Source organism: Apteryx mantelli, chromosome 5 (genome assembly GCF_036417845.1).
Source record: "Apteryx mantelli isolate bAptMan1 chromosome 5, bAptMan1.hap1, whole genome shotgun sequence".
NCBI lineage: Eukaryota > Metazoa > Chordata > Aves > Apterygiformes > Apterygidae > Apteryx > Apteryx mantelli.
In genome coordinates, this window is record NC_089982.1 from 85,565,649 (window position 1) to 86,705,645 (window position 1,139,997).

Genomic DNA, 1,139,997 nt, shown 5'->3' on the forward strand with positions numbered 1-1,139,997 from the left:
ACATTGTTGGCTCCTGGATCCTCCCAGGACAGAGAGGCCACCCAAACCCACCATCACCCTCTACACAGGATGAGCAAGTCATTTGTATCAGTAAGAGATATTGATGCTGGAGCAATGTAATCCCACTTATCTATGTCACCCTGCACCTTCAGTGCAGTCTTTCCCCAGCCCCACAGCTCCCTCAGTCAGCACTGAGTTCTGTTTTTCCTTGTTCAATGGTCCTCCGACCTTCCAGCTCCCTCTCCCTGACCTCCTACATGGACCACCTCATGCATCCCCATCCAACCCAATCCACCTCTCCATGCTGAGTTCCTTATCCCATCGTTCTGTCTCTGTATTGGACACTTATTATTTCAACCCTGTCCAGTAAAGGAACTTAATTGCTTTTGATATTCCTGCAGAAGAAAAAGTGGCTGTGACACCCAGCCATTTCATCACAGCTCAGCCCACAATCCCATCGCCAGCAGAGCAGAAGCTGCTGATGGTCTCTTTAGCAGTAGCTTCATGAACACTTTCAGTCAGCCAAAACCCATTGTGCCACCGATGCGTCCACCCTTCCCTTACCAGGACCAGCATTTGTGTGGAAAAGGGGATATGGGAAGGGAGCCAGACTAAACCTCAAATTATGGGCCTTTTTTTTTTTCTGCATTAATTTTCAGTATAGCAGACAAAGACTGCTGGAAGGCAGGGGAATCTGTTGCACCGAGCAGAGATATTCCCTGCCTCACATCACTCAGGAACTATTGGTAAAACTGGGAATTTAGTTAGCAGTAGTGGTAGAGAGGGGGAGGAGATGCCCAGACCCAGTGTCCCCTCTTCTGCTCATGCACAACATGGCCCATAAAAACATCCAACGTTTAGGTTGCCACGGTTGGAGCATCCTCTCCCAGCCATCTTGGTTGCAGGTGTATTTTTGCTTAGAGCTAAGTCCTTGCATGCTGTCTCTCAGTCACCGTTGCATGGGAAGAGGTTCATTTCCATCTTGACCAGAGCTTGGGCTGGATCTGCTCCTCTGGAGAACTTGGGAGTTCAGGCTAAGTCCACATCTGAGCTCTTCCTAAACAAGGTAGAAGGTGGGAGATCCTGGACTTGAGCTGAGAAGAAGCCCTAAGCATTGCTGGCAGCATGGGTATCAGTGTCATGTACAGCCAGCAAGATGCTGGAAGTTGGCTGGTCCATCTCTCAAGTTTCTGGGTCCGTTACAGTCACCTTGGACCTTCCTCGATGAAGCACATATGGGAATGTCTACTTGGTATCTTACCCATCTGTCAGAGTCCTGTCTCTAGATATTTTGTGCTGTTCGTTGACTGCAAGCCAAGAAGGGGCCTCTGTGATGATTTTACTGAGTCTCTCAAATAGCAAAGGCTGATGAATTCCCCTCTGCATGACCTTTCTCTATGTGGAGTCAATCCCGTGCAAACTAAGCTCTCCACTCATGGTGTTTCAACGCTGAGATTTTTGTCTCGTTTTCCAACAAGTCTCCAAAGCACGAGCATGTCCCAGGGATGCCCAAAGGAAAATTAGGCCCAAGAAATTTTCCCCTTCTAGTGAAAGGAAAACCTGAATTCAGCTGCAAAATTCTGGTAACTTGCTCTATCACCCTACAAACCAGTACGTATTAAACTTAGTCCCAGTGCAGCCGAGAAAGAAGTGGCAGGAGACTGGAAATTTTTATTAGCTGCATTCTCTTGCCATTGCACCATTCATCCACATGCTGACACATGCAACAGCCACCCTTCTACCCAGAAACACGCATGCACAAATCACACAACACAAACCACACATACACCTGCCCACTGCACTGCTAAAGACCTCCACTCTCCCTCCAGAACTAAAACGTCAGTCAGAGCATGGAGACCAAGCAGCAGAGATGGTGGTTCTCATTTTCATTCCAGTTTAGTTCAATATCCTTGAGAAGTAAAGCCACGTACAGGCACTGATAGTGGATTTCATACAAAGTAATCAGAACGCAATAATATTCTCCCCAGTAACCGTCCTGGCAAAAGCCTAGGAGATGTTGACATTATTTGCATCTTTATTGTTCCTGAGCAGTAGAGCAATGATGTTGTCGTGTTTTGACTAAATAGACGAAGAGAGATATTTTGTTGCTTCCTTGAGTGTGGGAAGATTAAGCCCAATTACACATTCGCTCCATCTCCCCCCATTCACACATGCAGATTCCACCTTTGCCGAAATTGCAGAACCGCCCTGCAAGTTATTTAAGGCAGGCATTTAAGGAGAGCAAGTATCGTTTGCGTGAAATGGAGGAGGATGCCACCCATCAAGCTGGATTATTATCATTTCGTCTAGACAGGTCGAGAGTGGTGGTGCAGAGGAGATCCGTGCCTTCCCAGGAGGCTCCACAGTCCCGGTCCCAGCCCTGGACAAGTTCAGCGCGCCAGCATTAGCACATGGCCTACAGGCAGTCTGGTTGTAAAGGGTGCCTCACTGTGTCCTCCTTCATGCTGTTTGAGAAGAGATGACATCCTCCCCTCCCCGGCTCTGTAGGAACACCCAAGCAGACCCTGAAAGCTATCGATGGGCTCCCTGAACCGCTTCCCCGTGGAGATCATGTGAGGGCTGCTGCACCGTTGCAGCTGCAGCATCCCCATGGAGGTTTCAGCAAAAACGGAGGCAGCACTAGTTATTCAGTCAAAGAGGATGAAGCCCCATCTCCAAATCTGCTGCCTTCTAGAGGGAGCCACAATGGAGCATGCACCCTGGGCAGTCCGAACACCCCCCCAAAATTGCAGACAGCTTTACAAATCAGGTCCCATCCTTCCTTCCCCTTTTTTGCTGTGCATGTCCCCAGACAACCCAAACCTCTGCAGTTTCCTTGCCAGGGAGTAAATTACGATGTCACTTTGGCTGTCAGGCTTCTGGCTTGGCATCAGCAAAAGACCAGAGGAGGAGGAGGGCAGGGGGAATGGGGAGGAGGAGTGGGAGGGGGGAGAAGAGGAAGGCAAGCAAAGGTTTGTGCAGTAAAGTGGGCAACACCCGGTGCTGCAAAATATGAATGGCAAAGGGCCAGAGCAAAGGATGGATTTTGCTCTGGCCTTCTCACCTGGAGCTGGGAAAGAAGGAGCCATCGGTTGAGGATCTGGAAGAGAAAATTAAATACCAGGTGGCGAGGCTGACTGAAGGCAAAAGGAAGTCTGGTTTTCCCCAGCTTCCTAAAAAAGCTAATCATCCTTAAAAAGCCTCAAATCTGGTTCTGAGGGTGCTGGGCAGTGAAATTGGCACCTACACGCAGCCTAAAGATGGGGTTGCAGTAGGGTGGGACGGATGGAGTTAGCATGCCCATCCTCAGCCCAGGAGGACAATTCCCACCCTGCACGGTATCTCTCCACCTTTCCCCATTCCTCCAAGTCTGGCATTTGTGCACAAGGGGGCCATGCCCGCAGCGGGCGCCACTGAAGAGCACAGCCCTCACCCGCACACAGAAAACACCGCAGGATAGCGCAAGCCCAGATCTCCTCAAGCCACCCTCTGCAGGGGCTGAGGTCCGCCAGCCGTGCTGAGGACCTGCCCTGCCAGCCTGTTCTCCCGTGTCTCTGCAGACACAGAGCTACTTGACTCGCCGTGTAAACAGCACTCGCCCACCTGCCAGGTGCCCTCGCGCGTCATGGATATCTTTCCCTCTGAGCAAGGCAGAACACAGTCCCATTCCTTTCCGGCCTTTCAGGTGATTTATTTAAGCTCCCTGACATCCCTCTAGGAAAGGGGCTTTGCTAAGGTGCTGGCAGGTTTAATGCATGGCAGCAGCTGCTCCTTTTTCCAGATACATTCTTCCACGAGTCACCCCGCAAGTTCCTCTCCATCCCTCTCTCTCTCCTCCAGAGATTTCCAGCTTACGGATTCCCAAGGGACCTGTGCTTTTCTAAGGAATCTGAACAAGATACCCAAGAAAAGTAGGTTCAGCTGCTCAGGAAGGCCTGCGAGCTTTAGGGATTCATCCTTTCATTGAAAGATACACGAGATTTACAAAGAAAAAGGTTTCAAAACAGGTGTAGATTATTCCTTCTTGTCCTCTTTCATGTGCCTCAAAAAGGCCAGGGCTTCAGTGAAACTTCCTAAACTCTTTGCAGGTATCAGCTCTATTCGCTTGTCCATACAGAGCTTCGCCTCATCCCGCAGGTATCAGCTTGGCCTATCCCAATGCCTCTACCACCATGGTACCCAGGGATGGAGGAAATGGAAGGAAATTCAAGAATGTTCCCCACGCTACTTTCTCTAGAACTTGGTCCTATCTAAATTGCATCCCACCTTTTTTCAAACATGCTGCAGAGCAACAAGAAGCTTTATTTTCTCCAGAGCAGCAGGGTGAGAGCAGGCTTTATTTACTACGGGCAGCATGAGCGCTCTTTGCTTCACCCTGACATGAGGTGCCAAAGACCATTAAGGGTAGTTAACAGTTTCCTGGGCAGAGGAACCACATGCTGCCAGGGCTACATCATTTCTCATTCTCCACCCTGGAGGAACTGAGCTGTTGCCAGTTAATGTGTCTTTTTCCTCACGCTCTTCCCCAATTTCAGCAAGATCAGGAGCAGGAGCAGATACTGTTGGTACTGTTTGCCCCTCCTCCCCCCAAAAAAGAGAGTCTGCTACATCCTCCCAATTACAGCCGCTTCCAGTTCTTAGCGAAGCTGATCTGATTTTCCACAAATGCAACAGAAAGATGGTTAAAACTGGAAAGAGAAGATGACCATCACTTAGCATGAAGGCACAGAGGCAAGCAGCAGCTCTGGTTCTGTAATGTATCTGCCTTTTCATGATAAAAAATAACATCAAGGACATATTTATGGGATGGCCTGGGCTTTGGGCCTCCAAGGGTCTCCATTCATAAAGCAACATATTTCCACATGTGGGAGGTACCCAACATTAAACACAAAGCTGGCATGTGGCCTGAAAATGCAGGAGTGATCGCTTGAAACAGCCCGGCTGGGATGCATGCAAATAAATCTTTCCACAGCAGTTAAGCAAGTCTGGAAGAAGGATGCATTACCCTATAATAACTGACCCTGTAAGATGGGGGAATTTGTAGAACTGATGTATGGTAAGATATCTAAACTGGGCAAGATGTCCTGTTTGACACAAGACCCCTAAAACATCACTGTTTCTAACTTGATTAATCCATTATCTGTTCTCTTCCACCATGTCATGGGACTACTGATCAAGAAGCCCTACCCATCCTCTCTCTGGTTGAAACACACCTCACACCTCATGCAAGGTGAGCAGGGTCCAAGCGGGAATCACTACACGGGTGGCCGCTGGAGGTGATGGTTTTGGTCATGGGATGAAGCATCTTGAGGGTTAACGGCACCTGGCAGTTTTCTTTCTCCGGTTCCATCCCTGAAGGGTGAAAGCTGTGAGCTGAGCAGTCTTCTATGGACAGGAGATTAGATCTAAGAAATGAGCGCTGCATTTTCTGCTCCCATCACCACCTCCTCCAAGGACTCAGGAAGGCTTTCAAACAGCACATTTTGTCATTAGCCACTGAAAAAGAAAGGTTAGTGGCTTCTCTCCCTGGGTTGCTGCCACTTGAAGGCTGCACACTGAGGCAGCAGTCACAAAGCCACCGTCAATGGCAGCTGCTTTCAAGTGCCACTGACGCTCAGTGGAAAACGGGGAATGAGACTCGCTAATTAGGCAGACAGTTAGCTCAAAGCCCCTCTGCAATTCTGCTTTGCCGGGATGGTTTTGTCTGCTCACTTCGAGTGAAACTCACCCCCGGGGTAAGAGCCTGCATAGACCTGTGCACAATTTCAACCTTAATTTGAAGACATAACAAGTGTACCAGCCTTGTGTTGGCATGGATCTTGCTCTGTTACCTCTTCCACCAATTTACCAACCCTCTTCTATGTCACTGGGACCCCTCAGCCCTGCACAACCATTACACCCTATCCAACAGTGAATTTCTACATATCTGTCCCTTTCCACCCAGGGGGCAATGTCATACTGCCACCCAGGAATTATTTGGAGAAATCCAGGCATAAAATTCCCCTACCTTTGACTGGGAGATTTGTGCTGATCCTTGATATCTTTAGGACTGAGAAATGCCAGTATATTTATGAAGGAAGAACATTAGCCTCATCCCCTGATTTCCCCGCTCTTTGCCTCCCAGAGAGGAGCCCAGTGCATGTCCCCATGCAGCCACGTTCTCCTTGGCATGAGGAGACCTCTCACCCTGGTCGTTCGCCTGGCTGGTCCTCCACATCCCGTAGTAATGGAGTGCATATGCCTATTCCATTCTGCTTTCCTCCACGAGCAATTTCGGGGTGAACCTGGAGTTAGAAATGGGTCAACAATGCTTATCTGCTTCTAATATGGGAGGGATGAGACTGTTTCCCAACCCCAGACGCTTGGTTTGAGAGATGCATTTGGATTCACACGTTTGAGATTGGGCATGGGTCCTCTCCTTTTGGAAGAGCTGATCAATGACAACAAAAGCAAGGAGACCAGGGTCATCTCCCCTGTAGTCCCTGCAATCTGTGGTCAAATCCCAGCCATCTCCAAACCAGCAACTCAGCCGGTGCGACAGCTCCCATGGGCAGCCCAGACATCTGCCCAAACACGTGCCTATGGGGGATTACCACCCTGCAATATCCCACGTTATAAGCTACTGGTTTCATACAACTGCTGCAGCACCTACTCGACAGCCAGGATAAAACTGCCCCACTTCAGGTATTGAGTACATCAATACCTCTCCCTAGCTGTCTGGGCTCCTGGGGTCATCAGTAGAAAGCAATCAGCATGATTTAGCTCATGCTTGGGTGGGCTAAAATGAAGGACATGAACCACAGACACGGCTGTTTCTCCCCAGTTAAGGTAAAGGGTGTCTGGACACCTAGATCTGCAAGAGCAAGGTAATACAACCCCCCGCTGGTCTTGGGTGAAGATACCCTGGAAGAAAGCCATCTCCTTGCATTACAGCTCTTCTCCTGGTGCCCAGCGAGACACGGCAATAGGAGAACTCACATGGGCTGACCTTAACACCCCAGGTCATGGCACAATCATATCTGTATCCACCAGACTCCACTGAATCCCAATAGGAGCCCACAGGATTTAGGTGTATTAGAAAAACCAAATCCCTTTTCTTTCTCCCCAAAGTCAGGGGACTTTGGAAGATTTTCTTCTAATTGGCTTTCAATAGCTTGTGCTCCAAAATCCATTGGGCACCCTGGAAAATGGATCCTGAAATGCCAAGCTCTTTCACTGAGTTTGAGTATAGAGCATCTTGCCCCAGGGAACCGACCCTGCTCAGGTCTCTAAAAGCTGCCATAGTCAGCAGTGAAAAGATTAGAAAATCCTTCCCTGCTGAAACAGGGTTTAAATGGCAGCGCTTCTGCGCTTCTCAGTGACACAGAGATGGCGATGGTGGCGTAAGGGGGTGGGAAAAGCTTTGTGATGATGTGATCGAACTGAAGAAAAACATTCTTTTGGACCTATCTGAAAGGTATATTTTTCAATTTTTCTCTGGCAAATCATATGAACAAAATAAGGCTATTCTGTTTACTTGGGAACTTCTTTCCTTTTAAAATAAATACTTTTGTGTTTTAAGTTGACGTGAAGCAATGGAAGAAACATGGTTTGAAAAGGAGATATCAAACTGTTTGAGGAGGAGGGGAATGAATTGAAGCTTTTCAGAAATGTCTGTTTTGTTTATTTGGACCCAAACAATGAACCAAGATTGATATAAAGCCATAGCATGTTGCAGGTGACCTGAAACTGTATCTTTCAGTGTAAAAAGTTTCAGGAGAGAATGATTGATTTAGGAGCCCAATTAGGATTTAAAGCCTGGGCCACATAGTTTAATCCACTTCCCCCAAACCCAGCCAAATCCGCATTGAACACAACCAGGGTGGAGGAGAAGAGGGGTTCAAAGAAATCTGCAAGGAAAATATAAGTGCAGCCTTAGAAGACGCTGGCATCCACTTAACTTGAGAATGAAAAAGAAAGCAATATAAGACCAGGACAATTAGATCCTGAGCAACACAGACCTTTCCAAACATGAAAGACAGCAGGGGGAATTAATGGGCATAAATGCAACCCAGTAATTAACTGATAAATAGCACTAGAGAGTTTTCTAAAGAAGAAGAGTCCAACGTGACTTATCTTTCCAACAGCAGGAGACAATTTCTCTCTTCTTTCACCTTGCAGATAAGGACACAGAACAGGGATCTTTCAGTTTTGAGGCTTAAGAGGGATCAGGAAGCTGAGGACAAAAAAGAAAGGAAAAAATCCCATGCGATAGGAAGGAACGACACAGGCGCCTGTTGAGCACTGAAGCTGTTGTTATTGCCCGAGCTGCCAAAGCTGGAGAACAGCAGGCTGCAGTTATTTACCACCAAATAATACCTCTTGCAAGGGCGGGAGCAAGGTGAGGGGCAATCCTGCTGCAAAGGCAATAGGATTATACCTTGTAGGAGAGAGGGTGACCCAGAGGCCAGCGTGGCCCAGACCTTTCTGGATAGACCCCCTCGCCTTCCGTGCTGGGCAATGGGGCAGGTGTGCAGGTTGGGGCCCCTTCTGTCTGCTGCAGGTACAGCTTCCCAGCTGATCACTCAAGCGTATGCATTGACCCCGTCAGACAAGACAAGGCCCAGCAGCAGGCTCTCAATCTACTCCCTTTGCTGCCTCCACGTCGGCTGTAAGGTCTCATCCACACGTCACCCCTGCCAAGATGCCCACCCAAACCCCCACAGTTAACCTGAGGGGTCCACCATCTCCTGAGACATCCTGTAAGCAGCTCCGTGACCAACGATCCCACAACAGTGCAGCAATGATTTTTTCAAGGATGAATAAGCCCTAAAACTGAGACGCTTCCCCTCTGCGCCACCAGACCTCTATTTTTAACAACCAGACTGAATCCCCGGATGGGACCTACTCCTAACTGGCAGCCTCCTCTGCCATTCCTGCAGGCTCTACTCATACACGGTTCCCTTCTGAACCATGCACAAGGGTTTTCTTTGCTTGGAAAGCAGGGTAGGACCGTGAGGTGGCACAGTGCATGCCCAGGTCTTGTTCCTATACGGACAGTAGGATTTAGCTAGGACACATTTCTGGTCCTGGGATCTAGGAAGACCTTGGCTTCCCTAATCCAGGAACCATCTCTCATCCCGCTACCTTGTGGTAGTGAAGTAAGGTCTATAACTGGAAACCATTATCTGACACCTTCACCCTTTATGGAGCAATTCCTCACTCCCCAGTCCTTTCAGGTACTAGGAAGACAGAACAGTTCAGCGGCTATTCATTCTTGTCATGAAAATAGGTGTAATCTCTGGCCAGTGCACCAAGCCAATTCAGCAAAAACATGAACAATTGCCCTTAGCCGAATCAATAGCCCCCCAGCTTCATTGCTGTAACAGGTCACCCTCTTATCAAGGGAGAGCTGAAATCACTCATAGGATGCTCATAGTTTCTCTGTCCTTGCATTGGCTTTCCTGAACTCTGTCCAAACCAGAGACATGTCATTTAGATTCTATTAAAACAAAGCCTTCCATTAAAGGTACACGTACACATGCGCAGGAAGAAAAGAAAGGAAGAGAAAAGGAGGAGGTAGCTGGGTGTCCTTGAGGTCATGTAATCTAACAAATCACGGAGAAGCCATTAACACCACGAAATGACAGGAGGCAAAACAAGGCAGAACGTTAAGCGTCCGGCGCTACCAAATCCATCAGCTGCCCCCATTATTCTGATGGTGTGTCGGTGCAGTGTATAATCATCAAAATTGGTATTCTGCTGCAAATCATCCGTCTCCTGCTTTCACTCCAGGCTGAGTTTCACTGGTCATTAGGGATCAAGGAGAAAATGCGGAGTCCACCTAGCATCAGTTCTTGCAAAAAGTTTCCCAGGCCCTCCATGAGATGTTTTTTCCCCAAGAGAAGAAGCAAGCAGGGTCCTAAATACAATCACCTGTGTTGTATTTTTGCAAGGAGGGGAAATAACTGAGAAAAAAGCTCAGTGAGCCCCAGAGTCAAGAAGACTGCAAGCATGATTTGCTTTTGGAGATAGATGGTGGCAAAGCTACAAGTGTGCTTGATCTTCAAGGCCTCAGGGCTGGGTCAGTGTTCAGCAGAGTCCTTGTCTCATTTGCAGGCCTGCAGTGCTAAAAAAGTGGGTTGTTTTAGCTTTTATGGTGGTGGCATAACCCACACACATGCATGTACAGCTATCACTTTGGGGAGGGGGACTGGAAAGAAACCTCCAGGTAGCAGAGTCCAGAGCAGATTTAATGTTACTGAGACGATTTCACTCAAAAAGTGCCAGCAGGGCTCAAGGCTCTTTTTGCACCAAACTCTTGCCTGAAAGGTGTTAGAGATCCAGCATATAGCTGACATCCCAAAGAGCAGTTATGCCACTTTTACCTGTGCTCCTCTGTTTTCAAGCCTGGCCACAAGGCATTTCCAATGCACTGCAAAACTTCTAAAAAAGGAGGCATCATCTGGATGTTTGTGATGGCCCAGCCCCAGCTCTGCAAGCCCTGGATAAGAACCTGATCTCCTGCTGAAAATACAGCAGAGCTCTGTTTAGCTACACACAAGATCCTGTTCTCTAACAGGAAGAGAACAGAGAAGAAAAGGAGCAACCATTTCCTGTCCCAGAAAACAATGTTTTTTGAAGCTTAATGGAGAAAGCTCTCCAGCCGATTGTTTTGTGGGCTTTTTTCAACTATTGTTCATGTCACTCAATGCCAAGGATTTCAAAGTGTGTCATCTTTGATTTTCTTTTGCCATTAACTGCCAGGTTTGGGGATTGTTTCAGAGCTGAGCCGGAGGAAGATGGGAGGCAAAGCTGACTTGATTAAGACTATGTTTTGAAATCTTTCTGCATCTTGTTTAAATTGATTTTCTTCTGCTTCTGCTCTAAAAGGGGAAGAAAAAAAAAAAAAAGAACTCCATACAAGGGAAAATCAAAGGGAACTGAGCTATTTTCACTGCTGGTATAAAAACGAAAAACATGCAAAGACCAAACTGCAAGACTGACGCCAATTAAGTGTCCAGGAACAGAGTCCCACAGAGACAGGGCATGAGAACTGATGTTAATACCTTGACTCAGTCCTGAGGGAATGGAGATGCTAGCAATACAAAAGCCTCACACTTGCAAAACCCTCCTGAGAAAACCACTGTTGAGGAGACAGCGTGGGTAAAAATCTTGCCAAGAATGATCTGAGACTCAAAGAATGACTAAACTTTGTCTTGCAGTCACGGGTTTTTTCTGGAAAGGGCAGGCAGGGGAAGAAAACTCTACAGAATGAAACAGAAAAAATTTCAAAAACCCAGCTGCTTTTTTTTAAATGTCCAGAATTAAATTAGACCGTTTATCCAAATTGCGGTTCATGCTGGATCCACTAAGCAAAGCCAGCATAATGTCTCTGCAGGCAGGACTCTGGCCTTCAGACACCTCAAGGACTATTAGGTGTTTGACAGCTGCTTTAGTCCAACAGAAAACAAGTGTCTCCTGTCACAAGCTCGCAAGATAATGCCCGTACCTGCTGTCCTGCATGTGCGTTTGGCCCGATGTGCATTCACAGCTCAGGTCCTGTCCCAACGCTCGCATCTCCCGCTGGAGACCCTTGCACAACGGGAGCAAGTCTTCACGGGGCTGCCGTGGGATAGCAGGTCTCAGGAGCTGGAGGCTCCCTATGCCAGCCTCTCCATGGACAGGTCCTGTCCTGCAGCTGTGTTTCCAAAATCCTGGTCTGTCAGATCACACACACAGGCTGACTGTGATATCTCCAGCTCTGGCTTCCAGGCCCAGCCCGTTCTCCCCACTTGCAGCCTGGGCAAGCAAGCAAAGCCATTCATGAGGTCAGGTCACTGCAAGCTTTGCCTTCCCCGTCCCTTGTGCTTTCTACCCTTCTTCCTTATGTCATGTCCAAGCACAGGCCATAGACGTGCAGCAGGACGAATCACATTAGCAGCATCTTGCTGTAAATCTGGAAGCGTAACTTCACATCTTGCTACAAAATCAGTGCAAAGGCTGCATCTAGTTGATCGAGTTGGGAATCAGAGGGTGGCTATTCAGGAAGGAAAGGGGCCTCGCACTGGTGCTAACATTTTCTTCTTCCTCATATACCACTGGCTGCAGAGTAACTGGCTTCTCATGATGCAGGAGGATATATGGCAGCAGGCAATCCCCATCTAGACATTTAGAGGTACCTCTTAGATCAACCCTTTTGCACTGCTGACACCTAAGATGACTTAGGGACTCTCTTGTGTCTTCACCCATTCCCTACCAACCACAGCTAGAAGCAGGAGAGGGACCAAAATGGACTGTCCTTCGTTAGGAGAGCCACAGAAAGGAAATAAATTCCTTTTCAACCTAGTCACAAAAGCTGTGACTGTACTAGCAAACTGAATAGTGAACTGAAGTCAGTTGTCTGTGCTGCTGAAATATTAGTCATTCCTGGCACACATTTGGACTTAGCATGGTCCTATATGATTCCTGCACAGCTCAGCCACAAGCTTGGCCCAAGGATCATTCCCAATAAGCAGCTTGCTGGTTGCCACCTTGTTTGGGAAAGTAGAATTTAACAACACAGATGAAGACTGCTCTGTGCCATTGGCCTCAGGACCCCCAAAATGTTCCCAAGTACATTTAATCTACCAGCACAGACATGCCCGAAGCTCCCTGGTCTGCAAGCCTAGGGATCACGAAGTGCATCCTTCACAGGAGGCTGCTTTGGACCGTGACTTTGGATAGGAATAGCTTTATTTTTTTAATGCAAACCCAGTAAAGACAAAATGATCCCTTTAGGACAAGAATTTCATCCTTATACCCATTTCTTTATAAAGCACTTTTGGATACCAAAGAAGTGGCAGTATTAGCAATAAACGGCCCTCTGTCCTATTTCATTTTACTATCTAGGGGTTCGTCTTAACTAATTTTAACCAACTAAACATTAAATGTCTAGACTAATCTATTCATCCAGGCTCCATCCACAGTCCATGGAGACAGACTGACACTTTTAAAGCACTTCCGCTTCCCACTCTTGAACACCTGCCACAGGAGGGGAGGAACCACCCTCGGCAGGAGCCCAGCTACATCAGGGTGCACCACAGAGGACTTTGGAGGCTGCTCAGACCAGCTCTGCAGCCTGTGGCAAGTGAGTACTACCCAGAGTCTCTAGTCCTAAACATGACAGCAGAGCAGGACAACCCAACATGGTGTGGAGCTTTGAGAGCAGAAGCTGGAAGAAAATGGGTCACTAATGCCAGAAATGTCACTGCCCAATTGCACAAGGAACAGCGCCTGGGCCACCTCCAAGGTCCAGAACGCTAGACTAAGTTTGGGATGGGGAGAGGCAATGCTGGACCTGTTCAACAGCTACATTGAGCCTTCTCTTCTGTTTCCTTTAACCAGAAAAGAAATCACCCAGGGACCAATGTCCCCCCAGCTTTCCCTGTTCATGTAGGAAAGTTGGTTGAGCAACGTCCTGCCCTTCAGAGCTTGGCTGCAGCTCAGCATGGTGGAGCTGTGGGAGAAAGCCCACGGGCTTGGCAGAGCTGATGGGCAGCTCATGGGCACCATCAGCCCAATTCAATCGCTAGCTAGTCATCACTGTCCTCTGCGAGCAGCTCACAGTATATCATCAGTGGCCACTGCGGGGCAACCCCCTAAACCAGCCCCACTCCCTGCAACTCTTTATTGGCTCCATATTGGAGTCATATTGGCTCCCCTACCTTGAGTCTAACTCCATCTAGGCACTCTCAAAACAGTAATGCATGCCACAGCTCGGGGGACTGAAGGTGGGGAGCACTTAGCTATGACTCTTTGCTACCACATCGGTCCCAGCTGCTGGTAGAGCCATTGGGTCTGTCAGGACTGGGCATGGCAGAGTAGGCTCAGCACAGAGACTGCGAAACTGTCAACAGGGGCTCATTTCAGCTCCCAAGATCTTTATCCTATCCTTGTACGGTCCTTGTAAGGTCTTTGTAGGGTCCTTAAGTCCCAAGGAGTTATCAAGTTTCAGCCTCGCTTTCTTAACAGGATCACTTACACCGGGAATAACGCTTGAGGATGCCCTGGCTAAGACAAGGGCATTGAGATCCCCCTGCAGAATGGAAATCAAGTGCAGCAGAAATAAATCTGCGGTGTAATAGGATCAGCACACCCACTGGGTGAGTCTCTTGTAGGACCCTCACAACCCAAGTCTGGGTTGCAGGTCTCATCCTAGGATCCTAGGCTATGGCACTTAGGTTTCCTGTCATTCTACACACGCTCGTCCCATTTATACCCATTGAGCCAACAGATCACTGGCTGCCAAAGTCTCCTTGGCAACAGGTTCCTTTGGCTCTCTCTCAAAGGCCTAGAAGAAGAAAGGAAAAAAAAACCACATTTTCAGAGACAAAAACTCTTTTCTTCCCACCATCACCCAGAAAGCTGATACCTTCAGTCCTGGGAAGGGCTCCAACGGGGGTCTGCTGATCTGAGAAAGATGGTCCTGTATCCTGAACGTGGGTCAAGCTGTGCGTGCATGTCAGGCACTACAGGGGACCACAGCCCCAGGCCAAGTACGTCACATGAGATAGTAAGCACCACCCAACCCAGAGGCCAGATATGGGGTCCCCACCTCAAAATGTGTGTTTGGATGCACACCACCCACATGGAAGACTTTTGCATGCTGAAAGAGCAGAATATCCTAGTATGGGTTACTTTAATATGACCCAAAAGCTCTGAGAGAAAATAAGGTCTAGTGAAGAGCTGGAAGGAGAGAAAAAAAGCACCAAGAGAGGTGTATTTATCTGGGCAGTAATTCAGTAAGTCTTGCTGAATTAGGCCAGGACATCTCCTCTTTCATTTGTACATCTTATCTGTTGAACTCCTTCCATGAGCTGGCCACCTAGGTCTCATGCAGCAGCTTTTAAGCCACACTGTGGCAGCTTCCCCCCCCCCCCCCATTTCCACATTCTCTGACCTCCCTATTTTACTTCTTTGGAATGGTTTGGTTTGATTATCCAGGACCAAAAGACCTGTTGCACATGTTCTCTGATAACCAGGTACAGCCTTCCCTTTGTTCACAGATGTCTTCAAACCACGGTGGATGGTAGAAGCATTTTCTTTGCATAGAGATGCCATGTCTCCATGAAGCCGTAGAGGTGAATTTGGGCAACAATCCCTCCTCCAACTGAGCAGCAAGATCTTTACTAGCTATCCCATCTCCATCTGGTCAAGAGATGCTTGGACACTCCCCGCATTAACCCTTTGTGGGGACCTTACAGCAGTGGACAGGGGAAATACTTCTCACCAGGTTAGCCTCCTCATCCCCTTCCACAGCTTGCCCCAGGTCAGCCCTGCTTCAGAGAAGGCAGTAAGGCAAATATTCCCCTCATCCTTGTCCATATCTCTCAAGCCCTGCAGGCTCCCAGTCCCCACAGAGACAAGAAAGCCTCCTTAACTTATTCCCCAGCAGCTGCTCCCTGCATATCGGCTTCCCAACAGGTAAATGGAGGGGATCTGCTACGACCAGAGCTTAGTTACCCTGTAAGGACTCTCATGGCATCTGCCACCAACCAAGGACCTGGGCTCTTCTCTCTGTGACAAAATGACAAAGAAGCTCTGAAAACTACCCACTTCCCACCACAACTTTTTTTCCTCCTTCCTAGCAAACAGAGCCAGGACAGTGCAGGGTTTCATCTCAGCTCCAGACATTGCCCAAACTTGCACTAATTTCTTCCATTTATTGCTCCAAGCAAGGATTTAAAACAGAAAGGGAGGTTGGAGATGGGGAGCTGCTTCTTGCTTTGACACTCCTGACACAAAAGTGCTCCATCTCCAAGCTTGTTTTGTACTTCATAGCACTGGGACTTGAAAGACACTCACTTCTCTAAGAAATACTTGGAAATTAGATAAGAGATCAGTTTTAGGCAACACTTCAGTGACAACACTCAACAGGACCCCAGTCTTTAGCATGTATGTATGCATAATATTATAAATTTCTCTCCTTCTCTCTCTCTCTATAGAAACGTTGATGCAGTGAATTAAAATCAAGCTGTGCTTTATACTTTCATTTTTAATGGGACCATTCTTGGCTCTAAGGAGAGAGCTATCAGCCCCCAGAATAGCAGAAACGGGTGGAGAGAGCAATTGTCTTCTGCCAAAGACAAATAAAGTAAAAGGAAAGAAAAGGCGCTAGAAGATGATGAATGGTTCAGCTTCCTCGGCTGCAGAAGCCTCTTCATTAACCGCTTCACTGCCTTTTTTTCTTCCCTCTTTTTTTTTCCCCCTGGCTCTGTGTATGCGCCTATCTGCCTGCAGCTCTGAGTGTCCACGTGTGTGTTGCCTGCCTGCGGCTGTGTGCTCCCACTCCAGGTCTCCTTCCCCTTCCTCTTTCCCACCCTGGGATACATTAAATGAGAAAAATAAGAGGAGGATGGTTTTACACTGGCAAGGGATTTACCTGAGCTGCACTGAGCAGTAGAGGACAGAGCAGGCTTGGTGCTACCTGCAGAAAGCTGTACCTGGAGGTGTAGAGGGACCGTGAGACAGACACCCCGGAATTGCTGGATGCCAGCTGGCTAGCTCAGGTGGTCTGGCAATGTCACCTAGTGCTGCACCCTGGGGGACAGGGCCTGCCCAGTGCCAGGACATGCAAGGACATGCACAGGTCTACCTGCAAACTCAGTGTACCTCTAAACTCAGCGCTCTATCAGCAGGCAGGGAACCCATGGGGACACTGTGGTCCATGCTTCTTGACCCAAGGAGAAGTCCCCAGCTTGCTCCAAAAAAGCCCCCAAATTCTGCAGCTCACTGAAAGCCATTTGAACCCTGCAGACCTTCCCCTGCCCCCTCCATTGCTTTGCCCTTCATCCACGTTCCCACTTACCTGGAAACCCCTGCAGAGCCCAAGGAGGCCAGAAGCCACAGAGAGGGTCAAAGTGTCCCTGCACATCCTGGAGAGCTCAGCCCTTTTCTGGGGGGTCAGGATTTGGCCTCTTGCTGTGGCTTCCACACCTCATGGTAATTGGGCAGGACAGGACATGGGTGGGACAGCAGAAGGATCAATAGCTGCATTTCACAAGTGGGGGACCTAAGACAGAGACACAGATGTGATGATTTGCCCAAGAGCTAGGAGGAAACCTTGGCAGCTTCATCACAAGTGTGATGGGTGACAGCAACCCCCTGAAATGACCAGGGAGGTAAAGTCACGAGTCCCTTTCCCGCTCCCTCTGCAATCCAGGCTTGCTTTCTGCTCCATGGGGAAAAGCAGCTCACCCTAACGAGCCCGTTAACGTGATGGGCCTGCTATTCAGGGGCTATCCATGGTCTCACCACTTTGCTGGAAACAGTGACTTAGGCCAAAACACCTGTTCCAGTGGAGAGAGTAGCCCAACAGCACTGTAACCTCCGAGAAACCACGTTCTCCATTAATGCAGCACGGGCTGCTATGAACAGGCCCAGCTGGCTGGAGGCGAGAACTTGGTTTTATTAAAGCAAACACTAGACACTGAGGTGGCTCCTAGAAAATGCTGGTGAGGAGAAGACAAGTGGCTGCCTCATGCCAGTCTCTTTGGTTTGCCAAATTTACCTTGGAAATGGTTCACCTCCCTGCTTAAGAGGAGGGCGGAAGGGAAGGACTGGTTTCCTCAGAGGAAACCTCTGCTTTGGGGTAAATTCGGAGGGCTTCTGTTAGCAGGCTCCTGGGTCCTCAACACCTTCAGATATCTGAATTGCCTGTGCCTTCCCTGCAGGAGACAGAGCCATTGCATCCTCTTCCCAGTGAGCCACATCAGTCCTGCCTCAAACACAGGGCCTAATCCTGGTGTCCTGGCTAGGTCTGCCTATGACCAGCAAGTTGGTCTCAAGGTGGAAGTAGTAGAAGTTGGCTGTAGCCTCTCCACCACCACCAGAGCAAGCTAGGTACTGCCAGAGCTGTTTCCCTATGGTTAGCTGTTTCACATCTCCTTGGCCATCTCCAGGACCAGAATGGGCCCAAATAAGCCCTCTCACCTCAGCGATATCACCTCAGTGGACTCTTTCTCTTGGGTTCTGGCTGTGCAGTCATATTCCCTGGCTGGTTGGTTCAAAGGAGTCCGTGTTAAAAGAAAGCCTAGGAGATATTAAAACACCCCCACACACACTCCTACACCCCCTAATCAGTCCCAGCAAGAGTGAAAGCATCCAGAAAGCCCAGAGGCCCCTGCTAATTTCATAGTAGGCTGGATCACGAGCTCTGAGTTCTGCTGTTTGCAAAACGCCTGGTGCACTGGGACCTCTTAAAAGTCTTGGAAAGAATGTTAATGGAGATGAGACACCAGCAAGAGAACAGCAGGGAGGCAGAGAAAGAGACACTGCTGGAGATGACTGACTCAAGTTACCCCAGCTTAACTTCTCTTCCATTTCATTTGCATAGGACATGGAGTATCTCGGTGCAGGAGGAAGAGGGAATCCCCATAAATTAGGCAAAAGCTAGAGAGAACATTTGTACTACCGGAAGAAAGGCACATGAAGATGTTTCCTGAATAGGTGTGGGCTCTCCATCACTGGAAGGTTTAAGAACATAAGGGCAATTATAGTGGGACAGAGCAAAGAGCTTAAATGAGTCTCCATTAGGGATCAGGTTGAAATCTGCAAGGAGCTGGGCTTTGCTCCATCTGTCTTACCTTTCTTCTGAAATGTCTGGATCCGGCTGCTGTTGGAAATAGGATATCAGACCAGAGGAACCAAGGGGATGGGCCCATCCTGTCTTTTAAGATGTTACTGGGAATTAAGAGCGTGTAAAGTCATTCAATTTCATGTAGATGCTTTCCCTGAGGGAGCCAGGAGTTTTTTTTGTCTTTCCCACTTTGATCTCACAAACTCTGCTACGTGGCAAGTACAAATACCACTAAATAACAAGAAACATGCATGCTAAAGGACTGGTCAAACCAGCAAGTAAGCATTAGCCTGAGTCTCTCAGCCTCAGCCCTGGCTCAAGAGCTCCCCAGAGGTAGAGGGTTTCAGCACACATCTCCGTAATCGTGGTCCCAGGTTCTCCCTTATGTGACCAGAGGGGAAGCAGCAAGGCCCAATCTACCAGTCAACTAAGCGTTTTGTGGACACTTTCATCCTGACAGGCAGCCAAGCCAATGCTGAAAAATGCAAATGAGTTAAAGCAGATTATCGCAGTCAGTGTACTCTGGTGCTGCTGTCTCCAGCTGCATACCGGGATAGACAAGGTATATGAGTTGGCCTGTCCGTCAGCAAAGCTGGGAAGAGACACCAGAAAAGCTGATGTGATGAAGGCAAAACTGGTATGAACCTCCACCCCAAATCCAGACCTCCAAGCCTTAGGGAGACTCGAAGACATTTAAGCAGCAAATGGGATGCTGCACGTCTCGGTGCCCCCAGGTTTTCAGGGAAATGACTAAGCCAGGACCAACACTGCAGGAGCCCTCCTCTTTCCCCTTCACAGAGCACAGGCTCCATTAACCAGGAAGGTGCCACTGATATTGAGAACATGCTACAGAGAAGGACTATGATTTTTAATTCTCCACCCTGATTTTCCAAAGGTACCCAAACCACAGGACCCCTTTACTAAAGGGAAAACTTCACTTGACCGAACTTCAAGCTCAGCTAGCCATCACAGGAACTCAGCAGTTTTCATGCCCAGCTCACACTTATAATGGGATTGCAGATGCTGAGGCAGACAAGGAAGGAGCAAGAAGAAAAGCTACACTTGAGGATCTGGTCCCTGGAAAATCTCAGCAGCAATTCAGGGGGGGGTAAGGCTGAATACAGGCTTTCATGGTCATCTGCTGCCATCTAGTGTTATCTCAACACTCAAAAGCCTTCCCTGGATTCATGAATTTCACTAACCAGGCCTGAAGTCCTGCCTGACCCACAGACCACAGGCCATGCCAGGATGGATTTCTTTCCCCTGCACTCCCTGAGGCCATCTCAGGCCAGTCCGAGTCAGGAAACAGACAGCTGTGTGCTGTCCCTAAATTACTATCCCTTGTGCCTCTGCTCTGAGACAGGAGCTGGCTTGCAGCTCAAGCCCAGAGGAGCTGGGTTGGTCCATTCACATGCACATGCCCTGGGAGGGCTGTACTCAGCACTAATGATCTACCTGGGGAACAGAGCATGTGACTGGTTATTCCACACCATGGCACAGCTTTTCTGCCTCAAAAAAATCCACTGGTGCATGCAAAGATATCTCCCAGGAAGATAAAGGGTCTTCTCAGAAGGGTGAAACATCATTATTGAGTACTTACTGTGCTACTGGGTAGAGCTCTAGACCTGTATGACCTAGCAGGATCCCTGAGATCAGAAATGGGGGTTTCCACCAATTCCTTTCTAGCCTAAATGGCTAAAAATCTAGCCCACCTAATGTACATGTCCTGGCTCTGCACCACTGGTGAAGGTTGGGTACCTCTAGAGGAAAATTCAAACCCTCTAGGTGGGTAAATCTCTATCTGTCCCCATTCACACAACAGGGGAAGGCAAAGGGGAGCATGATAGTCAGGTACGTGATATCAACAGGCAGGAATCCAACCCAAAGGACATAGCATCTGCTTGATCTGATAATTTAATTGCTGTCCCTAAACGTAGGATGCTTCTTGGCTGTGACATTGTCCTCCCTCACCTTCTTCTCATTAAACGAAATGAATCAACTCCTTGAAAACAGGTTTTCCAGCCCCTTCATCACTGTGACTTCTCCTAATCCTCTCCAACTGTTCAACTCTCTGCTAACACCAATACCAGACAATAGAAGGAAGGACATTCACACACAGGGAGCAGAGTCTCCCTTCTTCAGCAGCTCTGTAGGCTCTTACCCAAGTCTGACCATGCTCAGAAGTCCTTGGGAGGTGACAGAAAAGAATGGGACCCCATAAAGTTTTAGGGACCTGTTCATTTATTCTGTCCTCTGGAAGGCTGCTGAGAAAATTTAAGGAGTCCTCTTTCACCAGCGGAACAGCCTCATCTCCCCATCCCAATTCCTGCTCAACCAGTTAGAGTGACCAGAGTGGTACTTTGCAGGGATTTGAACCCCACCCCAGGCAGTTCCAGAGAAGGTGAGGGCTCTCCCTCCAGCTGGTCTATGACCAGATACCCCTTCTTCCCTGTGTTTAGAGAACAGTGAGTTTCTGAGGCAGAAGTCCAGGAAAGCCATTCAAACATCAGAGCAATTCTTTCCTACAAACAGCATTAGTATCCAACTCTGAACCTAACCAGATTTACGACAAATGCAAACACTGCTGCCCGGTCCTGCTCAGTGGATTCAATGGGAAACATTTGCAGGGCTCTTACAAGCCACCAGCAGTCTTCAAACCACAGTTTGCAGATCCCTGATCCCCTCTGATCCATAGGACACCAGTCACAGCATTGGTCTCCACTGTCCGGTATAGAGCAACATCTATCATGTTTCATAGGCTCATAGGAAACACAAAGGGCTTTCAGGAGACCATCTACCTCCAAGCCAAAAGCAGTATTAGGCCTCCCCAACAGGCTACCAGCTTTCTCTTTAGCCCATTTCTCTTGGAAGAAAACAGACTCTCAGTGCTGTCTGGTAGCCAAAAAAGGGCTACCAGGATTCAGCGGTATATGAATGGGGAATTCTCACCCAGGGATGCAAACTTGTGCATCTTGCATATTTGTTATGAGAGTAACAGGAGCTGCCAGACCCTATATCCCACCTGGATATCCACCTACCAAGAAGGATGTGGAGGCACCAGAGATGCTTCAGGGAAGACCCATTAAGCATGACCAAAGACTTCAAAACCAAACCTTATCATAAAAGATTTAGGACAGCTTAGGTTAAGGTGGAGTTAACCATAGTCTGCAATTAGTAGCACCAGAGAAACAAACCTGCCAGGTGCAGATCCTTAGTCCAGCAGATGAAAGTAGAACAGTATCTTATAGCAGCAAGTGAAGGTAGATAAATTCACCCCAGAATAATGTGCTTATTTTGTAGCATTGAGGATAATGAAACACCAGCGCAGTTTCCTGAGATTCATCCCTGAGCCTATATCACAGTAACCTTACATTGGTTGGATGTGTCTCAGAAAGATTTGTCCTAAGACAAATGGGATCTAACCCAGGGTAGCTGATCTGTTACACACTGTTGGACCAAATGAACCCAGGTTTAAGGGCTAACGGAAGGGACTTCTGGGATGTCTGTTTACACTGGTGTGGTGGAAGACACGGAGTTTTGGGTGTCTAAAGGCTATGGGAACTTCTGAGCAACAAAACAGCTGGAGGAGTCAGAAGACTGTACAAAGCCATTGTTCTCATTTCAGACCCTGACAGAGCCGCATATCAAGTCATAGGAAAGTGGCACGGTATAGTACTGTGCAGGTCAACAGCACCTTTGATCTGAGGATTGTAAAGCCCTTTCAAGATACCAGTTTGTTAAACCTCACAACACTCCTGTGAGGTAGGTATTACCCCCCATTTTACAGATGGGGGAACTGAGGCACAGAGAAATGCAATGGCTTGGTCAAGGCCATTAGGAAAGCCAATGGCACAAGCAGGAGGTCTTCCTGCTCTTGTTCCTGGCTTGTGGCTCCTTCCCCTTTTGGACAGCAGAGTGTTAGCAGCTCACAAAGCCACTGCTGGGCTTGTCCCAGGAGCAGGGGACATGCAATGTTTCTGGAGGGCTCCTGAGCCCCTCAAAAGCACCCTGGTAACCAGCCACCACCAGCACTGCAGACATTAAACCATTTCCCAGATGGGTGCTCCTTGCAGGTACAGTCCCAGGATTGCCACTGTTTTCTTTTTTTTTCAGTCAGAAAGGAGGCAAAAAGGCATCTGAGAACTTGGTCCTTCATGCAAAAGTCCCAGCACTGTCTAGCACAGTTCAAACTGGAAACCACTTCTTTTCTTTCATTGCAAATGGCTCCGGAAACAATGCCCAGCATTGAACTCTGGTGGCAATGGGTGGTGGAGGGTCTCACCAGGACTGAAGGAGAAGGAGGAGGTAGCTAGAAGGATATTACACAGCTTCTGCTGGCACTGTTGTCAGCTTTTTCTTCAGTGTTGGATGCTCACTTGACCCCAAGTCACCCCATCCCAGCTCATGTGCAATGTCGGTAAGAAACCAAGGCTGGAGGATAAATTGGCAGGGAAGCAATGCCAGGAGCGGTGGTGGAGCCTCCATCATGGTAACCCCACCACCAGTCCATCCCAACCCTTAGTTACAACACGGTACCAATTTCCCCTCTCCTCCCCTCCCTAACCCCCCACTACTGTTTTTGTGCTGAATACGCATACTGTCTTATAAAAATAGTCCTCTGGTACCAAAATACAAACATAACAAGAGAGGAATAAAAGACCCCTGTCGCCAGCAGCAGTGCAAATCAGGAGAGCCAGCTCAGGAAGGATGGGCTTAAGGTGTCCTTGGTTTGTCATTTCTTCAAGGGGAATGAGGTTGATTGGACTTTGATGGTTGGGACTGGCCTAGGAGCAAAAAGAGCAAGAAGACAACTCATTATAATGAGGGCAGAGAGACCAAGCATCCACCACCTGCACTACAATCATCCATCCACAGCTCAAGGAGCACAGCCCAACAGCTATCTCTGAGACCAGAGGAGATGCAACCTGGGGCTGTTCCAGGTCACTCCAGCATCATGCAGGCAGCCTACTCAACTTGGATTGCTTTGGTGCTAGGCTTTAAGTCTAAACCTACACTTTCTTACTTCCCTTATTTCCCTTTTCTAGGTAGCAGAAATGAATAACACTGGTCCCAGCCTAGTGTTTAACCAGAGGCCATCCCCCTACAAGCAATCTCGTTCCCAGCAAAGGCACTGTCCTGCGTGGTGTCTGGGACTCACCTTTGAGGAGGCATCGGCCTGTAGGAAGGAAAGACAAACAGCATGTCACAAGCCATCCCTTCACTCATCTGTCCCCAACAACTCGCTGACAGCCCCCTCTGCACTCTGGAGGGGGAGGCCCCATGCATCTGCTGAAATGTGGCACCTCCCTTAAGCCCACTGGACTCCACAAGGCCTGAAGGCCATTACCTGACCTTTGTCACATTACCCCCAGCCCTCTGACATAGGTGATTCCCCCAAAACTGCATGCAAGGACGCCCAAAGCCTTAAAGGCCTTTTTCCCAGCTCTCTCAGACTTGGTAGGCAGTAGGGCACAGACCCACACACCCCAGTGCCCAAATCATTCCGCTTGCTCCTCAGCAGCCCAGCCTGGACGCATTAGCCATGTCAGGGAGGAACAGGAGAAATTCAGGTAACCATGCAGACACCGCAGGGTGAGGGAACAAGGGGCAGACCAGAGCACACCGCACTCTGCATCCAGATGACATTTGGGATGTCCCCCCCAAGATGTGACCCACAACACCCCCCACACTGTCTGCTTGTGGGACCCCAGCCATGGTGGGAGGCAGCTCAGCTCCTCCTCTCTTGACTTACTTGAACGGCCTCGTGGGGTGGCTCATGGTGCTTGTACCTGATGCCTTGAAGTTGGTAGGAGGGACCATGACCAGTAGGGTTCGTCCATGTGCAGGAGACAGCTCTTTAGCCAAGAGCGGACTTCCAGGCAGCGGCCGACGGGGGGGCTGGTGCTTTGGGACAACCTGGGATCAAAAAGCACATGGGGAGAGAGAACATCCTTAGAGAAACATCCGATAACCTCCTACAACCCTCTCTCTCCTGCCACAGAGCTGAAATGCTTCAAAGCATAAAACAACACGTTGCCAATACCCAAACTACCTTAAAACTCTCTCATTATCTAATGGATTTTCTTCACCGTTGCAAGAGACTTGTCTCTTAGGGTGGCATGACAGCTCCTTAATAGTGCCCAGCAACTCCACAGAAGAGCCATAGGTGCCCACATCTCTAAGGTTCCCAGAGGCAAGGCTGGGAGGGGATGCACACTTTCTGTGCGCACACAAGCCCTCAGCACTGTAGGGCCATGAGCCACCAAATGGTGTCATCTAAAAGGATCACATCCAGGACACCTGGAAGGAAAAACTAAGCTTCTGGTGCTGGAGCTAAAACAAAAAAATCACAGACAGGCCAGAGGACCCTCTGCTTTTATGTGGGGTGTCTGAGTACCAAGAGCCAAGCTGTGCTGGCTGGATGTTTAATTGTGCTGAATTTGTGGCAAGCTGTTATTCTGCAGGAACTGGGGGGCAGCCAAAGCCAGGGAATTCTTCTGGGGAAACATGGCCAGCCAGCAAAGCTCACCAGTGGAGTCCTCACAGGACTGCAAGGAAGCGGTTTCTTCGGAGGTGGCAGCTTAGCGTGAGAGACAACCGTTTTGGTGGGGATGGCAGGCGATTTGCTGACTGGGGGAGGTGGCCTAGCAGGCTTGTGGTCTCTTGGAGGCTGAGGGACGGAACGTGGAGTCGGGCGAAGTGGGTGGACGATGTTGATGGGCTGGGAGCCGTTCCGGTGAGCCCTGGGTTTGTGGGGGAATGCAGCCCGCGTTGCCTGCAGGGAAGAGAAACGCAAAAGCACAGAGAAAAACATTAGGTGCTTTTTCCTGAGTGCTGGAAAGCAGAAGTCCCCTCATGGTCTGGGTACTAGGGAGTCACAGGAGGAGGAGAGGGTATTTATTCCACTTCCTGGGACTGACCTTTCACCATCCTGCCCCAAAATGAACACAGAGAGCACACGGAGAGGAGCAAGGTACCAGGGGAGGGCTCAGGAGACCTAGAGCAGGGACAGTTCTGGTCAATCCATCCCAGATTTCCATCAGACTGACCAATTGCTGAGATGGGAGAAATCATCCTTTCTGCCCTGCTCTCAGCCACTGCGGCCATGCTCAAAAAAACATTGCTCTGTCTTCCTAAATTCTGCTCTCTGCATATCTATCCCAAGGCTGCCAGAGCTGTAAAAAACAACAGTAAACCATCTGCCTTCCTGGAGACTCAGTGAAAAGCTTTCAGTGGGATCACAGAGCCCCTGCTAAGCTTTGCCATGGTGACGTGGCAATTTCCTTGCAGAGGGTCTTGGCAGAGGTGAAACCTGGCCTTCACCGGGGTCTTTCTGAGCAAGCAGAGCTCAGAAGATTCCCTTTTGGCAGGGAATGTGCCAGGATGGATACTACGGCCCAAAGGCAGAGCTAAAGGGGACACCGTAAGGGGCTTTGCATTCCATTTGGGAGCGCGCAGGTTTTATTTGTTCTGCATTACAAATGGCTGGGAGCCTTCCATCCACAGGTGGGCAAACTCAGGGTATGGCCACACTGCACATGCCGAGCCATGCTGGGACGTCCACACGGCACATCGCAGCTCAGAGCCAGGAGGCAACGCAGTCGGCATCAATATTGTCCAGATCCTGACTCGGAGAAGTTAGTCGTCCGGGTCCAGCACTGCAACCTACCCAGCAGTGCCACCTCTGAAAGCCATCCTGGGGTCAGGGTTGCCTATGCCAGTTTGTGCCACGTCTCGTTCATACTCAGAGGGCGCAGCAGGAGTGTTTGCACTGGGGAACAAGAGCAAAGCAAATGGTGCACTGCGAACTCATACCTTAACTTAGGGCTACTGACTTTCACCCCCAACCCCGGTGCACTTTCGCTAGACTCAGCCCTGTGTAATGCAAGGCAGAACACACCCCTGCATTCACAGCCCTAAGGAAAACCAGGTGAAAAGTCGTCCTTTGACCAAATGTTGCCCAAACAACTGAATCCTGCACATCATAGGTGAGTACACAGCTGGCTGGGGGTTGGTACCACCATAAAGACACACAGAACTGAGAGACCCTTATCCTCAATCTGCAGCTTCTGAGCCTCAGTCACCCTGAAAGCCACCAGCAAAGCAGCTTTTGTGCCTGAGCTGCAGTCACAGGTGTGGCGACCCTAGGCCACCTGGCCTGAAAGTCTCTTTGCTTGCAGCATAGACACGTGCAAAGCAGCACGGAGTACCAGTTGCTAGCTCAGTTGCTAGAGAGAGATGAGATCACCCACAATTATCAGTCCACAAAAAGGAAAGCAAATCTGGAAGGTGAGTTATCACTTACTTTATTAGTGTGGCTGGAAGTGGAAATGTCCCGTAAGGTGAAAGCAGCTTTGGAACGGCCACTGTTTGCCTTCCGATTGACAGCTTTGTTCCTGCCCAGGATCGCAAACATAAATCACAGATGATAAAATAAAGCAACCATCTTTGCCACAGCTGCCTCCCAAAATAGTGCACATCAGAGATATCATGTCTCCATTAATGGACAGGCAAATGTCTTGCAGTGCTAGGTTAGCGAGAGCTGTAAGTCTGCTTTGAAATAATGAGAGTATGGTGGCATTTCTGAAGTTGCTTGTGATATAAAAAGAGGAAGCTTATTTGTTCCTGAGCTTTTTTCTCAAATACTTGCAGGGTTCTGAGATATATGTGTCTGCACCTGTGCTGGGGAAACAGGGGGTGGGGGGAAGGAAATAATGAGAATATCTAAATGCAGAGCTCATCTACAGCCATTCCAGCTCTTGCAGTCTGCTAGGAACAGATGGCAAGCTGGCTCCTCTGTACCAGGCCACCTTCCTCATTGCTCTCCGGGGTCATGCCGTCCCTGACAGATCATTCCTGTCCTCTGCTCGTGAAGGAGCTGAAAGCTTCAGACCATCCCTGGGAAAAGTTCTTTGGATCTCAAACCACGTCTAAGCTCCTCCATAAACACTCAGGATGTCAGTAAGTGAACCAATGCTGTCAGATTCATTTGTGCTCGGATGTGACCCTATTTCTTCTGTGACAAGGGAACCCAGAAGCAGAACAGGGCAGATTTCACACCAGAGCCTGCAGCTCCAGACACCACAGACACAAGACAGTCTGCATCACGTCCCACAGACCAGGACTCATTACCTGCAAACTTGAAAAGAATGTTTGGAAAGGACTGAACAGCTACAGCCCCTGTAATCTCAAATCCAAGTATGTTGTCCCAATTCACCATTTGCAGGGTACTGAAACATTTGCTTTACAAGTTAACCAGTGGATTAGACCCAGAATGGACACGTATGGCTTGTCAGCACAAGTGCATGAAGCCAGCTGAGACCAGCTGTGCTTCCATTGCAGTTAGACAGCTCAGGGTTCAAGGTAACGTGTCCTGCTATCCTCAAACAGGGTGGGGTCCTTGCACTGTGTTCTTCCATATTTCTGTCCCAGGAGGGCTTTGGAGCTTTGCCATGGCACCATGGGAGTGTAAGTGGACTTCTAACCTGGCCCCAAGGTGACTTGCTTTGGTAATACCTCCTCCGAGGACTGGAACTACCAGAAGCACAGGATCCTCTGACATCTTCCAGAAGCCAGATCTCAACACTGTAAGACCTCGCATTTCTCCCGAGTATCTCATGACCCCAGACAACGGAGAGCTAGCTGCTGTGTCTGTAACTTCCCTGAGTTCATACCAGATTGAAACAGGCCCTGCGCACCCCTTCCATTTCCCCACAACCACTCTCACCAAGCTGCATTCTGCCAGTGGAAAGAAAACAAGGTTTCAGGGTCTCAATGGGTCCTCAAGAGAGGAGGGATTCAGGACGTATCACTCACCTGTATGTCTCATGGCTCCTCCTCATCTCCTTTATCCATTTATTCAGGAGCGAGTTCTCCCGCCGGTACCAAAAGTAGATGCTCATTGCCAAGGCCGGGAGGAAGAGCAGGAAGATGAGCAGAAGGGTTATTAGGATGGCTTCGTGATCTAGCAGAGAAAGCACAAAGATGAGCACAAGGCTGGGAGGGCTGTCAGCCTGAGCGTTTGCCTCAGCACTGGCTAACTTCAGAGCACGGCTCAGCTCTGCAGTGCAGCTCAATGCAAAGAGCAATCCCTTCTGCCTGCTCCTTGCCACCTAGGCTAGAGACATCACTGCCGAGCACACCTTCAAAAAAGGGGAAGTAAACACCTCTGTCCAGTGGCCCCTGGTAGCAATGGGCAGCCACCAAACGACTGGAGCTGCAAGTCTGCCTGATCATGCCAGACCCAGCACATCTGGCAACAAAGCTGTTGACAGCGTTATCTCTTCATCTCCCTGTCTTTGTGGCATTGCTCCAGCCCCACCAGTGTCCCAAGGCACTGGCCGCTCCCCCAACCACCTCAGCCACTTGCATCACGCTGACGAGAAGCCAGGACTCACTGTCACGCTGCACAGGGCCGCTGTCCACACTGCCACCCAAGCCTGGCTTCTCGCAGTACGGGGGAGCCCAGCCGGCATTGCAGTGGCAATTCTTGTTGCTGTTGCAGACCTATGGGAAAAGGATGGTCGGAGACGATGAGGGGCAATGGCACATATGGAAACAATGATCCATACAGCAGGAATGAGATCAGATGGCCAATGGGAGGAATCTGGGCTGGAGACGCAGAAGGAACTTAATCCCTGCCAATATCCATCTCTTGAACATCACTTGGATCACGTCTATGTTGCTTTCAAAGCTGCAATTGCAATGTATGGAGACATTTTTTTGCTGACACATTTATTTCCCTGCTCTTTGCAAAAACCTTTAAAGGCAAGTATCTTGTACCCTCAGTTTTCACACCACCTGACTTAACAAGCCCAACGCCCTTAATACTTCTTGGGAGGCCAGAAGTTTGTTAGACATTGCGTCTTCCCCTTGGAGTCCTTCCCAGTAATCCATACCTTTCATAAAGCAGAGAATACAGACCTGAAGCCTTAACAATGCTGAGCAGGATGCAAGGGTAAATTTGGGTGTCCTGCCTAGGACCTCCTTATATATAATCCCACTGTGATTTTCTGCAGCAGTTTGCTGTTGCCTTATATGACAAAGCCTGAGTTCATGACCTAAGGAATCCTTGTCTGCAGAGGTCAAATCTTTGTAGCCTGTAGGCTTTGGACAATAGTGACTCTTTCTATTCTCTGAATCACTTCCCTGTTTTTCTGCAGTCCCAGTAGTGTTTTCGAGTATTGCTTTGCTCTCAGAAGGAACAGGCACCTGCTCTGAGCTCTGAACGCTCTCCAGTTCAGAGAAAATACTGATTCAAATTTTGCAGATGGTCCTCACATCAAGAACAATCTTCTCCAACTTGGACACAAAGATCTCAGCTCAGTCTCACCACAGCTGACATGAACGTGATAGTTATGAAAAGCAGGTGCCTGCTGCATTGCAAGACTCATCCCTGTGGGAGATGTTTGGTTTTGCTTAAGAATCTGAGCTCATCTCAGGACCCTGCTGTAGGTCTCAGATAGTAACTCACCCCATGGCCGTTGCACTGGGAAACACACTTTTCCAGCTCAAAAAGGGAGGCATTCTGGCACCGGCGATCTTTGCAAACCTGAGAGAGATCCAAGAAGCCAAGGTTAGAGAAAGGCCTGAGAGGGGGAACAGTGATCTTCTGGCTTCACAGATAGGAGTCTTCTGAAATGACACTGTCCGCTGGAAAATGCAGGTTGGTTAAATCATATTATTCCAGATCAATGCATTGATTTCACTCCAATTTTCAGCATAGCCCAGGAAACCTCTGCCATGCTCAGTCCATGCCAGTCCACCAGAACAACAGCCAACACAGCTCCCACCTCCCTCCCCTGACAACCCACCCGGCAGCTCCTGGAGAAGACATTTCCCATCTGCCCCTAACAGGCAGGCAGAAGCCAAAAAAGCCTACTTTGGCTCTTCAAAAATGGGCATCCTTTCTCATGAAAATGTCAATGTTTTGGCCTTTCATCCTAAACTGGGATGAAAATTTCCCAATTAAAGTGCCAAATAGCAAAGACTGTATCTCCCTAGCCAGCTCTGTCTGGCCTGCATCCCTGCTAACATGCCATCTACAAAGCCTCTGCCATTTCTCAGATGAACTGACCCCTCTCTAAAGTATTGAGGGATGCAGGGACTGTAAAAGAGACTAATGCTTAGCTAGCAGCACCTACTTGGAACTATCCTCTTGATTCCTAACACAATTTTCCCTTGGGAAACAGTTTATTCATTGACAAACTGCCTGGAATTTACCAGTAAGTTTATATGCGAGAGGAACATTTTGGACCCAGACTCACAAGCCCACCACAGCTGTAGCATCCCTGTTTACCCCAGCTTAGGTTAGAGCACGCAGCCCAGCTGAGGACACACAGGCCTCTTCTCTGCTTATGGGCACCTCCAACACATCCTCCTGGAGGAAGCATCATCCATCAAGTCCTGAGGCAGGCACTTATCTTGCTGAGGATGCTCTACTTTGCATTAAATAGCTAAATAAGCACTGAGACAAAGGAGGGATTCAGTTGCCCACACATAGGCATCTGGTACTATCTAGAAATGCCTCGGCTGAGAACTCCTCATGAGGGTTCATCTCCCAAGACAGAAGAGGGAATTGAACCTGGGTTCCCACACTCCAGGTGCAGCTCCATTCCCAGGGACCTGCTGCATGCCTCCACCTTTGGGAAACAAGGATGTCATCTCCTTTGCCTTTCCTACCCATGCCCAGTGGGAAATATTCCCAAGAAAACAGTCCAGAAAACAAGATGAAACTCATAGGGAGTTTAATTTCAATTGAAAAGGAAGAAAATTGCTTGGATCCAATCAGGACTGATATTATTTGTAATTATTGTTTCTTGTTTCCCTACTGAACTGGTAAATCAGTGGTTTGTACTGTCATTGCCAAAGACTTTCCCCCAAAACACTTGTCCTCCTACCAGCAGGGACCTCTGATTTGGGGATGTCTGCAAGCGTAGGTAAAACCACCTCCTGTAGCCCTGCTGTCACGCAGTGAAGCTGGAGCTGGGACAAGAGGCTGAGAAGCCGATCTCCCCTGTGCTGCCAGCCCACCCTCAGACCCCAAACCTAGCAAGAGGCACTCACCATCCCATCTCCGCATTTTGTCCCCGTCATCACCAGCCCAGGGTCCGAGAGGTCTTCCTCGTCATCCTTTGCAGTGTACATGTACGTGCCCCGGCACTTCACTTCCCGCCCATTAAATCGGATGGTGGTGTCGATGGAGACGGTGTTGGTCCCCTGGGGTTTCTTGGCCGAGCTCTGGCACTGGATCTTGCCACACATAGCGTCTCTAGGAGGAGAGGCACAGCCGTGAGGGATGGGGCCTGCCTGCTGCATCCTGCCCCTTCCCATGGAGCTGAGGTGAGGGCTGGAGACGTGGTAGGAGATGTGGCTACCGGGCGCACGGAGCTGCGTTTTACAGCAAGGCTCCTGGTATCCCAGCCCTGTCCCAGGTGGCTGACCCCTTGTCTCATACATGCCATATGGCCCCAGGAAAGCCACTCCTGGCTTCACGGCACACCGCTAAGGGGCACTGCACACTCGACACCCTGTTATCCCATGCCCCTGTGCCTGCTGGCTCACTCTCCTCTGAATTTATCGCCGCAGGAGGTTGTGAGGGCAGAGTCTCAGCAGGTTCAGAAAGGGCTTTGACAAACTCATGGACAGCATAGAGAGATGCTGGAGGGAACAGACCGGGATGTCCCCTCTAACATCCCAGTGGATGCTGGGGAGCACAGGGGAAAGGACTGCTGATGCATTCCCTAAATAGCGTCTCCCACTGCCACTGTCCTTGTTGATTTTCCCTTTGGGCCGGGATGGGAGGTGATGCTTGGTGGAACAATCTCCCAGCAGATGAGAACTGAGCCCAGGAAGGACCTGGCAGCTTTCCAGGTTCAAAATGGAGCTGGCCCGAGGCTTGAAGCTGGGACTTTGGGGTACAGTCCTGGCATCCCCGGTGGGGGGGGTGAACATTGGGGAGCTGTGGGTGCAGGAGGAGGAGGAGATGGGGCACCTGCAGGTGTCTGTGTTGCACTCACCTCTTTTCACATTTCACATAGCGCCCTTGGCTATCTTTGCCACAGTTGCCATAGGTGTTGCCAGCCATATTCACGTCCTGGAAACAGGCATCAGGGGCTGGCCAGGCACCTGCAGGGAGGAAAAAAAGATCCAGTGGTCCGGAAAAGTAGCCAGGAGGAAGAGGGTAGAAATACTGAAACCAGGAACAGTGCTCATGCAGAAAACACCGTGCAAGGTCTCCTGGAGCACCACTGCTGTAGGTGTGAGGCTGAAGAACAGCACGATAGGGGTGAACTCCCTTTGCTCTGGGGGCTTGCGGAGGATTTCGGTCCCAGGGGAGACTTTCCCCACCGCTGCCTGCTGCAGCTCTCCTGCAGAGGGGCACAGAGCAGCACTGGCCCCAGAAGGTGGCAGCGTCGCTGCGCAAACGGGGACAGGGAGAGCTGTGCGCGCTGTATGGGGTGGGAGCAGTGAAAGGTGCATGTACGTGGCGCACGAGCAGGGCATCAAGCGCATGTACGTGGGGACTCTGCAGCGTGTACACAAGCCGTACGCAGTATGTGAGCATATGCTGCGTGTGGCCCTATGTAGCATAGGGGCCCTGTGCAGCATGGGACCATAAGCAGGGTGGGGACATATGCAGAGTGGGGGCCATAGGCAGCGTTTGGCTGTACGCAGCGTGGAGGCCATACGCAGCACATGAACCGTATCACCTATGGGCCATATGCAGCATTGGAGCCATATGTAGCACAGGTGCTGTATGCAGCGTGGAGGCCATATGCAGCACGGAAGCAGTATGCAGCGCAGGGGTCATATGCAGCGTGTGGCTGTGTGCAGTGGGGGGGCCATACACAGCATGGAAGGCGTATGAAGTGTAGGGGCTATATGCAGCATATGGGCTGTATGCAGCACGTGGATGGGATGTGCACAGCGCAGGACCGAGCACGTGTGAATGTGCCCACACCATGCCCACACCATGCCCACAACCCTGCCAGCCTCACTGATGCAGACTCCCAGCCCTGGATGGAGACAGCACACACCATCCATCCACCATCCTCCAGCCTTGTGGGCAGGGGACACGGGGACCCCGGTCCTTCCCCAAGCGCAGACACAGCGTTGAGACCCGACGTGGCTCCTGCTCCAGGGAAGGGCCGCGAGGAGGCAGGGTTTGGGGTCTGGCACGCTTACCCGGTCCCCAGAGCTGGACGCATTGCTGGTGGTGGGTCATGCACATGCCGTTGTTGCAGTAAGCCTCACCATAGGCACAGGAGGAGCCGTCCAGCAGGTAGACATTGGCTGGGCAGTAAGGTGAGGCACCCGTGCAGTACTCCGGGAGGTCACAAGATCCTGCTGCTTCCCTGCAGATGGTCCCAGCCACCTTTAGCTACCGGAGGAGGAGAGAGAAGTATCAGTACCGAACGGCAGTAAACATGCTAAGCCAGGACTGACACTGCCTCCCAGCACAGCCCAGGGTCAGAAGCCATGAATATAGTTCCCTATGGGACTAGAAGGGATTCCCAAGGTGGATCCCTATGTAAAGCCAGATTCCTGGGGCTGGACCCCAGCCACAGGAGCAGCCAGCAGAGAATCCCCAGAGAATGCGTGTTCATGGATAAACCTTCCCATTTGGCCCTGGAGGTGTTGAACTCAGGGCCTGAGGAGGCACGTGCACAGCGTGAGTCCCAGGGGGACGGTGGGAGCTGTATTCCCCTCCTCGGTCCCAGGAACCCACACCTCACAGGCGGGAGGACGTGCGGGGAAAGGAGGCGCGAGTTACCCTGCAGCTCTGGCAGCAGTCACCGTGGGCACACTGGGCCCCCATCTTCAGCGTGCAGTTGTGCGCGTTGCAGCATGGGTTGGTGCATTCCTGCGCAGAGAGGAGACACCGCTGCAGTCAGCGAGCCCGTCCCTTCCCCTTCCCCAGCCGAGCCCCACCGCTCCCTCTGGCTCCTTCACCAAAAACAGCATTATTCTCCTCAGTTTGCTAAAGGGGAAACTGAGGCACGGGGGAGTGAGGAAGAAATGAGCACATGGGGCAAAGTCAAGAAGAGAGCCAGGCCCAAGCTAACAGGATTTAGGAATGCAGGACTGGAAAGGGCCCTTGGGATGGAGTCCCCAGTGGGGACTTCCCTAAGGTCCCGTGACCAGTAAACCCATTCTCGTTGGAAATAAGCCTCTCCGCATGGGATGCCCCCCTCCTGCCTGCCTGGCTCCCTGCAAGCAGCTGAGCCAAGCTGCAAAAGCCTCCTTAGAAAAGAGATGCAGTGCCTGGGACCGTACCTCCACCTCCCCACAGTCACAGTCTTCTCCATCTTCCAGAAAGCCATTGCCACATTTCCGGCCAACCACCAAGTCCTTGGTGTCAGGCAAGTTGAAGAGACACATGCCGCCTCCCTTCTGGAAGTAGTTCTCCAGCTGCCTCTTGCTGCAGGAGCTGAACACACGAGGGAAGGGATGTCTGTGCAGGGGAGAGATGGGGAGAGATGGGAACCAGGGCAATCAGGACTAGGAAAAGATGGAAAAATCGCAAACAGAGCTTGGAAATAGGAACACGAGAAAACTAGCACAAATCCTTCCAAATGCCAGAGTAGAAGCCACCATCAGCCAGATGTATTGATGCTGCTAACATCCCCCACCCCAAACCCACACAGCCGAGCATCAGACAGGAACAACCAAGGAAAACTACACCAAATTCAAGCATTTTCCAGAATGGGATTGGCTGGATAAGCAGGGCTGCTATATGCCACCCCACAGAGCATCAGACATCCAGCAGGAAACCTCTTGGAGACCCCCACGGTCTGAAGCCCAAAGGCCTGAAGTTTGGAGCCATTCAAACTGCGGCCACAGGTACAGCCCCGCTCCAAATGTGGCAATACTGGAAAACAGGGCCTTTCCCACGGGAAAAGAACAAATTGCCATGGTTTTCTTTTTCAAAGATTTTTTTTAGTAGGAAAAATATGAGCACATGAAAATTAGCATGTTGGTCTTCCTATAGGCTTAGGTATATAATCTTACGGAAAGCCTTGGGATTATATACCCATAGCTCCGAGGATCTGCGACATGGACCTGGTGTCCCCATGCTGCTGCAGCCCCAAGCCAAAGACAAGCGTACGGCTGCCCTATTCCCAGCTGGGACACGTCGGGGGGGGGACACCCAAGCCTGCAGACCCACACGCAGAGTCTTCGCGGTCTGGATGTGCCCTCCAGGCTCTGCTGGGTCGGTGCAGGGGTTGCTGGTGCAGGCATCACCTCCATGCCTACGCCCGGGATGACGCAGATCCCCTCCACCCTCCACCGGCAAGGTGGGTCTCTCTGTTTCCGTGACTATTTGCCCAGGGTGTCTGCTATATATTGACTTGGTGATGGGAAATACCCATTCGGGACTATTTAAATACCGCCAAGACAGACAAAAATCCTTTCAAAAAAGAAAGAAAAAAGAAAAAGAAACACAAAGAAATGGCTGTATTAAATAATTAACAAGGTTTGAGCAACAATTAAAAAAAATCAGCACACACTACATATACGGCCATTTCTCTAACAGCCCAACCGATCTTTCGTCTAAGCAGTTAGTTGTACAGAAACCAGTGATTTTTTTTTGAGAACAGTTCTTCCTTAATTTTGCATAAGTTTGTGAGGCTTTTTTCATGATGCATTAAAAAAAGGAGGAAGCAGATGGTAAAAATGTATGCGCTGCTCTCTGTTTCAGTGTTGTTTTTGCTTCCTCATATTGCTGAAAAAAAATTTCTTTGAGATTAGGACATCCTATTTCTGACATAAGTCAGAGGATTTTTTCTGAAGTAATTTTGAAGTCTGGGGGAAATCTCTTGAGCTGTAGGAAAAAGGTAGGTGCATACAAGCTATTGGAGAGCGAGCAAGTAAATAAGCCCACAAATTGGTACATGAGCATACAAACAGGGACAGTCTAAAGATAGTTCAAAATGCGTTTCCCACCCTTGTGGGGAAAAAACATTTTAGCAAAATAAATTTTTTAAGAAATATTTGGATTGAAAAGCACATTATCCATTTGAAAATGGAGCCGGGCTGTTCACATGCCACTTCTTTCCCCAGCCAGTCTCTCGGGGCCAGGTGGCATCTCCCATCACCCTGCAGGGTTCATCTTCTCCAGGAGGAGAAGCAAGGCATTGCAGGGAGATGTCTAGCCAGAAAGCTTGGCCTGCAGAGGTGAGCGAAGGCACAGCACAGCTGAACTACAGCATGTGGTATACTGCTTTCTTCCAAGGTATCCAACTCAAATGGATGAGGGCAGGAAAATTTGGGTTTTCCATACTTAAATAAATAAATACACAGCTACATCTTCCTGGAAAGCAGGCGCTTTTCCCCATCAGAAGCCACCTAAACAGAGAATAAACCCTGTTCTAACAGCCATGAGACCCAAATCTGTCACAGAGAACGGATTAGGTACTAATTAGGCTCACTCTGGGGCTGGCCAGGCAGTTCCCTACAGCGAAACAGAATTGTGATTATTGACTGTTATTTATTAACTCACAGACCAGGTGGGTTCAAAGAACAGGGAATAAATCACTGCTCTTCTGCAATGCAGGGAAATTTGGGACAACCAAATCATCAGGAGCCAGAAAACCTGATGGGGGAATGGCCTTGGAAGGGGAAGTGGTGCCAATTAGATAAATTTCATACAGCTCTGAGCTGAATTAAGGGGTAAAAGTAAAGAAAAGCAAACTGGGCGGGAGGGCGGGATGCTGGAGAGCATGAGAGTTAATTACTGCTCATCTGGAGCATCCTGCATCAGGACTCAGTGAGGCTGGCTTGAGGGAACGTGAGCTCATCCCACCTTAGCCCTGCAATGCGGTGCTTCCCCACCACCACAGCCGCATCCTGGCTGGGGACTCCTTCATCCTCCTGGATTACAAGTGAATAATAATTTCACCAGGGTGAAGGTTAGCACAGGAAAAGGCCCTGGCTTCCCCAGCAGTGTCTGCCTGCACAATATCCCACGGTACCAACAGTGAAGCAGCAAAGCAGCACTGCTGGCAAGAAACAGGCCACGTAATGCGCCAACCCGATGAAATCCCTTCGCCTCCGTCCCTGGCTCTTCCTAGGGCTGGGGCTGCTCAAGGAGCGGGCTGGAAACCAAACGCTGCCTTCCTCTGTCCTCCCTGCCTCCCTCGTCCTCTCCTAGCTGCTCTGCTGCCCTTCGGAGACCTCCAGCGTGGTCCATTCCTCCCGAGCAAGGTAGGAGTTCACAGAGATGTTTTCTTTTCTCTGCATGTCTTGCCAGGGAGGGATGAGAATTGCCCGCTCCCCTTGACCTCTGCCTGCTCTGGAGAAGCAGAACATGCAGGGCAAGCAAGGAGGAAGGCAACCAGCCAGCTTCCCCTTTGCGATGTGGAGCCACACCACAAAAGAGCATCTGCAGGACAGGTCCCCCCTCTCTGCTCCCCAGCCTGCACATCCGGAAATGGCATCTGGAATTTGCTCAGGGGCTCGAGGCCACGTTCCCCATGTCCTGTCCCCGCCGTCGCCCCGTCTCTTACCCAGTAGCCGCTGCCATGACACACCCGCCTTGCTCAGGAGTGGCCTCCAAGCAGCAGCCCTGGCTGTCGTGGCTCATGCCGAAATTGTGGCCGATTTCGTGGGCCATAGTGGCGGCTGCTCCGACGGGCTGCTCCGAGTGGTCCTGTGCAGGGATTTGGGGGGGGGGGGGGGGGCTGCGTCAGAAAGGCAGCCAGGTAGCAGAGAGGGGTGACCGCCCCACAGCGGGGACAGGGCTGGGGTGGGAGCGCGAGGCAGAGGGACCATGGCACTCCTGGGTTCACAGGTGGATCCCACAGGAGGGAGGGAGGGAGGGAGGGAGAAAGGCTCACTGCGGAAGCAGGGTTTGGCCCCCCGAAAACCCACATGGAGCTACCCCCGCAAGTGTCAGCAGTTTTGCTCTGTGACCAGCTTGGCAGCAGGAGGGCAGGACCCTGACCAAGCTAGGAACAGGCCTGAAGAGCTCAGAGGACAAAAAAGGAGGCACTGATGGATTTCTGGGAAGATCCACTGCTGGAGCCAACTACTGAAAACCCCGAGGCCTCGGAGGCACATGACCTGGAGACCACAAACCACAGTACTCCACACCACTATCCTGCCCAGGGCCCGCAGGGTCACCAGGGCTGCTGTCACCCCACAAGGGAGCAAGAAGAAAAGCAAAATCAGAGGACACAAGCAGGGAATAAGCAGGGAATGTTCAATATGAGGGTCCAGAAGCAACTTCCAATTCAAGAGATTCAAGAGGACGCTGCTGCTAGCTCAAACTGGAGGGTGTACACGGGTCAAAAGAGCTTTATACTGGCCCTTTCTCACCCTCCTCCCAATTACACGGCCAACATCTGAGAGGGATAAGGGACTACAAGCATCTCTGGTGCAACCCAAGAGGGCTGGTCCTCTATGCCAGCAAACAAGATGGGGTGGTAACGGGGTCCCCAACCCGGGAAGATCAGCAGACTCCCACGTCTCCCTTACCACGCTGACGCCTCCAGAGTTTTCTGGGCTGCACATCCCCTCCAGCGGGGCCATGCCGATGGTCGTCCCCCTGAATGTCTTCCCGCTGTCCAGACGTATACCGGAAAGGAGAGCGGACAGGCAATTAGTGCCTCCGAACAGGGCAGTTAGCACCCCTGGGGGCACTGGGCTCCGCAGAGACCCCGGGCTGGGCTGGAAGCTCCCTGCCCCGCCGACCCCAGGTCCACAAGGGTGCTCACGTCAGCAGCTGGGCGTTGTCATGCTTCTTTCGAGACCTCAGCGTCTTCCTCCACTGCAGGAAGGACCAGAGCGTGGCGTTGGCATCACTGGTCACGGTGCATTGGTCCCGCTCTGTCCACACCTCCAGGCCGATCAGGGCCACCTTGATATTCAGCGACCTGTAAAACTGCAGGAAGGGGACAGGGATGGAAGGGGCAGGGACTGGCATTTATAGCACTTCCTTATGCTCCCCCACCCCACCACAGTGCCCTGGTCTTCAGGATCCAGTGAGCAAAAAGCACTGTTTCAGCTAGTGGATCCCCATGCTTTCCCCGGATGACTCAGGGACACACTTGTCCCAAATCCACCTGCAAACATGAGCTCTACACGCAAAAGTGTGGGCACATTAGCCAGTGATGGCGGCATAGAAAGCTACCACCCATTAGTTGACAACAGCTTACGCACCTCCTGTGCACACCTAAGCCTGTCCCAGCTGTGTGTCGAGGCTGCTGGCTTTAATCATGGTCACTAAGGTTACAGCAGCACGTGTACCTCGGCCAGGCAAAGAGCTGGCACTCACTTCACTGTCACAGCTCAGCTGATGGGTGGCAACCCATTTTCCACCATGCTTATGACCACCATCCTAGCATCAGTGATGTAGGGACAAGCCCTGAGGGTTGCCAAAGGGGTGGCCCTGAGCTCAAGTGTTTTCCCATGCACTGGGAATGACAAAATGGACGGACTGGTCCCTCTCCCCAGCCCTTACCTTGTCCACATAGTTCGCAATCTCCACAATGCGCTGCTTGGTGTGGCCCAGGTTGAGATTCTGGTTCCTGAACTGCAAAGAGATGAGCCCAGGGAAGGGGGTTGCTACCCAAGTTTGATGCTTTCAACCCCGTCTTCCCCCTCACGCCAGGCTGCAGGGGGACTGGTGGTGCAGAGGACAGGATAAGAGGGACTGGCACTGGCAGATGCTGTGCAGTGGGAGAGCTGAAACCACCGAAGACCTGTCATTTCACTAGTGACTTTGCAGTGCTGCTGATGCTGTTAAGCTACAGCAGCATGTCTCACACGTGCGCGATGGAAGCAGGGGGAGGACACCCAGGGCTATCAGCATGTGACAATATGTGATTTCAGGTGACCCTGGGAAAAACAGAGCCTCCAAGTGAGGCCTAGAGGCAAAATGAGCTGGCACATCCACACTGAGTCCTGCCCTGTGCTGGACACGTCCTAGACATGCTGCACCCATGAAGCTTGGAAAGCAGAGCCATTAACAGTGCTGCTGACGGTTATCAGCAACCTGCTGGAGATTGCCAGATGAAGAGCGGAGAGGGAGACAGAGAGGGGTCCTGCCTTATCTGCAAAGGACCGTGTTTCTGCCCCTCTGGAGCTTACCAGTGTGTGATCAGCAACGATGAAGAGCTCCATGTATTTCATGGTCCTCCAGGCATCTCTCTTCACCTGCAAGACAGGCAACAAGGCTCACAGGAGGGAAGCAGCAGGCAGCCTGGGGCCCAGAGGCATGGGCCACTGGGTATCTTAGGTTCCTCAGACATAGCAGTCCTGCCCAGGAAGGATGGTTAAGGGCAGAAACTGAGGCTTGAGAAGACAAGGAAAATTTGGGCAGCTATGGTGCAATTCCCAACCTCATCCCAGGGCCCCAAGGCCAGTTCCCTGGTCAGGATTCACTGAGATGCTGCATTCAAACACGTCTGCTGGCTCTCACCCCATATCATCCAGCACCAGTCCCTCACCCACATCTCCTAGGGGTTCCCGTTTAGATCTCCTGCCCAAGCACAACCCACATGACCTAGTACCACCCAGGGCAGCAGAAGACATTTAGCAGGGACATGGAGGGACCCAATCCCAGCCCTCTGACCCTCCTGCGAGAGAAGGACCCAGGGATTTACCCGGTAATGCACTGGCTTGAAGAAGCGAGCAATATCGGCTATGCTGCTGCCAAAGTCGTCGCCGTGGCCACAGGTCCCACCTTTGATGGGCAAGTGTTCTGCTCGGTAGATGATGTGATGCCCTGGCTCTGGGGTTCCCAGGGGTTTCAGGTAATAGCTGTCATTGCTGTTCACTACAATCAGGCCCCTGGCAACGAAGAGGAGAGCAAGCCCCGAATGGCTCCTGTTGCTCTTTCACTCCTGCTCCCCCAGCCCTCGCTGAGGCCTCACAAACTGACTGCACCTCAGGTTGGTTGGTACCCAGGGTGGCGGCACGGAAAAGAGACAGGTGCCCCCGTGAATGCAACCCTACGAGCTAGCGTACCCTCGGCATTAAAACCTCTGTGCTTGTAAGATCACTTGAATGCGACATTGCCTCTATCAGCTTGGATCGTGGCTGCATCTCTTCTTCTCCATTTCCCCCACTGAGCTGGGAAATGCCGCCCTTGTCCTGCAGCAGGACAGCTGCAGAGCCCTGTGAGTGCAAAGGGGACTTCCGTGGGGTATTTCCAAACCCTTCCTCAGAGAGCGAGTGAGACACCAGCAGGAAAAGAGCCCCTTAGTTTACAGCCCCTGAGTTTACAGCAAAGCTCAGTTCCGAAGCATCCACTGTGGGGTACAGGGTCTCACCACCTCCGGAGCCAGATTACATCGAGCACCCTGCGCACATCCCGTGGAGAAATGCCAGGCAAGCAGCCAGCCAGGGCACCTCCTCTGCATGCTGGAAGCCACAGGACTCCTGGAGCCGTAACTGCAGCTTGTTCAGTGATTAAAACCCTGCAGGTTTCCCTTTTCAGTGACGGGCTCGGTCTTTGGGGATGGGATTTCTAGGCCAAGCCGGGCCACGTGGAAGGAGTTCAAGAGTGCCAGGAGATCGTCTCTGTTCACCTGGCTCACCATCACCCCAAACTTTGTGCAGGGAGACCTCCTTGGAGCCCAAGGGAGGCAACCAGGATTCAGATCCCACTGTTGCTCCTCCATCCTGCACCCAGGGTCAAGGCAAAGAATCAGGGAAGGAAAGCGACAGCAAAATCAGTCACACGAACCATCTAGCGCTCACCGAGTGCTGAGCGGTCCCTGATGCAAGGAAGGGATGAAGTCAGGCTTGTTGGATGTGCTGCCTTCGCTTGAACTTTCAGGACTTTCCTTGCTCCTTTTGGTGCCAGGGGATTTATCAGAAGGGGATAACTGGAAAGAAGGGGGCTGCCGGATCCAGCCCTCCACCTGCCCATGGCCACGCGTTCCCTTCGGCTCGCGAGAACAGCAGCCCAGTAGCCGGGAGCTTCCCACTTGGTGTCACAAGCCTCCCCGTCCCATGCTCGCTCCCTACCTTATTCCTGAGCAGGTGCTGAGGACAACCCAGGAGCTCCGGTACCCCCGGACATGTCCATGGTAGTAGCAATGGTCCTGGGATAAAGGCAATGGAGACTATCCGTTAGAAACCTTCAGGCAGAGCCAAACAGCGTCCGTTCCCTCTGCTCTCCCGAACCAGGGGGCAGAGGCCTCCCTTGCCCCCTCCATAAACGCCTCGCAATACCCTGAGCTGGGCAGAGCCGCACGCCTTGTCCTAAAGGCCACCCGACTCCCATCTCTGAGCATTTTACAGCCAGGCGAGCGGTGTTGTTCTGCACTGGGGAAAGGGAGGGACGGAGCCAGGGTGCTGTCTCCTCCGGCAGTTCAACCCGGGACACGGACAACCCCTTCACCGGGCTGCGCGCGCTGGAAGGGAGACAAATAGCCGGAACGGGGGGGACGGCAGGGAAAGCAAGGGATGCTTGAGGCCTGCTGAGCAACAGGACAGGGCAGGGGAGGCGAGAGCAGCCCCGGCACAGGCGCTGCCCTCCGCGCTCTGTGTTTATTTCCCTAGGTGCTGTATGTCGGCCAAGAGACACAGGCAGCCGCGTGCTGCTCGCATTCCTCCCGCGGCATGTGTCGGGGATGCTGCCAGGGAAAACATGTCACCCCCCCTCCCGGTGAGGTTTTGTCTTCAACCTGGATCGTTTTACAGCGCGGGTTTGACACGCAGCCTCTCCGACGCCACGGAGGGGACAGGGAGTTGCAACACGGCAGGACGGGGCCCCTTTGATTTTGCTTTTGCTGCTGCAGAAAACGTAAGGCGCATCCAGCAGACCTTGATCTACCCATCTCCTTGGCCCGAAAACCTACAGGCAAAGGAGGGCTGAGACACAGGTCTGGAGCGTTCAGCCATCCCTGGTCCCTCTGGCATTCACACCAAGCAGGTTTCTAGACTCTCAACTGTCAGTCCTCCCCCGCAGCCATCACCCGGGGCGGAAGCGAAAGCAAGAGCCTGGCTGCCAGGACACCTGGGCCCCGCTGCTGCTGCTAAACCGGTCCAGGGGTGGCAGACTTTGCACATGCTTTAAGTCTACAGTGATGCTCAAGCGTGGTTTCTGGAGAGGACCTGAGGCGAGCCGAGCTGCCCCATCCTCAGCAAAGGAAGCAGCATATGGTGCTGAGTACCGAGAAGATGGTCTACCTGCAAAAAGCAGCTATAATTACTGCTGATCAGTGGCTTTGGGGGCCAGAGGTAAAACACAGGAAGGGAGATGTATCCCCAGCATCACCTAATATGGCACCTCTCTGGGAAAGAAGCCACCGGGGGACAAGCAAGTTTTCTCCCCTGCTTCCTCCCTGAGGAAGCCGCAGAGCTGCCGCAGGATCCTGCCGCGCCAGCCCGGCCTGGCCCCCTCCTGCCCCACACAGCATCAGCCCTGCAGCTGCAGCACATCTGGGCACCGGCCCACCCCAGGAAACGCGGCGTCTCTGCCTTCCCGGCAAGACCCAGGCTACCCCGGCATGATGCAGAGGTGGGTTATGCTCCAAAAGCCCCAAGAGCCTGCCCAGCCCTGCTGAGCTGGGTCTGAGCCCACACTGGTGCACCGAGCGTGCCCGGGCTCTGCACTGGTAGGGTCTGTTTGGCGCCTGTCAGCCTGGTAACAAACCTGGGCCTCGAGAGAGCTTGGACCTACGTGACTTGCCGGATCAGAGCAGGGGATAAAAGCTGGGCTCCCCAGCGAGACGCCTGCCCTCTCCAAGCACCCTTCTCCCCCATGAGGCAACTCAGCCAGCTTGAAATACCCATGCGATGGAGCTCTGGAGGAAGGAGATGGGGAAGGAGAGGTATAAGTCACCAGACTCGCAGTGATTTTGGTGGAGCTCTTCTGATTTGCGCCTCCTGAGACGACACTCCTAAGCAAACGCCGTCTAGCGCACCAGCTCTCTGACCACTGGGCAATACGACCTCCTCGAGCATCTCTGCCCATCACCAGGGACAAGAGGGGCATCCAAGGCACCCCCAAAAAAACGTTATTTCCCTCCTTCTAAGAATAGGGATATGAGACATGCAGCGGCTTCTGGGCCCCACAGAGGAAGAAGCGGCAAACGCGCTGCAGAGGAAGGAAACGCTTCAACAGGCAGGTTTCAGGAGCAGGGAACAACACATGGGGCGAAGGCAGCCCCGGCCCTGCCTGACACCACCCTCCCCCGGCACCCACCGTGTAGTTAGGAGCGACCGTCACGGGCTGCCCGTCCTCAGCGTAGTGCGTCTCAGTGTAGTCTGGTGACAGCAGCCTGCGGAGAGAGAAAGGAGAAGGGTGAGGACTGCCTGGGCTGCTCCTGGCATCCGGCTGGGGACTGGTGGCTGGGGGACACACGGGGTCAAGCAAGCCTCTGTACCCTGGACCATGAGCAGTGATGCTCCAGGATGGCCCCGTGGTGCCCCAGCGGTCCTGGGGCAACATCTGCATGGACAGATGTGCCAACCTAGGATGCGTCCCAAGGCAGCGTTTGCACCACTCCTCCTGCCAGCGCATCTCTCCCCACCTTCCCCAGCCGCCGCGACGCTGGGCCGGGCCGGATGCACGGTCCCCCTTCGCTGCCCCCCCTCCTTGCAGGCGGTCCTCGCGGACCGCAGAGCTTCCCGGCCAAGCAGGTGCCGAAGCGTCCCTCCTCCGGGAAAGCGGAGCCGGCAGCTCGGCTGCCAGCGCTGCGTCAGCACTGGGCCGCCGACCAGCGGCGCCGCGGCCTGCTCCGAGCCGCGCGCACGGGGCTGGGAGAACAGCCGCCCTGCCAACAGCCCCCTCCCGAAACAGCGTTGCGCCGTTCACGCCGCGTAGCGCAGCGGCGCGCTCGCACCCATGCCAGCCCGCTCCTGCACGGAGGCGGGCATCGAGGCAGGAGGCTGGCCTCAAGGAAAGGGAAACTGAGGCAGGGGAAACCTGCCCTCCACCTTTACTGAGCACAGGGGTACCCAGACCTGGCAGCACCGTGTTGCCCAAATCCTCCCTATGTCGGCACTGTGCATTGCAGCAGGGCTGCAAGATGTAAGAAGGCTGCCAAACCACCTCTTTCTCCTAGTTCCCTCCATTTCCCATGTCCCGACAGGGATAGGGACAGGCTGGCCAGCACGGACTGCAGCCCCGTTGGCTCCTGGGTGACCCTAAATGGAGTAGAGCAGCAAGGAGAACCGGCACTTGGCCCACCGCATGGTCCCAGCGCCCCAGCCTCAAGCAAGGAGACATGCACAGAGGATGAGTCACGACCTCCCACTCCTTTCCAGAGTCCCCTTCGCCTTCTGCACCCCCTCTGTGTGCTGGAGCTCTCTGGCCCGTGCTCAGACAACGCGCCGGAGATGCCAGTGCAGGCCCAGATGTGACGGCAGAGGTCGGGGCATCTGCCACGGAGCAGACAGCCGGGGGAAAAGGGGAGATGCCTCCAGCCGTGGGAAAGGCCGGGCTGGGCCCCCTCTTTGCTTCTCAGCAAGGAAAGGGCTGTCTGGGGTTTCAGCAGCTTCAGGCAGCATTTGGCAAGGATGCCAGGGAGAAGATCCCATGAAGGCCCACCACCGGCCATCAGAGAGCCTGGACACGGCCCAGAGCATGGCGGACACCTTGCCACCACTGAGGACGAGCAGCCAGGGCTGGCAAAGGCTTCTCCGTAAAGGACCAAACCCCCAGTGGGACTAGCCACAAAGACCCTCGGCCCCGCCAAGTCTCCCTCTGCCGCGCCACGAAGCAGTAGCATTTGAACCCAACACCAAGCTGAAGTCCCTAAGGGATGGAGCCCTGCCTGGAGAAGAAAGGGTTGGTCCCGTGGTCAGCACTTCAGCCGAGGGCATGGGAAATTGGGAGTCTCTAACACACCACTCCGTCCAGCCTTGGGCACGTCCCTTAGCCTCGCTCACCACGCAGAGGGGTGCCAGGAGGACAACGCTCCTGGCGCACGCTTCAGCCACAGGGCAGGGGCCCCAAAACCAGAGATCAGACTCAGGCTGCTGCTCGTAGCAAAATCTGCACCCCCCCCCCACCCGAGTCTTGGCCCTGCTCGCCTGAGCCAGGATGGTTTTCCCACAGCTGCAAGCGATCTCTCAGCAAGGCCAGCCCCAGGGCCCTTCCACCGACACAGCTCTGGCCCGGCGCTGATAAATCGCTTCCTGCTGCTGGGATGGGCGATGAAAATCGGGAAGCAAGACAGAGTGCGAAGAAGAGCCAGAGCAGTGTTTGCATCCGGCGAATGTATGTGCACGGGGGCTGAGGGTCCTGGCGAGGAAACAGGGGGGGAATTAGACTGAAATGACCCTGCTGGAGGTGGGAGAGCAGAGAAGAGGCTGCGGTTTTTCCCATGCTGCCTCAAAGTAGGACGCCGAATGCAGCCAAGGCAGTTCCGGCCTGGAGGAATCCACCTCGGGAAGCTCAGCCTGATGCGTGAGCGGCGGGAAGGGGGTTTCGCACCAAAAAACCCCAGCTCGCTCCTGGCAGAGGCCGTGAGACCCTCAGAAGAGACGCAACAAGGATGCTCCTCATGTCCCATGTCCTACCGTGCCCAGATGTCACAGCGATGGGTACCCTGCCATGACCTACAGCTGGGTCCCAGGAGGAGAGCAGAGCATGCATACAGGGGTCTCGGCCGTCCGGAGACACAGCTCTTTGCAGACCCAAGGCCCCCAGTCGTGATCAAGCGGTTAGATCCCACAGAAAGAACAAAACAGGGCTGGGTTTATCCTTGGTGACAGTACAGCCCTCAATACGTGGGTTTTGGCCCCATCCCAGCGATTTTATTCTGCAGCAGAAGAAAATAAACTAAGCACCCGCCCCCAGACTAGCCTCAGTTAGTTGGTTTCTATTTTGCAACCAGTTTGCCCCAAAAATGTCCTTGTGGGCTCCTGCTCAGCTTCCAAGCCCACCAGCGCCTTGCCCGCTCAGCCCCGGGAGCGGGTGCTGACCCAGCCATGGCCTGACACCAGTAACTCCAGTTACCCCAGGGAAATAACACAGGAGCTCAGACTGGGTCCTGGTGGATCCTCTCCCACATCCTGCGTGCCGAGAGCACGCACCAAGCCGCTCTGCCCAGCAGCGGGGCGGCCTAGGCGCAGCTCCAGTTCCGCGCTGTTAAATACAGGAGGTGCCCGGAGCGGAAAGGCTGTCGGCCAACATGCCGAGACAGCCGCCCGGCCAGCGCGGGGGCGGCTGCCCATGCACGATGGGGACATGTCAACCGAGGACAGCGGAGCTGTGAATGTCTCTGGACCGCGGCTGGGAAACAGAGGGAGCAGGGAGGGTTGAGCCGATCCCATAACAGGGGACACGGTGAGTCCCAGCAAGGCTCAGACCACCGGAACGTCTTCTCCAGGGCAGGCAAAGGACCAAGAGCCTCAGGGAAGGAAGGGCAGGGAGGAGATGCAACTCCTACTCCTGCACAAGGCAAAGCCTTGTTAGACACCACCAAGGATGGGTTTTGGATGACAACCATCTCTCCCATTCCCTGGGGAAAGAAGATTTGAGGTCTGTCACTTGCCCATGAGCTAGCAGGGCCAATGCAGCCCTGTTAGCTGGCACAAGACAGCAGTGCAGATGGTCACAGCTGTCTTGGTCTCCCCAGAAGACACAACCGCTATGTATGGACAGTCTTGGGTGCCGTGGATGCTCTCAGGTACTCAGCTCCCATTTGCTGCCACAAAACCCCTCTCACGCTTCCCTCACCCAAGCTCAGCATCCTCCTGCCATGCCCTGCTCAGCCTCCTCACACCCTTCCAGCCCTGCAGAGACACTGCAGACACCGGGCTTTTCGTCAACCCTTTTCTTCACCCCTTACAGCCACACGTCACCCTCTGGGAGGGCGAAGCAGCACCAAGGCCCCTGCTCACGGCTCCCACGTGCACTCCTACATCTCTGGGGTTCACAGGCGTAGTTTTGCTATCAAACACGTGCCTGTTTCCACTCCCTCCAGGGCTCGTCCCTGCTCCCAGTCAGCCCATTTCCTCACCCCAGTTCTCCCGAGTTCAGCACTTTTCAGCGAGCCAAACGCTGTCTCCGTCTGGCCGGGGCTCGGCTCCCCCCGCGCAGCCAGACAGCCGCAAACAGGCTCAGCTTCCAAACATTTATGGCCTGACGATAACGAGAGGTGCACAGGAGGGTCATAAAAGCTGGGAGCGATCTGAGAGATCCAAAGCAAGGCTTTCGGCCCATAAACTAAGCCAGGAGGAAGCCAAGCCTCCATCGCGTACATCTCCCTCTCCCTGCAAACAGCATGGCCTGCAACGCCAAGGGGGAGCTAGGAAGACTGGGGTGCAGCCGTCCTCCATCTCCCAGCCTCACCGACCCTAAACCACCAGATCCCAGTACCAGCAGCTATGCCATCATCCGAGCATCAGCATTTACAAGCAAGGTTGCATGGCTGGTGGAAATCCAGCCGTATCCAGAACTGATACTAAGATCTGGGGTTGCAGAAAATTGTCATCCCATTAAAGAGTTTGCAACTATTAATGGCTTAGATTCTGGGTTAGACCCTCTTGCAGGGCCAGAATTATGGTCGTGAGAAGAAATAAAAATATTTCTGCACTCGGTGCACCAGTTAGAAACAAGGCTGAGCTTTGCACATTAGCTTTTAACCCCCTACCACCTCCCCCATTGCTCACAGTCCTAAAATGAAGCATGTCCCAAATTCTCCTTCCCCACAGATAAGAAGGCCCTCTGCAGGTCTGAGACCTGCTGCCCAGTGGGGCGGTTCATGGGACACTGAGATGGGTGATTGCTACCCCAACCACCAGCAAGAACAGCCCCCCCTCTGCTCCCCAGGACAGTCAGGTTGCATTCGGGAGGCAGATGTGGCCAGATGCAGCGCTGCAGGAGACCCAGCCAGATGTGATATGGCTCAGGCAGGCGTGACACCTAACACGTGTCACGTAAAACGAAGCAAGTTCACATGATGCAAATGAAGCAAGCACCCTGGCTGCCAGACCAGACTGAATCCCCTCTTTGCCCACCAGGATCCCAACAAATCCCTTCCCCAAAGCCTCAGGGGTCTCAGGGAGCAGGGCACTGAGCACAGGGGCAGAAACAGGCGCCAGGCACTGGGAGGGTTGCTCCAGCTCTCAGGCAGCTCTCTCTTCCCCTCCCTGGTTATCCTGGTGAGCGTGTTTCTGTATCAGATCCGGTTTCCGCAAGCAAGTCTACCTTGTGATCGCTTCCTGCCTCGGCCGTGCTCCAAGCTAAATGAGTTTTGTAGCAGGGCTGCTGGCAGCAGGAGGAGATGGGTGCACTCTCCTCTCCTGCCTTTCCTCCCTCTGCTCTGCAGGCTGGGGCCAAGGTCCTAGCACGAGGGGACAGCCAGGCTGGGTAAGTGTCACAGTACACCTGATGGGGGACGATGCTGCTGGCACTAGCAGGTACCCCTGAGCTGAGCCGGGAAAGGAGATCGGAAAGGGAAGAGAGAAGCTATGCAACAAGATGGCCCTTAGCCCTGCTAATGCCAGAGTTCAGCACGGGCAAGTGCACAGCATGACATCAAGCAGGGCTGCCAGGCTTTCCCCAGAAGCAGCTTGCTTTGGATGGGCTGATCCACCAAGAACGGACTACCAGAAGAGCAGCAGAGAGCTTCCCATGCCATGCTGGCCTCTCAGATCCCCTCAACATCAGCAGGAGCAGAATCGGGCCAGCCTGATATCTCCAAAGACCCCGTAGGGTCAGTCCTCTCAACAGGACAACACCACAGGGCTGCTAGCTGGGGAACCAATCGCTCATCCGGCACAAGGGCAGCACAAGAGCGCCTGCCCGTCCCGCTGAGCCTTTGTCCCCACCACCATCTCCATCCCCAAAACACCGAGCACCATCTTCCCCCATACTAGTTCCTGCATAACAGCATTGCCCTGGCCTCCAGCTGTCACCCAGGATCTGGGAGGGTGTTGTCAGTAATTAGGAACAGACTAATCGCCACATCCTAATGTTTCATGGCATAGGTAAGGCAGGGAGATAGAAGAAATAGCAGCCAGTGCTCAAACAAACTAGGCAGCGCAATACCACACAAGAGATGGGACACAGAGGAACCGAGGAGCTGATGCAAAGCCTGTGGCCAAGGCCGTTTCTTGCATGACATCCAGCTGTATCTAACACTGGAGCTGCCCTCCAAAGGAAACGCACCTAAAGAAATTCATCACCCAGATTCCCAAAGGAACAGCCACAGGCCCGAGTCTCGGTGGCCACATGTGGTCTGTGCTCACATGGAGAGGGTCATCGTGTCAGCGCCACTATGCCCACGGTCACCCCAAACTGAGCCAGCCAGGAGGTCAGGGACTTCACTACGGAGCAATGGGCAGGCAGGGGAGTGGGGTGGCTCCTGGGGCAAAGTAGTTCAACCGAGAGATGGGGCAACAACCCTGATACCTGATATCATATAAAGCAAAGGCTGGAATAGAGCTGGCTGGGGGGGGCAGAGGTGGCACAAGCTCTTTACACAGGACACGATGACTCAAAAAAGCTGCCGAGCAGGGAAGAGCTGGTGAGGGACGGGGGAGAGGTGGTTGTGGGCGGTGGAAAAAAGTGAGCATTTCAGCCCTATCTCGGCATGGCAGAGCGCCGCGTTGGCTCCAGCTATCAGGAAGCCACGCCGGGCCGTTACTTCCCCTGCAGGACAGAAGAGCCAGGGCAGGGCCCAGACAGACAGCCAGGATAATATTGATTCAGCCGGCAGCCGTGCTGGGATGCCCAACGTGCCAAAACCTAGTTCTCAGAGCTGAGCTAGCCCCGTGTCCCTTCCCCACCCGCCCCGGGCAACGCCAGCTCTCCCCAGCCCTAAAGCAACCCTCGGACAAGCGCTGGGTGAAGCAGCAGGAACAGGAAGGGAAATGCTGGGAATTCCCTTCCCCATCACACTGCCTGCAAAGGCAGCCCCAGCCCCGACACTTACTGGTTTCTCTCCAGCACCAAGATGAGCTCTCTGCCCTCAGCCATCACGGCCATTTCCCCTCGGGCAGGTGCTGGCACCTAAAAAGAAACCAAAGGAGGAACAGAGTTAGAAAAGAAAGAGCCCAGGCAACTGCCCGTCAGCTACCTGCCACTACTGGTGCTTATCCATATTATTGTAGGACATGTGCCCTGCTGGCAACCAACAAAGCAACACACGCAACGAGTTTTGAGCACAACCCCTGTTTGGGAAAGCGGAAGATGCTTTTCCGATTGCAAAATCATGATGCTGGGACCAGGCCTGGCCTCAGGCACCGGGTGAAACAGCCTGGGGACGCTAGGAACAAACATGCCCAGGGGCAGAGGGCTTGGCATGAGTGAGGAGACAGGGGACCGGGAGCATCCCGGCCCTCCGAGCATCCCCAGCAGCTCTGCACAGGAACATCCCTGCGCTGGAGGCCAGTGGCCAAGACAACTTCACAGGCTCGAACTGCAGCAAGAGGGGGCCTTGGCAGCCTGAGCTGAGTGTTGCCACCTCCTGCCACCCTGGGGTCTCTCCTCACCTCCCCATTGCCAAGCAAAGTCCTAGAGAAACCCGGTAAAAAGCCCAGCCCTCCTCCTGGGGCCCTGCAGCATCTCTGCACAGCTCCTCAGTCAGATATTGATTTCCTTCCCCTCTTCACAGTCCCAGATCTGGGCGCTTTCTCAAGCCTGGCCATCAGCACAAACTCTCACCTCCAAGCAGCTCGGTCTCCCTTGATTTGAGCTGTCTGTGGACCACTGGGTCCAGGCATCCTGCGCTGTTCTCACAGGACACCATCCCCTTCGCCCATCCCTGTCCCCAGCATCTTCCTCTGCTGCCCAGCTCAGGTCACATCAGCCCTTCATCTGTGGATCTGCTCCATCTACTCCATCCCATGCTGTAAACCCAAGGAAGGACAAAAATAAACCCTCCTGCTTAATTTACTGTGAATTTCCACACTAGCAAGAAAAAAAAAAAAAAAGAGAGAAGAAAGCACCTGCCAAGCAGCCAGGATTCACTCCGCAAGGATGGGGGTGAGAAAGCAAATCCAACCTCTGCTAGCTGCTCCCCCCAGGGAAACGCACCACCTCTCCCTAAGGGAGAGCGTATCCGAAAGCCAGACAACCATATCAACCAAAACGACCTGCTTTATGGTAATGTCGTCAGAGATGAGGACCCTGCTGTGCTCACTGGAAGCGGTCCCTGCCCAGGGATGTTTGGGGTGATTGGATTATCTCCTCCCCGATGGGTGGGCAGTGCAGACCCAAATTCAGGAAGACGTAAGAGTTTGGTTTCTGTACGCCTTTCGGCAGTGGGTCTGAAGAGGCTGAGTCACTTCCTGAAGTGCACGTAGCAGAGGAGGGATTTGCATTCGGGTTTTGCGTCCCAGTCCCATTCTGTAACCCCCAAACCAGCTCCCTGCCCTAAAGCTGGTTCCCCACCTTAATTCAAACATCTCCAGGTGCGTGCTGCACCCTTCCGCCTAAAGCTGCACCCTGAGCAGGGTCTCTGCATGCTTCATCCCACCACAGCCCCTGGGCCAGAGGGAAGAGGGCTCTGGTCCCCCACAGAGGCCGATGCCCGGTTGGATAACACCGAAGCACGGTCAGGTTGGCTCCACGGTTGCCTCTCTGCCCCTCCAGCCCAAGCGCCTCCGCACGCCCTGGTCGGGAACCATGCCCTCCCGCTGGGTGACCACACGGCTTGTCATACCAGGGCTATGGAAATATATAGCAACCGCCTCAGCTCCCGGGCAACGGATAAATTCACCGGTAAAAACACCGTTGTGCAGCGAGAGGAAGTAATTGACTCAGCTTCCCCAGGATGCTGGAGGTTTTACTCACTCCCTCGCTTTGGAGAGAGTTAAATGGGAATTAATTCCCTCGCTGCAGGCACCAATTCACACCAGTACAGCTTGTTTGCACATGATGGGATGTACTGGGGCACCTGATGCCCAGAATAGCTGCCCTCCTCTGATGTCCCCAGCATCGCCTCCCCAGCTCCACTACCAGGGACACTAAAAGCATCGCTAGCCCTCACCCAGTGCCTTGCCAATACTCAGTCTTAATGCTCTTACCTGGTGTCTTTTCATCCAGTCCTTTTTTTTGTGTAAAACCACACGCAACACCTGCCCTCACGTACCCCAGTCGCAGCTTCAGCTGAACAGCACACACACGTTTCCCTGCACAGCCCAGGGCAGCGGCACCCACACGTGCCCGTGATTTCACATCCATCCCCTGCCTCGCAATTCCCATGCTTTCAGGCTGTTCCCTCCACGCAGCAAAAGAGCTGTGAAATACCACCCTGCCCAGGTGCTCAAACCACCCCACACCACGGATGTCCCCTAACGCTGGCTTAAAACGACAGGAACTGCAGCTGCCTGCTAGCTCAGGGCAGGGTTTCGCCGGGGCTTTCCGACAACCGCACAACCGCCTGCTCCTGCAAACAGCGGAGATGCTGGAGCACTGCAGGCCGGGCTGCTGCATGAGGGACCCCATCCCTGGGACCACAGCTCGGCTCAGCACCACGAGCGAGCACCACTCTGCACCCAGAGGGATGCTTTTCCCACTCCTCCAGCACTGCATCAGTCTCTCCCCATATCTCCCTCTATCTTCTCGTCTCCGTCTCTGTTTACATCTCGCCGTCTCAACGTCGCTCCCTCCCCATACGTGACGGTGGAGCCTTTCCCTTAAGCTAAGTAAACAAGGCCAAGGCAGGCTGGAGCACACGCTCGCCCAGCTCCAATTTCCCAGCGCGACGGCTGTTATTGCAGCGCCTCCGAACGCAGGGGAGCCCGGCAGGCCGCCAACGCTCAGACCTCTGCACCGGAGTGTGTCCTGGTCGGCTCCAGAAGCCACCGTCAGCAGCCACGGAGCCCCGCACCCTCGTGGCTAGCGGGTGCCCCAGGAAGGAGGGTGCAAGCTGGCAACATGAACCGAGCGTTTTCCCAGCTCCAAAGGGGAGCAAAAGGGAGAGGAAGGAGCCATCTCCAGGGCCTAGCCACACTCTGGCCTCGGCCACTCTTGGTAGCGCGACTTCGTTGCAGAGCAGGTCACTAGGAATGCAACAGGTCGGTGGCGAAGCCAGGTTATTCCCAGCCTGGGCTAAGCTGGAGTGCAAATTCCCTAGCTTTCCTCTCTCATTCCTCCTGGAGACTGATAGCAAAGGATTGCTCCTCACTAGCACCCTGGTGAACACGGACACCCACTGCTCCTCCAGCTCGGCCACCAGCAAAGCCGAGGCTTGGGATAGCCCACGCTCCTGGGCAAGGCACGAAGGTGACACCAGAGGCTCTCGGAGTCACAAAGTGACCTCCAGGCCAGCAGCTCCGAGGCTGCTCTCCTGGAAACCATCACTCTTTTAAGGGAAGGCATCGCGGTAGTACAAGGCATTTGGTACGCAGGTCGACCAAGCACTGCTCCTGGGTCCCAACAAAGAGGGTTTGGGCTCCTGGGACACGCGTTTCCGTGGATCTCCTGCCTCCCACATCCCCGGCAGCCACCTCAAACTGAGCTACGGTGACAGCGGCGCCCACGTTAAGCTGCTCGTATCAGCCATGCGGATGCTTCTGGCCCCAAGCAGAGGTGCGGACCCACAGCCAAGGGTCTCGTCGCCTCACACGGAGAGCTGGCCGGCAGCGAGCTCTCAGCACCCTGCTTGCCCAAAGACAGGAAGGCGCCGGCCGCCCCAGCCCACAGCAGGAGGGGGGGACGCAGTGATGGAGTCGGGCTGGCCAAGGCCCCCCTCCCCCTCCAACACCATCTTTCCAGCTCCAAAAAAGGAGACCAGACACAGCGTTTAAAAAAAAAACAGCAAATAAAGCCGAATCTGACGCCCTGCGAATTCCCAGCAACCCCCTTAGTCATGGCCAAGGCATGGCCACCCGGCTCCCCAGCTCTCGGCGAGGGGCCCTGGGTGATGTATGGAGGAGGAAGCCGGGGCAGAGGGCTCCTCTCCTTTGGCGATGGTGGGAACGGGCTGTATTTTTAGAACATGATCTTATACAAACATCGCTCCCTGGCCAAACATGGTCTGTACATTTTTCTTGCCGTTTCCCTTCTTCCTCCCCATCCCTCCCTTATTTCAAGCTGTTTCCCCCGTCTCTGATCTTCTTAACACCCTCTCCCCGCCGCCCATCTCCTCCTCCCTCCCTCACCCCCCAAGTCCCTGCCGATTCCTTCCTCCCAGGCGCTGGGCGGCTTTAAATTCCCCAGCAATTACACCCTGCCTTGACTTAAGGGCCTTACTGGCAAAACGCTCTTTTCCAGCTGCCGTCTTAAAGGGACACGTGCGCGCGCAGGGTTACCGCTGTCAGATGCTCTCGTCTCCCGCTGCACACGCCGTTCAGCCGCCGAGATGTTCAAAGGCTGCACAACAAACGGGTGCTAAGGGCATCTGCATTCGGCCCCAGTGAGGCGATGCATCCTAAACTCCCCCACCCCCTGCCTCAGTTTCCCCTGTTGCCAAGGGAGAGGCACAGACGCAGCTCCCAGGAAGGCAGAGGGGACCGATCTACTCTCACGGCCCTGAGATTCGGTGGGATTTCCCCTACTATAGAAAGATTTGGAAAGGATGGGGGGGGGGGAGCAGCATGCCAGCTGGACTCTTCTGGGGGAGGAGAAGCCCCTTTAAAATCCTGCTGCCCCAGATGTTCTCAAGCCCAGGGGACCTGCAGAGCCCCCTTGATCCCTTCGGCGGGTCCCTGTGGAGCTGCTCGGAGCTGAGCACGGCTCTGCATCACCCTGCTCATAGTAGCTGAGCGCGTTCCCGGGATGGGCTGAAACCAGCTCAGCCCCTGGAGAAATAAAGAGCAGCAAACAAGGGAGAAGGAGGAGGAGTGAGGGGGCACCACTTACCCCAGCAAGCACAGGGTACCCGGCATCTGGCTTTCACAGGGCAGGAGTCAAACATCCCAGCTCTAAGGCCAGGGGCAGGTGGTTGGGTGCTCCGGAGCTGCTAGGCAAGGCCTCGTGCACCAAGCACGGGCATGGCTTGGCCTGTAGGAACTGCTGCCAGCCACAGCGGGGCTCTAGCATCTTCTTCCCCCCACCAAACATCACCAGCTCCTTTTATCAATCCACAGGAGAGGGATGCACCGGACCCCGCCACGGCCTGCAGGAAGCACCTTGCCTCACCCTGGACTGGAGGCAAACGTGTGGACCCCTCTCCAGGGCGTCCCAAGGAAGCCAGTCCCACCAGACAGGAGCGTGAGTTCCCCAGGGAGGGACGAAGTCCGCACAGGGCTCCCACTTGGGTCCAGGCAGCTCAGCCAAAGCAATAGGGCTAGGAGAAGCGAAGAGCAGCTGGGATGAATCTGCCCTGGCCTGGGCCCAGCCCACGAGGAGCCCAGAAGACCCACTGGGCAGAGCCCAAGTCTATTTTTCTTTTTCAATCTGCTGATCAGAAAAACCACAAGAGATGTTTGTAGAAGAGCTGAGGCCAAACGGTTTGTTCTTCTTTGAGGGGAAAAATGATCTCTGTTTCTCCACAGCTCCCACCCATCTTCCTCGACCAGACTCCCTCCTTCACCATTGCTGGAAAGCTCATGCTGCCTAGCATGAGACCAGCTTGCCTGAGAGACCTGGCTAAGGAAACACTAAACTGCTTGTGAAATCAAGTTAAGCCAAGATCCAGAAGCCGCACTGAAGTCACAGCCCAACCATCTGCCTGGGCAGGTCATAAAAACCCCAATTTTCTAAGCAAGTGCAAGCAAGTCTGAATACAAGAAGGAAGAAAGTAAGACAGGTTCCCATCCCACCACCAGGGATCAAAGTTTACCAGGAAATGCTCTGCACAGAATATCTTGATGGGTTTTGCAGCTCAGTTCCTGGCTGGAGCATCATAGCTGAGCAAGATCTTCCCAAAGCTCAGACCTGAGATGCAAAGCTAAGATTTCAAGAGCTCTGTGGTTAGGTAGCGGTGGATGCAAACCAACTTGCTTTGAAATGACTTGCTGCCTTGGGCCAGTCTGGAGCTGCTCATCACAGGCCACATCTCCTCTTTGTTAGGCTTGCCGGGACAGAGACAGTCTCACACGCGGGAAGTCCATCAGGAGTCCCGCGGTTATTTGGGTCTCGTATGGGTCTGGCAGCTTCTAATAACTGGTAAATACGGGTCTGACAGAGGCACTGCCCTTTGCAGCAGCCATGAACGCTTCTGCCCATTGCACTCAACAGCTCAGACCACAGAGCTCATCAAAAGCCTCAAGGGCAGCCTGAACACCATGTCCTCCCCCTTTCTTATTCTAGCAACTTTTAGAGAGTAATGACTTTCCCTGAGGCCTCCTTCCCCCCACCACCATCACCGCTGTGTAATGATGACCCTCCACCCCCTTTTTACAAAGGTGGGAACTAAGGCACAGGACTGCACCTCACCAGCACTTCGCTTTCCTGGTGCCTAAGGAAAAAAAAAACAAGGTTAAACCTTGCTCCAGTGTGCGACTTCCCAAGATGGACATCAGGGGGGGTTTAGCCATCTCTCACTCCATCTTCCATCCGTTTTGCCACCAGACCAGGTAGGAGATGCATCTGATCCCTAAGCCCCAGGGCCAAGCAAAGAGGGCTGCAGAAGCACCTAACAGAGGTGCGTGCCCTCCAAAGAGCAATTCAGATCCACGATCCCATGGATAAGCCTCTGTCTTGCTCCAGCTGCTCACTGGAAAAGCAAGGAGCTGGGCTGCCCTAACAGGGGAATCCAGGTCTAGGAGATGAAGGCAGGATTTCAGTTGTTTGGAAGCAAATTCAGCTCAATAATTCCGCTGCAGCTTGATCTGCCCTGCCGTATATTGAAGAGGAAAAAGGGCTTCCCTGCAGGAAACAGATTGCAGAAGCACATGTCCTAGGTGGAAAGAGCAAAGCCACCCACACACCTGCTGCTGGGCGGGGGCCCCCAAAAACACGGGGGGGTCTTTCTCCACCCTTCCTCCTCCTGTCATGCCAAGACCGGGGTGGTGACCCCAGCAGCGACTTTGCCGGGTCCCCCGGCCACCAGAAGGCAGGGCAGGGAGGTCCGCGCTCAGCTACAGGAGGGAACACTGAGCAAGGGGGGCTGCCCAGCACCCAGGTCACGGCAAGGCCGGTCAGAGCTGCTGAACACCACATCAGGAAGCCAGCCTTGAACTAGACGCTTCTGGGCTGCAGAAAGCACTGCGAACCTTGGGAATTCCTTCCGGGGTTTAGGGAAGGCCCTGTTAAACAGGGGTTTTACTTTCACTCAAAATCTGCATCCCCAGTAACCAGGGCTCATTGCTCCTCATGAGAAGGCAGTAAAAATCCTGTCCCTCTTAGGCCATGCTTCCCCCAGTCCCACGCGGAAGCAACACTTCCCAGCAAGGGTTCCCAGCACAGGGCCAGAAGAGGCACCGCGTATCACAGCCCTGCCGAGACCGGCAGGGGAGCCCCAAGCACTCGCTGACTCCTCGTATGCCTCAGAGGACCTTGATTCCTTGCCAATCGGGACATGCAACATGCTCAGGCCGGTGGAGCCGCCACGTCCCACCTCTAGGCTCACAGTCCCACGATGAGGGACCCAAACCAGCTGATGGGGTGATTCAGAGACCTGCGAAGCAGCTGAAGGGCAGGCAGGAAGACCTTTAGGACACCCTGACCTATACAGGCAGGGGGGGGGATCAAGGCAGCAAGAAGCCACATTTGGGAAAAAGCAATTACAAAGAAAAAGAAATAAGGCCAAGCCTAGCAAACACCCGAGCCAAACACAGGCGACACAACGCAGCATGATGGGCTCTCCTGCCAGCCAGCCAGGAGTACTGCGCTCCCTGGATAAATCCCCTTCAGATCAGGGACAGGAGACTGAGATATCTCCAGATTTGATACTGGTACAATATTCACTGGATGCTGGTCTGGTGTCAACAACAGAGGAAGCAGAAGAGCTGCAGAGGGTTCAACTAAGTGCTGAAAGAACGACTCCAGGATTGAGAAACGTGCCCTGAAGTTGTGCTCGCGTTCACATGAGAATTAACACAGTAGCAAGTCCAGCACTGTTGGCATCTCCATTAGCCGATCACAACAACGTCCCCTGGCTTCAGGCCACCCCGCCGGGTGCCAGGAGCAAGCCCAACAGTCAGCCTTGGCTTGGCAGAGCGAGATGTGGCCCAGGCCAGGATGCAGGGCATGACCGATCCTTGGACCCTAGCAGTTGGAAAGGCCTATGGGTCAGCTCTGGCACCAGCTGCCTGCCCCATTCCCAATACCCTCTGCTTCCCCTCCTGTTTCCTCTCCCTCCCCGCACAGCACAGCCCTGTGTCAGTGTCAGCCCTGGTACAAGACCACATCAGGGGCTTCCCCAACCTTCACAGCCAGGATCCGAGATGCCCCCAGCCATGGGGAGGATCTAGGATCCCCCCCGGCAGTACATGGGAAGGACACCCGACTGCTGTTCCCCACCTACGTCACACTGCTCCAGGCCACAGCAGCATCCCGCTCTGAGGATCGGACAGGGCCCTGCACAGAGCTCACCAGCCGGATGGAAGATGCCTGCTCAGGCTGGAGGCAGAGTTGGCTCCCAGAGCTGCAAGGACAGAACTCAAGTCCAAGGTTTAAAAGCTCAAAAAACAATGACCAAAAAAAAAAAAACCCCAAACAGAACAGGGCCATGCTGCTTACCTCCACTTACAGAACCCCTCCTGACGTCAAGGACAAGCCAGAGCCTCCCTGCCCCTGGGGCCATGCAACCATAGCACCAGCCTGCAGACACGAGGGAGAAGAGATGTCCCCGCTCAAGGAGCAGGCAGGACAGAGCTAACCAGTCCCACCTTCCTCACTGCTGAATGGCAGCTTGGTGGTTGCTCCCTCCTGCTCATCCCTACAGCAGCCTTCGCTCCATACCCCGAGCGGAGGGAAGGAGTGGGAGGAGGATCCCAGCAACAGCAGGGCAGGACCCTGTCCCAAGCCAGCAAAGAGGAAGCTGTTTGCAATCAGGGTCCCCACGACCTCCTGTCAGCCACGGTCAGAGCCGTGTAAACTTCATCGGCCTCCCTAGGCCCCACTGCCGCAAGTGCTGTGGAGCAGAGGGAGGGAGAGCAGGGAAATCACTTCCATCTGTGCCAGGAGCCATCAAGCCTATAGGGAATTCAGGCCAAACAATATGAAAGAGGAGGGAGAGGGGAAGATGAGGCAGGGTCCAGGCCTGTCGAGCACCATGCCAGGCTGCACACGAGGGGATTACAAGCCACCGTGATCTCCCAGCTCTCTTCCTGCTGGCCTGACCTCCGCTCTGCCACTGGGTTCTTCTGGGAGGAGGACAGCTTTGGCTGGGAGTCTAATCCACCAGGGATCTCTTTGCTGGAAAAGGAGATGTGGTTACATCCCTCAGAAGAGGGCTGCTCCCCAGGACAAGCTAGAAACATCACCAGATGGGCCACCCAGCAGCATCCCACCCTCTGCCACGGCCTGGGTCCACACTGGAGCTAAGGACGGGTAAGGGAGGATAGAAGAGGTTTGTGGCAGGTTGCCTTGTCCTGCAAGGGCAGAGTGAGGCCTCCGAATTAACTAAGCACATGCTCTGCAGAGACAACAGCTGGGAACAAGCCGCCCATGCCGTTGACACCCTCGGTTCTTACCACCCATGTGTCATGTCTGTGCCAAGATCTGTCTGCACCAGGCTTGTAGCCCCAGGGCAGGGCTGCCACTGCCGGATGCAACCCAAACGCTGAACAGAAACCCTGGCACATCACTCCTCTCCCCCAGGACTCAGGAACCTATTTCCCAGCACATGTCAAAGACCGGCTGAGCCTGAACAACTCACTAGCCCTCCCCACGCCCCCAGTTCTCTGCAAGCGATTCTTGGAGCAGGAAACACAGGATGGAGGAAACACAGGGCTGTTGCCACACTGAGCTCAGCATCATTTCACACTTTCAAGCAGCAGATGTTGTTTCCTTGCAAACCCTTTGACATCCAAGCCACAGAGGGACTGACCCACACATCCAACAGCCTAGGAAGATGCTCTGCACAAAGGGATGGCTTATCAACGTAGGATCCCCAAGGATGAACCAACTCTGGGCACAGTCTAGCTGTACTTGCAGCTTCTAGCTTTCATGCCAGCTTTGGTAAGGTCAGGACACACTTGCCTGCACAGGAAATGTGTCCCCGTTCATGGCCAAAGAGGAAGAAGATGCTGTATTAGAAACCAAGTCTTGGCCACAAATGCCCTTCATACTCAGACATATAATCTGCTCACACTGAACTTCTCTTCTCTCACTTCTCAGCCTTTTCCTCTCTCCATGTTGATGTTTCCCCCAACAACAGGACACAAAAATCTGGGATGCCTGTTTGGGGAACCCACCAGAGAGGAGGAGCCGTTCATGGCAGGAGCTTCCCACACTGCATGCCCATGCTTAGCAGAAAGCACCAAGACCTGCCGCTTGTAAGGAACCAGAGAAAGTCAATTCCAAGCATCCACGCAGCCCACCTGGCTGTGCTCAGGGGATGAGGAACAGGAGTTTCTTATGTGACCAAGTAGGTGCGGGCATTCCCAAAGACAATTTCTCCCCTCTCGCCATCTGCCTTTAGCAGCCTGACCACCATCCAGGCCTGCTAAGATAAAGTATCTCTTTTTCCTCTCCATTGCTTCAGGCCATGCACGAGTTTCCACTACTCCCACCCTTGAAAATCAACTGTGCGCAGACACTACAAACAGCAGCATTGTGCACCGGGAAGGCCGGCCAGATGCCTCGCACACGACCTGGGCTGCGCCAGGCCCTGGCAAGCTGGGCTCACGCCAGCCACGGGAACGCGTGGGCTGACAGCAGACATGCAGCTGCGTTTATTTCGAGGATCTCTGCTGGAGGGCAGAAGGAGACAGGGTGGGGATGAGACAGAATAACTTCATCCTAAAAATAAGCGCTCTTCAACATCCGATATCAAGGCAGAAGGCTCAGCACAGATCAAGCAGCTGTAAGCTGCTCTCAGCAAATCCTTCGGGTATCTCTGCAAACAGGGACCCCGCTCTCCCATACCACGTCCTTTGTCTGGTTCCCACAGTCCTTCCCCCGCAAAGCCTCCCCTCTCTCCCACCACCACCAGCACGCACTCTTCCTGGGTTTGACCACCCTTCCTCTCCCCGCCTTTCCCGAGAAACAGGAGCCTCGTTGTTTTGCGCTGTCTGGAGCGAGCTGAGGCAGAACAGATGCCAGGAAATGAACACAGATCTTGCCCACCCACCCCCTTCCCCACCCGAACGGTGGCTGGCGTTTTACCACCGCTGATCATGGGGTTCCTGAGCAACTCGCAAGAAGCCGGGGCCCCCGCACATTTGCGCCATATGATTTGGGCTCTCCCGGCATCCGTGGCTGCCTGATGCAATTCTGGGCAACGGGATGTTCGCAAGAGTATAAATAAACCTCCTGCTGTCCCACATTCCCCATCCCAACTGCCCTCCAGCCTATATATAGACTGGACCACTCTGATCCGGGATTGTCATTTACTTGAAATGGAGGGGACGCTTCTGCAGACTGACCACAGGATCCTCAGTGCGACGGGGCTCTTACGGGCAGGGCACGCTGCAAGCTATTTCAGCTGCTGGAGGGACATGTTTCTCGGCAGCCATCAGCAACGAATGGTACACCAGAGGATTTCCCTGCTTCCCGTTCCCTTAGTAAAAGGCATTACTCAGCCCGTTGAAGGAGGCATGGCATTGCAAACCCCTCTCTGTTTCAGAGACGGGAAATGGAGCTGACTCACCCCTCGGTATCTACTTCTTGGAGCAAGGAGCTGTCACAGACAGTCCAATAGCTCTCACTTAGAGACACGCAGATTGCTTCAAAGCTGGTTCTCAGCTCCTGCTCTGAAGAGATACCACCAAAGGGGCCAAAGAAGGATGATATTCAGCACCGAATCTCCTCAGCAACAAGTCTACTCAGGCCCCAAACAGAAGGTTTTCCTGCAATGATTTGTACCGGTGCTTGTTCTGCTAGAAACCTATTTAATTTGCCTCTAAGACGACCAGAGCTCCCGAGACCCTCCCCAGCTGCTGGGTATAAAGACCAGCTGTTGAGGCCAATGGGCAGCTGCTGAGCCAGTTGACCCCAGAGCTGGGAAAGGTGCCAAATACAGGCAAGGGTCAAAAGCATCTCGTAAAGTGGATTTAGAGATGGCGGGGGCAGAGGGGAGGGTTTGACGACCAGCAGAGCAGCTCTGGGAAGAGACTTTTCCAAGGACACCGGTCTTAAATTCTGCAGCACTTTCCCCTTAGCTAACAGTGTTGGTCTACGTGTCCTGGCCAAACCGTTTCTAGTCAGTCTGATAAGTTACCTCCATTCCCCCTCTATAAACGGCCCAGCTGCCTTCCACTCGCTCCCCTACACAGAGCCTGCAGCTCCTGGCCATCCTTCCAACCACCTGATACTTCAGGCCACGTTTCATTAATTTGCTGCTGAATACTCTGCCTTCCCCAGCCCTGTTTGAGGCCCAAAGCCACACTCGTACACCCTCTCCTCCTGCAGGTGAGACGCGTCAGCCTAGATGCTGATATATGACCAACCCTGCTGACAGCTTCTGCATTCTGGGTTTTCCTACCTGATTTCCATTCTCGCCAGCCTGTTGGAATAAAAATTATGTTTTCCCTTACCAAACAGCCCCCCTCCCCCTGCCCCGTCTTGTTACTGTGCGGGGAAAAAAGAAGGGTCACTCTTTAAGTAGCACAATCCTTGTGCTCCTCACACATCCCTTGGCAGTGGCAGCGCGTAACACCCATGAAACCTGTTGTTTCCCTGAAGATTAGCAGTAAGGACTAATCTAAAAAACCCTCTTGGTGTCACTGTCAATGCCGCTCTGGGCGGTGGCAGCAGCCCTGGACCTGTCTGCCTGCAACATAAGTAGGTGGTTATTTTTGGAACCATAACGGCCAGTGAGTTCATTAAGAGGAAAAACAAACAAACAAACATGCAAAAAAAAAAAACCACTCAGGGCTCAGCTCCTGCAAAAACTCAGCACCTCTGTCTGAGCCTGAACACTGCTTGCAGTGAAGATCTCCCTGTGCAAGATCTGATCCCCCGCTCTGACTGCTTCGTGCAGGGGGGACAGGAAGCGACGTTTCCTTTCATCTCTACGCTCACCTCTTCCTCCAGGCTGACAGCTCGCCTGCTACGCCCTCTGAGGAGCCAGTGCGGGGTGACCAGTTCTCCCTGGGATGGTGGCCCTAGGAAAGAAGAGACCAGGTGAACACATGAAGGAACCAAGGATTTCTCTTTTGAACCGCTGACAGCAAGAGCTCCTCTGCAACCACATCACCAGAGAAAGAGGAACAAGACAAAGCTGACGTCTCTGGCTGACACCCAGGGCCATCTCTTAGGTGTTACTGCGGGACAGAAACTAGCACTGAACCCAAAGCATTTCCCTCTTCCCCATGCCACTGAACCAGTCCTCTTCCCTGAAGTGTCCCAGGGACACCACCACTCTCCCGTTCTGCCGGGACCATGCTCAGGCCCAAAATCTGTGGCCTAAACCCTTGGCCAACACAAAATCTACACTGAGAGCAGCATCGCAGCCCTGGGGAAAGGGGCTGACTGGCTGCATGGGTGGTATCTCCCGGGGCCAGGGCAGCTCTAGGCATGAGATGGCAGAGCTCACCCACCGTGACCCCGTTCTGTCTTCGCCTCTTCCGCCACATTTGCCAACCAAAGCAATATTTGCACTGATAGGGGGTTGCGCAGCGGTTGCTTCCCTTGCTCAAGTCACTGCTAATGATAAAATATCTGCAACAGGAGGGTGTTGAGTTTGTGTGTTTCTTAGCGCCTCCATTACTAGGATCTTTTGGTTACGAAAGATTCTGCTCAAAGGATGGCTGTGGCTAGGCTCAGTTTAAGGTTAAACCGCTCCACTGGGATGCGGTAACTGATAATAAACACTTCTAGCCTGTTACCACCAAACAGGTGGGCCCAGTCTAGCAGAGCCGAGCTGCTAGAGCAAAACACCTCCAACCACCCTAACCAAACCATCCTCCACCATCCGAACACGCTCAGACTCTCTCTTCAAGGTTTGCAACCTCTGGGAAAACAACCATGAACGCAGGGTGGAGGTTCAGAAACCAGCACTCGGCTCTGCATCTCACACACTCTGCCTCTCCCTGGCTTATTTTGAAAGTTTCATGACATCAGATTTAGGCCTTATATCACACAAACAGCTTTTCTTCCCCTCCCCCCCTTCTTCTTCATGCTTTCAACTCCACTGATTCTCATAACTTATGGCATCGGGAAATTTGCTTCAATCACACAGAAATCAAGCAGAAGCAAGCCATAATCTTCTGCTTGTTTCTAGCCAGAGCTGGACTTGAAAATGGAGCAGAGCAGCTAAAATAGCTACAGCACATTACGGGTTTCTCTGAGACATCCCAGCTCCCCAAGGCAAAGCAGTACAAGCAATTCCTTGGCTCGATTAGAGACATGCAGACTTTCTAAGATTTTTTTTTTTTTTCGTAAACAATGTGGCTGTATTTGATTGCAGGAGCACAAGCAGCTACTGATGACTTAAGCCTGGAAACAACAGAAAAAAAAACGTTGCTGCTGAAGACACTGTGAAGAGGGGATAAGGTCTAGCAAGAATGTCAAATGACAGGCCACCTTGCCAAACCAAATGTTGTCAGTGAAAGCTTGGATCTAGTAACCTTCCCCAAGAAAGGGCAAAGTTATTTACTAAGGGAGTGGAAAAATAGGGCTTGTGGCTTCATGATTTTATATGCTTGTTTTGATTCCCCGTGCAACTATCTGGGGAGATTTGGCTTGAAGAAATATTAAAGATGAAGCTATTGAAAAAAGATGAAGTTATTGGTTGGAAACTGCGGACTGAGTGTTTAAAATGATCAAGCTATCCAAAGCATGACTGCGTCCGTCACACAGGGCCCCCAAGGACTCCTTCTGCAATATCACACGGTGGCATTTAATCAGCTTCCATTATATATAGCATTTAATCAGATTCCACGAATAACTGTAGATAAGGTGGTGGCAGGATCCCAGAGTTTCCTTCTCCTCACCTCCTCCAAAAATGTTAATGAGGCCTCCGAGCCCACAGCCATAAATAATTCTTTCGCTGGCAGGGAAACTGAGGCATCGCTGTGAAGTGACTTGCTTTCAACCGCGCAGGGTAGGCAGTGGCAGAGTGGCAGAGTGGAGATGAGATGCACAGAGAGTTGCCCAGCTATGGCGATCACACGTTTATCCACTGGGGTTTTCTGCCTTCTCATTACAGAGAAAGGGAAAACAGAACTTTTTTTTTTTTTTTAACTTGCTCCTGCAGAGCGAGAAGGGCAAATAAAAGCTTTCTCTCCCCACACGCAGACCATCAGGAGGCAGAGGAGATGGCCTTTTGGTCCTGCCTGCCATGGGCTGAATTCAGAGTTTTCAGCTACTTGGGAAAACACCTAAAAAAACCTTACAGATAGCACAGGGGTTGCTCTCTTTCCTTGCTTGCTGCAAAGCCCATCTTTCTCCCACGCTGTCCGGGGAGAAGATGGGATGTGAGGGGCAGCATTTCTGCAGGGATTACTGGGCTGGGCTTCAGGCCACATCATAAAAGCCTCTTGGTTATTATATTAAGCTTCTAGCTGTTTTGATTGTAGCTTTTGCCGGGAATAGGAGAGACTCAGAGCATGAGACAGGGCCTTAAAATCTAAGTCAAATAAACCAAAATGTATCGCAGAGGGGGTTTCCCATCCCTTCCTAATTTTTTCCCCGGAAAACGCAGACACGCATTCCCAGCCCTTTCTGGGAGTGTTTCATCTGGAACAGCGTTGTTTTTGCATTTCAGACGTTCTTACTGCTCCGCCAAAGCAACACCTAGTATTGCCAGCATTTCACCCGGGCGGACCCGTGTTAGGGGACGTATAAGCCCAAACAGAAGCCCCAGAGCACACAGACTCCAGCCGAAGCAAGCAGGCAGCTTTTCCGTCTGCTTCTCCTCTCCCCTTTATCCAAACAGAAATTTCTGGCTCCCATCACATTCCCCATTCCTCTCCCAGATACACACCTCACAAGGGTCTCTCAAGCTTAGAGTTGCTGGCAAACTTATTTTCAGCAGCAACAGAGAATCCAGAGAGGCTCAAAAAATCATGCTTAACAGAGAAAAAACAGTCTCAGCTTCTTGGTGGGGTTGCGGAAGAAAGAAGCGATGGAGAAAAGAGACCACAAGAGACTGAACCCAGCCTGGCAAAACCCCACCAGGCTTTCAACAAACTGACATAAACACAGGTCCGAATTTGAAGGGCGATAAAAATCTTTGGGGAAAACTACTCATTTCCTCAATAACAACAATAAAAATGATAGGTTTCACCTCATCAGCAACAAAAGTCACTCCTAGTTCTGTTTTAAGGCGCCAAGAGCTGGGACAGCTGTCTGGACCTAAAAAAGACTGGTTCCCCTCCAGCCAGCGTGATTTGCCATGGGACGGAGAGGAGAGCGGTATCTCTGCTGTTCAGAGAGGCCTCCAAAGGGATCCGGCGGGGACCCCAGGTGGGACCAGAGGGGTTAGGAGCTGTCTCCCCACCACCACCTCTCAAGGGGGAGGCTGGCTGGTCCCAGCCCTCCGCTCCCAACCAGACCATATAGAGTCATAGCACAGAGCCCAGCCGTCCTGCCCCGGGCAGCGCTGAGACAGGGTTTGCTGGACCAGCCAGGAGAGGAGAGCTGGGGGTACTTCCCCAGCAGGACTGTAGGGTCAAGGGGAGGAATCTGAGGCCATACCTGTCCCCTGGCCAGCTGCTCCATTCAAACCCAGGGATGCCACCCCCCACGCACCCAAGAAGCCATTGCCATTTTCCCCATATAAATCCCGGGGTACCCCAATCCGTACCCCTCTCCCTCCAACCCTGGCCGAAGCTAGGGGTTACCGATCGCTCCCCTCCATCCCCGTGCTCTTACCTCGTGGCCCAGAAGCACCCGCCTGGCTGGGGAAAAGCAGCAGCCCCAGGAGGAAGAAGCGGTCTCCCCAAAGAGCGGCGAAGCACCTCCGGCTACAGGGCTTGCGGGGGGCTCGCTTCGCCATGCCCGCTCTCCCTGGGGTTGTCACTGCCTCTGCTCGCCGCCTTCGGCCCTGCCTTCCCTCTTATGCGCTCGGGTCCCCTCCCCTCCGTCCGGCTTCCCCCCTCCAGCCCCATTCACTCTGCCCGGCCTGCCCCGCTCGCCGGCAGCCGGAGCCCCCGTTCTCAGGCACCCGGCTGCATCCTGGGCTCGGCGGCAGGAGGGGGTGGCTGGAGGGAGGGGGATGGCATTGTTCGCATTTATTTATTGCTGTGTTTCTTGGCCGAGCTGGGCTGACTAATGAAAACCAGACCGGCGGAGCAGGCTGCTCTCAAGCTCCCCCCGCCGGGACATCCCGCAAGAGCCGAGGCGGCAGCCCCCCGCGCGCGTCCCCAGCGCAGCCCCCTGCCCCTGCGGCGAGGCTGGACCCCTTCCCCCCCGACCCCGACACACACACACACCATTTTTCTTCCACAAAACACTGCCCTATTTTTCCCCGCAGCCGCTTCCACTTCCTCCTTGCTCCAAGCAAACAGCTCGTCCACGAGGAGGTACCGACCCGCTCCGCATTGCACAGCGTACACAAGGAGGGCAGGGGAGGAGGAAGAAAAAGCAGTTAAGTAACTCCATCCACCCCGGCAGCGCCCAAAGCTGGGACAAGACAGAGCAGACACCTCCAAGATCCTCAGTACATTATTACAGTTATTATTATTAATATTTCTTCCAGCAGGAGAGGGGTGCCAGCGCCCAGCTGTATAAAGACGAGCAGCGGCACAGCTTACTGCCATGCTCAGGGTGGAGCGAAAGCACACAAAGCTCACAGAAGACATCGGAAAGAGGTGCTGCTTGCTTTCCCTCCAACGCACGCACCGAAAACACACGCCACGGTTTTGCTACGCTGCTTCAGCCTCCTCCATTACTCCAGCCAGCTCGAGTCCCTTCTCAGGGTCACCAACCCTTCCCCATGGGGTTCAGCCAACGTGACTATTCCCAGGATCCAGGACATTATTCTTTTCCTTCACTCCTTCCCTCTCCTTACCAAAACTTCAGCGCGCTCTTCCAGAAAAAGGCTTTGTTCTGCCCTGCTGCCTTTCAGACAAAATGTAACAGCAGCTTCTGGTCAGAGCTGGTCATTAGAGATCCCTCAAGCTTGTGTCTCTCTCTCTAATCATCACTGAGTTAAAAATCAGCCTGTGAGTGCAAATGAGCCTCAGATCAAAAGGGTGTGCAAAAGAGACCCAATAAGTGAACACCAGCTCCAGTTCAAGCCTCAGAGGCGATATTTTAGATAGACCCCTAAGAATTCAAATTATTAGCAACCCTAATAATAGTGATTACGCCTAGTAGTTAATGCTTTCCAACATTTTTTTACTCTCAAGATACATTTTTACTGTCTCCCCCACCTGAAATGGGGGCAAATTGCAAGACGCACTGCTAAGAAAAGTGCTCTAGGAGTCTCTGGGCTCACCTGTCCTAGGTGACATACTTCAGGAGAGATGGGGACGGGGAACATTTCTGGGGCTTCCCAGTGCAAAGGGCAAGTCTAGATGGTGCAGCCCTGGCAGCAGCACTGTCAGAGATTGTCCTGCAATTTAATAGGTTTTTAAGTCCTGTTCAGTAGGTGGTCTCTGAGGTCTGCGTGGAGGCTTTGAAGCAACCCGGCTGCGTCTTCCAGGCCTGTTCAAAGCACAGCACCACGCTGACGCTGCTGCCGGTCTGGTTCGAAGTCAGCTCGTTCAGTGCGAGCACAGGATTTCATCACAGCACAGCTCCCTCTCCCCGCGCAGTCTCGGTAGCTTGCTTCACCCCTGCCCAGACATCCCCCTACCTGTACACTGTCTACAAGTCTTCCCCAGCTCAGCAGGGCTTTAGGAGCCCCAATTAACAGATGATCAAGTGGCCTTGAGATGCAGCATTTTTCAGGTGGGTAAGTACCGTGTAGCAACACCCCGTTCTCACCACAAACATCTCACAAACATCTTTCTCCCTTCTTAGGTTGAGCTCTACAAAGCACTAAGAAAGACTCACTGAAGCTGGAAGATCCCCTGCTAAAACTCACCAAGGAGCAGTTGTGCAGTTCCCATGCTCTTCACAAGAGGACAGGAGGGACAGCAAACACTCTGCAAAAAAACAAAGTCACTCTAAAGGATAAACCTGTGTCATGGGACTGCTCAGAAACAGAGGGCATTACCATCCCATCTCAAACCCAGACAGCTCAATGGAAGTTCAATAGAACAGCCATAAATCAACAGCCTGGCATACAGCTAGGAGAGATTCATACAGATGACACAGCTTCCAGCCATCAGAAAAACATAATCAGCAACGTCCAGAGGGACAAGGCTCTGCAGAGCGCTGTGAATATCCTTCTGAGAAAGGGCAATTTGTGGTCAGAAATGACATGCAGGGGTGAGCCAGGGGTAGAGATCACAAGCCAGAGGGAAACCTTTTTGCAGTTTGGTAGTCAGCGGCTGACAGACTCCAAAAGTCTTCCCACACCAGTTTATCCCACATGCTTCCAAGAGGCAACATGAAGGAAATTAGCCACTTCCAAAGCATCTTGCTGTTAATGCATTTGCCCGCTGAATCACCCCAACAGATGTGCCTTCACCATTACCACACACACGAAATGTCATTTTCTGCTCATTCCTCCACTTTCTCAACCAGTGCAAACTACTGGTTGCATTTCTTAGTTATCCTGTTTAAGTGCTTGGAGCAAGCCTGGGTTTGGTAAAAGCGCCTAAAATTAGTGCAGACTCAGGACTAAGTTAATGCAGGCTATCGCTGCTTCCCACCGTCACAGGGAAACTGAGAGTAGTTGTAGGCCACAGAGAGGTACATGGCACTACAGTCGGCTTGGGACCGCAACAGCTGGTGATTATCCAGAACAGCTTATAAAAGGCCTTTTTGTGAAAAGGAACAGGCGTCCTTAATGCCTGCCTATGGCCTTAATCACTTGATATCCCCGCTGACAAAAGCCTACAGAAGCTATGGCACTGAATGTATTCTACAGCTGGATCACACAGCCAGGCAGCTGTGGCACAGATCAGGGGTTTCTGCATCGCTACCTAAGCCAAGAACAACATGTGCGAGGCAGGGGTGGGAGGATCACTCAACCGTGGAACTGAAAGAGCCCCTTGGTATCTTCTACCCACCTCAGTATGCTCTGGCCTGTCCTCCCCAACACTCACCCTTCCCTGAGTTCTTCATACTCATGAAGGAGGCAACCAGCACATCTGAATGTCGCAAGCACGGGTTGTGCGGTCAGTACGATCCTGGGCACCCACCTTTCGGATCTTCCGCCACTGATTTGTCAACAAAACCACCATGGGTCTTAGCCTGTTACGGCTCATTCTGCAAAGGATAAGGACAGTTGTAGTGCAGTATAAGGGCTCTACACCATTTATAAGAATTTCTGCCTTGATATATAGGCCAACAAATGGTCTCCCTACACCCAGTTTCACAAAATCATCCATTAAAAAGACTATTCAATCTGCACACAATACCACAGAAATTCAGGTCCTCATGCACAGGCCTTCAGGAGCCCAGGAAGCATAGGTGGTGTGTTATGACCTCCAGATCCAATCAGCAAGTCTCAGAAAGTCTAAGAGACTTACCCTTCTCCAGAGGAAGGCCAAGGACTGGTTAGCTCTGTGGATGACTCAAAGAGTCATGGCAGCGACTAGGGACAAGCCCCCTAGGGCAACAGCGATTCATGAGATGCACCAAATTGAATTCAGGCAGAGGAGCCAACATAGCTATGGGAAGATGAGAAGAAAAGAAGTCTGAAGTTTTTGTCACCCTACTTCTGGTAAGGCTAGGAAGTGACAGAGTTGCAGTACTGTCTTTTAGGGCATATGACTACAGTTAGACTGTATTAAAAAACTCTTCTATTAGCGTTCTTATAACTGTCCTCATCACCATGGAATCTGAGTGCCTTCCAGAAATGTATTAATCAACATGGATTTCATTTGTCATGTGGAGGTCATTCAACCTCCCACAGGGTCTAATTTGGCCTGGAGAATTCAGTTTATCTGCTGATGTAGAGAGAAAAATATTAATAAAAGTTTGACTTTCAAACCTTACTCGTGTGAAAGAATCATGCCTTTTTCATTTATAGTGGTTCAGCTCAGTTTGTTGGTCAAGCCTGCAATAAGCGTGTCTAATGACTATGTTACAGCTTAAGCTTTATGGAAGTACAGTTCCCCAGCTGGTGAACTAATAAATGCAACGCAAAAGAACATTATGATATTAGCAATATATTAAAGTTTCATCTGGACTAATGAACAGCCAACCAGGAAGCACCATTCCTTCTTCATTAGGTTCTCATCTCAGAAAAGGAAGTGAATTTTAAAGCAAGATGCTTTTACAGATGGGCAAAAGCAATTAGCTTACCTGGTTCAGCATTGAGCAAATCTTTCTTCAGTTTCCACCACTTCAAAGGCATTCAGCTGCATTCCCCTATAGGCTATCACACAACATCTAATAAAAAATTAGCACGTAAGGAGGCAGAGAGCAGAAGTCCTTCTGGGAAGCAATCCTCCAAGGGTCAACCACTCTGAAACAGGCCATATCTAGAAAGATCTATAGTAACGCTACTATATTCTGTGGGGAACAAAGTTCCTTTCCCAAGGAAGTCACACACTTCAACTTTCCTTTTACATCATTCGTACAATTGGTTTCCATAGTGATCTTTCCAGTTAACGGAGATGAGAACGTGTCCCAGACAGCATCAGCTCAAACTCATCAGTCATTCTCCCGTCACCGCCTGATTAGGCAAACCTCTAACTTGACATTGGTTTTCTGTAGAAAGGACTCTAAAAACATCCATTAAGAACTAGAGGATTCATCAGATTATTACAAGAGGTCCGTCAGGATGGCATTTACAGCGCAAAAGGTAGAACTAATGGAGATCATGACAGAGTCAATGAGAAGCATGTCTGAAAGGTGAATAAGCTTCCTGTTTCAAAAAGGAACCTTTCAAAGCATGAAGTGTCTTTCTACACCCCCTTCTCCACCATTTTCTTGCCTTGTCAACCTGACCACATATCCAGATTCCTACCACAACTCCAATCTGCAGACAGTACATCTACAGGCAGTCCAAAGCCAAATGCCAGTCATTACATTTACTCGGCAATGAACAAGGCGCAAATGAACGATGATAGTACTAGATCAAAGCTGCTTTCAGGTTCTAGAGACGATGCAAGAAAAAAAATGTCAGAACACTGTGCTGCTATTTTTTGGGATAGCAACTACGATAGTCAGCCTCTTGGTGAGATCCACACACACATTTGGCATCTGCACAATAACTGTTGTGGGGGGACATGGCAAACGCAGACCAAAGAGCATTTCTAATTAAATTAGAACAAAAAGCCTACTTCTCTAGGGTCCCACAGAAATACTTCTGTCCTCTTTAAACATTCAAAGATTGGCGGAACTTACCCTCAAAGTCCTTTCACAGCAGTGGATTAAGAAAAGATGACTCCATTCTGGAATCAACACAAGACAAGCATCATTTCCTGAGTTTCTGGAAAGAGGTTTCGCGTGTTGAAACCAATGACTTCAAATTTCAACAGTCTTATTCCACAGAACTATAAACACTGGACGCTTTGCACCCAGCACAAGTTTTATCTGACCTGATGACAACACAGAATTCTAAAGTGGAGTGAATATGAGTCATCTTCACTAGAATCCTTCATGAAGAAATCAAGTGGAGGATAGATGGAAATGCTGTTAGAGTACAGGACTGAGGAGAGCACCTGCCTCTCTTCCTTTACAACCTGGACATAAAGGATCTAATATTCAGAAGCTCCGAAAAGTTGCAGTTCCTCCTGATTTCATCTGGAATTCCAGGTGCTCACTCCTCTGGGGAGAAAAATAAAACAACCTCGCAATGTTCCTCTGCAAGACTTCCCTCCCCCTCCCTGCCTTGTGCAAAGCAAAGGGAATATTCTCTTCATAATACTTCAGAAAGCAAAGCGTAAACTCTTTGTGCAGCTCAAGACCAGTGTAAAACATCCAAACACAATCTTCAGATCACACAGTCTAACATATTAAGTTCAAGCCTACTTGAATTGAAACCACCTCTCCCCTAGCAAAAGGAAAAAAGCTACATTACTATCACCAAATGAGGAATTACGGCTTTAGTTGCTAAAGCTCTCAAGTTGAAACTCTAACAACTTACAGAACAACAGTGACTGCTACATTACTTGGTAAGCTTTTTTTAAAACAAGATTAAACAAAAACTTTTGCAGCAGCTCTTCTTTTGTTCTTAAATGTTTTACAATGCGTAGTTATCTCTACTTAGAGGAGGATGGGAACTCCAACTAGTTTAAATGGATAGCCTCTACCTTTTTTTCAATCTGCATTGTATTTGATTATTGACCTCTACGGTTTTTGTTAGGGAACAACACATAGGCAGTGTGGACACAAATAAAAACAATCATCACATGTATTATCTGAATGTAAAACGACTCTCAGGCATACCCTGAGGCATGAGCAGGGCCCTTAAGTTTTATTAGGAGTGTGTTTTTCATCAGTTGAAAGCTTAAAAGTACATTTAAGAAGCTAACTGGCTTTAAATGAGTACTCAGTAAGACAAGATCTTGTCATACTGACTCCAACACAGCTGAATTTCTTATCACAGGAAAAAAATCTATTCATATGTATATGAGAGGAACTGGCATGACAAACCTCAGTACCAGCAAGCTTTAGCATCTTCTGATTCAGCAACATATAAAACTAGCTTTCTAGCCCCAGAAGAACATTTTAAAGGCATAGCAGCAACTTCCAGCCAAACTGATCCCAAGGAAAATAGTTAGTTGAAGGCGCAAACAAGTAAAAATAGATTTTGAAAAATGGAAAGCTCTAAAGATCTAAGCAAATCTGAAAGCTCATCTATCATAGTCATGTGCTATTGTAACATTTTAACCCACTCTTTTAACTTAAAATTTCTGAGGCCAGACCAGATATGGTCTTCCAACCATTAGATTGTGGTTCTGTATTTTTTTTTTTAAACAATATCCTTTATGCTACTCTGATAAATAGAGTACGCCCAGACACATTGTCACATTTACTTATTTTCTTCTGACTCCGGGGTAATATGTAACAGCTGCTTTAACAGCATGTGCTACCACTAGTACAGGAGAGTTGGAAAAATATTATGTCTCAGGTAATTTAGTGTAGTTCCATTGACTTTCAAGGGAATCACATTATTTCCCATGAACTGAAGATTTGATTCATTACATCCCAATGGAAACGCTTAGGGTAATCAGCAAAGCTGGGACATAGCCACCACCAGATGGCTCAGCCAACGGGCCTGAACAAAAAGTTCCATGAAATTCTTAACAAACACAAGTGGTCAAAATGTCTGCCTTGCCCAATCTGGTGTACCATTAGAGTCATTCTTTGAATTAAAATGTTATGGACATCTTAACCACAGAAGACTTGGTAGTATGAAAACAAGAAAACACTGTTTGCATACACTTAGTTTTGCTCAAGCGTATTTTCCTGTTTATACATCATGTATGTCACTCCACTGTGACAAGCAAATGAAACCATCTTCATGCTTGTATCACCAAAACCCACGATCTTTATCTTTGTATTTCATCTTCTGCCACTGTGATGCTAGTTGAGAGTATAATCAAATATCCTGCAAATATGCAAGTATCTAACGAAGTTAAGGGGACGCCCCCAGGCACAGCTTACAAAACCTGGTGGGCTTAGTTTCCATTATCAATCCATCACCGTTACGGTTAGAGTGGCTAGGAAAATTTTAAAGATACATCTGGCTTACTTCTATTTTGATTCATGAACTTGGAGCTTGAGACATCTTTTGGTGTTTGTGAGCACCAACAAAAGAAAGAGCTCTTAGCCCCTTTGGATCTGCTTTAGGAAGGGAAATCAAATTTCCCAACACAATAAAAAAAGTATTTCCTGATTAGACTCTCCTGGTTAGCACAGAAAGATAGCAAACCATGCAAACAGCAAATGGAATTCATGACTCATCTGCTCTTTCAGGTGCTAATAGCGTCCAACTTTATGGCTCTTCCTAGTTACCTTGCGAGTTCTTATTCTATCCAACAGAGAACTTAAGAGGTGATTACAGCCCAGTTTCTTCAGATGTTGTCTATATGAACAGTGAACATGATTCCTGTAATAGTTGCTACAAACTGATTTGATGTTATTTATTTTTTTTGCAATACAAAACAGTACAAATAGGTTTTCTACATTGAGATAGGAAATAAAAAACATAAAAAAAATCATTGTTAAAAACAATTTATAATAAATATATAAAACAGTTATTCCAATCAGGTAATTATAAATATATTATGAACCAAATACTTCCAAAGGGCATTTGCTTGGAAGTGCACAACAACACTACAAACAACAGCCATTTATTTGAAAGACTTTCATTCACGTTAAATCCCTGATCCTTAAAATACTTTATAAATATGGCTGGATTATATTAGTACAAAAATGACACTATCAAATACCACAAAGCACACATTGCACAAATGTTTACTGCATTATCTGCTTCACAATCTCCTTTACAGAGGAAGACGCTGTAAATTTACTAAGCACAAGACACCTTTGTTTGAACACGAGATCCTTATCAATTCCAAGGCACCTTCCTCCCTAAGATGCGGTTGGTGATTTTCTGTAACATAAAAACGAAAGTGACAGATGTCAGTATCAATCCTCTAAGAATAAAAACATTAAGCATTAAAATATCGTTGATAAGTTTTCTGAACAAGATATCAACAGATAATACAGCAGAAAAATGACTGTTTACACATTCTCGGACTGCTAATGCAGCCCAGTTGTTTCCCCAGTCATCAGTACAAGAAACACCAGGATATTCCTGTACCGGCCACGGTGGAAATGGTTAGAAAATTGGCCCAAAGAATCGTAGCACAACTTGACATTGGTTGACAGACTGTTTCCCCAAGCAACCATGATGCAGGGGTCTCTCCACCTCCCGAATACAAATCCCTGAGCTTCGCCTGAGCCTCTCGTTCCCCATTTTGCAATATATTTGTGAAAGGTACAAGAAAGCTAGGAGAGATACAGAGGAGGGTAACAAGGATGATAGACAATACAGAAAGTGCTTTATACAACGAACGACCGAATAAATCAGGACTCTTCGCCATGGTGGGGGAGCAGGCATGACTGAAGGGGAAGTGATGAAGGGCTACGCAATCATAAATAGCCTGAAGAAGGTGAAAAAGGAGTGTTATTCACCAATGCTTTCAAAAAAATAAATAAATAAATTTTTAAAAAAGGGGTGGGGATCACATAAAACTGGTAACAGTTTCCAGAAAAAAATAAAACCTAAATTCAAAATGAAACCTAAACATGCAAAAAATATCAAAGTTGTCTCAGCCCCTCGGACATAAAGCACACGAGACCCCTGGAGCATTTTAGGAAAGCATCGCTACGCAAGGGCTCCGTTACCACGTTCCTCCCTAGGCACCTGCTCGCATGACCCTTGTCACGACAGGCATTTCAGATCACGAAACATCACATCATCCTGCTAGCTCAACCAGCCGACCACCGCAGTTCTGAAGCACAAAATACATATTACTTGGCTTTTTAGAAGTGTAGTATGAAGCAACAGCATTAGGTAACTCGACTATTATTAATAGCAGAGGCAGTGACATGCCCATTACCCAGGGCGGCCTCTTGCATCACACGGAGGAAGCAGATGAAGACAACATGCAGCTCATATATAGAGACAAATATAGACATATATACGCACACGCATACACAGAGTGTGCAGCATATATATATATATACTCTTTAGCAGATACATACACAAATATATACAAATAAATTAATATTTATATGAATATATATGTTATTTTAAAAAGCAGCTGACACTGATCTCAGTCCAGAAGCCGTCTCCGCGACTCCCACTCACGAAGCCTTCGTGGGATTTCGACATGCCTCATCCCAGGGAGCCTCCGAGCAGCCCTGGGGGCTCACGGGCCGTTTTGCAATCTCAGGAGGGACCCCAGGGAGTGACTAGATGCCACCTCCCCTCCTCCACTCACAGCAACTAGCTATAAAACAAGAGGCCAACATGTTGCTGATGGAGGGGAAAAAAATATATATGGGGGAGGGGGGGGCACAGATTAAAAAAAGCTATTCTAAAGCACCAAAATGCCATTCAGTTTTCTGCCTCCAGAAACACGCGCTTTTCCCTTTGGGCTGGTGACACCTAGTGGTCCCTATCTTGCACACGTTCTCTCAAGGAGATGTCCCATCAAGAATAGTAATGGTAGTAATTTAAAAAGCGTTCACTGTTCCTGAATGCTAGCGCTTTGTTTTTTCTTTACAGGGTAAGGGAAAATACATAAATGTCCCCTTTATGGAGGTTTCTGCCATGCTACCTATTTACAAAAATGGCAAACTAATCACATCCAACGAAAAAGTCTCAGTAACAGAACCGATGTTGCATCTGTTAAAGTCAAAACCTGTTTTAACTTCACTGAGGGTGAAAGAGTTCCTTCCAATTTATGCTGCCATCAGATCCGAAATCTGCCTCGACCGTACAACTTTCAGAATTAAAGGACATGCACCATTCCCTTGTCAGGCTAGTTTAATTTTATGCTCTATTTGAAAACAAAAATATAAAAGCAAAGGAATATTGGGATAGAACAGCCCTACACCCTAGAGCATCCTGTGATAAAAATAACTTTGAGATGGCCAAGTTAAGTATTTAACGATTTGGAAAATTAAGATGTGAAACTCTACCAGCCACCTTTAAGCGTATGAGTTTTGATAGGTTTCCAGTGATACGACCTCCTGTTATTTCCTCCAGAGGATTCTTCCTTACTCAATGAACAGTGCTAAACTGCTATTTCATTCTCTCTTCGACTCACGCCGCATTGCCCCACGCCGCCACTGCAGCACACGAACGCCTCCAAACAAGCCCCGATAGAAGTTCCTTCTCAGGGCTTCCATCCAAGCATTTCGATTTGTACTTTACAAAAGGAAAGTGCATTTTGGTCAAATATATTCATTAACTTTAGGTCTTGCTTTGAGCCACACAAAGTGAGGTTCATCCCACCTCAACCCGCACACTAATTTAAGAAGAGCATCATCCTTGTTTTCCTGTAGTTAATGAAAAGAGATCCTCTGCCTCCAGAGAGCAGCATGCCCCACACAAGAGCCGTTATTGCTCGCGCTGGAAACCAGCAGCTTTGTTTTCTGCTCAAGATACATTTTTAAGCTGCTGATGTTTATTTTTCTTCAGAAGAATTTTGCAGGCTCGTATCAATATGCGGCGATACCTAACATACCTCTAAATACTGGTGCGATAGCTTCACTGGCAAGGTACACTTCAGCAAACTGCGTGTCCACGTTCATGCACAGCCAGACATGAGTGTGTGTGCACACATTTAATTCGCTGCTGCCTCCCGCAGGCATTAAGCATCCTCAGGCTGTGACCCCTCAACGCCGTTCAGAAGCAGCATGCACACCGTACTGCTACCTGACCCCCTCCTCGGAGCCAGTCGTGCTGCGGTTAGCGAGGTATGAGCCTAGTGGGAAGCAGGACAGTCTACGGACAGGCCTTCGGACAGGAAAAGTAGGGATGATTAGAGGACGCTTGCACGGAGAAGTTTCTTGCTGCACCAAAGAAATTACAATTTCTGTAAAATTTCACCTTGCTTCCTTCTTATGTGTCTGTTCCTTTGGTATCGGTGACAGGAATAGAAGCAACCGGTGTCCCAAAGCCACATTACACCATAACCAAGGTGCAACACACTTAGGGTACAAGCGCAGCTCGTTATTGTGACAGGAGTTCAGCCGCAGGTGCTGGGAGAGGAGAATGTGCTCAGATTCTGGTTCACTAAGCAAACTGCTGTGGCCATTTAAGACATCACCACCTTCCCAGCTGTTCTGTTAGCGCTCCTCTGCCAGGCATTAGCATCTGCACAGCAGAAAGCCAGCCAAAATATTAGCGTATGGCTCAAGACACTCCCTCTCCCTGATCAAGCTTTATCTAGATAGATGCCAAACGATTTTGGAAAGAGTTGTCCCCTACTAGGTTTGCGTAAGGTACAACAGAACCCTTCCAGACGACTACAGTTAAAATAAAAGTATGGTCTGCTCTAGCGTACTGATCTACTCTTCTAGATCAGGGGGTCACAAGTTTGCCTTTGCTGAGTAGGACCATCCCCAACAGCAAGATCCGTCCCTGCAAGGCCTGCACACCTGCCCAAACTAGCTTTCAAACTATTAGTGATACTCAGACGACAGTTTGGGTACAGTGCTATAGCTCACTTAAAATGATACAACCCTAAATTACATACGTTATTAACCTAGCTTTGGTCACGGTAACGAAAAAAACATCCTTCTTCGGCTAATACTCTGTGTCATCTCTGGAGCTATTCCACAAAATCTGTAGGTTTTTTGCTTGTACAATCAGATCCACTTAGAAACGGATGCTCTCAAAAACACATCAACAAAATTCTAAACAAAACATCCACTATATCTATAGCTACTCACTACAGCTATTCTGTATCATCAAGGAAGACAACAGAAGATTACAATATTCACTTCGGTGAATCATCATCCCTCTTTGAATCAAAACCACACTTGTATAAAAAACTTCCTATCAGATTCCTCCTCTTCTTCCAGCTGACTATGCTACTTGGAGTCCATGTCTCGAAGCATTCGTTAACTCTCTAAGACCTTACTGCACTGGCACCCGAGATTCTCAGGCTAGGGAAAAAGATTCTGAACGTACCCTGCAAAAGCATAGCATCAAATTCAAGTAATTCTAGCAATAAGTAGCCACAATCAGATTAGGCAGGTATTCTGGATAATATATTGTGCTGCAAGCCTTTAGCTTTAAGATCTGATTATTGCTGTTCCCAACAAGTAACTAAGCCTATTATACCAGCTCTGGTGGGATATCTCAGCCACGAAAGAGCTGCAATGCTAAAACTGAAGTGTAACCTTGAAATCTAGAGGAGGGCGAAAAAAAGAAAGAAAAAAAAAAAATCAGTTTGCATTTTTAATGCATGTCCTTAAAGCACTGATGTCTGTAATGCAGTTTATTACCTCTGTCCAGAGTCCTCTAGAAGGCTATATTTTATGGTATACGGGTTAGTAAAGGAGTGAAAAGCCAGGTTAGAACCTCAGTGTTTGTATTACAAATCATCGTTTCTGATCTTTTATTTTTTATTAAGTCTTAAGAGGAAGCTTAAACATATGGATGCCTAAAACAGCTTAAAAAGGGACTCGTTGGTCAGTCTTGGAGATGGGCAGAAGGGATTAATGAACCTCCTTTATTGTATCGGTACATTTATCACATCACTCGCTGTATATAAATTGAAACTCCTCGTTACGCAGAAATACTAGATAATAAGACACATGCATGGGCAGAGGGGGAAGAACAGAGGAGTCGCTTCCTTGAAACTCAGCATGATTAACCCAGGTGAGTCTCTAGCACAGGGCTCTTCAATCTTCTTGTCAATCATAAAACCTGAACTTAATCAACGGACACAAAGCACATGATACACAAGCCGGATAGCCAGGGAGGAAGAGCAGTGACAGCAGTTCTTAGCTTAACAGGTCCAGCCCTCTCAGCCTTCCCTCATAGGAGAGCTGCTGTAGCCCCTTAACAGTCTTAGTAGCCCTCCGCTGATCTCACTGCAGTAGCTCCATGTCTCTCTTGTACTGGGGAGCCCAGAACTGGACGCAGTACTCCACATGTGGCCTCACCAGGGCTGAGTAGAGGGGGAGAATCACCTCCCTCCACCTGCTGACAACACTCTTCCTGATGCACCCCAGGATACCATTGGCCTTTTCTTGGCCACAAGGGCACATTGCTGGCTTGTGGTTAACTTGGTGTCCACCAGCACTCCCACGTCCTTCTCAGCAGAGCTGCTTTCCAGCAGGTCAATCCCCAACCTGTACTGGTGCCGGGGGTTATTCCTCCCCAGGTGCAGGACCCTGCACTTGCCTTTGTTGAACTTCATGAGGTTCCTCTCCACCCACCTCTCCAGCCTGTCCAAGTCTCTTTGAATGGCAGCACAGCCCTCTGGGGTATCGGCCACTCCTCCCAGTTTTGTATCGTCAGCCAACTTGCTGAGGGTGCACTCTGTCCCTTCATGCAGGTCATTGATGAAGAAGTTGAACAAGACTGGACCCAGGACTGACCCCTGGGGGACACCGCTAGCTACAGGCCTCCAACTAGACTCTGTGCCACTGATCACAACCCTCTGAGCTCTGCCATTCAGATAGTTTTCAATTCACCTCACTGTCTAATCAACCAGAATGTGCAAAATAAATACATAATATTTACTAAATGTTAATTTCATAAGGCTTGTGACCACAAGGAAAAAAAAAAAAACAAATTAACATATTTCAGGGTAAGTAGTTTGCCAGAACACTTGCCGTTTTGTAAAGCTGTGCTTTTAGCCGGTACGAGTTGTATTCTGATTTTCTCTTCTCTTCCTCTCGCTTCTTCTGCACCTCTGGCAGCTGCTCATAGATCCTTAGTGTAAATACAAAAAGTCAAAAATAATGACTTGGAAAAAAGGAATTTATTAATATAAAAACATCCTCTGTTTTATCTTCGCATTCTGTTAAAAGATACTAGCCAACCACATCGTAGAAAAATTTAGTTGGGGGCTTATAAGTGTCACACAGAGAAAATGTGGAATACATAACTATTGTGATACCAGAAATTCCCACATCCCATAATGCCTTTTTCTTGCTGCAGCACCCTTCTAAAAGCAACATTTAGGACATTAAAATGACTATACAGCTGCTATGATTACCTGTCTGCAAAAGGTAAAGATTCAATATCATCAGTACAGAATAGCCTTATCATTTTGAGGGTAAGTTGATTCTGAATAACATGCTTATTCATAAATAGTAGTACCTTTGGCATAAGAATAATCTGACTTAAGTCATCCAGGAATCTTTTATGCCCAAATGTTGCCCTACCTAGGCCAATATTTTGTCTTCTCCACTGCCGAACTACTCCCATGCCAGAGCCAAGCAACAAAAGATGCTTTGAACTCAATAAAAGGTGAGTAGTGCTCGGTCGAGAGTTAGCGCACTACTCTTGCCTGCTTTACATGCTACCACCTGAAGAAGGAAGCAGCTAGCAAGGATGGCAGAGCAGTGCTCACATTGCCTTCCCCATATCCTCTAGAGCCTCCTTTAATATCATAAAGCTTTACTAACTTCATCACAGTCATTGCCAAGAGCCGTGTAGCTTCAAGAAGACTACAGTTTATGGGAAGTGGAAACGAAACACATTCAAAAATTCCAGCCCCAGAATATTTAGAACAAGACACATCATACTTCAGCTCATTTCTTAACATACAGATTTGATATTCAGCAATTAGAGCAAAAATTATTGCAGATACAATACCACAAAGCCATACTCTTTTAAGAGACCGTTTTGTTCTTACGTCAATATAACAACATCCCTTCCATAGTTACCGTTGGCACTTTAAATAGTTTGAACACATCTATGCCATCAACTGGTATTATCTGCAAGTGCTTCAACACTTTCCATTTTGAAAATTGCAAATCAATACAGCCCACCAGCTAGGAGCAGGGAGGGCATCTTTGACAGTCGTCTTGGTGCTAATTCCAGCAGGAAAGTAAGCAGTACTTCGAACTGGCAAGATAAGTGAGGGAGGCAAATGTGTGTCAATTTGCACTGATTTGCTGTTTAGTCAGTACACGAGATAGGTGTCACTCACATGTTTCAAAGGACAGAAGGACTAGAAGTTAGCTGGAAAAGAAAGCAACAGGAAGGAAAAAGATGCACATAACTAAGCAGGCAGAGCTAGCTGCAAGGAATCAAGTCCAAATCTCAACCAGTTTCATCTCCTATTTAATTCCCCAGCATCAACCAGGGAAAGCCATAAACATTTGTAGCTTCTACAGTCCCACGCACAAGTGTGTTTACCAGTCCATCAGACTTCATAGGGGAATTCATGAGCTTTTGTTCTTTAAGAGCAAGCATTTATACCAGGAAACTCTATAGAAGACCACTTAATACTGCACCTATACAGACGATTGCCATTATACCCTAAAAAATGGCAGCTGTACTCTTTTCAGTGACCTACCTTCCTGTGTATCCCTGCTTTCCTACTCTGTCTGCAGCTGCTTTTAGGAGGCCATCTTTTCTAAAAATGTTACTGTCCGCATTACCTCTACAGAAAAGAGGAAATAAATCACATTTTGGAGGTTATTTTACTTCTCTTTTGTTTTGTTGGAAGGCAGCAGAGGGTGCTAGGTCTATAAAAGCTCTAACTGGATGAGGGGGAATACCTCAAAGGGTGTAGGGATAACTCAAAGATTTCAGGGTTTGCTTCACCACCATCCCACCATTCACTAAATGCTTCCACCATTCTGAGGCACCTCTCAGCTAAAGATCAAGATAAACCAACTCACCAATTCATCCCACCATAAAGATGTTTAGAGCTAGAGGCGGACAATGCAGAATGGCATCTAACTTCATTCAAAATTGTTTTTATTAGCTCTAGCTAATTTGCCACGAGAATCTCCATTTATGCACTTACAGAGGAAAAAGAAAAAGCTTCTATATTCATTATAGGTGTGGATTTCAAAAGAATGGTACAGAATAAATTACTTCTCAGCTCCAACTGAGAGCTGGAGTATGACAGCAGCATTAAAAAAAAAGCCACAGAGAGCGACTGCCTGAATCAGTCTCCATAGAAATCCTGCTGACTTCGGTACAGTGAAATCAGAGTTCCTGAAAATACATGAGTTCAGATAACATCGATCATACAATACAAATGACCTGAATCAAAATCTTTCCCTTTCAATTAAAACATGTGGATATGCACTCCACAGGGGATTGGCGTACATCCCACTTCTGTCACCTATTAATGTCCTAAAAACACTTTTAAATGCCAAGTACTACTGAAATCAAACATCCTTTTTGGACTCTCCTACCACATATAACACATTAAAGGGTTTATTTTATATATTACCTATTCTGACACATATTTTGTAGAATCACAGAATAACTTTGGTTGGAAGGGACCTCTGGAGGTCAGCTAGTCCAACCTCCTGCTCAAAGCAGGACTAACTTCAAAACTAGATCAGGTTGCTCAGGCCTCGTCCAGTCGACTTCTGACTATTTCCAAAGATGGAGATTTCACTACTTCCGCCGGCCCCTGTCCAGCATTTAACCGTCCTCTTCACAAGAAGCCAATTTCCCTGTCTCCAGTCAGAATTTTCCCTTACTGTAAGGTGGGAATGCTGCTACTTGTCCCTTCAATAGGCATCTCCATGAAGAGCCTCACTCCGCCTTCCCTAAATCCCCCTTCTGGCAGTGAAACAGGATTGCCAGATCCCTGCCTTCAGCTTTCTCCTCTCCAGGCCAAACAAACCCAGACTTCTCACCCCCTCCTCGCACACCATGTGCTCCAGCTCCCTGACCATCTTGGTGGCCCCCACTACACTCATGCCAGTTTGTTGATCTCTCTCTTGTACTGGCAGCCCGGAACAGGACACAGGACCCAGCTGTGGCCAAGCAGAGGGAATAACCACTTCCCTCCATCTGCCAGCTACACTCTTACTAGCGCGGCCCAACGTGCGGCTGGCCTTCGTTGATGCAAGAGCATACTGCCGGCTCATGTCCATCTTGCTGTCCACCAGGCCCTTTTCTGAAGGGCTGCTCCCTGGGCGGTGTCTCCTCAGCCATTGCCGATGCATGGGGTTGCCCTGTCCCGGGGAGAGGGACTTTGTATTTGTCACTGTCAAGCTTCACGGCCCATTCCTCTTGGCCCATTCCTCAAGCCTGCAGAAATCTTTAGGAACTATCAGGCACGGTACTGTCCCTTTCACATCGCGCAACCCCTTTTCTTCACGCAGCACTTGCATCCCAAGACATCAGTTCGACAAAGCCCTTACGCTTATGCTGAAATCCAAACGTTACACATTCCTTGCCTCTAGGCACACTGCTCCTGGCCTTTTCTGTTGTTTTGACTCTAAATAACTTGCATTACCACTGTATTCTTATGTAACTTTACAAGCCATCAGAGAATTTCAGAAGCCTCCACCTTACTTTTTAGTATTTATGCTGTTTCCGAACTAGCACCCCTCCAAACCACTTCCTCTTGCCTCCTCTACCATTTCATAATCCAGTTGCAATAAATCCCTTTTTTTTATTTTACCTTCACATACTCTCTGTAGCACAGATAAGTCAAATGTTTAATACACTGCTAAGTACGCAGTGCATTTTATATACAATTACTTCAATCAAACACAAGGTTAACACAAGGTAGCTTTCTTCAGGATTAAAAGCCTCCAAATTCCTTTATGGGTAACTGTTTTTTACATAAAGCTACTTTCATTTGGAGAAATGGTACCTCACTTCCAATGCCAATTACCTAGGGTGTTAATGTTCAACACCATACACATGCTCTAGTGGCCTGTATCCTACCTTTCCTCTCCTTTTGGGGTCTACAACTTGGACAGTTAGCTGTAGTGTTTGGATTGCAGATACTGCAGCAAGATATGCAGGTCTACCTACAGAAACCTTTTTTTTTTTTTTTTAAATAGTCTTGTTTCTATGTTTTTCTTAACAGGTGCTTTTTTCCTCTGATAAAACGCCTACCTCTTGCCCTGAAAAAGCTGAGTTATCCCCAATGCCCAATTCTTTACTTGCAACTATGATTCACCCATCTATCCTGCCCATTTACTCAGGTCACTTAACTATCTGAAACAAAATTTTCTTAACCTTACCTTTTGGATCTTTGAACCATTTCACTCTTTGGAATCGTTCTTCTCTTTTGTCTAATCAGATAGCCTAAATGCAAAGTTTTGAGATAAGAAAACAGTGAACAAGTCTACTTCTCGCAAAGAATACTATTGCAACAAACTTACTCCTTTATAAGTTATGGATTCTCATAGACAGTAATGGTAAACAATTCTAATTTTATTAGAAATATACACACCCTTAAGCATAATGCGGAAATTCATTAATTCCTCTAGAATATAAAACAGCATAACCATGAAGTACCTCTTTCAGAGAGCATGCAACTTGCATTCCTGTAGCCCTTTCTTTTCTCAGGAGGATTAAATAGCTGTTCTCGTTCACACTGCAATACACTCTGCATCCTTCTTTCCTCCATTACAAGCTTCAGATGCTTTACACGCTCTCCAGAGCGGGAGATGAAATCAGGGCGACGCAATGCAAGAGCCTCCTAAGACCAGATGATACAAAACAAAGTCTAAAATGGCCAAAACTTCCCTTTAAGGCTGGAAGAGGTTTATCAAAATATCTAACACCATTATCAAAGCATGGGGGGTAATAAAAAAACTTCAAAGCAGCATTCAGTATAAAATACAAAATCTTGCATCCTTAAGGCTGGGTAGATGCTCAGGGATCTTAACATCAAAGTACTTGTCAACAACCTGAAAATTAACTAGTTGGGGGAAAAAAAAAAAAAGAAAAAAAAGAAAAGCAGCTAAAATAATTAGCAAAAGGGACACAAACCTCTTCTCAGAAAAGCACAGTGAAGTTCAGACAAAGCTGGGCACACAGGATAAAAGGTGCAGTAATATATTATAGTCTCCTTTACTGTAAGGCAGTGGCCATGTCAGTACTGGCGCTTCAGTTTGCGGCGGAAGTAGAATTTTTGAAAGCAATCTCCTGATACGCCCGTTTGCCATGCTTCGGTTCCCATCACAGGGCCGTCTCTGAGCATATGAGCAAATATAACTGAACTTAAAGTCCAGAAGTGCACCTAGTGCACTCCAAGCCATTAAAAGGGATTCAATTCATCGAGCAGATTAGGGCTCCAAAACTCCAAAATGTATACAGCACGGATATCCGGTACTCAGCACCAACAGCTTTGCTCTACAGAGCAATTCCTGTTGGGTTACACTATTGCTAACTTAGATTTGACTTGCTGTAGATCTTTTTCAAAAGTGTTTCTGAACACTGCATTTGTATTTTTCCACGGATACTTGGAGTGAGCACACCTAAGCGGGTCTGGAGTGAGTGAGTGAGGGTGCAACACACACACACTTTGCACTATATGAATTAAATCCCATTTTAATCACACACACTATTTACATCACACAGGAATATTCCTGCACAGAAGCAAATATAACTTGAAACTACCTCAGCTGCATTCTCTCTAGTTCCTGAAGCCAGTTGATTTAAGCTCTAAAATATTAGATCAAATCATATATATTATCATACTGTGCACAGCCAGGTTACCATAAGCAAACAGGACTGACAACTTTGTTTTGTTTTTTCTTTTAAACAGGAGCGGTCTCTAACTTGTTGCCTTCCAATGATAACAAAGGTGAAATAAAATAAAAAATAAAAAAAAAAGGATCAAAAAATTGTTTCCACAAGATTCAGCATCATTCCTAAAATCACAGAGCGAACCCAGCAGCCTTACAGCGCAGCATGCCTTTACCTGTAGCGTCAGCTTCACAAACGGCTGCGGGGACCTGTTCCCAGCACCCCTTTCTGGAACCGCTGGCTGAATCACGTTGTTATGCTGCTGCTCTTGCCCGTTCTTCTCCCGGAGAGGCTCCCTCCAGGGCTTTGTGCCAGTCAGTGGTTCAAACCAAGAGGGACCAGGACCAGAAGAGGGATTGGAACAGTTTTCTTTCTTAGATTCAGATTTCGAATCCTCTGCTTGGACAAGCCAGGAAATTCCTAGTAAAGACATCACAGGAGAAAATGAAGATTTGTAGGCAATACATTTTCCTATTTTCCATCCCCATCTATGTCCCTTCATGCTCAAGATCTCGGCTAAATATGATCAGTAGCTTAATACTGCAAAAAAGACTCACTTCAGTAGTTTCACTGATTCCAGTGGGATTCTGTACCAGACACCCCTGGCAGTTTCAAAAGAGTCCCTTTGCCAAGTGTCCGAAAACCAGCAAGTCTTCACCAAACACCACTTTTGGAAAGGCACAAAATGGCTTAGTTTGCAAATTTCTCTCTTTACAGAAAGAATAGTTATTTATCAGCAATAACATACACTTAAGGAATCTTTGTGATGTCCTCAGCTCTGTGACTCTGTATAGATATTTTTGAAGGGCAAATGCTTTACATTTTCCAAGTGTTAAATATGTATACAAGAATCAGATTACTCACAGTTTACATACATATTGGGATTTGAATACATCATCCAGTACTCTGAAAAGATACTCTAAATTTTCTAAATTAAACTGGTACGAGAGAGAATGATTTGTCCCTACAACAATGATGACTAATGAAAACTTTTTAAAACATTTAATTAGTGACTTGGGGGAGTGGGAGGGGAGAGAAAAAACAACAAAAACAACAACAACAAAACACAAAACAGGCAGCAACACTTCATCATCCCAAAAATGCAACCCTAGCTAAAAGAGTGAGACAAGTCTAGTTCTTCTGGTACCACAGTCTTTTCCTCGCTCAAGTACTCCTTAAAGAATACTTGTTCTGTGAGGCCTCAGTACATGAAACAGTAAGTCAAGTTACTGAGTAGCTCTACACTCTAAGTTTAACAGAACCATTCATATATTCACGCAGCAAAACTAAGTATCTACATGATGACTATTTTATTCGTCTTTCTTTGCCTTATTCATTGCCTCCTATTTACCACCTTCACTGGTTAGGTCACATCTAACGACTAGATGGAAAATGCCATCATAAGGGAGAACTAAAAAAATCTCATTTGACATAGTGTTTTTGTTTAAAATTAATTGATTAAAAACAAAATAAAAACTGACTACACTAGTAACAGTAACTTTGTGTTCTAGCTAACCTTGATCATGTATTTTGCTGGCTGCTGTTGAGATATACGACCTTTCCAGTCTATAGAGAAGTGCTTTTTGCACTGACCTTGTGGCAAATGCAGCCTGCTCTTCATCTTTTTCTCCATGAAGAAATTGCCTGGCTGTCCCTTCTGTTTACCCTGGCCTCCTGGTACCTGATGATCTGTGACCACACCATCTGACTCTCCGACAATACCATCAACAGCATGCCAGGGTTCCCATGGCCGTGGATTTGGCTGGCTAGATCTTGGAGTTGGAAAAGTCACACCAACATCTCGAGTGTGTTTTTTAGTTGCACTGTTCACAATCTCCAAGTCTCCTGCAGTTCAAAATGAAGTAGGAACATCTTATTCTAGAGCAGCTGTGACAATATAATATATTACCCCCCCCCCCCCAAAAAAAATCATCCTTCGTCACATTTTTAATCTAAAGGAAAAAGCCCACTGCCATAGTCCTTTATCTCCAACCATGTTCAGTCTTAAACCAGTGCTTTTTACCTTAGGAGACCTGACAAAAATAAAGCATTCCTTGGAAATACTTTAACACCAGCATGTGTGACATGAATAATACAGATGACGACCTTCAATTTTTACTTTAAAATTGAAGGATGTCTTTCAAGGATGGGATACAGAAAGTCAAAATTTTTCATATTCCCACTTCAAATTCAACACAAGTTTACAGTGACCCAAGATAGTTACTATATGATAACCTGAGTAGAACTGAATGGACGTCAACCTGGTCCGCCCCAAGCAAAACAAGCATATGGGGTGGAAAGGAAGATACCAAACTTGAATCAAGTGTGCCCGTGGCTAGGAATCTAGGCAGAGGTCTGAAAAGCTGAGTTCTGACCTGCAGCTGAAAGACAACAGCAAGGTCTGCCATTATACGGCTGCCAGCGTATAGCTGTACAATTTCAACTGTAGGCTTTACTGGGTAGACTGACAGGTCCAGAAACACTCGCCTAAGACTTGGCTTTATCTCCAAAACATTGGTTTGTCCAGGGCATCAAAAATATTCAAAAGAAACATAATGCGATTTTGAAAGCAAATCGTGAAAATACTTTTCTGATGCAACTAACTCGCACGTGATATAACTTTTTTTTTTCTTCAAATGTCTGATGAATAAAACGAAACCATTACTCAACCCTATGATGGCAACTTGAGGTGTAAATGAAAGAAATGGAGTAACTGAATATTGCCATCAGAAGAAAACGACTGAATGCAGGACTGCACTGGTCAAGGATCAGCTCATGTCTTAAGTAGACTATGACATTCAAAATATTTCCAAGAAGAATATAAAACACTGTGACCACAGGCCAGCCTTCTGAAATACAAAACGCCTACAAAATATATTATTTGAGTAACAGATAAACGTCTGGCATGGAAAATAAAACAAAAACAAACAAAAAATATATATATATATTTATATATATAAATAAATAATAAAATATAGTTAGTCCACCTCTACCACTGCAATAGATTAGAAATCTAGGTTAACAAAACTTACAAGCGAGCAAGAAAACTGGCTAGTACTCAAGGAGGCAAAGAAAGGAAAGGCAATGGTTCATTTTAATTACAACGTAACATTACCGTAAAACACATTAGGAAGTGAATTAGAAGAATGCTGAGTATACATACTCATCACTAAAAATATACAACAGACTTTGGAGAAAGGTTTCCAGAGAGATGAAAGGCAGAAGAAAACACATGCAAGTCAGGTCTGGAGCCCAAAACTCACCTGCCTGGATACCTTTGTTTAACATCCGTATCCGTCGCTTGTTACTAAGAGCAGAGCTTGGTCCCCAAGAACTAGTGCTGGTAGAAGCCGAGTCTGAAGAAACGGAAGCTGCCTTCTAGAAAAAACATGAGAAAGAACAGAAATTCCTGAAAATGCAACTGAAATGAGCAAAAAGTGGGTTCCAAACAGCAAGAAAATCAACATCATCGTTCTTTACTTGCAGTACCTTGACTCCAACGTTATTCAGGTATTTAGCACAGGCTGATCGGTATTTCTTACTGATATTCCACACGACAGCCAGCCTTGACTTTGTATCCTCACGCGCCAACTCACTTCCAGCACCCAATCCTAGTAAGAAGAGTGCACGGATTCTGTAGACAAGAGCTACCCTGCGATCAGCTTTTGCGAGGTGCTGAGCATCCCCCACAGTTCATGGGACAATATGGACTGTCAAGACAGACTCTTATAAAAACCCATCGCTGTAGCAAGATCATCTGTTGGCTGCGCTTTTGTGAAAGACTGCGAAGTTTAAAACATCTGTGCTTTCGGAAGAGGGAGAATAAACATCTAACCTAAATCCAGTCTTGCTATCCTCTCAAATCAAAAGCATCTAAAAGGTTGCTGGGTTATCGGAGGGAGAGACCGGCTGGCAGGACTAATGCGTTGCTTTTAGTTCACCACGAACTTGAGTTCTGCGCCATCGGCATGAAAAAACAAAGTCCTTTCAAAACACGCCAAGTTCTCTCACTATTTGTAATCCTCACTACACAAAGTTCACTAGGTAGAGAAAATTAAACTCAATAAAAATGAGAAATAGCAGCCACACGGTAAGAGCACGACTCCGGCAAAATGCTAGTTTCACATCTTCACCTTTCATACAAACCTAAGTTCCCGTTGCAGAGAGTAGACAGCACGACTTTGTTAAATTAAATGTTATGAGATGTAATAACTTTACAGCCACTTAAAATGTAATCTATTCTGTCTGCAAGCGTAATGCATCCAGTCCACCAGCTTTGCTTCTCGGTACAGAGAATGTCAGCACTCCATTAACGGCAATGAACTGCCAGCACTTGCCAGCGCTTCCCCAGGCTTCGAATCAGTGCCACACGGCGCGGCGTAGACCAATTCCTGCAACACCGCCGAACTGCATTTTTAATTACGAAACTGCTTCTCCTCCTCCCATCATAGCAATTAGCATCCTATTAGTAACTCATAAAGCAAGCAATGATGGAAACGAACAGAGGCTTTTTTATTACCTTTTTATCGAGCCTCTGCTATTACCACTTCAACGCGAAACAATCTCATTTCAACATTAAAGAGAGGTAATTTTTATTCTCAAACTTACTGCCATTAACTGTTTTTCAGTTTTATTAAAAAAGTGCAGTGCGCTAGACGGATGTAATAGATATGTATCTTCTATCAGAGGAGAGAAGCAAATTTGAACCCATGCACTCAGGAGAAGGGAAGACGGAAGATAAAGCAAGGAAAAACCAGATAACCCATTTACACGCACATGCATATCAGCAGTCAAACAAAAATAAATATAAGCAGCCATTCGGTACTGAATATTGACAGCATATTTCTATTTGGACTAGAATATTCAGTGCGATGCTTTCACAGCCCTTCAGTAGTTAAATAGCACAACCTTTAGCTTTGTACCTGCTAGCAGATGGCAGTGCGAAGAGTGCTTTCGAAATAACATAAACTGGAATAGATTAAAACCTCTTCTGGGATGGGTCCAGCAGCTATAAATAAAAGCTGTAATCAAGTTTTCTGGAAGCAGAGCTGACAATAGGCTCTCATTAAAAACTGAGCTACAAAATGCAACAGTCCCATAACTTCGGCAGCATGAAGGATTTGCACAGTATTTTCTCTAGGAGCAGAGCTCCTGCTATAAATAAATCCGTCTTTGAACCATAGGTATTTGCAAATAAAAAAAAAATCTGGATTTCTGTTCTCCCAAGCATCACAGAAATTATCAATGTTATGATCTTAAAATGAAGTCTGGCATTTTTGCCACTGACTTTTTCTCATCCATATTTGAGGTGGATGACGTGTCTCTTAACATGTTAAAAAGAAAACAAACAAAAAATCACAGCAGATGAGTACTACTTTCCAAAAGCCATACAGGTTCAAAGCAACGTCTAGCATTAGGAACAGCAAAATTTTATTCCAGTACAAGAAATACTGGGATATGCTGTCTCATAGGTGATTTTAAAAGGCAAAATGACAAGAGGTTGTTTCTCCAAGGCCTAGATAGACATTGCAAGGTTAGCAATAAGTGGAAAAAGGAATAAAATAATCTCCTAAATAATATAATCATGCAAGAAATGTAGGATCCCAATGCCATATTTAGAGGGTCACTGTTTCAATTAGTTGTCCTGATGTTGTAGACAGTGTATGGGTTTGGGGGGGTTTTTTTGTTTTTTTTTTTAAAGTATTAGCCTTGAAAAGGCCTGTTTTTTTCCCCTAGGCAATCATTCACAATCATTCAGTAAGTTGCTTGGCACAAACACTGAATTTTAGTTGTTTCTATAAAAAAAAAAAAACTAACTTGTTTCAGTGAAGTATGAACATCCATTAGTAATGATGGCACTACCACTTCTAGGAAAAACGCCAAAACTTTGTAACTTCTTATTGTGAGCCTCAAATCCATGCCATGGTCCCCTCTTCAGGAAATTAATCTTCATTTACCAGCACCGTCTTCAGGATTGCTAAAAACCAGAACCTTTACGTAACCAGAAGTCAGAGACAGGAGGATCTTGCTTCCCAAGACTACCTCCCCGACAAATAAAGAGGAAAAAAAGACAAATATGAACAAAGGGAAAGGAAGCAGCGTTGATGATGTAAGAGATTTCGATCTCCTCCTTATAGCTGGAAAGGCAAAGAGCCTGGTTTGCTTTTGAGCTACTTGGATCAAAGACATAAGCCTACCATAGAAACAACATTCTCTGGGAAACGTTAATCGTTCTCCGAATAACAAACTCTACTATACACAACTTAAGAGTACCTGTAAAAGATTAGCTGAAGTTGTCTTTTGGTCTAACTGGTCACATACCTGGATCTCTTTCCTTTTCCTCTGTCTCTCAGAAGTCACCTTAGGATATTCTACACCCATCGCTTTGCTGCTCCACTTGTACCACTTTTCAGAGCGATTTTTCTGCTGACTGATGGTACAATAAAGTTGGGACAGTCTTGGCGACACACGCACTCTTTCATGCCCAAAAGCCCTGATCAGCCTGGCAGTGTCAATGGTGGAAATGGAACTGCTCACCTCAGTCTGAGTAGCAGTTTCCATTTCTGTTTGGGTCACCACGTCAGATTCAGAGGTGGTGGAACTGATCACAGTGCCACGATCTTTACTAAGCCTTGTCTCTGAGGAAGCGTCACTAAGAGTTTCCAAGTACTGCTGGTGCTCCAAAATTTTATTCATGTGACAGATAGTCTTCTCTCTTGCCCTATTTTTTCTGAACTCAGCAAGGCTATTTTTATCATGGTTGATATGTGGTCTTTCTTCACCATGTGCTGCATTAGGCTCTAAGATATTTTCACACGTGTTCTCTTCCTGAAGCCTTATTTTCTTCTGCTCTCTTCCCTTAATTTTCTTTTCGAAAATATTCTTTTCAGGTTTTGTAGGCATTAGCGTATGCTTAATGGGATTCTGAAGGACCCTAGCCAACCGATCAAGGCGTTCAACAAGGGATAGCTCACCGTCACTCCTAAAATCATGGCGCTGGTGTCTCTTCTGGCGCTCCAAAAACTTAGTCCAGAGCTCATCTAAGCTACCAGTGGAATGAGTTCTCCGTTTCACCGACAGGTCTGTCTCCAGATTCTCGTTGAAGCCAGTCATTTGGCTGCATGGTAAAGGGTAACTTCTAGCCTCCTTTTGTTCTGCTTCTCTTCTACCATGTAGAAATAGCTCCTTCCCTGAGGTTTCATTCCCCAAAGATGTGCTAATTCTTATATCCTCATTCTTGCTGTAATCTGCTTCTGCAGTTAGTGGAAAGAATTCATTTTCACCACCCTTCCTATGACGAGCAGAGAAAAGACGTTGATCATGATCTGCGTTTTTCCAGCTCTGGAAGAAAGCATTTGAGGAAGGTCTAGCATGTCCAGTGTCAGAATACTCCTCTGATGGCTCACCGTTAGACATGAAGTAGCTGTCATACATAGGCATTGGAGGATGAAGATAGAACTGTGCTGATTTGAAGACGGAATGAGTGGTTTTTACAGGTTTCAAATGTTCTGTGCATTCTAGAAAAAGAAAAAAAAATTTAGTTTTCTGTTCCCTTATATATAAGCAAGTAGCAAACAGCAAATCTTAAACAGGGCAATATTCGTCTTAAGATTCCCCAACCACTTAAATAGATTAAAAACAGGAATCATTTTCCCCTTTCCTGAAATGCAATTATCTTTGGAATGAAGTCTCAGCATTATTAACAGTGCATGAATAATATTTTCCATCATTTGCAACATGCACTCCAAGAAAAGACTGTATCCTACTGGATCTGAAGAAGGAACCCAGATATGCTGTATGTAATTACTCAGGCTAGAATTTGGACAAGGTCTTTGTTTCTATTTATGGAAAGTCAATAACAGGCAGCCACAACTCCATTTGCCTCTCTTCAGACAAATGTCCTGGGAGCACCAATGCCCCTTAGTACTATGCCAGAACGTTACTTGTTAACTAACTCAAAAAAGCACTACATATGTAAGACAACGAATACCATTTCCTGCACAATTCCTAGAAGGATCTCTAATAGCATACTGGCAAGACCCAACCCTGCTTCACTTTTAGGATCAGACGAAACAGCTTAGCTGAAAGTAGCAGTGAAATCCTTCCAGAAAATGCTACTACCTGAAACTACACAAGATGATATACAGAAACCTAATTACAAACTAATTTGTAATAGGCATGCATTAAGTACAAACGTAGCATGTGCTAGCAGGAGTATACTCTAAAATCATTTTATAGAATCATTTACAATATACGTTTCATGTTATGTTCTTTGTATAATGGACTTAATTGTATAAAGATCCATAAATGCTGAAAGTAGAATTATAGCCATTAGCGCCAGAAGGACTTCCCAAGTCTCTATACTTATTGCAAGCTATCCTTCTCCTATGCCATTTTACTCAACAGGTAGTTTAAAGATACATTATAAAATAGTAATAGCCTTAATCTAAATAAAAAAGTGACTACAAAATAGTACAGTCCATTTACTAATGGTAACAACGACTAGGTAATGGGGAGCTGTCAGCAAGTGCCTATCAAGCTCCATTAACGGCATGGATCACATTCAAATCGTTTTTTCCCTAGCTTTGCAACATTCCCCCCATTTTTTTTTTCTTCAAACAGCCTTCTCTTGTTTTGCTCCAAGACTGTGATCTGCTGATAAAGACAGAACTAGCAATCACTTTTTTTTTTTTTTTTTTGAGCTAGCTTTGCCATTGATTCAGCCAAAAGGGTGGTGAGCAAGTCCCACCACCACGCCTCTCCCTGTCCCACCGAGGAAAACCCCTCCCGCCCTCCTCAAGAATCACAGGTGAAGTTGCTATTTATAAAACCTCCAGCTCCCCGTGGGAAAATATGATGCAAGAGAAGCACAAGAAGGGTTGCTATACAATCGTGTCAACTCATTCTGTTAACACCGCTTCATAAAACTTGCTTTTAATTTGTCACTGGTTTTCCTTATATTTTATGCATACCTTCCCTTCCCCGTCTCAACAGGGGCACTTCAGTGTCACGTCAAGATTATGAATAGCACCTCCAGTTCAGAGTTAATGAGACTGGGTCTGGAGGAATTTGTCTTTGCATACAAGGTCAATGTTTATACACCCATGCAAGAAGATTCCTCCACATCCTCCCGACTAATGAGATTGGGCTTGGGAATGCTATGCAGAATTTTTGCTATTTCTGTATTTTAATAAAATTACCAACAAAATGGAAGAAAAGCAAACAGGGAAAAAAAATAAAAATAAGCTTCTATAAAGAAACATTTTTAAAAAAATACATAACTTGCATAATTTTAAGCTCTAGACAAGCTCTGTGGGTAGAGGCAATCTTTTATTAGACCAGCTAAAAATATAGTTGGAGAAGTCAGAGAAGATTTTAGACATGCAAGCCTGGTCTTTCTTCAGAGAGCTTGTTTAACCTTCCAACTATACTGGCTGGTCTAACAAAAGATTATCTCCACTTACAAGTCTTGCCTTCCCTGTGACTTTAGACCATCACAGCTACAGAAGGACATAATTAGATAATTTTATATCAACACTTGTGTTCTTGTTGCATTTTTATCAGGGCATTCAGACAGACAAGTATCTATCAATCTCTACTCCAACGTGGTATTTTGTTTCTTATCCCAGATTCTTGTTTTAAGAGCTCATTTCTATACATGCACTTTCTTTACCTCTACCACGACCCAAACATTCTGTTTTGTTTACCCGCAGCAAATTAAGAAAACCATTTTTATCTTTCTCTTCTTGTTTCTGTACCCTTACATTTTATAAATGTTCACAGAGAATTATTTCTTCTATAAGAAAAACTATGTTAAGACAATATTGTCTTTACTGTTGCACTAATTCAACCATTGATCCCATGTACACTTATTGAAAAAGTAAAACAAAGTAATGTAAAGTTCAGTCTGTCTTATGCAATCAAACATTTTAAATTATCTTCTGGGAATATCCAAAATGTAATCTCTATTCTGAAGAGAAAAGCTTCAAAGAAAATCCCTTCTAAAGTGAAGAACTGAAGTCATCAAAAGGTATCCCTATGGATACATCAGCACAGTTCCACGAAGTGACCTTACCCCGGGCATGTTGAGCTGTCTGCTTAAAAAGGACAACAATAATCACACTGAAGTACTCCACAAAAACCCATTCCATTAAGCATCTTCATACAGCAAGTTTAGGTGATGTTAAGAAAAATAAATGGGCTCCAGAGAAACTGTATATGTGACTGCCTAGAGGAGAATGGGAACTCCTGATTCAGAATCCATTATGCTGTTCGCATTTTTCTGGTCCCATCTCTCATTAATAGCCATAATTACATTACCTCCTTGCAGTTTGCTCACTCTTTGTTCAATATAGCACATATTTCAAAATACTGTACTGCGCAATAAACATCTTTCTAGATGCAGTTATTAATTCCACATGGGAGATGGCAACCACTCAGCAGTTTCCTACTTACAGTTACTTCTGCTCAGGAACAGGACAACGCAATTCTCCCCAACCCTAACAAAAATCCTCGTTCCTGCTCAGATTAAAGGGAGTTTATCAGCCACTCAGAAGTGCAGAATGAGGCTTAAGACTGTCCATCAGAAGTAGTTTCAGCTACACCTTGAGATACAGTGTCAAAATTATCAGCTATCTCAGTATAATTTTATTTTGACAGCAAAAGGCAACATTGCCTTAAAGAAGGCTACTGGCGTAGTAAAACCTGACCTTCACCCCTCAAAAATACCATCCAGCAAGGTTAATGGAGGGGAAGAGATACATCAGTCAAATCAAATGAAGACTCAGGTAAAATATCAACATTACAGAGATACACTGATACCTTGTGATGCCATGTAAGGTATCTGTGGGCAACAACACAAACCCTATCAAATAAATGGAGCCATCCCACCTACTTTCGTTTATCATGAGACTTCTGTCATTTTCTACATTTGCATCATTTTCTACACTTAAAGAAGACTTTGCACTTCACAAACTTAATACTGAGTGCCTCAAAACATCTTACAAAGGCTCTGCTAAGTGTCAGAGTCCCTAGAATGCTAGCAAGTACTAACGCCTAGGTATTTTAGGGTTAGGGGGGAGCAGAAAGGAGGGGAAGAGAGAAAAATAAGAGTCAAATTTAGTATCTTCAGGCAGAGTATCAGCAACATCGTGAGACCATAAGTCGCAGATCCTAAAATCTAGTTTTTCTGCTCTATTTTCTTTCAAGCATATGAAAATGCATGTAAAACTGAACACACACTTTAACTACCTGGGGCAACCTCCAGTGGTATCATTTTCTCCTCAGTCCAGGCTAGCTTGGGCTTGGCCCTCTTACTATAGATTCCTTCTTTATGCTTAGTAGCTGTACTGTCTGGAGGATTATCGTCCCTTAAACCAAGTACATCTGCGGGAAACCTTGGAGGAATAGCATCATTTGATCCTGCAGAAAAAGAAAGCAATAGTTACACGTAAAAAGAGGAAGCAGGAAAGATAGGTACACAAATTTCACAAAGACAGTGTCCGAAAGAAAGCTTAATATTCAACTATTAATAACAGTATATTCACCAACCAACAATCATGATCACTAGTGAGCGATTCTAATGACTAACAGCAGGAGATGCTGACTTTACCTTTTCTACTAATAAGCACAGAAGACAACAATAAAATTAGCATTAGACAAATCAGCTAGGGAGCCAGACACAGGACTCGGAAAGTCCAGACTCCCTTCTGCTCACATTAGAATTCCAGACATTTTCACTGACTGATGTAAATAGCTATTTTCTGAACTCAGAACAGCAATGGAGAAAACTGGGAGACTAGAGCAGATCCGTTTAACCCCTAAACAAGAATTCTAGAGAATAATGGCAGAGCTCCCTCAGCATTATATCTCTGTCTCCTAACGGTTAGAAACCTAAAATGGCACCTAACTGATTTATCATCCTTGTCAACACCGCCTGGTTACATTTAGCAGACTTAACTATCTCCTTCAGCTACTGCTCATGAACTGAGAATCCTAGCTGCAGCAGGGAGTTTAAAAACTAAATTTTTTAGTTCTGCTGTACATTTTCTAGAACCTTGAGCTGTCTCATCCATATATTATATCTTTACATTTGGCACCATATTTCCTGCAAAATGTCACAGACAAATCACATTCATGTCTCTCATTTTAACTGTATTGCAACAGAGAGACTGGAAAAAGGCAATGAGCACAGACACATAAATAATTACAAGCACAATTTGTGGCTCTAACGACTAACCTGTGCACTTCCTGTAACTCTTACATCAACCTACACCCCTGGGGCACATTTGTTAGGAACTGGACATCTCTGTATCATGAGTTTTGTCTACAAATAACTGCGGATGTCAAAAAGCTCTGATTGAAAACAACCTGAAAATAAGACCTATAATGCTTAAGTGATTGAAAGAATCACAGATCATCCTTTCCTCCACTTAATGAGAAAAGCTTTTTATTGGGGAGCGGGGGGGGGGGAGGTTAATGTGTATTTGAAACCGCAGTTACGAATTACATTGTTTAGAGAAAGCAACTTTCTACACTGGAATCACCTAATATGGGGCTGAAATTCAGTACTGAGAAAGCTATTATCTGAAATTCACGTTACATTATGCAAATGCTTCAGAACACACCAAATAAAAAAGCAAGAATGTGGTAGAAAGTAATAGCAAGCAGTGAACTGAAGGGAAGGAGAACTCGCAGGGATATGAAAGAATCCAAACGGAATAGTAATTCCCAGTGAAAAGGTAAAGAATTACCAAGCTGTAAGACATTCTGAGCCTTGCTTTTTTCCCCACTGCCAACAAAATGAGGTACTAAACTCACCTTCATCAAAGAAAGATTCTTAGATCTTCACGTTATAGAGTGGTGTGAACATCAGTGCACTTAATCTAAACTGGTAGGACAGAACAGCTCTGAGCTCAGCTGAGACAATTCTGGATATGAAATGCGTGTATTTAGACATCATTCTGCATTCAAAGAGCGAAGATATCTAAGTACCTGAGTGAGAGCTCTCAACAGTCATTTCTGATGCAACCGGAGACGTTTTGGATCCTGCCTTTGGATAAGGAACATAATACATCTCCGTACTTCCAGAAGGTTTATACGGCAGCAATAATGGTTGACCTGCAGGAATGGAAGGCAAAGCAATTACCAGAAATAAGGCTTTAATCCTTTAATGCAACAGAAGATAAAGGTAACAGATCAGGACCCAAAGAGGCTGCAGATGATGTTCTCTGGGGTAAACCTAGAGAAATACAATTTAATTTTCCTACAGAATATGCTAATTAATAATTATTTAATGAACATTAATATTAATATTATTAATATTAATGAACATTAGAAGGTTGACCACCAATCAGCTAGATAACATAGCCTAACTCACCTATAATTTTCAAAGATCAATATTAGATTTGTAACTAGGGTGACATACACTGACTTAAATTTAGCTCACATGCCTACATAGCTACACAGTTGATCCGTGTTTAATGAAATCATTTTAAATTATCATGAACATCTGTCTCTCAAGTCAATAAATACAGCATGCTGTTATGACAGAACGCCAGTGAATGTTTCTGTTTCCAAAGGAGAAAAGGACCAGAACGTTAGCTGGCTTCTAATAGCGAAGACAACAGGTCATCAGGTAGATGAAATATTTTCACACTCCAATACAACGAAAGAATCTGTTCTCTCAATTCATGCTATTTTAAACACCTCTATAAAACATCAGCATGGGACACAACTGTGCAACACGTGCATTCCTCCGACCAACAGAATTAAAGAGTCCTGTATTTTTAATTTTATTCTAATGATAATACTGATGTGCATATTCGCTCTTAATACTTGAGCAAACAAATTACCTTCACTACAGAGCAAATGAATAATCAGATAAGTCTCTTGGTAGCCCATAAGCAATTAACCAAATCAAATTATCTAGAAATTAGGTCAGAAAATTTTTTTGAACCAGACCTGTACACAACAAATTCAGTCCCATATGAACCTGAATTGAACCACAACCTTTTGGTACAGCTCTCTACCCACAAGACAGTAAAGCCCAAGGCTTTTTTCCTATGAGCAACCTTAAGTATCAATAGGAAAATTATATCAAGAATGTTACTTTTGCAAAAAAACTAAAGAAGACAAACAAACAAAAACCCTTCTCCCCCCCCATAAATATCTCAGAATGAAATAGATGAAAGACTAAATATACATAGAAGATGTTTTAATTTGCTCACCACCCTGCCTTGGAAGAGAAGAAATCCTGTTAAGGGATGAAGTTGTACAACTGGAGACTTCATGTGCTTTCTGGAGAGACGATTGCTGGATAGTATTTTCACTGTCTTGTGAATTAACATAAATTTCTGCTGAAAATGTTGTTTTTTCAGGACTTTCTGTCGTTATCTGAGTGGTAGCATCAGACGTCGTTTTCCCGTTTTTTTCAGAAACTACAGAGTTGAAGTTATGCTTCAGACGACATCCCCCTGAATCCACAACGGTGGCCTGTGGTCCCTCGCAGCTGTGCTGAGGCAGAGGTTTTAGCTCTTGCCCTGCTGTGCTTGGAACAGAGGAAAGCACAAGGCAGGAATCTGCTGAGGAAGATCCTTGATCTGCTGGAATAGGGCCAGTAGTTGATAATTTAGAAGCAGCTAATAAAATTTCTGGAGTTTTTGAAGACACGGGTTGAGTATTAACTTCAAGCTTATTCCCCAATCTCTTCTCATTTTCAGTATTCAAGTCAATGCACAGCTCTGAGCTATTACACTTTGGGGAAAGAGTTATATGGACACAAGACAGTACTTTCTTAGTTGGTGATGAAGGATATACAGACGTAGAGGATAAAACCTGATTTGGAGATGAATGGCAAGACACACTGATTTGCTCTCTAGCAACCTCTTTCTGAATGAGAGAGACTTTATCAGAAGGACTTTTTTTCTCTTTTTCTAACAAATTAACATGGTCCTTCAGCAAATCAGTTTCTACAGAGGGACTCGGTCCTTCTAAATTCTCATAAAATTGTATGCGTCTGGGTGAGCTGCTCTTTCCCTGATAGTAAGAGCTTGCAGAATGGGGTTCATGAAGTCTATTCATATCTTGACTAAATCTTACATCACAGTCTATGCTCAGGAGTCTGGCACTATGTCTGCCTGATTCTGTTGCATCTTGAGGCAGAACCTCCTCAAATTTTTTTGCAGTACAGGTCTGTTCTTCATCACCGTGGATGCTTACAGAGCCCCGATCTGACAGAAAATCGTCTTGATAAGCTCCAGTTCTGCTACTGTCAGCAGAAACATGATGAAACCTGTCTTTGTCAGCAGTAAATGTAATCTCATTAGACAGTGAACCAGCAAGCACTGGATTTGAAGGAGGACAGATCTTAGACCTTTCCCAATGTTTTTTACTATGGCCTTGCTCCTCAGTACTAGCAGAGCCAATCTCCAAAGGCATTATCCTATCAAGATCATCTCCAGTAAGGCTCCTGCTAAGTACCATGGAATTCAACAGTGATTGAGAACGTTTTCGGGATGAAAAGGTGATAGAAGTAATTTGCTTAGTCATTTCTTCAGAAGACTTTTCCACAGACAGCTTCTTCTGAGCTGGAAAATCCATTTCCTCCATCTGTATATCAGAAGCAGCTGGAAATCTCATTTCATGCGTGTCCCATTCTTTCTGCAATGGTGTATGAAGTTCAATGCTGGCATCGGAATGACTAGCTGCAACTGTCTGATACTGGCTGCAGACAGGTGTTCGAACAGTATTCAAAGGTTTAAACTGCGTATTCTTCAGCAGGCAGTAATCAGAAGGATCAGCCCTATAAATTGGCGTGACTTGTTGTAAGCTTGACTCTAAAAGCTCCTTCGTCCTGAAGACTTGTGCACGGCTGTCAACATGAAAAGAATTGTTGCTTGAAGCTCTGGAGCGCTCTATGTCCTGTTCCCGATTATGGCTATACTCGGAAGCAGCTTCCAAGGCACATCCCCTTGGATTCTAAAAAACACAGAAGAATTCTCATAGGTTATGCAGACAGTTTTCTACCTCCATCAAAATCAGATTTTAAGAATTCAGAGACTAACACTGTTAATAATCAGGAGTCTGCCATTACGAATGAGAACACACTTTCTCTGGAACTCATCTGTTAATGCAACTAATTAAAAACTTATCGTCGTAAGTGCCAGCAAATTAGCTAATATGGTTCCGATGCTATAACAAACAGCAGCAGTGACATTTATAATAGAATCTTTTGGTTATGTTTTGTGAGCTATAAAGTGAATAATTCTCCATCAGGTAGGCTGATTAAGATGTAAATACTTCAAAACATTACTCCACTCACAGGAAAACAAGCACAGAACTTTCTACCTTTCCCTCAGTTTGCTTCATACACAGCTGGACCTTGTCATAAACCTCGTTCATGATGTACTAGGAATAATGCCTACCTTTCGAATGCACATATGTCCACTACCTAAGTTCAAAGTGATTCAGACACCCCCCACAGCTTTGTAGCTTCAAAGATAATTTTTTAAATCAAACAGCCAATTAGCCACATACAATCACAGAAACATTTAGGTTGGAAGAGACTTCTGGAGGTCTCTAGTCCAACTTCCTGCTCAGAGCGGGGCTAACTTCAACATTAGAACAGGTTGCTCAGGAGAGTCCTTGCCTCATCAAGTTTCAAATATCTCCAAGGACAGAGATATTATATACAACTTAAATAATGCTTATGATCCTTAAATTACCGGTGAAAGGCATCCTTTCGTAGTTCTACGCAAAAAAGAAAAACATGTTTAAGAAGAAAAGCAAGAAAGCTGTTCTTTAAAAAGCAATGAGAAAACATTTAACTAGAAAAGCTTTAATTCTCCATAATTAATATTTCTTTTTTCACTAAAACAAGTATACCAATGTCCCTCAGGCATGAGCTGCAACAAGTCTTCTTATGGCCACTGCCCACTGCTGACAATAATTAAAATATGAGTGAAAATAATCAAAGCTTTGATTTACTCTTTAAGGCAAACAATAACTTGAAAACATTTCCAATTTTCATGTGCAGTTTATTTTCATTCTCTTAACAAGAGAGATACATTTTTTCCCACAGAAATATTTTTTTGTTTTGGAAGGCTGCTGAAACTGCTGGGTAAGGAAAAGACAGACTGAATTACTAGAAACAGATGAGACTAATCCAAACAAAAGAAGTCCATAAATACACTGCCGATTGTCTTTGTTCACAAAATCTTGGGCTAAGTTATATTTACACCTTCATCTGACCATGAAAATTGTCCCATAATTATATCACACCTCAATACCAGCTATATTTAGGAGCAACTATATTTAGCAATCTATTATTTGACTACCAGTATTTAAGCATCTCCGGCACATATTTTACAGTTGCACAATTGCATAACATGTTGAGTCCTAAATTACTTGTCTATGCGAAACTAACAATTTACTTTAGCACTAACTTCTGCCCTTGTGTCTTTGCTTGATTTTACTGACTGTCGCTGTTCTCAGCATACTTTCCAGTCTTCATTGCTTCATCTTCTCTCCTTACCTCAAGCCCCATCATCACCATCAAAAAAATCCCAACAGCAGCAATCAACAAAAACTTGTCTTAGTAGGTAAACAAAATCAAAGCAACATGTGTTACAGTCCCTCAGCAGAATCGGAAGGAAAAAACCACCCTACTCCCTGAGCAGACACTTCTCATCGGATGGTGTTGCCTTTCAGCTGCCTATTAATGAGGCAGACTACTGACACTGAAGTTAATGGCAAAATTCCCTCTAGGATATGCTCCTCAGTTCCAGTCCCAGCTCTAAAGGAACCTGCACCTTCTTCTGTGGTCTCAGAATGAAATCTGATTTCTCCATGCACCTTTTACAGACAAAGCACTAGATAATCTATACGGAGTTAAAAGGTTTGAAGGGTTCAGCAAACAGCTCTAGCTGCTTGCCAAAACAAAGTAGAAATAAACACATGTCTAAATACATCAGGAAAGCTTTAATATTCCATATCCTCCTTTCCTTTCTCATTACAAACAGCAAAGACTAACAAGAAACATTCATTATGGATTGGGGGTGAATGAGTGCAGAGATTTACTGAGATCGACAAGAAAGACAACCAAAACTTGATCCTCTGTGACCGGCTCACCCCCCTTTTCCCCTACTTTCTGTGCTCGCCTGTGCACGTGGGGGGGTCAAGGGGTGGGCTGCGACCTTTGTTTCCAAGATCTTCCTCATTACAGCAGAAGCTCCAAACACAGAGTTATTCTTTGCAGCATCTTACCTGACTGGTGTAAGAGAAGACAGCCTTGAAGGAAAGAAGTGCAAAGTGCCTCTAGACTAAAGATCACACTGCAAACAACTGAACAAAACATCACGCTCCCAGAAGCATGCAGAAAACCTATTAGTCTAAGAGCAAAGAGATAAAGCCTTGCAAGTACGACTAGAAAAGCTTAAGTTACCATCCCCAGTAATTTGTCACCATCAGCATTGATCAAAAAAATGCGACAGACTTTGCCCTGAAGCAAATTAGGGCAACTACTTACCTGATCTGCTAACACCGCTCATCTGTGGATGGCAACGCCCTCAAGATGAGAGGCAGTAACAAAACGACTGAGACTCCAACTGCTGAAAGCAGCTGAAGCAATTCTAAGTGAACATTTATCCACGCTGAGATCCCCCTCACTTAAGTAGATATGCACTAACTAAAACAGATATCATACTTAGCTCCACTGCTGACACAAAATATCAAATCACATTTCACACAACATGCTAGATAGCAGCTCTTTCTTACATCGTTTCACCCCATCTCTTTTAGACTGGTCGGGTGAGGGCCAGAGGTAGTATCATTGCTAGCAAACGCTGGAACAGACAAGACAAAGACAAATAGTTTCATCAGCATCCAAAATCAGAGTTCATGCTAATGTATGTGAAATTATAGGCCACTAGGCTTCTTCGGAGAGAATTTCACAAGCATGGATATCATTCTATTAGTTTATCAGTATCTGCACTTCCTTACTTTAATTTAGCATCATTAAAAATCACATTTTCTTTGATGTGCAGAGAACATCTGAAATAAATGCACTGCCATGAAAAGGGTCCAGATGAACTTATTGTAATTAAAAAAAAAAAAAAAAAAAAAAACTATGCAGTGTTTTTGGTGTAAACCACATAATAAAAACAAATATTCTGCAAATTAAAAATAAACACTTCATAGATTAAAAATAAATATGCTGCAAAAGTTTTTTCCATCCCTTCTGCATCCAACATGTCATTAGCAGTAAACCATTTCAGCAAGGCTTAGATTTTTCTTCCAAAAGAGAACTCTTCTGTGGCTTTATCTATTTTAAGGAAGTTACTTGGGTTCCTGTATTTCCTACAGCTAAGGTAAATAATAAGGGGCTGTGGAAGTGTGCAAGGAGATGTGGCAGTCCCGTACCAGAGTAGGTGAGCTCCTGAGAGGATCCCTTCCCCAAACCAGGTACCTGTTCCATTGCCCAATAAAATTAGACAGCGACTTCTACAACAGATAGCAAGCACAGAAGCTCATCTTCCCAAGCCTTTCACACGTTTTATTGTGCTCATTATGCGTCGCCTTTCCAAAAAAAGTCCTTTATAGCATATGATCCACAAGAGATGGCAGTGTAACTTTACAGCTACAACTTGGTGAACTTCCTGAAAAAATTACCAAGCATGAGGAGTGGAAGAACACAGCGCTCTGTATACAAAGGGGGAACGCTCCTTGGCAAGTGTAAAGATACCCTGCCTGCGTTCTTACGGATTCCCAGTCGCTAAATGATGCCATAGCACAATAAGGTCTCCAGTTTAGATGGAAAACTGATGCGTTTGAGAAATGTGTTGAAATTTCACTTATGTTCAATAGCAACTAGAAAACCTTCAGTCTTAACTGGGGGACCAAAATAAACACACGTACCCAAACAGCACGGGAAGAAGGCTAATTTTGAAAGACAGCACTCCTGGAACAGAATGTTGTCTAAGCATCTCTTGGCTTCTCCCAGTTTCTTATTCTGGAAATTCTTTTATCTGGAAAGACCCTAACAGTTTAGGCAGAAGAAGAGTAACCAGGCTGACTTCTGAAGACCAAGACTAATGCTTGATATGCTTTTCTTAAAAATCCCAATGAACTTCCTGATGTTCTATTGCTCTTTGTGACTGAAGAGCATCACCCATCCTAGCGTTAAACTTCTCAAGCCCATCGAAAGAATAAGTATTGCCAACTTACCTGCTTAGGTTAAAACCAGACCTCTACAGCCACAGATGCTGAATATTATCCATCAAAAAAGCAACATATTTACAGGCATGTCTTGACAACCGCCTGCCTCCCCTTTACCACAAACAATATTCTAACAGCAAGTTTATAGAAGAGTGCCATCAGCTAATCCTAAATTTCACGAGACTTGTCTCTGGACAATCTGTAATGTAACATTTCTTAGGCCACTTGACATAACATTTGCAAAGTTAATAAATCCATACTCTTTGACTCCTGTTCCTTTGAAATATAACTCAGTTCTATAAGCACTGGCTACATATGATGGCAGTGTATGTGCATTAAAGAATTCAGCCCTATTCAGAAAGAATGCAGTCTGTCCTCCTTGCTTCCTGGGAATCTGAGTTGCTATTAGTTTAGTCTAATTTATTTTTGCCGAGACCAAAATGATACCATTTGCCAAAGGCCTATCTACCAAGAGAGGCAAAAAAGAATACTACTGGGCAATACTCCTCAAGAAGCCCTGCACCTTCCCTTTCCATGAACAGCCAGGCAAGATCTTTAGGAAGGGTCAATATGAAATGGAGGCAATTTAAAAGAAAAAGGTCCAAAGTTCCATATTTGCTATCTATTCCTAAGCATCCCTGCCAAGTTTTAGTGTTTATTACTTAAACAGTTGTGCCTTCATAGAGTATTTCTCATCTTGTGTAATGGAAAAGGTAGAAAATCAGAGGAACCCCACAAATTAAATGTATAGAAAACAGATTCACTGTGCAAACTGTTTGCCAGTTTTACAGAACAGAAAACAAAGAAAATAAAATCCTGATTTTGAGTTATAGTCATAAGCATTACTTGCTATTAGGGGCACGTCTTCAAAATGAGATGCCAATTTCATACTGAAAGTTACTTTTTTGGGGCCACAGTTCAGCCGAGCACTTCAGTAAATGCTTGGAGCGTGATGACGTACATATGTCCCAATCACATTCTTCAGCACTCTGATCAGTTTGAGCTTGAGAAATCGTTATAATGCTTTTTTTTTTTTTTTAATAGAATAACTGTTACTTAACACGTCACAGCTGACTAACAGATACCAAACAACACTCTACTATCCCAAAAGTGAGATGGAGCAATGTTCAGAAGTAAAAGTCAGATCCCTGAGAAGAATTCTCCCAAGCTGTCCTGCTCCTTCACTGCATTTTCTGTTTTATAGAAAAGCCTCACATGTTTCCTGCTGAAAAAAGTAAAATGTCATGGTGGTTCTTGAGTTTTCACCTGTAAAAATGAAAGGCAAAGCCTAAACTTTCTAAAAAGGACATTCATAGTAAGACTGCATCAGAAGCAGTAAATAAAGATGATGTTCTGACGAAAGAATTGTTTGCATGAACACTAAGAACAGTTTGCCTTTGTCAGTTTTTAAAGCTTATAAAAAAAAAAACTACTTTCCTTCTAATCTTTGTTCTGTTTTGGGTGGGTTTTTTTGTTTTTTTAATCAATGTATTGTAAAACTGTTTGGTCCTAGTCTATAACAAATCAGTGTTAGGGACAAAGCTGTAGTCTAACAAAATCTAAATTAAAAAAAAAGAAAGCTTCAGGGCCTCTAATTTGATTAGCAGATTGAAGCAAAGATGTATTTGTGTATTTTTTTTTAAGTGAGAGGAATCCTTTGTCTAAATTTCCCAAAATAAATAACATTGTTAAATTTATTTTTTTTAGGCTCCCCAAATAGAAGATTACATTAATACCTAAATAACTCAGAAGTCTGGTCTGATATTTTTCCAGAACTGATGTCTGAACTAGTGCCTAACGAATTGTAAACACAAATGGGAGTACTTCTAAGACAACTTTTTCTTTTTTCCTAGCTAATGCAAGACTTTTTTTCCTACTGTTTTTGCCAAGAGGCAGCCAATCTACAGAAAAAGCAGAAGATACTGTTAATGCTAAGGTCATTTGTCTGAAACACCAGACTAAGGACAGATTATGACTACATTTTCAAACACAAATTTTCCATACTCTCCTCAGAAACTGCCCCTACCTTAATGTCTGCTTAATTATCAAGTCTCTCTTCTACCACCTCATGGTCCTCTGCCCTGCACAGCATGAATTCATCACCCATCTGTTTCTCATCTTCTCATATAAATATCTCCACATTTCTTCCAGTCTGTGCCTTTTGTTCAAAATATTCTCTATGAAGAGTGCTCTATCCTGGGACACATGGACAGCCACTAAAAAGCATGACATGAGAAGCCTGGACCTCAGACAAATGCAGAAAATGGGTAAAGTCAAGTAATATATTCCAGCTTACACAAATTCCAATCAGGACAAATTAATATATGAACTAGAAGTGTTCCAAGTAACATTCACAAAACATGACAACAGTTCAATGCCAAGTTTTCATAAAAAAATAGGGTTGTAAGAGACAAAGCTCATCTAGCCTATATCCCTGCCCCAACTCACCATTAACTATGCTTACATTATTCTTTACAGATACTCGCCTTACCTGTTCTTAAAAACGTAGTATGATTAACACACCATAATCTTCCTAAGCAGTCTGCTCTCATCATCCTAATTGTTGACGCATTTCTTTTCCAATAGCAACATTCTTTTTTGCCCTTTAAGCCCATTACTTTTAACACCATCAACACAAAGGAGGAACAATCTACTGCCTTCTTCCCAGAAGCATCCTTTTCCATACAAACATCACATCATTTCTTAAACATTTCAGAACACAAGGGAAGTAATACAACAAATACTGCTATCACTTGGACGACTGTATTACCTTGTACAGTATCCTCCTTCACAGGATGAGGAGTTTACAAGACAGTTACCACATGCACAAATGTGTTGTGCAAAGCAGAACTAATTAAGCCTACTGGAACTGTGACCCGTGTGCACCTTCTTGCCATGATAACACTAACTCTCCCATCACATCATCACTGACCACATCTCTCTCCCTCATTCCTTCAGAACATCTTCAGTTCTCCCTCTCCCATCATCTCCCTCCCTTCTACTAACTCCAACTGCTGTCTGGGAAAAAAAAAAAACACAGCATGTGTCACAGCAGGTCCAAAGACACACATAGGAACTTACTATACCAGGCCCAAACACAAAATAAGGGTATGCACTAAATAGAGCTCAGGTTAACTTGCATCTTTCTCCCCTAACTAGCTACCAGTCTTTAAAAATATTGTAGGAATATAATTCTTGGAAACTTCTGGTGCCCTGAAATTGCAACAGGTTCAAACACTGTGGAAAAGGACTGACAGGACTATCACGGAAGCCTCATTTCTTTAGGACAACAAGCAAGATGGTAGCATTTAGCCACCATTTAAAATATTTTTCCCCAAACGGGCTGCTTTGTGCCTTCTGTACCTTGGCTGCTCCAAATTTCTTGGCACTCAGAAGCAGCTCTGCCTTGATCTCCTCTATTCTTCGTCGGTCCTCTTCACTCAGGTCTGACACGGATTCCTGAGATCGGCTGGCCAGTTTTAGCTTCACCCAGGCTACACAGAAAGAGAAAACAAAACAGAAAGCAGTTCTCCTTTCATTTTCTCACATCATGTATGATAACAGTTTTATAACTTAAAACCAAAATTATGCAATGCATTTCCAACTACCATGACTGAGGAAATAAAGACCACTGTCAAATACCAGAACTGGGTGACCAAGAATATGATTTAAAATTGGTCTTTTGAACATTTCTTTGGAAAGATGGATCCAGAACCCATTGCCTGGTTCTGATAGTCATCTTTACAGTCTCTGATTCAGGTCAATACTCTTTCACGCAATCCCCTCCCCAATTTCTTAACCTAGCACATTTTTAACAACTATGTGGACAAATAATATTTTGCACAAAACACCGTTTTTTTCATATCAACATTTGTTATCAACATTAGGCAAAAAAGGTACTCACACTGGAAAAGTACAACAGTTATATTTCACTCTAATATGCTACCTAAGACAACTGAAAGACATTGATCATTTATGCCTTGCAAAATGAAGACTAAGAGATACAACTGTTCTTTTCAAAGATATGAGTAGTGAGGAGGGTGGCAGAGGAGTAACACAAAGATGACAAGAGATATTACCCAAAGAACAACGTTAACAAAGGGACAAATAGGTACAAACTCACTCTGTTGAGAGTGAAAACTAGAAGTGGTTTCTAAGCATCAAGGGTCTGGAATGGCCTCCCCTAAGAAGACTGGAGGGGGAGGGGAAGAGAGCCAGTTATTTTTACTGAGCTCCATTAAAGCTTATCATCAACAACATTATGATACAAATACCTTTAAAATCAGGGGAACAGACTCAAATGACCTGAGATGTCCTTCTACACCCATACTCGTTCACTTAAAGCAATCTCTAAAATGTATATGCAAATCAAGATTTAGCATTTTGATGTAACACTTTGTAAAACACAACTGAAACATTGGATTACCTCGTGCTTTCCTCTCCTCTTCCTCTGCACTTCTTAAAATTTGTTTTGCATGTGTCACAGGCGATCCATTTCTGAGAAGGTTTTTGACATGGGCAGCTAGTGAATCTCCACTGCTACTGTTATCATTCTCTTGAATTCCTCCCTCCTTGCTGCCAGCTACACTAGCTTTAGCCAAGGTGCTCTGGAAGCTTCCCAGGGCCTCACTGATACAGCCTAGAGGCTCTGATGGAGAAGGATTCACGAGCTCTGAAGTCTTCTCACTGCTCAGTTCACTACTTGCACTACTTTGTGCAACAGCCACAAAAGCAGGGGCATTTCTGTCTGTAGTTGCACTACTGCACCCTTCTGGCTCAGACCTTCCTACAGATTTTCCTGCCCTAACCTCTTTGGTCATCTCTTTCATCATCTCCTCAGTGCTATGTAAATTGACACCAAGAGAACTTCCCCATCTCATACTGCCTTGATAAGAATTCAAGGACTTTATTACTGACCCCTCTTCCTGCATACTTCTTCGGGTCATAGCTTCATCCCATGACAATATCCTCCGAAACTCAGGGACGTTGTCTTTCACTACCCTGGAATCTTTGGGGCCACTCTCTTTTTTAATTAGCACTGGAGAAGAGTCAACAGTTTCTCTAGAAGAGGCAGTGGAAGCGACAGGGTCACACCAGCTGCCAGCTATATCCTCTGCCTCTGCTAAAAGCTTACGTATTTCTTTCAATGCATCAGATCCAATCAAGGAACCACTTTCTTGATCCTTATTCCTCTCATTACCAGAAGTACCTACGCTTGAAGGTTGTGATCCTATCTCAACTTCCATTTCTTTTTTAACTCCAGCCAAAGAACCTGCAGGCCATCTCTGCAGGCTGCTATTCGCATCTTTCGACTCATTTTTAGCTACCAGATCTTGAACATCTTTTGCAGCAAGCATGGGACTTTCTCCATCAGAACAGCGGTCAGGTGAGACCGTCTGCAGCTGCTGATTTGGTTCAGCTAGTCTGGAGACAGCTAAATACTCTGCTCTGCTTTCACCATAATGGGAAGCAGTTAGCTTCTGTTGGTGGCATGAAATACTGCACTGACTCACTGGTCTGTCTCCAGAAGATCTTGAGAAGCAAGGAGAGAGCTCACTGGGTAACAGAATATCAGAGCCAACTTCCGAACCCACTGGGATAGACATACTGAGAGCGGAAGCGCCAGAGTTAAAACTTGTTTGTGTAGCGTCAACTGCAGCCAGCAATTCATCTACAAAGAAACAGAAGATTCATTAAGTTTGGGGCTCTGAAAAATATCTGCCTCAATAAAGACTACTTTTCTTGTACTACAGAGCTTGTAAAGGAGGGAAAAAAATTCAAATATTAGAAAGCATTTAGGAAACTGTTTTTAGAATGGGACTTTGAGCTAAAATCTCCAGGGGAATTATATACTGAAAGAAATCCCCTAGACTGTTTTGGAAAAATATTAAAGAAATTACAGAATTTTGCTTTTAAATAACTTGCTTTTAAATAAATGCTTAAAATAAATTTTAAACAAAAGTTCTTAAATATATGACATATTGGTCCCTATATGTCCAAATGAACACGTCGATTATAAAAGTATCCCTGCAAGAAACAGAAGTGCTTTGGGCAGTATTTCCAAAATATTTTTTGGACTAAGGACAGCCGATCGATAATCTTATTTCCTGGTTAGAAAGGTCCAAAAGCAAACAAGATGCATATTTAACAACTGAATATATAAAACATAATTGCTTTACAAAAATGTACTTAAGTGTAAATGCTGTTCTTAAATCCCTACTGGCAGGTACTGACAACATTCAAGAGCTAACTCCCCAGTATGCCTGACAACAGTTATTTTCTGTTTCAAACACAGTTTTGTTTCATGGCCCAACCACTGATATCTTAAGTACATCACACAGACCAGCTGAATAATATCTCTGCTGAGGAAAACTGTGTCCCTGTACTGGTTGCCAAGTTGTCTCCTTTGCCAAGTCTCCCATGATGCTTAAAGAAGGAAAATAATAATAATAATAAATATATATATATTAAAAACACAGGCAAGAAAGCCTGACAGGCATGAGAAAGAGATGCATTTGATCACTGCTGGTCAGAAAGACAGGTCAGCACAGTCTTCTTGAAAAGTCACAGACGTTCAGGGGTAAGACAGGTATTCGTTGTGAAAAGCCTTCAGATTAGCTCTCCTGTGTGAGGTACAAGATGCAAATGACAAAACAAAAGAGGACAAAATCTGCTAAGGAACATACAAAATTTTAAGCATGCTACAATGCACGTTTTAACATATTAATGACTTACTACATAGGCAGGCCACTGAAGCATATCTTAACCCTACCTGAGCACATACTGTTCTTCATATAAAATGACTCAATGCTTGTTAAGGTCGTATCAATATATTTTTATGTTGAGATGGACTGATTCATGAACTGATTTGGTCAGTTATAGAGCATGCATGACTTTTTGTCACACTGAACACACCAAAGAAGTCTCAGAAGGAAAGCAAAACCAAGACTTACTGCTCTCACTAGAGGAGAGAAATGGTAACATTTCCTTAATCTTTAGATTAAAAAAAAAAAATTTGCTTTATAAGAACTCTCCTAAAAAGAGAAGTAAAGAAAAAAAGATAAATTGCCACTGCACTGACTAGAAGAAGCCATGTAACCATGATTCCTTAATGAGGAGGCCTCTTTTCAAAGGTTTCAATGCTTACTTATCCAGTGCTAAATATCTCATGTCGCAGAATGGAGAAGGTTGAATCATATGAGTGAAAGAGAGCACCAAATGAGAAGTACATTTGACACTACCAGGCCAGGAGCAACCTCATGGATGTATCTGTGGTTCCGTATCCTCTAAGGTTTGCACAACACAAGGCCTTCCTTCCCAATACCTTGTGGCCGCGGAGCCGTCTTCCCAAGCGTGTCAGTGGAGTCCTTCAGTGTTCTAAGCTCCGAAGGGGAAAATTCAACTTCCCTGATCGGTCCTCGGGGTAAAAATGGAGTCAGTATAGATCCAGGTGACTGGTCAATGCCAAGGTTGCGAAGATATACCTGACGAGAGGAAAAGAAGAAATATACGGCACTCTTGCAAAGAAACAGAATGTCAGGGGATTCTGAAGTTATAGATGCTCTCCCCATCAGCTTAACACACACACAACTTGTTTTAAAACAACATCTTGAGCCTAAGTCACGTTCAACTTGCACTAACACTTAACATAAAACACTAAAGTAGTCACGTGGCAGACAACACCTCCAACTTATTTCCTGCTTTGAATCACAAGCGACAGGCCTCTTTTCTAGCTAAAATTACTAAAATAGGCCTGACTAACCAGCATCTTACAAGCCACATGCAGCCCATCAGGACAATTCACACATCCTGCAACCTATTCCTCATTATTTTATTTCTGGAAGCAAATCAGAAATAGGCTGCAAGAACTGTTCAGATGGTGATAGCTTGTGCGTGACCAACAGTTTTTCCTTGTGTTTTCATGACTTTTCCCTCATCATGTGCCAAAAACAGCAATTGGTAATGGTCTGCTACAAACAGAACAGTTAATCCAGTGCCCCACTCTTCCCATAGGGCCCTGAAAATAAGGAGAAGGCCAAAGGAGGGCCAGATACCTTGTTCTTGTGACAACAGCCCACTGCTGATAGCCTTTTTACTCATACACATGCTCTGTACATCGCACAAGCAATAATAAACCTGATACTTCAAAGGAGGTTGGAAAGCTTTGGCCTCACCTGCTTAAAATGTCATTTAACAGCTAGAAGTAGAACACAAAGCTTTGGTTTAAAAGCTTTTTCTTCCAGAATGTCAAAGCTGGTAGAAATAAAACAACATTATGAACCAGCTTTCTGTGACACCGCTACAGGGAATAAATCTGTATTGGCCAAGGGATAGAATCAGTCTCCTCTATTTAAACTTCTATAAAGAAACTCAGCTGGTCTAATATAAAATTGCGCACTTGCTCAGTGGACTTGCATGTAAGGAACATATTTCAGCAATATCTCAAAAACTCCCTGGTTATGAAACCATTTCTGGATACAATCAACTGCACTGGTTTAAGTTTATAAATCCTAGGACCCCCAAGTATACAAATTCTATGCTCAGTTAAGACTTAGGCTTACTAGAGCAGCTAAAGCAGTAAATCACTTCATAGTATTAAAAAATAAAATAAAATAAAATAAAATGCATGTCTTTTCTGTAAGACAATAAGTATAGAATAAATGTGCATAAGCACTTTTTGTAATAGTATATAAACATCTATAGTCACTGTCCAGTTATAATTTTTCATTAACATTAAACAAACCAGTTAGTTTAAAGCAGCCAAACAAAAACCATACTCAAACTAAGAATCTGCAAAATACATAGAAAAAAAACATAACGAGGGTGAAACCGTCTCTCTGTGCAACATCCACGAGATTGTTACTTCAGACACAAACAGTATCATTCCCTTCATAACTATATTTTGAAGGCTGGAGCAGAGTCTCTTGGAGGTGAGAGCCCCCTAGGATTCTCCTGAGAAATTACTTTCTCCTCTTTTAACAGAGCATCCAAGTCTGCATACAGACATTGTAAGTGGTTAAGCAAAGCTACCTTGACTTAATCACTTCCAGGGGTGAGTTAGTTTCAACTTGTCTATACTATGTTCTAAACCAACCAAAAAAATGAAATAAATGACCTTAGAGATCTTAGCCAACTCTATTTCCTGTGATTCTATTATAAACCTACATATTAATAGCCATATATGTGACCTAATCTCCTTTATCTTGTCAGTGATTTATGAGAACAAATTTCATTAGAACTAGCGCTGGAGCGCATGTCTAATTGTATTCGTAAAATAAAAGTGGAGGTAACAGTCAACTTTTGTATCTAATGAATTTCGTTTAAGATATCCTCCCTAAAATATTTATATTTGTTTTAATATGTATTTTCAGAGACAACTTATACAGAAGAGTGTTTCTAAAACCGAGTTCCAAAGACCTAATGATTATAAGAGTCATTCTGCAAGAGGAACAGCCACTTATTCTGAATATAATTGCATGTTTATCATTAGCATAAATTTGCATTTAATTTTCTCTAACACTCAATAGTTATTAGTATAGTAACATGGCTGCCACAATCTGCCCTCTATTCTCACACCAACCATCCTAAAATGGGGAAGGGAGAAATGAAATCTCCATTAGCCAAATAAGATGTAATGGAAAAGCTATGCAGAGGATTCTAACATTCTTCATGAGCAACATACAAAGAACCAGGAATTTATGCCTTAGATACTGGAACAAAGTGAACAAGCAAAAAAGAATATTTATAGAAAAAAGAAAAAAAAAAAGGCAATTTGATTTGCCAAGAAGTTCTGTGTTGGTTTTGCTATTATTGAAGATCCGTGGGTGGGTGAAGTTCAGCTCTCTCTCCTGCAGTCTAACATTTCCTTAGTCAGCATTTGAGTCTCAACCTCATGTTTGAGAAATAAGCTGATCATTTGAAAGAGACCAGAAGGTCAGAAATGGCTTATTAATACACTAACAGAACTATAAGCAACTTATTTACAAGTCTTTGTATGAAGAAGATTCCACTTTTATCACTATGTCCTATTCGTTTCTTTTGTCCATTATGCTTTGCCATCATCAGCCACCAATCTTTACATTTCTCTTCATATTCTTCTACTGTGTTATTATCATTTATACCTGGGGGAGGGCAGAAATCTCCACATCCAACCCTTTCTTTGCCTGTATTAAATATTACTACAAAGGGTTCTTTAAGATTTATTAGGCTCCATTACCTTACATAATGCAGGTATATTAGCTGACATCTCTAAAAGATTACCTACTGCATGACAGGCTCCCGACATGACTGGATATCAGAAACGACCTATAAGCACGCTAGTCCTTCAACTCAGAGGACCATTCCTGCTATACTTCCTGCACCTCTGTCCTACTCACTGTAAGGAACACAAGTATACTCCAATCTTTTCATAACCAAAGGTAAAGAACAGTCACAAAAATATGAGAATATAACTTACTGGGATCCTTTCTTCAATATTTAGCTCTTCTTTTTCTGGAGTTTTCAAAGGAGTTGCTCCAAAGGGGATAAAGTTATCCTCTTCTGCGCTGGTGAAGAAGTGCCTAGAAACCACAGAAGAGTACCCTGCAGAGCCCACGTCCACCTGGCTACTTCCCCCAGAACTAGCAAGAAGATTCAAACTATCTGGGGAAATATCACTGAAATTGTCCATAGTAACATGGCCAGGAGTAACATCTAAGTTATGAGGCTGTCTTTGATTTTCAAGACCACCACAACTCTCTTCGTCATCAGCTGGAGAGCTTCCATCCTCTCTAAGGAGCTGATCAACTCTTTCACTAGAAATGAACACATTTGGGTCTGAACTTTGTCCTGTACTGTTACTTTCAACATCTTCGTCATCAGATCCAGTAACAACAAGCTTGGCTGCAAACTTCTGTAACATGGAGCCTACTAAGCTACTACTGCTTTCTTTATTTTCAGACACTCCTAAAATGTCACTCTTTTCTTCTAACGGTCGCACTGCCTGTGTTGAGTTTGCTGGCTGAACAACTTCAGTCAGGGAGGGGTTCCTACTGGCAACACTTACTGAGTCGTCAGACTGAGATCTGGTAAGAGGGCGGACGAGCACTAAGTTTTCATTACGGAAAGGCAAATTTGCCAATGACTCTGTCTCTCTAGAGGAAGCAACAACATAATCCTTGAGGTCTCCATTGCTATTTCGTATCGATAAAATATGGTTTGAAGAATTGGCAATTGCACTGTAGGCTCTCCTTCTAGGAGAAGTTCCACTTGGGTCACATAAAGGCAGTGAACTGGACATCTTCTCTGGCTGGCTCACATTCCAAGCCCCTACCTTCTCCATGAAATTAAGGGATGGGAGAGACTGGATTCTTCCAGTGTGGGGATATTTCAATTTTAAGGGCTCAGAGTGTTCATTATTTTCTTCCCAAGCACACTGGAGTGAATGGTGCTTTTCAACAGAAGAAGTAGGTGTACTGGTAGATGAGTTCCCTAAAGCTTCTTCATTTAGGCGTGAAAGTGAAGCCTGAATATTTGATTTGTTCGGAAGGATTTTACTCAGTTCATCTGCCTTAATGTTTTTGTTTACAAGTATCCCTGGTGTAGATTGATATTTTGGACAAGCTAAGTGTCCAAAGAATGAACCATCACCTATGAGGAGATTAAATGAAGGGGAAACACGTGTAACTTTATGTCCCCTTTCTATGGAAAAATCTGATACAGTTAATTCAGTCCTGCTTACTCCAGGTTCTGCTTCCGCTTGGGCACTCTCTTTCTCACTGCGTGGAGATGGAGCTTTCATGTTGGTCGTAACTAGTTGTTTAGGTACACAGTCACTAGTAGCTGTCACAGTAGGGATAAATTCCTCTTTCTCAAATCTCATTGCAGAAGATGGTTGTTTCCGGTGAGCTAGAAAAACTCCCTGGAGTTCCTTTAACTTCAAGCTTCCGGATTCATTCAAATCTGCATCATGTTCCTTGGACAGTCTGGATATTTCAGAATTCTTTGCAGAAAATATATCCTGTGTATCTGAATTTTTACAATTGTCTTTCCTTAAATCATCAGGTAATGTATTAGAGAAACCAAGCTCAGGAACTTTCCTTTCTTTTTCCAGCTTCTCTATCTGTCTTACCCAACCTTCTGACTCACTCTCAGCCATTTTTACCTTTTCCATTTGCATCTCTGTTTCACAGTTTTCAGAGGTCCTTGTCAATGCCATTTTACAAGAGTTTTCTGAAGATGAGGAGAACTCATCATGCCTCAACAACCTTTCTTCTTTCTCTGGAAGCTCAAAAACAGGAACTGGTATATTGTTGTCCTGAGAGAAACGTTCATCTTTTACAGAAGTATTACAGGTCTGCTTTGCAGGAGAAACTTCAATTTGCTTTGGTCTATTTGCCTTGGTTAGCATCTTATTTGAAGTCGAGTGTGCTAAACTGTCACCTGTTTGGGGAATCAGAGCCTTCTCACTTGTATCACTTTTACAGTCTTCATTTGTGTCCTTGCCCACAAGTAGCTGTCCAGAAAAAGAAGTCTGCTGAGACAAATGACCACTAAAACCGACATCACAAGGATCCGCATTTCTGAATGGAAGAGGATGCTGGGACAAAGTAAGGCAGTCACTGAGTGCATCAGAAGGTATTTCAGTGTCTGTCAGCCACAGAGCTTCATGGATCTGCAAAGGCTTCGAATGCACCTCAGAAGTACTGGAAACATCAGGGATTCCTCTAGAAGAGGCAAGAAAAGTAAGTGAATTTCTGATGATATCTTGAGTTCAACAACCATGTTTTCTGCCTTAGTACAAGGCGCAAAAAAGTAGCACTTTACCCAGACAAATAACTGGGGTGTAACAACATGTACATAAATATATCCCCTAAACAGGCCAAAGTGTATTTAAAGTCTTTAAAGAAAGGCCAAACAATATCAAAAAGTACTACTGTCCTATAAAATAAAGGTCTGAAAAGACTACTCATTTCTTTAGCATTTTATACCATACATAATAGATACTATTCTAGTATATACAAAACTTAATTTTATATATGTACATGTATGTATTTATTAATATAAATGAAAAATCTATCTAATTTTTGTCCCTAAAATTTGATCAAGTTTATTTCAGAGGCTAAGAAAATTAAAAAGATGTCTAGAAGGGTGGAGTTCCTTATCTTCCCTTTTCTTCAGGTACATTACAATGACAAATTCAGACGAGGCCTGTCCCTGTTTTCCCTTGTTCAAATCCTTTTGAAGGCAAAATAAAATGACTAGCAGATCTCTGACAAAGCCTTCTCCCTAAACAACAACAACAACAACACTTTGTCCTATTTCCATGTCCATAAAACTAATTATTTAATTAATCAGTGTAAAAAAAAAAATCATGCTCAGACAGGAAGGAAGTGCGGATTATGTCATGACATAGGTAATTTTATCCCACCTTAAAGGAATAAAATCCACTTCTGACTGCTGGAAAAGTGTATCACCTAAAGTTTTTTGACCTTGTGTTGAATACGTCATCAGCAGTGGAAGACACGGAGAGAATCGACTGTCCTGAATATCTGTTAAAGATAAAAATGCCATTGAGAGGCAATAATACTGTAATCAAAGCTTGCAAGGTAACTCCTCTTTAAATTTGTCCTGCCAACTAATAAAGCCTTCAAAGCTCAAAAACATGCAAAATACAGTCAAAATTATATTATTCCAACATTTAAGTTCTATGCTGAAGCACATTCCCTTACGGATCAAATTCAGCTTTCTTGTTAAGTACCAAATTCAGGTTTTTTGTCATCAGTCTACATGACATTGACATCTCTAACTTAAACTCTGTGTTTAAGCTTCTTTTTGCACACATCCCTCTGCTTGTCCACACTGCTAGTCAGCCCCTTACCTAACGATTTCCACACAGTCTATGCAGCTGGGAGGACATCAACAGGGCTTCTACCCAGAAGGCCATATGGATTTTCTAAGACGCTCTAAACTGCTATACTATTTACTGAACCGAGCTACATGTTATATGAAATGGCTATTTTTTTCTCTCTTCTAAACTGCCAGTCCTTAGACCAAAAACTTTCTGGAGTAGAATCCATCTGATACATTAAAATAATGGGGATGGCATCTGTAACAGGTCAGTAATACCGATGTGGCAGGAAGGGGCTACACACTCAGGGTTAATCTCTTGGGTTTTAGTAGTACAAGTCCTTTTACAAGTACTACAAACAAATCACTGCGGGGGTAGGTTTTACTAGAAAGGTTAATATCCTTTGCCAGGGAGGGAATCAAGTCAGTTACTGGAATTTACTGTTCATTTACTCCTTTAAAAACCAAGAAGCCCTGATGATGCCTTTTCCAATTGCCATTTCCCATAAATTTTGGTTATAGTAAAGGTCGTAAAGATTTTTTCTCTAGGGTTTCAACATGCAAGTAATAATAAAATTTAGTCATCACAATTATACAAGTACCAATATCTATTTCTGTAGCAATAAATTTTAATTTCTATCACATGTTTCTTTGTTCTTTGACCTTTTGGGCACTTCTCTTTTTTTTAATTCATTGCTTATAAAAACAAAAGGTATTGTGTTATACCACAACAATAAGAACAACCATAAGCTTGTAGCTGATAAATGTAAATAGCTACATATATATTTTGATAGATGGAAAAAACTTACTTCCAATACTTTGATAGAAGAACAAATTTTTTAAAAGCAAAAAAGCAATTTCCCATTAAGAGTCTGACTTTCAGAAGCAGAGTTCACATTTGCCTAAACTAGGTTTATTAGTGTCTATAACAAACTAGACTCTGTATCACTTACAGAAGCATAATCACATCAGATAAGACGACCATTACACAAAAAAGGAAAAAATTAAGTTTACATTATGTCAGCTTTAACCTTAGGCTTTCCATAGCCTGGATTACATCACCTCATGAGTGATATCAGACCACAAGCAAAACATTTTTGATTCATTTTTAATTTAATATTGCAAGTTAACAATGGTTTTTTAATTACTTTACCACTCCATTACATATCAAGAGTATGATTACATGGATAGAAGTAACTCTACCTCATACAGTAAAGCTGGCTCAAAATATGGATGCCCCCTCGTCCCACCCCATCAACAGCTACAATAATAATATGATTGCTATACAGATCCAAAAATTTCTTTCTATCTCAACAGCTGTCTCCACCACATGGCAAGCCTAATGTCTCCTAGAGGAAGCCAAATTTATACTTTAGCATCTGTAGTACAGATGGCACAAACATGCTATAGCAACTTAAAAGGGGAGTTTTTGTTTTTCTGGCATCCTGTACCTCCTTAAAGCTCTACTTTCCCCATTACTTAATCAGAAAAAATGCATTACACTAGTCACCACTTCATCTCACTTTGCTCTTGATAAGTACCTGTGATACAAGTATGAAAATTAAAATAAGCTGCCTCCTTTTTTTTTTGTGTGTGTGTGTGTGTGAAAGTTTGTAGGAAAGGAGAAGATTTGTATGTTTAAAAAATAGGTATGAACGGCTCCTTCTGAGCACTTTGACAAGAGGAGGCATTCAGAAGAGGCTTAAATGCAGATTGGTACACATCTGTGCAAAGCGGGGTGAAAACACAACCATAGCGCCTGGGGAAGCGTAGAAAAAGTAGAACAGAAAAAAAAGGAGAGAACTCAACATTGACAGCATAAGCACGGAGGGGGCAGGATCCAAGGAAGCAAGCAGCAAGGTCAGGGATGTCTCATCTATAATATAATAGTGCCTCAGTGCTCCGACCAAGATCGTCGTCTAACATACTAGACTGATTTGTACTTACATTATTTTAATCACAATTTGAATCATGATTTAAAAAAATCAAGAAAAAGGAGACAGTGATTTAATTCACTGCAATCTCTTTAGAGTTTATTTAAAACTTATCTTAAACAAAAGAAGGAGGTTTGTTTTTAGTGGCCGATACTGATTCAGAACTACGTTAAATTTCTTATCCCCAACCAATAACTGGGAGTGGACACAAGATCAACAATGTATTTACTCAAATATTTACTGCGTTTAGTATATGTTTCTCCATTTTTTTTTTATTTTCAATATGCTTGAAAATACTGAAACAGTAGATTAACCATAGCTAGCTTGGAAATAGAATTCCACTGAAGATAAAACATTTATTTTAAGAAACATTAAGCAGGTTAGAAAGCCAAGCTACTTTAGCTGTGTTAGATGCACAGCTTCCCCCCCCCCAAATCTTGTTTTATTTTTAGAACTAATGATATTAGTGAACAAATGAAATAGTAATTGCGGTTATCGAATTAAACTTGTCATTTCACATCATGATATACTTCATGTTTTCAGAACTGGCATCTCATTTTTATTCATACAACAGAAAAGGAAAATAAGTGTTCCTGACTTTCAGATTAAGTTCTTCACTTTGAATGAAACTGTGTTTTCAAGTTAAACTGAGAATCAGGAGCGATTAAAGAAAAAAAAAAAATCTTTTCTACATAATAAAGACTGCGTGCACTAACTTTGTATATGAAGAGACAAAAAAAGACTATGAGAGAGGGAACCAAAAATAATTGAAAAAAGCTGTCAAATACTGATAAAAATACATTCTGACAAATAATTTTATTTTTATATATATACGCATGCATATACATAGATAAAATAAATGTGCGTGTATACACACACACAAATATATATATACACACACAGACAACAGGAATCACAACATTTGGCTGATAAATCAATGTTTCAAAAGGTATATTATAGCAACACAAATTTAAGCACCACATAACACTTATCAAAATGATTCAACACAGCACTCAAACAGATGAGGGGGGGAAAAAAAAAAATGATTTGCCATTCTCCATGTGTGGAATTATAAGCAGGAACTCCTCACAGCATGGGTAGGTACCCAGGCAGGTCCCTCAGCAAGAGCTCTTGTCCCTGCCCTACTTGGGAACCCCTTCAGAAACTCATAAAGTTCTTACGGAGAAGGCCTGCAGAAGGGGAAGGTGTTGGCTGAGCAGTCACTAAGAGCGCAGATCACCGATACAGGGCAATCTGAGTCAACTGGTGTCACAGCAGGACAAACAGTAGGAATTTGAGTATAATCAAAACAGAGTCGTATGTCCTGGGAACAAAGCATGCTGTCTATTCAAACAGAGTCAAGGAGTACCCTGGAAAGCAACTATTCAGATGTGGACTTGGGGTCTTGACAAATAAACAACCAACGTGAGCCCAGTGCAATACCATATTAAAAATATTTTGCCATTTTGGAAATAAATAAAAAAGGAAATTTTGAATAGGAGTAACCAAGTATTTCCATTCTGTTACTAAAACTACTATTGGAATAATATTTGCAGTTCCTGATGATGGTAATTCAGAAGATATTTATACATACGACAGCAGGCTCAGTGAAAACAGCTAGAAGAATAAAGGATTGGAGAAACGTGCCATATCATGAAAGCCTCCAGAAGCTAGATCTGTTTAGTATAAATCAAAGAGAAGATTATAGACAATTTGAAGACATTTGTATGTATATACACGGGACCAAAAATCTGGTAATTAAGACTATTTCAGTTCAGTAGGCAAGATGTAACAAAGTCCAGTGGTCAAACACTGAAGTTTATGCACACTCAGACTACAAATAAGACACTCGAGTGTATCAACATGATACAACAACGCAAGTGGCTTTCGACAAAAGGTGCGAGGCAGTTTAGCTGGATCATTAATTACCCCAGTCATTATTTCAAATGCACAAGTTTTGCTTTGCTTCTCTTTCTCCCTCCTCAGCATCTTACATGTAGTCCCAAACAAGAGCTCTCAAGTTCTCCATCTCCACTTGAAGCAGTTAGGCTACGTTCCAGCAAGAAGGGTCAACCCCAGTCTCTCCACACACACCCCCAAGGATGTGTTTCCCCCTCCTTTTTTGCACTGGCGTCAGCGCTCAGATCCCGCTGAAATTTAACCATCTCCATTTCCAACCTTACCATTAATTTTTCAGCTCACACAGCAAGCTCATCTGACTGCACTAGTGATTCACATAATCACTAGACTTTGCGCAAGCGATGTAGTGGGAACAAGCACGCAGGATAATGTGGGCCCGCTGCTGAATGGGGTGGGTGCCCTGGTGACGAAGGATGCAGAGAAGGCAGAGAGATACTGAATGCCGCCTTTGCTTCAGTCTTTACTGCTAAGAGCAGCCCTCAGGAACCCCAGACCCTGGAGGCAAGAGAGAAAGTCTGGAGAAAGGAAGACTTTCCCTTGGTGAGGAGGATCGGGTTAGAGATCATTTAAGCAAACCTGACACCCACAAATCCATGGGCCCCAGTGGGATGCGCCCACAAGCACTGAGGGAACTGGCAGATGTTATTGCTAGGCCACTCTCCATCATCTTTGAATGATCATGGAGAACAGGAGAGGTGCCTGAAGACTGGAAGAAAGCTAATGTCACCCCAGTCTTCAAAAAGGGCAAGAAGGAGGACCCAGGGAACTAAAGGCCAGTCAGCCTCACCTCCATCCCTGGAAAGGTGATGCAGCAGCTCATCCTGGAGGCCATCTCCAAGCATGTGGAGGAAAAGAAGGTGATCAGGAGTAGTCAGCATGGATTCACCAAGGGGAAATCACGCTTAACCAACCCGATAGCCTTCTATGATGGAATGACTGCCTGGGTAGATGAGAGGAGAGCAGTGGATGTTGTCTACCTTGACTTCAGCAAGGCTTTTGACACTGTCTCCCATAACATCCTCACAGACAAGCTCAGGAAGTGTGGGTTAGATGAGTGGACAGTGAGGTGGATTGAAAACTATCTGAATGGCAGAGCTCAGAGGGTTGTGATCAGTGGTACAAAGTCTAGTTGGAGGCCTGTAGCTAGCGGTGTCCCCCAGGGGTCAGTACTGGGTCCAGTCTTGTTCAACTTCTTCATCAGTGACCTGGATGAAGGCACAGAGTGCACCCTCAGCAAGTTTGCTGATGATACAAAACTGGGAGGAGTGGCTGATACGCCAGAGGGCTGTGCTGCCATTCAGAGAGACCTGGACAGGCTGGAGAGGTGGGCGGAGAGGAACCTCATGAAGTTCAACAAAGGGAAGTGCAGGGTCCTGCACCTGGGGAGGAATAACCCCATGCACCAGTACAGGTTGGGGGTTGACCTGCTGGAAAGCAGCTCTGCTGAGAAGGACCTGGGAGTGCTGGTGGACACCAAGTTAAGCATGAGGCAGCAATGTGCCCTTGTGGCCAAGAAGGCCAATGGTATCCTGGGCTAAATCAGGAAGAGTGTTGCCAGCAGGTCGAGGGAGGTGATCCTGCCCCTCTACTCAACCCTGGTGAGGTCACATCTGGAGTACTGTGTCCAGTTCTGGGCTCCCCAGTACAAGAGGGATGTGGCACTACTGGAGCAAGTCCAGCGAAGGGCTACAAAGATGATTAGGGGACTGAAGCATCTCTCTTAGGAGGAAAGGCTGAGAGAGCTGGGCCTGTTTAGCTTGGAGAAGAGAAGGCTGAGAGGGGATCTTATCAACGTGTACAAGTATCTGAAGGGAGGGTGTCAAGAGGATGGGACCAGACTCTTTTCAGTGGTGCCCAGCGACAGGACGCGAAGCAATGGGCACAAACTGAAACACAGGAAGTTCCATCTGAACATGAGGAAAAACTTCTTCACTGTGAGGGTGACAGAGCACTGGAACAGGTTGCCCAGGGAGGTTGTGGAGTCTCCTTCCTTGGAGATACTCAAAACCCGACCGGACGCGATCCTGTACAGTGTGCTCTAGGTGACCCTGCTTGATCAGGGGGGTTGGACTAGATGATGTCCAGAGGTCCCTTCCAACCTCAACCATTCTGTGATTCTGTGATAAGGAAAAGCCAGACTTCCTTTCAATGGCAGCCAATATATTTAGCAGACTAAATACACTTTAAAACTGCACCCACAAACTGGCCTCCATTTCAGCCACTGTCTGCTCCCCTGACTTCTCCGAAGAGAGCTCTGGTTTTGCCTTGGTAGCAGAAATTTGCCTTAGGCTGGCAGCACCCTACTTTCCCCAAAGGTTTTGAGTTGGAGGAGCAGTGGTGGTGATCAGTGACTTGAAGCAGCACATCAGTGACTAGGTCAGGCAGTCAAGAATAAGGAAAAAGGGAAGGCAAAAAGAGGAGAGAAGAGAATAGTCAAGATTCACTGTGGCTGCACCTTCAGCAGAAACCGTCTCTTCCAGCTTGTCCCCCCTGCAGCAGCCTACAGAGAAGACCTCTAAAAGCATCCTTAAGGAGTTCAATAAATGGTATTTAACAGGTGTTCTAGGGCTACAGAACTCATTTTGTTATAAAATATAACTCCACCTATCTTAAAAAGGTCTTCCTTCTCCAGCTTTTTTGGGAAGCTTTTCTAATCTTATACCACATAAACTGTAATGTTTTCAGTAACTTATTTTCTTCAGGAGGCAGAAAGATCATCACTATCATATTCTGGATGCTTATGATGATTTAGGGGCTCATTATACTCAGACATAGCCCAGGTTTTGCAGGCAGAGAAGCAGGTGCTCAATGCTTAAAGCAGCAAGTGACGTCAGTACGACTCTCTTTGAGCATCTTGTGTCAAAACAGTAATTCTTCCCGCTGTCACTCTGAAGGTCAAAAGCTTCCTCACAGTTGAATTTACTGAGCAAGCAAAGCTGGGCATGCTACTTTATCTTACAGCCTGCTGACAATTCTGAATGCCAGAGTAAAATTGTCATTTGTGGAAGACAAGGGGAAGAAAAAAAAAAGGCAAAACAAAAACAAAACCTTCTTGGCTTTGTCAATCTGTTCCACCATGTAGCAAAAGCAATTTCAGTACAACTGTCATTGTGATTTTTTTCCCCAAAATGAAATTCAAAACACTTTTAGAGGAGAAAAAGGAATAATTAGTATTATAGCTTATGTTTCTCCCTTCCCTCTCACCTTCCCTCCCAAATTTGGAAATTTAAGCACATATGCACAAATACTGTAGTTACTGAGACACACTCTCTAGAGAGCAACAAGTAAAATATTGGAAGTATAAAATATTCTTAGATCTTTAAGTATCATATTAAAAAACCTTCTGTTTCCTCTTTATTTCCAGTTATATTTTAAAACAAATGTTGAAAACTATCAGGAAATTTTTCTTGATGAAATGGTTTCCAGCTGTGCAAATCACATTAATGTGGGCAAAACAGTAGAAAGCATACTAAAAATATAATAAAAATATAATTATATTACCTGGGGGGAGGACATGATCTGTCTAAACTATCACGTTCTTCCACTAACAACTTTAAACTGAAATTTCATACGTGGCAAAACAAAATCTTTTATTTATTCAATATTAACCAGCTCTAATCAGAGAGCAACTCACTGTGATGCACACATAGCTTTTAAGAGTAAAGCTGCCTGTAAACCCAAACACGAGATAGCTAGGTATGCTTGTTACTTCGTAAGGGAGAAAACCTATTTAAGAAAAGAAAAAAAAAAAATAACACTCAGAAGTAGTTCCAAATCCACAGCAGCCAGCAATTAACTTGGCAGCATCAGCCTTTCTGCCTTAATTACCATGCTAGAATAGCACCTCACTTAATGTTGCTAACGTGATGTTAGGCAGGTGGGGGTCAGGGCAGCAAGGGACAGGGATTAGCATTCAGTGTAAGACTAAGAGTGACGTATGAATTGGGACTTGGCAAAAGTCTAAGTCCAGGACTTGCAATAAATTACCTAGAGTTTCCAAGAAACCAAACCAAACGCTGGTCCTTCCCTCTACGCTTTTGTATCACACACAGGATTTTAAAACTTCCTTCAGCAGATGGATTACCTCCATCAAAGCTAACCTTGTCCTAGATTTTACATTTACAGATGGAAGGTATCTTCTGTCTTGAGTTTCCTTACGGAAATCCAGGTATATTCATCACCATAAAGGTAACACAAGAACCCCCTAAAAGCTAGACCAGGTTGAACAACTAAAACGAGATTCAAGCAGAGCAAAGACATTTCTTTAACCAGATTATCTGGGTTGCCAAAAACTAATTCAGTCTTTGAAAAAAGCATTACAGGAGCAGCAAGGGATAGTTGCAGTCTTCAGTGCAAGACCTACACCGGAAGGCATTGAGCCTTGGGACTCAGAGGGATTCAGTTTGAATGAGAACCTCTGGATCCAGACCCACCAGACTATCTGAGAGGTGTCCTCTCTCCCAATGCATGCTTCTTCACAAAGGATGGATCCAAGCATTACCAAAACTATCTCAGAAACTGATAAAAATGAGCAAGGAGAGCACATTGCAATCACAGCTGAACTCATAAAACCTCAAGAGTTGCAGCTTATGATTATCAAGCCATTGCCAAGGTATTTACAACTCCATCCATTTAAGCAGCTTGTTTAACTTAAGAACCAACAAAAACCCAAAAAGGGACCCGCGTACAAGAAAGATTGCACAAGCAGGCACAGGAACAGCAAACTGCAAACAGAACTTGCAGTTACTGGAAGCAACATAGGTTTATTTTAAAATATCGCAAGCAATCATGTTATTCGCCTATAATCATTTTGTTTGTTCATGGAAAAAAAATAGCCCTATGATGTATCGAGTAGATAGAAAAATCAGACCAGCCTTAGAAGCAGCTTTATTCAGCAATTTCAGTTAAATTTTGGAAAAGTGAGTCACAAATATAATAACCTAATGGCTAGGGTAATGCTTTATTTTGCAGAGTGATCCTCTAAGGGATATCAATACAAAGAGAAACACTTCAGGCTTAGTAATAGCTTTCTTAAATTCAAAAATGTGTTTCCAAGGAAGTATATGTGAGTATATGCATAAAAGGAATCTAGGAGGAATGTCATAAAAGTACAGAAAGAAAGGAAAGAAAAACAGGTTTGAAACAGAGGAATTAAGTGCTATCAGTGCATAAGTAGTTAAGAGATGAGATAACAGTGGGTTACAGTATAAATACATGAAGCATGAAAATTAAACAAAGTTTGAGCAGTGAAAATTAGTAATACAATATTCTAACCAAATCGAGACAGAGTTACCTTTGAAAGCCAAAGTAAACCATATAGTGCATGACTGAATTTGATGTTAAAACTAGCATCTCTTTTAAGAGTAAAGGGAAAAGAAAATTGTAGAAATTTACTGCTAAATGTAACAACTGCTAATTTAAGCTAAGGGTTGGAACCAACAGGTAACGAGCATGGCTGGAGGACTGGTGAACAGTTGTTTAACTGGTAACTTGGATGAATAAGAAAGCAGAAATGCAATAAAGTAAAATAATGCTTATAAAGTAAGGCAAATGAGGAAAATGTTCCAACTTGGGTAACAAAAACTGCTCCTAATAGCAGTCTTTGCTAGTTTTGTCTTCCAGGGGTAGCACAGAAGAAAAAGCAAACCATCCCAGCTGCATGGATATTGTTAGCTAAAGGTTGTTTAGTTCTGTTATAGCTGTTTCTGGTTTTATTACATGTGCACGTACAAAAAGGGAAAGATACTTTATAGATTAATTACCATGGTTGAAGGCTGAAGTTAAAAGGTAAGAGGAAAATATGAACAAATAAAGGTAATAAAGAAAAACGGATCCGATAAAAAGTTGCCTTCATCTCCAGGAGAGAACCCTGTTTCTCTTGTCAGGGATAGATGCTTCCCGTTACTGATAGCAATCGTAAAGATAATGAGCGCATCTCCTTCCACCACCTTGAGGATTATTAGCAATTATTACAATAAATCAGTAATACTGTTTGTGTCTTAAGACTTTAAGAATAATTCTGCATTATTAACAGAACTTTTCTGTTTCAGAGATGTACTACGAATGGACTAAAAAGTATATAACCAGAATTGATCAGAATGTTCCAACTGCAAATGGTGGAAAATTAATGTAACCCAAAGTGAATACAGTGAAATATTAAATTTTGGAATTTCTCAACTCAATCTTTACTCGTACTGGGGTGCTAAGATGTGAACAGAAGCAACAGAAATGCTTCTTTTCTAAAGTAGAAGTGTTAGAACAGGAAAATATTACTGACAAGGCTATAAATTGTACCCAAATGCAACTGCTAGCAATTAGGACTACTAATAGAATAGTAAACACTATAAATGGTCTATAGTCACAAAAATATCCATTATCTGAACACACATAGTGGGGAAGACAAAGCATAAAAAAAGGTGTCCAGTTTGGTTTAAGTTCCAGGCATGGAAATGGAATGCAACCATGTCATTAAGGAGAAATTAAAACCAGAATATTGCATGTGAAAAATAAAGATGCCTGCCAAAGAATAAATGCACAATCCCCACCAGCGCTACTGAAAATAATCCATTGTCACTTTGGATACCTAATATGAGAGCTTGATACATCAGTAACGATGTATTAATAGAGATAAAAACGTGTTGTAAAAAAAATGGAGTTTTAACAAACGGGTTTGTCCTATAAGGATACAGCCTGAACAGTGCTGCACTCCTATGAAGCAATAACTGCTCATATGCAATACCAGTTAGCAGTTAATGATTCTCACACGCACGATACCGCAAATGGGTGCACGTGTGTTTTTTACCTGTATCCAGCTTATTGGAATCACATCAGAAAACTGAACAACATGTGGAAAAAATAATGTGTAATGACCTTCATGTATATATACACAGGATGAAACATATGCAGGGTCCACCCATGTAATACATCAACTATAGTATCATCCGAATTATGTAATATGGAAGATCACCATACTGGGATTAGAATATGATCACTAGAAAAAACACTGAATAGCGAATCACAACAAATGGAACAAGAAATTAAAGTATAAAGAAACACCAAGCCAGGAAACCTCATATTATGTTAGAAAACCAACAGCTATTATGATTAAGAAGCGATGCAGAAACCCTAACTATCCACCACCACTACATTATTTTTAAATAATAAAGTCACCTGAAGCCACAGCTGTAGTCCAATTAGCTTTAACACCCTGCAGTTATTTTATTTGCATTGCAAATTGCATTGTTAATAGTAATGCTAGTAATACTGCAAAATACTGTCTCCAGTCCTGCAGTAATACAGTACTTCTAAAATTCCTCAGGTTCTCTCTTTCCTGCAAAGGAATATATACACGACTAACTAAAGAGCAGTAACATTTATAAAGTACTTTTGCAGAGGGCTGTTGAGAACTTTGTCCATTATGGAAATATTTTAAGAAGTAGAGAAATGTAGTAGTCCAAAATAGTTTGAATACATCGGAAAGGGGTGCAAACATGCACATCCTCTTATCAAACAGTTTTTCTCGTTATCAAAAATATATATCTAGTTTACTATTTTGAAATTAGCTAAGGATGATTCATGACCAACAAATGAATGCAGATTTTAAGCTCAGAAAGATTTATCAGATCATCCAGAAAAAATCTTAAGCATTTTTAATGTCACTCAAGTTTACTGTTAATTCTAAAGACAAACAAGACTACAATTTTACTTCAGATGAAATATAACTGGTCCTCCTATTAAAAGATTGAGGAAAGATGCACAAGTTCTCTACCTCAATTTGAAGATGGACTTTGACAATAAAATACACTCGATGTATTTTGTAAATACCAATCGCAGCTATAATAAGTCAAATCCAGGTTGAGGAGTACTTCCGAAGTAAAATTCTAATTGTTTAGTAGTTAACAAAAAATCAGCTTTGAACATACCCAGAAGTAAGCCACGTGCTGCATCTCCAGGACATCGCCTTGTGGATGCTTCTGCTGAAGGCAACACTCCTTCCTCCACCGTAGAGAACTCTGTCAGGTCATTTCTATCACAAGTCAGGCCAAGTTTTGTCTCTGAGGCAGCAGTTAAACGACTGACATCTACTTCTGCTGGAAGCTGATACCATGGCTCCATTCCCTAAAAGCAGGTGAGGAGAAAAATGCTACCAAATGTTCAAACACTTCAACTTCTGCTTACAAAAAACAAACATCAAAACAACTTTCTTACATCACATTAATACTTTTTCAATACATCTAGCCTTCATCTTTAACGTATTAATCAAGTGCCACAATCACAGTAAGTCAGGAAAATTAAAGGTAGCAACAACAGCACACAAATATATAGGCACATTAAAAGTGGATCTTATTTAGATAACTATTTCGATTATGACTCACCAGCATTATGGAATGAAATAGTCTTTGCTTGAATATTATCAAAAGCTATTTAAAAAAAAAAAAAATCTTTCCGTGAAACAATACCCTCCTGGAGCATCAGAGTCTTAACAGGACATCCTAACCCTGCAACTAAGGATTTCAGTGTAAATCTGTTGCTATTTAAACAAAGTTTAAAAAGTCATCGCATTTTTTTCAAAATGAAAAAATACCTCACCAATGAGGCACAATAATCACTGTCTATAAAAGCAAACGTAATGTTAATGATGAAAACCAGGGTTCTCTGTATCCACAGAGTTAGTTTCTCCCCTATGAGTCATAGGGCAGCAAAAGCGTTTTGAAGAGGCTGTCTGCTTCTTCCAGCCCATTACTGAAACGAAGGCACTGAAGGAAGATAGAAGCAGAGGAGGGAGGGAGTCTCACCCAACGTGTTACACAGACACAGAAACCTCTTTCAGCCCCCATTCAGTTTCCAATAGCCTATTTGGCTACAGCTCCCCCGACCAATATAACCCTACAACCTTGTAACACGTACGGAATCACTGCTCTTCAGGTGGTCTTTGGGTTGATGCCCCCAAACAACAGGTTCCCTCTAGCATAGCTTCTACAACAGAAGAGTATTAAAATATTTGGGGTGGAAGGTGAGGCGGGCAGGATCTCAAGCATTAAGAAAAGTTTTTAAGTCATATTTTCGAAGAGAAAAAGACTAAGTTGTGAAAAGTAAAATTATTATCCCAAAGTGCATTTTCAATACAAATACTCTTTTTTTTTAATTTAACAAAAGCATGCTCCACAAAAGAACTGCTAAGTCCACAGTCAGTTCTCACTAGCCTAAATTCTCATCACTTACTATATGTTCACTGGCCTTCTATCACTCATCTGAAACTCAACTCCATCTCCAGATCATCCTACCACAGCAGACGACTTTTCCAAACCAGAAAGGAATCTCTCACTTACAAACAACAAGGATCTTGATGAGGACAAATGCTTTAGCAGGATGCTGGGTCAACAGAGTTCCTGGCACTGCTCAGTGAAGGTTGTTTGCACTGTACAACTGGGGATTAACAAGTACAGCACCTTCTGATTCGCCTTTAAAAGAAGTTTCTAATTATAAGAAATCTGAATTCACACAGATAATGACTGAGAATTTTAACCAGCTCTTGGTATTTTTTTAAGAAAAGACTTTCAGTTCATGTTTAAACCAAAAGGAGCATCTTTAGTTCAAATAATTCATTAAAGAATTTGCACCGGGATTACGAGGGAAGTAATTAAACGGATAAATTTTAATTATGGAAAAGGCACAGACCAGTCTACGATGCAGAGAATTAAGAATATCCATCACTTATAACGCACTACACCATTATTATGAGCATATATAATTTATAATTACAGATATGCTAATATAAAATGAAGAAAGTGTCCCAGAGACTTGGCAGAAGGAAAATAGTATCCCTACTTAACAGTCACAAGCTCTTCTACCTTTTAAAAACACTGGTAAGGTATTAAAAGCTGTTTTTCAAATCAGGATCTTGCTGCATGAACTACATTTGTCTGAGACTCTTATAACCATTAGGAAATAAATTTATGATCAACTCAATCTTTTCAAAAATTTATAGTTCATGCAATTTTAAAAGTAATGAAATATTTGGCTACACATCCAGTAGACAGAACTACTATGACTGCATCATGATACGAATATGATTTTCCTTAATCATATATGGAATACATTTCATTAAAACTAAGGACTAAAAGTAGTCAGATTTCACATGAATAAAAGCATTTCTGTGCTCACATGCTGATCAGATGTTTTGAGGTAGACAGATCTGACAATTTGGAGGCAGTACCAGGATCGGAGTTATAGCAAAGCACAAGCTGAATACAGACCAAAGATGTGCTGTCGCAAAGACGACGACATACTGGAATATACATTTAAGTTTAGAACCAGAAGACAGAACAAAATTCACTCCAATCTCCTCAGCCCAGGTAAGTTCTCAGCTGAACTACTAGGGGCTCAGTTTTGAATTACACATGCCAAAAATGTATGTGCAACTTGGAGCAAGAACAGACTAGATGACTTGTCAGATTCTGTAAAAGTCCTATGTTTCTGCAGTATCAAGATACAGAAACACAGAACTCATTTGCGGGGACCTATATTATACAGAATAAAGCATTTTATATTATTTTAAACCACATAATTAACCTTCAACCAGAAAACAAAACAGACTTCTACTGTTCAGCACTCACAATCAAAAACAAAGCACAGTAGAAATACCTCATTAATGGCAGATTTCTGCCGTATTGCTTCTCCCAGAGAGATACCACTGGTAACTGACACCTGGGTTCCACTGCTGCTCTGGCTTAATAATTCCTCCTTCCAGGTAGGATGTGGTGGAGTTGTGGCAATAGGCTAAAACAAACAAACAAAGCATGTTTTTAAAGCAGATGATAAAGGTCTCTGGATATTTCAACATATAGATACATTTAGGTAACAGACAACAAAATATATAAAATACTCAGACATCCTCAATGCCTAAAATTAGGCCTCTACTTTGATATACTTAGGCGATGACCTATATCCTACCCAGAAACACAACATTTGACTAAAAGGGGCAGATTCATTTGCCATTTTATATCCCAAGATAACAGTAACTATAATTTTCTACACATTAGTCAATCATTTTTTGAGGGCCAAGAAATTTATTTCTCATTCCTTCCTTCCCTCCACCCCCATTTACATGCAGCACTGAGTAAATTGCAAAACACACACCAGAGAGACTCACCATCCTCATCAAAATCAAATCAGTTTCTGGCATTTGTCCTGTCTGGTATATTAACAGCCGTTTAGATTTTTTAATAGTCAGTTATTTTTAGTTACTTTTTAATATTCACGTTTAAAAACAAATAATCTATATCAATGTTGTAAATTCAGTATAAAAAAGACAACTTATGGAAACATCATAAAGCAACTAAAGGTTAATTTCTATATTATAATTTAGCAATATCTGACACACTTTTAGGGTATGAATTACAGGTGAACTGGACACGTGCCTAGAAAAGCAGCTGTAACATCTTTTCCCCACAAGGTACCAGAAGAAGCTATTCTACATTCAAAATGAAATTTCTCTTCTATAATATCCCACGCCTGAGGTCACAGTGACTGCCACAGCCTTCCTCAGACAAGCAAGACAGCCAGCTCCAAACATAACAGCACATACATGTAAAAATAGACACTTCTGGAATATCAGGATTCAGTGAAACCAAAAATGCTCCAGGAAAGATGCTTTTGGGTGTAAAATTAAAAAATAAAAATAAAACAACAAAAAAAAATAAAACAAAGCAAAAAAAAAAAAACCTAAAGATTTCCAGGCACAAAAAGGTGTTATGGTAGTCAACAGTAGCACTGGAGAAAGTCAGCTAATATTAATGCTGCAATTTCACATGAAGCTTCAACCAGAAAAGAGGTCCTACCTCCCCACACATCTTCATCACCCCTCCCTCCCCTCATCCTCTTCCTCACGCCAGCTCCTGTTCCAACTCACTAACAATTGAAAAAGCCTAACCATCCTCAGGATTAGTGTTTAAACCAGCAAACGGCGGGGTATGAAGAACACCACAGCCAGTACAAGCCAGGGAGGAGCGGAAGCTCAGCGGCACTCACTTCTGCGCCCTGAATTCGCGTATCTGCTGTCCAGCAGTACCTGGCTGCCCTAAGAATTACAACGGCCCTTCACGTGCGCAAGTGATGTGTGAAGGGCAGAAGGAAAAAGTCACAGACTGATAAAAGGAGAGGGTCAGCGAGGAAAAAAAGCAAACAATTTCCCGGAAGCCTTCCTTCTACATGAATAATTATAACACTGTTGGATACGTGCCTTAAGTTAAGAAGTCCTCCAGGGACAACTGTTTTCTTTTTATAGGTATTTCCGGAATACTATTCATTTGGAATTTTCCATTCAGTAGCACAGATCTACACGGACTGAATGAGCATACCATTCGCAATCTGTATCAAGAAAAACCAAGCTACAAGAATTTTCCTGAAGACATCGAATACACACTAGGATAGGAGATCAGACACAAACTTAGCCAAAAAGCCCAGAATGCAGATTTGCTTCAATGTAATAATAAGCATTTAAAATTCAGGATGCGGGATTTTTTTCCTACAGAAGTGAATATTACTACAGAATTAGCCAAATTGTCACCTGAATTCTGTTTCATTCTTCTCATGCAGTAAAGAGCTGAAAAGGAGGTGAATAAAAACTTGAATTTTTATTTCATGTATTTATTATTTATGTGACTGATAGCACATATTAGAACTTAAAAGAATGAACTGAATCTTTACTACTTATGTAGCCTCAGTTGAATGTGATTTTTACACAAAACACATTTTAAATCCGTCCATAAAAAATAAAGCTATCACACACGAATCTTTATTTATATGGTACATTCCCAAGAAGCCATTAATTTTGCCACAAAGACAGTGGGTTTACAAAGTTCAGAGATAAGCTATGGAAGAATCTTTCAGTTCAGAGTCACCTGGTCAAGATATACCTCAAATAAACACCATCCAATGGCTGGTTTGTGACCTACATAATGAGAGTTTGGGCCTTCCTTCTAATTCCCATTTACCAGACATCCATTACGGAAAAGCTTCCAGCAAGTGACGTATTTTCATCCTTACCAAGTCAGAGGACACGCAAAGCTGAAGATAGACTAAACTTTTCTTGCCTTTAAAGAGCATTTGTCCAGGGAAATGCCAAAATTCACTGGCAAAACAGCACGTGGACTCGGGTTACCTTCACCTCCTATTTTGCCTCTGAACAAAGGGTGATGTTTAACTCTTCTTCCCTGTAAACTGGGGCCCACTTCACTTTTAAGATGGGGATTCCAGTTTAGGACTGTCTCATTTTTTCACCCGCTAAATGGCCAGTTGCTCCTTTAAAACAAAAAAGCCACTGGTTCAAATGCCTGGTTTCAAACAGAACAACGTCAATGGGGCCACACCTCCGCATCTTTTCAGATGCTGTTAAAAACACAACTCTACGCACTAATCTCACAAATTTTAGCTCTTGGAAGGATAACAATTGTCAAAATTTCAGCACAGTTTGCCATCCTCAACTCTTCCACAAAATAGTATCACTGAAATAAAAACATGACGTAGCTTTCCTTTGCTTCTGAACAACCGTGGGTGTGCAACATAGGGTTGTCTCTGAATATAGCCGTTCCAAAGTTGTTGACTGAAGCCAGTTTAACAGTACATTACTTGCAGAAGGCTTAAAGTGTCATTTTGAAGACCTACACAATGCTACCTACTGCTTCTGTACAGAACAGCGTTCTAAAGAAAATCGTTCTGAATGGCAAGAATATCTTTAACGAAGTTTAAACAAACTTCAGCGCTCAACAGAAAGTTGTTACCATTGATCAGGATTTTCTTTCCACATCAGTGCACCTTTTATGAATGTTTGCAATAAGAAAAGAAATTACTCCACGGCATCACTGTACTGCAGATGAAGTTCCCCATTAACAAAATCATTCAACAGCTCTAACTTTAGAAATAAACCAGACCAAAAAGCAGACACACAGAATGATCCTAAACCCCTCCAGCTCACAGAACATCTGTGATCATTTGTAACCCACACACAGAAAACTAAGACTCAGCCGGATAGAAACTACAAAATGAATGCAGTGGTCACAACCTTCTGCCCACACTGGTGCATAATAACCACGGTTTTCTTTTAGTCCAGACGCAGAAACATCAAGGAACTTGCCCTGCTGCCCCTTAGTTAATAACTCCTAGCTGTCCCATGGAGATGGGGAGGGAGGAGCAGCTGTTCTACGCTCCTCCAAATTAATTCCCTGCACAAAATAAGTCTGTTTGGGCTTTGTGTAGGGGCTAAAGATAATAATGTTAGCCTGTACGCATATATTCAATCACTACTGCATTCCCCCAGTTCTTATTGTTCATACTAATCAAGTCATTAAAAGAAGCAGCACTGAAGCGTATGTGACAATAGCTCTGAATGCAAAACATTCCAGCAGCTATTTGGTAATTTAATTAAGGCCTTTTATTTAAAATTTGGTTTTACAATATACATCTTCAGCAAAGGGCAATTTTATTAATCCAACTGGAAATGAATAGTGTTAGGTAAGGGACCCATACTGTCCTTAGGAAACTAATTCCCCAAAAAATAGGTATTGATTTTATTTAGATATGTTAAGCATAGCTAATTAAGTGGATGTTCTAGAGGATATTAAAACAGATGAGTAATGACAGCATTAAAGATGCAAACAATGAACAAAAGATTAAACAACTGAACTGTGCATGTTATTCTTCATTCTCCCCTTTAAAATGACCTTTCTTAGCCTACGGTGAGCAATTCCTCCCAAAATTATTTTATTATTCATATACCTGCCAGCCACTGAAATAAAATCCTTTTTCTATGTTCAAGCTGTTGCATTGCAGACTTCCCTCATCGTACCCACAGACGAGCCAGGGGAACCATTTTTAACATGAAGAGAATTTTTTAGCTTCCAAAGACTACTTACCGACTTGCTAATTAAAAAAAAGAATTATAACAACCTACAGATAATGAGACCAGGATTGTAATTTCATTAAACCTTATAGCTTAAGTTTGAATTGAATCTTTCTCCATACAGTTTCAACACACCTAGAGTTACATATTCTTTGTCAAAACACCACAAGAAAAATAACACACAAAACATCATCAAAACAGGTTCCAACTTGTAGCTTCATATCTTAGGTTTTTACTGAGGGTTTTTTGTGTTTTTTTTTTTTTACAGAACGAGAAAAAAACAATTCTACAGCAACGGAAATCAACAAGATTCTTCTTTATAGAGATAATTCAACTTGAATAACTCTTGGGCAAATGGGGATAAAATGAGGCTACAGAAGGATAAACCACACCTGAGCTCCCACTTTGTGGAAAATTCTTTCCCAGAAGCACTCCCTCCTCCCAAAGACGCCCTTAGCATCTACAGTTTTCTAAATCCATTCATTTTACATCAGACCTTGGACCAGTCTTATTTGGGGAAAAGAGTCAGGCATGTATTATATGCAGTCTTCTCAAGAAAAAATTAGTGGAGAAATACAAGTGTGATTACTACAGAATAGCAATATATAGCAAGATTCAAGATACCATTACATCCAGAGCTATCAAAGGCAGTAGTCTTAATACGCAGCCAGAAAAGCAAGAAGGAATCAAGAAAACGCTATTGCTAAAAGTGCTTATATGGTGCCTTTCATGCAGAAGCTCAAAAATGTTTCATAAACACTGATTCACAGCACTGCTTCAGAATATACATTATCCTCCTTTTACAAGGCACAGAGAATTTAACGTGTATAACAATACTACAAATCGATGCCAGAGCTGACTGCCTGACTGAGTAGTCTGATCTGACCATAATGCTGCATGCATCTCTTATTTGATACTCTACAACCTGATCTGTCTTTGCCTGTAGGTTATGAGAAGTCAAAAGAAAAGCACTATTGTACCACAAGCCAAGGAGATTAAAGGATGACATAAGAATGAGCAATGAGAGAAAAAAATGCATAGCTTTTGTATGTAGTGTTATAGATAATACTATACCTTTTGCCTATTTTAATATTCCATGCAAGTAACTGCTGTCATTGTCACAGTGATGCCTTATCATGAACATGAAAAGTGGTCTGCACAATGGTTACCGAGAAAAGATACTTATCAAGTCAATTCCTGTTCAAACAGGATTCAAATTAATTTACAGTATGCAGCTCCCTCAGCTACAGAGAAACATTCTTCTCTTTAAGCAAGCAGAAACAAGGGGACAGAAAAGCAAAAAACATTCATTGTTAGCCTCCCAGCTTCATCCCACTTCACTTCACCAATTCTGATCTCCAGTTACATGTTTGTCAATACTTCTCAAAGTGCCTATAAACCACTGATCTTTCCGCAAAGCTATTGTGGGGTGTGATTTCAATTGGAAGAAAAAAAAAAATGAAGCAGAACCACTGAAGAAGGAATACACTTGTAATCAGTCAGGAATTCTCCACAAAAACATGCTCTTCAGAAAACATCCGTAGCGTTCAGTTCAAGAAATCTCATGGGAAAGAAGTAGTTAAGATCAACCACTGATGGGTTCTCCAGGGAGGCAGCCACCCCGAAAAATGAGCCACAAGTTCTACAAGTCAAGAAGCAGTCCCACCATCCCAGCTTCAGAGCAGCCCACCTAGCAAACACTCAGTGAAACCAATGCATCTATCCATTCTGAAACTGCTATTTAAACAGTTTAACTACTGCACATCACTACAAGAACCATGTTCATTTTAATCAAGAGTTATCAGGGGTCTTCTGTTTAAAGTTATAGTAATACATTTTATAAAATCTCCTCCTCCCCCCACCCCAAAAAAAAATTTTTTGGAGTTTGTTCTTTCCAATTTTCTTTCAAAGAAAAAAAATTTGAGGCTTTACACAACTCTGTACGTCCAAACGTTACACCTCTGAAATCAAAAAGAATCAGAAGCCAATCATGCTCAAGATACTGAACCAACAGAAACTTAAGGAAAGATCACTTCCTGAAGTCAATTTACTTCCTGCACAAGTAGAAATTTCCTGGTAGCAACCAAGCCTGATTTGTGTTTTCAGATAAAAAAATGCCACAGCTCAAGGTAGCAGGGCTGTAGGCCCACATACTTATCAGCTGTAGTTTCTCATGCTTGCACACATAAAGCATTAGTATGCATTTAGCATTCCTCTTGAAAAGAACCTGATACAGCATTGACAAAACACCAGAAAGAAAATAATCTCTCCTTTTGAAAGACTAAGTAACTGGAACCTCATGGGCTAGCAGCTGGATGGAAGCAAAAGAAACATGAAACAGGACATTCTGTTTCATTATTTTGTTTTTAATCCTCATACCAAAGAGCAATACTAAAGCAACAGCACAGCGAAGGAGATCTGCCATATATTAGCACTGTGTGTACCAGGGTACAGGGTACATAAAGCAGCTACAAGTAAAAAATAAATTATGATTTACTAAATTAGTATAATCATCTCTGAGGGCTTCCACATACTTAAGTTCAAATGAAGAAAATTTAACATGGCTTTTCCTCCTGAAATTCAGCAAGTCAAACATTAGCCTTCACTGCTAAATACATAATGAGAAGAAAAGATGAGAAAATAAAGCCACACAGCTATGACTACCCCCCACCACAGTACCATTAACTTACATGGTAGGAAGAGTAACTTCTGTTTGGCATTCTTAACTGATGCTATTTTGTAGAACAAGATATGGTAGTATGAAAGTTTGAATATACACACCCATCTCTCCTGACTTTATTCTGACCCACAGATCACTGAAAATACTCTAGTAAAAATATCATATAAATTCTAGTAGAAATATTCAACAGCACAACACAACATCCAGCACAAGAAAAACAACTAAAAAGATACAGGAAAGAGGACTCCCAAGATGAGGAATTCTAACAAACTGATCTTCCCAAAGCATCAGAAATACACTATAATTTCTTCCAAACACTTTATTTCATCTCTTTACTAAACATACACAGTGGTGCATTCAATATTGGAAACAATATACATGTTCCTAATATCCAAGCTAAATTTTTTTGTTGTGATGTAGTCCTATTCCACCCCCCCAACCACTCAGAGAACAACTGTCACACTCCCTTTTAACAATCTTTTGCATATTGGAATGTCCTTTCTTCTTCCCAAATATGGTCTTCACCTTCATTAACTAGAACATAGATGCTCCCCAGTCTTCCCTTACGGAACATATTCTAAATCTCTTAACAGTCCAAGGGGGAGCACAGCAAGTTGTCAGCAAACTGAAGATATTCCTTCTTAATTTACGATCTCCAAAACTGGACAAACTAGTCTCAGTGCAATCTCACAGATTTTAAATACCTACCTCCAAGGCTTCACACACAGCACTCTTCTTAATACACTACCTTGTCATTCATCACAAACTAAATGTTATCCTTTCACCATAATGATGGCTAACAGGTATAATTCATTCCATATCAAGAAATTTGATTTCTTCCTCCTAAAGCTATGGCTACATGGCCAAGTTAATCCAGTATAAATCTGTGTTTCAGTTTCCTTATCCAGATGAACATGCAGCTGCAAAATTACCAGTCCTGCAAAAACAGGCAGTGGAGTTCAGGACCAACTCTTCCAAAACCTGTGAGCATTTATGTCAAATTAAGGTGATCATGTAACAGTGCTAGAGGTAGATACCATTCTGAACTTCCTTCTCTTCATTAGACTTCATCCTGTTACTTTTAGGGCTTTTTTTCCATTTTGTCAAGATCAGTCTTGATTTCAATACCATCTTCCATAGCATTTGTCACTTTTCCCAGCTTAGCATTATCTACTTATTTTCTCTACCATCATTCAGTTTATCAATGAAAATACTGAACAGAAATGAGTCAGGAAAAGACAGAACTGTACCTGAAATGCCCTCTAAATTTGCTACATATTTTCTTAGTTTATCCCAATCAGTATATTCCCAAGATTAAAAAGCCTATTCATGTCAACATACAATTACACCACCTCCCCTTTATCTTCTAGATAAAAACCCTCTCAAAGAGGATAATTAAATGGGTTTGAAATTAACTGTTCTTAACAAAGTCACATTTGGGTATTTTCTTAATTTATTTCAAGTGGTTACAAATAGTGGGTTCTAAATTCTTGCGTTTTTTGTACTTTTATTCACTAGGAGCAGGTGATAAACAAACCTAAAATAGAAGAACATGATTAACAAACATCTCAACAAAACTTCCTATCTCATACGTACATGAATTTGACCATTTGTCTGTATGCGCAATCAGGTTTTTTTAAATACAGATGCAGTAAAGCCCCCATCCTACAAACCCCAGGCACATCTGCCACATAGGTGGATCCAAAGCACGTATGACTGAAATCCTATCACTGGAGGTTTCTTCATAGTTGCACAACTTGTATTACATACTAAAAAATTCTGTTCACATTTGTCCATTTAGTTTGTGTTCAAATTTTATGTCGTAGTAACTTTAAAAAGCTGTAAGTGATAATTTGTCACAAATGATACCTGAATCGAACTTTCAAGACTGTAGCATGGCTTCCACCCCAGTCTGGGAAACCTTCCAAGCAGAAGAAAGCTAAGGTCCAAGCTCTCACGTGTCCTGTAACAACAGTGCAGTGCAAGCCTCATGCCACTTGGAGTCAGCAACCCACTGCTGCAGGACAAGGTCTTTCTGAACTGTGGGGCCCTGCCTGACAAATGAACATAGAAACAAGCACGCGTTTACCTGTAAAAACATGGATTTGATCACTACGTCCCAGAAAATTAGAGAGAGAATTTTGCCAGAATAAACAGAATGTAGGTCACGTTTTGTCTTCTACTTCCCCCGCTCATTTAATGGTATAATTATCAGCTTGTAATGGACACTCAAGCAAAAACAAAGCAACTTTCTTGCAAAAGCACTTCAAAGACTACATACAAACTCAGAACTCCCTTAATGCTACACAAATGTGACTGCATCTCACTTAAACCCAACAATTCAATTTAGCATGCCTTTGCAGTCCATATCAACTCTGCTTGATGTTCAAGAACACAAAGTAAAAAAAAGGATGTTTCATTCAAATACAGAAAAAGTTTTGCATCAGAGTTGGTTTTGGTCAGAAGCCCAAAGTCCCTGCTTACAAGTTTTATTAAAATTGTTAGCATTTAAGTCCAACTCCTGCTAAATTATTAGTAAAGTTTCCATTGTCTGCACACGATCCAGCACTAGAAGATCATCTACGAACAAGCTAATACGTAATTTGGATTTCAAAAACTATTCAAACAAACATAACAAGGATTTTCAGTGATTTGGTGCTGTCAGGTATTAGCAGGTACAGGTTAAATACTTCACATTTGTTTTTTAAATAAGTGCTGATGCCCTAGCAGTTCCTCTTCTTTTTTCCTCATTGCGCAAAGTCTACAGCCAACAAGTAGATTATCCACTATGTAAATTCTGAAATGTTTTCACTGCTTTTATGCAATGCATGTTGGGCTCTTTATTGGTCACAAGGGATCAGAACCAGTGTAACAGATCTCAAATAAACCAACAGAAGATTCGTAACAAAGTAAGTTGTCAGGGCTGTCCTGGATGTGTTTCAGAAATAATCATATACTTACACAATATTCACTGAAATTGCAAAGACTGCTAGAGCATCATTTTGCATCTTTTAAAGATTCTGAACAGCTGTAGCTTCCACAGTCAAGATTATAACACCATTATTATTCCAGCAGAAATAGTTTTATGTAGCGTCCTAAAAGGACAGGCGGAAAATTCATTATTTTTTCACCTGCAATAAGTTTGCTGATTCTTTGCCTAGTTTCCTAGGGACGTAAAGCAGGCAAGGTTGACAGCACACTCTCCCATGCCTCTGTTCACAGTCAAACCTCAACTGTAGCCACTCTACGGCAATCTCAATGCCGATTACTATAATACACCTTAATGCTTGAAGTAGAAGCTTTGTTCATATAATCATACAACAACTTACATAGGAAGGGATCTCTGGAGATCAGCTAGTTCAGCCTCCAGCTCAAAGCAGGACTAACTTTAAAACTAGATCAGGCTGCTCAGGCCTCGTCCAGTCGACTTCTGACTGTTTCCGAGGATGGAGATTCCACCACCTCTGTGGGCCCTGGTCCAGCACTCAACCATCCTCTTTGTGAGAAACTGGCTTCTTTTTTACAGTAACAGGAAATTCTGACTGGAGACACATGATTGCTGCCACTTGTCCTTTCACCATGCACCTCCAAGAAGAGTCTTCCTCTACTTTCTTTACACGCCCCTCTTCTGGTAGGAAAACACTACTGCCAGATCCCTGCCTTCAGCTTTCTCCTCTCCAGGCCAAACAAACCCAGACTTCTCACCCCCTCCTCGCACACCATGTGCTCCAGCTCCCTGACCATCTTGGTGGCCCCCACTACACTCATGCCAGTTTGTTGATCTCTCTCTTGTACTGGCAGCCCAGAACAGGACACAGGACCCAGCTACGGCCAAGTAGAGAGAATAACCACTTCCCTCCACCTGCCGGCTGTGCTCTTATTAGCGCAGCCCAACGTACTGGCCTTCACTGCTGCAAGGACATACTGCTGACTCACATTCATCTTTGTGACCACCAGGCCCTCAGGCTCTTTTCCGAAGGGCTGCTCCATGGGCAGTCCTCCTCAGCCAGTACTGATGCATGGGGTTGTTATCTCTCAGGGAGAAAGACTCTGCTTCTTGCATTGCTAAACTTCATGAGATTTCTCTTGGCCCATTCCTCCAGCTTGTCAAGGTCCCTCTGAATGTTAGCCCTGTCCTCCAGCATATCATTCACTCCATCCAAACTGGTGTCATCCACAAGCTTGACGAGAGTGCATTCAGCTCATCACTTGGGTCATCAGTGATGACGTTACACAGTATCAGCCCAAGCACTGACCCCTGAGGAACACCACCAGTTAGATTTTGAATGGCTGACCACTACTCTTTGAGCCCAACTGGTCAGCCAGTTTTTCCACCACCTTGTGTCCACCTATTCAGTCCCAGTCTCCCCACTGTGGCTACAAGAAAGGGAGATCATGATGAAAATCTTGGTAAACTCAAGGTAAATGACATCCATTGATCTTCTCTTACCTCTGGGACAGTAATTTCATCAAAGAAAACAGGCTGGACAAGCACAGCTTACCCTTGCTAAACCCGTCCTGGCTGTTCCCAGTCACTTCATTGTCCTTCACATGTCTGGAAATGGCTTCCACGATGACTGGCTTTGTAATCTCCCCATGACCTGCAGACAGGCTAACTGGCTGGTAGCTCCTCAGATCCTCCTTCTTGCCCTTCTTGAAAATTGGCGTAACATCAGCCTTTCTCCAGTCATCACAAATATTCCCCAGTCATCACAACCTTACAGAGATGACAGAAAGAAGCCTTTCAATGACACCAGCCAGCTTCCTCACCACCTTCAGAAACACCCACCAACGGGCACAAACTGAAACACAGGAAGTTCCATCTGAACACCCTTTCCAGTCCTATATACTTCTGTATGTCCAGTTTACTTAAGCAGTCACTATCTTGAGCCTCTTCTACCACCTCTCACCTCCAAACTGCTACTATGCACAGAGACCGAGCAAGGAAGATTCACCTGAAACTATGGTCTTATCCCATGTCTTCAGCACTGAACATGGATTGTTTTTTCTCCTAACTCAAAAATAATTATTCTGAATTTCCAGTTATAAGAACACAGTAAATTCCCAATATCTGCTAACACTATTACAATCATTTCAGCAATCTAACAACAGTCTCAAAACTATTAACTTTCCTTCAAGCATCAAACTCTTCTCTACTTATTCCAAACAAAGACAAAAATTACTATAAGCATCTACGTGAGACTTCAGAACAACTTGTTTCACACATAGTAGCTAAGCCACGTTATTTTCATTCCTGTGCAAATATCCTTTAATTGCTTGCTGTCCAAATATTAACTCCAACATGAACATATAATAGTGGCCGGGGGGGGGGGGTACTTTTATGTAATGAGATAGTCATCAACTTCTTTACTTTCTCAGCTTTGGACCACTGAAAAAAAAGCAATGCGTATTCCCAGTTTTTTAATATATATTGTTACTTAGATCATGCTTACAAAAGCTATAATCCGTACCCTACTGTCTGTCCTCTGAATTGTAAGGAAATGTTCATTTCTTTATCTTTTCCACACTAAATTACCATTAAAATAAAAGTTACCTCTGCCAGATGTATATTAGTTTGATGCTGCTACTTAGCTTTAAAAAAGGAGGAAGAAAAATGTCTATTGATGATGGACCTTCTGGAACGTAGCCAACAATTCACAGTGTTATTCTAAGAGTAAGATCCTGTAGGATCATGCTTTTGGTCCTTATCTGTAATACTTACATGCTTAGCTAAATACACAATCAAACACTTTGCAGGAGAGGGCTTAAATCATCCTCATAATCAAAGATATACTAAAAGGGGAAACAGACAAACTATTTTCATTGATAAAAGAAATAAACAGCATAAGTAGTAAACATACTGCTATAGTAAAGTTAGAGAACTTCTTCTGGCTGTTAGAACCTGATGCCATAGTCTCATCATATCTTTAAGCTAGCATAAACTGGTATGGTACTGTGGCTGGAAGATGTAGTCCTAGTCCCGCATCAGTGAGAAAAAAACTTAGAATAAGAGTTAACTGGATGCTTTTTAAACCAACTTTAACTCCCATTCACTAAACAACTGCACTGCTTTTTTTTGTCTGTTGGAACATGTGACAAAACAACACAGAAGTAGCAACAAGTAACCAGGGCACAGCAGAACAGGTCACTACTTTTGGTAGGAGACCTGGTGCTTGCTGGTTTATACAGCACTCCAAACTACAGCCTTCGGTGCTACAACTAAGACAAATACAGGTTTTCAGTGTTATTATCTCTTTGTCAATTGAAACTATGGCCAAAATAATCTCTTGCAAAAAAAATGCATAAGAAAAGCATAACAGCAGCCATACTAGAACAGACAGAAGCTCCACCTGGCCTGCTATCTACACGCACCCGCATCCCCTTGACCCAGAAGGGCAGTAGTATACTGGCAACAAGCTTGGCTCAGCTCCATCTGGTATTCCCAGATCTGTGCTCTGGTTGTCAGAGCAGCAATTAAACCACAGTGCAAAACAAAGGCAGAGAACAAAGCAATGGCACTGTAAAACCAAGAAAAAAGTGAAACCCCAAAAATGGAATATGACAAACCGACCTACGACGAACACCATGAGGATGTGAAGATGAAGGCAAGTTCACCGGTCTGCAACATCGCATACAATTTAGTATCATAAAGTTAACTATGAAACTTGTCTGTGTCCATAAATCAGCATGCTAATGAACTCCACTTCTACATATATATATATATATATATATATAAGAATACACATCCATGAAAGAACCTTCCCTTCTAGTCTATGGCTATTTAGTTGTCTTGAAAACATGTGACAAAGGTCCTTCACCAAAAGGCTTTTGGAAACTGAATTAGACTGATCCATCTGAATCCCCCTAATCACATGTTTGTCGAGGTTGGACTTCCCTTTAACATACCGCATTTATCCATTTGGCTGTTTCTATTCTTTATTATAGCTTTTATTAATTTCTCTGGTAAAATTGAAGCGTGTACCAATCTGTGGTCTTCCCAGGAAACCTTTGTAAAAACTGGTATGATATCTACCACTAGTCACCATTTGCCTGTTGCACCTCTGAGTTCCTTCAGCGCACTAGGGTGAAGTTCTGCAGTGAACGCTACCTGGTCCTTGCAGCTTGTTACTTTTCTTTTTGTTTGGTTCTTCTATACCTTCTTCTATAACTTTCATAATACGCAAATGTGGACGCAACACCCATAAACACCTCCAGATCCACGTTTCCAAAACCACCTATTCACATACCTAGCACAAAGATGGCTCCCATCAGTTTGCAAAAGTCAGGACTTGCACAGGTGCTGCAGGTCCTTTACGCTTCTGGAAACCATCGCATCAACAGTGGGACAGATAAGACCAGGTGCCACAACTTCGCCACACCACAAGAAAGAAGCTTCCCAAAGCTCTCAACAAGGGGCAAGTTCAGGATGGCACCGATCCCCGAACGTGGGGGTGGCAGCCATCGCCACATGAGATGGGACACCCTGACCTCCAGAGAGCTCCTCTTCCCAGTATCCCACCTTCCAACACCAACACAGCGAGGCGTGCGGAGCCATGAATGGGCCCTTCTAGGGCATGAATGACTTCATGGGGCCAGTCCAACTCCAGGGGCTGCGACTTCCCAGGAAGGTCAGTGGTCAAGCCAACGGCACCCCACACCTTTCCAGGGCTGGGGAAGGGGCAGAGGAAACAGGCCAATTACACACACACACCCTCCTCCTTCTAGGGCAGGAAAAGTAGGGGGAATCACGCTACAGAGCAACTTTTTTCAGGGCAGGAGCAGCAGAGGAGAAATCAGGAAAGTCACAATCCCCCTTTCCAGGGCAGGAAAAAGGGAGGAGGGATCAGGCCGGTTACAGCTCCCCTTTTCCTGAGGCAGGAGAAGGGGAGAGGGACCAGGCCAGTTAGAGACCTTCTTTTCCCGGTGCGGGACGATCAGGCCAGTTACATCTTCCCCTCTCCCGGGGCTGGAGAAATGGGGGGAATCAGCCCGATATAGCCCCTTCCTGGGGCCCAAGAAGGGGGGCAATCAGGCCAGTGTCGTCGTCGTCCCCCTTCCCGGGCAAGGGGACACAGGGGGCGAGGAGGGAGGCTCAGGCCAGTTACCCCCCCAGCTCCGTTACGCCGGCCCTAACCCCTCCGCGGAGCCGGCCACCCCCTCCCCGTACTCACAGGGACCCGCTCCTCTTCCTCCTCCTCCGGCTCCATGGGCGGCAGGCAGGCAGCCCCCTTCCCCTCACGGCGGCCGCCTCAGGGCCGCGAGCCCGCCACCGCCGCCGCGCAGGCGCCGCCGCCCCGCCCCGTCGTTAGGGACTCTCTGCCCGCCGCGCACGCGCACGCGCAGGCACCGCCCCCGCCCCGCCCCGCCCCGCCCCGCCCCGCCCCGCCCCTCCGGCGGCGCGAGGGCGCGCGCGCGCGTAGCCGTTGGGGCGCCCCCCCCTCCCTCCCCCCTCAGCGCGCGCCGCGAGCAGCCGTTGGGGCGGGTCCCGCCAGCGCACGCGCCGCGAGTAGCCGTTGAGGGGGCGGGGCACTGGCGCGCGCCGCCGTTTTGGCGCGCGGAGCGGCTGTTGCCCGCCGGCGGCTGCAGAAAGCGCCCGGATGTGGCTGCCGTACGGGGATGTACAACGCGCATAAACGCACAGACATGCTTCCCCAGGGTGGGGGGGGGCCGCCGGAGCGGCTCGCTCTGCACAGCCCCGAAGCCCCAGCCGGGCCCTGAGGCGGCCCTGCCGTTGAGGACGCGTGGCGGCCTGTCCCACCTTGTGTCGGTGCCGCCTGGCGCTGCCCTCACCTCTCGGGGTGACCTCGCGAAGCCACCGTCCCGTCCAAAATCAGCTAGAAATAGGTGTGCGCACAGAAAGGAAATTTCTGGGCAAAGGGTCTGTGTGAGTGGGAAGTTTTTCAAATGACTCTGGCAGCTGTACGTGTTTCCTGTGGCAAGGAACCACTTCCCCCTATTCTGCGTTGATCCATTCATAACGAAGCAATACCTGGTCACAGCAAATTCTGGGACTCGGTGATGAGCATATAGCAAAATCCAGTGGCAGACATTTTGAGCTTAGGTAGGTGTGTAATCAGAGAATAGGATGCCATTTCCCAGGTGTGAAGTCCGTTCAGCTTATTCAAAGAGGTGACCGGGAGAGGTGGTCTGTCCCTGGTGGTCTGCCATAAGCAGTCGTCCCGGTTAGATTAGAGAAAGGACAGGCGCCGAGCTCAGGGGAGAGATACTCTGCAGCCTGAGCGTGCAGAGAAGTCAAGATGAATCCTGACAGTGATCCCTGCGGGCCTTGGTGTCAGGGCGATCCCCCCCGATCGTTCGTGCCCTCCCTCTGTGTGCCACAAAGAAAAGACGAAGCCCCACGGTTCCCCTGAAAGAACCACGGTGCTTTTACTGAGGCATTCAGTACAAGTACACCTGGCTGTAATGACATTTCCTGTTTCAGCTGGTTGTCAGCAAGGACGAGGAAGGAATTTCCCCTTAAAAGCACAACTACCCAGATGTATTTTGAGTTTTATTTATTTCCTCTTCTCTAAAACATCCAGAGCAGGTGACAGTTGAAGCCAGAGCAGCAAAAGATGCAGATCGTTGATCTGACGCAGTGTAGAGAATCCTTCCCCCACGACTTGAAAGGTACAGAGGAGCGAGAGGAGTCTCAAGGGTCATTTAGCGCAGGCTCAAAATCCTTATTTCACAGACAGAACGTCATTTAATCTTTCATAAACTTATTGAGCTCCTTCTCAAAGCAATTAAGCTTTTCTGCTGTTGGTATAAGCAATATATCCAGCTCTCCATTAGAATACAGCTCCAAACTGCCCGCTTCGCTGCATGTAAGACAATAAATAACTGCACCAGTTTTCATTCTCTACTAAGTAAAGGGAAACTAAAGTGGATTAGAAAATGAAGGAGCTTCCATAACATTTTCTGTCTCCTGAGTTATGTATTCTCCTCATAGCAGTTATCTGCCATGTATCCAATGTAACATCTCCCAAAAGGCAGTATATGTTCATTTTTCACTGTGTTGATTCTGCAGTGAATTGGCTGTTATTTTTCAGGACTAGATAAATCAGAACACAAAAACATATAAAGGAAAACATTCCTTAACACAATTATAATGATACGAAATGCTGACAAGAAAATTCATTTTTATATCCAAACCCATCTCCTATTATGAATGCAATTAAATTTGCTGGTCTCAGCCTATCCTAGTCCTTATCTATGCACATCCCCCAAATTATCACCTAATAATTTAGGAGTGAGGCTTAAGAGAATAACATGTACGAGGGTGTGTGCCTAGGGTAACGGGGTGAAGAAGACAAGAGGCCTCAACAAAGAAGTAAATACCTCTGCGAGAAGCAGAGATTCCACACTTACTTACACTGGAAAGTATAAGGAAGAGTCTCTTTGATTTCAGTGCCATTTTCCCCTAATTACAGTGGTATAAAGGAGAGCAGAATTTAGCCCATACGTTGTAGTGCTAATAACAGTTCCAAATGTCATCTGTGAGAAAGCTTGCCATTTGCTTTTCTCTGCTGCAAATGACTGAAGGACTTCTCTTGTCATACAATACAGAAATTCTGTCATACCCTTTATTTTTAGAAGAGCAATTCACAGGGAGAGAGGGGAGGAGGAAGGGTTTTCTGAATGTTTATCACTTACACATCATACAGGAAGCTGTTCAAATTCTTTATTAATTTTCTAACAATATCTAGAGACTTACTCAGTCTGAAATGTAATATGCTAAAATCCTTTCCAATAAAATGCCATTTGAAATGACAATCAGAGAGGAATTAAAAAAACAGGCCATCACTGAGGAAGATTATCAGAGAGAGCCAGGCCTGAACAGCACTACCGGGTTTGGCTTTCCCCAAAACTCTGTAGATTCCAAGGACTTTTAAAGGTGAAGTATTAAGATAAGCAACTGAAGAATATACTAATTCCATGGTAGAATATAAAATATAGGCATCCATCATTACTGCAAATATCTTGTAAGAAGAAATATTTAAAAGTCAGGTCCTGACTTGTGCCAGTGACATATTAATTGCAAAGCTGTTGGCATAGGGATTCTTTATATCTAGTGCAAAAGCACCCAGGCAGACTGAGGACTCTACATCTGACCTCTGGAGAAAAGTATAATAAAAGCAGATATAGAGTACTGTGAATGTTATGACCCATTAATTAAGAGTCTCTGTCCCTTACCACAACTGATGGTACCAGGCAGCCTGAGACAATGAAAAGAAATGTAATCTGTGAATGGTTGTGATATCCTCAGCTATTGCAGTTTTTAACTGACCTCTTGGCACACCAGCAAAATAGGAAACTGATTTTTAAATATTTTGCTGAAGATATAATTGAGTTCACAGGCTGTAGGATTTGGACGCACAGAAGTACGTCGAAACTCAACATTATTGGCAGCTGGTCAACAGGATTCTTCATCTGTCTTTGAAAATCTCAGCTATGATGCTTTTTGGTTTTGTGTATTAGTATTATCAGTGTCAGTTATCCTAAAAGCTTACACCTGACAGAGGCTGTTCCACTCTATCTTTTCCTGGTTTGTGATTTTAAAAATGTATTCGATTTAGTGGGAGAGACTCGTGTAATCTCTATATCTAGTCTTGGTAAAAGAAAAGTGAAGGAAAAATCAGGTGAATGAAGAATGGCAACAGATAAAGAATGTCAGCGCACAAAAGGGTGGGCAGCAACGACAGAGAAAGTGTTCATACTCAAGAAGACTAATTAGATAGGTGATACAATTAGTGAAAGGACAGTGGGAGTGATCAATTAAAAGAAAAGCTGAAATGTGTATATGTTAGTACAAGTGAAGGAGTTCGAATTACTGATGCAGGACATGAAACCAGGTATTATAATAACAATAATAATGAGTTATAACTCATGACTAAAGCACAGGTACCAAAGAATATGTGCTTTTCAGGAAAGATGGAAATAAATGTGTGGATGGGAAGGCTGCATTATGTGCCAGTTGTTTACTAGACTAAAGAAATAGGAACTAGAATGGATGGAGTAGAACTAGAATAGTTCAGAATAATTTGGAGGAGAGCTGATAAAAGAATTTTATTTTTACTGTTTGCAATAGCACTAGCAATTTGCCATAATTACTGAAATACTGCCAGAGAAAGCATGAGGGTTTATTAGCTGATTCTGTCTAGATTAGATTGAGGGATAAACAGAATCTGGATTTAACTGCAGTCTTCAATCTCAAAAGGGCAAACCATGATTAAACTAAGAAGACTACTTAATGAGATCAAATGACGTGAGGAACTTGGGCCCAGTTTCACTCCACCTAACTTCAGGCACCTAAGGGGGATACCTAAGCTGGTACCACAGTTGCTCAGCAGCCCCTAGGGAAGTATGATTCAGCACGCTTAAGATTCCCTCTCTGAAGGTCTGTAGTTCTTTCTAGCGGCCCCAGCAGGTGCCTGGGAAATTAAACACATAAGTTAGGTTCACTGGTAAGATGCTGAAAAATAGGTTAAATAAACCCAAGTTTGGGGTACCTGAATATGGAGAAAGCTTGAAATTTCTCTCTGTCAGTTTTGCATTATCTGTCTGAAATTCGTATTCCATGTACAAGAGGAGGACCTTACAATGAAGGGCTCTGGACCTGGGTGAAAAGCAACCTCAAAAAGAACACTAGGAATAAACAGAGACCCTAAAAGTGTGATCAGGAGGACTCATCATTAAAGAGAGCTATATCTTAGAGATGAAAAAAATTTAGATGCAATTAAAAGTGTGAAGGGGTAAGCTGGGATAAGATCAGGAACCCCACTGCCTTCCTTCCAAAGAATGGGAAAAGCTGAGCCCCTGATTTCAAAGAAAAGGAAAATATATTAGTCAACCTTTCCTCAGTGACCCAAAAGTAGACTATCACTGCTACCAAGCATGCTGTTTATTGACATTCCAACTGACAACAAATAGTGCAACTCCTGCAAGTGTTGCAGTCACAGATTCAAGACTTATGTCTTGACTCACATGTTATGCAATCCTTCTCCTCACCAGGAAGCTAGAAGGAACCTATTAAATCTGCCCACACAACGTCTCTAATGCCTGAGCTGAAGGTGTTAGGAAATTATGATAGATTTATAGAGTCCTTCTCCAGGTTTCAGACAAATCAGGGGAAAGTTCCTTCAGAAAAATGCATGGCTAATTATGGATTTTCCAGCTGAGATAATGTTTGAAGGTCTAATTTTTTTTTTTTTAATTAAATCAGAGGTTTGCAATTGAACGCTAACATTTCTGGTAAGAGTCTGTAGGGAGTAGCCTTTGAATTGGTAAATCAGCTGCCTGAATAAACCAACTTGTCAAGCTAAAACATTACATTCTTTGAGTTATGTGCTAAGTTTAAACAAAAAAAGAAAAAAATAAGTGGATTTAGTGAGAATGAAAAATGACAAACTGACAGTTCTGGAAACTGGAGTACTTCTTTTTACCCACAGAACTAGAATAGCACCTGCAATACACTTTCTGTCTGTGCCATTCCACCAACATGATTTTGCTCTGACAGCGAATGCCCTTAGAATTGTTTGCTCTCCATGACCCATTCAGACCTTGGTTTCTGTGCTGCGTACAACTGCCAAAAAAGACACCAATTTCAGCCAGTTCTGTTGGTGGCTTTTGGATACTTCAAACCGAACTGTGCCAGGGTTACCTAGCTCTTCAAACAAATCTTCCTGATAAAATCTGCAGTAGGCATAAGGGCTCTGAGACTGTGCCCATGGAAGCTGAGGCATCTGTTTTATGCTTGAAATGTTGAGGAGTCTATTTAAGTTTTCAATCTGTCTTCTTCAGTAGCATACTCTAAGTCCATCCACCAAAAGAAACATAGTGTACTGGCATCCAGGGTATCTGAACTAAAGACCAAGGATGTAATTCAGCTGACCGATTAATACACCTAAATTTAAGTGTCTACACAGTGGTTTCTACATATGGATTATGTGTTTAAACCCCACTATAATCAGTGTTAATCCAGGATGGGATCCAGTTGCCTAAACATAGCACCTAGTTCCGACTGAGGTACTTCCACATCTGCCTGGAGCTGGCGAGGGGGAAGGCCCTCACCCTTCTGGAATGACAGCTTTCCATGGACTCCTTGGAGGCATGCAGCTACTCAAATGTAGGTGTTTACTTTAAGGTGAACTGAATTACTCCTACACTTCACTGGGCTAGCTGTTATCCACACAGGCATCTAGTGCCACCTGAGATGTAGCAGAGTACCCAAGACATCCTTGCAGAGCTGGTAAATCTGACACCAGACCTATGGGAGACCTGTGCCCTTACTGAAATGGAGATGTGATACCGCTAAGCATCTCAAATAGCACTAGGCACCTATGTTTAGGCAACAGAACTGATCCTCAGATTTTAATTGACTATAAAGGGAGCTCAGATGCCTAATTCAGATGCAAATGTTCACATTTAAATGTAGGCATCTGAAACAATGAGCTGAATCCTACCCCTCATGCCCCATCTTGAAAGTTAGCTTTACCGTTGTGAATTACTCGGCCGACATTTTTTCTAGATTCTGATCCACCAAAAAAATACCCTTCTCACTAAACCTTTGCAAGACAGTTGCAGTCAGTGGAATTCCATGCAGGTGTAAGGATATGCTTTCAGTGCTCCTGTTTTAGGATCAAAGCCTGTTTCTGAAAGCTCTATGAAGATATAAACTGCAGTAAACCAGTCTTGTACTTGCAGCCCTTATTCAATTTTCATACTCATGAGAGGAGCCACTCACTAAATAGTCTCCGCTTTTTCTCTGATGGCTGTTTCTGAGTCCACCTGCCCTCTTTCAGCATTGACCATTAATCCACAGTCAGTTTTTCCATGATGACCAGTACTGACATATTCTCTTCTGGGCTCAGCGCTCCCTATCTCTCTGCCATTACTATAGTCATTACTTATCTCCACTCTTCACTGTCTTCTACCTTCGACTCTTCTGCCCTGCTTTCCTACTAGAAGGTTGCCTAGTCTTAGCTCATCCCTAATATCAGTTCTCTGCTCCTGTACTCAGACTGCAGAGTGTTTTGGGTGAAAAGACAGCATGGGAGTTATCTAAAGTTATATGCCTACAGTGTAGACTTCTAATCTGAGCTCATGAATGTAAGCTCCCTTTATAATCTGTGGGGAAAAATCATGTTCTTTTAGGGCATGAGTCAGCTGATCTGTTTTAGACATCTATTTTAGGATGAGATGAAGCATATCCTCAAAGTTTTTGTTCTTCTATGTTGACTTCAGAGGGAACCCAGGGTGACTGGCTCAGATGGAGATATCTGTGCTATAAAAGTCTATCTTTGGTCTGATGAATCCCAGCAATAGAGAGCAAGGGTGACTTCATTCACTATATATTCATTCTCTTGAGTGAATTCACTCAAGCTCAAGTTATGCTACCTGTCTAGTATGCTATTATATCTTACACTATTAATTCCTTCAGGTTCCTTTGCCCTTTGCTCCACTTCTCTCTCCACACAGGATCTTGCCTAATATTCCCAAGAGAGCATGGGCAAAATACATTGTGACCCTTCTCTACCTCTGTGCTTCCCTGCCCTCCATTTGCCTTTCATTCTCCACCTCCAAGGTCATTGATACAGGAGTTTCCTGATCTTGCCCACCCTTGCCTCAAAAATCTCATACTATCTCATGATCTCCTTTACACTCACTTTCATCCCTTCCCCTACTCTCTCCTTAAACTCTCATTCTTGACTGGTATTTTCTCCTCACAATACAATCCTGCTTTAGGTTTTACCGTCTTCAAAAACTCCCACTCTGAAATCCACTTGCCACCCCCATTCCTGCCCCACCTTGCTTTCTCTCTCCATCTTTAAGCTCATTGAATGCACTCTTAATAATTGCTATCAGAGAGTCATAGAATAATTTAGTTTGGAAGGGATTTGTGGAAGTCATTTAGTCCAACCTCCTACTCAAAACAGGTTCATCAGGTTGCTCAGGGCCTTGTCCAGTCAAGTTCTGAATGTCTCCAAGGATGGAGATACCAAATCTATCTTGGATTGCTCTTTTCTAGTGTCCACCCCTTTCAATACCTAAAAAGTACCCATTTCACTGTCCCTCGTGACTTTTTAGAGGTAAATCTCAAGACCAGTACTTCATCCTCAATGTCCCTGACCTGTCAGTCAATTCCAAAAGTTACAGTGATCTTCTGGAAGTCTTGTCCTTCTTTGGCACCCTCCTATTTCTTTAATGGACTCTTTAGTATGTACTTTGGAGTATCTTTCTCTTCTCACTCCTAGTGTAGTCTATATGCTGTGCGCTATGGTCTCCTGTTACATCTCCAGAATCTCATAGACAAACACAAATTCAGGTACTGCTTCTGTGGTAACAGCTCACAGATCTAGCCCTTTATTCTGCCTTCCTCAGTCTGGAACAGAAACCCAGCCTGTCTTTGATATCTCCATGCTTTGGATGTCAGTTCAAGCTCTGAACGGCTAAGAGCAGGGCTCTTAACCTTCCTCAAGCCCTTGTCTGCTTTTCTTAGCACAGCACTTTCACTCAGACTTTTAATGCAGGCCTCGCCTTTGACTTGGATCTTCCCCTTGGTCTTTTCACTCAGGATGTCTAAATGTCTCTGATTCTTTCTTCCTGAAGTCTCTGAGATGCAATCATGCACCTCCAGCCATCTCCCATCATAAACGCTACAGTATTCTCTTCTCTGGACTTCACAGTCTAACCCCACCTGTACTATTTGCAGCTGCAAAACCTAACATTTTGTTTTTATTGCCCTGTTCACTGCATCCATCTACTGACTCCCTCCCCTCCGTTTCCTCAAACTGGAAAGTGTGTTCTTCATTTTCAAGGCCCCTTTTGACTTACTCTCATTGCATCCCTCACCTTTCATCAGCATCAAGAAGTCGGCAAGTCAGCTCCTTTTGCCGGCGTTACCAGCCTTCCTTACCTCTGTGTTAGCTTTCACACAGGCACCTTCATGCTCTTTCCCATGCCACTCCCTGCATTTTGCTGTGATTCCGGCGAAAAGCTGCCTAACAGACTACTGGGGTGCTGAGATTACTTCCTGTCATGCTGATTAACATTGTATCATTGTTTCCTTGCATTCCTCCATCTGTCTTTCCATCTGTTATATCTCGCCTTATCCTTAGACTGTAGGCTTTTAGAGACAGAGACTGTATTTTTATTTCTGTGTTTGTACAGCACATGATACGGTGTGGCCCTTGCCTGTGAGCAGGGCTGAGAGACACTTTAATAATAAACATTCAATAAAATACACTCTCGGCGATGGACATCTAACCTTGGATTCTCGCAAGAGAGAAAAGAGGCCCTGAATTTGTACAAGATCTTGCTCTTTAGGAGAAGGGGGATATCACCTCAGTTTTAACTGTCTGATCAACCTTAAATTATTTATCTTATAATTATAAACCTGAAAAATAAGACTAGTAACTGGGAATTGTAGTTCATTTTCAGGCTTGGCTAAGAAAAGGCTGTAACCAGGCTGAGCAATTTTAGTTTAAGCAAATTAAGGGTCTAAATTTAGCTCTGTAACTAAAATCCCACTAATCATAAACCATCACCCCAAGTTAACTGCACGATCATCTACTTCTTATAGTTTGGTATTATATAGAATCCTTGTTATTTGGTTTCTGACCAGTCTAAATTCATCATTACAGCATTAGTCATGCACTGAATGCCTGGAACTTACAATGCTTAACATTTTGTTTCTTTCTTACTTCACAGAAGGTTTTTTTGGATTACTTTTTACTATTAAAGTACAGTACAGTACTATTTTTGGATATAACCCTTTAAAATTAACTGAGTTTTTGTACTTTATAAAAGTAAGAGGCTTTTACATGAGAAACTGTCTATTTAAATGCTCATTTTTCAATTTAATATTGAGTAGCAGAAGCAGTAAATGAATTTGCTCTTAATCACATTAATGAACTTGATTATTTTAGGAATACATTCTGCCAAGCAGGTTATCTATTTTAGTATGTAATAGCATCAAAAATTAAATGGAGCAATTAAAAGAAAACGTGTAGCAAATAACAGATACATGAAAAGTTTTGACAGGGGTGGGGGGGATGTTGGAGGGGAGAACAGTATAAGAGCAACAGAGTCACAAATGTGCGTTTTATAGGATTCGGTTCTCCCAGTTGGTCATTCCCAATATAGTCAAGAAGGAAAAAAGGTTTCCTTGGGCAGAAATTATGATTATGTTATGTTATCAGTAAATGTTTTCTACACGGGCCATTTTTTTCCATTTTTGATATGTATCCCAAAAACTTTGCAAATTCTAGATATAAAATAAAAATCACTCCAGAGAAATCTAGTAATAAAAGGAAATATTTATGTCTCGGCACATTAAAATTTCCCAGTCAGAAACAAGGCCTGTTATACTAGGCACTGTACAAATGCACGATGGAAATATTTACTGTGCTGAAAGGGTTACAGACCAAATGCTTAGACAGAAAATAATTATTGAAACTGCACCATGACTGGGACAGTCAACCCTTTGGGAGCTTTAGCTATTGAAAAATCACCTGGATCTTTGCTTTGTCACTGACTTATTGGAAGGAGATGCCCCCGGAATTCCCATCGTGACAGCAACGGTGAGCTTTTCCTAGCCATCCTGCCAAATGCTTCCTCCAGCTCCTCTTTAAAGTAGGTCATCCGTGTATTGGAAGCAAAAGATTCCTGAGGTGCACAGTAAACACAGACTTTGAGCTTCAGCTATGCTGCTCCCCGTTGTGCTTAAACCTGCCTTGAAAATAAGCACTGATCAGCAGCTTTGGCTTTGACCTCTTTCCTCTTATGTGAGGATATATGTGATAGTGCCATTAACTTCCCAACGTCTCAAGAAGATGAGAAAGAAAATGAGCCTTCACCGTCACAGCAGTTTACCAGTTCTAATGAAGAACAGTTACTGCTGGGGAATAGTAAATGTTTCCCATTGGCAGATTTCCTCTTTTGCAGCCCACAGCTCCCCACGAGGGTGGCAGCCACTTGCTTTGCCTAAGCTCCAAGCCACCTTGGTGACGGAAATGACATTCAGGCCTCAGCTATTGTCAGTTCTAAATCATTCGTGCCCATTTCAACCCACTGACGAATTCTGGTTAGTTTTACAATATGATCTCTTCACTGCCTGGGAACAGCTCGCTTACTCATCCGTGCCGCTGAGAGCTGTCCAATGATGCAACATTCAATACATTGTCCATTTAAGTTGTATTAGGACTGCCAGCCTAGAGCTAAAGGCTGATAAAAGAAATCTGACATAAAATGAAATGAAAGATGATTGATTAAAATATAATTCCACCGATAATTTCATCTGTTGGCTAATAACTCATTCAGTTTTTTTTAATAATAATAACTCGTGCTTACATAACATCTCCTACATGTGGCTTTCTAAGCACTTTGTAACTATTAATTAATCTATAACATACCCAGGAAAGGAGTAGGGTCTCTTCATACACATCCCTGAGTTACAGATAAGCTTCGTTCTCATTACCGTTTGCAACAGTGTTCCTGAGTGGACAAAAAAATGCAACTAGCCCCATCCCTGAGGCGGGCACTGCCAGTGGGAAAAAGTGAGAATGAACTGTAATGAGGGGTAGTGGAAGGGGTCTATTCAATTCCTTAAACAGGGTGCCAGGCCAGCCTGGCCAGTATTTTTATATTTCAGCCAACCTTTCCAAAACTCTCCAGATCAAATCGTTTCACGCTGTGTTCTCACACTGCCCTATGAACTGGCTTGAGCAATCGTTTCTGTGTAACTGCTGTGCATTTGAAGCCAAGTCCTGTAAATCCTCATTTCCAGTCCCTGGACTTCCTATGATGACTGCAAATTCATAATATGTAGTGTTATCTGGATCAAGCCTTTATTTCAGGGGGGAGAGGTGTTAGTTATTATTGTTGATATTGTTTCTTGGGTCCTGGCCATAGTCCAACAAAGAAATGGTTCCCCTTGGGCTGCAAGCTGCAGAAACTCAACTCCGAGGCATTTGATCTTAGCTGAAACAAGAGAGGCACACAAGATGGACCTAATTTTTTCTGTCTCTATGTGGCTCCCCGCTTGTATGGACGGCATCCAACCTCCCATATAATCAGTGGAGATCAGGCAATGGAGTCTAGAGAGTAGTTCATGTCACCTTAAAATGGATGCTTATATTTGCTATGCTCTTCTTTATGCCAACTGAGCAGATTAGGTGCATGAGGCACCATAGAAATACAGCCAATTTATACTAACATAGAACTTCACCTATTTATTTAAAAATATATATTTGTAATTACCCTCTGCAGATTTCTTTGCTGAACCAAATATTTACAATGTGTTTTTCCTCTATTTTTAAGCTGTAATTTTTAGTTGCAAAGACAAAATGAAACCCCATAATGCAGCCTTAGGAGGGGTCACACATCCACTTATATTCCAGAAGGTGATCAGCTCCTCAGTCACACCCCAAAATCCCAGGCACAGAGATTGAGAATAAGCGTGTAGCCCATCCCCACTGAATGACCCACACTTTTGTGGTGAATCATTTTGTCTGTGCTCCTTCAACCTTTTCATGTTCTCCCCCGCTCCTTTCAGTACAGAAACAGATCTAAAATGGTGATTGACTAAAAGTGCACTTTATTCCCGTTCATGACTATTCAGATGTTGCCAGGCTGGTATTTCACACGCACGCATTGTCAAAGCCTATTACCAAGAAAGCATGATGTTGACTTTTGCCTGGCAGGTCACTCCCTGTGTAGGGGTTTATGAATCAACGCTTGAGAAGTGTAAGATGTCCATCCTAATTCCCTGAAGTGTCTCAGAACGTTATGAGCCTGACTTCCTTGGGAACAAGACTGAGCTGGTCGCATCCCAATTTACACAGGCGTCTGTCTGCCTGTCCATTTTACTAATTTTAAAGGAACAAACTAATCATTGGCCAATAGCCATCGGGCAGTTTTAGCCAAATGTTGTGAATGTCCCAAACAAAAGAAGACTTTAGTTAGAGTCTGTGATTTAGAGCTTTACAAGATACCAGGGGACCCAATTATGAGCTACAGCTCAATAGGACCGCAGGCTTCAGTGGTTCTGCTATCGCTGCCCAACTTTTTCTCTTACGTGGTTCATCGTACTTTGTGGGCAAAGTTCACCTCATGTGGAGGCCTCATACTGCTTCAATATTATACACGTGTTAAACCTGAATATGTCAGGTAGGGAAGTCAAGTAATAGTTTATGTCCTGCTGTAGTTCTCCTGCTCCCATCTGCAGCCAGCACACATTTGTGTATGCTGAGTGTTAGGCACGCATCCAGCCCCTCTCCAAGAGGGCCCAAGCACCTCTGCCCCTTTGGGAAGGCCCATACTCCAGTTTATGCTCTCCAAGCAGAGTATGAGGCCAAATAGACAGCCCCCCACCTCCTTAGCAGACACCCCAAGCAAGAATAGGCATTCAGCCCAAGCTGCAGCCTGCAGCAGGAAAGAAGAGGTCAGAAAGCTTGGCACACGTAAGGCTGGTCTTGAGCCTGCTTCAGCACCTCTTGCAGAGAGTTGGAGGACCTACAGTTGCCTGCAGAACTATCCAGTCTAAGAGGTCAGTGCCAGCACATGGCTTTAGATTCAGTAATGCTGGGCTGAGGATGCAGGACAACCCATCTGAGGGCACTGATGCATCGAGCAAGATGCGTTCCTGTTCGCAAGCTTGCCGTTGTTAAAGATTCTCTTCCTCTGAGTTCAAGCACAGTGTACCTTCATGACCTTTCAATGGCCTATATGTATTGACCCTACTCATATGTTCCAGCAGCTTCTTTATATAAGTTACCCCTTCTACTTCCATCCCCTTCTCAGTTTCTTCTCCATTACATTACCCCTTTCCCTATTTGGTTTTCATTTCTCCTTGACTTGCCCACGATATGCCAACACTAACTTCTTGATCTTTCACAGTGACTAACGCTTCCGTTTTGCCAACCATTCTGATTCATTCTGGCTGGTTCAGCACATATCTACAGAGCTGACACACATCATTATTCTTGGACGCAAAGTTATATGAAGGAACTGCATCCCCTCAGGTTGCTTTTCTAGTTGCCATTTTTGGCTACAGGATCACCCGGAATTTGCATGCAAAAATATATGGTAGCCTATGTGTTGTGGGTGTGTTACAGTTTTCAGTAATTTTATCAGCATGATTTTTGTATCTTTCCATCTGTGAAGCAAGATGCCCTTGGCTTATATATTTGTCATCCACTATGCTAAGATTTTAGAAGCTTGGAATTGATCTCCTTTGAAAATCAGTGCAACGCAAGTTCAAGATTTGCTGTTGTGAGACAAAGTCTGCCTTAGCTAACCTCAAATCTCTAGAAGATCCTGAAATCCCGCCTCCTGAAAAAGACGAGACACATGCTTATTAAGACATATGTTCATTCGTTATTGAACCATAGTTCTGTCATACGGGCTGAAATGTACCTGGTTTTGACCTTGGGGCAGTGCAATTATCAGGAAGCAAGAGTGAAGACTCTTCACAGTGCAAAATGTAAAAGGTGTGCTTGTATTTAACATTTTGCCAATGGCAGTCTTGCAGATAAGGAAGCCAAAGGCCTAACTAAAACATAGTTTGCTTCATGCGTGTAAAGCTAACGAAACTGTTGCTGTAGGTAGCAAATACGGTCCCTTTCTGGTTCCTCTTGCTCCAACTGCTCTGTTCCTTAAGACAGCCCAACATTTCCTATTTCCAGGGCCTGATTTCAGTTGCTTAGAACTTTTGCCAAACTGTAATTATTTGGACAAGAATTTTTTCAGGACGAATGTCTCTTTCCAGCTGAGATTTTGTGTAACATTTCAGATGATGAAATAGTTTTGTGATTTTCAGGAATGAGGGGAGGAGAAAAATATGTTGTTTTGCCAGATTAAAAAATGTTTAAAACTTGTAAAATACAGGATGATCATGGAGATGCCTATTCCAGGAAAATCCACCTAAACGTGCTTGGATAAATACCTTTGAAAACTCTGGCTTTTGTTCAATAAATCTTATGGGAACTCTGCAGGCATGTTCTCTGAACATTTTTGCCCTGGATGAGTATAACTCAACCCTCCACAGCTCCTGAATGTGAACAGTGTGTGCTCTGCCTGCTCCTACAGCAAGTGGCACACATTGGGAATATCACTCAGGAGAACTTTCTTGACCAGTGCCAAGAATGATATGAGCAAGAGCTGACATAGTGTCATGTCAGGGTGCCCTGCTTGAGCTCTACCCGCCACTCCAGGAGGCCACAGGGCTTCTGCAGATCATCTGTCACATGTGCAGATGTCGGGACACATCAAATGACTCCTGATGCTGATTTTTGGGCAGCTCAATCCTTCCCTGGGATTGTGCCTGATATGTGAGCCTAGGGGTGCTCTCCAGATCGCCATGGGTGCCTAGGCTATGTCTTGACTCTATAGGAAGGCCAGACTTGCATAGCAAGGTGCCCGTGGGAAATTTAGGTGCATGAGGTGGAGAGGAGTTATGACTCACTGCAGCCTAGCCCCTGCCATGGATCATTTTGGGACCGGGACCACAAGGACTGCTGTACCATGCTCCTGCAGTTTTGATGTAGCCTGGTATCATCCTGCGAAGGACTGCACAGGCAACCTTACCTCCGGCGTTCCCTGTTTGGGGCAATCTGTTCTCCAGCATAGTATTTTATGAATACAGTAGGTAGATACTGTTTGTATTGCTACAGGAAATATCTCTGTGAAAGGTAGACTAATATGTTCAGAAGCACGTAATATACATATCGCGTAATTTGATTCCCGAGTTTTCCTGATCTAACGAGTTGTATGGATAATAATGAAGAGCTAATACAGACATTGGTGCGAAGAGCGCCGTAGGATTTTGAACAACTCCCCACTGGGGGTTACGGCCTCAGCTTTATGTCTTCTCTGGAACATCAGCCAATTTTTATGAGTCAGATCTTCAGTTAGTGTCAATTGGTTAGCTCCAGAGACTTACTTGGCCCTGTGATTCAATGGAAAATGAAATGTAATGCCTGTTTTTCATGAGCTGAAACATGAAAATGGGGAAGTGAAACCTGACAAACGGAAGAAAACATTCCCAGCTCAGTTCAGGCAAGACTGACATTCGCAAAAAAATGTGCGGTATTTTATTTAACACATCAGAGAAGTATCAAATATTATTAATCACCGTATACAGTGACTGCAGGGGAAGCTGGAGCAGTTTACAGTGAGATGTTATAATCACCAAAGAGAATGAGAAGAAAGTGCAGAATGACATTTTCTGATGTAATATATGTTCAAAGCATTGTCTACAGATCATCCTGAGAAGTCACAACAATGCCAACAAAACGTAATCTCTTTTCATGTCCTTGAAAAAACAGACATGTTCCTTGCTCTGAAACTTTTCCATGAAACTCTCAAGCTTCCAGTGCTTTGTGTTTGTTAGACATTTTGCTATTAGTAATTAAATCTGGATTCTTAAAGAAAAAGAGGGGGGAAAAAAGGTGGGGGGGGAAAGGTTGCGTGGAAGTTAGAATAGAGAATATCCTCTTGTTCCACACCAAAGGTGGCTGCATTTCAGACTTAAGACAAAATACCTGTGAACATGCTTAGGCCCTAAAGGCAGCTGGATTACACCTAGAACAATTCAGGAAATAGATGTTTCCTGAGAAATAAACTTTATTTATTTTGTGGGGGGAGGAGGAAAGGGGAATTCAGACTAAACAGTCATGAAACAAGCAGAATTGTGTATGACATAAAATGTCTCTGTGTGCCTAAAGCCCGAGATATGTTAGAAACCTACCAGAAATTTTGGCTCCATTAAAATCAACAGCAAAATTCCCAAAGGAAAGTCCCCACAGCAACCAGATCTCACTCCTCAATTCTTTCAGTTACACCTCTGCAGATGACTGGCTGCATGCACGAGACAGGGCAGAGACTATTCACCTTATAGGGCTTTCTAAAGTACTTCTCAGACATTAATGAATTAAATCTCACAACGTTCCTCTGAAACAGGTCATTAATATAATTGCAAATCAATCCCCAGCCTCAGGGGCCACCTAGCAATCACTCCATCCTCTCTGCGTTACAGTAAGCAGTTACGTTTCCCTACCTGATTTCAAAGGGAGGACAGGGCTGTAGCTCCACTCTCTTCCTCCTGGTTGGTTTTATTAACATAGAAGAAAACAATCAAACAAATCTTCCCTCTAGTTTTGGCTCTTCTTTTAGTTAGCTCAGGTTGGGAGCTGGCACCGGCCAGGAACCATTTCCAGGAGGTGGTTTGCAGGAAGCCCCCCTGGTTTCAAGGGCAGGGGAGTTCACCAGCCATTCAGCCTCCCTGTCCACATTCCCAGGTGTGTTTCATTCCCTAACGTGTGTAATGAAGGATAGGCTTAGACTGCAGGCAGGTGAGTCTCTGGAGTCCCAGAGCCTCTGCCAGCCAGACCAGGTAACCTAATGGTCACGACATGCACCACGTACATCCGTTTCCTCTCTACGGACAACCAGAGCATGGAGGAGAGGGATGGGAGGATGATGTGTAGCCAGGTCTCTTCCCATCATGGAGTCAAGGCATGATCAAGGCACAAAATAAACCTAGTCCAAAACACCGTAAGCCTGGCATGCAGAGGGTGGAAGACTATTGAGCTAGCGAGCTCTGTCGTATTTACAGGGCTCTGTACAGAACGATCCTGCGAGGGAAAGTGGGATTCACCTTGATGAGGAGCTGGGATGCACCCGCAGAGGGGGTGACTCCGTCCTCAGGAGTTCCAGAGTATTTCCTGGTCTCCAGTTAAAATATAACCTCAATTAGGAGCCTAGATACTGTCTAACCTAGATTCTTGGAATCACACCAATTAGACACAAGTGTGAGTACTGCCTCGAGATCCGAAAGCCGAAAGCAAGTTTAAAAAAAGAAATCAGAACTTTTTCTCTATACGGATCTAGCAGTTTGGGGAGTCGCCTTTGTGTTTCCCAAACACTTTGGGTCGGCAGTGCTGACTGCATTCTCATCTCTTGATGTTTTTCCTGGCCATATGGGAAAGGAAGGTTTATTTTTCACAGGAACTCACTGATTTCGTGATGTTTCCTGGGCAGAGCTTTAAGGGGCCGACACTGAGCTGATCTAGCTTTGCAAATGTCTCCACTCAGGAGCATTGCTGGTTACTTTTATTTATCTATTGCCCCACAGTTCCTTGAAGCAGAGTCAGCTCCTTCTGCTGCTTATTTTTAGTTGTGAACCGGAGCAGCGAAGGAGAAATTGGTGAGAGCTGAGCGTGCATCTGTCATCACTTGCTGTCACAACATCAGAGATGAGATGTCCATCCCTGCCCCTGCGCCCGGCGTTGTCTGCAGTGATTACATTCTACTTGCTTTAAAAAAAAAAAAAAGAGAGCTCGGATGAGGAAGTTTACAACACTAACAGGCTACAGGATTATTCCTGCCGTCGTTACATTAGCGTCAGATACTATTGTCAGGTGTTTCTATGGAGACAGCGCGCTGTCCTAGCAGGCAGTTTATGCTTCATGCCAGTTATATTTATTTGTATTTGTCAGCGAGCCAGAGTGGGCCAAACCCTGCTCTGTCAATCCGGAGTGACTCTGGTTTCCCGCTGACTCCTTACGGCAGAGCTTTGGGCACAGAGCAAGGAGGCACACCGTTGCTTTCTGCTAGTGCTCCGTCAGCTCTTGTGGGGTTTATTTAATTCTCTGCAGCTCAGGGCCATTTTCTCCTGCAAAGAAAGAGAGGCGAGTCCTCTTAGCTGGTGAGAGTAAGATGCACGCAGCTAAAAAATGTGAAGGGACAGCCGTGGATGAGGAAATGCCTGCCCATGCAAGGCCTGGAGAACAGACTCAGGGAGCAGGAATCCTGAGCTTGTCTTCCCCTGTGCCGCTGTCTCCATCTAGCAGTTTTGTGAACTTCATGTGCCATCTCCCCATCTTTACAGTGTAAGCGTATCTGATCGCTTTGGGAAATAATTCAGAACAGGGCAGGAGCAGATCACAAACTCCTTCTGGACGCATCTGAGGATTAGAAATCACAGCCACTATCAAGTACATGACGAGATGTACATCCTGCTTGTCCCCAAAATATAGGTGGCTCCTATCAGTTCTTTCCCACACGCCCAGTCATGTGCAATTGCTGTTTATGCCGTGGGATTATGGGACTGGAGTCACTGGGTGCATCTTCCCTTTGCAGCTGGCTGCAAACCTGCACCATAACAGAGCTGCATTTGGTCCTGTGCTGGATGTGCAGGGTTGGGGCTGCAGGACTAAGGGGTGCCACAGAGCAGGCAGCAGGTTGGATGAACTGTTTGAGATGGTTGGATACATCCCATGGACCGCAAGTCAGGTATCGCCCTGCTTTAAGAGGTACTGTATGCTTTATAAATGGTACACTCTGTTAGTGACTGCCTGCAAAACCTCATGTTATATCCTGGTTTTAGATCCCTAGTTGTTTCTCAACTAGCGTGCTTATTTGTAGTTGGATGTAAACTGTATAACTGATGCTAATGGCTCTAGTCGTTAACTGGGGTGGATTTCCACGCAAATGAACTGCCATAAACAAGTCTTAACAGGCAATGATGGGAGTAGGATAAGCACTTGGAAAGGCTTGGGGACCAGGAGAGAGCTGGAATGTGAAGTGAAATCGCTAGCTGAAAGCTAAAGTAGAAGGCTGGGACAACGAAAGACTGTTCGCCATGTGGACATGCAGAGTAAGGTGTGTCCTGGGATCACCATGGAACACTGGACCACTCCATTCTCCGCAGCTTCTTGACAGAGACTGCAGGAATATTTACTAATGTAAATTTATGAGCGCACAGGACTGATAGCTGCTGTCGCCTTCCCTCTCCTTCCATCTCCCCACCCCACTGCTGGCAAAGGCAAAGCCTTTCCAGGTGGGTGGAATAAGCAGGGAATGGAGGCAGAGGTAGATATGAGGCAGTCCAGGATGCAAGTCAACTCCAAGAAGCTCACCATGAAGTCCTCATCCTGCAGACTCCCAAGTGGACAGGACGAGTGCTTGGTGTTGCTGGAATCCCTCTTTGGGCAGATACAAGGGAATGAAAAGTCCCTTCTGTTAACGTCAGAGAGGAGCCGAAATCAAAGGCATGAACACCCTGGGAGTGTTCCTGTGAAACCAACTCTAGATACTTCCTATTTCTCACTCTCTTTCAGACTACATGTAAATACTCTGATGTGAGGCATTATGATGATTCATATGTTTATAGGAAAGTTTCGACCTCTGTCCCTTGCTTTCCAGCTCAGGCTACTGCTTGTATGCTGCTTTCTCACCGCAGTATTTAATGATCTGTTCCCTGCTCGAGCTAATCCCAATAAAAAGGTGATGTATGGCCCTGAAAGCAAGGAGCTGGCCACTGGTATGGCTTTCTTTTCTGTGCTCTGCACCCACAGGTTTCCAGGAGCCTGTTGTTCCGCTGGAAGGAGCTGCTCTGGCCTGCACCCGGTGACGAGCTCTGCTCCCAGGCTCTGACCAAGAGGGGATGCATTTACTTTTTCACATGCTGGGTTCAGGCAGACCCACCTGTGTGTCTGAGCACAAATATAACTGGACATCATGCAGCCAGTTTATTCCCTTGCTACAGGCACTGGTATCCCTGAGCCACAAGGGGTTCCCCAAAGGACAGACCTTGGACTGGAGAATTGTCCTCGCTGCATGAACAAGGAGCGTGGAGAGGACTCAAACACACTGCCAAACTGGATGAGGCACCAAAGTCCAGATGCTGACAGCAGGAGGTGCTGGGGGGTTACGCAGTAACCCCAAAACACAACCTTACTCCCACACCATGGCAAAGGGATCGTTGCCTGAAGCAGGAACATAAGGCTGGTCATTCTGAGTCAAGCCAAAGACCAATCTAGACAGGTAGTTTGTCCCTTGATGATGGCCACTGATGGAGGCTTAGAGGAAGGTACAAGGGGGCATTTATATACAGTCATATTCACCTTGTTATGCCCTTCCAGGTTCTGGCAGTCTGTAGCAATTTGACTCAAAATACAGGTTAAGAAATATTTAAGAGTAGGCAAAAACAGCATTCTCCCATGGTACTTTCCAGTGAGAGAGACCTGGGGTGAAAAATTCCTGTCCACTCTTATATATACATTTGAAAATTACGCTTTTTCAGTTTATGCCTGGGTTGAACAGCCTGCTTCTTGCAGGTGAGATGGCAAATTCTGCTACTCTCACAGCTGAACTGAGGAACTGTATAATAGCTGTAACTTATTTTAATTTACATAGCATACTGTATTTAATGGTTTTCCTAATTATATGCCAAGAGATCAGAGCAGTTAACTTGAAGAGTTCCATGAATTTCCACGCACTTCCAACTTTTGGCATGAATATCATTAACTTTTATTAACATAATTAATACTAATGGCAAAAAAAGACTGCTATCATTTCACTCTTGTATTTTGGATGTGAATGTTGATCACTATACTCTAACCACAAGCAACAAATCAGAACTTGATTGATCGATTTGCCTTCTCTAGCAGCTAACAGCGACAGCCTTTAAATTTACTTGAGAGGAAGAATTGATGGCATAGAAAGCTGACTTTGGAGGCTGATGATTTTATTTCATTGAGAGGAGAGTTAATAAATCATCATGCTGCTCTGATTAATGATTCAGGAGAGCATCTCTCCTGATTCTTGGAAACATTCCTGAAAAGGAATAGTGAGCTGGTCAAGGAAGCAAATAGCGAATGAAAAGCTGTCAGATAAATTCATCTCGGAGCAAGCACCGGGCCAGCCAGGCCCTTCCCTTTGCAATCAGAGGGGTCGTTAATTGAGCACAATTCAAGGGCACAATCTGCAATAGGTGATTCGGCCGACGGTTAGAAAAGTCACATAGGGTGTAAGAAGCACTGCGTTGGTTCCTGCCTCTGCAACAGTCTCTGCACGTCCTCGGCCAATTCGCTTGGGACAAGCTTGCGCCGGTGGGTACAGACACAGCGCTGTTAGCTCCACGTTTGTCTAGGAAGCCCCTTGCCCGTTCCCTCAATCCTCATTGCCCTCAGTAATCCTCATTGGCATTGATAAGCATGGAAAGGATCTCGAAACCTGGCCAGTGCCCAGCGAGAAAGGGATGAGTCGAGACAAAGCCGACGCAGCAAGAGCCTGGAGGCTTGTTCCTTCCCCTGAGCAAGGAAACCGTGGGGAGCACCGCTCCTCCCTCTCCAACCGTCTTACCTTTCTTACGTCTTCTCTCTTTAAAAGGATTTTATTCTAATGGTTTGTTAATGAACTCCGTTATCTGATTTCCAGGCTGCTGTTGACGACGCCGGTGGTGAACAGGCCAATCGCCGCAGCGGTCGGGTCTCGTCCGGGGCACGCGTCCCCAGCACACCTCCGCCGTACCGGTTGCAAAGACGGAGCCCGAGGCTGCTCCGCGCTGTGCTAGCCTCTGCTTGCCATAGCGAAACTTGCCGAGCTCCAGCGGCCTGGAGAAGACAGACAACCGTCTTGTCCGTTTGCGGCGTGGGCAAATGGATGCAGATGCCTTGCAGCCTAGTGAGGATAGAGCCTAACGATGCCTTTTCTGCAAGGGGCTTGTCTCAGGGTCTGAGGTCCTGTCCAAAGGCCTCTGGATCCCCAGGGACTACCGCAGATTCCTGGCCTGTTTCGCTGATTCGCTCAGACGGCTTCGGGCCAACGGAGAACTGCAAAATGCCCGTGCATTTGATGGACTGGGCTAACCAAGCTGAAAAGCCAGCTGCTCTGTATTGCTGGGAGGTCTAGGGGAAATTTTGAAGGCTGTAATTTTCAGCTGAAAACACACTGAAAGAAACTAAAAAAAAAAATAAAGTCCAAAATGTTTTGCTTCAGCCTTTTTCTAAATGAAACAGTCCAATAGCTCGGTTTAAAGAATGTTTTATTAAAAAAATACAGAATTTTTTACAGGTGATTAAGAAGCAGCCTGATAATGAGCGGTGAAAGACCGATTTGGGGTTCAATGAGTCATTTCATTCAAACTGGAAAAAAAGCTTGCTTGGAAGCGTTTGCAACTTTCCAGCCAATAAACCAAACAACCAAGTCGAAAAATTGAGCTGTAGTAAGTCAAAAGACCCCATGCCTGGCAAGGCAGATATATTCTTACCGATGCAATTGTTTAAAAAAAAAATTGTTCCCTCCTGTTTTATTCCTGGGAAACATGCCCAGCGGCTGCCCAACAAAACCACTGTGTTCCTGACAGCCCGGTCCTCAGCCCTGCGCTTAGTCTGAGCCCGATTAATCTTTCTGCCCCTGACCGACGAATACAAAAAGCACCTGCTAAAAATATTGCGGCTGGGAAGCGTGATGAAGGCGAGAATAGAAACACCACTTCTGCTCGCAGCCGGCTTCTCCGAGAGCCGGCGGCATTAAGCGCTTTGCCCGTGTTATTGATTTTGATTTTATTATTGGGTGGGAGCCCCGGAATAGATTTCTGGCTAGCCTATTTTTAGGAGGCGGCACGATGGTGGGCGCTGCAGCGACCTCTCGGCTTTGGCAAGCCGCTCCGCCGTCCTCTCTGGGCGGAGGCAGGAGACGCGGACGCGGCATCGGGGCGATCCGCTTCTCGACCTTCCCGGCGTCTCCCCGCTCTCACGCGCGCGGCCCCCCTCCGCGGCGCCGGGAATAGGTCCGGAGCGGAGCCGGCGCCGCTGGTCGCGTGCCAGTTGCCATGGAAATGCAGAGCGATGTCTTCTAGAAGTTTTTCCTGGAAGGGGGAATTGCCGGAGCGATTGGAGGGGGAGATCTAAGGCAAAGAGATGAAATCGAGGATCTGGGCAGTGACCTGTCAACCGCGTGCTGTCTCCGGTGGCCTTCCCAGGAGGAACCGCTGCTCCGTCGTGTGCCGCCGTCCTCCCTGGTTAGCTAACTCCTTTGCAAGCTTCCACAAGTTTTGGATGCTGCTCCCTTCTCTGCTTCAGGGGTCTGGTCAAGGGACATCTGGGGGTCATTTATAAAGAATCCGGGCTTTGCCGTTGGCTTTGGGCATTTTTTCGGTGGGCGGCGACGTAAAGGAGCCGCTCTGCTTCCGGAAGACGGGGATCGCCGAAGGTAATTCGGCGGTTCGCCTCTTGCACGGGTCAGTGCAAGCAGGGGCACCTTGGGAGCCACCTCTTTGGGTGCCCACCTCCGTCCCTGCCCCTCGCTCCGCGGGCGCTGTGCAGCGGCGCTTCCCGTGGGGCTTCTCAAAAATATCCAGCTGCACCTGCTGCTCGGAGGCGTCTGCCGAGCAAGCCTGAACCACAAGCCGAAAAACCGAGGGATGCTGACTGATGGTAACGGATCCAAATGCTGGGGAGCAAGGAGATGCGGGCGGCACACCTGAGGACCGCACTGCTGCCGCAGCGAGGCAGGGACTGTTTCCTTTTCCCAGGCTTCCGGAATAAAAAGGATTTTGAATCACAAAAGTATCTTCTTGAATATCCAGAATATTTCAGAGTCGACGGAGCCACTTTCTCACCTGTGAGAGAAGCCGCTGGAAGATGTTAGCATTACCGGCAGCGAGTCCTTTTGAAGAATTTTCCGGCTTCACCCATCACCACGGAGAGATTTTGATCACGAGGAGGAAAGAAGCCGTAAGCCGGGAGGCCCCATGTGAGCCGCGTGCAGATTTATCACACGCACACAGATTTGCCTGGAGGCCCTTCCGAAGCTGCAAACTTGGAGGCAAGGGAGAAGTGCTCGTAAAGGCGAGCCCGGAGGGAAGTGCCGGATACCTGCGCTCGATACCGGGGAAGGAAGGAGGGGGAATGCCGGAGGTGCAGCTTCTGGCTTGAAACCCCTCAAATTCCAGCTCCGTGGCTTGGGCCAGCCCCATGCATCCAGCCTTAATGCAACGTGGAGCACCCAACAAACCTGGCAGCTGGCATCTTCCAAGCGAACAGAAAGAGAGATTCCTCCACCAAACACGTAGCTCGTCTCTGAGCTGAGGGTTCAAAAAGCAATTGGGCAAATTGGTGGGGAAATAGATCCGTGAGCCACAAACACCTGGAGCTTGGCAGAACACACCTGGAAATTTTATTCTTTCCCAGATGCCGGCTGTGGGCACACAGACACAAGTTTCGCTGCCAAAAATGTGTCTCCAGCTCTCCCAGCTCTGCGGAGGGGAGGGTGGTCTCGTCTCTGCTGCAGGGTCTTCTGCAAAAGCCGAGCAGAGCTGTCCCCCCCTTCTTCTCCCCTCCCGTATCGCCATTAACCAATTCTCAGCCCATCCCTTTGGAAAAATTAATTCCAGCCTCCAATCAGTGCTGCCTTTGCCTGTCCCTCTTCTCCTCTCTGCCCTTGCTAGCAGCTCCAGGGCTGTCTCCTCTTCCCGAGCCTGCATGTTGTAGTGGGATAGCTGGTCCCAGGCCTTCCTCCAACTCCTTGCTGGCTCATGGCGAGGACAAGGTGGGCAGAGGAGGTTGTTTTGCCTTCTTTCCACCGCAGCTTCCCTGGCTCCTCTCCCCCCACCACTACAGCCACAAATAGAGCAGTTTCTCCCTCAAACAGGGCCGGGAAGCCGAGGAGCATCCAGCCCCCCACCAAAATCCTGCTGGTACCCGAAAGGACTTAGCCAAGCAAGCGTTCGCTCCAGCCCACCCGACTGGCGGAGGCGGGAAACCGCCGGGGGACGGCGCTTCGTGCCAGCCGGTTGCAGATGGCAGGTGACTGGGGGAGTCCCGGGCTGGCAGCCTGCGCGCCGCTTCGGCCTCGGGGTAGCTCGCGGCTGCCGGCGGGCTCACCGACACCTTGCAGGCTCTCGGCATCGCCGGAGGAAAACGGCTCCTTCCTCCGGGGTCCTCGCTGCCACGCAGGTTCCTGGAGCATCGCAAGGACCGGAGAGATTGGACCCGAATCCTGGGGCGAAGTCTGAGCTCTGGTACCTCCCTGGGGTGCCCATGCAAGAAAGAAGGGGGCACCTGGCCCCGTGCACGGATTTCCTCCGCGTATTTTTACGCATTTCGCTGTGGGAAGGCTATCCCGCGCGTTCGTAAGCCAAATGCCCCAGGTGGGAACCGAAGCACTGTGCCGGCCAACTGGCCGCCGAGCTTGGCTTTCATCATCGTCACATTTTTCGTATTAGCTCATGCGCTTTGCAGAAGCCCTTCCTGGCCGTGCAACCTCCACCGGCAGAGCCGATCCGTGGGCCGTGCCCTCGGTGAGGCGGCCACGCGCCTCCAATGGAAATTTCCTGCCGTGCTGAGGGAAGGCATCCGTGAACCCAACTGCGGCGGGTCCACCCTCCGTAAAAGAGGGCCGCTCACCGGTCCCCTGCTGTTAGACGTCGCTGGCGTCCGCTCTCGTTTGCTTGCTGAACTAATCTCTGCTTCAAAGGCACGGAAATAACGGATGCAGAGATGGATGTGAAGCCAGTGAGTCTGCAGTTTACCCAAAAGCTACCTGGGAAAGGCTTTTAACGTAGCTTCAGACATGAATTTAAACCAAACTAGCCATTCCAACGCCTTTAGAGGCTGTTACCCTAATGCAAGTGACCCTTTATTTAAGTTAAACAGAAAATCGTTCATCCCAGAGTAAGAGGATACGACGTGCTGGGACCATACCTGCGTAACTACAGCTGCTCCGGTACAGTCTGGAGCACGTTCCCCAGCAGACAAGGCCTGTCTAGATGACATGATCCTGCTTCTGTCCCTGGCTGAATAACTGAAATGTCTCCGCTGTTTTCAGATCATCTCCGAGAACGGAGAGCGGTTGAACGGGGTCATCCGTGCCGCGCGGCGGTAACAGGGAGCCTTCCCGTGGTGCGCTGCCCGGCTGACACGGACTCTCTTCAGGGCAAAGTCACTCCCCTCGAGCGGCAGTCATCGAAATGTCACGTATTGATTTCCAGTGGAGTCCGTCCCACGGGGTCGCCCCGCTCTCACCGTTACGGCGGTGGGGAGATGGGGAGAGCGCGCCTATTCGGCGCTTCGCGAGCTGCCAGCGCCAGCAAATCGCTAATGCGTCAGAAGCGAACTACGCGGTTGTCCCTTGGTCTTTATTTCTTTTACCCTCTTCTGGCTGGAATCATACAAAAGGTGATACGGGTTTTTCCATCTCCGGAAAAAAAGAAAGTAGCTTTTTCTCTTGAAAGCAGGAGGTACAGCTGCACCAGGGCTATGCCCGGCTGAGGAGCGATCCTGTATCAAGCTGTAAATGCAGCAGGATCTGGACTGCAGCTCCAGCGCCAAGACTAGAAGCCCTACACGTCCATACAAGGTAGAGTCTGAGACCTCACTTAAGATACAGTTTGTCCAAATAACATATGAGCGACCATTCTGGATCTGACCAAGGTCCATCTAACCCAGCCTGGGACAGATGCCTGCAGAAGAGCAAAGACCAGGCCAAGGACACAGTGATCCATCCCTTGGCCATATCCCATCAGTGTCCATTGATTTTCTAAACGGCAGGTTGTGTTTGTGCTTGGTAGCCACAGGTGGGCTATTTTGAGCCTGGTTATAGTTTTGGTCACTGTGACCTCCTGAGGCGGCGAGTTCCCGTCTCATTGAACACTGTGGGACTAGTATTGCTTTCGGTTGGCTTGAAACCTGCTTTCTGGCCATTTCCCTGGGCTCTCCCCCAGCCCAGCTCTGGTGAGATGAGAAGCTATGAATAACTGTGTCCCACTCACCGTTTCCACACGCTGCTAATTTCATGGATCTCCCTCCGGCCCCTCTTCTGTTCCCTGCCTGAACCTTACAGCTCATTCCCTGACGCTTCCTGAATCACCAGCCAAGCTTAACGCTTCTTTGCACCTCTTAGCCAGAGATCTCGGCGCATTTTACACGGGGAACTATTAACGCGCTGCCCCCAAAGTGGGGAAGCACTGCTAGACACGTTCGGAAGCGATTTGCCCGAGGTGCTGCGGTGAGTCACCGCTGGAGCCAGGAATAGCACTCGAGGCAGGGCCCCGTTTCAGCCCCTGCTCCCTCCTTTCTCAAGCGCCGCTCATCCCGAACGGACCCAGCAGGGCTCTGAGCACGGGCGGCGGGTAAAAGGTGCCGGGCAGCGGGTGGCAGGCCGGGCAGCGAGGCCGGGGAAAGGGTCTGCTCCTCGCTTCCTACCTCCCGTGCGGCTTCCTCCTGCCTGCCTTCCCCAGGGTCCGTCGCGCCGCCGGCCCCCGGGATCAGCGAACACCCGGCGTTTGATGACCGTGTCGCTCTCCCCGCGTTCTTCGCTTTGGGGGAAAGGAGGAAAAAAAAACCCACGTGGCTCGGTTCGAACCCTGTTGTGCAGAAAACGCACGTTTCTCAAGGCGGCGGCACTGCGCTCGGAAGCGACGGATTTGTTTCAACACTGCCTGCGAATTTTTTTTTATGGATTGATTTTTGTAGGAGGCTCTGAAACCCAACAGCCCTGTTCCAGATTGCCCAGATAAAACCTTCCCTTCCGGCCAAAGTGGATGTGCTCAATCCCGGCGGCGATCCAACTCCCCGAAACATTGCTGCTTTTCCAGGTTTGGCTCCAAATCAAAGTTCCCCTTGGGAATTTGGAAATCCCCGAGCAATTAAGCAGGAAAAGCAACAACCTCCGCGCTTTCTCCACCGCCCTCTCCCATGTGTGCAACTTCGCTGGAAGCTTCACCCGAACCTGGCGGCCGGGGCAGCCCAGGGAGGAGCTGGGGCGAGGAGGCAGGACGTGGCGGTGGAAAAACGCCACCAGGATCCTTCCGAGCTACTGCTCGCATTCAGTCTATCCCTAAAGCATCCCCCTGTAATGAATCCGCGGGATTTGTGGCGTCAACCTGCCCTCTGCCACCCCGGATGCCTGCGTATCTCCCCCCGGCCTGGGCAGAAGCCATGAACTCGGATGACTGAAAACCCGCGCAGGAGCCGACTGCGATGTTTTCCTTCTCGCTTTGGCTGCTCGCTCGCTCGCATGAGAAGACAGTGCAGCCGGCGCAGTCCGGGATCCACTTTGTGGCTCCAAATCAAAGCAAATGCAAAATGCCAGCAGAAACGGAAAGTATTGCAAAATCAGCCTCGGGAAGGAAGGGGGGGGGGGAATAGCAAACCCGGCACCTTTCACGCTTCTAGAAGGAACAAGAGCAACAAAAGGCATTCACAGGGAAAAAATAGCATAAGGCGAATAAGAGCCTGGGGAGATGTAAATCTGGAATAACAGCAGCCCACGTTGGGAGGGAAGCCAAAGCCGAAGCGCTCGGAGAGCGCATTGCCGTGGCGCAAGGGCCGGATGCTGAGCAGAGCCGAGCGTCCCGCGGGGCCGTGGGAGCTCCGCGCCCGCCCGCGGGTTTGCACGCGCGTATGTGTGTGCACCTGCGGGCCCAGGTGCACGGTGCCGGCTTTTCGGCACGCGTGTGCCCCTGCGTGTGCCCGCGCGCGGGCAGGCGACCTGCCGGGAGATACCGGTGTAGGTGTGTTTATGCGAAAGGTGTGATGGAGGTTGTGCAAGGGGTGCAGGGCTGTGCACACACACACACACACACACACACACACATATATACACATATATACACATATACACAAACACACACACACAGAGCTGCCCGGGGCTCCCCTCGCCCCGGGGGACCGCGGAGCCGGGGCTGCCCGAGCAGCCGCGATTTGTTAAAAATATCGCGATTATTAGTTAAAAAGGGAGAGAAGGGGGGGGAACATTTTTTTTAAAAAAAAAAGGAGAGAAAAAAGGCGGAGGGAGGGCTGGGGGGAGGGAGGGGGCAGCGCGTCACGGGGAGAGATTTCCTTATTGGGACTCCCTAGCCTACATCCTGAGTCCATATATGGGCATTTACGTCACAGCAGCCTCACTGGGGACTCCAGAAATGGATGCGGCGGAAGGTCGGAGCAGCCCCGCTGCAGGTATAAAAGGGGCGGCGGGGAGGGAGAGCCGGGCGTGCGCAGGGTCTGGCGCTGCTGCCGCCGGGCCCCCGGCCTGCCCCCCACCCCCGGCCACCCCGGAGCCCCCCCCCTTCCCCACCCCGGGCACCGCATCCCCCCCTGAATTGCCCCCCCGGGCATCCCACACACACCCCCCGGAGCATCCCCCCCCTTCGGAGCATCCCTCTGCATTGCCCCCCGGGCATCCCTCCCCCCTTCCCGGAGCATCCCCCCCTCCGGAGCATCCCCCCCTCCCCGGAGCATCCCCAGGGCCCCCCCAGCCCAGCGCCCCCGGGGGAGATGCTGAACGTGATGGATTTCTCCTGCCCGGACCCGCTGTATTCCAAGTACGAGGAGCCGTGCGAGATGAAAGCCCCCGGGGAGCTGCAGGGTTTGGGGCAGCCCGAGGAGCAGCAACTCCTGGCCGAAGCCGATTTCCTCGGAGGTAATAAGGGAAGGGGCCAGGCGGGCAGAGATGGGGGGGGGGGGGTTCCCGCTGGGAGCGGCGTATCCAACCGGGAGCCGGGCATCTTCCCCCTCTCCGCTGCCGCCGCAGCCAGCTCCCAGCCCCTGGCTGTGGGTCAGACCGACCCCAGCTAGCTCAGGATGGGGATGCTGGGGGGGTGCTGGGAGCCTTGGGGGTGCTTCGGAAGGGGGGGGGGAAAAAGCCAGGGGCTCCGCCGGCACCTGGCCGGGATGGGGACCAGCGCGGTGACACAACTTGTCAGCCGCCCGCTGCTTCCCCACCCCCCCGGCCCCGCATCCCGCATCCCTCCGGTCCCCTGTGCCTCTCTAACAGTCCTGCTGCCCTTTCCCCCCCCCAGGCGAGTTCATGGGCTCCCCGATGAGCGGCGAGGCGGTGGATTACTTCCTCCTGGGCAGCCAGCCTTCGCCCTCGCTCAGCTACACCGGCAGCTTCTTCATCAAGACGGTGCCAGAGCACCCGCAGGACCAAGAGTCCCTCTTCAACCTGATGTCGGGCATCCTGGGCATCTCTCCTTTCGCCGCCTCCGAGGGCCAGCAAAGACACTTGGATGCTCTTTACTCCTGCCCCGAGGTGACTCAGAACCAGCTGGACCTTTACTCCAACTGCCAGCCCGAAATGAACGTGTCCGTCCAAGCGCCGTTCGCGGAGCAGGGCTACGCCGGCTTCCCCGCGGCGGAGAGCGTGCCTCCCCTCCAGGCGCAACCCGGCGTGGGAAACGCCTCGCAGTGCTTCTTCGAGACCAAGCTCTTGGACAACAAGCAGGACATCAAGCTGCCCTCCGTTTCCCCATCCCTGGACAAATTTAAGGCCTCCTGCTCGCAGTGGGAGCCCGTCACCCAGCATCAGTCCTACCTGCCCGCCGGGTACCATTCGCCCGAGGCCTTCCCCGCTGCCGACAGTAGCCAGGCTATGTTTCATCCCCTGGGCTCCAAGATTGAAAACGTGCTGTCTGTCAGCTGCCAGTCGGAGCTCAACGGCCTCGCTGAGGATCCCGGCTGCTTTGGCAGCAATTTGGGATTTGGTTGCGAGCCGGAAAATTTCCAGGCCCGCAGTGACTTTGGTGACACCAAGATTCACAGCCTCCCTCCCCAGTTAATCCCAGAGTTTGACTCCTCCTTGGCGCAGCCGGAAGTCATGCCGGCTTTGATTAGCTCAAACGAGCTGCTCCATCCTCACCCGTCCCCCTCCGTCCCACCCACGGACTTTTTGGGCCATCCCACCCCTTCCTCCATCGCCTCTCTGCTCCCTGCCAACCCTCCAGCCTTGGCCGAGCCCAAGAAGAAGACCCGCAGGACCAAATGCTCTTCCAAATGCTTCTGCCCCAAGCCTCACGAGAAGGCCTTCGCCTGCCCCGTGGAGAACTGTATCCGGAGCTTCGCCCGCTCGGACGAGCTCAACAGGCACCTCCGGATCCACACGGGCCACAAGCCTTTCCAGTGCCGCATCTGCCTGAGGAACTTCAGCCGCAGCGACCACCTGACCACGCACATCCGCACGCACACCGGCGAGAAACCCTTCTCCTGCGACATCTGCGGCCGCCGGTTCGCCCGCAGCGACGAAAAGAAGCGGCACAGCAAAGTCCACTTGAAGCAGAAAGCCCGGACGGAGGAGAAGCTCAAAGGCTTGGGCTTCTTCTCGGTGGGTCTGTCCTTCGGGGCGCTGTGAGGCCCAGGCCTGAGCGCTGGGAGGTGACGTTTCCCGAGACGGGTCCCCCTGCATCTTGCGGAAGAGTTGGGGTGCAAAGAGCCCCCCACCCCGTGCACAACCCCGGGGTGACCCTGGAGAAGAAGACGGCGAAGAGCGGCCGGCCGGGGGGCCTCCGCTCGGCTCGCTCCGCCGGGAAGGAGACAAGCGCCTGGGATGTACCGACAGGCAGGGGAAGGCGGCGCGGGGACGCCGCGGAGCCGGATCCCGCGCGGCGATGCCCGGCACGGAGGGAGAGACAAGGCGACGGAGGAGAAGGCGACAGCCCTGCGCCAACTCGCGGACCTGGCCGGCCCCGGCCACCCGGAGCGTCTCCACGCTTGCAGGGACTGAGTCATTTTTACGGCTCCTGTTTTGGGGGGGAAAGGAACAAAAAAAACAAACCGGAAAAAAAAAAATGTACAGAAAGAAATCGCCGCCGACCTTTTATACCGAGCGCCACGGGCGGATTCGCTAAGGCTGCGTTTGGACTCAGCTGACTCTGATTTACCCTGCCAGCACTTTGCGTGGACTTCCTGCCCGATCCCGCTTGACATATGGTATCTTCTCAGGCTGCAACTGCACCAGAACTGCCTGATCCTGACTGTTCCTCCAGAAGGAACTAGATGCAATCAGTGACGCCGGACTGAAACGCTGAGAACCGAACGCTGCTGCCGTTGCGGTTCGACAGACTCCGGCTGCGGAGAATTGCGTGTAACGGTCCCTTCGGAAAGGTGATGTCGTTCTTTTTTTTTTTTCTTTCTTTTTTTTTGCTGTTTGTTTAAAAAAAAGAAAAGAATCTCTATCAGGAATATTACAGATGGGTGTCTATTTTTGTAATTAAAGATTTGCTCTAATCTAAAAGCCTGCCGCGGTTGCTCTTTGCCTTGCGAAACCGTAGAGCGGCCAGCGTCGGTAGCGCGCCGGCGGCGCTTCTGACCTTCTGCTGCCGCGTGTTTGGGAGAAATGCCTAAATAATTAGCAGGGAAAGCGCATAAATCAGTGCAACGGAGAGAGCCCACTCCCAAGCCTACCCGAACCCTCGGAGGTGCCGGCTCAGCCCAGGAGCAAGGTCCTACCCGGCCTAAGTGCTGCCTCCAGGCTCCGTCCCCGGCGGCGCTCCGGGAGCATCTTGCAGCCCTGCTGGTGCGGCGCCGGCTCGGGGACATCGCGGGGATGTCTCCAGCGCGGGGACGCGGTGCCACTGCCCCGGGTCCGTCCAGGAGGAGGCACAACCGAAAAGAAAGCGGTGTCCTCGGCGATTGCGCCCGGCCGCCCGCGGGAACCGGCACGGAGAGGACGCGAAGGGCAGAGCTGGTCCCCAAAACTGCCCCTGCCCCGCCGAGGGGCGACGTGCGCCCCCGGCTCCCCGCGCTTCACCGCTGGACACCTTCCCCCCTCCATCATCATCATCACCGCTCCCTTCCCATCCTGCACCCAGCCCTGGGGGGAACCGCGGGATCTGGGGGCTTAGCCGGCGCCCGGCCCTCCGTCCCGCTGCGATTCAGGCTCTCCCGGACCGTGATAGGGACAGGGGTCGCCCCCAGGACTGTCCCCCCCCCCAAAGCCATTCTCAGCCCTGCGGGCCGGGGAGGGCTGGGGTTGCCGTGCTCAGCCCGCCCGGACGGCCCCCGGGCTCTCGGCCCCAGGCGGTGGGGGAAGACGGGCTTATCCGGGCAAGCAGCAGGGATCCGGCCCTCCGCGGACGCGGGAGGAGGCAGCAAAAGCTGCCGGCGATGGGGAGCCGGGTGCTCTCCCGCTCTGGGCGCCGGCTGCAGCCCGATGCCCCAGCAGGACACTCGGGCAAGATGTACGTGCCCTGGGCGAGATGCACGTGCCCCGGGCAAGATATATGTGCCCCGAGCAAGATGTATGTGCCCTGGGTGGGATGCACGTGCCCCAGGCAAGATGAACATGCCCTGGGTGGGATGCACGTGCCCCAGGCGCAATGCACGTGCCCTTGGTGGGGTGCACGTGCCCCGAGTAAGATATATGTGCTGCGAGCAAGATGTATGTGCCCTGGGTGGGATGCACATGCCCCAGGCGAGATGCACGTGCGCTGGGTGGGATGCATGTGCCCCAGGCGGGATGCATGTGCCCCAGGCAAGATGCACGTGCCCCAGGCGAGATGCATGTGCCCTGGGTGGGATGCACGTGCCCCAGGCAAGATGCATGTGCCCCAGGCGGGATGCATGTGCCCCAGGTGAGATGCACGTGCCCCAGGCAAGATGCACGTGCCCCAGGCAAGATGCATGTGCCCTGGGTGGGATGCACGTGCCCCAGGCAAGATGCACGTGCCCCAGGCGGGATGCATGTGCCCCAGGTGAGATGCACGTGCCCCAGGCAAGATGCATGTGCCCCAGGCAAGATGCACGTGCCCCAGGCAAGATGCATGTGCCCCAGGTGAGATGCACGTGCCCCAGGCAAGATGCACATGCCCCGGGCAAGATGCACGTGCCCTGGGCAAGATGCATGTGCCCCGGGCAAGATGCATGTGCCCTGGGTGGGATGCACGTGCCCCAGACGATATGCACGTGCCCCCTGCTGCGTTTCAGGCCCGTTAACACCCAGCTCTCGCCCTCCTTCCACGTGCGCTGCCTGTCTTCCCTCTACGACGGCCGCCGCTTTCGGCAGTTCCCATAACAACCGAACGCTGCTCCCGAGCCCCGCAGGAGCCGCCGGGCTGAGACGGGCGCTGGGAGAAGCAGGATCCATCCCCGGGTCCTGCCTCCCGGCATCCGTCGGGCAGCAGCAGAGCTGCTCCGCACGTGCTTAGGGAAAAAGCAAAGGGGGGGGGGGGGGCGAGTTCCCTGCACCCTGAAGCCCTGGCTCCGATGGTTTATGCCGGGCCCGGGTCGGCAGGACCCGTCGGCATCGGTTCATGCCGCAAGGCACCAGCGCGCTTTGCTTGCTGCCTTTTGTCGGTTTAAGCGGATGATATATGACGTTTCCCTTCATCTGGGACCGGCAAACAGGCAAACGGCTCCAGCAGAAATCTTCTGGGCGACGTTCAGCCCGAAGGACACGGTTGATACCAGAGCCGTCCTCCTCCGGTGGTTAAAAAAAAAATGGGGTGAAACGATGCAGCCCCGAAATCGCGTCCTTATCGCGGGAAACAGCAGAGAAGCGTTTGCAGCAGACCAGGAGGCCACGAAACGCAGCAGCCTCGCGAGCGGCTCGCTCATCCCGCGAGCGCCGTTTCCCGGCTCCAAACCGAGCCACGGCTCTTGCCGATCGCCCCGTCTCGCTGCTGGTTAGTCTCGGCAGGAAAACCCCCTTTTTGCTTGGGGGAGGCCCCGGATGCTGTCGACACCCCCCCCTGCAAGGCCCTGGCACCCAAGCGGGCTTTGGGCAGAGGGTCCCCTCGGGGTGCCGCATCCGGGAGCGGGGCCACAGACGAGCCCCGCTCTCCCCGCGCCGCCGCGCGTGCCTGATGCACGAAGCCCGCGTGAACACCCCTCCGAAAGCCCATCTGGAATTGATGCCGGGCCTGCAAGCTCTGCAAAGCCGCCGGGGCTCCAGCCTTGCTCCTTCCCGCTCCGCTTTCCCAGCTGGTTTCGACTCCCCCCACCCCGGGGCACCTGCACCTGGGAAAGGAGCCAGCGGGTTTAGACCCCGTTCGGAGGCGACGGAGCGGAGGGGGGAGCCGAGCCGGCCGCGGCTCCCGCGGGCAACGGGCAGCACCCTTGCAGCAGAGCGGGATGCCATGAAGCCCCGGGGTGCTGCCACCCTGCCCAGCAAGGCGCTGGGAAGCGGCCGGCTCCTTCGGGGATGCCGCTGGCGGCAGGTCCCTGCTGCAGCAGGCGGCGGTGCTTCGCGCGGGGAATCCCAAAAGCAGCTGGAAATAAAATAATAAATAAATAAAACCCCGCTGGCAATACTACCCAAAGCCGTTTCCGCAGCAGCGCGCTCCCCGCGACCCGAAAACACGCCGGCGCTGGCCGGCTTCGGCCCCGGGGACCCGGCTGAGATGCTCGCGGGCGCGGGGACCACTCGGCCTTGCACCCATGGGTGCAGCCGGGGCTGGGGGGCCGCGACACGGGTGGGGGGCTGCCGCGTGTCGCCAGGCCCCACGGAGGGGCCGCGGCGTTCGTGGCCGAGCAGGCAGAGGGAGCTGTGAAGGAGGAAAGAGGCAGCGCGAAGCAGCCCGGGCTCCGGCTGCGACGGAGGAGGAGGCGGCTGCGAGCGCTCGCCCTCCCTCCCTCCCTCCCTCCTTCCTTCCTTCCCTCCATCCCTCCATCATCCCTCCATCCCTCCCTCCTGCCATCGCCTCGCGCTCCCGCCGCCCCAAGCCGCGCAGCGCCCCGGGGGCCACCCCATCCCCGGAGGGAGGGGGGGGTCCAAACCGCCTCTCCCCCTCTTCCTCCTCCTCCTCCTCCTCCTCCTCCGCCGGCAGCCGCCCCCCCCCCTCCCTGCCCGCCCGGGGCCTGGGCACGGCGGTGCCGGCGGCGCGGAGCCGGCCGCATCCCTGCGCGCCCGCGCAGCGCCGAGCCGCCTCCTTTGTGCACCGGCGCCGGGCTGAGCCGACCCCTCCGTCCGTCCGTCCCTCCGTCCGTCCCTCCGTCCGTCCATCCCCCCGCTTTCCTTCGGCGGGGGCGGGGGGGGGGGGGAGGCCCGCAGCCGGCGGGGGGGGGAGCGATGCCGCCGCAGCACCGCCGCCCCGCAGCTCGGCGGCCGCAAGCAGGTAGGGACCGCGCCGGGGCCGAGGGGGGGGGGGGGGAAGGAAAAGCGGATCGAGGTCCCCCCAAAACCGGGGACAAACCCCCCCCCCGTCCCCCGCCCCCGGGATGGGGCCGGGCAGCGGCGGCAGCGGGCGCCCGGCCGGGAACCGTCCCGTCCCCCCCGCGGCCGCGGGCAGCGGCGCTCGCAGGCTTTGCCGGCTGCCTGCCGCCGATTTAGGGAGCCGGGAGGGATGGGGGGGGGTGGGAAAATCCAAAAAAAAAAAAAGGAAAACCCCCGTGAAACAATGCAAAGAAAGGCTCCATGATGAAGCGCAGGTAGCGGCGGCGGAAGAGCCCCGCGCTGGGCTGCTGCAATCCCGCCGCCGCCCGCCGCCTTTTCGGTGCCTTTTGCTCGCGCCCACTGAAAATGTCCTTAAATCCCAGGCGCCGTTTGGGAGCGGGGAGAGGGGTTTTTTTTTTTTGCGGTCGAGAGGTTGGGATCTGCTGGGATCTGCCCAGGACAGGGACCGGCGTGGCGTGTGCCTTCAAGGCCGGATCCCGCCCGTATTTATATCCCTGTAAATACGGAACAGGGCTGGTCGGAGGCCCCAGGTGTCGAGGGCAGCAATCCTGAAACAAGGGTAGCACGATGCTGTAGCCCTGTCCCTAAAGCTGAAAAGCGCTTTATCATCCCGCCGGCAGCAGAGACGCCGGATTAAAATGAAGTTACAGGCAGTGCTTTGTGTTGGCTGGGTTTCGGCTGCGCTCGTTCCGGCGAGTATTAACGGAGGTGAGGTTCACGTGCAAAGATGCGTTTTATAACCACCCCAAAATACAAAATTAAGCCAGCAGATGGGTTCAAGAACAGCCAGGCAGCTCCATAAACCCTCCCAGCATATATCTATTTTTTTGGCTTGGGCCGCTTTCCCTTACTGATTTTTCACCTACGATCGGTTTCCCAACCCTCGTGGCTTGGGCGTCTCTTCCGAGGGGTTTGCCAAGCCGGGGGGGACGTCGGTGGGTACCCGAATTGGGGCTGGTGAGGGCCTGAGCCGCACGTCCCCCAGCGGTTGCGCCACAGTGGCTCAGGGCCGGGTGAGACAGCAGGCCCCCACGAACCCGGCTACGATCGCAGACGGAGGTTTTTAGGATGATTTAGCGCACTCGACATCCCGGGGTATCCCGTGTTTAGCCAGGCGGAGGATGCAGAGGCAGCAACACCCAAGCTTCGCTGGGTCGCGCGTCGCGGCTCGCGGGGAATCGGTTGTTGACACCGGTGCAGAGGGGCTCGGTGGGGTTTTTTACGGTGGTGCTGGCGCTGGGGACTGTTTTGGAGCGGTTTGGGAGATTTCCCGCCGGATAATGCCGAAACAAGGCAGCGCGGGAAGCAGGGCTGGCCCTGATAGCGCCTCGGCCCGGTGTTGGTGGAGAGGGGAGCCGCTGTGGGAGAGAGGGAAACGGGGCATTTCTGGTGGTTGAATTTCTCCCGGCTTGTCCTGTTTTGCAAGGGGGGGGGGGGTTCTTTCCTTGATGTCTCGGAGGGTTTTGTGAGATGGGGAAAACAAGGTCCATACAGAGACCGTCCGTTGGTCCAGCATGGGAAAACCAGTGGCTTCCCCTACAGCATCACGTGCTGGAGCAGCATGGGCTTGGAGGGCTCCCAGCTCCGTAAGAGGGTTCCCATCTCCTTTCTGCTGCCCACAAAACCTCCAGGAGTCGGAGACCCGGAGCACCAAGGGATGACAGGGCTGCTGACCACCTCACAGAGTAAAACTGGGGGTGGCTTTGCTCCTTCCCCGTTGGGAAGAAACACAGCAGGGGAGGATGGAGGCAGAGAGGGGACCAAGAGGAGGGACCGGGAAGGGACTTTTGGGGCGCAGCTGTCCTTGCATCGCTGATCCCCTCTCTCTTCCAGCTCCCGGCACTGCCCGATGCTGAGCAGGCTCCCTCAGGCTCACCAGACACCCCGCTCCCGTCCCTGGGCTCCAGCCCTCGCCATGCCCCTGCGGAGTTGGGGCCCCGTGTCCCCGGGTGCCGGCGTCCCGACCTGGCCCTCACCCGTCTGTCCCCGCGCCGCCCGGCCCGTGCCATGAGCGGGCTCCTGCGGTTCCCCTCCGGCAGGGCACGTAGCTGAGGAATGGCCTCGCTGGACCTGCCCTACCGGTGTCCGCGGTGCGGGGAGCACAAGCGCTTCCGGAGCCTGTCCTCGCTGCGGGCGCACCTGGAGTACAACCACACCTATGAGACCCTCTACGTCCTCTCCAAGACCAACAGCATCTGCGATGCCGCCGTCTTCCCCCTGGCCGCCGACGCGGCCCTGCTGACGCCGGCCGCCCGGCGGGACTACTTCGAGAGCACCTCCTTCCAAGGCAAGGAGCAGCGCTTCTCCTGTGACCTCGTCCCCGCCGAGGAGCTGGAGCCAGCCCCGTCCTCCTCCCCCTCGCCCCGCTATGTCCACGAGATCGAGATCCCACTGACGGAGATCTTCACCCGCGGCAAAGCCGTGGCGCCGGCCCCCACACCCCCGGCCACTATGGACGCAGCCTACGAGGAAGGCCTGGCCCGCCTGAAGATCCGCGCCTTCGAGAAGCTGGAGGTGGACAAGCGGCTGGAGAAGCTGACAGAGGAGGTAGAGCAGAAGATTGCCTCGCAGGTTGGCCGGCTCCAGGTGGAGCTGGACCGGAAGAGCTCAGAGTTGGAAAAAGCCAAGCAGGAGAGCCTGCGGCTCAGCCGGGAGAAGCAGGAGCTGGAGGACCGGGCGTCCGAGCTGTCCCGCCAGGTGGACGTCAGCGTGGAGATGTTGGCCTCTCTCAAGCAGGACCTTGTGCAGAAGGAGCAGGAGCTGACCCGCAAGCAACAGTGAGTCCTTTCTCTTCTCTCCTTCTTGTGGGGTGGGTGGAAATCATCTCCTTAAGGTGCGTGCATGCTTGTGGTGAGCCCAGAGCAGCCCAACACTGTCAGCAAACCCTTAGACCAAGTGCTAGGGTGCAATCCCTTTTGCAATGCCTCTTAGGATCAGCCCTCTTTAGGGTTTTGCTATACTGGGTTTTGCATGTTCTCTCCCATGTGAAACCCCATGGGCAGGTGCCCACGTTAGACCTGAGCTTTCTCCATATCTGTGACTGAGCTGGTACCTGATGGACTTTGTCCCGCAGCCACCAGTGTCCCCAGTGCATGGCCAAACTGGGGGAGCCCATCGCCATCCCACTGCCCTCCCAAGGAATGGCTGTGTTGCTCCAACCTGTCTCTAGCAGCAAAGGGTGTCTCCCAAAATCAGGGCTGCGTCATCCCCTTTGGCTGTACGGCTGAAATGCCTGGCTCTGTTCAACAAGAGCAATCCCATCAACTTGTCCCATGGTCATAAACATGAGGGGGGCCACCTTGGCCATGCCTAATTCAGGGTTATTCTCGCAGAAGGGGGATGATATATCCCAAGCAATATACCCTCCATTCACTATTAGGACTGTGGCATAGCCGCCTTCTCTTTCATCCCATTATCCCCAATCAAAACCATTCTTCCCACCCTAGTACTGCTCCAGAGTTTCGTCCCAGTCAAATGCTGAGTTATTTTGTCCATCAGTGTAGCTTAAGCAAGCGAGACTCTGTTTCTTGGGAGTTTCTTAGCAAAGCTGAAGGTCATCATGGGGTTCATAAAGTCTGAGGAGCAGGTTAAAGGGGGACTGTAACGGTTGTACTGGACCAAGAGCACTGGTGGGATTCCTCAAGGATTGGTCCTGATCCCCAGCATCTTCAGTACATTTATGAAGGACTTTGGCTCAAAACTAATGACTTTGGCTCAGAAATAAGGCATGTGTTCATGGCATTTGCTGACAACTCAGAGCCAGTGAAGGCTATGGTCCTTGGGCGAAGAGCAGGATGATGCTTGAGGCTGGCATAAGGGGAATAAGATTTGGTTCGGAAAGTGCAGAAGAAGAGCAAGAGGGGACCGTGACGTATAGGGAGACAAAGGGGAGATTTCAGTGTTGCTGTCAGCTATCTTGTGGGTATCATGGGGACATCGGAGTAGAGGGCATCTTGGGAGTGCGCGGTGGCAGGACAAGGGAAAACAGGGTAGCTAAACTCTGGACTGGGGCCCAGAGAGGTGGTGGCACCTCTGTCCGTGAAGATACTCATCTAAACTGGGCTTGCTTTGAGTGCAGGTTTGGACCAGGGACCTGCTGAGGGGAATGAGGGATTGATGGGCCTGGGAAATGGGGAGAGCTTGGCTGATGGAGCCAGACCAACGTGAGGATGCAACCGAAGCCTGCAGAGATGTCGGGGACAGGGACAGACAATGTCAACTAAAGGGCAGTGCTGGCACCGGGAGGAACAGTGGCAAATTGGCCGTGAATAAAACTCAGCCTGGAAATTAAAAGGTCCTGAGCACCAGAGCAACCGGGGTGTGAAACAGCCCTGGCAGGGCTGGCAGAGAGTGACGGATGGGTCAAATGCAACTTGTTCAGTCCATGGGAGGTCCTGGACCAGTCCCTTGCTGCCTAAGGTGACCTGGATTTACATCCCAAAACTGCCTCCTGGATCCACCTTTCCTTAGAGACACCCTCCAGCACCTGAACCGTTCGTGTAGGTCCCCAAACTCCTCCAGCTGAGGCCAGAGACAGTCCGGGAGGGAGCAGCAGGCTGGGGGCACAGCAGAAGCCCCTCTGCAAGGACAGGGCTGCGAGGCGGCAGGGGGACACGCTGCATTCATTGGGCAAGAAGTGGCTACAAAAAAAATGCAGAAAAAAAGGAAACGAAGCACTAAAATCAGTCACGGCCTTTTCAAAAGTTTCACAGAAAACCTGAAAAGTAACAGAAATTTTTCTGATCTGAAACAATTTGGATGGGGGTTGCTAGAAATTAAATAGCTTGGCATCTTCCAGAGCAAGACGTGGAAAAACGCTGATGAAACGAACTGATTTCTCCTGGCTGTGGGGAAATCACTGGAAATCGTTTTCACTGGAAAAGCCGTATTCGCCCTTCCCCCAAGAACAAAACAAGATTATCAGGGACATTTTCCAGCCCTGCTTTCTCAGAAAGGCTGGGAAGCTGCTGGGGATGAGCCTCAGACTCGCCGCGTCCCTTCCCTGCCCAAGGTCTCCTCTGACGGTGATGCTTTACGAGATCATCTTCCCAAGCCCACCTCTGCCCACCGTGGTCATGGCCACACATCTCAAACCCTTCCTGCCGGTCTGGTCCCGGAGAGCCCCGAGCCCGGCAGACCTCCGCAGCCAACACGAAGGTGATGGCCCCCTTCCTCTTCACCCTCCGCGACAGCAGTTTGATTTGCGGATCTCGCCAAGACGACGGCTGCTTCTTCTTCCCCATCATTCATGGGGAGGCTAAATGAGAGCAGACGCTGCCGCCTGCCTTACCCCGCGCTCGCAATTTGCTGCGCTGCCATTTATTATCCTTCCTTGTTTACGGTCTTCCAGCCAATTCTCCATCCACGCGACAGTGTTCAGATCCCCGCCGGCTTGAATTAATTTTTTGAGGAAGGTTTCATGAGCCACGATATGAAAACGGTTTAGCCAAATCTAAATGCATTACATCCGCTGTGCTCCCAATGCCTGCCAGGGGTGTAATGACACCCGAGAGCACGGAGTCATCCGGTGACATTTATTTCCATAGCCATCGGTCCGACATCCAGCCTTGGAGCTACATCCTGGGTGTCGGGAGCCTTTTCGCCTTGTAGGCTCAGCTGGTTTTGCCATGGGTATTTTTTCCATCCTGTCCATAGGAATGAGAGGAGCCGTAGGAGGCGATAAGCATCAGGATCACTTTACATCTGCTGCCTGGGTGTCAGCACCCCATTTGCCTTCCAAATCTCCCAGGCTCTTCTCTGTGAGCCTTCCCAAATGATTGCCACCGGTGAGCTCCCCAGCTTTTCCTGGAAATGCCGGGGTTGGGGGCCGGCAGCGATACAGCATCCCATCGCCCTGGCATTTCCTTCGAGCGCGCTGCGGGAAAGGTCACGGCCAGATTTGCATGCTTGGCTCCAGCATCGCTCATGGGTTAGTAGCTCCAAGTGCCTCCGAGGGGCTTCGCTGTTGCTGGAGCGGGAGTGGAGAACCTTGGGGCCCCTCACCTCCCCATCCGCTCCCTTCTAGCTTTGCATTTCTCTGCCAAGGGAATCGGCTTGTTTTTCCTCCTCTCTGGCTACGCCGCATATCCATGGGTCAGAGACACGGGTTTTGCTGGAGATCCTTGTTGCGTCCCCATGAAAACCTCATCCCCAGCTCTTCAGAGGTGCTCCTTAGCTCGGCAGAGCGTCTGCACAAAGGAGGCCTTGGGTTCAGTAGCATCAAACATTGCTAAAGTGCATAATTAATAATCAGTAAGATTAATCACGTTGGAAAGAGCTGCTCCCTCACCGCTATGCTTTGGTGGTTCCTCCAGGCTACGGCTCGGTGCACACGCATGGCCGGCTGAGCACGTCTGGGTGCGCGCGAGACTGGCTGAAGACGTGTTTGTGTGGCTGTGGGTGCTTGTGCTGCTGAGCGAAGGCGTGAGATCGGCTGTGTGTGTGTGTGTGTGTGCATGTGTGTGTGTAGCACACGTGACTGGCTGCACACGTGCGTTGGAGTATGCGTGTCCGTATTTGTGTTTTCACGGCGTTTACGCGTGCGAGAGTGGCTCCGCGCACGCCCGTGCGTGGTTGTAGGAAGCGCGCCTTTTGCGGGTGGGCGTCACAGGCTCCGTGCGCGCTCCTTGGTGGGAAGCGTGCGCTGGGTGGGTGTACGTACGCATGCATTTATGGAAACTGTGCGTATAAGGTTCGTGGGTGTGCAACGGCTCTGTGTGCGTGCGCGTGCGCTTAGGGCAAGCGCTTGCAGGTGTGGGATGGCTGGGTGTGTCGGGTTGTACACATGTGCATTTAAGGGAAGCGTGTGTTTGCACACGATAGCCCAGCCACTGATTTCCCCAAGACCCCCCTGCCCCGTGCCTCTCCAGTCCCCGTCCCCTCCACCACCCGATATTTTGGGAGCTTTTTCCCCGCTTTCAGGATCGAACCAGTGGTCAGAAGCACATCCCGCCTGCAAGGGACAACTTCAGGGAGATATTTCTGGCTTTGTTTCCTACCCTGTCTTGTAGGGCCTTGGTCCCCTCTCAGCTCCCCCATGAACAACACCTGGAAAACAGTTTCACACCCCCGAAACCACCACTGGCCCCTAAAGCCGTGGGGCTGCCCTGGCAGCAGGGGCAAGGGACCAGCCCGTGATGCCCCAAGCACCCGCAGCAGCGCAGAGCCTGGTGGCCCCAATGCCCCACCTCAGTTCGGGACAGAAAAAGCCCTTGTGCAGGGGCCGGGGCATGGCCAGATCCTGCACTACACCTCAGACAGGGCTAGCCCCGCTCACCACCCCACAGGGACATGCCCGGAGGCTCCCCAGCTCCCTTTAATTAGCACCTTAATGAGGGAGATGGGGCCTCCTTCCTGCACAGCTGGCTGCTTTGTGCTGAGGGCACAAGGGACCAGGAGCTCTCGTCACAGGGCTCTGCAGGCGCCAGGCATTTCCCTAGTGAGAGATGGGGCTGAGCGGGATTTAGGCATTTAAGGCTGCCCTTAATGCTGTTCTGCCCAAATCTGGCCTTCCTGAATGAGGCAGGCTGTGGGTGCCGCTGCCTGTTACCAGTCTCCGTGCCACCTTTCCCCCTCTCCATCAACCCACCTCTCCATCTTCCTTGTATGCTTTCATCCTTCCTCTCCATCTTCCCTCCCTCCATCATCCTCCTTGGCACCTTTCTTCTGTGCCATCAGCCCTCCTCTCCATCGTCCTTCTTCTCCATCATCCTTCTCCATCATCCTTCTCCATCATCCTTCTCCATCATCCTTCTCCATCATCCTTCCTTGCTGTCGTCCCTCCTCACCATTAAGCTTGTGGGCCAGCCACCAGCCCTAGCAGCAAGGGCTCGGGCCAGGACACACGTCGCAAGGGGGCCGTATAACAAAGGTCTTGAGGGTCCATATAGTGAAGGTCTCGTCTCTTCCAAAACAACGTGGCTACACCCCTACTGTAAGCCAGGAGCAATCCATGGACCCTGCTCTGCCCCAAACTGTGTCCAGGAACCATCCAGGTTGTCATGGACCAAAATCATGCTGGCGCTGGACCACTCTGGATGCTTGCTGAGCACCCCAAGCCCACAGCCTGGCTCCCTGGGGGAGACGTAGGGTGAGGAGAGGTGCTGAAATTAGGAGGCTGGGGAAGGATTTGGGTCTCCTGCAGCCTAGAGCGGAGGGAAGATGGACCAAATGCCCCAGGGATGGCCGCAGAGTGAGCTTCGAGGGGTTGGGAGGGAGACGAGGACAAGCGGGACCCCGCACCCGTGGGTGCCAGGAGGACCTGGGTGTCGTGGGGAGGGCGGGAGAGCCCCAACCCCATCACTGCCGCTCGTCCCTCTGCACAGGGAGGTGATGCAGATCGACCAGTTCCTGAAGGAGACGGCCGCCCGCGAGGCCAACGCCAAGGTGCGCCTCCAGCACTTCATCGAGGAGCTGCTGGACCGCGCCGACCGCGCCGAGAAACAGCTCCAGATCATCAGCAGCAGCTGCGGCACCACCCCCAACGGCAGCCTGGGACGGTGCAGCGCGCCCGGCGCCAAGGGCCTCAGCCGACTGGTACCTCTGCCTGCCTCTCCGGGGCCCCGGGGTGCGGGTCCCTCCGCGGGGATGCGGGAACGGCCCGAGGGCCAGCCGTGCCCGATGCATGGGGCAGCCCAGCTCCTTCCAGGAGCGGTGCACGCGACGGCATCGCTGGTTTCCCGTGGATTCGCTCTCCAACGCGCCTGGGTGGGTTCTCTGATGGCTGCAAAGGGTTGAGCTCAGGCGTGCATGGGGCCCCCTCACATCCGTAGGAAACCAACCCAGGAAAAACCCAGTGGGGGGAGGATTTCCCAAAAGGGGAGCCACATTTTCAGTCTTGGTGGTTGCTCCATCCCAAGGCTGCATTCCAGAGGTGAGCAAGGGCAAGGCACTGTACAAATATGGGGCTCCGATGCCAGGGGTGCTGTTGTGCATCCCGGGAATGGCGTTCCCCTGCAATGCCAGTGACACCATCAGCCGTGTCCGGGGATTCGCCCCTCTTTGGCTCACCGCCCGCTCGTCCCGCGGCAAACGGGTTTCACCGCGTTGTCTCCTCTTCTCCCTCCAGAGAGACAGGCACCCCGGGCCGGTGGTGGCCGTGCACGGCCCGTACGCCATTTCCAACCAGCGTTCCTCTTCCAGCACGGGGTGAGCGCTCCCTCTCCTTGTCCGCAGTTTAATTGGAGCATTTTAATGACGGGGATGCGGGAGGAGGAGGTCTGGGGGCGCAGCCTCGGCTGGGAGGACGGGGTGGACTCCTGCTTCCCAGCCTCTCCTTGCCGCTGCGCTTCCCGGGGGCAGTCACGCCCCAGCATCCTTGCATGCACCAACCCTGCAAGGTCTCAGCCTTCCAAGGCGAGCGCTGAGGCCAGCTCTCCCCGTCCCCCAGGGCCTCGAGCCGGGCGAAAGCCGTGTCGCAGAGCTCGGGCTGCTACGACAGCGACAGCGCGGAGCCGTGCCCCACCAACGCCGATGCCGACGGGCACCACTACGGCGGCGGCGGCGGCGGGGTGCCGCGGGGCGCCGAGCGTGACGGCGCCCGGGGCTCGGGGCTGCGCCGGCAGGCCATCCAAAACTGGCACCGCCGGCCCTACCGCAACAGCACCGAGGGCGAGGAGGGCGACATCTCCGACGTGGGCTCCCGCACCACCGAGTCGGAGGCCGAGGGCTGGGAGCCGGAGGCGCCCGGCGCTTCCCGACCCGTGAGCAGCTGCCGGCTGACGGGTGAGAGCCCGGCACGCGGGCGCCGGCGGCGGCAGCTCCCGCGGCTTCGCGGCGGGCACCCGGCGGTGGGGACGCCTGCCCCCTTCTCCTTGAAGCTTCCCATTCCGGTTGGGGTCGGAGGGTGGGTTTGTGCCCGCACTGAGGTTTCCTGCCCACCCTGGCGGGGACGGCAGCAAGCCGGGAGACGGGAAGGGGCTGTTCCTTGGGGTTTCCCCTTATTCCCTTCCCCACCTCGGCAAGGAGCTCCCCATCGCGGGCAGCCCGGGGGCGGTTCGAAGCCCCCAACGTCCCTTGGGAAGGACCGAAACGGGACGGGGGGGGCGGGTTGGGGACTGAGGCCGCGTGTCACACAGCCAGGTCCGAGGGGGCGGTGGGCAAGGCGGGCCGGCTGGAGAAGGGCAGCCCGGGCCACTCCAGCGAGGTGATCAGCCCCGAGATCCTCAAGATGCGGGCAGCGCTTTTCTGCATCTTCACCTACCTGGACACCAAGACGCTGCTGCGGGTGGCCGAGGTGTGCAAGGACTGGAAGTTTGTGGCCCGGCACCCGGCCGTGTGGACGCGAGTGCTGCTGGAGAACGCCAGGGTGTCTTCAAAGGTGACGGCGCGGGGATGGGGAGGGTCCCCACATCCCAATCCGCGGAGGGCTGGGGCATGCAAGGGTTTCATCCTTCCAGGAAGACGAAGCAGGCTGTGCGCGGGCTCGCACGTGTTGCATGCGCACGCGCGCGCTCACATGCGTGTGCACGTGGGTCGCGGCCACGCGGATGGCGATGCACGCAGGCGTGCGCTCGTGCGGAGGTTCTGCATGTTCACGCGTGCATGCTTGCGTGCGCCGGCTCACGTGTGCGTGCGTTTCCACACGGTGGGGTGTTCACGCAGGGCTGGGCGCGCACGCGTGTTACTGCTCATGCGCGTGTGGCTCTGTGCGTGCCACGTGCACGTGCAACCCCGTGTAGAAAGAACGGCTGAGGGCAGGGGTGTACAAACCTGTCCGAGATAGCCAAGGACGGGAGGCACGGGGCAATGCCGAAGGTGTCCCCCCTGCCAACGGACGCCCTCCTTCCTCCCAGTTCCTGGCCATGCTGTCGCAGTGGTGCACCCAGACACACTCCCTCACCCTCCAAAACCTCAAGCCGCGCCAGCGTGGGAAGAAGGAGAGCAAGGAGGATTACATGAAGAGCACACGGTGAGTCTCGGGCACCAGCCAGGTGCTTCCTTCCTTCCTTCCTTCCTCAGCTGGTACCGCTCACTTTTAGCGTCTTGGGTTCGATGCCACAGCGCCACGGGTGCCCAGCATCCCATTTACCACTCCGCCGATAATATCCCAGCTCCTGCTCTGCTACGGCAGCTCTAGCACCGGGGTTTTGGGGACCAGCGTCCCGGAGCCCCGTTCCCAGGCACATGGGACACATCACCTTGTCTGCACGTGGAGGCCCAAAGTGAAGCCCCTCCTTAGCCCACGCATGCACACACGCAGGCTGGCTCCAGCTCAGGGAGTTTGCAGTGGCACGCAGTGATTTGAGGGAACTTCAGCTGTAGGGGACTTGCCACCACGCCGAAGAGGGGCTCAGCTGGTCCTGGGCCAACAGGGCAGCAGAAAGGCCCCTCGCAGTCATGCATTTAGCTGGGCACAGGCCAAAAATAATCCAGGGTGCCTGGGACCTCTCCAAGAAGCTGTGGGGTTTTTTTTGCCCTATCCCCTGAGAATTAGCCCAAATCTGCCTCTGCCTGACCCTGCCTCTGTCCTCGGCAGGGGCTGCCTCGAAGCCGGGCTGGAGTCACTGCTGAAGGCCACGGGCAGCAACCTGCTGATCCTCCGCATCTCCCACTGCCCCAACGTCCTGACAGATCGCTCGCTCTGGCTGGCCAGCTGCTACTGCCGGGCTCTGCAGGCCGTCACGTACCGGTAAGGACGGGCGCCGCGGTCCTGCCGCGCCGGCGGGCAGCAGCGCCGGGAGCCAGGCACAGCGAGAGCTTCCTGGGGACACCGTGACCCCAGTGCCATGTTGCGCCAAGACGGTAGGAAAAGCCCCAGGGCACCGGTTTCGTACTGGGCATCTGGCGATGCTGGTGTCCGTGCGCTGGACCCGGGCATCCGCAGTGGGGGGATCAGCCCAGTTTCTGCTGAAGCTCGTAAGGGACTCGCTCACTAATTTTTGGGCTAATTTAAAGCCAAATGAAGCGAGCACAGCCTGGCATTGAGCAGGATCATCCTGGCGACACATGATTCGGGAAGCAGGCAGCTGACCGACAGTCTCCATGGCAGGGCTGCGGCACCGAACGCTGTAGCTACGGGTGGCAAGGCAGCCCAAGAGCTTGTCTACAGGTTGAGATGGCCGAGCCCTTCCTGGGCAGCGAATGGAGCAAAACCCAACACGAGACCTCGTGGGAGGGGAGGGGGATGTTGGTTTGGCAGGAGGGATCTCAGACACCCCTGCTCTCCCACCCTGTACAGCAACATGCATCCGTGAGGCCTGGCCATCACTTGGGTGCAACACCAAGGACACCAGTGCTGAGTCCTTCCCGTGTCTATTGAGGTCCTCCTGACCGGTGACAACAAAAAGATTTTCAGACAAGTCTTTTATGCCCTTTAGGAGACAAGCAGCTGCTACAGGGGCCCTCTCCAGCTGTCTTTCCTCCTTTGGGGTGCCTATGGCTCCCTGTTGAGAGAGCAGGCCATGGGATGTGCTGGTGCGTCCTCCCGATGCCCAGCCCCAAGCCCTCTTTGCTGTGCCCCTGTCGGACCATTGCCCCTCTGGCTGGGTGCGAAGGACCCACCTCTCCGTGTCTCCAGCTTGGCAGCGGTCCTGGTGTCCCCGGGGAGCGATGGAGGCCATCCTTGCAACCCTCACTCTGCGTTGTTTCTTCTGATGCATTCCCACACAGATGTTTCCCCTCCTACTTCCTTCCCACCATCCTGTTACAGATCTCAGTTACTCACCTTGGCTGGAAGCGTGATTGGGGTCTTGATCTGGGGACACTGTTTTATGTTAAAGAAGGGCAAAAGAAAAGAAGTGCAGCCAACACCAAGGCCTGGAGAAGTCCCACCCAACTGTTGCTGCTTGATGAGGACTCCTGAAGGAGAGCAGAAACCTAAGGGTCCTCTGTCCTGGGTGGGGAAGAATGGGCTCTGCTATGGGGTCGCTCTGCCCATATAAGATCTGATGTGGAGACACCAAGCTCCAGTCACTAGAGGAATGAAGCCTGGCCCAAGAGTGAGGCCATGAGGTCAGTGATGGTGCCCAGGTCCTGGAGGAGATCCAAGATTGCTCCTTGGTCTTGGTCACCTCACGAGAAGGCTCTGCCTCCCATGAGGACAGGTTTTAGCTTTCTTTCCCGCTGTGGTGACCTTCCCAGCTAGAGAAGCAGAGCAAGCCCACCCTGGAGCAGGTACCAGAAGAGACTTGCCAAGAAGGAAGGCTGTGTCGCAGCAGAGGTGGGACAAAGCCGATCCCTAACCACTAGGCTCTCCTTCTTTCTGCTCTCTGTGCTCAGGAAAGACTATCCTTGCTCCACTGTGCCTTGCAGGTGACAGACCACTGCTGCAGACGGGGAAATAGCTCCTGGTGGGAGCTTGCTCATGTTGGGGTTTGACCTGGGCTTCCTCCAGGTGCCAAGCAGAGGAGAGGGCAACACCATGCTGTCACTGCACTGATTGTGCCAGGCGAGAGGGCAGCCCTGGACTCCGGCTTTGCCAGATGGCCGGCACCTTCCCCTCCTTGGTCTTGCCAGCCTGGAGGGTATCTGATGAAGATGTGTTTGCCCAAGCTTTGAACTTGTGCTGGCAAAGCAAACCCTGCCCTGGCCAGGCTCTGCAGGGATGGAGGTAGGAGAGACATGCAGAGGAAGGACAAAACTGAGACCACCAATATGTCCTTCAGTTGCTGAGTTTCCCTCTGCTAAAGGAACAATTTTCCAAGCCAGGGCTGCTCAGCAGGACAGCTTTGGACTTGCTCTCCAGGCAACTCAGCCTCAGTATCCCACTTTCGCCACTACAATCCCCAGAGCGAGCAGCCTGCGTCATCTGGCTTTCTCCATGTCTGGCCCAGAGCGGATAGTCCTTCGGGTGGGAAAGTTTGAGGCCAGAGATGGCCTCACTCCAGGCACACAGTGAGGTCCTCCGTGTCGGATGAAGTGTGCTCAGCCACGGCACCATGATGGGGACCATGAGGCAGGCCTGCACCACTGGGTTTAACCCAGCGACTCGTCCATGTGCCCTTCCAAGGGCTGAGCAAGCCCAAATGCTCCTGGTGCCTCGCTAACCTGTGACTGTGACTCACATGCTCTAATTAACCGGCGCGCTCGTAAGGGGCTCTTGGCAGGCATCTTCGATGGAAATGTGTGAAACGCTCACAATAACACCCGTCACTTATTTTTAGGCTTGCCTGAAGTTTTGAACTAGGTCATTTGGAGTTAGTAAGCATGTCCTCAGTCTTCAGGAGGGAGCCCAGTGTAGCAGAGAGGCCGGGGGCCTCCAGCAGCAGTCCAGTCTGGGCTGGTAGTGTCGGGAAAACATCGCTGTTTGACATCGCTCCTCTGTTAACTTGGTGGGGACAGCTTCGGAGACAGCTCCTCTGAGCCAGTGACACAGCCGGATGTGTTCATGCCCTGTGCCTGACAATAAGCCTCAGTCTCCACCGTGCCATTGCACGAATCCAGTGGCATCCCTTCAGAGTGGCTGTTCAGATATACCTCCAAAAATGCCAAGTGTCCCCTTGCTTCAGGAGGAGCCCACAGTAAAGCCTTGGAGGGACATCATCTGGCCGACAGCTGCCTGTGGATGAGATGGCCCAACCACAGGGCTGATGTAGAGGCCCTGGAGAAGACACTGCCCTTGGCTAGATGTTACCACCCATCAGCTGAAATGTCATTACCGCCTCCCTGCACCTTCCCAGACCAGGCCAGGCAGGTAGAAAGTGAGACCACCCTGGTGGGCCTCACGGGGACGTTATATTCATTTTGCAAGGCAACACAGCCTTGGCAGCCTCAGTTGAATCGCTTGCAGCCATCCAACCCCGTTCTGAGCCATGCGTGGCTGATGTGCCATCTCTGATTCTGGAAGACTCTTCCCTGCCCTCGTCTTCAACCTCATCTTCAACAGCAGTCTCTTCCATTTTTTTTTTTTTTTTGACATTGCATATCTGTAGGCACAGTTCCAGATGGAAATGCCTTTAGCCTTTCTCCTGTGTGGTTCCTCCTGTCTGGTTCACAGGCAGAACACGGGTTATAAATAATGACCAGGTTTGTACCTCCGGGTGCAGAGAGATATGGTGGCATGGAAGCTGCAGACACATCCCCTTGGCACGACACACAGCCGGCAGGGACTACCACGTATCCTCTGTCTCATTGCAGGAGCTCTACAGACCCCGTGGGTCATGAAGTCATCTGGGCCCTTGGAGCAGGTTGCAGAGACATCATCTCTCTCCAGGTCGCACCTCTGCATCCGTGGTAAGAGTCGCGCTCAGCACCTGCCGGGCTAGGAGGGGGCTAGACCGAGCGTGAGAGGCACTGCTGGACTGGAAAGAAATCAGGTGCCAAATCCAGATTTCCTAGTGGGGGTCCTCATAATTGAGCAGCAATCCTGGAGGCCAGTTTGAAGGACTGGAAGCTCGGCCCCCATCCCTCGCTGCAAAGGCTGAAAGCTGTTGAATGTAGCCACATTCCTGCCAAGCTGGGAATGTTTCTGGGGACGCTGCTAACATCAGAGATGAAAGGGGAGCTGTGATCACTCTGCTAGGCAAGTCTGAGCATCAAACGCTTTTCTGAGCTCTTCACCACTTATATAACAGCAGCCCTGAAGAGCCTGGGTGTTTTTAAAAGGGTGTTGAGTTGCTGTTTAGGAGATGACTGCAGTTTCTCTCACTTCGGAAGAGCATTTTGGGCATGAAGACGCTGGAGGTTTCCCCACTCCACAGCATCTCTGAGTGCTAACGAATTCATGGCTTAGGTAACACCATGAAGAGGCTGGCTGAGAAATCAGAGTAGGTCACTCGTCTTCTCACCTCCGTGCCACGGAGCTGCCTCCTGGGCATTTCTTTTTGTCCTGGAAGGTTTGTTGCAATGTCATGTCCTCCTTCAGCCTGCAGGTTCATGGTTAAGAGATGGCATTGCTGGATCAAGGTGTATGGAAGGGCGTATCTCTTAGCAGGAGAAGTTGGATGTTGAGTCACTGGCAGCTTGTTCCCTTCCCCAGAAGAAATGCCAGGCAGCACGTGTAGGGCGTCCATGCTGTGTCCCTCCAGCTGTGAGCGTGTACTTGTGCTGTGTGCTCATACTGCGGTGTGCGAGACAGTCTGTCCAGTGGTCTGGGGTGGGGGGGGTCTTAAAAAAAAGTGTGTGCTCCGGTTGCCTGCCAGTGAGTGGGGGCACGCAGAGAAAGCATGTCCTGGTGTTGCTGTTTGGTGCAGATCAGCCCACAATGCTGGACATCCACACACAGGCGGAGACATCCAAGCTGGAAGTCCACGCTCCTATTACAGCTCTCAGATCTCCAAAAGCAGATGTTTTGGGGTGGGGAGAGGGACTCTGCTGAGTGCACTGACTTGTCCTCCTTCAGCTGTAGCAGAACCCAGCGTAATTGCTCTGGTGGAGACCACTGGTCACATCCCCTTTTAGCGTGATGACCCCCGGGTTGGTGGGGATGGCAGCCCCCATGACAACCGTGAGGAGCTCCATCCTCGCTCCACTCAAAGGAGCGCAGCACGGCACCGAGCCGCGGCAGGAGACAAGCTCATTTGCCAGTTCTCCCCAGCTTTTTCTTCTTCATCTCCCCAGCCAGCAGCCAACGCGTTTCAGCAACCGCTGTCTTCAGATGATTGGCCGATGCTGGCCGCACCTGCGGGCGCTGGGTGTCGGAGGGGCAGGCTGTGGTGTCCAGGGACTGGCATCCTTAGGTAGGTGCAGCCAGGAGCTCTCCTCCGATGGGGCAGAGAGAAAGGGACCTTGCTAGGGGCAGGGTAGATCCCTGGGGGATCCCATGGGGACCTCAAAGGACAAGCCCGCCCCAAAGACCGTGGCAGAGGCCCTTGCCCCTCCACGTGCTGCCACCCCAGCCCTCCCACCACCCTGATCCCATCAGCTCCCCCCATCCCATCCCCACGGGGTGACGCAAACGAGTCTCGTCACCTCCGCAGGGCCGTGTGGGGCGCTGACGGCACATGCTCTGTCTCTCCAGCCCGAAACTGCATGCGGCTGCAGGTCCTGGAGCTGGACCACGTGGCGGAGATCAACCAGGAGGTTGCAGCAGAAGTGTGTAGAGAGGGGCTGAAGGGGCTGGAGATGCTTGTGCTGACCTCCACACCAGTCACCCCCAAAGCCCTGCTGCACTTCAACAGTGAGTAGTAATACCTAGGGGTGACACAGCATCCATGAGAAGGGAGACATTTCCAGTGCGGAGGGTCCTAGGACAGAGGGGAGGGTGACCAAAAGGCCAGCAGGTACCCAGATCCCTGAACCAGACCCTGCCTTCCAGTCCCACCAGAACCCATTGCTGACACTGGGAGTTGATGGGAGGTTGGGAGGTGCTGGGATCTCCGTGGTGGAAGGTTTCTAGGAGCAGATTCAACACACCCCTGCCAGGGATGGGTTAAGAAGAGCTGGTCTTGCCTTGGGACACAGGGATGATGGAGACACTCCCTCTAGGCTTCTCCCAGTCTAACCTACACCATGATGTCTGTGGCATACCCCAGATTCACCTTGGCACATGTGAGTTTGGAGTTTACTGAAGCCATTTTCCAGGACAGGAGCTCCTCAAGCGAAGAGTCTGCAGCCAACGTGAGGGTCTGTTTGAGGTGCCATCCCTGGTGGTTGTGGCACACATGACCGTGATTGGACTTGCTGGGAACCTTCCCCTCTGGGTGGAAGCGTAGTGAAGGGAAGGGGTAGGACAGCTGAATGGGACAGGGCAAGCAGAGACCATTGCATAGACCACCATCCTCCTACAAAGGGCTCAGTCACCAAGAGCGGGTCTCCTCCATCTTCAGGGTGAGGTTTCCCCAAATACCTAAGGCCTTGAGGAGCCCTGCGTGGGCTTTAGGGTTCTGTGCCTCGGTCCTGCTGTCCATCCTGGCTGTGGGGAAGCTGTTCCTCCCCCAGCTATGGCAAGGCCGGGCAATGTCTCTGCCCCCAGGTGTGTGCCGGAGCCTGAAGTCCATCGTCGTGCAGGTGGGCATTGTGGACTACTTCAAGGAGCCCCACAGCCCTGAAGCCAAGAAGATGTTTGAAGAAATGGTGAACAAACTCCAGGTAAGGGATGCCAGTGCCAGGTCACTGTGCCCCCCCCGGGGCTCTGGGGACAAGTTCTTGCCATCTGCCAAACTCGCTCAGTAGAGAACATTTTAGCTTGCCAGAGACATCTTGAAACCTGGCTCTCCTTCAGACATGTATGTCCTGAAGGCTAAACCAAGATCTAACGGGTTGCGATTCCCTCCCATTGCTTTTACCAGGACTGCTTCTCTCATGCCTGTTCCCCATGGATAGAGAAGGGCTGACGCCTCCCTCCCAGGGTAATTTACTTTACTAACATTATAGAGTGATTTAAAGTCCTCCCATGAAAGCCAAAGTTGACTTTAGTTACTTAATGCTAGCTGTGCAGACCTTGCATGGCTTGTGACACTTGGCAGAGGAGTCAGCTCTCCTTGTTCTGGGCAAGGTTTTCAAGACAGATGTCTCCTTGCATGGTCAAGGGGAAAAATAGGTGCCTCCATTTCACTTCAGTCTCCGGCTATCTTCACCCTACAGTCAGTTAGGCTCCCATAAGGGTGCAGATCCATGAGCAAAGGATGTGCAAGAGCCAAGCGATATCTTCCTAGGGACCAGGCCAGAGGTAGCTGGTAGCATGCTCGAGAGTAGGACATCTCCACCGAGCCTTCCTCGGTGAGATCAAGCATGGGTGAGGAAGTCAAATGGGAACGTCCTTCCTTCTCCGTACCCCCCCCCCCCATGCCAGCTGGTCTCTGAGGAAAGAGAAGTTAAGGAGAGAAGGTCTGCCCAAAGTGGGGAGCAGGGTTAAGAGGCTTAAGAAGAAATGCCCTTGAGATACCAAGAAGAAACTGGGGATGGTGGCTCACTAACGCAACCAAATGGCTCACGTAGTTCCCGTCACCGACTTCCTGCCCTCCTACCCCGAGACCTGGCGCTGCAGGAGTGAGGGGCCAGGAGTGAGCCGTGCCCATTTCCAGCCACTGGCTTGAGGTGGCCTGCCGAGAAGAGGAGTTTCGGACGGGCCTTCCCCTCAGGGCCGCCCATCCCTGCTCCGTGCAGGTCTCACCCACCCAGCTCTGCGTACCAACGTCATCAGCCCCAAACTATTACCATCCTCTTGAAACAGTATTTTTGACAGAGCAGAAACCCAATCCAGAGCTGGCTTCAAGGACGCAAGACTAACGGGAGCAGAGCCAGTCCCACGAAGAAGCAGAGTCCCCGGGGACGTGGGTGCTGGGGAGACCAGTATAGACCTCTAACCAACAGTTGGTGGCGTTTCAGGTGTTTTCCTCCCTGCCTCGCTCTCCCCGCGGGGCGGCAGCGCTCCCCAGTCCTGCAATGACCCCACTCTCTGCTCCTCTTCCAGGCCCTGAGGAAAAGACCCGGCTTTTCAAAGATTTTACACATCAAAGTAGAAGGATGCTGTTAGACCTTCAGGGAACCACAAAGCACATTCCCTCTTCCGCCCGACGGAGCCAGCGGCCCAGCGAAACCAAACTGACGGTCCGCCGTTTACCCGTTCCGGACCCGGAGTCGTGGAGACGCCGGCCCATGCACAAAAAAAAAAAAATGGCTCTTGCAGGCCTTAGTGACTGGCAGCCGGTGCTCTTCCGGGGCTGGCTCGCGGACACGTCGCGGGCGAGAAGGTGCTACTTAAGGAAATTTTTAGACTGCCCGAGGTGGGGGAACGCAGCTACGTTCTTTCCCAGGAGGGAGAATGGTTTCGAACCCCATGGCTGCTCATTGCCAAGGATCCCTGTTTGGGCCACGTCTTTTTCTTTGAACTTTATTTTATTTATTTATTTATTTATTTTTTGGGCTGTCTGTTGTTGCGGGAGCCGAGGATGACTCAGCCCCGCAGGCCATCCCCAGGGCTCTCACCGTGACCTCCCACCACGCGGAGCATCTCTAGCATCTCCGCTGCTGTGGAGGAGCCTGCAGATGGTTGAAGGCCGTGAGCCGGTGGCTCTTCGCAGAGGGCGCGCTGGGCTCGGTGCCGGTGTTTCATGGAGCTCCTTACATATCCTTTCGCGGAGTCGTGGCTGGACCAGTCCTGTGCTGTCCATGGGATGGTGGAAGTGGGGTGGGAAGGGGCCATCCCTAAAGAGGAAACAGTACCCAGTGTTCCTGCGGATTTTCCACTAGCTTTCTTTTTATTCACCCGTTTCTTTAGAAGGGGGCACCCAAACGTGGGTGAATACCGCCCAGAAACCAGCAGCCATGACAGCACAACCACAGGCTGCAGACCTCCTTCTTCTCGGGCACTGCAGGAGCCAACTGGCACCAGGAGAGATGGTTGCTCTTCCAGAGGTCTCCAGCCTCACCTCCTCTCCACCCAACCCTTCCCACCAAGGCAATAAACTATCTCCGAAAAACCCATTGTCCACCGGGAAACACGGGTAACGCTTCTGTCTTCGTAAACGTCCACCTTTGGCTCAAACCCCCTCCAGAGTGGATTGTCCCGTGCTGAGAGAGGGACTTGCATGGGCAGAAGAAAGCGCGTGAGAAGGGAGCGTCACTACTCACAACACCGATGTTCAGCCATCTCCTAGACCATCCCGAGCAGCTTGGAGGAGAAATCCTGGCCAAATTGTTCCGAAATCCAAAGCTGCTTCTTTCACCAACCCACCGTGCTGAACAGCAGATCCCTTATCTACAGCCATGGCTTTTTATTAATCCTGTTTTTTTCCCTTCTGGCTACCTTATTCCTGGAGGGAAGCCCCCCTTCCCCACACCCCCTTCTTTTTCCAAAGGAAAAGGCTCTTGACAGGCATCCAGCAGGTTCAAATGTTTCCATCCTCCACCCCATGAAGAAGATGCCAGGAGGTGTCCAGGCCCCAGGGGACCCCCGTCACAGCACTGCCAGCAGCAGGGACACACCGGCCTTAAACACAGCCCCCCGGAAACCCAGTGCTGTTGAAGAGGAGCGAGCGCCTGACCCGACCACACACGCTTGGACCCAGCTGAGAAGAGCCAACCAGGAAAAGCAGATCTGGGGGAATTCGTCCTCCACTCTGGGCTCTCTGGGCCTTTGCCACGTTTTGGTGCCCGTTGGCCAACTGGAGCTGCCCTGCAGCGCATCCGCGGCTGTGAGGAATCAGCCTTTCCTGGGGGCATCTCCTCTTCCTCCAGCCTCCGCGACGCCGTCATGGGGCAACCCCTGGGCTGGAGAGAGCACCCTGGGCAGGAGAGCAGAGCCACAGGCCAACCTGGTAACACCTTCCTCATCCATATCACGAGAGCTGCAGACCTCGGCGCGGGACTCCCCCATGCAGAGCGCCACGGGAACAGACCCAAAGGCCTCCAGTGCCGGTACCCGAAACCAAGGCATCCTGTCCTTGGAGAGCCCCCAGCAGCTCCCATCATGCTGACGGCCCCAACAGAGAAAACACCTAAATCCTCGATCCCGGAGAGCAAGCCGGGCTGCTGGGGGGGCTGGAGGCAGCTCCTGGGTCTCCAGCTGCAGCAGGAATCTCAGAAGACCATTTCACCCACCCCTCATCCTGTCCAAGCTGCCTCCTCCAAAACAGGGTAGGGTTGCACGCGGCTTCTTTGCCGTAACCCGTGATTCGAAGCATCTCCGTATCCCCCCCCCCCCCCCGACTGCAGCTTTCCAGGAGAAGGCTGCTTCCCGTATGCCCAAAATGCAGCCGGTGGGAGCCTGAAAAGCCGCCTCAAAGAAATTCCCATGTCCCACTGCCCCCGAGGGCAGCACCGGGAGGGACCTCACCTCCATGCGTGGAGACCTCGTCCATCACACCACTGGACGCCGATGTCTTACCTCCATCCTGGGGCTGGGAGGGAAGGTGGGACGGGCGCAAATCCACAGGGTAAAGCAAGAAGGGAGCAAAACCCAGCAAAAAGCCGAGCAAAGCTGCAATCCCCGGGAGGAAACCACCCAGCCTCCGAGTGCCACATCTGCCACCTTCCCACGAGAGCAGCCCACGGCCATGAGGGCTACAGCTTGGGGACGTCCCCTTCTGCACCGGCGCAGAGACTTGTGAAATTACCTTAAAAGAAACAAAGTAAGTATTTATTTCCGTAAAGAAAAAAAGAAAAGATTTTAAAGAAAAAAAAAAAATTATATACTCAGCATGTTTATACACTATGCTTAAAGACTATCATGTTGGAGAGCCCCGTCTGAAGACTGAAGGTGTCTGCTCCAGATTTGCTGCTAGTTCAAGGACGTCCCTGTCCCTCCCGCGGCGCCGAGAGCCGGCTGCAGCGCCCATCTCTCCTCCGGGCTGCAGGAAAGATGAGGACGGGGTGGTGGAAATGGGGAAAAAAAAAAAAACATGTTGAGGACTCTTGGAGAAACGTTCGTTGTTGGTCGGCGAGGCCGGAGCGGCTGTTTGTGTCGTCAGTGGAAGTTTCTGCTCGTGATCGCGGTGGCGTGGAGCCGTAGGTGTGTGATTAGTCCATGTGTGACGCCTCCCCTCGTTGTCCCCCCCCCCCCCCACGAGGGTGTTGTAAACCCTGGTGGGACAATGTCACCCGAATTCGGTACTTCGGTGCGTCCCCGCGCCCGCTCCGAAACCGGACCGAGCCGTCCGCCTCCCAGACATTGGCCTTTCGCTCCAAAACAAAGCCAAACCTCCGGCTTAGATAAAAGCAAATTTAATCCATATTTTACAAAAAAAAAAAAAAAAAAATCCAGCACAATGGAATGAGATCCTGAGTGGCTTCCAAGCCTTGAAAATGAAAAGTGGTTTTTTTTTTTCCCCGTTTTGCTCGGTATGAATCATGCGCAGGGCTGCCCGGCGAGGCAGCAGCGGGATGCTGCAACGCTCAGAGCCGGCGTTGCAGAGCAGATCCCTGGTGGTGCCAGACCAAGGCTGGGACCGTTTCGGCTGCTGGCCCGAAAGCACGCTGACACCAGTCCCAAGGGCAGGGAAGCTCACTAAACGAGCAGAAAACATTTTTTTTCCCCCACCCGGGTTATTTTTCTGCTGATTCAGAAAGCCAGCCCGGTTCATGCACCTCCACACCGGCTCCTGGTCCAAGCAAGTCCATCCTTCAACAGACAAAGCCAACATCTCCCCTAGCACCTGGGAAAAGTCCCTCCCCAGCTGAGTGCGGCAGCACTACCAGCCTGGGCTGGTCCCTTCCTCCTCCTCCTCCTCCTCAGCCGGGGATGAAGGTGTCAGTTCAGAAACAGGAGCCTGGGCAGCACACGTGGCTCTGACACAGTGATACGGGCTCAGCGACGTGCAAGTGATGCCGGCGGCAATGAGGGCCCCGCATCTCCCCCGTTCCCCCCTCCCCAGCGCCTCCTAATTGGCCCCGTTGTTAATGGCAACGAGCTCATTAAGGGCGTTGTGTTTCTTCAGCTGAAATGTCGTATTGATCGTTTCCCTGCCAGCTCCCAGGGAGAGCTGGGGCCAGGGTGAGCTACCAGGCGGTTGTCCTTCTCCCGCCAGCGGGAGCCCCTGGATGGCCCCATCCCATCAGGGTGGCCCATGGAAGCCTCCCTAATCCCCAGCTCCGGGTGCTCAGCCAATGCTGCCCCGTATCCGTAGGATTCACTGCTCAGTCCTAGGGTTTCAGCCCAATTTCCTCTGGAAATGAGGGCAACACAGTCATGCTCTGCATGTGGTCTCCTTCCCCAAGAAGTTATAAACCTGCTGGGTGATTTTAGCCAGATTCGATGGTGAGGGAACAGGCACAGAGATATTGAGTCCCCCAGAAGTGACGTGAAATCAAGCAGCTGAAGAGGGTGTCCGTAGGGAAGGTCCTGCTGCAGCTAAGCTCAACCCCATACTAGACACCAGAGAAGCCACACCAGGGATCAGCCATGACAATCCACACTGCCATGCCTGCAAAAATCAGGGCACATCTGCCCAGCCCGGGGGTGAGTGTCCACCAAGAGCTGGTTTGGCTCGTGGTACCTGGCAGCACCCGCTGCTGAAGCCACGAGGAGCTGGGCCCAGTGGTGACACCAATTCCTGCCGGGAACAGCCTTCTAGAGAGGTTTCCGGGACCAGCTCCTGGTGGATATATTTTTCTCTTGAGGTTGCCCAAAGCTTTTCATGGCCAATTTTAGCCGGATTTCCCCATTTCTTGAACATCGGTGCCGGTCAGTGATTTCAAGAGGAACAACACCAGCAAAGCCAGGTTGGTGGCACGAGGCCAAATTCAGCCCAAAGCTTCGTTTCACCATCTGCTTTTCTCAAGACGTGACTTTGCTCTTAATCCATCGCTCGTGAGCCCCGAGGACCCAGGGGCATTTCCTGGGCTCAGGCTGATGTCCTGGACCTTGGGCAGGAGCAGGCATTGGAGAGGCGCTGAAACACAGCTGGTTTTCACATCTTTTGTCCATTTTTCCCCTAACATGTCTGTGGCAGCCTCCCTCTGGGGAGCATCAAATGGAGCAGGTCACGGGTGGAATATCTCAAAGGAAGAAAGAAAGACCCTGGACGGAGCCAGTCCAAGGTGGTTTCAAACAAGGCAGATGGCAAAAAAGAAAAAAAAACCCAAATCTCGTCATGTGTCACAGTCCCAGCTGCCACCCAAGGCATGGCCAAGGCCGGTTCTTACACACCTTGTTGGGCTCCTCCTAAAGGCTCCTAATTAGGTTAAAACAAACCAAAAAAACCCCACAAACAACAAAAAAAAATATTGATAGAGGCCTTTCTCAGCACAGTTATTTGCTCTAAACTCGAAGACGTTAATTTTTCGCCACTCCTAATTTTTCTCCACCGGGACAGGAGTTTATTTCCCGCCTGGTGGTTCCCGACAGGCAACGTCCCTGCCTCTGCGGTGAGAAAAGGATGAGCGGCTTCGCGCCGCTGTGAGCGGAGCCCCGGGACAAGCCGTAACGATGCCGGTACCCACACAACCTGAGCGCATTTCTTCAGCCTGTTATTTTGGGCTGAAATCCTGCAGGTTCAGGTTGGGCGAAACCGTTTGGGAATTCGTGCCAAACAACATTAACAAGGGGCGGACGGAAACGAATCCCTCCCGCCCCCAGGAAAAGGTCTCGAGGATCCTTCCCTATCGCACGGGGATATTCCCGATCCCTTGCAGCTCCTTCCCTATAAGCAAGGAGAGGAAGGAAAAAAAATGCCCCAAAGCGGTAAAACAGGGTTTTTCCAACCCAGCCTAGGGACCAAGCGGGTGCAACGGTCTGGGAGGGTAGGATCGCTTTGAGCAGGCGCGAGGGAGCTCACGGCCGCGGATCCACACTTGCTTAGAGATAATCAGAGGACGCGCTGCCCACAAAGAGATATATAAATATATAAATATATATATATACACCCCGAAATTGCAATCATTTCCCTAAAGCACTTCTTCTTCGCGGCGTTCCCTCCAGCTCCGTCCCGACTCCCGCGGCGCTCTGCACAGCAGCCCCCGGAAGGTCGAAACTTTGCCTTCTAAGTTATTTTTTTAAATCTATATAAATCTAGGTCTATTTTAGTCTTTCGCAGCGACGTGCCAGTGTCTGGAGAACCAAACCTCCCTTTTCCCCCCCCGCCGTCCCGCGGTCGCTCCGGCCCCGACGCTAAGCCAAGGGCCCCGGGGAAGGCGCCGGGCCCCCGCGGGAGCCCCTCATTTTAGCACTTTGGTTGGTACTATCACCTGTAGACGCACTTTGATGTTGTTGCTTTGAACCTTTGCCGAGTGTAAACAATGTGTATTTAAGAATTACAAAAAGAAGAGAAAAAAAAAAAGCGTGCAAAGAGTTATTTTATGATTCGGTGTTGAATAAGACTCCTGAAAGCAAGGGGGGGTTTGGGGCCTCGATGTCTCTCCCTGCCGGTTCGGGCTGGGAGCAGCCCCTGGGATGCGCTAAATCCAGGCCAGGGGGATGGAGCAAGGGCCCAAGCTCCAGGTTCAACCCTGCAGGGTCGGTTGCCCCAAACTGGGCTGGCGGGGGGGAAAAAAAAAAGGGTTTAAAACCCAAAACAGGCTGAGGGAGATGCAAGTTGCCAGGGGCAGGAGCTGGAAAGAGCCGCCCTCCTCCCTAAGTGGCGCCAGGAATTATGCTAAGGATGCAGTGGCTGGATGTAGGTCAGCAGCCGTGGCGGCATCGTCTCCAGGAGCAACCGCCCCGACGGCTTCCTCCGGAGCAATCCTGCCCCCTTGCCCGGGGGAGGCGGATCTTGCAAGGGATGCAAGGATTGCGCCCCCCACAATTCCTGTTTTTATCCCTCCTGGGCTAGGAGCGTTGATGTATTTCATCTCGGCAGCGTTCACGTTTAAATGCCGTGACTAAGAAATCCCAGTACGGTTTTACAGGGAAGCTGGAGCTTCCCCCATTTTTCAGCATCAGCCCTCGCACGCTGCCAAACGCCCTTCGAAGGAGGAAAACAGCCGCGAGAGTTGCGTACGGGAAGCGCCGGGCGCCGTCAGCCTGTAACGGATGCTCTTACAGGCGTTTGCACGGCGGTACTGCATGAACAGAGCAAAGCAACACATTTTGGGGTGTAACGGGCCATCAACCATTAAGCAAAAGCCCAGATTTAAACAACCCGCTAAGCAAAAGCAAGTTAAAAAGAAAAACCTCCCTGAGCAAACAGCTCCAAGAGGTTTTAACAAGCACAAGAAACTTGGCTTTGCTACGAGTCAGTCGCGCTTCCCAGGGCGGTGCCTGCTTTTAAAGGAGCAAAGAACATTTTAAGGATGACTCCGACCAGGACTCAGACACACCGGAAGAAGGGAAGGCAGCAGCAGAGAACACAGAACAGCCGCTTGGCCACTGAAACACTCCATCCTTTTATTGTGTTTGAGCCTGGGTTCAAAACTCCCAGGAAAAAAAGAAAAAAAAAGAAATTATAAATACAACCAAACCCCACGCACGCTCCCTGCACTACCTGCCGGCATTGGAGACGGCTCCATTCAGTGCAGCTTCCGAGGGGAAGGACCAGAGAGGAGCCTCAGGGGATCAGCGCTGCGTAGAAAATGTTGGGACAGGGCATCTCGCAGGAGGTTGCCGCGACCGATGCCAAGACTTGATTCTAATTAAACGAGGCCAGTGGTTGCCCCTAAGCCCTCGAACGACCATATGGTAAACGGCCTCTTAATTAAGCTAGAGATCGATTCTTTTCCAATTCGTACGTTGGAGGAGAGCACCGGCCCCTGTCCCGACACCGACTCGGAGCTCAGTGGTTGTGGGGCCTGCCTCGTCCCCGGCCCCGGCCGCCGGGCGGAGCGTCCACCGTGGAACGGGGATTCTTGATGGTTTCGTCTACAGACACGATGAGGCAGGCGGCCTCAGAGGCCGCCGTCAGCGCGTTGATGCGCACGATGGCCGGCTCCCACACGCAGGCCTCGAAGTTGTCGGCGATGTCCTCGTTGTTCACGTCCACGCCGTACCACATACCGCCCTGGCGAGAGAGAGGAGGGAAGATGTTCGAGTTAGAGGGTGGAAGAGGACCTCGGGGCCCAGCATGCCGGGAGGAAAGGCCGTGCAAGCGCACCAGGAGAAGCCCAGACTGCACCTTAGTGCGTGAAGGAAGAATATTTGAGGGGAACAAAAAGAAGCTTCGGTGGTCTGCAACAGCACCATCCGATCCTTGCAAAAGAGGGGGTTTGCTCCATTTCACAAAGCTGCTGGAGAAGGCTTGAGGATCGACCTCCACCTCACTGTTGTCTCCTCCCCTCATCCGCAGCCGCACGGTTTTGTGACCCAAGATGCAACACTCATTTCAGAGCATCCCCCCCCCCCCCCCAAGAGCTTCAGGGCCAACACTGCTCACACTATCGTCTGCGAGGTGAAACGTGGCAAGCGTCACCCATGACACCGCAGCCACTTCTGACAGGAGAGACCCTAGCAGGAGAGCAGGGTGTAACCTCTAACCGCCTTCACGAGGACTTGGTGTGCGTACACACACAGACTTCACAACACCTGAAACGATCACAAGCGATCAGGAGCTTCAGGCCGCAGCTCATCTGAAAGACACATGGCTCAGCCAACTTTTACACTCCAATTACTTCAGTGTTTAATATAGAAGCCTCCCTCCTGACAAATGATGCGTTTTTAAAAAGCAAATCAAAAAACCCCAGCTCTAAAAAAAAGTCATCTAGCAGCTGTGATCAAAGGGAGAGCAACCACTTCCCTTTTTAGAAGCCTGCAGCGAGCCCACACTGGATCCGAAAACCAAACACAGCATTTAATCAGAGAACACGAGCTTAACATGGCTACGGCTGAATTAAACACCATGTCGGTGAGGCTCCGAAATTACAGGCTCTCAGTTCACCGTAACAGCCCGCTGTCCAAAAGCCGGCACCTACCTGCGCATGCTTGGCTCGGAGCTTGTTCAGTATGTTGGTAGCATCGAAGCCAGCGTTATCGCACAGCTGGCGGGGAATGATCTCCAGGGCTTTAGCGTAAGCACCTATCAGCAGCTGCTGTTTGCCTGGAATGGTCCTGGAATAGTCCCGGAGGTATTTGGAAAGCTCCATCTCTATCGCACCACCACCAGCAACAACCGAGTCGTTCTGAAAGACAAAGGGAAAACAGGCCATTAGCTCTCCCCGTACGGCTGTTGTGCTGGTATCGGCGAAGGGGGAGAGCAGGAAGGTGTCCTTTCCCGTGAGCTTTTATGGATTTGGGCAATACGGACAAGCGAGGCCCAGGAGAGTCTGCAGCGCGGGCCGCTGCCCTCACTAGCGCTGCCTGCCAGCTTTGCCGGGAGTTTCGGAAGCAGGTCAAGAACCTCAAGCAGCCTCTTAGCTCTTTAGGGCTGTGCGCGAGACGGAAAGCAGTGCTCTGGGAACGTTGTATCAGGGAAGCGCTGGCTAGATTTCCCTCGCTTCCCTAAAGCATCCGAAGCTGAAGATAGTTGCAACACCACTTAGCAGCCAAGTTCGGTTACCAGCTATTTTTTCCTCCTTATTTGCTTCAGTGGAGAGATCAGGATGTTCTTACTAAAAGCAAAACAGTTCCCAAAAAAAAGACATTTTTCCCATCCCCTCTGGGCACCCAGCCACAAAGCGCCTTTTACCATGAAATGGCGCGTTAACATGCCTAACGCAGAAATGCCCACAGCATCCGGCACGCAGGATCAGTAACTCCACGAGCGTAACACACGCTCACACGTGGCTAGAGCTCTCTCAGTGCTCCCTGCCCACCCTCAAGAGCAGGGGGACAGTGACCAGCACTTGGACAACTCATCAGGAGAAGGAGCAAGGAGCTTCCTGGGTGCACACAAGGGCGCGAGAAGCTGACACGCACATGAGAGCAACCTTGTTATCCAAAACAACTGAAGATCTACTTGGCACACCCAGAAGATACTGTGACTCTTTAGAATGAGGATGTTTACGGTACACACTACAACCCAGGAAGCGCACATAAGTTACGACTGCACTAAAGACGACAACACCAGGCACATCTGGAGAGCAGCTGGCTTTAAAGAGACAACGCTGCTCTGGCCAAGGAAGAGCACCTGAATTTATCAGTGGGACGCTGCCCTTCTGTGCACTCCACAGGCTGAGAAGCCACGGCGTCTCCAGGAGAAACCTCAGCCAGATACTGATGTGCCATAAGGTTGCTGCGACGAGTTACATCTGCACCATGTCCAACCAAGACCCCCAACAGCTGGCCAATACAGCTGGCCAATACCTCTAGCGGTCCTTACCTTGATAGCTCTCCTGACTATCATGATGGCATCATGCAGGGACCGTTCCGTCTCTTCCATGAACTGCTCAGCACCCCCTCGCAGGATTATCGTGCAAGTCTTCGCCTTTGGGCAGCCTGTGAAGAGGTTGTACCTGCCAACGGCACAACAGAAGAAGGGTCAAGGTGACTGAGAAGCCACGCCGCCTCCGGACACACTCTGCGGCAATAAGAAACGGTATGGGAACAGAGAGATTCTTTCCAAACCAGATGCATGAATGCGGCTGTCTCATCCTGTACAGAGACTCTATCAGATCTTAAGTCAAGGAGGAGCTCAGCCAGGCAAGGTGCAAGGGAAATACAAGTTGACCCAGGAAAAATCAGCTTCTTTCTGCTGATAAGGCTTTACACGAAACCAGTGCTCTCATTTTCACTTAGCAGGAACGCAGCAGATGTTAAGAGATGGCTCCAAAGAGGATTTCTCTTCCAGCAACATGGAAGAACCCCATTATACAGTACCCAGCTTCATTTGCACCGATAATAAGGTTTCACTGCGGGATATTAGACAAATGCCACAGTCAACCCCAAAAGGTGTTGTTTTTAAGTCATGAATGAAGTGCGTTCTACAAGTCACTGGGGAATAAACGTATTAAAGCACACAAGAGAAGTGAGATTTGAACAAAAGCTTGCTTCTGCTTACAAACACGGAGGGCACAGGAGTAACGCTGCAGTCTTGCACAAGCCATCACCTTGAGACGCTCAAAGCTGCTAGCAGGTGACCATTCAAACTAACGTTAAAGTGCTCGCACAGGACTGCAGGTTCACAGCCACGGTGTATTTACCTATCTCCTCCAATCTGAGTCTCCTCAAACACTTCGCATCGGCCCAGCACATCATCCGAGAGGGCATTGACACTAGTCTGAATGGAACCGCCACAGGCCTGCGCGGAAAGAAGATAAAAACAGAGCGTTACCGACGTTGACAAACGAGACAAATTTGCCCAGAAGGCTCCTGTTCCGCAGAGTCGGCCCAGCCTTTTAGCTGATGCAAAACCACACTGCAGGCCAGATTCAGGGGAGGGGGGAGAAGGAAAAAAAAGCACAAAAAACGCAACCCCCCTTGTAACTTCCTCCCATCCCAGGCATCTAGGCAGGCTAGCAACATCAGAAATAATCCTCGAGAGCAAAGTAAGATTATGCCTCTTCTGAGCGCTGACTCAGAGCTCTAGAGTCCAGTGGCTACACAAAAGGAGGCTTACGAAAAAAATCGCCCGAGACAGAACAGGCAAAAACTAGGGAAAATAAGCCAACACAGCGTACAGCCCCCCCCCAATTTACTGCAACATCAGAGAGCCATAAAAGCCGCACGGACGCAATTAGACTTTGATTCCTCATTCCATCAAGGAACAGCTCTGTCAGTATATGGCAACTTAACTGCATTGCCAAAAAAAAAAGAAATTCCCCAAAACCAAAAAGACACATATGTGATTTTACATTTTCATATGTTATGAAATTTTACATTTACATAAGGAACTGTGTGTTCAGACGCTGATTGTTGTCCTGTTTTGGGAACGATCTGACCAGCCTGGTACCATTAAAGATGAGTCTAAAAATCTTTATTCAAAAAACCAAAGCAGCTCACCATCATAGTTCTCTTGAGATCTTCTTCCGGGACGCGGCCAGCGCAAAACATGTCTCTATCTGCAAAGTACTGAGTAGCCACGTCACCAATAGGAAGCTTGGACAGGACGACTTTGGCTCCCGACTTGTGGATTTTGTCGAGTTTGTCATACAAGATGTTCCACTCGGCATCCACAATGGCCTGGTAATCCTAGCGAGGCCGAGAGAGAAAACGTACAACGCGCTCACGTTACAAAGGATTGCAAAGGCCACGCCGCGGCGCCGGCGACGGGAGAGCTCTGCTAAAACAAAGGCAGCGGTGACGTTGCGCCGTGCAGCACTGGCAGACAACTGCTTCCGATACTCGCAGCCAATTTTAGGTCATTCCGTTTTATAACAAAGGAGCGAGTCTGTTAAAATGCTTCCAGCAGCAACCCCGAGCAGATAAAGGGGTTAGATGAACTGACGGAAAGGCAGCGATAGCTCAGGAGAGAGATTATAGGAGAACGAAGAAATGATGCCCGATGTCCGAGAGGACTTTACGGAAACTGTGCATGGATGCTGGGGTGGAGGAACTAACAGCATCTATCACAAAGGAAAAACACAGATACCGAGCGATCTCATGCTTTTCCAGGGTGCTGAAGCCAGTAAGCCGCGCACACAAGCCAGCTGTATTCTAGCTGTCGGTGAAACACAGCCACAGCTGCCTCGGAAAGCTTTCGGTAGCGTACAACAACGCTACGCGATTAACTGCGACAGAAGAAAAGACCATCACGTTCACCAAGGCAGAGTGGAGAACGTCACGGAAACAACTACTGAGATGAGAGCAAGACCCCAAAGCAAAGCACTTGGGGATCTTTAGGCACCGCAGTTACTGCGGGAGCCAAACACGGGCAGCGCTGTGACACCGGGAATTTCAGATTCTCTTCCCTGATGCTACTGAAGCGTTTTGGGCAGCTTCTCAAGAGGGCAGTAGAGAGCTACCACGATTTCAGAAAGGAATTTTAACAAGATGAAAGGAGAATTAGGGTTTGAATGGCTACCTTCTTTGCTTAAATAAGCACAGGACTAACATCTTCTCAGCATTTAAAGCACTGCTCAGTAAGATTTCCCTGGGAGGCCACTTACAGGGCATAAAGAAATCAGCACTTGACCGTCACCATTGATAAATTTATCCTGGCATGATGACAGCGCAGAACCGTGCCCTAAACCTGCTGCACCTGCACTGTAATTCAAGATCTGTTACACTCTTCCCTCAGCCTAAGCAGTATAACCCAGCAGGTAGTTTCAGGAGGGAAGGATGGGCAAACGGGCAATCAGCAGATGGTGACATTTATTCCCCTGGCTCTCAAGCAGCCGTCGCATCTTGTGGGCACAGGGAAGCAGGACGGGCACGGCCTCAGGACACCACTGAAGACCGACAACCAAGACAGGGCAAGGAGGATTCCAGCCAAGGGCAGGTATCACCCCAGAAGACAAGGTGCCGTTTTAGCTCCGAGCTCCCTCCCGACTCTCACCTCCACCGTGTTTACTCTGACTTCGGCGTTGTCCTTCTCGGCTTTGAGCTCCAGCTCCACATTCAGCAGGGCGATCTTGGGAGACTGGTACTTCTTGGGTTGCATTTCAAACCCAGCATAAGAGAACGTCTTCTTAAAGGCAACTCCAGCCACCAGCTGAGAATCCTTGAAAACAGGGATTTGCATTAAGCTCAGCCACCCCAGGTTTCTTCAACAGGGTTAATAACTCCCACGGGAGACTCCCTGGTTCAGAGTCCTCATTTACAAAGCACTGTGCTATTTACACACCAACAGCTGCCTCCTTTGATTAACCCACTTTTGAAGAAAACAAGCAGCGAATAATTTTCTTTCCTCTGTTCACAAAACCAGCCTCTGCCATTTCCTTTCTACCCCTCAAGACACCGCCGTGAAAGATGCCATACGCAATCTCAAGATCAAGGGATGAAGCAATTTGTTCTCTCTCTGATGTCTTTCCCAGTTCTGCCTTTGAAGATGGATACTTCTACTCATCCGCAGCCCAGATTTTTTTGTTGTTTTTTGGTTTTGCCCTGGTTTGTTTTACAGGCTCCATCACCATCCCTGGAAGGCTTTTGCAGACCTGCCGTGCTCAACGCTGCCCCCTAACGCGAACTTCTTGACTTTGCGGCTGGGAGGGAAATCGCATCCAAATCTCCTACCCTCCACGAGTATCTATCGTAAGCCAGCCCTGAAAAGCAGGATGCTAAATTATTTACCCCATCCTGTTAATGCTCTCCAAGGAGTCCTTAGAGCCAAACTCTGTAACTGCTGAAGACTGAATACCAGGACAGAACCACAAGGAGAGCAGCTTTCATCTGGGATGGGAGACACCTCCCTCCACGAGGGACCAATTCCTGCAAGCTTCAAAACACCAGCAGGCCCAGACTCCAAAAAAAAAAAAAAAAACAAAAAAAAAAAAACAAAAAAACAGATGCTGAAACATTCCTAATTCACTAAATCAGTTGTCTGGGCAAGATAATGGCATAATCACAGTGTCTTTTCTCAATGAAAATGCTCATCTGAAGTGTTTACAGATAGCAACAGCCACAGAATAATAATTCTGTGAGATACTACGGCAGCCTTGCTTTTTTAGCAGAAACGTGCCCAGCAATCAGCCAAACCTCCACAGGATCTCGGCAAGAGAGAGAACGGACTCACCAGCTCTAGCACAGCCCAAGAGCAGCTTCCTGCCGAACATCCGCATGCTGTCCTCCGTATGACAGGTATTCTAGTACTACGGCACTTAGTCCATCTGTCCTGCCCACCACCTTAACTCCTTCATAACATGTTCTTTGCAGTTTTCCCAGCCCAGTGCTCAGGTGTAAGACCATATGGTTTTGCTTCCAGAAGCAACAAAGGTTTCCCACCAACTAATACCAAAACTATTTCACTATTTGCAGAGATACAAATGGAAGTTGCACCAGTAACATTCACTCTAGAGGGCAAAGAGATATAGTCTATGTGGCTCAAAAAAATTCCTCTGCCTATAGAAAAGGGAAATCCAGCCCCATCCACTTTTTCCGCTTGTCAAAAGCTTTGTTTTGCCTTGGTAGTTTCCTAACAAACATTATCAAGTTGGGCTGCATTTCCGCTAGGGTCAACCCACCAAAGGAGCTGTAATCATTTCCTCCTATCCCTCCAAAACAGGCTCCGATGAGACTTACTTCCAGAGCACCTCCTTGCACCTTCTTTATTCCAATCATTTTGAGTTGCAGCAAGTCGTCTAACATCATGACAGCATCTACAACCATCTTGGAAAAAAACTCCTTGCTCTGGGATATCAGCTTGGAGCTCAGGGCTGTGGCTGCACACTTCTCCAGCAGGCTTCTCTGCTCACTGCAAAAAGGGAGGAAAAAAACAGCGTCTTGCTCACACACCAATTCTTTCTGCTGGCTCATAAAACACTGTGTACGGTTTGATGTCCCCACTCTCTGACGGGGACAAAGATCAGTTCTGTTCTACCAGGGGGAAAAGCGAGGCACGCAGAAGTCAAACCCCAGACCGTCAGAGCACACGTCCCCATTTTAGAGGCTGAACATCAGACTAGCACTGAGCAGGTCGGTTGGCTTTTAGACATCACAGGCCTGACCAGCACAGCAAGGCTCAGCATCCACATCTTCATTCAAAGGCGATCAGAAGTTTTGAATCCCTCTAATGGTGACATATTCTCCAAAACGTTAACTTAAGTAACGTATGTCATGACAAAGCAGGCGAGAACAAGAACCAGGACAGCTGGGAGCCCTGGATGCCACTCCCAGGCTCCACCACCAGAGTCACTGCCCTGGTTACTGTTACCATGAGAACCACTGTATTTTGCTTTGAAAGACAGTACAAAGCATTTTGGCTCATTTGGGACTGCCACGTGGTTCAACTTGGAGTTTTACTGGAGATATTAGTCAGGTCAGACAAAGAAGAGCTTAAAATGCAGGGAGAAAAATGCTGGTATTCTCATCTCATTCCAACAGATGAGTTCATTATTATTATTATTATTATTAGCTATCTAACTTCATGCACTCAACTGAACAAAGTGATCTGACTTCCTGATCGGATTTTCAGAGGAGTGCTGAGCACTTAACTGATCTCAGCAGAAGCTGCAAGTTCCCCCCACCACTGGAAAAAAAGAAATCAGGCCACTTATTTTGGTACCTCGTTTCCTCCACGTGCATCGGCAAACACCGGCCTACATATTTCACTGCAGTGGCAGCCAAAGTAAGAACACAGCATCTTCCCAGGAGGAGCAACAAATTCCAAAAGTCAAAGAAAAACCCTTGTATGGGGCCACAGCCGCTCTCCCGACCTCGAGTCCTCACCAGAGCCACATCAGAGGTCAGAAACACCTTCACGCCAAAGAAATGAAGCCCATCTACCCACAACCAGGCCATCCAGCCACGGACCCAGAGGGGAACTTACTCTTTATCTTCCTTCTTCACTGCAACAGCGATGTCTTTGATCTTGTTTACAGCCTGTCAAAACACAAGCCAGCAGCTGGATTAATGACTCATGTTTTTAAATTGATCAGATCTCCAACTTTTCATTTTGCATTTTACGTTATCTTTTATTCACAACTTCAAGCGTTTAAGCTATTCCACTGCTTCCAGCACAGTGATTGTAAAAAACACTTCAACAAACACACAAGATTCAGAACAAGGCTCAAAACCCGCTCTGCTGCTTTCTGCAGAGATCTGGGGGACCAGAACTACAAACACACAAGATAACCGGCAGCAGCTGGTACAGTCCGAGCACATTTACATGCAACCACCACCCCCTTTAAAGCAAAAATCCCATGGACTCCAACTGCTACAACGTTTTCTCATTCACATAGCACTACGTTAAGAGGATTCTTCTTTTTCATACCATAAAAAGAAGTATTTTAACAATCTCAGATGGGATTCTGAAGCGTTGCCTTTGCATATTTAAGAGCCTTCTCACCCAGGTCTCGTGTGCAGTCAGGCATTATAATCAAGTCTAAGAAAAAGGCTGTTAAGGGAGTTAACCTCCAGAAGAGGTTCCAGCTTAATGGGACTGATGTGCTTCAGGAGACGTAAGGTTTATCAAGGAGTAACAGAGATCAGTAGAATGGGAAATGAATTTTTCCACTTATTCATTCTTCCTTGGAGAAAAAAAAAAACAGAGAAGGCAATAGCGCTCAGGAGGTACGCTGGTAGTAACAGCTCGCTGACACCAAAGCAGCCAGGTGATGTTTGCAGGAGAACATCATGAGATTGTTACTGCCACCGCTTCCCTCCCACCCTACTTCAGAAACGATTTTCCTGGAAGTCACATTATATTCTCCTCTGCTGGTACAAAACTGCTCCCCTCAGATGTCCTCACGGAGCCCAATACGCCCCGCAACTCCGAAGGGCCAGCAGAGCCCTCTCTCCTCTACGAGCAGCGTTTCCTTACCAGCTGCGTTGCTGTGCGGAAGGCACGGATGATGATTTGAGGATGAAGGCCTTCCTCCACGTAGGGCTTCACCTGTTTCAGGAACTCAGCAGCGAGCAGAGTTACGGACGTGGTACCATCACCAACCTGCACGGACATGAAATACTGTGTCACCGGTACATTGCAAAGGTGCTGGGATAACAGCTTCAAAAACGCGCAAGGGCTTCCATAGGAAAAATCAGATTTCATGACCTTCTCTGCTCACAGGTCTGCAGCTGCATTCTCCAGTGATTAAGAAACGATGGGGTTCATACTACGCCCCTTTCGTCCGTCACCTACATTCACGAAATGTGAACTTCACAGCTTTGAAACTTCCCAACCCCCTTAGCAAATCTAGCTGAAACAGTGTAAAAGATCTGAAAGTTAAAGAAGTGAAAGCACTTAAAACAAACAAAAAAAAACAGGCTAAATGCAGGCACTCTGCAGGGTCTCCCCCCACCACTAGCAGGAAGCGCACACCACCATCAAGGGGAGCGAGGCTGCTGCTGCATTCTGCGCCTCCGAGCACAGCCAGGTTACCCTCCTACCTCTGCGTCTTGGGATTTGGCAATGTCCACTAACGTCTTCGCAGCCGGATGGACAACATCAAGGAGCTTCAGGATAGTGGCGCCGTCATTAGATATAGTGGCTTTGCCTGCGATTGATTTAGAAAAGAAAGTCAAGCTCAGCTGCTCTGAATAAAGCCCTAACCCACCGGAAAAGGGCAACCCCAGTACGCGAGGAAGCTTTCGAGCCTTCAGTGAGATTTCAAATAAACGCAACAAGAATTTCAGACCTGTCAGCCTAACTGTGCTTCGCTGTTTTGCCTTCCAGGTCAAGCGCAGCCCCAAGCTTTTAGGAGGCTAGAACACCTCCCTGATTGAGCCCTGATCCAGCAACCCCACGCGGGGTTTGTCACGCTGCAACAACCACAGGCTCCCATCCCAAACTGCCACGTCGAAGTCTTATTTTCTTCAGCCAAACTAGTGTTTTTCCCTATGTGATTTGGAACGTGATCACTGCGGTATTTTAAACACCTTCCTACATCCAGAAAGATACAAAACTACTAATCAGCTGAAAAGGAAAGTAAAGGGGCATCTCCGTGGAGAGGGGGAGTCCAGAACTGCTGTTTCACAGAAGGTCTCTTCACTGCATATTAACAGTGTCCTTTTATTCCATTTTTGGAGCAGACTGAGTGAAGACTAAGTACAGAACTATTCATACCAGTTAACAGGAGCTTTACGTTCACCCCCTCATTTCTCAATAGCCTCTCCATACAAATTTAAAACAAATAAATAAAAATTAAGAAATCAGATATTTTAGTCTGACACAACAGAAAAACGCTAGAAGTCAACAGGATTAGTCATTAAGGTAAACTAAAAATTCAGTGATCCTTTTTAAAATAAATAATTGCTTTTACAGATAGGACCTGTAATACAAGGACAATTCTAACACAACAGTAACAAAAAGCAAGGAACAGATTAGTCTGGTGACTTAATACAATCCTTTTCAGAGGGGGCTGGGAGCCATCCCCAATTCATACAAAAACAGCAACCCAGGAACCCCCACTGACCTCACACTCAGCCGTACCAAGAGCTGAGTAACTCTACACGTGTTATAAGCCTCATCTTAAAACAAGCCTAGAAAGGAATATCCAAGGACCAGGTTCAAAACACACCATTTCCCAGGTATTACTTCCGAGTCGTGTCTCAACACAGCCGTGAAGGACCGTCACCCAGCGCTTACCTCTGTCGTCCACAATGAGCTTGTCCATGCCCCTGGGCCCAAGGGTGGTGCGCACAGCCTCCGCGATAACCTGGCAGGCGTTGATGTTACTGACGAGCTGCGGAATCCCCTGCGAGGTGTCCGTGCCCTCCTTCAGCAGGATAACCGGTGTTGGCTGAAGAGACAAACCACGGCAGAGCTGTAACTCCGATCTCAACAGTCTACAGACAGCCCAGCCCTAACTCCGCACGCAGTCCAGCAAGTTACCGTCACGCAAAAAGGCATTTTTCCCCTTACGCAAGAAACTAGCTACATAACAGATCTCTCACTTCTAAAACCAAAAACTACAGTCTCCTTAAAGGCCCTGTGGTAAAAACAAAACAAAAAAATCCACAAAAATCCCAATCCCTAATCATCTTGCCTTACTGAGCTTATTGACCGAACTAGAGCTTCAAAGTAAGACTGTGACTACAAAAAGACCTGAGAGACAAGGCCACAGGCTGCCACTGGTGCACAAAAGCTTTTAGAGTATTCAAACAAGAAATTACTATTTCCACATTCTCAAGCATTCCAGGTTTAAGTTTTATTTTGACTGAACTCCTGTAGCTTCAAAGAAGAAATTTATTAGAGCGTTTCCTCAATGAAAGGTTGAAGGTTCACCTTTGCCTAGAAAGCATCATGCACACAATCAAACTGCTTTCTGTCACCCACTGCTCCAAGGCAAAGCTTCACTTGCTGCTATAACATAACTGGAAATTATCCAGCTGCTTCCATTTATATGACCAGGGACCAATTTGTAACTGTCCACAAAACAACCAGGCTTCTTTCCCTATCATATAGCTCAGGGAAGGTCTAATTTCTGTGCTGCGCTGGATCTCTACGCTATAAGGGATAATAGGTACAAGAATTACGGAGACAGCAGGGAACCGCACAAGTGCTACAACCCAGATCAGTTACTTCAGTGCCAACGCAAGTCTCCTAAGAAGTTCAGCGCTCAGATCACAGTCCAAGCTACCCTGAGGACGGCAAGTGCTGCAATGTGCTTGCGCATAAAGGAAACAGGGCAGATGCACTCAAGCGACTACACCTGTCTGCCAGTAAACTGTGTTGGACACAGCTTAGAAATACACGCAGAGCCCAGAAAGTTTCAAAGGCCACAACAAATAGCTTTTCGCTGTGCTCCAAGAGCACACCACCCCTTTTCAGATTTCTAGAAAACAGACCAAACGTGCCTTAAAGACAAAGCTCAAATTCCAAATGAATGCAAAGTCTTTTTTAGGCACTCAGTTTTTAACAGCCATCTGCAAAGAGCAAAACTATATGACGACTGTTGCGCTAAAAAGCGGCAAGCCTGGTGCTGAGGGTCTGCCGGGCGAGCGGAAGATGGGCATGAGCACCACAGTCAGAGCTACCTAAGTCTCGGAAAGAGCTCGAGAAAGTACCAGCTCCTTCCACACGTGTCAGAGCAGCGATCTAAACGGAAAGCAGATGATTGCATCCTGGAGGAAAATCAGGTTAGAGGCAGACGCGCAGCCCTCGTGCTGCCGCCACTCCCCGCACACCCGTGGGGCGGCACCGGTGGGGCAGTAGCAGGACTCCGCAGCACTGGGGCCCAGGGGGGCCCCCACGCGCCCCGCAACAGGGGGCTGAGCCCAGGCCCCGCTCCGGACTACAACCCCCGGCATGAGCCGCTCCGAGGCCCCGGCCCGGCCCGACAGGCTCGGCTCGGGCCGCAAGGCCGGGGATACCACCCCTCCCCACGCGCCGACAGACTACAGCTCCCGGCATGCCCCGCGCGCCCGCTCCCTTTCAGCCGCGGCGCTCGCCGCGCAAGGCCTGACGGGAGCGGTAGTCCCACGCGAGCCCGGCGGGAACCGCGGGCCCGGCTCGTCCCCTCACAGACGCCTGGGGCAGCGGCGGCGGGCCCAGGCGGCAGCGCCGCCCCCGGCCGCCCCCACCAGGGCTGAACCCGCGCCGGCCCCGCTACAGCCCCCGCCAGCGAGGGCCCCCGGAGGCGGCGGAGGCCCAAGAGGCCGCTCCCGGGCAGAGGGGCACGGCGCCGGCGGGGATGGCGGCGGATGGGGCGGGCGCCACTCACCATCATCTCGGCGGCTCTCTTCGCAACGGCTCCCCCGGTACAGGCTGTTCTCGCTCCCACAATGCACCGCGCCCGCCCAGAAGCTTCCCGAGGGCGGGAGGGGAAGAGAGCGTTGCTAGGTAACCGCTTCCGGCCGCACTCTATGGTCGGGCCGTAGACAGAGCCGCCCTAGCGAAGCTCCGTTCCTTCGCGAGGAACCATAGAGAGGCGGTGACGCGCAGCGGCCTGCAGCCGGGCGCTCACTATTTTGCAAGGACGGGAGCGGGCACACAATCTGGCAGGCGCAGGGCCGCGCCATAGAGCTTTATTTGGCAGGGCAGAAAGAAGCGATCGGGCTCACGAAGTGGCGGGGCGCCCGGCTCGGTGCGGGGAGGGGCGGGATTGACGGCGGCGGCGGCCAATGGGCGCGCGCGCCTCGGGGGGCGTTGCGGGGGCGCCGCCAATGGGCGCGGCGCGGGGGCGGGGGCGCGGCGCGGTGCGGTGCGGGGCGCAGCCATGCTCCGCCGCTCGCTCTGGCTCTGCATCTGCCTCTGCTCCTGCCCGGCCCGCGGTGAGTGCGGCCCGCACCGGACCGGCACCGGCACCGGCACCGGGCGCTTCCCCCCGCGCCTCCCGGTCTGGGTGCATTTCCCCCTGGAACACCCCAATCCGGGTGTATTTCCCTTGCCAGCACCCCGATCCGGGTGCATTTCCCCTTGGGGCACCCCAATCTGGGTGCGTTTCCCTTTGAGGCACCCCGATCCGGGTGCATTTCCCCTTGGGGCACCCCAATCTGGGTGCATTTCCCTTTGAGGCACCTCTAACCGGGTGCATTTCCCGTCCGTGCATCCCGGTCCGGGTGCATTTCCCTTCCCAGCACCTCGATTCGGGTGTATTTCCCCTTGGGGCACCCCAATCTGGGTGCATTTCCCCTCCGTGCATCCCGGTCCAGGTGCATTTCCCTTCCCAGCACCTCGATTCGGGTGCATTTCTCCTTGGGGCACCCCAATCTGGGTGCATTTCCCCTCTGTGCATCCCGATCCGGGTGCATTTCCCCTCCGTGCATCTCGATGTGGGTTCATGTCCTCCTGGAACACCCCAATCTGGGTGCATTTCCCCTTGAGGCACCTCGAAACGGGTGCATTTCCCCTCCGTGCATCCTGCTCCGGGTGTGTTTCCCTTCCCAGCACCTCGAAGCGGGTGCATTTCCCCTTGGGGCCCCCCAATCTGGGTGCATTTCCCTTTGAGGCACCTCGATCCCCGTGCATTTCCCCTCCGTGCCTCCTGCTCTGGGTGCATTTCCCTTCCCAGCACCTCCAGTGGGGTACATCCCCCTCCATGCAGCCGGGTTCAGTTCATTATCCCTCCTGGCACCTCGATCCGGGTGCATTTCCCCTCCGCTTTCCCCAATCCGGGTGCATTATACCCCTATCTCCTCCATGATCTGTGTGCATTTTCCCCTTTCCCCTCCGTGCAACCCCGATCCGGGTGCATTTATCCTTGGGGCACCCCAATCTGGGTGCATCTGCCCTTAGGGCGCTTGGGTCCAGGTGCATTTCACCCCTTCCGGCACCGTGATCCAATGCATTTCAGCCCTGTCCCCTGGGAGATCGGGGTGCGTTTCCCCTTTCTGTGCACCCCCGTCTGGCTGCGTTTCCCCCGTCTCCGCTCTGTCCCCCCCCGGCAATGCCCCAGCGCCCGTTTTGCAGGTGTTTGCGGGGCCCCCGGGGGCTGCAGGCCCTGCTGCGCTCGCTGCCCGTCCCCCACCGTTGCATCCTGCCCGGATGTCTCGTTTCTCGCGCATCGGCTGCCCGAACGGCGCGGGAGGTCACGAGCCGTCGGCCGAGCTGCCCCCCCCGGGGAAAGGCCCCGTTTTGCTGCCGACGTTTCGCAAGGGGGCGGAGGGAGGCTTTGTTTTTTTTTTAGCGGAAAACCCTAAATAGGGTTAAAACGGAGGGCGCTTGCCCGGGATGAGCCGCACGTCGAGGCCGCGGCCGCGCGTTCGGCTCGAAATCCCGCGGGAGGAATTTCCCATTGCCTTTTCGTTGCCTCTCATCTCTCCCCGCGCACCCGCAGGTTTACGCGTCCATGAATACTTGTATTTCCAAGTGCTGAGCCCCGGAGACATCCGCTACATCTTCACTGCCACTCCGGCCAAGGATTTTGGGGGAGTGTTTGTAAGTATAAGGACGGGGTTTGTCTCGGAGCCCCCCCCCATTCCCGTGTTTCTCCACTGTGGGGCCTGGTGATTCGAAGCCCCTTGCGAAAGCGGAGCTAACGGCAAGGGCGGCTTTCGGGAGCTTTCCCCTAGGAAGGAGGCGCACGCTGCCTCCCGCCTCGCCAGGCTTTCGGAGCGGCGCTTTCGGCACGCGCTGGAGCCTAGATCAGGCAGCTCCCAAATTTCCGTGACCGGCTTCAACAGGTAGAGATGCTCCCGTTCAATCCGGGCACACTCCCTCCTCCTCCGTGGAGGAGCCAGTCCCAGCCGGGCTCTTGCAAGAGCTTGGAGCATCTCTTCGATCCTGGAGTCCAAGCATCCCAGCGCTCCCGGAGCCCTAAGGACTCCCTGTGTCCTGCCAAGGGGCTGCCCCAGGCCCCGATCCAATCGAGAGCCTCCGCCGCCGTTCCCTGCCTCGCGCGACTCACCGCACGGTGCCGTGCCTCGGTTTCCCCTCCCCTGGCTCACCCTCGCCTGTCTCTTCCTCGGAGAACACAAGGTACGACCAGATCCACCTGGTCCCGGCGGATCCGCCCGAAGCCTGCGGCGAGCTGAACAATGGGGTCTTCATCCAAGACCAGATCGCCTTGGTGGAGCGGGGGTAGGTCCGGCGCCGCGGGACCTCTTTGGGTGGGGGGCACCCGGGACGGGAGCGCAGGAAGGGGCCGCGGCCGCGTTTTACCGTCGCCTCCAGCCGCTTCCCCTTGGTTGCAAAACTATCCCAGGAGAGGACTTAGCGTGTTGGGTCTCTTCGAAAACAACCTACAGCAAGCTAGAAAAAGCCCTATTTTGGGGGAGGTGGTGGCCCACCAGCGGAGTTTGGGCAGTCCTGTTGCTAAAATGCGGTGTCCAAGATCGGAAGGGCTTGGGGAACGCCCGGAGCCGGGGAGGCAGCCCGCGTCTCGGGCATCTCCAGGCGAGCTCTTGGCGCTTGCTGTCTGAGAGGCGCCTGGCTCCCGCGTCCCTAGACAGGTCGCTCTGTGCCCCAGGGGCTGCTCGTTCCTGTCGAAGACGCGGGTGATCCAGGAGCACGGAGGACGGGCGGTGATTATTGCCGATAACGCCTACGATAACGACAGCTTCTATATCGAAATGATCCAGGACAGCACCAGGCGCACGGCGGACATCCCCGCGCTCTTCCTGCTGGGCAGGGATGGGTAGGTACCATGGCTGAGGGACATGTCACGGCCGGCCAGCCGTGAGCCCACCACGGCATCCAGGTGGCCGCGTTAGCTCCACGCAGGTCGCTGCTCTCGGAGGAGGCTGGAGGCATCTGGCTCCCTCTCCAACACTGAGGCTGGTTCTCGGAGCAGATCTGGTTTGGGTGGTGTCATCCTCGCGACCAGGAGGTCTCCGCGTCACCCTGTGTGCCAGGTTCTTACGTGCGGCTGTTTTCTCAGCGTACGTCAGCCCTTCGGGATCTGGTTCTGGTCACCCAATGCTCTGATCTTCCCAAATGTGGAGCGTCTTGTGGGAAGGGCCAAGTGACAGCCTTGTGCCCACAAACCAGAGAGGTCCCAGGGAGCCTCATGTCCCATCTGCGCTTTGTGAGCCAGATTTTTGGTGGATTCAGTCATACTTAATCCACGGAGCTTCTCCTCAAGGTCATTGGGAGTTTGCACTAACCGTGGCCAGGTTCTGCTTGGGAGGCTCACACGCGCCCGTCACTCCTCTGTCCTCCCAGGTACATGATCCGACGCTCCCTGGAACAGCACGGGCTCCCGTGGGCCGTCATCTCCATCCCCGTCAACGTCACCAGCATCCCAACGTACGAAATGATGCAGCCACCCTGGACCTTCTGGTAGCAGCAGGAGGCCACGGAGCGTCGCGGTCTTCTCGGGGGATCCCAGGAGCTCGCCCCGGGGACCAGTTTTGAGGAAAGGGCCTCCACGCGCTCCCGAAATCCCACCGCCCAGCCTTGCTGGATTCCGCAACGGGAAGACCTTCACGCTGCCGCTGGCGTCGGGCCGAACGGCGGCGCCGGCGGTGGGACCTGCACTGTGGCGCTGAAGAACCTTTGCAGGGACTTTCTGGGAGGGAGGTGGTGGCCCAGAGCGGAGAACCGGGCCGGCACTTCCCCGGGAAACGTTTTTACGATGCCGGCGGTAGCTTGTGCCGCCGATTTAGAGTATTACGTGGACGCAGTCTCAGGGGGGCGGGAGGGAGAGCTAGCTCCGGGGTCGGTCTGCACTAGCAGGGCTCGCCCGACGTCTGTATATTTTTGTCCGAGCTAACGAAGTCTAAACAGGTTTTAGAGAAGGGAGAATTTCCTCTTTCTTCAGGGGCTGGGGAACGAAGGGCCAAATCTCGCCCGGCGCCGATGCCGCGCGGGGGACTGCAGCGCGCTCGGCTGCGTCCCTGGTGGCTCGGTCCAACCTCACCGCCGTGGGATGGCATCTCTGCCCTCGTCCCTGCACCCTCCCCAGCCGGATCGCGGCCCCCATCTCTGCACTCACCCCGCTCCGGTTTAACGGTAGGAACGACGCGGCCCCGCTTTTCACCAGTCTCAGTTTATTACGAACACTGAAGGGCGCGAGGGCCCGGGACGCCGCGGGGCTGGGGACAAGCAGCGGGGTGCGGGGACGGCGGGGACGGAGGTGCCCGTCTCCGCTTCCCTGTGGTGTCCCCCTCGTCCCGGCCGCCGCGGGCACCGCGGGAAGCGAAACGGCGGGGCCGAGCCTCGCCGCCCGAGCGTGCTTCCCGCGGTCCCGACGGCGCGGGATGGATGACAACCGCCTGGCTCCGGCGACGTCTCCGCACAGCACCCAGAGTTAGCGCTAACCCCCGTCAGCGTCCTGCCCTTGGGCCTGGCCTGGCCCGGCCGTGACAGCCTGGGGTCTGCAGGCACCGAGTGCCTGGCCCCGTCCCTGGCACCCGACGTCTCGGAGCGGCTGCCAGGATGGCACCCAGCACGGCAGCGAGAGCTGCCAGCCCTCTGGAGCTCGCGGAGCCGCCAGAGCTCGTCGGTCTCCCCCAAAGGCTGCGAAGCCTTTGGTGAGGCAGGGCTCTTCCTCCCCGGCCCCATCCCGCAGCCCTGCAAGAGGACAGATGCTCCCAGCAAGGTCCGATACCCCTCGGTGCCCTCGAGGACACCGGAGCGCTCAAGGATGCCCGGCGGGAGGGAGCCCCGGCCCCTCTCTCCTCGCTGGAGCCCCTACAGCATCTCCGTCCCACCCGCAAAATCGCTTCACCCCTTGCTTGCTGCAAGCCAAGGCGTGAAATGGAGTGTGTATATATATATATATATATATGTATAAGGACCTCAGCTCCTTAGTGTGTAGATAGTGCTAATATAGACATTAAATAGTAACCCTCGTGCGCAACACACACACGCACACACGCACATTCCCCTCATCCCTGCGGGGCAGGAAAGGACCCGCTCCTCCGTACCCGCGGCCAGCACAGACACGGCGGAGCGGCCTCGGAGGCGGCCACGACGCGAGCGCCGCTAGCCCGCGACGTCCCCTGCCCCGGCCCGGGCGTTGGCCGGATCCCGCTTTCCTCTAGCGTCCCCTGCGAGCGCCGGCAGGAACCGGGATGCACCGGAGCACCGCTGGGAAGGCGGCTCCCGGCCTCTCCCCGCGGGGACGCCGGGGACGGCGTCGCACACGCACGCACACACAGAGCACACGACAAGGACGGGCGGGAGCAGGGCCTGCCTCCGGCTCCGCCGCTGCCCCGCGCCGCCGGACAGACCTCGGCGCCCGCCGCCGGCACGCGGCCTCCCACCCCGACCCCACAACACAACCCTGTTTCTAGTATTAAAGCTGCCGCGTCTCGGCGGACTCCCCCTTCCCTGCCTTTCCTCTTTCCTCCGGGCCGCAGGATCAAACGTCGGTCATCTCATCCTCCAGCTCAGCGTCATCCGTCTCCCCTTCGCCCTCCTCCTCCTCGTCCGACGTCACGTCGGCGTCGTCGGCTTGCGCTAGGCACTTCGGACACGAGCAGGTAAACAAGTAGTTCTCCCTGGAGGAGGCGACGGGAAGGGGAGAAAGAGCCAGGGGGCTGCGTAAGGAGGTGGGGGGCAACGGGGATGGAGCAGCCAGGAAAGGGCTAAAGGTGCTGCCCCCCACCCGGAGGGCTCGCGGTTCGGAGACGAGTCCCCCCGCGGTCCGACCGCGGCGCGGAGGAAGCCCGGGAGCCCCTTACGCCACGCGCACGCCTTCCCCGTCGCCGCCGAGCGGCCCCCACCTGAGTATCTTGTGGCGGCTGTGTCTGCTCCGATCCCGCTGGCAGCAGTCCAAGTAACTGATGCAGATTTCCTGCCGGGCAAAAAGAAACGGGCCCGGCTGAGAGCCGGCTCCGACAAACCCGGAGCAGCGCGGTTCGTCCCGCTCCTCGCCCCGGCCTCGGCTCAGCCCCGCTGGCTCACCTCTCCTGCCTCGATATCCTCCAGAGCTGTCAGATGCAGGAGGAAGTTGTTGTCCGGGAAGGATGTCTCGGCGTTGGGGATACAGCTGTGGTTACCTACGGGAAAGATGGGGTTCAGCTGCAAGGACGTCTCCAGAAAAAGGCGAAGGCAGAGGCATCCTGGCATCCTGCATGGGCCATGCGCCAGGCTGGTTTCATCCGCCGGAGCCTGCTCTCCGGGCTAGCGGTGGCCAGGGACACACCAGGAGCCGGTGCCCCCGACAGAGAGGGACGTGCCACCCCATCTGCCCTGGGGACACCAGCGTGACGCTCCCCAGGCCTTGCTCATCCCTACTCTGCCTTTAATGGTTAGGAGTGAAAGAAGGTGGCTCGGGGTGGTAGGACGTCCCATCCTACATCCCTGTGGCCTGGCCAAGGCAGAGGCCTTCCCTTGCATTAACGGTTCACCCGGCTCCGTTTCACTCAGACAAGGCCCGAGATGGTCTCTTTGCCAACGGCACACGCAGCTCCGGAGCCCACATCACGTCCAAGTCTGTTCGAGGCACAACTGACCATCTCATAGCCGGGAAAGGTGCCAGGAGACCCTGAGAGAAGAACCAGGCCCCAGGACAGCATCCATCCCACCCCGTCCCATCCCATCCCATCCCGTCCCACCCAGAGGCTTTTAGGAAAACGCAAGACGGTCTAGCACTGGACATCCCTATCCCCACGACTACTTTTCCTGCCAGTCCTTGTGTTACTCACAGCAGCTCTGGAGAACGTAGAGACCCGATCCCTCGCAGTTGAGGAACTCTCCTGACTCTGCAGCACAGAGAGGGGGGTTAAGGCTTTGCGTGGGCCATTCCGGCTCTTCCACGCATGCGGCTCAGCGCATGCAAGGGGGGACGTCCGCCAGTGCGGACACGTGCATCCAGCCAGCGCTTGCTTAAGGGACCGTATGTTGGAGGGTGGTTTCCAAGTCCACTTCCCTCACCACCAAGAAGCATGGAGGACACGGAGATTCGCACCCCCAGGTCAAGCGGATGCTCCCCTGTCCCTCACACAGCTGCATCAGCAGCTCCTCGAAGGGGCAAGCCTAAGTCAGTCCAAAAAATGGTAAATGGGTCTTTCAGCGCCGCTGCAAGCTGGACTTTCTGCATGGGATCTCTCCAGATCTCCCCTCCAGCCACTCCGACCTGTACACCTGGGCCACGCTGCTCACAAACTCGGACCTGCCCCGTCCAGGTAGCGATGGCGTGAGACGTGGCTCACGTGGACCGGGGGAAATAGGCTCTCCCGATCCCCAGTGGGAACCTCTGCTAGTCCCTGCACACAGGGAGGAGTCCCCAGGAGCAGAAACCCCACCGGGACCTACAAATGGAGCTGCCTGACATCGCCCATGGCCACACCGGGGCCTTACCCTTCTCGATATCCTTGTAGAGCTGGTCGATGAAGGCGTCCAGCTGCTCTCGCTGGGGCATGGGGAGATCCAGCGCATCGCAAGCGTGCACCCACTGGCTCAGAGAGCTATCGGGGAAGCAGAGGGACACCGTGACGGCCCAGTCTGGACCCAGCCATTACCCAGGGCAACACGGATGTACGGACTGTCCATCCCTTCCACGCCACGTCTCTGCCGCCCTGCGAGAAGCGAGCGGGAAGCCCCATTACCTGGTTCCTATGCCTTGGCCATTGGTCCCAACGAGGGCAAAGAGGGACTGAAAGCCTTCAGGAGTGAACCACTGCAGGAGGGAGATGAGAGAGCGGCTGAGCCCCGGCCGGCCCGCAGTGGTACCTCGCTCCACATCCCGCCGCTGCCAGGGGCCAGCGCTGCCCGCCCCGGGGCCCCAGGCCCACACGGATGGGGGCAGAAACGCTCCCATAGGCGCCTGGCCCCGACAAAGCAACGGTCCCCGGAGATGCCTGGAGTGAGACCCGTTGGGGGAAACTGAGGCAGCGAGTCTGCAGCTGTGATTTGATGCTCCGTCATGATTTTCAGGAGGGAGATGCTCACACACACGTGAGGCCAGTCCAGAAACCGGGAGCACTGGGTGTCCCTGAGGAAAGGGACCCCCACCTGCTGTAGGAGCTGCCCTCCCCCTGCGCCCGCACTTTTGATCCGTCACGTGCCGAAGAAGACCCGCTTGCCGACCCAGCTGCACGCTACCCTGCACGCACACATGCACCAACACGTGCCTCAAGTCCCACGGGGAGCTTGGGGGGAAGTGGACTCCCCGGGGAGTCTGGGGCAGACGTGACCTAGAGGGACCAGCACAAAACGCAGGGTCCAGCCGCACTCGCAGGCTAGCGGGGAGGTCGTTCCACTCACCCTGCTGAGATGTTCGTCGTAAAGAGCTTCTGTGAAGAGCAACCGCAGCAGTTCCAGCTGGCCCTGACGGGAAATGGCAACAACATCGGGGGGGGCAGATGCCACCGGGCGTCACACCCGGGCCGACAGATGAGCCCAGCAAGAGCCACAGGGCTCAGGAGTCGGGCTCCTCAGCCTTCACAGCAAGGCTGGAGGCTGCTGCCCTCGGAGCAGCAAAATCCACCCTTTTTAGCAGCAAAAGCCACCCATTCAGCAGCGAAATATCATCCTGTCCCATTCCCAAGGGGAAGCATCTCCATTGCAGAAACTACCAGCTTGTTCTTCTGCATCACCCCAAAGCCCAAAGCCTGCTAAGTGACCCATTCCCTCTCTGTCAGCTCAGCAGAGGCCCCTAACGGGGCTGGGCACCCCACTTCGGGATTTCCAGCATCTCCCATCCCAGCACCAGCTCAACGCATGCTTAACTTCCCAGACCAGGCAGTGGGACCAAGCCAGCCTGCTCATCGCTGCACCCCTGGGTGCTGGGACCTGCTGTATGTGGGTCCGCAACCCCCCCACTGAGAGCCTGTTCCCATCCCAGAGGTAACGGGGCCTCCACATCCGCGGACTCGCACACACGGGCTGGGAGACGGCGAGCTTAGGGGTTCCCAGCACTCAATGCCTCCGAGGGCTGCCCGACTCTTACCTTAAATTTGTCCCCCAGCAGCTTGTGCACAATCTCCTCCTCCTCATTTGCCGTCTTACTGCAGAACTGGGAGAAGACCTTTATCCACCAGTCCTTGTCCTTAGCCTGAAAAAGAAATCAAGCAAATGCACTGCACTAACACCGCTTTCCTCGCCAGCCGGGAGAGAGGCAGGAGGGGACAAGCCCCGCCGAGCTCGGAGGTATCCAGCCTGCTATCAAGGAGCAACAGAAGCGTTCATGCAGCGGTAGTTTACTGTCAGAGTAAAGCTGGGCAAAAGAAACGGAGCCAGAGGAAAGGTTCAGTTCTGAAAAATGTGTGTTAATCTGGTAAGGAGAAAAAGTCCTGCTTGGCTCAGGACATAGGAGCCTTCTCTGCTGCCTGATGTCCCCATGACCAAGGATCACTCAACGCTGCAGCCTCTTGAAGCAGGACCCTGCTTTGCCGACCACTGGAGAAGAGATCGGTCCTTGGGAACAACAGACACAATGGGAAGAGAAAACCGCACACCGGCAGCTGTGGCCCCAAATCGCAGACGTACCTGCTTGACGGTGGCAACCATCCGTGCCATCAGCATGATGCTGGAAGTCTCCGGCGGATAATGCATGTTTCTGCAGGGATAAAAGGGAAGAAGAGAGATGAGCAGATCAGTGCTGGTATGGAAGGAAAAAGCTGGAGGGAGGCAGGAGCAGCCCGTCACATCAACGCCCAGCATCACCGCGTGGGGACCCGGCGCTGCTCCGGGCAAGGAGGAGAAGCCTGCGCCTGCCTGCCTGTACCAAGCATACAAACAGTGGCCAACCATCCTGCTACAATACGGCCTGGGGAATAAATCCTGGTCCCATACAAAGCCCAGGAGTGCAGCAAGAGCTGGGATTTGTGACCGTCTTGGGTCAGGGATGTCGCTTCTCCTCTCTGTGCCCGTTTTGTCATCTGCAAGCGGGGACAGCTTTATGTACCCACAGGGGTGCTGCGAGGCAGATGTCCGGGAGGTTGGAGATGTGCAGACGCACTATAAAATTGCAGGAGTGAGGGATGCGCTGCTCGGGGCTTCGCAGCCCTTTACTGGGAGAAAAACAAGAACTGCTCGGCCCCGTTTCCCAGCTCCTGTGCTGCTGGCACAAAGTCACCTGCCGCCAAGCAGCAGGTAGCCCTGGGCTTCGGAGGGGAGCAGTGTCTCACAGCCACCAGGTCCCACCAGCCACCTCATGCAGGGATGTAAAGCCAGGACTGTCCCCAACAAGTGTCACCTAGACCGGGACAGCCAGCTCCTCTGCCCCCGGAGTGGCGGGTGGGTTGCTCCCCTACCTCCATGCCTCCTGCAGCTTGTTGAGGGGGTGCGTGGGGTCCTCGCGGGACGGGCCGAGGCAGAGGACCTGGTGGTACTGCTCCCAAGCGGACTGCCTGCATTCAGCACTGCAGTACGTCACCTAGAGCGAGGGGCACAGCGCCCGGCGTTAGCTGCAGCGGCAGGCAAAGCGGGTGCTGGGCCCTGACCATGCCCCGTCCGCCCATCGGAGCAGAGCCCAGGCTCTTCAGCCATCGCGAGAGGGAGAAGGGAAGAGCAGACACGGATTTTACACCATGGTAAATCCCTCCCTGGGCCCCAGGAGATGCAAACTCCCCTGAGGAGTTGAGTGAAGCCTGTAGGGATGAACTCATGCAGCATTCGGGGGCAGAAAGCCGGACTAAGTGTTTGGCCAGATGCTATAAGGGATTTAGCAGCCCCACTACGATCGTGCTCCTTCCCGGCAACCCCGTACCTGGCACTGGGGACACTGCTGGTGCAGGTCTTTGCGGATGCTGCACTGCTCCGGGTGAGGCAGCACCTGGGAGCTTCTCCCCAGCAGCCGCTGGGCGTTTTCCTCCGCCGTCTCCAAAGCCCGCAGGCAGTGATCGCAGGCTGCGGGGAGAAAACACAACCGGACGGCGCAGTGAGATGGCAGCCTGCGAAAGGGAAAGGGCCCGGAGCGCGGGATAAACCAGCACAGCCGGTATCGGCAGCACCAGAGCCCACCACCTCTGGTCTGGAGTCACCACCTCCCACCTCTCGCTCCGTTTGAAGGATCGTTCCTGCTGTCATTCAAAATTCCTGCCCTCAGCCCTCATCTGCCATCCTTATAATGCTGGGAAGCATTTAAGGGCCCTGCGATACGCGTGGAAAACGTCATTTTGCTCACGTGCGATGGAGCTCGGCAGAGAGCAACGTCCAGTTAGCACAAGACCCAGCTCGTATCTGATCCCCTGCCCTTGCCTTGATTTCACCCAAGTCGCACAGTATCTTCCTCTCCCTGGGGCCAAGACCGGAGCTTCCCAAAAACCACACCAGCCGCGCAGAGCAGAATAAGCCACAGGCAGCCAGGCGCTATAAAATCCTGCTCTTCTCGTCCTTCTCTTTCATTTCTCACGTCTCTCGAGAACACCGGCGTCTCTGCGGGCTGCGCTCCGTAACGGTGTGACTTGGTTGGCACCTCACACCGCTGAGAAATTGGGGTTCTCGCACCGCCGGTGGCGCCTCTCCTCACCTCTGTAGTTGTACAGGGCATTCCAGAGGAACTGCGAGGCCACCACGGGCCGCTCCACGAAGACGGTGTCCCCTTTGCGGATGCTCTTGGTGGCGAACAGGCCTTTTCCCTGTGAACCGAGACAGGGCAGTCAGCGGGGGGAAGGAAAAGGGGAAAGGGGAAAAAGGGGGGGAAAGGGGGGTAAGGGGGGGAAAGAGGGAAAAGGGGAAAAGGAGAAAAGGGGGAAGGGGGAAAGGGGGAAAGGGGGAAAAGGGAAAGTGAGAAAGGGGGAAGGGGGAAGGGGAAAAGGGAAAGGGGAAAAGGGGAAAAGGGGAAAAGGGGAAAAGGGGAAAAGGGGAAGGGGAAAGGGGGAAAGGGGGAAGGGGGAAAAGGGGAAAAGGGGAAGGGGAAAAGGGGGAAAGGGGGAAGGGGGAAAAGGGGAAAAGGGGAAGGGGAAAAGGGGAAAAGGGGAGAAGGGGAAAAGGGGAAAGGGGGGAAACAGGAAAATGGGAAAAGGGGAAGGGGAAAGGGAAGGGGAAAAGGGAAAAGGAAAGGGGAAAGGGAAAAGGGAAAGGGGAAAGGGAAGCAGAAAAAGGAAACAGAAAAGGGAAAAAGGAAAAGGAAAGGGGAAAAGGAAGGGGGAAAAGGAAAAGGAAAAGGAAAAAGGAAAGGGGAAAAGGAAAAGGAAAAGGGGAAAGGGAAGCAGAAAAAGGAAACAGAAAAAGGAAAAAGGAAAAAGAAAGGGGAAAAGGAAAAGGAAAAGGGACCCGAAACCTAAAGCCCACCCAGAGAGGCCCCCGAAATCTCTCCTTGGATCCCCAGCCAGGGCAAAACCCAGCCCGGAGCGATGGTGGGAATATCCTGCAGGGCGGATCCTGCGTTTCCCCCCCTCCCCAGACGGCTCCTGGAGTATTTCCCGTGGCAAATACGGGGGGTTATTTCACCGAAGGCAGTGGCGGCGCCGGATTGTCCCCCTCCCGGGGATCCACCGCTGCGGCCATGCCGGCGGCGCGGGGAGGAGAAGGGGAAGGGGGAGGCCGGGATGGGATGGGACGGGGACGGGGGCCTCACCTTGGCGCTGCTGATGAAGCGTGCCTCCGCCGCCGCCCCGGCCCCGGCCCCGGCCCGGCCGCCCACCCCGCCGCCACCGCCGCCGCCGCCACCACACGCGTCCCCCGCGGAGGCGGCCATCTTCGGGCGGCGACTTCCCCGCTCTGACCCGCCGGGGGCGGGAAACGCGTCTTCCTCTTCCTCCTCGCCTCGCCGGCGCCCCGCGCGTGAAGATGGCCGACGGCGGCCTCCCCCCGCCGGGGACGGCGCCCGGCCCGCCGGGTGGGCGAGGGCCGGCGTCCATCTTAGCGCGTCGCCCCCCTCCCCGTCCCCATCGCCACCCCCAAAATGGGGCTTCCGCAGCAGCGCCCTTCTCCCCGCTGTGGAAAACCACGCTTTTTTTTTTAATTTCTAACCACCCCCCCACACCCCAATGTTTGGCGAGTCGCCGAAACCAGCCCGCGAAGGCCCCGAAATCGGGGAAAAGGCGGCGGTTATTCGGCGCGGGGCCTGCTCCGGCCTCGCCGCCGGACAGGGGAGAAACGTCCCGTTTTCCAACAAGCGAAGCCGGAGCCTTTCGGACTCGATCGGCCCGGCCAGGAACGCTTCAAATTCGCCTTCCTTTAAAATGCTCGAGTGATCTTTCGCCTGTCTGTGATACAGGGCACCGATTTCCCCCCCCCCCCAAAATCTTTTTTTCTGCACTTTTGTCCAAAATCCTTTGCTTATTGAAGAAGAAAAAAAAACCCTCCGAAACTTCTGGCAAGGGTGAAATTCTTGTTATTTTTTTTTAATTCACTCAAAAATTCACATTGGAAAGAGGTTTTCCTCCCGTTTTCTGACCCTTCCAGCTGATCTGTTCCCAAGTTGTCCCCGCTCACTTTGGGTTTAACCAGAAAACGCACGAGAAAGTGGGGGGGGAAAAACCTGCTTTCGTGTTTCTGTCGGCATGTCAGGAATGAAAACGGGTGAGAAGAAGACACCTTTTCATGACTTCTGCTGTTTGGAAGCAGCTGTTATTTTTTGACAGCTGGGGTCTTACTAGAAGGAGGAAAAGGTGGATTTTTTTTTCCTCTTTTTTTACTCTCTGTATTTCCTATAGTAACAACAAAGAAAGGGAGAGAGGAATAAAAAAGATATAGAGCTTCTTTTTCCCATGAAACATCCCAGAGGAAACAGTACTCCAGCTTGCATTAGCAGCACGCTGCCCTTCGAAACACAGTTCAGCCTATTTTTCAAGCAAAACGCACAGAAATATTGTAAAAGCTGCAAAGAGATAGGCGAGAAATCCCCTCTGCTTGTGCATATCGTATACGCCTGAGAATACTTCTGGAGAGGCTTCATAGCCTGCACAGCGGGGTTGTTTCTCAGAAGCAAATCGGCTGTTGCTATAAACCCCAGGCAGCTCTCTGCGCTTCGGGAGCAGGAGGCCACAGAGGAATTGTCCTCCTAGGACGTCACGCAGCCACCGTGGCAAGCACAGGTGATTTCTGGCACTACTCACACACCTGATCCCCCTTTTAGATCAAGAATTTGCGATCAGGCTGGAGAAAGAGAGGTCCCGAGTCACAGCTGCTCTGAAACGGGCCAAGGGCTGCCTCCTGCAAGATGAGGCAGGAGCATCCCTCAACCACAAAGATGAGGGACCCGCATCAAAGGTCTGAGGCCACGAGGGCGCTAGAGGGAGCCCAGGCAGCTCCCCTGGTACCAGAGACTGGGGACACCACAAAGCCAGGCAAGGGGCAGAGCCTGCTGCGAGTGCCACAGTGAAAACCGAACGCAGCAAAAGGGACGGATAAACCATCCCTGGCAACTGTGGGCCAAGTCCGTGTTTCACCAAGGCTGTTTAGTGACAGTCCCATGAGAAGCCACCCAGGCATCACCACCTGCTCAGAAATCAAAGAGATGCCGAAGCCTGGTTCTCCTCAGACATGCCCATCTCTCTGTTTAAAATACGCTAGATTTTTATTGATACAGAAATAAAGCAAATAAATAAGTGACACCTGTCAAGAAAAAAAAGTTATTTCTATAAATAACAATATAAGAGTAAAGTGAAATACAGTGTTCCAAGTCAGAAAGAGACACAATAAATAATCCTGAGCTCATGCAACATCGTGCCTGGTACCCTGGGCAAACCTAGGAAGGCGAGATGGCAGCCCGAGCACTGACAGCCTGACCCAAGAGCACTTAGCTGCTGCCGGTGCGGACACCAGCCCCTAAGAATTACTAACACACAGGCAGGGAGAGTCTGATACTTAGTCCTGACCCCTCAAAGCCCTTCCACCCACTAAAAATCACAATTACCACCTGCACTGTGCAGTTACAGATGTGCTAGCCAAAAACTCCAGATGCTGCTTCCCATGGCACCTTAATGTATAACGGGGAGAGAACACAGCAACTGTTGTCCGGGCCAGAATCACATCTGGATTAAGGGCAGGGGGTTGTCTGAGGCATCAGAGGTGTCTGAAAGCTGCCTTTTTATAAAAGCCCTGGTCCCCACACCTCAGTGAAGTGGAGTGTCTAAATCCCTGCTGTAGCAGCATACAATCTTGGCCAAGTAAGACAATGCCAGAAGGCAGGGGGACACGCTGGGTTGTCATCTGGGTTTTGGAAGCCAAAACAAAGGCAAAAATACACCAAACGGTGCACAGGACAGGAGAAGGCACTTCTTTTCCAGGCTGCAAGCCGCCACAGCTCTCGGGCAGACTTGCTCCTCAGGCTGCCTTGTTCCCACCTAGGGCCTGATTCTGCAGCCATGTGGGAACCCAGCGCGGCAACTGAGTGGGGCTAAGATCAGGTCAAGGACACAGGAGAGGCAGGACCACAACGTGGGATAAAGCCCCGCTGTCTTGGCAGCGGCAGGCCCTGCAGCTCACTTCTCCTGGTGTTTGCTCAGACCTGGTTCATCTTACTGCAAATGTAATGATAAAGTTTGTGGTTAGGAGCAAGGGACTTTCCGATCTGTTGCAATCTAGGCATTGAACGCGGCAATCAAACTGACCTGGAGAAAACAGTCGGGCTGATTCTCCTCCCAGCACAGGTCTCCCGCCAAGTGACCCTGCGTTCAAATGCCCTCACTCTCACAACAGTCAGGGACACCATCTAATTGTCACCCTGGCCTCTCTACTGAAATGGTTTGTGCTTCCTGGCACATCAATAGCAAGTGAGCGAGATCAGCTGCCTCGCCACAACCAGGGCACCACCAGGCAGAACTGGCCTGGTGATTAAGCCCCAGGAATTGCAGCGCACAGCTATGAAACAGGGGCCTCTATATTTGGAGATTTCCTCCCAACCAGCAGCAGTTTAGTCCTGTAGCTCCAGCTCTCAGAGAGGAGCTTAATGCCTAGCTTGGACCAAAGCAGCACAGGTATGTCTGCATCCCCAGTATCGCCATCGAGCAGACACAGCTGTAAATTGGTTGCAGTTTTTGCTCTGAAACAACAGTGGCAGCTGAATCTCATCAGCTGTTCAAAGCTCAACATCCACAGTGTCCTCCTCATGGTCCTTGATGTCTGTTGAGTCTGCAGTGGCAGGCTGAATCACTCCGAACTGAGTCAGCTTTGCCTTCTTCTGCTCCATGCTCTGCTTCCTCCATTTGATTCTCCGGTTCTGGAACCAGACTTTCACCTAGCAGGAAAACGGCACGACAGCAGGCTGAGCCTCCCCTGACGCTCCACAGCACATCCGGAGTCCCCCAGCTGGGCTAGCAAACAGCAAGTCCAAGTCTCTGGGACCCCATTTCCAAAGGTGGGTACTGCAACATGCTTCTGAGACAGATGTCCCCAAAAGGCAGAGTTCCTTACAGCGGGGGACATGTCCCTTCTCTGCTCAGAGCACAGCGAGCATGAGCAGGAAGAGGCCTCACTATGGAGGACAGAGCGATGCTGGGAGAAAGCACCAGGGGAGATGGGGGATGCAGCTGCACAGGGAAGGCTCTGCCTGGGGGAAGAAGGGAAGGGCTAGAAATAGCCCTCGGATGCCAGGGAGCAAGATGGGACACCCAGCCACCCCTACACCTGCTCTCTGGCTGCTCCCACCTCCCTCTCTCTCCCAGTGCCACTCCATCCCCTTGCTTTGCTCTTCCTTTCCCCCGCAGCTGAATTGCCTACTTGGATCCCACCAGGCAAGATTGCACGGGTCCTCCTTTCCGCAATAACTAAGTGGCTTTCAGTGGGAAGGAAACATGCTCAGAGAAGTAGAAAATGTCATAAAAGGACACTCACTGCACAACCCGTCTCCAGGTGATCTCAATCTACATTAGTCCAACCCAGCTTAACTCCAAAGCAAAAACATCTGTGTGCCTAAATGCTTTTTATTTCACTTCTTAGATAAAAAAACGTTATTTCTCATAAAATGTCTAAACCTATCTTGCATCTCTTCAAACATGTGGTTTCAATGTTATCTCACAGCAGGTCGCTCGGCATCATGTGCTCCTCCAGCTGCTCTTCATGGAGGGGGAATCATCACAGACTGAACCCAGATCCGGGATCTATGCCACCACCCCCAACTCCCCTAATTCCTTACCTGAGTCTCTGTGAGATGCAGAGTTGCAGCCAGGTCTACTCGCTCCGTGCCCACCATGTACTGCTGCTTGAGGAACTCCTGCTCCAGCCGCTCCAGCTGTTCTGGTTTGAAGACCGTGCGGACCCTCTTCATCTTACAGGGCCCCCCAGACCTCCAAGGCACAGGAGGGCCCAGCGAGCCGGCACCTACACAGTGAGACAACTCCAGACCTGCAAGCAAGGAGCAGGAATCAACAAGCGGCAATCAAGGAGGTCTGCACGTCTCCCAGCAAACGCCCCGTGCCCACAGCACACTGGTTGTGGCTGCCCTATCAAGTACCGAGCCCAGCTTACTTCAGCTGACATTGAGGTCCAAGTATGGCTGTGCTACAACATGCAGCACGAAAGTATGTTGGGAGAAAGTAGCAGAAACACACCGAGAAGAGAAGCAGGGATGTCCTAACCGCCGATACAACCTAGGACTCTCCTGGGCACGCAGAGAGACCCAAAGAAGTTGACAACTCAGTAACATGAGCAAGGTTTGACCCCCACCTATACCTGAGCTTTATACCATAATAACAAAATCCATTACAAGCTTTTAAACACTAAGACCCCTCCTCCAGCTCAGGGAGTCCCTAATATCAAGCGTCTAAAGGCTGGCTGTCCGCACAGGCAGCAGCCCTTGCGCAGGTCCTTGTCCCCAGTCCCTTTGGCCTTGGCAGGACGAACTGTGCCTGAAGTTACTCGTGTGCAGAGGCATTCGCAGGACTGACAAGCAGATCTGCTCTCTGTGTCTAGCACAGCCCCCTATTTACTTTAGGCCTGGCGATAAAAATAACTACCTAATTAACATACAGTAAAACATCAGCACTGTCACATGATCCAACTGCACCAGATTAAGAGCAGTGTTGTTTCTCCAGCCCTCATCCTGCCAACAGAGCAGCACAGGCTTCGATTCACACACATCTCGGTGAGCAGGAGCGTGATTGCTTTACCCACGATCACTCCCCGGGAGGCACAGGACTGACTGCCGCCAGCCCCGTCCTCCTGACCGACCTCCACATGAGCCAGATCTCCCTGCTAGAACGGCAGGGCGGAAAGACCACGAGCCCACGCAACGACTGATTAAGGAAAGAGGGCAAGAAAAACTGAATCCAAAATGCTGGTTCTGGAATCGCAACGTGTACACGCAGATTAATTCAGGCTTTGCACATCCAAACGTAAAGCGTTCAAGAGACAGTCGAGGCAGTGCAGCTCGCTGCCAATAAACTGCTGGACCTGGGGACCTCTGCCCCTGCTCTGCGCCCCAGAAAGCCTCCACGCAATGGGACCTGCCTTCCCAGATGAGATGACCGGTCACAGGGCGTCATGAAAGCATCTCTGAGTATCAAAATACGATTGTGTATACGTTAGGAACTCGTTAATACCAGCACTAAGACATTTCTGATGGTAAAACTATTAAGCTGTTAGAATGATGTGTTTCTGTCCTGCAAACACTCAGGCACATGCTTAACTAAGAACTCATTATTTCAGCTAACAGGACCATTCTGGGGTGGAAAGCAGAGCATGTGTTTGCAGGATCAGGAACAGTCAGACTACAGCAGTTCTGAAAAAACAGCCCCCGGGCAACGCGGTCTAGCCCTGACGCTAGGTTTGCTTGCAGCAGGGCGCTGGATCTACCAGCCTGCAGAGGTCCCTTCACCCTAAGTTATTTTACAACACAGCTAGGGTAGAGCAGCAGCACACTGAGACATTCGACTGCTGTAACGTAATCTCGGCAAGCTGAGAGAGTTTCTTTAACTTCCGTAAAAACGCTACGCAAAACAACGCTGATTCACAGCAGCTACTTATCTCCCATTGAACGATTGACGCCGTAACGTTCTCCAGGCAAACGGGCACTTCGCCCTACTTCATCTCATCCGCTGGGTAAAAGTTATGCATGTGATGAAGGATTTGTGTGACAGAGACCTGACAGCTTAACAGCCATAATTGCACTTAAAACTGTTTTCATCACTAAAATAATTTCACTAGCAACATTTTTTTTTCCTATTTTGATACTTGGATAATAGCAAGTGTGATTTCAAATGAGAAATGCTCTGTGGAAATAGGTTTGCAAGCTGTCTAACTATATTTTCATATCTGCATATTTGATATAATACAATAGAATAGCATACATAAACATGCAGATGCTGTCTAGTATAAGAAATAATATATATTAAATAGCTATTCTAAGTAGTTAAAAACAGATTGAAGGTAGCAAATACTTCTGGTATCTGAAGCTGGTAACTACCAGGACCAAATCTGAGTTCCTAATAAAAGGAAAGTAAATAGTAAAGTAAATTCTTGGATGTAGGTTAGAGGTTTTGCCTGGGCAATAACCACAGGATCAGGCTCTCAACACAGAGAGATACTTAATTTCAAGAAAGTTTAAGGTGTCAGCTATTCGGAATTGAGGCACTTCATTAAAATAAGCGAGTAGTTTTTGCTTTTAAAGTATTACTATACAGCTCAATGAAAATACAGAAAAAGCAGTGGACTAGCCTGTATCATCCACCACCACAGTGTAATTCTACCAGTCTTTTTGACTTGGGTTTTCTGGAGCAGGAGCAAAATCAGATTTTTTCTTTAAAGAAAAATAAATTACGCTATATGCAAAGCAGCCCTTAAAATGCAGGTGGAAGGTACACGTGGACGTGAAGAGATCGTCCCATACCCAAAACCTTCTACAAAAAAATCAAGCCTGAAGGAAAGAAATCGTGTCACCAGGGTCTCACTTCACCCAGTCATTTAGCATTGATAATTAGTATTAGCCATTTACAGCCAAGCACTATAAAAGGGAAAAGGGGAAAAATAATTGGGGAAACGCTTTCCTCTCCCTCCCTCGTTTCTACTGCCTCGCCCCAAGTCTTTAAGTCTCTGAGCCCTGGAGTCAGAAGAGAGGCTGAACGCGATGAAATTAAAGTAGTAGAGGGAGGAGGGAAGGAAAAAAAAAAAAAAAGCAAGTTTTTGCCACCCAAAACCCTCCTTTTCGAGTATGAGCAAAGCCAAAGCTGCAAGCAAGTAGCTGGAAGAGTCGTGCCAAAAGAGTGCCCAGGTGGAGGAGCCCTGCGCCCCGACAGTCACGCGCTGCACAGAAACACCCCAGCAGCAGGGCCTGCTGGCCCGAAACACACACACACACACACACACGTATGCTGTGCACCACCTCACGCAGCTCTGCTGGTTCCCTGCCCCCCCCAAATATACACACCATAAAGAGACACACCAATACAGTCCCTGCACATCTCCTTTATTACAAACATACACACTGTGCACCCTCCACAAACGCACACACACGTACAACCGCACTCCTTGCATGGGTATATCTGCAACACCCTCCACAATACACACGCATTGCCTTAGGTGGCATATGCACTCCTCTGTAGATACACACTCTCTTCACAAATACACACACACACTCATCCACACCTTCCAGGCAAAAACTCCTACACCCACACACTTGAACACATACCCACACATACCCGCACACCCCTCCAGAGGCGGAGGGGCACGCTCTTACACACGCACACACTTCGGACACACACAAGCTTGTCTACACACAAGCACACCCTCCCATCCACACACAACCACATAGGTGTACACAGTCCTCCTCCACAAGTTCACCTCACACACACCCTACACACATGCGCATACACATCCACACACCCCACCAGACATGCACTCCTCCACGCTCACCCCCACAGCCCTCTACAAGACACACACAACCCACAACACATTGTCACCCGTACCCAGCACACTCCTGTTCACACACCCAACACACTTCTGCACACACACCCCCATCCACACACCCCCCAGCCACTACCTAACACTCCTACACCCGCTTGCACCCAAACACTTGTCCACACCTGACAGTGTACCTGACCACACACCCTACACAAACTCCTGTCCACACACCCCACACTGACTTACCCACAACCCCTCACCCACACCTGAGGGAAGCACCCCTACACACTCCCCCAAACACACACACAAACTTACCTACACACTCATCTACACCTGACACAAACACCTCCGCACACTCTCATCCACATGCACACACTACACCCCCCCTCCACACAGCCTACCCACAACCCACACCTGAGGGGAAAACTACACACACGCTCCCACCCACGCACAACCCTACCCACACGCACCTGAGAGAAACGCTACCCTGCGCGTGCACACACTCCCCTCACACACACACACCTGTACACCCCCACTCACACGTGGGCACGCACCCCCTCACACACACCTGAGAAAAACACTATCACACGCACCCCTCACGCACACACACACCTCACACACACCTGAAACGCTACCACACGCGCGAGCACCCCCTCACATCTCCCCTCACACACACACCTGAAACGCTACCACGCGCGCGCACACACGCGCCCCCTCACACACACCTGAGAGAAACGCTACCACACGCGCACACACACACGCGCGCAGCCCTCACACACACACACACACCTGAAAGAAACGCTACCACACGCGCGCGCAGCCCTCACACACACACCTCACACACACCTGAGAGAAACGCTACCACACGCACACACACACGCGCGCGCGCGCCCCTCACACCCGCCCCCTCACAGCGCCCCGCCGCCGCTCACCTGCGCCACCGCCGCCGCCGGGCCGCGCGGCCCAGGCGCAGCCCCAGCGCCAAGCGCAGCCCCAGCGCCAACCCCAGGCGCCGCCCGGCGGCGGCCCCAGCGCCAGCGCCGAGCCCGGCGGCGCCGCGGGCCAGCCCGGCGCGGAGGCGGCGGCGGGGCTGGGGGTAGCGGGGGTGGCGGCTGCGGGGCCGCGGCGTGGCGGCGCCTCAGCGAGCAGCGCCTCGATGTGGAAGGGCGGCCGGTGCCGCGGGGTTGTTGGTGGCGGCGGCGGCGGCGGGCCTGGCCGCCCGGGGCTGCGCAGCATGGCCGCGGCGGGCAGCCCGCCCGCGCCCCCGCGCTTATATGGGGCGGCAGCGGGCAGGGCTGGCGCGGCCCGGCCCGGCCGTTCATATGCAAAGCAGCGGCGGGGGCCGGGCCGCGCCGGGGCCGGCTGTGGGGCGGCCCGTCCGGCCGCCGCACCTGCATCCCCCCCCCCCGCCCGGCACCAGCCCCCGTGCTTCCCCCGAACGCCCACAGCGGTACCTGCCTCTTCCCCCCAACACCCGCACCCACAACACACCTTGCCCCCTACACCCACCTTCCCCCAACACCCAGGCCAACACTCGCACCTTCCCCCCGACACCAGTGCGGACCCGTACCTTCCACCCAGCACTAGCATGGACCCACACCTTGCCCCGACACCTGCGCTGACACCAGCACCTTCCCCCTTCGCCCACGTGGACCCCACACCTTCCCCACTGGCACGCGCATTGACACCCGTACCTTCCCCCAACACCTGCACGGATCCATACCTCCCCCCCCCCGACACCCTCATTGACACCCCCACCTTCCCCCTGAGCCCACTGACACCTGTGTGGACTCCACACCTTCCCCACAGGCACCTGCATCGACACCCGCATGTAGACCCACACACTTATCCCCGCCAGTCACCCGCACCAACACCCACATGGACACCCTGGCCCCCAACACCCGCACTGGTCCTGCACAGACACCTGCACTCCCCACAGTCGCACACACATCAGGCCTAAACACAGCCAGCGCTAGGGACGCACCAGCGCAGGGCCCCCGCACCACACCACGTCCTACCACCCGCCCAGGTTGCATCAGGGCAGAAATACCCCCAGACATGCGCCTGTGCACGTCAGGCAGACACGCGCCAGCGAAACCTGTGCGTGCGGGGGCTCACGGGCGAAGCGGAGGTGAGCGGGTCCGCCTGTGCGAGCGTGTGCGCTGCAGGGTGTGCGTGCGTCTGGCACACGGCAAAAACAACACGCGCTTTGGAAATTCAGCTTCGGTTCTGGTGAAATACCGGCGTAATGGCCCAGAACCGAACGCGGAAACGGATCCAGCCCCGCTGCGAAGCCGCGGGCGGCACGGACACCTCGCCGCCGTGCGCACACTGAAAATCCACCCGGTTGTACCAAGCGCAGGGAGATCCCCGTGCCGGAGCCTCCAGGTTAACACGGAGCCCAGCTCCCCTGCTGCTTAATAACCTGCCATTAAATACCTCCGCGTGCACGTGCAAGTTGTCCGTCGCTAGCAAATCCCACCTTAAATAAAGTGGACACCCAGCCTCCCTATTCCTTAAAATTCCTTTTCACTGCTTGAGCCATAAAAATAGGCCTGGTTACAAATCTCTATATAAAATATATTTATATATTATATATATATAAATCTCTCTGTATGCGTTTTTCAGTGATTCGAGCGTTTCGAGGCAAATGGAAAGAATGAGATTGTATTGGCATAATTATCCTGATAGCAAGGAAATACCCTGGTGATGGCTGCCCATATAAGAACTTAAAGGGAAGACGATGCCTGCAGGAGACAAAGGAAACCATCAGGTTTTTCTTTTAAACACTTTTTTTTTTCCTCCCATTTAGCATCCTGTCGTTCCCCCCCCCCAGCAGCTTCAAAATAAGTGAATAAATACAGCTGCCGGTTGATTGCTCCTTATACAAATACACAACCCCAACCCCGCCGGTATTTAAATACGGGCTTTAATTGCAATCACATGTTCAAAGTTAGGCGAGCGCCGAAGCACCTCCGTGAAAAAGCCCCCACCAGTTTAAAAAAAAAAAGAGAGAGAAAAAAAATGCTTCCAAATTCAGCTGAGATTCGCAGCTCCCGGATCCGGTTCCTCCGGGCTGTTTGCACCGAGGTGGTGTGGATTAAAACATGGGTCACGTTATATGTGTTTTAACGGGCACCTTCTCAACCCGCCCGATTGAGGCTCGATTAAATCTCCTGATTATTTTTTCCCCTTTTAATAAGCAGCGGCCACCACCGGAGTTCGGGGGTATTTCCCACGGGGAGAAATGGAGGAGATGCTCCATATTACTGAGCATCGCCATTAGCAGTGGCTGGGAACAGCGTGGGTTCGGCTTGGGATCAGGAGGACGGCCAGGCCGAAGGGGATGCTGGGGGAAAGGCAACCGGCCTGGACGGATGGACAGACAGACGGACAGGCCGCGAGCGGGCCAGACGGACAATGCCCGGGTCTCCCCTACGTTGGAATTAGCCACCTAACGACGCGCTCCGTCTCCCATTAGGCCCGTGCGCTCCGCTAACGCTTTGCGGTCCGGGAGCTGGGAATTTTCACTCTCTGGTAACGACTTGGCAAATGTAGCACCAAGCAGCAAGGAAAACAGGGCGCTGGGGGCCCTGGGAACCGCTCGCCACCCAAACCGTGTCCCCCCCCCACCGCACGGCCGGGCCGCGCCGGCTTCATTTCCAAGCCTGGCGTAAAATCTCCAGCGTGGAGATGAAAGGACGTTCCCTGATCCTCTTTTTTTTTTTTTTTGAGTTTTTTTTTTCTTTAAAGAGTGCAGAAAATAAAACGGGATGGGGGGGGGGAGGTTCTTAGAGGACCTGGAAGAAGAAGAAGAAGAAGAAGAAGAAAAGCCCCCCAAACAAAACAACAGCAAAAAAAAGCCCCCAGCCCTTTGTAAACACCCCCCCTGCGCCAAGGGAAGGGGGTGAAAAGCATTTCCTGATAACTCCATTAAAGAATGAGGCTGCATTAACATTCCAAGTACCTTGACAAGAGATGAAAGTGGGGAACTTGAGCTCAGCCTCTCCTTGCTCCAGATGTTATTATGGGCTCCCTGAAAGGTTTTTTTATTTCTTTTCTGCAAAGAGACAAAGATGTTGCCCACTTCAAACGCTCCTAATTGATGCTAATGACTATCAGATAGAGGGGGGGGGCCCCCTTATCCCCCCCTGGAAAGGGGAAAGAGAGAGCGCATTTTACAATCCCCCCATAGAAAACGCCCCACTCTTCAAACTTCGGGATTTTTGTCCCTTTCTGGCTGCCGCTTTCTCTCCTCCTTCGCTCGCCCCCCACCACCATCCTCCTCCTCCTCCTCGCCGTCCCCCTGCTCCTGGGCACCCTGCAGCTCTCCCTTGTTTGCCCATGAGAAATTTCGCACCTCGCCTCAGTCCGTTGGGGGGGGAGCGAGCCCCCCCCGGCCCGCTCAAGCCGCAAATCTCCCCGGCTGGGCGAGGGACGCGGCGGAAATTTCCGAAAACCCGCAGCAAGCACACGCGAAAACGCGACGGGGGGCTTCGCGCATTGGTGATCCGGGCCGAAAAGCTCCTTGACCGGCAGCGTCCGTTCGGCCGGACCCTGTCAGGGAAAAGAGGGGTCCCGGGGGCTCCTGCCGCCGATTAGACAGGCGCGTGCTGGCGCTCGTTAGGGTAACGAGTCCTGCACCGGCGACCAAAGGAGCTTGAAATCATGAGCTCGGAAACCAAGATTGGCCTAAAAAATGGGCGCTCAACACCCATCAGGCTTTGACGTCTACCCTCATGTCACGTTTTCCCAGCCGTTTCTCCTGCGACAGCACAGGTGGGAACGTCCTGGGAAACCAGGGCTTCGTCTTTACTGCAAAAAAAGGAACATGGGGGATAACTGATGTATGTTAGCTCATTGGTCACAGAGCCTGGAGAAGACCAGCTCCCAAGGCCAACCGTCCTCCTTCGTCGTGGTTTCTCCTCTAGGCGTGCCGGGGTGTCGCGGTGCCTCGGCCGTAGATCAGCCTGCAAGAGCCAGGCACCCAGGGAACGCTTCTCCCGAGACCTCGGTGGTTATTTTTGCCCAGGTTGATCCACCATGGGGCCACTGGAAGGGTGACGGCGCTCTGCACGGGCACGTGGGCACGGACATGAGGGTGGGGGAACGTGTCTCGCCTCTGAGAAAGACGGGCCAAACACTGGCCTGCAGCGGAGGTGGCTGATGGCAAGAGCAATGTCCTGCTGCCCCCCATCCTTCTCCTTTCTCCAGCTCTGGGGCAGTTGGTTTGGTCCATCAGCGCAACGGGAGATGCTTCCTAGGGGCTTCGCTTTCTGCAAGGGGCTGCGAGCAAAGCGGGGTGCTGCCAAGGGGAGACGGTGTCTTGGGAAAGGCAGAGGGCAGCAGCCCCTCTGCCCCCAGCCCCAGACGGCCAATACACAACCCAGCCCCGCTTCAGACACCCGCCCGGGCTCCTTTGTCAGGTTAATTTGGGGTAATGGCCTGCAAAGCACCTCAGCCCCATACAGGTCTCATTAGCACTTGATAATGTCGAGCATCCTGAAGGATTGCGGCTCTTCTCCCCTCCCCCGGGCCCTGCGCCCAGCTGGCCAGGGGACATGGGGACGTGGGGACGTGGGGATGTGGGGATGTGGGGACATGGGGACCTGAGACATGAGGATACGAGACATGGGGATGTGAGGACATGGGGACCTGAGACACGGGGATGTGGGGACACAGGGACGTGGGGACATGGGGATGTGAGGAGATGGGGACATGGGGATGTGGGGATGTGGGGACATGGAGATGTGAGGAGATGGGGATGTGGGGACATGGGGATGTGGGGACACGGGGACGTGGGGATGTGGGGACATGGAGATGTGAGGACATGGGGACCTGAGACATGGGGACGTGGGGACATGGGGATGTGGGACATGAGGATGTGGGACATGGGGGCCTGAGACATGGGGATGTGAGGAGATGGGGACCTGAGACGTGGGGATGTGGGGACACGGGGACGTGGGAACGCTGCTGCATTTCGACTCCCCTTGTCACTCCATCGCCCAGAGCAGGGGGAAAGCACCTCTCTCCCCTGGAGTCTCCGGGCCTTCCCGGGATTTATCACCCGATTTATCTAGTTCGGACTGGACCGAGATCCCCCCCAAAAAAGCCTGGGAGGACGCCCGCGGGTCACGCGCAGGCCCCGAACAGAGGCGCCCTGTTCCCAAGCCTGCCAGCGGGTTGCAGCCGCAGGTATTAAGAGCATCCCGAAACCATGCATTTCAAATTAATTGGGAATTATAAACAAACTAAGCATTGAGGCCGCATGGGTACAGTCAGGAGCGCGCGATCGGCCCCGCTGCTCCCTTCAATTATCTTTTCTCTCCCACATTGTTCTCCCCTAATGAGGAGGCTAATGACCAAAGGATGGTTCATAAGTGGTTCCCAGACTCTCCTTGCCCAGGGCAAACACCGTCCACAATAGGATCACAAATTGTAGGGAGAAGCCCCGGCTGATCACATCAGAAACGGTGCACGGATTTATCTCTCTGCCTTAACAATAACAGTATGGTCTTAATCGCCGCTCCAAAGGGACGGCTAGCAGGGGATCGGCCGGGCCTCATCATTAAAAGCTGGCAGCATCTTTGCTAGCGCTGCCCCTTTGTTCATCTTTCATTATTCCAGCGCCCTGGCCCCGTTAATTCCTCTCCATCTTATTAAATCAATAGACACGGAGTGGGGGAAGGACGGGCCAGAGCAGGGGTCGGATCCAGCCCCGGTCGCGGCAGGGGTGCGCTGACTTCCCGAGCGCGAGGAGAGGGTCGGATCGGAGGCGAGCCAAGGCGACGCCGCGCGCGTTCGCGCCTGACTCGAGTCAAGGCGATATTTCTGCATAGAACCCCCCAAATATCGCCCTGCGGGGTGGTTAAACGCGGCCCTCGACGCCCGGGTCCCGCTGCCAAAGGCAGCTCCATCCGGGGTGACCGTCCCGCCACCGATCCCGGAGCTGCCGCAGGAATAAAAGGAGTTTAAGCTGAGCGTTTTGGGGTGGTGAAGCCACCCGGCTGGTCGCCGGTTCCCCCCCCGTCCCAGGGGAAGCGGGAGTTTTGCACCGTCGGCTGCTGCAGACCCTGAGCTCGGGGTGATTCCCTGCGGAAACGGGCCGTCGGGAGCTTCCCTCGATGGCTCACGGTGGCTTTTTTTATTATTATTTCCGCTCGGGCCAGGCAGCGCGGAGCAGGCAGAGCCGCCCGCCGGCCTGGGGAGGTTTTATTTGATGTTTCAATCGGGAATTCGAGAGCAGAAGGGGGGGGGAAGGTTCCTGAAGCGTTTAACAAGATTACACGAGGGGCCGGAGCCCGGAAAGGCGGGCGGCTGACCCCGCGAGGCTCAGCGCCACGTCTTCAGCCGAGGGTCTCGCCCTCTTGATAAGGCGGCTTAATTCTCACTTCTCGGTGTGATTTAGTCAACCCACCTTCTGCAGGTAGGGAGGGAAAAAAAATCAGCGCCCCTTCTCTAAGAGAGCTGCCGGGATCGGGAAGGGGCTTTGGGATGAGCCATGGCGTCCGGCCCGTTCTCGGCCTCGGAGCCGGGCGCTGGGCTCTTATCATTCCCATTCGGGCAGCGATGGGCAGCTTTGTCCTGCAGATCCGCTCCCTCCCCGCCCTGCGGAGCCGGCAAACAAATTAATCAGCAAATTAATCAGCGCTAGGAGGCCGGCAGGGCTCAGCCTCCCCCCCCCCCCCCCAGCACCATGATGCCCAGTGGCAGGCAGCAGACGGGGCCCAGGTGTCCTGGGTCTCCTCGTCCCCCCCCGGACCAGCCAATCCCCAGGGAACATCAAGCAGGAGGAGAAAAGCCCCCCAACTCCTCATGATAAAAACCACTTTTTGAACTGCTCAAGTCGAGCCCAGCAACGTTAATTAAAGGCATTTCCCCGCCGGATGCCATCCGCATCCGGGTCGGAGACGGGCTGAGCACAGGCAGCACTCGCAGCAGGGATGGGAGGCCGTGCTGTGGCCCGGCACCGCGGGCAAGGCCCAATCCTGCCCGGCGCCAAACGCGGCCGGCTCGCTAGAGGATTAACCGCGTGTCCTGAGAACAACTTAACTCCCTCGAGCGGCTCGGCCCCCGGCCGGGCGGTATTAAAACGCCCCGCGGAAGCCCCGTCGTCTCCGGGCCGGTTGCAATAAACCCGCCGGCGCGGCGGATTAGCGGCCGTAACAAAAGGGCGGCTCCCGTCGCATCATCCCCTTCTCCTCGCTTCCCCCTCCCCCCCAGCTCCTTCATCATCGTCCCCTCCTTCATCACCCCCTTCGCCTTCCTTCCTCCCCCTCTCCTCCATCCTCCCGTTTTCTGGCCGTCGGGGGGATGAATTCCCTAATGCCGCGGGCTGCCTGCCTCGAGGCAGCACCCCGGCATCTCTTAGGGACTATCCCTGGAGAGCGGGATTCAAATTCCAGCAAAGCGGTGCCAGCACCGTCGGCTGCTTCCCAGCTCTGCCGGTGACTTGTGTCGGGAAAGTCACAGCCCTCCTCCTCCTCCTAAGGCAAGGCCGGACAAATCCCAGGTCTTGGGGCAGGGATCGGACTTGCTGAGGTTGCCAGCAGGCAGACACCTCCCTTCCCTGGGAAGGGATGAAGGGAGCCAGGCGAGCCCAACTTCAGCCGTCTGCGAACAGGGGAGAGCTCATCTCTGCAGCCTGTTCTCCAGCTTTGGAGCGAGTGTTATGGGAGGGGGGGGAAAGAAATCCCAATATCTCAGTGTTTGTCCACTGTTTTACCATCTTCCCAGTCTGAGGAGGTTAGTCCTACGCACCGATAACCAGCTTGCTGGATGGGCAAACATCTATCTTAAACCACCTAAAGCCATCCGGAGTGTTATCTGGAGAGGAGTTGGACAAAGTTAAACCAGTGAAGTGTGCGTGTCGGGGGGGGGGGAGGTGAAACCATGTAAGACAATTACTTGAGTGACATTTACAGCTAAATTCCCGATTCCTTGTGGAGGGAAAAGGCAGCTAGGATGGCTTAATACATAGATAGGGAGGAGGGAGCCTTCAGCTTACAGTTTCAAGCTGCTAAATCCTCAGGGAAGCATCAAGAGCTGCTTCACTTTGTGCCCCACGGTTCCCCCCGTCGGAAGAACGGGGGCAGGTGAGCCAAGCGGGAACGACCACGTTCGCTCTGAAGTCTCTCTCTAAACAAAGTTGCATAAATAATTTATTTTCGCACTGCAAAAATAACGGCTGCCCTGTATATATTAGATACGCTCGTTGCCAGCATCATCAATATACATCAATATACATACATCAATATAATACATATGGGAAACGTGGCCCAAAGCAGCAGTTCAGCAGCTCGTTGCAACAGCCTGTCCAGGGGGCTGCGCAGTCACTGTCTCTGAGCACGGGGACGGTGTGGCGTCTTCCCGACTGTCCTCTGCCGGGAAGTCCCTGTCTTCCTCGCCATGGTGACTCTGTGAGTCCGGGCTCCTCTGTGGGGTGGCCAAGCCCATTTTGGCCAGTTTGGCTTGTTGCTGTTCCAGGCTTTGTTTTCTCCACTTGATCCTCCGGTTTTGGAACCAGACTTTCACCTGAGAAAGAGGCAAAGTTTGGCTTTTGAACCCAGCTTCTCCACGGGACCATGAGCTGTTAAACCTCAGAGGCTCAGGCCAGACACTACAAAACCCCTTAATTAGGCTCAGCCTCAGAGATGTTCCCCTGGCTGATCAGGAGGACAGATATCCCCTGTCATGCTCCAGCTCTTCCCACGCACATCCCTAATTCAGGGGCCCGATCCTGCTCCAGCTGAAATTAAACCCTGGCTCAATTTGGGGTTTTGGGGTTGCCTTCAGCAGGCAGCTGAAGTCTCAGTGTTGTGCAGCGCCCGGGAGCGCTCTCTGTCCCCCGGGGGGATGACAAACTGGACAGCTGAACCCAGGGGCTGAACCCGCCGTGATCTGGTGCCTGCCAGCAGCAGGGAAGATCCAGCATTAACTCGGGATCCAAGTTCAACCCCTCCACGCAGCCCCGGCACTGCCGCTTCTGAGACTTGTTTCCCCAGCTGCGAGCCTTTTTATTTAAAGTATTTAGATGCAATTTAGAGGCAAATTTAGAGGATTTAGAGGAATCGCAATTACACTTTAGAGGAAAAGCCCGTTTTCCGAGCACACCTTGAAACAGGAGCCCAGCCCCGCACTGCGAATACTGATGGGATAAAAGGCAGCAAGTATCCCCTCCGGGAGAGCTTCCCATCTCCCGGGACGTGTCCAAGGGCACGGCCAGCGGGACAGGACTTGCTCTTCATACTTCTGTGGAGCAACACCTTGCCCTCCCTCCCATCCCAGAGGAGGGAAAACCCAGCCCCGAGGCAAAGAGCTTGGTGGCCAACAGTGATGGAGCAGCTACCCAGCTCCAGACTCCATCCCAGGTTCCCGCTTGGGACTTTTCTCCCCAAACAAGGGGAGATAATGCCCACGGCATACATAGGATCAGGAACACCCCGCAGAAAGGGGGGACCTTTGGGGTGGCAGGAGACGGCAGGGGCCTTACCTGCTCCTCGGTGAGGTGGAGGGCCGCGGCGAGCAGGCACCGCTCCGCGCCCACCATGTACTGCTGCCGGGCAAACTCCTTCTCCAGCCGGGCCAGCTGCTCGCTGGTGAAGATGGTCCGCACCCGCTTGGCTTTGCCCGCCTTGGCCTTGAAGATGGGGAAGCAGCACTTGGACAGCAGGTAGCCTGGAGAAGAGAAGGGGGGTGAGTCAAGTGGGACGAAGAGGCACCTCGGGATGGGGGTCCCCTACAGATGAGTCTGGAAGGGGGGTATCCCTCTTTGGAGAGCTCCTGAGGGGGGTCCCCTCTGGGGCAGGGGGTGATGGGGAGACCCTCTTTGGAGAGGGCCCCATTTGGAGGGGTCCCCGTGGCAGGTCCCCATGGAGGGTTGCCCTCTCAGGGGAGGTGGCAGGAGGGTCCCTGAGGAGGGTCCCACCTCGGGGAGGTGGCAGGAGGGTCCCCATGGAGGGTCCCCACGGAGTGTCCCCCCTCAGGAGGCAGCAGGAGGATCCCCATGGAAGTTCCCCCCTCAGGAGGCAGCAGGAGGATCCCCATGGAGCTTCCCCCTCTCAGGGCAGGTGGCAGGAAGGTCCCTCATGGCAGGTCCCCTGAGAAGGATCCAAATGGAGGGTCCCCTCTCAGGAGGCAGCAGGAAGGTCCCCATGGAAGGTCCCCTCTCAGGAGAGATGGCAGGAGGGTCTCCCACAGCAGGTCCCCCCTCAGGAGGGTCCCCCATGGCAGGTCCCCTGAGAAGGATCTTCATGGAGGGTTCCCATGGCAGGTCCTCCCTGAGGAGGCAGCAGGAGGGTCCCCCATGGCAGGTCCCCCCCTCAGGAGGCAGCAGGAGGGTCCCCATGGGGGGTCTCCTCTCCAAGGAGGTGGGAGGAGGGTCCCCATGGCAGGTCCCCTGAGGAGGATCTTCATGGAGGGTCCCCCCTCAGGAGGCAGCAGGAGGGTCGCCATGGAGGGTCCCCCTGGCAGGTCCTCCCTGAGGAGGCAGCAGGAGGGTCCCCCATGGCAGGTCCCCCCTGAGGAGGGTCCCCCCGAGGAGGCAGCAGGAAGATCCCCCATAGCAGGTCCCCCCTCAGGAGGGTCCCCATGGCAGGTCCCCATGGCAGGTTCCCCCTGAGGAGGCAGCAGGAGGGTCCCCCATGGCAGGTTCCCCCCGAGGAGGCAGCAGGAGGGTCCCCCATGGCAGGTCCCCCCTGAGGAGGGTCCCCCCGAGGAGGCAGCAGGAAGATCCCCCATAGCAGGTCCCCCCTCAGGAGGGTCCCCATGGCAGGAGGGTCCCCACGGCAGGTTCCCCCTGAGGAGGCAGCAGGAGGGTCCCCCATGGCAGGTTCCCCCCGAGGAGGCAGCAGGAGGGTCCCCCATGGCAGGTTCCCCCCGAGGAGGCAGCAGGAGGGTCCCCCATGGCAGGTCCCCCCTCAGGAGGGTCCCCATGGCAGGAGGGTCCCCATAGCAGGTCCCCCCTGAGGAGGCAGCAGGAGGGTCCCCCATGGCAGGTCCCCCCTGAGGAGGGTCCCCCCGAGGAGGCAGCAGGAAGATCCCCCATAGCAGGTCCCCCCTCAGGAGGGTCCCCATGGCAGGAGGGTCCCCACGGCAGGTTCCCCCTGAGGAGGCAGCAGGAGGGTCCCCCATGGCAGGTTCCCCCCGAGGAGGCAGCAGGAGGGTCCCCCATGGCAGGTCCCCCCTCAGGAGGGTCCCCATGGCAGGAGGGTCCCCATAGCAGGTCCCCCCTGAGGAGGCAGCAGGAGGGTCCCCACGGCAGGTCCCCCCTCAGGAGGCAGCAGGAAGGTCCCCCATAGCAGGTCCCCCCTGAGGAGGATCTGCCCCGAGGAGGCGGCCGGAGGGTCCGGTGCCCCCGAGGAGGCCCCGCCATGTCGTGCCCCCGTACCGGCGGCGCCGAGGCGGCCGGGCCAGGCGAGCGGCCCGCAGCAGGCGGCGCAGAGCGGCCGCGGCGCCGGGGCCGGGGGCGGCGGGGCGGCGATGGCGGCGTTGCCGGGCGCCCCCCAGCGCGGCGGGGCGGCGGCGGCGGCGTTGGCGGGAGGCGGCGGCGGCGAGGCGCGGCCCAGCAGCGCCGCGATGGTGAAGGCCTGGCCGGGCGGCGGCGGCGGCGCCGGGGCCGCCATGGCGGCGGGAGCTGCTCGGGGGCCGCTGCCACCGCCGCCGCCGCCTTTATAGGCCGCCGCGGGGAGGGTCCCGCCGGGCCCCCGGGCCCCGAGGGGCGGGGAGCGGCGCCGGCCCGGCCCCACGCCCGCGGGTGCCCTGCCCTGGCGTGGGCTTCATCCCCCCAACGTGTCCCCTGCCCTCGGCGTGGGGTTGTCCCCCAACGTGTCCCCTGCCCTCGGCGTGGGCTTCATCGCCCCTGTGTCCCCTGCCTTTGGTGTGGGGTCATCACCATGTCCCCTGCCCTCGGCGTGGGCTTCATCGCCCCTGTGTCCCCTGCCCTCGGCATGGGGTGGTCACCATGTCCCCTGCGCTCGGCGTGGGGTTGATCCCCCCTGTGTCCCCTGCCCTCGGCGTGGGCTTCATCCCCCCTGTGTCCCCTGCCCTCGGTGTGGGCTTCATCCTCCCCTGTGCCTGCCCTCGGTGTGGGGTGGGCGGCGGGTCTCCTGCCTTTGGTGTGGAGTTGTCCCCCAACGTGTCCCCTGCCCTTGGTGTGGGGTGGGCGGCGGGTCTCCTGCCCTTGGTGTGGGGTTGTCCCCCAGTGTGTCCTCTGCCCTTGGTGTGGGGTCATCACCATGTCCCCTGCCTTTGGTGTGGGGTTGTCCCCTGATGTGTCGCCTACCCTTGGTGTGGGGTCATCACCGTGTCCCCTGCCTTTGGTGTGGGGTTGACCCCCAGCGTGTCCCCTGCCCTTGGTGTGGGGTGGTCACCATGTCCCCTGCCCTCAGTGTGGGGTGGGCGGCGGGTCTCCTGCCCTTGGTGTGGGGTTGTCCCCCAATGTGTCCCCTGCCCTTGGTGTGGGGTGGTCACCCTGTCCCCTGCCCTTGGTGTGGGGTTGTCACCATGTCCCTTGCCCTCAGTGTGGGGCTGTCCCCCAACGTGTCCCCTGCCTTCAGCGTGGAGTGGGCAGCGGGTCCCCTGCCCTTGGTGTGGGGTGGCCACCGTGTCCCCTGCCCTCGGTGTGAGGCAGGCACCAGTCTCCTGCCTTTGATGTGGGGTTGTCCCCCAGCGTGTCCCTTACCCTTGGTGTGGGGTGGTCACCATGTCCCCTGCCCTCAGTGTGGGGTGGGTGGCGGGTCTCCTGCCCTTGGTGTGGGGTTGTCCCCCGATGTGTCCCCTGCCCTCGGTGCGGGGCTGTCCCCCGTGTCCTCTTTCCCTGCAGGAGGCTCTTATCCCAAAATGGGGCAGGAACGGGGATGCGGGACCAGCCAGCACGGCCGGCGTCACCCCGGGACCCCCACTCAGCCAGCCCGGGGGGACATGGGGCGCAGGGCCTCGCGGTGGCCCTCGGTCCCCTTGAGCCATCCAGCGGGCCCGACCCCTTCGCCGGCCCGGCCGCCCCACGGCTCAGCGGGGCAGAGCCATCGCGGGGCCGGCAAGGCAAAGGGACGTGACCGGGGATGCGCTCGGAGGCGGTGGCAGAGCCCGGGGGCCGAGGCGGGGGGGGTGTCTCCCCGCTCCGTACCCCCGGCAGGACCCTGCTGATGGGATTCAGATGGTCATTAGGTTTGGAGAGTCTTAAAATCGCGCAGCTTTTTCCTAACGAGCTGGGAAAAGTCCCACCTCGGACGCCGGCCCGGCGGGGGAGCGGGGCCCCCGTCGAAAGCCTCCGCCGCGCTTTGCTCTTTTATAGCGGAGGAAACGGGGCGAGGGGGAGCCCGAAAACCGGCGCCCGCAGCTGCAAAGCGTTTCGCCACGCGCAGCCCATATCCCCCCCCCTCCTCCTCGGCTTGGCTTTCACCAGCGCCCGGGGAACCCGCGGGAAAAACTGGGAAAACGGAGCTGGGAAAGCCATCACGCGGCAGCGCCTTTGCCCACCCCGACGCCGAGCTGGCGACGCGTCTCCTCCGCGGGCCGTTCGGGACGGCACGGCTGCATCCAACCCGCCGGGTGCGGGCGGCACCGGGAAAAAGGCCCTAAAAGTTCGGTGGGGGAGCAGCCCGGGCGCCCCAAATCCGCGTTTTGCCGGGATATCGGCCCGCAGCTGCTGCGCGCCGGGGCAAATAGCGGGCCCGGGGGGGGGGGGGGCAGATGAAAGGGCCGCCCCGGCGAGGGGGATTTGTCGTTAGTGCTTCTTAATTACGGTCTTGAAAGGGCCGAGATAAAAAGGCGGGAGGCCCCGCTTCGCCGGGAGGTACTTTCCCTTTTTTATTCCCTTTTTTTTCTTTTTGCCCTCTCCCCGGGTTGCTCGGCAAACATCCCCCCCCCCCGGGAAGGGCTTAAACCCCTTCAAACGCTTGCGGAAGCGCCGGCTCCGAGCTTCCCCCCCCCTCTCCGGTCGCATCCCCTTGGCGAGGGCAAACACAGCCGTGTTTGGGCAGCGTCAACACGGGCGGCTTGGCCGGACGCCGCTGTGCCGGACCCCCCCCCCCCTCCGGCCATGCGGGATCGGCCCCCCCCCGTCCGGCTCTGCCCTTGCTAAACTAACCCCCCCCCCCCGAAAACTGCAGCGCTGATCCCGCCCGCGCTCGTCTCTCCCGGAGGCGGAAGGTGGGTTTCCAACCCCCGGGGGTGTTTTTTGGAAAACTGGACCCCCTGCCTCAGTTTCCTCGCCCTGCATCCCGGGAATCGGGATGTTCCCTGCTTCACCCGGCACCGACGCTTTTGGGTTGATTCCGTGTTTCGCTTCCCCTGTATCCCTCAATTCAGGGACCTGTCCAAGGAGGAGTCCGGCCCCTTTCCTGGCTCCTGGCTCCTGCGGTGCCTTTCGAGGGACGTTCCCGCTGGGATTGCCCCGTGGTGGCACGGCAAGGGTTAAGAGCCAGCAGGACACCTTGGGGACAATGTCCGGTTGTTTCCTCCGAGGTCTGGGAAGGGTCGGTTTGCCCGGAGGTTTTCCTCTGCCTGCTCCGGGATGGGGCTGTCTGGGTGCTTTGGGGATTGCCAGCTGCCCCGGGAGGCTCCGGCTCCATCCCGGGCTCCGTCCGCTGCCTCCCAGGGGCTGGGAAAAGTGGGGAAGGCGTTTGGCGTTTGGCTTTTGGAAGGCCCCGCTTGGTTTTATTCGAACGCCGGGACCGTGCACGTGCTAAATATCCGCTTCTTCTGCTGTTATTAAAGGTCTCCCGGCGGGATTTGGGATGCGGGATCAATCTCTCCCTTAAGCGTTTTAAGATATGCGGCAGCGTTTCGCCGCTCGATAGACTCGACCCGGCGAAGGTGGCTCCGCGCTCGCTGCCACCGCCTCGCGGGGGTCGAAAGGCGGATCGTTCTGCAGGGAAAAAAGGAAAACGCCATTCCCGAAAGCCGGAGCATTGGCCGTGGGGTTAAGAGCTTCGCCGGCGGGGAGGCGCCTCTGCAAATAACAACGTCCTTCACCTTCGCCTGCCTCGCCGGCCCTGTCCCTGCTGCTCCGTTCCCGCTCCACAGCCCTGCTGATTCGGCTCCTCTCCCCTGATCCCAGCGGAGGCAACGCGGAGCGGCTCCCAGCGACGCTTCCCATGCGTCCGGCCTCCAGGACCGATTCCCCAAGGCACCCGAAGGGCTGAGGAGCTCTGAGCCCAGGGCACCCAGGGGCGTCCCAGTTAGCCGGGATCCCAGTTAGCCAGGATCCCAGTTAGCGGGCATCCCAGTGGGAGTCCAGTTAGTGGGTCCCTGTTTGTGGATCCCAGTCAGTTGGTCCCAGTCAGTCGGTCCCTGCTCATGGACCCCAATTAGTGGGTCTCTGCTAGTGGAGACCAGTTAGAAGGTCCCAGCTAGTGGGTCCTAGTTAAGGGGATCCCAGTTAGTGGCTCCCAATTAGCAGATCACTGGTAGCAGGTCGCCTTTAGTGGGTTCACATTATCAGATCCCTGACAGCGGGTCCCCATTAGCAAGTCCCTGTTAGCAGCTTCCCATTAGCAGATCCCCATTAGTGGCTCCTCATTAGCGGATCCCCATCAGTGGGTCCCCTTTGCTGAATCCCTGTTTGCACGATTCCTGTCAGTGGGTGTCCTTTAGCAGATCCCCCTTAGTGGGTCCCAATTAGCAGGTTGCCGTTAGCAGATCCCCATTAGCAGACACCCGTTAGCGGGCCCTTGTTAGCAGATCCTCATTAATGAGTCCCCGTTAGCAGGACCCCATTAGCAGGATCTCCGTTAGCAGGCCCCTGCTAGTGGGTCCCCATTAGCAGATCCCTGTTAATGGGTCCACCCTTGCCGATCCCTCTTAGTAGATCCCCACTGGGGGTCCCCGTTAGCAGCTCCCCGTTAGCAGGATCCCCGTTAGCGGGTGCCCATTAAGGGGGTCCCCGTTAGCAGCTCCCCGTTCGCGGGTGCTGGGTCCCCGCGGGGCCGCGCCGGGCCGGGCAGCGCCCTTCTCCCCATCGCCACCGGGGGCCGCTGCCGCCCGCCGCATCCCGGTCCCGGCCCTGCTGCATCCCCGGTCCTGCTGCATCCCCGGTCCCACCGCATCCCCGGCCCTGCTGCATCCCCGGTCCTGCTGCATCCCCGGTCCTGCTGCATCCCCGGTCCCACCGCATCCCCCGGCCCTGCTGCATCCCCGGTCCCACCGCATCCCCCGGCCCTGCTGCATCCCCGGTCCTGCTGCATCCCCGGCCCTGCTGCATCCTCTGCACCGGCACCGGCCCCACTGCATCCCCGATCCCACTGCATCCCCGGTCCCGCTGCATTGCCCGGTCCCAGTCCCGCCGCATCCCCGGTCCTGGTCCTGCTGCATCCCTGGCCCCGGTCCCACTGCATCCCTGGTACTACTGCATCCCCGGTCCCACTGCATCCCTGGTCCCAGCCCCACCACATCTCCGGCTCTGCTGCATCCCCTGGCCGTTCTGCAATCCCCAGTCTTGGTCCCGGCACTGCCACATTGCTGGTCCCGGCCCCACCGCACTGCACCGGCCCCACCGCATCCCTGGTCCCAGTCCCACCGCATCCCCCAGCCCCGGTCCCGCTGCATCCCCCAGTCCCGGTCCTGCTGCATTCCCCGGTCCCAGTCCTGCTGCATCCCCAGTCCCAGTCCTGCCGCATCCCCTTGTCCCATCCTTGCTGCATCCCCCACACCAGCCTGGCCACCCCCAGCCCGGTCCCACCATATCCCCCAACCCTGCTGCATCCCCTGTCCCATCCCATCCCATCCCATCCCGTCCCGTCCCGTGGCAGGTCACAGCCTCTCCGCAGTGCCGACCCGCTCCCCACGGCCCCCACCCCCCCGCAACACCCCGGGGGACAGGACAACCCCGCCAGGAGCAGCACCGGCCCCGCCGGCCCCTCGGCTTTTCCCGCCGGGAAAGTCACAGCCGTGTCATTGCCAAATCCCGAGGCGCCGGCAGAATTGATGGCGGCGGATTTCCGCGCGCGTTTGTCAGCAAGGGCGGCCGCCCCCGGCCCCGCTAATCCCCCCCCGGCCCGGCCGCGCCGCGCTGTGCAAACAGCTTTGGGGGCCGCGCGGGGGCCTGCATGCGAAATGTGTCATTTAGCGGCGCCGCGGGTAAGCTGCCGGGCGGATCGCGGCATCGCTAACGCCGGATTGAGGCGATTCTGGAAGCAATTGCCCTTCGCTAACCCTAATCCCCGGCCGCCGACGGGGGGGGGGGGGGGGTTTGAAACTCCGGACACGATTCCCGCGTTATTAGCTATCGATTGACTTTTAGAAAAAGGGTAATAACGCGAACAGGCTGCCGCCGCGCCGGCCCGATCGCCCGTCCCGCGAAATCGCCCCGCGACACCGGCAAACCCCCCCCCCCGTCCCGTCCGCTTTGCTTTTCCCCCCGTTATATTTCGGCCTGGGAACGACGTCGCCTCTCCTTAAAGGTCAAACGGTTGCAGAGGGGAGGGGGGAGCCGAGGAGAAGCGGCAGAGCTGCTCTTCCCCCCCCCGCTGCAAAATAATTATAATAATAATAATAATAAAACCATTATTTCTCCTATTTTCCTTCCCGAGATTAGCGATAAACCGTCCATCCCCTAAAAGAAACTGATAACGCCTCGATATTTTACTCCGAGGCCTGGAAATGCCATTTCTACGCAAAGCAGGGCCGGCGGACGCGTCGCCGCTCCGCTCCCGAGCCAGCCTGCAACGGGGGGGGGGGGGGGTTCTTTCCTCGCCTTTTTTTCCCCCCCCCCCACTCCCTCTTTTCGGTTTTAAACTGGAAATGCCCCCGGAGCTACAAACAATGCACAATAAAGCAAAATAATATTTTAGTCAAAATAGGCAGACGGCGCTCGCAGCCAACTTCCAAATTAGCATTTTGAGGGCAAAATATGCAGGCAATTGGAGATAATGAGGCCTGATTATTCAATCCAATGAATGTTAACGAGGGAGCGCGGGCTCCCGCGCCTTATCTCCCCGGCTTGCGATTTATCGCGCTTTCCTTTGCTCCTAATCGGTTCACATCCGAACTCGGCGTTTGTTTGCGCCTCCCCTGCCTCCCTCCCCTGCCCGCCGCGCCGCGCGAATCCTGTCGGGAGCAGGTTTCCCGGGAGCCGTGGGTTCAGATGGCGCTGGGGCGGCCGGCGCCTGAGGCCTGGGAAACTCGTGGCACGCACGGCGCGGGATCCGTGGCGTTCGCAAAAACGCCGGGAAAACTTCATCCCCGGCCCTGGGGGGCCGTTTGCCGAATCGCCGGCGCAGCTGCTCCCGCCGTAAAACAAACACGGGGAACCCGGCGGCCGTAATCCCGGCACCCGCTGCCCCGGCCACGCGGCTGAGCCGCTCCGGCACCCGGCTCGGAGCCGCTCCAGCGCCTGGCCGCCAAATCCCGGCTCAGCGGAGGGCTCGGGAGCTCGGCCCCGTGGAGCCGTGTTAACGCCGGGGCATCGCGCCGGGGGCTCGGAGCGGCGCTTTTGCTCCCGCTCCCTTTTTTCCTTCTTTTTTTTTTTCCCTTTTTCCAAACACAACGCGATCGATCGATCGGAAACTCGGCTGAAACCCAACGCGGTTTTGGGGGTGTGCGAGGGGGTTTCGGGCCGTTCGCGCCGCGGGGCCGTCGGATCCCGGCTTTCCCAGGAACGCGGCGCCGCGGCCCTTCGGCCTCCCTCCTCCTCCCGCTCGCTCCGGCACGGGAGTGATAATCAACCAACCGCAGGGATAATTAAAAACCTCGTTATGCCTAAAACGCGGCGGAGGCAGCGAAATAAAGAGATGAGTAAGCGAGAGCTGGAAACCGGAGCAGAGGGCGAGGAAAGGGAGATGGAGGGGAAAAGAAACGCAATTACCGCGGCAATGGCAGAAAGCGCCAGAGATGCCGAAAGCGCAAAGATAATCCAAGGAGACGGGGGAAAAAAAAAGAGGGAAAACAATCAAAGGCAGGAAAAATAAAAGGCAGATCATGACTAAGGATAAGAGGAGGCAGGCGGGGCCGGGCCGGGCACCGGAACTGCGAGTATAATTGGATTTTGGGCCGCGTCTGCAGCGATAAGAAATTCCCTGTGCCGGTATTTTTTTTCTTCCTCCCCCTGTTTTCGGGGAATATTTTATTGTGAGATTTGAATAGGGCCAAGCGCCGGGGCAGAGCCTCCTTCGGCCCCGCCAAGGGAAAGGGATCCCCGCTTCGTCCCTGGCGTGGGAATCAAACCATCCGCACTTTCGGCAGCGCCTTCCCGGGCTGAGGCCTGACGCGCTCGGCACCGCGCGGGAAGATGCCGCCGCTTCGGCTTCTCCCGCCTGGGCCGGGCAGGGTTTTGCCGCCGGGCGGCCCGGGGGCCCAGGAGTCCTGCACCGCAGCGAGCGCCCCGGAGGTGATATTCCCACCCCCCCCCTAAAAAAAGGGGGGCAGCGCGCACACGCAGAACAACCCGCACCCCAAATGCGTTTGCACCCCCCCCCCCGGGTGCCTTTTCGGGGCTCCCTGCACCTGCAGCCGAGCATCGCCGGGGGGGGGGGGTCTCACCCTGCCCTAAATCCCCTAAATAAGGTGTTTCCCTCCCTCCCCCCCCCCATCCCCAGGTGTTTTCTGGGCGCCGCCGAGCGGAACAAACGGCCTCAAGCCCGGAGGGGGAGGAAGGACGGAGCGAGGGGGAGGAAGGACAGGACGGGGGGGAGGAAGGACGGGGCGGGGAGAGGCGGCGAGCGGCCGAGCGCGGCGCGATGGCCCCGATAGAGCAGAGCGAGCCGAGCCCGGAACGGCCCCGAAATGGCCCGGAACGGCCCCGAAACGACCCCGAAACGACCCTTATCTCGCCCGCATCAGCCGCCGCCGCCCTCGCCCCGCGGCCGCGATCGGCCCGCGATAAAACCCCGCGCCGGCACCGGGCGCCGCCGGAGCGACCTTGCCGCAGGGGCCGGGCTGGGGGGGGGGGGGAACGGGGGGGGGAATTAAAAAAAAAAAGGCTCCATTTGCCCCGGTTATCACCCTCGGCCGAGGCTGCTTCGGGTCCCGGATAAGCGGCGGCGCTGGGAACCGCCGCCTCGCAGGCGAGTTTTTTTTTAATGAGGCTGCTAAAAAGGGAATTAGAGGCGGCTCTTATTATTCTGGACTCGGATTCTTTTATTATTATTATTATTATTATTAATTATTATTGCTCGGCTGCATTTCGGTGGTTTTTATTTATTTACTTTATTACTATTATTATTATTGGAGGGGACCGGCGCGCTGCGGCGGGGACGAGGCCGTCGTGGGAAATCCCACGGAGCGCGGCCGAGGGGCTTTGGCACTAAATACCGCAATAAAACCGCAATAAATCGCCCCCCCCTCACCCCCCCAGCTACCGCCCGTTTCAATTTTAAATTTTAATTAATTAATTTGCCTGCACTTGAGCAAATTGCGGCTCTTCGGACGCCGGGGCCGGGCGAGGCGGCGCCGGCAGATGGTGCTGGCAGCCCGTGTGCGGCGGCGGCGCCGTCCCGGCCGCTGGGGAAAAGGCAGAAAAAGCAGAAATCGTGCAAAAATTCCTGGCCAGAACCGCGGCCCTCCGGCTTCTCGTGGGGGCCGGAGATCAGTTCCTGCAAACTGCCCTCGCAAAGCCCAGCGGCTCGGTCCTGCAGCAGCAAAAGGCGCATGTGCACACGTCCATGCAAGCACATATGCATGCATGCAAGCACATGCATGCATGTACACACATATGCATGCACAGCCATGCACACACATGCAAGCAAGTGCATGCACATCCATGCAAGCACATATGCATGCATGCAAGCACATGCATGCACACACATATACATGCGCGTACACACGTGCATGCACATCCACGCACACACACCTCTTGCAGCAGAGCAATAGAGAAGAGCAAGAGAAAAGCCCTTAAAAGCAACCCAAAGAAATACACCCTGGCTCGGAAGGGGCCAGGGCAGCCTGCTTGCGTCGCATCCCTGCTGCAACGGGCCTCCAGAGTAACGGGGCACCCAGATGTGTCCCCCCTCCTCCCGGCGTGCCGGGCCATGGGCCTGCAGCGATGCCGCGGTGCTCTGCCTGCTCGCAGCCCACTCCGGCCGCTCGCACCTGGGGTTGCGGATTCAAAGGGCCGAGCTGGCGTGTCGCGGCTTTCCGCTGCGTTTGCAAACCAGCCTGCGACGGCTCAGCAGTTGGCGCAAGCAGGGGGCAGTTTGGGGTGGAAAACGAGGCCTCTGGGTCTCCTTGCACATCGCAGGCAGGCCCCGGCCTCCGGAGTCCCGGCACAGACCCCATCCTGCTGCCAGCGCCAGGATGTCCGGAGCCAAAAGCCCTTGCTGGCCCCAGCACGCAGTCCCGGTGCACCGCCCGGTGCATGCCCAGCCCGGTGCAAGCCCAGCCGGGTGCACGCCCCCGGGGCACGCACTGCCCTGCAGTACCGGTGCACCGCCCGGTGCATGCCCAGCCCGGGCGCATCCCCCACCCGGTGCACAGCCCCGGGGCACGCACTGCCCTGCAGTCCCGGTGCACCGCCCGATGCAAGCCCAGCCCGGTGCACAGCCCTGGGACATGCACTGCCCTGCAGTCCCGGTGCACCGCCCGGTGCATGCCCAGCCCGGTGCACAGCGCTGCCCTGCAGTCCCCGAGGAACTACCCGGTGTCTGCACAAGCCGGTGCCCGCCCAGCCCCGGTGCATTGCCCGCCCCGCAGTCCCGGTGCCGCCCCGGTGCCCGCGCTCCCCGCCGCCCCCACCGGTGCCAGGAAGGGGCGTGGCCAAGGAGGGGGCGTGGCCGGCGCCAGGCGGGAGCGAGGCGGGGGCGGGCTCGCGGGGGAGGCCGGAGCTTGGGGGGGGCGGGGCCCAGCGCGGGGGCGGGGCGTGGCCAGCGCGGGCGGGGCGGGGCGGGGCGGGGCAAGGCGGGCGCCCGTGGCGCTCCCGCTGCGGCCGGGCTGCGGCAGCGGCGGCGGCGGCGGCGCAGCAGGTCCCGGAGCGGCGCGGCCCGACCGGAGCCGAGCGGAGCCGAGCGGAGCCGAGTCGCAGCGCGGCGCCGCCATGGCCCTGCTGCGAGCGGCGGCGCTGCCGGCCGAGGGCGGCGCGGCCTGGCTGCCCACGCACGTCCAGGTGACGGTGGTGCGGGCCCGCGGCTTGCGGTGCAAGGGCGGCGGCGGCAAGCCGGGCACCAGCGACGCCTACACCATCATCCAGCTGGGCCGCGAGCGGTACAGCACGTCGGTGGCCGAGAAGAGCCCCGGCGCCGCCGAGTGGCGCGAGGAGTGCTCCTTCGAGCTGCCCGCCGCGCCCGCCGCCTGCCGCCTGCTGCTCACCGTCATGCACCGGGCGCTCGTGGGCATGGACCGCTTCCTGGGCCAGGCCCTGGTGCCGCTGGAGCCCGCCCTGCGCCCGGGCCGCGCGCCCGAGCCCCGGTGAGTGGGGGCCGCGCGGCGCCGGGAAGGGTGGCGTGGGGCGCGGGACGTCCCCGGGTCCCTGTGTGGCCTGGGAAGGGCGGTGTGGGACATAGGACATCCCGGGATCCGTGCGTGTCCCGGGAAGGGTGGCGTGGGGCGCAGGACATCCCCGGGGTCTGTGCGTGGCCTTGGAAGGGTGTCCTGGGACATGGGACATCCCAGGTCCGTGTGTCACCTGGGAAGGGTGGCATGGGACATAGGACATCCCGGGGTCCTTGTGTGTCCCAGGAGGGTGGCGTGGGACATAGGATATCCCGGGGTCCCCGCATGGCCTGGGAAGGGTGTCACGGGACATAGGACATCCCAGGGTCTGTGTGTGGCCTGGGAAGGGTGGCGTGGGACATAGGACATCCCAGGGTCCTTGTGTGTCCCGGGAGGGTGGCGTGGTACATAGGACATCCCGGGGTCCGTGTGTGGCCTGGGAAGGGTGTTGTGGGACATAGGACATCCCAGGGTCTGTTCATGGCCTGGGAAGGGTGGCGTGGGACATAGGACATCCCGGGGTCCGTGCGTGGCCTGGGAAGGTGTTGTGGGATGTGGGATGTCCCGGGGTCCATGCATGTCCTGGGCAGGGCGTCACGGGACATAGAACATCACAGGGTCCATGTGTGGCCTGGGCGGGGTGTCACAGGACACAGGACAGCACCAAGTTCATGCATGTCCTGGCAAGGGTGTCACAGGACATAGGACATCACCAGGTTCATGCATGTCCTGGCAAGGGTGTCACGGGACATAGGACATTACAGGATCCATGTGTGTCCTGGGCGGGGTGTCACAGGACAGCACCAGATCCATGCATGTCCTGGCAAGGGTGTCATGGGGCACAGGACATCCCAGGGTCCATGCGTGTCCTGGGAAGCTTGTCATGGGACATAGGACGTCCCAGGGTCCATGCATGTCCTGGGAAGTGTGTCATGGGTTATAGGACATCCCAGGGTCCATGCGTGTCCTGGGCAGGGACGCACCCTTGTCATGGGGCACAGGGCATCCTGGAGCCCCTCCATGCTTTGGGAAGGGCGTTGCAAGGGACAGGGTATCGTGGGGTCCACGCACGACCTGGGAAGGGCGTCGCTGGGGACAGGCATCGTCGGGCCCGTGCACGTCCCCGGGTGGGTGTCACAGGGGATCGCGGTGTCGCAGGGTCCGTGCATGCCCCCGGGTGGGTGTTGAGGGGGACAGAGGGTCTCAGGGTCCATCCTTCCCCCGGGAAAGGAGTCCCAGGGGATAGGGTGCCGTGGGGTCCATCCGCATCCCGGGAAAGGCGCCCCAGGCTCTGTCCCCCGCCGGTGGCACGAAGGCGCGAGCGGGCGCGTGCCGGAGCCTGCCCTTCCGGTGGCCGCCGCGGCTCCGCAGCCCCCGCCGGCGCTTCGGGACCGGCGGCGTGACCCGCTTTTGCCACGGCGCTGCCGCGGGGGGGCTCTCCCGTTTCGGGGGCGCCGGAGCCGGCGTTGCTCCTCCGCCCCTCGGCCCAGCCGGGCATCGCTGCGGGGCGACTTGCTGTTCTTCCTCCTTCCCCCAGAACGGTTAAAGGGAGGAGGGAAAGGAAAGGAAAAAAAAAGGAAAAAAAAAAAAAAAAGAAGGTTTTCTAGCATTTGCCAGGCAGAGAAATGCAGGAATGTGGATGAAATTCCTTCAGGGAAGAAGTTTGTTGAGGTTTGCTCCGGGGAAGGCCGGGCGCTTGGCAGGAAGCACGGCCCCGCTCCGGGAGAGCGGGATTAACCTGAAAAGGGGCCGGGGAGAACTTTTCCCGCGGATAAACGCGGCGGCGGCTTTGCATCCGCAGCCTTCGGCATGCCCGAAACCGGGCGCGTGGGCACGGAGGAAAAGGGACTAACCCCGGAGTTACCGTCGGAGCGCTCCCCCCCCCCCCCGCTCCGCCGGCGTTTATTTTGCTTTTATTAGCGCTGCCGGGAGAGTGGGTGGCGTCGGAGAAGTTAGGTCTGAATTCTTCGGGCCTAACGCAAAACAGCGTCGTGTGCCGGCTTCGGAGAGGCGGAGAAAGACGGCGGATCCGCGGCCTTTCCGGGGGGGGGGGGGGGCCGCGTCCGGCGGCGGCGCGGGCTGCTTTGGGGGTTGGATACCCCCCCGGTGGGTTTGGGACACCGCCGTGTCCCCGGGGTCGGTTTGCAGCGTGGAGGAGGCCGCGCTCATCCGGAGCGGGGCGAAGGCTTCCCGCGGTGCCGGAACGCGAGCAGCCAGCGGGGTGAGGTTTGGGATGCTGAGGGAGCCCCCGGGGGGGCCGGCGCCGTCGGCCGCCTTTGCGCGAGCTCGGACCCGGCTCCCGACGTCCGGCCGAGTCCCGCCGCTGGCAGCTTTGTTGAGGAGGAAGCTTTAGTCCCGGATAAAAAGGAGCTAAATAAACGCCTTCTCCCTGCCTCCGAGACCGCCCAGCGGAGCGCGCCGGTGTCACCGAGGGCCTGCGCCACGGAGATAACCGCTGGATCCTGGGCGAGGGACCGAAAAACCCGGCTGTGCCGTGCGCCGAAGGTGCCGGAAATGCCACCCATGCACCGGCTCCCAAGAGAGGGCTCGGCACTGCCTCGTCCCTCTGGATTTGCCCGGCTGGAGCGATGCCGTTATCCCCTCAGCGGGTCCCCGGCGCTCCCGTCCCAGTTCCTCCGCGCCCCGCTGGAAGCGTGAACGGGGCCGATCTCACCCGGCGCCGGCGCCTCTCCCACGCGCCGCGTCCTTGCTCTTTTCCGCGGCGTTGGAAGTTGGGAGCTTGCTCTCGCCGTCCCTCCCGTCTCCACCGCGGGCCGGTTTCCGGGACCTCATCCGTAGTCCTTGCTCCTAGGTGTAAAACCGCTGCCGGCCTGAGCGCTCGCAAAAAGGGCTCGGCTGTCGGCGCACTGACCTTGTTCTCGTTTTACTGCTGATTTTTGTTGCGTGGAAACTTTACCGGCAGTTGTCTTCCTCCTCGTTTTCAGCTCAACGGAAAATGTGCCGTCAAACTTGGACTCTTCTCTAGGAACAAGGCCGTCAGCCAGTGTCCGGCGGCGTTTATTAGCTGACTTATTCAGCTGAATCTCACAGTGGTTTCAGTGTTTTGCCTGCGAGAAAAGCAGCTCTCAGATGTTCACAAGAGTGTCGCAGCGCGAGAGGTCCCACGGCCTTTTCGGGCATCCCCGGACATCCCAAGCCGCCCCTGATCTGCTCAGCCATCTCCAAGGCTTGGGGTTGGCGGTGTCACAGCACGCAACATCGGTTCACCCCTTCCCACTTGTGCCATGTAGCGCTTTTATCTCTAACCAATGTCTTTTACTGCCCTGTTGATCAAGATGGCTTTTACCCAGGGCTGTGGTCTGCGTTGACGGTGGTGGGATGGTTTTCTCGGCCATCTATGTTGACGGTGGTGGGATGGCTTTCTCGGCCGTCTGCGTTGACGGTGGTGGGATGGTTTTCTCGGCCGTCTACGTTGACGGTGGTGGGATGGCTTTTTCGGCCATCTATGTTGACGGTGGTGGGATGGCTTTCTCGGCCGTCTGCGTTGACGGTGGTGGGATGGTTTTCTCGGCCGTCTACGTTGACGGTGGTGGGATGGCTTTTTTACTAGCCCTTCAGATTTTTTCCCTTAAGGACTGCCCGTTTTCCGTCATACTTTCTGGGTAGGCCTCTGGTGGGGCTGGCGCCTGGTGGAGAGCTCCCGGGCAGGATGTCCTCTGCTCAGCGAGGGGGGACGTATCTGGGTCACTGTCGCATGTCTCTAGGCAACTGTCCTTTCCCGGTCTGGTGAGGAGCTCATCCTTCTCCGTCGTCCTGAGGCCCGTGCGCCCACGCGGAGGGTTGTGCTACCTTCACATCCGCCCCGTAAAGGGAGCGTCCGGGGAGGGAGGAGATCGTTCCACGACCTCCAGCAGGAGCAGCATGAGAGCTTCCATCCCACGGTCCGATACTGGAGCTCCCCTGCGTCATCTTGGGTTTCCCCAGTCCCCTTCCCGTGTGCGGCCCCCAGAAACGGCTGCGTGGGCTGCCTGGGGTTGGCTGGGGGAAGAAAGTCCTAATTGCCGGGGTCCCTTTGACATCTCCTTTTGGTTTGCTTTCTTCCCTAAAGCTTTACAGCCCCTCGCGAAAGGAAAGGGTTAAAGCCGGGAGCCTTGAAGGGAGCAGCTCAGCTTCGCGTGCAAACACGTGGCTCCCGGAGCCGGGTCTTCATGAAGAGCAACATTTAAGGCTTTACAGCACTGGATCCTGTGGGATAAGGGGAGAGCAAACGTCGGAGAGGAGTCTTGGTTCCTGGCTCTCGGTTTTTCCTGTGGTGACTTGCAACCGCCCGCTGCTTGCTGGCTGCTGCCTTGGACATGGAGCGACGGCGGCAAGCGGCCTTCGGTGCCTCCGCAACAGGAAGCGTCTCGTGCGGAGCCGTTAGCCTTGCGAAATTAGCCCAGGTCTCCAAAGTCCTCCCTGCTGTAGTTCCTCTTACCCCTTCCCCTGCTCTTTCCCTCCTCGGAGGGCTTGGGAAAGGCATTTACCATGTGAGCTGCGGGTTGGGGAGAAGGGCAGCAGGCGGCTCGGGGCCGTCCGGGTGTAGCGGCATCCAGCGGGACAGGCCGAGGGTAGGCGTGTAGGCTCCAAACACCCTCGCCCCGGAGGTGAGGACTTTTTGTGGTGTTACATGTTCTCCTGCAGCCTTGGCATCTCCCCCGGTGGCAGGAATGAGCCGCTCTCAACCGCCGTGGGAGCTGCTCAGGGTTTGGGGACCCGCTGCCTTTTCCTGCCGGGATGGTGGGGTAGGGGCTGGCAAGCTGTTTTGGGCTGATTCAGCCTCTTTGCATCTTCTCTCCCTTCGCGCAGCGCGTCTTCGACGTGTCCTTTGCAGCAGCATCCCTGAAAAGTGCTGAGCGATCCAAAGCGTTTGCTGTGGATCCTTTCTCCTTGCCTGGCCAGAGCCCCCAGACGTGCATCACCCTTCAAAAGGTCCCTCTTGGAAACGGCCCGCGGTCGGGGGCACAAATCCTCACTGCTAAACCTTTCCCCCGGGGGGTGGGGGGGGTTAAACTTCACTAGCGAGAGTCCTTGAGGCGGTCGGCGTTTCCCTGCTGCGTGTCCCAACGGAGCTCAGTTCGGGGCTTGGCAAGTCTTGGAGGCCGGCTGGAGAAAGGAGGGGGGGTTTCTTGGGTTCGGGAGGAAGCTTTTGCAGAGCAAGGCCACGGCGGCTTGCGGAGAAGGTCAGAGAGAGAGAGAGAGAGTTTGTCGTTCCCGTGGCTGCCTGGCGCGTGGGTAGTTTCGGGCAGGGAGGGAGAAGCAGCACAGCCGAAGGGGAAGGAAGGGGCTGAGCAGCTGGAGACCTTGCTCTGACTTCAGGTGGCCACCGAGGAGATCGGTTTTTGCCCGTCACGTCCTCTCCTCGCCGCGGCGAGAGCGGACGGGCGGCGGGCTTTGCACGGCACCATCCTCGCGTCCTCTCCGGCTCCGGACCGCTCTCGGCCCATGGCGTGCTTGTGGCCATCACCACCCTCGTCAAATTAAAATCGGTGGAGGTGATTAGCAGCAGAGCACCCACCTTGGCCGGTGATGTCCTCGTTTTGGGGCAGGCGAGGCAGCTCCGAGGGGTTGCGGGCTCAGTCGAGCCAGGAAACGGCTCGCTGTGTCGAAACGCCCGCTCGAAACCTCCTCCGAGTGAGCCAAGCGTGGGAGGGGAGGGCTGGGGCTGCCCAAAATCGAGCCGAGATGCTCTCTGCCTTGCGGTGGCAGCCGGCGGTGACTCGGGCACGGGGGTCTTGGTGGCCGGTTCGTCCCCGGCAAGGGTCTGCCCCTAGGTGGGAGCCCGCGCGGGGAGCACGGAGGGTGTCGGAGGCTCTGCGGTGAGGCCGGTTTCGAAACGATTTGCCCCAAAAGCGTCACGTGCGCTGGCAAGCAGGTTCCTGGCGTCGATCCCCTGCCCGCAACCTCCGGTGCCGTTCGCTCCCCAACGGCCTCCTCCATCCTGGGGTCCTGGAGGAGACCGGGGCGGCGATGCTCTTATTCTGCTCCCACCTGCCCCGTTACCCTGCTTTTTGCCCCGTTGCCGAGGTCGATTTAAGGAATTTAATGACCTCGCTCAGTTCTGCTAAAACCCAGAACGCTGCGGAAACGGGCTTCGCCATTTTGCAGGAATCCGCAGAGCTCCGAGTGCCTCCAGCTGCGCTTTTCCCTTCGCAGCTGCAGAAAAAAACCCGCAGCCGGCGCCGAAAATGCCTCGAACTTGTTGGTACGAAGCTCCCGACCTGGGTGGAGCTGGTGTCGGGCCAGGAGCGTGCGCCAAGCTCAGCGAGCTGCTCGCTGCCTCCGTTCACCTTTCCCAGGTGGTTCCCTGCCTTCGCTCCAGGGTCTGCCAAAACGTTTCCAGCCCCGTCCCTCCTTTTCCGCTGAGCTTCACGGTTCTGCCTTCCCGCGCGGCGTCTGCACCGTTTCCGAGGCCAAACTTGGGGTTTGGGCAAGGCCAAACTCATGGTGGTGCCGTGCTGGAGAAGTCTGGCAACCTCCGTGCCCTGCAAACCCTGCCTGCCCCCGCGGAGCTGCGTGTTGTGGCGTCCGAACCACGCGCCTGTCGTCTCCCGCTTGTTCCGCGGGGTTGTTTTGGTGGTAAATCGCGCCTTTTGGAAGAGGGGCAGGCGCGTGGGCGCGTGCGCGCGCGTCGCACGAGCTTCTCGGAGACGCTTTCCCCCGTTGCAACGCTCTCGCTTTGGACGCGGCGCTGGCGCCGGCGTGCGTGGCTGCCGCGGCCCGGCCGCTGCGCGGGGGGTTTCTTAACGAAAGGGGTCCAACGGGTACCTTGAATCTTTCCATCTCTTGACGGACGGCGAGGGGAAACCCGGGAAGAGGCTGCCGGCGTGCGCGATGCTCCCGGCGTGCGATGCTCGAGGGTCTCTGCTGGCGAGTTCCCCCCGGGGATGGGAGCGGGCAAAAGGAAGCAATTAGGGCGACTTGCTGCTGGGCTCCGGGATTTGTTCCTTTTTCCATTCTTCTCCCTTTTTTTTGCATGCGTGACTCATGCCTGGGAGCCGGTTGCAGCGTTTGCTGGTGCGATGAATGAACAATCGATACGTGACCTATTGCCAAAGCGGGTTTTTGAGCCGGTATTTTAACTGGTTTCCCTTCCGGAGCAAAGGCGCTGCATCTCTGCCGGCGCGTTTAGCCTCCGGGCGTTAGGTTCTCCGTGCAAAGCCTGCCCTAATGCCCTGCCCTGCTGGAAGCGGGAAAGGCTTTATAGCAAAAACATGCTTTTTTTCCGCCCTTCCCAGGCATTCGTTTTCATCCCCCAGCTCTGCTACGCTTGGGAAATGCTGGCAGCTCAGGTCGTGCAGTGGGCGAACGCGGTGGGTTTTTGTGACTTGCTAGCAATCCGGAGGATGCAAACATTTCGGAGCGTAAGCAGATAAATACGGCTAAAGACATCAGGTTCAGTCTGCTCCATTCGTGAATGTTTCATGCTCCGTCTTAGAGCTGCTTAAATCTTCCCTCCTTTCCCCTTCCTACCTGCCCACCCTGCTCCCGCCTGTCCCCAGACTCACCCACCCTCCTTTAGGGAGGGGAAAAACTCTGGTTTCCAGCCTAAACTGATGCACGGCGAAGTCGCCCGCGTGCGGGGCTGGGGGACGCGTGCCGGGAGCGCGCGGCTCCCGCGCTTCATCTCCACCGTCCCCTATAGCGAACGCTCGCTTGGGCGAGCTGGTCACGTCAAAGCTGGCGTTCGGTCGATGAACGGGGCAGAATCCGCCCCGTTTGCAGCGTGCTGAGTTTTCCGGTGAGCTGCGGGGGGGGGGGGGTTGGGGGGTTTTCGGGTTTGTTTCCGAGCAATTCCCGGAGGAAGGTTTGGAGAGACGAGCCTCTTTCCATCTGACGCTCCCGAGCCCTCTCTTCCCCAGCCATAGGGGAGTCAGCCTGTATTTATTTTCCATCTGTGCTTTTAGCAGCTTTGCAGGGTTCACCTTGCAAAATAGGGCATCCAAAACCAACACGAAACGAACCTACGCTGCAGAAAAGCTTCCCGGCGTCGGCGGGGGAAGCTGCGTTTAAAAATACGAAGCCGGGCGAGCAGCACAAAACTCCCCGGGGCTGGGTCGTTTTCCACGCCGCGCTTCTCGGCGAGGTGAACTTCCTTCTCGTCCTCGGCGCTGCGCGTCCGCCCGCAAGACTCCCGTCTCTCCGAGGCTCCCCTTAGCCGGCGGCCGTGCCCCGTCGAGGGGGGGGATCGCGGTTCCCCTTCCCCTGCATGTGTTCCTTTTTTTATTTCCCCCTTTTCCGGGTCGTCCTTGCCGCGTTCACCTTGCAGCTCCCGCAGCCCCGGGCCGCCCCGGTGTCTCTGCTGCTGCAAGGGCCGAAGTAGTCTCTAATTAAAGACTCGCGGCTCCTTTCATGAGCAGCGCTGACCTTGTTGCAGGGATGATTCAGCAGCAAACGACAGGCTGGCGCGGGAGGAGAAGAGGCTTTGGCTCTGCGTCGGGCTCTGTCTTGCTCGGTAGCTGCGGCTCGGGCTGCTGAGCGTCGCGGGGCAGGAGCCCTTCTGCTCGCTCGGAGGTGAATCTTGGCCTCCCGGTCGACATCGGAACGGCTTTGGGAGGCTATTGGGAAGTGTCCGACTGCAGTGCTCTAGAAATCCTCTGCTTGTGCGTGTCCATGAACGCCACGAGCTGTTAAGTGACTTACCTGCTCCTGAACCAGTAAAGCACTGGGACCAGTCCGGGGGTGAGACTGGAGAACCTCTGCTGAAGGTGTCCGGAGCATGTCAGACGGGTCCATCGGAGCGAGGTAGGTCAGGCTGAGCCTCCTCTGGGTGGCAGGTGGATGGGGATCTCTCGAGGACCTTAACTGGATTGGTGGGAGAGCAAGCGTGGTCCTCCTTGGAAGGACCACGTCCTCCTTGAGAGGTCCGCATCTGCCCTGAAAGGCTGAGCATGACGGCGTGGGCATGGGTGAGCAGGGAAATCCTGGCTCTGCTTTCGGTGCAAGCTCTTCGCTCCAGCTTCTCCGCCGTCGCGGTGGTTAACCCGTCCAGCGCGCGGTGGCCGGCAGGCAGCATGGGACGCGGCCGGGTGATGATACCTGCCGCTGTTCGTGAGGAGCAGCAGGAGTGAGCTGTAGGGCAGGATGGTGCTGAGCACCTGACTCGGGCCCTCCATGTTTTGAAGCTTGGCTCTGGCCCAGCTCTGCGATACCCCTGGGTGTTTGGAGCAGCCACTAGGTGCATCTTCTGGCTTTGTCTTCTCCAGGAGGAGACCGAAGTGTGACAAACGGGAGCCGTGGGGAGCGGTTTAGAGCGCAGCCCGGTCTGAACCGAAGTGCTAAAGGAGCCGCGTCCTACGTGTGGGGCTGGGTCTGCCCAGCCTCTAAAAATCCTGGTGTGGAGGACAGGGCAGCAGCTGATCCCCTTTGGAAAAACGGTGAAGGACGTTGCTAAAGGCTCGTGTATCTTGCGTACTTCTCTTTCACGGCCAAAATCGATGTCTCTGATACCTCATGTTGGATATGCCGCTTCCGAAGTGCTGCGGAGAGACACCAGCTCCAAAGCGGTGCTGTTGGCCTGCTCGGGCTGTGCTGGCACGGCACCGAAGCCGGCCGAGGTGCTGGGCTGGCCGGAGCTGCTCCGTAGCCCTGGGGCTGCTGGGTCTCCGCAGCTATGTGGGGATGCACGTTTTATGGGTGGAAAAGTTGTAGGGGGAAAAGAGGGGGTCGAGGGGGCAAAGGGGGCATCTGGCTAAGGGAAGCCCTTCTGTTAAGGGTTGGCTCCATGTCCCTCTTGTCCCAGCAGCTTGGCTTCCTGTCCTGGAGATGCTGGGACAGCTCAGTGCAGACCAGCTATCTGATAAGCCCAACCAAACCTTCTTACTAATGGAAAAAGCCGTCTGCTCAAACATTTTCCTTCTGGGTGGTCCTGTAATTTGGACACCAGTGTTTCCTGGAGCGCTGCTTTAGTGGGGGATCGCCTATCATGGTGGTCGTTGACCTGTTGAAGAAGTGTTTTCCCAGCCTTGTTCATAGCTCCCTTTGGGACGACAGCTCCTCTGCCCTGGGCCAAGCCTGGCTGGGCCTTTCCCCGCTCCTGCTCCCTTTATGTGCTCCTTGTAGACTAGTTTGGTGGGGGATCTGCCCTCCCAGATTCCCACCTGCACTTGCTCCACCAGCTTCGTGGGCTCTCCTGCCCGCCGGCCACCGACTCGCCCCCATCTGGGGGACTTGCTCGGAGGCGGCAGGAGAAGGGACAGGTAGAGCTCGAGGTCTTGCAGGTTGTCCAAGCCGCCTCCGGACAACCGAGGTGGGGTGTTGAGCATCTCCGTGGCTATCCTTGAAGTGACCTTCCCGTGGTATCCTTTGCCGGGCGGATAGCTGGCTGCCGGGGCGGAAGTGCTGGAGTGCGGCCGCCGGGCTCCCGGCTTCTCCCGGCCTCCCTTATCTCGGTCGCCAGCCCGGAGCGGGAGGACGGAGCGAGGCAGACGCTGCCGCCGGCGCGAAGCTGTGCCGTCAGCATCCTCCGTGGGGTCGCTTCCCCTCGTTAATAAACAGCTCCGACGCGCTCGTGTTTTTTATGCCAAGCTGCTTTTTTTTCCCCTTGGCTCAGCACCACGTGCCGATTGAACGCGGTGACCTACATGAGGGAGGGAGACGTACGTGAAAGCCGCTTCCCGGGAACCATCCGAGAGCTCCGACGGGGCCTCCGGCCGCTTCCCCTTTCCGGGGCTGCGGTTTGCGGGGCCGAAACCCGCCCTGGCCCCGCTCTCGTGACGCCTCCTGGCCGGCTCCGTGCTCAGCCACCTTCCCCCCTTTTGTTTTTTATTTTTTCTTTCATTTTTTTAATTATTTTTTCACAGGGTGACGCAAGACGTCAAAACCGCTCGCGCCGTTTTTTCCCGTTAGCTGAGTCAGCTTGACCCTTTCCCGAGGCTCACTTCCCGCCGAGCGACGGGCTCAGGATGTTTTCCGGGCTTCGGCAGCGGCTCGTGGCGAGCGGCGTTTCCTCCAGCGCTCTGATGGAAAGGCTCTGCCTGACTCACCTGCTCCCGTTTCCCGCACCGCTTCCTGGCCCCGTGTCTCATCCGGCCCTTTGGGCGGCTGGCGGCGGAGAAGGAGCTGGATTGACGCGAGGGGTTTCCGAGGGGCTCAGGTGGATCCCGCGCACCTCGGGCTTTGCATGCTCTAGCTCCGGATCGCCGCTAGAGGTTACGGGGCAATATTGGGCAAGCCTCCCGGGAAGCTTCCCGAGCAGCGGGCTCTCCCATTCCTCCTTTCCTCCGTGATCCGATAACGTCCTTGGCAGGACCGCAAAGCCTTCTCGGGAAGCCGGTTGGTATTTTCTCCTCACCCTGCTGATTTCAGCGTGGTTACACCCATCTCCGGCGCTTCACATTTTCCTTCCCCCTTTTTTTTTTTTTCCGGATGACTTCACCCTCCCGGTGCGCTCTAACAAGCGGGTGCAACATACAGCTGAGATTTCGATTTGGGGTTTTAACAAGTCTGCGGGAAATTGTTCCGTTTACGGGCTTAGAAGTTTCCCCCAACTTCTTTTGCCCCGCGCTTCGCCTCTAAAGCCTGTCCCGGAGAATTGCAGCCTGTCCTGAATTATCAGCGCGCCCCTCCGCGTGTGTCATGGATGCACGCGCTTCCTTTCGACTGGTTAAGGGGAATTTTAATGTTTTGATCCAGGAAGGGTCAGAGCTGTTCCGCTCGCAGTGCGATTTGCAGAGTTAGAGTGGTTATGTACAGCTGTGGCGGAGCGGCAAATTTTTTTGCTTGTCTCGTCAATGGCTTTAACCTTTAAAGATGAATTTGCACTGAAAAGCGAGGGGTGCGTTTGCGGCGCTGCTTCGGCAGGGAGTGGCTGGCTGTTTCAGGCATTAATTCCGGACGCTTGGCAATCCTTCGAGCAAGGCGTCCGTCCGGGTTCTTGCAAGCGGCAGAGTTTGCACCCGGCCTGGGACGAGCAGCCGGAAAAGCACCGGAGGGAGCCGCCCGCGGAGCCGGGAGCGGGAGAGCAGAGCGGGACCGAGGCCAGCAGGAGTGTGGCGGGGCTGGGAGCTGCCCTGGGCAGGAGCTGCTCGCGGAGACGGGCTCTTCCTCGGGCGACAAAGCGAGACGGCAGGAGCCGAAACGCTTTGCAAGGTCCGTGAGCAAACGGCGAAGGGAATAAACGGAGGAAGGTGCAAAGCGGAGGCCGCGGCGGCAGTCGGTCGCGACAGGGCAGCCAGGAGCCTCCCCGCGGCCTTCCTGCAGTCCCCCTAAAGCCTCGGTTATCCTTTAAGGGGCTTCCCGGTGGACAAGGACGCTTTGGGGCACTCTTGGGCATCTTCTTTTAGGGTGAGATGGAGAGGGTCTGGAATAAATTTATTTAAAGGAACGTCGCTCGGTGCCTTTGTCTTTACCGTGCTGACTCTGACCTGAAAGGATTTGTTCTGAGTCACCGACTCGTAAATATTTAAAAAGCAAGCACAAAGCACCTTCTTTTTTTAAACACGGGCTCACGGCAGCGACCTATCAACTGATCGTATAAAAATGTGGCCGCCGCTAACCTCCCCCTGAAGTTGCACGGCGGCATCTGACGTTGGCCGAAGCTAAAGGGTCCGTGCGGGTTCCTCGGAGTGAGCGCCAGTAGGACGGGGCCGGAGGCAGAGCCGCCGCGGTTCGGCGAGAGGTCCGGGCCCGGACGCCGCCTCCGTGCTGGGGGTTTGTGCGTCTCCGTGTCTGCAAGCGGGAGCGGGTGCCGGCTGACTTCAGGCACGCTCGTGCTAGCTCCCACCGGCCTCCTCCGGGCCGTTCGGGTTTGTGGTCCTCGGTGGTAACAGGGGGACCCTTTCTTTTCTTTTCTGTCCGGCTCCAGGTGGCACAAGCTTCACTCCAAGGCTGGCAAGAAGGAGAAGGAGCGTGGCGAGATCCAAGTGAGCATCCAGTTCACGCGCAACAACCTCACGGCCAGCATGTTCGACCTGTCCATGAAGGACAAGCCGCGGTCGCCCTTCGGCAAGCTGAAGGACAAGGTGAAGGGCAAGAAGAAATACGACTTGGAGTCGGCCTCTGCCATCATCCCCAGCAGCGTGGGCGCCCTCGACATGGAGGATGACTATGACATCGGGGGCAAGAAGTCCAAAGTCAAGGGCTTCTTCCTGAAGAACAAGCTTCGCAAGTCTTCCTTGACCCAGTCCAACACCTCCCTGGGATCCGACAGCACCATCTCCTCTGCCAGCCTGGGCATGGCCGTAAATGTTCCCGAGGTAACCAAATCCCCGAGCAGACACAGCAGTCTGTCCACGGAGCGCTCCGGTAAGAGGATAATGGTTTTAATCTCCTCCCTTTTTCTTTCTTTCCTTTGTAACGGGCGGCTAAGGCTTTCCTGCAAATCTGTTCGCTAATTGCTTGCAGTGTCCTGCACAAACCCTCTGAGACCTTCCGCGGGCCAGAACGGGAGGAGACGGCTAAGGTTTTGGTGTTAACGCCGCGCCTGTGCGTGGACACCCTCTCGGCAGTGCCGATTTGCACCGATGCCGCAGCACGCCCCGAGCCTCCTCGCCGCCAGCCCGCCGAGGCGTTGGCTGTGCCCTAGGAGGGTAGTTTAGGACCGGTTCTCCTCGGTCCGTGCAAACGGCTCCGATGGGAGCTTGGTGTCCACGACCAGAGAATTGCCCTCTGCCTCCCAAAAGCAGGTTGCTAATACTCCCCTGCAGGAAGCCTGCGGGAGAGGGCAAAGCGGAGCGGAGCGCTTTGCTGCCGAGCCGTGCTGCCGCCCTGCTCTCTAATGAGACGCCTCCGGCTTGGATGCAAAGTCGAAACAGTGACCGGTTCCCGGTGATTAAAGCAATCTGAGCTCTTGGCTCTCAGACAGCGGTGATTTGCAAACAAAAAGGGCCCTTGTAGTGCATTAATTCTGGCCGTCCCTTGAAAACGAAATATGTAATTAAATGATTTCATTGGCTAGAGACGGCGAGTTCCCGCATTGGGTGGGAGTCACCGGGTACGTGCTGCTTCTCGCCACGTTCGTGAAGCCGCCTGCTTGGTGCCTCTGGGGTGCTGCTGGGTGACGCTCCCGTGCACGGCTGCCTGCCGTGCCGGAGTGCGAACGGAGGCGCTGGTTTGGCCCTGGTTGTCCCCGCACCGTGGTGAAGGAGGCAGAATCTCTCCGATTAGGAGGGGAGATCAGATGTGCATCATCTAATGTCCGGGCAGCTCTTCTAACTGGGCTCTCCAGATGACCATAAAAACCTGCTGAACCTTAGCAGTAGCTACAGAGTCAGGCCGTGGGAAGGCAAGGCAGGCGCAAGAGCAGACTTACGTTATGCAAAGCAGCAACCTACCCTGGTGGAGTGGAGCTTAGAGGCTCATCGTCCTGTATTCAATGCAAAATTTTAAACCCTGCTTAAGCATAAGCCCTTTAAGAAGCTTTTGGATAGTTTCTTGCATTTTCTTGCATTCTCAGATCCTCTCAGACTAGGGTTTTGTCATCTTACGAAGACCGCTGTCTGGATCCTGCAGTGGGAGGCGATATGCTTTGTAGTACCCGTGCCCGTCACCCAGATAGGCTCACGTCTGTTTTGTGTTTTTTTCCCCCCCTTCAGTTAAAGACTACTTGCCGTCTCCAAAATTGACCCACAAGAGAGCGTTCAGTGACGACGTCTCCCAGGTCAGCGCGGAACCGGAGCCGAAAGCAATCCAAAGCCTGAAGCCAAAGAACGATCCTGTGTCCCGGTCCTCTCTCTGCATCAACGGGAGCCACATTTACAGCGACGAGCCTGCCCCAAAGAGCCCCATGTCTGCCCCGCCGAGCTCCGCACCGCTGTCCGTGCCCAGCGTCCCCAGAAGGCCGGAGGAGAGCTTCGGCTTCGCTCCCCTCCATCCCGACTCCCACGAGGTGCCTTGGGGGGTCAGCAACTTCGAGAGGGTGCAGCAGAGAGACGAGCCCAGGTTCATCCCGTCTCCTCCCAGCTTAGCCTTGCAGGAGGAGCTCAAGGTCTCCACTAAAGCCGTAACCCTCAGTAACCATCTGGGCAGAGCCAAGATGGAAGAAAACAGCCGCTTAGAGACCAAACCTACCCAAGTTGCAACACCCATGGTCTTCTCCACGGAGATGACAAAAGAAAAACATCCTGAGGAAATGAGGAAGGAAGACAAGAAAGCTAAGGGCAGCCTCTTCCACCACGGAGGCCACAAGAGCGATGCGGGGAGCAAAGGCCAGGGAGAGAAAGTGGGACCCTCCCACGGCTCATCCGTCCAAGCGGCGGCAGGTGGAGAAGAAAAAATTAAGACCAGTGGCTGGTTTGGTTCAAAGGAGCCCAAAGAGTCTCCTCAGAAACCCAGGTCAGTGAAAGGGGGGTAGGGACGTGTAGGCCATGAACTAGCTGCCCCACCTCCGGTCTTGAATGGTTGTTAAATGCTCTCCAGCATCACTTGGAGGACTGGTCCCCATTGCACCTACGTCAGACTGATTTTTTGGGTCTGCCGAGATAATAGTGGGGGAAATACTTCTTCGGTGTTAAATGTCTCTTCTCCGAGGGACGGGAGGGTGGTTTTTTGGGGTGAAGCACGAACCAGGGAGCCAGGAGATCTGGATCTTCCCCTTGCTGCTTCTACCACAACCCAAGTCCATTCACCATCCTGGGCTGTGTTTCCCGGTCGGTGGTGAAAGGAGGGATCGGCTCCCCGGGGAGCGAGACCCACCTCTGCGCGGGGGTGACGTTCAGCACGGTTGTGCCAAGTGCTTCTGTGGCCTCGAAGTGCGATGGGAAGGCAAAGGAACGTTATCCTTTAATTAGCTAAAACGCTTTCCTGGCATTCGGGGTAGGATGCGGGATGTACTGACATGCAGTCGCAGTTTTTTATTAACGTCCCACGCCCTCCGCATCGCCGATCTGGCCTGGGGTGTGGTAGTTTGGTAACCTGAGACAGCGTTAATATTTCTGAAGTAACTCATCCCAGCCCTGCTCTTTCCTCTTCCCATCCCACCCCGGCCTTCCCTCCTCCCCACGATGAATCCCTGATTGTTCTAGCTCAACGTGATGATTCATCCCTCTAAATCCTCAGCGCCGGGTTCGTGGCGCACAAACCGGGATGGCTCCGTGCCGTTTCCAGGCTGGTTTTCCTTACCCAGCGGCGAGTCCGGTGCCCGGTGCGAGCTTGCGCCGGGGTTAGCAGAGCGCGTCGGCTGCCTCTGAGCTTTGCCCCCTGCGTGCGCCCGAGGGGCTCGGCTTCGGCTCCCGCGGCGGCCGCCCTGCGGCACGCCTGGGTCCAGAGGTTGCCCGAGAGCACGGCATGGTGTCATCAGCGCTCCGCAGAGGGAGAAAACGGGGTGGAAAACCAGCCGGTGAAAAGAACTGGCAGCCTAGAGCTGGTCGAAGCGATCGGGTTGATTTATTATAGGGATTTTCTAAGCTGGGCTGACTTTAACCTAATTTATTAAGCAGGAGGGTTGTAATTCAGTCTAAGCCTGCTCTAATGAGGAGGGCGCTCAGGGTTTATTTAGCCGAACCAGATTCCCGCCTGAGTTAAAAGAAAACTGCTTGCAAAATGCTGCTCAGATGCGAGCGAGGGCACGAGCGCATCAGGCAGAGCAGCAGCCCTGCAGCAAAGGAATCGTCTTTTCGATTCATAAGAAGATCTCGTAGTCGCGGCGTTCTTTAAGGCTGACGGAAAGCGAGAACGCGCTGCGCTCCGGGGAGAGGAGGCGACGGGAGCCGGAAGGGCTGCTGTGGCTCCCGCCGGTTGCGCGGGACTGCGGATGCCTCTGCTGGGATGCGCTTCCTGCATCCGCCGGGCCACGCCGAGGGGTCTGAGAGGCGTTTCCCACCTGCGGACACCCCCTTCTTCTTCAAAGGCTGGAAGATAAGAGGGAACCGCTGTCTGAAACGGGCAAGAAGCGGCTCGCGCGGAGGAGATGACGGGAAGGGCGACGGAGCCGCGGCCACCCAGCCGCTACGCGGAGGAGGGACGGGCCGCCCTCGCAGGGGACGAGGGCTTCCCGAGAAAGATTTCCGTCCTCGAGCTGCTCCGGCAGCAGGAGAGATGAACACGAAGTCCCTGCCTGTAGGATTACGGTGTCGCTGCCCGGTGCGAGCTTTGCTTCTGGGTGAGACTAAGCGACTCTGGTCTCCGCTGCTCTGATTCAGCAAGGACGGACTATTAGCGCTTAGGTTCGTTCTTCCGGCACTTTTTAGTTTTGCATGAATAAACCTGCCGTCCGCCTTAAATTCTAGCAGAAAAGTCACTGTATGAAAAATAAAACCCATAAAAGATCCCAGCATGTCCAAGCACCGACTCCACTGGCTGGCTCGGGCAGGGTGCGAAGCGCCGTGAACCTACAGCAAGCGTGAGGGTGATGGGGAGAAGGTATTTGGCCCTGCGCAGCTCCCTTCGGAGTCTTTTCATTGATAAATCGGTGAGAAACCGGAGGGTTTCTCGTGGCTTTGCAATTTTAGCAAAGCAGGAAATACGGTTCGGAAGCGTAGAAACATGGGCCGTGCATTGAAATCCGACACGTGAGCCGTTCCGGTCGCATCCCTCTGATGGATGCTGCTGCCTCCTAGGCAGGGGTGTCTGATCCGGTTGTAAATCAGCTCCTGAACGCTTGTAGCATCCAGCGCGGCAGATAATCGGAGCCAGTGGAGAAGCACCCGTAAAAACTATCTGTTTCCAACAATCCCGTGTTTTTTTCAAGGCCGGCGGCTGGAACCGTACCTAGGGCCGTTCCCCTCCCGTAGCGTTTTTACTCCGTGTGCTTCTTTTTTTAAGCTACTTCGGCGCTCACAGCTTTGTTTCAAACCAAGCCGGTTTTGCTCAGCGCCTCGGTCTCAGCCCCCCGAAAAGCAATAGAAGGGGCTTTTATTGCAGTTTGCGATTGCAAGGTGGGAAGAAACAAGCTTAAACTGTAGCAAGGGCGACTTAAGTTAGATTTAGGAGAAGTATCTAACGGAGGATGGGAAAATGCTGGAGCTGCCTGGCGGGGAGGGGAGGAATCCCAGCATTTGGGGTTTCTGAGAGCAGGGCAGATGATTTTTGGGGGGAAAACATTATAAGAAGCATTTGTCCTAGCCTAGGGCCCAGGACGGGCTCTGGGAGAGGGTTGCCGAGTCTCGGTCGATGCAAAAATGGGCTTCCCATCATCACAGTGGGACAGATTGCCTTTAGGCTTATTTTCCTGGTCCTTGAATATATATTTTTTAACCATTAATTACAATGTCATTATTTATCTTATTCTAATTATATAACACTTTTATGTTTTTTTATTTTATTCTCCTTCCTCACACTGGTCCGCCTCACGCACCATGCCACCGACTGAAGTCAGAGCTGTTGAAAAATTTATTAGGTCTCGACAGTATCTGCCTTGGCTACAGATTACGCGTACGGTCAGCTGCCCTCCGTAGCTCGATAATAAAATGCATATTGTCTCTAAAGCGTGCGCCTGGAAAGTTAGCAGCGCTGATCTGCGGGCTTTTTATGGAGGCACATCTGCATCTGCAGGAGAAATAAGCCTGCAGCTTTTCAATTGCTGGCGCAACTTGTTCTAGATCTGAAGACGGATTAGCCTTGGCTTTGCGGGGAGGACCGGCCTCCGTATCGAGCAGGTTTTCGCTGCCTTTTTGACTTACCCGTGGAAAGTTTTTTTTTCCCCCTGCCGCTCTCCTGATTCCGGAAACCTTAAATTTTCAGCTCCTGCCAGCTAACGAAGCGGAGTCGTATCAGTTCCCCTTCGCTCGGCGCGGATGGGTCTAGTTTAACCTGCGGCTGAGCGTGGGGAGAGAGTGTCAACAGCAGGCATGTTTGCAAGGCTGCAAAACCCAACCTGCAATTAGTTAAAAAGAGCTGTAATTAGAAAGATTCCTTAGAGTTAAGGTTTAAATTAGCCCGCAGCAAAGACACGCTTGGCATAGCCTGTCCTCAGCTACGCTCTTGCAAAACCACTGCCTTTCTGAAATAAGGAAGCAGCTCACGTCGGGCTGCTCTTAACTTCAGCTTTACGATAAGGCTCTGTTCTGTTACGGGCTTTTTCTTTTGCCGACCGGCCCGGCCTCGCCGGACCTGGCGCTGCTTCGGTCCCGGCTCAAGCGGAAGCGGCGGGGAGATAGCGTTCGCTCTTCGGCGGCTTGAAGAAACGACCGTTCGGGGTTTGTTGTTTTAAGGCTGCGCCGTCGAGAGCTGTAGGCGAGGAAGCAGCTCGGCTGGTTTGTTTGAGTCGAGGCCTGGGGCCGAAACAATCGGTTGAAGCATTTTTGGTGTTTCCTACAGCGTTATCAGAGCTGCGCAGGGGCGGCTTCCTGCGGCGTGAGCCGGGATGATAACGCGCGGCTACATCTCGCGCTGGGCGGTAGGAAAGGAGGAGGAACGGCTCCCTCTCTCTTGCGGAAACCGTCGCGTTAGCGCCGCTCGCGGGCTCTGCTTTTGTGGGAGGAACATGCGAAATCGCCCCCCGCCTCGACCGCGGCGGGGAGCGGAGCAGCCGGCCCCGGCGAGCGAGGACGGAGGATGCGCCGTGCCGGGAGAAATGGCCCCGGCCACCAAAATCCCGTCCGTCGGGAGAGGGGTCGGCGCGGGTGAGAGAGGGAGGCGAGGACGGAGGGGGAAGCAACGCGGTTATGGCGTTATTAATAGCTAAACCCCGTGCTCTGCCCTCCTGAGTTTCCTATTTAAAAGCTCCGTTGGCCCCAAATCTCCACATCCTTCCAGCTGTGGTTCCCACCCTTTGGAAAAATGTCCCGGGCTGCCGTATCGATTCCTCCCCATCCCCTTTCTGCACAAATTCCCGTAGCAGCCTCGGGCCGGCTGGCACTTGCTGGCGGCTGGGAGGAAACTCCTGATTCCCGCAGGGCCCCTAACTCCCCCCGGCCTTCGGCTTTCCCACCCTTCCCCAGGCTCCTCATTCCCGAGCTGTCCTTGCAAATCCTGGCTTGGGCTGACGGCCTGGCTTTCGCTGGCCCTGATGCCTTCATGTGCTCGTGAAAGCGAGCGGCTCGGGCACGGCCCTCCCGCGCGGATCGGCCTCTCCTAGTTCCTGCGCCAGCAGGGATTTTCCGCTCGGCCTTGGCGCGCCGGGGCCGGATTCGAGCCCTGCCTCCCCAAAGTCCTTGCTTTTCCACCACGTAGGTGGTTTTTCCTTGCCTTTACCAGCGCAGCATCAGCCGCCCTCCTGCAAACTGGGCCGCGACCGCCGCGGATGGATGTTTGGGAACTGCAGAGCCGGGATGGCCGTGCGTAGCCTGAAATTCAGGCTGCGATCCGTAGGGAGAACCTCCCTGCATTGGAACAAGCTGTTTCCAATAAACTTTCCATCAGGGGGTTGCTCAGCAGTCGGATTTCTTTTTTTCCTGCTGCTGAGAGGCTAAAACGCGCCTGTGAAGTGATGCCAAACAAATAAATGAGGGCAGAAAGGTATCCGCTATTTATTTTGGCTCGCCGAGCTGTATGTGGGGTACGGGAGGAGGAGGAGGAGGAGGGTGAGTCAGCGTTTCAATGCAGCAAAGAAAAATCTTAAACCAGGCTGCTGCAAGCGGAGGTTTCCCTCTAGAGGCATCCACCGTCCTCAGCACGGGCTCCGCGTTTGGCCGAGCGCTTGCAGCATCCCTCGGCAGAGAGACGGACCCGGATAGTTGTGGCTTCGGAAGGCAGGTCTGCTGCCAAAGCCCGGCTGACAACCATTCGAACAGGAGACTCCTATCCAGGGGGGAAAAAGGCTGAATGCGGACGGTGCAACCGGTGCATTGAAAACCCGGAGGAGAAACGCGGTTTCTGCTGCCAGGAGTTTGCAATCGGGAGCGGTCTTCTGCAAGAGGCACGGAGGCACGTTAGGAAAAGGCAGGAATGGGAACAGGCAATGGAAAGAAAACTTTGGCAGGGGATTTTGGAGGAGAAGGACCAGAATGCCACAAACAGACAGGTAGGGATGGGTGCAATTAGGGCGAGCTGCCCATCATCAGATGTCCCAGGAGGATCCAGCGTGCTGGGGAAGGAAGTTAAACCAACCAGGCCATCGGGCAGCTGCGAAGGTCGTTAGCGGGGAGCACTCATTAGGAGCCTGAAGCTGATTACTGCTCCGTGGCCATTTAGCACTTGAGCCTGGCAGAGCCAGATGGATTGAGCCTTGGTTGCTCTTGCTGCACACGAGGTGCTGCTTCAGCAGAACCATGATGAAGGATCTTAATCTGGACTCAAGCGCTGAAGTGAGCAAGCGTGAGCGGCAGGAGCGAGCGTAGGAGCGAATGGGAAGCTTTGCAGTTACCCTGACCGAGATCGCAGCCTTTCGAGTTGGATCTTGCTGCCTGCCTGCTTCCAAACGGGCAGCAGTATAACTACAGGTGATTAAACTCCCGGCTTGTTACAGCGAAATCGCTGTGAGCGTTGCAGGAAAAGGTGCAGGCAGATGGATGGCGCGGCGCTTTCCTGGGGCCAGCGGCAGGTACGCTGCCCGCGCGCGTAGCGCTGCCGTTCTTGGGTTTACAGGGGAAAACTTGCCGTGTTTTGCCCTGTTCCAGCCAGCCACGTGCTGCAGATAAAAACCCATTCGTGGACAGCGTGGAATCGCCAGGCTGGGCTTTAGGGGCTGCATGGTCAGCTCGCCCTGGGCTGCTGGTCTCAGGCAGGGCTCGGGCTCTCTGTGCCTTGGTTTTTCTTCCCCCTTGCTGAAACGGGTATAAAGGAAGTGATTCCCCGTGATATTGCTCTCGGCTGAGGCAGGAGGATATGCGAGAGCTAGAGGTGGACGCCCCAGGAGCAGGAAGGCAGAGTCTGCAAGCTGGATATCCTCGCTGTATTGTCCATATAATATAAAGGCACTGGCATTTTGGGGTCCTCTTTCCCCCCTGCTTCCCCAGTTTGGTTTGACTAGAGCCGTGTATTGGGGGAAAAACATGGTTTGCAGCAAGTGGCAGTGAACCGGCGCTGGTGCCCTCGCGCGTGTGTTCAGCTGAGGGGTCCAAGGCCACAAAACAGCCCCACCAGCTTGCTTTGTGGCTGCAGGCACTTCTGTCCTCACCGTCCTCTTTCATAAAGCCAGAGGAATCGAGCTGTTCTCTCAATATTAGCAGCATCCTTAAAATGTTGTGGATGGAAAACTCCAAATAGGCGTCGTTTCCCTTGCTGGCTGTTTTACCATTGGCTTTGGGATGATGTGGCTTGTTGGAACAGCGCTGTGCTGGCTGCCCCTGCCAGAGGGGAGTCTTAGCGTTTAGGTCCTGGGGGGAAATGGGAAGGTTTTATCCCCAGGGCACTGAGTTCCCGTCCTACGGTTAAGAAGTTACTGCTGTCACTGCAAGTTTGGCCTTAATGTGTGCAAAAACTTGGACTTTTCTTTTCCGGCCCCGAGCTGTCCCCTGCAGCTTGGAGAACCCAGCCGGGGGCTGCGTGCGACCGGCTGGTGCATCTCGCCCTTGCCGTGGGGAGGTCGTACCGCGCTTTTGCTCTGCTGCGTGCGGGGTCCTGTAGGCAGAAGCAGCGCTGACCCGACGAGCGAGTTGGCCGGTAGCGGCTGTGCGCGTGGTGGAGGCAGATGCTGGCAGCCTGCACAGCTGGCCGCAGTGACCTTTGGAGTGTGAGCAGATGCCTGTGCTATCACCAGCCGTACCATAAAACCCCACTCGGGTATCTGTCAAGCTTCACCGTAAAGCTAGCTGGCTTTTGCACCCATTTCTCCACCTGCAAAAAAAGACATTTGCCAGGCCTGGGTAGAGCAGTTTAGCTGCAGTGACGGAGAATTTGGGAGAGATGGGCTGCCCCATCTGCTCTCCCAAACATTCACGTGCTACACCGCCATGGCCTCGTGGCAATAGCAATAGCGAGGATGCCCTAGGTACAGTCTGAAGTGGGTCTTGTGGTATCTTGGGCATGCTGTGGGCAGGATGCAACCTTGGAGCGCCCCGTCTTTGCACCGTGCCCAGAGAGGTTTGCTCCCAAGCGCAGAGAGGCTGCCGGTCTCCCTGGGGCGATTTGTGCCTAGAGCTGCAGCACCTTCTCCATCAACTTCTCCCATCGCTTCTCCAGGAGGTTTTATTTTCACCGAGGAGCCAGGGCTTAAAATGCAGCGGAAGAAACAGGCCACTTGGAGAGTTAACTTCCATGGAGCTGCGTGCCCAGCTGCCGCGATGGCGTTTTCCACCCCGCTGCATTGATCCCCGTGGAGAGCCAGCAGTGGATGGCTGGGCTGTGCGGGGACAGGACCGGGCCCCGTGCCACAGCCACCACTGCTGCTTTGTGACAGCAGGAGAGGGCACCCACGAGCTGTCTCTGCCCGCAGCACCAAGTGGGTGCTCAGCTGCTGATTTGAGTGGAAGAGGTTTCAGGGCTTCTTTTTGTGCCTGAGCTGCTGGTTTTGCTAAGTGGTATCTGCAGTGCTGTGTGATGTGTGCTGCAGTTGATCTGGTTGCAGGCAAATGCCCTTCAAATACCACCTTTTAGCCCCAAACTGACACCAAATTATATGGTTGGTAACAGATGCCATTTCATGCGTGAAAGCACCCTGGCCCAGGCTTTCCAGCTCTGGTGACAGGGTTAAAAAAATGGTTTAAAAACTGCCCTGTGGTGGGAAGGAGGAGCAGGAGACTCAGGGCTGGAGGCGCAGGAATCGCTCTGCGAGAGCCCGTCACACACGGCAGCAGCAGTGTCACCTGGGGACAGGGGCTCTGTCCTCGAAGACCAAACCTCACGTGCGGGTTTGGTGGGAATTGCCTCTCCTTCCACAGCTGCCTGCTGGATCCCCCCGATCCCCCTGCGAGGGCACGGGGTGACCCAAGGCACCCCGGAGATCAGCCGCTCGCTTGCCTGTGCGTGAGTTACCTACCTGAAAACCAGGCAGGAGGAGGCTTCAGTGGCATTGACTGAATAAATAAGCACCTTTCCAAGGTGCTCTGGTCCTCACATCTTGGTACCCCTCTTAAGCCTCCAGTGGGAAGTTTTGGTACAGAAACCTCATTCTTTGAGGATGGTGAAGGTTCACAAGCCCTAACAGCCTCCTGCCTTTGACAGCAAACCACACCTGGCTCAACCGTTTCGTGTAACTGCAGTGTGAGGGCTTGTAGGGCTTGAAATGGTGAGTTAAAATCAGCTTATTTGGAAGAAATCATGTCAACGCTGCCCTGGTCCCGATTTCTTTTGGCTAGTTGAGGGATTTTTTTTTTTTATTTTTATTTTTTATTTATGTGTGTGTGTGAGGGCTAAGTCAGTATGGGTTGCTCCCAGTGGAAAGTCCTTTTAAGTTTATCAGGGTATTTGGGGGGCTCTGCTACGTGGAGCTTTGGAGCCACCAGAAGAGACGGGAAGTGGGTGCTTCCCTGTTGCCACAGTCCATGCATCCTCCTGCCAGTCCACGCACCACTTGTGGTCAGAGGTGTGCTGCCCGCTCATGGCCCTGCCTGCTCTGGAGACAACTGCTGATGACTGCTCCTTCCCCACGTCACTGACGTTTGCCTCAGGATGGCATTTTTGCACTGTAAAATACTTTCAAGTTTGTTTTTGGTGACAGAGCCACCCCTAAAAGCAGGTGAAAATGGTTGTCCAAGCAACTTTGCCATTTGGTTCCCTTCTGCATCCAGTGTTCACGTGGCTTATTAAGAGCTACTGCATTGGCCATGCATCCGCTTTGCAGAGAGGAGGCTGCCACATCCCGCGCAGCACCCGGGAGCAGGGGCGGTTGCATGGCCACGTGCCATTGTGGAAATGTGCTTTGTGGTTCGCTCGCAACCTCTTGCCGGCCAGTTGCAAGTCACAGACCATGAGGGGGAGATGTTCTCCAGGCTCTCTGATGGTTGAGCTGGTTGTGGTGTTACGGGTTCACGGGGTAAAATGCAGCGCTCCTTTAGCGGAGACAGAACGAAGTTGGAAGAGGAGAAGGGGCTTAGCAAAGGTGAGTCCCGGACGTGGGTCCTGCACGGGGAGAAGCCTGGCTCTCCGTGAAGGCTGAGTCCTCGTGGAGAGCCAGCCCAGGCCCCTTGTGAGGGGTGCGGGAGGACAGGTGGCCTGGGGCTCAAAGGCCACGTGCTGACCGCGGGTGACCTTCTGGTGTTGCTTGTGATCCCTACAAGCAGCTTGGCTGAGGCAGGCTCATACCACAGTGTAGCTCAAGAGCTGGAGATGATGGGGCACACCATGCATATTGGCAAAACAGTGCAATTCTGTCTTTTGCAAGGACTGATGGCTGAAAATAGAGGAGAAAACTGTGTTTTCCCCCTCCGTTAATTCTCCTGTAAGCAGGCACCTCACCTTTTGGCCACATCTAGGTGTGCTGTTGTGGCCAATGCAGAATGAAATAATATCTATAGTTTGTTTTTTTTTCGCTGCCGGTGCTGAGTGCCCCAACCGTGGGGCCGGGATTGGGAGGAAAGGGGGCCTGGGTGGCTTCTGGCAGTGATAAGTCAAGGGGAAGGGGATCAGGAGGAGGAAGCCGACAGTCGGAGCACTGGCAGGGGTGCAGGACGTCCAAGCTGTGTCCTTCATGGTGTGAAAACCTTCAGGACGGCCGACGCTTGCCTGCCTCCCCCAGCCTGGCAAAGCTGTCCTTGGTGGTGGCGAGTACGTTGATAGAGGAGTTTCCAAAAGAACAAAAAGGTAAATTTAGTCCTTTTTCAAAGGCAGCAAAGAACAGGCAGCCTGACTTCAGGCTGAGTGGGAAAATATGTCCACAGAAGGAGATCAACAGTTTGAGTTTAGGATGTGCCAAGATCCTTCCCTCCTCTTGGGGTCCCACGTGGGGGTTCGGGCATCTTGGGCACTCGGGCCAGAAGTGACTTGATGAAGGGCATCCGGGGAGGCTTGACAGAGTCAAGAACGGGGCCGGAGTCCCTTGTGTGCCCATCCCACGTCCTGGCCACACGCTCTGTCTCACTTGGCTCTTATTCCTTGTTCACCGGTCACCACGGTAGCTCTCCCACTTGTGAGAGAGGGAGCACCACTGCCACTGGCTTCCTGATAGGTAGCCAAACAAGTAACGAGACACTGGAGTAAACTGGGAAAGGCTTACTCTTGTGTGCTCTTACTGGCTTAAGCAGACCTTAGCCAAGAGCTCAGCTGGGCTCCTCGTGTGCCATCTGCCCTCGGTCCGCACCAACATCTGGACAAAGAATAAGCCGAGTCCTTGGGCCACGGGAGGTGGAATAAACCTCTCTAGCTCCTGAGTTTTAGGGACTGCTTAAGCAAGAAGGGGTAAATTTAGAAAACTGTTCTAAAACAAGGGCTGCTCTTTCCTTTTTGTAGTGCATGCCCTTTCCATGCATTTACTCCATAATCATTGCTCTGCCTAACAAGAGAGAAGAGTATGTATTTGATCATTGCATTGCTTTGAACTGAAGCGTTTGTAGTGTATGTGGTGTATGCTTACAGCACTGTCACAGCATTAACCAGGAGGACTGTTTTGTCTTCCCTCCACAGCCTGGAAGTGTCTCCTCAGGTAGAAACCAGCTCAGATGCTCCTTCTCATATTTCTCCTTGCTCCCCTGCCCAGTTTCCTCCTGCCGCTGTAGCCCATCTCGCTAGCATGCTTAGCGCTAACCTCTCTCCCGCTATTGGAGAAAGTCAATCTGGATGCTTGTCCCCTACCAATCCATTCCTCAACTCCCTGCAGAGCAATCCTTTCTTTGAGGACCTCCTCGCTGACCAGGTACTAAATTCTCCTTCACCTACTCACTTTTTCTCTAGTTTCCCGTCTGGGCCGCATGCTTCAACAGAGGTCGCTGGGAGCTTTTATTCCTCTGAGGATTGCAGTCCCTCTGCCTCCCTAAGAGTTAAAGATCCAGAGAGGGAATCTCCAGCCAAAAGCATTTGTGTGCCCGTTCCAGAAACTACTCCCCCAGCACAAGGAGACCTTGCTCCTCCAGATGAGAAACCTGCTGTTCCTCCTCCCCTCTCGGAGTGGGACGATACTTTTGATGCCTTTGCTACCAGCAGGCTCAAACCAGAACTGAAGAAAGAAAATTTATTTGCTTCTGTAGCAGTGGAGGGCATGGCTTTCATTGACGATCCAGATGCAGCTAGTCCAACAGAAAGGTCAACAGACCTGGCTGACGAGAATGGGACAAAGGCATTTGAAAAGGCTGATTCCCAAATTATCAATGAAATGCCCACAAGTCTACGGTCCTGGACAAATTTCTCCAGTTTAGATGTGGGGGCGAACTTGGTGAGCACAACCCAGGAAGCAACTGTGATAGAAGATGTGTTGAGCCCTGTGTCTGCAGGATCGATGGGAAGGAGGAAAAGCAGCACGCCTACAGTTTGGACAGCCACTTTTGCATCAGGAAATCCAGGGGAGAAGGAAACTTCAACACAACTAACTGCTGAAAATATTGCCAGGGAGGAACGGGATAGTAATGAGGAAGAACTCACTAGTGCAGGGGAAAACGGATGGATGACCATAGCCACTGAAACGGCTTCTGATCTGTCAGAAAGTGCCCAAAATGCATTTGAGAGGGAGCACAGAGATCAGGAGAGCGTGTTTGGACAACGGCCATTCCTTAATGAAGGCATCTTCAAAGAGAAGAGCAGTTCTCACGCTGCCACGTCCATGCTTCCCAGAAGCAACTTCACCCCCCAGAATCCCTCTGAAATGCCTCCCGGGAGCAACGTCGCCGCCGTGCCCCCACGGGTGCTCGGAGATGTGGCAGCGAAACAGTTCCCCACAGCACCCAAGCCGGAGAAGGCACCCCAGGGTGCTGGTAGTGAAGAGGAAATGTTCGACATACGGACGTCAGTCTACCGGCTCCAGGCTAGCATGCGACTAGAGGCCAGAGAAAGTCGTGCAAAAGTCAGCCCAGATGTTCACGAGGGGCACACGTGCCCCTCTCCATGGACTGGTATCCGAGAGAGGGAAGAGACGGCAGCTGGCTCGGACGTGCCGATGGCTGCACCGCCCCCCAAACCTCCACGGTGGTTCGCGGCTGTGGGCAGCAGAAGGGAAGGTGAGGAGGACGCTCCCAACCTGCAGCTGGGGCCGCAAGGCGGTGAGGACCAGCAGGAAAACGCGGCGGGCCCGAAGGTGGAAGCAGTGCTGCCAAGGGCCTGGCTGAGCCGCGAGCCCTCTGTCCCGGCAGCTCCCAGCCTGCCTGCGCTCGGCACCACGGGAATTGAAGCCGGGAGCAAGTTTCCGGTCACCAAGGATGCCGACTCTGCCGCTGAAGACTTGGTGGCTAATTTGGAGGCAAGAGCTCCCGAGCTGGCAAAACAGGACAACTCTTTGGGGGAAAACCCGTTTGAGAGAAGTGAGACGGATGTGGCTGAGCAGTTTGAGACTTGCCCGTCCAAATTCTCCCTCGATGGATTAGGCCTGTCAGGTGCCGATGGGAGCTCCAGCCAGCCAAGCTTATCTGCTGTAATTGGGGCCGTCCAGCCGCAGCCACTCGCCTCGATACGCTCCTCTGGGCCGGCAGACGGTGCCGAGTGGCCGACGGCCCCAGAGCAGGAGCTGTTCCCCGAGAAGCTCGTTCCCTCGGGACTAACCCCATCTTCCAAACTAGACTCAGGCCAACCGGAAAGCTTCTGGACGGCTCTGGAAGAGCAAGAGCCGGCGGGTTGCCCTCCAGGTCCCAGCCAGGCTGCTCGACCTGAAAGGTTAGCGCGTGGGGAGAGTCCGCCCCAGCCGGAGCCGGAGATGGCGTGGGGAGACGGTGAGGGGCGGTGTGGGCTGGCAGCCGGCCCCGGTGGGCAAGCACGAGGCTGGCCCGAGCCTCGTGGCCCTGAGGTGGTGGCAGGCCCTCCCCGGGAGGCAGAGCAGGGCAGGCATTCGTCTAGCGAGCCCGAGGGGCCGCTGGGGCCGTGGCGTAGGTGGTCAGCAGACTGCAGGATAGACTTCAAGAAGGCCGATTTCTGGAAGCCAGATAGAGCAGAGGAGAGGAGTGAGCAGGATGCTTCAGCCCCAGGCAATCCTTTTGCTCCAGCAGTCAGCCCAAATGCCCCAACGAATCCCTTTGTGGAAAAGCCACCAGACACCCTCCCTGTTCGAGCTGTACTATCCGTAAGGCCTGGTCAGGGAGGCTTCAGCTCCACAGACGTCCACGAGGAAGCTCTTCAGGAAGGCTTCCAGCCCACTAACCTCCCCAGGGACCAGCTAGGCAAGCCTCCTTTCCTGCATGACAGCCAGCCTTTGGCCTTCTCCACCCCTTTCCCCGTGGCTGCAACTAACCCTAAACAGTTTGATTTCCCTTCCCCTGTTGCGTGCCCCGCAAGTAGTGGGGTCCCTGCCGTGACCAGCCACGCAGCAGCCCAGCCCTGCCCTTTGCTGCAGTCCGGTGACACACAAGCTTCAGCGCTCGTGGTTTTGCCCAGGGAGACACAGCCAGCTGAGAAGCCCTTTTTCCAGCAGACGACCAGGTGAGCACTCCGGGGAAGGCGAAGGGTGTGTATTTGGTAGAGGTTAACCCTGTCTCCCTTCTGCTGGGGGGCCACTAAGTGGGCCCCGAGTCAGCGTCAGCGGGTCATAGTTGTGTTGACTCGAAGGAGGCCGCTGCATGTGTTGCTGCGTGTCCTCTCTTCCTGACCTTCCCGTATTGAATGAAAACCTGTGGTCCCAGAGAGTCTTGCCTGAACAGCTTAAACCCTTGGCGCTCTCGGATCAGGATGGAGAATGGCCACTGGTATCCTGTGTTTGCTCTAAACTAGGGTGAGTGGTTTCAAATGCATCCAAGATTTGCCCCAGCTGAAAATTCAGCCACAGCAGAATTGCAGCCGCATTTCACTCGGTGCTATTTTTGGCTCCATCATCTTCCCTGTGCTTGCAAAATAGGTACCTTTTCCATGTCTGCCTGGAGAGCTTCCAGCCATTAATGCTCTCATGAGTTCCTTCATGGCATGTTTGCAGCTATTGCCCCTTCCATTTTCATTAATTCAGCTTTGGTTTCTTTCCTTTTTAAATGACCATCAGGTACTAAAAACTTTCTTCTCTCCATAGCCAAAGCAAAAGTAGTTTCACTGGGGCAGTGGCAAAGTGCCATTCTCCCCTCTCTCCTGCCAAGATGCCTGTTGGTAAAGAAGAAAGTAGGACTTAGCCTTGAGGATAACCGGAAGGGGTGGGGGTACTGTGGCAGTGTATCAGAGGAAAAGAAGGTCTGTTCCTCCTCCCAGATCAGTCTTGAGCTTGTAGAAGTGCTGTGAAGCAGAGGAGGATGCTGAGTGTAAGGCCTCAAGTCTTCTGCTCTAGGTTCTCCAGTTCATCTGATTTCCCTGGTACACCTTCCTCCAGCCTGCTTAGGGCAGGAGAAGATTGTCATGGGATCCATGTACTTGGAGTATCAAGGATCCAGTTGTTTGTATTTGGAAGCTCTTACAGCTTAAGTGGGAACCAGGTGTACCTGCTTCTTCTAGCACTGGTTTGATTTGCCTCACTTCTGTGACAGAAAGCAAAATGGAGCTTCATGGGGACACTGAAATGATAAAATCCCTTCTGGCCTAAAAATGGTAGTGGTCATGTCCCTAGGAAGAGGGAGCCCATGAGAATGGGGTCAGTGGAAGTTAACCTGAGCCATAGTCCTTCTGTATGGAGATCCCTCCTTGGCTTGAGGGTGGGTTTGGTGTGCAAAATGGTCTCAGGAGCAGACACCAACAACAGACTAGTCTGTTAAGTGATTTTGTTTTGTTTTGTTTTTTCCTTTCTTGTTGCCAGAACCTCAAATCCTTCTTAATTGGATTATTTATTCTCCAACAGATAACCTTGTTCAAAATCTGCAGATAGCAAGTATACAGAAACCTCTTGATTTTTGTTAATGGAAAGAGAAGTGTCCTGCAGTCCCAGAGGGTAAAATTAGGTAAAGAGAGGAGTGTAGTCCCAGGACCCTCTCTGTAGATATTACACGCTCACTGTCACCTTAGGACTTGACCATGCATCCATCCAAGGCCTGACAGACCTGTGGGATGAAAGTGGGCTTGGATCCAAGTCATCATATCTGTGCTGGGTTCTGTCATGTTACATGCCTAAGAAGTTCTTTAACCTCTTCTGTGGTTTCTCTACCTGTAAAATGTGGATGTTTTCTTGCTGCTGTAATTCAAGAGTCTTTGAAGAGTTACCTGAGGTCTCTGTGGGAGGCTCTGAGGATATGCACTTCATTACAGAGCTGGGGATATGTGCTTCCCCCCATTTGTCATGGAAGCAAGGCAAGGAGGAAGGGCCCTTCTCCTGGTTCCTGTGATGTGGCTTGCCTTTCCTAGAAGCATCTGCTAATAGGATGGTCAGTGGTAGGTACAAAAAAAAAGAAAAAGGTACAGAAGAGGTGGAAGAAGAAAGAAAAGGCTTCAAACCAAGAGCAGGAATTGAAGGCTTACTGGGAGAAAAGTCTCCCTCTTCCATCAGAGAAAGGAAGAGCTGGTGTCTGGTGTGGGTGATCCAGGGAGTCTCTGATGGAGTGGTGTCGTTTGCCCTTATTGGGGAGGAATGGCAAAATGGGTGTGGGGAGCCATGTCCCCTCCTCAGTGACCAGAGCAGCTCTCTGCTAGTCTCATCTTGTTAGAGATGGCAGATCAAATGGAAAACTCGTATCTGTGACTGATGCTGGTATGGACTGGGCCAGGACTCCCACCTAGACTGGCCAGGGGACTGCCTGGTCACAGCAAGCTGGGAGGTTGTGTCCTCCTGGAACGACTCCTTGTGCACTGTACTTGAAGATGTAGCTGGGGAACCCTGAGTCGAGAAAAGCGCCTGCTCATTGCATTGGCAGAGCATTCCCTGCCCTCCTGCAGCAAGGGAGGGCCCTCATCGCAAAACCCAAGTGATTGGGTAAGGCAGGATCCTCAAAGCATCAGTCACAACAATCAGGTGTACAGAGGCTCCCTGTTCCACCCTTTGGGGAAGGGCAGGAGAGCAGCTTCAGTGCTGGGAAGGCCTCTCTGGTTGCATCCCCCTGTACAGGTGGAACCCAAAGGACAGGCCACGATAGTGATTTGGGAACTCCCCTGGCCTGGAGAAGCTTAGCACTTATGAAGCTTCTTACAAATTGGTCAGGAACTGTGAAATGTGTGACCACTACAGCAGGTTATGGCACTTGCAGGTGATGGGACTGGAAACATCAGTGGTGCTGAGGTTGTATTGCCACATGCCGCTTTGCGCCTTCTGATGTTGACAGCACACCAGAACTGTAACTTCCTGAAAATGAGGTTCCAAGCTAAGTCATAAGCTGGTCTTTGGCATCTGAACTTAATCCTTGTGGAACTCTTGCTGCTTGGAGAACAGTTTGCCACATCCACCACTGCAGCAGTGCCACAGATAGACTTAGGAGGAGAGTTGCTGCTCTCATGTTCAGTCATTCCCTTTCCTCCCATAGACCTTTCTCCAATGAGGTCAGGCCCCCAGGTGCTGTGTGCTGCTTCAGGCACAGCAGATTATCCACTAGAAACTGGGAGACTGACTTGCTTAGATTTGTCCTGTATTGTTGTGTCCTCTGAGAAGCATTTTAATAGGAGATATAGACATTACTTCCAAACTGCTGTAGGGAAGTTCCTCCGGTTCTTCCACTGTGCTCAGCAATAACCTTGGGAGCATCACTGAAAGCCATGCTGCAACACAGGATTTGCTCAGGAGATGGAGAAAGGGAGAGGGGCCAGGGCTTTGCCTCTTGTCTTGAGGTGTTTCATCTTAAACCTGTTAAGATTCATCTTAAACCTCTGAACTTTCAAAGTGTGAGATTGGAAGCACTCTGCCAGTATTAGAGGGACGATCTCCCTTGTCCATAAAAAGCACAGCACTTCCAGGAGTTGGGAGAGGATTCCTTCTCTGTTCCTTTACATTTTTAGGGGGTTCTGTTTCTTACCATATTGGTAACTTAGCTTTATTTTATAGCAAAGTGAATATGACACTCGGATTCTGTATAAGTACATTTTACAAAGGATTCTCCCAGGCAGTTTTCTGAAGTGGTATTGAAAAGTCAGTTTTCATTCTTACCTCTAGTGGCTACTTCCTTTCAAACTTTTGACCTGTCAGTTCATCAGGAAGCCTCCAGGTGCTCTGATGTGCAGTGAAGGCATTCCTGTATCTCTGTCATGAAAAACATAGTAAATCGTGACAGATCTAGGGAAACAAGTGAAGGTTTGAGAGCAGGATTGGAAGCTGCTATCTTGAGCTGTAACCCACTCCTCTCCCCCGCAAAGAGGGCTTATACAGAAATGTCACTCATGTCCCATCCTCCACCTAGAAGGAACAGATCAGAAGGGGCCACTTGGATCACCATGGTTGCTTCTGGACAGCAAGTCAAGGCAGAGGCAGAGCTGGTCACCTGGGTTTCAGTTAGAGTGCGTCTCTGGGAGCTAGAGCTAGAGCCTGTTGGTGATGGAGGAGTCGTGCCCCGAGGCTTTGCCAGTTCCTCATTGCTCCCCTGCCTGCTTGGCGAAAGTGCAAGGCCTCGCGGTTGGATCACTACAGGAGAGTAACAATGAGGAGGATCTGTCGTGACATGCTCGCTTGTGGTCACATGGAGATGTGGTAGTGGATTAGGCAGGTCTTTGGTGTGATCAGTTATTTCTGCTCTCAAATTCACACTCATGCTGGCAGGTTGAAACAGGTCCAGCTTCTCGGCAGATCCATCAGGACTTCAGACGTGGCTGTGAAGCATGAAGCAATCTCTGCTCGCATGGATGTACCCTGGTGCCCGACTCTCCTGGAATGTGACACTGGTGGAGGCATGCCTCTTGCTTTCGGAGCCTCTGAGTGACAAGCCGAGGGGGCAAGCCCCCAGGCTCTGCTCAGCAGGAGCTGTGCACTGCCCTGCAGCCTGCAGCTTCTCCTGCCGTTGGGAAGCAATGGCAAGGAATGAGATCATTATCTTTTTTAAAAAATACCTTTCCTGCTCTGCAGCTGGCAGAGGTTTAAGCAAGCAGCACCAGTACTTCTGTTTCTTAAAGGATTGGCAACAAGCAACTGTTCAGGATCTCCGCAAGGCCTCCATTTCTCACCTTGCTTTATGGCATAACAAAAGGATGTAGCTAACTGCTTGAACGCTTTAGCATAGTGTCACGGTGTTTGCAGCTGTACTGGTGAAGGGTGTTAATTCAGGGTGGATACAGAATGGCGACTTCTCCAACTCCAGACTTTGTCACTGGGTTCCTGCAAAGGCTCACGGGATCATTCTCCATTCTTTCAAGCTGTCTGTGAAACCTGAACTCCATCCCTGGATTTGGACACGTCTGGTACGGAGTGTTAATGCTTTGGCTTCTTGACACTGGTTGGTGGCTATGATTGCTGTCCTCTCCTAGAAAATGGATTACAGGAGTCATTGTCATTGTTGAAGAGAACTTTCTAGATGTGCTCCATCAGCACAATGGAGAGATTGCTTGCTACATCCTGATCCTGTCACCACTGACAAGGCACGGAGACACCGTCCTTGGGAATCGGGCCATCTACATGACCTTCATCTCAGCCTCACTGGTTAGCTCTGAGCTGGAGCAGGGTTGAAACATCATTTCTTCTCCCATCTGAGTCTAACCTTGCCAGATGGGTGGCAAAATCAGAAATGGAAGGGGCAAAGACCCAGTTTTGACTTTTGGTGGTGTGTGAAAGGACCCAAGAACATGTCCAGGAGGATTGTTTTCCTCTCTGCCTGGAGACTTTGGAAGTAGGAGCAGATTCTCCATCCTGTGGCCCGAGCATATTCAGATGGGCTGGTATTCCAAAATCCCATCTGGCCTGAAAACAGCCTTCTGAAAGTAGATGCTGGTCACTGTGATCTTAACATTTGAAAAGGTCCCTCTTCTGCTTGCTCTGTTCCTGTTGTTGCAGCATCCCGCAGCACTGCTAGAGCACAGAAGCTCTATGGGCTGCTGAGAGGACGTTTCCCTTCTCACAAGGGGCAGTTCTTAACTTGTTATGTAGGTATGGCTTTCAGGTAGGACTGCTGACTTCCTTTTAAAAAAAAAAAACAAAAAAAACCCCAAAACCTTTAAGTTACTTGCTCTGCTTTAGAGATGGAAAGAAAGCACAACCTGGTGGTTAGAGCACAAGCTGGACTTGAGGGGTCTGTACCAACCTGGCTGACAGCTCACACTGTGATGGTGGGCATTATTCCTCCTCCTACAACCCAGGACACCGACACCTGAGGTCCCCATCTGTGAATATGGACTGAGCTTTCCTGTCTTGCTTGAGAGGTGAGGCGCTGCGAGCTCCTGGGCTGCAGGATGTTCCCCTTCCCCTGCAGTGCTGTTTGGGTGCACAGTGGGTGCGAATTCCCTTTTCAGGGCAGCCGCTGCACCTGACAAGCACAGAGCCTTTGTGGAGCCCTTGGGTAGATGTTAAGCTCTTATGCCCTGAGTACTGGCACACAGGACTTGCTGATCCTTGCAGGAAAGTAGCGTCAGGTCACTTCTCTTTCCATCACTCTGAAAAATAAACACTCTTTGTTTAAGCCCAGAAGCAATATGAAATGTTTGGATGAACTGAAACAGCTTAACTGTGATGAACAGTGAGGCAAAAATAGATGAAAATAAAATTCCCTCATAGCTGGCAAAGAAGGTGCATTCAGACACGGTGTCCTTACCCTCCGTTTTGGCTAATGTATCTCAGGGCAAATTCTGTGGTACCCGCAAGGCTGGTGGCGTGAGTCCTCATGCCTGCAGCTCAGTGCCTTTGTGCGAGAGGCCAACACGGGATGGTGGGGTGCATCGCTTTGTGCAGCGCATCCAGCTTACGACTGGCCCCTGGTCGTGATCACAGTGGCGCTGTGTCTCGCAGAAGTTTCCCTTTGATGTGAAGTGGAGGAGGAGGGAAAACAATTTTTGCCTTTGTAATCCTGAAGGTCTGACGTAAGGTCAGATAACCGCTGGGAGCTAGCGGTGGCAGTGGGGCCCGCGTGTCGGGGCGGGCAGAGGTTAAAGGCATTAGATAGTGCGGGAACTGGTGGTTATAGTGGTACAGGATCATCAGTGAATCATCAGTGGTAACTCCAGACACAAATCTTGGGGCTCCTACGCAGCCAAATACCCATCTGAGCAATGGCCGTAGCAGCCCCTGATTGCATTGGCCTTGGGTCAGATTTCCCCCAGCTGTGCTGAGACCTGTCAATCAGGACACACAGTGCTCTCGGTGTGGACTGAGCAGTGTAGGTGTGTGAACAGGGCTGGGGCCTGGGTCTGTGTCTTGGCTGAGCACTGTGTCCCGGTGCTCCATATTGGCACAGATCCCATCTCTGCCTGGAGATGGTGCTGGAGAGCTCTCTGGGCTGCCTGCTTTACAGGACTCTGGCTCTTCTCTCTCTCCTCAGAGCAGGTGAGCTTTGAGGAGCATGTGTTTAGAGGATCGAGCTGTGTGGAGCTGACTAAATCTGATAAGTGGGTCCCATCCCCATAAAAAAAAAACCTTAGGGACAGTCAGCAGTGTCACTCCCAGCTGTGCAGGGTGTTAACTGTCCAACCTCCTTGTTCTCCTCAGTCCTCACCCAGTGAAACCCATAAGCACTGCAGTACAAGAGGTCTCCAGTGAGAAGAAGCAGCACAGGTCCAGTCTGACAACCGCTCTGAGCAGTGGCCTGGAGAAGCTGAAAACAGTCACCACGAGCAGCGTCCAGCCCATGACATCATTGTCTCATCCGGAAAAGACGGACCCTAAGAAGTTAAAGGTAGGATCCCACCACCACGTTCTCACCTTCTCGTGATGTTGTTTTGTTGGTGACAAAGAGGAGCAGAAAAATGGTGTTGAAGGATGTTGAACAGGGTCCTGCCACAACATGAGCAGAACTACATCATACTTAGCCACATCGTACTTAATCCTACTTGTACAGCATCCCACCGGCCTCCCTTCCTCCATTACATGGCCACTGATCCTTGTCAGCTCCTCATGCTTCTCCCAATGCTTTCTTTGGTTTGGGTTTTTATAGTACAGTATGTGAGCAAATGGCTGGTTATCTGCAAGACATCAATGTCTGCAAAAAGTCTCTCAAGGTGAAGGATGTGATCGCTGCCTGGTTGGGCCTGACTGAAGGCCTGAAGGGTTTTCTCTCCTACCAGAGGTAGAGGGAAGATGCTTCTTGGAGCCTTATTTAAATGCTGCTTGCCTGGCTGTGTCTCAACTGCTGGTGTGTTGAGGCAAGCAAAACATCTGTGCAATATGTCTGAGGTATAGTCCTATGGGGATGCCTTCTGCTTTTCCCTTTGACTACTGCCACTCCATGTTTGCCTCCCCAGCTGAGCATGTAAAATGCTGCTGCTGGGGTTCACCTGGATGGAAGGACAACTGCATCTCTGCTGTACCCAAAAAGTCCTTTACGGTGCTCTGTGGGCAGTTCAAGTCATAGGTTGCGACCACCTCGTCTTTCCTGGGATGAGATCTGGCTGGGTCCTGCTCCCCTGTGCTACTCCAGCCTGTTGGCCAACCCCAGCTCTGCCAGGAGACCTGACTTCCCTGGGGTTCTTGCCCTCTGGGAACTTCCGAGGGGTCTCTCTGCTCTTGTCTTTATTCTCATCTTCTGCCATCATCTAGATCTGCCTTCAGCTGCAGGGGAAGGAGGAAACCCCAGAGCAAAAGAATAGTTAATGCCAGGCCTCATTATGCCAGGCTAATTTAATCATGCTCTGTTGTGCCTATGTCCTTAGCTTCTAACTGCTGGGGGCAGAGGTTTGAAACAGTCTTTGGGGAAACCCTCTTCACTTTTAAGATGAAGACTGATTCACTGATGGAAGTGCTGTGTGGTAAGTTCTAGCCACATGGAGGACTGCATTGGCTAGATGTCTGTGCAGCTGTCCTGTGTCCAATATTTCTGTGCAATTGTATGGTATGTAGAAAAGCTGCTTTGTAAAGGTATGAAGCGATAGCTGCACACAGGCTCAGGCCTGTTAGGTCAAACTTGGGAAAAAGAAAGATACGCTGTTTGCGTTGGTTGTTGCTGCACCTGCAAACTCTAAAGGGAGCAGTGGTTTTCAGTCAACTCACTGAACGTTTCTCTTGGTTTCTGCCATAGGATCCCACCTTACTGGACCAGTCAGCCAAGTATTATCACTTGACCCATGATGAACTCATCCAGCTCCTGCTGCAGAGGGAGAAGGAACTTAGCAAGAAGGAGGAGCACATCCATGAACTGGAGAATTACATTGACCAGCTGCTGGTGCGCATCATGGAACAGTCTCCCACGCTTCTCCAGATCCCGCTGGGGGAAGGAAAGACCAAGTAACCTCTCTGCAGAGACCAGCATCACTTGCCTAGAGCACTTCTCCAATAAACACGCTACAAACATCCCTGCACTCCCCCCTCCTCTTACAAGAGGGCTCCAGTGGCTTACGTTTGCAGAGTTTAGCAGGAAAGGTTATTTGCTCCTCCCCAGCCCAAGCTTATCCCAGCGCTGGCTCCAGGGAACTGTAGGGTGGTGGGCTGTCCTCCACCCTATGGGGAAGAGCAGAGTCCTCCCCAGGAGGGCAATGCCTCCTTTGGTTCCTGTCATTGTGACCAAGTGGCATCTTCTCAAGCACTCATCCTGCCAGTGCTTTAAGTGGTCCATGGATGTTCGAGAGCCAGAAACTGGCCACCTAGCCCTTGTCTTCGTCCTGCTGCTGCTGCTCTTCCTGCCCACCCTCCTGTTCTCTGAAATGGTGTATCCTGGCTGATGGACAGGGTTAAACTGGTTGATGCCGTATTGAGGATGCTTAAATTCGGTAATGGTTTAGCCGCATGTTACTATCTGCTGAGACTGCTGAGCAGGGCAGCTAGGGGAAGAGACTGTTGCTGGATGCCTCTTTTCCTTCCTGCCCCGTGTGTCATACCCCAAAGTGAAGGGTCTCCATCTGAAGAGCCAGCTCCTCTTTGTAGCTGACCACGTGGGAGATGCTACAGAAAGCAACAGCGCTGGAATTGGAGGCCAAAAAGGACTCAAGCCAGTGTCACTGCCTGATCGTGAGCTGTGTTGGTACCTTCACTGCGTGCATGCAGATTTGCGATGCTGCCTTAGTTACTCAGCTCAAAACTAAATTCATAATCTGGAGGAAGGGTCAGTGATGGTTTATGCAAGGTCGATGCGGTAAGAGCTCTTCTCTAACACCACCCAACCCATCATCAGGCTGGCTGGCACCGCTATGCACCGGGGACTCCCATATGTGTAAACCACAGCTGAATTTTGTACTCAGTATTACACTCCCCTTTCCTGTGTTCACAGGGATTGCTTTTCACTGGCTGCCCCCTCCCCTCCGCCATTGACTTTGTGTTGTCTTTCTTAATGCAACAGGAAAATGCCATAAGGACCGAAGCTAGTGGGAAAGGATGTCTGACTGCCCGGCCATCCATCTCTCTATGCATGACATCCTGTTTAGTCAGACATCTGTCAAAGACGTGCAGATACATTCTGTAAAAACTAGCAATTCAGTAATAGACGTAGACCATCTAAAAGCCAGTATTAATAACACGGCTAGAATTGCATCAACTCTACACACACACCTCAGGCCTCTGATGACTTGGGCCCACCATTAGATGTTCTAGGCCAGCTCTGTCAGGAGTTGGATGCTTCTTGCTACTAACTGTTGAGCAACCATATCAAGCCCTCTGATTTACTTGGTTTAATAACTGCAGGTGATGTTAGTCTGAGGCTGGTGAGTGATGCTCCTGGTCACACAGGAGTACGGCGTAGCTTTTGATTTGGAGATGCTGTTGAAGGGTATGTAAAGGAAGTTGCTCCCTCTCTTGCTCTGTCAGCTTTTGGCTGGAAGAATCAGTTGCTGTAGGACTTGAGCTGTCTTTACATGTAAGGCATCTTCTCTCTCCTATAGATCTTTGAAAGTTACTTGATTTTATTTAAACCTCTATATTCTTTTCTCATTATCTGTTTCAACATATACCATGACTTTGAAAAATTGTGCCTTTTGCAATAGAAAAAGGGGAGTTTTCTACAAAAAAAGGCTCTAAAAATCCAATTCTCTGTTCAATGTAACCCAGCTTGACCAGCTTTCTTTTGTTTCTCTGCTAATTTGAGAGAAGTGAGTTTATTTTTAGAAGCAGTTAGCAAAGCCTTCCCATCTCTAATTGCAGTTTGGTGATTTTGGTCCTTGGCAGGAATGCAAGTGACATGGGAGATACATATATAAAAAGATGAAGCGGGGGGAAGAGCATGGCAAATGTTCCGAGATAAAATACAGCTGGATAAAGACAGTATTGGGTCATGCTCTAAGTGTGAGATTGGAGGGGGCTATTGGAGAAAGGGGTGTCAGTTTAAAAAGAGATTTGGCATTGCTGTCATTGGCAACGTTTGATCATATCTAGTCTGTGGACCATTGTATGAGTAGGAGGATTTGTTACCCTGGAAGATACTGGCCACGAGCCTTGGGTTCCTATCTGCCTTTGTCTCTAACAGGAAAGTAAACGGGGATTTCACACTTCTCTATCTTCATCTTTATGTACTTCCTCCCTCTGTTTGTGTCTCAGGTAGGGGGAGTTACGTTCTGGGGTAAGGGCCTGAGGGAACGTATTTGTCCCTCTTTATATATAGTACCAAGAACTTCTTGTTGCCTATACAATCAGAGGACCCCCTGGCCTGAGAACTGGGTTCCCTTTTTGGGTGCGTATCTCTTGTGGAGAACCCTCCTTTTTACCTAAAACCGGGCAGGGAGGCGTTGTGGACAGCTAGAAAGCAGTACAGCACCAGAATAGCTGTGTGTAGCATGGGAAGGAAGGCTAGGAGAAGGGGCGGCCGCAACAGAAGACAAAGATGCTGAGCTGTACAGGCTTGCGTCAAACGGGCTTTGTTAAGGGGGGAGGTGTAGAGCCGAAATACCATACGAGAGCCAGTTGTCCTCGCTGGCTCTCCGTTCTCTGCAGAACAGCTGCTTCCTTGGACCTCTCCCTCGTGAACCATCAGCAGTGGGGGATGCTCCAGGCCATCTTTTACACTGCTCATCCAACATGCAAAGTAGAAGAAACGCTTTCGAGACCAAATCGGGGTGCCGGCAGCACCCCAGTCCTCTCCCCTTGGACGCCTTTGGGGCCGGTTTGCCTCCTGGCTGCTCTCGTGAGATTTTCGTTGTGGTTATGTCTCCTTCTGAGGATGACTGTGTTGTAGGTGCTCCCCACACACAAGTGCCAACGTTTTTAAGAGCTTGCTGCACCTCCTCCCTGCCTCTCCCCCTCTCTCTCCCTCCTCTCCCATTACATTTAACTGCCTCTGTGAGCCCCTCTTTGCCTTAGTCAGCTCTCTGCCTTTTTTTCCAAAGCTTGAATGTTTTGCACTTTATATATTCAAGTTTATCTCAGAGCTACAGAAGACTGTATCAGGTGTATGACCTTTTCAGCAATATGAGTCTCCTTCCTGTGACCCGCTTTCCATGCGTCACAGCGGAGCGACGTGGTCCCTGGGCTGCCTTGCACCACCGGAATCTGCTCCATGTCGGACGTGGTTAGAAAGCCACGAAGCAAGCGGGGCTGAAATGCTCGCGCCTCCACTTTATAATAGCAGAGCATCCCCAAAGGACGTGGTGGGTCATCTAGCAGTCACGGTGGTGGGCTACAGCGTGGGTACCTTAGCTTCTCACATTAGACATGCTGTGGAAAAAAAAAAAAAGAGTGATGATGACAGCCAAGGCTGCCCTGATGTTTCATGTCTGTCCCAGAGCGTTTAGAAGTCCAGAGGTATCTATGAATGACAACTGTGTTTAGCAAAGGGCATCTTTAAAGATGCTGTTGGCTTTGTTCTCTGTTTCTTCACCCTATTATACTGCAATTTCTTTTTCCTCCAGACAGTTTTTATTTTCTGCATAAGCTTAAGCAAGGCTTGACTACACTGCAGAATAACACTGAAGGCAGAGTCTACCTGTGTAATTTTTTGTTCAAACCTCTAAGTTACCAGAAAAGACTGTTTTTGAGGACCTAGTCGTTTTCTCTTGGAGGGGGAACAAAATAAAGAATTGGGGAAAATGTTCTAAACTTTAATGTTGCTCATGTCCCCAATCCACATCTAGTGATTTATTTGCAAAAACAGGGAGATGAACAGTACTTTTTTTCAAGCTGGAATGCTTTTGCTCTTTGCTGAGTCAAGCAGATGAAATGATTTTAATGAAGCTGCCTGTGCCGGTAGCAGCTTTTCAGTGGTGCCATTTTAAACAAGGCCATTGCAATAACTCTGTATTTTTGTCTTGCATCCCAATTTGTCCTTCACTTTCCACACTCAAACTGTTTCATAGGTTTTCCGCAGGATGCTGTTAGTCATATCTGTGCTCTGCTTTTGTTGTCTGCCCACAATTTTTTTTTTTTGATTTTTTTTTTTTTTTTAAAGAACTCTGGTCAAGTGATTTATTTTTGTCTTTATTGGCCCTTCTGACCCAGAGTTACGCAGAGGGACAGAAGAAAAGCCAAGTTATATCCTTAAACTGGAACAAACCTGAAGGGATATGGATACTGAACAGTGTCATGTAAACCCAGCCTTATGACTTTTCTGTGAAGAAACAGCAGTTTGTTTTGTGTTATAAACGTGGGGTGGAAAAACATCCTGAAAGTGGAGAGAGAAGTGTTGGGGTATTTGGGGTTGTTGGTTTCCCTGCACTTCATGTATGCAGGAAGTGGGTTCTGTGTGTTTCATGTTTTAATAGTTGCAACTAATGTTTATAAAGAGCTTGTTATTTACGTTTTAAGCACTTTAAAAAAATAAAAGTTGTTCAAGCTGTTCCTAGATACTTCTGATTTATTGACAACAGCGTCTGTGCTGATAGCGCTTGGACAGTGAGTGACATTTATCTGCTTGTTTTCCAAAGTAGGATGACGGTGTCTAACTTCTCCAGCAGTTTCTCCATGCTGCAGAAGTATCATTAACGGTCCCAAAGCAGCCACTGCCATGCGGAGGCTCCTGGGGGTGTTGTTGCTGCAGAAACACCCCCTGAATATTGCTCCTGCCTGCGCTGCTTAGTGCATCTCAAAGGGGTTAGCCTGTAAACCCAGTGGGTTGGAGCTCAGGCCGGCTTTTTCTTGAGTCTGCTTTGATGCGAGGGCCCAAGCTAAAGGACTTGGGACCTGATAGCGCCATAATCCTCCTACACCTCGAGTTGACAAGGTTCCCGTTCACGGTGCGGCTCCGCGCGGTGCTTTAATGGAGCAGGCTAAAGCATCGGGCGTTCTCGCACGCGCCTTACAGCCGCGCCGCTGGCTGAAAGGCTGCCGACACTTGGCTTGGGTGGCCTTGCTGCCCTAGGGGATCAGATGTGCCCACAACACCCTCATTGTGCGCTGCTGAGGTTAACCGCACGGAGCGGAAGGGTAGAGGTTATTACTACATTCCTGAGGATTTGTGAAAAATCAGCAGCTGAACTGAGGAGAGAGACCCTAACTGCCCCACGCTGGAGGAGGAGAGGAGAGCTCGGGTTGCATCCTGCTCCCTAGAGAGTTCAGCCTCGGGGGCCTGGTGAGGAAACCCAGGTTCACGAGCCCCGCTGTTCCTGGGAACGCGTTGAAGAAGACCTTTGTGCTTTTGGCAAAATAGGCTAAAGCGCGATAGGTTCCCCTGGAACAAGCATGAGGAGGAAAGGGTAAAATGGTGACTGCAATCCCAAAGGCCCTTTGGGAAAAGGGGGCTGGTCAAATACTGCTCGACTCCATCAGCAGTCAGTCCGTGAGCAGGGGCCAGGGCTCAATGCGAGATCCGGGCAACACCTGCAAAAACAGGATCGCGCTTCTGCACGGCAAGAGACTCGACGGACCTGCGAGGATATCGCCTCTCCCAGGGGTGGCCGTAACGCTTTACGGCGACAAGCCGGTGTGTGCGGGGAGCCCGTACAGACTGATCCCCAGCTGAGACCTTCGCCTCCAGCTTCGCTGTCCTAATCCCACCCACCTGTTTCCCTCATCAGCTGTTTTCCTTCTCAAGGCTTGCTTTTTTCTTAATTCATGCCTTCTCCTTAAAAAAATTAACTCCCCTTAAGCTTTGGTAAATGACTTTGCTGCTCCAACAGAAGAGTGTTTCGTTAGCCATAATCCTGGTTTATTTTTCATCCAGCTGGATTGCAGTCAGTTATCTAGCCCGGCACCTGTCTGGGGGGATCATGTTAGCGCCGAGAGCCCAGATCTGCCGGGGAGGAAATGTTCAGCGCGCTGCTCTCGGGATCAGGGGGGCTGAACTGTGACCCTCTGAAAAGCTATGCTTAAGTAAAGACAGCTTGAAATTATTGGGTTCGTGCGGGTTTCTCCTGGCTGCAGAGGCCCATGGGCTAGAGCAGAGCAGCAGTAATTAGGAGGCTGCAGAACTGGAGTCCTTCATGTCAGAAAAAAGGATTTTAAGGCCATAGTCCTGCTAAAACGGACGTATATGCTTACATATCTCTGCTTGCTTGAAAGCTTCAACGCGGACTCAGGGCCAAGGACTCATGTGAAATTTCTGTTCCTGCAGGGGAAAAAAAGGCTGGGTTTGTTGCTCAAAACCTGAGTTTTGCTGTTGGCTCCAAGTTTTCCTAAAATCTGATTTTACAGATGGAAGCCGACAAGAAATGTTCCTGTTGCTTTCCTCTGGAATGAGCGCTCAGCCCAGTTCTGCGCCCAGCTGTCACGTGCGGGGTCACCACCTGAGACCCTAAAACGTGACTTTGAGTGAGTTTGTCAAGAAGCAATAACTGGGGGCTCTGTTCCTTCCTCCCCACCACCAAAATGGAAAGAAATGTTGATTTAACAGTGGGTGATCTGGGGAAGCAAAACTCCCCCTTCTTCCCCCAACCACTGAAATGTGAGTTGTCAGTCTAAATGCATCTAGTTAGATTGATATCATCCAAAGAGTTGAGTTCTTTCTGGTATTCAACCAAAAAAGTGATAGTCTTATGTCACTCCAAATGTAGTTTAAGATAAACAGATTCTCTCCCCTCTGTTGTTATAAAACATTAAGTGTCTGAACATTAGGGATTGTATCCATTATCTGGCTCTAACCACAGTGGAAGGGAGGGGGATTTCCCTCGTGCATAGACTGAGAGAAGATTTGGGATCTAAACAGCATAATAATATTTACTAGACAGTCCTAACGGTTTTGCTGTGTTTACTTGCGTGAAGTATAGGATGAAACCTGTGGAAAAGGAGGAAGAGTTGCCTCCTAAAGTATTAGTTGTAACAACTTTTTTTCTTTTTTTTTTTGTAACACAGTGTTAGAGCTTCAAGCAGTGTTAGACCCTGCTTAGAAAAAGCAGATCCTAGATTACATGTTCTTCAGGATGAGGACTAAAATCACACTGTAAGTAGAGGGATAAGGAGTAAGGAAGCAGTAGTGTAAACAGAGCTGAAGTGTGGATGTATCCGATCTGAAAGCAGGGTCAGACCCTTGCTCACCTGCACAGTGTGTCGCAAGAAGCCTGCAAGCACCCAAAGCAGAGTCTGCACCACAGCTGTGTTTGATTAAAACAAGCAAACAACTAACTCTAAGGACAGGGTACAAGGACAGCAATGGAGCAGATTGGTGCAGTGCAGGAGGTATTAACATATGTATCAATTATATTGGCTATAAATCAGCTAAAATCTGATTTTTAACCAAACAGTATCTCTAATGGAAAATGAACAAGAAATGAGAAAATGCTATTTTTTTATTTTGGTAGACCTATTGGTTCTATTTGGTCACCTATTGATTTGCAAACATGACAGCACCAAAAAAAAGTTCTTGCTAACTGATTCTACCCTCAGGCAGGAATCCTGCTCTCCAGTGCTTGTAGAAGGCGTAGGTATGTACGCTTTGGCGGTGCTGTCTTGGGCTCTGTATTACAGTTTTGGGGTCCCAAACATCACAAGGTGGGCCCTCCAAAATGACAACCTTTAAATGGTAGATGCAGAAATTTGGTTTGGGGCCCTAAAGGGTCACGGTGTTGCCACCGATCAATGGTGGGTTTCCAGTATGTAGAAAACCTCTTTTTTGTAAGGACCCTGGCATATTTTGGTTGATCTCAGCAGAAGCAAAATCGGTCTATCTCACCATGGTGCTTTTTGAACATTAATTTGGATTTCCCCCTGTCTGTTCATCCCTCTTTTCTTTCATGAACCAGACTCCCGTGGCAGATTAAAGCTCCAGTAAAACGAGGTTTAACTTTGCCCTTCTCATATAACCTGAGCGATGCCGCAGGACTCCCTCAAGAAAATACGACTGCGGGGCTGAGGCTGCAGTGCAGTCTGCGAGCCCAGGCAGAGCGGCAGTAGGATAACATGAAGCCTGGAGGGTGGCACGAGCTCCCGTCCCTGGCTGTGGCTCAGCACAGCCTCTTGCCCACTTCTTGGCCAGCTACGATGGGGCAAACGCTTTGGCAGTGACATGAGGTATCGTGTTTGCAGCAGGCCCTGCGCTGCGCCTCTTTTCTGCCCCTTTTCTGCCTGAAACTGCCTGAAAGATTTGAGATTCAGTGGAGGGGATCAGTGGGGACTTGGCCTAAAAACAGTTGCTGTTGCTGCTAATGGAAAGGGAGCACAAAGCGTTACAACTCCCATGAAGCAGAGCAGCATTCCCACAGCAAAATATTCTGATGTTCATGTTTTTCACTGTATAGCAAAAAAAATAAGGATTTTTTTTTTCTGGTACATTGTTTTACTCCTCCTTAGCTGGAAGGTCCGTTTATAACCTGCTCTATATTCTGTTGCCTTTATTCTGCTGTGCCAAGCCTTCCTCTCATGCCCTGATTACATTCCCTACTTCATCTGCATCCCCAGTGTTATCCTTGGCTCTTTGCTCTTCCTAGGACAATTGATCCTAATCCTCTGAACAATTTTGCAGGCATTTGAAGGGCCAGACATTTCTTATTCCACTAATCTAGAGAACAGAATTCTTCATATGCATCCCTTAGGCTCTCAGTCCCACTCAAATCTTGGCTTTATCTCTACAAATCATAATACTGATGAAGCAGACAAATAGTCTGCATCAAAGTAAACTCATTATTTCCAGGTTTCCCGTTCTTTATATTTAATCGCATATTTTCAAGGTCAAAAGCAATTGTTAGGCTCCCGCCAAAGTAAGAATACACATTTCCACAGAGAAATGATGAATATTTAGTTTATTCAGGACCTCTTGAACTTTCATCTTTCTGTGCATTATTATTTGCTTGAACAGTCTTCAGAGTTAAGGCAAATGTCTGCTATCTGTGTCATGTTCCTGTGCCTCCCAGCAGTCTTATGTCAGCACACATATTTTAGCTGCTGTGTCACTGAAAAAATGGCATTTGAGTACTAAAAATTAAGAACATTTTGGAATGAATCCTTAGTGAATTGGTCAGAAATGCGCACCATGAAGTAGGTGGGCTTTTGGGGAAAGGAAGAACATAATTCTCATCCAGCGGTGGTCCACTGCCAATGAAGTTTCTGTTAGTGCCTAAATGCAACTGCTCTAAGAAAGGAAGAAACTGTCCTAAGAAAGGAAGACACTGCTGTGGGGGAGCCCCTGCTGCACCCAAACCCTTCGCGCCTCTCCGTGTGCCTCGCGCCCCACAGCCATGGCTGCGCAGTGAGGTGGGCAGGAGGAGGCAGGATGGGGCCCAGCCCTGCCACCCCACATGGCGGGGGGAGCTCACACAGCCCCCCCCCCCCCCGAGGAGACCCCCCGCCATGCAGCCCCCAACCCACCTCCCTCTTGGCCCCCTCACAGATTCCCGCCAAACTACACTTCCCGTCGTGCCCCGGGGCGCCGCCCCGCCTCCGGACTCCATCTCCCATGCTGCACCGCGTCTCCAGCGCCCGCCCCATTGGCCGGCCGCGGGGGGGGAAACGCCATTTCCCAGCATCCCCCTCTCTCCCGCCTCCCGCCTCAGTTGGAACTCCATTTCCCGAGAGGCGCCGGGCGGGGCGGTAAACTACATTTCCCGGCGTGCCGCGCGGGAGCTGCGGTGGGCTGCAGCCAATCAGCGCGGCGGCGCGGCGAGGGGCGGGCCCGGCGGCGGGGGAGGCTGTTTAAAGTGGCGCTTGCGGCGCGCGAGAGGAATGGCGGAGCCGGCGGACTATCCGCCTTTCCAGCTGGGGAAGCCCCGCTTCGAGCAGGTACGGCCACCGGGCGAGGGGGCTGGGTGTGGGGGGACGGGCACGGCGGCGGGAGCGGCCCCCGCCGGGCGCGGCGTCGCCCCCTGGACTTCGCCGCTGAGGAGAAGCCCCCCTCGCCCCCCTCGCCGCTTCCCTTCGCCCGCCCTCGCCTACGGACGTGCGCTGATTGGCGCGCAGCCCCCCTCCCATTGGGCCGCCGGGATGTCACTCATAGCCCCTCTGTCGCACCCGCCCCCCGCCCCGTGGTGGCTCCCGCGGCGGGCGGTGATTGGTGCTTCCCGCCGTGCCCCTGTGGCTCAGGGGGTGCGGGACGCCGCGCGGAGCGCGAGGGTCGCCGGTTCGAGCCCCGCTCCTGGAGGCAGGGAGCCGCGAAGTGCCTTTGCGGCTGGTGAAGCGATGATGCCTTTGCACACCAGGGCTCTTGAGTTGTCCCCTGCTTCGGGGGGACACCCAGCGTGCTCCCACCCAGGACAGGGCTTGTGCATGGCGCTTGGCCCTGCTCCTTGCAGGTGGTGATGGGGAGCCCAAGGTTGAATGGAGGTGAAGAGCAGGGCCGGCCCTTGGTGGGGCTGGCGCCCGGGCACCCAGCCTGCGAGGCAGCGGTGACATGTCCCTGACCACCCTCATGGCCCCCGCTGGATGGGCCACCCCATGGTAGCCTATGGGGGCCCTGACCCCGGCGTAGGGCATGATCCCCGGAGCCAGCAGCCCTGGTCCCTGGAGGAACCAAAGGTCCTTCTGGCTCCTCTTCGATGTCACTCACAGAATCACTGAGGTTGGAAGGGACCTCTGGAGATCATCTAGTCCAACCCCCCTGCTCAAGCAGGGTCACCTAGAGCACATTGCACAGGATTGCATCCAGGCGCGTTTTGAATATCTCCAGAGAAGGAGACTCCACCACCTCTCTGGGCAACCTGTTCCAGTGCTCTGTCACCCTCAACAGCAGAAAGTCCATACACCAAGGGCACAGCAGTGCTTCTCCATCACCTCTCCCAGGCTTTGGGAGCCCACAGCTGAGGGACTTCCTCGTCAAACCTGTTAGGTCTTGATGGGTTTCTCTTCTGTGAAATTGTCTGCTTGTTTTAACGGATGGAAGTTTGTTTTGTTTTAATATCGGAGGGGAAACTGGGTTGTCCCGGTACACAAAAACAGGTTTCGTGGCATGTCATAAGATCTGTTTTTAATGCGTAAGACCTACATTGCCGAAAGCGAATACTGGACATGGAGAAAGCCTGCTTGCACGCAAATTTGTATAGAAGGCTGTCATTAACAAAATAGCCGGTTCATTAAAGCAAAAAATTAAAGGATGAAAGCAGTGTAATTTTATGCTGTTTTGTGCTAGAGGGTTTGTTGTTTCTGTTTGTGGTGGTTTAAGGTTCCTGCTTTGTTCCTGCTTGCTTTAGGTTAAAGCAGCACAGAAATACAATGAGTTTTCTTAAGGGATGTTTTGGGAAACTCCAACCTGCGCACAACGGTGAGAGCGTTGGTGTAGATATCTCGCAGACCTTCCTCTCGCTTGTCGCCTCGCTCTGCCTGCAACAGGCCTGGGAAACAGCGTGCTAGAGAAGCTGTTTGCATTTGCATTGCTGGGACTCAGCAACAGTGGGGGGGGGGAAGTGGGGAGGTTTCCTGAAGGAGCTGAGCTGAAGGTGAGGTCCTCAGGTGAGCAAGGCTGCAGGATTTCTGGGTCTGATCCAGGTGGGGCAGAAAGAAAATCTGACCTCACCGTACTGACTGGCTGTAAATGCTCTGGAGAAATGGCTTTGGTCTGTTGACTCACGTGGCCACTTCACGATCTAAGTACCTATTTACATGCTCACGGTTATTGCTTGGCAAGTAGAAGCCTGATATTCATAAAACCACTCTAGATGAAGTATTGCATCTGCACAGCTGACTCTGCAGAAGAGGAAACATGATTTCAGAAGACACTGGAGGTTAGGAAACTGTAGAAATACCCAGCTCCCCATTGATTTGGAAATAACTAGAAAGGCCTGAAACAGGCAGAAACTGGCCTGATAAAGAACACAGAGGTAAGAAAAGCCAGTGCAAGTTCTGGCGTAGTTTGTCTCCGCTATACTCCTTCCACGGATACTGAAGTTTTTGCTCCCCGAGTTACTCCTGGGTTCCCTTCTATAGCTTGGCTGACAAGGGCTGTTCTTCATTTTCATGGAGCGGTATCAGACTTCTGGTGTGGCTAACAAAGTTACTATAATCTGCTTTGGCTTCTGTTGATTTCTTTCTTGAGCTGGATAAGACCGTTTGGAAAAGGAACGAGACGCTGTTTCAGTCTGCTCGTCTGTAGCTACCAACTCGAGAGTGAGTTGCAAGAATCTGCTTGTTAGTAGGGCCTTCTCCCCTCCTACCTCTGACTATTGGGGAAATCTCCAAGGAGACTTTCTTGCCCGTATCCACTTGAAGTCCACAAGGTACAAGCTTGAAGTCCCAAGCGACAAGACCGCTGTTTGCCAGCCATCCGATCTGCTAAATGCAGACCTCAGCTTTGCTTGAGGGAAGCCACCTAGATTGGCTGCGAAGGAGTCTAGTGGCTGGTTTCCCGTGCGGTGCCAACGCTTTAGGAGGCAGCTACGTGCTTCTTCTTTCTATCGGCTTATCTCCGAAGAAAGCTGGCCGCGTGACTGCGGCGCAGGACAGGAGATCAGTCCGCTGGTGGAGGGAGCTTCTTGTAGTAACAAGCCTTCTACACCGAGGGGCTATTTCCCCATACGGAGAATCGGCTTGCCTGCATAAACCAAGGGATGCTCGGGCTGAGGAGACAGAGCTTTTTAATAAGGAGAGGAGGAGGAGGAGACGCTACTCCCTTCTAGACACCACAGATGATTCGAGGCACACTTGGCAGCGTGTCAGGCACAGAATCGGTGCATTCTGTTCATTAAGGAGTGACTGTCACTTGTAGCAACATTTAGAAAATGTTTCGAGGGGTATGGCAGGATGTTAATGATTGCATACGTATTTGAACATAGCTGTCCTCTCTTTTAACTGAAGCTTCTGTGGAACGAGTTGGGTGGAAATCCACCCGTGTCCCAGAGGGCGAGTGCTGCTGTCGGAGGAAGCACCCTTGGAACTGGATGTTTTGGGGGGTGTCTTGCTGGAGGGCCACCCCGAGCTCTGAATTCATTTCCCCTCTCATCTCGCGTCATTATGGTCCCTTCCTGTGAAAATTTTCTGTTTCTGCCGCTAAGCAGTGTGGTGATCCGGTAGCAAGAGCCACGGCGAGAGCTGGAGCGTGGGTCACCTGCTGGTGCCCCATTCTGACTGCTCCAAGCACGTCAAGGTAGGTGAGCGATGGGGACTAGAAACCCATCCATGCAAGAGCTCCCACTGACCTGCTGGTGGGAATCAGCAGGGTCCTGAAGCGTGGGATAGACCCACCCTGGTCAACTGGAGTTGTTTCCAATCAACCTGTGAAGTTTTGCTCGGCAAATGCCATGCTCATGCTGCTGGCGCTTGCCTGGTGCTCCCCTATGGCGCAGCACGACACCCTCTCCCCTGCTCCGTGTATCCGTGTATAAAATGCGGCCGGATGGCCTGATCTGGGATCCGGCAGCTTTGCGGGGTTGTGGAGCAAGAGAGAGGCCGTGGTGCAGCCAGGGGCCGAGGGCACCCGCTCAGCTCCTGCAACCGGAGAGGTCCATTGGAGTCCGGCTGCCCAGCTGCAGTTTGAGGTGCAGGATCCTGGCCCTTCCTTGAGCGCTGGAGTCAGTCAGCCGGATGCTCTCTCCCGTGACATGACCTGGTGCAAGTTTTAAAGTTTTAACTTTAACTCGGAGATGAGACCCTTGATCTTTTACCCTGGCTCAGGGAGAGGAAACCGGTATTTATTTTGTCACCTTGACCATGTTGTTTGTCAGAAAACTGAAGTCTCCGGGGCTGTTGGACGGTGCTGGTGAAGAATGCCCATATTAACGCAGTAGATTAGCGTGAGGGAAGTGCACCTGAAATACGGTGATCCTCTTATAGCATCCGTTCAATGGGTTTTCCCCGACAGCTCGCCGCACAAGTGCCTTCTTTCAAATTCTCCCGGTGGCCTGTTGCAGCATTATATCTGTTTCGAAGGTCTCGGGCTTAAGCCGTCAGTTAACAAAGGACATCTTGCTGCTTTTGTAAAGAGCTAATGGCTCTCGGGGTGGCCGTTCAGATCGTAGAAGTTGTCCTTTATACTGGCATTATCCCCTTCTTCACTGTGGCCCTTTAAGAGGTGACCGGACTAAAACCAGGGCTGCGAGAGATACAGCGGAGCTGCACGAAGCACCTTTGTCCTCGAGGAGGAAAACAAGGGAAAGTTGTGTGCTAGGAACAAAAACCTTGGAGAGAAAACGCGGCTTTCTGGGGATTTGGTTCAGAGGAGACGAGATGGTCTCATTCTCTTTTTCAGTATCCAGAGCCCCGAGAAAGGAACCAAACAGAATTTAGGACAGCTGACGGAAAACATCCGTTCCCCGCAGAACCGTTGGAAATTATTAAATTCCCCTTCTCCTGCTGCTTACTTTCCAGTTCACTTGTTTTTCTTGATCTTTGGACAAGTCACATTGGGTCAAGTCACTTTTTTTGTGTGTGTGTGTGTGTGTGAGAGGTTAAGGCTCTTTCTAGCAGAAGCAGACTATTTTCAGATAAAAGAAGAAATAAGGATGTTAGGCTAGAGAATCTATGTGATAAGGGTTTAATTTCCTGGCAAGTAGCTCCAGTTCATTCAGCATACTCTTCCCTTAGAGGATTTGCCAAGTGCTCCCCCTCCTAGAGCAAAAGCGTTAAATGCGTGTTCCTAATGCTCTGGGGTCCGGCAGCCTTTTTTGGTTGTCCGTGGCCCCCTGCTTTTGCCCGTACCAAGGAAATGCGTTTCCCCTCTATCGGAAGAGATGAAGCCCTTCCTGCAAAGGCGAAGCGAACGCGGGTGAGGGTTGTTTGCCAAATGGTGTTAAGTGCTAGGGAGAGGAGTTCACCCGACGCTCTCCTTATCTCTGCTGGGGTTTAAACTGTCCCGCAAGGTTGTCCAAGCTGTTACAGGGAGGACTGAACTTTGCCCAGAAGAACTGAACAACAAGCGAGCTAACTTTCTTCGCGGCTGACGTTTAACTAATCACCCTTAACACGCCAAACTTGTTAGCCTGCGTTATCCTCCCTGCTAAATAGGAAGACGAGAAGTGACAGATCTTCAAGATCCTTTAGGGGAAGGAGAGGGAAATAGAGGGGAATAAATCCGGAACAGACCTGTAAGCGTCTTTATCCCTTGAGCAGTTCAGTGTGTATGTTCACTGGAAGCTATGTACGGTCATGTAGTCCATCATGTGCTTAGGATGTTTCTTCTGTTGGCCAAACATGTCATTTTTATGACTGCAATATTAACAACATAATTAGAGACACACTGTTGTCAGAGCTTGACCTTGCAGCTATCTTCAGTCTTTGAGCTGAACACATGCTAATCTCGTAGATGTCTTACAAGGACGTTTAGCGCTAAAAATCATTATTTCCTACTCTCTGTATAGTTTAATCTGATAGATTTAACACACAACAGGGTTTATTACCCCATTAACGAAACCACATGGCTCCTGTGTCCAAGATAACCCTTGCAATAACGTGCAGATAAAGAAGCTCTTGATTAGATATGCCTCTCAGGAGCCCGATGGCTTGCTGCTTGCGTAGCGTAATTGCTGAAAACCTCGGTATAGGAGTGGCAGGAGGAATGAGAAGAATAAAACAAACAGCGTAAAGCTAACACAGAAGTCCAGTTTCTGCTCATGCTGCCTTGATCAATGCTATTTTTTTCCATTTGAGAAAGTGAATGAGACTCCTTTCTCCTAGCGGCCCTGGAAGATCATGGTGGAGGAGAGATTTCCTTAAATCTCGCCTCATTTAAAAGCTTTGTGCCATGAGGTCTGTCAGGCTCTTGAGGTGAAGAAAGGATGGTCCCTTCCAGATCCAGCTATGCTGTAGTTACTGGATTTAGAGCTGGTCCATTCAGTTTTGTTTAGGGAACTGAGAAGGTCGCTGGTGGCAACCTGGGAGTAGGAGGCCACTACAGCAGCGAACAGTGGTGAGAAGCTGGGGCTGTTCACCCACATGGCTCGAGATCTACCATCTTTATTTGTCAAGCGATGATGCTTTGAATATTGTTTAAAACAGCTCACAGATGTCTGAAAGGCAAGAAGTATTTGCAATTAATTGAACTTTTGCATGCAACTAGGTCCAGCCCAGTGCTTAAAGCTGCTTGAGATGAGGTTGGCCTACCCTAAATGGTGTTTGCTGTCTCTAAACGTGGCTTTTTCAGCCCTGAAGAGAGGTGCTGACCCTGTTTATCCTATGCAATCTATTGGATTCTGTGAACACATGCTTAAAGATGAGTTGCATGGGAGAAGAGGAAATACAGACACCTTTGGGTTTGATGTTTATCTGTTAACTTCGTATTATCTGCCAAGAAAGCCATCAGTTGGCTTTTTTTACGTCTCTATCAGCCAGGATTGGATTTTTAAACGGAGAATTTGTTTGCTTACGTCTTGTAGTACAAGATGTAACCCCCTGCCCGGAGCTGGGGGAGCAGTTGGTGGTGTTACCAGCATCCCCGCTGTGCACGTACACACACACGTGCACCCTCAAAACGGAGGCTCTGCAGCCTTGTCTTCAGCTCAGTCATCGTAAGCGCTTGTATGGATGCTCCCGCGTGGGGTTGAGCAGCTTACGGTAAGGGTAGGAATCTGTCACTCAAGGGTCAAAACCAACGTGGGGAGAAACTTCGGAGGCCGTGAAGTAGGTCCAGGATCTGCAGTGCCGGGGGAAAAGGCAAGACTCGGGGCCACCATCTCTTTCCGAAGTGGAAGATGAAGGCTTGGTCTCTTCCCTGTGGCTCTGCCAGGGCATTTAAACATTTGCCTGGGAAAGAAAACTTTGTTTTTTGTGTAACACCCTTGCAAGGTTTCCATGCCGTGTTCCAGGTTATCTTCACGTTCCCGAGCAGACCTGTCCCTGCAGGTTCCCGAGCTATCGGCTGCCTGTTGAGATGCAGGACCTGATCCGGAAGAGGCCCTTGGCCCTTTCATACTGTCAAGTCAGAGCCTAAACCATCTTCTTTGCTTTGTAATAGGGCAGACTACAAATGTGCATGCAATTACCACAGCTCTGCTGTCAGGCAGTACCTTGCCAAAGTGCAGTTGCTCAATTGCTTGATTTTTCTTTTTTTTTTTTTTTTTTTCCTTTTCCTAGTTTAGCTTAAATCTCTTCCTAATTAATTTAAAGCAAGCTGACGTAAGCCTGATTTTTGGCTAGAAAAAACAAGTCTATGTGCCTTTTGCTCTGACTTAATTAAATCCTCTTTAAAATCGCGCTGTAATTAAACTGGCAAAATTCTGCGCCGTCTCCTATTACTCCCCTGGGCTGTCCAGTTTCCTAAGCATCTGTTTACGTACAGTTTTGAGGAATGCCCACCTTCTTTAAAGGCAGGTGACAACCGAGCGCTTGCCATTGGTGTTCTACCCATCTCTCGCTGCCCTTCTCTCCAAATTTCTTGAGCCTGCAAGGAGCATTCTCGTTCCTGTGCTACTTATCTTGGAGTCAGCTGGATCCTACATGGCCTGCAGCACAGCGATTTAATTGAACTGGAGCTCTAATGTACTCCCTTGCTCTCTATGAACTGCTGTGCTGGGGAAGGGAATTAATATTCCCAGCCACTTTTCAGAACTTAATCTTGCTTGCAGGCTGGTGAGAACTGGTACCAAAATAGCCGTGATTAATCACAGGAAATTTGTGTTATTCAGTTTTTCTTCCAAATCACCATTTACTACGACAGCTGTTACAAGAATAAAATGGCGAAAAAAAGATGCCGGATGGGTGTTTGGGAGCCAAAGGTCAACCTTTGGGGCGTGCTGGTTCTGGAACGCGGTCCCTTGCATGGAATATGACAGCCAGAACTCGGAGCTACCAGAAATAATCCCAGTAAGTGAAAACTCAGGATGGCTCCCGCTTAAATCTGCACTAGGGTTGCCACTATGATCGTACACGCACCGGTGCCAGGCAGTTCCTGGGCCCAGGAACTTCACGGTCCTCAACGCTAGTCGTTTGTCAGAACTATTGAACATAATGTTGGTTTGCCGGATGACTGCAAAGTTGGTGTATCCAGTTCAAGCCTCGAGGGAGATGGAAATACCTTGCTGCCCCCTTACTAGATGGCAGCGGGTGTAACGTGGGTATGGAGAAAGGAGAGAGGGTCAGAAGTAAGCACAGAAGAAGCGATCCATGGATGATGGAAAGCCAAAGAAGACACGGTGGAAGAGCATATAACGTTATTTGAGAGCACTTGAGCAATGTAACTGAACTGGCATCTAAAAGGCACATAAAATCACATTTTTTTTCCCCTTCTCGGGATTTGTGGTAAATGACCGAACGGCATTCCCAGGCTCACCCTGCACCCTGAGAGTTTGTCGTGGCGCCCTTCATGCGGGTGCTCGAAGCTGTTTGTGTTCCTGCACGAGATAGAACTACCAAAAAGCCCTTTAACTCTCTTAAAAAGGATGCAGTCGTGCCCCAGGAAAGCAAAGGTTTATGGTGGCAATGGTGGAGCTTCAAGCGGTTACAGAAGATGTAATGTGCAGTGAAACTGTCTGGTGTTGGAAATAATTTGGCAGTTGAATATATTTCAAGCTGAAAGGATTTTGTCTCTTTTTTACGTCCAAGTCCTGTAGGACATTGCACTTGTCTCCAGAGCGCTTCCAATGTTTTCTTTTGGATTTTTGGCTGCTTAAGCCATCTGCATAAAGGACTCGCACAGGGGTATTGTTTTTCTTTGTGATGGGAGTATCGCATGTAATTCTGAATAAGAGTGATAGCATGGTTTTGCATCGTTCAGTGAAACCCGAATAGCAAGTAAGCGGTGTAAAACGTCAGGGCATAGCTGAAAGCAGAGAAAGGGAGTTAAGAGGTCTCTGGTTTCAGTCCCCCTAACAGTGGGAAGAAAATTTTTTTGTTTCTGTTAGAGCCAGATAAGAAGTTCTTGAATGCTTTTCTTTTTGGCTGTGGCACTGGCTGCAAAATGGTCTGCTACGTTATGGCTATTTGTTTCTTCCCCGTCCTGCAGAAATTCAGCATTTGCAGGAAAGTATTGAAATATGAATTGGAGAGCAAATTCATAATCGATGCCTGTTTTGGGAGCAGCAGTATTGCAATTAGGTCTGCAAAGGCATGTCGAGATGCCTTTGAGGTGTAGCAGTTGGATCTGATTGAATTAGCCCCTGAATTTCAGCAAGATTAGGATTTTTTTTTAACTCTTCTTTTGCATGTGTTTATGTAAAAACAAATAGTCTTTAAACTAATTTGAAAGGATCTGATGGCTTCTTGTCAGGAGACTAAACCTAAGAAGCAGAAGCTGACCTGAAAGGTAGAAAGGCAACCAACAGTGTCCTGCAGTAAAGCAGCTTTTTGCGAACTCCAGAAGATGGAAAAGGTGGAAGGTCCCATGACCGGACAGCAGCCGCATGGACAACGGAGCTGTTTTGCTCGGGGGCCGTACAGCCTTGGTGAATAGGCTGCTGCCCCGGAGGGCTGCGCAGTCGGAGAGGCAGCGAGCCGTCCGGAGGCAGCCTCGAGAGGAACGCTTCGCTCGGAGTCTGAATTCGGTTTGCTTCTGCGCACTTCTTGTGTGCTAGAAGAGCAAGCGTTGGTGAACTGTGCGGAAAGGGAGCTTTTGCTGTGTTCTCCTGGAGAAAGACGTTCTCAGTCATCAAAAACTTGTTCAAACTCGCATCCCGTTGGTAAAAGACTTTTCTTCTTTTCTTTTTTTTTCTTCCCCCTTTCATGCCATTATCCTCACGCTGGGAAACAAGGCAGGGAGAAGTGAATGACTCTTCCAGAGAGTTTAGATTTAGACCTGAGGAACTCTGGCTATTCCCATTCTTGCACTCGTCTCCCTCTGACTTTGCTGCTTCCTTATCCAAGGCTGCATTTTATTTGCTTTTTCCCCCCCAATTGTTTTGACTGTGAGTGAGCCCAGCTTGAGTGTTCATGTGAGGGGGAGAAGCAGGAGAACGGGGAAGTGCTTTTTTTCACCAGTTACTTTTTTTCCTCCCCCCCTTTTTTTTTTTTTTTTTTTTCAGATGCTTGATTAACAAAGCTGCCCTTTAAAATCTGGGCCTGGACGTGGGAGTAAATGAGGTTTAATGCAGTTGCCGTGTTTGAAGAAACTTGGATTAGAGACAGCAGAGCGAGAAGTTTTGCTAATAGCTCATCTTCTGCAGTGCCACCCTTTAGCGTAATGAGGCACGCAGGTGGGATGTAATTGAAACCAGCCTGTGAGCTTGCAAACCAGGTCAGTTGTGTGTTAAAGAATAACTCGCTGCTGCAAAGCTATGGCTGATCCCGTTTGTTGGGATCTGGAAAACGGAGCAGGAAGGGTTTGGCTGAAATCATTGTAATGGAGATTTAGCCTAGATGTGCCAAAAGCCCTTCTACTGCTAAGGTTAGGTAGGTGTTTGAGCAACGTGCCTATGGCGGGAATGCGATCCCCTTCTTTGGAGGTTTTGGAGAGTGGTTTTCACTTCCAAGGGGCTCATACCAAAAACAACAAAGAAGAACAGGTTTAGATATGTTTTAGAGACCATGGGATAATTCAAAAAGCAAGTGGAAGCCACGAGTGATCAGTCAAGTCTTGCTGCCTGTGTCAGGGTAGGGAGGGAGGATGAGATCTCAGGCCTACCCGCCTGATGTTCCCTGGTGATCAGAAGTTCTTGAGAACCTGCCTTGTGTTTCGGCCTAGGAAAAAAGCACATTTGCCTTCTCATTGCCTCCGCTTTGAAATAGCAGTGGCAAAAGTGTATTTCATAGTTTCTCACATCTTTCAAAAGTGGGGATGAAAGAAGCAAACGCTGAAACCGTCCTGTCCGTCAGCAGAAAAGCGGCTGGTTTTAAGGAACCTAATGTCATGAAGTGCTCTGTGTTTGGGAAAAGGGGTCTTTGCACCATCGCTTCCCAGGCATGTCCATGGCACAATGTCTGCTGCTTGTCATCGGTATTAATTTTCTTGCTTCCTAGTCTATATTTTGAGACTCTTTTCAGGAAGAAGGCTAAGAGGCAAGGGCGCTTTTGCTTCTCGGGGAAAGTCCTCAAAATGCCTCAAAACTGTTTCATGCAGGTCTTAGAAGTTCCACAAAGCTGGAAAACTCCTTCTTCACTTGGTGGGCTGCAGCAGTTCCTGGTTGGTTGTGCACGTGTGCACTTAAAAAGAAAGATATGGTTGTTAGCTGTAAGCATTTGGAAGAATTGCCGACAGCTCGGCATGGCAGTATTAGGTATTTTTCTTGCTCCAAAGCTTAATGTGCAATTCCAGGGTAGCTTGAGTCAGGGCTGTTGTCCTGACCGTAGCAAAATGGTCCTGCCCTTGCCCGGGGGAGCTTCTCTGACCCTGGACTAAACCTGTTGAGGCAACTGCAGTCCCTGAAAACGCATCCCTCGTTTAAGGATCCGTCTTTTGGCACTTCTCGCTCGCCGGCGGGCTCGTCGCGGCAGCAGGGGAGTGCTGGTGCGGACACGGGGAGCGAGAGGAGGCGGGGGCGTGGGAGCAGGATTGCAGCAGGCCTGGCTTGCGGGGCTGGGGGCTGCCTAAACTGAGCAGGACGGGCTAGGACTGCTTTTAAAGGCTCGGCCTTAAGGGATCGGACCGAGACCAGCATCATGCCCGAGCCAAACGGACGCGGCCCCAGGCTGCCGGCCCGGCTTCCTCAGCGCCTCTGTAGCTTTGTGCTTTTACATCCGTAGTTCCAAAATCACATTTACATCATGCGGTATCACACGTTTTAACTCACAAGCACAGGATGGCCTCTTTTTCCCCCCTTCTTTGTGCCTTGTATTGTCATTTACACCTTCATAAAGTGGGTGTAAAATCCTAATGATCTAATCCAGTAGCGTTTAACATCGGCTTCTCGCCGTGAAATGCATACCGCGACGGTATAAGCAGGGAGCCGGTGGGGAAGTCGAGACCACGTGCGTCTAAAAAATCCCCCCCCCCCCCCTCCTCCTGCTGTTCTTGTTGAAGTCACATACTTACCACCGTTCTGAATCCTCATGTTGCTGCTTAGCAAATGCAGAAGGATGGGCAGTGGGAGAACGAAGATATGTGGGAGCGTTCGGGATGAAGCGATGAGCGACCGAGTGAATCACGCATTAGTCACGTCCCTCGCTGCACCGCTGGAAAGCATCAGGCAGCAGCGCTGGGGAGCGCAGCGCCAAAGAGAGAAATCTGGTATTGAAAATAAAAGTAAGGTAGCAAAACGTCGAGCTCTCAAAAGCTAGGAAGTACTGGAATGAGTGTTAATTAAATCAATGTTAATGAAAACCCACTGGGCTTTTTTTTTCTTTTTCTTTTTTTTTTTTTTTCCCTTTTCCCCCGAAATAATTTGAAGCTTGGTTTGTGTTCTTTTTTTTTTTTTTTTTTTTGCTTTTCTAGCGCAGAACACAGAAAACTAACAGCATGTTTTATAAGCAACCGAGACGGGGTCTTGGCACGCAAAGTGGTGGACGGCAATGTGACCGGGAACGCAAGCAGCCTGGCCTCTAAGCGAGGGCGAGCTGGAGGCTCCCGCGCGGCTCTCTGCGCCCTCCGAGCGAGTCTCCGAGCTGAATAAAGGCAAATTGTCCTCTCCGGGAGCGAACTTGGCTCCGGAGGAGTTCCTAGCATTCGTTAGGATTCCCTGTCCCTTTTCCTGGCGTTTATGGAGAGTTTAAGTAACTCAAGTGTTCAAGCTCCTCTCGTTCCCTGTAATGCCGTTTGAGAGCGATTTTTGTCTGAATAAGTATTATCGCTGTTTCTCCGGCAATATTATTGGTATTTTTTATTATTGGTATTTCTCTGCGCTTGAGATTCGGCCGAGGAGAGGCAGCAGGTTTCATCACATCGTGCCAGGCAGTGATTAAACGCCGCTCTGGCTGCTGTAGCCATATCGCTTTCCCTTATTTATAGCACGCTTCCGCGTTACGGGCTCGCGGGAGAGATCGGCCTGCTCGTGTCTGTAGAGCAGAGGTGTCCTGGCCGCTCTTTGCCTCCTGGATTTTGGCCTCGGCCGTGAGATTCAAAGCGGACCCAGGAGCAGGTGGAGTCCCGCGTCCCACGGGTGCGATGGGGTGCGAATTGCTTGGACGAATTCTGCTCGGGAAAAGCCAAGGGGAGACAGCGGCCGCTGGCCTGGCGTGCCACGCGTTTGTGCGGTCTTGCCGACGTCCGGAGCCCTCGGATGAAAGTTTGGGCTGCTGCGCTCTTCCTCGGCAGCTCTGGCGCTTGGCCTGCATCCATCCGCGTGCGCTTGCAGCGGGATGCAAGCGAATCTGGACCTGGGTTTAAATGATGATGCATGTGCATCCTCGGTGCTCCTGAGATGTCAGGACTTCATGATCCAGTATTCTGGGCTTGCCTAAATTCAGATTTTCTTATTTTAAAGCTGCTCCCCCTTACTTTGAAGCTGTCCGTAATCTTTCCGGCCTGTTTCCTAGATGCCTTCCCCTTTGAGACTCCTCCATGTTCTCTGGACCCTTTCGTGGTCCTTCAGCCGGGTTTGCTGCTCCTCGTGCAGGCATCCTCACTGCTGCGGTGCGTGCCGTTATCCGTACGCGAGCACCCATAGGTCCCCCTCCCGCGAAGCTCCGAGGGCCTTCCGACGGCATGTGCGTGCAGTTTGGTGGAAGCGTCTGAAACGCGGCCCCTTCTGTAGGGACTGGATCCTGCATCCTGCCTGGTGACTCTTTCTCTGCTGCGCTGTCGTTGTTTCCCTTGGCCTTCAGTTATTCTTTTCCTTTAGGACTTTGAGCGTGTTGGGGGGGGGTTGTCTGGTTTGGGGGTGAGGGGTTGAATATAGATTTTGGCCAAATTCTGTGAAGTCTTTCCAAGTTATTTTATCCCGTATGCGTTTCAGCGTGGGGTTTCCCATGTTCTAATGCCCTGGAGGTTGACGAAGCGTTTTCCAAACATGCAGCTAGGAACAAGCTCCAACCATGAAGTTATGATTTCCTTTCCATATGTTAAGGCAAGACCATAGTTCCCAGTCCACCTTCTGCTGTGTCTGTATAGCAAATGGCACGATGAGCAGGGGAAGTATTTCTTTCCGGGTGGGGGAAAGCAAAGGGTGTTTTAACAGCTTAATAGTATCGCTTTATTCTGGCATCTCTATTGCTATGGTGAGTATTAACAGGGTCAACGTCCTCATCTTCTCCTTTCAGAGCTCCTGTCGCAAGCAAATTGTGAGTGAATGGCTTTTTGATTATTTCTTTCTAGTTGCTGCTTAGCTCTGCAGTGGAAATAAAATCTCTTTCTGCAGAAGATGAAAAGGCAGTTTCTAACTGAACATGTTTTGTTCTTTTTTTTTTCTCCCTGTCTTCCAGACTTCGTTTTATGGCAGATTCAGGCACTTCTTGGATATCATTGATCCACGCACTCTCTTTGTTACTGAGGTAATGTATATGCTCCTCGTTTTCTGAAAGTACTATGTATTAGACAGGTTTGGGTTAAAAACAATTTGTTCTGTGAACAGTGGAACTAACGAAGCCAGGTTTCCGATTGATTTGTGTCTCGCAGTTGACTGATTCCCTAACCGACCTCTGTTAAACCTGCAGCTGAAACTTGTCCTTTATTAGACATCAGTGAATCCCCACCGAGCTGCCTGCCCATCTCCCGCTAATAATTTGCAATTCCCCTGAGCAATTTTCACTCAAATCTGCCAGAGATGTAGGAATTTTCTATCTGAGGACACTGCAGGTTTTCAGGAGAAACCGGAGCTGCGTAGATGGGAGCGCCCACGTTAAGACCTCGTGGAGGAGGGAAGCTGCAGCACGAGCTCCTTGTTGGACCGTGCACGCCTAAGAGGTGTCACGAGCACCGTAGGTACCGCGAAGATGTCGGTTTGCCCCGTTAGCCGACGGAAAACCCTTCGTTAGCGGCCCTTCTTGCGTGGGCTCTGGTTTTAATCGGAGGTGGGCTCACACCGTGTTTTTTCTGTGGCCACACGCAGGGAGAAGACTTTTTCCAAGTAAGGTGGTGTAATTTTTCCATAGCAATTATCCGGTCTGAAAGGGGCTTTTAAGTCTCCTGACCTATTTGCATTTCATTAGTGTTGTCCAGCGTTACTGCATTTCACCACATTCACAAAATAGCCCACTAATAATTGCGGGGGAGGAAACCCTCGGAAGAAATATTCCTCCTGGTGATCTTAAGTTTTCTGGCCAGCAGACAGAATTTGAGATTTTGCTTTCAGTGAGAGGCAACTGCTTTTCTTCTTTCGTTTTTTTTCTCTTTCTCGGGGGTAGTATAAATTGAAAAAAATACATGCAAACTTCATTCTCAGGACACTGGGAGCTGAGCTGCCAGTTAGTTAGTGATAGACAGAGTCCAGTTCCTTACACGTCGTGACGGAAAAGTACCTGGTACCATTTTAAATGTTCTTTTTTTTTTTTTTTTTTTTTTTTTTTTCTCCAAATCTGTTGGCTTCTTCCAAAAATATAACGCTAAGATGTACCGGGTAGCTCCTTTTGACCACCTCTTGGATGTGTGCCCAAGAGAAACGCAGGCAATAAAGCAGCTGTTTTCACACCATCAAATCGAAGATTATGCTTTCGCTTGTAAAAACACAGGTTCAGGTGAAGGATGAGATCAGTTTTCAAAAGCCGGCGTTGTTGATATGGAGCTCAGTCTGGGGAAGTAACCTGCTAGCAGAAGGACATCGCGATCCCAGGGAGAGATTGTTTGCCATCGGTGTCATGATAAAACGGAATGAAAATCACAGCATTACCTGAGGATCCAGTGCACTTTGCAGATGCCGGAGTTGGTATTTAAAGAGATTGCAAGCGCATATGCCAGAATCGGAAACATTACCGTGCATTAAAGGCTCGGTGCTGCAGTGACCTTAACAGAGATTTAGCGTTAAGTACAACGTAACGCATATTGAAGGAGGGTATGCGATAGCCCGAGGAATCCTCCAGCCGGCATTTGGGGTGATGCAGAGGACTGCTATATATCGCTTGTGAGCTCTCTGTATATATCTTCAAAATTCTTATTGTGAAATTCAAAATCCACAGATTATATTTTGACTGTAGGGGCTAACCTGCTTTCCACGTTGTTTTTATACGGTAATATTGTGTTACCATATTCCACAATGAAGCTTGAACAAGTGGTGGCACAGGGTGGTTTCTAGGTGGAAAAGGAAAAGCCTTTTTAGAGACCCCCACTGGGTGGGAGAACCAGTTTACGCTAGTGAGGTGGTAACGGAGCAAAAGTCGGTTCATGTAAGGGGTCTTCACTACTAAATGATGCTTTCTGGAGTGAAGGAGAAGGTGCTTCACATGTAAAAGGGAATTGGATGTTAGAGAAGAGAGACAGACCATCTTTGACTAATTTTGCAGTGCACTGAGAATGCTAATTAAAAACCTAAAGAACGGTGAGGAAACTGAGGCTCAGACATATCTGGATCGTGACAAGCATTGAAACACCATCAGTAAAACTCTATCTCAGCAGTGTAATACAAGTATTTGCACTAGGAAGCTTTACGGAGTTGGTATTTTATATGTTTCCGTAGACACGCAAGCACGCTGCTTTACAGTCTCGTGCTCCAGGATCTGGCAGAAGCTGTGCTTACGGTGCCAGGATACATTGGGGATGGACGCAGGTCCTGGGGATCCAGGCAGCTGCTCCAGGAGGTCCTGATCTGGTCACCTGGAAGAGAAGAAATCGGGTGCGTGGCCCTGATGCTCGGGAAGGGAAATGCAGCAGGGAAAATTTTGCAGGCCAGCGTCGACTGTCTTGTTTTGTGTGTTTGTGAATCTTGAGTTGAGGAAGACTTGGCTGAACTCCTGTAAGACATTCAAACAGCTACTAGGGCTCTTTGAATCTGTCAGACTTTGTCTCCCTGAAGCCTAGTGCCACAGTGTTCCCGTGTCCAGATATTTCCTTTTTGTCGGTTTTCAGTCTTCTGCCTCTTAGTCTTCTCTGGTTATGTGGTATGACAGAAAAAGCATATGATTCTGCTCACCTTTCTCCAGGCTGTTGGTTTTGTATTCTTCATTACGCCTAGACTTCTTTTCTTTTCTTTTTTTTTTTCTCTTTTTGGAGGAAAATTTGGTTGGGTGCAGATAATTCATCCAGTTCTGTTTAGTTAAAATTTCTCTTCCTTTGGGAATGTTTCCATGTTCTCACAATATTCTTTACCTTTCTCAAAACTCCCTTTAAGTCTGTAGCATGTGTGTGAGAATATACACGGAGCGTGTGTGTGTTGTGTATGTATACACAGGTGAGACGCAGGGAAAAAAAGAGCAAAATCTGAGTGATCCATTTTCATCCTGGTGACAAATACAAAGAACTGAGTGTCTCAAGCAATTCTGGATCCAAAACAAACCTCAACAGTGGAGAGATTTGGTTTCCTTCTATCTGAGCATAGATTTGAAATCCATCTTCAGGAATGATCTTCAGGCTTGGTGGCTCTCCACAGAAGGAGACACCTTGTCCCTTTTCTTTGGGTGTTTGAATTACATTAGAGTGATGCTTTGATAGACCTTCTGCAGCACATTGTGAAGTCTGCATTAGCTCTTTTGCCTGAGATAAGTCTCTTGGCAAAACAGACACTAATACCTGGTGTCATGGGAAGCACTTGTCAGAACATTAAATCTGCTTTGTTGGTTGACCTGCTTGCTGAGCTCTGTGCATCTGATTTTGTGCTTTAAAATACTTTGTGTGTATGTATGTGTAACCAAAAGCTGTTTGGTTTCATTTGATAATTTAAGTGGCAAATTAAAATCTATAAAGGGTTTGAAGGCAAAAAGATGAACAAGCAGCCGGTTACAGAGAGCTCCTTCCCGCTGACAGATGGCTGCAGCTTTTGGGCCCAGGTTCTCGGAGAACAAATAGATTGCTGTTTGTCTTGGAGGAGCTCACCAGCAAATGAAAAAAGTAAATAAATGTGTCTCTAATGAGAATGGAGGTTAATCCCATGGAAAATGCTGGGAAATGTAATAATGTTTTTTTTTTTCCACTTCTTTTTTTAATTGCCGTGCATTACATCATTCCATCTTTCTGGTGGCTGATGATTCCTCTGCGTGAGGGAACCGAGCACAGTGACAGGGAGTATAATTTGAATTTTACCTGATTGACTCTATGGCGTTTTTTATTTTAGTCTCAATGACAATAATCTTACTCATTTATTTTTTTAATAAAGCAAATTCTTAACACAGTTAAAAACTGCCTTGTATTTTAGAGGTTCTTAAGCTGGAATCTTCATGGGATGCGTGGTAAGCATTAGGTTAGGTGTCACTGTACTGAGCAGTCTGTGAACTCCTGAAAAGAAGATATATATTTGTGCAAAGCGTATTGCAGTGGAGGAGTTGAAAGCCAGTTGCCCCAGTTTTATATTAGGAGTGTTCAAGTAGAAAGATTATCTGCATCAAACTTACCTACCAGTTTTACTTGCTTTCTGCGTGCTTTCTTGAAACAAAGCACCAAGCTTATGTCAGTATTGCATGTCATCTTTAAAAAGAGGATTTTCGTGTGTGCTAATTCATGTCATTAGTAGCTCTCTCATGAAATAATATTTGGCTGCAGCAAATTTGCAAACTTTCCCAATAAGCAGAAAAATGTGTCACTTCTCAGGTCAAGCCCAAGAAGTCTTGTCGCTGAGACCATGAGAAACCCCTTAGTGGGCGTAATGTCTATTTTCTGAAATGTGTGAGGTCAAAATGGTTGGAGTAATACTTTTAATTGCTCTGTAATTAAGGTTCCTTGGGAGAAGCAGTAGGGACCAGCAGATATTTTTATAAGGCTTACTCTATCTGACATGAGCCTGGACAGACTGTTAACACACTGTGGGAAGCTCTTCATGGAGGAAGCTGTAGATCTGACAATAATTCAAAGCAAAAGTCAAGTAAGAACTAAGAATTAAACTGTGCTCAGAGGGGCTGCGTGTTATCTGCTTGTACTTTATCTCATTGTTTAAAGCATAAATCTACAGAGCGCTGAGCATCTTGCATTCCCATATTTGGGTTTAAAATGGAAGCAGGATTAGATGTATGTTATTTATATGAACGATACCTTCTTACTCAGCAGATTGACTGTCTGTGTTTATTCAGTGTCACATCTGCTGGCTCTACTTGAACAAAAAGTTTCTGGCTCCTGTTGTCTGTCACTGTAGATCCAATACAATAGGGCCAGCTGGAGTCAAGTCTGCCGTATGTATCATCCCATCGACTGGTGAGAAAAAATTGGAAACTGTTGCATCACTGGAGGCAGAGCACAGCTGGATTTCCGTATCTCGTGTTGAGTTTGCGGTGCCGACGGGCAGAAGTGTCTCGCTTTGGTTTGTGCGCTGAGTAAGTCAGTCCTGGCCTGAGCCTTAGGCCAGGGAAACTCGCAGGAGGCCAGAGCTAAGGCAGCTTCCAGCCCCAGTGAAGCCCCATCCAAGCAGCGTGAGATGCACCCTGTTCAAGCAGGCCCTGTCCCATCTTTTCATTGTAAAAGCCCAGGACTCTAGGACTCAAAACTTGACTCTTTCTCTTGATTCCGTAACAGTAGCGATGTCGTGCTACTGGCACAGTGACTGTTATTCTGGCCTGTATACGCACATATGGTTTTCTGGAGGCAGCTCTAAGCCATGTGTAGGCATCAGTTGAGATCCAAGACAAGAGGAGGCACAGATCTCCAACAGAAACGGTGTGCCCTTGAGCACAGAGGACAAGGTAGAAAATCGGCAGAAGAGCTCACCTGCTGGAAGGGGGTGTTTGGCGCATGTACATTAGTACAGTCATTTATGGGACCCGATGCCGTTGTGTCCTCTGTCCCACCACAGTGCCAAAATGACGGCCACGAGGGACGCTGGGTGCTGGCACTGGATTCCTGGAGGTGGCCATCTGCTCAGTCTGATGTGTGCTACTCTGTCCTGCTGGCACCTTAGATTTTGTTCATTGTTTTCCTTTCCTTGCAGGGCAAAACTAGGCTCCTGATAATGTCATCTTCTAGTCACTCCCTTCTTGCGGTGTGCCATCATGCGTACTGGTGTGAGTAAGGAGTGTCTCTGCAGGGACAGAAGCTTCCTGCCGGAGCAGGTCTGCAAGCGTGCTTCAGGCAAAGAGCAGCTGAGTCCATGCCTGTTGCTCCGGGCCAGGGCAGAGCAGGTTAGATTAGTTCTTTGCACTAAAACCTGTGGGCTGAATCTGAGCCAGTCTAGCCAAACTGAGCCAGGTACTGTTTCTGGGCTCTGCAGGCAACTGGTATGGCTTGTGTCCATGCAGCTGAGCTCTCTTCCTCCCCAAAAGATGCGTGCTGGCAGCTGTCCTGGCCCACATGAACTCCCAAACCATGACCAGGAATCATTTGGGAGAGGGATAGTTGGTCCCAATCAAAACCATGCCAGAGACCATGCTGATAGGTGACCAGTATTGATGTCTGCAGGCTCATGCCCAGGCCCTGGCTGGTCTAACAGCACAGCTGTAGCCATAAAGTTTGGTCACGCAGTTTAACGGGAGCCCGTTGCACCGTTCTCATGGCCTTAGCGACCCGAGATGTAGTCCAAAAGATTCTCTTTCTTAAATTGCGCTCGGCACGAGGCAAAGATTGAACCGTTGTTCAGAGGTTTTTGTTGTTGTTGTTGTTGTCTCGATAGCGTTTCCCAGGTGGATGCTCCTCCGGCTGCTGTGGTGGAGCACTAAACGTTGAGTTTGTGTGCCTCTGCCTTGCTGAGCTCAGTAGATCCCTGGCACTGCTTCTGGTTTTAGGTTTGTAAGAACATTCTCAGGGTACAGATGGTCTGTCTAGCACCCTATTGTGAGAACTGAGACCCCATAATCCACCACTAGAAGTGCTGTGGTTTTTATGAGAAAAGGGGTATGAAAGAAATGTCGCATACTAGTAAAAACTGTAGTTGCAGAGTGGTTTTTTTTTTTTTCCTTTTAAACAGTGCTTTAAAAACTCAAGTGACATTTCTCCCTACAAATAGCTGTATTAAAAAATAAATAAATAAAATCAAGCAACAATAAATATTGAAATGGTAGCGCAACCTCGTAGGCAGTGTGCTTATAGACCTCTCTTATCCCTGTTAAAATGGAAATGCAGTGTAATCTTAGCTGTGAACACATTACCAGCTACCGTAATAATGCTGTGCTGTGCTGAAATGCAGGGAGCGGGGTTGGTTGGCATTCTGAGCTGCTGCACGCTGTAAAGTTATTTCCTGTCTTTTTGGAGGTTCAAGTTGTTAAGAGCTTGCTTGGCATTCTGGAAGGGTACGAGGCAACCACGTATTTTCACTGTTAAAATATTGAGGCTGTGAACGGTTCACTAAAACTACCTGAACACCTCCAAGCCATTTGGAAGATGTCATCTTAACGTGATCCTTGCATTTAACATTCCTGTTTGCTTTCTGCACCACTTCTTGCAAACTGTAGGAACTAGCAGCAATTTTGTCCTAGGACTCTTTTTCTTTGAGAAAGTTTCCTCTCTCTCTCTCTCTCTCTCTCCCCACCGAGCTGAAAGGAAATTCATGAAGACTGCAATTTTAAAAGCAAAATTGGGCCTTTTTGTTTTCTGTTTGTTACCATACTAAACAAGATGGGATCTGGCCAGGGTTGTTATAGTAACTACTAAGATTTCCTCAAGAGAAGGAGAAAAAAATAGAACACAGACCCATTCATCTATTACTTCCAGTTTTTCATTCAGAGTTACATGCTGTTCTGTGTAGATAATTTGCAAGACACACAGTGTAGGTAATCTCAGTGACAAAAAACATACCAATAATGAGCACAAATGGCTCTCCAAAATGTTGTGCTGGCACTACTGGTTTATTTTTTTTTTAGATTTGGAGGCGAGAATGGTCGTCTTCCCTGGATCTGCAGTTATTAGCTATTCAGCTGGCTCTGGCTCTTCACCTCTGGATTTTGGCTTGCAATACCAGACTATCTGAAATGTTACACAATTGTATTTTATTGATATGCAGGGTAGGTAGTAGCTTTTTCCTACCTGAACTAATGTGATGGTTTTTAAGCAAATAACCATGAGACTCATAATGCAAGAAGCCATCAAGAAGAACTAAAAGGGAGTAATGTCCTGTTATAATCTTGTATGATTATTTTTCTTCATGCACTAGAAATGCTCACTTGAAAAAGCTTAAAAGTTGTATTTGTTTTTCAGGGCTGCGGTGGTTTATAGTCTTCCTGTGATCAACCAGTACTCTAACTAGGTCTTTCTCCTAGTCCAAGTTCTTTCACAGTTCATTAATAAACAGGATTGTAAAGAACAAAACTGTCCCTGCAATGAGGAGGCCCAGCATGTTAAACAGGAGAGTAGGTTTGATGCTCTTCCGTGTTTCCGCAGCTTCTACATGGTACGTGGGTTCCTCCTATCTGCTAGGACTATTTGCCTCTTCTGTTGGAGAGGCGAGATGCAAGAAAGGAAGAGGAACCAGAGTGCTTGGCGAAGGAGAGCGCTTCCAGCTGCAGAGCTCTGAGTGTCTAGCAGAAAGCCATGCTGTTCCCCAAGCGCCTGGCCACGCGTTAGTCCGACTGGGTTTCATCCCATTGCCGTATGCTACTTCTCAAGCTCAGCGTTTCTTCCCATACAAGGTCTCAGTCCTCTTCCTAGGAGCAGTGCATCCCAGTACTGCATCACTAGTAATCGTCATCATAACCCATAACTCTTCCTTTTTGTCCAGCGTCAGTAGTGAATAGGAAATTGGCTCAACATCCGTCTCTGAGGATTGTTTCTAGGAGTGAAACTAGTTTTCAGTTCCTTGTCAGTCATCATCTGCCACTTCTGAAAGGGGAAGATCTGTTCGTAGGACACAGCCCTGCCACAGTTACTAGCCTGTGTTCATCCTACTAGGAAAATGTGTAACTTCATGTGTAACTTTGGCTTAAACAATAAGCACTCATTTTTTAAGCCTGTGGGATGCTGGATAGAGGTGGAAAAGTATGGCAAGTGATTAGTCTTATTCCCTTTAGTATCCAGATCAAGCTTATTTATGCTTCTAAAGAAAATAAGGTTCTTCCAAGAAAGGACCTAAATGTTAATGCCATCACTTGCGCAATAAAATGGTTTATTCAGATAAGTTTAAATCTTAAGAGAGACTTAGTGTGTCTGTGCCTAAGGGAAGGGGGGTTAAGACATGTACATTTGTTGCTGACAGTGGATGCTGCCAGCTTGTTGGTGCCAGGGGATGCTGCGCTGGAAGGGAAGTCCACTGAACATTGCTAAATACGGGGAAACCTCATCTGGCTTGGGCCACCCCTGAGCTGCAAGCGGTTGGGAGCTGGGAGAGTTCTTACGGGAAACATCACTTCTGTTTGCCCGGTTCTCGCTTTTCCCTGTGCATCTGCTTATGGGCACCGTTGGAGAAAGTCTGAGCTAGATGGATGTTTTTTCTGAGCCAGTAATGAAAGGTTTTTTTGTTTGTTTTAAATAATTCTCTGATTCTTGCAATGCATGGTGTTTCCACAGCCTGCTTTTAGGTGAAATCGGTGATTGCCCAACCTGTCAAGCAGTGGGGAGATTCTTGTACACACCTTCTTACTCATCTTCAATACTCTGTGAAATTGCTCATAACTGAGAAAAGTAGCTTTCTAATTTTCCTAATTCCCCTATGAAATAGGAATAGAAGAGAGCAAAAGAAAGTTCTCGCACCTATCACTAGGAAATTATCCAGATTTCTGTTAATTATCTTTCTTTTGATATTCTGCATGTTCTTAAAATAACCTAGTCCCGTTCAGGAAGGGGAATGAACAGCGTACCAGCCTAGGGTGATGCCAAACTCCAGGAGTGGATCCAAGTCCAGCTGACAGAGAAATCCAGCCTGCTTCTGGGAAGTCTAGAGCAAGGGTGAGAAGGGCACTGAAGTGCGAGAAGGGCGATCAACGGTCCCCTTCTGCAGGGGCTTGGCAGGCATGCTTCATGGGACAGGCTCAGTCAGAAAGGGAGCCTGAAACGGTTGGGTTAACACTGGAACAGGGCAGAAAACATTTACAACAACATAATGTTTTTAAAAGCCTTGTTGGCTTATGGGTATGTAGTGCTCTGATTCGTAGCAGTCTTTGCTTTGAGAACAGGTTCACGGTCTTCTCGTTTAGCCCCAAAAGGGTCAAAATGTGGCTGCGTCACCTAAATCAGATTTGCTTTAATACAGGCATCTGCATCCCAGGCACCTCCACGGTTTCAGCAGGGGAGAGGTGAGAATTTGTCGCTTGATACATGTGCGTAGTGACACGCTGCAGTGAGCTTCGGTCTAGTAGCACTGACCTCCGCTTTAGCATTCGGAAAGACCAAGCCCGAGCTCTGAGGCCACGTTTCCCCGAGAATATGTGGTTGTTTCCAGAGTTCATTCCTACCTCTGATATTGAGGCTTATTTGGCATCTTTGTACAGACTTTCCGCTTCTGTTGAGTAGCTGCTAATCAGTGCAAGGGAATGAGATACGAAATACCAGGGCAGAAAATACGCGATGCTTGGGATATTAGCGTAGCCCGTGCAAAACCGGTCACGAATCCAACCCCAACACCCTTGCTCTGGTGAGTGAAGGAATTAACACTTCTCCAAATGTCTCGTGCTGCATGTTGTAAAGGCACTAGTCATTCATTAGCTGCCACTCTCAGGTTGGCGTAACTGCTGGCGCTTCCAAGAAAACAAAGTCCCCTTTGATGTTTGCATGAAAGGGAGAAAAGTAGCCTCCCCGCGACTGATCCCGCATACAAGCGGACCTAATGAGCTGGAAGGATACTTGCCTTATTTACGAGACGGTGTGAGACTAGCGCTTGTAATGATCGTGAGGGGCCCTGACACTATTACGGTAAAACCACAGGTCTTTAGATGAGTCATAATCACACTGCATGTTATTTTAGACAAAATATTCTCTATTTGTAAAATGTCCTCGGGCGCTAATATTATAAAAACTGCCGCCACCACAGCTAGTGCAGAAATGTCAAATGAACTCCATGTTATTCATCTGGATGATAGATAACCTGCAGCAATCTTTTTAAAATGTTAATCTGAATGGCTTGTTTGGCTTTGAATATTTGGGAACCATTGCTCAGTTATCTGCTGCTTTCTGCAGGCTTGGATAAGCAGATTTAACCCCACCAAAGCCACCATTTATAACCTGACTTGTTCTTCTGTAGGTGAAATTATTTCAGCAATAATAAATAAGATTAAAAAAAACCCTCTTTGACTGCTTCAACTGCAAAAGATTCTCCTTTTATATGAATAACTGTTCTGGGAGTAAACTGATGATTCTGACAGGCTGGTAGCATGGCTTAATACCCTCGTGATCACTTAAACACATGCAATGTATTTATTTTTCTGTTTTATCACAATGTGAAGAAGATCTTTATTTGCACGTGCAGTTATTTTAATTGCTAGGGTTTTCACATGCATGCTTGTTGATATTCCAGTTCTAATTTTAACTGCACCAATGACTTGATACCAATTCTTGATATTTTTAGAGAGAACATAATTGATTGATAGCAAAAAAAGCAACAAGCAACTCAATGGGTGTGCACCAGGCACCGTAACAAAGCAGCACAAGTTAGCAGTTCTGCATCCTGGTACTTTGAGTTCCATCTGAAGTATACGGAAAATGTCACGGCATTTAAGATAAATTAACCCAACTTGATCTCCGATACGTAGCTACAAAGTGGGGCTATTACGCTGTCTTGCATCCCCTTAAATGCTAGATTTGGTAGAGCTGCCTTTCTTTATACTGCGGTGCTGGAACTCAGGCTCAAATTTGCTGCGCTGTAACTTTTGAGTGGGCATTGAATTCTTGGGGGTGATGGCTTATACCTTACTATACAAGCCTGTACGTGCAGGCTTATGCCTTGCTTCTCCCTTCAGCAATCTGAATGTGTTTGCTGGTGCATTTTAGATGGAGCTCTCCAGGACTTGCATTGGGAGGGGGTGTGGGAGCAAAGTCAACTCTTCAGTCTTTCTCGGAAGTTTCCCTCTCGACATCACTGGGAGATGTTCATCTGAGAGTTTGACACGTGGAGTGAATCAGTTCCTTAGAAATCTGTTCTGCGTTAGGTATAAATGCATCCTTTTTGTCTTAAGCTATTTCCTGTTTTATATCGTGCGTGTAGAAGGACCCATCGCAAGGTGTGCATGAAAGAAGATGTGATTGCATAACTTAAAGGCATTGCCTTAGATAAATCAATTCCGTGCAGAACAAACGTTGCTGACTGTTTTATTTGCAGAGTCGTCTGAAAGAAGCCGTGCAGCTGCTGGAGGATTATAAGCATGGAACTTTACCCCCAGGAGTCACCAACAAAGAGGTAAGAGGAAAAAGCCTAGCTACCTTTCTACTCCTTCATGCCATCCAAAGGGGAATCCGTGTCTCCAGTCAAATGCAGTATTGCTTTACGTTTTTGGTGTTTGTGCTGTCAGCATCTGGTACTGGATGGGTTCGGTTGTATTGCTGACCGTTACAGTGGAGCTGCCGGTCCTTCATAGCTCAGCCGCCAGTATGCTATGGAGAAGTTGGGCTGTTTTGAAATCTCCATGTTACAAATGCTGCTGAACAAAAGCGGTAGCGAGGAGCTTGCAATAAAAAAACGTACAAGGTTTTTATATAGAGTAAGTAGAAAACTTTTTTTTTTCTGCTTGCACAATTACTGATTATCTTTGATCAACGCTAGTGCTCCCCTTTCCCTTGCAAAGTGTGTTTATTATTAAGAATTCCAAAAAAAAAAAAAAAGCAGCTTCCTGTGCTTTGGTGAAGGAGAGCTTGCTGTTGGTTTTGCAGGTTTTTATACCAGCAACCGTGGTTCGGGAGCCCTCTCTCCTGCTGTGCTCCCATTGAAGGTTATAAAAATTACCGTTCCTTCACTGAAATAGAGGGCTGTCATCTGGGCCACAGCTAACCTGGTGGATGTCCTCATGGTGTAGAATATGTTTTCAAAAGTGGTACTTCTTACGAGATAGCATTGCGACTGTTGGGATACCTAAGGATGGAGTAGATTTGCTAAAGGAGGTTGTAAAAACCCTACTGATGGGAAGTTCTTAGCACAGTTTGACTAGAAGAAGGTAGTTTTTGGTAGAACTTGATCCTGCTTTGAGACAGAGGGGTGGACTAGGTGATCTCTCTCATCTATATAAGTACTTAAAACTTGTGAAATCTGAGGCAAGTATTGCAGAGGGGCTAGGCTGCATTTTGAGCCTTTTATGTCCAGATCACTAGCGTTAAAATGAAATAGCTGTGACTTCTTTAGGTGTTCTCTCACTCTTTTTTCCATATTTGCTGGTGTGTGGACACCTTACTGTAACACCAGCACAAGGGCTCTTCTGTGGATTGTGTCTGTACAATACCTAGCGTAAGACACTTCAGTCCTAAGTCATATCATGATATAAAATATTGGTAAAAAGCATAAACAGACTTTGTTGCAAGGCTAGAAATGCAGAACTTCGTTCTCCTGAGTTAGTGCTTTAGTCCTTAGTGCTACCTTAACCTTCGGATTGTCCTGTCTCCCAGCTCTCCATCGCGGCATTTCTACAGTGGTGACGTTCATAAGCGCCCAAGATTAAAAGGGAAAAGTACAGAACAGCGTTTTGTTGGCAGACCTGTTTCGGGAGTTACAAGAAGAGACTGTGACAAAGGACTGGTGCAGCTCTGAAGTAAACAATGACAGAAACGATAGTGTGTTCTTCTCTTAACTCCCTGCAGGTTAAAGGACCTTTTTATTTCTTCTCCTGTACATGTGTGATAGTTGCTTTTCGTGTAAAGAAGCTATAGGATGTAAATGAAGAAAACTGAGGTTTGTGTTCGCTTTAGGAAGAGGCTACTTATGAGGTGGGTGCTGTTTAGGGAAAGAGGCACTGCTCCAACAAAAACTAAGTGGGAATTATCCCCTCCCTGTGTGATTTGCTGTACGGGGCATCGCTCTCGTGGTCATTTGATGTCACTACGTTCTGTCAACCATAATTTGATGGTAAGAAAAAGAAACCAGAGCTCAGGAGAAGAGGAAAGCAAGGAATGATGCAGCAGCAGATGACTCAGTTCCCATCTGCCTTAAGGCAGATGAAGTACAAGTCATTCACTGTGGCAAGCCACGCAGGCTTTTGACCTATATTTCTGGGTTTGCGTAGTGATAAACCTAGGGTATACCCAGAGTTCATTCAGAATTGCATTGAGAGAGAGGAAAAAAAAGTGTCATATGTTACTTGTTTCCCTCAGCCATGACAATATAAGCATGAGGCTGACTTTATTATGCAAACTGGAGGAATTCAAGTGTGAAATAAAGGTATGGGATGGAGGAGGAAAGTGAAAATGAGGCCAAAAATGTCTTTCCTAGAAAAAATGTCAGCACAGCAGTGTAAAAAATAATAAAAATACCGAACAGTTTATCTTGATCACAGTGTAAATTGTGTTAGGGGGTCTTAAGTGGGCTCTGCTGACAGATGGCTTGTTCCTACATTTGACTGTAGGATAAGTAGCTTTCCCAAGGAGCTGGATACCGCTTTCTTCAGTGATCAAATTCCAGAAGCAGCCATGAAGCCTGGGGTGGGAGTTGCAGCATGTACCTGTTATTGTGTTTAAGTATCCTTTGCTGCATTAATTAAACCAAACAGCGGGGAAGGATGAGCTAGTCTTGGGTGGATCCCAGCAGCAGGCTGTGAGACACGAGTGTTCACCTGTGACACTGCAACCTCTGTAGAGAGGGTGACAATGGAAGGGACTTGAAAGCGGATGATAGATCAGCGTGCTCAGGCTACAGCGTGACAGGAGTGACAGACCGTATTTAAGAAGCAGCCGAAACTGGCTCGTTAACCTGGGGAAATGATTTGTGAAGCCAGCAGGCATCAGTCCTTCTTCGCTCCTTGAGTTGGTTGGTTGTAAGGAATGATCAAACTCCTTAACGGTTGAACAGGAGAGGCAGGAACTGCATACCGGGCCATAGGTAAAGGAGGTTGCTACTATGGATGAAAACCGTCAAAAAGGCTGAGTCTTTCTAAGGAGAAAGTGTTTCTTCCCTTTTGTCGCTGTGGTTTGTCCCGACACTCTTGTAAAGTGGCTGGAAACTTAATGACTGCAGAGGCAGCTGTTGTTAATGCTGTCGTTTTTGGAAGTGAAAACTGAGTTACAGCGAAGTGGAACAGTTTTCCACTTAGGTATGCCAATGCCCCTGGTAAAACTGAGAAGAGAATCCAAGTCTCCTGATTTTCAGCCCAGTGTCCTAATCCCAGAGGTTCCCCTTCTTTTGGGAGGGCCAAGGATGGGATCTCCTTCTCCTAGGAAGGAACTGTTGACTTTGCTTACAGAGAGACTGCTTTGATCTGGTCTCCTCCAACAGATCGCATGCATTTCAGTTCCAAAGACTTATGATGAGGATTTTAACGCCCAGATCCCCAAATTAGCACTAGTGTAGGCCACATCTTCTCTTAAGCTTTAAAAGGTTACCAGAAGGCTTGAGATGAGCAGACCAGATGCCTTTGATTCTAAAGAGGATGGAAAATACAATTTTACTTCTAGTTTCTTAAAAGGACTGGGCAAAGCATGTATGGGAGATTGAGGTAGCAGTGTGGGGCAATAGATGTGCCAAATAGGTTTTGATACTTTCATGGTCCCTCTGGGTGTAGGTGAATGGGATCTTCCACCTAGGTTAAGCAAGGAGCTTCCCAGCATGTCGATGGACCAGCCAGCCCTTTGGTTATGACAGTGATGTCCCTTGAGGGATGTCTGAAAGTCTCAAATCCCTTATGTCTGAATATTTTTGCCCTCCTAAGCATGCTCTTGAGTGAACTTGAGTAAACTACCTGGCTGTGTTTGCTTGCAACGAAAGGTGGTGAAAATCTTCAACGTACTATTGTAGATTATAGGTTATGAGAGAATTGTTGTAGCCAAATGGGTGAGATATCTCTATCCTTTAAAGCAGAACCATCAATTTAGAAATAAACTCAGCCGGTAGGAGGGCATTACTTTGCAGTTCTAAGCTGTATAAAGGAAAAACCACAATTAACCATTGCACATGTAGATATTCCTGGGAATGCTCTTTTCTTTGCATGAAAGGTAATCTTTGTAGGCTTTTAGTGGCATTGGTTGTTTCCTTCCCCTGTGGTATTCTCTTGTCATGGAGCTCACTTTGTATTGTTTTTCCCTTGGTTACTGCTGCGCTGCAGTCACAAAATAACGCTGATTTTTTTTTTCTGTTCTTTAACTTCCTTTGTTTTGTCTGTCCTCTTCTTTTTCTCTTACTCAGGCTAGACATTGCCCCCAAATTGTTATGGAAAGCACTGTTCCTTTTCCAAATAACTGTAACTAATTTTCACTTTTCCTGGTGATGGCCCTGTCTACCAAACAACTAATGGCCTAGATGATCTGTAATAAAATGAGGCTTCACCGAATGTTGAGGTTGTGGTGGCATGATGCATTTGGTACTTCTCATGTTGGTCAGTCATAGCCAAATAATCTCTTTCCTTCTTTGAGGCAGAGAGGAAGATCTAACTATACATCTGATGAAAACAGGGCTGTAAACGTTGTCTCTGCTTGGAGGACTTGTGGCCGGCAGCAGCTCTGAACATACGTCATGGAACTTGTTCTCTGAGCATCAGTTGTTGTCTAACTCGGGGGCAGAGGAGAAGCTTGAGGGAGCATGCGGGGAGATCTAGCTAGCTGGCAAGCTTACCGGTACTGAATGACATACGAGCGTGCCAGATATACACAGCTGTAAGCGTCTCATTAATTACAGGGGCATTTGCAGAACATACGATGGGCTGGTTGATTGCTTTGGGGGAAGGGAAGCATCTCCCTTGCATTGATTTCACCCCAGATTTTCCATCGGTGAGCCGAAGAAGTTTGGAGAACACCCTGTTGTTTTGCTTCCCCAGGCTGAGTTGCCGTTTTTATGGTTTCTGCATGCGCCACTCTCTGCAGGATGGACTTTGGCTACAAGGCAGTAAGTTGAGGAGATATTTCCTATCATTTTAGGTGACTCTGCAGTTGTTCTAGTGCTGGTTGGGAAAAGGGACCCAGTGCAGCTCGGATGAGGTGCTTGCTTTGGGGAGAGGGGCTCATGTGCCTGTGTTGATGGTGGAATAAGTGACTGAGCCGTCCGATGTTTTATGTAGCTGGTAACCAAGTATGTCACGTACTCCCCGACGCACTGAGCAAGTTGCCACATGCTGGCAGAAAAACAGCAACCAGGAGGTAATTTGATTTCGACTTATTTTAACCCTGTTTCACTGTGGGCAGAGCTAATCGCTTGAGAGGTTTGTTTGATTTTCTGACTGATCTGCTTCTGTGGTGCACCATGTTTGACAGTGTTCAAACTCTTCCCCCCCCCCCCCCATTCAGAAATTTGTGGTTCTCGTCAAGGATTGCCAGGCAGTAGCTGAAAGCATACCAAAAGCTCAGCTCAATCTATATTGCCTGCTGAAATGATTTCACTGCCTGAAAAATGAAAAGATAAAAGCCTAAAATGACGTCAAATATCTCCTCAACGCTTCTTATCTTCTTGGCAGGCCTTTATAGAGAGAGTGTTTCTTTTCCCTTCCAAAACAGATTTTTCAAAATGAGTTGAAATGGAACAATTATGGACCGTTCTAAAAAAAAAAAACCACTCTCCGGACAGCCGGAGTTGTGCGTTGCTCCTGTTCCCCATGACCATCTCTAAGCCAGATTGCAGGAGAAATGCTGTTTATCTCTAGTTGCTCTCGGTGAGAAGACTTGTGGTCTTCAACGCTCCCAACATCTACATTTTTAATAATGTTCCTTCCACCATCTTTCTGCCCCTCTGTGCATTAGCTCTGCGTTCATCTCTGTGTCAGAGAGAGAGGCTGAAGCATGAGCACTTGTGAAAAGTGGAGAGTTTCCCCCTTTGGGTCTGCCCCTTGCTGGCTCCCTTGGTTGCCACCACGAACTCGTACTTCTCTTTGCATCAGTCACCTCCTGGCTCATCTTTACTGCTCGCAGGTCTCACGCTGATCCAGTAGCTCTTGTACTTGCTCTTGAAGTGGAGTGATCTCACTGCTCGGGAAAATGACCGTTAACTCGAGGTGGTAAAAACCTGTTTCTTGGGCATTATTAGCAAAAATGAAGAATTGATCTTCTAACTGTCAATAGCTGCTAGACTGCTGATAGCTTTTTAATGAGGGAAAGCATGGTATTTTCTACATTGGAAATATGTTTTCAAAACGTGATTTTTCCCATAGCTGGTACATAATTTATGTACTTAGCAAAGCTAAGGATGAATACATGTTTGATTATTGTTTATTCAGTACTTTGTATTTGAGCAAGAAAACATGCTCCAAACTCCTCCCCTCAGCTTAGCTCATTTACCCAACCTTTTCTTCCAGTGTTTGACAGTCACACTTGGTTTTGATTAGATACGAGTGAAGTTGGGTGTTTTCATTCCACTTATTAAAATCCTACCAACCAAAAACATTCTCTGTAGTGAGAATACCCCACACTGTCAGAGGGAGGTTGACCACAGGCTATTATGATTTCAAATTTTTTCTCTGAATAAGATGATGTTCTTAGTAATGCCACCATTCAGGGTTTATTTCTGTCCTTTTGGTTACTTGGGTTAGACACTTTAATGGGATTATGAGAACTGCATAAAACCTACTTGAAGAACAGCCCCTCTGAAGGCTTTGGGGATGTTTGTTCTCCTAATGGGAGTTTTGGGACTGCCACGTGTCTCTGAATTGAATGACTGAATTCCATAAATCTACATGTACTTTGGTGGAAGAAGCAGCAGTTTCTAATACTGGTCTAGAAATAAAAACTCTGTCTTGAAAACTTGAAGAGACCTGGTGAGATTACAAAACTTCCTATTACCTATATTAGTTCTTCTTGGCAGTCAAAATGGAAACGTGGAAATCCCAGTAAATGTTCTACTGATGCCGGTCGCGCAGCTCCTTCTTGCAGAGGATTAGTGCATTTGAAGTGCTGGCATGAAATGGTTTGTCATCCCGTTTCATCTACTGGTCCCGTAGGAGACAAACAAGTAGTAGGATTCTTAGAGGGGGGGAGAAGGAAATGTGTAGGATTCGTGTTGATGGGAGAAACCAATTCGCTTGCAATTTATGTCCCATCTTTTCCAGCTCTGGAGATACTGTTGTATTATTGCTGTTCCATAAGGATTGCTTCGTCTCGCTGGTGTGTTCTTTAGCACTTTATATGCGCTCCTCATTTAAGCCATCTCTCATTACAGTTAAGCAATCTTTTTAGGTTGCATTCCTTACAGCCTGCGACGCAGCGAGAGAGGGATGTGTTAAAAGGCCCGCTGTCGCAAGCCATTTTTAATGAAGGTTTCCACTGGCGGCGTACAGGGCTGGCAGAATCAGGCCCTTAGCACGAAACTCTGGTGGCTGGTGATATCTGAGAGTGGGTAGGTGAAAATGACACACACAAGTGCACTCGGAGCCAATTTGCAGCAGAAGGTATAGACTGTAACATATCCAATTCTAAACAGGGCAGGCAATTCCCCAAACTGCCTCCTGTGGGGAATCTCCACTGGAGTAAAATGGTTTCATTTGAGGGAATACTTTCTCCTGTAAAAACGGTTGTCGCAAAATATCAGCCTGATAAATACGAATCAAGAGACGGCTTCCTTGAAAGTGGACGTTTTCTCTAGGGCTGGAGTACCGGTGCTGAGGTTTAGCCTCGAACCGCAAGGCTGTACCAACTGCAGGCATAACGATGTGGCTTTTGTCCTTTATCCTCAGGCTTCTTTCACTAATTTGTAGCATTGCATCTGTGTCCTCTGTGTGTGTGAGTCCCTTTTCCAACCTGTCCAACAGACCAGCACAGATTGGAGGAACAGATTGGTGCTGGCATGTCAGCAGCGGTAAAAGTTAAGAGAAGCAACACTCAACGGCTATCAGAGAAAGAGAGATTTAAATCATTCCCGTTTTACGGCACAGCTGCTTTTTCCTGTGTGATTGCTGTGCTGCAGAAATGCGCGTTGCAGAACAGCCCTCTCAAAGGCTGGCGAACGTCGGACGTGGACGGCCCTGTTCAGGCACGGCAGCACGCGGGATGAACGTCTGCCATCGAAGGGCTGCAGCAAGACCTCAGCGCTGGGGCGATTTTGTTACAAACTTAACACGGCTCTTTTCTTTCAGCTCTTCCCCTGAAATGCCCGTATTTTTCTTTCCTTTGCTAAAATTCTCTGCAATAGTTCCATGCTTGAACTACGTTGCTGGCAGGTCCAGCAAAACATGTCCGTGTTGTGCATTGAATCCTGAGGTCTCTGTTCGCCTTTGGAATGGAGGTAGGAATAGCTGCTGCTCTAGCATCCAAGAGTCGAAGCTGCTGCTGTTCAGTATTCGTTGTGGCACGAGGCCGTTGGTCCAGCAGGGATCAGAACCCCGATTTGCCCATTTGCAGACTCGTAGCACTCTGTTCTAAAACCCTAGTGTCCAAACAAGACACAGAATACAGTATAAGAAACAGTGATGAAGGTTTTCGTCCTCTTCTACCTCCCATCTGTCCCTTCGCTCTTGATTTGGCGCCCCGGCTCTTCCCTTTGGTCCTGCCAGTAGAGAGAGGTAAAGAGCCACAGAAGAGCAGCGCACCGGCAGGAGCGTCTGAGAGTGCTACGTGCGCGTTGAACAAGGACTCACAAGAGTTAGCGCTGAATGATGCGTTTTCCCTACAAAATTCCTACTTTTTAACACCAGCATGGGACCAAGAAGAGGTTTAAAAACTAATAGAATTAACTAAATGTAACCCTCGCACAGATGCAGCTGTTAGTCTGATGGAAATAGCTATTTCTTTAAATGCGCGCCCGTAAGGAAGATTGTCCTTCTGTCGTTCTCTGCGCTTTATACCTGCACTGATACAAATTTGGTCTGTGTGCAGAATATTGTAAGGGAAAGTGTGATTCCATGACAGCATAAGCTGCTCTAAGTCAGCACTGCCATGTTTCTGCCGTCTCTCCTCCCGGCCATGTGTTCCCACCTCCTTGCTTGCTTGCATTGGCACAGCTGGTTCAGAGAGCTGATCTTAATAAAAAAAACTAAAGCTCCCTTCCCCCACTCCTGAAGCGCTTCGTTTCTTGACTTGAGCAGCTCCCTGAACTTTGTCTGCTCTGCGGGAACATCCGTGCCGGTACGAGGCATGGGAGGGAGTGCGCCGCCAGGATAGGGGAAGGATGGTGGGGCCGTGGGGCCTTAAACGTGTATCTGCTTGAGCTGGTGAGGATGAGAGCAAGTCTGAGGTGGAGGTAGGAGATGAATCCAGGTTTCTTAAGACCAAAACTAAACGTCTTGAGCTCTGGGTCGCCTCCTGGCTAAAATCCTTGTAGCTTTGAAACCCCATATATTTAGATTTTGAGCCATCCAGGACAGGAACCAGATCTTCCTCTGTGTCTGCCATAGGATTGTAGGATGGTCAGGTTGGAGGGGACCTCAGGAGGTCACCTCATCCTAGAGAGTTCCCTAGATTTACTCGCTCTAGCTGCTCATTTGACAAAACATTTATATACGTGCATATGTTACGATGCGTGCTTATCTATTTGTTAGAAATCAAGACAGCAGCGAGGCAGCTCTGTTATCCTATTCCGTCCTGTTACCCTTAGGAGCTCCACCCGGAAAGCTTCAGCCCTTCAGCGCTCGAGGGTGGCTGAAAAAACCTGAATGATCTGTAGTGAGAGGAAAAATGCTGCTTTTTGAAATTGTCCCTTGGAGACAGACACTCGCTCTTCCTCCAGCCAGCCCCTTCCTGTGAGCGTTGGCGGAGCATGAACTGTGGTGTGTCAGTTGTGACTTCTCACTCTTGAGCCTTTCCAAATGCAGTTTTGGCAACTTGCTGTTTTGAAACTGTTTCATTTCTTCCCCATTAGTATCAGTGAAGTGAAAAGAGACTCACCAGCTTAATGGGCATGTATTTATTACTGTGTTCTTCCTTCAATCATGTTAGCAGCGGGAAGAGCCACTCATGCTGTCCCAGACACAGCAGAGAATAATGAATCTATCAGAGTCTAAACAGCATCCCTTTTGGAGAATAATAGCTTTTCTTAACAGTGTTGATGAAGAGCGAAGAGGTCCATTTGCAGTAAACTGTACTTTTTTCCTCTGGTCTCTTGCAGGATACGATAAACCCTAGATATATTGGTTGTCCTGCTGCTTCCCTTTCGTTTTGAGAAAGTAGCCTGTTCGGTGGTCCAAGGATTGCACTTGGACCTAGTGTCTTCTGCAGTCTCAGTGTTCCTCTGCGACACTGTGGCCTGGCCTAAGATGGGTTGAACATTTTAGGCATCATGTCCAGACTATCAGAGGCCAAAAGGCACCTAGGGAGCTTGGGCAGAAGTGGAGGGGCTGCAGATTAATGCACCTTAATAAAAGCACGCTGAATTTGACTGTAGAAGCTTTTACTCAGCAGCAGACTGCCTTAGTTTCATTTAATCATCAGAGGATTGAGAGACTCTCTCTAAATTCACATTTAGGTTACAAATTAGGCTTGATTCACAAGTTCTGTCTGGGCTAAAGTAAGCTGAAACAAATCTGATCATGAGCGAGCTCCTTGCATTAGCAATCGTGGTTTCCAAGGCTGTCTTTAAACCATGTAATGGCATCCAAGTCCTTCTCTGACCCTGGCACAAGAAACGCTTTTCTGTGAGTGCTTCTTAGTCTGTTTAAACCTTTCCAGTAGAATGCTGTGAGGATTAATTAGTTAATGTTTATTGAGCGCTGCGAAGCGGTGAAGTGTTATTTAAGTGCTATCTTTTTTTATCGGTTAGGACTTGATTCTCTTTCCACCTACACTAGTTTTATATCTGTGTAAATCTGTGTGTTTTAGTAGAATTGCTCTCGGTTCACAGTCCGATTCCCAACAATCGGGGCTTGCCTTGCGTCACTGCAGCGCGGACGGGCGCCGCACGTGGTGTCCCCGCATGGCTCCTGCCACCTGCTAGCTGTCCCACGGCCCGCCTGTCTCAGCTGATGCTTCTTAATGGTCAGGTTTTCCTGAGGGCTTTATGGCTCTGCAAGCGTCCAGCAGTCGTGACTTCATGATGCCTAGGATGGAGAGGGTGCCTTTTTGCTGATGCATTTCAGTGTTGGATGGAGGACAGAAAGTGCGTAGGTTCTCTTTGTGGTTTAGCCCATGCATGGGTCATTTGAGCTTTATCTCCTTGGAGCTAAAACCCTCCTAAGGTAAAGGTTGTTAGCACGGTTGGAAAGCGTCCAAGAAGCAAGACTTCTGAGTGAGGAGCAAGTGTAGGCTGTGGGTTATGTTACCTTGTTTTTCCTGTTAGTCATAAAGCCAGACAGCAGATTCCACGTAAATCAGCTGCTAGGGTAGGCACCACAACCAGATTTACAGACGTTTAGGCAATGTTTGATGCACAGCCAAAAGGCAAGCAGTTCCACCATTTTAAGTCTGTAAGTCTTTCTAAAAGTATTTAACCATAACTGAATGCTTTGGTTGGAGCTTGTAGTGTGCATTTGCCTCTATGTTAAATATCACTTTTCAAGAAGTGGGAAATGTGGGTTTTGGGACTCGAGCTGGAGCAGGCAGGAGACAAGTGGGAGAAAGGCACGCGAAGCACGAGTGATCACGCTCCTGGGAAAGAAGAAAGTACAGGGTGGAGAGCAGAGCAGAACGGATTTTTAACAGGCAGCTCCATCAGGCTGCACCAAACTGCCTTGTGATTGGCACCGGTTTCCGGTTTTAGTGAAATACTGAAAATACATGGACACTTATTTCTTTTCCTGTCACCTGCTGACCTTCACAGGGAGTAAGTATTAGAGGTTTTCCAGTATGTTCAACCTCACAGGGACTATAAATATGAGCTAACCCTGTTGACTTTGTACTGAACCTGCTGATGAGTGCTCCTGATTCACGCGGGTGGCCCTGGTGGAGCCAGAGCTGCCAGGAGAGGAAAGTAACAGGCAGGTGAGAGCACTCACCCGCTCACTGCTCAGCTAGACTTGTGTGACGAGCTGTTTGGAAAAAATGCAACACAAGTCTCAATGTTCCAACCTACAAAGCTTCACCTTTCATGAAATTCCCACCAGAATCCAAAAGACTCCAAACAAGCCATGCCGAAGTCGGTATGAGCTGCAGGTGCTTGACACCTTGGGGTGTTCTTGCATCTTGGGCCATGCACAGTTTGAGCCAGAACTAACCATGCAGCATCCTTCTGCAAGTCAACAGAGAGAAACAAGTACTGCTGGTGTGCAAGTCATCTAGCCTGGACCAGTCAGCTAGTCAGGATGAAACAAATTGCCTGTTTTCTGCCCCCTGGCCTAAAGGCAGTCCAGAGAACTCACTGCAGTAGATGCTTGTGTTGTAGATGTCTTGGAGAGGTGAGGCCCATCTCCAGTGTCTTGTTCTGACTGTTTGACTACTAGTTAAGGGATCTAGAAATATGTAAAATTATTAGTATTGCTTAACACTAATGTGATGCCAGATTCCTGCTGTTGATCTGAAGCATGAGCTTTCCAGTGAGCTTTTCCAGCACAGTAAGTTATGGTTTTGGAGCAGATGCTATTTTTCTGGTTTTGTATCCTGTGCACTATTGGGATTGGTGAAAAGAACGTCTGGTTTTGGAGGTTGTCCCCTGAATGGCCACATGGTACGTGAAAGTAGCTTGCTCTTGTATTTGAGAATGAGCTTTGCTGTATCACACGTTCCAGTCCCTACACTGAAATATTTGGAATTCAGTGTGGGATAGATAACCGGAGCTTTGCTTTAATAAACCTTGCAACTCCCGGAGCGTGAAACAACTGGCGCTTTCTGATGGGGTGCAAACTGCAGACTGCTACCTCATTAAAAGCGAGCGTTCCTGGGTGCGGGCAGGATCTTGTGAAAGGGTGAGAGAACCGCCCTGACGGAGCGAGAAGGGGACACGCAAGCTTCGGGGCAGAGCTCTGTCTCCGTTCGACTGGACGGATGGAATAAAGTCGCTAAAACGCTTTGCTCTTCTGCGGATTTCCTCGTCTACCTTGTCTTTACTGCATGCAGAGTTATCCCTGACATGGCCTATTTAGAGCACGTGGTCTAGGATTTAAGACGGCGTGCTTGCGTGTCTGCTCAGCGTAGCGTGCAAGAGCCACAAATCCCGTCTGCCCGTGCAGTCGAGGCGGTAGGAACATCTACTGCAGCTTCCCGATGTGAATCTCACAAATGCGCCTTTGTGTCCCCGTTGACGGTGAAGGGAGGTAGGGTCTGGCAGCGTAAGGGAGGAGGTGGTGCGAATCCGTCGTCGCTCTCTTGGTCTCGGACAGCCGAGTCCCACCGAAGCGGTGCAGTAGGTGGTCTCAGTCCAGCCAGCTGTGCTTGCGTAGCGCCGAGCTGGCCGCTTGCTTGAGCGGCGTTGGAGCTGGTTGCAAACAAGGGTGAACTGTGGCAGCTTGTAAGCACGGTTTGCTAATCTAGGTGAAACTTTATGGGTGTACAGACGAAAAAAAAATGCCGTCTTTGAGCCCAGAACCATGGAATCTTACTGTAGTTAATAGGAGAGAAATTAATCTCTTAGGAATATGTGGTACCCTCTGTACTATCTTTATCGTGGCAGGTGTTAGCTATTAGATTTGGGGTGGATATATTCTTTAAATAAATACTTTTTTGAGAGCTATTTCTAAGCTGCCATTTTACTGCTAAGTAAGGAAGGCTAACTAGGGTCCTGCCAACCAAAAATCATGTATATTCCCCAAGAGTTATTCCAGGCTTTATCTCCTTCCTGCAGCTCTGGGTCTCTTTAGGCTGTGGCAGTGTCTCTGATACCTTTCCTTAAACTTCATAAGTGCATAAAATTTCTGTATAACTGAGTACAGTTCCTGAGTTCAGTTTTTTCAAAGCTATCTGCCGTAGGTCACGAGCAAAGTGGGTGTGAATCTCTTCCTCATAGCATTATGGAAAAATAGAGTCCTGGGAAAGATGGATGGAGATCCCCTCACGGGATTCAGCATCCTGAAACGCTTGTGTAGGGAGCACTGGCAAACGGTCCTGGAGCTGATTCCTCCGCGGTCGTGCAGGACGCCTCTGCAAAGCGGAGGCTGATCTCGCGTTGCAGAAGGTTGCAGTGGCCACAGGCCAAAGCAACTGTCCTGTCGTTGCCTGTTCAGGTTGCTTTGCAGAAAGGGAAATCTGTTCGCTATGGTCTGACTCTCCTTCCCCTCGTCCACAGTGTTTCTTTGGTGTAAATCCACGTATGAGCACGTTTGGTCCTTGCACCCGGATTGGAGCGGTGGCAAACTGCTTGGAGAGGGTGCAGACAGCTAACTGCCTGCTCTACAGCTTGGAGTCACTAATATACAGCCGAGCTGATATAAAGGAAGATGATCTATCAGAGGAGACCCGCTCTGGGTAGACTGACTATATTTAGAGATCGTGGACCGAATTCTAACATAAATTCAGCATGAATCTGGAGTAGTTCCACACGCTCCAGTGAAGATGCTTTGGATTCACGCTCGTGTAAATGAGATCAAAATCTGGCTGCTTCTCTAAGATGGCCAGAGAGGGTGTGAATGAAATCTCTAGCTAAAATAGAGACGTGCTCTCAGAAACGAGCCCCCCAACTGGCAAGACTACTCAGAGCACTGAAGCTATTGAAAAAGGCTGTAGACAGAAAATGAATTAGAGGATAAAAAAGTGAAAATGAGCTGGCAGGATCTGTAGGTGACTCATCAGGTGCATCTTGTAAAGTCTCCTTCTGAGAAGTAATGAAATCTCATGTTCTAACAATATTTGCACTGCAGCAGGAAAATGCATAAATATTGGGATCAATTAATGAAATTAGATATCTTGACCAAAACAGCCGTAGAGCTGGCTCAGAAACCATCCCTCTTCCTTTACACTAGCGTTTGCGCTTGCAGTCGGAGAGGCAGGATGGTCCCGCGTTTCGGTTTCGTGCCTAAGATAGGTGAGACGGGGGCAGCCGCAGGCTTGCTCCGGTTCGTCGCCCGCGGCATCTTCGCCCCGTGGAGGTCCTCCGAGCTGGCATGCGGGCACGACAGCCCGGCCGGACGTGGAAAAGCCCCGTGAGCTGTCTCGGCACGCAGCCTCCCGCCCTTTGGATTTTAGGATTAGCAGATATAGCTTGGCTCGACCCCCCCCGGTAGGTAGATTGCCTTACTGTTTATAAAAGGGTATTTGCCTTATTCCAGCAGTGTTTTCATTGATTTGTGTTTATCTGGGGGAAGCATTGAGCCTCAGGTGAAGCAGAATGGCGGAACTGGGCTTAATTCAGGCCTTAATAACAGCAACACCCGAAACAAAACCTACACCTTGAATGACTGGATGACTGAATACGTGCACCGCGTTTGGGTGGGTATTCTGGTGGATAATCAGAGAAACGTGAGCTCTCCTAAAGCAAAAAGAGCTATCGCTGTCTTTGGATTTATAAACAGCAGAGCGCAAATCATCAGGTTATCCTAGCCTTGATTTGGCACCGGTACGACTGTTGCTGGAATAATTTGTCTGATTCCTGGCATCCTCGATTCAAGAGGATGTTGACAAATTGGAAAGACGCAGAAGAGCCACGAGGGTGGTTAAAAGATTGGCAAACGTGCGTTGCCAGCGAAGCAGCCAGTCCTTTGGCTCCGTTTAGTTTTTCTTGGAGGCTTTTTTTTTTTTTTTTTTTTTGAGCGGAGGTGAAAGGGTGGCTTTAGCAGCGCTGAGTACCTGCGCGAAGAACAGAAATAGGCAGCTCCGAAGGCTGTCAGACAGAGGTGTAACACGAGCCGGTGCCTGGGAGTTGCAGCCAGCCCTTAGCTGGAAAGGTAGAACAGTTTTTTTTTAATAATAAAGGCAATTTAACTGTTCTGACAAGTTACCATAATCCTGGGATTTTTTTTTTTTTTTTTTTGTCTCCGGAAATGCAGACATCAAAATGGGGGATTTTTTCCAAACTCTCCCTTGCATTTAAGCATAATTCTTGAAGGAAAGTCCTCTGGCCTTATTACAGAGCAGACAAGTCACAACTCGGGCTGTGCACTATATTCCAGTATCTCTCGGTCCTGTGCCCCCTACTCATTGCCTCTATCTGTACCCAACGCGTAAAATCCTCTGCTTCTGATATGCTTTTCTCCGTGTTCACAGATCTCTGCTGTCTGCGCCTGATTTGAGGTGTTTTCATGCTGCTAGATTCCAGCAATTAGTAAATAAAAATAGGCACTTGTGAGAGTTTTGAGCGGATTTTTGTCCGCTTTCTGAGTATTTTTCAGTGAGAATGTTCCCCTTCTTCTGAAAAACAAAAAATAGCGGAGACTTCTCGTGCCGAATCTAATTGGCAGGTTTTATCTGAGGAGATATTTGCTTATGTGCCACTGCAATATTTGCTCCACCTTTGTTCCCCGGCAAGCTTTGATTCCCGCAGGAATACGGGAGCTTATTCAAGGAAAGGTTGTGCTAAATTTGCATCGAGATCTATGTGCAACAGAGTTACGAAGATAATTCTTGATTTCTACAGGTTGTAGCATTGTATGAATTCTGTTTTTTTCCCCCCACTGTTGTTGTTATTTCTGATCATTCAAAATAAGAAAGAATGTCATCTCTGCCTGGTAGTCTTTCTGGACACCCGAATTTAAAAGAATTCGGAGTGAATAAAGGACCCTGAAATAGCAGGGTGAGGTCCCGGGAGGATGCAGAGAAGGAGTCTGCCTTAAAGCAGTTCCTCCCGTGCGTTTACTGTGGCAGCGAAAAGGTGAACGTTTGGGGGTTTGAATGAGACTTGGGGCTGTGGAAGCTGTGCTGCTCTTTCCTAAATGTAATGTTCTCTTTTCTTTTTCTAGCTGTGGGGAGCGCAAAAAATAAAGCAGGTAACGTGCCTTTTTTCTGTAACAGGTAATGTGCTTTTTCATATTTCTTTAAAATATTTTGTTTTAAAATATGTTTTAAAATATTGCTTGTTTTTTTCCCCTTTTTGCTAAATGAGGGAAAAGTGCTGTCCTCTTCTGCGGTACTGGATTTCTCCGTTGCTTCTCTGTCTTGCCACAGAAAATACATATGCAAAGAACACTGTTCCTACCTACGATTCCGATTTTTCTTTTTGTATTTACATATTTTGATGTCTTCGTTTTCTCCTTCCTCTCTAGTCAGTAGATTTCTGGTCTCCAGTCTTTCAAAGACGGTTTGACGGTTCTTCAGTGAGGCTTAAAACTAGGACGCACCTTTCTCCTCCGCAGTCCCTGATCACTTAGGGATCGTTTTTTCCTCCCACCCTAAAAGCTTGTGCAGGGGCAGCCTCCCGGGCACGTTGTAAAGTTTGGTTAAAAAATGAGTCGGATCCGGAAGGAAAATCTAAGACTTCTTTTGATTTGGTATGCAGACTTGTATCTGCACATATCTACAAATGGGGGAAACGTTTCCCGTTGTCGTGCGTTATTGATGCATATTCACTGTACTCGGAGGAAGACATGTCGATGGAGTTAGCGGAGGTGATGCTAGAACCCCTCGTTTTTAAAATAAAGTGAAATAGTCTGCCTTCCCAGAATGCACGCTGCCGATTTGCTAATAAGACCGACTCATTTTTACCCTGGAAATGTCGAATAACGCTTTGGAAATCCGTCAGGGCGGTTGCCGAGAACTGATTTTTCCCTCCTCGGGAAACGTTTCGGTTTCTCCCCTGGTCCCCGCGCAGGGAGTTATTCCCACCTCGCGGCAGTCAGAGGTTGCGTGAAATGAATTCGGGCTTAGGACCGTGTTCAGAGCAGCTGCTGCAGGGCGGTAATTTAGCCCTGGCCTCTGCTGCGGCACGCGAGGGGTCGGATCCCCCCACTCCCCTCGTACGGCCGGCAGCGAGCGCTGGCGACGCCTGCGGTACGGGCTCGCGGTGAGAGGGCTCAGGACTCGGTGGCACCAGGGGTTTGAGCTGATCGACACCCTCGTTCCCAGCAGAAGAGGCAACGTTCCTCGTGCCAGAACGAAGGCTCTCCCTTGCTTTGCTCGGGCAGTTTTTCAGCCAGAACAGCAAGCTGCACCTCGGTGGAGCTGCCGAAAACAGCCGGGGACAGAAAATAGATTTCCCTTTCCCCCCTCCTGAAGCTGCGTTTTTCCCTGCTTGGGTTAAGGCACGGCGGTGGGTGGTCTTTGGGGATGTTGTGCTGCCAAGCAAGAGACACTTCTACATCTCGGGCTCTCGTTGTTGTTAGGCGCTTGTACTAAATTATGTCAAGCATCCTTAAAAAGAGACGGGAAAACCAGAAGTAGGAGCAGCTTTTGTGGAGACTGCTGAACAATAGCTGTCTTTGAGCGGAGCTGTAAAGCAACGCGAGCGTGCTGCTGTGCCCGTGACAAGACGTATGAAGTCCCTCTTTACTCTCTAGTCAAACGTGCTATTTGGAGAGGCTGACTGCTTGCTTCATTACGGCTCGCCAACTGTTGCTGTGCCTTCACTATGTCTGTTTGCTGACTGTTTTACAGGCCATCATCCATCCCGACACAAATGAGACCATCTTCATGCCTTTCAGAATGTCAGGTATAGTATGCCCTAATCGGGGAATAACTCATCGCGCTGGAAAGTCATCAGAAATGTGGTTTTTTTCCTCTGCACTTGCATCTTCTAAACATTTAGGCTAAGATCACAGAATAATTCAAATTTCTAACTCCCTTTGAAATCAAGGAGAATTAGGACCTAAATACCTCTGAGAGAGCCAGTGCCTAGTATTTTCCTCTCCGTCGGATATTTTAAAGTGGCCTCAAGCTAATATCCCTTCTGGCATTTTTGAGGTATCCATCACTGTAGTGGTCGTTTTGACTTTGCGGTAAACAAAGAAGCTCGGTGCCCAACGAGCACCTTAGTGCTTTACTGTCCAAGGAAGAAGAAGATAAGCCCTATTTCTCAGTGCGTGGTGGTACGTAATAGTGGTGAGAAGCCTTGGAAGGATCAGCTGCACGTGTCCACGGCTCGGCTGCAGCAACGCTCCTTCCCCTCTGGAGACTGCCTTTTGGTGAGGTGCCTTAGCTAGGCAGAGGGGTTCAAACCATCCCCTTTGCCCCTCTTAGCAGGACCTTTTCCGTGTTTCTCACGTGGGAGTTGTCTTCACGTGATGGAGCAACTTGGGCACATGGGAAAAGTAACAGGGTTGATGGGCTCCGTTCTCCAGTTCTTTGAAGAAGGAGAATTTTAAGGGCGAGGTGCAGGCGAGAAAAGCCAGGACCCACTCCTTTGCTGCCTTGTTTATAACTTAAAAAAAAATCGTTCTTCCTCTCAGGTCTTTGCCCTTTCTGACTGTAAATTGGAGCCATAAGGCTTAATTCAGTAATGTTGGTAAAATGCTCTGAGACCTTCTAGCAGAAGTCATGGAAATGAATTATAAGCAGCATAAGAATTGGCAGCCTTAACGGGGGACAAATGTGAAGCATTTGATTTTTTTTTTTTTTTGTGGCACTCATTAAGATTTTGGGGTAAAGGCTCATCTATTGTAGCAGGCTTTACTAATTTATACTAGTAGGACTAAAATAGTCCCTCTCCCCTCTATTCCTCAGCACGGAGGCAAATATACTTTCTTCAGAGTGCTTATAGCGCATTGCTTTTTCTGCTCACCTGGAAATGAATGAGTTATCCTGGTATAAAGCCACTATTGGAGAGGCTGGTGGAACAAGGGCGGTAGGGGAAGGAGGACTCAGCCGTGGTGACGTGCTCCTGCTCCTTAACTTGCGTGGCCCCTGCGGCTTGTTAGACCGCTCCATGAGTGCCGTCGGCACGCTCACCCGACGGGAGCGGGACCCGGCAAGCCGGGGGAAGGAGCAGAAAGCCGGGTCGTTTTCCTCCCGGGTTAGCGAGGGTAGCTAGCAGGAGGGTCTGACGAGCAGCAGAGCTGGCACCAGGGAGGGAACAGATTGCATGACTGCAAGCGGGGAAGGGGGGCAGGATCTCCCCCTCTCGGTGGCAGCAAGCCATTAGGTCAGTTGGGTTCTGGCAGCGGCAGCCATCCGGCTCCCGCCGCTCGGCGGTGAGCGGCTCCGTGCGGAGCTGCCCTCCCGTCGCTTCTGCTGGCCGGACCTTCTCCTCGCCCCATAGCCCAGTCCGGTAGAACGATGCCCTTTGAAGGACTCGTACGACGTCCTGGCGCACGGTCGGTTTTACTGGATTAACTTTCAGGTCCTTGAGGAGGCCTTGGAAGTTTCGGGGCAACTCTTGGTGTCCAACCCAAGAGAAAAAGAAAGATGGGAAGGCCCTTTGGCCAAACCCGGGAGCCTGTTCCTGCTGGGGCCTCAGGTGTAGCCCCGCGGCAGTCGCCGTGCTCGCGGTGGTAGGAAGCCGGTAGACGTGAGAGCAGCCTGTCTTGCCAGGTGTGGCTTGTACCCTAAACCGGTAGCGGTGTTAGCTTGCTTAGGTGTGATTTCTTTCACCCCGAAACTGTGTGTATTAAAATGCATGCGTGTCTCTCTCTCTTTCTTTCCTTCTTTCCTTTTTTTTTTTTTTCTTTTTTTTTCTTTAATAGGTTACATTCCCTTTGGAACACCCATTGTAAGTATTTCAACATCCCTCCCCGCTTTGTTTGCGCGTAACAGGAAATGCATTTTTTAGCACTCGCATAGAATTCTCCAAATTCCATGTTGCTGTGTTGTGACAAATTCACAAAAGGTTCACACCTTTCCCGTCGCACGTTAGCAATGGTTTCATTGTGTAAAATATGCCCCATGGATTTAGACTGTTGTGCTTGAGGTTTATTTGTCTATTTAACATTATTCACCCAGCCCCCTGCCAATCGCAGCGCATACATGCGCTCCGGCTGTTTTTTCTTTTTTTTTTTTTTTTTTTTTAATATATATAACATCTTCAGCTTTTTATTTCCGTTTTGGAAAGGGAAGACCAAAATGAGCTCCCTGCCTGCAGAATGCAACTTTTGCAACTCTGGGATTAATCCTCAGACTTTTTTTTTTTTTTTTTCCTTTGCCCGTTTTACGAGCCACTTCCCAAATGTGGCAAACCTAGAGAGCCGGAGCGTCGCCAGGCCTCTGTTATGTTTTCTCTTCTTCATTAATTAGAACCGAGAGTGCTTTGTATGGGGTTATTGCTAAGTGCGTTTTTAGCTTGTACTTGTTACTGTCTATGAAATTTATAAGTATTCGGGGGCTGTCTATAGCGAAAGCCAGAGCTGCAATAATTCTGACTGTATTCCTAATGCCGAAGCGCCGGCGGATCTGCAGAAACAGTAACTATTAACGCCGTTTTGTGAACGGGGCACGGGGGCTTGCCCAAAATCACCCGCGTTGGGGCCAGAACGCGGCGTGAAATAAACCCCTGCTCCTTCTAGCCTCCAGCTCTTCGCTCAGCCTATTAGATCATGCGCATTAGAACCGTTAAAGTAGCGAAACCTGCTAAATTAAATCTTCCACAACCCAACGGACTGTGGCGCAGTACTTAGGTAAAGGTAACGATCCTTTCTGAAATGGTGATAACAGGGTTGCTAAAGCCCAAAAGCAGAAATCATCACTGCTGTTACTATTTGTTGTTGTGTGTAACGTTTTGACGGTAACTTTGTATGGGGCATTTTAAAAGAAAAGGTTAAACAAAAATGAGTTAACGATCAAATTGACAATGAAATCGGCCCAAATCCAGAGCTGTCAGAGGAGCCGAGAGCTGTCAGATGAGCCCAATTTCACTAGCTGTAAAGGATAAACTGGAACCTCTTGTCATTTAAAAAAAAAAAAAAAAAAAAACCCAAACGTTTCAAATGTTAAAATTAAAATGTAACATTTATGCCAATCGATCTGTGAAATTTAGTGACAAAATTGGCAGCCTGCTCTAGCATAAAAACAGTTTGAGTCTTACATTTAACATAGGGGGATGGGATTTCCTCAAGAGAGACTTAATGTGCCTGCGGTTAGCTCTAGCTGAACCAACTTAGGCATCTTTACCCTTCAAGCCGTGCTAAGGGCCAACTGTCCCGGCTTCTCGGGGTCACCTAAAACACCCTGAACGCATTTTGCCCGAGACACGAACAGATTACGTATTTAACAGGTTTACCGCGTATCAGCCGGTGCGCGGTCCTGTAGCTTTTCCCTATAGCTAATGCAAAAGAATTTGGTACAATTTAGCTCGTTGCACAAGAGATTAAGGTCGTGCTGACACGGTCGTTTCTTTTTTGGCCTAAGCACCCAATGATGTGGCTGCTTATTCTTGCCCTGCATCGGTCCCTTAAGCGCACCGGTGGCTGGGGCTGTGCGGTGAGCTGGATCCGAGGCGCAGCGATAGTTTGCTCTCCTCGGTCTCCATCCGCTCCGGGATCTTTTCACAGTCCAACCCGGGAAACCATTGCAGCGGCCCGACGGGGACGGCAGCAAACTGCAGGATAAGCTTGTGTAAGTGGCAGGGAAAGTCCGTATTTGCCCTCCTAGGCTTCACGAGGCAGAAAGCGAAGCTGCCCGCGCTCGCCCCCATTCGCTCCGGGCTGCAACGCGCCGGCTGTTATCGCGGTGCTTCCGCTGCCCAGTTTGCGTTTCCAGCCTTGGAAGTGCATTCGGCTAAGGAGGAAGATTTATCGGTGTTTACTTAATTCAGCCCCGCACGCTGAGCGGTGGAGGGGGAGCAGAGGCCGTGCTTCTATTCCCAGCTGTGATCCACGGCTCAGGGTAAACTACTTCTCACGGGCGTTTTTAAAAACGAAGGAGGCTTCCCCGTTTCGCAGGGCTTTGCGAGCTGGGCGGGAAAGCAAGAGCGGTGCTACGAGGTTCGTGCTGTTGGGCTCGGCTCCGAAAGCTCCCGTCCCAGCAGCCGACTGCAAGGATTTTAGTTTAAAACGCACCCGGTAACAAAGGAATAAAACGAATTCCTAGCCTTTGTCCTTTGCGAGCCGGCCTGGGAGTTCGGGAGGCCTCGTTCGGACTCGCGAACGCTCGGAGAGGACCCACGCGTTGGCGTTGGCTCGGCGTCGCGGACGACTCGCTCCGACAAACGAGGCAGGGCTTCAGGTTTGCGGAATGAGAGCTCCTAACGCTGATATGCTAAGAGGCTCTTCAGAGCTGACAGCTGTCCAAGTGGGTTTAACCCTGGCTTTTTGGCCAGGAATGGCCGTTCACACCTAATAGGCAATTAAATTTTGTAGTCGATACTTTTCTGGTGTTTAGAAGCTTTTTTTATTTTGTTTTCCTTCTTAGTTATTTTTTCCCCTGACAGTAATTAAAAGTGAAACTGTACATTTCTTGACAGACTCTTGCACATATGGAGAGTTTGCATTTAAACGTGCCTCTTTCAGTCATACAGATTTTGGGTGCTCTTTTATTTATTTATTTTACTCTTTTATTTTTCTCTGTGCTGAGCTTCAGCTGACAATGTAGTAGCTGCCTGCAGTCTTTCCTCTCCTCCAAAGTCTCATTAGCCCACTGGCTTTTGGGGCTGGAGTCAAACCCGGGGTAAGGAGGTGCATCGCCTATTGAATTAGCTTGGCTGCGACCAGCAAATATGTAATTAATGGCAAGATCCGCATATTGAATGGAAGCAGTAAATTAGTGCAACTTGCACAGATTGGCATTCAGCCAGCGTACAAAGTAGCTGTAACTTCAAGAAAGACTGTAGGAGGAAAAGCTGGAGGAGGAGGAGAAAGGGAAGAAGATGTAAATTAAATCAGGCCTCCCAACCCTTTTACCCTTTTGTTTGTTGTTATTTCTCTTTTACGTCCTTAAGCGTAAAAGTTGCCTCCTCTTCAACTGATGCTGCTGCAGATGTGCAAAGATCACTTTAGCTTATCCCTCTTTGTGGAAGATTCTCTGGGCTGGAACAGGGAAGTTTCCTTTCCTCTCGGCTTTTGCAGGAATAGAGCTAAAGAAGCTGGTCCAGACCAGAGTCTCATACCCTTTCTGCCCAGACGTGCAGGTGCCTCAGGGACATTTCTACTCACATCTTTACCTGAGTGCCCTGGAAAAGAAAACCCTTTTTAGTTAAAAGGGGTTGTTTGACTAGATGATCTCCAGAGGTCCCTTCCAACCTCAACCATTCTGTGATTTGGTCTTTCTTTTTATACTCTTAACAAAGATGCAAGTCATTTTGTTACATGAAGACCATCTTCTTCGGAAACTATCAGAAATGTAAGGAGCTAGAGGGGAGAAAAAGACAGTAATGAAAAGTATCACATCTTACCTGTTCTTACCTGAGAACTCATCCTCTTGGAAACGTGTGTTTGGGTTTATCGTTGGGAGTTCCCGTGCTTGGCATCCCTTTCCTCTTCTTCAGCCTCTCACTTCTTAAGAGGAAAGACTGCCACAAAGTAAGGCAGGAAAGGCTCTGGCATTGCTGTATTGAATATTTGCTGGTGGAAAAGACGTGGGGCCTTTAAAGATTAGAGAGTATGTCTATGTTGCGTTCTGCAACACGTCCCAAGGATGCTCTCAGGACTGTACAGGCAGCGCAGATGTGCACGTGGCCCCAGATGCTGCCAAGGGTGACCTTGCAGAGCCATGATGTCTCGCATCCGCAGGCACCTGCAGCTGGCCGGCAGCTGGCCAAATGTGCGGGACAGGCTGCTTTAAGCCTCTTCGGGAGATACCGATCGTCAGGCTGAGCTCATAACCCAGGCAGGAGTTTTCGCAGCTCTAAGTATGACACATCAACAATTCTCTTATCTTAAAACAGAATTCAAACTCCCAAACAGGAGCACATGTGCTTCCAGGTGGCACTCCTGTCTTCAGATGTTCAAATCTGATTTCTTCCCTGTGCTTGAAACAGTGGATGTGCCAAAGGAAAATACGAAAAACCCCTTCACTGCCAATAGTAACAATTTAGAACTCTTCATTAATGAAACATTTGAGTTATATTCTAGAAATACCAGGATTAAACAATTGGTTGTAGTTTAATATACTAATCTTTGGACAGTATATGTTGCCACGCTCTTCTCAAGGTATGCTGCAAGCAGGAGTTAAAGATGAGAAGTTTTAATGGTCAGCTGCATCGTCCAATTTCACCATTAAAAAATTTAGAGACAGTGGGGTGAAGGGAAGTTCAGAGTTAAAAAAAAATAAAATAAAAAAATGCAGGACTGTGCTCTAAATTTGCAGTTCCTTTTTTTTATTATTTTTTTTTACGATAATCACATTGCTTCATATTGGAATGGGCAGTTTTAGAAGAACTGAAGAGATGGATCTGTTCCCCCACCCTGTTGCTCCTGGTTTGTGCTCTGGCCACTCACCATGAAATAAATCCAGAAATGAAGTTAGTTTAATCATGTCAATAAAAGTAAACTTGCTGTTTTCATGCCTAGAAGAGCACCAAGAGCAAGCCAACAATATATTTGTTAATAAGAACCTCTCTTCTCTTGCAGGTTGTTGGTCTTCTCTTGCCCAACCAGACACTGGCGTCCACCGTTTTTTGGCAGGTAACACTCTTCTGCCACCATGCACTGAATGTGTGGAGAATGTGATGAAAAGGAAAGCTGAATTTGATCTGTATCTACAGGACAAACTAATGCACGTGACTTTTCCTCATCAGCAGTGCTTTAGTTAATGAGAAGATGATGGGGCTGGATATAATCGGGAAAAGGCTTGGTAGGTCGGGTATGTGCTGTAAGCAAGCTATTGGGCCTGCTTTGTGGTGGTGCCCTGCAATTTGTGCCACCATGAACACCTTGTGAGGGAGATGCAAAATAGCACTTGATCTCAAAATTAGCTTTTTAGAGCTTTTTTGTACAGGTGTAAATGATTGCACGGTGTGTACTTCCATGGAAACGTAGGCCCTGACGTTCGCACATCTGCTGTTTTGAAGATGCTCGGTCAAGTAAAGTAGTAGGAATCTACCTTGGAAAATTCCTGTTTGGAAGTACAATTTATCCACAGGGCTGGGGCAGCAGGAGGTCCCCAGTGCTGAGGAATTTCAGGAATAGCTGTAGATCATAAAGGCAAGGAGCTTTGCATTCAGTGCACTAAATAGACTCTGGGAAATAAATGGAGTTTATTGGTGTTATTCCCCAGTAAAATTCTGGGAGTTAAGAGGAAGGGGAGGAAGAGTGTGCGTGAATCAGTTATACCCATAGCAAACACCCCAATTAAGTAGTATTTCAGCAATAGCTGAAATGGCAAAGTAAGTTATTTTCAGACTTAGTTTTAATTGCCAATGTCTTTTTTTATTATCTACTGTGTAAGTTATGATAGAGAATTGTATGGTTAAGGAATATCAAAGCAGGATAGGATCTGCCTAGCATGTTAGAAAGACTGTGCAGAACTGAGAAAATATAAGTATATCCTGGTGGCTTGTGGCTTGGTTTATTTAGACATAAGTTGTGGCCACATGGCTTCAGATGCTGGGAATAGGATTGTGGCTGGAGATGTCTAGAAATGTTTGTAGTTTTAAAGGACAATTTACCTCACCTGTTTTTAGACTTCTCTTCTAAGATAGAAAGAGAAGTCACCCTCAGGTGACCGTTTTGGAGAAGTCACCCTCAAGTGATGAAAGGGTGAGCCAGCCCAAGCAACTGTTTTGGACTAGATGTCTTGTAAATGGCTTAAGTTAGGAGAGCATATTCCACCCGTTGCTGCGTAGTGAGTCTAAATGTAGTCAGTGGAACCTTTCAGCTTTAGAAGGGTGGAATAATCCTTTTGGAACTAGAAAGAATATTTAAAACACAAAATCAAAAACCAACTTCAAGGAGACATTAATTAACAAAATACACAGACTTCAAGTTCCAAGCCAATTTTAGAACAGCGTTGGTTTCACTGGGAGTTAGATGTGCTAGGTAGAACTTGGCAAGGAATATGTAGGAATCGAACTGCTTGACAAACTGTCAGATTTTGTTTATGGCTCCTCAGATATGATCAGATGCAGAACTAGCCCACTAGAGAGAGAGAGGTCGTAGCAGGCAAGTCCAGTAACTGTAGACCCACTGAGAAGCTGCAGTTCGACTAGTGGTTCTCAAACTTTTCCAGGTCATAACCTGCCGGACCCCTCATCAAACCAGATAGCCCCAAATTGGAGTGCTGTTTTGGAGGTCCTACCTTAATTTTTTATTCCTTCTCACTTCAAAAATATAACAAATGTGAAACTCCCCAGACAAAGAACATTCAAACCTCCCCTTCAGTGTTCCTACTTTTACTTTTTCTTCTGTCCTCCCTCACCATCATCTTTCTGATTTTTCTCTCTCTCTTTTCCTGTGCTTTCCCCCTCCTTTTCTGACTCCTTTCCGTTTCTTTTCCCTCTTTTCTCCTCTCAGTCTTGTTTCCCAGGTTCTGAGCAGCAGCTGGAGAAGAGCAGCCCTAAACTACCATGCTTTAACCACAGCACCCTGAGTACCCATGTTGCAGTTCAGGTCATGTCAGGCCCCAGGCCGAGGTAAGCAGTCATCGGAGCAGCAGCGGTGGACTCACGACAGCATTTTGAGTCCTGCTGTTGCTGACCAAGGTGGGCATGCTGGCCGCCCACCCCCTGCTAGTCCTGTATGCCCATAGGAGAGTGAACATTTGCCACCCTTGTCTGAAGAGGGCGAATAGGAAGAGTTGCAGCGTGCAGAGCCATCACCCAAAAAGCCCAGAAGGGTGTCAGGCAGCCAGCCAGGAGGACAGTGGAGTTCAGGAACGGCTAGTGGGGATATTTCCAATGTAGAGATCCCTTAGAGTAGAAAGAATATCTGAGCAGAACATCTAAATCTCTCTCTGCAAATGGGATTCATCTGGATAAGTAGTGTAGGATTTTGGGACTATGCACATGACTGCATTAACAAGCAGTAGGGCCTATAAGAGGACCTGATGCCCATGACAGATGCATTTCAGGTAGCTCTAGCCTGGTCCTATGGACCTGAGTTACTCAGACGTTCTTGAAGTGCCTTAGGTGCACTCCTAGCTTAGCTTGGTCAGAAGAGAATGCAGGACGTGCGTGTTGAGATGCTGTGTTATTTGAAGCAGAGCGTTAGTGGGGACAGGGAGGAGATACGCTTTGAAAGTGGACTCTTGACCTGCTAATGTCAACGTGCTCTGTGACTGCTCTGAAATGGGTCTGCATTCACAGTGAAACCCTGTTTCTACCTGCCTTATGGTCCTACATAGGAGCAGCACCATCTTGGCTCTTTGGGATTCTTCAGTGGAAGTTTTTAGAAAGAGGAGTTTTCTAAAAACCCTCTTGAAAATTGAGACAGATTTCCAGCACATGTTGGCAAGCTGAATTCTTAATTTTTTTTTTGTTGTTGTTCAATTTAAAGAAAACAAACAAAAAAGCAAGCTTTGCTGGGTCAGATGTTCCTCGATAGAAAATTGCGATTGGCAGGGAGAACATACTCTTGGGCTTCGGCTTTGCGATGACTAGGCGATCCCCATGTTATAGTGCCTTGTTTCGCTCCACATCATGACTCTTCTCACTCCCCACTTCTCTTTTCCCTCTCTGCTCTCAGTTTTGACCACAGCTGGAGAGGAATCAAGTTCTATCAATAATCTAAATTGAAAAATATGGTATTTATGGGGTGGAAACCGTTGTTTTCTTTATGTTCCTAATAGTCGCTGTGGATAAAGCCCTTCAGGAGTGTGGCGCTACTCTTCCCTAGCTGCTGACACGCTTCTTCTATACTAAATCCTTCTACAAGAAGTTAGGGACAGAAATACCAATTTAGTGGCATCTGTGTCCCTAAAATGGTGCATTTGGTCAGATGAAGCATCCTATGACCCACTGTTTGAGAACCATGGAGCTTAATAAATGGCTGAAGAACAGGCTGCTGGACTTACTGTTACATATTACAACTGTTTCTAAAGGATTTTCTGGAACAGTGTTTAATATTGAAGTTGTTACCAAGCACAGTCCCCCACTGACACTGCATTAATAAAAGAAAAAAAAGGTTTTAAATAAAGATTTAGCTTTTAGATTGCTTTTGCTCATAGTTTTGAAGTTTAAGTTTAGAACTAGTTGGTTTTTTTCAGGTACCTGTGCTTGCAGTTGTGCGTGTGCTTACGGATGAGTTTAGTGCCGGGACATTAGATCAGATTTGTTGTATGCACAAGCCTTAGAGAAGAAGTGGCAAGTCGTGAGCAGGTATGAAGGGAGATGAGTTTTCCTGTGGTACTCCTGTGTGTATAGATTTATTCTTGTAAAGTTATGTTTATGCCTCCTTCTTTTTTTGTTTCTTTTTTAGTGGTTGAATCAGAGCCACAATGCATGCGTCAACTATGCAAACCGAAATGCGACAAAGGTGAGGAGACCCAGCATATGCAGTGCCTGCAGCAAGGCTGATCTGTTTTGACACAGAAAGATAAATCCTGTCTCTTTGCTGTTAATAGAAACTATGGAGTAGGCACTGTGATGAATTTATAGATTGGCCGTTCTCCTATAGAGGATTCAAATTTAAACTTAGACTGGAAATGACATGAGTGTTTTGCTTTTACTCCAGTCTGTAGATGTACTTTTTTCCAGTCACCAAAACTCCCCAACGCTTGGCACAGATTAGGGGTCGCACTACAGAGTATTGCTGGTCGGAGTGTAGGTGACACTGGCGGGCGTGAAAAAACGCTTGTAAAAATTATCTGTATGCGGTGTATTGCCGGGGCTGCAATGTTCCACAGCCTTTGGTCTGTACCTTCAAGCAACCTTCAGGCACCTGACAGCAGGGCTGGGGTCAGGCTGGACCCAAAGTCTCCTTAGCCTTTGCGCTGGCAGATCTTAGAAGAAGCTTACTTGTGAGCCCTTTTGGTATCCCTGTCCTGCACACCAAATCAGATGCTGTCATTTCCAAGAGCATGTAAATATGAGATTTCTGGGTTACAAAACTCTCTTCTGCATTATGCTTAATACCCACCAAGTTAGGTAAACATCCTAGTTTTTCTTTCAGATCTTGAAATTCCTCAAGGCATAGAAATAATGCTGGCTCAGCAGTAAGTTGCCTTTGAGCTAAACCAATATATCGTTCTAACTAATATGAAATGGTTTAATTTGATATGTAAATGAGCAAAAAGCAAAATGATAGCTATTTGGATTTTCATGTAGCAAAAGAAGGCTCCATGATCATACTTGCATCTTCTAAGGAGTTTATATACTCTACCAGCAATACTCCTGCAAATGGTGCCACAAAAGTGAAGTGTTGCTGTTCCTGTTCTCTTTTCCTCATCACTTTTGTGTTGTTTCATTTCTTCTTGGGATGTTGGAAGCTCAAGACAGGAAGCTGAATTGGAAACCATCCAGCTCATCAAGATAACCTTTTGAAGACGTGTATTTAATTTGGAGAGTTTGAGGTTCATCACTAGTGTATAAGAGTGCTAATATTTTTACTATTTGCTAAATTACATTCACATACTTTCTTTAAGCTGAGAATATTATAATTTTCTGGTGCCAATTAATTTTCCATTACATTTAACCTTGTTCATGAAGCTACAATTTTCCTTGGTTTTGCCACTACTAGATGACAGACCGTGTGTCACAGAACAATATGACAAAATTAAACCTGTCTCTGGCTTAAAAAAACAAAACAAACAGAAAAAATTTGGTTGTATTTTAATAACCAAAAGTTTGTTTATTGAAAATATGTTTGTTTTTCTTTCCAAAGCCTTCTCCGACATCCAAGTTCATCCAGGGCTACTTGGGAGCTGTCATAAGTGCTGTCTCAATAGCAGTGGGTAACGCTTTATATCTATATATTTCACTACTAACTGCTCCCTTGCAGTAGTACTGTAGTGCTTTTGAGATATTTGTTTGAATTGCCAAGCGTGTTTATTTTAATTGACATAAATCAGTCTACATAACGAGAAAATATCTTAACCATGAGGTGTCTCTGTCCATGCATGCCCAAACTTTGCAACAGAAGGAGAGTTCTACCGTTGGTTGCTTACATGTCCTGCACTATGCACTGCTTGGCTCCGTGCACAGGAACTCTGAGCCTGTGTCTTTACTGTTGAGCAAACTCGCTTGCATTAGTATGCAATTAATTATCCATGCTTGCATTAACTTCCGTTGAATTAGCCTAGTCCAAGTTAGTGCCAGATTGAGTGACCTTGAGGCTGCACAGAGCGACTGTGTGACAGCTGACATGCTGAACAGACACGGGCTTTTGGAAATATTCCCCTGGCAGGTCAGCACCTTGGCTTAAAAGAGCAGAAATACTCAAAATGAATCTACCTGGGGGCAACACGCAAACTGGAATCAATGTTCAAGTTGTAGCTGAAGTCTTCTGTAATAAAGAGGAGCTCTTAAAAGCTAAAATCTCTGAAATTATGACTTTGTGGTGTTACCATCAGGCTTAGATTCCCCAGAAGCACAAGTGCTTGTCTTTAACAGGGTCAGCTAATTCCCAAGGAGGTAGATACATTTCTCAGAAGCAATTTATGTGAGTTACTTTTCATGATGGGTTTTCAAATAAGCCCTTAAAATGTATGACAGTGCTTTTTCTGCTGGAACATTAAAGATCCCATGGCAGTTTTGACTTTTTACTTTGGGCAAAACTTCTTCCTCTGTCTCAAGCCATGGACATCCTTTTCCAGACCTTCCTTCTGCAAACAGACTGTGCCATGGGAAGAGGTCACCCCTCAGCCTGCTTACCCCTGCTCTGCTTCTGGGAACCACACAGGTTGCATCCAGGTTCCCTAATTCACCCTGGAGAGAAGTCAGCATGGGCTTGTTTAGATTCCTTTCCAAGGTAAAATTTGTGCCTGGAGCAGGCTTGGGGTTGCTAGCAGAGTTATGGAGACAGGAGCTACTGGATGGGAATTGACAGTGAGCAGTTTGGCTTATTGTGTCCTCAGCAGACAGAAGAAAGTTTGCAGGAAGTGTGTCTGTGTGTAGTTGCTGCCCTCTGCACCTACAGTGACTAGTAAATCCAGTGTTCAGACCTCTAAAGTTACCACTTTCCCCTGATTCAGGGGCACAGAGTTGGTAAAGTACCTTACAGCATGGATTGGAGAGCACTGATTTTATCGGATACCCTTCTGCATAATAGTTTCTTAGCGCTAGCGTTGCTGGCTTACTCATTGCCGTGTTACTCTTCTGTATCGCTGATGTTACATCTTCACTGTGGAACTGACCCAGACTTGTGCACCTCAACTAGCCGTGCATTGGTGCAAATGCCCACCCATCACAACCCCACGTAGATATGTCCACGCTAGCTCCACGCTTATGCAGCCATGGGACGTCTGAGTCCCTGTCCTGCTGTCCTCTACTCTTTGGTTAGCAGCAGTTCTCTGTGGCTTGTTTCTTCACGCACGGTGGGAAAACTTGACTCTCTTTTCTGGTCCTTAGTTCAGAATGTTTCCTTTTTTGTGAATTCAGCAAAGCAAAGCACTCTGGTGTGACGTGCCCGTGCTGCTGCTCGTGGCCTGTGGTTCAGCCCCTAGGAAGGCATGGGTCCAGCCAAGGGACGGTCGCTGACTCCACGTTGCTGGCATTAATGCTGCTCTCCGTTTTGGCAACAGGGGCAGATAGAGGTCAGGAGACACAGAGGAGGTGATGTTGGCAGAGTTTTGTCACCCTGAGATGCTGACAGGCTTTGGTAAGGAAACCACTCGGGCTGCAACAGAAATGGCCGTGCTGGGACAGGTTTCAAAATCTCTGGTTCCTCCTAAGCTGCCTGCAAAAGTGCTGAAGCAGGACCAAAGGTTCAAAGTGCCGTACGGACTTCACATGACCAGCAGTGGCTGTGTGAGAAACACTGGTTCTCTGAAGCACTGCAAAAAATTTGTCCTGGTTCTTGAACATCAAGACTTGTAGATAAAAGAAATTATCACAGGTGGCCTGCTGTTGCTGACTGCGAGGTGGCTGTCAACGCTGGGTGGCTAATCATTTTGCTGTTGGTCAGTCAGCTCTTCATCCTGTGGTGGTCTGTGACTCCATGAGTTTATAGTTCACTTTCTGGAGGTGATGCTGATGTAGTGTACATAGCAAGTAGCTTTGAATCAGCGCGGAAAACCAAACGATGCTGGGATTTATCTGACCACGTGATTTGTGAGTGAGTGTCAGGCAGAAGTGAAAATGCTTGGTCATCTTGCACACCTCAGCTGTCCATCTTGGGGAGATCTTTAAAAGCACCATGAAGAAACATGATGCCACAGTGTTCTGTAATTCCAGCATTTTCAAATTTGTGCAAAAGAAAACGTGTTTTCATTCAGTAGTATGGATGCCACCAGGGTGTTGATGCCTTGCTGTGTAAATGCCATGGTGGGAACACCAAACTGGACTTCCACTTGGATGCCCTTGGTGTGCCCTAAGAAAGGGTCAGCGTGTGCAGTGGGCTCCTGCTTGCTGGCTGTGTGCTGATGTCCCCGTGCCGGCAAGCCCCGAGTCTCCCTGAGAACGCGTGTGCGAGTTACAGCAGAGTAGCCAGGGCACTGCAGATCCATGGTATTGCTTATTGCATGTGAAATTCCCTACGTGGAGAAGCCTGGAGAAAATCCTGCAGGGCAGGGAGTGATTTTTATGTGGTAAGTATCTTGATTAACAACCAGCATCTCCTCAAGCTTTTTTTTTTTTTTTTTTTTTTTGTGATGATGACAAATTATTTAGAAATAGCCTTAAGTTTCATTAGCTTGGGTTCTAAAGCCTCAGACCTCATTAACTGATCTCTGCTGTCAGTTAGCAACAAATCACCTCTCAGTGTGAGCCCATTAGGACCAGATGACCTGAAAACAAGTGCCATTACCTCCAGTGGTCTGCTGAGACCTGGTATTAATTAAAGTGAGCCCCTTCCATGTTTGCAGTTGGCAAGCGACACAGAGAGAAGGCTCATGAAGAGACAGTTCAGTTCACTTGTGATTGTGCTTCCCATAGTCTTAACCCTTCTTGTCTTCATCTAGAGACAGAGACAAGCAAGTTGCTTTCTCACATCTACCCAAAAGCGGATTTTGGCTTTCTGCTTCTTGCAGTTAACTGAAAATCTTAGCAAATCTTTGCAAATAACCTTATTCTTTTCTCATTTTGGAGAAAAAGAGAGATTTTTCCAACACAGAGAAGCAACGCTTTCCTTTTAGAGCTAGTACCACTTCTAAACATCTTTTTCTCTGAGATCGAGATCTGTTGTGCTTGATTTATGTGTTGACCCCATAACTTTCATTAGTAGGTGATCATTTTTTTGTTAGCATTTTTGGTGAGTGTTACTTCCAAGGGACGTTTGGATGTACGACCCTCAATTCACTTTTAATCTGGGACCCTTGATTTGCATCCCTTTGGGATGTGTTTTTGGAGGAATCAATGTTCCTTCTCCCCCGAGGAGGGAAGCCTTGTAGTCTTGTGCCGTTGACGCATACTGGGACGACGTATGTTGGGGAGTTTACGCTGGTAAGTGCTGTCTGCCTCCTCATCCCCTCTCCTCGTTATAGCTACATCCAGCCCCGCTTCGTGCACCCCTTCTGAAGATGTGGGTGCTGCCACCTACTCCCAGCCCTGCCGGATCCACAGTGTGACTTTGGGCAAGGAAAGCTATGCCAGGTCCAGAATTTTATTTCGCTTCCCACCCAGCACTGAGGTGAAACAGCCATTTGAAATGGGGCTAGAAAAGATGTCGGAAGAAATGATGTTAGGATGGGCTGTGGGTAAGAGGAGGTGGCAGAGCTGATTTAACAGATATTCTTCTTAGGCGATCCTTGTGCACCGTTCTGCACGCGCCCTGTCCCTGCAGAGCACGCGTGCTTTCCGTACCCTGGACAGGAGGGATGCGGGGACAGGCAGAGCTCTGGCTGGGTGTATTCTTAGCTCTTCTGAGCACACGCTGAGAACTAGGCTAACCGCTCTGAATGAGCGCGGCACAGCATACGACTTCCAAAAGCGTAGCTCCGAGGAGACAATATGTTTAGAGGATTCTGATTACTGTTAAGTAACCTAGATTTATGTTTCTCCTTCTGTGATTTTAGTTTATTTTTATCATGTTCTCCATATACGAGCCTCCTTCCTGCCTTTTATTTTGATTGCTCTGGCTCTACTGCTTTTCCGAACGCTAAGCAGTAATTGTTATTTTTTTTAACAATTGAGTGGATTCCTGTTATTAGGCCTTATTTTCTCATATCTGGCTGCTGTTCATGATGGTGGTGTTTGAAGCACAATTAATACCAGCTGGTTTTCCTAAGCAAGGCAAACAAAGCCAGAGAGTAGCAATAAGAATTGAGAAAGACCAAGCGTATTTTAAATATTTTTTTCTCAAATATTCTAGCGCCAAGAGCTATACTAATCAGAGTTTGTAATTATACAGAAACTCTTTCCAGCAAATACACATACACACACGCTCTGCTAATTTTGTCAAGCTTTTAAAAGGTTAAAGAAAAGCTACATAACCAAAACATCTTTATTATTAATGATGTTAATAACTTTTTACATATTTCTTAAGTTGGTTTCTTAATTTCTGATCCAAACTAGATTTGCTGTCGTATCACTGATCCTTTTTGCTTCTGACTCAACTATTTAGTATTGGGGCCTTAAAGTGTGACTTCAGTTTCAGGTCAGAAGTGATTCTTGCAGGTGCAATTAAATGTGTGCAAACTAGAGGAGATGGATACCAGAAGTGTCTGTACCGCGCGTGCTGCGCCAGCACTCACCGAGGGTCCGCGGTGTTAATCTTTGGCTTTCTCAGTGCACCCTCCGTGCTGGACAGAGGCATGTTTTGCTTTATCTGGTGCCTTCGTTAACCTGGTAATCAAGAGTGGATTTTCACTGTGCCTCCTCTTCAATGCGAAGGATCCTGAGACTTTTCTCTTCAGATGCTGTATACTCCATCCTCTGTTACCCCAAACTCTGCTGATCTTATTCTAACAGAGGGTTTGATTTGGTTCCTTTCAAAATTGATTTCTTAGTGGAATTATTCCCATTGGTGTCTGGAGTCTTTGGATCAGAGCTTTGTGCATCAGGTTTTCAACTTCCACAGTCGCAGCTTCAGGTTCTGCCAAGGCTGGCTCCAAATCTTGCTCCTTGTGATACTGAAAATCCCGTGTGGATTCCCCAAGAGATTTCTCTCTTCTTACAGTATCGTTTGGCCACGTTTCTGACATCTCCCAGCAAGCAATGTAGTGCTTCTTGGGTTGTTGCCCAGCTCAGTGGCTAGTTGTCCATCTGTTGTCCACTCTGCAGACCCTGGAGGTGCTACAGGCATATGTACTGCTGGTGGTGTCCCATCCTAGTGATTGGATGGTCTGTAATTAGCCCAAAGTAAAGCCGGCATGCATACAGAGTGTGTCATACATATGTATGTGTATGTATAACTTTTAACCAGAACGTGCTTATCATGTCTGCTGGAGACACCTCATTATAGTAGGGGTTCAGTCCTTCCCCGATGAAAGGGGAATGAAAAACAACCAGCCCCAGAAATGCTTTACGCCGAGTTTCTGTTGATCACACTTCTTCTCAGAGCAAAGACTGAATTTCCAGGCAAGACGGAAGTAAATCTAGTCGATAGTTACGGGACTGGGCATATGGTTGTGTGAGATCAGGCTCCTCTTGAATGGAGGGATGTTGGTGTTTTTCTCAATTAAAAAAGTAGCCAGGCTCCCTCGTTCTCCTTTCAAATCTACTGTCGTTTGTAACATCCAAGAAGAAGGATTTTGTTGAATGGCAATTTGTGATTGTTCGTTTGGGTGCTCTTAGGTGCTTGGGTCTTGTCAATATAGAGATAAATAAATACATTGTTATCACTTAGCAACCTGAGCTAGATTCTGCACAGAAGTAGGTGTTCTGTCGTCTTTGGTATGAAAGCTAGAACTACAGCGTAATAAACCTATGATTGGCAGCCAGGCATATTTTGTGTGTTTTGTATTGTTCTATATTCTTAAGATTTACCTGCCTAGGACTTAAATGTTTCCTTTTGTCTCACTTTTTTGGGGTAACCTTTGGTTAAAAATCAGGTGATTAATGCTTTTGGTAGCTTTGGTGTCTAGTGCTGTCAGCTACTAATGACTCACCTCGGAGTCATCTCCAGTCATGGTGCACAGGAAGACGTTTAAAGCATCTCTTCCCATGCAGGTCCAGGTGTTTTCACTGTACTCCTAAAAGTGCTGTTTTATGGACACTTCATTGCTTCCTGACCCTAAATCCTGACTTTTGACAAGCCGGTGGAGGCAGGGAACCTGTGCCTGTATGTTGCGGTCAAGCTGCGTTTTGCTGTAGGACATGCACCCGGTGTTTTAATGAACTATGAAAGTAGACAAAGTTTTAAAAAGTGATGGAGAAGTTAAACTTGAACGTTAGTGTAAGAACAGACTAAGTTAAAACCAGAGGGAAGCGAGGTGATTTGAATGACCTAATCTGATTTACTGAGGCGTCCTGTGATACTTTTTTTTCCCTTGGAAAAATGCAAGAAAAAGAAAGCACTACTGCTAGTTCAGAGTTTTGTACAGGTCATTTTTAGGACACCTGACATGCTCGATCTTGGTTTGCGAGTTTGGACACATTTTCATCCAGCAAATGGCTTCAGCAGGTGCAACTTTCTCCTGTACAGAAGCCTTAGTGATGTTATTTCCAGGAAAACATAACTTGCTTGTTGAGGAAGAAACAGAAAGCAGCTTACTGCAGAGAGATGTCTGCGTGAGGATGCCCTGCCTTCTGTCTGGGCTACGCATCTAAATCTGGAGGCAGGGAAAACCAGAGTGGGTGAATTTAGGGAATTGCTGTGTGCAGTGAACTCTGCAGAGCTTTCATTGCACCTTGAAACACAGTAATTTATCTTAGAGATTTTTGGTCGTGTTTCCACGGGGTCCGTAAATCAGAATTCATGCTAGGAATCTTGGCTGTGATCAGAACTGGTTGAGCACAGAGGTTATACAAAAGTTAGAACTCCTAGATTTTATTTTTTAGCTGTATGAGGAAAAAAACTTGTGCAAGGGTCTAATCTAAAGTTCAGAAAAGGCCAGGGTGAGTCTGAGGGGTCAGATTAAAGCAGAGTCTGCTTCAAGACAAATGGACAGAGCAAAAATGATATTTTTAGACCAAGGTGGTTTTTTTTTTCTTTTTTTCTTTCCCCAAAAGATGTCAACAGCTTGCAAAATCAAAACAGGCTTTGTCTTGGAAAGATCCCTCACAACCTAAGATGTTCTCACGACCACACAGGATTTCAGCAGAAAGTTCTTATTTTTTTTTCCTCCTAAGGAAGTTGAGAGTTGAAGACTATTCAAGCCTGAGCTTATGCCTGTAGAATAACATTAGCATTGTAACAGTCATGTCACAGCCAAGTTTTGGCAATACCTGGCCTTGCAGCCCCAACTCCCACAGCTCAGGAGACTGTGTAGCTGATGCACCTGTACAAAGTACGTTTGCTCCCATGTGCAGGTTTAAAAAACTCCACGGTGTTTGGGGACAGGGTGTCTAACCAAAGCTAGGAGGAGCATCTAAGGCTGTAATTAGATAAATTAGAATTGGACTGGCTTGTTGCATTTAAGGATTTAAAAAAATAAAAAAAATTAAAAGTCTTGAGCAGAGACACCAGGATGGTGTGGCTGGCCGCGAGGCATTCCTCCTCCCCGGCTCTGCGCCCCCTCCCCGCTCCCATCACACACTTAACTTGCGCACGCAGAGACACAATTTTGCACTCTCCTGTCTAGGTGCAGGTGCCCCTGTGGATTTTTCTAATCCCAGCTCCCTCTTCCTGATAATTGTTTGCGAGCCGCGTGGAGCGGCTGCATTGACAGCCTGTGAATTTGGTGTGATGCCCATAATCAGTTTGTGAGACCGCGCAGGAGGCCACCCACTGCCCTTAGGGCTATCTGCCACTTAGTGCGGTAAAGCAACATTTAGAACAAGGAGGAAGTCGGTACAAAGTAGGGCGAGGGACGAGAGGGGAAGGAGCCTGCAGGAAAATCGCAGGGAGAACTGAGGAGCAGGTGATGATAAACTTCTGTTGGCTGCTTAAACTTTTCAGCTAGAGCAGCGCATGGCTCTGTGTTCTGGATACCTGTCCTGGCAAAACCTCAGAAGCTCCTCTTCTTGTTTCATCACCTCTTCTTCTCTAACGATTCACAGATACCAAGTCCAGGAGAGAGGCTGTTGTGATCACCCAGGCTGGAAACCCAGCCCAGAAATTCCTGCGTCAAGCCCGTAAGTCATTGGAGCTGTAGTAGCAATTCCCAAAGGCTCTGCCTTGAGCCTTGTGTACGGACTAAGCTGTGTTGACATGGCGAAGCCAAATCCTGAAGTGTGGTTTGTTCAGGGTAGGCACATAGCGCCTTTCACCCTGCATCTGGACTCAGGAATGTATAGCAATCATAGGATCCTTGCGTACTGCCTTCTTCCAAACTCCTTGGTCTTCTCTGCAGCATTTTTCTCCTGTTGTTTCGCTGGTGTCTTTCTGTTGCTGCAAATTTGGTTTCATCCATGGCTTCTTCTGTCCCAGGCCAGCCTCACAGTACTCAGGTGTGTTGTTTGTACAGGATCCGCTTGCATGGAAAGCTTGATGCAAAAACAACAGCTTCTGTACCTTGAGCATGGGGCTCTGCCATCCTCCTCTTTGAATCCTTCTGTTTATTTTCCATCGTCTATCGAATCAAGCTTGTTTCTTTATCGCTTTTAAGTCCCTCCTTTCCTGCTTATCTCTCTCTCCTGCATTCTCACCATACTCTACCTTACCTTTCGCAAGACCGTGCCATGTTCTTCTATTGAAGCATCCAGCCATTGGGCTGCTCTTAGCCCTTCTGCAGTCCTCTGACTGCTGGTCTGACTCTGCAGCTTCCCTCCTTTCTTTCCTCTTGCCCCTCTTTAATGACCTGAGTGGAGAAGGAAGAAGATTTTGCTTCCCCTTCCCTTACACTCTTCCAGCTTGTTCTGCTTCCCTTGGTACATCTCCAGCTGGTAAAACTTCCCAGTTTTCCATCTCCATCTTCACCTCTCAGCCCTAATGGATGATTTTTTTCTCCTTCCTTCTTCTAATGCTCTTTTCTTTAGATGTGCTGTGTGGGACTCACCAGATCCAATTAGTGCTTTGGTGCTCGATTCAGCAGCCTGGTGATTTGGGGGCTGAAGGCTAATGCTTCTTTAGAGCTAGCCCCTCCTTCCAGATAAACTTTCTACATCACTTGGGGCTTTTAGCTCAAGCTGTAGTACTCATCTTTGCCCAAGTGTTGCTGGAACCTAGGAACGAACAGACTGAGCTAAATTTGTGTGCTGCCCAGCCCGATATCTCACCTCGAACAGCGGCCGTACCGCAGGCTATGGAAGAAAGATGCTGGAAGCTGTGCAGGAGTTAGATGAGAAGATGCGTCTCTGCTCCCCTGCTCTGAGCACCGAGGGGAGTATTGTGATGGTCCAGTGGGGTTCAGACCCTGCCACGATTCAGCTTGTGGATTAAGGTGTCTAAATTTAGGTGTCTATGCGTTGAATCCCCTTAAATCAATGGAGATCTAATCAATGTGGTTAATGGAGTCTAGGGAGCAGCTCAGCTATGTTTAGGTGTCTTAAACTGCAGACTGATGTCTGCCCTGTTGGCTGGACTCTTAATATTCTTTTATTTCATAAAAACTTGCTGTCAAAAACAAGTGTGATAACTTCTTTGTAAGTGAACTGCTGGTGTAGTTACTACATCAGAACTGGTTTACGAGGAGCAGGATTTTCAAATCAAATTTTCTCAAATCACTTAGTAATTACCAACTTCAGACATTCAAAAGTTGGTTGTCAGGCTTCAAAAATAATTGGCATTAAAAAAAGGTAACCTTTTTTCCCCAAAAAAGTGTTTTTTTGGGGGGGAGGGGGGATTTTTGGCTTGTAGTTTCCATGCCTCTTGATTCCTGAAGCCGTGTCTTTGTGGACACAAGGTCAGAATGTTTTTTAGAAGACAGGAAGAAAAAGAAGGAGGTAGAAAGTTTCATTTGTTATTACGTAGTCCATCGACTCTAGAAACTGGGACTGTGCTGACCAGAGGCATAGGAGAGCCCTGAGTAAGGCTGCTTTCCAGCAGACAGCGTAAGGCCCTGGTTTCACGTTACAAGACTTTTGCAGCAGTAGCAGCGTAACATATTCCCAGTGCCCAGTTTGTTGGGATGCTCTGTGGACGGAATTGAGGAAATGCTCCGTAAAAAGAAACATCAAAGAATATGCAACTTTTAAAAGCTGGATCTATTCCCCGAGCTCTGAGCACCTCAGAGAAAGGCTGGACTGAGTGATGGAGGGGCAGAAATACCCTAAACCAGCACTGAACTAAAACCAGCATTGCAGACCCGTGCCCAGAGTTCCCAGACTCAAGGAGGGACCCTTGCCTTGCCTTGGTTTAGATATCATCAGTGCAGGCACCTTCCTTGGAGTTAGGCCCCCAGAACTCCTTTGAAGGTCAGTGGAGACCAACAGCACCTTTGGGGGTGTTTCACATGAGCGCACGTAAGCGTCTGTTTTGGGAGGAGATGAAACATCCTAAAAAATGCCCGTTTCTCTGCCCTGGGCTGCCAAACGAGCCCATGGAGATACCGCCTTTGGTGTGATGAATCCCACCTGACCGTCTCTGTTAGGTGTTTGTACAGAGCTAGCGCGGTAGATCCCTGATCTGTGACTCGGCCCGTAGGCAGGGTTGTCATCGCCATAATCCTCCTGCGGTCATTTCATTAGCTTCGGTGATGAACTCGACTCAATAGTCGATGTTCTTTGGCCGGCCTCTAGGAATTAACCTCGTTAAGCCGTCCTTGCCGCTGTCGTTTCTGCTCACGGTGGTGCGAGATTGAGGAGTACCTGCTCGTTGCTGGACGTTCTCCTCTACCTGTTTGCTGTCGTCCCACTACGTGGGCTGCGGGAAAGAGTTCGCAGATTGGCTAAAATAATTTCAGAACTGTAACAACAAACCCTCATTAGTTTCTTAAGCGTACTCCTCGTGTTGGGAATTTGGGAGATGAGATTTAAATCTATGGCAACATTTAATTTCATATGCACAGCAGGGGAGTTGCTGTAAGTGGAGGAGCGAGTTCATCCGCAGCACCAAATTGAATCTGAAAGTAAAATGCTTTTATTACCGCGAGCCTCACAGCAAGTGTCTCTCCCCGGCTCAGCTGAGTCGTTCTTGTTTCCAGAGCTGCCGCTCTTTCACTTCACGTTCAAATCCTTCAATTCAGCCTCCGAGCAGAGGTTGGGAACCCAACAAAATTTGCCCTCTCCACGATTAAGTCTAGCCAATCTCTAAATACCTGAATCCGTGGGGCAGCACCAGCAAAGCCATAGTTAAGGCTGACTTAGCTTTACTTTTAAAGGAACCCGTTTTAGGCTCATTTACAGTTTCTCAGAGCTTTCAGATTCTGACAATATGTATTCGCAGGACTCGGAAAATTTAAGAAAACAGCATTCAGTCATTTTGGAGAGGGGAGATGAAGACAAAACACCCGGTCTGTCCAGAATAAGGAGCTTCTGAGCAGGGCTAGCGTCAGCGTGGCGGGTGCCAGCGGGACACCTGTGGGTTCAGGGCGCGGTGGAAGACTCGCGGGGCGCTGGGAGCACTCGCCGGCGTTTGCAAACCCGCCCGCGGCCTTGTGCGGGCCTTGCCCAGCAGTTGTGCTGCTCCACGTCTTCCCATCACCCTGCGGAAAGGCAGGATGCGCTGTGGAGGCATGTATAATGCAGCAGCTCGCAAAATATGTTCTCCCGTGGTTTTCATTTCTCTTTTTTTTTCTTTTCTTTTCTTTTCTTTTTAAAGCCCCCCAACCACTATTTGCTGGCAGATTTTTGGCTGAAAATTTTTCTGAGTTTTGCTGCATTTTTTTTGGCTGAAAAACTTTTTGGCCGGGAGTTGTTAAAGACTTCCATTTTCAGCCTAAAATTTCTGCTTTGGGGCTGTTGGGTTTTGTTTGCTTGTCTCTTTTTTTTGGATGAAAAAGAGAAAATATTGGGGGGGGGGGAGGGAAAGTAATTTGAAGACAGAAGCCATTTTCTGCCAATAGGCTTATTAATAACCCCCGTTCTGACCGAAAAAAGGCTCCGATGAAAATCCTCTGTCACTAGTATCTAACCACACTGATGCTGACAAGTCAGGGAGCCTCCTCCCTGCTTTTCGTATTAACATATGCAATGACTTAGATCACTGCAAAGCTGCAGAGAGCTGCATTATTCAAGTGCTGGAGGAGGCAACGGAAAATGAGCTGTAGTTATCATCAATTGCCTGCTCTCTCTTGTTTCTATTAATAAGTTTATTACAGCCCAAACGTTTGCTTTCGAGTGGCGTGGTTGGCAGAGGCGGGGGGAGCAGGGCTGACTTGGGAGCCTGGCTTGGACCAAGCACCCTGCTCCCACCCTGCCATTCGCATCCTGGGCCCGCTGGTTTTGTGCTCGATGGAAGAGCAAAGCGATCAGCTGGGAAAATTTCAGGCAACTGGGCGTAAAACGCAGCTGGGGGCATTTCCACGAGGGGACTGAATGGCGTTGCGGCGTTTTCCAGCCCGGCTCGGCCGGCAAGCACCGCGGCGCGGGGGATTTGGTCCCCAGCCGCGCGGGAAGGCAGAGATGCAAAGGGCTCTGCCGCCGCCTGCGAGCCGCGGCGTCTCTCCTGCTCCTTGTCGCTCAACGTTTCCATTTCTCTGATTTTTTTCTTTTTTTTTCCCTCTGTCCCAAGGTGGGCCTTAATGTGCTGGTTCAGCGAGCGAACAAGTTTACCCCAGCCACCCGTCTGCTGATCCAGAGGTTTGTGCCGTTCCCTGCTGTAGGTAAGAAATGATGCATTCTTTCTATATTCCGAGTGTTTGCTGTAAACCTCACTGGATTAAAGCTGGCAAAGCGTCCAGCTGACTCCTGCCTCTCTGGCTTATGCTGGGTTTTATATTGGCTACGATTTGAACACTCGGTCGTAGCGTTCGCTTTGCAAGGAGCTGCGCCAGCGAAGCCCCAGCGCGGTGTCAAGCAGCAGTTTCCACTTTCAGGCAGCTGAAATAATCAGCGCTGCCTGATCAGAGGCCATCCAAATCCTAGAGCTTTTCATTTTCGAGATACTGGCTGAATCCGTGTCAGATCAAATCCTTGAATCAGCAGTAGCGCCGTTATTATTATTATTTTTTTTTTTTCAATGAAAAAGGAATGAAGTGCTCCTGTTCTGAATACATAAATTTCTCGGAGCCGTGGATCAAACGGGGCTGAAGTGTGTGAATGCGAAGGCTGCTGCTGGCATTTGGGAGCACAAGATAAACGGTTCTGCAGTGGATTATCAGTGAGCCGCTCGGCCTCCGAGCGGGGAAGGCACACACTGCACTCAGCCGGTGACTCTTTCCTGAATCCAGTGGTTACAGCGTTCAGCAAATTAGGAGTTATTTTGGCTGTGAAGAAATCTCCAGTGGTCTCAGTTTTGTTTTGTTTTTAATACATACATATATATATATATATATATATATACACACACATATACACATGCACACACACACACACACACACACACACACACACACATATATATATATATATATATATATATAAAAGCCTGTTTATTTACAAAGTGCAAAGACATTTTTGTCCAAAGCAGGAAGGAAATCAAGCAAGATAGGGTTTTGGTTTTTTTTGCTTGCTGTTGCAGGTCCCTTTTCAAATTTGTTGCTAACTCAAAGCTTTTCTTTAAACTTTTTTCTTTGCTTTTTCAAGGGCCACCTTCTCAGAGCTGCTTCTGAACGCTGTCTCGCAGGGCAGCATCAGCACCCGAAGAGCATCGCTTCCCAGCCTGCTTTCCATGGCCCCGTTTCTAGCTCCCCTAGACAAATCTGATTTCCCCGTGGTTTAGAGGTCTGCTTGCCAGCTAGGAGGCACTGCTGGCCTTCAACAGCTAGCGTAACTCCCCACGCCTAACGGACCTCTAGCCCTGGCTTTTGGGGACCGGCTTCATTTTAAAAGCTTTACCCAGGTGATTCCACTTCACTGCATGGATGCATTAGGTTCTGTGTGAGTTAATTTTATTCATTGGCTCAGGGCACTGTAAAATAAATAGAGGGATGGCTGAGATTTCACGATAGTCTGAGGCTGGAGCGCTCAGATGAGGCAGGCAATGACATCCTTGAACAGGCCACCAAAGCCCTTATACGCACCAGCTGATTACGTGAGATTTACTGGTGCACGCAAATTCTGAGTCTGATCCCCTCTGTATTTCTAAAACTAGATCTTCAGTAGGACGGTCACTAAACTGCCTCTGAATCAGATGCTTCCTGATGCTTCCTTGTCCGCCCGTGCTGGTTTCGAGGATGGTTGTGACGTATGGAGTCGATGCAGTTTCCATGAGTCGGTGGTGGAGCTTGTTGCTCTGAGCCTCCTGCCTTCGGTTCCCAGGATTTGGGGGCTTTTTTTCCACCGGCAAAGCAGCGGCGCGTCCTTTCTGCAGAGCAGGGAGGACCTGGAGTCGTGGTCTGTAGTTTGCACTTGGTGCTCGTTTCCGGCTGCTCGGCTGTCACATAACGCATCTGTGGATGTCGTTACTTCAAAAGTAATGTCAAAGCCAATCCTGGTGTTTGTGCAATCGTTTATTTGCTAATTCCTGTATCCTGGTGTCGCAGATGGGCAGACGGCCGCTGCCGGCCTCTGAGCCCTCTCTCATCTTGGGGGAGACCTTGCGACTCCTTTATGCCCCCATTTTTTCCCGGGCGTAACGGGAATGATGCTCGGTCTCGCCTGCGCTCCCTGACTGAAGCAGCAGTGATTCTCAGAAAAACCTCTCATGTCACAGTTTTGTTGTTCTTCCTGTTTCCGATGTATTTTTAGAGGTTTTCAGCTTTTGATTTTTGTATTCAGGAGGGCACTGGAGGTTAGTACGAGACTCGTGAGGCAGCTCCGAGACCACGTTTGAATCAGAGATGCGTGTGGAAAATCTTTGCCGTCAGATTGTTCTATTTTTGCACCAAGGTGTTAGGAGGAAGAGGTTAGGCTTGTGTCGGAATTGATTGAGGACCCCTAATTAATTTGTTTAGCCCTTAATTAATTCTCTAGTTCTTACTTTATTTGTGTACTGTCGTGCTTAATTATGTGCCAGGACATCAGGAATCGTCCGACTAATTGCTGCTTTGTTGTTTTGAAAGCTGCAAGTTATTGCTTTGCAGACCTGCGCAAACTGTTTAATTAAGATGTGCCTGCCCGTTACTTTTTGAACTGCCAGCCCCCAGGAGAAGGGCAGAATTGCACCTTTCCCACCCAAAAGGGCAGAAGCTGGTGTGAAGCTCTTGCTCTACTGACATACATACAATTAAACAGAGCTTCCCCCTGCTCTTCGTCGTCTCCCTCTCCCTAATCCACCGATCTCCGATGAATTATGGTGGTTTGTATCAGCGGAGAGGCTGGTGGCATGTGTCAAACTTCTTACAGTCTCTCATCCCAAAGGGATGTGAGCGATGGAGACTTGGGGAAGTGCAGCTACTGCTCAGGCGAGAGACAGCCAGGTCCCAGCACGGTTCGAGAGATTTTAGTAAGAGCACGGGGTCACGTGGAGCAGAGATGTCATCGGGGGCGAGGGATGTCCTCACAGCCAAGAAGTAGGTTGCTCTTGCAGTGGCATTAGCTAACCAAGCTGTGCTTTACCGTGGAGATGGCTAATGCTCTGCATATATCGTCAGCCGACTCTATGCAGAAAGGGTTCCTGTTGGGAGCTGGTGTTACGTGCTCGATGTTGGCCACCCCAGCCCGTCACCTAGCTAGTGAAATTGTTTATTGTGAGGGTTTTCGGTGCAGAGAACAAATCTGTAGGGTTCACTGAGAGGAGCATAACGCTGTTGTGTTCTGGAGACTTGGTGTCTCCAAATTTGAACAAGAAGGGGCTTAACCCTTACTCAGAGATGTAGGTAGTAAAGGGTATCTATGCCCGGTATTATTGTGAGAAACACAATTTACCTTCTTCTTCCCAAGCCTTACCCAGCTGAGAGAAGAGCTGACAGGAGATTCGCTACGAGGTAAAGGGCTTTGACGCCTTCCTTTGCCTTCTGGCTTCATGGCGAGGCCAAAAATCGCAACTTTTATCTTTGTCCTGTTCTGTCCCGTTGTTTGCTGGGGCAGAAAGAAGAAATTCCCACCCCATCAAAGAACCATAGATACGTCACTCTGCTAGCAAAATCTTTGACAGGTGAATTTTGCTTCGGAGGGGACATAGAGCAGGAGCCTTTGACCAGGGATAGCTATAATGTTATCGCAGGCGCTGTTACGCTGGAAGATCTAAACTCGGTTGAGCCCACAGACTGCAGTCTCCACGGAGATTTTATGGCAGCTCTACCGGTGAAGCAGAGGTGGATGGTACGAGTTGCCCTGTGGCCTTGCCGTGCCACTCGTGGACAGCTTCAGCCTCTCTTGGTGTCTCAAGCATCAGCAACCGGGAGCTGAATAAACCCTAGTGAGCAAGATGCTGAGTTAACAGATGGGAGTTGCCTTCATCGGATGAACCTTTGCAATCCCCTTTCAATCCCACCCAAAATGGGCAGCTGCCAGTACCAAGATCTTTCAGCCAGCTACAGATCCTGAAATAGGACAGCTTAATTTAAGCCCTCTCAGGCAGTGAATTAATGCTAGCGTCAGTCACCAAACACACTGCGGTATGTAGATGCGTCTTTCTGATATTTTCCAGATAGTGCCATGAATATATGAGATATAATGTGGGCATGAACTGATCATAAATTGCCTGTTTAAACACCAGAGAAGTCTCCAAATTCAGGCCGGGTATACGTAGCTGTAGCTGCGGTAGTGGCAGGGAAACTGAACCCAGTCCCCTCGAGTCTGAATTTGGCGCTTTTATGATTTTTGTCCACACTCTGTGGTTCCTCTCAGTAGCCACCCTGAAGGATTTTTCCAGGGGAAAAGAAAAGGCTGCATGAGACATTGTGATTTTGGGGTACTAAAGAAGGGAAAGGAAATGCAGTTGGAAAAGAGAAGTGTGACAAAACCTCAGCCGCGGAGGCTGGGTTCGCTCCGGACTGAATTCCAGCTCCCACGCTTGAACTCTGCTTTGAGGCCGTTGAGTGGATCATCGGAGCCGCTGGAAGAAGGATTGGGCTATCTCCGGATCTGTGGTCCATGGTTACTATAGTGATAAAAATAGCGTTAATGCTTTTGGTTTCTCCCTCGGCTTCCAAAGTCAGCTCAGCAACCAGAGAAGGAATAGCGGTGCAGTCCTGGTGCTTCCTAACTCACTTGTCTGTTGAGGTATCAAATGAAATACTTGCTTAAGTGTCTTCCAAAGTGAGAATGATCTTAAGCAGGTGCTTAATTGCCTTAATAAACAATTAATCATCTAAATCAGTGCTGCCCAGTGAATGTACTGGGTGTGGGTAGCTGTCACTGGGCCATAATATGAAGATAAGGGATGTCACTAGAGACAGTGTCCTTTATACCGGAGAGGTGTGTCATTAAAAAAAATACAAAAGGAGTGGGGAAAAAAAAAAAAAGCAAATGCTGAATCCCAGGGCCTAATCCAAAGGAGGTTAAAGCTGGTAGAAAGATTCCCATCCACACCAGAGGGCTTCAGCCCCGGGGTCCCAGCTGAGCCTGCGGGGTTGGGGTTCCCCTGGGAAACCCTGATTTAGAATTGATGTATAGAGAATTGGGGTGCTGGGTTGCTTTTGTATCTGCACGCAGTTTCAAATATGTCACTGAATATTTTCAACAAAGCAGTTCACAGGCTATTTTACCACAATTTCCCCCCAAATTCTGAAAGTCTAGTTTTTTACCCATATGCTTATTTCTTATTTTCCATCTCTTGCATTTGAAACCTTCATAAAATCAAATATTACCTGTTATCTGCCATATTTAATGCTGTCCCAGGATTTTACTGAAGCAGAATAGAGGCAGCTAATAGAGTTGTTTGCCTTGGGCAAATGTGCTGGAATCAGGTTAGGAATTTGGGATCTCGGCAATGAATCCTTAAAAGGGTCTAGTGACTTGGAGAAGCATCTAGAGTTCCCGCGTGAACTTCAGATCTGGAAACCCCAAAGAAATTCCCACAAGAGTCCTGTGCCAGTGCTTCTTGCCTTGACCAGACCACGTATACGACAAAAACAGTCTCTTCTGGCACGCTTTTATCCGCTCAGTCTTGACTGAAAGCTAGAAGGATGGGGAGAGGGGGGAAAAGAAAGGGAAAAAGGAAGAGAAGGGGGGCTAAACTTTCTTTAAATGAAACGCCTGCTTTCTTTTTTATCTCGCATTAGTGAGCTGAAGGCCTGGTAACACAGATATTTTGATAGATAGGAAGAGTGGTCTGGTAGTTAGAAGATTAGCGAGAGAGACAGAGTGTGCGTGTGTGTATGTTCCTCTCGTTCGGGAGTGTAAGGAGCATTTGTCACCACAAATCATCTTTGATTGCCGAAAGCTGCGTTCGTATAGGGCTCACCCACCCACCACCCTCAAAAAATTAGACATTTGTTATATGACATGAATTGAGATTAATTAGCGAATATTAACCCATCAAACAGCACAGAAACACATTTTTGGAAGCAGTGGTACTGCAGCAGCAGTGGCTTTGCAATAGTTCTGGTTGGAAAGTTTGCAACAAAACGTTGTGGGTTTTTTTTTTCCCCCTCCTGGAAAATGCCAGTTTGTCAAAAACAAAACTTTTGTAGGGCTTTTCAACTTTTCTTTGGAAAATTGCTCGAAGGATGGGATGGGATCTGCTGGTAGAGCGTCATAGAGGGTAGCCAGTGGGTCAGTAGTCTGGCGCGTGGTCCAGGTCCAAATTCCTCTTTCTCACTTATACCTGGCGCATCCCCTTTATAGGAGGAAAAGGGACTTGAGGGCAGAAAGCTCACGGTCCTTACGTAAGAATAAGTGCACGAGCCGGGGAGGGCAGGGCAGGCCAACTGTGTGTACCAAAACACGAGTCTTTGTCCTCAAACCTCTCTCAGCCTTCAGGACTTCGCGAGCAGTAGTATTACTGGTTCCTGCAGCAGAGTGTATCCCACAGGGATGTAGAAACTTCTGTCTGGGCCCTGGAGGAGAGTTGTACGGGGGAAGGATATTCCTGAACCACAAGCCGTGTATCCCGCATTGTGTTTTCCCAGGTTTACAGCCAGCAAAGGGGCTCCAAAAGAGGTGGCAATGTCCTTTCTCCCCGTTCGTGCCAGCCGTCTCCTGCACACCCACGCTCGTGCTCCTCACGCTCATCCCTGAGCAACTCAGCTCACCAAGTAGGGGAGCTCGGAGTATCTGGAAGTGTTGGTGTCCTTTTTGCCTCAATACGTTTCTGATTGTGGCAGCAAATTCCTTTGCAAGTAACAGGGAATGATCTTGATGTATTATTCTCCTCCTCAAAATCGCATCTCTGTACAGGGGTGAACCCTTGACTTTCAGAAACCTCTTGGCAGACTGATGAAAACGAAGCTGAAGGGGTGTCGTAGAGAACAGAAGCCTGCCGTTTGGTATTGACCGGGGCCGCGTTGCTAATCATCGTGCTTTTCTCATCCTCAGCTAGCGCCAATATCTGCAACGTTGTCCTGATGAGGCACACGGAGCTGGAAGAAGGAATTGACGTTTTGGACAATAACGGAAACATTGTCGGATCTTCCAGAATTGCTGCAAAACACGTATGTACCTGTGATGTTCCTTGCAAGCACTCGACTTAAGCGTGGACACAACTGGCCTTAAGGCTCAACAAATCCCACAGCTGTAGGAATCGATGACTTAGAAGCTAGAAATAGGTCAGAGTAACCGATCATGCAGGAGGAATGCTGCAAAACTGACTGTTTGCTTTGTACCCGCGCTTGCAGTTGGGTATGCGCAGCACTGCCCGTGCTGCTGGACATAGAAATTTAGAGGTGACAAGCTGGGGTATTGCTCTAAGCGTCATTTCTGAGCACATGATCAAGAGCACATTTGTTCAATCGTAGGGGAGAGCAGAGTCTCCCGTCTGAAATATTAGCTGCAGTTCCCGGTACTGCTCAAGGAAGTGAAAAGCAGAGTAGTTTATCTTTGGACCTGTTTGCTTTTGAACGTGACATCCTGGGTTTCCCAAAAGTCCCAAAAGTCAAGGCTAGGTAGCTTCTTCTGAAAAACAGGCTATAGCCTTGGCAGAAGTTGGGGCTTTGTGCAGGAACAAGCTTGCCTTATGCAAGCAGACCCAGTAGCTGATCATAATGGTCTGGGAATGTACAGATTTACATCAGAAGGATCCTGTGCTCCCCTTATGCATTCACAGCCTTAGGATTTCTTTGTGGAAACTTGTAAGCAGTTCATGTTGAATATGAAGCAAAGATAACTTACACCTTTTTCTAAATGAGGAAGACTTCATTTTCAAGCCGAGTAGCTTTTTAACCCTTGCCGTGTCAAAATTGCTTTAACAATTGCCATCCAGAGCTTTATAAGGGTGGCCAGATGTTTTTATTCTTGTACTAACACCTGGTTTGTTTTCGCCTGTAACCTTCTACTCTCTACCATCTGCTTGCAATTATTGCGTTTTCTTCCTTTTTACATAGTTTTGTCTCCTGAGCATCATCTGATTGTTTGAGGCATGTTGTTTGCAAGTGGGCTTTAATCTGAAATGTAAAGCATGTACAGAAGCACACGCCCAGGCAGAGGAGTTAATAATATAATGCTTGGCATTTCTCTCGCTCCTTCTGTCCAAGGCTCTTAAGGCACTTCATAGACAGCAATTAATGTACAGATTTACAGTCTTCTGCAAGAAATGGGAGATCTCTAATATATCTCCATATTGTTGTTTAACAGGGAGCTTAAAACAATCTGTTGAAGGGCTCAGAGACACTTATTTGAGCCAGTTTTCCTCACTTACATTACTGGCTTCAAGACCCTTCTTCCTCTCTCCATGCTAATGGTCTAGGAGAATACAGACAAGACAAAAAATAAATATTAAAAATGAAGGTACGTTAAGTGTCATTTAGGTGGAGTTTAAGCATCAAATTTGGGACCCTGAGAACTTATGCTCAGCTGCCATCTAATCCTGATGGTTCTTCCCGAATAGTGTAGTACTTGGTTTTGTAGCATAAAATTTGGCAGGTCCTTAGTGTTGTAATTTACGCCTCTCCAAGACCTTCTCCTGTTTTGGAAGGTTTGAACGCTCCGAGTCTGTTCAGCGTTCCCGTCCAGGATGCTCTGCCTAGGTCTCGCAGAGAGCCACGCGTACGGGCAGCGCTCGGGGAGCCTCAGGCAGGGGACTGGGACTGCACATAGCTCAGCCTGCACGGGGATATTTGACCTTACAGAACAGCCAGACAGCTGTTCTGCCTTTTTTTTTTTTCTACCCCCAGGCAGCACTAGCGTATTTGTGTGGGAATATGATATTTGAGCACTTTTGGTCATGTAGGTGAAATGGGGAAAGCTCGGTTATCTCTAAAATGCGGAGCCCTGCGCCCTGCGTTTGGGTCTGTTCCTCTGCATCTGCGACCAAACCTGGCTGTAGCCCATCCGTTGTAGCAATGGAGCAAAGACAGGTTGTGTACAAATAGCTGATAGCAAAGTTGGAAATGCTTGTTGATACGTTCATTCACATATGCAACACAAGAAAGGCCAGCCAAGCCATTTCCATGCCTACGCATTGATTGCTCAGTGCAGGTACATCCTGAGATTCATTTTAAATGTCTTGGATTGGTGTGTTTGTTTTTCCTTTGCAGGCACTGCTAGAAACAGCCCTGACTAGAGTGGTCCTGCCAATGCCTATACTGGTTCTACCTCCAATTATTATGTCCATACTAGAAAAGTAAGTGTTGGGTAGTATGAAAGCGGGGGGCTTTTCATGGGGAAGGGAGAAAAGGTCCTTAATAAGTGTTATTCATTGATATCGTTTAGCAGTTGTCCAACAAAGACTTTTTTTTTTGGCTTATTACAATTTTCATGTCCCAGCATCTTTGACCATTGTTGTAGACTGTTCAAGTGTTATATTGGTGTTGTTATTTTAAACCATCTTTCTGAGACTCTGTAACAGTTTGAATAACCCTATTCTATAGGGTCAGCGTGAACCAAAATTCTCTGAATTCAGTGGAAAAGTGTCCGTAAGTTTTCAATCCTCTGTTTTGCAAACATTAGAACTGCCACATGGGGTCAGACTAAAGGTCTCTAGCATGATACTCTCTTTCTGACAGAAACTATCAGTGGATAAATAGGGAAAGAGGATAAGGATTGAGTCAATCGTACTGCTGGCTGCTTCTGTGCCCCATGCCAGGCTTCAGCCTCGGGGTCCTGCCGCTGCTGTTTCACAGCCAGACTGGCCGCAGACGCACAGCATCGGCGCAGGAGCTCTCTGGGGTGTGCTGCTTGCATTCAATCCGCAGTCGGGAACGTAGGGACACACCGACCAGGCTCTGTGCCTGGACCCTCTTGGCCATAGCCGCTGCAGGACTTGTCTTCTGTGAACTTGTCTAGACCCTGTTTGAACCCCCTTGTACTTTCTTTAAGTAACATCCTGTGGCTTTGAGTTACACAGATGATTACGCACAGCGGGGAAAAGTACTGCCTTTTGTTTGTTTTAAACTTCTCTGACCTTTGAATTGGCAGCTTCCTTCATCTCACCTTGTGGGGGACTGCAAAGAATAATCTCCTTTCACCTTCTCCATTCCATTCGTGATTACAGGACCTCTGCCTTGGTTTTCTCCTTCCTGCCTGTCATCTATATTCCTGGGTCAGTCCAGGGTGTGCCTCCATGCTGACAAAAGGGAAGGGCAATGGAGCACTAGCCTTCACATATTCAGCAGAAGTTTGCTTTCCATCGTTGTGTAAGCCAGAGTCTCTCTTGATAGATGTCTCTGTGGAGCCCCAGTGCTCCTCGAGAGAAACGCTGCGTTTCTGGTAGCACTTCTGGAGAGTGGGCAGGAAAGGGCAAGGTTATTTTCTCGTGTCTAATTATCCCATGTCACTGGTTTCTAACAATGAAGAAACCAAAGAGCTGTGTGCACTGGCTGTTCTCCCCACTTTGCGTTCCTCCACGGCAGCGTTTTCCTCTGCCCAGAGATGCTGTGAGCACTCACTGTTTGGAGTCTGGCTGGTGTGTCCTTACAGGCTTCCTACTTAGCTGCATCCTCGCCTCCCGTCAGACCAGCTCATGCGGTGCGAATGGCCCTCGCCGGGGCATGGATCTCCCTGTGAACCTTGGGAGACCGATTACTGCACTGAAAGATGGGGATGCTAAAGGACTTGCTACCTTTGTCGAGACAGTCAAGCTGGAAGCACTTTTTAAACAAACTTGTTGATAATGGCTGCTCTAAAGCACTCCACTGACAAAGTAAATAACAATTAGGACGATTAGGTATTGACCCATAGCTTTGGTTAGCCTTGTTTGCTCTTGTAAAAATACCCTAGGGCAATTCTCTGTCCTTAACAGAGGAATTGAGGTTTTTTCTGCAAATGTTGAGTCTCATTTTTGGTGTCTAAATTTAAAAAATATGTACCATAAGTATCGCTATAGCACCTAGAGTCTCACACCAAGGCCAGCTCCTCCAGTGAGCTAGGTGTGGGGCAGAAGTATGGTAACAAACTCTAGTTTGGGAACTCTAAAGTAGGTGTTTTCAGCCCTCGCTGGCTAAGGCATGTTGTTTTCCTCTCTTTTCTCAACGGATTGTGGTGATGTCCTGTGTCAAGGCACAGTCTTGGTAACACTTGCTGCAAGCCACTGGTTGGAGACGGCTGCTGGAGAAACAAAAGCAAGAAGGGTAGCTTCCAGTCCCACGAATTTTGTGGAAAGCGTACGATTTCACTTCATGCTGCCCCTCGATAAAGCCTGCATCAGCACTGCAGCCTTTTCCTGCTCCATGACCCTGTGTCCCTGCCAGCCTGTGGTCCATCAGCCAGGGATCTAACCTGCAAGATCACGGAGCTAGAGAAAGCCCATGGGGTGTATTGCACCGAAGCGGGGGAGCAGGGGCAACCCTTCCTGCAGCAGGTGGGGTACGCACACCGACACCGTAGCACTAGCAGCACTTTTCCCATCATTTGAGGCATCAAATGCTTCCTTCTGTTGCACGATCTGATGCGTGTGGCCTCAGGCGTAAGGGGTGAGGAAGGTGGAGAGGTCTGGATTGGTGTTATTAGTCCAGCTTTACAGACTGAGGATGGAAGGGAGAGTGCTCCACTGGAGAATCACTCAGGAGTGACCGTCCCTTACTCTGACATATCTTGCTCAGGGCTTGCTTGATGTCCTGTGCAAGAAGAACAGGAGTTGTCCTGTTTCTTTGGACCCTACCACCTCGACAGCTTCCCTGCTTTAAACTCAGATGCATGATTCTAGCCTTTATAATCCCATCAAAACTGCTTTGCTGGTGTCAGTCTAAAGGACCTCTGTTTTCGTCTGTCCGCATGCCAGACACTTAAGAAATGTCACAGATTTGTGATATTTCCTACCACAGAGATCTTTCTTTCAGTCTTTCCGTAGCATTAAGGCCTTTTACCAAAGTGCCTGTGTGTGTCACTGCTTGCTTATCAAGGCCCTGTGTTCCAGTTGAGCTGTATCTTGGTGATTAGCTCATCCAAGAAAGGTCACCCCAGAGAACAAACTATTTTATGCCTGTAATTCAAAGGCTCTTTACTATTCTGGTTATCAACACAAACGCACAAAAATCTGTATGTGCAAAAACACAAAGTTCATAGGATCCAAGTCGGTGAAGAATTGTCTCCAGCAGGAAACGCTGAGGACCATCATGGGTCTTGCTAAGCATCTGCAAGCTTAGATAAAACTATTAGTAAAACTTTCTTTGCACTTGTGGGCATGCTGACTTCTGTTGTAATAGGATGCAGTTTAGTCAGTGTAACTGTGCTCCAGGCAAGAGTGCTTGAAATTAATTTTATCTGTCAAGCAAACGTGGAAATACAGGAGGCTGTCCTCGAAAAGTTGTCATTTGAACTGATAGAAAGATCTAATTAAGGTTTGCATGAGAACCCTTTTCTTCTCACCTCCCCCAAATGAGGTTCTGTAGATACAAAATATACAGGCACTGATTTTGTCTGCCTAATTCTACTTCAAACTTTGTGCGTACTGTTTTATCTTTCACTAAATACCTTTGGATTCCTGGAAGCCTGTCAATGAGTGACAACAGGCATAGGGAACGGGGTGAAATTTGGCCACAGAAATAGAGGTTGTGGTCCAAAAGATGCTCATGTGCCCATTATTGCTCTATGACATGGAACCATCCACCTGACGTGGAAAGCATCCCTTTCCATATCTGAGGGATTCATATTCCAGATACTGACCCATAGATCCCTTGCAATGGTTACCGAAGGACACAGCCAGAGGGGAAACTGGATTACAATCCAGGAGATACAGGACGCTCAAGGAACCCAGAGAGTACCCACATAAATTATCTGTGAGACAGTAGCCCAAGAGAGAGTTTGAAGCAGGAGTGTTTTGGGTTAGTTCAAAAACAATAAAAAAATTAAATCTGTCCCAGCCAACATTGCATATTTCAATTTTATTTTCCCAGTTTGATTGGGGAGGGGGCTGTGAAAAGTTCAGCTTTTTAAATTTAGTGCAATTTTAGTTAGACTAGGACTTTTAAAATGAGAATCATATGAAGGCATGTATTATCAATTTATTTATAGAAATCCTGACAGTATCTATAAATGAGAAAGATGAGGGTGACAGCTTATTACTTGATGGCTGGAGATCTGGAATCAGAAGTCGCAATCTGGATCCTGCATTTGAGGCTGTGGTAAAGAAGGAAAGCGACTCTCCTGTCTCGTGTAGAAGTCCAGGTGTAAATGGGTGACAGTGCTGAAGCTGTGTGGGAGTTGTACCACCTGAGGAGCAGGCTGTGGTGTCCCAGCAGTGGTTTTCAGATTTATGGAAAACCTGCTCCATCGTTTTTGTCTCGGTATTTGAAAAGTTTTATTTTAAGTGGCCAGTTCCTGGTCGTCGTCTTTCCACTTGGATCCAGGTCTTTCCTCTCTCTCAGCCATCTCTCCATCTGCATGTTTTAACTCCCCCAGCTGCCTCTCTCGTCTCTTGTGCCATTTTTTTCAGCTCTCTTGGCTTCTCTCGTCTCTTTGCCTGCTGTGTATTTTAACTCCCAGGGCCGCCTTCTCTGCTCTCCAAGTAATTCAATGTTACCTCCCACTGCTGAGCTCCGTAGCGTTCCATTCTTTCCCCATGTTTCATGCATTTCCTGCTGCTTGGACGCTCTGTTGAAGCAGCTAACATATAGAATCAATGTTTATTTTGAGACTGCATATGCCATGCGGGGAACACGGTGTCAGTTATTTTGTGCAGATGTATTCTCATTTAAGTTTTATAAATAATATCTATGTTGGCAACTTTAATACAGAAAAATATTGGTTTCACATCATCTCTAAGATGAAGAAAACTCATCTATAGGATGTAGCTGACTCTAGAGCAGACAATGGAAACTTCATTGCAACCTTTCTATGTGATAGAGGTGCAGGAACAATTACGTCCATTGCATTAAGTTGGACCTCTTGTACCTCATACTTTTTCTGTTATTCAGATACTTGTGCAAATCCTTTTATCTGATAGTTATGATGGAATTTGAGAAGCCGCACAAGTTTCTTGCAGAAAGCACCAGCCATCGTCCAAGCCTTCTCCAATAGTTTCTGTCCAGCTTCCTACTTCTTGCAGAGTTGGAGCCCATCATCCAGATGGTCTATTTGCAGACCATCTGGGCTGTCCAGGTCTGTGTGTACGTGCAAACTCGGGTTCCCCTGTAGCCTGAGCTCTGCGGTGGGAAGAGCCCAAATTCAGTGGTACTAGGTTCACGTGGTCTGGATAAGTGGTGGACAAGCCAGCCACAGCTCAGTCCACCACCAGTGTCTGCTGTGGATGCTGTGGACTAATAGCCAGCAGTGGGGATAGGAGAGTGTAAGTCACAAACTCTTTATCTGTAAGCCTTTTCCCCACCTTACAATAGAGGCGACCTCAGAGGGTCTGAAGTGCAGAAGGCCTGAGGATGAGCTCCGAGAGCTCATGTATGTCAGGCTAGACAAGAGAAGACCACAGAGCTGACTGTGTGAATTATGGAGGGGAGATAAAGCCAGAACTGTTGGCAGGGGGCAAGAACTGTAAGAGAAGCAAGGAGCAGAATGGTTGTGTCCCAGAAAGAGGAGCTTTTCTACTCTTTCTTCATCTCCACGTCATCCTGATCTTGAGGCTTGCAGAGCTGCTAGCACCGCAGTATGTCAGCATCCTCACACACCAGTTGTCAGGGCTGTTTTCCCATAAAGCTCATAAAATAAGGACATTTCAGAGCTGCTCTGGCATAGCTAAGTCAGGCTAACAGTATAAAGAGTTTCTCTCTTGATAGATAGCCAGCGCTCAGCCCATGGCCTGGTGGTGGTGGAAGGGAGCTTTCTTCAGCTTAGACCTTGTTTTTTGCTGCAGAAGTGTACGTGAAGCAGGAGGGCTTCCTGGAGCTTGTGTTCATGCCCTTTTGCTGGAGATTTTCTTGTGGCAGCGTTTGCAGAACACTCCCTACCAATGTTTTTCCTCCTCTTAAGTGCAAAGTCTCTCTGTCCGGCTATGCCTGCAGTGAAGTTTGTTTGAACTAAACAGCTGACAGCAGTGACACCTTAAATTGTTATGGCTGTTACCAGAGTAAACATTGAAACTGCTCCCTTAATTATGTCAATCAAGCAAAAAAAAAAATACCCCACCCTCACTCCGTCTGCATCCGCGCGGTCCCTGGAGGGGGCACTGCGGGAATAGCCGGAGCAAGAGATGCTCCCTGGAGTAGACAAGGCCCTGGAGGACGGCAGGTCGCCGGTCGGGGCTGCCGACCGGGACCCTGCTCACTAGAAGAGCCGGTTTTCGTGCAGTGCCCCGAATGAGCGAGGAAGGTTTGCCGGCTTGGAAGGACCCTCGGGAGATAGCAGCGGGGCAGCCCCGAAGCGCACGATGGCCGCAGGTGGAGCGATGGGGTACGTTGCTCGCTCTGAGCAGAATCGGGATTTGGAGTGAGTCGTCTGGGATAAGAGAGTAACGCCAAACTCTGTTTTCACGGCAGAGGGCCTTCGGATATCCGGGGCTTTAGCCTCCGGTGCTTTTCTTACCCCGCCGGCATCCTCGGCGTCTTGCAGTGTATGTATTAGCTTTGAACCTGTTTATACCAAACGCTACAGAAACCCCACAGAATCTGTCAGCTGGGAGACTTTGGTTAACTCCTGTCATATTTAGTTTAGCATCTGACACCTCCTTCTAGACAAATACAGCTCTGGTTCGCTGAACCTGATAACTCCTTTTTAGTACAGCAAGTGACTTCCATATGGAATAAATTACAGTACCTCTTGAAAAACGCCAGAGGCAGCTGCCAAATTATGCAAAATTTAAACCACTAATGAACAATGTGATGAAAGTTGAATGAAGGTGTATTTACAAGATCTACAACACACTGTCTCTGTGGAGCAGATGTACTGTCTGTACAAGTATGCGTGTGTCTGTGTATATACCTACCTACATGCACACTCATGCATATTTAAACGTTACCCTTAAGGTCTAGCTGTTTTAGGTATATCTGTTAACAGTAAATGCTCCCTAAGATCAGTAAGCCAGAAGGTCCCCAACATGTTACTCCCTTATTTCTATCTGCCAGGCAAATTTCATGACAGCAAATTATAGAAAGAATAAGCATTAGGGGATTTGAAGGAGAGTAAAGAAATGAATCTTTTAAAAAAAAAGGCTGGGGGGGAAGAGACAGAGCGAGAGGAAGGTATTAGAAAAATGCATGTTCTTGTGCATCCAGAGAACATTATATAAGCATTAATCATTTGTATTGGTCCATAGCAAGGCAGAGGATTGGTGCAAAAATTTGGCTTCTAAAATGGGAACAACAGCACATACGTATTACTGTCTTTCTGCAGCCTTCAAGCGAAAGACCTTGTCTTGGCGCAAACCTTTCAAGCCTGTGTGTCCCGTTTGGATGCCAAAGTTTAGTTCATCAGAGCCTGGCCAGCTCTGTCCTGTGGACAGGACAGTGTATAAAAGTACTTTTGTCATGTAAGAATAGCTCTGTTTACTTGGGCAGAATGACTGCTAAGGTAAGATAATATTCACCTTCGTGTGAGTATAGCAGTCTGGTTCAGGAGGTGCTAAAGGCAACGTTGCGCTCTCCGGAGGATCTAAAGGTCTGGACCTCCACACCCACGATCTAGCCTCCAGGTAGAGCGCGCAGTACAAAGCAGTAACATAATTCACTCTTCGACAAATGGAGATTTGTTTTGTTTGGTTATGGTTTGCTATAATACAATACTCTGCAATTAAGCCATTAGGAAACATCTAATCATTCGCTTTCATCGGGAGGGGGAATGGTCGTGGGTGAAAGAAGATAGTTTTTGGTTGTATTTGACAGGTAACAAAATGCAGCATTGAATAATTAACTAAATTTTCTTCCAAGATCTGTGTCGTGAGCAGGGATCCTAGGGACCGAAGAAAAGTGACCTCTCAACTGATTATGAGTCATTTATTCTGAACTACACAAATTTTAGAATCCGAATCCCAATTAAGACATTACACTACATGTGTTAATTAGTCCCCTCCCCCTTTAAAATCAAGCCATAACTCTTCTTAATTAGGAGGTTAGCCACTGTAATTTGAACTGGCCTGAGTCTGAAACACTCCTGGAAATCACACCTGGAGGCTGTACCACGGATCATTTTAAATTGGTTTAGTTTTTACTTGGGTGATTATAAGGTCCCCAACAGGGCAGTAATTAAAGAGGGTGCAGCTTCCAAATTAAAGTGTCAGGGTGGTATAAGCAGTGATGTCTTGGTTCTAAACTGTACTCCAGGGAGGCTAGAAGGATGCTGGTCTTGTGATTTTGCTCAGCAAGGGCTCTAATGGATCACGACGTTTTAAGCATAAGAACAAATCAGCTCCAGCAATTGCCCCTCTGCGTCCCAGGGACTAGTTGTCACAGCTCATTGCTGGCAAATCTTGAATGCCTCATGTACAGAACAGCAGTCTGCGAGTGCGGTTACTGTATGGAGCAAGGAGGCTTGCTTCCCTGACCCAGATGAAACACTCGCAGACTTCTGCAAGGGTCTTTTAGCTTAAACCCTGTTCAATTCAGAGCAAAGTAGCCAAATACTGGAGAGCAGAAGCCTGGCTTTCACGGTGCGAATTGTTAGCATCGATTCTGAGTTGCTTATTAGTGAGGAGTTAAGATACCGGCGGAGTTAAAGGTCTGGATCTTGCTTTCCTGGTTCTCCTTCCCTGCTTCCACCACACCTTCTTGAGATGAAGACAACCATTCAGCAGTCATTGCTAGGCAAGGGCAAAGAGTCTGGATGTTCAGACACGCACACACAACCTGCAGCGGGATAACGAGTTCCCACACATCAGCTGCTCTGTTATAATCCATCAGGTGCATGCTCGTAGCCTGCAGGAGATGTGAAGCAGATGGGGGCTGAGGTAATCTGTTATCTTGCATTTCCGGCAGGCTCAGGCTGCACAGGGAGATGGTCCTCCAAAATAACATGTGCGTGTGCGAAAGCCCTTAGGTTCGGGGCCGGCAGCATCCCCTGATGTGGATAGATTGCTTCACTCCTTTTGGCTGGGGTCCTTGTGAATGGCACACAGTTGATTAGAAACATTTTTTGAAATCCAGTGATGGGAACCACAGTGCTGTTTAGTGGTTAATGTCATCTGGTCGTTATCAGACCTTCCCTGCCCAGGAGAGCTCCTCTGTTGTTATCCCACTGGAAAGGCATTAACTAGCAGGTCTCTGCCCACATTTGATGGCAGGCCACCTCGAGGCATCAGCATCATCTAGGCACTGTTGGTCAGGCCGAGGAGTGAAGAGAGACACACTGGGACTAAGGCAGGAGCTGGCGGCCCACTGGCCAGTCCAGCTGACTCTCTGTATTGCTAAAGTCTGCTGAATACTTGGACAAAACCCACAACCAAGCTGCTCTCTCTTTTCAGTATTCTCAGTTGTTTCCGATTGGTGGAAAAAAAATTGAATGACAGGTGTCATTTTGGTGAAAATAACTCCCCAACAAAATCCTCAAGGATTCTATTTTTCTCCCTAAAGCATCCAGTTCACACTCATTTGCAAACTGTCTGAGGTCCTGTATCCTGTAACATACTTAAAATACCAGCTTCTATCGGTTGAATGTTGTCCATGTCATTCAGTGTTAATTGCATCATTAGGGTCACTTAATGGGTCATTATCAGAACTTGACCTTGCAGATATCTTTAAGCGTTTGCTGTTAACACATCTTAAACTCATAAATATCCCCTGGGGACAGCTAGTGTGAAAACATCCTTATCACCCACTCTAAAGATGTTTGATTTTTAACAAATTAAGATATTGTCAAGTTTACTACTTTATTACGCCATTAACAAAGTCAAATGCCTTTTTCAGCACCATTCTGCTACACAGACGACAAAGTCCTCCGTGAAGTATGTCTCTCGCATCGTCTCCAAAGCCTTAATGCAGGCAACACCTGCATAAGTCCACATCACCTTGTGTGTTGCTTACTCCAGTGTGAGACTGGTTTGAAGTGGGGGAAGTGTGTGTGAAGTTATCCTGTTTTAATTTGGGAGAACTGAGCGCTAAAGTTGCCCGTGGCTGTGTAACACCACTGGGTGGAAAACCACAGTGTGCTGTGCTCGGACAGGACTGCCCCGGGGCTGGATCGTGCTCTTCTATCGGTGAACCTGTTCTTATTGCTAGAATGACCCACAGAGAAGGATCCTAGAGGACGTGAAAAAAAAGCAGGAGAACGTCATCCTTTATTATTCATGATCTGTAAAATGAAGGGCTAGAGTCGTAGGTCAAGCTGAAGGTCTGGTCTCCGCACAGGTTTTAACACCATTTGGGGTGAAGGAGGCCAAATGCTAACGTCTGTTCAGATGGCGGCAGGTGCTAATGTGGTCTATGGAGTGAGCTAACACAGCCTTTTCTTTACAGAACATCCCTCCTGAGGTCCCGTCCCCGGATGATTCTCCCAGTCCAAAGCCTTGTGTGCCTCGCTGCCTTTGGCCTGGCCCTCCCCTTGGCCATCAGTCTCTTCCCGCAGATGTCCGAGGTCAGTACACGTCCGGGCAATACTCGGGGATATCTCAAAGCTGCTTTGGGATATACCTTTCTAGTGAGCACAAAAGAACTGAACAGAAGCATCTTTGTTCCACCCAACGAACATACTTTTGAAGACACAAGGGAGGGGACCGCGTGATCCTCCTCCCTTCCATTGCGTTCTGTGTTCTCCCCCAGCAGTGATCTGCTTCAGACCTCTCCTGTACGGAGGATGTTTAGCATGTAAGGTAATTAATTAGAGCACCAGGGAATCGTGGGGCAAACGAGTTGGAATAAGAGATTGCTGAAAGTATATGAGGATAACACGCTGCCTGCCTGATCCTCAATCAGAAAAGTGTCTCAGCTGGCACTGTGGGTAGCTGTCTCCTCTTCTGGTGACGTCCAAGTCAGATGTGGTCAGATCACAAGGCAAGTGATGTTTGTGTTTCTAACCGATGACTCTTGCTGTGAGAGTCAAGCTGGGCTCTTCCTGTCTTTTCTGTGAACGTGAGCTTAGTCAGAATGGAGCTGCATCAGCCAGAACATGGTTCAGCTCCCACTCTCCCAGGACAGTGTTGTTTCCTTGGTATTAACATAGTCTGTCCACCAAGCAAACAGTTGTAACAAGGATACACATTACGAGCAGGTGTACTTTCCCAGAGTTTCTTTGAGGATTTCTGCCTTTTCATCTTCTAGACTGTATCCCCAAAGACACAGCCTATGGAGCAGGGGTTGTTGGGGCTTTGTGTTCCACACTGCATTGTCGGTGCTTCAAAATAATATTTTCTCTGGGTCTGAGTGATTTCCAGGGGAAAAAACCCACAATTCTGCACCAAGTGGATGCTGCATATTATAGCCACTAAAATGCAAGAAGGAAGATAGGATGAGAATTCTGGAATGGAGCTGTTAAAGAAAAAGGGAACAGGCAGAATGGCTAATTAAATCGTTTATACCTAAGTTAGTTGAACATATTGTTAAGCTGCAATTTTTTTTTTAAAGTCATTAATTTCAGTCATTCGGTGTTTGGAGATTTGCAGGTTGTAAACCAAGGGAGGATCACTATTATAAAATGATAAAACCTCTGTCAAACAGGGCAAAGGACTTTAATGGCGTTCTTTCTGTTTGAACTAGAACAGTTGATCAGAAATTGGCATCACAGTCTTTGCTATGTTATTCCACTGGTTAATTCCTTTTTTCTAGTCTGAATGGGTTTATCCACAACTTCTAGCCAGGGAATCTTGTTGCACACTTGTCTGCTAGACTGAAAAACATATTATGAATTTTTTGTTGTCCCTCTAGTTGTTTACAGGCTGAGATAAAATTGTCCCTTAATTTTCTCTTTAGGAAGCTGAATATATCTCAATCTTGGAGGCTCTTGCTAAAACACGATTTCTGAAGCTTTAATGATTCACACGGCTCTTCCTTAAACTCTTTCTAATTAGTCAACATCCTTTGGGGGTCATTTACATGAGAACCAGACACAGTATTCCAGTAAGAAGTTGTGCGCAAGTACCAGTTGCAGGGGCAATGTGATGTGCCTACTCCTACTTGAGTTCATACATCCACAGAGCATGTTAGTCATTTTGGCATGAGCTCCCGCCTTGGCTCATGGTCCATCAGTTATTTGCTGTGTCCTCGAATTCTGCTCAGAGTTTTTGGCTATGAAAGGCAGGGGAGTATTTCCAGGTCCAGCACCCATTCAAGGTATATGCCTAGCGTATGTCCGAAGTTCGTTTTGGAAGGATATATCATCCCCTTTGCAGGGAAAGGAACTGCAACACGCACCGACAGAAGGTAGCCATGGCCTTTTCTGACAGGTCTCCTTTCAAAATAATCAGGGAAGCAGGACCATGGGACTTACCACTGAGCTCATTTATCCCAAAAGTTACACACTACCACTGTTCACCCAAAAGAGTGCCCCATGCTGTAAGTACAGTCTTTGCTTCCAGAAGCAGCTTTATGTTTGACCATAGTACAATGCACATTGACTTTCTTTCCACAGATCACCATGTGATCCCAGTGTCCCTGTACCAGTGACCTGTGCTCTTAATTATTTACCACTTTCCCAGACTTTGTGTCTTCTCAAACCTTTAGCAGCAATCACTGTATATTTTCTTCCTTGTCATTGGCAACACACATTTAATAGTGTTGGCCAAACCAAACTTTTCTTTCAACATAGACAAGAAACTTGCCCTACAATTCCCTTTTGAAATTTAGTGCATTTCCAGTATTTTCTGTAGGTTCACCCAGCATCACCTGAGTCTCTGAAGTAGTGCCTGCTAAGGTCAGCAGGGACTAATGGTTTGGTACCAGAATCCAAGGCATTCGGAGCTCAATACTTTCTCAGAGAATTTGGGCTCTGCAGAAATAACTATTCATTGTCTTAGGTTCTCTAGCTATAAAATGAAACTCAAGAGCCCTTTCTGCCTGTTTCAATATAGTCTGAGCTTTATGGATGAAAGATATGCTATAATGTGTAGTGTTGGATATTGCAGCTTGAAAAATTGTGTTGATGCTAACAGCTGCATGAATTCTAGCACTCTGTGACACAAGGGAGGATTAAGGTCTAGCTTCCTTCAGAGAATATTGCAGGCACCAAGCAATACTGAAACCATGCAGAATCACTTGGGAATGACCTTCTAAAAGCAGATGAAATGTTATCTGCAGTGTAAACATGAATCAGTGCTGATTAGTAGATCAAACAGAATGACGTGCTCTCTGCCCACACATCATGTCAATGACAAGAAACCATTACAGCTGGTGGTATAGCTCATTGACTACTGGGGTCTCGGCTCTGGTCAACTGGAGTTATCTCCGCTTGCACAGTTGGACCTTTTGAAGCCAAGGAATCAGGTTCTCTAAAACCCAGTCCAATCAATCTTCCAATCATATTTGCATTCACTGTAAGTGTGTGTATGTATAAAGGTGTTCATCCCATTCTGCAGAATCTCATTGAGATCTCCTCAGGGGTCGCTACTTTGGGGCCATTCAAGTGAGCAGAGTAAGTGACTTATCTGAAACAATCTCTTCAGAGCCATTTCTTCACAGTCTTGGATAGGAAACCTGGTTTTCATTCCATAGAGCATCTCTCAATGATCGTGTGACTTTTTGATCATTCATCACTGATCCATGAATGCCTCAGACAACTAAGATAATAGACTTTGCCAAATGTCTGGAAATTGACCCTATTCCAAGTGTTCTCCTTCTCTTTCCATATATAAATATAGGTATGTATGTATGTATGCATGTATTTGCTTTTTTCATAACTGCAGTCAGTGAAGCAGCTATGAACATAACACTACTGAGATGATGCTGTTGTAATGAGCTCTACCCAGGGAGTAAATTATTAACAACAAGAATGTGATAGGCGTGTTCTGCTCCAGAAATATGATTATGGTCTGAAGAGCAACCCTTCAAGGAATTGTAAATGAGCCAAATTATGCCCTTAATCACACATTCACAGTCCTTTTTTCTTTAGTCAGAGAGCAAACGCAAAAGCTGATGTGTTATTAAGCTCTGGTTTTAGCATTGGAGCTTGACTGGCCTCCTTTGATCCACTCCCCTAACGGGGTTCTGAGCATGCTTCAAACTTAAATTAGTTTTCAAGCAGAATTAAAGCCTTGCGATAGATTTAGTAAATGTCCCAGAGAAATGCAGGCACCATATCATGAGCCACCAAAATTTTCCTTCCCTATCTTGCCAAATACCTACTTCCCACTTATCTATAAAAAAGGTGGGTTTTGACATATTTCTTGAAGATTAGTGGAGCAGGTAACCTGGATGCATTTTTAGAACCCTACTAGTACTAGTGAAAGAATGAGCCAGCCTTGCCGTGTCTGTGAACTTCATGCCTAAATGCTCCCATGGCCAAAAGCCTACAAGACACATATCGCACAGCTTGGAGAGCTGAGGAGAGGGAGAACCCCAGGAGTGAGTCAGAGGCAGGAATTGGCTCCCTGGGAGTCCCATGTTTGGTTGTGGGTGACCTGGCAATGTGGGCACTGGCAGCCCCTCTTGGCTCGCTGCTTCTCACAGTTGGGGAGCAGCCTCAGACCAACATGGTCCTGTTATTGCTTATGTGATATCCTGGCATGGAAGCCCCACTTGAACTGCTGATGGCTGATGCAACTCAAGAGCCACAGTTTCACCACCCTCCTTACTGTCTTTGATTCTGCTTATACATCACTAACAATATACATCAATATACATCAGCCATAGCTGCTTCAGAGTCAGTGGAATTGTACCTGCTTTAAGGCAGCATAAGAGAAATTATAACCCAGCTCTGATTGTATACCGAAACGTCACTATGAACTAAATGAAAATCACGGAGCTGAACCTTCATGTACTGGGAAAGATAACGCGTCCAGACCTTCTCTTGGGTTGGTATTTAGACAGACTAAGACCTCATATTTTCCTTGATTTGGCACAGATGGAATCCACTTTACTGTCTACAAGCGTTCTCCAAAATTACAGCTTGTTTCTAGGTGTTATGGTTTTGAAGATAGCCTTGAAAAATAAAAACCTAGCATCAGCCGTAAAGTCATGGGTCCTTGAGTCTGAGCAAACTTCATATACTGAGCAATATACCTTTCATCCCAACAGAGTGTTAACTCCAGTATCTAAATACATCCATATGCATTAAATAATTCACTACTGTTAAGTTTAGGAGAAACATCTAGTTAATGCATTTAGCCCACACCCTGAAACTGCCTCCCAAGCCCCCCAGGGAATCTCTTTTCTAGCCGCCTATCCTACAGCATCCCCACTGACAACTCCTACTCAGTTATGCACTGCCAATAGAAACAGCTGTGACAGTTCCAAACTGAAAATGGGACTTGTGTAAATTAAATTCAGTGTAGCAGCAAAAGAAATAACCATGGGGTTGCTCCACTGATTTTCCACTCTTTGGTCCCTGCTCATCCAGAGCATTCATTTTGCAGCACCAAAGAGGACTCTATTGGACTTGCAGGGTGCTGCAAACCCGCAGAAACCTGCTCATCCCACACCCAGTACGCTCAATGGTGCTGATAAAGAAGGGTAAACCCAGGTGAGAAATGGAGCTGAAGCATCTGTGGCAGGAGTTGATGGCAGAGAAACCTTTGCACGGGCTGTGTTAATACACGTGCCCTCATCACAGGTTAAGTTTAAAGGGCCTTTGTAGCTGGTTAGGGCAAAACAAGCCATCTTCCGGAATTAGGCTGATTTCAGCTGAAAGCCTTTTCTTAAAAATAATCTTCCTTTTGGATCTCCAGGACAAGGGGAATAAACAGCCTAAAATCCAAGGCTGAGCTATTGTTTTCCAATCTGTTTTAGCCTTCATCTTGTTGGCAGGCTGCTTTAGAAAAGCAAAAGGTTAATGAGCCAATGTGCAGTGGGATTATTGCAGTAAAGATGACAGTGAACCAGTAATTACTAATTAGATGCAGTTTAACAGGAGGAACAAGTGAAATCTCCTCTTCACCAACTGTCAATAATTAGCAGATTTGGTGAGGTTGAAATGTGTCCACAGTTAAAAGGCTGATTTTTTAATGAAATGGCACTTGACAAAAGAGCTGTATGGAGGTCACAGCCATAGCCCTCGAGACGCTTCCCTATACCATACTTAGGAGGGAAATCAGATGCAAGACAGCAGGGGGTCCCCATGAAACCATTTCTCCCTTGGGATTACATTGCACTGGGGGAGGGGAGCAGGAGGGATTCTCTGCAGTAATTTTGTCCAACTTGGATGAGAAGCAAAGGAAAGGATTTGCCAGCTGCCACAGGGAAAAATGTTTGAGAAGTGAGAAGTTCTGTGGTATTTCTTTGCTTCTGGGTCTGAGGAATGGTTTCCTGAGAATCTGGTAACCTAAGCATGCTTCCCAAAGTCTACCCTTGCGATGGAGGTTGATCTTGAAAAGAACTGCTCTTAGGAAAGAAGTGAAGGTCCTTAAAGACTCGTAGGAGGCTGGATCTCAGTTGTATGTGTCTCCAAAAGATTGAAGAAGATTGTGACTACAGCCATGCCCCAAGGCTTTGATTTCCTACTGTCACATAGCCTGGACTCTCCATCACTGACTTCTGAGGCATTAAGAAGTTCCTCTGAGATTTCTCTCCTAGGTGCTGATCCAGTTTTCCCTCTGGATGTCAGCAGAAGCTGGCAAATAACTGGTGACATGGCCAAGACTATTTTCAGTGTGAGCTTAAAATGCGTAGCTGACCTGTGTGAGCCCACTTAATGCCCATTTAACTCTTTTTACTTGAGTAGAAACCCACCAGGATTTATATGATACCAAGTGATTGGATGCTGATGTGGTTCACGCTGGTCTAGAGAGAAGAGCTGTGGTATTTGGAAATGTGTTGAGCTCTGTTCTGTGTTTCAGATGGAGGATGGTGCAAAACAAGGTTTGTGTCTGGTGTTTTTGGTAAGGATGGACTCATTCCTATCAGAGGTTGGAGGACAAATGAGTGACCTGTTTCGTGTGAAGGGCAGCACATAGTCCTGCGCTTGGAAGGAGAAAGTAATGGGAGAGGAGGTGATGTTTGGGGAGTAGCAGGATGATACTAGACACACAGGTTTGAAACAGTTGCACCAAACTTAAAAGTAAGTTGCTAGCTCATCCTTGATAAGAAATAATAGCCCATGGAGATCATAGACTAGGTCTATACTAGCTGGGCCCAAGCACAAGCTGGGTCACTGGTAGTAGAGTATTAGCAAGTATTCAGGAAGTTGTGGCACACTAATTTTGGTCTGGGGCCTCTCTAGTTTAATTTGATTCATGACTCATAGGGCTTATTCGAGCTGATTTTTGATATCAGAGGACCATAGCCTTCATCTTGCATTACAGAAGAGTCATGTCTTCCCGCACAGGGACAGGACCATGAGCAGTGGAAAGCAAAGATCCCTGCAGCCTTTGCTTTCGGTGTCTCCATTGAGTCGCCAGAGCTGCTCAAAGCACAGCAGGAGCAGTCGCCCTTGCTCAGCTCTGCCACGTTTTCAGTCCTTGGCCCCATAGCTCGTTCAGAGAGATGGGATCATGGTCACGCAGCGCAGCAGCAATCCTGGCCTGTCCGTCTCAAAGGTGGCCCTCTAGTAACTGAGTCTGCTGGACAGGAAAAGCTGCAGCTATGGCCTGGAGCTGCACGCTAAGGGATGAGCAATAAACTCAAACCTGACTCCAGGCTGAACAGCCGGTTTGTCAGAAAGGTTTCGGTCGCTGTTGGTTTGAAACAGGAGTGGGTTTTTCCGTTTGTTTCTCTGCCGCCTCCCTCCCGTCCCTGTTCTCACCAGTCTTCTCTGATTGAGAGCGTCAGGCAGAAGAGATGTGTTCCCTGGCTGCCTCCCCCTTTTCGGCGCCTCGCTCACTTCTCATCTCCTGTTTTTGTTCACCTGCACCAGCTGGCAAGGGCAGGGTGTACAGACCCGCGAGTGTTTCCCGAGGAGCCAGACTTCACACGCTGCCTTCTCTTGGTCCTACCCTTTGGCCTTCCCTTTACACCTTCGCTCCGCGCCCCCTCTCCCACCTCGGCAGCCTGGCAGCTGCAGAACACCTTTCCTGTAAAAACAACCAGGCAACGGGGGGGAAAAAAAAATCGCCGTAGCTTGTTTCCAGTGCTGGAGATTCCCCCCAACAAGGCTAACTTTTAGTTTCCTCCTAGCTGTGTTGCTCAGGAAGGCTGCTGCCCAGGAGACTGCCAGCACGGAGAAGTCTTTGCCTTATTGAGAGTATTTAGATGCCCTGAGCGTGTTCGGCTAGGTTCGTGTTTGTGCTTAGGCTCGCAGAGAAGTGCACGGGGAGCTGGAAGGGGCTTTGCAGTTCTCCAGGCAGGGCAATGAGCCGTTACCACTAACAGTCGCAGGAATTTTTGGTGTTAATTCTGTGCACTGTAGATGCCCACGGACTGTTCCCAAGCCATCTCATGCCTCCCACCCAGGTCGTTCTGTCAAGGACTTGCTCTTGGCCGGAGAGATCTGCCCCCATTCCTGTTCTCTCCTTGCCTGTCATGTCAGCTCATCCCTGGCTGGCCCGACTTTCTCCATCTCTGTTATTGGCTCCGGTGTGACCATGAGGAAGCCAACCCGGAGCTTTTGCTGTGTTTCCTGGATGTGTCTGTCGTAACCACAGGTTAGAGCCAGCTCACAAGACCAGACCCACCCTCCGTATCATAAATTTTCAAGCCCCAGTCTAAGGGACAGGAGAGCTTTTTGGAGCTGGGGAGCTCAGGCTTGGCTGATGCAGGCAGGCTCACATGCTGTGAACCCTGTTCTCCAGCACCTCTCCCAAGTTAAGGTATTCCTAAACACGTGGGGACACTTTGAGCTTAGTAGTCCCCCCCACTTCACTTCCAGTGGTGCTTTAGCCTGAGTTGCTGAACCAATTGACTGCAGCTGCTCTGTGTCCGCTCTCCAGCATCCACACACTCCCTTCTGCTTCAGGGGTGGCTTCAGTTTAGCGGTTGATGTTTCTGCAGAAATCTTGTAAAAAAGCAAGCAAACCAAAAAGAAGAAGAATCCAGGTTCTACATGACCGTGACACCCTCGTTCCCCCCAGTCCTGGAAAACCCCAAGGCCTCATTTTTATAACTCTCCATCTCTATTGTCTGATGCTATTTTAAGTTCTATTTCTGGGACTGGGCGATGGGGGAGATACCGTGACTTGGTAATTTCCTTCTTCATTTGTCTGGTTTGATGCAGAGGCAGTTCCAGATGCAAACCTGTGGCGGTAACCTCGCAGAGCAGCATCTTCCTTGTCGCAGGGCCATCTCCTAGGTTTTCTTTGGGCAGGCGAGTTACTGATGATCGGCCTCAGCAGAGAGCCAAACTCCCAGCGTAACTCTGAGCAGTGCCCTTTCGATTCACCTCCCAGAAACTCCTTGTGTTATGGGGTCACTTACCTGAGAGGCGACCAGGAGAGAAGGAACCGGTTTTGCAAAGAGAAGAACATTACTGGATCAGGATAGCTCCCCTTTCCTTGTTTCTTTTTTCCTTTCTTTCTCTTGCACCACAAAATCAAAGCATTTCCCATGTCAACTCAGTCCCGAACAGGCTGGGCTTGGGAGGTCTCAGGCACCACTCCTTTTTGGGATCACGTGTCTCCCTTTCCAAGGTAAGTGAGAGGCTGCCCCATTAGGTACTGTCCAGGCTGATTGCAGGAGGAGATATTTTCCAATGACAGCTTGGCATCAGCTGTAAAATGAGTTAGAGTTTTATCAGAGACTGTGAGCAAATATTTGCATTGCGGCCCTTGTCCCTGCCTGCACTGATGCTGTTGCCGTTGGTTTAGGAGAGGGAAGGTTTGGTTTGAGTAGGGATGGAGCTACCTGCTCTTGCAGTCTGCCCTTTGGGGAAAGCGCGGTCATGCTCTGCCTCCAGAGCAGAGGAAGAGGAAGGACCCTGTCTTCAGGGGCATCACCTCCACCGTCAGTCTTTGAAAGCCCGTAGGAAGTGTTGCGGTGGTTAGATTTACAAGCGCCTTGCCTGTTTGCACCTTGCAGGGTAATTATTAGGCTCAGTGACATCCCGCGCCTGGGAAGGTCACGAGTGAGCAGCGTTGTGATTGATTTGGAGACGGCGTCTTTGTTCTCACCTTGCCTGTCCGAGAGGCTTTGATTTGTGACTTGGCTGGTTTTTGAAGTCTGTTCGTAAGAGTGGGCCTTTGTTTCAGGAGCAAAGGTAAAGTTTGTGGGAGTTAAAGGTGCTGACAATTTCACAGGATCTGACCCTAAAATTGTAACCTGGACCAGCAGAGCTTATTCTTAGCGCGAAGCAATGGCTTGAAGCGAACTGTTATTTGTGGTCATTCAACGTGGGTGTGGGAGAAAGGACCCTTTTGTACTGCCCAGGGGCTTCGACAGCCGTGTCAGACAGGGATCTGGTTTCATGTTTATATCTCTGTCCCTGGGATACAGGTTCAAGTATGTAAACTATCTATCCTGCAAGCACAGGCTCCTGCAGGTGTGTGGGTGCTAGTGGGCATAAAAAAACATTCCTGACACCATCTCTTTTGAGGAGTCTTCACCTCCTGATGGCTATAAGCCATTAGGAGTCAAAAGAAAGAGCTGACATCCGACAACTCCGGATAAACAGCTAAACATTAACCCTTAAAGTGGCTCGAAAAACATACTTAAAAGGCACTTTGTGGAAAGAAGCCATTTTTTTGCAGGCCTGTTAATTGCTGTCTTTCTTCGGGACACCTTTCAGCAGCACCTACTATAAACAGAGCGGCTCCTCCCAAAGCACTTCCCCCCAAGGATGCCTCCCCTCGTCGCAGGGGATCTCAGCCCCAGTCTCCTTTTGCCCTGTTCAATCCACCAAGCCTCCTGCAGCTCTTCAGTTTCACTTGCTTCTTCTCATCCGGAAAGCCAAGACCTTTCCTTTCTGTCTGCCAGCCCACCCTGAGCGCTGGTTCCCCTTTCTGGTCTTGGAGAAGCCTTTCTGTCTGGTGCAACTGGGTGCTTCTCCTGCTCTTCCCTGGCTGTTGCCTTGGTCACCCCTCCCTTGCCGTACAGGGTTGTGTAAGTCCTTCTTTGCTTACTCCGAGATAGTTGTTTTAGCTCATCTGAAGCATCAGTACCTCTGAGTACTCCAAGTGAGAAGTTAAGGATATGAGCAAAGAAAGAAAGGCCTGTTGTCCAGACTCGCCTGCTGTAATTATACTTGGTTATTGTAGAAAATGCCTTATTAATCACATTTCCCAAGCACAAGCATTTATAATTCTCTATAATTGCTTTTTAAATCATTTGGATCTACCAGTCTTTCTGATGAGTCTGTTGGTCCTTCAAGAGAAGGGAATATGAAGAAGATTTGGGGTCCTGAGGAACTTGCTTAGCTTCGTTAAAGCAACAAAGACATCCCTAAATTCCTGTAATACCCATCACACTGTTCCTCCCTAATAGCTAGAGAATTGCAGGGTTTGACATTCTCACCAAGTAGCAACAAATTTTCTCCTCCTCTTGAGGGATTTGTATTAAAATGGACCTAACTGCTCATTTTCATGAAAAGGGAAACTTGCCTTTGTCAAAATAGTGATGACACAATTCCCCTTTCCTTCTTCCAGCAGAGACTATTGCATTTCTTGAAAACCTTGCTCCTTCATATACCTTTAGGGAAGATTTCTGTCACACCACTTTACGTTTGTTTAGCAGAGCTCTCTTGCGACACCATTTTCGCTTCCCAGATATTCTCATGGCACAGACTTGCACAGCCCAATGCAGAAGGGCAGTCCCCTCTGGAGCACAGCAGGATTTTCCACAGCAACTTAGGACGGGAAGAGAAGATCATGCTGCAGTGAGTTAAAGGCCTGGTGTACTCTAATCCTGATCTGTTTTTGGCAGGATGAAACCACTTGGGTTGATGAGGGCATGTCTTCCATTCCACTTTCATGTATGACAAAAGTTAGAGATTTCACAGGGAGCTGAGGGTGCTCAGCACTTCCTGAAATCAGGCCCTTCTTTTCCAGTTCCTAAATGTAGGTGAAGTTGCCTCCTTCAGCTGTCCATATTTGAAAGCAGGGGATTTTGTTTCTTCCAAAGAGGGAAGACAACTCTATTTGCTGATGCTTTATGTTCCAGTAAGGAACAAGGGGTTGCAGTGCCTCTGATCTCTGCGATTTTGGGGGTTCTCAAAATATTTTAGGTGGGCTGATGACTCTTCCATCCATCAGTTGGCTTGAATATCCCCCAACAAAGTCTGCAACATGACTTCTTCATGACCTAATGGAAGAAGCCTCCTTTTGTCCTGAATGCCCTGCACAATTTCAGGAGAACGACGTCTCGTGAAGAAGGGTTCCTCACCCTCAACACTGGCTGACTTGAGGTGAGAGTACATGTGGTTCTGCTGTCGTACTAGCCTAGAGATGCGGACCGTTCAGGATCTGGATGGGAGCAGCTCCTGTAGAAGTTCATATAGTTTACCTCTTGAGCACTTGTCTTCTACACATGAGCAGACCTTCTCCTCCAAAGGATAGGAGACCCAACTCCTCCAAAGGCCTTCCATTTGGTTCTTTGCTTTACACGACAAATCGTACTTTTGTCTCAGCTTGTCTCTCTCCAGGGCAACTTCACTTCAATTCTTGATTGAGTCTCACGCCTGAGCTTCTGCATCACTGTATATAGGTGGTGAATTTATGATACGTGTGTCTTACCACTTGGTCTCCTCCTCCTCTGCTCACAGTATACGTGAATCGTTGCAGGATCACAGTGCTGGACTTACACTGGTGGCTCCTGGATAGCAGTGACTGGGCGAAGATGGGGAGGGTGAGAAGAGGGAAGGCCCCTTGCTTCTGGGATTGCTAGAAAGAACTGGAAAAGTCACTTTTTTCTGCAGGATAAGCAACTGGAAGATGTTTTTCATCTTGCTTTTTAAAACCTTACGGTTTCATGGTTTGCATTTTTTCAGTTCTTGGGGTTTCTGTTGCTGTGGGCAACGCTCTTGTTCCACAAAAGACTCACACCACACTCTTCTGCAAGGACTGGGAGACGGTTTCGTTCAGGGGAGTGACCTTGCCATCCATGCAGAAAGCTGGAAAACTTGAGCATGTTCTGCTTCCCGGTGAGAGGGTCTCGGAGCAGTGTGAGCCCCACACTCACCAGGCCCAGGCTCTGCTCCTGAGCGCGGCTTTCGGTCATCCAGAGACGTCGTCCTGAGGCATTGTAAGGCTGCCCACGGACAACCAGAAAGTTAAAGCTAGTGCCTGGCTGAGGAGCTGGTACAGGGCAGAGAACGAACACAGGGGACAGAGCACAGGAGTGAAACGTGTCTGTTGAGCTGCTGTATTCAAAGGACAGGCAGGGACATGTCGAATGGTTGAAGCTCCCTTGCAGCCTTAGGTGCCTGCTGTCATGTGTTATTTTCCCACTTTCTGGGGGCTGACATCGTTATCATCACTCATTTCTATAGCACCGGAAATAAATGTGCCGCGGGGCAGCAGGAGCTCACTGCCTTGCAGGTAAATTGTTCTCTGCTCCAGCCTGGCTGGGTGGTAGCCCAAAAACGCCGTGTTTTCCTTTTTTCCTTTCTGATGAAAACGTTTTCTTGATGTAGAAGCAGCGCATAATATTCTTCTTTACAGGAGCTGTGATACACTAATTTGCAACTCCGTGTATAGGCAGCTGTGTTCTCACTGATCCAGGGAGCAGAAGTTAAAAAACTGCCGCCTTGATGAAGTTGCTGTCCCATACTGACCCATAAATCCTGCAAACTCTCCCGTTCTGCTTCAGGGCAAAGTCAATTGCTCCCGTTTAAGGTGAGGGCGGTTACATCTTAAGCCTTGCAGCTGTGTCAGAAGCAATTGCGCATCTCTAGCCAAACATCTGTTGAGTATGAGGAATATTCCTGCTCATCTCTATACATAAACCTGACGGCACCCAAGTTGCTGCTGACACTTTGCATTTCAAGCTCTGCTAAAAGCAGTGACGTTTGCAGGGGACGGTACAGAGGTGTCGGCAGATGTGATAGAGTGTGAATAGCTTGTGGCACTAACACCGTCACTGACATACTTTATCTCTAACGGATGTCATAGCGGGGTAATGCACGTTGCCACATTCAGACCCTTTCCAGCCTGATCTGAGAAGAGCCTCTGTCTTCTTCCCTGTCCTATAGACAGCTGGAGGTGGATGCTGGTGGTCAACGCACCCGTGACAGGAACCAGGCACAAAAAAACCTTTCTGAAATGGATAGACTTCAAGAGCTAGGACAGCCAAATATTTCAGTTTTCCTCCTTTTGCTAATATTTATTTTTTCAAGGAGGATAGAGAAAATGAAGATAAAATTAATTTCAAGGGATGGCACTTTTTAATGCCAGTTCCAGGGCTGCCCAACCAGAGGTTTGACAGCAGCTCCCGTAAATGCACCAAAGTCAGCTGGGAACAAGCTGGTCAGAAACTGCTAATGGTGCAATGGCTGGAGCAGGGGCTGCAGCACCTCTGTCTCCCCCGTTTCTTGGGCAGGTTTTGAAGCCTACGCTGGACCGTTGCCTCCTTCAAGGACAGTTAGGAGACCTTGCGCTAGCTGGTTTAAAGTGACCTCGGGTCCTACCGGAGGCAACACATTTCCATCTTGCGCTTTGGTGTAAGCCTGGTTTAGTGTCTGCAGAGAAATGATAGATCCCCCAGAAGTTGCTCCTTGAAAACAGCGCTCTGAATTCAGAGATTGTCGTTTATGTGAAATCCGCCGCTAAGTTACTACATTGCAGGGATTTAAAACACGTTACCCACCTGCTAGACACATCTCACTAGTTCCAGATTTGCAGTCGAGCAATAAACTTGGATTGTCTCGTAGCTCCTTCCTCTACATATATGCTGAATTACATGTGAATCCACTCGTATGGCAGTATAAGGGTAGTGTAAATCAAGCACAGTCCTGAACTTCTTGTCTCCTTTGTTCATCCTTATCTGCTAATGGCTGTGTTGCACTTCAAAAAGCTTGCAGAAGAGGGGAAACTTCAGCTGGCAGAATGCTTTCAGGCGTGGACCCGAGTGCAGCTACCCTCCTGGAGCGATGCATCACCAGTTTAATTGTATTTGCAGTCTTCGGCATGCTCTGACCGCTTGGGTGAGGCTGTGTCGTGACTTTATTATTAGCAGTAAGCCGTGCACTAATAGTGGCGACTGTCTTTTGAGGCAGGAGTCCGTGCCAAGTTTTCCCCTTTCGGAATAGACTGGTCCAGAGGGGCTTAATCCATCGGCTTGCGTCGCAGCTCCCAGCCCTCATCTCCTGGGCCTTCCCAAGCCACTGCCTTCCCCAAACATCTGCAGCGCTCTCCGCCCCTTCCCACCATGCTGCATTTGCCTGCACAGGCTGAGAGAGGACATCTGAGATTCGTCTGCTGCCGTCCCAGCCAGGGAGCGTTGCAAGGGCTTAGGGAATGTCAGTCGCCCGCTTAAAATTCCTTACCTGAACGCGTCAGACAAAAGGCAAGGATCAAAGCGGAGGTGGCAAGGAATGAGCGTCTGACCCTTCAACAGGGGACGTAATCGCTGCCGAAATGCCTGAGCCTCCCGCAGGTGCGGAGCCGGCTTTGATCCCGGCGTTTCGGGGCACCCGGCCCTCCCTCCCCGCGCTGACCCCAACGTCATCGCCGGCCGCGCTTTTGTTTGGGACGCGAAGGGTGGCGAGGCCAGGCGTACAGGAGAGCCCCAGGTCCCATTTTTTTGACTCAATAGGATGGGTTTTCCCTTGTGAAAACTGCGAACCTGTCTTTAGAAGGTGGGGGGGGGAGCGTTTAAAAGACTTGAGGAAAACAAAAAAAATAGAGAGGAAATGTTGCAGTCGAGTCCAAGTTCAATTTTTATTGTTAATTTGAAAGAGAACCAAACAAAATGCAGGTTCAGCTCAAAATGCTTTTCCCCCAGTTTTGTGATTTGGCCAGCAACCTGAGTACCGGCTAGTGACACAGTTATTTATCACGGTGTACATTAGTCATGAGACCGTCTCTCAACCAGTGTGTCCAGTTGCTGGGTGCATAGTTTCTGAAGTATGTAGGAAAACTGGAAAGAGGTCAGAAAAGAGCTTTAACACCGGTATTTGAGACGATAACCTGCCTCGCAGAGGAGAAGGGTGAGGAGTTTTATCTATAAACGTTAACAAAGAGGTGATTTAATCATCTTTGAACACCTTCCGCGGGAAGCGAATGTGATGGTGGAGAGCTCCTTAGTGCAGCAAAGAAAAGAAAAAAATGCAACGCTGGAGGTGTGAAGATAGAAAAACGCAAGCCGCGTGGATGGCTGCTACCCTTTGAAGCAGGACGCCAGCGCCTCAGCTTGCTGCCTTGGGCTTAACCGCCTCGTGGGTCGTCTTAAAATCCTACAGCTGCTGAGACTCAGCTCATCAAGAGGAGACGAGGGGGAACATGAGGGATGCAAGTGTTGTGTGTCCCCCATCAGACCAACCATCCTTGTCATCGGCTCTTTGGGGCTTTTCCAGAGTGCAGGATCAAGCTTTGCATGCATGTAGGTCACCCGGCATCTAGTCCAGCTTGGCTGAGGCAGGACGGTTTGGTCTTAGCTGGACCAGCTTTTTACCCGCTAGTCTCATGTCACCGTAGCCTTTCCAAGCAGCGATCCATAGGAAATCCCAATTTCCTGATCTTGAGTCTTAGCAAGTGGATCCATGGGGAGCACTTGTGATTCTTGATGGCGAGGAAAAAGTTTGGAGAGAGTTTATCTGAGCAGAGGAGAGAAAATCTTGGTGTCTTTAAATTATTCAATTTACATTTTCTATTTTTGGAAAGCCTTATAAAAATAAGTACAGGTTCCAGGACAGATTTGCAATTTTGGTCCTATTAGCATTCTTTCAGCTACTGTCAATTAAGAGAAGATCTGAAATATCAGAAAGCATAACATTTAGGCAGTCTTACTGCGGGAACAAGAACAAACCTAAAAAACCCAGACAAGCTGTCTTTCTACCCCAAGTAATCACGTTACACCAGTTTGACAAGTTCCTTCTCCGCAGAGGTGCGTTAGTTGACCGCGCATTGAGCCCAAAGTAGAGCAACTTGATGTGAGCCACCATGAAGGAGCTGCAAGAAGCCAGTGCAAAGGTGGCTTCACACCATGGTTGCACCAAGCTGCAAGCGGACGTGTGTGGTTCCCACAGCTTGGCCGATGAGTGGTGGCTTATTAAGCCAAGGGAAAACTTGATTATTTTTCAGTGTGCCCGCAAACACCAAGGGCGGCCCAGGGTCTATTATCGGGGCTGGATGTGCCCAAGATCTCAGCCTCGTGGTGCACGCAATGCAAGCTCTGCGCATGGAGTTGCCACCATGCAACCAGCAACCACAGTCGTGCGTGGTGCTGCCTGAGATGTTATTAATAATAGTCATTGCTGAACCGCTTTGAGCTTCATTAGGGCTCAGCTAGCCTGGAGGTGCCCTCCGCAGTTGCCCTGTCGCCCACTGCCTTTTTGGAGGGGTGCACGGCCAGGGACCACAGTGGGGCACCTGGAATGGGCCAGCAAAGCGCTCCCCCAGGGCCCGCACCGGAGCCGCCACTGAGCCTTCCCGCAGTAATTCCCAAGGGAGATGTAGGAGAGGAGGTGACCAGCCACATTATCCCTTCCCCCACCTCCTGGTAGAACATCCGTCAGTCCGCAGGACCCTCCCCCTACCAAAATTGGCTGCTTTCTTCCTTCTTTCCCCCCCCCCGTTTTTTTTTTTGGCTGAGTGATGAGCTGTATGCCAAATCCATCTGCTCCTGTCTCCCCTAGCTGCCTTCCATATCATTACAGGATCCCTGGCAGCGCGCCTAGACCTATCTTTCTCCCTCCACTCTTAGGAGCACATTCCTTTCTACACCTTTTCCCGAGCTGGGATAGAAATGAGTATCAACCCCAAACAAAAAGCATCTGCTTTCTGCCTGCTTCTGCTTCACCGGACGCGCATGTACGCTACACCCGTGTCAGCAGCGAATGCAAAACACACACAACCCCCCAGCTCGCCGCCCCGCCGCCAACATGGGCTGATGAGACTTGGGGCTCCCGGCGCCCGCCGCGCGCTCGCTGCCGCGCCGGCTCCGCAGCACCAGCTGTGACCACCGCACCATTTGTTCCTCCAGCCCACGCCAGCACGCGGAGCCAGTTCTTTATCACCCCAATTAGCCTTGTCGGTACTGATTAGAGGCGAGCGGCTCCCACTGCAAGGCAGCGACTGGGGGGGGAAGAGCACTCGCGCGCCCGGCGGGCCCCGCGCGAGGCGAGTCCCTCTCGAGCGGCTTTGTTCCCCGCGAGGGATGGGGTTCGCCGGGTCAGCGGCACCGCGGCAAAGCCCCCTGCCCGCATTAGCCGGGTTAGGCTGACTCCAAACAGTTGCTTGAATAAGGTCAGGGGATGCTGGGATTTCTTTCTTTTTTCTTGATGCACTTGGTTATCTGCTAGAAGGAGGAAAGGATCTTCTTCCAACTGCACTGCATCCCAGATCCGGTGAGGAAAAGCAGTGTTGGGAGCATCCTAAGGCTTGAACTGCCCAGATCCCATGCCACATCTCCTAATGTGCTTTGAGAAGCACTTTTCCTGCCCTGCCCTGCACCTTGGCCAGCCCCGGGTGAGGAGCTCCCTGCTGCTACCCCAAAGCTTTCATTAGCCTCCTAGAAGAGCAGGCTTTTCCCCTTCTCCCACTGTCTTGATGTGGTGTCTTCCATCCCGATATGGCAGGTTACCAAGCGGTCGGCACTGCACTGATGGTCTGCCCGAAAGGCAGAGGGCTTTTCCCAAGTCATCCCCCTTTCAGCACACCTAGGAGTGATGCTTGCACACCGTGATTCCCTCAAGCGCTGATGGTGAGCTTGTTCCCCGCTTGGACTTGCTTTCTCCCATCATCACTGTTGAAGGCTTTTTCTGTTGGGCACCTCAGCGCTGTAATCCTTGACTCAGGAAGGGGATCCATCCTTTTCCCCAGCAGGGCAAGTAGGTCTACCTCTTCAGGAGGAAGAGGATGGTCACAACTCAAACCCAGTCCCATGGTAGGCACTGAGTTTGGAAGGACAAGGAGCAGCCGTCCTTCAGGGGGTGAGCCAGGTCCCATCACCTACTGTAAAGCCTGCTCCTTGTTGCACCCTCCATGGCAGGCATTTCCTTTAGAGGGCTTCCTGGCATTGCCATGGCCAAGAGGGACCTTCCTGGTCTGGTTTCTCAGAAGCTGAGACACAAGGAACTGAGTCACCAGCAAGCCCAACCTCCAGAAGACCCTCAAGGGTCTGAGAGCAACTATCAAACCTGTTCTGGAGGAAACCACCCTTCTCTCCCCTGCAGCAGCGTAGGAGCATCTCCATGAGATCGACACCAAGGTTGCCTTTCCTTGAATCCCATTCCATGCATTTGCTTAGTAGATGAGAAAGTAAGGAAAGCAGTGCGAGCCTGGAAATACAGTTGTGTTGCAAAGCAGGGACCAGAGCATAGCAAAGAGATACCCAGCGGATGCCAGAGCCGATGATAGCATGAGGTTAGACAACTGCTCAGTGGTGCAGGTCTGAGGGCAGTGGCATCAGCAAACTTAGCGAAAGCTGATTCATCTGCTCCTGAGATGGCTTCTGTCACCAGTTCTCAACTCAAGAGGTCCACAGCAAGGCTGCTGGGAGTCCTGAGCCGGCCAGGTCGGGCTCGGCCTGTGGTGTCCACACCGCACGGCAGTGCACATGGCGCCGTGGTCCCCGGGTCCTTTCGGGATGCCGTGTTGGGTGGAAGCTCAGCCAAGGAGGTCCAGGCCACCAACAGCTGGAAGAGCAATCTACCCCAAAAGGGGTGAAATTACTCTTTTGAACGCAAAATGACCCAGACGGACAGAAGGAATGAGCTGGCACACGCCGAAGGTGATCTCTCCCCCGTCTTCCGCATGGGATTTTTCACGGAGCGGAGCGAGCCCTGCCAGCGCCTGCCATGAGCATCAACCCACCTTCTTCCAGGGCCTTTCGAAACCCCTTTCTCCGGGGTGTTTCTCCCACCGGTGGGTGCAAACGCCCGGCCTGGATACCTGGGAGCTCTCCTAGCTCCGTCTGGGAGACGGGCGAGAAAACAATGGAACGAAAAGCTGCGTCAGAGCCAGGCGGATCGGAGTCGGTCCGCTCGCAAAATGGATCCCGCCGTACGGGAGCGTAGCCGCTCCGTTACCTTGGCTGGGCGCGCGCCCCCATGACAATGCTTCGCTTCGCGCTGCAGCCCAGAAAGAAATGGTGAAGTTGCTAATAATGGCACGAAAAGAAAATATGCTACATCTGTTATGGATAGCAGTACAAAATTAGCTGATCACACCTCTGACACCCAAGATGTCTTCACTTAAAATACTCGTTGGCTTACTTTACATAATTTGCTGATTATATTTAAAAGAAATACAATTTTGCAATTACTGTTCTTTCTGGTGCGCTATCTATGCATCATTTTCTTTTTATGTTTATATATTTCTCCTTCATTAGTGCAGTCTGAAGGGTGATTAGATCCCTTCAAACATTTTACAGAGGTTAAACGTTGATTAAGATTTAATTATTACTGTAAATAGCTTGGAATGACATATGGTGCAAAAACCTGACATATGTGCATTTGAATAAATGAAGTGCTATTTCCCATGATGCTTCAGTAGCTGTTTAACAGCTTTGCTGAAGGGTTATGTTGCACCTCATGTTAAGATTGCTTTGATGTTATATTTTGTTGGGTTTTTGCAGCTGAAAGCTAAGAACAGTTTTTCCAGTTTTTAAAAACATTGAATATTTTAAATACCTAAATTGTTTTGCACAAATTTTTGCTAATTTGTCTAACTAGGTTAAACATTTTCAAAAAGCATCTCGATTTTTAACGTGGGTTCCTCGCATTGTGGCGGCGGCGGCACCGATCCGACGTAGACCGAGCGCGAAAAGTACAAGCGCGCGAGGTGCGCCGGCCCGCTTCCGAGCCGGCCGCCGGCCCCGGCGCCGCGGATCCGTGCCCCTGCGCGCGAGGGTTCGGCTCCGCTCCGGCGCCTGGGGAAGGTCGGGCCGCTGACGCCGCCTCCCGTCTTGCTTCCGCAGATCGAGACGGCCCGCCTGGAGCCCGAGATCGCCGCCGCCACGAGCAGCGAGACGGTCGTCTACAATAAAGGACTGTGAGCGGGAAGGGAGCGTCGCGGCCCGGCAGGTTTGGGGAAGGGAAAAAGGGGGGAGAAACTTGAGATCGCGACCGGGAAAAAAAAACAAAACAAAACACAACAAAACACAACAACAAAAAAAAAGCAAGACGCCAGGAGCAGTCGAGCTCGGAGATAGCACCGTGTTCCCGCTGCCGGCGGACGGGGAGGGAATTAACGCTCGGCGAGAGCTGACGCCTCACCCCAGTCTAGAAGATTTTAACATTAAAAGTTTCACGTTAGCGGCTGCCGCAGCTCCCGTTCGGCCCCGTCGGAGCACGAGCTAAAGGAGAACGGTGGCCTTCCCGGCCCCGCGCCGAGGGACGGTTCGGCGGCACGGCCGCGAGCGCGACTTCGCGCGCGCACGCGACGGAGGTCGTAGCCCTCCTCCTCCTCCTCCTCCTCCTCCTCCTCCTTCTCCTCCTTCTTCTCCCACGGACGAGCCCGGCGGCCTCCGAATAAAGCGTTTCGGCCTTCGAGCGTCCCGCGCGGGAGCAGCCTGCAGCCGCGGGGGGCGAAACTCCGCTCTCGCATCCCGGCTTTCCGTCTGGCTTTCTGGGGTCTTGCATCCCGGGGTGATGCTGGAGGGGATCCCCGAGGGCCGGGCGAGCCGGCGCAGCTCCCGCTTGGAAATTGGGCTCAGGGTGAGGGGTGCATGGGAAGGGAATGGTGGAGGCCGGTCTCCCAGCCGGCGCTGGCATGGTGGGGAAAGGAAAGGGGAAAAAAAAAAAGGAAAAAAGTCTTAAAACCGGTGCCGAGGGCGCCACGGCGCTGCTGAGCCCGTGACCAAGCTTCCGGCACCGGGAACCCGAAGAAGAGGGAGGCCGAAGAGCAGACGGCACCCGGCCCCGTTGGCCCTCCGCACCGGCCGCTTCCCTTTCCCTGGTGCTTTTTGCCACTGCCGGAGCCGTTGCGCCGGATTCGGGCGGCGCTGATGTACCGGGGGAGCCAAGCGGGGAAGAGCCGGCGCCTCCGGAGCGCCGCGTTGGCATCCGAATGCCCTCGGGAGCGGGAGCGACCCGCAGCGTGCTCGGCCGCGGGCTCCCGGGGCGGCCGGGCAACGCCGGAGCACGTCAGGGCCGTGTGTTAGGGCAGCGAATTGCGCTGGAAAAAAAAAAGAGAAAAAAGAAAAAAAAAAAGAGGAAAAAAAATAGAGGGAAAAAAAAAAAAAGCGCACGCAACGGCTAACGGCAGCATCCCGCGCCTTCGCTTAATCGCTAATTAATCGCTTCGGCTTCCCTAACGCACAAAAGGAGCCTTCGGTTCGGGAGACCAACGCAGCCGTTTGCACTTCCTATCGCCTATAACTGGGGGAGCGGAAGGGACGGGAAGAAGACGCCGACCGACCGACTGACCGACCGCCCGACCGCCCCCGTCGAATCACTCGACCCCGCGGATACTAATAACAAGACGACCGTCTCCCGTAGCACTGAATTAGAAACGGAGCGCTTAATTGATTTCTTGGGTGTGTTAATTAAGGAACGGGTGAGGACCAGGTCGCGGCGAAAGGTGCCGCCGAGGAGTTTGCTGGGAAAGGAGGGATGCCGGGATGCCGGGCTCCGTCCAGCGCCGTGCGCGGTGCCGGCAAACCCGCGAGAGCGGCGGCGACGCGCCCGGGTCGCTCCCTACGTCTTCCCGACCCGGCGAGCGCCATCGGCTCGGGGGTTTTGCAGGGTTTTTTCCCCTTAGGAAACGTCCTCTATTAAAGGTGTTTTGGGGGTTATTTCGATTCTTGTTATCGCTGTGTTTTGTACGCGGCGTCCCCTCGCCAGCCCGGCTCCCGGCGAAGCGGTTCCGGAGCGCGGTGGCCTCTCCCGGCGCCTTTACGGGGCTCTGCGGGAACGGCCTCTCCCTCGACGTCCCAGCCCCGGTGCGGGGCCGAGGGCTGCTAACCCCGCACCCCGGCACGGACCGCCGGCACCTGCGGCACCCGGCCCCACGGACCTCCTTCCCCATGGGCATCCTGCCCAACGGACGTCCGTCCTCCCCAGCCCCACGGGTGTCTGTCCTCGCCAGCCCCGCAGATGTCCATCCCCATGGACATCCTTCCCCTCCAGCCCCGCAGATGTCCATCCCTGTGGACTTCCTTCCCCTCCAGCCCTGCAAACGTCCATCCCCAGGGACTTCCTTCCCCTGAAGCCCTGCAGACGTCCATCCTCGGGTACATCCTTCCCCACCAGCCCTGCAGATGTCCTTCCCCGGGAGCATCCTTCCCCTGAAGCCGTGCAGCTGTCCATCCCCATGGACATCCTTCCCCTTCAGCCCTGCAGATGTCCTTCCCCGGGAGCATCCTTCCCCTGAAGCCGTACAGCTGTCCATCCCCATGGACATCCTTCCCCTTCAGCCCTGCAGACGTCTATCCCCAGGGACATCCATCCCCACAGACTTCTTTCCCCTTCAGCCCTGCAGAAGTCCATCCCTCTGGACATCCTTCTCCTCCAGCCTTGTGGGCATCTGTCCCCATGGACATCCATCTCCTCCAGCCCTACGGACATCCATCCCCAGGGACATCCTCCCCCCCAGCCCTGCAGACGTCCATCCCCAGGGACATCTTTCCCCACCACCCTTGTGGACGTCCATCCCCGAGGACATCCTTCCCCACCAGCCCTGCAGACGTCCTTCTCTGTCGACATCTTTCCCCTGAAGCCCTGCAGACCTCCATTCCCAGGGACATCCTTCCCCACCAGCCCTGCGGACATCCTTTTCCGTGGACATCCTTCCCCTGAAGCCCTGCGGACGTCCATCCCTGGGGACATCCTTCCCCTCCAGCCCTGTGGATGTCTTTCTCCATGGACAGCCTTCCCCTGAAGCCCTGCAGACGTCCATCCCTGGGGACATCCATCCCACCAGCCCTGCAGAGGTCTATCCCTGTGGACATCCATCCCCACCAGCCCTGCAGATGTCCTTCCCCGGGAGCATCCTTCCCCTGAAGCCCTGCAGACCTCCATTCCCAGGGACATCCTTCCCCACCAGCCCTGCGGACGTCCTTCTCCGTGGACATCCTTCCCCTGAAGCCCTGCAGATGTCCATCCCTGGGAACATCCATCCCACCAGCCCTACAGACATCCAGCCCTGGGAACATCCATCCCCTCCAGCCCTGCAGACGTCCGTCCCCACCAGCTTCACGGATGTCTCAGCCCCCCCGGGAGCGTTTTGCCGGCCGGCGCCTGGCCAAACCCGCTGCTTTTCCAGTGCCGAGCGGGGCCGGCTGCGCTGCGAGGGGGCTTCGCTGCCCGTTCTGGCAAAGCGAGCGGAAAAAAAAAAATAAAAAAAAAATCCCTTTTTATGCCGGATTCGGGGCAATCCCAGTGGGGCGAAACACGAGGCACCGCGTCCTGCCGTGGGTGGCCGCTGGGTGCTCGCTGTCCCCGGCGTCCCCGGGAGCGGGGCCGGGGGGGGGGGGAGAGCCGGCGCTCGGGAACGGCCGAGGCCGGGAGCTTTCCGAAACGGGGCCTCAAAGTCGTTTTGGTCAAAATTGCCCCAAATCCGTTGCTCCGGGAGGTTTTCCTGGGCGTCGGGTCTCGCCAGACCGGGTCGCTCACTGCCGAAAGCCCCTTTCCCACCCGGAGCTTGTGGCAGCGCTCGGGATGGGGGGAGGCGAAACCGCATCTCCGGGGCCGCTGCCGTCCCACCGCTTTTCCTCCTCTTCCCAGCGGAAAAGGCTCCTCCGAAGCCGCCGGCATCCCCGGTCCGGAGGGCTGACGCTGGGGGACATTTGCAGCCCCCCGCCGCCATCCCCGTCCCCCCGCCCACAATCCGCTGCAGAAAACCCCTGGTTTCCCCCCAAAATGACCCCCCCGGGCATGGGGCGGGTGGGCAGAGAGGCGTCGAGCCCGTTTCGCTTTTTATTTCCACGCAGTAACACACACTACAGCTGCCGGCTACCTACGACAGGGACCGCACGCACACAGGCACCGGGAGAGGAGAATAAATTAAATCCGAAACCGCGCTTGAAAAAGAAAATCACAAAATAAAAAAAAAATCGTAAAATAAAATAATAAAATAAAATGAAATAATAAAATAAAATAAAATGGAATAATAAAATAAAATGGAATAAAATAAAATGGAATAAAATAAAATAAAATGAAATAAAATAAAATAAAAAGAAGGAAGGGGAAGGGGATGGGTTGGGGGGGGAGAAAAAAAAAAAAAGGGGAGAAAGAAAAAGGGTTGGGGACATCGAGCGTCTAGGTAGGACGTTTTTATTGGAGCTCGCGGCCGCCGGACGGCGTCCGGCGCGGAGGAGGGCGGCATCCCGGGGGCGCCGGGCGCTTCGGCTTCGGCCTCCTCCTCCTCCTCCTCCTCCTCCTCCTCCGCCGCCGCCTCCTCCTCCTCCTCGTCCTCGTCCTCGGCGCGCCCCGGCCGGAGGAGCCGGGTGCCGGGCTCCGGCGGAGCGCAGCGCGGCGCGGCGCTGCCGGGCGGCTCGCCTAGAGTTTGTGGCGCGGGGCGCCGCGCCGCCCCTGGTCCCTGCGCATGGCGGGTGCCGCGGGCCCCCGGCCCGGCCCTAGTCGTTGGAGGTGACGTCGATGTCCTCGCCGCCCGCCTGCTTGGTGGCCAGCCGCCATCGGTTGATGTGGTGGGAGCCCTTCTTCTTCTGGTCCGCCTCGGGCCCTTCCTCCTCCAGCTTTTGCCGCTTGTATTTCGTCCGCCTGTTCTGGAACCAGACCTTCACCTGCGGCAAGGGGGAGGAAAGGCCACGGGTGAACCCCAAAAGCAGCCCGAAATCCCATCCCAAGCCCCTCGAACGCCGCTCGGGAAGCCCAAAAAGTCCGAGGGGAGCCGCAGACCTCGGACACGGGTCCCGCCGTGCGCGCGGCACCGTCCCCGCAGCGCCGCAGCCCAGCGCCCCTCACCCTGGTATCGGGGCACGCGTACCATATTTATCGTATTGAGACGGAAGGAGGGCGTTTTGCACCGTGGCAGGGGCCAAACGCTGGCCCGGGGTCCCAGGGAGGGAGCGGACGGGTCTCCGTCCTCGGAGATATTCACTCCTCACCCGGACAAGTCGCTCGGCTCCGAACCCGGGCGCTTTTGACGCCGCTGCCACCGCACGGGAAAGTTGCGCCGTGGGAGCGCGGCCCTGGGCCCGGCTGAGACGCGGCACCGCGGGCGCAGCACCACCGACGGGGCCACCGCGGATTCGGGATGCTGCAGGTCCCCCGCGCAGCTGGCGCCGCGGGATGATGCGGCCGGCGCTGCGGGATGCGGCCGGCGCTGCGGGATGCTGCAGGCAGCCGGCGCCGCGAGCTGCTGCCCCGTTCCCGGGCCCTCGCAGGACACTAGGTGCCGCTGCTCGGCCGCCGATGGCAGCGCGGCCGCGGCCGGGGACGGAGGCATCCACCTGCGCGCAGGTGGCCCCGGCTCGGCGCCCCCGTCCCCGTCCCCGTCCCCGTCCCCGTCCCCGGCAGTCGTTGCAGACGACGCTGCTCCTGCCGGGCGCTTCGCAACCTGCCGCCGCGTTTCGAAGGTGAGCCGAATCCTTGCAGCGCGATAGGAGCCCCCGGCTTTAAGGCAGGCGCCTTCCATCGGAACAGCTGCTTTACGGCTCCGCTATATATTATAATCCCCCCCCCCCCCCCCCCTCGCCCGCCCGGGACTCCGAGCATTTGCTCTCCTCGCTTTGGGGCATTTCTCAAACAATACCGAGCCGGCGCCTTTCATTCAACAACTGCGAAGCACTTTGCAAACTTTAATTAAAGCTCGCGGCCCTCCCGGAGCAGGGAAGTTGCCTTATCCCTGATTTAAAGAAGGGGAAACTAAGGCATGAAGCAATTAAGGCGCTTGGCTGCTGCTCCGTGGAAATCAGGGCTGGGTGCGAAGCGTCTCCGGCGAGCGCGGCACCAAAAGCCCTCGCGCCACAGCGCTGTTCAGCGCCGGGAACCCGCCCTGATCCGAGTTTTCCTGCGGATGGGGATGTGAGGAACCATCTCCCCGCTCCACACTGCAGGAATGGTGGGGTTTCCCGATGGGACCAGCTCTGGCGCCCAGCCGGTTGGGTACCCATGGCTCCTCCATGCCGGCAAGGTGTGAGATGCTCGGAGCGGGCAGCGCTGGGATAATCCGCCCCATCCAAAGTCGCATTCCCACTCGGAAGAGCAATGGGTTTAAACCCTCCAGCCTGGGAGTTTTATCCCTTCCCCAAACCCCGGCGCTTTAACCGCCGTGTCGCGGGAACGCAGGGTCGGAGCCCGCACCCGAAGAGGAGGGTGCCAGGTTCGAATCGCCCCGCGGGACCAAGAGCGCCGCGGCGCGGCCGGGCACCGGCAAACCCCGGCGCGGGAAAACCGAGGGCCGGCAGCGCTCGACGCCCGGGGGGAAGGACGGGAAGGGGTTAATGCTCCCCCCCCCCCCCGGGGGGGCCACGCGGGGCCCCGGAGTCCTGGTGGAGCCGGGCCGGCCGGGAGACGCGGCGCCGGCTTTGTTTCCCTGTTGAATTCAATCGATTCGGGGAACAGGCCAAAAAAAAATCTACCGGCCTCAATTTGGGGGAAACTTTCTCCATCGCCAGGCGACTCCGTTGCCGAATGTTAGGGGAAACGGAGCCGCTGCCCACGCCGGGATCGCGGCCTCGGACGCACGCGTAGGTGCTCTCAAGCTAGCCCTGCTTTTCCTATAATTGCTGGTTTTCCCCCAGCTTTTTCCATTTACTTTCGGCTTTACGGTCTTCCTGGGTTTCCTCATTTCTCACGCTGCCCGTGAAACGTTTTTTCCCCTAAAACGGGAAAGTCCCAGCTAACAGAAACGCCCGCTGCCTTTAGCCGAGCCGTCGGCCGGGCGCCGCTCCTTGCACCCATCCCGGATCTCCTGCACCGTTCTGTCGGGGCGCAGACGCAAAGCAGCACCACGAAGTCACGTTTTGCCGGCGGCCGGGATAACGCCGCCGCTAATTCGGCCGCTGGGTTTTTTAAAAAAAAAAAAAACCAAACGTGTTATGCTCGCTAAAATACCCGAGAGCGAACGAGAAATAACGCTGGCAAAACGACCCCGCGGAGCAACACGACCCGAGCCTGCGGGAGAAGCCGCGTTTCCAGCCTCCGTCGCGGAGGATATTGCCGCTGCTTCGCCACCGACCACCGTTTCTGCTCTGCTCGTTAAAAACAAAACCCTAAAACGACGCAGATCCTCCCGGCTCGACCGCTGCTGCCGTATGGGACGCGGGAGAGGCTCGGTGCGCCGAGCTGCGCCCGTTCTCTGCCGGCCCCCGCGGCGCCGTACCTGGGTCTCGGAGAGGCTGAGGCTGCTGGCGAGCTGCTTGCGCTCGGCGCCCACCACGTAGTGGTTCTTCTCGAAGGCCCGCTCCAGGCGCAGCAGCTGCGAGGGCGAGAAGGCCGTGCGGATGCGCTTGGGCTTGCGGGCGAAGGGCCCGTGCAGCAGCAGGCTCTCCTGGGACACCTCGCTCCCTGCGGGCAGAGCAGCGCCCGTCAGCGCCCGACCGCGGCACGGCCGGCTGTCCGTCTGTCTGTCCGGCACCAGCCGGCTTCCCCCCAAGGGGCGCAGAGCCCGTCCTGCCCGGGGAGGCCTCGGTGCCCCCCTCCCGGTCCCCGTGGCTCCTGCCTTCCTGTCCCTTCCCGTCCCTCGCTTTCTCACAGTGTGGCCTGACACGGGAAGGCAAGGCAAGGTGAAAGAAAGAGAAGGAACGAATGAACAGAGAAGAGAAAGAAAGAGAGAAAGAGGAAAAAGAGAGGAGAGAGGGAAAAAAAGAAAAAGAGGGAGAGAGAAAAAAAGAGAAAGAAAGGGAAAGAGAAAGGAAGGAAGGCAAGAAGGAAGGAAGAAGCAGAGAGAGGAAAAAGCAAGAGAAAGCAAGAAAGATGGAGAGAAAAAGAAAACTGAGAAAGAAAGAGGAAAAAATAAACAGAGAGAGAGAAAGAAAAAGGAGACAGAGAAAGAGAAAGGGAGAAGGAGAAAGAGAAGGAGAGAGAGAAGGAGAGAAAGAGAAAGAAAGAAAAAGAAAGAGAAAGAAAGACAGAAAGAAAAAGAGAAAGAGAGAAAGAGAGAGAGAGAGAAAGAGAGAGAGAAAGAGAGAGAGAGAGAAAGAGAGAGAGAAGAGAGAGAGAAAGAGAGAGAAAGAGAGAGAAAGAGAAGGAGAGAGAGAAAGAAGGAGAGGAGAGAAAGGCAGAAAAGGCAGACACACAGACACACAGACAGACAGACACTCCGGTGCCGGCGGGAGCAGCGGGCAGCGAGGGGCGAGGAGGCCCCGCGCAGGCGGCAGCGCAGCGCGGATCGGGCCGGGGGCAGCGGCAGCCGCGGGCCGGCGCCGCCGGGAGCCCTAATGCGCCTAACGCGTAAGGAGCGCGGGGCAGAGCCGCAGGGCAGCGCACGGCCCGGGCGGCAGCAAGGAGGGAAGGGGGAAACGGAGGAAGGGGGAAGAGGGAAGGGAACGAGAAAGACAGAACGAATGAGAGAAGGGGAGAGAGAAAGGAAGGGCGAGAGAGAAAGAAAAAGAAGCAACACGAGAAAGAAAGAGAAGGAATAAAGGAGAGAGGAAGGACAGAAAGAAGAAAGAAAAGAAGGAAAGAAGGAAGGAAGGAAAGAAGGAAGGAAGGAAAGAAAGAAGGAAGGAAAGAAAGAAGGAAGGAAAGAAAGAGAGAAGGGGAGAAGGAGAGAGAGAAGGAAAAAAGGAAAGAAGGAAAAAAGTAAAAAAAAAGAAAAAAAGGAAAGAAAAAAGGAAAGAAGGGGGGAAAAAGGGGGAAAGAAAAACCTCTTTTTGGAGACGAGATCGAGCGAAATCTTTCCCTTCATTTTCGAGCAGGCAAAGCCCAAACTCTCTCCCCGGCAGACGCGCCCCCTCGCCCGGCAGGGCCGCGCACGGGCCCGCGGCGCCGCTACGCGCAGCCCCGCGCAGCCCCGGCCGCGGCGCCGCCACAAACCCCCTCGCCGGCGCGGCCGCTCGCTCTCGGGGGAAGCGGGGACTCTCCGCGCTCGCGGAAGGCGCATTTCGTTGTCGGGAACCGGCCACGGGGCTGAGCAAAGGCACCGGGGACTGAGGGGGGTGGGTGACGGGTGTGCAAATGCACCCGGCTCTAGGTGTGCGTGCAAGGGCACCCCCGGCTCTATTAAGTGTGTGTGTGTGTGTGTGTGTGTGTGTGTGTGTGTGCAATTGCACCTGGCTCTATTAAATGTGTGTAATTGCACCCGGCTCTATTAAGTGTGTGCAAATGCACCCAGCTCTATTAAGTGTGTGTGTGTGCAATTGCACCCTGCTCTAGACGGGTGTGTGCGTGTGTGTGTGCGTGTGTGTGTGCGTGTGCGCACCCCGCGCCTAGACGCGCTGTGCCGGGCCCGGAGCAACCCCGCTGCCGCCCGGCGCCTCGGCATCCCCGCACCGCCGCGGCTTCCCCGCTTTGCCGGCAGCTTCTCGCCGCCGAGCCGAGCCGAGCCGAGCCGGGCCCGGCGGCTCCGCAGCAACAGGTTTTTCCCCTCCGCGAAGCGCTCGTTAACCCGGGGCGGGGGGGGGGGGGGGGGGGGGGGGGGGGGCAGCGGCGGGCAGGAGGCCCCCGGGCCGGGCCGGGCCGAGGACCCCGCGGCGCAGAGATGCCCCGAGCCGCCCGGCAGCGCGGGTTGCGGCCTCCCCCGGTGCCCGCAGCGTTTTGCCGGTGCGCGGCTCTGCCCCCGCGTTGCGCGGGGGTCCGTCCGTCCCCCCCCCCCGGGGACCCCCCCCCCCTCTCCCCCGGTCTCACCTTGGAAGCGGTGCCCGAAGAACCTGTTCCGCAGCACCCAGGGGTAGAAGTTGAGCGGGTCGCGGTGCTGCGGCCCGAAGAAGGAGTGCGGGTGCGGCAGCGGCGAGGCGGCGAGCTGGTGCGGCCCGACGGGCAGCGCCGGGTGCGCCACGGCCTCGGGGAAGACGAGCTCGGCGCTGCCGTAGAGGGAGCGGCCGGCGGCGGCGCCCTGGAAGCCGTTGGCGAAGGCGGCGGCGTCGGCGGCGGCGGCGGGGCCGGGGTAGGGCAGGGCGGCGGGGCGCAGCGGCTCGTCGGGGCTCAGCGGGGTGTCCTTGGCCACCAGGGACTCGATGGTGAAGCAGCGCTTCGCAGACGGCTGGAACATGGTGCGCGCCGAGGGGGGGGGCTGGAGCGGGGCTGCTCCGCCGGGTGCGCGCGCGGGTGCGCGCGGGTGTGTGTGTGTGTGTGTGTGTGTGCACGAAACCTCCCCCTGGGCAGCGCACACACACACACACACACACACACACACACACACAACCCCCCCACCCACCCACCCGCCCCCCCCCCGGGCCACCCCCCGCTCCGCCGGCCGCGGTGCTCGGCGCTGGCGGCGCCCACGCTGCCCGCACCCCCGGGGCCGCCGCTGCCGCCGCCGCTGCCGCCGCCGCCGCGGCCGCGCTGCAAATAAAGCCGGTACCTGGCGCGGCCCGGCGCAATGGGCGGACTCACCTGCCGCGGGCGCGGGGAGGGCGCGGGGGGGCGCGCAGGGGGGCGCCGGGGGAGCGAGGGGGGGCCGAGGCGCGCCGAGAGCTCCCGAAAAGCCGGACTGGAGCCGCTGCCCGGAGAAGCGCCGCAAAGTTGGCGGGGGGAAGGGGCTGGGGGGGGGGGGGGGGACGTGGGGGGGCTCCCCCGCCCCTGCGCGCCGGGAAGGGGCTCCCTGCGGAGCGGCGCCGCTCGCTTATCTCTCTTAAAAGAAAAAAGAAAAGAAAAGAAAAAAGTGGGTTTTTTTTTTTCCTCCTTAAACAAAAATAATAAATTATCCTCCGCGGTGGTTTGTAGCTCCCCAGCTGCCGGCAGGACCTGCCGGGCTTTGGGTGGGAGGGGAAGGGAGGTGAAGCCCGACCCCCCCCCCCCCTCCTCCTCCTCCTCCTCCTCCTCCTCCCTTCCCCTCCCGGGGCCGCGGCCTGGCTCCGCGGCGGCGCAAACTCCGCTCCGCGCGACGCCGCCGAGGCAGCGCGACCCGCCGACAAAACCCCGCTCCGATGCCCCGGCGCTGCGAATAAAATCGAAGAAGCAAAAAAAAAAAAACCCAAAAACAAAAAAGCCACCCCAAATTTACAAAGTCCCGATTCGGGCCGGTTTTCCGCCGGTCGGTGGCGGAGCGCCGCGGTGACGGGGGCGGCGGGGGCTCGGCGCCGCCGCAAGTTTGGCCGGGCGGCGGGCGCGCAGCGCGTTGCGCGGCCGCGCAGCCCCCTCCGCGGGCCCGTCGCGAGTTCACTCCGCAGTTTGCCTCTGCTTCGCCGCTGCCCGAGGCCGGGTGCCCGTAAATTGGTTGAGTTTTGTTAACCCCGCGGAGGAGGGGAGGGAGGGGGGGGGGCTGTTCCTTCACCTCCCGCACAAAGAGGGTTTAAAGTCTATTTTCCACTTGGCTGGAGCGAAATGCTCCGGGTGGGCACCCGCGGATCCGGCCCTCCCGCGGGAAAGGCAGGTTTTCAGCAGGGAAGAAAACCGCTGCCCTCCCTCCCCTCGCCTCGCAGCGGCCCCTCTCGCCGCCGCTCGCTGCTCCGCGCAGCCCGCGGGCAGGGCGCGAGCGGCGGCGGCGGCCCGCGGAGCCCTGCGCGGCCGCGGGGCTTCCCACGGACAGAGTCACGCAAGGCGCTGCGCGGGGCGGGAGGGCGGGCGGGGGGGGGGATGCGTTTAAAAAATGCGGAATTGAACGGGTAGAAATGGAGCGAGCGCGTTGCCAGATTGATTTTTTTTTTCTCCCTCTCCGAGGAGCCGAAAGAGAGAAAAAAATTCTACATTATATATATATAATTTTATATTTATACATTTTATATATATATATAAATATATATATATATATATATATATATAAATGCAATTAGAGAAGCGGGACGTGTCAGCCGGCTGGAGGAGAGGGCACTCGGCGGAGAGGACAGTGCACCCAAAGAGGGAAAAGGAAAGGAAAGGAAGGGAAGGGAAGGGAAGGGAAGGGAAGGGAAGGGAAGGGAAGGGAAGGGAAGGGAAGGGAAGGGAAGGGAAGGGAAGGGAAGGGAAGGGAAGGGAAGGGAAGGGAAGGGAAGGGAAGGGAAGGGAAGGGAAGGGGGGCCCAAGGACGGGCGATGAGGGGACTGCGCCCGGCTCGGATGCGGGAGCTGCCGTGCCCGGGAGCGGGTACCGCGTCCGGATGATTTCGGGGAGGGAGAATTTAATTTAATTTGATTTAATTTAATTTAATTAATTGCTTCTTTATTTATCCATTCGGGCGGCAGATGCGGGTTTCTGTGCCGTCCCGCCGGGCCGGGGCAGCGCGGAGCCGCCGCGTTGCGGCCGCTCGGGGCCCTGGGGCGGGCGGGTGGCTCCGGCCTCCGCCGCCGCCGCCGCCTCCGCGCCGCTGCGCGCCCGCCCGTGGGAAAGCGCGCGGTGGCGGCGGGCTGCGCGGGGCCCCGATTTCGTTTCGTGCGGATCTCGCCGGGCTCTTAACATCCGCAGCGGGGGAAATAATAATAATAATAATAAAAAAAAAAATCCTTCCAGGCGCTGGCTGTTCGCAGAGGTAATTCCCACCCGGCCGGGTCGCTCCTGCACATCTCCCCTTCCTCATGCCCGAGAAAAGAGCTTTTTATTTTAATGTATTTTATTTTTTCCCCCCCCAAAGCTACCTGAGTCGGGGGACAAACCGTTTCGCTCACTGTCCCTCCTAAATTAGAAACCCGCAGCGCGATTCTGCTGCCCGCCGCGGCCGGCCGCAAGCCCGGCTCGCTCCGCCGGGGCCGGGGCCGGGAGCCCGTTTCGGGGCGCAGCTCCGCCGCTCCGCAGCCTCCCTCCCTCTGCCGCGGAGCTGCGCGGAGGCCGCGGGCCGAGGTCGGGCTTTCCGCGGCGCCCGGCTGCTCCGGCCCCGCTCGGCGCTGCGCGGCCGCGCAGCCCCCGCGGAGCCGGCGGCGGGGAGAGGAAAGCCGGATTCCCGTTGGCGCTTGGCTGCCGGCGGCTCAGCTCGCTGCTTGCGGCGCAGGGGCCGCGGAAATCCCGCTCTCCCCTCCGCGGCAGGATGCTGCCCCGCGGGAATACAGCGCGGAGCTCCCTTGCCGCGGATGAGGCTTATGGAGAGGCGAAGTTGAAGCCCCCGCGTCCGCGGGAGGAGGTGAGCTGGGAGCAGCCTGGCTTCCCACTGGATTCCTGCCCAGGAGGAGCTCGGGATGGAGGAGAAAGACATTTTCTTTTTAACGAAAGAGGCACCGGAGGTGGCAGCGCGCGAGAGGGAAGCAGCCGGCCGCGGCGGCAGGGCCGCCCGGGGGTTGTTGCCCCCCTGGCAAGGGGCTCTTGGCGGGGCAGAGGGGACTCCGATGCCCCTTAAAATACCACGGCGATGCTTTTCCGAGGAGCAAACGAAAGAGGAATGAAAAAGAGGGAGAGGGGGAGAGGACAGGCGTCGCCAGCCAGCCCCGGCCCCGGGGATGCTCGGGGCGAGCACGCTGACGGCGGGTCCATCACCCCTCGGGCCTCCCCGGCCCCGTGCGCCCGCCGGCCCTCTCTCCACCGCCGGCTCCGGTGCCAAAGCCCTTTCCTTCACCCTCAGCCTTTCCAAGGCCCCGGAAGCAGCGGACAGCCAGGCGCTTGCGGGGCCGGATCCGGCACGCCGCTGGCAGGTGCGCTCCGTCCCCCCCGTCTCGTTAATCGGTAACGCGGCGGCCTCCGGCATCAAAGGGCAGAATGTGGAAAATCAGGCCCCGGGCCCCGGAGCGTGGCCACGGGCGCAGCGTGCCGCGATGTTAAAAGTTGACCAGACTTCAAAGTGCTGCATCATTTCCTCCGAAACTCGCCCACCTGCTATTCCCAGGGGCCGAGTTGCTTTCCCTACCCGGATTTGTTCCTGCCACTCTTTAAGCGTGGAAAAGGGAGCAAGGGGTGTGTATTTGGGGTTGGAGAGCCCGGGAGACCCAGCGCCATCCCGGTCCAGGATCCTGCCTGTCCTGGGCTGCTCCCCTGCCTACCCCTTTTCTGCTTCTTCGTCTTCTCTTTTTTTCTAGCTCGCTTGGCTCAGGAATACGCTGGGTTTGGAAAAAGCCTCCCGTGCACAACCCAGCCAGCGGGTTATTCATTTGCACCTTCCTGAGTCTCCTTTTTTTCTTTTAAGGTGGCTCAACAGATCCATAGATCGACGGTGGACGGGAACAGTGGGGACAACGGTAGCTACATGCTTTAGCGTGGATGGATGGGAGATAGATTGAGTCCGTGGGCTCAGATAGCTGGTTCCTCCACCTTGCCCGGGAATGGGAAACCGCAGAGGTTACACGGCTCGACCACGGGCTGGGGGGGACCCAAGTCCGGCCAGGAAAGATGCTGCTGGCTCCTCACCCACCTATGCCATGGCCACACCGGCTTTTCCGCTGGGGCCGCCTCTGCCCTTGCTTCTCCAGCGTGGCCTTACTGTCACGCCGGTGTCACCGTCCAGTGCCCTGCGTAGACCTGGGCTCTGGCAGCCACGTTTCCCTCTTGCGGAGGCGGACGGGATTTTGCGTCCCGCTGCCCGCAGGCGGTTGCAGCGCTGACTCCCGTAGGAGCCTCCGAGGCTCGTGGCACCTTGGGATGACGGGGCAGGTGCCCCAGGTCCTGGCAAGGCGGCTCAGAGAGCTCGGCCACTAGCGTCCCAGGTGGGACACGGTGCCCGGGTGACCCGCTCGCAGGAGGCGCCCGCGGGAACCGCATCAGCGATTCCTGCATTTCCGGGGAGCCCGGCCCGGGACTCCCAAAGCCTCCAGTATCTACCTTTTGGAAAAGTGGCTTTTGGGGCCTTTTTGGCTTGGTGGATCCATAAAAATACCCCAGAAGGGGCTGCAGACCCTGGTGCGGGAAGCAATCGGCTTCCTGCCGCTGCCGCTCCCCCCCCCCCCGGAGCCGGCCCGTGACATGCATCGAGCTTCAGCCGGGCCGTTCCCGTGCGCGGGAATCACGTGAGGGCGAGCGGGGCTGCGGCGGGGGCCGACGCGTGTTGTTTGAGGAGGACGTGCCGAAACGGTGGTGGTGCTCCGCTCGCCGAGGGGCTGCCGGCACGGCGCCAAGGCGCCCGGCAGGACGGAGCGGGGAGGCTCCCCACGGCCCTGCGGGAACTGGGAAGCGATTTAGGGGGCTGCAGTGATTTAGGGGGCTGCAGTGGTTTAGGAAGGTGGTGATCTAGGAAGGTGGTGATGGAGGACGCTGCAGCGATTTGGGAAGCTGCAGAGATTTGGGAAGGTGGTGGTTTAGGAAGTTGCAATGATTTAGGAAGCTACAATGGTTAGGAAGCTGCGGCAATTTAGGAAGCTGCAACGATTTAGGAAGCTACAATGATTTAGGAAGCTGCAGCAATTTAGGAAGCTGCAACAATTTAGGAAGCTGCAATGATTTAGGAAGCTGCAGTGATTCGGGAAGCTGCAGTGATCTGGGAAGCTGCAATGATTTAGGAAGCTGCAGTGATCTGGGAAGCTGCAGTGATTTGGGAAGCTGCAATGATTTAGGAAGCTGCAGTGATTTGGGAAGCTGCAGTGATCCAGGAAGCTGCAGGGATCCGGAAGGCTGAAGCAGGGAGGCAGAGCTGCTCCACGGCGCTGCAGGGACGGAGCGGAGGCCCTCGGGGTGCCCGGACCCGTTTCGGCAGCGGGGGCACGGGGGGGGCCGTGCAGCCCCTCCCGAGCGCTGGGACCAAAAGCAAAGCAGCCCCTCGCTTGTCCGCCTCCCCCGGCCCTTCACCGGCCTCCGATCCCCGCCGGGCCGGTTCGGTCCAAGCGGGGAAGGCAGGGAAGCGGCGGTGGCGCGGCGAAGCGCTCCGGCTCCCCGCCGCCTCGCTTCGGAAGTGGTCGGCTGGGGACCCTCGGTGATTCATATATTTATTTTCCCCGGCGCCACGCGAGAGGCGAACGCAGCGTGTTTCCATACGAGGCGGCTAGGTGCTTCCAACACTGCCATTCATGACGAGAAAAATAGGCAGGAAGGCTGCGCGGCGGCAGTTTTATTGTGTTAATAAGTTTGGCGTCTATAAGCAACATATGTAAATGACTGATATACTGTCTTGCTGCCATTTAACATTATGTTGCGGAGGTGAGCGGGAGCCAAGTCTGCAGCGTTCCGACTAATACGCGCGGAGCTGCCAATTTTTTTTTCCCCTCTCTCTCTTTTTTTTTTTAATCCTTTTATTTTTTTCCCCTGAACTTGTTGTTGTTGTTTTCATTTAAACAAGTCAAGCGAGCCGCCCGCGCCGAAATAACGACTCGGACGCTGCCATTCCCGTCATCTCCCCCCCCCTTCCTCCTTGCCGTTCCCCGGGAGGAGGCATTCGGCCCTCTCCGCCGCTCCCGGCGCTCCGTCCCCTCGCTGGGAAGAGGCGGCGGAGGAGCTGCCGCGCTGTGCCGGGCTTCGCGGCGCCGGCGGCCGCGGGGCAGAGCGATCGCTCGGGGGCTGATTTTTCCACCCCCCCCCCCCCCCGGGGAGGGGGAAAAAACCAAGCGATTAGTTTTTCCCGCACTCTCGCGAGTAATTTTGAGGGAATTGCTGCCGAACTGCCGCTTCCTTGCAGTCATATGGATGGCAGGCTCCCAGGCATTATTAGTGTAAACAGATTTGTGAGCAGTATATTTAGCCGCTCCATATTGCTTTTCGGAAATGTGCGCATTTCCGCGGCGTATCCTCGGAGAGGGCCATACCCTGCCACCGCGCCGCAGGTGGGGACGGCGCCCAGCTCCGGCGGACCGGGCCCGGCGGCGTCGGCGAGCCGCGGAGGCGCCGGCGAAGGCGGGCTGCAGCTCGCCGTGCGCGATTCCGCGGGAATTGGGGTGTCTGCGGCCTGCATCCGCGGAGCTGCTGCAAGGGAAAATCGCGTGGAGGCAGGAGCGCAGCACCGCGACGCTCTGCGGAGGCTCGGGCCGAAATCCCTCGTGCGGCTGCGGCAGCGGCAGCTCCGGGCCTCAGTTTCCCCATCTGCGCAATGGGTTCGTTTGCCCTTAGCGCTCCCTAGCAGGTGGCCGGGCCGGAGCTGCCGGCATTTGCCCAGCAGAGAGGCACCATCAGTGGGATTCGGGATGTCCAGCCCCGGCATCACCTGCAGCCGCCGGGGAGGGAGGTGCGAGGGGCACCCGAAACCCCCCCCGCCGTGAGCAAAAAGCAGCTCCGCTCGCGAGCGCCGCAGGCTCCAGCAGGTCCCTGCCCCTCTGCAGCCTCCCAGCTCCGGCGGAAACATCGCCGGCAGCGTTCCGGCAGCCTGGTTTCCTAAAACACGGGAAGGCGAGGGCGGCCCCCCCCCCCCCAAATCGCTGGAGCCCGCCGTGGCGGGAGCAGCGGCGCGGGAAAGCGCAGCTTTGTCCCCGGCGCGGGCAGGGCCCCCCGGCACCGCTCTGCTCTTCCCTCCGCTGTCAGCGTGTGCATGTGCGTGTGTGTGTGTGTGTGTGTGTGTGTGTACGCGTGTATATATATATATATATAAATAAATAAATAAATAAATAAATAAATAAAATCCCAAACTCCGCTTAAAATCCCCCCTCTTTTTTTTTTTTCCTTTATTCAATTCACCTGCCCGTCTTGCCTCTGTCTCCGTCGCCCCTTCTCTCCGAACTCATAATTAATCGCTCAAGGCAAAAGTAATGAATGTTAATTGGCCATCTGTACAAAGCCTAATTAAAATCTACCATGCTGGGGATTAAAACATACCTATAGCAACTGCCTGAATCAAGAAGGAGGCGGAGGAGAGGTTGAGAAAACCCAGCTGAAAGGCTTGCGCAGGACGCAGGCGCGCTTAGGTGTGAGATGAGCTGCAACTCGGGGAGCTGCGATGCTGTATTATTAAAAAAAAAAAAGGGAAGGGAAAAAAAAAAAGGAAAGGAAAAAAAAAAGGAAAGGGGGGGGAGGCGGGGAGGAAACTTCGCTGCTCCGGGAGATATTTTCCTGGGAATAAAGGCGGCGAGCAGGATTTCAAAGGCGGAGTGACACCCTTTGGATTCCCCCCCCAAAACATTTAGGGTCGGGTTTTGATGAGGACGATAAGGACCCGCCGCCAACCCCCCCCCAACCCCCCCCCCCCCGGCGGCTCCCGCGGCGGCCGAAACCTTTTCTCGCGAGGCTTTTCCGGGGGATGCACCCGGCGGGATGCGTGGGAAGCGCGGAGGCTGCGGTGGCTGCTTTGTCCCCCCCCACCCCCCCCCGTGTCCCCGTCCCCCCCCCCCGGCGCGCGCGGGCTCCGCTCCGCTCTTGTTTTCGCAGCTCCGGCTGTGTTTACTCCCAACACGGGTGACCGCCGTGGCCCTATTACCGGCGCGGCTGACAGCTCGGCTGACGAGCGGGAGCGCGGCAGGAATGCGAATGCGGCGCGGGAGCCGCCGGCCCCCCGCGGGAAACGGGGGCCTTGGCCGCCCTCGGGCCCCCCCCCCCGCCGCCCCGGGCGGCTCTGCCTCCTCCGAGCTTTTACTCGGTGGAAGATGTTTGCGGCGCTGCGGTGCAAATCCCTTGGGTAAACACCCTGCGCCAGGCGGAAGAGGATCGGAGCGGCTTTACGTGCTCCTTTGCGTGCTCCTAGGGGCTCCGGTGCTTTGCCGAGAGCAAGGAGCACAGGCAGCTGCTGGCAGAATGCCGCGTGTGAGCAAGCGTTCAGTCTTGGGGAGACAGTGCTGGTGTTGTTCCTTTCGGCTTGTGCGTAAAGGAAACACCCGGGAGAGAGGTGCCGGCTCGGCACACGGATACGTTTGCTGCTCTAAACCCGTCGGGCTTGATGAACATGCCCCAGATCCCCGGAGAAGACCCTGCCCGGCTCCGGAGGTATCGCCCCGAAAGCCGGGCGGCCTGCTGGTTGCCCCACGGCTCTCAGGGTGAGGGGTGTCCACCCGGTGGATTCACTCCGGGTCCCCCCGGGATGACCTCCAGCGTGGTGTCCACGCCGGGCCTGGCCGGGTGCACCAGCTCCGAGGTCCCTGCCCACGGGACGGGGGCTCCTGCGGGAACACGGGCACGGCTGGACCTGTTCCTCCTGGGCGCCCCGGCGCGCCGAGCCCCTACGCGCCCCGGTGCCCAGCGCCGTTCCCGACCCCTATCCGGCAGAGAAGGGGCGGAGGCCTCCGTGGGCGGCAGTGGGCTGCGCTCGGAAAGCGCCCGGTGTGGGTTGTGCAGGGACTCATCCCACCTGCAGCTGGTCCTTGCTGGGGAAGTGCTGCCGGCACCCCGGGAATGGTGGGAATGGCACTGTGTTGGCACCACGTTGCAAAGCACCTTGGGGATGGGATGGGATGGGGAAGGGAAGGGAAGGGGGACAAGGAAAGGAAGGGAAAGGAAAGGAAAGGAAAGGAAAGGAAAGGAAAGGAAAGGAAAGGAAAGGAAAGGAAAGGAAAGGAAAGGAAAGGAAAGGAAAGGAAAGGAAAGGAAAGGAAAGGAAAGGAAAGGAAAGGAAAGGAAAGGAGGAAAAGAAAATAAAATTAAAAAAAGAACTAAAAGAAAACAGGCAAGAAAACAAGGGAAAGGGAAAGGGGAAGGGGAAGGGAGGGAAGGGAAAAGGGAAAAGAGAAAGAGAAAATGAAAAGGGAAAAGGGAAAAGAAGGGAAGGGAAGGAGAAAGGAAAGAGGAAAAGGGAAAAGAAAGAGGAAAGGAGAAAGGAAGAATGAAAGGAAAGAGGAAAAGAAAATAAAAAAAAGATGTAAAGAAAAACTGGAAGAGCAGGAAAGAAGGAAAATTAAAAAAAAAAAAGGGAAGGGAAGGGTAGACGGGGCAGCGCGGGCAGGCTGGGGCACGGGGGCCGGAGCGGGGCAGAGCCGGCAGGGGGACCCCGGCACGGCAGCGCAGGCCCTTGGCTGCTCTCCAGGCTGCCGCGCTTGCCGGGAGCCCGCCGGCGCGGGAGCCGGGATGCTTGCGGGAACGGCACCCTGCAGCCCTGACCCCTGGCATGTTGTTTTGTTTTTTTCCCCTCTATTCCACTAATTTTGCACGTGCTCGCTGCTCTTTGAGCCTGGCGGTGCCGTTTCCAGCCCGTCTCTGAAACCAGCAGAGCAGGAAAAGTTTTTTTTTTTCCCCCCCCCTTTTTCTCCCATATGATGCTTGGACACGATCCCATGACTCCAAGACGCGGAGCCTTAAGAAAAACCCACCGAACGCCACAGGGTCCCGTGACACGGAGACCCGGAGGGACCCCGAGCTTCACCCCCCGCTGCACAGCACGGCGCGGCTCCGGACGTGCTCATGCCGAAAGGAAGGAGCCTGGGTGCTTCTCTACCACCTTCTGCAGAAGCACCTGCTCCTCCAAAGCGCCGCGGCTGCCACCGCTGGAGCAGGACGCGGGTGGCTTTGCCCTCGCCGCCCGCAGGGCTGGAGCCGGGCGATGGCTGCAGCTCCGGGCCGCCGCCGCTCCGGCCCGTGTCCGTTATCCGGTCTCGGTACGCCCTCAGCTGGTCACAGAAAATGGGAGAAAAGGGGAGAAAAAAAATCGTTGATGGAGTTTTGCCACCGAGAGGCCTGCTGAGATGCAGCGGCGATGCTGCCGGCGTTGCTCGCGCCGGCGGGGAAGAGCCCTTGGCAGGTTTCCTGGTCCCACCAGCCCGGAGCATCCGCAAGGTCTCACCAGGAAGCAAACGGACGCGGGGGCGGCTCACACCTCCCCTTCCGACTTTTGCCTGGTCTCAGGACCCGCCGGGAGCTCTGGCTCCTACCAGCCTCATCGCCAAAAGAAAGTCACAGCAAGCCCCCAAAAATGGCTCTTCCTCTCTCGTTTCCTCTGCTTCCGCCATTCGGCTTCGGCCCAGGGGCCGGCAAAGCCCCCGTTCCCACCGCACCTTTGCAGGATCCCAGGCACGGATGCGTGTCCCTCAGCTAACACGCGACACGGTGAGGTGTCCCTCCAGCCAGGGAGTCTTGCACACCAGAAGCTAGGACAGCCGCATGCAGGCAGGTCGGAGCTGCTTCCCTCCGCGGGCCTGGTGTTAAATCCTGAAATGCAGAAAGGCGGCCGAGGCACGGCCTAGATGCGGGGCTGGAAGCAGCCCACGTCCTTGGGAAGAGCGGAGGGTGAGGTGTCGCCGAAGAAAGCCTGAATGACGGGCAGTGTGGTGGCCAGCAGCCAATGACTTGGGACATCCCTAACTTGATCTTCACCGGAGAGCCACATACCACACAGCGGGGGATCATCTGCACTACCAAGAGCATGATGACCTGCCACCCATCCTGGCTCTCTCCATCACCGGTCGTCAGCCCAGAACCCATCAGACGGCTCCATCCTCCTTGAGTGACACCCACCCCACCATTCTCTGGTCAACTGCCCATCTTCATCCCAGCCTAGCTCACCTCCTCTAACGGCAGCCAGACGTTCAGCCAAGAGCACCCCACCACCACGGCTCTCCTTACCCCCGTGGGGAGGTGGAGGGGGCTCTGCTGCAATGTGCTCACCCACTGACGGGGCGGAGCTGGCAAGTTTTGTGGTGGCAAAACCGTGGCTGCTTAACGATTCACGGAGGTGAGTGCTGTAGCCCACTGAAGCACCAGAAAACTTCTGAGATCAGGAAGACTGGGGAAAAAAAAAAAAAAATCTGGCACAGCTCTACTAGATAACAGCTCTGATTCCTGGGGAAAACAAAAGGCAAAGCAAAAAATAGCTACTACACACTGCCAAGGTGGTTTGAGAAAGACCCACCAGGCCCGTGGGGGTTTGCCCCAAAAATATCGCTAGCATTTCTCCCTTGGAAGCTCCTTGCTCCCCAGGTTCCAGCGACAAGCACGGTGTGTCCCTGGAGGTCACAGAGCCATGCCGAATGCCTAATCACATGCACAGTGAGTCCCCGTGGAAGAAAACTATGAAAATAACTCATCCAGGCGACAGCTTGGAGCACAGTCAAATGACGGAGTGGCTGAGCTGAAGACAAACTTACTCCATTTAACTTCTAGCACATGGTTGATTCACCAGCAAAATTTAGCAGTATGAGCCATCGCGCATCACCACGGCCGTAAGATTCACGCTGATTTATGGGCTGGCTCTTGAAGCGTAGATGTTAGCAACAGGTTTTCTCTTCAAGCAAGGCGGCAGCGTCCTTGTTGAAGGGATAGTGATGCTGAGGCTCTAACTTTTGGTCCTCGTGCTGCCAATGGACCAGTGATACCAGAAGAAAATTAATGGTGAACTAGTGTTTGGGAGAGCTGATGGGACCATATGGGCAGGAAGGGGTCTTTCAGCCTGCCAGTGGCCCTAGGCAAAATCCCGGTGACAAATAACTCCTCGAAGAGGGAGTTGGAGGTCAGCAGACCTCGGAGACACCGGGGTCTCTCACCAGGTGTTTGGAGCAAGCCCACACTGCTAAATTGACTCGGCGTCTTTAAAAGCCGCACGACCACCGTGGCTGTTGAACTCTGTAAGGTCCTGGGTCCACACTGAGGCTGGGCCCACACGGGGGTCTTGCTAAGGACCAAAATCAACACAGCGCACCTTTAAATGAGTTAGAAACCAGCTCTCTGCCGGGTCTGAAAATACGACCAGGCAGGGAACCAGCACGGAGCCAGCGTCCCTCTGGCAAGGACCAGCAGGAAGGTTCTGGTCTTCCGCTCTCCGACATTTGTATCACAGACCTGGAAGAAACCACGGAGTCACCAGCAGCGTTGGTCCCACCAGATGGGGAGCCGCGAAGGATGAGGAAGGACTGGCCTGCTTGGCTGAACAGGGACATGTGGACCGAGGCTTTTCCAGGGGAGCTGGTGGGATGGTGACTCGCAACGGCCAAATATGCGCTTAGACGTGCGGGAAGGGTGAGCGCAGGGCAGCCTTGGTGGGCACAGGGAGGAGAGGGGTGAAACGGCTCGAGGACAAACCCGGGAAGGCGAAGGACCTCCGGTCACAGCACCACACGTGTCCAGGATGGGTGGTGGTCAGCGGCTGCTCCTGCCCTGGGCAGAGGGTGGCCCGGGTGTCCTCTCCACCCCTCCTCGCTGGGACTCTGCGGCAGACCACAGCCCTTTCCCTTGCACTTTCCGTATTCATCCCAGAACGGCATGTGCCGCCCCAAACGGGAAAAGGCTGGTAACGAAGCGGATGATTTAGCTCACATTTAAAAAACTGGCACCGTTTTATTTCTCGTGATGGCACAGAAAAGTTTGAATCATCAAACTTCCCCCTAGCTCCCAGCTCAAAGGCGAGGAGGCAAAGAAAAGAAGAAGACGCTCAAATCAGTCTCCTTTTAGAAGACTACAGCTTTACACCTCGTGCGTTTCCAAAGCCCGCGCTTCGCCCCCCGGGCTGGCGACGCTGCCGCCGCTTGGCGTGGATGAGCTCAGTCACGTATTTCCCAGGGCGCGGAGCGTTTCTCGGGGGGCTTTTCTCTGACCACCAAACCACCCAGCCTCTCCACCCATCTGCAGCGTCTTTCACGCTCCCGTCTCTACTTCCAGCCCCCCGAAACAGCTGCGCAGCGCAGGTCTGCAGTGACACGTTGCGGCTAATTCCCTCCAAAGAGGCGGCTGCAAAACTACCTGCAGATTCAGGCTCGCGCGACTTGGACCAAGTCGGACCCGAAAGGCCCTGGTAGGACTGAAGTGGTTGGAAAAAAAAGGGCGAGAAGGTGCAGCTGCATCTCCCACGCTGGTCATCGCATGGCTGGTAGCAAGGGGTCCCCGTGCCCCGGTCAGTCCTGTCCCCCGTCACCCTCACAGCTCCTCCTGCAACTTGGGGCTCCTCAAGTCTCCCACGCAGCCCAGCCCCAGCTTGGTCCAAGACCCTGCAAGAGCAGGATTCAGGGCCCCTTGCTCTGACCATCGGTGTTATTTATTTGCAAAGGAGCCTGATCTCCGCCGCAGGGCCGAGAGCCGCATTGCCAGGGCCCACACGGATGCTGGGTTGGGAGACACGGGATTTTTAGCTTTCTGTAAGAGCCAGGTGAGCCCAGGGACGCACTAAAGCCCAGGCAGGACAGGAGCAACCCAGACCGATCTCCATCCTGGGAGCTTAGCTCTGAACGGGGATGGCAAATAATGCCAAAACCACCTCCAAAACACCCGAGCGCCTCATCATTCCCACTAAGTAGACGCAGAGTTAACGGAATCACTCGGAGACGGAAGGAGCGGGCACCGGGAGGGCACTCACAGCGGATGGCCCAGACCACATGTGACATTTTTAATGACTGTAGATCAGGGTAGACAAAGTCTGAAGGGCTGAGACAGAAGAGGACAGCAGGGATGTTGCCAGTGAGCAGGGAGGGACGTTGGGCGTTTCTAGGGTGGGGAAAGGTTTTTTTTCCCCCCTGCATCTTAAAGCACAAATCTCGCCTGGGGACAATTCCTAGAGCAGCAGCAGGAGAGGCCAGGTAAGCCATGGGTGCCACCTCTGCCCTCCCATCTCCAGAGGCTGGGAAATCCCTGCTCCTGCAGGCTGAGGTCTATCAGGACCAGATCTACACCGCGAGGTCCTCTTGAGGGAATCGCATGCCCTCCCCGGGGCCCGAGGACGCGTAACCCGGGCTCTGGCTCAGCGCTGAAGACACAGAGAAGCAATGATTTCCCCCGTCCCCCCGGGCCACCCGGAAGGCGGCAAGCTCGCTGGAGAGACAGGAGGCACCAGAGATGCAGCTCAGCGGACAGAAGCAGAAAGCAAAGCGCGAAGGCGGGAGTCGCGGGGCCGGCAGCTCAGATGTCGTAGAAATCCACGTGGGCGCCGGAGCGGAAGGTGTCCTCTTCCAGGAGCTTCAGCAGCTTCCGGGCTGACACGGCGCAGTCTATCAGCTGCCCGCTCTCCTGAAGGCTCTGGAAGTGCTGCCGCATCTCGGCGTCCCCGGTTTTAGTCCGGGCCAAGAGCTGCATGTCCGTGTCCAGAGGACCTGGGGAAAAAGCAATAGAAGAAATTGCATCAGCAGAAACCCAAATCTGGTACTCGCTTTCCTTCTGCATCCGAGCTGGCTGCAGGACCATCTTCTCTTTTAGCCACAGAGTGGGGGAAAATTAATAGCAACACCTGCGCCAGGCAGGCTGCGATGCCGCTGTTCCCATCTGGATGGGTTCCCATGCCATCCCATCCCGTGATCCCGCAGGCGCAATCTCAGCGGGGCACTGCAGCAGCGCGGCCCCCTCCTCACCCGGTGCGTAGTTGAGCACGCGGACATCGGGCTCCTCGAGTGCCAGCACCTGGAACATCATGTCCCGGGAAGCCTTCCCGCCGCAGTACAGCGCCCAGTTCTTGAAGGGCTTCACGGCGCAGAGCGAAGAGACGTTCACGACCGTCCTGCCGACGCCGGGGCGCTGCCCGAAGGCTTTGAGGGCGGCGGAGGTGAGGCACAGCGCCGAGGTGACGTTGAAGGCAAAATAGCTGTTGACTTCATCCGGGTCGCTGAGATCTACAAAGGATTTGGAGACGTCTCCCAGCGAGCCTACGAAGGAAGGCGGGAGAGCTGCGCGTCAAGCCGAAGACGAACGCCTCTCCGGCGAATTCAGCCGGTATTAAGCAGCCCCCCACGCTGGCCCGGCTCAGCGCCGCAGGAATTTAAGCGGAGGCACAGGCAACTCCTGCGATTTGCTGCCAGGCCTTTGCTCAGCACCCCAGGGACCCGGCTAGCGGCACCGTTTCAGTCCCGTTGCAGGGGCACCAGCTGTTTGTGAGCTGCAGGGGTTTAGACGGGTGTAAGGCACCGGATCGGTTTGCGGGACGAGGCACGCGGGAGCAGCGGAAGATGGGCTCAGCAACACCAGCGAGCCCTTTCGCCTGCATTCCCACGGGCAGCTCCTCGTTACAGATGGGGAAAAGCAGCTTTGCCCGACCTCCGGCACGAGCCACATCTCAGCGCAGCGGGGAGCTTTGCCGAACCGCTCGCGGCGGCCTGGCAGGGCCCCGCTCACCACTTTCGGGCCACCACCTCGAACCAGCCAGCGAGGAGGGACGTGGCCCTGACCCGCAAATCCCCCGCTGCAGCAAACAGCTCCCGACCTTCAGCTCCCCGCGCCGTCGCGGGCGCCCTGCACGCTCTCCAGCACCTTTCTCGCTCTGAACCAAGCCGGTTAACAACCTGGGGTCCTACACGCTCCCACAACCATCTCGAGCTGCTCAGCCCAAAGCTTCATGTAAAGAAGAGAGCGTTGGAGCTGCTCAAGCCTAAGCAGGAAGAGGAGGCTTCCAGGCAGCCCTCTGCAGGGTGAGATTTGATGGAGCTCTGGAGGGAGAAGCTCCCCGGAGCTGACTGCACGCAGCGGTGTCACCTCGAAACCCCGCCAGGAACATCTGGTTTTATTTATAGCAATAACAGGGGAGAAAAAAGGGGCACTGAAGACGCCAGACCTCAAAGCTTTCAACTGAAGCCCCCACAAGGAAGGGCCAGAAGTTTTTCTGAAGGATCCTACAGGGGAGCGAAGCCGTAGGAGGGAGTCTCGCTGGCCTGGCGCCCTGAGCCCGCACCCCAAAGCGGACACGGCATCACAACACCCACGGGCTGCTCCGGCCCCGCAGGCTGCCCCAGAGGCCCTGCCACGAGTCTGGCAGTGAGGCGACGAAGTGGCACGTGGAGTCTCCACCAGGACATCCCTGGAGCTTCCCAAGGCTGGTCAGGGTGAAGGCAACCCGCTGGCGCTGCCTGCGCAAGGGGACATCCAAGGAGCCCCCGAAGCAGCGAGCCCAGGCCGCGTCCCCCGCAGCAGGCCCGGGCTGCCCAGGCGACTCCCTGCCCCCAGACCCTCGTCCCCCCCCCCCGGGGGTCCCCACAGGGGGGCAGCCGCGGGTGGGGGCCCGGGGACCCCCCTGGCAGGGCAGCCGCGGGCGGGGGGCCGAGGGTTACCGGCGTTGTTGATGAGGAGCAGGCGGGCGGCCGGGGCGGCGGGCAGCAGCTCCCGCAGGGCCCGGGTCGCCCGCCGCAGCCCCTCGTCGGTGCCCAGGTCGGCGGCGACGCACTCCACCCGCAGCGCCGCCGCGCCGCGCCGCAGCTCGGCCGCCAGCTCGGCCAGCGGCGCCGCCGAGCGCGCCAGCAGCAGCAGCACCGAGCCGTCGCCGAGGCGCGGCGCCAGCAGCCGCGCCAGGCTGCGGCCGAAGCCCCGCGAGGCGCCCGTGAGCACGCAGGCGACCGGGCCCCAACGCGGCGGCGCCGGTCCCAATCCCGGCCCGTGCTCCGGTCCCGGCCCCGGCTCCATGCCCGCTCGGCGCGCCACGGCTCGGCTCGGCGCGCCACGGGGGCGTGACGCAGCGCGCCACGTGACCCGCCCCCATTCATCCCTCCCCCGCCGCCGCCGCCGCCGCCGCCGCCGCCTTGTGAATGGCGCTCCGAACGCTCGGCCGCCGCCCCCCAACGCGCAGGCATCACCCGCGAGCGCTGATTGGCTGCTCCGCGCCCCCCGCCCCCTCCACGTGGGGGCGCTGCGCCCCGCGGCGCGCCCGGGACGCGCCAGCCCAGCGCCCGCGGCGGCGGCGGCGGCGGCTGCGGTGCGCTGCGATCCCGCCCGGCCTTTGGGAGCGAAACGGGGAGTTTGGCTTCCAGCGAGCACCTGAGCCCTCCCCAGACACCGGCTGCTTTGCATTTAATGCCTTCCCCCCCCCCCCCCCCCATAAGGATTTCGTCGAGGTGATCCGCGGTCTGCACCTCCCAAAAGCTTTGCGGGCTGCAAACGTGCAGCATTTGCAAACTTTCTTCTCGGGCTGGATCATAACGAAGCCCTCGGACACCTTTTTCCTCCTAAGTCTCTTTTTCTCGTGGTGCAGGAACGCTGAGAGCAGTTGTTTGCAGGTAGCCAAACTGCTGTGTGATGCCAGAGCTCTTTTTTGAATGTTTTGGCGCTCGAAGATGCAGTCAGCTTCCGAGGGGATTTTTTTTAAAGTGGTACCTAGTTTGCGTCAAAATAGCTAGCAGTTGGATTTGGTTTCACAGCTGTTAAATCCTAAGGACAGATGGCCTCAGTGGTGCATAAGCAGGTAACGAAGTGGAGTTTCGCTTTTATGCAGTCACAGGCTCTGCTAAAACCCTAATGCATTCTATTAAAGAAATGAAAACATTAAAAATTCATGGCATGGCAAAAACCCAAGAGTGATATTTGTTTTGCTAAAGCAGATATTACACATTCAGTAAAAATAAGATCAGCAGCAAAAATAAGACAGCAAATGTGTATTTTTTTCACAAGCCGCTTCTTGATGGCAGAACTTGCTTTCGGGATTGCCAGCTCCCCCTTCTTTCCTTTTCTGCAGCTCTGATTTCCTCCTCCCATCCTCATCCTCGCGCCTGGTTCCCGGCCCTGCACCGCTGCCTCTCGCGTAGCTGCGCTGCACAGAGAACCGGTCTAGCTGGAAGTGATCATTATTTTTGTCGGCATTTTTTTTCCAGCAGCTCATTTCTCAGGTCTGAGCTGTTCCAAGGCTGCACTGATGCACAAGAAGGTGTAGAAGTGGGAGCGAGGGTCTGGGAGAGCAGCTCCTTTGGCTGACAGAAGGAAGAGAGTTGGCTGGTTGTGTGTGCTAATACACTAAAAGTGAAAAAAAAAACAGAAGACAGGGAGGAAACTGGTGGCGAAAGCAGCCCAGAGCTGGAACTAGACTGCAGGGCTGCTGAGAAATTATCAATCCATATAAATCCTGATGTCTGCTGCTCTCCTGGTGTCCAGGGCGACGGACTTTGTGCTCTTTGGTAAATAAAAAGGCCCGTGCTGAGGAAGCACCTTGCGCCACGTTGAGTTTAGCCGTTGGCAAATTGAAGGTGATGTGATTTCTTTCCGGCCTTCTTTCGTTGCAGTCTAAAGCCTCCTGCGCCGCGGGGGAGTCTTGCTGCTGTGTGTTGGCTTTTCCGACGCAGATAAATCATTCACCAAGGCTAGACGCTGCGTTTTGCTGAAGCGGGCGTCTGTCCTGACCTTGCATGGGTGGACTTGTTATCTGGGACTTCTTCCTGTGCTTCGCCAGGGCCAAGAATATCAGTCTTTAGCTGCTGCACGTACATATTTTCCTCGCTTGTTTTGTGGCCAAAACCCATCTCTATCACTGACGGGGCACTTGCATTTTGGTATAAATCTAGTTATTTCATAGGGCCAGGTTCAACCACTATGTGGAGAGATTTACGGGGAGCGGAGGGAGCAAAAGGTTTGCGTTGCCCGTGCCGGGAAAGCAACCCCCCCCCAAGGCAAAGCCCCGAATTGGAAGCTCTGCCCTTCAGTCCTGTAGGAAATCCACCTCGCATCAGTGCTCTTTTCATTCCCTACCGTGCTTTTTAATTTGGTCATTTTGAGGATTTAGTGAATATCCCTTTACGCTGCCAAGGGCACCTGTTGGTCAGGTGGAGAATTTACAGGGTAAAGCGAAAGGGCGAAGATGAGAATCTGACCCATTAGCAACATCTGATTTATTACTGGAATTTTTAAGCTTGCGTCCTCTGTCGCATGATGAACTCGGGACACTGCGGAGACCCTCTCTGGAGGCCAATGACATTTGCAGCTCTGGCTGCGTAATTGGGAAGATTTTAAACCTCACTGTCTGAGGTTCCTGTGTGCTTAGATCAGATGCTCTCGGGCTCCCGCGACAGCAGCTTGCTTTTTCTACTGGATTTTAACTCGGTGCAACCGTGGTGGTAACGACTGTTTCCCGTTTCCTGGAGGACGCTCGCTCATTCAATAAGCACCGTTCAGCCGTTTCAGAGCCTGCTGCAATCTCACGTTTTCCGTGGCCAGAAACAAGAAGGCACCAGTACGCTTTTCTTATCCTTCCTCCAAGTTCAGTCGTGCGCTGCTCAGAGAGCCCCTCAGGGAGAGAAGGAGATGCCCGTGGTTAGCGTAGGAGAACCAGATCTGGACTAAGGGCCAAGTCCAGCAAAGGACGTAGATACTACGATACTACCCTGGCGTTGATTAGAAAAAGAAAAAAAAGCTGCTTGCTATTCTTTAGTTTTTCAAGCAGAATAAAATATCATCGCTAAACACACGGTGTTCACGTGCAGAAGAGATCTGACAGCTCAGATCGTGCCTTTCTGTAGGCAACGCTGCCACTGGCTGAGGGAAACTCAGGTTACGCTTCCGGATGAACGCCCGACGGCGCGTGAGCAGGGTGCACGGGGTTCCCCGGCAGATCGCCGGCCTCAGCCTGGCCCCGCACACCACGCCGCCTCCCGGGGCTCCCCGGGCTCAGGGCCGTGTGTACAACTAGATACGATACATAATGAATAATAATCCCCTGCATTCCTCGACACCGCCCAGGACTATTACACGGGATACACCTATAGCACAGTCCCGTTTAGGGTCAGGATCACCCTTTGGAGATGGATCTCAGCAGCAGCCTCCGAAGCAGCAAGGCCAGCAGCTACGAAATGAGGCAGAGCATCAACTCCTGCCCGTTAGGTCTTCGTTTTCGGCTGGGGATGTAGTTGGGAGAAGCAACGCTAGGTGTCAGCGACATGTAAAATCTGGCGAGCTGCAGCGGGCAGCGCCTGAGCCGGGACCCCCGGGCGCAGGTGCTGCGAGGGCAGGGAAGAGGCTTTGGGTTTGCTCCCCGAGCAGCCCGGAGGAGGGGACGGGAAGGGAATAACCAGGGGTGCAGGCCAGTAGAGAGGTGCTAGGGGAGGTACGCTTCTCCTGGCAGCGCCGATTTTGAACATCTAGTGGCGTGTTATCAGAATTATCCAAATTGTCCGCCCTTCGAGATGCAACCCGTTGCATTTGTCTGGAGCTTCCTCGTTGCGGCGAGGAGCCTGTCGGCATTCGGCTGCTGTGCGCGTGCGTTTGCAACACTCTTAGCAGCTTTTGGCGTGTCTAACGGGGCTCGAACAAACCCAGGGCAAGGCAGGAGGTCTCCTGGGACGGTGACCCAGCCCGTGTGCTGCGGGGGACGTGGAAACACGTGGAAACCGAGCAGTAGCTGCCCCAGCGCTGCCAGGGCTAACTCTTGCTGGGGAGGAAGAGCTAAATTCCTTCAGCAAAGGACTGGTAACGATAGGGCTCGGGAAGAGCCCTGGGTATTTCTGCCTGTCGTTACCACCCAAGAAGGGCAGGGCTCAGAGTCCCACGAGGTGGCCCTGGCTGTTGCCGTCACGTCCATGACTACCTGAAGCCCGCATGGCCAGGGCTGCTGGAGAGGAAGACTGTGGTTTCGCTCCTGAGCTCCGCTTGTTGTTTCGGTAGCCCAAAGGCCACCCCAACTGTGGGATCTCAGCAGCTAATTATGGGAACTCCTAAGCACAAGATGCCTCAGATGCCAGCGGATCACCGGCTCAGCGCGCCTGGGATGCTCTCCGCCTGCATAACTACTGGCGCCTGGATCTCACACCAGCGATGGTAATGACGATGGGCTGAGCGGCGCGGCAGGAGCCCCCGTGCCTGCTGCATCCCGGTGGGAAGGGGAGCGTGGGGAGAGGAGGTCTCCCCTCCGTGCTGACCAGGCTCTCCCTCCTGTTCCCAAGTGTCACATACGGAAGTTCTGTGGCAGAGAGCGCTTCGGCTCGCACCGGTGCTAACCGCTCCTGACATGCATGGAGGAGAAAGAGCAGGTCTGGTGAACTGCTCAAGCTTAGGGATGAAGGTGTTTGTCCTTCTGTTTCTGAGCAAAGACATGGAAACCAACCCTTTGCTTTGCTGCGCTCTTCCCGACAAGCAAGGACTTCCCAGGTTCAGCAAAGCCATCCAGAGCAAAGTAGCAGCTCTGAACCTCAGACGGGGATTTACCTCCTAGATCTTTGAATCCTGGCTAGATGAAGCTATATCATAGGAATGCGTGCAGGTGGACTTCGGCAAGGTTTGAGAACTCCCACAACGGCTTGCCAAAAGATCTTCACCTCACCATGGCCACCAGAGATCCCGTCCCTGTAACTAACTAAACTGGAAACCCAGAGTTGAAAAATCCTCTGGAAATTTTGAAAGCCAGAGCTCAGTTCAGACTGAAGTCCATCTTGCCGATATTTTGGTGTGTCCTTGTTAAATTTCCGTATTCAAGCTGTACAGAAAGAAAGGCATAATAAAATGTATGTGAAAGCAAGGGTCATGATTATAAATATAAAAAGTCCCAAGCAGGGATTTGGGGAATAGCATAGCATATCAGAGAGCCTTAAAAATTTATTTCAGTCTTGACCAGAACAGGATTTTAAGCACAGAGGATAGTGGCTTGAAAACTGGGATTTATCCTCCATAAATATCTTCTGGAAAGCTGGATTATTTTGTGGTTTCCGATACATGCAAAGGAATGCACATGGGGGGGGAATAAACCACATAGACAGGAGCAGAGCCAGGTCTAGGTAAGGTAGATGTTTCTCCCACCCTCCGTACAAATGGGAGCAGCCAGCCCAGCTCCCCGTGGCTCTTCTCTTCCTCTGCTTCTCCGTCGCAGCCGCAGCCCTTTTCCCCTCGTCCTGTGAAAGGGCAGCCAGGCCCCGAGCTCTCACCCCGGAGACGGCGAGGTTTCACGCTTGTGCGCGCAGGGCTGGTGGTTCCAGTTGGTGCCGCGCGCTGATGATTTAGAAGGCGGCCGAGGCAGGATGGAGGGATGAAATGCAGGCACCTTCCCGGGCAACACGGATATATTCACGTGTGATTGAAGCGCGGAGAGCCAAAGGTCAGTCTTTACGAAGGAAACCAGGCTGCCGCACGCCCAGAGTAAACAGGAATGGCTCACGGGCTGTGCTTAGTCAGCAGCTGCCCCGGGCTGGCCCGCGCTGCGTCGCAGCTTTGCTGTTCTAATACTAGTGGCTCGTTGCCTTGCCTTTCCCGGTTTCAAGAGACTGGTCAGGAGGAAGCGAAAGATTGCACACAGCCCAGCGGAGAGTTTGGTTATGGCAAAAGGGGTTGATAAAGTCGGAAGGGAGGGGTGGCAGTGGGAGGAGGCTGAGGCAGGCTCAGGAGAAGGCAGCCAGAGAGCTCCAGGGGCTCCAGGACTCGAGTGCGGGTCAAGGAAAGCATAAGATTTTGCGGAAATGAAAGTACACTGCTTCAGAAGGAGGGCTGAAGAAGGGACCTACCCAAAATACATCCCATCCGCTGCTGCGCTGGCATCGCTGCCGCCCGTGGCTCCGGCACTGTGCCGGAGGAGCCGGGGGGCTGCAAGGCTGGGCAGCGCGCGGAGGCTCGCCTGGGGCCGAAGCAGTTTGACTGTCCCGTTCTCCGTACTGCTTTCATCACTCGCGTCCGTCTGGTGACTTCTCCTGGTGGCCCCTCCTCTACCATACCCAGGCTTTTGTTTTTGCTCGCACCTTTTCTGAACGATCGTTCCCTCAAAGCCCTTTTGTACTGAGATTATCGGAGTATCTCAAGAAGCGAGGGGCAAGGTCCCCAGAGAGGCTGCAGAAGGCTCTTCTCTCGTTGCAGTAGTACCTGTGCCTCCTTCCTTTCTTTCCTCCTTTCCTCCTTTCTTTCTTTCTTTCTTTCTTTCTTTCTTTCTTTCTTTCTTTCTTTCTTTCTTTCCATTTTTAACTCCTGGATCTTTTCCGTAGCCCTCTCATTTCACTGCAACGTTTTCCTGAATGACACTGCTGAGATCAAATGTAAGATTAGCTCGGCACTGTGCCCCCATATCGTTATCTGAATGCGTAAAACTCGGTTTCAATGCTGATCCGGTCAGAAGACTATATAACCAGCTTGAAAGGAAGGAGCGAGCAGCAAGAGGGGGAAGCTGGCAGCAGGGAGTAGAGCAGGGAAGCTGGGAGTTGTTGGAAATCATCAAGCAAAATAAAAGCACAGAATGAAAAACTGGAGATCACCAAAAAAGCAAGAAAGAGCTTGTTAAGATTACTGGAAAAGAAATAAAAGAAAGCAACACATTCTGACAATGGTATTACTCCACTGAAATGACAGAATTATGACTAATCATAAAGCTGTCCTGAATTTGGGAAAATCCCAGGTGACCTAGTAATTTGTATGTAGCGACGACGGCTTTCGATTTCAGCTGTAACGAAGCTACCAGGCAGTTGCTAACAAAGCCAGATTGTGAAATCAGCAGCCTGGGGTAACTCGCAGACAAGGCTCTATGAAGGCTGCCCAAGCTTTCTGATCTGTTATATTGATTTTTAATAAGTTTTGAAACACTGGGGAAGTTCTAGAGGACTGGAAAAATGCTAATGAGAGGTCATTAATTAAAAGGGAGAGCTTAAATAATTACAGCTCCATCAGACTGATGTCAGTTCCATAAAAAATAATGCAGCTAATGATACGGGACTTTGTTAGTAGGGAATTAAGACAGCTTATGTCAGCCAGCATGGTTAGGGGAAATGGATTCTGTCAAACAAATTAGAGATCATTTTTCAAGGAGATTATGAGCTTGTTGCTGTAACAGACATCTCTGAGGCATTTGTGTTGGTACTGCATGATGTTTTGATTAATAAATTAGAACAAGACAAACTCAGCCTGCTTATATCAGCGCCTGGTAAGAATAAATAAAGTTGCTACGGAAAGACTTTCAAATGACACCAAGTTTGTGCAGCAGCAAATAACGAGGACAAATCCTTAACACTCTGCAGTCGGATTGCTCAGCAAGCCAGCCATAAGCAATGAATATTCATTTAAAGGTGACCAAATGCCATGCGCCCAGGGACAAAGAATGTGGCCTCTGTCACAGCATGGAGAGTTTTATCCTGGACAGCGGTGACCTGAAAAAGAACTGAAGGTGATGGAGAGTAATTAGCTGAACACGAGCTCCCAATGTGACACGGCGGCCAGCAGCACTGGCTGAGGGTATCCGTGACAGTACAAACAGACCGTTCAGGAGAACTAGACGGATTACATTCCCTCGGTGCTCGTTACTAGAGCCACGACTCTGTCCGCTTCTGGCATCCACAGACTAAGGAAAATCTTGAAATATCATAAGAGTTTTTGTAAAGAACGCGCAGATAAGTAAATTACTGGACAACGTGCCTTAGAGTGAAAGGCTCCACGAGCTCAGCCTGGTCAGTTGATCAAAGAGGAGGTTAGTAACTTATTTGATCCCAGACTTCAGGAGCGTACGTGAGCAACAAAAACTTGATCACAGCAGTCTCTTCACTGTGGCTGGCAAGAGTACAAAAAGATCCAGGGTTGAAATTTGAAGCTAGACAACTCGAGACAAGAAACGAGGCACGCATTTTTAACACTGCTCATAATTAACCACTGCCACAATATACCCCCCTGGTTTCTCTCAGAGGATGAGGGGTGGGATTCAGTTGTCCAAACAGGTGTCTAATGTCATTTTTGTTGCCCCAGACTATCTGGGATACCTGCAGGGAGCTGGTAGACACAATGCAGAAGCTCTGACCTCCTGCTACTCGGCAGTCAGAGGCCAGGTGGGAAAGCCTAAGACATCTAAAACAGCACCAAGGGTTTCTCTAAAAAATAAGCCTAGATTCCACCACAGCTTTGGAGACTAGTTGATGCATGGAAGATCAAGGGTGGTGCTCCTTAGAAGATTGTGCTGGGAGGTAACAATATCCCTCTCCCTCCCCATTTGGCCTAAATAGTTATGAATCTACGGAAATATTTTGGGTGCTTTTCTCCCCTCAAGAAAAATGTGATGTTTTGGTGGGAAATTAAAAAAATTACTTATTATTTTACAGTGCGCATTCCATTTAAAACAGAACACTTCTGTTTAACCAGACTGTCACAGTGCCTCATAATATCTTCCCATTTTCCTCTGCAGGGGTTAATGCTCTGTTTTTCTCCAGGACGTGGCCTTCGTGGTTGAGCTACACCACGCTCAATGAACTGGTCCTCTCTTCTTGCTGAACCATGACACTGCAGCATCTAAACTGGTGGTACTCATTTTTTCTGCTGCTGCAGGATGGTTTGACTCAAGGCAACAGAGTAGTAAATGTCAAAGTTTGATGACAGCTTGATTTCTCAGTTCCCATCTCCATGTTCAAAGGATGTGTACTGTAGTCTAGTGGACCAGGCAGTGTCCTCATAACAGAGAAAAATAGACTCTAAGAGTCTTATTTGTGATAATATTATTACCTAACCGCGCATTTGAGATTGAGCCTGGAATCGGCGTAATTTTTAACAGTTCTCATCCTGTAACTAAAACCATCAAGGACTGTCACCAGCGACTCGCTCTTTGACCTCTGGTGTTTAATCCTCTTTCCAAAGCTCCCTGAAGTCAATGCAATATTCACTGCTGGCTTCAGTGAACGTTGGCTCAGCCCCTCACAACAAGCTCTTACTAATTGAATGAAAACAGTAATCTTCTTAGCTGCTAATGATGGTAGATGGTAATATCTGCGGATTTTACACTGGAGCAGGATACGTACCACACGCTGAGCTGGGCAGTATATATTTCCCTTAGCCACAGGTAGCTCATCTCAAAGGTCTGAAGTCCAAAGCAGTTTGAACCACAAGTGACCCGCCACGTTCAGCGGCTGTCATTCTGCTGTGCCGCTGGGGACTGAAGCTGTAACTTGCAGCGCCGGAGGCACAAGCCTTTTGCCGTCGAAGCTAAAGGAGCACCTCAGCTCGCGTGTAGCGTTAGCCTCTGCAGAGCAGCCAGCGGAGGCAGATACGAAAAGCACAGTGCCTCGCTCTCCTCAGATCCTCTAACCAGCCCTGCGGGAATGCAACTCCAGTCTGCTGGGCTCATAAATTGGCCTGCTATTTTTATCTGCTTTCATTATATCACTTACGTGTCTCTTTGCTTCTGGTCCTCTGAAAGCTTATATCGAAATCTCCATGGCGACTGCCATCAGAATACAGATTTCCTCCCTGCTTTTAACACATCCAAAGCGACATCCATCTGGTCTCATAAGACACGGTATTTGGCAACCGTATACAAGAGCTGGTGAACTTAACATAAACTAACAAACTTTTTTTCAGGCTTTCCTTGCCCATCCTGTGCTGTTACATTTGTGGCACGTATTGTGGTCTGGGAAGTTCTTTTAGCACCTTTTCATTTAATCAGTCGATCATACAGGGAGATATTCAGCCCAGCAGCATTCAGCCTCTTAGCAAGCTGCGAGGAGGGAAGTCAGAGGTGTGCTCCTACTATTAATGTAGCTTAAAACACGAAACCACAAACGCAGTAACAAATCTTGCACTAAGAAGCAGTCGGTGGTATATGCGGAGTGTGTTCGTGTTCCCACCGCTGTTCCTGTTTTCATTCTTTATCCCAGCGTACGTGTCACACCTGCCCGCTGCGTCTCATTCAGACCGTGGGATCTCCGTGCAAGGACTGCTCCACGGCACCTGACGCAACGGCAGCAAATAGCTGGAATCAGGGCCCTTTCAGCATAGTTTAATAATACAAAATAATAATAATAATAATAAAAAGCTGTTTCAAAAGGAGAGATTAACACTGAGAGTCATAGCAAAGTCTCGAGGAGACCTTGATATCCGTGGCTGTTTATAGCGCCTGGCAGCACTTCTTTGCAGGAAGCTTCCTGCCGTGTCCTTGGGCAAGGATGCCGTTCTCAGTGTTGTGCAACTTTTGCTGGGTGGCTCTTGCCGCTCTTGTGCCAAGGAGGGGCTGCATTTCAATAGCGCTGTAATTAAGCAGCTGGTGAAACATTTTAGGATGAAGATGAAAGATGTTTTGGAGTCAATAGGAAGATTCCTTTGGAACGAAGCCTGCCAGAGTCAATGTCACTCTTTCAAAATTGGGGGTGACATCCTTGACGATGCTCAGGGACGGGCCGGGGCAGCCTGAACGGAGGTTTCTCTGTTGGTGGGGAAGCTGGGGTGGCTCTGCCGGGGGAAGTCACCTCGTATACATACATGAAATGCAATTCTGTGCGTCCCATCCTTCACTAGGGCCATGGTGGGAAGCTCTGATCAGGCCCTGCAACGGGGTGGGAAGGAAGGATGAGGTTAGTCCTGACTGGAGGTCTCCCTTCAGCTGGGGATCAGTAGGGCGAGGTCTGACTGGGGGGATCCCTGCCAGCGAGGGGGGACGGGGCTCACAGGGAAGGCTTCCCCTAGCAGGCAGGAGGTGTCGGGGCCACTTGCGCCTGGGCATCTCTCCGTCTCATGGAGTGGGAGCACCGAGGCTGCCTCTGGCCCCACCAGACCTGAAAAGATGGAGAAGCAGTGAGCTCTCATGGGGGCACTGAGGCAGTTCGGGCTGAAGGTGTCTTCCTCAACATGGGTGATGCCCCCCCCACAGAGGGGAGGACCTCAGGGTCTCCCCCCACGAGGGGTTAGGTTGGGGACAGTCTCATGGCGGGTGTCTCCCCTCCAGGGAGGATGACACAGGACGTGCCACCATGAGGGATGGCTCCTTTCACGTGTGGGAAGAAATGCCATGGTGGCTCCACCTGCAGGGGTGTGACACAGGGGAGATGGCACAGCAGTCCCTGCCATGGGGGATGCCCGGGGAGGAGTGGGGGGGAGGTGACACTAGGTTTAGCCATGGTGGGAACCTCCCTTCATGAGGGGTGACAAGGGTGTCACTGCCATGGGGGCCATGTCTCCTCATGGGGGATGATGCAGGTTTGCTGCCATGGCTGATGTGTCCCCTCATGAGGATGACATGAGGCCGCTGCCATGGGGGCCACGTCCCCTCATGGGGGAAGACGCAAGGTTGCTGACATGGGGCTGTATCCTCTCACGGGGGATGACACAGGGTCACTGCCATGGGGACCTTGTACTCTCCTGGGGGATGATGCGAGGTCACTGCAATGGGGGCCGTATCCCCTCATGGGGAACGACGCAATGTCACCGCCATGGGGCTGTGTCCCCTCACAGGGGACAACGCAGGGTCACTGCCATGGGGGCTGTGTCCCCTCACGGGACGACGCAAGGTTGCCGCCATGGGGTTGCATCCCCTCATGGGGGACATGAGCTCACTGCTATGGGGGCTGTGTCCCCTCACAGGGGACGACGCGAGGCCGCCACCATGGAGCCATGTCCCCTCACAAGGGACGACACGAGGTCAGCGCCATGGGGCCGTGTCCCCTCATGGGGAATGACACGAGGTCACCGCCATGGGGTTGTGTCCCCTCATGGGGGAACGATGCGACGTCACCGCCATGGAGCCGTGTCCCCTCACAGGGGACGACACGAGGTCAGCACCATGGGGCCGTGTCCCCTCATGGGGGACGACATGAGGTCGTCGCCATGGGGTTGTGTCCCCTCATGAGGGACAACACGATGTCACCACCATGGGGCCGCATCCCCTCACAGGGGACGACGCAAGGTCACTGCCATGGGGCCGCGTCCCCTCACAGGGGACGATGCGAGGACGCCGCCATGGAGCTTCGTCCCCCATGAGGTCGCCGCCATGGGGCCGCGTCCCCTCCAGACTCCCTCCCGCCGCCATGCCTCCCCACAGGCACCCCCGCCATGGCGGCCGCCCCCCTCAGGCGAGCGCAGCCCGCGCCCTTCCCGCCTCCTCCCTCCCTCCCGGCAGGGCGGGGCGGCTCCCCGCGCAGAGCAGCGCAGCGCAGCGCAGCGCGGCGCCGGCGCAGGCCGCGGCGCAGCCCCGCACTACATTTCCCGGCGTGCCGGGCGCCGCGGGGCCGGGCCGGGCCGGATCGGGCGGGGGCCGCGCGGCGCCGGCGCTGCGGCGGGGCGGGGAGGCGGAGGGGAGGCAGGTAGCTCGGTCGCTCGCTCGGTGGCGGCGGCGCGGCGCGGCGCGGCGGGTGCCCGCCGGCGCCTCATGGAGCGGGGGAAGATGGCGGAGCTGGAGAGCCTGGAGACGGCGGCGGAGCACGAGCGGATCCTGCGGGAGATCGAGAGCACCGACACGGCCTGCATCGGCCCCACGCTCAGGTACGGCCCCGCCCGGCTCGGCCCGGCTCAACCCGGCTCAACCGGGCCGAACCGCCAGGCCCGGGCGCCTCCCCGCCGCCCCCTGCCCGCGCAGCGCAGCGCGGCCGCCGCCCGCCCCGGCCCCTCCGGCCCCTCCTGCGAGGCGGCGGCGGCCCACGGGCCCCTTCGCCCACGCGCGAGGCGGCGGTGCGGAAAAGGGGCAAACGGTGAAGATTTCGCTACCTAACCCAGGATGCGTCAGAGTTGCCCTCGTGAACCCCTTGTGCCCCCTCTGGTTACTTGTATCCGCTCCACAAAAAAAAAAACCAACGCGTGACTGGTCGCGAAGCCGTGGGTACGGGTGCGATCGCCGTCCTGACGGTGCCATGAGTTAGTGCTTCTGTGCGGTTAACGGCTCCTTTGCTCCCTTATTAAACACCTTTTTCCAGCGGTTCTTGCCGCGTCCTGCTCCGGCTGGAAGAAGCCGCTGCTTAAGCTGCCCGAGCGCTGACTTTCCCGTCCGCCTGGGAAGTAAAAGCGAGCGTAGCCGCGTGCCTAGGAGCACCGACGTCCTGCTCTTCTTTTCCTCTGTGCTCCTTTCTGGAAGTATTTTATCCTTTTATTTTATTTTTTTGTGAAGCCATTCGGGATTTTGCGGCAGCAACTTCTGCCGCGGCGTTAGTCTGAAAGATGTGGTAGCTGTCAGTGTAACAGAAGCCCGAACGGCATCTGAAAACCGAAGTACGTTGCGCGGAAGGTTAGCGATACGAGTGGGTGGAGTATATTTATAATCTGTTGTAATCAAATTGATCAGGCTGAAAGGTGGAGGAATGTTGCCAGGTGCACTTAATTTCAAAATCTAAACAGTTATGTTATCCAAAACTTGGATTCAGACCTTGTCCCAAACTCTGCGCCCCTTCTCGCTGCGAGGTTGAGGGGGGCGTATTCCTGTTTTGCAGTAAATCACAGTTTCCTGCTGGTTCCTGGGTGTCCTTCAGCTCCTGTGCGTTAGCCCAGGAGCTGCTGAGCTGGAAATTGTGGTGCCAGGTGGGAATATTGAGGTATAAACAGAGCTTGAGCTGCCGGTGCCACCCCCTCCACAACAGCCATTCATTTCTTTTAAATATTTAAGTTTTACAAAATCATGGTTTTAAGAGTTAATTTACTCACCAATCTGTCTTCAAGTATAAATGGGTTTAAACCGTTGACAGTCTGGTGTGGACACAAACTTAAAAAGGCAAAAGGTTTTCATATATGGAGCAACAGGACGCTTGATTTATCTCGCTGAAGGATTGCTTGTTTGTTCAGCTTTTTGACTGCGCGGTTTTCTTTCTAAGACTTTTCTGTGAACCCTTTAAAGGTAAACTATATGATGTTGTTAGTAGGACATACTGAGAATTGGTTAGATTTATTTACAGAACTTAAGAAATAGTTAAAATTATGGGAGCTACCAGAGCTAAGAGTGTGGGTATTTTGGTCATTTCATAAAACTAAGGGCAGTTGATCTTGTTTCTTAATATTAAGTATTCGGTAGAGGTTAGACGAGGAGACAGGCTTTATGCGCGTCTTTGCATACCCACAGAAGAAACATTAATAAATATCTGGGGTGAAGACAGGTCTGTGCTTTGCTAGCTTTAACCGTTGAAGTATAGTGGTTGCAGGACTGATTCTCGCTGGGCTTCCCAAGTTGCTGCTATAAGGAAGGATTCCCTTCCTCCTTCAGGAGTGGTGTTATAAGCATAAGCAATTACTTGCTCCAAGGATTTTTAGAGTTTCAAGCTAGGCCAGTTCGGGGTAAGCATGATGTGCTGGAGAGTCCAGAAAAGTGGATGATGGAAACTTTAGCAAAGGTGACTCACTTCTTGTAGGCATCATGGAAGAAGTGTGTCTCCAGGAGCCAGGCTGGCTTCTTCTCGAGGAAGAGCAGTTTCAAAACACAGCTCAGAAATGGTCTGGAAAGCCAGACTCCTGCTGGCAACGGGGACTTGTTTGCAGAGCTTGACTTTTATCAGTAACAGAGTTGGAGGCGACAACCGCAGCCCCTCTGTGCCTTGCGCTTGGCAGGGTGCTTGGGGCTGGCTTTCTACTATCAGCGGGTGACTGAGGGGTTAAGACGTTCAAGTTAAGGTCCAACCAATTCATCTGTCTGGGTGGGTTTGTGTCCCACCCATCAGGGAGAGAGTTTTCTGTTAGAAAAATGGCAAGTGTAGTAACTCTTGCCCTGGGGCAGGGGAAGGACGAGATGCCTTCTTGAAGTCCCTTCCAGCCCTATTTTTTTTCCTGCTCTTTTATTTTGGCGATTCTGGGAGTTGGAGGCATGGGCCGGGACTCCATTGTCCTGGACGCTGCATGGATGTGGAACAAAGACCGTCCCTCCTCAGCGAAAGAAACTTCGTTCTAAATATAAAATGGGAGACAAGGGCATGTGAGGAAGCGCGGCAGCAGTATTGGTTTGTACGATGAGGCACGTCTCGCTGTGCCAGCAGCTCAGGTGCTCTTGAGGTCCCTCTCTTCTCTTATGCCTGACAGTGAATGTCATTGATTTTGAAGGAGGACGCCAGGCAAGTTCAGCGAGGCTTTGTAGGGATCCCCTCGAGTGTGTGATGCGCCTGGAATCAAAATAATACATTTCAGGATGTCTTTCCTGCTATATTGAGCCTTTACTAATTATATCCATTGCTCCTAATTCCACTTCTGCTGCTCTAATTCCTCCTCTTTCTCTCGTGTTATAGTTCTTGATTTTTGCAAAGTATTTTTGCATCTCTTCTGTTTATCTAGGTTGCTAAGAATCACTTAATTCTGTAGGATCAGCTAACTTTCTAGGGGAAGGGAAAACCTTTCTTCCCTAAAACCATCTCTTGGATAGACTGTGACACTTGCGTGCTCTAATTTTTATCACGCTCAGCTGATGGCTCAAGTTGGTCGCTCTTCAGCGAGCTCTTTGTCCAGTTCACCTGCTTTTTGGTGCTGGGGAGCTGGTAAGGGAACGCGATGCCGGGTGGCAGTCGCCGTAAGCGAGGACGGCTGCCCCCGCGCTCGCTTTGGTGGCGTGCCTCTGCGGTTTCTGAGCAAAGTCACGCGTTGCGAAAAGCACGCGCTCTCGCTCTGCCGCCTCGTACGGCGTTTACCGAGCGCTTGTCCTGAGATATCTCACCTTTGCTGCTTCTCCTTTAAATACGCAGAGATGACTATTGCGTGGCTAATGCTCTGTTGCTTCTGCGATTCTCTCGTTTTCTCCATTTGTTTTAGCTCCTCCCTAGCTTTTTATAGGAAATGTCCCATCTTCGGTCCTGCGTTTTGTGCTGTGCTCCTTCTAGATTATAAATTCATGACTCTCACTGGTGCAGAATAAAGGTAGGAAAAACAGATTATTGTGTATGGCTCCCTGTGTATGTGGGCCATATAACTTCACCCGTTTTTCCCTGTACGGGTCTGCCACGCAGCGTTTGGCTAGCATCTGCCTACGGCCAAAGACGAGCCCCCCACGAGCCCCTGTGGTGATCAGAATTGCTAATCGTTCGACGATTTTATGGTTTCAGCCTGCGGATGTTTTGCTATCCTCTCCTTTGCTACTCTGCAGCATCCTTTAACACCTGAGGCTTTCTCGCTGTTAAAATACACGTTTATATTTTTCAAGTCACTTCTTAATCTTTTTGAGTGGTTACACGGTGTGAGCTCTTCAAGTCTGTCGCTGTGTTGAAAACCCTTCTTCTGCTCTCAAGTTGCCTTTGCAGCTTTTTGAAAAAGGTGAAGAATTTTTAAACAACATTTGATAAATAAAAACCAACCCCCCTTTGGCCACGTAGAGATAGTTGCAGTATTCCAGCAGTCTCATCGCTGCGTTAGACATGGATAAGATTGTGTCCATACTCTCTTCACTAGTCTCCTGTTAAAACATTGAAAGATTTGAGGAGCTCTGTTTTCCTTGGCATTAGGGTCAGCTGCTTAACGCAGAGTTGCTCTCTTGGGGACGTGGTGGTTCATAGCTATGGCTCGTGTTCCTCTCTGCTCTATCCGTACCTTTGCATTTGCTTCTGTTGTTGGAAAGGATCGAGGTTTTCAAGCGATTGCTCTCTGTGGCTGCCTGCCTTCATGATTTGTTATTCTGCCAGCTTTTCTCATCTGCAGATTATATCATCGGGCCTTTTATTTACTTATTTATTGTTATTTACTTTCCAGATTGTTCCTTAGTGGGTGAGTTTTTAAACTGGTTATGTTGGGACTAGTACTCAGCTGTACCCCGTTAGAAAATTCACAAGTGTTAAATCTCGAGGAGCAATTAATCACTTGGAGTGTGTGCGCTTTTATATTGTATAGAACCATGTTTTAAGAGGAGTTTCGTGTCCGTCTGCTGGTTGTGTGTGTTTGGAGAGATTACAGAGTTGTTTAACCTAAGAATGAAATTAAGCGTTCTTGATAGTCTGTGTTTTCTGCTAAGCAGCTCTTGCCTGAGATTAAAGTAGCACTGTAATTAAGCCCTGTTCTCTAAATCCTCTATCAGCTTTTCCATGACTGTGTCTGGGATTAATGTTGTTCTAACTGACCTGCAGCTACCTAGTTGATCCCTTCATAATAGCAGTGTGCTGTATTCATCCTACTGCCTGGAACCTCCCCCGTATTCCAGGGTTTATTTTAAATCATAGAGCCAGAGGTCCTCTGGATTCTCGTTCTCCTGATTTAAATGTTTAACAAATAATATTCTCCTTCGGGAATAGTGGAAATAGGTTCAACTAACCTCATCTTGATGGTTACCTCATCTGAAGTCCTTCCTGGCACCCTCAGCTGTTTCCTTGTGATTCAATTTCCCGGTGCTGAACATGGAAAAACTGGGGCTTTGCTTTTAGAAATAAGCCTGATGGATGGGGTCAGGCCGGTGCTGGGGCTCTGGTTAGTCCCTCTGAGCTCACCGCTGCCCCCTTAGCTGAAAGTCGCAGCTGGGGGGTAGTAGATCAGGGTATAGTTTGAAGGCTTTTATAACTGCTTAAGCACTTGTCCCCTGGGTTTCATCTCCTGCTCCCAAACGTTATTCTGGCACGGCGTTCCTGCGGGTGCTGAAACATTGCACCCTTTCTCCCCTCTGCCTTATTTTTCCAGCTGGACTGGTTCTGTCATGGGCTTCTTGGGGGCTCCTCAGCGTCCGGCCTGGCACGAGGAATCGGATGGCAGGTCCTGGGTCTGGGTCTGGGCATGAGTGCACTGTTAGGCAGCTGACTTCCGTGAGCTTGGACGTGGCGTTCTTCCATGAGCTGCCTCCAATTCCCTTACCTGGCAGAAAACTCTTTTGCTTGCTTAGGGAGTTAAATTGGCTTGTGGAGGTTTGCGAGCGCTGGAGCCAGCACGCGGGAAGCAGCAGCAGCAGCAGCGATGCGCCAGAGCAGTACGCTGAGTCTTCTGGGTTGGCTGCTAAAAACGAAGGTTCCCCAAGGTGGTCCTAAGCTTTCCTCTTCAGCGGAAGAGGCGAGGATAATACCTGCGTTACAGATGTGAAGCGAAGGGTAATGACGTGCGTCTGGTTTAACAGCTTCCCTATTTCTATTTTGGGATGGTGGAGTGACGGGGGTACGCTGTGCCTCTGATCCCTTTTGGGGCTGCCTTCACTGGCGTTAGAGGGCTGTGATGCCTGAAGCCTGTCCTTCAGCTGAGCCTTCCTTGGGGGAGGAGAGGTACGGCCTGATGGAGGGGAAGGAGACCTTGGAGCGGGGCTGGGATGAAGCGGGACTTGTTCTGCATGTGCTGGCACTGGCTAGGAAGCGCCTTCTCAAGGTCCTGAGTGTGGTAAGAGTTGGAGAGCATCCAAAAGTGAGACTCGGTGTCTGTAAAAATCCTCCGACGCTGAATGCTGTGGTTACTGGTACATGTAATGGCTAAAACTTCGCTGAGTTGTTGTCGTCCCTATTCCGCAGCCTTCAGTGGTGCCGGTTCATGTCGTATATGTACTTTGTCTCGGCTAAGCAAGTTCCATCTCTTATTCTCGCTTTATGGATAGCAATGCGTGAAATGCCAACCACCAGCGAAAGAACGCCACGCAGAAATGGCTCGGCCCGTCTCGACGCCGAGTGTTGGCCACGGAGCTTGTGCAGGAAGCTGCTTGGAACAACAGCAAATTGTCTGCTAATAAAAACCTTGCAGGACCTTTTGAAGCATCTTTCAGCCCGTTCTGCTGCCACCCAGGCAGGGAAGCTGCAATCTCCTGAAAATGAATCTGTGCCTCTGTTCACATGTACATAATTAAGAGTCTTTTAAAAGACAGTTTATTGCAATACTGCTTGAATTATATTAGCATTCCCTTCTGGTCAGGCTGATGATGTTCAGCTCCAAGTTTTCTGTTGCAGGGCAAAAAATATCAGTGACTGCTCGTATGAAATAATTCAGTGCCAGCGTTTGTAGTCTGTCAGGAGGTGGACTGGACTGGCTTAATATGCGTAGCATCTGCAATCTCTGCCTGGAGGTATGCTTTACTTAATTATATCAAGTTTTACAGCTACCTTCTCTTTTGCAGCGTTAAGGTCTGATTCAGCATACAGTTTTGGGAGGGTGAATCCTTGTAATTCGTTTAAGTGGTTTTCTTTTTTTTTCCCCTCCGTCTGTACCCTGATGCAGTCTGGAGGGAACAGCTTGCAGAAATGTGCTGCTCAATTATTTATAGCCGGTATTATTTTCTTCCTTTTTCTCACAAAAGTACATTCTTTTCTAGAATTTAATGAATCGCTGTCAGAGGACAGATTATCAAATGCCTGCTCTTATCCTGTGGGATGTGGAAGTGTGTCTGGGCTCTTGGTAACTCCCTGAATTTCTTTTTCTGCTCTTGTCCGTTATAGCAGTAAGGATGGTGGTGCTGGGAGTCAGCAAGCTGAAAGGGGATATTTCCCTTGAATCTTTAGGAAAGGGCTGCTGCACTAATCTGTATTAGCGTCTGCTGGAGTTGTCACTGCGTGTGACTTAGCCGTATTTCGTCTTGAGCCGGCAGCTGATCTCATCTTTAGAGCTCTGTGCTGTCGTGCTTGTAGAAGAGTGCTTAAAACTAATAGTTCGGAGACCTGGTGTGCTGGCTGAAGTTTCCTTGATAACTGGCCCTCCTTGGGCAGAGTTCCTGGGGCATTTAAGTCTACTTAGACTGTCCTCTGTCATGCTTTGATTCTGATCTGAAGGATTCTTCTTCCTTTCTCTCTCTCCCTCTCTTTTTTTTTTTTTTTGGTAATAAAACAGACGCTTATTCTAAGGCTGCCGAAGCCTAGTAATACTGACTTTCTGAATCCTTCTTTTCCCAAAGGAGAGTGAATATGACATCTGAGAAAAAGCTGAAATGACTGGGATTGCTTAATCCAGAGAAGATGAGACGGGGGGCACAATATATCTGCAGATGAAGATATAGAATAGGCTGTTGAAAAGCGGAAGAAAACAAACTCGGATTTGCTTTGCTATGCCCAAGGCTGAGATCTGGACTTGGATTGCAGCAATGGGGGTTTAGGATAGATGTAAAAAAAGTGCTTTCTAATTGTAAGGAGAGTTGGAATAGGTAAGAAAATTATGAAAACATCCCATCAAAAGCTCTTCTAGTTCGCTGTACCGTTTCTGATGTTAGCTGGGAGTGGGAGCTTAAAAACAGAGATATAAAGTATAGACGTATTCTTCTAGTTTCTCGAGATCTGCACTTGGGAGACTTTCTGCACAGAAATAGTACCAACATTTTTCTGTTCAAGAGCTTCTGATGGATTTTTCTTTTTCTCCACAAATTTGTCTCATCAGCTTTTTAGTCCATTAATATTCTAACATTTAAACGTCTTACAGCGGGAAGTTCTGCAGTTTAATTTTGCACTGTGCGTTCCTTTTGGGTTTAAAATTGTTTTCTGCTAGGACAAGGTCTAGGCTGTCACGATGGATAATGAGCAATAGTAAATCAGTCTTTTTTTAACACAGATTATTTTGTACTTAGTCTGCTAGAACTTGTGCTCTTTAATCTTCCAGGGTTTGAAAATGTTTTCTCTTATTCCTTGAAACCCTCCTCTACTGCTGCTTAACCCTGGTGTCTGAGGGGGTGTGTGTATGTGAGTGTTTAAAGCCTCTCTTAGCAGATAGTGTACTGCTGGCTTAGAGCATACAAATATGTCTCTTAACCAGTTTCACTGCCACCCACAAGCATTTAATACCTGTAGCTGTTTCTTTTTAATTTCCTTTTCAGTTGGGAAGAAATGAAGAAGCATGCTGTTTTTCTTCTTTGTAATCACATGAATCCGCAACGCGTTTTTTCCGCTCTCAAAGGTGCTTGATTTGAGTGCTTCACGCTGACCGCTACAGAGAGCCCATCATCAATTCTAAGCACTTGGAAAGCTTGGAGCAGAAGTACCTTCTCCTGTAGGTTATCCTAACTTTGTGCTAACGAAAACCTCTAGTCTTGGCACTGCCCCCTTATTTGCCTAAGAAGTATCTGTGCCTGGAGGGCCTGAAGGACAGGGCAGACAAACATCCGTCAGGAACGGGATAGGTAAGGTTGACCTTGCCTTGGGGACTGAAGTGGATGAGGTGGCTTCCTGAAATCCCTTCCAGCTCCCTTGTGAATCAACAGGATGCTTGATTTTTCTGGCTTCTGTGGGTCTATCTGGTCATGGGCTGAGATCCAGAAGCAGTGGTTGGACTGGCCGTGATGCTCCTTCATTAAAAGGAGATGGTTTGCTATGTGGTCTCTTGGCCACACTGTGGGCCTTTGCTTACCGTTTGAATGTTCGATAAGGTGGTTTTGTGTGGGTAGGTATGTCTCTAGCTTCCTTGGGATGCTAGATATACTCTGCTCGTGCAGGCCAACTGTCCTGTACACGTGTAGCCCTCATGGTGTTTCCACTAAGCACACATCCAAACTTTTGGGGATAGTTTGTTCTGTTCTTGCTGGGCTGGGGGAGCCTCCAGAAAGAAGAATGGCTCTTTTTAAGAGCGTGCTGCTGCCGGGGTAATTCATTCAGCCAGCTTTTGGCCTTTCTCCTTTCTGAGGGCTTCTCGGACCTTCCCTGGGTAGCAAGCTGCAGGCTGGATTAATTGTTCTGCTGGATGCCATCTTCCTCAAGGTAGTTCCGCCTCCAATGGCTCCTTGAAGCATCAAAAATTAGAGCCCAGGTTTCTTGATTTCCTGTGCACGTACCTTAGGAAGGTAACATCTTTTAATAAAATGTCTAGATGCAGTTTTAGGTCATTGTAAAGAATTGTTTTTTTATAATAGCACCTGGAAAACAGGCTGGATATTTGTCTTGCAGAAACAGGGCTATGCGGTGTGTCTGTCTGCTGGAACTTCCTCTCTCAGGGTCCAAATGGGTTTTGGTTTGGAAAATCAGTGCACGGATAATTAGCTCTCCTGCTGGGTTGGCCTTAGAGCTGGCAGTTGTCTCAGGCGAGACACACAGCTGGTTCGCGCTCTCTTAGACAGTCGCTTGGATGCGAAGAGGCTGAGCAGCGTTGGCTAGGGTGGAACAGCAGGTGAGCAAATCCTTGTTTCTGCTGCTTCTCAGTGGTAGCTAGGAAAAACCTGAGGCTGAGGCTAGTCATGATCCTATGTCTTGGGCTAGACTGATGCCTTTGGGGATTTTAAACTGTGTGCAGTGGCGATAGAAAAGCCAAAATCTGCAAGGGCTTTGCAAAGGCGACTGTACACTACCTGAAATCCCTGTGGCAGGTTAGGGTCCTGTTTAGCAGCTTGGTTTTTGAAGACCTGGTTTAATAATTTGCTTCTGGCCTGGGTTGGGTGTGTGCCCCGTGCGGTCACGGTGCAGCGGGGATAAATGAAATCACGCAAAGGAAGACCGTGCGTAGGGAGGGGTTTTTAACGGTGCCCCGGAGTATGAGCTGAGCTGTCTGCCTGGCTTCTTCCCTGGTGCCTGAGCAGGGCTTTCGTGCTTTGCTCTTCGTGCCGAGAGGGCGAGGGTGCTTCAGTTGAGAGTCGCAGCTGTAATAACCTTGGTCCTTCTTCTGCACACCTTCCTCCCCCTGGGCCGGGGTGGTGGTGATTCGGCTGCAGCCCAGAGGAGCTTTTTTTCCCCCTTCTGCAGTGAAATGATTCCTTTCCTCTCTTACTGCAACAAATAAGCTCCAAATGGGGCTCCCCAGCTGCTGGCTGCCCACCCTCCGACGTGCGGTACCTTGTGCAGATGCAGGGGCCAAGGATACCGATACAGCTGGACACGGGCTGTTGCTGTGACTGATGCTCAGCTATGTGTTTGCTTTTTGAGTTTCAGGCAAAGCAGCAAGAGCCAGCAAACAAAATCTCCTTAAAATCTGTCCGTGAGGTTAAGAGATTTGCCAGGTCTTCCATAAAAGGTTTGCTGAGAAGCTAAGTGTTTATTTTATTTTTTTTCTAATGCCATCCAAGAGGAACAGAAAGGGAAAAGATGAGTGTAAGGAGTGTTTCTTTCTCCTCTCTTCCCTGAGTAATGAAGAGCTCCAAAGGAAGATAAGCGGCTGGAATTGTGGAGGGAGCTCTTGGCGGTGTTTGGGGTGATGTTCGCTGCTTTAGTCTTTGCTTTCAGCGTGGTGCCTGGAAGCCCGAGTGTGTGACCAGCGCTGCCTGGAGTGGCTCGATAAGCAAGGTGAGCAAATCTGGTCGGGGCACTGATGCCAGAACTGACCCAGGACCCTGGATATCTGAGCTCTGGTTAAAAAGTGCTTTAGGGTGCAAGTTACTATTGCGTGCTACCAAAATTAGGGCTTTGGTGACTCCAGGTAGCATGCAGGAGAGCTCACGTTAGGCATATCCTGGTCCTGAGGAAGGACTTGATTTGAAGAAGGGATTTCTTGGACAGGAACTTCCTTACTAGCAGATGTAGTCTTCTGGAAGTTGGTACCTGTTAAAAGATTATTTTCCAAATGTTGCCTTTTTTTTTTTTTTTTTAAGCTGGCCTTTGCTTTCTTTTTGTGTGAATTCTGGTTAGGATCTAGAGACAGTGAAGACTAGCTGAACCATCTTGTCAGCCACCCCCCTCTCTCTAATTTGGAGAGAATTGGACACCAAATGTTTATAACCTGAATTAGTCAGAGAAACCATGCCCTTCTTGAAAGGCTGTTACATATATTGGTGATCATCCTCAGCCTGCCTTTTCCTGGTGGTCAGCATAATCTGATGCTTCATTTGTAAGCTAGTGTTCCTGGATGAGTATGGATCTGCCTCCTGATCTGAAGAATGTAACCTTAGCGCAGCACAATTAGCAAGGGTCGTACGCGGACAAAATGAGAGGAGGAGGAAGGCTGAGACTGTATTAGTCTCTGATGGCTCCTCTAGTGTGGTTCTCGCTCCCTGTCACTACTCGCCTCAGTGCTGGTAGAGGATGCACTTCTCAAAAGGATGTGAATGCAATGAGAGAGATGATTTAGGAAATATGTCTGTGAGAGTCATCCTCCGTAGAGGACAGCATGGAAGGAGGTAGGCGCACGAAGGGAAGAGGTATGAGAGTCCCCTCCTACACATCGGCCCTTCAGTCATGTAGCCCCTCCAGCGGGGAAGCTGAGCTGAATGGCATGGAAAGGCAGGGACAAGGTGACCCAGCCCTGTGCCCAGCAGCGGGAGCTGCTGAAGGGCATGTAGGTGGTGATGGGATTAGGACTGCGTGCCAGAAAGCAAGCTTTGGTCAAGGTTGGAGCAAGATCCAGAAGTGGAGATGTGATGAGGGTTATGGGGTGGTAGCTGAACAGACTGAATGAGTGATCTGCTCTTGGGATGGGAATGAAGGAAATCGATGGCTTTCAAATTCAGAGCAAACTTACCTGTGGTCTCAGCTCAGAAGCTGAATAAGATGTTACCTTAGGTAAAAACAGAAACATTTAAGCTTACAGAATTCATTGCTAGTCACAGTTTAAAGAAAGACTAGAGATCTGGTCACCATGAATTCTTTGTCAGTCCTCTGAAGCTGCTGTTTTCTCTGATCAAAATGATGTAGACCTGTAGAAATTTTCTGCCTTTGTACCTGTGTGGCCTCGGTGTGCGGTTAAATGTTTTCATGGGGCCCTGTGAAGTTATCATCACCTTCCTGTGCTGCAGGAAAAGATACAAGGCTGGATGAAATGTGTCCCACAGGAGCTAAAGACCCCGATCAGGAATTCGGAGCCCCACCGTGCTGTGGTCTGTAATAAGGACCCTCTCTGTCCTGATGGGCTGCCGTTCTTCTTTGGTGTCTTGTGACTTTATTTTCATTTGAAGATCTTTAAGCTTGGCAATACCCTTCTGTAGCAGTGGAAGAACATTGCATTGCTGGGTGACTTCCATGAAATGCATAGTCCCTTTCTGAGGAACTGGGAACTCTTTAGTGCAATGCATGTTAAAGTGGGCAACGCTACAGGACAGAAAGTAAGACAAGAGCACTACATCCTCTTGCAAAATAAACTTGCAAAGATCAGCTAGAGTGACCTGTGCTGGTATTTGGCCAAGAGATTTGAGCTGAAACACCTTACCTGGGGGGAGAGCCTGGGAATTTCTGATGTTCCCTTTGGGAGATACATATCCACGAGTGGGGCATTTTCCTTCTTAATTTCTTCAAGAGCTGAACTGAATTGAGATGCCAAAAGCCCTTCAGCTAGCAAGTGAAGTTCTGCAGAAGTGTTTGATGTCATTGGGCTTCCTTTGTATTTAAGTGCTAGAGAAACCCCGGTCTGAGCTTTTTAGGCCCTGCCTTCCCATGCAGGACTAAGTAAACTCCTCTTTAGGAAACAAAGCAACAGAAGCTGCACCAATGTAGCTGTGATAGCTTTGTTATCGCTCCTCCAAATTGGTAATGCAGCTGGAGCAGAGCACTACAAGTTATGGTCCAAGTTAAGGGCTTTTTGCACGGCAAGCTGGAAATGATGTAGCTGAGCCAGGAAGTATGAGCTGTGTTGGCCTGAATAGAAGGGGAAATTTATATTCTGGGAAACTCCAGTTTGTCCCGTACTTGTGGACTATGTTTCAGGTGTGGATTTATCTCGCAGTCTTCAGGAGTCCGCGTGGTACCCTCTGGTGACCAAAAATGCCTGCTGCAATGGCTGATACTGCCCGCCGGCAGCGGGGCTGGCACGGGTGGTGGGCCAGGGGCTGGAGCATCCTGACTTGCCGCGGGATGAAGCCGTGCCCCGGCAGGGCAGGGATGCCGCAAGCTGCGGGGCAAGAAGTGGGCTATAATCCTGTAGTATCTGTGGGTTGACCAAAGGAATATCAAGGGCTCTAGCACAAGCTCCTATTAGCAGCTGCTGTTCGCCTCACCTGAAATGTGAAGCCAGCTGAGAAGCTCTCTGACTTGTAAATGCAAAGTCCGAATCAGAAAAGGCCCCAAATATTACTGCATTTAATACAAATGTTTTGTCCGTAGGCCTGAGTAGGTTGGGGCTTTGCAATACCGATATGTAGACGATACCTCTGTGTCCCCGTGTTCCTGCCCGCTAGCGATTCTGGTAGTGAAGTTATACTGTTAAGAGCAAGGTTGTGACTTTGAATTTATCCACCGACAAAACCCGCTTTTCCTACGTACTCTGTGATCTGCTGGTCCTGCTTGTTTGTGTCTTGGTTCGGAAGCAGCAACTAAAAATGAACTTCTTGTGTTGGTACCATGCCATGAATTGTTGCGTGCCAGACAGCGCGTGTGTACTTTATTTTGGGGAGAATTCCAAAATAGGCGCTGGAAGGGAACCTGGTGGATGACACATCCCTGGATTTCAGTGAGACATGTCAAGGGCGTTTGTGTGTGTGTGATTTTTGGTTTTTCTTTTTTTTTTTTCTTTCCGTAAAGCTACAAATACTATTGTGCATCTAGCTAGGAAGTTAACTCTTTCCCCACAAATAGCTGCAAAGTTAGAAAATAAAAAAGAAAGGGGGGGGGGAAGCAAAGCCTAGGCAAAAGTTAACTTTTTAAAAATTGCATTTCCCTCCAACAAGGCTTCCAAAATCAGTGAAGAAAATGAGTGTCCGTTTAGGCTGCTGCTTTGTGTCTGATGGTGACAAAAGGGGACCTGAGCCTGCCCGGTTTCTCCAGAACTTGTACTCCCGTGCAACCCACCGTAGTCGTACTGGGAATGGGGGGAGCCCTGGCTTGTCCTTCTAGTACCCTTTTATGGACCCACCGTCAATTTATTTGTCTGAACTTAATCTTCATTTGTCTGATTTCTGTTTTTTTAAACTAAATATATGAAAGCATGAGGTTAGTAACAGAATAACACTCTCCTGGGAAGTATGATCTAATTTCATTCCTCTCAGATTCTTCCAGTTAATAGAAATCCATGCCAGAGAAGCTTAAAATGAAAGTGTTTTGTTTTTTTTTCCTTAAAAATAGCTGTCTCTTGGGGACAGAGGTGAGGTCAAATGCTGGCTCGTGAATGACTAGAACCAAAGCACTCTGAAGTACTTGGTAGCTGGGATGTAGTGCGTAGCTTTGCCTGGACTTCAGACTCATTTTTTTAAGTTCTCATTCTTGAATGGATCTCTGTGTCCTGTCCTGGGCAGGGTTTCAGCCATGCAGATGGAGATTGCAGTTATTTTTTCCGGAGCGTTTTTGCATTTGAGCATCTTGAGCTGCTGCTCAGATTTGGGTCTGGTATATGCCTCTGAATGCATCTAATAAGTAGATGCTCAATCGAAGGCTACCTAATCTAAATTGGGCTAGGTCGGTAGTGCTTTCATTTGTAGTGGAAACTGTAAGTAATGAGATTAAATGACAATCAAGTCAGAAGGAGAAAACATGAGGGATGTTAGGTGTCGGTGCTCGTTATGCTGCCTGTTTGTATTTGCTGTTTTTAATCTGAAAGAGGTAATAACAAAACTGTGTTTGATTACACTTGTGGATAAAACTACATTGCAAAGATTGCAAGCAGCGGTGAGGACAGAAAAATAAATGGAAGCTGGAAATAAAAACAGGAAGCACAAAATGAGATTCCACCTGGCTCAAGCCAAGTGACTTCGCTTTGAAAAATAACTCGCGTTTGCCGAGAGCTCGGCAGTGTGCACAAAAATAAAGCTCCCTGTCAAGAGGAGAAAATAATCCAAAGCAAAGAGTCCTGATGGGAGCAGAGCACTCGGAAGGTATCGACAGCAGGGAATGATGGCAGCGTCTCATGGCCCTACAGAAAGGTCTTGTTTTCAGTGTGTAGGATTAGCGAAAGGATCCAGCTTGCGTCATGGAGAGATCTTGAAGTACGTTGTAATCATTGCACTTACAGATGGGCAGAGAAGTGCGGCACCATTCGTCCACTATCCAGAAGGACTGATGGTAGAAATCAAAGTTGAATCCATCTCTTCTGTGTCCAGCTGCCTGCCTGCAGGCCTTTGCCGTGCCTGTCTCCCGAAGTGGGAATATCCCCGTGGTTTGGTGCAGTGAGGAGTTGAGGTCGGAGGTGGTGGTCTCTAGCTGCAGTGGCTGTGTCGGCTGCTCCGTTGGAGTGGAACATGCTTGTCTGAGTTACAGATCTATGGAGGATAATGTTACTTTCTCTAGCTTAGACTCATGGTAAATTATGTTACAGTCGTAAGAAGCAGTCCTGCACTGCCAGAGCAATGGCTGGTTGGAGAAGTGGGATGTTCTTATCCTCCCGCATAATCTGCATGGCACTTGGGAATGGTCGAGCAGGTGGTCTTCCATGCCCGACGTCTGTGTGTCGGTCTTCTGGAGGACCTGCAAGCAAGTCTCCTCCCCTAGGGCTGGGAGCTGCAGCTCTGCTGGATAACCTGACGGATGCAGCGCTCGGGTAACTCCGCAAGCACCGATGAGTGTCTCCACCTTCCGCGCTCTTCCTCGGGACAGCTAGCTAAATGCGCGAAGAGACTCGGCTGTGCTGGAATCTTAAACGGTTCTTCAACTGTTTCATATGCGTGTAAGGTCTTTTCCTTCAATCCTCAGTATGAATTTAGGGCTGCTGGAAGTTGGATGCTAACAACCCTGCAGCCTGAAATTCTCTCGTCTTCTGGAGAGAAATGCGAGAAGACAGAGACTGCGTGAACCCTCGGGCCTGGCCGCGTCGGTGCCGCGTAGCCTGAGGCTGTCCCTAGGGTGGCAGTAACGCGGTCTCCACTGACCTCCGCTGACATTGCCAGCAGTGAGGCCAATTACGGGGCCTAGGGAGAGCGTTTTGGGACCTGACCATCTGCTCACCGGAGACTAGGCTAAAAACCCAGTAAATCATACGATAACGGCTCTCATGCGTTAGTAATGTGAGCTCGTTTGTGAGGGCAACTTACAGGAGAAGAGCTCCGTCCTGTTTTCTGGTTGACTGCACCGTTGCCCAGGGATGACTTTCTTCACTAAAACCTGTTTTTCCTTTCAGTATCTCTCTTCCCTCGGGGACTGCTTGCAGTACGTCTGCGTGAATGGGATGTTTGCGTTGCCGTTTAGCTGGTATTGCTGCGGTGGGCTGGGCGTTAAAGTATTCCAGCAGAAACCCGTTATCGAGGATCAGAAGTGGCTTGCTCAGAAAAGGTCTAATGAAGGAGAAGCTCATTTATCTCAGGCTGTGATTGGAGAAGATTTTTTGGGGAGAAGCTAACTTTTAGGTGTTGGTGGGGAGTGATAATACTAATGAATTAAGTCTCGTGCAGAAGCTGAAAGATGCCATGAAGCAACCAGCATAATGTGAGTGCTCCCTTGGAGAGATCGTGAATTTATGGCTCTGACTTGAGATCCCTGAGCAAACGACTGGCAGCTGAGACCATTAATGCCCTCCTCTTCCTCCCTTCCCTCCTTCTGAGGTTTGTAATGTCCGTCTGCTGCAGACGACTGACCCAAAGGAGAACCAGCAAAGCGATAGCGGTGCTGCGGGCCTCTCGGCGTCCCGTTCTCGGGCTGCCGTCGCCTGCCTTGGGTGGCAGCTCTGGAAGCTGCCGCAGCTGCGTTTGTCCCTGGCTTGGAAAAGAAGCAGGTATTTGGCAAATGAGGCAGTTTGGGGGAACGAGCTGCCTGTGTTACAGGTGGCTGAGGGGGGGAAAAAGCCGTATCCGATAGGAGAACGTGGTACTGCTCCATGTTTACCTGGGTAGCCGAGCTGCTGTTGTCTGCAGCGCCGTCTTGGTGTCCCAGGCTCCTGCAGCAGTACCGCTAAATGCGGTGCCCAGTAAGTCGCGCCCTGATCCCGACTGGGCTCCGTGTACGTTGCCGCAGTTGAAATAACTCAGAGTAGTCTTTTCTTAAAAGCCTCCAGCGCCGTTTCTCCCCCGGGCACGTGTTGTTCCTGTGGTTCAGGTGCTTGATAGCGTTTGCTCAGACCGCTGGTGCGTAAGCGAGGGCACAGTTGTCTTCTGCGGCTGGGTGCTGCGGCTCGGACTGCGGGGATGCAGAATAAAGACGTCCTGTTTTTAATGTAACTGCACTTTTGGGATGTTTTCTCTAAAGTTTTTACGGCTTAATTGTATAAGATTTGTTGTCCGCTTGCCCACCGCCTGCCAGGAGGGAAAGGAGTGAACGTGTGTTGCTGGAAGCTGGTGGAGCTGGTCCGCGGGCTCGTCCCGGCCGTTCCTGGCCAGCTGGTTTGTGGTGGCCGAACACTGCAGGCCCAGCCAGGAGGGCTCCGCTTCTCCCTCGGCTTCGCTCCGGTGGCTCTCCCATTTTGACAAGCTGGGAAGTCCATTTGAAACGAAGAACAAGAGCAAAAGTGGAAGATATAACGGTTATAACTGGCAAATGTTACAGAGACATCTGCGTTTAAGTCTTTGGGAGCCTTCACTCGCAACAAGCTCTGCTGCGTGTGTCTGTCATGGGATTGTTTTGTATTCCCCGGTGTCTATCAGTACTCCCAGTCCTGAGATTAGATAGACCGACCCTGATTCGTGGTGGCGCACGCAATCTATTTCTGCTTCAGAACAAATTGTCTGCTTTGACGTCACTGAAACAAAAGTCTGAAGCTGGTACTGGGACGTTTTTAATGAATATGAGGGCAAACAAGTTGCTCTTATTTTATTTTTTTTCTTTTTCCTTTTTTAAGCATCTGCATCTTTAAAATATTGAAGTATTCCAGGCATTTCCCCAGGTCTGGTAGGTTGTTTCCTCTTCCGTTAAGAGAACTTGGACCCAAGTATAACCGTTCAGCTCCAGCATCGTGACTAACGGCCTCCCTCTGCCCTGAAATATATATATACGCTTTTATAGGATTCGTTCATTAAGCGACAAGGCTCTGCTGCCAGCCCTGCGTGTGAACTGTTTGCCTCGCTCCTTCCCTTTCCTGGGCAATAGCAGTTGTATTCGCATTTTTGAGACCGTGACAGTGATGATTGAGTCTTTAGGGGAATCAGTGCCGTAACCTCCTCGTTTGTCCTGTCTCTTGTTTACCACCAAATCATGCACCCGCTCCAGGTTTTGTGACTTCCGGCTGCTACGGATAAACCTTCTGTCTGCGCAGAATGCCTTTATTTTTTCTTTTTGGCCTTTCCCCGCAGGTCTTACAGCGGCGGAGCCCGCTCTTTGCTCCGGAGGCGTGCTTCTCCACGTGCGCTTGCAGTCGACCCGATCCTTCTCGGAAGTCCTCCCCGTCCTTGTTTTCGAGCCTCTGCGGTGCCCGCTGCAAGGCTGCTTTTCCCTCGGGCAGAGACTTTCCGTTGCTCTTTAATGAGCTCTTGGCGTGCTTTTTTTTTTTTTTTTTTGAGTTGCCTTAATGGGCATTGTATTTTTAGAGCGGCTCACGCTTGGAGCAGGTAGAGCTACGTAAAGATTATTTCTCAGGCGTGAGCTTCGCCGTCTGAACCAGCCGAAAATAGCGGTTCCCATGGGGTGGGTGGAGGAGCTGTGTGTGCGCGAGCGGCCAACTCCTTGCAGATCCTCTAGTAACCTGTGTCTGCTTTCACTTGTGCACGCAGGCTGCGCAGGGAGGTGGAGGGCGAGTCTTTTTTCCAGGATTAACTCATGCGTTAATTCACCTTGCATTGGCTTCAAGGTAATATTAACTAAACCAGCGGCTTCTTTTAAGACTTTGAACCGTGCCTTAAATTCGGATATCTCAGTGCTGTGTGAGCCAGGCTTAAATTAGTGTTTTCTACGCTGCCGTGTGTGTAGACTTCAGGGCACCCGTTTCAGATGCACGTTTAGCTAAGCTGGCGCAAGCGTCGCTGTAAAGCCGGGAGCCCGATGGGTTTTAACTGTGCAACGTGCAGGCCCTTTTCGGCAGCTATAAACCTGGGCGGCCGCTGGCAGCGGGGCGTGAGAGCGCGGTAAGTAAGAATATGGGCAGAGAAGGTGGAACTCATAAACAGTCGATTCTCCTGATCTAATCAGGAGCCCTATTTTTGCACATCCTGAGACTTTTTTTTTTCTTTTTAAATTGGAACAGTGTACTACTATGTTTTTCTCCTTGCCTGCTTCCCAAACAGGAAAAGACAGGACTTTATTTTTTCCTCCCAAGGAGGAATTCCAAGCTTCGGCCGAATGACACGCGTATTTTGACAAGACGAAGGTGTAAATATAAGCGATGGGGTTTGGCTCTTTAACCTTCACGTGGGGTGAGGTTTAAAGGAATCTTTTCCGCAGGACGCGGCTTGTGAAACTCCCTCCGCGGTGGCCACGATTCCTTGCCGTTTACCTCCACCTTTGCCAGCGCCGGTGCCGCGTTGGCTCAGTGGGGAGCTGGATTTGCAAACTGCTGTTCCTGAGCAAAATATCCAGGGATAAAAAGGTTCGTTTACAGCATAAGCCTGGCAGTACCGCTGCTGGCACGTGGGTACGTGCATCTTCTGGCAAGCTGTTCCTATGCTTGGGCACTGCTGAATTACTGTTGGGAAATCACTCTTGTCTGAAAACGTTATGTTTTTGGAGGGGGCATCCTCTCCGGTCCTCCAGCGCCACGTTGCCTTCCGCTTCCCCTGGCTAAAAAACGATAGTTGCAAGCTGATTTTAAACACCACTAAGGATATAGGTGTTTGCATATGTAGCAATTCAAGAAGGATTCTGCCTGCTTTGGGAATTGCTGGGTTATTCTATCCTGTGCGTTTTTGAAGGAGATCCTGTGGGCGCAGCAGCCCCTCTGGGCCTGGAAATGCCTGGATCTCTTGATAACAAGCAATTCTGCAGTCTGTCCCGCAGCCCCGTGGTTCCTTACGGTCCGTGCGGCACGGCTCGCTGCTGGCGGCAAGGCGCCCCCAAAAATATAAAAGCTTTGGGCCTCGTTTCTTTGTGGTCTACGTGTGCGTGTGTTTGGTTTTTTTTTTTTTTTTGGTCTTAATTTTCCCTTTGGGGACACTGAGGTCCTTTGAAGCAAATTGGCCGGAGGCCTGAGTAATTACATGTTGCCTTTTTAAAATTCCTTTTGCACTATCAGCTGGACGCAGCAGCCTTTGCTTCCTGCCCCGGAGAGCTGCGGAGTCGCTTTGTTCTGCCTGGGCCAAAGCTGCGTTTCCAGCAGCACGTGGAGCCGAAGCCCGAAAACTCTCTAGGAACCCTTGGCACGAGAGGTGCTGTCCTGACTTTTGGGGCTGTTGTTGTTACTCCTTGTTAAATGCACAACTCTGTTTTTTTTTTATTATTATGTTTTTATTATTTTAAATGAACCGCTTGCATTTTAAAATAGCGTTTTCGAAGTCTCTTGCTTGAGCCTTGGGAATCTTTCAAGCTAGGAGCAATTACGAGCAAGTTGTACTTCTGCTTCTGTGCTATTTATTGTGGTGTTTCAGCCACTTTTAAAGCCTGAGCTGCGGATCGCGGGAGCCCGCTTCTGAAGCGCTGCGTGGACGTAGAGCACGGAGAGTCTGAGCCCGTGAGCTGCCCGGGACACAGGAGGACACGGTCAGAGAGGTGACTGCAGAGACGGAGGGAGAAGGATGAGTCTCAGCTCCCGGACTGAGGCACCTAAACGTAGGTGTCTTCGTTTAAAGGTGTTGCAGCTCTCGCCCTAAAATAGGCACCTGCTTTCGGTCAGCTAAATCGTTCTCCGCGCTCAGCTGACTTAGGTGCCTGCAGGCAGTCGTGAGCAGAAGCATCTAGTGGCATTTGAGATGCTCCGTAGCACGTGGGGATGCTGAAAAAAGGTTGACAGCGTGACCCAGAGCCTGCAGGACCTCCGTGCTCTTCTGGAGTGGCAACTGGAGGGCGGGTGGGGTGGGATGTCCTAGGACACGCTCACCGGCAAATGAATCTGTGCCCAGCTCTCTATGGGGTCCACATGCGGGCAGGTAAAATTAGGTGTCTGGGTGCTTCTGCGTTGGTTCCTGAGCTGAGATCAGGAGCGGGCTCTTGAAGCAAACGTCCTGCGTGGAGCAGTCTCGGAGCTGGTGGCCCGGCCTCCTCTCGGAGGAGAAACCTGACCCTGAACCGTGTTCGGCACAGGTGTTGGGTCAGGGCGCCAGCTGTTCTGTTCCTGTGCTCCGTGTTAATGCAGATGTGACCTTGCTCTGTGAGCTGAATCTCACCCGCTGGATCCAGAAAGCAAAACTGGGCAATACAGATAGGTATCGACTTCAGCGCATTAGCAACCCCCTTTTTTTTGGACAAAGAGCGATATTTAGGAGGATTGTTCTTAGCTAGCTTAGCCTGAAAGCTGCTGGCTTGCTGTTATCTTGCTGCTTAGTTATGCTACGGAGCTGGGTGGCTTTAATTTTTTTTTTTCTTGCTGTGCACTTGGTGGTTTGACTTTTTCTGCCTTTATTGGATTGCAAGAGGCGCCTTTGCGGTGCTGGGGAGAGCTCAGGGTGGCTGCTCGATACAGAAGAGGGCATTTCGTGACACGTGCACTGCCGAAGCTTCCCTGCTTTCCTGCCTTTCGGGGAACAAGCTCTACAAGGTAAATCTGCTAACGCCTTCAAGGGCCTGGGAAAAACCTGCTTCGCGAGTCCACCTTCCCTTTGCCACGGAGCAAAGGCCCGTGTCGGTTGCTTGCTTTCGCTCCTTGCTGCTTCCCGATTTCTGGTCGATGCAGGAAAATAAATATTTTCCTACCTCGTTATCCTCTTACCCTTGGGGCTTTCTCCCAGCAGATGGTGGGGACAGCTCTCCGCGCCGGTGGCCCTTCGGGGCGTCGTGGAGCCCCTCCTGCTCTTCACCAGCTTTCCCGAATCCAAGCTATGACTTCGCACGGATGCTGAAGCTCAAGTCAGGGAGCGAGACAGGCCAATGGGGGGTTTTGACTGCGTAGGAAAAGTCTGCCGAGCTTGCAGGAGACGCTTTTTTCCCCGATGCCGCGCCGTGTTGGCGCTCGCTTTGGGGGCGCCCCAGCAGCGTGGCCATGCGGCGCCGGGCCTGCGTCTCCTCGGGAGCTGCCGCTCGAGGACGGCTCGGGATCGTGTTCGGCCGCCCGTCTTAACCGGCTTCCCTAAAGGGCGGAGGAACTACTAATTTATCTCCTCTGACCTTTGTACCAGCCAGGTCATAAATTCATGAATAAAGCTCCTGGCCTCCGCTTGAGCTGGAGTGCGGCTTAAAGTGAAGATCAGGCGTCTTCGTGACGGCAGCGTTGCCTTCTTCCTCGAGCCCTTATTGCCGGGTGGGTTATTGCTCTCTTTGCCCGCAAAACCGGGCCCCGTTTCTAACGGGAGCTTGCCTGGCTTCAGCTCCTGGGTGGAGCGAGTCCTGCTGCTGGAAGTACTGCTGTTGAGCAACGGGAGTAAATAAATCATAAATAATGTTAATAGGTGCAGTTACTCCTTATACCGTGACTCCTCTTACCTTTCGCTTGAAGCTCTACAGAGGGCACTTCTTAGCAGTTTATCAGCGCCTTAAATCAGGTTTTATGAATCTGTTTCAACTTGCCTTTTTTTTCTCTTCCTCCAGTTTTTCAGAGAGGTTTGTTCCACCAGCAACGTCGCCATACGAGTGTTAAGCAGCAAGCGAATGCTGTTACGTCCGTGGCACGAGCAGTTATTCCGGAATGAAAACGTAAAGCTGTTCCCTCCAAGCAAAGGCAGTGTGTTTCTGTTCTTCCGGAGCGATCTTTGCTGTCGGTTAATGCGGCGCGCGCGGCCCTGGTTCCCGCTGGTGCGTGCCCGTCCTCCGAGCGGCGTCGCGCCGCAGTCGTAGGCGTTTCGGCGATGAGCTTGTCTTGCTGCGGCGTCCTGGCTGGCTGCGAGCCGCGACGCTTGGCATGGCGCCGCTCGAAGGAAGCGTGCCGGGAAGTTTGTCCCCAGAGGGACGAGCGTTGATAACGAAACACCGCGTTTGCTTCTTTTGGCGAGTTCGTTGAAGGTTGTGTGCGGTGGGACGTAAGCGCCTCGCTACTTCACGCCGACGTTCCCCATCTGTACGTACGGGATGATGTTTTCTAAGACGTCGCATCTCATAAATTGTGCAAATGCACTGAGTTATTCCTCAAGCTTCTTCTGTAGTTCCGTGTCCCTAAATCGTCAGCGTGCAAGAAATCCGACCTGTATTCCCAGTTCCTGGATGAACACGTGGTGTTAAAGCAAAGCCTTAATGCACTTGCTGCGAACCAGTCTGCAAAGCAGACTAGATTGTGGTAGAGCTAATTTGTCCATGTGGTTTCTTGGACTTTCTTTTTTTCTTTTGCACAAGATACTATGTTTTTCCGGCTGTCCCAGCTGACGTGTGGCTTTTGAGATGAATGTCTCCGGCAGCCCCTGTCTGATGTTCAGAACAAGCTTGCTTTGTATTTTTGGTTTTAGCTTTCAACATAGACTTTTAATTAAGATTTCATGCGACTATAATGTAGAAGAGTCCAGTCTAGTAGCAACAAATGTAATTTTGAGGTAAAATCTGCGTGCATGTTTTTGCGAATAGTACTTCTTAGGTGCATTTAAACGACGAGTAAATACTTGTTTCTTGGGTTCCTGACAGAAGTAGAAACTTCCCAGGCAGTTTCTGAAACGTGATATGCTTTAAAAACAAACTCAGACCCGTTTTTTTTTTTTTCCTCCGCAGCTTGTTCAGGCTAGTAACTATTCCGGATTAAGAGGCGCTCTGGGGAGAGCGGTAATAAATGTTTATGCGGCTTCCAAAGGTTCTTGTTACGGACATCGTCTGCCGAGTTTTAACTGGATTGCGGATTCCCCTTGTCGCCTCTCCGGAGGCTCCCGGGGCTGGCTTTGCCTTGGCTTTCCCGCGCTGGCAAACCTGCGGGCGCAGCCTCGGACCCCGAGCTGCCTCCCCGACCTCTTTCCTCGCCGGCTCCGTCCCGACTCGCTGGCTCTGCCTGCTTTGCTGTTGTCAATGTGTTGTCGCGCCCGCTGCTAACGGATGTGTGTCTTACTGGGTAAGCTGAGTTCAGCTGCTAGTCTGGATCGTGTGTGGCCTAAACTGTAAAGGCCAGTAAAAAAAAAAGCTGTATTTGCAGCCTGGAGACACAAGCGGTGTAATCACTTTTGCTGCACTGTTTGCATATAGGCGTGTTATAGTCTAGGAAACAGTTATTTCCATGTATTCTTACGCAATATATTAGCCGTAGCTTTTTCCCGTCATGATTTAGACTTTTTTTTTTTTAAATCACTTCTAAGTCTGGCCTAGTTGTAGGAAAACTTCGGATTTGCTTTGGTGCCACCAAGTGGCAAAAAAGTAGCGTTGCTGCTTGCTGGAGATGACTCTCAGGAGCAGCAGAGGCTGCGGGCGGGAAAGAGCCCTCTGGCTCCAGGCTGAGGTGGGATTGCTTTTAGGCCGTGTCTTGCCTGCGGAGGTAGAAGAGGGTCGAGCTCGAGGAGCAGCTTTACACCGGCAAGGCGAGAAGAAGCCCCGACGGCCCTAATGGATCGCGTGCCGTTCCTGACTAGTTTCGCGTCCTGCTTCGTTCAAGCCCTCGTTTCCAGGGTTTACCCGCTCTGTTCCCAAACAGCCTCCGGATGTTATTTAATTCTAACGTTAAACTTTGAAGAGTTGGTCAGGTGCGTTGGCGAGGGGTGAGTAAGAGCCGCCTACGAGCGCGAGCCCGGGGGGGTTTGGTGCTGGCAGTGATGCTCAGGGCAGCAGCGCTCAGTAACAGGGGCCGAGCCCAGCACTTCGCTGACAGCAGTGCGGGGGATAAGGGACGTTTAACAAGTATTTTACCCTGCAAAGGGCGTCCCAGACGCTGCACATTTCACTCTTGGATTGCAACAATTTTTTCCATTTATTGCGCTTTCTTTTCTGTTGCCAAAATTTGCGTCCTTCATCTCTGTGCTGCGGGCAAGGGAGGGACGAAGATGGGATTTGCACGGTGTATTTGCCACCGGTTAAATTCAGGTTTGCAGCTTCTAATAAAGAAAACCCGTCGTGTTTTGCAGTCCTGGTTGTCTGATTTGAATCCGTGGGCTTGGTGCACAGCGTAGTTTTCAGTTGTCGGAAGGGTTATTAGCAAACGTAGGGTTTGAGGGAGGCTTTCCAGCTGGTGCTTCACCTATTCCTTGTCACTCCAATGAGCTGGTCTAGCTGGAACGGATGCACAGCTGTTACTCGTGCTGCAGGTTATTACTTAATAAGTGGAGGTGATGTTTCAGACCTTGATGATGTTTTATCAGTTGCAAGAAGGAAACCCGATAGCCTCAAAGGTCCTTGCAAGCACCTGATGTTCCCTTGGCGGTGTTAATAAAATAAATCGTTCCCGGGCACAAACTCCAGACTCTCCTGTGCCAGATCCTGAGGACGGTATTTTTCCAGGAGATGGTCAGCAAAAACTCGATGCTCTGAAAAATGAGTTTTTCCTTAACCCTTAACTGTGCAAGTGGCTGCTCCCTTCAGACCGGTGTAAGATGAGAAACTGCAGGGGAGCCGCGGAGCAAGCAGCACCGTCCGCCCGCGTCGTGGTGAGAATTCGCTCCACCGTCCGTGCGGTCGCGTTTCGGGCTCGTGCGTGGGGCTCCGTGTAGGGCGGCGTGCCGGGGTTTTGGCCCGGTGGCTGGGCAGATTGGAGGTTTACCCTGCCTCCTGCTTTTCTCGAGCTTCCCGCTGCTAAACGTCTACCTTGGTGACTCCATCAGCGACAGCAGTCGTGGGCACGCTGGTTGAGGCGGGTGGCCAGGGCTTTAAGCCGTATGGTCCTGTCCAGACCACCACTGGGAAGCGCAGGGTGTTCCTCCGACCGCTCGTGTGTGCTGACCCGGCTGAGGAGGAATTAAAACTTTGTCAACTGCTAAATGGGACTTTTATTTTGGGGAAACAAATTGTTTTTTCCTCATGGACACAGAAATGCTGTCTTTCCGCAAGACCACTTCATGGTTGCATGGATAAAACCAGCTGAAAGACGGGATGCCTTGCGTGCCTTCGGGTTTTAAGCAGAAACGTTTCTGTCCGGACGCGTTGTGTCTCTGTGGGCTGGACTGCCCTCTGTGCTGGCTTTGCACCTCTTGGAGTGGGTGCTGCGAGGTGCCCGGGGTAGCCGGTCCCCGAGGAGACTGCGATGATGAGGTGCATGATGATGACTGCGATGATGATGGGTTCTTCAACCGTGGAGAGACGTGGAGTTGCTTCTGATAAGCATAACCTGCAAGCGATGTGTTTTAGAGCCTGCTGATTCGACGGGTTGAAGGCTCGCCGCTTTTTGCTTAGCGCTTGCCTTAGCCTGCGTCGCAAACGTCCGGCTGGATGGGCAGGAACTGGGAAACTCCTCAATATCACGGCATGAAAACTGGAAACCCTCGTCTGGCCGTCTGCTTCGGGGAGCCCTGAATCGAGCAGGACTAGCTTATACGGCAGCTTAAAGAAGGTGATGTCTCGCCTCCGAGCAGAAAGGCTGAGGACCGACGTGGCGGGTGGGTGTTCGCTCTGCCGTGGTCGCAGTCAGTCCGGGTCCTTTTCCCCGGCACTGTGGAGAGGAGTCTTCTCCTGTGCTTCCATCCGGAGTGCACAGAGAGCAGGTCTGGCTCCTGAGCTGCAGCAAAGTGATTTAAACCTCCAGTACCCCCTTACTTTTATTTTATTTATTTTATATTTTATTTATTTTTTTTAGGGAAAAAAAGTTGCTTCTAGTGGTTAGAAATACGGCTAGAAAGTGCAAAATGGATTGCACCTTAAAGCTGTTGTGAGAAATATTCCTTTTAAAAACATCTGTAATGCTTGCCATCGTGCATCCCAAAGTGCTCCGTAGGTTGAAGGGATCCTCTAGTACGTGCTCTAGATCCTCCACTAAGTGCTGGTCGTGAGGCTCTGGGGACGAGTGCAGTGCAGATACCTTCCTTTAATTCTTCTGGAATAGGGAAAACTCCCAAGTGCCAGTCCAAGGCCTCCGTGCAGAGGTAGGTACAGGATTCAAGAGTTGCTTGTGTCTGTTGGTGTTGTGCTTAGATAACCTGCTCCCCCTCAACTCCCAGCTGTTTTGTAAGTAAAAATATATTTCCAATTATATTGATATATTTTAACTTATAAATGTATTGTTTCAAATCTGGGCTGGACAGAAAACCCTTAATTTGCTAGCTGTGTCCCTTGCTTACCTCTGAAGCTGATGGAGTGCTACGCTGGGAATAGACTCAGCCACTGTTGAAGCACGTTACGGTCTTCAGATGGGCAGACTTCAATATAAATGGTCCGTGTTACCCGTTGTAGACAGATTACTCAATTTCTCGGCTTTAAAATAGTAGCTTAAGTTTAATTACGGTGCACAGCTTTTGAATAAGACTTGCTACAACCTAAAGCTTAGCTTTAGCTTTCCTCAGTACTGTGTTGTGTTAATCAAAAGGTGCACGTGATATCGCAGTCCAGCTGTTACTCCAAGGCAGTAGATATTCAGTAGATACACAATTATATACAGTGGATTTCAATTATAGCGATTAAAAAATCACCACTGGGTTTTTTAGGTCCCTGAAGAACTTGGCTTCTATTCCTGAAGGGTGCATTTTGTCCAGGGATGAGTAAAGGCAACACCTTGATGGATGGTTTTAACCTTTGTTTCTTAAATTGGCATGAAAATCTCCTTTCTCTTCTCTCCAGTTTGCGGATGGAGCGCTCCATGCAGCACATCAAATGTGCTTTCAGATGGGAGATCTCTAAGGTTTGCATTGGGCTTTGGTTATCTGTTACTTTTGGATATCTGAAAGGAGTTCAGAAGTACCTAGAACTGCAGCTCTTTCTGCCTCTGCCCACAGAAGGGAAGTCAGATATATGTGGTGTTTTTTGGGGTTTTTTTTTTCCTCCTCTTTCTCACTTTTTTTGCTGCTGTTTTGGGACTGTCTTTGGACTCTCTCCCCTGGTGGTATTACGTTATTTCTGTGCTGTGTTTGCTTCCCATTCTCCCTGCCTCGGCATTGCCAAACCATTGGTGACACTGCTTTGGTTGGTCTTCTCGTTATTGCGGGACCACCAGGAAGGCTCTGATGCCCTGGGAAAGCGGGTAGTACCTTTTCGTCATCCAGATATGGAGTTTCAAATGTATTTATAAAACCTCTTTTCTTTCTTTCCGCTCTTTACTCTGGAGTGTAAGCACAAAGTGTGATAAGAAATGGAAGCAAATGCTTCCAGGCTCCCCGGGAAAATTCACTCCATCCCCTCTGAGGTCTGGCTCCACCGTGCTTCCAGCCTTGTTTGGACTCATCTTTCCCATCCTGCAGTCCCTGGAGCTCGCTCTGCCTTGTGCTGCCCTCGTAGGTGCCTCGGGGAAGGTCCCCTCTCCTTTGGGACACCAACCCCGTCGTCTCCAAGATCCAGCCCTTAGGGAAGCAGAGTGCTGCTATGGGGGCCCCGCTGGCCCCCTGAGAGGGAGCTGGGGTGCCCGGGGAAGAGGCTGGATAGGTTGGATAGGTTGGGTGGTGTGAAATGCTACGGCAAGCTGTTTCTTTGTCCCGTTTTTTGTTTTTTGCAGGTTTTTTTCCTGTTTTTACTGTATGACATCTGGACAAGGCTGGAGAGGGTTCACAACGTAGGAGCTGCTCTTGGTACTGGTAGAAGGTGTACTGTCCACCCATGGTGGTTATGGAAAGCCTAGCTAATTCAGTTAAAGGGGATGGAAATTGGGAATTGCTATGTATAATTCACATTCCCAAACTGGTGCTCTCTGTGGTCTAGGCATGGTGAGGTGGTATCTTGCCTCACTTTCAATCACGTCAGAATTAGATGTGCGCTCATCTGCCTTGCCAAGCTGTTGAAAGGCATCTTCATAAAGCTGTGTGAAGGTCTACTGTATTAAAAGCAATACATGTAACTAATAGCAGTTGCATTCTTCCTTAAGACGTTGTCACGTTGCAGACTTGGTGGCCCTGTCCGAGTACAGACGAGTCTTATGCGTCCCGCTTCTTAGCGTGTGTTGCATCCTGACAGCTGGAGACCTCCAGCATCTACAAGCAGAAGTCGTGTTTCCTTTGCTCCTCTGCGACTGAATGGCGTCGCTTTTCCGCCCGCGTGGGGAGGGAAAAGTAGCCGTAAGGCCTTGTCTGTGCATGGGTCAAGTGACGCTTAAGACCTGCTGGGCTTTGAAACTGCTTCAGTCTGGGTGAATGGAAGTATATTTAGGGTGAAATGTGGGCTTAGCCCGTTCCGCAGCCTAAACAAGCACGTGCTGCACTTCTCGTTGTGATTTCATAAAACAAATTCAGAGCAAATGTGATTTCTCTCCAAGCCAGCGGAGACGCGTGTTTTCGTGTGTGACCGAGAGCTCCCTTCCCTGGCAGCTATGCAGGATTGCTGCTGTAGATCTTTTTTTTAGCTCTTCACAGCTCACTTGTTAACAAAATAATTTTTCAGTTATTTGCAGTGATTGAGCAGGGTTGATATATGCTGTTAGGTCATTGGCACTTCTAAAAACCATGGAGGGACAGGTATCTCACTGCAAGACCTGCGTTTCTGTCTTGCTCAGTTTTTATATGCAAATTCTCAGGTTTTCCCCATTTTTCCTGTGCTATCATGCTGCCATTGCAATGCTTCAAGAAATTAAGAAGCTACGTCCTTATATTAAGTGTTGTAAAGCAGCAGGGCTGGTTGATTTTTCTTCCAAAAACCCTTGGTTAAAATAACAAGTTGCGTTCATACGTAACGGACAGAAACTTGTTTCTAGTTAAGAAAAAGACCTAACTTTAGATTTCCCTAAATTAATGGTAATTAGTGTGATTATTTGAAATGGGTAAATGTTGGGTTGACGGGGGGGGGGGGGGGGGGGGGGAGGAGGAGGGTGTGAATGTGACTCAGCTCTGCAGTGACAGTTGTTGTCAGGTGGAGCCAGCTGGCGGTGGAGGAATGTGCGTAGCTCCTGGGAGCGCGCGGGGGAATTTCCCTGGCTGCCGAAAACAATCGCTGGCACCTGGCTCCTGCAAACAAGGGAATAACCTAGGATGAAACGCTTTGAACAGCTCGGGCCGAGGTTGCTGCGCTGTTGCAGGGGGCTGCGCGTGCCCTGGGGTGTCCCTGGTGTCCCCGATGGCTTTTGGGGTGCAGCTCAGCCTTGCACCAGGGCACTTGCACCTTCACCTGCGCAGATGGCAGCTGAAAACTGTTTCAATTAGTGAATCTGCAGGGACAGCTTGTGCTCGTTATCGAAGCTGGGAAATAAGTACTAGGAGAGCCTGCTTCTGCTTTACGGCTCGCTTTCTCCTATCCGGAAGCTGCTCTCCTCCTCTGCTGGTTGGAGGCTGTTTTGGGGAGTGGAGCTGGAGCGAGGGATGAGGGAGGTGATGGGATTACTGGGAGAGAAGCAGGTTTGGGGCACTGCACGGCAGAAGCCCTCCGGGATAAACGTCTTGGGTTCACTGCACGTATAACCTGCATTGCTGCTTCATCAAGGCTTACTGTGTTTTCTGGGATATTTACTGTTAAAATAATAAGCATAATGCTATAGTATGCTTATAGTGCTCTTTTGTGCTTAAAAATAGCTCTGATGGCTACTTTTGTAGGAAAGAGTTTAACGAAAGCTTTACTTAATGTACTCTGTTTGGTGGGACTAACTTTAAGCCATACTGTTTATATTTTCTCCGACTTTGATAACCTGTCTGTATCTTGTGCGCAGATCGCTTTGCGCACAGGAGAGCGCTGCGTTCCCCGGACCGGTGGCAATATCGAGAAGCCTTGCCCAGCCGTCCTCTCCCACAGAGGGGCTCGTACGATTTGGCCGCGGTTCGGGCGCGCGACGCTCGCCATTGCCAGCGGGTGCCCCGGCTGGCGCTGCTCTGCCGTCAGACTTCACCTGTGGGTGCTGAGCGCTGACGTTTATAACCGACTGTTGAATACCTGCGCTGCTGAGGCAGGTGGGAGGAGGCCTGGATCACGGTCTGAAACTTTTGGTAGCTCGCTACGGTGAAGTTAAGCCTCCCTGGCTTCTCCTTGCTGCTGGTGGAAGGCCTGGGAATTAGCAGCGCTCTGATTCCTGGCGCAGCCACCAGCTTATTGTGTGGCCCTGGGCATTTCACTTGATTCTCCTGTGCCTGTGTTGACGGCGGTATAAAACACGTGGGGTGCTTCCCTTCAAAGGGAAATTGAGACAGATTGATGTTGGTAAGGTGTTTCGGTAGCTTCTGATGAGAGATAGCGCTTAAGGGCATGCAGTTGGTTTAAGTTCTTGTTTTAACATATGCACGATTTAAGAAGTATTCTGCTGATCCCCAAATAAATGCAAATGTTTTGATATATCATTTGTAGTGTAATATTTCCAGGAATACTGTAGAACACACACTTTGGATATGCCTTTAAAAACAAGCACGAAAGTTTGTAGGCTGCTGTCCTCGTTTTCAGTGCAGGGAGGTTTCGTGAAACGGTGATCTGAGCTTATTCAACAAGGAGGTGATACACTATTTCCAAGCTGCTTTTGGTAACTCTGCTATTCAGGTTTCAGTCGTCTGAGCAAACTTTCCTCTTGATGATTCTGCATCTGGCTTCGACTCTTACGAAATCTGCTGCAGTTGGAGTCTGGATTGCTCATCAGCTTGAAGAGCTTGGCTTCAGGCGCTCTGCGTGCAGAGTTCAACTCGAGGCCTTCCAGATAGCGAAGCCGGCCTTGCTTTAGTAGCCCACACGCCGAAAAGCCTGTTACGCCTTGTTTGACAGTCGCTGCGCTTCGGGGGAAGCTGAACCTCTATGCAGTTCAGCCCTCGCAACACAGGGTGGCGGTGCCTCTTAAAGGTCTGGTTGCCCAAAGCCTGGGATAATCTGGTTTTCGGTTTACTGTGATCGGGGCTGTGTCCGTTTGGCTCTCAATTACCTTATTTCTGTGCATGCTCGCTTCTCCCATAAGGGTCCCTGCTGCCTCCTGGGCCGTGTTATGTATAGGAGCCTCCTGCTCTGTACTCTGTAAGCCACAGTCCATGGAGATGGCAGCTTGTGTATGAGCTGGTGAGAAAGCCTGTAGGAGAACTGTTAATGTCCAAGCTTAGGAACACCCCAAATTTCTGGCTTTAGTTATATCAAATCACCCACATGCCTGGTGCATGTGATGCTACATTCTCTGGCCTTTGATCTTCCTCTTGACTTAAATCTGCGCTCTAGATCTTGCCGTAAATCAGGCTGAAAGTCGGCTTAGCAGGGACCTTAGCTGGCTGCATATCAGTATGGTCATAACCTTGCAAGATGCTACTTTTGGGGAGAGTGTGCATGTGCGTGTGGCACTCGTCTTGGCCAAGCTCTGCCCCAGTGGCACTCGTTTTGCAGAATTTCGTGGGAGCTCCGGTCTGCTCTGGCTTTCCTGTTGTCAGAGTCTGTCTCTGTAATCCAGAGCTGTCGTGACTTCTCAAATGCGTGGCCTTGAAGCTCTTTTCAGGATCGCTCAAACTCGGGAACAAAACATTTCTTGGTATCCCTTCTAGTAATCTGTATTCTGTTGTATTTGGGGAAGCCTTTGGGCACCTATCGTCCGTCTTTGTTTGGCTTTGGTAGGGTCAGTGTTGGTGTTGACAGAGGTCTGTTCTTTCCAGTTCTTGGTCTGATGCTGCTCTTGCACTTAGCATCTGTTGCATTAAGCTCTTGTCAGTGCTTCTTGCATGGGATTTGTCGTCCTTGTGTTGTTTTCCGATAAATGCTAGCCTGAAAGAGAACTTGGAGCTTGCTCTTGCATTATTCTTCCATCTCTCTCTAGGCTTGCTGACCATGTGGCCTTTCCTCCAGGAGTCCCCTGCAGCTTGGGTTGACTTGCGGGCTCTCTGCTTGGGCTCCCTCCCAGCAGAAAGCATGGCAGGAGGACTGTGCTCCTAGCTGAGCTCTTCTGGGCTTAGAGGGCTTGCCTGACTCCTTCCCACCCGAGTCATTTATCAGTCTGTAACCAGGCAATCCGGATAAGCTGGAGAAGCGTGTACATGATCTCTCTCGGGCAAGGTTGAATCCATCTCCCTTTGAAAGGCAAGTCGGAACAACGTTATCAAAACCGCCTCCCCTGCCGCCTTGTCTGCTGGTAGCTCGTGATGGTTGTTTGAAGTAATCTTCCTGCAAGTCCTTGTGGGGCAGGTGGGGAATCTGCACAGTAGACTTGCCCGCATACAGCTGTACAGCAAACCAGCAGGATGCCTGATTCCAGGAACAAATACTTCCAGGAATGTAGGACAGCGTTTGGGGGAGAGGCTTGTTTTGCTATTCTTTATCAAATTCTCACGCGCTTGTAGGTGAGTTACTGGGGTACTTGTATGCCTGTTATCTAGCTCGGTGCAACTCTCTCCTTGTGCTAGAATTGCAAGGCCCCTAAAATTATGTAATTAAAGGTCAAATAAGTTACGAAATATCGAAGGTAAAGACACGCTTTCAGTATGAACGTTTGTGTTAGTGAAAAGCTTATCGATGACAAGATGTGAAATCACTTCGCAGTATCTGGCTGTCTTGTGAAGTTTTGTTGCACTAATCTGTTATGGTTGAGGCGTGAATAAGTGAGCTGTGTGCCAGAATAAACAAACCCACATCTCATCACTCCTTGTTGCTGCTCCTTCCAAGTGTTTAAAAATGGTAAGATTAGTTCCTTCCTCCCCGGTTGGAGGAGGGATAACCTACTCAGTGTTGAGGGATCATAGTTGCATGCGTGAAGATACAGAGGGAAACCCGAAGTTCATGACGGTCCCAAAGGTGTGGTGATGATGTCACCTCCCTACCATCATAGGAGGTGGGCCCAGAGGGGTGAAAACCTCCAACAGTTCTGTCACCATCCTGTACCCCCACCCCTCCAGGTGCTGCTTTTATCGTCCTTGCTGCAAGATGATCTAGCAGTGGAAATGTGTCCTTTAGCCTGCCTTCCTAAAGGGGCTCTTAAGCTAAAATTGGTCATGATGCTTGTGGGTTCCCTCTCTAAGGGTGCTTGGATTTGGCTGTGTTTTTAAGATACTTGACAGAGAGGTGGGAGTTTCAAAGGTGCTGAGTTCCTACAACTTTCTTAAAGGCAGATGGCCTTAAGAAGAGACCCCGTGGGTGAACAAAAAGCCTGAGTTTGTGCCTCACTTTACACTGGAGAATCCATTTGGACAGTATAAATGTCCTTCTCGCAGGATGAGGTTGTTGATGCTTGCACCTTCTGAGACACCCAAATCCATCAACCATGGGAGAGGAGACTTTGACTCGAGCGGGAGTGGAATTACTTGAGTTATGCTTTAAGCAAAGATGAACTCGGGGCCCAAATTAGCTGTTGAGTTTTTGGAATTTCCTCTGTATGGGGAGAAAAGGAGGATGTAAAACAGCCTTAAGAGCAGGGCCCCTACCTGCGCTCTTGCAGGTATTGCAGATTATAGGGTTGCTGTTGTTATTAAGGTGTTAGCAGGAGGTGATAACTGTACTCTGAGCAAAGAGGAATTACCGGAACTAATTAGTCTTCTCTTCTGCTATCTCTCTTGCTAATTATTCATGGTGATGACATTTTGGAGGGGGACATAATTGCAGAGGTGGTGCTGGGCACAGACAATGTGATTCCTGTAATTCAGGTTATTGCTGCCCGGGGGGCTTTCCTGGCATTTACTGAGTAAAGGAATAAAACTTGAAATTTGGATCACCTGCTTCTCCTTCTTTCCTCTGGGAACAATTTTATCTAGACCTTTAGAGGTAGCTCTTGCTTCATGTCTCTTACATGTCACATTATTTTAGAAAACTTGTCCAGATATAGCCATTAAAATACCAGACTGATTTGAAATGTTTTTATTTAAAAGTAAATACTCAGAAGCAATATTTGCTATAACAGCTTTATTTCTCTTTGGCAATATTTCTACTTGGATAAGAATATCTAAAAGAATCTTTCCCTTAAGCTGGGATCGGTTTCATCATCAGCTTAACAATTTGCTGGGCCCCTTTCAATGCTGAAGTGTTTTTTGGAGGTGGGGAGGGCAAGAAAGGAGAGAAAAAACCTGGCATCGGTGACTGGTCTCTGTTGGTGAAAATGTTCACAGGATTGCTGAGGATTGGCAGGGACCTCTGCAGATCGTCTGGTCCAAACCCCCTGCTCGGAGCAGGGTCAGCTGGAGCAGGTTGCTCAGGCCCTTCTCTGGTGTTTTTTTTTAATATCTCCAGGGATGGAGACACTATAACCGTTCTGGGCAACCTGTTGCGCTGTTTGATCACCCTCAGAGTAACAAAGCTTTTTCCTGTGTTTAAGGAATTTCCTGTATTTCGGTTTGTGTCCGTTGCCTCTCGTCCTGTCACTGGGCACCACTGAGAAGAGTGTGGCCCCATCCTTTCTACACCCATCAGATACTTATACGCATTGATAAGATCCCCCCTCAGCCTTCTCTTCTCCAGGCTGAGCTGTCCCAGCTCTCTCAGCCTCTCCTTGTACGTCAGACCCTCCAGTCCCTTAATCAGCTTTGCGGTCCTTTGCTAGACTCATTTCAATATGCTCGTGTCTCTCTTGTGCTGAGGAGCCCAGAACTGGACCCAGCACCCCAGATCTGGCCTCACCAGTGCTAAGTAGAGGGGGAGGATCCCCTACCTCAAGCTGCTGGCAACCGTCTGCCTAACACAGCCCAGGATGCTGCTGGCCATCTTTGCTGCAGGGACTTATTTTTTGGCTCATGTTCAACTTGATGTCCACCAGGACTCCCAGGTGCTTTTCTGCAGAGCTGCTCGGCCCCCAGCCTGCCCTGGTGGCTTATTCCTCCCCGGGTGCGGAACTTGCATTTGTTGAACTTTGTGAGGTTCCTGCTTTTGCCCATTTCTCCAGCCTGTCGTGGTCCCTCTGAAGGGCAGCACAGCCCTCTGGTGCATCAGCCGCTCGTCCCAATTTTGTATCGGCTGCAAACTTGCTGAGGGTGCGCTCTGTCTCGTCATCCAGCTCATTAATGAAGATGTTAAATGGTAATGGTTCCAGTGTTGACCCCTGGGTACACTGCTACCCAAGATTTTCTTCAGCATGTTACACAGTATTTAAGCAGTGGTGCCTACTCTGTTCCAGTTTGGGTTAGCTGTGTAGTTTTGCCAGGGTAAGGAGAGGGCTGTATGTACTGTTACCCCTCTGTTACCCCTATATTGTACTCTGTTACCCCTATATTGAGCAAGATGACATGTCTGGTTAATGTACGTTGCCCTGCACAGTGGCCAGCTTGGAAGATACTTGATGGAGAGGATGATTCCACCACTTCCCTGTTGGTTCCACCACCTCCCTGTTGGTCCCTACCAGTGGGTTTGGAAACAAGCAAGCAAAACCAGTATGCCTCCTCTCTGCTTTGAGTTTATCTGGCTTAAGGTTGCAACCATGTTGTGCTGTTAAGCTTTTCTTCCCTGAATTAAGAGTTCTTCAGGATCTGGTATGTCGTTTAATGAATACACTTGCATCTAGTGTTTGAATTGCCTCTTGATTCCTCATCTAAATAAGCTAAATGGAGAGATCTCTCCAAGTGTCCTGCCATGTTCAAGGCACTTTCTCCAGCACTCAATCATTTGATCGTTTTTGTACTTTTTTTTTTCAGTGTTGTACAGCTCTGGGCCTTGGATATTCAGTGGTCTGGTACTGGTGTTTCCTTCACAGCTGACTTACCATATAAAGGTAGCCTGTGTCCTAGTGAATTTAGATAATTTGTTTTCCCCCTTTAAAAGTTGGTAATTCGTTAAAGGCCAGAGTGAGAATCACCAGAGACGAGGAGCTGATGGCTGTTGAGCTTTCTGTCTCTCTTTATAAATAGCACATCTGATGCACATCTACTCCATTATTCTAATTGTGTCCTCTGCTCCCCAATCGCGGCCTGTCATGAAGGATTGAACGTGCTGGAACACCATTGAAAGGCACAGCAGAAGCGAGGTTAGAACATTTGTGGTGGCTTTAAATCCACGTCCGCTGATTCTGGTGAGTTTGTCTGCCCCCTTATTTCGACACTTTTCCGAACAATAGTATGCATATGGTATAAACACTCAGAAACTTCCTGCAAAGTAAGTGTGACTAGGGTGTACCATTAGATTTCTTCCTCTTTTTTGAAAACCGTGTTGTTTACAGGCCTTGTAAAGATGATTCATCTCTGTCTTAATGTTAACCAGCTTGGATGGGATGAAATTTATCTCGTTTGGTTCTAGCTAGCATTCCTATCCTACACATGGTGCAAATCAACTGTCCTTCCAACTTGAAAGAGCTTGAGAGAGGAGGGCCTGCTGACGCATCGCTTTTGTTCTTGGGGGAATTGTTTCCATTGTGCTCTCAGAAAAAGGAGGGAAGTTAAAAGCTCTGCTCGTGGCCAGTTCTCCCCGTATTTGCCTCAGTTGGGGACATTCGTGTTTGTTGTAGCTGTTCTGGCTTGCCTGGCTTTGGGTTGCTCCTTCCATTTCCTGGCTCTTCTCAAGGATGAACGCTAATTTGTTCAAGCTCTCCCTCTTATGGTCTTTTATCATCTGAGTTTTGTTCTGTAACAGGGACATTATAACCAAGTTGTTCCATTATATTTTCAATTAGGGTAATTATTATTCGTTTCCTTCAGAATCTTGTCTGGCACAGAACAGTTCCTATATTCCACCCCAGAGATGGCTGTGGCTTTATGGTGGCTCCATTTTTCCAGTAACGTATAGTCTAAAAGTGCTGCTTTGTCATAAGTAAGTACTTAAGAAGGCTTTAGAGTATTTTATAACTAAAGATGTGATCTTGTACAAATGAAGGAAATGGAAATTTTTCTGTTGCTTTCAGTGAAAGTTGAGTTGGGTTCTTTGAAATCCTTGTGAAACCTGTCTGGATTTAGTACCCAGGGCCAAATACACCATTTCTTTCATCTTTAGGGTTTAGTACAGTGTTAGTTAAGATCAAGTGGTTTCCAAACAGCTTTAGGTATTCAGGTCAGAATTGTAGAAAACGGGGCTTCAGGGGATCTCAAGAAGTTACCTACTTCATCCTCTCCCTGTCGGAGGAGGAATTTGGTCTCTCCAGGAGCAAATAAGCCTAAGCCACTCCTGCACGATGTTTTTCTAACCTATTCTTAGAAATGTCCAATTAAAGAGATTCCATAACATGCCTAGATGGTCTGTTTTGGTTTTCTGCCACTCTTACAGTTAGAAAACTGTCTAATGTTTAACCTAATTCTCCTGGGCAATTTAAGCCCATTACTATTTTTCCTTTCTTCAATAGACCCAAGTATTTGCAGGGGAATGCGAGTCTGGGCCTCCTCTGGTAGTCATACATCCCAAACCCTGTTGACTTTTCATGCGGCTTTCCTCCCTGAGGATGTTGCTGTTACTGTGGCTCATGTCCTCCAGATGAGTTTGCCAGAGAAGACATAGTTGGAAAGAGGATGGACTTTCAGTTATAGCACTGGAGTTCAGAAGTGAGCAGTGGTTTGGGGGATGAAGCTGAGGTTTGTTGGAAAGGGGTGGTGGTGGTGGGTTCGTTGTCCTGGAACGCAGCATTAGAGTCTAAGACCTTGCCCCTGAACCGGTTGGGACAGCAGAGGTTCGGGGCAGGGTTAGTAACTCTTTATGGAGGTCTGTTGGTCAGTTTTATTGGAGTCCAGCATAGCGCACCTCTTGAGTGGCTCCAAGGCTAGTCAAGCTTGGCTTATTTTTATTGCAGATACCTGTCATTCATTTAGCTGTCCAAGCCTCAACAGATATGCCACAGCTCCTGGATCTTGGTTCAGTTCTTACAGCTGGTCCTAACGTGTTCTCTTGCCTTAAAGACACTTTATCTCCTTTTTTTTAACTGAGGCACGATCTGTAAAATACCTCTTTGACAAAGTTTCTGCAAAGCTTAATTAAAACTTCATCATCACTTTGAGACTCCTGTTCATCACTAGTGTGTCTTATTTTTACTGCATAGTTCCTGGGGATGTGATGGAGTATTTACCTAAACAGAGAACTACAAGAGTGGAGTAAAATTCAGTAAATCTATTCTTCCATCCCCAGCTTTACCTTTTTGGAGAAGCCATCTTTTCATGTACTTTCACCAAATCAAGTTCATTTGTGAATGCATCTCTTTTTACAGTATCTGTGCTTCTGGCACACGTTACTGCAGGTTCTTGACGCAAGTCTTCTCAAATTGAACGAAACGGCTTAAACTGAACTGACGCACGCAGGGAGCGATGCAGCTCCATAAGCAGAGATACTTCGTGCCATTTGGGATGCCCTGAGATATCTTATCTGACCTCCAGCTGCCTCTCTAGAAAGCGATGGGTCTCCTGTAGGTCCTGTTCAGATTGACGTGCCCTAGGCGGGTGTCTCAAAGGGTACTTGGCATCCGTATTTAGGCAGCTGAATCAGTTTCTAATCTGATACTTGCACGTAAATTTTAGAAAGCAATTAGGCCGTAAATGAGAGCCTCTTCTAGCTCTGACTGTGCTGGTGGAAGAAACTGGGTCAGCAAACTGCCTGCGCCTGCCAAGCCGCCACTGTTTTCTAAGCCTTCCTTCTGGAGCTGTTTGTATGATTGCTCCTAATCTGATTTGATTAAATTGATCTGGGCTACAAAAAAACATCAAGGCTTTTTAGAGTAGCGTCACTTGTTTTGGGGTGTTGCTGGTGCAGGAGAGGGTCTAAGGGTTTCGCGCAGGAAGGCAGAAGCTGTAAACGGGACCGGAGGAGGAACTGGCAGTGAGCTTTTTTCCCCTGGCAAAGCTGCGTGCTGCAGAGTGCAAATCCGTCTACTGCGGAAAAGTCAGGATCTTCTCGACACAACGAGTTGGCGGCGAAAAACTTGACGGTGCCATCTCGTTCAACTGAGACCTTGAGTTGACCTTGATAATGATCCATGTTCTTCGGGGAGAGCAAAGGAGCAAGAAGCTGGCGGTGCTGGGACACCGAGCTGCCAGGCGGGGAGCTCGGTGCCAAGGGCTGTCGCGTCTCGCACCGCACCTCCCGTGGAGGCGATGGAGGCCCGAAGTCGCTACTTTGGTCTTAAGCACCCTGCATGCGACACACGTACGCGCGTGCGGAGCCCTCACTGGAATTGCTGCCCGAGTCATTTTGGCAAAGGCGCTGATGGGCGTGCTTGGAGCGTGGAAGTTATCAGTCGCCCTGCCGTCGGGTTTTAATGCGCTCTGTGTGGTTTTTATAGTGTAGCGCTTTTAACATCGTGCATGTCTTGAGGATTTGTTGTGCCTCTGCTGGACGTTGTGACAATATTGCTTCACAGCAGAAAGGAGGGTCCAAAACTTAAAGCCAAGAATGCACCAAAAAAAAAATTCAACTTGTTGAAACAGTGCATAAGACAACAAAATGAACTTTGTTAGTAAGAAAAAAAACTTTTATTGGGCAATAACACAGCAAGTATAGACATTAAATTTTTTTTGTGGTAATCCAATCTGCTTTTATAGATGTAATGACTAAATTATTAATTCTCTAAAGTTTATAAAAACTATATCCTGTTATCAGTGATCTGAGTTTTGGACGCACTGGAAGGGTGGCTTTCTTCACTGTCAAATCTTCATTTTCTCCTCTTCCTTGTGCTGCGGAGAGGGTAATTAGTACAGCAAGAGAGCAGCGGTATCCAGCAGAAAGGGCTTTTCTCCAAAACCATCTGCAGGGTGGTTCCGTCACCTCTGTGACGGACTGTGGAGGTGGCCTTCATCTAGCAGGGCTCTGCGAGCGAGGAGCAAGATGTGGCATTACCGTGGCCTTTCGTGGTCTCTCTGAAGAGTCTGCGTGGCTTCGAGCTTGACGCCAACTTGATGCCAGCTTTTACGCTGAGCGGTGAAGGGAGCTTAAGAGTTTTTGAGAAGGGGATAATCTGCACCAAAAATACTGGTGCCGACCACGTTTTCCCTTCTCCTTTTCTCTCTCCTGCCATCTATAAATAAGTATCCAAATACAAAAATTAACCTGTTCAGGAATTTGGGGCTCAGTCGGTGGTTCAGGGGGACCGGGGATGAAGTTGCAGGTGTGCGTTTGGGGCTGAGCGCAGGGGTATCGCTGCTGTCGGGGTATCGGTATCTCCGGCAGGCGCTTGCCCCGCTGCCGGGGAAGACGTGGGGCAGGTCCGGAGCTCAGGATTGCATCGTTCCTCTGCGCGGAGAGGTGCTCCCGGCCAGCAGTGAGGATGTCTCCCTTCTCTGTAGGTTATTCCACTCGTCTTCAAGAGTTTCTGTTGCCCTACAGAAATCTGGTGAGGCCGAAGCCTTGGAGGAGCCTTGGACCTCGGAGCAACCACCTCTCACTTACTGCTTCCAACCCAGGTGGCTGGTGCCGTGTGTGCTGGGCCGAATATCCCGGCTCCTCTCTTGGAAAGCTGCCTCCCTGCTAATCCTGGTTTATTCGCGCTGCCGCTTCCTTGGGCCGGTGCCTGGTGCTCGCCTCTCGTCGACCTCCTGGCTCTGGCCTTCCGCTCGCGTTTCCGATCTCCCGAGGTCTCGAAGGGGGGACGCCGCGTTGCGGGAGGCTTGGGACTCCTCTCGGCTTGGTCTTAGCAGCGTGTTTTTAAAGCACAGCTTGCGTTATATTTTCTAATTTGTTAATAAAACCGCTGAGGAAAAGCAGGCCCGGAACAAATTCGTGTGGAACCGCTGTTGAAAAGCCCCTCTGGTTGAGCCCAGCCTTTGACGAGCGACTTCGGTTTTTTAGGGCGGTTTTTCTCGACTAGCGTATGCATGTGGTTTATGGTAATTTTCTGTACAGGGTTTTTCCTTAAGTGCTTAGGAGAATACTCAAATTCAGCCATGTCAGAAGCTTTACTGAAGTCAAGGTATTCCCGTTTACAGCTTCCCCCTAGCTATGAAACCGGTGTTATCCTGCCAAATAATCACACTAAGAGTAGTGGTGCTGTTCAGAAACTGGTTTATATTTTACTGGAGAACCTAGTGATAATGGGATATTGCTAATATTTTGCTGAATTTTACAGTGGTTGGAAAGATCTGTTGTAGGCTGAAAATACAATTGGGGGTAGCCTTGTATGTGCAAGATGTACTTTTCGTATTTAGATCCACATACGTGGGGATGCTTTCTAAACTATGATATGAAAAATATTTACAATTAGATCTTGTGTACTTCTCATTTAAAAAAAAAACCCAACAAAACGTTGCTGCTTGCTCTGCTGTGTTTGTGACCTAAATATAAACCTGTGTCAGTGTCATGGGAGATCAGAGTGGAATTAAGTTCTATTTAATTGGTGGAATTAAAGCTAAAAAGCAAGTTTGACGCTTGACCTTCACCTCGAGCGCTTTCAGGTGTGATGCACCAAGTAAATGGGGTTTCTTTTAAAGTGCAGTTTGCTAATATGCAGGCAAAGCTTGTGAACCGCAGAGCTTGAAGTTAGGAGCTCTGTCCGTTAGCTATTAAGCAGGTATTAGTCTTGCAAACTTGCCTTGACCTTTTTCCGTGGCGTTGTTGCACCACTCTTGTGGGTTTTTTTCTTTTTTTGCATTGCTCAGTAGTTAATTTGTTTGTAACAAAAGTTAGCGTAAGATTAAACAAACTGCTAATGCTTTTATGTAGCCTAATGAGAAGGAAATGTTTCTGACGGATTAAAACCACTACAGAAGTTTTAAAGGGGAAAAAAAAGAAGAAGAAAAAAAAAATAATTGAAGTCCACAGCGGACTCAGGAATTTGTTCCACTTATTAATTGAAAGCACAAGCGAGTCACTTGCGGCCCGCTGTCCCCGCGGCGTCCTCGGCGCATTGTTCCGCTGCCCTTTCATTTTGCCCCTGGAGACTTCCCAGCCGCGGCGGCAGCGGCTTTGGAGCTGGGAGCCCGGCGCGGGCTCGGGTGCGGAGCTCGCCGCGCTTTGAAACGTCCACCGAGGGTCCCCCGTCTAGTGCTGTTATCAGCTCTGCTTGCAGCGCCCGTCTGGCCGAGGAGCTACTGCCGGAGACCGCTCGCGCGGTGGCGCGTCCGAGCGACTCCTGGAGAGGCCGTAGGTGCTCCAGTGCTCGGAGGGGCAGGAGGCAAGGTTCCCGGGAGCGTGCAGCCCGCCCCGCCGTCTCCCTGGGGAGGAAAGCTGCGGCTAAGCCCGGGATCTCTCGCAGCCTCCCCTTGGGTTGTGTTCCCCCAGCTTTTGCTCCCTTCCCAGCTTTTGCTCTTTTGGGTGGCCTCAAGACCGCAGATGGTTTGGTGCAACCCGGTGCCTGAGAGCTAGCAGCATCCCGCGTGGCTCTGGGACGCGTGAGCAGGCTCCCGCTTGGAAAACGGAAAGGGCATCTGAGCAGCTCGCTCTGCGCCCGGAGTCTCTCCGGCTCGTTACTAGCTGTTACTAGCTTGGCTCCTCGGTGTGGACCTGTTTTGGGGGATGGATTTTTGTAGCGGAAGCAAGGCTGCAGACCAGAACCCCTGGTCTCGCTGGTACGTCGCCTAGTATAACTTTCCTGGAAAGATTTTTTTTTTTTTCCAGTTGACCTTTTCAAAAACCAAAGTGGATTTTTAATGAATGCAGAAATTGTGAAACTCAACAATACAATCCAAGAGCTTTTTCAAAGTAATTTTTAAATGCTTTTGTTTAGCGAGTGTACTTAAAAATATAAACCAGAGAGATCTGTTAGTGAGCACAGAATCATTAATCTAAGAAATTATACCCTTCTCCAGAGTTACAAGCTCGGTGCGTGCAGGCCAGGCCGCTGTTCCTCTGACTTCTAGTCAAAGGGTTTTTTCTTTCAAGGGGGAGGTTATTCCTCAAGCTATGTAACAACCATTTTCTTAATATCAAAGAAAAAAGACGACCTCATGGATCACTTTCTGTAGCATTCTCACAGCGCCTTGCGTTTACGACCAAGAAAACGAATAGCCAAAACCTAACTTTTATTTTTGTTTTCCTTACTTAATTATTGCTTTGTTGTGATTATTAGTAGCATAAATATATGTATAAGATTTCTTTTTGTAGAGGCTTTTTGTGGCTCACCGAGTGTCTTATAAATCACTAGTCGCTCAGCGATTGAGTAGCGCTGTGCAAAAGATCCAGAGCGGGCTAGAATAAGTGCTCCAACTAGACGAGTTGTTACTGGAAGTGAAGTGCACATGGAGAGGAGATGAGATTCAGGGGAGCAGCTGGAGAAAATTCCCCTATATCCAGGGCAAGATGCTGGGTTTTCCCAAGGTTTGCTAGGTAAGAAGCGTGAAGTCTAATGCCCCAAACGTGGTGACCCTGAAAAGGAGGAAGGAGTTGAAAATGGTTGTATTCCCCAAACTTCTGCTCTGTTCCTAGGTTTTTTTTTTCAGCTGAGTGGAGCAGCTGAGATCTGGAGCTGGTCTTGAGAAGGAACCCCTAATTGCTAGGTCAATAGCAGTGCATGAACCTTAAGGACTTGAAACCACAGGGGTGGTTTTCCGAGAGTGATGCTGGAGCTTGGACAGCTACAGAACTGGTTGAGAAAGGTGGACCTCTGATGGGGGCCCGGGAACCTAAGCTGCTGATGGTAGGGTTTGGGGCTGGGGGACATTAGGAAGCGTCGGCCGGCGATGATTTGCTTTCCGTGCGGTCAGACCGAGCCCTGCTTGTTTCTTTTGGGAATCGGCAGTCATTGCAGTCTGCTCACGTGAAGCTCAACGCCGAGTCGGTGCTCGGCGTCCCGTGCCCTTGGAAGAGCGTTGGTGGTTCGGTCTGGAGCTTCTCTGCAGTGGCAGAAAGCGCTTGGGTTTTGCCCGTTCGCTTGCGTTTTAAAGGGAGAGTGGAAGTGAAGGCTGCTGGTTTTACCTGGTAGGGTTGTGAACGAGCAGGAAGATACAGAATTTTTTAAAATGAGCTTAGAGCTGACCTTTAGGATGCTGGGATTTTGTTGCTGTCCGTCACCAACTCATTTTTTCTAACGTAGAGTCAGGCTAATAAAAAAAAAAAACACGGGAACTTTGTGTCTAGCCATCTGCAAACGAAATTTTGCCTGCAGTTTGTAAACTATTTAGAGATTGCTTGGTTGCTAGATGCTTCTGTAAATGCAAGCAGTATTGCAAACGGTATTTTCCTTTTCATGCAAGCACACTTGTATGGAACCCATAATTACTGTCTGCATTTTTCTTTAAAATTTGTACTTGAATAAAAGCGCAGCTTCTGTAGCCTGAGTTGGTTCTGTGTGTGTTTTCGTCTTTGAATTAAGTCGGAGTTGGTTAGAACAGAGGGGCCTTGTTCGCCGAGAAGCGCCGCAGACGGGCCGAGCATCGCTAGATGGCACTCTGTCTCTAGCTTTAATATTTGGATGTTTTACCAGCAAATCTCCGTGCCTGGTTAAGCTGAAGGAAAAACCACTAGCATCATGCTGTGGTGACATTCGTATAATTTGAGGAAGTTATATCCCTTTCTACCTTTAGTCCAAGGGTAGAAGCTGGTTGGTACTGAAGAACACGATGTTGTAACCTTCAAAGACTTCTCTGTATACTGTTGAAAGGTGTGATGTAGGACTGGGTTATTTTACACTGAATTTTAGAAAGGCTTAAAGATTCTGGCTTCTTCATATATATATATATATATATATATATATTTTTTTTTCATTGAGAATAGTTTACTGAAATTGTATAATTGAAGTTGTTATGGAAGGTTTTAACGGATGATAATTCAGTTTTTTCCCTTCAGCTTTCAGTTCTGCCTCGATATTTTCTACCTAACTTTAGAGACCTTTGTGGCTTCGGAAGGTGGAGTTCTCCAAAGTGACCCGTGGGCACAGATCACATCGAAAGGTCACATCGTGTGGGTGCTTTGGGCAGGAAGATTTAAGATGCCTAGCAGGGTTCCTCTACTTCTGGTTCCTCCTGAAGTGTCTCTTGCCACTGCTGCAAACAGTGATCGTTTTGTGCCTCCTGTGGCTTGTTACAGTGCTGTCCTTCCCCATCTTTCACCTCTAGTTGCTGCGTGGAGTCCAGCTTATAATTAACTTCGCCTCATTTTCTGAAATGATGCAGCCTCAGACTTCATATAGCTCCTCATGTACTTAATACTTCTGCCTGGAGAGAGAAGTCAGGCTGAGGAGTTAGCAGTGCTCCTCAAAATGCTATAACATCGTGGAGACAGGTCTAAGAGTGGGAGCTGCACACTCCACAGAAAATCACTGTAATTGGTGCAAAACCAGAAAGCAAGCACAATCCCCTACCGTTTCTGGGGGTCCCATCAGCTGTCTGTTTGCTAGAACAGCATTAGCTTGTTTCGCAGTCGTGACGTATTGACTCCACATGGCAACCGTCTTCCTGCAGACAGGAGAGCCGGGTCCTGAGCTGCTTTACAAAGCTGTTGGAAATCAGCTTCAGTACCAGCCGGTGCGCGCTGGGCACGTGCAGAACAAAAAGCATTTTTCTGGTTTGTTTTAACACGGCAATTTAAGCTTCTCTTACCAGTTGTGTGGATTTTAACAAAATATGAAGGACTTCTTCACTGTGAGGGTGACAGAGCACTGGACCAGGTTGCCCAGAGAGGTTTGGAGTCTCCTTCTCTGGAGACGTTCAAAACCCGCCTGGAGGCGATCCTGTGCAACGTGCTCTAGGTGACCTGCTTGAGCAGGGGGGTTGGACTAGATGTTCTCCAGAGGTCCCTTCCAACCTCAACCATTCTGTGATTCTGTGATAGATTTTTTTTTTTTCTTTCAGTTGGACATGAATGTTGTTTGGTTGTACCAAAGATCGAGTCATCTGCAGCATGCAGTGTACACCGTATCGTGGCCTGGGGGATCCCCCTCCCGTTGGATAGGGATTTGGTCCATGTTGGTCTTTCTGCAGCAGGACTGACTGCGCTGGCAGAGGTGGGGGTGGGAAGGGGACTGGATTTTGGCGGCTGTAGAGATGCTGTTCTTCTGTAGAAGGCTTTCCCCTTGAAGCCTGAAGAACACCCAGCAAATTGTGCCAGAGAGGTGCCCTGTGTTACAGCAGACAGCGGCATATAATGATCGAAAATCAAACCTAGAGTATGGAGACTTTGTTTCAAATGATTCGGGTCTGGGCTGGCCGTGGTGTGATCTCTGAGGGAACGCAAAGCTGGTGTTTGACAGGTGGGAAAAAAAGAAGAAAGGCTGGAACAGAAAGATTTGCGAACCTGGGTTTGGTGCCTAGCTGTATGCAAGTGATAAGCAGAGCTCTCCTTTTATCGCAGGAGACTTTTTTTAAAGCTCACGTTCTGGGTATTTCTTGTAAGAAATGACGCTAACACATACTGGAATCCTGACCCCCGCTGGCATCTTCTTTTAGGTCTGTCTATGATGGAGAGGAACACGCTCGTTTCATGGAAAAATTGGAAGCGCGAATCAGAAACCATGATCGCGAGATTGAAAAAATGTGCAACTTCCATTACCAGGGCTTTGTGGATTCCATCACGGAGCTGCTGAAAGTTAGGGGTGAAGCGCAAAAACTGAAGGTAAGAGAAACCAAGTGAATGTCTCCTTTTGTCCGGAGTGTTTCCCTTCTATCTTAAAACAGCAACAAAAAAACTTCCTTCCCAGAGTAATGGGTTAGTCATCTGAAATTTAACAACTATTTTGGCAAACTGGAATGCTGTGGTGCATTAGAGGCACAAGAAATATTAAGGCTAGGCCTGTTCTACATTAGGAGACATGCTTTTCCTTGTGTATCTTATACTGATTTCTTAAGCAAAAATACGCTTTATAGTCAAGAGCACATCTGCTGCTACAGGAGCATCTGCTCCAGTGCCCGTTCTGGTGTGCAATACTATCTGTAACGGGAATTCTGCCTGAGTCGGTTCAGCAAAAGTTTCTGATGCACATCTGACCTTAACCACCAGGTACCTGCCCAGTGTTGGCAAGCGAAATATTAATATTAAAAAAGCAAATGAACTTCAGAGCATTGTGTGTTCAGAGTAAGAAGGAACAGTAGTTAAAAGTAAATAGGGATGCTTGGGATCACTAAATACTGAAACACTGGCTTGTAAGCAAAGGCATAGCTTGTTTCTTTGAGTAGCATCTCCAGTTTTTGTTGCCTTAACTAGAAGGTAAAATGGTTAGAGCTAGGGATGGGTTTTCCAAGTACTGTAGCCTTTAAAGCTGTGCAGAAATACAAGAGAAAAGTGTGGAAAAGTGGAATTTTCCCATTTCTTTAAAAAGTGATTATGTTCAGTAGGATGGGGAAAAAGCCATTTGTAGGATTGGAGTGTAGATAAGCAGTGGGAAGGAAACCAGTCAGCATCGTGGGGAGTAGAAGCTAGAGACTGTAGGCTTTTCCACGTGTAGGGGTTGGGTGGGCTTGCAATTTAAGCTTGGATGCTGTGCCTTAAAATCTGAGTATTACATGGTTTGGGGCATATTTAAAAGCATAGCAATGACTTAACCAGTGAGTTTCAGAGGTTGGAGAACCTTCCGCGTTTTCCTGCAGAAGTTAAAACAGAGGAAGGGAAGATGGTGTGCCTCTTCCATTCCTGAACTGGATTCTCAGCAAGCTTCAACAGCAAGGTGTGACCTGGATTTATCGCCTCCCTGTCCCACCCCCCCCCCCCCCCCCCCCAAAAAAAAAACCAAACCAAAACCCAATTGCTTAGTGAATGGGTCTGAACTGCATGGCACCCAAAAAGGTGCGGGTTGTGTCCAGAGAACAGTACAGCTAATCTTGCTAACTAAACGGAGTGTGACCTGTTGAGAGGGACCTGTATGGAAGCTGGTCTAGAAGCGTGCAGGACTGTTCAATGAGAATTAGAGGAAACAAAGTCATGAACAGGGGAAAAAGCCTCAGAAAAGCAAGTTTTCTGGAGAAGAATTAAGAGCTCTAGTTTAGCTGTGCTGACTGTTGCTTTTCCGAGTTAACTCTGGCCTTTCCAAGCAGATGCCTAGTTTCCAACGCAGGCCTCGATCCCACAAACCGACGCATGCGTGCAGGAACACCTTCTTTGTGTGGGCTTTCCTGACATCAGAAGAAACTGTATTGCAATGGCTTTTTCCAAGGCGAGGCTTCATCCAGCGGTTGATTGCAGGATGAGGCCATTGGAAATACCATGAAAGGAGTCCGCTTTTTTCTTTTCTTCTTTTTTTTTTTTAAAGCTATTGTTTCTAGCCAGGAGTCCCACATTGTTTGTAAAGGCTTGTTGCTGTTTCCCATTCTGCAAACAGCTACTTTGTTGGTGGCGCACTGTGAAGTCCATCTCTGTACCCTCAGGATCTCTCTTGATTTCCGTTACTATGCGATCTATAAAACGGCACATGGGAAAAATATACACAGAAGCTTATTTGAGAAATACTGAATCCCCTTTGTAAGGGTTTCCCAAGAGGATCATCCGTGGGTCCAGTGATGAGTGTGGGTTTGGTTCCAGCTATTCATTCTGTATTTGATCTTGGCCTTTTTCTCAGTAGCGCTGGTCTTTGAACGTACATGCAAGCAAGTATAAAATAAATGCCCTCCGCAATGCATCGCTAGTGTGCATCTTCGGTTATGTGCTTCTACCTTTGGGGCATTCTGTATAATACCACACTTGTAGAAATAACAGCTTCATGGTTTTACGAATGCACATGCTGAATATGAGCTCGATGTGTCATCTTCACCCGGCCCTGTGTAATACAGCGTCACACTATGGAGGGAAAAGGGCAGCTATAGTTCAGGTGGCCCCAAATCAAGCTGAAATCTGATCAGAACTGTATGGTTAAGCTTTCTGTGTTTAAACTTTCTATCATTCTTGGCCTCTTAAGGTCTAGCGCAGAGCTGGGAACTCTTCTTGCTCCAAGTGAGCTCCTCAGTAATGAATTTCTGCGCTAGAAACCTTGTGTTTCTTTCAAGGGACGCTGGGTCACTGGCTTGTGATCTACATTTTGACAAAGGATTAAGTTAACTGGAAATACATAGGACATGTCTTCAGAAAGGCATCTCCTTAATTTGGGTGACTTTAAACCATAATATTTTATTGAACCAAAACTTTTTCACATTTGTTTATTCTTTGCTTTTTTGTTTTTAATTTTTTAACAGTATAGTTTTGCTAACACACTTCTCATTTAACTTCTTATGGGGTTTCAGAGGAAAATCTTGCCTTTATTATTATTTTTTTTATGTTGTACATCTTGAATATTCCCAAGTCTTGTACTGCACAGACTTTCTTCCTTATTAGGAAATGTGGAGTGCAATGTTGAGTTGTTCTCATTCTGCAAATTCCCAGTACCCCGACATCTTGACAACCGTGTACCGTTGTAGTTATTCCATCTCAGAAAGGTTATTGTAGGAATGAAAAGACACGAGGAGAGATTATACGTTGGGATTGTTCAATTTGGAAAACATGATTCAAGGTGTGGAAGGGAAAGGATCCCAGACTCACGGGGCTGGTGGCGAACTCGAGGAAACAACTAGTCCATCTCTTTCTCTAAGGCAAGTTCTGCTTCGGCCGTGTCATTGCTGATGGATTTTTATCTAACCTGGTCTAATGTTAGCGTTCCCCTAGGTACCGCTATGCTCCCTGCTCTAGGAAACTCAAGTTAGGTAGTTGAAAACATTTTTTTTCTTTTTTTCCTACCCTTTAGTTCTGCTAGTTTTCTCCTACCAGTCGTGACCACAGAAGAGAGATTATTTCTGCTGCTTTTTGTGGCGGCCTTCTGCAGTTTGGAGGCTGTTGTAACGTTCTTCTCCAGTCTAGTCCTCTCTAAGATGAGTAGTCTCAGTCCATCCGAGAGGGTCGTGCTTTCTAGGCCTCTCATCACTTTTATTTTTCCTACTCTGAAGTCTTTCCAGCTGGTAGGTTTGGGGGTTATTTGTTTTTGGTTTTTGTTTTGTTTTAAGTCAGGTTCCTGACCTGGGGCAGGTGATCAGTCATCAGGGAAATGGAGGAGAAGGGGTATTTCAGGGGGGTTGTACATACTGGCGTGATGCACGCTTTTTTAGTAACAGCACGGCACTGGCTGTTCCTCAGTTTGATTTACTGTGATCGCTGGGTCCTTTTCCAAAGAGCCGCTGTCTAGTCATTTGTCCCGTTTTCCGTGGCTGGTTATTTCTGCCTGAGCTTAGCTCTTCACACCTGCCGCTATTGAACGGCAATTAATAAAACGGCTTTTTGTTGAAAAGACCCTTGCAGCGCTAATCCCCCCTCCCAGCAGTCCTGCTGCCTCTGTGCTCGGACTCCTAAGATCTATGAAGTTAGGAGCGGGGAGAGAAAATGAGGCAATTTTTACTGCTTATTGCATTTGGATTAAGGCAGGTCTAATGAAACCCAGGCAGCTGGCTTAAAGCGCGGGGAAGGTCGCCTTCGCCCGCGCAAAAACCGGCTTGGACCTCACCGCCGCAGGATGCGGGGCGGCCCGAGACAGCAGCCGCGTGGTGGTTTCCCGTCGGGGTTTGATCCGTGAGTGGGGAACGGCGCTGGTGGGTGATGAACGCAGCGTTTTGGGTGCAGCCCCCCGTCGGGAAGTTGCTAAACTGCTGGCTTGAAGGACCTTCTCTTGGATGCAGCGTGGGGTCGGGGCGGCTTGTTATTCTGAGAGCAGAATAACATATAGGAGCCTCCCGCTTGAAGCCACATTTTCGACGTGTAGGTGAAGGGACCGACAGCTCGAGCGCCCTGCGAGCCCGCGCTCGATTCCCTGCCTCGCTCCTGGCGTGTGCCCACCTGCTGCCTGTCCCCCCCTTGCTGCGCGTCTGTCTCGGATTATAAAATCTCCTCCTCCGAAAAGCTTCGGCGTGCCTGCAGAGAGACTATACAAATAATCCGTTTTTTTCCACTGTATGGATGTAGTTCTTAAGAACAAAACAAAACGCCACCTCTCGCCCCCCTAAAACGCTCAGTGTGCAAGGGCAGGATATATTCTTACTTCTTGTCTTAGCTGGGATTGATATGTAATTTTAATAGAAGACTAGTACACCCTTGGCATTATTTTGGGAGCAGTTTTAAATTACCTGACATGGATTCCTCTTTCCTGGTGGGATTTTCAGGATATAAGAAAATAAAATAATCTTTGGAAGAGATGCTGTGCTCCTGCTCGTAAAATCTCAATACATCGTAGAGGAAATGAGCAGTTTTTGCACGAGGCAAGCGGCCAGGAGAGCTGAAGCTACTGCAGAAGGGGGAGCAATGCGATGCAGATGCTGCCCTGAAATCGTGTAGGGGGAGATCGGGAGGTGAATCCTCTTCTTCCATCGTGGCAAACTAATAAACAGCGTGTCTGGTATTGAAAATAAAAGGGAAATGGTGAGGCTGGATGGCTCTGCTCATTGAAGCAATACCATATATATTAATATATGTAATATATGTTACATTATGCATATTAATATACAGCTCGCCTCCTATTTGAAATGTGTGCCGTGTGGTGCACTCGGAAAAGATGTAGGGACGGCTGTCATCTTCTGAATCCACCTCGAAGCTGGCAGTTTGTCCTGCTTTGCTCCGCTACTGCAGCTGCTCCATGCACTATCCATAATCTGCTGGCTCACACGAGAACGCCGTTTTCCTAGATACCTGAGGACGTTCCTTAGCTCGTGATAAATGCATTCAGAAATCACGGCTGCGCTGCTCTGGTGGCAGCAGCAGGTCTCTGCAGCACCTGTGTCGGCCGCTGTTGCGAGGTATCAGCCGGCCGTCGGCTGGAACGTTTTTACAGGGAAAAGTCGGGATGATTTGGAAGGCTTTCCGGGCTCTCCCACTGCAAACGAAGGTTATAAGTCGGTTTGTGTGATCTTTACGTTCCTCAGTAGGGTTTGAGTGGTCCTTATTGCTGCTCGTGCTGTGGTCCCAGCTCTGCTGTTGCTTTTGCATCTGGAACGAGCAGAGCTCGTGCAGGCGCCTGTGAGCCGGTTTACAAAGCGTGCCGATGCCCTTCCCGATCCAGCCGCGGCTTCCACAGCACAGCACGCCTGGGCAAAGCTAGAAACCGGTGCGACGTCTTACGAAGGTGAGCCTGGGAGTGCAAATCTGCAATTTTAATAGCCGTGAAATGAGCCTGCTGTTAAAAAACGTGGCAGGCTGGTCTCATGGTTGTTTTCCCCCCTTCCCGTTTACCTCTTCCTGATCCCAGGCTATAAACTACGTCTTTCTCCCTCCTTCCGCCAGGGTCCCCTGGATGGCACCGGCTCTGCCTCCCTCGGCTCGCAGAGGTACCCGAGCCCTGAGCAGGGCTGCTCTGCGGGGATTTAGCTGTGTAACTGGCTGCTGCTGTTCAAGATCGGAAGCTGGGCGTGTTGGTGTAATTTTTTTGGCTGTACCAACTGGTCCATAAAAGACGTTATCTCTACTTACAAACCTTCTCCTGTCTAAACTCGAACGAGCATTCGGGAGAATTCCCAGAGTCGTTTTTCTGCTTGCTGTCAAAATAGCATGTAACCTCCTTGCGTTCTAGCTGGACGCGTTTAGAAGTTACCTTGGGTCTCCTGTGTATTTTTACAGAGTCAGACTGAGGCCTAGAGCCATAAAACGCTGAACTGCCGTGATCTTGCTAGTCCAGGGGGGCTAAAAGTTTGCAAAGTGGGAGATTGTTGAACTTTGAGCCTTAATTTGTTTGGGTGATGCAGAAAGTGGAAGCTTCAAGCAGACAGGTTAGCAAAGAAAACATGTAATTTTTTTTATAAAGGCATATGGTAAAGAGAGACCTGGACAGGCTGGAGAGGTGGGCGGAGAGGAACCTCCTGAAGTTCAGCAAAGGCAAGTGCAGGGTCCTGCACCTGGGGAGGAATAACCCCCTGCACCAGTACAGGTTGGGGCTGACCTGCTGGAAAGCAGCTCTGCGGAGAAGGACCTGGGAGTGCTGGTGGACACCAAGTTAACCATGAGGCAGCAATGTGCCCTTGTGGCCAAGAAGGCCAATGGTATGCTGGGGTGCATCAGGAAGAGTGTTGCCAGCAGGTCGAGGGAGGTGATCCTCCCCCTCTCCTCAGCCCTGGTGAGGCCACATCTGGAGTACTGCGTCCAGTTCTGGGCTCCCCAGTACAAGAGGGATGTGGCACTACTGGAGCAAGTCCAGCGAAGGGCCACAAAGATGATTAGGGGACTGGAGCATCTCTCTTATGAGGAAAGACTGAGAGAGCTGGGCCTGTTTAGCCTGGAGAAGAGAAGGCTGAGAGGAGATCTTATCAACGTGTACAAGTATCTGAAGGGAGGGTGTCAAGAGGATGGAGCCAGACTCTTTTCAGTGGTGCCCAGTGATAGGACGCGAGGCAACGGGCACAAACTGAAACACAGACAGTTCCATCTGAACATGAGAAAAAACTTCTTCACCCGCCTGGATGCGATGCTGTGCAGCGTGCTCTAGGTGACCTGCTTGAGCAGGGGGGTTGGACTAGATGATCTCCAGAGGTCCTTTTCAACCTCAACCATTCTGTGACTGTGACTCTATGGGAGCCAGGAGGAGGGATCCCGTGGGAGACATGTCTGAGAGAAATATTTGAACTTTTTAGGTAAAGCACACATTGAAGTTATCTTTTCTTGCTGTGATATTAAGGATTGGAAACCTAATTATAATTTACTTGGTGTCGGGGAGGGGAAATTTCATTCCATGAGACTTGTATCCTACCTCTACTACTGATGTAAAATAGTTTTTTGAGATGAGAATCCATGTGAGCATCTACTACAGAATTTGGCCCATTTGGTCCTACATTTGGACCACTTGGTCCTACAGCTTTCTGAGGCTGTCATGCAGCAGCATTAACTCTTGTTGCCTTCCGCTTTTCTGTAATAACAAGCAAGAAAATCCCCTCGTGTTGCCCTCCGTGTTTGCTGGGCTGCTGTTGACATCCTTCAGCATGTCAGTATGGTGATGGCAATTAAATGAGCTAATCGAGTGTTTTATGCTACGCAAGACAACATTGTGTGAAAAGTGATGGTATTTGCTTATGATTTCTTTTTTCTTTTCTTTTTTTTGTGAAAAACATTATCCTGATTTACATGTAGACGTGCTCTTTCTCTTCCCCCCCGCACCCCACAGAATCAAGTGACGGACACCAACCGAAAGCTGCAGAACGAAGGGAAAGAAGTAAGTGCTGCGTTCGTCCTTCCGTCTCTCCCTTTTGCTTTTTCGTGCTTTGGCTGCGCTGGCTCACAGCGAATGACACTGAGCTTCAGCACTTCTAATCCGTCCGCCCTACTGATAACGTACGTGACATTGCTATCCTACATTTTAATAACTCTCTCTGCTGTGTCTTGCCTTTCTATATGAAACGTGAGTTGCGCGAGAGAGTTAGGAAGTGGTTTTTCTTCTTTTTTACAGCCTGTGGATTAAAAGCTAGTGGAAGGCAAACCCTGGAAAGTAAGAGGCGCTTGAAGCAGCAGTAATGAGGCTGTGGGCTTGCTGCCTCCCCCCCCCGGGCGGGTGAAGGTGATCGCTTGTGACAATATAAGCTGCGGAGTCAGGCGCCGGCTTCGCCCTGCTGTATGGCAGCAATTACGGCCGGCGCGGTTTTTTTGCTGCATGGGCAGAGGCATCAAGGCATGGAGAGAGGAAATGATTGAATATGCCTTGGGTGCGATTTGCCTCTAACCACGTTCATTCTTCTGCCTCTTCATCATTAAAGGAATAGTAATAAACCGAAGGGTCTTCGGAGGTGGGTGACGGAGCTGAGTGCTGAGTGACGGCACCGAGGTTTGAAGTTTTGCGAGTGCCTAGCACGTAGATGCATGAGAGCTCCCAGAGGAGGTCTTTTCTCCCATCTCTTTCATTTCCTCCTGATGAGTCTCGTCGCTTGACCCATATTCCGTATAAATCTTCTATTCTTTGTGCCTTTTCTATTTCCCTTCTTAACTGCCCTCCCAGACACCCAGACCTCGTTTCACTGAGAGTACGTGCACCCGTTACTCTTTATAGGGCTGCGCTGCAGTCAAAAGCCAAACAAAATATCCGTGTTGGACCGGATCGGACTGATTATTCTACTGAAGATGAGAGACCGAAACACCCTTTAGGGAGGGAGTAGCAAAACATACCACTATGTTACCTTGAATGGAGGATTCACCTCCGAAAGTAGAAGAGCCTGGGATTTTCCAAAGGACTTTACAAACTCAGTCTGATGACAGTGTAAAGCACGTGGGTACTGTGGAGATAAGTCAGTAGTCTAAAGGACAAAACTCCGAACAGCCTCTTTCAAACAATGAAGCTAAAGAATTTTCTTTTGTTTGTGATGGCTGATCCTTGTTGTTCCCTTATCCAGGTTTTTCTATTGAAGAGCGAGGATTTAAAAATCATTGTTGGTTTATGATGGTAAGAATTCCTCTGGGGATGAGCAGCCACATCCTGTCTTTTAGAAGAACTAGAAAAGAGAAGCTTGAAAAGGGAGAGGGAGTAGGAAAAAGGTGAATAAAATGGGAAGGGGAAATCATTTTTGGAATTCACAGGAGGTGCTACAGGGCTGGTATTTTGATGCCTTCGGTTTTGCTGCTTGCTTGCTCTAAATTAGACTAGAGAACGCTTCTGCTACTTGATTAAACAACCCGAAGCTGCCTGTGTGCCCTATGTAAACAATGCTTTGCAATGTCCAGCGAGCTCTGCAGCTATCAGAGGAGGCTTCGTTGTCAATCTACTGTTTGGATGTTCATGACAAGTGCCAAGTAGCTTATATGCTCTCTGCTCTGTGTGTTTACTATTCTCACTGTAATTTTTTTTTCCCTTTCCGAAGTTGATAATAGCAATGGAAGAGCTGAAGCAATGTCGATTACAACAGAGAAATATCTCGGCGACGGTTGATAAGCTGACACTGTGTCTTCCTGGTGAGGAATCTGAAATTGCTCTTTATTTGTACAGCTGTCTATTTTAATTCAGGTCTCTTTTCTTTATGCTTCTGTCTCAATGCTTGTGTATTTTTCTTGTCTTTCCAGTCCTGGAGATGTACAGCAAACTGCGAGAGCAAATGAAATCTAAAAGGTAAACGTCAGTCTACATAAAATTTATGTTGGAAGCGTTGAAAAGCACCCTCTCTGTGTGTTTAATTAAACAAAGAGGTTCTCAAAACTTAGGACTTCGAAATCAGCCTTCCCAAGTTAAGTTATCTGATTTTTGGCCAGTATCTTCACAGTATAGCTCAGCCTCCTATGGTACGGAGTAGAACTGTGATTGCAACAGCCTCTGATTTCTTTTTGTGTTAGTCTTTTTAATTAAGATGGATGTTCACTTTCTTCATGAAAGCTCACTGTTGTGATGGACTTCCCAAATCAATGCATGGCTCTCAGTACTTGTGCGTTATTAATTAAATTTCATCCTAGGAAAGTCATAATACAAAAACTGATATTCTCTGGGAGAATCCAGCGTGAATGGAAGCCAAAGGCCTGCGAAATGTTGCGTGGGATGGTAGGAGCAGCTGATGAGAAGGCATACGGCTTATTTTGTGGTAGGATTAATTGTTGCTCAGAAGAGTGAGCTCAGCTAAAGGACTTTGGCTTAGAGATCACGAGCTGTAAATCCTGGATTTTTCCCACTCTCTCTCTCTTGTGTTCCTTAAGAATTAAACCAGGGTTCAGGGTATTTACATGGCTGGGTTTCTGGGGGAGGATTTGTTTAAGCAGCATGGGAGTTTGCAATAGTGCTGTAGCTCCGGGGGTGGCAAATTGGGCAAAGAGCGGCTGGTAGAAAGAGGTTAGCTTAAAACACAGCGGGACCCAGCTGAACGCCAGGCAGGCAGCGCGATCCGATTTGCTGCCTGTTTTCTGCCTGCCATCCGTCACATAAACAACGCAGAACAAGCCAGATGTTTCGAACGGGGCGATAGCTAATCGGATGGGAGTATTTTTACGCTTCCTCTCCTGCCTCCGCTGCTGTTCATGGTCCTTGGTCCCCAGAAGCCTTGGATAAACAGATAAGCATTGCTCCTGAAGGATGGGCCGGCCAGAGAAGTTACCGAGAGCTTATTGCGGCGTTCACCGCGCTATCCCTTCCTTTCGCCGAATGTCTGAGCACAGAATTAGGCAGCGCAGAGTCTGTCCAAGTGTTTAGCCTGTTTATGGGAACAGCGAGGGGCTTTTACCCGCTGACAGATGTGGGGTGGGGAGCTGGCGCTGCTCGCAGGGCTGTGAACTTCTGAAGGGAGTTCGCCTGCCATTCGATTCCCTCTTTCTGGATAGTGTTTCCAGGGTCTGGTTCTAGGAATTGCATCTTTCTTCCCCCTCCCCTCGTTGGCTTGGTTCATTTTGAAACAAATAGAAGCTGAAAGCCACATTTAAGAAGAATCTGAACCCTTGGCTTTTTTTTTTCTTTTTTTCTTTTCTTTTTTTTTCCCACCCTCCTTTGTCTTGATTTGATGACTTCATTCACCAAACGCAGCACAACATATTAAATATTTGTGTGTCTGCGCCCTGTCTCGCTTGTATATCATTTCACGACAGCCAGCGAGGGGGTCGGCTGCTAGAGCAAGCCTCAGGTTTCGAGTAGCCAGCCGCGCCGGGGTGGTAGACTTCGCATTGGGGCTGAATGAACTCAGCTCTTCCGAGCTGGACGAAGTGAATTATGCGCCGTTTGCCGCGTGGTGTTCATGGAAATGAATGCGGCCGTTTGCCAAATGCAGAAACTTGAGCTGGAAACAGGGAACGAAGCACGGTCCGAACCCTGACGGGCGGCTGTGCCACCTGCAAGGAGGGGAGGTGCGGAGAAACATTTCCTCTTCCATTGTCCAAAATTTAAGGAAGTGATGGAAAGAGCTGTTTGCCCCAGTGGTTGGGACACACCAGGCTGCTCACTGGAAAGGGAGGAGAGGCTCTGCCAGACCCTGGATGGAGGATGGAGGGAGGTATGAGGGAGAGAGGTCTGTGCGGGAGCCTGTCGGTGAGCAAGGAAGGAATCCTGCTGACGGACGGATGCGAGAGCTGAAGCCCACCGGGAAAGCCGTGCCTTCGGGGAGCCCGCCCACTTCGGCGAGCCTCCGGAGGGATCCCGCACTCCTGCCCTTCAGCAGCCCATTGCGTTGATGGTCTCCAGGCAGCAAGAGACGGGAATGCTTTATCCCGTTCGTAGCACGTGGCGGGGAGCCCGCGGCGGCGTGCCTTTGCCGGCGGCCCTCGCTGGCCTCCGTGCTCCCGAAACCCAAACGCTGCTCGACTTTTCTCTGCTGCCACGTGTTTTAGGCTTTATTTTCGGAGGCAATCGTGGACCCCGTCGGTGAACACGCGCTGTCCCCGCAGGCTACGTTTTAGCTTCTTCTAGTTCAACAAACAATGTCCTAAAATATAACAAAACCCCAACGTGTGTTTATTCCTCTGGTTTAATTCCTGCCTTTCTGTGCACTCCTTCAGTTTCTCTCCAGAGGGGATTGCGTTTTATTGCAAATAGCTGTTCCGTACCTCGCTGCAGTATAAACAGTGACCGGGTTACAGGATTAAGCCGTTGGACTTTCGGTGTTCTTAACAGGCCAGGCATCTTCTGGTTAAAACAACTTCCCTGTGGACCTGAGGGGAATTGAGGCAAGAATTACCTCGAGTGGGGATTTGGGCGCCGGGCTTTTTCAGGGATACATTTCTTCTAACTAAACGTTTTCTCCAGCCCCCCAGATTCGGGGTGTAACCGGCAGGTGATTGCAGCAGGATTAACCGTGGCTCTAGTCTGCCTGCTTAATTCCTTCTCTCCGGCGTTGCTTTGAATAATGCCGTATCCATTTCCCGACGGAGTCGTCTGAGCTAAACTTGCCTTAATTCGCCCTAGAGGAGCCCGTGACCTGGTGTTGCTCATAACCATGTTTCTGTAGACCCTGTTAATGTTTCCTAGCTTGTTCCCTGACAGTGGTTTTTTCTCCTCCGTCAGATCCACGCCGTCTCGTGGCGTGCGCTGCTCGCTCAAAACCCGTTTGCAAACGCCGGTGCAGCAGCGCGAGAGCCCTGCGTTTCCTAGAGCGCCCGGCCTCCTTTCGGAAAGGCTCCCTGCTCCCATCTTCCCGCAGGGAATGGAGGCAGGGTGTCTGCGGGAAGCGAGCCGGCAGGAGCCTCGGGCAGGGCAGGCGGGTGCAGCGGGCGCTTCCCGCGGGCACTGCGAGGCCCCGCCAAGGCGCGTTGGCCTGGGCTGTTCTTCGCCGAAGCTTCAGCAGCTTCTGTCAAAGTGGCTATATTTAATTCTCCCCCTCTAAGGGAGAGGCTGAGTTTAGAAAACTGAGTCGAAACTGGTCCCTTTTAGCATCGTCTGTGTCCTGGGTCTGACAGCAGGGCACTGGCGTGCACGTGCACGTCCACCCACCCGCTCCCATAGCCCCCACCTGGGAAATGAGTTAGGAAAGGAGGCCGGGAAGACCGGCCTGACGGTGCTGACCGGGTGCGGGACAGGCACGACCTCAAGTGACTTTGCACCGCAGCCTGGTGCAGTAAAGCAAGCGCAGATATGGGAACTCTGCTTCGCAGAGCCACCACTTCAGCCTTTGCCTACTTCGGTTTGCCAAGCTCGAAAGGAAAATGATGCTCTTTTGTGGCTACGTGGACGCTCAGCTCTATGTTCCTTGGTACAGAGCCGAGATCCTTAGGTGTCTTGAATTATGTACTGTTAATGCACGCTTTGGAGGGGAAGCGGAGCGGAAATAGCCGTTCATTCTTCTGCATCTGCCTCGCTTGCTTTCCCCAGGCACTACCCTGCGCTGAAGACGCTGGAGCACCTGGAGCACACGTACCTGCCCCAGGTGAGCCACTACCGCTTCTGCAAGATCATGGTGGATAACATTCCCAAACTGCGCGAAGAGATAAAAGAAGTTTCCATGTCAGACCTCAAGGATTTCCTGGAGAGCATCCGTAAGCACTCTGACAAGATTGGAGAGACGGCAATGAAACAGGTAGGGACTCGGGGTGGCTGGGTGGTAGCAGGGGCTGCTTTCTGGAAAGGGAAAGGCGTATCGCAGTCACGTTAAACTAAGCTCTACTTCTCCTATGCCAAGGCAGTGAAGACTTCAACTTAACTTTATTTTAAATATTGAAGTAATTGTGTTGCTTGGTGAAACAGCAAGATTCTTTGTTCTGGGGCTGCTACGAGAGTTTATTTTCCACTTTTTTTTTTTTTTTTTTTTTTTATACCACTGAAAAGCGATAATACATTTTTGCCCTCTTCTTCCTCCACCTGTATTTTGCCATAGATTCCTGGTACCCAGCCTGGCATGCGTGGCCGGGATGCGTAGTGCCTGTTTTCCACTTAGCGGAGCAGGGGCATTGGTGCTCCTGTGCCTGGTGACAACTGGGAGACCTAGACGCACCAGTGTTGATCTCCCAGGTTCAGGGTAAAGCAATAAAAATACATGTATTAACCACAGTTTAATTTTTTTTCTTCTTGAACTAATTTTCAAATACTAAGTACACTTTTATTGTGGCTTATTTATATTTGCCTAGCAGTTCATGTCTGTAAAAGATGAACCTGATTAATTGTATAATACCCATGCACGTATTAAAACAGAATTGCTTTTTTCTGCTCTTCTTTAATATTCTAGTTTTGAATTTCAAAACAGCCTTTCGTATTACAACTGGAGAGTGTTGCTCGTGCTGTCTGTTAGGAGAGCTTTGCTATTTTGATGAAATTCAGATTCGCTGGTAATGAAATGTTGCATCTCTTGAGCAGTAAACCACTTCCTTTGGTAGCAATTGTCTGCTGGGACTTGCTGATTTATGGGAAGGACTTTTGCCATAACCTTTCACAAAATGTAGAATCGTGCTGTTATGTGTACGGTTAGAGGTACAGACAAGTTCACTTTTCTGTCTTAGAAATGCCATCCTTCCTATAAAACGTTCTGCCTTGAGGATTTCTATTAATTGATTTCATTTACAGTATATCTGCTGCTTTGTCTTCTCAATCTTTCTCTTATTTAAAGAAAACAACCCAACCCGTATGTTGTGTAATAGAGCTATGAGCAGATGCCGTTCTATGACTTGACAAAGATGTTTGCTAACCTCTATTAGTTGTTATATTAAATTAAATTAGTCTCTCCGAATCTGCAGACAACATGGCCGTGATCTTGGCATCCTCTTGGGGATGTCATTGCATGCATGATGGCAATGTCTGGCAAGATCCTTCCTCCTCATGTTTTCTCTATGTATTTCCAGTGGTGGTGGTGTTCTGAATTTACCTGATATAACAGTCTCTAGGACACCAGTTGTTTACAAAAAGCTCTTTTTTTGTTCATTATGGCGCTGAAGTTTTTTTCTTTTTTTGTTGTCTTTTGATGCCTGGTTAATGCAATGAACGTGCTCCTCTGTAAACAAATTCTTTGTATCCTGTCAAGGATATTTACCAATTATAGAGACATAAGAAGGTGCAGATGTTGTGTCGTCTTGTTTTATTTTCCAGTTGTGTTGTCATGCCATCGGGAGGGCGAGAATGGTTATTTAAACCTAACAGCATCATGTGCCGATGGCAGAGAGAACCGGGGAAGAGAGAGGGCGCGGATGTGCAAATTCAGCCGCGCTTCCGTGGCTGCTTAGGCAGACCAATTCTGAGAAAATCCCCCCCGTCATGTCCCATAGGTATTTCCATGCCTCCCTTGCTGCTGTCTTTTGATCCGTGTATTTCATAGCTTCGCACTCTGTTGCCTTCGAGTTTTTGGAGCTCTCGAATGCTTCTTTGCTTCCCTCCCATCCCTTCTGCTCCCTGGGGAGAGCTTCCGTTGTTTTTCTGTCTCTTGCCCTAATGAAGTCTGGCTTTTTACCATCCAGCAAAGCCAGAAAAGTTGCACTCACTTCTACTGGGATCTTTTTCTCTGTCACGGGCTCTGTCTTGGTGTTTCTCTCACCATTTCTCACCCTTCCTCCTCCTTGCCTGACTTGCAACATGCATCATCGTGAGAGGACTTGGAGGGTTCAGTGGGGACTGGCTGCTCCTTCCCTATTCCAGTAAAAGCACTAGGGCCCATCAAGTGAAAACAGCCAGCTTGAAAGAAGCCAAAAAGAAAGAATGAAAAAAAGTATTTTTTTCACTCTGTGGGTGATAGATCTATGAAACTGCTTGTCAAAGGACACTGTAGATGAAGAATTTTCCATGGTTTCAAGGACAGATTGGACGAGGACTTCCAAGAGATTCCTGGCAGGTTGTTGATGGGACAGTTGGTGCTAGGCTCAAGAAGCGTCTTTTCCTGACTTCTCACTGTTGTCAGATTGGGTTTGGGCAAAGTACTGTATTTTCTTGTGCTGTTCTTGCCCTTTTTTGGTGGGATTTGTCCTTGGTTTTGCAGTAGTGGGCTATCTAAGCTCTTGGGGTGAGCCAGTAGGCGGTTATGCATCCAGCAAAACCTCCAAAGAGTGAGTTTTTCCTTCTCCTTCCTCTTCTGTAGCATCTCTTACCCATTCTTTTTCCCTCTGTTCTTGGGTGTTAGACTCTTTCTCTGCTCTTAGGCTTTGTCCCTTAATATCGATTTCAACTACTAATGTTTTAGGGTTCCCTTAAATTCATTTTTTGTTCCTCAAGTTTAGATGCTATTTCAACCACCAACGTGGTGACTACTTTGACCTAACCTTAGCTGGACTCTCCATTCCTTCTCTCCCCCACCTCCCCCATGACTGCCTTATATGCTTCCAGAAATTCTTGGCCCTTTGCCACCTTCTGCTCATTTACAGCCATTTTGGACTTTAAATATTTCTAAATTGGATTGTCTCTGCATTGTGGTGATTTTTTTTTTTTTTTTTCCTTGTTGATGTTGCCAGCATCTCTGTTTTGGGTACATCAGAGCTTGAGTGTCTGAACGTCTTCAGTAGAAAAATACTTAAGTGGAAAAGTTTTTCTTTTCTTCCACGTAGAGGCTAATAAAATACAGACTGAATTGGGCTGGTGCAAAGGAGCGTCAAAACGAGACTTGCAGAGAAGCCAACATCTAGACGGTGTTAGTATACTTTACTGTATCATCCGTTGGCAAACATCATCTTCAACCTCCCCCGAGTCCCAGTCTCCTGCTGCCTTGCGAGAGCGAGATGCAGGCTCTAAAGGGGGTTTTCTTCGTCGTCCGTGGGAAGGCAGTTACCTTCGAGGTAGGACTTGCCGGCTCTTTGACGGCAAATACGTGCCGTTGCTGCACAGCAGCTTGGGAAGCGAGTTGTTTGCCGCATCCAGGTGCTAACGTGGAGCTGGAAACGACACCGCGGTTTGACCTGCCTGCTAGGTTTATTCCCGCAGAGAGTGTCACGGGCCGCTTGAACCCTTCGAAGCGGTGAAGAGCTGAAGCCTTGCGAGTCTCCGGTTGCCCAGGGTCGCTTTGCGTCGCTGCGCTGGCGGCGAGGGGCAGCGCTCGCCCTGCCGGTGTCACCGGCAGCGCTGGCTCGCGGCGCTCAGCTGGCTGCCGGTGATTGATAGCCGCTCGGGAAGCAAGCTGCGCTGGCGGGAGGCCTGGAGGAGCTGCGGAACTGCGATTGGCAGCTCAATACATTCGGTTTAAATTAGCGTCATATAAATTCTTGTAAAATTGCTTGATTTCACCAGCGGGAATGGAGTAGGGGTTGATACAATGGGGAGAGGAAACCGTGTTTTTGTAACGTTACAAATCTGAGGCCGATGATGACAAGAGCTGAAAATTTCATTTTGTGATAATCAGAAGGATCTGTCTGGGAGCGCTCGGAGCCGTTGCTGCGTTGCTGGCCGGCAGTCAGAGACGCAGGCAGCGCCTTGGCCCCTCTTTTGGACAGGAAACCCGTGGTGGGGTGAAGTCGAGTGAGACGTTCTTGGGGTCGGCCATGCGCAGGAACTGGAAGGATCTTGCAGAGCGCCGCGAAACCTTATATTCTCAACGTACAAATGATGAGCTCTCATTGATTCCTTGCCTCCTCTTTTTTTTTAAATCTGAATTTTATTACCTATGGTTCTAGGGGAATCTGCTCCATTCCAAATGTTGCTGTTAATTATACAGTGCTCGAAAAGATGAAAGTAGCTCAGTGCATTTGAACTTGTGTTGGACTTCAGCCCTGTGAACCTGCGTGTGCGTGTTTTGTTTTTGTTTTCTTAAGATCCGAGTCCTGGCCTTGCCAGGAATGAATTACATCTTATTAACACTTGCTGATATCCGGAATGCGGTTTTATTATCTAGCTTAACGTCTGAAATATGTCAGGCACGCGAAAGAGGTCACTGAAGGTGGTGCTGCATGCAAAATATCCAGCGTAAGCACTGTGAATGCTTCCACACAGGGGGCCAAGAATAACCCGTCCAAAAGCCATTATCGGATAAAGCTTGTCAGGACAGCCAAGATGTTCAGCATGCCTTGCAAATACGGGGAGGCACACCAGCTTGCTCTTAGCTTTTTTTAATAGCCTCGGTAGGACGTGCCGTCAAAGCTGATGTTTAATAGGTGGTGACCTCCTGGCACAAACTGGGCTGGGTTGATGTTTCAGCTGTGTGGCTTTTTTGGTGGTCTGGTTGTTGTTTTTTTTTAAAGTGATGTTTACTTTTCTTGGTGACCGGTGGTGTTGTCTGTGTCCTGTCTGTGCAGGTAAGTCTTCCTACAGCGTGGCAGAAAATGTCAACCGCTGATGTGTGTGCAAACACTTCTTGGAAACAGGGCAAAGAAGCTGCGCAGTGATGCAATTTAGTGCACAAGCGAAACGTTAATGTGATTTTGACAGCAATGCCGTTCCGATGCTCATCTGAAGAACACGAAGCGCTTCTGAACACGCTTTAGCGGCAGCCCTGTAAGGAATGCAACGACTCCTTTGAAAGAAAATATCCAGATTTGAGGTTTAAATGACTTCCCTGGCTTCACACGCAGATCCCAGAACAGTGTAGTCCTCCCGCCTTGCATCGGTCAGAGCGTAACGTACCGTGCACCTCGCCGTGTGTTTAATACGGGCTTTCTCGCCTGCAAATAGCTTGGACAGAGATCACTGCAGCGTACGTGGTCGTGTGTGGCTGCCAGGGCAGCGCTGTGCTTTTCTTTGGTGTAGAAAAGTTCGGTGGCGCAGGATCCAACGCAGCTGGCCTTAGGAAGAGAAAATCCCGTGGACGAGAAGTGCAGGAGGAGATATTTTTGCAGTCGCTCAGACTGGAGATGACAGTTGCTACCAGGCGTTCGCTGTGGCTGCCGGGATGTTGTGCTCAGTCTTTACGGGGCCGTGTTAAGGCTGTTGAGCACCCAGCTGCGTGCTTCAATATTTTAGGTGTGTCTGGGTTTAAATTTAGTTCTGGCCTCGAGTTCCCTGGATTTGGGGTGAACGCTTTGGGGATGCGAGCTTTTTCGCCTTGTTTGCTCTCTGCTACAGTTTGTTCTTACAACCAAAACTGAGTCTCAGTCTGCATTTCCACTAGGAACGTGGAGCAGAAGCTGCATACTGGTGGTGATTCCTGAGAATCTGATGGCTGTTTTTTTTTTTTTTTTAAATCTTTTTTTTTTTTTGAAAGTCACCTTCAATACACTGATATTGTAATAAAAACGTTCCCGTCTAATTTCTGTAAATGGCCTTTTTATAAGTTATAATGCGTAAAAGCCGAGGAGACGCAGTTCTGAAAACTGAATTTGCGCGCAGCTTGGAAGTAAATGCCAGTGCAAAAAGCTCCCGAACCTCTTATGCACGAAAAGGTAAATGACGTGGGATTCATTTATTTAAATAGCACAAAGAACAACGTTTCGCTTCAACTGAAAGGCTGCATTCGTTTGTTTGAAATGATGGCGGTAAGTGGAGACGCGGCACGTGGCAATTCCGGTGTTATTGGGAAATCTGGTGCCGTGCCCGGTCTTCGTTTGAAACGCCAAGACGTGCGCGTCACCCTGATCCCCGGCAGCGGAGCGGCTCCCGCACGGCACGGGGCTGCGGGGACGTGGTCGCGGGGCGCTGCTGGCGCTCCACGCGCTGCTCGGTGGCCTTTTGCTGGCCCGGAAAAATGTTTAAAAATGCCGGTTGTGCAGTGTTCTTAATTATCCTCATCTCTGACTTTTTTTTTTAAACTTTATGTGATCTTCTGCAGTGCATATGGAAGTTGTTTTTGCTTTGTATGTGTGTGTTAGGGGAAATTAGATTTAACTGCGTTCCTCTGGGTGCGCTGCGCGAGGAACGTCCTCCTCCTACTGTGCGTCGGTCCCTTGGCAGAAGTCGGTGCTCTCCAAAGCTCGTGTGCGTGCATGGGCCTCAGTTAAAACGCAGGGTCTCCTGCCACGTGGGCTGTCTACGCCAATGCCAAGCTTGAGTCTTTTAGCGTTTTGGGAGATCCCTGCGTGCGTCGGCTCCCGGGGAAGTTGTGTTTTAAAGACCTGACGGAGGACTGCGAGAGGGTCCCTTCGATCTGAACTTCCAGATGTTTTAAACAGGGTCTCTTGTTCCAAAGGTTTTCTGTAACAAGCACAAAAAGTAGAATAACGTTGCTTAATAAAAGCAAGGCGAATTTATCGTCTCCAACGCGGGGAGGAGAGCCTTTTATAGAGGTCAGGCTGGTGGCTGAGTATGCGGTGACTATTTACAGAGCAGAAGTCAGGACAAGGAAATGGTATTTCCCCCCTTCCGGGCAGGTTTGTAAAGCAGAAACTTATTTTCTGGTAAAATCCTGCAACGAGAGCTGCTTAATCTTTGATGCTGTTGCTTGTCCACTGTGTTATACTGCCGTATTAAGGAGGGAGATGTGTCTTCTGGGGCCATTTACGTTAAAAACCCGATGGCAGAGTATGTTCTCAGCTGCAGGTTTTGGACGGGCGACATGGACGAAGCAGCGGTACAAGGGGATATTTGGCACAGCAGAGAAATCACTACCGCGCTCGGACTATTTAGCGGAGATGTCGCTTTTGAACCCGCGCGAGTTCTGCGGTGGCTTAAGCGACTTGATGGAAACGTCGTCGGCAGCTGCTCGCGCTGAGGGTTTGCAACCCAGGAGAGAGACGGGTGAGCGTCGCAGAAGCCTTCAGGTCGCTCGTCCTCAGCATCGTTTGCCACGCAAACCGACTCGAGAAAATGAGTAAAAAGATACCGTTTTGCACGGGATTAAAACATTGCAGAAAAGTCTATAATTCAAAAGCTGAGGAGACCTGCTCTGAGTTCAAAACACCTTCTCTCCAAGCTGCGAGTGCTCAAGGGGAGCCTGCGTGTTCCTGGGTGTGTTTGGGAGCTGAGACACCCCCAGGCTCTTCACTTTCTCTGTCCCAGGAGACCTGCAGCTACTAAAAAAACCCTCCCCAGTGGACCGGCCGCCCGCGCGGGCTGGCAACGGGGGTAGCTGCAGACGTGAGCACGTTCCCGTTCCCCGGCGCGCTTTGGTTGAGGTCTTGGTGCTTCCTTGTGCTTTAACTCTCCTCCTTCCCACACCACATAATTTGAGTGCAAATGTGCTTATTATCGTAAAAGGACTTTTTTTTTTATTCCTAGAGTTTCCTGGCTTTTTGTGGAAGGTTTCTCTGTTTATTTAAGAGGAATTCTGTGCCTTTAAGTCGGCATTTAAAATTTATACTGTACAGGAACTTTATTAATAAATGGGTATTCCTCTGAATTCTTTTTATGACCTCAAAAATGAAACTGCTAAATCACAGGCCTTTTTTATTTCAGCATGTGTATGACTAACAGCCGCGGGGACCGCGTTATCCCCAGTAGCGTATCCAGCGCCTTCTGCGGACGTGGCTACATCATAAAATCAAAAGTTTAACTACGGGGCGACCAGATGCTGCACCAGCTTTTTGCACGGCTGCCTCTTAGGTCTGTCGAAACCCTTGAAACCCAGAGATGCTTCTTGAAATAAATCCTTTACCTTCCAACTGTCGTAACACGTACGCTTGCCGAGAAAGCCTAGCGAAGCAGAGCGGTGCCAAGCCGAGGCAAAACCATCTCTTCCTTGCTCTGCTGGGCCGTTAGCAATCGCTATTGCGGTTATTACGCTGTAGCTGGGAAGAGAGGTGCAGTTACGCTTTTTTCTCTTTTATTCGCCCCGCGCTGCAGGCGTTCAGCATCGTAATTCTCACTGATCTTGCTTCTGTGGTTTTAATTATGTAGCCTGAGAGCTGCTTAAAGGAAGGCGCTGCCCGGTGCGCCGGTCTCCAGCGGACGTGCCAGCCCTGGAGGTGATACGTCTCCAGCGGACGGGAGTCGGACCCGCAGGGCGGGCGGCGTGCCGGCTCTGGCAGAGCGCGCGTGGGAAAGGATGTGGAGGCGGCGGGGTGGGGTGGGGGTCTGGACCGGAGGACGGTTTGGGGAAAGGTGACGGCAATGAGGCTTGCTTAAAAAAAAAAAAAAAAAAAAAAAAAAAAAGCTGGGAATTGCTCCCGTCAGGATGCCGCTGCCTGAGATGAGAAATTCTTCGTTCTTCATTTTGGCGTCTCGGGCTTATTGTAATATAGCTGCTAATAAACCTAAATTAACTGTTTTTTCCTTGTTATGCTCTTTCAGTTCCTCGAGTGGTTTCGGTAGCAGATTCTCGTGGTGTGCGTGGGGTGGTTTCGCTTCTCTGTACTTTCTCCAGCTGGTGGATGCTCTGGCCCTGTGGCTGGCTGCGTATTTGTGGAGGAGACGCCGATGAGGTTTTGGGAGCCAGTGTACCTCTGGCGCGAGACGTTCATGTCCGAGTCTTCACGTACCTTCCTAGTGCCGCATCCAAGGGCGTAAAACGGTTTGGGAACGTGGCAAATCATTAATGCCGCTGTGCCAATGGGTGCTAGCAGTGGAGTCCGCCTGTCGTGCTGGGAGCAGATCTTCAGTGTAGCCCTCTCAATTCCAGCACGAACTCTCCATAATCCCCACTGCCAGTTTGGTCTGGATTTTGGCTTTTTAGGGACCACAAGTGAGCAGTGCTTCATTTTTACTATTGCCCCGAAGGATAGTGCCTCTTGCTCTATGTTGCTGGTTACTCAGGAGGTTGCTGCAAAACTTCTGGAGAACTTTGAAAGTTTTCGGTGTGTGGGACATGACCAATTTGTAAGCGGTGGGGAAGGGACTAGGTCCCTATGTGAAATAACGTCAGTTCGGTGGAGAATTCTGGTGTCAGGGCTGCTAATTGGAAGGAAACGCGTTAATGCAAGTAGGACCGTGTTGTGCAGTAGGTGTACGAGGGTTTGGTTTTCAGGGAGAGGCCTTCAGAGCTCTCAGCCTTGTCGCGTGCCCTCTGCATGACACGACCGTACAAATTGCAAACGGGTGTATGCCGAAATCGCAAACCGAAATCCTTCAGCAACCCAAGACTTCTCCTAGTTCTAGTTTCTTTTCTTTTCTTTTCTTTTTTTTTTAAATACAAAGTTCTGCTGACAGGTTAAGGTCATTTAAGCCTCTCAACATATTCTTCTAATTCGCATATATAGCAAATTTAGAACAGCTTTCGTTTGTGGGCAAAAACACACGTCAGTGACTCCAGGAGAGCTCGGCTTTGCTTCCCTTTCCCCCTCTCCTCGCGGAGCTGGGCAGCTCCACGTGGGCGGCTGGGGAAGGAATGTCTCAGGCACACAACTGCGTTTATTTAATTCGGGAGCCTCCTGCCACGGTGAGCCGAGAGCGGCTTGTCACTGGAACCGGAGGGTCCGATAGCGGCAAAGGATTTATTTTTGGTCAGAAATCAAAACCCCTCTCGGGGGTGAGAGGGGAATACCCTCCGCAGGAGAAGTGGTGGCAAGGGAATGGTGAAATCTGTATCCGACGCGGTGCCTTAGCCCTGCACGATGAAACTGGTTTTTGGTTTGTCTTGGATCATCTGAAATCCAGCTTTGGATAGCTGGAAAGGTCACGCGGCGCTTGGCGGTCGACGGGGAGCTCTGTCCTCACTGCCGTGGTGGCTGGAGGTCAGGGCGGTCCTGCCCTTAACATTAAGAGAGCAGGTGGATGTCTCCCTTTGCAGTTCCCTCAAGTGGGATCCTGCTTTCCCAGAGCTTTTTCTTTTCCCTTCCGTGGGATTGAGAGGTTTTGAGTCTGTGCTGTTTGTAAGCTGTTGGTTGGAGTGTGGGGAGAAGGTGCAGGTGGGAAGGTGGGTTCTTCTGCACTTGGCTTCTGGGAACATCCTGCTGCTGTTTGCAGTAACTTTTTCCAAGGGACAGTGCTGAGTTCCTGCCAGACGTTTACCTGCTGCTGGGAGCTTATTTTGGGATGGAAAATGTAGTGGTTAAATAGCCTCCCTGCAGTACAGGGAACGAAACCGAGCCTTGATAGTCTGCGTCAGCTTTGGTCCCTCTAGACTGGAAAGAAGGGGAGGAGATGTTTTGCTTTCCCCTTGCCAAGGTTGAAGGTATTTTAGTCCAGGGAAATATTTCCCAAATACCCACGTATGGAACTGAACCAAAGCGTGCTCTGTTCATTAGGGCCCAGGAGAGGCTGAGGATGGTTCTGCCTCTACCAACAAGGTAGCGCTGACCAAAAAGAGAACCTCCCTTCGGGTTGGTTTTTAACAAAATGGAGAAACTAGCACTTGTAGCATGCTTGGACTCTACAAAAGGTGCTCCAAGGAAAATTGTAGTGTCCTTGTCACAGTTGGGGGAAAATGGCAGTTCAAAAGGAGTATCTGCTCGTGTTCGCTGGTGTATGAGAGGAGGCTTTGCTTCTGCGCATGGCTAAAACTTCTTCTGCTGGTCTCTGGCTCTAGCGTCCACAGGGCCACGGTGCTCCAAAAGATGTCGTTTCAGCTACAGCAGCTCGCGAGGATCCAACTTTAATGCTCTCAGTACATTCGAGAAGGGTTTGCTATCGTATGTCAATGGAAGATCTACCACGCAGGCGGTGGTTAAAAAATTTCTGCTGGAAATAGCTATTTGTTGCACGGTTCTTCCTACTGTGCAAGTAGGATGGATACAAATAAACTGTTGTAGTGCTCATAAAATGAAGCTTTGGATGATCTTTGGGAACCGAATTAGGTTCGGGCATCCCGGGGTAGGAGTGCGCCCATGAGAGCTGCATGGTTTATGGAGCGGGATGATGGGATGCCTCTGGGCTCCGAATAATTCGGCGACCGTGGCTCATCAGCCATCTCACCTGACGGAGGTTGAGCTGGCACGAGATACCGAGGGCAGTATTTAGCGAGTCTCTGCGCTGCCGTGTTGGGTTTGTTTTGCTTCTGACTTATTTTTTTCCTATTAAAATTATGCGTGTCCCTCTCTTACCAGCGAACGGGGCTTGCTGAGGGCCGCGCTTGCCCAAGCACCCTGACACCGTGCAGGATACGTGTTTATAAGGCTGGGGACGGCCGTAGTGGTGTTGAAGCCGGGATGTGGCTTCCTCTGGCCTTAAGCGAAGAAGCGAACGCTGCGGCACGTAAGGTGGAAACGGGGAGGCGGCAGCCTGCTTGTGCGCCTTCTCCTCGCCCCGCTATTTAATTCCATGTCTTGCTCATGTGCAGCTGGACTTACGTTGAACGTAACATGGACAAGTGGCCAAGGAGGGGGGAAAAAAAGCCTTTTCCTTTTTCCTGAGCTAACTCGCCCCCGAGAGGCCCAGCTGCAGTTTCTCTGCAGACGCGTTTAGGTTTTACCGCTGCTGAAGGGTGAATTTCCCCACGCTCGCTGTTGCATCTGATGTTTGTCCGAATTTGCTGTGGATTCTGGCTTTGAGCTTTTTTCCTCGCCTGTAACTTCTACCATCAGTGAGAATTTGCAGTAGGAAAGCCGCGGCAACAGAAGTTTTGCCTGCAAGCCTGATGAATAAATTCCTTGGCTTAGCAATTACTTTAATATGGAGAAAGTGCTGTTTTGCCTCCCTCTGTTCCTTACGGGGCTGGTTTTTAACATCCCAGGCTCTGGAAGCAACCGCAGAGAGAGGCACGGCTCTGCGCCTGCGAGGTTATGGGGAGGGTTGCAGGGAGTCTGGGCCTCGCTGCTCCAGTGCGGACATTGCCGCCGGCTGCGGTCGGATCGGGAAGACCAAGGCAGAGCTTCTCCATCAGCATCGCCCTTCGCTTTACGTTGCGTGAAAATAAGCAAAGCGGTGGCATCACGCTGGGAAAGGTGGGGAGAGGCTGCGTTTGAGGGCAGCTGCTGGCTGGAACTGTTGGGATCGTGATGCCATGGGTGGACTTCAGCTGGCAGATGTAGTAGGGAAGAGATGATAAAAATGGTGCAAGGAGCAGGTTGCCCATGGTTAGAGTCCCTCTTGTCTTCTCCAAAATTATTATTGGGGGCAGAGATTCTTGGTAACGTCTCTGACGCCGATAGGAGCTGTTCGGAAAACCTGCTGTTGAATGTACTGACGCTTCTCCAGGGAGAACCAGAGCCTCTGGGCAAGCGCCGTTTTTCTTTTCCTTCCAGTTCTGCTGAAATCCGAATCAAAGTTAACAATTTTAGTCTTTACCATCTCAGTACTTTGCGTGCAGCGACCAAGTGAAGTAGGCGCGTGCTATCTGTGACTCGCCGGCCAGAGGAACCGACGTCAGGAGGGTTCGTGGTGGCACCTGGCGTTTGAGACGAGGAGCTCCCGGCCCTCGTGGCGTTCCCACCGCTCGCCGATGCCACCGGTTAGGAGCTGCAAACGCCCTGGACCTCTCTGCCTTCCGGGGGGGCCTCGCGGATGCCGATCCTCCTTTTCATCGCTAACCTTTTTCAGTCCCTCTTAACGCTGTTTGTAGTTGCACTAACCCATAAAACAAGCGCCCTGGGAGTTCTCCGGGTAAGCAGACGGCAGGATAAACAAACACCCCATACCGTTCTCGGCGCGCTCCAGCCTCGAGGAGGCTTGTTTGCAGCTCCGACCCCGCAACCTTTCCTCTGGTTGGCAGCGCGCTGGCGTTGACAGTCCTAACGGTTCAGCCAGAGTTGAAAGATAATTGCTGGAGGAGCAGCGGCCGGGATGGTATGTGTTATTCAGCAGGACCCCCTTGAGGCGAAGCTTTGAATCTGGTGCACATTTCAAAGCATGTGTTAAACTTTATGTGATGCTGATTAAAACGGAGGGCTGCAGGGTGAACTGGCAGGGCCCCACAACGGCATCTGCCAAATGACATGCGAAGAGACGTCTCGCTGCGGCGCGGCGCTCGGGTGCTCGTCTCGGCAGGATCGGGCACTGAGAGGGGGAAAGCCTTGCTGGGGCGTCCGTCCTACGTGGTGCACACGCACGAGTGCTTACAGGTCCTGTGCGAGCCCTCTGCTCATATGGTATTTTCATTTAAAGCCTTTTTATTTTCAAACCCATATGGAAATAATAGTGCTTTTTTTTTTCTCTCTTCTTTTTTCCTGTCATGTCCTTCAACTTTGTGTTTCCACTGAGCAGATGTAAAAAAGCGAGAGAATAAATGAAGGCAGGTACCGTCAAACCGTGGCTGGGCCCGCTGATGAGAGAGAACTGGATTTACGTGCCAGCACAGGACCGCAGCAGCGCATGCACTCAATCACAGCAGACAGCGGGTGATGTAAAGAGCTCCGGGTCTGCCCCGGCTGCGCTCCGGTTACATATCTTCAATGCTGAAGTGGTTTAGTATGTGCTCTCAGATATATAGCTATATCTAGATCTGTCTTTTTTATCTGTGCATCTTGACAGTGCTTAATGGCTAGCTCCAGAAGCTGCTTCTGAGATGCACAAGAGGTTAATTCTTATTTTATTTCAGAGATGATGACGCTGAGATACAGGATGTTTACTTGGATCAAGATTTCACTGTGTCTTAGTTGCAGAATTGGAAAAAAAATGAGTCTGGACATGTTCCTGTTCCTGCTGTTAAATGTACCCCCTTCTCTGTGCAAAGAGCACAATGTGGGTAACCCTTGGCATCTCAGAGTATTGAAAACTCGGTAGTTAGCAAAAAGACACTTAAAAAGAGATATGGGAGGCTGAGGGAGCAGGCTGGTACCTTTTTGCGATAAGCCCAGTGGGCTGGCTGAGTATTTTCCTATTGCTCTACAAGCTGCAAGTGTGCAGCTCTGTGCTTTTAGTGGGTCAAAGGACTGCCCATGCCCTAGGCAAATTTCAGGAAGGGTCTAGGAAGCAGTTGTAAGGAAGGAATGGAAAAGCAAACACTGGGAAAATACTCTGTTGGAAGAGGAAAACCCATGGAATGGAGTGTGCCAGAATGTACTTACGTTTCTGTGTGCAGTAGATATGTGATTAAATCAGTGTGATACCAGGAAAACACAGGTTTCGGAGCAGAACCCGCTGCCACGTGTGAAGAAGTGGGAAAAAGATGTGCAGGGAGACGTTACTGCTTAAAAAGTTTCTTAATCTAACTGAGTTAGTTCCTATTAACCTTATGGTGCTGGTGTACGTAGGCAACACTGGGGCCGACTGGCTTTTTAGCTGTCTTTTTCCACTCGTACGCTGCTTTACATACATCTCCTATGCCAGATTTCTTCTTTGTTTGCCCATTAAAAATAAGCAAATGAAAGAGCCTTCCTTCTTGGAGCGTCCTCTGCTCCAGGGGATTCCTGCGCTTAGAATAGCTTTCCTAAGCTGTTCTGAGGCTGTTCGCCTTTGGTGTTAGGCTGCAGTATTTCCAGTCAATAATAAAAGCGCTTTCCAGTAAGAGCAAATGTGGAGGGTGTTTGGTGTTTAATGGGGACTGCTGGCGGTGCTGGTGCCTGTTCCCCGGACACTTCTGATAATTGCAGCTTTGGCTGCGTTCATTTTTGTGATTTTGAGTGGCTTGGTCGTCCTTCTTCAGGCAAACGCTGGCAAGAAGTTTTGGAAAGGTCCGGTTTACATCAGTGAGCGTGATCTCTGGTGAAGAACAATTTTTACTTCGCCAGCTGTTTCGGAGTTGTGTAAGATAGGGTGTGCTCACCCCAGCTGCTGAGACACCTTAACTCGGAGCTGTATTTATTCTTCAGATAGGTTGTTGTCTCTCCTGCTAGGTTTCCCCTGTCTTCTGGTTTCTCTTTGTGTACTGTCCTTTCCTAGCTGTTTTTCCTGCTTTCCAACGTAATTCTCTTTAGCTTTTTACTATCCTTTTTTGCTCCTCTGCCTACTTCTAGCCTCTTTTGTTTCTTCCTGACTCCCACCCAAAAATGCCAGTGCACCTTGCATAGCACGAACTTCTGCAGCTAAAGTTGAGAATCCCACATGGATCCTGATTCTCAAGCTACGGCCTCCTCCCTGGACAGCTGCTCCTCAGTTTCTGGGCCACTAATCCATTTTCATAGGCCATCCTTCATTAAAACTTAAAATATTGATTACTGTTTTGTGTTCTTCACTAGTGAGAACTTGGTGAACTTGGTTATGATGGAAGTGTGGCGGCATGGAAGAGAATGGTGTGAGATTTCCATCTTCGTTGTTCTAGTTCAGAATTTATTCCGCTGGGAGAGGGCCCAGGACCTGGCTGTGAAAGTGCTGTGATCACCATCTGCCCAGCCTCGCAGATGCACTGCTGTCCTGGCAGCAAGGGTTCTTCTGTCTCCAAATAGTTTGTTGTTGACCATAAGAAGTTGGCCAGATCAATTCTCTGTGTACCCTGAGGCAACTTAATTGAATGGTAGCTTGTCTTCAGCATTCCCCTTCCTTCTTACAGCATTGCAAAACCTTGTATAGGAGACAAGGGGTGGGGAGGTGGGAAAAAAAATAAAATAGGCAAGAGTTCAGTTTTGATCCAGTCTAGATTGTGATCAGTTGGGTGCAAGGACTCTTCCTGATGTTTCGCATGCTGGGCAATATGCAAACCCCTTCTTCTTAGCCTGGTGTCTCCTCCCTGCCTCTCCTGGATGCAAGATAACTGAGTATGGTAACACAGGAATTTTTGAGACAGTCTCTAGAGTACTGTTCAGCGTGTTTAGGTTTGCAGAAGTCACCAAAGATCTCTCTGCTAGATCAGGGACTAGTCACGTGAACAGGTTGAGCAGCTGGCTCTTGGCCACTGGCTACCTTGCATTGACTTGCTTCTGCGCCTGAGCCTCGTGCTGCTTCAGTTAGGTTCCTCTCTCCATGACCTTCCAGGTGAACTATGTAGCCATTTCATTTTATGTCTCGGTCTCTAAAACGTTGGTGTCTGGGGTATTGAGGTCAAATTAAGTGATATTAGTAGGTCTTTGACCACCTTAGCGGCATGCACCGCATGTGAGCTCTGTGGAGATTCATGTTGCTGCTGTTCCCCATCAGCCTCGTCTGTGAACTTTCCAGAAGTGTATTGGCAGAGTAAAAGCTAGAGATGCTTTTTGTTGCTTGAAGTATTTTCCTTATAAAATCCTGGCAAGTGCAGTGACATAAGTGGATCATTGAAATATTAATGAACAGATTTGTAGGGAAAGGGAATTCATATCCTCTGGATCAAAGAAATTTGTTGTATATTAATTTTATGTATTTACAAGTTCAGATGTTTCTTAAATGTTGTCTTGTGCTGTTTCTGTTAGCAGCAAATGCGAATGTTTTTAATACGCCTTTATTTGTAACAAAGCTGGCAAAAATGTTTTCTGTTTTATTTCAGAGTTGGTGGCATTGCCTTGAAGCTAGCAAGTCTCTGGTCTTGGAGGTTGTGTTAACCCCTTAGTATCTGACAGGGTTTCACCGATGCCAGACGTGTAATATCTAGAAGCACTTGGCACAGACTACAAGAAATCTGGTTTCGTTCTTGAAAGCCCAATATTTGACATGCAATTAAAAGGCTATGAGCTTTGCTAACTCTTATAAATTTCTTTTGCAAGTGTGGCTGTTAAAGTCCAGTTTTATTAGCCACCTGTGCACGCTTTATTTTTAAATAGGGACGTTGGCCCTGTAAATCTGACTTTTTAAAATTTAACGTATCAGATGTTATTGAAGTATCTTTACGGCACTGTGCTGTTGTTGCAGCTGCAGCTTTGATAGCTTATATTTGCAGCTACTGCAGATCTAATTTTGTATGTGTGCTTATGTGGGGGGGGTGTGTGCTCATGCACAGAAATACGTGGTATGAAATTCCCAGTGAAGCATCTGCAGGCGAAGCTGGACAGGGCATGGAGGTAGGAGCAAGTACCCATTCTCCGTCTGAGCATCCGAAACTGCATACAAATCCCGAGGGTTGAAGCAACCTTTAACCCTTCAGCTCAACTATTTTCCAGACATCTTGCAACTTGGAACAAAACAAAACTAAGCCTCCAAAATGTTGGGGTCCCGTTTGTTGCAATGAATCTGCAACTAAGATGGTCTTCAGAGAGTGTAGGTTGGATGGGACCTCAGGAGGTCTCTAGTCCAACCTCCTGCTCAAAGCGGGTGAGCTGTGAGGTCAGACCAGGTTACTCAGGGCTTTGTCCCATCTGGTCTTGAAAACCTCCAAGGACAGAAACCCCTCTGGGCAGCCCACTCCACTGCTTGACTGTTCTTGTTGCAAAAAAGTGTTTCGTTACACCCAGTCAGCACCCCTGTTGTGTCAGTGATGCCCATTGTCTCTCCTTCTTGCACCACACACCACTGAAGAGCCTGGCTCCATCTTCTCGATGACCTCCTTGTAGCTATTGGAAGGTGACTTAGGTCCCCCTGAAACCTTCTCCTCAGGCCCTACAAGCACAGATCCCTCAGCCTCCCCTGAGCAAGTGCTCCAGCCCCTGACCACGTTAGGAGCCCTCCACCTAACTCTCTCCAGTTGGTCAATGCCTTCCTTGTGATATTCCAGATGTTGTGTCATGAGTGCTGAGTTTTGTGGGAGGTGGTGAATAGGCCTTTCTGGTGACGCTTGCAAGAGTTGTGTCATGCAGATAGAGCCTCGGGCTCCGAGTCCCCAGCCAAAGGGTTCTCAGATTTTGTTAGGCTTTTAGTTTGTTTTTTTCTGTGTTCTTGGTAGAATCTTGTGGGATTGTAACTAGCTTTGTGCTGTTGCCCTTTTGGCCACCTAACAGCTCTAATGGCCTGCGGGCTGAGCAGTTTTGGGGTCCTAAGGGAATATGTGGATGTAACTTTAGAAGGCTCCCCACGGTGCTGAGCATTTGAGCCTTATGTAGGACGAATTTCCCGCTTTGGGCTGCTGTGCTGAAACACATAGGCTCTCCATGAAGCACGAGGACCTGCTTGGCCTAGCTGTGACTGGCCTGCCGTAGTGGTCAAGGATGAAGGACGCATTGTGAGAAACTTTGGGCATCTTAGCTTGAGGGCTGTGCTGGAAGTCGCACGAGCTTTGTGTGCTGGGCCTCGGCGACGGGGAGATCCTCGCCTGATCTCGTTGTCTTGGAATGCAAACTTCTCCGGTCCAGCGAGACTCGAATCAGCTCTCCTGTGCGCACAACAATAAAAGCTGGTCTCCTGCAGAGGGATGATAGGATTTTCTGCGGGCGCGCGTGGCCCAGGTCTGGCTCTTGCTCTCCTGTTTTACGGAATCCTCTAAAACTTGGCATGTGGAAGAATTGCCAGGTGTCCGAAGGCATTCAGGCTAATTCCGAAGCTTATATGGGAATACGGCCAAGGCACTGGACACCGCGCTGTAGGCAATTTCATAACCTCTTTATATAATAAAGTCATTAGCTGCATTCTGCCCTGGCTGCAGCTGCTGTCCGCATATCAGCTGGCACTTCAGGAGCACATTGCACTGGGCTGCAAAGATCTGCACTCACCTTAGAGCCTCTTTGAGGTGTAATTTTATGCTGTGCTTTGTTTTTTCTTTTTCTTTTTAATGAAGGCACGAATAATTTGCCGTTGCAGCCCGCTGAAGTAGTTGGTCTTCCTTTAAAGAGCCTGGTGGCTGCTGGCTAAATAGCGCTCGCCGGGTTTTTATGCCTGAGCTGTGACTCCCCAGTTTGGTTCCTGTACGCTGAACGGTGCTTTGCTACCGTCTTCAGAACTGCAGGTTCTGGGTGTCGCACGCTCTCTTCTTCCAGCCCCGTTAATAAATCCTCTTTGTGTGTGATGCGGTTTTTAAATACTAATAATTTCCTCCTAGACAGAGATCTTATGTACTTAGCATCAATCGGGCTGGAGAAAATTAGCTTTTCTGCCTTATAAACCCCTGTGAACAGTTGTTGCTGATAGAAATGTTGACAAGACCCCCTTGCTTGGCGGTCTGCGTGGTGCCACTGGAATGAAACGTCAAGAGTCTGTGTACGGGTGGGACAGCTTGTGTACAGCTGAGCCTCGCAGTCTTTATCGCGAACAACAAGGCTTGGGAAATGCTGGTGACTTCCCTTTTTTTTTTTTTTTTTTAAAAAGTATTTATTTGTTTTTCTCTCTTTTAAGCCAAATTCTTGTCATTTACTGCCTCCTGGACCCAGTGACTTCTGATGGACTTAAAAAATAATATATATATAAATATTTATATATATTAAAAAAAAAAAAAAGCCCTGTGTAGATTAAGCTGCTGAAATGCCTTCAAGGCATTGTTTATAGGTCTATGTTCTTTCTTTTCTGAGAGAAAGTGAATACTTTAATGTCTTCCATATTTCAGAAATCTCGCCGGCTTGGATGCAAAGTGCTGTGGCATTTGAAGATGCTTTTTGCTGCTTTTAGGGAGAGACTGAATGAAATGTTGGCAGATGTGGCTGTGATTCTGCCTCGTAAGGCAAGTTTAATGCGTCTGAAAGGTTCAGGATCAACACTGTTGGAAGCTGAAGCCCGTATAGCTGCAGAATGATAAACAGCAGAGCTATCGAGGAGTTATGCTCCGGGAGGGACCGTTTTGGGGGAACAGGGGTGAGAAAGAGCAAGCTTTACAGCCTGGGCAGGTCCCAAGGAGACCAGCTATTTCTGAAGCCTTAGAAACATGGTCTGGTTCCACCCCACCTCTTAAAGCTCTACAGCCTCATGCAGGGCTTTGGTGCTCCAGCTGTAATCTTCCAAGGGCAAGTAGGAAACATGGGCGTGATGGAGCTTCTGGTGACAGATTGTCAGTCCTCAGGGTTGCCCTGCGATGTGAGACTTCTTGATCACCTCATTCCTGTGTCCCTGCAAGTCATCTTTGTGGTGGAGCATGTGGCACTAGTTCCTGGCCCCTTCCACCTGATTTCCAAGCGCATGGTGGTTGAAGGTGAATTGTTATCCTTCCCCATCCAGCCTCCAGAAACGAAACCCTGAGGCTTATCAGTTGTTACATGCACGTCTTTTAAGAAGACCACCACCATCTGCCCTTTAGGAGAGGCACTGCCGTGGGGCCATGCCTTGAGGGAGGTGTTGACATGCTTTGTGGAAGCGGGTGCTGATGCTGCACATACCCGAGGGGTTGGGCAGGATCCTTTTGCTCTTACACCGTTTGGGGTTTTGCTAACCCCGTGGGATATCTGGGCTTTGATCGTGTCTTTATGTCAGGAAACAAGTGAGGAATTGGCGCCTCGGTTGCTTCTCTCCTCTTTCTTCGTGGCTTCCTTCTGTTCATCGGATCTTATTCTGTATATTGATGTAGCGCGGCACTTGCAGGCTGTTCTTATGGGTGACAAAGCGAACCCAGTATCGCTTCCTTTTTGTGTCCGCGCAGCTCTCTTTTTAATGACTTCAGCTGGCAGCGAGCTGAGATTTGTATAGGGGAAAGTCCGGTAAGTGGCAGCTGGGTTGCAGGTGTTTAACAGCACGGATCTGGTGTAAAGTGGAAGTAGCTCCTTCCACCAAGCCAGCTCTAGAATACGTCCGCATTTGATTTTTCTCACTGACATTTGACATTTTGTTTCGTGTTTGACCCAATGGTTCTTTATACACGGGGGGGGACAGGGGAAGAGTTGGAAGAGAAGTGACAGGTGATAAATTTAACGTTTTTAATCACAGCTTAGACCCCCAAATGCCGTTCCAGGTTTCTTTGATTTAGGAACCCTGAGGAAGGAAGTGAGCGCACGTTTGGTAAAATTACTTTATGGCCAGTGTATAGGCAGTGAATGCTTTATTCGTGTTAAATTGCACAGGTATTCGGAAAGGATGGATAGTCTGTTGGTCAGGGCACTGGACCGAAGCGTTGTCTCCCACGCTCTGCTGCCATCTCGCTGTCCTGCTGTGGATGAGTAGTTGGTCTCCAGAAATTAGAATGGATCTAGTGTTCTCATGGGCAGATAAGGAGCTGAAGCGCTTTTCGTGCTCGTAACACCTCTGTGGAGTAGAGGTTGATGCTCCAGTAATGGAAGCTATATAAGGACTTAAGCAAGTCCTTAAGTTGCCAGTCCTTAACTGTTGATGTTGCATGGTTGTTTTATAGCTCCAAAATAGTGAAGACGGTTTGTAAATTAAAATTATGTCCCTGTATAATATTTGTATACAAATGCATGTTAGCTTTTGATGCAATTTTCTTTAATGCAGTTATTACATACCAGTTGGTCTGAAGATTCATGCAGAAATTCAGTTTTTTTTTCTCCATAGTTATTTATTTGCATGGTAGAGATATCTTGGATGAAATACATGTGTTGCCACTAAAAGTTGACATAATCCAAGTGTGAAGCATTCAACTTTACTACCATTTTTAGGCTTGAGTCTAAATGCTGAAACTTTTCCAAGTTTCAGGGAACTTCCAATCCATTAAAAGAAAAAAAAAATATATTTTTAACTAGTGGCCTCTTTATGGTGTAACAAAAAGAAAAGCTGGGGAAGGGCGATATGTAGGGGTATGTCTGGGACTGGGGTTAAGTTGTATGAAATGTTGAAATAGCGGCTTTGAGGGAGGAGGTTGAGATACCCAGAAATCTCCAACTCCAAAAGCAAGGTTAAGTGTTGAACTCTCGGACATGCAGTGTCTGGTCAGTAGATGGGGGAGTAGGGAAGGGAGAGATGAGGAATTTCCGAGTTAATTTCTAACCTCGGCGCTGGACTGAATCCTAAATAAAACCCCTTTGAAACGAGGAAATCCTTTTTGGCTAATTTGCCTGGAGCAAAAGCGTGAAGCCCTTGCTGGGACGGCGTGGCCCGGAGTTGCGCTACCCACGGGGGGGATCGTTTCACCTCGCCTGTTAACGCTCCGAGTCCAGAAATTCGGGATTTTCCTCGGTCCTAATAAACCAGCAAAGTTTCCTTCCTCGCCTTCTTGAAATAGCCCGCCTGGAATCCCCTCGGCAGGGATTTGTGCCTGGACAAATTGGACTCCTCCGCAGGAACGCAACAGTGCGCAACGCTAAAGCAGTGGGAGCCTGGCCCGGGACCGGCGTCCAGGAAGGGGTGTCCCGCCAGAGGCGTTCGGATGCTGAGAGAGAGCCCTTCGGCCAAACGCGCTTTGCCCAAGCAGACATGGCTTTGGCAGAGCGAGTCAACGGAGACGCCTACAGCAGAGGAGCCCGTGGGGCTCCAGGATTTCCAGGTGTCTCCAGCAGGCTAACGAAGGTCCGGGGAGGGTGCTGGGCTGGGGGCACGCTGCGCGTTTCTCTTTGGGGTGATAATTAGAGCTGCTAATCGCGCCCGGTGCCTCAGATTTCCAGAGTGCGTTTTGTGCAGGTAGCCAGATGCTGATTGCTGGTGACTCCTGATCCCCCTAAAACCTTGATCAAACAGCTGGAAACAATCGAAAGAAAGTCCATGTTCTTTTGGTTAACCAGACAAAGCCTATTGTGTGCTAGAGCAGCGCGTGAAAGATGGCTTTTGCTGGGCTGCGCCGAGGGACGAAGGGTTGAGTGCTTCGTTTGAAAAATCACTTTGCCAGACAAAAGAACAAACCGGTGAGGCAAATGCGAAGTGCAAGTTGAAATCGTTCTCTGGTATGCAGGGGATACAGCTTACAGGGTTTCTCTGACACTTGCGTCCAACAGGGAGTGCTTGAGCAGGTATTTAAAGTGCATTTCTTGAAGGCAAGTACTTTGTGGTGTTGGAGCCGTCCATTTAGTGCCTGCTTGAAAGGTGCACTTGGGTTCACAGGTGCCAGAATCTCCTTTCTGAAGGATCAGAATGAGTTGTGATGTGCTAAAAATTAGCAGCATGTTTCTCTCGCCCCTGAGCAAGGCGGTGGAGCGAATGCCAATCGGAGCAGCCTTCCGATTGCTTAACCACCTTTTGAAACTCCTAGAAAAAAAATAAAAGAAAGCCTTGCCTGCATCTCTGCCCTTCACTTCTCCTCTGTCCTCCTGTGCAAAGCTTCTGAGCTTGCAGGAGCTTCATGATGTTCTTCCCTTTTTGTCCCAGGTGCATCTGTAGGATTAACGTCTTCCCGTGTGCTAGATATTTTGGTACTCTTCTCTATCCCTCCCCAAACCCTTGTTTTTTTTACTGTGGTTCACTTTTAATTGATGTTATAGTCATCAGCATCCTTCGCATGCCCGGTTGACTGTAGTGACCTAAGGGTGCGCGTGGCGTGGCCATCGCGGAGGATTCCTGGCCATCACCTGCGTTGCCGAACAAGAGCTGGCTCGGGCCAGGAGCAGGATGGACATTGCTCCTCAGTGGCTTGGACGTAGCGCTGGGCGGTCAGAGGGCAGCGTGAATCCGAGTGTCTCGAACCGTCCGTGCGAGCTTGCTCCGAGTGCTGAGCCCAGGTGCCGGTTTTCGTGTTCGTGGCCTCTCCATGCGCACGGCTCCACGTTTTACGCCCTCTCCTAAGGAATAGCTTTTGGTGCCTGCTCGGCTCTAGGGAGCTCTTAGTTCATAGGTGCGCCGTTGTCACGACTGCTTGGTTCTGTGTTTCTACAGGCATTTGAGGCCTAGAGTGTGCAAATGCAATCTCGCCCCAAATCCTCCTTTTGTGGAGGAGTTGAGCTGTGGGAGCAATGGCTGTAATGAAATTGTGCTGTTGGGACTTTGCTATGGAAAGGGTTGCATAAAAGCGGAGCATGTGACTGCCACTGTGTATTATTAATTTGGTGTGTGCACGCTCTTGTTTGCAAAGGGCAGGGTTACACTTCCAGCGTTTTTGCGCTTTTGCTCTGACTTTACTAGTCCCCGTGTTTGACAGGCTGATCTGAGGCTTTAGCTGTTGGAAACCACTTCAAGGGGTCCTGCGAGCTATAAAGATTATCTAAGTAGGGGCCCAAGGAGCTCTCAAACTTGAGCAATCAATCCCTTATGTACCGTTTCACGAGAGATCCAGGACTAAAAGCTTCCCTTGACTGGCTTCTCCGACCGAACCAAACTATTTTTTTTAAACCGTTGTTCTTTTTAAGTTGAGGGCACGGCCGAGGGGACTAGGAACGGAAATCCGAAGCTGGAGGCAAGCATGGGCTTTGTGTTAGAGGCACGGTGCGTCCGATGAACCGGAATGTCTTTGCCTTCCTGGTAGCTCTAGGTTTTACACCCATCTGGTGCAGGAACTGTTGTTGTCTATGTGAAAATCGTGCATCTTACTGTCCAGCTTATTTGGATCTGCTCAATGCAGAGACAAGACGCCGTGACGAGGGGAGGGGAGGTCCTGGTCGCTGTTCAACCAACTGCTGTGTACGTGAGCAAGGAAGCAGGAGAGCAAGGGGCGCATCTGCAGCGGCAAGTCGTCTTGGGCCGAATGCAAAATAGTGAATTTAGCCATGAAACTGTGCCTGACATGGGACTGTGCCTACAGTCTCTTGCATGCCTGGTGCATGTGATTCAGCCAGGTTTAATTAGATTCTGGGAATCCTTAATTACAAGGGAGTGATGGTGATGGGTGTCCAAGAAGCCTGTAATTCTAGGTGATGTGCTGCCTTAATAGACACAATGTGGGGAGGAGATGTGTACGAGCGGGGAAGTGTCTTCCTCAGGATTGTGCAGGTCATGGTGGATCTGAGAGCTGAACGCAGGGTCTTTGTGTGCTGCCTCCGAGCCATGTTAACTGGGAAGTAACTGCTGGAGAAACCTGACTGCAAAGAGGGCTGGTTTTTTGTGTGCATGGGGTTTAGCTTGGTTTAGCTCATGGAAATAAAGCTTGTGCATTCCCCCTGCGGCTTTTTGACGCCCTCCAAGTGGCACAGAGCTCTAAACCCATTTTGGCCAGGCTGGAGAAGATCAGTGATGTTGTGAACAGGGATGTCTGGGAAGAGGGCAGAGTCTTTAGAAGTGCTGTAAGTGAAGCAAAAGGCTGTAAATAAGTTTACGTCTTGTTAAACGCTAGGGAATCTGCGGACTGGGGCTTTGCAATTACACTGCTCCTTCAGCTGGTGCTCGGACTGCTTAGCCACCAAAATCGATAAGCCATGAGACCAAAACCCTTTAGAAACCATCTCCCCAGCTCTGATGCTCACCAAATTCCTTGTTGTTTGTTTTGCTTTTATCTCGATCTATTAATTTCATCAGACTGGCACTTAATTAGTAGCTGTTTTAACATTGCTCCTCAGATTCCCTCGCTTTGACATGTCTCGTGTATCTTTTCTGTGATCTTTGCTGGTGCAACTCACCATTCCTGGATTTTAGAAAAGACCGGAGGGCGGCTGCTTTCCCGTTCGGGGCGGTGAAGAAGTTTGGTACAGATGGAAAAAGCGCGTAGGATCATTGTTATACAATAAAATATTTGCATGGTTTTGAAGAGCCTTTGTGAGGCTCCGACCGGGGTTACCAAAGGGTGAGGGGCAGCCGTTTGCAGCGCCTGGGTAGATCCGTCCCAGGACCGCGAGCCTGGGGCCGCTCGGGGAGCAGGCTCTCGGGGCGGGGGGTAGATTAGTGGGCTAATCTCTTATATTTGGGGACTTTTGATCCATGGAAAAATAAACTAATGAAAGTGTGTTTTTTTTTTTTCTTCTTTCTCTCTCTCTCCCCATAAATTAGAAACACTCATTTTTGGGGAAGAAAAAAAGTTGCCTAGTTAAAGGCAAAATTATGGCATTTATTATCTTGAATTTCCATGACTAGTTAATTTTGACTGCGTGTGGGTGGCTAAATAATCCTCCCGTTTCCGAAATCGTCCTGAGGAATTTGCTGGTATTTCAGCGCGACGGACGCCCACCGTGGCAAGCAGAAAGGGTCGGCCTGAAGCTGGGAGCATCTTCTCCACCGGGGGTGTCTGAGAAACCACCTGTAGGTGTCTGCAGAGAAGGTCCTCCCCCTGCCAGCTGGTGCAACTTTGGGAGGGTTTTGGTTGCTGGGTATTTACTCAAATCCTCAGTGTTCATCTCCTTCTCACTATTTTTTTTTTTTAACCTTTTAATTCTGAAGTGTTTTGGAGCCTTAAGGAGCTGTCGGAGATGGCTCTGCTCTTCGCTGAGCCACAGCCGTCTCCGGAAGGAGCCAGGTAGCGGCTCGGTGGTGGAGCCACCAGCGGGTGCAAAGCCCTTGGGAAGCACCTTCTTCCTCGGGGCTTTCCTCCCCGAGAGCGAACGTTTGGGGGGAGGCAGCGGGTCAAGAAGGGCGAACTTCACCCCTAGATATCCATAAGGAACCGCGCAGCGGCGCCGAAGCGCAAACCAGCCCGGAGGATCGAGGGCTGCATCCGTCGGCCACCCAAGGAGCACCCTGATAGCGCGGCGCTGGCCAGCGGCCTCGAAATCCCCGCCGCTCGCTGCAGAGGAGGCTTCGAGCCGTTCAGCTTTTCATCCTTAAGTCAAGGGGACGGGGCGGGGGGGGGAACAGCATCCTTTTATTTGGGCCCGCGCTCTGGCTGCTCCTGGGACCGAGGCGAAAACACGAGTGCCCGGGCAGGCTGTGTCCGCCTGCCTCCCGCGCGGTCCTTTTGAAAGCTGAGGCTCGTAGGAGTTTAACGTTATGAATACCTTGGGCTCAGTGGCATATGCAGAACAAATGTGAATCAAACACAGGAATAATTCCTTCAAGAATTTTATTTATTGATGTGGTAGCGCAATACTACACTGTTTACAATAGAGAGTTAAGTGGGATTTTGGGTTTGCTGGGAAGTTGACAGCTTGCGGTCCCTAGCAAAATTTCTGCCTTTTGTGGGATGAAAGAAGAAAAGCTGTGTTCTTGAAATGGTTATTTATAAATGATTTGAAAGTTTGTTCCCTTTCCAGGCGGGGGAGAGCCTGCCAGGATTGCGGTTACTGCAATGGTGAAATTTTGGATGTGAAAAAAATCACAGAAGTCTGTTTGCATTAGAATAACAAGATAAAGAACCTCGTGGAGGCTCGCGGGGGACTCAAATGAGATGCAGTTGCGAGCAGATTTCCCTCGCTGCCTTTCTCACGGGGAAAGCGCTGGGAAGTGAGCGGGGACCTCGGACCGAGTGCCGGAGCAGGGCTCCGTAGGGAGCGCAGGGGAGATGCTGGCGGTGAACGGCAGCAGGGTGAACGATGGGAGCTGCCGGTCCCCGTGCTCTCGTGCCGCTGTCAAATATCCATGGTTTCGGCTACGCCCCGCTGCATCGCCCTGGCTCGGCCGGTGGGCACGTTTGCGCTGTGGCTTCAGCCCCTTGGCTGCAGGCAGCGCGGCAGCAGCAGCCACGTTGCCTGCAAGCACTTGGCGTGGTCAGGTGGGACCAGGGAAGAACTTTGTGCCCAAAAGGAGCAATAAACAGCTAATAGATAGATAGATAGAGATATATATCTATTTTTTTTCATTGTGTCATATGCTTTTGGTCTAGCAACTGTGCAAATTTGGGGTGAGGTGGGGAGAAACAGGGCCGCTGGGCAGTGGGTTTTGCCTTCTGGGTGAGACCAGGCGTAGGGGTTAGGTTGCTCTAGGCAGTTGGACAACGCCGCTGTGGCCCCCAGAGCAGGCGCCCCGTGCCTGATACGCCCCCGTGCCCCTTGGCCGCGGTGAACCCCGTCCGTTCGGGGCCCTGCGATGGGAACCGGCCTTCGCGCTCGGGGCACGCTGCGAAAGACCGAGCGTCCGTGCTGCGTGGGAGAGGTTGGACAACTGAGTAGGTGATGGTGAGTAAGAGTATGGACACATTTTTTGGAGGCCAACTACCTGTTCACCTAGTAAACCTTGCGGAAGCAGAGCGGGTGGCTTGCGGCACCCTGTGGAGCAGTTTATGGGCAATATGCGATTTTACGGAGGCGGCATTTTGATTTTTGTCCAGCTATTGACTGAGTAGGTGGCCCGTTTCAGATGTTCAGGCTGGAGGAGACCATTTTTTTCTGCTCAGATGAATTCCCTTTGTATTTGGTCCCTACCCTGTAGGGCACGAGCACTTGGTGTATTTTCTTTGGTGGCTCTTGAGAGACTCATTTCAGTTTTGAAAGCTTTTTTGCAAAGTAGATAAAGGCTTTTGTAGCTTTTTTTTAATGAAAGCCTACATGTTTCTCAGGTCTTTGGTGCACTTCAGCAGTCAATGGCCCAAAGACGCTACCGAATAGCGTGGCGTTAGACCCAAAGTTGGCGTCTCCCATCTCCGAAGCGCCTCTGTCTCTGTGGCTTGCGAGCTGGGCTGTCTGCTTCCGCCTCGGAGCCCAGCACCCGTAACCTCGCTTGCATTCGGCTGCTGGGCTGCCGTGCCGTCCCAGCACCTGCCCAGGTTCAGACGGCCCTTTGCAGAGGACACGACGGGCCATCGGCGAGAAGGACAGCATGAGCCGCTCGGTGCCATGGCCTCGGTTTCCGTTGTGCAAGAACGCCGGTGCATCGGGTGCCAAGTATTTGTTTACTTCTTTCAAGATCTAACATAATGAGCTTGTTTACGAGGCTTCGGATGGACCAGAAGGAAGCCATCCGATTTTTTTGGAGAACATGATCTCTCCGACCAGTGCTTATACAACGGAAGGACCTGGGTAGATTTTGCACCCTATTATTAAAAAAAAAAAAAAAAAAAAGGAGGGGAGGAGGAAGCTTTAGTCTTCCAGTCCCCCAAAATAGCTGCATCATCTTATTTATTATTGATTCTCGCTTTCTGGTGGTCCATGCTGAGCTCAGGATTTGGGGCAGCGCTCCGTGGTTGGGGTGGTCACCGTGAGGCTTTAAGAACAGTGCACGCGGGGTCACCAGCTGGACGGCTGCAATGTGGGCAAGGCGCGGAGGTGAGCAGGGTGCAGGAGAGCTTCCAGGAGCAGCTGGCAGCAACGGTAGCTTGGTTGCCTCTTCAATGCTGAAGTGCACGACTGAATTCAAAGCCCCGTTCTCCATAATTTTGTCCCTTGGTGTGCTGTTGGATCAACTGGTGTGCAGATACCCCTAGCTCTTATTTGTACAGAAATGCTGCATTTATTATTTAAGGCGTAAGAACGGTATGCGTGTGCTGCTCGTAGGACTTGCTTCTCTGGCTCCCGCAGTTTTTCATCTCTGCCTGTCCCTGGCTGGTAGTGGATGCCCCAATGTCCAGGCCAAGCTGCAGAAATCCTTAAAATCAGGTGCGGGACAATCCTCCTGGCTACTGGAAGTGTTTTGAACCCCGATGGCTCTCTGTTTAGACAGTCTGCATGCAGCTGGGTTTCCCGGTCACCCGCACCTATCCGAAAGCCTTTTAGGCTCAGTTTTGTTTGATAGAAATAGCTGCAGTGTGTCACCTATTGCCTTTCTAAAAAAAAAAGTTCTTCCATCTGTCCGGAAGCCGAAGCCTTTGAGGTTAATGGAGAGCCGTCCTTGAGCTTTGGGAATGGAAAAGAGTTGTTTTAACCCTTGCCGTGTTGACCTGCGCGCCCGTCCCACACTAGGGCAGGGCTTTTAGGATGCCTCGATCATCTCAATTCTCAATATATGCAATATCGCGTAGGCTTGTGGTCCTCCCCTGGCATCGCAGTGCCATGCTGCTGAAAGCACACGTGGGGAGCAGGGGACCCACCCAGCGCCCGCCTGGCTGCCCTGGGGGTGTTACAAGACACTGAAACGGTGTCGCCCGTTGTCGGCTTGGGCTCTGGTTATCCCTTTCCCTGGGCTTTTAAAAACCTCATCGTCCCGCTGATTTGCCCAACTCTGTTTCTCCTTGCCCTGTTCTCGTTCCTGTCCTCCTGGGAGGAAACTGGGAAGCCAATCTTTTGACTTTTTATCAAGCTGCTTCACCGATTTATTGTTCGTTTCTGCTTTTTTTATTTTTTGGTTTGCTGATGCTTGCCTATTGCAGCTGCCTCTTAAATACAGAAATACCGAATGCTTCTCTAAGCCCTTAAATTCCTAATTGGTGGCAGGGTTGAGCTGCTATAAACGGTCGTTCCAGGAGGAGCTGGCTGGCGTCCCGCTCTCGGTGTAAAAATTGACTTCAGAACCGTTGAGATTATTGAGAGCGACTTCCCTGGTATTCGGGAAATGCGAGCGCTGGTTTGGGGGGGGTTTGCTTAGGTGACGGGCGAATGGAGATGAGCGTTTACGGCTGGCTCCTGCAGCGGTTCTGCTCCGAACGTGTAAGGTCATGAAGCAGAAAAGATCCGTAGAGCTTGGGAAGAACGTAGCTTGGGTTACTGCAGGCTGGGCCGATTCAGCGGTGGTGGGCGGTGGGTGGCGTGGCGTGTCCAGATGCCTTTTTGGAAGTGTTTTTTAAAGGTACTCGCAAATCAGGGCCTCGTTGCTGAAGTGAAGGACCCGGACAGCCCCTCTCCTAGGGAGTTTGGTTTAGTGTCCAAAGAATCAACACATGGTGGGAAGTAAAGAGCAGGAGGAGGAGGAGGCGGCAGTAATATTGGACTGTACAAGCCATGGGCGCAGCTTGGCTGTTCCAGGTTCTCTTTCAGCAGCTGATGTCTGTTTCTGCTTTTAATCATCACTCTTATTGCATAACTGTAAATGTTTTCCTGTTTTGATGCCTATAAAAGTTATAAATTATAGAAACGGACCTGGTGCAGCAGTTCGTACAAAGAGCACAAACCTATTTCTAATTTTCAACTATGTAACTGTATGTATTTATAGAGAAAGCTGTCCAGTCTCTCTGGAGTTGTTTTCTCCGTAGAATTTGCCAAGGAAAAGCAGGGAGAGATGGCGGCCTGGGGAACGAAGAGCTCATGTTTAGGAAGGGAAAGGTCAAGAAAAGATTGTAGAAAGGAGGCCAGCGCAGAAGAAACCACGACGGAGCAGAGTGAAAGGAGAGAGCAGGAAGGCTGCCTTATGTTTTTAGGAAGCTCTTGCCAAACCCCAGTGTCTGTATCTCTCTTGGCTACCAACAAAGGTATCTGTGTTATAAATGAAAAACATCTCCACTTGTCATGTTATTTATCTTGGAGAACCCGTCCAAGGAAGGTTTGTTACTGTACCTTCTGTGTTGCACCCTACTGCTTCTGATGACTTTTAGTAGCTCAGACCTTTTACCTCTGGCTTGGAGAGCAACTTTATCTCCTGCTTCCCCACGAATTTTAACCATCACCTTTCTGTTTTCCCTTTGCGCCGCTTTCTTATTGCATCTTATACCTCTTAAAATTCTTACTGCAGGCTTGCAGCAGGAACTCGACTTCTTGGCATCTAAATTAAGTTAGACCTTCTTGGAGCAGGACCAGGCAGCTGCTAATATTTGCAGCAGCAATAGCTGTAATATTTGCTGCGGAAGCGTCTGTAGCGTGTGCTGTTATTGCCTCGCGCTGACGGACTTTGCGCAGAAGCCGATGCAGGGTGCGTGCACAGCTTTCCTGCTCGCTCTCAATTTGGGGCAATACGCTTTAGCAGGGGGAAAGTGCTTTCCTAAGGCCTCGAGCTAGATGTCCTACAGGACCACAGCCTCAGAGCCTGTTTGCGGAGGACTGCCCCTTCCCCGAGCTGGGTGGTGCAGAAGCTCTTTTAATTTGGACAGAGGGCCTGAAAATGGACTTGTTTGAGCACAGCAGTGAAGGCGATGGTGAGGCCGTGAAGACCAGCTTGCAGGGTTGAAGGCTAGTAGCCTGGTGTGACGCTGCAGAACGAGCATCCTACCGCGCTTTGGTTCCTAACCTTTAATATCCAGGGTGTTATAATCTTGCTGAGGGAGGTTTGTGGCTTGAGCATTTATCGGGAACCCGGTGTGTGGGTGATGACAGCGGCAGGGCAATTACATTGGAGGGACTTTCGGATTTAAAAGCAGCTTTGACAAAAATGTGTGGCCAGAGAAAAGGCCCTTGCGTCCTCCTGCAGCCTAGTTGCTCAGCATTTATCCTTTTTAGTAATCCGCAAGGATTAAAAAAAAAGAAGCTGTTCATTTAATTTCCTTCCTCTGAAGAGCCAAAAACAACAGTGTAAAACCAGACACATGTCAGGAAAGAAGTCTTTTCAACCCCTCGCCCCCCTCTAGGAAAGACGCGATTGTTGACGTTTTCCTTTGGGTTTCTGCTGTTAACCTAGCTAATCCTAAACAAGAGCAAAATTAGCAAATTAACCTCAGGACATGTTATACACATGTGTCTCACCATTGGGGAAATATAAGGCATTCTCTGCCGAAGTGCTTTCTTTTTTAAGAGAAGCATGCGGAGTGACACAGCTGTGGAAAAGTTGGTCTTTGCTCACTGTTGCAGGCAAGCTGGCAGTGATAAGTTGTTAGACGGCACATGGAAAATCCCAGATCAAGTGTTCCCAAAACCCTTTTATTGATTGTCTTTGTTTTCCATGTCCTCGTGCGTCCCCACGTTGACCCCCTTGGCGATCGCACAACTTCTCCATGGAAATCCCAGCCATCGCTTTCTACTTGAAAGCATTCTGCATGTTGGTGGCCGCTTCCTGGATTAATGCAAAAGGAGCAGAGGAGAGAGAGGATGGAAGCGCAAGACGGGAAACCGCAACCACGTGGGGCACCGGGTTGCTTTGAGCCTCGCTGCTGGAAAGAAGTGGCACTGTCCTTCTCCTTCACCTCCTTCCTCGTGTGCTGTGCCATTGTGGGTAAACCAAAGTGGATTTGGCTGAAAAATGACTTGGGGAGGGAGAAGGTGTTTTTCAATTGGATCTCTTCTTGGATCAAGTTCATCGTGCAAATTCTCCCAGTGTTGGTGTGAGGGTGGGAGTGGAGGACAGCGGCCGAAGGGCTCAGTTCTGGTTGTGCTGGTTGAAGGTGACTGTCAAGCTGCAGCCTGAGCAACCACTCGCCTTTCTGAGGTTTGCAGGGGAGTTTGGGAATGTCCTTCCAGGTTAGGTGTGAGGGAAATCTGCTCCTCTTTGAGAGCATCTCTGCCCTTGGATCATCTTCTCTTGGCACTGTCAGGTAGGCGTATTAGGGTAGATGTGAACTGAGCATGTGTTTGATGGAAGGGTGTTAACTGATTTAGCAAGAAGTGTCCAAGCAGTTGAGATTGCAGAGCGATAAGGAGGGAAGTATTCCTTTATTGCCAGCAGCGCTGGGACAGAGCACCTAAGAGTAGAATTTTTGCAGTTTTGGAGAACTTCTCATTCATAGATTTCAGCACTCTGTAAATACTAGTATTACTTCTATTTTGAAGATGTGAGGATTGAGCCAAAAATGCAACCCACTGTAGTAGTTCTTCCAGTGGGACAGTGGCAGAGTTGAGAATAGATGTGAGACGTAGACTTTTGGGCTTGGGCCACCTACAGGACCCAGCGTGCTCCGAACTCCTCGGCTCTTGGTAAGAGGACTTCCCAGCTCAACTTGGAGGTCAGTGGCAGCACAGGGATTAAAAGCTGGACAACTTGAGTCTCTGGCCAGCGGTGAATTTTCTTATATCTAGGAGGAGATTACTGCTCTCCTGCTGTATCAGGATTTGAGAGTCAGTGGGTCCTGCAAAGTACCCAAACCATCCAGTTGGAAAGACGGTAATTACTGATCTTACAGAGTCATGTTAAGGCTCTGTTTTAGCTCAGAGCATTTTTGAGATCTCATAGTGAGAAGAAAACCTTCTCAGAGTCTTTTCCTCTCGGCCAGGTATAAATGGGAACGTATGCTTGCGTTAGCAACGCCCAGTTTTACAGGGCTTAAGCCAAATTCTGCACTTAGTCTCCCAGTGAAATTAATTATATTTGGTCTTGCAAATTTGAAGGCAAGAGCTGACCGTGTGTTTAAGTTCCTATTTCATTGTCACCGAGAGGCTTTTATAAAAAGTCTAACATTTCCAACATTTTTTGCAGCGAGCAGTGGCAGAGGCTTTAAGCCAGGGTAGGTAGCGTGGTACAGGGGGTCTGCGGATGGGCTTTGGGGCGCTGGACAAAAGCAGCCTGCCTTCTCCATGGCTTGCTTTAAAGCTTGCTAGTGCCTGGCCAGATATTAAACCTGTGAACTGCTGCCTCTGTGCCCTTGCGACTTCAGAAGTGACACCACCGGCTTGCAGGAGTTGGAGAGCGCTGGCATAAGAAAATAGATTAAAAAAAAGAACCCAACACTTTTAATCTCGGGTCAGTTCAACCTTTAAAGAATTCACTTTTGCAGAATAAATAGCTGGTATTCTGAACATAAATCCCCTCTGATTTCTGAAAAGGAGTCACCATTGTCCAAAAATCAAATGAATGTCTGAATCGTACAGGATAAACTGGAAATAGTTCAGCTGAACAAATAATGCTTCTATATAAAATGGAGTGCAATAACATGCAGAGGATTGGAAAAATATGTCAGTTACCAAGAAAAATACTGTTGCATCCATATTAATTTTTCATTTTCAGTTAGAAGAGAAACCATAAGTCACTATTAAACTTGTATTTCAAAACTTTATATTCTTTTTTTAATGCCCTGATACAGCAAACCATGACTATTTAGGAAAGTGCTTCAGCATGCTCAAGTCACCTTTAGGGGAAATTAAGCACACGCTTAAAGTTGAGTTCACTCCTAAGTGCATTGCTGATTCGGAGTTCCAGCATCCCAAATTACTGAGGCTTGCTGGAAAACAGCTTAAATTTGGCATTAGATTTAAATTTTGTCTTAGAAAACAGTAAGAACAGCAGAAGTGTTTCCACTGCGTTCTTAAAATACGGAGGAATATTGTTTTATAGAGAACATTTATTGCATTGTCTACAGCCTGAGAAAATCCAGAACAGCAAAATTACAAAAAGTAGTCTTGCTGTAGCTCACTAACACTAAAACAGTTGGATTTTCATAATTCTTTGTGTCAGTCTGCGTGTAATATATTGAGTGCACACAGTGTGATTTTAAAAACAAGGTCTGCTGCAGCTTTAAATAATTATTTGAAATGAAAAAAATTGAAACTGCCTTCTTCCATCTTATTTAGTCCCTGCTCTCGTTTGCTTTTTCTGGGGGGGCAGCAGTGATTAGTGGTACTGGACACCTTGGAGAGAACGCGGCTCTTGCTCTGCTCTTCTTGCCCAAGGTTAAGATGGTCAAGTTTCCCTAGTGTTTTTTTTCCCCCACTTAAAAAAAACAAAAAACAAAAAAACCCAGCGTTTCTATCACACGGGCATGTTCATGGGAACCCCGCCTGGGAGACCTGGAGGGCTCTAACTCTGCCTGTGAGAAGACACAAAGCTTCCCCAGGCGCGAGGACCTAGGAGCAGCGAGAGCCTCCAGGTTCTTTGGTTGAAAATTGAAACATTACGGGATGGTTGAGGAGCTCTGAAGGGAGGGGAAATCGGAGAAGCTTGAGTATTTGCGGAGGGGAGAGAAGTGTTCAGTGGGGGGGATTAACGGGTTGTGCAAGCGGCTGCTTCCCGGGTCCAAATGTCAGGGTTTTGCTCACTGCTCCTGCGGTCTCCCCCGCCTCTGGCTGGGACGTGATGGGAGAGACAGCAGCCTCGATGTGAAAGAGCAGCAAGGTCTTTAGCAGATTTTGGCCCAATGCTTCTTTCTCAGCTGCTTGGCTGCCCATTTTAATCAAAAGCTTTGCAGGTTTTATCTATTTTTTATTTTTTATTTTATTTATTTATTTTTTAAGTTGTTAGTCCATTCCAGGCACTTGTCTAAAGTCAACTTGACATTGCTAATGGTGGCAAACGTTACTGTGGTCCCCTTCACTCAGAAACTTTGTATTTAGAGCTGACGGACCTGGTTTGCTTGCTCTCTACCCAGGCAGTGCATAGGCAATTGCCACGTGCTCTCCTTCCCTTTGCGTATGACAGTTATCAAGTAACAGCAGCCTGGTTTCCCACCCATAAGACCTGGTGTCTTCTGAAGCCTCAAGCATCTTGGCTTCCATAGGCTTTGTTAATGTGAGTGAGAAGTATTGCAGGCATGTTCCTTCTTAACTTAAAAATCCCCTGACGAAGACCTTTTTCCCAGAGAGATTTATTTCTCGTGAAGTGCTGAGAAGCTCGGGCAGATGAGCTTTCCTCCTGTAGACGTTAGGAAAGCTTTGCAAAGCCTCAGTTTATCTGCAAACCTCCAATGAGAGTCTTGGCAGGCACTCTAGCGAAGACCAGAGGTCCCTGGCAAGCTGGCGATCCCCTGGAGCGCGGTGGGACACACAAGAATTTGCCCCCAGGAGCCTGAGCGGGTGCAAGGTGCTGAGCAGAGGGCTGTGATTGCACTCTGTTGCGTCTTGGTAATTTTTAAGCTGATCATGCCTGGAGTTAGATCGGCAGTTGCCAGTGTGGATGCAAAGAGGCTTAGGCAAAGTGAAGGCAGTGAGCCCTGCATATTCACTCATGGATGCTGGGGAAGGCGCTTTGCTGCTCCGCAGTTCGTGTGCCTTCTGCGCGGGTCTCTAGCTGTAACTCGTTCTCACGTGAAGCAGCCTATGGGAATGCAAAGATATGAAAGCTGCCGTCCAGTATCTACATCAGATTGCAATAAATCTTTATTCCTCCTCCTGTTTCTCACTTCTGAAGTTGGGAACAAACACAACTTCATATAAATATGTTCCTAAAGAAGACTTAACTTCCTACTTTGCTATTTATAGATGGCTCTTTCTTCATGCATATGGAGAGCAGCTTTATTTTCTCATCTTCAGTAGCTTCTGTTTGATCTCATGGGTGCTCCTTGTGCCTCCTCAGGGAACGTGGCTGAATAGTTTATCTGTTCGAGACCTGCACAGAAAATTTAAAATGATTTCTGGAGTGCCTTAGATACATAGGTATAAGAGGCTTCAGAAGTTCAGCTGTAGGTCTGCGTGGAAGATCAAAGCTACCTGGCCCTGTCTTTGTCTTTGAAGGATGTTAAATAAACAGCGGACCATGAAAGGGGAAAGGAATCCCATTAATACTGGAGCCAATTGGGAATGTTGACTTTTCATCTTAAGGTATGTTTCTCTATAGTACAGTTTGAGACCAATTTATCAATTCCCGTTATCCTCTGTGCGTTTCAGCCTTTTGCATCCGTTGGTACAGCTTGCAATTTTGTCAGGCCTAGTTTCTCTCAACTCACTGAACCAAACCAAACCAAATGGATTTGCGTTTTCACAGCTGTAGTGACCTAGGCAAAGTGACTTCTCAGCCGAGTGCCAGCTCAGGGATGCAGCAGATTCATTCAGAGCTTAGCTTAGTCCAGGAGAAGATGCCAGAGGGAGTGAACATAGTGTTTTCTGGCTTGAACAGAAGCGATCTTTGGGATCTTGGGAGTAAAGTCCCTTTCATGGGTAACCGTGGTCCTGCTTGTGACTAATGTAATGGTATTTTATAAATGTAAATTGTACACAGGAAGGAGTCAGGCTGTTCAGAGACTCATCTCCTGCAACGAGTGAAGCTCAGTTGCTATCAGTTACTTAACTGGATAATACAGAGCGGAGCAGACACTCAAACCTGTCCTTGCTCGTTGTGGATCGCTTTGGTCTGGTAGTTTGACCTATGCATTCGGGGACTTCAGAAGCCTTGAGGCTTCCCTGTGTGTTAGCCCTGAGTTGGCAGGAGGATGTGGCTGGGGCCACTGACCATGATTTCCCAGGATTTTGGGGACAGTGGAAGATAGGAAGGCAAGATTAGGGGTCAAGTAACTTGATGCCTCTTCCTGATTCAGAATGGGGAAACTCCAAACCTAATTTATCTCATATTTGCCCCTTTGATACTTCTGTCCAGGGAAAATCAGATATTTTTGCAATAGGCAAATAGTCTTTGCAGCAGATTTGAGGCTAGGTCAATTCAAAACTGACTTTGCAGGAAGACTAACCTCCCTCTTGAGACAGGGGAAGGAGTCAGCGTTGTTGGCTGTTTGATCTTTTAGCTGACAGCTAGAAGAAGTAGGACAGCTTGGATTCCTTCCTAGAGGACATTAGTGTAGTTGCATTTCCAGCCAAAGGGTCAAGACCATAATATCCCATTAGCATGTTTGAGAAGGTTTGTGAAATGCTTCCCTGCCCAACCACTGCTGTTATCACCTCTCAGACATTAAAACTTCCTTGTGCTTCTCAGTTTTACCCGGATTGAACTCTTTCAGGAGAGATTGGTTTACTTCTTGTGTTAGAGGAGGTCTCCTGGTGATTGCTGTCTCTAATCAGAGGTGGTTTTATGATTGGAAGCTTTTCTGGAGCTTTTTCTTACATATTTTTAAAGAAGATAAATACTTCTGATAGCAATTTGTATTGTCAGCTTCCAGAGGAAATTTGGGAAATAGTCTTTCCTTTGTTAAAATATCATCAGAACCTGGCCCTTAGGAGCCACTGACAATCTCAGAGCAGAGAAACAGCACCTCTGATGTCCAGCCATCCGGCGCAACCCTGCATGTTAATCAAGGTTCAACATGCGCGCACAAGACTGTACAAAATTGCCCCAAGTGTGACTGATACCTTTTTTAGCAGAAGTTGTATCTAAATCTTAATGCCTAGAGGAAGATGCTTGCTCTGGAATACTTTGCTTTGGACTTCCATATTTAAGGAAAAAAATCTGTGTGTCAAATCATTGAACAGTAACACAGTGAAAAGGCTTGAAACTTTGTTTATAAGGCCTGGCCCATGATGGAGCAAGCTGTTCCTGTGTAGGTCGGAAAGGACCTTTAGAGATTTGGGCTTCTTTCTTTAAGGGAATTCCCTCGTTCTGTGGTAGAGTAGGTTGTTACGGCTTTTCTTCTGTGTATGTCCGATAGGAACGCCATGCTTGGAAGAAGTAGATTTATTGTAATTGTGGAGTTTGTTTCAGTTAGAAGGAACTGCATATGTTCTTTTACTGTCAGTGATGTATGGGTTGGGTTTGGTCTTCAGACTGCCAGCAAGTTGAGGTGATGGAGCTGTGACTGCGTAACTAATGACTACATTTTGGAAAATGGAGTTGTGCATTGCTGAGGAGCCCCTGCATGCTGAAATACGCTGGTCTTTGGAGAACTGAAACATGTCCTAGTAATGTGGTTCTGTATGAGTTCATTTGCTTCTGTTATTTTTCAGTTTTTGCAGTTCCTTCAAGATAGAACACATCTCTGAGAAGAGGAGTGAAATGTTGAATAGTTTTGATCTAAAATTGAAACGTTTTGCTGAGCTTAATTAACCAAACTCATGATTATTATGTAAAACCCTGTCCCAGGCCTTCAAACAACTTTTTAAATACCAGCTTCACTTGAGAGCTGTGCCTTAGAAGAAGCAGAGAGTTGTCTCTTAAAAGAAGCAGAGAGCAGTGGGTGTTGAAAGGCAACGGCTCGAGCTTAGTGAGGGAATCCAACTACTGCGAGTGTTGAAATTTGCACGGAACACGAGGAAGGCTTTGATCAAAACACAGCCCAAATTTCCACAGCTTGGGACGCTACCAAGAGAGCTAAGCTAACAGCAGCGGAGGAAGGTTTTGGAGAGACTTCAGAGGTTACAGCGGCAGTGTCGCAGCCTATAATCCGAATAGAAAACTGGCTTGATGTAATTAACATCATAGAAATGTAAACCGTGTAAGGACAAACCCTTCCCTCTTTTTCTGAGAACCTCTGGAGTCTTTCTGTCATTTAGTCAACAAACTGGGTCATAAATTGAACTCAGAAGAAAAAGAAGAGGGTGAGATGTGGCCAGCGGAATGTGGAAAGGATTTTGGACCAAGCTTTCTGGATGGAAGCTCTAGACCTATACCCCTCCTTTCTGCTATGAAGGATGGTGTTTCAAAGTACTGGAAGGCTGTGGAAATATGGCTGTAGAACTTTAAAAAAAAAAAAAAATAAAAAAATCCACTTTTTAACTGACCTGTACCTTTTTCAGGCAGGCTTGGAACAATGGTCAAAATTTGTTATAATAGGGTGAGAGCTGAAAAAGCAAGGAATAAAGTGTTTTATATCTCCACAAGTGGTGAATTTGGCTAATTGGTAGGACTGGTCGGTAAATATGATGATCCAGTAGTGGTTATCATTTGTCAAGCTCTTTTAAGATAGCATGGCTTTTTGAGGAGTAAAAGCACTCCACCCCTTGTCAGGTAATCTGCAGCAAGACTTCTGAACTGTCAGGCCCTCCTGACTCCGTTACCTGTTCTTTTGAATACTTAAAAATTCCTCTTGTGCTCTCACTGGTATAAACAATCCATTTCTTTTTATGAAGGTTCGTTTTATTAAGAAAACTTTGTGGCCATCTTGAGCGTCTTTTGTGTGTCTTGATGCATTTGTAGTTCATTACGGTGAATCAGAGAAACTCTGCTGCTGGGGTACCGCAGTTGAAAGGCAGAGCTGGAATAATCACACGGGCAGACGAGGTGTCGGGTTGGGAAGCCCCTTCCGTTGTGTGTAATGGCAATCTAAGTGGACGGTGAAGTAGGGTTAGCTGGTGGTCTTACTTGGTTGAACATTGGAAGGTTGAGAGGTAACTGAAGAAATATCACTTTGATCCTGAGGCAGGGCCCAGGCACGTGAAGTTGAGCAAGCAGCAGGGTTTGGGCCACCCCAAGGGGAGAGAAGACTTTCATACTGAAGCTTGCGGAAGTCGGAGGGAGGAGGAGGAAAGCCATCTGCTGAGTTTGTCCTCTACAAAGAGGAGACGTGAGTGCTGTAGCTTGCTGCAAACAGCCAGTCCTACTGAATTGCCTTGAGCAGAGCTTTGGGTGAATTTCCTCCTGATGGCTCTTGGAGGCTGTGTAACTATGAAATGCCTTAGCATCTTCAGCTGAAAAATATTTTGAGTGCCAGCTAACTTTGCTGACTTAAATGTAGGTGAAGTGGGTATATGGTAGTGGCTCCAGCACCAAATGTTTTGTTTTAGTAGGGGGTGAGGTGGTCTTCCCCTCCACCCCCAATGTTCTAACTGTTCTGAGGGCGTAAGAAGTTGTGCATATAATTGACCTTCCAAGTTCTGAAACAGATATTCAGGTTTTTAGATGGTAAAATGTTAACATTTAGCATTTAACAGAACAACTTGGGTCTAGTGGTCATGCTGTGCCTGTTGATTCAAGAGAAGTGTACACTGAGCAATCAGTAAATTCTCCACGTGAGCCTTCTATGCAGCTGCAGAGAGGAACATTTAATTAATACTGAAACAATTATCTTGACAAGTAAATCAAACTCAGAACAATAACATTTTCCCAGTTACTGTGTGGTAGCCAGATGGTATTGCAAACTATTATTAAGGGCTTGGCTTGCCACTCTTGAGGTTCCTGGCAGGTAATCAGTGTATTTTTCCCATTTGGAGGTTTGGATTTCAGTGTTCTGGGAATTAGGCCCACAGGGATGTCCAGTAGATGTTTCAGTATGAATGGAAGAATTCTTTGTTCTTGCTAGGAAATATTTCTTGCTGTTGCCAAATACCAGGATGCAAATAAAAATATATGCGCTTTTGGGTCTGTTTGGCCACAGATCGTAAGCTAAACCAGGCAAGAAGTTTTCCAGAACTTAATGTAGGCTCTCATGGTTTGGTAAAACATGCTGGGTTGGTAACCTTAGTACTGTCGTCCAGTAGTTGCTCTTCTTTTGGTCACATTCCCCATGCATAAGCCTGATGATAGCTGATATTCACTGCTTGTGGTGATCTGCCCTGGGTTCGATAGGTGGGCCTGGTGTGCTGAATCTTTGTGCTGTCCAAACACAGAAGTAATGAGTTGCAAACGGTGAAGGAAGCCTTGTCCGGCCAATATCGCTCGTTCTGTGTGTACATTGCAGCTCACATGTTAAGTTTTTCTGCTTTGGTGTGTTGATTCTTGGTGAAGGATTGCTTATGCGGACCTAATGAAAAGTCGCTGCGTGGGTGTGCAGCGTTGCATCCGCGGAGGCAGAAGCTGCTGTTGGAGCAAATCCACCGTGGCTGTTAAGCAGTAAATGGAAAAGCTAAAGGAAATGAATCCAGCAGCAATCGGAGTCAGTTTGGGGGTTGTGGATGTGAAGGCAGTGGAAAGAGAGAGTGAGAATTAGTTGTCTGGGGCTATCAGCAAGAACTGGATGAAAAGCTGATGACTGAAAGCAGTGCGAGAAGCTCGTCTTGGGGCATGTGCAGCTCTTCGCTGTGCCTGGGTAGAGTCACTGGGTTCAGCTCAGCTGGGAAACCTCCCCAGCCAGCTGCGCTTCTGAAATCCTCCTCGTGTGCAGGGAACAGGCTTGATTTGGCCAGCAGATGTTTGGCTCTGGATAGCCTGTTGGGAGCGGAGGTCAGCTGGGACCAGCCCCGAAGGTCCAGGACTTAGGACTTCTGTATGGGAAAAGGAATAAGGAGAGGCCGCCAGAGATGGCGGTGTTGCTCTGTACTGCGGATCGTGTAGGACCTTTGCTTAAAGCTTGATTTAACCAGGGAATCTGAGCAGAAGCAGATGCACTTCCTTCACGTTAAACTTTTTGGCTATTTGCCTCTATAGGTTGGAGAGCAGAATGGTAGGATTCATCGTACCAGTGTTGGTATCTAGTGGTTTATTTCTTTTATTTTTATCATTATTTTTTTTTATGTAATACTGATGGCCCTCCGTAACTCTTTTGAGCTGTGTAACGTGGCGGCTGAGCCCCATAGCGGCGAGAGGTCCGTGTTCGGCATGGCCACACGTGGGGTGGATGGGGATCACGGGGATGGTGGTGCTGGCGGGGAGGTGGTGTGACCCCCCTGCCCGGCCCCACCTGGAAGCTCCACCAGGACCTTCTCGAGAGACAAATTCCTAGCGGAGGTAGGCCTGCCAGCGCGTCTATCCCAGACAGCGGGTCTGGTTTAAATAAAAGCAGTGGAAAATACCCAGTGTTCTGTTTAGCTTGCGAAACGAGAGCAAAGCGCGTTTTTTTTGTCCCCCCCGCCTTGCCTTTTGCTCCTTTCCTCCTCCTCCTCCTCCTTTCCCCCTTCCCTGAAGTCAGATTTTAATGTGGGACTTTAACAAGAGGCAGAGTTGAGGTATTAAGGAGATGGCCTTTAATATTCAGAAATATTTTTCCATTCATTAGAATAACCCAGAAGTTTTGGAAAGGCAGGAGGGGAAGACTTGGACTAGCACGTCTGCGGCTGGGCGCAGGCTGCCGCTCGCCGCGGGGCCGGGCGCCGGGTGGGAGCCCTGCGACGGCCGCCCCCGGCAGCCGTCCCTCCCCGCCGCCCCGCGAGGGCAGGGAGGGAGCCCTGCAGGGCCGCCCGCGACCTCCAGCCCGGGTGGCCTGGCTTGACTTTGAGATGGGGATGCCATTTGCTGAGTACCCGGGTTAAGTCGTGATCTTTGGAGAGCTTCATAATCCATCAAAAACTGCATTTGAGGGAAATGCCCCATCTATCATTGACGCTGGGCGAGTTTCTGGTTTTTAAGCTCTTAAAGTATAAGCTGATAGCTTGGGGGTCCTCAGCTAAGGTTTTACAGTTTTTTTTTAATGGTTTGGTATCTTCATAAAGCCTCTCGTGATCTATTAGAGAACATGTCACACGTTATCATATCACACAACCATCAGACAGTGTGAAGAGCTCGGGAGCAATTTGTCCTCACTGGAAGTGCTCTTGACATCTTGCTCTGAGACCTCTGTTTTTTCAATATTTTCAATCAACAATCTTCTATTTTTAGCACCTGGGATCCTATTAAGCCTCAGCAAGATGAGGTAGGGTAGGGGGCCTCCTCCTTCTAGACAAATTCCCAACTTCTTGTAAAAGAAGTGATCGGAAAGACCTCAGACTGTCTGACGCAATCCCATAGGTGAGTTTGGGATCGGAAATTGTGCAGTCACTTAGAAAGCTTGTTATGGCTGTAAGCACATTCGTCACAATGTTAGAGCCTTTCTTGGTTCTTATCCAATGTTTTTCTCCTCTCTATTTCTTGTATGTAGTCTAGGATGTCTGGATGGCTAATATGAAGCCCGTGAAGGCTGTAATCTTTGTGGAAGTCTTACAAAGTTCAGGGGACTAGATGATAGTTAATCAAATGCAGTGGTCACAAGCCGTTTTTTGGTCAAGAGCACAAAAATTTTATCTGGCAGAGCAGCCTTTGGAGTTGTAGCTTGTGAAAGGAGGAGGCAGCTCCATCAGCTGCAGGTCAGTTATTTTGCTTTGCATTTGCTGTACGTGTTGTGGTTAGCTTCTTGTCTTTTTTCTTTTTTTCTCCTTTTAATTTCTGCTTTAAATCAAAGTTTCTAGTACCTATAGTCATATGGCTTGGGGAAATCAGTAAAATAAAAGTAAACTGTCATAAAGGACTCTTCTGTGTTGCCTGAGTTGGGCTGAATGGTTACAATTCATCCATCCCTTCTTGGCTGATTCTGTCTAGGGAAAACCTGTTCCTCTAAATTCACCAGGAAAAAAAAAGAAAGCTGAATGAAAAGTATGATTATAGCCTCCTGGCTTCCATAACACAGGACGAGGTTAAGGTACCATATATTAAGGAATTCTGCGCATTTGTTTTCTCTAGCGGGAATCAGGGCCTTTGTCAGAAAAGGTCAGAACATCTGTTAACTTGCATTTCACTACTTTTGGCTCTGCTTTGTTCATTATTTGTTTTACATACCTATAAGTATGCAGTTGGAGATGGAGGGCAACCTTTTTTTTTGGCTCCTGGGGTTCTGGAGCAACAAGCGGTTGCATCTCTTCTTTCGGACTGTTGCTTCATCAATGTCGTTTCCTATTCAAATGTGTTAAAGTGAAATCCTACTATAATGACCTAAAACTAATACAGGTGCATATGATTTTTGCAAAAAAGAAGGATGTTCGCTCTCTAGGGTTTTAATGTTGGATATTCACTGTTTGAATAGGTTTTGTAAGGATTGGGTACCACTAATGCTGGGGGTACCAATGTGAGCATGAAATTCATGTGACGGGCAGAAGATTGCTTTGTTTAACTGTCACTTCCATCTACCCTTGGACGTCACTAGTGCACTGCCACTCATCTTTGCAGAAGTTGCATGTTAATTAATGTCAGGGAATGATCTCTATGGGGCACAGATGCCGGAAGACACTTACCTACTGTTCCTAGCCCTAATGAGGAGAAAGCTCTAATAACCTGTCTAGAAAACAACCTGGAAGGGGAATTTCCATTTAAGGGGTAAGGAAAAGAGCCTGGGAGCCAAAGCGTTTTGGGGCTGGAGGCAGCGGTGCTTGGAAGGGAGGTAGGCAGGAATCGCGGCAGCGGGGGGACGCGGGGTCTGGCTGCTGGGCGCATTCCTGCGTGGAGCGGTCTGGAACGGCCTCCTCCATCGTCCCGCTTCGCGCGTTCTGGGCGCAGGCGTTAGGCTGGCAAAACCGGAGGTGGCGGAGCGGAGTGCAATGAAATGGTACTGAAATGAAAGTCGTTAGGAATTGCTTTTTAAAAAAAAAAAAATTATGGAGAGACACCAGAGTTGTCATTCTGCAAATATTTGAGGAATGGCATTAAAAGGGCAAAGATTTGAAGTGTGTGCAGTTGGTTGTAATGCAATTATGTAGCGTTTGATCCGCAAATTCCTTGTAGTTAGCTGGATTAGGCAGTGGAGCAGCAGAATAACTTTTAAGGGAGGTCATGTGGCTTTCATTGTTCTAAGGGTTTTGCTTAACTTTACCTTGAACTTCTGCATGTTTTTCTATGTTTTCCTTGGTAAACCATTCTTTCACCAAAACGATTTAATGAAAAGCTGCCCTGACTTTGATAGCCTGCTATATACAAATGACGTTACTTCACTTTAGGCACCGACCACTTTAAACTCAGTGTATTTGATGGCACTATATCTAACTGTTCCCCTATGTCCTATGATCCCACAACTCCAGCATCGTTTTGAGTAAATGGATAGGAGATTTGAGACAGTAATATTAATAGCCGGTGCTGACATGAATTTCTTTCCTGTATTCAGAGGGAGGCACCAAGGTGCTTTACGCAGCTCAGAAATCTAAGAGCCACTGAAGCATAGCAAAGGTGGGATGTGAGTGGAGACAAGAAGCAGCCTAGGGAAATGCAAAACTTCAAAATTGTAGAAGGTGAATGTTGCTCCCTCAGATCCTGAAATTTTCTCTACTTTGGCTATGTAAGATAACGATAATGTCATCTATGGAAAACCTGTCTTAGGTTGGCATGAATGTGAAGGTGCCCTTCTTTTTGTTGCCTTCCCAAGGTCCTGAAAATTGGGCTAAAATGAAAATGTACTTGTTTGTTCTTTAATAGGTTTTGAGATTCCAAAGACCTAGAGTGCTTCAAGCGTCCTTCGTGTTAGATTGGGCCCCGTTTTGCTGTGTGTCACATCAAAAGGTTTTCTTCATTGCTGCGTAATAACTTAGAGTTTGCAGAGTAGAAGTTTTCAGCCCTTGGACCAAGCGGTGCAGGTTTCTGAGACAGGTTTTTGTACTTCAGTGGGTTTGCTCTAAAGATTAAAGAACCCCTTGCAGAGAGGTAAGCGCGCTCTAGAAGGTCCCGTGCTTCATACATGCTTTTCATGCTGTTACTGAAGGTTTTATTTATTGGCTGTTAGGTTGAAGCTACTGATGTCACTGTAGCCCGGTGAATGGGAAATGAGGGTAATTACCAGGAAACTATGATGTGGCCTTGAGCAAACCTGCTCTCCTTTCTTGGCTGGTTGTGCCGCAGGTCTCCCAAGGAGGCCTCATTGCTCAGGATGTCTGAAAGACAGAAATTGCGGCATAAGTGTTTTCCGCTATGAAGGACTAAATACTAGTGTGTGTTAAAGGGGTTAGTATATAGTAGGTTAACTGGACTTGACTCGGAGGTCCTTCTGGACCTCTATTTTGTTAATTTTTTTCTAGTAAACTGTGATGAACAGCTAATTATAGAGACTCCTGCCTGATAACATTACCCCGAATGTGGTTTATTCAGCACGTTACACAGTGGAAGTTTATTGCATGTGTAACACAACTACAGAATACTTAACCAAAAAGTTACGTTTGGCTGTGCGGTGCTCTTTGCAACTTCAGAAGCATCGCTTTTCCATGGCCTGGTGTGTCTGCAGTGTCTTTCGGTTAGCAAGATCTGTTGTGCTTTGCACAATTATTCTTGCCTCGCACATCTGCTCGGGCTCCTCCGACCGCGATTTCAGCAGTGAGGATGACTTCGACCTTCTCTTGCTGCTTTCTTGGTGGTGGTGGTGTTAGGTCTGCCTGGCTTTGAAAGCAAGCTTGAGTTGTCCTGTGAGCGGTGAGGAGCTAGTGCAGGTGGTGGACTGGGGGCTGTGTTTCCGTGAACCCCTGCAGTGAGCAGATGAGCTGTGGCATGAGATACTGCAGTAAGTCGCTGCTATGTGGTGTGTTCAATCTCTCAGAGCACAAAGAATTAAAAAACCTGATCCTACTCCGAGATCGGTTTCTGATGAGTATCTGAGTTCTTTTAAGGGGGGAAAGGCCTTGAGTTATTAACTACAGTTCATTAATCTCTACAGCTCCAAAACAGACGTCTATTGTTAGGTGCCTCTTGTGCCTCTTATGACTTTCTAGTTGCTGTTTTGAGGCTTTTTCTAGGCAGTTGTTACTGTGCTCTTGCTTTTTTCTCCCTTCTGTTTTGCAGCCTGAGGTGCTGCTCCAAGTGAGCATTCAACACATCTGCTTTCTCCTAAGGCACCCTTGGAAAAAAGAAAAAAACTCAACTGAAATGTGTTCCTTCACTGCTGTGAGTAGGAAGCATGGTCAGCTTTATTTCTAGACATCTTTTTGTTTCATAATCAATACTGCAAAACTGATTTAAGAATTCTTGATTTTGTCCAATTGGTTTTCTTCTTCCCTTTCTCCATTTTTTTTTTAACTGTAGGTGGTAATTTTTAAGTTTACTTCCACTTACTGTTAAGAATGGTGGAAAAAAAAAAATCCCCTTGCCATGTTTAGGACGAGTAATGTAGGAGAATGTAGAAATAAAATTCAGTAAAAACTTTGAAGGCTGTCCAGGAGACAAAGAAGGATTAGTTTCTTTGAAGACGTGGAAAATTTACAGTTCAGTTGGAAACCTCAGGAAAACCAATTGGAAAGTACAGTTTATCAGAAATGCTGACCAAATGTGAACTTCAGGTCAGGTTGCTGAATGATAGGCTGTACTTCTCCATAAATCATGCCGTGGGATTAGCAGTAGAGTGGGCTGAGTTAAGGAACATCACTTCAGCCTAGTTTTGTTGGTAGCTTTGTTGGTATCATGCAGATATAGGAATGCGCGTGTTGCTGGTGATGTGCAAAGCATGTTCTCAACGCGTGCCTGAGAGTCTGGGAAAAGTCTTCCAAATTTAACCCGAAGCAGAGAGATGTGATTTGGGAACATCTCATAAACTGGAGATATGGGAGGAAGGAAAGTGGGTGGGGAAAATAAAAATTGATTTCTTAATTAGTGTGTGCTCTTGCCACCTTTCTTTAGCTGCCTGAAAACCGGGTGCTTTTTTTAAAGGTCATTGACTATAGATGTAATTACATTTTTGACAATTATTCCTTTCTTTAATTATGGATGCAGATTTGTCACAATCTCATAGTCAGGTTGGTCTGGAATCTCTTGAGACCTCTTGAGCAGCTGAATAACATAAAAATCTTTACATGCATTTCCTTCTGTTGTATTTAGGCTTGATGTTGTCCATTACTGCTAGGTCTTCTACATAATAGTCTGGGATTGCTCCGTTCTCATTCAATCTGCCGTCCTCTTATTAAATGGTCTGTTGGGATGGCTAATCAGCTGTTCCTTTTATTGTAAAAAGGAAGAACCAGAAAACAATCTTCCTCCAGCAGAGCAGCAGCCTTTCTGGGACTGTGTGGGATGGCTGTTCAGCTCGTTTGTCCACGTTGGGCTCTTAAAGGTCTTGCTTCTGCTAAGTCACGGCAGTCTGCTTCAGTTTAATATGCCCCTTGTGCCTTTAGTTCTGTGGATGATGTTTAAAGTCTTTACCAATAAATCGCAAAAGCTTGTCCGAGGAAGGAGAGGTGTTTGTGCCCCGGCTTGCTTGGTTGGGCCCGTGAAGAGCACAGACTACGGCAGTGCCGCTGGCGCTGGACCAGCTGCGAGTGGTGGTCCAATGGGCCGCTCCACGAGCAGGCAGCGGTGAATCTGCTTGCAGCCAGGCATAGTTATCCCAAACAGCATTGAAGAACGTGGGGAGTAAATTGATATGAACTGCCAAAAGACAGGTGGAGTTGGGCAGTTGAGTTGGAGACACCTCCGGGTGCATAAGGTGGCTGGATAGGACAGAGTAAAAACTCTGCTGTGAAACCTATTCCAGTGGACCTTGGGGTGTCCCAAAGGAACGTGCTGTCCTATGGCCTGCAGGGGAACAGAGGGGCCTCTTTTTCCCTCGGACAAATGAAAGGAGGCTGCTTGGGCTGTTCCCTTCTGTACAAAATGTTTAACTCGCCTCTGGACCTTTCCTAATGGTCCGTCCTCTGGCATTGCCGCACCTTGCAGGGAGCAGAGGAGTAAGGTTCTGCTAGCTAGCCGTGTCATGAGCGTTACCAAACGTCCCTGTATCCTTCTGGCAAGTGTGAATTTTATCTCACCTGCAAAGCGGCACTTGACGCAATGCCCTTCCCCGAACATCAGGCTTTTGTCCAGAGGTTGCGCTGTTATTGCTAGAGATATTAATGGTTCTGTTCTACCAAGACGGGATAGTTTGAACCTTCATCAGGATTAGGGTTAGGAAACAATTTACAGTAAGAGGCTCAAGGAACTTAATAACTTTATTGTATCAAAGAGGAGAACTGTGATTTCTGCTTCTGCGGGTATCTGTTGGAAGAATTTGTTTTGTTGGCTGCTGGTACAATGCAAGTAGCCAAAGGCAGAATAAGGTGCAATAGCAAAGGTCACAGCTGGGTAAGTGCAGACTGGACGTTACAGGTGTGGAGGTATTTAACTACTGGAACAATCTGTCAAGAGTTGTGATGGACATTGCATCCCTGGGAAACTTTAAGAATCAAAACAGCTCGTTTTTTCTAGAAGTTCTGTGTTCCAGTTCAACCACAATTACTGACCTCGAAGTAGATATTAATTAGTGGGACGGCTCCTAGTCTGTGGTGTTCAAGATGTCAAGACTACTGGCTTACGATGATCTTTTAACACTTCATGCCTCCCAGAAAAATAATTTGTACTTTGTGTTTTTCTTCTTGTGCCGGAGACCAAAGTAAAAAAAAGAAGAGTTTAAAGACAAAAAGAAGTGGAGCACAGCTCTGGGAGCCAAGGCCCCGGGTGTGCTGGTTTTGACTCTGGTAATGCTCCTTGTGTGGCCACGGGCAAGTGGCTAACCCACGTGTGCCTCGGTTTGCCAGTCTTGCCAATTTGGGGGAGCTTCACTCACCTGATAGGATGACGAGTTTCTAGCATGCTGTTAATGATAATGAGTAATAATTCCAAGCTTTTTACAGCTATTTGTTTGTGACAAATGAGAGTATTTGTATTTAGAGTAAATGCCCATTTTCCAGACCTACTTCATTTAACTCCTGGGAGATGTTTTGACTCGTCAAAAGAGGATTTTTCTTGACTTGGGGCCACCGCTGTGGTACTCTGTCCCGCCAAGTTCAATGTTCTCCTGGATAGAATAAAATGTGTTTATGGATTTTGATGAAACTTGAAAATTCTTGGATTGTTAAACTTGCTGTGTTACGGGAAAATGAATAAAGTTCTGACTCAGTTGAGGATGACTGACCTGGGGGGAGAAGGGAATATTGTGCATACCACAGTTTGGATTGCAAGGAAAGTATTTCTGATTCTCTGGCATGTGTTCTTGTTGAATTATTACCATTGTCTGGTATCAAGTGGTACACGTAAGGATGAGACGTGGTCTCGGTGCCCCTGCCCGTAATTTCATCTTATTACTGTTCCCCCTGCCAAACCAAGCATTTCCAGGCTTAAAGGTTGTCTCCTTCTCAGTCCAGAGCGAGTTGTTTGGGCAGCTTAAAGGATGTTGGTTTTTCTTCTCGCTTTAAAATGAACCTTCCCCTCCTTCCCACTTTTCCTACAAATTGCAATGTACCTTTTAATATTTAGAAAATATAAAAACCCAACAAACCAAACCCAGAGAGTACACAGTCGGTGTTAGTCCTCTCTAGATATATTTATTAAAGGTAGAGAAACAGCTCAAGGCTCAATGCTGTTAGTTTTCTCATCACGTAGGCTTTGAAAATCTGGCATTTCTGCAATGCAGGTTGAATGTTTTTAAGCATTACCTAAGTCAGCTCTTAGAATTCGTCCCTCGTTTGCCTCTTCTCCGTTCAGGTCCATGTGCCGTGTTCGTGCCATGGTGTTTGAACACCGACGTTAGTACACACACAACCTGCAGTTTAGCAGTTTATTATTTCTGCAGAGGTATTTGAGTGTGCAACGCTCTCTTCTCTTCCTGTTTCCAAAGAAATAAAGTGAAAAATCAGTTTTATGACTCATGAATCTGAGCAATTTCAAACTAAAGTTTAACCTTTGATGTCTCTCTGCCATTACAGAGGTTTTAACCCCTTTTTGTGCTTATATGATGTTTTAAAAATCCTGTTTTCCTTGGTAAAGGAAGGTGCTGTGTGCTTCCCTTGCGGCCCATGCTCGACGTACTTTGTAGGTAGGTGTTCATCGATGTGCTGGTTCCTTGCGGACCTGGGCAGCCCAGCCCGGATACTAGTTGTGGACTTTGCCCGACTGCCCAGGATTTAACATTTTCTAGAAGTTTTGTAGTCTTCAGTCATGCAAATACTGTAATTTGGTGTCACTGGCAGCTTTTCGTGCTCTTTGTAACTTTTTGTTGCCTGTCTGCTCTCTCCGTCTTCTGTGTTTAGCTGTTGTTTCCTCTTTTTTAATGTTTGTTCCCTTCATTTTCTAAGGATTGCAGATACAATCAATGGAAAATATTTGCCAAGATACTCTTCAGTCTTCTGCTATCTCCAAATGATAAGGTACTTTGCACTTGATATATCTATTCTCTTAACCGCTCCCTTTGATAATAACATCTACCTAATTTCCGGTCTGCCCTCGGCTTTCTTTGCAAACTCAGGTTTCCTGACAGATCGCTAACCTTCGCCCCGCTGGAAGAAATCAGTCGAGTTCTGCCTCCCAATGGAAAAACTCCAAATTTTCCAATCTGTTCTTCTGCTGTGGCATGAAACCAGATCGGTTTTTCACCACCCTTCTTAAATTTGGACACACGGACTAAGTCCAGTATACTGGGAGTTATGCCAATATTTCCGTGTTTATACATGTAAATTGTGCTATCTGCTGAATTCAAGTGGCCAGCTTTCTTGCCACTTCTGCTCTGCTGGCTTTCAAGATGTTTTACATCCATCTGTGACACGATGACCTCGCTTACCTTTCTGCTCACATGCAGAATACAGAGCAGTTTTTTTCCCCAGTTCTGCATTTCTACAGGAAAAAAATACCACCTCCTTTTAGTAGAGGAGCAATCCGTTAGAATGCTTTACCCTTTAGTGTGCTTAAAAAAAGAAATTCCCATTACTGTCAATTCAGCCAGCTATTGATTTCTTCACGTATCCTTTTGCTTCCCTTATCAGTTATCTATGGTTCCTAACAGCAGATTTTTGTTTGCTTCAGCTTTTCTCTTTATTCCGTTTGTCATGTTTTTGGTTTTTATAGCTTCCTTAACTTCCCTCTGAGCCAGGTTGCTTTTTAACTAGTGTGGCCTTCGTTTTCAGTTGTGGGATTGTGGCTTTTTGAGCATCTAGTTAAAATGTTCTTAAACAATTTTCAATTAGTCATCATATTTTTCTGATTACATTCTTTTTCCCAACTGATTTGGCTCATAATTGTTTTCAGCTTGGTGAAACTGGCCCCTCTTAAAAGTGTGTGTGTGTTTAGTGCTGGTAGTGCTAATACGTCTTGTTCCTGGTTTAGATGCTTTTTCATTGCCTGTAAATGCATGATCAAGTCATGGCGATTAGCTTTTTAGCTATCAAAAGGGGGGAATGAAACATGGCTGCCTGTTTAAAACTTGCATTCGGGCTCCGTTTCCAAACGTAGACCGGAGCACGGGATCCTGCGGTAAGGATTTGTCGGCATTTAGCTGAAGGTGCCACGTTAGCAAAGTGATGTGGTCTCCACCTCTTTATCCTTTGGTGTCTTGATGACCTCAGCTTCTCCTGCCCTTCAGTATGGTGGGCTGTGTCCCAAAGGTAGCGCTTGTTAGCTCAGGGGGACTTAAAAAAGTAGTAGATGCTGCCTTGACGCTGGCTTTGGAAGTGCTGTTGTCCATGTCAGAGGTATGAGCATGAGCATTTAGCTGGGACAGGAATGAGGAGCATCGGCGCAGGAGTGTGCTCTGCAAAACTGGTGGCAGAGGCAGGTGGAGGGGAAGACCAGGAGAAACCCAGCGTGACATGTAGGGGGGGATGCCAACATTTCTGATGAACGAACCGTAAAAACGGGCAAAAGCACCAGTGGCTTTGAGAGAGGTCAGCGTGGCATAACCAGCATGGGTAAGCTGAAGTCCAGAGGTGACACCTCCGAGCAGGGCCAGATGTCAACTCCTGCATCTCCTCCACCAGTGCAGTTCTCGGGAGGTCCTGCGCCAGGAACGGGCGTTTCCACAGGCACCGGTGCCAGCGTTGGCTCAAGCACATCGGCTGGGGCATGGGGACACATCGAGAGGCTGCGGTGGGAGGGCCCGGCCCCGATTACCCGTTAGCTGACCTTCACTCACGCCGAATGGGAATGATCAGAGCGGTGAAGGCAAATGATGAGCAGTTGGGCTCCATCTGCAGATGGTTAATTACCAGTTCACACAATATGTTGTTAGGGGTCATCTGTTTCCAGTTTCATCATAAACAGAAGTAAATGTTGAGAACATACTTTTCTACATCCAGTTTCACTTGTTGTGGATACTTGGAATAGTTTGCAACCCACATCTTTTGGTTTTCAAGGAGGGCTTTTGGCCAGAGAACCTTGTGACCATTTGAGATTTTTTTTTTTAAAAACTGCCCTGGAGGTTGCATTGTAGGGACTTTCCTTATGCAAAACATAAAAGTGCTGTTTTTTAAAATTATAACCATATTTTTCATTAAAATCAGTTGGAGTCCCAATAAACAATCGACTCCGAAAATTTTCCAAATGTTTGCTGCAGTGCTGTTTCTATTTTTAATGTTTTTTTAAAGTATTTTTTCTTAAAAACACAGCGTGGCTTATAATTTAAGTAGCCATCTAGTAAATCAGAAAAAATGTGCATGTATATAGGTCTTTATTACAATATAATTAAAACCTACTGTATATTTGAATGTAAGAATACTTCTGTGGGAGTGTCCGATGATTCCTGCCATTTGGCTTATCGTGGGAACTTCTTTTTTTGTTGCCGACTTTCCTCAAAGACCCTTGCAGTGTGTTTATACATTTGTTTTGTATAAGTTGAGAGCCGTGCGCGTATACGGAGAGGCAGAGGGAACTTCGCGAAGTAACTGAGAGGCGCGTAAGTGTCTGGTCGTAGACACCAAGACACGGTTTCCAGACTCTGAATCGGGCTTGAGTATTGTCATTTTTACTCCTTATTCGCAGTTTTAATCACAGAGCTGTGTTACCTGGTGCCAGGCTTGTTTGTTGTCTTTAAAAAAACCAAAACCCCAAAACCCATTAGTTTTAACTCAAAATTTGTCACATCTTCTCTATAGAAAGCAAGTAAAGATCTCTTTGTAAGATATTGGGGTTAAAAAATTCCTTTTGCATTGTAATGCAAGCTAGAGACCGAAGAGTGTTAGAGGATATTTGAGCACCATTTCTGTGAAACGCCAAGCGTCTGAGGAAAATGCTCCTTTCCAGAAAGAGCAGGCCATGGAAGAAAGCAGTGGAGATGGAGACGGCATGTGTGGATAACCTCTCCCTGCTGCGAAAAAATGGGGCGGGAGGAGGAAACTGCAGAGATGCTAATTTAGGTTTCACCCATCTTCATTTGGCTTTCAGCTTCTGAGCCAAAGGCTCCTGCATCGGCTCGGCTGGAAGTCCGACCCATGAAACTTGTGACAGCTTATCTCAACCACGCAGGCAGATTGGCCAGTTAGAAATGCTGCTTTTCTGCTAGCAAGATGAATGTCTGTGGTTGTCGAGAGAGATCTGAACTGCCAAAGGCACGGGATGTGGGAGGTTAAATATGAGGACTTGCTGCCTGCTGGAAGTCTGTTAAGACAACAGCTCAGCTTACAGATTTGTTCTTTTTTTCCCTATCTGTGAATACCAAAGCCCTTCTCAAAGCTGCTAGCTAATAGTGTTCACGCTTCTATGTGCAAAGCTTCTGCCACCTGCATGCTTCTGGAAACGTCCCACCAAAGATGCAAAGCTCATTGATGTCTTGAACGTTTTTGAAGCATTACCTGTTACAACTGCATTTGTCTGTCCATATGTTCTGTTGGGTTTCCAGCGCTGGCACATGGTTCGAATCACGCTAGGCAGCCAAGCAAGCCGTTGCTATGCTTCTGGTTTTTGGCTCAGTGAGATGGAGTGTGCCCAAGCCCAGAATTCATGGATCCGGTGCCCAGCATTTGAGTTTCATTGACAGTCTCCACCATAGCAAATTGCTCTCTTGCTCCTTGCCTCCCAGGGCAAGGAAGAAGGAGAAAGTGAATTTGCTGAAATAATTTCAGTGTTACTCTAAGCCTGTTGCACTTCTAGTGAACAATCCAAGACATCACGTGCTGGTAGGGTAAGTCCGCAAAGTCATTTTGCTTTTCATCTGTTCCAGACTCATTCCTGTTATGGGGCTTATTTGAAAGTGCTTTAAAGTGTCTCGGTTTTCTTCTGAGATTAATCTGATGTGGGATATGTGATTTTCATTTGAAAGAGCCAGAATGTGGTAACATGACAGCTGTCCTGTGGTGTGTGATGAAGGTCACCTTGTACACATATGAAAGGCCCTGGTTTGTTGCTACACATGGATCACAGGTTCTGAATTTTGATCATCTGGTGTACTTCCATCGTGGGGTTGACACTGTAGGTCAGAGCTGCTAGTTTGCAGCATGTTTCCTGCAGAATAAAAAAAAAGAAAAATATTTCTGCTGCTTTGATTAGTAAGATTTTCTGAGTACCCTGCTGAAAGGCTTTGTGTTGGGCTCTGAGTTACGAGTGGTCTTCTCACTTTTGGAGACACATGTTGTATTCAGTTGAACTTGGGTTGTCTGTAGTAATGTAAGGCCCTTGTCAGGAGGAAAGGGAAAGAAAGTCCATCGTCTTTTTCTTTTCTTTTCTTTTTTATAATTATATTTATTTATTGTAAAGCTAAGAGCATGACTTGGCCTGAAGATCTCTTTGCTTTGGATTAAGAAAGTTGTGGGGTTTGTTTTGTTTTGTTTTGTTTTTTGGTATGATGATTCTTTCACCTGTTGCACTGCTGCAGCAGTGGTTTCTTCTAGATAACGCTTTGGCAGATATCCCTTTTTCTTACTCCTAGGGAACAGGTTCTCCTGAATTATCAGGGACATATTTTTTGCCTGGTCATCAGCTCAGAAGGGCATAACTCGGTGGGAGGCACTGGCAGCAGCTCTCGGTTCCTGCTGTACTTGACATCATTTTGTCTCCTGGTCTCTTGATCCTCTGGTATTCTTCGCAGGTCTCTTGGGAATTGGACCGTAGCACTCAGCAGATGTAACGTTTGCAGATAGGGATATGAAATTTTTACTTGATGTCAAAATATTTTTACGTTTCTTGAGCAACACACACAGTGAAATGGGATCCTTGACCTGAATCTCCAGCTAGATACAACATATTTCAACTTGCATTTGGGTCTCTCTGCTTAAACAGTGAAGGCTTTAGTCTGCTTGGGGTCTGTAATTACCAGTCGATATTTATTACCCTGTGAGTGTGTGAGGGTCCAGTGTAATCAATTTTGGATTTCTGCCAGGGACCAAATACTTTGTGATGGGAAATTTCTTGGGTGAGTTCAAATACGCTGTCTACAACTTCCCATGCCTCTTGACACCCTGTCTTGCTGGTGGCCAGTAGATCTGTAGAAATTTCTATGGTATTCCTGGAGTTTTTCCTACCTCCTAGGTTAGTTGGAGGGTCTTTAAGTATTAAGTACGACCTGTACCCATTGCTTCAGCCACGCTAAGCTGCCTCCAGCTGTACATGCTTGAGAAGAATATTGCCCTTGTCTCTGTTAAATAGAGAATTACTTTTCTTTGGCAATCCTGCTGAGCAGCATTATCTTCTTCCTGGCTTTATAAGTCATAGGCACTGAGCATTTTCACTAGACCTCCCACAAGGATGACTGTTGTGTCAGAATCACTGAAATGTCTGTCTTGGTGGTTCCACTTAGAAGATGAATAGTTTTCTGAAGTTAGTGGGAGCCACAGTTTGGTTACTTCTTACAGTCTGAACTGCCTTAATTTCTTTCTCTTCCCAGACCTATATTCCTTTATTTATTTATTTTTTTTCCTGTAAAGCCTTTATGCTGGAAAATTCTGGCAAAAATTAGGAATGAAATCTCTGTCAAAAGCCCCATAGAAGACTAGAGATCCATTTTGCTCAAAGGGCTTGGGAGGAAGCTGAGAAGGTGGCTTTTATACTGAGATTGGAATCTCTTGAATCGCATCTTCCTTGCTTTTGCTGAGTTCTTAATCGTGTTTTGCTGAGGAGAATAAACAATTTTGTAAGACCATCATGATGCTCCGCATCCATTTCACATTTCTGCTGTTGACTTCTGTAGAGGATAAGCATCCATCAAGACAGCTAGAATTTGTCATTGTTTCATGAAAAAGGGCATTACCATTGTTAAAGCCCAATGGAAACCCTTTGGTGCTAACAGCCTCCAGGGATAAATGCAAATTTGTACTGGCTTTTAAGACACAGACATAGCCCAGTAGTCCCCTTTTAACTCAGAAGCTGGGAAGATTGTTTTATCTTTGGTAACTCTTTCCAGAAGACCTTAATACAATGCTAATATGTGAGCCATACATAGCTTGTGTATATCTGATGTTAGCATCTATAATCACTTGTTATTTTCTGCGACTTCATGGTGGAGCTGGATAGTTGGTCTTAGAAGATGTGGGTACTACCAGCATTCTCTAGTTAATAGAACTGATCTTCTTGAATGGTGGTTGCTGCTTTCTCTGGTGGGAAGGAGGAAAAGACTTTGTTACTTTTGAGGAAGCAGATTGTTCCCGGATATGGTGGCTTCAGGATTGTGGGAAAATAGGCTTTGTTTATGGGCAGAAGCAACTGTAGGGGGAATTGCTTCATTGGGTCATCCCATGAAGGGTTGGTGTGGGGCATGGGAATGGTTTTAGTCATAGAACAGATATAATGGGTCCCCTCTATTCCTTCTCCTGCTTCAAGATCTGTTCTTAATCCAGACTCACAGAATTTGTTTTCCAAAGTCAATCACAGCCTGGGTTCAACAGAGGATGTTGCCCTGTAGAATCCTAACATCCCATCTAAGTCGTATCCCAGTTTGCCCTCATTTAGGCTTCAAAATACCAGTATTGAAGTTTCCTCATCAAGAGGATCAGGCCATGTTGGCCACTGTATCATCATAATTCAGTAGTTACCCAAATATTCCCAAAGCCATCTTCTCCAGAACATGACATTCCAGTATCTGCTCTGACATTAAGTTGATCATGGAGATCTTCATGTTGGGATATGCTAAGTCCTGGGATAAAAGGAACGTGCTTGGTTGTTCCTCCTGAAGAAGTTGGGGAGTGCAGGTGAGTCCCCTTGGTCCTTCATGGTGTGGCATTCACCTGCCTGTTGAGACACTTTACTCGGCTCTGCTCATGTCTTTCCAAATCTGTTTGCTGTCAGTACGAAATTCCCTTGTCACGTTCAGAGACATTGCGTCACTTGTCAGTCCCTCCTGATGTTTTGAAGACCCTTGCCTTTTCTCTCCCTGAAGAAAGCAGTGCCTTTTTAAAATCCATTTATTTTTGGTGGTCTGTTTGTCAGCTACTGTTCCTGGCTTTTCCGCTTTCCTCTAGACCCAGTCTGCTGCTGTGGGATGTGTAGGTTCACTTAGCACCGCTTAAACTTTCCGTTTGCTTGCAGCATCTCTCTCTTGAAGTAGTGCAGTTCTCTTTCTTGGGCCAGGCAGTGGCCCTGGTCAGCAAAATGTGCTTTAAATTGGGTTGTTGCTGTTACCCTTGAGGAGAGTTTATTGATAACTTCCCACAGTAGCACCTCATAAGCATGAGGGCTCTCGTTTTCCTTCTGTTTCAAATTTAGCACGCTGGAATAGAAATTTCCTCCCCCAATTAGGACAGCAGCCAACTTCCTTCTTGCATGTATCGTTGCAGCATCTCTCAGTGTTATTTTTAAAACCTTTTTTCTTTTTTATTCAGACTTTCGGCTGGCGGGAGGTGATTGCCGACTGTAGGTTGGGTGGCGCGGGAGCGGCAGTCCTGTCTGGCAGCTCGCGGTTCAGCCAGCCGGGGCGGCCGCGGAGGCCTGGTGACTGCCAAGGCCCGTTTCAGCAGAACGTGATTTTTGGGACCAGCCTTCCAGCATCCTGGACCGGTGCCTTTTCCTGAGGGCCTGCCTTGCCTCAACAGACACCGACTTGTTCTGCTTTTTCGGGTGTGCTGCCTTGGGAGAAGGCTTAACATCTGCCTTAGGTGTCTCTTGGGGCTGGTAAGGACACGTTGGGAGCAAAGTCTTCCTGTAGCTCTGCAACAAAAAGGATAGATAAATGGAATTTTAATTCTCTGTCATATTTGGTGCTGTTTTTCCCCTCCTGGAATACCAGGTGTTGCATTTTCACCTAACCAACCATCCATAGGTGACCGTAAAATGGCTGAAGGTTTGAACTTGGTGACATGCACAGCCTAGTCGTTTAATCTTCGGCGCCAGTTGTGTCTTCCATCATCTACTACGTGAGGGTGGAGTGTACGAGGTGGGCTAGTGCGGTGTCGCGTGGCTGTGCGCGCTGGGTTATCCTCGTCCAGCTTCTTAATGCTTCTGGCTGTTACTGTTTAGACTACCGTGTGCCAAACTTTTTTTATTTTTAGTTTTTCAGTTTTAAAAGCTTCATATGGTACAGACAAAACTATCAGCTTCTTAAAATTATTTGACCTCTCCTGTTGCAAATGAATTGGCCCGTGTTATTTTTCAAGTTAACCAGTTACATGAATGCTTTCTTGGTGTCTGTATTTGGAGTGCTGGCCTGGTGTCCTGTGTGGACCACATTTCTCCTCTTGGCTCAACAGCGTAGAGCGTGACCTAGCCGTTGGGGGTTTTTTGGAGTGGGAGTGAGCTAGAAAGTTCTCCTTACAAACTGCAGCTCTCTGTTACTTGAAATTGAAATCTTATATGTCGGATCCTTTCCTTGAAGAAATTTTGGGCAACCGCCTTAAACAATAAAAATAACCTTTGGGACGAAGAGGTTTCCTTGAGGTGTTTTAGATAAATATGCCTTTGTTACGGTTTAAGAAAGCTTTTCATTTTTTTGATGCGAATCTGTCTGTCTAGTGATCTGACTAGTGAATAGATTCCCCGAACTGAGCAGGGTAGTCTTGGAAAAAAGTAAAACCACAAAATGGTATGGTTAGAAGCTTTTATTATCTCATGCCTGAAGATAATACCTGTGAGAGAGGGGGAAATCCTGTGCTATTGAATATCACCTAGCACTTTTTTAGCCATAAAAGAAATTTATCGTGTAGAAGAGTAAGCAGGCTTGTTTCTTTCCTTCCTCCCCTTCTCCCCACCAACTGAAGAAATGTTCACATTTTGCATTCTTCTATATTTAGGTAACTGTCTGGAAAAGTCCTGAGTTTTTGGAAGTTCAGGCTGATGCTGGATTCTCTTTTTTTTCTATATCACTAAGAATTTTATTTTGAATTATGAAAGTCTTGGTGTTCCTCATCTTGGGGCTCAGAAACTTGTTTTACTTGTAATCTCAGAGTATTGATCTGTCTGTCCTTCATCTACTGAGAAGACAAATCCATGTCTTTTGGGGATTAATGATTTATTGCTTTGCATTAGTCCTTTGCCCTGATGGGAAAGTAAATCCCCGCTTCCCTTTCTTTGCTGAAGTGAATGCTAACTATAATGCATTCATAGCTGCCCTGTAGCCTGCAAACTCCACGATGACTTTTTATTTAATGCAACACTGTAGTCTATTTTTTTTTTTTTTTTTTTTTAGTAGCACAGCCTCAAGGTCCAATAAATCATGAAGCTGATGTCAAGCAAAATGTCTGAAAGTAATTCAGGGCTCTCAGTAGCAGTCACTCAGGTCATTAATTTGAGTAACTTTCCATTCCAGTGGGAGCATCCTAGAGTTGAGGTAGGTGCTGTGCCGATCATGAGGCAGGAATTTCGATGGGCTGCAGTGAAGTGGTGACTCGCCTGTCCAGGGATTTGAAGCCGTTTGGCAGGTACGGACAGTTACAGTCCCCCAGTGCACATGGTAGCATGTTTCCCTGACTGTGGTAGAAGATAGCTCAGAAGATGAGAAAGGAGGGTCCAGAGACCTTGAAGTGACCTCTTGAAGCTGATCACAGTTCGACAGGACTCTCGAAACCCTGAAGACATGGCAGGGACTGCCTGCTCTGTTCTCAACACACCTGCGTTGTTACACGTGTATGAAATGCAGCTTGGTTTGGGAACTGCTTTGTGAAGTCTGTCTTTCTCTTTTATTACCACACCAAAGGATGAAGAAGTAATCCAGAAGTTCTGTAGCTTCAGATGACCTCTGGAGAAGATGCAGGTCAGCACACTTGTATTGCTGCCTTCCTAATTCAAGAAGGTGTGTTCAGCTGGAAGACCAGCTGGCTGTATGCGGAGAGACCAGGCAAGGATGCCTGTATTTGCCACTGCAGCAGATCTAAAACCATATAATATTGCAAGTTTGGATCTGCTCTGGTTACCTCATTAGCTCAGCCAGAAATTGCTTTGCTGGTAGTGACAGTGCTCACAAAAAGAAATAGTTCGAATCTGAATTTTAGTAAATCTAACCTGCTCATTTCCAGTGCAGCTCCTGCTTGGCCCTGTAATTAGATGCTTGTTTTTTGGGAAGTGCAGCCCTGGAACATCCAGAGGTAACTGAAGTCTTCTACAGAACTGCATGAAATACTGTTTCCTTCATCTTTCTCCACAAAAATTAAATGGACCAGCTCTTTACCATTCCTCGTTCTTTTCTTTCTGGAAGCAAAGTGAGAACCCCAGACTGGTTTCCAAGGGGCGCTTGGAAAACTTATATTTCATATGTAATGTGCTTTCTGAGCAGTGTATGTGAAAGGCTACCCATGGTATATGTTTCAACTTAAGGAAAACAGAATCATCCAAGAAATGAAGCCAGTGTTTCTAGGCATAGTTTTGTAGTATGATGCTGACTTTTATAATGTGCTTTTAAAACATCACTGGAAAAAAAGGAGAAGAATCAGACATTTTACTAGCTGCATGCCAAGTTAACTCTGGGTTGAGTAGTACTTCAGTTAGCAAAGCAGTCACTAAAATCAGTGCCTATATCCTCTCTGACTTGGACAGAATCTGAGTCTTTCACTTAATCATTTATAACTAATTGCAGTAGTTCTACAAAGTCAATGCAAATCTTTGGAGTGTGCTTATACTAAGCAGAAAATTAGTAGCATATTTTGGTTCTTTTCAATGACTTGCATAGCAGCTGTGCTCAGATGCACTTTTCTTCATTAGTGTCAGACTTGTAAGCCTGCTCTGAGAGCTGAAAATCAAGCTGTGTTAGCTCATAAGCGTGATAGTTGGTAGTGATGCATCACGCATGGACAGCCAAACTTCACTTACCGAGTCTATTAAAATCCCTTTTGTTCTTCCATGACTGTAGAGAATCGGTACTGTAGCTCATAAAATAGTTTGAATGTGTAGGGAGGATGTAGGTATAAGTTACACCTTTGTCAGTCTTGCACTAGGCTAAGGTCTGTAACGTACCTTTTAAGCACCCAGATACCCATTACCTTAAATGAGAAGTTACGTGCTTAATGGAGAATGGGACTTAAATACAACCATCGGTCTGACTCTTAAATGACCTGCAAGGCTTTAGAATGAAATTCTGTTTAATGTTTCTTCAGTGTTTTCTATTGAAGTATCTCCAGAGCATTTTAAGAACAACAATATTAAGTCACTTAACAGTTTGGGAGATGGGAGGATCTCTCTTTCCACTTTATTTGGAATGGGAAAAAAAGACTGTTTGGAATTTATGAGGAGGATGAGGAGATTCCAGCTTCTTGAAGACTTTCTGATTATTTGCAGGAACCCTCTTTGGGACTGTGTAGGTGCCATTGTGATAGTAAACCAGGGTAACCATCAAGCCAACATAGAAGTCCTTGGTGTTTATGCAGAACTGAGGGGGTGTTTTAACAGTCCGGTAGGGGTTAAAGTGGTGATTCAGAAATATGACTGTAAGTTTGTCCCACTAAGTTCCTGCGGATTATTAACTAGTAATATCAATTGATATGGTTTTAGAGATCCAGAAAATTTTGGTCTTGCCATCTAGTCTATCAATGTCTACTAGATGCAATGATTGTCCATGAAGTTGTATTCTCCACTCACTGTGGGTTTTTTGTTTTTTTTTAAGAGCCCTAATGGTGTGTCCATATTAGCAGAAAAGAGGTTCTTTTAGGTGCGATCCTTCCTTGCGTGTGTAACAACATTCAGGGGCTAAGTGTTCTCCTTTTCCCTTCCAGTAGGAAATGAAATTTAGATGGCTAGGCATGACTTTAAGGTTCAGTCGAGTTCAAGTGCTCGCCTTTCTTTTGCCCACAGCTCTAACCAGTAACTTACTGGTTATTTGTCCCTTTTGGAAGACAGTGTTTTAAGCTCTGATATTAACACATCAATGGATATGTCAATCCAGTCATGCAAAAATACATGTAATTCTTGGACCAGTAAAGAAACGGACATGTGTATGAGGGCAGATTGAGCTGGCATGGTTGGGTGGTGGGGGAGCTGAGGAGTACCATGCTAGGCTGCGTTACCAAAGGCATTAGCCTGCACCTCTCCTGATGCGAGTAAACCTGTGTCTAGGACATAGTAGCTCCTTTGAGCAGGTTTCCCCAGCACCATTGGGTAGAGCAGCTTGAGGACACAGATGCTGAGAGTATGTTCAGAAGACAAGCGTAAATGCTAGACGTGTAATGCTGACAAAGCTGATGAGCTGGAAATCAGTTGTAGGCTTAGAAGTGATTGCAGCGGTTACAGCCATCCTGAAAATTCATGGCCCATGAAACATTTTGGAAGAGAAATGTGTGTTGGCAGGGCATTTTCTTCATTTGATTCATGCCGCAATGTTGAAATCGATGACACACTCCTGCGGTATGCAAGCTGATGGTGTTGAAGATGTTCCCATACATATGCTGATGGCCGTGTTGTACCGCCCGGTTCAGTTCCGTTGAGTTATTCAGTCCCATGTGCAGACCAGATCCATCGTGGGAAGAGGCATGGTTCCCAGGAGCTGCTGATGCCGCAGAGTTCCCAGAGGAAGGCAACGGCCGAATCAGCCATGAGTTCAAGGTTTGGGGTACCTGTCTCGCTCGGAGTGACACATCTAGCCCGACAGCTTCTCCGTTGTTCTGTAGTAACTCCTGAGCAGCAAACCCAGCAGGCTTCTACTTGTGTAAAATTTCGATGATGCTAGAGCAAACAGTGATGGTTGGTTGTGTTGAGGTCTAACAGCTCTTTCTTTTTTTCGTCTTCTTTTTTTCTTTTTTTCCCCTTAGGCTAACGTGTTTGTGGTGATACGAAGTTATCTTTTGTTTTCTAGCTTTATCACTCTTCCCTCATGGAGACCTCTCCCTACTATTAGCTTGGTTTAAGCTAGTTCCACTGAATTGCTTATGCGCTTTGGGGGGTCAGGTTCACACCTTGTGAAAAGCAGGTGCAAGTCCATTAACTCCAGATGGAGGCAGAGCAGTCGAAACCGTATTGAATTTTTTTCTTCAGCTTCCCTTACCAACCTCATTTTGGGGCTAGATGACAATATACTTAATTTTTTTCCGATTTATCAATAGCAGGTAGAGCTTCCTGCAAAAGTGATAGGTCAGTTACTGTTGTCTAGGTACGAACAACTGTGCCACGTATGTGCCGGTGGCTGTAAGGGAACTAGCGGAGGGGACGCAGGGAAGACCTCCCAGCTCAGTTGAGAGGCGCTGTTTTCTTTCTTTTTTTTTTTAATGGTATATAAATTAAAATTGGAAGGGGGTGGAGAGAAGGTGTGAGATTTTTCTTGTGGTTCTTTTCAGAGGTATGTTTTTTATCCTTAATAGATTTATAATATGCAGTTCCCTTTATTTGTTTCTATAAAATTAACTAGTAAATTTAAAATGGAAAAAAGCTGGTAATAGGAACCAGGCTGTCTTTGCCAATGCTGAAATGTTGCTGTATTTATGAAAGGTAGACAAGGGCGTTTTACCTTCTGCCGGGTGTTATGCCGGAGTGCCACATGGTGGAGGGTTGTAAAACTTTTACTAACGAGAAGCTGGAAGAATGCTAACTTTCTAATTGCCCTTTTTTGTGAAAGCTGCTGTTTATTTTGGTCTTTAAAAAATGTAATTGTAATTTTGAAGTCTGCAAGTTTAAATGTAGGCTAGCACTGCCTCATAATGTGGGAAGGATGTGTTACCTGGTGGTCAGAGGATGGGTTTGTGAGCTGGTAGCCAACACTTCTGTCTCTTGCTCTAATGACAGCTAATTCTGACACCCTGGAAAAATTCTGCAGCATTTCAATCCTGAAAATTTAAGCACAGCAACCTGGGCCCAGTCAATGGGAGTTTTGTCATTTGTTTCTGTTGAGAAAGGGGTGTTTTTTACTACATCCGTAAAATAGTGACAGGATGCTCCTGTTGGAAGACCCTTTGGTGTCTTCGGATGAAGCCTCTATCTAAATGCTAAGTTATTAACAATAGTGCATATTATATTAGCTATCCTTTGCCTTAGTGAACCCTTGAAAACAGGTCGTCAAGTGTGATTAAATTAAATAATTAGTCCACTGTGATGGGGGAGTGTTCAAAGAGGGATTGAAGTGTAGAAGAGCTTCATGGAAGCTTATGGGAGTTGCTCAGTGTTTGGGGGTTTAAAGCTCGTTTGTGCTGAGAGGGTAGTTTCCTATAATAGTTAATTTAAATGTGGGTTTCCCTCCCTCTCTTCTTTTTGCTTATTGTCATTTTTTTGCTATTGCTTCCATGCTGTTGGAAGTGTGGCCATGGTCAAATTGTTTGAAATTTCATTCTTTAAATCCAAACCATCGTGAGTGCTTAATGAGGGTAAGAAATGACGCCCTGGAAACTGGGCGTTTTCTTTTCTTGAACATTCTTAAAAATACATTTGAGGGGGGAAGGCAGGATTTGGGCTTTGAAACATGCCTTCAGGTTGGGCTCCTCTCTTGCGTGCCACATGTTGCTCTAAAGGAAGTTTGTCACCAAAGCATACTGCTGATTTATAAAGCCCTGTGATGACTTCAATGAATTCAGCTGAAATTCAGCAGAAAATCCTTTCCCAAAACTGTGTCTGCAGGCAAGATGGGCTAATGCAATCCATCAAATCTGTTTTGGCAGGTACTTTGGCCAAAAATTTCAGTCTGCAATAATGGGTTATTTTAATCCTTATTAAGGTACTCTAATGAAAGCAACGTGTTTGGAAAGCATATAGCACCCGTGAGCTCCACTAATGTCACTTGAGGATATTAACACCTCTGCTCCCAGTTAGATCCCCACAAAGGGGTTTTGGAGGGGTGGTTAAGTACGCAGGTTCGAGATGTCTAGATCCAAAGAAACATCACTGACCTTGCAAAAGCGGTATGGCTGCATTATAATAGTTGCACACAGATATGATTCCGGGCTAGTAAGGTATTCTGACATGATAAATTTCTATATCAACATTCAAGTGATCACTTTTTGGCAGCAACAACCTCACCGTGGCTCCTCTTTTGCTTTGTGTTGTACTGGTAATGAGTAATTACGATGTAAAGGCACAGCGTGCAATGTTAAGACATTATTCTATGAAATACACATTTAGCTTGTGTAGTATGTTTTATGCAGGATCATGCTTTCTGAATTTATAGGCAGAATTTATGGAATAATGCATAATACGAACAAAAGATGCGTGTTAAGGTCTAATGAATAGTAGTGTTGATTTTTTCCGTCTTTGTTTTTGGTAGGGTTGTCAAGGGCTAGCACATTTTGATTGAGAAAAACACACTTCAAAGAAATAACCAAAAACCCGTTAGGCCACAAGGGATATTACTAAGGCACATTGGCTTGGAAGAGCTCCTGCCTCTGGGGACGGGAATGGCCGTGCATATTGTCTCTTCTGAAATAAGCAGTCGAAGGCCAACTCTGACGCTCTCCCATCTTCTCGCTGTGGTTGATTCCCTGCTTAAGATGGAAATGCCAATGTCACTGAGGTCAAAGGCTCACATATATGATGTCGTTCATGGTTGCACTGAATGTCTCATATATATTCTTAGCAAACAGATAGGCTCATACGGGAACATCTGTGCTATTGTTGTGCCTGTAGACTTGCAAAATTATACAGAACGGTAAAAGAGATGCAATTCTGTCCAGTGTCCGGTTATATCTGATTTATGCCTGATATTCTTCTCTCTTGTAGCACTTAAAAGCCTGTCTATAGGGGTGCGATCCTGGCTCCAGTAAGTCAGTGGCAGAGTTTTCTGAGTTTAATGAAGTCAGGATTTCTCGCTTGTAACCGTGTGGGTAGAGCTCTGTTAAGCTTTGGCCAAGTTATGATGGGATCCAGTTTGATAGTGGAAGAGTGGGGCAAGCTGTGGGGGAGAGGGAAGGGAGAAAATGAAAAAAAGAAAGTAATAGAATATATAACACTTTTTTGCAGGTCTTCATTTGTTGTCTTACAAAAAGCAACCATGGCTATGACAGAGAGAAGCGGTGGCTTTGAAAAGCCCTCTGCGCAGTTTCCCTATTAGCCTTTAGAGGGCAGATGGTGTCCAGTAAATAGCAGACTTGGGGCCTTGTGAGTTATGTAAGTTTGGAGACTTTGAATGTGGACTTTTTTAAAATGAGTAATTAGTTCTCCATCGACTTTTAGTGCTTTAAAGGTGAATTTAATGTCAACTTACAGAAGCAAGATGAGATCATTTCAAGTCTTGGTTTATCTCCCTATATTTATTCCTAGTTTAAATGCTAAAAATTGTGATACAAGCAAAATACTAATTGTCAACGTGGGGAGAAAAGTCTTGGGAACATACTGTGATAGAAGAGGCTTATCTACTAGGTTGACTAAAAATGCATTGTTATGTTTTAAAAAGATCATTCGTTGAGTTTGGAGAGTGGGTTTTGCACCGAGTAATACTGTCATAAGTATGATGAATGTGTAATGCTATTCTTCTCTCCCATAATCTCTTCCCTAAGCTCCCCAACCCTTGTGCCTAGCAGTCTTATCCTTGGTGAGCAACTGCTTAGAAAAAAAGCTGTCTATCAGCAGGATATTCCACTTTGTGTTTAAGCGTCAGAGGGATCTGTGTGAAATGAAGTAAGCCAAGTGAAGCTTAAGCTGTTCTGTAAAGTGCTTCTCAGTGAAATTTTTCATATGGTTTGTAGTCAACATGCTTGGAGAAGCAGAGGCTGTTTAACTCTCTGATTAATTAAAAACAGAAATAACAAAATAATGTTCTTCTTTCTTCTGTTACCCTGAAGCTCTTGGATCATGGAGAAGATGGTTATTCTTGAAAAAGCTGTTTAGCACTTAACAAGAAAAGCTAGTCTTTGTGGCTCAGCCCTTTTGGCATCTTCTTTGTGGGTTTCTCATCAAAAAAAAAATAGGGGTTATTCCTAAACAGAAAGAAGTACTCCTTGTTCCAAGAAGGGTTTTTCTCTCTTTTTTTTAATCTTCTGAAGGTGGAGGTACCATGGTTGTTTGTTTCCTCCAAGAGAGATGAACTAGATGCTGGCAGTTTCTCTGTTTGTTCTGGTTCATTCTTGAGCTGCTGTGATCCTTACCCTGTTACTGCTTACATTTCTGGTACGTTGATATATAGCTGAAATTGTCCTTATACCACCACCTGCTCTGAGTTTGCAGTTGTCTGCAGTTTGAGTGAACCCCTTCAGCCTACCGGTGGAAAAGCATTTCTGTGTCATAGCAAATAGAACTGTAAGGCTCTCAAGAAGTCCTTTAGCCCAACACGTTCTGCCCAGGTGTGATCGGCATTACGGAGCCCATCTCTAGCATGCTTTCATCTAACGCCCTGTTAGGTCTCTAGTGACCGGGAGTCTCACCGTAGCTCATCTACTGCAGGGTGTTGCTACCTTTACTGCTCCCTGTCCCCCACGGTGTGACTTGACCTACCGGTGTGATCTGCTGCACCTTCATGGTCCAGAGCTCAGCACCCTTACGGGCCTATGAAAGGGTCTTTGGGCACGACTCGGAGCAGATGAGCCGTCAGTGCTGACATGTTGGATGACATTAACCGCTTGGAGCCATTGCCGAGAGCATGCTAGTAAGGATTCTCTTATAGGGGAATGTTGGGAGAGAACATCCATGCTTTTACTTTAATTTGTGGAAGGCTGCCGGCTGCTTCGGTGCAGTTGGAGGCCAGCTGTGCAACCTGTATCTCAGATGATCATGAATGCAGTCTTTTCTGACTGGATATCTGGACTGTGGGTCAGATCTTAAGGGTATCTGCTCCCCAGATCTTCCCACATCTGATTTAAGAGACTTATAAGCTGCCTTGTGGACAGGCCAAGGAGTGTTTTGTCCAGGACTCATTGCTCGGGGCTTTATCTTTTCCTTTTATTTAGATGAGTCTTTGTGTGTTCCAGGATAATCGGCACCATCTAAGATAGGTGCTTTGAACACTGCAGTTTCTCAGAATTCTTGTTTTAGTGGGGGGAAAAAAAACAGACCGATAAATGGAAACAAAAGCAGAATCTTGAAAGGAAACTTATCTCCAAAATGCTAGACAAGGCCCAGAGAGAGGGTGTGTGAAACATAGCAGTTTGGGAACTCCCACAGAGAATGGAATAGAAGAGTTTAATTCGAGGCCAGGATATGAGGAATAACACTCTTTTAACTGCATAATTTAAAACAATTTTTGAGGGTCAGTTTGGTCAAGATAAGTAAGTGCAGAGCAGAGACCTGGGAACTGATGAGCTGTCATCCTTGTTCGGTGTCCTGGCGAGTGAGCAGCTCTGCCTCTGTTTCCATTTCTTGACATGTAAAATGGGGTATTAGGCCGAGTGTTTCCAAACATACCAGTAGCTTCGAGAGGCCCATACCCACTAGACAGTGGGAGGGAAAATGAGAGTAAAAACAGTCAGAAATATTGGAATCGGCTTTTCCAACTTTGTTTTGCATGTGTTACTGCAGATTAGGAGCGTGTGGGAGAGCCCTGTACAGCATCAGACTGCAGGTGGTCGCACCTCCAAGCCAAAGCAGCGCTCAGATCTTCAGCCATCAGCAAGTTGACATTGGTTTCTCAAAATACCCATGGGTTATGTTCCCAAAAGCTTCGCAGTCCAACACCCTTTCAACCTTTTGTGAGATGTAATCGGAGACTTCTTTTCGCTGCAAATGGCCATAGGTGTGATCGTTTTGCAACTTCTTTGGGCAAGGCGCGAGATGGGACAGCAACCAGAGGGTTGCCTGCATCTGTCTAAAGGGAGGTGAGGGTTAGACATTGGCACTTGCTGGTGGAGCTGCCTGCAGGCTGTGGTGACCGAGCTTGGGAAATCCCCACGTTGCAGGTGTTAATGCTGGTAGCTGGAGACATCTTCCAGTACTTTCAGATGAAGGGAGAAATTGCCTGGGTTGTTACATTGGCTGCTGGCTGCAGAGCTTAGGTGCTGCTCTCTCATCGCAGGACAGGACCTGAGCAAGAGCGAGTAGTGGGACATTGCGTATTTTCTCAGGCGCTTTAGATCAAAGCCCGAAACTGCCCCTTTACTGTTTCCCTCCCTTCTCCTTCCATGTCCCCTTTTCTTCTGGCTTCGGTCTCTGGGAAAACAGGCCTTTTGTCTGGCTTTTTTCTTTTCAATAGCAGAAAAAGTCTCATCAGAGTCTCATCTGTCTCATCAGAGAGCGTGCTGAAACGAGCACTTGCTTAGAAAACAGTTGCTCGTCCCCGATGCCCGAGGGAGTGGGTAGAGCTAAGGCTTGGTCCTGCCCGGTTGCATCCACGTTGGTTGTCCGGGGATGGGAGGGAAGAGTTGGACCCGTTCACCTGTGAGCGGGTTTGGTTGGGGTCCTCTCGTGGCTCCCCCTGTTCCTGAGGTTAACCGGAAGCCTGGGAGCTCCTGCTGTTGCTTTGAGTCATCATTACGTCTCATCGGGGACAGAGATACCTCTTCGATGTTATATCAAAAGGCAGCATTAAAAAAACAACTAGAGCATAGCGTACACCACTACGTATAGCGGGGGGGTTTGTGCAAAGATAATCAGAACCACTTGAAAAAGCATTTTAAATCGTTGGTGAGGGCTGAGCACAGAATATGCATCGAGCGGCTTCACGGCGAGCGGTGACGCTTTCCTCCGAGCCGGGCTTGTGGGGCATTTGCGACCGATTCAGCGGGGACCCGAATCTCGCAGTTGTCGGGGCCGCGTTCTTTAATGCGTTTGAAATTCCTTGCGGAGCTGTGTTCCTCCTCCTGCTTTTAGCCGCCTTATCTAATTTTCAGCTTCTCCGCTCGGTGTAAATGGGATAAATAAACTTTTTAATCGCGCGGCTGAGCTACTTTTGATGCCTGCGTGCGGATAGCTCGGTCTGGAGGCTGGATCCCACGCAAGTGTAAATCGACGCTTGGCTCAATAAAGGACCTGTTAAAAAATGGCTTTTTGTCTTTTATTATACAGCTGACCTGGAGGACGTGGTTGCCTAACTCCTTTTATCAATGCTAATACGATAAACTTCTTTTTACAGCTGCTAGGAGAGGGGAGTACTGAAGCCTTAATAGCTCATCCTTTTCTCTTAAGTACTGGAGCACAGGAGCGTTTCCAAAGAACATTAGAGGTTTAATGTTTTTTCTTTCTTTCTTTTTTTTTAAATATAAAATTCTGAATTAACCACATTACTCTTTACAGTGAACTCCGAGGATGTAAATAATGCTGACCTTGCCGCGTGGCTAAGGAAAACGAGCAGGAGAGGGGGGATGAAAGGACGAGGCTAAATCACTGCGTGGCAGCAAAAGCAGGGGGAAAATTCCTGGTTCCCAGTCGCCCACTAGATGCCGAAAGCTTGAGCTGAAACTGGTATTTGGGACCCCGCGCTGCAGCATCGCGGCCTGGGTTTTAGCTCCCGAGGAGGAAGGTCATTCCTGGGGAAGGAGGAGAGGGAGGTTGGAGAAACGTCTGCGCTGGGGAGAGCAACGCTTCGAGCCCTCCCTCTCCAAACTGTTTTTTCTAATGGCCAAGATCCCGCAAAACCGCCCTTCTCGGGCCCCTTTTCCTCTGCTGCGGGGGACCTCGGACAAATTGGGTTGTGTGAGAACCGGTTACCGCCGAGCGAGCGGAGAGGCAGAAACTCTTATCGTCTTGACAAGTGCCGGGATTTTAGTTAAAACTCAAAACAGAAGCCGTGTCGGCGTGTTGAGTTTACACCTTGCAATAACAATAGGCGCTTTTATCTGAGCCGAGAGGGGTTTTATAACTTTCAAATGGATCTCTGGCACGGAGCCAGCCGCACTGTCATTTTTTATTAACTTTCCTTTTTTCTTCCCCCGTAGCCAGTCTGCTTTTTGTAATGCTGTTTGAGGAATATGTATTCCATTCCTAGGGATACTGTGAAACAATATTTTAAAGTTCTGTGTCGCAGCCCATTAGAGGGGTCTATAAAACAATCCCAGCAGCAAACGCTCAGTAACTAATCAAAACCACCAAAGCTAACCACAGCGATACTCCAATGCTGTTTAAATAATAAAACTGCTTTTGCCGTGTCTTATCTACCGTCTCATCAGGAAAGAGCTAATTAGATTCTTCGTAAAAGTAAATATTGGCTGTTCATCAGTGGGCGGAGGTGACGGGAGGTAAGACGGGCTCCTTGTCAACATTGGCAAACCAATGGCAAAAAATAAGACAGTCATAAAACCACTAAAAAACCCCTTTGATTTATTTATTTATTTATTTATTTATTTTAAGTGGTTCGCTGTGCAGCTTTCCCTTCTGAAGTACGTGGCTTCTGCAGCTAAAGCTCGGAGGAACCTATGCCCCCTCTGCGAGTCTGCTTGATTCTCCAGCTTGGCAGCACAGGACGTGTTTGCAGATTTTGGGCTCTGTTCGCTTGATCGCAAGCAGTCCTGTTACTGTGCTTAATTCAGCTACTGCTTCTCACTAGTAGGTTACGCCGGTACCCTTAATTTCTCCTGCGATCCGGGCTGCGTGCTTGGTCGTTGGTGGCTAAGCCACGCGAGGGCTTGCGAACGTATAGTTGCGGCTCCAAAATTTAGCCTGGAAAGCAACAATGTGAGGATGGATGGAAAATATTGAGGGGACTAGTGTTTAGGACTCTTGTATGTCGGACTTGACAAAACCCCCCAAAGGTTGAGTGCTTGGCAGAATGGCGTGGAAGTCACGTAATAGAAGCTGATGTTTTGGGAGGGAAAACATGTAATGAAGGTACAAACTACATTTTTTTTTCCCTTTATTATTTTGATCCTCCGTTTTTCAAGAAACAGCAGCTAGAGATTGATCCTTCCGGTTGTATTCAACCAACAAAAGCTACTAACTCGTCAGCTGTAGAAACGAGCAGCAGCTCCTAGATGTCCCTTGACCAGCCAGTGGTCCGGTTGCCACCACAAATGTAGGTCCCTGGCTCAGATCCCTTGCTACCTTGCCAGTTTGGAAGGCTCTGCTTGCTTTCTCCATCGTCCAGCCTGGCCTTGGTGTTACTTCTGGAGGCCATGTGTCGTGTCCCATCAGCGTGGGGTGATCCTGGGCTGCCATGAAGCTGGCCAGCTCGTGTGCTCATCACGTGGGCAAACGAAAATAACTGTGCTTGGAGGGAGTTTCAGCTACGGGAACCCAACGCTTTATGTGTTATTGCTAAATGTAATGTTGGCTATGAGCAGACGTTTGGTTTCTTAACTTCTTTTTTTTTCTTTATGTTGTCACATTAAGCAGAGAGTCAAGAGATTGATAGTCTTGCGTAATAGAGGCAATTTGACAGGATAATAGAAAAACGCATTTGCTTTCATGTAAACCACACCAAAAGGTAAGGGGATTTTTTTTTATTTTATTTTTGTCCCTGGAGGGCTCTTCTCCTCCCTGCAGCCTCATGTTCCCCCATTTTCGGAGGGCACGCTGGAGTGTCGCCTGCGCTTTGATGTGGTTTCCAAAGTGTGCCTCTTCAGTGGGCTCCTGCAGATGCCTTGATGTGAAAGAGAGCATTAAAATCCAACTGCGCCTGCTCTGCAGGTCGTTTTTCATCCTTTGCGCGCCGCGTCGGAGCTCTTGCCGAGCTGCTGGGGAGCGAGACGGCGGCAGGCCTGGGAGCTCCGTGGCCGTTAAGCCCAAATTCCTCCTTAACTGCTTCCTCTGGGCCTCTGCCCCCCGGCTCACTCTTTCTCTCCAGGTGAAACCAAAACCTTGGTGACTTCACCTGAGCCTGCTAAAGTTAACAAAAACTTGATATTTCTCACTTCTGGGTCACTTCAGTCCATGTTGTTTCCTGCTGGGAGAGGGGGTGGCAGGATTCTCCTGTTAATCCCAATTCCTAAAGGTAAAATCTGCCCCTTGTAGGCGAAGTCATTGGGAGCGTCTCTCTGGCTGCTTTTCGTGGATCACTGGGAGGTGGAGCATGTCCTTTTATTTCTTTTTTGCTGTTTCTTTTTCCTGGCAGATCCCCGGGTTTTAATTCAGGTCAGAATTCTTCTGCTGAGAAACTTTGGTTTGTGAACTGAATTAAAACTATGCAATAAAATAAAGGCAAAACACGGGATATGAATTTGGATTTTGAACTCCCTGACCTAGAGCTTTTTCTAGAAGGACAGATTTCCCGGACTGTGGAGTTTCGGTTCAGATCTGTTCTGCCACTCGCCAGACACTGAGCTGCAATGAACTGTTCTTGGCATAGCCGCAGCAGAAGGAAGGTACTAATAGCTTTTGTTTGAAAAGAGATGGGAGAGCAACGTAATTGGTCTTTTGAGACCATGTCTACAAGGTCCTCAGTTGAGACCAAGTCCATGCTCAGCCTAAAATGCTTAATATTATGGACTTCGAGCTCAGACGGCAAAGCTTGCCACCGAGTGCGCCAAGCCAACGGTGGCATCCTTTGGCTGGTTAGTCAAGACTTTTCCTCTCCCAGGACCGCTTTGTTTTCCTCTGTGATCTTGCTACGCTCTGCTTAATGATCTGTTTAAAGTTCAGCGTTTTATGTAAAACTCTGCATTTTCTGATTCTTTTCTTTCTCCTCTTCCTAGAGGAAAAAAGAGATTATATGAATCTGAGAGGTTTTAGTGGGGGCGCTGGGCTTGCTTGTGGTGTACTTCACAGTGGAGTCAGCATTACAACTTCATTACGCTTCAGTTGAGTAACTTATGTCATAAATGGGTGTATCTGAGAGCAGCATCGAGCCTGGGATCTCTTTGTTGTGGGGGCTTCAGGCGGACCAAGCGCTATTCCCCTTTTTGAAGTCCTGATTCTCTTTGGATGATGTTGCAATGGCTTTCTATAGAGTCGTGCCTCTGAAGTTAGCCATTTCTAATGCAGTAAACAGCCCTTTTCCCATTTGCTTAAAGCATTGACGTTGCTAGCGAAATTTGTCTCGAGCAGTGCTAATGCGGACCTTCTCTGCGGCTTTGTTGCAAAAATCCCTATTGTAGAGCCTCATCCTTCAAGAGATCTTTTTATTAAGCCTGCTGGGTAGTCCTGTTGCTTGGCTGTCACTTCTCTTGTATTGAACTTTAGTGATATTACTGCTTTGCAGCCGCTAGAGGTCAAGATTGTGCTACTGCAATTCCTGGTGCAGCGCTGCCCGCCGTCAGCGATACGGGGTTAATCCTGTTATCGATGCTGTGCTCAGCAATTCAGACCCGCTAGGTTGCCTTATGCACACGTGCATGTACAGGGCGAAAGGCAGGTTGCTTACGGAGCAGGAGAGCCCGGGGCATTTTGCAAGGAGAGAGGAGATTTCCATGTAGCGCTTGGCTTTTAATGTTCTTCAGATCCAGAAACTAGAAGCGATCTATCCCCGACGGGATGTTTCTTCCCAAGGAGGGATTTAAAAGGGAGCTGACCTGAAAGAGAGGCTGTCAAAATTCGCTCGTAAATTCTTTTTCTGGGATATTAATAGTGTTTAAAAGCAGATTGTTTTGGTGGTTTACACTCTAGGTAGAGAGCTTGCTTCTTTCTGCAGTTCGGGTGGCAAAAAGCAATTTGTGTTTTTTGGGTTTTGTTTTTTTTTTCTGAGGTCCCACTTGTTTTCACTCTCTGCCGTTTCCATAGCACAATCAGTTCCTGTGTCCCAGCTGCAATCTGAGCTGGCAAAAATTCGTTCAAATCGGTACCTTCATTACTGCTTTCCCATTGTATCCTCGAAAACCTGTCCCTTTTGATTTAGGTTTACCAACCCTTTTCTTCTTTCATAACACCGCTGCAAAAGCAGCGCATAAGCTAGAGGTCGAAAGTCTGGTCTGAGGTGGCTTCGCTGGCGCCGGTACCCGCAACAGGGTTTCTAGGATTCCTTCTTCCATCTAAAGTTAGTCTGTTCCCTTAGTGTGGGTCATGGATGGTCCCTCTGGCCACCTCGCTGGTGTGATGTGCTGCTAGTGGTTGAGCAGTGTGTGTGCGTTAACTGCTGCAGAGGAGCAATCAAACCCTCAGAGACAGGCTCGATTTCGTTTGTATAGGGAATTTGTATAAATATAACGACATATGTGTGTATATATACACACACACACACGTGTGCACGCTTGTATATATTTTATATATCTGCACTATCTAAAATGACTGCTTTTTAGAAAGGCATCTGGATGATTTCCATACATCTTTCTCTCTTTCTATATATATGAATAGGGGGGAGATTCTATAAATCTGTGTGCATGTATCGATATAAATTTGAGGTTTCCAGAGTGTTTATTTTCTACATACAGCAATGTACAGAACCAGTTAACTTGTTGGCCCAACCTTTTCTCCTTGTGTTAGACATGGTTTTTGCGCCTGGAGTTCGAATGGTGCCTGTATGCCGTTCCCCCTCCTTGCACTTCAGCTTGAACTTCTTGGTCAACTCTCTTGGAAAATTGGGGCTAGACGATTTTCCTTTTGGATACTGGGCTTGCTAGCCTTGAGGAAGCCAACAGGAGGTTTTGTAGCAGAGCACGTCTACTAACCGCTCCTGGGAGCAAAACCCAAAGGCGAGGAGTAGGTGTTAACGGTGGCACGAGAGAGCTCCGCTGAGCCCGCGTGCTGCGTTCCCTGCATCCCGGTGGCTCTCCCAGTGAGAGCATTTGGGTTGAATACCTCTTACGGATCGCTCTGTAAACAAGCACCGTACAATTAAGATCTGGGGTACCGCAAAAATGCTTTCAGGAACCTCTGGGGTCCAGATGTGGAGTGTTTTGTGCTGACACGGGTTGAAAAGAGAGGAACAAATCCAACAGTTAAGTAGGTCCTTTAATTTAGCCTGTGACAGTCACCACATGGCCTATGGGCTAATATTTCTGCATCTGCGCTGTAAATAGATCAATATGGCAGTACGATGGGTTTGGCATTTTGATTTGTGAAGAGTCAGAATATTGTTTGTGTTGTTGCATAATCGCTGAAATGGTTTTGAAATGAATCTTCTGTTTCTCTGGAATATCTGGGTTAGGAAAAACATAACATCTCTAAGTTCCATTAAGTGTGTGTTTTATTTTGCCTCATTTGTCGTAGTTCATGACTGATTGCATCTTTTGGCTGAAAAAATACGAGTCCGAGGATGCTATCGTAAAACGTGAAATCTGCTTTTTTTCTAGGCACAGCAGCAAAGAAACCTGGACAATATTGTATCACAGCATCCCAGGATAAGTGGCGGAAAGAAGTCCAAGAAAGAAGTCTGTGCAAGCTCAGATTTGGAGGTAAAAAACACTAGCCCCATGTCTGAGCAGGATTCGGGTATCCTGGATGTTGAAGATGAGGATGAGGATGAAGAGGTAACTGTATAACATCAAATCCAGGAGGACAGCTTGGGGATGACTTGAGTGTGTCAAAGAGTGTTTGCACCTAGCTCAGCTGTGCATGTTTTCATGCAACTTATTGTAAAGATGTAGAATAGATTGGGTAGTTGTTGGGTGGCTTTTAGTCTTGGGTCACTTTACACTCTTGCCCGTATTCTTGTTGGCGGGCTCAGCAGAGCTCCGTACACTGTTATACGAGTATTACATGAAAACGAGCCTATGTGTTCTGTCCTACAGGCCTTCTTCTAGCTCAGGGGCTGTGCTTTGGTGGCCTTTGCTCACTTGGGAAGGCAATCTGGTATCTATCCTGAGCCATTTAAAAGAAGAAAAAATGCCACATAGTGTGCGAGATGCTTGGCCTCTTCTGCAGAACGTGTGTGTTCGTGACAGATGCACGTTCTCTGTGCTGCAAAGGCCTGGATTTGGACAGAACGTTTTAATGCGTTTTTAATCCCTTGATGTGTGCAGAATGCATTGCCGCTCTGCTCAGTACGGAGGCTCAATCCCCAATATAAAAATATCTATAGGAGAGAGAGTGTGTTGGTGTGTGAGAAACATATTGTCTTTCCTACCCCTCGTCCCGGGTCCCAGAGTGCGGTCTCTGTGCTGCTGCTTCCTCAGATTGGCTGTTTTCCCAGCTATAATTTCCATACCTTCTTAGCCATTACAGTATGCCAGTGCCTTTCACTAATAAATGCTAAGCATAACCTCTCTCGTGCTGTTCCTTGCTCTTTCTAGAGAATAAAGTATATAGCGGAACATCTTGGATTTGTAGCACTTAAAATGCAAACTAGTCCCGTCACTGTGCATTTCAGGAACGGCAGTTCAGAGGAACATGGATATAGGGCACAAGGTGTTGAGCTTTTTTGATGTGTTCTCTCATTTCATGCTATATAGTCTCGCGTTGGCCGTTTGGGAAAGTTTTCTCTGCCACGCTACATGGTTTTTCTCTTACTGTGGAAGCATCTGTTACGTCAGGAGAATGGTAGTTTTCTCGTACAACCTGTAACTGAATCGGGTTGTCTCTGCAGCCCTGGGCTGACAGTCTATGACCATCCACGGAAGAGGATGAAAAACAAGTTTCTAATGTTTGCAGTAGCTTGGGTCATCCCATATGGGTCTGTGCTCGTAGTCTGCCTTTTCCCCCATGGTGATCTTTCTTTCCTCTTGATCTCTGCTGTACTTGCAGAGCAGACAGAGGAGATCACCGCTTTCTTCGCAGTGACCAAACTAGGGTACAGCTCAGACCCCCTCGTGCTGCACTGAAACCATCGGGGTGTGATACTTCTACGTCAAAATGGAAATAGAGCAGAAGTTAAAAACGAGTAGGAAGGGCACGTTTTTGGAAAACAAATATTGATCTGAGTATATCTGGTTTAATACTTTCCTGGAAAGGAAAAATTCTGGTTCTTTGAATAGTTCTTGTTCCATCTCACTCTAAAAATCTCTCTCTTGCTTTGAAGTGAATTCTCCCCGAATTAGCTGCTTGAAATGTGGAGTTACTTGCTGCAGTGTATGTAAAGTTTGAGTCTAATTAGAACTGAAAGATGCAAACATTAAGAGGCAAAGCGTTGTTTTTAAGACAATAATTTTTACAGTGCGGTTGGGAGAAATCTCTTAATGCAGTTTATCAAACCATTAACTAGTCTCTAAGTGGATGAAGTCCCATGTCTTGGCACGTGTAAAGCCAGACTGGTAGTAAGCCAGTAAACTTAGAGTAAGGATTAATCCTTCGCTGATAAGAGTGCAAAGTCTTCTTCAGTCATTAGAGCGCTTGGTGGTTAGAGGTGCTTGATGGCCCGTTGGTGTGTCAGCCCAAGAAGGCCACCACCAAGAAGGCCATGGGTTTACCCCGGCAGTGGAGCGATGCCCTTGGGAAGCCCAAGAGCGCGTTCGGCCGGGAGGAGCTGCTGTCCTTGGTGATGAAATCGGTGGTGAGGCAGCAGCGTGCCTGGGGGGAGCACGGAGGCAAACAGCAGAGGTTAACGTCTTCTCGTGGAAAACCGCTCGTCTTCTCATGGAAAACCGCTCGTTTGCTAGCACAGCTGGGCCTCTCGTCTCGAATGGAAGCACACTGAAACAGCCGTTAAACCTAAAGGAGTGTTAGGTGTGTAAAATGGTAATGCTGGACCCTTTGGTAAGGGTTTGCTAAAGTTACAGGCCAGTTGCAGAATTGTTTTCTGTGGTTGACAGATTCATTCCAAGCTTTTCCTCTTGTAGTATGACTTCTCCTTCTGATTACCTTGTCTGTTCAGTGATAATAGGCAGACTTAGGATCTTACTAATAGGGAATTTGAGTCTCCAAAACTAAGTTCAATTCACTAAAATTGTTAGGGTTAAGCATCCCGAGGGCAAGGGAATTGTATCACATTTTGTATCCAGCCATCATGTTGTGGAGCTCTGAAAGCTGTATGATCTTAGAGGAACAGTACTGCTACAGGTGGGCACATGTTGTTTCCTGTGTTTAGTCCCTCTGACACAAGATTGCTGAGGCTTATATTTCCCTGGGAAATATGGAATACTGCTAACAAGAATGCCTGGAGAAGGAAACGACAGCCCTTGGAAAATAAAGTCGGTAGACAAGTAAAGAAATGATCTGAAAGTATTCAAGGATGGCAGTCATAACCGTTCCTGGTCACCTGGCTCAGCAGAAGGTGCCAACCAGTAACCCCAAGTCTCTGTTTGAAAGACAGCAGTGACTGCTGGCTGAATATGGAAGGGAAGAGTGGAGGGTGAGCTCCGCATCTACTCCTGCTCAGGGCTGAAGACAGGATTGTCCCAGCTGGTGCTTCTGATTCAAGCTTTTGGGAGGAGAGAGCTGCTGATCCCGGTATATAGGCCAGCCAGCTCTGGACCAAGTGGGAGAAGTATTTTTTCCTCTAGCAAATGTCTGAGGCCCCTCAGTAGGCTGCTTTTGGAGTTCCCCAGCTTGGCTGGGTAGACTAAGGGTCCTGTGATTCCTCACCCATATGGAGCAATCTCTTCATCCCTGCAGCAAAATTCCCAGGACAAGCGGTGCAAGGGAATAAAGAGCAAAAGTTTTGCTTATGCTGTTAGGTGTATTCTAATACCGATCGTGCTCTCCTTTGGAATAGTTTAAGAGAGCTCTGCCAGCTGCCTTCAAAAGAAGCAATGTGAGGCATGGTTCATTAGAGTTCTCCAATTTGGAGACATTATGGTCCAGACTTACCCACCTGACGTATGGACGCCTCACTGAGGTAGGAGCTCTCTGCATAACCGGAGTAAGGGAGTGGGCACAGCTGTAGGTGATGCATCTTACTGAAGGTCTGAGTCTCTTACTGAAAGCCTGATATCTTTCTGATGTTCTAGCTGCTTAAAGTTAAGAAGAGTGGATCTTGGCCTTCAAACAGAAGCGGAGGACTTGCAGGTATCCTCTATGCTTTTGGAGACTAGATGATTTCCTCAAAGAAACTGAAAAACATCTACTCTCCTAGTGAATCATGGAAGTTGGAAAGGACCTCTGCAAGTCTCTAGTTCAACCTCCTGCTTTAAGCAGGACTATCAATAACATGAGACTGGTTCAGCTATAGCTTAATTTAGCTGTTTTTTGAAATCCTGCAAGAATGGAGATTCCTCACAATTTTAGGCATCCTGTTGGGGCTCGGCACAGCTGTCCACATTCCTTGTGCTAACACGAAGCTTAGCATCAGAGCAGGCTGGCGGAGGGGATATAGTGAGACCCAAGGTCCTGAAGTCTTCACTTGACCAGGTTTTGGGGTTTGGTTTTTCTTCTACCTTATGCATGAGCTGCTTTGCAGTGCAAGGTGAAAGTGAGTTGGGAGAAGGTTTGAGTTCAGTTTCTGTGAATGTCAAGTTTCTGAAGGAGGATCTCCATTTTACAGCGAGGAGGCCCTCTGTTCTGCTTGGGCCAGCTGTACCCCTTTCTAGTAAAAAAGCATCTAGGAAAAATACAAAGTTTGTCCAGAGTCTTCTGATTTTCAGTGACTTTTCTTATTTGATTTTGTTGAGCGTGTCAGGACAAACCCACCTGTAACCTGCCACAGTTTTGTGTTGTCCCCCGAAAAGGACCTGCCGGGTGTCTGTGGAGCAGTTGGTTCGAAGTGGACTCCCTGGTGCTCCCCTGTGGGAGAGGGGGAATTTTAAGGAAGAACAGCATGCTTCAGAATAACGGCTACTCCCTTGTCGTTGAAGAAGAAATCACGAAAGTGCAGCCAGCCTCATATTTGGCAGAGCAGCTTGGCAGTCAGGATATCAGCAGGTGTGAGTCAGAGCTGAAGCTCATCAAACTTCTGGCAGTCTTTCGGTTGACCTGGCTGTAGGAATCATTCTCTACATGACATAATAGATTTATTCAATTTTTGGGAGCTAGAGCAGGGACCCCAGGGAGCCCTCTGGACTTTCCCAGATGAATGGGCCTTGTTAGGTGCCATCAGCCTTCACCTTTCCTTGCTTGCACTAGTAATTATGCAAAAAACATGTTGGAAGCTGTGAGAACCCTCTCTCTTTCCAGACGAAGCTGTTTCCCTGTTGTCTCTAACACCAGCCAGAATGAGCTCAGATAGTCTGGCAGGACGCTCTCGCCAGGTCCAGCATTACGCTGTTTCGAGCATCCTCTTGACCTTGGGAATAGATTCAGGGCTTTTTCCCCCTGAGGTTAAGTGGTGGCGTGCACTAGAGCAGTCAGAGGACACTGAGACCAGGAGGGGTGCAGCAAGCCCACAGCGCGATTTGTCCCCTACGTCCGTTCAGCGCGGGATAAAACTCATCGCAGCCGCTAGTACCGGAGCGCTCCGATGGGATTCGCTGAAGCTGTGCACAAGCAGGACTGCTTCCAACCGCAGAGGTCAACAGGCTCATTCTGCACTGGAAGAACGTGCAAAGAGACCCCACCTGCTCCTTCGGACTTGAGCCTTTGTGGACACCCCTGATCCTGCAGCTGCACTTTCACCTGCCTCTGGGCATCTACGTACTTAAATCAATGGGCCCATGAGTTAGTCCATAAAACACCTCTCTAGAATTCCTAGTATTGCACTGTGGATTTTTTTTTTCCTCGCTGAAACGGGGCAAGCATATTTGCGTCTGTGTCACATCTTTACATCAAAAAGCGACAAGGATCATAGGTTCAAGCCATTGTATCACAAATTTGCCTAAAATCGGGTCAGAGCATCCCTTAGCTCTGAGACCGCGACGGAGAACTTGCGCTGAAAACCTGTCTTCCATGGGTTAAATTTGCTAGAATCCGTGTTTAACCCAACTTGAAAGCCTCTTTCCGAAGGGAGAGGGTTCAGCTGCTCGGAGCCTGGCGGGTCTGCCTGGGCTCCCGGTACCAGCAACGTGCCAGATGTGCAGTTGGGGAACGAGGCTCGTGACGCTGATGTTTGTGGAATGGGAAAAATTAGGAGAAGATGAATACGTTCTCTGTTCTACAAATTAAAAGCAAAAAGATTAGGCTGAAGCGCAGCTGTCAGGGGAGTAGCCGTTCTGCTGTTGAGGAGGCTCTAGCTCTAATTTCATTGCCAACTTTCAAAAATCAAAGTGTTGAGTTGGTTTTTTTTTTTTCCTTTGAACAGTGGTAGTGCAGCTTTTGCTAAGAAAATTGAGTAGCTCCTAAAAGGGAGCTAAGCCTGAGTGTGACTATGTGGAGGAGATGGTCTGTTCTTTTCCTTAAAAATACGCTGTCGGTTTGCATCCTGCGTAAAATCTTTTTGATCACCTGGGTGCACGTCTTTTCGTTCAGTGGAAGTGCTCCAGGGTTTGCGCATCCGTGTCTGATAGTGTTTTAACTAGATTAACAATTTAAAAATTGTTAATGTCTCCGGGAGATTAATTTTGCAGAATAGACCAGGATGTTTTGTGTGTTTGGGGGGGGGGGGCGGCTTAAAAGTCTTTGCAGAAGATCAGAGCCTGTGAAAATGTTGCTGTCTGCTTTGAAAGGATTTCGCTGAGGCGGTGAAGTCCATTTCTGGCAATCGCTCGATTGCACAAATCTTTATCAAACGTATTTCTCTGGGGACTGTCTTCAACTACTGCCCAAAACCCAAGAGGAGCAAAAAAGTTTGATCCTAAATTCCAGTTCATAGAAAAACATCGTCCGCTTTGATGGTATTGTGAAGAGACGACAGATGTCCCCTCCCTCGGAGGAAGACGGGACGGACTTGGGGTTTGTCCCGTCTGCGTTGCTGGCGCTGATGGTGGTCGCCGGACGATGGCTTGGTCGAGCGTGCAACCATCCTTCTCCGCATGCTTCTGTGATCTCCAGCCGTTTGGCATTCGGTGACTTCTGAGCCAAAAGTATTTTACAGTTTTACCAGCTGGAGACCAATTGTGCTTAATGCTGGGGGAACAGAGCAGGGCAAAAGCTGTGTTTGGAGCAGTCGGCAAGCTGAACGAAATCTGGATTGGGAGCTATGGAGGGAACCTTAGAAGAGCTGGGAGGCTGCGCATGCAAAAGGAGTGAGCAAGAAGACGTGATAAACCTGACGGCAACACAGCAAAACTGCTGCTGAGTGTTTGCAATCGTCGGATTTGCTCTTTCTTTTAAAAGATGTGCGCAAGAGATGTTAGCGAGACCGGTAGCGTGTGCAAGATGAGCGGTGCGTGCGGTTCACCTTGAACCTCAGGCCGGGGCCTGTTTTATGAAAGGAAGGAAAGGAGAGCTTAACAAGACGGACGGACGGGTTTCCTTGCGTGCAGGGGGCTCTTTAACAGCTCCGACTTCTCGCCGTGCAGGAGGCTTTTCGCAAAATCCCTTGCTTGCCCTTTGCAAGCCTCAACTTCTGCACTCCCTGCTTGGGGCTGCTGCTTGGGATGAGGAGGACCACTCGCCCCCGGCGCTCGGGCAGTGTTGGTTGGGACTTGCACGCCCTACTCCAGCCAGAAACTTCTCCCTGCTTCATCCTACCTCCTTTTGAGCAGAAATGCCTCTTAAGCGTAATTAGAAATGTTTAAACTAAACATGTTTCCCAGGCCTGTCCATTGGTGCCTTTCATCTTGCTCCCCTTTTTTCCACTGCGTGTCAACAGAACACTCCCCTCCTCGCTGCCTTTTGGAGGAGGAGGAGGAGGAGGGTTGCTTTAGCTTTATGCCGTGGCCAACAAGCTGAACACCCTGCTGACTTGAACGTCTCCAAAGGACCCAGGCTTCTTGTATGCAAATCTCTTCTCTGATCTTCCTCCCTCCTTCCCACCCTCCAAAACTGTGCTTCCTTGTCCCTGTGTGAGATTCACTGTGTTGTTGAGAGATGAAGTCTGTGTGGCTTTTGTGTTAAAAAAAAAAAAAAAAAAAGAAAAAAAAAAGAAAAAAAAGAGTAGAATTCATGCTTTTAAAGAAATCAGACTAGAAATCTGGAGAATAAGAGTTTTTACTGTTGCATAAGTACCAGGACAGCTTCCGCCAGGACGCTTGAACTCGCACTTAAGCCTATGGTCAAAATTAAATCTCTTGCATCTCTGCTGAGGCGGCTAACCCAGGGCCAAATGGTACAATAGAATTTCTTAGGGGAGCCTAGATGGAGTGAGAGTGAGATTAAATGAAATTTTCCTGCTTTGAGAGCCTTTAAAAATGTAAATATAGACGAATAAAATAGAGATCAATAACTACTCTTAATTTTACATACCTGAAATTCCTGATATTGCGCTCTGTCAGACTTGCATGCATTAGAGTTACACTTAGCTATGTGAGTTCTGCATATTTAATGCTGATTCTGTGTATTTAATGCTGATCTCCTGCCGTCTTTTAGGTGCCTGGGGCTCAGGATTTGGTGGACTTCTCCCCCGTGTACCGGTGCCTGCACATATACTCTGTGCTGGTAAGTCTGAGCGTCTTGCGAGTACGGTGCTGACACTGGATTTTGTCCGCAACCGGACGACTGAGTGCTGCTCCTCCTGTCAATGTTGCCTGCAAGGAAGCGCTTGCAAAATATGTATTTATGTTAGCCTGGTTGTGAAGTGCGTTACCTGAAGTGAAAAATAGGCCTGTGCCTACAGTGGTGGATAGATTTGGGTGAAAAAACCCACAGCTGCTTTACATGGCACAGGCCACAGAAATAGAAAAGGATATTTTTTTGCAGCTGTTGTAGACTCTGGGTTTATAATAGGCCAAATACATATTTCTTGCTTGTATAGTTTCCCTGAAAGAATTCCCCTTTACCCACAAAAACTTCAGTATTCAGTGCAAATTGGGGAATTGAGGAGAAGTTTTAGATGTTTTGTTTGTTACAGTTAAGAGAAATTCTCCAGTCTTCAAACACTATTTGAGAGGATCCTGTTTGACGGGCTGAGATTTGCTCCTGTCCAACAAAATCCACCATTTTACTGTATCGGTTTCAATTTTCCAGTAATTAGGCTTTTTTGTTGTTTTTTTTTTCCTTTGAGTGCACTGAAAAATATGGCTAAACTGAAAGTGCTCTCTGCTGGCGTTGACGTACTGCTCGTGCAGTTGCATGCTAAGTGTGCGGCTCTGAATGTCGTTATATTCCCGAGAGCTCATCAGGAGGTTTCCCATCTCCGGTGATATAGGCTGCTAGATTAACCGGGTTTCTTTCCAGGCGTTCTGAGTACGCAGAACATTGATTTTTATGTATTTATTGACAGCAAAGGCAGGTGACCCTCGTGGGTTACGCTTCAACCTTCACTGCAGCTCTTAATTTCTAAGGCTCCCACAGCAGCGCGTGAGCCTTGCGGCCTCCAAGTCTTGCAGACCCGAAGAACGTGTGCGTCTCTTCTTTAACGTTAGCACCTACGTCTTCTGGAGCAGAGATGTTCTGGAGGGCTCTTCTCCTGCGGTTGAGCAATCCGAGGCCCAGGCAGGCTGTGAAAGGAGGACTCGCTTCAGCAGCTTTCCTCCCTTGCCGCCGTGGAGCCAAGCTCGTGCGGGAATTACTCCTAAGGCGCTTCTAAAGCCAGTCTCTCCAGCGGCGCGTGCAAATGAGTTTGCAAACAGGGGGGAAGAATCGTCATAAAAACATCTACGCGAGATCGCTTCGCGTCTTTGTCCGTTAATAATTTTGTAATTTGACTGCGCGGCTGCGGTACTTTACTGGATCGAAAGAGCGGACCTACCCCGAGCGCGTTCCTCCGTTTACCCGGGACGAGACGCCCCGCTGCAGGGGGCCGCTGGAAGCCCGTTTGGGGCAACGCGCTCGCGGGAGGTTACGGCTGCTCCGCGGCGCTTTGGGCATTTCGGAGCGTCGCTCGGTTTGGAGGAACCTGGGTGAGGAACGGGTCTAACGCAAACGGGATTAGGGGTTCTGCTTACGGGAAGGAAGAAGAGTTTTCACTGGTGAATATAAGGTTTTTTGGGTTGTTTTTGCATTTGAAAATATAAGGCAGAGCTCTAAAGAAGGCGCGCGGGTGAGACGGGAACAGGAGGGCAGGGGAAAGGGCTCCTCGAAAAGAGAAAACTGCCCTTTTCCTGACCCGCGGTCGAACGCCGACCCGGCTGCCGAGGCCCGGCTTGCGCCGAACGACGTCGGCGATCCCGCGGGCAGCGCGGGAAAGGGCCGGGCGGGCGGAAGGATCATAATGTAATAGGTACCGAGGAAAAAAAAAAAAGAAAAGAAAAGAAAAACCCAACAACAACAACAAAAAACCCCCAACCCGACCACCCTAATATTTGTCATTTACAATAGCGTTATCTACGCGCTCGGCCTGCAGTTAAGAAGGCCCGCGTTGAATAAACACGGGGATATTTATTATTTTTAGCGAAGCCGACCTCCCGGTCACCTCGGTTTTATGGCCGCGCTGCCGCTGCGTTCCCAAAGGAGGGTTTGCGAAGCGCCGCTGCTCCGCGGCGCCCTTATCAGCGGGGCAGGAGTTCAGGCATTGTGCGCGCGGGTCGGCGGGCGGTCACGGGCCCGCGGCCCGCCGGGGCCAGGCACCTGCAGATCCTTCCGCCGGCAGCCACGGCGAAGGGCAGGCGCGAGCAGGCACCGCCGCGCTGCCGGGAAGCGCTGAACTCCCGCAGGAAGGGCAGAGCCGGGGGAAAGAAAGTGAAGGCGGGTCAGGCGGCGGTTAAGGGGGAGCCGGGCCTCGGCCGCGGAGGTGCTGCGCGCCGGCCGGAGGCGGCTTCGCGGGCCCGGTCCTCAGCAATGCCTTTAAAACGTACTGTTTTGTTTTGTTTTGTTTTGTTTTTATTTTTATTTTTTATATTTTATTTTATTTTATTTTTAATTTTATTTTACTTTTATTTTTCATTTTTTATTTTATTTCATTTTTATTTTATTTCTTTTTTCTTTTTTTAAATATTTTCTTTTCCTTTACTTTCCTTTACTTTCCTTTACTTTCCTTTACTTTCCTTTACTTTCCTTTACTTTCCTTTACTTTCCTTTACTTTCCTTTACTTTCACTTTTCTTTTTTTACTTTCTTTACTTTTACTTTTCTTTTTTTACTTTCTTTACTTTTACTTTTCTTTTTTTACTTTCTTTCTTTTACTTTTTTTACTTTTTCTTTTACTTTTTTTACTTTTTCTTTTACTTTTCTTTTTTTACTTTTTCTTTTACTTTTCTTTTTCTTTTTTTACTTTTCTTTTTTACTTTCCTTTCTTTTACTTTTCTTTTTTACTTTCCTTTCTTTTACTTTCTTGCAAGATGTAGCTGGCTAACGGTGTCCCGAGGACACATTTGCCAGGAATATTTGCCGCACATACGTACTTTACGCGTCCCCGCAGCCGTGCGCGTGGCACGAGCCGCCCTCTCTCGAACGGCCCTTAACGCGGTGGCGGCGGCCGTTGGGGTTCGTGGCACCGCGCCGCGGCCGGTAGCTGCTCTTCTCGGTTGGGCCAAGTCGGTGGCCGGGTGAGCTCGAACCCCCAAACGCACCTCGCCGCTCGCCGGGCATCGCGCCTGCCGCTGCCCCAGTTAACCGGGGCGGCTGGTGAAAGTGCTAATATTATTATTATATATAAAGAAGAAGCAAGACTATTGCAGCGCAGCGATTTTTGCCGTTTGCTGCCTTTATCTTTTACGTTGCCTTCAACCAGAGCGTGCGCTTTGATCGATAGCCAAAATAAATCGGGGGAGGCGAGGTTTGGGCCGGCCGGTTTATTGGCCGGAGCATCCGAACAGCCGTTCGGAGCCTGGTATTCCCAGGCCAAGACGCGGAGCTGCTTTGCTTTGCATAACAGCAAATGAAAAGTGGTTTTTGTTTCATGTCTCCCTGCCCCAAGTCGGAGCGAGCCGGGGAGCGAGCGACAAGCGGAAAGGCAACGGAGAGGCCCGGGAGCCGGGGCGGCTCGTGCCCGGGGCGTGCCGGAGGAGCTGCTGGCGATTCAAGCCGCTCGAGCTCCTGCTTCAGCCCGTGCCGTTGCCTGTCGGTGCTCAGTTAGGGGTTTTTTAACTTCACGCGAATGGGTTTTCCCGTTACTTTGAGGTTCTGAGCACGTTGGGGGAAGATGCTGGGATTGGCACTCCCAGCTCTTTGATCTCGGCTACAAAGGGGTCGATTTAGGGCAAAGAAAAAGTGTCCAAAAAAATAATAATAATAAAAAAAAAAGCGAACAGAAGCTGATGTAAATACAGCCTTAAAACTGCAGCTACCTCTCAGTTAATGAGGTATTTCTGGAAAATCGCAGAGCTGGATGATTTAGATAAATGGTAGTTGAGATGTATTTACTATACATCTCTCATATCTTGCCATTGCCATTTCTGTCTGCTGTGTTGCTCTGCCCAAAGCCTCTCTAACCCGAAAGCTGCTTTGATGCATTAGGAAAGGTAAGAAAACGTACAACAAATAAAAATCATCTCTCTTAAAAGCAGTGCGCTTAGAAACTTTTTGAAGCTGCCGTATGAAAAATAGACGCGTTTTGTTTAGACTTACTCTCTTACTATGTTACCGCTCGCCCGTCGGAGCCATAAATACGACGTTCGTGTTTTATATCTCTGTTCCTCCGAGCTCTGCAGAAGCAGCGCGGCCTCGGGAGGAGAAAGCAGGGGTTGAAGCTGGTGGTTGGGGCGACCAGGGCCACCGCGGTGGTGGGCGAGCAGGTCAGCAGCCGACCTGTGAAGCCGCCGGGCTGCCCCAGCCCCTGCACCGAAACGGTCGCTCGCCGTTAACGGGGGCAAACGAGGGAAGTTCTTCTTTCGAGGGGCCAGAACGTCTCTTGCAGGAACCGCAACTCAAAGAACAACAACTCCCCACTCTCCCTTTCGCGGGAAAAGTTGCTCTTCTGCCGTCGGTAACGGCCCTTATTTCTTTTATTTGCTACCGAAAGGCGAGCTGCGCCCTGGAAAGCCTGTGGCTGGCTCCTGTTTTTTTTGAGATTGGGGTTGTAAAGTTTCTTTCCTCCGCGTCCTTGGGAACTTAAACAGTTTGAACTTTGCTTGGGGCGGGCGGGGGGAGAGAAGAGTGGAAAACTTTCCTTCTCGAAGGCTCTGGTAACTCCTTGTTCATCTCCGACACTTTGCAGCTTGTCCCATCGCTCTGTCCTGGCGTATCTCACTGTCTGCTGACTTGGCTGACCCGCGGGTGCCTGCTGCGGCGAGATAGCTATAAACACCGCCCTGAGATCATAGGGGAAGGCTGAGGGTGAGCCACTTTGTGCACGGGGTTGATAAGGACGCAGGAAAAGCCATTAGAGCGAACCGGTGTCAGTGACCTGCGATAACCGTTCTGTACTACGTGCTAATGGGCCCCGGGGTAGCGGGTCTGTCTGGAGTGGCAATAGATTTAACTTTTGTAATTGTCATATTGCTCTTTTAACCCCGTGACCTTGTTACCCATGAGAAAACCACTTGGCTCCGATCAAAGAAGCAGCAAAGAAATCAGTGTTCATTCTAAGCTGGCTAGATATGATCACAGGCAGCCAGCCGTGCTTCTTAAAATACTCGGTTTGGAAAACAGGCGTGTTGACTGCGTTGACTCCTGCAATAGCCTGGGCGCAGACTTCTCGTCCCCTGGAGCTAGGAGCAGAGCTGTGCTTTCCCAGGGCTTTACAAAACTCAGCCCAGTCGCTTGTGGCTTTACTCACGGCAAATGTCCTGCTATTTTACATTTATTATTGATCTCGTTGTGGTCCACTCAGTTCCCCATTCCAGTCTTAGCGGCTGAAATAAGAGGCTGACTCTGTTAGTCCTGACCGCAGGAACTGTACTGCATCTCTTCAGTACTTTGTAGAAATACTGCATTTCATTTGGGCTGGATGGGACCTCGGGAGGTCTCTAGTCCAACCTCCTGCTCTCAAAGCAGGTTGTCTGCGAGATCAGACCCGGTTGCTCAGGGCTTTGTCCAGTCTGGTCTTGGAAACCTCTGAGGACAGAGACTGCAGAACCTCTCTGGGCAGCCCGTTCCACCGCGTGACCTCCTCAGAGGTATTGAAGACAGCTGTTAGGTCCTCCTGAAGCTGTCTCTTCTGCAGGCTGAACCAGCCCTGTTCCCTCAGCCTCTCCCTGGGGGACAAGTGCTCCAGCTCCCAACCAGCTCAGTGGCCTCCACCGAAGCCACTCCAGTTATTAAATGGCTTTTCTGTATTTGGGGGAGGGGGGTAAGGGAGACCCGAAAGTGGACGTGGTATCTAGATGTGGTCCAAGTGCTGTTTACAGGGAGATAATCACTTTGGCCAGTCTGCTGGCTGTGCTCCTGCTAATACAGTCAAGGAGGCTGTTGACCTTCTCTGGCCCACGTTCAGCTTGCTGTGTGCCAAAACTCATGGTCCTAATCCTCAGAGCTGCTCCCTAGGCAGGCACTCCCCAGTCTGTAGTTGCAAGGGGGTCTTCCTTCCCAGGTGCGGGACTTGGCCCTTGTCCTTGCCGAATTTTATCAGCTCGCTGTTGGCACATTCCTCTGGCCTGTTGATACCCCTCTGGATGGTAGCCCTGCCATTAAGTGTATGGACTTTGCCCCATAGTTTGGTGTCATCTGCAAAGCTGGTGAGAGTGCACACTGCTGCCTCCTGCAGGTGCTTGATCAAGACGTTAAACAGGACAGGTCCCAGGACAGAGGCTGCTGTGGTTCTCCACTTGTTACCAGCCTGCCTGTAGGGTCCAACTGGTTAATCATGCCCCTCTGAACATGACCATCTGACCAGTTATATACGGGTCTAGCTGATCACTCATCCGGACTGTGACGTCCTGACTTGGATAGAACAGTACTGTGGAAGACCATGTTAAAAGCCTTTTCAAAGTAAATGACATCCACTGCTCTCCCCTCATCCATAAATCTGGGCGTTTTATTATAGAAGGCAATCGGGTTGTCAGGTATGTCTTTCCCTTGTTAAATCCATGCTGGCTGTTTCCAATCACCTTCCCCTTTGTATTCCTAAAAATGTGTTTCAGGAGGACTTAATTCATGACCTTCCTAGGGCTTGAAGCGAGGCTGAGTGTGCTCTGTAGTTCCCTGGATCATCTTTTTGGCCTTTTTTGAAGATAGATGCAACATTTGCAGTTTTCCAGCCGTTGGGAGAATCTCATTTTTATGTGGTTTTAACTAAAAGGAAGTCTTTGGCTCTAAGAAGTTCTAGGATCAGGACTGATTTTGATATGAGAGATTGTTCATCTCGAGTGGTGCAGAATACAAAGAGGTCGAAGGAACCTTATAAACACCAAAACCACTATTTGTGTTATGCAAACGTGTGAAGTCTCTTGCTGAAAACTTGCTTTATTTCCTGGTGTTGAAGCTCAGAAAAGTCCTGGGAATGCGTGCTCTGTTCTTCAGCCGCACTGGAGAACTCTTGTGGTCTGTGTTCCAGTGGTTGACCACCCTTACTGTAATTCTTTTTATCTGGGTATTTAATTTGAATTTTCCCTTTTGCATTTTGTGTCTGTTGCCTCTCCTTTTGCTGTGCACTTCCAGGAGGAGCAGCCTTCTCTTATTAAGACTGAGCAAACTCAGCTCGCTCCAACTTTCCTCCTACGTTGTGGGCTCCAGCTCCCTTAATCATCTTGGTGGCCACTGCTGGCCTCGTTTCACTACGGTGTATGTCAGTAGCTCTACAGCCCCTCTTTTACAATTCACTTTGAAGCTTTTTTTTTTTGCTGCTCCACTGGGCTGACTGAGATTGAGTATTTGGGACTTATTTTTGCTCCTGAAGGCAAAAAGAATAATTGGCGTTTTATATAGCCCGTGGCGACATTGCCTGGGCAGGCCATGCATGGAAATCACTGCAAAGCAAAAGCGATAAAACTTGCATGGAAGCAACGTTGTGAGACTATACCGCCCACTCCTTACCTGGTGGGATTGAGCAGTTTAGGCATGGTTACTGGTGGGACTGAGCAGTTTAGGCATGGTTATGAGCTTCCAAAAGGATCCCTGTTCTGTAGAGTGTGTGTGGGATGTGGACCTTTTAAGACTGCTAGAGAAAGAGATGTTGGAAATGTCCTTCTGCATAAAGACTGTTGCGCTATTTGTGTTACTGAAGCTGTATATTTTGTATCTAATTTAACCCCTAGAGAATTATCATGTGCTGACCAGAAACTTTATTTATTTATTTATTATTTTTAAGAAGAGAGTGTGCTTGTGGGGGAAGGAAGCTGTAAAGTAATAAGCCACTGTGTTTTATGAATCTCGCCGAACGGCTCGGTGCACAGCTGCGGGTTGCTGTTTTCCTGCTCTGTACGTTGTTTCTCATCGTAAAGGCCTATATGCCGTGTATCTGGGAAATGATTGCCATCCTGTTTTCAATTAAAAAAAAAAAAAAGAAAGAAAGAAAAACCCTTTTTTATGAGGGTCTTGAGCTGGCTGGACATTAATTCTCAGTCTGTTTACAAACACTTGCGCAGGAAAAGGGCGAGCAGCGTTCAGGACGGGCTTGTGACGCATATACCCACCGTCTCGGCCCCCCGTTCAGGAAAGCGTGGAAACGAGGCAGAGCCCGTACAATGAGCAACCGCTGCCTCCGCATTCCCGGAGCCCGGCACCCGCGCGGCGCGCCAAGGGGGAGCAGCGGGCTGGTGCCGGCGAGAGGAGACACGCGTGGCCGGGGCGACCCGAATGCAAAAGCTACTTTCCCTCTGAGATCGGCAGGCTGCTTCGGTCATGTTTAAGGAACAAGGATGGAAAAGCTAAGGTTCAGAGGTTTGATAGCTGCTGTATGTGACCGTGGTGGTATGCACAGCATGTTAAGGAGGCGAGCGTGGCCCGCAGAGTGGTTTTACTTGGCTCTGCAATACCAGAGTCGCTTGCAATGAGAAATTTTCCTCTCGAGAAAGGCGTCTCACCTCTTTTATCATTTGAGGCTAGTTCCTGGGGTTCTGGGAGACTTATGATCTTCCAGAGCCTCTGCTCTGTGAGGCCCAATCTGCTGCTCACTGACCCCGAGGAACCCGCAGGAATCGTTATGAGATCAGGGATTTGGCCGTTGCCTTTAAATCTTGTTTCTTGGCTTGCTATCCCCAGCCTGTCTAAAACCTCCTGCCCCGGAGATGCATGTCGAAATGCTTTGGAATCCTTCGGGATGAAAAATGGTTAGGAATAATGCAGCCTACAGGTTGCGCCTGTTATTTTTAGTAATTGTTTCAAATATTAACCAAAGGATATGCGCAAAGCTAAATACCAAACGCTTCATTGTAGGTCATAACTTTCGTGTGCCACGGACCGCGTTTTCTGCAGCTGCTGCTGGATAAAAAGCCTAGCACCGTTTTAGTGTTTGGAACCTCTAACTAAAAAGGTGCTTACTGAATCGTACGGGTTCACACGTTGTTTTATGGGAAGCGACTGTGGTGCCCATCTCCACAGAAACGCAGACTGGTTGGGGTTGGAAGGCACTCTGGAGTTCGGCTGGTCCAAAGCAGGGTCACCTAGGGCGGGTTGCCCAGGGCCATGTCCACTTGATTTTGAATATCTCCAAGGATGGAGACTCCACAACCTCTCTGGGCAACCTGTTCCAGTGTAGTCACCTTCACAGTAAAAGAAGTATCTTTTTAATTTAAGCAGAACATCCTGTATGTCAGTTTGTGCCCATTGCCTCTTGTCCTGTCAATGGGCACCACTGAGAAGAGTGTGGCCCCGTCTTCTTTCCTGCCTCCGTCAGGTATTCACACACATTGCTAAGATCCCCCTGAGCCTTATCTTCTCCAGGCTGAACTGTCCCAGCTCTCTCAGCCTCTCCTCATGGTAGAGATGCTCTTAATTCCTTAATCATCTTCATGGCCCTTTGCTGGACTCGTTCCAATATGCTCGTGTCTCTCTCTTACTGGGGAGCCCAGAACTGGACCCAGCACCCCAGATGTGGCCTCACTAGTGCTGAGGAGAGGGGAAGGATCCCCTTCCTCGACCTGCTGGCGACGCTCTGCCTGACACAGCCCAGGATGCTGTGGGCCATCTTTGCTGCAGGGACGTGTTTCTGGCTCGTATTCATCCATCAACCATGTGGTGTATCAGCCGCTGCTCCCAGTTTTGTGTCATCTGCGTTTTGAGGAAGTAGAGGAACCAAAGGCAAATTTTACCCAACAGGGCTAATGGATAAAGGGCAAGAGAAAGAAGCATCATTCTGTTCAAGTGAGCCAAGTGCTGATGTTTCTGCTTATGTCTCTGTTCATGTAACACAGCTTTTTCACTACTTGGTCATTTTGGGTTCTTGACTTAACCGTTTCCTGCAAACCCATGATTATTACATACGTGTTGGTTTAGGTGGGCAAAGTTGAGAGCCGGTCAAAAAGGAGGTCATGGCGGTTCGTTTCAGAGGGGGGAGTAGACCGTACAGCATCCTGCATGCCTGTCTGAATTGGGTCCGTACGGATCACTGCCTTAAAAAGCAGCAAACAACTAGTCATCGAATCGGGAAGACCGAAAACGGCTCTTGTAACGCTGAGTCCTTCCCCCCACAGAGGAGGTATCTAATATTGAATCTGATCTCCCTTGGTGGAACCTGAAACAGAAGGTCTGTTTATGAGGCTTTCTCTTATTTTTATTTCTCTGTCCTCTCTGACCATTCCCCCCAAGTGCCGTCACAGAAGAACACAACAAATATGCAAATTTAGCAGGTTTTTCAGTTTTTCCAACCCAAACATTCTGTGCAACAGTCTTAGGAATGAGCAGCGTTCTTTCGCTCCAAATGGAGGTATGCAGGATGCGTGCTTTTTTCCTTTATTTTTTTCTGTCGGCTTCTGAGTGTGCTTGAATTCAGGGAAAGGGAGGATGATGAGCTTGCTCAGTGCAAAAGAAGGAGCTTTGAAGTCAAGTCATTTAGTAGCACAGTGCTTTCTTCTAACGGAAAGATGCCCATTTAGTGACTTCCCCCGCTGTGAATTCTTTGCAATTAATGCAAAGTCCTCTCTGTCCGAGATTATTAGCTCTCCCGTAGGAGGCTTTTTTTTTTTTTTTTTTAAAAAGACAAAATGGTAAGCAAGCAGTAAAAAACAGCTGAGAGTCTTTGCAGTCTTTTTATTCTTCTAAACACATTTTTGCCTTCTCTCCTTCCACTGTCCTCTTCCCTTGGCTCCTTTGCCCCCCTCTGGACCTGCACTTCATCTTCCTTAAGGACTCATTCTGCCCTGTTCTTCATTTGAGGAGTCTTTTTGAACAGGTTTTTGTTTTTTGTTTTTTGTTTTTTAAATGAATAGGAGTACTGACAAGAGCTGATTAGTTGTGGGGATGCATCCTTCCTCGTAAAGCTGGTGGGTGACTGATTCCCACCGCTCCCTTCCTTCCTCGAGACCAGAGCACTCTTCTCCTACGGGCTCTGCTCGCAGGCAGGGTTGCCTCCCGGAGGCTTCGAGCACCGTGGCCTTGCCCTGAGTATTTTTTTTCCTGGCAGCTCATTCATTTTAAAGTTTTAATGCATTTTAAATATATTATGAAATCAGAGCGCGCAGTTAGGACTTATCTCTGTTCGTTCTCGAGCTGCAAGTGTGGGGCTGCGCTTTCCTTTGCTGAGCGAGCGGCTTGAAAATGAGCGTATCAAAAAGGCATGTAGCCTTGCACTTAACCTTATCGGTCACCTGGAACAGGAGGAGATCGCCAGAAACGTAACCTGAAAACGTTTAGCTGCTGCTGTTTGTAAGGAGGAAATATCTGTCTACATCATCGTCTTGTAACTTTTAAGAAGTATGACTTAAAATCCCGAGGCGGGGGGGAGTTGGGACGCCGTATTTTCCCCGAATGAAAAACACAGGCTGCTTGTTCAGTCAATTCAGGTTAGGTCAAATGTAGTTATGAAAAACAGATGATTGCTGGTGATCAAGTCGTACTTTGACAAATATTCCATTGTTTGAGCCGGCCGTAATTTCTCGAGAACGTTACCCAGCGCCGGACTCGGCGAGTGCCTCCGCGCTCCCGGCCCCGAGCCCACCGGGTGGCAGAGGTCTGGTCGTTCTGCACTGGAGATTTTGGCTTCTCTGCTACAGAATGAAGATTTATTTGGCAAATCCTAATATTTATATCTGAGAGACACTGTCTGCAAGATTCCTCAATATTAGCGTGAATATCTTAGCCCCGTGTAGCTTGGACTTGCATATTCTTTCAGTGTTTCCCCTACGATGTATTTACCTACATGCTGTATTTGTGCGATAGTGGGGAACCTATATTTCACGTTTCACGGATGGGACTAGTTGAAGCAGAGACAAATATACGTAGCCGTGGGCGAGTCCGACCCAGCGGATGCCCGACCGGCGGCTCTGAAGCTGCCTGGGTCTTGTGCTCTTCCACGTGTGAGCTCAGCGGTGGCACTTTGTGGTCACCTTGCTCTGAAGAGCTGGCTGTGCTTAATCTGCAAGGTCAAAATATCTTTCATTTTTGGGTGCATTTCAAGTTTCTGAAAAGCGGGGTAGAAAGAAGTCTACTGCGTTGCTCTTCGTTTGCTAGGTGCTGTTGAGGCTGGCTATAGCCGCAAGGGAGCGGTTAGGACTTTTTAGAAACTTTGTTCTGAAATCAATATCCCGCTGCTTGGGAGTTCTTTCAGCTTCTGAAAGGTAAGGGACAAAGTTTGGGTAGCTTGAACTGGGACAACTCGGGGGACAAACTTTTCTTTCTATGCTTCACGGCGTGTCGCACCATCACCTTCACCAACACCTTCAGTGTTACCAAAGAAATAGAAACCCGTGACCCCTGCCTCGAAGCGGTTTGCAACGCAGCGTGGACCACCTGGTGTCTGGGGGAATCCTGGGAGAAGATTGGGCCGCGGCAGCCTGGTGCTTGAGCAGGTGGATCGAACAGGTACGCTTGGCAGGTCTATGCACGCGGCTGGAGAGCCCGAAAGCAGAATTCAAGATGGTGTAGAAAAGCCATTTCATTGCGAAGAGAGGTCTCGTGCATGTCTGTCCTTGGAGAAGTTGCAGGAAATATTCCGTTAGGCGCTGGGAGGACCGAAGGGCGATGCTTGTGTGCAGTCCTGGTCGCTGGCGTAGCTTTTAGAAACACACACTGTTACATGATGTATTTTGTCATCTGAAAACCCAATCAAAGCTATTAAAAATTTGGAGAAGCAGTTTTTGTTTGACTTCTTATCAGCATCACTGGTCTCCTGGGTATGAACATGTGTTGGATCTTCTGTTACGTTGCTACCACTCAGAGATAAACTTTTGGCTATTAATCACTGGGGAAGATTAGACTTCCCAACAAATCTTAATTTGTGCATGTGGCTTTCCACCCCTTTTGAGCAGTATTAGCTGCAAGGAACTGTGAGAGCTCGAGCTGTCATCTCAGAGAAGTTTAATGTCCTTCTCGCCTTTTACGGCTCTGTGAGCTCCGTGCTTCACTTCATTTGTCAGGCACAGTAACTCCAAATTGTGAGCACTTCTTCTCCTAGCTATCAAAAAGTAAAACTGTAAGATCAGAAAAGGCCCCCAAGGGAAATGCTTTAAAATATTTGAGTCTTTATGCTCTTTGTGGATGAAGGTATCTTTTTTTATAATACAGAGAATTGGTTTTGTGAATACAAAAATACGATTTTAAAAGTTTGGCTGTGTGTTCAGTGTTTATACGTGCAAACCAGCTCGCTCGAGCTAGGATAACGTGATGTTAAATAGTGTGGTGGACTGGGGCAGTTGTATTTGGTCTAGTTTAAGTAAAAGGTGTGGTACTCAATCCTGTCTGAGCAGAATAACACAGCAAATGATGCTCGTATAGCAGAAACTGAAAACCTTGTGCTCTCTAGCTCTCGTTAAATGAGCCCAGCAGCTCTAAACTGATGACCCTGAGCAGTAGCAAATACACTATTTTTTTTTCTACCACTACTAAAAGCAAAAGAAAACCCGTTTCTGGTTAACATTTAAACCTATTAAAATGCCACTGAAGTGGCATTTGTGTCTTGGATTGTTTGAAAGATTTACTGTTGCTGCTTGTCAGTCCCATTAGGAGAACTCGTTTTGCCCTGAAAACGGTGGCGTTTAGGTGGGTGCAGCTTTATACCTGCTTGCAGGTGCTGTCCTTGCGCCGGCGGTGCGGGAGGGCGTTTCAGTCTCCTGCACCATGCACGAGGTCAGCGTAGGTGCAAACGGTAAAGAAGAACACAGCTGTGCAGGGCTAGAATTAACGCAGTGAACTGATGGTAAATTTTAGGATTTTAGATGAAAGGCACGTTGGATCTAGGTGGGCTCCGGTCAGCTGAATCCTCCTATTGCAAAGTATCTTCACGTCCCAGTAGAGCAAGGAGTGTTTCCATCTCGACAGTTAACATTACTTTTATATGCCAGAGAGTTTTGCGTTTCCTCCGAGACTTCTTGTCGCAGCTCTTGCCCAACAAACTGTTTTGCTGGGGGAAACTGAAGGGTCGCTGAATCTGCCGCTATATTTGCAATCTCTGGTTGTATCCAATAAAGGTTGAAACCCTCTTGGTCGCGAGGGCTCCCTTTGGAAGGGTGCTAGCAGAGACGGCGGGCTCTACCTTTCGCTCTTCCTTCGTGCCCTGAGAGGCCCCTCTCTGCTTTGGGTTTATATTACCCAAAATACTTCAATACGGCCTCTTCGTCCGCTAGACTTCATTCTTTTTATCGCAAGGAGGCTTAGAAATAGCAGCCGTGCAAAGGCGCGTGCAGGCTGAGTGCTTGTTGGCAATGGCAGGTTACGGCAGGCAAGACCCAACCTTCCATCGAGCCTGGGAAGAGGCGGCAGGTCCTTGTACCCGGCTTCTCCCGGCTGCTGCCCGTTGCCTTTTCTGCTTTCGCAGCAGGCCTGTAACGTGTGCGTGAAGATCTGTGTTCTCCTGCTCTTGTTCGATGGACCTCCTGCGAGGAAGGCAGGGCTGAGGTTTTCGTTGGGTGCAATTCCTTCAAGAACGGCGTTTTGCAACCTGCCACCCCTGCAAAGGCTCCGTCGGCTGCAGAAAGGAGCTTTGTTGCACAGATGGGGCAGAACCGTTGGTTTCTGGGTCCTGTTGTTTTAGGGGGAGATATTTTCTGTGGTCGGCGGAGGCTGTTGGGCGCTTTGAAGACGGGAGCACCTGCGACTCGATTCCCTGGGGCAAGGCACCCTCGGGGGTGGCTTCGGTCTCGGTGCGAGCTGCGCATCGAAATGAGTCGCTCCTTCCAGCTTTGTCACGCCGCTGAGTTTTTGGAAGAGAAACTCTGAAAGTCCAAGGACTGTTTTCCTTCATTTCCAACGTTAAAAAAATCACGGTCTCTTCCTCTCTCTAACCTCTGTTTTCCATGGAACCCTCTGACACCAGATCTTAGGGACAGCAGAAGTTTACATGGGCACAGAAGGCTGTTGGGCAAACTGATGGAAGAAAATCCATCACAAGCTATTAAATAAAAAGACACCGTTTCTGGCTCAGGAAGTCCCGGAGCTGTAAATTGCTGGAAGCTGGGAGAGCATGCTGGAAAAGTTGTATTATAAGCTTACCCTATTCTTGGGTGGTTCTTCCCTAGGCGTCCCGTGGTGGCCGGCGGTAGAGGCAGGGTGCTTGGGTCTGACTGATTTTACGTACCCGTGTCACCGCGTAGCATTTGCGCACACGTGTTTAGGAAACCTGGTTGTTGCTGCTGATTGAATTTGGGTTTTGCTCAGGTGCCTCTAACACCCGTACCTCTGCGGGTAGCACGCTTGGCGTCTCTTGACAGCTCCCTGCTGTCCAGGTAAAACTTCTCAGAAGACTTCAGCTCTCCCATGTTGACAAGAGTTTGAGAGAAATTAAGATTTCTGATTTTTTTTTCTTTAATGAGATGAAAATAGTTATAGCTGTTCTATAGAGCTGAGACTGCTGCTCTCTTAAAACTGGAGATTGCTGACATTTTTTTCCCCCCAGTTATACCAGCGGTAGGTAAACATGAATGAGCCGAAAGAATTTGGGGCATTTGAAAAATGTGTCTTTCCTGGATTGCAGAATTAAAGTGCACTTTATTTCCATTTTGCATGCTTTTTTTTCCCTCTGCAGTTGCAAGGATTAGGAATATATAGCTTTTTTTTTTTTCAGTGTTCTTGATTCCTTCTTTGAAGACTGAGGGCGAAAGTTCAGGACCACGCTTGTAATCTTGAGAGCAGAGCTAGCAGCAGAGAAGTCGCTCGTGCGCGATTTTTGGGAGCAGGGAGGCGCCGGTGAGAGCTGCCTGGTGCTTGGCCGTGCCGGGCAATTTGGGTTATTCTGTGTCTAGTACAGCAGGGGCCGGCGGGAGAAGCAATCCTCTCCGGATGAAGAGGGAATGAGATGCTCCAGGCTGCTTTTAAGGGGCGCTCTTCTGCTGTGACGCCCCTCCCTGGATTTATTTATTTTATTTATTCCTTTCTCCCGTTTTATTCAGCCGAGCGTGTTGCCTGCCCGCGAGACCTTCTGGAGCAGGAGCCGCTCGGGGCTTCGCCCTTGCCTCGGAGCTCGGGGGAAGCCGTGGTCAGTTAAGGCTTTATTAGACGGAGCCCAGCCCAGGCCCCTCCTAAAGGCCCTTTGTTAAGGTATTTAATAAATTAACGCCGTGATGCGGAGGGCAGGGCCGGGAGGCGATGACAAAAGCCGGCCTTGTTACCCCGGCCCGTTTGCCCGCTCCCGGCGCGCTTGCAGCTCCGGCGGTGCGGAGGGAGCGCCGAGGCCGACCCGGCCCGCAGCGGCCAGGCCGAAAAAGCGGCGCCGCCGGGATGTGGCCGGGAGCGCGTGGTCCTCCGCATCCGCTCGCCGTCGCCGCAAAACACGGGCGGACGGGCGCCCGGACGGCCCCGCCGCCCTGCACGGACAAGGCACAGCGCGCTCTCCGCTGCCCGGCTGCTTCCAGGCTTGGACATTAGAGGGCATCTCCTCCCCATGCGTCCCTCTTTTTGTTTTTTTTATTATTTTTATTTTTTCCTTTTTGCTTTGTTTTAGCGCTGCTTAATCTATAGGGCCGTCTTTAAAAACAGAGCCTTTGACCCGCTGTGCAAATTAGCCATATGGCGAAGCGTAACACCCCGCTGACCCTCATTACGGGGCGGCGTGAAAAGCTCTCTCCCCTTCTCACACGCGAGCATATTAAAGTGGCCTTCTCAGCGTTTTCTTCCTTATAAAACTGTCTTCGCTCCCGCGGCCGAGCGGTTAAAAGGGAACTCCAGCTGCAGCCGGGAGGGCGAAATTAAAGGCTTTACCTTCGCCTAAATGGAAAATAGCTGTCGCTTCCCCTAGGCGGAGGCGGGAGAACAATGATGCCCAGCGAGCTCGGGCGGTCGCAGAACAGGGGTAATGGCCTTATTTTCCGAGACGGAGGAGCGCCAGCCCGTTGAGAGGGTCGCTGCTGCGAGTCCACCCCAGAGGAAGGGGGAGAAGGGGGGGAAATCTTCCATATCGTCCTCGGTGGTTAACTGCTTCGTGGCCGAGCCGTCCAGAGTTACTGTAGGACCCAAAGAAATCTTCTCGACGGTAAGCGGTGGCTCTCGCGCTGCTTTTCTGTCGGAGCTAAAGAAAATCCTAGCGTATCGTTGCCCTGGTAGGGAATCGGTTTTGAAACCGGGGGTGCCGGGCAGCTTGCCCGGGGTCGTGGCGCTCTACCTGCGGGGAGGGTATTTCCAAAATCCTTGATCTTTCTGCCGAAGGAGAAGACCCAGGCAGCGGAGCCAACACCTGCCTTCCAGTCTTACCTCCCTCCTGCTCCGCTAACTATAACTTATTTTCATTTTGACTGTTGGACCCAGACTCCAAACTTTGCTTTCACCTTCCTTTGGCTTCATAATTTTTTTGCTTTCAAACTTTGCTTTAAATTAGCTTAAATACATGATCAGAGAGGGGGAAGAGAACTCCAGAGCTCTTAAGGAGCGTTCTTGGTCGTCCATCTACTGTTGTGACTCTCCCTGGTTCTCTTTTAGTTTCTTTTAGTTTAATAACTCATGGCCATGTCCTGGTAGTACGCAATCTCTGGAACGCTCTTCTCCTTTGGCATGGGCTCCAGTCATGCTTTTTGGCCTTCCTCCACTTTGCAAGGTCTCAGTTTTTAAAGTGCTTGAGCACTTCCTATCAGTGTAGCTTTGTTGAAAACAAGCCCTGAAGCATCTGAAAACATCAAATTCACTTTTCACTAATTTGTGTGGCACATCAAAACCTGGGATTTGCTCGCTGGAAGAAGTGAGTTTTGCTATTCTCCTCTGTGAAGGTGCCCGTTTGAGTCAGCCTGGCTGGGTGGAGGCGAGAACAGATACTACCTGCCACGGGGCTTGGTTCAGACGCTCCAGTAGAAAGAAAACGGCTCCATGAGCGTGCCGGTGGCCATTTTAGGAAGAGATGCAGGTCATGGAAAGATCATACTCCAGGTCTGGATAAACTAAACTGAGCTGTAGCTTCTCAAGCCCATTCCATTTGTGTGCTTTTCATCGGTCAGAGTTCACTTGCAAGGACCTAGTGAAAAACAAAAAGCGCCCTGTTTTCACAGAATCACAGGACGGTTGAGGTTGGAATGGACCTCTGGAGATCATTTAATCCAGCTTTCTTGGCTCAAGCAGGGTCACCTAGTGCATGTTGCCCAGGACTGTGTCCAGAGGGCTTTTGAATATCTCCAAGGATGGAGACTCCACAACCTCTCTGGGCAACTTGCTCCAGTGCTCTGTTACACAGAGGGCACCTTTCAACATCTCCAGCTTCACTGAGCCAAACCTAGGGAAGCTGGAGTCAGCTGGAAGTGTACAAGGGCTGAGGACGTATGGCTGGGACCTTCAGTCTGGGGAATTTATTTGCACAGCGTGGCCAGCACAGAAGATCGGTTTGGCTGAGATTGTCGAGACGTCCTTCGGCGGGACGGAGAGCGGCGTTGGGGCTGTAGCCATCTCCGTGCTTGTCTCTTGCAGGCCCGTTGAGCTGTGCAGCGCACGGGGCAGCGCGAGCGGTCGCTCGTGAGCGCGTACGGCGCTGCGAACCTCAGAGGGAGAGGCTCACCTCAAAAGCAGCCCTCGCTGTACGAGCGCGCTCTCTCCCCCCCACGCAATTTTCTGGTTGGCTTTATCTTTTTGTTTGCAATATCAAGGAGGTGTTTACAGTAAACAAGTGGTTCCAGCACGTGAGCAAAGGCCTCCTTTTTGATCCCGATTCAGTAAAGCATGCGCATACTTAATGTGGAGCACCTGCGTGTGTACCCGTGTGTTTCTGTGAAATTGGGAATATTTATGTTTTTAGAGTTAAGCGTCTGCTTAATAGTTGGACTTCTCTTTGTGTTTCATTAGTGGCTACTGATGTTCTCTTGACTTGAGAGATCTTCAGGGCATGCTAAACATCTTTTTTCCAAGCTCATCTTTTTACAGCTTATTTCCAGCTAGCATACATACATCTTTTGGCTTCTTTAAGCGCCAGATGGTTGTCTCTCCATAAAACACACTGCCCTTTATAGATAATTTGAGGATAAGAGGTGGGTTTTTGCAGGATTAAAAAATTTCTGTGCTGTTTTTGACAAGGTACGTCACGTCCAAACTGTGCTGTGGGCCGTTGGGGCAGGGGTTGTAAGTGTGGGTCTGATTTTGTGCAAACCCATGAAACTCTGGGGTTACAAGAGGCGAGTAGAAGTGAGATCCAGCTTTGACCGAGTGTCTCTTCAGTATTGGTATGATGCCAAGTGTCGTTTGGCGCTCGCACGCAAATGAGAATGAAACAGGCTATCTATAGGGGACCATTTCAGCCAGGTGAGGGGAGACAAATCACAGCAGCCCTGCTCAGTGAAATGAGGAAAAAGGAATATGCTGCTACCTGCTAAAATGAGACTTAGGCTGGCTGAACTATGAACATAATCCCCCGAACGGGAGTCTGGCCACAGTTCTGGCACTTTCTCCTTGCAGAATGGGGCACAGCGGAAGTGGCTCAAGTGCTCGGGACACTTCGAGCTAGACTGGGAAATAAGCCGTGTGTAGAATACCTGGGGGCTTCATAATCTGTGTGCAGACTGTTGGTAAAGCCCCGTTTTCATAGCACAGGATCATTCAGGTTGGACAGGACCTCGGGAAGTCTCTAGGAGGAGTGGAGCTGCTGATGTTCGCTGTGCTCTTGTGAGATGCTGCGTGAGTCTCACTTGAGGGTGGGAGAGTTTCTGAAACATGACTGAGAATTTCCATGGACCAAAGTCAAAAAAAGGATGAAGAGCCAGTGAAAGCCAGAGATAAATTTAAGAAAAATCCAGGTCATGCAGTAGCAAATGCTAATACATTACTAAATCCAGATGGGCTGTGGGTTTAAGATTCTCACTAGCAAGGAAGAGAGCCAAGTTCATTCTTGACCTGTCTGCTTAAAACCAGAGCTGCAGCGTTGAAAATGATGTGCTTGGTGGATGGGGTGCTGTAAGAGAGCCCTTCTGCAAGGGGTTTGAAACTAGGCTGTTACCAATGAATTGAGGCTATTTCTGCTCGTTCCGTGGGTGTCGTTAACTGGTGTCTGTACTTGTGCACAGAACCAAGCATAGCTTGGGTCTTACCTGGGAAGTCATCTACCCAGCCTATAGATTTGAGCTACTTGGTTTGCTTTTAACTACAGGTACAGTAGTCCCAGCAGGGTTCATCAGGACCTTGCCTTTCTGAGGCGAAAGGGGAAACGGCACATCACCTTGCTTCCTTCGTACCGGCATTTTAATGGCAGAGTTTAGAGGATCCGCTGATTTCTGGGGAAGCGTTGCAAGGACTGTGAAGCGTGTGAGATGGTGCAGCCTGTAACGACTTCATTGGAGTCGCGGGTTATCGCGGGCATGCTTCCTGCCGTCATACGCTGCTGGTAAATTATTGTTATATGCAGCCGCACGGGGTGGTTTCTGCTTCCAGGTTAATAAGCGAAGCAGAAATTTATTAACGCAGGACCTCGTCGTCTGCATGTTGTGGATGCAGAAACCCCGCTTTGCCGGGCATTTGACTTATTTGCTGAGGACAGCAGCGAATAGATTGCAGGAAATTTACAGCACATTCTCCCCTTATAATTCACAACTAGATTTACTTTCGGCTCTCTGCTGCTCCTGAGTTATGAAACTCTTTTTGGTTTTTTTTAGCCGTTGTTTTTGCATTCTTGTGATTATATTCTGTTTTCCCTTATGTGGTGCTCATCTACCGTCTTAATTATCTGGCTCTCGTTGCCAGCTCTGTGAACTCTGAAGCTAATTTGAGAAGGAACGTTCTGCCCGGTAATTTTAAAAATATGAGGCATTATGGAGGGTTTTTCCTGGACCAGTGATTAGAATAAATGTGTAGTTTGGAAGTGTAGCTTTGGAGTCTTCCTGCTTGCTTAAGTAGACGGGCTGAGAATTGGGGGGAAACCTGTTCTTATTAAAACTAAGTGGATGAATAAGCGAGGGACCTCCTTCTCCTTTCCCCAGCATGCTTACCTGTCTTTCCCAAATTATAAGCGAAGCACGCAAGGATCCTGCCTCTCTAAGGACACTTAAAATCAGCGTCTTGCTTCTGTCTAAGGACCAGCTGTGGCCCGTGCTGAGGTGGGACGGCAGTGGGAGATCAGAGCTGGGAGTTGCTGCCTCCAGGAGTATTTCCCAGGTTGTCACAGCTGTCAGGCCTGCCACGTGCCTCTTAAAATCTGCATATGTACCGTGAATTTTGTTTAAAACAACAAAGATGTTGCAGGTGCACCGCATCTTTACAGAGTTAGATAGTTGCTTTTAAGAGCGTAACAGGGAGAAGGTTGGTTTGGTTCCCACTGAGAGGACATGGCAACCAGGGATAGGGCAGGTATGCCTGCAGATCTGGAAAAAGGGAGGTAATGGCAGGATTGGTTAAATGTGAATAACCACCACGCGTGGGGCTGTGAGAGGAGAATGGGATCTAGGTAGAGATAGTTTGGTGTTTCCAGATGTGAGTAGTCTATAAAGCATGGGGTCTTGCAATGTGTTCTGGATGGTTTTTTGGTGTGATTTCTTTATGTTTGTGTTTTTGGCTTGTTTTTTACCCAGAGGAAAATGATATCAAAAAGATAGAGTGCAGAGAAGAAGAAGATTTTCTGAAGACCTGATAAATTGAATAGGTCAAATGTGTGAAACTGGGTGGTCTAGCTAAAACTGCCACCAAGGGGAAAAAGGACTTTCCATTCTTAGGAGCATATAATGCTTGAGCAGTAAGAAAGTCTAGGAGGATGACAGAGGAACGGACTTAATAGAAAATGATGAAATTGTGCACAAGGAAAACATGGGTAGTGTCAGGAGAGATTTTTGGGGAGGAGGGATACTTGTTCATTGCAATAGCCTTCTGTGAGAGAGCCTCTGATATTTGGGACATTTAAAATCTGCTCAAGAAAAAAAAAAAGGGAACAGTGGCTTTGGGAAGGAAATGGTTTTGGACAAATCAGCAGGTGCCTCAGCCTTAGACTTTAGGGAATCTGTTAAAACGTGAAGATGGTGTACATTTTTGGGGAATGCTTTCAAAGCTCTTTGGTCTTCCTTCTCCCCTCGTACCGTTAAAGCCATTGCATGGTTTTGTGTAAAGCTAATCACAGTGGCTGGCTTGAGGGACCGAATCGCGTGTCGATGCCCTGTGCTGGAGGTTGGGGCTGACCTCTGTGTGTTCTTGCCTTAGCTGGTGCTCTCCATCCCTGGAATCAAGCAAGGAGACGGAGTTGCTTTTCCAAGAAGTTTTTTTTTTTTTTTTTGACTTGCAAATTTATTGAAAAAAGAAAAAAGCCTTAAATTTTGTATTTGCATCACAAATTTATTGGTAACAGTGGGCTGCACTAACTTAGTTTAAGTCATTTCAATCAAAAATCTTGATGCAACCAGAGGAAAGTTCTTGATATGTTCAGCCTTGGAGATAGTTGGGTTTGTTTTTGCCACCTGCCTAGATTTTGAGAAATGAGGTACAGCAGGATTTAATGACGTGTCTGAAGTTGGGTGCAGTCAGTGGCAGGGCTGGGAATGGGACAGCCCATTCTGTCTTGGTGCTCTGATTGCGTCATCCAAACTCAGAGGGGAATGGTAGCACCAGGATCCTGCAAAATGCTGTTTCCCAAGCCTGGGAAAGGACTGTGAAGGGAGGTCAGAGCTTGGTGTGCCACACTCACAGGTCCTCTGAAGAAGGTTCCTACTTAGCTCAAAAGAAAAGTGGGTTTGGTTTGCCAAACAGGCTTGCTGCATGATCTAGAAACAAGACCAATACCTTTTGGAGTTGTCTTTTGGAAGAAAAATTGCAAGCTCCTTGGAGTTATTTGTATTTCAACTGAGAGGTCCCAGCTGGAGCATCCTTGTACGTGTGGCCGAGGCACAGGTCATTGAACGGGGACCTACCTCTCAAGAAGTGAATCTGTCCTTCACGAAGAGTGAGGTTGGGACTAGGGACAGTCGCCTGGAGGAGGGGAGTAGAAGACGGGCGGCTCTTCTTAAGCCTGGAGCCCTAACTTGCAGAAGGAAGGGAGCAAGTCGGCCTAAAGCTCCGCAAGGGTAATTGCATTAATTTCCTAAGACCCCTTGAGTAGAGGGCTTCTTAAGGCAGACTACTTGAGTAATGATTGTAGGAGAGTCATTAAATTAGCATTTCTTTTTTTTTTTTAGTAGAAAAGGTTGAGGTCTGGTGCCTTTCTCTGGCAGGTGCTATTTGTTGTTGCATTTTGTTTGTTTTGTGAATTCCAAACGAGATTTTGGCTCTCGCCAGTTCAAAGCAAGCCGGTGTCCCTTCTCTGAAGTGTTTCTAATCCAATTTCAGACGTAAAAACAATACGGGTGTGGGGGAGGAAGGAACAGGCAGGGATGAAACAGCCGGGTTTTACATAGCCTAGGGGACCTGGGCGGTAGCTGAAGGCCGGAACAGCCCATCAGGTTGATGGCATCCGAGGATCCTCGCAGTTTTGTTGTGCTGCCTGGGTGGGGATGCTCAGATGTAGACCGGCTTGGTAAAACAAGCCACCTACAAAAAATAACAATATCAACCCCTTTTTTTTTCTTAAATCCTTCGGCTGTTGTGGCTGTAACGGCACTACCTCACCTGTGGATCAGTGTAGGAATTTCTGCCGCTTTTTGGCATTGTTTGGGCCCTCTTTCTTTTTGCTAACACTAGAGATTTGGTTGGTTCACTATCCCCATGGTTAAGGGTGCAAAATCTGATGGTTTTTCACATTGTGGTCCAGTAAAGATGCTGGTCCTTCACTGCTGCCTGACCACACCTGCACAGGGATGCTGGAAGATGAGTACGGAGGAGCTCACCAGATCCTTGGTACCTCAACAGCTTGTTGCTTGACTCAGTGCCTAGAGCAAAACTCTGTCATCTGGTATTTGGATCAAGTTTTGTAGGAAAGCATTACACAGATGTGCCAGAAAAAATTGCGCTTTGCATCTTAAACGCGGTAGTTTTCATGCGAAAGGGGTTGGGGTTCACCCAAAGGCTGGCGACTTGAATGAGTTTGTTCTGTTTTTCAGGGAGCCCGCGAGACCTTTGAGAACTACTACAGGAAGCAGAGGAGAAAACAAGCTCGCTTGGTCCTGCAGCCTCCTTCGAATATGGTACGATCGCTCCGTAGTTCCCCTGAGCGAAGCCGCTTGGCCTGGTAAAGGAGCAGCCCGCTGTCTCCGTGCCGATGGCGGCTTGCGGCTGGTCTCGGAGTTGCTTCCGATTTCGCTGGCCGCCTTTGTTTTAATCTCTGCTCACTTTTGCTTTGTTGCAGCACGAAACTTTAGATGGCTACAGGAAGTATTTTAATCAAATTGTAGGGTAGGTATTCTTTTTATATACACACTCGCTAAATATATGCGCCCGGGGTTGTCGAATGGCCCAAAAAGGGAAAAAGAGGGGAGGAAACGCTGGTCTTTTGGACGGTCCTTTAAAAGAGCCAAAACAGGACAAACGTGGTTAGTGCTCCTTCAGCATCTGCGAACGGAGGCGTATTTTATAATGCCCCAAAGCTTGGCCGTGTCACTAGGACAAGCACTTTGGGACCCGCCAGCCTGTGCACCCAGTAAGCGTGTTTCCGAGAATTTGAGGGTAAATAAGCTTTAGGGACTATGTGCATCTACTTGCTCCGGTGATGCAGTGAATAGCCCCTCTGGCTTAGTTATTCTTTAATATTGGATAACTACTCTTTGATAGTTTTCCTGGTAAACGGGGTGATTCTAAAGTGAATATTCAGCCTCTATTCCCATGAGCTTCTTATTATTGCAGTCTAATTTGACACGAATCTTCCCGAACCAACTGATATCTAAGCAGAGGGAATCTAAGACCGCTAATCCAAAAAAGATAGGGTTGGCCGTTGAAATTTCTCAGCCCAGATTGCCGCTAAATTTCCACGTGTAGTTGTAATCCTGAGCGCGGCGTGTGCCGCTGGCCGCCTAACACGGCTTTACACTCATCACCTGGATTTTCCCGACAAAACACAGCTTCGGTTTTGCACGTTACCATTTTAAAAAGTATTGTGTGACGCTTGTTCCCTAAAACAGACTTGTTTCTTTTTGACCGGTGCGTTTGCTAACTGGAGATTGGAGTGAACTGATTGCCTTTAAATGTTTGCGAGCGGACGGTGCATCCAGGCATGCCGCAGTATTTTCCCTGCAGTGAACCAGTCGTAATGCGATTGCTGCTGGCTGGAGTAGGATTTAATCAGCGGTTTTCTTCTAAATAATGGGGTGGAGGATTTAAAGAGGGAAAATCCTACCTTTGTGCATATATGGAGTTGCATTACTAGGAACAACTATATTTTGGCTCGCTTATATAATACAGTGAAGCTTAGTGTAAGGTACTGTAATGTTAAAAATAGGTGAATAAACATGTTTAGCGTTGGCTATACGTGGGGCGGGTAGTACTGCAAATCTGAGCTTGCTCTGGAGATTTGCGCAGGGGCAAATTCTGCATGTCCGTCGCGTGCAACCTGTAACTTTTGACAGCAGTGCCGTTTTCTCCTCCCCGTTAGGTTTTTTGTAGTTGAAGATCACATCTTGCATACGACCCAGGGCTTGGTAAACAGAGCCTATATTGATGAGCTGTGGGAGATGGCTTTATCCAAAACGATTGCCGCACTGAGAACGCATTCAGTAAGTAAAAGCCGCGGATTGTTCAGCTGTTGCTTGAGTATGCTTTGACATGCTGAAGTTTTTACAGTGGTAGTCTTTGTTTTGCCTCTTTGCTTATGCTTTTAACCCAGTAAAGTGAAGATATACTGCTGTTTTCCAGAAGGTATCTTCAGCTTTCTTGACTCTCAGTGCACTGTGTTTCCTTTTACCAAACTCTCCATTTTTGGGGGGGACTGGAAATAACGAAATAGCGATTCGGTATTTTCTGCAACTTGGTTGATCACTTTGGAGTTGCACCAGCAGAGGGAGTCAGTTTGTCCTGTAAAACTGGGGAGAAAAACGTCCGTATTTGGAACACCGAAGTATGAGCCTTTTTGATATTCTCAGAATTAACGACAACGAATGGCATGCTGTCAAACTGCAAAGAGTATATGCTTGAGAAGACAGTAAATAGATTTCTTCCTCTGTAATAGTGAAAGAAGTTTTTTAAAAATTGCTTTTCGCTTTGCTATTTCTCTGCTTGAGCAAAAAAATGCAAAGCCAATACAAAAAAGAGTACAGTTCTCTTCCTGTTTTGTGTGCTCTGGTTCCCAGCGGGTGGTTTTGGAAGGACCCATCGGCGAAGCGCGCTGGGTTGTGCGGTTTAGGGTGCGTTGCTTTGCAGCAGCCTCCCACCAGCTGTTTTTTAATCTCGATTATTTTTTTTTTTCCAAATCTGTATGACTAATACAGTTTTAACATTAGCATTAACATGTCCATGCTATTAAAAGAGCCTTTTTCGGCTCTCTCGCACTTCCAACAGCGTTTTTTAACACAATTCTGAGAAAACCCTAAAACTTCTGCGTGGAGGCTCAACATGCTGCTTCCTCCTGACCACCCGGAGTTTTGTATTTCCACGTTCTTGACCTTAGTTTAACATGTCTTGGCTATGTTGCTGAACAGTTGTGTTGTAAAGCTGGTTTTAGGCGTGTTTTTCATCTCCAGTTGGAGGTTTTCTGCTAGTGTGCAAGCCATGAGAGTCAAATGTGTACAAATGCTGAATTTTTCAGTTTTACCAACTTTGTGGTCTTGACAAGTTGTTTTAAGTGATGCCAAACTGAAGTGGCTTCCAGGAGAAGATTTTTTTTCCCGGTAATTATGGCATTTTACACGATTTCTCAACGCTATTTTTGTGGCCATCATGGTCACCTCTGTGCACCATTCAACCTCCAGCCCGTATGGGGACCTGTGCTGCCCGTCCCGCTGTGTTAGCGTTGCTCTTTGGTGGGGGCTGTCGCCTTGGCGAGGCTCTTCCGCCTCTTTCCATCCAGCCGCGCTCTCGTGCCTGGATTTTCTTCCTTGCCTGTAGGCTGGGACATCTTTTATCACTTCTGATAGCTTTAGGGCATTATCTTTCTTTCTGACTTTCTTTTTTGGACAGTGAAATGGAAAATGTGTCTCTTCGAGTCGTTCACGTTGATTGATGGAATCGTTCCTCCTTGAGTTTCCAGGGAGCTTTAAATCTCAGTTTTCTTTTCCAGCTTATGATCATTGAGTCTATATTTGGTAAGAGTCTGTCTGAAACTTCACATATTTCACCGCAGCAAGGTTGTCTGCTAGCGCAGCGGCAGCACCCGGAGCGCGTGGGTAACGCTGGTCGGGTCCGTGGCTCTCGCTGGGCTCCCTGGTGTCTTTGGACTTTCCAGCAGTGTCCTGACCCGCCTTAAGTATTTGTGTTGGAGCTTGGACCACAGTGTTGCTAAAATGTGGGGGTGCGGCATGGTTTGCCTTGGCCTCAGTCTTCCGATTAGCAACGCTAATCGGAGGAAGGGGGCTTGGGGATGCCTCGCCGCAGCGCTTCATCGCCGTCGGACACAGCGTGCTAATACTACATGAGAAGCGAGGATGTCTTTTGGGTACGACTGCGCGCTGATTTGCTTCATCTCTTCTCGCTCCCCTTGTAAAAAAAAAAAAAAAAAGAAACTAAGCAAAACAGCCGTTTCTGGGTAATCTTAGAGACACTTCAGGTATCTCTGGAGCAACTGAACTCCTTATTCATCACGGTGCGCTGCAAGGAGAGATACCCTTATCTGTACGTCTTCCCTTGCCCCGTACTACGTTACGGCTTATGCTCTACAATAAAAGCTCTGGGACTGTGTTGCGTGCCTGTGCATTGCAGCACGAGTGATAACACGGGAGGACTGAGGGGAATATTTGCAGTTTAAAGATGTTTTAATTTCCCCTTCCTTTGCAGTCCTACTGCTCTGACCCAAGCCTGGTGTTGGACTTGAAGAACCTCATCGTCCTCTTTGCAGACACACTCCAGGTACGTGACCATCGGCAGCTGGCATTTATCTCGCTGAACGCTCATGCCATTCTCTGAAAACGTCCATCAACAGGTTTAAACGACTGACCTCGGCTGGTGCGGCCCCGCTCGCGCCCGGTGCCAAAGCCTTTAGTCCCGCTTGGCGCTCCTGTCTCTGCCAATTGCGACCTCCAGCCTCTGCTGGCGAGTCCTCAATGCCGGATCCGGTTGTGGTTGTATAAGGGGTTGAATTTGCTCACGTCTTCCCTGTTAAATGCAGAAAATATCGTGTAATTCCCCGCTGGTGACATTTTCTTATCCAAACTGAGTAGCTCTCTTTCCCCGCCAATGCAGGGATACGGCTTCCCGGTGAACCAGCTCTTTGACATGCTGTTGGAAATCCGAGACCAGTATAGCGAAACCCTGCTGAAGAAATGGTCAGGAGTTTTTAGGTAAGAAGCTCTTTAAGCAAACCTGTGCCCTACCAAGACTTCCCTTACAAAGTAGTTTTAGCCCGTAAATATAACTGTTCTTTTAAGAGAGATTAGTGGCAAGCTTGTGTCTAATTTTGGGCACTGTTAGTCTTAGCGTGGGCTCTCCTTGGACCTGAGAAATCCCATTGAAATTCAGTTGTGAGGATCATAACGTGCAATAAATCAGTGTATGCCAAACCTTTTACATTGTGGAGCGATAAGGTTATGCTGTCGTTATGGATCCCCCTCCGTCAGTTGGTAGGTGGACGGATGCAAAAAGCTTGTTTCATGGCAGTGTTGCTGCATCCTCATTCCTGCACTGCGCTGCATGCAGTGTTTTCAGCGTGGCAGCGGGCATGTCCGCGAGCTGAGCCGCTGCCCGCAGGTGGGGCACCCGAGGTTGTCTGGGGTCTCATGGTCTACTCTGGAGCTACCAGCTCCTCCTGTGATGGTCTCCTGGGAAATCCTGGGAGGATTCAGCTGTCTCAAGGTGCTGGAGGCTTGTCGGTGCTCGAAGAGTGTCCGTCTTTGTCGTAGCAGAGAGGACTGGAGCTCGCTTGGGCTTTCAACTGCTGTTGAACCTCCAGTCTGGATTGAAATCACCGCTGAGCTGTGGCCATGGGTTTTATGTAGACTGAAGGCAGGGAGCTTGGAGACCTCATCATGTATGGCTACAGCAAAGACGGTATCAGCAGTCACAAACGTGGGGAGAAGTTTTAGGCCTGTGGGATTCACTGCTGCAGATCAAATCTTCACCCGGTGCCTATTGCTAAAGAGCTGGGTCAACTGAACAGTAAGAAATGTGTCGAACTGTGGTTGGTCTCTCTTCCCAGAACACTGGCTTTTCTGTTGAAGTAAGTATTGATAGTGATGTCGCTGCTTGCAAGGAGGGTTGCTGTAGCTGTGTCTTTCTTTTTTTTCTTTTTTGTCTTATAGAAATATACTTGATTCAGATAACTACAGTCCCATCCCAGTAATAAGTGAAGAGATTTATAAGAAAATAGTCGGACAGTTCCCGTTCCAGGATGCTGAACTTGAAAAGGTAACCTTTAAAGGGGGCAACCTGCGCAGCTTGTCTCCTAATGCACCTTTGCTACTAGCATTGAGAACTGTTAAAAATAAGTGTCTAAAAAAAAAAGAAGAGCCCAAGAGAAAGGAACAAATATACTTTCCATGTGTTGCGTTTCTCTTGGCATGGTTGAGGAAAGTGCATATATCTCAATACCTCATCAATTTTCTTTTCGGATCACAATGTACTATCACAGCTCAGCAATATTCGCAGCATGTGAGGGAGGTACTAGAAATATCTGCTTCCATTGGTATTTTATTTCCATTTTATGAACCATGTTATTGACCTTTATTTGCTTTAATATCTCATATTAAAAAAAAAAAAGTCCAACAAAACGGTATATCTTGGCTTTTGTAAAAGCGTGTGCTTACAAAACCTAATAGTGTAGCCAAATTTGACCTAGCCCATGTCCCTTAAAAGCATGCTTGGCCTTGCACTCCACATCTGGCAGGCAGCGAGCTCCAGGCCTGGTGAACCTAATTAGGAAAGGGAGGTTTTCGATCCAAGTTAAGTGTTTAGACTTTGGGGGAAGGATGCAGACTTTTTTTTAAACTCCATCAGGGTGTTCAGTTTCCCAGTCTCATGTGCTGCACCTTCCAGCCGTGTCTGTGCTGTGGCTCCTTCAAACTGGGTTCGAGTGACGGGACATCTGTTTCCTCTTGGCTTTGGGCGCCGTAAGCTAGCGCTCACCTTGAGCGTTAACCGTGGGAGGTGACCAAGCAAAATGCCTTGTGCACGGTGGGAAATAAAAGTGAAGGAGTTCTCCAGTGGTGGGTGGGTTTTTTTTTGTTGTTTTTTGTTTGTTTTAATAAGGGTAAGGGAGTGGGGATGAGAAATAGCGTTCTTCTGCCTGCTCCTTTCTAGCTGCAAGTTCCCTTCCAGCCCAAATCCCTTATGCACCACTGGGCCATTTGTAAGTGATTATCTGGTCTTTCACTTGGCTGAAATGTTTATGTAATATACAATAAATGCTGGCTTGTTGTTTCATTGCTGGACTTAGCTAAATATTAGAATTAATTTGACCGCTTGGAACATGTAGCTGGAAACAGTCGTCACTCAGGGCTGGCTGTGAGAGGCGAGTGTCCCTCCTAAATATCTGCTCGTCGACTTACTTCGGTTCTCTCCTGTATTTTACAGCAACCGTTTCCAAAGAAGTTCCCCTTCTCTGAGTTTGTGCCTAAAGTTTACAATCAGATTAAGGAATTCATCTATGCTTGTCTGAAGTTCTCGGAAGACCTTCACCTGAGGTATGGGGGGATTGTGCTAATGGTTATAGTACAGTAGCTCTGCAACTCTGCCTGCACTGAAAGATCTCAGTATAAGTGTGAATTCCCTTCCTCAAGCCTTCATGCTGTTCAGCTGCTTGGATGTGTCCTCTCCTGGCTGGAGGTGATGTTCTCCTTGGAGCAGTGGCACCTTTTGTATAAAAAGAGCTTGCCACGTCTTCAAAATACCTGTCTCATGCAGGACACATGGCACGATACTGTGCTAGCCGCAGAAAAAGCGGGAGGCTGTTCCCTCCAAGACGTCTTGGAGTCGCTTGTACTGCATAGATGAATCTGGCCGTCCTGAGAAAGACGGCGATGTCCTTCTGTCGTTGGGTCAGTGCCTGGTATAACCTGTGCTGCCGGGCTGCCTGAGCTGGCCCTTGAGTGTGCTGGCACTGGGCTCGTCCTCCCCGCTGCTGTTGGGCGAAGTGTCTGCCTGGGTTGCCCTCGCGTGGCCGCTCTTCCCCTCGCTTTGGAGAAGACACAGAGGCAGCGCTGTGCTTGGGAGGAACCTGCTCGGGTAGATGCAGCAGTACGGGGGACAAGCCAAGACCTCCACAGCTTCAAATCAGAAACCTCTATTTCTAAAGGAGATTTTTCCTAATGAATGACATGAGATTCCCCTGGTTTGGGTAGTGCAGCAGCCCCACCTGCTATTCTGTAGCAGGAAGAAGCTATTTGCCCGTGTTGTCCAGGAACGTGGCCAGGTGCCTTCTCCTCTGTGGATTAGGGATTGCGTGAGCTCCTGCACTGAAGTCCAGCAGGAGTTGGTGGGGTTTTGCTTCTGATTTCGGAGTGTGATTGGAGCTAGGTGGGTATCATCTAGTCCTCTGCTCTAACTGGTGCTGAGCACGCTAACGCTCGTTAGTGGCACAGGCCCCGAGTTCGGAGTGCAGATAAAAGCAGAACAAGGCTTCTGCCAGTTCGGGGACTCCAGAAGTTTGTGTGCTCTGTGTATTAATAAGCTTTGGCTTCTGTGTGTTTTTTCCTTCCCATGAGAATATATAGTTGTTGTATATATATATATTTTTTGAGGTTTCCAAAATACTCCCTATGTTTATCTTGCTCCATCCTGAGGTACCTAGATGCTGTTTTCACCAGTGTTTGTGTGTTTTTCTGTTTACACCCGGTGATGTGCTCAACGTGGTAGAAACGTATAAACTAACGATGACGTTTTACGTTAAGGAGGGATCCTTCTCCCCTTCCGAGCGCTTGCAGCACCTTGCTAGCAAGCGGTGGGGCTGTAGGAGGGCTTCCACCTTCCTTGGCAGCTTAATGCACAGCCTGAAGCTGGATATTGCCCCAGTGCTCGTGCTGGTTGGTGCTCAAGCAGAGGACATTTCTCACCATCAGTCTCTGAGTTTAATCTCACCCGTTCACTGGTGGCAGGTTGTTCCCTTTGGTGGGTCCCAAGGCTCTTAACCTGTAGGTCACCATTAAATGCCTTGGTTTCGAAGGGCAGCAGAATGGTCCTATTTCACGCGGATGTTAGTGTCACCCAACTCCTCCGTTGGCACTTCCCTTGCGAGTTTTGCGCTCTTCACCATTACGGGGATGATTAGGTTTGTCAGGGAGTGGAAGAAAAGTGTTCCCTTGGGTCCCTCCTCAGGGGTCCCCCGGGACAAGTTATTAAAATTCCTTTCGACATTGGATTTTCCAGCCCTTTTTGAGGGGCGGCTGGGGGCAGGGAGCTGAGCTGTTGGGTTTTCTAGCCAAACATTTGGAATATTTCTCTGAAAACCCCTGTTGACACTTTCTTCATTTCACCCTGACAGTTTGAATTAGTTTTTATTAGGCAGCTTGGCTACAAAGCCGGCAGCAAGTTTTCTTTTCTCTTCTCTTTCTTTTGCTTCTTTGGTTGTCATTTACCTTGCACCCTGGAGAGCTCGGGGTCAGCCTGTCACTCACAGGAGGCCTGAAGGTCACGACTGCTGCTACGGGATATGGGACACGGCTGTCATTAACGCAGACAGTTCTCTTAAATGCTCGGCGGTCTTTTCCTGAGGAACAGAGCCGATGGCAGAAAGCGCAGCTCGTAATTTTTTTTGAAATTATTATTCTGAACTGGTTCCTTGCATTTGCTGTGCTGAAATGTTCTCCTTCGTGTGGATATGCTTCTGAAAGACGCTTTGCTCTTTAAGTATTTAAAGAAAGGTTGTGGCTTGCAGCGCCTTTGTAAGGGTTGCAAGTTTTTTGGTGTGGCTCTATTAATTTGATTAAGAGAAAGAAAACCTTCTTTATATTTTAAGCATTTCTGTGTTGGAAAAAAAGCTTCTATGCTACCTCATCGAGGAGGTGTCTTTAAAAGCATCCACTGGCTGGAAAACTTCCCCCAGTTCCGGTAGAACTTCCCGTTTTAAAGATAGGCGATATCTTTGGAAAACAGTTGGTGGAAGTATGAGATGTCAACTCTAATCTATGAGGACTTTGATTTTTCAAACAAAGCACCAAGCCTGAAAGCATTTGGTACGCAATTCTTAAAGTGCTGCAAATCCCATGGGTGCATAAAGTTTTTTTAAAAAAAATTAATAATAATAATAATAATAATAATAATCAGGGGCTCGTACACCTAAATCAGCCATTTGGAGACAGCCCGATAGATGTTGTTTCTTTGACAGCGACCGTTACTGGCGTTGTGTTACTAGCGGTCTGTGGTTGCAGACCAAAACCCGGTAATGATGTTGGTGATTAAGTTGACTTAAGACATGTAAGGTGAGCAGCTCGCATGAAAAATATTGTGAAGTCAGGTAAAAATTGGTTTTGTTTTAGTGTACTGAGAACTGAGATCCAACCTCTGCTTTCGCGGTCAAGAGTCTGTGCCCTAAGACTGACTGCTCCAGCTACTCGCTGCAGCTGGCCCTGGGCAAGGCAACGGCTAATGCCCATCGCTCCCCTTCCTGCCCTGATTCACCTTTTCTGTTGAAATGAAGAGGATTTGGGGACTCTCAGTGCGGCACCTGCTCAAACCAGACGGGAGCGCTCCCGTTTTCCCCCTTGCTCAGTGTCCGAACACCCCTGGGCAGACGCCGCGGGTCCTTGCGGCTGGGGTGGGACTCAGACCCTGTTACCCAATGTGCAACCAAAGCCAAGAGCGTGAACGTCCAGGGTGCTGGAGGAAGGCGCTTCTGGTCCAGCCGCAGCTTTGGCGGGATTTGGAAATCAAAGCGAAGGAGCTGAGATGTCCGTCCGAGACGAGGAACGGGCTACCCTGGTTGTCCCTGCTGAAGGGTGCTGTTGTCTGCCAAGCGGGAGCAAGGCAAGCTCACGGGGAGCCGTGATGATCATCTAGGCAAGACCCGCATGAAGGCTTTGGCCTCTGACGTTGAATTGCAATTATGAGCAGCTAGATCCTGCCACGACTCTGGCTCACCTTGGCTTGCACTCAACTGGGAAGAGCCTGTGGCCAGCCCTTGGCAGGACTGCAGCTCGGAGGAGATCAAGGAAAAGGAAATAACGGAGAAACCCGCTGGGGAACAGAGTGCGGGGAGCAGCCGCTGGGCGTACGGGGACTCACACAGCTGGGCTTTTCCTTGGGAAAGCTGCAGCGAGACACGGTGTCCCCGGCCTTGCCGAAACGGGAGCGTGGCTTCACTCGGGGACGGCGAGAAGACGCAGTCTTGCTGGCCCCGTCAGCTTCCCGAGCGTCTGGCTGGTTCATGCACCAAACTGAGCTTCCTGCTTCAAGTTACTAATGTTTCGGAGTCTTCCGGTGTAAAGCTGTCTCGGCCCGCAGCTGCCTGTTGCGGGGCTCACGGAGATGAACCTGTCGTGTCAGTCCTAACGCAGTGCCAACGACAGAGCGAGGGAGTCTGCGTGCGGGTTGCTTTCCAGAACCTCCTGCACAAAGGGGAGGTTGCACCTTGCTGGCGTGTGTGTGCGTGTGCAAGGCAGCGTCCCGGCGGTGCTCAAGTTGCTTTGCAAAGACCGGCTCCCTTGAGTAGCCTTTGTCTATGCAAACATCAAAAAGAAGAAAACCAAACCCCCAAACTTCAGCGATACTGAAGTCACAACTGTCTGGCAATGGCCATTTACACGCTACGAGAGTTTCCAGGTCTGGTTTAGTAAAGCAACGTGCGGATCAGGTTTTTTTTTTGCAGGGGGGCATTTTTTTTATTCCTTTTTCAAGGCAGGTATACGATCCCTTGCATTGCGCATTCACAATCAGCGAAACTTAAGCGTGCGTGGAAAGGTGGAAATTGCACTAGCGTGTCGGTGCCTGGATGCGGGGCACACGACCAGGCACAAGCCGGGGTGTGTAGAAGGCAGACCAGGTTGCGGGGTGCTTCAGGCAGGTTTTCTTTTTCCTCTTTGGGATGAAGCATTTTGCAAATCTCTTCTTCAATTCTCCTTTCAGCTCCACCGAAGTCGATGACATGATCAGAAAATCGACAAATCTGCTGCTGACCCGAACGCTGAGCAACTGTTTACAGAACGTCATTAAGAGGAAGAACGTAGGGCTGACGGAGGTAAGGCTTGGCTGCGCGTGGAACGATTGCCCGGTCAGGGCAAAATTTGGTCCCGTGGAGCTCATTGCAACACCTTTTAAAGATGTTAGTCCGGAGCGTGTTATAAAATACTTGGCTTGAAAGCAGTAAGGGAACTGCACAGCGTTCCCGTACAAAGCAAGAAACGCCTTGCGCTCGGGGAAAGAGGAAGCTTTTTGGCAGCTGCTGTTAGGATTTCCCCTACTTCTGAATTTTCCATGCATTATGTGTCAGAAATAAAGTGGCAGGTAGGAGGACATCAGGGAGTGTCGAGGTGGTTTTGTGCTGGAGAAGAGAAAAGTGGGAGTTTAAAGAGGATTGGAAGATGTGGGAGAATGGTCCTGTCCAAAGATGATGTTCACGGTGGTTTCAGCAAAAGCTCTATGTCAGTATTTGGGTTTTGAGATCGGTATTTTTCTGTGCACAAACTTAGATTTCTGGTAAGCAAAATGCATGTAAATCATGACTATTCGGGAGCATTTGCGACTCCTAAGGCAGTTTGGATGCCTTGCTGGGGCCTCTGTGCGCTGCTATTAAATGAGCATTTATTAATACAATTGCAGTTGTGAAGATGTAATTACCTAAACCCGTAGTGCTCTGTGGACGCTGCAAATACCCAGTGCAGGTGTGTTTTGGAGAGTTTAGCGCGGTTGCGGCAGTATGTATTGACACATGACGTTTCCTCAGACCTTTATCTTACTGTCTGGCATCTCCTTGGGGGCAAATTCCTCCTCCTCCTGAGCCTTCTTCCAGAAAAAGGAATGCAACACTATCCCCTGCTCCCTCTTGTCCTCACCACATACCAAGATACAACTAATGTGTGGGTGATTTCTCCCTGTGTTATATTGTCTCTGTCTTCATTCTTTTTCTAATTGGATTGAAGAAAAAAATAGTTTGTGCATGTTACTTCCCTCCTGCCTTTTTCCTTTTTTGCATAACCAATGACCTGTGCATCCAAATGAAAGCACACAGCATTTCTTCCTCTGAGTTTCTCAAAACCTTCCCTCTTAAAAAAATAAATAAAATAAATAAAATTTGATGTGACTGCATGGAGCACAAGGATTAGAGGACACATTGAGGAGTCCTAGATCATATGCAAGCATAGTCTTGTTGTCAGAGGGATTCCAAAGGCATTTAAGTATCTTGCCTAAATGTCACTTCTCAGAGAAATATTTAACTTCTCACAGAAGGCAACGCTATCCTCTTCTGGGCACTCCAATATCTTCCTCCAAGCAGTGGACAAGGTACCAACCTTACCAGTCTGTTATCCTCTTTAATCCACTTTTCATTGCTGTCATTTTGGGCTGCCTCTGAGCAGTGGACATTGGAAGTTGTTACCAAGTCTGCTCCAAATAATTCCAGTGTTTGTCCTGCTTGTCTGCAGCGACCCATCCAAAGAGGGGGAAAAACAAAGGGAAAGTGGATTTCTGACCTTGAGCCATTGAGATATCTCGCCCTGAGTGCTTGTTTGCTTAACTGGGAAGGAAGGAAGATCAGGCAGGGTGCAGGGGCGTGTGCTGGTAAAGATACCAAGACCACTGTCTAGTCTGTGAATTCGTAATTACATAACACTAGACGCAGCATCTGCACTGAAACCTCCAGGTTTATACCTGGTGGCTTGGAATTAGCCATCAGGGATTGTTCTCAAGGGATTAAAAAAAATTATAGAAAGCAGGACTCTTGCTATGGAAGAAATAAATTTCAGTGCGGCGAAGAACTTCCATCTCAGCAGCAAATTGTCATCTCCACATTTTGAATGACCCTCTCTCAACAAAAGGGAGGGGAAGGAAGCTACTATTTTGTTTCATTTGGAGACCCCAACAAGGCTCTCCTTCCCCCGCCGTCCAAATTCAAGAGAAGATCAGAACGTGAAGGAGCCAGAGAGAGCAGGACAGCTCATGACAAGTGGTGGAAGAGAACCAAAACGCTTACAGAATCACAGACTAGTTGGGGTTGGCGGGACCTCTGGAGATCATCTGGTCCAACTCCCCTGCTCAAGCAGGATCACCTAGAGCAGGCTGCCCAGCACTGTTCCCGATTGGGGTTTGAATATCTCCAAGGTTGGAGACTCCACAATCTTTCTGGGCAACCCGTTCTAACGTTCAACCATCTTCACAGTGAAGAAGTGTTTTCTTATGTTCAAGTGGAATTTGCTGTGTTTCAATTTGTGCCTTCAGGTTTGAGCTGATCTTGACCTTTAAGTTGTGATGATTGGAAAAGAGGTTTAGGAGGAATGTCGCACAGTTGGCAATATCTAACATTTAAATAAGTTGAAACTATGGAAAATATATCACAACCCTGATGTCAGGGCTATCTGATGAACTAAACCAGGAAGCTGCTACCTGTTGATGCCTGATCAATCCAGACAAAAGCCAGTCAAGGTGTGCTTGTTGAGGAATTTTCTATCAGTCCAGTGAAGACAAATAGCTTCTGTGGATTCCCTGTCAAGGAAGAGGAAAAGGTTCTTCATGGAGGGGACAGCAAGACACCTGCTGGGAGAGAACACGCTTTCGACCCCCATGGGTGAGTTTGCTGCTGCCGCTGGCCATTAGATGACGATGAAGCTGCAGTGATCTTACTGTTGATTTCCCACTGTCTTTCCTTCAGATGTTCCTGCTCAGTGGAGACCCTGGTATAAGGTGGAAGCAATTTGTCTTCTGTGACATTTTGGTCTTCCTACTGCCGGCAGGAATTGGCTACCCAATTTAAGCAGCATCTGGTTTTATATAAGCCTTGCTCGCTAGGCTAGCAAAGCGTTGTACAGGATCAGGAAAGACCAACAAGTGACCACTTATCTGAAGGCAAAAATCAGGAACAGAATTAATCCAAGGAATTCTGAAATGAGAAACCCTCTTAGTTACCTGTGTAATACTTCTCAGAGACCAAGTGCAAAACAAAAGGAGTTCAAATCATAATTTAACTTAACAACAACAAAAAAACCCACTGACTGGAATAGCAGAAGAGTTGGCAGCAAGGGACCTCTGGAAGTCTCTGGTCCAACCACCTACTGGAAATAGGATTATTTCTAACTCTAGATCAGGTCAGCCATGGCTTTCTCTAGCTGGCTTTTAATTTCTCCAAAATATATATCCCATAGCTTCTCTGGGCAAACTATTTCAGTGCTGCACTACCTTCCTAATGACTTTTTTTTTTGTTCCTAATGTCCAAACCGAACCTCCCAGTCTGTGGCCATTTCCCCTACTTATGTCATCTGGCACTAACAAGAGTTGGGCTCTGTAATCTTTGTAGCTTTACTTCGATATTTATATGACTGCTACACTCAGATAGGTGCTTAAACATAAAAGGATCAAATGGGCAAAAGGAGAAAAGAAACAATGTTCTGGCTGTGTAGGAATTGGCAGTTTCCATCTAATTCAGAAGCAAATGATTTCTGAGTGCTTCAAAGTCATTTCTTTAAACGAGGTGTTACAGACCGCCGTACCCTCGCTCAGCAATTAAGTTGTGTCACTCTGGAGCATTGAAATTAATACCTTTTGTGATCGTAAGAGACCTGTTTTGGCATGATAACTGAGCTAGAAATTATTTGGAATGGTTTTGCTATAGCTTATATTACACCTTGAAATATTCACAGCAGTCTGCATGGGAAAAAGGTATCTGCTTGAGGAGTTAATGATGTATTTGGCTTCCAGTTCAGTGATCCTAGCGTGGAAGCCTTGATTGTTTTGCACTGGACTGGAAATGTTTGTGCTGATTGACTTCAGTGGAGCCTTTTACACTGTAGTTACCTTTAATGTCCCAAAATAGTGTCGTGTGAAGGAAGTTGAGAAGACAGCATTAAGAAAATTGCAGATAATGGTGGGTATGATAACCTGAAAGATATCCGGGTGAGATCTGCTGTTCACCTCGCACCACCCTTAGAAAAGTAAAACCACTTTGTAATTGCCACCAAGCTACTTTGTGGTTTCTTTGTTAAATGCCTTAGTGCGATGTTGTTCGGTGTCACTCAAGATACAGGTTATTTAGGGTTCATTAGCAGACAGAGTACTCGCGATTTGACATGGCATTTTTCCTGTAAGCCTGTTGTATTTGAACTGTACTGAAAAAGGACACTGATTGACAGCTGAATATAGGAAACTCATCTAAAGAAAATCTTTTGTGGTATTAGTGGCTGTCATGGGAAATGCCTTCCCCAAAATGTTATCTTTTATTTCGGTTTCTTATGTTGCTAAAGGAGGACAGCCTTTCTTAGTGTGTAGCGGAGCATAGTATGTTTGCACAGTGTCAACTTTTCATGACAGAAGATCTTATGAATTGGCATCCCTTAATCTGGCATGGCCCTGGCTTCAGGAACACAAACAATGTTTGACTACATTTTTTTTGCCTTTTGCAGCTTGTACAGATTATTATTAACACGACCCATTTGGAGAAATCCTGCAAGTTCCTAGAGGAATTCATAACCAATATCACTAATGTACTTCCAGAAACTGTGCACACTACGAAGCTCTATGGGACCACGACTTTCAAGGTGAGAGAGCTAGTAAATATGACCTCCAGGGAGCCGCTGTAGATACCCTTTTGGAGAGGATCTGTTTGCAAAGTGTGTGTGCGCGTGTGTAGGCAGGGAGCTGAGCTGAGCTGATCGGTAATTTCGTCATACCGTGAGAAGCATACACCAGCAGACTAGCTTTTCGCTCCTTCAGAGCAGCTGTACCCGTAACCTCTGTGAGCCTCGGTAGTCCTAATTTACAGGCTGTGGCCACAGTGCTCGTTATCTAAAGGCTTAAGCAGCTTTTAAATAAAGGCCTGCTTTTTTTTTAAATTAATTTTATCATTTTGCCATTTGAGCTCTGTATGGAGTTACGTACGTCTGCTCGTGAATGCAAGTTCTCTCGTTTCTCACAGTCAGCTAGGAAAACAGGCTTTCAGAACTTACGTTCCTTTATCTTTTCACTCCTTTTAGTATTATTGCCTAAAAATCAGGGCTGGAAGAAACTGCTAGACTTCCCAGTCTGGCTGTCTTTCAGTCATAACCCAGGAGTGTCCCCCCAAATACTCTATATAATAAAGTCTTAAGATTATAATTGGGCCAATTTTGGAGTGTCTGAACTGTGTCCTGTAGCCAGAGGGCAGAAGATAGGAGAAGTGCCAAAGATTCCGGCGACGGTAGGGAGTTGGTTAGGTGAGGTTTGCCCCACGGCTAGAGGAGCACTCTGGGAATAATTCAGTGAGTTCTGGTCTCCTCTTCATCCAGGAGAGCAGGAAATAAAGGGCAAAACGCAGATATAAAGCAGAGACCCTCTGCCTAGCCCAACATCTGCGATGGGGAGAGCTGCGAAGAGCTCTGTAGCCTGGGGCCTGCGCCCGGTCTCCACCACGCTTTGGTGGTTCTCAGCCATTCTCTGTACAGGAGGTTCCCCTCCCGGTCTCTCCCTTTCCACACTAGATTTGTCCTCCTGATCTCCGGGTCCTGCCTGGTCAGGCCAACCATGCCCATGCCCACCTCTGACCTGGCAGCATGCATCCTGCAGCTTGAGCTAGCATGAGGGCTGTGATAAACCCGTAGTTGTCTAGGAGCACCTTCACAGAATCCCGGAATGGTTGAGGTTGGAAGGGACCTCTGGAGGTCACCTAGTCCAACCCCCTTGCTCAAGCAGGGTCACCTAGAGCACATTGCCCAGGACCCTATCCCGATGGCTTTTGAATATCTCCAAGGTGGAGATCTTGCCTTGAGCTACCTTAAGGGTAAGGACTGAGTCAGTCCTGTGTCCTGTGATTTGCGTAACATATATTCAGTCCCGCACTACTGAAACTCTACATGATGTTGTCCTGTTTCCTAGGATGCTCGCCATGCTGCAGAGGAAGAGATTTATACTAATCTGAATCAGAAGATAGACCAGTTCCTGCAGCTGGCAGATTACGACTGGATGACCATGGAACCCAGCAGCAAAGCCAGCGAGTACCTGGTAGATCTCATCGGCTTCCTACGCAGCACGTTTGCTGTGTTCACCCACCTCCCGGTAAGCGGCACCTTGGCTTGCTTTCTGTTTCTCGCTGGGCAGCTCATGGGCTTGATGGGGTGGGATGCAAATGGCACCTTACGCTGTCAAGTGTCACGGACGGAGCAAATCTATCTTCAAAGCTACCCATTTTGTGTGTCATCAGAAATCAGGCTTCAAGCAAGAGTCTTCCCAAGTATTTTTAAGGCCTCCACAGATGTGAAAGACTGAAATATCCCAGTCCACCACTTAGAAACAGGATCATAATTCACTCAGCAACTATGTTTTGCATATGTTAACTTTCAGCTTAATGGAGGTTTCAGAATTTATTCAAAACTTGCCAGTATAAGGGTATAGATTGCCTCTCATTCTCTGAACTGCAGATGCGTTTCCAAATGTTTGTCCTGTCGCTGGAAGCCTGACATCAAAATGTTGCTCTGAGTTGTACACGCTTATTTCTTTTCCCTGCTGTCTAAAGTATGGCTGCGTTTGTGTTTATTGCAAATGAAAATTTGATTTTATATTGTTCTTTGCAGTTAGCCAAGGTGTGTCCCATTGAGTAGGGCAAACCTAATCATAAAAGAGTTTCGCTTCTGCTCAAGCAGCTCTTTTTTTTTTTTTTTTTTTAATATATATATATGTAAGATTTGTTCTGGGTTCTGTGGGTATATGAATATCTTCAATCAGCAGGTACTTGAAACGGCAAATCCATTGAACGCTATACTTATACTAAAAGCAATTCTAGCATCTTCCCTTTTCCCTGGACTGTTACTTATTTGTTGCTACTGGATGCCTAGGACCATAGTGTGCCAGCACACATTGGTGGTACCTTTCACTAGCTTTGCTATGAAGAGGAAGAGAAGACTCATACAATGGCAGTCTCCTTAACTTGATCCTCCTTGCTTTTCTCTTTGTGGTTGAACTTCTGGAAGGGATGTTTAAGCACTCAGCAGAGCCGTTGTAGGAGGTGTTGCAGCCCCCAGATCGCAGCAGCACTTTGCAGGCATTCCCCATTGCCCAAGTCTTTGACCTTCTCTATCATGGCTAGAGGACTTGGGAGCTGGATGGAAACTAGTTCAGATTTGCTGTGGATGAAGAAACCACCAGAACGGTTTGCTCGGGGTTTATTGCCTCCATTGGCAGCAGAGCGCAAGTGCCGGTGGCCACGCAGGGAGTTGTGGTCAGATGCCGATCTGGAACGGGCCAGTGCTTGGCCGCTGGCTGGATTCCCCAGCTGCTGGGTTTCTCCTTAGAAAAAGGACATCTGGGTGTACCGGGATGGGATGGCAGCTGGGAGCCGCTTCCACAGACTGGAACTGGGACTGCTTATACAAACCAGCAATCCGGTTAATGGAAACAGTAGAACGCAGTGCCCAGGTGACCCGACTGCCTCAAGCTGTCCTCGGAGTCCTGGGCATTAAGTGCATAAGCTCAGGATAGATCCTCATCAGCGGGGAAGGAGCACCAGAGACCGAGCAACGTCCAGCCTTCCTCGCTGGTTTACTTTGGACTCTTCGTTGATGTTTTTAACACACGTATACCTCGGGCAAAGCACACAGGCATGTTTTTCTAGGATTATTTATATGGAAAATGAATGCTTAAGTACCCAGAAAGCACTGCAGCATCCCTCTCGCCACACACATGCACAGATGCTGCCCGTCTCTTGCTCCATCCCTCCCCACGTTGATCGTTCGGGGCTTCGGCAAAGCCCCGCAGAGCCTGGGGCTCCCGGGGAGTCTCCTCGCTGGAGCGTGAAGCATAGCGAGCGTGGAGCGACGGGGAAGGGGAGACAGGCCTGTGGTGATTTATGAGATGGGCTCGCAGTGATTTATCTTCCTTAAATATCGATGCTTCCTTTCTGAATTAATCAAAATTATTCGGGAATTTGGGAGAGCAGCAGCTTAGTCCAAAAAAAGACCAAGAAGGGTCAAAGCAGCCTTTCTCTTCCCAAATTGGATTAAAAGCGACCCGGCTGATGAGAAGGTCGTCCTGCAGTTTCCCCCGGTGAAGATGCCAGGCGACCTGCTCATGCTGCTTAGCCCGCGCACACGCAGAGCACCTTATCTTCAAAGCCTTGCGCGAGGCTGATCCTCCCAGCAGCCCCCTGAGATAGGGCAGATCAGTTCTTCAGATCCTACAACCCGATTTGTGCAGCTGTAGATCTAGCTTAGATGGTTCGTAGGGGAGGTAGGTCTGGGTTTTTGGGTTTTTTTTGAGATATATATATGTATATCAGAGCCACTTTCTTTCAAGGAACATTATGAAGCCGCCTTCGTTCCAAGCTGCTTGCAGGTTCCTACCTACCCTGCAGGCAACGTGAAGTGAGGATGAGTGCGGGCAATCAGACCATATAGGAACGTCACCAACTCCCTTGGTCGCTCTGCTGATTTGTTCTTGCAAGGCTCAAGGGCCTTTTTCCGGTGGGTTATTTAGAAACAAATTCAGATTTCGATGATTTCTCTAGAGGAATTGTAGGAGGTAAGGCTTGTGAAAGCCCTCAGCCCTCCAGAGCAGCGCAGAGAAGTGAAAGAGCTCTTTGGAAAAGCACCAGATATGTGGGACATGCTTCATTCGCGAAAGGAAAAGAGTGAGAGGAGTTGGAGGAGGAAGACACCATCTCCCAAAAGGGATGAATTGCAAGGAGAAGAGGATATACGAGTACTAGCAGCTTGCTGAGAAAGGCAAGGAAACGACGCTGTCTGCCAGAGCTGATGACTGGGGACCTTCATGTTTGCTGAATTCGTGCAATTAAAAAAATGTCCCGAGCTTTCTCCCGGTGTTTGAACTCGTGGGAGGGTTTTTTTTTTCCTGTTTTTTTTTCCTTTGAAGAAAAGCGCGGCGGTCTCAGGACGTGAGTAAGTAGCAGCAGGGCGAGCTGCCTTTGCCCGCCTTTTCTCACGGCAGCGATTACAGCGAGAAAAGCCCTTCGCTTGCCCGCCCGTCGCAGAGACTCGGCCCGGGCACGTCGGCGCCCACGGAAAAACGCGACGACGGAAAGCGCCGGCCCGTAACAGAGCCGAGACCCGAGTCCTGCCGCCGCCGAAACGCGGGCCGTGACTCGGCTTGAGTCCCCGCTGCCGGGGCTGCGGGAACTTTTTGCAGTGGTTTCTAGCCGCGGGTCCAAACTGGTCCTCTGAGCGCTCCGGACATCGCAAAGCAAACGAGCTGCTGCTGGAAATAAGAGCAGAAATAACGTTTGGCTTCGAGGCTGAATTAAGCAGTGCGAGGTGGCTGCTGTTGCCGCCGCACTTATTAATACACGAGAAAATACGCCTATTTCTCCCCCCCCCTTTTTTTTTTTCTTTCCCCTCTTTTAAAGGTGATTTGCTGCTTTTCGGCAAGCAGAGGGGCCTCCCAAATTCACATTTTCGACATCGCGCTTTTGCAAGCGTTGACCGAAAAAGCCTTTCGTCTTTGACGGCTGATTGTTGTTTCTATTTCTCGTTAGACAAGTTAATGTAAATCCCATTGACAGGGCTACTCCAAACAGGCTGATTTGTTGACATTACGCTTTGCGGAGACGGAGGGTTTGTGTCAACACCTCGAGCGCGCCGTCGGGTTAACAAAGCAAGGATGTTTTCCCGGGCGGGGGGCCGGGGGCCGGGCAGCCCGCGCGGGGAGGGAAGGGGCGGGCTTGTGTTTTGATTTTGAGTTTCCTTTAATCCTCTGCGAGGCTTGTATCTCGATAACCTCCTTCAGAAGGTAATCAGGGAAGGTCAAGAGGTGACGGTGACCCGGGATGGGGAAGCAATCCTTCAGCCATCGGACAAACCCTAACCTCCGCGGTCCCCGGCGCTTCGGCGTGAACTGTTTGCAAAGAGGGTGGTGGTTTTTTCCCCCCCCCCCCTTTTGTGCTTATTTTTGCCAGATGGCAGGCGCAGATTTCAGCTGGAACTGTGCAAATGCTGCGGATTCCTTGCCCTGGAACATTTTGCCTTGTTCACCGTTATTGGCGTCTCTTTGCTGCTGCAAAGAAACGCGTCGGCCCCAGCGGCTCGCGCGTTGGTAGAGAGCGCTTTAAAAGCGTTTCTTTTCCTTTTAGAGAGAGCGGTTACCTGCGTTTTTTCTTTAAACGCTGACTCCCTCCGTAACGCGTTAAAACGAAAGAAACTGTGTGTGGAAGTAAAACGCACTGCAAGTCTGAGCTTTGTACAAACCACAGCCTTGACGGCATGGGAAGGGGCACACGTTTGTTTAACCCCGATGGCAAATAACCGGCGTGAAAACAGAGTCTGAGCACCGAAAACCATGTTCTTTAGATGCGAGTAAGTCCAGTCCGTGCTTAAACGAGATTCTCTTGCCCTTGAAGGAGCTCAGCAAGTTTTGCAGCCACGTGTGACTCAATCCCTGCTGCCTCTCGGGGAGGTTCGGCAGCTGCTTGCACCTATTTTACAGGTGGGGAAAACTGAGGCACGCGGCTGTTGGTTTGCCCAAGGTTGCAGAGCACGCCTAATATCGAGGCCAGGAGTAAAACCGGTCTCGGGGTACTTTGTCCGATGATTTCCTCCTTGGTGCGAGGGGTATCCCGCTCTTTTATTACCCTGCCGGTGGCGGCAGCGCTCCGGCGCGTTCCTTGCGCGGAGACGAGCCTCCGCGGGCCGCGACGGCCGCGCGCCGCGCGCTCTCTGCCGCCTTTGACTCAAAACTGCCTGTGTTGCCCTCCGTAGGGGGACGTAGACGCCCACTCGACCATGTCGGTGAGTACCCGGCTGCGGGCCGCGCGCCTTCGCCGTGCTCTGCTCGCAGCTCGCGCGGGACAGGGCGCGTTGAACCAGAAGAGGAGGTCCCGCTCCTCCGAAAGGAGGGTGGGCAGGTATTCCCTGTTGGATGTTAATTTGGCCTTTCGGCTTTTGAGACAGAGGAAAGAAAGAGGAGGAGGGCGCAAGGGGTTTCCTTGCAGGCGGGGAGACCTGCTCTGCCCCCCGCGTCCTCCCAAGCAGGGGCGTTAAATTGCTGCACGTAACGAGCCCCTTTCACCCCCCCCCCTCCGTGCGCCCCTGTGTTCTCCGAATATATATATTTTTTTCCCCGTGGGTAGCGCCGGCTCTCGGCGGTACGATGCCCCTCTTTGCCTTAGGGCCGGGAAAGCACCGCGGACCTTCGGGACCTGCCTTCTGGTTCAGCGGGCGCCTCTGCTCGCTGCCGCGGACGCTTGCAAAGTGACAGCCTTCCCCGGCACGGGGCGCCAAGTGCACCGAGCTGCGTCGGTTCTCCCGTCGGCGCACCGAGACGCCCGGTCCCGGGATGCGGCGGCCGCCTCGGCTCCGGGCTTTGCCTTGCAGCCGCGCGCCGGTGCTCCCCATGCAATGCCTGCAACGGCGCCGGGATGAGCGTGCATCTGCGTGCATCCGGCGTGGCATCCCGGGGATCTACCCGGAGGCCGAGGCAAAAAGTCGCTTAGCCCCTGGCTTTCGCAAGGCGTTGACGATATAGGAGCCAGATGCATTTATTCCTTTAATTGAATCCAGTGCCTAGACAGCTATGGAGTCGGCTTCCTACGGAGAGGGGTGCATTCGTTTCATTAAGGTATATCGATGAAAAATAATACCTGGCGGTCCCCTGGCAAGGGTCAGGAGTGGCGTCGTCCCTTTACGTGGCGGGGCTTTGCTCGGCCGCTCTTGGCCGGTTCGGTTTTTAACCGCAACGGATGCAAATTTGCCTTTTAACCCCTCTTAATTTTTCCTTCTCTGGGTAGCTCGAGCTAACGGGCGAAAACACATCGCGAAATCGCGACGCCCGCTTTGAAGGAGAGATTTAAAACCCCCCAACTCCATAGCGCAAAATAAGCGGCACAAAGGGGAACTCGTAGCTTGGATCGGAAGCGTCCGGCGGCACCTGCTCGGGGCTCTTCCTAGAAGCTCCTTCTCGATGCTGCGGACCCAGAGCCTCCCCGAAAAGCGGGTCGCCTGGGGCACGCGCGGGGCCGTGAGCTGCGTCTGTGAGAGCCCGTGCCCGGCGCGGCGCTTGCATGCGCCTTGGCGTGGCTTGGCGGCTGCCCGTTACCTTGCTGCTCTCCTCGAGCGTCTCCGAAATCCAAAATACCTGCGCGAAAACGAAGGAGCCGACGGTTGCCTTAAAGGAAGGAGCAAAGCGTTCGGATACGGTAGATTTGACTTTGTCGGCTGGCGAGAAGGCTGATGTCTGCTTAACCCGGGCAGCGCTAGTTAACTAGGATCCCGGTAAGCCGAGTTATCTTGGAATTACGTGGTTTCTTGTATGCTTTTCAGCACTCCGCAAATTAATTGAAGCTAAAATTGCCTGGTCCCATAAATCCTTTAAATCCAGGTGTGCACGCTTCCCTAGGTATTGCTTCCCTTTGCGGAGTCCCCCCCCCTGGCACGTTTGGCTGTGATTTTATTTTGCAAACTTAGATTTATAAAGCTGTTTTATGCTTCCTTTTGCACGCGCGTACGTACGCGGAGAATCAGATGCGCGGTGCGGGGAATTTGGCAGTCGGGAATCCGTCCGCGGCATAAAGGATTGAAACGTGCCTGCCGTTCCCTGCACCCGAGCCCCAGTCTGCACCTTCCGAGCGCCCTCGGAGAAGTTAAAGTATATATAGATTTTTCCCCCTTCAGGCTCAGATTTAAGCGAAACGATAGACTTTGCAATTATCTGCTTTCCTCTTATTTCACGCCCTGGAAACGTGAAGTCTTGTAAGAATTATTGAGAATTTGTGCTGATTTTTTGGAGTCGATAGCGTGGGCGCGAGCGAGTGCTCAAGTAGGTTGGTGCGGTTGAAACGGCTGCAATTACAGACATATTAAGTGCGCGTCGTAAGGGTCGGTGCTATTAGATACAGATATGTTCTCCCTAGATCGTGCAGCCTAGGTTAGAAATAACAGCAAGAGAGGGCAAGCAAAGCATTTAAAAACGCAGGCCCTTATGGCTTGCTCAAGATTGGCATGGTCTTTCTTCCCTGTGTTCCTTGCACGGCCGTAAATAAGGGGAACCCAGTGTGTTAGCAAAAAAACAAGGTGACGGTAATGCTTATTTCTTCTGTTTTCTCTCTTTTCTCTGTTTTTCAAGTGTCATTTCTAAGCGTTTAAAACTGAAACTTAAATATTTAGTTCTCGGAAAGACGTGAAACGAGCTGAAGTTTCGTACGCCTCGTGCATCGGTTGCCGTTCCTCGGTAACCGGCTCCGATTGCCCCGCTTGGAAAATTGAGTTGGAGCTGATGGTTTAAGGATTGGAAGTCGAGTGTTTCGGTGTCGCGAGCTCGTCCTTTTTTTTTTTTGTTTTTTCCCCAGTCTGTTCAACATCTGGGCCTTAAGTCACGTATTAATGCCGCTCCCGCCGGGCGGCCGTACGTCGCAGCGACGCGTCGACCCGTCCCTTAGGCGTCTCGGCAAAGGGAAGCGGGCGCAAAGGCGGCGTCAAAGCAAGAGGAGCGGTTGGCGCCGGCGTTTCCGAAGGGCCCACGGCGAGGATGAGCGCGGCATGCCTTCCTCCGGCCCTGGGCCTCTTTCGCCTTTTATTTATAAATGCCCGAGCTGTACAGTGAAGATGGGATCCGGCGCGCGCTCTCTTTTTAAGCCTTCCTGCTGCCGTAACCGGCAGATGCTCGGCCCTGGCAAATCAGCAGGAATAAGTGCGGTTCTAGCTCTTTACACGTTGCGGGGGGAGGAAAAAAAAAAAATAAAAATCTGTGTTTAATCAACTTTTTGTTTCCAAAATGGCAGCTGCTTTGTATTTAATGGAAAATCAGACTCTTCCCAATGGAAAGAATGTTATTCCCAAAGCGAAGACAAAAGAAAATAAAAGCCACAAAAGAGGAGGATGAAATATATCTTTTTTTTCTTTTTTCTTTTTTTTTTTCCCCCTTCTTCCTCGCGTTTGTTCCAGTTTCGGAGCCGGGCTCTCTGATAATCGCGGGGCCGCAGCTCTGGTTTGCGTCAGGCGTTTCGGAAAGTCTCGCCCTACGGGCACGGGCAGCACGTCGCCCTCCTCGGACCGGGTCGAGGCAGGGTTTGGGATTTTGGGAGCCGCTGCCCATCTAACGCCACGCATCCCCGCGCTCCTCGTGGCAGGGCGCCTGCGCGGGCGCTGGCCCCGCGCTGTGCTGAGCCTTGGGAAAGCAGGTAGAGCAGGTCCATTGGGACCTTGCTTTGGTTCCCGGTTATTGCTTAAAAAGAGGGTCGCCCCAAGAAAGCGGAAGGCAGCAAATTTGAGTGATGGTCCAGGGCGAAGCTCCTTGCTCGCGTTTCTGCAGCATCTCTAGGAGACCAGGCAGCGGCTGGACGCTCTACTACGGGGGCTGCTGATTTGGGGTGGGCCAGGCGCTGCCCACAACTGTTCCCGTGCCATCGACCTTTACAGAGCGATTAATTAACAATATCTCGCCATGGATTTGTACGGTGGACCGTGTCCCACCTAAGGAAGATGGCACAGATCTCGCAATCCTCTCTTTCTGTGTGTTCTTCCCTTGTGCACGCCTAACGGCTTCCAAACTTGAGCTTTGCTGCAAACCACTGACCTGGCTGTCTGCAAATCACCTCTTCCTACTTGTATATTTATAGAGGCCTCCATAAGTCTTCAAAGAAACTGTCCCGTGGTCGGCCTTAGCAGCTGCGTTGCAAGGTACTTCCCTTCTCAACACCCTGCCCTTCCTTCTATTTATTTTTCCTTAGGCTTAAAAAAAAAAGTGAACGTTCATTTGGTGACTCTGACAGCGCAGCCGAAGCCAGGGAAAACCTTGTGTTCCTGTGCGTATCCTGGATCCCACGGCTGCACGTGGTTGCAAAATCCTTGATTCATGCTTTTACTGCTGCTTGCAAACAAGTACATGCCGTTCTTGCTGGCCTAGATCCCTTGGTGTCTCTGGTGGGAAAACCTTGCCATAAAGCCAGTGACCCTACAAATTAAGTGATATTTGGATATTGGGGAGGGAAAAAAAAAAAAGCCAAGCCCTTGCAGATCTGTGTGTGGGAGCTGGTTAAGGCCATCATCTCCCAAGATGCGAGTACTTTTGTGCTGCTCTGGGTTTGCATCTCCCACCGGCTTCGTCCAAAATAGCCTCCAGCTGCTGACCTGGGGCATCTTCTACAGAGCCAAACTGCTACGGTTCTTTCTATTTTATAGGAATGTGGGGGTTTGTATCAGACTGCAGCGGTCAGTGTAATTGTCTGGCTGGTTTATTTTTTGTGTGGTGAGGATAATTGCTGTATTTGCCTTTTTTTTTTCTTTTCTTTTTATTTGTCTGGTTGCTGCTAAGCTTCTGCTGGCAGTTCGGATTTGCCCTGTGTTTGTCTTGCTGCAGTATCTGCGGCAGCATGTTTTCCCCATAATGCTTGAAAGAGAACATAAGCGGTCCATGTTTGCTTCTGAAAATGACTCCCCGTCAATTTTTAAATACTGCTGGAAATCAGCTACTTCAAAATGGGCTTTCACTGAACTTTAGCATGAGCTTGAAAGCTGTCGCCCAGTCCGAGGATGGTGTCCTCCCGGGTGGTTGTAGCAACTGCTGTTTCGGTCTTCAGATGCCGTTGGTTTTCCAGGTGAGTGGATCTTTGGAATTGCGCTGGTCAGCACTGCTGTAGGGCATTGCTCCTGTGGGTTTGCTCAGGTGAAGCTGAAGATATTGCAAGGATGCAAGTCTGTTTCTTGAACCAAGTGATAAGCTGTTATGTTATATGGATGAAGCTGCGGGAAGATAAAAATCTCAGTTCAGTTCAGAAAAGGGTATGGCTGAACCTAAATGGTGGGTCGTATCTTTTAAAGACGGTGGTTTGCTAGTGGCAACGTAGCTTCTTCCACTGGGAGCTAAAACCTGCCCTACTCCCAGCCCAAGTAATTCAGTCTACCAGGTCGGAGGAGGAGGCGTGCTGCCCACGGCCGGCCCTGAGTAGAGCATTGACTCTCTTAAACCAGAAGTTGTCATTCATCTGACCACTTCTGGCATGGCAGATCCCAGCTTTTCTCCCATCCCTCGAACGTGAATGTTCTTGAGCACGAGGTGATGTCTCATTCCTAGTAAACCGGGAATGCACAGTTGTCTGTGTCCTGCATCGTGAGAGACAGTGGATTTGGGGACATGTACGGGAGGGTTGACATGAGGGTGATGTCATTGCCTGTTGGTCAGTAGTTACCAGTTGTGCTTGCTCTCTGAAGTGCGTTTCTCAAAGAAACGTGTCTGTCATCACTGCTTCTCCTTTCATAAGCGTGAGCTCCAGAAAACCCCAAACTTTATCACTGCCAAATAATATGAAAGACCTGATGGGGATCCGGCTTGAGGGCCCCTGTTTCCCCGACAGGCGTTGGCTGTGCTCAGAGCCCCTGCAATGCAAACACTGTTCATCGCAACCTTCATTTGTGGGTTAGAAGGTTCCTTCTTATCCTTGGCAGATTTCAAAACCACCTAAAATTGAACTGCGTAGTTTGTAGCTTTGGGCCAGTTGCCTGGCTTCTTCCACGTCTGTAGTCAACACACTGGCCTCTGTGGTTAGGGATGACTTCACAGAGCCGTAGATCAAATACGGAGCTTGACACCACCTGAGATCAATAGGTGACCATTAATCTTACCGGTCGCTGAAGTCGCACATTAGTCACCTCTTCCTCTCCCGTTCCAGGCAGGTCATGTCTAATGCGGAGACGGGTCTCAGCCCATAGCCCGTTCCCCGCTGGAAACCAGCTGGGGAAACTGGGAAAATGCTGCTCTCGCCTTTTTTCCATAACGCAAACAATTTTGGGGGGGAAAATGATTTCCTCTGTTTATTAAGAATACCACAAAACAAACCTTTCCCCATGCAAATAGAATTAGTGTTGTAAAGTGGGCAAAATACACATATGTCTGCAAGTAAGTGGGTTTGTAAGTATGCTGTGGAGTGGGGCGATGCAACTGGTGTGGTTTGTGTGGTGGGATTTGGGATGTTTGTGGATTTCAGCTCTGCTGTTCACAATAGGTGCTGGGCTTCTATAGGGAATGACTTACTCTCTTCTGATACCTAACGTGACGCAAATACTCCTAGGGATGGATTTTAATATCATAAAATCGTGCATGCAAATACATTAAGAATGTAAACCGGTTAATTGTGTGAACAAATAAGCTCTTGCTATTTGTGCAGGTTTGACTTGCACTTAAACTGTACTGATGGCTTTATGCTGCATCGAGCGCCCACCTTCTGTGCATGATGTTTGGAAGGAGAAAACCTTAAATGTTCCTCAGAGGAAATTGGAGACTGTGGCTGTGTGGTTTTACGAGCCTTTTGTGTGTATATGGCTGGTTTTCTCCAAAATCTGGAGAGGTAATGATTGAAAGTCATGCCTGTTGGAAAGCTCTTTGGCTTCCCCTCATCGTGTTGTCCAGAAGGATCTGTATTAATTCTTCCCCTTGTTAATGTTGTCCAGAGAACAAGAGGAGCAGATCGAAGTCCTCCCTGGGAGGACCTACCCTTTTGCCTCGGAAGTTACGCTGTGGCTGGTGCTGGTGGGAAGGTGACGTTGTAAGCTCTCTGCATCGCAGTGAGTTTTGCACATACTAACGAACAGAGGCGAGACCAAGGTCATTAACGTTCACAGTTGATGGGTGGCAAAGTAAAGCATGATGATTGGAGTGCCTGTGTGATGAGGGAGCCCAGAGGCAGCCTCTGGTCTCCCGCGGCATTGCACCTCTGGGGAAGGGAGATGGTCATGGTGTGGAAGAGCCTTGCGGGACCACATCACGTCCTGCGTCCTCAACGGCACAGTGGTGTGCGTGGGTGTGGAGAGGCGTGGGACAGTCCGTGTTGTCCCGAGCAACAAGAAGAATGTTGGCTTGGAATTTTTAGCTGAAATCCTGAAAACGAGAGTCTGAGGTAAATCACATTGTATCTGCTTCCTCTTTGGATAGAGAACTTCTTCTGGAATAACAGGATCTCTGAGCTTTTGCCCTCCATGTAGGCGGAAAGCTTTTCCTTTTCTTAGAGGACAGGCTTTCCAATCCTTAAGTCATTTCTGTGCTTTTTTCTCTGACTCTAGTTTCCATTTCCCTTTTCATTGGGACATGATATTCTAGTAGATCATTTCCTAGCACCCTACAGAAGGGCGATGGCACTTTTCTACCGTTCTACTCTTCTATCTCCGACTCCTTCTCCAAACTGTGGCACTCCAGGGTAGTCTCATGTTTTCAAGGTGTGTCTTGCACCTTCTGCTTCCAGGCTCCACACTTGGCTTTTTACTGCTCTGTATTTTTCCCAGTGATTTGACACTCACGCTGTTGTATTTTAACTCCATATGGTTGCTTCCCTTCTCATGACTTAATCTGGGTTTGATTTAGCTGAGATATCCAGCAGTTCTCAGGATCAACATATTACCACTTTTAAGTACCGGTGCAGAAGCCTCCTTTATATTTCCCTCAAACCACTTGGTGCTCCAAGGTCGGTATTAAACTGATGCCAATGGAGAAAGCTCCACTGCCCCTGCCCTCTCTGCTGTTGGGTCCACGTTATCCAGCCCTGCAGGTCTAAGGGTAGGAACTTCCATCCTGTGCTGAACTCCTTGGGCTGTTGCCCACTTCCCCAGGCGCACACGGGCTCTCACCTCTGAGCCACCAGAGATGTGTCCGTGGAGCCTGATGCTGCTTTGGAGGCTGGGATGATCAGCGATAGCCAGCTGAGCTCACAGTCTACTTGAGAGCTCCAGCATGCCACAGCTCGTGGGGGTTCCAGATCAGAAGTCCGCTACTTGAAGGTGTTTTTATCAGTACAGAGATTATTATGTAATAAGAACACTCCAGTCTATCCCTGTAATGTCCCTTGCTGCGATTCTTCTTTTAAATATATAACACGGGAGAAAGGAGGATGTTTCTGGAAGCAGCTGGAGGTAGGTAGCCACCAACCAGCCATCCTATAGTGTTCCTCAAGTGCAGAGAGTGATTGCAATTCATTTCTCTGTCTTCCCCCCTCCCAAATAACTGCGGCATCTCTGGGAGGGACGGACACCCTACATGGTTCTTCGTAATTGCTTCTGCTTGGGGAAAGCTTTTTCTGCTCAGTTTGTTTCCTTTTCAGCTGATTTGATCCCTCTTCTTGACCATCCATTTTGTTCAGGACTTTCAGTTGTTGCTCCTGGCCCTGTTTGTCTTGGATACACTGGTATTAATTTGCAAGATACCGGGCCCAGATCCACAGCTTGTTTTAAAAATAAAAATAAAGTACTTTGTCCAGACGCTTTGAGATGAGAGCACAAATGGCTTTCAGGCTTGGTGCTCCACGTCCTCCTGTGCGGCTAGTGGCACACACGCCTGCACGGGCTATCGCTCTTGCCACCGTGTCAGCAGCACGCTCCCGTCCCGTAGCTCACGGGACATGGTGCACATTTAATGTTGTGCAAGTTAATTTGAACGTGAGCGTCAGAATGGACAGTTAATAACAGGATTGCTGTTTGTTTTTCTTTTTTTAAGTAAACTTCTTCAAACTGGGAAGGAAGTCAACGTGCCTTTGCTTTGAATGCTCATGAAGTGTTAATTTTTCTGGATAATGGTTTGGGTTTTTTTTTTTAAGAACTTTAGGGTCTGAAGTTTGACTTTTTTTTTTCCATGCCCACACAAAGAATATCTGTTTTGATTGTTCTCAGTAGGGTAAAAGGCACAAGGTATGGATGGTTTCTTATGGTCTTGGCTTTATCCTGGGTGAGCTGATCCCCCCATCGGGTAAAATCTGCCTTTTCAGGCATTCCAAAAATTTTCCAAGCTCTTCAAAATAACTCAGTTTACCTCTAAAGAAAATAAAAAACCACTAGACATGGTCCTGCCCCCCAGCTCCCAGTATATTTACCATGATGAGGAGCTGTCTAATGGCCATTATTTAAATCCAACCCATAAAAAAATAAAAGCAGGCAGAATACAAGGGCAGATAGTCACTAACAAAACAGTTTGGTGTCTGCATTCGAGCAGGCTTTCAGGCAGGTGTTTGAAGAAGGGACCCTCGCAGAGAGGAAGAGGGACTTAGTCTTTCCTCTGTCCTTTCTTAGGGGTCTTTTCCCCTGCCGAACAATTCCTCTTTATTATGGCATCACATTTCCATTTGCTGCAAAATATTCCATCGGGAGTATGTTATGAATTGGAAAAGTCAGCAAATTCCGCGTGAAAATATCGGCACCTCTTGCCTTGCACACGTTACTGCACTGAATCCGTGTAAAGGCGCGCGTTTGATCCAAGAGGCAATAACACAGCATCCGCCGCGCGCTTGAGGAAGCAGCTCCCGCGGCAAGCCTCGTGTTTTTGTTTTGTTTTTTGTTGTGGCGGTAGCTAGAGAATTCAGTTAACGGTTGTAAGATGGGGTAAAAAAAATAAAATAAAAAAAGTCCTGTTTGTAGGCAGCAGAAATGAGACCTTTTGGAACCTGCCAGGCTTTGGCTTCCATGGAAGGGCTGCCTTTCTTCGGAGAGCCGGTGGCAGCGTTCTCGGTGCTACAACAGGACTCTTGCGTGCAGGTTGCTTACTGCGTTGCACGTGGCTTTGGGAGAGGCAGTGGGCAGGTACCTGCCTGGCTCGGTTACGGGGTGCTCCGGCACAGCGGGACCCTTGGGTCTCTCCCTGGACCCTCCGCTCGGTGGCCGGTGTCCGCCGGGATGACTGCCAGCGCTTTCGGCGCGGGTTAAGAGCACGAGGTGGGTGCCGGAGGAGCCCCCTCTCTTCCCCCTGCAGTGAGGTAGGTAGCAGCAGCATATTCCTGATTGCGCCTTAAGATTAATGGGTATTTATTTTAACAACCGTTTGGTTTCAGTAGCTTTTAATGAGTCCTTTGATAGCAAGTTCCTTAATTAACAAGGCAGCCTTTCAGCTTTTCCCTTCCCTAATTGTTAACATATTTGCTATTTTCAAACAAATACGCTACCGCGAGCGATGCCGGCTCGGCAGTTTCCATGCTGACCTTCCCCACCGGTGGCTGTTCGGCCTCCTGGGAACCCGAAGGGTTTAATCTGCTGCCCAAGGATGAAATACAAATGAAATGAGATGATTTCATGCCTGATTTCCTGAAGCGTGATTGACTCAGCAGGGATTTGCGGGCTCTGCCGAGAGTAGCCCGTGCCTTTGTGCTCCGGTGGGTGCCCCTTGGCTTGCATCCTTGGAAGAGCTTCAGAGAAGGTTTGGTTTCTCCATTGCATTCGTTGGCATGGCCACAAACAAGCTCGCTGGATGTTATACCCAGGTACCCAGAGGAAATCTGGGGGGGGGAGAGGGCTGCTTCGCCTTGAAAGGTGTCATGTAAAGCCCAAGTGCAGGAGAAACAATAATTACGAAATGTAAATTGAAGCAGGTTGCGCTTAAGGCCGCGGGCAGAGTGATTCATTGCCGAATAAAACGGTCACGAAATGATTCTGGTTTCAAAACAAAGCCCCCGGCTCTTGCTCTAACGATATGCTCGGGAGGAACAGAATTGCTTTATTTCAGGCACTGACCACCGAATAGCGGCGTCACGGCCCGAGCTTTGCAGCCGACGGGGACAGGCTGGCAGACATTCAGGCGTCTTGCCCATTGTGCTTTGTAGACCTTCACCCGTGACCGCAGTCCTCCCCCACGCAAATCCAGTTAATTTTTTATGAGGTTTGCAAAGGTCTTGAATAAACAATTGATACTGTAGAGATTTTCCTGGAAGCGCCCGTTAATGTTGGAGGCTCTTCAGTTTTCTGTCAAGTTAGTAAATGAGTTATTGGTGACTTGCAGGTGGGTTTTTTCTATGTCCTTGTCTCCGACAGCTCAAGTCTTGGTTACGTGATTCCTTGTTTGTCCTCCTCTCCAAACCACATCTTGCATGTTAGATAAATTGTTCTTGAGCTTGAGGTATTGGGGTGTCTAGGAGGGTTAAAGCATTTCTGTAATACCTATAGGCCGTTACTGAGCTGGTTTTACAGCTGCAGTAGGGAGTGCGGAGAGAGATGAGGATGTCACCCTGCAAATCCGTGAGGAGCTGGCACAGGGAGAGCATTTGGGAGTGCCCACTGCTGCACCATGTGCTTAAAAAAAATACAGTAATTAAACCATGGTCTGAGCTGTCCCTGCTGAGCGTGCAGGAAAGCTGTGGCTCCCTCTAAAATTTCGCCATCGGGGCTGGGTTTTCTAGGAGCAGGAACATCTAGGGATGACCTCTCTGATCCACGCTGGTCATCAAGATTTTCACACCAAGGCATGTGTCCCGACATTGCTAATGTGGGTGATGCAGGCAGTGATCTGAGCAGAGGCGGTGGTGTGGGGCCTGGTGGAAACTGTGTTAATCCCCATGTCTGATCTTCGCTGGTCGGAAGCGTTATAGTCCGTGGCATATGCCGGAGGCCTGTGGGCAGGACTCTTAGTAGAAAACAGGGACTCCCTTCTTCCCCAGGACCTGGCAGCACTACCTTCGTTGCTTCTTGGGACCTGCTGAAAAATAAACGTGGAAAAAAACCCCAAAACTATGAAGTGGACCTACGTGCATTTGATGGTAAATAAGTGCCAACGACCCAAGACAGGCACGTTCTGGCATGAGGAGGTACTTGGTATCTGTCAAAATGCAACCTAAACCATCTCAAGTGTGAATATGAACAGCTTTTCTACTTAAAATAGCAGCTTATTAGTACCGATATATCCGTGTCCTCATGCTATTTTTCTCCTATCAGTAATAGCTGCTTACCAAACTGATATTGCAGTATGTTTTGGGGGAGATGTTGGGCAGGAGATGTTGCTTGGGAGCACGTAGTGGTCTTGCAAGGTGCTGCTGCAGCTGAGCATCTGTTGCACTGAGTATATGCGTGAGGCCGAAAATGTTTTGTGTATACTTAAATTTACGATTAAAGAGCAATTCATGTTTAAAACAAAATGGTTTTGGGGTGTTTAAGCCTTAAGAATAGTAGAAATAGAAGGTCAAATTCTCAGCTAGTGTAAAAAGATTCAGCTCCAGTGATTTCAAAGAAGCAGCGCGCTTTGCACCTGAAAAAAGTTCTGGACATAGCCAAATCCTGTCTGAAAAAAGCTGGAGCAGGGAGAACTTTGCCAGAAGCTGTTCCCATGTTTGTTTTTCTGCTGGATTCCCTTTCCCATCTCTGCAACGAGACGTAGTAGAAAATACTCGCCAAGAATTTCAGAAAGTGCCACTTCTGGAATTTGCAAGAAGCTTTCGCTGTGAAGGCTCAGCAGAGAAGCTGTTGCGCTGTCAAAGCATGATAATTAAATTACCTTTCCATCCTGCGCTGCCTGCGTTCGGGTTATTAACTTGACGTTTCATCTCAATTATTTGCTCTTCTTCACGCCCTCCCGGTGCCGCTTGTCATTCACTCTTCATTCGGGCAGGCCGGGCTGGCCGGAGGAATGCGTGCCCCGGCACAGGCGCGTTTGCCACGCTTGCTTTAAGCGTGGGTAACCCCTTCTGCACCTTCGTGGCTGCCGGTCCGACTCTTGCTCGGGTGCGGGAAGGGTGCTCCTCTTCAATTTCACCCGTGGGGATTTGTGTCCCCCTCTTCCAGCGGTTGTAACAACGTCCGGTCGGCTCTGAGGGATGTGACCCCCTACTCAAACCCACAACACGAGCTGCAAGTCTGGATCTCCCCATACTCTGTGGAGGGGGAGAAAAGTAGTATGTAAAGAGGTTGAAGTCCCCTTTGGGCTCGAGTTGTGTATCTCGAAACATAGGCTTCTGCTGAGTTGGCCTTGATAGCTGGAAAGCAGCTACGAAGCTGCAAATAGAGATGTTGGCAGCATCTGCTGGAGTGAAAGCTTGTGTTCAGTGGAGCACGTTGGTGGAAGCGCTGTGGGACAGTGATTCCAGCTTGCAAAGACCTTACGTCCCCATAACCCCTACCCCAAAGCACCAGCTTTTCAAGCATGGCTTTAACTCAGTCCAAAGCTCAACGCCAAGCCTGGAGCTGTCGCTTTTCACAGAAAATGGTGGTGCTGGTGTGGCACCGCCAATAAGATGAACCTACTGGAAAAGTCTCCGATGACGGTGCGGCGGGCCAGGCGCGCCCAGCTCTTCGGCTGGATAGGTTTGGAGAGCTCAAAGGCTGATATTGTCCTTGAGAGAGCCCAGTGCAGGGAGGGCTGTGGAGCAAGGTGCTCTGCTGCCGGGTGTCTGTGGAGCCCATCCTGCAGCCGGGCTTTAGGCGAGCCCCAAATCGCCATGTTTCGGCAATGTCCCATATGTGAGAAGAAGATCACAGTGCTGGGCTCCTCCATAAAGATCTCTGAGATCTTATAGGAAGAGCTCGAGCCCTTAAAGGACAGTCTGATTTTCAGGCCAGCTGGATCTTGTTCTGTAGGTACCAACTATCAACTTTTACTTCTCCATATTTTAATTATCTGTAAGTACCTGTGTCCTTTAGGAAGGAGAGCAGGAGAACAGTAGATGCAGAAGAGGCCCCTCTCACTCACATTGCCCAGTTTTAGCCTGATATAACTAGCTCAGGCAGCCTGTTTTGGCTGCCTGTGTTGACTCCTTTTTCCCCGAAGGGCAGAAGCATTTTGGAGAAGGACCGTCTCCAGACCGGCGTCTATCGGCAGTGAAGGGAGCCTGAGGACATCAGCAAGGGGAGATGGTTGGGGTGGATAAGCCCCAGGGTACTCTGCTGTCCCAGTGTGCAATATACATCGGACTGCTCAGGCTATAGCTGATCTGCCAAAGCTGGAATGAAATTATGGAGCAGGTCCTGGCCAACTTGGAGGGCAGAGAGGGCTTCACACGTGCTGTCCCTTCTCCTTTGCTGCCCAGCATGTGGCTTCGCGGTGTCCTTCCTTTCTCCTCCGTGCCTTCCCTGTCGTGCCGGGAGTGAGCCTGCTGTTCAGTAACGCGCCTGAACTGCCCCGGTGTAACAAAAACTGCAAGTGTGACTGTTTGGAGTAATGAAGAAAAATCACAGTCCAAGTAGTAGTGTGCTTACCACTGCATTTGGAGAGGAGGAATTGGCCTGAGCAGCGTTTGGAATAACTAGAAGTGTCAAAGCGGCACGAGTAAATGATGAAATGTAAAAACCCGTGGCTCCGCTAAGCTTCGTGGTTGTCATGTTTCATCTTAATTTTAGTACGGCTGTTTGTTTGGAGGTGAGGAATGGATGCTTCTGGAGGCTGGGACCTGCAGGAAGCAGCAGGAGATGAAGCACCTTTCCCCATAATGCCCGGCTCTGTTTTTTATGCAAAGAGAAATGTTTCCTACTGCTGCAGATGAATATTGCTGTAGATCCAAAACAACTCTGCGGAGCTGGTAAGAACATTTCCTACTACACGGATCAAACATTGGCTCATCTGTCTATGCTGCGGTAATGACACTTGTGATACTTAGCTGGAGCGCTGAAGAAAATCCCCGCTTCAATCCAGGTCTAAACACATTTTTGCAAAGGGCTTGTAAAAATGGGTGAGATCTCATAAGCCGCTTCTTGTTTTCAGGAAAGCGTGTTAAATTCTTTTGTGTGCGTTTGCAAGCGTAATCTCCAGATGAATCTCTTGCCTGTCGTCATGTTAACTCCATTACCTAGAAATATTATCGTAGGGCTGTATGTGCAGACAGCCGGGTCGTTCTGCGCAGCATTGGCCCGTGGGTTTGTGCGAGGCTGTACTCTCATACCAAGGGGTTTACACATTTTTTTGGGCATAATAGATGTTGCACACTCGCATCGTATGTGGAAGCATATTACTCAAATCTTAAACGCCACCACTTTTGGATGGCATTTAGGTAACTGGTAAGGTATGATTGAACAGAAACCGTTTCCAAAAAGGAAAAACGTGCAAGAAAGCACAGTTCTGTTCAAGGCGGAGAGAACGTGTGACACAAAAAGAAGAGCTACCAGCTACAGCTCCTGTGTGCAAAGCTGGCACCCTTGGATGCCCATCACTTAGGCTTGGCAGTGACTTAGAGGGTGAGGAGATCAGTTTTGCTCATGGAAAGGACTTTCCCACCTCTGTGTCCTCTTGGCATCTCAAGGGGATCGAGAAGCCATAAATCTTATGGAGGGTCTTGGTCTTTAGGTCTGTGCTCATCAGCTCTCCTGTCTTCTCCCAGCAGCTGTCCCAATGGCTGGTCCTTTAGCCGGGGAGATGAGCGGGATCTGGGTCTCGGTGACCTTCTTATGGCCTTGCTAAGGAAACAGTGGTTTTTGAATGTGATTCTAACTTTCAGCTGGGACAACTTATCCCCTCCCTCAATCCCTCCCGACCCCCTGCCGTCACCCGTTTCCCTAACGTTGTTCTCCTCTGCACATCATAATTCTTCAGAGACGTCCTGGGCTTCGGATCTGACAGTTCAGTTCTTCCTTTTCACTGTTGAATGAGCAAAACCCCTGCCGTCTTGGTTGCGCGTTGCGGCTATTCTTGTCCCGGAGTAAAAACCTTTTCCGTTGGGAAATAATTAAAAGATTCCGCAAGGCAGATGACGCTGTCGGAACCAGCGGCCCAGGGCTGGGCCGGCTCTGGGGGTGCAACGGGGTCTCTTTGCAAAGGCACATGCCAAAATCCGTGCTGAGAGCAGATACGCTGCCTGGGGAAGATGTCGATTTTGCATGCACGATACCCACCGTTCGGATAAACGATGGTTAGTATTTCAGTCCGCATTAGTTATACGTTGAAATCTGTTGAGAACGATTTCTCTCCCCAGACAAGGTGCCTTCTTTTGGACGTGCTGCTTTTGCAGCTTGTCATGTGTCACGTTTGCAAATGGGCGGTTGCCGATTTTACGGTTCAGAACCTGAAGCACGCTAATGGAGCCTGTCGTTCGTCGTGTTTGCCCTCCTCCTGCCTTGCGGCCTGAAAATTGAAGGCTGGTCCAGAGCAACTCCTCTTGCTGCAAACTGTTCTCATGATTTATAGGTTGAATCTCATTTGTTCCTCCAAAGTGAAATGTAATTGATGTAGCCTAGAGAAAACGTGTTAAAAAAAAATTATTTACTGACAGTTTTCTCAAGTTTCCTTAGTGTCTGAAGCTAATAACTATTCCTACTTCCACGACAGATATAAAAGTTTCAAGGGCTATAAGTAGCTGATAAAGATTACATTGCAACGCTTGCAAACTATTAAGTTTTTTGGTGAAGATAAGAGCAACAGATTAAACCTCATCTTGATCTCTAACCTTGGCGTTTAAATAGCAAGCGTTTTGACGCGGTGTTTTGATCCGTAGCTTCCGAAGGTCTTTGCGGCAGCAGCCAGGTAACCTCGTTTTGTCTTACAGATGTTGGAAATGCAGCTAAAGTAGTTTACGCTAACAAGGAGGACGGTAAAAATGTGCAGTATGAGAAAGACTGACTCTCCAGCGAGAGAGCAATCTCTAGCTGAATCTCTGGTAAGAGAGAGAGCCGAAGCGTAGGGCTTGCGCCGGGGCCCGGGATGCCGGGATGCAGCGCAGCCGGCTGCGCTTCCCGCGCAGCACCGTCCGCCGAGCACGGACGCGTTGCGCTCTCCTCCCCGTGGGCCTCCCTGCTCGATCCCCGGGAATCAGAGAGGGCTCGGGAGGAGGCTAAAGCCGCTAATCGCGTTGCGATTAGGACGCGATAACGGGAGACGCCGAGCGCTCCGAACGCCCGAGGTCTGCCTGGATTTGAGCTGCGCCCGGGTACTCTGCACCTTGCAAGGTCTAATTCTGCCGGTAGCAATTCGGAGTCCTGAGAGGCGATTCCCTTTAGAGAGGGTCGTCGCAATGTAGAGCGCTACGTGAAGGTCTGATAGCGGACGGGATGCAACGAGGAGGGCGGCTGGAGAGTCCGGACGCGAAGCAGCTCGCCTTGCGCGCCGCGCTCGGCGTCCTTAACGAGCTCTCTTTGGTTTTGCAGGGGAAGGTGGCGCAGACCGCGTGCATGTCAGCCTGCAAGCACCTCTCCACGTCGCTGATGCAGCTGCTGCTGGAGGCCGAAGTGCGGCAGCTGACGCTGGGGGCCTTGCAGCAGTTCAACCTGGACGTGGAGGAATGCGAACGTAAGCTGCAAAGCCATTTTCCACGTTTCTCTTACTCGTTACTCTTCCTTTTTCCTCTTAAACGGCGCATTAATGCTTTCCAGACAGTCCCAGCTTTTTGAGATCGGTTATGTTAAAAATGGGCAGAATTAGGGTGGGTAAAACTTTAGCAGGGCTAACAAAAATCAGTCTCCCTGAGTCTGTTTCTGAAAACAATAACTGGCTTATGATCTTAAGAAGTTCTGGTCCTCTCCTGACCTCAGCTGTTCCTCTCCTCTATCTGCTGAAGGGAATTTTTTCTCAAAGCGTAGCCTTTTTGCTAGGTCGCTCTTACGGAAAGTAAGATGCCTTGTAAGCAAAATAATTACAGCTATTTAGAAATGTGCCATGTGAGCATCGTAGGTACCAAAAATATGGTCTGCACTTAACCCTGCTCATTTTGGTTCATCGAGCTAACACCTGAATACACTCTGGGGACAAATCCTAAGATCTCACTGAAGTTGCTTAATATCCTGCTTCTCTGTAGGTGTTAACGAAATATAGATCAAAACTGACAGAACACTTTTTTTCCTTCTTATTTTTAAAATTTGGTTCAAAGCAGGGCTGAAACATTGCCCGTGTTCAGGAGCCTCCCTCGCGAGTCTTTCTCAAGGCACATGTCCACACTGCAGACAAATTTTCGGTAAAGGCAACAGCAGGAGCACCGTGCAATTCTTCAGTCACGACGTACAGCAGGAAACCCTCCAATGTCACCCGAACCCTCTGGATTTAGTAGGCTTGAGCACTGCGTAAGTCAGTGGAGGTACCCCTGGTTGCAGGACGTTTGCGAAGCTCAAAAATGCAAATAGGTTTTTTTAAAAAAAAGTGGTCGGACGGATTAGTAACCGTACTCTGCGCGAGCTCCGAAGATGAGGGGCCAGCCGTGAGGTCGTGGCGTTCCCGAACCACAAATTACTGGAATCTGGGCAGCTAGTCGGATGGAGCTGCTGCCTTCCGCCAAGGCATGTGTTGCTGTTGGACCTCTGTCTGCCTGAGAATGGCCATTCTAGTGCTTTAGCAGGACAGCACCTTTTTCTGAGAAAACAGCCATTTCTTTGAGCTCGTTTTGGCCTCTGCGCCAGTTTTTAGCTGCGTGCTATTTAAAGCCGGGTGTATTATGTTCTGTGGCCACTTGTGAAAATATCAAAGGGTCAGTGTCTACGGAAAATGCTGAGCTTGATACAGGCGTACGGTTTCTGTGTTTCTGGGTTGATAAACAGGTCAAGAAACCTTTTAATTGCAGCAAGGGAAAAGGTTTTGGAAAGTTAATTCCACCTACCCGCCTCTTTGGCTTTCCTGGTTGCCGTGAAGGTTGGAACAGACCTTGGAAAAAGTGGAGAAGATGATAAACCTGTTTACTGCAGAATCATCAGAAACGCTCCTTGACCTGGTTAGACTCCACAGCAGAATTGTCCCTGGCCTCAGCAGCAATGGTATCGGAGCCTAAACAGGTGTTGAGCTTGATCCGTTCCGATCTCTGGTAACTCCATTTATTCAGTGAAATTAGTTGTGTTGTTTCGTCATCATCTGGCGGTTGACTCCATCAAAATATGTTCTTCCACCCTTTAAAAAAAGTCTTGCTAATCACGTTTGAGTTAAGCGGTACCCATCAGCAGTGACTACTGAGGGATTAAATTTATTTCTGAGGAAGGTCACCCATTAAGACTTTGGTTATTGGCAGGGGCTGGTTTTTAATAGCTGGCCGCGTCCTTTCGCTGAGTCTCATCTCTCTCCTTTGGGTAGACTGGGCGAAGGAGCCGTGTTTAATGAATCATATCCAAAATTTGCAGCAATATCGTACGTCATAATCCAAGCAATACCTTATTTCTCTTTCAGAAGCGTCTTCCGTCTTAAATTCTGGCCGTGTAGTTTGTGTCCCGTCTGCAGGTCCTGCCTCCGCTGGTAGCAGCCGTGTTCTCAATCTGGGTCCGCAGAGGGCCAGTCTGCGTTGCTGAGAATAAGAAGAAGCGTTCGTCATTAATAAGAGTTTTGTCTTTTTTCTTTGGGCTGCAAACAGACCCGTAACCCTGCAGTTTTTCCACCTTGCCAGTAACTTGGGTCACTAAGCAGCATCTCTCCCCTAAAAGCCCCCAGTGCTAAGTAGAACGGATGACTAATACAGGCTTTAAAAGCACGATTCCTTAAATTCCCCGGGATCTGGAGGCAATTGTTTTGCGAGACAAAACCGGGAGCGCTCAGACGTTCAGTGGCAGGTGCCGCCAACCCGAGCGGCAGGGCAGGCGACCCGCTCCACCCGGCCGGGCGACGGAGGCGGATGCCGCGGCCGTAACCTTGCCGTCCGTCGCTGTCCGCCCCCGCCGCTTGCCGCCGAGGACGGGAAAGCCGGGCAGAGTCTTCTCGTGCTTTTCGGCTAGCAGGGATGCGCTCCCTCTTCCCGGCTTGTCCGCCGGCTGGGCTTGCCGGCACTGTGGATTATCTTAGTTCATGGCTCGGGAAGCGACGCGTCGCGATTTTAATGCGTCCTGTGAAACGACAGCGACGAACAACCAAAAAAAAACCCAGTCCGTTGGCAAGACTGGTGTATTCAGAAAACACGTTTCAGTTTGCAAGGGTTTTATTATTATTATTATTACCTGCAAGTGCAGGTGCAAATCTCAGCGTCCCTGTTATACTGGTTGTGTATTTGACTCCTGCCTGAATTTGCCCCCAGCCCTCTCCCGTCTCCCCAGGCCCCAAAGCCTTACCTACTTTTGCAGCTTTAGCCAGTGCTTACCGTTTATTTATTATTTATATTATTTTACTCTTTTATTATTTATATAAGTAAGATGTCATTGCTCTTTGGAGCACTTCAGTGAATTCTGTCAAATGGAAACAGAGCTTCAGAGTTTCAGTCCCCGAGTTTGTTAGGCTTTTATTTAAATGTTTCGTGAATGCCGAAAAGTATCAGCTAGTTAAGAGAGCGATGAGGCAAATTAATGAAAGAGGTTACAGGCATATATTAGCTGTGGTTTGAAGATGGTACAGGGTGTTTGTAGGTTTGTTCACTCTGGATCGGAATAGGCGTAGCACACGTTATAAGAAACTGTGTTTATATGCACAGTGGATAACAACTGCAGAGGTGGAAAAGGTGATGCTTTAGGGCTAAAAGAAGACGCCGGTAAGTTAATTCTGCAGACCCAGGGATTCCTAAAATAGGTTTTGACTTGCAAATAGTTGAGGCCGGGCGCAGAGCCGCGCGGGAGACGCTTGCCGGGGGATCCCTCGCCTGCGCCGTAACTCTGCCCTCCGCAGCCGCGCGCTTAACGCTTCTTGGATGGCGTTTTGCACGCTCAAAGCCCTGGATACACCGTCTATTCTTTTTATATCCTTTACGAAGGAAGCTGTCCGAGGAGGAGCAGTAAATTAAATAAACATTAAAAGCCGAATCTTGCGTGCCTTGGCCATGTGAGCGGTCCCGCGTACGTCAGCAGCGTTTCTGGTGTGCAAGAGGCAGGGAAGAATTGAGCTGCAAGATTGTAAAAATTGTCAAAGAAATAAAAATTTCCCACGGCGTTATCCGCCCCCCCCCCAACACCGGGAAGGCAGCAGGAATCGTGTTGCTGGAGGCTTCTGCCGCCGGCACAGCGCCCGGCCGGACGGCACGCGGCCCGTCCCGCATGTAGTGGCCGACGGGCTCTTTTTCCCGCAAAAAGCTGATCCCCAAGACGCGCATTAATAGTTTAAGGGGCTCGGAAGATGTTTTGGCGCAGCTTTATGAGCAATATATACATAAGGACGGCACATCTGCAGAGGGACAGAAGTCATTCGGAAAAATATGGTTAAAATTTGCAACTCTTCTTATTATGGCTTGGCTTTATCTAGCTCTTTATGTGCAGGCGAGAGAGATTCGCTCACCTCTTATTTAAGCCTGAAGTGCGATAAGGCGTGCAGGGTTAAATGAATTGTCCAGAAAGACACAGTAGGACACTTCTAATTACGTCTCAATTTAGGAGTGAGCTCTGGCTCCAGCCTGTTGAGCCGACTTAAAAGGAAAAAAAAAAAAAAAAAGAAAAAAACAACCCTGGAGGGGGAAAAAAAAGTAACACAAATATTTCTGTGAACCTGTAAATAGAAGGGCTGGTGCTTCTGTAAGAATAGGCGTCTGCTTTTTAAAATGGAATTGGTTGCCGTGTCCAGAATGCTTCTATAACCCAGGATTTAACAGTACGTTTAATGTGCTTTTTTTAAACTGCTACGTGCCTTTTAGCCTAGATGCGTGCTCTGCTCTTTTTAGGACCTCCTGTTTCTAGTATTTTTTTTTTCCATATCTCACGTACTTCAGAGGTAGCTGGAATCGAATGTAACGACCCAAATTTGGGGATTACGACAGGGGAAAAAAAAGGAAAAAGAAAGGCGGCTGCTCTTGCAAAAGCATTTTACGTCTACGCAAGTGATTCCAGCGGCGGTTAAAGCCGCTTGTTTTTACAATACTCAGATCATAAAATAAGCAGCTCCGTAATCTCTGAAGGCTTTTAACCGCTGCTTTATGAGAAATTAAAAGTGCCGTAAAATTAGATGTAAAATTTCATTAAACTGTGCCTTTTCGCTCAGCCGGCTCCTGGGTGCAGCCAGGAAGAAGCACGGATGCGCCGGCCGCTTGGAAGGATCCTGCTGTACGAGCCTGCGAGAGCGGGCGCAGAGCTGCCCGCTGGACGTGCCGGGCCGCGGTGGCCCTGCGCGGGCGAAGCTGGCCGTTCGGCGCTGCCCGTCGTCCCTCCCGCTGCCTTTCCTTGCCTAAATTTCGGTTCCTCGGGGCGCTCCGTAACGCTTTATCGCGTGTGCGAGGAATAAACCCAGCTCCTCTGCTCGCCTTTCTGCCGCAGGGTCGCGTGTTCGTCGCCCGTATGGGAACGTGACCACCTGGAGCAGAGCCGAGCCGGCAAGAGCACGCAGGTGTGTTTGAGCGTGCAGGCACGTACCCGAACCCGATCCGATGCGTTGGCAGCCGGACAAGTTGCTGCTCGTTCACGAAGGTGCCGGAAGTGTCCTAGCCTGTCCCGAATCCAAGGATAAGCCTATTGCATGAAGTGCCTGCATGGATGGTTGAAGGAACGCACGTTGCGTTGAAAGCAGGCAGATTCTGGTGGCCCTGCCATCGGTCGCAGCGGCTCAGCTGATGCTTGGGAACCTGCAGATCCTCTGGTTGCCCGTGCTTTTTCCAGGCCTATCCATTGCTCCCAATTCCTGCGGCAAATGCAGAATTCCCTCGGAAGATGAGAGAAGCGGATCCCTTCCTTCCCTGCCTCTTCACCTGTCGAAACTTAGCCCTTGTTAGGAAGCAAAACTTTGCATTTTCGTGCTATTAGATCGAGTGAAGTGATTTGTATCGACAGCAGAGCTGTTCTCGAAGCGCTGCAGTACGTGCTTTCCGGAATGGGAAGGTTAAATTATTGGTGTGCAGCGTGACAGAGGGAATGGAAGTCAGATCCTCTGGCCAGTGGCTGTGCTGCTTTCCTACACTTAGATTTATCCTCCCTTATTTCTCTGTGAATTAGCTCCCCAGGGTATATCATTAATGTCTTTAGCGCTGCCTGCATTTTCCTCAGACGACCTTTCTTCGAGGTTGCGGAGTACTCGCAATGGCGATGAAAGTGATTCCTGGTGAATTAGTGCATATAAATATGCAGGAGAAGCGCATGACTCTCCATCAGTGAGCTATTAAAAAAAGCGTCCTTTTTGTTGAGATGTTGTTCAGCGTTTTAGCTTTTGTATTTGTGTACAAGTTTTCCTTCTCTTCCATCTCCTTTGTAAACCTATTGCTAGAACCACTAGATCATCTCAGCCTCTGCTCAGACTCCCCTGTCCTCTTGTCTCTCTAACTTGTGCTGTCTGCTACGACATTTGGGATATCCCCCATCTCCAACACCTTGTTGTGCTCTCCTTTGTTACCAGGACGCTCATCTGATATTAACCCATCTCTACATTCCTTTGCAACTCACTTTAGGAAGAGGAGACGCCTCCGTCCACACCTATTTAAACGAGGCTTTGAAAGTGGAGTTGGATTCCTGAAAATCCTCGTCTTTCACTTCCTCTTCTCAGCAAGTGAAAAGCAATGGAAAGAAACTAATAATGAAATGAGAGCTCGTTTATATAACACACCTAGATTTTAATCTTCTCATGGTCTAAACTAGATAAGATGTTTTCAGTTTTGCTTTATATAGTAAAGAGAGATCAGAGTTTTATTAGTTGGTCTCCTCTGATTATTTGCCCCATGTCATTCTGTAAGGTGACTTTTTCAGTTTCAAGACCAATCTATGCTTAACTCCTTTAGTTTAGGCAGTTTTCAGAGCTTGCTGTTTAACTAAACAGTTCCCTAGCTGCTCACCAACCTTCCCTTCCCCACCCGACATAGACACACCCTATTGGTATTTGTGAACCTTTTCAGCTTGATAAGGTAGTGCTGAGAGTTGCTCGTTCCACTTTTCCTTGTATTAGTATTTCTTTGGAGCTGAGAGTTTCGTATCTGCCCAAAGACTTTCATCATGCATCTTGGGTTATGGGTTTGGGAACCTGTGTAGATCCGTAACTTGATTCTGCAGCCCTGTTCTACAAATTGGCAGATACCAATTTTCCTGGCTCACAACTCTTGCGATTTCATCTGAAGAGTTCCCTTTTCTTCTACTTTAAAACATCTGGTGGTCAAGCTGTGAGGAGTTCCTCTCTGATGCTGTGGATGCCCTCCAGCCCAGTCAGTGCCTGAAGTCCAGGACATCCCTGTGGACCACTTGTCGCTGCAAACTAACAGGATTCCAGGCTCGTCTTTGTTCCATGAGAGGAACAAATGACAGGCAGGGACTTTTTTTTTGTTAATCTGACCTAGTTCGGTATATTTTGGATAATTCCTCCCTCTTCCTGCAGTTTTCAGGAAATCCACAGATGGGGATGAACTTTGATAATTTGGCCTGGAAATGACATGGGTGAAGTATAAGCTCAATATAGAAATTGGGAAGAGAATAGTAGAACTTCTCCCCAAAGGACTTTTTCTCTGTTTGTCTTGCCCAAATTCCCACCCATCATTTCTCACCTTTTTTTCCTTGTGATCTTCTCCAGATTCCATGCAGAAATTTGTTCTTCAGCTTGAGTTTTCTCAAGGGGTGATTTTTGCCTTTCTGGGTGAGCTGTAAGGGATCCTGTCACTTGGCTTTTCTAAGATAGTCTTCTGAGAGCTTGTCTAAGGAAGACAACTGTGAGTCATGCCACCTTGTTTTCATTAATGAATACGAGGTCATTGTTTCCCCAGATACAAGACCTGGGCTCTAACCACGAAGTCTTGTGTTTAGCCCAGAAATGTCTCTTGGGCTTGCTCTCCTGTAATCCCGACAGGAGGCATACAAGGGTGTGCCTAGGTGGAGATGAGTGTGTCCACGGCTGGAGCAATGTGGTGTGGAGGTTCAGTTGTTGGAGGTTTGGGATAGCTGCCTTGTGCGTGAGCAACGTGATCACAAGCGTGTTGTCCACGTTCTCATGAACAGGAGCTATGGTAGCCTCTGGATCATGCAGGTCTGCCATCCTATGTTCTGGCGCTGTCACATAAATTAGACTAAATGTTACCCTCAGAATGATGTTTTTGAGGAATAAAGTAGCCAGCTATGTGTGTTTTAACCACGCAGTATATGTAAGACACTCTCTGTCCCTGTCTGTGTAACTGTGTACGGTATGTAAAAAGAGATTCTCCAATTCTGTATAATTAATTTACAGTGGACGCCTTTTCTCTCGTGTTTGTTTGAACTCTTTATTCTTTGTTCATTGTAAAGGGCTTAACGGTTCCTGTTCCTTGATTCTTTCATTGCTGAAATGTTTTGGAAGAGAGGTTAGAGTCCCTCTGTGACCTGCCCTGGGTGGCCCAAGCCTGTAGACCTTGCAAAGACATTACTTTTTTGGCCTGAACACAAGTCTCTCAAACCTTTAGCCTGGCTAAATGCTTTGTACAAACAGCCGCATACTGATCTGCTCTATTCTCTTGTGATTTTCTGCTCAAGGGGCTGTACTGTAGGTGGCTTGCTATGTTTGCCACTTGCCGTGGTGGTGGAGAAAGTACAATGAACGAATCCGACAGTACTGAGGCCAGCACTGTGCTCGGTTGTTCTGAGAAATTTATCCTGAAATCTGGTTGAAGAGATTAAAACCAAGAAGAACTGGCTGTGTCCTTCCTTTAAAGCTCCGTTCTGTTCTTTCTTTCTTTCTTTAAGACTTCATTCGTTTCTCCTTCCAAAATAAGTTTGTGGCATTGGTATGTAAAATGTGACCTACGATTACAGAAGGTACGACTATTTTTATAACAACCGTGGGGTGAAGCATTGCATTCAGTCTTCTCCTGGCTCCCTACAGGCAATTGCTGCAGCAGCTTTCTTCTAGTATGTGAGCTGTATTCTTGATCTCATTTCTCCAGTGATACAAATAATATGATCTCACGTGCCGTTTCACTTCTTGGATGTCAAGTGCATTGCTAAGGTGGGAGAGGCCCCAGTCCTTTCTTTCATGAGTGTTACCGTTTGAGCAGATCTTGGTTCATAAAGAGCATGTTCAGTATGCTACCGCTGTAGTAATGTGCAGTGTGAAAGTGCAGTGTTACTCCCGTTACTCCCATATGGTTGCTTAGCAGGAGACAGCTAAAGGTGAGCAACCATGTCTTGGCATTAAATCCATCTTGGTTTATGGATGACCGATGACAATAGCGATATATTCACAAGTCTTGTGAAAACATTCAAGATCCACTCAGTGAGTATTTGAAATTCATGTCTTTGGGAAAATCTTAAATTTCACAACTCCATGTGTGCTTCTATATGGATTTCTAGCAGCTGTTAAGCCCTTCAATCTAAAATAGAAGGTTGTTTTTGATGGAATCCTTTTAGGATTTTTGTTTTCCAATGTTGTTTCAAATGTAATTAGTAACATGACGTGACCCCATCCGTGGAGCGTGGGACATAGCAGTCAGGCAGTCCTTTGTTACGTACCTCAACCCAGTGAAGTCTGCGGCATCAACCAGCCCTTGGTGGCTTCATCTCACGAGCAGAAGCTAGAAAGCTATTTCTCACATCTAAAAGGTTTTTTTTTTTAGATTTTCAGGTACGTGCTTTTTCAAAGTAGGGGTGTTTTAGGACTGATGTGGCTTTTGGGATAATTTTTCCAGATGAGATGGAGAGCATATAACAAATACATGAAGATGATTTATCCCTTGCAGGTCAGAGTCAGAAAGCTTGTGTGTTAGTCCTCCCTTGTGTGTGTGTTCTGCCTCAGCAAATTACAATCAAGTTTTATAGCAAACGTACATTAAAATGACTGTATAGTTAGAATTAATTAAAACAGCTTTGAGCTTAAATGTAAATCACCGTGGAGTACTTGCAGCCTAAACGTTGCAGCACTGGTCAGTGAAACTGGCTGGAAGCTGAGTGGCTCCTTTCTCTGTTCAATCATGTTTTGGGCAAAAGTGACAAAAAGTCCGTACATCCAACTGTGGATGGTTCCACCTGTCTTTCAGACTTATGTTGAAGCTCTGTCAAGGGCTTTTGCCTTTTCAAAGTCTAAATGTTGGCACTCATGTATATACATTTTCTTGTTTATTATCTGTTTCTAGTAGTAGGATTGGATAAAAATAATGGTTTTAAAGCCATATTTGTTCATCAGTATGTCTAGATTTTGTAACAAAATTGATTTGCTTTAACTTTGCAAAGAGAAACTCTCTCTCGTCTCATTGTCCTGCAGCAGAATCACTTGAGCGATCAGTACAAAGATGAGTGATCGTTTCAATCTTAGAGCGCTTCTGGCATCTGAAATTATTAAGAAGTAGAACTGGGGATGTCTGAAACTGGCCACTGTGTCCCTGGAGGTACCTGTGTCTGTATTGAAGGATGTTCTCCAACCCAAGATTTTAATGAAAGTTGGAGCAAGAAAACCAACAAATAATCTCTGTCTGGCTTCCAGAAAGCAGGCAGTCAAGGAACAGGGCTGAACCCTGTCTGTCTCATTTGTTGGTCTGCTCTCAGAAGAGCTATGGGGACTGCTCATATGACTGGGCTACTATAGGACATCTTTAAAAATAGGGCTTTTCAATGACTTTTTTCCTTCTTTCTTGGCATTTGTTTGAAAATGAGATAACTATTGGAAGGAGAAGCATTCAAGGAGAAGACCATCTGGCGTGAGGTGACTCTACTTAGGGTTTAAGGAAAGGACAGGCTTTGTCTCTTAGTATCTTTGCGCAGTCATGAAGAGAGAAGGCAAAATCCACCTTTCTTGTTGCAGAGCCTTCCTTCTTCCTGAGCGTTGTGGAGCTGCAGGAGATGTTTTGAGGGTTCCTGTATGGAAAATACCACAATAGTGGGGCAATAAGGGCCCTGGCATTCTTTAACTTAAAAATGTGTTCCTTGGTGTATATTTTTCCCTCACTTCTTCCTTTCTACAGTTACGCTAAGTTGCGGCTCATGGAAACTCTCCGTTCTAGAGTGCAGCTTGCTCTGTACAGCAACTTTGGTGGCTTTACAAACTAGGTCTGCTTGGTCATGAGAAGTTGCACTGAGGGCAGAGATGAAGCCATTATTTCTGTCGCTAAAGACGGCAAAAATATAGTGAAGTTGGGCAAAACCAACCTCAGAGATATCTTCAAAACACACACCTGAATACACGCAGTCATTGGCTTTATGAACGTTACCACGTAAAAGCTGTTAATGACGTGGAAGAGCTAGGGTCTTCTAACATGAATTTGTAAGAGTCCCCCTTGGTGGTTTTAGACTTGGTTTAAATAATAAATTAGAAGAAAAATAAATGACTTAAGTATGATTTTGTGGCCAGATTACACTAGGAGGAGGTAAATGTGGCCTTAAATATTCTCTTCGCTTTAGAAGCCAACGTTATTCAGTTGTCAGATGTCTTCATCCAAAATAAATAAATACGCCGCATAATGGAGGCGATTCTTCCCATTGGGGTGACCGTATACTGGCAATAATGCGCCATACCAGATAATGCAAATAATCTGCTGCCGCATAATTAATGATGCGGCTGGGCATATTTTTTTGATGAATGCTTATGGAGCCTGGTGACAGGCGTGAAATTAGAAAATTCCTTCAGCGCCCTAAAATATAAATAGCTTTCGGAACTGAAAAGAGTTTCACAGCTGAAGATTTTATTGTGTTGAGAGGAAAAACTTTTCCACCCCCATCCCCCCCTTTCTTCTCGGCAAGTTGTTTGTCCATTCACAAAACAAATACTCTGAAGCCCAGTACGGCTCATGGGAATAAATTTCAGGTCGAATTAGTACAGTTTCCTTGCTGTCAGGACGGTGGAATTAATGGTGTTTTGATGACACGAATTTTGAAGGGCGAACAAAGAAGCTGAAGGGAGGGAGACATGACTCCTTAGAAGTGCGGTCCTCCTCTCCCCCAGCCTCTCTTGTCTTCCCTGTCATCCGTCTGCCAATCTCCCTGTCCATGGTTAGTTAAAGGCGCTTTTTATCCTCTTTTCTTTCCCACAGAGTTTGCCAGATCCGGCCCAGTGCCTGGGTTCCAAGGGGACACGCTGCAGTTGGCCTTCATCGACTTGAGACAAGTAAGTCTTTGTGTTTTTGTTTTTTGTTTTTCTTTTAAGATGTGTGACTGAAGACCATCAGGTCTTAAGGAAAGGGAGAGGAGGGGAAACGGCGTCGGCGATTTACGCCAGAGACCTATATTTCCCCCCCACAAGGCGCTCCCCCTCCTCCCCGCGCTCGAAGCCACCTCCTTCTTTAGCCCTCTGGGGTCCTCGAGATGGTGGAGGTGAAAAGGGCTGGTGGCACGGGGGAGCGAAAGAAAGCCGCGAGTGACCCTAGGCGATGGGGGCCATTGTGCTGTGGTTGGCTTCTGTAGACATGGCAAAAAGACACCTCCGCAACCCTCCCAGCTGACACCAAGCAGGTGTTGCTAACAGAGAGAGCACTGATGCAGAGCCCGCCTGCCTGGGCCACTTTTGTTCGCAGATAAAGCCCAGAGAAGCGTTTGGCGAGGGCGAAGGAATTTGCATTCGGGGTTGTGTGGGGAGGGGTGTGCGTGTGCGGGGGGAGGTTTCCACCGGTCTCCCACTCTCCTCCCCCTCCGCCGTCCCCTCTTCCGCAGATGGTCCCCAGCCATGAATGACAAAGTGGCTGCTGAGGAAGATGATTGGGAAAGGCTCCACCCATCGGTGCCCACCTCTCGAGGGGCCCCATTATAGCCCAGTTGACCATAGCAGGTACTGAGGCATTTGTAGGGCTTGGCAAGCCAATTTAGGGAAAAGCGCCATTCTAGTGAGTCATTTGTTAGGGGTAGAAATGGGCATTATTGATATACTAGGCTGGGGGGGAAAAGTGAGGTGGTCCTGTCATCTCTTGGCACCGAAGATGGATGGGTTGGATAGAAAGTCTGAATGAAGTAAGACTCAATGACTGATGCTTCTCTCCTATTAAAACAATCTTTTTTTGTCTGTTAAACCCCCCTGGCTTTGTCCCTCCTGCCATCATGATGCAGTGCCTCTTGTTTTCAGGGTTGACGTAGTTTGCATTCTGAAAACTTTCGGGTGCCGAGGGTATTTCTTAAATCTGCATAATCCCTTGTATCGATGATCTCCTTACCACTGTGACTCTGTTTCATGCTGGAGCCGCTTTTAACCCGTAATGGTTTGAGAAGTTCTCTGAATCCAATTGATGTGCAGTGCAATCTGTCATCCGATGACACTTCTGCAAAGCAGCAATAAGGTTGTTAATAACGATGCCGCACGTTCATGTTTCATACTTGGGCGTGTGATTAACTGCCAGGTCGGTTTGCAAAATGGTCGGAATAGCTACCCGGGAAAGGTGTGTGTTATCATTGCTATGTGTTGACACTTTTATCTTCATTAGCTTCTTGGCACTTTATTGACTGCAATACGCAATGTGCTCCCAACCTCCTGGGCATAAGGAAGTGTGGAGGCTTTGGTCTTTTTCCAAGCACGAAGACATGAATGCAGGGATTTTGAAGAGGAAAGCTGTGGCTTTTTGAAGAATGAAATGCCTTAAAAATGCTCTGTGAGGTTCAGCCGCTCTGAGCCAGTGCGTTAGCAGCAGGCTGGGTTATGCGAAATGTTTGTACGGTTCATAAGTGCAAAACGCAGCCAAGTGAATTCAGCTTGGGTGAGGAGAAAGCTAAACAGTAGCCCTCTACAATTCTTCCTCCTCTGTCAAATACTCTTCTTTGTACAGGGCATTTTCATCTTTGTTTTTGAAGATAGTCCCAGCTTTTTATGGAGTTTAAAGATAATAACTATTCTGAATGGTGCAAAGAGAAAGGGGTGAAGCTTGGTCCTGTTGAGTTTCAGTTGAAAACAGGCAGTCCTAGATGTTCTTCTGGGTAATAGTGATGCTGTGTGGATAAGACAGAGTATTGTGCAGATAGTGGACAACATCTGATTGTCCCAAGTAGAGCAGAGGCCACCTATCACCAGTTTATCGGGCTTAGCAATAACATGCAAAGACGAGGCAGTTCCCAGTCTCCTTTGATGTTGCCGATTCGCCTATCCTGGGATGTGTCTTGTGTAGCCAAACTCCGTGTCTCACGACCCTTCAACCAGTGGCACTTCTTGTAGGGCTGCGCCTGCAGCTGTCAGGCCTGGGAGCAGCAGGGAGCTCGAAGGATGGGTGGATGGATGAAGGTACAGCACAGAGAGGTCGTCCCTTGTTTTATTTTTCGTTTCTTCTTTTTGGATGTTGCATTCTTCCTCTTCCCTGGCTCTTTTAAGTCACTGAATATGACATTATATTTCAGTAATAGTAGCTTTGAGCTCTTACAGAGCAACTGTAGATAAAATTGTCAAAGTAATGTGGGATTAAGTTGCTTTAAGGGAATGACTGAAATTATTTCTAGTACAATGAAATGTAAAATGGTAGAGGAATATAGTGATTGGGTAAAGGAGTTTCTGTCTCAAATACAGATCCCTATAATGAAAAATAAAACCTGTTTAAATACTATTGTCTAGGCGCATCAGAATTTCTCCTTGTTCAGGACACTAGACTCAAATGTAAGATCCCTCTGTACAAAGAGATCCTGATTCTCCCCTTGTGCTCAGCAAAACTGGGAGCAAATTCATTACTATATGGTCAAGAGGAAAAGAATCAAGCCCAGAGAACCCAAATTGCTATTCTGTTGTTTTGTAGACTGATTTCAGAGCTTCAGATTTACGGGGAAAATCCATACTAGCCACTGAAACTATCCTAGAGCAGACAATAATTTAAAAAGCAACTTCCCTTTGCATCCTGGGACAATTCTAAATCCATAAATGCTTTTAATGACGTGATAAAGTCAACCAAGTCACATCTCAAATCTTTTTGTGAAAGTCTTTTTATAAGAACGATCTAGCAGTGCTACTCAAATATTTAAGGCTTTACAAGGAAGCAGCAGTTGCTTTTTCCCTTAAAGTTTAGACTTTGCGCTTATTCACTCTTTGCTATATGTTAGAAATCTGATGTAAATTCGGTTCCATAAATAACCTTGCTGCAATGTGAGAGGCGCCTAAATAATTTAGCCTTCCGCATCTTACTTGCAGAAGCGACTTAGGCACTTGGATGTCCAAACACCCCTGAAGAGTTTCAGGGGACTTCCAATCAGCCCCGAGTCAGCAGATGCAATAAGTTCACTGTGCTCTCCACAGCTTCCAGCCAGCTGGAAATGTTTTAGCTTTTCATTTTCATGGGTTTATTATAAGAAAGTTGGTTGCAGAAGAAGGTTTTATATTTGTCTCTGAAGTCGCTGCAATCCGCAGCCATTCTGATCTCTCCTAGAAGCCAGATCGACAGTTGTGGCCTGTCGCCAAGGAAAATCTGTCTCCAGCACTTGAAGAATTTCACTCTGGGCTCTAGTGAGTGAACATCTTAGCCGACTTTGAGAGTGTTCCTTACTCCAGGCCTCTGCGTCTGTCCAGCGGATTGTAAATCCTGTGTGTTGAATTTCCACTGGAAATGCAAACTTCAGCATGAGGCTGGATTTAGAGAAACTTGACTTGGAGCCCATCTTGCTGTAGGCAGGCAGATGTGCAAGGGGTGAGGGCAATGAGGCTTCACTGCTCTAACTCCATCCTTTTCCTGTTTCACGTAATAAATGGCGGTAACTTGACGGTGCTTCTGAATTTGAATGCCACCTCTTCAAACCCCGTCAGTAAGGCAGGAGAGGCAAACGCTATCTCTGGGTGTGTAGCAGCTGCTCTGCTTGCCACTTGTCAAATAGCAAACATTTTGTGTGTTCTTTTTACTGTGTTCAAAAGCCAGATGTGGTTATTGTGGGTTTGCGTTGGGTGCCAGCCAGTTGGGTAGTGAGAGGTCTCCCTCTGATGCATTAATTTTTCCCTATTACCTTTGATAAGGATGCTTGATAAAGGAACATCCCCCTGAAGAACGCGCTTCCCTTCCACTCCCGTTCTGTGCCCCGTTCTTCTTCCCCTCAAACGAATTTCCTCTCTTCTCTGCATTGTTTGCGTAGTCGCTGGAGGTTTTATTTCCATTTAGAAGGCATGACATAAAAAGTTAGGCAGGAACGTTTAGCCTTATAAAATGTGCAGGCATTCCGTCTTTCTTTTGATTTCCCCCAATAACTTCTGAATCCTCTGTTTCAGCTGTATTTGACTGAGGGTTAGCAGGCTTCAGAGGTATAACAGTCCCGTGACTTTTTGGCCAAGATAACAGAGAAAAGTTGTGGTGTGAACTCATGCCTCAGATGTCAGAGAATCCACTGGGTAGCTCAGCCTTGTGAGAGGTCCGTGGGAAGTCTGCCTTTAGTGGTTCCACACTTGTTTTTTTTAGAAATGTCTGGTCAGTTGAAGGATACGGCAATGGGGAACTTTAAGGTTATGTTGAGAGACACAGTAATGCTGGGTTTTGTAGAGATCCAGCTCGGCTTTAGTCAAAACACAAGATGATCAGTAGTGAAATGGAGTTTTGAAAACCCCATGTGTAAGTGGTGTCTCTTGGTGGTTGGCTGCCTTAAAGGCACTGAAGGCTTTGACTTGTGCAAGACAAGCCTGCACCACGCGAGGTGGTGACCTCTCTCCTACTTCTGCTGGAGAGAGGTACTGGACAGTCCAGGGCTTCAGTATCCAAACCGGGCATGCTGGCTGAGGGAAAGCCCTTGCAAATCAGGGCTTAGTGGCCATGGCCGTGTGGGTCAGTGCCTTGAGATGGCGCTGCAAAGTTCTGTCCACCTCTCTACTTTATTACTTGAGGCATTTTAATGGCAGGGAGATAGCCCCTTGAAGAGCTTGGAGACAGCACCAGGGACAGCATGCATGTTCATAGGTTCGTTGCCACCAGGCAGGGAGCCCTGTTCTTTTACTTATTTTTATAAGTAAAAAGTATAAGTTTTTATACTTATTTTTACAGTTAAAAGTGGTTTCCCTGCCTTGTAAAACCTAATGAGATACCTGAGGAGCAGTGTGGAAACAAGACATTGGATGAGCCTTAGAGCCAGTCCCTACGTCGGTTGAGCTCTAGGCCTGCTGCAAAAGGCACTGCCAGTCCCACGCGTGTGCAGTGGTGTGGAGAGAGGCTTGTTAGATATGAAATTGGTTTGGCTTTTTTTTCCCCCACTTGTTTTGCTGGTATACGCAAGAGAAGTTGAAAATCGTATTAGAGGGAGAGTCAATTAAGCTAAATATCTCTGCGAGATGTCTTCACTTCACATGTACTTGCTTGCGTCTTTGAAGCACAGGTTGTCATAAGAGGAGCTGCAGACAGAGTAGCTGTGGCGTTAATCATTGAATGCAGTAAGGCAGAGATGAAAAGGTGACTCATTGGTTTCATCTAATCTACTTCCTTGCCAGTGGCTTTTTTCCGTCTCCAAATTGCTCTGTAGACTGCCGTCTGCCTGGCCCACTACCTCACACGTCTTGATCATAGCAGCTTGACTGATTCTCAGGAACGTCCGTTGCGCTGGTCTGGGCAAAGGCTGCCTCTTGGGGGATCCGTGCACTGGTTTTCTTGAGAAGCACTCTCGTACTGTTGGGTTTCTAGTTCTCTTTAATTGTCAATGCCCCTTGCAAGGAGACTTTTACCGTGCCTGAGGGAGAAAGAGAATATTTACCTTTTACATCTCACTTAACTTATATTCTCTTCTTTCTTCTTAACTGCATCCCTCTACTTCTGTTTTTACCCTGTATTCTGTCCTTCTTTATTAGTGCTTACTTTTAATTGGTTAATCATTGCTTGTGTGGACTCAAGCACCCTGTTCTCATCTTCCGCTCAGCTATCAGAAGCTCCTAGGGGTAGCTCTTGAGAACCATCCTACGTGTGACCTGCCTGCCATTGTATCCCACACGGCGCCAAGCGAAATGTTGAATTCTATTAATCTTTCATTGTAAATGTCATCTTGTTCTTGTGCAGTAAGGAAATAAGAGGTGTGAAGACATATGTTCCAGTTGCAACCTTAATTCTTAATTACCCTGCAATGATGGGTTTGAACTAGTTTTATCATTACCTTAAATATAGGTATTTGCTGTTAAGATCGTATCTTGAGGCTGTTAATTACTTTTGCTGCTCCTCTCCGAGTTCCTTCCACTGATTGATATCTTTTGGATAATGCATCAACCATTATTAATCGTGTTCATTATGGTGGTGCCTACAGGCCAACTAATAACTGCCCATTTTTGCTGGGTCTTGTGGAAACACGAAGAACTTAGAGTCTAAACAGATGATGGAGACCAGAAAAAGTAGGCCAAATGAGTCTGACTTACAGCAGAACGCATTATTGCCGATTAAATATTTTTCTTTTTTTCCCCAGCACTCCTGAATGTGATAGATGATTTTCTAGGCATCCAGAAACCATAGCCATATCAGCTTTTCAGAAGTGGAGATGTTCTCGTCTTCATCCTCTGTCACACCTCTCTACCTATGTAGGCCCAAATTATGCTAGTTTCTCTAAATGCCAGATTGCCTGGGGAAAGCGATTTAAAAGCTGTAGTCTGTTATTAATTTATGTTGGACCTCAGTGCTCTCCAGGCCTCTCCAGCATCATGCTGAGTTTCCTCTTGGAAGTTATCTGCATGGGATAATACAATAATTTCATCACCAAAAAAATACTAGTCCATTAACCTTTTCCCCCAAGGATGAGTTTTCTAAACCTGTATTTTAAAACTAACAGTTTGCCTTTGAAAATATTTGCTGTAATCACTTGGTGGAAAGTAATAGCTAATGTAAAGTCAGAGAGTTCTTGAGGCCTGTATAAACTTTATGAATTTCATGTATTCATACTGTATGAATCACCTACCTCTTTGGAAGGTGGAGTTGGCCATACCCTTCCATTCAGCTTCTCTGGAAGCTGTAGAGGTGAAAGAAACCCTCTGTGGTAGAGAGCATAGTACATGTTTCATCTGCGAGCAGACTGAATCACCAGGGCCTGTGGTGCCCAGGAGCCCTGACCCTTAGCTTCAGCTCCTGAACTGCTGGAAATTCTCCCGCCACATTTACGTGAGCACGTGGGGCCTCTTTCTGTGTCACCCCATGTGCTCCGAATGCCCTTTCCATTTCTGTTGGTCAAGGGTTCAGGTGTCTCCTTCTGTCTGTTCCCCACCCCAACTCTCCCTTGTCCTAGGAGACTTGGAAGAGGTGAAAAAGTACAAAGATAAGATGGAGGGGATGATTAAAAAAAGAACCAAATGCTTAATGATGGGCCCTTTTTTACCTGATTCATGGTCTTCATACCATCTGATCCTTCTGCCTTGGTGTTAGCACCGTCTGTTTTAACCCCTGTTGGTCGTGTCGTAGGTGCTTTTTCTTTTGGACCCTGATTTGAAAGCTCTACTTCTCAGAGCAATTGTGACACGTCTAAAAAGAAGCAAGACGGTTTATAAGCTGTGTTGGTACCTCCTAAACCTCCATCTGGACTCCGGTGTGCAAGAGCGCGCTCGTAGACTGTGTGTAGTTCTGGTAGTGCTCAACCTGCCCAGGGTCGTCGTAGGGAAAGGTTCTCTGTGCTGGAGACCCCTTGCAGACAAAAGATACCGGCACCTTTTCCCCACTCTGGCACGTTTTTATGCGAAGGCCCGTGGAGATGTGCTCAGACAGGCATTATCAGGCAAGCATTGCTCAGGGAGCCGCGCAGGAGTCCCCTGGGCATGGCTAAGCCAGTGTAAGAGGACCAGCAAGGACATTCCGGCGTCTTGGCCAAACCAATGTTTTCCTTGCTTGTTAGGCTAAGAGCATGGGTTTTTTAGTGCCTAAAAAACAACAGTATTTGAAAAGGGCACATTAAGTAATTTATTTTTAAATCAATGTTAAATGTCTGACTCACAAAGGAAGGATGGTTCAAAGTTTGTGCTGAAAATCCTGGCTGCTGCTCGCTGTGCTCTGCAAAAAGAGAATGGGAAGAGAGAAAGACACACAAAGGCATAAGTTCAGAGCAGATTTAGAGCCTTAAATTTGAATTTTCTTGCTTTGGTGGATTTAAGCTAGTCTTAGTGTTACTTTAAACATAGCCCTTTGTAGTTCAATTATATTAAAATCACACAGATCCCTAGTCCAGTCGACTGCTCGGACTCGGTCAGGATCCATCGCTCTTTATCCAGGAAGGACGTATTGGCACGCTGAGGAATTAAAGAGCCTGGGTGCTCCCCAGAGCCTTCAAACAAAAAAAAATCAAGAGTGCAAACATCCTCTGTTAGCACTTCTCTTAGGCAGAAAGCTCTGCCTGGGTTTCTTTCGTTAGGGCATAGCAATGGAAATTGTGGAGTCTGTTGATGCTTTACAGACTGGAACAATAAAAACAAACAAAAAAACAGTTAAATCCTTTCTCGTTCAGAGATTTTCTCTCTAGATAAAAGAAATCAAAGGAGCTATTGAGGAGTTTGATAAAAAGGAAAGGACTTTGCTACCTCGCAGTTGTGTGTTAAATTCCCCAAGCAGTCATGTAAAAAGTATACCTGAATTGCTTAGATGTCCAACTCCTGTTGAAATCGGTAAATGGTGGAGAAGGACATACCTGTTGTTCTCAACTTAACTGGTGCTGTAAGCTGACTCTTGTGGTTTCCTTAGGAATGACTGGGCTTCCCACGCTGTGGTCAACCCCAAGTCCAGGGGGTTGGGTTTTGTCCACACACATCCCATGTTGCTGCACAGATCTGCTGAGCAGGCTTGAAGCTAATAGTGAACTTGTACTTCCTTTCCAAAGCTGGATACTGAGCTGAAAACAGTTCAGTAAAACATTATGTGATTGCTTGTTATTCCTTTACGTTGTCGTCATATATATTTTATGGTAGAACAAGCAGTGCAGCCAGATGGGACTCTGCTTCCATGAGGAATCTCAGCGGAAGGGGACAGTGCATCTAAACTGGCAACACATTTTAGTTTGCATTCTTCCCTCTAAGACTTGTAGATCCTGGGGACCCTCAACTCTCGCTGCCTCGTGTTTGGAGGTGCTCGGGGTTCTTCCACCCTAGAGCAGGTTGCTGTTACTTTAAGCGTCTGCCATACGCAGCGGGAGCTGGATGCTCTTAGCAAGCCTGTTGGTAGCAACAAAGATCTCCTCCCCAGCGTGCCCTCTAATTGCAGGAGATTGTGAGACCGTCATCCGACCAGGGAAACGGACACCGCTTGAGTTATAAGGCCCACTTTCACCTTTAACCCGCTGATTGAGGCAGGATTGAGGGGGAACGGAGAGGGCCAGAGGTGCTTGCCCTTCACCTCCGGCTCCCCGCCTGTGAAACCCAATACGCTCCCGCGAGCTGTGCGTGCTCCGAAGCTGTCACTCTTTGAGCTGGCGAGGAAAAGCTCCGCTGCTTGAATGGAAATGCCATCCATAAAGAAACCTTTATTGAGCTGCCTTTCGTGACATCCTAGCTTCACCTTGCGGCGTGCCTTTTTTTTTTTTTTTTTTTTAATTTTATTTCTTTTAAGAGTGCTCCTTTCGCTTTGTGAAAGCGAAGAACGGGTAGCTCGACTCAGCTGCTCCGTCTCCCTGGAACGGGTCGGCTGGGCCTCGGTGGGTGGCAAAGCCAGTTTTGCAGAGCGGTTTTGTCTTTGAAGCCATGGGGGGAACGGTATCCCTATGCAAACGTGTGCAGCTCCTTTCCTCGGGATCTCTCAAGTGCAGCCGGACTGCTCGGTTGTCATTTCCGAGCAAGGAGGCGGTAGCCCTCGGAAAGCCTATGGGGACACTTTGCCAGTCAAACAGTCAGCTCTCTGAAATAACATGCGCAAACCCCAAACCCACCAGTGGCGTGATGAACGTCCGCGAAAAGTATGCCAGACAAGACCGCTGCTGCTTTTATCCATCAAGGTGACTTTAATTGCCAGGCAGTTGTTTGAGAAGCCTTGGGTACCCCGTATCCTTCAGGAATGAGGTATTAATTGCCTCTTAGATGACTGGTCCCAGAGCAGTCTGCTGTCAGACTCTCCGATTGATTTTTTTTCATTTGATTTAAAGAGTGCACCTATTGACTAGCATTTATGTAGTGCCGGACCCATGGATTAAGAGGTTAATAAATGAGATAAGGTTTGTGGGGAAAGGCAGGCAGTTCTGAAGTGGAAGGGCCCTGTGCAAGATAAAACAGCGGAGAGGGAACTTGACCTCTGCATACTTAAGACAACGCGGTGGCGAGAAGGCACAGGAGTGACGACAGTATTGGAGCTTTGGAAGAAAGCAGCAAAGAGGAGAAGGTGTCCTCCAAAATAAAGACAGAGTTAGGATCTCAGGGTTGTGTTTTAAGCTGACTTTAACGCTCTATTTCAGCCTATGATTCCTTCATGAAGCTACTTGAGGCTAAAGGTACTGCACATCTTTTACAAAAGCCTCAGTCCTTCGGGGTTGTCATTTTTATTGATGAATTGACAGCAAGGTGGCACTATACAGCAAGAAACATTACAGTATGATTTATTTCAACTTTTCTATTAGTTTCCCCTCCACCGTGATAAAAATAACTTGTGTTCCTATCGGTCCTGTTAATTCCAGGGCATGTGTGTTTGTTTTTAAACAAAAAGCAATAGATGTTGATGTTAGGTGCATAAATGAGTTATTTAATAGGTTAGTTCTATTAAAAGCAGGAGTTTACAGATTGTTTTGATGATAGTGGGAAGTTTTGTGCTGTTGCTCTAAATCAGTAGCTTCATGATTAAGTGCAGTCCTACTCTGGAATAGGAGAGGAGTGATTGAGGTGTCTAAAGGTAGGTATCTACTGCAGCCTTAGAAGCCCAAAGGTACCCTAGACATCCACAAGGGACTGGTACACAGGGTACAGGCAGACAAGAGACCTGTGCCTGGCTGGAGTAGCAGCTGCTGGACACACTTTGGTGCCTAAAAGGGCGTTGGATACCTCTGTTTAGGACCTGAATTGCTCTGTTGTGTGACTGACAACTGGTTTATTTGCATGTTAAAATCTTTTGTAGTGGCAAAATTGAGCTTTGAGGTTATGACTCTTTGATACTAGTAAAAACAATGGAGGATGAGGCAGGTTTTGTTCTAGCTCGCGGCCGGTCCTGTTCTCCGTGTGCGTGCTAGTGCAGTTTCAGTTTTTGTCCTTAAATAAACCTATGCAAACCAAGGGAGTCAGGAACAGAGGACTTGGCCTCCAGAGGCAGATCTTCACACCCAGCATGAAAGAGAACAAATCAGAAATACCCTCGCTTGACTTCCAGCTTTCAGGTTGACTTCGCGTTCCTGGCTGTTATCAAAACGAACACTTAATCCTAGAAGCGTAACAAACTTCACCAAAGCATCAGCGATTTAACAAGCATTAGAAATCTGGTCTGCAATTTTTGACTAAGTGTTACAGTAAGTATCCTTATTATTGCTTCTTTTTAGTATGTGTCCCGAATACAGTGTGTAACGTCTAAGATTGTACGTTAGACTAGCTGGGTGCTGAGAGCTCTGTGTGCTAGGATACGTACGGGGGGGAAGAGAGCCATTAGGCTAATGGTCTTTGATTGCTGAAGGTTGAGTTGGTCTAACCACCAGAGCAGAGGAGTGGCAGTTCTTTGCTGTGGGTCTTGTTGAGGACCTGGCTGAAGGTGAAACCAGCCTAAGACGTAAGAGGTGTTGCTCCTGAACCTTTAAAGGGCAGGTATGAAGCCTGAACGAAGCGGGAACAGGTTTCTTGTGGAACAAGAGGGCCTCTTGAACTTTCAAGATGGCTGTGGCAAGGCAGATGGGCGCGAGGAACAGTAAAACGGGGTTTTTGTTGAAATGAAAGTGGCTCACAGAGGAGTGTGTGCTTTCCAGGGGAGCATGGGTTGGAGCTGCAGTTCATAGCGCATCCCGCTTAGCTTGCAGTAATTCGAGAGATGAGGTGAAGCCGGGTGAACACCGCTTTGCAGATTCAACCCCCTAAAAAGGCCCTCTACATTAGGATCAGCCACTCAAGGCTTGCTCTTCCACCTGTGAAAAGGGGAGAGGTACCTCCAAGGGCCCTTCAGGTTGCAGCTGAGATGAGCTTTCCTCTGGAAATGGCTGTAGCGTTCCAGGTTGCTTCTTATGGTTTCACGGAGAAAATGTGCATCTAACTTGGCTCCAGTCGAGGTCAAACAATGGCAGAATCGTGAAGTCCTCTCCCCTCCTCTTTGCATTGCTAATAGCAAGATGCTAATGCCTTTCAGAGGATGCATCTCCAACCCTTCTGCAGCCAGGCCTGCCCTCACTGTGCCTGTGCTCCAAGCTGAAGGGACCTGAGCCAGCTCCAACCCTGGAGCCACGGGGATGTGTTTATGCAGTGCTGGACCTGAGCGAAGGAGTCCAAGTGCTGGGCAGGCGCGTTGACTCCAGCATGGTGCCCGGTGGGCTTCCTCCGCTCCTGGTGCAGAGCTGGCTCGTGTCCTGCTGGCCCAGCCTCTCAGGTCTGCAGGAGGCCCTTGCAACGCACGTAGAGAGGGGCAGGGTGACCAATGCCTGTCTTGTCAAAAAAGTGTTTCTTTATGGCGTTTTTGAGCCTCTGTCTCTCCTGCAAAGCAGGAAGGACCAGCTGCTGAAGGGTGCGGTGGTTTCCACCGGGTGCTCTACCTTTCTGTGCTTGCCGACAGCCGCATCCCAAAAGTGGAGGAGGAGAGTCGAGCGCAAGGGAAGGATGTACCTTCAGACGGTGTTTGTTATAGCTAGCTGTAATCTGCTCATTCAGCTCCTGTTATTACGGGCTGCTTTAACGCATTCCTAGGCGCTGCGTCTGCCGCGGTTGGGCTCGTTAGGTATGCCAGGCAGGTATTTGCCTGGAGACCCACCAGCAGCTTACGGTGTTTTTTCACATTCCTCTCTTGGCTGATCCCCTGCTCCTTCTAACAAATTCAGCTATATGGCCGTGTGCTTTAAACCACCCCAAATGCGACGTTTATTCAGGTCATGGGCTCATGCATATTAATCTCTCCGGCGGCCTTCTCATTCATTCAGCTGAATTCGCCCTCTCTGTCAGCCCCCACTGAAGGCGCTTCCCTCGGGGATGTGTTTTAGCGTAACAGCTAGCTGGCGTCAAGTCTCGCGGATCGATACCGTGCGTGCTTTCAGTGTTTAAATTACCACCATGGTCTGTTGGTCTTGGCTTAGGCGAAAGAAGCCTGGTGATGAAACGACACTTGATCCGGCGTTTGCCAGATAGTGTAAACAAGCACATTAGCTGGACCGGATAGACATGTTAATTGTGGAGCGAGGCTGTTGCTTGGATTGATCCGTGAAAGTCAGCTTTCAGGGAGCTGCATCATCCTTTCGTATTGTTGCAGAGAAACCACTGAAAAAATAATCTTTCCCCTAGCTGGCAGGTCTCGCTGCAGAACGGCGGAGCACCAAATCCGTTTTTAACAGGGCGGTGTTTTTAATTGTTTCCTGATACCCACTCGAGCTGCTTGAGAAACAACACTGTCATGGGAAAAAAAAGGTCCTCAGGAGATGTTTGAGTTATTTTGAGTGAAGCTTGAAAACTCAGCTCCAAGACTGTGTTCACAGTTGTACGAGCTCTCGACCAGATCTGACACACGCAACTTTTTTATTCTGCAATGGTAGATGTTAGGTGGCCCAGATGTGTGGTGTGACCTGCGCTTACCGGATGATCTGCTGGAGTAGCTGCGGTTGGTTCTGTGTGTCGTCACGAACCTTCATCTTGCTTGAGCAAATTCTGAGTTAATTAAGTAAGATAATTTAGCTCTGTGACTAGATTCTTGGGTGTTTTGTTTGTTTTGTTTTGTTTTTTGGGTTAATTGTTCAGCTGTGATTGTTGCCCGGCCAGTTTGGGCTGTGACTTGGTTTGATTTAGGCAAAGAGGCTACAAGCTTTCTTTTTTGGCGCATAGTTAGAGGTTTCATGTCTCTTTTGGATGAGACCTCTTGGGAGCAGCAGATTGTTTCGTTTCTGTGATTTCTGTAGTTTCACGTGCAACATCTAGCTCTGTCTCCTGCGTTGGACTCTGTGAGCCCTGGTCTGAGTTGGTCCCGTGGTTGGAAATTCAGAATAGGTTTTTGCTGGTGAAAGCCCATGCTTTTCAATTTTGTTTAAACTCTGGTGTGTTTAGAACATGGACTGAAGCACTGTGATAAGCAGAGAAGCACTTTTGGGAAAATGCAAGTCCAGCTTTTGCCTTAGATGGTGTCAGCGAGGCAGAGAGAGAAGGAGCGATAGGTGAGTACCAAGCCAAGAATCGCTTGGCATCGTACCACCCTCCTGTTCGCTACCACCGCATCTGTCCAAGTGGAAGAGTAAATACTCCTCAGATCTAATCACGTTAAATGTTCCAGAATGTAATACCTTAATTTGGTTGCTGACATTACGGCTGATGTGGAAATGATGTGGTAATCAGGAATGACAGCGATGGTAGATAGGAATCCTTTGTTGCGAAGATTAAGAGAACCTGAGCAGATAGTCGTGCCGGGTGTGCCCCGTAACCAGAAATAGTCCTCCAACGCTGACTCAGAGCACAAACCCTCTAACGAAAGCCGAGTCTTGCTGTAAATGGATTGACTTGTTCTCATCTAAACCTGTTGTTGGCCTCTGGATGTTCCAGTCCAAAAAGGTCTTAGGCATCATGGTATTAGGTTGTGATTACGACTTAAAGGAAGAAAAAAAAAAAACCCCAACAAATGCATCTTTTTTTGTGTGTGTGTGTGTGTGGCGACTTGGAACAGAAGTGTCTGAAGTCTGTTATTGTTCTGGCTCTCTTAATGTTTAAAATATGGAGGGGGGTGGGAAGTCTTCCTGGAATGCACACCCGATGCAGAATTACTTTTCAAAAGTGTTTGAAAACAATTGCTTCTGCAGGAGTAGGAGCTAATTTGAACAGCCAGTTCTGTCCTTGAGATTTACATTCCAGGATGCCAGAGGAAAATAGCACATTGGAATTTGCTTCATGTTTGAGGTTAGTTTGAAAGAAGTCCGGCACTTTTATTGAGGGTGGTTTTATATAGCAGCTCTCAGTGGAAACAGTTTGTCTTTTATATTTTTAGGTTAAGGGATTTCTTTAAGGTCAAACCGAGTTCACACAGTTTTTCTCTTCTGCCTTGATGGAGGTAGGCATTATTATTTTAAATCACCTGGGTCCAAACTTGTTGTACAGCCTCTTGGGCACATTATTCTATACGGTTGTGGAATCAGGATGATAAAATAAATATGTGCGTGTCATTCCCAAATTTGCAGAAGAAGGCTGCTTTCCTCTTATCCCCGAAAATGGATGGAAGCTTAGTGCGAGCAGCATCTGGCACCTCGGATGAGGTGGGTTCCTCGCCTCAAAGAGTGCGCGCTGCTCACACACTTGCTTGCAAATTCAGTAATTTAGGGCCTTTAATGATCCCTCCGACTTCCAGTCGCTTGCAGCTTTCGCCTGCGGGGCTGCAGGAAGGATGCGACGCTAGCGGCTGGTCCTTGACGGACTTGTGCTTGTCCTCCCGTGCTTTGCATGCACTCCGTTTCTGGTATGAGTACGGCGGTGGTTTTTCCTGCAATCTCTGAGAAGGAACGTAATGCTGGCGCCACAGGGCAGCGTGTTTTTGGAAATGCCTCCAGTGCCCCAGCACCTGCCTGCTAAGGGGGCAGATGGCCTGGCCTCCAGGAGACACGAGGTCTGATCTGAGCCCAGCTTTGCACATACACGTTCTGGGGAGAGATGCTCTTCATAAAAGGCAGGAGAACGCTTCAGCGCAAGCTCCTCAAGAGCGGTGTATCTTTCCTATCAATTATCTTTTAATAAACCTTTATTTGTGACGAAAATATTCCGTTCTAGTAAAGAGATAGTACAGCACATGTGTGTATGTATGTATAAATATACATGAAGTTAAAAAGTATTCCAAGAGGAAAAGGTGATGTAATGGGCTGTGGAAATAATATATTTTTTTTATTCCTTCTCTCATCCCATCACACTTATGATATAAAGAGTGGAAAAAGGCACAAACCCATTGAAATGTAAACCACTTTAGCGAAGCCCTCCGATGGCGGTGTACTGTGCTCGGGCAGAAAGCTGCATCCATTGGTGGTTTCCAGCACATTAGCAGCAACATGTGGAGCCATCTGTCATGGCTTGGAGGTGTCGAATAGATTCAGCAGTTCATTAGGCCAGACCAGAAGAAGGAGGGGGGGGAAAAAAAAAGTCTAGAGATCAGCTTATAGGCAGGAAAGGGGCGGGGGGACTGAAGAGCTGGAAGAAGCGCAGTCCGTGCGATGCCGTGAGCTTTTTATTGCTGCATTATACAGATGCCGTGAAATATAGCATAGCTTGGCATCGCACCCCGTCGTGGTGTCGGGGCGGTTCATTTCCTGGGGCTGCAGCGGCAGCTGGAGGTTTCCCCAGCAGGCCGGAGCCCGGCGGGCAGCAGCACGAGCGCTGCAAGGGGCGACATCCTTCCCCTCCAAAACCGCCCCGAGCCATGCCCCGGCCCGAGCTCGGAGGTATCGTCCTGGTGGAGGCATCTGACACCCGCGGCTACGGCGCTTCTGGAGGTCTCCGGCACAAGAGCTCCTTCAGGCTCTTTCTGCTAACCTTTTTCACGTGCTGGGAACAAAACGTGCTGTCCCTGTTAGTACTTTACTTTTTCAGTGGGGAGAGAGCGGATCGCTTCAAGCGATGGAGCATCGCTGTGTGCCGTGGGCGTCCCCGAAGCTGAGGTGTCCGCTGAGGAGCAGAAGACAAGCTCAACAGATTCTACGTAGTTCAAACCCTTATTGCATCTGTTTCTGGCGATAAAACTAAGGACCTGAATCAATTAATAGGCTTTGGTTAACGGAGCCTCTGATAATCTGCAGCGTAGCTGCTGCTGCTTGGCAATGCCGCTGCGTTCCTGGTAGCAGCCCCGATATACGCTCTACCCCAAAGCCTTGGCCAGCCTCGTCTAACACGCTCTGCGGAATAAAGATCAGTCAAATACGGGGTGGAGAGGCCTTCTGATCTAAAGTGACTAAGTTCAAGTGATGGTTTAGACAATGCTGTTTTCAGAGCCGAGTTGGAGTTCTAAATTGATTTGTTCTAATGAATTTGTTCGCCAACGGGACGGCTTGAAGGGATAAACGCTCGGTTTGCTCTCTGCAATCTCCAGGGAGATACAGATTCAGATCACGGCGGTTTCCGACGTTGGATTTGGCTGCTGGCTGTGCAAAACTCTTCAGGGCGCCTCTGCTCCGTGGGAATCTGAGTTTTAACCCTCCTTCGCAGGCCATCTGGAGATGTTTGTGGAAAGCATGTTTCTGAGCATGAGCTATTAGTCATCCGTGGCCACTCGCAGAGCAGCAGGGCTTCGCGGGGGGATTCAGCATCCTTGCTTTGGCTAGCGCGCGGTGTCCGCGTTGTGTCTTCCCGCCTCCTCGTTCCGTGTTGGAAGCTGGGTCAAGCGACTGCAGAAGTAGCCAGGTGGACTGCGGAGGTCTGTTTTAATTTTCTCAGTGTCTGCTCCTCCGTAAACGGTTTGCAGGTGCCGGCCTCTGCTGCGACGCTTTGCTTACTGCTTAGCTGCGCTCAGGCTCCCGAGAGACCCCTTGCTTCCAGGGAAGCCTCGAGCTGGCGGGGAGACCGCTGGGATTTCCGAGGTTGGAGAGGTGCTTGCTTGACCCGGTTACTGGCTGGCATTGTATCGATTGGCTTTATTTTTAAATGGGCACCGTATCACCCAGGGACACGACCTGCTGGTTTCCTGTACGAGCTGCGTTTCGTGTTGAGCGTGAGGGTCGTATCTCTGAACACCTTTCCGCGCCCTTGGAAACGGGGAAGCAAGTCCAGCCGTTATAAGCCGGACGGAAATAAAGTGCATCGCTTTCTCCGCCGCGACTTGCAGACTTAATCCCCGAGCAAGAGGCAGGCAAGGAGAAGGAAGGCAATTCCTGCGCGTGGGGTTCGGTTCTTGGCACCTCGGGCTCAGGTCCCGGGCGGAGGTGGCTTGGAGCTTTCCTGCCCCTAGGGGGTGCTGGGAGCACAGGGAGAAGCGGAGCCGGGCGCCGGGCGCTGGGCGGCGAGGCTGGCGCGTCCCAGTTGGCGTCCCGGCGGCAGGGTTCGAGTTCCAGTTGCAGTTAATGCAGGAGGCAAGTTTTGAATTAAGGCGCTTGGGTTGCTGATTTCCCATTAAAGGTCGCTTTGAAGGATGCGTGCAAAGTATTTGCACAACCGGCGCAGAAATGTTTAGATATAGTGCCAAGGTTGGAAAGTTCCTTTTTATTTTTTTTTAATTTTATTTTATATTGTATCTGTTTGCAGAGTTTACATAATTTGGTGTGTTTTCCCCTCGAATAAGCACTTCAATATTCTTTTAATTTAATCAAAATTTAAAATCTTCTCCAGCAGTGGAACATGCATTCGAAACCCCCCAGCAGGGGCATCACAGATGCGGTGGCGGCGGCGGCGAGAGCATCGCATTCCCCTTTAGCTGTGCTCTGCGGACCAGACCCGAATGCAAGGTTAGGACTGTAGCGTTTTCCCGCTTTCAGTGTCCCGAGGACACCTGGTTCTGGTGCCTGGGACCAAGACTGACAGCAGACTCTTAGTTGCGCCTTTCCTTAAAGACGGAGAGCTTGGATAGATGAGAAAGTTGGGTGTTTTTCAAACGAAGCAAGCGAGAAGTCTGCCGAGGTCTCGAGCAGAACCTGGCCCTTCTGTAGTAACTAGGCTCTTCGTGACTTCTCCCGGCTGCGTTTGGCTACGTTTAGTGGGAAAATCGCCTTGCCTTTTCGGAGCGCCGCTATATTGTTCTCCCCGTTTTTGCCAGCCTCTCTGGCACTTCTCTGCGTGCCTGCGTATGTGCGTGGTTGCTGCTGCTTGGCCTTTTTATCATTTTATCTCCTTTCCTTGCTCTGTCCTTCTCCCAGCAGTCATGTTCTCTCCCCATTTGTAATCCTTGGTATTTCTTAATAAAGAGTAAGGAGACAGATTCAGACATTCACTGAGCTGTCCTAAGGCAGGATATCTAAAATAACTCTTATTTCTTTCCAAAAAAATAAAAATAAATAAAAATCCCAGAATTTACCATGTATCACGGAATAGTGCTGGCTGCAGGGAACCCCCTGGTGTCTCCACTCCAAGCTCCTGCTCGGAGCAGGGCTAATTTCAAAGTTGGATCAGGGTGTTCGGGGCCTTATCCAGTTAACGGAGACTCCCCAACCTCTTGGGACCCCTTTTCCAGTGTTTTTCCCCCGCTCGCACTGTGATTTTTTTTTCTTTTTCCTTATATGTAGTTGTGGTTTCTGTTGTTGCAACTTGTGCCTCGTTGCCTCGTGTCCTTTTGCTGGTCACCTCGGAGAAGGCTCTGGTTCTTTTTGCTCTGTAGCTCCCTTTCGGGTACCAGAAATATTAACCTTATAACCCTTAGCTTGTAGTTTGGGAACAGTGATGAGACTTATTTCTGAAAATATAAATGATTTTTTTTTTTTTTAAGAAAATTAAACTAGTGGAAAACTGAAGGGATTAGAAAATTAGTTTTTTGGGGAAAAAAACCACCACAGTTCTCACAGGAGAACAGGGTCCATCTGTCTTCTGTTTTGGGGGGTTATTTTGGGAGATTTGTTTTGGCTTTGATTAAAAAGGCTTGGCAAAGCGTTGCAGCCACTGCTGCCTGTCCAACCATTTATCTTTTGGGCTGAGTATTGCTGTGTTTCGGGATGGACCTCCGCGCGCCGGCCTGTTTTGCGGGTTCAAAAACCTGAAAAATTGCCAGCGCTTACGATAACGAGGTCTCCAGAGCGGTGGCCTCTTGATGCTCTGCGGCACCTCGTCCTCCGAGCTTCTCCCGGTCCTTCTCAAAGGGCCGCCCGACCTCCCGGCAGCCCCGCTACGGAGGCGAATGGCGGCGTTCCCGTTTGGCGGAGCCGGGATCTGAATCACGGAGCAGGAAAGTCCCGCTCTCCGAGTCACTGGGATTATTCGCATGAGCAGAGCACTGGCCCGCAGGCTTTGCCAAAGCCACTAATAGGAACCAGGTTTCCCGGCTCTTGGTTTTGGGGCAGAGTCAACGTGGCCTGGCCAAGGGGACTGAGGAGGGCGGTGAATCAGGAGGACTAGAGCCTTCTCCAGGACCCGGCCGTTACTGCCGTGTGGTCTTGACCCACATCGCCGTGCCTCAGTTTCCTGCTCTCCTCTGTGCAAGGAAATATTTGGATTTTGAGAAAAAGCCAAGGGGTAACGGAAAAAAAATGAGTTTGCTTGCTTGCTGGCGAGGAAGCTGCCTTCCGTACAAGCTCTTACAGGATCTGAAGCAACTCTTTAAAAATGCCCTTTGTGATTAAGGATGGAAGAGGGTCGTCTCGGCTGCGTCTGGTCAACAGCTAAGAGTCATTCTTGCACCAGAAGTGTGATAGGTGGCTTCCAAAGAGTAGAAAAGACATGCTGGTGGCTCCCGTCAGCTTAGTCGAAATGGAAAACACGCAGATGATGGCCGGAGGCTGGAAATAACAATAAGCCAGAGCGATCGAGCACTGAAATTCAGCACAGATCTCGTTAATTCCATCACTTTTATTTGGATTTTTGCTCTTATATTTTCCACTGTCTGTTTGGAGCGGTGTTTTGTGCAAGTTATTGAAAATGTTTGTGGCTAGCACTGTAACTAATGAGTCGGCTGCATCCAGCATTACATAAACTTGTCAAAACACTAAAGTAAAACCGACTCCTGCTCCCTCGTCTCAAAATTCTTGAAGGCTCCATGTGCAGATGTTACAAACTGTAGCAGCTAATAACGTACAAATGCGATTTAGTTTTTAAAGTAGATTATGCTAAGAAGAATTTTTTTGTAAATGATAGGGCTGCAACTGGATCTTTTGATGAAATCAGCTCTTTTGGGGCGCAGCGTTTGGATACGGCAACCTGGCTCCAGCACAGGAGCTCAAATCTGTCTTCCATCAATGAGGCTGGAAATCACCAGCTGGGTAATGGCCTGCTTTTAGTAACTGGAGTCCGGTTGCTTGAGGGTGTTTGTCCGTGCCGTAAAAGCAGCCGCTGCAGGCTCCTTGCAAAGGCCATCTCCTTGGGAATGTCACGGAGAGGCCAACTGCATCACTCTGCAAAAACGGGTCCTCTTGGCCAGCTTTGCATATCGGACAGGTACGGCTGTTTCGGCTCCAAACGTCCTCTCTCTGTGACCAAACGGAGGAATCTTGGTTTCCTGTGCCGTTCATCTGTCACCTTGCAGGATTGCTGAGCCTAAACGCCGCTCCAAGCAGCCCGGCCGGGATGTGCGGTATCCGGAAAGGCCGGTAGCGGGAGGTCGGTGAGGCTCCCGGCGTCCTGCCCCGCGCGGCTCCCGCAAAAAAAACGAAAACAGCCCATTTCCAAACTCGCTGCCGGCCGCCCTTTGCCTTTCGAATGAAGCAAGCAAGCTCGCAGGAGTGATTTTTGTTTTTAAAAGGAAAGGGCAGCGTAACCGGGCTCCGTTCCAACTAGACGAGCAACCTTGGAAAGGACGTGTTGAAAACGAATGAAAAACGGTGATGGGCTTGTGCAGTTGCTTCGGAGATGAAGTATCCCGCCCCACGTCCTCTTGCTTTTCCTCCTGTTTTTGCTCTCCTACGGTTCTAGTAACCGAGAGCGTTACTGTGCTGGGAAAATTTATGTAACGCACATGTTCATTCTCACGGGGGTTAGAGCCCTTAACAACCCGTTTTGGTCAGTTTTATAGTTGTTCTAGCCACATAGTAAAATTTTGCCGAGACCGGACTAGCTTATGTTTTCCCCTTGCCTTTTGGCCTGCGAAGGTGTGAACGGCGTCTCTGTGCGGTGCAGCTCGACGGCGAAGCCGAGAGCGGTTTCCTTTCGGTAGAAATGCTGCCGAAGCCTAAAACATGCTGCCGTGGCGTCCTAACGAAGCCTGTCCACGTGTTAAAACCCAGCACGTTTATTCTGCTCTCTAAAGTTACGGCTTCTACCTTAAAACAAATAAATACAGGCACGCCTTTGTCTTTTTTTACGCTTTTTGACGCCCGTATTTTCCCCTGCCTTCGGTGCCCGGGGAGTTAGGACCTCGACCATCGATGTGTTTGCGGAGGCGTGGATGCTCACGGGAGCTGCAGGCACTGCGTCGTGCGCTTCTCGTTTCAGCCTAGCGGCGATTACATGGGAAAAAGAAGCAGAGCAAAAGCCGAGAGTCCCTTGCCCCGTTTGTTACTGGCAGTGGGGAAAAGCTCTTGGTCTTTCCCACCGAGCTCGGTGGTGCTCTGCCAGCACATCTTAGTGCGGCTCCTTCTCTAGGAGGGTTAAATGCGTACACCTTTGCTTAAGCCGGGCGGTTGTACGATAGGACAACGTTCCCGTGGGATCGGAGCAGTGTATCATCAATTTTGTTTCGGCGAAGGCGGTTTTGCTTGACACCTAATCAAATGATATTTACTCGCGGCCGCCAGGACGCCCAACTGTCATCTCATAGTTGTGTGATTTTTCACGAGAGCGGTGCCAGTAGAGTTGAGGAGACTGTGGTTTGGTTATAGCTCTGGGCTAAGCTAAGCCAGATGTTATGGCCTTTATTTGAAGTCGTTGGTTCTTCACCAGTTGGTCCGCGTGCATTCCTTTCATTTCTGGAGCGCGTTATTTTTTCTGAGAATATCGCCTTCTGCAGGGAATCCTGGTCATTGTTAATAAATTACTTCTGGGCATTTCAGAAAAAAAAATTAAGTAAAGATGTAATTTACAGAAAACAAACAACGTGCTGGCTTAATTCCCGCTGTGGGTAAGGAGCCAGGAGACCTGCAACAACCCCAAAACAGACAGTATATCCAAAGAGCAAGAGAAACTTTGGAGGAACCTTCCTCAACCTTATTTTCAAGTGCACCACTGAGTTTGTTCTGGGGGGAGTTGGAAGAAGGAAGGAGGGGAATTTCCATAGATAGTTTGGGGAGTTGGGAGGCAATAGATTTTGCTTTGCTAGTTGATCTTGATGATATTGGGCAACTCGTGTCCTTGTTTTCTCCACCGCTGTCTAATGAGTGTATTCTAATTAATGAGGGGCTTGAGGCTTTCTTCAAGTTGGTGAGCTGGTTTCTGGTTCTTAGAAAAAAGGCAATAGAGACCTCCACAGCTACATACAGTGATGATAAAATACGCTAAGGAAGCCAGTCTTTGCCAACCAGCAGATTTTAATTTTATGGTAAATATAAAAAGGTCAAGACATTTTTTTTTCTATCGTGTGCAAGGAACTGCTAGCTTCAGCATTGCTTCAAACCTGCAATAATTGAACGGAGAATCTCATTTGAAGTTTTTATTTGAAAATTTGAAATTGAATAAAGAATCTCACCATTTCCTTTTGTAGGAACTAAGCTTCTGACCTTGAAAATCCAAAGTGTGAGAACTGTGTTCATCAGTTCTCACCACCCCCTTTTTTTTTTAGGTTATGTTGCAGTTTGGGTCGTCTCTGAAAATAAAAGCTGTTGCCTGAGATGCTGCCATCTTGGCCCTTGAATTTTGTTAGAAACATAACGAGTTAAAAATTGCTGTGTTTTCATATGCCTTCAGTTTGTTAGCGCTGCAGCTCCCAAAAGTTCCTTTCAGTTGTTTAACAATCTCCATGACATTTTGATGAATGACAATACAATTAAGTTGGTGGAACTGCACCTATAAAGAATTTGGCTGCAAAAGTTACCTGCATTTCCCACAGAAGAAACCTTACCTCATTTAACTAGCATTTGGTTGCCTGGTTAAGGTTAAGCCAAAAATAGAGTAGTAATGTTGTGTAACAGTTCTGGTTTTAGCAAAACTGGTCAATGAAGTAAAACACGGATGAAATCAAACTTGGAACTGGAGGCAGCCAGTCACGTCCTCCGTGCAGTCCAGAGGAGGACCAGGACAGCCCAGTTTTGCATTAAGTTTTCGGAATAACCAGCACCCTACAATGTCAGTCCCATGATCTTTAATCAAAACCAACATTGCATATGCTGATGGTAAAACAGTTGCATCAGTTCCTGCATTTAAGGGTGCCCAAATATAATTGCGAATGTAAAATGAATGCATTCTCAGCATTTTAAAACATTTTTCACGTGTAGTACAGTGGATTTGTTGCAGCTGATCAAAGCTGAAGCTACTTGATTTGTTGTAGGCTGGATTTTTGGTGGAAGTGCTCCATTGAACTCAGCAGGTTCAAAGAGTCGGAATTTACTCCAGTGCAGTAAAGCCCATGGACCACTGAGGAGCTGGGTTTTAGCATTCAGAAGATATATGAGCCTTGTCCTCTGGTGAGATGAGGGTTACTCACAGTAATAAACTTTGCCTGATCGGGTACTGAATTTGCTAAGTAATTAGAAGTATTTCTATCCCAGCTTTCATTCAGAAGTGTCTCAGACCGTTAAAAGCACAAATTAAACCTCCAGACAGCCCTAGGAGGGAGGGGTGGTATTGCACTAGTTTTACAGTCTAGAAACTCAAGTGGAGATGCTGTGATTTGTCCAGAGCAGGTCAGGGCAGGGCGAGCAAGAGAGCTCTTCACCGTTAATTCCCACTGCCTGGCTGCCAACGTGAGCTAGCCTGCAGAAACAGCTCCAGCTGTGAGTACAAATGGCCTTTGCGTGCTAGATGTTAATGTGCAAAACCAAAGGTTTCTCTTAACCTGAAACGATGGCTAAGCCCCTTCCGCAGGGCTGCGTCGCAGGGTTTGTTGGAAGTGTCCGCGTGCACGTGCGGCGTTTGCCCCGCTTGGATGTTCGACATGGATTTAGGTCCTGGAGTTGAGGACCATGGTGTGAGGCCATGCTTTGTTGGCAGCCCGGAGCTGTAACCTGATTAATCTGAACAGGTAAAAAGTAACACAATCCATCAGCAGCACAACCGGCAGCGCAGCCTGTTGAGCAGTGAATTTTTCATCAGGGGGCCATTAGAGAGGAGGTGTATGTTACTGAAGATGGTAGAAAGAAGAGAAACTTAGCCAGGCTTTCATCCGGAGGGATATTGCCTAACCAGTGAGGAATCCTTTCATCAATGAATTATGAGAAGAACGGGAGAGTTTCGAAAGATCGGCCTGTTAACGTGCTCTCATCCGGCAAATTTAAGGAACATTATATTTTGGCCTGGGACGTCTCGCAGGAATTCGGCACCGCTTGGGAGCAGCGATAGTGTGTGGCGTTGCTGCCTGGGGAACTTCAGACCCGAGCCCCGTTGCGCATGTTGGACCGCAGAGCGTGTGCACCCTCTTCGCAGGGAGATGGGAAGGACACCATACATCTATCAGCAAAGGGAAAGAAGGCAAATGTGGTGTGACTGCTAAGCCCATGTATTGAATAACAGGAGAAAAAACAAGCAGGCATCCTTTGTTCCTTCACCTGGCTGCCTTCCACCCCGCTCGGCAGATCCTCCCTTGGAAGGGCGACCGCGTCAGCCCAGACATCTGGTCTGCTTTCTCACAGCTTCTGGTTGGCGCCGTCGTGGATCCCCATCTCCTCACATGTGCTGCGGCTGTCAAGTTCCCGTCCCGCCGTTCCAAGGAACAGACAAATTCATATCCATCTGGAGTGACCAAAACACATTTCGAGAGGCAGAGTTTTAAAGGCTCATTTCAGCACGATTCTAAATGCTCATGTCTTCAATTTATCGTAACCTCTGTTTGACTCGTGCTCAGAAAATAACAAAAGTTCCTTTAGCGTCTTTGTCAGAAGACTTCAGGGTGCTCCGCAGACACTTGCTATTTATGTTGTGCAAGAGCCACCGCTGCCTTGAGAGACTGTCTCCTTCGCACCGTCGGCAAACCGAGGGGAAGGGAGGTTGTCGTTTGCTTTAGCGGAGCTAAGTGGCTCCTTGAGAAGTTGTGCCTAAGCATCCTCATTCCTTGCTCTAGCAATGGGACCGTACTTCCTTGGTTATGTAAGCTGGCATGAGAACAAGAAATAAGTTATAACAGAAAGCAAAAGAATTCGGAGCCTGGATGGAAGACCCGCCGCGTTTACGGGGTGGAAACTTACCCAGAAATGCAGCTTTCCAAAGGCCTCTTACTGTCCGAGTTTCCTTGCTGGCTTTTTACTGATTCAGAGCGAGAAGTTCTGCACCAGCTTTCCAGAACAAGGCAGTCGAGTGCTTCTGTCTGCGCACGCACCATGTGCCACCCGCCGAGTCCCAAACACGGCAGCTGACGTTTCAGCTCTCCTCTAGGTGCTCGCTTGCTTCTCAGCGCTCGTTAGCACCCCGTGGACCTGCGGTGCGATGGGAGAGGGGCGGCATGACGGTTCTCCTTGCAGTCTGTCACCGTTTCGTTCTCCGTTTTGTCTTTTTGCCAGTCCTGGTTTCCAGATGCAAGGGGGATGCCTGGGGATCCAGACAGTTGGGCAAACTGTTTTAGTCATCTGAACGTCAACGAGAGGGTTGTTTTTGCGGGGCAATGAACGTGAGCAAACTGGAATTGGAATTTACACTGTGTTCGCTACCGTCCTGTATTAACTTCCTCCTATTTGCTCTGTATGAAGACCTGCTCTATATGAAGTTAGACTCTTTAAGTCTGACTTCAAGCATCTCATGGTCTCTAGAAGGCAATTCAGAGCAACTACATGGGGAACTTTGACTCCCATCTTCTTAGGGCGCTCTAACGTTCATCTAGATGGGATGATGACGTGAGAGTTTGACCCCCGTAGACCACACTGAATACCTCTCAGCGTACTTCCAGAGCTTAGTCTACAGCTATGCATCATGTAGCCACTCGGAGCCCACCAAAGTGTCCACAGGGAGAGGTGTTGCACAGTAGTTACTGGAGAAAAGCCACAGTAAAGCAAACTTCCCTTGGCCCGCGTATTTGAAAGTCACAAATAGCAAGTTTCTATAAGGCAAGGCGGCTTCCCCGGCAGAGAGACTATTTCGGATCTTTTCATGCAGGATCTACTTTCAGTTTGTATGTTGGCAAAGAATCGATGGCTTGGAAGCTTGCTGATAAATTATGTTTTCCAAAGTAATTAGCCCTTTGGGTGCAGAGAGTTTATGGACTAGCACCTCTAGGAATTGGTGGTGTCAACCTGTGGTGGCCTGCAAGTTCGGCATCTTTCAGGACAGGAGGCAGGAGACGTTTGCAGTCTTTAGTGTTTTAACTGGCAGTTTTTTGTCTTATTTTGACCCTTGTCACTGAAAACCTGTCTACCACAGTAATTGATGCTTCAGGAATTAGTGATTAATATCCCAGGGTTCGTTCTTTCACAATAAGATGAATGTTTCTACCATATGTTAGCTGCTGTTGCTGATCTTTCGGTGAAATAAGGCTGCGCTCCTTCAGTGAGGGTTCGTCTTTCAGAAGAATCCCAGATCTGTTTACACCCCCAAATCGGACTTAGCTTAGGTGGCAAAAGCAACATATAAATTAACGCTCTGCCACTTCATCTTTTTCATGTGTTACAGCAGGAGATGGCTAAAAAGGAGTCGAACAGCGTAAGAATCGCCATCCCCTCCGGCTGATGGGACAGAGAGGCTTTGCCCTTGCGCCCTTTACTGACAGTGACTTTCTGGTAATTGCTAATATCATATGAAACAGTTATGATGCTTTAAAAACTGTTTCAAATGAGCATATCATAGCTCCTGTTGTATAGTGGTGTTTATATATATATATATAAAAAAAAAAGGAAGGTCTGGATGGACAGTCCATTGCATACGATATTTTCATATTAAAAATGGTCTCTGAATGGTGTGGCTGTCCAGTTTCTTAGGAAACACAGGTAAACAGGACCATTTTTGTGGTTCATGGCTCAGCCACCGACTTGCTCTGTTGCCTTGGGAATGTCCTTGAAACTTCCTTAGTTTACCCGCCTTGAAGGGTGATGAGAAACCTTCATAGAGCGTGACAAAGTCATCCTAAAAATCACAGTAGGCCAGATGCACAGCAACGAGTTTTATTCTGATCGCATTAGCGGCATAAAACTACTACTGCTTTATTTCCTCTTGGCAGGAATCTTCTGCTCCAGGGAAAGAGCTGATTTCTTGTGATAGATTTTTTAGAGCTGAATCTATGTGGGAAAAGTTGTGAGGGTCCTTTTTAGCGTAACCTATTCACAAAACTTTAGCTGGTGAGTTTTAACAGCAACCTAAGGATGTGAAGTCAATGGCAATACTTAAAGGCATGTTTTCAGCATTATCCTTTCGGAGCAAGAGTTTAACAGGATCAGAAAACTAATGGACACGTTCAGGCGAAGGAAACGAGGAAGCCAAAGATCTCTTATCAAAACAAATCCTGCCTCGAAGGTACTTCCAACTGTTAGGACCGGTGCCAAGTTCGTCTTCGGAGCTCCCGCTGCCAAAATTCCAGCGAGGGCCCATCAGGGACTTATCTGATGCGAGAGGAAACCGAGCAGCCTCCGGTTCTCCCCAGCGCTGATCTTGGTCGGGTGCCTTCAAGGGAGGGCTGGGCACGCACCTGCCTGGAGAAGGGGAGAAATCCTGGCGTTATCAAGGAGTGGAAAGCGGGCGCCAAAACGCCGTGGCCGAGACGAAGCGAGAATCACCGCCTCTTGCAGAAGAGCTGCGCTTCGGGTTGCGCCGTCAGCCGATGTTTGACGAGTTTGGTGCGGCTTGCAAGCCGCCGAAGGAGGAGCAGGAGCGGTGCACGCGGAGAAACACCCTGTCGCTGCTCCGAGGTTGCCCTGACGTTGTTACCCTCAACTGCAAAGCTATACACTTACAAGCGTCGCGCTAGAAACGCCTTTCCAGGTACGTGGGCTGAAAGCAGAAGTGACGCTGGTGGCAATGCCGTAGTGCGCCGGGCGGTCCTGGTGTTGTTACTTCAACGTAGCGGGCTCCACGGCGCAGTGTTGGAAACCTGCTTTCAGTAGTGAAAAACATCGTTAAAATTGCTTAAATCAAACAGAAAGAGAATTTGATATCCAGAGCTAGCGCAGGGCGATTTGCAAGTTAAGTAGTGGGCTCTGAACGTTGTGTTTCTGTGTGGTCGCACCAGGACCTCTGTTAATGCGTCCCAAAAATGTGCAAAGTTAAGGGAGAAGTAGGGAGGCATCATTTTTGGCAGCACAATTATGTCCTTGGTTCGCTGGCAGTTTTAAGAGCAAGCACAGCATTAAACACATAGAAACGAGGTTGGAAAATAATTCTCCAAGTTGTGGTGGGACCCCAAAAAACACGCTCCCACCTCAAAACCCACAAGCAGCTCTGGGCAACAAGCAAACAAAAAGTTTGGGAGATTCGTTTCAATTGATTTTATCTCTTGAAATGACCCAGGTGAAAATGAACCTTGGGTTATAGCTCACATGTGCAGGCGGCTTTATCGGCGCACAGCGAACCGTAGGCTGGAAGTGACAGCGAGCATCTCGAAGCAGGAATTTCTTAGCTCAGCTTTGGCAACAAAGAAAACGTTCGTTGATGCTGAGATGATAAAAGCGCGAGAGCTTAACCAGAAAAGAGAAACAAGGGGGTGGCAGGCGTTGCGGAGAAGTGAGCAAACGAGACCGACCCGAAACAGAGGGGGCAGAGGGTTGAAAAAGAGGTAACGGGGCGGCGGAGGAGAGGCAGCAAGGCTTTGCAGTAGGGAAGGGTGAGAAAACTGTGCAGCAGGAAAGAAAATAGCACTAGCGTGTCATATGGCACGCATCTGAAATGTTTGCAGTAGAAAATGGTTCGACGAAGCGGTGACAAACTGCCCGCGGGGCATTTGCTGCTCTCGGTGGCAGCGGGCAGGCCTTTGAAGCAGGCGGTAAAAATCCAGGGCTTTTTCATGCTGGCCACTACCAGTGGTCCCAGGAGATGTCTGGTGCATTTTTGCACCTTTAAACAAACCGTGTATTCCAGTATTAAAAAATAAAAAATAAAAAGCAACACACACACACACAAAATACGCCTTGTGCTCAGATTGTGACTGATTAAAAATACAGGTATTACTCACCTCCCCAGATACTCACCAGATTTTATCAAGACTTTCCATACGCTAAAGGGCATTGCACGGGTTCCAGCTACCATCCTGAGAACTGTGGTTGAAAAGACTCACAAGCTTCACGCTGTTTAATTTTGGTGAACTCTGTTTTTCTTGTTTTGAGGTGTCGGCTCCTAGGTGCGTGCCTCGGCCATCAACTCGCTTGCCGGTACTTTGCCGTTTGGAATCCGCCTGCGAAAAAATAATATCGGGAGAGGCAGAGAAATAACTACTAAAAGCTGCATAAGAAAATGGGTAGCGCTTGCCCGTGGCTGCTCTGAACTGGTGTCAGATCAGGTTCCTGGCTACCTCAAGACAACCTAGAGGTTTTTGACAGCTTAAAAACACCCAGTGAGCTTTATCAGCCGATGATCTTTAGATGAAGTCTAGGCTCTGTAGTGGTCCGATGCCAGCAACCAGGATAATTAGTGTTTCGACCGTTGCCAGCACTGAGGTTTTATTACTTTATGTTGTAAATGGTGACAAGACCCTTCTGTCCACTTGCCGTGCTGAGGTGGGGAAAAACAACCCTGGCTGTTTTGAGCTGCGTTTAACTGGTGAGCTTAACTCAGGTGCAGAGTAGGGAATATTAGCTAAACCCTCAAACTGGTCTACAGCAAAACTGGGGAGATTTGATAGGTATTGATTGTATTATTGGCTAGATGGGACCCTTAGACAGGGCACTTCTCGTACACGCGTTTTGTGACCTTCTGTCACCACAGTTGGTGGCTCCATCTGTGATGGAGAGCAAAAAGGGGAGCGGGAAGGACTCCTCCAGCGGGCAGCAGGTCCATCTCTAGCATAGGGAATAAGTTGCCCTCTGGAGCTGCCCCTCTCTTCTTTGAGGGGGAAGGAACTATGATTTGGGGTTGGCAGAAGATATGCAGCTGTGGTGGAGTGAAGAGTTTCGCCCCTACTGTGTCGCATAGACACCCTCCAGGATTTGCACTCTGAGTGTCCACTGTAGTATTGAGAAGACAGAGAAAATACAGTGTTTTAAACCAGGGGAAGAAGTAGATACATTCAGGAATACTCTTGCACATATATCTAATGCAGTTCCTTCTTGTTCCCATCTGTGGAACGGAGACCTATGGATGAAAAGCACAATATAAGGGATGTCCAATACCATCAGTGCTTCTGGTCTGGTTCATGAAGCTTTTGGTTGAGCGTTCGTGAAGCTTTTGGGTGAGCGTTCATGAAGCTTTTGGTTGAGCGTCCGTGAAGCTTTTGGTTGAGCGCATAGTGCCCTTCTAGAAGGCATGATCTAATGCGAGTTACTGAACTCAGTGCATGGAGCTGTGTTGCGCAGGAGCTCAAATTAAATAAATTGAGGCTGCTCCATATTTACCTACTTCCATTCAACAAGAGCACGTGAGCCGGCCGTGTGCTCCCTGCTGCTTTCCTGGCTGTGAACTGCAGCAGAAAATTGCAACTGGGAGAAATGTGAGAAATAATCATTGCTCTCCTGGAAAAGCTAGAGATGTGTTACTGTCCACTGAAGTGTGAGCAGAGCTTTACTGCGGCAGGGGCCTGGACTAGTGTCTGCCATTAAACAGTGCATCTGACCTTCAAGTTAGTGAATGTTAGATAGCTACTTATTAAAAAAAAATTCCAATTAATTTTTCAATAATACAGGATATATTTTTCTGTAGAGTAGCACGCAGACCTTTAGGTGTGCTGCTGCCTTCTTTGACAGGTTTCCGTAGTCCAAAGCTTTTGCAGCAGGAACTTGCTAACGTGCCCGGAAAATTATCATCTTCTTTCTCTCAAATGACTTCTAGCAGCTATTGTCTTAAGTGAATGAATCAAAGACGATAAAGCACTCACTGCAGTAAAATCCTGCTTTAAAAATATTTCCTAGCATTTGGAAATTGTAAATGAGGCACTTCTGCATTAGTAATTCAACATGCAATGACCAATGATTTGGAAATAACTGTCGGTGAAGAGTCCCTTGTTTGTTTTGCTGAAAGGGCTCGGTCTGAACAGAGACGGTTTCCATCTGAAACCGAGGCACCGCGGAGTTTCCTAAGAGAGGTGATACAGATCACTGGCACAAAGTACGCCGAGGCTCTCTGGTTCGAGCTGCAGGTTTTCATTTTTGTTTGCTGCTTTGCTCTTTATCTGACTGCATTTTGCAGGCTCGCGAGTTTGTGAGCAAAGAGCAGAACTAGTTGAACGTGTTCTCGGTGTGTTTTCTTTAATAGAGTCTACAAAACCTTCCAAATTTCCCCTTCATCTTTTCCGGAGATGGAAGCTGTGTTTCTATGGCTGTCGTTCCCGACTGGATGTATTTGCAAAAGTTAAAAAGGGGAAAAAAAAAAAAAAAATCAATTCAGAGCAGTGCCTCTTCATGCCGAGAGTGGTTCCATTAATATCATATGGGAAAGTCAGTCCAAACACTGAAAGTGGATATAGTTTGAGTCTGAAGGAAGGTTTTGTGCATGAAACGGAGAAATGCTTCCCGGTCTGACACCAGTGATTGATTGCAGTTCTGCTGAAGATTAGCCAGGCGCTTTAAGCACCGCAATTATTCATGTTTTCATAGTTAGATGCTAAATTTAAACTAGGGCTGACAATGTACGTACACGGCGTTACTCTGCTGCAAAGACCCCGCTCGTGAGCGGGGACGGAAAGCACGGCTTTTATGATCTCGTTTTCCAGATACGTTTTGCGCCTTGTGTGCTCGCTTCGAGCTTAGCATAATCCCAGGAGCAGACGAGGGCGACCAGAGCCGCGCGGCCCCGGCACCGTGGCCTCTGCAAGGATGGGAGGTGAGGGCTGTTGAGGAGCTCCGGGAGCGTTCAGTCCCGACGGCTCGGTATTTGTAAGGTTTTGAACCCAACAGGGTGGGAAGAGAGGTTGTAGAATAAAGCGTCTCTTCTTCCTCCTCCTTTTTCTGCTGTCAGTAGTAGTACAGAAGTCGGCTGTGTGGTTTCTGGTGATTTCTATAGATTGAGCTATTTCTGTAGATAAATCTATAGATTTTGACGGATAGTAGTGAAACGTTCTTGGATTCCTCTTTGCAAAACAAGCTGAGCTGGGTTTTTCCCTGGGCGGTTGGGTTCTTGAACGGGATGTCCCCAGCAGCAGGTTGGAGAATTAGATCCTCTCCCCAGGTCTGCGACGTTCCCGTAGTGAACGACAGCCAAACCCGGGCCTCAGCCTCCACGCTGAAGAAAGAAAAGGTGTTTCAAGCATAAAAACTGCCACGTTTTGCAATGCTTTTGAATCTCTGGATGAACCATACTGTCTTAATGCCAAACGATGGCCGTGGTAAGTTTTTTTTCTCGGTGCGTAGAACGCAGCAGGGCTGAATTTCCCGCTGGGATAAGCGAATGAACCCAAGGGCGCAGAGTTTAGGTTGTATGTAGTCAGCAAGAGCTTATCCCAGAGATTTTGTAGCCTTAAAGCAGTGGGTTTCAGTCTCGGGACAACTTCTAGGAGGTCCACAAAAGGTAACTAAGAAAGGCAAGGCTATTGTCAGAGAGTTTAAATTAATTATTCAGGCGTCTACTTCTCTCTCGGTTGGGTTTTTAGAGCTCAACAGGTCAAAAAGTGGTTGAAGCCCACTGGCTTAAAGAGGGAGGACACGAGGCACTGGGAGACCTGGTGGAAAGCCTAACCTTATGATGTGTTTCGTTTTATAAAGAATGGATGACAGCGTGTTTACTACTGTGGGATGCCGGTTTTGAGCTTCGGAGGAGCATTTATCACGTGCTCCTGGTTTAGATTTGTAGCTTCTTCTAGTGGAACTCAGAGTCAACATTTAAACTCCTACTGTTTCCACTAAAGTGAGTTATTTACCGCTTTCCCATTACGTTCTAGTGCCTCCATAATTCAGAAGACAAATGAAGCCTGCAAAATTTTGGATTTTGATGCTGGCAATGTATGCATCTAACACGAGGAGTAGTGGATGACCAGCATGACTTGGAGAGAAAGAATTGGGACGTACAGTGAAAGGGTTATTTTGGTGTGCTCGCGGTCTACGATGTCAGTGAAATTCCTTGATGGAGTTGATTGTGTAATTGAGTGCAGGTGATTTTTTTTTTTTTTTTTTAATATATGGATATAGATTGAATGTTTTTATTCCATTTTTGGATGATTTATAACTTTGGAGTGCTACAGCCGCTTAGACTATATAAAAGTTTTGGCTTCACGTGGGCTCACTTCCCATATGTTACAGTATTAATAATGCTTTGCATTACTAAGTGTAATTCATTTTTCCCCCTCCAAAAATGGTGTTGTCCAGACAGCGAGCCACGCAAAACGGTTGTCAGGTGTCTGAGTCTTGTGCTATCGCTGCTGGTTTACCGAGGGGTGAAGTTATGCCCAGAAGTAGGAGTCTTCCTGGAATCGCATCATGGTATTACATCTCTCTTCCCTGGAAAAAGGAAAAAAAAAAGCAGCCCCATGTGGCAGCGTCCTGCAGTAGCCACAGGCTTGAGCTCGTGATGAACATTAAAACGGTCATTTTGCCATTCGCTATTGCCTGTCAGAAGAAATCTCTTAAAGGAAGTAAACAGATATCGTGGAGCCGGTCGTGTCCGGTTGTCGAAGGACGTCGGGCGGGAATGGGAGCACGTTGGCAGTGTGCGGACGCAAGGAAGCGAGTGCATTTATGTTGGCCGTTTGCTCCTGTTCTTGAACGGAGCTTTGAGCCGACCTTGATGCAAGGCATTGTGCAACTGCAGATTAATAATTTCCTACTTAAATAGGGTCTTGTGGCTCACGGCTCCAGGTGACAGGATCGGGACCGCCCGTCTGTTTGCAGAGGATAATGTTCTGCTTTGCCGTGCTTTTGAAAACCAATTCAGCCTCCCCTTCCGGGCATCAGGAAAGCCCAAATCTTCCATATGAGGCGTGAACATGGACAGTGAGAGGTGGTAAGCTTAACTCCACGCCTGCCACTGCTGTGACCTCCCTTGAGAAAGCTCTAATCCCAGCGTAGAGCTGCGGTCCGGATTACAAAGAACGTGAACAAGGAGCGCAACCTTGCATTTTATACGGGCCAGTAACCGGCCAGGATAAGCTTTACCTCTTTTGGCCAGTATTAAACCCAAGTCAGCACCCCAGTACCCAATTCCTATGTTCTTCCCCCTAACTCTTTGCAGCGTCCCAGTGCAGATCGTGAAAGCGGACCCCCGAGGAGAGCAGGAGGAAGGTGGTGTCTCCTATCGCGTTACGTGCTGCGTACGAGAGGAGTTAACCCGGTCGCAAGCGGGCGGCCGGGAAGGTTGGTTTGCTCTATAAATGCACAGACGCGATTTAGGATGCTCTACCCCCCCCCCCACTGCAGTGATTTCAAAACGCAGCCTAGGTTTGGGGAGTTGGTTTCGTTCTTGCAATTCAAGCGCCACGTAAATATCCGGCAGATGAGGTGCTCCAGGCTGAATTACGCCCGGGGAAATCGGTGCAGGTAGACTACGAACCGCCACGCCGAGCAAGGCGGCGGGTTTATACCGCTGCTTTCCTAAAGCTCCTGCGTGCCGCGAAGGGCGCGTGGTGTTGAAGGTGAGGGTTTAGTCCTGGGCAACCCGCCTGAGAAGCGCGAATCGGCACCGCGAACTCTACTTGGCCTTGCAGCTTTGTTGACACAAATTTGCTCCACAAAAAGGAACTTAAAAAAAAAAAAAGAAAGAAAAGAAAAGAAGCAGGTGAGGTCATTTGGAGTTGAAACGAGCAGGGTTTTGTGTATTTGAGGATGGAGTTATAATTAACCTGCCGCTGGCCGGGGGTGTCGGGCTGCGCTTGCTCTTAGCGAGCGTCGCCAGCGTTACCGCCGCTGACTGCGCCGCATCCCTCCCGGGGCCCCTCCGGCGTTCGCCCGGCGGCACCGGTGCCTGCACCGGGCTCCCTTGGGACACGGCATCCTTTGGCTTGCATCCAAAACCTACTGAGCGTGGCGTTAAATAATATTATTGCCCTTTACGGCGCGCTTGAGGACAGGTGATTTGCAAGAGACTAATGGAGCTAATTGAAATATATTTTTTAATTATCTGGTGTTTTTTTTTCTCATTGCAATTCAGCTTTCTTTTTTCTCGTTGCAATTCAGCTTTTTTTTTTCTCGTTGCAATTCGGCTTTTTTTTTTCTCGTTGCAATTTGGCTTTCTTTTTTCTCCTTGCAATTCGGCTTTTTTTTTTTTCCTCTCTCCTTGCAATTCGGCCTCGGGACGACGGTGGGGCAGCGCCGCACCCTGCCCCGCACCCAACCCCTCTTCCTGCTCCCCTCCCCGAACCCTGCGGCGATAAAAACCTCCCCGTGCACGATTATCGCCCTTGAGGTTCAGCTATAAAACCCGGCGGCCGGGGATCAAACGCCCACGCGCTTGGCTGGCGCCTGCGGCAGTGAGCCGCAAAGCCCAAATTCGCCGTTTCGGGGGGTGGCGCTTTGTCACCTCGGCGCGAGAGGGCTGTTGGCGTTGGGGGGACGCCTCCTCCTGCCCCCAGCGCCGTCTGCTGTATCGTGCCACTTTTTTAAGATTTTTATGCATTTAAGGTACTGGAGGAATTGCCGGCTCGCTTGCCTCGCCGCGGAAAACAGGTCCCGTAGGGAGATCTCCGAGGTCCTCTCCGAGCCGTCACCCTTCTTCTGAACCCCAGAAAGAGAAATAACTTGTGCATAAACAAATTCCCTGCATACGAATTCCCCTCGGAGAGCGGCCTGCCTATTTCATAATTAATGCCGCTATTGTTCTCCTCTTTTTGTATATTTAGATGGTCGTTTTGTTTCAAGTTGATTACTCGCTGCTCCTTTGAGCGTCTCTCAGGGGAGGGAAATGGATGATGTTTCAACAGCAGATCTGCCGCAATATGTCCTAAACAAACAGAATTGCTAAAAACATCATAAAAGCTCCTTTGTCCTGTTGGATAGCAAAGGAGGAGGGGGGAAAAATCTCCCAGAAGCGAGTTTGTCGGTGCAATTTATCCATTAGATCTCCTATTGCTGTGATTGTACCGGAAAGTGTCCTAAATTAAACACTTCCACCCTTCGCTGGTCACCAAAAATGTCACCCCAGCTTTAAAGGCTTAGCAGATTGTATCTTCTAAGTATTCCCAGCAGCTGACAAACCTGGGCTGTGTAAGGTCTCCACGTTCAGCCTTGTTAACACGCCATTCGAGAGCTCATGTCAAACATCGGAATAATAGGTTGCACATGCTATTGATTAAATGACAGTTTTCCCTACTAACAAAATTGATCTTAGCTTTGGATTTTGCGGCCCCCCCCCCCCGCCTCCTCAACTGTGGGTTTGTTCAGTTATCTCATTTTAACGATCAAGTTTCCATTTCTTCTGCGAAAGTAATTTGTATTTCACGGCTTTTGGAGGGGGAGAGGAAGGGGGAAATAAGTGAATACCCGGTGAGGCATTGGGAACCTGTCGGCCACAGGCGAAAGGCTGAGCTACCTTCGGTCATCCTGGATCTGCCCGTGATATGAGGCGGTCAGAAAACTGATTCTGATTTTTTTGGAGGGTGGGGAGCCCGTGGGGTACCAGCTCTGTGGTTTAACCCCCAAATGATCTGGCCTCCGCAGAGACTCCTTCCTTTTCACAGTGGTGTGAAGAAGCCCTTGTTGGCTGGTCACTTGGGTTCATCTGCATGAACTTCAGTCGAGTCGGGTTTGCCGTGTCCTGCGGGCTCCCTGGTATCGCTGCGATATCCCTTCGGTGTGGGTTGGTGATGTAGGTTACACTTTAATTTCTTATTGACCTCCTCGCCGGGTGAACGTGGAAATGTGTCATGAAGCTCTGTTGCGTGAAGGCATTGACCTGGGTTCAGCGCTTCCTTTGGATCGCGAGGCAAATGCTGCGGGTTGTCAGCTCAAATACATTTGATTGCATGAGATTATGGCACTCCCACCGGTGAGTCTGTTCAAAGATTATCAGACTGAAGAATTCGAACTGCTGAAGAGCAATCTCAATTTATTGTTAACAACACGGTAAAACAATATCATGAATGACTGCAAAAATCTTGTACCCAATCAGACTCGCAGTTATATGCTGATTCTTTTCGGAACTGAAGTTCAACTCTAGGTTAATTGCTTTTGGTCTGTACTTATCTCTGGAACATCCTATCAATGTTATATGATCAATAAATAAACTAAGAAGAAAATTTAAGTCGTCTGTATAGACAAAAATATTGGGTATGAAATCATAGCAAAATCTGCCTGGCAAAAGAGGCCGTTAAAACAAGATTAGTTTTCATAAACAACATACATGACGTGTTTTGAAATGCTTTGTTAGACTGTGCAGAAGGAGAACGACTACGTTAGTTTAGACGAAGAGGGAATCATTGAATAAAGCCACAGCAAAGGACCTCAGGACACATCGCAGTGCATTAGCCTGGAACAAGTGGAAATTCATATCAAAGCAGCCGTGAAAATCAGGAGCTGAACTAGCGGCAGCAGTCCCAAGTGAAGCTCGTGAGGTCCTAACCTCCTCCTACCAACAGGCCTCGCCTTTGGGTTGAGTTCCTCTGGAAACGGGCAAAAGCCGATTTCTTTAGGCAGTGCTGAGGTGGTTGTTGGAGGGCTGCGGGATGTGACGGAGCTCGGAGGCGTGGAGGAGGGCAGGCGGGAGCTGGCGGTGCTCTCGCTGGGTACGGCTCTGCAGCGTGCCGCAGCAGACCCACATCTGTCCTTCCAGAGGGGCCAGGCACAAGCCGACTCCAAACGGCTCTTGGATTAATTGTGGGATTTATTCCCTCAGGTATGGCGTCACGCTAACCATAGCTGTGCGAGTTTGGTCGACGCGGAGTCACGTCTGCCGACATTATTTTCCATCCCTGTGTGTTCCTCCGGGCTCCTTGGACTTGAAGGATTTTTCTTTGACAGCAAAAGGCCTATTTTAACCTCCTCTCTAACCGAGTTATCTACTCAGTTTACTTAACAGCATGTGGAATTGCCGCAAACATGTCGTTGATGCAGAGACCAGGCTTTGATTTGTAATGCAGACCAGAAGGGGAAAGTGCCCCAGAAAGATGCTCGTAGCTGAGGCCTTGCAAAGCGAGTAGTGATCATGGTCCCGCTCGTGGTGGCGAGAGGCTGGATTAGCTGCAAACCAATAGAAAAAGGGAGGGAAGAAAAATGCAGTCAGTCCTGCTTTTTATTTTGTCCCTTCGACTGCGAACTAGGTAATGAAATTAAGGACTCTGAAACTCTGAGAGGGGTGAGATCGTGAATCATGACAAAATTCTCCTGGTTTAATAGATAGCGATTCCCTGCCGCAGTAAATCAAAGCTGGTGCGGCTGAATTCAGGGCATAAACTGCCTCGCTCTCTTTTAAAGACGAGTTCAGAAAATAGTGCACGAGGGGAAATGGGCTATGATGCTAATGCAAAATCTTTCTCCCTGGGTGCTGGGATTTTTTTTCCTGTATTTGTTTTTTAACGAATCCAAAGTTTGGAGAATTAAGTTTACAGCCCCAGTTATTTCGGGAATGTGGATTTAGAAGCAAACACTGCAGCTCGTCTGAGATAACACAGACACTTGTATTCTTGCGCTTTTGAAAAATCAGAGTGGTTTGATGTGCATAAACACGGATTTAGAAGCCTTACTTTTAGTTTGCTAACTTGAAATTGTAATCCTACAGCATCATTATGCAGGGTTTTTTTTTATGCTGGGTAAAAATACCTTTAATTTTCTCTGCTCTCTGTGCATTATTTGGACCACAGCAACACTGCGAGTATGAAGTTTCCTGCCCGTTGGGATGTTGTTCCTTGTGCCCTCTGCATAACTCCCATTTGCGGTGATACGCAATATTTCGAAGATGCTGGCAGAACAATTAATAAATTGCGTTGAGTAGAATTACATGAGCACTGGAAGAGAAAAAAAATGTATTACTTACTTCCCTTCCAGCCTTCATCCCTCCGGTGCCGTCACCCTCCCCTGTCTGCCTCGAGGCCGTAACCTCGGAGGAACACTCAGCTTACAGTTCACGCTGCAACGAGGGCAGATCCAGTGTTGAAACAGTATTAAGTACCAAAGGCAATCTCGAAATAATGTTAGTCTGAGTGAACCCTGATAAAATCAGGGAAATTCAGAACTCAGACTCCTCGTAGCCTGTCGTCCTACCAAGGCAGTGTGTCTCAGCGTGCTCTGGGGGGACCTTAGTTTCTCGAGGTATTAGCCTTGAGTTTCTTAAGATAAACAGAGTTGATTAAGTGAGATTTTTTTTTAATTCTAAGGTTAAGGATGGCTTTTTTTGGTCAAGGACCTGAACTACACCTTAGGAACCGTGTTTAACTTTTAGTTGGGTTACTTGAGGAATGTCATTTCGTTGTGCCTCAGTTGTCCATCTTCACGCAGATGGTGTTTTTGTGTCTCACCTCTTTTCTTTATTATTCAGTTTTTAAATTTTGGAGGAGTGCGGGGTGGACGTCTCCATACAAAGATAAACCTCCTGGCATGCTGTGTCCTGACCGCAGATGACTTGGTTGATGTCTCTGTCGTGATGTAGGCTCGGTAGCTAGATGTTTGCCACCCACCGGCTCAACTCTCGTTTCTGGCCTCTCCTCCGGAGAAGACCCCGTTGCGTTTTATACCGCTGGTGTCCTTAGAGAGAGAGAACCCATTAGCTGTTGTCCAGCATCAGAAAGGTATTAAATCAACTGAGAAAAAGATGGAATATAATACCATCCCCAAGGAGGAGGGGAAGGATTTGCTAGAGAGGATGGTGGAAGCTGGGGTGCTTAGATTTTGATTAACAGATTGAATAATCCCTCCAGGAAAATGGAAGCGCCATTACTTAATATGCTTATATACTTAGAATAGGACATGTCTGGAGGAAAATGTTGTGAAATGTATTGAAAAGCCCACTGTTCATGAAGAGAGGGGACTAGAACATCTAGACTTTTGCATATCGAGTCTCTTCTAAAGAAACGCAGGGGTGATAAATGATTCATGAATCAACTCTGTAATAATAAACACTGCAAATACCAGGTGAATTTTCGGTACAGATTAGCGTGCTTAAAGGAACAGTTTGTAACCCACTCAGCTAAGGGAAAATATCTTAGGTCATGGCAGGTACTTTCCAGACAAACATGGGGATTATGTTGCTGTTGATGGACTGCCTTCACGGATACGTTTAAATTAGCTTCTCCCATCCTCGCTGTTGGTGTTTCTCCCCTACCACTGTGCATTTGTATTTTTTTATGTTTCCTCTTCCCCTCAGCTTTCATTGCCTTTGTGAAGGAGGCAAGTTATGTGATGCTGATAGTGAAGCAATGAAGCACACCAGGGATTGTCGGATATGCCTGATGGACTGCCTTAAAAGCAGAGTTTGTTTTTCTTTTTGTTCTACAAAACTGGTTTTAACAATAGATATTCGATATTCAGATGGAAATATATTCCCCCCCCTTGAGTTTGAACGTTTCTGACTTAGTACAGGTCAGGAATATGGCTTAACTGATACTTTTGAGGAATTTGATAGCTACCAAAGATCCATCCACTTTACCAGGGTGCATTCCTGCCGTTGTTCTGAGGGTATCAAAGCACTTCCGGAGGCTGAAGAGAGTGCTTGGAAGGGATTTCCATGGAAAGCTTCAAAACTAAATCAGCTCTGCTTGCTGGTAGCTCTGTTATGATGAAATGTATTGAACCAATAACTTCTAGCGTTCTTGGAGGCTTTTACTGTGGTTAATGCCAGAGATTTCTGGCTAATAAGGAAAATAGGGTGGCTTGGTCCTTCTGAGGGGTTGGATAAAAGATGCAGCAAAAGCGGTGAGGGAAAAGCCCTTAGGATTTTCCTCTAATTCAGATCCCTATGGAAATGAATTATTCCTTCCGGAGGATGCACTGGGGCCCTTGGAAAAAAACAAAACAAAACAAAAAACAAAGACTAACAGTAGAGTCTGCAAGAAGGATCAGTGCCATGGCCGTGAAAGAAAGGAGCAGTCTGTAAGGAAGGATAAAAAGTGCATCTGCAGAAAATGGCATGGGGAGGAGAGGATTCAAAAGGCAATGGGAGCCTTATCTGAAACAGACTGCTTAGGTACCTGCTCGAAGATGAGCAGTTGGTTTGCTGAGCACCTTCTCCAACACCGATAGATATCAGAAACAGAGGAAACACCAGTATTTTGGTGGAGGGATCATTGCCTCGTCGTCCTGCACGTCACAGCCAAGGGAGATCTTTGGGATGCTTGAAGGTACCACTTCAGTTGACTAATGTGGTTTGCTCTTCTCTGCATGTACCGTGGCTTTGCTGAAGGTCACAACAGAAAAGGTGGGCAAGAAGGAGCCCAGATTGACCCAGGGAGTTTATGATGGAGCCACAGTAGCAGAGCAGCCTCCTGCCAGGTGCATTGGTTGATAGAGAAGCCAGGGTCTTTGCCCTTGGCCGAACAGGGCTGTCTCAATCAGTCTGCGACCTTCCACTTGTAATTGTCAATTTAATGTGCTATGGCTGAAATCTGAGTGTCACTGAAGGCCTATGCTGTTTCCTGGAGACATGGAGAAATGCAAATGTGTGGCACCCTGTGGAAGGGTCATCCTCTGAAGAAGCCTCTGAAGAAGCAAATGGTTCTTGAGCAGCGTAGCTTACAGAGCCAGGTTTCTTCAGAGCACCCTTGCTTGGATTCTCTAGTGTCTAGTATAGCTGAGCTTTTCTCTTTTATAGTCTTGTCTCCTTTACCAGGACATCTGTTTTGATTAAACACTGAGAATAATTGCCCAGAGAGGTTGTGGAGTTTCCATCTTTGGAGAACCCGCATGGATAACGTCCCGAGCAAGCTGCTCAAGGTGCCCTTGCTTTCACAAGGTGGTTGGACTAACTGATCTCCAGGCGTCCCTTCTGATCTCAACTATTCTGTGTGATAACACCTTTGAGGTCTCTGCCTATCCGACTGTATTTGATACAGGCCGTTATGTTTAAAAATAATTATTAGAATGAATTAAGAGAGACTAGGTAAGCCTCGTTTTCTTGAGAAACCATCCTTAGGAGAAGAAGTTGAGATGAAATAAATAACGAAAGAAAAGCAGAGCTGCTTGTTGAAAGGATCCACTTTTCATGTGTTGTCAGAAGGAGAATGAATTATGCAGGTAGGTACCAGTCCGTCAGGGACGAAGGGAAGCGGCTCAGAAGAGCTCCAAAGTCTGATGCGCATACAAGCCGCCAATGTATCAAGCCCTAAATAATGGAGGAGTTTTATTAACTTTAGCAAGAACAAAGTTGTACCCAAAGGCGTTTTGATGTTATGCAGGCATTTACATAAGCATATCTATGTTTTCTGACTGTCCTGTCTTCCTGCCAACTAAATCCGATCACCCTCAGCTTGAGTATTTTTTTTTCTTCTTATAAATGTAGTTCGATAATGAAATAGAAACACATGGGGTTTTTTTTTCCCAAATACCATGTTAATTTAAAAAAGGCCTTTTTCATTAGACGTTATATACACAAGGGCTACAGATTACAAATGCAGAAAATTAAATTGTAAACTCTACAGTGAGGCCTTGGGGGGGGAGTAATTAGAGCCGCTAACCCTTCCTTGTACCCTGCCTCCACGAGAGCGTTCGCGGGGAGCGCGGGCTGAGGAGGACTAGCTCCTCTCAAAACCTATAAACCGCAAAGGATGGGTCAGATCCTTATCATCCCTAAATTATACTCATAACTCCAGGCTTGCCCACTTTCCCAGAGTCAGACGACTTTTGGTGGACGAGTTTGAAATGAAGTAGGGACTTTGGGTTTATTTTCTTTTTTTTTTTTTTCCATTGCTGTTTCCAAATAAGCATTACTTCTTACGCTTTAAAAAAAGAGAGAGGGGAAAAAAAAAAAGAAAGATTCATCCCTTTTCTGATCCTGAACCTCAATTACTATTAATTACTGCAATAAATCTGTCTCCACCGAATCCCTTCAGTGGCTGCCGTTTGTGATTATGGCTCTGGCCACAGGTCCGGGTTCAGCAGCATCTTTCTTTTCAGTAATCCGAGTAAACTATTTGTAAGATCGCTTTCTTAAACCCCTGGGGAACTGCACGTGGTTTGTCTTCCATTGCAACGTGGTGCATACCTCTTTCTGGGGCTGTCTTTTTCCCCCCTCTTTTTCTAAAAGCCTGAGCTGGAAGCAATCTGTTGCCTTCACTCCCTTCTTCCTCCCTGCAATTACAGCTTCTTACTCTGCCTCTCCATCCTGACCTTTTCTCTCCATGGTTTGTGATGCACCTTTGATCTGGGATGATCCTGGGGTACCCATCAAGATCACCTGGGATATTTTTTAGTGGGCTCTTTGTAAGTCTTTCCAAAGGAAAGCAAGACCTAGGCAGTCACGTCGTCGGCGAGTTTTGTTTGCCTTTCCCCGTCCCCTCCGCTCCTCCCAATATTTTCTGAACTCACTGGAAGTTTTCGCTGAAATTTCACAAAGGGTAGAGGGTTATTACATTACTACGAGTTTCATGGAAGTGGGCACGCAGCTAGGAGCAAAGTCCAGTTAGCATCTGGGAGCTCACGCCTCCTTCGAGCCAGAGGATCCACCAGGAAAAGAGGTTTTCTAAGTGGGATAAGGCTGAACCAGAGCTGGCCCATCCTGGCATCCAAATCAATCAACCACAAGGCGCAAATTTATTGGAAACCACCCTTCCTTAATTTGGTGCTTGACGAAATACTTGTTCAGGACTTTGCCCTCTTTATGAGCCATTGGCTCGCTCTGTGCATGACTTGACCTTTAAGTCCCGCGCGGTCTATTTATTTCTTTTTTTAATGAGTTACTGATTTTCGGCATTGCTGGAAGTGCTGTTAATTGCTGGGCTTTATTTCCTCCTCTTTGCTTCCTGGAGCATTTTAAGGCTCAGCTCACCCACAGTAGTATACTTCGGGGCTATGTATGGTCATAACTGTGCTGCGGTATTGCACCTTTCTGTGGCTTCTTTATAATATTTGCAACTCTTTTTCAGCTGTTTCCCCCGTCCCGTGCATTGGGCTGACAGATTCGAGGCAGATAAACGTGTTCGAGTGCCATCGCTTTTAGCTGCAGTTTACTGATCGCCGGTTGCTACCTCGGGATGAATAATTTAGAGAGCAGACAGCGCCGCAACTCCACTCTGTTTGGACAATCGTAGCGGCTTGTATCATCATTAATTTAAATTCTCATTTCGTCTTAATAGCACACTTGGCCTTTTGAATCCGGTGGTTCTCGGAGGCCCCGGCTGCCGCGGAGCTGGGGTTGCTTGGTGGCACGTGGGCTGGGTGCCTGGTCCCGTGCCGCCAGCACCGCTGGAGACCACGAGTTTCCGAGGACAAACTTCAGCTCCAGCCCTGGGCTTCTCAATCTCTTGCCTTGCAGCCTAGCAATTTCTCTGTGGAAGTGCAGGCTCCCGCCCAAAGGCTGCAGAAAGTGGATTTTTTTTTTTTTTGCTTTAGTTATTTTCTGTAGACTCCTTGGAAAGAGCCCAAGGACCTCCAGAGGTCTGTGCACCGCGGGGAGTATAATACAGCTAACGTAGACATGTGCAGAGCAAATGTGACAACGAGATGAGTTTAGGTGAGCGATAAACTTGCTGCAGAGTGAGGGAAACATCGTCCTTTGGCGTTGATAAAGTGCCCTATTCGCTACAGGAGCACCCCGCGCCCGGGGGCTAGGCTTCTCCATCGGGTACCGCGCGGCCTCGGGGGTCTCTCCCGTCTCTTGAACAGGAATCACCGGAGGAGAATTTCTTCCCGAGCCCTTCCGGTAATTCCCTCCCGGCGGGATGTTCGCAATGCAGCGATAAGGAGCGCGATATTTAACGTTGCACACGTAGGCAGCGCGAGGGACGAGGAGTATCGAATGCCCCGATTTCTCAGGGCTGCTGAAAGGCAGCATTGTTCCCCCTAGCGCACGTCGTAGCTCCTTTTCACTTCTGCTTTAGGCATTAGGTTAAGCCTGCAAGCAAGCAGATGATTAATAACCCATATGATTTCCATCTTCGCTAGAGTATCTTTCTTTCTAAATCGACCAGGATGGAGGGTTGGGGTTTTTTTTCCCCGTTTTAGTAAACTCCGTAGTCCCGTAGAGCAATTGTATGCTCAACTTTTAAAAAGCAATTTTTCTTTCAGACTGAGGCTGTATTTCCTGCAGGCTTTCCTGCCTTCTTTGGTGCTGTGTGAGAGTGTAAGTGGGTGCAGGTATTATTTATATATCAGCACAGTATAGCGATATGCGGCAGGTCACTGACCCACGGAGTTTACAATCTAAATAAGTGATGAGATGTCATGAAAAATTCGTATTCGAGCACAAGGAGAGTTCAGCACATGCCATGAGCTTGCTTGGCTTTTATTTATTTTTAATTTTTCCTTGTTTTTCGAATGCACCGTCTGACTTATTCATGCTTCTGTCTCGGGAGACTGGGGGCTTTCTGGGCCTTTCAGCAAACAAGCCCTTTTTAAAGAGGAGAGGGTAGAAGCCAGAGCTGATGGGTTCAGAGGGGAAAATCGCCGAGCGGGAGGATGCGGAAGAAAGCACCGAGGCAAGAATGAAAAATGAGGCTTGGAGAGAGGCTTGTTAGCAGCACCGAGCGAAGAGCAGCAGAATACGGACAGGGATTTCTTTGCAGAGTTTGGGAGCTGCAAGAAGGTTTCAAAGGCGCGAGAAGTGCTGTGCGCCGAGCACGGGGCTGCAAGGCCAGGGAGTCTCCGTTAGAGCTCCTGTAGGTGAGGAGGAACCGTGTTACAGGGAGAATCTTGCTCGTCAAGTATGATTTACAGCAAACCTCTTGGGAGACAGCAACTGCAGGCTCTGGGCTGGTTCTCCAAAACTACGAAGTTCACCAAAGGGTGAGAGCAATCCTGCTGAGTGGAAATTGTAGTATCGCTGGCAATTTGAAATGAAACCCTGCATACAATTGCCTCTGGGGATGTACGAGTAATTCTATCCCATATGGAGCAGGAGATGGCAATAGGATGGGTGGAGAGGCGGCCAGACAGACTCTTCTTTCTAACTGTAAATTTTCAGCTTGAGGAAGAGGCCTCTCTGTGTTTTCCATTGCAAGGTGCTTATGCTCCGTTCTTTCCTTTTGTCTAAATTTATTGATTTTCATATATTGCCTTTGATAGGGTCACTCAGTCATCCTCTGTTTTTGATGAATGCCCTGTTAGTGATTTATTTCCTTCCCGTAATAATGGTGTCTGCATTCCTTCCACTTCCTTTCCCAAACTCCTTTTCTTATTAATGCTCAGTGCTTTAAATGTGTGGCGAGTTCTGCCATAGATGGAACATTTGCATTTGCAGGTGAAAGGGGTTTTTTTTTGTTTGTTTTTTTGCTGTAGATGTGCATCCCCTGGAATAGCTGGGTGGAAGATCTGGAGTTTTAAAACTCCCACCCGCCTCCGCTTTCTCTCTTGCGACGCAGGGAGGAACTCGATGCTGTAAGGCGACGGGGAGGCCAGAGCACAAGGGCTTTTCAAAAGGTTTTGGGCAGATTCGTGGAAGATGAGTCCACTGGGGCTATTAAACACAGCATTCATATGCAGCCTGGGGTTTGGCATATCCCTAAGGCACTGAGTACCAGGTGGGTGAAGTGCTGTGGAAGCTATCACTGTGTGCTCTGAATTTTTGGGGGACAACGTAGAGGGCTGGGCAAACCTGATGAACTCCTTTTTATATTCATCAGATCTTCTCTCTGACGTGCCCAGTAGCGGGATTTCTTTCCTGGTATCAGGACCCAAGATTTTGCAGGTCTCAAGAAGCATTAGAATATCTTGTCCACCCAGAATGTGAGCCTTGCATTGGAAATCCACTCTATCTGTCACCCGGCAATGTTGTCCCAGTGTTTGTGGTATCACCTCCTTCTCCCTGTCTCCACCAGCAAAGATTTTATGTAGTTACCCCGGAATGGGAAATGAGCTGAAAACTTCAGACAAGTTGGCTATGGACTTCCTTTGCAGTAAGGCCTGCGGAAACATGCTGCTTTGCTAACGTTTCTCTAGCGAAGGACAGAGCATCTCAGGAGCCGTCCGCTGCCCTACCTTTTCGGTCTGCCTAGAGCCTGGAAGGGCTGTAATTGCACTTTGTCTTGCGGTATAATATCAAGAAGTTGGAAGGACAGGCCTGTTTTCCCCAGGAATTCCTCCCGTATGGGATGTACGTGACTGAGCAAGGTCCAAACTTGTCCTGAACTTTTTTGCTTTATGGAAAAGCTTTGATTATTCTTAGTAGGTGTAGAGCCGAGTTTCTTGTTTCGTTTTGTTTTCCAGGGCTGTTTAGGACTCTGTTTGCCCGGTCAGCTCTGCTACAGTGATTAACTTAAAAACGTTTCTTTGTAAAGCAATCAGCAGCTTTGGGGTTTGGACATTAAAGAACATAATTGTAGGATTGGAGTTGGCGAACTAAAAATCTGGATTGATTCTTGACTCAAAATGATCGAGGAGAACTTCCTGCTTCACCATCCCTCTGTTTTCTCAACATGATATTTTCTGAATGGCTCCATATGTTTCTATAACTAACGTGACTCAGTTTGGGGGCTGAGTGTTTGTAAAAATACTTCTGGGTGGATATTGGTGCATATACGGTGCATATTAGATCTTCACACGTATCTAAATCTAGGTTTCAGGGGGGGCTTGGTTTTAGGATTTTTGAGGGGGAGTGACCCTCAGAAGCAGAGTTGAGATGTGGACAATCTCCAAATGCGGTGGGACTTTGGAGTCCAGATTTCCTGTTCTTGATGTCCTGTGGAGAAGGGCTTTGACTGGTAGAGAGGTGGTGGCGGTAAGCCATGGTTAGGTGGAGTCAAGGAGGCCCAGAAATCAGAGCTCTCTTGTGTTTAGGTAGTATCTCAACCCAGAGCAAATCGCTTACGATTCAGTGGTGAGAAACAAGGGCTAATGGCAGAGACAGAAGAGGAACCAGCGAGGAGGTCCTGGTGCCATTGCTCAGCTACCCACGGGTACCCTGATGTCCCTCAAGTCCAGACAAATGAGAATCTGAGGCTTAGGACTTCAGGATAGCTCCGCAAATATTCACGAGAGCAGGATGAGAGAAAGGACAGATGGTTGTTTAAAGGTGTCGTCAGCAGGGCAATGCAGACTGTCATGGTTGCAAAACAGAGATGGGCAGTGGCACGTCAAAAGTATATGAAAGGTGGCGCTTTGCTTCTGCCTTCAGACTTGCCTGGAGTTTGGGGGGGGCCTGTGCATGAAGACACGTCCCTTTGTCACATGAGTGCAGAATACTGCAATTGCGAGAGCACGTTTCTGGCCAGAAAAGAGGAATTCGGCAGACAAAAAGCGTGTGCCCACGCGTGCTCCCCGTTTGCAAGACTCGCGTTTTTCTTTTTGTTGCGACGGCAATGCTTTTGAGAGGGACTTTGCACCATCTTGGCTCCCTTTTCTGCCGAGTAGCTTCCACTGTGGCTGTAACATTAGTCTTGCATTTTTTTTTTATTTATTTAATTTTCTTTTCTTTTCTTTTTTTTTTTTTAAGCTAACAATGACCTCAGCTGTTTGTTTAAGGAGTTCATAACCCCGCACAAGTTTTACAGCAACCCAAAGGAAATTTGCAAGAAGTCCTTTGGTTCGGGGTATCTGGCAGCGATCTGCTGGAGCTCTGCTTTATGTCCCTATCAAACAATAATAAAATAGAAAGCAAGAAGAGAGTAAACAGCCTGGTGTAAATAAAGGCAGATCCGCGTCGCTCTGCCCTTGCTCCGAGCGCTGCCGTTCAGCCGCAGGAAGCGGAGCGCAGACAGCCTGGCCCAGCTCCGTTCGCTGTCGCTCGCTGGCTGTGTACATGTGCAGGATAATGGTGCGGAAATAAGTGAATGAGGCAGCAAAACGGTGAAGGAAATGTGCGCACCTATGTGTAAACCCTGACGTCTAAGAAACCTTGAGAAAAAGCAATGCTTTGAATAGCAGGAAATTATGCAACGTGGTATTGTATAATGCCAGCCTATGCCTGAAGCCGCTTATTGATCTTGCCCTTCTGTTTTCGACCGAAGCCGGCCGGAAAAGGGATGCTCAGCTTCGAAGCAGAGTTGTGGTTCTGGGTTTGAAGCTGAGCTGTGTTTAGTTTAGCTTTGACGATACCAAAGGGTGGTTTGCTGGCCAAACGCTTGAGGCTCTTGCTGCTCTCGGAAGGTTTTCGCCACCTATGGCCGCGTTGGAATTGTCAAGCGTTAATGGATCCTTCAGACTTTCAAGTCCAAACCGAAAGGCCAAATTTGAAATTCCCAAGTGTGTTTTTTTTTTAAAAGAGCTGTTTTTCATCATTTCAGAAGCAGTCGAGGTTGAGCACTAGCTATTGCGGGCAGAGGCAGCTTCTGCACCCGTGCCGTGGGACCTGTCCTTAAGAAGAGCAGCACCTCTTGGTGCATCTTAGCCATCACCAGCACCCTGAACCCTCCTTTTGCAACCTTGCTGGGCACCTGTAAGCTTAGGGAACATGTCTATCCAAAAGAGGACTTTTCTGCCCGGTTGCGTAAAACAGTCTTTCCCAAATCGGATAACGCCCGCTCAAACTGGGCTTTTCTTGCTCTCTTTGTTTCTCCTGCCCTTGGTGGTCACCAGGTTGCAGCTTCCCTTCAACCTGAGCTGCGGGCTGTTTTAAAACCGTTTCCTCCGGACCGTCTTTAAACGGCGCCCCGCGTTTCCATTGCAGCAGGCATCCCCGCACTTCGGAGCCGGGTTTATTTCGGGAGGTCATGCTGTACAGGTGTCAGCTTCGCCGAGCCATGGGGAGACAGCCGCAGCCCGTTACCGCCTCCTTCGCCCGTAAATCGCTTTACGATACGGCGATAACTCTGCGTGCACATCATAAAACATCTCTCCCGCGCGTGATTTATGCCTTTTATGTTACTGTAAAGGTGAAGTGCTCGGGAACGATGACCAGATAGTCTCCTTTTACTCCCCGGTTAGCCTATCGCGGTTCTTGGCATCCGAAATCGGGCTTTGTTTATACCTTTCCGAGGCTTCGACAATAAGCGCGAGGCCATCCAGAGGTTAGTGTGACACCGGGTAAGGAAAGGCCTTTGCTTTGTTTTCAGATTCCTCCTGAGTTTTTTTTTTTTTCTTTTTTTTTTTAAATCAGCAATAAATAGCCATAAATCCTGCCGTTGCTCTCCGGGCCCAGGGCGACGCTCTTTGCTGCCCTGTTGCAGAACGAACCGAGAAGGTGCAGCATCAGGATTAAATGCTTCGGCCACGCACTTTACTGCTTCACCTGTGATTCCTCCTGATGCTGGTCCTCTTAGTTGGCCTTGGTTTGAGTTAAAGTGTGCTCTGGGAGGTTTGGGGCTCGGTTAATTTTACGTCGTGTTCTGGTTGCCCTGGGTATCTTCAGTAGGTTCTCGAGAGGTCCAAAGCAAACGTTATGGTCCTTCCATACGAGACCGCTGTCTTTTTTTGTGTGCCCAAAATGATTTGCACACACCAAAAATGGAACACGTTAAAATAAGCTCAGTGTTTTCTCAAAATAAGAGGTTTTCTGTGGAAAAGAGACACAGCTGGCCATGTTCTAGAGCAGGCCTTGCCTAAGCTTGAGTTTCAGCTCATCTTTGAAGCCCTGCTTTTGGGCAGGCCTGGAGGCAGCTCCCAGAGATGAGCGAGGGGAATTAAAAATGGCTTGTTTGGGACCAAAATCTGGTTTGCGCTGTAGATGCCAAGAGGAACGGAAGAAGCGTCCAAAGGGGAAGTTTCACGGTGTCCGTTCAGCTCCTTCGGTTTTACAGTTGTCTCCCTCTTGGAGAGCCCGGTGGACTTTTTTTGCCTGGTTTCATAATTGCCTTGTTGCACTGGTGCGTTGTACCGACATTTCGGAAAAGGCACCAAAAAGCCCCCCGAGCCTGGAGATGGTCTGCACGAGCGGGGCGAAAGAGAGACTCTTTTGGAGCGCGGACGGAAAATAAAAGGCCAAAGAATGGATTTTAATCGGGGCCTAGCAGAGAGGATTCCATATTTTACCGTAATTTATTAGTCTCTAGAAGCCCAAGAAACAGCTTTTTTTTCCTTAAGGAGGGCGTTACCAAACTCACTGATTCTCAACCTTCTGCAAAGTTATTTTATTCCTGCGTTTGCTTTCAGCCAAACGTTTCCTACCAGTCTCGCCTTCGCAGCTGTTTTAAATATCCATGTGCCTGCGCGCCTGCCTCGCCGCGGAACGCCGTCTTCCCGAACGGCGCTGCAGCCGCTGCCAGCAGATATCCCGCGGCCTTATGAAAACAGCCGCTAATAAGCCGCCCCGATTGCCGGCTTGCTTCACGCGCCGCGTCGCTCTCGCAGGTGCCGCCGCCGGGCCGGGGTACGGCGGGGGCTCCGGAGGCCCCCGGTGCCGCCGCTTCCTCCCGCTGCGGTCGAGCCGCCTCCTTAGACCTTGTTTTGGTTTTTTTTTTTTGCATGGAAACGGAGCTGGAATAAGCCTTGGCCCCGGGGTGGGTGATGGGGGGGGGGACACAGGGATGGCCACCTGCTAATGACGGTGGAAGGGAATTAATCCGCGGCGGTTGTAAAAGAAAGCAAAACGGTGTTTCCTTTCCAAATTTAACCCCCCCCCCGATTCGCGCACCCCGAGTGGCCCTGCAGCAGCGTCGCCCGGCAATCTCCTTCCCTGAGGGCCTTCCCTGTGGTGGTGGCGGCGGCGGCGGCGCGCTCCGGAGCTCGCGGGCCGGCCGGCCGGAAGAGCGGCCGCAGCTCGCTCACTCGCTCGGCGCCGGGGCCGGGCTGCGTGCCCGCGCGCCCCGGCGCGGGGTGCGGGTTCAGCGGGCGGTGAAGCCTGTCGCAGATAATCCCCGAGTTCACGCTGAGGTGAAGGCAGCGGCCGCCGCGCGCCGCCACCGCCGCCGGCCCGGGGTGAGCGCGAGGTCGCCTGCTGGGTGTTTTTTTTTTTCTTTCTTTCTTTTTCTTTTTTTTTTTTTTTTCTTCCCTTTTCCCCTTTTTAACGCGTAAACAAAAGAAAAAAACGCAACTCGCAGAGGATTTGGAGCCGCCGGCCGCGGCGGGGGGAAAAAAGAGCCGCGGGGCGCCGGTTCGGTGCCCGGGGACCCGGTCGGGTCGGACGTCCTGGCTTTTCTCCCGCGCCGGAGGGCAGGCGGGAACGTTTCCCCTCGGAAGGACGGGGCTGAAGGGGGCTTTTTCCCTTCTTTTCCGTGACGGAGGAGGCTTGTTTGGAGAACTGCTGCTTTCTCCCCCCCCCCAACTAGTTTTCCTATATTTAGGGGAGTTTCTCCTTTGGGAACGGGTGATGAGTCCTTAAACCTTCTCCAGCCGTACTAAAGCATCCCAGTTTAACAGAAATACCAGCAGTTTCCACGTTGTTTCTGAAAGTTTTCCTCGGATCGGTCGATTCGGCAGCGCGGGTCAGGCCGGGCAGGCGAGAGACGCAGGCGCGGGGCCGAGGTTCCTGGCGCCTTTTGCTTCGCTTAGAAACCCCCTTTTCCCAGGCTCCCGATTTCCGCGGGATGTTCCTCTTGGGTGCTCTTTCCCTTCTTTTTCCAAGCCCCTCTTTCCTCCTTGCTTGCTCGCCCGGGCCGTAGCCGCTGCAGGCAGGAGTCACCCAAACCGGGCTCCCTTCCCCGGGGCGGCAATAGACCCCGAGACGCCTCGTCTCCTCGAAGAACGACCCATTTCCAGCGCTGGGACGTCGGGAACCCGACATGAGCCTTTCCCAAGCGTCACGGCCCCCAGCGGCGGCATCGGCGCCCGTCCCGCCGGGCCGCATCGCGCCCCGGTGCCCGCCGAGAGCGGCGATCGCCTCCGAAGGCGACGGCTTTGCTCGGGGAATGAATCCCCGCTTTGTGCCTCCTCAATGGCCGCGGCGAGCGTTATTCAGCGGCCGTTCCCTCGAGGGCGCTTCGCCGAGACGCTTTCGTGTCCGCTGGCGGCTGCCCAGCGTCGTCCCTTTGTCTCCTTCGGGCTCGTGGGGTCTCGAGGGGAGAAATCCCGTCGTCTTCGCTGCTCGGCGAACCCGCGTGAGGAGCCTGACGGGTAGAAATAGTTATTTCCAGCAGTGCAAATCGGCTAACAAACCCGGTTTTGCAAGAGTTTACTTCTCTCCTTTTACCCATTCGTAAAATCCCCGGCGGAGGCGGTTATCGCTGGAGCTGACGGATTTTTCCGAAGCGGCGAAATCCCACTGTTTTCATACCGTGTATTTTTAGCGCCGGGGTGTTTTCTCAAGTGGCGTCGCGCGGCGCTTTGCGATGGCCCGCGGAGCTCGGGATTTCCCTAAAATTCAGTTCAGCCTTCCCGGCGGGCAGAGCTCCAGATAGCGACTGCAGCCGGGATCCCGCACCGTCAAAGTCAACGAGAGCATAAAGGAGCAGAGAACGGGGCCGCTGGGGACTTTCCGGGAGCCTGCGAGAGTGTCGCGGTGAGGTGACACGTTGATCCGCCGCGTCCCCACCCTTGGGCGTTGTGCTGCTTCGCCCCGGTTCGCTCGAACTCTGCCCGGCGTTTCGTGGCTCCTTCGTGTGGTTTGGTAGCAGACCGGCGGCAAACGCAACGCGGCAAAACCGCGGTTAGCCAAATAGGGGGTTTTTTAGCATCAGTACCGGAGGGACCTACAATCAGAAATGCAGTATCTGTCAGGTGGAATTGTAATGCACACATGTAAAATTTTAATAAGACTCTTGGCATAAATATCTTCTAAAAAAAAGTCAAGCCATGCGATTACACTGGAACTTCAGAGTTCTGGAAAGCCGGAGATTTCCCTCCTAATAGATGGTGAACATTCGCAGCTGGAAAACCAGAAAACCTTTCTGCACACACAGTGCAGACCGAAAGCTTTCTGGAGGCCTTTCCCCTGGAAATCGGATTTACGAAATACAAAATCCTGTAAGCTGGCAGTAAGATGAATCCGAAAATAATCCAGACTGGACAGATTAAGGCTTTGTCATCTCCAGCCTTGCTCCATCGCATTCTGTCCCTTCTGCCTTAAGTTCTTCTCCTGTCATTTCCGAGAACTATTTCACTTATAAGAAAACAGAAGAAGGCCAAAAGAGAAAGTTGCTGCCTTTAATTTTCAAAATAAATCCAGTTAAAATGCGAGGTGAAGGACTTGAATTATTTTTCTTGCCTGCAGTTTGCATGTTTAGGCAGAAGGACAGTCTCCGGGCAGGACACTCGCCCAGGACCCACCTGAGCATGGCGTTATTTCACCTTGCGGAGATGCCCAAGCAGGGTGGACAACCCTGCTCCTCCGATCCAAATTAATGGTCAGAAGCGCGTCTCTCTCTCTCTTTCTTCCCCCTTCCATTACAGACATCTCTCTGGCTAAGAAGGCAGGTCTGGTAAGCACCTAAAATGGGGTGAGATTAGTGTTACCTACACTCCCCGCGTGCTGATTCCCTGGCTCGTCGCAGTGCAGCCGTTGCACGCTGGGATGCAGCCCGGAGCCAGGGAAATAGGAGGTTACGAAGGGTGCCACCACCCTGACGCTCAACATGCATTCACTGCTTGGAGCAAAATCGTGGTTTCCGGTGAAATCGGTGACAAATCCGCTCCTGTTTTCATTTAGACCACGGTTTTACCCTCTCGCCCGCTCGGGAGTAGACGAGCGGCCGCGACGTCGCAGTTCCTGGTGCCTTTTCTTCTTGGCAACCCCCTTGTCCAAACCCCCGTCTCCCCATGGGTTAGCCTGTTTCCTTCTCTTTCAGTGTTACTTTCCCACGGGACATAATTGAAACCTCCCCAAAATAAATTATTTTGAATGTACTTGTCTGTGGCTGCTGCTGCTGGAATCTCTCCGGGCTTTTGTGCTCTGCAGCAACCACCCGTCGGTGGGTGGCAGGGGCTGCCCAGCCTGCGGTGGGTACCGTTGGTTTGCAAGCTTGGCCATGGGCAACCTGGTGGTTGGCCCTGGTTCAGCTTTAGGAGTTGCTTGTGCTCCTCGAGGTCCCCGCGGGGACCAGCCGGGTCTTGCCCATGTGTGTTGAGGTCCTGCAGAGCGGCTCGTCCTTCCGTTTGGGCAGGTCCGGGTGGCTCCTGCAAGGGGCCGAGCTGCTCCCTTCGCCTGCGGCTCCTCTTGCCGCCGTTCAGCCGCGTCGTTCGGTCGCCGGAAGGAGTTGGCTAAAGACGAAAACCAAGCTCGGAAGGCGTACGGGCTAACGGGGTGATGGTCTCCTTGGTGAGATCCCCCCAGCACCTGGGCGGCAGCAAAGCCCCTCGAGATCCCCCCATCGAGCCTGCCCGTACCCCCTGCCCGAGCTGCCCCATCTGCCCTGCTTTTCCGGGCAGCGACCTGACACCCTGCAACAACCCCGTGCTCGGAAAAGCTCCACCAGCACCCGGGGCCGGCTCTTCCAGACGCCTGTCTGTGCCCCGCTTTGAGATGCAGCGAGAACTAGAATACCTTCAGCTCCGTGTGATGCGAGAAATCCGGGATAACTGTGTTTAAATTTGTTTAAACGGGTTAACAGATTTGCTGGCTGATAGGCTGTAGCTGCCTTTACCTTTTTCATCCTTTCGCATGTGCGTGTGTGTTTTTTCTTTTATTATTATTATTTTTTTAGTAGCAGTTATGACTTTTTTTGGAGGGGAGGTTCGTTTCCTTATCGCCCGTTTGCCTCCAGCCCATCGCCGGCGGCTCTCCCGCTGCGCGGGTTTGTGTTGGCAGAGGGACACGCTTGCCGAGCCGCCTCGATGCTCTCATCGCTCTCTGAAAGTAAATATCTCGGTGGATAAGAGGGCAGAGGATGTTTATCGCTCGGATTCTGGGTTTTTACTATATTAAGGGCCTCGAGCTGACGCTTGCAGACCTTGAAATAAAGTGCAAGTTAGTTCAGGGCAGGTTTTTTTTTGGTCCTTTTGCCATCCAGTTACTGCGTATCCGTGAGACCGCTGTGCCAGTTTGCCTCTGCTGATGGATATTTTATTAATACAGATAGTTTATGCGTGAATTTAGCCTAGCAAAGTCGGGATGTTGAAAATAAAAGGGCTGGGGCGCGGGGGGAAAACACAAATGCAAGCACAGAGGTGATGACGGCTCTTCTGACTTTCGCAGGAGCGAAGTGCACGGCTCTTATGCAACCCTGTCCCTTTGGCAGGGATTTAAAAAACAAAAGGTTTGCTCGCCAGAGAAAGATTGGGTTTCCATTTCTGGCGAGGCTGCAGGCTGCCCTCGCGCCTTGGAGCAGCTTAGTTTTTTGGACAGCTGCTGTTCGCTTTTCGTTGGGACGAGCTTTGCATCTTGCTTCAGTGGATGTTGCCTCGGGTGCAGTCTCGCGTCGGATCCATCCCCACAACCTCCTGCTAATCGGGGAGAGTTGCATGTCCTCTCCCGGTTCGGATCTCCGCGATCCCAGAGCACTTGGTGCTTCTCAAGTGGCAGTTTCTTGACGGTCGAAAGCGTTTGAGTGCAAGTCCCCAGTGCCCCGGCCGTGGATGCGCAGAGCGGCGCTGCGTCAGTGCAGAAGGGGGAGAAGGCAAAGCTGGGAAGGGAGGAGGGTCCAGGGGAGGAGCCACGGAGGCCGGCGTTCCATCAAGTCGGGAAATTTAGGAATTTTTATTTCACGTATCGTTCCTGCAATAACACTTGACCTTTGTGGCTCAGGCTTGTGGAAGGGGAGGGCAGGAGAGGTCCTGGGGGCTGAGAGGTAGGACAAGTCCTTTTTGTGTAGGTTGATTTTCACCGTGGAGAACATGGACCTCCCTTTTCGGCCACCTCCTTTAACTCTATGTCCCTTTTTCTTGTTCGTGTAGCTCCATGATGTTTTGTGTAGCTGGTTTTAGATGTTGCATAGTGTCCTGACGCTATTGGCAGTAGTATGAAGATCTGAGAAACTCCCTTGGCAGGCGGCGTTGTTGAAGGCAGCACCTGGGCCAGGAGCTTGTAGCACCCCAAATACAACACCAAGGAAGAGTTGTGCCATGCAGCCGCTTTCTGTTTCTCATCTTTCTCTTTTTGTTTCTCATCTTTCTCTTCAAGAACGGGATTATGTCTTGTCTCTTGCTCTTGGCTTCAGAATAATTCAGAGTCAACCCTTTAGTTTGTCTATGAGGATCATGGTTTTCTCGGCCAACCCGGTTTCAAGTTTTCTAGCCTGAGCTTTGAGGGTTGTAGACCACCACGAAAAGCTTCAACTCTCTTGGGCTTCAGTTGCCTCTGGTTTGTCCCGGTGTCTTTTGTGATCCAGTCAGCTCCATGCCAGTTTTGTTGTCTCACAGACTGGTCAGATTTTTAGGTGCAAGCTCAAACTGAGGCCGTCGTACATCACCTCCCGGGTTCGTACAGCGCCCGCTGCGATCTCGGTGCAAAGTGTGCAAATTGCGGTGCTTGCTTTGATGCCGTTCCAGGAGCGCTGGCAAAGCTCGCAAACTCTGTTTTGAATCAGTTCGGATTCGCATTACGCTATTTCTGGCTTGGCTGAAAGAATTTTATCCAGATTCGGCGCTGTCATCTCATGTCAAGGGGAACACGCTGTCTCGCGTTGGGTTTAATCTGGAGGAGAGGCGCTTGCAGAGGCATTGTCATGTCCCGGTTCCCTTCGCCGCAAGCACGCTGCTAAATTGTAGCCATCCTTTCCCTGTGCTTGATGGGAGGGCTGTAAAAACACGCTGTAAAATAATCTTTGCTTTGAAGAGCTTGAGATCATGGTATTACAAGGGAAATGGAAAAGAGGCGTTTTGAGCGTTTTTTTTACAGAAGTGGAACTGAGGTAGATGGAGAGAAAGTGACTTTTGAGCCCTTGCAAAGGGGAGGCTGCGGCAGGGCTGGGAACTGGTCCCCGGTCCAGTTCTTTCATCCCAGCATCGCCTTCCCCGCGTTGCCGTTTGAGCAAGACAGCTCGCGTTCCCCAAGGACGCCGGCGCTGCGTTTTCGTGCTCCCCCCCTTGCGTTTTTGTCCCGGCCGTGCCGTTCCCTCGCAGCGGAGATGGAGGATGTGAACGAGCGCACGCAGTCGGTTTCCGCTTGTTTGCGGAGATGCGACGGGGGTGGAATCGGTGTGCATCGGGGGCGCGCGCGAGGAGGTTCCCCGGGCAGCTGTGCTGCTTGTGGTTTTCGGTGTGTGTGTGCATAAAAACACAATCTCTTTCAGGACCTTCCTTTTGAAGGCACGCTCAAACCTTTCTGCATTTCTTCATTTTTTATAAATATGCACATGAACATATATACCCGCCCCATCCGTGTTTTTTTGCAGAAAGTACGCTTTTCTCGCCCCCGGGAAACGGTTTCTTGCAAGCTGCAAGTTTGCCGTCCTGCTCTTTGCACACAGCACGTCTGCAGCTTTCTGAGCTTATTGCACTTTAATATCATCACAGTAAAAGCTCTTTTTTTTTTCCTCTCTCTCTCTCTCTTCTTTTCCTTTCCCCCCAGTGCGCACGCTGTCGAGTTTGATTTATAGCCTTGAAAAGGAGACTCTTTGGTTTGAAGAATTAATGGTATTTGCATATTTTATTTTGGAATCTCCCCCGGAAGGCCTGCCCGAGCCCTTGGAGGAGCTGGGCTGCCGGGGCCCTGCGTGCAGAACTTCTTCTTTTTTTTTTTTTTTCCCCTTTCAGATTTAGCTGCAGAGGTGAAAAGTTTAAACAGTAAAACCCATAAAACCACATTTATGTGACAGATAAATCGTTTCGAGACGGCTTGCCCTGAGCTGTCAGGCTCCCTGCTGCAAGACCTCTCCCCGGCGTCCCCGAAGGAATACCCAGCGCTGCTGCGTCGGCCGCCCGGCGAAGCCGTGCCGCCGGCTGAATACCAGCGATGCCTCCCGACGGCGCTGCGCGAGGAAGTTGGAGCCCGAAGGTGCTGGCCTGGCCGGCCCCGGAGACCTTCGGGTCTGCCTAGCTGGCCAGATGGATGTGGGTAAACAGTTGGAAAATACACAGACTATCCATCACTGTCACCAGCTGGCTCCCGGGAGCCTTGCTCGCCGGGAAGGTCCAGCCTAGCCCGGGGTGGGGATGCGTTTAGGACAGGTCGCCTTCTTCGGGTTTCTTTGCCGTGTGCCAATCCCGTAGCGATGCCAACAGCTGGAGCTGCCCGTACTGCGTGATGGAGGTGGACTGAAGGACCGCAGCTTCGCTCCCGGCCACTCCAGCACCGCTTCGGCCAGCGGCAGCGCAGGCGAGCCGGCCTGCGGGGTGCCGGGAGCCGGCAAATCCCAAGGCTGTCCCAGCGGGTGCCGGTGCCCTGGTCGGTCCGGTGTCCGGATGTGCCCGTTATACGGGAATACGTTGTGCTCCGTCGTTCACAGCTTGCCAGCGGCACGCTGGGCCCCACCGCGTCCCGGTGGGGCAGACACCAGGCTCCGACTTAGCCCCTGCAGCGCCCTGGAGCCGTCGGCAAACCTGCCGCAAGAGTTTCGAGCCTGGCGTGCCGGGTGGAAAGAGGACGGGAAAACACCTTTCCGGCTGTGTCTTTAAGGACCCTCGGGCGCTTCCCTTTGGAAAAAAAACTCCTGCAGACGATGCGCAGCTCCAGCGCGAAGTTAACACGAGGGGGGCCCCAGCGCGGACCTCCTGTGCAAAGCCTCGGAGAAGGGCGAGACGGAAAAGCCCTCCGAGGTCCCGTCTAATCCGTTCCCCCCCGCTGCCGGCGCGGGCGATTGTTCCCCGCCGCTCGCTTTCTTCGCTGTGACCTACATAGTCAAAAAGAATCGTGTTGCACATTTTTGTTTGGGACCTCGAGGTCTTCAAGGAGCCAAATCCCCGGCTTTGTGGGGCGGCAGGGCTCGCGCCTCCGGCGGCACCATGGAGACGCCGCCGCAATGAGCTCTCTATGGGCCGCGCTTTGCTGCGGGACGGGCGCTGCCGGGTGAAACAGTCCGTGCAATCGGGCCCGCGACAGAGCGGCCGCGGGAGCTCTCACCGACGGCAGGCTGAAGGACGGCAGGGGAACGCAGCCGCTCTTAATTAACTTGTTCTACGTGGCGTGGATTAGTGCTGCGCCTTTCTGAACATCTCCTGGTTCCTCTGCTACGTCCTTACGGTTGGAAGAACCTGGCTAGGTGAAGAGGGCAGTCCTCTGAGGGAGAAAAAAGTTTAGAGGGAGAAAGCTGTGGGAGCTATTAATTTGTTATTGCTGCCTTGGAAAATAGTAATGACGGCAAGACAGTGAAAACCCTGCATGTAGGATGGCGCGTGGCTTCAAAGCTCTTGGTCCGAGGGCCCAGTAATGTTCTGCAGAGATGTAACATCCTGGCTTAGGTATTTAAGCCTTGCGACAGCAATCTGGTGGGGTTTTTTTTACCTTGTTACCTTTCTCAGACACCTTACAAGGAGTCCAAGGATGCCAGGGGTTGGTGGACCACCAAAACTTGTTCCATCCGGTTCACTGTGCTGAAAAAATTAGAAGCCACAAGGGAAGGGAAGGGGATCAGACTGGGAAAACTCAAGCTTTGGCGGGGTGGACAATATTGCTGGTGAGCCAGATGACAAAAGTCAGCCAGGTTATGCTTACGAAAGACGGCAGCGTGAATGTCAAGTAGGCGAGATCGGACGCCAAGTATTTGACGAGCGTGGTCTGCGTGGCCGAAGTGGGAGAGTGGGGAGAAAGTGCAGGTGTCCAGGGCAGTCGCTCTGGAAAGGAGGGAGCTTGAAGGAGCTTCTGGGATCCTAGGTTGGGGGGAGGCATTTGGGGAAACTGGGATTCATTTGCTTATTCCTTGCCCGAGGTCAAGGCCAGCCCGGGGGCTGATGCTGGGAGAAGGCCTCAGGGTTACGTGGGAGCCTTGGGCATGGTGAGAGCACACGTATGGTGCACACCAGTGCTTGCTTTGTAGACCTGAAGGGCTTCACATGAGAAATTGCCACCTGCGCTGTCGGGGCTCTGCGGCAGAGATTGTCACGGACGTCTGGGTAAACCTGCCTTTGCCTCCTGCCTCCCCCCGGAGCTGCCAGGGGACTTCAGTGGTTTCTCGAACGAACGGCTGGAAACCACCTGAGACTCCCAGGCTCCTTCTGTAGCTGCATTAACCTAAGATAAACCGCTGCACTCCTGGATGTCTGTCATACCTCCCCCGGGGAGCTTTGTTCATTAGAGACGCTTACAAAGCACTTTGAAGCTGTTAAGAAATCTCAACGAGCACAACGAGAAATCCTTGTGGCCCAGCTAAAGAGAAGCGGATGGTAACTTGGGGACAGAAGAAGTTGTCTATGACTTCAACCACAAAAATACCCTCCTCCTGCAGTTTGAAGCGTCAGGACGCTGCGGTTCTTCTCTCGCTCTGCCACTGACCTCCTCCAGGTGTTTGATTTATCGCTTATGCACGTAGCACCTCCATTTCTCCCCTAAAATAGAGATAATGTGCGGGAGGAGCACGTTATGACTGAATTAGCTAAAATGGTAAAACGTTTTGAATGTTTTTTCTGCTTAATGGCGCCTGTCCAGGTTTTTTGCCAAGTTTTAGGTAAACCTGCTCTCTAGCCAACTCTTAAAAATCTCTTTTCGTTTGTTTTTCTGTTTGTGCTGCAGCTCTTAGATCTGTTTATCCAGTGGGACTGGTCAACGTATTTGGCCGACTACGGGCAACCCACGTGCAAGTACCTTCGCGTGAACCCCACGACAGCCCTCGTCCTGCTGGAAAAGTGAGTGCAGGTCCAGACACTCTCTGGACAGTTTTCAGCCCTGTCTCTCTTTAAGCAAGCGTGTCGCAGCCGTGCTTTTCCTCACGCGCACTGCCTGGACGGAGCAGCCTCGGGGAGCAGGGCTGCTGGCGAGCCTGCCTTCAAAGGTTTCACCTCTGCCTCTACAGTGGAAGCTCTAGTAGGAAATCCCTTTTTGTCGCGCTAACCTGAATTCCGTTTTTTGTATCAAAACCCATTGAATTGGCCAAGGCTCGCTCTTTCTGCTTCACTTTTAAGCAGTTTCCCTTGTTCCACAACAGTCTTCCACTGTACAGAGGTGTATCTGAAGCAAGCCCCCCAAAATCATTTAAAATTGGTAGCCTGCAGCTCTCTTCTGTGGTTCCATGTAGAAGGTTGCAGGCTAAAAGCCCAGCTATGGGACGGTTTGCTGTTAGAAAGGACAGGATCTGTACTGTCAGGTAAGCATGAGTTGGAGCCTCTTTGAAGTCTGGACTTGCCCAGGTAGTTTGTATGCAAGCAAATGCTTTGCACAGCTTCAGCCTGAGGAGCAGAGCCTGAGCGCTGGCCCGGGGCATCAGGACACTTCAGGTGAGCTCTGCTTGTGTCCGCTGCGGGGATTTCGAGATCAGCACAGTAGGGAGCCTTTGAGCCGTGGTTGCAACCAGTCTTGCAAGCCAACAGCATGGACAGAAAGTTCATGAGTTATGAAGAGCATGCACTGAGCACATGCTCTAGAGCACCTCGCAGTAGCCTAAACTCCAGAGGCCTTGGTCCATCAGCCAAAGTAGCATTTTTGGCTTCTCTTTAAAAGCTGTAGGCAGGTGTTGGCCAGCATCATCAAGAAAGCACTGAGGGAATGCATCAAATGTGCTTTGTCTGTGTATGCTCCTCTGCAGGGCAGTAGTGCCAGCTCTGCCCTACGCTCCTCGTCCCCTTAGAAAATCCCAGCCCAAATGGTGGACTCACATATGGGGACAACGCATTTGCTTTAGACCCTAAGAGTAGGAGTCCCTTAACTTGTTGCTTCTCTAGCATGTAGTTGCAATTGGAGGGACACTCATCCTGCCCACAGTAGGAGATGGCTCAGATGACACCTTCTCTGGTAGACCTCCATGCTCTCACCGGAAGGAACATCCCTACTCCTGTCCCTTTGCTTGCAACAGACCTCTCAGCCTTGCAGCTGTGAGCGAGTCACCAGCTGATCTGACAGCGAAGTGACCTGCCAAAAATAATTAGTAATTTTCCAAGCAGCTCATGCTGTGGCCGCTCTGTTGCCGAGTCTTACATGGAGCAAGGTAGGATAAGTATGGCCTCCTTCTTTGGCAGTAGTTTCCGGTTAGATTTGTTTAAGTTTAACATGAAAGCAAATCCCTAGGATGAATTTGAGTTGCTTTTTTGGGGGTACCTCTTTCTTGGAGTGGGTATCTCTTTTTTTTAGGATATGAGAATACCTAATTTCACATCAATTCATGGCACATAAATGTTGTCAGTATGGTACACAGGGACTAAACTGATGGAGCTGGTGCTTGGAAAGCACTTCTGTACATTATGGCATTATTTGTATGTATGCGTTGTATAATATTAGATGTGTATGTGCTAAGGATTATTTGCAACCTGACATCCGTGATCTAAAAGCCTGCAGCATATTCAGGCTTTTGGTAAAATGACAAACAACCAAGAGCTTGGACGCTCAGCAGTCAGAAGAGCTGGGGACTTGGAAGCAGGCAGGCAGCTGGGATGGGTAACAGCTAGTTGGGAAGACTGGGGGCAGCAAGAAGGCAGCTCCCTGTTCCCGGCGCTGAGCTCCGATTCCCTGTTTTTTGCCCTTTTCCCCAGGTAGTGCTTGAACGCGAACCGTCTGCACTCTGTGGTGTTATTAAGAAAAGAGAAAAAGCCACAAAGCTCAGCTCCGCTTGCCAGCGTTCTCATTTTAAGGGAAATCTCACGTATCCGGTTTGCTTTCCAGAGACAGCCCCGGCGTAGTCATTCGTTTGGCTCCCGCGCGCTCGCGGCGCGGCGCTGCTTGGCATTAGGGACGTGCTCGTGCCGTCTCGTTTCTGTCCCCAGTCAGGCTTCAGGCACATTGGGGAGTCTCTCTATAGCCCAAGGCCGGCTCCATCTCACCCTTTTTGGTTTCCAAAGGGTCTGGTCTCCTGGGGACACCTGAGACCCTGCACTGGACCGGGCATTAACTCTAGGCGCGTGAGCTCCTCTCCAAACTTGGAGACCAGATCCCCAACCGTGTCTGTACTTAACTAGCTCTGCCCACAGGATGACATGAAATTCTGATCCGCTGGTTCGGTTTTTAACTTGTTTTCATGATTATCTCTTTTCCTAATCACACATCTCTCGTAGGATATCACGAGTGTAAGTATGCTGCTTGCTTGGGCTTTTACCTTCACCTCGCAATGACTTTATTGTTTGATTTAAATGGAGCACTAAATGATCTAAATGCAAGCTGTCTTTGAAACGGTTCCCGCCGGTAACTTTATCGTCTCAAATGCACTACTTACGACTAAAAGAGGAGCTTTTACTGTGTTGCTTTTTTTCTTATAGATTAATTTAAACAAAGCTTGACTCCATTTAAGGTGGTGTTTGTTGACAGGGGTGGGGACAGCACTGAGCTTTCTCTCTCCCTTCTGCTTTTAGTTCTTATGCTAGTACATAGGGACGACAGTACAAAAGTGGAGTCAGTTGTCCTAGGGCTCTGCAGGCACGAGCTTTAAGAAGTAAAAGTGTCAAACCTCCAAAGACCTTCCTAGCTGCTCAAACACACTGCCTCTCTGTTTTAAACCTGATATTCTTGGCGTCCTGGTTCAAAGTCCTATCTGTGACAGTGCGATCCAGCTGCTGAAAGATCAGGCGCTCCCTATAGCCAAATGTTGGAAAAGAAACGGGCTTGAGTTCAGGGATCGGGATCAAAACATGCTTTCTGGCCGTGACGGCAACTCTACAGATGGAGGCCATGGTCCCAGACCAAGGCTGCAGGGCCAACTTGTGCCGTTCCCACCCCGGGCTAGTCCCTCAACTGGGATTTTGGAAGAGTATATTTCTGTCCAGATTGGGTCCATGACCCTGGTGCCCAGGTGACCCTCCCAAACATCCTTAGTAGCACAGCTGAGGAGGCTGGGAGCAGCTTGTGCCAACACCGTCACCAAGAGAAACGCCTTTTGAGCCACCAACTTGAGGGTACGTCTACCCGCTGGCTTGCAGGCGCGCGCAGACTTGCTCTGCTTGCTCTCCAAGCCTACGAGGAGATATCTAACAACGTGAGCCCTGAACAAATATGCCTTATTGCATTCCGGCTTCCTGCCTGCAGAGTTAATGCGGACGTTGCTTGATGACCTGAAGGCCAGAACTCCTATATTGAAGGGTTAGTTGACTCTTCAGTTTTGTAAATCTTTTCTTAATAGCTGGTACAGTCCTTATAAACCCGTATCTGTATCTAATGTTTGCCAGTAGATGTGAAATTCCTTTTGTACATGGTGAGGTTAATAGGATCGAGTAGTTCAGAGAGCCTGAAGATTAGCGACTGGACGCTCGGTCCCCAGGAAAGATGCCTGGCCACACGCGGCTGGTAACACAGGTCCCAACAGCAATTCAAGTTTGTAGGCGAATCTATCCAAAGGAATGCACAGATTTCCAAAGAATCATCGTGACCCCAAATGTCCCTTAACCAGCATTTGTTTACCATGGCAAAGCCAAGGCACAAAGTATGATCTTACTGCATCATCCGCTGTGCATGTCAGCCAGCAATCCCGCTATGCTTTTCCACTGCTCCTGGAAGCAGAGCTAACTGCATATGCGCTAGACACCTAAGACAGCAGTCCTGCCTTTGACACCGCCCGGATCGCATCGGCCCGGTGTCTGCCTGCAGAGCTTTGACGGCCGCAGGGCTGGAGCCCGCGGTGTCTCCTTGAACGGTAATCGGATCTGAAGGCTCAGCCTCTTCCAGGGCTTGCGTCCGGTTTCTGCCTGCCGTACGCCTGCATGTCCCTGTGCTCCCGGGACGCTGCTGCGGTGGCCTGGGCTCTGCCGTGGTGGGGTCCCCGGCGCAGGCCGTATGCCTGGGCTTCTGCAGGATTGGAAGTTCTGCAGGTGGCTTCACTAAGCGAGGAAATCCAGCTGTTAGTACCTGCAAATTCCCAGGGGGTTGATGTTCGGAGGTACCGGCAACATCGGTGCCTCCTGGATACTCAGGAAGTTCAGATCTAGCTACAGCTTCAGCAGGTCCACCTGCCTGCGTTAGCTGTCACGATCAGGTTATTGACAACACAAATGGGTGCTCTGACTTTAACGTTTCGTCATCCTGATCCATAGCTTTATCCGTGCAACTCCTTGATAATTCAGCAGGAAGCGCGAAGATGGTATTTCCTTGCACACAACGCTGTTTTCTTAAAAAATAACGTTTCATGGGAATAAATCTTCTCCTCACCTGCAGCCTTAAACGCTCCCTTGAGATCAGACACAAAGGGCTGTAAGGAAGAAAACTACCCAGGAGGAGAAGGAGGAAAACTCTTAGGGCAGAGAGGATTTGCTGTAACCCCCCCCACGCATTACCTGTGGGTACAAGGTGCAAAAACAATCGGTACTTTTGGCCGTTCAGTATTGCTGTAGCTGGCGGCAGCGCAAGGGATGTGGCGCTGGGCTGAGGACCCGAAGAGACGGGTTTGCTTTCAGCAAGTCCGATGTCCCTGCCTAGCCTGGGAAGCAGCAGCGGTGCTCCCGACCTTCCCTGTAGAGCGTTTGGAGTCCCACCGGAGCTGCATAACACTGCGTGAGAAATAGGTGTTACGCTTCCGTGACGATGGTTAGTTTTAAAACCCGTGGAACTGCACCGCCTGCGATGTGCGTGCCTTGAAAACCTCCCTTCCCGCCGGTGTCTGTGCTGCCCGGTTCTTGCACTGGCAACCTGCTTGGGTTAAAAAAAAAAAAAGAAAGAAAGAAAAGCAAAGAAAAATTACTTATTTTGCTGAATAAAATTGCTCCAAGCTATCTCGTTACTGTTGGGAAAGCAGCTCCATTGTAATCCTGTGTCTTTGGGCACTTATAACTTTAGCAAATTACCCTTTGGGATAAAGTTGTTATCCTTGTTTTCAGTTCCAAGCTAGATGTTTTTTGGAACATTTCAGATTCCCTTTGGCTCTTTTTAGGAAGATTGAAGCATGAAAAAACTTGGGTTTTTTTTCTTTAATCTGTTAAGTAAGTTTCAAGAGGTTTGTTTTGTGCTCGGATAGCTCAAAACCCCCTAATTTGATGAGCTGCCAACTTTCCAAGGACTATCATCACTATTTCCCAATCACTGCAAGGCTTCATTTAGGTACCCATAGCCCAAAACGCAGGCTTATGTGACTCGTCCAAAGCCGTCGGCCTCTGCCAGATCTGATTTAACGAGAAAATCATTTACAAATTACGGTCTTTAAAAAAAAAAAAAGCGGTGCCTTCTCAGAACCGGCGGGTTGGATGCCACCAGCCCGCTGCCTTTAGGATCTGCCGTCGCTCCGTCGAAGGGTTGACCCTTGCGGGGCAGTTTCCCTTCCCGGCTTTACCTGCAGTCGCCCCCTCCCCGGTCGCAACACGTGATCCGCGAACGCTTCAGCCGTGCGACGGATGCAGCTGCGCGCGCGAGCGTGCACGAGGCCGGAGCTTTGCACGCCGGAGAGAAACGGAGCCGCCCCGGTTTCGCCTCCCGCCGGCTTGCCTTTCCTTTGGCTTTCCGGAGCCCTCGGGGCGCTTGTTGAGACCAGTGGGCTAGTTGGTGTGCTCAAAGTGCAATTTAAGGAGGGGGGGGGAAAAAAAGAAAAAAGAAAAGAAAAGCAGATCTCGAGGAGATTTGTAATTTGGGGAAACCGGCGCTGGATTCCTGTGGTTTAACGCTGTGCAGTATTTTAGGTTTAACAGCGCAGAAACTTGGTGGCTGCCGCGGCGGCTGCATCTCTCGGCCGCCTGCAGCGCGCCGTTGCAAACGATAAACACTAACGCTGTGGATTTGACGCTAAATTTTTAATTTCCTGCCACTTTCACCGTTGCTCTCGTAACACTGCGGCCTCATCACCGAGCGTTTAACGAGATGACGCGGGAACGTAGCAAAAGCCGGAAGGAAGGAGGGGCGAGCCAGGGCTTTAGAAACTCGTGCGCGGAGGCAGCGCGTGCGGGCAGAGCCCCTGCCGCGGCGCCGGGCTGCGATTCGCAGGGTTCGAAGCGAAACGGTGGAGAGACGCTGCGTAAGGAGAGGCACCTGCCCGGCTCGGGGCGCCCCCTCTTTGCACACATCCGTCCTAAAAATCGGGAGCAGACCCTTCGGATGCCGTCGCCTCCTTTTTCCCCAGCGGGACGAGCCTCGCGCGCGGCTTTACTCGGGGTTCGTTTATGGGTTCGGGGCGCCGCGTTTCGGAGCAAAGCGCTTGCCATAACCTGACCGGCTCTTTCTGCTCTGCGCAGGATGAGGGACACGAGCCGCAAGAACAACGTGTTCGCGCAGTTCCGCAAGAACGAACGGGACAAGCAGAAGCTCATAGACACGGTGGCCAAGCAGCTCCGCAGCCTCATCAACAGCCACCACTCGTGAGGGCACCGGCCGCTCGGGACGAGACTCTGGGACCGGCGGGCTCCGCCGCGTGCCTGCGCTCGGCGTTCTTGCTCAAAGAGAATATCTGTATTTTTTTATTCGCCTGTATAGTCCTCGTGAAACCTACCCTTCTGGCAAAACGCTCCTTGTTAAACAATCCCGGGGAAGGAGGGCGGCGCTGGTCGTGCTGGCGCAGGGACAGTGGGGTCGGGAGTCTCCGTTATAAGCTCCTATTTTCTGGGGTTTGTAAAGCGAGGGTAAAAGCTGAAGGCTCAGAGAGAAGTTCGCGCCCAGACTATTTTTTTTTTTGTGTGTGTGTGCGCGTGTGCATAAGCCAAATTCGAAGAATCAGTTTGACTTTCTTTTGTTAAGTTATTCAATCGCAGAACAAATGAAAACAAAAAATATATATATACGTATTGGGAGCAGCCGCGGTTTCGGATTCTTTTCACGGACTCTGGTAAAACGAGCGCATGTTTAGAAGAGGGTCGCTTGTTAGCCTGCCTTGCAGATTTGCCTGTTGGATTTACGTAGGAAGAGGGGCGAACCGATTTCCCAACCTTTCTCTTTTATTTTTTCCTGGAAGGGCTGATTTCCACCTTAGCTCGCGGATCCCTTGCGGAGAGGCATCAGCTGGAGCTGCCCCCCTCCCCCCCAGCCCGTTCCCGCACATCTGCAACCGCGGCGCTCCGAGCGGATGCGCGCTGAGCTGCGCCGCTGGGACCTGCCGCTGTCTTTCGTACCCGCACCGAATGTAAAAGGGCTCAAGAGCTGCCGAAGGAGTCGGCGCGAAGGCCCTGGCTGGCCCCGAAGTGGAGACGGCAGCATCCAACTCCCCCCCCCGGCTCAGAAGTGCCTAAGGACAACATTCTCCTCTTTGCACTGGAGGTGCCCATACATCATCTCCTCGAATCAAGACATCCTTTGAGGGCAACCTGGACGCTATCAACAGGACGTTAATCGCGGGGTTCGTGTTACAGAGAGAGGGGACTTTTGCCCTGATCTTTTCTTTACCCTTCTGACTCTAATTACTGCAGGTGGAAGCTTATCCAGCCGGTTCCCCCACCGACCGAGCCCTGATGCCGCGTCGAAGGGAATTAAAGACTCCAGCGTGCGCATAACCACCCTGGCGGCGCTGCTTCTGCCCGGGCGCGAGCGTTTTTGGTTTTTAGCATCGTTTGAATGTGCTGGGTTGTCAGCTCTCACCCGAAATCGCTTCTGGAAGTTGATGCACCTTTTCTAACCTTCGGAGCGAGGTTTGTTCTTCTTAACCTCCTTTTGCGCTGAGGACGGGCAGGGCTGGTTTGAACGCTGCGACGTCGTGGCGCGTACGTTTGCAGCAGGGGAGCGACGCTTTCTTCCTGCGTTTAGTCCCTTTTCTTTCTCACCGTGTGCACTTTTTGCTTTGCGGCTCTTGCCCCGGGAGCTCTTCCGATGCTCAAGCTCTGGATACGCCAAGGGGACGGTGCTTTATTTTCCCTCCTCGTTCCTCAGCAATACTTGTTTTTTTTTGATAAGGGTACGTGGTACTTAACCCTGAAAGTAAATAGGCACGTTGGGAGCAATGAACTGTTGTCCTGTCGCGGCAGTCTCCCGACATGAGGAGCAGTGGATGGGATATTTTCATTAATGTGAGGGAAGACCAAATGTTGGAAGTTGGCTTTATGGTTCTTTTCTTTGTGGGGGGGATCAGAGGGTACTTTTGGCTTAATGCCTCTTTGAAGTACATGCAGGAAGGATGGAGGAAGAGGAAGGAGCTGAAGGAAAGTTGTCGTTATCGCGGCCAGAAAGAGTTCGGCCTCGGCGGAGACGTCCACGCACGAGCCAGCAAGTGCTTTCTCTCAAGACAGACACAAGTGAAGAAGCAAACTCGGTTGATCCCCCAGTGGCGACTTCGTTTCTGCTCTCTAAAAGGCCTCCCGGCCGCCCACCAGTGCAAAGGGCCCTGCGGCTCCTCGGCGGTGGGGCGGCCCCGCGCTCGTCGGGGCACCCGGAGCTGAACCTGAGCGTCGGACCCAGCCCACCGGACGTGGCCTGGGACCTTGGTTGCCCGCTGAGTCCGTGCGATCCGGAGCTGTGTCTTAGCAGCCCCAATGCTGCACAACTGAGAATGAAAAATCGCCCAGCTTGTTGGACTCTGGTAGGAAGCTCTCCTTGGCCCAACTGTGGAGAAGAGGAAGGAGACCTGCCTTCACCGCCTGGCCGAGGCGTCTTGCTGGCCATGGGGAAGCTCTTCCAAGATGCATCCCATGGAGCAGCGTGGACCGCAGGGCTCTTTCCTCCTCCTTCCCGTCTCCTCGTGGTGCCACCACGGGAGAGAGGGCCAACAGCACAAGCGGGAGTGAGAAGCGGGGGCAAAACCCGGCGGGATCGGCTGCTCGAAGAGTCACGTCTGCCTCCCCTGAGCCATCGAGGTCCTACCCAGGGCACAGAGATTGAAACAAAACCCGAGATACCCAGCGGCGACGGTAACAGGGGAAGCTTCAGTCCGCGGGGCGCTTACGTTAAGGGCCATTAAATAGCAACAAGCACTTTAAAATGCTTCTTCAGAATCAAGCTGCTACAGAGGCTGGCGACGGTGCGATCGAGCAGCAGCAAGCATGACGAACAAGGCGCTCCGGCATTTCCAGTTTCTATTAGTGGGAGGATAGACTGTCACACGCAATTTTTTCTCGCATTTGTCAGCCGCCGACTTTGCTGCCTTCGTCGTTTCCCTCCCCTCCGCGCTAGCTGCTGGGACGCGGCCGGCGAAGGGAGGCGAAGAGGGGCCTTGCTTGGAGCGCTGCAGCCAGCGCCGACCTTCCCGAGCCGGAGCCGGCCTCTCCGGCCCCTCTCCGCCAAGCTCGACCGAAAGCGGCGTTGCCGTGCCGGCACGGGATGGTTTTCCGAGCTTTTTTTAAGCGCTGCCTGGCTGCACGGGCCGGGACCGCGTGAGCGGACTCCTGGCTCGTAGCTCCGGACTTTTCTGCTGGGAAAGCGAGTCCCGGCCAAGTAAAGAGATTCAGAGGGTTTCTGATTTCGGGAGGTCAAGCGCCTAACCGCAAGTCACATAACGGGGATGAAAAATGGAATTTTGGTGCTCTGTTCCTAATTAACTTTTTGTTCCAAGAGATGCAGTCCCATCCCTTCAAAATAAAATTAATCTTTTAAACAGATTGCATAAAAAGCCCTGGAAGACGTTTAAAATCCCCTCTAAATCTCTTACTAATGATCGGCATCCTCTGATACGGATGGTATTGCTTAGGAGGGAGAAGTTGTCGCTATAAGTTCGTAACACGGAGCGGGGAGGCAGGGGCCGAACCCCCTGCTGCAAACGTAGATTCGCGACCCCCGAAACAAGTAATGCTGCTATTAACCCATCCGTGCACGGACACGAACGGGCCTTAATTTTTTTAAGCCAGCGGCCGTAGAAAAGACTGGGTTATTCCCCCCTCTCCCCGCCTCCTGGTAAACGTTTTTGAGCACGAATGGGGGGGGGAAAAAGGCAAGTTTGGCTTCCTGGGAAGCATCCGTGCATCTTACCGTCTCTGCAACCGTACGGGGCTGTGCAAGGTGTCCCGCTGCCAGCCGCCGCGCCGGGAGTAATTTTTGTAACCTCTCTAATGCACTAACCTGCGGACGAAACCGTACCTATGCATTCGGGGCGCGTCCTGCGTTAGGCTTTAGCGTGTGTGCGTGCGTGCAAGAGGAAGAGGTGGTTGCTGTTGTTGTTCCCGGGCTGGAGCTCAAGTCGGATGCTCTCAGCCGTTTTGCACTTTGTTCCGAGTCCCGCCGCAGCTCTGCTCTCCGGGGGGGAGAAGCCGGCCGTCGCACCGCTCGGCGGCCCGTTTTGCTTTCCTTGCGTGGCCGTTCGGTGCCGCTGCGCCGGGGCAGAAGGCGACGGCGTTGGCGCGCCGTCCTCCAGCTGTTTGCGAGAAGCCGGGAGGCGATGCGGAGAGCGGCGGCTTAGCTGGGAGCCGCTGAAGAGCCCGGGCACGAGCGGGGCCGCGGCGAAAGTCGGCTCGCTCGGCGGGATGCTCGTAGGCTCCTCGTCCGTGGACGCAGCTGTTGTCAGCGAGTCCCGAGGTGACGCTTTCTCCACCAGACGTAGCCGCAAGGGCGGTGGGTTTGCTGTGGGTGTTGAGTTCAGACCCTGGAGGGGTCTGGTCTCCTCCAGGGGACCATCCCTGGTCCTTCCTACCTCTCCAGCTCACCTCGACTGGGCGTTCTCCTTTCATTCGTTGCCTGGTTTGGAGCTTTTTCGCCCCCCAAATGCCTTCAGCGTTAGAAGTTTTGGAGGAGGCAGCATCAGGTGTCCCTCTCCCTTGTCCCTCCTGGCCGGCGCGGTGGGATGCGCGTCCGGGCTGCTCGGGCTTTCTGCACCCAATTGCCTTCGTCTCTGCGGTGCCCAGGTGCAGCCTTCACCCAGAAACGCGTGCCGCTACCGTTGGTTTTTAAGCCCTTCTTTGCCCCAAAACCTGGTGCGACGGAGAGCCAAAACGCGGTGGCGAAAAAATGCCAGTAATTTGAGGTTGCTCCTCGGGGGTCCTGTCCACCCTCTCACCTTGTTCATCCCGTTGGCGTCTTTCTCAACCCGAACGCGCGCGCACGCACGTGTGCGCACACACACACACACACACACACTCCCGTCCCTCGGTGCCCGCTGGCTGCTCGTGTTGCCTTTTCTTTGCGTAGGGGGAGGACGTGATTTTGGTAAACGAATGTGGTGAAAAACAGCTTTTTTTGCACAACTCGTTGCACAGCAAGGGGAAAATTTAGTAAATTAGGTTTAACTTTAAAGGGGAACTTTTTTTTTCTTTCTTTCTTTCTTTCTTTCCTTAAAACTCACTAGCAGAGCTACTGATTAAAAAAAGAAAAAAGAAAACGGACTGATTTAAAAAGAAAAAAAAGCGGACTGCATGGTTTACAGGTTAAATTGCGTTAGAAATTAGCATGTTGATCGCAACTGTACATTTATCCTATTGTAACTTCTATTAAACAATACAGCATATAACTGTTTAAATAAGCGCCTGTGCTGCGTGTGGCTCTGTGCGCCGGGGCCGGGGGGACGCCGCAGGGGACGGCACCAGAGCGGATCCAGCACTCCAAAACGTCCCCGTTTTTGGAGCCCCAGGAACCGTTTGCTTCTGCAAGGCAATGCCCCGTCACGACGCTGCTGGAGAAAATCCCTAAATCCCTAAAAGGCAAGTCAAAGCTCCCGCGCTTGCCGGATAGAGCAGGATCGAGGAGACCGTGGTCCAGGATCCGTTTTATTGCCTGCCCTGCAAGCTCGTCCCAGAAGCAAACGACCCTTTAATGAGACCAGGCTCCCTTTCCCCCTCTACCTTGTGGGCTAAAGCCAAGTTTTGCCTAATTCAGTGGCTATTTTAATTGCTTCCTACCGTAAGCGAGCGTGATTAAATCCAAACCTTCAGCCGAGTAAGCAGCTGCCTTCAAGGAATGTGCGTTTTGCTCTCATTGATTACATCTATGTTTGCAGATGGGGAAAATAATCCTGAGCAGGAATTAGGATTTGGAGGCCAGAGCAAAGAAAGACCATGGGAGGCCGTTCACGGAGGCAGAGGGGGGCTGGCTTTAGCCTGGCGTGGGAAATCTCGGTGCCCTCTCGCATTGCATAGTTTCTTTCGTGGTATTTGTCATCCTTTGCAATTTGATGATTATATTAGTTGTCTTTTTTTTTTTTTTTTGGCCTTAACTGCATTAGGATATTAGATTCCGCAAATATCTTCCAGCCCTGGCACTGAATGTGTAATAGACTTAGGTTTCTGCAAGACATTTGACTTGGTACCATTTTGATTAGGAAATTAAAGTGATACAAAATCAACGTGACACGCGCTAATTAAAAACTGGCTAACTGGGAAATCTCAAAACGTAATTATAAGCAGAGACTCCGACTCGGCTGGGGGTATCTCCGCGGGGCCAGGGCTGGAGCGGGGCTGAGCCGGAGGCTCCTCACCGGTGCGGTCCGCGCCGGCCAAACTCACAGGCGACTCAAGGTGGGATGAAGGGGGCATTTGGCGTGTCCTGCCCGGTGGTAGGGGCCATTGGGAAGGTCTGGTGGCCGGGCTCAAGGGACCGGCGTGTTTTGGCATGGCCTGCAGGAATGAAGGATTTGGGGCGTTCTCCTGGGGAATTTTTTTTCCTGCAAGGCAATAGCTGTGTGCAAGGACATGGGGGTTTTGGTGGGTGGTGAGCTGGCCATGAAGACCCAGCTCACGTCTTTGGAGAAGTGCGATGGGGAGCCTGGAGTTCGAGCAGGGCAATTGCCACCACTGTGTTGGGTGCTGCTAAGTGTGGCCTCTCCAGGCATAATGTCTCCAATTTGGGCATCTCTGTACCAGCCAGGATGCTAAAAAAATCAAAGAGGCTTTCAAGAAAGGGGTTTTTTTTTTCTTTCTGTTGGCCTGCCCCTCCGTCATCCTACAGCACATCTTTCACCCCAGCTCTTTGCTGCACCCCGTCGGGCTAGCACTGAGCTAGCCCAAGCATCTGCTCAGCCTAGTCCTGCCGCTCTTGGGTCCCCGGCATGTGCGTGTTCTGCACCAGAGCGGGACCCTGGCCCGTGCTCATGTCAAATACGCGCTTGCTCTCATGCGATAGCTTTTCTCATGCTCCTCAGGATCAGCCTGGGCCCCTCCATAATCTTGGGATCAGGTGGCCAGCAGCAGATGCTCGGGGAGGGCTAGCAATGCCGAAGTGTCATCATTTTGGCTTTTCTGAGGCAGGCTGCATGGGGGCTTCTGTGTTTATAGTCCTTGAGTACATCCAACACTTGTTATAAATCCATTTATCCCTTCGGCCTCCATCCTGCCCTGTGACAAGGAGTTCCACGGGTTAATTCTGTGCAGCGGAGAGGGAAAAGTCCTTCTTTGTGCTTGTTTTCACCGAGAAGTTTGGAAGGGATGGTTACACATGAGCAAGGAGCAGAAGGGGATCAAAGGAAGGATGGGAACGTTCTGAGGTGACCTGATCCACCTCATCCTGGTTCTTGGGTGCCATCCCATGATGGCAAAGGTTAATGAAAGACATTTTTAATTGGATGAATAACGTGAGTTGAAGGAAGGTTCAGGGGCCTGATGTTGGCTGAAAGGAAAGCAGGGATTGGCGTGAGCGTGCTGCCTGCTCGGGAGGTACAGCGGCACTGCCTGAACCCCGAAAACCAGCGGGGTCCTGCGGCTTGTATCTGGAAAACGCAAGAAGCCACCAAACTCCTGGCCACCCCACCCGGCAGGCGCATGGGTTTTATCAGTCTGTAAAGCTCCCTGCACACCCACGGCGCTGAACACTAAAGCCATCGCAACCTTATCTCCTACGATAATGAAATGCCCGCCAACTGCCTAAACCTTCCCTAACGATGCTGTCCGTAAGCCCCGAGGGAAGACCAGCTGAGCTGCAGAGCCAGAGACACTCCGCAGCAGCAGCAGAGTGGGGTCGGGACATGGCCCCAGCACCATGAGGCTCCAGGTAGGAGATGATGGACAGTGATCTCACAGGGCAACCTTGAGATGCAAGTCTTGGTGGCACCACGTCCTGCTCCCTGCACAAAGGCACTTGCTGGCAATTGGGTGGCTGCGCTGTCACGCACCAACCCACCTGACCGCAGCATAGAGGAGAGGTCTGGATGCTGCCAGTGCGGGATTGCCCATTAACCCAGCTCTGCTCTGGCCTTACACCATATCAAGGTGGAGTTGCTGCAGCATCTGCTTTGCTCATGGGTGCTCTTGGATCAGCTGCGGTCATACTGCAGCCACAGGTACGTTTTGGAGCATCAACATGGCCAGTGGGAGGATTTTGGTTCAAGGTGCCCCAGGGCTGGGAGGATCTGAGTTCAGAGCTGTGGCCTTGGGCAGGTCCCCTAGTCTTTAGGATGGTTCTCCACCTGCAAAATGGGTGTTGTTTGATGCAAGCCAGAGATGACACAGAGGCTAAGGGGAAGGGATGCTACAATGCAGAGAGACTTCGTGCCAGTGCCCAAGTGCTGCAGTGTGGCAGGGTTCTGCCTACACCTAAACTATGGCACAAAGAAGGACCACAGATCTCTGCAGGTTGGCTGTCCCCGTACCAGGTGGCACTTCATCCTGGGTGTTCTCGGGGCCGTGTGTGACACCCTTGCAGCCCACGCAGGGACACAGCAGCTCCATTGGATCTGGGTGCCTGCCAGTGATCCTATTGCCTGAACCCTGGGACATGTTGCATGGCCAGGATTGTGCAAGACCTTCTGGGATAGCATTGGAGGACGGTGCAGGGTGTAGGCCCATGCATCTATGGAGCCATTAGAGGACCATGCCCTGGAGTGAACTCTCCCCAGGATCATGCCTGGGCTTCTCGTGGAAAGGGAGAGTTGGGACAGTGCAAAGCAGAGCCAGGCAGGGCGGTAGGAGTGCAGCAACGGGATGAGCAGAGGCTCTGCACCTCAGCTCACTCCCTGGCCCTCCGCTGTTTTGCTTTGTAGAGGTAGGCCTGGCTTCTCAGTCTAGTTCTGCAGTGAGCATGGGTGATGTTGGGTTGTTCCATTTGTTTGTCCGGGTCTCGGTTTTCTTGTCTTTAAAGTAAGAGGATGATGTTTCTGCTACGGACATCTATGGGACTTGAACTTCTGCCTCTTTGTATCCTACACATTCACTGGGATTTAAAATCTCCGTATGGTGGTTTGCCGCCTTGCTGGTGGGAAGGGACCTCAGGGGCTCTCTAGTCCAATCTCCTGCTCAAAGCAAGACTATCGCTAACACTAGATCATGTTGGCCATGGCTTTGTCTAGCCAGATCTTGAAAATCTCCAAGGATAAAGATCCCCAGCTCTCTGGTGGCCTGTCCCAGGCTGCACCATCCACCCAGTGCAGTTCTTCTTAATGTCCAACTTGAATCCACCAAGGTGCAATTTGTGACCATTGCACCTTGTTCCATCATCTGTCACTACCAAGAGTTTGACTCTGTCATCTTGCCCTTGAGGTACCTGCAGACTGCTGTTAGATCCCCCCTCAGCCTCCTCTTTACCAGACTAAGAAAGTGCAGCTCTCCCAAACTCCCTTTGAAGGTCACATCCCTCCACCAGCTTGTTAGTCCTCTGCTGGACCCTCTCCAACTTCTCCACATCCCTCTTGTCCTGGGGGGCCAAAATTGGACAGAGTGTTCCAGGTGCTGATCAGAAAAGATAGTAACTTCTCGTGATCTGCTGGCCATGCGCTTCCTAATGTATCCCAGCACGTGGTTTGCTCAGCTCATGATGAGGCTCATATTCAGCTCGTATTCAGCCTGTGACCTCTTTCTAGGCTGACGCTAGGAAGACCAGGAAATCACAGGTAATCACACCAGGGAGTGATGTAGATGCAGACTGTGGGGGGGTGTCCTGTACCTGGGAGATTCCGAGATAGCAAGCTCACAGCTTGATGGAGGCATCTCCCAGTCCCAAACCCTTACTGTGCCCTGTGGCAGCTCTGTTCCTGTGACTACTGAAGCTGTCTGTCTTAAGGAGGAAAATCCCATGGGCTGGAGGCAGGGCTCCTCTGACAACTTCGCTTTCTGCAACCTCAGCCAACCTCATCAAGGAAGGAGTTGAAGAGGTAAATCAAGATGAAGGCAAGAAGGGACAGAGACAGGAGGAAATAAATGCTCAAAAGTATCTGTTTAAAAGTATTTGTCTTGCCTGCCTTGAAGAAAATGAGGAAAAAAACCTCCCTGCTTCTGGTTGCTTGTGGGTTTGGGATTCAGCTCTTTATAAAACAGCTACAGCAAAAGGCAACAAGGAGGAGAACTATTGGGTGATTACTGAGTTTTGTGAGTCAAGGTGGAGGCTGCAGGTTGGAGACTGGAGCATAAACCTTCCCTAAGACTCCCAAATCAGTTTGAGGACCAGATAATGGTGACCCAGAAGTCCCTTTCTCTCCATTGGCTCTAAGAGGTGACTAGCTCAGATGTGGGTCTCTGCACTGGGGCTGGGGAATATCACCCATAATACCTGGGCACACATCAGACCTCAAAGCCTCTGACTGGGAGTCTGTTTGTTGGAAGTGTTGGGCTGACAAAGATTTTGTGACCCATCAGATCCCGTGGTGGTACATGTATCTCATTCTTGTTTAAATCCCTCCTTTGAATGAGTGAGGATTTTGTCCCAGGATACCTATTTGGAGGCCTTTCTTGCTTCTTAGATGCTTAGAAGTCTCCATCCCGCATCCTGCCTGTGTTTATCTGTGACCAGTTTGCACTTGCTTGCTTTTGTGCCAAGTCTTGTTCTTCAACTTTAATAGCTCATTTGCTTCCCTGCTGTTTGATCTCTGGGTACATGTAGAGAAAGAAGTCACACTCTCTTCTCAGCTGAGGATTTCCCTGTCTGGCAAAGTCCAGGGACTCTAAGCTTCCTGTTCCTCATCATTTCCTCATTGCCATTTCTCATACATGTTTCTGGGCCTCTCTTTCATGACATGGTGGACCAAAAATGTGCATGCTGCAAAGAGGTGCCAGGAAGGCCAAGTACAGAGGCATTAGTTCTTCACTGTCTCAACTGGAAATGTCTCATCAGATGCTATGGTGATGTTTGTTTCAGAACTGTGGCAGAATTGCCTTGTTATTGGCAATATGACCTTTATTATGGCCAATATTGCCTTATTATGGACAATGGACTGTCACATCCAGGTCTTCCTCGTCGTCAGCTGTTTTGAGCTGAAGGGCTCTTCGCTTGGTTCATGAGCTCACGTGTTGCACTAACAAATCTCACCCTCTTGCTTTCACTCTGCTCTTCATGGTTGTCCAGGTCTTCCCAGTTCATGATACCCTGATCCCTGTTTGTGTTGATGTTGCTTCCCAGCTTTGTCTCACATGCAAATTTTGATAGCACAGCTGTACTTTCTGTGCCAAAATCATTACCGAAAAATGTAGTGGGTTAGACTGGATTTGATAAAAGCCTTCCCAAGACTGTTTTGAGCAATTTTAATAATAACTCCCCTGCAGCTCCTCTTTCATCACGAACTCTTACTGTCTCCTGTCTCCCTAGTTCTTTACCCGCCTTTACAATGCTTGTGCTGGTCACTAATCCCTCCGACCTCATTGATGACTTATTAAAAGGAATTAGCAAGCCTAGCACCAAAGCTAGATTCAAAATAGGACAAAGGAGTTAATGGACTTGTTAATTTTTTCTGAGTACAGGTCCTTAGTGCTTTTAGAGAGGGTGAGGGATACCTCTCAGGATCAGTGGGAAACACATAGCCTTTTAGAGCAGCAGCTGGAGGCAGGAAGAGATCCCCTCTAGGACATCTTGCATGGCTTCAGACGTCTATGTGTGGGCAATTGGATTGGCCCTGGAGTCTGTTAGAGACATGACTACAACATAAGGGTTTGTGGCTTGATAGAGGAAGAAGCACACTCCTTACCCATCACTGTGGGATGAGGGTTTGCCAGATTTCTTCCGACATTGGTCAAAAACACTTATGGCAGGATGGTGAAGGTTGTCCAAGATGGATGAGAGAATACATCCATCTTCAGTGGACTTCCTACCACCCCCTGAGAGGGGACACAGCAGCACAAAGCGTGAGAGACCTCGGGCATTGATGCTGTGGGGATGCTGAACGGCAAAATGGCATTCCCAGCCAGGAATGAGTGGGCAGATGGACTCTGAATTAGAAGGGCCACCCTACAAGGACTTGAAATTTGCAGGACTGAAGAGCTTAAAGCAAAAGCAGAGGAAGAAATCTAGTACAAACTGCTGTCATCACGTGCCCAGAGAGCACAGGAAGAGGAAAATCAGGTAGAGGAGGTTGTTGTAGCAGATAAACAGATATGAGAAGGGAAAGGAACAGATAGCCTGGAGATAGTAAAAACTGTGGTAAGAACAGAAGTGAGGGAGATGAAGCAGATAGAGAAGGATTGTACCTCCCCTGGCAAGAAGACTGGGTGGAATCCAAGAGGAATGAGTGCAGAACATTACGTACAGGGGAAGAAATGTGGGCAGGGAAACACAGGAGGTGGAACAACCGGATTCGGGATGTGAAACTGGGTCAGATAGGGAGTAACGCAGATGAGCAGTTGCGATGCCAAGAGAGGGCAAGGACGTTCCAGATGGATGGGAACGAAGGCGAGGGCGCTGGGGGAGCATCATCCGGTGGTTGTGTGTGACGGGGAAGAAGCAAGACCGGATCACCTGGGGAAAACAGAACTTTCCTCCTTCCCTCCCTTCTCCCCACAGCGATGCTTCCCCGGCTTTTTGTCCAAATGCACCTTGGCGCGTCCGATCCCCATGTGGGAGTGGGTCGCGTTCCTCCCGGTGACAGCCCCTTCATCTTCGCTGTGCGCTGTGGTTATGAGGAAAGGCAGCCCACGTGGTTTAGCAGCCCTGCTAATTGCGTTCTGTGGGGCGGTAATTGAATGAAGGCTCACGAGAGCCATGGATCAAAGGCAGGCGCCCATCAATATCTGCCTGCCCCAGAATCGGATTAGCAAGGAGAAGGCATAAATCACAGCTGCCCCTCCCTGACCCAGCAATGCTTAATGCAGGTACGGCTTCCAGGCCGGTGTCAGGGAAATCTGATTTGCTCGCGAAAGGTTAAGCGACGCCGTGGATGAAAAATTGTTGCGATGCCGTGTCTTCTCGGCGGTCATTCATCTCCGTGCCGCTTGCCGTTGGATGGAGGGGCTGCCTGAGCGGGGTTTGGGAGACGATTACTCAACGTCGCTGAGACGTGTGAAGTGTTAAAGACCCCCTGGCGGGGCACGGGGCACTCGTTTATATCCATTAGTCGGCCCGCTGCAGATGTCGGCGTGCTCTTTGGAGGGGGGGGGCGCGCGGAGAGACACGCGCTCTCGCTCTCCGGGTCCTCGCTCGCAGTCCTCGGCGGAGCGGTGGGAGCCGGATTTCCTCTCCCTCGGTGGCCTCTGGCACTTGTTGCTCAGTGCCGCTGTGAATCGGCTCCCAGGCTCCACCGCGCAAGTGGCTCCAGCCTCGTGAAGGCAATTCTGTTTCTCCTCCCTCCGTGGTCCTTGTAACAAAACCGTGCCGCCGAGGCCAGGCAGCCGGTGCCTGCAAGGAACAGCCGATCCGGACACCTAGGAAGAGCCTGAAGTTCAGGCTTTTTGAGTACTGACCCCTTTTTGGGCTGAATGGTGCCTAGGACTCCGCGGAGCGTAGCAGATGCTGTACAGCCCCATCCCACCACGACCGTTTGCAGATCTGGCAACGTTTCTTCGTCATGAGGTGCAAAACCCCTGGGTGAGGGCAGCCCTTAGCTTTTTCCCCCCGGTCCCCCCAAATGTCTTTGGCAATGGCTTTCCCTCTGACCTACCAGCCTCTTAGCACGCCAAAAAGCTGCAGGTTTTGCAGGACCGAGCCCAGTGGCTTACTGGATCCCTGGATGCATCTCTGTTCCCATCTGGCTGAAAAAGGATGGGGAAACAGCCCTCAAGCTGTCACATTTCAGTGGAGCTTATCTACCTACCTTCCTTACACGCTTCTTTTCTCCACAGCATCTTGGCGCAAAAGAAACCAACAGAAGAAGAGAAAATTTCCCCTTTAGTGTCCTTTAACTGAATATCTTTAATACTCCACATGCTCTGCGAGACTGGCTGGCCGTGACTGCAGCAGTGGATGCTTCAGAGACCGTCCCTCAGCATCCCAACCCCACCTGGAGCTGCCGCTGCTCCTGCTCACTGCAACACCGGTTTGGGGCTCTCTGAGGCAGTGAGGTTTGCTTTATAAAGGGGGGGGGGGGACGCATTGAGAACCTACATTTGTTCCCCAAATGTGCTTTTGGTGGAAATCAGCCACATACCAACAGACTGTAAAAAGGATGATCCTGACTGGTGTTCCCCAGGGGCTGAGCACCGAGCCTAACTTCTTCTCGGCTGGGTTCTTCCCTCACCTCACCCGCTCTCAGCTCCCGCAGGCTCATGAGAAAGCTGCAAGTTAGGTGAAGAGCTGTGTAACAGCCCGAAGCGGTCACTGGCACAGTGAGACCTGAGAGATATCCCACCTGGAGGAGTCTTCCTTCCTCTTTATGAAAAGGAAATTCCTTAAAGGAGGCAAAACTTGACTGGGCAATTATCTTCCTAGGCAGGGCTGGTTGGGAGTTTTGTTGTCTGATGGGCAAAAACGTGTTGTGAGCAGTTGCCCAGCACTGCACTGGAGAGATGGTTAAAGCACTGGAGAAGCATCTCTGAATCTGCCCTGGGGGTTCAGACCCCTTTGGATACCTCCCAGTTGAAGTGCCCGAGACTATTTTGTTCATCTCAAAGTGCTTTGTGAATGGTGGAGAGAGGGACCTCAACAGCATTTGCAGGTAGGAGATCGCAATAACACGGGTGGACTTCAGGTTGCACATGCTGTCAGAAGCATTGGGGTTTTAACCAGTTTAAGGGTGAATACAGAATGACGTGGGTGACAGAGAACTGCTATCTGTATTTTATTACTGAGGACCTGGCGAAAAGTCCAGGCAGAGCTCGGATGCTGCACGGGGTCAGTCCATGGTATGCAAAAGTGATGCAGCCCGCATCGTGTCTGGATGCTTTTTGCTCCCAGGTGGAACAAGCAGCTTCCCATTTACAGCCAGGTCGGCTGTGAGCGACGGATCCAGCTGGGCAGATTTAGAGTGAGGTTTGAATTCCCATCCTCTACGGCTGTGGTGAGCTGTTTTGTCTTGTCGGTGAACCCAGGAGAAATCAAGCAGCTTGTCAGTAGAGCCACAAGCCGTGCGCAAGTCTCTGCTAGTGCCTGCAGCTGAAAATCAGCCTTCTCTGGCATCGCCTGGGAGAAAATAACTGCTGTCAGCTCTGGGGAAGAGGTTGCACAGCCAGCTCATACTCCAGTGCAGACTGGTCTCTCCTCAGCCTGCAGGGTCACGTCCTACATGTCCCTCTGGGAAGCCCAGGCAGCAAAAGTTTCTGCAGCGAGGAAGACAAAGCTGCTGTGGTGCCCCACATCACAGGCAGAAAATCCAGGCAAACCAGTGAATGTGAGGACGGTCTGGCACGTCTAGACCACGGGAATTGTGAAGTGACAGCCTTAGTGTTCGACTCAGGTGTTCCCTGGCATCGGGAGATGTTTGGGAGCTCCGTCTGCAGGCAAGGCAACCCGGGACGCGCGCACACGTGTGGTGGCACGCAAGGATAGATACGCATCTCTCTGGGGTTTAGCCCCATGGCTTTGCAACAAGCAACGAGGAGAAAATCCAGCCTGGTTTTGGACACTGAGTGCAGTGTGTGTTAGGACTGGCCTTTTGGGGTTACCAGGGCAAGATTTCCCTGCCACTGACTTCAGCAGGCTTAAGACCAAACCCTTAGTCCTAACCGGGGAAAGCATTTCACACCTGCTCAGAGGCTTTCAAGCCTCTGGGACGCTTTCCCAGGGTAGGGCTGTAGCGAGGGCCCCGAGGCTGTGCCCGTGCTAGCAAATTAAACAGTTGCAGGGTTCAGACACCAATTATCTTCTCTGTTAAATTATTAGCGCTCACCCGGATAATTCTCAGACATAGTTCGGGAGTTTGCATGGGCCACGGACCTTTCCTAATAGGCAGGCTGGATGTGGCCGTGCTGTTCTGGCAGGTAAGGGAGGTTAATTCAATGGGCAAAGGCTTGTCGCTGCCAGATGGCCTCCGGGCCGGAGAACAGTCCCAGACATGTCTAATACGCTAGTATAGATGCAACCTCTGTGTTTCTGCAGCGCAGACGGGGCCAACCAGGCTTTCATTTAACAAACCTACAGCTGAAGTCTTTATAGTCTGGACGGTTGCCAAACATGCAGCCTTGAATACCTTAGCGATGCTAATTAATTATAATTAAACATATTAATACTAATTAACAGTAGCATTTTTTTTGTTTTGGGCTTGGTTTTTTTTTTTTCCAGCATGCTTATTTTCAGTGATTACAGCAATGTCTGCTTTTGTCACCAGGAAAGGCATCATTTCTGGCAGCAGAGACCAGAGGAAGCCCTTGCTTTAGTAACTAGCTGGCTAGATGCAATCAGCTCTCCTCTCTGTTCCTTCCAGACCGCCTGTGAGACACTGGGAAAGCCCCTTCCCCCTTGAAATTGGGAACCCATGGCGCACACAGGAACAGCGGAGAAATCTCTGTCGCCAGCAAAGGCCGCCTGAACTGCCTGTTCCTCCTCTCCCTTCTCCGTACTCCTCATGAAATTCTCATGTTTTCCTGGTGCTTTTGATCTCCTGGGAGAAGGCGAGATGGGCAGAAAAGATGTGCATTTGGGAATTTCAGAGAGGAGGTCCCAAGGCATAGAAATGATTGGCTTTTTCCCTGTTTGTTGTTGTTTGTTCTTCTTTCACTGAATCTAGTGGATTATTTCTTTTTCAAGGACTATTAGAAAGCATGTAAAAGTGAGATTTATGAAGGTATGGGACATCCTTAGCCCTGGAGTCACTCTGTCTCCATTCCCATATAGATGAGCCGGTGATTAAGTACACATCTTCTTGTACTTTCTGAGACACACCTAAATTGCTTGGCTCCTTTCTAAATATTTTTTACAACTCTTCTCCCCGCCCTTCTAGGGAAATTGCACCCAAGAAAAGCTGAGTGCGTGTGTCTGAGCAACGTTACGCCCTCGGTGCATGCGGGTAGAGCCGAGGAGAGTTGGCTCTGAAGGAAACCGTTTCCTCATTGAGAAGTTGTGGAAGGAAAGAGGAACGTTGCAAGGGAAGGCATGAACTCAGCTGCACCAGGCATGGCCCATGCCCTGGAGACCTTACAGTCCATGTGGGTTGTGCAGGCGAGGGAAAATGTGGCACAGCATGATGGAAGGGAGATAAGTTGTCCTGCACCAGGTCAGGGATAGAGCTGGGCCTGGGGGTCTGCTTTCCTCTGCTTATCTCAGCCCAGCTTTTAATTAAGGGTATTTGCAGGCTCCTAACTTGTGGTCTGTGTGAGGCACTTACCCCTCTTTCGAAGGGTATCATCTCAAAGACTAATACTGCGTGGGGCTCAGGAGAGCCAGCCCATGGGTGGCCACTAAAGCAGCAATATCCACCTCTTCCGTTCTTTCCCTTTTTGAACTCTTCCATGTTTTCTAGACAATTTAATATTGAGCAGACCAGAGAGAGAGCAATGGAGACTGAAACAGGCAATGCCAAGACCTCGACTTGGGTTTCCTACTGCTCAGGTGGGTTTTCCAGCTATCTTGTTTGGCTTTTTTGCTTGTTTGTTTTTTTCATTTTCCATTGAAGAAGATGCTTTCTTTTGTTAAAAGAGGTCCTGATTCCTTCCTGTATGAGGACAGAGAGGCTGAACCTCAGCACTTTGATCTGGAAGGGAATTCTTGCTCTCCTGCTAGCTCTGCTCCAGCTTTCCTTGGTGCTCTCTGCATCTGGTCCCCAGCAACCTGCTGAGCAAAACCCTCTCTTTTTGAGAGACATCCAGTCTCCCTCTCCTGCTTGGTGCTAGTGAGACCTCTGGGCCCAAATTGGTGAGCTACACTTCAAGAAGGATGCAGACTGGTTGGAGACAGTCTGAAGTAGGGCTGCAAAGAGACCAGAGGACTGGAAAACATGTCCAAGGAGGGATGATCAAATGGACTGCAGTTGTTTAGTTCAAGAAAACTTTATAACAGCCTACAAATATGTAGCAGGCTTCTGCGAAGAGGAAGGGAATGAACTGTTCTCCTTGTTCACCAGGACTGGAACAGGAGGCAATTGGCTTAAATTACATCCGGAGAGATTGAGGTCAGAAGGAAAGTTTATCTATGGTGAAGTCAGGCCTTTGAGCTGAGGGGCTGCAGCAAGGCAGCATCTCCACTCATGGAGGTCTGGGAACAGGTAGGACAAATGTCGTTCGTGAGTGGGTTGGGCTAGAGCCGATGCTGCATCAATTTGGGGTCAGCACTGGGCTGGATGCAATGCCATGCCAGGCCAGGCCACTCCAAAAAGATATAGCAGGCAGATTTTGAATCACGTGCATGAAGACTAGCTCGGAGCTAGGCCTGGGGATCTGCAACGGCTGCAGAGCAGCATCGGGAGGAAGCCTCGACTCACAGCTCTTGGTCCCCCTGGTTGGAAGCCGGGCGACGGTGGGAGCTGCTGCCTTGTCAGTAGTGCTGATACAATCAACCACTTCAGGGCAGGCGGCTGGACTGTTAAAATGAACCAGTAACAGCATATTTTTAAACACTGTTTTCAGGATTTTCTTTTTTGCTGGTTCAGACCCAGCTCATTTCAAAGGTCCTGTGGCTAAGTCGGCCCAGATCAGGACTTCTTAAACTAGTTTTGCTGCTGCAGATAAAGTGATATCACCACACCCTCTTCCTTTGAGTCTCTTCCAATGTGCGTTTTTCTTTCACAAAATTAGAAGCTAAGCAATTTACTGCACCGCTCTTGAAATCTATGGCTCCCAGATGTGGGTGACCTTTGAGGGCCTTCCAGCCTTACCTCGGTGATAAGAACGAGGGCTTACCTTGTCCCTGGTAAAAGGGTTCCAGCTGGACACTGGACAAGATTCAGCTCTCAGCCTCACACACCCAAATTCAGAGTTGAAATTCAGTTGTAGGCTTCCAGGAGTCCAGCGACAGCTTTAGAAACCTGGGGAACTGGCCTGGCCTCTGACTGGTGTTTGAGGAGGAAGTGGTTCTCCTGGGATCCTGAGCCCTATTCGCCAGCTCTGTGTGGATGTCTCGGATACCCCAGAGCACCTCAAACACCACCTGGTACCTATGTGTGGGCAACTAGGGCTTGCTTTAAAGATCTAGTCCATGCGGTCAATGCAATTGAGAGCTATATCAGCTGACCAAGCGTAGCTGTCATTGTTAACATCAGCTGAAGACTTCCATAGTCTGGGAAGTATCCGAGGAAGCAGAACAAGAAGGAATTTGCTCTTACCTGCGGCCCTGCAGGTGCACTGCACTAACTGTGCTCTGAGCTTACCCCTAAGGCAGATGGCGATGAGTACGGGACATGGAGACCCCCCTCTCCCAGTGTTGTGTGGCACGTGGAGGACCGCTGCAGAGCACGTCAGTTTTCTGAGCAAGGTCCAGCCACGCTGGCATGGAGAGATGCACCACGCTCAGCAGGTTTCTGGGGCAGCCAGCACATACATGAACACAGGGCTGAAGGTCAGCTTTGGTCAGATAGCTACTCCCAGCTCTTTACGCATTGTCTACAAAGCAAATTTCTTGTTCAAACACACCCCTCCATTGGCAAACATGAAAAGAAAAGGAACAAATTAATGGACTGCTAGGAGCTGGGAGTGGAAAGCCGCTATGGCTTCACAAAGTTGAACCGCTCTGAGCTGAGATGGGAGGGAAGGCAGCAAGCTGGATTAATTTAAGCCTTCACATTTGACGCGTGTTAGCTAATGTGGAAGGAACTATATGTCCTCATATCTCTCTGTACCATCCCTCCTTCCTCTTAGCATGCACACATGCAAAACTCCTCGTTTCTGTGAAAAAAAGTGTGTTGTGCATCCCCATCTCTCCTGCAGGGCTTTGTGAAGCAGAGACACACTCAAGTCAGCTCCAAATACAAGGGCAGAGGTGCTGCAGGAGAGGAGAGTTTGTCTGCTTTACCCCATTTCTGAAGACCCCAGGTGGGGCTTTAGGTAGAAGGAGTGGTTTTGGGGGGAGTAGAGTTGGAGACCTTTTCAGGCATGGAGACCTTTCTGTGGGTCCAGAATAGAGAGTGCATAAACTTCAAGGAAAGTCTTGGCTGAGGATGATTGTTCTGAGTGTGACTTAATGATGTTAGCTAGACAATTAGGCAAAAAAGGTGGTTGTCAGGCAGAATGGTAGGTTAGGACGGGCAGAGATGATATGGCTGTTAATCCCATAAAACAGAGAAAATAGAGGTAATAACTGGCTGCGGAGCAGAGAAGCTGATGTGGGGAAGCCTGTAAAACGCTATGAGAGCAATACTGCTGTCGAATCCATCATATTTAGTGCCCAGCAGTCACAAACCTTTATTCCTGGTCTCTTCTTTCCGAGCCGTTTTTGTTGGTGGTGAGTGAGGATGAGGCGTGAGTGGAGATGATGGGGCAGAAGGGACCATGGTGACTTTCATGGTGACCTGAGCAGGGGCTGGTCCACCTCAGTGGCACCCAGGTGTACCCAAGGCCTAAATGGAAGGGGTCGCCCCTTGCTACATGAGTTGTGTCACTTCTCTGCTCAGGCTGGATGCGTAGTGCAGGGCTTAGGACTCCCTGAACAAAAGCAAGGGAGAAAAAAAATTCTAGAAAAGCACCCCCAAAATTGATTTAAAGGGATGGAGTCTAGTGGTTTTCTTAGAGATTTCTCCCATTAGTTCGATGTTCCTCTTCAGTTATGGGCACCAGAGGATGAGGTCCCATTGCACTGAGTGCTGTAAAGCCATAAAGTGGGTGACATCCTTTCCCAAAACGCTTGACTCTCTAAATAAAAACCTGAGGGGAGGGAAGATGGACATCCTTTAGTGATGGACAGGGAGTAGGGAGCTGTGGCCCGATCTCTGCTGGGTCTCAGATCAGCCCACTGACCACTGGGCTCTTTTGCCAGGTCACAACGCCAGATTAATTTCCAATGAACAGGTGCTGCAGGATGCAGGTTTTTACTCTTCCACTGTAAAATGATCCCTCCAGCTCCTGAAATATGTTCTGTAGGCTCTCTCCTATTTCAAATGATGTCTTCTAGGTGTCAAGAAAACCACTGTCATAGACACCAGGAGAAAATTTACAAGAGGGGAAATACCTGAAGAGGAGGAAGAAGAGGAGAAATCCTTTTAGAGATGAGGTTTTTGCTATGGAGCTCTATCCCCAAGGACATCATGAGAATCAGAGACACAGTGAACACCAGGGAGCACAAAGCTGTGGTAAGTATTTTATAAGCTTAATCTTTCACTAGGCCAATGCAGGAAGGTAGGTTAAATTTGACCTATGATATCTCTTAAAAGCTTGAAAAAACTTGTAAGATATCATCTATTTAGATGCCGACTTGCACCAGCTGACTTTCTAGATGCATGGTTCAACTGACTGCTGCAAAAAGCACCAAGTCGGCATCCATGTGAGGAGGGTGGTGAAAGAGACAAAAACACAGTGATGCTGCGATAAGAAGTCAGTGATGTGGTTGCGTGAGAACCTGTGGGCACCATCAGTCACCTTTCTCTTAGGAAGGAGCTACAGGAAGTTCAGAGAAGGGTGACAAGAGGACTGTGCAGCCTCATTCGGAGAGAAACCAGGACTGAGAAGAGACAAACAAGTGTGGGACTTGATAAAATCTGTACAAAAGAGTAAGAGTTTAGAGAAGGGGCATTTGGAACACGTAAGAATGGAAGAAGGCTCCAAGAAATAAAAAGGTGGAAAAGAATCCAAGAAACCATTGGTTATTCTTCCCACAAAATTGGACAGTGGAGCTTGTTGCCACTGGAAGCCACCAAGGCTCAAAGATTTATCAAGGTTCATAGAGGAATTGGATGTCTCACTGGGTAGTCAGGGAGAGCGCTCGAAGAGCTGCTGATGGCTTTTGGAAGGGATATTAAGCCCAAACCTTCTGAGTCTCTGCTCACTCCATAACGCTTTGAATATGGGTAGTTGTATTGCTGCTGTTCCTAGGAGCGTCCTTCATGGGAGGAGACCTCACTGAGGTGGTGGGCCAGTGGAACGGAGGGGTGGTCCTCAAGGATGGTCATCCCTCAGAAAGATGCATGAGCTAAAGAAGAGGAGGAAGAGCTGGCAGATGCAGGCAGACAGGAGAGCGTCGATGACAACTGCGTGACGTCCCAACGTGCAACAGGAGGTGGTCTCAGCAGGGCTCCCTCGTGTCCTAGGCCTCCCGGCAAAAGCCAGATTTGAGGAGGGCTTTGAAGGATGGGGCTTTCAGCATGTCTTTGGGAGGAAAGCACAAGTCGGGCAGAGAGATCCCATCCTGGGACCTCTCCTGGGATCATCCTAGTGCAGAGTGGGCCTCTAAACAGCTAATGAAAGCAGGTAGGTTGCCTGGACACTAGCGCTGGGGGTCTGAGCTGTCAAGCCGGAGATCACCCATTTAACAGCGGTTCACCTTCTGTCTGCCTGAGAACTAATGAGCTTCCCCTCCTCTTTAATCTGCCTCCACTGACGGATGCCTCATGAAATTCATTTGCTTTTTACCCCACCCCTCCCTTGCTGCCCCCTCTGCTTCCCGGCTCGGATGCTGTGGGGCTGGGACGGGGCAGAGCAGGGGTGAACATCCCCGCTGGCTGAATTCCCCTTTCTCCCTCGGCTCGGGGCAGGTGCTGCCATGTGAAAAGCTGGTCCTCTGTCCCCGAGATGTCCGCGGACGCGGTCGCGGGGTGTATGTGTGTGCGCGTATGGAAGCCAGGGAGCCGAACAGTAGCTTTTTCTGTTCCTGGCTACTTTGACATGGTGATCAGAGGAGCTGGCCAGAGTTCTAATGAAGATAAATGAATATCCCCCCTCTCCTCCGCTCCTCCGGCTTTTATTGATGGGCTGAGGGGTGAAAGGCGAGAGTCTGAATGTTCATTTAAGCAGACGTCACGAGTTTCTTTGGAGGGGAAGGTGTAAGAAAAACCGCCTTGTGCCTGAAAGTTACTCCAAGATGAGCACGCTCAGCTTTACAAGCCTTTCTCCATTCCTTCCCCATCCATCACTTCCCGGGAGCCCTTTGTAAATGCAAATTGCACTTTGATAGAAATAATGCACTGAGCCTCTATTAGTGTCTGTGTAATGGAGAGGGCTATTTTAATGCAATCATTCTTAAAAGAAGCTCCTCTGTGCCTTATTTTAGGCTGTGTATCAAAAACCAATCTGAAAACGCGCTCCTCCCCTCCGCTCCCTCCCAGCTCCGTCCTTTGCAGGCACTGGGATACTTTGCCTTTCGAGCTCTGGATTCCTGCGGCGGCCGGGGTGTTTTACCGTGTGAATGAGAGCTCAGTCCGACAGTCCGTCCAACCTGTTCCCTGCGACAGGGTTGGGACGCCCAACCACAGGCTGGTGGTGGTGCACAACCGAGATGGGACAACCTGCTTCCTTCGGAGCTTGAGGTCTCCAGCTGTGATTTGAGGGGGATGAGCTGTCTCGTTCCCTGGAGCTGCTTATTCCCGTTTCTCTGGTGCGCTTTCCAGCAGCAGAGAACTTGTTAACTCCTGGCTATAAACATCTCGTAGTGTGATGAAGAGCGCGGCTTATTTGCGGAGCAGCCCCTGAGATGCCTGTTGCGTGCTGTGCTCTGCAAACTGATGTTCTCATGTCCCGGTCTGATCTCTCCCTCCCAGGGTGTGGAGCAGCAGCTCCAGCACCGAAATCAGTTTAAGCTGCTTTAAAAAACCCATAAAACCCAACATTTTAAGCCAGCGAGATCCCCCCTCCACATGCACTTTGGGAGGTCAGAACAAAACTGCTTTGAACTGTTTAAAAACGAATCAGAGCCACCATTCGTCTTCATTAATGAGATACTTAACCAGTTCCTTTTAATAGCTTTTTGATGCATATGCCAAATGAAAAAAAAAACAAAACTGTCTCATTTTCTGCCTAAAAGGCCATTATGCTTCTTGCCCCTTCCCACCTTAACCCCTAAATCCTGCTCTTTTTCCTGACATTGTTGTCATCCGCCCCTCAGAGCAGTGCAGGATCCTTCTCCGGCCCTTCACGTGCACCACCCCAATTTGCACCAGCAAGGCTCTGCCCACAGGTCAAGGAAGGGAGGCGACTTTTACCACCCGCCCCGTGACCCCTGCAGTGCTGTTGTGCAGGATTTATTCCACTGGAGAAGCTAATCCAGGTGGATCGGTTCGTCCGCCTCATCCTACCTGTTTGGCTATGAATTGCGTTGGGTGCTGGAGCGGATTTTTCCATTAATGGAAATCAAAACCATTTGAAATCAAGACCAACTCGAAGCCCCCTCCCAAAGAAAGGCTACAAAGCTGCAACGATGTCATCTCCACACGCCTTTCCTGCGGAGAAGGAGTAGCTAGCGTGAGTCACCATATCAGGACAAGGCGCAAAGCAGCTCTTCTGACGTCTGGATTAGGGACAAGGATATTTTGGGGGTCCTTGACTCTCAACGAGAGAGATACAGGGCAGGAAAGCTCCTTCCATAAATCACAGCAGTGGGGTGGAGAACAAAGGAAGGAAGCACAGAAAGCGGAGGGGGCACTTTCCTGTTTCGCGAAGAGCAGAAGAAGAGGAATGGGGAAGGCAGCGCCGTTCAAGTGAAATCCCCGACTGGAATGACAAAAGGAAAAGAAATTAAAGCCAGATTTGTTCCCCTGGGCTGGAGGAAGGAGGATCCCTTTTGGTTTGTTCCTCCTTTCTTGTTTCCTTTAAAGACAGGAGATCAATTGCAACGCTTCTTAATGAGAACCGTCTAGCCGCGAGAGGTAGACAATGCGAAACGGGGAAGGATGTCCCAGCGCCCCGGAGATTTGACAGCAGTTTGGAGCGCCGGGCTCCTTCCCTGTAACTCGCAGCTCTTCTTTGATCGGTGGCGTTGTGCAATCGCTGCATCTTGCAGACGTCGCTTTGCAACGCGCCGAGATAGCGCCTGCAGTAGATGCTCCGGGGCAAAGCGGGGACCGCTGATGGGGCTCCCGACCTCTCGTCCAGGGGGCTGCCGTGTCTGTGGGTCCTTCCTGCCGCTCGCACACCCATGGCATGAGCCAGCGGTGCGCCTGCAAGACCCAGGTGTTATTTGCTGGACGAGCATTGATCCTGACCAGGCCCTGCTCTTTGGTTCGGGATCCTTGGGGGCAACCGTGGCTGAAATGGCCCTTGCAGACATTTCACTGCCTGCCGCTTTGGTGCATCTCTGCACATTTAGCATCCGAAGAGGTTGCTCTGATGAGCACGGGCTGTGCTTGACACCGGCCTGAGGTCCTCGGGCTCCAGCTGCACGGGGTGACTTGCTTTGGGTACGAACAGAGCTGATGCAGGGCCAGCCCGATATTCCTGCAATCCTCTTCCAGGTTAGGGGAGGATTCATGGGTACCGTGCCTAACTGGGCTCCAAAGGCAGGAGGTTTTGGGGACACAGATTTCAAGCCAAAGTTCACCTTCTGGCTTTGGGTGCGGAGTTTCTACAGGGCACGGGATGGTGGGAGCTGATGAAGACTCCCCGGGATGCTAACAGGTTGTCTCTTTGGAGCAAGAGCAAAGCTCCTCCTGCAAGGAGCCCAGAGATGCCCCTCCAGAGACCCTCGGGGGAGATGGGAGGTTCCTGCCGGAGGCAGATGTGGCCAAGCCCTTTGCACGGTGAACTCGCTCCGAAACGGAGGGCTCCTTTGCCCCGAGAGGCAGAACTTGCCTAGCACCAGCTCTTCTTCATCCCTCCCTTTACAGGTCCAAACCTGCGTTTCGGTGCCAGCCCCGGAGCCAAGCCTTTCCGGCCGGTATGCCGTCCGGAGCTGAGCCGCCTCTGCAGAGGCCTCAGCGCCTGGCCCTGGGGATGCATCCTCTTTCCGAGCTAATTCTTTTATCTGTCACTCGATAGGTCTCGGGCCCGGCGCTGTCCCTTGAGCTTCGGCGGGGAGACAGAGACCTTTCAGGCGGACAGGGAAGGGGGCCGGAGCGGGAGCCGGAGCCGCGGGCGGGGGGACGGGGAGCGGAAGGGCGGCCGGTTTTCGTGGCAATCGCTCTGGACCGTGGCGCGGGACTTTGAACGAATGCAAATGGGTCCGGAGCTGCTGGGCAGCCAGCTAGTTGTTTTTTTTCCAGGATAAATCCATGCTATTTTATGGAGGAAGATTAGCTCTGACCCCCCTCACAAATTTTGCACGCGGCCCAAGCTGGATATGAATTTCTTTCCTTGCTTTCTAACTGGGAGCGTGGATTGATTTGGGTTTTCGAGGAGGTTTTCCTTTAAAGACAGTTTAATTCTGCGAGGGGAACGGGAATACCGTCTTGTAACTCCGTATGCACGGCGAAGGGCCGGAGAAACCCACGGACGGGCAGGTGTTTCGGAGCCGCGGAGATGCTCGGGGCAGGCATCATCCCGGCTAGTCCACGAGCGAAACACGGGTTTATTCGATGGGTTCGAGTGGAGCTTTTGGGTTTCTTCTTGGTCGGAAAAGCAAGAAGACTCTTTTTCCCAGGGTTTCAAGGGATTTTTTTTTTGGAGAGGGTGCAGGGAGGGGGAAGGAGCTGGCGGAAAGCGTGAGGGTGGCGAAAGCCCAGGATAACGGCGTGAAGCCCGGCCAGCGCAATCACCTGCCTGGGCTCCCGGCATTGGCACCCAGGAAAACCCGGGTTTAGCAAGAGGCTTGCGAGCAAACTCGAAATTCCCCCAGCTCCGCCGCAACAGCGCGTCGTTGCCGTTGCCTTTTCAGCAGGGTTTTGTATTAAAAGCTCTGGGATATAAACAGCTTTCCAGCAGCATCTTCAAAGTAGCATCTCCGTAAAATATACACACACACACGTACCCGCGAGCCCCTCTCCCCCCGCCGCCCGGTCCCTGTCTCGGGTTACGCTGGCGTTTTCTTTTGAGATGAGCGGGGAGACCTCAGCGTAGTTTGTTTTCCTTCGGAGCAGGGGAAGATGTTTCTCGTTATGCCTTTTTAATTCCCCGAAAGGCGGCAGGGCTTGCGGAATAATAGCGGCTGTATTCTTGCAGCGATGCAAAAACCCCTTCGCAGCCCACCCTTCCGAGCGATTAGCTGCCGCCCGCAGAACGACGCGGCCGGGGAGAAGCCAGATGGTTTTCAGCGAGGGCTGGGATTGGGGAGAAGGATTTTGCTGGGAGCGGAAGAAGGAGGAAGTTTGTTAGGAAAAAGGGAATAAATATTGCCCGGGGTCGGCCGGTTCGTTTTGCAGAAAGGCGCCTAAAGGAGGTTTTTAGGGGGGATGTTTTATGGAGATGCTAGAAGGGAAGATGAAATAGGAGACAATAAAAAGCAGGGAGAAAGGTAAAGGTAAAGAGGGAAAGGAAAGGAAAGGAAAGGAAAGGAAAGGAAAGGAAAGGAAAGGAGAAAGGAAAGGAAAGGAAAGGAAAGGAAAGGAAAGGAAAGGAAAGGAAAGGAAAGGAAAGGAAAGGAAAGGAAAGGAAAGGAAAGGAAAGGAAAGGAAAGGAAAGGAAAGGAAAGGAAGAAAGGAAGAGAGAGAGAAAGAAAGCAAGAAAAGAAGGAAAGAAAGAGAAGGAAAGAAGGAAAGAAAGAGGAAGGAAAGAAAGAAAAGAAGGAAAAAAGAAAGGAAGAAAGGAAGGAAGAAAGGAAGAAAAGGAAAGAAAGAAAGGAAGGACAGAAGGAAAGCAAAAGAAATGGAAAAAAAAGGAAGACACTCAGAAAAGGATCCCTCAGTAGAAATTTCAACCCGGGAAACACTAAGGAAAGACTCTGGTCACCTGAGATTGTTATCGAGGAACAGAAGTTTTTGCCACCCCTCCGTGAAAGGCACAGGAGATGGACGTTTCCCTGCTTAGCCGAATCAACCAGGAGCTCGAAACGCTCCTGTTTCCAGCACCTCTCCGGGGTTGGGGGGGGGAAACCCCCATACGAAATGTTCCTAACTGAGCAAAAAAAAAAAAAAAAAAGGGAAGAAAAAAAGGAACAGAAGCTCAAAAGTTTCTATATTGGGGGGAAGAAAATAAAAATGAAGCCCCCCGCCGTCCCGGAGAGCAGGTCTCGAGGGCGCCGCGCCGGGCGCTGGCTGCGGGCGGGGGCAACGGGAGCCCCCAGGCACCGCGGTTGCGCTCGCTTAGGGTGTTTTTTTAATTGAAGCCGGCGTTTCGGGCGCCGATGCTTTGGGCCGCGCGTCGCCTCTTCGGTAGAGAGGAGGCGACCGCGACCGCACAGATGATGCCGGGACGCGACGGCGTGCCCACGGGAAGCAGCTTCGGGGCGAGCGAGGTGACGGCTGCGGCACGGCTCCGTGTCCCTGGAGCATCCCGGAGCTGTCTGGAGCCACCCAGAGCCTCCCAGAGCTGCCTTGAACATCCCGGAGCTGTCTGGAGCCACCCAGAGCCTCCCAGAGCTGCCTGGAGAATCCTGGAGCCACCCAGAGCATCCTGGAGCTGCCTGGAGCCATCCAGAGCCACCTGGAGCCATCCAGAGCCACCTGGAGCCTTCCAGAGCATCCTGGAGCATCCCGGAGTTGCCTGGAGCATCCTGGAGCTACCTGGAGCATCCTGGAGCCACCCAGAGCATCCTGGAGCTGCCTGGAGCCATCCAGAGCCACCTGGAGCCATCCAGAGCCACCTGGAGCCTTCCAGAGCATCCTGGAGCATCCCGGAGTTGCCTGGAGCATCCTGGAGCTACCTGGAGCATCCTGGAGCCACCCAGAGCATCCTGGAGCTGCCTGGAGCATCCTGGAGCTGCCTGGAGCTTTCCAGAGCATCCTGGAGCATCCCAGAGCTGCCTGGAGCCACCCAGAGCCACCTGGAGCCTTCCAGAGCATCCTGGAGCATCCTGGAGCTGCCCAGAGCATCCTGGAGCTGCCTAGAGCATGCTGGAGCTGCCCGGAGCATCCTGGAGCATCCCAGAGCATCCTGGAGCCTCCTGGAGCATCCAGAGTATCCCGGAGCCTCCTGGAGCCACCTGGAGCCTCCTGGAGCATCCTGGAGCTGCCCAGAGCATCCTGGAGCTGCCTGGAGCATGCTGGAGCTGCCCGGAGCATCCTGGAGCATCCCAGAGCATCCTGGAGCCTCCTGGAGCATCCAGAGTATCCCGGAGCCTCCTGGAGCCACCTGGAGCCTCCTGGAGCATCCTGGAGCTGCCCAGAGCATCCTGGAGCTGCCTGGAGCATCCCAGAACCACCCAGAGCCACCCAGAGCATCCTGGAGCTGCCCAGAGCATCCCAGAGCATCCCGGAGCGCGGCGCACCCAGCCGCCACACCGCTCACTCTCGGAGAAGGGACAAATCGAGTGGCGGGATGTTTTTATATCTCGTTAGCCGCTGCCTATAATAAAGCTCGGAATTCGCCCGGGCCGCGTCTCCGTTCCTGGAGAGCGCGCGTCGGCACAGAAAGGCCAATATCGACGCGATCTCGTTCCCTTTCTCTCTTCGGCATCGTCTCGAACAAAGGGCGGACGGGGACGAGAAAGGAAGGGGAAAAAAAACGTCACCTGTTCCCATACAGTCTTAGAGAGCTCGGAGTCATTATCTCGGGGGCTTCACGTTTCCAGAGGCGCTTCGTTCTCTTCCGAACACTGGCATCTTGTTAAAAAAAAATAAATAAATAAATAAAAATGAGAGGCGAAATCGTGGCTTCGTTAAGTTCCCCCCCCCCGGCCCGAATGCCTTTTCCTTGCTCTTCCCCCGAAAGTCCGGACTTCAACACCTGGGGGAAAAAATAAATAAATAACTAAATAAAGCAAGTTGAAGCGAAACAAAACCCGCTGGCCACCGAAACAAAACTCAAGCCGGCGGCGTCCAAAAAGGCCCCCCCCCAAGCCCGGCTTTTCTCGACGGCGCTCCTACCTCCGACAAAAGCCTTTGGTTTTCCGTCATTCTTTTCATTTCCTTGATGGCTCCCCCAATTGTCAAGCCTTCAAGAAAACGCACTTTAGCTCTTTGTCCCCAAATGTAATTTGATAAACTCTTTGCAGAAACATTCGGGTTTCGGAAGCTTTTCAGAAAAAAAAAGAAAAAGGGAAAGAAAAAAAAAAAGCAAAACAACCAACGGGAAAGAAAAAGCCAACCCTGCTCCTGCCAGGGGAAACGGCGAGGGGTGCGACTGGGGGAGAGGATATTTGAGAGCCTATTTGCACGTTTAAAAAAAAAATAATAATAAAAGAGAAAGGAGGGGAGGGGGGACGGGAAAAGTGGCCGTTTTCGGGGAGGGGGCCGGCGGGCGGCCGCGCGCGCGCCGAGGAGGCTTCTCCGCCGCTCCGAAATGCTTGTGAATACCCGTTTTTTCAGGCATCGCCCGGTGGGCGGGCGCCGCCGCCGCCTTGGCGCTATAAAGCGCCGCGGGTCGCGGGAACCGACGCACGGATTTGGGTTGGGGAGGGCGACGGGGGGGGGGCCCAGCCTTGGCCGGAGCCGACTTGGATTTCCAGGGTTGGTAAGTCGCAAAAACGGATGCGTTTTGGCTTTTTTTTCCCTCTTTTTTTGCTTTTTTTTTCCCCCCCTCCCCGTTCGCGATCGCCGGCCGACGGCGTCGGGGTGGTTCTGGTGGGAGCCGGGGGGCTGCGTCGCCTCGCTCGCGAAAAATAGCGTTTTTCCTTCCTTCCCCTTCCTTCGCTCCCCTGTTTTCCCCGAGCTGCTCGGGCCAAAGGGATTTTGCTGTTGTTTCGCTTCGTGCCGGGGGAGTGGGAAAACCGGCGACGGCAACTTATAAACGTCCTCGCGGGGCTTTCAAGGCGCCGGATGAGGAAGCAAAAAGGGAAGCGAAGCGCCAAAAAAAAAAAAAAAGGGGGGAAAACGGGGGGCAAATTCCCAGGTGGGGGAGGCAGCAGGCATCCCGCCGCTCCGAGCTGGTTGGAAAAATTAAATTGCGGATTTGTGCGTGGGTTTGTGCTTTTTTTTTTTTTTTTTTCCCCTTTCCCTCCCCCCCCGATTAACACCTTGCCAAGGACACTGATTAAATTACAAAGAAACCGGAGATTTCATTTGTCCGAAATGCAACGCTTTCTGTAAATTCTGTTTGCCGCAGCGGAACGGCCGCGGGATCAGCGCGGAGCCGCCGGTGCTTCATTTTCCGTGCAGGTGCTTTAACGTTCGGGAAGCACGGTGTGATCCGTCGCAGGGAAGTTGGAAAATAAGTTGTAAGCGCCGTCAGAGGAGAGAATATTAACAGCAGGCAGAAATAAAACAAATATAAACTAAAAAAAAGAGCAGGAACGTTAAGGCCGTTATTAGCAGAACATTAGCAGAGAAAACCCGTCCGAAAATTCCCCAAAGTTATTTTGCCGAAGCCGCTGTTTGCAATCGAGTGCAGATACCGCCACGCTCGGCGTGCGGAGCGAGGGCGGCGCGGCGCGAGCGGTCTTTGGACGGGGACGTGCAGAGCACGAACTGCACTTGTGTGCTTCCCGCCGCTCGCGATTCCCCTTTCCCCGGGCTTTGCCTGCGCTGCCTACAACAAAAAAACAGCAACAACCAGCGCGTTAAAAAGTTACCGGACATGAGAAAGCACTAAATAGAGGCAAAACTAAAAGGTGATATCAGAAGCAAACCTTTATGGAAAAAAAACCTTGGAAAAAACAAAATGAAATATTACCTAGCGACGCCCCCAGGATTATTTCGGGGCATCGGCTGCGTCTGCAAAGCCGGGGCGATGCAAAAGCGCACGGAGGAAGGTTGCGCGAGCCGGAGGGGGAAGCAAGTGTCGCGGGTTTTTTTTTGCCCTCCCGGAGCGGGGGTGGCCGGGACGAGCAGCGAGGCGCCGCCGCGCTCGCAAATAACGCGTGTTCCGCCGGTGATTTCGTTGCACCTGCTGGGCTCTGCGCTGCTCTCCGCAAGCTGGAGTTTAGCCGGGCGGGAGCGTTTGAGAACTCAAAAGCCGCAAAGTTTGGAGCGGAGCTCGGCTCTGCGGCTTTCGGGTGGTGAGAGGGGGAGCCGGGAAGGGGCGTTTTCTTGGGCAGGTTGTTCCCTGCTTGCTTTTCCCTCTCCCCGGCACGGGAGGAAGCAGGGAAGCTCATGATCCCGTTTTGGTCGAGATTTTGGACGCCGCGGCCTGGCGGGGCAAAGCGGGTCCAAGAGCAGGAGGGCGCCGGGAGCTGGAAATCCGCCGGGTTTAGCAGTAGCCGGCGGCTTCAAGATGAGATTTCTGGAAGCAGTGCATGGAGCGGGCGGTTTTCCCGGGAGGAAACGGCGGGAGCGGGCGCAGGAAACAGCTCTGCAGGCAAATCCCGGCTCGGGGGCGCTTGCTGCCCGCCAGCATGGGCTGCGTTTGGGGCAGAAAAGCAAACGGCTTTCGGGAGCCGGGGCTCCGAGGTCGGAGCAGCGATGCCCGTCGACGCCGAGCGGAACGCAGTGATTTTTTTTTTTCTTTTTCTTTTTTTTTTTTTAAGCTTCCTTAAGAAATTTGGCTTCCTAAGAGAACGAGGCTCACGTCCCGCGGCCCCTGTTTGTGTGCCCTCGAGATACACCCGGCGGCGGTTTTGCGCCGTGGTCGGACGGGGAGGGGGAAGGTGGTTTGGCTTCGCCCGCGGAGGACAATCAAATTATCCGGCTTATGGCGAAAGTTGCGGCGAAGCCTGGAGTCTCTGGGCTAGAGCCGGGGGGCTGCTGGCTGGGCCCTGGCAACCCGTTTCCAGCTCCGCTACTGACCTTGGAAAAGCCATTTTTCCCTCTGGACTCTCACGGGTTTTGTCTCCGGAGAGGGGAAGTTTGCAAAAAAAAAAAAACCCAAAAAACCCAAAACCCCCAAGAATTTTTTTTTTTTTTTAGGCATTTCCCCCTTACCCCTGAATTTCCACGGGAGGGAAAGAGAAACAGATTCTCATGAAATCATGCGGCGGTGGCTTATTTCTGTCCCTCTCCCGTCCGCTCGAAAGGCCGTTTTCACACACTTTTAGAAAGCAGTCGGAGCCATTTCTGGACGCAGGCTCCCATGCGCCGTTCCTTCGGGGTGGCTGAGAGCGTCTCAGGGGCGGGTGGGTTTTTTTTTCTTTCCCTTGGGAAAAGGAGGAGGAGGAGAGAACGGCAGAAAAGGCCGTTTGCTTTGCCGGCCCTTTCCAACGGTTCGGGAGCAACGTGCCCAGCGGCGTCCGCACACCCTTCCCATCCGCTGCGGCTTTCCCAGCGGCAGGTGCTGCCCTGGCAGCCCGAAACGGAGCTGTTGGCAGGAGATGGCCTTTTCCCAAGGGTTTTTTAAGGACTTGCAGCCTCTGTCCCACCCCAGGGCGGCTGGAAAACCCCCTTAATTTCTCGCAGGCTGTGCCACGAGGGTGGGAGAAGGAAAGGGCTGGGGAAAGGAAGGGAAGAGGCACGAAAAGCTGATTTAAAAACTACTTCCCAAATGGCACTTAGCCTTTGGAGTAAGGAACAGATGATGAGACAGGGTTTAACTTGAGGAATGGGCAAAATAGTCGGTGAGAGGCGGGAAATGCATCTTTTTGGGGTGGGAAAGAGCGAGGGAAGGTAACTTTTCCCCCCCATGACAGCGACTGCAATGCGCCGGGAAGAAAAGCAAACACGAGGTAGCCGGAGGCCTGCGAAGCTGCAGCCTCGTCACTAAACACCCCGTGCAAGCAGCTCGGCGCGGCCGTGCCGCCCTCGGCGTCTGCAGCGGCTCCTCGGCCGGGGCTGCGGGCGGCTCGTTTGCACGCGAGGGTTAATTGTAATTAACTGGGCAACAACCTGCGCCCGTGCTGTCCGGCCCGCAGGATCTGCGGCAGCAGGATTTGAGCTTTTATGCTTCGTCCTGTTAAAAAAAAAAAATGATGCGTCGTAGGAGACCCGCCAGCAGGTCCAACCCTGGGGCCGCGCGTGGTGCAGCTTGCCACCGGCTCTGCGGGCCTCTCTCCCGGGGCAGAAGCTTTTTGGGGAAAAAAAACTCCAAAGGGGGGGGGGATAAAAAGGTCCGTCCTCCCCCCCCGGCACTGTTTTTCCTTCCCAGCGGAGGGCAGCTGGGAGGCCACGGAGGTGCCAAGGCTCTGGCCACCCGCCTGGCGCATCCCTGTCCCCTGCCGGGGCTGGTCGCGGCGCTCCGGGCAGCACCGTGTCGCTGCCGCCGCTGCCGCCCCGCTGCCGCCGCTGCCGCCGCGCTGCCGCCGCCGGGAGCGCGGCGCCGCCCAGACGCGCCGCCGCCGGGCGCGGCCGTGCGGGGGCCGCCGCCACCTGCGCGCCGCCGCCCGCGCTACCGCCGTCCGCCACCGGGTGGCGCGGCAGGGCAAAGAGTGAGCGGGGCCGGCACCGGCTGCACCGGGGAACGGGGCGGCGCGGGGGGGGGGGTCCTGCACCGGGGGATTTTTTTTTATTGGGGGGGGGGGGGTGTTCTGCACCGGGATGCACCGGGGAATGGGGGGGGGGGGGAAGGTCCTGCACCGGGATGCACCGGGGAAATGTGTGTGTGTGGGGGGGGGGGGTCCTGTACCGGGATGCAGCGGGAAGGGGGGGGGGGGGGCACTCCCTACACAGGGATGCACTAGGCTGCACCGAGAAGGCGGGGAGGTGGGGGGATCCCTGAACCGGGATACACGGGGGAAGTGTGTGGGTCCTGCACCGGGATGCACCGAGAAGCGGGGGGGGGGGGAAATGTCCCTGAACCGGGATGCACCGGGGGGGGGGGGGGGGGAACTCCTGCGCCGGGATGCACCAGGCTGCACCGAGAAGGGGGGGGGGGGGTCCCTGAACCGGGATGCACTGGGGAGGGGGAGGTGGTTCCTGTACGGGCTGCACCAAGATGCACCGGTGAAGGGGGCTGGCTGCACCCGGGGGGGGGGGGGGGGGGGCCTCCCTGCACCGGGATGCACCGGTGGGAAGAAGGCTTTCTGCACCGGCTGCCCCGGGATGTACCGGGGGGGGGGGGGGGTGTCCCTGCCCCGGCGTGCAAAGTGATGCACGGGGCGGGGGGTGTCTCCGTGCAGCAGGATGCACCGGGGGGGGGGGGGCTCCCTGTACCGGGAGGCGGGGGGGGGGGGAGAGGGTTTTCCTGCACGGGGATGTACCGGGGGGGGGGGGGGAAGGGGAGAGCTCCCTGCACCGGGATGCACGGGCTTTGGGGGGGGGGGGGAGACTCCCTGCGCAGGAGAACGGGGGGGGGGGGGGGGGTGGGTCACCGCCTGTGCAAGGATGCGTTTGTGTGCACGGAGCCGGGGGTTCCCTGCAGCGGGGGGGGGGGGTGCAGGCAAGGGGAGGGGGCAGGAGCCGCGGAGCCGGGGCGGGCTCAGCCCCTCTCGGCGCGGGGTGTTGGGGCCGGGGGGGGGGGGGGGGGGGAAGCCCCGCCGGGCACCAGACTCAAACCAGCTGGGGAGGCTGCAGGGGGACGCCGGGGAGGGGGGGGGGTGGCGAGGGGAGGGGGGGGGGAACTCAATGAACTTTTGTTTTTCCTGTAATCTGAAGCAAATGCTTTGCAAAGCTGCCTGTAACCAGGCGGCCCGGATACCTGCCTTCGCCTCCATCGCTGCTGTGTGTGTGTGTGTGTGTGTGTGTGTGTGTGTGCGGGGGGGGGGGGGCAGGCTTCTTTGGGGGGGGGGCGATATTGCAGCCTCCTGTGCAAAGCGGTGTCTGGGTTGGCAAAGTGCCTCGGATAAACCGCGCGTCTCCCCCAGCCCTGGAAAGCTTTTTTTTTTGGGGGGGGGGGGGACCAGGACCACGCTGGCACAAAGTCCCCCCCCTAAAGAAATAGGGCTGGGTGTGTGTGTGGGGGGTGAAGAATATAGCAAACCCGAAATCACCGGGGGGGGGGGGGCAAACCGCTGCGGAGAATAAATCATTGCAAGGGCCGGAGCATTGGGAGCAAAATCGTTCCAGGGGTAAATTATTGCAAGGGGGCAAATCGCTGGAAGCGGAAAATTGCTGTAAGGGGCAAATCGTCGTGGGGGGGGGGGTAAATCACTGCAAGGGGTGCAAATCGCTGGAGGGGGGGGGGGGACCATTGCAGGGGGGTAAATCATTGCAAGCGGGCAACTAATCGGAGGGGAGGATCATTGCAAGTGGGCAAATCACTGGGGGGGGGCAGAATCATTGCGGGGGGGGTAAATCATTGCAAGGAGCAAGTCAAGGCAAACCACCGAAGGGGGCAAACTATTGTGGGGGGGTAAATCACTGTCTGGGGTGAATTATTGCCCCGGGGCAAAGTATTGCGGGCGGTAAATCACTGCAAGGGGCGAATCATTGGGGGTTAAATCTTGCCGGGGGAAGGAATATTTGGGGGGGGGGTAAATCGTTGCAAGGGGCAAATCATTACAGGGGAGTAAATCATTGTGTGTGGGGTAAATGGTTGGGTAGGTGAATCATTGGGGGGGTCAGTAATTGGGGGTGAAATCATTGCAGCGGGCAAATCATGGGGGGGGTAAATTATTTTGTGGGGTCAGTCACTGGGGGTCAGTCATGGGAGGGGTAAATCACTGCGGGGGGCAAATCACTGGGGGAGGTAAATCATTGTGGGGGGCAATCATGGGGGGCAAATCATTGCAGGGGCACAAATCACTGGAGGGGGCAATCATGGGGGGGCAGAGTCGTTTCAGGAGGGCAAATCATTGGTGGGGGGGCAAATCATTGCAGGGGGGTAAATTATGGGGGGGAATCATGGGGGGGCAAATGATTGCGGGGGGGGCGAATCATGGGGGGGCAAATGATTGCAGGGAGGCAAATGATGGGAGGGTAATCATGGCGGGGGGGCAAATCATTGCGGGGGTAAACCATGGGGGAGAGTCATGGGGGGGGGCAAATCATTGCAGGGGGGCAACCATGGTGGGGGGAAAATCATGGGGGGACAAGTCATTGCAGGGGGGGCGAATCATGGGGGGAGCAAATCATTGCAGGGAGGCAAATGTTGGGGGGGGGGGCGAATCATTGCAGGGGGGCAACCATGGTGGGGGGGGGAGAAATCATGGGGGGGGACGAATCATTGCGGGGGGGCAAATGTTGGGGGGGGGCGAATCATTGCAGGGGGGGCAACCGTGGCCGGGGGGGGGGCAGACCATGAAGTGTGTGTGTATGGGGGGGTTGCCAGCCCCTGCGGAGTGGGGGGGGGGGGCGGCGGCGCTGAGCGGTGCTTGTCTCTCCGCAGGCCGTAGGTGCGGACGGCGGCGGCGGCAGGAGGAGGAGGAGGAGGAGGAGGAGGCGGAGGAGGAGGCCGAGGCGCGCGGCGTGACCGTGCGGCGGCGCGGCGGGCGCGGGGCCAGGGCTCGCACGCTCCAGCGCCGCGTCCGCCCGGCTCGGCCCGCCTCCCCCGGAGCCCTCTGAAGTGAGGGTGGGTGTGCGGGGGAGCAGCCGGGCTGGCGGCGAGCCCAGCCCGGCTTCCCCGCCTCTATATAAACACATTGACTTTCCTTTTTACTCAAACTCACATTGAGAGCAGCCCTGCCTCCCTCTTTGCCGAAATCTTGTGAAAACTCGGGGGCTAACAAATAACCAGCGTGTGTGTACATATATATATATATATATATAAAATATACATATATATATACACACACACACATATTTATAGAGATATATTTATATATATATATATAGATAGCGATATAAACCGATCTGTCTCGCTCCGTGTGTATAGATACATATATATATAGCTATTTAATTCTTCCATCTCTCCAGGTCTTTGCTGAATTATTTTATGATTTTTTAATTTTTTTTTTAAATCTCGCTCCTTTTTTTTTTTCCCCTCTCTCTCTCTCTCGCTCCTTTTTTTTTTTTTTTTTTTTTTTTTGGTGTGTGTGGCTTGCATTGAAAGCAAGCGAGATCCAGAGCATCTGCATTTGGACTCTTTGGGGTGTTTTTTTTTTTTTCCCCCTCCGGGTTTTTTTTTTTTTTTTTGCTGCACTCTTTTTCTTGAGTTTTTGACTATTCAGTTGTACGCCCCCCCTCCCTTCTTTTGGGGGGGGCTCTCCTGTTGTTTTTTTTCCCCTCTTTCCGTGCTGTGTGTGTTTCTTTTTTTTTTCCCCGCCTGTGTCACTCTGTCAAGTTTATTCTAAACAAGAACAAAGTTTTCAGAGAGGGGCAGGGGAGAAACTGATTCCCCCCCACACACTTTTTTTTGCCTTTTTTTTTTTTCTCCTCCTGCTGCTTTTTTGCCCTGCCGGAGGTGCGGGGGGAGCCCCAGCCCCCCAACCTGCCCCATCCCTCCCCGAGCGGGACCCCCCAGGCAGGCTCAGCGGGCGCTTTGCAATCGCCCTCTTTTTCTTTTTTTTCTTTTTTTTCTTTTTTTTCCCCCCCCCCCCGTGCGTGCGTGTGTGTGGGTGCGAGTGTGGTGCCTGTCAAGGGGCTGTTTCTCTCCCCACCCTCCTCCTCCTCCTTCTTCCAAATATGCTTTTTGAAAGTTTTGATCTCGTCTCGGCACTGGCTACCCTCGCGGCGTGCTTGGTGTCACTGACTTTGCTGCTGGCCGTATCCCAACAGCTGTGGCAGCTCCGCTGGGCTGCCACCCGCGACAAAACCTGCAAGCTACCAATCCCTAAAGGCTCTATGGGATTCCCTTTAATCGGCGAAACCTTCCACTGGCTCCTGCAGGTAAGGAGGATTCCCTTCCCTCCCTGGAAGGTGGGTTGGGACCGGCTGCTTCTTCTTTTTTTTTTTTTGTTCTTTTTCTTCTTCTTTTCTTCTTCTTCTTCTTTTTTTCTTTCTTTTCTCCTTCTTCTTTTCCTTTTTGCCCTGGGTTTGCGATTGCATCATGCGGGCTCGCAGCGGGGCCGGGGGCGGCGGGGCCGGGGCTGCCCGGAGCGGCTGGGCGCGGGGCGGCCGCCGCGCTCCGCTCGCCGCCCGGGGGGGGGGGGGGGTTGGGGTTGGGGGGCGCCGGGGAGGGCCGGGGGCTTTCACCCCCCGAGCCGGCAAAAAAAACCCCAAAACTCCCTTTCTGGGAAAAAATCCCCCCCCCACTCCAGCCGAAATCCTTGCAGAAATAACCCGGGGGTGGGAATTAGCCCCGGGGGCGACGTGGCCGAGGGGCTGCCGGGCGCGCTGCGGCGGGGGGGAGCCGGTTCCCCGCGGCTCCCCCCGGCTTTCTGTTTGCCCGTGGAAAGGGGCGATTTTGGGGGTGCCCGGGAGCCGGCGGGGAAGCGGCGCGGCCCGGGGCTGCTGCCGCCCGTCGGCTCGGGGTTTGCAGCGCTCCCGGCTCGGGTCCGGGCTCCGGGGGAAGCCCGCGAAGGTAATCGGTAGATTAACCCGGGATTAACCTCGCTAAGTGCTGAACAGCGCCGGGCGGAGCGGGATCCCCTCGGACCGCGTCGCGAGAGGGTGTTTGCCAAAAATTAAAAAAAAGAAAAGAAAAGAAAAAAAGCGGAGGAGAGGAGGCAGCCGGCGGGCGAGGGGTGCCCCGCTCGGGGTGGGCAGCCGCGGCCGGGCGAAGGGGACACGGTGAGGGGCGCAGCGGGGCCTCTCCCGGCGCCTCGGAGGGGGGGGAAACCCGCGGGGAAAAATTAAAAAATAAATAAATCCTCCCCCCCCCCCCGCGCTCCCCGCACCGGGCTCAAAAAATAGCAAACGGGAGCCGTGCGAGGATGCTCCCGCTGGCGCAGGTCGGGTTTCATTGACGGGCTCGCAGGGGGGGGACGGCGGAGCCCGCGGCGGCTCCGCTGCCCGCGCCGCGCAGGCTGCGCGCACCCGCGCCCCCGCGCAGCGCCCCGCGCCCGCCCGGCTCCCGCGCAGCCAGCGGCGGCCCCGCGCCGCCGCCCCGCAGCGCCGAAGGGGTTAACGGCACGCTCTCAATAGTGCTTTATTTTTTAAAGAAATTTATCAGATTTTTACAGGGGGACCAGAAAAGGGTTCTCGCTTTTCCACAGGCTCCATCCAAACAGAGTCCAGGGCTAAAAATACAAAATTTTGTATAAATTGGACTCCATTCGAAACTTCTCCCACATAAAGGTCCTCTTTGTGCTGCCCTGGAAATGGTGTACAAATAACTCTTTATTAATGCCACAAAAAGGACTTTAATTATATTTACGCAGATCAAGAAACAGGGTCACCTGAACATCTGACATTCACAACCGCGCTTTTGTTTCAAAATAAACACACACACACTCGGACCCAACACCGCTTTGCGTAGCTACAATGCTCGCAGCGGTTTTCCCCCCCCCGGGGGGCTGTGTTGAAGGGGGGGAAGAGCCCCCCCCCCTCCGCGGGCCGTGGGGAGCCCCCCCCGAAGGCGGCCGCTTCCCCCGTTACGGGGGGGACGGAGGGGCCGCGGGTGCCGGGGCCGGAGCCCGGCTCTTATTTATTTATTTATTTTTATTTATTTATTTTTTTTCCCCCCGAGCGGCTCCATACGGCTCCGCTCTGACAAAAGCCCTCGGAGCATGTGGGAAAGTTATTAAAACCCTCCAGGATCTGCAGACTTACTTAGGCAAATTGCAGCCTTTCAAGTAAATTCAGTCTTAGAGAAAAAAGAGAGGGGGGGAAAGAAGAAGAAGGGAAAAAAAAAAAAGGTTAAAACGCTCTGCAGTGCCAGGAGGGGTAAAGGTAAAACTGAAATAAAAGAGGAGGAAAAGCAGGAACGGGAGGAAGAGGGGCAGGCAGGCGCTGGGGCTCCCCGAGGGCTTGTTTTGCGGGAGGGGGAAAGACCCGGCTGAATGCAATCAGCGGCGATGCAGGGCAGAGGTGAATTTTGGGGGGGACTCCGGGCCGGTGGGACCGTAACATCGGCCGCTGTTTAACTAGCAGAGCCCCAAAAGCGACGCCGGGATCCCGGCCGGGGGGGGGGGGTCCCGACGGCAGCAGCCGGGCGAGGGCTCCGCAAACCGGCCCGTGGAGGGGAGGGGGAGCTTTGAAATTGGGAGTCGCTCCGGATCGCCCCTATTTGGGAAGGTTACTTTTATACCCTAAAGAGCGCTGGGTGTTTCCCCCCCCCTCCATCACAGCAAAGCCCCCAGGGGTTGAGTCCCCCCCCCCGGCAAACTCTACCCTCACCCCAAACCTCTCCTAAATCAGCCCTCGCTCACCCCCGTCCGCTGAGGCCGCCCCCAAAGCTGCCCGAGGCACTGTCCTCCTCTTCCTCCTCCTCCTCCTCCTCGCGGCCACAGGGTGCAAATAGCGAGCCCCCCCCCCCTTCCAATTTCTTTGCTGTTTTCACTTTGGGTGAGCTTGCCTTAAAAAAAAAAAAAAAGATAATAAATCTAACGCGGCGGCTGCTCTTGGAGTAATTTCTATTAATAGGCCCTGGCTAGTAGCCACCGGGGGGGGGGGGGGGGAAGCAGCGGGAGCACCGCAGCACCGAAAACCTTATTATTTTATTTTAATTTAATTTAATTTTTTTTTTTTTGCACCCAAATCTCCCCGTCCCCGTCCCCACGCAGGGCTCCTGCTTCCAGTCGTCGCGGCGCGAGAAGTACGGGAACGTGTTCAAGACGCACTTGCTGGGGCGGCCGCTGGTGCGGGTGACGGGCGCGGAGAACGTGCGCAAGATCCTCATGGGCGAGCACCACCTGGTGAGCACCGAGTGGCCGCGCAGCACCCGGATGCTGCTGGGGCCCAACACCGTCGCCAACTCCATCGGCGACATCCACCGGCACAAGAGGAAGGTAGGGGCGCCGCTTTCCCCCCCCCCCCGCGCGTGACCGTCCCCCCCTCCCCTCCCCGCCCCGCGCGCGCGCACGCACGCACGTGGGCGCCGCGCGCCGTGGAACGCGGCGGAGTTCCCGCGCGCGCGCCGCAGCGCGGCGCGCCATCGGCCTTTGAGGAATTTAAAAGGGCGATGGCCTCGCGGCGGGCTAAAAAGGGGCGGGGGTGGGGGGGGGCCCAGACGGGGCTTCCCCGCCGCTTACCGCCGCGGGGGGAGGAGCCGGCTGTCCGCCCCCCCCCCACACCGCCGCCTCCCCCGCCCCCCCCCCCCGCAGCCGGCGGCACGTGTGGCCTGCGCTGCGGTAACCTGAACGCCGCGCGGAGCCGCGGAGCGCTCTTAAAAGGGCAACGCCTCCCTGCCCCTCTAGGGGAGGGCCCACGCCGGCTGCGGGCCGCGGGGGGGGCTGGCGGCGGCGAGCCGCGGCGCCGTCGGGGAGTTTTGCTGTTTGCACGATGTGTCCCCCCCCCCCCACCACCACCTACAGCCCCTGGCAGGGTTTTTCCGGGGACACCCCCTCCAGCCTCACGCTGGCTCGCTAGTCCCGTCATTGCGTTGAGCATCGCAGTAAATTTAGGGGAACCCGGCGATTGGATCGTCAGCTGGGGACACCCCAGCGGCGTGAAAATCGGTGCATAGTCGGGGGGGAACCCGGCATTGAGGGGAGGGTTTGTGCTAGCGATCCACGTTGGCACGGTGGCACCAGGCGACGGGTGACGTGAGGGAGCTCGGGCTGGCGCAGTATTTTTGCAGCCCTGCCACAAACCTCTCCCGGCTTCGTCCGGGGCTGGCAGCAGAGTCGGGGAGCCGCGAAGATGCTAAAGCTGCCGCTGTTCGTGGGGTACAGCCCCATGGGCCTGTCCCCAACTTTGCTTTTTCGCGGTGGGACACGGTGGCGCTTCGAGGGCTCCCTGCCGGACTCCTCCATCCCTGTTTGCCTCCTGTATGTGTCTTTAGCTCAGAAAACCGTAGAAAGTAGGGCTAAAAAAACCCACTGGAGGCTCTTCCGACCCTTGCCTCTGTCTATGCTCTAGCAAGATTTCTTATTCTGGGGATATATTTCTATAAAATCCCTACCAAAACAAATCGCTCCACCACAAGCTCTTCTTCTCCCATCTTCTGCAAGGAAAGACCGTTTCTCTTTTGCAAAGGGGTAGCTCAAGCCCCCGGGTTGAGATCGCTACTCAAACCGCAGCGGTTAGACCTCGGGCGAAGGCGCTGGGGCGGGAGGGGAGAGCCGGGCTCGCGGGAGCGGCGTGGCGGAGAAGGGAGCCCTGGCCTCTGCGGTCCCATCGTTCGTACCGCCGCTCGGCCGGGAATTGCCGGCATCGGAAAGGAGCAAGAGTGGCACCGTAGCGAGGGGAAAAGCTTCTCTCCCTCGACGCTTCCACCCGATTATCTCATTTTTGCGTTTTTACCTGCTGGGAACCGTGTCGCACCTGGAGGTGTGACCTGAGTCCAGGCTCTCAGCCCCAAACGCTTTCCCGTTTTCCCGCGCCCACGGAAGCAGGGCTGGTTTCTCCTCATCGAAACCCTTCTGGCTTCCCGATCTTGGCATCGTGCGGGATGCCAAACTGGCCGGGATCCCGCTCCCTGTTTAAGAGGCGGCTAAAACCTCCTGAGAACAGGTACTCTGACGAATTTTTGCCCCGGGATGACCCTCCCGTGGGATTAAGACCCCAGCGCTGACCATCGCAAACCCGAGCCCAGCCTTGTGCACCCGCCAAACACTTGTGCTCCCGCCGGCGCCTCTCTGAGCAAGCCCTTTACTAGGATCAGCGGGGCCGGGATGCTGCAGATTTTTACCAGATTAAACATTTTCCAGGCCAGGTGTCTTCTAGAGGCAGAAATTACAGGTGCCTTTCGAGTTCCTTTAGTCCTGACCCTTTGGTGCTATTAAACGGCGATAACTTTTAACTCTCCTCATCCTGCTATTGATACCGTAAGAGGTACCAGGAGGAAAGCCCAGACTTAAGATTAGTTTTACAGCCTGCTCCTTGGAATGGCTTCTCTTGCTCCTTCTCAATTGAAAGCTTTCTCTTACGTACCCAGTCTGTTCCTTCCCCTCAACCTGCCGGGGAACCGAGGAGGGAATATTTTGGCAGAGGGCAATGGTTTTCAGACAGACTTCCGTAAAAACGGTGCTAGGACAAAAGCAAAATATTACAAGCTTAGGAACAATCTGAAGGCTACATGGAGAAAAGCAATAGCAATTGCGGGAAAACTTTCTTCTAAGTGGTTGAAAATTCAACTTAAAGCGTTGTGGGTCTTTCTCTGTGGAGCTCCATCAGCCTCCCAGACTGCGTTTTTTTTTATTCTGCTTCTCCCAGCTTGACCCTTTGCTCTCCCTGAAGCTCGCTTTCCTGGAGAGCTGGTCTTGCTGGTCCTACATAATGTCTCCCAAGGCCGCTTGTAGGGCAGGACGTGTGCTGGCCCAAGGATGAGTGGAGCACGAGACCTGCGGTGCTCATCCACTTCAACATCTCGACCCTTTGGAGCCATCTCTAGCTCCTGTTCCACCACCACTTACAAGGTCACCATCTGCCACAGGTCCTGGTCATCTTCCTCTGAGCTAGCAGAGTTGTACTGACCAGCAAACTGTTGCAAGAGATCTTGAGCCGGATCCGCAGCAGGCTGCTTTGCCCGCGGTGGTGATGGCATCAGAGGTGGCTCCATCTCTGGAGCTCTCCTAGGTTTGCTGTCTTCCTGTCTCAGCTTCCCTTCAGGATCTTGTAAGGATTCAATCCCCTCTTCCCTGAAGTGGGTGAATATCCTCTTCTCTATCCCCGGCATACGGGAGACTTTAATCCCTTAAGTGTGGATAAAGAGCTCGGAGATGGTTGTGTGAAAAGTGCTAAGAAGGAACAAAGCAGGATTAACGGGCCGGTAACTGCGGCAGCTTTCGGCTTTCCTGTGCCCTATTTATTAACGCTCCCCTGCAGGAAGCTGCCAAAGTTAATGTAAAGTGGAGAAAGCTTCCCCCCCTTTTGGGAGATGAACTCTCCGATCTTTATTAGAGAGGGGCTTCTGCACATAAAGTCAGCTTTGCCCAGGGACGCGACGGCTGGGCGGGAGGCGAGGACGGAGCCGGCGGCGCTTGCAGGCGCCTCGCTTTAGTGCCGATGCCATCAAAGTTGGCTCCGTCCTTGGCCTGAGATGAAGCCGCTAGATAAAGAGCAGATTGCAAGCAGTAAACAAAAGCGACGAAACCCTCCCTCCGGAGATAAATATCTCCCAAAGGCTGCTGCCGCTGTAGGGTCGCAGGGTCTGTGCCGATGTCGGAGCGGGAGCAGCCCGCCGTAAGGTGCGAGGGAAAGAGTCGCTGCGGCGAAGGCGGCTTGCTCCTTCTCCTTGGAGATTGTGGCTCTCCCTAGATCCCGCTCGGGCGTCACGGCTTGCCCTGGATCTGTCCTTTTTGGACATCTGCCGGGCCAAACTCGGCTCCCCGTGACGCCGCAGCGAGATGGGAGCAGTCGCTCCCGGCTCGCCCACGTGTCTTCTGGAAGCGTGGATCAACGGGGTCAACGCAGCTTGTAGCGGAGAGGGAGGTGACCTCCTCGGAGGTGACGTGACAGCGTGGCCTCTGCTTTTATCGAGTTTACGGCCAGCGGGAGCGGAGCGAGCAGGACCAGGGGATGCTCCCGGCGCCGGGAGGTGACCCAGCATCTCGGTAGCTCGGCCGTGGCGGGGACGCGCGACCGCTTGGTGCCGGGAAGGCGTTTCTCCTCGCGGGATACGCGATGCCGCGGAGGAGGGCGTATTTCGGTGCCGGGGCGAGGTGGGAGTCAGACTTTCCTCGGGAGCGTCCAGCCTTGGCAGCGGGCTGCTGGATGCGCCGGGCCCTTGCTCTCTTCCAGCCTAGTAGTCCCAAAATAGGCACAGCTGGCCGAAAAAAAGCAAGAATCAAATAAAAGCAGGCCGTGGGCTGGGTAGCCGTCCTCGACCCGGCGGCTCGGGGAGGAAGCAGACAGCGGTGCAGAGCCGCGGCCTGCTTTGTCTCACTGTCCAAAGCTACATCATTCATTAACACACCACAATTAATGTTCTGCCTCGGAGGCATGCAAGTGTTGAGCTTATTAGCACCAAGTAGAAAGGTCTGAGGCTTTAATATAGTTTGCAAGAGGATTAAGAACACAAAAGGGGCCATAAATTTACAACCAAATATAAACCAGCTGCTGTGGGCAGGGCTGGGGGGGGAGGGAGGGAAGGGGGAGAGGGGAGGGAGGAGGAGGAGGAAGGAGGAAGGAGGAGGAATCGGAGGCGGCGGTGGGAACGGACCTTTCGCGCTAAAAGGGCCCCGATCCCGGCTGCTGGAAGGTTTGGCATCCCCGCCGAGCCTCGGCGCGGCTCGCAAACCTCCCGGCGAGGAAGAGGTCGGCCCCTCGCGGCCGAGCCCCCCGAAATCGCAGCCCGTCCGCCGGGGAGGGCTGGAGTCCAGGCTCCGCGAGCTGGCGCCGCTCCAGCGCCTTTTCAGCGCGTGTCTGTGCCGGGCTGCACCCGTTCGCTCCGCGGCCGGATTTAGCCCCGCGGCTTCTAACGGGCGGGCGAAAGCCGCCGGAGTCGGGGAAAAGGCTTTCGTTGATTTAGGAGGGCTCGCGACCGCGGTCTCGGTGAAGAATTTGGCGGCTCAATCGGCTCATTGACTTTAGACCAATACCGCTGTCATCTACGCCGGTGTAAATCCAGAGTAATTCCGACGGATTAAAAAAAAAAGCAAGGTGCAGCCGCTCCTGGCTGAAATACAAAGTTCTTGCGTTTTTCGTAGCGCCTTCCACCCCAAAATGCCCTGCAAGCTCCAAGTATGCTTTGAAAAGCAGTAGCAGTGACTGAGTTGGGTTGCATACCGGGAGCCGTGTAGATATCCTGTGAGGTGAACCTTTCTAAACGTAGGCCGTTCCACCCGTCCACATCTTCTAGACCTGAACATGTTGGAGGCCCTGCGGGGCATGCAGAAAATAAAACCCGTGCTCTGGCTTCGATGCTCTTTGCTCGGTGGCACTGCCAACGCTCTGCAATGCAACGGGTGGCTCTGCGGATCCTGGCTCCAGTCCGGAGAGGCGATGGGGGGCACCAAGAAGGAATCCCAGAGGTCCAGGAGAGCTTTTCAGGCTGAGGATCCATCCTGCGCTGTCTTCGTCTAGCTCTGTTTTCTACCATATCATACTCTGTCCTTCCAGGAAGCTTGAGCAACCTGCTTAGTTTTGGTTAGTAATATCCCGTTCACCCCTCTGGGATCTGGGGGCTTTGTATCAGGTTCATGGTGATCTACTTTATTTCTTAGGGGGCACTTCTACCATCAGATTTATCTCTCTGTCAGCTAGCTTCCTCTTAAGCTTTCTTCTCCTCAGTTTTTTCTGGTTGCTTTGGGTCACCTCTGCCCTTCTCATCTCCTCCCTGGGCTTAGAAAGCCCAGAAGAGGCCTCATTAATAGTCCGCAGGAGCTTGCGTGTTCCTAAGCAGGAACACCTCTGCACCGTGCAACGTGTGCTCATCCCCATATGATCAACTGAGGTCTTGCAAGGCCTTGCTTAGGATTTTGGCACCAGACGAGTAGGCAGAGCTAGGGTAATTTCCCCGCTGCTGGAGGAAGCGCTTTTCCAAGCGTTTTCTCCTATTTTTGCCAGGAGATGATGCATGCTCAGCATGGCATATTTATTTTGCCCTTGGGATGGAGTGGGCTGCCCCGTACGGGGGGTGTTTCCCTCTCGAGCTCTGCCTCCCATCCCGCTGCGCTCTGCTATCAGACGACACGGAGCACTTAGCAGGAGTGAGGTCTGAACATCCCCTGTGAAGAGCACTTGAAGCTGGTTCCTTTGCCAAGTGCTGCTTCCTCTCTAGGAGAGCTCCTGGCGGGTGCTGCGGGTGTCTTAAACACGTGGGGATCCCCAGCTCCGGTCCTTCCTCTCCGCTCCAGGAGGATGCAGGAGCCAAAAAAAAGGGGACTTTTCTCTTAACGTTTCTCCTCCTTCGGTCTGTCCTCGCCAAAGGCAGCATCCGCTTGGCCAGTTGGGTTTCTCCAGCCATCTGATCTGACCTTTCAGATCAGCCTTTCTGGCTGGACGTGGCTCCTGTTTCTTTGCCACACCGCTCTTTAATGTGGTGTTCCCTCCCTTTGCTGGAGCAATGCTCTCAGGGGTGATACGAGGAAGGCTGATCCTGCGTGAAGGGTTGGGACTGTGCGTGCTGGTGCTTTTGCTCCCTGTTCCTTCTTCCTCTCTTTCCCCGCTCTGTGCTTGATTTCCCCCTTGAGGAGCGGTGACAAAACCTAAGGTGGACTCTGCTGTCTCTGAATATCTTGGTTCCCCATGCATAAATGCGGGGAGAAGGACAAGGGCACCTCAGAGATGTTGTGCCTACACGCTGAAGACTTGCAGTGTGGTTAGATAGCCCAGTAACGAGGGCTAAACAGTCCACACTGCTGAACGGAGCCGGTTGCATCTGGCCGGTGCCGGCATTGCTTCTTTTGAGATGCAAGGCAGGTTTTGCATTTTTGCAGGGGGGGACGGTGCTGAGATAGATGTAGAGTGTCGTGCTCATTCCCCGCTCTCCCACCTACCGCGGGCATTGCAGCCCATTTAACAGCGATGCTCTGCCAGCCTGGCCCAGCTTGGTGTCTCGGAGACGTAGCAGGAAGCTCCTGGCCCAAGTGCGCCTGGCGAAGCCAGCTGTGGAATAGAAAATATGCATTTATAACATATACAAAATAATCAAAGACTCCATCTGGGCTGGGGCCCCGGGGCGCCTCGTTAGCCGCGCGGCACAGCCCCGACGCGCGTCGGCGTCGGGGAGCTAATTTAGCGTTCGCAGCCGCAGGTGGCCTTGCAGCTGCGCCAGCCGGCAGCTTCGTACCCGCGCGGGTTACCGGCTCTGCCAAGGTTACGCGCTTGGGGTTCGAGGCTAAAATAGGACTGACTTTATTGCGCGAGGTTAAGGTCAGGGTAATAGCTTGGCTTAACAGAGGGAGACTTTGATTGCTGCGTGCTTTTAGCTGCTGCTGGGGAAAGGGCCCAGGCAGGTGGGTAGAGGGGAGCGAAGGGCTAAAGGGTTTTTACGTGGGTTTCTGGCCTCTTTTCTCCCTGATTTAACCGTCCTGGTCTAGGGGAGCAGGATGCTGCATCCCCGGGGATGCACGGGATGAAGGCGCATCGCCTCTCTCGGCACGGTCCGGTTTTTAAAGCCTGGAGGGCCGGATGCTCGTTGTGGGCCCCCCTCTCTCCCTCCTGCAAACCCAGACATTCAGAGGCAGCAGAGTTCACCTTAGGTTTCTTCAGGCTGGTTCACAACCCAGTGAATTTCTCATAGACCTTAAGTTCAAAAAAATTAAAAAAAGAAAAAGAAATAAGGGTATAAGCAGCACTGAAGGGCCTAAAATAATCATAACTTGGCCCAAGGATGTTGAAACCATCTTTCCATTTTTGTCTAGCGCATTTTTTTGTGAATCATTCGCGTTTCGGTGAAACTGCCTTTTGCAAAGGGGACTGTTTCACTCTGTTTTTTTTTTTTTTCCCCAGCTGGGTCTAGTTTGGAGAAATAGCCTCTGCTTGGAATTTGTGACTCTGGATACTGTAACCAGACTCCCTTCGCAGATGGATTGCAGTGTCCGTAGGGCTCTTGCATTTCTCCCTGGGAGAGGCTGCTGCGTTCAGCTCCCCCGGAGACACCGCGCCTGCACCCTTCCTGCAGCAAAGCTGTGCTTTGACGTGCAGACCCAAAGCTGCTCATTTTGGGTGGTCAGGAGTTGAAATTCTTGGCTTTTCCTTTTAAATAGCCCTAGATTCCTCCCGTGATGGAGAATGGCAAGAAACTGTGGAGCAGGGAGATACTCTGAGTTTTTGGTTAAATCCCAGTGTGAGCAGATGTGCTCCATCTCCCAGCCTGTCAGGGCATGGGGAAGGGAAGGATCCAGGTCTTTGCTGTGCTGCTGTGAAAGGCAGAAGTCCTTTAAAAACAGGTCGCAGGGTGTCCCAGCAGCAGCCACAGTGGGACTTTGCAGAGGTCATCTGCTGCTGTTTGCGGGACTTGTGCCTGGTGGAGTTGTCCCCACAACCTGCTCACCGTGTTTCCCCTTCACTTGTGCTCCTGGCTCCAGCACAGCCTCTTGCCCATGGGACTTTGCAGCCTGATCCCAAAATGTCAAGGTTCATGAGACCACTGGAGCATGCCGGTGGGATCCATGCCTGGCAGTGTCAGTGTCTGATGCTGTAGAGAAAGGCAGATGTCTGTTATAATGCGGTGACAGGGCAGGGTTGGGGCAAATATCACCTGGCCTTTGAAACACATGCATAAATAGAGTGTCTCCAAGGTTGAGAAGCTGCTTTGGATGCTTCTTCGACACGTAACGCCAGCCAAGCCAAGTGCTGGTGCCAAACTGGTTTATGCAAGTGTCTTCCAGCCAGTATTCCTGGGCAATGTGCTCTAGGTGACCCTGCTTGAGCAGGGGGTTGGACTAGATGATCTCCAGAAGTCCCTTCCAACCTCAAATGTTCTGTGATTCTGTGTGATTTTACGTTAGCGTGGCAAAAGCGTCTTCATTTTTAGGGCCAGCAGCTCCGAATGGGAGAGGGGAGGCAGCGCAGAGGAGCTGCGCTCTCCTCGACTGTCATGTGTCGGATGAGGCTGTGGGTGTCTAATCCCAAAGTGCAGCTTTCCTCCATGAAATGCATCGTCACTGCTAATTACTCCCTAGGCCAGCCGCTAAACGCAGCCTTCGCTAAGCATGAAAATGCTGCGGGTTCAAGGCGCTTCCCTTGAACGTCTTCTCCTCTTCGGTGAGGTTTGCAGAATAGCTACGAACGGGGCTGGGGTCTTCTTCTGCAACCAGGACCAGAGGCCATCCTTGGCACGTGAATCTGGACCTCTCTGGGGCATCCAGGGAGTTGAGACACTGGGAAGGCATCTTCTGCCTTAGGAAGGCTATAAATCTTGAAATATCCCGTTCCCGTCGCAAGCAGAGATGGATTCAGAAGGGCTCTCTGGGTGGCGGTGTCTCTTGGTGAACTGAGGGATTGCGCTAGCACCGAGTGCAGGGTGCTAGTGTAACGCGTGGGGTGAACAGATGCCCGCGGCCAGAATAAATCATTAAATGTGTCCCCGTGTCTATTTTAGGACAAATCGAAACATAACAAATTGGGGCTTCTTCCAGCCTCTGCAGAGGGTCCTTTGCAAGCTGCCTTGTTGCCTGCTGGCCGGGCCTGGGAGACCTTCTCTCCCCGTGGATCGCAGAGCTCTCGGCAGGCTCCAGAGCACTGTTTCGCTCCGATCCACCTCGGCTTCGTCTTGTCCTCCTGCTCCGGAGCCGGGAAGCGGCTGAGATGTTCAGCTCGAGTTCACTAGAGGGCGCAGGAATTTTAGGCTAGAAAACGGCAGCGGTTTGTAAGGGAAAGTTGGCTGCCTTCTCCTCCTTTTTAATCAACTGGAAAGATGCAGGGTTGAACTGGAGGTGACTGGAAGGGGATCCAGACTTGTGTCTGGCGAGGGAAGGACCCGCTGACATCTGGGATTAGGCAGCGCGCAGCACGCAGGCTGCGAGCCGGGGTGGCGCTTCGAGGAGCCGGGAGCGTCGCCGGGGCCCGCGCCGCCGCCTTTGCCGCAGGACGGCTCGAGAAAGAGCAGAAAAAAAGAAAAAAGAAAAAAAACCCCAAAACCTGCCACTCCACCCCAAAAGCTGAGTGCTCCCCCTTTTTGGCAGCCGGGGGCCAACTCCTGCCTTCCCGCATCCAGGCTGGATGGGCGGCTCGGAGGCTGGGCGCCAGGGGGATGGAGACTTCGGCACGCGGTCCCTTCGCCGGCCGCGGAGCAGCACCTGGCTGGTGCCCGTGGCTCCGTGGCTCGGGGTGCCAGCAACCGCTCGCGTCGGCCAGCTTTCCTCTGGCCGGTGCCCCGGCAAAGCCTGACGGCCCCGGCATGGCTGCCGGGGAAATGGCTCTTTTCCTGGCTCCTGGAAGCAGCCCACGCTTGTTTTTCCCTTCCCGGTGGCGCAGCGAGCCATGTTGCAGGGTTTAGTCCCTCCGGCTTTTCTTCTGGCTTTTTCCTCTTCTTTCCCGCCCCCTCGCACATAGGCCGGCAGGTCCGCCGGAGCCGCGGCGCTGCCCTTTCCCGGCTTAAAAACAGCCCGAGCGAAACTCCCGTGATGCGCGGAGCGGCGGCGGAAAGCGGGCGAAACGGCCCCGTCTCCCGCCTTGCCGGCGCTCGTTCGTTTTTCCGCTCGTTCATTTTTCCTCCCGTTCATTCATCCGGGCCGCGCGTGACGAGTTTCAGCGCCGTCTCGGGGCACCGCGGCGCGGCGGTCGGGCCGAGCAGAGCCTCTCCGTGCGCCGGCTCTCGCCGAGCCTCCAGGCTGGGCTCGGAGGGGACGGAGGTGTTATTTCACCAAACAAACTCGGAGCGAACGACGTGCGTTAAGCAACGCAGGGCCGCGGCCAGGAAAATGTTACCTTCCCCTCCGAGTGCTGACTGGGGAGGAAATTCTCACATTTACAGCTCCGCAAAGGTTAGGCGCTCTTGGAAAGACCGGGGCAGGCTTTGCTTTCTTGCTTTCTGTCGTCGGCTGCAGCAAGCCGGGCTCTGCCCGTCCTTTGCAGCCCCCCTCCTCCGGCACGCCGGGAGCCGGCGGAGGCCGCGACGGCTCGCGGCACCCTCCGTCGGAGCCTGTTTTGATTGGATTTTCCCAGAGACCTGGCGTGCGGTGGTGCGTGTGTGCATGCCCCTGTGCGCGCGTAGGTTAATGCAGAATAAACAAACAGCACTTTTCCCGCCCGGTGCGCCCTGGGATGGGAAGCTGGCGGAGGGATGCGGCGGAAGGGGGCGGGGGGATGCGGCATGAAAGCCCGCGCTGTGGAGTTATCCGGGGCGGGCGGGCGGGCGAACGGGAGAGCGGGGACATTCCTGGCATTGCTGCGCTCCTTGCGCGACAGACGGGTCCGACCCCAGCGCCGCGGCGAGCCGACGGTAACGTCGGGGAGCCGGGGAGGCCCGCTCGGCGCGGTGTTTACTCACAGAGCTTAAATTAATGCTGTCTGCTGACATCGGTTTGTAGCCTGGATTCCCAAGGAAGTGAACCGTATGCGATCTCAGCGTTTGCCTACAGGCGGACCTGTTTTTTCCCCCCAATAACACTTGAACCCCTGTCTAAGTTCAGCCAGATTTCCCGGAGACCCTAAAGGCCTCAAAATAATTATTTTAGTACTTTTTTTTATATTTATTAAGGAAGGATGGCGGGGGAGATGAGAGAAACTGTCAGTGCTTCCCATTGAGTAAAAAGCTTGCATGCGTGTGCGTGCGCATGCCTAACCATAATACTAGACACTAGAGAATCCACATGTAAAAGGTGTATTAGTAGCACCCAAATTGTGGGATGAGCTTGACTCAGAGCTCCCACCTTGCCGGACACCAAGGGATCCAGCTGCGGGACACGGAGCTATGGGAAAGCCGGCTCTGTCCGTTCTGTTGTGCGCAGGACGAATCGTTTTCTCCCTGTCTCTGGTTCACCGGTGGAGGGTGGCTTGTGGGATACCTTGTTATTGCCAGGTACTTGTGATGGTTGTGGTGGGGATCAGCCTAGGGAGTCTCCCTTGAAGAATGTTTCTCTGTCAGCCCTTTTTGGTAGTTATTTTAGACATCAGCAACTCTTGACAATGAGCAGAACTCAGCTCGGGAAGCCCTTGATGCCCGTATTTATGGGCAGAAGTGGGTTATTAGAGAAGGCAAAGAGGAGGATGTACAGACTGTGTAGAAACCTGTGCCTGCTCTCTTTTGTAGGTGTTCTCCAAAATCTTCAGCCATGAGGCCCTGGAGAGCTATCTGCCCAAGATCCAGCTGGTGATCAAAGACACCCTCCGGGCCTGGAGCAGCAACCCGGAGTCCATCAACGTCTACCACGAGACCCAGAAGCTCACCTTCCGCATGGCCATCCGCGTCCTGCTGGGTTTCCGCATCCCCGATGAGGAGCTCAACCGGCTCTTCGAGGTCTACCAGCAGTTCGTGGAGAATGTCTTCTCCTTGCCTGTGGATCTGCCCTTCAGCGGCTACAGGAGGGTAAGACACCAGAGCTGAGTCCTCACCCAGCTGATAACACTGATCTGGGACTAATGGGACGGTGGCTGAATTCTTATCTTTTTGTTGTTGGTGGGATGTCTCCTCACCATATGACTTCTAGAAGTGGGTTCATTTTGGGCTACAAAGTCCGGTGTTGCTAGAGTCAAGAGGGAGATCCTTTCATGACTAGGAAGGGCTGAGACTCTATAAATCTGAGGCTGCTAATTAGCGAAGGGGTTGAGACCAGTGGGGACGAGACTTTTTCACTATGGGAGGCATGCAGTACATGTCAAGACAGCCAGATACTGATTTCTGCCTCTTCTCATCCTCTGTATAGCATCTCTTGATCTCAGATAGGTTTTCGGAGTGGTAGGTGCTCTATGGTTCAATGCAATGGAAAATACGATGGGGAGTTATCCATACTTAATGGGTAATTTTCACCACTTGTAACAAGTGACTTTGCCATATTTTTTAGTTTGTGTGACCCTTCTGATGCTCTACCTTTGAAAGGGCTAGAACAGATCAGCGGACCTCCTAATTCCTTGAACTCTTCTAGTTTTTGGATAAAATGCAAAATGAAAGAATAACAAAAAACATTGTCAAAATTTGGATTTTTTCATCCTGAGTTTTGGGGCAAAATTGCTTATAGAAAAGTGATTTCTTAAATTATTTTTGAGACTGCTACTGCACGTCTTGTTGTTGTTCTTTAACCACTTGAATGACCCCGACACATCTTTTTAAAGCCTTTGCAGCAGTACGTTAGCTCAGTGCAGCTCCACTCAAAGAGGAATTGCTTTAGTGAGATCGGGTGATAAAATTGTTGGCAAGCCCATTACGCTCTTGGGAAGAGGCTCCTTTCAGACCAGTTGACTGGTTTCCTTTGAGAGAGAATTTTCCCAGGGACTTTCTTAAATCTCAGGGTGAGGAGGAGGCATGTGAATTGGTGCAATACTGGGGCTCCCATGTCAGACCTGTCGTTTGCACGTAGGTGCTGATTAGCCTTTCCTGTAATCTTGCCTGCTTTGGGCCTGCTCCTCCTGGGCAGGCAACGACTCCAGCATTTTTATACTTCTCTTTGAGCATCTGCAATTGCAGTTGGAAGCAGGCTAGCAGACTGAGTATTGCTGAGACAGGTTGACGTTCTTCTGAGCTCAAAGGAATTTTGCGTGGGGGTCACCCCCGGCTTCCCACCACGCCTGGTCACGCTCCCTGGACCGTGTCCTCCTGACCTTGTCTCTGGTTACTGATAATCACCAGCCAGCCCTGGGACAGGCCGGGGATGACTGTGCTAACATTGTGCCCTGAGTGGTCTGATGGCTTCTTGCTCTGCAGGGGATCCGAGCGCGAGAGACGCTGCAGAAGGGGCTGGAGAAAGCCATCCAGGAGAAACTGCAGAACACGCAGGGCAAGGACTATGCCGATGCTCTGGATATCCTGATAGAGAGCGGCAAAGAGCACGGCAAGGAGCTCACCATGCAGGAGCTGAAGGTAAAGATCCTCCCTGTCCTTGGGCTCCATAGTCATCTGGAAGAGTTAACCGGGTGTCTGGGTCTTCCTCCGCATGGCCACGTTGCTTCTGCCAGGCCATCGTTCTGCTTGGAGCAGGGACTCCTCAAAGAGTGAAGCTTAAGCTGGTGTAAGGAGAATGTTGTGGGTCAATCCTAGACAGTCGTTCAGAGTGGGGTGACCAGGGTGCATTGCTGGAGCTACAGGCGAATCCTTGTCCAGGGGGCCATGGTGCCACCAAGCCAGTTGTTTTCCTAAGGGCAAATCACTCTCAGCCCTTGCTAAAGAACATTTTCAGGGACTACTGAAAGACCCTGCCAGCTTGTTGAAACTTCGCGCCCTGACCAGCTTCACCCCTCAACCTGTCTTGTTTTATGGTAGCTTCTCTGCAGGCCATACGACTCCTCAGCAGGTGGTTATCTTTAGTGGGGTGACCACACAACTTGTCCTTCACGCACTGTTAAGAGCCGTCCACAGGGACTTTTCTCCTACTTCTGCAGCCCTCTGCTCCCTCCAGCGTGTTGCTAACTCTGAGCAAGGCTCTACGGGAATTTCCCTGTGGCTGATTGACCAGTGTTTCACACAAGGCACCCTCTGAAAAGAGAGGTGCACGCTTTCCCCTGAGCGCAGGCAAAACTAGGCAGCCGGAGTAGTGGCCGAGCAAGAAGGGATCTTGCAGCAAGGGAGGGGTGGGCCTGGAGAGTTGTCAAGTGGGAACAGCATGTGGGAAATCTCTGCAGCTGTCAGTTCAGCATCTGGCTGCAGCTGGGGAGCAAAGGTTGGGTGCAGACCCCAGCGCTGGACCACGGGAGCTGTCCTCTGCCCCTTGGTCACTTGTCCAGACCCTGCCTGGGCTGGAGGCGATGGTAGATCACCACTTCCCTATAGCTTTCCCATGCCTTCAGTGTCCTGGCGGGGCCCGATGCGGGTCATAGCCACAGGGCTGGCAGAGCAGCTCCGCTGGGAAGGGTGGCTAAGGACAAGGTAGACACACAGAGCCTTGGGCTACCTTCTCACATGCCCTGGTGGGCCTCTCACTGTGGCAGGGTGAGATGATTTGTCTCCTCGTTTTAATAGGAAAAACAGCTCCCACGTAGGTGAGGTGTCCAGTCCTGTGGGAGAAGCAGACACTTGCTGCCCATAGCGTGTCTCTTTTTTCCCCAGGAAAGGCAGGACAGGGCGGAGAGTGGGGCAGGGAAGTGCTCAGGGAACCCCCCAGAACTGTAATGCTGCATGGCCGGGGCTGCCCTGAGTGATTTTGCTGTCCTCCTCCACCTGGCAGCAGCAGTCACATCTCAGCCCCAGGAGAACTTGCCCATCTGGCGTTGTCCTGCCTTGGCAGGAGGGGGAAACTTGCCCTCCGGGAGCTGCCCAGCCCCTTGCAGACATCCCTCCAGGCTGATGGGAAGGTGCAGAAGCAGGGGAATGGAAGTGGGGCAACTACTGGCATCTATTGATGTGGATGGGAAGGAAACGGCCGTGGCAGGAGCCTGTGGTCTGCTTTGAGCTCACCTGGAGGAGGGAGAGGTGGTGGGCAGGAGGCTCACAGGGGATATAGGGTGAGATAGGGAGCAGGGGCAGCACTGGGAAGTGGTGAGGGACAGGAGGTGACAGTGATGGCTACAAAGGGGACTGGGGCCCGCAAGACCGCTCATGTGCCTGCTTTGGGACATGCTGTGCAGGAGGCACGCTGAGCGTCTGGCCCTGACGTCCGCCCCTCCTTGCCGTTCCTCACGCTGGCTCCCCGCTTGCCTTTCAGGACGGCACCCTGGAGCTCATCTTTGCTGCCTACGCGACGACAGCCAGCGCCAGCACCTCTCTGATCATGCAGCTCCTCAAACACCCCCGGGTCCTGGAGAAGCTGCGGGAGGAGCTGCGGAGCAAAGGCATCCTCCACAACGGCTGCATCTGCGAGGGCTCCCTCCGGCTGGACAACATCAACAGCCTCTACTACCTGGACTGCGTCATCAAGGAGGTGCTTCGCCTCTTCACTCCCATCTCTGGGGGCTACAGGACGGTTCTGCAGACCTTTGAGCTGGATGTGAGTATTCGCTGCTCCTTGGCCCCAACGTTTCTCTTGCACCTTTTTCTTCTCTTCTTAAAGCCTTGTTCTCCAGCGCTCTCGCAATGTCCTGTCTGTCCTCCAGGTGATGTTTGAACCCATTGCTCAGCTTCAGCAGAGGGTTAAGGGTCTCAGTAACGTCAGAATCTGGTGTGTTTTGGTGGGCAGGGAGAGGAGAGAGACCCTCCTCGGAGGAAAAGGCCGAGAGACTCTAGATAGTCCATATGGGGGAGAGCAGGAGGAAACGAGCGAGATGGGGAAGATCTGGCTAGATATTTGCTGCTGCGGGTACCACTGTGTTTTAGACACATGCCAAAATCTCTCTGCCTCCCCGCGTTGCTCTCTCTGGGATGCAGCTGCATCACGACCTTGCTAAAACGGCATCTTGCAGATCCTTCTGTGCCTTGCGCAAAGACCTGGGCCTTGCCTGCTTAGCAGGCCAGCCTGGACTAGACCCCCGGGAGGACAAGTGAAGTCCTGCTGGCAATCGGTGGGTGGAATTGCTCTGGGTTTGCAAGAGTGCAAAGGGTTCAGTCCCGTGGCTGGGAACAGAAACGTTTGGGCTGTCAAAGAAGAGACAACCATGATGTTTCAACGAGCAACTCGTGACAATCTTTGAAGCCAAAAATCTAAACTGGGGTGTGACCAGGGAAAGGTTGACTGCAAAGGGCATCTCCAGGCTGCCGGATGACAGGCGGATTACTCATCATAGATGGAATTTCCTACTAGCAAAACAAAATCTTGAGACCTGGCTGTCACTGTAAATCCTATTAATGTAGTGATTTGAGTCGGAAACCTTTTAAAGTGCTCAGGGGATGATAAATCCACCGCGTTTCTCATCACCCAGGCCCTGACATGTGCTTTGGGTGTGTGGAGCTGACATGTGGCGGGGGTGTGACGGGAGCTGCGGGACTTTGCGCGGCTCCGCTGGGAAGGGCCGGACGGCTCGCGGGGCACGGCATGGACGTGAGAAAAAGTGTTTCCCTTTGCTCGGTGGCAGTCGAGCACCACGGGGTTCCTGGTGCGCAACTCCTGCAAGCAACCGCAAAGTGAATAAATAGCGAGGGATCATCCAGCAGGCCGGTAGCAGAGGCAGGAATAAACCCAGGATTCCCATCTCGCAGCCCCTTGCACTGGGCTCTCTGTTCTTCTTTTAAATCCGCAGTATAGACCAGTAGTAACCCCAAAGAAAATGAGAAAAAGCAGCTGCCTTTGCTTTATCTTGTTCTCCCGGTCTTCTCCCATGTCCCTCTACAGCACGGTTGACCCATTCCTGTTTTTTTTTTTCACCCCCATCCCTCTTCTGTGCAGGGTTTTCAGATCCCCAAAGGCTGGAGCGTCATGTACAGCATCCGGGACACCCACGACACGGCGCCCGTATTCAAGGACGTGGACGTCTTTGACCCCGACCGCTTCGGGCAGGGCCGAACCGAAGACAAGGACGGCAGGTTCCATTACCTCCCCTTCGGAGGAGGAGTACGGACCTGTCTCGGGAAGCATCTGGCCAAGCTTTTCCTCAAGGCGTTGGCCATCGAGCTGGCCAGCACCAGCCGCTTCGAGCTCGCCACCAGGACTTTCCCCAAAATCACGCTGGTGCCCGTGGTCCATCCAGTCGACGGACTCAAGGTCAAATTCTTCGGACTGGATTCCAACCAGAACGAGATCCTGACGGAGACAGATGCTATGTTGGGGGCGACAGTGTAGACCCACTCCGGCTGCCGAGGGAAGGGCGGACGGGGATGGAGGGGTGGGGGTGGGGGCAACGGGGAGGAAAGGAGGGAAGGAGAGAAGGAAGAGAGGCGCGAGAAGCTTCTCCACGTCACTAACTTTGCAGGCCCTCCGGGTCGAGACTGGTTTCTCCGACGGCGAAGCTGCCAAAACCGCTTGCTCTCTCTGCGGGGCGTGGAGCAGATCGGGGGTGTCGTTGCCGCGTGTTTTGTTCCGTTCGGAAAAAGGAGAAGAATTTCAAAACCCAAGTAGAGCTGGGACTGGCTGACCATACACAGTATCTAAATATTATAAATATATATATATAAATATCTATAAAACACTTCTGCTGCGAGGAGGAGCGCTGCACGGCGGGAAAGGCTTCGGAAATCAGCTGGCGACCAGAGGTCCGGCTGCCCCGCGCGTCTCCTTGGGATCCGGCCCGGAGGCTCTGGCCAAACCTGAGGGATGGCCGTGACCTCCAGTGGCATCTGATCCTTTTTTTAACAGTGTTAAATTAGCTGGTGATAACAGTGTTTTTTTTCTGGGGGGGGGGGTTGGGGGGAGTTGTCTGTTTGTTCGATCGTGTTTTTTGTTTGGGTTTTTCCTTTTTTTTTTTTTTGGCTTTCCTTGGCGAGCGAGCTCCGTGCCGCCGCTTCGAAGAGCAGGAGCGAGGTCTCGGACGAGTGCGTTTTATTTCTTTTTTTAATTTGGGGGCGTGGGGATGGGGGGGGGGCCCTTTTGGGTTTTTTTTGTCTTTTTTGTTTTTTTTCATTGAGTCGCCTGCTGCTGCTACATGGCCTGCGTGTAACCGTCCGTCCACCGCGTTGCCTCCGGCCCGCTCCCGGCCCCTCGCTGCCCCTTTCCACGCGCGGGGACGCCGGTTCGGGGTTTTTCCCGCGCGTTTGCCTCCCCCCCCGCCGCCGGCTCTCGCTCTTTCTCAGGCCCCTCAGGGTGTGCGCACTGACCTCGAAAACCCACGGCCCCTCCGGTCGTGCGCCGAGCCGAGCTGAGCCGAGCCGAACCGTCGCCCTCGGCCAGGGACCGGCAGCATCCCGCAGCCCACCGGGAGCCCCGCTCAGAGCTGCTCTTTTTTTTATTTTTATTTTTATTTTTTTTTTGGTGTGCCCTCTTTCCCGGGAGGCATTTACATTAAAAGCGATCTCTATAACTAAGCCAACGGATGCATCGTTTGTTTGTCTCGTGCCGGGGGCGTTTTTCGGCCATGGGAGAGCGGCGCGGGAAGGAAAACGAGCGGGAGGCCCCTCGCTTCCCGAGGGCTCACCCAGGAGATGGTCCATTCCCGTGGTGGTTCTCCAGCACGAGCCAGCGGCCGTCCAGGTATCTCACGTTCGATTTGCCGGGTGGGCTTATTCCGCTGGATTTTTTAATTCTTTTTTTGCGTGCGAGAGGCTTCCAGGTTGCGAGCGAAGCAGGTGGGTGGCGCTGAGAGCGGACAGGGCCGTGCGCGCAGGCTCAGATCGACGGTTCCTGGGTGCTCAGGATGGCCAAGCTCGGGCGTTTGGGGTCAGGCCAATACCGGGCTCCAGGGTGGCAGCAGGTGCCGCATATGGTGTCTGCTACTACGGCTATCATTGCAGCTGCAGGCGATGCCCGGCGTTGGCAGGACGGGGAAATCCCTCTCTGAACTGCCCCGGAGAGGCGTTTCTATCCTGGAAAAACTCCGTGCGCGGTGTCGCACAGTCCTGTTCATCCTCGTGCCCTCTCTCCCATCTCCGAGGCGGAGAAGGACGAAACAAGAACCGCAGTTGAGACCTCTCCTAAGCGCAGTAGTGCAAGAACTAAGGCGTGGGTGGGTGGCTTGGCTTTGCCTGGCTAACGGTGTCCAGAGAAGTCAGAGGGGCTGAAATAGGAAGGGAGAAAGACAGATGTTTCTTACCGGGTTGCTTTGCAGGTCGTGCTTTTGACGAGTGGGCGCCTCTTTGGAAGGTCTAAGGAAGTGTTAAGCGAGCGACGGTGACGGTTGCCTTTGGCAGCCCATCGTCCGGTCAGGGCCAGTGAAGAGGGAGGCAGTTTTCTAGCAGGGGGAAGCGCTAGAGGTTGAATTGCAGTGAGCCAAGCTGCCGGAAATCATCCAGGACTATCTAGTCGGACGTTCTCCACTTGCACGAAGGTGCCCGAGTCGAGCCAAGGTGGTCTCTGAGACTTGTTGCCCTGCCACCGCTATTGGCTTTTAGCAGAAGGCTTTGGTTTAACCTGAAAAAAAAACCCTCAGTCTTCTCAGGGGTGCTCTTCAGCTCCAGACCTTGCCTTACGGTTGGTGAGCAACACGTCAAGGCCAAAAGCTAGGTCTCAGGAGCCCCTGGCTACGTGGTAACTTGGGATCACATCCCTGAAGCGGAAGCTCAGCTGATTTGCAATGCTGGAAATTTTGACGGAAGCGCCACAGGCTCAGGCGCTGTCGGGAGATTTCAGGCGTTCCTTGTCCCTGATGGAAAGAAAACATTCCCAGCGATAAAAACTGGCTTAATTGCAATCAGGAGGAAATCCCAAAGTACAAAGACGCAAAAGAGACCATAATCCGAACGCGGCGGGAAGGGCTGAGCCTGCCGGGGGCAAACGCTTGGGGACAGGTAGGTGGCACGCGAGGTCGTCCAGGGTCTTTTCCAGTTACAGACACTCAGGGGGACATGGGACAGGAGGTGGAGGACAGTCCGCAGGGAACAGCCACGGGGCAAAAAAGCACTAGAGACCCACCGCCGGGAGCAGCCGACCGCGGTTCCCCTGGCCCCGGGGCCCGTCTCCGAGCTATCCGTAACAGAGAGGCAAAACGCCGGAGCCTGGCGGAGGCGTCAAATTGTACTTGGGGGAGAGATGGGAGGAGGAAAGGGAGAGGTGGAAGACGAGAAGGGGGATGGTGGTGGCGGGGCAGACGAGGAAGGTTGGCTGAAAGCCCGCTGACGGCTTTGCCGCGGGCTCTGGATGAAGCTCCAGCCCCTACATCGCTAGCAAAACCTGCCGGAGAGACTTGCGGAAAGGCCTCGGTCTCGGTCGTTCCTACAGGAAATCAGTGAAGGGTTCTGTTCAGATTTTCGTTTTAACTTCCAATGCCGTTGCAAAGTGAAAACCAAACATGCTTTTGAATGAATGACTGATTGGAGAGAGCTCATGTAAGATGCATACATCCATTATATATATAATGCTTACATCGTGTGTATATATAATGTTGGTGTGTGTGAGTATTTTATCTAGGCATAAGTAAGTCATGCTTTTGTTTGACCATTCCTAACTAATATAACTTGACTAAAAAAGTTGCTGCAGTGGGTTTGCAGAATAAAGCACTTTGAATCTCAGAAATGTTTGTTGTTTTTTTTTTTTTCTTAGCACAGTCCAATTCGCTATAATATTATTTTATACACAAATTTTTTTTTTGTTCTGTCTTTATAAACTATTATAAGTACTATTTTTGTTATAATTCAAAATAGATATTTAGTATAAAGTTTTGCTGTTAAATATTTGTTATTTAGTAAAATATGATTTTTTTTTCTCTTTATTGTAAACATTGTCTGGAAAAATATTAATATGTTTTATCACAGTTGTTTTTAATATTAAAAAAAGAAAAAAGCACTTGTGGGTTTTTTTCGTTATGAAATTGGTGCCGTGTGAACATGTGTTTCAGTCATGTGGTTTTTAATATGTATATAATATTATGTGTCGCATATTAAAATGAATGTTGTGTATTTTGTGATCTTAAAAAAAAAATAATCCATGTGGCTATTTTATAGACTTCCCTAATAAAAAGAGTTGAATCTCCACACCTTCTCCAAACCTTCTTTTATTTCATATTCCTTCACATCTCTTCTTGAAGGGCTTGTGGCCTCCTAGTTCGGGGTCTCGAGGTAGCATGCCTGTCCTGGGAACCGGGATTTTTGCACCTATCTGGGAGCTGGTGGACTCTGTGTCTGGAGCGATGGTCTCTGCTGAGTTTCTCTGCTCCCTCCCTGCTATGGCCAAGATGATGGCGGTGGCCATGGGCGGGAGGCACAAATTGATATAGAGGAAATTCCACTTAAACACAAGAAAAAGCTTTTCTACTGTCAGGGTGGTCAAGCCCTGCAACATGTTGCCCGGAGAAGTTGTGGAGTCCCTGTCCCAGGAGATGGTCAAAATCCAGTGGGCCATGGCTCTGAGCAACATGCCGTAGGTGACCCTGCTTGAAGTGCCTTCCCACCTTGGTGACTGTCACTCGGGCAGATCCAAGCCATCCTTTTCTGCCTCTCCCCAGCATCTATCAGGGATGCAGGTGCTGGGCAGAACCGAGGAGGAGGGACAGGAGAGGAGCTTGTTTCCAGTTGCACCTGGGTCCTGGCCATCACTGCTAGCTCCTTTGGGAGCTTCCACCACGCTTGGGTGGGATGGGCCACCCAGGCCCAGGACAGGGATGCTGTTGCTGAAGCGAGTAGGACTATTTGGGGAGCTCCTCTCGACTTTCAGCTGCACTTGCCCCCTTTCCTCAGGTGCTGGGAGGCCACAATGGCATGAAGAATATACACCCAACAACTGACTGCATTAAAAGACATCTGCTGCTGGGTGTGAAAAGCTTATATAGTCACCTGCGGAGGGAAGGCAGAAAACACTTTCCTGGGGTAACCTAGGTGGGAAGGACCCCGTGTCCTTGCAGAGCGTGGATCGGTAGCAGTGGTACTGCTGGTTTGATGAGAGCAGGTGGTTTGGTCCCAGTCCTCCCTCATCTCGCACTTGGGCTACCAAGTGATTGCTTGGGCAATCTGTTCCTGAGCAAAGCTGCGGGCGTCCCCGAATCTGCCGTGCGTGGGGCCTCCTTTGAGCCTTTGAAATCCAAAAGTTTTAGGGACTTTTGGACTTAAGCCTCTGTGAACCAGGTGGTGGGAGGAACTGCTTTGCATGAGATGGGGCAGACCATGGACAAGATGCTGGTGGGATTACTGCTGCACCAGCCCTGTGCTGCAGGGTGGGTTGGGAGGGCTCAGCTGAGTTGTTAGGTAATTAGTTAAGTAATTAGCTTATGTCCCTGTGCTCTTCTCCCTATAAAGCAAGCTCTGCTGTTGCCCTGGCTGTAGTGGGAATGCTGGAAAGCAGGAGGCTGCTGCAGCTCTGTGAATCCTTCCCATGCAAAGGAAAGTGAAGGCCTGAGGAATTAATAGAGCCCTTTACAGTTGGCTGGAAAATATGACTGTGCAACCCAAGACTGTGTCCCTTCGATGCAGCCAGAGGATCCGAGGCTCTGTTCCCTCCCTTCAGTGCTTTGCAGCCACTCTCTTTTCCTGATTGCTGGTCTGGAGGTATCCTGCCAGCTCCGGCCTTGCGGTGTCCGTGCTGGCCGTCGCCAGAAACCACCGTGAGGTTGCGCTCGTTCACGGTCCTGTCCCGTTCCCAGCCTCTCCCCGAGCCGAAGGGGGACGATGTGTCACCTTCTTGCCCTTTCTTTCCCTTCCAACCCATGATGCATTTATAATACCCGTCTGTCACCTATTTAATAGCAGGGAAGGTCATTTCCTTTTGGCCTTTTCTCTTCGGGATGTCTTCCCCTCACCCTTCATTTTTATTTATTTATTTATTTATTTTATTTATGGCTTTATTGAAAAGCTGCACCGTCCCCGGAGAGAGAGATGATGCGACTTGCTCTGCTCCAACAGAAGCAGGGAGCTTTATAGGGTGGTCTCGCGGGAGCTCCCGTACGGCAGCGCAGGTCAGTCGTACTAAGTGTACTTTCCATTCGGCTCCAAGACCGGGTTTCATGTTACTCGCTTTGTTTCAGCTTGAGCTAAACTCTTGGAAACTTTCTTTTTTAAAGGCTGTGTGAGTGTAGAAAAGGTGTGTGAGTGTGTGTATGCATACATGGACTTTTTTTTTCTTCATCTTCTGAACACAGACCCCTGAGAGATGTCTCTTGCAAAATGAACTGGGCTGCTGGAGCGGGCTTGCTTCCCCTTGGTCCATTGAAGCATGGCTTTAATTTCCAAGTCAGGAATAGGCTCTAGACTTAGGCCTTTCTAAGAGGATGGCTAGGCAGGTCGAAGTTAAAAGGGATAGTGCAAAATGTTGAAGGGCAGCTAAAATAACCTTCACAGGAGTTATTAAAAAAGAGAGAGGCAGGAGAAACCGATGGGTTTCCAGGTGGTGCAGGTGGCTTCTTGCATTCAGAGCTTTCCTTGAAGTAATCTGTGAGAGACCTCGGCTCCAATCTGTGCCGGCGTACAAATCCCACTGGTGCCTGGTGCACCCTGTTCCGTGTCTGCTGACGGGGCTGCTGCAGCAGACAGCTTTGGGGGTTAGTCTTGGCTTTTCTCCATGTGCCTCTTGGCTTAGGATGAGCAGATTTTAATAAAAACCTGGGACAGCTGAGATGACAGGATACTCGGAGCCGGGCTGCCTAGACAGACCAGGGCGGTGGGGTGCGGATGGCTTTCTTGCCCTCCTTGCTCTATTCCAGGGCTGAGGTTTCAGGGGAAGAAGCAGGGAAAACGCTCGTGCTTCAGACCAACATCATAGGGTGCATGTCTCAAACCAGGCCAACAGCATCCTGGAGTTTTTCTTTGGGAGACCGGAACTGCGTAGGCCACCCCAAAACATTTGGCCACCCTCTGCTTGGGTTCAGTGGGGTGGGTGGCTGGGGGAGAGCATGAAGCTGGCAGCACCTAGGGCTCTATGAACTGTGTCTGTCCCAAAGTCTCGCTGTCCTGCATACTAATGCTGAGGAGTGGGCAGCTCTGGGTGCTTCGAAGACTGATTTTTGACCCTTGTAGGGAAGATGGCCAGGTTAACATGCTGTATGCACCCAGTCTCCTGCTGGCCTCCTAACAGAAATAGTCTTAAAACCTGAGATATGCATTCTACTGCCTCTTCCCAAATATTGTTATAGTAAATTATAGTACCTGGATATCCTTGATAGCTTATAAATGTCTGATCCATACATCTGAAAGTGATCAACTGTGACAGCAAAAAGCATTTAGGACAATTGAACAGCAAATGGTTTTCTGGCAAATATTTCTTTTTGAAGGTCTCCTTCCTTGCTCGTGCTGTAGAGGTTTCCAATTTATCCCAGCTGGAAATGAAAGTTTTCCTGTACACCAGATGATTATGCCCAGATTCTGGTTTATAGCATGTTCCTGATTAGTGATTAAACTGCTGGTGTGTGATTTTGATATGATAAACTAAATGTGATAAAGCTTTGCATGGAAAAATGTGAGAAAGAGAGGGGCAGGAAAGCTTCCAGGTCATGTTGCAAGTCTCCAAAGTCTGTATGTGTGTGTTTGTGTAAACAGATCTACATTTCATCTCAGTTTAGAGACGCAAAGCTGCAGGCTGAAAAGTGTTTTGAGCTAGCACATCCCAGTGAGGCTTCACGCTTGTTCCCTCTGGGTGATTTCATGAGAGGATGCCTGAGTTTATCCAGACCAAGAGATGGTTTTTCTCGCTGCTGGCTTGGAGGAGTCGAAAATAGTTGTTTGCACATGGTGGTCGCTGGATAACCCAACTCAATCGTACTGCATGTCACACCAGCAAAGTGGTGGTGTCTGTCCTGAAAAGCTGATGGAAATTTGTGCTGGTCTCTTCTAACCTGAAGCACAGTTGTTTGCACACTGTGGCCTGATAATGCTGTCGGTAGAAATTCTGCGTGTAGACTTGACTTGACGTTGAGAATCCATGTGTGATCCTCTCAGAATGCTCTTTCCCCAGTGACCTGAGCTTCCCAGGGATAATGAAGATCAGAAAGTGCCAGCTACAGCACACAGGGAAGGGGCTACAAGACAGAGACCTTGGGAAAGTGTATTTTACTCATTTCAGCCTCATCTTCCATGGTCAAAATCAGTGCAGATTGCCCAGCTCCATTTCAGTAGCACAACCTTCAGCGCTTCATCTGTTAACCTGTTTCTCAGTTAAAGTATGAGGAGAATATTTTTGCATTTCAACCTAGACAAGGCTAAATGGGGGGAGGGAGGGGAGGATTTTAGGCATTGCTCCAGATCTGCTTAAGGTTCCGTCTCTCCATTTCTCCTGTCAGGTGGACTTCACTCAAATAGTATACAATAACTTCTCAAAGCCACCATTAGACAACATAGAAAATAGTAATGTTGAACACATCCCTGCATGTCCTACTAATGCTAAGGAGCCTGGACTCCAAAAACAAATGTTCCCTAGATGTTTCAGACAGCAACTTGAACGGTCAGTTCACTCGTACTACGAATGTTTCTCTCTGATAGTCTAAGACCAGCATCCAAATGACCTTACCTGTGTCCTCCAGTTCATGTTACTATTTCGTGTCCTCCAACACGCAGGAAGGTCAATGGTTGTCTGTCTTTTGACTGTGCTGGAAGCTGGATCAGGCTTTTATATGCTTTTTCAACATTATAAATATAGATGGAGTATATATGTATATTTGTTCTGAAGTATCATGTTTGACCGTTTGTTATAGCACGAACAGTTCCTCTTTCAGTGTAATGAACACAGTTTTATCTGGCATAAGAGCTATGTTTAGTCTACATTCATATATAGCTTTTCCTTTAACAATATTTGTCTAATTATGGCTACATGGAATCATTTTGCTCAGTAGGAAAAGATTGCTCTTTGGACGTGCTTATGTATTATGGTGATGGATTACATAGAGCAACCCGAAACAAGCACAGAAGTGCTATTCAGGTACTCGTGAATTGTTAAACATAAGAGCAGCTGTTGCATCCACCTTACCGCATATCCTGTCTCTGAGAGTGGCCAGTGGCAAATATCAAGGGAAAGAGTAAAAGAAACGGAGTGGGTGTAGACTGAGCCTTTCCTGGCTAAACCTCGGGTTAGGGCTATTGGTTGGTTAAGGGATGTCCTGGTCTGGTCCTGCTCCAGGATTAGTCTTGTAGTCGCTGGCAGAGGTGCTCTCCACCAGCTTGTCTCATCCTCTTTTGGATCCCTCTCAAAGTAGATCTCTCTCTTTGGATGTTGTGGCTCGTAAATCATTTTTAGAAGAGGGGGAATGTGCGATGGGAAGGTGAGGGGTTGATGATGTATAGCCAGCAATGTGACAACCAGCAATGCTGCCAGTTGTGTCTGGCAGACTCGAAGGGCTGGGCTGCAGACCACCAAAAAATAGAAACTTGTCCCAAGCCTGGTGTCCTAATCTCACGTGAGGTCATGGAGCTGGGGGTAGGGAAGTGTAGGAAACCAGTGAAAATTTAATCACAGAAGGGAGGGCTTGGATTAAGAAGTGGAAGTGTTGGCAAAAGCCTGAGAAGGCACTGCCTGACCTTAGACTCAAGCAGTGGCGTAGAGCTTTAACAGCTGCATGTTGTCTGCAAAAGGATGCTGCAGTCTCCAGCTCTGCTGGTGAAGTGGTGCACGTTGCTCCAGATGCCTCTGGTCCGCAACTGGACCGAAACCCAGCCACAGTCATAGCTCTTGATCACTAAATACTTAGATTCCGGTGCTTCTCTGGCAGATTATATCCAGCAACTTCCCCAGAAATCAAAGGAAATTCCATGTCATCTGGAGGGGCTGGAGGAAAAAAAACAGTGGAAGAGCTGGGCCCAATTGCAGCATTTAGCGTTTAGCTCAAAAACCAGTCTCTAGCTGGTCTGAGGCAGCCAGCTTCTTCCACATCAGTTTATTTAAAAACAGAAGCCCCCGAGTATTAGAATTGCTTTTGCAGGAGTCTCATTAAGACAGACATTATTGCATCTATTAATAAAGCAGAACATTTCCTCCTCTGGATATTAATCACGGAGTGGATACGCTCGCTGGGGCAATGAAAGGGCCTTGTGGGCAAATCTGTACCGAGTAAATTAATGTGTCAGATTACTTCTAGAAAATTAACCAGTGTTTGTCCATGGAAAGCTACGTAAAAAGGATCCAAAGAGACCGCAGGGTCACCCCCCTGTTAAAACTAACCTTTCCGTTAAGGTCAATTTATGGGACAGTCCCCTCATGATTAATACACCAAGGCTGATAGTGCTTGAAATGTTGGACCTCTCTGAACCACCCTATCACAGCAAGCGAGTTATCTGTCAGTGCTGATAAGGCAGCTAAAAACTCTGGGCAATAATTCATGAGTGAATCCTCTGAGTCTTCTTTTTTCTTTTTTTTTTTCCCCTCCCCCCAAAATTCACTGTCTTCTATCCTGCAAGTCAATGCAATTTTTGCGGTCCCTGCTGTACGGGGCCAGGGTCAAGCACTCCGTCTCCTGGTTGGCCTCTCCATGTTGCATTCAAAACTGGCATTGATGCTGCAGTAGGTCTCTCTCTGTCTTGTTGAGTCCTTGACCATCACTGAGCACTACAGCTACTGCAATGGCAGACTTGCATGGCAGGTTGTTGAGTAGTGTCCCCACTGCTATGGGCAGGAGTTTGGACTAGATGACCTCCTGAGGTCCCTTCCACTCTGAATTATTCTTTAATTCTGTAGAAATAAAGTTTGAATTACTAATCTGCTCCACTTTCCTCCGTCTCTCATGTTCAAAGGGTTTCTTCTGAACCATCTCCACTTCTGTGCAGATAACCTCCTCAGGGTCCTCAAGTAGATGAAAGATAATGTTATCCCATGACCACTGTGTATTTATATACACTTGTGTGCACACTGCTTCCATGCACCTACACACAGGACATACGAGGGACTCCCGTTCCACCTGTTGGATTTGGAGGGCACTGTGCTGGTTAGGAAATGCAAATGTAGATATTGTCAGAAGGCTCCTGGGCTCTGGCTTGTTGACTTAAAGCAGCAAAGATTTTTTTTTTTTTTTTTATAAGCTCATACAAGGTTTTAGGGAAAGGAACGGTGTAAGTGGTTAAGAAGGTCGCCTGGTAGATCCAACACCAAGAAGAAAAGCATACCTTCCTCTTCTACCCCATCCAGCAACAACCTTGTTTTCACACCCAGCGCTCAGGCCCTTCTGAGCTGCTTAGTGCCTCAGCTTCCCTCTTTCCTCTTTGGGATAGCCCAGCAGTTCCCTGCTCCTGTGGGTGTTGGGTTGCGAGGGATGGGGCAGGTTTCGGAAAAGGCAAAGTGCTTTATCACTGTAGCTGGTGACTCCCTGGCAGCACTTTGGGATCAAGCCCTCTTTGCTTTGCATTGAGTGCATCGACATCCCTCTCTCTGGTAATGATGTCTGATGTTCCACGTCAAAGGAGGGAAATTTTGATGCTGTGACTCTGAACCCACAAATGAACTTAAAATCCATGAGGGTTCTGTTGAAATCCTATTGGGTTCTGTTTCTACTTCTAAGGTAATAAAATTTGGAAGTGTGGGGGAGAAGTGGGTTTGAACCCTTTCCAGACCTGTTCCACGAGCTCTGTGTAGTCATGCTTTTTATTCATATTGACCCATTGACAATTTGCATTTTAACTACCATCACAGAGGTTTCTGCTTAAAAATAAAAAATAAAAAAATCAGACTCATATTTCAAGTGGATGCAGAGGAATCCACACTTGGTTTCCAGACTGTCCCTGAATCTGTCTCAAGATGGGCAACGCAGGAGATGGCGAAGTGTCCTGCTCTCCAGAAATAATTCCAGGACTACCAGGTGTTAATATTAATTCCCTTTCTTCGATGGGGTACTGTCAAATCACTTTAGAAATGTTAATCACTTTAGTCTCATTTATTAGAGCGGAATTCATCCCTGTGCTGAAGGCAGCAAGAGGGCACGTCCTGTTAAGACCTAACATAAGGATTTTGGAGGAATTTTTACAAAGCATGGGCTATGGGAATGTCATCCCAAGTAAGTTAAGAGTTACTCAATAGGAGGCTTTTGGAAACATGAATGTAAGAAAAAAAAAAATCTGGTGGGCTGATGGGTGGCTGGATAGAAAGTTTTCTAGAAGCGAGTTTCTGTGTTCAGTGGAGATGATTCATCGCTCCGCGACGTGGGTTTACGGATGGCACAACTCCACGGTGGCGTTCCGCTAGCTCAACTCTCAGTCACGCTCAGTAAATTGCACTTGTTCCTGCCTCGCTGCAGGCTGAGGGTTTCACTCCTGCGAGCGACTGCCACCTTTGGCTACGTATCCTCCTTCCAAAAACACCCTTCAGCCTTAATTTGCTCCCACAGCGGCGCAAATCCTCCGATGCCAGTGATGCCGAACTAGCTTGAGATAAGGTCAAAATTATTATTATTATTATTATTATTATTTTGGAAATGAAGAGCTGTTTTCAGGAGTTGGGCTTGTTCCATTTTCTGTATTGTTTTTCTTAGTGGAAAGAGCAATACGTTGTTTTAAGTCTTGAGTCAGTCCTAAGCTCTAGTCTCATCCGGAGACATCGCACAGCGTTTAGCGGGGGCGAGTGGGCTATGAAGAAAGCTTTTGTTACCGGGCCCATTTGGGTAACGTCTGCTCTTGAAAGCCTTGCTGTCACAGAAAATTAGGAAGCTGTTTCTTATATGAGGTTTTATTAAATCAAGCGAACGTTATGTATGCAGGGGAAGACTGGGGAAATGTGTCTTTGCCAACTTTCACAGGTTTCTAGATCCATCAAGTTTATGACCAAGAAGGGACATTAGATCATCCTGTTTCATCTCCTGAATAGTCCTTAAATTTCATCCTTTCACCTGTGCGCTGTGCCCCATAACTTGAATTCGGCAAAGGCACGTCTTCCAGGAAAGCATCCCATCTTGAAGACATCAAGCGGCGGCGAATCCACCCCTTCCCTCAGCAGTTCATCTGGTTAATCACCCTCACTGTTTATTTCCACTTGTAATTTGTCTGACTCTCAGCTATTAATTCTTGTTCTGCCTTTCACCACTAGGTTAAAGAGCCCTTTAGGACCCAGATTTTCCTCCTCGCGAAGAGGCTTGCACAATGTAATCAAATCAGCGCTCTCAGCTTTTTTTTTTTTTTTTTTTTGATAAGCCAAGCAAAAATTACTGCGACTCATGAAGTCTCTTGCTGCAAGGGATTTTTGCTTCAGCCTCTGAATCATTTTGCTGGCCCTTTTGCTCACCGTCATCCATTTATGCAGCAACCTCTTAAAAATATGGGACACGCGACAGGATTCATGGAGGAGAGTTCATCTCCCTTAGAAATTTCTGCATTCATGGATCACGCTCGGCTTTTTCTCCTTCTTTCACGACTCTGTGATGGGACCTGTCATCGGCAGCCTTGGCCCCTCTGGCCCCTAGATGCCTGCTGGAGCAGCTGCTTTCTGGAGACAGCACCTTCGACACTTCTTTCCCACAGGCAGGCACCGGAGCTGTGTTAAAAGGCACCTTATTTGCATGGGCCCAGGTTACCAGAAATTCCAGTTTGTTTCATACACTGCCTTGTTCTCACTGCAGCCTATAGTTCTTGCAGGTTTTTGAGTTATCTCAACATTTTTGTTCATTCTCTGTTAATTCCCTGTTGTTAATTTTAATGTTAATTCTCTTAGCAGTGTTTAGTGAGAATAGTGGATTTGTTTTTGTTTTTTCTTTTTTTCCTTCCTTTTTTTCTTTTTTTTCCTGTGCTTTGCGGGGAATCTCTACGTTGAGTGCTCGTACTTGGGGCTTTCGGTCCATATTGGAGACCTGGCATCTAGTAAGGGAGCCATGTGGGGAGCTGCGCTGGAGTTATCTGGGCTGCATGGCTGTCCCTGCTTTGCCACCAGCAAAGCCCTTGGCTTGGAGCGACTCCATGTCCAGAAACGTACGTGTGTGTGTGTATAAGGGGGGGGGGGGGGGGGCAGAGGAAGGAAAATCCCCAGCGAGAGCATAGAAATGGCAAAGGTGTGGGAGGCCGTTTCGAAAGAGGCATGGTCACCAGGCCAAGAGGACTTGGTGTGCCCATGAACATTGACCAAGGCTTGGAGTGGCCAGGGCGGGTGCCTGCATGAGCTGCGTGCCCTCGCTCTGCAGCGCTCGTGCAGGAGAAGGGGCATTTGTGGGTGCACGAGAAATTCCTGCGTGTCCATGCCGGGCTGTCAAGCCAGCCCTGGAGGACGCAGCTGGGAAACCCAAGTGACCGCAGCCAGGTGGGGTTCACGAGCGGGCTGCTGGGACTCCCCCCAGCTAAACCAGTTATTGCACAGACCCTGGCACTGGCGTGCTTGTGAGCAGTGAGTGGTTTGGACTGGCTGGTGTTGGAGGCAGAGGGCCCTGGTGCTCTGAGCAGCTCTCATGCTGCCCAGCCTTGGATCTGCAACTGCTTCTGCCAGAGCATGCAGGGAACCAGGGTTGGCAGATGCAGATAATCAGTGTTCTGGATGTCCCTGGCCTCCATAGGTAAATGTCACAGGAGCTGTGTTGTGCCAGCTGGTACCAGAGGTTTCTGAGTTATCAAAGGAGTGGAAAAGTGGAGGGAGACTGGGCTTGACTGTCTTGGGTTGGTGGAAATCCAGGAGAGGACAGGTGTGCTTTCACGCAGCCGGAAGACCGTGACTCTGCCAAACCCAAGATGCTGGGGCGGCCAGTATCTGAGCTGAAAAAGGTGGTCGTGCCTAGTGGCAAGATCAGCTGGAGATGTTCATCATGTTGTGTCTCCCAAGGGAGAGGAGTTGGCCGGGTGCTTGAGAGCTTCTTGATGGACAAACACAAGCCAGCTCTGCTGGTGCAAGTGCTCCAGCAAGTGACATGAGTGCTTTTGACTCCTTTGGTGTTTGCTGGCCTGATGGTCCGTTTGCCTCCCCCAGAACCAGACAATTTAGTGACCAGAACTTGTACAAACCCATCAGAGATATCTTTCCAGCAGGCTGTAAATTCCTGTTTTGCCCTTAGGAAAACTCATGCTGAGGACCTGGTCCTGTGCTCAGCAAAGATTACAACAGGATCAACTAAATATCTGATCTGCTTGGACCAAATGATGCTCTCAGCTCCTCTATTACTGGTCAAAAACTGGCACCATCAACACCAACATTAGCCTGATTTACTCCAATATATGGGAGAGGTGGATTTGGCCCTTTACACATAGGAAAAAATGCTCCCGCATTTGAATTTTTGCAAATGATGAAAGAGGATGAACCAAAATCTAGGATACCTTTGCTTTAGCATCCTCGCTGTTTAAATAACTGATCTAAGGCCGATCCGAGCACCCTGTGCCAGGTGCTGAGTTGGTGCAAACCCGGAGACAGGAAGGTCTCGGGGTGCAGGCTGGCCTGCGGGGTGGCAAACGGCAGCGACGGCTGCGGTGCTCCCGTTCCTGGCTGCCCAACTGCATTCCCTCTGCCAGCTCTGAGGAAACCTTGGCCGAAGGCCACGTGCGTCTGTGTGTCCCGGTGTCTGGTTTTAGCGCAAGCCGGTGACGCAGCCAGAGAAGGTGCTGAGGCCAGAGCGTGCGTTCCCGGTGCAGCTCGGCGGTGGGGCTCGTAGCGGAAGAGCGCGGCGGGTTCACGCGGCCGGGTGGTTATTCGGGCTATTAAAAGAGAGGGGAAAATGGACATCAGACGCGGTCAGCCCTGCGGTGCAGACGTCTAAACAAAGCGAACGTGCAAGCATCGTTTCCATGACCCCAAAATACAAGCCAAACTCTCCCGGCTGCCGGGGTCAGAAATGCTAGCCCAGGCCTCCAGGCTGCCGCCGAGGAGCTCTCTTGCTTTGCAGTTTGTGGTTTGTTTACACTCTGGGTGCTACTGTCAAGCTGGGAAATATATTCCAGGGCTGCCTGAGCTGCATGCTCGGAAAGCGCAGGCCACGCGGGCTCCGTCTTTATTTTTACGGATCTCCGGCTACGAGATAGGCTCGACCTCAGGGGTTAATGTGGGGGCTGAAGCCCAGTGTCTGCATTTGCAAAGGACACCAGTGCAGCAACAGTTCCTATCGGGGTCAGAGGATCCCAAAGCCATTCCTGAGCATTAATAAACTTGCAAACGAGACTGCCCTGCCTGCTCTGCCATCAGTGGAATTACCTGTTTTCCACAAGGGGTAAAAAGGGACCAAGGGAATTCTTGGTGCGTTTGGTCCCCCTGCTAGTGAAAGGCTGTGAGGGAGAACCAGGAGTCCTGACCCTGATCCGTGCTGTAATGAGGATTTGGGGACGGCTGTATCCTGCCCTCCCAGTAAAGTTACAAGACCAGCTTCTCCCTTTTAGCCAGTTATTGTATACCCCTTCTAACTAACTCAGCAGCTGCCATGCGTCGGCCAAGAAGCAGACGTGTTTCCACGGGGGGTTATGATGACTCCAGTATATCCCGCAAATAAAAGCAGGAACAGCCCAGGGCGTGCGAGGCTCTGGGAGCACCAACCTGCCTCCCGCAGCAGGCGACTGGCTGAGTTCAGAGGCTGCAGGACCTTTCCTGGCCCTCTTCTAAAATTTATGCTGAAAGTGGCATCATTTTGGGGTGAAAAAAACAATGCAATCAGTTGTGCTGCCTTCAGGCCACTCTGATGTGGCTTCCAAATATTTATTGCACTGGGTGCAAGCGCTAAACAGGTCTACTGCTAAAATGAGCTCAGCTTGAGCTGAAAATTGAAGGGGAGAACGTGAATTCAGCCTATTTCTTTCCATGGCGGGGCTGATTATGCAGCTAACATTTATCCTCTGTCTGACTGCATGTGTGCATATGTGCAGAGGTGTCCTTTTGTCCCTTCGATGCAACGGCATCCTTAATTTCACCAAGGATGTCTTCCACCGCTGTAAGTAAATCTGTAGAGCAGCTAAGGCTGATGAGCCTGGCTTCGCTGTTCCTAAGGCTGAGTGCTAAAGGAAATGCTCCACTTAGGAGCTTGGATTAACCAAAAACCCTTCGTTCCTTGGTTAGGAAGGATAAATTTAGCCTTGGAGTTTACATAAGTAAAGCTCCCCAGGTCTGATCCTTTTGGCAGACGGATGTGCTTCGGCTGACTGCAGCCTCACATCTTAGCTGTGGCTCTAGACTGAAATATCACGGGCCTAATTTTCCATGCATGCTCTGGCTGAAAGCGGTAGGGTTATTCTGGTTGGAGAAGGGAAGCGCACCTCTGTTTCCACTTGTTCGTACATCTGTTTAACTCTGAAGTTTGAGGAAAGTTACTCCGGGATTATTGGAACGTCAGGCAGGCAAGAGCCAGGTCATGTAGCAACGTGCAGAGGAGGAACCAGCCCTGCAGATCTGACCGGCTCCTCGGTCGAGGGCGTTTTGGGCAGTTCCCTCCCTTACGCGGTGCAGGAACCGTGGGACTCACCGCTGCAGGCTTTTACCCCTGCTGGAAGCTATTATCTTTGCCCAGATACCTTGGGAAGGGGGAAGCACGCTGGACTGGCACCTTCTCCGGCAGATGTTGCTGGGTGGCTGCTTGCCGCTTGCTTGGCCTCGTCTGTCACCGTTTTCTCCTCCCTTGCAGCCCAAAGGACCTCAAACGCTCACGAAGCCTGCTATGAAGTGTCCCATTCCCCCCAGCCCCGGTTCGCACAACCATCTGTTGCCGATCTTGGTTCAATGCAAGCCCGCGCAAGCGGCGCAATGGACCAGCCTCCTGCCCGTGACACCTGGGAATCTTACGGTGCCCCAACAGGGATTATCTGAGTTGTTTGTTTTTTAACGGTAGGAAAACAAACCTCTGGAAGGTGTGTTAAAAGAAGGCATTAGTGTGGCTGCGAAGTTCAGGCTGCAAAAGCTGGGAAACCCTGAACTGAAATGTGGTTGCGTGGCTTTGATTTTGCTCCCCTCGGTGGGTAAATGATGCTCCTGTCCTAAATGACGCGGTCACCGGCGCAGCAGTGTTGCTGCCTTTTGGAGACCAAAGGGACAGTGTTCGCTTAATGAGCAGCTCTTTAATAACTGGATTGCTCCTTGTTGACCAAGAGCAGCTGCGGGGAGCTGGGTTTTAGGCCACCATTTATTTGCTGTTTGGTCCCAGCTCTGCTGACAGCGGTGCCTGCGTGGGGCTCTGCAAGTGTCCCTGTTGCAAAGGGGCCACTCAGGTGTGAACCAACATCCTTGCGATGGCACCAGGAGCTGGCAGCTTTCTGCAGAGGGGAACTTGGGGTATGGGTGGCATCCCCTCAGCTGAGCGATCATGGACACAACCTGAGGTCCAGGGGGTTTCCAAGACCTGCTGAGGCTGCCAAACCCAGCGCCTGTTGTCTTTTCCATGGCTGAAGTTTTATGCAGGGACTTTCAAGGATGCTTCTCCAGGCCAGCGGGAGCAAACAGCTCCCATGCGCAGCCACAGGGATGCTTCTGCTCGGTGTCGACATGGCTGGAGGACAGTGGTCCCAAGATGCTTGCAGGTCTCCTCAGAGCTGTTGATTGCACATCACCGGGTCCATCAGTCATGCATGGAAACTATTCCCTGCAGGCTGAGATGGACGTGGGGCCGCCCATCCCTGTGCGGTGATGGGAGCCAGTGTGGGGAAAACCTGGCCATGCCGTGCTTTAGTATTGTGCTTTAATGCATGCACAGGGCATGGCTGTTCACCTGTGCGGGCATGGATCCTCCTCGCCAGCCACCTGCCTCCCTCCCCGGGCTGCGGTCGGACACGGGGCCATGGTCACCCGCTCGCAGCTGAGCACACAGGCCATGGGAAGCTGAGACCCAAAATAGCTCCTCGCTCCACGCCACGATCTTCCTTCTCAAATGCTTGTCCTGCATGTGGTCATCTCTGACGTGCTGCGGGAGGAGGGAGATGCCAGGGATTTCTGTGAGTAAAGCTAAAGGGAGACGATACTCCCCGCAGGCTGGCATTCCTCGGGATGTGCCTGCAGCCAGGTCGGGATTTCCAACAACCCCAAGGGTTTTTTTGCCATCTCTCCTCTGTCCTTCTGCAGAGGAGCTTTGCTATCGGCACCTTTCCGCGCCCACCCACGTCACCCTGTGCAGCTGTCCAGCTACAGCGCTCGAGGAAGCCGGTGCCAAAACCGCTGCCCTCCTTCTCGCAGCCTTGTTGCAAAGGGCAGGGCTGCCCGATGTTTGCAGTCAGATAATTATTTTTTCCCCCTCTTTTTCAGCTTGAGACAGGGACTGCAAGTGCTGCAATGAGTGCAGCTGGGACAAATAACCCCCCACACCCTTTCCTGGTGCTTAGGGTCCTGATCCAGCCAAGAGCTTGCTCACATGCGTAAGTTTAAAGTGCATATAAAGGCTTTGCTGCTCCTGGTCTCTCCTGCGCGTGAGCACCTTGCCTTGCCCCGAAGGGCGTTTTCAGCGCCCAGCGGCGGGAGGACTCTTTGGCTGCTGGGGACGGCAGGGGCGGGAGGTCTCAGCAGGGTGCTGTGCACCCTCGATGCTGAGCGTGGTTCTGCATGCGTGCGTGGTTATGTAGGCTGGGATCTCCCTAGGTGTCTCGGTTTAGTGAGTGTCCCCCATCCTCTTTTCCCCAAAAAGCTGTTTAGCAGGGATTGAGTAGCAAATGTAGCATCTGACGGCACCGAGCAGTGCTGGAGGGGATAACTGCATTCAGCAGCAGGCATCATGTGCTGAGGCACCCTCATCCAGTGATGAAAAGGGAATTTATTTCTAATAAATGTCTGCTTTGGGGATGCCGGTGCCAGTGCAGCCGTGCCGGGGGATGTGGGGAGCTCCGTCCTGGCGTACCCTGCATGCGCAGAGGCCAGGTTTGCCTGGGCACACGGGCATGCTTGTACCTGCCAAACTCGGTGTTTTGATGTCAGGCTTTTCGCAGCCATTTGTGTGCTGGGGGGAATATTTTCCTGTACGGATGCGATGCTTCTCTGAGTGATGCCTTCTGGCATATGTCTGTGTGCAAGGGGCCAGAGTCTCTCCAGCATGTGTGTGCAATTTCACGTGTGTCTGAGGGTGCTCTTGAGAATACTCACGTGCACGTGGCAGCCCGTGTTAGGGAGCATGTGAGGCTGAGCATGCTCGTGCTCACCCCCTGGGTGCAGTAGAGCGGGTGCATGCATCTGTCGAGCATGCACGGCCCTTTGGGGATGGGCGCTGGACGGGACGGGGGTGTGTGCGCGCCTAAGTCCTGCTTGCGCACGTCCTAGAGCCGTCAGAGCCAGAATCCGGCGCCGGACGCTGGACTCCGGCGCGGCGCTTGGCTGTGCTCCCTTGCTGCCCTCTGCAGGCAAGCCACCCCTCGTCTGCCGCGCCGCCGCGCACGGACCCGCCGCGGCAAAGAAACGCCCTTGGCCTGGCTCGCTACGCTTTTTTCCACCCCATACCCCCAAGAAAACCACACTGCCCTTTGCAAAGTCTCTCCCGATGCAGTTATGGGATGAGGGAGCCTGGTGCCCGAGCCAGCTGTGCCGAAGGGCACGCCGCCTCCCTGGTGCGACGTGCCGGCTGCGGAGCTGGGCAGCTCCACTGATGCCTTTGGCTGAGGCCGCCGTCGGAAGAGACTGTAGGACGGAGAAATGTGAGTCAGCCCGAGGAGCCCGGCGTGTGAGCGGGTGCTGAGCGATGCTTGGCAGATGCTCCTGGAGGGGCCTACGTGTGCGTGCGGGTAAGCGTGGAGAGACGCAGGCGCTCGAATATATCTACCTGGGTGGAAAGCTCCCCTCGGCCAGAGAGAGTGCATGGAAAAATGCGGCTGTCACTCTCCCTAATTATCACTGCTTTCCTTCTAATCTTGCAGGCAACGCAGAGGGTGTTTGCATGCATTTTTGCATGCGTGCTTTTGCATGCATAGACTGGATGTCTTTATTGCAACCAGTCCTGAAGGTTTCTTTTTCCTCCTTTGTGCCCAGCTTCTCAGCTGGGTAAGTTGACGTTGCAGCCTGCTTCCAGGAGCTACCATCCGCTTTGATGTGGTGCGGCCGTATGTGCCGGTCTTGCTCTTCCTGCAAGGTCTCCTCCAGCCCTGAGGCACAGAGCCGGAAATCAGGCTGATCTGGAATATCTGGGCCTTAAATCAGATCCTGACCAGGTCGGGGTGAGGATGTCCGTAAACGTGTCTCTGACCTGAAGTCACAGTGTGTCAGGAACCCAGACCTGTGGCGCTGGGATATTTATTAGCGCTGGCTCCAGAGGCTGTGATCTGATGGGATCCAGAGTAGCCTCAACCAAAAAAAGACCCTTGGGCAGATTGGATTCGGAATACACTAAGGAAATCAAAATAAAGAAAAGAGGACCAAAACCACTCCAGTTCTGCAGCACTTCATTTTTCAGTTCCTAGTCAGGATTTATATCTGGCATCTAATTAATCTCAAAATACAAAGAAATCACGTAGTTTTGTAATTCCATGGGGCCTTTTACCTGAGCATTTCAAAACACCTTGTTAATAAAATGGGCTTTGTAATTATCCCAAGTGCCCAGACAAAAAGAATTGAGCTAGTTCATGTGATTTTGCAAAGGTTACGTAGACCATCAGTGGCAGAGGCAAGAATGAGGTGGTGAAGGCACTTTCCTGTTCACAGATGATACTAGCTGAAGGAAAAGAGAAACGCAGAGTCACTACTGAGCTTGCCAGGAGCAATCCCAGCTCCAGCCTTGTTTACTGGCACCCGTACTCAGCCTGACTCTCCGTAACAGTTGCAAAACTATATGGCAGCTGAGTAATAGGGCAGCAGGTTACTTTGTGGTTGCAAATGGAGCTCAGGAGCCCTGATTGATGGTAGCTTAATCTGACCACCAGACTCCGTAACTTTTTATGATGAGAATGTAATCTTGCACAGCACCTGTGAACTGGAAGGAATTTTGGTTGCCATCAGGGTGGGGACAATTTTGCATCCCCCATCCGGCCGGCTGGGGGGTCCATCTTCTAGGATTTGGAGTTCAGCATTTGTTCCTGGGAACGTATCTGCAGGAATTTCACGTGTGGCTGCTGTTTTGTGAGTGAGCATCAAAGCTCTGCTCTGGCTTATTGGGGCCCGGACACTGCTCTGTAGTAGCTTGCCTTGGCAACGTGACGGTGGGAGAGTTGCAGAACGCCTCAGCTTCAAGGCGGAGAGGTCAAATGAGAGGAGCAGCTGGCCCAGAAGAAAAAGGACCAGGATGGTGTATTGGCTTGCTAGTCATGCACAGACTGAGAACAGCAGAGAATAGCTGGGTTTTAGGCCATGGCTTAAAAAATGGAGTTAACGGAATGAGGGAAGAAGCTGGACTCTGTCAGGAGTTGGGACAAGGTGACAAAAATGGCAGGAGAAAGGACAGGCTTATGGTTAGAGACCTGGGAGGTGTGGTTTGGATTCCTGCCTTCTGTTTTAGTGTGCCCTGCTCTTGTTCTTGGGCAAGGGGCAGACTGCCAGCTTTGGCACGCTTGGTTGAGTTTGGTCCTCAAGTTCAAGCTGGTGACTGAGAAAACCTGCTCCTCCACACACTTCAGGTCTGCAAGCACTGACTTTTTGCTGCCTAAGTGAGATAACATAGAGGGGAAGCAAATAAGGACCCCAAAAATCTACAAAAAACCCCCCATCTATTAAAGAAAGAATGAAGGCTGCAGAAAGAAGGGAATGCTCAAAGAGGAGTTCAGGGTGGCTGAAAAGCTGAATCCGAAATTCTGGATCTGGGATTAAGTATGGGGTTGGCGTGAGAGGGACCTGAGGGAGAGGAGGAAGAAGATCTGGTGAGACTCCTATGGGCAACAGCCTGCCCTACGGCTTGCTGGCACCTTCGCACAGGTAAGGGGTCATTTGAGCTTTCATAGCAGCTAAAGACAGCGCCAATTGGAACCAGATGTCAGGAAGTGCGAGGCACCATAAACGTGTGGAATGGCCTCCCAGCTATGGCGGCGGAGCCTGTAACACTGGGGTCATTCACGAAGCAATTAGTTGGCATCCTGTGGTTTTGGCCTGTTAAAAATGGGAATCAACCTTCAGGAGCTAAGTGGGCCTGCAAGGAGCTTTCCCAGAGCGGTGGGAAGTGCTGGCACGGAGAATTAGCGTGAGCTCTGGGCAGTAGGTGATGAGAGTTGGGATGAATTGACCTACCCTTGCCAATGAGAAGACTCCTGTTGAGTTCAGAGGGCTTTGCCTCAGGCCAGGTGCTGCGGCTTTGAAAAGAGATGGAAAAGAGAAGCCAGGCCCTGGACTTCTCATTCAGCTTTCTTGACAGTACATCCGCTAAAGCTTCTATGCATTGTGCCTTTTGCATTTTCTCATGGGGAGCTGTTTTCTGTTGAGTTGTCAAGGGGCTTAGCTTAAGGTCATGGTGAATCCATAGTTGCTTGAGGTCTTTAAAATTGTGGGAGATTTTCTTGGAGATGTGCTGTAAACCACCTGAAAGTTATAGTTGAAGCAGGAATTTTGGGGTGAGATTTTCTCGCCTGGCTTTTGTAGGAGGTCAGACTGAATACATATAGTTCCTCATGGCGCTACGATCATGGTATTGAACCCTACTTTTTTCCCTTTGGTGCCTCCTGTTCCTCTGTTTTACATCTGCTTCTTTTCATGAAATGTAGAATCTGTGAGGCTGTCTTGCTCAAAGACTTCCCTATTTACTCTCATGCTTAAACTTTAAAGAAATCTGAGAAAAAATATTTTTGAGGCTGGAAATTTTTATTATTTATTTTTTAATTATTTCTTATCTTCTCCGCTATTTCTGTCCTATAGAAAGCACTCAGAAATCTCAGCAAACATCTTGCATTAGCCCAGTTCGGCTCGCTCAAGAGGGCCAAATGTATATCTGCATTTTTGACTGCATACTGCATCCCCCTGACATATCTTGAGATTTTGGTATTATTGATTTACTGCAGGGGGAGAGAGGCTGGGATATAAGGGCATCTCTTGTCAGTTTTGGAGAAGCATTTATGCAGGTGAATATTTGGAGAACCACCAGCTCTCATGACTGAACGCTCACCATTAGGCAGATGTTGCCATAGATCAGGAGAAAGATGTACCAGGCCCTGGTTTACGAGGTTGGAGAGCTGTTGCATTAAGTCTCTGTCAGGCTGTTTCAGGGTCCACTAGGTCAGTGGATGCTGTTCGACCAAGCTCAATAAGCTGCATCCTGCGGGAGATGGTCTTCAACTGATTCAAGATTTATTAGTGTTGTTATAGAAGACTATTCTTTCAGGAACCATAATGCTGAGTGACATTACATGGGGAGATAGCAGTATATTCTGCACTGTGGGACACTGAAGCCAATAGAGTAGCCAGAGGCTGAACCAATATGTTATGTGTCCATGTTTGAGGAGGCCCTTTCCCAGGGCGAGTTTCCCCCTGAGGTTTGACATAAGGAAGGTGTGTAAGATTTGACAGTATAGCTGGTGTCTGCAAGGTAAATACTTAAAGTTGGATCAGCCCTTCTCCCCCCATTTTACACACCTCTGGAGTGTGTGACACCTCAGGAGGGGCTGAGGTTGCCTGAGCTGGTCAGACTAGCACCTTGCTCTAAGACACCTGAAGTGGATTCCCAGCCGTGGCAATATATTATGCTGCTTATTGCATGTGCCCTCTCGGGAGGCAGAGATTTGATTGCTCTCCCAGCACCTTCTCTTCCCCCGGTGCAGGAGATTGCAAAACTTCTATCATAACATTGCGTTTTCAGAGCCAAAAGACCCAAATGGTAGTGGAGAGCCCTGAGTTTTCTCTGCATTACTGTTTGTGCAGCCAGGCCAGCATGCTGCAAGGGAGAGCAAAATGCCACCACGCAGGACTGCAACGGGGGGACTCTTGTCTCCACTGCTTCCCTTGGGCGCGAATGGCAACACAACAGGCATGGGCTGCAGTAGCGCTGCACCCAGTGTCAAAGTGAGAGAGCAAGGATCACGCAGGCTAAAAAAAGAGCAAATCCGCTCAGATTTTCCAAAATGCTGCAGGGTGCACTAGGGCATGTGGGCAAGAGTCAGCACTGGAGTGGGAGAGGGAGGGGGATATCCTGAGTGTGGGGGACCCTTTCCTGCCCTCCTCTTCTTCCAAACCTCATCAAGTGAAAAAGTCCAAGGGACTATGGCTTTATAATCTCTCGCTTACGGGATCGGAATGACTTACTAACCGTTCCTATCTGAACAAAAATAACACCAAAACATTCTCTTTTCTCCCCCCCTTTCAGGCCTCATGACTTTAAAAGGATTTGTGACAAGCCATGAGCCTTGAGAAAATAAACCATGATGAATTCCCATCCATAAAGACAATTCTGAAGGTATGTGTCCCCTCCTCCCTGCTCACTGGAAAACCACAGTCTTGGCCAGAATTGGAAGAGGAGCCATTCATTCAACTCCGATTTCCCAAATTGTATCGCAAGAAATGGACTCAATCACTCTTAAATGAGCTCCGTGGGGATTCTGCTTCCCCTCATGTGCCAGGTTAGCTCTGCAGAGCGTGCAGGGTTTGCTGATGTGTTCAGCGCTGTCACAGTTAGCGCATGATGGGAAGACAGCACAGTAGGGCAAGCACGTAGCCAACGGGTGGCTGGGAAGAGGATGGCCTAATCAGTGGTCTAATCATCCTCTGGAAATACCCGACTCCTCCTGGCTTTCATCCACTGTGATTAGCTTGGGAGAAAAACATTAAAGAAGAAGACATGACCTTACCTTTTTGGAAGCAGCTAGTGGTTTTTGAGTGCCAGGCTTCATATCTGCAAAGGGACTGGTTCCTGAAGGCTGGCACATCTCAGGTTTCAAAGAGTGCATTACAGTGTGCAGAGCTTGCTCAGTTTGCTGCCTTCCACTCCGGAGGCGGCTGTGTTCGAGACAAATCTCACTCACTTGGTGGTCAAAGGTGGGCTAACCAACATGGGTGATAATGTTGGTTCCTGCCCTCAGCAGCTCTGAACTATCTGGGAGCAAAACGGACACTAGTCCGTGGCCCCAAATCACAGTCTTGACCCTGGTCTAGCTCCAGGAGAGAAGTCATCTCTGCTTGATTCTCTGACGTACGTGATTTTCCTGCCTGTGCTGGCTCAGCTGGTGCATTGTGGGGAGCAGAGTTGTGGCTCCAGCCGCATCCTGGCCACTGGAGTGGGAGGAGGAACAGGGGATGCTTAGAAACTCCTGGTTTCCCTTTGCGCAGGTCCCCACAAGGCATGACTTTGCTCCTCTGAATGCACGCATGAGGGGATTTACACTGGAATATGACACTGGGAGGGATGAGGTTAGCACAGGGCAGTCTCTATGTGCTACGTAAAGCTCTGTGGGATGCCTGTAAAATATTGTGGTTTGAGCTGGTCAAAAGAAGGACAAGATTTTTGCATGCAGAAATTAGAAAGGTCGTTTTCTCTGTGAAACAGAACAAGAATCATCTGTTTGTTTGGTTTGGTTGAAAACATTGGCAGAGATGTGCAAAAAATGTTCTAGTCAACAGCATCATGTTTTGTGTTTTTGTTGTCATGTTTTGTAATTGTTAAATTCATGCTGATTTTCTTTCATTTCCCTTCAGAATTTTATTCAGACCTTGGCAAAAAACTGAAAGCAGAAATACATCTCTTTGATTAGTCACATTTTTGGGGAAAAGTGGGTGGGAGAAGAGTTTTTTTCAGCCCCTTCCTCAAACCAGTTTAAAATGATGCATAATTCCAAGTTATATTAATAAAAGCCTGATGCTTACCTAGTCCGGTTGAGCAAAACAGTTTTTGCTACCTAACACCTCTTCCTGCAACAGGCTGGGCAAATTTTCCTGCCATTCCAGTTGGGGCTGTCTCGCCTTCATTTGCCTAAGTGGTCCCATAGCCTCCTCACCTCCCTTTATGACAGGGACCAGCCACAAGTCTTCTCCTCCAGTTTTGTGTGTGTGTGCACAGCAAACGTTGCATGAGGGCCCACGCTAGCGTCACAGGGCTAACAAGGGGCGTGCTGCAGGGTGGGAGGGGGAAGGGACAGATGGTGCACGCGTGAAGTTCACTGGGAAATTCTCTTGTGACGGGTGGGGAGTGATGTCACATCAAAAGAGATGGGGAGAAACAAACCCCATGATATTGAACACATGGCAAGATGTACCACCTACTGTTTAATGAGGGAATTAGGACACATGAATGCTTTTTCTCAGGCTACTTCAATCTGTTTCCAATCCTGGCCTAGGGAAGACTGGATGAGAAGCAGGAGGCTTCTCTCTCTCTTTCTCTCTCTCTCTCTATATATGTATTTATATTCATGTTTCTCATCTTTAGTAAGTGTGCATTTGTGTGTGTGTGTGTATTTACCATAATTGCTCACAAAGACATGTTTGACACTGTTATTTCTGGTGTTCTTTGGCAGCAAGAAGCTTTTTACCACCAACCTATTGATACCACATGGTGGGTAACAGCAACTCCTGCTCTCCCTCCCCGATTTGCCCCTGTGAATAAATCCAAACTGAAAAGCACCGGGTTTTCTAAGCTTGGCAGAAGAAAAAAAAATACAAAAAGAATCAAAGATATCAGTTTGGATCCAGATCCCTCCACCAAATGGCCCTATTTACCCTCCCGAAATGTGGGTCCCTTGTTTTGGCAAGGGTACGTGTGCATATGTGCTTGTTATACAGTGTTCCCATGGTATAACTTCAGAGTGCTCTGTTTATTTTGCTGGGTTCTTGCTCAGGTCAACCATGCTATTCTGAAGTGTGGTGGTTTGGACTTGGAGATGGATCGTGTGGTCTCCATGATCTGAGATCACCACTTGAAAGCCAGCCTAGCCAAGAGATACCAGACCCTCTCATTATCTGACAGCTTTGCCCAAAGTCAGATGAATTTGGTAGCTTCAGTCACAGTCCTATGTGAGTTGTCAGACACTGCCCATAGAAGCAAGGACATTGTAGGACTTCTGGGAGGTGATGCCAAGGAGGGAACGGGATGCAAAGGAGGAAGCCTTGGGAGTGGAAGCGTGTTAACAGCAGTGCACACTTTTCTCCTGCTCCTGTACCTGCCTGGATTTAGCAAAAGGATGGTAGTTGCTTTTCGACTTCCCCCACTTGCCCAGCTACTGAAGGGGGTGAGCATGGAAGGGCTTTGCTTCTGCAGGCAATGATGGGGGCTTTGAGAGAAGGGTCTTCCTGGTCAACGCAGACGTGCCTGTAGGATGGGGAGTGAAAGAGGAAATAGTTCCCTACTTCTCTGGTGCTGAAAGGCTACATTTCAATTGAGAGCTTCATTTACACAGATTGCCTACACAGAAGTCCTTGTTACATTTGGGAAGTCACCATAAGTGAAGGAAATTTTTCTTTATGGTGGTTAGTGGGCCCTAAGAGAGCTTGCAGAGGGGAGACCATTTCATGATATATTAAGTAGACTTAAAAAAAAATCTGTTTTTCTTCTCCAGGGACTCTATTGTGGGGGCAGTGCTGATCCAGAACTCTGCTTTGGAAGATGAAATCTCATCTGTGAGATACAGCTAAGACTCTGCTGGAAGGACTCTACTGTTGCAGAGGACTTTCCTGGAGAAATGTTAGGCAGAGATGCCTCCAGAAGAGATCATGCTGGGGACTGGAAATCAGCTGGCAAAGTGATACTTGGGCTGCTGCTGCTCATTACCTCCATGGTAAGCAAGATTTTGGGTGAACAGGTGAGGTGACACAGCTACAGTATTGTTACCTGGCACAAAGGGAAGAGGTATTTCTCACTGATGTCTTGGAGGGCAATCAGACGGATTAGTGCCAAAGATACTGGAAGGACAGCACAGGATAAGCGTGCACTTCTTACTTTTTTTATATGAATACAAATAAATAAATAAATATATATATGTATATATGAAAGTGCTCCCTTCCCCTGAGTAGACACATCCTTTTCTGCATCATGCATCCCAAGCTGCTGGTGACTGAACCTTTTAAGGGCACTTGTAGGACATGTGTCACATCCCTGGTTGGAGAAAGGAGGCAGGTTATGTTGAACTGGTGTAGTTATTCATTGCAAAGGACCTGGATTTTCTGCTGTTGTTTTCTGTCACAGATTCTTAGAGATTAAGGTCAGATATGAGTAGCAGATCCCCTCCTCTGGTCTCTGTGTGTCATGGAGGCATTACCTTAGTAAGTTGTTTGTGTTAAAGTCTGTCTTCCTGCTGGGGAAGGAGACCTGTTCGCTGTCTTGATAGTCTGTTGGAACAATTAAGCACTCTTGTTCTCCACAAAAAAACACCATGCCTTATTTCTCATTTGAATTCGGCTGTCTGGCTTCCAGCTGCTGGTACATGTTTTGCTTTTTGTCCTGCAAAGCTGAAGAGCCTGCTCCTATGGACTCATCTCTATGTCTACTCCTATAGCTTTATTCTGTTCTGCAATAAGGTAACATGGGATTTATATTTCAGTTACACTTAGAAAAGACACTTAACTTTTGGGTTGCTGACTTAATCACCAAGAGTCCACTCTTCAAGGAAAAGAAATTGGCTCTTCCACAAAGCGATTCATCTCATCCTAAGATGAACCGATTTTTGGAAACGGCATTATTTCTCTATTGATTTCTGGGAAAGCCAAGTGTCCAGCCTGGGCTGCCTCCTACCTTTTAAACTCTTAAATGGAGGTAAGATGAAACCCACCTTTACTCTTAATCCCCTTTTTTGAAGACTGAGCTTTCAAGATCTTCTACTGTAGCATTTTCTCTTGCTCTCAGGTAATGTGGCTTTTTCCTTAACTCTCCGCCTTTTCAACATCTATTCTGCAGTGTGGATCCCAAACTGAACAGAGTATTTTACTATCTGCCTTGTCAGTGGTCTCCACAGCCTTAAAAACTCTTCCTTGCCTCTATTCACCATCATCTTGCTGGGACCTCATGTTGACTTTCTTGCCCATTCTGGCATTTGAATCCTTCTCCCTATGTCACAGCCCTTCAGGTCATAGTACTCTGTTCTATGTTCAAGGGGTGTATGCCTTGTCCTCTTCAGGTAACACTGAATTTTGTTATCTGAAAATATATTTGAGCTGAAGCATGCCAGAAACCAGGTAGTTCTGACAGAGCTGAGTGCACTGCCCTCCTCATTACTTACCACTTTGTCAGCTTTTGTGACTTAAACAGCTCAGATCGGTTGCAAGTAATATATTTACTTTCAGAAAGTTGATGACAATGTTGACTACTCCTGGGCATGGTAGTAGATCATGACAACTATGCCAGCGATACTTTCTCACTGAATAATATCTTCCAACATCTGCAAGATAGCCAGCTCCCAATTTATTTGATGTCTGCTTTATTTCTATTGTGTAGCAGACTCTTTTCAAACAGAAGGCCGTGCAATGCTAGGTCATGAACCACATGAAAGTTTGTATTATGCCTGTAAGTGACTCTTTGATGAACAGAACTCATAATTTTGTCAGAAAATGAGATTACGCCTATTTCCCATGAAAAACAGTGACTGACAGTTATTGCAATTTTAATTATTTTGTAAGGTGGAATGGTGTTACCTCACCTAATTTTAACCAAAAAAGATTTTGCTGCCTGATCCAAACTAACTGCCAAAATTTACTCTGCAGTCAATGGAGTAAGATCAGCCCTCTAGCAGCTGAATCATCTAACCTATGCTAGACATCTGTTTTATAGTAGGATGATTGCTATTTGGAAGTGGCTGCCTGTCTCCATTGACTGAAGAAGGAGCAAGGGTTAATATCGAGTTAACCTGCGTATAGCTACCTGAGTGAAATCACTTCTCCTGTTTAAATATTGGCACAGCTTTACCATTCCTTTCTCCAAATGTTGGGAAATGCATTGTTCCCGTTCAGGACTCTCATGACTCATAGTCTAGGGAGTTTCAGGTAAGTCACACAATGAATGCTCAACTCACAAGTCCAAGATCCCCTCCCTGCCCCTTCTCTTTATCCAGAAAGATGGGTTAAATTTTGGCTGAGCTGTTAATGGGGCAGCATTTACTAGACTACGCCCTGCTTTCCAGCTAGCTACGGGCTTTGATCCTTGAGCTCTGTGCATCACCCAGGCTGGAAAGGAAAGTCTTGTGTTTGCCTCAGCAAATGCCATGGGACTGAGTGGTAAATTCAAGAGAAAGTTGCACAAGGTGAGGATGGAGACTCGGTTGTCATCCCTGGAAGAGGGCATGGCCAGGCCAGGCTAGGCAGCCCAAGCTGGTGCAAGTGCTTCTGCAGGTTGCACCAACCCAGGACAGCTGGCCAGCCACTGAGCACAGGAGAAGGAAGGACACCTTAGCTATGTTGATATCATCTTGTACTGTGCACTGATCTTAGGCTGATGATGAAGCCTGGCTTGGGTCCATCCTCTCTGTAGGAGGCAGCCTTCTTGCAAACTATCCTGTTTCACACATGGCTTTACTAGTCAGGGGAACTATTTGATAAATAACCTTGCAAGCAGTGTGGACAGTCAAGGTTCTTGGAGCAAAATGGGTAGTATACCAAGCTGGCAATAAAGATACATGAGCTGTTCCCCTCCCACTTTTGCTGTGTTGGTGAAGATCCCTCTGGTGGTGAAGAATTTTTCTTAAAAATCCATTCTGTCTCACATCTTTTCATCCTGAAATCCATCTTGTGTGTCTGAGGATGCAAGTTAGTGTGTTCCTTTGTAAAGTTCCTACTTTTCATTCCACATGTGGGTCTGAGCCTGTGCTCAGCTCCAGGTTTTCCTTATGTCTACTTTGTAGGGACACAGGCCTGCTCTCTGGCTCAAGGACACTTTTGGAAGGGCAAAGGAGAAAGCTCAGGTCTGGGTTGTCATTGCACACAGCTTCCACAGTGTTTTGGCTGCCATTTTCTGTGTCTGACTTTTCAGCTTACATGCATCTTTGTGAAGCTTTCCTGCGCCTGAAGGCTTCTTCCTAGAGAAGTCCTAGCACTGACCATCATAAAGGTCGGCAGGATTTGTCAGGCTACCTGAACTCAGTTTTGCCTTGATTAGGTAAGACTCTGGCAATGTTAGGCACAAGCATCTTTTCATCAGCAGAGCTGGGACAGGAAGCTTTGACCTGCTGCAGGCTCCTGAAGATGGAATAGATGCAGCCTCTGGGCAGCAAGGTCTCGTTCCAGGCGGGAGAGACTCTGAGATTAATCTATGCTTGGGTAAATGAGATGGCTCATGAGCCACCATGCCAGGTAGCTATAAACTCTTACAGTGCCATAGTACTCTCTGAAGGCCCAAGCTCAGATACGGAGGGGACCCACTCCTTAATGCACCCGGTGAGTCCCCAGAAAGCTATGCAGGCAAGACAAGCAGAAGGTGGGCACAGGGAAGGGGAAGGGGAACAGAGAGGGTGATTTTCTTCTGGTCACAGCAGAATCAAGGCATGCCCATGCAGTGTCATGTAGTGGTGCCTCAAGCCGGCTCTTCCTGATATCAGCATAACCACGCTAGCACAGCTTTTGACTCGGTAAGAAATGCCAAGACTGCAACCCATACCTTTCTGGAAGGACCTACTGGAAAGGGATGATAGTCATGTCACACTGTATATCAGTTAACTAACTTACTGGAGCATTTAGCAGCCCACAGACTTAGTTAGAGCAAGGTAACTTTCAAATATGCACAATGAATGACATTTGGAGCAGAGGGTTTTGTCAGTGAAAATATATGGTATGATATATACAGAGTATAAAATATACAGCCAAGCAGCCTTTTTTTCAGTAACAAAAAAAATTCTCTGGTTACCCCTGGATGATTCCCTTTTTAGTGTGCATCACTCCATGGATACCAGCATAATGCTGGAAGGGCACAGTTGTGCAGCTGCAGCAATGAAGTGCTGAAACCAGTCAAGGATTTAGAAGCTATTAATTACAAATAAAACAAATGAGTGCATTTCACGACTGCTAATTAGCAAGTGGAGAGAGAAAAGCAAAACAAATCAAATGGCTGTTTGCAGCTAATTGTTTATTTTGTTCTAATAATAAATATGACTAAAAAGAAATGTCAATGCTCTGCCAGGGTGAAAATGTGTGTGTCTGCATGTGAATGTAATGCTTCTCCTGCTGAACACCTTAGATGAGTGAAGCTGAAAGAATTACAGAAATCTCATGTTTCATCCTTTAAGCTCTTTGTTCAATCTTGCATTTCATTGATTCTGTGGAGGGTCAGACTAGATTGCTGTAATGTGGTTAATCATCAGTTAGTGTTACCTGAAGCAATTATGTTGTCTTTAATAGACGGTTGCTTTTTGGGAATCAGGTTCTCTTCTAAGAAAAACAATTCTTGTTATTGATTGAAGGGAGTGGAAAAATCTTTTTAGTTATATTGACATTATTTTAGCTTCTTTTTCCCGTCTAGCATGGGGAGTAGCTTTTGTTGCTGCAGTGTCGGGCAGCAAAATGGACATGTATTAAGACGTCTGTAAACAAAACAGATATATTGGGGTGGAACAGCATTCTCTTCTTTTCTTCCCAGCAAGTCCTGTAGCACAACATGGGGCTGAAAATTCATAAGCTATGTTGTGCTTTGAGGACCTGTAGTCAGGAGAAGTTTCCACTCCATCTTTCTTCAGTGCCCAGGACTGCCTGTCAAGTATTTTAGCATTTCAAATATTTGCATGCTGGACATCATCCCTTGTGGGAACAGCAGAGCCATCCTAAGCATGGAGGAAATGTGTATTCAGACCATATCCAGACTTAGTAACTTAAACCTTTTTCTCTAATGGGCTGAACTGAGATCTCTGATCTGAAAAGTCCCAGAAGGCTTCAGCTGGAGCCCGTGTGTCCGGTTCTAGGCATTTTGAGATAGCTGGAGGCCAACTGGAGAAGGTCCAGAGGAGAGCAGCAAGAATGAACAGAGGTCCACAAAATATGACCTTCAAGGAAGGACTGAAAGAGTTGGGATTGTTTAGTCTAGAGGAGAGATGACTGCAGAGAGATTTGCTAGGAGACTGCAAGTATGTAAGAGGGTACTGTGAAGAGGAAGAGACGAATCTGCTCTCTGGGTCCACTGCAGGGCAACAGACAACATGTTTTCATCTAAATCAGCAGCAAGACTTTGAGGTTGGAGAGGTGGAGAGGCTTCACGGGGGTAAAGCTAATTATGTTTTACAGGTGTCTGTCAAGAATGGTTTTGGTAGAAGTGACCCTATGAGGGCAAAGAAGAATGGACTAGGTGACCTGGCAAAAACCCTTCTAGTCCTGTGTTCTATGGGTGTTTGAAGCTGCTTGGATTGTGACTCTGATTTTGCAGCTCTGGTACGTGACCTTGTAGATGTGAGTATCTGTTGTATCTGGTGGTTTAAAAAGCCAAAAAAGAGTATTAGAAATGATTGGTTGAAGGGATCCTGGGCAGGGCAGATACAGTCCTGTGCAGAGCAAGAACAAGGACATTTGTTGGTCATTACCCAGGAGTTTGTGTGGCTGGCAGCTCACCAACAGGAAGATAGGTATGTGCAAAAGGGAAGAAAGTATGAGATGAGAGCATACATTCCCTGTTAAGTACAAAGTCCTTCCCTGCATTCTTGTCACCATCATTCTTCTCAGTTTTGAGTGGGTACTTTGCAGGTAGCAGGTGTTTATAGAAAGTGTCTGAATTTCATTCCTAAAATACTCCTTTATGCAGCACTTGCTAGATCCAGGATACTGAGTCCAGTTTTGGGGCTCTCCCAGCATGGGAAAGACATCAGTAAACTGGAGCAAGTTCTTTGGAGGCCACCAAGATGTTCACAGCTGGAGAACTTGCTGCATAGGGATAGGCTGAGGGAATGGGACTTGTTCATCCTTGGAGGTTTTCAGGTCCAGACTGGATAAAGTCCTGAATAACCTGGTCTGACTTCACAGCTGATCCAGCTTTGAGCAAGGGGATGGATTAGAGACCTCTGGAGGTCCCTTCTAGACTGGATTATTCTGTGATTCTAAAATTCACCAGATGTATTTGTCAAAATCCAGTGCTACTGGTGAGGTCAAAGACGTTCTCCAAGCGCCTACTGCCAAGAGACAACAAAAGCATTGCGGTGCATTGTTGGTGCTCATACCTCTGCCTTAATTATAGGCACATTTTCATATTAGCTTTTACATAGATGACAAACATGTCTAAACCTCCTCAGATGTTTCTGTCAGACCACTGCTCTTCACCTCAAGTGTTCTCAACTTTTTCTCCCCTTCTCTGCTGACAGGAAAGAGACAGCCACAAGTTCCAGTCTGGATTGCTTTCACCAGTAGGTAGCCACGCAGAGATCCCCAAGCAAACGTGGATCAAGCTGGGTCCGTAATTGGGTTCAGAATGGCATCTGTACAGCAGGAGAGGAAAGGTTTATGAACTCGGGCACAATGCTGCTGTAAAGTGATTATCTACTCCTTGGACCCCACTCGTTACCTTTGCAAGGTACTCTGCTACCCCATTCTGAGTGCACCAGTCTGCTTGGAATTAGCATTTTGTTCCCTCTCTCTGTGTTGTCCTCCTCATAATGGGTTGTTCAAGCCTTGGAGATGCTGAGGCTATTCCAGGTTAATAAGGAAAAAACAAAGGTTAAGGTAGGTTTGTTTAGAAACAAAAGATGAGGATGAACCCAGCAGATTGTTGCTGTTGTTTCCCATCATGTCGGTGTGTTTCACTTTTACTCTAGCTCTTTCTCAAGTGTTTTTGAGATCAGAGATGTAACAGACCCTTCACATAGATTTTTAGGCCATAAATAACTATTATGGCCTGATAATGAAGATCTATGACACTATTTCTTCAGTTTGTCAGGAATTTGAAAGGAATGTGTGTCCTGACTTTGAGGACAGCATATAAATGTCCTGTTAGTACACCACTAACAGAACTCCTAGCAGTGTTCCCTAGAAAAGGTGACCACCCTTATATCTTGGCTTTCTCTCCCTCATTTTCAAGTGCCTGAGATAAAAGGAAGAAGGCGAGCACCATTCCTTGCAGGCCTTCATAGTGGGGCTACTCTTGGCTGTGAAGAGCAAACCTCAACACCTAGTCCATGCCTGGGTTTGCTTGGACTAGGGCAAGGGGCCTGCCTGTGCTCTGTGAGCACCTTCCCATGGTACATGTGTGCTCTGCAACACATGATGTACTTCTCGCAAGGAACACCCTGGTCAAGGAAGGATTTTTCCCAACAGACCATGCTTTCATCTGTTTTTAAATGTTTTAAAGAGCAGGGTTTCCACCACAGTCCTCGGGGAGGATGTTCCACAATCCAGTAGGTTAGATCTCACTGTTAAGAATGTTTCCCCTGATATTCGGAGTTCATTTTCCATTTCTTAATCCCATCTTGTGATTCCTGGTTATTCCCCTGTTGGGCTAACCTAAACAATTCCTCCCCCTCCTCGACGTTTATGCTTGTCAACTAGTCAGCAGACAGTTGTCCTCCTTTGCTGTCCTCCAGCCAAGCTATACATATTTAGCTCCTTCGTTTTTTTCCTCATAAGTCAATCCTTCCAGCCACTTAATCATCCATGTTGTCCTATTTGAAATATCTCCAGCTCAAGGCATTCCAGTGCTGTTGAGGTGCCCAGAAGCAAATCAAGTCCCCAGTGATCTCAGCCCAAGGAGGAGGCTGACAGAGGATCCAGCTCCTTGTTTATGAGAAAATCCCTACAGCCATATTCTTCAGCACAGGGTGGAAATATAGTTTCAGTGTTACCCCTGAGACCTGGCCAGAGAAAAGCTGCAAATTTCTTTCAAATATTCCATTGAAGCCAGGCTCTGGGAACAGTTGAGAAACAAAGTCCTTCTGCGTTATTTTCATTCATTTCATTGTAATCTACTGTGGTGGTGTCAAAAGGACACAAACAGGAAGGGTTGGCTCAAGAAAACGCAGTGATAAACACAGCCTCTGCCCTAAAGAGTTTGCTGTTGAGTGTCAAAGGCTGCTCATGCTGAGGCCATGTCATGACAGAGAAGAAGCCTAGAGTACCTCTTCCATTTCTTTTAGGACCCTTTCTCTATCTAGACATGGAGAAAAGGAAGTTGTTTTCTGTTTGCTAGCTGACCCAAGCCAAGGCTGCTGCTCACCTTGTTTTGTTCAGGTATTAATATGTTTGCTAATGCAGGTTAGAAATATCCGTTTTTGAATCTTCCTTTAAACATGTAGGATGAACTAGTCTATAAAGGGAGTTAGGCTAGCAGCACATGCAAATAGTCCTGAGTCACTGCAAATCTTTTGTTTCCAGGTAGGGTAAATTAAGCATCATGGAGTCACGGGTAATTATCACTCTGTGGAGTCTGGTCTACTCCTTTCCAGAGCCCCTCAAACTGTCTTCATCCTCTTCTCAGTGATGATGAAAGCAACTGGAAGTGATGGTTTAACCAGTGCTTGTTGAAGGAGGAGTCAGGGCTAGTTTGAAGCTCTGGATTCTTCAAAGGATAGTGGTAATGTCTCAGTCTTAGGTTGGAGTCCAAGATACCATTGAGTCACAAGGAGATGCTGTGGTAATGCATCTATTGCTTTTGCATGTGGTATCAAACTAAGTTCCTGACTGCTTTTTCTCATCCAAGATCCTCTGGCATGACCAATATTCATTATAGTATCAGTATCTGTTATTTGTGTTAGAGTATTGTCCACTGCCTTAGACAAGATCAGTGCCCCAGATGATGGAAGATTTGATAACATTATGAAAAAAAAAAAAAAAGACTGTGCCATCAAAATCTACAAGGCAAGAGAAGGAAGGATTTTTTTGCTGTTGTTCCTATTTTAATGCTAAGGAACCGAAATTGAGGCTAGAGAGGAAAATGTACTCAGCTTCCTTTGCTGGGCCAGATATTCTCAGGAACCCGTTCCCTGCTTAAGCATTTTCGTAAACCCACAGGTCATAAGATATTTTAATTCTTGCCCGGGGGGTAACTCTGTTTTGAGGCTATGCTTGCAGCCAGATTGCTTGAGATAGCAGCTGATTATTTTACACAAGATCATCTGGGGATTGGACTGGAGCATCTCCCTTATGAGGAAAGGCTGAGAGAGCTGGGCCTGTTTAGCCTGGAGAAAAGACTGACAGGGGATCTTATTAATGTGTACAAGTATCTGAAGGGAGGGTGTCAAGAGGATGGGGCCAGACTCTTTTCAGTGGTGCCCAGCGACAGGACAAGAGGCAACGGGCACAAACTGAAACACAGACAGTTCCGTCTGAACATGAGGAAAAACTTCTTCACTGTGAGGGTGACAGAGCACTGGAACAGGTTGCCCAGAGAGGTGGTGGAGTCTCCTTCTCTGGAGATATTCAAAACCTGCCTGGATGCGATCCTGTGCAACGTGCTCTAGGTGACCCTGCTTGAGCAGGGGGGGGTTGGATTTAGACAATCTCCAGAGGTTCCTTCCAACCTCAACCATTCTGTGATTTCCCGCACACCACTTTGAGTGGACAGAGGCTCTAAGCATTGGCTGTTCCTGATGTTGGTTAATGGATAAACTATATTTTTCTGGGGCAATCCCATTTGTTATTTCATACGAACACCATGCAGTGAATGGCTCTAAATCATGGCAAGGCTACTGTAGCTGAAAGTGCTTTGGACCAAAACTGAAGATTACTGTAGGTCAACCCATCAGAAAATTCTTTTTTCAGATTTAGAACATAACCACTAATTTTGCTCCTCCAGCCTCTTTTAAAAATAGGAAAACAACAGCCTCTTTTTAAAATAGGAAAACAAACACTTTACTAAAAACATCTCTTTCTTTTTTTCTGTATTTTATTTTGTAGACTGCCTAGGCCCTGACTCAGCAAGGCATTTCTCCTTCATGCAGATCTTGTGCCTCGTGCAGCACATCCTACTTCTATTTTGATCTCCTAGTGCCTCCAAAGGGTTGGCTCCTGGGTAAAAAACAGTTAGTGCAAACTTGGTCCCTGTGGAATGCGGAGTGACCAGAACTGAAAAAGAGGAAAACCTGGAAAAACATTAGCCTCTCTTTCCACAGAGGACACTGCTATGAAGTGGAAGGCAGTATGTGGTAGATGCTGTTGCTAGAAGAAAAAGGGGAAAAACCTTGGTGCTCGGACAGACTGGGACCCAACTTCATTTGCTGCATCCAAGCCCATGTTGTCCGTCCCCCAGCCACCAAAGTGGATCGAAGTTCTGTAGGACTCCTTGCTAATCTTGAAAGAGCAGGGAGTGCAAAATGTCTAAAAAATGGCTTTCTTTTAGCTCTTGCTGGGAAACTGCAGGCCACATTCTTGGATCCTCCTGTATGTGAAGCTGAGAGTGAAGATAAGGTACTTATCTGGGTCTGGTCCCCCTTTGGGATGGAGGTGGGTAATCTCCTTGCTGTAGAGACTAGGGTGGAGAAAGGATAAAATGTTGATCTTGTCACCCAGCTGTGTCAGCCAGAGTGACTAAAGGCTGGAAAATCAAAGGTGTCTTTCTCTTTTCTTCCCCTAGAGCAAAGGGGAAACTGTCTCAAATGACACACCTCTCCCTCCACCCACTGATTGCCATTCATCAGGTCTTTGTAGTGCCTTTTTGCAGTGCTCAAAGTCATTTCAGAGGCTCTGGTGAGGTGTAAAGTGGCCATAAAGATGTTTTGGATATGAAAGAGGTGGTGATTTCTAAACCTTAGAGCTGTGATGTTCAGAAAGTGCCTTCCAGTAAGAGGAGTGTGGGTGGGAGCCCTAAGGAAATATAAGCATTGACCTTGACCTGTTCGAGGACGTGATGTGCCACCTCACTTCTGGGATCGGGGGCTGGAGGCTGGGGGACTGTCCTGGGGAAACGTAGCTCCGTGACTGTGCTCTTCTTATGTCTGCCCTACGCATCTGCTATGGGCCACTTTTGCAAAGAAGGCAAATCTCACATGCTCCATATTATTGTATTAATGGTAGTATCACTCTTGGCATTTATGCTAAGTCCCATTATATGCCAGGTGCTTTCTAAACATTTCAGAAAAATTTTCTGGACTCCAGATGTCTCTTAATGACCAGACGAAATGATCAATACAGAGGACATTTGCTGCAATGAATGGCAGAGGGATCTCAACTCTTCCTTCATTCCTCTGCCATACCTCACACCGTGCCACGGCAAAATATACCAGGAAACATAGGCAACGTTGCAAAATGCCTTCTAAGAGTCAGGGGTTGCTCGGTGTTCTGGGTTTGTATCGTGGTGTTCAGGCTACTGTGGATACCCTGTGGAATAAATAGGTTTCAAACAGTAAATAATAATAACAGCCACGCTCCTGAAACATGTGAGCCACTGACATTTGAATTTTATTTACTGCTTTTACACTGCTTTAATCTCTCAACCCCCTTTCCCCTATGTTAAATGGCACTGTAAAAATAGTGTTTCGAGGCAGAAGCATGGGAAAGTCCAAAATCCTCTCTGCATTCCCACTAAAACACCAGAAGTTCCCACAAATTGGAGATTTCCTTCCCTCCCCCCCAACTTTTTTTTTTTTTTTTTCAGTGGATAGGAATTGTTAGATTCAGGGCAACCGTAAAGGAATTGGGGTTGGAAAGGAAAGGAGTGGGGAAGGGGGGGGAAGCAGGGTAAAGCAAATGGAAAAAAATACACCACAGTAGTAGCCACAGAATTCTTCTCTGCTCCAACTTCTCCTTTGAACTGGATATGCCACCCCCCCCCTCCACCCTCCCCTTTAATAAGGAACAAATTTTCAGTGCTCTATGGGAAAGTTTGAATGCAACATATTTCTACCAGGTCACTGTCAGTTCACACTAAAGATTTTCTTCTTTCCTTCCCCCCACCCCCTTTTATTTCTTTTCCTTTTTTTTTTTTTTTAATTTTCCAGAGTGGAAGTGGCGCCTGCAATACACTGCCTTGGATGCTGACAGGCACGTCGTCGTGGGTAGTGGCACGCAGAGGGCTTGGGGTTAGTGGCGTTGGCAGTGAACCTGACCCTGCCGATGCCACGCGTTGCTCATCTGCAACAAGCACTTTTTTGGTGTGCAGTGGCAGTGCTGCTGCTGGAGCTGTGCTTGACCCTTGTCTAGCCTCTGGGCTCAAACGCCGGCTCTGGTAGAACAGGAAGCTTCTCAGGCAAGGCACAGGGGGACATGGTGATGTGCCCAGGAGCAAATCCCAGGCAGCTGAGAGCAGGAAGACCCTGGATATTCCTGGACAGCTCATGCTAGATTTGTTCTTCTGGCAAAATTGCAAATAATTACAAAGATTTGGGGAGGGGGAGAAGTAGCAATGTACATTCCTCAGCATAGCTGAGATCAGGAGATCTGGAGGCTCCCTTGCACAGTGCTCTGCTCATGAACCTGGACTTTTAACAGCCTGAACCGAGATCCTCCCAGTCTTCTGCAGGTCGATGCACACCACAGTGCCTCTGTGCTGAGCTGTGTGCGAAAGCTTTGGGCAACCAGCTCAGCGCAGGAGCCAAATGCAGCTGCTGAACTGAGCTCAGCATTGCATTAACCTCATTGGATAAACCTCTAGATACTCAGCCATAAACAAGGCCAGTTTCCTCTAATGCCTGGCTGACAGTACTCAAAGCCTGGTCTCTTGCCTGAAGATAATCTCAGCCTTGGCTTGAGGCAACGGTCCCAGTGCTGCAATGCCCAAAGCTGGTTTTCTAGAGGACAGAAGCTGGTGCTGACTGGGCTGGGTACAGCCAGGGCTGATTCTGGGAGCAGGCAGAGGAATCACATTCTCAGGGCAAGTGAACAAAATTAGATAGTGTCTTTTTTGCCAATACTCTGTGAAGCCAAGGTGGCTGCTACTGCTGCTGAGGGAGGACTTCAGGCTTTGGGCCTGTGCCAAGGTGAAATAGGAGGATGGCACCTCTTCTGTTTCCCTTCCTCTTCCTCTCTGCAGCAGCAGGAGAAGCATTTAGGGGTTCTCCTTAGCTCGGTTGGACCTTCTCCCCTTCTTTCTGTCCTTCTTCTTCTTGTCGTAGGAATGATCCACAGGGTCTGTTTTACTCCAGTGCTGAAAAGCCATGTCATCTCCACCCACCACATCCCGCGCTGGCTGGGATCATGCTTATCCAAAGTCCCCTTGCACGTGGTGTCCTCAACCCCAGTAGCACCTATGCCCCAACCCTGCTGGCCTACCTCAGAGCAGCCGGGGCTGCCGGGGTTAATAATTAACAGCAGCAATTAATAAGCTCTATTGCTGCTGTCAGGTGATGTCTAGCATGGGATGTCTAATGCGGTCCTTGGTTGCGCCCCCAGTTTTTGAATGACACTCGGAAGCGCAGCAGAGGGTGGGGGGAGCGTACGGTGGAATGAGGCCCTTGAAGGGCAATCTTAGGCGAAGGTAATTGACTTCATATGTCTCGCAGGCCACTTCTGAGATCTCAAAGCAGGGTCAGGGGTGCTTGAGGCAGAGACAAGAGGCTGTTCTTGCTAACATTCATTTCCCAGTGGTATGTCAACAGCTTCTTACACAGCCCGGGCTGACGACTGTTAAAGATTGGGATGGGTGACTCATCGCGTTTGCTTGAATATCCATTTTTATTTAGTATCACGGTGCAGTGCCTTGACTAATTGGCATAAATCTCCCCTGCTTCCCAGGAGTGGAACACATCAGCATTGGGCCCAGAAGGAAAAGCAGAAAAACCTTTTAAAATGAGGTTTGACAAATGGTGTCCAATGAGAACGTCAGCCTTCGCTTTTGGCTGTTCTTTGGGGTTTCTGCTTATCTTGCTGGGTGGATTTCAGATAGCCAAATTATCCTTCCTTCCCATTCCTGGGCCCTCAGGCTTTTCTTAACATGCTCTCCTTTTCAATCCTCTGACACTCATTGTAATGTCAGCAGTGTACGCCACTGATGCTGCTAACAACGGAGATAGTTTGGGCCAAAAAAATGCCAGGGCTGACATCTACGTGCTCAGCAAAAACTTAGCTCACAACGGATGAAGGTACTTGAGTTTTCTATTGATTCCTGTTACTGTAAAGCTGACTACCTTTGGGGAGTATTAGCCACTTGTCCTAGTGACTAAATATGTGCTGTGCTCTTCAGAAAATCTAGTGATCATATTTGATGGTGGGTTTTGGGGGTGGGGAAGTGAGGTTAAGACAGTTTGATAAAATTAAAATCATTAAGCTTACTTTACAGCTAGCCTTCCATTCCAGGGGGCTCAAGCAGGACCCAGGAGCTCATGGAGAAAGGCCCTGTGCTTGATGGCATGTTTTTTTTCCGGCCCTGGATATCTTCTGCTGGGAGTGACTGATAGAAGTGCTTTAGGATGAATTTTGTTCCTCCCCTGGCCTAAGTGATGCTGCTGCTCACCCCGTGGAAGCTTGCCCATGCTTTGAATAGGTACCAGGCATCTTTGCTGATGCTCCGTGAAATGTCTCCCTTTGCATTCCTCAAATGCCGTGCTGAAGAGGAGGAGGTGACAATAAACCTGTTTTGCTTAGGGAAGGACACACAGGGCATGATCTGTCAGCTGTAGGATGCTGTGTTGGGAACTCTAATCCTCCTATTAAAGGATGAGATCTGTGGGAACTTCCAATGTTTAAAAAGTAGGCTCTTGGTCCCTGCCAGGTCCCTCTTGGTCCCTTGCAGTGATATTCTCTCAGTCGCCTTTAGTACTTCCAATGCTTGCCAGGAAAGGGAGAGACCAGAGCCCCCTCCTCAACTTCTGGACTCCAGCCATTCCTCACCAGGCAAGGGAAGAAGCTACGGAGATGGTGACCCTCCATCAAGCAGGGCCTCCGTGCACCCCGAGCAGTGCAATGCAAAGAGAAGGGACAAGAGAGAGCCCAGCTTTCCACACTGAGTGATTTGGTTTCTCAGCTTGGAGTGGTGAGCATTATTATGGTCCCTTCTGCTAAGACTGGTGCAGTTTTTGTTATTTTTTTCTTAAGGAGAGTCAGTGAATGAAATACAGCCACTGAAACATGGATCATTTTCTGGGTTGTGTTGGTGGACCTGGGTGTTTGGATTTTACCCGAGTCCCTCTGTACGTGTGAATGTAGCTACCTGGGACCTCATACTTAAGTGCTGTTATATCTCCAAGGAGAGACACATCTCTAGAAGGTGGTTCATGCCCACCTCAGCTCTCACATGCCCTCTGGAGCTATCTGCTGCTCTCCGCTCACTGCTGAATCAACCCAGGTGCTTAGTTTCGAGTAGGCCTTTAAATGTGCCATATTCAGTGAGGTGAATTTGCAGGATTAACACCTACCTACTCAGCATTGCTCTTTCCTCCATCTTGAGGGTTTTTTTTTTCTCCAGTGACAAAGTCTAGCCTGACAACCCACAGCTCTGATCCCTCTTTCTTCTCCCACAAAACCTTTTGTTCATTCTTTTGGACAGTGGATAACAGAAACTCTAAGGTCAGCCTGACTCTTTTTTTTGCTTCAGATTTGCTCTCACCATCATCAGTTTTGTCACCTTCTTCGTGAAACAAATTTACTTCTTTACCTGAATTGTGCTCAGTTGCCTGGGTGCCTCTTAGCACCGGTTTCAATGGAATCGCACCAGTAGAAAGTCGCACAAAAGTCAGTCCAGTGCCTCAGCTGTTCTTACATCCCCTGTAAAATGTCTCGTATAATCTGCAGTGGTATAAATTGCCCAGTACTATCTCATAATTAATATGTTAATTAATTGACAGGTTTCAAACTTCCTGGGCTCTCTGTTCAGATCCCAGGAGAAGAAGAGATCCATATGCTGTCAGAATAGGACAGTTCTTGTCCTTTGACAACGAGCAGGTTGGCTTCGGTCTCCAGTTAAAGTGGGATATAATCATCCCCAAACAGCTGCTATCTCCTGAGATCTCCATCTAATTGGATCACCTTATACCTCCTATCGAAGAGGAGATAGGTGAGGAAGGGTCATCCGTGTATCCTCCTTTAAGCTGGGTTAGCCAATGACTTTAGGCTGAGATGAGGCACTTTCTCCAGTGCCTATTTCTCTCAAATCCACCGGTTACAAAGAGAGGCCAGAATGATTAACTCGATCCAGTGTTTCAATACCTCACTTGGGCCAGACATTAATGGCAAGAGAGTGGAAAGGGGAATAAAAGCTCTGGGAGAGAGTGGCATTGCCTAGACTCAAAAAGCAGGTTGCAGTATCAATGCTGGAGGCCAAATTTCCTGATTCCTTGTTTGGTGTCCTATGGACTGCACTACAGTGCTCCTCTTGTTGACTCCTTGGTGTAACTCCAGCGAAGTCAATGGATTCACCCTCTCCCGTTTCCTCCTTTCCCTCTGGGCATGAATCAGACTCCAAGCCTTTGGCTCCAGGATGCATCCATGACGATGAGGTAAGTTTCCAGTCTTAGACACTGACAGAGACAAGCTGGGAAGAATTTGTCTCCATGTGGCTGGAGAATGACTGTGTCCTCCCATAAGGGAGCAAAACTGGAAGCCAGAAAAAGGATCGCCTCTTGGCAGTGCCTTGAAGTTCAGCGTTACAGTAGCAAAAGGTCAGGACTCAGTGCAAATGTGGCTAATCCTGCAGCATCAGGGGCAGGGGAAAGACTTTATATGGTATGGCCCTCTCCTCCTTTTCTCAGGAGAAACGACTTTCAGAACAGCCCAGTGGAAGAAGCCAGAAGTGGGGGATTCTTCAAATTTTTCTTGAAACCCCTTAAGGGAATCCTATCAAAGTAGAAAGCTGGTTACAGCCTCCTGCTGTTACAAATACCATCTAAGCAACCTCAGGCTGACCTTAGTTGGTCAGTGACACTGGTCTTTCTCAGAAACCCGCAGTCCTAAAAAAGAAGGAGCCGCTTTTTCTCTTTCCTCCCCTCCATCACCCTCTCCCTATTGAACCTCGGGCCAGAAATGACAAACAATCTCTCGACCTTCCAAGAAAACAAGGCAGAGCCACCTAGTGCGGAACAATAGAGAAGGATGAAGACACAGCCACAATAGCTGGCTGTGGTTAACCTCAGAGGCTGCAGTCAAACCCAAGGAAATTACAGAAAACCCTTAAACAAATACAATGGCCACGACTGTTTTCTCCCCAGGCGACCCATAAATAGAAGCTAGTGCTCCCGGGGAGGGAGGAGGGGAGAGGCGGGTGGCCACTGTTTGTTCTTCTGTGGTTCGGTGTAGGCTAAACTGGAGATTAGGCTATGAAATCGAAGGCAGTGAGAAAGCAAGGAATAATGGATTTTGGCGCTGATTCTCATGAGCTGCATAAATCCAGAGCATAAAAATGCTGCGTTTCTGCAAGGTTCGGCGAGACTTACGTGAGCTTGCTTGATAGCCTGCGAGCGGGGAGGAAACGCACCTTGAGCCAAGGGTCACTAACTGTTAAGGTTTTTCCATCCCTATTCCCTATCACCAGCCCCGAAACATGTTACAACTGAAGTTTAGATGATGCCTAAGTGGGCTATGGTTTGAAGTGAGTCCTCTATACAGGAATATCACGCTGTTGTGCTTGTATGTGCTTTAGACCAGTGATCTCTTTCTTTCTGCTTTCATTCTGTATATCGTTATGAGACCTGGTTCCCTGCAGGGATATCTGGATGATACCTACAGTGCTGATAATAGAGAGCAGTATAACAAAATGAAAGGTCTAGATAGGAGCTGACAGCAAACAGTGACAGATGGATCTCTCTCCTTCAGCTTCCAAATCTTCTGCAGGCTGCTTGTGTGAAGTTTTAACTCAGACATCAGTGTAATTTGGTGCATTTCCCTCTAGGGCTGGGCTTGCACTGGTGGAGAGCTCTGTACATTTTTTGTGGAGAGGGTTGCAATTGCACTTGATGGCACCTTTCCTTTAGGGCAGCCTAAGCTGCAGCACCAGTTTACATCATTAGATACTGCTGCCATGAGCTCTTCTATTTTTGTGGATTTCTGTACCTGAGCAGGTTGTCTAGACTATCTTTACAGACCATAGGTGCTTCTAGGCTGTGACTTATCTTACCCTAGAGTAGCCTTCTGAAATAGGCACCCTTTCATAAAGGGAATCAGATGACTAATTCAAATGTAAAGTCTGTACTGGAGATCTCTAAGGCGAGATGAAACCCACCTAGGCATTTAGGTAGTGTCTGATGTTATGTTGCTTGCAGAGACTGCTATTACATCAGCGGAAAAGAGAAATGAGAAATTTAAGTCAGTCATTCTCTCTAAGTTATTAAGGCAAGGAGGTAGGGTCTCAGTTTGATCACCTACTATAGCTGTATTTCTGTTAACAGAATTGTATTTTTCCACTGATAGCCCACTTTGGAGAGCCAGCAGCCAGAGCCATTTTCATCATTTCCTTCTCTTCAGACCGGTGGTTTCCTGAGTTCATCCCACAAATCCCTTCTATGCAGCTCTTGAAAAAGACTGTTCAAATGTGGGCATCCATGTAGGACATTTAAGATGGATTTCTGTTACATAGCCACCACCTGGATGTCCTGCCTCTCAAGGGGCCCTCCATGAGCAAACCTTGGCTATCCTTTTAATTGTTAAAAACCTAATAAAGGGACCTACGGAGGGACCCATTGCATCTGGCTTTCAAATGTCTAGAAGATGAGCCAGCTCTTTTGGCTCTGTTAAGAGAAGATGGAGAAAGACCAGTATCTCCAGAAGTGAGTTTATTCCATGCTAAAATGAGTGGCTAAGACAGCTGACATTAATTACCTGCTGGAAGTGCTGGTCTCTTTCCCTTGGCTAGGGAGGAAGCCTAGGCAGACAGCTTAGGTTAGATGCTGAAGTTGGATGAGATGAAATATGGCCCAGTGGTGTGGCTACAGTGATGGAAAATAGCCATGGAAGTCTTTGGAGTCCTCAGAAAAGGCACAGCTGAGAAGCTGTGGGATTCTGGGGATGAATTTGCCACAGTCAAATTGCAAAGAAACAAAATGCATAATATGTGGCTGTAGTGAGGCAGATTTAAAAGAAATGGAGGATGCACTAGGACTTACCATTACATATATGCCTTGAAGTACAGAGGTATGGTTAACTAGCTCACTGGTAATAAAAGAAACCTGGCTAGAGCTGCCTGGGGCTCAAGGCCTTTCTGAATCCACAGATTACCTTAAGAGTAGCCAGCTCAGCTATTCTGCACAGGTTAACCACCCTTTTAATGAGCCTGAATGCACAGAAAGCAAAGAGAGTGGCCCGGAGAGTGGCACCTTGAACAGAAAAGGGTGGCTGTTACTGGAAAGAAGGGTGACTCATGTAGCCTAGGTACTACCATCATGCCATCTCAGGCTGCAACTACCTGCTGGCAGTCCTCCAGCCCCATCCCCTCTGGCCCATTCTCCTCCAGCATATGCAATTGCTTAGGCAGTAGCAACATCCACTTCTGTTCCTTGCAAACCTAAATTCCACTAGGCAAATTCCTCTGTATTAGATGATGCAAAATTGGACAGGCAGGTCCTAGCTGGATTATGCTGAGCTTTTTGTTTCTGGGTCTCCCTTCCTAGAAGGTATAGGTCATAACCAAAGTAGGTGAGAATTTCACATTAGTATTAGCTGGGAGCTGGGGAGACCTCAGGTGCAGTGAATTAATGTGGCAAATCATCAGCACTTTTTTTTTTTTTTTTTTTTTTTTTTGAAGAAAATTAAGAAGAGGCTAGCAGATATGCTGGGATTTGCCTCAGAGCTGGTTTGATGCTGGCAGCTGAAGGTATGGTCTGAGGGTTTTGTTCTGGTTCTTTTTCACTATATGGAGGATTAGCAAAAAGAATAACTGGTACCTACCTTTTCTCTCTAGCAAACTGGAGTACCTGTTGTTAATATTCTGACCTTGCCTTTCAGCTTCTTTGACATAATGTAAATTATAGACATGAAAACTGGGAAAGTCAGATTCTCAGTGGCTCTGGGATCTGGAGCTGGTCCCTTTTGTTTCCTGTAAAATTAATGAAAACTTGCAGTAGTCCTGGAGACTATTTTAGTGTTTCTCTGGAAAACACTAATTTGTTGAAACAAGAACTCCTTTGTGGAGATCTAACCAATGAATTTGTTGATGTCCCTAGCAGGATGAAATTGTCAGGATGTACTTGGTCTAGGATAAAGTTGGTTCTTAAGGTCAGACCAGCCAACGTCTGGCATACTGGTCATCAGGGTTCAACTTCTGTGTCTGATTCATGCAATGTTGGAATTAAAATCAATCTCTTGTGTCTCATATGATTTCCCTAATAACTGACCTATTTGTCCTTTTGTTTCCTTCCTCCCCCTCAACTGCACGATATTTATGAAAAACCTCCAAAGGACATATAATAGTGGGATAATGTGATCTTCAAGTCATGGACAAGGAAAAATGTTTTCTGCTTCACTAAGTTTTGCAAATAATTCAGCTTGGCTTGGTGTTTTCTCTCTTGTTAATCTTAGTTCTGAATCATCTAGGGGAGGAACTAACTAATGTTTGGCCTGGGATCTTGAAAGAGGTGTCCAAGGCCACATTAATCTGGGTGAGTGATGTAAAGTTCAGCTTTCTGATTCACCCATTGTTCACAAGGTCATGATTAAGGCTTGCAAATGTCACTTACCTTGAGGTTCCTCTGGGGATGAGTCATAACTTCTTGCCTATAAACCCCCTTCAAAGACAGCTTTGGCAATGTCCTGCAAAGACGGAAAGGAGCAAGCAGCAGACACCTCTGCTCTCCCCATAGCAAAACGAGCAGCTTAAGCAAAAAAATATGTAGTGAAATGACTTCTTGGCATTTGGCAGATGACTCTGCTGACTCTTCCCTGAGCCTCAAGATGGGTTCTGATATCAGGACAAGATGTAGCTTTATAACAAAGCAAGAAGGCCTCAGAGGCCCTTTAGAAAAAATCAGGTCTGTCTCTGTCAGTATTTAAGAGATACTCCCTCATTTAAACATAAGGAACCTCTTCTGCACCTTGCCATGATCAGGCTATCCAACCCTACGTGTACACTGCAACTGTAAACCTAGACGCCATCTTCTGTAATTGTTGCAGTAGCAACTTGGGGGAGGGAGGAAGAGATTTAAGTTACGTAGAGATGTCCTGTGCTATGGAAAGTTGGAAACATGCTGGAGTGAAACGGGGAAGGCTGGTGAATGTCTGAGGAGGATTCTGACAAAAGTTGATGAATGCTGGAAGGATGGCTCTGAGACTGGGGTGGGAAGAGTGTCTTATTTAGGGAAAGCTGTGTGTTTTGGGTCAAAAACCCTGAGGCTGCCTCTTGTGGGTGGGAATACTCTAGTCTGGAGGCTCCTCAACCACCTAGGTTCATGGTATGATGCTGGTTGGGCCCTCTCTTTGCTGCTAAAACTCTCCTACCTTGGCCCTGTGCCTCTTCAATGGGTGGGATGTGCAGGCCATGATGCCGTTCGGTACCTGGTAACCCCAGGTCCAGGAAGGAGGATGACTGCAGGGACAAAACAAGGGCTCTTGTCAAAAATCTGGCTAGCCCGTAAGGGCTTGTGCCCTATGCAACTCGTGCTAGGCAGACAGAATAAGGAAGTCCCTGAGCATAGCAGAAGGCCTTCCAGGTTCCCAGAGTTAGCATGGGAGACTAGGCAGTGGTTTGGTGTTCCTGAGGATTCACTTGCCCCTTTTTTAGTGATCTGAGAAGTGTTCTCCATTTTTCAGAGGCTTTTTTGGCTCTATTGGGACATTCAAGAAAATATCCAGTGGGAAGGTGCTGGATGGCTGCAGTAATGCTGGTCTCAGGGGAAAGCCTGTTTTTTTTTTTTTTCCTGGCTTTCAGGAAAGGTGCTTTTCTCCCCTTCATCCCATTTATTCAGAGGAAGTCCCTTCTGAGACACCTCATAATCTATGCTCACTTAAATATAGCAGGCCCTGAGCTCAGCTAGAACTGCTAAATGCCACTCGGTTGAAGCAGAAGTGCTAATTCACAGAAGTGACAGTTCAGGAGAGGTACCCAGGCTGACATCATAAAACCAGCCTGGCGGCTGAGTCTGTGCATGGTGCCACGTCTGACTACTGCTGGCTTTGTGGTTGGTAAATGCTGGAATAAGTGTGATCACAGCACTGAATGCCTGAAGCACTTATAAATGCCCAGGCTGCAACAGGTAGAAGTGTTTATGGCTGTGGGAGATATTTATGGCTCTATTACATCCTCTGTTATTTTGGCCTCATGAACTTCTTACAAAATCGTTAATGAAGGTTTATATTTTATACTTTCCCTCCTGGCTTGTGCTTGCTTGTAACTGAGCGTGGTGGCAGTGGGTGAAGGTACAAAAGATCTTGCAAAGTAAACCTGGGAATAGCATGTAGCTGGTGAACAACAGAGTGGTGTACCAGCAGGATTCACGGCTAGAGGAGAGGGCTTCTGATTCTCAGCCTTGAGAAGCCTTGAGAAGCCCCAATTCTCCACCGAAGCTCACAAAAATGCAGACGGGTACAGACACACGTTCCTTCTTTGAACCGGCTGCGTGCCAGCCAGTAACCAGTTGTTCAGTCTAATACCATGCAGATATATATCCTGCCTTTGGGCTAGTGTGACTGTGTGCCCTTAGACCTGACTGACTCAGGAAAAGGGTGGCATTAGTGCCTACATCAGACTGTGAATACTCACTTGCTCATTGTTGTTGATGTTCAGGTGCTTCCGTTTTCCTTCTGCCCGCATCAAACAGAGTGAGTGCTGGCAATCTCAGAATCCGGAGAAGGCTCACTTCTTTCCATGTATGAAAACATGGAGGTTGTCTTTCCAGAGCACTTCATGCTTGGTAATGAACTTGTCCAAAATTCATGGATATGCTCTGTAGGTACAGTATGTTAGGCAGAAGCTTTCTCTGAGAGGTGGGAGACACTGTGTACAAGTCATGTGAGCTCTAGGTGTTGTCCTTCTTGTTGACCTTACGCAAACCAGGTCAACACCCAGTAAAGTGTCTAATGGAAAACTGTCCTAAAAAAACAACAAAAACCCCCCAAAGCAATGATGTACTTAAACAGGGGCTGCAGAGAGTGTAGTTCTGACTGCATGTGGAAGTGCCTCTGTGTCAGGGATCCGCTCACTTTCCTCGTACAGGCATGTATTGTTCCATATGTTTTTGGTTCTTCTTAACTGGACAGGAGTTGTCCTGCAGCAGAGGTGTTGGGCTGAGACTCTGGAGTAGTTGTGTTCAGTTCTCTGCTTTGCCACAGGCTTCATGGGTGATCTGGAACAAATCTGTCTCTCCTGTGGTCCATTTCCCCCACTTGCAAAAGCCAGAGAGCTAGTGTCCCTTCTTGCTTCCAAGCAGTAGTTGTGCTGAGCATGAATGCTCTGGTGAAAGAAGTACTCAGGCCACCAGGTATGAACAACATCTGAGGTCGCTTGGAGACAAGCAGACATGGGGAACAAGTCCACATCTCTCTACGGTTGTTAAAGTTGCTGTCATCTCATGGGGGTCAGGCAGAGCATCTATTGAAGACCTGGCTTGGCCTTTGGACCTGACTGCTTTACTTCATTGGCTACCACTGCAGACAGGCACATCCACAGGAAACCACCCCCAGGTACCATCTGCCTGGTTCTCCTGCTCCAGGGTGGGAATAGGACAAACACTTTCAGGAGGTGACAAAGTGTTGAGGCACATGCAGTGTGGGCAGAAGTGCTCTGTGAGATGCCTTTTGACTCATTCACGATGACATGAACTATTTACAATTTGTAAACTCCAGGAGGGTCAAAAGTTGAAGGGCTTTTCTCTTTTGTTTGCCACCTACGTTGCCCTGTTTGGAGGAGCTCTTGCGGGAATCCTCCCTGGAGGTGCGCACCAGGAAAGACAGACTGCATTGTTCTGGCTCCCGACTCAAAACCAACACAGCTGACATGCATTGCTGCATGGTTCACCAGCTCTGAAAGGAAGGAAAGAGGTTGGTGACTTAATCCTTTGAGCGTCTGCCTTTCATCCCTTAGAAGAGCCGGATATTTTTGCCTCTTGTCATGGTTGTAGGCAAGCTGAACATGTAGGTTCCTTTAGAGGGTGCAGCCCCACACCTACAAAACTGATAGCCAAAGGGCATGTCTATCTTGCTGGTGTAGGCAGACCTGAACTGTCTCTTCTCTTGTGTTAACTCCGAGTTAGAAGCACGGGGAGCGCTGTGCCAGGTCTGGATGTGGCCTGGCCATGCTAACCTGGTGCTACCTGAAGCTAGGAAAACCTGGCTAAGCACCATCTTAACCCACCCTGCGTGAGTCCACCCAGCGCCATATGGACTTATTGGTGTGGGACGATATTAGACTGTTATTTCTTTCTTAGGAAATAACAGTGCAGAGGAAAAAGGCATGGAGGTGCGTAGCAGAATGCAAGTAACTCTAGGAGCCAGCTTCACCTCTGTAGACTCTGGCATCAGCATAAAGGCATGCAGCATTGGGCTAGGATCTCCCTAACCATTAGAAGCAGCATGTGTCCTAAGTGGGAACCACTGCAGGATTTGCCCATGCCTTTCAAACAGCGTAGCTGCACTCTATAACTCCATGTTCTTCTGCCAGCAGAGATGAAACACAAGCTGGGCTGTTCTGTGGGACAGGAAGGGAAAAACCACAAGTGCAGGCTGGTCTCAACCTGTGTGCCGTAGCCATGCAAAGTAGCTGCTGACTCAGGAGCCAGAGTCTCCACCCTCTCATCCCGCTGCTGTCACTGAGCGAGACATGCACAGGACTGCGGACTGTGGTGCAGGGATTAGCCAGACTAATATGTGCTTCTCCTCATTTTGTTTTATCACGTCCTAGTCCTGGCTTTAACTTCAAGCTGCTCATTCTTTCTCTGCTAAAGAGAGGTGCAATTCAGTAGCCAGTGTTTTCTCTGGAGACACTTGTACATTTTAATGAAGATGCTGTGAATCCCATGAAAAGACACTTCACATCCTGTTCACAGCTTTCTTTACCCTCTCCAGATTTTCACAGTTATTCTAAAAATGTGAATACTCAGCACTGCCGACATTTCTACCATTTCCTGATGCTGTATGTGGGGTTCAAACCACAGGGAGTTAGTTCCCAGGTGAAATTTTTTGTTTTGTCTGTGGAAAATGGAAGTTAGATCTGTTTAAGTTCAGTTTTGACCCTAAACATTTTAGCTGATTAAGGCTAAACTTCATAGATGTACTACATCAGGGGGATCTCTTCAGCTGGCCTCTTCAAACTCAGATGTGGACAACCCCGAAATAGGTGTGTATACAGTGTTCTGCGGCATAAGTTACCAGTTCTGTGTCTTTTCTGCTTCTTCCTTCTTTACTATGCCTATATGCTGGGGAAAATATTGCCTCCCCCCGCCCCCCCCCCGCCATTGGTGTCTTCTTTAATCTTCTGTTACCTTACAGCTTTTCCCAAGCCTCCCAAATACTCAGTGGTTTGGTAAGTGTGCTAATGGCCTTGGTGGCTTCATAGCATTTATCTTTTCTAGTAAAGCTGAAGAACTGTATTTTGCAAGCATCTCCTTAGTTGTTTTATCTTTAGCCAGCTTCCTAATTTCACTTCTAAATTAGAAACTCTTGTTTGGTGGAAGAGGATACTTTTTAAAAGGAGCTTATGTAAACTCTTTGGAGACTTCATTAATTGTATTTACTTCTCTAATTAATGGACTCACTCCATTTTGAATGATTCCTGCCCTGCTAGTAAATGCTTAATGTTCCTTCCAGCCACTTCTCTGCTGATGAACAAGAAAGCAAAATGACTTCATGTTTGTGAAAATTTCATCCTCCCTCTGCATCTTGCGTGTGTGTGTGTGTGTTGGGGATAAGCTGGAGATCTTTGAGAAGGTTTCTCTGAAACCATACCCATTGCTCCACATTCCTTGCATTTTTCCTTTTCAAGAGTAGGGTATTATGTCTGCATAAAGTCATCTAGGATACATCAGCCTTCTTCCTGGGTGGATTTTAAGTGCCATATTCAGGGGACAATTTTTTTGTTCTGCAAATACTTCTTTAGTAACCTCACCTATTATCTTCTGTCAATCTACTGTGGAGATAGCAGAGTACGCATGGGATGTCACAGAGCACACTTCTTAATCCTGATCTGGTTCTGACATTCATTCCAACCTTGGGCAAAGCATTTTGTCTGCCTCCTCTTTTTGCTCTTTGTTTTCTTAATATTTAGATGTTAAGTCCATCAATGCTGCTGGGACAGTCTGTACCTGAGCAACGTATGTCACTGATGTGAGCTGAGGATATTATCAGCATCTGATATCCTGAATTCAAATACTCTGAAAATGAATGGTTAAAAACTTTCCCTGTTTTCACACTTGAAATCTGCTCTTTTCTACTGTTTGGAGTTTGTGTTTGGAGTTCCTACATGGACCACAACATTGTTTTGTATCCTTGAAGACAACCATCATTGATGCAGCTGGGGCCAATATGCTGACACACTCAACAACCTTGGGGGAGGACCCTGAAACTCTTCAGCTTGGTGATCAGGCCAGAAAATAGAAGGGAAAACTTGTTTAAACCCACCCAAAGTGTGATGTATGTGGTTCAAAACATTTTAGTTCAATCTGAAACAAAATCTTTGGATTCTATTTCAGGTTGCCTTAGCAAAAGCAAAGCTCCACTCTAGCTGTTGCTTATTCAGGTCACCAGCAAAGGAGAGATGACTCCACTTTTGTGCCATGGTTTATGGACCAAGGAACACTTCTGTGTCTGTTGGGAAAGATCATTTCTCCCACATGCCCCAGCATGCAACAGGGAAAGTGAATAGTTTTTGATTCTTGCTAGAAAATGTAACTGACCCAATTGTTTTGCATGGACTTTCTAAATAATGGATTGTTCACGGAGAAATTCACCACGCTGGAAGGCAGATGCAACTTTTCTGTTACCAGCACTTCAAGAGCTAGAACAAGAGTGGGCACATCACCTACATCCATTTCTAGGGGTACAAGGAACTAGCACAGGAAACATTTGCTCTGTGACCAGTTGATTTATGGTCAGCTATTGCTTAGACTTGCTTGCAAATACTGACCTCACTGGATTTGGATGAGTACTTGACCTTGGCCTTGTCAGGAGGCCTTTCAGGGGAAAGTCCATTTGAACTTTGTGCTTAACTGCTCATTACCAGAGAATATCTCACTGATTCAGACGGGAAACTTAGCTGGTGAGATCTGCTGGGAAGAACCCAATGGCACAGGCAGCTGTGAGAATGTCCCCCAGACGCGTGCTGTTGGAGCCAAGCCGGAGTATGAATTCGGTGTGGCAAAATTTGAATGGCGCGTGTTTGTTGGGACTTGTCGAGAAGCAGTTCGAGCTTAACTGGAATCCCACCCCTGGCTCCTTATGCTGGCTGCCAAAATTTGCCATTGTAAACAAGTTGCACAACCCTAAGACACTTTTGTTAGATAAAGTAGGACTCCTGCTCTCCTTCATGCCCCAACTGCCTTGAGGTATTGAGAACGAGGGCAGAACTGGATCTGTGGACTAGAGACGCATTCAGGATGTTTTCCTGGGTTAATACCGAAAAGAAGTGAAAGGGTCAAAGTTCAAGTATTGCCTCATCTGAGCAACTTCCTTCCAAATCAAGGGCTGTGCAAGAATAACCAGATTTAGGTACTTAGACATGGTTACTCATAAAAGGTGGGGAATGGGGTGAGGAGGATGAGGAAGAAACCATCACAGAATAAAACCTGCTTTTGCAAATGTCACTGGAATGAGCTGCCAGGTATCTGACTCATTCTCCCTGTTGGGTTTAGCTACAGTGACTGAGGCTTCTTCAGCTCTTGAGGATGAACTGGAGATAGTGTGGGAACTGGGTGCACATAGGGAGTTTGTATGGTTCCAAGGGCAAAGCGTCCTTTTGTCACCAACTTAAACCCTCCCAAGTAGTAACAGCCTTTACCTTTCCCCAGGATTTTCCCTTCCCTGGTCCATGAGCTCTCCAGGACTAGCTCCAGCAACAGTGGGGTAGCTTCTACTGCTGTGCTCACCCAGGCAACTGCTCAGGGCAGGCATGCATTTGCTACAGCCTTGCCTCAGTCACTGCTAACTAGGTATATTTAAGGTAAACCCCAAATGAGAGATGAATTAAGTTAATATACCAGATTACAAAGTGTAGCAGCCCAGAAACTTTCACAGTCAGCTCTGCTGCTCTTGCTGTGGAGAAGGTAACACCTGGTACAGGGGTGGAGTAGAAACTCTGAGGTGGTGGTCTCTTGAGCTGCCCCAGCAGAAATCAGGTAGAACACGCGAATCAGATCTGTGCAACTCCAATTGCTCTGCCCGCCCAGCACATGCACTTGTGGGGAGGCCTGAGCTCTGACCTGCTCGGGTGCAACTGAAGTCTCCTCCAGAGCCCCCTCAGCAAAATATACCAGTCCAGGCAGAGTACTGCACTATCAAGTCTGGGTGGTTCCAACTTGTCCAGCTGTAACAGCCTGTGTAGACATGCCCTTACATTGTGCACAGAAGAGCAACCCCAAGCACATATTTCCCCAGATCTTAACTGGACTCTGCAAAACCAATCTCTTTAATTAATGGCATAGCAATAGGCCTGACTCTGTGCTGTCTCTCTCAGCTTGGAGGAAGCAACCTCCAAGCTCCTTTGCTAGGAGGATAGCAAACCATGCAGGAGCCACTGAGGTTCCTGAAATGGCTATCGGCAGAGTTCACCACTGTTAGAGGGGCCATGAGATTCTGCAGGGTAGCTACAGCGCTTATCGCAGGGAGGTCTTGGGCCACGAGTGGCAATACAAACAGCCTGAGCCAAACCTTCACCTTATTAGAGTCCTCTCCACTCTCACTAGTGTTATTTTAGGAGGAGAGACCTCAGGAAGAGGCACATTCAGGACATTGTCTGATGGGTAGTCAGTGCATCCTTTGATAGCAGCGATAAAAGTGGCCTCTTATAGGAGAGTCAGTAGAGCAGAGGAGTTTGTTTCTAGGAGGCCATTGGAGGAAGGCTGTGGGAGACAGGCTTGGAAGGAGTTGCAGAACCATCCTCTGCCTCCCAGCGGGCTCTGTGAACTACAGCGCTCTGTGCCTGATGATGTCTCCAAAGCAGAATTTAAGGGATTAAGGAGACGGCCCTACATAAAGTAACTGTTAACTCAAAGTGATCTTTCCTTCTTTCCCACCTCTTGCAGAGAGTGAAATATTCGCAGTGAATTCCAGCAACATAAATCTCAGCTCAATAACTTCAAAAATCTCTCGCTGTAGTTGCTTGCCAGTTGCCTGGGCTCCAGCGCTGGAACGGGCCTCCGGCTGCGAATTTCCTGCGTTCAGCTGCAGGATTCTCAGAGAATTCTTCATGGCACATGGAGCTGCCAAACATACCATGACCTGATTTATGGGTTGAAGTCCTATTCCTATCCTCTGTGATTGGACACACAAAGAACAGAAGTTATTGTGAACGTGTGTGTGCGTTTCCACATGTCCAGAATGTTTGCATGATGCCCCAAATTCTTGGAAGTCCAAAACAAGATTAAACTGCCTTTAACAAGCCCCCATCAATGCTAAGATAAGATGTGCGCAAGAGCACAGTCTCTGCGGGCACAACTGCTGGCTCATATCCAGCTGGATTTTCCCTCTCCTTCCCCCCGGCATGGAGACATATAGGTGCAAGGAATAAACTCCATCAAGGACTGCTAAATATAAGGACAACACCTCTGGCTTAGGAAGTCACTGTGCTGCAGATAACTGGAATCTGGAGCAATATCTTGGAATGGGATCTTAGTATCTGTCTGTGTGCATCTTTTTTGCTTTCCTAGTCACCAGAGACTAACAAAGAGAAGGGGGTGCGAGGTTTTCACGCAATCTCCACTGAAACCTTTAATTTAGCTATAGAAGTTGGGAAAGTAGACTCCCTGTAGCTGATGGAGAAAGGTAGGTTAAAGGATGAACCTGCTGCATAGTAAATCTGGGGAGATTCGGCACCTATCTGGGAGTTTAGGGTTATGTGGGAATACCCACTCGCTACCCCTTCACTCACCTGGCATGCCTATGTGTGGTAGCAGAGCAATCCATTGACCCTGTATAAATGATCAGCCAGAGGAATATCTCCCTAGGAGTTCATTATCCTCTTGCTAGGTGTTGCCCTTAAGCATAAGCTAATGGTCTTCAAGGAGCCTGGAGGACTGTCACGAGCTGATTCCTGCTGTTTCCTTTACCACTGCTTCAGTTCCTCGGGAATCAGCTCAGCTCGTGTCTTTGCAATCGGTGGATTTTTATTTCTCAGGTTTTCTACTTCCCAGAGCTCTGCAGAGGTGCCAAGGTGGGCTATTTCATGCTTCTTCCCTACTCTTCAGATTGCAGGCTTTTCTGCCTGACCCCAGCCTTCCCAGTGTGGTTTCTTAGTAGACCCTATCAAGCATTTCTTTAGTCCACAAGTTCTTTCTCTTACTTGCTCCAGGTCACACCACGTCTTTCCCTGAACTGGGTCTACTGGCACTGAATCCAGTCTTTCCCTGCGAGTACCGAGCCAGCAGGCTTGTTGCAGCTGTTCTTACTAGAGCTGTGCAAATCACTGATTTCTTTAGGTTGGCCCACAAAGCGCAGCACTGACAATGTTCAGTGTGAGATGGAAGCATCTCATTTCAAGCTTAGTCTGCTTAAAGTCTAGTAATCTGGCCTCAAAATACAGTTTCAAGCATAGGCATTTCTGAAGAAAAAAAAAAAGGGAAAAGTCTAAACAAAACACTGCTTCCTTGAAATGTTTTCAGGTTTTTGGTGGAAACTATTCACTGAGTTTGCAAATAGTTTTGGTAGGCCTGAAACCCAAGTTTTTTCAGTGAATAAATTATTCATCTGAAAAGCTCCTGTTCGTGCATCAGTCCTTACAGAACCCACAGCCTGATGTTGTTCGTGGGTCAAACCCAACCAAGTGCAGCTGTCTCCTCCTGCACAGACACAATCTATCCCAGAAAAGCTGTAGAAATGCTCCATATAATCATTTGCCTGGGTCACATTTGAACCCAATGCCTTGACAGTCTGTATAGTTTGACTGCTAATATTTGCTCAATGAATATCTGAAACGTCCAGAGCAGACAACCCTTGAATGCATAGCCCTCTATTGTGGTTTTCTTCTGCGACAGCATGAATTTCCTTTACTTTTGCCTGAGCTGTCTCTAGAAACCCCATAATAATCATGTTATTATCTCTTACTAAGTGCTAAGGAATGTTGATGTAGGAAAGACCTGTGCTTTCGAGGCAGGTTAGATGAATCGTAAACCTTTGTTTTCTTTTTCTGATCGTTTGGCCTTGTCTTAATTCATCTGCTCTTTGTTTGGCCTCCGAATGACTTCTAGGTTTGTAACATATGTCTAAGCCACGCTTTTTTTGGATGCAGTCACACGCCTAAGCTGCCTTGGGCTTTTCTAGTTAGGAACTGCTCTTAAAATTCAGGACCAGTCCCCTGCCACGGAGTGTGTGTGAGGGTCTGATCCTTAAATCCCATTTGCCTCTGTTGTTTTTTTTCCCCCAACAGCACGTCTCTAGTTTTCAATAACTTTAATTCCCATATGGTGACATTAGATTATATCCCCTGACTATCCCTTCTCCCTTGTGTGTCTCATCTCGAATCCGGTCGCTGAAACCCAGTGCTGAAGTGGAGGCATTTCGCTGGTGTCAGATCCCACCTTGCGAAGGTCTGGAGCACTGACTCACCACGCATGTTCTCCCTTTCACGTAGCGCGCCAGCCTGCACGTCTGGAGCTACGCAGGCGCTGGGAATCATCCTGGCAGTGGTTCAGGGCCGAAGGAAAGAAGTCGTTTCGAGTGGAACAGGGGAGGGAGGGGACGGTAGCTGTCTTTCCTCCTGCTCCTCCGCATGCAAGTGCCTTCTGATTCAAGGCCAGGCAAGCCTGGAGCTTTTCTCCTTTTACGTGGGGTTCCATAGAAAGGGAACTCCAAGGAAGGTGAGAAGCTATTTTTTTCATTCTGTTTCGGGGTCAAGCGAGTGGTTTGAAGCCTGTTAGAGATGCGTTTACAGCACCTTCTCCCGTTGCCGTAAGCACCTTGCCGTTACAGTGGTACGGTTTTGTAAAGAATTGTACCGAGGCTTTGTTAGCGAGCACATGACGGACGCAGACAGAGTCACGATCCGCTGCTAGCTGAGATACACAAGGTATGTGACTTCAAGACCAGAGCTGCCTTGTGTCTGGCCAGCTTGGAAGGGGGCCAGAGGATCTCGATTTACATCCATTTGTTTAAACTTGGCCATGGCTCATCACTCCCTAACTTGCTTGAGGTGAAACTAATTCTGTGAAGCTTCAGAGTAATTATTCCGCAGGCTTCAGAAGAGAATTGGCTCTTCGTTAAAAGGAGATTTGCAGAGAGCTTTGAACAGTCATCTTTTTAATTTTGAAGAATACCGGTTTTCCTTTGCTGTCTCTTTCAACTTTTGCTTTTTATTCCTCTGTTTTCCTTCCTCTCTGATTTCTTCTATTTTCAAAGGCAAAATGGGCTCGGGAAGGGGTGACCAAACTGCCTTGTTTTCTCTTTTAGCCTTCACAGAAGAAAATGTGGAAAATCAGGATATGTGCCGTTGGAATAAGACTGTTGTTCAGTGGGAGTGTGTGGACTGGGGAAAAATGGTTTTCAACAAGCATTACCTATCACTTTTCTGCATCTTGCACCATTTGGGAATTTCTAAGACTGTAGGAGATGGCACATAGTTCCAGCCCAGGGACATTCATCACAGGGACATTCACAGGTGAACCCTGCATTGAAATTGTCCATGAAATACTGACCTCATCTGCTGCTGTAGCATTTCTTGTGGTAGATTCTCGGTCGGGACTGATATTGTCTGAACCAGAAGGTGAGGAGGGAGTCTTCCCTTGTCTTCAGTGGGATTGCAAGCTGGACTTTTTTACGGTCTCCCTTGTTGCAATGTCTGGGAAAGGATCTGCTCACCAAAGGTAAAGCTGAAGTGCAAGAAAACCCAACGGGTTACTTACAAAGTGTGTCACCAGGCCTTCGAGTTTATAGAGAAATAGCTATTTTCCCTCTTCTTCTTCTGTTTGAACAATTGGCATTTTATTTCCAGAGGGGACAAATTTAGAAAAGGTAGCAAATTGAGTCATACTAATCTTCTGCAATTTGTGTGTATGAACAGCTGGACTCCAAGTCCCTTTAGACTATATTAGGAGCTGAAGGTCACTGACATGTCTTTAGAAAGGTAATTTCCCCTAAATTCTAATAAGGTCTTGCATTTTAAACTACGATCTCCACGTTACCAAAACCTATCATGTGTACGCGTGTGTTTCTTCTTTACCTCTTCCTGTGATGGTGGCATAAGGAATTGTCAGTCTCATGAAAGAACTGTTATTTTCTTCTTCAGAAGAAATCCTGCCTATTAAAAGGAAAATCCTTTCATTTTAAATTCCCTGTCTTTGCATGCCTTTTCTTTCTGGTTAATTTGATCACATACTTACTGCCCTTTGCTGTGGCCCTGCCTCTCAATATAAAACTGTCTTGTGTCTAAACGTTCTTTCCACCCTGCTCAGACCTGCAAGGGTTGACTTTTGAATTTTGAAACCTGGCAGCAATACTCTGATGAACATAAATAGTTCCAAAGCCTTAATTTTTTAAACAAACACCAACAGTCTTAAAAACATCCAAAACAGGGTGAAAAGAAAACGACAACCTTCCCTTTGAAACTTGCATTTGAAGGCAGTTGCTCCTGCCTCTGATATTAAAAGCAAAAAAAAAAAAAAAAATTAAAAAAAAAATCCCTGACCATCATCCTGATCCATAAATCAGAGAGGATTTGGTTGGAGAATAAACTCTATTTTGGGTGGGAATTAAATTTTCTATGGAAAACTTTAATGTTAGCCAAAAAAAATCCTCTATAAAATATGGCACCGGTTTTCTTCAGGCTCCTATTTTCTCCTTTCGGCGAGGCATTCAGCCAGGTCCTCTTCCATAATGCATCACTTAGTGAGGGATAGGAGGCATCATAAGAATTCCTGGTCGTTGAGCACTGACAGATGTAACCTGGTATGAACTTCCCTTTTTCTATATGAGGTAGACAGAAGTCTGGTTTCTTGCGTAAAAAAAAAAAATGCTCTTTTTTTTTTTTTTTGAAAGCTTTCATAAGGTACATGATTTCACATATAGAAAGGGAAGGAAACCTGATCATTTCTATCCATGGTAAACAAGTTTCTTCTATCTAAAAAAGAAAAATCTTTCCGCTCATCTCTTCTGAAACCTGGGCCACTTATTTGGGTGCCTACATAGGAACTAAAACATCTAATCTTTACGTGACTGAATCTGAAAACGGTGGGTGAGCTTGTTAGATGGAAGTGGAATGAAAGAAGTAGGTTGTGTCCCTGCTCTCAACCCCTCCTGGCAACCTCCATACATTTGAAACCCACAGGCTGAAAACCACGTTTGTAACTTATCCTTTTCTGAGCTATTTTAGTAGCTAACGTTATTAGTGTTAGTATAATTAGAGGCATTCCAGCTCTGTAATGGATTCCATTCTAGGAGACATGAGTTTGCTTAGCCCTGGGCTTCAGTCAGCTAGAGTTTCCCAAATTGAATGGAAGCTGAAGATCCAAACTTCCTTGGGGTGAAAAATTTTATTTGTGTTCCAAAGCCTTGTCTATCCTAATTTCCCTTCAGGACTTCCACTGTTTCAGACACTGGTACAGTCTCTGAATTTGCAGCACCAGCACAGACCTGCTGGCATGTACCCCTGCCTGCCAGGACGGTGGCTTTTGCAGGTGACCAGATACCATGATGGTGGTCAACGGAGCACCAAGCTAGTGATCTAAACTAGAGATCCTGCTGCTTCTTATTGCAGGCATGGGAGGAGCAGTGAGCGAAAAGGAGTCTGGGGCAGAAAAAAGCTGAGCTCTGCCTGTTCCCTTGTGCCTTCGTAGTGGATTGACTTGGTCTGATCCTAGCAGAGCTTCATGTTCTGGGGGATTTTGAAGCTGGGAAGGTCTGATGGTTTTATTTAGCTTTGTTTCGCCCAGGCAGAGCTTCCATGCAGTTCCTGCTGGCGGGGGCTCTGGGGTGCTGAGTTACCCCTCTACTTGTGAGGCCGGCGCTGAACTCACTGAATTAGTATCAGCCTGCTGGTGACAGGGGCTTCGTGTGCAGCCCCTGGGAACCGAGCAGGGCTGCTGGTGGTGCAGAGTCTCCCAGCTGGAGACAGCTTCACCAGCTTGGAGGGAGATCTTTTTTTCTTCCTGACTCACAGCACTGCCAAGCAGAAGGTAAAGTCATGAGAAGAATTGGAGGGGGTAAGCAGGGTGGGAGGGAGCTCTGCCTCTAACCAATTCCACCTGTTCCTGTGCACACAGACTTGCTCTAATTTCTGGCCATCTGTATTTTTACTTTACGCTCTGCCTCAGAGTCTCCTCCAAAAGGTTTTTTAAATTACTTTCCCAGCCTCCTCCTTGCAGCGAGAGCAGCTGATTAGTGGCTCCCCCTATTTAATTTTCCTATCTAGACTAATTATTTCTCTTGATGGTCTATTTATCAGGCTAGTTTCCCTTCTGGGCTGTTTTGCTCTGTGATGCTTTTCCAAAGAGGGGAGGAAGGGTAAATAAAAACCAGACAAGCAAACTAGATGCAACTCCATCTCTATTGTTTCTCATTAAAATGAATACTAAATTCTTGGGCCACCCCTCTCCACTAATGAGCCCATCTTCTCCATAATTTCAATGGGTTCTTGCCCCTTTATCACCCATGCACTGTCCTTCTGTCTAGCTGGGGATTCAGCACCACCTTGCCTGCCTTGCATTCCAGTGCTGTAGAAGTTCTTGGTTTTGCTGAAATGTTTGGTTTCACAGACTTATGTCATGATCCTGCTATGTCCACTGAGGCTGAAGCCTGCTTATTCCCTGTAATCAAGAGTAGAAAAATGACATCTCTTTGAAACTAGAGTCTAAAGCCCAGTCTGGCAGGGTGAAATCCATATTTTCTTTGGCACAGGGGCTCAGCTTTGTTAGGCAGGGCAGAGAGTGTCTCATGTGGTGAGGCAGAGAGCGCATTTTCTGACAGCTGTGTGTCCAGATCTCCCTTTGGTTCAGGTAACCCAAGTCTCCAGCTCCTTGGAGGACAACCTCCAGAGTCCTCATTTCCTCCTGTGCCCTGATACATAAACAGCATCCTGAAGGTGCCCAACCACTTAGCTGTCATCCACTCCTTTAATCCCAGGAGATTTTTCTCACTAAATATCTCCTGTGTCACTCACCTGTGGGATCTGTGCTACTCCTCTGCAGGCTGAGCAGACCGATGAGCTCCCAGAGAGACTGCTGAAGCAGGCTCTCTACTGGGGTTTCCTACCCTCTGAGTAGGGCGCTCTTCTGGGATTGACGGGATACTTGGGTCTCTTACTTCCCAAGGTGTATTTATGGATTGAGCTACCCAGGCAGCCTCTTCTTTCCTTAGAAAGCTTGTAATTTTTATAGATACACATATTGAAAGTGGAAGATTTTCAGAGGATGGACAGATGCTTGCATCCAGTGACAGTGCTACGGTCCTTGGGCATGGCAGTCAAGAATTCAACACACTGGCCCTGTTTGGGCAGAACTGGGTATGGAAATGGGTTTCTTGCTTCCTAGGTGAATGCCCAGATGGTATTCAGGGTATTTTTCCATGCTATGAGGTGCCAAACCTGGGGAGAAGGCCATTGAATGAGAGCCCTATAGACCATAGGTGCCTTTCTCTGGCTTGTAGTGAGGAACCCAACACCTTGATAAGTAAAGCAAAAGCCTTTCTCCCTGTCTGTAACTTTTCCTAACCTGATGGCTTCTCACAGTCCAGTTTGTAAGTGCCAGCACTTTTCCATGCATCACTTGTACTGTTAGGATGAGGAATCCCAAGCTGGGAATTGTCCTGAGTGCCAGGGGGGCTATTTCCCCATCCCTGGCTCAATAAGGCAGAGAGTGCTCAACACATCTGTAAACTGGCCCCCGGTACCTGGGGAGAAGGGCATACAAATAAGGTAGGTCTACACAGCACAAGGAACTAGTCCTGAGTGAGGATGGATGTCCCAAAGAGTACAGGCAGGATGGGCAGGAATCTCCTGGAACAATGTGAGAAGCCTTCAGAGACCATGTTTCTTTAGGTGGTGTTCCTAGCACTACATAGGCAGGTTAGGGCAGAGTCTGAGACGGAAAGACTAATTGCTCATACAACATCCAGCATTAGGACCAAGGACTTTTCCTACAAAGTGCTGCATCATTCACCACAGGTGTTGCACTTTCTCAGGACCTTACCTTACAATGGACAACTGTCTTCCAGTTGCTTTAGCAAGGGATGAAGCAGTGCTCATGATGTAGCTCTGCTTTCTCCCCTGAGCAGGTCCATGCTTGGTGCTGGATGAAGCTGGGAGTTTCCAGGAGTAAAGCTAGGATGTGTGATTTGGTGAAGTACCTGTTCCTGAATTCCTCCAACCAAGGGGAGGTGCTTGAGTGGAACCGGCCATTTTAATTCTAGTGGACCCAAACTATGGGCTAACCTTAGTGTTTATTATTACTTTACTTCCTTTCCTGGGAAGGGGGGAAGGAGAAAGTAGAATTGGGACCTCCAGAGGAGGCTGTCTTAGGACAGTCTCTTGGTCAGTCCTGAGTCTCAAAGCAGAAAGTCCCAGAGGTTGGAGCTGAACTCACCTGTTCTAACTTTCATTTGTTTTCCTTTGTGGGCAGATTGTGCAGTAAATTTCTTCTTAAAGAGGGGAACACCTTGAGACTCTAGAATTTCAGCATCCCTTGTTGGACTTTATAATGTACCTTATGGACAAAACATGTAAATATCTAGTTCTGTTTTTGATGCCCTGGGGAAATGAATCTCATAGCTTATACACTGCTGTTGCTCTTGTATTTTAATCCTTTTAACAGCATCAACTTTCAGTGTTTTAATGACTTCTCCTTTGCTTACACACAGCAGAGAAAATATGTTTTGTGCTCCTGGTTTACAATCTATGTAAAGTTGCTGATTTTGTAAAGGTGTGTTATACTTCTTGCAGGCTAGGAGGTCCATTCATCTTAATTTCTTTTTGTATGAAGGACCCGGCAGGTCAGTAACTCCTATCACTTGTCTCTCACACTCTTCAAGGCAGAATAACTGCACCGAAGGCACCATTAACAAACACAATGGCAATATTATCTCCTTCAACTCTCTTCCTACCTGTTGTACTGTTTGGCTTATGTTTTTCTTTTCTCTTTTCTTTTCTTTTCTATTTACTACAGCTTTATAAGAAACAGAGGTTCACTCTGGGCAGTCTGGAGAATGCTTGAGGATTTTGAAGCTGCCATTCCTTTGGGTGCTACTTAGCTGGCTGAGGAGTTTGGGATTCATTACTGGTTGTTCTCTGCCTCTTCTGTCATTAGAACCGGGGCAGAAGAAACTAGCAAGTGAGAGTTTCAAAATAAGCAAAAGGAGACAGCTCTCTGCTGCTTACGGTTAAGCTGGGGAATGCCTTTCTGTAGGATGGTACTGATGCTAAAAGTTTACCTGGGACCATAAAGCAAATGGAAAAATTGATGGCAGATACATTCTCCAGGGATATCTTCAGTATTGCTCAAATATTGACCCTGTGTTCATTGCTTCCCCTGCCCAATTCCTTGGTTCTTGACTAGTAACAGAGACAGAGTATGGGGTGAAAGAGACCCTTGGTAGACTCAGTTTGGCTTTTTTCATTTTATTATTCTGGAATTGTATCTCACAAATGTTGCTGGGAGTCGAAAAGTTTGTTCCATTAAATTCATAAATAGGATTATTTGTTTAATCCTAATCTCTGCTATATGTTTAAGCGTGTATACTTAAACATACATACTGCAGCTTGGTTCCTTTGAGATGTCTTACATTTTTATCTTTTTTTTCCTGGGGCAGTATGTGGAGATCCTTGTCTTATTCCAGAGCTGTCTGACAGCGCTGAACCCAGCTCCCTGTTGAATTAGTAGAAATGACTATTTATATTTTCTAAAATTTGCCTTTGTTTTTGCTGTTCCAACAGTACCTCGCTTTTCAGTTCCTTCTTTGGAAAAATAGAAAAAGATGGTAGTATTTGTGGCTTTTGCTCTATTTGGTCATGTGAAATGTTTCCCTGAAATAACTAGGCTTAGCTTTAATGTGACAACTTGATGGTCAAGCCAGTATCTTCCTGGAATGATGTCCAGTTTCCTGAGTCATCGCTTTGAACATGGTGTTGCCTATAACCGTCTCTCCTGAGGTGGGTGTTTACACCAGTGTGTAATGAAGGAAGGGACCTGGGTATGGGCTATGTTAGAGGTAAGTCAAGTGACAGCCTATGGGGCAGCTCTGCTCTGCAGGTCCTGCTATCCAGCCTGTTGCCTGCTTAAGTCCCATAGTCAGACTGGAAAACGGTAGGGTTTTGAAGGTATGTCACTCGGCATTCACATCCAGACTTTCAGCCACAAGCCACCTGCTCCTTTTAGCCTGCAAAGGAGCACCAAAACTGGCGCTTGGCCCTGGCACTAAAGATGTTAGAAAGTAGAATCCATAGACTCATAGAATCAAAATAATTTAGGCTGGAAAGGACCGCCGGAGGTCATCTGGTCCAACTCCCTGCTCAAAGCAGGTACGATAGATCAGGTTGCTCAGGGGCTTGTACAGCTGAGATGTGAACACCTCCAGGGATGGAGATTACTCCACCTCTGTGGGTGACCTGTTCCAGTACTTGCCCATTCTCAAAAAAAACCAGGCATTAAATCTAGTTGGAATTTCCCCTTTTTAACTCATCCTATCACTGCGCACCTCTGAGAAGTGTCTGGCTCTGTCTTCTCTCTGTCCTCTGATGTGGTAGCTGCAGACATATGTAAGGTCTCCCCTGAGACTTTTCTCCTTATGGCCGAGCAGATGCGGTTCTCTCAGCTTCTCCTCATAGGGCAAGTGCTCCCCAACCATCTTTGGGCCTCCACTGGACTCGCTCCAGTATGTCCCAGTCTTTCTTGTACTGGAGACACCAGAACTGGGCACAGCACTCCAGTTGGGGTCACAGGATCACTTCCTTGGACCTGCTGGCAGAGTTCTTGCTGACACGGTCCAGGATGCAGATTCTTTGGGAATAGGATTAGAATTCACAGAACAGAGATTTGGCTTCAATAAATTCGTGATCTGTCTTGGAATTTAATGGAAATTTTTTCGACAGATGGTTTTATTATTGATTACCCCTGCTGTAGTGTCTATACGGACTGAAATTCAGGAAATTCTGAGTTGGCTTTAGTTCTGCTATGGATTCTCTGGGAAGCAAAGAAAACTCTGTCTTTTTTTTTTTCTGGGTGTAAGCAACAATACCTTTTTGCTCTTTTTATCTGATCTGTGGTCTATTTTGAGACTCTAGAGCAGGACTGAAAGGCAAGGAGTCCTGCTTTGATTTGGGGAATCCATAATGCAAACGTGACCAGAGGCATGGGATAGAACTGTTTCTCCCTAGATGCCTTTGGCTGCTCCACGCAATACATGCAGCTGGAGCTGTTCATCCATGTAACACATGAAGACGTGGCTGCCATAACAGTCTGCATGCATGGAGGCATCCTAAAGTAGGGATTCACAGTCACATACCATGAATCAGTCTGAACCTTCCTGGAAAAATAGTCAACTTTTTGTTTAGCCGTAAAAAATCCAACAACCTCTTTTGTTCCGGAAACCTCTGGGCATATTAAGCGAAACCAGATACTCGAGGGTGGGGGTGTTGGGGGAGAGAAGCATACAGGAAAGCAATCAAAATCTACTGGAGGAATTTGTCCTTTCTGGAAGAACATAAACCAGTAACAGAATGTAAACAACCCTCCATATGTAACTTGTAAATCAGAAGTAAAAGGACTGAGTTCCCAGCAGGCCATTGTGAACGGTTGCTGAGCCTTTTTCTTTTTGTTCTTCTTAATTGATTTAATTTGAAATTTGTCATTATTCCCCCCCCTCACCCCTTCCTGCTCCCCCAAGATGAACCACAAGCTGAACTCTTAAAGTGTGGCCTCCTAAGTGATGCCTGAAATAGTCATAGTGTATTAATTTTGCAGCGGCTGAAGCGCAGGGTTTAATAAGGTCTGACAATGGTCCCTCTTGAAATCGTGCCAATGGCATTAGTTGGCTGGGACAAAGGAAGGCTGAGGTCTTTTCCCAACTTAATCGGTCACCTGTGGTAGCCTGTGTACGAGCTGGGATGTTTGTTTCTGATTTATTAAAACTGCAAGGAGTGGCACTGTTGAAAAAGGGATACCACTTTTTGAAGACTCTTGGGAGTATATGTTCTGTAGCTTGAAAATGGCTTCAGTCTTTAACAAACACAAAGCCCCTCTATTTAGTCTTGAAATCAAAAGACCTTCTTTCCCCCCAAATCCCTTTCCTAGCTGAAGAGGGGTGAAAAAAAAAATAGGTGCAAGATGTTAAAAAGCAAGTGAATGTCTGTCAGCTGCCTCTGCGGAGCTACTGCTCTTGTGGTGCACAGAGGGCTCCAGGTGTTGAAGTGGCCCCATTCGACTCCCTAGCTGAAATGTCCACATACTCCTTCCCCTTTTACAGCCACATTGACTGGGTGCAGCTTGGACCACAAGCCCTGTGAGGCAAGTTGGGTTCGAATGTGAAAGATGCAACTATCCAAATGCCTGTTTCAGCCTGCAGTGCATTTCAATGGCTTTTTCTAAGGTTGGAAAACAGGAAATATCCAGAAAAGCTTAAAAAAAAAAATGTTGCTGTCTTACGTTGTATCAGAAATGTCTGTTTTTTTTCTAGCAGCCCAGTTTTGGTCTCAGAGTAGAGCTGTGTTCATGAGACAAGTCCTGATTTCTGAGCATAATGCAAATTAATAGGAATGAAGCAAGAGCAATGCCTTGACTTCTTAGCGTCTGCAAAGAGCGAACTGAATTTACAGATACAGGCTTACAGGCAGAGGCTAGAACAGATGATAACTTTTTACTTCTCTCTTGTGTTAAAACGAACACAGCCCTCTTGCTGTCTTTTGTTGTTGAGAAACTGGGTGAATGAGCAGGCAAACCCAGCCACTGGAATATTCAGGGACTTCACCTGATATACACTTCAAAGACGCCTCCCCATAGAGGAGCTTGCAAGTAAAGTTTAGCCAGGGATCATTACTCATCTGCATGATTTCATCTCTACCTGTAAAATACATCTGTTTGTACTAATTTGTTAAAATAGCGATTAGCACGGATCCTTTCCGGTATCAGCCGCTGCGCTGTCAGTGCAATGGTTGCAGCTCTGGAAATCCCCCCACCTGCCGCTGCGTGTTTAGGATCGCTATCTGCTCAAGGCAAGCCTTAAACTTCAAGGGGATTTGTAAAGACTTTCTCAGAGCCTTGTCTGCCCTTATCACAACAGCCGGCATCATCGGGCTCCTGACAAGATTGCGCAGGAGATTGAAGGCTGGGGTGGGAAGCAGCATGGTGGGGGGGTGTCGTTGGATGGATCTCATTAAAAGCTAGAAAGGTCATTTACCTTTTGGGCTGCTGTAACTAGCGGGCAGTGACAGGCTGCAGATGAAATCTAAGAGTGTGCTTATGCCGTTGTTCTCTAAATTGACAGCGTGAATGGCAGGGATGAGAGCAATTGGGCATCCTCCTTCCGATCAGGAGGAAAGAGCCACCAGGAACTGCTTTGAAGCCTGTGAAAGCAGCGTTACTCTTTGCCCAGCGCTTTGGGGCTGAACGGGCTTGAAAGGCAAATGTATTTTTTGGAGTGGGGTTTGAGCAGGAACAGGGCCTGAGGGGCTGCAGCCCCCTGCAAGAGCACAGCTGCGAGCAGCGCCCTGGGATGGAGAGGTGCAGCGGCTCCCCTCCGTATTGCCCTTTCGGCCAGTTTTGATCCCAGGGAAGCTCTCCCAGGTGTTGGTGGCAGTGACAAGGAGCGCTCTGGGAGGACTCTGGTTGTGCGAGTATTACATGCCCATGCTGGGGCTTCCATGCTTAATGGGCTTGGTGGGGTCATGATCGGTGCTGCTGGTGGACATCAAACATGCATCTTCTTCCAGACAGACACGGCACTCCCCAGGCTCCAGTAACTCTGCTGAGGAGCTCCCAACCGATTATCATGGGAGCTGTGACACTACAGCTACGCCAAGGTTAGGTGGGATGAATCCTACCCCGGGAAGAAAGCACAAAAAGACTACCACTGTTCTGGCCTTTGCCGTTGGGGTGTGTTTTGCGAGCCTCATGGGAAGCATCTGCTCTCCTCTGAGGTTTTGCCTTTGCTGCACGCCTGTCCCGTCCCTGGTGTCAGTGGAGGGACTGTGTCCTGCTCGCGCTGGGCAGTTGTGAGGACAGCTGACGTTCAGGAGATTTCACAAAACAAAAAGCGTTCTGAAAAGATTGGTGTTGGAAAAGTTAGAAAACAAAACAAGAAAGTGGTGGTTCAACAAAACTTCTCAAATGTGAACAAGAGGGGTTTTTTTTGGAAGTCACTTAATGTGAGTAATTTAAAAAAAAAATATTTTCCAGTACATTTTTAGCTTAAAAACATCATTTGGACTATTGCTATTCAAACTGAAATATTTCACTTAAGAAATACAATCTCCTTTATTTTTTTCATTTTGTTGATGGGGGACTAAACCAATATAATCACAACCATTTTGTGAAATGATTTGAACTTGAAGAGGTATTTCAGTAAACTTGAATCAGCTGTTTTTGCCCCCAAGCTTAGCTGAAATAAATCACCTGGCCCTGGTGAGAAGCATTGCAAAAGTTCAGACCTAATTCTAAGAGCTTGGCTAATACTGTAATATAGCCAATCAGGAGAGGTCTCTGCATGAGGGGCAGGGTGGAAATGTGTGTTTCCCTCTTGGGTGTTGTTCATATGGATTCTGCACAACACATTACTCAGGCAAGCACTTTCAGTGGTGGTAATGGCCTAATGAGACCTGTGCACAGTCCAGCAGTATGCATTATCTCTTGCAATTATCTAGAGGAAAATATAAAACTCCTGATCAAGCTTTTCAGATGATGCAATCCTGGCAGAGAGGTCAGGTATGGACAGGACAGTTATATGAGATGATTGTGATGACTTGGTAGGAAATGCTCTCTTGATTGCGTTAATGCAGCCAAAGGCAAATTTATACAAGAAGCTTACAAAATGAGACAACATCTTGGAAGGCAACTGCTATGGAAAGGCTTGGGATAAATAGTAGATAACAAATTGCATGTATATAAGTTACTGTAAACGGCAGGAAATCTATCATTTGTCCACTACGCCCCCAGTAGCTAGAATAACTAGTGAGGACAAAGCCTGTAGCAAAGGACATCTAAGGTTAACTGAAGGAGAGCTTTTGAACTGGAAGGACAGTTAAGTATTGGGACAGACTGTGGGTGGGTGGAGTGAGGTGAGGAATCTCCATCCTGAAGGAGTGTGATATCTTGTAGAAATAAGTAGTCCTGTGAGCACAATCAGCTGAGCTTTCCTGGATTCTCTGGGCTTGGAGGCTGGATGGCTTTACTGTCTGAGAAGGTTGAAATTTTTTTGATTGGAAGCCCTTTGTTGTCCCTGCAGAAATTAGGGGTGTATGTGGGTGTCCCTGTCTGAAAAACAGATTAGCCCCCTGAAGTGTTATGGTCAAAGTTGCCAGAGGGGGTGGAAACATGGAGCTGCAAACCATAGAGCTACAATGCCATAAGATTTTTATTCACACTGGAAAATTTATTGTTTTATACAATTATCTTGGTCTTTTAGGAACTTTTTTCTCAGGAGGCTCAAAGTATCCAGGTTTTCTTTTTCTCACTGTGCTCTTTAAAGCGTTTAAACCATCTTGCTTTCTCTTCCCTTGTGGAAGGGAAGAAACCTTTTTGGTTATGTCTGTACTAGCAAATTAGTTGTGCCTGGGACTGTTTTCTGGCACCGAAGCCAATTGACATGGGACAGCCTGTGTCCATGCTTTTGGGCTCTTTTGTTCTCCAAAACAAGGTGGCTGCATCTGGACTGGCTGTAGGGGATGGTCCTGGTTTAGGCTAATTCCTGTTCGGGCAGAGCATCATTTGACCTGGCCCAAAACTGTGTCGGGGGCTGTTTGAGGACCATAACAATATAGATGGTGGCGTTCCAGTGCTTAGGAATGGTCCCTGACACTGTTCAATTTATGAGTGCAAATGTAGCCTTTGTACATTAGCAGGATCTAATGCTCTCTGGTGGGACAAATGACTGCTATGATAGATAGTGATTGAGGTGAAGCAAAGTCAAAGGATGCAGAGAGCTGGTTCTTTGTGCCGTGGTGAGTGTTGGGACTTGTCTACTCTTCCGTGATAGATTCGTTCAGGCCTTGAAGTTACTCAAGGAGGAGGGGGGGGAAGCAACCATTTCCTATTCTCAGTATTGACACAGATGTATTTCTTAGTTGTGAACTGGCAGAGGCAATATTAACATGCATCTTTTCTTGAGGAAAAATTACCACTCTTGTGGTTTTTTTGTTTCCTGGGCCAGGCCTTTGGCTGGTCTGAATCAGAATAGCACTGCCAATGCCAGGAAATTGTGCTGGCTTCTACCAGTTGGGATCCTGGCCAAGGATGCGCAGTTGTTCCCAATTTGCTTGTGCTGCTGAGCAGTGGTAAGGAGCAGCTTTGAGGATGCATTTCAACTGCTATAGGTGTTACTAAAGCTATAGTCAAAACAGCAACAATTGATTCATGGTGTCTTCTGTCTAGAGCCTTCCAGCTCTGCTTTCATATAGAGGCAGTGGAGAAAAGTTGCCCTGCCAATTTAAGGAAGACATCAACAGAGAAAGGACATGTTCAAATGATACAGGACTAGTGGCTAAGCTGGGACTTGCAGGTTGTCTTCACTGGCTGTAGCAGGGGTCAAGCCCGGCAGCCCTTACCTGGCAGGAGCTCCGAGTATGGCCTTGGCCCATTTCCTAGTGAGGATATACCTAACACTGTGCTGTTGGCTGCTGCCAGCTACGACGCTAATTCGTCCTTGTTGTCTCTGCAGAGCAGCCGATGGCCGGAAGAGACTTGGGGCACAACTTCTTCTCCTATAAGGCTGCCTGTGTGCGCCCGATGTGGAAGTGAGTCTCTGAAGGAAACCAGAGGGGTTTGCAGCTCCACTTTTCCAATTCATCAGGGCTTTGTTCCTCCCCAGGGGATGATCCTGATGCCATCACAGTTACCGGGAAAGCACCTGGATCTACAGGCCTGTAGGAGCTTAACGTCTGTTAAAAGCAATGTGATTTGCACACCTACATTTCTTTAGGGTGCTGGGTGCTGGTACCTGATTCTGTATGACTGAAATCAGTGAGAAGTGTGTCACTAATATCTGTAGGCACAGACTTAGGCCCCTGGACACATACGGTTATTACAGAAACCTGCCTAACAGAAAGCCCTAAAATAGATGACTAGATAATTTCTGACAGTTAATGACCTACTAGAAGATCTGAGAGCTTAAGGGCCCTTCATCTAGGAACACATTAAATGCCAGACCCATTAACTGTCATTACTGCTCTTACTATCTTTGGAAATGTAGAAATGTTCGGAAAAACAAAGACCTTAAGGAAGTGCTGTAGAAGTTGGAGGCTGAACTGCACATTACTGTCTATGCACAGAGGATGATCAGAGTCTCACTTGCCTCATGACCAAGAGGTTTATCCTGAGAAACTTCAGTAGGATCCATTCTGACCGGATACTGATCTGAGATGAACATCTGGTCCTAGGATACCAACAAAAATACACCAGCACTTTTATTTTCAAAATTCTTCTAGTTTAGAGCTCTAATTCTGAGGTGAAGTTATGGTCCATGAAGCCTCTGGTCTATTTTCAATGCGATGTCACATATTTTCATGAAAAAGGTATACGGCTCTTAATTTCTTCTGCAGATGAAACAGACAGACCAAACACATTTATTGGATATTTTTCCTGTGTCTCAGATAGTTAAGATTAAGGAAAGAATACTGGTATTTGGAATCGTAACAATTAGGCTCTAACTTTCCTATTCTGTATGTAATTTTCATACCATTACAAATCCTCAGATTTCAGATATGCACTACCATAAGAGAAACAGCACTGACTATTACCATTCCTCAACAGCAGCACAGATATTAAGCAGTTTTATTGTCTGTGGGGTTTTGCTTGCCTATGTTAATTCATCTGCTCTAAAAAGATGTTGCACTGATTCTCTTCTGCTTCTGACACACCGGTGTAACTGTGCTTGACATAATGGTGCTACACTGGTGTGAATTCAAATTCACCTTGGAATTAGAGGGAGTTGCTCTGGGTGTACCTGAGCACAGGAGAGTGCAAGGCCATTGGCAGGCTTCTGTGGCCTGCAGCAATTTATTGCTGGTTAGATGGCTAGTGGAGTGAAAGCTGGGACCCTGCTTCATTTTCACTTACAGTGGAGGAAAAGTGCTGCTTGTCAGTGGGAGGAAATCCTTTCCAGAAATTCCCCAAATAGGAGAATTCCACTGTTCTCAGTAGAGCTTTTTCAGGGTAGAAATGGTGAACTCAAGCTCTGGGACTGGTGCTTCGTAACCATGATACCCTTTCCTCAAGAGTGCCATTGTCTAAAGCAGACAATGAGCCTTGGAAAGGTAAAATACTATCCTAGAACACCAAGTGGTGGAGACGGGCTGTAAATCCATTGCCTCACCATAGCTTTGGTATCACTTACTCCAGCTGATAATCTGCTCTGTTCACAGGTGAGCAGTGGTGACTGTTGTTCTTTCATGAGTCTGGTGGATCTTTGAACGTCCAGAGAGCGAACAGAGAAATAACGGTTGCATTTTGTTTTGCAGCTCAGCATGGCTGTGTTGAGCTCTCGCTTTCATTGTCTACGTTAAGTGAGTGCTCAGAAGGTTGTGTTGCCCTTAGATCTTTCTACAGTTCTTGGAGGGACTGGCCTTGTCTCAGTGGACTCTGTGCAAACACTCACCCTTTCAGTCAGGAAAGTGAACGGACTTGTTCGAGGTCACAGAGTAGAGCTGAGACTAGACCTTAGCCTCTGGGCTCCCACTAAAAGGCATTGACTATCAGTCCTGACTTCTGACAAATGCCTATGAGATCGTTCCTCATTTCTCTTTATAAAGCTAGTCTTGTTCATCTGCACCAAGCAGACACAACTTCCTCTATCCTGCTCCCACAGCAGCAGTTGTTGCCTTTGGCTTGGATTTGAAAAGGTTTTTAGGTGCTAAACACCCATAGCAATCATGGGAATCAAATGCCAAAATGCCTTTTTGGAGCTGGGTCTGTCTCTGCTTTGAGAAGCTGTCTTGTTTCTGCTGGAGCTAATGTGGCTGGTGGGAGGCTCTGAAGGTTCAGAGGTGCTGTTTTTTTGGTTAAAAGATAAGAGTATCTATCTGTTGTGTCTACCGGCTGGTTAACCAGGCAGCCAAACAGACTCAATCAAATAGCTGTGGCTTTTCCTACTCAGTGCAATGCTAGGTCATTGAAACAAGCTTTATTTTATTTTATTTTTTCCCATGTAGCTTCTCAGATGTAAAACTAATTTTACTGGTTATATGGAGGGATCTGACTATGATGAAAACAGTCTTTGCTGAATCAACAGATCTTCCCTTGTCTTTCTGGTCAGTGTCTTGAGAGCTATGAGAGCTAGCTTTCACTCTGATACAACTGTGGATGGACCAGGTGAGGTCCACGTGGTTCATACATTGTTCCCAGCATGGTGAATTTCACAATATGCAGCACAGCATTTGGGATGTGAAACCTCCATGACCCACCTTACCATTGCCAAGGATTAGTTTCATGCCAGCAGGAAATGGATGGTGGGTTTTAGCAGGTTCCTCAGAAACAGGCTATATCCCCCTCCACTGACAGAAGAGCATCTTGATGCTGAGACAAGTTTGCTGTGTGATCTGACCTTTCAGAATAATGAAATCAGGTTTTATACTTTTATTTCAAAACGACATTCTTGTATAGAAAACTTGCCCCAATCTAAATGATGAAAAAGCATTAATTATTTACTCTCCCCCCACCCTGAAAAAGAGGTTTTGATTGGCCTGAGACAATACATAAGTTTTTCTGGCTTCAGCCAGCAAACCAAAGATGTAAATAAATACATCAGGTGGCCAAAACTTCTGGTCTGACAAGGGAAGACAGGGCTGTTTTGTGCTTGCATGTCTTCTCCTTAGAAGAAAATGAAGGGGAACCTTGCTCAGCTGCTCCATCTAAGAGAGGCTGGAGGTGCATTTCCGGTGCCAATGGGAGCACGGGGAGGGACGATTCTGGGAACACGAGCAATGAAATGGGAAGAGGTGAAGTGACTGTAACAGTGGGAAGCAGCAGGAGCTGCTGTGCTCGTACAGAGGACTGGAAACCTGCCCATCTCTGACTAATATATATGTACTTATGTATTCCTCCCCAGAACTGGGACCTCCCCCAGGATTTGCTGCAGATAAGGCTTGTGGGAATGCTTCATGGTGACTTTGCCTTGCCACTACAGCAGCCCTAGCCAGTGCTGCACAGTCCACCCAGCACAGCACTTGGCTCAGGTTTCCTCTGGGCCCTGCATGGATCCCTGTAATAATAATAATTATTATTATTCTTTTAATCCAAAGTGCCTGAAATACATGAGGGTTGTTGTAGCCCACTGGAGAGCTGATTTTATAGCATATTGTGAGGTGTGTTGTAAGGGTGTAGGGAAGTGTTTGAGAGGGTTGGAGGAGTGTGGAGGATGGAGAGCGCCAAACCTGAGAGACACCCATCTATATAGCACAAAACCTGGAGCAAAACACCTTTACAGCTGTGCTTGGGTTTCATCTGAGGAAACTGGTTCATGCCATAGAGATGGAACAGGAATAAGCAGGGATGACGAGGGAAACATGACCGAGGAGCCAACTGGGTTGCTAAGCTATTGACAGTTTAGACATTCCTGGTAGGTATCTAGAGGGGGACCTCAAGGGACCGTCCAGAGACTGTGACCTGAGTGAGCACTTAACCAGCAGGGTTGGACATCAGTACCAGCACAGCTGCAGCAACCTGCGTGGGCTGCCAAACACGCCTGAGAAGCAGCATAAATCAGCCTCCGCTGAGCCTCTCCTTCCTCCTGCCCTGGGTGGCTCCTCTAAAGCTGCCTTCGGTGTCATGGCATGGGGCAGGTGTGCCCTTAGGGGCTTCTGAGAATAGGAGGTATTTCCAGAAGTACCTGGGAGACTTAGGAGCCTGATAACACGGGGTTTCTGCTATCTGTCAGCATTGCCTTTGCTGGAACGGAGCGAGGAGCAGGCAAGGCTCTTCCGCTTTCAGGCGTTTTGGCAATAGTCTCTATTTTCTCTGGGCACGGCCCTTGCCTCTTGAATCTCTTATCTCATGTGCATTTTATTTCCCCACATGGAGTACAGCTGGGGCAGGAGGTTTATAAGCAGGAAGGCATTTCCCCTCCCCAAGCATGGCTTGGGAAAGGGGAGGGAGAGAGGGGAGGTGATTTTGTGGCTGACAGACCAAGGGGATCCAACGTGCCAAGCTACATCTGTGGTTCCTGAGAAATCAATTAGCGAGAGAGGGGAGGGGCAGTTGGCAAACCGCACGGTTGAAAGGGAAAACATCGCAAAAATGAAACGGAGGGATGTTTTGAAGAAGCAGCGCTGCTGGAAGATGTGAACTAGCGGCTTTGTCTGGTAGTGGGTGCGTGTGAGAGAGAGACGCCCACCAAAAGGTTAATCAAGACCTGTTAGGGAAGGCTGGCCTAGGATTTGGGAAGCAGGCTGCTAATAAAAGAGACGGAGAGACCGCGCTCATCCTGTGCTGAACAATACAGCCCAGTATCTGTGGTATGCAGTGGCAGAGTTTGGGGAAAATACACATTTGGCAGCACTGCAGCGTTTTGCAAACTCCATTGGAGTAAGCTGGAGTATTTGGGCTTTTTTTCAAACTTCAGTTCCCTCCCGGCAAGTCTGGAAGATTTGAACTGCTGTGTCCTAGTATTTTGGAAATGAACGTGTCCGCAAGAACAGTAACAAGCACATTTCTAATGCTTCTCAGGGTGGAAAAGGAATGTGTTGGAAAGGTCATTGGCCCGGAGAGTCAGCATGAACCACAGTCATAATCAGGGAACTTCCCTAGTACCAGTTCTTGCTCCTTGGACTATGCAAATATTTTAAATTAAATAACTCCTGGATTCCAGGTCTCTTCATTTCCAGATGAGAAACCTCATCCCTAGTTTTCTCTTGTGCATTCCCTCTGCTTTGGTAAGTCTCTAACTCATTTCTGTTTCACCAAAAGACATTTAAAGGATGGATACTGAGAAGAATTGTGTTCATTGTGAATTTTCTCTTCCCTCAGCCTTGTTCTGGCAGAATTATGTGCGTGGCTGTGAGGAGTGCCAGGCCAGGGAACCAATCTGACTGAAAACCTGTCCTGTCCTTATCCCTGTCCTGCTGGAACAGCTCCCCAGTCTTGTTTGCCTGTGGTTTTGTGAACTCTTGTGCTGGCACTGAAGTGGAGTAGAAATATGTGGCTAGGGGCTGTGAGGGAGATGTGATGACCCCTTGTACCAGCAACCTACTCCAAGACTGGCTTGAAAGGACTGTAGGGCTGAGTCTGACGCCAGATCAGTAGACTGCACTCCTGGCAAGTGGCATATAGTCTTCTTCCCTAAGCAAAAGGAAACTGAATCCCCATTTCCTACATCCTTGACATTTGCTCCAACCTCTGGTTTGTTTTCTGTCCCCTTCTTCTCTCTTGGTATAACAGTGACATTGTGACAAGAGTGTGCACCACTTTCAAGAAAGCTTCAGGCTGTAGGGAATTGGTCTGTGGCTGTGGTGGTGCACAAAGCACCTGCAGCCCCGGTGAGGACGGACATTTGGGATAAGGCTCCATCCTCACAAGCTGGGGGATGTGACCTTGCAGGTCTGTAGGCTGCCTTGTGCTCTGCAGGAAGGTTTAAACCCCCAGTTCAGGCTATGGGAACCAGGCCACTTAGGATTAGGTGCTGTAATGCTTGGGTGACTTTCCCAAAGAAACTTGTCTGTCATCCATGTAGGAATGGTAGCTATGGGTTCAGAACTGTCCCCACACCTTTCTCCATATGGTTATATTCAGGGCAAACATCCTTCTAAGCTTCATTCGTGGTGCAACTATCTAACTCGCTGGGTTTGTCTGGCCTGTTTGGTTGGACCTTGATCTTGATATTCATTAAATTCCTCTAGATCTTTTTCTGGAGTCTTTCCGGCCACTGCTTGTGTGGTTTCTGGGCGATGATCCTGGTGAGAGGGGAGAATCGAGCAGACACTCAGTGGGGCAGAAGAAGGGGGAAGTGTGTGCGTGTGTGTGCGAGGGAGGAGGACTTGGGAACAAGAGCTGCCGATTCTGTGATAGTGTCCCTGTGAGAGACAGTTCATCTGTGGGTGTGAGAAAGGAATATTTGGAAGTGAGCATGCGTGGGCGTGAGGTGTGTGTGAGAGTGTGCATGCATTTCCATCCCCACACTTTGAAAACTTTTCTGAGCACTGCAGTGTTCAAACAGGCCCCAGTTCCTGAAATAATCAACCCATCTTGAAAGTTGCACAGTCTGTGGACACCTGGAGGAGACTGTTTTCCAAGCCATGCCTTGAAATGAATTTTAAGCAGCTCATGCTGGCTGACACAGCTGTGCTATCTGAAATGCTCCTGTGGTGGGAGCGGCAACAAGGTGTGCTGGAGGTCAAGGCAGGTGCATTAGCAGAGGGAGATCTGGGACAACGCAACGCCTACTCTTCGTTCCACTGGGGCTTTCACAGCTGGAGAAATGCAACAGTTCTCCTCACCGCTGTCCACTGTGCCCCTGGCAGGTGCTGAAGTCCATGGAAGAGGTACAATTGGAGATCTGTGGGGTCTGGGCTGGGCTGTAGGTGGCTTCACAAGCTCCTGTAGAAGAGCAAAGTCACATCCTAATTTTTATGTTTCTACGACATGCTTTTATTTTTTCCCCCTTTCAGATTCAGCATTGGGATCCAAAAACCTATGCAAGTACCACATGCTCAGTGTGACAAGGCAGCTCTTGGGGGCCATGTCCCCGGACTAAAATGCATGGGCACTTACAGAATGTAAACCCTTTTTATCCAAAAATGTATGTATGCTGGCATCACTGCGAGGGGGACAGGGCTTCTCCCTCCTTGTTCTTTGGCTCGCTAGCCCAAAGACACTTTCACAGTGGGGGAGACATGGGTTCAGTCCTGTTTTCTATCAAAAGTGTTCAAGCCACATCTCCTACCACATTCTCCTATCACCTGCCCTGAGACTATGTGGGGAGGTTGCAGGTGCCTCTTGTTCTCCCTTCCCCCTTTTTGGGGAAAGCGGTCCCATTCTGTGGCAGGGAAACACCAGATTCATTGGGTCAGCAAGAAGGAATAAGCACGACTGTCTGTGTTAGCGCTTGGGGAAATTCACCTGGGAGTGGGGAGGCCGGAGCTCCAGTTCCTGCTCCAAGGACTGTTTATGTATTTGAAAATTAAACAACCCATGGTGCTGGTAACTGGAATTCAGGTCTCCCCACTCCCAGGGGAGTGCCCCAATCTCAGGGCTGTGGAGTCATGCTCACTCTTGTCCTCTGGAGCTTCAGGTTTTGATTTTTTTTTTTTTTTTTTCTGCTGAGTAGCTTCCTCAGAAAGGGGGTGTGAGCCCCTCTCCAGGCTCTGCTGTTGGGGCAGGGCACTGCCCTTGGCAGGTAGGGTTGGGAGGATTTCTGCCTCCTACGTTAGAGGGAGCTGGGCTGTGGTTTCCCAGACCCAGAGTGCACTCTCTAACCTTTCAGCTGTTAATTGGGAGGGGAGCACAAGAGTTTTGCCTCCTACTTCTGCGTATTATGGACAGCTGCTGATGCGACATGGCATGTGATGTGGTAAGCAGGCGATGAAAACGCCTATGGGCCAGGCCTTGGAGGAGACACAAGGGAGGAATGATACTTTGGCCAGGCAAAGCCTGCTCAGACTGAGAAACTCCCAAGCATGTCCTGATGCCATGCTTCTGGGTGGGGAACCCCACTTAAAAAATGTAGGTTTTTCAGGGACTCCAATGCCCCCAGGGTGACATGGTAGCTGAGAAAGGGTGTGAAAATGAAATCTTGGACTTTGGTGACTAAAACATGCTGGATTTGGGCATGTGTGAGACTGGTTCTTCTTCTCGTTGCTTTATCTTGTGTAAAGGTTTGTAGTCTCCAAAGGCAGCAACCTTTCAGTGAGGCCCCTTGGAAAGCAACGTGGTCTCAAGTAATGTTTCCCTCTGAGAGCCTTGCAGCACAAGTTGAATATATGGGGCCACAAACAGGAAAGCTTTGATATTGCAGGTGTGAGGGATGAAGAGCAAGGAGAAAGGCCCTTGTCCAGCTGCCACTGAACTTGGTGCTCCAAGTTTCCTCAGCTTTCCCTCCGGCTTTTTAATGCTTTTTATAGCAGACCCCTAAATCCTGTAAGAGCTGTCACCCAATCCTGCAAGATGCTGAGCTCCCTCTCGAGGCATGGAGGGTCCCCAGCTCCGGTTACGACGTCCGTCTCCCAAGTTCTAGTTCAGTCTCAAGCGTGGAGTCTGTGCCTGTGGGCAAATCACTTCCACCTCTCTAAGATCTGGCTGTAAAACAAGGCTAATAACACCAAATTACCTACCTGTGAGAATTAATGAGATCATACTTGCTCAGCCCTTTGAAGGCATGAAGCATTACAGAAGCACTGGGGCATTATTACAGAGTGTGTTTTTAATATACGTCTAGTTTCACTTACAAATTGGAGTTTTGCTCCCTTTTGACTAAACGGCACTAATTAGACATGTAGGGTAGGAAATAAATGTTTCCAGTGTTACTCAGGCTGGAAACCAGTTAATTTCAGGGTTCTTTGGTTTAATTGCATCTGAAAAGACATTGAGAAAATGTGTAATGAGCTGAGAACACTTTAACTTTGTTTTTATTGTTCCCTAAACTCTTGCTTCTGCTAAGTCACAAGATGCCAGTAAAATAGTGGAGAACTGGATTGGAGCACTATATATATATATATTTTTTTGGTATGTCAAGGTAAAATAATTCCTTACTTATTCAGTTTAATGTAGCCCTCCTCCATAAATCTCTGAGCACTTCACAAAAGCGGGTACAGCGTTACCCTCATTTTACAAAGTGGGAAACATAAAGCAGAAAGAGGTTGTGGGATCTGCCCAGGGTCAAGTAAATTAGGCCTTGTCTACGTGAGAAACGTGCCAATTTAGTAAAACAGGTGGAAAACACACTGTGGACACTTACCTCATTTTAAGAGTGGCGTTTCATTTTAGCCAATTCGTATCAATTTAGGCTTGCTTTAGTTTAGTGGCTTTAAAGTGAAGGGTTCCTATAGCCTTTTGTACTGGTTTGGTTAAGTTGAAACAATTCACCCTCTGGCTGGGTTGGTGTCTGTAGACAAACTCTCAGTGGCAGAGATGAGATATGGATACAGCACATCCTGTTAGCTTTCACTGCTGGAGAAAACATTTTCCTTTACAGGATTTGATTAGGTGACCCTGGAATAGAAGTCCACACTGGGCCATCTCCTGATCACATTTGGATCAGTGAGCATCATCAGTCAATGGAGATACTGTAGGTTGTTTTTTTTTTTTTTTAAACGAATATAGCAGATATCAGCATCTACTGTTCTAGTCACATTTTAGATCCCTGAGCTCCTGGTTTAGGCAGCTACTTTTGGACTTATCTGTATTTGGTGATGTTTCCTCCTGCTTTCACACTCCTTTGCTGCCGCTCATTCCAGCTCACCTGGGAATGCTCAGGACCAATACATTGCTGAGCAACATCCAGAGGTCTGTGTGTTCATACGGACAGTCGAATGTCATAATGCTGACCTGGTTCAGCTGTCAATAAAAATAGCGAAAATAATAAAAGCAAAATAGGAAGAATGCTGCAAGTTTGGAAAATTAAAGTTCCTCAGTTGTTGTTTTTCTTCCAAGTGTAGAAGTGTCCACACATTTTTTTATTTTCAGTTAAAAGAAAAATATCCTTCCCAAATCTGAAATAATTAAAGGAAATGAAAAGTGAGGGTTTTTTTTTTTTCCTCTGTCTCTCCCCTTCTGTTCCCTTCTTCTCTGAAGAGATTTCATGAGGAATGGTGGAGTCCAATTTTAAGTCAGGTATGTTATAGTCAAGGAACCTGAGCTTTCTGTAGCCAGAGAAGAGTTCTGCAAATACTGTGCTGGCAGGTTATTTCCCCCAAAATTTCTGACTTGTGACTGTAACTTGCAGAAGTAACGTAATTGTAAAAAATTAGCTGCATAAATATCTGCTCTGTTTGTACAGAACATAACACAGCTCTGTCTTGCTCAATGAGTGGGGATTGTAGATATTATGATAACATGTTACCTGGATTCTGCTCCTTTGTTTTGAAAAAAAAAAAAGTTTGACTTTCTTCAGACTCAATGGTCTAGGGGGTGATTTTTTTCTAAAATTGTTTTGCTCATCTATGAGTTTTCCACTCCTCTTGGAGCCTGTTTGCAACTGTGATGAACTGGAGAGAATGTAGTGGGACTGAACTGAGTTCAGTTTGTTTTTGGAGTCCTGTTAAGGCTGGTAACCTTTTGGAAGGGCACGGGAAAGCAATTTCTAAGAGCCAATGATGGAGCACATATGGGTTTTTGATATTCTGTGTGTCTGAACACTGAGATTTTCCAACAGCATGGCTGTCCACAGAAACTGGCCTACTGTGCTTTCTTGGCTCCTTAGCAGTGCCCTATATTCACCCATTCCACCTAAAGTGAAGGCACTGGATTCATCCTTATTCCACCTAAACTGAAGACATGGACTGAGGTGTCCTTGTACAGGGACTAGATATTTCTCTGTTCTCTATTCATTCTCAGAAAAAAAAGGCATTTCCAGAGGGTTTGGGTCAGGTCTTCACTCTCCAATAACTATACATAGGGCCAACAGAGACAGAACTGCTGAAAAACAGCTCTAAATCTAAGTGCTTTAAGTTAGGTGAACCATGGTAGAGAGGTGGTTGTTGTTGTTGTTGTTGTTGTTTTATTATGGGGCACTCATAAAAGCAAGGGAGCACATTGCACTATCGTGAGGCAGTCAGGCCAAGAAAAGCTGTCCATTCCAATCACTCAAAACCAATCCTGCGTCCGGATATGGTGGCATGGTGTTCAGTGGCTTTCTGTTTTCCTGTAGCCTTAGAAACAATCATGACTAAATAGACAGTGGAAAGAAATTCCTTTGCTTTCTCACCACATCATCCCTGGGGAATGCAATGAGGAAGCCCCAAGCTCCATGGTCAGGTGGGCTCTTTGGGGAATGTGTCTGAACAACTTCAGCCCTAGGAGAGCTGTGGTTTGGTCCAAGTAGGGTTTGAGGGCCAAACCATGGCCTAGAAGGGTGGTGGACATGGTGTTTGAAACTGGTGGTAGGCAGGGAGCATTAGGGAGCAACGATCAGGCTCTCTTCAGACTCCAGAAAGATTTAGAAATGTGTGGAATCTGATCATTGGACCAGTTTGCAGCTGACTGGTGACTGGTCAGAGAAGATGTTTGGGCTTGCTGTGGCAAGCATTGAGAAAGGGGTTTGGAACTGATTTACTGAATTTGGAGACCCAAGAGATCCTGGGGTCAATGTCCAGCTCTACACACTCTTGCTCTGTGACCAGGGCATGTTTCTCACCTGTACATTGGGATTAATCATCCCTCCCATTTTATCTTATATGGATCATTAGCAGCACTTCCATGGATATTCTCCCACTTATGTGTATTTACCCAGCACATGGTGCCATGGAGCTTTTGCCATTACTGAGGGAGTTTTCAGTGAATTTTTTTGTTTTTTGAAAATGTAAGTCTTGTGAAACATTTATGCAGCTGTATTTTCATGCTAACTTCTCAAAAGGAAATAACTAATTCTTGCCGTGTTCTTTTTCTAGACAACTACTGGCAGTTTAGTCAGAGAACAAAATCATCTGGCAAGAGTCACCAAGGAGAGTGCAGTGTGAAGAAGCATTTTGAAATTGCAGCACACCTGTCGCTACTAGTCTGGAGGTTGAAATCTGTGCCCATCAGAGATTTTATTTAATTCTCTAAATTGATTTTTAACTATGCATTCATTATCCTGGACAGGGATGTCTTTCTTAATCTGGAAGTCAGTGTTAGAAAGAGTTCTTCCACAGCCAGGGAAACAAAACTGAGAATAAGACACTGTAAGATACTCACTGACCTCCTAATTTTTGTTCCCTGCATCAGGCAGGTGTACAGCTGGTGCTGGGAGGGGAGGAGACAAAGGGAATTTGCTGAAAATGAGAGGAAGTGATTCAGGTGACATGTCAGAAAATGTTATTTGAAACTCACAGTGAAGCAGGAGTGAATGCAGCCCTGTTCTGCATAAGGAGGTGGAAGGCCAGGGAAGCAAAGGAGCTGAGACTGAGCTGTCTGACATGGGAGGATGTCTCATGGGGGAACTAGAGCTTCCTTGGGGAGGGGGACTTGATCCTCCTCAGAGCCTTTCACTGTCCTGCAAAGTCAAATCTGTCACATCCTAAGTAGGAAGTGAACAGAAGTGAGGGAGAAATGCAGGTGTCTTGAGATCAACTGTTATTCTCTTCTTGCCTCTCCTTGTTCTTTGGGTCTATCTCTTTCCTTTATGGTGGGAAAATCTCAGCCTTGTTCAAATGGAATAGGCAGAGTCCAGATGACCGATGGCCCTACCGCAATGGCTGGAGGAACTGTCTTTTCAGGCTGTTGCCCTCAGCTGTCCCCTGCTGCATGGACAGCTGGCATACTCATAAGCCTCCGCTATTTCAAGGCATGATGACTAGACCCAGTTGAAATCTATGCCCTTTTTACTTTAAAAATTCTATCTGTTAACCTCAGTGGCTCAGGAGCATTTCAGAAGCAGCTCAGCTGTCCATGCATGGTCTTCGAGTGGCAAGGGTAACTTTGTCAATCAGTTCAATAGAGCTGACTTGCTTTTGCTCATGCCCTGCATGGTGCATTTGATTTTGGATTTATTCATAAATATATGTGACTTTTAAGGTCCCCAGAGCAGATTCTGATGAGAGATTGAGTTATACTAATCTTCATAGAGTCTAGCACTTAACTTTGAGAAATTCTGAGGCTCTGGATACTTGCTAACGGTGATATCAATCCTCTCTCTTCCTGTGGCTTTTGAAAGGAAGTGGAGAGAGTGCTGGCCAACACCAAGAGCAGAAGCACACGAGGGTGATGGTCCCTGGGTGAAGTCCCAGGCGGCACCTTTTCCTCTCCGGAGCGTGAGCTGCGAGTACCATGGACAGCGGTGGGTGGTGTGGTATCTTCGCCCACTTGCTGGGGCATGGTCACAGCACGGCAATCTTAGAAGTGTCATGTAGGGGACCTAGAAGCATGTAGCTGATACATGAGCTGTTCTCAATTTGCCTTTTGAAATCTCTCCTCTCATACCCATACAAAGTAGCGCCTCTGTATCAGTGAGGATAGTTGGAACATAAGGAAGAAAAAAATCTATAGTAACAGATATTTCTGAGAAAGAGGATTTGACAGATGAAGCATAATGTTTCTGGGGGTGGGGTCTACTAGCAATTCTAGCACTAAAGGGTCTAACAGGAGCATGCTTTAGTCTGGGCAGGCCACGGAGCTTGTGCTTATAGTAGAGAGGTTACTTATCATGGTGTCTACATGATCACCTGAATGGACGTAGTGTTTATGCCCAGGCCTGATGCTTGAATGCCTGTGTTTCTCTACACTTGTTCCACGGTGCATGTACACTAACAACACCCTTCTGCTCACCTGGAAGGAGGAACACTGAGAGAAGATTAGAAAAATCTTTCAGGTTGCATGTTAAACACTTATAATTTAATGTATAGAAAAAGAACCACCTTTGAGTGTAGGGAGGAAGAGTATAAAGCAAAGTGGCTGTAGATGTTAATCAGGCTTAGTGGAGAAAGCAAAAGAGCTTAAACTGCAAAATGATCATAATTGCAAAACCTCAGGAGAGAAACCCACCTCCAAGCATTATTCTGCTACACCTCCTGATCAGGACATTGGTGCTGAGTGCAGAGAACTGAGGACATCAAAGCAGTAGCTATGCATAACCAAGGAGTACTAATAATTGCTGAGAAACTAGTTCAGCAATCTCATAAGCACAATACTTAGAAAAGTGGTGCCAGGTCCTCAAGTATATATACAGCCAACAATGCTGTGGAAATCACCCAGATTTCTCCTGTGTTTGGTGAATATTATGCAGTAGATTCAGGGCAAGTTATTCTTTTTTACAACACATGGGCACTTGGCCATCAGCTGATTGCTTCTATGGTTGCTTTTTGGCATAGTTACATTTAAAGGGTAATTTGCCTTACACTGTCAGCAAACGTAAATAAATGCCTTTGGGGCCCAGTGCTTTGCCACACACAAATTATACTCCTGGCCATGCCAGCCTTCCATTTAATGTCAAGCTGAGCTGGAACTGGCCCCTTCTGTAACATAAATGAAATTCATGCCCTTTCAGTGTGAGTTTCAAATGCAAAGAATATCTTCGTGGTGTTTGCTGTATTTGGTGTCTGGAATAGTAGTCAGTGTGGAGCATTCTGGGACCGTAGAAGGATGCCCATGGTGGCTGAACAAGGTAAGGTGGGGGACTATTGTTCTGGAGTGCTTCAGCACAGCTGTTCAAGCACTAGAGGGACACCATTAAATATTTGATCTGTCTTTTAAAAGTAGCTAGAGGTCCCATTCAAGATTATGGCTCGATCGTGCTTGGTGCTGTATAAACACACACTGCTTGGCCTGAGTCATTTGTAATCCACAGAAGGACAAAACAGACAAAGGCTGGATTATGGACTCCTTTCTCAGATGGGAAATAGCTCAGGCTTTGCACTGCCCAGTCGTTGCAGACTGAGAGGTGGAGGAGTTTGTGTGTGTTTGTGAAGAACAGGATGGGTATTACAATATGTCATAGTTCAGAGGCAGATCCCTAAGGGGAACCAGAGTTGTTCAGCTGAGCCCTGCACTGGTGCTGAGTGATTGGGAAGGGTGGACCTGGCGGAGGCTTTCTTCTCATGTTTTGGACCTGGATGGCATAAGCATGTGTTTATAAGGGAGGACGGTGTGATTCTGGGAAGGGCTAAGTCCTTGGGCTATTCTTCCCCCTCTGAAGTTTGAGGAATTGGCAGGGCTTTGCCCCTGCAACGCTGACTCTCCTGGATGGTCACAGCCGCTGCATCCTACTTGTGAGGAAAAAACAGTGTGAAGGGCTCTGACTTTGTGAGATCTTGGGCCTCCTGTGGTTGCAGTCTGGACCTGGCTTGCTGTACCAAAAAAGATGCTCATATTGTGTCCTTATATTACTAATGTGTCTTCTCATTAATAATGATCCATTTCTTGGTCTTTTGTAGTATCAGAGCTTTCTTTGGGTACCACCAGCTGGTTCTCTCTGGGGGCTGTTCTCTATTAGGCAATGTTATATCTACCTCCAAAGATTTCATGGGACCTTGGGGACAGGCTTCCTACATGCCCAGACAAGCACCGCAAAAACTCTTTCTCAGTGCAAGTTTCCCACAGCCAAAGAAATTCCTTGCCGGGGCCACACCTGCCTCTGAACTTGTTTAACACCAGCCTACTAAATGGGTGAAGCTGATAGGGACTAGAACCCACTGGAAAACATGTAGCCCAGCCCAATCTGAACATCTTCACCTGGGGCAAAACTTTCCTCTGTAGACAAGGCGACAGATGTCAACTCTGGTACTCTGCTTCTCTTGACATGCTCATTTCCACCTTGGGGAAGAGAGCTGAGATCCACAATAGGTATCAAATGCAGAATCCTAGTACTGGTAGTGAGAAATGTAACTCTACACGAAGCTGAACAGAAATCATTCCTCATTAGAGACTCGTGGTGGCCCTGCAGGGCAATCCAGGATCTGAAGCCCCTCTGTGAAATTCTTGGGTGGGTTGCAATGCTTGCATTTTCCTGGCAACAAATACACCCTTTTTCTTTTTCACTTGGAACAAGTTTTTCCAGGTCTGGAAGTGTCCCAAGTGGGAAGAAAAAACTCTTTTCTCAGCTGCTTAAAGATTCATGGGAATAACTTTAAGAGATTTTAGTATCATTTGTTCTGAATCTGAATTAAAAGCTTGGTCTGCCCCTTTCATTTGAACCAAGACCCTGGCATTTAGCATGATTGGAATGAGGAGAACTGAATTAAATATTTCTGGCAAAAAATAATTTTGGAAAAAGTTTTACCCAAAATGCCATGTTGGATCAAAAATACTTGTAAGTATTGATTTAAAATTTGAAACAGCTTCATCTGGAAAATAAAATAAAATATTTTTTGTTGCCTTTTCCAAATAAGCTTGTTCCTGTTTCATTTTGCAATGGTATTTTTAGTTTAAATATTGTTCTGAATTTTTGTAAAAGTGAAATTATACTAAACAGAACAAAAGAGAGATTCTGACTTGATTGCTGTGACCTCTAAGCAAGTATTTTGTTTCATTGATTTTTCTACTTAAAAAATCAAGAAAGCTATTTTGCATAGTGTTCTGTTGGCTGCATAGCTGGAGAATCAGTTTGTCAAGTCTTGGTTAGGACCCAGACCAAACTAGCTTCGTGGCTGAGTTTTACACTCTGTGACTAGATTTATGCAATCCTTTTGCAGTGAAACTGAAATCCCCATGGTGCTTTGAAGGGGTTAAAATATAGAATAACAGATGACATGCTTAGTGGACTGCCTTTCTTTGGTGTTCTCTGATCATTCACAACAACAGAAGATGGAAAAAAGAGCCGTGTCTCTTGGAGCTTCTTCCTCCTTTTACCTATTTCAGCCCCCTTTATACATCGTGATGTCAGCATTGTTGGCTGCTGCTTCTTTACTTGTCTGGGATATGGAAATTCTCATTCTAGCCCAGACTTGCATTCTATTTTAGTCTACTGTCTGACACCAGGCACATTGGAGGCAGGTGTGAAAACCCTGCAGTCAGCAGAGGCAGGACAGGTGGATGGAGAGGCCAATGGAGCTAGCAGACACAGTAGTCTGCCTGCAAACTTTCTATCGGAAATCTTTAATCTGTCGATTGCCGAGAGCCAGCCTGGCAGCCAATGCTGGTGGTCAACATCACCAGAAGGCTTGTTCTGTGCTTGCCTCCTTGCATACGTTCCTTCCTGGAGCATCCTCTACTGGACAGCGATGAAGCCAGGAAATCAGGCTAGGTGGACTTCTGATCTAACCTCAGTGGGTAGTCTGTTGGTCTAAAAGTGTAGAGGTTAACTTAATTCCTGAGGTGTGAGAGTCAGACTAGGCTGCACATGACCCCCCACAGACAGGTGCTGAATTAGTTACCTGTGTCTAGCTAGGCTCTAATCTACAATGGATTTTAGGAGGCATCTGCACCTAGTTTCAAAGAAGGTTGTATTCCGGCATCAGCTATAGAAAAGAGGACCTGGAAGCCCCCTGGCCACTTGGGAATGGGCAGAGATGCCAGAGAATGGGCCAGTGTTTCATTCCTAGGATGCATTCAACCAAAACACAGCGGTCTGTAAGAGCTAAATTCCCAACAGCCACTTCAGATAGAGGCAATTATCTCTGTGGTGAAGCTGGGAGTGTAGGTTTCTTGGCTTATTTCGTGCTTTGTCATGAGCTTCCCTACATGATTCCTGAGCTAGTGATACAGCTTTCTGCCTCATTTTCCCTTCGTTAGGTGGAGGATGACTTCAGTGGTGCTACATCTCAAGAACAGGCCCTATGGCTTGGCTAGATTCCCTTTTCACCTACTTACTGATGTATGGCTGAAACTATCCCTGAGTTTGGCTGAAGGCCATGTGAAACCATGTGGTTGCAACCCTTGGAAAACTTCTGAGTGGAATCCCATGGGAATGAAAGGGAGTACTTTCTTCGGGGTCTGGAGCTGCCACTGTGTTGGGCAGGGCAAGGCTCTGGAAGAACTGTAGGCACGCAAGTATGGAGTTAGACTCTGTAATCTGAGATTTAGGCTTTTGCACAAGAGCACCTTGATTATGCAGGATGCTGAGTTTTCTGTTGAAGTCTAAATGTGAACAAAAGAGGCTTATGAGTCTCAAAATTCTAGCCCATGATCCGGCGTGTGTGTGCAGGTTTGCATGTCACATTTGAGGCTTGGTTTGATCCATCTGCTACGCTGAATCACGTAAACAGGTGAATTATCTGAGTAAGATGGGAATCTTTCCTTTCTCCTTCTTACAGCTGGATCATGACTGTGTCATTGACAAAACTCCCCTGCAGGTTAATGACTTAGAAAGCCCTGTACTTTGCCTGGCTATGATAAATGACTAACTAATACTAAACGATCCTATGAGAAAAAGCGTGGGACTGATGAGGGGTGTTTGCCTGCTGCTGTGTCCAAAGTCAGTTCACTGGAAATATTGAGTTAATGCAGGGAGGATTTGATATTTGGGGGACTGATATGTTCCACTCTATATGGAGTAAATGTTGTCTCACATCACGCTGGCTCTGTGCAAAGCTTGAGTCAGAGTCACTAGGGTCTTTTCCCCTGTGACTCTTTCAAGATCCTGTGCATGGGAATGCAGGTAATCAGGAATATTATTCCATGAAAACCCCAGGGTGTGATTTACAGTGTTCACCTCCATGTACATGGTACCTCTTCTCTTGTGAAGGACACACAGAGAGGTCTTGTAGGATAGGTAGGAAAAGGCTCGTTGAACTTATCAAGTACAGTTCTTGGTCATAGACCATCATACAATAGAGTCTAGTTTGGAAGGGTCTGCAGACCCTCTGTGTCACACAGCACAGAAGTTTGGCTTTGTTGAAAGAAAAAAAAAGTTAACCCCTTTCAAATTTGGTGGTTTTTTGGACAAACGTAAATTGCCTTTCCATGAGTCTTTTGAATTCAAATTAGCTCTGGGTCTGGCTCATTTGAGTCTCAGACATCTCTGTGTGAAACTGGACTAGTTTATAAGAGAGGTTGTGTAGTTTGCCTTCTCTCCTCCAGACTTTCAGTGGAGGGAATTAAGATCAGGGTCCAAAAATCAAAAACTGTGTCCTGGAATTGGGACCTAGGAACTAATCTCAGCTTAAAAAAAAAAAAAGAGGAATCCCTGTTGGTGCTTGTACAAAAGAGTTGGAGATCCACATGGAGTGGGAGCAGGAAAGAGAGTAAAAAGCTGCCATGGAAAGAGAGAGAAAAATGACTAGAGTTTCTCAGACTGGTATTTGCTGTAGTGCCCCTATACAACCAATATTTAGCTTCAGTGCTCCTGCCCATACTCTTATTTGTCTCTCTGATTAGCCTGTGAGCAGTGTGGGGAAGAGGCAGACTTCTGCTGTCAGAGCAGGGTTTGAAGAGCATGCCTTGATGTATGGCCTCAGGAGAAACGAGGTGCCAATTAGCTGCTCATGAGGTTAGCGCCATTCATCAAGAGGAGGAGATGAGGTAGGGAGTCTGAGAGAGTCTGCTCTCCCCTGCTTCTGGGTGCATTACCTGGCTGAAATGGAAAATACAGCTCTCTGAGCTGGAGCTTTGCTGCAAAGGTGGGGCTACCAGGGCTTTGTTAATGCTCTAGGAAGGCAGAAAAAAGCCATTCTGGAACTGAAAACAGGAGAGAAGCTCTGGAAAAGGCCAGATGGGTTCCGCACAGGGATAGTCATGGCCTGAGGACTTGTTAGTCTGTGTCCTGCACTGTGCTTCTGATGGCTCATCACACACCTGTGCATGATACTACTGGCATGAAGCCCTACTTGCTCTACACATTTGCACAAGTTGGGCTGGAGCGATTCTGACCTGGCACCGCACCTCATGATGCCAGAGGCTGGATACCAGCCTGCAGGTGACCTTGCTGCTCAACTTGGGGCTGGAAACTGCATGGGCTCCTGTCCGTCATGACACGACTCTACTGCTGGGGGATTTTGTGTTAGTGGCAGTGGGGCTTCTAGGTTATCTCCTCCAGCCATGGGAGGAAGTTGACCGGTTGGGGATGCGGTCTGGGAGGGTCTTTATAGGGTTTGGGAGACTAGACATTCCCAGGTAATTAAAGGCTTCAGCATAGCTGAAAAAGCTTATATGAAGGGAATTAAGGTGGCAGTGGCAGCTTAATTTGAATACTGCTGAACTTCTGAGAGCTTGGCCTTGCTGCCTGTGTGATCTTTTAGCATAACATGTGGGGCATCGTGTATGAACGTGCCTCAGACCTTGGGCCTGCAGACCTCATTGCCTTGAGGAAATGCTGAGTCTATGAACTTGTCAGATATTAGGCCGGTGGAGTGAGGATGAGACCCACCCTCAGATGCATTAGATAGAATGAATTAGATGTGAGAGAAAAAGCTGATGCAACAGCTGACCTCAGAAGGAAGAAGGCAAGGGGAGAGGTTCCAGATGATGCTTTTCCTAGACGTGGTTTATTCCATCTTTTTCTTTATTTGATGGTTTCCTGCAAACCCTTCCTCCTGCATACCCCTGGCAGCTTTTAGTATTGGCCACAGTCTAAAGGATGATGTTAATGAATTTCTCAAGTTTTGTCTGTGATGCATGAAAGTGCCTGTGCTGAGCCACATGACAGAGGTATGCATTTGACCTGTTACATCACATGATATTTGTGCCTTCAGCTCATGTTTGCATGGCTTAGAGGGGCAATAGGAGGCAGCTAGGGAAGGTTTCTTCCAGAGCAGCTCTTTTTAGGATGGAAGTTTGCTGTGGGACATCCTTTCACAGCTGCAGTGACCCCATTTACTGGACGCAACTGGTCAGAGCATCACCAGATAAGCAAAACAGCTGCACAGGGTGTCTTGGGCTGTGGTACCACTCTGCAAATGGGTGATACTGACTGTGGGATAGCGATGCTCTGTCCCCACAAAAGATATGAGTGGTCCAGGTTGAAGGGTCAACCTGGCTCTTCTGTTCTGGTATTGTTCTGAACAGTTCTGTTATTGTGATTGGGGCTTGTTCTCAAGCTCCCAATTTTATGCTTCTCTGAGCAGATGGGAAGCAGATTCCTCTGCTTTTGTGCAGACTGAAATCTCCACCCCCCCCATCACCTTGTAAATACCAGGATCTTTAGAAGATCTTTAAAAGAAGTCCCAGAGTAGTCACAGCTATTAGTGGAGTTGCTGTTGGACTTTAGGACTAGTGATGACAACATTTTTCTTGCATAAGGTGATGTAACTATTTCAGCTGATTGATTTCAGAAGAAGTTTCTGCCTTCACTTCGGGGAGAGAATAAACAAATAATAATAATAATAATAAAAAAACCCAAACAGACCTGATTCTGTTTTGCCTCAGCAGAGAGCACTTCAGTTGTGCCAAGCGTATTTTCCTCATTGCCATGACTTTTTTCTACTTGCATTTGTGTTGAAAAATACAGGAGACGGGTAGGTTTTATGGTTGTCTTTCAACAAAGGAAAAGAATTAAGACATCCAGATAGCTACACCCTGCCATAAATCTTTTATGCATTGGTAGAGAAAGACCAAACAACATCAGATTTGCAAGTCACAGTGAATGATCTAGGTGTAACCAGCCTCCTGTAAGCAAGTGCAAGCAAATTTTGAGGTTTGCTAAGGGTCAATTAGGAGACAGTGGGACAAAGTTCCTTGCTTGTGCAAAATTCCACTTTGTGGGGACAAACTGCAGTTTTTATGCCTGGGAAGAATATACCCCTTGTCATAAAGCTCTTCTTTCCCCTGAAAAACATCCTTAAACATTTTTTTTCCTTATTGATGATGTGCAGTTGGTAACATCTATACTACACATCTCTGCCCTGTTGCCACAGTGGTATCTGTGCAGTGGGCTAATGAATAGGACAAAAATATATTTCCTATTCCAACAGTGCAAGGAAAGTAAAGAGGGCATGAGGGACAGATCCTCAGCTAGAGTAAATCGGCAGGGCTCCATAGGCTAGAGTTGTGCTGATTTATAGTACTGGAGGAGGTGGACCAAAAAGATCCCAACTTCATTTGTTGCTACAAAGAGAAAGGTGTAGGGGGTCACCTGAGGCTCTCTGCATACTACTGCTTACAATATGAGGGGCATGGTCCCTTAGAACGGAGCGTGCCAGAAAGTTTGCCCATAGTTAGCAAAGCAATGCACCAGCACTTGCTGCATTATTTTGCTCTGCGTTGCACTGCTGCTCTGGCCGTAGAAGTGTTTGAGACTTGATTCTCTGCTTTGAAGCACGAATCTGAGCGTTGTTCAGGGCTGGAGGCAGTTGGGACTGCTATGGGGTGAGGGGAGGCGTGTAGGGACAGCAGGGGTATACGGTGGCAGAGGTCCAGTTGCTGAGGTGGTAGATACCCAAGGTGCTAATGGGGAAGTGTGTCTGGGAAGAGTGTAGGCGAGCCCCCTTAGCCCATCCTCCTGGGAAATCTGTTCCTGCCACTTGTGCTGGAGCAGAAAGGAAAGGCGAATCCAAGCTGTCAGTCCCCGAATCTGCCTATTCTGGAAGCTTTATTTACTGCTCTTCTGGTGTCAGCTGGCAAAGGCGGGTCCTGTTTCATCGCGAAGAAGAAGCAGGAGAGCGGGCAGGGGAGGAACCAGCTGCAGGTGGCATTTGAGATAAACAAAGCAATTAAACTTTTACTTTTTCCTTCCGTAAACTGGAACAGCAGTCGAGAACAGGCAGGAATGTGGCTCCCTATTCCTGTTCCTTAATGAGCTCGGGGGCGGAGGTTTGACAGACTAGCTTGCAGCCATGTCATTGTAATGACAGTGCTTTGCACTTAACACCTTTTACCTGGGGGATCTCAAAGCACTGTGTAAACATCCACTCAGCTCCTGGCACTGCAGACCTGTATTGTTCTTTTGATCTAGCAGAGGAGGGGGCGGGGGAATTGGAAGCAGGAAGATTTAAAAAAACGATAAAAAAAAATAATGTAGTGCATATGGTTATGCTACAAAGTTAGCAGCCCAGCAGAGAGACAACCTGCAATCCTCAATGCCAGACCTGTGCACCGGTGCCTCAAGTCCATGACCTTCCAGCACTGCCCTCTACGTCCCTTAGATCTTGACCATGGAAATCACCTTGGGCTCTCCTTGAGTTCCAGGAAAATCAAATGGAGTCAAAAGGGTGCTGTGAATGCCTCAGGGGATGTGATGGGGCTGAGCTAGCTCTTTAGGGCCTGGAGTACTGAAGCAGGGCATGTGCTAAGATAGAACGGCAGTCACATAGCTCTGGTAGTGTCTTTGGGCTGGGCTGTGACCTTGCACTGGGCCCTCTATGGCTGTCCCTAAGATTAACTGCAGTATGAGACGCTGATACGGCAGGAAGCGATACCATCGAACATCAGCTAATACGTGCTGACTGCCACCTTGTGCCTTGCACCTGCTTCAGTGGTGGCAATAAGTAGGCCCCTTAACTCCTGTGTCCTTAAAGCTGAGGTTTGGTAGTGCTCCCAGGAGACTCTTCGACCTTGTTCAGTGCCTTGTAGACATATGGGGACTGAGCAGTGATGCACTTCCAGCCTTTCAGCCTGGTCTTTCCTCTTGATTGCACCAAGAGTGTGCAGGCAGCAGAACAAGTTCAGCCAGGGCAGAACCAGGAGCAGGAGACCACACTCAGCAGTGAGCCCTGCTGTAAACTTCAGTGCCTGAATGAGGTCCTGCTGGTGCCTGGTGTCTGCCTTTAGCTGCAGGAGTGAGGGCATGCCTGCCTGGTGTGTTGTGGCCGTGATGAAATCTGTGCCCTGCCAAAGGTGTTGCGGGGACACAGTAACTTTGTCAGGGTGAATCCAAGGTTTCTTCATGGACTTCAGCTTGGGTTCTGGCTCCTCTAAGCCCACCAAGGCCAGCCTAGATTTTCCACTGGCTGTGTCTGCACATACAGGCACTTGCATCCTGACCTAAGAGGAGCTCAGACTGGAGGTGCACAAGGCTAGCTGGGCCAATAAGCCTCCCTGGCTGAAGGGTTGCCCTCAGACATGCACGGTGGAAAGCAATTGGGGTCCTCCATGCTATCAGCACTGTGCAGATGTACACAAGTACCAACAGCTGCAACAGTTGGAGTCCCAGCTTCTTTGCTGGGAGTCAATGCTCCCATTTAGTTCTTCATGGCTGTTGTGCTGGAGGTAATGCGACAACAGTAATACAGTGTACGAGAGTGGCTAGGAGTGCTGGATGCTATTCTGGAGACACAGCAAGGCAGAGGATCTGGTGGAAATAGAGATTTTGACCTAAGAACTTGTTGACAGCCATTCCCCCAGTATCTGCAAAAGCTGTTCAAGGGCTTTTCTAAGCAGTGTCATGAATACTGCACTTGTGGTTTATTCTACCTCTTGTTTTCAAACTGCCGAGGGCTAAACCAGCAGCCGTGGAAATGATACTGCTGTTTTTAGACTCTTTGCAGTGAGGACTTTGAGTTTTGAAAGGGCTTCACACAATCACTTGGTAGCTCTGTCACCCAGCTTTGCTGCAGACCAAACTGGCTCTGCCTTGTTTTGCAGAAGAAGCAAAAAAAAAAAAAACAACAACCCTCCTTTTTTCAGGTTTCAACACATTTCTTATCATTCTTGGGAAGCTCATTAACCACTTTTTTAATGAAAGATTATATTAGATGGTTGAATCTCTGACTAATTTTTTGGTTGCTGTAGCTGGGTAATAAATAGTCTGCATGCTTATCTCAGTGACAGATGGCTTCTGTGTTGTAATAGATTGTATCTCTATTTTATGCTAGAGCTCTCCTGTCCCTGGAGGCATTCTTTAGAAAAAGAAAAAAAGAGGAAAAAAAGGAAAGGTGTTTATCTCAATGAGTTTGTAATCCCTGCCTTATAAAAACAAAAACCCAAAGCTAACCCAAATCTGAATAATAATTATGACTCCAGGTTCATCCCATTTTGTGACAGAGCCAAGATTCTGAGAGGAGAAATGATGCAGTTGGGTGCTGCTCCGTTCACAGAAATATGTAGTGTTTCTCCTCTTGCTTCTGTGCCTGCTGCTAAAAGTAACAAAGAACTATGTCCTCTGCTTGGGGGCTTGCCACCATGTGTGCTACTTTAACACAAGGAGGGTTTATTGGTGGTTTATATTTCTGAGAGAAGGCACTTTGATTAAGTCTACCCGGTCTTCAGGAGACCAGCTCAGGGCTAGTTTTCTCTGTGACCTTGACCTGTGCATCCATGCTGCTGCCTACAGGAAGCTCATGGCTAAAGTTGATGATGTTCGTGTTTTAAAGAATAACCCAACTGCTTTGAATTCTGCCCCTTCTGCCCTTGGGGTAAGGAAACTGGGACTCTTCTAGAAAGGATCCTGGCTGACACCGTGCAGGTGTGACATTGTTGTAGGTAAATGGGTTGCTCCACAGCAGTTTTGTTCACCGTGGAGATAGAGACATACATGGGCCCACACTGAGTGGTTGTAGGCTCAGTGCTGTGTCTGATCTAACATGCTGTGAAGTTAACCTTGAGCCTCTCTGGGCATATTACAAAGTTGGGTAAAAAGTTGCTTGATCTTTTTGTTTTTCTAGTCAGTTTTGAAACCTTACCTGTTCATTTGATTTATTTGATGTTATTTACTTGGGATTTGGTGCCTTCAGGTCATATGTAGACTGCTCTTGAAAGAACCCCAAGATACTATTGTGTTGAAATAGGCCAAGCATAGTGGCATCATCTTGCACCTGCAGGAGACTAACGCTCAGGTGCATAGGCTTAGTAGCATATGAAGCTGCCAGGACATGGAGGAGAATCCAGAAGTTTGATCCATGGGGGTGGGAGCCAGCTCCCTTTTTCCATCCATCCATCTGTCTCTGGATTTAAGGACACCTTCTCCATGCAGTGCGTCTGTAGAACTTGTTGCCACAGTGACAGAGAAGGAGACTTCAGCCCCGCATTTGGCTAGCATCAATGTCAAACTCAAAAACCTCTTCAGAGAGTGCTGAAAAACACTGCATTTAAACCTAAAGCTTTCCAGAGTAGGGCAAACTGAGGTTTGAATTTGACTCCTTGTGAGGGAGAGGTGGAATGTAAAGTTGGATTTTGTCTCTAACAAGTTTGGAAAGGGATTTGGCAGACAGAAGGGATTTTCTGTGTCTGAGATACTGACTCAGGGTGATTTACATGGGATAAAAGGGGCTTCTCTGGGAAGTGAGGGGCTTCTGTCAAATGGCCCTGACAAATTTGGTGTTGTCCTCAGGGGAAGTGAGCCACGCAAAAGCCCAAAAGGCCTTGCAGCTTTAGCAGCATTTCTTCCCATGGACAAGTACTCTGAAAAGAACCTTACAGGGTGACACTTACCTTATCTTTGCTTTTCTTTCCTTGGACACCTAAGAAAGAGTTTTAATTTAAGAGCACAGAAACAAAACAGTGCTTTGAGAACCTCTGCTCTGAATGTATTTTAGGCTTAATTTTGAAGTCACCTTTAAGAATCGGCCATTTCAGGGCTTGCTGTATCACAGACTAGCCTTGGCCAACCTTGCCTGCAGATCAAGAAACCCGGGAATAAAAGCAGTGTTGGAACAACTCAGATTCTCGCAAACATCTCACCCCCTGGCCCACATCTACTGCTGGTGCACGAGTCTGTACTGGGACCTGCATTAATTTCCCCTCTGTGTTTTAGGAGTCAGGCTGTTTCCAGCATAAGCAGTACGTGAACAGTACACGCTGATCCTTCATGTTTTGGCCCTTCTCCAGCACGTATTTAGTTCTCTCACAGGTATCGCCCTGGAACGTGCTCAGTCCGGGTAGTTCATCCACACTGTTCTCGTCTCTTGGGAACAGCTGGAAATGATGGGCCTTTCCCCTGGCTTCTGCTCACGTCTTTTTTTCAGGCCCACTTTCTGAGATTTGCTCTGTTAATGTCTAGGAGATGAGCTCTCCCTGAGATGTGTGATGCCCACTCAGCACAAACTTTGTGCAAATAGCTCTGTGTTTTTCGGGCTGGCATGCTTGCTTTAATCAGTTCCCCAATCTATTCAAAACAGGATTTAAAACAGCACCAAATAAAACAACACACTCCCTTATCTCTCTGGCAGAGCAAGGACAGCGGTTATGGGCTTTCCAGAGACCTGATTTTGTTTTTGGAGCAGGAGTGAAGGATCAGGCTGATGTGCCAGAGGGAAGGGGTTAAGTGAGGAAAGTCTCTGGAGCTCTTGGTGTCTCTTTGTATGCCTGAGCCCGTCTACAGAGTCTGCTGCCGTTGTTCCTCAAGAGTAGCTGCTCATTTTGGTGATTCTCTTGGCAAACTGGACCGTGAGAAAGAGGACAAGTGGAGAGAGGAGGATGAAGGGGAAGAGGTGAGAGGGTGACTCCTAGAAACTCAGCTGGTTGTTTTCCTAGGCCCACCTTGAATCTAAATAGAGGCTGTGATGGTAAAATTCACAGCCTGTTGTCACTAAGGGCAGGCAATTGCCTGCACTCCCATGGTGTGGATGTGGTGCTCAGCTATGCAACTGTCTGCTGCTGGAGATGGATTTCCTGGGTCCTCCATGACTGGGTGCCAACATTTCTCCTTTTGTTACCGCAAGATTGGGACCATCATCTTAACAAACAGCTAAGATGCATTTTCTTGCCCCTTTGGAAAACATCTCATGGTCTGTGTCTTGCTATGCAACATGGTTGTTTCTTTTAGGTTCCCACTCTTGACATCTCTCAGTTTCTAGCTCTGGTGAGAGTCCGTGTCAGGCCACAACTTGCCTTGGTCTCAGTGACTTTGTCCATCACACACTCCCAAGGACCTGCGGTAATAAATGAGTCGTTAGTTGAAATGCTGGCCTAAATTGGAGGAGACCTGCCTCTCTCCTGCAGGGATCACTTGTAGAGGCAGGTCTTTTATCCTCCCTATGGACCAGGCATTGGCATAATGCCACATCACCCACTCACAAGTGGTGCCAGTATCTGTCTTGTGCCTGTAACAGATAGAGTCAAGGAAAAAAGGGCTGGGAGGACCATCTGAGGTTACATTGGTTCTGCTGTTGCCCCAAGGCAGGATCAGCTCTACCTAATCCATCTCTGACAGATATCTGTTTAATCTGTTCTCAGAAAAAGAGGGACAAGAACCCTCTGATGATGGTGATTCCAGAACCTCCCTAGGAAATTCTCTTATCCTCCCTGTTAGAAAACTTCTCGTCATGCTTAATCTAAATCCCCCTTGCCTGCTGCAGTCTGATCTGTGCCTTCTTGCTCTGTCCTGAGTGCATGTGAAGAGCAGCTTGCAGCAGCTTCAGTTGCAATCCAGTGCCAGTGTGAGCTATGCACAAGAGATGGGGACCTGCAGCTAAGCCACATGATAAACCTCAGTGCATGGCCAGTGTCCGTACCTCTAGTTTCTGCTAGCAGCCTGAACAGACTCAGCCTGGACTGACTGCTCCAGAATCAGCTTTTCCCCTTCTCCCAGATTTGAGTTTAGTAAATTCTGAATAGAGGGAGCCCAATCACTGTCAGTTGTGCTGGCACTGTTTTCTCCTGGCTCCTCCCTTTGGGAGATGCTCACCATTCTTTGGATGACAGGTCCGGTCATTTGAGGTGCCATTTCTGCTTGGAAGTAGCAGTAAAGTATACTCAGGGTGCAGACCACTGTCTTGTATTGTGGGCTGGGAGGCAGAAGAGAGGCTAAAAACCCATTGCATTCAGTAACCTTCAGCTTCAGAGAGGCTATAAGACAGGTGGCTCCCCCTCTTGCCTCTCCCCTCTCCACCCAGCCCGTCTTACCCCTCTCTACCTCCCCCGTTCACACTGGCACTGTGTCGGCAGCGCTAGGCAGGAGTTTCACCCTGTCCCGGCCCCACCCTTCTTCCTAGTTTTTGGAAACCCTCCCACTCACCCAGATCCTTGGCTTTGGCTTAATCAAGTCAACACAACTTGCTGGGATAATTAGGACATTCCAAATTCCAGTCACATCTACTCCCGCTACCCGCCCCCCACCAGCCTCCTTCAGATTAACTCAGAATCACAGAATCACAGAATCACTGAGGTTGGAAGGGACCTCTGGAGATCATCTAGTCCAACCCCCCTGCTCAAGCAGGGTCACCTAGAGCATATTGCACAGGATTGCATCCAGGCGCATTTTGAATATCTCCAGAGAAGGAGACTCCACCACCTCTCGGGGCAACCTGTTCCAGTGCTCTGTCACCCTCACAGTGAAAAAGTTTTTCCTCATGTTAAGATGGAAGTGTCTGTGTTTCAGTTTGTGCCCATTGCCTCGCGTCCTGTCGCTCGGCACCACTGAAAAGAGTCTGGCCCCATCCTCTCGACACCCTCCCTTCAGATACTTGTACACATTGATAAGATCTCCTCTCAGCCTTCTCTTCTCCAAGCTAAACAGGCCCAGCTCTCGCAGCCTTTCCTCATAAGAGAGATGCTCCAGTCCCCTAATCATCTTTGTGGCCCTTCGCTGGACTTGCTCCAGTAGTGCCACATCCCTCTTGTACTGGGGAGCCCAGAACTGGACGCAGTACTCTAGATGTGGCCTCACCAGGGCTGAGTAGAGGGGGAGAATCACCTCCCTCGACCTGCTGGCAACACTCTTTCTGATGCAGCCCAGGATACCATTGGCCTTCTTGGCCACAAGGGCACATTGCTGCCTCATACTTAACTTGGTGTCCACCAGCACTCCCAGGTCCTTCTCAGCAGAGCTGCTTTCCAGCAGGTCAACCCCCAACCTGTACTGCTGCATGGGGTTATTCCTCCCCAGGTGCAGGACCCTGCACTTCCCTTTGTTGAATTTCATGAGGTTCCTCTCTGCCCACCTCTCCAGCCTGTCCAAGTCTCTTTGAATGGCAGCACAGCCCTCTGGCGTATCGGCCACTCCTCCCAGTTTTGTATCGTCAGCAAACTTGCTGAGGGTGCACTCTGTGCCTTCATCCAGGTCATTGATGAAGAAGTTGAACAAGACTGGACCCAGGACTGACCCCTGGGGGACACCGCTAGCTACAGGCCTCCAACTAGACTCTGTGCCACTGAGCACAACTCTCTGAGCTCTGCCATTCAGCCAGTTCTCAATCCACCTCACTGTCCACTCATCTAACCCACACTTCCTGAGCTTGTCTATGAGGATGCTATGGGAGACAGTGTCAAAAGCCTTGCTGAAGTCTAGGTAGACAACATCCACTGCTCTCCCCTCATCTACCCAGCCAGTCATTCCATCATAGAAGGCTATCAGATTGGTTAGGCATGATTTCCCCTTGGTGAAGCCATGCTGACTACTCCTGATCACCTTCTTTTCCTCCACATGCGTGGAGATGGCTTCCAGGATGAGCTGCTCCATCACCTTTCCAGGGATGGAGGTGAGGCTGACTGGCCTGTAGTTCCCTGGGTCCTCCTTCTTGCCCTTTTTAAAGACTGGGGTGACATTGGCTTTCTTCCAGTCCTCGGGCACCTCTCCTGTTCTCCATGACCTTTCAAAGATGATGGAGAGTGGCTTAGCAATAATGTCCGCCAGCTCCCTCAGCACTCGTGGGTGCATCCCATCAGGGCCCATGGATTTGTGGGTGTCAAGTTTGCTTAAATGATCTCTAACCCACTCCTCCTCCACCAAGGGAAAGTCTTCCTCTCTCCAGACTTTCTCTCTTGCCTCCAGGGTCTGGGGTTCCTGAGGGCTGGCCTGACCAGTAAAGACTGAAGCAAAGAAGGCATTCAGTAATTCTGCCTTCTCCGCATCCTTCGTCACCAGGGCACCCACCCCATTCAGCAAAGGGCCCACATTTTCCCTAGTCTTCCTCTTGCTGCTGATGTATTTGAAGAAGCCCTTCTTGTTGTCCTTGACATCTCTAGCCAGATTTAATTCCAAACGGGCCTTAGCCTTCCTCGTCGCATCCCTGCATATTCTGACAACATTCCTATATTCATCCCAAGTGGCCTGTCCCCCTTTCCACTTTCTGTAGACTTCCTTCTTCTGGTTGAGTTTTGCCAGGAGCTCCTTGCTCATCCATGCAGGTCTCCTACCTCCTTTGCTTGACTTCCTACTCATAGGGATGCACCGCTCTTGAGCCTGGAGGAAGTGATGTTTGAATATTAACCAGCTCTCTTGAACACTCCTTCCTTCCAGGGCCCTCACCCATGGGATTCCTCCAAGTAGGTCCCTGAAGAGCACAAAGTTTGCTCTCCTGAAGTCCAGGGTTGCGATCCTACTTGGTGCCCTGCTGCCTCCTCGCAGGATCCTGAACTCCACCATCTCATGGTCACTGCAGCCAAGGCAGCCCCCAACCTTCACATCTTCCACCAGTCCTTCTTTGTTTGTTAGTACGAGGTCCAGCAGCACACCTCTCCTTGTTGGCTCCTCCACCACCTGTGTCAAGAAGTTGTCACCAATGCTCTGCAGGAATCTCCAGGACTGTTTGTACCTAGCTGTGTTGTCTTTCCAGCAGATATCGGGGTGGTTGAAGTCCCCCATGAGAACCAGGGCCTGGGATCGTGAGGCTACTTCCAGCTGTCTGTAGAAGGCCTCATCAACTTCCTCATCCTGATCAGGTGGCCTGTAGTAAACACCCACAACAGTGTCACCTCTATTAGCCTGCCCTTTGATCCTTACCCATAAGCTCTCGACTCGCTCTTCATCCACCCCTAGGCACAGCTCAATACATTCCAGTTGCTCTCTCACATAAAGAGCACTCTATTCCTCTAATAGTTCACCGTGCCTGGGGAACTTATTCATGCAAAGCCTCTTGGCTCAGTCCTTACCCAGGCAAACTTTGGTTGACTTCAAGGGCTGGGGTTGATTTCAGCGTTGGTTTTGCCAGAGCAAGATCAGAATGTAAAGAGCCTGGGGCACTGGCCTGCTGCTCTGTCCTGGTGACTTTCTCAGCTAATCCTTCTGCTTCGTTTCTGATCCTTCCTTGCCTTCCCCACCCCTTTTTTTCCTGGGCATGTCTGGGATCACTGACCTCCTGAGCTGCCCTTGAGCTCCATGTGGTCCCCAAAAGATCAGAGATGCTCACCCATTGCCTTTCCCAGCCTGTTGTCAGCACTTTCTCCTGAATCACCAAGGAAGCCAGATACTCAGCCAGCATCTTCATCTGGTGGAAATCAATGCGGCTTCACTGGAGCCAGCAGAGCCAGGCTGAGCTCTGCCTGCTGAGGAGCCGGTGCTCTGGTTGTACTGGGCAGGAACCTGGTGGTGATCAGAGCCTTGCTTAGAGTATTTTTCTGGCCATCTTCAGGTTTATCTCAAACCCATATGGCCTGTGCTATAACAAGCTAGTGTTTCTTCAGGTGCTTCACCCAGGCTTCTTACATTCATGATGTTCTCAGGAAAGTTTCCCTGGAGATCTGAACATGCCTGAAAGAAATAGTGAGAAAGGAGAATAGAGAGAAAGAAAGAAAGAAATGGCTGGATGTCTAATACAAGCAACAATGCTGCCTAGCTGTGGTAGAAAAGTCTTAAAGCAACAAATGGGAAGGTTGAATCCTGCAAACTGGTGCATCTCCACCAACTGGTTTTATTGGCAGCTGGGATGCTTTATGTGAGCTTTGGAGCTAGCCTGTGCATTTTTGTAGTGAATGTAGTGCTTCTTCAGGGAAGACCTCAGCTTTTAAGCTGAGGAAGCTTCTTACTGGGGCACTGTTCCTTTCCTCCTTGAAGCATCTGATGCTGGCTCGTGTTAGAGAAATGCCTTCTCCTTTCTCTGATATGAGAGCCCTTGCCATATACTTCCATGAAAGACTCTGGACACTTACATACATGGTGTATAGTACTGGATGCTGGAAATTATTTTTCTTTAAATTTAAGAAGATTGAATCTGGAGTGGCTCTGCTACTTTCCTTCTGGACTACACAGCAGAACCAGGGAGGTATGGAATCAAATAAGTAGGAGTTTGATACTCAGTTGTTTCGTGTATATGATGTACATTAAAAGTGCCTAAATTGGGAATAACTTAGATTTACACCAGGTAAGGGGAAGCAGAAGTTGGCCTATTTATCTTTTCATGTGTGCTCAGTCCTCCACTGAGATGTCTGAGAAGAAACAGAAGTACTATTTCATCTCCAGTGTCACTAGCATCTCTGGCAGAGGAAAAAAAGTTGAGAAAAAAGCTCCATCTGTAGAAATCACTGTAGTCATCTTTGTTTTTCCTCTCACTCCTTCCTCTCCCAGACACAGAGGGTGGGGATCCAAAAATCTGCAAACAAGGAAAGATCCGTATCTTTTAAGAAAAAAAGATGCAGCTAGCTGCAAGGAGGTTTGCCAAAGGCAGCCCATCTTCTCCTCATTCGTGTAGACTCAGTCCCCTGCAACAGTGTTTTCAGGCTGATCGCAACCTCTCCTGACACTGGAAGTGGGAAGAAGAGTGAGACGAGCATTGGGGAAATCTGTCCCATCCATTTAAGCCCTGTGGTGGAAAAGCTTGCAAACCAAGTTTAGTTTGCAGGCATGACTTGGAAGGTGCGAGAAAAATCCAGCATCAGATTATGAAATAAGCAGTCCATGGGGGAAGTTTCTTCCTAATCCACATCATTAAAGACTGCCCTGAAGCATGAGGGTTTATGACTCCAGTTCAGGAAAGTACTGAGCCTGTGCTTATTTTTAAACCTTTCCTTAATTCCTATTCACACATCTCGAAGAGCAAATTTGACACATTGAATAATTAACTGAGGACTCACTGCACAAAGTTGGTGAGAAACCTCTAGACTAAAAATAAGCCACTGAGAGTTGGGAATAAATGGGTGAAAATCATAGTGTGTTCTCTGACAGTTCATAAAAAGAGCAGGGAAGAGAAGAGAATTTGACAAATAGTTCACACTGAATAATTCAACCAGCATTGTTTCCTCCATGCTCAACGGGCTAAACTTGCAAGGGTTTGAAATGTTCAATTTGCTACCAAACGGGGCCTGGTTCGATGGGGAAGGCTAAGTCTAAAACACATAGTGTGGGGCACTACCCGCATAGGTTTGGTAGATAAGTGTTTTACATGATTTAAGTTGTATTTTTATCATCAAAATACATGTTTATGTCATTAAACTGCAGGCAGGATGGAAGCTATAGCCTTCTTTGGTGTGAGTTGGCTCCGATGAAGTTTGGTGAAGTATAAATTGACCCAGCTCTGCTAAAGCCAACAATTTATGCCCTGATTGATGAAAAACAGTTCAGCTCCGCTTGAAGCCAGCTGACCAGTTGCCAGTGCGAACTGCTGTGGTCTCAGTGAAGTCAATGGCCAGGTGGGTGTAAACCAGCACGACCTTCTGAAGTCAGTAGTGTTGTGCTGTTTGTTTTTTTTCACCAGTGGAGAATTTGCTTTTTTTTTTTTTTTTTGTCTTTTTTTTTTTTTAGGTAGCTCTGGAAATGCACCTTCCTGATAATGAGGAAACAATTTCCAATTTATTTTCAGAGCCATAGCTGTCTGGGGAGCTATTAAGTGTGGGATGGAACAAAGCAGCTGTTGAACTCTGCACATCAACGCTACACAACAGGTTAGGACAGGAAGTGAAGAAGAATCCAATTGAAACCTTAGGGGGAGTTTAAGGAGACAGAACATAATTAACTCAAATTAGATTTTGGCCAGAATACCAGGGCTCTGCTGTTGTGAAACACACATCTGGGATCTTGGACAGTCATAAGGCAGCTCATCAGCTGGTGTAAATGAGCCTGGCTCTATTATCCTCAGTGGGTGAAAATTGGTCTCCTTGGAAGGAGTACAATGGAGGGAGCTTGGCTTGCGCCACACCAGAAAACCTGGCCCACAAGGTCAGGAAAGCAGCTTCCAACTGCTTATCTGTCTAGTTCCTCTCTGGCGCCGGTTCTTTTAAAATAGTTTTGTATATATATGTGTATATATATATATATATATATATAAAGGCAAATAATGAATTTAGGGGGAAAAAAAGCATCCCTGTAAATAACATGGAATACAGAAAAAAAAACTAGTCCAGGTTTCCGCAGTATCTTTTCTGAGCAGGAATCATTTCTTCCTCCAACTTTGGGTTGTGGCTGTTGCTGTTTGTATGCAAAATGTGTCAGAGGTGGTGGGGGGCTGATGGGGGCAGAGGAGGCATCTTACTTTGGGCTGTTTGGTTTTGAAGGTCTCGTGACCTTGTAGCGCTGTGACCCAACCCATCAGGGAGACCTTCATTCCTGGGGGGATCCCAGGAACCCCCAAACTGTGGCACGTTTTCATGTGAATACCACCCCTAGAAATAAAAGCCAGGTGGGCAAACGGGTCTGCTGCCATTTCACACCCTGCTTTCCATCTGTCCTTTGGTCTGTGGCCTGGTTTGGGCCAGGGTCTTGCTGAGACGAAGGGTATAAACAGTGCCGACAAGACACCGAGTCATAGAAACTAGATGAGGGAGGGAATGCAGGAGGTCTCGTAGTCCACCTCCTCGCCCCAGGGCAGGATGAGCTTTACCTACGTCATTGCTGACTGATATTGTCTAAATTGTTCCTGAAAACCACCAGTGACGGCTCTTTTACCCCTTCCTGACAATCTATTCCGGTACTTCTCTTTCCTTATCTATGTTTTCCCTAGTGTCTCACATCAATCTCCCTTGCTGGAATTTAAATTCAGGACTCCTCGTCCTAACCACCAAGGGCACAGCGATTAGATTAGTCTCTTCCTCGCAGCAGCAGATCCTCATCTCTCTCCCATTGTCTCTTCTAGACAAACCATCCCCGTTTCCCTCGCTGTTCCCTTGCTGGCCACATCTGCTCTTCCCCTTCGCCCTAATCAGGATTTTCTTCAGCTGATCCACATCTTTCTGAAAACCTGCTGCCCCAAACCAACCCCAGCACCCTCACAACACACTTGGAGGCTTTTCCAGGGCGAACTATAGCTTTGTATTTTGCAGGATAGCTTTGTATTTTGCAGGTTGCTCTACACCCACCTTGCGGCGGTGCATTCACGCGTTTTACGCCGGCAGATTTTGCTGACTCCTGTTCGGTTCAGCCCTCTCCGTCTGTTTAGCCTCTACCTCCCCATTTTTCTGTGTCCTCTGCTTGCACCGTCCATCCCTCCTGCCTAAGGGTAGCGTCCTCCAAGCGTCCTCGCTCTGCAGCGCCCTGTTTCCTTCAGACCAGCCGCTCCGGTTTGTCTCTGGGAGGACTATCATTGAGCTTCTCTTAGGGGTGAGCCACAACGGTAATTTTCTGAGGCTTTTGGCTAGAGGAACCCCAAGAGGCTAAGATAAATATCAGTGTAACTCATCTAGGATGTGGGTGGGAGCAGGTTCGGGGCTCCTACCTTAATCTCTGCTTGTGGGCCCCTGTGAGTCAACTACTGCCTCTGCTTAGAGGTGAAATTAAGCCTGTGTTTAAATCTTGGCCGGACTGGGGCCTAGCAAGGATATCAGGGACCAGGGGTCAAATGAGCAGAGGATTTAGGCACCAAACATCTGTCAGAAAAACCTAAACACCTGTGTGAGTCAGGACCTGCAATGTTTTTTTCGCTAATGTCTTTCCAAAGTGACGTAAATAAACAAGAACTGCTGGGGACTTGGCTGCAAAATGCACTTGAAAAATGTTTCTGTGCCCGTCCTTGCCAGGGTGGTCCTCGTGGACGGGGCGGGAGGTGGCAGTTTCGCCTCCTGTGTTGAACTCAGTCTTACCCCGTGCAGAGCTGTCACCAGATGCTGAGACCTACGTAGCTAAGGAAAACCCTGTAAAGAAGCAGTGCCACATCTAAATCATTTAGTTTAATGGTGATGACTTCAGCTATGTCATGTGTGACAGTCAAACATCTTTTCTCTGCCCGGTTTTTCCGTGGATTGCCTCTCAGGAAGCATCAAGACCGGACCTTTATGGGGGATACTGAAGCAAGCATCATCCTTGGATGAGATGGAAAAACCAAGTGCCTGGCCACTTTTGTAATCATTCATAAGTCCCCATGGCAATTTTGCAAGAGTAGGTGTGTGATCCACAGCTGGCTCAGTTCCAGCTTTGCTAATCATACTGCAGCCTGGAAAAAAGAAGCACAAAATCAAAACAACAAAACCCCAAACATTCCTGCCGCAATTCTGGTTGCATACGATGCTCTTTCGAAGCTGTTGTGTAGGGATGATTTTTGAAAGCAGGCAAGGTGACTACCCCAATATATGGGTTACAAGCTGGTGTAGGCAAAAATCGCAGCATTATACAAAATGTTCTGGGATCTCTGCTGCCGTGCCTGATATGAGGATTGATAGCCTGGTGCTATGCTGAGATACTGGTTCTGCACGTGTGTGTGTGCTTGCATATATACGCAATTGTTTGTAATATGCTTTATGATCAAAGGTGCTACATAAATGTGAGTTATTAATAATCATAATTATTGGATGTTGAAAATTGTTTCTGGGTATTTTGCCATTAAAAAATAAAAGAAGAGGGTTTAAGCACTTTCAACTTTTGCCCGGGAATATTATGTTCATTTATAAAACAATATTAATGAGTTGCCTAAAGCAGCCTGTAATTTGGGTTGTTGCTGTGGATATTATCTTGCCATTAAATAGTTCAAAAACTCAAAGGGGAGCGTTTTCAGAAGCAGAAGCGTAATAACAGTTTATAATACCTGACATTCATATTGCACTTTTCATTCCAATAGATCATAAATCATTTTGCAGGTCATAAATAGAGGGGGTCTGCTCACCTCCCATTGCAATGCGGTCATCTCTGGGGTGGAACGCGGCAGCGCCTCTGTGCCAGCAGTGTTAAGCAACAGCTTGTTTAGGAGGTGAAGTCATACGATCACAGGCGTTAGGGCTGGGAAAAAACTCATTAAGTAATTTACTCCATCCCTCTACCCCTACGTGCTTGTTCCTCTGTCCTGTACTTTGTCCAGACTAGTTTTAAACATCCCAGGGGAGGTAAAGGAACATCTCCAAGCGAAACTGCAAAAGCAAGCGGGAGTAGACAGAAGAACTGAAGCCCAGCCAGGGCAGAAGAGCAATGTTCCTCCTGCAAAAAGTGCCACGGCTTCTCCGGGGCCTGTTGCGCAGATTTTTCAAAGCGCAGCCCAGTACTGGGTCACTGATCTGTGTAGGCCTGGAAGGATTTGCTCTGCCTCTTTCGGCGCTAGCATTACCTTCTGCCTGTTATTCTTCCTACAAGTTTCCTCTTCAGGCACTGACCAGGCACTCTTCTCTCCCCGGTGTTTCTAGGTGTGGATAAAAGCGCTGGTGAAGACCTGTGTGAGTCCAAACATTGCCCTCCTGCAAGAAGACCACGTAGAGTTGATGATGCCCGTGCAACTTGGCAGTCGCATTCCTACCGTGGCGAAAACGAGTTTGGAATCAGCGTCGCTCTCAAAGAGGTCATTTAAGGTCAGAAAAGAAGGGCTAACATTTGAGATCTGCGGTGAAAAAAAGGCTCGCCACACAGGAAGCTGTGGACGTACTGTTGTTGGAATCATTTAAACCAGGACTGGAAAAGAGTGTTCAAGAATAGAAAACCGTCCTGCGCTGCTTTGCGCAGGAGACAGGCAGACTGATCTGACCCGCGTCTGGCGTTGCACGCTTGTTAAAACGGGGGTGCTCTGTGCAAGGGATGCCGGTCGTGGCAAGCGTTGCCTGGCGTGGAGGGAAGGAAAAAGGCTTTCTTACTGAACCTCTGCGCTTATGCAAAATTAGTCACCCTTTTAGGCCTCTGGGATAGCGCACAGTGCCAAACGCACGGAGCCGAAAAATGCAAGGTGTCGCTGTTAACTCAGCCCCTCTCACCAGCCCTGAATTCACTCAAGCAAAAACCTGGCTGGGGCCTTTTGCTGGACAAATCCTCAAGTCCTCGCTAAGCCTCCACTTGGCTCAATTCTCCCTGGCTTCAGCGGCTGTTTACTCATTTCTTACTCAAGGAAACTCCTATTGATTTTTTGACCTGAGTAAGACTGCACGAAGGATGAGTAAGTTCCTTAGGATCTGTCTTTGCGATCGGAGCCCCAGGGCGACCCTTTGTCAGTACGGGAATGAAACCTCGGGTCCTAGCAGCCCAGCGGGGAATCAGCTGGCGAGTGCCAGTTGTTTGGAAATGCTGCCTGCTTGGCTGCTAGACACACCTACTTGTTCCAGGATCGACCTTCCTGCCTAAGGATATTTAACACACAATGGCTGGCACAACCGAACTTCAATTTTCCAGACAATTATGGTGAAGCGGCATTCACCGCATTCCTTTCATGCTCCTTTGATGTCGGGTGATTTCACAGCACATAATGATAGGACACAGACCAGACTAACATCCTCACCCCTTGGAACTTGCACCCACCACCACAGCCTCATTTATTTCTAGATATATAATATATATAATGTATGTAATATATATAATATTTTTTATATATATATATGTATTCTTCCTCCCCTCCCTCGACACAGAGCAGATGGAGTTGTTTTGAGCATCATTATTCTGGGTCCTTAATTAAAGCACCCTTGTTAATTATATTAGGGGACACTCCTTAAGCAATTACAAGTTAGAGGGAAGGACTCTCCCTGCTCTGACTCCTGCTCCCATTATACAAAGTCCTGTAAGATGCTAATCAGGATTGTTTGGGTATCTGTGATTTTTCTGCAGTCTCTCTTGAAATTATGTGAGCCCTAGCTCAGCAACAACTTTTCCATACTCTGTCGAAGGTCATTTCTTAGGGATAGTTTAAGGCTAACCCCGTGACTCTATTTCCTGCAAGCAGCCAGCAGGAGATGCGGGGTTGGCTTTTGGGTTGCACATCATTCTGATATCACAAGGCAAAGCTTTGGAGACTGAGGAGATGGATTGTGCCCTCCTCGCAGCCTCTGGAAGGGGAGAGAGCTGGCAGTAAGAGCCAACACAGCACACCATCTCTGGGAAACTTCCTAGTGCAGCCAGAGGAGCCCAACTGGGGCCAAGGCACGTTGCTTTACCAAGCTGTTTGGGAGCTTCAGCTGCATGTCAGTTGTATATCTGAGCAGTGTAGCGATTGCCAGTAACTGGGAGCCCGTAGCCTACCTTTGCCTTCCTGCTCTGAGGCAAGAAAGTATGAGTCCCACTTCACAGGAACCTGAGTCATGGAGAAGCTAAGTGACATACCCAGGGTCATGCACTCAGAGAGGCTCCCAAGATGACAAAGGCAGGACGGAGGCGGCCGGAGCCCCGGAGTGTGCTCCAGCCTCACCTTGTCCGCTCCCCTGCCCTCTGCCTCACCCCGGTCTGACCCACAGCCTAGTCACTTGTGCAAAATACATCCATTTGCCTGGAGCTCTTGGTCTGTGCAAGTCCAGAATCACCTCGGGCAGCCAGTTCAGCATGTAGCTCCCACCCAGGCCCTGCTGGTATCCCGAAGGTAAGCAGAAGGGTGTCCAAGTCAAGGAGCTCAGGCCACAAGTATGCTGCCTGGCCCTGTCTGCCACTTAGGGATAGGATGCCTTTCCTGAAAGGAGGTGGCAATGACCATTCTGTCATCCAACTTTCATATAGTAGCTAGGGCTTTCACTTGGGCTGAAGAAACCTTGTGCTCAAATTTCACTTGGATATAAAGCCACTGTCTTATCCTCCTATGAGAGCTATATTCATTTAAATGCCCCTTCCATCACTGCTACTGATATGTACCATTGATCAGCAGAAAATGAGATTCCAGGAGAAAATAGAAAAAAGTAGCAGCAGAACTATGTTACCCTCCCTGAGAGGGGAGATGAAAGCAAACTAAGGTCTCCTACTGTCCGGATGAGTGCACTAACCACTGGGCAGTTGTCTAGGAGGTGAAGGTGCATCATGTTCATGTCTTCCTGAGGGTGCCTTGTCTTTTTTCAGGCTGAGCTTTCTCTCTGTAAGATAGCAGGGAATGACACCCAGTTCTTCTGAGAAAGTCACATTTTAAAATTGGAATTTTTTTCATGTTTCTGGCTGATCGAATAACACAGCAGGAGAGAGACTCCTTCCTTATGTGTAGAAGAAGGGAAGCCGTTGGTGTGATGTGACAAGCATAAACCAACGTTATGTTACTGTATGTAATATATACAATATATAATATTTAGTGCTGACACACAAGGCTTTCTGGTAGTAACCAAAATGCCTTTATGTAAGTGTTATATACTTGCAACCTGTCCCCTCCTGATGGTTGAGCTGTCTGGTGGAAATAGACTATTGCCTCTGCCAGCAACTAAGCTACTTTTCAGCTTAATTGATGCTTTGCTTTGATGGTGAAAGTACTGGTCAAATCTTTGCTGTGGGAATCACACATGTGAGAGTACCTGTTGATGACACAAACCCCATATTACTGAGGGACAATCACAGGAAGAGTGTCCCTAGGGAATAGCAATGTGCAAGGATGTAGAGAAACTAAACACAAAGAAAGTTGGTGCAAGGGTATCACCAAAGAGACCAAACCCCAGAATTATCTAGGGGGAAAGGATGCCCCAGTAAGAAGGGACAGAAAATGAGGCTGCTTAGTTTAGAGGAGAGGAGAAATGATACTGGTTTTTAAGGCTGTAAAAGGTGACTGCAAGGAGGAAGGGAGTAACTTGCTCTCTGTATCCATAGTGTGTAGAACAAGAAATCACAGCAAGGAAGATTTAGATTAAGAAAAACCACCAACAACAAAGAATTAATACAGTGATGAGGATAATGAAAAGCAAGAATCAACTGCCTGGGGAGGGGGTGGCACCTCTGACCTTGGAGAGTTTTAAGCACAGGTTAGACAAACATCTGATAGGGAAGGTTTTGTTCTCCCACGTTTGGGACAGGCAGATAGGGTGGGTGATGGCTCAGTAGATGGGGTGATCTCTGTGGTTGGATACTCTAAGGAGAATGGGCTAACATGAGACTTGGGAGACTGGGTTTCAGTTTCTCAGCTCTGCTGAGGTGACTTGCATGATTCGAGGCCCTCAGCTGAGATGATCCAAGGCCTTTACTTGCTCATCCCTTCTCCTTGTAACTGCTGGTGAGCAGGTTTGTGCTGGGAATCTTAATCAAAAGATCCTCTTCAGTTACGTTGAGAGAGCCCTGGCCATGGCCCAAACATGACATTTCTGAACAAGGGGAGGTCCTAATCCCTTTAGGAATTTGCATTGTATTTTCTCTGTAACTTAGTTCTTTACAGGTGAAATCATGCAGATTGTAGGAGTGTGTAGGGTGAGGGATAAATCCACTAAAGTATCTATGAGGTGATGAGGACTTCAGTCCTGGGAAAGCATAACAGAAAAGTCTGTACCCAGTTCAGCTGGTCTGATGGGGTTTCAGAAGCCCCCAACCAAAAAGCTGAAGCAGGATACCAGCAAAACCTTGAATTTTTGTGCAGAAGTGAGCTGGTAGCCAGAAGATGGGAGCTGTCTCCAACTTCCCCTTCTCAGGAGATGCTTGTCTTGGTGATTCTGGGTGGTCGTCACCGGGAGCTCACCTTTGTGCCTGACCCTGGAACCCATTAGCTGTGATCCTGACTCACCGGTGCAGTGATTGCCTGAGCACAGGACTGGGAGCCTGTCAAGTGAGCAGGAAGTGTACAAGGACCCTCAGTGGAAGAGGTAGGAAAGCAGGGGCTTTGCTCGAGAGGTGGCTCCATCTCCTTTCCCGCTCATTTCTCATCCTACGGCACTGGGGAGACAAGCACAGAGCAGGGCACATCACCAAGGCTAACGTGAATTGGAAAATGAATGCCAGGTGGTTGGAAAATTCCCTGTTTGGGTTTCCAGAGAAAATCATAGGTTGGGTGGACATATTATTTTATCAAACCCTAACATGCACTCTTCTCCCCACCGCCATTAACGCAGGCACCTGCTTTCCCATCAGGGGTGTGTCTCCTCCCAGAGGAATAGCAGGCTGGGGAAGAAAGGTTTTCTGCAGCATAGGCACACCACAGCCGCTCTCTGACTCAAATCTGTGAACTGCTCAAAGCTATTCATCTTGATTGAGGTGCTCAAAAAAATAAAGGGAGTGTGCTCAGGCCAACTTCCTGGGACTATTTGTAGTCAAAGATCCCCTTGCATTTTTTGTTTTCTCCTTGTCTTGCATGTTAAGTGGATGGCCTGGAGAAATTCCAGAGTCGATAATTACCTTCTGCCTACTTGAAATTCCCTCATGCAGATTGTCCAGGAGGAATTACTCCTGACTTCTGCTGCTGGAAAGGGACAGAAATCATGCTCCACCTCAGAAAGGATGGAGGAAGGGTAAACTGCTGCAGGATGAAGAGAGGGCTCGAGAGTGGTCCACCCAGTCCCATGTGCTTCCCATCTTGAGCAGTATCTCACAGTTCTACTGGACATGAAGCCATTTCAAAAAGGCCATCGGGCTTTCAGGGCCCTGCACACACATCTGCATTAGCTGACCTGGCAAGTGTTGTGTCTAGCTGGATTCCTTCTCTCTGGGTTCCTTATCTATCTCTTCTCCATTTTTGTCCTTCTGCCTGGGTTCCTTATCTAAGCTTTTCTCCATTTTTGGTCTTCTCCCTGAAGAATGCATTCTTGTGTACATAGCCTCAGTTTCTTCCAAACTGGGGGTCATGCATGCCTGGTCATGCGTGCAGCCTATTAATAGTAAAGGTTCATCTCTTCTGCCTCCACTGGCTGCTTCTCTTTGCCCTTTTGTTATCTGTTTTCCCTCTTGTCTCCTTGTTGCAAGTTAGTTCTAAGGAATACGAGTTCACCCAAGACCTCTGAAAGATTTACAGTCACAGTACCTCACTGCAGATCATCAGCCTAAGTGCACTGAAGTTCTGCTTCAGCTCCTCTCTGCCCTCCCACTGCTGCACTTTCCATTGACTTTAAGAGCAATGCTTGTCTTGCCTTATGTGAGGCATTTAGATGGAGGTTCAGCAGACTCCTAAATGCAGACATCTGCGTATAAGGGCTTACCTGTGTGCTAGAAATCTAAAATCCCATTGCAGTCAGTGATGATCTAGTCAATAAGGTCAGTGGAGGGTGTGAATCAGTTGACCACACAGACGTGGGTAGCACAGCATAGTCTGCTTGCCTTCAGCTATCACTGCAGGAGAACAGTTGGTGCTTTGTTTGCCAGCCTCTTGTGGATGTCTCCAATACCCCAGACTGTCTGAAAAGTCACTGGAAGCCTATGTATGGGCAATTGAATTGATCTTTTGCATTCATCTGCGCTAGCCTGGGAGGCGAAGGATACCAGGAATCAGTAGGTGTTGCTTATGATTACACTAGGGCTGAGTTTGGGCTGAGGAAACTGGAAGTATGGGCACCAGGGCACAACTGAGTTGTTTTTCCTCCCAGGGTTTTTTCACAGCCTTTGATGGAAGTGCCCTCGGGTAATTCGTCCAATCTCATTCTGAACTCATATGTTTTGGGGACAATGAGTTCCCAATTACACTTACACACAGTGATTCCCTGTGATTACGCATAAAGCAGTTCCTTTTGTTTTAAAGTTGGTAACATAAGAACTGTGGGATGTGACATGAGATGATGAGAACAGTCATTCTTTATTCACCTTCTCCAGGAAAACCTTGATTTTTTTCAGACCTCTGACACATTCCTCTTCTCCCCACACAGGGTTTGTTTTCCGGGTCCAAGAGTCTTAACCTCTCATCTATCCCCATCCAGAAGCTATTCCAGATCTTTGGTCACCCCTACCATTTTACATATTGGTGATATTTTCCCTTTCACTCTAAGCTTTCTGAATTAGGAGACTAGAAGTGCACACTGTATCCGCTAGAGGTGCCCCATGGATTTATACGTTATCATACAATTTTTTTTTGTCATATACTCTACTCATTCCCTCACATTCCTTCCTAATAATGTTGTTGCAGCCTTCACAATGAAGGTAGGTGAAGACAGGTCTGCAGGGAGAAGTGATGCATTTGTTATTAGGTCAGCTCATACAGATGTGTGCACACACACACACACACACACATGCTCACACCCTCCTTATAAACCTTGCCTTGTTAAAACTTCCCAACAGTTGATTTGCCTCTTTTGACCACCACTCCCTCAAGGCCTGTCTGCACCCATACCCGGCAGCCCACATAGGGCAGGGCGGACAGTACCTGCCCCCACAGGCTCAGCCTGTCTGGATGCCTGCACAGCCCCTCCCTCTCCCCCAAGATTTCAGGGCTCCTGCTATCATCTCTCTGCTCTCTCAACCAAGATTTGATGCCCTTGCCCTAGGAAAAAGCCTTCAGACCCAGCTCAGGCTCATGGGTACACAGGGAGAGCCCACGGGAGAGAAAGGGAACCTACTGGAGAGGAAGGAGAGGCAACCTTGTGTTTGTATCTGTGTGTATTTGTGAAGGATGGAGCAGTCCAAGCTTCCAAAATGCTGGCCTAGAACACAAGGCATAGTTTGTCAAGCAGCATGGGATTTTTCCTGGCAAAAGCTGAACGTGATTCATGTCACCTATGGCAGAAGCTCTTTGCTCTTCCTATTTTTCAGGCAAAGAACAAGCCCTTACGACAGCCTCCTCTCCTATACAGCCCTCACCTGCAGTCTTGAAGCTTTCTGCAAAGCCAGACAAGGTACAGAGGAGCCAGACAAGGAGCTGCAGAGGACTTTCATGGCCCACCTCAAAATGTGCTGAAATGGGGCACTTGATGGGGACCATAGCCGAGGGTCTCCAGGTGCTGGATGAAAACCTTGGGAAAGATTAGTTATGTCAAAGGATGTTGCTCAAGCTGTGGCATTGCCCAGGAATCCTGTGACCTAATCTCCCGCGGACAGGATTTAACCTCATGTAGCACAAAACCAATGAAGGCAGGTCCCTGCTAACGTAATCCTGTGGAGCCTGCCTCCAAAATCAAGGCTGAGTTCCACCTTCTTGGATGCTCAGAGAGCTAACTTGGAAGAAATGACATGAAACTCCCTCCTCCACAAGAGAAGCAACAAAAACCTAGCGATCCCTCCAAGCCTCTGTAGGGTCTGCCCTGGGCCTCCACACTTGTTCAGTTTAATCTCAGGCCCAGGGTACAGGAAGGGCTTGAGTGAGTTCGCTTTGGAGATGACCCAAAACAAGGGCTTTTTCAGATGGGTGTTTTGGACTGAGCACAACGAACAGACACCCTCACCCTCCCCTACTCTCATCAGCCTTCGTCCCTTTGAACTCCTCTGACTACAGGAAGAAGGAGTGCAGCCACCAGATTCATCCCAGAGAAAGGGATGGATGTGAGTGATTTGTGGACAATGAGATATGAAGCTCTCTTTCCTTCTCCGGCACATAAATCTGGGTGATGGTGAACCTTGTAGATCAGAAAAGTTTGGGACCAGAGTCGCTGATGTGTGTGTGGTGGATGTCAGAGCAGTTGCCAGAAAAGCCATTTGGTATTTATTATGGAGTTTACTTAGCTTCCAGGTGGCTCCAAAGCTTTGCATGAAGGTTCTCTGTTGCTCTTGGGCGTCAAGACATGGTGAATACTCAGGACTTTGGCTTCATGGTGTTTACCCTGTCTCAGGGTCCAGGCTGTGTCCAGTTCTGAGTCTTTTAAGCAGCCACAGCTGCTTTTCTTACCCTTCTTTGGGACATGGGGCTCCATAACCCAATCATCTTAGAAGCCAAACTTGGGCTCCCTGTGCCCCCATATCTGCATATAGATATTCTCCATTGTCTCTAGTCAGGACATGCCATTTCGTTGCCTGCAAACAGGTGTCTCGTTTAACTCTTTCTGTGGCAACACAGCAAGAAATTTAGAATTTCTTAAAAAGTCTTTTTGTCCTTAAAAGTTTTCAGATTTATAGCTCTTTGTAAAGTAAAATAAATCTGAAATGTCTCCTTCCTTCTCTGAACTCGAGCCTTTGATAGTGCTTTAGACAAAACAAAACCTCTCTTCCCTTCCTTGTTCACTCTGTTGGGATGGAGGAACATCCCCTGAAGGGAAGGAACCTGCTTAAACATACCCTGTTTTTGTGATAACCAGCTTAGAGGCTGCAGTTGCATCAACCCTATCTGACACCATGTAGAATGTTCATCGTTTCCAAGTGCTGAGCCAGTGATGGAGACAGTCCCACTTAATAGTATTGCAAAGGTAATCCTGAGCAGGGTGGTCATTTCAGATAGGCCATAATAACCATGATTTAGGCAAGATGAAACTTGCTCAGCTCCTAAATGAAAAACAAGGCTTAGCATTTGATCCAGACATTGCTCAGGCAGTCGCTGTGAGGCTGTGCACTTAAATATGTAGGTTCTTGGTAGCTAAACAAAAAAGAATAATTTTTAATCAAACCTGAAAGAAAAATTGAGTTTCTAAACCATACAGGAAACTAGAATTCCCTTTCAGGTCAAGAGATTGTATCCTTTGACCAACAAAAATTATAGTCTTTTATCTATAAACATATTCACATAACTGCATTTCAGAATGAAAAAAAATCAAACTGGGTAATTAAACCATTTCATTTTGTCTTTTTTTCCTCTCACTTTTTTCTTCCTTTTTAAATGTTTTTTTTACCAGTTACAAAAAGGAGCCCAAATAAGGGACCTGAATTTTTTTTTTTTTTTTGATTTTGTGGCAAATAAACTATTTGCTGAGAGGAATAGACTTGCCAAGCATTAGGCAGAGGAGAGTGTCTTCTCTGCCTTGATAATCTCTACCCTGTTTATCAGTTCAGAGTCTCATCCCAACTTTCCATTTTACGTTTCCCAGCCAATTCCTTGGGGCGAAGCGTGGGCAATGGGTGTGACGTTGCAGCTCTCCCGCTGGCTGTTCCTTCTCTCCCTGACCATGCCTCCTCAGAGCTCTCTGCAGGGAGACAGATGCTGTCCTTGACCCTGTCACAATTTGTCCTGCCTTTTCTTACACACAGATTGCCAAACTCGCAAGGCCTCTGGCATCACTTTGCCTACTCCACCCTGTTGCCTCCACACCCCTTTCAACACAATCCCACACCTCCTCCACCTCCCTGTGCTCCTTCCCGGTCGGTCGGTGCCTTGAACTCGCCTTGTTTTCCATCCCTTTCTCCATGTTACTTGTTATCTTCACGTCCTATCGCTTTGGGACACCTCTTACTTCACATCAATACTAAATTCTCTGCCTTGACATGCATTTTGGTCCTTATCAGCATGACAGTCCCTTCCCACTTCTGCAAACACCATGGAAAACTAAAGTCTTGTGTCTTCTGCAGAGGGGGCTCATTTATTCTGTAAGGTAAGGAGACTTTATTTGTTATTATTGGTTTGATGATGATGCTTATTGGTACTAAGCTAGCTGGGGACTCCTCTGTGGTAGGTGTGCTATAGGAAGACAGATGGTCACTGCGCCTAAGATTTTACATTTTGAGCAAAACCACCTTGTCCAGGGTCACACAGCAGATCAAAATAAGCTCAGATTCCAGCTGGGTTTGTATCCTTTAGCTCCTGTCCTGTATTACCTACCATTGCATCTCAGGAGAGCACTTCAATAAAGGCAGTGGCTCAAAGCTAGCATCTGAGCTCCCTCTGTGGAGCAAAGCCTTCCAGTTGAGGACACGTTGGTTCATCTCTCAGCCTCAGCTTCCACACAGAGGCACCAAACTGACCTGTTTGGTGGGCAACTTCTGTCAATTAATTAGTTAAGATCAGTAAAACACTCTGAATCATCATCAGTGAACGCAATAGGCAAAGCACCTTTCCAATATTAATTAGTTGCTCTAGGGAGCAGGGATTGTCATGCTGCCCCATTATACAGACAGGAAAATTGAACTGGCATTTGCCCTCATGAAAGAAGAACAAATCACCAAGCCAGGCTTAGAATTCAGGGCTTTTCCACTTACTCATCCTGAACCCAACCTAATGGTCCTTACTCCCATATTACCTACCCTACACCTGCACAGAATCTTATTAATGTCAACAGGGGTTTCCCTGGTAAGGAGAGAACAAAAACAGAGGAAAGGTTATATGTGCAAGTCCCGATGCCTTACCCCAATATAAAATGGAATAAGGCAACAGTTCATCCAGAGACAGCACATGACAGAGACAACGATACCTCCAGAGCTTGGACTTGCCTCTGTGTGACCCAGTGCTTTCTTTCCTCTGAGGCTGTAGACACTATCCTGTTCAAGTCCTGAAAGTCCTCTAGTGCTCCTCATACCTCCCACCCAACTGGACAGATGAACAGGCTCATTCTTCCTCAGCTCAAAGGGGAAAGGGTGCCCTTGTTTTCTGTCACACACAGAACCAAAGGGCCACTTGTGTCTCCGCGACACCGAGGTGAGGACCTCATGACCTTGTCAGAGCTTTGCAGCGTGCCAGCTCATGTCCTTGTCCAGGCTGATCCTGATCCTAGACTTGAGGCAAGGGATGCTCTTAGAGCAGTCTCAGGGCTGTTCTCCACAATAAATGACCCCAGAATAGTTGACTCCATGGGGCCATCGGCCACCAAAGTGTCGCCAGAACAAAGTGTGCTCAGACTGCCTGATCGCTGGATTCTCCTTTGAGTGGTGGGGTCCAGGAGTGGTTGACATGGAGTCGGCTGAGTAGGTGCAAGCCAAAGATACTACTCCACAATTCAGGGTGAAGGGGTGAAGTGGTGGGAGAGAGGGCTGCAAATAGGGGGCCTGCTCAGTGCAAAGTCATTGGTGTCACAAAGCTTCAGGCTGCTTGAACCAACTGACCTTGCAGTTCTGGGAGCTGTGTAGGTCTCTGGTTTTGGAACAAATTGATTAAAAAGGGCTCGAACTTTCTCTCTGAGGGTGTACTAATTTAGGTCTGCATTCTCCGCCTAGTTTTTGTTTTTTACAAACTTCGTAGATAGCTGGTATCTTCAAGATTTCTCTTCTTTTGACCAGTACAAGTGAAACTGGCCAATATATAAAAAGTTGTGTGGGGGGGACAGGTTTGTACAAGCTTCATTTTATTAAGAAAAAGGGCTAAAAAAAGTAACAGAAAGCCTTCAAAAATGTGACAGAGTTAAGAGCTCTTGAGATGATAGTACAAGTCTTCAGAGACCCTGAAATACCTGCTTGATGAAGACAGCCTGCCCCATCATCATTGAAAAGACAGTACCTTCACTCAGCAATTGCAGATGGTATTTTCCTCTCCTGAGGAAAGAACATGGGAGAAATCACGGTTATGAAGAGTAGCACCATGGGTAACGAGTGAGCACCTGTGACGCCTAGGTTGGCCGTGAAGATTCACCCACCTATGCAAGAGCAAGATTCATGAATCTCCTAAAACCTGACTCAGGTCAGAGGGAATTTGTATGTCTTTACCATAAGTGACATCTCAGTCTTAATGTGCACAGTTGGTTTAAACAGAACGCAAAACATCAGGTGTATTTAGTCTTTCAGTGGAAAGTGCAGATGTGTCTTCCCTTTACTGGGAATCTTAGGTTCTGAAGGCCCTCAGATCTTTAGGGTTTAGTGCTGAAAACCTGACATTAGACTGACTTCAACAGGGGAGATACTGGACCGAGAAAAAGATTTGGCCTTATTTTATTTTATTTTATTATTTATTATTTTATATTAAATATTATTATTTATTATTTATTTTATTGCTATCCCTTCCCCTGCCTCAGAAATGCATCTCTGAGGAGATCTGTCAAAGTGGATTATAACCCCCAAGACTTAAAATAGGTATGATTTTGGATCAAAATGCAATAAAACGAGTGCAGCGACGTTACACAACAGATTAGAACAGGAAATGAAGAAGGAAGAATACGGCCAGGTTGCACGTGGCAGTGGGAATTTTAGGCAGGCAGAAAGTAATCCTCCATAGTATAACCCGGTCAGACTACACCGTTCCAATAAGGCTCCCATTAGCAAGAGCTGCCATTTAACAGCCACCACCCTACCCTTCCCTCCTCTCTGCTGAACGAACTTTTGTGCGAACACAGACATGCCGAACTTAACTGCGAGCAATTAAAAATCCAGCTCGGATCCAGACGCAGAACTCAAGCAGGGCTGGGCTTGTGAAAAAACAACAACAAAACAACAACACAACAACAACTTAGCGGCAAAGGAGAAAATGCAGATTACATGGTGAAGGTCATTGGAGGGGAGGCGTGGGGTCAGCCCCAGCCTTCCTTAGGGCCTGGAGCCGTCGCAGAAATTCTTGCAGAGACAGTAACCGAATCCACATGGTGCACAGGCCTTGGCAGATGAGTGTAATTTAATTGTGAGCCCCATACCTGAGGGGAGAGGAAACTTGTTTATTTGGAAACAAAACTTGTTATTCTCTTTTTTTTTGGTTTGTTTTGTTTTAGCCTCGAGGCCCTTGGAAGTCTGTTCCAAGTCACTGTGCATGAATCCTATCTTTTTTTTTTTAACCCTGCTTCTGCTGATTCAGACAGAGAGCTCTGACAAATGAATGTTTTCTAGATATTAGGGCCAGAAGAGACCGTTATAGAATTGCCAAATTCTAAAATGTGTCTTATCCTCTGCTTCCTCTCCCCTTCTCCAAAGTATGAGATTGACTTAAATAACCTAAAGGTTAGGGTGTGTGGGGGGGAAACACAGCCTTTTGGTTTGTATTTTATTTTCTGGTATCTGAGCTAATTGGAGAAATTTTGATCATGGTCACTGCAAAGTTAGTGACAAAGAAAAGAAAGCAGAAATTTTCTCAAAAATCACTTCATTCCAGGAGCTGCTTCCTTAAAGGAAAACACAAAATACCATAGAAAGTCCAGATAAATCTCTCTAAAGTCACAGTACCAAGTACAATCCTGTAACGTGACCTTCACACAATTGCAGCAGGTTCACGAGCCTAAAAAAAGCAAGGTGTGGGCTTGACCAAAACTTTTCTGGGGAGGGGGGGAGAGGTTGAGGGAAAGAAGGGGCTAGAGATAAAAGTTCAAAAACTGTAACTACTTTTTTCTAAGGGGTTGAAAGCTTCCCCATTCTGAATCCATACCCAGCTCTGCATTCTGCAGCTCAGTTCGGCTTCCCAGGGGTATCCCAAATTTGTTGCTCCCATTCACCAAGCCACAATAAGGACTGCTGTCCACACAGTGGCTACTGATCCTGGCGTTTTACAGAGAAATATCAAAGTCTGATGCATAATCAAAAGCCAGCTTATTTAATGCCAACTTGCCAGACATGAGTAGCACCAAACTGCACTGAAAAAATAATTCCTGTCTAAAATACTGAGTCCTTGGCTTACAATATTGGAACTTTCCTTCCTTCCTTCCTTCCTTCCCTCCTTCCTTCCTTTCTCTCTCTTTCTTTTTCTTCTTTCTTTCTTTCTCTTTCTCTTTCTCTTTCTCTTTCTCTTTCTCTTTCTCTTTCTCTTTCTTTTTTCTTTTTCTTTCTTTCTCTTTCTCTTTCTTTTTTTCTCTTTCTCTTTCTTTTTCTTTTTTTTTCTTTTTCTTTTTTTTCTTTTTCTTTTTCTTTTTCTTTTTCTTTTTCTTTTTCTTTTTCTTTTTCTTTTTTTCTTTTTCTTTTTCTTTTTTCTTTTCTTCTTCTTCTTCTTCTTCTTCTTCTTCTTTCTTTTTCTCTAATTTCCCTGTGCTGTTTTAGAATACAATGATTACAAGAAAAGTAGAGGCAAGACCGTGAGCGGCCACAGGTTGGCCTGGCTGAACCCTATGTTTCACTGCACCTTGTTGTCCATCTCTGCTGCTCCCTCAAGCAGGAACCTTCCTCCCAAGTGCCTGCTCCCACCTGCAGCGATCTCCCCTCTTCCCACCTGAGCTACCTCTGTTTAACTTTGTAAAAGGCCCCTTGTCCCACTAGGGTTCAGAACTGGAGTCTTACCTCTAACCATGAGTGAGAGCCCATTTCCTGCTGGTTCCTTGTCCTTGCTCCCAGACTGGGTGACACTGAAAGGGCAGCAAAGCTGTCAGTAGCTGGATCTCATGTAATCCAGATGATGGCAAAGGTCTATATCAGTCTGAGTGAAGATGTGACTGTCCAGTTGTGCTAACTACCTACCCAGAGCCTGTGGATATACTGGGTAGCGAAGTGTAATGTTTACTGGAGGAAAATAAGGATGATTTTTCTCACTTGCTTCCTTTGGCATCTTTACAGAAGTGCGGTGACAATTCAAGGTGGGAAGCCTTCCTTTCTGATCAGACTGAAGGTGAGCAAAGTTTGCTCCATGTGAGCTTTCTTTGGCAGATGTGTTCTGAGAGGACATCTCACTCAACAAGCTTGCTGAAGGAAACAAAACCCAGATGAATCCCCAAAGCTTTATTTTCTAAGGTCAGATATCAGACCAAAGTAGGGGGGACTGTACAAAAGGGCTAGCTTGGTTCTCAGTGATTGCCATATTCATTGTATTAAAGGAGCTGCCCTTGGAGTCTTCTGACAAGCTTCAGTTTCCTGAATGAGAAGCCATCATCCCAGCTGAAGAAAGTGTGATCTATATATAAGCCAGAAGGCCAAATTAATATTTTGTATAATCAGGAGAGGAGTCTGCTGTTTGTAAGGAAACTGTCTCTGTGGGGTTGCTTCCAGTTCATGCTCTTGCTCTGTGAGGTAAGATTTCATAAAAATGAGAGACAGTACTAGAAAATGTTCTTGTGCCAGAGGTGAGAGGGCTGATGCAAATTTCTTTTTATTGCTCTTTTTGTAGTCTCCGGTTTGGGAACATGCAAGCACAGAGGCAGAGATAGCAAAAGATACAATGGACATGAGAGTAATATGAGTAAGAGCAATATTTCATCCCATGGAGAATCTGGATGCAGTACAAGTCCCAAGTCTAGGCAAGGCAAAACTTTGCTCAATCCCTAGGGGAATGTAAATTTTCATCTTCTAGGTCTGGGTTTCACCCTATCTCTGGAACCAGAACACTATCAGACAGAAGACCAAGGGCCCACAATTGCTGCAGCGATTTCCACTTGCTTGTGGCTGCAGCAAATGACACGTTCAAGGTATTGCCAAGGGTGAAGAAATTTAATAAACAGTGCCTTTGAGCTATTTTCCATATCAAAACAGTGAGATAAAAAATTACAAATGATTAGAAACACTGCCAAGTAGTTGCACAAACAGTGCTGAGGCAATGAACCTGAAAGTTCGTCTCCATTGGGTGAAGCGTTCTCTGTGGGAAGGACACCAGGCCCTTAAAGAAAATTTGGTAGACTGAACTTTTAGTAGGTGACAGTTCAAAAGGAAGATGAGACACCAGGATATTTTTGGAAGAGAATCTTACTACCTGTGACACAGGTCCCGGCTAGATGGAAGCTACAAGAGCCAACTGATTGCTCTAATGAGCCCAAATTGCATCTAGAGCAGAATGTGAGTAAAGAAAACATATGAATCATGAGATGTTTCACTCTGAGAAATTAATAGGACCATTTGTGTGCAAATCTTCTCACGCTGGCATCATCTGAAAATGGTATGTGGGTCCATATACATCTAGTACATTCTTTAAGTCAGTATTGATTACTACGGGTCTATGACAAACTCCTACTCAAATTCACCTGAGCTGTCCTCCCACCTAGCCAGTAAGGGTCAGGTTCACTTACCCACAGAGACATCCAGTGTCATATTAGGCACCGTGGGGTATCTTGCCTCCAGCTGCTGTTCCAGAAAAGTAAGTCTCCCCTAAGTACTGCATAATATCTACCAGTGTATTTCTCAGATACTCTGTGATGTTTTAAATGGCTCCAGATGTCTGTTGTTTGGACAACTGAATTCCACCCAAAAAGTCAGCTCAATGTGGAAACTAAAATATCTAAATTTAGGGGGTCTTTCTATGAGTGCCTTCATTTAAGCCAGGTGTGTGCAGGTTTTCCTTTGACTAATGGGAATATAGGGCTCTGTGCAGTAATCTGCACATAGGTGCATGGTGCTATCTGAGATGCTCTAAAGTATGTGAGATGTCAGCAAAGGGCGGGCGCTGGACCTGCAGGGGTGATCTGTGATCTGAATCCTACCCTAAACCACTGACAGCACTTTGCCGAGTGTGATTTTTCAGTAGGGTGTGCTGGGTCCTGTGGAAATGTCATTTAGATAATTCTTTCCTTTAGTGTCTTGTGAAACCACTACCTGGGAGGGATCCACAAGACTCACTAAAGTCATGATATTGTTTCTGTTGCTTCCGCTTTATTCACAAGAGCTGTTAACCTTGCCAAATTTGGAAATTAGACTGGTTTGACGTGATCTGCTCTTAGGAAATCCATTTCTTATCACTCCTCCTCCAGGGCTGAACAACATGTGTTCAACCATCTATTCCAGTATTCCTGTTGGTGTTGCAGTTAAGGTGGCTTTATAATTCCGTGGAATTTTCTTCCCTGCCCCTTTCCTCCACATTTTAAAGACAAAGCCTATGTTTTCCTTTCCCACATCATCTTGAATCTCCATGTGCTTGTACTTAAGTATCTGCTGTGCTCTTTGGTGGACTTTGGTGGAGCCAGAGCATTTAGGACCCCAGTGTCTAGAAGACAGGATTTAAGGGCAAAACTACAATCCTCTACTTGCATCACTCTGCCCCCCCAGGCTGAGATTGGGGACTGAAGACCTCTGAAGAAGGACTTTGCATCCTTACCCATCTGCAAGGTCACAGAGCATCTTACAAAGTGGGATGCTCCTGTCAATGGCTGTAGAAATTGATTCATTGGTGCCCGGATCCACTGCGACGGGCACATTAGGAACCTGTAGGTTGGAAGACTAAAGAGACATTTAAAAAGCCCTGCCCAGTAAACAGAGATGCAGTCACACTTTATATTAAGGGCATGCGTTGTCCCAGATAATCACTAATAGGGTCTGAAATTGCCCATTTTGACTCCAAGGGGTAAAAACATAGTTATTTACATTGCCTGGCTTGGCTCTAGGGTACATGTAATCAGGGCCTGCCCACTTCAGTGCATCTGACTTATCTAAACAGTCTTTAGCCTGTTCTCTCCCCACTTTGGCCTCTGCTCCAGCATTTGTTGTTTTAATTGTTTTAAGCATCTGGACTCAGTTAACCTTTTCTTTTTTTTCACCACTGCAGAAGCAAAAAAGGCACTTAATACTTCAGCCTTCAATGTGTCATTAAATAAAGGCGCCATATTTCCTTACTGCTCTGTGCTGAGGGGTGGGATGATTTTGGGGAGGGTCTGTGGTGTAAGGGTTGAAGAGAAGATTAAAGCAGGAAGAATCCGTCCTGGAGACAGCTCACTTACCGTACTAGCTCCTGACAGCATTATATAACAGGCAGCCAACCCTAGGCCTGGCTGTGAGAGATGGTTAGAAAACATATGCCAAAATCGTTTTTGACTGGGAACTGTATTTTTTGGACAAAGCTGAGTCCCCCCACCTCCAGAGCCTTTCAATGGAAGCATAGAGATTTTGGTGAAAAATCATGCAGAACAAACATCAGTGTAATAAAACAAATTAAAAAAAAGAAGAAAAATATTTTAGAATTGTTTTTTTTAACTTCCGAAAATTCTTTTTACTTTCATTATCTTTTTTCTGGTGTGATCATTTTTACAATTTTCCATGGTGTGTCAGCGGTGAAGGATTCATTAGGCAATGTGACTATCAGTATGTATGATGTCATAAAATAGTCGTGGAAGTATTCTCTTATTTTCTTTGGTTTGCCTTTTCAAATCATTTAGGGCAAATGCTATTTAGCACTGACTGAAATATCTTATCTTACTTTCTAGATCAAAGTGTCTCCTGTTTATGTTGTAATTAATAAGTAATGAAACACCTTAATTACAATACAAACTGGAGATACTTTGATCTGGAAGGGAAGATAAGGTATTTCACTCACTGCTAAGTAGCAGCTGCTCATAACGATTTTGAAAAGAAAATAAAAATAGAATATTTAAACAATTTTGGGTCATTATGGCATGCCAGGAGTACCTGCCATAACATAGGAAGAGATAATATAAATATAATAAAATACTATTTAAAACCCATAAAATAACCAGAGAATTTCTTGAACTATGTTTTTGGAGTGAAAATTCTCTCATGCAGGCAGTTTCAAAAGTAGTTGGTTTTGTTCTGATTCCAAGTGAAAACAGTAGAAGTTCCTGGGAAAATGGAACATGTGAGCATCAGTCTTTTCTTGGTGCTGCTTCAGTTCCTCTTCTTGCACTGTAAGATAGACAGATAAAGACCATCTTCATAGCTTAAGATGTCCAGAGCAAAGAGGAATATCCCTGAAATTATGAGTCTGGTCTGGGGAAAATACATAGAAGAAAATCACTGCTCACAGTCTCTTGCCATGCCCTGCAGGAATGAATATGCATCTCCTCAAAGAGCACCACTGCATCTTGGCCCATCCCTGTTACTTGTCCTCCTTGGTGTCTGGGCAATTCCTCTGTAACTCATTATTCATCCAAGCAACATTGTCTGGAGAGGCTAAAATAATTGGCATTATATCATTAGTCTGTGATAAAAGTAAGCAAGTGATGGCTCTATTTCAAAAGTACATAGAGTAACAGCCTAAGTAAACACAAAGGGAAAAAAAGGTTCTGTACCAAGGACATCTTCTTGCTCTTGAAATACCCACTCCCAGCACCCCAGGCTCTGTGGAGAAAAGCTTGCGTGCTGTTGAGAAGGGTGGCTGCACTTTGAAGCTCATGGTCTAGTTGCTGACTTTGGGATAGAGAAGCCAGGACATTTAGTTTGGATGTTTGGATCTGGTTCATGTTTGGATCATGCCAAGGGCCAGGGACATAGCAATAGGATGACCTAAGAGGGTGGGTGGCTGGGAGGACAGTGGATGCTGTCTCCCACAGTACTGTCTCTCCAGTAGCACGTTTGGGAGAAGCTTTCAAGTCATGTCAGGAAGAGAGGTCAGTCCTCCGTGCAGTCTCCATCTCCACACTGTGGCTATATCCAACCCTGGCTATGTCCTCTTTCTTCTGACTGCCTCATGCTTAGGTAGTGATTAGCCTTCACTGGTCTTATAATATAAAATTACCTTATTGCTCATCCATCACTTTCAGATTTCATCCAGAAATAAAGTCAGAAATTTGTAAGGAGATCAGTATTTTCCAAGAGAAAAGTAACCAAGACAAGCTCAGCCAAGCCAAGCTAAGCCAAGCTAAGCCAAGCCTTTTTTTTTTTTTTTTTTTTTTTTTCACAAGCTTTACTAATGTGATGCTAATGGCAGACAGGATAAGGTGAATGTATATACCTAAATGAAAAGAAAAATGGAAAGTGGGATGGGGGTCATATTTAAATAGTGATGAACTAGTTTGATTACATTTTCTTTCATAGCAAGACTAATTCCTAACAGAACAATGCTAACATGAGTTAAGCTTAAAATCAGGATGGAAAAGACGTTTCCTTTCACAATAATTTTCCACTGCTTTGTTCAAACACCTTTGGGATGGTCTCAGCAAGGAAGTATCATTTCGCCCAGGACTGGGTAAAACTTGATCTGCACAGGATCAAGGGCCACAGTGGTGGGACCAGCAGATAGGGAATAGGCACTCTAGCTCACTTTCTAAAACTCATCTTTATCTATTCATATTTTTAATGTTATCTGCATGAAGGACCCCCCCCTTTTTTTCAGATTCATCTCAGTTTTTTGGCCACCACAGTCAGCTCATGGCAATGAATTTTACAGGCTCAGATGTGCTTTTCAGTCTGGATATTTCTCTCACCTAACTCATCAACCTACAGTTGAAGAATTTTAGCTCAGAGGTTCACTTAAACTTTGAACTCTGTCCCACCCTAGACTTGCTCCTTGTCTTTAGTATCAGTGAAAAATAATAGCCATCCATTTTCCATACGAGAAAAGTTTGATGTCCTCTACTACGGAAGTGATTAAACCTGCTCTTGCACCTAGTTGGAAAGGTTTCCTGGTAATGAACATTTTTTTTCCATCTGTGAATGTCTTCATTTTCTTTTGGCCTGTTCCCAACCTCTTTAAATACAACTTTTCCTAAAACATGATGTCTCTTTCTTGTTGTGTCTCTCTATCATTCCCATCTCTGTTTTCTGTGTGAAGCACTTATCCATATGAATATTGACACGTGCAATTATTGACCACCTTGGCCAACATAGCAATTAATGAATTCAGAAACTTCCTTTGGTTTTAATTTTTTCTTAAATATCTTTGAGCATAAGGACTGTCATGTTGCCTAGCAGTAAGTGTTGAACTGGGACCCAGCTAGGAGAAATACATGTTTTAGCTATACCTAAAAGACCAGATGCCAGCATGGTGAAGACTCAAAGAACCTCAAGCTGATTTCTTTAAAACATAATGTCATCTTTTTCATTTTGCTGTAGTGTTTCAGAGCACTCAATATTTTTGCTGACCATGGACCCCAGTCCCTTAAGGGCCTGATTCATTCTGAGGATAATCATCTTTAGTTTTCCCTCAGTTACGCCTCAGAAACTGTATAGTATTGGGAATAAAGGACACTGAATAGGGACTTCCTAAAGCTGAATGGAAAAAAAAAAATGTTTTGACTTTCTCATTCATGGGAAAATTCTGAAATTTCAAACATTTTTTCAAACTAAACTGAGAAGAAAAGGTCATCAATCTTTTGTCCAGGCAGATTAAAAAAATCAAAATAATGGAAAAGTGTAATTTTGATAATACAGAAACATATGACTTCAAGAAGGTGAAGACATTTGATTTTGATAATGTCAAAACATAATATTTTAATATCCAGCTTGCTAAAATATGAAATATCTCTATAAATACAACATATTAACATTAATAGATGTCAAAATGATATGGAAAATAAATTTAAAATGGAACCATTGAAATAATATAAAAATAAAATGATTTGATGTTTTCCAGTCAAAACAAGGAAGACAAAAAAAAGAAAAAAACTCAAAATTTCCTATTAAAGATTCCAGGCAAACATTTGACTTAACAACAAAATGGCATTCACTGACATTATCAACATTTTCTGATCTAGCTCGATTGCTTTCTGTGGATCCTTTGGAGGAAGAAATCTTGTTCTTTAACAATTTGCTGTGATTTTACTAGCATTTGAGTTCTTACAAATTCTGCTTCAAACTCCTCAGACCGAATTTATTTCAGTCCCAGGTCTTATTCTGCATAGGAGCCTGGTACTTTGCTGTAAAGACAAAATCTTGAGCCCAGCTAAAACCAAAAGTGAAGTCTGCCTTTGATCTTCAAGGAGGAACTTTTTCACCCTGGTCACCTGAAGAGTCTTGGAAATGGGGAAATATATGATTAACTTTCATGCTGAGGCTCATTTGCACTACCAGAAGGGCTTCCAGCTGTAGTCCAAGAGAAACAGACCTACTGATTTCATGGTGAGCACTGGCCAGTCAGAGACCACGTGGGCTCTGATTTCATTTGATAAGTTCTCCTGCAGGCTCAGAGTCACTCATGACCCAAGGTCATGGCGAGGCCTCTCCTTGGTGATGTTTTTGGCTGGAGTTCCCAAGGTTCTTCCACCATCTACATTATTGTTTCCTCGTGCACTACAACCAGAGACATCCACTTTCTCCCTCCTTGAGCGGAGGTGAGGGTTGTGGGGCTGGCATTGCAGGGGAAGAGCAGTCATTGTTTCAAAGGGCTGACGACTGTGAATTAACTTTCTTGTGCTATTAAAGCAGAGCAGAGCCGTCTGTGAAATCCAGACGTATTTCCAGCTTGTGGTCATGCACCATGACACTTAGCTCCTTCTGGCTATAGGCAGACCTCCTCCAAGTGATGGAGGAGTATGAGTTATAGGACTGTGCAGCCCACCTCCCTGCCAAGGTAGTGATGTTTCCCACAATCTCCTTATTGTTCACTCAGCTGGTAATCTCTCTGGGCAAGGGGGCCTCCAGAATTTCTTATAAGAGACAGTTCTGCAGTCATCCAAACCAAAATGAACATTGGAGACTTACTTACTGTGTGGGATGAAGAGGAGAATTAGGATATTGCCCTGTGGTTTAGCCTGCAAGTAAATCTTCTTGGATCTCAGACTCCCTCCTTGCTGTTTCATACATGTAGGAGAGCCAGAACTGCATGAACTAGAATTTGCGTAGATCTATCCCTTTGGCAAAGTACGATGTCCTGGTCCAGCTTAAGGACAGCTTTCAGTGTTGTTGTCTTTGTTTCTCCATTTTGATGTCTGATCTTACAAATTGTTCCTCCATTTTTTTCTTTTCTTCCCCCTCCTCTCGTCCCTTCCCCTTTTTCTTCATGCCACCAGCATTAAATAGCTCAAGGCTGTATTTAAAGGACTGAGAAGCTGCAAAGAATCAAGTAGGATAATGGGAAGAAAGGCTCAATGGGTCCCTAGGGACTTATCATGGTTTCTCTCCAACTGTTTTACATGGAGTCGAAAGTTCAACCTCACATTTTCTGGAAAGGAAAAAAAAAGGAGAGAAAGAAACAGGACAAGTCGTGATGTGGGAATCTTTGGACTGTGATGAAGATGGAAGGCGCCACTCGAAAAAGCGGAGCTCTTCCAATGAGAAACAGATGTCCTACATGTTCCTAAACACATTCAGTCCGTTTTCAATTACACCAGAATTAGAGCAGTAATGAGAAACAAAACAGGGTTGTTGGGTTTTTTTCTCTTTCTCCTCTGTCTTCTTTCCTTTCTGCCCCAGATGGATCGGTAGCATATCTCCAGATGACATCTCAGATTGCTTCCTAAAACAATGCTAATCATCTAATACTTCTAGCCTGACACTAATCTTTTCTTTCCTCAGTCTTTATTTTCTTCAGACAACTGATTATGGGACCAGTTCTACAATCTGAGGTGTTTGTCAGACTTGGTGAGAAAAGCTTATTCTGCTCATTTTCTGCTTGTTAGGAGTTCATTGACAAAGACACTTTTATGTTTGTTTTTTTTTAAACCAAGATTTGAGCAAATGTCTTTCTCTTCTTAGCTGTTGGATTCCTCATTAGGGCAAGAAAGAGGGAGAGATTTCCCTCAAAAGTTTGTGTGTTAGAATCAAAAAGTCTCACGAACTATTGTTTTTCTTTTATTTGCTTTTTCCCAAAGCAATTACAGATTTTGCTCAGTGCTTTCTTGGTTGTTCAAAGGCAAGCTCTCACTGAAAAAAAACCCAACCAAACAACCCCCCAAACCAGCCCTCCTTCCCCCAAACTTGCCCCAACAGTTTTGGCAAATATGGCTGCTAAGTCCCTCTCTCAGATATAGGTTTTTTTTTAATTTTTACAGTAGGCTAATCATTAGAATAGAGTCAGACCTACCAAGTGCCATTTTGGTTACAGCAAGGAACTAGGAAATAAGGGACTTTTGAAATATGCTGCTAGCCCTTCTGCTGACTCCTTTTGGGGTGGCAGTGTTGGAGGAACCCTGCCTCAGTTTCTTTTCTTTTTTCCAGAAGGATGGCACTTTGCAGAGAGGAGCAAGGAAGAAGCGAGCACTGGGTGTGGAGAAAAGGATGGTTATGAGAATAGGAAAAGGATGGTCCACATGGAGCCTGGACATTGGGACTGTGAGCTTTCAGGACAAGGAAGGATGGTTGTACCTTTCCCTTGCTGGCTGCAGGCTCTAGACCACCACATGGAGGTTATAGGCCTAAAGCTTATGTCATTTAAGGACATGTGAAGTAGCACAAAGTGATCTGACAGATCCATTTCCTCCTGGTGGAGAGATCCTCTCTGCCTGTACATCTGGCTTTCTTGCTAGGACTCTCAGCAGGAAGGCTAAGAGCTTTAGCGCCTCAAAAACCTCATGCTTTTTTTACACATTACTTTCTGGATGAGGCTGGGGCAACTCAGGAGAAAATTTCTACTAATGCTAAGGGGAAGAAGAATTCTCTCTGCAAAGCTGACAGAGTCATGCCTGGTGCAAGGACTGTTTGTGAACAAAGAGCAAAGAAATGCCAAATGAATAAAGACTAACTCCTTGAGGACACATGTCCTCATGGTTGGATTCTCTGTGGAGTCTAATGAGTTCATGCTGAAACAGTTCCCTTACTGTAGCACCATGAGTGTCTTTTTCTCTCCCCATCTGCATGACATTGTAGGAACTGAATAGCTTTAAGACCTTCCACCCTCTTTCAAAGTTGTTTGTAGCTGATCTGCTACTTCAATATTTGGTGGGCAAGGAAAGACAGACAGTGTGGTCATGTAGACTTCATATTCTATAGGAAACCAGGCGATAATAAATTAATAACTTGCCCTTATCTTCCCCCTTGAAAGTTTTCCCAGAAATATTTGCTTTGCATGCAGGGAAAACAGCTGCTGGGATTTGTGAGATGAGTGCAGGGCTGAGGAGCCTTCTCCAGGCTGAAAGCCCTGGGACAAACTTGCAAGTTTCCTTGGATTCACCTTTCTCAGCCAACGGAGCATCTTCCCAAGCAGGAGCTCAGAGCTCGCCCAACTCTCCCAGCTACTCTCCTGCACCAGTGGTGGGGACTGGGGCTTGCATGAGGGACCTGGGAGGCGAAGTAGCTTTTTTGTGAAAGGCCCGGAGTGAGGTGGTCTCTGGGGAAGGCACCTTGCAGAAAACAGGGCAGAATCTGCTTTCCAGACCGAGCCAGGATCTCATCTCTTTCCACTTCCAGAGTATCGATGCCTTCCTCATTGCACCCCTGAGTTTGGTAGAGCTGTTGCAAACCCTGTCTAGCCATACTCTGTTCCATATGCTGTAACACTATAGCCCTGTTTTTCATGCCTACCTGGTCCATGGGGGTGTATCCATTTCCATTTCCTGTGGTCCTCAGATGTGAACTTAGGACAGTTGGCTTCCAAATGCCTCTTTCCTCTGCCTTCTCCTCCCCACAAAGGGGCGCCTACAGGAAACACCCTGTCGCACATTTCTGGCATTCACAAGTTCAACACTCATTTATCAGGAATCTAGTCTGTCTTCCTCTTCCTTCCCTTCTCTTTCTTTCTTTCTTTCTCTCTCTCTCTCTTTTTCTCGCTCTCTTTCTCTCTCTTTCTTTCTTTCTCTCTCTTTCTCTCTTTCTCTCTTTCTCTCTTTCTTTTCTTTCTTTCTTTCTTTTCTCTTTCCCTTCTCTTCCTTGCAAAGTTACTTTGCAGGGACCCACAGCCTCTGCATGGATATTGTTCCTCTCTTTCTACTCTTTTCGTAACCGCCTTTATTTCCCTGGAGATTGCTCTGTAAGAAAACAATGAAATAAAAGAAATTGACTCCTTGCATTATTATTATTTTCTGCAATGCCCTGTGTTTGTTAATTAAGAAAACAAAATAAAACAACAGAACCATCCCATCAAACGCTGCATCTTGCTGTGGTGTGCTGGAAGCAACAAGCCTTACAGAACGATGCCCCCTCGAACCAGAAGAAAGGGAAAGAGAAGGAACTGGGAGTGCTGGGAGATGCAGAAAGGAGCACGGGGGAAGCAGTACACGGCTTAGCTGAAGATGCTTGTGAAATAGTGGGATTTGAATAATGTTGCACTAAATATATTGCAAAGCTAATTCACTATGATACAGTCATCTACATCCCTCCAAAGTATTAGTATTAAAGTATAAAGTATTACCACATTAGAGGAGTAGAAGTTGGCTTACACTTTGCATAGTCTACAAATAATCAGGCCTAGTATCTCCTTAAAAGAAGCCACAATTGCTTCACACTAGAGAGTTTTTAAAGTCCTTTAAGAAGCAGCATTTTGCTGCAGCTTTAGCCAACCTCTTTTCAGTACAGGATTTGGTTGAAAAATGAGCAGAAAAAGCCATTGTTCTGTTGAAAAAAGTACGTATTTTACATGTTTTTTGTATTTCTTACTAGAAGTGTATCAGAAAATCTCTCCTTTGTATTTAAGCAGTTGTGAAAAGTATCTACTGTTACTTTATAATCTAAAAGATATGATATAAAAGTCTCTTAAGGAATTAAGATGAGAATGTGGCTTTGAGGTTAAATCTACATTCTTAATTCTGCATTTCCTAATTTCTGAGTATTTGATTTCTCAACTTTTCCATTTCATTAAGCTTTGTTATTTGCATGCAATATAAACTGCTCTTACAGATCGCCAAAGGAAATCATAAACATTTTGGCTATTCCTTGGCCTCTCCTGAAATCTATTATCCTAAAAGTGGCTGATCTAGAATGAAGTCAGCTTTCATGAAAGACTCCTGAACCTTCCTCCTTTATCCTCACTGGCTGTGTATCCTTGGATATGCTTTTAAGTGTTTGTAATTGAACTTTGATCCCTGCATAATAGCATCCAAACCTTCTATTTTAGCACACGTGGCCAGAGGGAAGTAGTTCACAATCCACTATCCCTCCCTACTTTGTAGCAAGTTGTTATCAAGCCTTCCAGCTTCTGTTTTTGAAGTATATAGGATTCATTTTATACTGGGACTTTTCAAGTGACAACCTTTAAAATACAATTACTAAGAGCCCAGATTGTTCTTGAAAACATGGATTCTGTATCGGCTACTTTCATGGATTCTGGGGCTACCTGCAAGCTGTGAGAAACGGAATAAGAGGGTATTTGCTTGATCCCATGCAACATAAAAGCAAAACTAAACATGGAGAAAAGACATTTCTACGGAGGACCTGAGTCCTGGCCACTTCGTGCTTGGGTCCTGGTTTTGAGTTTTAATCCAGCTGGAGGCTCAGTTTCTGAAATATCAGAATGTGGACACAGGGCATGGTTTGAAATTCGAGTACTGTCACAAAGGAACCCTGAGTCTGAGCAGGACTCACACCCAGGAGCTGCATGCTGGTCTTACTGGCTGGCTGGTTCTCAAATGAATGCTCTTACACTGATATATGCTACTGAATTGAAAACAAAATTCTATGTCAACACATGGACCATATTCCACTGAAAAGTATTTTTGTTTCAATTCGTGAAACATTAGAATTGTAGAATAAAAAAGAAAAGCCTTAACCATGGGGGGGAAATACTATAATGAATAAGTTCCCTCCCTTTGCTCTTTTCCTCCTAGTTTTAGATTCCCAGGAAACTTCATTTTTCTGCATTCCATTGGAGAAGGGAAAATGTTTCAACTGTACTGTGAGGTGAAAGAATTTGGTTTCTACTTCATTCAGACCCTGCAATTTATGCAGACCTATATGCAAACATGAACCTAAAGCCTCTGAAGCCTTCCCACTTGTATTTAAAGCATGTTAGCTCTCAAAACAATGATAAAATACAGACCAGAAAAGTTCATAGGAAATACTATGACGCAGGTGCAAAACTTCCTGTTTTCAAAAATGTCAAATGTCAGTAAAAATGTCCTATAACTTTAAAACATTGAGCCAATTCCTTTCAAAAAGACAAACAAAAAAACTTAGAGATACTTTAGAAATCCTCAAAATAAGCCAACTGTGAAGAATAGCTTTAGCTATTTTTAATTTTTATGTATTCGAGATTTGTGATTAGGATTATCTGGAGAAATGTGATTTTTTTTCCCCATGATTTCTTTCCTGTATTAGTTTTTCTCCCTTTTTGTCATTAGCATGATTTTGTTCAACTTTAACCATCCCTCTCCCAAAATGTGTTCACCTTTGGACAGACAGCTAGAGTGAGGAAAATTCTGGCCCCAGAAGAACTAGTTATAAAAAGTTATGGGAAAGTGAAGAAGAAAAGTCAGATTTCAGTTCCAATTAATTATTGTGTCTACTTTGTGCAATTTGTTTAACCTATATAGGAGGCAATACATATATACAAGTACAAAAACAATTAAGAACGCCTCATCAAAGCATTTCATGCAATCCTTTACAGATTTTAAGCTCGCTGGGAAAGGCAGTGTCTTGGTGATGAAATTCTGTACAAAGTAGGTAGATTTTAAATCTTAGTCATCACAGTCAATCTCCCCCACCTTAGAGGATTACTCAGCTGTCTTAGCGCAATTTGCCTTTCGTGTATCAAAGTATGGCGCCCAGCAACAAAGACAGGAACTTTATTGCCCCTGGGGGAAAACAGAAGATGATCCCTTATACTGCATAACTAACTGTCAGGATTAAACTCCAGTCAAGTTGTAACTGAATTTTCATCAGAGGCCAAAAGCATTTCTTAACGTGCTCTAATATCCATTTGAATCTGTGGATTGTTTTCAAGTTGCTGTTGTAAAATGCACCTTCAGCCCTGCAGCATGTGCTCGTGCAATATTCCCTCTTCAGTGTTTCCTGGTAGAGTATCTCCTCTAGGGTCTGGCAGAGCTGTGGCCTTTTCCTGTGCACAATTTGTGGCAGTTGTGAGTAATGGGCAAGATTTATGATAGAGCTAAATGGGTTTTAACCTCCTCTTCCCCCCTCTAGTTTGACTGATGCTTTACACTTGTGGGTTTGCGTTTGCACAGGAGAGGACAAATGGGCTGTATCTCCGCTGAAGGTGGACTGACCCTCAGTTTACGGCACTGAATCTGCATGATTTTTTTGAAGACGGTCTTGATGTGCTCAACAGGTGGGAATATCATTTTCAGGAGAAGAGCGGAGTAGCGCCCTCAGGAACCACATGCAAATGGCAGCCCTGACCCGTTGCCATACAGGGTTGGAATAAGCCAGAGCACATTGAACGTCAACTCCCTGGAGAACTGGAGGAAGAAGGGATAGCAAACACCAAAGCCTCCCTGCACCTGGGCAAGCTCAGAGTCTCATCAGCACCCTGGCAGGGTGCCCAGACCAAAATCCTGCCCAGCGTCGGAGCACGATGTCTGCTGAGAGCAGGCCCAAAACGCAGGTAAATGTTTGCACTCGGCAGGCAGCTCCCTGTCTCACACACGCAGACACAACACATGCATCTTCCCTCATCTCCCAGGAATTTGCTTCAGATTTCACCCTCGATTGAGGGCTGGCTCGTGGAAAAGACTGAGGTAGTAAGAGACCTGGGTAGGCTCAGTCTGCGTGAGTCCCATGCACCGATTCCTGGCTGGAGTGGGTCTCTCAAGAGCTTTTGGTCATGGATGACCAGGGCAAAGTGAGCAGTTTTTAGGGAGCAGTGCCATTCTATTTACTATCATGTCAAACAAAGACAAATCCTCATTTCTAGAGAGAAAATGAATTAATGCTGTCCTCAGCAATGAAACTGAAGTGCAGTTCTTCAGAAATGCAGGGCAAGGGGCATTTCTGGGAAGGTCGAGGTGGTCCTGACGCCTGGAAGTTAAAGATTATGTCAATCATTTTGGATATTTCTTCACTAAGACATTAACTGCCCAAAAGGGAGCTTGTGAGTTGGCCCAGCCAAGATACGAGTTGGCTGTGAAGACGTCTTGGAGTAAAACATCCTTGTGTTATAGGAAGCTGATGCATTGTGGATTGTCCCCCAGGAATTATCTCACTTCTCACTTTCTGGGGAGGGGAATTGTGGGACAGCACTGGAGGACTAGCAACACTTGAGCGTCGTCTCTGCAAGGAGGGCTGTGAAAGCAGAACGTGGGCACAAGTCTTCTCCCCTAGCTGGCCCAGATAATCTGGAATCAGAGCTCTGAAATCGGGCAGGAGGTTGTGCATGGAGACAGAGATGGGATGGGGTTAATAAGAAGCTGTAACTGATTCCTTCTCCAGCTTGAGGTTACCATAAAGCTCTGAGCGCAGGAGGGAGTGGCAGCTGAAGCCTTTCACCTCCTTCATCTTGCAGGGCAACAATAATTACTGCTCAGCTGGAGGTAGGGCTATTGCTGCAACACGGGAAGAATCATGCTTGATGTATGCCGCATGCATACATGTGACTCGGTTGCATAATGTGAGCGATTATTCCTAACTAACACTTGACATGTTACATAGGTGCTCTGGTTCGGGCTATGTTTAGCAAGTGGTGGGGAATCTGTCACTGCCAATTGGCTAAGGGAGGATCACATGCCTCTGTGGATGGGAGCTCTTGCTCCAGAGAGCACAGCTCAAGCTTCTTGCTCTGCCTAACACCTCCAGAGAAGTTGCTTAATGATTATTTTTAAAACTAGGGCTAGAGGCTCTTCCCTAGGTCAGGGTCCAATAGGGCCAGGTGATGGGCAAACATGTAATAAATGGCAACCTTTGCTCCAAGCAGCCTTGCAGCTAGGGCACAAGGCAGAGTCAGGGAATCTGGGTTCTCCTCTCAACTTTGTCAGGGTATGATGTGATGGTGAGGTATTTATTTCATATCTTGGAACCTCCATTTTCCTGTTTGCAAAGCAGAGGTGACTGCAGCTGTTTTGCAGTGTAGTGTGGAGCCATGAGCCTTCAGTGTCTGTTTAGGTTGGAGGCACTTCAAAAGTGTAGAGTAGCTGTAAAGACCTTTAATCCCTGGTATCTTTCCCTGTTATACAGGGACACCCATCTATAATTTAATTGTTACCCTTGTTTTAGGAAAGACCCTACCTGTTTTTGTCATATTGGGTTTATCAGTGGTGGTCAATGCACACACCCAAAAGTATGGATGGTCCTGCAGTGTTCTTAGTGGGGACTGAGATGCACACATAACTGACTTCCTGGAAAAAATGGAAAACAGCATACAGCTCCATGGTGAATGACAGTCCTGAGAGCTGACCCAAGCACCCTGCTTTCGGACAAGAAGTTGTGGTTGAGTGGGAGAAGGTCTCAGACTTTTAGGGGAGATTCAGCTCCTTACTGTAGACCCCTAAATCAGATGTCTATAGATGTTTCTGCTTGAAATAAGGCTCTAACACCCCAGTATAATCATGGAGATCAAAATGATACCGTTAGTGAATTCCCAAGAGATATTCTCCTTAAACACAACACCTAGGGCCTGACTCAACTGCTTATATAGAGTTATCTCATATTGCCTGAGAGGCCCTGGAGCAACTTCAATGTCCTCACAGGACCGGCAGATCTGATGCAGCACCTATGGGAGACAGTGCATTTCTAGGCAGTCCCAAATGGTGCTGTGTGGGCAACCAAATCTCTCGCTTCCATTGCAGTGAGTCAACTGGATAACTCTAGTATTGACTAGATCCCCCTCTGATAACACCGGCAGTTCAGACACCTGGCTAGTTTGTAGATGCCTACATGCAGGGGTGCCAGTCTTCGAGCTGAAGACTGCCCCTGAGGTAGGACTCATTTGCCTACATAGTGTAGTGTTGATTGCTATTTCAGATGCTCTAGGATAGCACACTTGCCCTCCAGCACTCATTTCAGACTGATACAGGTCTGTGTCATGTGTGCCAGGCCCGGGCAGTCTTAGATACCCTTGAGCACCTCAGATGCCACCAGGTGCCTGTGTGGGCTGCTGGATTGAGCCTTTAGTCACTCAACAAAGCAAGTCACGGCAAAGCTGGAAGAGGTGAGGATTTTGGGCCAGCTAATCATAGGGCCATAGGATAATAAAGGTTGGAAAAGGGCTTTTGGATGTCATGTAGTCCTACTCCAGGCTCAAAGAAAGGCTAACTTCAAAGTTAGATTAAATTCAGTCAGGCTTGGCCAGTTGCATATAAGAATGGAGATTCCACCATGGCCACTAAAAAGTACTAAATTCTCAACCAAACTTCTTCCCTTCGCATGTTCCTCTCTTGCTCTGGCAGAGGGTTCAGCAGAGAAGCAGCCACTGGAGCAGCCACGCACACGTGACCAGATGGTAGGCTGAGTGCCACCTTCTAGGAATCCAAGCTAAGCTGTTAGCGTAAGTGTTTGTCTCTTTGTCAAAGAAAGGGAAAGGTATTCATGAGTTGCTTGGGAGAAAACTGAAAGGACATTCTATGTAGACTGCTATTGAGAACATCATCTTTGACTGCCCATCACTATCATCCTTGCTGCAGCTCTGCTTACTTGATGGAATTTGATCTTGCTTGCCCTCTCTTATTCCCTTCCTTGTGATAAGCCTTGTCTGTGTACTCAGCTACAAGGCATGAGGTGCTGAGCTTGCTCCTGATCAATGCTCTCCTCTGTTTCCCTTGGAAACTGATGAACTCAGGGCTTCCACAAACTGGAGTGGGTTTGAGCACTGAGTTTTGGTTCAAGCTGTTAGGGTTAGAGTAATAGGATTTAGCGCTACATGCAGATCTGGAGGTCCACTGAAGTTTGGCAGGGGAAATTAAAATCTACCTCCATGGGAGAAAATGTATGTGTTTGTGAAGATTTGAACAGCTGCCAAGTTTCATGAGGATTCTGTCATTTACACCTCTGCATCGGCTGATAAGATGTTCTTCTGTAGCTCCCCAAGGGTCACACTCTTTGGTGAGTCACGTCCCAGACTCCTGGGGTAGAAAAGACCAATCTGGGAACCCCAGGAAGAGGAGCCTTATTCAGAAAGCCCACAGCAGCTTTGAGAGGTAAGATTAGTGCATTTAAAGTTAGGCCCTCAGTTGCCTAAAGATGCCCCTCTCTGCTTGGACAGAAGGAAGATGGTAGGAGGATTAGTTAATGTAGGCTAAATTTAGACTCTGTGAATAGCTTTTTGGTTTCTCCTTGAACCCTCATTTGAGAAGGTCTGTTTTAACAGCACCACAGCTTTGGTGGCTCTTTGCTGGCTAAAGAGAGAGAAAAAGAAGATCATACGGGCTATTCATTTTGTTTTCCTGTCTCTGGAGAGAAACCTGGACTTTTGCAAGTCAATGTCTTGCGTCAGGCAGCCTGAAAATGCCACTGTCTGAAGATGTAGGGAACCCCTTGAGGCATACCACTGACAATACTGTCAATCAAACCATCAAAGCCACCATCAGTGTTAGTATCAGTGACTCCCTGCACACCCCAAAAGTGAAAAAAAGTCAAGTCACTGGGAATTTGTTTTATAGTGTAAAAAAAAAAAAAAAGTGTCATTTGGCCAGCAAAAGATAAAATATTGTGAACAACCTGTTTAAGCCCTGCCTGTGCTGATGTGCTGCACTGATTCCCTTTTTAATTAGCACGTGAGTAGGTGAGGTGAGGTTCCCTGCACAGGTAGGGAAGCAGAAAGATTTATGAACCCGCAGCTGTTTGCTGCCGTTTCTGGAACCTGCCCCACACCCATACACACACCACAAAGATCAGGCTGCCAAAACAGGGAGAACGCAAGCAAACTGAGCAGAATGGGGTCATTTCCCAGAGTGCCCTGTGCTGGCGAGGGCAAAAATACTCCAGAATAAGGAATTACAGCAATGCCCCCAAGGCCAAGCCTAAATGAGAGCCCCATTATGCCTGGATGCTGTGTAAACACATGGCAAAGGGTACTCTCTGCCCCAAAGAGTTTACAGCGTGAATAGTTGAGGCAGACACGGTAAGGGGCAGATTTATAAGGGGAGGAACCGTAGTGCAGCATGATGGGGTGACTTGCCTGAGGCCTCAAAAGCAAAGTGGAGCTCTGAACTCAGCTCTCGTTGGTACAAGACCAGTGATGCAGTCATGGAGTTGCATGCTTATGTTTAGAGCGGTTGCCTGGGTTGGAGGGGGTCCAAGGGAGGGCAACCAGGATCACTGAGGCGTGAGACCACCAGTGAGCAGGGAGTGTTGCTGTTGGTCCTCTGCTCCGAGCCACCCTCTGCAAACCTCCTTTTAGCTCACTGAGTTGCTCTCAATTCTTTTTCTTTTTCCCTTTTTTTTCCCCCCTCATTATAAACTGTCCAAAATTCTCCTGGAGCCCACTGTATCATGTCCACTCAGCCCTAGCTGGACCTCCATTTCAACTAGGGGTGCCTACCCATTCCAGGGACTTTAATGGGAACTTCCCTTCCAGTTGCTGCTCCAGGCAAGCCCAGGGACAGTGCAAGTGACACTGGGGAATAAGGAGAGCAGTCCATCTTGTGCACCAAGTAAGAAGAGGGTCTTGTGGAAAGAAAACAAAACATGCATGAAAACCATCCAACCAGGGTCTGAATTAAGGCTTCCTAGCTCTTTGGGCTATCTTTCCCTCCATTAACCCCAGGATCACTATCTTCCCCTCTGGTATGCAGCACAGGTTTTTTTTCCCCACACTCAAGGGAAGTGTAGGTATCTAAAGGCGGGTTTCCCTGAAAAGCAGCATTGTGGGTAGAGTGCTAAGCTAGATCGCAGGAGACTTGACCATCTGCCCTCTGACTTTCAGCTAAGCATGCCCACCTCCTTGCTTAGCTGTCAGAAAGACTACCTTTCTGTAGACATTTTTCTAGAAGCCACGTGCCAAGCTCCTTACTTTGGCCAGCAATATGAAAAGCACGTGTGGGAATCAGGCTGCTGGGGGGGTTCAGGCTTGGGATGACTCAGCTTTTCACCTGGATTTCAGGCCCCTCCTGGTGTTTGCTGTTCATTGACCCAGAGCCAAGCTCTTCCTGCAGCCTCATCCCTTTGGTTGAAACCATCTTGCCTTCTCCTTTGGTAAATGTCTCTAGAACCTCACCCCAGCGTCCCAAGGGGATTAGGTGCTGCTGAGATCATTCAGCTTCGTTAGACCACAAGCCTGAGTCTCACGATGGTGCCTGTGATAACCTTGGTGTTTGCCTCCTGGCTCTCAGCATTCCCGGTAGGTGCTATTCTCCCTGGGCAGCTCCCATGAACTCTCCACCAGGTGTTGAGGAGGGGTTGGAGCACCCCTCCTCATGCTGTTCTCATCCCTGGAATGGAAAGGCATGGGATGGCACTGCCCAGCCAGCTGCAAAACCTACCCTAGGCACTCCTTAGCCACAGTCTGTGCCTTCTGCACTCTTGTGTAAGCCACACATGCCACCAGGCTCAACTGCCACCAATCCAGGCACAATCAGCCCATGTGGCATCAGGACTTGGTGGTGGAAGGGGCTGAAAAGTGCCTGGTCTCTCTGGCACAAATGCACCTTCATGCTCTGTGTGTTTAGGGCAGACTGCCATGTTGTGCCATCAGTGATGTCATGATCTGAGATGTAAGCTTGAATTTGCTGCTAACAGGCCATTCAAGGCTCTTCCCCACAACTATTTACCAGGGATTATTATTTGACTTACTATTTGGTTATTATTTCAGCTGATGCTGTTAGGTCATTAGCAGCCACAAAACCTTGGTAAGAAAGGGGGCAAAGTGAAAGAAACATGAGGATCCTCTCCAATGTTCTTCACAATCTTTCAGTGTGTGACCTTGGGCATATAATTTCCAAGGGTGCGTGCAAGCTGTCCAGAAAGGAACGCAGCCATCTACCTCTCAGCTGAATTAACAGCACTGACGTACACTGCCCTGTGGGCCTGTAACAGGGTCCTTGAGACCTGGTTGGGTTGTGACTATGGAAGACCAGAGTCCAGATGCAGAATCACTAAACTCTCTGCAATTAAGCCACCTTGGAATCATAAGCAGACAGTTGGGTCAGCCTTGTTCAGTCTCTACTCACAAATGAGCCAAGCAAGGGTCTGTTCTCCAGCCCTTGGGACAAGCACACTTACACAGCACAGAACCATAGAATAACTGAGTCTGGAAGGGATTTCTGGATGTCTCTATCCTGAATCTTCTCTCAAAGGAAGGCCAACTTCAAAGACCAAGGAGCTTGTCCAGTAGAGTTTTGAACACCTTGAAGGACGGAGATTCCACAGAGGGACTTTTTGGTGGTTATTCCATCCCAGGTGCAGAACTTTGCATTTTTCTTTCTTTGTCCACATGCCTACACTCTCTTCTTTCCCCCAAAGGGTGCTGAGAACAGCCTCTGCTATCCCTTGAAGCATGCCCAGACATTTTCTGGGAGACATTTTCTGGCGAGGCCAAAACGGGAGACTGTGCTGACAATCAACTGCCTGGCCATGCTTAGTCTATTAGTAGAGACTTAGCCTAGGGTATTCAGCTCATGAACTCTGCCAAGGGACAAGTCTCAGGCCACTGATTCCTGAGCTGCTGCCTTTTCACCAGAGGTTGCCTGCACAAACAGCAGTATGGGTGGTGTGTCTGCTCCATGGCTGTTGCAGTTTGCAGCTTATACTAATGTAAATTGAAATCATGGAGGTTCAGATCAACTCTTCTGAGAACTGCAGATGCCTCCAACTCAGCACAAAATACAAGGTTTGCTCTCTGCTCTCAGTACCGGGAGGATAGCTGGTTTAGTAATTCCTTTCATCGTGCCAGCACAACTCTTTGGGTGCAGCCTTACCCTAATGTGATCCCAGACCTAGGCCTGCACCTCTCTGAGGCTCTACTCTGGGCCATGTGATGCCAGGTCAGGCTGGCATTAGTTCAAAAGTTTGCACACCACAGACCTTTGCCCAATAAAGACAAGTTGTGTGTCTTCTGAAGAAACCTGACAGGCTGTGGCTCCGCCAGAAATACAAATCAAACCACATATGTGACAACCCTTCATACTTTATTGTGGCTGGTGCACAAATGACCCTCAGCAATAAATTACACGGGACCCTTTCCGCCCTATGACTGGTGGAGCGGGCCTTCACAACTTCCACATCTCACTGGCTGCATGAAGAGGAGCTTATGCATTGAACAAGCAGCACCAAAATCAGACAACCTGGCTGCTTCCTGGGAAGTCCTGCATCAGGGAGGCTGTTTGTGGTGTGAGCCTTAGAATAACAGGGGCAAACATGGACAATGGGATTTATGGCACTGGGAGCACAGAGGTATGGTCAAAACAAAGAACTGTTTGAAATTATCTGGAATTTTTAGCTGGCTCTACGGCCCCCTCCAGAGATGCAAATGAAAAAGTGGACTTTACCAGATTTATTTCAACAAGAACAGAAGATTTACTCTCGCTTGGCTCTTTTTCAGGTGTCATAAATTGAGTCCACTATCTTTTCACAGATTGTCTTTCTAAATTTATCAGAAAGGACTTTATGGTTCAGAACATCCTTTTCTTACCAGCCCCCCTTCCAACGACCTGACTAACAAGCCTAGGGTACAGCCTGTGTTTATAAATATGCGTATCGGTTACATTAATGGAAACTGATTTATTACACAAATAAGAGACTTCATCAATTTTCATCTGGACCTCTTTCAATAGGACATAAATTACACTGTTGCTACTGGGTTTGGTTTTTTAAGTGGATTTATCGGAGCAGGGACTTTGTTCATTTATTTTATAGCTTTCCTTGTCTGTGAAATAATTATAGTTGTGAAAATTTTCTCCATCCCTTTTCTCTCTTCATAAAACTCCCTCAGAAAATATTGGCTGATATTCTGGGGAGTCAAGTCAGGCACTGCTTGGCAGATCTAACATAATTTGGGGTACCTCTCCTGAGTTGCCTGTAAAAGGAGTGCAGTTTGCAGGATGTGGTGACTTGGAGCTTTGCAGAAGGCTCTTTGAGATGGTCTCTAACCCCAAAATAGAGGCCCTCAGAGTGGTTACTCCCTTCAGAAAGTGTTTGGCCTGTTAATCTCTTTTAGGAAGCTATTGGCCCCTTGATCCATGTTAGCACTGGAGAGTGCGTTCACCTGCTTCAGCATCTCCAAAAGGTGGATGGAAAGGAGACAATCCCTTAACTAGTCTGTCTGGGTGAGCTGGTCTGTCACATAGACACTGCTGGGCCACGTGGATGCCCCAGTTGCTTAAACGTCTACAGCTTCCATGCATAATGCAACATGGCATCCTATCACAGGATGAGGAACTTTGATGGTCCCAGGAGAGGAGGAAAGAGAGAATGCTGCAAGGGAGGGTCTTCACACAGCAAGCCCTTTCTCCACTGCTAACCCACCCCTGCTGCAGCAGAGGAGCCAAGGCGCTCCCTTCCTCTACGGCCAGGGATGTGATATGGGCAAGTCTCTGGACTCATCCCGACCCTATGTGTGAGCACAGGGTCACGGGCCAGGAGCAGTAAGCTCCGGAGGCACAGCCCCGGCTGCCCCCCTGGGAGCAGGAGGTGATGCTGTCCATCTCCTGGCCAGCCTGGGAGACTCGCCGGCTCTGCGGAGCAGAGGGAGAGATCCCTTTAACTCTTCACACCGCACTCAGCCTCTTCACACACCCTCTCACCATCTGCATGCCCTGAACTGCTGCCCAGAACACTTTCTTCTGCAATTCGTTTCTAGAGCCTCAAGAAAGTGAGCCAAAGGCTTGCCTGTTTTCTGTTGTTGCTGCTGCTGCTGTTTTTGCCTAAGGCTGGAGCAGTATCCCATGAAACAGAAGCCCAGGCTCCTAGGAATGCGTTGCATTACGACACTGTGCCGCAGAGACTTAGACTATTTACATAATAGATCAGAAAGCCCAGCTAATTAGCTGACAAAGGAAAGGGCGTGCTAGAAGGGCACTCAGAGTTCACCCTAATTAAGAGCAAGCCATTAGAGAGCTTGCCTCAAAATGTGAGGAAAGGAGGAAGATGAGCACTGGGTGAAGGCAATGATGATTGCACCCAGCAGTTTCTGAGCACATTAGGGACATATCCTCCTCAGACACCATCCCCGGGGCTTCATATTCTCACAGGTCAGTGGTGTGGATGGGGAAACTGAGGCAAGTCACTTGCTTAGGACAAGAGCAATGAGTTGACTACTGCCCAAGCCTACTATGACCACTGTCTGCTTGTCCATCACTCTGATTCCCTCCCTATAGTAATGTATTATAGGGCTCACCTTTGGTCTAGTGCTTTGGTTTGACACCTTTTTGGCACAGCCGGCCTGCACCCTTCTGCGAGCTCACTGTCACGATCTCTCAAAGCTGTCCACCCTCTGTGACTAGATGCAAAAGACTTTCTTCTGCTCAGTGGAGGACAAATAGACCCATGTTCATGCAGGCGGTAGCACAGGTGAACAGACAGAGAAAACCTCAGTACCAATCACTCCTTAATTAAGTTAATTTGCTAATTGCCAGGACTTAGTTGGGGGAGGAGCGCCACCTGCTGAATCCACCATACTCCTCACCCTTCTCTGTCGGGGATCATTGCAGGTTTCCAGGGCCCAGCATGCCACCAACCTAATAAGCACTCAGAGAAAGAGGATAAAATCGGTGTCTTCCATCTTTCCTAACCGGACTTGGTACTCTAGAGTTTCCCTGGATATTTCATTTGGCTCTAGTACCTGGATATACTGAGTGGTGCAACTCTACTGTTACAAGCTTTGGTGGTCCTCCATCTCAAAACAGTGGAGTCTCTTCTTGTTGAGCTGGAAGCACAAGTTTCCCTTCAAAATCCTATTACAGAGGGTTTTTCAAGGAAGTGGCCCTTGTTTCAGTTGAGTATGAACTGCAGGACGAGGCTCAAAGCCTGCACAGATGATCAGTTCAGGTAAAAAGTGAAAATCAGGGTATGGGACAGATGACTGATAGCTCTTCAGTGTGATCAGTTACCACTTGTAAGCTGAGCTGTGCTGACAGCGTGAGCCTTCCTAGCCTGTGAAACACACTGGTTTAAAGCATTTTCATGTCCCTTCTGTCCACATTATAATCCTTACCTTCATGAGTGTTTAATATAAGTACTTCAACTGAAAAGCAAATTGTATTAAGAGCAGCACATGATCAGTTATAGCTGTGCACCTGACAGGTGATAGCTTGTAAAACTGTTGTAATTCCTTTGCTTATGATCCTCCGTCTACACCCCAAGCTTCTCACATAAGGGGCTTTGAATTGCCAACCCATGTGTCAATCTGCCAGGACTCTGGCCGCCAAGTGTAGTAAAGCTGGGTTGGGAGTCCTGAGAATATCTTAAAAATAACTTGCTTTGGGTTCCTTTTGCTTCTCTGCTAGCTTTTGAGATTGTAGAAGGCTTTTGATTTCATACTTCTAAGCTTTGCATTACAGTCACAAAGGGTAGAAGTTTTTCTTTTTTTTCCATTTGACATGGAACAAAACCTGAGAATCTTCACACGGTCTCATGAACCCAGCAGCTGGGATTTTATGGAAAGAACATTGACAACTGCAAGATGTCCAATAAAATCATAAGAGTTGGCGGCACTGGGGGGTTACTCCCCTCCTGGTCCACAGGATAAGTTACTTGGTTTGGTCCAGCTGCTGGCTGGTTTTAGGACAGATCCTTAAAGACATTTACAATTGCTAGGACTCAGAGTCCTCTCAGCTAACCTTGGGTACTTAACAGGAGTACCTAAGTTATAAGCCTGTTTGCTCTGGCTGCCTTTTTAGGGCAGATCACTCTATCCTAAAATAGGGAAAATAAATAGGCTTCAAAGGTGCTGATCTATCTTCCCTTGCTAAAGTGAAAACCTTCAGTGGCTACCCTTCCAATGCATGTCCTTCCGTAACTCACACTGCAATAAAAGTTTAGCGCCGTAAGTCTTTCTAAAAGCTGGCCTCTAAGACAGTATGTCAACCCCTTCTGGGGCCTCATGTTTTGCACAGATCACCCTCATTAGCAAGGGAAAGTGGAATAAGTGGAACAGACTGCACTCCTGGCGTGGTTTTTTTGATTCCTCTTGGAAGTCCGCTCATTCAAACAGATCCTTCCAAGTAGCCTGGCTCGCAAGCGCTGAAGATTATAAAAGAGCCAGGGATCCAGCATCCCTGCAGCTCATCACTGACAAACAACACTGTCTGGGTGGAGTGTTTTCAATAAGGGATTCTCGCTCTGTTGGGAGCTGTCAGAGAGACTGTTTACAACAGCAGCCCTGCAATTACCTTCAAATGATGCCCTTTGAGCACGGTGTTCTGGGAACCTTAAGACCAAAGCTTCTGAGCTGCTTTAGTTACATCAGAAATGTGAAAGTAATAAGGAATTGTTTGGATCTGAAGATGCTGTTGCTGTAAACAGATGTTGTTTTAAAGCATCATAGCAGATCTTTTTGAACGGTCAGCAGGAGCTAAGACAGCTTGGAAGAAGACAGCCCCAACCCAAGATGAACTGATCAAAAAAAATCGGGATTAAGGTTTCAGTTCAGTGCTGTTACGCATTGTGTCAAATCTTACCTAACTATCCTGAATTTGCCACTCCTGGGCACCAAGACAAACACAGATCTTATTTCAGTATGTTGGAATTTTGGACTGAGAAGCTTTTTTTTTTTTTTTTTTAATGACAAGGAATCAGTATTAACTAAGCCTGATGGATGTTCATTGAGTACCTGGACAATGACCATATCTAGAAGAAAACTGGATAAAAATGCTTCTTTTTTTTATCCTACATGGAAGATTTGTTCTGTCCTCTTCTCTCCCCATAAGACAAAATAACCTGTCCAGAATACAAAGCCCAGCCCTGAAGGGAGCCCTCTCCTCAAACAATGAAATCTTAATGAAAAATTATACATTCTTACTTGTTCCTTTTTCTTTGCCTTCATATTTTTAAGCCTTGGGTCATAATTTCAAATCCTTTTCCATGGCCATAAGCAATAAAAACCTCATCCACATGATCTGGAAGAGCTGGTTCTCTTTCAGCATTGTGGGATTCAAGAGCACAGTTTTAGACAGGAGGGAGGCAAAATAATAATAACAGACATGCTAGAAATCATGAGAATTGGCCCCTTGGATGGAGGATGGAGACCTTGGTTTCCAAAGGTTTCTTACCAGCTCTCTGGGTGATCTTGGAGAAGTCACTAAGATCACAGTCATCCTACCTAGAGGGCCACTATTAGCTGCTTGAATTAGGAATCTCATTGCTGAGAAAGACATGAGTGTCGGGACACGACTCACACCATGTGTCTCTTCACTGAAGGACCTTAGGGCAACCCTTCAGCTTATTTGCTTGCCTCCTGTATGGGCTTTAAGTGCCCTAATCTAGGCATGAATTTCTCTGTGGTTTGGTTGCCTCCCTGGAGGGGATGGACCTGCTATTTCTTTGTCTGGGTAGAGCGAGAGCTCTTTGGGACAGAGCTTATCCTTCACGTGTGCTTTCATGGCATATGTTGTATCATGTTCAGTGCAGATGGATCTGCTCTCAAATGGGTAGAGGCTTGGAGGCTGGTTTTACAGGGAAAAAAGTCTCACAGGGAAGACCACATGGCAAAAACCAAACATTGCAAAAAACATTGAAGAAGGCTCCCCTTTGCCTGAGATATTCATCTCGCCAACCAGACGAGACTCTGAGTTTTTCCTTGAACTGTTTTACCCTTCCCCAGATTCTAGGGGAATGACACAAATGTGATTCATGGGTCAGGACACTAAGGTGACTGTAAGGAGATGCTGCCAAATTAAAGCAACTAAGGCAAGGGGACCAATGGGAGGGAGGCCACAAGCTGATGTAACGTCTGGGTGGCTCAAACCAGCTCCTCAATCTCTGCTATTAGGTAAAGACAGGCAATCCCTGGAGAACACATGAGCTCCTTTCCCCCTCTCCACAGCCTTCCACACAGTCGCATTAGGGACATGCCCTTTGCACTCTCACCTACAAGCTCCTGGCACACACTTACATCCTCCAGCACTCCAGGCTTCTTCCTCCAGCAGCCAGAATAATGCAGCCACACAATGCTCCCATTATGCAAGCAGGTCCCCAAGCACCACAACCCCAACCCCATAATGAAATCTCTCCACCACCTTTTACTGGAGAGAGTATTTGATTGCAGTCAAGTACCCACACCTGGAGGAGGTAGGAGGAGGGGGTGTCAGGAGTGTGGGGAAGGGCTGGCTCCTGCCATTAAACTGACAGCTTGCTTGGAGCCGGAGCAAGAAAGGGAAGGAGGTGGCTGAGGGCAGGACTGAGAGGCACCAGCACAGTTTTTTGGTAGGATAAACTTGTGCAGCATCAGCCACAGCAAGAATCCCTGGGTGCTCTCTCCCTGTTTCACACGTACATTTCAAATACTGAGAAAAACAAACAAACAAACAAACAAGAGCAAAAAAACCCCAAGTAAGTCTACAGAGGAGGTTAAAAATGGGGAGAAGTCTTCACTGCATAGGGCCATAGAGATACTGACTCAGGTTCTGGGAGGTTGTTCTGCAGCTTCCTGTTTCTAAGTACTCATGGAAGGAGTCCTGAGCACCAGGATATGAAGAGGTTAAGTCAGCCTTGATGGAGGAGGGAATGACACTAAATCTACATGCTGACCATACCCAGGATCCCCAGATGAAGTTTTTCTGTCTGCAAGGGTAGGAGACTCACTCTTGAGGGACACACATCAATCTCAGCTTCCTAATTTGGAGGGGCAAACTTCACTACACAAGCACTCCCTGCTTGAAGACCCTTTGCTGCAGTGTGCAGATGTGATCCTCAGCCCCCAGCCTGCCCCACTGTGCTCTCTACTGCCATAAGGGGATATGGGGACAAGGTCAAGACTGGAGGAGAGAGGGAGAATGGGATGGATAAGGTGATGCCTTTGCTGGCAAAAGATGGGGGTTCAGTCCTGGTCTGGAGGGTTTATGGAACACAGCAGGAGAATGGAGTTGGGATCACAGAGTGGGTGGAGTTAGATAAAAGCTGGCTTTGAGGAATGGGTGGTAGGATACTGGGAGACATAAGGAGACATGTGGATGGAGTCCTAATTTATGGGGTGAGATCTGTAGTTGAAAAGCAAAAGTAAGCCAATGAACGGGTTTAGGGTCCCTGCTGGTGAAGTGAGGGATGTGGGCAAATGGTGTTTTGGGAGCCACCCCTCTGGAAGCCCAGGGAGAGGGGTCTTTTGAACATACGGGTCTCGTGGCTGCCTGCTTGTGGACAGTCCTGGTGGGCTCATTCAGAAGTTGTGCGATTGAGGACTGATCCAGACCAGCTGAACCCGACGGAAATTACACCACTGAGAAACTCGGGTCAAGAGCGAAGGCAGAATAAGGCCTTGTGAAGAAAAGAGAAACAGGTGAGTTCTGTGTAAAGGCACTTCTGCATGAAGCATGGATGCTGGCGTGTGTTACAAAACACCAGAAACAATCTGAATTCCCCAAACAGTGTTTATGGGAATAAGGTCTTCTTTTCTGGGGGTTTTGTTTTGTTTTGCTCAAGCCCATCTGTCACATCTTGCACATTTCATTATTTAGGAATTCTTGATTTCAGAAGATAAAGTAGTCCCAGAGGAATATTTTCAGGGAGATTATTTTAACAAGCACTTTTGTACCAGGAAATCAGTGAGTTTAACCTAACAAGCAACTACCAGGCCAGGGGGACAAATAAATCTAGTTCCCACCTATTAATTTTACAGCCTACATAAAGCAGTGTTGAAGTCAAAAGTATATGTGACCCAAAAAGACATTGCTCATTTTGACACATATATAGCTTGCCCCCTGCCTGAACCCTGTCCCTTAGCCTAAATCCAGGAAGTGGGCTCCCTTTTGTAACGGATCATAGGTCTGTGTGTCAGGAATGTGTTCTACCTTAAACCAAATGTGAGCCTTTCTTAGGAAAGGCATAGGCTGATGGAGATGTTTGCCCCAAATGGGGATAGTTTTCCTGTTTTGCATTGTGTGATATGTATTTGTTTTATTGCACCACTCAGTGATTCAATACAGTGAAGCTCATGTGGGAAATATTGGGATCGTGTCTTGCCAAGTTGACAGCTGAAAAGAGCAAGCAGGCAAACACTTCCACTTTAGGACTATTTGTAACGGTTACTGAACTATTAGGCACATGAAGGGAAAAATGCAGCTCAAAGAAGCAACTGCGTCCCATGGATGGAAGGGACCTGGATAATGCAGAAACTTTACTTTCATCTTTGGACAGGAATGCAGTGCTATGCAGTGAGGAAAAGAAAACAGAGCTCTCAGCACACACAGAGGTTAAAAATAAAGCACACAGTCTGAATGAAGAGGGTGATTAACCACTGGCATAAATGAGCAAGGAAAGTGTTGGATTATCCACCACTTGAAGCATCTCGAAACGAAGGTCGGACGCCTTTGTGAAAGATGTGCCGTGGTCCAGCACGAGGCACTGGGCTCCAGGCAGCGGTAAGTTGAAGGGGCTTTTTAGCCTGCGTTGCCGGTGCAGAAGTGGAGGATTTAGCTACAGTCTACAACTGTATCATGGAAAGATGTGAAGCAAGTGGCGATAGATATGTGATGCCAAATCCTAATTAACCATATCAGCCAGAAAACTTAGGCCGTCAAAAGAGAAACATAAGCAATGAGATCAGTCCATTCTGTAATCCCCCAAAAAGGAGGTCTTTGACTAGAGTATCTGAGACCTGAATCTTTCCTTTGATTTCAGCCGTCTTTGGGTCAGGCCCTCTGTTGTTTGAAGGCAGTCCAAATCTTCTTGAAGGTAGGAAGCAGCTCAGTTGGGTAAGAAAAGATGCCTCATCAGGGGAAATTTCATTCACTCGGGTAAAAATGAGCCCTGTGGAGTTGATGGTCAGCTCCATACCTAATATCCCAATGGTTTTTAATTGCATTGCCATGGAGACAGGCTCAACATCATTTCCTAATTAAATCATAATGCACCAGAGGTGAGATTTTGATACACAAGTGGATGATGAGAATCTCTGCATTACATGTACATACATGCAATTTCTTTCAAATATATTCTTAGCAGTTTTAGAAGCCCAAACCAAATGCATTACAGAAAATGACCGATGTCAGCTGCCTCCACAGAGCAATGAAATCCCTCGAGCTGAGTGGAGCCAGCTCCTTGGGAGCACAGGGACAGGGTATGTCTGAGATCTATCCTACCTTTGGAGATGGAGTGACTGCGTTGAGGGTTTCCATGTGATGCTGAGGGCAAACTTTCAATTGAGTAGGATTCACTCAGCACAGAGTGCCTGGGGGCTCCTGGAAGCCTCAGCTTGATTTGAGAACCAATTTGGATCACAACAAAACACAGAACGGAGCAAAGTACCTCCATACCAAGGCTGGGTAGTTGCCTATGTATGCAGTAAGCAATGCTTTGGGCACCTTGGGATCTCAGCAGGCCGACAACATAAGCCCTGGAAAAATATCGATGCCTCTAGAACAGCCCGTGAATGAAGACCCCAAAATCCATTCAAAGTCCCTTCGTAGGTGACAAGGCAGATGCTCTGGGTCTTCTCAGCTTCTTCGAAGTTGCACAGACAAGACAGCCACAGCCTAAAGACACAGGCCTTGGGCTGGCCTTCCTTTCATGTTTCCAGTCCTTCTCATCCTCTGCTCAGCTGCCTTCCTTATGAGCTTGGCGACGATAGCAGCAACCGTCTTGGACTCAGGAAAGGCAGATGGGCTCCACCCTGCAGATGGCCCCCAGGAATCTTCAGAAATACTTGTTTTGTGTAATTTTGTTTACTTAGTTTTTCCATAGTTTGTAATGGAGTGGGAAGGTAACATTTGGGGGGTTTCAGCTGCTTTTTGTTTAATTTATTTTGGGGTAGCTTAGCTGTTTTGGATTCTTAAGCTTTGGGACATAAGGTTTTTGCATGTATTTATCTAAAGCCTTTCCTCCAGACTGGAAAAGCACATTGTGGTGCTGATGACTGTGATGCTAAGCCTCCAATTATCCTGTCTAGCTAGGATTTTTTGTTACCGCATACTATGATTTCAATATCATCCCCACTCCCTTTTTTTGTATTTCAACACTTGCAACATCCTCAGGTTCTCTGTGCTTTAATATCATGACGGCCTACTCTCACCCAGAGCTCTTTTGCCCAGACTGGATCTGTCTGTACTTTGACTCAGTGCAGGCTCAAGTTGACCTCAGAGCAATCTGGAAAGGGAAAACCAAGGCTAAGGAAAACGTCTTCATGTGAGACCAAGTTTTTGTTTATGGTGCTACAGGTATCCCACACGTGGCTCCTCCTAGGCAGAATGCAGATGCTTCTGGTCCAACTGGAGGTCTCTGAAGCTGTCACTCACCTGCCCTTACCATGTTGGTTTCCCAGATAAGACCTGCATCCATGCAGTTGCTGTGCTATACCCACTTTTCTGATCTCTGAGACAGCGAATGAGTTTGTAGGACAGTAGCTTGCTTTAATTGTTTGGACTGAGAACTTCTGAATTTTTTTCCATTTGAAGATTTCAGTCTCTTTACAAAGAAAAAGCAAGGTTTGTTCATTTTTCTTTTTTTTTAACAGAAAGGTTTGGTTTAAAACCAAAGGCATGCCTAGTTTTAGTAGAAAAAAAATCTAGTTTTTGAAAACAGCAAACCATTTTTTTGGTTCTTGAAATGAAAGCCAAACCACAGCCCAAACATTTCTACTGGAAAAAAATTATTGCCATATTTATTTTTCTACATAGATGCATGGGAGACCCCTGTTTCCCCCAAACAGTTACAAAAACAGAGCTTCAAACTCAATTGTCATACTTTCCATACCTTTTTTCTATCACCTCCTTTTCTTCCTCTGCTCTGCGTTGACCCCTCTATCAGTTGTCCTTGGCCCACCCATCATCTGGGATGTTGCCTCATGTGCATCTATCCTGTCTTCTCTCAGCTGTCTGCATTTTCAAGGCCTGTTTGTGTGGGCATTTGGCCCTGGGAATGACTGCCTAGAGGCCACTGTGACCCAGTCCTTGTGGTCACAGCAGCATCAATGTGGGATGACTTCTGGGTCCGTGGGCATATGCCATTCCCACCCCAGTTCTGCAGGAACCCCCTTTTTCTCCCCGATGCAGATCCCCTGCTGTCCAGTGATCTCTGTATATCCACATAAAGGTGCCATCTGCTTTCACAGAGATGTGCTCTTTCTTCCACCAGTTACGTAAGACATCGGACACTCCTAAAGCCCCCTGCTCTCTCTCATGAATGGCTCTCCATTCAAAGGGTTCAAATTTTTAGTAAAAAAAATCTATTGAGAGCTTTCACATGCAGAACTCCTACCTCTGGCTAAGGACATCCCAGACTCACAGATGGCTGAAGGTCTGTGGGTATTGCTGCCCTACTCTTTCTTTCCCCCAAGCCTTGAAGGGACATAAACCCAATGCGTGTTTCTTTGCACAGCTTGCCCCTGAGCTGGAGTGGAGCCAGCATCAGAGTCTTTCAAGGGACGCTTTTGATGTCAGCTTATCCCCAGATGCGGTCCTTTTCCCACCCACGTGCTTTCTGGAGCGTTTGCTGGGGGCGCCCGAGGTCAGTGTGCTTCATTGCACCGGTGAGCAGAAGACCAGCTTGGCCAGCATGCAGAACTGGGATCGCAGTGCTTGTCTCTCCCAGCCAACACCGTCCTCTATCATAACAGTGGGGGTGGAGACGGAGAGGACGTAGGACCTCTGTATATGCTGCTCCACACATTCCCCAAGATAAATAAGAGGCTGAAATTCAGATTAGTGTTGTTTATCCTCACACTAGCTCTTGCAGGAGCATAAAAGCCAAGAGAAGTGACAGCACCCATCCCTTTTAGGGGAAAACAGCACAGAAACACAACCCCCAGTGTCATGCTGCACCATAACGCTGCAGAAGTTGGACAAGGACCTTCCTCTTCCCCTGGAGCTAGAAGAAAGTGTCTCCTCCGTGCTGCCCTCAGGTTCCCCACAGAGGAATTGTGCCTTGGTATATTTTTAGATACACGCAGAAATAAACACCTCTGTCCCCTCTCCACTGTGATTAGCAGAGACATTGTGATGATAATGATTATTTGAGTTTCCTCAAATGAAGCAAGTATTCAATTATATTTTCATTCTTTGGACTGAAACTTAACCCAGTTTGTTTTCCGATAAGGCCATATGGAGAGAGGACACAGCTGGTATTTTATCCAAATTAATATGTGTCCTGGCTCGAAAACAAGTCGTGTTTGTAATGAGCTCAATCTTCATATAATAACACTGTTGAAACAATAAACGTCACTTCGGCTCCAATTTGGTGTCTGGACTGCGAGGCATAAAAACAGTTCTGCTCTAAACTGTCAGGGTGAAGGCTGGATAAACTTGAGAAAGTTCAGGTCAGGTGAAATTTCACACATGGAGACTATTATTGGAGTGAACAGGCTGGAGGAGCTATTACAGGGAGTACGTGCATCACTTTTCTCCCCACAGACCAACATCAGAACTGCTTCACCTGATGACATGTCCCTGCTCGACTGCATCCGAGACATCCCCCGTTATGTGTGTGAAGCCTTTCTATGAGCAATCGAAATATCCTTAATCAACCATGAAGGCCTCATTCTGCATAGGATACAGGCCCCTATACCTGGCCTGTCTGCTTCCTTTCAGCCTTTAAAACATCTGCTCAGCCTCTACTTAACCATGATTCTTCTTCATTCCTCAGAAGTCCCTTTTTTCGTGCCGGTAAAATTTCATTATTGGTTTGATACAAGGAAGCCATGGAGAGCCTCATCCAAGACAGAGATGATTATTTGCTGCCTAGATCCCATCCAAGCCCTGCAAAGACCTGCAGACTAGCTGTTCCTCAACAGTCTGGCTGCCAAGGCTGGATTTGATTGGCACTTTTGGAGCAGGCATAGAGTGGGTCAAGCACCCCAAAAAGAGTGGCAGTATGGGGTATCTATGCTCATCAGGACTTAGAGGACTTGGCCAAAGGAGCAGGAGGCCTTCAGCTGATCCTCTTCTCAGATGATTTGAATGTGCCTCCTGCCTCCTTTGGGTTGCAACACAAACAGGGCTGTAAAATGGGAAGAAAATAATCTCAAGCTTAGCCTCTGTGTGTGGGAAATAACATGTTCACTGGGCCCAGCAAGTGCGGATTTGCGAGATTGCATCAGGCTCCCAAGCCGCAGTACTGGGAGCTATGTTTTCTTTAGAAATGGCTCAGTTAATGTTTGATATTGTGGGTACATCATAGTTTGCAAGAAATATTGGGAGCTGGCAGCAGTCTGATCCAAAAGGCTTGGAAGCCACCAGCTAGCCCAGCCTAGTCCCTTCTGCAATTTTTGTTTAATCAGATGTTAAACACTTACTGGAGAACCCAGACCTTCCTCACTACAGGATAAAGAATATATCTTTAAATATATCTGTGCTTTTTACCTCTGGGCTGTGCATCTGTATGTCCTGCACAGAAAGGTAAAAAATGATCTTTTCCTTCCTTTAGGCCCACTGTCCCCACACCTGCTTGTTGACAGCCGAGTGGTTCAAACTCTGTCCTAAAATTAGTTGGGTCCTGTCCACTCATTATTCTGGAAAGCTCCTCTGCTCTGCACATCTGTGCTCATGTGAAAACCAAAGCCCTGTGAACTGGAGTTCAATAAAAATAAAAGATTCCCGGAGACTTCCAGTACTGTACGGAAAAGACGAGTTTCGCGCACCCGTCCTGCTTCTGCCTGGCTTGTGAGTGACAGCGAGTGTTGTTCTTGTCAGCGCCACGCTGCAGGAAAGGGTGAGGTTGGTCTGTAGCTTTTCCTGAGAATGGAAATCGGCAGGAAGGAACTGAGGAGTGAATGTTTCCTCGGGATCAATACATGGAGATTCCCTGTCTGGGAAAGGGAGGGGATGGAGCAGAGCAGGAGCTGAGATCACCATGTCCTTGGGGGACAGGGCTCTCCAGGTCTGCACGGACACCGATGGTTGTTTCCTCATCTCACTGGGCATTGCTACCTTTTTCAGAGCCTTTGCACCTCTAACAGCAAGTCCAGCCACAGCTAAGGGGTCTCTCTTGGACAGATGCCTTTGAATGCATGTCTCCACAAGGAATCACACAGCGTGGGGCCTCTTATCCAAGCACAGGGGTCCCAGGTAAAAAGGGGCGAGCAGCAAATCTGTAGGCTTCCCTTTCCCCTTCCCTTTCTGTTTCTTCAGGGTCCAAGGCTGGAGCCCAGGCACTGATGTTTGCACGCTTCCAGGTTTTTCATCTCTTAGACCACGTTGTATCAACACAGATCCATATCTGCATCTCCAGCTTTACGCTCAATCACCTGGCCCCTCTCCCTTAATCTATTTTACATTCAGGGCAGAATAGCACAGCGAGGTGAGTGCTGAATGCAAAACAGCAGGACACCCTTCAGCTTTAGCACACTTCTCTTAGAAGGCCCCAGTGCCACAGCACGAAAGCAGTCAATCAATCAGCATGATCGCGGGGAAATGGAGGCAGCGTGAAGCTACATGACTTGCCCAGCAGAGCTGAGCAAGACAGTAGTGGCAGCCAGAAGAGAAATCCGGGGCATTCCCATGGCTGCAGAGTGCCACGTGCCTATTTATATCCCTGGTCTCAGTATCCACCCATTTCCTTATGCCATAACCTCATTGCTGATTGCTGGCAATATAAACATGTTAACGTTGCACTTGACTATCGGGAGCTTCTTTTGGCCCCAGGGCGCATAGCTGTCACACTTCGATCCCCTGGAAGAGAGACAGTGCCAGTTTTTGAGCCATTTCAGGGGTTCCACTGGGCTCAGCTTTCTGACCATACTCTCTAGGACACTCTGTGGGGCAAGGAAATATTGAAAGACTAAAGGTTTTGGTTCATAGACTGCTTTGTTTGGGGCGGGCGGCAGAAAACCCCATTCTCTTTACATTATAAGAGAGGAGACAGATTTGGCTCCCATGATGTGCATTTGATGAACACATTTGATTATCAGAGATGACCACTAGAAAACTCATGGGAGCAGGTCTCATAGTATGCCTTCTTCTCTGGACTATTTGCAGGGAATAGGACTGGCAAGGATCTTTATGGTGAAGATCTGACTTTCTTCCTACTTCTTCCCATTGCTTCTTGTCTGGCTGAGGGTGTGCAACTCGTCCACGCTTCGTCTTCAGCATAAGAGAGGTGATCCTAGGTTTTAGGTATGGTCTTTTTTTAAATAAGCTAAGTAAGACAGTGGGCCCCTACGCTCTTCATAGAAAATAGGTGACACCGGCTTGCTTAATACCGTTGCTTCCTAGTTATGAGCAGCCCCTGTTATCTGAAATGATCCGCTCAAAGTCTGAAAACCTCCACTTGTCTTCGTGGATTGGGAATGTCCTGGCACCTTGCAAAGGATTGCGCCTGGCCATATGTAAATAAGGCCACACATAAATAATAAATTATAGGGAAAAGAATATAGAGAGGGGGAGTGGCAAGGAAACCAGAGGGACGAAGGGCTGGGAAGATGTACAGACAGAAGACACGGGGAGGAACAGCTAGCTGGAGATGGGAGCAAACCACAGCTAAACGTTGTGTATCAGCATGATGTATTCTAACATTTAACAGCACATAGGAAAATGCCCTGCATAAAACATATCCACATTTCTCCCCCTTTTCTTTTGCTTTTGTGGCACAGACATCACAAGAGTGGGTCCTCCCTTGTGGCCTGACTGTGGGCCCTGTGAGGCTGACCTTGGTGGCCTGGAGAGGAGCTCCTGGCCAGAGGTGGGGAAGGACACACTCTCTCTGTTTGGAGCAGACAACTGCCAGGCAAGTCCATCCAAGTCTGTCTGGTCCAGGGGTGCTGTCTGGGCCAAAAACTTTGCAAAAAATCTTTATTTTTGGCCCAGGGTGAGTAAACAGCTGGGAGCTGCAGTGCCTTTTTATTTTGGTTATAGAGATGGCCGTGTCACTTACCGTAATGCTATTTTTAAAGCAATACCATAGAAAAATGCAGCGCTGACAAGCAGGAATGTTTATTTTCTTAAGCTAAAAAATGTGTGTGTGTGTGTGTGTGTGTGTGTGTGTGTGTATGTCCTTCTGCCTCCCATACCTTGTGTTTCAAGTGCTTTCCAGGTGCCATGGCCCAGTGTTCGATCCTCTTGTCCTTTCAGCTGGCAAGGGATGCAGCTGAGCATGTCAGAGAGTTCAGCATGGGACATTTTCACCCCAAAAGCTATCAAGTCATTGGGACTAAGGGGCTGAGAGGAGAGGAGGAGCCAGCAGACCATTTCCCTCCCTTGTGCTGCCATTCCTGCAAAGCAGTTTGCTGTTTCCTCTCTGCGAGGATCCTTGGAAACAAAGATCTGCCCATTTTTAAGTACCAATTTACGGGAGAGTAGCTTTGACTCCATCACAGAAGCCACCCTTTTACTGAGATTGCATTCTTCCTTCCAGCCTCATACTATGGAGTTTAGCTTGTCCCCAAAAAACACACAAAGCCACCCTGGGTGTGGAGAGGAATGTCCCAAACAATGCATTTCCAAGTTCTTTTTTTGGATAGGGGAGATAGGTAGCTTTTTTTTTTCCCCCATCCACTTCCTGTTTTCAAGTTAAAAAAGTGAGCTCATACCTGCAAGTTCAATGGCTTGAAAAGACTTTGAATTTTCTCCGGCCTTGAAAAACTGGGAGGAATTCTGGCCCAACACCCTGTCTTCTGACTACTCATCCCTTTGGGCTACCACATCTGCTTTAAAAAATGGTTTCTTTTGGCTGGGCTGAAGCATTTTGCTCAGCTTCCCTTACTTTGGCCATAATCTGCTCTCTTGAGTGTAGAGACAGAGGCAGTTTTCCAAGGATACGTTCTGCTGAGGTGAGCCCCCTTCTGACACCAAACGGAGGAATGCATTTTCAAGAGTCCATTGCCCCCAAGGGCTTCCTCTGCTTTGCTTATGGATAGAGACATAGTAAAGCTTGGCCTGTGTCTGGCAGAAATTTCCTATTGACTCTTTTCCCCATTTCAAAAGATAAATAAATAAGAAATAAACTTTTGGTTGAAATAAATGTTTTGGCAAGAAATATTTGTTTTAACAAAAATGTCCATGTTTTTGTTAAAATCCCCCAATTATTGGGTTTTAGTTACTTACAAAAATTCAGTTTTATTTTTTTAATGCAAGCTCAGAAATGTGAAGGTTTTCCTTTTCTCTTCATTATAATAACGAATGTCAAATTTTGCAATCATAAATATATTTTGTAAGAAGAAATTCCCGAAAAGGCTCTACAGTGTGGCCAGCATTTGTAGGGCTGATGTGGAATAGCTGCCCCTAATATCTAACCTTGTCTTCCTCACAGTGAATTTAACTTGGGGGTGGATATTTTTGTTGGTTATAGATTTGGTCCTGCACCAAAGCAGTCTTTTCTTATTTGCTGAAAGAGGCAAAAAGAAGGGATATCTTCTAGAGAAGTCCCTCATTTATGAATTTGCTTAGGCCCAGAATCCTTTCACTCAGCAGCTACACCTTTAAAACCCACAATAACTGAGAAATTTCTGAAAAGTGACCATATATCTTCTTTTTGGTTGAGCTCCTGACCTGCACAGAAGCCAAATTTGAGTCGTTTCTTTCATCCCTGGGATCAGGGCAATCTTAGTGACCACTGTGCTCATTTCGCACCCCTCTCCTATTGGCCTCTGATCTAAAATTACCTGTATGGGGCAAGGATTGTTTTTCTGTCCTGTTTTTGTACAGCACCATGCACACCAAGGTCCTTGCTCAGATGATACATATCACAAATGTTGGTAGAAAATATTCTCAAAGTTCCAGCAGAGCCACATGATACATCATAAATCTCCAAACTAAAAGCTGAGAAGTTCCCAGATGCTATAGGAAGGACACAGGAATACAAAAATCCTTAGGATAGAGATCCAGGCCTTGTAAACACCTTGTAACAGATTTCTGCATGGGACATGAGCTACTTTGATTTAGAGATCACCAGTATCAAAGCATTAGCATTTGATCTAACTAACTCTGCTAACTTGCAGTAATAGGTTGATAATCTATATGTGGACTAGCTGGAAGTTAGAAGAACTTATCCTGTGCGCCTGTGTTGTATGAAAAGTAGATGCATGGAGAGCCTAAAAGATCTGTGACTTCAAAAACCAGAGAGTCAAATTCATGAATGAAATTTCCTTGAAGCTTTTTTAAAAAATTTTCCCATGACTTGCTTTGGAAGTCCCTGACCTTCAGATTGGAGTCTACCAAAGGAAATCTCATTCCATGTTGGACTGATTCTTATTTTCTCCTGTAGACAACCACTCCTGGTGATTTCTGGAGACTGGGGACTAGTGAGATGGACCTTTGGTGGGGTCTGACCAGCGAGACCAGTCTTATGGTGTTGGAATCAATTCCATCCTGAAGGCTTGTAAAAGGGGTAGTGTTAACGTTCAAGATCTAACTGCTTGAAATATGGCTACTACAGGGTCTTTATTCTTGAAGGTCCTGCTAGTAACAGCGGGAAAGGCTTTCAGGCGGGATAGATCACATTTAACTCCTTCGACTTTAGTTCCACTTGCATCTCAAAGAGCATTTGAAGAAGACTTCAATGTTAATCTTACATAAACACAAGGCATTAGAAATCAAGTCCAACTGTGTTCATAGATGATGACAGCTATTCTTCCTTTGTACCTGTCATCATGGATTGGCTCTGGAAGGAAGGGGAGGTAGGCAGATAGGCGTTTGCTGTTTGCCAAACCAAACTAAAGCCTGCTAAATCTATGTCAAGGAGTCATGGAGTCAGTCTGAGGCCTTTGGGCTTGGATGGGAGCAGAGAGGTTCCAGTAATTCCACAGCACCCAGATCATCCTGGTGCTTAATTAACTGACCATGAGCAAGATTTGAAATTTCCCCTGACTGCTTATAGGAATTTGTTTGCAAGTTTCTGTACAGGGCTGAGGAGAGAGTTCAACTTGCAACACACCCAGGCCACAGAGCCTGCCCTTCTGCTCTTTTGTGCAAAGAGATGGGTTATCAGAATGCCAGAGGGATTTAGGGAACCCAGGAGAGGTCTTGTTAGGTAGATCTTTGCAGCTACTTGCTGTAGGTCTCAAACATTTGTCCTAAAAATTGGATAAAAGGGGAGGGAGGATGGATTTATTAGGGTCTACCCTTTAAATGTGTGGAGAAGCATGAGGCAGGCAAAATGAGTATATGTTTCAAAAGAGCCCATGTGATCTAGAAGCCTACATTCCATTTTCAAAATCAGTCAAGGCCTGCAGAAACCTAATTATATCAACTTTCACTGAGGAAACAGCACAGATTGCATCTGAAGACTTCACTCCAAATGACTTGCCCAAGTTCACATGATCAAGGCAGTGCAATTAAATCCAGGCTTAGAATCACAAAATAATCTAGACTGGAAGGGTCCTCAGGAGGTTTCTGGTCCAGTCCCCTGCTCATCCTGGATCTTCAAATGAGCAGATAAACCCCAAGAGCAAACCATGTCCTGGTGGCAATCGTGATGGAAAAAGGACCATAGTACTGATAGGCATTCCTTTGTCAGGAGGAACCAGAGATGAGGTGTTCATGCTTTCCTTTCTGCAGTTTTTGCAAATGACCTCTGTATAGCGTATCCCATACATGCCTGGGGAACAGGTCAATCCATGTTAAAGCCATGCTCTAATTAAGGACATGCCACTGTGATATTGCTGTGATACAGACCATAGGAATTATAGCTTTGAAGGTACCCAATATCTCAAAAACTATTCTTTCTGAGTACTGAATACAACTGTGCTGCTAATCTGATTTTGGCATCCCATGAACATGGACATGATCTCTGCCCTGAAGTGTCCAGGATGCACTGCCAAATGTCAAACAGTGGTCCTTCCGCCGCATGCCTTGGGGAGACTGAATCACAGGCCAGTGGATCTCATCTGACATTTCTAAAAGTGCTGTCCTCTTCATTTACCCTGGTGGAGAAATGCAAAGAGCACAGGGTCATCACAGGCCTCTTGCTTCTCCATGGCTGCGTGTAATTCTTCTGCTCACTTCCAGGCCAGGTCCCACCAGACATTTTTAGTGTGTGTATGCCTGTGTTTACAAGATGTCAAAGCAGAAGTTCACTCCTTTGAGACTGTCACATTGCAAGACAATGTTAACGCTGTCCAGGTGGCTGGAGCTGAACCCCAAGTGCAAACTGGAGTTAAACCTGGAAAAGACACGAGGGGAGAGGCGATTTTTACTCCATGCCCTTTGCCTTTTGCCCTTTTAAGTCACCGCCAGTTAGGAAAGGAATCTGAATTGCTTCACCTCCTTCTCTGTGCACAGACACTTCCAAAGCCCCCTTGAAGTGTTGTAAGAAAACCAGGGGGGTGCGAACAGCACATAACACTGATATTTGTAGCCTGGCATGCGGATATCTCCATTGCTGGAGTGTTACATTTCTGAGTGGACAGCAGGGCAATTTTATTTGAAAAAAATGCACATATCTGTGGTCTTCACGGCAGTGTTCACTACACAAGAGCCACTCAGAATCAGGCCAAAAGAGATTTTTCTTTTGCTGTTTCCTGAGCAAAAAGTTCCCTCTCTCTCTGAGTCTCATTCTCTCTCTCTCTCTCTGTTTCTCTCTGTTTCTCTCTCCAATTTTGATTGCTTCCTTTACACATCCATTTCATGACAAGCTTGTTTGTTGCTTTTGGCTACTGGGCCAGTGTATATAGGAGATTACAATGGAGTCTCTGTTCCCGCACTCGTTGTAAAGTTGCCTTAAACAAGTGCCAACTACAGTATAAATCTGTTCATCTCTCTTGTTTTTAATATATAAATATATTTTAAGAAAATAATTGTTCTTGAGATTTATTTGACAGTCAAGATTTCCTCACACTGAACAAGCCTGTAGCTTTTGGTTTAAAGTCTTTCATATACATATATGAATATGATTGATTGAAAGAAACCAGTTCCAGACAACCACCACAGAGAAAATTCCCACTGGAAACCACAGTGGAGCCTCTCAAAACCTGTCCCTGGAAGCTGGAAATCTTTTGCCATGAAACTTAGAGACCTTCACAACCTGGAGGAATTTCAGTTGCCTTAAAAAAATCCTGTTTGATTCCTTCAAACACTTTCATCTCTCCCATCGAGGAACTGCTGGTGCTGACATTAGCAGCAGATGGGTCTTGCAGAAATCCCAGACAGTTCTGTGCTAGATCACTTTATTTCAATAGTGAGTTGGAACATGCTTGGCAGTATACAGAAATCTCCCCAAGTCATAATTTTGAGCCAGAGTTTAATTTTTGCTTTCACCTTGTAATTTTCCCCACTCATCAGTTCCACAAGGTTTCACCATCAAGAATCATGCTGGCCTCTTGCAGGGCTTTACAACATCAATGAGTTTTTCCCTGTAACAATACAGCCCTGGAGACCTTGGCCCAAACGTCTGCCCGGAGTTTCTTATTGGCTTGTTCTCAGGCTGAAAGGTGATTAGCTGATGGGAAAGGCAGGTGGAAGTTAGTTTGTCTGAATATGGCTTTCATGGTCAAGGTGGTCAAAAAGTAGGAGAAACCTATATGCATGACTGCTTTGTCATTTTATGAAATGAAAATTGAGTGACTGCTCCAGATCCCACAAAGAGCTTGTGACAGGGTCAAAAGCTGAACCTGCATTGCCCCTACCAAATCTTTAGATTTACTTTCAAATCTTTCCATCCCCAGCCTCCATGTCTATTTGGGTGTTTGATCAGTGCATCAAAGCCTGAGCAAAATACTTCCATAGCTAAGATATAAACATATAGAAAACCACTGCCTAGGTTGGTCCTGGGATCTTAGCCTCTCTGGAGTACACCACGACAGTACTCGCTGGATAGGGGCTCCATGGCAGGATTTCTGTCTTTTGCATCCCTACCAGGTACATTGCCTACATGCACTCCTATGGGTACATTACCGACACTTTGCCACTTGTTTTGGGGTGCAGAAACTCGGCACTGGGAGCCCTTCTGTCCACAGCATCCCCTGGAGAAGCGATGTCCCTACAGCACGGTCTTGGTGAGACCACTCAGCACTGTCTCCAAGCAGTGTCTTTCTGACAAATAGAAACTTCTCCCTCCCCTTGCCAACATGGAGATTTTAGAGGACTGGAGTTGTAAAAATGTGGTGCTTGACGACTGCTGGAAAGAAAGCATTAGGGAAAAATGTGGAAATGTTAAATGCATGATTTTCCTAAGTGAAATCTTTTGTTTCAGAAGCACTGTACTATTATATTCTCACTCTGTCCATGACTCTTTGATTCCTTGTTTTGAAATGATTTGTTTGTTCAAAACTGACCCTTATTTTTTTCTAAAATGTTAAAAAATAGATAAATAATCTGAAAATAATTTGTTGCCAGTCAAAGGAAACATCTGAACCAAATTGGGTATTGCAGACTTCTCTTAAAAGACAATCCCACTAAAGTATTTCTGGTTTGATTTGATTCAAACTGTTTTTCCCCTTTTCTTTTTCCTCACCATCCTCCTGACTTTTAGGTTCATCTACTTTGGCCAGGACACCCAGGTGAAAATTTTAAGAGGAACAATTTAGGCTTTTCTTTCTCCCTTTACCTATGTGAAAGGATTTGAATTCCTGAATTCTGGATTCAGGTGACTGAGAGCAAAAGCAAGGAAAAGCTAATCTCACTGGAAAGTGCTCACAGATATCTTTAAGCAAATCCCCAGGATAATGTTTGATCCAGCCAAAACCATAACCCAGCCAAAACTAAGAAGTTCAGCTGACCTTTTGCCTAGGCCAAGGTCAGCAGAGGTTTCTCTGGCTGAGGTCCTAGAAGAATTACCTGTCTCTCTGGACCAGGCCTTGGTCCCCTGCTACCCAAACTTCCTGCATGTGGATTTCCTAATTCTCAAAGCCTCTCAGCATTTTGGAGCAAACTAGTTATTTCAAAACCTGGATGAGGCTCTAGGTATGATAAACTCCAGAGATCACCCTACAGACAGTGAAGACGAGACCTTGAAAAGCCTGGCTGCCTACGCAGCCCCCCAAGACCATGCTGGCAGGTCTTCCATGTTCAAACCTTGCTACCTTGCTAGCTCATGCCATGCCCCGGGACATGCAAAACACACCCTTGGCATCATGCTATAAAAAACACCACTCTGACAGGCTGCAACACAGCCGGCACTTTACTTTTTGCACTCTGAATTGAAACCCCCTCCCACACACACACACACACACAAAATGAAAATAGCTGTGTCTCAGGGCTACAGGCAGCAAGCAGCTCAGAGGAGGCCAAGTCCTGTGGACATCACCAGCCTGCTCCGACCAGGCTAGTCCTGCCAGTGTGAACTTAAGCTACATTATGCCAGGCCTCCTTTTCTGGAACAGATGCCTTTAGCAGTATTAATTGCTGTCATTTCTGACCAAAGTGGGACTCAACACCCTGAATGAACCAAGAACTTCTGCTAAACACCCCTAGCACTAGGACCGACCCTTTCCACCTTGCCAATGCCTGCTCTAGGTGTTGCACCCTCTCCAGCAGCGGCACGGGGGAACTCATGGAGCTGAGACTGCCTCGCTATTTATACAACACCTGGCACAAGTGCTATCCCTGATGTAGATGCCTAGATGCTACTTAAACATGTGTCACCAAATGGCAAGGAAAGTGCTACAGGATTAATAGACTGTTTTTGCTCAATGAGCATGCAGGCCAAAATGCAGGGTTATTGGCACAACTGGAAGGACGAAGACTGTTAACTGGATTGAATTCAGCTGCTATGGGCAGCAGGGTAGGGAGTGGATCCTTTGCACGGCTAATGTGTTAGGAATGGATGCGACTCTGAAAGAGGAGCAAAGGGGGAATATCCCAGGGGATGCTAGCCAGCACCAAGACCTGTGCTGTCAGGTCGAACGAGAGAGGGAAGGGCAGGGGCAGGGTGGATTGCAAGGGAAGAGCGGAACAGCTGCCCAGCACACCCAGGCATGGAGCTTGTTTGCCTGATAAATTCGACCCCAAGCAACAAGAAAGAAATGATGAAATGAAGAAAACTAGCGCCAGTTCTGCAGAGAGAGCCCTGAGCGGACAACATTGTTTTATGGTCCAGACTGCATGACTGATTGGATTTCCCAACAATATTTCTCAATGCCTAAGCGCGAGAGGCCCCTGGGAACAATAACTTTCCTGCAACTCAGAAGTTGAGTGATGAAGCCGTGGGTTAATAGCAATTAGTCTCCACACTGGCGGCTCCCTCTGCCACCTCCAGTTCTTTTTAATTTGTTGCTGGCCCCACCGTGCTGTAAATAATCCTTTGTTTTAAATTCACTGTAAATGTGCTGGTGAAATAACTGCAGCTTGAGTTATACAAAGAGGATCCTTGGTGGCTATACTTGGGCAGGCTGGAGGGACTGATGTACCTGTGCTGCCTTGCAGAGATTCATGGCTGGTGGTTGAACTGGGGACCACAGGTAATTTTATGGCCTTCTGGTTTCAGTCACCGTACAGATTTTACTATCGGAGAGGTTAAGAGGGGAACAGCCACAGACACTTAATCTAGGTACCAACTGAAAATGCAATTATCAAATGCATAATAAAAAATAAATAAATGATCTCTCCAACCTACAACTCAGGAATATCTTAAGTTTGGAGAAACTTTCACTGCCTGATAAACTGGAGCAGGGAGAATCAGAACAGTGGATTTAAGGGAGAGCTGAACATCTGTGTTTACATTTCAGTAGCCACAGGTGGATCTGTCTGAGATCACCGACACAAACACAATGCGCTTCATCCAAGGAATTCATAGATTAATGATCCCCACCTTTGCTGCAAAACAGGGATAGGTGATGGCTGGCAATGTCAGACTTTCCTCTACAGACAGGCTTCAGTTTTGTTTTTTTTGTATTTCTTGTGATTGTTGGAGGATCTTGCTGGCAACATCTTGACCATAAGCTGTGGTCTGTGAACCATGATATAGATAAAGGAAACTCCTGCATTGTAGAGATGAGGCCTGAGAAGCAGGAAAAATGTGACCTAACTAGCTTGCCACAGGCATTGAAAAAGGAGGAACATGTTTTGGAATGGGGATGCTTAAGCAATGGCATGGATGCCAAGTTTGGCAGTAAGAAAGAGTCTAGGTTGGCTGATACCAACAACAGTGTGCTACCATGGACTTGTGAGTACATTTGGCACCAGATATCAGAGCACCAGATCTGCTCTGTCACCTCGTTGTATCCTCAGCTCTGACTTGGGTACCCAGGTTCCTTATGCAGGGAGATGGATGTCCTTATGTGTATGGAAAAAGGGGCCATATGTATAAGTGCCTAGCTTAGCTAACCAAAAATGAATGCTGCTTAGGGGCCAAAGAGGCATACCCACCTACTTGAGGATCATGAACTGAGAAACCCTCCTGGATTGAGTCATCTTGCTCCATCAGGAAGTATGAAAATGAGGAAACTTTTGTATCTCGTCTTTCATGGAGATCTAAGTCCAAGAAGAGGAGCAGGACTATTCTAGTGAATTGGAGAGATCTCCCAGGAGTTGCCTACCCCAAGAGGCCATAGATGCTTTGACCATGAATGAGAAAATGCTGCTGAGCCCCACAGTTTTTTTCACTAAGTTTCTTCATGAAGTCTTTGGAAACCAGGTTATTCTCTGAGGCTCATCGGATGCCTACAGAACATCATCATAACACTGCCTACACTGTAAAGGTGTTAGCATCACACCTTTGCACGGTGTAAAATGAGTTGTCCCCTTTTGTGTGTGCTGGGACATCATCCTGTAGCATGGAAGAGACAAGGCTTATCTTTGTCAAGCTTTATAGGAATTAATTATCAAAACTGCTGAATGTGGACAGATCCCATAGTTCTTTCTGGCTTTCTTATCACTAGAATAATGATACAGAGTTTGGACTGTTCAGTATGATTACCTTAATCCTGGAATGGAGGACCTTGAAGAGGTTCCTATCTACATATACAAGAGAAATGTCATTCCTGGAAGGCTGAAAAGTGTGGCTGGAATATGAAGATCTGCCTGCAGAGCTGAACTCTGGAGCATATCTGTCTCCTGCTGGAGTGGCTTTCATAGTGCCAAAGACTTCCAGGGCAGAAGACTAGAAAACATGACCAAGTGTGACTCCCTGCAAAACATATGCTGTTTGTTTGACATTGTCCCTACTTTGCCCAGAGATGCTTCTTAAAAAAGCAACAAAACAGATAGAAACCATATCCAAGAAGTCTTTGGCTTTTCTCACATTCTTTTTCTTTCTATCCAGACCTTCGCTGTAGAGTACAATTGTGAATTGGGTGCTGTGATTAATGAGAGTGATAAAGGGCCTTCTCCCACTTCTCCTGAGGAGAAGATGATTAATTAGAGTGAGATAGAGGGCCTCCTTAGATTTGATTAATACGTGCACTTTCTCAGCTGGTGTTCAGACCCACCTCAGGCATTCGAACCACCACCTTTGCCACAATGAGCATGCAATAAAAGCCAAGGCAGGAGGGGGGAACTAAGACCGTAGGCTGTGTCACCATTTCTGCTGTGTGAATTAGTCTGCTTTCAAGGGGTAAATTAGGAGCCTCAGAAAACTAAATCCTCAAAGGCCTCACAGGCTATCAAGTTTGCAAGTCACTTCTGATGGATGGTGCTTCAGGAATCAGATGGGTGATAAAATCAGCAGCTAAGAAAAAAGGAATATGAATCCTTTTATCCTCTGGTTTGAATCTGGCCAAGAAATCTGATTCTACGCTCAGCCACTGTTGCATAAATCTGATCTGTGTCCACTGGACATGGTCGCCGTAGGGATTGGGACAAGTAGTTGGTCCTCAGGGCCCTACCTCCACCTTGAAATGGCCCTAATTGGGGTCCTTAGTGAAAGAAGAAAGGAGGCTGCCAGAGGGAAACCTTGGCTGCTTGTGCTTGTTAAAGGTCTCAAGGTTTTTATTTTTTGCTTCAGTTTTAAAATGGGTTTATAGTTCAGTACAATCCTAGACTCCTTTCAGCCTTGGTTAGATAATTAAATCCTGTCTGAGTGAAGTTTCCCTTACAGATACCATGACAGGATTGAGACAGAAGGAGAAAGGGAGTGATTCATCTGGGTGGGCTCTGTGCCTCAGTCCTTGGAGCTACAGAAATAGGACATTGTAGTGAAGAATGAAAACCGTGACCTGTGTTGACATATATGAACAGAGGACTGGACAGTTCAGTGTCACCAGTCATGATAGTGTCTAAATTCCCGTTGCAGTATATTTTGGGCTCTTTGGGAAAACTTTTCAAACTTGTCCTGGACTCTGATTGTCTTGCCGAGTTACTGGAAGCCCTTCTCGGAAATCTGGAAGAGATGCCTCTGGAAGCGACTTTTTCTGACCCCTCCAGTAGATTGAAACACCAGCCCTGGGGAGGGCCAACACTGAAGGCATCATAATATTTTTGTTTTAAAACCAGAGCAGAGAAATTGCACTTCTTTTGTCTAAATTCCTGCACAGAACAGGCCAGAGAACGTCATCTGGTCATTTCTGTGGTTGGACATCAGACCTTGTTCTTGGACAACTGTCCATTTTCAAAGCATGGGACTTTCTGAACACTTTTCCTTCTGGTCTGACATTTTACTTGCTTTGTGGAGGGCCAAAAATGGCTTGCTTTGTGTTTGGGCATGCGACACATTGGCGGAAATTTGATTCCATTGACTTCTGCGGTTAGCTTATTTAGGAGAAAAATACTCACCCTTTTCTGAGTCATAGTTTTGACAAATCTTTGAACTCTGAAATACTTCTTCATTCGGACTTGACCTGTGAGTAACTGATTATTATAGTTAACTGGAAGTTCTACATAAATAAGAAATTAGTTCTGGATCTACTGAGACCAAAGATATTTGGCAAATCAAAATTGAAAGAATATTTAATAAAATTCAGGTCTCATTGAATATTTTCAATTTTGAATTCACAGGGGGTTTTAAATTTTGATATAAAATTGGAAAAAAATAAAAATCAAGTGGAATTTTGATTGAAAAATTCAGAACCTTTCATTACAAATTGAAGATAAATGACACTGAAAACAATTTATTACAAATCAAAACAAAGTGAAATGTTCCGACTGTTTCAAAAGATTTTTGAATATTTTTATTTGGGGCAAACTTTGGTGAAGCCGAGACAAATTCATGAATATTTCAGTTGTTGCCAAAACTGTAGGAAGACTAAGGTTGCTTCTGATAACAGTTTTAGCCAAAAGTGCTTGTGCTTGGCAGCTGCCACAGGGAACTGACATTACTATCCAAGTCTCTTCTTGAGCAAGCAAGGAATGCCACCTGGCCTTCATTATTCTGCTTTGGGGCCAGCCATGAACTTCGCCTGTTTCTGTGCATGGTTGTGCAATTCCAGTGTGCAAGGCTAAAGGCCTATGGGTCTGCTACTGGGCCTGTTTGGAAAGAGAGATTACATATTTCCAGAGTCTCAGATCTTCCTGGCTATATTTCAGAGGGAGGCAAGTTTCACTTTCTATTCCCGGGGTCTGAGACTTGGTGCAGAACACAGACCTTACACAGTTTTCCAGAGGTCATTTCAACCACTTTTAGGACTGAATGTGAAAATTGCCCATTTGTACCAGTGAAGGTAGGAACTCATCCAAGTTCAACGGTCCATAAAACTCTGCTCTTATTATAACCATTTCAAACCAATGTTATGAAACAGCAATCATTTCTTTTACAAGACTGGTCAATTAAATACCTTAACGCTATTCCTGAGTACGAGGCTGATGGAGCTTTCCCGTGGCACGCCAGGCTAACCTTTCTTGGAAAGGTCACCCCACGCAGTGCTGCTGACATTTGCGAAAAACAAACTACCGAAAACTTTGCCATGACAAAAGATGAAATAACACTGATTGATTGCTTCTGAAGGTCCCCTGAATTACCCTAGGCTCTTTCCTGAGATAGAGGACTTTGTCACCTGTTTGTATTACAATTATTTTGTCAGTTTTTTCCTCCAGATCTGTAGAAAACAGAGAAACTTTGAAAAACATAGGTTGGAGGGGGGGAAATTCTGCCTACATGTCCTCTGATTTTTCTTTACTCCTTCATTCTTTTATGATTTGCTTTTTCTTTTATTATCAACTGTTCAAAGTCTGAAGTTCTTCCTTGGGTGTTTCTTAGGCAAAAGTCCCATCTATTAGAATAAAGAGAACTTCCAGATGTGTCTTCCTTTAAATTGGTGGAACCTCATGGAACTTAAGGTCCTTTGACTTGTTTGCAAAGCAATTGCAAAATGCTTAAACTTCTTTTCTCCTTGAAATTTAAATAAAAAAGATAAAAAGAACAAAAAAGAAATCCCTAAACAACCCCGAAATAGAATGTCTTTGGACCTGAAAGAAAAACTTGTAAAAGCGCTCACCTCTTGCTTAACCTGACGTGACCTCAGTTCAGCAAAATACTCGAAAAAGCATTTAGCTTTAGGGAATATTCATTTCTGCTCACTGCCAGGGTCCAATACCATGTTTCAAGACTCACGTGTATCTGCATGTGTAGAGCCCCTAGTCTTCATGGCAGAAGTTTTTCACCATTGTCACTTAGGTGCACACAAGGAAAAGCCAGTTAGAGTCTTCCCATGGCTTTTTATTGGTTGTGGCATATTCTCCTCTGAAGGTCCTCTCTGCCTTGTAGCATTATCAGACGTGACTGGGAATGGCTTGGCACAATAGGATTGTGCAATAGGTAGATGGCCTTCTTCCCAGCGGGGATATAAATGGTATCAGAAAGGGCATGTAGTCCATGATTAACAAAACAAGTGAGATTTCGATTTCAAGAGCACTCAATAAGATAACGAAAGCGAGGAATGTGGTTACTGTATCACCACCTTTCCTTCTATAAATGTACTGATAGGTGTTCTCTCTTCTACAGCTTTTCATGAAATTTGCTGTAGGTGAGTATCTCTGAGACATCTCCTTTGTTTCATCAAATGGGAACCAGCCAGTGGATTCCCAGTTTGGATGACTGACACCTGGACGTTTATATGCACAAGGACATCCATTCCCCTGTCCTGCTGCTCCTCCTCACATCCACAGCCTGAAATTCAGTTTGACAAGCTGAGGTTGCAGAACCAGTGAAAATCACTTGCTCTGTCCTTTTGGTGATCTGGGCTACTCCCATCTGGAGATATAGGAAGACAGAGAACTTTTGAAAGGTATATTTTTAGGAGACTGTGATCTCGATGAAACCGTACGTTGACCTAGAAGGATCCTGAGAGGAGAGCAATTGTGAACTTGGCTCATATCATTGAACATCATTCCTACTTCTTCCCTCTGCTTCCCACAGATGGCCAGGACCACTGGATACTGCCTGTTCCTCTCCCCTCTCCTGGTCTCCTCACTGGTCCTTACAACCTCCACCAATACAGTCAAGTTCAAATGTTTATAATCTCCTTAATTAAAGATAAGAAAAAAAATACAGATAGAATAGTTTATAACCTGCATGCAAACAAGTGTTATTTTTCTTTTAATGTCATCTTTCATTCCTTCTCTTTCTTCCCTGGACAGAAGTTTTCTAAGAAATCTCCTTTCCACCAGCCTATCTGATTGTCCTTTAGACAGCCTGCAAGATGACAGCTGAACTGCCCTTTTAAGAGAAAAAGGGAAAATGCTGAAGCAGCAGGGTTTGCATTCGCTCTTGAAGTTCAGTCCAACTCGCCTGAAAACAAAACAAGAGCGGAACACAAAAAAGCAGAGAGAAAGAGAAAAAAATGCAGCTTCTGTCTCTGGTGCTGACTCTGCCCTGCAGTCTCCCTGTGTGAGCAACGCGGACACAGCAAATATCCCTGTTAGATCCTCAAAAACAGATTTTTGCGAACGCTGTATCTTTTAAGGCGTTGCTTTTAGCTGCCCTTTCTAACTGTGGGCTCACAGCCATTCTGCAAAGCGTGCTGGCATAGCCAGGCAAGCTGTGCACTGCAAGCATGAAGGGGAAAGAGAGAGAATAGAAAAAAGAAACTGGGAAGCAAAAAGCCACATTGGGTATAAAAGCAAGAACCCATGTCTCATGTTTGGGACAGTTTTCAGGACTTAGCAGAAGATTTTGAAGGTTGGTCCTCATTGGTAGCTGATCTGTTCTCGGGATCCTGCCAGTCAAGGCCCAGAGGTGCCACAGTAAATATCACAGAACCCATACCAAGGGGATGGAAAGCCAGGACAGCCATGTCCACCTACCCTCTGCAGAACAACCCCTCTTGAGAGACCCAGCAAGGTGAGGCATGGGATAATGTATGTCCTCATTCCTTCCTTCGCTGAACAGGTCTCAAATCTGGCTTGGGTCTCTTCATTTCTGACTCCACTTATTTACTTGTCATGAAGTCCATAAAACCCTTGGGCAGGAGTAGAGAACCTACCGATTTAGATAGATCTATCTCATACATGGAAGTCATGTATGTCCCATGACAAGCCAAGGTGGACAGTTCAGAGCACAGACCTTAGAGCCACAGTGACCAGGGACAAATTCTTCTTCAAGGAGAATTTCAAGAATTCTTCTTCTTCAAGTCGGCTTAGGCCTCATGCTCTCCCTGGACTTCTGTCCCTTCTTTATAAAATGAAGAAGGCATCACTCCCTCTGATGATGAACACATTACAAACTGGGAGATGCTGGGATAAACTACAAGCTTATCAGTTCTGATGAGTGAGTGCTGATGTCAGACCTCTTTACAGCTAAGGATATTAATTTGGGAGCAAGAGCTCTCCCAAGAATTAAACTGCATTTGAGGCCTCACCTAGGATGAGGAGAAGGGTGTTGGGCTCCTCAGTTGCAGTCTGTGTAGGCAGAGCAGCACTGATACAAAACCATAGATCTGTCAGCACTTAATTGTTCCCAGGGCTGGGGCTTTCCGGAACTGCCTTGGAAATGAAGAGAGATGCATGTTGAAACACAGGAATCAGCCCTAGAGGGTGGGTTCCAAAGCTGTGCCAAACCAGAACCAGACACCAGGGGACACGCCAGCACCTGGGTCTATTTCTGCTGCCACTCCTGACCCTCTTCTGACTAGATCTGAGATGTTGAACCTGTGTATGTGGCTTGTGGATTTGAAGAGTGGCCAGGAGGAAGCAATACCTGGCACCAGCACAGTGCAAAGCATGACATGTCTAGAGCCCTAACTGATGCCAAGCTACTGAGTGAAATGCTTGCAGCAAGAAGCTGGCACCCCGCAAAGAGCATCCAGCTTTCTGTGTGGCACTAGCTTCATACTGCATGGACTGCCCTGACTTCTGCTCTCCAGTCTGGTCACTTGGCCGGATCCTCCTGCTGTCAACGCACAAGTGCTAGTCCTCATACGCCTGAGTGCTGAATCCCTGGGGACATGATTTAGCATGACACTATCTTGTATGTAAAAGAAGACAACAGAGAAGGTTGTGCAAGTCCTGCAGAAGGTCAGTGTCCCATCCATGGGTCATTCCCCTGGCATCCCATGGTCTGGGATGCCAGCTCCTGTTAACAAGCTTTACAGGTCTCTTCCCATGTGTCCACACTGCATGTAAGACCAGACTTTTCAGCAGCTGAGAGTCTCCTCTGACACCCATGGCTGCAACCAGGAGACCTGATGTGATATGCAGGGCAAACCCAAGCCTTGCCAGTAATATACGGTGACTCGTGAATGGGAGCTGAGCTGTGCTCTGAAAGGGTTTGTAATTCCCCTGACAAACAGCCTTTCAGTTCCGACGCAATAAGGCAGCAATTGCATGTTCAGAAATGATTATTGAAAGCAGATTTATTAAGGATTAACGAGAGAAGTGTGGGAGTGATAAAAACACTTGCTAATCTTTGGGCTGGGCTGCTTTTGATATTCATCTAGAATTTGAAATAACAGCAATAGCAAAAAGGTTTAATGTGACAGTTATCATATGTTTAAATATCAACTGATTATTAGAAACATATTCATTGAAAATTAAGCATGTAATAGATTGTTATCTGTGACACTACTTGCTTAAATAAATACACATGTTTTCACAATCAATTCAGAGTCTATTTGAAAAGATAGCTTGTTTTGTTATTACTATTTTTTTTGTAATGCTGTAGAGTGTGTTTTTTTTCTCTCCATTCTTGGCATAACAGAGATGTTTTTAATTCCTAAGCTGTGTATGCTTAGCCAGCACAGAATCATAATAACAACAATAATATTAATAATAATGCATTTTATTTTTATGGCACCCACCAGCCACAGCTCTCCGGCTGTTTCACAAACAAGAATACTGATACCCAGAGAGCACTAAAACATCCATCAGAAAAAAAACCCCAAACAATTCAAAATAAAATGCAGCCCATATAATTAAAGCAAAATAACAATGCATGCTTTCGATTACTAGATCTTCAGGTCTCTTTTGAAAGGAAAACAAATCGAGAGCATTGTTTCACTGTGATCCAGCTGAGAGGCAGAGGGAGATGAGGGGGAATGCAGGAAAAATCAGGAAATTCAGGCTGCACAGCAGGGAGCGACTACCTGTCCAGGTGGGCTTCGGTGACATTACAAAGATGAGCCATCGCTGTGCCTCGTCTTCCTCCACGTCCTGAAGGGCTGAGCTGGGAGGACGTAGGAATAGCTGCACTAAGCTGGACTGATAGTCCAAAGCCAACAGTGGGCAGCAACAGATGATTAGGATGGAATATGGGAAACAAGGCAAGTCTTGAGTGAGACATCTTAGGGCTGTTTCTACATTATGGGTCCTATCTACATTTGGCTGAGGAAAGCCAAGGCCCAGGGAGCTGAAAGGAGTTGACCAGATTCACTCAGGAAGCCACTAGCACTTTAGCAGATACACAATGATGCTTCTTCACGCCCTGATCTTAACGGCGAGAGCAGTGGACCTGCCATAGCTGCTCTGAAGGAAAAGGAAGAAACCCTGGTCTCTGTACTGGTGCAGGCCACACTGGTGGGCACAAACATCAGAGCTGGCCAACAACCAGCTCGTGTCACTCGCAAGGGACCAGTTAACTAGAGGGCAATACTTGCCAGCTGCCTCCCTCCCTGCCCCGCATCCCTTCCTCACTCCAGTACCTCTCTGCACATCCATGCTCTACCCATATTGGAGATCCAAGGAAGACACCATCAGCACCAGTGATTAGATCTGTGGGTAATCTCCTGGCAGAGGATCTGTGGGAAATGTTTGCTCTTCTGGCCACTGTGAGAAGGACTGAAAGTACAAAGCAGAACAAAGACCTTGCAGAGTCAGCCAGTGAGGTATAAGAGGTATCTAGGGATGCTTATATAAGCATCTGAGCAGCCTGTGGAGTGCTGACCTGAGGTAGAGACATGGTTATTGTTAATTTTAATGACTGTAATTATTGTTATTACCCAGGCATTAATCCAGCATTTTGTTTCCTCGGGTTGCTTTTGGTGAATTCTGTATATCAGGAAATGCTACTCAGAAGATGTGACTGGGTGGGTGTCTCCTCCAAGAAGCTGTCTTGGATTCATGGAAATCAGACACAGAAGAACCAAACGGAACTTCCTGGAAGTTGGAGTAGGATGTCAGGACACATGACTCCGCTATTGGCCCCTGCCACAGGCAGGACATGTGGTTTGGAAACTCTATGCCTTGGAATTGCAGATTGACAAAAGAAGCCTTAGAGGACACTGGGAATGTGCCCACCCACTGCACCACATCTCCTTGTCGTCACACAGGGAAGCTCTGGGATTGCTCACATTTTTCTCCCATTGCATGCAGCCTCCCTTATCTCCCTGGGAATATATGATAGATGCTCGAAGAGCATCCTGAAGAGAGCCTTTAACCATCCACAAGGAAGACAAGGGTATGGCTAAGAACAAAAGCTGTGGAGGAGATGAATTGCCATTTCAAGGAGGGAAACTCAGGCTTCCTAAAAAGGAAGGATGTGCTTTTAGTCTTGTGGCTAAGGTATCAACCTGGGACACAGGACATCCAGACTGTGCTTCACCACTAGGTTCTTGGGTTGCATTTCCAGCTCTACAGCAAACATGCACAGCAGCACTTCCATGGCTTTGACCCCTTCACAGTCATTCAGATGGGGACCTGTCTAGACTGCATTATGTTTTTTTCAGACAGTGTGCATATTTCCTACCTCTGTAATCAGGAAGTGCCTGGGGTCTATATCCAGACCTGGCAGCTGGGAACCTTTCAGGGTGTCAGGATTTAGAAATAGCCTGTATGAATTTGGGCAAGTCATTTCACTTTCCAGTGTGACTGTTTACAAAATCTGAAAGTGTGTGCAGGGCAGGCAGGGGCAGTGCAGATCCTTATTCTAGGGTGTGCAGAACATGTCTTTAGTGATGATGGGGCAATGGAGTTTACTACCAGACAGTAGACCGCATTCAGGAGAAGAGAGCTGGAGCAGGGGCAGGGATTGGCAATGGAGCTGCACCGATAAAATCCTGGCCTATTAAAAGTTGGATGGTCTGGAGAGAACAGACATAAGAGCCGAGGGACCTTCCCTCTATATTCATCATCCCAGGCTTCTGTTTTTCTCCAGACCTCAGCTATGCACTGAGCAGAAGTCTCCAGGAGGCTAGGTCCAAAAACATCTAGACAGCATAGAAGAAGAGGCACAACGAACTGTGGCCGTGGTGAGGAACAGGAATGCTGAAGTGTTGGCCGATAGGTTATATTGCTAGCAATGGCACAAACCTGTTAGAAAACCAGGCAGAGGAGGAGCTGCGAGAAGGCAGCTGGGCAGTGCCAGGGCCATGATTTGGGCAATAAAAAGGTGTTTCTTCAATGCACTTTCTACAGTGTGTCTCCATACCTGTCCAGGCTGATTTGCTAGTCTCCTGTGTTCCTCCAGGCTTAGCTACAAGGGTCCCCTGACAACTGTGTCAGAACTGACAACTGGGTTTTCCTTCCTTCCTCACTCATGGGGTGGGATCAACACTGATGTAGGCGTTTCTTCTATCCTGTTACCTGGAAAAGAAGCCTAAAGCAGCCAGCTCAGTCTTACACATCTAAAAAAGAGTCACCTGAACTACCTTAGTGTCCCCTGATAGCATGCCACTTCACTGCTCTTCTTCATTTCCAAGTTGTTATACAATGCTTTACCTGGCAAAGGACCTGGTATGACATTTCAAAGATCCCAATGCCAACTTTTAGCAGAGGAAAAATCCCATTCTCCTACTTTCTTCTAACATCTCAGCCAGGTCTGGGTCCATGCTGTTACCTTTCTTCTCACCCTGAGTCCTAAGGTCCTTTCCCTGCCCACCTCTCCACCACCAACCAACAGACCTCAACTGAGGCTTCTAGATGTGGCACAATGAAAATTTATCTCAGACTTGTATTTGTTGGGTGTGCGGCATGCACAAGGCCATTCCATTGCAGCCTTAAAGTTAATTATTGTCAGATCTACAACAGTTCACAGAAAAAACTTGCAGCATAAATATCCACTTGAATTCTAGCGTTAGGTGGAAGAACCTCCTCTACTCACCTTAGCCTCAGCCACCTAGCTGGAAATTGTTAGAAACAAAAGTGATAAAGGAACATCACTTTGTTTTGTAAATCCTCCACTCATCTACACATTCATCCCACTGCTCTTTCCCTTTCCTTCATCTCTTCCTCCTGATCCATCCACTTCCTCATACATCTTCCAGTACCAAGGTATCTAAAGGATATCAAGAGTTCTCTTTCTTCACCAACACCAGGGTTTCAATTCAATTGCTTAAGCATAGGCATGAAATATCATCAGACATGTCCTGAGTTATCTGAGATATCCACACAGGGTTGAGCTTTATGGCACTTGACCCATGGGAGACATGTGCCCCTTCTGGAGTGGCAGCCAGAGGTCAGGTGGGATGTCCCAGAGCATCTCAAATGGCACTAGAGATACGTTCAGGGAACTGAATTGCGTCCCAGATATCCACTGATTAACTCTCCCTAAAGGGAGATTAGCACCTCACTCAAAGCAGACTCCCAAAATTAGGTGATTAAATGTGGAGCTGAATCTCCCTGGAGATTCACAGGGAGTGAACTCTTGGCTTACATGTCAGAGGCTGAGTGTGACGTTACTTTCTCCGTGCAGGGAAGTGCAGTGACGATCGACATGTTGCGCGGCGAGCTCAAGGAGGCTTAGCTTGGAGACAGCCTGGGCAGGAGCTTGTTCCAGACTTGTCCACAGGCACAAAAGACAGATGGAAAAGAAAGTGAGAAAGAGTTTCCAGGAAACACTTGTACAGTTGCAGTCCTGCCCTTTGAAAAGTGCAGGCAATTAGCAGCTTAGTGATGAATCCCAGATTAATTGGCTTGGATTAGGTCAGCGTTCCCTGTCCTCCTCACACATGTCACTTCCTTCTTGCTCTGCCCGAGGGTGGTGGGAGGAGAGAGCAATCAGCATCGTCGATATGCACCATTAGCAGAAAGGTCTCAAAGTGCTTGGGGAGCAGGACCTGGCTGGAGGGCAGCAGGGCTCACACCTGATAGAGCCAGCACTGCTCTGAGAGCAGCAGCGAGATTGCCAGTCCGGAGAGGCTGAGTAGCAAGGCAAAGGGAAAAGAGATAAAGGCAGGGAATGGGTTTGACCAGTGGGTGATACAAGAGCTTACAAATATTCGAAGTGTGTGAAACGCAGAGCAGGAAGAACGGCCCTGATAGCAGGCACGACTGCTGGTGAATGTCCACACCTCACTCAGATGCTTCCCGTCTACAGTGCAGGGAAATATGAGGTCAGCTCCTGGGGCCAAGTAGCTAAGAATAGCAGGTGTCTGATATCATGCACTGGACCTGCATTAGCAAACCACCATCACTGTATGCACATTAATGAATTTGACTTTACACCATCCCTGCCAACGCTGTTGAGGACTGGAAAGTGAGTGATTTACCAAGGTCACATTGGCTGTTGATAGAAGAACTAGGAATAAAGTTGTGATAAACTGGCATTTTTAAAGAAACACGTACACATGCACATACATATAAATTCAGCAGTGAACAACTACATAAAAACAAGTGAATTAAGAAAAAGTCTTTCCCCAAAGGCCTCAGAAAAATATCTGTACCCTGGAACAATATAACTCCACTTCTGGTTAAATGGAAGCCTAAAAATAGTCCTATAAAATCTATATTTAGTAGAAAAGTTTCCTCAGACATGGATGAGATATGTTACTTTGGATTTTAACATATTGTAAGGAAGTACTTAAAATATTTTACAGCTAGGTTTTCCAACACTAAAAACAAAGAGGCATTTTGACTGGGAAAGATGGGGGCAACTAAAATAGAAACATAGCAAAATATGGTGACATTAAAAACACCAGGATCTTTTTGGCAAAAACATTTTGACAAGATTCAGATGATTTCACAGGGCATTTTGGTATTCTTTTCCACCTTTCACCCCTCTCCAAAAACAGATTTGTTTAAAAGATTTTACCGTTTCACTAGGTCTAAACAGACCAGGGCGTAGGTCTCCTGAATGCAGCCCTGTGCCCTAAATTTAACTCTTTAATGACAAATACTGTAGCCTGTAACACCAAAACACTTGATTTAGGGAAGGTCGTTGCATTATAATGGGACTGAAATCAAAGGAAAGAAAAGAAAAGTGCAGGATGTCTGTAAAATAAATTATCCTGACAATGCTATTTCTAAGGCAGTCTCCTTACAGAAGAGAAGAGAGGTTTGTTGGTTATTCACAGGGGACAAGTAAACTATGAGCAACCTATGAACCACAGATTGCTCTAGGGATCAGGTTCCCCAGGAGCTGGGTTGCATTTCTAAACCCTGTGATCCAGCCTGTACTAGGGAATGACCGTTTGAAGGGTAAGGAAGCTGGGACCAGCCACTGTGCAAATAACGTCACCTTCTGCAGGTATCCCTGTGAGGACATCTTCTCAGGAAGGACCAGGGTTTGGCCGGAGTTCAAGGTCTCTGCCATGCACCAACCCACGCCGGACAGCCCTCAAAATGGAAGCGGCAGGAGGCAAAATAATTTGCATTCACCCATGGAGCTAACCATTCATCTGAAAAGATTCCCTCTGTTAGCGTTTGGAACAGTTACAGGGAGGATACCATGGGGACGGGTGGTCGTGGGGGAGGAAAGGGACACCCCGAGCCAGGTTGATGCAGACTAAGTTCTCTGAAATGGAGTGAGCTGTGGTGATTTGTTCAAGCTGGCGAGGTAGGCAGTGAGTTTTGGCCCTGGGGAGCCTGGGGCAATGAGTAAGCTTGAATTTCTGAAGGGTGGAGCTCAGAATTCTTTTTTGTATTATGCAAAATTTAAAGTAGGAAAGAAACTGATTCATTCTCCCCAGCCCTGAGGAAGACATTCCTCAGGTTAACGTTAGGTGTGCCGACTGGGAGCGGGGTGTAATAGGGGTCAGAAGGAGAGTGAGGGTCCTACCCCTATGTCCCCCAGAGATGAAGACTCTCCGAGGGACCTGCGCACCAGAGGGAGATCCTAACCGGGACTACTCTGGCACTGTCACAGAATCGAAGGATGCCCCTGCCTTGAAGCAGCCAAATCCAGCGGCAGCTATGGAGAAAGGAGCGTGGTTGTCCCATGGAGCACTGCACACGGGAAAATGTGAGCAGCGTTCAGCTGCCAGGTCAGTCCACGCACTCTCTTTTCTCAGGAGCTATCGACTCCCTTGAGCTGCGAATTGTGGCTGACTTGTCGTTATGTTTATCCTAACCGCCTTCCCCACTTGAAGCAGAAGGAGATCCCTGAAAGGGACAGGGGAAAGTGGAAAGTGTTATTGTAACCAGCTCCAGTTCACACCCTGACTTGAAGGGAAAACGCATTGTACGACAGCCAAGTTTCCTCCCTTCCTGGGACTGGCTGTATTGGCAACACAAACAACAGCAACCAGACAGAGACCAGGAGTTTAAACAATGACCGCGGCTCCGTGGCGGATGGAAGGGCTTTGCAATTCTTTGTGAAGAGGCACGATTTTCTGAAATTTCTGCACCGCCTCCCCTTTTCAAAGAAACAAGGTGCTTCGTAAGAACCTCAGTGCGGGCACACTGGGCACTTTTAGCTCTTAGGGCCGTACTCCATCGTGTGCGGCTACTCCAGCACAGATAGGAGCTCTCCAAAAGGCTTCTTCCCGCTGCCCAGAGAGCAGGTTCACCTGGCCCAACGGTAGCGCCATCATCTCTTCAGCTACCTGAAGTCTTACCCAGGATGCTGGCCATCTGGGAAGAGATGACCTTGCCTTGCCCATGGGTCTGGTCCCCAGGAGATCAGAGCTGTGTTTCTGGTTCTGTTCCTGAATAAGTCATTCCACCTCTCTTCTCCTTTCCCTAAAGATCAGGGCAGTCTCCCTAAGTATCGCTGTAGCGACTGAGTGGAGCCCTGATCTCAGCCTCCTACTGCAGTGGCAATACGAATAGGAGTAATGACTTTGGTTTCCAAAGCCGTCTCCACCATTTGCCCTCCTATTGAAGGGGGAATTGCAGAGGAAAATTATTTAGTCATAAGCTTTATGTGTCCCTAAAGCTAGCTCTGTTATCAGTTACCAAATGGAATTCACACGCACCAGAAACATTCAGGCAGCAAAGATGCTGAAAAATCCCCTTATACACTCAACAAGTGCCTGGCTGCTTGGCAGTATGAGTCACCCTCATACAGAGAGAGCTTTTAGGCATCCAGTAATATAAAACAAATGCTAAATCTTCCAGAAGTGGAACCAAACTACTGATTCAAACTTGATATATAGTCCTGTGCTTGCTGGAATTGGATTTTTATTTCAGGGAGTGGGAAGGAAGGAAAGGGAAGGAAAGAGGACTCTGAGCGTATGTTTGGCTTTGCCGCTGCCCTTGCTTATGGCTATGGAGATGTCCCATCTCACTCTCTCTGTGCTTGTTCACCTACAAAATAAGGGGATGGCTCTATTTAATGAACTGTCTGCCTGTGGGTCTGCTCTAGGCAAGAAAGAATGCTTTCTTGTTGGGGATTTTCCAGTTCAAAGAGAAAATATTTGGATCCTGTCTCTACCATCACCACCAATTTTTATGCCATGGTAGAAGGCAACAAGGAGACACACCTGTAAAGTCCTTCATTGCAGAAGATTTGTAGCAGGGTTGTAACAGAGCTGACCCAATAAATGACCATCCTGTGTGTGGAAGATTGCAAGTGGAAAGCATCATGGGGATCAGCCTAGAATGGCTCAGGGAAGGTGTCCAAGATCTCCACAGGTGTTAGATATGAAGCTGTGTAGGACATTGACCCCGTGCTTTCTGCCCTGAAATATTCACACTGTGCAAGACATCAGCATTCATTATAGACACCACATATATATTCCTGTTTGTTTTGCATGGACTTCCCATGCCTGGGCTCTGTGAAGGATTCCCAAATATGTCCCAAGAAAGCAGCTCAAATTGAGAATGAACTGCACTGGCAGTCTGCAGGAGGGAGCCCAAAGCGTCTAGTGAGAGTCATTAAGACTCTTTCCCTTGGTATGCGCCGATACGCGGAGCTGCTTTGAGCTGTGGACAATCTGCCTCAAAGATTGTTGCCCTGTCCTCCCACCCCCGTCTGAAATAACCTGCTCTTGCCTCTGCTCCGTTTCTGGCACGTGAAGTGTGCATGGCCCCTGGTGCTCTTCTCTGCCTTCTCAGGGACAGCTAAGGATACAGAGGGCGTGATCTCAGCGTTTCCCGTCACGCTCAGACTGATAGCAGAGACATTAGAGGTGGAAAGAACACCTATGAGGTCATCTCTGCCATCCCCAGGGAGCAATACGGGATTGTTCCTTTGCATTTTATTATCTAGTGCTCTGTCCAGCTCAGCAGTGACATGACTCAAACCACGACTCTTCACAGAGCTTCCCTAGGGGAGGCTAGTCTCAACCTTGTATTTCTTACTGTCAGGAAACATTTCCTGATATTCAGCCTAAATTTTCCTTTCCTTAAATTCATTCTATTTACACTTATTTTCAGACCTCACCCTGAACAACCTCTCCTTCTCCTCAGAGTTTAGACTCTTTGGGGACTTGTTGTTCTAAATACATTTTTTAGCGCAGTTTCACTTCAGCTTCAATTCACGCTGGGAACCCCTTATTTCAATACCCGAGAGCCTCAGGCTCTTCAGTGCACCCCTTCTCATTACAGCCCCGTGAGACAAGGCAGAACATGCTTCTTCAAGGCCCCAGTCCTCCAAGATGCCTGGGTACTCAAAAGCCAAATCTATTTTGACATCCACAAATGACCACTAATACCCCAAAGTATCCTGTTTTCATGGCCATGCACAAATCTCCTATACATGGACCTCCTGCCTTAGACCAGTCCCTGTAATTGGGATGCTCAGTTAAACAGTTCCTGCCTGTCTCACGAGCCTGGTCTCTTCAGTTTTGGCTTGCTAATCTCTGGTGTGTTGGTAGAAGCTGCAGGTCAAATGCCCCCTCTTCTGACTCTACAGAGCATCAGTGCAAAGCAGAAAGGACTCAAGGGCAGGCTGCTCATGTGCTGGACCCTTGGCTGACTGAGCCCAGACGTTGGCTGTTCTGATGTTTTTTCCTAAGTGCATAATAGCTCTGCATATTTTGTCCTTCTAATATTCGTGGATTTCTGCCTTTGCTGCTTGCAGAGAGCCAGTTAGGCAAAGGGCAACATGAACTAGGTAGCTTTTGTTGAAATAAACACTGGGAAGTGGAGCACACAGGAAACTGCCGAGAACTCACCTCCAAAAACCAGTCGGCTTTAGGGCTGAGCTACAAAACTGGGAACCGCTAGAAATCTCTGGTCTCTGAGAGGTTGCAGGGAGAAACAGGTTTAGCAATAAGCAAGCATGACAAGTACTTTGGTAGGCAGCAGTATGAGGAATACTAGGAAATTATAGGGGAGCTCTGTGGATGCTCTTGCTGTTAAATGCAGCTGGTCTGAAGCTGAGAACTACATATGGCACTGTTGTGGCAAGGTCTTCTTTTCAGGCAGAGGAGCAAAAGATTCCTTATATTAGGGCAATCTCCAGATGGGATCTTTCCAAAAGCTTCAGTTAATGGGAGTAGCATTAAGAGGCTCAAGTGACTGAAAGCTCTTTGGGCAGAGATCCTCTTTTTTTGCTCCCTGATTGCCCAACATCTGGTACTGTGGGGGCCTCATCTGTGTTTGGGGCTCCCAGGTACAAGATCAATAGTAATCACTATTACTAAGGAAAGGAACTATTGTCCTGGATTTACTTCAGAGGCAGAAATGATTATAATTCCCTGATGGGAGCAGAACCTGAGCAACCCAAGGCCACAAGGATTCAGAAATATAAGCCAGGAAAGGTCACACAAGCGTGTGTGTACGCAGACACACCTTCTTCTTTGGCTCCCTGGAGGTTGCTTCTAGGGAAATATTAAAGAGCAGTGCTGTGTTTTTTCCATGGCTGGACAGTGGTTCAGATGTAGAAGTTGCTGCTTCTCTGCATACCTCCATGTTTCTGGCAATTAATGAGGGGGCCTTCCTTCGCATCCCTGATTGCAAAGTCAGTGTGCCGTGAAGGACTCTGGCTGGCAAGGGCTGAGCATTCCCTGGGCAGACAACATCCAGCCAGGCTCCTCTGATTACCTCTGATTACTCCTGGGATGCTCATACAATGCCACATTAAGAACAGTCACTCCATTGTTGGGGAAACGCATGGGCAACCGGACTAACATGCTCGTGGTGTGGATGAGCTCACAGGAGGAGGCCAGGGTTAGCAGTCTGCTCTGCGCACTTGTAATCCACCGTGTGCACTGAACAAGAAAATAAACTCTGTCTGGCTTAATGGGCATGCAAACCAGCCTGAAAGAGACCTCAACAGGTCACCTAATACATCTCCCTGCTCCAGGACAGCACCAGCTATGTCGTCCTTAGCAGATTTTTACCTTATCTGTTGGTAAAGGCCTCCAGCAATATCCTCCAGCCCCCTTAGTGAGACTCTGCACTTTGCTATCTTGTCTGCTAGGAAGCATTTCTTACCAGCTTATTTTACTCTTGCTGCAAGTGAAGCCCAGGACTTCTTGTCTGACAGTCGTGGATTTGGAGAATGAGTGATTCCTTTCCTATTTGTAACAGCATTTTATGTGAAGGTTCCCATTGTATCACTTTCCCTGCCCCTGTTTTCTAAAGCTAAACGGCCCCTGTTCTGTTGGTCTCTCTCCACAGGCCATGATTTCTAGACCTTGGATTCTGCTTGCTTCCTTCTGGCCTGTCTTTAGTTTGTTCATAGCTTTCTTACAGTGCAGCACCTGAACCTAGACACATAACTCATTTCCTACGTAGAACACAACAACACTGTGGTGTTACCTTACGAGCTACCTTATTGTTTACAAACTGAGTGTGGGGTTTGTATGTTTTAACATTACAACATCGTTGACTCGTGTTCAGCTTATGACGCTCACTGTTTCTATAGATTCCCTTCTGCAGAACTGCTGCCAAGCCGAACCTCTCCCCTCTTTCTGTATGTGAAGAACTGATTACTCACATTCATGTCCCTATCCCGTTGCAACTCTTTTTTTATTTCCAGATCCCTTCTCCAGCTTGTCAAACTCATTTTGAATTCTAATCCTGATCTCACATGTACTTGCTGTCCATTCCAGACTGCTTCAATAAGTATAGCCTGTACTCAAATGACCATCTTCCTAGTCATTAATGAAAGTGTTGAGTAGGACAGACCCTTGCACAATCCTGCTCAGTACATCCTTCTGGCAGGACCACGAAGCATTGTTAACTTTGTTTCAGGAACAGTCTTTCAGATAGTTCTCCTTGAAACCTACTGTCTCACAGTTATTTCATTTGGACCATTCTCTCCACTTGGTTTACAAGAATGCCACATGCAACAGTATAAAACACATTACTGAAGTCCAGGTGTGTGATTTCTTGTCCGTTTATCTATCAACAAAAGAAATTAGATTGGACTAAGATAGTTTGCTGCTGACAGATCTGTATTGGCTGGCATTCAGCGTCTTTTTTTCTTCTGTGTTGCTTGTATCTCCAAGAGTTTTTCCAGGAACTAAAGTGAAGTTAGTGGAGCCTTGACAGCAGTTCATTGATATGTGATGTGTAGTTACACATCAACTTCGGCATTCCCAGCGTGCTACTTGGGATGAGAAAGAAAATGATGCAACTGTTCAGAAATCAGGGACAGGGAAGGAAGTGGATATTAAAAAAAAAAAAAAAAAGAAACGAATGTGCCTCTTCTTTTTTTAAAAAAGTGGAGGTGATGGAGGAGGGACCAGTTACTTCAGAGATACTAAAAACAGTCTTCTTGAGCAGCTGAACAAACAAAAACTGGTTTTCTAAGGATTTGTTCTCTTAGTTGATTGACTTTTTAATGGAGTTATTGTAAAATGTTCTGTTATTTCTGCATATAGCTGTAACATTTCCTTCCTCTGCCTGTACTGGTCTTCCTTTTGCAGGGTCTTTTGCTAACATCTCATGGGATGCCATATACGAAGGTAGTAATTGCCTGTTTACATCCACAATAGTGAGAAACAAATTTGTGATTGTATGAACTCCATTTCTTTTCTTTCTGGCCATGTACTGGTGCAAAACTTGTAGAGTCTTAATTCCCTTTGGTATCTCTTCCTGTGGACCAAATGCAGTTTAAGTCCCCCAAAGATTTCTAACAGATAAACCCCAATGTAACCAGAGACTGTGTAATTGCACAAGCCTTATTTTCATTGATTTGAGTCAGGTTAGGATCAGACTACTCATAACTTTCTTATCACTGTTCTGAACACTGGCAGAATTCTGTCAGATCATCACAACAGCAGTCAGTTAGCAACCCTGCTGGAAAAGTCTGCGTCTGATTTGTAAATGAGGCAAACTCAGCTACAGGATGCCGAGAGTCCTTTGCTCCTGGGTGAATGCAGAGAGATGCCATAGAGCACAGAACATTGCAGGATCAAGCCTTTGCTCATCTTGACACTGATTTTTTCCACCCCACTGCTGCAACTCAAGGATAACCAGCAGAATCAAGAATCTGAATACAAAAATGATTAGTCTTCTGTGGCCAGTCTCTCTGTTGTGATTGTCATGCACACAATACTCTGGGCCAAAGTCTTTGCTTAAAAAAGGCTTTCTTGGCTTTGAATGCTCTTGGTGTACTGGAGCAACAAAAACATTTGGATATCCTTAGATTTACCTGAACAGTTTGGCCTTTCCCTGAATTTAAGGCAGCACAACAGGCAACTTGACTCAAAGTGAAAGCAATTAAACAGTCATTTAAAAAAAACATAAGGGTGAACTTTACAGTGTCTCTGTGCTCTGAGGGTTCTCTGATTTAACCTGAGCTGCTCAGTGACTTTTGGCTGGCTGTTTGCATTTATTGCTACTGGCTGCAGAGCTTCAGATGGAAATGAAGCACCAAGGTCTAAGTCCTTTTCTTCCAGTTTCTTAGTGTTTTTGTCTGAGCATCTTTCACTGGCCACAGCTTGAAGCTGGCTGTGTCATCGGCTTGCCACCAATGCCTCTTCATTATCCCCCTACTTGCTTCCAAACAGGCTTCTGGAAGTAAGCCTTGAAGATTAAAGATGTCTGCTGACAAAGTGCAGTTCACAGGTCATCCCAGACTTCACTCTGCGGGAATATGATTATGAACCAAAATGGATGAAAACTGGCTTGATCTGACCTTTGGCATAGTGTTTTGAGGATGTTTTGGTGTAAATCACAAAATCAAGCCAGGTTCAACAGCCTTGAGGAAACCCAGTGGCTGGGTTTTTGAAAGTCTTGAGGGACTAAATTCCAGATAACATTCTTCCCTATTCAGGGCATTTATGCTTCCTTGTCTGCTGCCATGCAGAAAAACATGAGTTACTCATATTCTCCATCAAGTTTCCTGAATTTCTCTTGGAATTTCCAGGAAATTAGGCTACTCAAATGGCTGAATAACATCACACGCCTTTCCATGGCTCGGAGGATAAGGGCAAGGTCAGTTGGTGTTTCATGGAAGCTGTGTGACTTGTTTCAAACAACTCCTGGAAAGAGAAAGCCTCTGTTAACAAACAAGCCTGTTTCCCTAGCCAGCACTGGGATTTCTGTTTCACAGGAGGGACTGCGATGAGAGTGCCTACTTAGTGACTCATCCATAGCGGCTCAGGGGATTCGGGTGAAAGAGAGTTGAAGGTTAGAGTTTTGTGCATGCTTAGCATCAGCGGGATAGGTAGATACAAATGCTTAAATCCATACAGAGATACAGCAGCCTACATCAGTTTTGGTGACTAAACCTCAGACTGTGATCCTCAAAGCACCTGCCTGCAAGTGCCCAGACTCTGTAGGCCTCTTTCGCCAGCTTTGAAGAACTGAAGAGCCCTCATGAATTCTGCTTCTGAGGAATGCCTACAGATGCTTTAAGTACCTCTGCCTTGACATGGAGATATACCCTGAGGCTTTTCTCCTTGTTGAGCCCTGTAAGGTTATGTCGTGTCCTAATCTCTAAAATGGGGTTATAGAGAAAACAAACAGAGCCAAATTCTTAGAAGTGCACAGTAAAAGGAAGAGAGGACATGGTCAAAAGTTGCAACAAGGGAAATTCTAATGAGACATACGGAGAAAAATTGTCACCATGGGAGTGGTGCAGCACTGGAAAGAGGGCCCTAAGAGGTGGTGGAATCTCCATCCTTGGAGATTTTCAAGACTTGACTGGAGAAGATCCTGAGAGACTTCATCTAATTTTGAAGCTAGATCTGCCTTGAAGAGAAGGATTCAGACAGCTCCAGAGGTCTCTTCCACTCTAAATTATTCTGGGACTGTATTAGTGCATTGCACATTAAACATCCATTGCATGAGATATATTGGAACTAGGATCACAGTGCAGGATCTTTCCATACTGTGAGGGAAAGCCATGCTTGCGCCCTCCCTTTTTTGCACTGATTTATTGAATCTTGAATTCAGTTACTGAAAAATGGCATGAATTCATCTTGTACCTCATCTTCAGTGACTGCTAGCTGGGATGCCCTCTCGCCTTTCTCTGATGACTTTCTTAAAAAAAAAAAAGAAAGCATAATCAGAAATTTTGGGCATGTCCTTCAAAGCTGGAATGTTACTGAAGGTGGTCCTGGTTACATCTATCTTTCTTCCTAGGAATTACTTTGCCACCATGAGAACAATCCTTTTTTTTTTAAGTGAAAGATGAAATTTCAGAAAATGTTTTCAGAAAATGCCCATAAATATGTTACTTTTTGGGAGCACCATAGCATTTTCTGGAAGAGTCCAGAAGAGTTCCTACTTCTCCTGGATCTGCATGTGTGGGAAAATAATAGTATTTGCAGAGAATGAGACTCTCCAGTATGTTCCAAGAGCCAATGGAAAGGAAATTAGAATAAGGAACTCAGGAGCAAAAGGTTTTTTAGTTCATATGACTAAATCATTTTAAAATCAGAGTCAGCTGCTGAACTTTAGCCTGGTGTCCCTGTAACAATGCAAGCCAGTAAATGATCACACATCATGAGATGACGGTAACAAGTGAAGCTGGAATTTTTAGATGTTTCTCTATGTAGACTTCTTGGGAATACAGAAGGTCTCTGCGGTCTTACAGGAGAATGGAAGCAAGCTTTTTCATAATCCTGGGAGATATCGCATGTGTACTTGGGAAGTGGGAGTGGTGAGGTCTGAATCCCACACCCACAAGAAGTGGTACTTGAACTTTGTCCTTCTAACCACTTAGCTACTGCATTAAGGGTGAGGGGAGGAAGGAGATAGGAGAGATCCTCCTCTTTTCTTGACAAAAACTTGTGGCACTTATTTTCAGGAGAGGAAGACAACCTATGTATCACAAGGCAAGGGAGATTCTTCTCTTTTCTCTATGGGAGAGAGATATTTATGATGTGTCTCTGTTCTTGGTGCATTTTTAGGCTAATGCTAGATGGATCCTCGGTCACTAAGTCAGCTTCTGGGATCCCGTTTTGAAACATCTAATTCTCCCTGTTGGGTGCACTGGGAGTTTCAGAGCCAAAAACCCAGTTCTGGATTTCACTCTGGGGACCACATGCCTACTGTGAAGCCATTTGCACATAAACCACTTGCAGTCAGGTGACCCATGCTCATCAGTCATGGATGATAAACAAACATAAGTGGACATGGGAAAAAAATTAGAGAAAAGAACTGATTACTGTCATTGTATCTCCCTTCCCTAAGCACCCATTGCTGGCAGATCTGGTCTAGATGGACTTTTCATCTGTTTCATGGCAGCTGTTCTTATGGAGGTGTTAAGTGGTAGAAGAGGACTCAGTGGTAAAATTTACACTCAGCAAAGACTGTCCTGTGGCTATGGCTGATGTGGGAGTTAGAGCAATCTTTGCAGAAAAGGGATGTGCCTGAGGCCATGACTGAGGGCTTTCAGTTGAATTTCTGGCTCTAGTTGGGCAAAGCAGAATCTTCTTGGACCACTGTCCATATATCTGTAAGAAAGGGAGGTTAATGCTACTCTACCTATGTAAAGCCACATGCCTGTAGGAAGTGCTCTGGGGAAGCTGAGAAACCAGCATCCCAAATGCCTGGGTTCAATTTCTTGACTTGCAGCTTACTTATTTCAGCCCTGAGCAAGTAATGCGAGACAATTTCCTTCAAAGCTGCAGCTATAAAGAGTCTAAGTCTCACTGTAAATAACTAGGATTCAGGCTCTTAACTGCACCAGGCGCTTTGGGAAATTTATCAGTGCTGTGGACCCTGAAGTTCTCAGCCAACAAAATGATTTTAATAGTTGCATCCCAAGCAAACATATTCTGGGTCTTAATTAACATTTCCTCACATAGACCCCTCCTCGAGTCTATTTAGGACTTTCATAAAAAGTGCTTCCCACTCTGTATTTGTGTGTAATATATCCTAATAATTTCTTTTTTCTGTTGTCCTCATTACATAATTTTATGGAAAAAAATATAAGAAATTGTTCCCATATAAACTGTATTGACCTTTATCCACCTAACCTTTGATGTGAGGTGTGTCATATCTCCATCCACTCCCCAGATCTGCACATGAAAACAGAACTGCTTTCAGTTAATAGGATTTACATCTTTTGCCTAGGCTAGTGGGTTGCAGGAGATTAGTGCTGAGGGTCTGGGATTCACCCTTGCTGCCAACATAGGATTAAACTGGCTGGTAGCACCTGCTTCCCCATCCATGAACCTGACCACCATTGCAAGACCATCCGCTCCTGTATATCGTTGAGTTCTTTGTCCAGTTCAACTCAATGTGACTCATGAGGGGAAAAATCACTCCTTCTTCCCAAGAGACTATTTTGCAGGCTGACAATGTGTCTCACCATTGAGAAACATTTCCTGATAATTCCACTGAAAGTTTCCTCTCCTTCATTTCAGCTCATTCCTCCTAGATAACAATCTCACGTTTATATATAGTGTTGGAGCATTAAAATCCCACCTGACCAGCAGGGTGAATGTCACTGAATAATATTGAGATCCTGTAGAAAGACCCCCTCCCTTCCTGCAGTATCAGAGGAATGTTTAATACTCCAAAGACCTGAGCACCCCTTTTAAATAGCAAGAAAACAAATCCTTGGGAAAATGGATGTATTTATACCTTGCCCACTGCTGAAGTGAAGCAGCTGTTCTCTAATAACATTATGCAGGAATTTAGGGCAAGAAGTAAAATAAAAATATTTATATCCCACTAGAATTACTGGTGGAAGGTGGGCTAAAATACAACAGTAATCCAAGGGAAGACTATGTTGAAGAAGGCCATTTCTTGTAACTGGCAAGGTATTTCACAACATTGTCCCTTCTTTAGTTCTGGACTATATGTAGACTTCCCATCTAAGTGTAGCCTTTCTACTCCATAAAGATCAAGAGGATGAAGTTGGATAGAAGTGAACTGACCTCAGGAAAAGGCTATGGTCAACAAGGCCTCTGCACAGAAGGCACATGCTGGAGTAAAGGAAAGGAGATGTAAAGGTTGTATGGTTGCAATTGTATGTGCTCTGCAGAGTGTGTGAGAGAGCCACAACAGCTGCACTGGGTTGCTCTAAGGTGCACTGGGGTCATTCCCAGCTATGCAGGGGCCATAATCAAAGCCATCTGTATGTCCCTGTCTGTGTAGAAGGTCCTTATCTGGAGCACTTTCCTGAAGTTCAACACTATTCAGTGCAGTGGAAGGAACGATGCTTTGGGCCACTTTCTAGAGTTATATGACAACAACTCTCCTCCCATGCAGGAGAGCAATTGTCCGGTGGGCGCTGGACATGAGCATAAGTCCATACCTGGGCATAAGCAGAGCCACAGGCAGAAACCCAGTGCCTGTGTCCACACTGCTGGTGTGGAGGGCTGAACGGGTCCATGGCTCAGCATTGCACAAGCCCGCAAGTTTCTAGTTAGATCACTTTGCTGCAAACAACTGCTGTTTCCACTTGCGCTACTCTCCCCTCTGCTCCCAGAGGGGGTGCCAAGTCTCCATTAAGTCATCATATAGCCCAGCAGTATGCTTGCTGTCCTTTAAATTTTATCCTTATAAGCCAGTTCCTTTAGCTCATCCGTCTTCAATGGTTCCTCTTATTTGGTTTCCTGCCAATTTCTCATCTTCCTTCTGGTATTGATTATGGGTACATTTCTTTGATACATTATGTTCCTTCAGTTTGAATGACCTTTATTTCTTTTGTACTCCATGGACAGTGAAACAAGAACAAATATGTGCTACAGCCCCCCTTCCGTCCCCCTCCCTTCAAGCTCCTCCCCTGTATTGCGAAATTGGCTAAGTGAGCTCAAGATTGTAAAATTGTTTTGTTGGAGGTGGGAAGAGGGAAAGGATGGATTTGTTTCGGAGTTTCTTTGTTTTCTGCCTGCCTCTCGGCTTTTAAAGAAAAGTCATCCAAAAGACAGTTCTGCAGGACTTGAATTCATGCTGGATTAAGCTGAAGTGCAAACTTTCATTTTCATTCAACAAGGCAAAACAAAACTGTCTGATTCATATATGTCAAAACATTGTGTTTTTCTCTGAAATATTTCAGAGCCAATGTGTTTCCTCTCCTTTCCATGGAAAAGTTAAATATTTGCATATGGAGCATATTTCTGTGTAATCTCACATAAGAAGGGAGCAAAAGTTTAAATTTTGACATAACAAAGTTTCTTACAGGACAGAAGTTCTTGATTCTGTCCCCAGTTGAAATAAAACTTAAGATTTCCTCAATTATTTGTCACATTCCTTTTAGACAAGAGAAACTGGCCCTAGAATGGTTGAGTGATTTAAATGATGTTCTCAAGATTGGACTCACTTTTTGCCTGCAGCAGATATCTTGGGGTTTTGGTATATCGGCAAGACCTTTAACACCTAGTACATTCAAATACATCAATAATAGCTAAATGCAGTAGGAGAATCCCAGAACAAGTAATTATGCTTATCTTCTGAAGCCTCTAGTCCAGAGTGATGCAGAGCTTTGTCACCCAGCTCTTCCTGCCTGTAGGTTCTGACTCTGTGGTGGAGGGCCTAGGGGCATGTAGGGGTATTTGGATCCAAATCCAATAGGATATGGCATCTCAGCAGTACCAAAGAGTGACATTGATGGGCCAAGAGTGCGATAGGAAATCCAAAATTAGATTCCCATACACATATTCTTGAATATACTTTCAGCCAAGACTGACCAACTTTTTCAACGCCATGAGTTGGCTGCCAGTTTGAAGTTGTTTGCTCAGGTCATAATAGTTCCCAGTCAGTGAAGCTTCTGTCCTCCTCCCAGAAAGGCCTATAGATAGTCTATATATTCTCCTTTCAAATGGGAACAGTGGTGGCTCATGGGCCATAAAGCCTGGCCACGTGCTGGTAAAATAGGAAGCACTCAGCAGCCATCAGGTGTAATTTCTTGCCAGCGGTGTTCGTCTCCCCCACCTCCCAGAGCAAAGCCAATGGAAAATAGGGTGGCATGTTGGATGGAAGCACTGTTGCTTAGCATTGTCAAGAAAAAGCACAAAGAGTGGATAAATCTGAGGGGACTAGCAGAGACATGGGAGTTCAAGACAACATAGCAGAAGGAGCATTATAAAGAAACAGGAACTGATTTGCTTATACAGTTTCCTAAATAAATTTTGGAGTTGTTAGATTGTCCTGTTTGTTAGTTGCTATATCCAATGCCTTGTTGCGTCCACACATTTTGGGCTCCTATTCTCTAACCAGTGGCCATTTCAGAATGTTTTAGACGCAAATCTGGCTCAGTGCCCAGGATGGATTGAAATTATGATACCAGAACATAACTGATCCCCAGTGGCGTTGCACTTCAGACAAGACCAAACCATGACTTCATCCTACATCTGCTGCCTCTGGTGTGCGAGCGACTCATCCAGCTACCTCCTATGAGTGCAGGTCTCATTCAAAGAGAAAAGAGTGTAAGTTTGTTCGTGACTTTCTGCAAGGGCTGGAAGGAGTTTGAATCCAAGGGTCACGGTTATTTGACCAGAAAACAGTCCCTTCCCCCAACTCTAACTTAGATTTCCTCTCCTGGTGCGCACATAATATAATAGTAAAAATTTGCACAGCTACATCATCTTTCATTTAGAAATCGTAGAAAATTTAGGTTGTAAGGCACCTCTGGAAGTTGTCCAGACCATCCTACTGCTCAGAGCAAAACGAGCTTCAAAGTTATGCCTGAGGATCTCAGTCCATTTTGACCTACCATTTGACCTACCACTGCTTTCTTGGCAAAGGTGTATTCAAAGGAGATATGTCGAAGCTGGAGTGTGAACTACTACTCTGCAGCTCATGGCTTCTTTGGACTTAACAACATAAGATCATTGCATTTCCCGTCTTGCCCGGAGGAAAGGATCAGAAATGCAATGGAAAAAAATATACAACGAAGTGTTTTACTCTAGGTCAAATACTGGATCTGGATTCAGTTTTGAATTTCTTTCATTAAAAAACCCTGGGAAATTAAAAAAAAAATAATGAAACATTATGAAAGTCCATAATTCATCACCAAAGCTTTCAAAGATTATTTTCAGCATGGGAAAAAAAAAGTACAAGAAGACTGAAATATGCTACATTTAATTAAATTTTCTTCTGATATATATGCAGCTATATCAGTGGTGATACTCTAACCCACATGTCATCAGACCTGACTGTAAAAGGTGCTGGTTGCAAGAATTTCAGAACTAACATTTTTTCCATCCTACTCCTCCATCTGCCTTCCTTATTATGAGGTTATCTCTTAAGATAGAAGTGGCATTCTGTCTCCATCATGACTAAGTCCATCTTGGCTACTTTTCTCACAACCAAAAAAATGTCGTCTTGGCTTCATTTCATGAAGACCTTGATTTCATCCTGTATAACTATAGGAGGTTAGTGGATGGTCTGACATAAAGAGCCTAGCTGTCCCCATCTCCTTTTCTAGTTGATGGAGAGGGACCTAAAAAAGGCATTAGAATTCTGTGTAAAGTCTGAATTTCCTTTGGAGGCATCTTTCTCTTCACTGAGAAGAAATAGAGTCTGAGCTAAGATATCTACACTAGGCATTTTGGTAAGGGTATCTGGACCTATGCCAAAATAATCTGGTTGAAATTCAGAACCTGTTCTCTAGATTAAATTGTCTAGGCTATATCCCTGCTAGTATTATCTTACCCTTTTCATTTGTTGCCAAGCTGGTTTGTATTTGACTCATTTATTGATCCCATTAGCCATGTAGTTTAAACTGTTCATTTAAACTATTTACACCACATCCCAAAGGTAGTTCTTAGAGTTCATTAATGAACCATGGGAAATTCATCTCAAGGCAGATCCCAATACCTTCTCCATGTAGGAGTGTTGTTCTATCCAAACTCGAGAAATTGAGAGATCTGCGAATGGTGAGACTTGTGTGTCTGCGTATGATGCTGGAATTATTTTAACTGGCATTTGACCTATTTAGTGACACAGCTGTGATTCCTCGAGATCTGTCTTGAAAGATATGGTGACATTTCCTGACAGTGAAATGAGGTCAGGAAATGGAAGAGATGAGAATATTTTTGGCCATGGTCAGGAAAAGAAGAAGAAAATGTAGTGCTGATAAATAATATGCAGTTTCAACACAATTCCAGAGGGGCTGAATTGCCTAGGCTCTGTCCCTGGCAAATTTATGTATGTTGCATTTATGCACTTGGAAACCACTGCCCTGGTCTGGCACCTTGACAGTCACCACCTCATGGGCTCAAGGTGAAAAACAAATGCCGAGGCTATGCTTGCCACCTTCAAAAAGGTGTAAAGATAAGGTCTGTCACACAGAGAAGTCAGAGATTGGGCAGAACAATTCAAAATAATTCAGTACTGTGCATCTGTCTGATGTAAGAGGCCTATATTCAGATCATCTCTGTGGAGCTTAAGCCATACATAGACAATTATTGTGATGTCTGCATTAAATACAGCAGTGAGCTATTCAGACTCTGGACACTGGATCCCTCTCTAATCAAATGTATGTTGCACTTATGTACATATCATGACTTAGGAGTCATGATGATAAATCAGATAATTTTCTCTGAATACGACCAACTGTTACTTGTTAATTCTGATACGAAAGCGTATCACCAATATCAAAGTCATTGTGTATCACTAAACCACTGGGAACCTAACTTTGACACAGTGGAACATGTCTTTGACATATCAAGCCAGTAGCATTATAATTCTTCCATAACATCCCTTGGCTTCCACAGGCCAACTCTAAATGTCTTTGAAATGCACTTCCATACCTCTTGAGAGCACAGTTGGATATTTTAGTGTTCTCGTACATTTGTTGCTCAAATCAGTACTCAGCGCTACTCGGTACTACTGTCCCCAGAGTACTCTGTGCGCTTGTACGGTGTTGAGCGGCGCCGTCAGATGCTGTGTTTTGCACACCGAACTCCTTTCTCACCTGTTCCTGTGCATGCAGCTGGGACCCATTACCAATGCACTTGGTTGGAGGCCAGGAGCCTGTTAGGTCTAAAGCTACAGACTCCTGGGTACACTGATTCCCAAGTGAGAGTTTTATTTGAAAAGCTCACGGCACTTCTGTGTTATTAGAAGCATTTTCCTGGCACAATGCCCTTTATTCTTTATCCGTTAGTGCTACTGAGGAGACGAACTGTTAGCATAATATTAGCAACAAGTAACACCTAGTTTTTCTCACCATTGGATCTCAGAACTGTTTCCAGATGATTTCACCATTCCCAGTTTACAGTTCAGGAAACTGAGGCACAGAAAAGGGAAGGATTTGTCAAAGGTCAAATGGTCCTACTGGTACAGAACTCATGTCCTTCTGTGCACTAGCCTCTGCCTCGCCTCCCAGATATATTAATGTCCTTGTTTCATGGCTGTAGCTCTCACCAATACATAGGTAGACATCATTACTGTGGAAGGGTATGGAGTAGAAGCCCAGATGTGCTGTTAAACTCTATGAACTGCTTCTGCTCACAGCAAATTGTTTCAGTAGGACTAAAGCAAAGGGCTGATCCACAAGGGCTTTCCCTTCCCTGCTTTCTAATTGCCTGTAGTGTCTCAGAGCTATATGCAGACCTCTTGCTTCGGAATTTAAGACAGATTTAGGGACCTTCTATGACAGATGAGTCAAAAGAAGCCATCAGCAATTCAGGGATTGTTCTTTTAGGGCCTTAGCCCCCTCTCAAGTCAACAGAGAAGGATCAGGATGTTTTAAGATCGCTTTCCTTTGGCTCTGGATTCACCCCACCTAACTCGGTGCTTGTCTGCAATGCTCATATTGGTGCTTAGTTCTCCTAGACTCTCTTGATAGCCAGGGCAGGGGGCTAAGTGCCTCCAGAGAACAATTTTGATCTTAGGGGACAGAAAGCACCTGGGGCTACCATAAAGCTATTAGGAACCACATTCATTGCAGGAAGGAGGTCAGCCTAGAAGTCCAGCACAGACCTGATTTAATCCCAGTACACTGCCATTTTCTATTTTCTATCTGGGGAAAATGTTAAGGCACTACTCAAAACCTTAACATGCTGCAGAAGGAGTTTTGGAAGACTTCCCCTGGGTACAAACTCTGACATTGCCCTCCCTCAGGGTGGGCTTGCTCCCTGGTTAACAGGCCGTGGTGTAAGAAAGGCAAGGGAGACAGAGCTCCTTCTCCTGGGTCTCGGAAAGCAATGAGCGGAGCATACAAACACATACACTGTGTGTGGCCTCCGGCGTCCTATTCTGCAGGAAGACCGTGGCACAAAGTCCAAGCACAGGGCTCAGAACCAGGAAATATGGAGTCTGCGTTGACCGTGCTTTGGCCTTGGGCGAGTAGCTACAACGTGATTTCTTTCCATTTCCCCATCTGCAAAGAAGTATGAAAAATACTTACCCCATATGGAGGATTAAATGTTTAGGAGGGAATCCAAGCTCCACTGAAGTCAATGGCAAGCCTCCCAGCATTTCACCAGGAATAATTTTTAAAGTGCTAAGTGTTCTGTAGCTTTGCATATTAAAGGAAAATTCTGTTTTGGAGTGTTTCAACTACCGCCCAAAATACTCGAGCCCTGGTCACATCAGTCTATCTCCTGCTATCTTGAGAGCAATCTCTCTTCATCTTTTGTTTTAAAGTTTGATGTGGACTAAAACCAAAGCCACAAATCAGAACATTCCTGAATGTTAGGACTGTTTGAACTTCAGTCTGGATCTGCATTTGCAAATGTGCTTTATCTTTATAACACAGGCCAAGCAAAATCCCCCATATGGGTACTTTTGAAGCAGGGAGGGTCTGCGCTTAAATTTTGTAGTGTGAGTCCTAATCTAATCTCATCTCATCGATGCATTCTCCTGTTTGGCTGTTTATCTGCCTATCTGCCTACAACACTACTTTTAAATGTGTGATCCTTGGTCCTCTGCAGGGGAGAGGCAGGAAAGGTCTGCAGACTATTGCTAACTTTGAAAAAAGTGACTAAGAACATGAAGTCTGCTAGAAGAAGGCCTAGATTTACTATATATGGGTTTGTCCTTCCACAGGGAAATTTTTAGGGGTCTGCAAATAATAACAATAATAATCAAAGGTTAAAACCCACTTGCTTAACACTTTATCTTTTTGCCAGTATTTTATAGTATAGTAACTAGTCAACATTGCTAGCTTTCCTTGATCCCTATCTTGTTCGTGGGCATATAGTATCACCCAGTGGCAGAAACCAGCCTGGTCAAAAACACTGCTGATGCTATTCCCTACAGCTGTACAAAAGGCCAGTGCCAGACCCCGCTTGAGAAATGCTGAAACTTTCAAAGCCTTTCTCACTTTCTGGCTGGAGCAACTTTCTTTTATTTTTAACTTTTTTTTTTTTAAGTGGGGATGGGGAGAGGGCAGCAAAAAGGGAATTTGGCCTTCCAGCCTCCTTAGCCCTTTGCACTTCCAGCTATAGCTATCTCTGCAGCTCTCTCCCATCTGTACCCTTTTGCACTCACAGACACATGTGCACACATTTGTGCATATGCACACATGCACAAACACAGAAGTTATATTGTGTAATAAATGGGGTAGGTCAAGCAGGAGGATATTTTGGTAGCAGGGGATGGATGACAAGTTCTAACAAGCCCATCCACACGTGTTAAGATTAGAGCGCAGACATCAGCCATGACTCAACAGGATATGCTGAGCCAAAGCCAGGGCCAGAACTCTGTTACTGGCCTTCTGAATCATTAGCGGAAAAAAAAAAAAAAAAAGATCCCTCCCATCGCCAGCATACTCCATCTGTTTTTAACTTGGTGATGTCCTTTGGAAGGTAGGTGAACTATTTGGTTTGCTTTAACTACACAAACATCTTGGCAGACTGGTGTCTGAACATGCACAATGCTAGCGGCGCTGCCCCAATGGGCAAGTTGGACTGGCTCTGCGATTTGGGATGTTTGGTTGAGTGAGGACTGGCAGGATGAGGGCAAGAGGCTGATGAAGTCGGTGACCCTGTGTCTGCTGCAACATGAGGTGGCTGGGAAGCAGGCGAGGACAGATCGCTTGATGCCAACTAGACTTAAAGGTGGTGGGGGAATCTTAATTTTCTAGCACAGTTTTGTATGAGCTGTTGTACCTGGGAGGGCTCTGTCTGAAAGGAAAAAGGTGTTTCCTTTCTAAGCTGGCAGCTTTTTCAAGCTCACCTTGGGAATATATGAGTCAAACTGGGATCATTTCTTCTCCTGGGTCCTCACCAGCAGTAAAGCTTTTGTGAGTCACTCTGTGCAGGCTGGTTCCCTATGCATTTTGCCCTTGGTGACCTCACATATTCCCCTTCTCTTAAATGGTATTGTACAGGGGGTCTCTTTAGCTTTTCCTCAGCCATGTGTTTATGTTGTGTACGCAGTCTGATTCATCATAGCAGAGCATAGTTTGCCACAATGGAAGAATGTTTTGTTCAGAGCAGTGGAGATTTCTTGTAGGAAACTACCTATTTGGTAGTGATGGATGGATTGTGCAGGAGTCTGTGAAAGCGAAGTTGAGTTGATGTTTTTGTGGCAAAACCCATCCAGAGATGGTAAAAGCGATCTCAGCAATTATCATGCTATTCTACCTGTATTCTTCACAGGAACTTGATCACGAGGCTGTTTTTGACACATGGCAGTTTCTTCAAGAGAGACCACTGAACCAGGTAAATCTATGTGCTATGGTCATAGCCCACAGCTGTAAAATCTGGATGTAAAAAGCAGAAGACATTTAAAGGAGTCACATGCAAAGACTATATTTGGGCAAGATTAATTACCTGGACAAATCACAGAATCACAGAATCACAGAATCGCTGAGGTTGGAAGGGACCTCTGGAGATCATCTAGTCCAACCCCCCTGCTCAAGCAGGGTCACCTAGAGCACATTGCACAGGATCGTGTCCAGGTAGGTTTTGAATATCTCCAGAGAAGGAGACTCCACCACCTCTCTGGGCAACCTGTTCCAGTGCTCTGTCACCCTCACAGTGAAAAAGTATTTCCTCATGTTCAGATGGAACTGTCTGTGTTTCAGTTTGTGCCTGTTGCCTCGCGTCCTGTCACTCGGCACCACTGAAAAGAGTCTGGTCCCATCCTCTCGACACCCTCCCTTCAGATACTTGTACACGTTGATAAGATCTCCTCTCAGCCTTCTCTTCTCCAGGCTAAACAGGCCCAGCTCTCTCAGCCTTTCCTCATAAGAGAGATGCTCCAGTCCCCTAATCATCTTTGTAGCCCTTCGCTGCACTTGCTCCAGTAGTGCCACATCCCTCTTGTACTGGGGAGCCCAGAACTGGACGCAGTACTCCAGATGTGGCCTCACCAGGGCTGAGTAGAGGGGAAGGATCACCTCCCTCGACCGGCTGGCAACACTCTTCCTGATGCACCCCAGGATACCATTGGCCTTCTTGGCCACAAGGGCACATTGCTGCCTCATGCTTAACTTGGTGTCCACCAGGACTCCCAGGTACTTCTCCGCAGAGCTGCTTTCCAGCAGGTCAACCCCCAACCTGTACTGGTGCATGGGGTTACTCCTCCAGATGGGGAATAACTGTGCCGTTCTCAGTTCTGCAGAGAAGCTTTGAGGGAGGAATAATGGATTACAAACCAATCACGAATAAAGAAATTCCTGCTGTTGTAAAAAAAAGATTAGCATTGTACTGAGTGGTACCAGCAGGAATATAGCCTTCCAGCAGAATAAAATAGTTCTGCTCCAGTCAGTACTGGTTAATCCATTACAAGAAAGATATGGACCAACTGGAGTGTCCATTGGAGTGTGAGGAGAGTGATTAGAGATCAAAGAAACATGACTTACAAGGAAAGATCAAATGAGCATAGCCCAAAGAGAAGGCTGAAAGAAGAACCTGATTAAAAACTTGAAATATGCAAAAGACTACAGTGAGAAAAGGAAATAATCTATCTATCTGCAAGTCTCTAATGGATAGAAGTGCTGAATGTAAATGTAGGTTAGACATTAGAAACACCTTCCTGAAGGTAAGGGTAACAAAACACAGGAATAGATTATCTATAGGGAAGGGTTGGCATCTCCATCGCTGGAGGCCTTTAAGAGAATGCTGGAGCCACATCTACCAAAAAAGACAGAGATAAAACTGGAGCAGAGGGTGGAATAGAAGATCTCGCAGTGTCCCTCCCAGACATTTGAGTCCTATATCTAAAGGACTAAGCTGGGAAACAAGTTACTTAGGGAAGGAAAAGGAATTAGAATTAAGAGTAACAGTGTGAAATCACGTAATGGAAAACAGGTTAGGCAGAAGGAAAAGTGTCTACACTTAAAGAGCTGTGGAACAGCTTGTGGAGGACAGCACTGGAAGCCCTTGGACTTGAGTCATTCAGAAGAAAGCCTGGGGGAATATACGATAGGGAACAATTTTATGTTGGCCAAAGGTGAATAGACAAAATGATCTAATTAGTCTTTTCCAGATCTTCTTTTTATGACTCCATAGAATGTCTTGATGAGGACGGTGGGATTTGGGCTTGCTAAAGGAAGCCAAGCCAAACATTACAAGCCACCACTTGACAATTGCAGTCAGCATGAGAAAAGGCCATCTCCCTTGTCAACTGGTTTGCATTCCAAGTAACCCCCAGACGTTCAGCTAATCATTGACGACTCCTGTAAAGAATTGGGAGAACAGTCACACTACTCCTCTGGAAATCAGTTACATCACAGGGGACATAGGAGTTACTCTCCTGAATCACATCAACCATCTAATTAATTTCGTTGAGTGCCACTTACTGTACCAGCTACTTCAGCCAAAGGAGCAAGACAGAGTCTGGACAGATATTATAAGAAAAGTATTGCTAGCAATAACTGTACCTTTTTCTCAGAGGCTGGCCTCACTCATGAGTTGCAGCAGGGATGCTGCAGAAGACCAGCCTTGCTTCTGGGTCAGCATTTTAATGTTTCTTCGTTCTGATGAACCTAGTTCATCTGAAACCACAAGGTGCAAGGATAGCATTAGGAGAGAAAGAGTCATTAATCCCCATGCTGTTATCAGGAATATCCAACCCTATTTATGTAAAAGAATGCCTGGCAGCCAGCAATTAATAACAATGCCAGTCTTTTTCAGGCCCCAACAGAATGTATTTACACACATTTCTTTTCAGTTTTCAGATAAGGGAGTCAAGCTGACTCTGAGTTCTCATAGTTTCATGTATTTTTATGGCTGAAGAGAGAAAGCCATTTAGTATTCATTTAAAGCCCTGACTGATAAAGCATCTGAACTTCCACACATGCTCTATTACCTGTCCTCCTTTTTGCCAGGGATGATGGAGCGCTTGACATTTGGAAAATGCAAAACTTTTACAACCTGTACAATGAACATGGAAACAAAAAACTTAGAGCATCTGCTGGCAGACCCAGTGTGACTTGGACTCTGACTTCAGGTTCATGTCAGAGCCATGCCATTTAACTTTTCTGTCCTGGTGAAATCAGAGAAAACCAGACATAATGTTAACTACGTTGTGTCCTTGTGGACCATTGCCTATGGAAAATAGCCTGCCTGGTTCACTACAGTAGCTCTGTGTACAATCCTTGCTAAAGCAGACTCTGATTATGGACTTAACTATGGTTTGGGGATGAACTGTGGCTTCGGGTATGGAGAATTCTTAATTTTAGGGGTATGGAGTCAATGTACCAACATTAATCACCAATTCAGCACTTGATAGTAGAGGTATGTTTTTTTTACATTGCTTCCAGCTGATAAGTGGTTCCATCTCTCCCACAGACTTCCATGACTTTCTGGGCACAATAATGAAGAATGGTACAGAGATTCTTGAGTCTGTCCAAAATACTACAAAATGCTGTGTCCAAGTGCACACAGACTGGCACACCACTCTGCTGGTGTACGAGCCTGGAATCCCAAAGCAAGATACTTGCTTGTCAGGACATTCGCCCCTGGGCGTAGTCCTGTGGGAGGACAGCTATGCTGTTTTCATCTCATACGTGTCTCAGAAGTACCAGGTAGCAGAAAGCAGCAGCAACAACCAGTAAATTCTAAATGTAAGTGCCAATAAAATATACATCTACAGCATCTCTGTCTACTTTAGTCCTTCGTGTTCAATGCAGACTGCCCCAAATGCCAAGATGTTGGATCCATATCATCATATTAAACAAACCTGGCACTTTCAGCTAGGGAGAGATGCTCCTTTCCAGGCTGGATACAACTTAAAGCTAAATCTGCTTTATTTATTTAGGAGAAACCAAACCAGGACTGCATGTGCCCTAATTAATGTATGTGCATGTGAACTCCACACCTCTGTTCGATTCACCTTCATTTTCTTGGGTACTCCCATGTTAGATATAGACGTTATACAGATATAACCAAGGTAGTTTCAGAGCTTTCAGGTTGCCTTGTACTCCTATGTCACTTGAAGCTGTGTTTGACCTACCTCTTAAGAGGCCACATTCATAAGACTGAAGGGATTCAGACCACCTACTCTCTGAACCTAATTCTCTGTACAGTCAGTGGAGAGAAGTAAGGAATGAAAGCACCTCATTTATTACAGATGTTTCAAGCAAGCAACATGACCCTTTCTCTCCACTGACTGAGCAGGCAGGGAGCCAGACGCTGGCAAACCTGAACAGGAGGTGCTCTGCATTGCTTATTTTCTCCTGCACTCGGACATGATAGTAGGCAACTGACCAGTGTCAGCGGCTGTAGTATAACCCTTTACCACTGAAGAAGGCACTCTATGCTCCAACTACAGTCAGTGGAGAAAAGCAGGCATTCCCAGTGCCAGATCCTAAAAAGCGGCATCTGGATTTGGTGAGATTAATTGTTTTCTAGAGCCCCCTTTTTCTCTCTGTGGCCTACAGAGGAAATCGTAGGTGACTGTCTCTGCTGAGATGTCTAGGCAATAGAAATCTGAAGGTAGGAGATGAGTCTGCTGCATTCCAACCTAAATCCATTTTCAACAGTGTAATAAGCAGTCTAAATACAGCCTTTAGGCATTTTCTTAAGGTGCACCTTAGAGGATTATGTATCCTCCTGGCAAAAAATTAATGCAAACACATGGTTTTGTCAAGTAAACAGATGGGGGAAAAATGTGGTGTGTGTACCTCTTGCTTTATGCAGGGCAAAAGTCTTTGTTTCCTACATGAAAAATGCCTCCCTGCCTAGTGACTGTCCCACATTCTCCTACAACAGGGCAAAGAACCAAACAAACCCTGCTCTGTTTTCTTTCTCACTGTGGACTGAATTTTTAGGGCTTGTGAAAGGTGCCAGAAAGACAGCCCTGAAGATTGAATTACTCTGTGTATCCACAGACCAGGTAACGTGCCAGCAGCCGGAGCGTTAGCTTTCTTTTTTTAGTTGCCTGCCAAAGGGGTTCGGTTTTGACCTGGAGAAACCAGCTGCGAGGGACAGAAGGTAGCTTATTACACTTGATTCCTTGGCCTCTCTGTTGAGACTGGGAAGCAAGTCGCCAAGTGAATGGTAGCTGTAGGTTTTCTCCAGACAAGCTCTGGCAACTCACATGGGGGTGATTTAAGAGGTTACCACCTCACACTCTCTGCTGCCGGAGGTTGCTGATTATTTAGCAGGGTTGGCAGAAGCAAAGCACCTTCTCAATGGTGGTTTGAGTTATGCAGCTGGTCTGTGAGCTGGTCTGTGAGCTCCACAGCTAAGGAGGATGCAGAGGTCTGGCTCTGCTGACCCTGCTGCAGGAGGAGAACTGTCCATGGAGGGGCCGGATGGACAGCTGTGGCCTCTGATCTCTTAAATCACATGAGCGTGAGTTGCTTCAAATACCCTCAGATGGTGCTGCAGTATTAGGAGAATAGTGCAAGGCAGGGGTTATCACTGTTGAAACAAAAGTAAATTCCACTTTCTTCAGATAAAAGATGCATGTACTCCTGCTTTCCCTGAATGTGCATGTCTCTCCTCACATCCCATCCTCGTTGTCTCTCAAACCAACCCAATCCAGTTATTCACATGCAAAAAACGCATGCAAAAAACACTGTCTCACGTGCCTGGAAAAGAAGCAACTCAGGCAAACACCTATGGCTCAGTTCAGTACATCTTGTACCCTTGAGATATCCTGCATTATCCCGCTTGGCTGGCAGCTTCCACTGGAGCAGCACATAGGCTTCCCAGGGGCTCTCTGTCATTCGTACCAGTCCTGTTCGGGTGTCTGGAGTATCCTGGGGCTTCTCGACTGATGCTAGGCATGATACAGGCAACTGTATCACATCCCTCATCATCCTCACTCTCAGATCTCACTATAACTTCCCAAGCGTAAACACATAGATGCTGATTCACTAATCAAGCCCTTTCTCCTCCATGCTGGAAGGAAAGGACAAAAGCAAGAGTACCAGTTACTTTCTAAACTACATGTAGACCTGACTACGGCCCAGCTAGTTTCACTCTGAGGCTGTGTAGGGAATGACCCTGTTTTCAAATACTGTGTACTCAGTGGTACTAACCTCACCGATCCTGTCAGAGGTGGTTAGCAATTCAGAAACCACAGATCAGAGCAATTCCATCTTCGTGTTTCTAGATAAGATGCTCCCAGGTGACTTACTGCTAATGATGTTGATTCACTGGTTTATTATTGCAAACTTTCTTCAGCTATCAACAAACTTCTTCATGTGATCTCCGTTTTTCCTGCAAAATCCCTCACGAGTAATAAAGCATCTCCCCTGTGCCTTTTCATCCTCCTCTCATTCCCCTCAATATCACGGATCAAGGGAAGACTGAATAAACCAGACCACAGTCAATCCATGAGTCCTACTCGCCACCTATTCCTTACTCTGGGTCTCCTCGCTGCTCAGTCCTGTGGCAAGATAGAGGTCATGGCTTCTTTTGCACTGGTGTGTTACACAGTGACCCAGAAGAATTGTAGTGGATACCCCTCATCCCCCAGGAACGTTCTCTGCATCTGTGTTTGCTGCATGAGAAAACATCTCAGGGTCTCTGACCTTTGAATAACAGTCTCTGCAGATGCTGCAGCCAAGAGGGATGTTCAGGGACACGATGACTCAAGCAGGTCCCAGGGCACGTGTGCGTGAGTGTGCACGCTTGTGCAGTTGTGTTGAGGGAATGAAGCAGCCACCACGTAGCTCCAGATGTTGGCAGAGAAAACTGCATTTGGTGTCAGCTCTCACAGGACAAGAGGGAAAAGGTATGGAACAGCGGCTGACTCAACCTGGGCGGGGACCTACAAGAGAAATAAGTGTGCCCCCGAGGCTGTTTGTGTTGTTGGAAAAGCATGTACGTGTGCGCATATGCTCACACGTGCGTGCATACCCTTGTGTGTACAAATGCACCATAGTGCATCCTTTCAAAATGGTATAGCATATTTAGGGAACTGCCTGCAGACATGGGTCTTGGTTCCAAAAGGTATTGGTCAGGTCTCTTGGTAACAACATCCCCTGGGCGTGTCGAACTGGAAAAAATATGTACATTTCCTCCCCCTTGCCCCCACTTTGCAGTTTGTTTTGGGCGTGACTGATTTGATCATGTTTCCTGAACTCGGTGCTGCCCTGAGAGTTAGGTATGATTTATGGCATGAGCATCTGCATGCCAAAGTACCACTTTTTACTGATCTAGCCTTGCTGGCATGGATCTGCGTAGCCAGCCTCCACTTCCTTCTCTCAAATTTTTATGACTTTATGGAAGAAGCATTTGTGTTGATCTGTGGTCACCAATTCACTCACTGGTGAGTGTCTGTATTTGCATATTTGCCATCTTGTCTCTGTTGGCAGCAACGCAGCTGGAGCAGCACCATGATGATGAGAATGACTGCCCAGAAGGACAAACAGATTCCAGACCAGTCTGTTAAATAATTCTATTCCTCTTTGAGAGATAAAACAATCTGGTTTCTTTCTTATTTCCTTCTCTCTCTCTCTCTCTCTCTCTTTTTTTTAAAGAATAAAAATACCTACTACCAGTATTTTCAAATCTCTTCCATGTGAGCTCAGCCCAGATTCATCCAGCTGAAGTTCCACCAAGGACCCAGGGCCTGGTGTTCCTTTGGGCTAGGTTCCTCTGAAGGCTTAACGCCAACCAGTAGAAAATGCTGGGCACATGGACTGAGGTGTAATTTTGTCCAGTTGACTCTGGGCCCAGGGCTGGAGCACTGAAAAGGCCAAAAACTTTTGCAAGGATGATATGTAGTTTTGCTCTGATTTACTGTATTTGCTCTCATAGTGGCCACATTTCTTGCCCTGCCTCCTGCCAGATTTTGCCTCTACAGGCACAGGCATTGTACACATGCACTGAAATTATGACAGTCTGGGCCTTGCTGCCCTTCTCTGTCCTGTTTCCCAACACCTTCCCCTCCAGCTGACTCCTGGCAAACTCTAGTTTTCCTTTCTCGGTCACCCTTCTTCACCCTTCTGTCCTATGACTGACCCTGATAGCTAAAGTCAACAAGACAACACACGTAGGCAGTATGGGGATTTAATGCTGATGTTGTAACTAGAGGCAATAAGCATCCTTGACATAACTTCTCAACTGGCTCAGACACTGCAGTTTTTTTTCAACTGAGAAGCTGCTAAAAACCTGTTAGAAGATAGAACAACGATGCAATATCAGGCAAGTTCTGGCCAGTCTACTGTGTCTAACCAGCTAGTTACATAGTTATATCACACCTCCTCAAAACTGTATCTGTGGAACTGTTTTAAAATGACCTAAATTTAGCCATAGGCTCTCTGCATACTCGGCGCTGACCAGGAGGAGTTAGGAGCTGAAATTAGGAACCTGTCCTTGTTCTTGGCTGTAGAGAGAGAGCCTAGGTACTGTGGTTATAAAACTGAATATTCCCCTGTATCTTGAGAGCACCTCACCTATGTTACTTAACAGTCAGTGATGGGAAGTAAAGTTCTTTGCCTTGTGTTTGGCAGAACAGGATAACTGATCTCAGTGGTCCATTTTGGCTTTGTAGCCTACAAACCTTGCCCATCTTGGACATAAGGTGACAGTTCAAAGGTGCCTGAAAGGGTTAAAGGAATTCAGGGTTGAAGGAATATGTGATGGAGCTAAAGGAAGGACCAGAAAAGCCCTACAAGTCTCTTCCAGTCTTCTTTTCAAAGATAAAATCATGTATTTTCTTCTACAAGTTATCTCCAGACATTTTTCTCTAAAATGATTTCAGCGTTTTTCTAAAACTAATTTTCAAGGCAGATCTCAGATATCATTATTAGCCAACTTCTTGCTAATATTTACCCACCTTCACTGCATACTAGTCTGGCTAATCCTCTTGATCTTTGTTACAGTATCTCATTTTAATCAAATTAATCTCTCTATATCCTTATAATTCAATCAGCTCCCATATCCTCTTCCTCTTTTTCTCATCTGGCAGTGATGAGGGGGCCAAATGTAGTTTTTCAGATGATTTGATTTCTGTAGTGTAATGTTTACCTGTGACTCCTTAACTTCTGGCTACAGGATCTTTAACTCATTGGAGTCCTGTTGCTAAACAGGAATGATGCTGCTTAGCTTCCAATGGCCAACACAAGCACCCACATATTGCAGAGTCAGAACCATCTCGTACTAGCCTTCCTGTCCCATCAATGCTCTACTTGAGATCATGGGTAACCTCTTGGAGAGTAAGCGATACTACCTTGGTTTCCCCAATAATGATGCTCTCCAGGGCTCTGGTAGCAGGCTGTCCTCTCTTTCATGTATTTTGCTCATCAAGTTCAATATCCAGTATCTTTCGATCCTGATTTCTGACAGGTTTCCCTGTGCATTCAGAAGAAAAACCTTCCTCTATCCCATTCCTAGGGAGGGGCCCAGACTTTACACCCAGTGTGAGAAACTAGATAAAGACAGAGAAGGGACATTAAAGCCATTGCCCAAATGCCCCAGTGACCAAAGTCTCATCATCTTCAGTAGTTTAGGATTTTACCCCAAAATTCAAATTTGTCTTTCTTAAATGCTGCTGAACTTCAGAGACTCAGGAGACTCACAAGCTGTGCTGCAAAAATTTGGAAGAAAGGTTGGAATAATATCCTTCTTTCAAAGAGTCTGATTCTTGCAAGGATCTCAACGCTATGGAAACAATTCGTCCCTGAGTTCAACCGAGATACCCTTGAGGAGAAATTAGTGTTAGGAAGTTTCCCTATGACACTGAAACAAATTCTATTCTCTGAAACTTCTGGGAGCAGAGTTAGTTTTTCTGTTGATTTTACATGAGTCACAGTGGACTCCATTCACCATCCATTATGGTCTGCAAGGCTAGGAAAAGTCAGGATGTAGTTTTTGTCTTCATGTCCCTCTGAATTAGTTAGTCAAAATGGGGCCAGGTCCCTGGAGTGAGAAAGGAGCTGGTTTGCAGCCCATTTTCAGACATGCTGGAGGTATCAGCTAGTTCCTCAGGTAAAGGGAGGGTCCTTTGCTGGAGAAGACACTTGAATACTCTTGAGACAGACCTGAAAGTGAAAAACTATCTTATGGAAATCAATGGGAGCTAAATGCCAACATTTCTTTGGGCATCTGGCCTCCAACTTCTCTGCAGCTTCTCATCTCTGCCGGGATGATGTTATGGGGTGCTTGTTTTGCCTGTTGGTTTGTAAGCTCTCTGGAGCCTGTCCTGCCTTTCCCTGTGTCAGGCTGAGGATCACACCTTGGTCTAGGCATCTCAGGGCTGTGTGATAGCAGCGAAGTTCCTGCATGTCCTCTTGGAACAGCCATTTGAGTGTCAGTGTTCCTGCTGCCAGTTTAAAAATAGAGGCATAGGACTTATAGAAAGCAGTTCATGACCCTGCTGGGAGGCTTCCAACACTGGGCAGGTTTACTGAAATTGCAGGGAACAGTCTGATTTTTTACTAGTTTTTATTGGCGTAAATGCAGTGGGTTATATTTAAAAAGAAAAAAAAAAGTGGAGGAAGAGGAGAAAAAAGAGAGATGTGGACCTTACTGACGTATATTTGGTGGAATCTGTCAGTCACACAATCACATACCAGCCCAGTTGTGGCCCCGGGTGGTGAGGACAGGCTGAGACTGGCTGCCAAGGTGTCCTGGTGGAAATGTGGTTACCAGAGGTGGGAATAGCCAAGTCCCCAGGCCTGAAACGCCTGCCAGGCAGTGAGGAGACACATGGCCCCATGCTTCCAGATTTCCCTGCAGCAGTGGTGAACACCACCAAGCAGTCAGTACAAGGAGGGCACACTAGTGCGACCAGCTCCTCTGTCAAACCCATTTTGGACCCTGCTCCTCCTAACTACCCAACTGAGAAAACCCTGCCTCCTGGGTCCTAGATTGAGCCTATCCTCGTCACCCATCAGCACTCTGGTTTCCTCTTAGATGTCTTTGGCTAACCCATGATGACAGGGGTCAGTTCAGTTGCCCACACACAGGCATCCTGTGCCACTTGTGATGCCCTTGGGTACCCAACACGTGGAGCAGAGCACCTGTTGTCAACTTTAGGGGGAGATGATCACTTTCCAGGCTCCACTTACTGTATCAACTAGATTTCCATTGACTGTAGCGGGATGTGCATAGGGGTAAACACTTGCATGTGGGTAAAGACCTGTCTTTCAACACCTGAGTGCAGGTGTATCTGCAAACTGGCCCCTACTCCACTGTGACTGACCAAAGGGAAGTGCTTTTTACTGGCATCTCTGCAAACACTTTGCAGTCATCCCAGTTTGCTCCAGACCCTTTCCCATTCCTTCGGGCAAGGAAGACTCATCTCTCCATTTTGCTGATGGGGGAACAGGAATAATCTGACTCTCTTGTGCTCCTGTGGCTTTCTACAAAAGTTGGAGACAGTTCTATCACTCTGCTCTAGCTCTTGGATACAATCTTCCTCAAGAGAGGACAGATCTGAGCAGCCAAGGAGGACTCAGCCAGTCCTATATTCTTCATGCAATTGTGAGTTAGCTGCTCTGCTCTGCACCAAAGCCGGCTGCACCAAACATGACCTGCATTTGCCCCATGACTATTTCTAGTGCCAGGCCATCTAGAAGTTCATAAGGTATTTGTCATCTCTTTCCATTCCTTTCAGCATTTGGTGGGATTTCCGCAGCCATGTGGCTCTGACTATGGAAAATGTTGCAGTGAGAAGCTGAGCTGTTTAGACGAAATGTTCTGCAACATCTTGAGTCACTTGCGATTTCCTCGAGCTCCCTGCATTTCAGCCCTGATTGCCTGTAGCCTCTCAAGTGAAGCATTAAAAAAAAAAAAAAAAGAGAGAGAGAGAGAGAGAAAGAAACATTAAAAAGAAATATTCCCCATCCTGAGCCAGAGACAGAGAGAAATTCCCCAGGTGGGTGTCAGATTTTGCGCTGCCAAACAGCAAATGACAGTGTCCCCTTCATAGAGTACACCCTGTCCTTATCCAGACTCTTGCTTGGAAAATTTCTTCCCGGCAGGATGGCAAGGACAGGCTGATGGCATTCAGCTGTCTGGGGGATCAGGTCTCATTTCAGTCATGGCAGGCAGGCATTAGGACTGACCCTCAGTGCTAAGCATCTTCCTCCAGGGCTCTTCTTGCAAAGGTATGACAAATGGGGACCTGCCTCACAAGGCTGGGAGCTTGATTTCAAGCTGTCCACCACTGTGGAGCTTGGCGAGTGAGGATGATCGCACTTCAATTCCCACTTTTGCTAGTGACTCACTGGCAGACAGTCATGTCAGCCCTGCCTCTGCCTCAGTTTGCCCATCTGTAAACTGCAGACTTAAAGGCATAAGGGTTCTTCTCACTGTGCCACGTACCCTGGTGGTTTGGGATTTGATGGTGATAGCAGACATTCTTGCACACAGAAGGGAGAAGCTCCTGACATGTAAGTGGAAGAAAATTCTTTGTGGTGCTTGAAACAGAGCCCGTAATGCCCTTTTCATGCCATTTCTTGCTGAGAAGTTCTGCGTCCATCCAATTTAGCTCTCGAATCAGACTGAGGGAAAAGAAGTGGGGAAAGGTGGCAATTCTTCCTTCTTTGCTCCTGAGTAGGCTTTGCTCTGATGAGTCACTGGAGTGAGTCACAGCAAGTGGTTCAGCTGTAAAGACCATAGCATTTTGCTCCCCATCCCTGGGACTCATGCCATGGACTCCTCCAAGCTTCTTGGACTTGGTTTCATTTTTACTGGGAGGAGGAAATTGCATCTCCAAATTCCACCTGCTTTCAGTATTACGTGAGATGTTTGCTAGCGATGAAGGGAGTTCTGAGATAATATGGTTCCTTTCTCTTTCACTCCAGAACCTTGTCCCTCAGATCACCTGTACCGCATATTTTGCTCTGATGCAGAGTAAATTGCTTGGTTTCCTTTTTAAGGAAATGTGGGTATGAAAAGGAGAACAGTTCACCCCAGAGTTAACATGCTTTAGATAGTATGAATATAGGCCTGCTTGCAGAGCATGGCCACAGGTGCAATACAAAGGCAGGGTGAATATATGAAGAACTAGAGTAACAGAAGCAGTATGAGTTTCAGTATTACAAATGGAAAAAGAGCAAGCAAGAAAAGAATATACTTCACAAATTGGGGGAAAGGAGTTTCCTTATTTAGATGGAGGAGACAAAGGTGCTGGGTATTGACTGCAGGATGACCATGACCCGCCAGTGAGACCTCATCATGATCAGAGTGTGCATGCTTAACATGAAGGACTTTCTGTAGCTTTAGGAAAACACTGGGACTATGTCGGCACAGGGAAAAATGCCTGCAAACTCCAAGCATCTGTAAACATAGTGGTGGAGACTGGGGAACAGTTTTGCAATAAAGGTAGCAGGGGAAGAATTGTCACCAGCTTGAGATGGAGTGTGATGATTTTGAAAGGACTTTGTATGCATGAAGGATCTTTCTAGCCCAGTGTTCCCATCAGTGGCAATGTACAAAGCTGCTGGACTCCAGGGTTCAATTTTGGTTCATCGTGTTTAAGGAAGATGAATTCAACCTGAAACAGGTGCAGAGAAGGACAACTAGGAGCATCAGAGAAAGGGAGTGCCCTGTTTAGGATACTCAAAGAGCTTGACTTGTTTAGCTCAGCAAAATGCAGGTTTGGAGAAGATACGGTCATACTCTATAAAAAGAATGGGAGCTAAACACCAGAGAGGGAGAAAATCTATTTAAACTTAAAGACAGCGTTGGCATCGGAACAGATGGGGATAAACTGGTCATGAATAAATTTAGGCTGGAAAGTGGAAGATGTTTTTAACCAGTGGAGCAGTGAGATTCTGGCCCAGTCTTCCAAAGGGAGCAAATAAATGAATTCCTGGAACTTGCTAAGTTTATGAGGTGGTGACTGCAACAGCAGGGAGCTGGCCTTGAAGATCCTGGACATTAAAATTACCATCACTGGAATGAATGGGCCACCCAGACCTCTAGGCCATTGTCCTTGATTTACCTTACTTATATTCTGGGTCTGCTCCACTCTGCTCACATTTTGAGGGATTCCTGACAATGCTAACAACAAACAGTGCGCTTTTTGTTTAAAACAGAAACCTGAGGTCTGAGTTGCTGGAAAGCATGGGGATATGGAAACAACTCCCCTCTTCCAGCAAAGGAGCAAAGACAGTTCTACTTCTTCGTTAAGGCAGATATACACACGGTGTGCCTGCATGCATACCTATAACACGCACAAACAAAACAGTTACCAATACTTCTGCCATAAGAGCTAGCAAATGTAGGCTTTAACTCCATAAGGCAGGTGTCTGGCCATAACCATAGGTGTGAATTTAAAGCAATTTAGTAAAAGTGTTTTGTAGAGGATGATTTGGTTTGATAGAGGAATTCATCACTTTGGTTTGCATAGACAGTTTTAAGCTAAGTGGGACTAAACCAGGCTTAGATCTGGTTTACTATAACTGGTGAAATTTGTCTATGAATTCTCACATATCAGTTTAAACTTGGCTCACCAGTTCAGCTTGCATCTGTCACCTTGAGAGGACTGGGACTGTGGAGTTAGACAAGGTCAGCTCTCCAAAGGAGCACTTACTGTGGACACTCCTACCTGGTGGCACCTGATGGTGAATAATGTGAAGCTGCTTATTCTTGCAGCAAAAGGGACCTCACATTTATAGCATGGCAAGAACATGCAGGCAGAACACACTGTGGATAGATGATGTGCTGTAAATTGGGATTTGGTTCACCCCTACATAATTTTCCTTCTTCTCTAATTTGTGCACGCAAGTTAAACATGTTTATCTGGTAAGGGTTTTGTTACACAATTGCTTACTGTATTATTCTAAAATCAATAACAACAACAAAAATAATAGTAGTAACAATAACAATGAGAAGCTTATAATAAGAGTTTGAAATGGCCCTCAGCAAAGGCTGTATTCCTTGCCTCCACTTTAAAAACTCAGTTAAGTGGAATGCATGCAACTTTTGCATGAAGATCCAGACATGATCATCTACTAGGGAAATTCCTAGAAAGGCAGCAGCTGGAGGGAAGACTCAAAATTTCTTGACTCTGTCAGTATGTCAGTGGGTAACTGACTAGTGACATCTTTGGGTTTCCTTACCTCTTTCTCACCAAACATATGCAAGGGCCCTCTGCACCCCTGTGCTCAGGTTGACAAAGTGTGGACACCTCTGGCATTGGGCTGGTTCATTATCATCGGGTTGTTTCTGGTTTACAGAGGTGTATGCCAGCAGTGTGTTGTGGCCCACTTGGAACAGGAGCCATTTCTAGTTGGAAATATGAATGAGAGCACGTTGTTTTGTTGGGGAAAACCTGCTTAGCGGAATAAACCATTCCTCTAGGGAGAGGCAGTGGTCCTTGGACTGCTTTATTTACTAGTGTAGCTGTAAGTCTTTCCCTTAGCGCTCAGTCCTGCATTTTGGTGAGGACTCTGGTCCTGATTCACTGGAGAAGTCAGCTATGAGCTTCAATAGACTTGAAACAAGTCATGTCCTTGACTTTACTGGGGGCATTTGATAAGACTGAATTCTGAAAGTGATAGAAAATGAATTCAATTAAGAAATAATTTCTCTCCTCATTCAAGGATCTTTGCGAACTAAGCCTCCCTGTTTCCTTCTGGTGTAGGTCACTGTTACCATAAAAATGGTATGGTTTCTTCCAAAAATGGAGAAATTGAAGCATGGAGATTTTTGCTCAAAGATGCATGAGGGGAACAGGACCGGGAGTCCTGGATTGCTATATTCCACAATGAGAATCAAAGGCTGAGAGCAGAGCATTGCTCCTGACTTTATTTCCTATGCCAAGTTGGTCAGTGAAATTATAGCCTAGGCAGGTGTGAGAGATTTGGAAAACAAGAAGGACTCCTGGGATTCACAGTCCTGAGTTAGGCACCTAAACTTCTTGTACAGGTAATAGGGAGAATTAATCTCCTCCTATCCACAGAGTTCATAATACCTATTCACACACCTGTGTCCTGTTACTCAGGACAGTGTGAGTGGCCCATCTCTCCCAAGTAATACCAAAAATAAAACACCTTTCCACAAATGAGGAACTGTGGGTTTGACTTCCTTCAGGTTGAGAAAAGTCTTGAATACAGATCTTCTATGCCTTGGGTGTAATGAGCATGGTCTATGAGGCTATAATGCAAAAGGGATGCCATGACTTCTCTTCCACTACATAGAGAGCATATGTCTATGTGTTCAGTCTGACCCCTGTTTTGTTCTAGAGCCCTGGTCCACTGATTGTCCACAAGGCAGGCACACTGCTTGGTTCCTGGGCTCCCCTCTGAAGCAAGCCGGCTGTTTCACTACGAGAAGAAATTCAGTTACAGTCAAAAAGTTAATTCACTTCTGGGCCCACAGCAGACATACAGTGTGGATGCATGCTGCACCAAATTGCCTTATTGTCCCAGGGAAATCCTTCAACACTATCCTTTTGGACTGTCCCAGCCTGCCTCCCACTTTTCAGCATGCTCCATACCTTGCTTCAGGACATGTAACACATATTCACGATGGTACAGAAACACTGTTTGGTAGACTACAACACAGCTTTGTTATTGTTTGGGGCACTTTGAACTGAGTTGCCCCTCTCCCTCCAGGAAAACCACTAACTATGAGTTGAGACCACCAGTTTCCAGCAAGGGCCCAGGCCAAGGTCTTTGCAATGGAGATACTGACTTTCCACCCCTAAGTGTGAGCCTTGAGCATTGTGGTTATGGGACAGTCTGTACCAGTCAGTCTGGGATGAGTATTCTTCCCCTGCTGAAATCCACAAAGGCCAAACCCAAATTGTGTGCTCCACTCCCAGCACCAGTCACCACTGAACTGCTAGGACCACCACTGGGTGCAGTGAGACCTCATTGCTCTTGGTGAATCTTTGTCCCTGTCACTAAGCCAGAGTTACTCAACAAGGCTTTAGCAAGCCTATGGCTTGCATCCAAATTATCCAAGTCCCAGCCAGGCATGCAAATGCTTGGACTAAATTTCCTCTTTCCACTAGCCACTCCTCAGATATTTCACAGTCGGGCCACTGAATCTTACACTTGTCATGAAAAATGATACAAAGATGAGGCAACTTCAGTGAGAGAAAGTGGCCAGAAAACCACAAACAAGCTGTTTCTGGTGTGGCTCATGACATCCAAAGAGAGTTCCTGGCATAGGGGCCAACCTGGCAGGAGTTAACCCTGGAACTAGTGCCGCTGGTGCACAAGGTGCTCAGACATGCTAATGCAGATCAGGCTTGGAAACAGATGCCTGTGGTGTTGCAAACATATGCCTCTGGTGTTGCACCCTCTCAGCAAGCTTTATCCTTCCTAGAATCAGGTTGTTGCATTGCCCAGGGTTACACCAAGTTTCTTGCCTCTGCTAGATCAGGAAGCTCAAATCCACCTGGCGCCGTGTGAGGGTCCCTAGTCTTGAAAGGGGGCTCCTGGGCTCTCCTATTACGTGCTCACACAGGTGGGGAATATTTCCCACTTTTCTCTTGGCCTCTATTTTCTTTCCTTGACACTGTGACTCTCTTTCTATGCCCTTAGACCAAGTTCCTTTGCTAGTGTTTAAACCCCTCAATTCTTGTGGATAATTAGCATATCCCTGTCTCTGCCATCTGATCCTCTCCTTAGGTCCGCTCAGGGCCTCTCCAATCAAGGCCCATCCTGGTAGTATGGTGATGTCTCGTGCTGGCCTCCTAAGAACACAATCCCTCAGTAAACACAGAACAAATGAGGTAATTAGGAAAATGTAAACAGGACGAGGGAGGCCCTTTCCCTCTCATGAGAGCAGGACTTGGAGAAATTAGCATGAGTTTAGATTTACATTGTGTAGAGACACAGATACCGGCAGTCCCCACGTAAAGCTAAATTCCTCATCTAATTACATTATGGAATAATTTCTTCTGTCAGGAATATAAGCCTGCCACCAAACTGCTCCTGGGATACATCAAGCTTCATCTGATGGCAGCAACTGGGAGGGCAGCACAGCCTCTCTTCAATCCACCTTGGATAAGCTTCATAATTTAAAACACACAGGCAAGGGAGATAGACAGACAGTCAGAGCCTCAGCAGACTTCATGCAATCACCTTGTGTCTTGCTCAAAATTCCTGAAATACTCCTCAGCTACCAGAATAAGTTTCCACCCTTTTAATTTGTACCATTTCAGACACTAAGGCTAAGCTGACGCTAATAGATTAAACATAGCTGGGACCATTCTCTGGCCTGGAGACCTATTGTCACAGAATGGTCACGTCTGTGCTATTAAATACTCTTACTTTCTAAGGCTGGGTGTTTACATCCAGATTTCCCCCTGGGAATGGCTCCTGCTCTGTGCAAACTTCCAAAGAGTGGCCAGGAATTGTCTGGGAGCTTGCTAGTTGGATAGGGCTGGAAGTGAGCTGGGGACTGTTCTGACAACATAAAAGTCAGGACAATCCGAACTAATTAGCCGCTGACTAATTTACTAGAATAGATGCATCATAAGGGCTACAGAAAACTAAAGAAAAATTACATGAGAGGGAGTCCAGGGGTGCTTGATGTCACTTGTTTCTTATACTCAAACCATAGTCTTGAAAAAGTGACCGTCCCAAGCAGCTTGTTGCTCTGAAAATGCCAGCTTGAATGTCAAATTTTTTTTTCCAAGAGTTTACTTTCAAGGATTAAAATGGAGAATAATTCTGTGATGTCTGTCACAGCTTCTCTCAAAAGATTTCCATACAACACAACTCTGGAACAAAACAGTATTTCTTTACCTTAAAGTCTTGCTTGTACTAACCAAAATATCTTGCACTGGTGAACATGGGTAACATTGCCATCTAGTGACTCCTCCCATAACATTTAATTAGCCATGCTCTGGATTTACCCAAATTCAGCAAGGCATTTCACTGAGAGCTGCAAGCAGGGATTGAGGACAAAGAATGGTTGAGATTAAGGTTTTCTAAAAAGTCCTAATAAGCACAAGAGATGAGCACAGCATCTGTCCTTGAAGTCAATGAGTTGTGCGCCCAGCCTTTCAGGAAATCAGCCTGTCCATTTGGGTAACAGAATAAGAATGTGGGAACTTAATTTTGGTAAAGTCTTCCAGGAAATTTTGGATACTTTTCATGACTGGCTTAATTCTGTGGTTCCTGATTCAGAGAGCTGGAGAGTCATGCAGAGTTTGAGAGCACAACTGCATCTCAAACTCCAACATTTAGGAGAGATGGGATGTAGTCAGCAGACTGTCCACCTGCACTGTAAACCTCCTCTACGTTGAGGTGACTCCCTTTATGAGTGTGCTTCCTTCTCCCATCAGGTTTGCCTCCGAGGTACTTTATTTCTAAATAAGAACATTTGTCCTTCACTGTGCCACCTCTTCATTTATCTTTTGTGCTGCTATGGCTTGATGTAGCCAGTCTTTAATGTCTTCTTTCTGTTTGGTAGACCAGTAAAAAGTATTCTGGGGTGCATTCAAAGTGAACACTGAATTGGTCTCATCTGTTAAGAGAGATCACATAGGGATGATATTTGTGCTGTCTTGGAAGCCTCATCAAGATCAAACTCACCTTTCTCTGACTTGCAAGCCAGCTAACATGGTCTCAGAGGGTTTGTACTGCACAAGCACCCCCAGTGTGTAAGGGTGTTGCCAGACATGTTCACCCAGCCAGGCTGCAAGACAGCCATATGCACACACGAGAAAGCGTGGCAGGAGGTGCTTACCTCTCCAAAGACTCACTTGTTCAGTGCAGTATAGGCACAGTCAATATTCTTCCTTTCCTATGGCCCCTTTGGAATCATTTTAGCTCCTGTCCCTCCAAGCTTCCCTGGCAACAACAAACAGCTCCTGTTTTTCAGCCAAAATGATCTGAGGATAGTTAATAGAAGGATGTGAATTAACAGAAATAGCTTAAGCAGTATTCTGTGTACTTGCTGAGTGTCACATTCCTGAAGTCACAGTATCTGACAGGTCACACATTGTTTCCATCCCTTCCCATTTTTTCCAGAACAGGTAGTTCACATTCAAACTCTATTTGTGCTTGGTGCTCCATTCTTGGTTGAAGTTGGCAGCCGTCATCTTGGTTGCACCATGTGCCAAGAATGTAACTTAGACTTGAGTTATCTTTGGACAGTCCTTGAAATCCAATTATTATTAGTAAACAAAACAATCTGCTTGCGTTCTGTTCTGTGTTTTATCCCTGCCCCTAGAATAATCTTGCACTCAAATAGCAGATTTCATACAGGGACTTCAAATATATATTGGGAGAACAAGGATTCAGTCTCTAGTCCCCAGTCAAGGTGGTAGGAATTCACCCTGTTCATTTAGAGACACATGTCTTTTGGGATGGTGATATTCTCCTTGCTTGCTCTCAATGACTAACTTAGTTGCTATTGCTATGATGTCAAGGTACAAGAAGATGATGAATGTCCCAGACAACTTTCAGAAGTTGTATTCAAACCATGTGCTTGAGATGGGTAACTTGGTGTCATCAACATCTCTCTTCTTTGACTGTGCAGGGAGACAGCTCTAGTGAGCAGATGTTTTGGGTTGCTCATCACCCATTTGGGCATACATGCTATGACAATTAACAGTGTCCCAGACAGGTGCTCTTAGAAGTCAGATCTGGCTCCAACTAACTTTTCTAAATGTCCATCAGGTGCTAATCACCACTCGTCCCTTGAAAGAGCATGGGAACCTGTGTGTCAGAGTCTATCCACTTGGATGCTCCTGGAGTGTGACTGCATCCCTTGGCACGGAGCACCACAAGGCACTTTCTGCAAGGCTGATTCCACTTCCCTCCTCCCATACCTTACAGCCCTCTCTGTAGGTTATCTAGCCTCATCATAAAACTAATTAGGCAGTGTAATCCCCACTCTTCCTAGTGGGAACCTATTCCAGGACCTCCCTGCTGTTATGATTTTTTGAAAAAACAGCCTTTTTGACAGAAAACTTATAATCATTTTTTTCTTATTATTATGTTGTGCTGTTGCTTAATTTTCTTGTTTCCTTCCTATGGAGTTTAGTCCTGTGACATGTTTATACACAACAATCATACACTTGCCTAGCCTGGGTTTCTGATGAACTGAGCAAGCCTGTTTCCTCCAGCTTCCACAGGTAAGGTCAGCTCTTACCATCATTTTAACTCTTCTCTGTCCCGTTGAAAGCTGAGCTTGCCTTTCCTATATGTGTTTACCATGAGTTAGGCTAGAATCTGCAGACAACACTCCTGGTTGTCTGTACTTTCCCCAGCACCCCTTCCACTGCCATGGCATTTCTGTTCTGGTCGCCCTTATCATTTACACAGCTGGTCATCACAGAATGTTATTTGATTTTAAGACCAGAAAAGGACCATTAATACAATGGCGCTCAAATTGTGGACTCTGATGGAGATCATGAGCCAATTTTGCCTGGACTGTGTGGAAGTCCAGGATGGAAGAGGAACACTGACTGCTCACAGAGTGTGCTTGCTGAGTAGCCTGATTCGTTAACCTCAGTGGGAAGAGTCTAGCTCTCCAGGGGAAGGGCATGAAGCCCTGCTCCCCAGAGCCCTGCTGTTACATCTGCACCTAGAAGCAGAAGCCGACAGAGCTGCCAGCCCATCCCATACACTCCCATCCAATGCATACAGCAGAAGAAGGGAAGTGAAACTTGACAGATATTTGCCTTGAGCTAAAGTGACCTGTGGATCACCCTGGGAGAACTGTCCTTCTCCTCCCCATCAAGTACACTGTGCCTCGCACACTGCAGATGACTCATTTCACAGGGCTTCAGATGCCTAGAACAAATACAGATTTGGGACTTTTTTTCCTATTTAAGGAAAGGGGTTGGGGCTCGGGTTTTTTCTTTTGTTTTTCACTTTTTTCTTTTCTAGGTGTTGACATGTTTGGTTAAAAATGCTTCACAGGAGTGTTCAGTATGGAGTGAGAATGGGAATGGGAGTATCAGGAAGAAAAATCTAAAGTTTTGGTGTACCGTCTGATTTTTGAGTGATGAGAGAAGGAAGCTCTACTTGCCACTATTTAAGAGGATGGCTCACACCTTCCCAATGTCTCTTTTGGAATCTGGGAGAAAACATTTCCTTTAGAAACAGAAGACTCGGACTGTGACGGGGAGGAGAGAGATGGGGGTAAGGGAGAGAGATGCATCCAGGTCATTAGGATTATGCAAAATTAATGGGACCCACATTGTACAGGGCTGCTAAATGAGGTCTGGCACCTTGGTGTTCATTTTCACTGAAGAGAAACAATTCCCGATGTTCATTTAAAAAGACTCTCACTCTTGCCAGAGACATTTCTTCTGGCTCTCTAAAGCAGCATGGCCATTTGAAGAGTTAATTTGGCATTCAGTACACAATTCAACAGGGAAGAAGGGGGAGGAAAAACTGGGCAGAATCTGGCACTTCCAAAAGCAGGTGAGCTGCCAAGGGAAACCAACCGTCTCGTCGGCAGCCGACCAACTTTAGTAGACTCCCAGCTCCTGCTGTTCATTCCCAGCTCTGGCTGAAGGTTTCTATCCCTCCCTGTTATATTAGTGCTGAATCATTTGTCTGTGTTGCTGTGTTGCACTGTGTTGTGTAGGAAATCTCCGGTGGGGAAGGCTATGAAGGGAAAGGGGAAAAAAAATGGAATCATTTTCAAAGAGATTATCGGTTTTGCTTACAGGACTTGAAATCTTTGTCTTGAATGGACTAAAACTGGCTACCCGATAGATCTCCAAAAATATCTGTGCACAGGGACTCATAATCTGCTGAAGTACAGCTAATGGGGGTTCCACAGCAATCTGTCCCAACCCAGTCCTATCCAACACCTTTATCAACGTCTTATTGATCCAAGAAAAGTGAAAAATCATTGCTGGCAGTTTGCAAATGTTGCAGGCTCCAGTGAAGTGGTGAAAAATCATCAGAAACAGGTCAGTTACACCCAAGCGATCTGGACCGCTTGCTAGGGCAGCTCATTTGAGCAACCTACGGTTTTAATGCAGCCAGATTCATGGCCAATAATTGGGAAAGGAAGAATGCAAGTCACACAAGGTTGGAGACAGCATCCTGGAAAGCAGCAGCCCTGACCAATCAGGGACTCTGGTGTTGGAACAGCTCTGCAACGCTGCGGGTGAGGGCTAATGAAACTTTGGGAAATGTAAGCATGGGCCTGATGAATGCAGCACTGGTATTTGCTTCAGTATTTCTGAGACCACTGCTAAAATATTGGGCCATGGTTGTGATGTCCACGCTTGAGATGTTAAAAACCTAAATGGATTGATTTTTGTCCCAGGGTGAACTTGTGGGCTGAAATCTTTTCCTCTAAAGTTGCTGTAAGCCAAACAGGGGAAGTTTGGTGTGAAGATTATTAGAGGAAATTCTTAGTTTTAACTGGGATTCCTGTAAAAGGGAGATGTTGTAACAACAGGGGATTTTCACACAGAAACGACTAGGCATGAGGTAATTTTCCCTCAATCAAGTAAAGGGTGACTAGAAGTTCATTCATTTCTAATTATATGGGGAAAGGAAAGTTAAAGCAGTTTGCAAAAGTCTTTACCCATGGCTTGCACACTCGATGGAAGAAAAAGAGAGAGTGAATTCAAAAAAAGAAGAATCAACCAATGCGCTTGGCTATCACTTTGGCGGTGGAAAAAGACCCACGGTATTAGGCTACAGGTCTCAGTTTTCTCTATTCCCTAGTGTTAAATAAAGAATTTCTAGGAAAACAGACATTGTCTGGGAGCTGGAACGAGGGAAAGTAGTTGTGCCCAACCTTGCAGAAATCATTGTGAGGCTATGTGGAACAGTCCTGGCACTTACTACATGTAAAAAGCCTTTAGTAAAGGTACCAGAGCAGTAATTCCCAAACTTTTTTGGATGAACCCTGCCAACCCTCAAATTTTCTTGCAAACCACCACACACCCAATCAAGCTTAGGAAATGCAGACTCTGTAGCTCATATGTCTTTGGGCTTCATGTGCTTCTATGGCCCAGATGCAGCCCTCTCACCACAGGCGCATGGACCACCAGCAGCTTCTAAACCGCAGCTGGCGTTCTCCTGGATTGAGAGGATAAAAATGAGTCCACTGAGGTCAACAGGAGTCTTTCCACTGACTTCAACAGGCTTTAGATCATGGCCTTCCCACGCTAGCCAAGAGGCATTACTACTGACAAGGCTTTAACGTGGGACTGCAAACAGTGTCATTCTGGTACTAGGATGGATCCCAAACTGTCTGCTTGATTTTTTTTTTCTTTTTTCCCAGGTGAATTGCTTCCTCTGTGCTATTCAGCATCTCTGGAAATCTGACTGTTGAGCTGGGTGAGTATATTTAGGCATTCAGGCGATTCTGTTCCTGGAATTTGTCAATGCATCATTTTGCAAATATGGCTTCAACCTCCCATTGGGCTGTTGTTCTTGCTGTGAAGGATTGCTCTGGATAACTTTATTCAGTTTTTGCTCTCATGGACAGCTTGTAAGATTATATATTCCTTGACTTCTGTGCTTAGGTGCCAGGATTTTTCTAAAATAAATCTAGGAACAGTTTGGGAGCTTTTTCAATGCCATATTCTCATTTATTGTGCTAGAAAATTAAGGTGAAATCTTCCTTGCCACCTTTCCATGTAGTGGACCAAACTGTTCCTTTTATAGCCAGAAAAGGGAAAATACCAGAGTCATCATTTTGGCAATTTCAGGTGGAGCCCTTTATCTTGGAAGTCACTAACTGCAACAGTCAATCAGCTGAATGGTAAGTGCTGTCCCTTCTGCTACTCCTCTTGCCATGGCTGTCACAAGCATGTTTGCATTCAGCATATGCATTCAAAATGCATGGTGGTTTTCTCTTATGATAAAAATATACTTTTGAGTAGTGAAAAATAGAAAAAATGCATTTGAAGGATATTGACTCTTATAAAAAATTCTGCCTTGTAAATAATGCAGATTTCCACCAACATGAACAATAATCCTCAGGTCAATATTTCTAAAATCTCTTTTTTTTAGTCAAAATTTCCAGTTATTAGGCAATATTGAAGGAAATAATTTTATTTTCTTAGGCAGCATAAAATGAATTTCCAAATGCCAAAATTTCCCATGAATTAGAAATCCTGAAATTTGCCTGGTTTTGCCCATTAACCTCAGCACCCACAGTTGTGCCAGGACAACATGATAAATAGGATTTGCACAGTCTGACTCACAGTGAATAAAGGAACTAGTGTATGCAAAACAAAAGTGATGAGATCCGGCCTTTGCTGATAGATTAATGAGTATGAGAAGATTACCTGGGAGGTATTTGATTTTTCAGTTCTTTTTCCTAATGGTAGCTTTATACTACTTTCCCTTTATATCTTGTATTCACGCCTTCTAATGAGGTATTAATGAGCTGTTGGTGGTTTCTGTAATTTAGGGCAAGACTGTTAAGGGAACACGAAGTCTTTACTAGGTTCCAGATTCTTAATAAAAAAGAAGTGGTGCATTATTAGATAAGTCAGGTTTGAAAGCTTACAGCATAGAGTAGTGACTCGACCAGCTTTAGGGCTGTTGTGTAGTTGTAGGCTGTTGATTTGTTCAGTGTTAAGAAGAGAGGCCCTGGATTTCCCGCACTAGGTTATACTTGTGGAGCAGCCTGGTTTGTCTTTTGGCAGTCCAGTACAAAATGCCATTTTTTCAGTAACTTGATTTGACCTGTCATGAGTAAGGATACAGGTTTGGGTAGAAAAAAAGGAACTGGGTAACAGCAAAATAGATATGGGTTTGAATTACCAGTAGTAAGTGTCCAGTTCTGGGCTCAGATCACCGCGATTCATTACTGAATTTTTCCACAGACTCCACATATAGCCTTGAGCACGCTACTTCATCTTCCTAGGCCTCTGCATAAAAAGGTGGTAGCAAGACTTACAGTTTCCTACCATTTCCACTTTGCTGATTCTCTGAAGAATCAGCAGTGATTTGGTAGCTCTATTAGATGGTTTACCAACCGGGGGCTCCTGTAGGAACACAGAATGGGAACAAGCCAGTCTTTGAACCAGTTTTGAAGCTGGATATTACTTCAAAGTTAGAACTGCTTTGAGTATGGGCGGTATGGTCAGAGACCTCTAGGAATCCCAGAAATCCCTTTCAACCTTAATTATTCCATGATTATAAGCAGCCATGTCTATATGTAGCCATATAGTCCCACTCACCAATGTACCAACCTCCATCCTGAAACCAAGCAGATTTCTAATATTCATTCCACCAGCTCCTTACCTTGGCTGAGATTTCTTATACACAAATACATAACAACAATAAAAAAGACTTCACAAAGAGATACAGTGGCGGGACTGCAAAAAACAGTTGTTTTTCAGTTTTCTGTTTTAATCGTTACCTTATTTTGTATCTAGGTAGCTCCAGTCACCTCTCACTCTGCCAGACACAGTGGAGGCCTCTGGTTCTACTCAGTTTTATTTTTCTGTTTGGAGCTTTACTGGGATCTTATCCATATCAGGCAAGTGTGAAAGCTTAATGCTGGTAAGAGATGCAAACTTCTGCCTCTGTTATGCAATTTCTTCTGGTGGTTCCCTTCTGCAGCCTGGACTCCTTGCCTACGTTGCTCCCTGCTAACAGCACTCATGATGTGAGGGACCGCTGTGGCACCATCCAGTCTGAGCATTTGCCACTGGAGGCAATTTCTCCTCTGCTGCAGACCAAGAAGACCTCTCAGCACTTTCTCCTTTGTGGGCAAGATAGTGCTCCTTCAGCCTCCTCCTTGCCAGTGCAATACCTGCTGGGATACTAATCATTTCCCACCAGACTGGAGGACTGGTCTTATTTTCATTCTGTGGGGCAATATGACCAACCATCCAGCCTCTCAAATACAACATTTCTAATGGAGCAACCAGGAGAAAAGGCATCCCAGAAGATGTTTTCACAGAGTTTTGCTACAGTTTGAGGATCTTAGATGGGTCTATAGAACAGACAGACATGCAGAGGGGAAATAAAGACTTTGCTCATATTTCTGGCTTGAAGCTGTCTTTGGGCTATTTGCTCATCCTATGAGAAAAAAAGAAATGCTTGTGCTACTGGGTTTTACAGTAAAGACCTTCTTCATGGTCTTGGGGTAGAGTCTCTTAAGATCTCTTGCCTGGACTGTGAATGATATTAACTTCTTTAAACACTTTAAAGAGTCTAAACAGTCTGAAGTTCATTTCAGAATGAGATCACTGCCATTTCCTTTTATTTTATATTTGTAGTGAGTTCCTAAGAAAATGGCATACCAATGGGATTTTTCTCTCAGATTTACAGCTTTTGAGCCCTTGGCAAAGAAAGTATGGATATGCTTTGTCCAATGTCCTCTTGCAAGGCAAAAAGCAAGGTCACTTGCCTTGGCCTCTCTTATATCTGTTTGCTCATGTAGAATCAGGCTTTAAGTAGCTGTGTAATGGAGATATTCATTGGCTAGCAGTGGTTTTCTCTGGATTTGAACCCTTAACTTTGATGGGAAGAGCATTGGTCCCAAACAGCCTAGAAGAAAGTCTACCACCATATATAGCTGTCCAGGCTCATTGACCTCGTTCACATCTCTGCCGCCACAAAACTGGATGACACGACAGACTTCCTACAAATAGTGTAAAATTGTTCTTTTTCCTCTTTCTCTGTGTTAGTCACGGAGGCAAGCAGCTGTGATACTGAAAGATGATTCAAACCCAGATGAACTGTTGTAGTCATTTAAATATGACATTGTGTTTGCTTTATTGATAAGTAGTTTATAGTATTGGTGGATGGGAACAGAGGAGAGAGACAAAATGGAGCTAAGCTATAGAAATCAAATATAAAGCACAAAAAGGGAAAAAAAACAGCCTTGAGGAGCCACAGAAAAAGGTGTGGTATCCAACATCTATAAAAATGCGGTTTTCCAGTGTAGGCAGCTAAATATAAAAACTCTACAGAGAACTATAAATTCCTAATAAATATGATTGAACTACTGGAGAAAATCAGGCAGACTAGGCTCAAGAAAACAGAAGCAAAGCTGAGAGCAAGCTGGGGCCAGGGACACTTCTATTTATGATGTGTATTTTACGTTACTCCGGAACTGGAGGATTTGAGAGCTGGGTCAGGATCTGGTGAGCGCTGTTTGAGGGCATGTGCCCTAGGGGAGCTGTGAAAAACGAAGGTTGCTCTATAGCACTGAGAGGGAATGGTGTCGAAGGCACAACTCCCAGAGGACAGCCCGTGGGTACTATGCTTTGGAGGGACACACACCAACCGCCTTTCTTTTCCAGTGCTATGTGGAATAACTATTTGAAGGAATAACTATTTGGAGAAGCTGAAAATGGTGGGCGGTTCATCAGGGCTGCTCAATGAGTGATGGGCATGTAAACCAGTTTCTGGTTCTTTCTGCTTAGGTTTCAGCAGTTATGCATTGCCTGCTTATTTCAGTGCTCCTGGACTTCATATTAAAGTAGCTATCAGCACAACAGATGGACAGATATCTTTATTTCAGTCATTGGCACATCATGCGAGCCCAAATCCACAATTTTCCCAGCCTGTATCTTTCTCTTCTATTATTATTATTTTTACCATTTTCAAGAGGTACTAATAGTTATTTGCAAAACAAGACCAAGTCGGGAAGTGTGGTTTGATTTCACACTTCAGTAAAGGTTGCCAAAACCAGCACAGATAATTGTCTCTGCAGAGAGGCTGGAGGCAGTAAATGGCTGCACAGCAGACTGGCATGGAAAATGAGAGCTGGAATTAGCGTGGCCTTCACTTTACCTGAGTACTACCACAGGCGTCCAAGGCAGCTGCGTAGGCTTGCATTGAAGTCACATAGTAAATAGGACGGATGGTGGTGGGTGGAGGGATGGCTCTATTTTTTTTGAAGCTTCAAAACATTTAAGCCAAAGAAAATAAAGCAGGGAATATGCATGGTTGGAAAGGCTAAGCAGCTGGAGAGAGAGTGCAGCCAAGGTACTTAGGGCAACCCCTGCCCCTTTCCACTTCCATGACAGTGTCTATAGGGAGGCTGTACCCAATATAGATAGTGGGGAAGCTACTTTTTAGTGTACGGCTTGTTTGGGGTGGGTAATAGTGAGGTTCCTGCTTGGGCTTTGGGGTCCTCCTAGTGTGGCTCACCCTTGCAGATCAGTTCAGGTTTGACCTGACCTCTGGGACTGGAGTTGAAAAGCTTCAAAATTTCTCCTGGCTCGATTTTCTTTTGGATAACTCTTGTTCCTGCCAATTACTCAACAAACCATTCCTTGTCTTTCTTGAACAGGATAGCTGTGTGGGAACTGCACAGTTTTATTTGGTAGGAAATGCCATGATTCTGAAATCTGGTTTTGTTCTGAAGTAGAAGAAACAAACACAAAATCATTTTGTGCCCAAAGTTTCCTACAAATCATAATCAAAATGATGCATTCTTCTGAAAATTGAGCCATTTCATCCTTCCTGTAACCTTTCAAAATTTGATAGGAACATTTTTAAAGTTTGTAAACAGAAGCTAATGTACATCATTTCAGCAACGTCAAAAAGTTTTGTTCTGATTTTTTTAATCTGCAGATAAAATGGTGTCAAAATCAACAGATTCCCTTGACTAGTTTTGACAGTGGAAAAAATTGTCATGCCTTTTTTTTTTTTAGCTGCTTTATTAAACCGATTTTTTGTCAGCTAGAAGTTCTTCAAGAAACTGGGGCAATGCCTTACTGAGATTTGCAGATCATCTTTGAATACAGAGTGAGCATAGTTTATTTAAATGTTGCAGCAGCGTTATCTCAAGGCCTCCTGAAATGTTTTAGTGACATAGGCAATACATGCAATATAGCCACCTTGGAGCAACATTTATCAGGTTGTGTGCAAAGCACAGTAATACTTCATTATGGCAAAGGAGACAGACCAGAGCAGGCTCTTCTGCACAACAGAAATTGCAGGGGATGTTTAAGGGAGGAAGGAGAATGGAAAGGCAGTTTGGCATTTGCAGGATAAAGTTTGGCCTGTTGCTTTGCCAGGCCAGTGATTCAACGGCTGTTAATAAATGTATTTCCACCCACCGAGCTAAAACCACAGCTGGACAATGTTGCCTAATGGTTAAAGCACTGTGCTAGGACTCTCAAGCCTTCGATGCTGCTCCTAACCCTGCCTTGAATTTCACTGTGATGCTGGATGAGTCTTGCGTTGCCTTCAAGTCTCCGTTTTCTCTGTATTGGTCTCCTCTGTTAAGAGTAAATTCTCTCTTTTAGTTTTTACGACATCTCAACTGCTTTTTCCCCTTCTTCTTGACTCAGCCCTGCCTGATGCGCCGGTAGGATTTTAGGATGCAGACAAGGTTTTGCTGTCTTACTATCCTTCAGCTAATGGAGCCATTGAACTTCAGGGCTGAACCTGGGCAGTCCAGACTCCCATGTCAGCTATCTCTGCTGATGAGACTGCCTGCAGGACCTGGGTGAGAAATGCTGGCTCCTTCTCCCAGTCCCTTCTGAAGTCACAGCCAGTAAACAAGGCTGAAGCAGGGAGCTGTGATTAACAGGGGCTACTATCTGCCAAGAATTCATTAAAAAGAAAAAAATCATTAGCTTCCCACCCTACGCCTGCCTGGGCTTCGTACAAACATGACTGGTATGGAAGAAAGGAAGGGGACAGTGCGGTGAGTTTGTCACGTACATGTCCACAGTTTTTGTAGGGCAGCTTTGTTGGTGGGGATGAGACCAGCCTGACTCCTCTTGAGGACAACTGCCCGGGTGCACTCATCAAGACATGATGTCATGTGCCCTGGCCATTACAGGGCTGAAGTTTTGTCCTTGTTTGACGCCAAGGTAGTAAGGACAGTGGGTGTCGTGAGGGAGCAGAAGTCCGATGGACTCTGGCGATTCCCAAAGCAAGGCTCCCAGTCACACCACCCAAGAGTCACACCACCTGGGAGTCTGCCTCCCCAGAAGCTGGGTCAGACCTCAGAAAAAAGACGTTTAGCATGCCTGGGTGCCCCTGTACCTGCAGTCGGTCTTGCAAATATAGTGAGACTTCCTATCAATATTTTTTTCTTCTGAATATAATTTTTTAAACTGATTATTCATTTCATTTTCCAGTAGGGAAAGCCTAACAGCCCTATTGCAGCTGGCTCTCCTTGCCGCAAAGCAGCCCTTGGTACCCTACAGGGATACTTATAGGTCTCTACTTGGAAACTCCTGGCTGGTGTAGAGTCAGGACAGTGAGAGTGGATGGGGCTGGAGCAGCGATGGGCTGAGCTGGCTGTGGTCTGGCCAAGGTGGGAGAGAAATTTCATCTGTACGGGGAGGAGGCACCTTGGTGACACTGAGGACAAGGTGGAGAATAAACCCAGGGCAGTGAGTACAGGGATGTTATACGTGATGGAAGGATCATATCAATAGTTGTTTTAAACCATTTTTTTCCCTTTCAACTACTGGTGTGATCGCAAACCTTAATTAATAGTTGGGAATTCTACTAGTTTCTAGTTTTCCTGCAGATTATTGTAACTCTTTAAAATATATATTGATATTTGTGGCATTTATTTATCATAGGCACATCAGAGAACAGAGAATGCCTGGAGATCTACAAAAAGGAGAGCTCATGCCTTGGCCATAGGTGGGACTGACTCTGCAGAAATACGCTCACAGCCCTTTTTTCTGCTGGCTGTGGAGAATGGACGTAGTTCAGTTAGCAAAATATCTACCCTCACATGATGGTTATATGCTAATTTCTGTATCTCTGCAGCTCACTTGCTGAGTGACCCAAGGTGCCTGTGAAGGTCCATCATATGACCCAGAAAGGACCAAGAACATGACGCTGGCTCTCTGGTTATATGGCTGGTCAACAGGGACAAGCTGTCTCTTCTTTGGCCCCCTCTAACCACAAGCAAGGGGCTCTCAGGAAAGGTGAGCATGAAGGAAACAGTTTGCAGTCCAAATGATTTCTCCAGCATGCCAAATTCAGTCTGTGTGCCACAGGTAGGACATGCTGGGTCTGCACAATCATCATCCGCTATCAGCAGAGGAAAGGTGATGGGATACGGGCTTGGAGTCGATGAAATGAAGCGGGAGGCTGTGGAAGCTGCAAGCATCAGCAGTTGGCAGCTGGTCTGTGCAGAGACAGGGCCTGGCTGTGTTGGCAGTAACTTTTCAGGCTGGAGTGAATATAAATACCAACACACAGCTGCTGTTTTTCTTGTGTGGGGCGAGAATGGGGTTGACGGGGGGGGGGGCAAGGGAAGGCGGATGCAAGCAGGCACATCATCATTGGTTCATTTTCACTGCAAGCTAAGATCATTTCTGAGAGCCCGTGAAACTCATATTTTCCTGGTTAATTATAGCGCTGATGTGGAGGGCAACAGCTCCCGCTGACATTTGTAGCATTGGTCAGACTCTGCTGCTCTGCTTTGAGCAGGGGAGATTAGTCTCGAGTCAAAGACCATTGAAGGGTGGACTCCATGGGTGGTGTCTCTCTCTCCCTTTCTTCTTCTCCTATTTGATGGGTCTTCTCTTCCTTACTACCTCTCCTGTTCTTCTCACTGTCTGTCTTTCTCTGTTTTTCTTGGTGGTGTTTTGAGCCATCTCCATCACTTGGTCGCTGTGGGTGATTAACTGCAGGCTTTGGAAAGCACCTTGGCAATGCAGATCATTTAGCTGGTGACTTAGCAAGCTGGCCAGGTGGTGTTGAGTGGAAACACAGCCCCATCCATTACACACCCAAAACTTGAGCACTGATCTCTTGTGCTGAATGCCTGAGCTGGACCAGGACTAGAGAGGAAGGGGCAAGAACAGATCCATTAAATAAGAAGTGACTTGGAGATTCATGACCAGATCTATATTTTAGGGTGAAATCAGTGGTCATTTGGGTCCCATTTCCACCTCTAAAATGAAGGCTATTTGCAGGAAGTGCAGCTCAGAGTTAGAGTCAAACACTGTTAAGGGCTTGACACAACTCATAGTCCAGTACTAATGTACTCAGTCCTAGGAACTGACCTAAAGATCAGGGAAATGAGCCATTTTTGTAGGACTGGAGCCTTGTTGGTTAGTATTTGAGAAAGCAAGGAGTTCATGTACAGCAATATAGGCATGGTATGAGACAGAGCACACTAGCCACTGATTTTTGGAGGCCAAACATTTTAGTTTAGTAGAAACATAACTGCTCCACCTCTAGACCATCAATCTAAGAGATCCTCTACAGTCTCCATCAGGTTCACTTTGAAAAAGTTTTTTTTTTTCTGTAACTCTTTTGGCAAGTATTTCTCCAACCACCTTCTTCTGGTTTCTGCTTTCTCCCTTAAGATCTTTAGTTCCTCACTTTCATCCTTTTCTAGCTGTTACCCTCTTGCTGGCTTATTCCGGGCATTTTAATTCTTAGACACCTAAGTTCTGTGAGGTGAATCTCACCAATGTCTCCAGGCTGGGCTGAAATTCAGCACCTTCTATACCATGTTGGGTTGAAGGCTGAGGACTGCACAGCATTGCTCAATCACAGGACAAGCACAGAGATGACATGTTATTTCATAATCAGGCCCCTGGTTATGCTATAACTGAGTCAGATAGCTAAGTTACCACAAAACTACTTTCCTGGGGCTGGTAACAACTTTAAGAGCACTGGCCTGTAGACAGAACTCAGCCAGACCCCTTTAATTTCATTGAAATAGGGGTTGGAAGGGATCTGGAGATAATCTAGACCAACCTCTACTTGAAGCAAGACTATTGCCAACACTAGATCAGGCTGGCCATGACTGTCTAGCCAAGTTTCAGAAACCACCAACCATGGAAATGTCACAACCTTTCTGGGCAACCTGTTCCAGTGCTGTTCTGTTCTTTTGGTGGAAAAAAAAAAAATCTTCATGTCCAGGCTGAACATCCCAGACCATAACTTGTGGCCATTTCTCCTTTTTTCCAGATGCCTGGGGAACCTTCCTCACAGACATATTGAAAATTTAACAAGTGGTGATGATACAGCCTGAAAGCAGGGGGAGAATCAGAGACAGCAGTTGACTCTGATGCCAAGCTGGAGGTGACAGGAGGGTTAGGAGGAAGGGCCTTGAGACTGCAAACAAACTGAGCAACACAATTGATGTAACAGAAGAAGAAGTACTAGGGGAAAGATGCAGAGAGATCAGCTAGGGGAATGACCCTGTAGCAGCAGCGGGGGAATTTTGTAGTGGTCAAACCAAGGGAGAAGGATGTAGTAATAATAGATATCCAAGATGATGAGAGTTTTAGAAACCTTCTATTAATTTCCAGACTAAATTTATTCCCAGTTAGTTTGTACTCATTTGTTCTTGTTCCAGCACTGTCCTTTAACTTAAATAGCTCTTCCCTCTCTGTGGTTTTTACCTCCCCAATGTATTTATAGAGCGCAATGTATCTTTGTTTTTTCCTAGGCTAAACAAACCAAGCTCCTAGTTTCCTCGCATTTGATTGGCTTTCTGTCCACCTGATCACTTCAGAAGCCCTTTTCTATATCTGTTCTAGTTCAAATTCACCTTTTTTTGCACATGGGAGACCAGAACAGTTCATGGTATGCCAAGGAAGATCTTGTCCCATGCTCTTAACACTTCCCTAACTGCACTGTAAATAGCTTTCATACTGCATACAGCTGTTGCACTCTACTTTTCCATAGCTACATCACACTAATAGTGCCTAATCATGCTGTGATGAACACATGCATACACATCTTTCTCCTGCAACTTTGTTGTTTCCAGTGGATGAGCCCCCAGCTTAAAGCAGCTATTCTTGTTGTTAGTCTCTAAGTGCTTGACTTTGTACTATTAAATTTCATTCTATTTCTATTACTCCTGTGCTTAAGGTCATCCAATTTTTCTTGTATATTTATACCAAGGGACATATAAATATGCAGGCTGTTAGACTGAACAACTTTTAACCATCGTGCCTCTGGATTATGGAATAGCCTTGTTGTATATCAGGCCCTCCATCTAGGGCAAAGTTGTAGGAGAGGAAAGATCAGATATGCAGCATGATTTCCCTCACCTTCTTCAGAAATGTCTGGCAGCTGATAGAGGGTAAAAGAAGACAGGTGAAGGGCCCTTTTCATCTGAAGCAACAGTTCTCCTGCTCCAAACTCAGATATAATCAGGACAGAACAAATTCAGAAAGTGCTATGTTGGCCACTTGATAAGAGCAGTATTATAACACAGTCTCGGTGGAAAGTACACATTTCATGTCCAGGACTCAAACTTACCACATCTTCAGAAAAAGACCAGATCTACATCTAGCTTTCCTGATAAACATGGACTAAGCGAAGAGCCAAGCAACCCAGCAGTCCTATTCTTTTCAACCTTGTTCTTAATCTCAATTCTTCATCTTTCAGTCTAGTGCACTTCAGTTTATGCAGATTATGCCATCCTCCTCCTCGGTGTCATGCTCATCCACACAGCCACATGACATCATCACTGTCACAGATATCAGCGCTGTGTTAATAGTACTTCTAGATGCCAGCTGGACCCAGAGGTCCATCCTGGTAGACATTGCAAAAACAGAGCGAGAGACTGTCCCTGGCCCAAAGATCTCCCTGACTGACCAGAGTCGACAACAGTTGCAAGTGGAAAAGTGCCCCAAAGAGTTGCCATGAGCTATCTAAAGTCCTGCAGCAGTTAGGCCAGGCCTGTCTCAGGCTGACACACCTCTTGCCAATTGGCCATTAAACTGGGTGACTGGCAACTGTCATCTTTGGAGATAGCTTCAGGGACCATGTTTCTCTTTAAGTTCAGACATATTAATTGTGAGATTTTCTAGATGGAATAATACATGGGCAAGGTACTAAACATGACGATACTGGAAAGCTTTCTAGTTCCCCCATTGTTTTACTGTTCCCAAGTTTCTTTAGTTAAAGAAATTCACTGTTCTCCTTCTTTACCATTTTGCCTGTCTCTAGGGCTCAGCGGGGACATTTACACTATATTCCTAACCCAGGACCTGGGTTAGGATCCCGGTTGTGATGTCTGCCACATAGAAAAATGGGACAGCAGGAGATATAGGCCCCTCTATAGTGGAGGAAATCATGCTCCAGACACACTGAAAGTACTGAGCACACCCAAGTTTGCAACCAAGAGACTCATGAGGGTGTGTTGAAGCCAGTCCCAGTGGTATTTCTGCAGGCAGGCAATGCAAATGGCCAAGTTGTTGCCCGTGGGATGCCATGGGAGCCTGAGCTGTGAGAGGGAATAGACTCAAGAAAAGCTCTGCAAGGGAAGACAAAACACATCTCCGTAGAGCCAGTATGAAGAAGTCTTTTTTAATGTCCATATTGCATCTTCTGTAAACTGTCTTACATCAGCTGGAGCAATTATTTCACCTTAGTTCCCCAGTCTGACAATGCACCTGCACCCAATGGGAAATTACTACCATATGCCTCTGCAGAGGTAGCTGCATTTCAGATATGGCAAATGACTGTTCCGTATGATCTTTCAGAATGGAAAAAACTCTCCTTCCAGCCACCTTTCTGACAGACTGTGTGAGAAACAAGTTAATGGGGTTGGGAGAAGCTGCTGGTAATTTTCGGCTCTGCAGCTTTCCACTTGAATGCTCTGCAGCTGAGCTAATAGTCAGCAAAGCCCTTTGATGGATACAGAAACCATTTACACTTTTGATGGGAAGGGGGAGATGGAAAAGAGGATGCCAATGCTATTTCTCCCCTTTCTTACTTTTCTTCCTGCTGTTGCTCTTCTGCGCTTAAAATGGGGACTGGAATCCAGGGATTCCTGCCTTTGAGTCTCAGCTCTGTCCCAGGCATCACTCGATCTAGTGAAAACTACTTTGTTCCTCTCTGTGCTTATGCTTCCCTCAAAGAAAAACAAACAAACAAACAAACCAAAAACAAGCCAACAAAAAGAAACCCAAAAGAGAGGCTTGATAAGTTTTATTTTCTCTTCTATTTAGGGATATTCGGGTGAAATAGCTTCATCAGAGAATTCCTACTTCTTCCACACTGCCAATGTTTCAAAGTAATGAACAATTGGACAAGCTGCTGTTGAAACACTGGGATAGGGTTTTCCACTTGATTCCCTTCCAGCTCACCTCATGGCTGGTCAGATGCCAGGGCTTCCAAAATCTTGAGAGGCTCCACTGGGCTATTTAGACTGACCTAAAGCTTGGGAAACTGAAGTTTCCAGTCTCCACGCCATGCTGCTGCGATCCTGGAGCCTCTCAAGAGCACTGGGCTCCCTGGAGCATCTGGCCTTTCCATTTTCACATGAGGAGCCTGAGGCTTTCCCGTTGGAGATCTCAAAGTCGTCAGATTTCTAGCCCCAGGGATATCTCCATTTCATTTATCTACCAAAATTCCGAAGCGAAAGCAACCCAAAGCAAACCAAAAGTCAAATGAAAATGTTCTGATTTTTTTTTCAGTGAAATACTTTCAGAATGTCTTTGTTAAGGAAAATGTTGAAATGCTCATTTTTTATTTTGAATGGGAACAAAGGTTTTTAAAATAAAAATGTTGGAATTTCCTGATGATTGGAAATTTGGAGTTCTGTTCCCTGCCTTGGGATGCTGTTGTTATACAGGTCCTTAGTCTGTTAGCACATGAATTAGGGTAACACCAGTGAGATCTAACTGAAAATGAGATTTAATATGTCAGATCTGAACAAATGCATAAAGATGAACAGTCTTTTCCCTAAAGATCTCATGATATAAGCATATTAAAAGTCTGGGAGCCTGCAGTGATGCTGGGAAATAATAATAAAAAAAAAAAACACAGCAGAAAAATAGTTTCCAGAGTTAAGATCGTCTTACCTCATTACATGTACATCTGTACCAAACAAGTAACAAGAGATATTTGTATAATACAGGTAAGCAATGACCGAGCCACTGCAGTTCTGGTCCTGATCTCATTGGCTGCCCATTGCTTTCCATGGAGTTATTTCTGATTTAAGTGAGTATAAACAAAAACAGATTGATATTAATAGGTGCAGAGAAATTTAAGAAGGCAAAGTTTCCTGGTAGCTCTGAGAAGAGGCAGATGAGCCTTAACAATTTTATGCTGAATGAGTCAATGTTGTCCCATCTCAGGGTAAGCTTATGCTGTTTGACCTTCTGTTCCTCTCCAGTCAGTCCATGTCTAGGGGTTATGATATTGCTACTGTTTTGGGCTAAGGGCTTGGCTGTGTGTGGGAGGCAGGACACACAGCCTTTTAGCGCCTTTTAGCAGCTTTTAGCACCAAGAGTCATGAGTTCAGTCTCCACCAACGTACCCAGTGGAGATGTATTAATGTTTATGATGACTGTTGGGACATGCAATTGGGGTTCTGGCCTGCCCTTTGGATTAAGCCTTGAATACCTGTCAAACCAGGACTTTCAGCAATTTCCCAAACAGCGTAAGTGAAATTTCAGCTCATTCCCCCTCTGAGAGTGACCCTGCGAAGTTACGTGTGAAGTAGCGATGGTCTCAGGTTAAGGCCCTGTTACTTTTTTCCACTGTTTTCTTAGAAGATAGATATTAATTTATTATGAAATGTTGACTTATTTTACTTTTTGCCGAGATCTTTCCAACCACAAGATTTGCCTCAGTTCTCTTTGGTTTTGGTTTCTTCTCATCCAGCTTCTTCTTTCCTTCTTTCTTTCTTTCTTTTTTTTAATTTTAACTATCACTCTTCCTTGTTCCTCTCTCATTTCCTCTCCCAAAAAAGAAGGGGAATTTAAATTGCAACTGGTCACAGATGTAAAACCGGCAAGAGCGCGCTCCAAAGACACTCTCTTCTATTGGGTTCATCCAGGGGTCAAAGAGGTTGGCTGCGGGACAAGACGGAGCAAAAAACCTACCCGAGCCTACTGTGTCATCATCATCCTACTTGGCTGCGAGCAGGATATGACAGGAGAGGTGGAGGAATGCTGCTCCGGAGCAGCGCTCACATATAGCCGGGACAACGAAGAGGCAACGCAGAGCCTTGGCTTGGGCTACGGTGCCTTTGGGGTGGCCGTGGGGAGAGGCGGGCGGCCAGGCTGGTGAGGGAACGGGGAGGGCAGCCAGGGAGGTGGAAGGGGGGGGGGGGGACGCGGAGGAGACGCCGGCCAGCTGTCTCGCACGCGTTCCGCGGCTGCAGCCGTGCCGGGGGGGGACGCGAGGAGGAGACCCAGCTGCTGGCTGCTGGCGCCGTGGGGCTGCGTGGCGCGTCGGCTGGTGGGGAAAGGAGCCGGGGGGAGACAGGAAGGCCAGGCAGAAGAGATAGACGCAGAGGTGCTCTTTGGCCCCCTGAGGTGGTGCGACAGAGGGGAAGCTTGTAGGAACGAGGGGCTGTAATTCCACCACCGCTATGTGCAGCTGTGAGCAATTCCCTTGGCTGCTCCTACTGACGGCCCTGGCTGCCCCATAGCTCTATGAGCGATAGCTCAAGGACTGCGACGTTCCCAGTTTTCATCAGCTCCCCCAAGGCTTGAAGAGGTAGGTGTCACAGCGACAGCTCAGCGTGAGCCTGGTTGCGTCTCTGAGGAGCTGAAAACGTAGAGATGATTTGGTGGAAGCCACCTGCTCAGGCAGGGCTTGTAAGCTCTCACCCCAAAGAAACAGTTATGAAATCCAAATATCCAGTCACAACGCCACGTCCAAAAACAAAGGTGAGGCAGGTCACCTGCCTGGGCCACCTCCGGACACCAAAAGAGAGAAGATGGCAACAGGAATGGAAGGAGCGTCTCCACCACTCGCTGACTGCAGGAATGTCAGGGCTCAGATGTGGTCATCACATCACATCCAACTCAGATGTGATCTCAGTGCTAACTGGGAAGTGTGGGAGAGCTCAAACAGCTTTGGGAACAGGTACTTACAGGGGACCCTGGGAGTTCGGGGGAAATACACCAACATCAGGGAAAAAATGGAAACGCCTTGAACTGGCAACCGCTCTTCAGTCCAGAAAACTCCCCTTATGAGGCCAACAGGTAAAAAATGACCAGTGTGAGTAAGTGGTGATGGCCACAAGAAACTGCAGGGAGAGCGGAGCAGACTGGAGCAAAAGAACTTGAGAGTAAGAAAGTTAGAAGTCATAAAGAGTAAGAAGCAGGACAAAATGACTCAGAGAACAAGTGACTCTATGCCAGTGTTGGCACACAAAGAGCGAATGAATAAAGGCCATAGCTAGAGCCTGCCGTAAAGAAGACGTTATTAGTCTATAAATCTTAGGGAGAGACCCTCAGGTTGTTCTATAAAAGTTCTGGTAAAAGCCAGTGAATGTTCTCTGATCACTGCGCCTGTCACTCTGTCACCTCTTAAATTCGGAAAACATCCTAAGCTGTCTGCCCATGCTGACAAAAACCTGTGGAGTTGCACTTATAATTCAAAAGCACTTTCTCTTTCACTGCAGCCTGGAACTGCAAAGCACTGCCATGCTTGTGGGTGCTCATCCCAGGGGGACTTGGCTCAGTGCGTCTTGGTCCCCGCTTCCCCTCCATAAAATGAAGAGATCAGAAAAAAAATCTGTTACCACTAGACAAATCCCAGCAAGGTACGATGTCATCACATCAGCTCCTCAGACCCCAGGTGGCTCCAAAATGAGTGCTGGCTGCTTTGCCCAAGTTAGTTTTGAATAGCTCAAGTATTGGAGTTTCCTTTGAAGAGACAATCCTACAAGCTAACAGTACTTAGTATGGAAATGCTTGCTTTCATAATCACATTTTTCCCTAGCTCAGTTTCTTCCCATTACTCTGTGCTGTCATGCCTAATAACATCTCTTTGAGTTCCTCAGCCTCCTCACTTACAAAAAAAGCCACCCAGCTTTCATGAAGTTATCTGTGGCAAGAGTCTATGAAACTCAGTGAAATAGGACTCAATGACTCAGGATTCTGTAGAGATCTCTGGGGTAAGGACACTGGCTTTCTCTGTGTTTGTGCAACACTGAGATGTTTGTGCTAGATAAGATCACCAGACAAGCAATAAATGATTAGAACTGGCTGGAATTTTTTTCACTTAAAGTAAAATGGCATTAGCAGTTCAAATAATATTAACAGTTTAAAAAAAGACTCATACAATTATTGAAGGTTATGCTCTGTTTTGCTAGCTGAAAGGATGTTTGGAATTTTCCAGTTAAAAAAAAAATCAAAAAAATGCCATTTTCCCTTCCCCTGAAAAACTAACAATGTGAATTCTGGAAGATCTTTCTGGAATACAGTACTGTTTTTCTCAATTCATTCTTCTTCTATTCCAATTATTCTGCTATCTTGAATAGAGTCTATAGAGTCTTTTGCACAAAGCCATCATGTCGAAGGCTGGTGACCAATCTCCTACTAGAAGTGTGAAGAGATGAGCTACTCCTATTAGGAGTCTCTGTGTCTGCAGATCTCCATCAGGGCACAGCTTTTCATAGTTTTAACAAAATAAATATCTCATATTTCCAGAAAGTAGTGAGCATCAGAGAGGAATTTAGCAATTGAAGAGGTTATACACAGCCAGAGGTGTAATCTTTTCCACAGGATAAATCATTTCAAGGAAGATGTTTACATGACATAAAGAACACATGGCAGAGGTAAGTTAATGGTATTCATTATGGGAAATAGCAATGCAACATAGGTAAATGTGAATACTTGCTGATCGCAAGCCACTAAGTAAAACAGGTTTCTATTTGCACAAAAACATGAGGGGAAAGGAATTCAGTTTAACTAAGTGTGTGAATGAAAACCTGAGAGTGGAATCTTTCATCAAGCACCAAAATGAATAAAGCTAATGCATGTTAAGGCCAGTGTAATGCTGAATAAGATCCTCTTCACTGGTATTTCATGGATCCTGAATAATGCATTTGAAAAGTGAATTTGGATGTTTTTGCCTAATTGTCCTCCAAGTAGACAAGCCTTGCATGAGGCAGGGGAAGAGAGAAGATATGGTTTTCAAGCAGAAAAAGACCAAGAGAATGATCTGTACCAGATGCTGCAAAGTGCAAAAACCTTTCAGCAGGAAGCAATAATGTCAAATCAGTGAGGCAGATAATGTAGGGAAAATTATCCCACACTATTGAACCCAGGCATAGGCATTAAAGTCAAGCAGAGGGCCACCTATTTTGCAGAGATGGTCCTTTGATACAGGTGTTGTCAGAGGGGTCACCAAAATTTTTCTCCTGCAGAACCAGAGGAACAAACTTATTTCCTGAATCAGGGGAATTGAGGGACGTGGAGGTGACTGAGCCTGGATGTTGGGGAAAGTGATGTTGGAGTGTGAACAGGTCCCACTGGAGGCGCTCCAGGTTTTCTGTGAAGTTGTCAAACCTTAATCTGTATTTCTGGGAAAAACAGTGCTGTTGCCATCTAGATCCATCTTCTGATTCCCTCCTGCAGCTTCTGGAGTGGAGATACTGGCTGGAGGGAAGAAAGCTGTAGACTTCCAGTAGCTTTCAGGTGGCCTATGCTCTGCAGTAGCATGTGATGCTGCTCAACAGAATTGGGCTGTGGAGTCCCTTGCAGGACACACATAGGGATAGATGGCTGTGTGCTGATGTGTTAAGGGGTCAAATAGCAGAAGGAGGACAAAAGGCTAAAGGGAATAATCACATAATCGATCGCACCACTTTACAACCCCAAGAGCCAAATAACAGATATGGGAGGGATCTTATGTATCTATTCTTACTTTTGTTGATTTTTAAACGAAGTACAGACAGAGAGGAGGCAGAAGCATTGCTCTCCAAGACAAACCGATGGGATCCTTCTCTCCTTGCCTGTCCTCACTTCCTCCATCTCTGTGCAAAAGGAACAAAAGCAAACACAGAAACATCAGCTCGTCTCACCGTTCCCTCACTGTACAGCAGCACAAAAACCCTGATTCAGAAAAGGGTTTAGCCAGAAACCCACCCCTTTGGATGTCAGTGGGACTTCAGTTCCGAAGTGCTTATCCTGCCTCTGCAAAAGATGAACATTATTTTCACTTTAGAGCAGAGGTCACTGCTCCACAGAAAAGGGAGTTAACTTGCCCAAGGCTATGGCAGAGCCACGAATAGCCAAGGCTGTCGTGCCTCCAGCGCCAGCTCTGTTTTGCTTTATTTGAACATTCTCCTTTCAGCCTGTGAACTATTTTTCTGTTTGGCTGGATTAGGCCACTATTAGTCTGGATGACTGCCAGTCCAACCTATAATTTTCCTATTCTCTGCTACCCAGCATTCACCCACCATCCATCCCCTGACTTGTTCCTTGGCTGAGAAACGTGGGGTTAGCCTTGAATGCCAAATGGACTTGGCTTTGAGGAAACTTTTGAAAGATGAGATAGATCTTGCACAGTAAAGAGGACAGGGAGATAATTCCAGGCGTTGTTATCAGCATTGGGGAGGCCTAGAAAGGGAGTAAGAATGGAAAGAGAACAGCCAGGGTGCAGGGCCAGTGAGAGGACTGGAATTTCTCTGTTCTGTCACCACTGAACGTGGGAGAACTACCTTCCTGTGTTTGACTGTGGCACCAAACGTCTCTTCCACATGTTCTCCCTTGCGTCATCTTCTAGCATAAAGTGGGCAGCAACTTCTCTTCTTCCCAAAAAGAATCTCTTCCTGGAGAAAGCCATAAAAAACAGAGCATTGCTGAAGGTGGAAAACCACAGCTGGTCCTGATAGGGGGACTTGAGACTTCTCATTCTGTTTTCTGATACTCAGCTAGATGTTGGAAGACTTTTCTAAGATTTCAGTCTGTTTACACAAAAGACAAAGTGGTGAAAGACTCTCACATTGATCATTCCTTCCTGGGACAGATCATGCTTTGGCCACGGAAAAAAACCTTGGGCTCCAAAGGCTTGGATATCTCCCTTGTTACTCTAAGTTCAGATGCAAACAGTATACTCTGAATACAATAAAAACATAGAATTCACCCTGACAGCATTGCCTCATCTAATGTGCAGTCTATCTATCTTCTTACTATTACTCTGCTTTTATTTTGCCTTACTCTTAGCCAACCCATTTGACCAGTTTTCCCACTTCCTGGCTTTTCGGTACACTCATCTCTGTGCTTTCTCTCACAATGACCCTCCCATCTGATATCCTAATAGCCATTCCAGGCTGGGTTTTTTTAAGAGACATTTCCACAAATATAAACATAGGCTTGTATATACATATACACCTACAAGTATACCTCTATAAGTGGGAGTGTGCACAGTTGATTCTATAGACAAATTCACCTGTCCTGGTGAACAAAACTCATCTTGTTGTTATCTTCTGGCTCTCCAGTTTTTCTCTCTCTTATGGCGTATTTCCCATATTTCTCATTCCACCCTGTGGCTGGAAACTCCCCTCGCCTCTGTAGGATGCCTCTCACACCTACCTCTGATTAGTAATGACATCCAAGGAAAATGTCCCTTTTGCATATTGTCTCCTTTTTCAAACTCATTACACTTAATATTTGTGGACAACATGAGCTGTTCCTTGTTTATCTGAGAGCGTGCATTCTCTTTACGGACACTCCCTTCCCCAATTCCTAATTTAAACAAGACGATCTACGTGGCCGTAAAATCCAGCACTCTAAGATCTGCTAACAATTTCTCTGTGTTTTTCCATCTAGATTTTTCATGGTTGTACAGGACACCTGTTAGTTCCATCAAGAGATGTTTGTCTGGCTGACAATGCTCATCCTCCTAAAACGCCAGCATGAGGACACTCTTTTGAAAGTTCAGACTGTTTATCTTTTAAAGGAACTGCTTATTCAGAGCAACCTAAGAGAGGTGATCCAAACTTGAGTCTGGTATGAATTTAGTAAAGCAGGATGCCTCTGTTTGGGCTATCTGAAATTCAAGATCTGTTCAGTCCTCAGCTTGCGACTGTTTGACATCCAGAAGTGGATTTAAGTCTAGACTGTTTGATCATGTCAGAATTCCAGGTGATCACATCACTGGTCTTTTGATCTGATCCTCGTTGAAGAGCTCTGCACATGGGAACAGCAGTTTATAAATCAATAACAAACAGGAATAATAAGAGGCACACACTTTGTCATTCCTCTCTAAATCCACTCTCCTTATTAAGAATGGAAAAGTTCTTGGACTTCTTGCAACACATGAGGGAAGCTCCGTGGAGACTCTTGGATTTGTATTGAAAGAGCAAGAAGGGAAAGTCCTGAAGTTTTGAAATTTTTCTGCATGCTATTAATAATAATAATTCATAAATCAACAACGGCCGAAGGGTCATGCAGAAAGAGTCTGCTGCCTGCTATATAAGAGACTCCTGTGTGGGTGTGAGAACCTCTTGAAATGGCAAAGGACTCTGGAAACAATGAAGGAGAAATGAATTACATTTTTTTGGCAGAAACAAATCAACAGTTCTATCTCCCCCCTCCCCCCCCCAACAGAAATAGACACTTGAAAAAATAAAACCAACAACATTTTTCTCTGGATTCCAAAAATAAAGCATTTGAATATCCAGAACTTACTCTTTTTTTTTTTTCCTCCTTCCCTCCTCCCCTACTTTTGAACATCAAATTTCTGGCAGTTCTCACTAAAAAAATGTCCTGCTTTGTCCAAGCACACTCATGTTAAAATGCAGACAGAAGACTAGATGGCTCTAGGGGTTGGTAATGGGATACGGAGCCTTTCGCCTCTACATCATCACTTCAGCTAGCCCGGCTCAGTAGTGGCTACACACGGTTACTGGCTGATGGTGGCTGGCTGGTGGTCCCAGTCTATGTCACTTAGGAAGGTTTCCCTGGAAAGACCCTGGATGGGGAGATCTGACTGAAGGAAAGTGGGCAGTGGCATTCCTGCCTGTGCCTTGCAGTACCTTTTGTGCACCATTCATTCTTCTGGTGCTTCAGCCTCGTATATGAAAACTGAGAATATTTCCTTTCCCCCACCAATTTCCTTGTTGCAAGTAGGAGGACCAGCAGCAGGGCAGAATTTCTCTTTCTGTGTTTGTACAGCTCCTTCTACACTAATGGTGCTATTGAAAAACAAGGTTCAAAGCCTCTCCAGAGGTCAGACAGTTCCCTGTCTTGTGTCCTACAAATCAGAGGAGATCATTCCAAAGAGATACGTGTGCTTAAAACTCCTCAGTGATGAAGACTTTCCAAGTGTTCTCTACCAGGATTTCGTTGTTCTTGCTGATGGGAGCCTTTTCCTCATGTCCAGACTGAGTTTCCCTCATTTTAAATTAAGTCCATCAGACAAGTCCCAGTCTCTGTAAAGGCCTCTAGAGGTCACCTCTATAATAAATCTTTTCTACACTTTTCTGCATTATTTAGCAGTGGCACTTTCTGGTGAATAATTGGCTTGATTGCGGGTAAGTGTGTTGTACTTGATGAGGATCGACAGCATTGCCAAAGGGGGGTTGTGAAAGTACCAGTGAGGTTTAACCCCAAACAAAGCATCCTCTTTTCTTTCAGTAGTACAAAAAAAGCAGCTTTACCAGCACCTGGGTTGTGTAGGCTGAGTCTCACCCATGGCTGGTAACATTAGCAAGCAGCACTGTGGAAAGAGCTGTTCTCAACAGGCACCAAGAGCTTAATAAATGTACACCACCATTTCTTGTGCCGGGCTAGCCACCAAAAATATGTCCTGATTTACACAGGGTCTGTCAGTCACTTGGATGCTGGCCCATATAAACAGATAACCCTCCTGCTACCAGGGTAACACCACCCATGTGTGGGTCAAAGTCCTAAAGAATATATTTTTTTTTTTAGGAGCAGGAGAAAGGAATGTGACATTCAAATAAAACTACGGGGGGGAAATTTTCAGATAGACAAAGTGTAAGTGATTACACAAGTTAGGAATTTCTGCTAGGGCTCAATAGTTTTGCCAGCAGTTGTGAGGACCCTCTAAGGGCCAAGACCAGCTGAGGTGCTGATTGCATGTGCAGGGCCAGATTTTTAGGTGGGTGTACAGGGAACCTGTTCTTTGAGGACAGTTGAGTGATACCAGATTACACTGCTTTCACGCTGAACTCAAAGCACTTCATGCCAGTGCTTTAGCAGTGGCTTAAAAGGAAGACTGCAACCTAAAGGACATTCCTTGGTCGGCTCCTTCTGAGCTCTGCTCACTCCTGCTATGACTCTGCTTATGAGAGCTGTTTACCCCAGCATAAAGACCTGGTAGTAGACCTCCTTTTTCTCCCAAAGGTCAGAGGATTGATTTGAAGGACTTCTAAGGGAGTCCTTTCTAACTCTAGTACCTTTAGGAAAGACATTAAAGTTTTCTTATATACTGAACTTGATTTAGTTGCAAAGGCAGAGGTACCCAGAGGCATTTGAGATATCTTATGGTATCTGGGACACCTGCCCGGGGCTGGCAGTTTGATACTGGGCCTATGGGAATGGGAGACTGAGTGGGATACCTTTGCTTAGGCAACCATAAAGAGTCATAGGATAAATCTATAAAGAGTGTTGGCAGCAGAGGGGTTAGAAGATGAAGTGGTACCTGAGCTCCAGCGTCCCAGGCCAGGAACAATGGACCTGGTTTGCAAAGGGCATCACCATTATCTTCAGATTATAATTATTTTATGATTAACGTTGGGATTCCCTGGTGTGCTTTTGTGTTAGGATCTCCCTGAGCATGGACTGGAGCAGGAAGGGGCATAGAATCAAGTAGCGGCTCGGTCTATCAGGATGGTGGCAGCTCTGGCAAGTCATAATAGTGGAACCAAGTCAAAATTGTGCATCCAAAACTAACGCACGTATGAACATGCCTTAAGTAAGTAGATGAGGATTTTATGAACTGTTTCTTTAGGGGCCCAAAGTCCGTCTTAAATGAAATATAAGTGTCTAAGTCCTTTTGTGAGCCTGGGCCTCTCTGGTCCTCTTCTGCTTCTGTAATCCAAGGATCAGCACACTTGTCTGCCTCAGAGGATGTGGTAAAGATAAATATATTAAAGTCAGTGGGGTGCTTGATATTGTAATGATTGAGGCCAGATATCTATAACAGAAGCAGAAGTAAAAAGAAATAAGATAATAATTGACAAGGATCCTTGCCAGGATATGTCTTGGCAGCCAGCTCTGCAGCAACCTATCATTTAAGATGGCGGGGTTCCCCTCACCTTCTAAAATCTAGTGGCACAGGGGAATTTGCAAATGCGAAACAACCTCTCTCCAGTTCTCTGACTCTTTTATATTTCCTCATGCTGCTCTTGAGTCGTTCTTAGGCATGCTTCCCGATGGCTTGGAAATCTCCGGGCACGCATTGAAGCTTCTATATTTGCTCTCAGTCTCTGCCAAGATTAGCATTACCACTCTATGGAAAAATATCCGTCAACCGGATATAAAAGAATGGTGCGAGGAAGTAGAGCTGTGTCAAAGCAGCACAAATATAGCTTATGCGTGTAGGGGAAGCTGGCATATTTTATTTTTCCATCTGGCGCTCTTTTTCAGATTATCGTAGCTACAACATAATGCTCAGGATACTTCTAAGACTCCTGATTTTGGTTCAAATTATTTGCACAGGCTGCTTTTGATAGGGATGGGCCAGCTTCAAAAAGATCTGCAGTTTGAGTTCACTTCAGATAAACATTTAGGGGTTTAGATGCTTATCTGTGCTTCACCATCTGATCCAAGCTCCTAAGACCATAATCTGAGTGGATAAGAGAGGTTGTTTTGCTCATGCTGATGTAAAACATGGTCCTGCAAAGCAGAGGTACTCTGTAAATTGGATGGAGTTGAAGGAACAGAGAGCAGTTCAGAGCATGCCTTTAATCCCACTTATATTGGGCTGTATCCCTACCTGCTTGCCGATATGGGAATGCAAATGAGTGTAAATTATGTTCCAAGAAGCTGGAAAAAGGTTTTAAGGAGGAGTTAGTTAAAGCAGGAGATGATTAAAGCACATTCCCCTGTTCTGGCCTCTCTGTGTGTGAGTGAAAGCAGCCTGGATGCCCTAGGAGTCAGATGGCCAAGTCAGCGGTGACACATAAAGGTTACCACAAGGGGCACGAGATACCTCTGCCTCAATCTAGCTGCAAGGCATGTTGGTATGACATACATATTGAAGGGACAAATGTGCTGAACGCCCACGTTAGACTCTCCCAGGCCTCACAGGGGCTATAGGTTCATTAAGAGGTGACTGAGAGCAGGAAATTGCGGTGTTGGCCGCCCTGCAATCACTGCCTTCTCCTGGTGCTTCCCACAGTAAATGCAAGGGAGCATACTCCTTCTCATATCCTTGTTTAGACTTTCCTCTTAACTTGGCCATTATTCTTGCCGAGCATGGCCTGGCAAATACAAGCAGCTTCTGATGCTCTGCCCACTTAACTTCGATACCTAATTGATTCCTCTTCTGGGTCACGGAGAGACAGATACTTCCAGGAGGCTAGACAGAGATAGGACAGGAATTGCCCCTGTCTCTGCTGATGACATAGGCAGCCTTGTGTGAGCATATTGTAGCATAAGGACTTTAGCTGAGGCCATTGTTTCCAATCCCCTGTTGACTAATAACTTTAACCTCATGAAGTTCAACCAAGGGAAGTGCAGAGTCCTGCACCTAGGGAGGAATAACCCCATGCACCAGTACAGGTTGGGGGTTGACCTGCTGGAAAGCAGCTCTGCTGAGAAGGACCTGGGGGTCCTGATGGATGACAAGTTGCATGAGACAGCAACGTGCCCTTGTGGCCAAGAAGGCCAATGGTATCCTGGGCTGCATGAGGAAGAGTGTTGCCAGCAGGTTGAGGGAGGTGATCCTCCCCCTCTCCTCAGCCCTGGTGAGGCCACATCTGGAGTACTGCGTCCAGTTCTGGGCTCCCCAGTACAAGAGGGATGTGGCACTACTGGAGCAAGTCCAGCGAAGGGCTACAAAGATGATTAGGGGACTGGAGCGTCTCTCTTATGAGGAAAGGCTGAGAGAGCTGAGCCTGTTTAGCCTGGAGAAGAGAAGGCTGAGAGGAGATCTTACCAATGTGTACAAGTATCTGAAGGGAGGGAGTCAAGAGGATGGGACCAGACTCTTTTCAGTGGTGCCCAGTGACAGGACGCGAGGCAACGGGCACAAACTGAAACACAGACAATTCCATCTGAACATAAGGAAATACTTTTTCACTGTGAGGGTGACAGAGCACTGGAACAGGTTGCCCAGAGAGGTTGTGGAGTCTCCTTCTCTGGAGACATTCAAAACCTGCCTGGACGTGATTCTGGGCAACATGCTCTAGGTGACCCTGCTTAAGCGGGGGGGTTGGACTTAGATGATCTCCAGAGGTCCCTTCCAACCTCAACCATTCTGTGATTCTGTGATTCTGTGGAAACCAATGTGCAATGGGAGGAGATCTCTCAGCACCTGTCACAGAAGGATTTGGTTCCAATTTTCAGCCCTATAAAGAAGAGGAATAGTAAAGACTCTTGTCTTACCCAGCTCCCTCCATCTTATTGCCTTCTTTCTGCAATAACAGGAGCAATACATCTCACATTTGAAGGTTTTGTCTTGTTTTGCCCTGATGCCATGTGTAAAGTGATAAATCCACTATCTTGGAAGTTCCTCAAAGATTTCTTTATCTAGTTCTTGAACTAGTGCAGTTCTCCACTTAAAGCTGTTGGATCCCCTCCAGGAATTTACCTTCCACTCCGTAGGTTCAACAAGTATATGAGAGAATAAAGTCTGCCTTCAGGGGTCAGGGAGAGAGACAGAACAGAGGCAAACACTTCTACACATAGCAGCCTGGGGGATATCCTGAAGATGGTCCATGGTGACAGGCGGTACACCACTGCAAAGGTGTGGATAATCTCACCTTGTGGTAGTGAAGGACATGAGCTAGGTCCGCAAAAGTGCCCAACATTCAGCTCTTCTTTTTGATCCCTGATGAAAAAGACCTCTCACACAGGTGCCCAGGTGGCAGGTGAACAGTTTTGAACCTCCAGCCCCAGGGCCCGTTGCGGAGATAAATGTTGAAGAAGGTTAACAAGAGCAAGTATAGTTAATCTGTCTAAACCATAGTAGTTTGCATAAATGAGAACAAAGCAACACAGTGGTTGGTCCACCTCAAGCCGTGTTTCTGACCAATCAGTTCTATATTTCTCTAACATATATGTTCACACGTTGAGCGGATTCCTATGTGCTACGGGATTGTTCTTCTTATTATTATTTATTTCACAGTAGAAAAGTTTAGGCCCACTGAGTTTTGACAAAAGATCAGAATTAAGCCAAAAAAATCAGCACTGATGAAGTTTAGTCCCATTAGTGCCATTGCCTTAGAGCTGGTCATTTTGGAAAAACAAAGGCATTACTATTATAGCATTGGTAAGATGTGATTGGGATTGCTTTATGCTAGATGTTGTACAAACACCCTGAGCAAGCCTACAGAGCAGTCACAGCATCAGCTGAAACATAAGGTAGAGAAACCTAAATTAAGTTGTAGACTGGCAAGCTTGGGTACTCGTTTCTAGGCAACTTTTGCTATCTCCCTGCTTTCTGTGATGTGACAGCAAAATGGCTACAGGTCTGAGAGCTCACTGTAAGTGATTACAACCAAAGTAGGCAAGGAACAAAGGAAACAAAAGCAGTGAGAAGGAAAATGGACTACCAAATTCCCCACTGTTTCTTAGAGACAGAAGAAGCTTATTTCTCGGGGTTCCTGCTGTCATGAGGAGCATGTCTTCTACAAACAAAGATATGTAGCTCATGGTAACATCTCAAGATAAGCTGGAAATGGCCTGTGAGATCGTATGTTTGAACTCTGAATGAAACCAGGCTTGGATCCCCTTGTAACTTTATGAGAAGTATAGCAAGGAGGTGAACTGAGGATGTGGGAGAAGAAGAAGTGTCTAGATAGACTCATTGTTTTATCCTCCCTGCAAGAGGGGAATGAGTAGTCCCATATACCGAGCCAACAGCCTGAGCCAATCCATTTAGCCATGAGCGCTGACCCAGGGCTGCATACAGAAGCACTCTCCTGAAAACCTGGCCCGGCTACTAAATAACTTATTTTCTTTCTTTCTGGGAGAATCTTAATGGGCAAGGATGTTCCAGATGGCAGGCAGCCACCTGCCACCAGGATTAACAGTCAACAGCAGAAAGGGAAGAGTGCTCTGCAATTGTTCTTGCGTGCACGGAAGCAAACAGATTCAGAGCAGTGATCAGTGTAGCTAAATCTTCACCTTATTACCTTACTGGGAATTTAGATAGTATTACCCAGAATCCTCCTTGCTGCAGCTCTGCCTTGAAAAACAATCTGTTTTGGAGCTTAGCATACCCTAAAGTGACTGTATTATTAGGATTTAACTTTGAACTGCAACATTTGGAATCCATTATTCAATCATTAATTTCCTCTGGTTTTCCCCCCAGCTTTAATGCTTCATGCTGGATCCCTGGGCTCTGTGGTCCAAGCAACACTTCTGTACAACAGTTTGTACTTCAGCGAATGCCGTGTTCATCATTCTTTCCTACTACAGAAGCCGGTGTTTGTTTTAACCACTGATCCAACAGTTTGCCCTGGCTTGAAAGTGCAAGAATCAGACACAGTCCTCCTACCTCAGGCTGGCCTCTGCCTTTGCTCATTCTGGCTATGCATGGTCAAAACCCCCAGGCACTTCTCCTGAAAAGGATATTGCGAGAAAAACATACAGGGGCGCTGCAGCCCTTAAAAGGTTTGTCCACTTCAGAAACAGAAGGGTTGACTGATTTCTAGTGTTTCTTGATCGCTCATCTTTGTGGAGCCCAACACAGGGTCTGAGAGTCAAGACGTGTTCATGCAGGCTGCAGTGGTCATCAAGATAATGTGCTCAGAATTTGATTTTTCAGTTTAATTTGGAGGCCTGAGGCCCTTCTAACTGGAGAAACTCCAAAATATTAAGGGAAATGAAGTGTGCTTTCTCTGTAAAGTAAGCAGTTGGAACCTATAGCTATCAAGGGAACAGTATTGTTAAAAAGGTGACATTTAAACATAGTAGCTTTAAGAACTTAACTCTTTCTCCAGGGCTAGGATAGGCAACCTTTCCAAACACAGTATCATCCTTTATTACAGGAGCGATTGCACTAAACTCAGTAAGCTGGAACCTCAGCTAGTGCAAATTGGTGTAGATTCACTGAAAGCCATTATTATGGTGTTGTACAAAATCTGAAAATAGATAGGGGTTACGGCAATTTATACCCACAGAGGGTCTGGCACAATATGGCCACATGTGGATTAGGCATGCTCAATGTATGCTCAAATAGTAAAATTTGGCCCTAAAAGGAGATAGAACAGAAATGTTAACTCCTAATGGCCCAGTTTATAGAAGATATAATGTGTACAAATACTGTTTTTAGGGGAGATTGCATATGTACAAGAGGAGGAACATAAATAGTAATCCATTTTGGGAAGCCAGCTGAGCGCATGCCAGGCTTGAGCTGAAATGTAGTTTTAGCATGTACATCTAGCATTCAGCATCATAACTGAGAATAATGATCCCTTGTGTCTGAATGATGATTATAGGAGTAATAATTCACACTTAAGTGGCACCTTTTATCCCAAAGAATCCCAAGGTGCTTAACAAACTATATCTACTTGGGATTTTTTGGGAAGCACTCACAGAATCACAGAATCACAGAATCGCTGAGGTTGGAAGGGACCTCTGGAGATCATCTAGTCCAACACCCCTGCTCAAGCAGGGTCACCTAGAGCACATTGCACAGGATTGCATCCAGGTGCGTTTTGAATATCTCCAGAGAAGGAGACTCCACAACCTCTCTGGGCAACCTGTTCCAGTGCTCTGTCACCCTCACAGTGAAAAAATTTTTCCTCATGTTCAGATGGAAGTGTCTGTGTTTCAGTTTGTGCCCGTTGCCTCGCGTCCTGTCGCTGGGCACCACTGAAAAGAGTCTGGCTCCATCCTCTTGACACCCTCCCTTCAGATACTTGTACACGTTGATAAGAGCTCCTCTCAGCCTTCTCTTCTCCAGGCTAAACAGGCCCAGCTCTCTCAGCCTTTCCTCACAAGAGTGATGCTCCAGTCCCCTAATCATCTTTGTGGCCCTTCGCTGGACTTGCTCCAGTAGTGCCACATCCCTCTTGTACTGGGGAGCCCAGAACTGGACGCAGTACTCCAGATGTGGCCTCACCAGGGCTGAGGAGAGGGGGAGAATCACCTCCCTCGACCTGCTGGCAACACTCTTCCTGATGCACCCCGGGATCCCACTGGCCTTCTTGGCCACAAGGGCACATTGCTGCCTCATACTTAACTTGGTGTCCACCAGCACTCCCAGGTCCTTCTCAGCAGAGCTGCTTTCCAGCAGGTCAACCCCCAACCTGTACTGCTGCATGGGGTTATTCCTCCCCAGGTGCAGGACCCTGCACTTGCCTTTGTTGAACTTCATGAGGTTCCTCTCCGCCCAGCTCTCCAGCCTGTCCAGGTCTCTCTGAATGGCAGCACAGCACTCTGGCGTATCCGCCACTCCTCCCAGTTTTGTATCGTCAGCAAACTTGCTGAGGGTGCACTCTGTCCCTTCATCGAGGTCATTGATGAAGAAGCTGAACAAGACTGGAGCCAGTACTGACCCCTGGGGGACACCGCTAGCTACAGGCCTCCAACTAGACTCTGTGCCACCATCCAACAGTTTCATATCAATAGCATGCTGGAATTGAAAACAGAAAGCAGAGGTTAAATTGCTTCCCAGGTCAATCAAAGAAAAGAAGAGAGAGGGATATAAGATAGAGAATATGTAACCATCTCATTATAGCCATTAAAACAGAATCATAGGCCATACAAAGTACTATAGGAACTTCAGTGACTGGTAGGGCCTGAAATTTTGATATAAATACCATCCAAAATCTGACCAGACATATGGATTGCTTTCTCTCATTTCAAAGTTCTAAAGGTTTTGACATGATGACCCTTAGAAACTAAACTGGGATGCAAATTTTAACTTGGTCTGAACTTTATAAGGCATTGACAACTTGTGTGTTCTGAGGAACATAAAGCAAATGCATCATGGTTTTGTTGTCAGAAATGGGAGGGTGGGATGCAGGTGATGTGGGTTGCCTTCTAGGCTATGCTACAGGCTTGTTGTGAAGCCTTGGGTGGATTCTTTCCTCTTGCAGAATGCCTGTAAAATAAGGATATTACTGTTTCCTTCATCTCAGTGCTGCGAAAGGAGGTGGCAAAAGAATTGTTCATTTTTTTCCTCTTTGCTATTCCACAGCTAGGGAGTTAGGATATGTGGACTGTAAAATCTTGGAGGTTCTCTGGTTGGTGGGATAAGTGGAGAGAAGTCCTATGGAATTATGGGGCCTTGGTCTGTCCTGGTGACCATTTTGAGAGGTGGATTGGAAGTCTGAAAGGGAAGACACAGAAGTTCAGAAAGTTTTCAGCTTCCATGACCGTATAAGAGGATCTGCAAAACCTCTGCAAAACCTGCCCTCTCGCAGAGTATCTACCACACAGACAGGAACCATCTCACCTAGAGTGCCTGATCATAGCCACAGCAATTACCCGCATATAATAATGAGATGATTGAAGCACATCTCCAGGTAAAGTTAAAACGGTCAGAAGTTGAGGCTAAATTTTGCTGTTCAGGCAAATGTAACAGAACTGAACGTCAAAGTTTTAGGGCCACTGGAAAGGAAGTTTCAAATGCATGGATAGAGTACATCTGAGAGGTCATGAAATACTTTGATATACTACTGTCAGTAGGTAAATAGTACAGATGAATTTAAATCATGTTTAGATTAAAGAAGACTGAGCATAGAAAATATTTTCATTTGAGCTTTACAGCACAATTAAGAACAGTTTAAGCTTTCAATTCTAGTGGCTCTCACTCAGGTCTGTGGTTAACCAAATGCTGAAGATATATTCTTATTAACTTCTACTGGGAATGCCATCTCTGTTTAGATGTAGAATTATACCTTCCTCTAAACAGCCCCCTTATCTTACAATCTGCAAATTGCAGGGTCTCCCACAGAAGGAAATCTTTTATTAAGCATTTTATTTTTCTTTGCTGCAGGCAGGCAGACTAAATAAACTCCAGCTTAGACTTTGCACGGTGTCTCTACATTGGCCATATCCAAGAAACACAGACAATGCTGGTTTGCAAGAATGAAAGAATTTTAATAAAAACAAGCCATTCAAAACCCTTGTCAACTCCTTCTGCTGGATTGTTATAAAGAATTTATTTCATTACTATAAGTGCTGTTGACTTAGTGTTAGTTTCAGCACTTGAATTCTTGGATAGCCTGAATAAAATTATGTTTTCCAAGATAAATATATTATGCAAAGTATGACCTTCATTCTTTCACTGATATGTCTGCTGACTCCAACTGCTTCCTCCTTCAGAGGGGCTTTCTTAGTTCTGTTGGGGAGAAGCTTTATTTTGGTTTTCCTTGATTAATGCACTGCAAGCAAGGAAGACCATGTGAAAAATAAAAATAGAAAAGCTGGAGCCCACTTCTGTTGAAGTCAGAGACAGTGAAATGTCAGCTCAAACGTAGTGGCAATGGTGAGCTGCTTCCATGCATGTGAAAGGACATTCGTGTCTCCAGATGGTAAGGGTTCCCCCTTCTCATGGGGAAGTTTGCTGCACAGTAATCAGGTTCCATTGTGCTAATCCCCTAAAAATGGAGCAATTATCACCTCCCAGGGAGGTGATAATTTCAAGGGGATTATCCCTTCTGCTGAATTAGCAAAGGGCAAGGGCAGGAGAAGAAGGGAAGCTGCCTTTTCTGCATGCAGGGAAATGAATAAAGAGTCTGGCTTTCTGTTTCTGCCCTTGATGAGACCAAAGATCTCCCTCTACTGAGTATCTTCACATCCTTGGAGCTGCGTTTCACAACTGGAGTCACTGGATATGGATATCATTGGATGTTACAGGGCTGTACACATCTGTGTCCTGTCTCATGTGATATTATATAAGTGCAGGAAACGACAGCTATTCTCTTACCAGTCCTCCAGGGACAAAACTGTGCTTTATATTGGAGAACATTCTGGGATTTACTTAGCAAAAACTACCCTTGCCTGATACAAACCACTGCTTATTTCTGAATGGTTTGCAATTTCTTTCACCACAATGATCCAGCCGTCTTCTGCTAAGCAGTCTGGTGGCAGGTTCTGTCATCGAACTCAGTCTATTGCAGGTTCTGGCAAACTCCAAGAGGTTCAGTTTCTCCTAATGAGCTCAAGGCTCAGTGAACATCTAACCTGATATTATAATCAAATAAAAGAAGACAGCAAGTAGATGACAGAAAAAAAGGAAGGAATTATGAGAGCTTCTTAGTAGGCCATGTGCAAAAAAGAGGAACCTGAGTTCCAGAATTTCTCAGAGTTTCCCACAGCAAGTACTGAGCGTTTTCGATCCTGTTATTAAGGTCAAGCAGCTGAGAAAGCTGACTACAGATGACTTGCCCAAATCCATGTGAGGAGGCCCAGGACTGGAACCTAGCTCATCAGAGCATGACAGAGTCTTTCCTCCTGCTTGACTTAGTGTCCCTGATCCTCTGTGACTCACTGCTTCCACCTGCCCACTCCATCCCATCAAAAGATTCTTTCTCATCAGCACTTGCTCTTTCAAAACCATCTTTCTCTATTTCCCAGAAAACAGTCTGGTTTCTAGCTTCACCATCAATTGAGCTCAGCTTCTGGAACCTCAACTTATTAGGGCCAGCACATGGTTTAAAGTAGGAATAGTCAAGTTAGCCTCACAGAAACCTCCTTTGCCTGGCTTAATTTCTAGATAGAAATTAGAATCAGTGTTGCCTCCTTTGTGTGTTTCCCATGGAGAAAAGAAAGCTGAATAGATCTTTTCAGAGGTGATGGTTGCTTAGTTCTGTGGGCTAGCTTTGCAAGTTTCCTGAACATAGGGTTTTCCATGTCATTGTTTATGGACTTAGTAGTATATCCTGTAGTATATGACTGTATGTAAAGGTTGCATTACCCAGCTCCAAAATGCAGCTGCCTCTAAGTTGGAAAGCGCACAACCATAACCACACATCAGTTTAGTACAGGAAGGGAAGAGGATGATTGTATCCAACTGAAGAACTGTGTCCAGTTAAAAATTACAGTAAAAATAAATGTGGGCAGGCAGAACATGAATCAGAATTTGGCCTGGAAACCAGCTTACACCTACTTTTACTTAAGAAAAGAGAGACATTGGAGAACTTCAATAACTGGGAGGGGCCACTGGGATTTGGGTTTATGTCTACCAAAGAAAGACCCTCAAATTAATTCTGGCAAACAAATTTAGTACCGGCAAAGAAGAGAGGTTTGTATTGCATCACTTACACCATTTTCTGGAACACGTAATTTATGCTTAGAGGGTTCCCACCCTAAAATACCACCCAATTTGTTACTCTTTTGCATAATTCCTCTGCAATAAGAGCAATAGATGATGAATTGGGTAAAATGTCTCAAGGAGTGGATTACTCTCATCCTGGCTTGGAAGACTTTCATCCCTTTTGACTCATCTTCTTGGTACTGTTCTCATAAGGAGTGTGCAACAACGTTTCAGTGCCTACATGGCACACTACCTCTTCACATCAAGATACCAAGAGAGGAAAATATGGTGCAGAAAGGTCACAAGACTGAGTGTTATCATGTCATAGCACTGAACTGCAACATGATTGGCTCTGAAAAGCATATAATAATCATAAGAATGAGCAGAAAGGTCTATATAGTCCATTTCTCCATCCCATGACCAATGCCAACGTCCTCCAATAGAGGATAATGATAGTGTACTTTGTTGATGTCTCATGCCACAAAGTTTGGCATTCAGATCATTGTCATGGGTAGCAGCCCAAAATTAGTACTGAGAACAATTATTTTCCATGACTGATATAGGTCTTTGGCTAGCCTGTTCTTAAACAGTGCAGCGGATCACCCATTGCTTTCTGTCGGAATATATTCTATTGCTTAGCAGTTTGTAAGGAAATATTTTTTAAACTTTCCATTGCACAGTTTAATCCTGTTAATCATGGGTTTAGCCCCCTTGGACTGTGCTAAGAAATTTGACCTCCAACTGTTTTAAAACTTTTCATATGACTATTGTTCTGACACATCCAAGACTCATTTTTGTCTGGGCAATTATTCCTTCCTCTGCATATCTTGACATATTTTCTGAGCTAACTGAATCGTGCAGAGGCAGATACTGCTGAATAGCCAACCTGCGTCCAGAGCTCTTTGCCACTGTGTTCATTCCTATAGTTGGGCAGAAGGAGAGTTTTTGGCAGGTGACAGGTTGACATGCAGGCCTGACCAAGATTTTCAGAAGTGACCAACAGTTTTTAGGTGCTGTCACTTAAAAATTCCCAGTTCCATTCAGTGTAAGATGTTGTAACATACCGACAGCATGATCTCAAAAACTTACATGTTAAACTCAGGGCCTTTCTACAAAGTTTGGCTACTTGAAAACTGAAACATCCTAAATCACTAGAAGCTTTTGAAACTCTTGACTAACACCATGACACAAGATGGCCAAAGGAGACAAGTCAAAAAACAGATTTCAGCAGATCAGACTTACTTTTTTGCCCTCCTGGAGCCATTGTCTCTGCCTACTGTAAAGGAGTGTTGTGCCAGCTGGAACTACCACCATGTGGTTGGGATGTAAAATCAAAGCGGTATCCACTTGTCATTTCAGTCCTGTGGCACTTAGATATTCTCATGACAGCAGCCAACAAATGCTCATATGGACAGTACTTTTCTAACACCAAGTCCTCAGCTGTTTACACTCCGTTGCTCTACTAAATACCTTTCAACTTCCATGGGAATTTGCCCAAATTTCAACCAAAAGAAACCAGAGAAAATAAACTAAAATAAGTTTGCTGTTCACAACTATTGCACTAAATTCTTGATGCATTGTTCCTTGAAGAATACCATGAATAAGTATAAGCAGCCAAGCTGGCTTGTCTCCTCTGTGAGGAACGCAGAGATGAAGACAATTTTACATTCAGATATGAAATGAATCAGGTAAAAGCACTTTGTGGAGCTTTTATTACTGCTTCTCTTCACACTTTACAGTTTGATCTCCTTAGCCCATTACAGAGATGGATGGATTAGGACTTATATTCGGAGCTATTAAAGCCACCAAAGAAGATGCTGGAGGAACTCCCAGGTCCATCGGCTAGCTCTGCCAAAAGGACCAAAGGTCTGGCAATGACATTAATATCCTGGTATGTGAACTGTATTCACGAGTCTTTGGTTTTATGATTCCCACTAAGTCTTAAGGGTTCTCAGAGACTCACTGGAATCAGGGATGGAAAAGACCTATTACACTAGGTCATTTGGTCCATCCGCTGACCCCAGACATGACAGGATTTTCCATACTGTGTACTCCCAACGGTTTTGTCGTGGCCACTTTGAAATGACTTGAGTCATGGGGCTTCCACTCTTCCACCGCTCCCATTGGGAGACCATTCCTCAGCTCGACACATATTCACTTAAAAATATTTTCCTGAGAGCACAACCAAATTTTTCTTCACTTCATTTCATCTTGTGACCTTCCTCCTGAAAATTCTTCTGCTCCCTCCTCCACTGGTCTTAACATTGAATAAGTATATATATATGTGAATGCCTATGTATGGCTTCATCATCTCTCTCATTAACAACCAGCTTGGGGGCAGCCAAAGGGCACCAAAGGGTGCAAAGGGACTTCCTTCCCTACAATATGTCTTGCAGCTCCTAGTAGGAGTTGGCCACAGTTACTAAAAACAGTGGCTTCCGAGAAGAAGGGCTCTTTGGGACTGGTGTTCATGTGAGCATTATGGTGTCCAAAAGAGATAATGCTGAAAGGACAACAGTCTTATTCCCTACTTTATCCAGCAAAGCTATCTGATCAAAGAGGGCATAAAAAACAGGACTTGTAAGAAAAGAACTACATTACAGTGATGACATCATGTTGGCTCTGAGTGATCTGAATTCAAGTTTTGACTATGCTTCTTCATGCTTCTACTGTGGTTTTAGCAACCTGCTGAATCTCTATGTGCCTTATTTCCCTGTGGTAAGAAGAGGGTTAAGGTAATTACCCTGATGCTTCTTTCCACTAGGCTCCAGGCTCTTCAGGAGAGGAACTGTTGCTGAATGGATAAACTGCATCCAGGAAGTATCGTAGGAGTCACATCTAACACTGTATAGTTTCCAGTGGGTTGTCAAGAGAGCAATACTTTCCCTTGAAGGGCTGGGAGAGGTAGAGTGTATTAAAAATGTTACTAGTGGAAATATTCAAAGTCCTCAGGGATGTGTGTGCACCTCAATTTCAATGCATTTCCTTGGGAGCTGAGGAACCAAATTCCTCTGGCATCTTTGAGAACGATCTCAGCTTCAGCATGCAAAATTTCTCTCCAAGACAGACTTGGGACATGGAGTGGGGATTTTCAGGCTGGGGCAGGCAGGGATGAGGAATAGCCTGACATGGCTGTTTTCTTTTCAAATAAAAATCATCTCCTGCAGTTTTCAGATAACGATGCGGAGTCCTGGGGTGCTAAGGGACTGCATGGAGCCCTGGCCCGTGTGTTTGCTAGCTGTGCATGTGAGTGGGCTGAAACAAAAATATACAAGTGCTCAGGAGGAGTAAACTATAAACAATGCTTAAAAAAATACTCCAAACAGAGCCATCCTCATGCTTTCCCCAGGCCAGGCCACCACAGGGAGCTGGATGAGAAGGAACCTGCTGAGACTCAGCCCGGAGAAGGCAGAAGTGACGCTGGTTAGCAGGGAGAAGGAACTTGAGGAATGGGCAAAAACTGTGACTGATGCATCCATCGAAAGAGAATGTCGTTCTCTGGCCAAGTTCACTATTAGGGCTGACTGCACAGCTTCGAACAAATTATCTTCCTCTTGGAGAAGGGGAAGTCTTTTTTTTTTTTTTAATGGAATTTTCCCCCTGGCTGTTTGACCTAACAAATTCCCCACAACCGGAGCATTGCTGGCAATGCTCTGGATGCAAACTGTGCCCTACCTGGGCCACACTTTATTGCCATGTGAGGCTGCTGATCTGCTGGAGCCAAGGCCATATGTGGGCTGCAGAAGAGCACCCAGGGGTCTGCGCTGTGTGGGGACATTGCACGGGCATGGTATGGACACTGGACAATGTATGGGCATAGTATGGACATTGGACATTGTACGGGCGTAGTTTTTGACCTGATAGCTGCCAGTGAAGGACCAGCCTTGTGCTGTTTTGTCGAAAGAAAGCCTTTATCTCCCTCACTGCCTCTCAGAGCTCACTTTTCCTTCTCACTAGCTCTGCTCTCTTCTGAGGTTTTTCCTCCCATGGTGTCCCATCTCCTTCCCTCTAGTTGAGCCACTGCTATGCCCACGGGAGTTTCCCTTTTATTTTCTACCCTTACCCTCTCTCTGGGATCTATTTCACAGCCTGACTTCTTTACCCATCATCGCTGAGCACATGCACTGAAGCATTACGCTAGAGGTAACACATGGACCAGCTGGGGAAGGATATGAGAGAGCAACATTTGAGATACTAACCCTCACGGTCTCTACCACAGCACAGGCAGGTATCAGCATGAATGGTTACAATAAAATTCTCCTGATTCTGCAGTTTTTAGAAAACATGTTCCAGAAAAAAGAAAGAAAGAAAATCAGAGGTTGCCATTTTAAATATCCTCAAAATGCAGGAGCAATATGGATTGCCTAGAGATACACCAGCACCCCAAACTGCAGTGCTTTACTTTCTAGGTGAGCCTTCCATCAGGATACCAATAACGTATCTGTGTTATCTAGAAACTAGAGATAAAAGCACTACTGAATTGTCCAGTCTCTCTCCTTGCTATTGCAGGCCTGTTCCTTGCATTTTTGCTTTCCATCCTATGTAGATGTAAATATTCCAAGCCAAGGGGCTCTCACATCTTTTTTAGGAGATGGTTATTCCATAGATTAATCTTTCTTATTTCCAGGAAGATTATTCTTGATGTTCAGCCTCAGTTTTCAGGCTCCAGTTTCAGGCTCGCTCCCAAGCCCTTTCCCTACATACTTATTCAATTATTGTACTTGAGTCAGAGGTTACATTTCCAGGATGGTAATTACCAGGAGTGCAATTCTTTTGATTATTTGAAAGTTTGGCACAGCCTTAACTTTTTCCAAGTCTTCTGCTCTCAACCTGTTTCTGCAGGGTGGCAGATAAAATTTGCTCACTTGTAACCATGGTGTTCCCAGATTCCTATCACCCAGCACTGGCCAATTTGCATCTTATCCAATTTTCTGCATATTTCTCTACCGCTTTTCTACCAAGAGCTATTTTTACAGGTTCTTTCTTGATTGTTCAAATGTCTTTTCCTTTTTTGCTTGTTTTTTGTTTTTATTTGTTTCTTTTCCTTGCTGATGAAAGGTTATAAAAAGGACATGGTATTTCAGCTGTCTGAGTCACTTGTGCCCTGTTCCTCCTTTTTCTCATGAAGAATTGGTAAAGGCACATTTTTATGCTGCTTATCCATTAACTCAGACTGCTTTTTGGCTGCCCTTATCTTTTTCCTCAAAGCCTCAGCTTCCTCTGAGTGTTTTTATTTGGTTGCTTCTCACTTACACTCCTTCCCGCCTTTTTTTCCTCTCTGACCTACAGTGTTTTGGCATCGCCTTTTGGTACTCTGTCAGCTAATTCAGTTTCAGGAAAATCGCCGCCTGTGCCCCCTCAAGAGAGGATTTTCCCAGTGTTTTACCACATCAGTCCTCATTACCATATCCCTATCTAGCACTTCACTTGCTAGATTTCTTCCCATGCCAGATTGCTTTCTTTGAATCAATTACTGCTATATTCTGTGAACCTACTATGCTGAATTCTTGCCAGGTTGCATGATATTTCATTTTTAACCATGCCTTTTTTATTATATGGTGCCTTGCGTCTTTCTTTTTCTCTCTCTCACCTTCTGTTTTTACAGTGCTGTGTGTCACGTTCTCCTTGCTGGAAGTGTTCCAAACTGTAGAAATTAAACCGTAAATGTTCCATTGCCTGATTTTCCATCCTTTTATCCCCAAAGAGATAAAACAGAACACTAGGGAGAGGGGATCTTTGGTCAGTTTTCCCACAGATGTTCCTCTAGCTGTTTTGCACCTATTGCTGATGGCAACATTTCTATGATGGTTAGTCCTCTTTACTACTGTAGCAGCTAAAAGCCAAACAAGAATAGGATTCTCTTGTCCCTGTAGAAACCCAGAGCAACAGATGTTTCTTTCCCCAAAGAGACTGACATCAAATTGCTTTTAAGATAGAATTTGTCAGATATATTCACGGAGTTATACAGTGCTGGTTGCAATAGTGCTGAAGTGAACACCAATATTAGGTGCATTATTATAATATTTTTAGGAAGTGAAAGATGGACAGATGAAGACCCAAGCTCCTGTATTTATTCTTGCATTCCCAAAACATCTGGTATAAGCCGACCTTCGCCCTGGACTTTGCTGAAGCTATGCTTGCCTGCACCTAAATCCCCTGGGGAGTAGCTGCTGTAGGATGGACAAAACAGCCTTGAACCACAGATTTCACAGTACCTTTACATTTCTCAGTGATACTGGCTGAGCAAGGAACTCCTGTTTTCTCTGGCTACTGCTTTCAGGATGAATAATACTATACTCCATGTCTGGTCTGCCGCACTGGACAAATCAGGACATCAGAGCCGGAAGCGCTGATCTCAGGGAGTAAACACTGCAGTGGCATTGCAGAAGTGGATATTCAGGACATGTGGACCTCGCATAAGCCACTTCCAGTTCCTTGATTTCAAAGGAACTGATGCTGAATCCAAACGTTCCATAAAATTCTGCTTCACATGCTCCACTATAGCCAGAACATGCTTCCCTACACAACCTTCAGACTGTAGTTACAGGCTGAAATCTAAAAAGACGATGTGACCACAGAAGCGATCAGGCAGTGCTGGGGGTATTGATTCCTGCAGTGGCCATGAGCTGTATAGGTGAAATTTTCAGATAAGAGGACGGGAAGGGGCTGGTAGCACATTTCTGATTGCAGCCCATGCATGTGTAAGGATGGAGGTTTACCTCACCTGGTGTTTTAACCTGGTGACTGCCACGTGAAGTGATCCCAAAGAACTGCCCGTTCTCACTGCTCTTCTCCCACTTGACTACAGGCTGTGCAGTGTTTGTGCCATGAGTACAAACATGAGTATGAGCAGAGTTGCCTGTGGGAGGAGCAGAGTGCGCATGCAGATGCAATCAAAAATGTTCTCAAAATTACTGGACTGCTCTGTTTGCTTCCTCTTATGAGCTCTGGAGGACACTCCAGATAATTGCTTCTTGTTCATTCATTAAAGTCTAAAGAGGTTATGACACACATAAAGAGCCCATAACAAACACACATATACCCAACACAACACTAACGTGTAATTGAAAACAGGAAAGAAAGGTCAAAAATTTTTGGACAGCAAATTTTAGTGTCAAGGTAAACCATTGCACCCAGAAATGTTTATGACAGTTGCAGTTGAGTAAACAAAAAGAACCTGTGGTTATAGCAAGGTCCTGGCATGAACTGGAAAGTCTTCACCATGCAAGCAGAATAACTGGTGTTTCCACAAGGCCAGCTCAGGAGAAATAACTGGAGTTGCACAACGACACACTGCAGAACTTTACCTCACCATCACCCCGCCTGCAAATAGCTGTTCTTAATTGCTTCCACTGAATTCTGGCCAGCTTCAGTCGTTGTTGTTTTCTTTACTTTTTTTCCCTTCTTTCTTAACGTATTTGTATAGGACTCTCTAATACTTTGCTCTTTTTCCAAAATCAAAGGGTTATTTGCAGCAGTGAGGAATTTGTTTGACAACAACTTTATGGCCTTTTATGAATGCCTTTACCTTTGCTGGGCAGAGCAGCATGGCCAGCAGAGGACCAAGGGTCGACAGTCAAAACTAACAATATAGGATGGAGTGCAGTCTAGCGGTGATGGATTAGGGGTGAGCAGCCCTGAAGCTAATTCTTCGCTCTGCTACTTGACTTGTTTTATGATTTTGGCACAATCACTTCTTGTTTCTGTACCTTAAAGGTGTATCTTTACAGTCTGTAAATCCTTTGGGATAGTGATTATCTCTTCATAGTGCCTGCACATCATCTACCGTAAAGGAGCCCGACCTTTGGGTGGTTCTGCAAGAACAATGCAAAGAATATAACCCCCAAATAATCAAAAGTTTGGAAGGCTTTTCAGTGGTTATCTTGTCCATCCACCTGCTCGGCTTTTTCTGACCCACCCCGGCAGATAGGTACAGCTATCTGACCTCTTTTTAAAACCATCCAGTGATAGAGTCTTCACAGTCTCCCCAGACAGTGACTTGCTTTGCTTCCTCTTGTTCTTGTTAGACAGTGTTTCCTAATGTCCAGCCTAAGCACCCTCCACTGCAGTCCAAACCTATCACCTCTTCACTTGTCCCTAATAGCCAGGGAGAACAATTTATTCCCTTCCTCTTTGCTGAAACTCTAGATTACTTTGCCCATGATCAAGCAATTCAGTTCCACCCAGTGAAGGGCAGTTGTAAGCATACAAGTAAATCACCTGACAGAGTCATTTAGCTCTCAGATTAAGGCAACTATGACTTGATTCAAACCCCAAAGCACAGGCACTGAACATTAATGTACAAGCGCTGGGTATCCTGTGTGGCCTCCAGTTGCCACTGCAGAAAGACATGTTTTTTCTGTAAGTCTTATCTCTGCCATCTATACGTAGGCATCTCTGATATCCTAGGGCATTTCCACTGTCTGTAAACACTTATGTGCATGCTAATGATCAATTATACAATAATGAGGACATTTCTGCAAAAAGCTCCCATCCCATGCCAGTGGACCTAGAGCTAGGGTCCCATGTAGGGCCTGATGGGGGAGACCATCCTCCATCTCTCCCTTCCCCCTGCCCCATTCTTTGCACCTCCAGCCTCTAGGGGCAATGCCGATACACACAGTCTAGCACAAATTGCTCAGTAAAGATCAGTAAAGCAACAGCGGCTGGAAGCCAGCCGTGATTTACAGCCGGAGCCTTTCCTAGCATTCGCTGTGTGTTGTGCTGTTACGCAGACCAGAAGATGTGGATTTATGTCTTCTCTGCAGAGAACAAGTGCAGTCATAGCATGCCTCCGCTTCCCCGCTGCTCAAATTACTGCTGTAACAAGAGCCGTTATTTATAAGCAACACGTAGTTCTGTAGCTCAGTCGTCTATGGATTTATGCCTGGAGGGTGAACTCCTCTGTGGATTCTCCAGTGACTAATAAGGAGTATATTTACACTGCAGCCTTTCCTTCAAGTGTACCTTGCCTCCATCTGACTGCCTGTGTGCATGACGTTTGATAAACTCATGGAAGTTTTTGAATCTCTTCTTCCTTTTCAAGTCTGACTGACACTGTTTGGTAGGTACAGGAGTTATTCAGCAATGCAGACATAAAGGGAAAGACCCTCTCACAATGCATATCCAGGCACTCACCCGGTATGATCTTGAATCCCTGAATACAGAAGAGCTTGCTCCTCACCCTTAGTGCATCAATATCGCTACAGGAGGCAGAGCAAAGGGTCCTCAAGGAAGAAGTAACTGCAGCAAGAGCAGCAGGGAAATGGCTCTTTCCCACTGTTGACTGTGCCTTATTCTTCCTCCTTATCCTCTTCCTCCCCTGGTTCCTTCCTTCCTGATACGGGCATGGTGTGGTCAACTCTGTCTGCAAAAATTGACCTATGAACCCTTGAGATTCCCCCACTGAGCCACACTCTTTCTTTATTAAGTTCTCCTCTTGATCTGGATCAGCTCTGGTTAAAGGCAGTGGGATAAAAATCACAAACAGGGAGTGGTACAGGGTTTCCATTTGGAAATGAATAAACCAGCAGGGCCTGTGAACTCACGCGCTCGCACATGTGCGCAGAATCAGCCGAGTCTTGATTTCCTTTTGGAAATGTTCAATTATGCAATGGAAACTACTTCAGAAAAGTGAGCAGACCTGATTGAGAGAGGCACCAAACTACGGAAAACAGTTGGTCCAAATGTTCTTTTCACACTTTTGTTTTGACAAAGCAATAATTTTCATCACAGTGAAAATTTCCACTGACACATTAAACTTTGACAGTTTTTAAAGTTTCCATTGAAAAATTATAGATGCAAAAAGCTAGCATTTTTACAATTATTGAAAGTTTTAGTTTTCTTCCCCCTAACATTTTTCTGTTGCCAAGAAAGGGAAAGGTTTGTTTTTCTTTTTTTCACCAAAACCTCTCCAACACTTTAAGTTTTGACATAAACTAAATATTTTGATGAAAACTAAATTTCTTTGCTTTTAATGACATTCATGGGATAAAAGACATGCCCTAACCAGCTCAACTGCTCTGTAAGAAAGGTTTATCTTATATCATCACTATTCTGATGAAAAGCATATTTGCAAAATGTTTCTACTTAACATGTTTATCATGCCAGTAACAACAAAGAGGAATCATTCCATAGAAATGAATGACTTTGCTTCCGCTAGGTTGCAAGTCAACAAGTGGGCGTTTTTGATTTCCATTTAAAAACCGCTATTACTTCAGCTGCATTAAGACTCCAAAAACACTTTGCAGATTTTTCTGGAGAGAATAATCAATCATTAGTATTGCTTCTCAAGGAATATAGCATCTTCTCCATAAGTTACTGTCTTTAAATTAAGGCTTGATGTCTTTCCAAAATACATGACAAGCAAAGCTATAGGAAAGATGCAGTATCGTCTGTCCTATGACCACGTTGTCCCATTCGGCCCTTAATCTACAGGGACAATGGATGAAACATGTACATAACTATTAATGCGTTAGTAAATAAATAAATGGAACACACCAAAAAAAAAAAAAAAAGAGAGAGAGACAGAGAGAGAGAGGTACTAAGAGTGGTAGTATTACTTGGATAATTATCATGTGCTAAAATTATGAATTTCACAGACTTTCATCTGCGAGTCTTGAGGACTCTTGCAAGTGTTAATAGTAATAACAGGCCACTTTTAAATAGCAGAAGCATTGAGAGGTAGAATCACCGAGTGAAGCCAATCTTGATGGCTAAGTGAAAAAAACCAAAACAACACAAAACAAAACAGAAAAACCTAGATTCCATTCCTGTGTCTCAATCAACGGGCCTCTGATCTCATGTTTCCTCTTTAGAAGAGTTAGAGTTTGCAAGAGTGCCAGCCATCTGCCCACGGGCTCAGAGAGAGTTCACAGCGGGAAGTAGAGCACATCTCCCGACTTTCAGTGTGGTTCACTCACCTGCAAATCAGTCTTTGGCCTCTTTGGATAGAAGACATCTTTCTTGGATCATAACTAACGCTGAAAGTGTCTGCCAAGAGCAATGAGCCAAACAACCCAACTCACCAGCATTGTGCATGTTGAATTATTGTTTACATCTGTGCAAACTGGAAATAAAGCATGGCTTTCCAGCCTGGAGTTTACAAGGTGGGTCAGAATAACAACTGAAAGCAATATATCATTATTTTGGGTGCAGGATGGATGCTTTATCCAGTACAAGAACAATTAAGTGCTTTGCAACAGCACAATCCCTTCTACGTAGTAAGGTTGGAAAAAGTGTGAAGCTGGGAACCAATATTTTGCCAATTTTTTTGAGAGGAGAGCTGAGACCTGGAGAGGCGAAGTGATTGACTTAGGGGTATACTGAAGGGCTTATCAGTGGCTAAACCAGAAAAAGATCTTGAGACGTTCCAGCTCAATGCACATTGTAATTTAGATTTGCCTTCTTTCCAGTATGGGGTACAGAGTTTGTTCAGAGTTTAAACCAAAAAAACAACCCTAAACCAGAAAATTCATGCCTCCACATTCCTCCCTTCCCCTAACATCCTCCCAAATACCTCTTGCTCTGAAATACTCCTCCACTGTTAATGTCAAATTCAACGTCTTTGATAAAGGACCCAAATCCATCAGAAACCCTATTGTGTCCCAGAAAAGAGCAAGGAGTGTCACAGGTGGCTCAGGGCCATTAGAAGAAAATACCCAGGTGGATTTCCCAGAAGATGATGTTCTTACCTTCAGGAGGCTGTGTGTCTAGGAAAGGTCCTATGCCTGGCTGAGGCTGGGCCACTGAGAACAGGGAAAGATGGAAGAAAAGTTAGGCGGAATCATTTTTTTACCCTGTTTCCAGTAGCCTGGTCTCATACCACTCTGCTGTCAGAGCAGGGAACTAGGAGGGCTTTGATACCTGGATAGAAAAAGGGAGCTGTAGTAGCTGGAGGCACAAAAGAAAGGGAATATAAATGTAGACATCTGATGGGGCCGCTGGGGGATTCGTATCTGGGTAGAGGAGAGATGCTTCTAGAAAGGAAGGGATTTATAGGGGGATAGTAAAGATAGAAGCCACGTATTCCTGACGTCTGATTCCAGACGGCAACACCCTTAGGAGGAGTAAATCACGGGCTGGGGAACAATAGCACCTTGTACGTCGCGAACGTGTGCAGTGACGAGGCGAGGGGGGAGCACAAGGTTTGCCCATGTGGTAACGTCCCTTCTGCTGAGTGTTGCTAGATTTCGGACCTGTGGGCTACCTCCATTTGTTTGCGACCCAGTCTTTTCTCCTGGACACATTCTTTCCATGCTGTCATCACGCTCCCAGCGCTGGGGTGACCGCAGCCCGGCTTGGGTATTGCTATAAATACACGTCAGGGAGACGTCCCCGACGCCTCTTCCTTTGGACGTCGCCGTCGGATCGGGCTGGCAGGCACCGTCGCGATGGGAAGAGCCCGAGCGGAATGGTTTGTGGGGAGGATATAAAAGTGACTTCACCAGTCAGCCGACTCCCAGGGGCTGAGCTCATGACGGCTCTTGAACTTGGGCCAAGCCGTGAAGGTGATGGTCTTTGACGGGAAAGCATCTAATCTCCCCGAGCTTTCCTTTTTTTCATCTGTGTAACTGGATGATGTTTGCATCCTGCCCTGAAAACGTTGGAGGCTAAACGTTAACACAGACTATCTCAAGTAGGAACTGACGAACGATAAAAGGGAACATTTCCTCATGCGTTTATCTGAATTGCTTTATTAGTTCAGCTAATTCACTTTGCCCCTGCTGCTGTGCACTTCCAGCGTGAGATCCAGAGTGAAGACTAGAGCCGGATGAATGAAAAATACCATTTGTGCGTGTGAGTGCAAGAGTCTGAAAACTGAACTTTTGTTTTTTCTCCAGTAAAAATTTCCAGCAAAATGTTTCAGGTTTCTCATAAAATAACAACTATGTCACACATCAAAAACTGTTTAAAAAAATAGTCTTTTGAATAAGGAATGTGGTGCTTCAACACATCCAAATTAAAAATTCTTGCTGAAAACAAGGAGAAATATATATACTGAAAGATTTCAGGGCTTTAGTTTTCTTTTTTTTTTTCATCTAAACATTATAAAGGTTTGCCCAAAAATGAAAGGAAAAAGCTTTTTTAGCATTTTCTCTTTGGTCAAAAGGTCATTCTTAAAGCAATTTTAAAGCTATCTCAAGAAAAAAATCAAATCAGCTTCAGAGAACATATACGTTAAAGTATAATTTTACTATTAAACTTTAAGGCAGCCCAGTATTAATATTGGCAGTGATCCAAATACCAGGAATTAAACTGAAAATACATTAGTATGTGCTTTTAAATAATGAATATTTTGGAGTATGTGTTCAGTTACACAAATCTTAAAATATATTTATATTTATATCTGAATATACGTGCCCTTTGTTAATGGCCAATTGAGAAAGTGGAATTCATGAAATAAACTGTTCATCAGAAATGTGACCTAAACCCAGCCAAGATGTTAGGCAGATGCTTAACTTTAAGCAGACTAACATCCCTGCTGCATCTGGGTGATTCGCTGTCCTCTGAGTAAACACAGATTTTCTCGACTCAGAGCCATCCTTTACTTTTCATGACTGGAACAAGCTCACAACATATGATGCTACTAGTGAGCCCCTAATGAGCATCACCAGATTCAAGGGAAACGAAAAAAAAAAAAAGAAAAAAGCCAACCTTTGTCTTTAAAACAGGAAACAGGGAGGCTGGTGGCATTCCTGGAGGTGGAGGGACTGTGCTGCACACCGCGGAGATCCAGGTGCCTGAATACATGGGACCTGCACACCGGTGCTCGTGGTGGGGAGGGCTTTGGGTGCTCCGGTTCTTGCACGTCGCTGAGAGGTTTTGCATTACTTGCCCATGCGATACCGACATTGCATGACCAGTCAGGGCAGGAGAGAGGCCAAGGACCAAACCTGTCAGAGGGATGAATGAGTGCTGGGTTGGTCTTTCAAGGGCAGGGGTAACTGCTTCTCCTGCTACAAGTTACGGTCTTGTTCCTCAGCCATCCATGACTGTCCCTTCATCCACAGCCAGCACTGTGGGAGCCTCAGGGCAGGGACCCTACCTGGACACATCCAGCTGCCTCTCATGGGTCTGCAAGGTGTCTGCATGTAGGCTTTCTGCTGAAACAACTCAGAGATGCACAGGAGGGTATTTTGAGCAATTATCATTACCATCTTCCTTTTAGGCTCTTTCCAAGGCGTATACTGTTGCCTTGTGTCAGAGACAGGCTGCCGGGATATAGACATTTGGTCTGATCCCATATAACCAGTCTTAAGCTCTTAAATTCATGTTCTGTTACCAATGAAAGTGGTAAAAGAGTCCTATTTCCACTTGACAGTCTTGTTATCTGCCTCCCTGATTTAGAAGTACCTCTGGGATTATTACAGAGCTTTCTTTCTAACAGGGTCTATGGTGAGTCTCCCTGTTTGGGAAGGCAAGACACTGAACAGAGGTGCTGTCTTGTAAAAATTTGGGAAAATACTGCCCCTGCTCTTGAGAACTTGCAGCTTCAGACTTGAACTGGTCATTTCAGTGAGGTTATTCCAAAAATGAAGGGTCAAACATACACTTCAAGGTTTTCCAGAATCAGAACCAAAGTGAAAACACTTCTGCTGTTTGGGAGGCATGTAGCACCAGTATTTTCTTATCCACCTCTGAGATGGAAATCTGGCAGCGGGTATTTTGCATGTATTATTCTTTTTTTTTTCCCCCCTCCAGCAAAGGGTTTTGCAGAAGACGCACGTTCTCCAAAGTGGGGGAGGAGGAAGTGGTTTGAACTCAGTCAGAGTTTTGAAAGGAATTTGGACTTTTCCTTTTGAACAGGAGGTTTCCAAACTGCTTTAGAGACAGGAGAAGAGAGAGAGATGTCATCCGCCTCTCCAGCTCTGCCAGTACTGATGTGAACACAGTAGCTGTCAAGCAACCTGCCCTAACACTCTATACTCATTTAGAAGAGAAAGTAGCAAGGAGCTCCATTACCCACTAAGGGAAGAAGGAAAACTGCAATTAAATGGAATTAGGAATCATGAGCAAAGGGAGCATTTTCTTCTTTAATACTAACTATTACCCAAATCAATGACCCTGGGTTTTAGCACCAGTAAACCATACAGACCAAAGAATATCTTCCAAAAAGGAAAAGAGAGAAGGCATTTTTGATTCCTGTGTTTGTCCACCTCATGGGGGTGCAGAGACATGCAGCAAAAAGGCCCACCGGGGTTTGGCTCAGTTATAGACAGCGCAGAGAGCCACTGAGATCCTTATTAAGGGCAAGTGCTTACATGCCTGCTCTCCTGTGAAACCACAGGGCATAAGAGCAGGCAGGTCCAGCAGCATGGTGCACCCTGAGACAGGAGCTCAGGCTGCTGCTGCCAAATCATCCTGGTTGCCCTGATGTATGAAACCTTGCTGTAACATGCCCTGCCTCCTCCCCTTCCTGCAGCAGCTATGCTCTCTCCTCCACCGAGTAGCTCTCCTTCCCTCCTGCCTCACTCAGAGCTGGCCACCAGGCCTGAAGCCATTCCCTGACACCAGAAAAAGTCCCTGACTTGGAGTTACGTCCCTGCTTTTCTCATCTGGAGGCATCTTTAAGCTGGGCTGAGATAGCCTCTCTGTCCTTTATCCAAGCTGGTCACCTTCTTCCCAGACAGAGGTCTTGGGAATGGATTGTCTTTCTTGTATTTCATGGAGATCTCCAACCAACACCACTTCCAGAAGAACTCTAGTTGTTTCCACACCATCTTTCATCCAGCCAGGCTTGTGCTTTGCTTAACATCCAAAAATGCTCAAGATCCAGAGTGATACAGCTGGTAGGAGGGAAAGCAATATCCTAGTAGACAATGCATGATGGTTTATTGCTTTGGACAGAGATCAGTAACATTTTCAACCTGCTTTGCCCCCTTTAACTGTGCTTAATTTATTCTGTATTATTTATAGGCAGGTAAGTTTGCACATTCATAAAACGTTCAGTTTCCTGTTATGTCTAGAGAACTGGTAGGAGGTATGGCAAATATATTCGTAGCAGCTAAAAACCCCTGTGTGGTTTCCATTGAGTGAAATATTCATCACTTCCTGTCCTAAACTCAGTGAAGCACTGCCAATGTTTGAACAAGAGGCTCCCACAGAAATGTCTCCCTCTTCTTTCTTTTTACCTCTGCATGTGCATTTCTTTCCTTCCTTCCATCCATCCATCCATCCAACCATCCATCTATCCATCTCTTAAAGGGTCAGTCAGCACTTATTTCCACTAAAACCAGGTAAGTCATGTTATTGAAGAGAGGTCCAGTTGGCATTTACTCACTGGCAGGTGGAGAAAAGGGAATCATCTCCACCTCCTCTGTTGAGGGGAATCCTAGTAAGGATCTCTCTTACAGCCACCTTCTTATACACTTGTTGAAATGGCAGAGGAACATTGCTGGGACCTGCTCAGGAGCTGCTGCTTTTTGCTTTTGAGATACCTTCAGTTCTAACTTTGCCACCCTTGAAAGGTCTAGGAGCGATGAGTCAGCCCAGATAACATGCCAGACATCGAGAAGGTCACCACTGGAGTGGTCAGGAATAGATGCTGGTTTTCCCAAGCTTTCACAGTGCCTAACCTGTTGGGCTGCATGGCCTCCTGTGACACTCTCCGTAACTGAATCCTACTTGAGCTATTTTCTCTGCTCAGTGTGGGAAAATTCCGTACCATAATGAGGGTTAATAATAGAATGTTCTTATTTTATTTGAGAGTTTGCCGAAGAGCAACAGAACCATTTCCGATCCTATTCTCTGAGAATACGATTCCTTCAATCATGTATTATTATTCTGGGAGGGGGAGGCCAAGGGGGAACAGGAGGGGGGCATGGGCCTTCTGAAATGAATGGCTGGGCTTCTGAAATAAATGATTGTCACCTCCTTGTTCATATGTATGAATCAGCGGCGCCTGTCCAGATGCGAATGGGAGCCAACACACCCCGCGCGCCATCCCTTGCAGAGCTTCGAGCTGCTTAAATTTAATTTAGTTTCCTTTTCCTTGCACAGTTGAACTAAGAAGCCACAAAAGAAGCAGAGAGGAAATCAAATCTGGAAAATATGCATTCATCTTGAAAGAGATCAGAAATGTGTTGACAATACAATAAAACATGTATGTGAAAAAGCAACATTGATAGACCTCCTCAAATTCTTCTCCTCAGTAATCCCAGCTTAGGTCAGATTGTTTGGCAACCTGTTCGAAGATTGTAATGCTTCCTCCATGAATACATTTATAGGGCATGGTTTAGATGCCAATTCTCTCCATGGTGAGATTTCCTTCTTTTTCTTTTTGATTTCAAATAAAATTGTGGTGCTATGTTTAAAGAGCCAGTCTTATAGAACTGGATACCTAAGGCCAAGAAATGTTGAACTTCTAAAAGATTTAACTAATGCAAAGAGCAATGGACAGATGGACAGATACATAAATATTATGAAGGCATGAATGACTTAGTGATTAGATGGGTAGAAGTATGCATATTGAGGAGAGATGGATGACTTGGCTAGAAGAATAGCTGGCTAGAAGGAAAGGGGGAAGGAGAGCTCAATAAATCTGTCTGTTTAGAAAGCTGCAGGCAGATGAAACGCTTGCTGGCCTCCTAGGAAAATGCTGTGTCTTGGAAGCACAGACAATAAGAACAGGAAGACTTGCCCAAGTATGTTTCCTGTCCCCTCAGTCAGGTGGCTCCTCACAAAGTATTTTTTGTGTTAACTCCAACTTTAGCCATATATTTTTGATCTACTCATTTGTTTTCTCAATGTCCTCATGAAGTAAATGAGGCACAGAATATTTCTCTGCACAGCCCTCTGAGCCTCAATAGCTGCTGTCTAGTCTGGTAGGTACTTTCTACTGCTACTGTTGTTATTATTATTTAGTATTTCTGCCTGTGCCACACCATGGAAGTTGGTGAAATATGGAAATAGTTGCTTTTGACCTGAGATGGATTTGAAGAGGTAAGCATTCAGGTCCCTATGAATGGTGGCAAAACCATCTGGTATATCAGCCATTCCTCCAGTTTTGTGTCATCTGCAAAATTGCTGAGGCTGCATTCGGTCCCATCTTCCAGGTCATTAATGAAGATGTTAAACAGTACTGGCCCCAGTATTGACCCCCTGGGTACATCACTAGTGACTGGTCTGCGGCTGGACTTTGTGCCACTAATCAGAACCCTCTGAGCCCAGCAGGTCAGCCAGTCTTGAATCCACCTCACTGTCCAGTTGTCTAGCCTATATTTCATCAGCTTGTTGATGAGGATGTTATGAGATACAGTGTGAAAAGCCTTGCTAAAGCCAAGATAAACATTATCTACAGCTCTCCCCTCATCCACCAAGCTGGTCATTTCATCATAGAAGGCTATCAGGTTGGTCAGAAACGATTTTCCCTTTGTACGTCCATGCTGGCTTCTGCCTATCACCTTTTTGTTCTTCAGGTGTCTGAAAATGTTTTCCTGGAGGATTTGCTCCATAACCTTTCCAGGGACTGAGATGAGGCTGACTAGACTGGAGTTCACCAGATCCTCCTTGTTGCCCTTCTTGAAGATAGGGGTGACATTTGCTTTCTTTCAGTTCTCAGGAACCTCTCCAATACCTTTCAAGGACAATGAAGAGTGGCCTCATAATGACATCAGCCAGCTCATCAGCACTTGTGGGTGCATCCCATCAGGTCCCATGGACTTGTGTATGTCCAGTTTCTAAAGTGTTCCCTAACCTGATCCTCCTCCACCCAGGGGAAGTCTTCATTGCTTCAGACTTTCCCACTGGTCTTAGGGACCTGGTATTCTTGAAGGCCAGATTTACCAGTAAAGATCAAGGCAAAGAAGGCATTGAGTACCTTGGCCTTTTCCATGGCCTGGGTCACCAGACCCCCTGCCCCATTCAGCAGTGGGTCCACATTTTCCCTGCAACTGCACACAGATCTCTAATTCCTCCTGCTTGTTCCCCATGCTGCATGCATTAGTGTGCAGGCGCTTCAGATAGACACCCAGTCAGGCTGATTTCCCAGGAAAAGTGTAAGAGCTTCCCCCATAATGCTGTCCTGCAGGCACTACCTTATTTGTGCTTGGAGTGAGCCCCTTTCACCCCTGTTTTGCTGATTATGAGCATTTCTTTTGTCCACATCACCCTGAACCTGGTGCTTTCCAACCCAGTTCACCACTTCCTCACTTGATTGTATGTTGTCATCTCCCTCTACCATCACACCTAGTTTAAACCTCTCCTCACCAAGCTGGCCAGCTGGTTGGCAAAGATGGTTTTGCCCTACTTGGTCAGGTGGATCCTGACTCTCTCTAGCAGTCCTCCGTTCTCATAGAGGGTCCCATGGTCATAAAAGCTGAATCCCTGTAGTCAACTACAGCTGAGCAACCAATTGTTGACCCACAGAATCTGTGTCCACTGTTCCTCAAGCCCTTCCTCCTCCACTGGCAGGACTGAGGAGAAAACTAGCTGGGCCCCCATGTGCTTGACCCTCACTCCCAGAGCCATGTAGTCATGCTTGATATGATCCAGGTCTCACCTGGTATCATTGGTGTCCACATGTCCCTCCTCTGCTGCCAGGATGCTGAACCTGTTCTGTAGTTGCATATCTGCAGGGAGAGAAGGGAGAACAAGGTGGACTTGGAAGTACTTCTGGTTTCTGCTTCCTTTGGCTTCATTGGAGCTTGGCTGCAGGCAGAAGCAATTACAGTGCAATCAAGACAGGGGGGCACATCTGTGCTGTGGAAGGAACAGGCAATAACCTGTTTTCTACCAGTGTTAGGCTGGTTGCAGCATGCACCAGATGGTTCACAGCACAGGTGAGTGGCCCTGAAAGAAGGACTGGTGGTTGGCTGGCAGAAAACACTGGTACCAGCACTGCTATGAAGTAGCAGAGGTATTGTCACCTTTATCACACTGTCCTGAGGACACGTTCCCCAGTCTGTAACATACAATATCGGGATCCAAGAGAGGCAACTTCTTGCTAGGAGCACAAAATGGCATGTCTGCTAGTGGTGCCCCAGGTTCAAGGGATCTTTTAATGGTTATGACACTTTCCTGATTTCACCTCACTGCGATCTCATTCTTTCCCTACCTTGCCCAGCATCCGATCCTTTCTGAACAAAAACGCTAGCACCCCACTTTCGACTCTTTCCCTGCTGCCATGGCCTTCAGTTCCTGGGGCACAGATGGGGCATTTCCATGGCACGGACACTCCAATTTCAGTGGTGTATATGGTCCCAGAAGCTGCTGGAAAAGACCTTTTGCTGTTTCCCTTCAACCCTGCACTTCTCATTTGCCAGGAGCAGTCACAGTGTGGTGGCCCACGCACAACACTAGAGGACTGGGCTTTGAATAATAGCTGTCCCCTGGTCTCTTGTGTGTTACCCTAAAGGATGCGTCAGCTTCTTCAGCAGCTCTTGAATCTAAATGGAGCTAAAACCACACTAACCAATTTGCCCAGGCTGGCCTGATCTCTCTCCAAAGAGAGCAGCACAGAGTTGAACGTGTCATAGCCACTGTGACAGGCTGTCCCAAGTGTTATTTCCTAACCCAAAAGCAGAGCAAAAAGATAAGGAGAGGCTATCGAATGGCCCAGAGAACCAGAAGAGTATCCACATGCAAGGCTGTCCTGGCAGCATCTCTGAACAAGAAGAAACCATTCAGACTGTTATCTCTGGCTCTTTCTCAGTGCAATTCTCATGGGAAAAGGTGTAGTTCCATTCCCAGCTTGTTTTCCTATTGTCTTGCACTCTGTGCGGTCATTTGTGGTGCACACAGGTTTCATACCCACTTTGCACTTGTACCTGCAGCCCAACTTTCTGTGCTATAAAGAATTGAACTCCAAAGACAGGTCTGCATGCCAGCAACATAGTGGATTCCCAAGCTATGCATCATGAGTAGCTCCAGGCTCCTTGTCAGCCTTGGGCTGGATTCCTAAGGCTTCCTGCTTTCCTAAGACCAGAACTTTGCTGGGAGAGTTTGGACAGAGAGCCTAAGTACATGCCAACCTGTCCAAATCCAGGGACGTGGTGGCAAGGAACTGGTTCAGTTCTGCTTTCACCCAGGCTGGTAAACCTCTCCTGGGGCTGCTAATTTCAAGCCCTCCAGGGAAGTAACAAGGTTTCAGTGGTTCTTGTTGCAATCAATGGCTGCAGGCACTTTCTCCATTTCAATGACCATAGCACCACATCCCCTTACCAGGAGTCTCCCCTCTCGCTTTCCTCGTACTGTTTCAGATGTTAATGAAATCAGTCACTGCAAAAATAAAGCAAGGCCCTGACCTTAGTTCTTATTACAAAGGAGCTAGGTCTTTTTATTGTTGTTTGTTTTTTTTCTCTCTCTTTTTTTTAGGCACATTATTTCTTTTTCCAAATCCATTTGTAATTCAGTGGCTATTGTCTATGTGTCATTGCTGCCCTCTACTGCAGGGAATCAGAAGTCATCAGCTGCACACCATCAACCTGGGGGTGAGTGCAGGGGTCCTCCCTCTGGCCCGGTCCTGGAAGCAGTGCTTTTGGGGCAGAGAGGTTCTGAGTTCTAGTCTCCGCTATGACAATTTTTAGCGCACAAAGCGTCTGGGTGAGGTTTGTGTAGAAGTAAGGGTAATGAAAACCCTGGGCAAACAGGACTGGCAGGGATTCCTATTCCAGTGCTTTCCAAACTTTTTTCAATTTGTGGATCCCTGAAAATGTTCCAGTGGAGGTGTGACTCCCTGCAGGAGTTTCACATATGAAGATCACTGTATAGCACAAACTTGCTTTTCTTAGACTGCTTTACAGGCTTCTTAGAAACAAACCACCAGTCCCAGGTGTCCATGGCCCACAGGCTGAAATCCAAAGATCCGGTCCATCCCCTCACCTCAAAGCAAGCTCAACTTGCCTTAAAACATCCCCACCGGATCTTTCTCTAACTTGTTCTTAAAAATATCTGGGTTTTTTTTTCCCCTTCTGTCCCTACTAAATTGTGAAAACCTTTCATAAACTGGTGCAATCAGTCCTATTGGAGATTTACTACAAGTTTACTCACATTGTATTACTTGGGATTATTAAAATATTTGTGTGTATTCAGAAGATGCTCTATTCCACCTTTGCTTGAAATCTTCGAGGTCATCTTGAATGAAGAGCTTATTTCCAGACCTCTGTGCATCACCATTACAAACAACGAAAAGCAAATCAGCATCCTTTTTTACAAGGAATTGCGTTACCGGCACGAGAATAAGAGGTGCATGACGTCCCCAGATTTGCCCAGAAGAAGAGATCAGGAAATGACACATGCTCCCAACAGGAAGAAATCTAGAAGTAGAAGTAAACAATAATCAGAATAACCCAAACAAAGGAAAACTCACATGGGCAACAGCCTCCAGTGTGTGAGCTGTAAAGCTTCAACTCATTAAGGGCATCTGGAGAGTAGTGGAGAAAAGCGCTCAGAAAAGTTAGTTTATAAATGCATTTATTTAATTGTTTTTAAGAAGCTTTTCAATTAAACTCCAGAACTGGAGAGTCTCCATCAGCCATATGGCAGCCAAAGAAAAGTTTTGATTTTTAACAAACAGATAAGCTTCCTGGAGATGCTACCTAAAACAGTATTAGTTGCTGGACACAGATGTGTATTCAGGCTGGGGAGAATACAAGTCTATCCCTGACAACACCACTCACTTCAACCACTCCATGCCTCAGTTTCCTTCTCCCTAAAGGACAGAGTTTGAGCTCTGGAAAATAAAGCATCCTCCCATTGATGGCTGGGCCCCATTTGAAAGCTGAGGTTTGGTGAGTGCTTCTTTGCAAAGCCTGATTACTTTCTGGGGGCAAAAAGAGGTCGTTCAGCATGACAATGTTTGTCATACCGAGTGGCTAAGTACTATTCAGTTCAAAGGAATTTCCTAAGTAACAATGCAGATGTTTATATGAATGAACTTTTCAGAATGTTTATCTGATAGTAACAAGCACTTATTCGTGTTCAAAGCCTTTTACGCACATTGGCTTAATTCTACCAACACTCCTCTGAGATCAGCTGTCAAGCATGATCATCTGCACTTTATGGTTAGGAAAGGTGAAGTGGGTAGTGATTTCTCTAAATTCAGAGGCACCATTTGAATCTAGCACACTTCCTTACATTTGTTCCCAACCAGTCAGCTAGAGTTCTTTGGCAGCGTGTGGGGTCAGTGATGGAGGGGAGGCAGAATGAAATTCCTGTTTGAAGGTAAATTTACAGGCAGTGCATGCTACCTCCCAAATCTTTGTTTCTCTCTGTATCCATGACAGACTTGGCTGGGAAACTGTTACTGCTCTCTGCAAACATTTTGGAGAAAAGTTTTTGGTTTTTTTTTATTTCATGCTTTAACTGATCTCTTTCACTTTTTTAAAAATAGAAAAAAGATGTTGGCTTCTACAAAAAATTGAAACTCAAAGCAAAAAAATTTTCAGCCTAAAGTAGTGGGGGGAAGAAAGAAAGAAGAGAATAATTTTGTATTTTTAATTTTTTTTTAAAGGAAATCCCCTACTTTTTCAATAGGAATGAAGAAATGGAATAATTTTCCCTGAGGTCATCAGTTAGATGCACCCTTAATTAATAAAAGGCTCTGATTCACTTTAGTAGCATGCACCTTTTTATGCCTGTAAACATAACTTGCACTTTGGATAGACGATGAAGCTACAGCACTAGACCAAGACGTAGAAGACCTGGGTTAGGAATTTAAGGGCATGCAGACCTCTCCCGAATTGCTGAGTCTGATCCCCTTTGCAAACTATTTTGCTGTCGCAGACATCCACTGTCATTTGGAGCCCTTCATGAGCTGATCTTTAACCTGCTGACATTGCTTGCCCTCCTTGCTTCTTGTCTCAGAGGCTGCTGCAAGATCTCCCTGCTCCAGTGGGCAGGAATCTTGTTTCTTGCTTCCAGCCTACATTTATTCACACTGAGTGACTCCCATTTATTCTGCTATCCAACATTTCCCTTAGCATAAGCATGTCATTTTCTTCCTTGGTATTTACCCCCTAATGTATTCATAAAGAGAAACTTTGTCCTCATCAGCTTCTGTTTTACTAGGCTGAAAGAGAGAACCTCTTTCTCCAGCTGTGGCGATATCGGTGAGCTGTTCCCTCAGCACCCTGATGCCCCAGATTTTGGGTGCCTCTACTTGAACTCCATTAGTTTTGAACACTGCTCACCAGACCTTCTGCACCACAGAACCATGCTCACCTCGCTGTTGGGTTTTCATGTCCATCTTGTACAACACCGTTTATATTCCCCTCTCTCTACTGCAGATATAACAGTGATCCTAGAAGGTACCAGCTGAGACATTTTTCACAGCTCTGTTGGTTGTTCTGCTGGTGAAATCCCTTCTCATCCCCACCAAAAGAACCGCTCGCTCCACCTGTTCTGCCCTAAAGAAAAGCCCTTGACTGGAAGCTAAACCAAGTAAAGTCTGGCAGGTTCAAAGGAGGCCTGGAAACAGGAAGGCTACATCATCCCTAATAAATAAAATGGCCAATGGAGAGTTCATGGGCTGTGAAGGCAAACAGCACATGGTACACTGCATCTAGATGGTTGAACTTTCAACTCATTTCTCTCAACAGCAGCATGGCCCCATCCAAACTGCCTGCTGGAACTGGTGTGAGCTAACTCCTGAACCATGCTTGGGCATTGCTGGAGAAAATGCTGCTTGTCACACCAAAAACTATGCCAGGGATGCTCAAACAGTTATACAGGATGGCTTAATCTGGATGCTCACAGTCCTGTGCCCAAGCCTGTGCCCTGGCCCCACTTAGTTCAGTGGTAGGGATGCTACCAAACAGGACATTTGGTGGTGAGCTGCACTGGAGCATGTCATATGTACTTTAAGTTTTGCGATGGCGAGGAACAGATCTTTGTTTTGAAATATTATGGCTGCTTTTCCCACTCTAAACTGCAAGTTTGTGGGACAGCATGCCCAGGTTGTTGATGTCAGCTTTGCCTCAAGTTCAGACTGACCTCTTCCAGAGGCAAAATGAATAAACAGCTCTGGCTTTTCAGAAAAAAGGGTCTAGGACTATGCAGCAAAAAGAAGGATGTTTTTTTCGGGTCTCACCAATCCCCATCGCTCACCACTTCGTAGCACCACTCCTATGTGAAGCTGATTTGGGAAAAGAGAAGGATAACCACTCTAACAATGAGCTTCTGTGTCAATATCTACACAGCAAACAGCATGGAAAAAGTGGGCAATAAGGATTTTGACATGTTAGAACAGTCAAAATCCCCCAAACAAGAGGCATCCAGTATTTGAATTACAAAGTCAGGCTAAGAATAAGACAGGTTTTCTTAAAGTAGAAAGCAATTAATCACTCTAATGGTTTACCAAGTAGCACTGTGGATTCAGCGTCCTTTAACTTCTCAGCATTGAAATTGAAGGCTTATTGTAAGCCATACTCTCCTAGTTCAGCCGTACGAAGATTCAGAGATGACACAAGAAGGTCACATTTCTCTCTTTCTGAATGTATGAACCCATTTCAGGACATCTGAAATATCTTAGTTTCTTATTTTGCCATTCATAAATTTTCAGTTTTGTGACAATATTGCTACATTGAGGCTTACTTGCAATGTGTTTATAAAAAGGAGCAGGCAGGAGGGATAAGGATTGTAGCTGGTCAGCAAAGCTGGAAATGACTAGGAAAATCAAATGTTCCTTGTACTGTCTGATGCTCAAAGAAAATGCTGACAGCACTTGCCTGGTGTTTCAGGAAAAAATTCACGCAGACCCCAGTTTACTGGGAAAAAACAATAATCTGCTCTAAGAAAGTTGAGTCAGAAGTTAGTGGCTGTTACCCCAGTACATATACTTTTCTCTTCTGAAGGAGTATTTCCCAACCATAGAATTACCACAAACGTGTCCAGAACAATTACTTTGAAGATACAGTATTTTAACTAGGCAGGCATGTGTGAAGCGTCACCACTGAATCTGTGTGCAATTTTCCAGCCCACTCCCTGTGGTTCCCCTTTATTTTGGGTCATCAGGCTGTTCCTTCCCTGAGGCAGGGATAGTCTTTTCTGACTATAAGTCTGCAAAGCAGCTAAACCACTTTTGTTACTCTATCAATAGCAGGAATAATAGTTGCACGAAGAGAGAAGAAGGCAGGACTTCTGTTTTTGCTCAAATGACCACTCAGGCTAGTTGTGGTCCTTAGGGAGAGAAAGGACAAGGACAGCTCTGCACAGCGGAGCGCTATGTTGAGATTTCTATGATTTTGGCATTGGCGAGGGCGAGAGCTGCATGTGGCATAGCTGTGGCACGGGGCTCTGAAAACTCCCCTGGGAAAAGGGGTGAGTCTGCCCCACAGCCTGAAGCTACCAGCGAGGCTTGGTGCTGTCTCGGGGACTTAGGTGCTCTGCTTCTCCGTGCTGTGTAGGCATGGCCAAAATGGTCCAAAGCAGACTGTGGAAGGCTGCTTCTAGTTTTAGGGGGGGAAAAAAAAAAAGTGTTATTAGCCAAAGGGTTCAGTGTGGCACTTATTCAGAGCCCTTCAGGCAAGATCTCAGGTTCCAAAACTCACAATCTGTAACGGCTGGCTCAGGACAAATGGAAAGTGAAGTGCTCTCCAGAGATGCGGTGACTCTGTGTCTGATCCTGCAAGACTGAAGTAATACCAAAGCATGTGAAAATGGAGAGGGTGGGGGAAGAAACACCACCAGAATAAATGTCTGCTCAGTGTTTTCATAACTCAAAAGGGGTTTCTTCAGGATTCAGCTTGGATTTTAGGTCCAGCAAATGGAGCTGTTCCCTCCCTCCTTCACCTCCCTAATTCAGTTCATAACTGTGATTTGTCTTGTGTCATTTGGGGATATCAGAGAGCTCTCTTTTCATGGTTATTTTCCTTTCTATAATGTCTCACATTTTCTGCTGTGCTTGGCAATCTCCAGGAGCTGAATGAATATTCAGAGAGGACTAAGGTGACTCCATTTAAATTGGCATGATAAGAAGAAATGCCAGATGAACAGTGTGAGTTTCTCACTCTGAGACTTTGTACTCCATAATGAAAAGAATCTGCAAAGACTTGGCCATATGACACACTCCGCAAACCTGCTTTGGCCTCTTCCTTCAAATATTCCTAAGTATCCACTCTAAACCGTGCCAGAGGATTAATTACAGAGCATGCAGTTATCTCCAACGCGATAGGACTATGCATGTGCTTAAGTAGCAAGGTACAGGAGAGTTAGTTGCTCTTAAGCACACATCGCATGGCTGCCACTGGAGAGATTCAGCGGAGTGTTACAAACCTTAGACTGGGGAGACTTGTGGAATTACTGGGAGTGGTTGATCTGATTTCGTTTTGGCTAAAAGCTTTGCTCCCTGGAACCACCTGGGACTGAAGATACCATCTCAGACATGTACAAAGTAGATGTAGCAAAGGGGCAGGCCAAGAGCTTAGTTCTGTAGGAAAGGGATAGGGCTAAGCATGCTTTCACTGGGGAGCAGACATCAATGTTAGAATTGCCAGCAATATGCCCTGATAACAGCATGGTAAGATCAATGTAAATGTAGATTACTGGTAAATCTGCAACAGCTTTGGGCAGTTGCAACACTGAAAGCAGAAGTGAAGCTTGATTATGAAATAAACCTCCCTACAGAAAGCTGCATTCTATGACTTTTTTTTTTCCCATCCTTAAATGACAACATGAAGGTGTCCAGGTGGCTGGGACCCACCTGGAAGCACAGAGGCTGCCCCTGCTCTGGTTTCCTTGGTCCACCAGACAGAGTTTCTACCAAATCACATGAAAATTACTTGGCTTCCAGAGACAGACTGATTCAGGGGCATCTTTTGAGCTTCTATCGTTATCAGAACCCTGGCTTTTAGAGCCAGTTTGTCCTTAAAAGTACATAACTTCTTGCTCAATGCAACAAGGACCACAGCTTCAGGAAGTTGAGGTTTTTGTTATTCCTCTTACATCAGAGGCAGCTCTCTCATAGCTAGCAAACCGGAAACACCACAGCCGAGCATTGTGCCACAGGAACTGACCAGTTTTCTTGGAGCGGATCAGAGAGTCTTGCAACTGCCCTTTCCTGGTGGTTTCCAGGGCCCAGACTGATCCCCACCATCTCCGAGATCTTCTCACAAGATCTTACATTAGGAGCCTACTCCAAACCAGTTGTCTAAGAGACTGCTGCAGTCAGAGGAGAAAGACAGACAGCTTACACCCCCTTAACATCCCCCAAAACACACACCCACAAAGGTGTGATTTACCCCACCTTAAATCTGAGACTATCTTTAGAGCTGCTCAATCCCTCTCCACTGATCACACAAGGAATATGGCCAAGTGTCCTGCCTAGTCATCTCACTTTTAGGCAGCTGTAGAGAGGTGTTGTGAATCGCATCTTTGGCTCCTGACTCAGGCAGTTCAGCTAGGTGGAAAAATCAGGACTTTCAATGACTTCCCCGAGACCACACACAGAGTTTACGGACAAGGCACTGAATGCAGCTCTCCCAACATCCAGACTGCACACTAAACTATCCCCGACTTCCAAGGTTTCTGAAGCCTTAGGATTCATGTTTTTAACCTTTTCCTCATGCTCAGAAAGCACACAAATAGGGAGGGAGTAAGAAGGAGAAAAAAAGAATGAATAAAGTATGCTCAGATCCTTATGTTATTCCACATCTTCATGACCCGAGGAATTAATAACCCCCTAAAATGAAATCCCAGGGGCTGGAGGCTCTGATTTACTGGGACTCGTAGAACAAGATGAGGATTGTATTGCCTGATGCTGTGTCATAGTGACCTGCCGCCAGGCTCACTTCTCTGCTAACCCTGCAGTGAACCTCCCTGTGCTGGAGGGAAGAATTCAGCCTGCAGGGAGGGGATGTACCCTCGCAACCCGGTGGCCTTGAGGCAGGAACACGTGTGACAGAGCCATCCAGGACATGCTATAAACAAATGAGCCAACGGATAAAAAATTAGTTGTTATGTCCTGGGGACAAGGATTCTCTCACACACGCTCACACTCACCAGTTTTTCATGCTGAAAAAGTTCCTGAACAGCACGGTTCTCAGAGGAGGTGGAGTGATCCACGTACTGAAACTAAACTGACCCTGACTCACCCTGGATTCATGTTTCTGTTGCTGTCAGCTTGCTGTCCTCCATGGGATATGAGTTGCAAAACACAATTTTATAAAAAAAATACACTGCACAGCCATCTATTTTAAACACAATGTCTATTTTTCATTGCATATTGTAAACCACTTGAGCATTTCTAAAGTGATTCATTCCTTTATCTTCTAAACAAAGAGCTTGTGGCTGTGCAGGGCTGGGAATTTATGTCTAGTAAGTAAAAGGATTTCCAAGTTAGGATTGAAACAGGGATGTAAAGAGGTCGCTTGAAATCAATGTATTGCTGGAAGATAATAGTGTTATTGTCTTTTAGGATAATCTACATATGATTGAACTATACAGTCAGAAACCACTATATGCCTGCAAGATACACATTAGAAATAACAAGAAAAAAGGATAGAAACTTCTCAAGGAAGTTTTCCTCAGCTCTTTGAACTGCACCTTGACTATCCCCATACATCATTTCCTTGCAAGAAGTGAACATGCTCAATGACATTTTTGTGTCGAAACCTTTCAGCTATCACATCTACCAATGAGTTGTCCGAATATATATGCATATACTGATAGATAGTTAGGTAGATGGATGAAGCTAAAGCATTTCATAACAGCATGGTTCTTCTGAAGGTTTTCTCTCTCTTGTAATGTTTCCAGCTAACCGTGAGTACTCTGCATGAATAAGGAATAGCAGAGAAGGCTGGAACTTTTCTGAATGTGAAAAATCTAGCAGGATTTTGAACGTCATGAAAAAGGAACATGGACTAGATCAAACTTGGTGCAGAAGAATTTAGGAATAACCAGGAAGTCTTGAAAAAACAAGAAAGAAAAAAATACAACAACAAAATAGACTAATTGGCCAAAAAAGCTGTAGCTAGGAGACTAGCAGCTTTGGGGGATTAAGTGAGCATTGCCAGGAAGGGTCTGACAAAATTATATAATAATTATAATAATTATAAAATAATTCAGAGCTATTTAAAGAGCAGCAAGTTTTTCAGCTATGTAAATAAAGAGAGAATACAGGAATAAGAAATACAATCATTCTCATTCAATATGGATTAGAGAAAAAAGGTACTTGGAGTATGGTGTAAAAATGAAAGGAATAGTATCTTTTTTTTTAAAAGGTGATTCTGTACACAGAAATGAAGGCAGACTATGAGGATGAGTGAAAGCAAGATTCAGGCAACTATTAAAGTTGGAGAAGGGAAGAAAGAATAAAGGAGAGCTGATATTCTCCATCTCCGAATGCAAAAGGAACTGATACACAAATCTGATAATATGATTTTAGATCTCTTTGTCAAGACAGGTCTAGAACTGTTTGATTGCTCAATTGCAAAGGTGAGTCCTAGCTTTAAAAATGGAGAAACTAACTTTCTGGGAAATGTAAGTGTCTACTAGTCTTACCTCAGCAAGACAAAACATGAAAAAAGTTTAGAAAGAAAGAATTTTTAAAGGCATAGATGTAAATGGTAGGTGGAAGAAGGGATGACAGGAGTATAGAAAAGACAGAATGTACCAGCTTAATAGCATATTTAGTGAAATATTTTCTAGATAAAGAAAATGAAGTTGGTATCATCTGTCTAGCGTTCAGTAAAGACTGTGATAGGGTGCCACATGGGAGTCATTAGCTAAGAAGGGGATTAAGACAGGGAAGAGGATTAAGACAATTAAGACAGGGATTTGAACAGTAAATGGAAAGCACACCAGAACTAGCTAAAAAGGAGACGAGAACAGATATTGTTGGAAGAGATTGTACTGCACTTGAAAGAGGTTTGTACAATGGAACAGTTTAGGGATGATTTGGGGAACCAAGTTTATTGAACCTCCATCTTAAGCGTTGGAGCATCCTGATGAAATCTGCTACTGAGAGAGAGGTGGGAAGCACTCTCAATATGGAGGAGGATTGTAGTAGAGGATAAGAAGTAAGAAACAGATGACTTTGATAAGTGGCATAATGAAAATAACAATGTAAAGCCCTGCAATTCAGGACTTCTAGCCAGAATTTCTCCTATTTCAGTTGGATGTGATGCAGAAAAGACCTACGTATACTAATTCATTTCAAAAAAGCTATGAGCTTTCAGCACAATACAGCCATGCAAAAGCCTTGTAGGATATATCAAACATGGCACTTCCAACAGCGATGAGGCGGTCTCCATGCCTTTGCTGTAGGTCTGCCCAGACCTCGTCTCAAATCCTGGAGACTTCTGGTCTTCCAAACCAGAGAAACTAACACTAAATGGAGGATCAAGAAAAAGAGAAACTGTCTTCCAAGAAGGGACTACATAACGTTGATGTATTTGACTTGGCAAAATGAGGGCCGAGAAGATTGTGATTGTTTTCTAGTTACACGCATGGATGATGAAACATTGGAGAAGCAGTACTGGCAAAGTGGCTATAAACTGACTGTGGATAAATTTAGGTTGGACATGAAAGTTCGTAACCACTGGAGCAGGGAGGTTCTGCAATCATCCTCAGAAAAGGCTAATGCGAGCAAATAACCTCAGCATTTTAAACATAGGCTTGATAGCTGCAGGAAAGCAATGATATGTTGTGGTTGTCTGGGTTTGCCTGGGGTGGATTTATTGACCCAGAAAGGCCTTTCTGATTTCATGTTCTTATACCCTCTTATTTTTTTTTCCTGTATGTGTCAACTAACAACTTAGTGTCTCCCTTCCGCGTTCCCCTCTCCAAACAAAGATCTAGTTTCTGGTGAGCTAAAATTTTTGTAAATGGATCCAGGGAGTTATGGACTGAGGAAAATTTTTTGTGGTCTGGCATATTGTTTATTTAATTTTAGCAATCTTTCCAACCTAAAATCAACAGCCCCCCCAACCCCTATTACTCAGTGTTAGGGGGTGATGTGTTCCTTCTCTTCCAAGGGATTTGGAGGGGAGAAGAGGGAGTGTCAAACACATCATGCTAATACTCTCTATTCAAAGGTTCAAGAAAACAGAGGTAAATACAACCGCTGTGCTCAGAGTGAACTTTGGTGAACCACAATTTGAGAGGACATGGTCAGGAGACTCACCTGCAGGAGCATAATCTTTTCTAACTCTACGATGCGGTGGCAGATAAAACCCTGAATCAATAACTTCCATGCAGGTCCCCTTCTCCCTCTCTGTGACCCCTATCTTGCTGTCTCTGCTTTTTCCATCTCAAGTACAAGTGCCTCAGCTTCTTCTCTGCAGTTACAAATTTCTTGCTTCCAGCCAAAACCTCAGCTATGGTCTCTTCTTTTTGCTTTTGCACTCTTCATTCTCCTTCCTTCTGCCATTCAGGCCCCCTTGTGTTTATTTATGCTTCCTCTACCACCAGGAAAAGTTGTTTCCCTTTGCATCCTCTATTTCCTCCAGCTCCCTTCCCAGAACCACTCCCTGTGACCGAGCTCTCCTCTTTTGCCTTTAACAGGTACAAGGTAAGCCCAGGGCCCAGATGCAGCTAACACCTTCATGCTCTGATGAAGAACTCCCCAGTGCAAGAGTCTGCAGCAAATGCAAGCCCATAAGAGGTCAGGGATGACTGAGGGACATGCCTTTCTCCTCTGCATGGCAGCCCTTGGTTTGCCTTGCATTGGCCTTTTCCCATCTTATTGAAGATCTAAGCTGGGTTGCTCAAGGCTCCAGCAAGGCACATCCTTCCCTGGACTCCTGCTTCCCTTTGTCCTGGGTCAGCCACATTGTCTGCACTTAACAGATCAGCTATAAACAGCCTATGTCTCACAGTGTATAAAAGGTGAGGCCACTGAAGTTATCTGAACTTTCTGAACCTCAAAATGACCTGGGAGGAGTTGCAAACCTCCTGCTTCAGTGCTCTGGATAGTGAAGACCTCAGTAAGACCTTCATGAGGAAATGTACACACTGCCTGCCTCCTGCAGTATTCACACAGCTGCAAATTTTTTTTTGCTAAAGATAGAGGCAGAACCTGCATTAAACAGAACAAAAGTCTGATCTGGGCTGGCTGCTTTTCATAATGCAGCATGCAGCTTGTGTTTGCATCTGAAGAACATATCAGAAGCCCTCTGCACTGTCAAATAATTTTGTTCCCCTAGTTCACTCCTTGGTCCTGTTTCTCTGACCATGCACACTGCATGGATACTATTTCAACACATTGGATTGAACGAGATATTTCCCTCCAAGACAGATCTGGTACCAGACTAGCAGTAGTTCTCACTACGGACTTCTCCCTACAGGCAGTAAGGATGAAACGATGGTGTTCCTGGCTCCATATGTCCATCCATGATCATAGAGCACCTTGCATGGCCAGCAACAAGCCCTCATGCCATGCCACAGGACAGGCAATACAGGTGTCATGTGTGTATATATAAAACCCCACCACTCCAGTGAGCTGAAACACAGCCGCCATATCATTTCGGGTGCTCTGAAGCACAGAAAACATCAAACAATATATCAGGTAGCCCACCTTCAAGCGTATGGCCTTTGCAGCGTAGGCACAATTTGTTGCAACACACACCTCTCCCCAGGAGGCAAGGGGGAATTTTGGCTTTGAAGTGAGATTTCCCTTAAATTGCGACTTTTCTTTTTCTGCCTATTGCTAAGGCAGGAGTTGCTAGTAATACTCTATCATTGACCTGAATGGCCCCATACTTGGAAGACTAGTTTCAAGGCTTGGTTTGTCTATAGTTTGCATGTGTCCAGGCATGAGATTCAGACTTACACGCTTGCCCTGCAATTTCCAGAACCCAGACAGAGAAAATTAGAGAAAGAAGAATTTTTTGTTTTGTTTTTATTCAGGGAAACATTGGGCTTCTTCAGAAGTCAAGGCTTGTAAGCTGCCTCTTGTCTTAGGGCTCTGTTGTCCTTATGAAGAATGCAGACAAAAGCCAGCAAAAGTAGAGGTGAATTGCACAATATCCATTTGGGGTGGGTGCGTGCAGGCATGGGAGTGAGCAACATCCAGAGCATGGACTAGAAGGGAAGCTCCTTCATAGAGAGTCAGGAAGTAATCTTCCAAGGTCGGGCAAGGGAGGAAAGATATATTATCCTACAACTGTGGATCTTCTTGGGAAATTCATAGGAAAATGTGAGAAGGGAAGGAAAAGGTGAATGGAACCAGTGAATTTATTCTCTCTTGAAGATAAGATTTTAAAGTTTTCTAAAAGACAATAATTTATTCAGCCTCTGGAAAAAGGAAGAGGTCAAAGAAAAGTCCTTTTCCGGATAGACGCGATGAACAGTGACTGGATTAGCCTGTCCAAGAGCAGTTCCTGTGTCTCTGTGGCCAGTTGAAGTGCTGAGTACCACATGAAAAGAAGGTACCCTTGCCTCGCTTTTACCACATATGACTGTCACCTTTGCTGCCCTGAGCATCCCTTTGCAGGCTGGATTGCAATGCTGCAGGGGACAGATGGAAAGAACAAACAAAAGCTCCCCTTGACTATTTGTGTACTATAAATAATATATTTTTAAAACTGGAAGGGAGCCCAGACTGAGTTTTCTGGTCTCAGCCTCTGGTCCCAGGGGAGGCGAAGGTTCTAGTGGGGATTGGTGCTCACAGGGAGACCTCAGACAGCTCCTGCGCACGGCAGGATTTTTCCAGATTTCACTTTGCACTGGAGCGAATCGTTCAAAAATATTTAAAGAGAAGGGCTTAATTCCGCTGCTTCTGGGGGTTACACCAGGGCAGCCAAAGGACACGCACCCAGCCAACAGCCCCTGGATTGTTTGGTTAGGAATTAACGTGTGCGTGCACACGTGTGGGAGGGAGTGGGGGGCCGAGGAGAGGGTCGCCGAGACTTCGGCTTTGTTTTTTGTCAAAACAGATCGCACGTGGATGTCAGGCAGGCTCACAGGGGAAGGGCTGGGGGACACAGACAAATTACTCAGCAGAGCTCCGGCTAGGGCTGGGGATACCACTGCCTCAGTAAATAGTCTTGCTGAGTGAAGACTAATGAAAAACTACTTCCTTCCTCCACCAGCAGGACTGATGGTTTCCTCAGTCTATCCTCCCTGTCTTCCTTTCTCATTCCCTTCTTTGAATTACCCTGTGCTGAAACCTTATGTCTTTCCCATACCTGCTACTATCCTCTCTTTGCTGTCCACATTTCTCTTTTCTTGCCATGGTTCTCATTTTCTTCCTTTTTTTCCATAGCTACCTTCTCTCCCTTTCCATCTCTCACAGATTTCCTTGTTTCAGTCTCCTTCACCTCCCTAGGTTATAGCTCTGCTGTAGGCAAGCATGCTCAGCCCTGGCTGAACTACTCCCAAATGCCAAAGAAGAGAAAAAGCTATGCTTACCATCACCTTCCCTAGTCCAGAAGATCAGATGCACCTGCCCCCAGCACAGAAAAAGCAAACATCAGCACTACACGCATTTATTACCTACACCAAGGTCAGCTGTGCTGGAACTCAGCTGATTCATATCACCTGGAGGCTGAGGCAGAGCTATTTTGATTTATCACAGCTGGTGACCATTGCTAGTTCAGCTGTCGTTGCTTGAAGTAGTTACAACTTACTCCTTCCCATAGTGCTCAGCACAGAGTCCTGATTTTTTAAAAGCCTTTTTGTGCATGCATGGTCACCTGCCTGGATTAGGGCATACAGCTGCTGATAAGGTGTATTTCTTGGGGTTGTTCTGCTCAAGCACTATTAGATCTGTGTGCCAGCCTCGTTGTTACTCACCAGGGATGTTAGAGCAGGTGATATAATAGTGGTTAGCATTCCAGGTAATGAAGATGGTATGCTTCAGAGCAAGGGTATAGAGTCAAGTTAAGGCTCTGGCTGGGCAAGTGCTTTAAACTCCACTTGTCCTAAAGCTCTGGGGATTGGCCTCAAAGCCACTCCAAAAGAGAGAAGCGCAGAAAGTAGCTGGTGGTTTTGCCTATGTTTTAAGCACACTCTTGAGGAGCTCTGGAAGCAGTTTTCTGCAGACAGCATTTAAAGCACTCTTCAGGCTTCTCAGGGGTTCTCTGGCATAGCTAGCCCATGAGAAAAGAGAAGCTGACAGTAAACCATGTTTTTCTTTTTCTCCCTCTCTCCCACACTGAAGACTGAAGCAAGAGGTCCTATGTGTGTGTGTGTGTTCTTTTTTTCCTTTATCATAAGGGTGGTCAAACATTGGGCCAGGACCTAGAGAGTTTATGAAATCTCCATTCCAATCTATACTGGCCCTGCTTTGTGCAGGGGGTTGGATATGAGAACTCCAGAGCTCCCCTCCAATCCACTTTATTCCATGACTATACTGCCAAGTCCTCAGACCAGTGCTTGAGTCTGGGTCTTGGCCGTAATTTTTTGCTTTGATGAACCTTTAGAGTTCAGAAGAGCTTCTCTGTTATTCCCTATCCTCTGTTTTTTGCATGTCCTACTTGTCATTTACTCCTCTGTTTTTACCCCGTTGAGTGGGTTTTGATATTTATATTCTTTCAGCCAACTCATATGTTTTTCCTGCTGCTTACTGTCCCACCTGCTGTGGCAGACGCTCTGGCTTCGCGTTTTCCACATAGCTCAAATACATCCTGCTGGAGATAAGGAGTTGTCAAAAGCTTGAGGAATCCCAGTATTTCTTGCAAATTCATTCCATTTAATCCTCAGGGTTTTGTTTTGTTTTCCTAGGCATTTGCTTTCCAAAGCATTGAGATATCTTGTTTATACCTTTGGTGGATTTCCAGCATTCACATCTGCATGTAAAGGTGGAAGGAATGGCTGAGCTGAAGAGATGGAGTTTGATCTGTTGGTTGTAGGTTTTCAGTGATCCAAGCTCCTGAATATCATCTGCTGCCTTGCCAATTCATGATATTATTTCCTGTTGAATTTCCTCACCAGTCATGATTCTGCCAAGGCACATGAATAAGTTTCACCTTTTGTAACCTTATGCCCTCTAACAGGCAATCCTTGAGCTGGAAGCTGCTGGGAATGTCACTCTATTTTTATTTTCATTGCAAGTTATTAACCCCATCTTGGATTTTGTAATGCTGGACCATGCTTTGGTCACTGCCTGTGGAGCAGCTGAGCTGTTACTCAAGAGTGCTGCCGTCAGCAAAATTGACATATTTTGATAATCTTCCCCAAAGCTGTCTATGCTTTCCCTTAGAGAAGTCAGGGATGGTTCCAAGCAGGACAGGTGATACAATTCATCCATATTTCATATCAGTATCTACCTTAACACATACACTCAGGGCTGCTTTTACTTGACCTGTGAAGGCTGCTCTCTGACAAAAAATAAAGACTTGATGATGTTAATTATTTTTGTTGGAATACCCCAACACTTCAGGGTATCCCACAGTGAATCATAAGGAAGGCTGTCAAATGCCTTCTGAAAATCTGTTCAGTGTGGATTTTGCCATTTGATACTTGGTTTGATGGTTACTCTGAGGGTGAAAAATCTGTTTGACACATGATCTTCCCAGGTCAAACTAAACCTTGTCAAAACAGAAAAAAACATTGAAACAGCAGTTTTGAACTGAGCTGGAGAACAGATTTCATACGCTACGAGGCTTAAGATCCACCACAAGAAGTCAACATTGGCATATTCTGGTCTTTGTGCTACAGTGACTGCAGTTGTGATCATGAACAGCATACCTAACATCTGGATTAGTAAGGATTTGTGGCACTGCATAAAAGAAAGAAGAGAAATTGAATAAAATATAAAATACATTAAAAATATTTTCTGAAAAAGGAAATAGAAAGAAATTTTCATAAAACAAAGGAGTACAAAGTGAGAGAGTGGAAATACCTGAAAAAAAGTGATCAAAGAAATGGCTGCTGAAAGAAGTAAGAGAAAATTTCATCAGATTGGCAAAGTCTTTTACTAATTAGCAGTTGAGATGTCTGAAGAAGGAAGTGCTAAGACAGGAGGAAGAGAGCAGAGACAGTGAGTTTCAGAGTACATAACAGAAACATTAAGCTCATGAACTCCTCAAATACCTATTGATTTTGCTAAGAAAACGGAACATCCAAAACTAGCTGTTGTATCATCACAAGCCACATTCACAGACACAAAAAATTAAAAACCAAAGAGAGATTTGGATTATGAGTGAGTTACCAAGGTAAGATGCATGTGATCATGGGACTCTTCGCAAAAGCATTTGAAACGAAACGTAAAGCCAAAATATGCCTTTAATAGAAAGGGTGAAATAGAGACACCATGAGATTAAAGGGGTTGCAATAATAGCTTTTGGGAGAAGCAAAGTTTTCTGCAAGATTGTTGTAAAGGGAGTGGAGAGGAAGGCTGCACACCATGATCATTGAAAAAACAAACATTAATAATTAATTTGAATAAATGCTTGAACATACAGCCCCCTACCAGCTGAAATATGGGTGTCAAGTACAAACAAACAACTAGCCTACTGTTTAAAAACTGCGAATTTTTAAGCCAAATATCCTGTTTTTACATTTGATCCTGGATGCATGGTATCAGTTTCACAGCAATCCCTCCAGGGCTGGCTACTGATGGATATAAAGAGCACAGAGAAGTGCTCAAGCATGTCAGATGAGGAGCTGCCAGATTCAGGCCCTAGGAAACACAGGACATGTGGAGGAGAAAGGGTAGGATTCAGGATGCCAAGTCCTCTCCTGAGGGCAGCACATAGGGGATGAGTAGAAGCAGACTGTCTTTTGCATATTAGTCAAAATATTTACAGTGCTTTCCCATTAAGTGTTAGAACTGGATTCTAGGGCTCATCAGCCAAAAGCATTAAATCCCCCAGGTCCCACTGCCTGGGAAAGTGCCAGGATCACAGGGCAGCTGCTTGTCAAGTGGCCCCATGAACCTTGTGTTCCTCTCCGCAGAGAGGCCCGACATCGGCAAGAAAAGCATCCCTGCAGCAGTCTCACTTATAGGTCAGGTCTCCTGAGGAAACAGGAGCTACTGCTGAGCCCGAGGGGCTGAGATGGTGTCAGAGCTTGGCTTTCCCATGCATCGGGCAGGACACAGAAGGCGGTCTGAGATGCTGGTGCCCAGTGGCCCAGCCCCATCAGGGCTCCCGGAGGCCGTGTTTCAGTGCGTCCCTGCCAATCTTGACTCATGAGGACACTTAGAGGAGAGCTAGACTATTAGTAGCTTAGTTTAGTGTGACTGAGCATGAAAGGCAGCCAATTTTTAGGCTCTGTGGGTTGATCGGACCAAATGGAGATATTTTTCATGCATACCCAATGTGTACCAAGATACTTCCTTCAGTGTCATGAAAGAATCTATAGAAAGAAACCTGTAGGTGCCTGATTCATTTCATCCTAACAAGGAGGTCTGAAAAAAAGGAGTCTCCTTCTTTCAAAAAATTACAGGTTCAAATTGTCACTGAATTTTGCTCCATTGTAGACCTCAATTTAGGTGATGTTGATGCAACCTGAAGTATTTCCAGAGTCAGGCATCCCTGTGTACTAGCTTTTTAATTAGCTCTTCTTGGACCTAAACTCTGCATTGGCACTGAAGTAGTAGGTCTAAATACTGCTCTAGGTAGCTACATCTGTGTATGCAGTGATCTATCTATCAATCTATCTATCCATTTTCTATGTATCTCATGCTGGTTTTGTAATCAAAGTGTCACTTGATAGCCTGAAATTGTAAGTATGAATGCCCTGTTCATATCTGATTTCCTTTACAGCCCCATCTTTAATTCTATTTCAATTTATTGTTTTTCTAATGTTCAGTAAAAATAATATACAGCAGCATCCATTGTCCTCATACATGCATAATCTCCTGTAATTGGGTATTTCCTCCAATCCGTCCTGTCAGCTCAAAAATATTGAATGAACTAGCTGTCACGATCAGTTAAGCTTTATTAAAAACTGCAACCCAATATCTTTGATGTTGGCTCACTGGGAACTGTCTGACATAATCCCACAAATTCTTTCGAAAGCACGGTCATGGGCATGCCCTGTATGTTTTCCCAAGAAGTTTAGACAGCGTAGGGCTGTACTCATAAAATCACAGAAATTAGAGATGAGGAAAGGACTTGTTATTATAACATGGTTTTGGACATTGATGGGCAAATTTTCAAATAATGGCAGAGCTCCAAATAGGATGCAGGTGCTCTGTCTCCTGGGATCAAGGAACTGATCAGTAAATTTTATTCTCTTCTACGCATTAATGTTAGGAGTATTGTAGAATCAATACATTTCTTTATTGATAATTTTAATGTGTAGTTGATAGCACAAAGTTCAAATCCTGTTGCAGCTGGCTGACCTGAGTTGTGATTAGCAAACTTCGCTTATTTAAGATTGTCTTCTAACTCCCACAATATTGTAGCTCCAAAGCCAGAGTGATATGACTTTGGAGAATCTCAGTTTTCTTTTCAAAACATAAGTGAGAATCTAGCCCATCTGTTGGTAGAAAAAGCTTCACAGTGTTCAGTGTTCTAAAGCCGGAGAAGACATAAAAACAAGCCATAATTATCTCCTTTTTTCCCTAAACTCTTGATTTTCAAGTCAGTTGGAAGATGTGTGCCAGGGGAAGGGGGAACAGAATGCTGCTTCATGACTTCTGGGAATTTGTAGTTGGCAATATGAAGTATTCAATCTTTTGTTTCTCTGCATAGAATAACCTTTTATCCTCCAAACCGCACACGACAGCTTTACATAACAGCAGCATCTCTGCCGTACAACTTGCAGCAGCTGATACCCAGCCACCTGGCTGCGTCCAAGCGCCTGACGCGTACAGTTGGCTCATGGAAAGTGTTCATACTGTACCTCATTTCAAGTCTCAGGTGCAAAACAGGGAAAGAGTTTCTGGCCATCAGGACTTCACAGAGAGACTTCAAAATGTGATCATTTTCTTGAGACTTCACCAAACAGCCATTCAATGACTCTAAAGCCATGGGAGGCAGAGGGGAGTGGAGGGAAAGAACGTCTCCATGTGGCTTTTAGCTCAGGGATGTGTTGACTTTATTGTCTAATGACGACATTTGAAGCAATGGCTATTCCACTGAGGAGCAGATGAGAAACCTTCAGGACGAGAGGTGAGATGCAAGAAAGATGTGGAGAGCCAGAGAAAGGGATAGAGAAAAAAGGGAGAAGGAAACAAAGGGAAAGATGCTGGCAGTCATTAAAGGCAGATTTTCCCACTGAGCAAGACTGCAGGCAATAATGACGTACTCAACAAATAATAAATAATAACAACTTCATATTCTGTACTACACAAAGCCCATATTTTGGCCTTGATCTCTGCGTACTCATCACAGTGACGTCAGTGGGAGCTTTGCAGCTGATCAAGGGGTGTTTACGGCCTTCCATTTTTATCCTGGCTCGTCAGCCAGGACACATGTTTATCGAAACATCACTAAAGCTGGAGTTCCACCCTTTCCATTGAGGTTGTCAACCGGTACTCTAGAACCTGGGTGCAGCTTTTGCTGACAGACTGCTATTTCTCTCACCGTCTTGGTCAGAAACATGAAGGCAACTCTCTTTCCATGATGTTCAGCCATGTTTGGCTTTCTTTTGCTCACTTGGCAGGAGAATAACCTCTTCACAGCTTTGTGATCTTTCTCTGCTCTCATTTCCTGCATCTCAGGGTGCTTGCCAGGACTCTCTGACATGTTGGGCAACATTTTTTTGCTGAAGAATATCTGTCACATGAACTTCTCCAAAATCTGTGAGCTGATGCGGCCAACTTATGTTTTTAATCATTTTCTCAATGAACAGATGAGCAATGTATCTGTAAGAATTGTGATGTTATCAAATCTTTCCCTTCAAATGTTTGCCCTGCAGAAGAGTCACCCCTTGTGATACTGCAAACAACCAAACAAGTCCCTCTCAGCCTAAATAAGTCCCTTGTGTACTGCATACAGACAACAAGAATGTTTCCATTCCTTGGAGCTTCTTCCCAAGAAAATGATTCAAAGAGCTGGAGGAAAGGTCTTGCAAGTGCCTGATGTTTTGGAGACTGGTGAAAGACGGTGAGAAAGATACTGGGTGACCCATCTGTTTTGACAGGATGCTTGGAGAGGCTCAAAGCTTGGTCATCACAAGGCTGAAGAAAGTTTCTGCCTGCTGAGTTCTTGCCGAATAATGGCTTCATCACTGCTGGGTCATTAGCGTGTTGTTAATAATGTGTGAGGGTGCCCAAAGGTCTTGGACTAGATACTGGCTTTGTTAGGCTAATCCAAGATAAATAAATAAATAAATGTGCAGCTCACAGCGAGCTCAGCCAGGAAAAGGGACTGTTGAGTCTTTATCAAACATGTTCCTTTTCCTTTGTGGCTGTATTCCCGAGCTTTAGGGAACCTTCTGTTTTAGCAGAAGACAAATAATTTCATAGAATCACAACAGCAAAACCTCAGCCTGGGCGATACTCCAGGCCTGTAGCAACTTATTGGTCCCACATAAACCTAAGATTTCAGTCATGACTAGTCTATAAAGAATTGGTAAACTGTTCACAAAGAGCTACAGAGTATTATACAATCCAACAGCGCAGGAAATTGAGTAGAAATATTTATAGTGCTTTCTACTGATGTGCTTATTACAATCTGCAACACATGGTCCTCAAACCCATAGCTTGGACACGCTTATGATTTCTGCTTGTCATGTATTCATCCTCCATAAACCATCACTGAACAAAGTCTTAAAAAGGAGTATAACCAGTTTATTAAAATAAAGGCTCACCTGTGGGAAAGCCACAGACAAACCTTATCAAGGCAGATAGTCAGGTTTTTTAGTACTCCTTAATGGTATCACTTCAGAGACCTCAGCTATTCTCTACGGTAGTGGTTTCCAATCGTTTTTAATTTGCAGAGCTGCAGAGGCTTCCAGGGAATGTGCCATCCCCATTGAGTGACTTGAAACTTTCTGACAATAGGTCAACACATCTTGGTTATCTTGCTCATGTGCCTTTGAAGTGCTCCAAGGATTCCCAGATATCTGCCAACCACAGCTTCGAAACCAGCTTCTTAAAAGCAGCTTTGTTAAATGTCTGGACATCACTTGCCTTCAGTTCTCTGTATGCTACTATAACTAATATTATGGTAATAAAAACTGCTGCACTACCTAAAGAGTGAATGTTGTATTGAGAGACACGGTATTAGACTCTCAATACAGGCTGACAGCTTGAAAATTACAAGCCTGATAGATGGATGAAATTTGTACCTCATGAAAATTTATTACTGGCTGTTGTTCATGACACGACTGTGTGCTGTCTACACATATGGTATGCTTGCATTCAAAAAACGTTGCCTTTTACAAATAAATCAGCCCTTTTTAGTTCGTACATTTCCAAAAATGGCCATGATTTGCAGGCAGACAGCAGTCCCCACCAGTCTTTGAGAGCAGGTAGAACTCATTTAATATAAAGCCATCAGAAATCAGTAGGAAATCAGCTCTGGGAAGATGCCACAGCTTTGGGGCAGGGTGGGAACTGATGACATAAAGTCAGAAATTAGAACATTTGAGGGAGAGGAGGGGAGCGAGAAGACACCCTTCATTCAAAAGTGAGACTCATTCATGTACAAAGAGCTGTTCCCAACTTCCAGGAGGCCCCAGCGCCAAGCAAAACCTACCAGGTTGCTGGAGGACTTATGTTTTATTTCAATTTTTTAAATACAAGTAAAAAAGATTTACATGCTGAGTAACATGAGACAATTTGTGTGTGTCTGTGTGTTTTTCCTCCTAAGTCGGTGTGTTTTTAGAGAAAATTGCATTCATGAGCACGTTTGGCAAGTTAAGCCATTTTAAAAAATAAAAAAAAAGAGAAAGACCCAAACTCTGATATTTTGGCATAACATCAAATCCCATTAAAAAGAGAGAAAAACCCACCCTAATATCTTTTTCATAATCCAAAATGCAGGGACATGTTTTAGTCATTTATGGCTTATGGGCTCAGAACTCCCACAACTGCTTTGAATTACGGACAGTTTTTGGTCCCATTTTCCCAGATTTCATCCTGTTACAAATGCTTGTTTTCTTCTTCCTTCTCTCCTTCTTCAATAATGCGACATATGGATTTGTGTGCAGATTTAATCAATTCAGCAGTGTTCCCATTTTTTCCTTTTTTCCCATCTCTAATACAGGTGACAGTGAGAGGGTTTCACAGCAAAGGTCAGGACCCGGCTTTTGAAGTACTCCCTTTTGCTTGCCGTGTGTTTTGTTTTGAGTTAAAACAAGACATGTTCTGGATGTTGGATCTGCCAGGTAAAATACACCAGGCTGGGCCATTCAGAAGGTCAGATATGTTATCATTATGGACCCTTCTGGTCTTCATATCTGTGAGTGAACCTATGGACTTTTCCATTCTGGTAGGACACTATGGCTAACCCCAGGAAATGCAGGAGTTTCAACCTGCCTGGACTAAAGCCAGTTCATAAAAACATAAGTATGGCCATAGATTAGAGGAGAGGTCCATCTAACCTTTTATCCTGTTTCCAGCAGTGGTCTTAGTGGATGTTTAGCAAAGCATGAGGATACGACATGTACAGAATGAGCTTCCTTTTACTCTATTCTCTAAGCTTCTGGCTATCATTATATCCAGAACTTCTTGCAACTTCTTGATGGCTCAGTTCTGCACTCTCTGATGTCTACAGGAGTTCTGCTGTCTCTTTCAGCATCTGTTTCTGTTAAAAGAGAAATGGAAGCATGGAGAGAATGGCATTTCTTAGGAGGCTCTTCTTCAGGTAAGGTTGGTGGGTTTTTTTTCCTGCCATTGAGGTAAAGACATCCTCTGAGCCTTTGAAAATTTTTTGAGTCACAGGAGGGAGGAGTGTGTCCACAAAAAAATTTGTAGTAAGTTAAAGAAAACAAAACTATGAGCTAAACTTCCCTAAGTCAATAGAAACGTTTGGGTTTAGGAAGGCCTAAGAGTCCATTTAAATCCGTTGCACGCACATTGGCAATGAGATGTACATGTTAGCTCAAAATGCTCTTCAACTGAGATTCCCTGTTGTCTATGGAGACAGGACATTTCCTAGGTGTGGTTCCTCTGACCAATTTTATAGACCTGACTTAGGTGACACAAATTGCCTCCTGCCGGTACCTGTTTCTCCATGATGTGGCAGGAAGTACACCAAAAATGATCTTTGAAATTCAAGCTGTGCTTGAATTTTCTTGCTGTGCAGCTGTGTCATCACAAAGCTGGTCCCAAGCATGCTTCTGCCTGCAGATAATGAACTTAGCTTTTTGTGTTCATATTTGCAGCCTAAACAGGGCCATGGCACTCACCTGCACTCACCCACCCTGTAAAATTGTTCCTGACCTGGGCCAGCGAGTTCTGTCTTGGTGGGCTGTAGGGATTTGTCCACGTTGCCTTGGGAAGGGATTGAAGAGTGTATCGTTACACACACATAGGCTGTCCAGAACCAGAAGACAGTTCCTGGCCTATTTTATTTACTCATATCCCAGGCTGCAGTAGTTACTTAAGTCACCTTTCCAGCTGCATGAACCCTTCAGATAGTGGATCTACCCCTGAAAATTGTTGTTGTATCACTCTGAGCCACGGTGGGGGCACTTGCTCCTGCCTATCGTCTTGTAAAGGACTGTTCACCACGCTCATGGCAAAGACCACAGGCAGCCGTTGTCCCCTCCTGGTTCCAGATGTGCTGGTGGAGGAACTGCCCATCACTCCCCAGCCAAATGGGAAGAGCCACCAAGGTGCACAGCCAAGGTGCCGGCAGAGTAGCCTGCAGGAACGCTCCCAACAGCAAGCTCCCGAAGGATAACCCAGCTGGATTTGCCTGGATCAGTTCAAGGGAGCTCCCTGAGGAGCAGTGGTACACAGAGGGTCTGGGAGAAGACACCCAGCCACCACCCCAGTCCACTGGGGAAGCTGAGATGGACCTGTGAGAACACTGAATGGGTTAAAAAAGACTGATTTTTTTTTTAATTGTTCTCTTTTTGTTAAAATTTGACATCCAGAAATCTTAACCAGCTACAGAGCCCTCCTCCCACTGAATAAAAACAAGGGTAAGTTTATGGAAGATGTCACTGATTTTTTCCCTTTTTCATTAAGAAAACAATTCAGTGAGTATAGAATAAGTTTGACCCCTCTTGGAAAGAAATAAGTTCACCAGAAATGGGGCCCTGAAAATCTCAGTAAAACACAGACAGCACTGTGAGGTTTTTGCCACAATGTTTTTCAGGGATTTAGTAAGGATCAGAGGCCAAAACCCTACATATTTTTTGGACTAGGAGTAGCAAGAGCAAATAACTGTCACTGAAACGGCATATTCCCACTGCTCTTAGAAAAGTGTGCTATATTATTACCAGTTAATATTATTATTAATTATTACAGGTGGCAATGCTGCTTATGATTAATTCTTCTACTATTATTACTGTTGCTTACTTCTATTGTTACTATTGCTGAGCCTAGTCACGATTAAGAACTGCTTTGCTAGGAGCTGTATAAGCAAGTAAAGAATAAAACTTTTTTGCCCCCCAGGGATTTTGTGCACAGTGACTGTTGAAAGGGGTCGGCAAAAATCAGAAGCAGAAGGTTTTTTGTTGTACACACTGAGAAAATCAGGGATGTGCTCTGCTGTCCACTGCATGATGGGGTACTGCATTCAGATTTGGGACCCCCTCAAGACCAGAGAAGTATTGTGAAACTGGAGGGAGTTTAGCAGAGACCACCAAGATGCTCAAGGGTCTGGAGCACATTAAATGCAAGGAGAAGCTGAGGGAGCTGGGTTTATTCAGCCCGGAGAAGAGATGCTGAAAGAGGCATCTAACTATTGTCATCAAAAACCTAAATGAGATTTGTAGAAAAGAAAGAGCCCAGATTTTCTTAGAGTTGCACTGCAAAATGACAAAAGGCAATGGGCACAAGTCACAGCAAGGGGAATTCCAACTGGACATGAGGGAAAAGTTTCATGATGAGGGGTGTAAAGCAGTGCCTACGCACATGAGCCCTGTTAGCACAAGGCCTCATTAGACACAGTGAAACCTATTGCAATTGATACCCAGCATTCTCATGCAGACTCTCAAGTCTTTTCAATTTTCCCTCCTATTAGCTTAATCACAACCTTAAAATATAAAGTAATTTTCAGGCCACAGACTAAACACATGCATTTTCCATCTTTGGAAGATTTTTTCAAACTATCATCTCAAGAGTTTACCTGGTAGAGAAAAATAAGACCGAAACAGGGACTCTCCACCTTGGAAAAGAAATGACTGACTATGATAGGTATCTATCTGATATCTATTTGATGGACTATGATAGATAGATAGATACCATAGATATCCACCAAATCACAAGTAACATGAGGTAATGCATAGCAAGGTGTTATCCACTCCTTCCCACAAATCAAGTGATAAGGGACAATCGGATACTTTCAGGTAATAACTTTAAAACACACAGAAAAGAGTATTTTTGCATATATTGTGTAATTAATGTGGAGTGCATTGCCACAGAACATTGTCAGGGTCATAAGTATAGATGATTTGCCAAAGGGAATAGAAGAAATCATGGAAACTGAGCCAACAGTGGCTATTAAATATGATCATTTGGCATAGAATGTTCCTAACTCATTAGCTGCCAGAAGCTGGAATTTTCTATCTAGAGGAAGGATCACTCTAAACTTTCTCCATTCTTACACTTTTCATTCTTACACTTTTTTTTTGCTACGCACTTATCTCCAGAGGGGACTGGACACTTAGCTATATGAACCTGCATTCTGGTCCAGGATGGCCATTCTTGCCTCCTTATGAGAAGGCAATTGGAAATGCAGGGATAAGATCCTCAGCTGGTTTATATTGACGGAGCTCCATGGACTTCCCTGGCTCTGGGCCACTTTACACCAGCCAAAGATCTGTCCTGCAGAGTTCGGATCCTTGTAACTAAGCATTTCCGTGTAGTTTATGATGATGAAACAATAGCAAAGTGCCCATCTGCTGCTATCAAATCATAGGCCAACATATTTTCCACAGTCATATGTTAGTGCCTGAATGGCCATGACAGATTTACTACAGTTTTAACATAATAAACTTGGGGTTATGTTTTAGTAGCTCTCTGCCTAGTTAGCAGAGTGGAGTGGAGCTGCAATAGGCACAGCATGCTAGGCCAGGACTAGGTCTCATGACTCAGTAACTTGTGTTTTATTGCTCCTTGAGTTCCTGCTGAACAGGTTTTCGTTGGACACACTCAGGTTTTGGACCAGGTGAAGGCAACATCCATCAAGAAACAGTTATTTTTCTGTGATACTTACCGTGTTTAAAGTAATAGACGTATGAGTGATCTCATGGGGTTGTATGGACACGTGCCAAGGCCCCACTGAGGTGCTGGGATCCTGTGAGCAACGCAGGCTTCAGATCTGGTCCATACTTGCCTGGGAGGGCCTCCAGGTGTTTTCAGATGTCCTGCAATTGCTATAAGCTGAGCAGGTTGAAAGTTTACCAGCACTGACAGCCCAGTCAAACCCAGTTTCCTCCACTGTTTGATATTCCTTGGAGGCTTTGCCATGGCATAAAGTGTCTTCATGCACTGTAGGGCGCTGCCAGTACATGGTCCTCCAAGGCATGAGCCTGTAACAGCAGCATCCTTTCCTCTGGGGACAGACACAAGCAGGACATGGACTCAGGAGGTTACGTGTGCTCAGGGAAAGCTACACGAATGGGTGGTGAAACTCCACGGCATTAACCAGCCCTCAGGGGCTTCAGTGGGGAAGGGACAGTGCAGTGCCTGAATATCAATACTGATGCAAACAAGTGTCTTCAGAGTGACTCAAAGTCTCTCTTCAAAGCTGGATTCCAGACCTGTAGGAAAATCCTACAGAGCAGTGTGAGTGTGACTTGCTTGTAAGAGAGCATGTGAGACAGTGACATAGCTCCAGGTGAAAACGTAAACTGGATTAGCTAATCCAGCAGATCACCCTAATCCTTTGTACAGGTGCTCTTGCCTACCTTTAGAGCCATCTTATATTATTTATTTTATTTATTTATTTATTTATTATATTTATTATATTATTTGCAAGTGCATCTAAAAAGTACTTTAATGATGTTTAGTGAATTTGTTTTAAATCATTCCTTGGATTATTTTTTCTGTATATAAACCTTAGTCTGAATAAGTGCATCAGTTAGTTGCTATGGTTTAAGAATCCACCCAAAAAGTCTATACAGATGATGTTGGGTTTTGTTATTTTGTTTTCAAGTATAAACTTTGTACCAGGCAGCTCGGCCAGAGTGGTAACGTCCAATGCCTGCTTCACGCTCAGCCTGCGTTTGGACAAGGTACAGGTTGCAAAGTCCAGGCTAATAAAATCCCAGGGACTTTCTCCATGATTTCTCACCTCTTCCAGACAGGTAACTCCATCAGAGTAGGGTTTGTTTTACTCAAGAGCACATGAAATCAGAGTGAAGTCAAAGCCCTTTGTACCAGCTCTCTACTTCTAACACCACCTCTTCAGAAATGCCACTTATCTGCACTGCACTGCCATTCACCACGGCTGGACTCATTTTTCTGCTGATATTTATAATTGTGGAGAAAGGAGCACACACAACCTTTGGCCCACGCAGTGGTTTTTTGGACGGCTGCTCTCTGTTCCCAAGCCACCAAACTCTCCTTAATGAGTGATTTATGTCCAGGAACTTATGAAAAAGATTACCACATGCAAATGTTAACTAACCTCGATTACAGGGAAGGAAAAATTAATCCATGCTGGCCATTAAGTCTTTTCTAAAGAAAATAATTCTAATCATGAACAGAGACGGCTTCCAAGAGCCAGATCTCTATGCTGGGCTGTGCAGTTGGGCCTGGATGCAGCAAGAATAACAGATGTGGTCATCTTCTCTCAGCCCTTTGAGAACAACAGTACCAACCCAGTCACACCGATATGATGTTACCAGAAAGCCTTGGGATACAAGGGTGTTATCTCTAACCAGCCCGTGAGAGCTAGGGCGGGGAACGTTTTCCCGTGGCGTTCAATCTGGGCCATGATACGCGGGAGAATGGTGTTAACTGACACTGAGGTGATTTCATTTGAAGCGTATTTTTCACATTGTCCATGCCTGGTGCCACTATGTTGGAGCTATTTATTCCACGTTCTCTGTTCTTTCTCACAGTCATTGATCATGAAACTAAATCTTATCACTTGTGCAGGAGAAATTCCAAGCACCTTGCAAAGGAGCCGTAATAGCATTGGGCGCATTTTACAGGTGAGGAAGCTGAAGCCCAGAGAAGTGAAGTGACTCAAGCTTGGGTTTCTTAGCAGAGTTGAGCACATGTATGTCTTTCCTTCTAAATAGTCTACAGGATTGATTAAGACAAAAGAACTTTACTCACAATGAAGTGCAGCTGCCTCTGGGGTGGGGCTCAAGGCTCCTTTGTAATCAATACATACATATTACAAACATCTGTCCCCTAAACTCAGAGCCCTTTCCTGTAAGATTAACATAACACTCAACAGTTCAGCAAGTTGTTAAAATCTACAACTAATCATCCAGATGGCTACAAGAGATTTCACAGCTCTTTGTGGTGATGGGGTTCCACAAGAAGGGATGAAGGAGCATGGGAATGTGGGCACATAATCTGTATTGTTTTGTTCTGCATCTTCTCACCATGTCTCTGGACTTTGGTCACCTGTGAGAAGTAGGTGCAGAGGAAGATACGACTTCCAAAATCCCTGAAAACCTTCAAGATATTGAAACATTGTCACCACTTGAAATGAGGGAGGAAAAAAAAAAGAAAAGAAAATCTCCCATATAATCTTGAACCACAAACCAAGGGGGGGGAATCAATTTGGATCAGCTAAGTAATTTCAATTTAATAATCAGGAAACCTTCTGTTGCAGTTTAGACCACAATATATGGTTTCTAGGCTATTAGCTTACATTCCAAAACAAAAAGACACTTGGAACGAGAGAAATAACATTTATCTTTTTCTCGAAAGAAAAAATCTTGATGTTCTTTTTCAAATAATGTTCATGTTGACACCTTTGTCAAAACCAACACATTCTGGGAAAGGTATTGATATAGACCAATCAGTATTTTTCAAACAAAAAATAAAATGTATCCTAATACTCTGCCAGCTTTCAAAGTTTATTCACAGCCATAGAAAGTAAATTATCAGAGTTAAGAATAATTTCTCCTTCTGCAGTCATGCTGTGTGCGTTTGAGGGCATGTTTGTGAGGGGAAAAGCAGGGCTCTGTGTGTGTGTGTGTGTGTGTGTGTGTGTGAGAGAGAGAGAGGGACTTTCTGTCCAGTAACTCCTTAGTAATTTTAAATCTTCAGGTGCTTTTAAATAGATGTGAGTCTCAAAGGTATTAATTTTCACACAAGATTCATGAAAGTAGGCAACTGAGGAAAGGCAGCACAGGGATCTGAACCACAGTGTAAGACACCGGAGAATCTACACCAGAGAGAAACATTTTGAATGCTCCAACTGCAAGACAGTCTTCTGGGAGACTTTGCATCTTGTTAAACATTGCTGCCAATCAGCCACTGAACGCACTTTCGGAGGAGACGGGATTTCCTTCCGATGGTCCCAACAGTTGTCGTTTTTTAACTGCTCTGCCAGACTGCAGGAAGGAAACCAGGAGACACAATCACACCTATAGCACGCTACAAGTGCCATGCTGCAGTGTGGAAATACAAGAGAAGAGGATCTGGCAGAGGCTTTAAAAAAACAAATAGATGAGGAGATGTTTGCTTTTTCGTGCCGTAATCACTGGACCAACGCGAATCTATAGTCCCTGGAAGACAAGGACATTTGACTCGGGGCAAAGATCCCAACCCTAGGATCCAGCATTCCCACGGAGGGAGTTTTCCTGTTATACCCGCTGGGACCGCCTGTGATTCACCGGCCGGCCGCCAAGCAGTCATATGCACCGGAGATGGGCAGGAAGCTGTCTGTCCTGTGGTCGTGGGCAATCCGGAGACAATGCTTTCAAAGCTGCATCGACTTTGCCTAAAACCAGCCCTTTTGTTATAAAAAGAACAGCATAAAATTTGGATATGAGCATACAGACTTTTGGGAAATTTGAGCCTGAATCCACCAGTAATAAAGACGTAAGATATGCAGTTTGCCCTGTGTATCCCTTTCACCGTTTCCCTAAGAAATGCAAAGGAATCAGGAGTTTGGATTTGCCTCTCCTCCAGAAGAGAGATGTAAATTTACATTTTTGTTTAGTATAGGAAGTGTTTGAGTACTTGAAAAGAGTTAAACTATTAAAGTGCTTCTTGAAGTCGCAGCCAGATGCTTCAGAAGGACAGGGCTGTCAGAAACATGCCATCAGTTGTTTGCACGCTTTCTCTTGTCATCATTAGTTCTAATTGTTTTTTTCCAGTATGGAAAATTCCCATAAAAAGGAACAAGGATAAAATCGATCTGATGATACAAAAAATTAGTAGGGCTCTATGGAAACGAGTCAAAGAACTTGAGAGTTTAATAAAGAGGATCCTTGTATAACTCGTTAACAAGAATGAAATTCTCTATTAGAAGATAAAATTTGTGGGAGGGGAGAATGGGTTACTGTTAGTTACAAGCTGGTCTGTGGGTGCTAATATGCTCTTTGTGCTCGGCACCCATCTCACCTGAGCCTGCTCACAGCCAGCTCTAAGACAGTTATGTAGATGCCTCTGTTTTAGATGGAGAGGTCGGCAACCTCCTACGGCAGTTCATCCCACTGTGGGTGGGATGACACATCTCCTGAAGGTGCCTCTTCTTGAGTATGGAGGAAACCTTGAAGACTAGATTCAGCTAGACTTTGAACTTTTAGATATGATGTTAAGGAAGAAGAATTTCATGTAATTGTCTAGAAATGGAAGCAGGGCCCTGGTGGGCTTTCTCGAATCCCCTGTGTGCCTACCTTTCTGAGCTCATGGATTGCCATGGGATTTGGACATCTTCACTTTGTGAAAGTTCACAAAGTGTCTTGTCTCATCTTTTTTCTATATAAATACCTTTTGAAAATCCAACTTTCTCCTTTTTTGGGCCTCAGTTGTCTGCAAAAAAAAATGGAGATAATGTTGCTTTTCTGTCTCCTGAAAGTGCTAGAAGGCAAAACATGTCAAATACTGTGAGGTGCTCACCTAACCATTCATATGGCTGCAGATTCATATATAATGTGAAATCACTATAGGTATTTTTGTTTTTCAGTTGATTTTTCCCCTCCCAACCCTGGTGCAGCTTACTCACCTTGGGAAACATTGGTGATAGTCATCATCATGTTTTTTTTTTCTTTTCCATAACCACCTATGCAACTGACTTAAGTTTTCAGAGAGACACCCTCCTCGACACACACGTACACACGTAACATAGGGATTTTGAAAAATAAGTACAGTGTTTTGAAAAAAATTAAGTTAATTTTTTTCCAATCAGCAATTCTAATGTACTCCTACAGATGTTCAGATGTTCTATAAGACCAATTGCTTTCTATTTGTTTCTCAAGGGCTTTTCTTTTTAGTCACAAATGGGAACCATTTCACATTACAGAAGTTGAAGGCTGTTCTCTACTATCACCATACCCTGTATATTTCCAGCTAACAGGACATAAATAATTCCAGCAAAAAAGCAAGTTAAGAGGAACATGATTGCCAAAGGATGCTGCTTCTTTCCCTGGTTATAATTATGAGGATGTGTGGTTTTGCTTAAATGGGAAAACAAATAGATTTCCCCAGCCTTTCTCCTCCCTTCCATCTGAGTAGACACTGCCTTTATCATAAGCTAAAAGAGAAATATTTATAGGAAAGCCTTGTTAAAATGCTGGCACGGCATTACTGCCTCTGGCTGAGCCATAAACTCACTTGGGGGAAAAAAATCACCGCGAAGGATGCCAGCAAAAAGCCGGTGTGTTGTTTAACTGCCAGGCTCAAACAATGCATGGGCCTTGTCTTAGATCTCCAACCCGGCCTGGATTTCCCCTGTCAACAAGTCATTTAGGGCCAGATGGTTCATGCTCAGGGCTGTTTTGGGTAGAGCTGATCCCACCCTTGGGGAAGAGAAAGGGACCTGATGGCCAGAGAAGGTCCTATACTCCTATTTTTCGTGTTATATTAATTTCCAAAGAGGGTCAAAAGAGGCATGGGAAGGCGGAGATCTGAATGTATAAAGACTCGCTAAATGCTTTCTCAAAGTCTCGGCATCGTGTCCATGAGAAGACCTTTGCTCATGGAGGAAATGGTCACTCTGCCCCATGCAGGCAGTCCACTCCAGATGACTACGACTCTTACTCATGGCTATTTTCCTTAGGTCTGACGTTAAAATCCCTTGTTGTTATCTAGACTTGCTACGTTGCATTCTAGCCCTGGTGAACATGGAGAGCATGTCTGGAGCAAACTCAGGCCTTCGGCAACAGAATGCAGGGTGAAGAAGCTCTGCGCTGGGAGGGGATCTGCAAATGATTAATGTCAAACGCTAAGTGCTACTGTTCCATCGATCAGGAGCGTTGTGCTGTCGATGCACATCTTGCTGCCTGCCAGCTATTCCGTGTGCTGCACAGAGCAGCAAACTCTGCACCCACAGTGCAGGTGGAAAGCAGATAGTCTTGCAATCCCCTGTGAAAGGTTCCTGCACCAGCCTCAAAGCCTCTGCTCTCAGACACCTTCAAGACTTGATCTGGAGCTACTCTGGCCACCCTACATCGCTATAATGGGCCACTATCTTATTTTCCTGCATGCCATAGAGACAGACTCAGGAAGCCAGACCCAGTCTCCAGAGCAGGAGGCTGAAATAGATGAGAATCCCCAATGGATGGAAAGCTCAGCGGTTCTTCAGCCAATGGTGCAGATAAGAAACATTTTTAAATGCATATACGTGCTTGCAGTGAGCGCTGGAGACACTGGTAGGGAAAAGGCCAGTCATTCCAAGTATATATTTAGTCTTTTTGCTGTTCTATTTTCTGCTTCTCTCTCTAGAGGAAAGATCTGAAAGGTTGTCTGTTGCTGTAATGCCTTCCTCTCATCCCCATTCCAACAAATCTGAGCAGGGAGCCACACGTGTCTCAGGCTGAGAAATTCCTCTGCAGCAAAGGGCTGAGCACAGCTAGCTGCTGGCTGGGGGAAGTAGCAAGGGGCTCCGTGTTCTTCCTCTGTGAAGATCACTCACCGGCCCTACCTATAAGCAACAGTTCATTATGGGGCTGTGTTAAAGAAAAAGCAAACCGGCTGAGTACGGACTCAACTCTTCCAGCAGATTCATCAGTAGATCCTCACTTTATTTAAGGATGTCAGCACAAAAGATTCTGGTCCTAGAAACTAAAAATGTCTAGATTTTATCTTTTTTTTTTTTTTTAATCTGGAAGGTGCAAAACAACTTCCAAAGGAGTGTCTTCTATGTAGGGGAAACTGAGGCACAGAGAAATGGCTTCTCCACATTCCCCCAACAGGCCAGAGCTGGAATAACATGTCATTCTTCTGAATCCAATCCAATTTTCCAAATCCAGTGCAAACAGCCAGCACAAAGCCTGCATAAGCACTTCTAGGATTAGGCCAGGAATGCCAACCAAATCCTCTGCTAATCTGCACCGTAAAGTTCATGAAATGAGGCTTCCTCTTGAAAAGTTTCTTGCATCCAGCTGTGTCAGAAACACCTTCCTGAGAATTATTCTCTCCACACTGGAGATTCACTCTCATACAAAGCCAATCCATAGGTATGGAATAAGGCTTCAATGTAAAGTTGGTCTCATGGCCACTGTCTCCACAGAAATGAATTTTGCCTGTAGGCCAGTCTCAGAAGACCACATTTTTCCTTTTAGAAGCTACTCAGCATCACTGTTAGCTTCCTTTCAAAACCAGGTAATGCAAGCCTGCAGGACTTTGACCTCAAAGCAATGGGGTATAGAAAAAATTAGCTTTGACTGTGTTTGTCTACCAAAAGGGATGGACACAGGTTTTGTCACGGTTTTAAAACTACATCTCCATCCCCACAGGCTATTTGCATGTGTGTCTGTGCTTACGTGGAGTTGGTGGTCAAGCCTTTTGCAGTACACAAAAGGCTAACTATTTGATCTAGCCCTATTGCTCTGCCACAAGTCATGGGCTTAATGCAGGAGGCACTTGATTTTCTCTGGGCTGTGCAAACTTGAGGCCTCCGGCCTTAAGACCCATGACTCTCATTCTACAAGACACTTCTGTAGACCTGTCACATCAACAAATTAGTGAGACAAAAGATCCCATAGCTACAGTCAGATGTCCCTGATGCACAGTTGGGCAAACGGCAGGACCCTGGATTATAATGCTGCCTAAGTGCATGGTGGTTGTTGCCATCAGTACTGACTCCTTACCTCACCCCATCTCCTAGTTCATGGCTTTATTTTCTTCCCTGACCCATGGGGTAGGGTCCTGTGGGCCATTCAATACCCTGTAGATATTGCAGCATCTCACAATTCATGCAGCCTCATCCTCATCCTAATGAGCATTTCAAACGCTCTGCTTCCACTGCCAGTGAAGCTGCCGTGTGGCCAGTGCCCCGGGAGTCAGGACTTGCCAGAGCAGTAGCTTGTGAGAACCTTCCTATTGTTCAAGATCGTTGTTAGCATGGCCATTGTTACTTATCAGTGGCTGCTGTTTTCCATTACAGCCCTCTTGAATGCGAACTGGATATGAGCACTGGGCTACAAGCCGGGCTCCTAGGCCTCTGGAGATCCGCTGAAGGTCTGAATTGCTTCCAGCTCCTTCTTAGAAGTAGCTTGCTGTTCAATAGAGAAACACACTCTTGGGCTCTTCACTTCTCAACTTGTTTCTTGCCAGAGAGTTGAAACCAACCCTATAGTTGTTCTTGTTCCACTAGAGCTGAGAGAATTTTCCCAGATGCTTGTGAATTGCTCAGAACACATCAACAGGCACAGAAGTTTTTGGGGGGCCAGAAAATGAATACTAGTTCCACTCCTCCAGAGGCTCAGAAATCTAAATTACGCATGGAGGGGAAAGTACAATTTTAATTTCAAGAATACTTTACATTCCTAGGGCATCCTCCTTCCTGGGACTGGAAAAGGCTTTATCCCTCTTAACCATCTTAGCTTAACAGTTATTAATTCAGAGATTGCTTTGCAAGCAGTTCAGAAGCCTCCCCTGATGCATTCCATTTTCTGCATCAATGAGAGCCCTGTTATGCCAGTACTGCTCTCAATGAGAACGGCAATCATGATGGAGTCTTTTGTGCCATCCCCTGTATTCAGTATTTAGAAAGACTGCAAAGGAAGAACGGGTTCTGTTGGTAGAAAAAGATCTGGGAGATCTGAGTGCAATTCCTAACAACCCTCCAACATCTCTTGTCATTTCAGCCAAATTTCTTTGACTCCAACATCTCCAGCCCAAGGCCCAGCACTAGAGTTTTTTGTGGACTTGCTCTAGGCTTTTAGAAGTGTCCAGCCTGTGGGAAATGTTGCA

The 1,139,997-nt window shown here is 48.5% G+C and overlaps 15 protein-coding genes and 1 long non-coding RNA gene across 24 annotated transcripts; 7 read left to right on the top strand and 9 right to left on the bottom strand.

The window, feature by feature from the left end:
* Nucleotides 1-1,888: 1,888 nt before the first annotated feature.
* Nucleotides 1,889-5,348, bottom strand: LOC106497750 (uncharacterized). The gene is made up of 3 exons (XR_001294844.2): nucleotides 5,214-5,348; nucleotides 3,065-3,100; nucleotides 1,889-2,502 (listed from the first exon to the last, which is right to left on the bottom strand). It is a non-coding gene; the product is annotated as an uncharacterized lncRNA (long non-coding RNA).
* Nucleotides 5,349-22,193: 16,845 nt separating this feature from the next.
* Nucleotides 22,194-68,508, bottom strand: ADAM33 (ADAM metallopeptidase domain 33). 2 transcript variants are annotated; one of them, XM_067298402.1, is made up of 24 exons: nucleotides 68,331-68,508; nucleotides 64,536-64,618; nucleotides 51,448-51,524; nucleotides 44,763-44,838; nucleotides 42,578-42,654; nucleotides 41,209-41,395; nucleotides 40,694-40,759; nucleotides 40,065-40,136; nucleotides 39,319-39,485; nucleotides 39,080-39,164; nucleotides 38,110-38,252; nucleotides 34,877-35,054; nucleotides 34,374-34,463; nucleotides 33,785-33,980; nucleotides 32,617-32,725; nucleotides 31,664-31,868; nucleotides 30,072-30,149; nucleotides 28,996-29,104; nucleotides 28,415-28,562; nucleotides 26,904-26,994; nucleotides 25,128-25,373; nucleotides 24,351-24,514; nucleotides 23,757-23,774; nucleotides 22,194-23,382 (listed from the first exon to the last, which is right to left on the bottom strand). In XM_067298402.1, the coding sequence occupies exons 1-24, from the start codon at nucleotides 68,452-68,454 to the stop codon at nucleotides 23,331-23,333; spliced, it is 2,841 nt and encodes a 946-aa protein (XP_067154503.1). In that variant the 5' UTR covers nucleotides 68,455-68,508; the 3' UTR covers nucleotides 22,194-23,330. The 2 variants fall into 2 exon arrangements, with proteins under 2 accessions (XP_067154503.1, XP_067154504.1); XM_067298403.1 differs by lacking the exon at nucleotides 40,065-40,136 and having other exon boundaries at nucleotides 68,331-68,507.
* Nucleotides 68,509-82,808: 14,300 nt separating this feature from the next.
* ALMS1 (ALMS1 centrosome and basal body associated protein) lies at nucleotides 82,809-114,515 on the bottom strand. The gene is made up of 13 exons (XM_013958813.2): nucleotides 113,336-114,515; nucleotides 112,273-112,403; nucleotides 102,924-104,673; nucleotides 101,689-101,814; nucleotides 99,946-100,116; nucleotides 95,017-96,212; nucleotides 91,959-92,073; nucleotides 90,289-90,540; nucleotides 88,871-89,115; nucleotides 87,460-87,643; nucleotides 87,183-87,246; nucleotides 84,533-84,619; nucleotides 82,809-82,938 (listed from the first exon to the last, which is right to left on the bottom strand). Exons 1-13 carry the CDS (start codon nucleotides 114,513-114,515, stop codon nucleotides 82,809-82,811), a joined length of 5,631 nt encoding a protein of 1,876 aa, XP_013814267.2.
* A 67,720-nt stretch (nucleotides 114,516-182,235) lies between these two features.
* Nucleotides 182,236-184,087, top strand: EGR4 (early growth response 4). Its single transcript, XM_067297222.1, has 2 exons — nucleotides 182,236-182,380; nucleotides 182,760-184,087. Exons 1-2 carry the CDS (start codon nucleotides 182,236-182,238, stop codon nucleotides 184,085-184,087), a joined length of 1,473 nt encoding a protein of 490 aa, XP_067153323.1.
* A 6,816-nt stretch (nucleotides 184,088-190,903) lies between these two features.
* On the top strand, nucleotides 190,904-208,202 carry FBXO41 (F-box protein 41). The gene is made up of 12 exons (XM_067297223.1): nucleotides 190,904-191,625; nucleotides 197,173-197,383; nucleotides 197,916-197,995; nucleotides 198,237-198,577; nucleotides 198,925-199,166; nucleotides 199,642-199,757; nucleotides 200,325-200,477; nucleotides 203,924-204,019; nucleotides 205,346-205,464; nucleotides 205,746-205,904; nucleotides 206,700-206,815; nucleotides 208,140-208,202. The coding sequence occupies exons 1-12, from the start codon at nucleotides 190,904-190,906 to the stop codon at nucleotides 208,200-208,202; spliced, it is 2,418 nt and encodes an 805-aa protein (XP_067153324.1).
* A 7,267-nt stretch (nucleotides 208,203-215,469) lies between these two features.
* Nucleotides 215,470-229,321, bottom strand: CCT7 (chaperonin containing TCP1 subunit 7). Its single transcript, XM_013958847.2, is given in 13 exon segments — nucleotides 215,470-215,889; nucleotides 215,892-216,099; nucleotides 217,007-217,213; nucleotides 218,353-218,485; nucleotides 219,173-219,270; nucleotides 219,972-220,160; nucleotides 221,467-221,631; nucleotides 223,149-223,320; nucleotides 224,395-224,447; nucleotides 225,388-225,513; nucleotides 225,954-226,060; nucleotides 227,152-227,305; nucleotides 229,229-229,321. Coding segments are annotated over 13 exon segments (1,773 nt in total). The 5' UTR covers nucleotides 229,235-229,321; the 3' UTR covers nucleotides 215,470-215,734.
* A 379-nt stretch (nucleotides 229,322-229,700) lies between these two features.
* Nucleotides 229,701-233,700, top strand: PRADC1 (protease associated domain containing 1). Its single transcript, XM_067298405.1, has 5 exons — nucleotides 229,701-229,778; nucleotides 231,284-231,384; nucleotides 231,917-232,026; nucleotides 232,415-232,582; nucleotides 233,110-233,700. The coding sequence occupies exons 1-5, from the start codon at nucleotides 229,724-229,726 to the stop codon at nucleotides 233,228-233,230; spliced, it is 555 nt and encodes a 184-aa protein (XP_067154506.1). The 5' UTR covers nucleotides 229,701-229,723; the 3' UTR covers nucleotides 233,231-233,700.
* Nucleotides 233,701-233,901: 201 nt separating this feature from the next.
* Nucleotides 233,902-242,479, bottom strand: SMYD5 (SMYD family member 5). Its single transcript, XM_067298404.1, has 13 exons — nucleotides 242,360-242,479; nucleotides 241,310-241,418; nucleotides 240,548-240,687; nucleotides 240,093-240,214; nucleotides 239,326-239,395; nucleotides 238,787-238,891; nucleotides 238,102-238,164; nucleotides 237,444-237,514; nucleotides 237,196-237,302; nucleotides 236,541-236,597; nucleotides 235,798-235,892; nucleotides 235,617-235,687; nucleotides 233,902-235,391 (listed from the first exon to the last, which is right to left on the bottom strand). Exons 1-13 carry the CDS (start codon nucleotides 242,477-242,479, stop codon nucleotides 235,253-235,255), a joined length of 1,269 nt encoding a protein of 422 aa, XP_067154505.1. The 3' UTR covers nucleotides 233,902-235,252.
* A 2,672-nt stretch (nucleotides 242,480-245,151) lies between these two features.
* On the bottom strand, nucleotides 245,152-247,060 carry LOC106497720 (homeobox protein not2-like). The gene is made up of 2 exons (XM_067297224.1): nucleotides 246,863-247,060; nucleotides 245,152-245,965 (listed from the first exon to the last, which is right to left on the bottom strand). Exons 1-2 carry the CDS (start codon nucleotides 246,992-246,994, stop codon nucleotides 245,807-245,809), a joined length of 291 nt encoding a protein of 96 aa, XP_067153325.1. The 5' UTR covers nucleotides 246,995-247,060; the 3' UTR covers nucleotides 245,152-245,806.
* Nucleotides 247,061-259,738: 12,678 nt separating this feature from the next.
* On the bottom strand, nucleotides 259,739-263,186 carry LOC106497730 (homeobox protein not2-like). Its single transcript, XM_067297225.1, has 3 exons — nucleotides 262,952-263,186; nucleotides 261,056-261,240; nucleotides 259,739-260,097 (listed from the first exon to the last, which is right to left on the bottom strand). Exons 1-3 carry the CDS (start codon nucleotides 263,184-263,186, stop codon nucleotides 259,855-259,857), a joined length of 663 nt encoding a protein of 220 aa, XP_067153326.1. The 3' UTR covers nucleotides 259,739-259,854.
* Nucleotides 263,187-273,529: 10,343 nt separating this feature from the next.
* RAB11FIP5 (RAB11 family interacting protein 5) lies at nucleotides 273,530-316,406 on the top strand. 3 transcript variants are annotated; one of them, XM_067298407.1, is made up of 7 exons: nucleotides 273,530-273,900; nucleotides 286,730-287,169; nucleotides 288,459-289,197; nucleotides 300,508-302,412; nucleotides 303,031-303,171; nucleotides 310,202-310,388; nucleotides 311,727-316,406. In XM_067298407.1, the coding sequence occupies exons 1-7, from the start codon at nucleotides 273,530-273,532 to the stop codon at nucleotides 311,934-311,936; spliced, it is 3,993 nt and encodes a 1,330-aa protein (XP_067154508.1). In that variant the 3' UTR covers nucleotides 311,937-316,406. The 3 variants fall into 3 exon arrangements, 2 of the variants coding, with proteins under 2 accessions (XP_067154508.1, XP_067154507.1); XR_010884475.1 differs by lacking the exon at nucleotides 311,727-316,406 and adding an exon at nucleotides 308,741-308,922 and having other exon boundaries at nucleotides 300,508-303,171; nucleotides 310,202-310,276; XM_067298406.1 differs by having other exon boundaries at nucleotides 300,508-303,171.
* Nucleotides 316,407-321,595: 5,189 nt separating this feature from the next.
* On the top strand, nucleotides 321,596-431,279 carry SFXN5 (sideroflexin 5). The gene is made up of 14 exons (XM_067297226.1): nucleotides 321,596-321,709; nucleotides 336,074-336,142; nucleotides 347,896-347,973; nucleotides 364,379-364,405; nucleotides 366,009-366,063; nucleotides 368,033-368,058; nucleotides 372,848-372,901; nucleotides 376,631-376,687; nucleotides 378,035-378,100; nucleotides 390,962-391,052; nucleotides 397,753-397,868; nucleotides 399,909-399,994; nucleotides 410,142-410,259; nucleotides 430,710-431,279. Exons 1-14 carry the CDS (start codon nucleotides 321,653-321,655, stop codon nucleotides 430,785-430,787), a joined length of 978 nt encoding a protein of 325 aa, XP_067153327.1. The 5' UTR covers nucleotides 321,596-321,652; the 3' UTR covers nucleotides 430,788-431,279.
* Nucleotides 431,280-435,224: 3,945 nt separating this feature from the next.
* LOC136992211 (homeobox protein EMX1-like) lies at nucleotides 435,225-440,848 on the bottom strand. The gene is made up of 3 exons (XM_067297228.1): nucleotides 440,485-440,848; nucleotides 438,020-438,204; nucleotides 435,225-435,476 (listed from the first exon to the last, which is right to left on the bottom strand). The coding sequence occupies exons 1-3, from the start codon at nucleotides 440,846-440,848 to the stop codon at nucleotides 435,309-435,311; spliced, it is 717 nt and encodes a 238-aa protein (XP_067153329.1). The 3' UTR covers nucleotides 435,225-435,308.
* Nucleotides 440,849-455,183: 14,335 nt separating this feature from the next.
* Nucleotides 455,184-457,801, bottom strand: SPR (sepiapterin reductase). 2 transcript variants are annotated; one of them, XM_067297230.1, is made up of 3 exons: nucleotides 457,419-457,801; nucleotides 455,733-456,023; nucleotides 455,184-455,477 (listed from the first exon to the last, which is right to left on the bottom strand). In XM_067297230.1, the coding sequence occupies exons 1-3, from the start codon at nucleotides 457,765-457,767 to the stop codon at nucleotides 455,287-455,289; spliced, it is 831 nt and encodes a 276-aa protein (XP_067153331.1). In that variant the 5' UTR covers nucleotides 457,768-457,801; the 3' UTR covers nucleotides 455,184-455,286. The 2 variants fall into 2 exon arrangements, with proteins under 2 accessions (XP_067153331.1, XP_067153330.1); XM_067297229.1 differs by having other exon boundaries at nucleotides 455,294-455,477; nucleotides 455,782-456,023.
* A 12,330-nt stretch (nucleotides 457,802-470,131) lies between these two features.
* Nucleotides 470,132-763,074, top strand: EXOC6B (exocyst complex component 6B). 5 transcript variants are annotated; one of them, XR_010884476.1, is made up of 23 exons: nucleotides 470,132-470,253; nucleotides 517,409-517,574; nucleotides 525,049-525,096; nucleotides 526,730-526,820; nucleotides 526,929-526,974; nucleotides 530,641-530,845; nucleotides 608,211-608,387; nucleotides 616,132-616,200; nucleotides 640,019-640,102; nucleotides 640,264-640,310; nucleotides 641,503-641,623; nucleotides 643,836-643,907; nucleotides 644,241-644,338; nucleotides 645,296-645,401; nucleotides 646,566-646,675; nucleotides 651,051-651,162; nucleotides 655,532-655,666; nucleotides 656,979-657,158; nucleotides 678,839-678,980; nucleotides 690,463-690,536; nucleotides 752,484-752,596; nucleotides 759,038-760,420; nucleotides 760,889-763,074. XR_010884476.1 is itself a non-coding variant. In XM_067298408.1 (22 exons), exons 1-22 carry the CDS (start codon nucleotides 470,141-470,143, stop codon nucleotides 759,162-759,164), a joined length of 2,436 nt encoding a protein of 811 aa, XP_067154509.1. In that variant the 5' UTR covers nucleotides 470,132-470,140; the 3' UTR covers nucleotides 759,165-763,074. The 5 variants fall into 5 exon arrangements, 4 of the variants coding, with proteins under 4 accessions (XP_067154509.1, XP_067154510.1, XP_067154512.1 ...); XM_067298408.1 differs by having other exon boundaries at nucleotides 759,038-763,074; XM_067298409.1 differs by having other exon boundaries at nucleotides 608,211-608,312; nucleotides 759,038-763,074.
* A 33,779-nt stretch (nucleotides 763,075-796,853) lies between these two features.
* Nucleotides 796,854-817,460, top strand: CYP26B1 (cytochrome P450 family 26 subfamily B member 1). Its single transcript, XM_067297231.1, has 6 exons — nucleotides 796,854-797,094; nucleotides 799,872-800,096; nucleotides 811,892-812,167; nucleotides 813,500-813,655; nucleotides 815,433-815,714; nucleotides 817,047-817,460. The coding sequence occupies exons 1-6, from the start codon at nucleotides 796,891-796,893 to the stop codon at nucleotides 817,437-817,439; spliced, it is 1,536 nt and encodes a 511-aa protein (XP_067153332.1). The 5' UTR covers nucleotides 796,854-796,890; the 3' UTR covers nucleotides 817,440-817,460.
* The last annotated feature ends 322,537 nt before the right edge of the window (nucleotides 817,461-1,139,997 follow it).

What these genes read in the sequence shown, in the direction of transcription:
- ADAM33 (XM_067298402.1), bottom strand. Translation starts at nt 68,454, where the DNA reads ATGGCGAAGCGAGCCCCCCGCAAGCCCTGTAGCCGGAGGTGCTTCGCC. An exon ending in GACAACGCCCAGCTGCTGAC is followed by an intron (nt 39,165 to 39,318) that starts GTGAGCACCCTT and finishes ACGTCTGGACAG; the next exon opens with CGGGAAGACATTCAGGGGGA. An exon ending in ACTCTGGAGGCGTCAGCGTG is followed by an intron (nt 38,253 to 39,079) that starts GTAAGGGAGACG and finishes ATCCCTGCACAG; the next exon opens with GACCACTCGGAGCAGCCCGT.
- FBXO41 (XM_067297223.1), top strand. Translation starts at nt 190,904, where the DNA reads ATGGCCTCGCTGGACCTGCCCTACCGGTGTCCGCGGTGCGGGGAGCAC. An exon ending in CGTTCCTCTTCCAGCACGGG is followed by an intron (nt 197,996 to 198,236) that starts GTGAGCGCTCCC and finishes CCCGTCCCCCAG; the next exon opens with GGCCTCGAGCCGGGCGAAAG. An exon ending in CTGCAGGCCGTCACGTACCG is followed by an intron (nt 200,478 to 203,923) that starts GTAAGGACGGGC and finishes GTCTCATTGCAG; the next exon opens with GAGCTCTACAGACCCCGTGG.
- PRADC1 (XM_067298405.1), top strand. Translation starts at nt 229,724, where the DNA reads ATGCTCCGCCGCTCGCTCTGGCTCTGCATCTGCCTCTGCTCCTGCCCG. An exon ending in CTGCTCCTGCCCGGCCCGCG is followed by an intron (nt 229,779 to 231,283) that starts GTGAGTGCGGCC and finishes GCGCACCCGCAG; the next exon opens with GTTTACGCGTCCATGAATAC. An exon ending in TTCCTGCTGGGCAGGGATGG is followed by an intron (nt 232,583 to 233,109) that starts GTAGGTACCATG and finishes CTGTCCTCCCAG; the next exon opens with GTACATGATCCGACGCTCCC.
- SPR (XM_067297230.1), bottom strand. Translation starts at nt 457,767, where the DNA reads ATGGAGCCGGGGCCGGGACCGGAGCACGGGCCGGGATTGGGACCGGCG. An exon ending in GCTCCTCATCAACAACGCCG is followed by an intron (nt 456,024 to 457,418) that starts GTAACCCTCGGC and finishes CTTCCTTCGTAG; the next exon opens with GCTCGCTGGGAGACGTCTCC. An exon ending in CGTGCTCAACTACGCACCGG is followed by an intron (nt 455,478 to 455,732) that starts GTGAGGAGGGGG and finishes CTTTTTCCCCAG; the next exon opens with GTCCTCTGGACACGGACATG.
- SFXN5 (XM_067297226.1), top strand. Translation starts at nt 321,653, where the DNA reads ATGGCGGAGCCGGCGGACTATCCGCCTTTCCAGCTGGGGAAGCCCCGC. An exon ending in GCACTCTCTTTGTTACTGAG is followed by an intron (nt 336,143 to 347,895) that starts GTAATGTATATG and finishes TTTTATTTGCAG; the next exon opens with AGTCGTCTGAAAGAAGCCGT. An exon ending in CCAGAATTGCTGCAAAACAC is followed by an intron (nt 397,869 to 399,908) that starts GTATGTACCTGT and finishes TTTCCTTTGCAG; the next exon opens with GCACTGCTAGAAACAGCCCT.
- EGR4 (XM_067297222.1), top strand. Translation starts at nt 182,236, where the DNA reads ATGCTGAACGTGATGGATTTCTCCTGCCCGGACCCGCTGTATTCCAAG. An exon ending in CGAAGCCGATTTCCTCGGAG is followed by an intron (nt 182,381 to 182,759) that starts GTAATAAGGGAA and finishes TCCCCCCCCCAG; the next exon opens with GCGAGTTCATGGGCTCCCCG.
- LOC106497720 (XM_067297224.1), bottom strand. Translation starts at nt 246,994, where the DNA reads ATGAAGAGGGTCCGCACGGTCTTCAAACCAGAACAGCTGGAGCGGCTG. An exon ending in TGCATCTCACAGAGACTCAG is followed by an intron (nt 245,966 to 246,862) that starts GTAAGGAATTAG and finishes TTTTCCTGCTAG; the next exon opens with GTGAAAGTCTGGTTCCAGAA.
- ALMS1 (XM_013958813.2), bottom strand. Translation starts at nt 114,515, where the DNA reads ATGTCTATCCCAGTGGGTTCGGAAGTTGGCTCTGATATTCTGTTACCC. An exon ending in AGAAATTTGGAGCAGCCAAG is followed by an intron (nt 104,674 to 112,272) that starts GTACAGAAGGCA and finishes TGTGTTTTTTAG; the next exon opens with AATCCAAGGGGATGTGCCTT. An exon ending in TTGCATGCTCTCTGAAAGAG is followed by an intron (nt 87,247 to 87,459) that starts GTACTTCATGGT and finishes CTTTGCATTTAG; the next exon opens with GCTATCTGATTAGACAAAAG.
- SMYD5 (XM_067298404.1), bottom strand. Translation starts at nt 242,479, where the DNA reads ATGGCCGCCTCCGCGGGGGACGCGTGTGGTGGCGGCGGCGGCGGTGGC. An exon ending in GCTTCATCAGCAGCGCCAAG is followed by an intron (nt 241,419 to 242,359) that starts GTGAGGCCCCCG and finishes CTCGGTTCACAG; the next exon opens with GGAAAAGGCCTGTTCGCCAC. An exon ending in TGCTGGGGGACAAATTTAAG is followed by an intron (nt 238,165 to 238,786) that starts GTAAGAGTCGGG and finishes ATTTCCCGTCAG; the next exon opens with GGCCAGCTGGAACTGCTGCG.
- CYP26B1 (XM_067297231.1), top strand. Translation starts at nt 796,891, where the DNA reads ATGCTTTTTGAAAGTTTTGATCTCGTCTCGGCACTGGCTACCCTCGCG. An exon ending in CCTTCCACTGGCTCCTGCAG is followed by an intron (nt 797,095 to 799,871) that starts GTAAGGAGGATT and finishes GTCCCCACGCAG; the next exon opens with GGCTCCTGCTTCCAGTCGTC. An exon ending in CCTTCAGCGGCTACAGGAGG is followed by an intron (nt 812,168 to 813,499) that starts GTAAGACACCAG and finishes CTTGCTCTGCAG; the next exon opens with GGGATCCGAGCGCGAGAGAC.
- RAB11FIP5 (XM_067298406.1), top strand. Translation starts at nt 273,530, where the DNA reads ATGGCCCTGCTGCGAGCGGCGGCGCTGCCGGCCGAGGGCGGCGCGGCC. An exon ending in GAGTCTCCTCAGAAACCCAG is followed by an intron (nt 289,198 to 300,507) that starts GTCAGTGAAAGG and finishes CTTTTTCTCTAG; the next exon opens with TTTCCCGTCTGGGCCGCATG. An exon ending in TTTTTCCAGCAGACGACCAG is followed by an intron (nt 303,172 to 310,201) that starts GTGAGCACTCCG and finishes TGTTCTCCTCAG; the next exon opens with TCCTCACCCAGTGAAACCCA.
- LOC136992211 (XM_067297228.1), bottom strand. Translation starts at nt 440,848, where the DNA reads ATGTTCCAGCCGTCTGCGAAGCGCTGCTTCACCATCGAGTCCCTGGTG. An exon ending in CTTCGGGCACCGCTTCCAAG is followed by an intron (nt 438,205 to 440,484) that starts GTGAGACCGGGG and finishes CTCTGCCCGCAG; the next exon opens with GGAGCGAGGTGTCCCAGGAG. An exon ending in TCAGCCTCTCCGAGACCCAG is followed by an intron (nt 435,477 to 438,019) that starts GTACGGCGCCGC and finishes CCCTTGCCGCAG; the next exon opens with GTGAAGGTCTGGTTCCAGAA.
- LOC106497730 (XM_067297225.1), bottom strand. Translation starts at nt 263,186, where the DNA reads ATGGCGGCCCCGGCGCCGCCGCCGCCGCCCGGCCAGGCCTTCACCATC. An exon ending in CGGCCGCCTCGGCGCCGCCG is followed by an intron (nt 261,241 to 262,951) that starts GTACGGGGGCAC and finishes TCTCTTCTCCAG; the next exon opens with GCTACCTGCTGTCCAAGTGC. An exon ending in TCCACCTCACCGAGGAGCAG is followed by an intron (nt 260,098 to 261,055) that starts GTAAGGCCCCTG and finishes CCTCTTTCTCAG; the next exon opens with GTGAAAGTCTGGTTCCAAAA.
- EXOC6B (XM_067298408.1), top strand. Translation starts at nt 470,141, where the DNA reads ATGGAGCGGGGGAAGATGGCGGAGCTGGAGAGCCTGGAGACGGCGGCG. An exon ending in ATGAGGATGAGGATGAAGAG is followed by an intron (nt 608,388 to 616,131) that starts GTAACTGTATAA and finishes GCCGTCTTTTAG; the next exon opens with GTGCCTGGGGCTCAGGATTT. An exon ending in AGGATGCTGAACTTGAAAAG is followed by an intron (nt 645,402 to 646,565) that starts GTAACCTTTAAA and finishes TGTATTTTACAG; the next exon opens with CAACCGTTTCCAAAGAAGTT.